General features: G+C 35.8%; 2 protein-coding genes, 1 non-coding gene and 3 pseudogenes across 5 annotated transcripts; 3 read left to right on the top strand and 3 right to left on the bottom strand.

The window, feature by feature from the left end:
- Positions 1 to 5013: 5013 nt before the first annotated feature.
- On the bottom strand, positions 5014 to 5176 carry LOC119506599. The gene has a single exon (XR_005211013.1). It is a non-coding gene; the product is annotated as a U1 spliceosomal RNA (small nuclear RNA).
- Positions 5177 to 66929: 61753 nt separating this feature from the next.
- EMB (embigin) lies at positions 66930 to 127726 on the top strand. Of its 3 annotated transcripts, none has more exons than XM_037798786.1 (9): positions 66930 to 67229; positions 81496 to 81585; positions 107171 to 107357; positions 107586 to 107674; positions 116951 to 117078; positions 119247 to 119526; positions 120328 to 120358; positions 121983 to 122069; positions 122613 to 127726. In XM_037798786.1, the coding sequence occupies exons 1-8, from the start codon at positions 67118 to 67120 to the stop codon at positions 122038 to 122040; spliced, it is 975 nt and encodes a 324-aa protein (XP_037654714.1). In that variant the 5' UTR covers positions 66930 to 67117; the 3' UTR covers positions 122041 to 122069; positions 122613 to 127726. The 3 variants fall into 3 exon arrangements, with proteins under 3 accessions (XP_037654714.1, XP_037654713.1, XP_037654716.1); XM_037798785.1 differs by having other exon boundaries at positions 66934 to 67229; positions 120325 to 120358; XM_037798788.1 differs by lacking the exon at positions 66930 to 67229 and having other exon boundaries at positions 81524 to 81626; positions 120325 to 120358.
- Positions 127727 to 487193: 359467 nt separating this feature from the next.
- Positions 487194 to 958941, top strand: HCN1 (hyperpolarization activated cyclic nucleotide gated potassium channel 1). The gene is made up of 8 exons (XM_037799144.1): positions 487194 to 487600; positions 533459 to 533882; positions 720591 to 720752; positions 789043 to 789261; positions 828019 to 828165; positions 855073 to 855313; positions 954558 to 954722; positions 957871 to 958941. The coding sequence occupies exons 1-8, from the start codon at positions 487194 to 487196 to the stop codon at positions 958740 to 958742; spliced, it is 2637 nt and encodes an 878-aa protein (XP_037655072.1). The 3' UTR covers positions 958743 to 958941.
- Positions 690421 to 690965, top strand: LOC119506174 (annotated as a pseudogene).
- Positions 958942 to 1040207: 81266 nt separating the features above from the next.
- On the bottom strand, positions 1040208 to 1040653 carry LOC119506439 (annotated as a pseudogene).
- Positions 1040654 to 1080489: 39836 nt separating this feature from the next.
- Positions 1080490 to 1151612, bottom strand: LOC119506054 (annotated as a pseudogene).
- Positions 1151613 to 1153433: the final 1821 nt, after the last annotated feature.

Raw genomic sequence — 1153433 nt, 5'->3', positions numbered from 1 at the left:
TTATAAAAACCAATCCATTTATGGTGTTTTGCAAAATGGCAACATTAGCAAACTGGAACAAGATGTGAATGAAAGGTACTTGGTTAGTACTAAGGTAAATCAGATTAAAGGGAAGAAGATGATATAGACTGTGTTTTTTTTTTTTAATAATAAATTTTATTTTGAAATAAGTTCAATCTTACAGGAGCAGTTGCAAAAACAGTACAAACCCCATACATAGATCTCCATCATACCCCGACCCCCCTCCCCCGATACCCTGATCCATCACCTTTAAGATCCTGTCACACTACTGTCTCTTTCTTTCCCTCCCTCTCTCCCTCCCTCCATCCCTCCCTAACACCCATCATCTATTGCTCTATCCTCTGAACATATGAGAGCAAGCTGCACATATCTTTGAACAAACAATATAATTCACATATACCTTTCCCATGGACAAGAACATTATTTTATGCAATGTCATTAAGTGCAGCTAAGAAGTTCAAGAAATTCAACATTGATATAAAGCTTACATTCTATATTTCCTTTTTTTGTGTGTGTGTGTCCCATCTATGTCCCTTTAAGCCTCCTCTCCTCTGACCTCAGATCCCATCCAGGATCATCTTTGGCATTTAATTGTCATCTATTTAGACTGTCTTATTTTTTTTTCTTTTTCAATTGTGGAAAGATATATATAGCCTAAATCTTCTTATTCCACCCCTCCCTAGTATTCCATTAGTGGGATTAATCACATTTAGAATGTTGCAATGCTATCACCTTCCGACCATCCATTTCTAGAAGTTTCCCTTCACCCCAAACAAAAACCCTACTCTCATTTCTTAACTCCCCATTGCCCCTTCCCCCACTTCTTGGAACCCCTACTCTACTTTTCATCTCTTTGGTCATATTCTCTGATACTTTCCTTGTGTTTACCATGGGGCTTAAATTTAACATCTTAAATCTATAACAATCTTGTTTTTCTTTGATACCAACTTAAGTTCAATAGGACATGTAAACTGTGTTCCTATACTCCTCCATTCCCCTACCTTTATGTAGTTCTTGTCAAAAATTACATATTTTACATTGAGTCCAAAACCACCGATTTATCATTACAGTTTATGTATTTTAGATCCTGTAGGAAGTAAATAGTGGAGTTACAAATCAACCAGACAGTAGTATTGGTATTTATATTTACCATGTCATCTTTATTGGAAATCTTTATTTCTTCATGTGGTTTCAGTCAATTGTTTAGTGTCCCTTCCTTTCAGCCTGCTTAGGACTGATCTACTGGTGATGAAGTCCCTCAGCTTTTGATTGTCCGGGAATGTTTTCATCTCCCCCTCATTTTTATCCTTCAGGTGTTTGTGAATTCTCCAAGTCTCTGATGGTTATTGACTCTATTTGTATTCCATTGTGGTCAGAGAATGTGCTTTGAACAAATTCATTTTTTTATTTTTTATTTTATTGAGGCTTGTTTTTATGTCCCCGCATACAGTCCATTCTGGATAAAGATCCGTGATCACTAGTGAGGAACGCGTATCCCAGTGACCTGGGATGTAATATTCTACATATGTCTGTTGAAATTCTCTATATCTCTCTCTCATTTCTTTGTTTCTCTGTCTGTAGGGCACCCTTTAGTATCTGAAGTAGGGCAGGTCTTTTATTAGCAAACTCTCTCAGCATTTGTTTGTGAAAAATTTAAGCTCTCCCTCAAATTTGAAGGAGAGTTTTGCTGGATAAAGTATTCTTGGTTGGAAATTTTTCTCTCTCAGAATTTATATATGTCATGCTACTGCCTTCTCGCCTCCATGGTGGCCGCTGAGTAGTCACTACTTAGTCTTACGTCGTTTCCGTTGTATGTGGTGAATTGCTTTTCTCTTGCTGCTTTCAGAACTTGCTCCTTGTCTTCAGTATTTGACAGTCTGATCAGAATATGTCCTAGAGTGGGTTTATTTGGATTTATTCTATTTAGAGTTTGCTGGGCATTTATGCTTTGTGTATTTATATTGTGTAGAATGTTGGGGAAGTTTTCCCCAACAATTTCTTTGAATACTCTTTCTAGACCTTTACCCTTCTCTTCCCCTTCTGGAACACCAATAAGTCTTAAATTTGGATGTTTTATTTTATCTATCATATCCCTGAAATCCATTTTGATTTTTTCAATTTTTTTCCCCATTCTTTCTTTTGTTCTTTCATTTTCTGTTCTGTGCTCCTCGAGGAGGTTGAGTTGTTGTTCAACCTCCTCTAATCTTGTATTATGAGTATCCAGAGTCTTTTTAATTTGGCCTACAGTTTCTTTAATTTCCATAAGATCTTCTATTTTTTTATTTACTCTTGCAATATCTTCTTTATGCTCTTCTAGGGTCTTCTTTATGTCTTTTATATTCTGTGCCATGCTCTCCTTCAAGTTCTTTATATCCTGTGCCATCCTGTCATTGCCTGTCTGTAGTTCTTTGATTAATTGGGCCAAGTACTGTGTGTCTTCTGATCTTTTGATTTGAGTGTTTGGGTTCGGGTTCTCCATGTCATCTGGTTTTATCATATGCTTTAAGATTTTCTGTTGTGTTTGGCCTCTTGGCATTTGCTTTACTTGATCTGTAATTTGTTAGAATTGCAGCTTGGTGACATACACGTTCTCTAACTAACCAGCAGATGGTGTCCATGAGTCACTTATTCCCCTCAAGTCAGTTCTCCCCAACTTTGTGGTGTGTGGGGATCTGATTCTTGTGGGGACCAATTGGTGCACTTAATTTGGGTGTGTTGTCGGTGCTGTCTGCCTTCAATGAGGGGCGTGTGACTGAGTGGTTAGGGAGGAAGGGCAGGTTTAATAATCAATCTTCCCAGGTGTTCCCGGAGATTTAAGGCTTTTCTTTGCCGTTGACACAAAAGTCCTTGGTATTGGCGTGGGTTCCCTGGGATTTCCGAGCGGTTCCCCCTTCTCTGTTGTGCTTTTCCAGGACCTGTGCTGGGGGGGGGGGAGGGCTGTGCTACATCACAAGTGAGCGCCGGCCTCCAGGGAAGCCCTGGGCTGCCGGGCTGTGTAGGGGCGTTCCCAGCCCTCTTCAAAGATGGTTGAATGGGACACATTAACTTCCCCCTTTCTGCACAGCTCCGCCCTCCCAGCTCCGGGACAATCAGCTGTGGGTGTATTCAAGGCCACTGTCCATGGCCAATATTGTGTCTTGTGAGCGGTGCTGTGGGAAAGACTCCCTGTCAGGCTGGGTTTCTTGGCTGGGCTCTGTGCTGTGTGTTCGGCCCCAGGCTACTAGCCCTGCCCACTGGGGAGACGGCTGCAAGTCGTGCGTTTTTTGTTTTTTTTTTTCCTCTCCTTTTGGCTCCCCTTTTCTCCCCTGGACCCAAGACAATCAGCAGTGGGTGTGGGAAGGGGTATCCTCCACCCCAGATACTGAGGTGTTAGTCCAGACTGCTCCCATCTTATCTGCAGCTGTTCCTGGGCTTCTTTTTTTTTTCTAAATGCCAACCCACCATCCCCCCACACTGCAGCATGGCCAAGGGACTCAGCCGACTCACTCACTCATTTCAGAATGCAGACTCCTGGTTTCACCAAACGCATGTTCCCTGTGGCTTTAGCAAACCTTGTCCAGCTGGTGCTACTCTGGAAGTGGTGTTCTGGGTCACTTTCTGGTTTTTTATCTAGTGTTTTCCATGGAGGTGATTTTTGCTGTGTCTCACCTAGCCGCCATCTTCCGCAGTCTCCTAGACTGTGTTTTAAAACTTCAGCTTCTGTATGAGACCAAAGGATGAGATGTTTATTTGGTGCAAAATCTATATTTTCTGTAGCATACTATATAATTTAACTTGTGTGGTCAGTTTATTCAAATACCATAATTACATGGAAACTTGAATAGGGAGTGAGAGTTGGTTTGTTTGTATAGGTTAGTGTGAAGCCCCAATACATCCTTTAGTAATTTGAGCAGAGAATAAAAAAGGATTTACAAATCCCCCTTGAGGGACTGGGGAAAAATGTGGAAATATGAAACTTCCCCTCCTGGGGAATTCCTGATATTCTCACAACCTTGAGGACTACCAATTTAGAAGGCCAAGACCTCGATCTTGGGGCTTGCCCTTATGAAGCTTGTTACTGCAAAGGAGAGGCTAGGCCTACTTATAATTGTGCCTAAGAGTCACCCCCAAAGAACCTCTTTTGTTGTTCAAATGTGGCCCCTCTCTTTAAGCCAGCTCAGAGGGTGGACTCCCTGCCCTCCCTGCTATGTGGGACATGACTCCCAGGGGTGTAAATCTACCTGGAAAAATGGGAGATGACTCCTGGGGATGAGACTGGACCTGGCATCCTGGGATTGAGAAAGCCTCCTGGACCAAAAGGGGTAAAAGAAATGAAACAAAATAAAGTTTCAGTGGCTGAGAGATATCAAATGGAGTCAAGGGGTCATTCTAGAGGCTATTCTTATGCATTATATAGATATCCCTTTTTAGTTTTTAGTGTATTAGAATAGCTAGAAGGAAATACCTGAAACTGTTGAACTGAAATCCGGTGTCCTTGATTCTCAAAGATGATTTTATAACTCTGTATCTTTTATGGTGTGACCATGCGATTGTGGAAACCTTGTGGTTCACACTCCCTTTATCCAGTGTATGGACAGATGAGCAGAAAAATGGGGACAACCTTTAAATGAATAATCAGGGCAGACGTCAGGGAGGGGATATTTGGGTGTTCTTTTTTTTCTTTTTTTTGGCCTTCTCTGAGTTTGAGAATCTTTATTACTCATACAAGTGTCCTTGAGCTCACATTTCCCAATATTCTTGCTTTTTCTCACACAAATACTTTATTTCATCCTTAACCATTGTCATTTCAGGTCTGTTCCCTCCTTCAGGACAGCTCTAATTTAAACTTCGTTACATACATTCTTTCCTTAACCCCACTCAGTATTGGTTATGTCTGCTTTAAGCCATCCCGGTACTTGTACTATTAACTAATATTAATTTAATTTAACTCTTGGGTTGTACTTATTTTGCTGTTGTTGTTTTCCTTGTTTGTTTTTTTGTTTGTTTGTTTTCCAAGGGAGAGCATGAACACAGTCCCCTACTACCACAAATTATACAGTCAAGTTTCCCACACTTGGGGAAATCGCAGGGGTCAGCACATTCGGCGTGCAATGATAAGCCGTGCCCTAGAAAAATCACCTTTGTGATCATCATGTCTCCCCTGTCAGGTAAGTATTATTATTCGTTCTTCATATCTAATATGTTTGGCTAAAGCAACAATAGCTAAAGTCTTCTTACCCTTACTTTATAAATATGTTTTAAGCTCTTGAAGTGTAGAAACTGTGTCTTATATTTATTTTGTGTTTTGTGTTTCATTTCCTGAGCTTTTATGTAAGGAATAAAGAACAAGAGTTTTATTTTTCTCTAAATTCTAACAGATCTAGACTAAGTGTCAAAAACAAAAGCAAAAACCAGATAAGTGGCCCATAAAAATTTTACCTGTAAAGATGGGTCTTTCTTTGAAATTATTACTCTAAAGATGTTGACTGAAGGAGTCTTTTAAATGACTGGATTTCTCTAATAGTTTGCAAGAACAAAGCTTATTTTGTTTACTTCTGCAATTGCTTTTCCTAAGAGAAAACATTCTTGTTGTCTATCAAACCACAAAGGAAAAACAGGAGGTTAAATAAGTATAATTCAAAGTTTGTTTTCAATGTGTATCTTAAAAATAGGCAGTAGTTTAATGATTTATTTGTTTTGATTTTTAAGTTCTCAGATTAGCCATCTCTCAGTCCTTTCTACCTAAGGGCCCATTTTCCAATTTCCTCTGCTTCTAGTAAAAGAAAAGAAAAAACAAAACAAAGCATTCTATCTCTGAATATTGTGTTCGTGAGATGCACTTAGCAGTGTTGTAAAGAAGGTCATTATCATGAGAAAACAGAGACATAGAAAAAAAAAGAAGTGTTTTGAACATAGTAATAGATAACCCTCCTTTTTTTTTTTTTTTTTTTTTTTTTTTGCAATTGTTTAAATCTGTTGAATGTTCCAAAATAAGATGAAATCTGTGAGAACAAACTTGTTAGGATTTCTTCCCCCTGAAATGTGGGAAATAGCATAGTATTACTCCAGACTAAAATGAAGTTGAACATTTTGGTTATATTTAAAACTAAGTTGGTTTGAAACTTAAAAATAAATGTGAGGCATCTCTCAAAAATTTTGAAGAAAGATCTAACTCCTATTGTCTCCATTCCTGTACTGTGTCTTACTGCATTCGTTTTAATAGATTCCACAGTTACAAGTTTGTCATTTCTTCCTTAAACATGACTCCAGCTATGTCAATTTTCCTTTGTGCCTTTATTCTGTGATAATGCTTAATGCCTACATCAGCTTAAAGTCCTACTGCTGCCCTCCTGGATTCCTAGGTTTCCACTATTCAAGGTATCCCATAAACTAGTTACCAGTTCTGAATCTTTTAAAACACTATTTGTATAGTAACACCCATTGCTCAAGAACCCATGATGGTTCCCTACCACCACTTCAGCAGGTAATGTGGTATAGTTCAAAGAACACTGAACTAGGAATCAGAGAATAGCTCCAACATCTTATGGTACTAGGCATTCTCCACTGTAAAAACTAGTAATGATAATATCTACCCTACAAGGTGTTAAAGAGATCAAATAATATAATATATGTTAAAGCAGTTTTAAAGTTTAAAGCACTACACAGAGTTGTAAACTACTGAAGTTTCAAGACTTCTCAGAAATCGACTACCATACACCTACTCGTATAAACTTATTTCCCAACACCATTCTGTGGGCGTATTCTCTTCATGGTTGGTGTGTTCCTGTTCCAAGTAAATTCCCTGTCCTAACATGTAATACTCATTCCTATCTTTATTACTGTTTGTTCATCCTATCTGCTCACTCCTCCCCTTTAAATAGACCCAGTTGCCCAGCTAAGCTTTTTGTTCATTTGTTTTGCCTTTGTATGAATGTTATTTTTTACAGCAGTTTTAGGTTTACAGAAAATTGAACAGAAAGTACAGACAATCCCCTCCACCCCCAAGCACAGAAATTCCTCCTGTTATTGACATCTTGCATTACAATTTGAGGAACCAAATTTTGCTACAATTGAGGAACAAATATTGACACATTATTAGTAACTAAAGATCAAAACTTACATTAGAGTTCACTCTATATAAAGTTCCATGGATTTTGACAAATGCATAATGCCATGTATCCAGCATTATGCTATCAGACAGAATGGCTTCACTGCCTTAAAAATGCCCTGTCCCCCACCTATTCATCCTTTCCCTCCACTCCATCCTCCAACCCATGGCAACCACTAATCTTTTTACTGTCTCTATAGTTTTGTCTTTCCCACAATGTCATATTGTTGGACTCAGACAGTATATAGCCTTGTCAGACTGGCTTCTCTCACTTAGCAATATGCATTAAGGTTCCTCCATGTTTTTCTGTGCTTTTGTAGCTCATTTCCTTTTTTTTAATAATCATTTTATTGAGATATAGTCACATACCATGCAGTCATACAAAACAAATCGTACATTCGATTGTTCACAGTACCATTACATACTTGTACATTCATCACCAAAATCAATCCCTGACACCTTCATTACCACACACACAAAAATAACAAGAATAATAAAGTGAAAAAGTAGCTCATTTCCTTTTATCACTGAATAATATTCCACTGTATGGCTGTGCCACAGTTTGTACAATCAAAAAAGGGTAACGTGGTTGCTTCCAATTTTTGATAATTATTAACAAAACTGCTAGTTACATTTGTGTGCAGGTTTTGTTTGGATATGTTTTCAACTTCTTTAGATGAATACTGTTCCAGTTTGCTAAAGCTGCTGGAATGCAAAAGACCAGAAATGGTTTGGCTTTTACAGTGGGGGTTTATTAGTTCACAAACTTACAGTTCTAAGGCCATGAAAATGTCCCACTTAAGGCATCAATACAATGATATGCTCTCTGAAAAAAGGCTGATGGTAACTGGGGTCCCTCTGGTCACATGGGAAGGCACATGGCTGGAGACTGCTGAGCATCTCTTTGGGTTGGCTTCTGGTTTTCACTGCTTTCTCCAAAATGTCTATGGGCTTCTTTCTTAGCTTCTGTCTCTCAGCTCCTGTGCATCCTTGCTTGTTTCTCCCAGGGTGTTTCTCACTAAGTCTCTGGGGGTCCTCTCTTAGCTTCTCCAGGGCAAACTCTGGATTTCATCTCTTAGCTTCTCTCCCGACAGCAGACTCCAAAATGTCTCTGGACATTTTCTCTCTAGGCATCTCTAAGCATCTAGGTCTGTGTCAGCTCTGGCTCTCGTAAGGACTCCCATAAACTAATCAAGGCCCACCCTGAATGTTTGGGGGTCACATCTCCATGGAAACAACCTAATCAAAAGATCCCACTCAAAATAGGTCCACCTCCATAAGATTGGATTAAAAGAACTTGGCTTTTGTAGGGTACATAATAAATTCAAACCAGCACAAATACCTAGGAATGCATTTGCTGAATCATATGGTAAGTCTGTTTAGCTTTTTAAGCAACTGCTAATCTGTCTTCCAAAGTGGCTGTGCCATTTTGCATTCCCACCAGCAATGACTGAGAGTTTTTGTTGCTTTTCATCCTTGCCAGCATTTGGTGGTTTGGCATTTGAGATTCTAACCATTCAAATAGGTGCATAGTGGTGTCTCATTGTTGCTCTAATTTTCAATTCCATAATGATATATACTATTCATATACTTATTTGCCATCTATAAACTATACAACTTCTAGAAGATAATATAGAAGAAAATCTAGGTGACCTTGGGTTTGATAATAACCTCTTAGGTACAACCCTGAAAACACAATCTTTACTTCATCCTTGCCTCCTGCTCTGATCTCCTTTTGCATGTATTGTCATGTCATACTGCATGGATTAAATTTTCAGCCAGATTACCAGATCTTGGATGGTAGTCCTTTCTGGTTTTCCAAGCTACAGTGGATGCTCAGTAGGTTGCTATAAATAATTGCCAAAGTGTTGGTTTTTGTATTAACTGTTTCTCTTTCCTCTGAATGCTTATAATGTTAGCTTGAGAAGCCAAAGATAACAACATATTGAAGTTGCTCTTGCTATGGTGGGGTGCATTGGGATGCTTCTTATCAAGGTCTTTTTCATGTACAATGTACTCTTAAATTTAAGAATGAATGAAGAATCTAAAGGTTAAAAGCCTCACAATTAAGCTATACTTTAGGGAAGGCATGAATGAGATTTAGAAAAAAAAAAAAAAAAAATCCCACCTAAGAAAAATGACCAGAAAATTAGGCAGAAGTGTGAAACACAATATTATATGTCATTTAAATTTGAGAGAAAGAAATATTTTAGGACATGTATCATCAAACTTCACAAAGCCCAAGGAATAAATATTTACTTATCGTGAATGTCCTAAGGCATGCATGTGTATTATACATCATTCAGCTCTCTTAGAAGTTACTTTGGGAGTATGTGCTTAATGTGTACCTTTAAACTAAGATTTTGACAGATGAAATGTCACTAACTGGGATTCTTAAAATATAGTCATTACCATCAGAATGCATTATATGGTTTAATATCCATACCATATTGATTTCAAGTGTTATATTTTGAGTGGGATTTTTTTTTTTCATATTTTGACTGTATAAATTTGAAGCAGAGGCTCACTTTTTGAGGGAAAAAAATGGACCACAGTATACTTTTTTAACCTCATATGGTCTCGAAGGTACTATGCCTTTGACTTACACAGCTTCCCATGTTCCTTTGCATTTTCATTTTGCAGTTTCCTCTTAGGAACTGGACTGAAAACAGCCTCCATGAAGGCAGACCCCTTTTGGTTTTGTTTCCCCTGTATGTCCAGGACTTAAAATAATGTCCAACCCATAGTAAAAGATCAAACCATATTTATAGATGAATAAGTGGCAAAATATTGTGCCAAAAGAATTCAGCAAATCTATTCAGGCAGTTTTCCATTGCAGGATAGAATGTGAGTAAAGTATTAATTGGTGACATCTTGCTACATTACTCAAATTTTACAATAATATCTAGAATATGCTAAAGATAAAGGGTTTCCAAATATACCTAAAATAATGTGTTTTTAAGTGCTTTTTTTCACCAGAAACAAACAAATGTAATCAGTTCACTATTAAAGAGACCTATGTTTGATAGTATAGAGTCTCATTAAGAATAAACAATCCTGTTAGCTTTTAAACATAACATGTTTAATACTTACACCATTAAATTGAGAGGATTTTCAACAATAACAATGCCGTTTGTTTATTTGACAACTTATGTGCCCTTGTGGTTAAAGGAAATGTTTTTGAAATTGTATGGTTTCCGGAACAGAGCGAAGTTCTGTTCAGGAACTTCAGCAGAAAACTTTAGAAGTTCTTCATGGCCCATCTCTCGTGTAAATTTGCAGGTTTCATAGCATGCATTTTTACCTCAGTGGGAAAAAGTAATGATTTTTCCCATTTCAAAATTATCAAAGAGATGAAATATGTTACAAATGCAAATGACTGAAAAAAACTATTAAAATGCAAAGAGGAATGTACAATAATTTTTAAAAATTATACAAAAAAACTACACAAGTGTGTCTGATGGTTAGAGTTTTGAGGTCTGGTATTTCCAACTGGTTGTCTTACTAAATATTTTTTAGCATAGCTCCTGAAAAACTGGAAAAATTCTGTTGATAGTCCTCTTCTTATCTATATATTTTAACTACTTGATTATTCTACTGCTTGGACATCTCTATCTGCTTTCTTCATAGACTTCAATTTTCTTGTCTTTTGTTTGCCTGTTGTTTCCTTTTACCACTATTCTCTACAGTCCTTTGTACCTGTGCCTTGTGTCATGGCAATGTGGTTGTAATAACTGTATTCTATATTCTGATTTTTATTTTACTTCTTGGCCTCAGGTAAATTCATTGACCAAAGCCTTGCATAGAGTAGGATCTTAGTGAGATAATTTTTAAAAATAGGTGTTATTTTTACAGCAGATTTAGGTTTTCAGAAAAATTGCATGGAAAATAAAGAGTTCCCATATGTCTGTTCTCACTCTCCCCCATGTGTGGTAGGTTTTTGTGCAATTAAAACAAAGACCTTAGTTTCCTCATCTGTAAATTAAGGTGGAGTAGATCTTTACTCACTGAACATATATACCTCACTCTTGCGACAAACAGTTCATTCTCATTCTTGGTAATTAGATTCCACGAAGTCACCACCATCACTGAATTAGGAAATACTGAACCATCATTCTACGGGGAAATAGAGGGTTAGTTTCCTGTGATCCTCTAGTCACAACATTTTGTCAATTAACACATAAAAGTGTGTTTCTGTTTAAATACTCCTTATTTAATATATATTGTTGGTTCATTAACATTGAACTCACGTCCAACAGCTCTATTACTCATGCCTTAACCAATCTTATCTAACTCATGTACAATCTCCATAAGGTGTATCACAGCCTTCTAGCACTTAGGAATTCTAGACAACACTTCAACACTACACTTGGGAGCCATTTAAACAGTGGAATCACCCACAAAAAGCACAGAAATGGAAAACACACCACTAAATTCACCACAAAAAGAATATGTATTTATAGTATGAGAACTGAAGCAAGAAGGTAGCATTGTCTTTATTGACCTCAGTTGGGAACACATGAATTAATCAACTTTTTCACTGCTCTGTGCATATCCATGAAAGACCGTGAAAGTGCCCTGAGTACTTTAACTGCTTTCTGGTTAAAAATAAATGTTAGCAAGCAAAGAAATTCACAAATATGGAATCTGGGAATAGTGAAGATGGACTGTGTTTCCTATCTCAGGGGCAGAGTATATATTCACTGAACTATTCATGCCCCAAGAGGGGATTTTGTCTTTGGCTTCTCTCCCTTACACTCCACAACTAAGTAATCTCCAATTCCTTTTATTCTGTCTCCTAAATAATTCTTTAATAGGTCCATTTCTTTCCATCTCCTATCTTGGTTATTACAACCTATTTTCCAAACCATGAACTGTATTTAAAATCTCTTTATGTTTCCTCTGTGTGATAAGATTCATACCCTAGAAGACGTTTTAGAATCTGGTCCTAATTTCATTCTGTGTCTTGGATGTTTCCATCACTCTCATCCCTGCACCCATCACATTACTCTCTAGAATTATTTTCAGCTCCTTGAACCTACTCATTCTGTTGTGCTGGTGTATTCTCTCTATTTCTTGTCATTTGCATATGTTTTTCCCTCGGTATGGAGAACTCACTTCTCAGCTCTCTACCTGCCCCACTGATACTTCAGGCAATTCCTCTGATGAACCGTATTCTTACCCCATCACAGTACTTATATGCTATTTTAAAAAGATCATCCACCATACTGCCATTTCTTACAAGCAAGATCTTTTTCTTCATTATTTTTTCTCCAGGCCTAGCAGAGTGCCTTCCTTATAATAAGCACTTAATAAGTATTTTAATGGTTGATTTTGCATATTTCCTTTTAATTTTATCATTTTGAGTAGATTTTCCCACTGGCTTACTCCCTTATTTTTTTTTTTCTTCCACTACCTTCTTTTCTTACAAAACTTCTAAAATCTCTGTTTAAATTTTTCCTTTGCCTAACTTCATCATCCAATGGAATTAAATTAAGTATTTCAAATACGTAACATAAATTTGGAAGAGTTATACTGTCTTTCACTGATCAAGCATCTGAAATTTGGAATTTAGAGAAAGTTGAAATGAATTGGTACAAAGAGATTGATTTCTGATACTAGTACCCAATAATAGCTGCTTAGACACAGGTTATGTATATTTTTCAAAAAGTCAGTGTTGTCCATTCTTAGAGTGACTCCAGGATCTCTTTTCTGAATTGAGCAGAGAGACTTTCCCTTTATTTTGCTATTATCTTTCCTACTCTAGAGTAGTGATTACAGTCTACCAAGTAATGATGTAAAATTTTCTGACATCAGAAAGATGACATTAGTGAGCGTGAAATAAATGTTATCAGTCAAACATAAATGATTTGTTAATCCAGGAGGTCCTTTCCTTCTTTCATATTTATGGTCATATCCTGTTCAAGGACAAAATAATGTATGAATAAATGAAGTTGTTCAAGATCTTATTTTGAATACATGGTCCACTCACTATAGTTGTTCTCCCGTTCTCCTTTCTGACTCCAACTTGTGGTATATAAATATAAAATGCAAGCTATTTCAGATTACTAAATTAATCTCTAACAGTTGAATATAGCCCTCTCTATGATATATCTATTTGCTAAAGCTCTATGGTCGAAGGTGTTATTTAAAACTCTATATACAAAGGACTCTGTTGTAAAAGCATCAGAAATCTGCTCTTAAGAATGCCAGTTAGGTCTTGGCTATTGCTTATACTTTTTGATCCTCAGGGAAGGGGGGATGATGAGGAGTTTGAATGGTTGTTGTTTATGCTATACAACAACTTGTCTCTTCACCATAAAACAGTCAGGAATATTCTTTATATCTAAATTTAGGGTGAGTGCAAGTATATTGGGGAGGGGGTTGTGGTTAAAAAAAAGAGAAGAAGGTGACTGATTTCCCTAGGCAATGAATTGCTTTGAGTAATTATTTTTTAATCATTCTTTGATTAAAGCTTTCAATAGCTTATGGATTCTCCCATTCCACCTTTGGAACGTTGTTATTTTTGGAGGTAAAGTCTTACTTTTCAGGAAGTAGAGAAGTATTACCTTTAAGATAAAAATGCTTTGTCACTTTCACAGGACAAAGTGAATGGGGTCGGATCCCATAGGTAAGGCCTGGAAAAGTAAAAGAAAATTCTTGTTTCCAGAGAAAGGAATTGCTTTAGGACTGAGCTCTCCTAGAGAAATCAACCGAAAAATAATATTGAAGAGAAAATTCTTTTTGCAAAGCAATCTCCAGACTATTCTATCCAAAATTGATGAAAAACTGTTACAAATTGCTTGCAATCATAAATATGTGGGATTAAATGTATTAAAAAATTGGATTAATAAGACCAGGGAAACAAAATGAGTTATAAATCGACAAGAATTTTACATGAACTCAAAAAAGGAAGTCATATCTTGAAATTACCACTAGAGGGCAGAAAACAGAAAAAAAAAGAGATACACCATAGTATGGCGGTAAGTTTCTAAAATCATAAAATTTTCAAGCTCCTGGGAAGGCTGAAAACATCTGTGATGATAACAATAGTTAACACTTAGAATCTGCCTACTATGTGCCAGGCACAGTCTAAGGATTGTATCTATATGAACTTGTTGAGCTTCACAATAACCCTATAAGGTAGGTACTATCAGTATCCTTTTTTTTTTGTAGATGGGGAAACTGAAGTCAAATGATTAGTACAGGTTGTGCTGTAAATAAATAGTATCACTGGATTCTAATCCAGGCAATTTGGATTCCAAGTCTGCACAGTTAATATTTACCTCTCCCCAGGAAGACACTTTCTTTAGTAAACATGTGGTCTTTATTACAAAGAAAATTGAGTTCAGTGATCCTCTGAGCTTTGATTGAGAGCAAGAATTTTCTTCTAACATGATTTGATGATAATTTTCCTAGCTTGCTTCTAATGCATTGCCTGATAAGCCAGGAATTTCATGGGTGGTTTCTTGCATACATCTTGGGAAATAGAAATGTAAAACTTTGTGTTTTTTCTTGATGCTGCAAACTACCAGCACAATTAATTTTCCTGGATAACCTGAACAAATAAATAGGATTGTAGTGGCATAATTATTAACAGTGTAAATGGGAGAGGCTGAGCCTGGAATGGAAGAGTAAATGCTTTAGCCAAATAAAGAAGAGTCAGGTCAGGGCAGAACTGTAGCACTTTTAGGGGAGATTTCAAGGATGCCAGGGCAGGATGCCAGAGCTCCAGCTTCTCCTTTAGCCATGGAGAGATGTGTGTGTGTGGGGGGGGGGGGGGGGAGGAGTGGGGGGTGCAAATTAAAAGAGAATGGTTGAGCCTTTACTGTTAGTCCAGAGACTCTCTGCAACCTACCCCATTCCTAAACTCACCAGCTAGAGCCCAAGTCAAGGCCCCTGGGCACATATTACTTATCAAAGTAACCAATGCTGCATTATCAGTGAACAGGAAGCAATCAGGAGACTATGAGTAGTGTCAGTGCTATAAAAGAAGGCTACAAACTGAAACATGCAGTCAGCAGGGTTAATGGGCCAGAAAAAATAAGCATTTAAAAAACACATGGCATTATCTTCAAGAAGATATTATCTTATTTTCAATCAAAATGCAAGCAGGTTTTTCTACTTTTTTTTTTAGCAGTTGTGTTAAAAAAACATACGTGGATAGACCATCATTAGCATGGGGATGTAAGACAACCCCTGGAAAAGTTTTCCCTCAGAATCGGCTGATAAAAGGACAAATCACACTTGCTTAGAACTTTGGAGGATGAGACTGGAGAAGGACTCCACAAATGCTGAATTGAAGAAAAAGAATACAAGAGCAAGTAGGAAATTTCTGTCTCGGACTCACCGGTCTGTACCCCTCCCGTCACTCAGTCCTTTGCAGCTTGAGAATCACTGAGGCAGTATGGCCTGGATCACTCCTGCTGTGGACACAGACTATAGAGCAACTCGCAGAAGCAAGTTAGAACCCCACATATATCCATGCACAGGGACCCAAGTATAGAGACCCAGGGCAGAACCCAAGACACTAAGTTGTGCTGCATACAAAAGGATCTCCAGAGATGGGGGCAGTGTTTGAAGGAAAAGACAGGCTTGGAGTATTGTAAAAAAAATGAAGATGCTAAACTTAAGTTGGTATCTTTACAAATTAGCAGTTTATAGATGTAGGTTGCACAGAATAAACTCCAGGGCAACTACATTATTATTTTTTATTCAATTTTATTGAGATATATTCACATACCTACAGTAATCCAAAGTGTACAATCAGTTGTTCACTGTGCCATCATATGGTTGTGCCTTCATCACCCCAATCTACTTTTTGAACGTTTTCCTTATACCAGAAAAGTGAAAATAAGAATAAAAATAAAAGTAAAGAAGAACACCCAAAACACACCCCATCTTATTTTTCATTTAATTTTTTGTTCCCATTTTTCTACTCATCCATCCATATACTGGATAAAGGGAATGTGATCCATAGGGCTTTCACAATCACACTGTCACCTCTTGTAAGCTACATTGCTATACAATCGTCTTCAAGAGTCAAAACTACTGGGTTGCAGTTTGATAGTTTCAGGTATTTACTTCTAGCTATTCCAATGCATTTAAAACCTAAAAAGGGTTCTCTATATAGTGCATTAGCATGCTCACCAGAGTGACCTCTTGACTCCTTTTGGACTCTCTCAGCCACTGAAACTTTATTTCATTTCATTTTGCATCCCCTCTTTGGTCAAGAAGATGTTCTCAATCTCACAATGTCGGATCCAGATACATCCCCTGGAGTCATATCCCACGTTGCCAGGGAGATTTACACCCCTGGGAGTCAGGTCCCACATTGGGGGAAGGGCAGTGAGTTCACCCCCTGAGTTGGCTTAGCTAGAGAGACAGGGCCACATCTGAGCGAAAAGAGGTACCCAGGGGGAGACTCTTAGGCACAATTACAAGCAGGTTTAGCCTCTCCTTTGCAGTGACAAGCTTCATAAGGGAAAGTCCCGTGATAGAAGGCTCAGCACAGCAAACTGCCAGTCCTCAGTGTTTGTGAGGACAACAATCTAGGTGAGGAAGTCCAACACCTCTGCATTCCACCACCCCCCCCCAGCTCCTCAGGGAGGCCCTGCGTATATATTTTTATTCTCTGTCCAAATTACTTTGGGATGTATCACTATTTCACACTAATCTATGCAAACCTACCAGGTCTCACTTCCCGTTAAAGGGTCTACACAATTATGGTATTTGAACAAATTGTACAAGTTAAATTGTTTAAGAAATATAGGTCTTGTACCAATTAAACATCTATTCCTTTGGTCTCACATGGAATTTGAAGTTTTAAAATGCAGTCAGTATTGTCCTTTCCCCTTTGGCCCAGTTTGCCCTAGTCCTAACTACATCTGCTTCATTCATATCTCTAGTTGAAGTCTGGATTCTTTTTCAGCTTTTTTAATAGTTGCTATATGTGCTAATACTGACATTCATATTTATTGAGTTCTAGCTCTGAGCTTCAGGTGTCACACAGATACCCAAAGTTCCAGGAATCAATCAGGTTATACACAAAGGGATCAGCATCTCGGAATCTGGAGACAGTCATTACGATTCAGGAATAGATGTGACTGCTCTAAGAGCTTACAATCTAGAGACCGTTAAAATAAGTGTTTCCCTGATAAGCTGTGCTGTAAGGTTCAATTCTGAGTTTACACATTGCAGTTAGTCCATATTGGTGAGGCATTATAGTGTTTGCCTTTGTTTCTGGCATAGTTCACTCAAAATACTGTCTACAGGTTCCATTCACCTCGTTGTGTGTCTCACAGCTTCACTCCTTCTCGCAGTAGCTCAATATTTCATTGTATGCACACACCACAGTTCACCATTCTGTTCCTCAGTAGATGTGCCCTCAGACCATCTCCACCCATAGCAAATCATGAATACTCTCTCTGTAAACACCAGTGTGCAAATGTCCATTCAGGTCCCTGCTCTCAGCTTCTCCAATTAAATGCCCCCTAATGAGGTTGCAGGACCTTATGGCACCCACATGCTTAGCTTCGTGTGGAACCACCCCACTGTCCTCCAGAAAGATTATGCCATTCTGCCTCCTAACCAACAGTAAATACATACATCCCTCTCTCCATTTTTTTCTCCAGCACTTGTATCCCTGTTTATATTTTCCATACAATTTTATAGAGCTATGTTCACATACCATATAATTATCCACAGTATACAATCAGTTGTTCACAGTATCATATACAGTTGTGCATTTATCACCACAGTCATCACTTGAACATACTGATTACTATGAAAAAAAAGTGTTTTTTAATGAATAATAAAAAAGATAATAAAAAGAAAAATAAAATATCATACAATACAATAGTAGAGTCAGACAACACCACCACTACCAAGAATCCCATATCCCTCCCTTATATCCCCCTCTCATACTTATTTAGCTTTGGTATATTGCCTTTGTTATATTTAATGGAAGTGTATTACAATGTTACTGTTGACCACAGACTACAGTTTGCTTGGATTATATTTTTTCCCCACTGCCAACTTCTTTCCAACACTCAGCATGGTTGACATTCGTTTGTTCTCCCACATGCAAGGACAATTTTCTATTTGTACATTTAGTCACAGTCATTGACCACTCCAGGTAACAGTCCCAGTCTTTATCTTCTGTCTTTACCTCAGGTGTCATACATGCTCCTAGCCCACCTCTTTCAGCTTTACTCAGGGACATCTTTGTTCAGTGTAGTTACAATATTGTGCCACCATCACACAGTATTATGCTATCAATTTCTGGGTCTATACAATTAAGCCTACTGAACATTCTGCAACTACATTATTTTTAAAACATACAGAAAAAGAAATGAGAAAAGGATTAGTCAGATCCATCACAAAAGATCAGCTAAAAAGAAAAGGTGGTTGAAATAAAGAAAAGATAGACCAAAAAAAAAAAAAATGATATGACATATAAAAACCAAAGGATGAAATGGCTGAAGTAAGTACTAACCTTACAGTAATAACACCGTATCTTAATGGATCAAACTCCCTAATCAAAAGATTCAGATTGGCAAAATGGATAAAAAAGCATGCTCCAACTAAATGTTGCTTACAGGAAACTCATCTAAGAATCAAAGACACAAATAGGTTGAAAGTGAAAGACTGGAAAAAATATCCCAGGTAACTACTAACCAAGAAAGAGCTGGGGTAGCTGTCCTAATATTGGTAAAAATAAACTTTAAGTCAAAAGCTGTTATAAGAACGAATAAGAACACTATATATTAATAAAAGGGGAAATACATCAAGAAGAAATAACAATCATAAGTATTTATGCACCTAACCCTGGTGATCCAAAGTACATGAGGTAGACACTGGCAAAATCTAAGGGTTATAAGCCAGGAGCTGGAAGGTTTGTGAAAATATCAGACAGCATGGCAGACATTGTGGAGTGGCCTTTTCTAGAGTGCACTTTCTAAGTCAATGTAGTTACACCTGACCAATATAACTCGACAAGAGGAAATCAAGAGTAGAACAAGAAGAAAGGAGCTAATTCATAAAAAATGGAAAGTATTTCAGAATCCTAGAGTTTTATAAGAGAATTGATTGGTATTCTCACTACATCCACTGGTTGTATACACACTCCCACTCCCACATCTTTCAGTCTCAATGCCAGTTTAACTGTTGATCATCATTAGTAAGCCAAAGCAAACCTATTACCTCTTTCACAGGAGAGCTCTTCAAAGATCTCAAGATTGTTACCATGTTTTCATTTTAAACTTTTTCTTTCTAGGCTAAAAATGTCACCAAAGCTTTCCTTATATGGTCATCATGAGTGCACCCACAAATCACATGCTGTTTCTCCAGGATGCCCTTAAAATGCAATGCAAAGAATTGAATGAAGATGATATCAAGCAATCACAGTAAAATTATATAGTGTGAGAAAACAGTTTGCTTCTTTTAAAGTAGCCTGGTATAGCAACAGTATGTCATTACTGTCATTTTGGCTTTGTAATATGTCAACTTGGCTGGGCTGAATGGCACTGTCTTTGATTCCCTTTCTTATATGTTTGGGTGGACCAAGGGAGATACTTGGAAGATTTGGAGGGAAAAGGAAAGCAGCAGCTATTTTCTAGCTCACACATGTTGTTGCTGATCTGCTTACTCACCTCCGTGGGTTGAAGTAGCACCTGGGCCTGCAACTGCTCAATACCTTTCCCTGGATCTGCATTTAGTTTCTTCTTCTCCTGGGGCAGGTGTGTGGGGGTGGATTTAGGGTGCGATAAAGGCCCAGGATTCTACAGGAGACCCTTTTACCAAGGTCGGAGGCAGCACTAACTGAAATGGATTTCAGTCTGTCCTTCTGGGGTTCCAGTTTGTGTTTTTGTGTTTCTGCACTCCCTTGATCTCCCCCACTTTCCATCCAACGTCCCTTCCTGACTGCCTGCCAAGTGGCCTTCAAGCTCTAGCATCAGATGCAAAGATGATTGCCTTACAGAGACTGCTTAAACAGTTCCCACAATCCACCAATACCCTGTAACAAATATAATGGCTCTGTTTCTGTAGTTGAACAGTGACTGATACAATTACCATATATTTGTTTTTATTATTTTAAAATTTTATTTGGAAATAATTCTCATATGCGCACATATAAGTGCACACAGGCACACACAGATAGACTGCATTTGTATAGTAGAACATTATCCATCCTCTCGATGCTGGTGCCCTTTTGTTCCTATTCACTACTGCACTTGCATTTATTTACTTGCCCCTCCTCTCAGATAACCACTGTTTTACATGTTGTGCTTATAGTTTGTTTGCTTTTCTTAAAGTTTTTGTATACATATTATTTAGTTTTACACACTTTAGAACTTTAAATAAATGGCATAATTTTAGACAGCCATATGACAGCAATAGCTCATAAAGATTATTTACTTAAAACTGTGCATTCTATTTTTTAACATACTTTAAATATAGGTGGCATCCACCTTGTACTAAATATTTTACTGGTTAAATTTTTATTACATTGATTTTATAGTTACAATAAGCAAACTCATAGAGTCAAAATCTAGAATATAGGTTACCAGGGGATGGTATATGGGGATACGGAATGGGAAGTTAAAGCTTAAAATGTTCCTATTTGGAACGGTGGGAATATTTTGGTAATGGATGGTGGTGATGGTAGCACAACATTGTGAATGCAATTAACAACACTGAAATATATATATGAATGTGATTAAAAGGGGAAATAGATTGTAGTATGGTAACAGAATAAAATTTTTAAAAAGTCCATGGAACTTCACTACACAGTGAACCCTAAGTTAATTAGTTTAGATCTTGATTCAACCATTTAATATATTTGGACTTTCACCTGCAGCTTTGTTTTCCCTCAAGTTTTGCAAAGAATATTTTCTATATTTTCAATAAATGATAAAAATATTAAGAGTCAATGAAAGGGTACTGACAGAAGCTACTAGTAACTTCACCTTAGATTGTCCTTCTGATTCAGTTTATATGTTGCTTTTCTGTGTTACCACACTGTTCTCAACATGATGCTTATCACATACTGCTATAATTATTTACTTTTCACTCTCACCAGCTAGACATAATATCCTTAATGAAGGGACAAAGCCTAACTCAATTTTGTATTTTCTTGTGAAACCACAAATCTTGGCAGTTAATATGTACTCAATAATTATTTACTGAATGTACAACTTAGTTTAGAAGGATAATTCAAGTGGTGAATAAGATGGGAAAAGGTGTTTCAGATAATGGAAGCAAAGAAGGGATAGGGTAAATTGGGGAAAAAGTAAAGATAAACTCAGTGCTATCATTCTGCCTTTAAAGAATTCATATTATAGAAATACAGATAGGCAAATAAGCTAACTATTAAAACATACCTTCAGCTTAAGTATCTCCAGAAGTTGTTCTAAAATACTATGGGAAAATATTAGTGACAACCACTATCCTTTGCTCTTATTTTAAATGTCATAAAATGAAGCTGTTTTCTCTGGTCTTGCATCTGTTTTTCAGTAGTGTGGTGTGACTTTTTAGATGAGCTGGATAAAACATATTTTTCACTCTGAAAAGAAACTCAGAGCTAAGTTATTTGAATACATGTTTCTGTCCTCTTAAGCAAGGACTTTTTGATACCAATATTCTTCTTCATTATTTCTTTGTTTCTGTTTTCCACCTTGCATTAATAGTATTTGTCTTTGCAATGTGTCTATAATTATACCATATATATATTCAAACCCTTTTTTGAAGTAAGGAAATGAAACCTAATTTCTATTATGTAATGGAATTCAGTTATATGGTTTTCTCGAATGCTAACTTGCTATGGGGCTATAGCTTAACAATCTAGAAGAAAAAAAGAAAAGTAATTACCATGTCCTTAGTCTGCTTCTCCTAATTATTTATGTTGAGATGCCTATCAAATACATAGATTATGAGATGTCTTGAGAACAGATATTCTGAGTGAATATCAGATGTGAAGTGAAAATGCTAAAAATTTGTCACGTATTTTCTTTTTATTCTTGATCAGATTAAGGAGTTTTACACTTCTGCATGGAGACAATAGGAGTATATGTAGTACCACAGGTGGGAACAAAATTTTCCTCGAGAAGTATTCAATAGACAAATTTCTGATGTCCCAAAATGCTACAGCAGATAGCCCAGTGCAATTTTAAGGGATTAATAAGTTGATTATTAACCACAGAAGCTCTGCTAAAAAATCTAAGTTTGAAGGACTCTGCATCCTTTTATAGCTGTCCACCACCAAAAAATTCATGGTAAGTAAATAAATTTATCTGTAGAATAGGTTCTTTAGATGGCTCATCTGAATGCCTAAGCATGGCTGCCAAAAATAAAGCTACTACTTAAGGTTGTTTGTTGTTTGTATAATATGTCAGAAAAACCACATTATCAGTGTAGAGGCAGATGCAAGTCTCATTTACCGTAAAGAAAGGTTACGCACACAATTTTGACCTTATATTTAAGAGACTGGAAGCTGGGGATAGAGCACAACCCAATTTTTCCATGATTTAATACTGAAACTTAAGTTAAATAACCATTCATGCCCACTAAGTTTTATGTAATGATATTAGGAAAAAGGCTTTAAAGTTTGGTATGACTTCTTCTTTGTAAATCCATATTAGTTCTTGGTGATTATTTCATTCTCTAGAAGTTTCCACAAACATTTTGTTCTTTCATTCTTGAATTTTGCTTGACAGTGACATTAATCATGTTGGTCCATAATTTCCAGTACACAATTTCCTTTGAAAATAGGTAAACTTGCATCCATTTCCAGTTTTCTGGTGTGCTACCCCATGTTTCATGTATGTTAAAATGTTTTAAATATTTCAGGCATGAGATTACATTTGAAAATTTTATACCACTCTGGAGCATAATTCTGTTGTCTCATTATTTGAACTCTTCAGTGTCTAGGTATAAAAGGAATTCAAAGCCTTGCTTATATTGGATTAAATTCCCATTTTAGAGAGTCGGTTGAAACATTTTGAAGATAAAGATAAATCAAGGGGAATATGAAGTCTGCCTTTCCTCTAATAAGAGAACTTACCACATCTGTTCATTGATATTTAGAACTTCATTCCATAGTCTATTGATTAAGACTCCTTTCACTGAAATATAAAGAAAGGAAGAAAGAAAGGAAGGAAAGAAGGAAGGAAAGAGAGAGGGAGGGAGGAAGGGAAAAGTGCATTGGTTTTCCTAAGATTGTGATTCAGTAGGAATAAATGGAATCAATAAGATTTTACTTTTAGAAATTTCTAGAATTGATGTTAGTATGCAACTAGGTTTGAGAATCACCATCTAAGGGCCATGGTACTGAATTGAAAGACAGATGAACACCCCCACAACCACAAAAATTCTTTTGTAATACGAGTCTAGTGAAAAGTTCTGCTTCAACCAATAAAATATTAGTGACATCTGTAAATGGGATTACATCAATAAACATCTGTCTTGGCTCTGGATCACATCTTTTACTGCTGTCTCTCTGGTTCATCTATAAATCAAACACCAATAAATGTTCTGAGTTGATCCATATTCAACAGATGGATCATTTCCTTGAAAAGTGGTTTATATATTCATTTGTTTCCCCCACACTTGGTCTGCAATTAGAACAATTTGAGGCATCAATAGTTTTTTTATTTCATTTCTATTAATCTATTTCTCTTCTATATGAGTTAGACTAATTATCTTAAATTTCTTATGAATTTAGTAGTATGCAGGAAAGAAATACATCAACAAGGGCTTCCCCAACCCTCTGCATCCCCCCCCCCCAAATAGAAATAATGGAGATTGGGTGGGTACAGATGATAAGGAAACAGAGAAAATAGATGACTTAAAATTGCAAACTCATCTCCATATTTTCATGCCATCTCAACTATTCCAATACCAAGGTAAAATGCTGCTGGCTACTCATCCTGTGTGTTACTTTGCTAGTGTTTCTTCCCTCAAAAATAGTCCAGAGTTTTGTTCTATTTTATTCAATAACAAAATATTGGAGATAGGAAAACCTAAGAAATGATGTCTAATCATTGTACATATTATATTATCATGTTCAGATTAATCTACCAAGTAATCTTCATTAATAATTGCTGGATGAAAAGCCTTTGAAATTAATCCATGTAAACTATTAGTCATCATCTGTCACTTTCGTTCTTTAAACCAGGGGCTTAAAGAGTTTGAGTGGATGATTTAAATCCATAAAATATCTTCACAGTAACAGTCAGCCAGTGCTTGCTTGACTTAAAAACTGGACACCATAACCTAGCCAAATTGACACATGAATTCGACCATCCCATTATCTATAAAAAATAACTACAATGTTAATCTTTAGTAATATTTAATGCACACATTTCTTCTTTATTAGCTGAACCCATGGCAATTATTTTTACTTGGAGCACATTGCCACCTGGAAGATGGACTAAATTTACCTTCCTTTCTTGAAGCTGGGTGATGATATTTTTACTGATGCAACTCAAGATCTGATGGGGAGGACTTCCATGAAAACTGCTTAATGAGAGCAAATTAGAGACACTCCCCAAAACATTTTTTTCCCTCTAGATATTCTACTTTCCCCAGCCTCTAGCATGGGCATGATGCCAAGATCTCCAGCAATCATATTGCACCTTGACGTAACCCTGAGCATGAGGGTTATACACTAGGATGTGGTATAAAAAGAGGTTTTCTGGCTCCTGATGATATGAGGAATTGATTTTCCTATCTCTGGACTTTTTATGTGCCAGAAATAATATCCTGTATTTTAAAAGCCACTGTTATTTTAAGTCTTAGCAGCAGACAATTCCAATTCCAATTAGTATAGGGACCTAACATTCTGGGAACTCAGAAAGAGCTTCCCTAAGGAAGTGATGTCCCCAACTGCCTGCTCTGCTGACTTGAGGCCAACTCAGGCCTTATGCAGACAGTTCAGCTTCCACAACTGTGGAAATTCAAATCCCTAAAGTAAATGCCTTATTTCACATCACTTACAGTAGATCTGCTTCTCTGACTGAATCCTAAGATGACCACCATCCACATTTTGCCACATGGTAAATATGCTTCTGCTGTATAAAAGTACCCTTCTTATTAGGAACTAACTCAATTGGCCCAGTTTACCATTTATAATATTTCTCCTTAGGGATTCACAATACATATTAGTAGAATATTAAAGGCCTTCTTCCTTTATGTTTGTGCTTTGATTTAGAGGTGAGAAAAGCTGCAGTACCTGAGAAAAAATTTGTATGGGGGTGAGGTCATTTTACGGTGAGGTCACTGACAGTCCAGTTCTGGACCTTTTCGTTAGAAGGGAGACTTCTCTCTGTGTATCGTTATAGAGGTATGCAGGATTTTAGTCTTAGTGTTATTGAATAAGCATTTTTAAAAGCACCTTTCTAGCAGGTGGTGTGAGTTGTAATTCTCTTGCTGTACTCTCATGTAATCTTCATGCTGAGTTCCTGGGTCTGATTGCAGCACTTGAACTAAGGGAGCTATGCCACTCTCTGCCCTGAAGCCTTTGGGCCTTTGACTCACACCCATGCTTCCTCGCCTTCCTCTAAATTCACGGGAACAGTTTAACAGGGCTTATGCTGTTTTCTGAAGCCAACCTTGAAGGGTGTAATTTGTCTAAACAAAAAGGCCTGATCTAATGGTGATGATGATGTAAAAAAAAAATGACAGTTTACAAAATTATCTCAACATAAATTATCTTATTTAATCCTCGGAACAACCTTGTGATGTGACTTGGAACAAGAATCTTGAGAGCTCCACCACTTACTGATTATGTGACTTACAGTTAGCAATGCAACATTTATTTTCTCTATTTGTAAAATAATAATGGTAATGATGAGAGTACCAATCTCATGAGCATATTGTGAAGAGTATATTTGTTCATTGATTTTTATTTGCTTCAAATACCTTATATTTCTATTTCTTTATTGTCATTCTCTCCCCTCCATCATTTCAGGATCTTTCTCTAACGCATTGCCTTGTCCTCTGCACCTAAAATGGCACCTGGGAAATCACTGGTGCTCCATAAGTACTTGCGGAATAAATCACTGAATAAATAAATGTAATCTCTCTCATTATTTTCATCTGAAGATATGAGATTCATTTTTAAAAATCTTATTTCTCCTCAACTGTCTCAAAGAAAGCATGCATACATAAAAGATATTCACTGTTATTTTCATAAATACTTGGCTTTTTGTAGTATGTGGCAATAATTGTAGGCAGAAGGTCATGACAGAGTAATCATGAGCTTAGATCTGGACTTACAATTCTTTATTCTTGTGGCCTCAACTGACAGTTATGCCTCTTGGCAAATTCATGATTGAAAGGATTGTTTCTACAGTTCCAGAATCTAATTCATGTTTCCCAGCTGATCTTTTGGTTAGCTGACATTTTTCTTTCACGAAATGTTCCAGATGGTTGGGCTGGAACAGGTACACTATTTTATTTATTTATTCTTGCTTAGATAAAACTAATAGTAATGGATACCTCATCTAGCATTGTTAAAAGTGAAATATTTCAGACCAAGAGCAGAAGATAAAAATCATCCTTTTGTAATAAAATGCCCTACTTTATTTCACATTGTTTAAAAAGTGCTGGTGTCTGCTTCTATAGCATAAGGCAAGAAAGAGAGGTAATGAAAAAGACTTAAAATGAATACTAGAGGGGCACCAGCATTACATAGGATAAGAGTTTGTCAGGGTATATTGGGATAGTTCTATCTTATTTTATTGGTTTTATTCAAGTTTTATAAATAACTTATTTTAAACATTCAATTCAAACAGTTATTTATAAAGGAAAATTAACAGCTCCCCCTGCCCTACCCCCAATTCCAATGCAAATGCAGAAGTGGCATTAATAGATACTTTCTTAGCATCTCAGATATTTTTCTACACATACATACATTTATTTGCAAAAATGGTAATATGCATGCAAAGACTTTCTTTTCTTTACTCAACAAGGTATAATGGATGTTCTTTTATGACATACATATAAATTTACTCATTCTTTTTAAACACTGCCTAGAATTCCATAGTTAGTTATAATACAGTTAATTATATAACTATTCCTTTAATGGGCTAGGTAATATTTACTGAGAAATTAAGATGGGTAAGACGGTACTCTACAAGTTCTATCTTTATGACTCATATAGGAGATAACAACTGTATCACCATTTTTCTGAATGAGGAAACTGAGGCAAAGAGGTTAAGTAACATACCCTAAGTTATGCTATTATTAAATAGCAGAACTTGTATAGGATTCATACCAAGGTAACAAGGCACTAGAGTCTGCTTTTCACTGTTATATGGTATTGCAATGAGCAAGCTTGTGTAAATCTTTATAAACTCCACTTATTAAAAACAGGTGTAGCAAACCTTTCCAGAACCCCTCTGCTAGCTAGTTGAGTCCAACTCTACTCAGACTCAGCCTCACACCATTACCCAGACCTGCTAATTATTTGCTTCTCCAAGATAAGGGCTAGTATTTCCATTTTTTAAAAGCATTGCCAAGAGCATGGAACTCTTTTCCTTAGACAAAGGAGCCCTGCGGAGCTGCAAACAGATGGAGAATGCAATTTATTCCTTCAAAGATCTGGAAGATGCTGAGATCCCATAAGCACTTGCTTTGCACCTGGCTTCTTCACTTTTCAGGTTGTCTCTGTCTGTGCCAGTTTCTTTGCTGATGGTGAGCTCTATTTGTCCTTTTTATTTCTGGTTCATGTGGGAGCTCATTATAGAATCCATGAACTAAGTTCTGTGCTGGTTGGAGCTTAGCAAAGAAAGTTGAGAAATTGCAGTGAACTGTACTTTATTACCCTTTAAAACCAAGTACAATCCATCTGTCTATTGCCCAAGTATACCAGCAGCCCATTATTTTTTGTCTTGGGTTCTTTATCTTTTGTATTGATTTCAACTTTTGTATTGATATTAGCCCTTTGTAAGTGATACAGTGCTCATATTTTCTTCCAAACTGTATTTTGTTTTGTTTTGCTTTTTTACTTTCTGGTGTCTTTCATCATACATCAGTTTTATTTAAAATTGTATGTAGTCAAATTACTTTTAATTTTTTTATGCATATGAAGGCCTTTCCAATTCCAAAAATATTTTTAGAGTCTTCTATATCTTTCAAACCATTTTACAATTTTTTTCTTTAGGACTCTAGTCAATTTGGAATTTATTATTTAATATATGTGTAAAATAAGGTCTAAATTTATTTACCCAAATAAAAAGCCCACTGCCCTAAAACCAATTTTTAGATCATCTATCTCTTCCACCAATTTGAAATACGTCATGTGGTATATACAAAATTCTCATGTATATGTGTGTCTTTTTCTTATTTCTTTCTTAATTGTTTTTTCCTATTGTTATTAGATCTTCTTAGTGTGGTCTAATATGTGGTAGGACTAAACCCCTTTCAACAGTTTCCAAAATTTCCTTGGCCATTCTTTTTATTTATACTTCATGAATAACTTTGGAATAAAAATCTTATGTCAAAAAGTCCTTTGGAAATAGTTTAATTTGTGGCGATTTAGCATCTTTGCAATGTTGAATCCTTTCATCTAGGAACATGTTATGTAGACCTTCTTCACAGTAGAGAAATGCTTTCAAAATTCTAAGAAGTCACACAACTCCAATTTGAGCTGATGGGGCTCTATGCCTGGTACCCTTTTATCATTCTGGGATCTCCCTACAATGTCCTCCTGGTGATTTTTGTTTTCATATTTCCTCCTAATCTGATTTGCTCTCTTGATACAGGGGAAGACATTCTCCAGTAGCTTTCAGAGAAAAAGTATGCACAGGAGATAAAATTTTTCAGACAGTTCATGCATTGACATGTTTTTATTCTATCCTCACATTTAATTGATATCTTAACAGGGCCTAGAATTCCAGATTGGAAACATTTTCCTTCAGAATTTTGAAAGCATTTTTCTCTACTGTTAAGCAGGTTAAGCAGGTCAAAGCCATTCTAATTTCCTACCAATTCTATATGTCTTTCCCTATCTATGGAACCTATAAAATTTTCTTCTTGCCTCAAGTGTTCTGAAATTTCACAGTGATGACCTTGTTGTGGGTCTCTTTTCAGTCATTTTGCTGGGAACTTGGTGGGCTCCTTCAGTCTACAAATGCATGGACTATAGTTTTAGTAATAGTTTTAAAAATTATTTCATTGTTGATTTCCTCCCATTTTTCTCTTTTTTGTTTCTGGAACTTCTGTTATTTGGATGTTGGAAATATTGGAATAATCCTTTAATATTCTTATCTTTTCTCACATAGCCATCTCTTTTTCTCTCTTCTCTACTTTCTGTGAGATTTTCTCAGCTTTACCTTCCAGAATTTTCATTATTTCTTTGATCATGTTTCAAAAATCTGACCTCCTTTTTCTTTCCAGAATGTTCCTTTGCCTAGTGTCCCATTCTTTTTTTCATAGATGCAGTATTATCTCTTAATCTGAAGATTTTTTATGATAATTTTCTTCTGAAATTTCTTCTCTCTGCATATGTTTTACTTATAAATCATATGTTTTTTCTGTTTTGTTTCTTTTTCCATATTACATATTTCCTTGGTTATTTGGTAATCTTTGCCTGTGTTTTCTTGTTTAAGTGTATAGGGATCAAAAGTTGATTTTAATCGCTCTGAGCATGTGTACTGAGATTTGATTTTGAGCTTCACTTGAAGGTTATCTTTTTTTAAAATATTCAGCTTTACTGAGATGAATTCACATATCCTACAGTCATCCACAGTGTATGATCATTTGTTCATAGGACCATCATATAGTTGTGCATTTATCACCAAAATCAATTTTTGAACATTTGCATTACTCCAAAAAATAAAATAAAATAAATAAAATAAAATAAAATAAAATAAAATCAAGAATAAATATACAAGTAAAAAAGAACACCCAAAACATCCCTTCCCCGATCCCCCCATTATTCATTTACTTTTTGTTCCCATTTTTCTACTCATCTGTCCATACACTGAATAAAGGGAGTGGGAGCCACAAGGTTTTCAAAATTGCACAGTCACTCTGTGTAAGCTGCATAGTTATACAATCATCTTCAAAAACCAAGGCTACTGGGTTGCAGTTCAACAGATTCAGGTATTTCCTTCTAGCTATTCTAATATACTAAAAACTAAAAAAGGATATCTATATAATGCATAAGAATAACCTCCAGAATGACCCCTTGACCCCATTTGATATCTCTCAGCCACTGAAACCTTATTTTGTTTCATTTCTTTTACCCCTTTTGGTCAAGAAGTCTTTCTTAATCCCATGATTCTTGCTCCAGGGTCATCCCTGAGATTCATGGCCCATGTTGTCAGAGAGATTTACAGCCTTGCGAGTCATGTCCCATGTAGGGGGGAGGGCAGTGAGTTTACCTGCAAACTTGGCTTAGAGAGAGACACCACAGCTGAGCAACAAAAGAGGTTCTCTGAGGGTGACTCATAGGCACAATTATGAGTAGGCTCACCTCCTTTGCAGTAACACGCTTCATAAGGCAAGCCCCAAGATCAAGGGCTTGGCCTCCTAAATTGGTAGTTCCCAATTCTTGTGAGAATATCAGTAATTCCCAGGTGGGGAAGTTTAATAGTTCCACATTTTCTACCAGTCCATGAGAGGGGCTTTGCAAATACATTTTTGTTCTCTGCCAAAATTACTTTGAGATGTACGGGAGTTTGAAGGTTATCTTAGGTAATATATTTTTGGGGGCCCTTGGGCTGGTCATATATCCCTGAAAATATGCTTTCATTTCTGATTTTTGAAGAGTAAGGGGTAACAGCCCTTTAGTAAAGGGTTCTCAGTACTCAGCATTCAGTGTTTATAGACAATTGATCATCCTATATTCAGTGAAGTACCCATAGGGCTGGCTTCACGGGAGTGGAATCAGACTGTGCAGGGCACAAGACCCTTGGTTTAATTCTCTCCTATTGCCATTTTGAAATTCTTAATAATTTTTGAGCAAGGGGTCCACATTTTAATTTTGCTCTCTGTTCCACAATTTATCTAGCCACTCCTGGGTACTCACGCCCACAAGTCTCACACCTTGGTTTTACCCTTTCCAGTTTTCTCTGAAGGTGGGAGCTAAATAGCATGTAATTAGGCTGGGGATCTGTGACTCTAACTTCTGTTCAATTGAATGTCACACAGTTCTCCTTACATTAGCATTGCCTTCCACCATCCTTCCATTTCCTCCAAAAAAGCTGTTATGTCTAAATCTAGCTTTCCATGGGTGCTATGATGGAGCTGACTTTTCTCTAATACTCCTGTACTTGTCTGGCCACCTGAATCCAGACTGCCCATGAACAAGCAATCTTTTTTTGCCCTATTGAAAAGGTGGCTCTCAATCAACAGTCAGGTAGGGTTCTGCCTCTGGACAGTAGACCCACACTGCATAGAGCACCCTGCCCCTGGCATGCTATCCGAGTGACAGGAAGAGGTACTGAGGGCTTGTTCTAGTTTGCTAATGCTGCCAGAATGCAAAACACCAGAAATGGATTGGCTTTTATAAAAGGGGTTTATTTGGTTACACAGTTACAGTCTTAAGGCCATAAAGTGTCCAAGGTAATGCATCAACAATTGGGTACCTTCACTGGACGATGGCCAATGGTGTCCAGAAAATCTCTGTTAGCTGGGAAGGCACATGGCTGGTTTCTGCTCCAGAGTTCTGGTTTCAAAATGGATTTCTCCCAGGACATTGCTCTCTAGGCTTCAGCTTCTCTCCAAAATGTCACTCTCAGTTGCTCTTGGGGTGCTTGTTCTCTTTTAGCATCTCTGGAGCAAAAGTCTGCTTTCAAAGGCTATCTCCAAGATGTCTCTGCAAACTGCAGCTCCTCTCTCAGCTGCTGTGCATTCTTCAAAGTGTCCCTCTTGGCTATAGCAAGCTTGTGCCTTCTGTCTGAGCTTATATAGTGCTCCAGTAAACTAATCAAGGCCCATGCTGAATGGACTGGGTCACACTTCCATGGAAACCATCCAATGAAAGATCTCACCCATAGTTGAGTGATCACATCTCCATGGAAACATCCAATCAAAAGTCTCCAACCCAATTAACACCAATAGTTTCCTGCCCACACAAGACTGCATCAAAGATAATGGCATTTGGGGGATATAATACATTCAAAGCAGCACAGGACTTGTGCCTTTCTTTCTGGTGATCATATACCTTATAAGTTTCACCAATAAAATCTGTTCTTCAATCTCTTAGGGAGACTTTGTAGCAGCCTTTCTGAGCTCTGTGCACAGCAAAACACAACTTCAAATAAATGCATATTGCACAAAAAACTACCTTAAGGAAAAAAATCTTACATTTGTCTAATTTATAATAATAACATTAATAATAGCAATCACTAAAACACACATTCACATATATTGTTATACTTTGAAATACTGCCAAAAGCTTTATTTTGATCTTTACATCAATGGCAGATATGTTTGTTTTTGACTGTTTGCTTTTTTTTTTTTTTAACCTACTTTATAGGAAAGGAAACTGAAGCTTAGAGTAGTTAAGTGATTATTCACAAGTTCATAAAAAAAGTAAGTGGTAATGCTGAGTTTCAAAACTACTGCCTGCCTCCAAATATCTCCAATCCCAAAGTGAACATGCAAGGCTCTCTTATCCCAAGACACACAAAGGTTTCTTATTTCACATTACAGCTCCACTTTTGCTAATTTTCTTCATTAAGGGAAGCTAATCCTTTTGCCCTTCCCTCTTGGTCAAGAGTTCCTTAACAAAAAGTTTATTAACTAAACACTTTCCTTAGCAACCATTAATCACCAGAATGAAAACAAAACTGCTTTTATCAGTACCTAGAACTGAGTTATAATTCATGTATTTATTTTTTTAATGCCAACCCTTCAAAAAGGCATTTACAGAGCACATAACAGGTTCTTAAAACTAAGACAAAAATGTTTTCTTGGCAACAGTTTAACAAAATAAAGTTGTCAAATGTCTAGGTTTAGAAAGGAATTAAATAGTTTTTTCTAACTTTTAAATTTTACTTCCTCTAAATTTTAACAAAACAGTTAAAATGTCATGGGAAATAATATATTGGCTCTCTGTATAAAATTGAACATTTGAGAAATAAATTGAAACTTTTAGATCACCTACTTTGGAAAATGTTAGCCCCCCTCCCTTCTTGCCCCTCTACCCCCAATGTAAAAGTTGATATAAAATTTCATGTAAAGTGATTTTGACATTTCTGATTTTGCTTTCTATAAATTGCTTCATCTATAAATTGGGAACATGAACTGTACTTTTTGAGATTCAGTCCATTTATGAAATCATTACTTCTTTTAGGCATATTCAGATTATTGGGCATATGCAGAAAATTTAATTTTCCTTTCCCATTTGTGAGTTTGATTACCCACCTCCCCACCCCCTGTCTTTAGTTAGAAATAGTCAGTTCCTTGAAGCAACTTGAAATATGAGAAACAGGCAGGTGCATTAACTAAATAATAAATGAATAAATCATTTAAGTGATTAGGTGAATGTATTGTAAAAAATGCATAAGCACCATGAAATTCTGAAATTAAAAAATGGTTAAATTTGAAAGGAAGGTGAATCATGATTATTAATGCTGTACCCCAAATCATGCCTAAAACTAATAGGCTGGCCCTCTCCTGAAGACCACATCTCCTTAATGCTGCCTTCTTCAAGGAGCCACTCTGTGTTCTGGTGAAGATGCCTGCTTTACACCTCCGGTCTGCAGGCAGGGTGTGGGTGGGAGTGTCTGCTCGTGGGTGCTAGCCCTGGGGCACTGCACTATTCTTTGTTGTTTTTTTCCTTAACCCAGACTTCACCTTTGTAAACAGTCCCTTTATTAAACTTGTCAGTTACCTCATCGGAGAGTGTTGACTCTCAAATGTACTGGGATTCAGATGCCAGTTTGAATACAAATATTTTACCAAGGTAAAAAGATGATTTTGTCTGTCAGAAATGATGTTGATTTGCTTGACTGGAACTCACAATGTCCTCTCTTGAGGGTAGAAGATGCCTAAAGTTGTAGATTACTTTTTGAAATCCATGAACTTAAGGTTGGTTGTATGGGCTTCAGTATCTGAAAACTCAAATGAAAGATTGGCACTTTGGTGTATTGCTAGAAATATAACAAGAGAAGGCTTTAACTTATAGAGAATTTATAAAATCTGAATCCCTCTGGAAATGAAAAACTTATTCCTTACATCAAAATAAATTTGCCAATGCATCAAAGACTCAAACATAAAAAAAAAAAAAAAGCAAAAAATACTAGAAGAAATACACTTTGAATTTTTTCTTGAAATAATGAAGGACTTCTAGGTCAAGAATTAGAGAAAGTGGAAAAATTGACTAAGCTATTCCGTTGAAAAAGGAAATACACATGCTGCTATGTGCATTTATCATATTCTTAGCTTCCCATCGTCTTTTGAATAACATTTCTATATTTGGGGAAATAGCCATATTATCAGTCCTGCCTTTCCAACTGTTTTGGTTTGCTAAAGCTGCCAGAATGCAATATATCAGAAATGGGATGCCTGTTGAAATGGGGATTTATTAGGTTACAGACTTACCGTTCTAAGGCCATGAAAATGTCCAAATTAAGGGATCAAGAGGAAGGTACCTTCTCTGAGGAAAGGCTGCTGGCATCCAGGGTTCCTCTGTCACATGGGAAGGCATGTGGCAACATCTGTTGGTCCTTCTCTTCTGGTTCTGGTTTCAATGGCTGTCTCCAAATGTCTCCAGGCTTTTCTCTCTCTAAGCTCTCTAGGTGTTTACTGTCTTTTATCCTCATCACAGAGGACTCCAATAACAGATTAAGACCCACCTTGAATGGTGTGGCTCACACCTCAATTAAAATAACCAAAAGGTCCCAGCCACAATATGTCTGCCCCTACAAGAATGGATTAAAAGAACATGACATTTTCTGGGGCACATAACAGATTCACACTAGCACACTAACCAACCAGGACACAGTATGTGATCTAGCCTCGACTAGTTTCATACACACCTATTTGACACCTTGATTCTTAAATGAACAGGAAGAGAAAACAGGATCTGGGCAGATCTTCTGTCTTTGTGAATGCAGGTGGTAGCAGAGGCACCTGATTTTTGTGAATTGCAGTGATTTCAAAGTTCTTTGCCTGGTACAAATGTCGCATTGATGCTTGCTGCAGAATAATTTCAAAATGTTTGGATTCCTGCCATTTATTGCTTGGTAGAGGCAGCAGCATCAGTGACATTTTTCTTCTTAGTTATGTTCTGGCTTGCTAACACTACCATTATGCAAAATACCAGAAATGGATTGGCTTTTATAAAGGGGGTTTATTTGGTTACAAAATTACAGTCTGAAAGCCAAAGAAGTATCCAAATTAAGGCATCAACATGAGTATACCTTCACTGAAGGACGGCCAATAGCATCTGGAAAACCTCTGTTAACTAGGAAGGCATGTGGATGGCATCTGCTGAGCCCAGGTTGTGCTCCAGATCTTCTCTCAGCTCCTGTGCATTCTTCAAAATGTTGCTCTTAGGGCGTTTTGTCCTCTCTTAGCTTCTCTGGAACAAACTCTGGGCTAGCATCAGCAAAAGTCTGCTTTCAATGGCTGTCTCCAAAATGTGTCTTACAGCTGCTCTCCAAAATGTCACTCTCAGCTGCTCTGAGGTCCTTCTGTTTGTGAGATCTTTTATAGGACTCCAGTGATTAAATCAAGACCCACCCTGAACGGTCATGGATCATATCCCCATGGAAATTATCCAATCAAACTTTTCACTCACAGTTGATTGAGTCACATCTCTATGGAAACACTCAATAAAAGGATTCCAACCTAATCAACATTAATAGTCTGCCCTGACAAGATTGCATCAAAGAATATGGCATTTTGGGAGACATAATACATCCAAACTGGCACAGTTCAGTTCTATGATATAGTTTTATTCTTCTCCATCCCACGCAGTAATTTCATCCATTTATGGCTAAACTAGCCAGAGAGGATTATTTTGTTTGCTACTAAGAGTCACACATGATACAGTAATATGTAAGTAGTTGCAGTAAAGGATATATGAAAAATGGGAAACTGGGATTATTCTGTGGACATAGTTGGATTTCTCCACCAAACAGAAAGTCTGAGAGGATACAGTTAAACAAAGGGACTCTGGCACCTAATAACATGTAAAGACAAAACAAACTAATTAAATTATCATTTAGAATGAAGTATCATTGATAGGAAGGTCTTGAATGCCAAGTGTTGTAAGTGTGCAACAGTATGTTAACCATGGGAATTAAAGAACTGTAGGATTGACTGTTTATTTCCAACTGTGTTGGAAGCCTAAAAAAAATAATGTTCAAAGCCCTGAAATCTTGGCTCAAGTCTCTGTTATAAAAACAAGAAATTTCTGACCATTGTAAAATAATACCTTATCAGTTGCAGCCTCAAAACTTTAGGTAGCTGAAGTCAAACTAAAAGTTTCAACCTGTGAGTTGCTATATTGTGGTGAGTTGAATTTGTACCTCCACCTGTCTCTTATGTGAAAGGAAATATATTTACTGGGAAAGAGTTGGGCTCTGAGAATTAGAATGGGGACATATGGGAAAGTTCAGATGGCTCAGATCTTCTAAAAACCCCAAGCACCATAAAAACTCCTTTACTGAAGAGGCAAATCCCAACATTCAAAACTATCCAGTAACAAAATCATCTGAAGTAGTTACCCTGCAAGAAGGAATTAATCCTCCTGTTCCCTGACCATACCCTGCTTATAACTACAGTTGAATCCAACATGTACTCAGGGCCACATTCATGCCAAAAGAATTCCAAGAATGTGATAATTTATACAGCAATAGCCTGGGAATATTTGTGGGAGTGGTTTCTAAGGATGTAATAATTTGGATTACTGTAATGTTAATTACATAATGCAGATAGAATCTGAAGAGTAAAAAGTAGCATGTTATCTAAATACCTTGGTAAAAGCATTCATGTCAGAGGACAGAAGATAAATCCCCCCATCTCTCACCCCCTAAATTCATGTGGCTTCACCTCAGTCAAGTTTTAGGAGTTTGATGCTAATCAAAGTCTGGGGTATGTAGATATTTCTCCACCAAAGTGAAAAACATGTTATAATACCTTATTGTTTTTCTCTATGATAGAATATGACCCTTATTGGGACTCTTTTAGCTTGGATGGCAACATATACACATATAGAAATTCACCAAATACCAGTTTTGAATGGGGCTGAGTACACCAGAAATATCATACTGTCTAAACTACCAATCCATGAGGTCATACATGTTCAGCAATATGCCATCATGAATTATATGCAGAATATATATGATCAAGCTTGGGTCCTGAAGACACAGGTAAGTTGCATGAGCAAATGACTCACACTTCCAGCATGTCCTTACAGAAAACATAAGGCTGGATTCTCAGGACGCTTGGCTGGACGTAAGGAGTGGCACAACATAAGATTGGACAAGGGAGAGTTTTTAGATTGGGGAGCGCCCTCCTGGGACAAAAGATTTAGCATTCTGTTAAGGATTCAAAGAAATAATGGAAATACACTAATAGGAGAGTATGAAACACAGAAAAAGTCATAACTTATGCCTGAATTGTCATGGCTAATAGTGGGAAAAAGGAATAAACATTCAGGGATTTGGCCAGGTTAGAATTGAGTATCAGGTAAGCCAGAAAACCCACCATCAGACTATGTTCCACTAGAGGGCTCACAGAATACAGCATTTATTAAGGCAATAAGGAATGTGCAATAAAGATGGGGGATCAGCATCACTAACATGTTCAATGAGGGGCACTTCTCTCTAAGTCAGCACAGGTGATAAGAGAGGCTGTTACAGAACTAGGCACACCAGATGATCTGAAATAGTAGAAACTAGGTGATGGCACTTAGCTGATAGAGGCCTACTGGACACAATTACTGTGATGAATGCAAGGCTGGAGGAGCAGCCAAGGGTCTTGGCTCACAGAGATGGCTGGAAATACCTAGAATAAGGCACCCCTAGGGAAGAATATATAGATAGTCAACAAGGAAATTCAATCTGTGCAGTTGAAATAAATCAAGAATAGCTGATCAGGAGGCTGAGGGAAGTCACCCCAATAAAATTCAAGGTTCTCTGCCCAGGGATTTGACAATGTAATCAAGCTAGTTTGTTTCCTTAGGTGGTGGTGTCAGATCAGGAACTTGGCATTGGCTTATGCTGTTGGTAGGTGTTTGCACTGGGTTTGGAGACCCACTGGGCAGTCATTTCCCCAGGGCCTGGATGAATAATTGGAGTAAACATACTTTGTTTTGGCACAATAGCTATGTTGGATTCTCAGAATCTGCAATAAGAGTTATAATAGGGATGGCCAAGTGGAAGCCTCTGAAACGTCCCCTAATCCCAGCTAATATAGTAAATCAAAACTGATATCACATTTAAGGGTAATATAGAAATACTGCTACTCTTAAAGATCTAAAGGATGCAAAAGTGGTGATCCCCAGTACATCCCATTTAGTTCACCAGTCTGTCCCCTCCCTCAGGAAAAACAAATACAAAAACAACCAGTTTGATCCTGTTGACCAGAAGTAGACTCCCACAAACTTAACCAAGTAGTCTCAGTTATAGCTGTTATGCCAGGTTTGGTATCTTTGCTAGAATAGAGTAACACAGCCTCAGGCTCATAGTATGTAGGCATTATTCTGGCAAATTCATTCTTTTCTCTCTCTATCCCAAATCAAAAAAACAAAAAGCAAACTAACAAACTAAAACAACAACATAAAAAAGAGAAACAGTTCATATCCACCTGGAATGAACAACAATATACATTTACTATCTTGCCCTGGAGCTATTTCCCGTTTCTGTCAAAATATAGTCTGAAGATATCTGGACTAGCTGGATCTCCTGCAGAATGTCACATTGGCCTTCTATATCAATGACATCATGATCAGACTGGATTAGCAAGAAGTGACTAGTGCATTAAAGACCTTGGTAAGATATGCTGCAAAAAGTGAGTGATAAATGCTGTGGAGATTCAGAGACCAACCACTTCAGTTTAATTTTTAGGTTTCTAGTGGTCTGGAACCTACCAGGATATCCCATGCAAAACAAAGGACTTGTTAATTAAACTTTCATCTGCTACTATGTAGAAGTAAGCTTGAAGTATAGTAGTTCTTTTCAGTTCTGGTGCAGCATTTTTCCATATTCGAGAATACTGTTCTTACCCATATACTAGATGATATGAAATGCTGCCAGCTTTAAGTTGGGTTCAGAACAAGTAAGTTCTTTAGCAGAGCCGGCCCTGCTTCCTGGGACATACAAGGCACCCCATGTAATAGATATATTAATGGTAGGAAAAGATGCCATGTAGGGTTCATTGCAATCCCAAATAGAAGAATCACAAAGCAGACCCTAAGAGAACTAGAGCAATGACACACCATATACATCAGAGAATTACATGTTTTTCACAAAAGAGCTCTTTTTTTGTGACTGATGCCTGGAGCTCTGGACAATGGGAAGCAAGTGATCATGAGGTCAGAAAATTCATTGCTAGAAACACCACTGATTTTTACACATTAATCTTGTACCCCATCACTTTGCTGGATTTGTTTTTAGGTCTAGTGGTTTTCTTGCAGATTTTTCAGGATTTTCTATGTATAGGTTCATGTCATCTGTAAATAGAGAAGTTTTGCTTCTTCCTTTTCAATATTTATTTCTCTTGCCTAATTGCTCTGGCTAGAACTACCAGTACAATGTAGAATAACAGTGGGGATGGCAGAGAACCTTATCTTGTCCTTATTTTAGGGGAAAGTTTCAGTCTTTTACCATTGAGTATGTTACTGATCAATTTTTCATATAATCCCTCTATTGTATTCAAGAATTCCTTCTATTTCTAGTTTTCTGCATGTTTTATCAAGAAGTGGTGCTGGATTTTGTCAAGTGTCTTTTTGGCATCAAATGAGGTGATCATGTGGATTTTTTTTTCTATTGTTGTAGTGTATTAAATTAGTTGATTTTCTTATGCTGAACCACCCTTGTATACCTGTAATAAATCCCATTTGATCATGCAGTATTATTCTTTCATTGTGTTGTTGGATTTGGTCTGGTAGTATTTTGTTGAGGATTTTTGCATCTATATTAATAATAGATATTGGTCTGTAATTTTCTTTTCTTGTATCTTTATCTGTCTTTGGTAATAGGGTGATGTTGGTCTCATAGAATGACTTAAGAAGTGTTCCTGTCTCTTCAATGTTTTGTAAGAATTTGAGCAGGATTGTTGTTAATTCTTCTTTGAATGTTTGGCAAAGCCCATCTGGTCCTGGGCTTTTCTTTATTGGGAGGTTTTTGATTACTGATTGTGCCAGTTTGTATGTATTGTGTCCTGCAAAATGCCATTATCTTTGATGTTCTCTTGTATGGGCAGACATATTGGTGTTGATTCGATTGTAATTGAGTGTTTCTGTGGAGATGCACCCCACCCAACTGTGGGTGATAACTCTGGTTGGATAATTGTCATGGAGGTGTGGGCCCTGCCCATTCAGCATGGGCCTTGATTAGTTCACTGGAGCCCTATAGAAGCTCAGACAGAAGGAGTGAGTTTGTGAGCTTGCTACAGCCAAGAAGGACACTTTGAAGAATGCACAGGAGCTGAAAGAGGAACTTCAGTTTACAGAGACATTTTGGAGATGGCCTTTGAAAGCAAACTTTTGCTCTGGAGAAGCTAAGAGAGGACAGAGAGCAACAGAGAGTGGCATTCTGGAGAGAAGCTGAAGCCTAGAGAGGAACATCCTCGGAGAAAGTCATTTTAAAACCAGAACTCTGGAGCAGAGGCCAGCCATGTGCCTTCCCAGCTAACAGGTTTTCCGGACATCATTTGACCATCCACCAGTGAAGGTTCCTGACTGTTGATGTATTACTTTGGACACTTTATGGCCTTAAGGCTGTAACTTTGCAACCAAATAAACCCCCTTTATAAAAGCCAATCCATTTCTGGTGTTTTGCAATCTGGCAGCATTAGCAAACTAGAACACTGATTCAATCTCTTTACTTGTTAATGGTCTGTTGAGATCTCCTATTTCTTCTTGAGTTGATGTACGTGGTTCGTGTTTTTCTAAAAATTTCTCCATTTCTTGTAGATTATCTAATTTGTTGGCATGTAATTTTTCATAGTATTATAGTATTTTTTTTTATTTCTTTGGCTTTGGTAATAATGTCCCTCTTTCATTTTTGATTTTAATTATTTGCATCCTCTCTTTTTTTTGTCAGTCTACCTAAACATTTGTCAATTTTGTTGATCTTTTCAAAGAACAAACTTTTGTTTTCATTGATCTTCTCTAATTTTTTTAATTCTCTATTTTATTTTTTCCACTCTAAGTTTTGTTGTTTCCTTGTTCTGTTCACTTTGGGTTTTGTTTGCTTTTTTCCTAGTTTCTTCAGGTGTGTGGCTAAGTCTCTGATTTGACTTCTTTCTTATTTTTTATGATAAGCATTTAGTACTATAAATTTACCTCTCAGCACTGCTTTTGTTGCATGTCATATTTTGTAATGTTGTGTTTCTTTTCTCAGTCACCTCAATATTTTTCCTAATTTCCCTTGTGATTTTTTTTATCAATTGTTAAGAGCAGGTTGCTTAATTTCCACATCTTGGTGAATTTTCTAGTTCTTCCTGTGTTATTGATCATACATTGTATGATATCAATATATTCAAATTTACTGAGACCTATTTTGTGAGTTTATGTGTGACCTTTCCTGTGAAAATACCTATGCATGTGCACTAGAGAAAAATTTGTATTCTGTTATTGTTAGGTGAAGTGTTCTTTATATGTCTGGTAGATCTAGTTGGCTTTCAGTATTGTTCAAGTCTGCTATATCCTTATTGAAGGATAGTCTTCAGTCTAGATGTTCTATCCATTATTGAAAGCAGTATTGAATTCTTCTATTAATAATGTAGAACCGTCTATATCTTCCTTCAAATATGTCAATATTTGCTACATATATTTTGGGGCTCTGCTCTTCAGTGCATATATATATTTATAATTGTTTTATCTTCTTGTTAAATTGATGCTTTTGTCAGTATGTAGTGTCCTTCTTTGCGCCTCACAACTGTTTTTTAGATATAATCCATTTTATCTGATATTAGTATAGTTACCCAGCTCTCTTTTTTGTTATTACTTGCATGGAATATTTTTTTTTCCATTATTATGCTTTCAACCTACTTGTGTGTTTGAATTTAAAGTGAGTCTCTTATAAACAAAATATAGTTGGATTATGCTGTCTTTCCATTCTGCCCATCTCTGTCTTTTGACTGGAGAGTTTAATCCTCTTACATTTCAAGTAAATACTGATAATATAGGAATTTCTTCTGTCATTCTGCTACTTGGTCATTGTAAATCTTATACATTTTATGCCCCTCAATTCTTTCACTAATGCCTACTTTCACATTTATTGATATTTTGTAGTGTACCTTTTTAAGTCAATTCTCATTTCTTCTGTATATGTTTCTCATACATGTTCTTTGTGGTTACCATGAGGCTTAAATTTAACATCCTAAATCTACTCAGTCATGCTTTATTTGATATCAACTTAACTTCAATAGCATACATAAACTATGTTTCTAAATCCCTGTTCCCACTACTTTTTGTTTTACTTGTTGAAAATTATATCTTTAAACATTGTACATCTAAAACCATAGATTTTATCATTACTTTTAATGCAATTGCATTTAGAATCTGTAAGAAGTAAAATTGGAGTTACATACCAAAAATTCAGTACAATGCTACTGGTGTTTATAATTACCTAATGGTTACCTTTATGGAGAACTTTATTTCTTTATGCTGCTTCAATCCATTGTCTAGTATCCTTTCCAATCAGTCTAAAGAACTCCATTTAGCATTGCTTTTAGGGAAGATCTGGAGGTGACAAACTCCTTCAGATTTTTTTATGTGAGAGTGTCATAACCAGCCCACTCCCTCTTTTTTTTGAACTTTTAATTTGAAATAAATTTTGAAATAATTATAGACTTATGGGAAGTTGCAAAAATAGTACATAGAGTCCTAGGTACCCTTCACCCAGCTTCCCCTGGCTTTCCCCAATGGTGACATCTCAGATATATTCATAATATATTATCAAAACCAGGAAATTGACATTGGCACAATATTAAGCAGACTGCAGACCTTATTCAGTCTTCAAATCCTTTTTTCAAATAGGTAGAAAATGAATAGAATATTTGTACATGTAAGTGCCATGCTCTATGTGCTATGCACAACTGTGTGGAGAAACTACCTTTCCCCGATGATACATGTTGTCAAATGCCATCAGACTCCCTGGAAAATAAAATTTCACTAGGAATTAAAATGGAAAGAAAATACTTATCCAACAAAACAAACAAACAAACCTAGATATCAAGCTGGAGAGTTTGTGCAAAAGTGGCAAATTAGTGGTAGAAACAGTCAGAGCGATAAGATTTCCAAGGAGATGGGGTCCAAGGAGGCCAGTTTTTCAGGAAGAGTTTCCTGGGGAGGGTGGATTTGTGCCAGGCCTTGACAAATGAAACTGGAGTTCCATGGATAAAATGGAAGGAAATGGCACTCCAAGGGGAAGAACAGTGGAGCGGCAGGAAAGCCTCACAGGACCTCCAATGTGAGGGAGCCACATGCTTGAGTCCTTCAGAAAGCATTTTCCAACTCCTGCTTTGAGCCAGCTCTGGGCTGGGCCCTGGATGGACAGATAGGTGAGGCAAAGGCCCTGCCTTCAGGGAGTCTACAGTCTCCCTGACTGCTGCTCTGTCACTCTCCTTAGACAGACTGTAGACTCTCTCATTTTTGAAAGGCAGTCTCACTAGACATAAAATTCTTGGTTTGCAATTGCTTGCTTTCAGCTTTTTAAATTTTTCATACTACTACCTTCTTGTCTCCATGGTTTCTGATGACAAATTGGCATGTAATCTTATTGGAACTCCCTTGTACATAACATGTTGCTTCTCTGTTGCAGCTTTCAGAACTCTCCCCTGGCATTGGCATTCAACAGTTTGACTACAATGTGTCTTGGTATCATTCTCTTCAAGTTTCTCCTGTTTGGGGTTTGTTGATCTTCTTGAATGTGTATATTCATGTCTCTTGCAAAATGTGGAAAATTTTCAGCCATTGTTTCTTTGACTATTCCTTCTGCCCCTTTCTCTGTTTCTTCTCCTTCTTGGACTCCCATAATGCCAATACTGATATGCATGATGGTGTCCCCTGGGTATCTTAGGCTCTGTTTTCTCTTTTTAATTCTTTTTTTCTTTCTGGTCCTCAGCCTGAATCATTTTAATTGTCTTATGCTTAAGTTCACTTATCCTTTCTTCTGCCAAGTCTAGTCTATTGGTGAAACCCTCTAGAGAATTTTTATTTCAGTTATTGTGGTCTTCAACTCCAATTTTTCTGTTTGGTTACTTTAAAAAATTTATCTCTTTATTGAGATTCTCATTTTGCTCAGTCATCCATTTCCTGATGTACTTTAGTTCTTTCCCCCTGTTTGCCTATAGCTCTTTAAGTATGTTGAATTTTTTTTCCAAGCCTTTTTCTGGTACAAAGTCTGGTCTATTGTGTTGCTGGTTTCTGAAGGTTCATCTTGTTCTCTTGGATGAGGCATCTTTTCCTGGTTCTCTGTGTGTCTTGTAATCTTTTATTGCACACTGCACACTTTAATATTGTAATGTGTTACCTTTGGAACTTAGTCCCTGTGTGATCTGTTCCTTAAGATCGTATCCAACAAATGACATGGCAAAAATTTTCTTGAATTACAGGAGCTAATGAAAACAAACCAGTTTTCACAATCTTTGCAAATTGGCATTGTTTTGACTGGTCCCCTCCTTTAGAGTTTAGTACTGATCAGTCTCAGGTGACAGCATGGTTTCCTTTCCATCTTTACTTAGCCTGCGTATTTTCATAGTCATTCTCTTGTGTCCTCCATTTACAGGAAATGTATTTCCCCTCTACTTCATATGAAAGAGAGTCCTCCACCCAGTGCTCTATTGTATGTGTTGAATCCAGGAATCCCTTGCCCCCAGATGCTTCAATTTGATTGTTTCTTAATACTTTCATTGTCTGCAATTTGCCTCTGCCTGCAAGCCAAGGCATGGGAAGTTGATCAAGAGTTGAGTTTTCCAGTTCATTCTTTCAGGATGTTACCCAATAGATTGGCACTGGCATAGAGGCATCCAAGTATATGCATAGGGGTTTCTCTGTACACTCAAGATCAGGGCTAGAGATCCACAATGAGAGCACATGCCAGCTCCACACATACCAGGGAGGGAGTGGGGAGAGGAGAAGCAAGAATGCCATGATTTTCTCTTACCATTTTTAAGCTGTGTTTTGATTTGGTGATTTCCAAGTTACTGAAACTTTTTAATTGCTTTCTGGAGCTCTGAGAAAGATGGTTCTGCCAGTTCTTGCCAGTTGTTTAAAGACCCTGTTTTAGAGTGGAACATTAGAATGCTTACTCTGCCATCTTGGTTGACTGGTAGTCCCTGTGACTCATTTTAACAGCAATAGACATGTATTATGAGTGTGGATTTGTCTTTCCTGCCTTAGATCCTCAGTCTTCATCTCTTCCCCAGTGCTTACTCAGTGTTTGACCCACTGTCCTGGATACTACATAATGTCACTACAGACCAAGGGATCTACTTTATAGCAAAGGGGGTGTTGGAGTGGGCATAAGACCATGGGGTACCCTGGTCATATCATATTTGGATCACTTAGAATTTGCCAGCCTGATAGAGCAATAGAATTACCTGTCAGAGAACAGCTGAAGCAACAGTTCAGAAGTGATACTTTGAGAAGACAGAACTCCATCCTGTGGGACACATCAACAAACTGTAAGGGGCTGTGTCCGCAGAGGCTAGAATACTTGAGCACAGAACCAATGGTTGAAAACAACAGTGAAACAAATAAGGAATTTGTTTTCTGTCCCTTTAATTGTGGGTCCTGTGGATTTAAATTTCCTGGTTCTGAAGTGGGGGGGGGGGACTTTTCCAATAGAGAAAATAAATGGTTGAACATCCACAGAGTGAAACAATATTTAGCTGTTTAAAAGGAAAAGCTCTGTATGGAATAACTAAACATATTGTTCCAGTAAAAAAGCTAGGTGTGGGTCAGTGAGCACAAAATGCCACCATAGGTGTGAAAATGGATAGACATATGGAAATATTTCCATAGATTTTGTATCTCTTTTGGAAGAAGGCAGTAATTAATAACTGTCACATCTTTAGGGAGAGAAACTTGATGGAGACACTCGAGGAGATGGATAATTTTCAAAATATGGCCATTTTTATCTTTTGAGTTTTACACTATTAACTGATTTATGTATTTATTAACTATTTGTTAAACTTGTTGCAAAAAGATCTCACAGTGTATATAAAATAAAATATGAAAATATGTACAACAAAAAGGCCATCAGAATCTTTATAAGTACAGTGCTGTGGTTTTGCATTTTCTTTGGCAGAAAGTGTTTTTTGTCACATAGTTTTTTTAAATTAGTAGTTTCTAACTATGAAATAGAACATTTTATAAAAATAGAAGTAATGGTGAGTTGCAAGGAGTAAGGATGATTTTTTCTTCAGTACTCTTCACCTTCATCCTGACATAACCAATGTTAATAGTCTGCTGTGTATCCATCTACACCTTTCACCTTGATCATATCTCCACACATGACTCTCAATTCATGTACAGTAGATTGCTATTATTTGCCATAGTTATGCTTAAATTTGCCATGAACACTGAATTAGTGAACATCAAACTATTGTTCCTATGGGAAATGCAGGGATAAGTTCCTGTGAATCTTTAGTCACAGCATTTTCTGTGTATTTCTGCTTGAAGACACCCTGTTTACTATATACCATTGATTCATTGACAATGAACTCATGTTTGAAAGAAGCTTCCCTAATACATGTGTTGTCTTTGTAAGACTTATCACAGCCTTCTTGCATTTAGAAACTGTAGACAACACTGAGCACTATGCTTGGATATCATTTCAAACAGCAAAATCCCCCCAAAAAACACAAAATGTGAAAAACATGGCACTAAATATACCATGAAAAGGACACTTGTTTACAGTATGAGAGCTGAAACAAGAACGCAGAGAGCATTGCCTTGTTTGACCTCAGCTGGGAATGTGTGAATTAGAGGACTCAAAATTTTCACTGCTTTGCACGTCTGTGGCTACTGATAAAATACATATACTGTATATATATACATGTATATATGTACCTTTTTAAAATCCATTCCTCTACCTCTTTATCTCTATATAGGTTCTTCTTTCTGTCTTAAAATTTAATATCATTTTAAAATTAAATTCAGGTTTGTTGAGATATATTCACATACCATAAAATCATTCATGGTGTACAATCATCTGTTCATAGTACCATCATATAGTTATGCATTCATCACCCCAATCTATTTTTGAACATTTTCCTTACACCAGAAAGAATAAGAATAAAAATAAAAAAATAAAAGTAAAAATGAACACCCAAACCATCACCCACATCTAGCTATTACAATACATTAAATCCTAAAAAGTGTTATCTATATAGTGTGTAAGAATGTCCACCAGAGTGACCTCTCAGCTCCATTTGAAATCTCTCAGCCAGTGAAACTTCATTTCATTTCATTTCACATCCCCCTTTTGGTCAAGAAGATGTTCTCAATCCCACAATGTTGGGTCCAGATTCATCCCTGGGAGTCATATCCTGCATTGCCAGGGAGATTTACACCTCTGGGAGTCAGGTCCCATGTAGGGGGGAGGGCAGTGAGTTCACCTGCCAAGGTGGCTTAGTTAGAGAGAGAGGGCCACTTCTGAGTAACAAAGAGGCACTCAGGGGGAGACTCTTAGGCACAATTATAAGCAGGTTTAGCCTCTCCTTTGCAATAACAAGCTTCATAAGGGCAAGCCCCAAGACAGAGGGCTCAGCATACCAAGCCATCAGTTCCTCAGTGTTTGTGAGAACATCAGCAACAATCAAGATGAGGAAGTCCAACACCTCCACATTTTCCCCTAGCTACTCGGGGGGGACCCTGCATATAAATGTTTATTCTCTGCCCAAATTACTTTGGGATGTGTCTCTATTTCACTATAGCCTTATACAAACCTACCATATCTCAATTCCTATACAAAGTTCCATGTAATTATGGTGTTTGAACAAACTGACTATAGAAGTTATATTGTTTAGAAAATACAGATCCTGCACCAAATAGACATGTCTTCCCTTGGTCTCACATGGAAGCTGAAGTTTTAAAACACAGTCAGTTTTGACCTTTTACTCTTTGGCCCAATTTGCCCTAGTCTTAACCAGATCTGCTTCATTCATATCTCTACTTAAGTCTGAGCTCTTTTTCAGCTTTTTTTTTTTTTTTTCAACAGTTGCTGAATGTGCTAATACTGACATTCATATCTGCCTAGCTCTAGCTCTTGAGTTTCAGGTGTCACACAGATACCCAATGTTCCAGAGACCAATCAAGTTATACACAAAGGGATCAGCATCTCAGAGTTTGGAGATAGCCATTATAATTCAGGAATAGATTAGACTGCTGTAAGAGATTGCAATCTAGGGACCACTACAATAATCATTCCCCTGATAGGCAGTGCTCTAAGATTCAATTCTGAGTTTATACAATGTAGTTAATCCATGTTGGTGAGGCATTATAGTGTTTGCCTTTGTTTCTGGGGTACTTCACTCAAAATGCTGTCTACAGGATCCATTCACCTCCTTGCATTTCTCACAGCTTCAGTCCTTGTAGTTGCTCAGTATTCCATTGTATGCATACACCACAGTTCACCATTCTGTTCCTCAGTCAATGTACACTTAGGCCACATCTACCCATGCAGATATTGAATACTGCCTCCATAAACATCATTGTGCAAATTTCCATTCATGTCTCTGCTCTAAGATCTTCCAAACACATACCTCATAATGAGGTTGCAGGACCTTATGGCCCCCACATACTTAGCTTCTTTTGGAACCACCACACTGACCTCCAGAAAGGCTGCACCATTCTACCTCCTCAAGAGTAAATAGGTACATCCCTCTCTCCATGTTTTTTCCAGTACTTTTATCCTTACTTACTTTTTTTCCTACAATTTTTGTAGAGATATATTCATATACCATACAATTATTCACGGTGTATAATCTGTTGTTCATGGTATAATCATATAGTTGTACATTTATCACCACAGTCAGCACTTGAATATATTACTACAAAAAAAGTTGTTTTTTTAAAAAAAAAATAATAAAAAAGATAATAAAAAGGAAAGTAAAATGTCATACAATACAATATAATAGTAAGGACAGACAACAACACAACTTCTAAGAATCCCATATCCCTCCCTTGTATCCCACTCTCATACACATTTAGCTTGGGTATATTGCCTTTGTTACATTTAATGGCAACATAGTATAATGTTACTGTTGACCATAGACTCCAGTTTACTTTGATTATGTTTTTCCCCAATACCATCCCTTTTTCAACACTCTGCATGGTTGACATTCATTTGTTCTCCCACATGTAAAAATATTTTTATATTTGTACATTTAGTAACAGTCACTGGCCACTCCAGTTTTTGCTAAGATATACAGTCCCAGTCTTTATCATCTATCTTTACCTCTGGTGTCATACATGCCCCTATACCACTTTCAGCTTTGCTCACAGACATCTTTGCTCAGTGTACTTACCATATTGTGCTACCATTACACAGTATAATGTTTACTGTTTCTGGGTCTATACAATCAATCCTACTGAACATTGTGTAGTCTTTCAGCATCAAATGCCCTATCTCTACCCTCTCTCTATCTCCTGATAGTCTGTAATACCAGCTTTTAACTCTCAAAGTTCACTCATTAATGTTGGTTCATGTTAGTGACAGCATACAGTATTTGTCCTTTTGTTTCTGGTTAACTTCACTTAACATAATGTCCTCAAGGTTCATCGAGGTTATTATGTGTTCCATGTCTTTGTTCTGTCTTACTGCTGCATAATATTCCATCATGTGTATATACCACAGTTTGTTTATCCTCTTATCTATTAATGTACATTTGAACTGTTTCCATCTCTTGCCAATCATGAATAATGCCACAATAAACATCAGTTTACAAATGTCCGTTCATGTCTTAACTTTCATTTCCTCTAAGTATATACCTAGCAATGGAATAGCTGGGTCATACGGCAAATCTATGCTTAGTTTCCTGAGGCAACTTCACACTGTCTTCCAGAGTGGTTGCACCATTCTACATTCCCACCGTCAATGAATAAGTGTGCTCTTTCTCCATATCCTCTCCAGTACTTGTAATTTTCTTTTTTTTGGATAATGGCTATTCTGGTAGGTGTGAGAAGATATCTCATTGTGATTTTGATTTGCATTTCCCTAATAGCCAGTGCAATTGAGCATTTTTTCATGTTTTTGAGCCATTTGTATTTCATCTTCCAAAAAGTGTCTGTCCATGTTTTTTGCCCATTTTCAATTGGGTTGTTTGTCTTTCTGTTGTTGAGTTATAGGATTGCTTTATATATTTGGGATATTGAACTCTTATCTGATATGTGGTTTCCATATATTGTCTCCCATTTTGTAGGCTGCCTTTTTACCTTTCTGACAATGTCCTTTGAAGTACAATAGTGTTTAATTTTGAGGAGATCCCATTTGTCTATATGTTCTTTGGTTGCTCACGCTTTGGGTGTGATGTCTAGGAAACCACCTCCTATCACAAAATCTTTAAGATATGCCTGACATTTTCTTCTGAGAGACTTATGGTCTTAGCACTAAAGTTTAGGTCTTTGACCCATTTCAAGTTAATTTTTGTATAAGGTGTGAGATAGGAGTCCTTTTCATTCTTTTGGAAATGGATAGCTAGTTCTGCGAACACCATTTATTGAAGAGGCTGCTCTGTCTCTGTTGCTTTGGCTTGACTGCCTTATAAAAGATCAATTGTTTGTAGATATGAAGGTCTACTTCTGAATTCTCAATTTAATTCCATTGGTCGGTATATCTATCCTTATGCCAGTACCATGCTGTTTTGACCACTGTAGCTTTGTAATATGTTTCAAAGTAGGGTAGTGTGAGACCACCCACTTTGTTCCTTTTTCTTAAGATATTTTTGGCTATTCAGGGCACCTTGTCCTTCCATATAAATTTGGTTATTTGTTCTTCTATTTCTGCAAAGTAAGTTGCTGGGATTTTTATTGGTATTGCATTGAATCTATAAATCAGTTTAGGTAAAATTGCCATCTTAACTATATTTAGTCTTCTAATTCATGAACATGGTATGTTATTCCATTTTTTAAGGTCCTTTTTGACTTCTTTTAGCAGTTTCTTGTGGTTTTCTGAGTAAAGGTCTTTTGGGGCCTCGGTAAAGTTTATTCTTAAATACTTGATTCTTCTGGTTGCTATTGTAAAGGGAATTTTTTTTCTTGATTTCCTCCTTTTATTGCCCATCACTTGTGTATAAGAACACTACAGATTTTTACATGTTGATCTTGTAGACTGCCACTTTGCTGTATTCATTGACAAGTTCTAGTAGCTTTGCTGTAGATTTTTCTGGATTTCCTACATATAGAATCATGTCATCTGCGAACAGTGAAAGTTTTACTTCTTCCTCTCCAATTTGGATGCCTTTTATTTCTTTTTCTTGCCTAGCTAGAACTTCCAACACAATGTTGAATAAGCATGGTGACAGTGGGCATCCATGTCTTGTTCCTGATCTTTGATGGAAAGCTTTCAGTCTCTCTCCATTGATTATGATGTTAGCTGTTGGTTTTTCATACATTACCTTTATCATATTGAGAATGTTGCCTTCTATTCCTATCCTTTGAAATGTTTTCATCAAGAACGGATGCTGAATTTTGTCAAATGCCTTTTCTGCATCAGTCAAGATGATCATGTGGTTCTTCTGCTTTGATTTATTAATGTGGTGTATTACATTAATTGATTTTCTTGTGTTGAACTAGCCTTGCATACCTGGAATAAATCCCACCTGGCCTTGGTGTATAATTCTTTTAATGTGCTGCTGGATTCAATTTGCAAGTATTTTGTTGAGGATTTTTGCATCTATATTCATTAAAGTGATTGGTCTATAATTTTCTTTTTTTTTTTTTTGTAGTATGTTTGTCTGATTTTAGTATTAGGGTGATGTTGGCATCATAGAATGAGTTAGTTAGCTTTCCCTTCTTTTGAATTTTTTTGAAGATTTTGAGCAGGATTCATACTAATTCTTTCTTAAATGCTTGGTAGAATTCACATGCGAAGCCATCTGGTCCTGGGCTTTTCTTTTTTTGGGAGCCTTTTGATGACTGATTCAATCTCTTTACTTGTGATTGGTTTGCTTGGGTCATCTATTTCTTAAGTCAATGTTGGTTGTTTACGCTTTTCTAAGAAGTTGTCAATTTCATCTAATTTGTCTAGTTTATTAGCATATAGTTGCTCATAGTATCTTCTAATTATCTCCTTTATTTCTGCAGTGTCAGTAGTTATGCTTCTTTCACATTTCTGTATTTATTTGCATCTGCCCTCTCTCTCTCTCTCTCTCTCTCTCTCTCTCTCTCTCTCTCTCTCTCATTCTCTCTGTTAGCCTATAGGGGTTGATCAATTTTGTTGATTTTCTCAAAGAACCAGCTTCTGGTTTTGTTGATTCTCTCTACTGTTTCCTGTACTCAATTTCATTTATTTATGCTCTAATCTTTGTTATTTCTTTTCTTTTGTTTGCTATGGGGTTAGTTCACTGTTCTTTCTTTAGTTCCTCCAGGTGAACAGTTAATTCCTCATTTTTTGCCCTCTCTTCTCTTTTAATATAGGAGTTTAAGTAGTAAATTTCCCTCTCAGCACTGCCTTTTTTGCATCCCATAAGTTTTTATGTTATGTTTTCATTGCCATTTGCCTCAAAGTATTTACTAATTTTTCTTATAATTTCTTCTTTTACCCATTGGTTTTCTAACAGGGTGTTGTATAGCTTCCAAATCTTTGTGAATTTTATGACCTTCTGCCTGTTTTTCATTTCCAACTTCATTCCATTATGGTCTGAGAAAGTGTTTTGCATAATATTAATATTTTTAAATTTGTTGAGACTTGCTTTGTGACCCAACATGTGGTCTGTCCTAGAGAATGTTCCATGAGCACTTGACAAAAATGTGTATCCTGCTGTTGTGGGATGTAAGGTTCTGTAAATGTCTCAAGTCTAATTCCTTTATCATACAATTCAACATCTCCATTTCTTTATTGATCCTCTGTCTAGATGTTCTATCCATTGATGAGAGCAGTGTATTGAAGTCTCCAACTATCATTTTAGAGGTATCTACTTCTCCTTTCAGTGTTCTCCGTGTTTGCCTCCTAAATTTTGGGCCCTATGTCTTGGTGCATAAATATTTATGATTGTTATGCTTTCTTGATGAACTGACATTTTATTAATATATAGCATCCTTATTTGTCTCTTTTAATTGTTTTACTTTTTGAAGTCTAATTTGTCTGATATTAATATAGCTACTCCTGCTTATTGTTGTTTGTGTGAAATATCTATTTCCAACCTTTCACTTTCAGACTATTTTTGTCCTTGTGTCTAAAATGAGTTTCTTGTAGACAGCATATAGATAGGTTCTATTTTTTAATCCATTCTACCAGTCTTTTTCTTTTTATTGGGGTGTTTAATCTGTTAACATTTAATGTTATTACTCTAAGGGCAATATTTTCTTCTACCATTTTGTCTTTTGGATTTTATATGTCATATCTCATTTTTTCCTCTCTCTCTTTTTGCTCTTCATGATAATCTTTATTTCTACACTCTTCTCCAAACCTCTCTCTCCTGTCTTTTCCTATCAGCCTGTAGCACTCCTGTTAGTATTTCTTGTAGCACTGGTCTCTTATACACAATCTCTTTCAGTGTCTGTTTGTCTGAAAATATTTTAATCTCTCCATCATTTTTGAAGGACAGTTTTGTAAGATATAGAATTCTTGGTTGGCAGTTTTACTCTTCCAGTATCTTAAATACATCACACCACTGTCTTATCTCTTCCATGGTTTCTGCAGAGCAATCTATACATAGTCTTATCAATCTTCCCTTGTATGTGATGGATTGCTTTTCTCTTGCTGCTTTCAGAATTCTCTCTTTATCTTTGATATTGGACAATCTGATCAGTAAGTGTCCTGGAGTAGGTCTATTGGGGTCTATTCTCATTGGGGTATTCTGTACTTCTTGAATCTGTAATTTTCTCTCTTCATAAGGGTTGGGAAATTTTCAGTCAATATTTCTTCTATTTTCTTTCTGTCTCTTTTCCCCTCTCTTCTCCTTCTGGGATACCCATAACACATATATTTGTGCACTTCATGTTGTCACTTGGCTCCCTAAGCCCCTGCTCATATTTTTCCATTCTTTTCACCATCTGTTGTTTTGTGTGTATGAATTCAAATGTCTTGTATTCCAGTTCATTGATCCTTTCTTCTGCCTGTTCAAATCTACTGTTGTATTATTCCATTGTATTTTTCATCTCCTCCATTGTACCCTTCATTCCCATAAGTTCTGCCATTTATTTTTTCAAGTTTACAAATTCTTCTTTATGGTCATCCAGTGTCTCCTTTATATCCTTCATCTCTTTTGCCATATCTTCCCTCAGCTCATTGAATTGATTTAAGAGATTTGTTTGAGCATCTTTAATTAGTTCTTCCCTCAGTTCATTGAATTCATTTAGCATTAGTTGCTTCAACTCCTGTATCTTGGTTGGACTATTAGTTTGTTCCTTTGCCTGGTCCATATTTTTGTGTTTCCTAGTATGGCTCATTTCCTTAAGTTGTGTTGGCATCTGATTTATTCTGGAGCTCATTTTCACTCTTTTACCTAGGGTTTTCTTGTTGATTAACTTTGTTCTCTAACCGTTGGTGTTCAGTTCAACTTATTTTAGACCTCCAACTTAGGTTCTATTTAGTTTATCAGAATTTTTTCCTCTTGTTTTTCTCTTTCTTGCCTGCCTCTAATAGCCTTTTTGTGAGAGAGTCTCCTCACATATGGTTGACCCCTGCCAGGTTTTCCTAGTCTAGAGAGTCCCAGATCTCAGGAGGAGGATATGTGAGTATAGACCCTCCTGTGAGGCCTCTAGACCTGGTGCTTTTCCTATCCTGTCCAGCAGGTGGAGCTTGCCAACCTGCAGCTCCCCCACCAGTGTAAAGAATTGTGGTGCCTTTGGTTCTCTGGGTGACTCTGATCCTGTCAGGGGCATGGCTGTATGAAGCTGGTTTCTGAATTCCACCCCCTGGAATCTGAGTTCCAAGGAGGGCTGCCAATTGAGCTGGACCTCCCTCCACTCTCCCAATCCTAGGAACTCCAGCTGTCTCCCAGGGCCACTATTCCCTTCTACCCAATCCTCTTGGTCCAACTGTAGCTTAATTCCTTGGTTAGCCTGATTTGCCAATTAACAAGAGGGATGGAGACTTGCTTTTGAAGTGAATCTGGAATTCAAAGAAGTTCTGGGTACTCTGTGTCCCCCCAAGACTACCCCAGACCTTCAACTTGGGCTCTCTATTAGAAAATAACCACATATGTTACTTTAAATTTTCAAGCCACATGTTACTTACAAATTTAAAAAAAGTAAAGGATGAAAAAAAAAGAAAAAAGTAAAAAAGAAGTCCCTTTTTAAAGACTTTCCTCAGCCTGGAAGTTTTGTAAGTGTCAGAATAGAGTATTTTAAGATGAGCTTTGGGTTATTGTCTGGATAATTACTCTCCAACAGTTTTAATTTCTCCCTTGCCAGGGGGCTATTGAAGTGTAGAAAGATAAGGAGTCAGAGAGTGTGAAAAAAAGAAGGGATAAAATGTAGAAATAAAAACACCAAGCATTTTTGGAGCCATGGAATGGGTTCCTGCTTTTATGTGCCACCCTTCCCAAGCCCAGCCCTTCTCTAGCACCCCCAGCTCCAACAGTTAATTAATTAATTTGTCAATTAATTCTGCAATTGAGGCTGGGTTGACTGCCCTTCTTGCTCCCAGCAGATTTTTTTTTTTTCTTTCAGGGATCCTGCTGCAAATCAGTCCATGGGATCTGGGCAGGGAGGGGCACCAGACCTCTGGTCAGGGAGACTTACAAATTTCTCTGTGATCTCAGCTTTTCCACACATTCCAAACTTGTGTTCGATGTGTGATTGGTCACTGGAGACTCTGAAAACACTGTTTCATACAGTTCCTGGCTAAATCAGCTGCCCTAGAGGAGAGACTAAATTCCACACCTCAGCACTCTGTCATCATGCCCTGTCCCGCTATATAGGTTCTTATCCTATAGAAAGATATCCCAGGACTAAACCTTCACTTCTGCCATACAATGTCATTAGGGATGTCACACATTCAGCAGAATGGAAGAAAACAAAAGATAATTTTGTTCCTCTCTCCACATCTGTCCACTTGTTTATTTGTTTATTCTTTCATTCATCTGCATAACAAATAATTATGAAATGACTACTTTATGCTGAAAACTATGCTACATAGGAAACAAAGGTAAGTGAGACACTGTATCAGATACTTCACTGAGGTATCTCATTCTAGACTTGAATATCCATTACAACAATGACTGTAAACAGGGCTGAGATGGAGCTATAATAATGATTACACAAGGCTGATAACAGTTTAGAATGACCATTATAATAGTAAGTATAAACAATGGTGATGTAACTGTGAACATGGTTAAGACTAATTGAGTTTCAGTAATTTCAGGTATTAACCACTGCCTATTCTACAATATAGAAAGGAAAACATCTATATAATGTTTAAATAATCATAATCATTTAATTCTTAATTTCCCAGTTACAATCCCTCCCTTTTGTTTTTATTCATTCCTCAATCTTGAGAGATATCTGGGCAATGACCATTCTATCATCTTCATGCTGCAAAGAGGCATCAACATTATGCGGTAGAGGAATGAAATTCATTGTTGTTCTCAGAGAGACTGTTTCCTCTGGGTTTCAGGTCTTACCTGGAATAGGCACAATACAGAGACTTTAAGTCTCTGGAAAATAAACTTAATAAGTAATACTTGTAAAGAGTCATAGAGCCTGGTGTATTCCTTAGAGTTTTCAAGAACACTGTTGGTTGGGGCTTGGCACACTGTCACAATTTGTAATATCCAGCTGAAACTTGCATAAGATTAACCTCCAGAATGACCTCTCAACTCTATGAAATCTTTTAACCATTGAAACTTTAAATTACTTCTTTTACCCCTTTTGCTCTACCAATCCCACAATGCCAGGGCCAGGCTGTTCCAGTTTGCTAATGCTGCCATTATGCAAAATACCAGAAATGGATTGGCTTTTATACAGGGGATTTATTAAGTTACAAATTTACAGTTCTAAGGCCATAAAAGTGTCCAAACCAAGGCATAAACATGAGTATACTTTCACTGGAGAAAGGCTGTTGGTGTCCGGAACACTTCTGTCAGCTGGGAAGGCATGTGGCTGGTGTCTGCTGATACTTTGCTCCCAGGTTGCGTTTCAAAATGGCATTCTCCAAAATGTCTCTGGTTCTCTCTTAGCTGCTCTTGGGATGTTTTGTCCTCTCTTAGCTTCTCTGGAGCAAACTCTGGACTAGCATCTCAAAGTGTCAGCAAACATCCTTCTGTTCACATCTCCAGCATTTCTAAGCTTCAGCCAGAGTCAGCAAGCATCTGGGCCTGTGTGGCTCTTTTTAAAGGACTCCAGTAAACTAATCAAGATCCACACTGAATGGGCGAGGTCACACCTCCATGGAAATAATCTAACCAAAAGCATCACCTTGAGTTCGGTAAGTCACATCTCCATGGAAATGTCAAAATCCAAATATCCCACAAGATTGGATTAAAAGATCATGGCTTTGTGTAGGACATAATATATCCAAACTGTCACACAATCTTATCACTGGGAATCATCTCCCATGTTGCCAGAGAGATTTACACCCCTGGAAGTCATGTCCCATTTAGGTGAGTTTATTTGCAGAGTTTGGCTTAGAGAGACCATATCTGAGTAACAAAAGGAGGTTCTCTGGAGGTGGCTCTTAGGCATTAATTATGTCATAAGGCCAAGCTTTAAGATGGAGGGCTTAGCTTATTATATTTGTAGCCCTTATTGCTTAAAAGAACAGCAGGAATTCCTCAAATGGGGAAGTTTAATAGTTCCACATTTTCTTTCCCCAGTCCCTAAAGGGATGTTACAACTATTTTTTTCATTTTCTGCCCAAAACACTCTGAAATGCATCAGAGTATTACATCAACTTGCACAGAGTACTAAGATATCATTCTGTATTGTAGGTTCCATGCCACATAAAGCTGAACTAGGTTATTTCAATAACTGACCTGACAGGTTAAATTAGATAGTGTGCTACAGAAAATTTAAATTTTGGACAAAATAATCATCTCTTCCTTTGGTCTCACACAGAAGTTAAAGTGTTAAAATACAGACAATATCATCTTTTACCCTGTTTTCTGATTTACCTTAGTCCTAACCAGATTAGCTTCATTTATAACTTCAACTGAAGTCTGATCTCCTTTTCAGGTTCTTTAAGAGTTGCTGTATGGAGTAATGCTGACTTTCAGAGCTGGAGAACTCTAACTCTGAATCTCAAGTGTCACCCAGATACCTGAAGTCCTCTGGGTTATACACAAAGAGCAAAGCATCTCAGAATTTAGAAATAACAGGTAAAGCTGAGGAATAAATGTGACTGTTGTAAGATCTTAGATTCTATGTCCTAATTTTCTTATAAGCATTTTCTAAATGAAGCTATTTTCAGAAATAAAAACATTTGACAGTTGACTTATATTGCAGTCATCAAAAACAAACTATAGCAGGTTTGTCCAGTCTCACCTTTACACATTTACCTGGGTTATGTTAATTAAAATACTTGCCTTATTTCTGTTTTAATGTCCCTTTTTGTTGAAGATGAAGTTCTGACTTTTAGAAATGTATTAGAACAAAGTACTATAACTGACCAGTAAATTTGGTTGTTTTCATGATCTGTAACCTTCTTTTAAGAATAACTAAAACCATGCCTAACAATACCATACTATCATCTAACATCATACAGATCAGTATGAGGATATAATATGTCAAGTCTTCAGGAATTTTATGCAATCTCCAAATATATGAATAACATTTTACCCATACAAATTTAGCTAACAGAAGGACAGAAAATACCTTTTAATTATTGTAATACCTCCCAGACACTTTATATGTCCTTTAGGGATCAATTTTGGGAGGGAAAAATGTCAAAAGTTGTCAGGTTTGAACACTATGCTACACAGCAAAATGGGTTACTGTGAAACAACATTTGGTTCCTTATTTAACCAAAGTGACAACAAAAAGTCTTCTAACATAAAGGATTATAAGATCAACAAGAACATCAACAAGGATATTATTCTGATATGACATAGAATCCGTCTTCTAGACAGAATACTCAGATGGTTAAGAAAAACTTTTTATAACCTTTCATTAAGAGCAAATCAATAATCTGCATGATTTTAACAGAGAGAAAATGAATACACAGTTTGACACAAACAACTCTTACAAAATATTATAAACAAAGCAATCAAATTTTGGTCATCATTGACTTCAACAAACAGAATTCACTTTCACAACTCTTCCACAACTTTCCATATCTATTCAGGTCTTGTCTTCCATGTTAAAACAAGCCATTTACAAAACTACACTCCCTTGGACAAGCTTATCAAATTTTAGTTGGTATTGACTATGACAAACAAAATTCACTTCCACAAACTTTCACAACTTTCCATATTCACCTAGGCTTTGTCCTATACATTCTTGAGGAAAAATCTATACCTCTTTCTTCAATGAAGCACATCCTGTATCCTTTATATACCCACATACCTTAAGTTCCCCAAAAGATCTTTCACACTGTCTTTAAACATCCTACAAAGCACAATTCTTTTTAAAGTAGCTTGTCAAACTAATAGTTTAATTTCATTAAACACAAAATTACATGTTTCACCATCTTAAGATCTAATAGATAAATATTCCCTTTTCTATTGAAGCTGAAAAAAACTCTCATTTTCATAATATCCTAAAATGCTGAACAACCTCAAAAGCATCAAACCCTGGAAAATACACAGCAATTGTTTAATTTGTCCCAAGCATAAATCCAGAAAAAACTTTTTCATAGCTCTCAAGGACATTTTCTCTTACTTATTGAAATTTGGCAATTAGGTTTTATTCAGTTACTCCTGTCTCAAGGCTATTGAGATTTTCATGATTTGTTTTTTACAGTTACTGTTACAAAGATATTATTGGAAAGAATAATTTTATATTTGGGAATTCTTTCAGAACATGGCCTATTCTGCAACATTTCTTCTGTGCCTACTATTTCAAATCTCCAGGCCCAGCGGAAAGATTTGAAACCAAGCACACCTCTCCCATCTTTCTGCACCCAACCTTTTCCCCCATAGCTGCCTTAGCTGGTTAGACCCGGGGGACAAGGATAGGTGAAACAGAAAGAATGAGGCCTGGTCTGTTGAACTTGATTTTAAAAGTTTTAAATGAGGGCAGTGGGATTTAAGATCCCTAAGGTGACCTTAGTATTGATGAGAGTTCCTATGCCCTTCTTTTAATTGTTTCCAATTATTAGATCTATTTCACTTAAAGCTGTGATCTGGACAATTGGAAAAGTCTTTGCCATTTCCTGAGATAGCCCTTTTCTACCTTAGGGAAATTCCAAGGGCAGTTTCATTTCAGTGTATGTGTTTGTTTACAGTAATTACAAAACCTAAGGCTTTGAAACCTGGTGCCTAGACATTTTTTTTTTTTTTTCTTTTTCTCTGGGACTTCAAGAGTACTGATATATATATATGCCTATTTATCTTTAAGCAATTCAAATAGAGCTCTTTTAAGAATTTTTGTTTGCCAGTTTGGTATTATCATCTGGATTTAGGAAAATATACATTGTGCAGACACAAATAGAAAGTTAGACACACACACACAAACAAAAACAAATATAAAACTCACTAATTTGAACCCTACTTTTTTCATCTTTTCTTATGTACTTGAATATTATAAATCCTCTCAGGCCTCCCTGTTCATCTACACCCATAGTCTCTTGCTGGAAGGGTAGAAGTTTTGCCAGTGGCTCTGCTGCTGGTTTTATAAAGCAGCCCTGTCCAAATTGAGTACACTAGTGGGTATGGGAGGGGGACACCATTTCTATCTCAGGTCTTTTACTTCTGATAAAGAGGGATGCAGAGGAGGAGGAGGCAGGGGAGCTTCCTCCTTTCCTGATCTATTGCTCCCTCAGTTACAGGGTGGAGGTGGCTGCCAAACTTTATAGGTAAAATTTTACATTTTCTCAACATTGACTGCTGGAAGAGATAAATAAAGGGTTGGTTGTGCACCATTTTATCCCATTTCTGCTCTCTCTTGCAGAACAACTCTAACTTTAATACAATGTTCTTTTCTGTAGAACCATTCTCATGCCATTTCTCTCTTAATTCTAAATCCTACTGAGGACAGACTGTGTTACAGAAGTAAATTATTTTTGTTGTTTTTTTCATAGGCTTGTAACTAAAATCTTTCCAGTTTTTCAAAGTACAGCAAAAAAGGCTATATTCAGGAATGCTATTAGAATTAGAATTTCCCATTTTAAAGAATCTTTGCATTCAGTAACCAATTAGGGACACTTGAACAATACAAATGCAGTAACATGCCAAATTACAAATTAAACAGTCACTTAACATTTACTACATATTTAAGTAACACAGCAATTAATAAGTAGACTGCACACACTGATTAACAATTAAACTAGCATCATACACTTACTTATTTTCATTAAATACCAATTAATTGTTGGATCACTTATTTTCCAGGAGTATACTCAACAGACAAACTCTGGTCAGGGCCTCAAACCCTGTTACAGAATGGTACCCCAAAACAGAAAGGTATAGAGGTCAAAGCAAATGGGCACTTTTCTGGAAATGGGATCTGGACTTCAGACCCAAGTCCAAAGGACTCGAAGCTTCCTGACCCACTTTTACCTTGATGTCCCACTCACCCAACCTCATGTCCAGACTTGGAATTGGAAACTGTTTCTCTCTTTGAAGCTTTTTAAGACACTAAGGGTCTGGAGTGCCAGCATAGCAGGGAAAAACCCGGGTGCCAAGACTCTAGACTAAAATTGTCTAGGAACCACAAAAGGCTCAATTACCATACTTACCTGTCTTGCAGGGACTCTAGAACTTCAGGCAGTCAGACTCCCTTTGTGGTCGCCAAATTGATATTGATCAAAAGCAGTGGGTTTTCTGCCCACTGCGCTCTAATGACCAATTCCTGAGACATCAGGATTTCAGAGAGAGAAGGAGTTTATTGCTAGGTGCGAAGCAGAAGATTAGACAGCGTATCAGACTAAAAATCTGTCTCCCCAAACTCCAGTAGCTCTGATAGTTTTATAGTATCAAATGATCGACAAGTTGTAGGATAATGAGCACCATGGCTTGAATGACAAGGTTAGAGATGATCTAATCATTGATCGTTAACAGATTGATTACATGCTTAGTCACAGAACATATGTAAGAAAATGGCAGCCTGAATATGATGATGAGCATGAGTTTGGTATTATAATGAGATATAAGTCACTTGCAGGTTAGCATTTAAGCTACTGTGTATGTCAGGCAGGCCAATTTTGTTTAGATCTGGTTCTGCTTATAAGATATTTTGGAATTGGGGTGGGTTAGATCTGGGCTGACTCAAGGCCCTTCATTAGTAAACATGAGGGCTGTCTTTAGTGATCGCAAGGCTCTCAAGTTGAAAAACAGGATAAGGGGGTACAAGTGAGGGTCAGTCACAAGGTGCTTACAATCACAAGATAAAGTCCACAGAGTTATACAGTCATTATCAGAGATCAAGGCAGCTGGATTACAGTTCAAAAATTTCTGGTTTTTCCCTCTGTCTATTATAATATAGTAGAAAGTAAAACAAAATATCTCTATAATGATTCACTAATCATAATCATTTCTTAAATCCTAACTTCTCAGTCACAACAGCATGGTGGTCTCGGGGTAGTTTCACTTCTTACCCGGCAGCTGCCTCCTAAGAGTGAGGGTTCCAAGAGAAAGGGAGTGGAAACTCTTATGGTCTGAATTGGGAAACTAACACAGCATCACTTCTATCATATTTAATAAGTCAAAGTCACAGAGTCCACCCAATTCAAGGAGAGGAGCTATAGACCCCCGCGCCCCCCCCCCCCATTACTGGACCAAGGCGATGGATTCTTTGCCCAATGCTCTCAAATGACCAATTCCTGAGACACTGGGGTTGCAAAGAGTGAGAGTTTACTGCTAGGTGTGAAGTAGGAGAAGAGATGGCCTATCAGCCTAAAATCTGTCTCCTTGAACTAGTAATTCTGATGGTTTTATAGTATTAAAAGATGGTTAGGTTTTAGGATAATGAGCAGATGATGTAATTAGAGGTGATTAAATTATTGAGCATGCACAGATTTATTACATGCTTAGTCACAGAACGTATGTAAGAAAATGACAGCCTTAATATGATGATGGATGGGATTTTTAGTACTATAATGAGGTATAGGTGACTGGAAAGTTAAAATCTAAGCTACTGCAGATGGTAAGCAGGCCCATTTTTGTTAGATCCAGCTTCGGTTATAAAGATAACTTCGGACTTGGAATGAGTTAGTTCTGGGCCAACCTGAGGCCTTCATTAATAACCATTAGGGGCTGTCTTTAGTGATCATAAGACTCTAAAGTCAAAAAACCAGATAAAACGGGTACAATGATACAAGTGAATGTCAATCGTAAGGTTTTTACAATCACAAGGGCACAAGCTATACAATCATTATCAGAAATCAAGGCAGCTGGATCATAATTCAGAGATTTCAGGTATTTCCTTCTGTCTACTTTAATATGCCAGGAAGTAAATATCTATATAATGATTCAGTAATCATCATCATCCCCTAAATCCTAACTTCTCACTTACATTCCCATCCCATAATGAAGGGATTGTCAAAACTTTTGTGGTCATATTTAATTCACAATGGAGTGAAGGATAATTTGGACCTGAAAGGTCAGAAAAAGCTGTTAAGGAAAGGCAGTATGTGGGCTTGTTTTAAAGGATATGGAGAATATGACAAAGTGAAGTGGGAGTAAGGCCTCCAAATATCAAATATCTAAATGTAAAACAGTTACAATGGGGAAAAGACTTTCAAAATGCTTATGGAAACAAGAAGTATATTTGTTTCCCAAGTTGTTCTGCTCTAACAACAAAAGTAAATGACAGGAATAGTGAGAATTAGCCTCAACTTAGGCAAGTCACTTTTTCTTGTTCATAGGCTGATTCAACTGAAAAGAGAATTTTTCTTTAAATGAGGTTAGTTCAATTGTAGAAAGGTGAATTTGAGCATAAAGATTTTATAGGACTAATTGGGGAAGGTCAGTCAGAGTTCAGCTTGTTCTGAGAGGTGCTTATTGTTAAAACTCTCAGGAGGTATAGGGAAATGTTTGCAGTTAGTTTGGGAACAGGATTCAGGACAGCAAGATTAGGGAATGATTTAGCAGCTATTGATTGATCAGACAATTTGGGTTTCGCAGGAGGAGTTAAGATCTTGAGAGGGTAATAATGTAACATTTTTAGTTCTTCAAGGTCTCTCATAAGGCTTTGTTCAGAAAGATTTTATTATTATAATCACAATTTTCTGACTGAGATGAAAATTTCCTTAGATTTTTATTTCATAGATAAATAGCTCTCTAGATTAATGCACGTGTATGTGGTGCGTGGGGTCTGGGGGCTGGGGAGTGAGGGGGGTGTCCGTGCAGCATGTGAAGCCTATTTTAAACACACTGCTTCTAACTTAGTAAATGCTTAATATTGCTTCTTGAATTGTATCGTTCATATACTCTCAATACCAATGAAAACTTTCTTTTTCAAAGTTTTGCCTATATAATATTGAACCTGTGACAAAGATTACCTTAAATTCTCCTTAGACTGCTAAAACTTCCCCTTAGCATGAATACACTTGAGAGAGGCTCCTCCTGACTCCAGGCCCCTGACCTCGCTTTTGCTCCAACTCTTAACACTGTGAAGATGCCTGGGAGGTGTCTAGGGAGCTTATTAACCCCCCCTTCCTCTTTTATACACTCTAGGTGGCCTAATCACATCAAAGGGAAACATTCTGTACGAAATGGTCCCAACTGCAAACTCAGTGAATCACTCACCCGTTCCACTGATCAAACCCCCTAACACTCTGCATATTTTTCCACTAGCCTAGCCCAGCCCCAGCCCTTAAAAACCCTTCTGTCCTTTGTCTTCATTGAGCTGAGTTCAGGTTTAGTTTCTTTTCTCTCTTCCCTTTCATAGCAACCCCTGAAAAATGTCATCTTTGCCTGTTTAACATTGTCTGGTGCAATTTTTTTTTCTCTGACACTTAAAACAAAGAAATATCATAGTAATAAATACCAATGAAAAAGTAACCACTTCTAACTGGAGAGAACAGAATTCTTGTTCAGAAGTTTCATTTTCAACATTCGTTCTAAAATTTTCTTTCAATCTTCTTCTTTGACAATGAAATATTTTCAATTTATGAACAGCAAACCTGAATGCCAAAAAATAAAGGGGGTGGTGGTGGTGGTGGTGGTGGTGGGAAGGACAAATCTCATGAAAAATACTTACTTTAAAAATATCTATTAATGAGTTATCATGCAGAGTCATCAACTCCTACTACTCTTGTTCTAATGTGGAATCTTCCTCCTTTCCCAGATAAAGCCTTAGTTTCTAACTGTTTTTGTAGATGGGGCTTTCCCCATATCTGGGTTAGTTGCTCCATGAGGCCAGAAGTGCAGACACACCGAAAGGCTGAGGAGGAAAAAGAGGTTTATTTACCCCAGTGGGAGGGCAGGGGAGATTTTCCCAAATCAGCTTCCCCGTAATGATTTTTTGTTTGGATTTTATACACGTCAGAGACAAAGAAAGAGAATTTTTTTTTTCTTAATCTCAGATTTGCATCTTCTGTGACACCTGGAGCCTGGTGCCTCCAAATCTGGGGCGATACAAAGCTTATTCATATCTGGGTGCAGACTTTACATTTATATATTGCTTCTCTGTAAGACTGAAAGAGCACATTCACAGCTTGCTTACAGTTTTAGGATTACATTTTGTTTTATTTAGTTGGGAGTACTGAAAATTTCCCACCATTGCTTTGCTGATTAAGGGTAGCATTATCTTAAACACTGTTTGAGTTTGACAAAGGGCAACATCTTTGTACAGTTTACACAGTATCTACTTTCCAATAGTTGTGTTCCTTGAGCTGTAGGTGGTTCCTTAATAATGCATCTGTTATGCTAAGCAAAGGTAAAAAGAAAATAAAAACAGAGACACTCTGGAGCTTTGGGATTCTGAAACCTTAATCCGGAGAAAACCGGTTAAACCTTCAGAGACTGGGGAGGAGGGTGTGCGTAATTGCTAGGCAGAGCAAAGAGAGAAATCCAGGCTGTAGGACAGCTGCATAGCGCCTTCCGCTTGTGCAAAAATAAAAGCCACCTTAAGGAAGCCCACAGGGGTTGGGGCGAGCAGAAGCGTGCCCTGTATCCTCTTATCTGTCCCATCAAAGTAAATAAGTGAATCCCGACGCAGATGAACTGTAAGGGGTAGTAGGCGGAGTTTTGCAAAAATATATGTGGTAGGTGTTTCAAGTTTTCCTCCAGGAGACGGGCTGGACATCACCGCCTTGTGTCTTCAGCAATCTCGCTCCCAGATCTGCTACAGCCGAGCGGGTGGAGGCCGCAGGAGATGCAGCTCTAAGGTGGCTACCGCACATCCGGGCGCGCCAGCAGCCCGACTCCCGGTGGCATATGCATAATTGATGGCGGGCCGGGCGCAGTTCTGGGTCTGTCTCCGTGACAGCGTGACGGGGGAGGAGGACAGGGCGGCCCGGCCCCTCCCACTCCGCCTTTTCTCCTGGGTCCTGCCCCCAAGGCCGGCAGCAGGCGCGGGGTCACCGGCGAGTGTGCGCAGGGACTCCGGACACCGAGGGCGGCGCGCTGCGGACCAGCCATCCGCAAGCCAGACTCGTCAGCGCCATGGGCGCCCTCACCGCCACGCGGGGGCTCTGGGGGCCACTGCCCCTGCCGCTCCTCCTTCTGGGCCTCCTCGTCGCGGCGGGCACGAGCTTGGCAGACAGGAACTCCTCAGGTGTGGCGCGTGGAGGAGCCGAGGTGGTGGCGGTGGAGGGAGCGCAGTAGGGGGAGCGCGAGTCTCGGATTCCCGCGGGCGGAAGGCACAGCCGGCGCACAGGGGCAGGGACGCTGGCGGGAGAGGCGCAGGGATGCTGGCGAAGGCGGCTTCCATTTCCCATTGGCTACTCTTGAGTTATCCGAGCTGAACGCCGGGACTGCGGCGACTGGGGGCTCTTCCGCTTCTTGGGGTGAATCTGGAAGGAATTGGGTAGCAGGAAGTGGATAACTGCAAATGGGGAGCGGCGGTAGTGGGAGCAGCGCCAACATTGTCCTAGGAAGAGGGAGAGAAGTGCATAGGGTGGGTGGGTGAATGGGTGCAGCCACTTGCTCTTTGTTAATTGTCATAATTTCTGAAAGAGCCCCATTCCCCAAGGCCCACTCTCCTCCCTTGAATTGATAGTAAGGCTCAAATATCACCTCCTTTCTTCCTCCTAGCAGGTGGGTTGTTTTTGAGAGTTGGGTTAACCCAATACAAGAACTAATCAAACAAACCAACCAACCGCCCACGGCTTATACGACCGTGTGTATGGTGTGTGTGTGTCTTCTACATCAAGGTCTTTGAAAACTAAGTTTTTTGCGGTGGTGGTTTTATTGTTTTTAGTATCCCTTTGACAGAGGGATTTATGTGCACAAACATTACCAAAACCAACAAAGTCACCGTTTAACTTCACCTCTTTATAATTACTTTTTATGTTGAAAGTATTCTATCCAACCTATTTTCTAATGCAAGTTCTTGTATAAATCTGAAAGTATTAGCAACCAATAAGTATAATAGCAGACCACACTTCTCAAGCTAACAAATATTGCCACCGGTAACTAAAATGGGATCATTGTTATGTGTAAGACTTTCAAACCTCCCAAGTGAATTTATTTTCATAAATTTATAGCACTTAGATTTTCTTAACGTACTAAACAAGGAAAGATAATCAAAGGATAAGATTATTCACTTTTCATAAATATCTTATAGAGAGCCTAGTTGTAAGCAACTTACTTAAGACATTTACGAAATTTTCTCGCCCCACTTCCTAACCACAAATCTCTTTTCTCATATGTCAAGGATATTTATAAAAAATTGTCAAGGACATTTCCCTCCCCCTTTGGCTATCCCAGACTCTTCCATCACCTGTCACTCATCTCAGAATATTGCATGTCTAACGTTAGTCCTGGTAATTTGTTTCTCTTCTTTGCTGTATGTTGGAATTACCAGCAGAGCTTTAAAAAATACTGATACCTTGGTCCTGCCCCCCAAATTTCTGATTCAGTTGGCCTGGAATTCAGCCTGGATATCAGAATTTTTAAAAGCTTCACTGGCATCCTGGTTATCAGGTTTAAACTGATATCCAGGGCAGTCATCTAAGGAGAATAAACCAGTGAGAAACAAATGAGATACATCTCAAGGATGGTGTAAATAAATGGGGTAAATGTGTGGGGAGGGACAAATGTTTGTTTAAGTCTCTCCTTTTAGGTCCACTCAAGTCAAAAGTATGGAATAATGTGCCTTATAAAAGACATGAATTAAAAATTAAAAATTGTCAGGCAGTCTCAGCTCATTCTATGGGTTCTGTTTTGAGCTCTATGAGACTCAGTTTCCTTTTTACTAAAGGACATTGTGAAATTTGCTGAAGATTTTCTGTCTAGGTGTTTTATAAGTCTAAGACTTTGAGCTACATTTTGATAGTAAAAGTGGTTACAATTCTTCATATTCACTATGTAAAGCTGTGTCAGGCACTGCACAAAGCAGTTTATAGTCTTTTGAGTTAGCATTTGTTATTGTTGTCTTTCAGATGAGGAAATTGGGTTTTAGAGAGATTAAGTAATCGTCCAACTACATGTATTAACTAAGCGGAGGAACAGGAAATTTAGCATTGGTCAATTTGACTCCAGAGTCAGCTTTCTTAAATACAATGCTCACTTGTCTCTGTATATAACCTGATCCATCTCAAAATGTTTGGAACCACTGGCAGAGAGCACAGTTAGTCAATCTAAATGTTTGATTTGAGCTGAAAGTCGACTTGAAGGTCATGCTGACACAATTTGAGTCCTGGAATACAGTTAGGCTCAGGAATTCAACATTTTTAGCCTGTTTCAGTTGAATAAGAAATTTAAAATATGTTTGGGAATATAAATGGGAATATTTAAACATCATTATTTTTACCATTACATGAACAAACTGGGGGAATGGATCATTCTTGTCTTTTGAAAAATTTTTGCAGTAGACTCATTTGAAATTATTGTTTTGACTTCTAGAGGACATAGCTTGTATGCTTCCTTGATCAATCACCATCCTCCCCACATACACACCAACTGCCTACTAATAAATATTTGTTGAACAAATATTATTCAGTCATTTCCATATGCCTGGCATTGTGCTAACCTGTATGTAGGTAGAATACTCTAGCAGTTCATACATTTAATGGCATTTAAATTGTTTAAAACAACAGATTAACTATAAGCCCACCTTTAACAGAGATATATCTGATGTGCTAAAAGTTTTATCCTAAATATATCATCACATTTAAAATCATGTTATAGAAACATTTCTTAAGAATTAGTTCAATGGGCTCTTCTTCTGGTCTCCTTTCTCCTTTCCTTCTCCCTCACTTTCCCTCCCTTTTGCTCCCTGAATAATGGAACCCTATAGCCTTTAAGTGTGGAAGAGCAGGGAGGCCTCCTGCCCCTTCTGCGTGAGCTGAAGGGATAGGGAATCGGGGTCAGAGTTCAGAGCAGGGGATAGGCTGAGCTGGGTGAAGAAGGCATCTGCACAGGAGGGCAGCCCAGTATGGAGTGCCAGAGCCTGAGTAGGGTGGGGTGGGTGCTCACTCAGGGTGCTGTCTGGCTCAGGGTCTCATAGCTGAGCAGGGTGACAAGAGCCTCTGTGCAGTGGCAGCCTGGCATGTGATATCAGATCCCATCAGGGTGTGGCGGGCATCCGTGCAGACTGGTGCTGGGGGTTGGAGCCTGAGTGTGGTGAGGAAGACAAGTCTATGGGATGGCTGGCAGCAACAGTGGGGGATTTGTTATCTGTAGGAGGACTGATCAAATAAGTAATCTGGTAGCAATAATATGACTCAGGTTTTTACTACTGATGAAGGAAATAAAGGGGTAAAACTAAAATGTCCCCTGTGGTGTTGGATTGGAATTGGCAGCATCAGTGTGAATTCATGATTTTCAATATAGTTAGATAGGTATCAATATAAATACAGAAATACATACAGATTTAAGTGTGTGTATGTGCAAATATATGTACAATGTATATATGTCATAGATGTGTATATTTATATGCATATTATCATATTGCATACATGTATGTGTGCTTGCATATATGTATGTGTATGTTGTGTGTGTGGGTATGAATTATGTATACAGATATTCCTAGCTCTATCCCCTCAGAGGCAGCAGGGATTTCCTAATGGGAATGAGCATGCTTAGTGCTGGGATCTTGGATTCTAAATACCAGTCTTTACTGAAAGTAACCAGGGTTTCTTGGGAAAAATTACTGATTTCAGGCCTGGGATGGGAAATGTACGAGATTAACCTGCGACATCTTGTGTTAGAAAGCAATGAAGTGCTTGGAGGAGGATGGGTCTTGTCAAAAGACACAGGAGCCAACTTATAGTGGCTTCCAATGGCCAAATCTGGGATAAATTGAGCATCAAAATATATAATGACACTGATGGATTAAAACCCATTGAATGAAATAGGGATTTGTCAGTACATACTGCTATAAATTAATTCATTTGATGAGGCACAAAATATAGTTTCAAAGTAACTTCATCCAAAAATCCTTATTAATTCAGATGGAAAAAGAGTCATTGTACAGTGGCCTGGCAGACACCACTTTAATCAAATGATCATAGTGAAAATCATCATTAAAGTGCCAAATAAAAATTGTGTGCCACTCATAGTATACAGTGAGAACACAGCATCACCTCTGTGACATTCCTGCTAAAGATCCTACACTGATTCTAATTGTGGTACAACACAACTAGCCTGGATCTTCGTAAGTGTCAAGGTCATGAAAGTGGAGCTGTTCCAGAGTGAATGAGGAGGCAAGAGAGACATGGCAACATGTGATTCTGAGCTGGAAACTTTTGCTGCAAAGTACATCATAGGGACTTTTGTGGAAACGTAAATGGTATATAGGAATGAGAAGGTAATGCATAAATGTTAACTTTCTGATTTTAATGGTAGCATTTTGATTATGTGGGAATAAGCCCTGTGCCAATTTGGATGTATTATGTCCCCCAAAACACCATGTTCTTTGATGCAATCTTGTAGGGGCAGACATATTTAGTCTTGATTAGGTTGGAACCTTTGGATTGGTTTGTTTCCATGGAGATGTACCTCCCAACTGTGGCTAATACCTTTGATTAGATTATTTCCACGGAGGTGTGGCCCCATTCATTCAAAATAGGTCTTGATATAATCACTGGAGTACTTTAAAAGAGAGCCACGCAGGCCCAGATGCTTGCTGACACTGATGCTTAGACATGCTTGGAGTTGTGGACCCCTGATGTTAGCTGCAGCCAAGAGAGACATTTTGAAGATGGCCATTGAAAGCAGACTTTTGCTGCTCCAGAGTTTGCCTGGGGGAACCTAAGATAATCCCTCAGATCCCTAGAGAGAAACATCCTGGGAGAAGGCCATTTTGAAACGCAACCTAGGAGCAAGCAGATGCCAGCCACGGGCCGTGCCTTCCCAGCTGATGGAGGTTTTCCAGATGCCATCGGTGTTCTTCAGTGAAGGTACCCTACTGTTGATGCCTTTGTTTGGACATTTTCTTGGCCTTCAGACTGTAAGCTTTGTAACCAAGTAAACCCCCTTTATAAAAGCCAATACATTTCTGGTGTTTTGCAAAATGGTAGCATTAGCAAGAACATGGCCTTTTTAGGAAATACACCAAAATGTTTTTGAGGGTAGTGGGTCATCAAGGCAGCAACTTACTCTCAAATGGTTCAGGAAAAAAGTACTTAGTTATGTACTTGAAACTTTGCTGTTCGTTTGAGATTCTTTGAAAAGGAAACAAAAACAATCAGCTCAACTCTTTCTGAAAAAGCTTGAGTTAACGTAGATAGTAAACCACAATGATAGTTGGCATGCTCATCAATTTATGTACTTAGGTACCATTTTCCAAAGGTACCATTCATTTTCTGCCCTTAAACAGAAACAAATTATGTAGTGTTTGTCCTAGATTATAATCTTTTGAAGCTAACTTTGTATAGCTGGCCTTATTTATTTTACAATATAAGATGAACCTTAGAAATAACTTAGAACATACACATTGACATAAAAGGAAAAAAATCTCATCGTTTTGTAAAAAACAAACTATTAATCGTAGAACATCTTCACTATTTGTGCATAACAAAACTTCTCAAATAATGTATTGCTGCTATAGAAACAATGGATATCTTTTCATTGACAATAAACATGTTTCTGGCATATGTAAGTTATTGTGGTTATCATAACTGTGTCCCTGATTCTAAGACAGAATCTTTTTATAGCCTTCTAATTATATAGTTCTGAGAATCTGAAATCAGATTTATATGTCTCATTTGATTGATAGTGAAGCTGAAAGTGCTTTTGTGATTTGGTCAAGAGCATGGAGCTAGCTAATAGCTATAAACTGGTTGCTAGCTTTGCATTTCAAAACTCCGTCTAGTACATAGTGTCTCTTCAAAAAAGTTCCTCAAAATAAGACGCTGGCAGGACAGTGTGATTGACAGGGAAGGGTGGCAAATGACGTTCACACTTTAAAATAACTGACCTAAAATTCTGTAAAACAGGATCATAGGGCCACAGGGCCTTTTGAAGAGTGTTACAAATCATCACTTCAAAGAGTCAAAGCTGAGGATATATCTGTTTTGACTAAAGCAGGATTTCTCAGCCTCAGTGTTATGGACATTTTGGGCTGAATCATTCTTTGTTGTATGTGACTGTCCTGTGCACTGCAGGATGTTTAGCAGCACCCCCAACTTCTAAGATATTAGATACCAGGAGACCTTTCTCCAAATCGTGAAACCAAAATGTCTCCAGACTTTGCCGAATGTCCCCTGTGGGACTAAATCACCCCCAGTTGGGAACCACCGAACGAAAGCTAAGTCCTATCAAAGAACAATGTAGTCAGTGAAACATTTTAAAAATTCATGGTTTTTGGAAAGAGCAGAAATCCTGATCAAACTTACAGGAGTTTTACTTAGCATGAATTTCACTGGCAAAATACCTCAAGGGTCCTTGTAGATTCAAAATTCATGATGAGGTTGCTTGAAGCATGAGTTTCCATATTGTACTTCAAAATGTATTGTTTTGCAAAAATCTTTGAAGGAAAGAGGAAGCTATTCTAGTCCTGTGTGACCAGGTTTTAAAAATAGTTTTACATGGCTGTGTAAAGGTGCACACTGCTCTTGTCATTAGACTTTTTATTTTTATTTTTTTTTTTTAACTTGTCTAACAATGGCTGTCTTGGCCAATATTTATTATACTCTGCAAAAAAAAAAAAAAAATATATATATATATATATATATGTACATATATATATCAGAGTCTGGGCTGTCATCTGTACCTGACTTGGAAAGTCTGAATTATAAATTGCCCCCATCAGGAATTTATTTTCTTGACAAACCTTCCTCCTCCTTTTTTCTGTCACTGCTACCTTTTAGAGACTCCTTAGTTGTTATTGGCACTTTGTACCACCTATTGTCATACTGCCTCTCAGGCACCACAGTGTCAAGGAGTCAAAGTGGACTTATCCTCCGACTCTACCCCTGTCCTTATCATTGTTTCTACTACTGCAATTATGGACAGGGGTTAGGATAGGAGCACTATATTTCTAGAGCCTAGAGATAGAACTCTAAATGCATTGTCTGTAAGCAATGTGATACTTGGTGATTAGACTTTTTAATGCTATAATTCAGCCATGTTAGGGCTTAAATAGCTTTTAAAATTTGGCATGGGGCTTCATGGTTGTATATAATACTACTTCTATGAGAAAATGTATTTTGAGTTCTAAACTTTTGTTTTGTAAATAGTATGTATTATCCTTACCTAAGTTGTGATTCTGTAATTAGGTTGTACATTTATAATGCTATATATTAGAGAATGCTAAAATTAAGATTTGTTAAAATAATTTAAATTATGCTTATTGATAGCAATCCATACATTATTGAATGAAAGAGAGAGAATAGTTACCCTAATAATCTCTTTCCTTATACCTCTCTCTAAATAAATTTGAGATCCTTCCAAGATTTTAAAATATAGTAGAGCTTGGGGGATTTTCTTAATCAGAAAATATCTGGAGATCAAGTTGAACTTAACTATCTGATTTAAATAAAAGCAAATCTTAAAACCCAATGAAGTTGTTTATATGTACTTATCCTTTTTTTATATCCCAATTTATTTTAATCAAATGAGATCTCAAAATTAAATATGTGAACATGTTACTTCAATATTTTAAGTAGAAATTGTAACACATTTATTTTATTTGAAAATGTTAATAGCTTAAATTATACATTGCTTCTAGTAATACCTATTTTCAAATATGTGGAAAATATTTAGGTGAAAATTAGGGAGCTATTCATTTCTTTAATGCACCACCTTCATCCCCCATCTCCTCTGGAAAGGAATAAGAAAATCTTCTAATCTCTGGAACAACTATTAGATGTTACTCTTTTATGTTGGTATTTTTGCCATTACCTGTGAAAGAATGCCAGGTTGAAACTTTCCAGCAATGGTGAAGAGTTGAATAGGATATTTTGAGGAATGTGAGTTATGATCTTGGCAACATCATTACATATTTATGCAACTCTTCTAATGCTCAGTTCTTTCCCTGTGAAATGAGGTTTACAGTGGAGACATATTGTCAAAGCACTGAGCTGGGCATATCATGTTTTGAAACCCCAAGTAACAAGTCAGTTGCAGAACTTGGATTAGAACGTAACATTCATGCTTCTCTATTTTGTACTTCTTTTTGTGACTCAGCCTAATCCTTTCAGAGATTTATTCAAACCACATCTGCTTTGATCTCCTGCCAATTTCCTTGAACCACCACCATTAGCTGAATCAACCCCGTGCCAGCTGTCCTTTTTTTAAAAAAAATCATTTTAAATTTGAAATACTTTCAAACATACAGGACAATTATGAAAATAATACAAACCCAATACAGAAAACTCCAATGTACCCCATCGCCCTAGATACCCAATTTTATTATTTTGCCTCATTTGCTGTTTCAGTCAGTCGGTCTGTTTTCTGAACATTTGAGTGTAGGTTGAATACATCATGCTCCTTGAACATTTATTACTGCCATGTACATTTACTAAAACAAGGACATTCACTTATGAAACCATTTAAGTGCAGTTATCAAGTTCAAGAAATTCGACATTGATATAAAGCTTGTAGTCTATATTCCAATTTTTCATATGCCGCAATAATAATGCCTCTTTGAGCCTTTTTTCCTCCCTTGATAGATCCCAACCAGGATCATGTATTGTATTTAATTGTCATTGTCTGTTTCATTGCTTTTTTTTTCTTTTTAACTATGGGAACATATGTATATACAACATAAACTTTCCCATCAACCATTCCCGAGCATACAATTCAGTGGGATTAATCCCATTCACAGTATTGCCGTACCCTCACCACTTTCCATTACTAAAATTTTCCCAACTCCCTAAACAGAGACCCTTTAACCATTATTTAAATCCCCATTACAGGAGCATTAATTCCCCATTCCCCCTGCCCCCACCCCTGGCAACCTGTACTGTAATTTATGTCTCTATGAATTTGCATCTTCTCTGATATTTTCTTTGTGGTTACCAAGGGGCTTAAATTTAACATCCTAAATCTATAATAATCTTGTTTGGTTTGATATCAACTTAACTTCAATAGTATACAAAAACTATGTTCCTATTCCTCTCTACACCCAACCTTTATGTAGGTTATTGTCACACATTACATGTTTGTACATTATGAGTCCAAAACCACTGATTTCATATTACATTTTATGGATTTGCCTCTTTGATCCTGTAGGGAGTAAGAAATGGATTTATGAAAAAAACAAAAATACAACAGTACTGGCATTTATATTTTCCCATGTTGTCATTTCACCAGGGATCTTTATTTCTTCATGGGGCTTTGATCTCTTGTCAGTTGAACTTTCCTTTTAACCTGCAGAACTCTCTTTAGAATCTCTCATAAGGCCAGTCTAGTGGTGACAAAATCCCTTAGCTTTTGTTTATCTAGGAGTGTCTTAATTTCTCCCTCAGTTTTTAAAGACAGTCTTGCTGGATATAGAATTCTTGGTTGACAATTTTTTGCTTTCAGCACTTTAAACATGTCATCACACTGACTTTCTGCCATTATGGTTTTCCAAGAAATCAGCATTTAATCTTATTGAGGCTTCCTTGTACATGATACATTACTTCTCTCTTGTAGCTTTCAGAATTCTCTCTTTATCTTTGGCATTTGATAGTTTGATTATCACATGCTACCTCAGGTGTTCATTTGGGTTTATCCTGTTTGGAGTTCAGTGAGTGTCTTGGATATGTATATTCATGTCTTTTGTTAAATCTGGGAAGTTTTCAGCCATTATTTCTTTGAATATTCATTCTGTTGTTCTCCTTTCTTCTCCTTCTGGGATGCCCACAATATGTATATTGGTATGCTTGATGGTGTCCCACACATTCCTCAGGCTCTGGTCATTTTTCTTTATTCTTTCTTCTTTTTGTTTCTCAGACTGAATGAATTCAGTTATCTTATCTTCAAGGTCTCTGATTTTTTCTTCTGTCAGCTTCAATCTGCTGTTGAACCCCTCTAGGGAATTTTAAGTTCCTTCTATTGTGGTTGTCAGCTCTGTTTGATTCCTTTTCATAGTTGCCATCTCTATATTGATATTCTTTTTGTGTTCATCTATCATTTTCCTGATTTTCTTTTATTTTTTAATCCATGTTTTCCTTTAGCTCTTTGAGCATGTTTAGAACCATTTTTTTAAAAATGTCTTTGATATGTCACAGGGCCTCCTTATTGATGGTTTCTAATTCCTCAATCTTCTCCTTTGCCTGGGCCATCACTTCCTATTTCTTTGTATGTTTCATGACTTTTTTTTGGAAACCTGGGCATTTTGTTATTTTAATGCATCATCGCTAGAATTTAGAGTCTTAGGCATCTCTTCCTTTACTTTATATCCACTTAATATTATAACAGAGCTTTCTTTGATTGCCAGGATCTAACAAAAAAAAAAAAAAAAAAAGAAGAGGAAACAAAGAAAACTGCTTTCCCAGTCTTTGCAGGTTGACCTGTGTGAGTGCATTCTTTTAGGGCTTATCCATATAATCAGTTTTGAGAATGTCTCCAGATGAAAGCATAGAGGCTTGCCTGATCTTTCTGTGTATGCATGCACCTGTAGCCTTAGGAATTTCTCACTTACATGATTCCAGATGTCCTTTCTTCCCTAGGAAACAGTTCCCTCATGGTTCCAGGCACTGCACTGTATAGTCACCAATCCCTTGCCCCAGGCATCCGCACTAGGTTGCTTTCCCACAACATTCTGTAGGAGACTTTCATGAGCTGCCTTCTACCCTCAGGGCCAGTTCTGTGATGGTGAGTCCCTTAGGTCATCATCAGACAGATTGAGCACACATGCTTCCAGTATGTGGATGAGTGTTAACTATGCTCCCTCTGGAACTGGGACTGGGGATTTGCACTGGGAGTGCAGGCCGGCTCCATGCCCAGCTGGTAAGGGGTGGGAGAGGGGCCAGCCAGGGCACCATGAGAACCTACCACTTTCAACAGCCTTTTTCTTGTTTTTACACTCGCCCTGTAACTGCAGTCCTTTAACTGTTTTCTGGACCTTTGAGAAAGATTTTTCTGCCAGTTCTTGCAGGTTATTCAAAGCTTCTTTGAGGATATGGAGCCCTGAAACATCTCACTCCTCCATCTTAAAAGGGGCAGGGCCTGCTAGCTATCATTTTACTGAAAGCAATAAGGTTTACATTCTCACTTTTTTCTGTTAAAAAATATCTTGGCTAAACAATAAATTACTCGTTTTTGCTATTCTACTACTTTCTATAGACTGCCCTGCTCTTTCTATAATGCAGTTTTATTGAGATATATTCACATACCATGCAGTCATCCAAAGACCCATAGTGTACAATCAGTTGTTCAATCAGTATCATCATATAGTTGTGTATTCACCACCACCATCAATTTTTGAACATTTTCATTATTCCAGAAAAAAAAAAGTAAAAACACCCAAAACCTACCACACCCTACACCCCCCCCCCCTTTTTTTTAAATTCAAGACATTTGTGTGTCTTACCTCTAAAAGGGACTTTCTCAAGGAAACATTCTAAGTTATACATGTACTTTTGTACTGGGGGTTTATTTAGTGGAAACAGGAGCCTGATCAAGATTAATGCTTTAAAGGGACTATGAAGGGAGGTACTGGTGGTGTGTGGCTTAGGGATACCTGATTTTATTCTTAATACATGAACTGGCAATTGGAAAGGAACACAGCTTTACTCTTGAAGCTTTGTTTTCCTTCTCCCCCTATTCCTTCAACTGCTGTAGGCTTAGATTTTGTCCAAGACAAGCCTAGACCCTTTATCTCTTCTTGTGCTGATGCAAATCCTAGGAGGGTCCTTCCATATGGGTCTTGGTGATGAGCAATGGGAGAATGGCTCCAGCCTTAGCGCTCACTTCCTTGGCATTATTTTCCCCCGATTCCACTTCATTGGTCCCTCAGGGATGTAGATCAGGCTTCACGTCTTGTAGCTCCTGCATCAACTTGTGTATAATACACAGGCTAGTTATAGCCAATACTGTGAATGAGTGCTACTCTGAAATTTTAATGATGCAGCCACAATTTGTGGGCCTAAACTACTATTAATAGGATCCATGTAGCTCTCTAGAGACCAAGTGTACTCAGGTTTGTATTTCTCATTATCATCTAGCATTCTAGTGCTGCATAGGGTTTAAAGGATATAAGAAAAAGAATGATAGAAAACACCTTTTTTTTAAAACTTCTGTCATGCTTTGTTACTGGTAATATGAATAATAATAAATATATCATAGAATTTCAAATGGTTTATGGGTTTGGTTCAAGGATGAAGAGTTTAATGAGAACCCTTTAGACTTCTTTTTGTCTACAGTAGGCCAGGCCAGTAAAGGAGAAATCCCTAGCAAGGGAACAAAGATATCTAAGCTAATGTTTCACAAGCTTCACAGAACAGATGATATAATAGAACAACTCTTTCTTTTCTATCCACCCCCTCCTGGTTTCCCATCTATAAATGAATAACATCTGCTTCAACTTTTGAGATATTTTCTCTTTAATACAACCTCTAATTGAGCTGTGCCAAAGAATGGTAATTGAGTTCTACCAAAGAATGGATAAAAGAATTTTCATTATGAAAAGAATATTGATGGGAGACATTTTGGCTGAGTGTGTGTGTGTGAGGAGGGGCAGAAATGAATGAATGGATTAATATTGGATGTGGATTTATTGTGTCTTGCTGATCCACCAGCAGGACTTGCCCCAAAAGAAGAAGTAGCGGAGACCCAGCCAGGACTGCTCCAAACTGCCCTACGATGGGGCTGATTGAGATTTCAAAGAAAGAGGCATTGAACGCCAAGGTTGTCAGTCCAAAACCCTATATTAGGGAAGTTTCTTAAAGAGAGCTGCAGCTACCTTATGACAAACAGTGAGACTGGCACAAAGTTCACTTGGATATGTTTGTATCTCTGGCAACTGCTCTACATTGTTCTATATGGCTGGAGAACAAAAGTGGCTAATACCAAGGGCTTGTTGGCAAATTTTGGGGAAACATCTTGGTATGTGTTGTTTTCTCAAAACAATATGCACTTGGAGTGGGCATTGTTCAAGGTTATAGCTGCCAGCACTTGGCATGCTTCCATGGAGTTATGGGGAGGGATGCTTGACTTATGGGGGCAGGGACGAGGTCAGTCCTCAGCCGGGGAAGTGATGCTATTATGTATCACAGGGTGGAAGAAAGGTTTCATAGCTCAGTGGTACAGCCCAATGACAGCCCAATGAGAAACTCAGGGAATATTTTCCTGTATAATCATTGTCAGGGGTTAGTGTGATACTTTAGCTCTATTATTAGTTAAAGGATTATTTGATGGGAAAGTGCATTTCAACTTCCAAAGGAAAATTGGAGGGGATTAAACCTTTGGAACATAGCCTATTGAAGAGTTGGATTCTGCCTAGCAATATTATTTTATTAGGCTATATTGTAAAAGCGATGTGTAAAAGTGTAAAGCTGAAGCAACAAAAGGGATTAACTTTGATAACATTTTTCATGCATAGAAAAGGAAAGAACTCAAATCTAATCTTTCACTAAGAATAACTTTCTGAGCAGGATATTAAAAAAGTGAGATTAAAAGCCCAGGTTTAATTTAAATTGAAGTGTTTTAAAGCATGCAGCCAAGTTTACAATAATATGTCTTTTTTCTTCCTCTTTGATTTGTTTGGTAGTGTTGGAAACACTTTTGTGGGAGGTCAGTTCTGGTGCTCTAAAATCAAAGGAATAGTAGCTAGTGTTAAAAAAAGCAGCTTTGATAAGAGTGGGACAAGTGGAAATGGAAACCTTGATTCCTTAATAAGAGTTTTCAAAAGAAGAGATATGTGACAGAGCATATCAAGAAGTCAGTTATAGGTAGAGGCCATGCTGGACTGTAACCATAGCTGGGAAACAAGTACTGGCCCAGACTCATTGGGCATTCATTTAATCTTCTCTGCTCTCCAGTGCCCAGTACTCACTATGTATTTTTTAATGCCCTGTAATGTGGTTTCTCTGTCCCTTTTTTCATTGTTCTTTGCTCTCTCATCTCTATTTCCTTCTTCATATCTTGCCCTTTTCAGGCACTCTTATCTAATAACCTAATGTCTTTAGTTCATGTGTATTTTGTAAAGAGACTGTAAATTGTGGGATAAGAAAATGGATTTTTTTTTTTAAAAAACAACACAGTGTAAATCAGTAGGGATTTTTAGGTAAAACAGGCATAGGAAAGAGTGGAAATTTAGTCACATTTAACAGCCCAATATATTTATGAATATCTTTGGCGAATATGCGACTTTTAAAATCAATGCTTGCTGAAAACATTATTTTTTCATTAATAATGTACAATGGCATTTTAGCTGTCACAAATTGGTTTTTAGGTAATCATTTGGTTCTTGTAAGGATTGTAATTACATATTCTTTCTCTCACAGATTCTCCTTTTACAATTCAACCTACCAGAGAAGAAATGACGGGAGAAAGCTCTAACCTTCCCTTGGCGAGTCACAACATATCACTGACTGGTAAATGCATCATGTTCCAATTAATACAATGCCAGAAAAAGGTATTGTTTTGTTTTCAATTGAGCCACTGATTTTTGCCTTGCAAGCTGCTCATCCCTGCTCATGGTCTGCAGGTGAAACACACCAGTTCCTTATACAGTTATAATATAGTATGATGAGAATCTGATGTGTCTGACTATATTGCCTTCTGAATACAGGGAGGAGGAAGCTATTTCAAATTTGGTAGGGCCATCAAAGGCTTTCTAGAAGTGGGGGCTGCTGAGAAGGGGAGGGTAAATTTTGGTTTGCAGGTACTCCTGTGTTTTCATCAGTTCCTTCTGATATGTCTATAAAAATCACTACATTGAGAGGAGAATTCAAGATAACACTGAATGAGTCAGTGACGGTGTTACAGAAAAGCAAGCAAAGAACTCCAAAATAAAACTCAGCATGGGTGAAGCTACTGCTTTCTCTTTCACAGCTTTAGATTCCAGTGTTTAAAAAGTTATCTCAGATTTCTTTAAATCACAAAGAAAAGTTCATCTGTTTTGATGACAGTATTAAAATGGAAATATAACTAGAATTTAAAATATTTTAAACATGTTTGTTAAGCCAATAACTAATTTTTTTCCCCAACTATACAGCCTGTCGTAAGAACTATTTCTTTACTTCCATTTGATGTGAATAAAAGATGTTTCTTTTGTTTGTTTCTTCGCTACCAATGGAATGTTTGTACTGAGCTTTTCTAAAAGTTTCTTTTACCTTTATTTAGTTTTTTTAAATTGTGAATACATTTTTATTTATTTATTTATTTTAATTAGAGAAGTTGTGGGTTTAAAATACAAGATTCCCACACCCAACACCTTGAAATGGTATGGAACATTTGTTACCATTGACAATAGAACTTATTAATAATTGTACTATTGTTTTTAGTGGTAGTTACCTTTAAAATTGATGAATGATTATTAAAATCATATGATTATGTATTATCCGTAATTTACATTAAGTGTATTTTTTTCCCTATTATTAACACCATTAACTCGAAAACAGATTCTGAAAACCAAAGTGCAGAATAAGTTTATTGAGCTAAGAGGCACACATGGTAGCAGAACTAAAAGAAAGTTACTGCTCAAAGCAAAGTTTATATACCTTCGTAGAACAAAGAAAGGGTTTGGGGGAACAGGGAGGGTGAGGGGGAGACAAGCAGGTTGTGAGCTATGTGAGTTGTCTGTGGCAGGATGTCCTTGGGAACCATAAATCTACAAAAGTTGCCCAGGCAGAATGTTTGTGTAGGAATGGGCCTATCTGGTAATGATAAGCAGACTCCCTGGCATCAGCATGACTTATCACAGTTCCTCCTGGGATTGTGAGTCAGGGGTCTTATTTAGAACCACAAGGGATCTTTGGCACATCAGCCTGCCTCAGTTGCTTTTCGTTTCTTCTTTGTAGTTTCCTGAGTAACATGGGAGTTTAAATATTAGTAAAGCTATTTACTATTCCAACTTCATCACACCTTGTATTACTGTCATATGTTTGTTGTAATTCATGAAAGAACATTCATATACTTGAACTGTTAACTATAGGCTATCATCTAAAATAGGGTTCACTGCATTGTACAGTCCTATGCTTTATCTTTTAATTTTTATTCTAGTAACATACATATTCAAAACTTTCTCCTTTTAACCACATTCACCTCTAGTTCAGTCCTTTTGATTATACTCAGAATAATGTTCTACCATCACTACCATCCATTTCCACACCTTTACCTTCACCCTAAATTGAAGTTCTTTACAAGTTAAGCATCAAATCCCCATTCTCTAATCTCATTTTGTCTCCTGCTAACCTATATTCTAGATTCTAACTTGTTTGACTTTGCTTACTATAATTAGTTCTTAATAGTGAGATCATATAATATTTGCCCTTTTGTGTCTGGCTTATTTCACTCAATGTAATGTCCTCAAGGTTCATCCATGTTGTCACATGCATCAGGACTTCATTCCTTTTTTGTGGCAGAATAGTATTTCACTGTATGTATATACCACATTTTGTTTATCATTCATCATTTGATGGACACTTGAGTTGCTTCCATTTTGGGCAATTGTGATTAATGCCATTATGGACAGTGGTGTGCAAACATCTGTTCAAGTCTCTGCTTTCAGTTCTTCTGGGTATATACCTAGTAGGAGGATTGCTGGATCATATGGTAATTCTATACTTAGCTTCCTGAGGAACTGCCAAACTGTCTTCCATGGCATTTTACATTCCCACAAACAGTGAATGAATTTTCCTATTTCTCCACATCCTCTCCAACACTTGTGATTTTCTTGATAGTGGCTGTGCTGGTTTGGATGTATTATGTTCTCCAAAACGCCGTTATCTTTGATGCAGTCTTGGGTGGGGAGGAAACTATTGGTGTTGATTGGGTTGGAGACTTTTGATTGGATGTTTCCGTGGAGATGTGATTACTCAACTGTGGGTGAGATCTTTCACTGGATAATTTCCATGGAGTTGTGGCCCCGCCCATTCAGCATGGGCCTTGATTAGTTTACTGGAGAACTATATAAGCTCAGACAGAAGGAGCGAGCTTGCTACAGCCAAGAGGGACACTTTGAAGAATGCACAGGAGCTGAGAGAGGAACTGCAGTTTACAGAGACATTTTGGAGATGGCCTTTGAAAGCAGACTTTTGCTCTGGAGAAGCTAAGAGAGGACAAACACCCCAAGAGCAACTGAGAGTGATATTTTGGAGAGAAGCAGAAGCCTAGGGAGGAATGTCCTGGGAGAAAGCCATTTTGAAACCAGAACTCCAGAGCAGATGCCAGCCACATGCTTTCCCAGCTAACAGAGGTTTTCCAGATGCCATTGGCCATCCTCCAGTGAAGCTACCCAGTTGTTGATGCATTACCAGGTACACTCTGTGGCCTTAAGACTGTAACTGTGTAACCAAATAAACCCCATTTTAGAAAAGCCAATCCATTTCTGGTGTTCTGCATTCCGGCAGCATTAGCAAACTAGAACAGTGGTCATTTTAGTGACTGTGAAATAACACATCGTGGTTTTGATTTGCATTTCCCTAATCACTAGTGATGTTGAGCATCTTTCCATGTGCTTTGTAGCCATTTGTATTTCCTTTTTGGAGAAATGTCTATTCAAGTGTTTTGCCCAGTTTTTAATTGGGTTTGTCTTTTCCCTATCTCTTCTCCTGTCTGTAAAATTTTTATTTTCCTGCCTTCTAGTTCACTGATTCTTTCTTCTGCCTGTTCAAATCAGCTCTTATATGCCTCTAGTGTATTTTTAATTTCTTCTATTATTTCTTTCATTCCCATTATTTCTGTTATGTTCCTTTATACTTTCAAATTTTTCTTTATGCTCACCAGTCTCTTCTTAATATCCATTATCTCTTTATGCATATTTTCCTTCATCTCCTTGAATTGGTTTAAGAGATTTGTTTGAACATCTTTGATTTTGTCCAAATTCTGTCTTCTCTGAAGTTTTAATTTGTTTCCTTGACTGAGTCATATCTTCCTGTTTCTTAGTATGGCTTGTAATTTTTTTTCTGATGTCTAGGCATCTGATTATCTTGATGAGTTTACTCTGAAGGTTAGTTTCTCTTTCTTTTCTGGGGTTTTATTGTTGACTGACTTTGTGTTACGGCTCTTCTTTGAGTCATCCTTATTCTTTACCTTTAGAATACTCCATGTTTAACTCATCAGATTTTTTCAGCTCTTCTTCATCTGATTCTTGCCCTGGATATGTGGTGCAATTTTTATGATTGCACTTTTTTTTTTTGCAATTATTTCACCTCCTGGAGAAAGCATCCTTTCCTCTGTTATTTCTCTGGGAGCCTTGATCTGTTCTGATTGTTTTTGTTTTGCCCCTCTTGTTTTTACACTCATTTCACAGTCCCTAGCTGCTTTTGCCTGGAGAGCAAATTCTGGGAGTATGGTCACCCTGGAGAGGACTTTCCCAGTCAGTATATCCCAGCCCAGACAGGGTCAGGAACCTATGAAGGGGATGCAGACTGTTCCAGATTTCCCTTGGGAGGGTGCAGGAAGGGCATGAAAAGCCTCTTTGATTGGTTCCCAAATCTGTGACTTCCTCCAGCTAACCATCCTGTGAATCCCTGAGAAAGGGCTGTTGTCTTTAAATCACCTCCTCTGCCCCTGTCTTGGGTGGGGTTGAAATGATGCCTGCTACTGCCTTTGTCTGGGGTGGGTTGAAACACTAGCTCAGAGCTGCGACCCGGCAATCCAGATTTGCTAATCAAATGCTGTACTCAGTGATTGCTGTGCCCACCCCTGTTCTTAAGGAAGAAGATTATTATGTCCCCACCGAGCCAGCCAGGGAGTGGACACTAAGGCAGCCCACTGTGTGGGGAAAGCAACTCTCTCTTTTTCACCATAGGTTATTATCCTTTTCCTACTGCTCTTCCCGGATGCAATACAGTTTTCTTCTCACCTCTAGAACCTCAGAACAGTTGTTTCTGATATTTCCTGCTTGTTTATTAGCTGTTTTGGTGGAATGACTGAGTCTCAGAGGTCCCTATTCCACCATCTTATCCAGAATTTCCCCACATTTTTATTTTAATATTTGTTTCAGTCCAAAGATGGTAAACATTGCCTGTGGCATTGAGTTAGAGTTGCAGCCTCAGTATTGAGCTTTTTGGTAGTATATTTTTATGGCTTTGTGCAACTCCTCTTTCTTCCCAAAGTCTCCATATAACTATATGGGGTTCATTCTTACTGTTAAAAAAGTAATTAAAATACTCCTGTTCCATTTTGGATATATTATGTCCCCCCAAAAGCCATAATCTTTAATACAATCTTGTGGGGGCAGGTGTATCAGTGATTAGGCTGGAATCTATTGATTGTTTCCATGGAGATGTGACTTAATCAACTGTGGGCTAAACATTTGATTTAATTATTTCCATGGAGCTATGGACCCTGCTCATTCAGGGTGGGTCTTGATTTAATCACTGGAGTCCTATAAAAATGTTCACAAACAGAAGGACCTGAGAGCAGCTGAGGGGGACATTTTGAAGAGAAACTAATTGCTGACACTGACACTGACCCTTGGAGATGCTTGCAGATGCAGACAGAAGGATGTTTGGAGATATTAAGCTAACAGATGAAGCCCAGAGTTTGCCCTGGGATAAGCTAAGACAGAACTCCCAGGCACTTAGAGAGAAACATCCTGGGAGAAAGAACCAAGAATGCACAGGAGCTGAGAGGAGCTGAAACACAACCCAGAATCAATAGATGCCAGCCATGTGCTTTCCTAGCTAACAGAGTTTTTCTGGATGCTATCGGCCATTCTTCAGTGAAGGTATTACCTCTTGTTGATGCCTTAATTTGGACATTTTCATGGCCTTTGGACTGTAAACTTGTAATCAAATAACCCCCCTTTTTAAAAACCAGTTCATTTCTGGTATTTTGCATAACAGGAGCTCTAGCAAACCAGAACAACTCCTGTGTTATTACTTTTTTTTTTTTCTTTTTGTATGTTCCAGTTGTTGGTTTCCTTTGTTAGGATGAAACATTTCCTTAAGTGAGATTCATATGAAAACATAAGTTTACAGATTCTTTGACCAACCTGGCAATGTTGGCAGCTGTGCACCCTTCACTTACCCTGAACAGCTGTGGCCTGCAAAACAGTCAGGTACTAGGATGAGAGCAAAGCATGGTCTTTTTTATTGATGCCAGTCTGGATAAACACTTACTTAACCTGTTTGGAGGATTTAAATCCTAACTTCTCTTTTATTTTAGTAGTGCTATTGAGAACAATATTCTTTCTTTTACAAAGTGATCAAGGTTACATCTACCCATTATTTATCTGCTGCCTTGGCTTGCCCAAACTTCAGTTAGGTTTCTGTTCTCCCAGCAGGCCCCTGAACAAGCTTGCTCCAAGTCTGAATAAGCACAAAAATGCAACATAATCCCTTCTCAACAGTTTGTGGGCAGTGATGATAATGCTGTCTGCTTACTCCCGTGCATTTGCCCAATTTTCCCTTCAAATGATCTTCCTTGTCTGTTTTTCCCTCCATATAAAGGAAATATCTTTGTTTATTGTGTTTAATTTTTTAAAATTTTTTAGAGTAAGTAGGCAGAAAATTTATGTTACACATCTGAGAGGAACATGCCAGCACTCTTGCAAAGACAGAGAAAGGTGAGAGGCCCTGGCAGTGTGGGGCCATTTGCTTTTATAGATTAGCTTTACTTAACCACCACCCCCTTCTTTGTTTGGAGCTTTCTCTTTCCCTCTCTTCTCTCCGGGGTGTTGCCTGATGGTAGAGGGTGCATTTGGTGAGTCAGTTCCCTCCACCCTTCTCCATAGGTGCCTCTCTCAGGTTTGGGCCCTTTGACTTCAGGTGATTTCTTTCTCCTTGAGGTCTGACTACTTTTGGGAATTTGCCCTTTGCTCAGCCAAGCCACCTCCCTAATTCTAACCCTGTCTCATTTCCCCCTCAGAGACTTCTAACTCCCGTTAACCTTAAAGGAATTTGGGCCAATGGTCCATCATCTGTAACTGCTTCAAGCCATCAGTGCGTCGTGGGCCCTACGTGTGGGAGCATAGAAGTATCTGGCTGTGCTACTGAGGGTGGCTGGTTGAGTGTGGGGAACAGGAGCTTAGCGTCTGGTGAGGAGAAGTTTGTTGTGAAAGGCTTCTCATCTGGAAGAAACAAACTGGGTGAGAAATTGTATACATGGTGTTCTGGTTTGCTAAGGCTGCCATTATGCAAAATACCAGAAATGGATTGGCTTTTATAAAGGGGGTTTATTTGGCTACAAAGTTACAGCCTTAAGGCCATAAAAATGTCCAAGCTGAGGTGTCGACAATAGGGTACCTTCACTGAAGGATGGCCAATGACGTCCAGAAAATCTGTTAGCTGGGAAGACACGTGACTGGCACCTGCTGATCCTGGCTTGTGTTCCAGCTCCTCTCTCAGCTCCTGTACTTTCTTGGTTCTTTCTCCCAGGACATTTCTCTCCAAGCACCTGGGGATCCTATCTTAGCATATGCTAGGGCAAATTCTGGGCTTCATCTTTCTTAGCTTCTCCAGAGCAAACTCTGGGCCAGCAAAAGTCTGCTTTCAATGGCCATCTCCAAAATATCTCTCTCAGCTGCAGCACTGAGCTCCTGTCTGAGCTCTTACAGGGCTCCAGTAAACTAATCAAGACCCATGGTGAATGGGCGGGGGCCACACCTCCATGGAAACAGTCTAATCAAAGGTATTGCCCACAGTTGGATGGGTCATATTTCCTTGGAAACAACCTAATCCAAAGATTCCAACCTAATCAACACTAATACATCTGCCCCCACAAGATTGCATTAAAGAACGTGGTGTTTTGGGAGACATAATACATCCAACTGGCACACACAGTCTGAACATAAGCAGGAACAAGGTAGAGCTCGGGGTATTCCTTTGAGTTTTCAGAAACACTGTCGGTTGGGTCTTGGCATCCTATGATGCAAGGGCCATGCTCTGCCTTGGGAGTTATGTTTCACATTGCTAGGGACACACATTCCTGGAAGTCATGTTCCAGGTAAGGAGAAAGGTAGTCAGTTTATTTGTAAGGTTTGTTTTAGAGAGAGAGAGAGAGTACATTTGAGCAACGAGAGAGGTTCTCTGGTGGTGACTCTTGGCATTAATTATAAGTAGGCTTAGTTTTGCTATTATAGAAATAAATGTCATAAGGGGCAAGTTTTAAGATTGAGAGCTTGCCTGGCATGAAGGGATTGAGAATGTCATCTTTACCAAAAGACGGAAAAGAAATGAAACAAAATAAAGTTTCAGTGGCTGAGAGATTTTAAATAGAGTCGAGTGGTCAATCTGGAGGTTATTCTTACACATTATGTGGATATTCCTTTTTAGTTTCTAGTGTCTTAGAATAACTAGAAGGAAATACCTGAGTCTGTTGAATGATAATCCAGAAAACTTGATTCTTGATGATGATTGTTTAACTACGTAGCTTTTATTCTGTGACTATGTGATTGTGAAAACCTGGTGACTGACACTCCCTTTAACCAGTGTATGGGCAGATGAGTAATAAAATAATGACAAATATATATATAAATAATAGATGGGGCAATAAGGGATATGAGATGGTTTGGGTGTTCTTTTTAATTTGTTTTTTTATTTTTTATATATATTTTTTTATTTTGGAGTAATGAAAATGCTTGAAAATTGTGGCAGTGAATGAACAACTGTATCATGATACTGTGTGCCATTGATTGCATACTTTGAATGCATTATGTGGTATATGAGTATATCTCAATAAAATTTCATTTAAAAAAACGGGCAAAGGACTTGAATAGACACATCTCCAAAGAAGATATACAAATGACCAAAAACAGCACATGAGAAAATATTCAACATCATTAGCCATTAGGGAAATCTGAATCAGAACCACAATGTCATACCATTTCACACCCACTAGAATGGTTACTATTAAAAAATGGAAAATAACAAGTGTTGGAGAGGATATAGAAAAATAGGAACATTCATTCATTGTTGGTGGGAATGAAAAATGGTGCAGCTGCTGTGGAAAACAGTTTAGAAGTTCCTCAGAAAGTTAAGCATAAAATTACCATTTGACCAGGCAATCCCAGTTCTGAGTATATATCAAAAGGAACTGAAAGCAGGGACTCAAACAGATATTTTCACACCGATTTTCACAGTGACATTATTCACAATTGCCAAAAGATGGAAGCAACCCGAATGTCCATCAACCAATGAATGGATAAACAAAATGTGGTTTTGTTTATCACACACACACACACACACACACACACACAATGGGGTATTATTCAGCCATAAAAAGGAATGAAGTTCTGATACATGCAACAACATAGATGAACCTTGAAGATACCATGTTGAGTGAAATAAGCCAGACACAAAAGGACAAATATCTTATGACCTCACTGATATGAAATAACAGAATAAGCAAGTTTATAGTGCTGGAATCTAGAATATAGGTCACCAGGGGATGGAGTGGTGGTAGAGAACAAGGAGTTAATGCTTAAATTACTTTTTTAATAAGAGAAGTTATAGGTTTATAGAAAAATCATGCAGAAGATACAGAGCTCCCATATACCACCCCTGTGTTGTACAGGCCTGCTGTAAAGAATTCATTTTTATAAACTATAACTCCTTGAAGTCAGAAGTGACTATAAACAGAACTCACTTTCCTACTAGGAATATGTTAGTTCACAAAATTAACATTGTAAGACTGTGCTCTGAGGCAGTTGGATGTCAGTAAGGTCTGCTGCTGAGGCATTTTTAAAGATATGGGAATTGTTTCAAAACCCTTGGTGTAGCACTATCTAAGTGAACAGGGCAGGAATCTTATTATAAAGTCCCTGCCATTTACAAGCAACAAGTTATTGAGAGTCAGAATGAAGAAGGATACAAAAAAAATGTGTTTTTAAGATCTAGGACTGAGAATGTGAATGCAGACAGGTGCTATTTGTCAGGCTAGCCCCAGGATACCATCATCTCATACAGATGGGTTTATTTGCTGAGGTATCTCCTTTGGGATATTGAGAGGCCTGGATCTAGTAGGGGGCCTAGGGGCAAACAAGGGGTAAACACTAGCTGGGTTTACTAGTCTTAACATGGCCCCCAGGGAGTGAGGAAGATCCCTCCCTAGAAGAGGTTTGGGTCATTCAGGGACAATGAGAAATTGTTGGGACACCAGCGTGTCCGCAAGCCTACAAAGGAGAGGGCTAGTGAAGGTCTTAGTTTTGGCTTTATTGTCAACTCCCATCACTAGGCAAGTCTGAGTGGAGGTAGGTCCAGGGTGGCAGTCTAGGACAGAGGAAATGGCTCCAGTATTAATTAAAAAATTAGTAATCTTATCTGCCATGTCGAGTGTCACCCAAGGTTCCTCGAGGTTGAGGGTCAGATGTGAAGTCAGCAGAGCCATAAGTGGCCTTGGGCACCCTCAGTCTTCTTCACTTTCTGTGAGCAGGGCTTTGGGGGCTTTGGGGGCTGTTTCCCTCCCCCCCCCCAGGGGATGGTGCTGTTCCGGGGCCCAGTGCCTATGCTGGTGGCACTTGGGGCAAGACTCTGGTGGGTGCCGAGGTCAAGGGTTGCCTTGAGGTTTCAAGCACTCTGCCAGCTGCCCTCTGACCCACAGTTGAAGCAAGGCCCTTGAGGCTTGGAGCCACAATTCGGGTGACCTTGATGGGACAGGGTGCTTTTAAGAGCATCTATAATAAGTTGAGCCTGTTCCCTGGTCTTTTGCTTACCTCTCTGCTCTCTCCACCTCCTTGGCCTTGTCTTGATTGTCAAAGTCAGAAAAGGTAGTTTTTAACAGGTCATTAGGGGGAATTTGCAGGCCCATGGAGAGCTTTTGCAGATTTCTCTGAATGTCTGGAGCAGACTGTTTAATGAAATGGGTGCCCAGTGAAATCTGACTTTCCTGGGAATCTGGGCTTACGTTAGTAAACTTCTTAGAGCTTCCATTAACCTCCTCTGGAACAGGGCTGAGTTTTTCTCTTTGTCCTGAATGATCTCCCTTAGTTTATTACAATTAACTGGCTTGGTGGTACATTTTTCATGCCTTTTAGAAAGCAGGTTTTAAAAGGGGATCACCAAGAAGATGTTTTTCTCTAACGGAAATTGAACATGGGCATAACACAAGCAACAAGTCCTTCTCAGGTCCTTGTTTTGATAGCCAGCCATAAACATCTGGGCATAGGAATTTCTGTCTACTTTCCTTGTTTTTTACAGGCTGGTGGATAGTAATGCATGTGAGAGTCCCATTGGAGGGCTGTGCTTCCCCATCTTTGAGCTTATAGTCTTTTGGCATTTCCCATTTCTTCTGGAAAGGAAATAAATGAACTTACAGACACAGGTCAGGGACTTTAACCCTGTCCTTGCCCAGAAGAATTCCAGGACAATGCCCTTGAGGAGTTGGGACTCAAACCTTGTACTTCTCTGGACCTATGCTTCTGGGGCATTTCCAAACACAAGTCAGGGACTCTGACCCCACCCTGCCTTCCCACTGGCCCAATGCTTTGGTAACACAGGGAGTGAAGTCACCAGGCGTCCCCTGGATGTTCCTCCCCAGGAGATGTCTAGACCTATGTTCCCAAGGTGGGAGCACTTGCCCCACCTGAGAGAACTCTATACAGTGCTCCTGGGAATACTTTTTTCCTCTATGTTTCCTGTTTCAGAGGACTAAATGTGAGCATGCTCTACAAGAAGAGAAGCTTTACATTCTGCCACAAAGCATCTCAATAAATTAATATCTGGAGGGGAGACTCTCCTGTTGGAAAGTACCTAATTCCCATGTGCATAAACCAGGGGTGACTCTCTAGAATATTAAAGAGAACACCTTGTTTAGTACAAGAATCCTTAGCCCAGAATCCTGTGTTAACAAAAGTTCAAATGTCTCAGAAGGCATTGAAAGCCAGATAGAGGAGAGAGAGGAAGACTCTTATGGAAGCAGGGAAGAGAATCTCTGTCAAAGAAGTGAAAAGAGGAACAGATCCATTGGGATGAAGGGTGTGGGTCCCCAGAGAGGAGTAAAGGAGAGAGTATGGGGAAGTTTCAGAGACCCGAGGGGGGGGGTGGAGAAAGAGAGAGAGAGAGAGGGAGAGAGAGATAAATCTCATCGGACTTCTGCTTGACACAGGGAAAAGCCCCCAGTCAGGTCCCAAAGGCAGTTATCACCCACCACCCTGAGCCTCCTTGGATCTACACAGCATGAAGATGGGCTCTGTTCACCATAAGGAGGGAGCTGGAGGCTCAGAGTGAACCGAGGTTATGTCCTGGGAGAGCAGGAACAGAGTCCCCAGATTCCTAGAGACACAGTGTTGCATGAGGACATAGGAAAGGAAAATATTGAGCCAAACAAGAAGAAAAAGTGAAAGCACATGGCTAAGCCTCCCGGTCTATAGTCATGACTCACCAGTCCAGATGGTCAGAGAGTAGTGTCTCCTGGCTGGCTCACCAAATTATGTTGCTGGACTTTGGCTTGCAGGTTCTTGGCCATGCTGTGAGAAAGAATTCAGGGATACAGCACAGCGTGGAGTAAGCAGGCCGAAAACTTACTAGGTACACATATGATAGGAACTTGCGGGCACTCTCACAAAGACAAAAGGTGAGAAAGGTGAGAGGCCTATCCTGTTTGATTTTGAGGTGATTGCAGACCCTCAGTTCAGAGAGCTTTTGCTATAAGAACAGTCTTTTTAAATTAGTCTCTCCTTATTTAAGTCTAGATTTGTTTTTATTTAACAAAAAGAAAGAAATGTCATTCATTTGGAACAGTGAATCTTTGAGCTGTAAACCAGATAGTTGCCTTCTCATCAAAAAGTTTGGTCTTATAAATTGCCTTTCCTTAAATGTAGAATTTAAATTTGCAGATGTACTTATAATTAGCAGTAACAATAGCCTTTCTTCTTATTGCTATCACTAGGATATTTCATCTACTTTGTGAGTGTAATGTTTTCACATTGTCCTGTCATTGTTTACTCAATATGTGCCACTTATGATTTGTATCATTGCTCATGTTTATCAGTAAACAACACTTATAACATTTCTCAATTGATACTTATGCTTTTCTCTTTCCATGTGACATTTTAGAAATTGATTTCTGTTAGGATTAAATGTTTCTTGCAGAAAGATTCAAACATAATAAGGATGAGTTGAAATTTTTCGACCAGACTGACAACAATGGCCCAGCTCTTCACACATACCCAAAGATGCTTGAAACTGGGAAGCAAAGGGTCATAGCCTTTGTAAATAAAGGCATGACCTTTGATTCACAAAAGTCTAGTTGTTTACTTATTTTCTGTTTAAAATTTTGCTGGTTATTCACTCAGAAAACACAATGGTGTTTACTAATACCATATGTCTCCTTGGAAATATAACTTAATTTAATTTTCATAAAGACTCTGAGATGTACGTCCTATTATTATTTGTAATTCACAGGTGAGGAAAGAGATGCACAAAGAGATTAAGAGAACTGACCAAGGGCAGACAGGTGGTAGGTCATGGCTGAGTTTTGAACCCAGGCAGTTTGGGGCTGGAATCCATGCTTTTAACCATTACGCTCTTCAGCCTTTCTTAATGCCCAGTTATTTATTTCTTTTAACAGTATTATAATAATAGTCACGCCTGTTTTAGGGACACACATTAGTTTTGAAATGATATACTCAAAAAATATGCAAACAAAAACTATTTTAATTGTCTTATTTCTGTTTTAGTCTTAGAAATTGCATTTTCTGGGATAATGACTATATTTGTGAAAGTATAATTGACATGATTAAGAAAACAGACTATTTTTACATCACTGTGGTATATTTCCCGACATCAATATTTGGAATTCATTGTTTGTTATTACAGCAATTAGAGTACTTCTGTATTGATACTTTTATTCTTTTCCTTCACTATGCATATTTTAGGGTGTGATATCTTAACCAGTGCATTACAGTTTAACAAAAAAGTTTACAATCAGAACTTCAGCCAGCAGCCTTCTTGACCAGCCTGATAATGTTGGCACAGGCTTTCTCCACACTGACTCAGTGGCACATTTTATTTACCAGGTTGAGACCCAAATAACTATGCTGGCAAGGTCCTGAGCAGTCAGGCAAGGAGCTTAAATAAGTAGACACTGGAGGTGCAGATATGCAGGTAAAGGCACAGCGTAGGGCTTGGGAAGATTTGTCAAGGTAAGAACAAGCAGCCAGGTTGCCAGGACCCAGGCAGCAACAAGTCTGGGTTAGAGCCACTCAGGTCCCAGTATCAGGTGCTGGGTCAACGACATAGAGAACAGTTTTTAAAAGAAGTGAGAGTCCCTTCTCATTTGTGTTTAGACACTGTTTAAGAGAAGATCCTAGAGAGGCCCAAAAGAGGTGCATAAGTTTACGATGTACTACCAGTTATCATATCTGATGTAAAGGCTCTTTTGATTTTCATTGGGAAAAAAATGAATCCTAACAGTCACAGACAGTGAGAAAGAGGAGTAGAAGAGTAATCTCCCGTAGCACCACAAGCAGCAGTAGGTGCAGGCAACTGCTGTTTGACAGCAGTGCTGACATGTTGGTCTGAATAATTCCTTGTTTTGTTTTGGGGGTCTTTTCTGGGCATTGTATGATGTTTAGCGGCATCCCTGGCCTCTACCTACTAGATGTGAGTAGTACTCCCCAGGTTGTGACAACCAAAAATGTCTCCAGACGTTGGCAAAGGTACCTTGGGGGACAGAATTCTCCCCAGTTGAGACCCACTGCACGTCACCTAAAAGGCTAACCTTGCAACGGCTTCCCATTCCTTCATCATGGGAAGATACATAATTTAATAAATCACATGGTTCTTAACATTTAATAAAGAATCTCAACAAAAAATTAGATGGTGGTGCTGAGTAACAGAGACCAGCAACCCTATCGTAAATGAGGCAAGGAACCTGGCCCAGTATTCCAGTCTCTTCCCTCCCTCCTGCTGATGTTCCCGTTCTCCCTAGCTTTGAGATCTAAGCAAACAGCTGAACGGTCAATAAAGCACAGATGGAGAAGTTCTGTTTCTGTTTCTCTGGTATGCACTTAAAACATTTTTATTAATTTTTAGTTACATAAGTAAAAATAACTTCATTCTTTTCTAATATTAAAGCATTATTTTATTTCCAGCAATATAGTAAATTAGGGAATCTGAAAACCCTCCTGCCACACCTGTAATTTATGGCTAAAACATAGCAAACATTCTTTTGAATATAGAGCTAAGTGCACAAAAAGGTAAAGATGGTTTCTAGTGGCTAATACCTTTGACCAGGGCAGCAAACCTGTGAAGTGTTGTGTGAGGTTTCCTTATTTACACAGCTAGGCCCTTGGGTTTTAAGAGCCACAGAAGTATAAAAGTCAAGGCTTTGAGTCCATGCAAGGAGGGGAGTTGGAACTGAAAAATCTCAGAAAGCTATCCTTTGAAGGCTATAAACACAGTGAAAGAGTTTACCTAGGAAAAAAAGAAAAAAAAAAAAAAATCAAACTAGCCCAAGGAGATGCCAGTTGGCTTCTCTTTTTTTCAGCCTTATTCTACATTAAAAAGAAAAGACTCCCCTGAGTAGTCGATGAAAAAGGCCTGCCCTTATGCAGATTTAGATTTCTAATTTACATTGCCTGAATTATACAGGAGCCTCCCAGCTCAGAAATAGGTTAAAAATGATGACCGGTAGGTTGTACTTAGGCAGGATACACTGTCCACCCTGGCTATGCAGTCTCTACTTAAGACCAAGACAGAATTACAAGAAACAATGAAGCAGCTCATTCACAGTCAGTCAGCTAAGGAGCAGTGGGATTAGATATCTCAAAACTTCAGATCTGAGAAATACTAGGTAGGGGCAAAGAAGATGAAATCAAAATCATGGAAAAAGAGCACTATGTTATCAAAAAAGGCAAAGCAGGTTTGAAAAATATCCCATTAGGACTTCTGGGAATGAGGTCAAAGACCGCTTGACACCCACCACTTCTCTTTTTGCCCTCTTTCCCCTTTTCCATTGGTAACCCAAGTTAAATGTGTGTTCCTTTTCTGTGCTTAAATATATATGTACATCTCCACAGAAATTATATAGTATTGTTTGGTATTCTTTAATATCAATGGTTAATATAAATTAGATTTTGGACATCTTTCCATATTACATACGGATTTAGCTTGTTTCTTCTACTGATGTGCATTGCATAAATATATCAGTTTAGATATTTTCTCTTGATGTATCATAGGTTGCTCATATTTTTTTCTATAATAATCCATGCAGCTATAAATACTCCTTTATATATTCCTATCTGGTAATAATTGTGATTGTTCCTCAAGAATAAATGTCATAAAATAGAATTGCTGAGTTAGGAATTGTGTGCATTTTAATTTTAATATATACTTCCAAATTGCCCTTCAAAGTATCTGTTCAATTTGCCCCTTCACCCCCCACCTTTGGAGTATATTTGAGTATAGACTTCTCAATATCATCAGATCTGTTTTTTAATGAATTAGGAGAGAAGAGAAATTATCAGAGTGTAACACACCTATTAAGTGTAGGTGTTACTTAATGTTAGGTGTTATTTAATATTACTTAACACTCCTGTCTTTGACAGCATGACACATGAGAGAGGTATATAATTGTTTTAACTTGCATTTTCTGAGTACTTTTGGGATTGGACTTACTTGTATGTGTGTCTATCTGTGTTTGTTTCTCTGTTAACAGTATTTATCCATTTTGCTATTGGGTTTATATTTTTAATTGATTTAAAGGAGGTACTTATAAATTCTGGATACTAATTCTGTATTTTTATAGAAGTTGCAAACATTTTCTCCTTCTTGTCTTTAACTTTTATATGGTATCTTTTATTATGAAGAAGTTTCATTATATGTTTTTTCTTGTATTGATTTCATAAGGGTTTTCATCCTAGGTTTTTAACCCATCTGGAATATATTTTTGTGTGTTGTGTGGGTTAGGGATCTAATGTTATTATTTTATAGAGTTAACCAATGTTTCAAAACCTTTTACTCAATAAATCTTTTTCCTACTGCTTTAAAATACCACTCAGATCATAATCCAGCCTCTCAGAGGCTATTCTGTTTCTGTACTGACTATTCCAGTGTTTTTCAAACTTCTTATGATACTACCCAAAGTAAGAAATAAATTTTACCTTGTAACTTGGGGCACAATTCTTCTACACATACACACAGACTTACACTGAAACAAAGCAACAAACATTAAGTAACACCTACACTTAATAGGTGTGATGCACTCTAATAATTTCTCTTCTCTCCTAATTCATTAAAAAACAGATCTGATTATAACTACTAAGTTGATTTTATGACCCATTAGCAGTTTTGACTTGCAATTTGAAAAATTCTGCCTGTTTTATTCTATTAATTTCTTGTTCCTTTCCAGCATCAGTAGCACATTATTAACTTTTAAAACATCATAATATATCTTTATACCTCTGCTCTCTTTTTAACAAGCTATTCTATTTTTTTGGAATTTTGCTTTTCCATGTAGATTTTTTGGGGAATCAAGTTCTATAAAAAAGTACTTTGGGAAAGGTGACTGATTTTTGCATTGAATCTGTAGATTTATTTGGGAAGAATTAACACTTTTACAATATTGCTTCATTGCCTGTGATTTAGAGCTCAAGTTAGGGTATTTTATAAAATATGCAGAATTTTTTGCAGTCAATCTAAATTGTTGTTACTTATATCTAAGTCATATCTCCTCTGCCAACATGAACAATTTTTAATTTAATTCTGTATCCCCTATTGCATAGAAAAATACTGAACAAGTTTTGGCTACTGAATGAATCAACTACATAAAACAGGAGCTTCTTATATAATTTCCTGCATATCTCCTTAAATGCTTCCTGCCTAGGATTCCTTATATATTTCCTGGGACAGAGTGTTAGTAAGCCTGAACCTTCAGTCCAAGGCAAGATGGCCTATCTATCTAGAGAAATGAGGTTGGGCATATAGACTTAGTATTTAAAAGACTTTATTCTGGGGCAGGGTGGGGTGCTTCCATTATTCAAATCAGCTCAACAAAAATGTTCTGAGAACTTGGTATTCAGCAGTGAATAAGGCAGAGTTATCCTTCTTCCCATCCCCCTACTTCTTCCCACACTGCAATGTAATCGAGTTTACTTTCCAGTGGGGACAAGCAATGAATACATAAGTAACAAATTAATTTAAAAGATAATGTCAGACAATGCTAAGTGCTGGAAAGAAAATAAATCGAAGTAGTGTGATAGATAGTAACCGTTGGGAGAGCAATGTTAGAAAGGACAGTAAGGAAAGCCCTTCCTGAGAGGGAGGCATTTTACATGAGACCTGATAATGATCACTTGGGTGTGTGGTAATGTGTATTTCTGAGCCTGATCTAGATCTATAGAGTCAAAATCCATGGATGAAGACCTGGGTATCTGCATTTTTAGCACCTCGGAAGTTGATATTGAGGGATATGAACCACTGGCAGAGGTCTAAATCCCAAGGACAGACATCAAGGTATAAGCACCTGCATCTTGGAGAAGTTCCAAAGTGGTGGCTCATGCTTTCAGTTTATATTAGGCACTCATAAGTTCTCATCATGAATTAGTTGGTCCCAAGGACCTTGTGCTTGACTCTTCTTTTATGAAAGCCATTTCTTTTACAAAATTTTATTTCATACAATGTAGTAACGTTAAGGGATAGTGGGGAGAGAAGATATAGGGACGAAGAAGCTGCACATCCTGTCCAGTCTTTACTCAGAGCAGCAAAATATTTATCTGTCTTACATATTGTGTGTGTGTGTTGGGGGAAAGGGGGTTCTACTTAAGATTTCCTCTCATTATTTCCTAACATATTTTTGCTGCTAAAATAATTTTAAAATAGTTTTGAAATAATTCATTTCAAAATTTAACTGGTTCCTGTACTGGGGAATCTAATGATATGCCATTTTGTTTTCTGTACCTTACTTCTGTTACATTGGAGTGGATGTGTGCAAAACGGTTCAAAATAAATTGAAACCTCTCATCAAGTTATGGAAGATTGAGGTTAGATTTAAAATGTGAGGTCTAATTGGGATGGCAGGAGATGTTCTTGAATGGTAAATGCAGAAGAGAAGAGACAGGGGCACATATAAATATGTGATTTAGTGTGCCAAGAGCCAATAGGGAAGAAGTGGCATGTTCAGGCCAAGGATTTGCTGTTCTGAGTCCTGGACTGCTGCTCAAACCCGGACCTCACTGGCCACGTAACCTCAGCTACTGCCATTCATTTAGACTGAACAGGTGTTACAATTACCATCTCACGGAGTTATTTTGGGGACCAAATATCATATGTTGTAAATCTGTGTGCTGCCAAATGACACATGTCCTGTAGATCATTAAAAGTGGGAGAAAGGCACTGATGAAGTGTCTGGCTTAGGTCTTCATAGTGTATGCCCTGAGTTCATGATCTCAAGCACAGAAACAGTCTGTAGCTAATTAAGCAAGTAATAATTTATTGAATGGATTTTGGCTAGCTCACATAATTGATGGGAAGGAAGAAACCAAGTTCTGGAAATGCCTAAGGCTGCGAGACAGCAAGGAACACTGAAATAGCTCGGTTAAGACATTGCTGTTGTCACTGGACTCTTGATATCAGTGCCTCAGTAAGGTATGTAGTAGGTGTTCAGTAAATAGTTCTTGAATCAATGGGTAAATGAACAGATGCTGCACCATCATTGCTAGAGACTTGCCACTGCCTTCATGGTTAATTCCTCTGTTCTGCTTAGGTCTTTAACTCACTCCCTCTAACTTTAAAGTCTTGGGTGGGAGGATATGATTAGTGAAGCCTCAGTCAAGTAGCCAAGCCCTATTTGTCGTTAGAGGGGTGGAGAGAAGGAGTGTCTGACTCTTCAGTTACCATAGTGGATGAGGGGCCGTGGCCTCTCACCGAAACTTAACGGAAGGGACGGGTGTTCACATGCTCATTGTTCAAAAGTATGATAGATATCCACTGCTGTGATATGTTAGATTAACTTTGTGTTAATTATTTGGTAAAAAAACACAGTAACCTATTTTAGTACTAAAATGATATAAGCATTTGTTGTAGTGTCTCTTTAACTGATGTAAATAGTAGTTGAAATGCTGTTCTATTCTTCATGCTGTGGAAAATCCCTGAAGTGTTAAGTGTTGGAAACAAGAAAATGCTTTCCTGAAATTCAAATGGAACCGAGTACCATTTTTCATTTTTCTCTGAGATGATCTTACATCAATTTAGAATGTACAGAAATAACCACTAAATATCTTAATGCACTGATAAGATGGTGTCCAAATAACTTGTTGACAAATTCCATTTAAAAAATTAAGGATCATGATTCGTCACTTCAATGTAGGATTTAATTTGGCATCTACGCTGATGAGGCTCCAGATTTCCTGTCTCTGCTTCAATCAGATTTATGAATTATAATACACTCAATTTTTTTGAATAAAAGTTTCTGCTTTTAGAATATATTTGGAAACACTATCCTATCTGAGAAATTTTAACTGACTTTTTTCCATGTTTTCCTTTCAATTAAAAAAACAAATTAGGTTCTCATTCTAAGTGATATGGTTCCTGAAGGGACCCTTTAACATCTAACAGTTGCCTTTTTAAAGTTTGTAAATTGCTTAAAACTCCATATACTTCTACAGTTTTAAATATGAAAATAAGAGTATTTAGACATATAAGTTGTTGTATGATTTTAGTACAATCTTTTAAAAATATAGTTCAGAAACTGAGAAAATGGGAATATTCTTACAAGTGTGAATATCATGGATGTTTTTGCAACTCCCTAAAACATCAGAAATGCATTGCAGTTGTTCAATATTAGAGAAGTTGAAATGTGGTCCGTTGGGCTCACATTCTTTTTCAGGTTAACCACAAAATATTTTCCTGTTGAATGTAGAGCTTTTTACTTATTTTTGATGCTTGTAATTTCCTGACAGGAAGGGAAAGCAAGCTGCAGAAGCGTTTGCAAATTATTGTAAGAAATGGTGAGATGCAAGTAGGTCTTGGGGATGGTCTGCCACAAAAACCACACTGCCATTTTAATGATATAAAAGAAGTATTAGGTTGAAAATATGAATTTTAAAATGTGTCAATTACACCAGTCATCTGTCATCACATTACTCTATTGCTACATTATAAATTTGTGTTATCTTCTAATATTTTCTTTCATTTAAAACCTTGGTTCAGTTGCTTAAAAGTGATGAATTTCATTGTCATGAGAATTTCTTGTCTTTGAGAGTTGCAGTATCTAGTTTTCTATGAGAATGTGAACTCAGCTATACATGAATTTGAGATTTTTGATGTGTGATCTTTGGCAGTATAATCAACCTCTCTTTGCCACGGCTTCTTCATCGATAAAGTAGAGATGATAACAATGGTACTTACCTCATAGGATTGTTGTGAAGATTAAATGACAGTATCAACATATAACTCTTAGCACCATACATAATATCTTTTATTATGTTGCCCCAATGAAATAAAAGGTGAGAAGAAATTAATGGAAATCTGTTATGCAATTACTTTGTTATATTTCTGGTATTTTTCTTATAGTAGCTCATTTAATCCTCTCTACAGTCTCATGAAATGTATATTTTCCCATTTTACAAGTGAGGAAACTGAGATGTCCAAAACAAAGAAACTTTTTTTTTTTTTTTGCTGATGAAAGTGTCTTAATCAGGGGAGTTATATGATCTAAGTTTTGCTTTAGAAGGGCAACTTTGTTATCATGATAGAAAGTTGATGGAGGGAGAGAAACTGTAGCCAAAAGAAGTAGAAGTTCATTTGCCTGTCTTAGTGAAAGATAATAAAGACTGGTAATAAGGAGGGTTGGACAAATGCGACTGACATTTCAGAGGGGCACCAACTGAATTCGACTGAATTGATTCAGTGTTAATGGGTGAGAGAAAGGAAAGGCTAATGGAATCTCCCTTGGATATATTAAATTTGAAGTACCAAGGGGATGCCCAGGATTAGATGCTTAGTAGACACCTGGAACTGTGTGTCTAGGGATAGGGAGGGAAGTCTTGAATGGAGCTAAGAGTTTGGTGAATAATGGGCATTAGAGATAATAGTTGAATCCACCACAGGAGTGTGTTAAGTTGAGTGGTAAAAAAGTTAGAGAACAAAATCTCAAGGAGCACCAACCTTCAAGAAGGTAGTTGCAAGAATTGATGTGACTAGCAAAATGTTTAGGAAATACTAGGATTATGAAATAGAAGCAAAGTGATGGGAATTTCAAGGAGCAGTCATCCCTAGTAATGTCTGACATGCCGGAGACAGCTACAGAACATGAGTGCTGAAAAGAGGACATCAGGTCAGACAATTGGGATATTTTTGACTTAAGAGAAGCGTTTCTGTAATGTGGTGGGGTAAGACACAGAAAACACTAGATTGGAGCATAAATGTGGGTGAGAACAGAGAGTATGTGTAGATAACTCATTCAAGAAATTTGTTAATGAAGTAAAAGAAAGGTGAACAATGTTTGATAGAGAGATAAGATTAAGTTTCAAGAGCTCCCCAGGGAAAAGGTAAAGTGCCTAAAACTTACAAAAAACAAAAGCTCAGTACCAAATGTACTAGATCTGAGAAACATTTTCTCTCATTGCTAGTACCTAGCATAATTCTTAGCATATAGTATGTGCTCAGCAAATATGCTGATATGTATTAATTTCTCCATTTTTACAAATTCAGTTTTATCCCTATATAAATGAATCTTGTTAAGGTCTTTTTATACCTAGCCCCCCCCCCCCCCCTTTTTGAGCATAAAATTCAATTCAGCGATTTTGAAAATTATACAAGGCAGTTATTTCAAGCTTATGCTCACAAAGCATTTCACACTAGTTGTAATTCACTGTTTGCAAACTTTGCACCTGGCCATTGCTTAAGAGAGCATTTTTGAAAAGTTTTTGATGTAATTAAAAGTAATGTTATTTAAGTTCTATTTTTTCTTTCTGAATTTTGGCTTTGCATTCTACTTTTACTCTGCTCCATACTATTATTGAATATAATCTGTTTCATGGTATTATTGAGTGTTATAGATCTTTAAAAATTTGTTTATATAATGCAGTGTCTCACCTGAACACAGCCCCTTCCATCCTCCCAAAGAGTAATCACTATTCTAATTATTATGGTAGTCACTTTCTTGCTTTTCTTTATTGTTTTATTACCCAGGTGTGTATCTGTAAATATTATAGTTTAGTATTACCTCATTTTTTAAAGATATGATTCTAAAGTATCTTATAATCTTCAGGTTTCTCAGCCATCTTTCTTTCTCTCCCTTTTCTGATATATCTTTTGAAAAAAAAGATCATTCATCTGGTAGGGTTTCCCTACAACCTGGATTTTTATTACCTCCTTGAGGTGGTTTAATATGTTCTCCATGCTCCATATTTCCTGTAAACTGGTAATTGGATCTTATGCCATTTTAGGACCACCACCACCCCACCACTTTTTTTTTTTTTTAAATAAGATTACTTTCTAGGTGATAGAGTGTTCTTCTTCAAGAGGCATGTAAATCTCTTTTTGATATGTTTGCAGCAGTTGTTGCAAAACACCTAAATATCTGTCCTGTTCCTGGCCAGCATCCTCTGTGTGATCTCTGAAACCCAACGATAGGCAATTAGAAAGGCTTGACCTGAGAGGCCTCATGGGGGAAATCTGCCCTTCCCACAGCAGATTTGGTACACATCTGTTGTGTTGCTGTCTCCTTATGGAGTTGTGTTCAAGGACTCAGGCCCCTGTCCAGGGTCACTCTTGTGTGTATCTTCATCCCCAGCCCAGGCACCTCATTTTTAGGTCTCTCTATCAGGAGCTCAAAGCACAGGCCTTCCTCTGGTGTCTCTGCTCAGAACTCCTTGTCAGAGAGAGGAAGGGGAACCTTGAGGACAGTTTTTCCACTCTGACTCAGTACACAGTGTTTTCCACTCCTAGTTCTGCCTCCCTTCCTTTGTCCCATGGGTTCACAAAGTGGCAGGAGCCTGTTGATCAGGGCTCCTTCAGCAGTGAGGCATCTCCCACTTCTGTGCTGATCCACCTCACTCTCATCCAGCACTGTTTTGTGGGGGTAAATGGAACAGAAAGAGAGTCGGTGCTTTATCTGGGTTAGCATCTTGCTTTATACTTGTCAGTAAGCATTAGATGCTTGACTGTTACTTTCATTTTGGCTTGTTGCTTTAATCGACTACTTTTGATACCTGGCAGCTTAGTGCACCTCTCTCAGCTCAAACACACACACACACACACACACACACACACACACACACACACACACACATACATGTACATATGCATTTATATATACACACATGCCAATATATATTTATGTATGTATATGTACATATACATGTATGCATATGTATATATGTATGTGTATGCATGTGTTTTAATTTCTTGATTACCGAAGTGAATACCATGCAGTGGGTTGCCTTAAACAGTGGGTGTTTATTGGCGCACAGTTTTGAAGCTAGGAGAAGTCCAAAATCAAGGTGTCATCAAGGTTATGCTTTCTCCCAGAAGATTATGGTGTTCTGAGTCTTGCTGCCAGTGATCTTTGGTCCTTGGCTTTTCTGTCACATGGCATTGCACATGGAGGCCTCTCCTGGCTTCTCGGTTCAGTTGACTTCCAGCTTCTGGCCACTCCCTCATGCTTCTCTCTCTGTGGCCTTCCGTATAAGGCATTCAGTAATCGGATTAAGACCCATCTTGATTCAGGTGGGCCACATTTTAACGAAGTAACCTCATCAAAAGGTCCTATTTACAATGGGTTCACACCTACAGAAATGGATTAAGATTAAGGATATGTTTTTCTGGGGTACAAAGCTCCTCGCCACCGTAGTGTATGTGCTGGTTTGTATCCATTATGTCTTCCGCAAAAGCCATGTTCTTTAGTGCAATCTTGTGGGGGCAGACTTGTATCTTTTAATTAGGGTGGAACCTTTTAATTAGGTTGTTTCCATGGAGATGTGACCCAGCCAACTATGGGTGAGACCTTTTGATTAGATCATTTCCATGGAGGTGTGATCCTGCCCATTCAGGGTGTTCTTAATTAGATCATTGGAGTCCTTTAAGAGCTCATGGAGAGGAAAAGCTCAGAGAATGAAGCTGAGAGAGACATTTTGAAGAGAAGCTGAGAGCCAACACAGACACTTGGAGATGCTTAGAGATGCAGACAGAAAGACATGTGGAGCTGCTAAGCCAAGAAACGAAGCCCAGAGTTTGCCCTAGAGAAGCTAAGAGAGGACCACCAGAAACACTTGAGAGAACAAACAAGAGGAGCTGAGAGAGAGAAGCTAAGAGAGACGGAAGCCCAGAGACATTCTGGAGAAAACCATTTTGAAACCAGAACCCGTTAGCAAAGGACCAGCAGATGTCAACCTCTTGCCTTCCCAGCTGAAAGAGGTGTCTTTCTTCAGTGAAGGTATCCTCTTGTAGATGCTTTAGTTTGGACATGTTTATGGACTTAGAACTGTAAATTTGTAACCTAATAAATGCCCTTTATGAAAGCCAATCCATTTCTGGTATTTTTCATAATGGCAGCATTAGCAAACCGGGTGTATATGTCTGTGTGTGTGTGTGTGTGTAAGATAAAATGCCTCATGACTTCATACTGATATTTTAAATTCAGTTAAAATTCAGAACTACAGGATATTTACTTAAATTCTTATATCTTCCTTTGTATCTTCACCTAACCCCTACAAAGGTTTTAAGAAGTAAGAATAGTTCTTGTAATACTTCTTTATAATTGAGAAAAGTTAAAGCTGTCACCCCATTCTCTCTCCACTTGTTTGTCAGAGCATATGGCTTACTTCACACAGCACTCTCCTCTATATCCCTGTATTCTATGAAGATTTTAAGAAGATAAATATCACAGCATTTGGTCTTTGTGATTCTTTTAATGTTGTTATAATCCTTTTCTTCATCTCTATGAAAAAGAGAGTGAGAGGGGAGCCAAATCTGTGTTGGCAGAGGAATAATTCTTGAAACAAATGAATGTCTCATTAAGAAGCTGTTGATAGGCACTTCTGTTGATAATTTAAGCTGTTTTATATATGGGATTCCACACCCCTCAATATAACTTCCATATATTTTTTTCTTTTGTGGCTACTAATAGAACATTCCAGTGTGCCAGTAGAAAAAAATATCACTTTAGAAAAACCTTCTAATATAGCACTCACATGCCAGTTCACAACATCTGGGGATTTAAGTGCAGTAAATGTGACTTGGAGAAAAGATAATGAAGTACTCAAGAATAATTATCTCACCAATACAATGGGAAACATCCTGTATACACAATACACGTAAGTATACAAAATTTTAACCTGTATTTCTAGCAGAAATTAGTTAATTCTAAATATTCTTGTTGATAGGGCATTCTTTTGTATTCTCTTGAATGTTATGCTGATTCTAATTTGCATATTTACAGAATTGTTTCTCTATATTTTTAATTTTGAATAACGGCTAAATTTATTTTCGTTAAGAAATTTTTCAAGAACTAAGCCTATTTCAATAATCTGAATTATCTTTAGGTTCACAATCATTGATAGCAACCAAATGGGAAGTTATTCTTGTCTCTTTGAAGAGCAGAAGGAACAGAGGGGCACATTTTATTTCACAGGTCAGTATTAATAATTTGTGAAATAATTTCAGTATCGTGTTCTTGTTATTTTCAAAATCCTCCCAATTTAAAAATTATTCTGAATACTTATTATTCTAATCATAATGCAGCTGAAAGAAAATTATATGTTTTTCAATTGAATCACCAAAGGTGACTTTGAAAATGGTTCTTCCCAGGATCTTTCCTAGTGGCAGAGTTTGCTGCTCCCAGTCCACTCCCACTCCTGCCTCCATCACCAGATTTGAAGCACAGGGTTTAGTTTGAAAGGTCAGATTGCCTGGTGATTTGTAAGTCACATCAGTCTCTTAAATATATTTATTTTTTAAATTATTAAACCTTTTAAACTCAGAGCTTTAGTAATAGTCCTCCAGGTTTCTGACTTACTGCATTTCCCAGTCTATGAGAATATAGTTTGGTGTTCCATAACAGTGGACTGTGGGCTTGGGATTTTAGGGAGCCATAAAATTTAAAAATAAAATGGAGATGCACAAAGGGTTGTGGTCTTTTTATCTTGTCAAGTAAGGGCACTTAAAAATACACACGCATCCTAGAATATAATCAACAGCTTTCCCCTGTGGGGACAAACAAATCGGAGTGTTTTACTTTTGCCATTGTTAAACTAAAACCTTGTGCGGTCTCAATCTCATAATGAAGACTAGTCGTTTGAGTTGGATAATTATCTCCTTTAGGTAGATTAGTGAGCCACAGTGTCCAGTCTGGTATTTGGGAACTTCTTGTCTGTCACCATATTAACCACTTTGGGCTTTGCCTCACATTAACTTCTCAGGTTGAAACTGGCTCCTAGCAAGTCTATTTCCACAAACCCCTCCTTATCCTTACTGTATTCACTTTCTTGCAAAAGCTTAATTCCTCTGTTTCTCTTAGTCTGCCCACTCTTGTGTATTAATAAGTAACCAAAGCTTAATTCCTGGTTCTTTCTTCATCTTATCAGTCAGTTCTAATCAGACAAAGTCAAAAAAATTCTGGCTACTCCTACCCACACACGTGCAAAGTAAAAAAACCCTGACCTAGCGTTACCTACACCTAATTATAATAGTAAAAATCACTCCCACTCATCAGACTAAGCTGCCATTTTTGAACACACGATGTATGAATGAGCACGATTTGCAAGTACACATGCTCCACTTACCCCAGCCTCCTGACCTATATCACCTCACCCCATCCTACCCCATTTCTCTAAGCCAACCCCCTTCCCATAAATATCGCTAACTTCTGTAGCTTAAGGAGACCGATCTGAGCTTGCTCTTGTCTCCTCACTTGGCTACCATGTAATAAAACTTTTCTTTTCTCAAATACTTGTGTCATGATGTTAATTTCCCTGTGTATCAGGTAACGAGCCCACTTGCTCAGTAACGGGATTTATTGGGAAGTTGTTCTGTAATATCCTTATAAACTGTGGAGTCTAGCCAGCTCCTCTGACAAAATCAAGAACCCGTCAATAGCAAGTGACCTACTTCATCATCGCTGTGCCGTACGATGGTTTGTTTCTTTCTCCCACACTGCACTCAAAGACGCATTTCCTTCATGTGGTTTTATAATTGTTCCCATTTGGCAAATAATAATAAATCTTTGTCTTTACACACTTTGGACTTTCCAAGGGCATAAACTAATAACATCTTTGTTTATTTTGGTTAAATATGTTATCTCTTCATCTTCTTCCCTGTGTTTGCCTAATTTAGCTTAGTGAAGGATAGCTACACCATATACATTTCCTTTCCTTTTCCCTCTTTTCCCCCTTTTTCTTTTCCTTGCCTCTCTCCCTTCCTACTTCTTTTCCTCCCTCCCTTTCTTCCCTCCTTCTTAATGAGCTAAAAGAGAATTAAACACATGTCCCTACACACACCAAAATCCTCGTAAACACCTTTTATTGAGACTCCTTTAGATATGTAAAGAAAGCCTGTAGGTCTTAAGGAAATAAATGCTCATCTAATTTTGAGATTTAAATTGCCTCCAGGAGATTAAACTTAAACTCTTTTTTTTTTCTTTTAGACAGCACTGCCCTCTGGAAATATGCACTAGTCTTGTCAGCTCCAAGTGTCAATATTGAATATATTCCATTTTTATTAGTGGTCTGTTGCAATAATTTACCTAAATTATTATTTGAGAGTGATCATTCTGAAGGGGGACCCTGTGGGTCTTGGGTCCTTGCCTGGCATGGCAAGAATGACTTGTCACACTGGTTTGCTTGCAAAGGAAAGTGATTTAATAGCCGGCAGAGACAGATGTCCCAGTCTCAAATCTCTCCCTCAAAAGGTTGCAAGAACAAGGTTTATACACATCATTGGACTCGAAGAGTGTTACGAAGGAACAGAAAGAGATTAGGGAGGAACAAGGAAAAAACAGGGAGATAATGTTGATGGATTCTTTGGGAAATGAGAAAGATTAGGGAGTACAATCTAGTTCCATTTGGGTTAACAGAATTGCTCAGATGTGACTAAAAATGTAAACATTTGGTCCAGAGACCATTTGTTCATTTGGTCAGGGGACGATTTGGTCAAGGCTTGGAAGTGTTTATTGTTTAGATTGATTGACCTTCCCTTTGTCAAAAAGATTGGATTGACTGGGAAAGCATAAGATTTAACTCAGTCTTATCAGCCTAGCCAGGAACTAAGGAATTGAATGGCAAAGGGTTTTACAAAGAATAAGAAAGATTTAGCACCATGTTCCCCTTATCAGGAATGGGAACTGAGGAACCTAGTTGCAGGAATAAAAAAGAATAATGCAGTGTTCCCATTGTCAAAGATGGGAACTGTGAGAGCTAGTTGCAGGGGCTTTTTCAATTCTTGCCTCTAATGTGAAGATTAACAGAAGCATTTTATTTTTTAACATACCAATCCATTTAATGCCAACTATTCTTAGGAAAGGCCTCTTGATTCCTTGTCTGTTTTGAAGTAACTAAGCTGATGCTGGCTGGTGTCAGATATGACAACACAATTTTGTTGTTTTTGCTTTTCTAGTTTGCTTCAAGCAGTTCAATTCAGGTTTTTAGTTTTTGATGCCCACTTAACATTAATATTACTTTTAAGTCTGTACCATATCCTGAGGATATTTATAAAATTAGTAAGTTGGGCTCTTCTTGGTCTTCTTTGGTAAAATCTTCTCTGTAATTCATCTAAATTGAATATTGCTTAGAGAAGTAATTTCATTTGAGTACAAATTAAAGGCATCTGCACAACAATTCATATTTTGGTCATTATTTAATTAGGTCTGTAAGGTATATATAATGATGCATGTTTTTATAAATGTTTTCCTATTATACTCTGGTTGCATGGGCACTGGTTGCATATGGCTTTTCTAAAGAAGAGGAATTATGTTTTCTTAGCAGCACTAGAATTGAGGATGAATTTTAAATTGATCCAAAAAAGACTTCTGTTACTGAATACATGAATCAACTATAATGCATGAGTCTGAGCCCTCAGGATAATTCATCAGCAAAGTCCCTGCCTCTGCCGTTATAGGAGCCAGGTGATTTATTACTACAAGCTTGTTAAAGGAACTCAACATTACTGATTAGTACGATGTAAGAAAACTTGCTGATTCTGTATGTTTGGCTGTTGGTGCCAGTACAGGGGATATAGCAGACGTGCACACTGTAAGCTTGCAACTGCTAATCTATCAGTGATCACCTAAAAAGATGAGTGATGATTTACTATTTTTCTCAGTAGTGGGTCAGACATTCTGAGGCAGTTGCTGAAAACTTCCGTATTATTCATCAATGTTAAAATCTCTTAGTAGAAAATATTCAGAAATTTAATTGGTAAAGGACAAGTAATTGATAAGGATATGGAACTTTTTTGAAGTCATGCTGAGATTTTGATCGTATCACTTGCTCTAAAACCTGTCTTGGCCCAGCCATTCATCTTCATCAGGAAGTATCCAAGGAATCAAAGTATGGAAAAGTGACATAATATAATCAGCTGGGACTTCAGCCCTAAATCCCAGTGTTGAAGTCTGGTTAGCTGTCTTTGACCATATGTGAGAATCTTTTTCCTAATTTGATAATATCTAAATATCCTTGAACCAGAAAAGACATTTAGGCCTACGTGGTACAGTACATGAATACTCAAATATAGATCTCCAACTTTACAACTCCAGAAGGCTTTAATGGATCTTGGATCCCATCTTCATAAACTCTAGCCTGAATCAGCAGTTTCACCATTTTCAAACCTGGACTATTCCAACCCCGAGGCTTTCATGTGTCCTGTATTATCCAAAATTTCAAAAGGTCAGCAGGACATGTTAGAATACCATACCACTATCTTTATATTAATAAATATTTCCAGGCATAAGCAGTGACCCAGAGCCAATTGTGGCCTCTATAGCAGTTCATACAAATTAATGTTCCCTGAACACAGTGCATTTTTATAATTTAAACCCACATTGCTGTTATCAGCCATATATAGCAGAGTAGAACAGTGATAAATGTCATCTTGGGGACTGAAACACTCAAAAAAACAGAGATGAAAAGAAAACTGAATTTTGGTTCCAGCTTCTCCACGGCATCACTCAATCATTCTGTGTTATCTGCAGTCTACAACCTGATCTTGACATTTAATTGGAATGGTTTAATAGTATAGCCATGTGTTTCTCATTCAAACCTCATAGAGTACCCAAGATTTTACTGAAAAGCTGCTTTTACCTGCCAGTTATGCTTCTCAAGCCTGTGCTTACTAACAGTGTATATTCTGCCATGTTTTTCCCCCAAATGTTGCTTTTCTTCCACTTTTGACTTCTTGACCTGTGGGTAAACTGCAATATCTTTATCATATTTCAACATATTTTCCTGCTAATACATGACCTAATTGCCCAGAAGAAACACACTGAGATTGAGAAATAGATCTGGGGAATAAACAACTTGGGAAAGCAGAAACTCTGCCTCTGACTTGGGTCCAACCCAACCAGTTTCAAAGTCGGCATTTAAAGGCAGTGTTTCTTTTAAGGTGAGCTTATCTTGGCACTGGAATTAATTGCACCAGACCTGCACTAATAAAAAGTAGTGATGAAGATGTATGTGTTGCATCTCTCCACATGGAACTAGAAAAGTGTGACTCTGCCTGCATCTGAGGTTTGGAGGGAACCTTGTTTGTGGCTTCAGAAAAGAATCCCGATTTTAGCCAATCTAGAATCCCCGCTTGGTCTGCTGGTCTTTACTTGAACCATATGAGACCTTTCCCAGAGTAGGGACTTTTCCCCTCAAATGCTTGTATATTCACATGCTACACTGATTTATTAAAAACAAACCAGGTATTGTGTGCATCGGACTGACGTATGATTAGAAAGTGGTATTGAGTCAATAGATTGACAGCATTTGGCTAGGAGACCCAAGAACTTAGATCTCACTTGTTCCAGTCACTTCTTACAGTAAAATATCAGATTTGGAAATATACACAGAAACAGAAACCAAAGCAAAGTAACACTTCTTATTATTGGCCAGCCTCGGACACAGACCTTGCTGTAGTAATCCAGTAAGGTAGCCTGAGCACAGCAAGGGCTTCTGTTTTCTCAGATAGGCCCAAGGAACCTTAAAACAAGCAGGCTTTTAATGCTATTCCATTCCTTTACGGTCCCGAACTCAGTGAGGAACTTCTACTCTAGAGTGAGGGAGAACGCACTCTCCTGAACCAGAGACAATGCTCAGCATGCATCTGAGTTATTTATACCTCCAAATTCTCAAACTAGAAAAAAGGGCCCAAGTCCTGCCAAGGAATGTGACCAAACCAGGCAATCCTTCCCTCCAGGGCTGGAAAACAGAAGGTTGATTGAGTGGAGGAAAGTTCTAATGCAGCTCACAGGGACCTCAGCCTACGGACCACTGCCCAACCTTCCACTGCCACAGGCTCCAACATTTAACAAGGAAACCGACTCTAACAAAACAAAACAGATACAGAATAAACTTTTCTGTGGTTCTGCCTAATTGAGGTCTTTAACATTTTGACATTTAAATTTTTTTCCTTCTTTCTCAAGAACTTAAAAAGTTTTTAAATTAAATTACTATTAGGACAGATGATCATCATCTTCTCTTAGATTCTAGAGTTGTTTCCAATTTTCTTATGTTGGTTATTTCCCTCCCTTAGAGCTGTCTGGGTCTCCACATGAGTCCTGAAGTAGTAGCTGGAGATTGAGGAAGCTGAGCCACACTAACCAAAGTAGCTTCACCTAATAGGGCAGAACACTTATGTGGGAGACGGTTATTTATTTTTATTCCAAAGAAAGTCTATAGTATTTAGAGGAAATTATCCTCTTTTTAAAAATGTAGCTCATGATTGTATCAAAGTGTTAATTGCTTTATTTTTCCTTTTCTTGGTAAAACCATTAGGTTGTGAATGGGTCATTTCGTTTTTTTACTCTTAGATTTTATAAAGATAGGTAAAATTATTCTTCTGTGTATTATTTCTGCTCCATGTACAATGTAGGTCTGGAAACAAGTTTCGTGTTTTTAAAAAAACTTTTCAACTAATTTTATTTCTTGTTATTGGTAAGAACAATAACTAGGCACCCTGATTTAAGTTGTTTTAATTTATATTTTAATTGTAATGTTTACGCAAACATAATCTTGTTCAACAGCTTTAGCCGAGCACTTAAATGCCTAATTAAGGCAGTAGAATTGGTTTTACAACTTCACTGAAGAGTTGCTTAATATATATTATTAAAGAATACATTAGTACCATCACAGCATCTTTTGTAATGTTTATACAAACATAATCTTGTTCAGCAGCTTTAGCCAAGCAGTTTAATGCCTGATTAAGGCAGTAGAATTGGTTTTACAACTTCACCAGAGTTCCTTAATATATTATTAAAGAATACATCAGTACCATCACACCATCTTGAAACTGTTTCTCCATTCTTCTTCTGGGTTTCCTCATCTGTGAATTCATCTAATATTCATCATTTTAATATTTCAGTCTCCTTTCTCAGATGGGCTGGGTGGTCTACAAAGGACTCAGTTTAGTGCCAGGTTTTCCTGTTTCTTGGGTATTTTTACACATCCCCATGGTCCTGAAATGCATTCAGATGAATTTCAATTCTTTGAATTCTAAGTCTCATTCCTTTTCTCTTCCACATGGGCAGCTTCACATGAAGGTAATCTATAATATTGGGCTGACTAATAGCCACTCTATATAGAGGTCATGGGCATTACAAATTGGAAGAAAGCTTAACTAAAAAAAATCAGTATCCGTATATGATCATCTCATAACAAAATTTTGGATTTTGCGATGTTTTCTTTGCACCAAGAACTTTCCATATCATGTTGTCATATTTGTTCCTTTACAGCAACACTGTAGGATGGGTAGACCCATCCATGTCCTCAAAGCTGGTAAGACTGAAACAGAGATTCTATTTCAGATATTTGTTGGATCCAGATCCCATTTTAATCACCACATTGGGTTAAGTGCTTCAAACACACATGACCTTTCATTCGAAATGGACACATATTGACCACAAGTTCCTTAATGTCCCTCAGCCTAATGGCGGCCAATAGGAAATGTGGGATAATCGTCAGCCCTCAAAAGGGAAGCTCAGAATATCTTCTGACGAGGTCACTTCACCTATTTCTACCTACCTGCTTACCCATTTCTACCTGCCTGTTTCTACCTACTGCAATCAGGAATCCATTATCAAAGTCTTAGCAAGGTCAAGCTGGTTGGTTGTACTCACCTCCCATATCCCCTCTCCAGTGGTTCCTCACTAGGTGTCCACAGACATCTAGTGATTAGAAATTCTAATTAGTAGTTCACATTTTTGATTAATGTAAAATTATAGACCATTTAATTTTATCAAAATATGTTTCTTTGGTTATGAAAAGTGTGGAAACCATCTTTCTTATGATTACTTGAAGCGTTTACCCCTTCTTGGGCTCCCCTTACATGCATTTCTTTATTATTAGCAGTGCTTCCTTCAGCAACACTAATGAAAGGGAGGGTGATAGGTGCAATTATATGGGAACTGACTATTTAGACTCATTTTATACATGAAAGAAAAAAAAGACTTCCCAGCAGTCACTACTGTAACAATCACATAAGGACATACCCCATAAAGAAAACCTGTTCTTCAACTCTGTTTTTACCACTTCTCTTGTGGTTATACAAATCAGCATTTCTTTTCAGTTATTTCCAGTTACTTTCGCCATCTTTTCTTTTTGGTTTGAACATCCAGCAGAGGCCTGGTTGTCTTTAGGTAGGGGAAACCTGGAGCACTTGGAAAAATGTTATTTAATCTTGTCATAAATTTGTAAATTAAAATTCAGCCTTTGCTCTCCACACTGCCCCCAATTAAATAGAATAACAATTGAACTTTAAATATCTACAAAATTTGTCATCATGGTATTAAACATTGAGACATTATAATTTTATCCATTCCCTTTCTGCTGACCAACCAAAAAAAAAAAGAAAAAAAAAAGACAATAATGAAAATCTGCTGTAATTAGGGGAAAAAAAGTCAACAAAAGTAATCTTTATCAGTCTCCATCCCCAGCTTACTATTAAGGATGTATTAAGATAAATACACATTTTGCAATAGCCTCTGACGTCAATCAGAAGCAACTGATTTCACCATGTAGACAGTTCATTGGGTTTTTATTGCATTGCTTATGTTCTTATGTTTTAAGTTTCTTTACTGAGTTATTCACATCCTTAAAACTTGTATTTTCTAAGCTCATCACTCATCTTTATTCCCTTTCTAATGATTTCCACTTAGCCCTTCTTGACTGAGAAATGATTACGAATATTAGTAAGTATATTTTTTATAAGTCTACATGGAAGTGTTTATAGCTCATTTTCTTTCTTGTTTTCTTTCTCTTAATTTTCCTTTGTTTCTTTCTTACACTCCCACATTCTCTACCTCTTTGCTGTCTTTTCATAAATATGTATCAACTAATGGTTTTATAGCCTAACAATTTTGTTTCTTCACTGAAATGCTACTTGAAGTTAAACTTAAAAAAAAAAGTAGTTCTAAGGTAATTTAGCAGGTGAGAAGAAAGAATAAGCTTGAAAACATCAGACTTCTTCCTTATCTAAGATGCAGCACTTTGTTACTTGTTATTGTTATTAGACTTAACAGTAGAAGACCTTCTATCACTACATTGTAGACCTACCATATTAACTACTATCAATTGGTTTCATTTTATGTGAAACTCAACCTGTATAAATAAAATCATATGCTAATGAGAAAATGGAAAAAATAAAATATCTGAAAATTGAATATGTTCTCCTTATTCAAACTATATTACTAACCTACATTTTTCTAAATTTTCCTTAGTACCTGAAATTCATGGAAAAAACAAACGATTGATCACTTATGTGGGAGATTCTACTGTTTTAATATGTAAATGTTATGATTGTGTTCCTTTAAATTGGACCTGGTATAGTAGTAATGGGAGTGTACAGGTAAGATTATATATTCTTTTATTTGAAGAAAATAAAACAAAAATAAAAACTTTAATTTACAAATAATAAGATTATAACAGACTCAAAATTCCTAAGACTATTTATACTTCTATTGTCTTGCTTTTTAACATTTATAAAGACAAAACAGAATGGCATTTTCATTTCATGTTTTCAGAGTATACATTTTATATATGAAGTTACTCTTAATGTTTCATTAGCTGATACTTTGTTTTTTAGGTTTATCAATTTATTTAAGTTTTCTCAAAGGAAGTCATAGTTCATTTTTAGTTTACCAGTTTAGAAATATCCTCTTCAGAAAAGATTCATTTTTTTTTATCATTCCATGAAAGTAACTAGAAAAAAAGCCAGTATTCTTTTCCTGATTCTGTTTTCAAAAACATCTTTGAAAAGAATGTGAAATGAAAATTTGGTAACTTCATAGGTCTTTTTTTTTTTTTTTTTTGGTGTTCCAGAGACCTAAGGGAAGCTGAATAACTTTTAATACCTATTTATCTAAGAGAAATGGCTATTCAAAGCTAATATTAAGAAAAACATTCATATTCAATACATCATGGCCTCAGATAGCAGGGGAAATTCAGGACATTGTCCCTTAAGGAACATCCTTCACTTGTCCTGGTGCTAATGAGCTTTGAAATTAAAATCCTGTTAAAGGCAAGCTGTAATTCTAGAAGGAATAGTATCAGAAGTATAGATCTTAAAATGAGGTATTAAATTCCTTCTTAGACATTTTGGCACTATCATAGTCAGTTGAAGGATGACAGAGGAAAGACTTAAAAAGGACAGTGGCTGCTTCTGTGGTAACATTGGTTTAATTTTTCAGAGAAGTAGCCCCAAATCACTTAGGTGTTGACTTAACCATTAAACACAGCTGCTAGTCCTTCTTGTTGAAGATTAGAAGAGTCAATCATTGTTTGTATGTAAATATTTTTAAAAAACATATAAATATGTTAAAACAATAGTGATTGTGTTATTTGAAATACACACCATAATTTATGTATACATATGTGATACAAACAAAAAATGCCTAAATATAATTTATTTTAAACTTTTAGAATATAATCTTCCATATACCTGTACGTCTTTCCACCTACCATAGTAATCGCTTCTTAATTTGGCATTAAGCATTGGTTCACATTAGCAAGTGAGGAAAGTACAGGGAATAGAGCACAGGAAATCTTAGGTTAAGTATTTTTTTCAAAATGTAGACCAGCCATCTGCATCAGAATCACCTGAGATGCTTGTTGAAAATGCATTACTTTTGATTTACCAGCTGTGACTTAGGGTCAATTTGTTACATGCATTCCAAGAGTTGCTGTGCAAATGGGACCAGGATGCTACAATTTTTTGGCAAATAATAAAGTCACAGACAATTCTTCATCAGATAACTTCTGAGAATATTTGTATGCAGATTAGCATTAATGAGCAGTGCAGTGCAGTGAGTGGGAGAGCAAAGAAGGCCTGAAAATAAAATTTAATTTCAATATATTAAATAAAACAGTACCAAGAACTAATTTAGTATGGCTCTTGAGAGGCCCAGGAAAATCCAGAGAATTTCAGACATCAGATTGCTTGCAAAATAATTCAGACATGGAAAGAGAGAAGGGATGCAGAGGATTTCCACCATTCCTTCTGTATCAGCTCCAAAGCCCTGAAGATTTCATCCTAGAGCTCAGCCCATGGGACTCCCAATATCAGGGGTGCATGATCTTCCTTTATAAGAATGATCAGGTTTAGTAGCTTCAGGGGTAGTTGTTTCAGTGTGACCTGTGACCTGTGAAGGAAGAAGTGCTTTGGTTAAAGTTAGTCAAGGATTAGATTATGAAATCCAGATGGCTGTTTTTTTCTGTTTTTTTTTTCCTCATGTATTTACCCACAATGATCTACTCACTGTTGTTTCAAACACTATGCTAAACCCTTAAAGCAAAGTATGCTTTTCCTTGTTTTCTACCTTCAGGTGATCAAACTGGTAAGACTTGAGGTCTGTTAGATATAATGTCTCACAAATTTTAGTTTGCTATCCCATGCTTTTTCCTAGTAAGTAATTTTCTCAGCACCATCTTACTGCTTTTGTTCAAAACTAGTTCATATAGGACATTTACCTTTTATGCAATATAATAGGAATGGGTTTTAATGTCTCCTTATATTAGGTTCCTGTTGATATTCAAATGAATGATAAGTTCATGATCAGTGGAACATATGCTAATGAAACAAAGCTCAAGATAATGCAACTTTCAGAGGAAGATAAAGGATCTTACTGGTGCCATGCCATATTCCAGCTAGGCGAGAGTGAAGAACACATGGAACTTGTCGTGCTGAGCTATTTGGTGCCCCTTAAACCATTTCTTGCAATAGCTGCTGAAGTTGTTCTTTTAGTTGCTATTATTCTGCTCTGTGAAGTATACACCAAAAAGAAAAATAAGCCCCCAGGTAGGATTTCCTCTTTTGGACAACATTATCAGGTTATGACTTAATGTGTTACAGTAACTTGAGAGTTTTGGGAGAAAATGCAGTTTTTCTTATTTGGAGTGTTATTTTCATTAATATATGGTGACAGTGGGATATGAACTTATATCCATGATCTTCCTGTTTCAACCTGCCAAAAAATTTTTACATAAAAACATACCACTTTCTTTTGTCTTTTCTTTGGTACTACCTGTGCCTGAGCACCAATTATGTGATATATGTATTGGCACTGGAATACTATATAGAAAATTCTCTGGGCAGCTTAATATAGAATATTGCAAAGATCAACAGCAATTCTTTTCATTAGATAATTCATTTTTAAAAAATGTTTTATCAGAAATTCTGGAGTTCTAGTAAAAGGCCTTTTCCATTCCGTTTTGGGTTTTTGTCATCTGTGGTTAATGAAATTACCATCCCTGGGAAAATTTATCGTACATTCTGTATTCTTTGCTGATATTTTACTAAACTTTAAAAATTATAAATTAATCAATTACGTTTCTAAATCTGAGAGGACTAAACTATGCTTGACGGACAATGCAGATAAATTTTGGAGAATTTGAAAAGGGTGTGACAGAGGCACAGCTATCTAAAGTAGTGCAGCTCTCCTACATTCCACAGAGGGAAAACAGCACAGTTTATCTCAGGGGTAAAATTGAATTGAGGTCTCTCAATTTATCTCAGGGGTAAAATTGAATTGAACATCTGTATTCCATAATCTTAATAAGCTAACCTTAGTATTTAAATTGTTCTTTTATTACACAGAAGATGAGAGAGAATTTGAACAAATTGAGCACCTGTAAGTATCATTTCTTACAGATTGATTTTCCCTTGAATAAAATGCATATAAATATGAAATTGAATAAAATATTTGCAGTTGGGAAAAAAACACCAGAGTATAATATGTATATGTTATTTCCATGTTGTGGTGAAGGGTGGTGTCTGGAGTTAGCCTTCCGGTATCCAAATCCCTCTCTGTCGCTTACTGCTTCCACCTTGAGATTTCTCCTCTACAAATGGGTTTAATAATAGTACCTACCACATAAGGCTTTTGATTAAATGATACTATATATGTAAAAATGCTCAGTACAGGGCAGGATGCCCAGAAGTTGTTCAGTAACCATAAGAAAATATTGTTGCAAGCAGTGATTCTCAGCCCTGGCTATATTTTTGATCACTAGGAGACTTCTTAAAAATACAGTAGTCAGACCTTACTGGATTGCTAGATCAGAACCTCTGGGGATTGAGCCTGAACGTCCATATTTCTTTAAAATATCTACCAGTAATTTTAATCCTCTGTAATGTTGAAAACCACTGGTCTAGAATTCTATTAGTGATTATTTTTGAGAGATCATATGTTGTGTCATTAGTTCTCTTTTGCCCCCTCAGGAGCAATATCAGGTGGATTCAATCTATAGCATAAAAAATTAACTTTATTGTCTTTTGAAAATTCAGATATTGCACACAATTTTTTCCATCCTGTGCTGTTCCACAGATATCACTGAATATATTGTTTTCTCATCTTTAGCTTATTTCAATGTCTTTGATTTAATGCAAGTTTCAAAGACACTGGAACTCATTTAGATAAAACCCTTTAGTAATGCTTCTTTAGGATTTTTAGTTAGGAGGTAAATTTTTCTTGGTAGAGAATAAATGTTATTTTCTGTTATATTTTATATATAGTGTTAATATATGTGTTTAGATACTAGTAATTCATAGAGTTTCTTGGTGAAAGTTATTTAAAAATAGTACTAAATGTATAACATAAAAGCAAGCTATTCTCTTCAAATAGTTCAGAGAGGAACTCATGTATTTATCTGATCAACACATTTATTTCATCCACATAATCCCATGACCCCAGTTTTGATGTAATTGATTAGATGGTTGAATTTATCATCTAGTGGTAATAGTTTAGTAAGTTCAAGCCTGGCCATAAGACCTAAAAGGGCATAGATTACAGACTCTTGTTCCTAGTTTAATCATTTTTGTCTTAAGAATCTGAAGCCTTGCTTTGATGCATGTTGGATGAATGAAGAACTATGTTTTACCCCTTATTCAATGTCATAAGCATGTCACATAAAGACATATTGGCTGAGATCCTAATTGGCTATTGCCATGCACATTTTAACACAGTGCATAAGTTGTATCCATGCACCCAAGCCCCTACTCATGCTTGGGGAAAAGAAATTCTCCTGCATAAAATACATAGGGCCTTGTCACCATCATCTGTAGCTGCAGTTCTTCTCCAATCAGTGGCATAAAAAAAGTCAACATTATGAGTAAAACATTTTTAGGAAGAGTAAATTCTGTCTGTATTGACTTTTTACATTTTAACCTTGTAGCTTTAATATAAATGGGTACGTACTGAATTCGTTTTATGCAATGGAAACATTTATTGATTTTCCTTTTTGGTTTCAATACAGGAAATCAGAAGATAGCAATGGTATAGAAAACAGTGCCCCAAGGCACAGAAAAAATTAAGTTCCTTCCAAATGATAGTCTAATAAAAGGTAAAATTCAATATACATAGGCTATCTATATATTAATCCAGTTCCTTTTTCTTTATAGTTTTATAAAAGACCTAGTCATTCACTGTGTGCTTGAATATGGTTGTTTAAAATGTTGTAGGAGAAAATATATATAGTTTTAAAAAATATATCTCCTTTCTCTGCCAGCAGTCACTTAGCAACCAATCCAAAAGTAAATCTTATTGCAGTGTCTATATAATTTTCTTTTATCACCATGGAGTGGTTTCTTTTTACAACTTTTCATATAGCCTTATTTCCTTTCCCCTCAACTTTTCTTGACCTATTGTTAATTTATTCTCATATATTTGGTGTTATGAACTAATCCATGTTAGCAAGTTTCTTTACTGATTAGAGTAAAATTTTTCATATTTCATCAATATTTTTTTCTTGAGTGTTAGAGTAGGTGCTCTTTGTTTTGGCAGAGTTTATGTCCCCTCTCCCAGCACTTTTTACTTTGTTAAAGTGGTAAGTTATAGAAGAACCAGTACATGTTAATTATGTCTCACTATGCTTTATTTTTTACAGGAATCAGTGAACCAAGAATGAGAAACATCATGTCAAGACACATGGGATGATATACAAAGAGTTTGTATTTCAACTTTGTTTGTGCTTCCTGTTACGAGCATCTGAGTTATTTTTGAAAGGATGAAAAGCTTACACATGCTCAGCAGAAGCTTCATAAATAATATATGCTATCTCAGATATTAAGATATATTTTCATTTTGTAATTATTTTACATTAAAGCAAGGTAAATTAAATTTGTTCTATGAGCTAAAACCCAGGATAATTAATATCATGTTGGTTCTTAAAGAACACACATAACAGACACCAGCAGCACCAGTTATCAGTCGTAGAGCAACAGTCACTCAAGACCTAATAACTACCAAAGAAATTACAGAGAAAGCCTTGACCATTTGTCTCAAAATGTTTTTTTCCTTTCAAAATCATGCTTACTGTGTATTAAAGTATTTGTAACAATTTTTATGTTAAGTTAATCCTTCTGTGATATTGAAAAAAGTGTCTTAACTATGAAAGGCGTGCTTGTTGTCTCTGCTAGTGATGGTTACTCTACATCCTCCACAAGAAAAACATTTTCATTCATAAAAATTGGTTTAAAGCAAGAAAATCAAACCACATAAATGCTCCCAACTCTCACCACAAAAGCAAATTTTCTAATCTTTATTCCCTCATGTACGCTGCTTTCCCACAAGCTAAAGTACAGTCTTCCATGGTTTAGAGCATTTCAAAAATTTTAAGCCATGGGTTTTGGACTTCTTAAGGTATACCTGGTATTGAGGTTTTATGGTGCAGGTCCCGATAGTCTTAATGCAACATACCAGAGGGATTCTTCTTTGGTTCTGAGGGAGACCTAGGGACTGTGACAAGGAACCCACAAACCTTAGTGACTAGAGGATTAAAGTTTGGGAAGCAGAGTTGAATGATTTGAAAAAAAAAAATACTTTGTAAAAACTTACACAAAATACTGGCTGAAAATATAAATAAAATTCTGGTAGTAAAAATTATAATTATGTGACATTTTAACCAATGTTTGAAAATATTACCAGTATGAATACTCAGTCCCTGACACACATAAGATGATGACTTGCAAGCTGTTCATTTTGTTGCAGCAGTATTTTGTTGTAAAGAATGTTAACTGCACATACATGTTTTGTTGAACTAGAATACATCCTTAAGCAAAGGCATACTTCATATAAACAATTCTTGGTCTCAGAGCCATGATGCATGCATGTTTTTGGTTTAATTCATTATTAATCTGATTAAATTGTATTAGGTGATAATCTGTATGATGGCAGACAACCAGTCAATTAGCTTAATTACTAAATTCTTATTCAGTAAAAAAATTAGTCAAACCTGCTGTTTGACTAGGTTCATTTCAAACGGGTATATTTGAGACTGTGTATACACAAAATCTAAAACAATTTGTAACTCATTTGTAGTATGCAACTTTCCATTTTGCCATCACTGACTATTTAGGCTGAAATAGTCTTCAAGCAAGAAATATTGCTGCCCCAAGGTAAAATAACCTGAAATGCTTAAAGAGTAAATTGAATTTTTATATGACAATACTTACTATTTATTTTTAGTAGCAAAGACAATTTATTTCAGGAATCTTAAACAAATATTACCCAGAAAATTAAAGTTGAATTTTGGCTTTTCAGAGATTCTCTGGAGACTTCTGGAAATGTATTTCATCACTGTTAGTTTAAAAATGGAACGTTTCCACTAACCTCATGGAAATGATAAATGGATTAACTAATAATGACCAATTGTAGCTTGACTGCAAATGCTAAGCAAGCAGAAAAGCTCAAGTGGGAAAACTACTCCCATTTAATGTATTAGACTCTTTGGGAAACTCAATTAATCTTTCCAGCTAACAGGGCTATTTAACCTGTTAAGTAGATGTAATGATGTTACAAAATGCCGACACTTGCTTATACAATATACTCAAGACTAAATCTCCCTTTTCAGTCTTTCTGGTTTTCCCCCAGCATCTAGTTATGCCAAAACATTGAACTCATTGTAAGAATTTTTCTCCTTTATTTTCTCCTTTATTAACTAATACTTGTTGGTTATAAATCCGTGTTCCTTTGAACTTAATAGCTCATTAATCTACTCCATTGCCTCCATCACTCCACCCTTGTCAGCTGCATCAGCTAAGGTTTTAATTTTCCTGCCTCAGTTTTATCTTCTATCAATTTGTTCTGCACACCACTGCCAAAGTCTTTCTAAAACAGAAATCTCACTTATAACTTAATGTGGCGTGTTCTATGCCAAACCTAGCAGGCTCACCTTTGACATTTCTTAATATTGCAGTTCTCCAAATCACAAATCTCTCTCCAGTGTCTTGATGGAGCCTTGCCCAAATGTAGAACTTGCCCAGAATTTTCACACCACTTCCCTCCTTGCCTAAGTCAAGTTTAGCTTTCAAGACTTTACTCTGCTGTTACTTCCCGCAGGGTGCCACATACCAAGTAGAGTGTGTACTGTCGTATGAGTTCCATCACACTTTTTTGTGTGTCTGTTACCTTGAATTATAATTATACATTTATTGGCTGTTTCCTTGAATTCTGTCTTTTATTCTTGTACCCTGTACCTAACACATAGAAGGGCATATTAGAAACATCAAGAAATGTGTGTTGAATGGATGAATGTATAAATGGACAGCAATCAAATTTTATACATTTTTACTTATTTTTTAGCAGAATATTCTAAATTGTGACAAATCAGAAATGGAAAATATTCTAACAGAGGAAAAGTATGTTTTTATAACTTTTAACATTTACCTCTATTACTTTAAAAGGCACAGAATAATAGAAAGTCAAGGTCCTTTCAGATTCTCTTTCATAATGTGTTAATGTCTGATGAGCAAAGCAAGTTCTGGTTACCTAAAACAATTTGTATAGGGTAGGTCCTTTTCCACTTATTTAAATTTCTAATTGTCCTCTATTTTTCATGGACAGTACAAATGCAAAATCTTATTCTAGCCTTTGCCTCTTTTAATAAGGTAGCATATTAACTTTAAATATGAAGGGTTTTAAAAATTGTATTTTGCTCAGTACTGTAGAGTTTGTTGATAATTGTGCCTCCTCCGCTAACCACCTCATTTCTTTCCATCTCCTCCCAGTACCTTATAGTGCCTTGAAATATCATAGATTCAGTTAAAATTGTTATTTGAAAAGGAACCAGTTTTTTAAAACTTTCATTGTATAGTTTTATCAAAAGCTTGTCTTTAATCAAATATATCAAAAGAAAAAAAGTACTTTTGCTTGTTTCCTGCATCTTCATATGTTGAAGCATTTAAAGACTTAAGCAAAATGATTTACTGAATATTTACCATATTTCTTTATAGAATAATAAATCTTCTCTAATTGAACAAATCTATGCAAAGAATTAAGCATATTTGTCCCCATTAGCATTGTTTGTTTTCAGGTGGAAATACATTCAAATATATGTGCCAGTATCCCTTAGAATGCACAATGACCTACAAGTTGCATACACTGAATAAATACTTACTGAATGAATGAATTAAGAAAGGAATGACACAATTATATTTGGAATCTCAGATTATACATATTTACATAGTACGGCCTTTTGATTAACTGTGAATTTATCCTACTCTAATGTAGACAAAAAAGAAAACAGGAACTGCCTAGGTGCACTTTTTCATGACATTTAGGAATGTATTTTCACGGTACCTGGAAGGTCAATTACATGCTCTGATTATCAGTTGAGTTCTTTATTGAAGACATTAAATAATAATCATTGACATTTGTCAGGTGCTTAGCAGATGACAGGCTATTCTCTGTATCAATCATCTTTTTATTTCATTCTTTAATTGCTTGATTAAATCTTAGACTTCATGATCATATTCTTAAGGCTTATCTGACCCACACTTTGGGAAACCTGTGTCTCTGCAGTGGTGCGGTGAATCAGTATGCATTTGTTTGTTTGTGGGGGGGGGTGTTCATTTTTTTCCCAAAATTTTACTTATTAGTACATAAGGTGACTATATAATTTATCATCTAAGCACTGAGAATGAAAGAAGGTGATGTTAACAATTTCATGAGGACAGCAGGCAAAAAGTAGAGCCTCTGGTCACACTTTTAGCCTGTTGGGGAGAACTAAGTACTTTATGGATGTTTGTTGCTATGCATAGCAGTAACATCAGTAGCAAGTTTGAATGATAAGCAGAAAGTAACTTCTAGGGAAATAATGTATGCTAGATGAGGTTCACTGCAAAGTAATGCCTATAAAGAGAAATTTAATAAGATTAAAGAAGTATTGCTTTCCAAAAGTACTGTGATTAAGATCTATTAGCATTCAAACGTATGATGCTCAAGTTGTAAGAGAACTGGAAAAGAAAGTGTTGCTTTGTTGGCCTGTGAAATGAAATGGACAGCTCTTTGGATTTGCTTATCTTCTGCTTAATGTGTTAAAATAATAATATTGGTGTGGTTCTCAGTGGAGCAGGAAGGAAAATTGCTTGCTTATGCCTTTACAATAAAATCTGATTACGAAATGGGTGGAGATTGCTCATGGGTAAAATCATCAAAATTAGTTTTTTATCACATGACTAACATGATACATCTATGTTTCTTACTCTGTCCTTTCCCAAATGGGAAAATGTTTTAAGAAACCTGTTTGGGATATTAGCTAAGCTCTACATATTATTTTGATGTATCTATCATGTTTAATAACTTTTGTTCATAAAAATTTGATTTTGTTTAATTTCTGATACAATTTGTAAAATAATTTAGCACAAATCATTATTTTTTCTAAAATAGATTTATTTTATATGTAATTTACTGCAATGTTATTTAATGCCACAAAAAGCATAACGAAATATGATTTTTAACTGCTTTTTTATCTCTTAAGATAAAAATTGACTATAAACTTTGCTTTTCTTTAAATCAAGGACATGGATGGATTATGATGTATTTCCTAATACTGGAGTGTTTTCTTTTTTTAGCATATATGTCTAAATTCTCATCAATGCCTTTCTGTATTAATAAATAGCACAGAAAATGTCTGTATTGGAATGCTAAAAAAACCTTTCTGCTGCTTATAGCACAAAGGATATATAAAATAAAATTTATTCTGTGAATTAAAAATTTAAATGAGGATTGAAAAATATGTTATCAGATATTTTATTTTTAACGATGGCTTAAAAGTAAATCTATAAAGGCCTACATAATAGAAAACACCACTTTTTTCTTTGTTTCTATTTATAAGAAATTCAAGCTTTGGAAGGCAAGTCATCCATCTCAAGCTCAACAAAAAGTGCACCTAGAGCTGAGACTTTGTATTTTGACACATAAAATAGGAAGCCAGAAAGGAATTTTCAGAACATACCAAAATATATTTGCGAAATTTAAAAGGCAACTATGGTTTTTTATCAGTGGATAGTAAAATGAAGTTACTGTAGTAAATTGCCTAAAATATTGCATAAAACAAATTTGCTTGTTCTGCATTGTCATTTTAGATTGGTTCAGCAAAAATAGTTGAAAGATATTTAAAAGTTTGTTTTCTATGGAAATGTCTGCTTCTGCAAAAGAGAAGCAATATTCCAAATACAGCATTTTAATGGTCTTAACAGAAGATACTAAAATATTTCAACATGTATTATATTTTACTTATCCTATTTGAAATAATTAAATATGTGTTAACATTATCAATGACTAATAAAGAAATATTTGCGTTCTAAAGCATGTGAGGTCAATATAAAGGCAGTGAACAATTGTATTTGGGTGGTGACTGGATTAAAAGCAATGGCTGGGGAGTTCCACTTCTGGAGAGAGAGTAGATGTAGTTTTGTAGTTTTTTCTAATCTTCCTGTTAAGTATAGCTAACAATCCTGGACCTTATGAATCAAACAAAGGAAACTCTGACAGGTGAAGACTACCTAGGGAATCTAGGACCTGAGGTACTACATAACTATGAGATCCCTTGTATTTCTGTTTTCCTCAAATCTATCCCAGCTAGATTTTAGAGAACCCAACAACCTGGGAATGCAATGTTTGCAGACAAAAAAGCTCCCAGGAAAACCTATTCTCTCTAGCCAAATGACCAGCAAAGTGGCAACCTAGCAAGACCAAAACTCAGACAATAACCACCCTACTCTAACCAAAAACCACCACTGTGACCCCCACTTATGCCACTGGCAGCAATGGTTGTGGGGGAACCTATAAATCCCCCCTCAATAACCCAACGCAGCATAATACATATGTCTCCATGGAATGTATACCAAGAGAGACCACATCCTGGGCAATAAAATAGGTGTCAACAACTTAAAAGAAAATCTCAAAATGGAATTAAACTAGAAATCAGTACCAGAAATATAGCAGGAAAATCTCTACATGTGTAAATAAAATATGTAAAGGGGTAGTCTCAAAGGGAATAAAAAGGGAAGTCTCAAAGGGAATAAAAAGTATATTAAACAGAAAGAAAAGGAAAACAACATATCAAAATTTGTGTGGTATAGTTAAAGCAATGCTAAAAGGGACATTTATAGCAGTAAATTCTTATGTTAGAAAAGAGGAAAAGTTTCAAATCAATAATCTAAGCTACCACCCCAAAAACTAGAAAAAGAAGAGCAAAATAAATGGCAAATAAAGGCAGGAAATGTTAAATAGAACAGCAGAAACCAATGAAATAAAAAACAAAAACAATAGAGAAAATCAATGAAACAAAAAATCTGGTTCTCTAAAAAGATCAATAAAATTGACAAAACTCCAGCAAGGTTTTGAACAAAAAAAGAGAAGACTCAAATTACCAATAACAGGAATGAAATAAGCGATATCACTACAGACCCTGCAGACATCACTAGAGATAGTATGAACTGTACACACGTTTGATAAATTAGATGAAATGGACTACCTGCTATCACAGAAATTGCAACAAATCTCTTAATATATGAAAGAGAATTTGAATAGCTCTATAACTATTAAGTAAATTGGATTCATAATTTAAAAGCCCTATAAAAATAATTTCACTGGAGAATACTTCCAAACATGTAAAGAATAATTAAAACCATTTCTCCACAATTTCTTTTCAGAAAATAAAAGAAGAAGGAACATTTCTCAAATCATTTTATGAAACCAGCATTACCCTGATACCCAAATCAAAGACAATACAAAAAAAAAAAAAAAAAAAAAAAGAAAAGAAAAGAAAAAAAAATAGAGCAATATCCCTCATGAAAATTGTTCTGGTTAGCTAAAGCTGCCATTGTGCAAAATACCAGAAATGGATTGGCTTTTATAACGGGGATTATTTAGGTTACAAATTTACAGTTCTAAGGCCATAAAAGTGTCCAAACTAAGGCATAAACAAAAGGATGTCTTCATTGAAGAAAGGCTGATGGCATCCAGAACACTTATTTGAATGTTTTTTACAGCTTTCTCCAAAATGTCTCTGGGTTTCTGGTTTTCTCCAAAATGTCTCTGGGCTTCCATCTCTCTTAGCTTCTCTCAGCTCTCTGCTTGGTTCTCCTTGGTGTTTCTTTCTAAGAGTCGGGGAGTCCTCTCTTAGCTTCTCTAGGGCAAACTCTGGGCTCTTCTCTTAGATTAACATCTCCAAATGTCCTTCTGTCTGCATCTCCCAGTGTTTCCAAGTGTCCAGGCCTATGTCGGCTCTTAGCTTCTCCCAGGGGAAAATTGTGGATTGCATATCTTAGCTTTTCTCCAAAATGTCTCTTTCAGCTTCTCTCTCTTCTCCCTTAAAACATTCAACTGATTAGATTAAATCCAGTTGACTGAATTCTCTCATTATGGAAGACACTCTCTCATTGATGTAATCAGCCACAGATGCAATCAATTGATGATTTAATAAACCAGCCTGCTGGTTTATTTACCAGCCATGAAATGTCCTTGCAGTAGTGGTTAAGGCCAGTGTTTGCTTGACCAGCCACATGGACACCATCACCTGGCCAAGGTGACACATGAACCTAACCATCACAAACATAAAGCAAAATTCTTAACAAAATATTAGCAAATATTATTCAGCAATATATAAAAGGAGATAAACACCATGACCAAGTGGAGTTGGTTCCAGCAATGTTCAATATTTGAAAATCAATCGTAATCCACCATAATAACAGTGAAAAAGAGATAAATTGTAATGCATCAATTGATGCAAAATAAGCACTTGACAAACCCAGCATCCATTCATGATAAAGACTCAGAAAACTAAGAATAGAGGGGAATGTCCTCAACTTGATGAAGAACAACTACAAAAAAACTACAAGTAACATAATAATGTTATGTAAACATGACATGCTCACATGAAAGTGCAAGTGAGATGCTTTCCCCATAAGATTGGGAATAATATCTTCTATTCCCACAGCTATTCAACACATTACTGTAAGTTCTGGGAAGCTCAAAAAAGCAAGAAAAGGAAATAAAATAACATATTGAAAAGGAAGATATAAAATTGTCCCTGTATACCAATGACATGATGGTCTACATAGAAAATCCCAAGAAACTGATAAATAATTAATAAGTGAGTTCAGGAATGTCTCAGGATACAAGGTCAACATACAAAAATTAATTGCATTTCTATATAAAAACATTGACCACGTGGGAAAATGAAATTAAAAATGCAATGCCATGTACAATCTTTCAAAAAAAAATAAAAAAAATTATGTGCAAATCTAACAAAACATGTACAGGACTCCATGCTGAAAACTGGAAAACGATGAAAGATATCAAAGATCTAAATAAAAAGAGATATATTGTGTTCATGGATTGGAAGATGCAACATAGTAAAGATGTCAATTCTCCCTAAAGTGATATAAAGATTAATTTAATTCTTATGGAAATCCCAGCCAAGATATTTTAAGATTAAAAACTAGATTGTACTAAAATGTATATGGACAGGCAAAAGTAATGGAACAATTAAACAAATTTGAAAATTCTGAATAAAAATGGAGGAATCACTTCACCTGATTTTAAACTTATTATACAGCTACAGTAATCAAGACTGTGTGGGAATGGCAACGAATAGAAAGACCAGTGGAACATGATAAAGAACCCCAAAAAGAACTCCATCCAAGTACTGCCAGAGTCTTTTCAACAAATGGCACTGTAGGAATTGGATATTCAAAAGAAAACCTCATCTTAAAATTCACACATTATACAAAAGCTATCTCAAAATGGATCATGGACTTAAATATAAAGCATAAAACCATTAAACTTTTAGAAGAAAACATGGAAAATCATCAGGACCTAGGGCATGACACGACTTCTCACCCTGTAAGTAAGCCCTGAATAAAAGTTCAGGTATCAGAAAATGCTCATTGTCTTCTTTGGCCTTTGGACTGGCATGGCTCTCTTGGGCTGCAACAAGGGGTTCTTGGAAAATTCCGCTGATTAAAATATTTCCTCCATTCTTTCAGTGGAATAACTCATTTGGGAAAGCCTCACTTGGAGGGTGATGGGTACATAAAGAGGAGGATGTCAGAAGTCAATTATCTTAGGAACAAGGCGGTGAATAGTGAGAAGTCTGTCTAAACCTATTGTAGGAAGAATAATGTTTCCATATTTTTATGTTTCATTTTATTATGCTTTGGAGTTTAACAGAGTTATTTCAGGACATTCTTCAGTAAACGATATGTTCCCCAAATCAGCAATGCACTTATATTATCAAGTTGGTTGTATAAGGGCCCATTAATTTTAATGTTAGTAGACTAGATTAATGCCTACAGTCTAAGAATGCAGTCTAAAATTTAGTAGTTGTTTTAGAAATTCTTGAGAGACCCTTCATAGATTGTCAGTTAATTAAACTTTTCCAAAGTTTCATTTCCTTCTTATTCTGCCATGAATGTTTAGATCTAATCACTCCCAAAAAGAATACGCCGTAGTTTATGAATACAAATGATTGCTAGACCCCACAGTTATAGACCCCATAGTTACAAATTATAAAATATCAAAGTTTCTTCTGTCAGCATGGCTTTTTAAAATTTGAAATCAGCATCGTAGCTCCTTATTATGTTGTATATAGTGGTTAATTCAGAATAAAAAATACTCATACTGCAAAAAATTAATGTCTTTAGTAATTTAAAACCCTCTATGTCTTTAAAATGAATCTTGGGAAGAACTTGAAATACTGCAGAAACCCAAATTTGATAAAACACCAAGAAAAAGTACACCATATGTTACCAAAATGTGAAATGGGAGTTCAATTTTATGACTCAGAAATGACTGATTTAGTTAACTTTATTCATTCCACAATTATCTATTTATTAATTTAAGTTTTATTAGAGAAATTGTAGGTTTACAGAAAAGTAATGCAGAAAGTACAGAGTTTTCATATATATCACCACTGCCACTCCCCTCCCCCCCCATCATCTACCCAGAGTGTTCCCTTTTATTAACACTTTGCATTGGTGTACTACTTTGGCTGTAATTGATGAAACAACATTATTCTAATTCTACTGTTAACTATAGCCCATAGTTTACATTAGGGCTCACTGTCTTTGTTTTATGGCTTTATAGGGTTGTTGTTTTTTTTTTTATATTTTATTCTGGTAACATATATAATCTAATTTTTCTCATTTTAACCACTTTCAAACTTACAATTCAACATTGTTAATTACTTTCACGATGTTGTACTACCTCATCCATTTTTGGAAGAGTGAAAAATGTTGTCTTGCTTGTATGTTGCTTTTAGCGATTCTCAATTCTACCAATCTCAAGAGTGGGAATTGATTATTGATTTGATTACTTTTCTATGTAATTATTGAGTAAATATTTAATTGCAACTGAGGAGAAAAGGCAGAAACGCAATGGGCACATACTATTTTTATTTAGCAAATAACTTAATAAAAGGGATGGAGAAGAGAAGTGACAGTTTTCTATGTATATATTTTGAACAGTTTTGACTTTTGGAATAATGTTAATGTTTTCCATTCCAAAATGGATGAATGAATAAGTGAATGAATAAAATCAATAGGAATTGAATAAAAACCCCTAAAATCTAATACAAACAGAATCAAATGAATCTCACATGAATATCATAAACACAATGAAAGACACACACAAAAAGAATCAACACAAGTAAACTTTGAACACAGCATTTTAAATACATACCCAGGGACTAAAATATAGCTACACCAATTATGAAATCTAATTACTAGTCCTCCTAACTCCACTACTCTCACCCCAGCTACCCATTGGGATGAGTTTATAATTTTGAAACTATCTTTGGTATAATATAGCTTTGAGAAAATAAGTAAATATATTGATGGTAGTCAGATTCAGTTACCTGTGTTGAAAAAAGGAGTTAGAGTGAATACTGTGCTCTGTTCCAGATTCCATTTTAGGACTGAAGGAATTTTTCTTCTAGTAGACGGAAATGCTACAGGCTGACAGCTGTCCGCTGTTGGCAATCCTTGGAAACTGCCATTGGCTACATACTGCTGCCTAACCCATTACAAGAGAATGTGATCCAACAACATAACATACCTAGACCAAGGGACCCACTCCACAGCAAAAGAGGTGCAGCTATGAGCATATGAGCATGGAATTCAGTTGTCCTCACAGTCCGCACCACTCAGTTGCTGATGGAAGAGGTTTTTGAAAATGAGGGTAAGTACCAGTTAAGAGAAAATACCATGGTGGCTGTGGACTGGAATCACCTGAACTTATGGGGCAACTTGGTGGATGGAATCAGCTGGGACTGTAGACTAGAACAACAGACATGCAACTGCTTCATGTGGCTTGGGCGTCTCATGGCATGTGGGCTGGGTTCCAAGAAGGAGTCTCCTGAGTGACAAGAGGACGATCATTCCAAGAGAACAGTGGGAGCTGCTTGGCTTTTTATGATTTAGTTTCAGAAGTAATATTGTATCACTCCCACTGTACTCAATTAGTGAAGCAGTCACAAATTCATCCGGCTTTTAGAGGAGGGGACAGAGATTCTACCTCTCAATTGGAGGAGTATCAAAGAACTTGGGGCCATCTTTTAAAATTGTCACAAGGGCTAGATGTAGTAGCAACGCAGTAGCAATCAGCAAACCTAGAACCCAGATATTGGCTTTTGAAGATCATTTTTTGCTAAGAAAGGAACCAGGGTTCCATAGAGAAAGAGCTCATTCCAGGTCTGGGGCAGAGAAAGTATATGATAAATCTCACTGTTCTAGACAGAAAGTAATAGAATATTCAAAGAATGATAGGGAACTATCAAATGACCCAGGGCAGTTGATTGGGCTCCCACTGGCAAAATCTGATACAATGTGAGCATCAAAATAAATAATAAGAATTGATCATGACCCATTATATAATATAGTAAATCATGTATGCAGATCGATATAAATAAATAAGGCAAAGAAAAGCTCTTCCTAGAATGCTGACTAATAAATGCAGAAGGAAAGATGGAGCTAGTAAATCACCTTTTGACAAACATCGTAAGTGATTCAGACAAGAATCCTCAATGGATGGTAAAACTAGTAGGTGAAAGTTAGATAAAAAATTGGATGTACATACCTTTGGAATCTCTCCAAAAATAATACTTATTAATTATACGTGAAGAGTAGTTACTTGACATGAGAGAATCCTGGCAGTCACCACCTTAACCAAGCCATCCAAGTTAATTTTTCCAGTTATGGTAGAAATGTCCTGATAGGAAGTACTGAGAAGGAAATCATATCACATTTATGGTGTTCCTGTCAAAAATGCATAACCTCAATTTAAGCATGAGGACATTTTGTAAGTGACTTGTAATCTTCAAAAATATCAGGATCATCAAAGACAGGCAAATTGAGGATTTTTTCCCAGATTAAGTAGAAATAGACATAAAACATGTAATCTAGAATTAGATTTTTTAATCAAAGTTTTTTTCTTTAAAAACATTATTGAAATGGTTTGTTGAAAAATGATGAGGTCCATAGATCACATAATGGTATTGTATCAATGTTAATTTTCTGATTTCTATAATTTTATCACAATTATGTAGGAGAATGTCCTTCTATTTAGGAAATGCACACTGAAGTAGTTAGGAGTAAAGAAAAAAGGTATCATGACTGCAGCTACTTTCAAAGAGCTCAGGAAAATAAATAAATATACATATACTTGCACACATATACATAAGGGGAGATTAAATGATAAAGGAAGTATGGTAAAATGTGAACAAATGAGCAATCTGGAGGAGTTCTTTGTACTATTTTTGCATTTTTTTCTCTAAGTTAGAAATTATTTCAAAATAAAAGGTTGCAAGAAATATAATGACTCTTTTAGTGACTAGCTCAATGACTCATACACAATAAGTACTCAATAAATTTCATAGTCCCACACCTTTGATAGAAAATTTTAAAAAATCAAGAAATATTAATCTAATCAACTTATAGAGATACTGAAGAATACACACAAAGAATCCATTAAAAGCATTGAAACTGGTTGCCTCTGAGAAACAAGAAAAGGTGAGGAGAGAAGAATCAAAGAAATATATATATATATATATATATATATATATATATATATATACACTTTTTTTTTTTTGGTAAAAAGTTTGGCAGAACTATTGGTGTCTTATTTTAAACAATGTGCATGAACATCTTTGGTGAAAAATAATCTTGTTCAAGAATTGGCAGTCTGAAGTCCATGGGCCAAACCAGACCACCACTTCTTTTAGTACATAAAGTTTTTTGGAACATAGACTTGTCCATTAATTTGCATATTGTCTATGGCTGCTTTCCCGCTATACCTGCAGAGGAGTCATTGCAACAGAGGCAGCATGGCTTACAAATCTGAAGTATTTGCTACCCCTTACCAAAAAAAAAAAAAAGCTGAACCTTGGTCTAAACTATAAAATTATAAATTTGATTATTATAAAATAATGCATCAAGGTAAAAGGACTTACAGGATTTAAATCAACTAAATTTTATCATGAACTCTATAATTAACAGAACGATATAAAATAAGGAACCTATTTAATTGACATTTATTGATTGGCACTTATTTGTAGATCAAAGTAATGTATTAATTGGTTAAGTCAGAATTTTCTAACATTTATTTTGTGAATTATTAGTCTCTGTGGATATTCTTTTTAAGAAAGGTTCTGTAGTTAAATAAATTTGAAACATATTTTATGCCATCCTCTTTTCCTGGAACATCTATCTTCATGCTCGTTACTCTATTAAAGGTCCTAAGCAGCCAGACTTCCCATTTTCTTTGTGTCTATAAAATAAAATATACATAAATTGTGATTTTTAAAAATTATATAATAGGTCCAAAAGAAAAATAATGTTAGCCTCTAATCTCCTCATGCAAATAGCACTAGTAGAATTGAAAACAATAATAAATCTATACACATATAAGTATAGAGAACCAAGTAATATTGAAAGCTACATGACTAAAAAGTAAAAATTTCTTTCCTCCACTTCTCAATTTTTCCACTTTGTAGAGGTTATCATTGTTAAAATTTCTTCTGAATTCTTTTAGATTATTATTAAAAATAACATAAAAAGAAAACACAGGTGAATCTAAATACATATTTTTTGTCATTAGTGTTTTCTACAAAAAGAGAGATCATATGATACATATTGTTTTGCACTTTGAATGCTACATTTAAATATGTAATTCAGAGAGCTTTTTTTTTTTTTAACAGTTTTATTCACACAGCACGCAATCCATCCAAAGTATACCATCAATGGCTCTTGGTATAATCACAGAGTTGTGCATTTATCACCATAATCAATTTGAGAACGTTTTCACTGCTCCAAAAAGAAAAAGAATCCCGTATCTCTTATACTCCCCTATTATTGAGACTTAGCATTGGTATAGTATCTTTGTTACATTAATGCAAGAATATTACAATATTACTGTTAACTATAGTCCATAGTCCACATTAGTTGTATTTTTCCCCATATACCACCCTATTGTTAGCACCTTGTAATAGTGATGTACATTTGCTCTAGTTCATGTAAGAACATTCTGCTATTTGTACAATTAACCACAGTCATCCTCCACAACAGGGTTCACTATGTATGCAGTCTCATGTTTAATCCTTAGAGAGCTTTTGATATCAGCCATCTATTCTATTTTCTGTGGTGGCTGGATTTTATTTTTGGTGGATATTCCAGAACTTATTTAACCAATCTCCTGTAGTGGAGTGTTGTTTTCAGTTTGTTGTTGTTTTTTATTTTGCAATTACAAAAATGCTAAAATGAAATCCTTTCACAAATATTTTGATACAATGTGTGTGTGTGTGTGTGTGTGTGTGTGTGTGTATGAAAATCCTGACAGTGGGATTTCTAGGTAAAATTTTAAAAATATAATTGAATTGCCATTCTTAAAAGTTGCTGTCAGCAATGAATGTCTGTTCCTTCCTCACACTCCAGCCAGGAATGAGAATTCTTTTATTTGAGAAGTACCTTTAAATGCCTCATATTTGAGGAAATGCATCATTCCTTCTTTTATGCTTATGAATAGTGCTTCCTTATATGATATTTATAAGGACAAATTTATAAAAAAGTGTCATTGGATCTAGAAAATTGAACAACATTAAAGGAAATATTTCAGCTAATTACTGAGCATAGTTATCATTTTATGGGCATTAAACTTATGAGTAAAGAATTCCCAAGAATTCCCTTCGTAAAAGTAGAGTGGATCAAATCCCTAAGAAAGTATATTGGAAATGTTCTGTAGATGCTGTCATTTTTATAAATGGTTACATTTATTTGCTAAATCAAACAATGGCCAGGGATTTGAAACGTATCAAAATGACCTCTATCTGTTTTCCAGTTTGTTAGGTAATAATCCTTTTGAGTATTTTAGATTTCTCTCAGGAATATCATGTTTACATTAACCACAGGTTAACAATGGGGGATTAAAAAAGAGTAATGGGAGGGATCAGGTGCAGGCTTAGGAATATAACTTTTCACTATAAACCTCTCTCTGGCAGCACTTCTGGTGGCTTTTAGGTCTGAGAGAATTAGTCTCTTTCAAAATTAAGGCACTTTGGAGTCTAGAGTAGACTAAATGCATTTTTATATATATGATGCTGAATTTGGAGGCAATCAGAATTTATATCCAAAGGAGATTGTGAAATCTTTTAGCCTTTGAAAGTTGGCTTCTTGTCTGCTTTGGAAAGTTGTGGAATTCTCTTAACTAAAATGGGGAAGAACCAGATAATCTCATATTGTTCCTTCCTGTTCTGTGATTCCATGATTTTGTGATACAATTGATCTGACTGGCAATGAGCTGCTTTTTATTTTTCTGAATTGACTCCTGATATTTTAGAAGCCCAGAGTCAAGAATTGACTGAAATTTCTGTATTTCCAAGTGCCAAAAGAGTAACAGCAAAAGGTGTCTTTCTTTAATCTCATTTGAAAAGTATGTGTGCTGGTTCTCTGGTTTTCCTGTAGTTCAGGGGAAATGCCATATTAATTCCTGATCTTCTTCTGCCTTCTCTCCTACCCTCCCTGGAATGCTGACTTCTCTTCTATTACATATCCTAAGGGTAATCATGCTGATCAGCCCGGCTAAACCCTCCTCTTGGAAGCATTCCCTAAAAGCTTCAGAATTCATTGTCAGACTCTCCTCTAAATTTCTTTGAGTTGTACCCTTTTGAAAAGACTTTATTTTCACCTGATTCTAAAATTGAATATGAGATCGGCACAGGAGGTAGACATCTGTCTATTTTATAGATGGAAATAGCAAGGCTCATTGGCTAAATAACTTGTGCAACATTGCCACCCAGTAAAAGAAAGGCTGGGATGAGAGCACAAGTCTCCATTTCCCACTGCAGTGCTTTTTTGCTTCATAATGCCAATTTAAAATGTAATAGAATTCATCCTGCGATTGTTTATTGATTGCAGACTATGCATTTTACAATCTATTTGCTATTTATTGCCAGGGGGTAGAAAAGATGTAAGACATATCCTGAGTTCCTCACATACTTATCTAGTTGAATAGAAATAAACTTGTAAAATCATTGAAGAATAATGCAAGATGAAGGAATATTAGGAAGGAAAGAAAAATATGATTCAGATAGGTCCAAAATCTTTTAAGAATGAGATGGGACCCAAAAGAAGGGTAGGGTATGAATTATTAGAAAGTCGGGCAAGGAAAGGGTATTTGAAGTGAGAGGCACTTTTTGAAGATTATCTTGCCTGGAGTTATGAGTAGTGTCAATAAAAAGTTAACATTGACTTTTAGAGAAGGAGAACTGGAGCTTAAATGCAGCAGACATTTGTTCCTTTCTTCCCTGACACTCATTTCACTTTTCTGCTGCACACAGTATTTTCGATTTCCTTTAGTGAACCCACTTCTTTCCCATTCTCAGCTGTGATGTTTGGGTAGGGTTAGTTTCTCCCAAATTGCATAAGCCACTAAGTTTATACCACCCTCCTGCCCTCAATGATTAAAGTGTCTGGGCAAATAACCAAATCAGAGTCAGTGAGATGTGAAGATGTGTTTGCTATGGCTATGGGAAATGGGAAGCATATCTTTCTAAGGGGGGCCTGCAACTTCAATAACCATTTGTCTAGCAGAAAAGAGCAATCATATTCCAGAGACAACTATCGAAGTCTAAGGATCAAGATGGCACCTCAGAAGATACGAGGAGGAGCAAGGAAAAAATCTCGTTCTTGGTGATATAGTGTGAGTTAGATCAAGCCTTGCCTGAAGATGTCCCTCCTCCTTTTATATAAACAATAAATTTCACTCTCTGCTTAAGTCACTCTGAGTTTTAAATAATAATTTTCAACATAAAGAGCCTTAATGCAAAACTGGAGAGTAATTGAAGCTGGAAATACGAGTCTGAAAATCAAAAGTATGGAAGGTTTAACTGAATTCGTAAGCAGGATCTGTTTACCAAGATTGTAGAAAAAAAAGCCTAGGGATCCCAAGACTGAGTTTTGATTAATGCCTACTCTTTTGGAAGTAGGAAGTATAAGAAGAGCCATTAACAGAGTTAGGATGTTAGAAGAAAACGTGGTTCCACATAATTAAAATGAAGAAGGGATTAAAACTATAGAAGAGTTAGATGTCAATGCCAAGTCTGCAGTTTTTGAAGTCTCCATCAGCCAGACTGAGAAGCTCTGGAGTCTATAGATTTGGGATCTACTGTCACCCCAACCAAATGAGCTGTCCTCTGGCCATTGACTCCAGTGTCCAATGTCTTCTAAGACCTTGATCTGCACATTATGGTTTGTGGGCCAGCCCAGGCACCAAAGGCCTGCAGAATCTTGGCTCCTATTCCAGACACTGATTCAAAACTTTCATTTTAATGAGATCCCCAGATGAATGAATATGAAACCAAAATTTACTCTGTTTCTTATTCCCATATCCCCCGGACAGTGCTAAAAGTGATAGTGTCATCTGTTAGGGAACTCACTGACACCTGTTAAGCAGCCATTGCCCAGACCTCACCTACCCCCACCTTCTCCTCAGGGGAAGTAAGAAACACATGCTAAGAGGCCATCCTCCAGCCTTGGCCCATCCGCTACTCCCACTTCCTTTATATTGTGTGCCATTCCACAACCTGGAGGAGATGTTAAGTCTAATGTAAAGGCTCGGTCAGGCCCTAAACCAGCAACTGGGAACAAGCAGCCCCAAATATTGATTGGAACAGGAATTCTCAGTGGGAGGGTCCCCTCCCCCCTGAGGTGTGTAAAAACCACACTCAAACAGTAGAGATTGGTCTCTTTTCTCTGGTGCAAAGTAGGGTTGCAGAGCTCCCATCTATCAGCTCTAACCTGAAGCAGTAGTAGGCCACCCTGGGAGACTGGCTGTGATGGGACTTCTTCCATGGATGTTTTGGACTTTTTAAACTAAGTAAGTGTTGATCGCCCTGTAACATTTACTTCTCCCTTATTTCTTAACCAACTGCCTCTCTGACATTAATTGCCCCATTTTGAAAAGTAGGCTTCCCTTTATCTCTGTCCTAATGAAAACCTCACTCTTCCTTGGATGCACTGATTTTCCTGTAGTATCTCAATTAGTCTTCTGTTAGTTTTCTTATTAGTTTTCTTATATCCTATTTTCCTTGGGGCCTGTTGGTTGACTTTTCTTTCTTGTTTTTTGAAGCTCCCTTGACTCAGCTATACCACCCTTCTGTTCATTTGAAGTTGCCATCTTTCAGACTGCCTGCCACCTGTGTGAGTTCACTGAAGTCAACAACAGCTAGCTATACTCTCTTTCTTCAATTTATCAGAGCCAATATCCTGCTGACTTCAGCCATCCAACTCAAGGCTACTTAATTTCTTGACTTCAACTGCAATGACCATCTCTACTCCCCTTTTGCTACCAATAGTCCCAACCTAGACCCATCATCACCCATAGCTTCCTGGTGTCAAAAGTCAGAACATCCAAATGTGGCCATCAAATTCTCTCAATTTCCTGCTTAATTATTCCTGCTCTGACTTTTCATTTCATTTAGACTCTCAATGCATCAACTGATCTCTGCATATCCCAGTTCTTTACTCCTTCCATGACTTGGGTCTCTAATTTAGCTTGAATTCTGTGGTTGGTATTCCTCTATGAAGACATGCTACCTGCTTGGAGTGCTGTGGGGAGCGGGACATGACTCTGGATCATTACATGGCAGTCTTCTTCTTATCATTCAAGTTTCAGCCCAAATTTCAGTGAGAAGAGATTTTCAATAACATTTATGCCAACTGTAATATTTTAACCAATTTTACTATACTCATATGCTAAAACCCTATACCTGAATAAACCTACTTATTTTTCTTCCATACTCATCTAGCTGCTGCTGATGAAATCATATAATAGGGTAAATTGTTTCCATTGTCTCCTGCTTTACAAAGCAAGTATAAACAACTAGATAAGAATTTACTCATTTTCAGAATAATAAACCTGTAAACTTACCCATATCTGTATATATTTCATTTTCCTTTTTACTTTCCTACTTTGAGAGAGAATAATCTTCCTATCTGAAGCCTGTTCCTCCATTTATGTATTAATTGCATCTTTCTACTTTTTCAGGAACATCACATTAAAAGTTATCTGTTCTCTTTCATATATATGCAGCTTCTTTCTTCACTTGGATGCTTTTTAAAGGCGTTCAATGTAATGAAGTCTTTCCATTTCAAACAATATAATGTTTAATACCAATCTCCACCTGTGATGGTTAGGTTCATGTGTAAACTTGGCCAGGTGATGGTATCCAGGTGTCTGGTCAAGGAAGCACTGGCCTAACTGTTACTGCAAGGACATTTATGGCTGATTAATAAGTCAGAAGGTTGGTTTATTAAATCATCAGCCAATTGACTGCATCTGTGGCTGATTACATCAACAAAGAGAGTATCTTCCTCAGTGAGAGAATTCAGTCAGCTGGATTTAATCCAGTCTGTGGAAGACTTTTAAGAGATAAGAGAGAGAACTTTCATTTCTGCATAGCCAGCCAACCTTTCCTGGGGAGTTCAGCATAGACCTTCGTTGGAGTTGCCAGCTTGCTGCCTGCCTTATGGAATTTGGACTCCTGCATCCCCACAGTTGTGTGAGAGACTTTTATAAAATCTAATATTTACAGATATCTCTTGTTGGTTATGTTTCCCTAGAGAACCATAACTAATACACCACCTTAACCCCCACATTTCTTAAATACTTGCTTGTGTTGAATGTCTCCATTCCTCACCTCCCTCTGACTCTTCAATCCATTTCAATTTAATTTCTGTTCCATTAAAGGCACAAATTAGCTCTTGAGAAGTAACCCTTAATTTCTATGCCACTGATTCAAATGGAAATATTATATCTCATTTATTTTATTGATAGGCTTTTTATTTTTAAACAATTTTGATTTACTGAAAAGTTGCAAAGATAGTTGAGTTCCCATATATTCCTCACTCAGTTTCCCCTAGTGTTAGCATCTTAAATAACCATGGTATATATAAATAACTAAGCCAATGTTGGTACATTTCTAACTAAATCCATACTTTATACAGATTTTCCTAATTTTCCATTATCTTTTTCTGCCCTGGATTCCAATCCTGGATACTGCATTGTTTCTTTTTTTAAAATTTTATTTTGAAATAAATTCAAACTTACAGGAACAGTTGCAAAAACAGTACAAACCCCACACGTAGAACTCCAGCATACCCCGACACCCCTCCCCTGACACCCTGGTCCACCAACTTTAACATCCTGTCACACCACCATTTCTTTCTTTCCCTCCCTCCCTCCCTATCTATCATCCATCATCTTTTGCTCTGTCTTCTGAACATATGAGAGCTAGCTGCACACATCCTTGAACAAACACTGTAATTCACATATACATTTCCCATGAACAAGAACATTGTTTTATGCATTCCCATTAAGCTCAGCTAAGAAGTTCAAGAAATTCAACATTGATACAAAGCTTACATTCTATATTTCTTTTTTTTTCTTATGTCCCAACTGTGTCCCTTTGAGCTTCCTCTCTTCCATCCTCAGATCCCATCCAGGATCATCTTTGGCATTTAATTGTCATTATCTATTTAGATTGTCTTTTTTTTTTTCTTTCAATTGTGGAACCATATATACAGCCTAAATCTTCCCATTCCAACCCCTCCCTAGCATTCCATTAGTGGGACTAATCACATTTAGAATGTTGCAATGCTATCACCTTCCGACCATCCATTACTAGAAATTTCCCTTCACCTTAAACAGAAACCCTACACTCATTTCTTAACTCTCCATTGTCCCTTCCCCCACTTATCATAACCCATGCTCTACTTTTTATCTCTGTGATCATATTCTCTGATACTTTATTTGTGTTTACCGTAGGGCTTAAATTTAACCTCTTAAGACTATAACAATCTTGTGTTTCTTTGATACCAACTTAACTTCAATAGGACACATAAACTATGTTCCTTTACTCCTCCATTCCCCCACCTTTATGTAGTTCTTGTCAAAAATTACATATTTTACATTGAGTCCAAAACCACTGATTTATCATTACAGTTTATGTATTTTAGGTCCTGTATGAAGTAAATAGTGGAGTTACAAATAAAAAATACAGTAGTATTGGTATTTATATTTACGATGTGATCTTTACTGGAAATCTTTATTTCTTCATGTGGTTTCAGTCAATTGTTTAGTGTCCCCTCCTTTCAGCCTGCACAATTCCCTTTAACATTTCTTATAGGACTGATCTACTGGTGATGAAGTCCCTCAGCTTTTGATTATACGGGAATGTTTTCATCTCTCCCTCATTTTTACCTTCCAGGTGTTTGTGAATTTTCTAAGTCTCTGAAGCTTATTGACTTCTATTTCTATTCCATTGTGGCAGAGAATGTGCTTTGAATAAATTCAATTTTTTAAAAAAATTTATTGAGGCTTGTTTTATATCCCAGCATATGGTCTATTCTGGAGAAAGATCTGTGATCACTAGAGAAGAATGTGTGTCCTGGTGATTTGGGATGTAGTGTTCTATATATGTCTGTTAAATTTCTCTATATCTCTCTCTCCTGTCTTTGTTTCTCTGTCAGTAGGGCTCCCTTTAGCATCTGAAGTCGGGCAGGTATTTTATTAGCAAAATGTCTCAGCATTTGTTTGTGAAGAATTTAAGCTTTCCCTCAGATTTTAAGGAGAGTTTTGCTGGATAAAGTATTCTTGGTTGGAAATTTTTCTCTCTCAGAATTTTAAAGATGTCATGCCACTGCCTTCTTGCCTCCATGGTGGCCACTGAGTAGTCACTACCTAGTCTTATGTTGTTTCCTTTGTATGTGGTGAATTGCTCTTCTCTTTTTGCTTTCAGAACTTGCTCCTTCTCTTCAGTATTTGACAGTCTGATCAGAATATGTCTTGGAGTGGGTTTATTTGGATTTATTCTATTTGGAGTTTGCTGGGCATTTATGCTTTGTGTATTTATATTGTGTAGAAGGTTTGGAAAGTTTTCCCCAACAATTTCCTTGAATACTCTTTCTAGGCCTTTACCCTTCTCTTCTCCTTCTGGGGCATCAAATGAGTCTTAAATTTGGACATTTTATTTTATCGATCATATCCCTGAGATCCATTTTGATTTTTTCAATTTCTTCCTCATTCTTTTTTTTGTTCTTTCATTTTCTATTCTGTGGTCCTTGAGGGCACTGAGTCATTGTTCACCTTCCTCTAATTTTGTATTATGAGTATCCAGTGTCTTTTTAATTCGGCCAACAGTTTCTTTTATTTCATAAGATCTTCAATTTTTTTATTTACTCTTGCAATTTCTTCTTTATGCTCTTCTAGGGTCTTCTTTATGTCCTTTATATATTGTGCCATGCTCTCCTTCATGTCCTTTATATCCTGTGCCATGCTCTCATTGTTTGACTTTAGTTCTTTGATTAATTGCACCAAGTACTGTGTGTCTTCTGATCTTTCGATTGGGTGTTTGGGTTTGGAGTCTCCATATCATCTGGTTTTATCATATGCTTTAAGACTTTCTGTTGTTTTTGGCCTCTTGGCATTTGATTTACTTGATAAGCTCTAAAAAATACCAATCTCTAATTTGTCAGATCTGCAGCTTGGTGGCGTACACTTTCTAACTAACCAGCAGATGGCATCTGTGAGTCAACTATTCCCCTCAAGTCAGTTCTCCCAAACTTTGTCTTTGTGGTGTGTGGGGGTCTGATTCTTGTTGGTTTCAATTGGTGCACCAAGTTTGGGTGTGTTGTTGGTGCTGTCCACCCTAAATGTGGGGCGTGTGTCTGAGCGGTTAGGGAGGCAGGGAAGCTTTAATAATCAAACCTCCCAGGTGTTCCTGGAGATTTAAGGCTGTTGCAAGATTCTAAGCCTTCATTTCAGTCTTGCCACAGATTGTCTCTGCTGCTGACCCACAAGTCCTTGGTATTGGCATAGGGTCCCTGGGATTTCCGAGTGGGTCCCCCTTCTCAGCCATGCTCTTCCAAGACCTCTGCTGAGGGAAGGTTGTGCCATGTAACAAGTGCATGCCGGCCCTCCAGGGAAGTCCTGGGCCACCGGGCCATGCAGGGGCATTCCCAGCCTGCTGTAAAGATGGTTGAATGGGGCATGTTAATTTCCCCCTTTTCGCACAGCTCTGCCTTCCCAGCTGTGGTACAATTAGCTGTGGGTGCCCTAAAGGCCGCTGTCCACAGCTGATATTGTGGCATGTGTGCGGTGCTGTGGGAGACACTTCCCATCACACTGGGACCCTTGGCGTGGCTCTGGGCTATGGGTTTGGCCCCGGGCAGGAGCGTCCCCAGCCCACCAGGGAGATGGTTGCAAGGGGCGTGGTTTCTTTCTCCTTTTGGCTCCCCTCTGCCCCCCTGGCCCGAGACAATCAGCAGTGGGTGTGGGAAGGGCTGTCCTCCATGCCAGACACCAAGGCGTGGGGAGAGCCCACTCCTGCGGTGCTTCACTGTGCAGTTCTCACAGTTGTATCTGCAGCTGGTCCCAGGTTTTGTTTTTTTTTTTTAAAGAACTAGTCCATCTCCAAATGCCAACCCTCAGTTTCCCCACACCTCAGCATGGCTGCCAGACTTTCAGCCAGCTCACTCACTCATTTCAGAATGCAGACTCCTGATTTCACCAAATGCATGGTCCCTGTGGATTTACCAGACCTTGTCCGGCTGGTGCGTTGCTGGAACTGGTGTTCTGGGTCACTTTCTGGCTTTTTTCTAGCATTTTTCATGGAGGTGTCTTTTTGCCCTGTCTTACCTAAATGCCGTCTTGGGTTCCTCCACTGCATTGCTTTTTGTCTCATCTTATCTGATTTCTTAGCAATGTTTGATTCTGTTTATCCCTCCCTTCTCTTTATAACATTCTGTTTCTTAACTTCTGTTAAGATGGAATTATGTGCCCCAGAAAAATGTGTTCTTAATCTTAATCTATTCTTGTGGGTGTGAATCCATTGCAAATAGGACCTTTTACAGGCCATATTTTTGTTAATATGTCACCTACTGAATCAGGTTGGGTTTTAATCTGGATTACTAGAATCCTTCATAAACAGGATGAAATTCAGGCATAGAGAAAGAGAAAGCCATAGGGAAACATGGAAGCTGGAAATCAATGGACCCAGAAGAGAAAGGAGAGGTTCTCACCATGGGCATTGCCATGTGGTGGAAGAGTCAAAGACTCAAGGATCGCCAGCAGCCAGCCCCAGAACACCACAGTCTTTGGGGAGAAAGCATTGCCTTGTTGGTAACTCAACTTTGGACTCCTATCCCAAAAGCATAAGCTCAAATTTCCCATTGTTTAAGCAAACCCATTGTATGGTATTTGTTTTAGCTAGTGAGAAACTAAGGCAACTTCCTTAACTCAATTCTTTCTTGCTTTCCTTCCTGTTGTTTTGGCTACTTTTCCTTGATATTCTTTGTGACTCCGTTCTTCCTTGCATAGCCATTAATTGTCATTTCCTTAGGCTGGATCTTCTCACCTTTTATGCTTTTTTAGGCAATATCAAATGTATCTAGAGCTTCTCCTGTGAATATTCCCAATCTGATATCTCCAGGTGAACATTATTTTCTGTGTACCATATTATCATATTCAATTACTTCACATCTCAAGTATCTCAAAGTCATAGCAACTGCCATGCATAAAAATGAACTTAAGGTTTTAATGCACTGGAATAGCTAGAAGTAAATACCTGAAACTATCAAACTGCAACCCAGCAGCCTTGACTCTTGAAGATGATCATATAGCAATGTAGCTTACAAAGGGTGACAGTGTAATTGTGAAAACCTTGTGGATCACACTCCCTTTATCTAGTGTATGGATGGATGAGTAGAAATATGGGGACAAAAACTAAATGAAAACTAAAGTGGGATGTGAGGGATGATTTGGGTGTTCTTTTTACCTTTATTTTTTATTCAGGTTTTTACTTTTTCTCGTACAAGGAAAATGTTCAAAAAATAGATTGGGTTGATGAATGCACAACTCTATGATGGTACTGTGAACAATTGATTGTACACTTTGGATGATTGTATGGTATGTGAATATATCTCAATAAAATTGAATAAAAATGAACTTATAATCTTTCTCCTTAAATCAGGTTCTCTTTCAATATCCCCTATTTTAGTGAATAACACCAACATCTAATTGGTTATGAAACTTAGGAGTCATCTGTGACCCCCTCCTGTGCCTCCCAATCTGCTTTTTAAAAGAATCAAATTATCACCCACTTAGTACACTGAAATATCTTGATCTCAAGATTGATACCAGCCTTGGTGGATGAACAATTTTTGAATTAGGTAAGTAATGGTGATCCGTTCTCTTTTGCCAGATAATTCCCTTTTCAGTTTCACTTGCAGCTATGAACAGACATCTGGATAATGAGACACAAAGGAAATTTGTAGGAGATTTCTATTTTTTTTTCCCAAATAAAATGATAGATGCCTTTAAAGAGAAAATATTTACCCTATCTCTTCCTTCTTGCTTGGTATCTTGATATAAGAAATAATGCTTCTTCCCTACTTGTCCGCTCTTCTTTGTTGAAATCTTGAAAATTGCCTCCTACTAGCAGATCCTAACTAGACCCAAATGGGCAACAGAGTCTGAGTAATATAGCTAACTGAGCTGACAGCAAATACGCAAATGACCTGCACCCTTTCCTGCTCTTGCTGAAGCTCTTTGAAAGCAAGTAATAGGTCTAGTTTTGTTCCTCATTCCACTGTACCTTACAGAAATTCTTGTTATACAACAGGTACCTAATAAATATTTTTTGAAAGTTAAAAGAGAATGAAATATCACTAGATTTAGTAAGATAGGAAGCAATGGACAATTTAATAGTACTGTCTTAATAAATTCATCTGGACAAAGTCATTTCATAGGGTCCTAAATATTGTGTGGGTCACAAGCAAATCCATTTTTATGGGTTTACATATCTCACTAGGGAAATTGGTCAGTGAAAAGAAAACATGGAAAGATAGGATCATATTATTGATCTCTTATTAGATAATTTAATCTAAAATTATACTATTTATATAATTCCCCAGTTAAGATATGTCAGTTTTTACAATTAGAACAAACCTCCTCCATGGTAGAACCCACGTATTATATTTCTTAGAACTGACCTTAGTGATGGACATTTTCAACACATGTCCTTTGATTATAAAGGATTTGATACAACTTAGGAAGGCAAAAAATTGATTCCTTGACTCATATCCTTGGCCAGTCATTTAATGATGCTCTTTACTCTGTGTCTTAGAACCATGCTTCAGTATTTTAGGATGGTAGGACAACAGATCATTGCCTTCCCTATAAACACTGCAATGTAATCTTAAACCAAAGTTCAGTGTTCAGCAGTGTGACAAAGATGTCAATTGTTTAGTCAAGAAGGAAGAAAATTATTCATCAACAGCCAAAATGAGCAATTTAATTTTAGGTATATTGTTTCACCTGATGAAAAATAGTGCTTCATATCCTTCTATTAGATAAATTTCACAAGATCATTTCTTCTGTTGGATTTTATTGCAAGAAAGTAAACTTTGCATAATGGAATTTTATGACAACAGTGTCAAGAATTTAGCAGAGGCTGTCTAGAGTAATTCAACATATTTTAAGAGAATGCCAATTCTGTTCTGTGCACGAGGGATTTACCAGTAAATCAAATAGAATCTCTGTCCTCATAGGGTTTTCAAATCTTTCCTTCTTAGGACAAGTTGGGTATTGGCAACAATTTTGAGAAGTAGGGATAATTATTATCACAGAGATGAAGAAACTAGGGTTCAACATTTTACTGTTAACGTGTGATTGAAGATATAGCTTCTGATTCCAGATTGATCAGTCATTCCTGTATCTATGTTACATGTATACATAATGGTAATTATTCTTTTATCTGTCTATCTACTTTGTCTATCTATCTATCTATCTATCTATCTATCTATCTTCTATCTATCTCTGTCATCTATCCATCTATCTATTTTATTTTTGCTTCAGTCCTTGGATTTTGATGAAGAGCTAGTCTGAGGTATGGCTCAATAATAGTGGTTCAGAAGGCTAATAGCACCCATTTGTCCTCCTGTGCACTGCCTCAATATCTACATTCTTATATCCCCATCCTCTTTCCCTTTCTTCATCTTTCATCTTTCATTGTTCCTATTTGAAGAATACGAGGAGGAAGGGGGAGAGATGAAGGTTCGTGGAGTAAAGGAGGGAAGAAACAAAGTAAACATAGTCATTGTCCCCAAAGGCCATATATTTACAGAATTAGCACTATTTCATTCAAACAAATCAGATCTCTGGAGAGTAAGCTTAGAGAACACAACCTGCATTTACTTTCAGGGACATTCTCTCCCTCATGTACCCACAGTTCTTAGATGGCCATTATTGGATTGTATTTGAAATCTGGAAGGTTGTTACAGGGTCCATAGGAAAGCCCTTTCCTTAAATGGAGATGTTTTCTTCAGATCAAGGTTCTGTATAGCACAGAAACTTCTCAACAAGAGTGTTAATCAGATAGTAAATATTTGGAGAAACTGACAGAGCAGAGCCCCTCAAAGGAGGAATAAGGAAGGCATTCCTGAGGTGATACGCTGTAGGCATCAGATGACAAGAAATCTAAATTTCATATTTCATATATATCTAAACAGTAATCATAAAGCTTATGATAACTAGAGTTGTGGAAACACTGTTGTTAGGAATGTACATTGTGTAACTGCAAACATAGCCTGAATACAGATCTAATATTATTATTATTATTATTATTATTAAAGTTGTGAGTTTACAAATGTAGAAGTTTACAAACAATCATGCATGAAATACAGGATTCCTGTATACCACCCCACCACTAACACCTTGCATTGGTGTGGGACATTTGGTGTACTGATGATAGTACTTTTTTATAATTGTGCTATTTTTTTGTAACAGCAGTTACCTTTATAACAATTGATGAAAGATTATTAAAACAGTTCTATCATCCATTATTTATAATAGGTGTATTCTTCCCCATATACCATTGCATTATTACCACCTTGTATTAGTACAATACATTTGTTATAACCCATAAAAGAACATTCTTATACCTGTACTAGAAACTGTATTTCATTATCTACAATAGGGTTCACTGTGCTGTACAGTCCTATGTCTTATCTTTTAATTTTTATTCTAGTAATATATACATCCTAAAGTTTCCTCTTTTAGCCCAATTCACTTATATAGTACAGTGCTGTTGATTACACTCACAATAATGTGCTGCCATCAGCACCATCCATTTCCACACTTTTTACCTTCAAGCTAAATAGAAATTCTGTACAAGTTAAGTGTCAACTCCCTATTCTCTAACCCAGTCTATCTACTGGTAACTTCAATATTCTAACTCTATGAGACTGCTTATTATAATTAGTTCATAGCAGTGAGATCATATGATATTTGTCCTTTTGTTTCTGGTTTATTTCACTAAATGTAATGTCCTCAAGATTCATCCATGTTCTCACATGCTTAAGGACTTCATTCCTTCTTACAGCTAAATAATATCCCACCACATTTTGTTTATTCATTCATAGATTGATAGACACTTGGGTTGTGTCCTTTTTGCAATTGTGAATAATGTCACTGTACCTCTGTGTGCAAACATCTGTTTGTGTCCCTGCTTTCAGTTTTTCTGGGTATATACCCAGTAGCTGTATTGCCAGATCGTATGGCAATTCTATACTTAGATTCCTGAGGAACCACCAAATTTTCTTCCCACAGCAACTGCACCATTCTACTTTCCCACCAACAATGATTAAGTATCCCTGTTTCTCCACATCCTCTCCAACACTTGTGATTTCCTGTTTGTTTAATAGTGGCCATTCTAGAAGGTGTGAAATGATATCTCATTGTGGTTTTGATTTGCATTTCCCTAATAGGGATTGATGTTGAGCATCTTTCCATGTGCTTTATAACCATTTGTATTTCTTCTTGGAAAAATGTCTATTAAGTCTTTTGCCCAATTTTCAATTGGGTTGTTTGTCTCTTTATTGTTGAGTTGTAGGATTTCTTTATGTAGTCTGGATATTAAACACTTACTGAAAATGTGGTAAACAAATCTTTTCTCCCATTGAGTAGGTTGTCTTCATTTTCTTGACAAAGACCTTTGAAGCACAGAAATTTTTTATTTTGAGGAGGTCCCTTTTATCTATTTTTTTTTTTCTGTTGCTTGTGCTTTGGGTGCAAAGTCTAAGAAACCATTGCCTACCACAAGGTCTTGAAGATGCTTCCCTACTTTTTCTCCTAGGACTTTGATGGTCCTGATTCTTATATTTAGGTTTTTGATCCATTTTGAGTTAATTTTTGTATATAGTATGACATAGCAGTCCTCTTTCACTCATTTACATATAGATATCAGTTCTATCAGTACAATTTGTTGAAGAGACTGTTATTTCTCAAGTGAGTGGACTTGGCAGACTTGTCAAATCTCTGTTGGCTATAGATGTGAGGGTCTATTTCTGAGCTCTCAATTCGATGCCATTGGTCATTATATCTCTCCTTATGCCTGTATCATGCTGTTTTGACCATTGTAGTTTTGTAGTATGCTTTAAAATCAAGAAGTATAAGTCCCCCAACTTTGCTTTTATTTTTCAAGTTGTTTTTGGCTATTCAGAGCCCCTTACTCTTTCAAATAAATTTGATAATTGACTTTTCCTATTCTGAAAATTAGGCTGTTGGATTTTTCATTGGGATTGCACTGAAGCTATAAATCAGTTTGGGTTGAACTAACATCTTAACAATATTTAGTCTTCTTATCCATGAACACGAATGTCTTTCCATTTATTTAGTTCTTCTTTCATGTCATTTAGCAATTTTTTTTAGTTTTCTTTGTACAAATATTTTACATCCTTGGTTGAATTTATTTCTGGATATTTCATTCTTTCAGTTGCTATTGCAAATGGATTTTTTTTCTTGATTTCCTCCTCAGATTGCTCATTACTAGTGTACAGACACACCACTCATTTTTGTGTATTGATCTTGTATCCTGTCACTTTGCCGAACTCGTTTATGAGCTCTAGTAGCTCTGTTGTAGATTTTTCTAGACTTTATATGAGATCATGTACGTCATCTGAAAATATTCAAAATTGCATTCTTCCTTTCCAATTTGGATGCCTTTGTCTCTCTTTCTTGCTGAACTGTTCTGGCTAGAACTTCTAGCTCAATGTTGAATAACATTGCACAGTGGTGACAGTGGACAATCGTGTCTTGTTCCAGATCTTGGATGGAAAGCTTCCAGTCATTCACCATTGAGTATGATGTTAGCTTTGGGTTTTTCATATGCCCTTTATCATGTTCAGAAAGTTTCCTTCTATTCCTATTTTACAAAGTGTTTTTATCAAGAAAGGATGCTGGATTTTGTCAAATGCCTTTTCTGCATCAATTGAGATGATCATGTGCTTTTCCCCCTCTGTTTTGTTAATGTGGTGTATTACATTAATTGATTTTATTATGTTGAACCACCCTTCCATACTTGGGTTAAAGCCCATTGATTGTTGTGTATAATTCTTTTAATAGGCTGTTGGATTTGATCTGCAAGTATTCTGCTGAGGATTTTTGCATCTATATTCATAAGAGAAATTATTCTGTAGTTTTCTTTTTTCATAGTATGTTTATCTGGCTTTGGGATTAGGGTGATGTTAGCCTCATAGATTGAGTAAGATGGATTTCCCTTTTCTTCAGTTTTTTGAAAGTGTTTGAACAGTATTGGTATTAATTACTCTTGGATTGATTGGTGGAACTCCCGTGAAGCCATCTGGTTCTGGGCTTTTCTTTATTGGGAGGTTTTTGATGACTGATTCCATCTGTTTACTTGTGACTGGTCTGTTGAGGTCTCCACTTCTTCTAGAGTCAATGCATGCAGTACATATTTTTCTAGGAATTTGTTCATTTCATCCAAGTAGTCTAATTTGTTGACATATGGTTATTCATATTATCATCTTATGATCCTTTTTATTTCATTTGGGTCAGCAGTAATGTCCCCCCTCTAATTTCTGATTTTCTTTCTTTTCATCTTTCCTCTTTTTTTCTTTGTCAGTCAGTCAAGCTTAAGGGTTTGTCAATTTTGTTGATCCTCTCACAGGACAACATTTGGTTTTGTTAATTCTATTGTTTTTCCATTTTCAATTTCATTTATTTCTGCTCTAATCTTTGTTGCTTGCTTTGGGATTTTTGTTGTTGTTGTTGTTGTTGTTGTTGTTGTTGTTGTTTTCCTAGTTCCTTCAGTTGTGCAGTTAGGTCATTGATTTTAGCTCTTCTTTTTTAATGTAGGCATTTAGGGCTATAAAATTCCCTCTCAGTACAGCCTTCACTGCATCTGATAAATTTTGATATTTTGTATTCCCCTTTTTTATTCACCTCAAGATATTTATTGATTTCCCTTGTATTATAGTCTTTGACCCACTGATTATTTAAGAGTGTGTTGTTTCACTTTCATATATTTGGTAATTTTCCAGTTCTCCTCCTGTTGTTGATTTCCAGCTTCATTCCATTGTAGGCAGAGAAAGTGCTTTGTACAATTTCAATCTTTTTAAATGTATTAAGACTTTTTTTGTGACCCTTGTTTTGTGACTCCAAATGTGGTCTATCCCGGTGAATGATCCATGAACTCTTGAGAAGAATATGTATCATGTTATTTTGTGGTGCAGTTTTCTGTATATATGTTAGCAGACCTCATATTGAATAATATCATATTGAGTATCATATTGAATAATATCATATTATTCAAGTTCTCTGTTTCCTTATTGATCCATTGTCTAGATGTTCTATCTATTGATGAAAGTGGTATATTGAAGTCTCTAACTATTATTGTACAGATGTTGATTATTCCTTTCAGTTTTGCCAATGTTTGGTCATGTACTTTGGGGCACCTTGGTTAGGTGCATAAATATTTATAACAGTTATTTCTTCTTGGTGGATTGCCCTTTTATTAATATATAGTGTCCTTGTTTGTCTCTTTTAATAGTTTTGCATTTAAAGTCTATTTTGCCTGATATTAGTATAGTTATCTCAGCTCATTTTTGGGTACTGTTTGTATGGAATATCTTTTTCTAAATTTTGACATTCAGTCAATTTGTGTCTTTGGGATTAAGGTGAGTTTCTTGTTAACAGCATATAGTTGTGTCATAGTGTTTCTAATCTTTTTTGCCCATTTGTTTCTTTTGATGGGATCTTTAATCCATTAGCATTCAATGTTATTACTGTAAAGGTAGTACTTATTTCATTCATTTTATCCTTTGGTTTTTATATGTAATACCTATTATTTTATTTATTTTTGTCTCTCTTTTACACTTTTAATTACCCTTACTGATCTCCTTTTCAGGCTCTTTAACATTTACTGTATGACTCTGATCAGGTGTCACACAGATACCCGAAGTTCCAGGGACCGACCAGGTTATACACAAAGAGCTCAGCATTTCAGAATTTAGAAATAACCACTACAACTCAGGAATAGATGTGACTGCTGTAAGAGCTGACTGTCTAGGAACCTTTACCATAAACTTTCCCCTGATAACCCATGCTCTCAGATTCAATTCTCAGTGTTTGCTCATTATAGTTAGTCCATATTAGTGAGGCATTTTATAATGCTTGTCTTTTCATTTCTGGTTAATTTCACTCAAAATACTGTCCTCAAGATCTGTTCACCTAGTTGCATACCTCACAACTTCATTCCTTCTTATAGCTGCTCAATATTCCATTGTGTGTATACACCACTGTTTGCCATTCTGTTCAGAAGTCATGTGCCATTAGACAACTTCCATCTATTGTGAATTGTGAAAACTGCTGACATAAACATCAGTGTGCAAATGTCCATTTGTGTCCCTGCTCTCAGTTCTTCCAAGTATATACCCAATAATGGGATTGCAGCACCATATGGCAATCCCATACTTAGCTCCCTGCGGAACCTGCCCTCCAGATGGGCTGCACCATTCTATTTCCCCAGCAACGGTGATTAGGTACATCCTTATCTCCACATTTTCTCCAGCACTTTTATCCCTCTGTTTATTTTTTAAACAGTTTTACTCACACACTCTATATTCCCTCCTAAGTAAAAATCAATGGTTCCTTTTATAATCACATAGTTATTTATTCACCAATACAATCTATATAAGGACATTTCTATTTTTTCTGCAAAGAAAGAGGAAGAGATGAAAAAAAGGAAAAAGAAAAAGGAAAAAAGGAAAATAAAATAAAATATAATAAACAGTTCAGACACCAATACCAGTGCAAAGAATCCCACTCCCCTCCCTTATATCCCCCTCTTATAGACTTTTGGCTTTGGTATATTGGCTTTGCTACAATTGCTGGAAGCATATTACAATGTTACTTTTAACTAGAAATTCTAGTTTGCATAGATTGTATTTTCCCCCAATACCATCCCATTTTCAACACCTTGGAAAGTTGAAATTCATTTGTTCTACCTCATGTAAAATCATTCTTATATTTGTGCATTTAATCACCATCATTGGCCACTCTAGCTTTCGCTGTTATATAATTGCAGTGTTTATCTTTTCTTCTGTTGTCATACATGACCCTAACCTTCCTCTTTCAATAATACTCACAGTTGTCTTTGTTCAGTGTACTTACAATATTGTGCTACCATCACACAATACTGTGTTATCCATTTCTGGATCTATACAATCAATCCTGTTGAACATTCTATACTCCTTCAACATCAAATGCCCAATCCCTACCCTCCTTCTATCTTCTGCTAACCTGTGTACCCTTTTAGTTACCATTACTGCTAATCTTCATTTCTACACCCTCCTCCAAACCTTTCTGTCTTGTCTTTTCTTATCCCTCCTAGCACTTCCGTTAGTATTTTTTGTAGAGGAGGTCTCCTGCTCATGAACTCTCTCAATGCCTGCTTATCTGTAAATATTTTAAATTCTCCCTCAGTTTTGAAGGAAAGTTTTGATGGATATAGGATTCCTGGTTTGCAGATTTTCTCTTTTAGTATCTTGAATATATCATACCACTGTCTTCTCACTTCCATGGTTTCTGCTGAGAGATCCACAATTATTCTTATCAAGCTTCATTTGTATGTGATGGATTGCTTTTCTCTTGCTGCTTTCAGAATTCTCTCTTTGTCTTTATTTTTGACAATCTGATAACTAAGTGTCTTGGAGTAGGTGTATTTGGATCAGTTCTGTTTGGGGTGTGCTGCATTTCTTGGACCTGTAATTTTATGTCTTTCATAAGAGTTGGGAAATTTTCATTGATTATTTTCTCTATTATTCTTTCTGCCCCTTTTCCTTTCTCTTCTCCTTCTGGGACACCTATAATACATATATTTGTGCACTTCATGTTGTCATTCAGTTCCCTGAGACCCTACTCATATTTTTCCATTCTTTTCCCTATCTGTTCTTTTGTGTGTAGGATTGCAGATGTCTTGTCCTCTAATTCACTAATCCTTTCTTCTGCCTCTTCAAGTCTGCTGTTGTATGTCTCCATTGTGCTTTTATCTCTTCTATTGTGTCTTTCATTCCCATATGTTCTGTCATTTGTTTTTTCAAAGTTTTGTGTTGTTCCTTATGTTCACCATTGTTTTCTTTATATCCTTCATCTCTTTTGCCATATTTTCCCTTAACTTGGGTTTGGTTTTTGAGTTGACCTGGAATGTTTGTTTGAGCATCTTTAATTGGTTGTTTTGACTCCTGTATCTCAGTTGAGGTGTTAGTTTGTTCCTTTGACTGGGCCATATTTTCATGTTTCATAGTGTGACTAGTGATTTTTTGCTCTCTAGGCATCTGATTTTCTTGATTAGTTTATTTTGGAGGTTGTTTTCTCTCTTTTGCTTAGGGTTTTCTTGTTGGTTGCCTTTGATGTCTATCTGTTCTTTGTTTCTGTAGCTGGCCAGTTGTCAGATTGTCTCTGCCTCCCAGTCTTTCCCCCAAAATCAGGCACCTACAATGGCCTGCCACAGTGATGTGAGGTAGGCACTGAGCACCCCAGAAAGTTCATGTGTGTGGTAAAACAAATCTACTGCTTCCCTTGGGGCTTGTCTTTTGCCAGCCAATAAGACCTAGGTTTGTTTTAGAGCCCTGCTTTAACAGTTGGATCATCCGTATTTCTCAGCCAGAACAAGGCTAGGTTTCTGTGAAGGGTGTGTAGGCCAGCTCCTTTGGTCCTAAGAAAGGGTCTGGAATGTCTTCTTAAAAGTATTTTAATTTCCTTGCACCTTCTGGACTGCCCAGAAGATGTCACTGTTTGGTAACTTAATTGACCTCAGATGCTGCTTTGCCTCTGAACACAGGCTATGTCTATACAGGTGAACTGAAACTGCAGGATTCCTATGCCCCCACTTTGCCAGCCAAATTCTGGCTTGATGTGGCAGGTGACTCCCTCAGCCAACTCAGGACTCCAACTAGACTCCAGGAAAGGGAACAGATGCTCACAGCTGATTTCCTAAAGGGTGGGGGAAGGCCTTTCAGACCCAGGGCTGGAAACAGAGTCTCTGCCTACCTTTTCTCAATCTCTGTCACTCACTGACCTGGGCCTTGAAGTGACCTCCTCTGTTCCCCAGGTCTTCAAACAGTGGGGGTATGTCTCACTGCTGTGAGAAATTTTGTAGTCTGTGTCCCTGGTGGAAAGAGTCCTGTCTGATGATTCTGTGTCTTTCTCCACTGAGACTGAGTGAGGGGGGAAGGGAGAAGACCAGCTGGTCTGGGACAGATGATTCCTTTCTAATATTTCTTTGCTTTCCTCAATTTGGCATTTGCAGAGTCTTTCTCCAGTCTATATCCTTCTCCAGAGTTTCAATTAATTCAGAATTTTCCTTTTTTTTTTTTTTTGGTTGAATCTCTGGAGAGAAGTTTTCAGTTGCTGTTTATGTTGCCATGTTGATGATGTCACCCCTCTCCCCCATTTTTAAGGAAAGTTTTGCCAGATAAAGAATTTTTGCCTCATTCTTTTCCTCTTTCAGCATCTTAAATCTATCATACCACAGCCTTCTTGTCTCCATGGTTTTTGATGAGGTTGTCACTTACCCTTATTGCATTTCCCTTGTTCATGATGAATCATGTTTCTCTTGCTGCTTTCAGAATTCTCTTCCTATCTTTGGCATTTAAAATTCTGATTAGTATGTGTCTTAGAGTAGGTCTTTTAGAATTCATTCTGTTTGGAGTATGTTGCACTTCTTAAACATGTATATTTATGTGCTTCTTAACAGTTAGGAAAATTTTGGCCACTATTTTCTCAAATAATTTTTTCTGACCCTTTTTCTTTATCTTCTCTTTCTGGGACATCCATGGCATGTATCTTTGTCTACTTTGTGCTTTCATTCAAATCCCTGAGACCCTACTCTATTTTTCCATTTTTTTCTCTGTTACTCTGTCTGTAAGATTTCAATTGTCCCATCTTCTAGATCACTGATCCTTTTTTCTGCCTATTCAAATCTTCTGTTGTATGCCCCTAGTGTATTTTTAATCTCTTCTATTGTGTCTTTCATTGCCATCATTTCTGTTAAATTCTTTTTATATTTTCAAACTTTTCTTTGTGCTTACACAGTGTCTTCTTAATATACTTCATCTCTTTATGCATATTTTCCTTCATCTCCTTGAATTGATTTAGGAAATTTGATTGAACATCTTTGATTAATTGTTCCAAATTCTGTGTATCCTCCAGTTTTAATTTTTGGTCCTTTGACTGAGCCATATCTTCCTGCTTCTTAGTATGATTTGTAATTTTTTGCTGATGTCTAGGCATCTGATTATGTTGATGAGTTTACTCTGCAGGTCAGTTTGTCTTTCTTGCCTCAGGTTTTCTGGTTGATTGGCTTTGTGTTAAGACTGTTCTTTGGCACTTTGTTCAACTTATTCTAGACCTTTAGAAGCCAATTTTGAACTGATCAGATGTTTTCAGCTTTTATTCATCTGATTCTTGCTCTGGATATGTGGTAGAATTTTAGACATTGCACTATTTGTTCAATCATTTCACCCCCAGGAAAAAGCTTTCTTTCCTCTGTAATTTCTCTGGGAATGTTGATCTGTTTGGTTTGTGTTTTATTTTCCTCTATAGTATTTTTAACCCTCTTTTAGTTGTCTCTAGGTGCTTTTGCCTGGAGGGCAAATTCTGGGAAGAGGGTCACTCCAGAGAGGACTTTCCCTAGTCAGTATTTCCCAGACATAACAGTCAGGGACCCACAAAGTGAGTGCACACTAGTTCCAGAGTGCTCAGTGGGAGATATCTTCAAGGATGCCAAACTTTTTGACAGCTCCCCAAATGTGCTTTCCTGGCCTGCCTCACAGACTGCTCTCTATATCCCTAAGGTTATACTGTGCCTTTAAGTCTCAACCAGCTTTCCCCTTCTCAAGGGTGTGGTTGAACAAAAGGCTGCCATCTGCTTCTGTCCAGGGTGGGTTGAAGCCATAGCTCATATCTGGGACCCAGCAACCTGAATTCATTAATCAAAAACAGCAAACAGTGCTGGGCTAACCACTTCCCCCTTTTCTTGGGGAAGAGCCACCTTTCAGCAAAAATTTCCCTGCAGCTGTAAGAAGGCACTGTGTCTTTAAATCACCTCTACTTCCACCCCTGATAGGGTGGGGTTGAAATAGAGGCTGCTGGTTGTTTCTTGTCCCGAGCAAGTTGAAAGTATAGGTGCCCTCAGAGCCACGACCCAGAGATCTGAATTCAATAAACAAAAGTCATGATCAGTGTTCAGCCATACCCCATCCTGTTCTTGGGGAAAAGGACTTTTATTTCCAGCCAGAGACTTAATTCCTAGACACCCTGCCACAATAGTGGGTCATGGGTACTAACCTCCATAGCATGGAGGGTTCTACTCAGAGTTTTTTTTTGCAATTTATCAGTCTCTTTCTGATCTTCTTTTGATGATGTTCTGTTCTCTGGAGGCCCTGAATAGTTGTTTCAGACAGTTCCTGGCTGCTTCCTAGCTTCCCTGGAAGATAAACAGAACCCTGGAACTCCCTACTCTGCCATCTTACCCAGAACTTCCCCAGATCTAATCTTAAGAAGGCCAACATGGGGTTAATAACAGATCAGCAAATGTACAACTCTGGGACAAGAAAGAGAAGTTCAGCATCTTTCTCATGACTTCAAGTATACATTTTTCCCCTTGATAAGAATGGATTGGAAGCTAATATTAGACTATTTGAGATGACTCAGCAGGCACTTTAGGACCACAGAATGGCTTGAGGTCATCATTATGGACATTTATTAACACAGTAGTCATCACGCCTAGCTGTAAAACACCATCCTTTACAACATTGGATTTGGACAGGTGATTTATTACAATAGATTTTCAGAATATTATAGCTGGAAAAGAGGTGGAGGACTTATAATTCATTGTCCTCATTTTAAGGATATGAAAATTGAAAGCCAGAAATTTTAAGAAATTTTCTTGTGGTCATAGAGCTAGAAAGTGGTAATCCTGGGACTTGAATTTACATCTATTGGCTCTGCTATATTAGTTTCATTATATTATGCTAATTTAAATATTTCTCACAATGAATATTCAATGACAAAACAACATTTTGATCAAATCTAATGATAAATACAAAATTTTCTATGATAAATATTCTAGAAATTAAATTACCAGTAAATTTAGATGCCTTATATTTATAAACAGAAGCATCACATTATCATATAGTCCTTCTTTACGTAATATAAAATTCTCAATTTATTTATTCAAAAGAAACTTATTAACTACTTACTATGTGTCTGTTACTGCCAAGAAGAAAAAGGTGAACTCAAGGAACTCAGAATAAAATGGATTCCCTTAAAAAAAGGATTATTTCAAATACTCTTTGCAAAATACAGTTTTAATTCACTCTTCATTTGTTCAATAATTAAATAATTATTTTAACAATTATTTTCTAAGAACACACTGTTCTAGGTACAGTTCTAGGCCTTGGTTTAGGTACTGGGTATACAATAATGAATACGATAGACATTGCCTGTCCTTCTATGGCTTACATACCAGTTAAGGATACAGAAAATAAACATAATAGATGCATTAATTGTATGGAAAGTTAGAAAATGATAGATGTTATGGAAAACTATATAGCACTGTAACACAATAAGGAGAGTGGTATGGAAGTAATGGGAGGCTTGCAAGTTTAGATAGAATGATCACAGTAGGTATAAACGAAACAGTGACATTTGAGAAAAAAAAATCTTAATAAGGTGAAGATCTGAATAATTATCTTTCCAGGCATAGGAAACAGCCAGTACAAGGCTCTGAGGTGGGAGTATACTTGCAAATTCAGAAAGTAGAAAACAAGCCAGTCTGTTTAGTTAATAGTGAGTAAGAAGGAAAGTAGTCAGAAATGAAAGCCAAGAGGTCACAGGGAAAAACTACTGAAAATTGGTGGTAAGGAGAAAGATCTTGAATACTTTCAAGGGTGGGGATAAAAAAAAACAACAATTTACATTTGGAGGAATGAAAATACTGATAGGTTAGGAAACAAGATGTGTGAGAAGAAAGCCAAGCAACAGTTTAAAGTACTAAAGGAAAAAAAGCCAACAACCCTGTCATCCTAAAATTTAACACCAGCAATAATATCTTTCAAAGTCAAGGTGATATAAAGACATTTCCAGATAAAGAAGTGTATAGAATTCATCATCAGTTAACAATCTATGCCATAATCCCTAAAGCAACCAACAATTTAACAAAATAAAGAGTTATAATAAACCAACAAAAAAGGTAAAATGGACTCATAAAAATTTCTCAATCTGTAAAATAGAAAACAGAAAAACGGTAGAGAAATTCAAGGAAACCTAAAACTGGTTCACTGAAAAGAAAAACAGCAACATCAGTTGCAAAATTCAAGTCAGACAGATCAGGAAGAAAAGAAAGAAGATGCAAATTACCAATGTTAGGAATGAGATAAATTATATCACTGCATATTATTTAGATATTGGAAAGGATAATAAGATAATATTATAAGCAACTTCATGCCACAATTTTACACCTTAAATTAAATTGACAAACTGCTTGTAAGACAAACTACTAAAGCTTCCTCATGAAGAAGCAGGCAACTCAAAAGCCAATAGTTAACAAATAAATTTGTAGTAAAAATTTTCCTACAAATAGTTCTCTAGGTCAAGATAGCTTCAATGTTGAATCTTATCAAATATTAATGAAGAAAAAATGCTTACAGAAAATAAAATGGGAGGGAATGTTTTACAACTCATTCTGTGAAACCAGCATTATCCATTAGGTAATTAGAACAATATATTAATGAACAATAATATTCATGAATTTGGATGCAAAAATTCTTAACATAATTGTAGCAAATCAAATCCAGCAATATATTAAAATGATAACACACCATGACCAAGTGGAGTTTACTCAAGGAATGCAAGGTTTATATAATAGTCAGAACTCACTTAATGTAATTTTCCTTATTAACAAAGTAAAAAAAGAAACAACTTTCTGAGCATCTCAATGGGTGCAGGGAATGCATTTCAAAAAACCGAACACCATTCCTCATTAAAACCCTCTTAAAACTAAAAACAGAATGGAACTTCTCAACTTGATATGGGGCTTCAAGGATAAACTTACAGTTGACATTATACTCAATGGTGAGAGACTGAATATTATCTCCCTGAGATCAGGAACAAGGATTTTCACTCTTAGCACTTCTGTTCAGCATCATCCAGAAGGCTCTAGCCCATGCGAAGTAGGTAAAAGAAATAAAATATATTCAGATTGGAATGGAAAGAGTAGAACTATCTTTACATGTAGACAAAATGATAACCTATTTGGAAATTCTAAAGAATCTACAAAGAAAACTAGGAGAAATAATATGTGAGTTAGCAGGTTTGCAAGATACAAAACTGTTTTGGTTTGCCGATGCTGATGAAATGTAATATACCAGAAATGGGTTGGCTTTTACAATAGGGATTTATTTACTTAAAAGTTTGCATCTGAGGCCATGGAAATGTCCAAATCTAGGCATCAACAGGATGCTACCTGGACTCTTGAGTACTGGCTGCCAGTATCCTCAGCTCCTCTGTCACATGGGAAGGCAGATGGCATGTCTGCTGATCTCTCCCTTCTCTCCTGGGTTACTTTGCTTCCAGCTTCTGGTTTCAGTGACTTCCTCTGTTTTCTTGTGTTCTCTCTCAACTTCTCTGTGTGTTTCTCTTTTAGTTTCTGTGTCTTTTCTCTATATTTCTTCTCTTATAAAGGACTCCAGTAAGAGGATTAAGACTTACCCAGGGCATGCATCAACTAAATAACCTAACCAAAAGTTCCCATTCACAATAGGTCTACACCCACAGGAATGAATTAGTTTAAGAACATCTTTTTCTGGGGTCCATAAAGCCTCCAAAGCATCACAAAAATTAATGTACAGAATTTAACTGTATTTCACTCTATTGTCAAAGACCACAAAGAACACACTGAGTTTATTAGTCACTGCAGCTAGGGAGGACACAAACCATGGGAATCTTGGGTTGTTTCAATAAGAGTGTGTTAGAAAGGACTTATTATAGGATTTTGGCTTTAGGTAGGTGATTTGGGGAAGGATTCAAGGAGGCAGGGGTTTGCTTTGGTTTGGTGCTGTCAGGAAATGGGAACAATTCTATGAATGGGTATCAAAATAAATCTTAGTCAAAAAGAGGGCAAACAGATTAAAGCTGTAATTGGCAAAGAAGCAGCAGTCCGTCATATTAGCCAGGAGAGGAGGATATTTTTCCATTTGCAGTGATGTCGGCCTTTTTTTTGCTTAGATAAAATTGTGGTCTTGTTTTGTCTCACACCATCATGGTTGCAGAGAGATGGTGTTGGTGCTCTGTGAGATTGTTTATGCTCAACAGGAAAAGAACATGGCCTAGCTGTGAGCACCAGGACAGCGGCTAAAAACTTCAAGGCCTAGCTGTAAGTGTCAGACTGGTTCCAGGATGCCAAGGATTGCTCTTTTATTTCTCATATAGCTCCTTAAGAAGGTAGAGTTTGGGATAATCTGGCAGGGCCCTCTCACATTCTTTCTTCCATCATTTGACATAGGTGCTCCAATTTTGAATACTTTATATATTGAGCTTCTCCATAAAATTCCTCCTACTACTCAAAAAAAACAACTCAGAAGCCACTGTATATATGTGTGTGTGTGTGTGTGTGTGTGCGTGTGTGTGTGTGTGTGTGTGTGTGTGTGTGTGTCTTCTTTATTAATGTATCAGGAACCAAGGCAGAGGTGGATGATGCAGATGTTGAATTGCCTTGGTCTGATCTTGCAGAACAGGTGGAGCCAGGAAAATAACCAGAGCTCCAGAAGCCCAGCTGTATAATACTTTTTACATTAAACTGTGCTGCAATTGTTTTGTTTTAAATCAGCAGGAATTTATGTGGTAAATCCAGGAAAACTGTAATTTCAACATGTAGTAATGCTACCTGTAAATTTCTTATATTAATGACATAAATCATGAAGCATGCCCAAAATCAAAATGAGAATTTTATTAATCCTTACAAATGCAATGGAAGAAAATGAAAAAAAATATAATTCATAACTGTATTTCAAATTTTATTTATATTAATGAAGCTTTCTATGAATATTCCTTCTGGAAGCTGTATTTCTCTTTGACCTCTGTCATTACAATGATCTATTTCTGTTCTGCTTAGAAATGTTTGTCTACATCTTGTTTCTACAAACAAATGGTATTTTTCAGAAAAGTGTATCTCATACTTCCTTATGCCTAAGAAAATGCCTCACACAAATGAGTACCCAGTGAATAGTAGTCCACTGGAAACATTTGGGATCACAACATAAATATCTCATCATACATAGCTTTACTTTAGAATTTGAATATATTTAATATTAACTTTAAATGCCCAAAGGGACATTCATCTTGGAAGTTACATTTAATCCCTGATGTATAATAATGTGTTCTTTTAATAAAGAAAATTTCCAAGTATAAAATATTCATTTCAGCATAATTTAGAGTTAAGTGAATTAGGGAGTGGTGGGCACTTTAACAATAAGAGGATAATTAAGTAAATCAGGATATACTCAAAGTGGCCATGAAAAGTAAAGGTGTGGGGGAAAAAAACTTATGTAAAAAAATAAAAAATAAAAGAAAATAATAGCTAAGTAGATAGTGATAAGTGAAAAATATTGAGATATGGTCATTATGATTACAGCTCTGGAAAGCTAAATGCAAAATATAGAAACTAGTAGTAAATATTCCTGAATGGGAATTTAGTTTCTCTTTGCATGGTGGGGCAATATTTCCCCAAGTTTTATTTAATGTTTTACAAATAATTACTTTGGTAAGGTTGTTATATTACTTTACAAGAAAAATGTTAAGGACATTTATATTTGCACTTATCATATGACAGTTTTTTAAAATAAAATTTAAGTAATCTGAGGTTTAAATCTTTTTCTTAGAAATTCTGTTTAAAATATACATCCATCGATCAATTTTTTGGTCATTCTTAAAATAGATTTTAATTTTGAGCAGTTTCAGATTTACAGAAAACTTTTGCAGGGTGCAGAGAGAGTTCCCATTTATCCCCTTCTCTCTTCCCCTCTCCCCAACAGTTCTGCTATTATTACCATGTATGGTGTGCTTGTTACAATTGATGAAACAAAAAACATGAAAAGATGAAAAAAATTATTCTTTTAAGGAAAGTAAACTGAGACCAAAATGCCTAAAAAAGACATCCCTGAAAATGTTTACCTCACAAAGGAGCACGAAGACGATGAGATTCTCCTTGTTCTGTAAACTGAAATTAAGATATGTTTCTAACGGGTAAGTGCTTATTCTTTTGTGCAATTTCAGAGGTAGCCAGCAGGTGTCAGGCTCACACTGCTTTATTTAATATTTCAAATGAGGCTCTGGCAAGCAGTTAGGATTCTGTGACTTTATTTGGTATATTCAATAAAATAAATTAAATATAAGGGAAAAAATTACCCAAATACACATTGCTATTCTTGAGGTTAGGGGAAGGACATTTAAACCATGCTTCTAGATGAGAACGATTTATATATTAATTGTGAAATGTCAAGATCTGGAAAATAATTTGGCATTATCTATTCAAAGTTGAGATTTAAAAAAAATAGTTCATATTGTTGGCTATTTCCACGTCTAAAAGTGTATTTTAATTGAATAAAAAATGAAACAAAAATTTACGCCTAAAATTTGAAAATAATTTCATAAACTATCGTCAAATGGAAAAGAGCAATATAAATACATATGTACATATGGTGATATATATATAAGAAAATATCCTAATTGTAAAAAGTGTATATATTAAGGTGCATCAAATTGGTAGCAGTGGTTATTTGTTGGTGTTATTGCGTTTAAATGTTTTCCATCTTTGAACACTTTATTTTCTTAAATTTCCACAAAATTACATAATGCTTTATAACAAAATACAGATACTAAAAAGAAAATTTCTCTTAATTATTTCTGCTGAAGGTCAACTTCTGATTCATTCTGGTGATGTGATGTGATAAAATTATAATGAAAATATGGGACTGAAAGCTTTTAAAAAGAAATGTGGTTTAGAGTGGCATAGTGTTAGAATTTGATTCATGCACTCTCAGTTTCTTCTTTTTGTGAAGGGCCTTTTTAATATTTTATTTCTGGTTTCAATTAGCAAGCACTAAACTAGTACATTGTCCTTATGCAGAACAAATAAGATATTGACTCATTTAACCCCTATAGCAACCTTAGGAATGGTGCTATTTTTATTAAATCAAGCAACTAAGGCACAGAGCAGGTAAGTGACTTCCTCAGCTAATAAATAGTAGAGCTTGGATTTGATCTCTAGCAATGAGATACCAAACAATATTCTTAACTCCTCTATTAAGCTCAGTAATGCCATATGAATTGAAGATGACATTTTAAAGTGATGATTACTTTGAAAAATAACTGGATAGAAATCTCGGTTTGCAAAAAAATTTGATATAAAAGATATATAACAATTTTGTTTTTATACCACTTGAGCTCTGGTAGGTCTCTCTGCTAATGGCATGTCATCGTCATGGACATGGAAATAGCACATGTTTCCTGGTCCCACCAGCATAGATTGCTTTCTCCAAGAGGCAGTGTATCACTCTGCCTGCCCATGCAAAATAGATATCTGATCCCTCCCTGGTGTTTTGCTCCTTCCCTAGAACATCAGTTCAGAAGTGAGGTGCAAACCCTCTGTGTTCTCAGATGCCGGCAACTTACTTATGTTGATTCTCTATCAGGGCTCTCTGGGGGGCAGGGCACCTGTCCCTTGTCTCCCAGATCCTTTCCTTCCTCTTAACTAATATTTCCATCTCCTGACGAAATGAGCATATAAAAACTGAGTAGCTTGAACTTGGGAAAAGTAAAAAAGAGGGTATGGAAGAAAATATCAGGAAAAGTATTAAATAATATTTCAAAAATATTTTCCAATTCATCATGAACTATTAAAAAGGGAATATTAAATTAAAAATTCAAATGTATACCTATTACACCAATACAATTTGTTATAGATATTATAGTGCATTAACTCAGAACTTCCCACAAATTTTTACATGAATGGGAATAATTTTATTTGTGTATGGGTGAATGGTGAAGGTGAAGACTATCATTTTCTCTTTTCTGTTTTATAAAAGTCTGTGAGAGAGAGAGAATGAGAGGAAGAGAGAGGACTCATGATTACTCTTAACTATGGGAAAAAATCTTTTTCCTGTTGCTGCTATTTACCAGCTCTCCACTGCTTGGCGCCATTGCTTTGTCTAATTTCTGTTTTGTTTTGTTTTGTTTTGTTTTGTTTTTTATTTACATCTTCTTAGCAGTTTTTCAGCTATGCCATAATCAGCTCCTATTAGCATGTGGAATTGCCATTTAGCATGTAGTTCCTTATCTAATTGGAAGAATAAAATCTGTCAGCATCTGTGGATGGCTTTGCCTCACTGTTTGTTGCTAGGTTTATAGGATACTATTAGAGCGGTTTAAGAAACTGGCATCTGTGAAATGTTAGGCAGCACAAAGCTTGGGCAATAGTTTTTAATTATTTAAGGGATTGCTATACAATACTTTGCCTGGAAATCAACATGGGCATGTACAATCAAGATTTTGTTGTTGCTTATTTCTTGTTTATTTCTGTTGTTTGTTTGTTCCCTTTTTTGTGTTTTGAAGTGTGCTGGCCAGATATGGTCAATGCCCTCTGGAATGAAAGATTGTGTTATAAGATACTATAGATGTGCAAGATTATCATGCTCACCTATTTCCAGCTTGAGTAAACTTCCTATCTATAGAGATGAGGATATGTGATTATGCATGGCACAGCATTCTTCAGAAATGGAAGATGTTTCACTATGTATATGAAAGTACTGTTTTTAGAATTAACAAGACATTATTTGTTAGAGGAAAAACCATGGATAAAAGTACTGTCTATCCTCTGTACCTTCCAGAAACGTTTGTTCAATAGAGGTTAATTTGCATATTCCTTAAAATAAAAATTCTGACATAAAGTGCTGCAATTGTCATCAGTGCCTCAAAGGCTTTTAGAATGCTCTTACTTTATAAATAAAGCTCTGAAAGGAGCTGGGCATTTAGGAAAAATGTAATTTAAAAAATGTCTTAACTGAAATCCTATAGAAAGTTTTCTAATTTAATATCATCAATTCTGAAAGCTAAAAACTACCAGTCTGTTTAAGCAGCCATAAGCTTTCTAGACATATGTTTTTAATCTCTTATGAATACATGTAATCAGTGCAGCCTTTATGTTAAAAGTTCCCTTAAATATTAGAAGTATATTTGAAATTATTTCCCATTTCCTTTTAAAATTGCTGTTTTATTTGTGTAAACTGTGTTCCTTTTCATGAAGACAAAATTTTCCCTTTTGGAATTTTAATCATGGACTTGAATTAATTTGGAGGTAACTCAAAAATATTCTAAATGACAGCAATCATTTCAAATATTTAAATTTTGCCTGAAATTATATCAATAATACTTTATGAATTTTTAAATTGCAATATAATTTGTCCAAATGCTACTGATGACAAATAATTCTGCATAAAAAAGGAAGTGTTAATAATGGTCAGTAGTAAATAGCAAAACAACAGAAAATAAAACAAAAGAACATAAAACAAAACAAACAAATAACTACTGGAAGTGGGAAGCAAGCAAATAGTGAAGGAAGGAAGCAAAAAGAACAGAAGAGAAAGGAAGTGAACTATGCATTTCATGAAGGTTCAGTGAGCTTGTCAAGCCAACGTTTTAATCCTCTGCCTGAAATTGGACAGAGGAAATGATTGCTTGGGTATCTGCAGCTCACAGGAGAAGCACCTTAAGCCTTGAGTCACCTGGGGGAAAGCAAGTGTGGGTGACAATAGGGCAGGCCTACCAGTTATTAGCTAGGGAGGGCAGAGTCAATGAATTTTTGATCCAGCTCATTCTTCTTTTCTTCTGATAACCTATGGCCAGACTCTTGAAACCTACCTACTTTAGGTAGGATCTATTAGTTCTACACAGAGTTGGTTTTCTTTCTTTAATTTTTGGGGAAGGGGAGGTTTGTGGCATGACAATAGCAGAAATAACATCTAAGTATTATTTTTCTAGAAAAAGAATTTGCCAAGCAAACAATATTCTGAAATATGAAAAACATCTGTTCTCTTCAGGAAGACCAGTTTTTTATTTCATGTAAGTCCACTTTTATAAGTTTTTCTTCAGTTGCTGAATAAACATTGAATATTATTGTATGACACATTTTACTAGAGGCTCTCTGAATGGTCTTGAACTCCATAAAATAAAATAGTGATTTATGCCTGTTTAACTGTGCCTAAGTTAATTTAAATAACTCTATATTTTTAAAAGCCTCAGTGAATACACAGTATAGTCTACCAAACAGTTAACAACATCTCTTTTCTTTGATATCCAGAGATAGCACTTAATTGGACTAATAATAACTCAGTTTGCGGACCCTAATAGGCATGGTTTGACTTTGCTGTATGAATTTTTAAAATAATACTAGAGATTATCTTGGGTAGTCTGACCTTTGCCCCCACACTTCTTTTTTCTACTCAAAAGCCCATTTCTGAAATGTTATGGAGACTTTCTTATCCCATGAAAAAGTTGTCTTAATTACTTTGTTAGGTGAGTTTCTCCAATCTCTGTGAATCTTGAGCCCAGTTTTCGCTTTTTGCCTTTGAATTCTCTAATTTTCTACAACTTAACTATCATGTTTCATATCATTATTATCCTCAATTGTTATGGATTGGATATTAACTTAGGAAAGTAATATTCATTGAGATGAGAAATAAGCTTTTAGTAATATACAGAAATGATCCTCTGTAAGATAGTTTCTAGTAATGGTAATACATTTTTTACTCCTCTCTCCCTTCTCCCATTCCTTGATTTTCCTCTCACTTACAGGTTGACAATATGGAATCAAGGGCACAGTCAACAAAATATGCTGTTTGAGTCCAGACTTGCCCTAATGAAGCACTGATTTCCCCTTAGATTGTGGCCCCAGTCAAGTCAGTACTAAGCAGTTAATAAATGTGTGAATGAACGACTGCATACAATCATTGTATCAGGAACAAAATAAGCTAATTGCCCCATGAGGGAATTGAACTTGCAACCTCAGTTTCATTAGTATAAGTCTGTATATCCAAATACAATTTTCTGAACCCAGTATATTTTATAAAGAAGCTTTTAACAGCAACAGCTTGGATAGGATATTTCCCAAATATCTGTTTTTGTTTTGTTTTTTGTCTTTTAGTAAATCAAAATGTGCAAACACTTTAAAATAAAAATTGAGCTCAGACAAGAGGAACTAACCATGCTTATCAGGCTGCTGAATCAAGTCTGTGCATGAAGTCTGACAGAGCAAGTGGTCTCTTGGGCCCTGAAGTTGTCAAAGGACATGAATTGCAGTGTAAGCATACAGCCTTCAGGGGAGAAAACCTGCTACAGATAGTGTCATGCTATGCAGGGACATCCCTTGTCACTGAGGGAAGGCATCAAGGTGAGCTCAACTGCTGAAAAAGTCCGTTTATTTGCTCCTAATTTTACTGCCTTCTTTTTACATCATGCAAAGTATCCCTTTCACAATGGCACGGAGAGGGAATCAATCCCCAGCCTGCAATCCAGAATGTTCCCAGCACCTGAATTTACGAGTTAGCTACAAAAATTTTTTCAAATTTAGTGTTACTCTTCTTAGCTGTAGCAAAATCTCTATTTCTCAGTATCACTCTACCCTTCCAGGGAAGCAATGTGAAGAAAATATGGCATTTGGATATCAATCTCTTATTCATTATTTATTTCACCTAGAAAGAATAAACTCCCATGTATTTAAAATTTTTTGAGTAAGTGCAAGTTTCCTTCCAGTTTTAATGTTTTTTATTCTAATAGGATATTCTCCAATGTTGAATAATAATAGTCATCAATGTTTATTGAGCATTTTCTGTATGCCAGACACTCTGTTAACTAATTAACAGGCTTTATTTCATTTCATTCTCAGAAAATGTCCATGAGGGAGACGTTGCTATTATGCCCCATTAATGAGTGGAAAATTGAGGCTTAATGAGATTGAAACTTGCCCAAGTTCACAGAGACAAAGGATAGAACTGCGTTTTGAACCCAGGCAATTTGACTCAAAGGTCCAAGCATCCAGTTCCTCTATATTGATACCAAGAAGTTGAAAGATCTTGTTTGCTTTTGCAAAATTTTACTTCAAATAATTTTATATATTAAGTGTATAGATTCAAAAGATGTTTTTAAGATAGTGTTTCTGGGCTAAGAGGGCAGATTGTAACTTCTTCATGTAATCCATTCCCAACCCCCCCCATCCCAACCTAAAAACATGAGCAAAAACTAGAAAGAAAAAAAGAACTAGCTCAATAAACTGACAAACAGCATCTACACAGAGTAAAGGACATAATGTAATGGAAAACAAACAAACTTCCAGCAAAGAACAAAACATGTTTCTGAGTAGAATAGGCAAATAGGTAAGCACAGCATGGTTTGGCTCCTCACCTTAACCCTAAGTCCAGAAGCTCTATTAGTACAGGGAAGAATTTCCCCTAACACTCCCAAACCTGGGATTTTTATTTTGAAGTAGTTATAAACTTGCAGTACAGTTACAAAAATAATACAAACTCCATATAGAGAATTCCAACATACCTCTATCTCCCAAGACATGAAGAGCCATCAATTTTAACATTTTGCCACATCATTCTATCTATCCATCTATGTATCTAACCATCTAACTATCTACTTGTCTATCTATCAATCCATTTTCCTAACACTTGAGGGTAGAAATCCTATACCCATTATGTATTCACTCCCCATTCCTCCTGCCTCTTATCCCTGGCAACCTGTACTCTTAATTTCTGTCTCTGTAAGCTCGCATATTCTCCAGTATTTTCTTTGTAGCTACTATGGGGCTTAAATTTAATATCCCAAATTTATAATAATCTTTTCTTTCATATCAATTTGCTTCAATAGTATATATAAAATGTGTTCCTATGTCCCTCCCTTCTCACACCTTTACGTAGTTCTTGCCACAAACTAAACATTTGCATGTTATGAGTCCAAAACCACTGATTTATAGTTACATGGTGTACATTTGCCTTTTAGATCCAGTAAGAAATAAAAAGTGGAGTTACAAACCAAAAATGCAATAGCACTGGCATTTATATTTACCCATGTCATTACCCTCAGCAGAGATCTTTATTTCTTCATGTGTGTTGATTTATTGTCTAGTATCCTTTTGTTTCAACTGGCAGGACCATCTTTAGCATATTTTGTGGCCTTTAGTGGTGACAAACTCCCTCAGCCTTTGTTTATCTGAGCATGTTTTAATCCCTCCCTCATTTTAGAAATATGTTTTGCTAGATATGGAATTCTTGGTTGGCATTTTTTTGCTTTCAACACTTTAAATATGTCGTCCAACTACCTTCTTGCTTTTAAGTTTTCTAAAGAGAAATCATCACTTAATCTTATGGAGGCTCCTTTGTAGTGATACAGTGTTTCTCTCTTGTGGTTTTCAGAATTCTCTCTTTTGGCATTTGACAGTTTGATGAGAATATGATGTGGCATGGCTCTATTTGAATTTATCTTGATTGGAGTTTGTGGAGCATCTTGGATTTGATATTCTTGTCTTTCATTAAACTTGGGAAGTTTTCAGTCATTATTTCTCTCTGAATATTCTCTCTGCTCCTTTCTGTCTTTCTTCTCCTTCCGGGATTCCCAGAATGCTTTTATTGGTACACTTGATGGTGACCCACAGGTCCCTGAGGCTCTGTTCACTTTTCTTCATTCTTTCTTTTTTCTTATTCTCAGACTGGATGATTTCAATAGTCTTATCTTCAGGTTCACTGATTCTTTCTTCTGCCAGTCTGCCAGGTCCAATCTGCTGTTGAACCCCTCTAAGGAATTTAAATTTTTGTATTGTGGTCTGTGGCTGTATATGGTTACTTATAATTTCCATCTCTCTATTGATATTCTCTTCATGTTCATCTATTGTTTTGCTTTTTTCCATTATTTCTTTGTTCATGTTTTCCTGTAAAGCTCTTTGAGCATATTTAGAACCATTTCTTTTCAGTCTTTGTCTGGTATGTTCCAGGTCTGGTCTTCCTCATGGATGAGTTCTAATGGTTTACTATTCCCTCTTGGCTGGGCTATCACTTCCCGTTTCTTTTTATGTTTAGTAATCTTTTGTTATAACCTGGACATTTTGATATTTTAATGGGTTATTGATGGAATTTCGACTGTGAGGAACTTGTTCTTTAAGCTTTAAGATTGTATCATGGTAGAGCTTTTCTTGCATGCCAGGAACTAACAAAAAAAAAAAAAAAAAAAAAGGAAGAAACAGAAAGAAAAGAATCTCTCCCAGTCTTTGCAAATTGCAAATTGGCTTACATGAGTGCTCTCCTTCAGAGTTTATCTATACAGTGAGTTTAGAGGATAGCTCCAGGCCAAAGTGCAGGGGCCTTCTTGGCCATTTCTGCACTAATGTCTCATCTTGTATACCACACAGCCCTAGGAATTTCCTCATTTACATTGATATGAATATTCCCTCTTCCCTAGGAAACTATTTTCTCATAGACCTGGGCACACTGTGTGTCCTACAGCCAGCAATCCCTTTCCTCAGGCAGCCATGGCTTGACTGCTCTCCCACAGTGTTCTGTAGAAGAGCTCTGCAAGCTGCCTTCCATACCAGGGCAGTTCTGGGACTGCGAGCCTGTGACAAGTGTCCTGGTTCAGTCCTGCAGGCTGCCACCAGAAAGACTGGCCCAGACATCCATGCTCCCACTATGCACATGAGGACCACGGACCTGCACAGGGAAAGGGGGCAGGCCCTTCTCTGAGCCAGTGAGGGAATGGGAAAAGGGTTAGCCAGGATGCTGTGATATGCTACCTTTTCCTTGATTTGGCACTTGACCTGTTACTGCAATCTTTGGAACTGTTCTTTAGAACTTTGAGATGTTTCTGTTAGTTCTTGCTGGTTGTCAAAGCTTCTGTGGGGTGATGGAGCCTCATACTTCTTCCTCTGCCATCTTGATTGGGAATGTTTTTTCCTTTCTTAGCCTACTTCTCAGGGGGCATAGTGGAGATTCATTCTGGGAGAAATGAAAGGGAAGGGAATAAAGGCTACACTATGAATGGGAGAAATGGGTCAAAGTTCAATGATATTTCTTCAACAGGACTGGTTTATTCCTCCTCCTTAACCCCCTCCAAACTGGGTGGAGTATAAGGTTGCCAGATAAAATACTAATATTGAAAATTTTTTTCTTTTTAACTCCAAATTCAACTAGGTGTTTTGTATTTTAATTTGCTACAAGATGTCTAGTTAAATTTGAATTTCAGATATAAACAAATATTTTCTGTAATTATGCCCAAATATTGCATGAGATAGACTTATACTAAAAAAAATTATCATTGCTTACCTGAAATTCAAATTTAACTGTGTACCCTGTATTTTAATTTACTAAATCTGACAACCCTAATGAGGTGAGTATAGGACAAATAATAGTCTCAGGATTAAAAACAAACAAGCAACCAAACAAATGCCATGGAGTCTGACTAAAATTAGTTGAAATTACTGGATCCATTTAAACATAGAACTCATCCTGAACAACATCATAATAATAGATGTATAATAGAAAATGAAGCCTGAGATATATTAAATGTAAACCTGAACTATATTAACATAGTATAACAAACACCATGTTTGATGTATTTGATGATGAGAGGAAGTATGAGTGCTAAAATGCTCAGCCTTCAAAGCAAGGGGTTAGGAGAAATATAAACCAATAGTTCAAACAATTCCAAACTACTAATGCTTTGTTTTTCATTACTTCAACCTTGATGGAATTCTTCAGGAAATATTTCCTGTACCAAAGAAATCTTCTAAGGTAAAATTATTGTGTTACTGTTTTTCTTATTAAATCAGAGAAAACAAATGAAATATTTAAAATTTTAAAATTCCTCTTTTTCTGTCACCATTTTTATAAAAGTATTATAACATTTAACTGCTATCTGTAGCAGTTGATTCACCTACCAGTATAACTTGTTTACCTCCTCTTTTCTGCCTCCATATATTCCAAAAATTACCTAGAATAATTTTCACTTAATAGTAATGATAATTTCATTTCTCAGTTCTTGTTTTGAGGTGACATTTAAGTGTTTGTTTTTGAACTTTTCTGCATTATTTGATTCTTTATACTGATTATATATATGACACTCATAAAAATAATAGATTGAATAGAAAGAAAAATGGAATTCAAATTTACAAAATGTTTAAAGTGGACAAATCTTGATGGGTGATTGCTATTTTCTTCTAGGTATTTTTTTATGTTTTAAAAAATTTAAAAGTGAGAAGAAAAAATGGAAACAGAGCTTATAAAATGTCAGAAATTATTTTATCTTCCTTTAGAAAATGAATCATCCCTCTTGTGAAGAGACAAATTATGTGTGTGTGTATATATATATATATATATATATATATATATATGGCAGAAGGAAAACAAAAACAAAAACAATCAAAGAGAAGAAAAAGGAATGGAAAGAAATTTTAAATGCTTCTGCCTAAAACTAATTTTGGACAGTTTTTAGGCCAGTCCTGCATGATAAGATTATTTCATGGGTAGATCCTCGTTTGCTACTTCACATGGCATCTGGTTTTATCCCAGGGGATGATAGTTAAATTTCTATCTGATTGTCCTTCCCTCATGGAACTTATTTGCTGAGTTCAGATAAGCAAGGAAAATTAGGAACTTTCTCATCCTAATTTTCCACTTTCCTTTACATCTGGTGAGTGTTCTGTTCAGAATGATAGACGTATAGAGTTGTGCCTCTGGACTGACAGATAGAAAAGATTGATGATTTGGTATGCCGCAAACATGTCTTGCTCAATTGTTAAGATATTTGTGTTAACTGCCTTTCACAGATCTTAACTAGGATCAAATACCTCATTCAGAAACACTGGTTGTATTATCAGAGCTATAATTAATTGAAAAAATCTAATGTTAAATTAGATTTCAGTAAATATACCAGGAAAAACACAACTGAAAAACTTAAGAGCTAGTTGCTGTTTTTGTTACTTTTATCTCTAGTTTAATCAGTTTTACAGAAATATTGGTAAGAGGATATCTGGGTCACCTCTGGCACTTTTTTTGCAGTACCTTAGCAAAGTTACATAAGAAATTTGCACCTCAGTTTTTTCTTTCAATAAAGAAAAATAAGTGGATTTGGTTTTAGGGTCTCTCAATTCTCTTCCAGCCCTGTAGCCCCAGAATTCCTTTGACAGAACCATGGGGAACATGTTCACAACTTAGTTTTGCTTTTTTAGAATTACTGGGTTTTGCCACATGAAAGTTGTTTAAATTTTTAATGTGAAATAATATATTACATTTAATCCATTCAACTTGGCAATAAACCAAATGGCAGGTCTACCCTAGGCCCAGATTGATCTAATAGTCCTAGTAGTAATAGAGTACTCTGTGTTTCTTAAACACAATAAAATCATAATTTCATTCAGCCAAGACTCTCTAAGTCAACATTATCATCATTTATCTCATGCACATCTCTACGGAAGTGAACATTGTCACTAAGTTCTAAATATTCATAAAGATTTAGCTAGTATCTAATTTACTGCGAAGGAGTTACTTAAATGCTAACAAAGTCCCCAGAGGCAGATATCATTGCTCTCCTGTGATGCTGAATCTTTTTTCCAGAGGATGGCAAAAGTTATTTCTTTATGTTTTTGAACAAGTTACTTGAGTGTAAGGAGACTTAAAATATTAAATTCTTTAAAGTACCAACTTGACCTAGGGGACATGGTGTTGAACTACCAACTCCCTCTATGAAACATGGATATTTTGCACAGAAATAGTGCCAAAGAATGTGAAGATCTAGCTTCCTGTGGGTCAGCAGCTCTGTATACAGGCTAAAAATTCATTTCTCTCAACTTTTATGAGATGTATTATCTCATGGAACTAAATTCAACAAAAATGCAATTGATGGCTACAGTATATTTGACTTCCACATATTTTTGGATTAGAGGATCCAAAGCAGTTTGCAGCTACTCATACAAATGTTTCTAGTTTCTGCACAGTGCTCTGAAGTTTACCTAAAAAATTAAATGACTATATGGTGAAGTTTGACTCTGTTGTCAGCTTAACACCCAGAATCCTGAGCAAGATATTTTAGAAGCAGAAGTTATACAGACTCTTGAGAAATGAAATAAACAGAGCCCTGATTTTCAAATTCAAGTGGTGGGGGAAAAATAACTTGTCCTTTAATGTTTCTTAATAAAATGCTATTTAAGCAAAGATATTTTTAATATAAGGGACATATTTATAAAGGAAGTCTCTCTGAACTCTGGAACCTCCAAATCGGTACAGACTCATTAGGAAGATTAAGGACAAGTGCATTATTGTCTTCCAGGACAAGCCAGCTGAGTGTTTGTGTTATTGAGGTCATTGATTACTCCAGACACAATTCACTCACTTGGTGATAGCTGGTGTCAGTTTTGTGATGCTGTTCTTAAGTATAATCCATTCCTGTGAGTGTAGATCTATTACGAGTGGGAACTTTTATTAGGTTATTTTAACTGAAGCATGTCCCAGGTAGATCTTAATCCTCTTACTGTATTTCTATATAAAAAGGATTAATATGGAGAGAAAAACACAGAAAACCCCCAGAGAAGCTCAGAAAAAAAGCTACAGAAGCTAAGAGAGGAAACACAGAAAACAGAGGAAGCCACTGAAGCCAAAAGCTGGGAGCAATGAAACCCAGGAGAGAAGGGAGAGACCGGTAGACATCACCATGTGCCTGGCCACGTGACAGAGGAGTCTTGGAGAGCCAGCAGCCTTTCTTCAGGAAGAAAATATCGTCCTGATGACGCCTTGATTTGGACATTTTCACAAGCTTAGAACTTTAAACTTGTAAGCTAATAAATCCCTATTGTTAAAAGCCAGTCCATTTCTGGTATGCTGCATTTCATCAGCTTTAGCAAACTGAAAAAATGTTCTAAACTTAATCATCTTTAGCTTTCATGTTCTATTATAGCAGTAAGGGTTTCTATCAATATAGTGGATAAATACAAGAAGATGATTCTAACACCTCAAACTTTTTGAATAAAAATAAAGGCTAGAAACCAAAGGGAAATTGTATTTGCACCTTATATATGGGCACATACACATGCATGTGTGTTGATAGGGAATATGGATGAGGTAGTAACTCAGTAGTAAAAGAGTAGATAGCAGTTTTTTCCACTCCATGTTTGGTGTACTTAGATTTTCCTTTGACTGTAGAAGTTTCCTCACTGCTTTAAGAAAACCCTCTGCCATATTCTGTTTACCCAAGAAACCAAAGAAGCATGAAATAATTCAAAATATACACTCCAGGTAAATGAGAGCTAATTTTTTATTTGTTTTCTTTAATCCAGGTTGTCTGCCAGTGAATTAAAAGAAAGAATAGTAACGTAAACCAAAGTGGCAGGGGAGACTGATAGAGGTTTTGAGTATTTTGGAAAGCCTCTTCTTTTCATGATCCTATACAACAGTACCTAATACTTTATTATTTTTAAAACATTACTTTTAGGCTTTAAGGTTTTTGAGTATTTCTCCTTACAATAATTTTGTTTAGCTCTTTGTAATACAAATGAAGTGAAAAACCTTTATTCCCCATTTAATAATACAATGGAAGACAAACACACTGTATTGTTATTTATAGTTCCTGCAATTGGTACAGAATGTTCTAGCATCTAGGAAAGTAGAAAATATAGTTAGGATAGAGGAGTAGCTCTGGAAAGAAGAAGGCTGGGATTGAATTCTTAGTTTGCCACTAATGATCTCTGGGACTCTAAGACTTTTAAGAAAGTTTCTTAATATTTCTTGTCCTCTGTTTTTTTTTTTGTTGATTTTTGCTTATGTATTTGGCTGGTGAACTAGATTTGGTTTCTGATGCTTACAATAATAAAATATAACAGATATATTATCCCACCCTATGGTTTTGTTTTTCATTTGGGAAACCAAAGAATTAAAAGTAAAAACTCAAATAATTAGAAAAGGGGAGCAATCAGAGATGTACTCTGTTGATAAGTATGAGCTCCATGAATGCTCAACAGTTGTGTTTTCTGAAAAACATTCAGACCATTCTGTGTCGAGAACTTTTTTAAATGAACTTTAAATTTTGAAATAATTTCAAACTTACAAGGCAGTGCAAAAGTAATATAAAATCCATATAGCAAACTCCAAAGTGCTCCCAACCCAGATACTCAAATCCACCAACTTTTAACATTTTGCCACAATTGTCATATCATTTTACCTCTCTCACTCTTTCCCTATTTCTTTCTGTCGATCAATTGATCTATCTATCCATCCATCTTTCATTCTATTTTCCAAACCTTTGAAAGTGGGTTGTATAATCATGCTCCTTGAACCCTTAATATTTCCATGTACTTTTCCTAAGAATAAGGATATTCACTTATGTAACAATTCAAGCACAGTTATCAAGTTCAAGAAATTTAACACTGATACAAAGCTTACAGTCTACATTCCAATTTTCATACGTCCCAATAATGTTCTTTTGTCATTTTCTCCTCACTTATTAGATCCAGTCTAGGATCACATATTACATTTAACTGTAATAGTATCTTTAATCTCTCTCTTTTTTAAATGTGGAAATATATATATGGCATAAATTTCCCCATCTCAATCACACTCAAGCATATCATTCAGTGGGATTAATCACATTCACAATGTTGTATATCCCTCACCACCAGACATTACCAGAAATAACCCATCACCCCCTAAACCCTGCATTCATTATGCATTAAATCCCCATTCACTATCCTCATCCTGATCCCTGATAATCTGTGTTTTAGTTTACAGCCCAATGAATTTGCCTATTCTAATTGTTTAATATCACTGAGATGAAACAATATTTGTCCTTTTGTGTCTGACTTATTTCATTCAACCTGATGTCTTTAGGATTCATCTATGTTGTCTCATGTATCAGAACTTTATCCCTTTTAATGACTGAATATTATTCCATTGTATGTCTATACTATATTTTGTTTCTCCATTCATCTGTTGAGGGATATTTATGTTGCCTCCATCATTTTACAATTGTGAATAATGCTATGAACTTCTGCATGCAAATATCTATGAGTCCCTGCTTTCAATTTTTTTAAGTAAATGCCTAGAAGTGGGTCTGCTGAGACATATGGCAATTCTATACTTAACTTTCTAAGGAACCACCCAACTGTTTTCCACGGTGACCACACCATTTTACATTTCCAGTAACAATGAATGAGTATTCCTATTTTTCCACATCCTTTCCAAAACCTGTTGTTTTCCATTTTTTAAATAGTAGCCATTCTAGTGGGTGTGATATCATTGTGGGTTTCATTTACATTTCCTTAATGGCTAATGATACTGAGCATCTTTCATGTGCTTTTTGGCCATATGTATATCGCCTTTGGAGAAATGTCTATTCACAGATTTTGACCATTTTATATTAGGATATTTGTCTTTTTTTTTTTTCAGTTGAGTTGTAGGATTTTTAAAAATAAATTCTGAATATTAAACCCTTTTGTATATGTGGTTTCTAGATATTTTCTCCTTTTGTGTAGGTTGCCTTTTTACTTTCAGAATGAAGTCCTTTGTTTTAAATTTTGATCAAGTCCCATTTATCTTATCTTTTGATGCTCACGCTTTTGGTGTATAGTCAAATAATACACTGCCTAATACAAGCTCCTGAAGATATTTCCTATGTTTTTCTCTATGACTTTTATAGTTTTGGATCTTATATTTAGATTTTTTAAATCTATTTTGATCCATTTTTATATGGGGTGAGGTAGGGATCCATTTTCATTCTATTGCATGCGGATATCCAGTTTTCCCAGCAATATTTGTTGAAGAGACTGTTCTCTCCCCTTTTAAAAATCAATTGGCCATATATGTTTGGGTTATTTCTGTAGTCTCAATTCTATTCCATTTGTCTCTATACCTGTTCTTGTGCCAGTACCACACAGTTTTGGTCACTGAAGGTTTTAAATAAATTTTGAAAATGAGAAGTGTGAGTCCTCCAATTAAGTTCTTCTTTTTCTAGATGTTTTCTGCTGTTTGGGAGTCCTTACCCTTCCATTTGAATTTGATGATTAGCTTTTCCATTTCTGTAAAGAAGGTCATTGGTACTTTCTTTGGAATAGAGTAGAATCTACAAATTGCTTTGGTAGGATTGACACCAATGATATTTATTCTTCTAATTCATAAATATGGTATGCCTTTACATTATTAGGTTTTCTTTAATTTCTCCCAGCAGTGATTTATAGTTTTCTGCTTGCAACTCCTTTACATCCTTGGTTAAATTTATTCTCGATATTTGATTCTTTTTTTTAAAATGCAATTTTATTGAGATATATTCACCCACCATATAATCCATCCAAACTATACAATCAGTGACTCACAGTATCATCATATACTTGTGCATTCCTCATCAAAATCAATCTTAGAAAATTTTCATTACTACAAAATAAATAAATAAAAACAAACAATAAAAAACACCCCAAACATCCCATACCCCTTATCTCTCCCTATTATTTATTTATTTATTTTTGTCTTTATTTTATTACTCATCTGCCCATACACTAGATCCAGGGAGTTTCAGTCAGAAGGATTTCACAATTACTTGGTCACATGATAAAAGCTATCTAGTCATACAATCATCATCAAGAATCAAGGCTACTACATTACAATTCAATAGTTTCAGGTATTTCCTTATAGCTGTTCTAATATACCAGGAACTTAAAGGGATATCTACACAATGCATAAGAATAAACTCCAGAATTACCTCTCAAATCTTTGAAATCTGTTATCCACTGAAACTTTATTTTGTTTCATTTCCTTTCCCCCTTTTGCTCAAGAAGACATTCTCAATCTCACAATGCCAGGGTCAGGCTCATCCCTGGGAGTCGTGTCCCATGTTGCCAGGGAGACTTACATCCCTGGGAGTCATGTCTCACACAGAGGGGTGGATAGTGAGTTAATTTGCAGAGTTGGCTTAGAGATACAGGCCAAGTCTGAGAAACAAAAGAGGTTCTGTGGGGATGACCCTGAGGCATAGTTACAAGTAGGCTTAGCTTTGCCATTGGAGAGATAGGTTTCATAAGGGCAAGCCTGTAGATCAAGGATTTGACTTATTAAATTGGGACACCATATTGCTTAAGAGAATAGCAGGTATTTCCTGGATGGGGAAGTTTAATAGCTCCACATTTTCTTCCAATCCCTCAAGGGGACTTTGCAAATACTTTTTTATTTTCTGCCAAAAATATTCTGGGATGTTTGGGGTATTACATTAGCCTGTACAGAATAACAAGATCTCTTTCCCTATTCTACTTTCCATATAATTACACTGTTTAAATAAATTGACCAGACAGGTTAAATTAGATAGTGTGCTACAGAAAATATAAATCTTGAACGAAATAAACCTCGCTTCCTTTGGTCTCACACAGAAGTTGGAGTTTTAAAATGAGCGAATATCATCCTTTACCCTGTATTCTAATTTACCTTAGTCCTAACCATGTCCATTTCATTCATATCTCTAATTGTAGTCTGATATCTTTTTCAGCTTCTTTAACAGAAGCTATATGGAGCAATGATGACTTTCAGAGCTGCAGAACCCTACCTCTGAGACTCAGGTGTCACACAGATACCCAAATTTCTAGGTAATTGTTATTTAGAAAAAAACAGTTAAAACTCAGGAATAGATGTGATGGCTGTAAGAGCTTACACTCTAGGAACCCTTACAATAAGCCTTATTGAACATTCTGTACTCTTTAATATTTGATTCTTTTTAAGTTATTACTGTGAATGGATTTTTTCCTTAATTTCCTTTTTAGATTATTTCTTACTAGTTGTATGGAAATACCACTGCTTTTTGTGTACTGACTGATCTTGTACCCCACAAATTTCCTGAATTCATTTATCAGTTCTAGTAGCTTTCTTTTAGATTTTTTGGATTTTCTACATATTAGATCAATGTCATTGGCAAATAGGGATAGTTTTACTTCTTCCTTTCAAATTTGGATGCCTTAATTATTTTTCTTGCCTAATTTCTCTGGCTAGGACCCTCAGTAAATTGTTGAATAGCAATGGTAATGGGGTCATCTTTTTCTTGTTACTAATCATAGGAGGAAAGTTTTCAATCTCTCACCATTGAGTATAATGTTAGCTGTGGGTTTTTCATATATGTCCTTTATCATATATGCTCTTTTATTCCTAGCTTTCTGCATGTTTTTATTAAGAAATTTTGCTGGATTTTGTCAAATGCCTTTTCTTTGCCAATTGAGATGATCATATGTGTTTTTTCTTTCATTCTATTAATGTGGAGTATCATATGTCTTGACTTTCTTATCATGAACCACTCTTGCATTCCTGGGGTAAATTACACTTTATCATGGTGTATAATCCTTTTAATGTTGTGTTGGATTTGGTTTACTATCATTTTATTGAGGATTTTGCATCTCTATTCATAAGGAATATCGGTCTATAATTTTCTTCCTTGTGATATCTATATCTGGCTTTTGTTTTAGGGTGATATTTGCCTCACAGAATGAATTAGGAAATTTTCTCTCATCTTCATTTTTTTTTGAAAGAGTTTGTGAGGGATTGATATTAATTTTTCTTTGAATGTTTGGTAAATTCACCAGTGATGCCTTCTGGTCCTGGACTTTTCTTTGTTGGGAAGTTTTTGATTACTGATTCACTGGGAAGTTTTTGACTGCTTATTCAAGCTCTTTTCTTATTATTTTTCTGTTGAGATCTTCCATTTCTACTTGAGCCAGTTTCTAGGCATTTGTACATTTCATTGAGGTTGTGTAATTTGTTGGTGTACAGCTGGCCATAATATCCTCTTAAAATCCTTTTTATTTCCGCAAGTTCAGTAGTAATGTCCCCCTTTGCATTTCTAATCTAAAAAAACAAAAAACAAAAAACAAAAAACTGCATCCTTTTTCTCTTTACCTTTGTCAGTCTAGCTAAATGATTTCAATCTCTTTAAGTTTTTGAAGATTTTTCTGGCCTAACATATGATCTATCTTAGAAAATTATGTATACTTGAGAAGAATGGTTGGTTTATATTAGTTTATATATACATATATAAAGAGTCAGTATTCATAGACCTTTGTTAAATCTTATCTTGTTTGTTACTACCCCTTTCTCTCACTTAATCTCTTTCACCATCTTCAGGGGTGTCTACTAGGCAGTGAGTACCCTAATTTGTTCAAAGGGAATGTCAACAGTATGGGGAAGGGGGCTGCATCTGATTGTTGTTCTTAAAGAGACTGTAGACTCTGGGTTTTAGGACTTCTCTGGCTTGGGAAAATTATGGTGGATTTAAGTTTCTAAGAGAAAAAACTTAGTGAGTTAATCTTTTATAGAATCTCAGGTAGGGACCTCGATATTTGGGGACTACTTTAGTAAGGGCATGGCATGGCTTACTGTGGCCATTTGGGATGTCAAGCTGAAGCTTGCATAAGAGAAACATTCAGGATAGCCTCTCGACTAGGGATCTCTCAGCCACTTTGACCTCAGCTTGATATATTTATTTTTTCCCCCTTTTGGTCAAGTAGACATTGTCAATCCCTTGCTGCCAGGGCCAGGCTAATTCCTGGGAGTCATGTCCCACATCACCAGGAAGATTCATTTCACTGGGAGTCATGTCCCTTGTGGGAGGAGGTTAATGAATTTATTGCCAAGTTGGGCTTAGAGAGAGAAAGGCCACATCTGAGCAACAAAAGAGGTTTCCTGGAGGTGCCTCTTAGGCATAATTATGGGAGGGCTCAGCCTCCCATTTACAACCTTAAGTTTCACAAGAGCAAACCTCAGGTCAAGGGCTTGATTTATTAAGTAGTGGGTTCCCAACTTCATTTAATGTATATTCTATTCCAAGCTAAATGGTCAGTTTCTTACATTATCTTCACTTAGTTTTACAATGATCATCATTCTACTTTAAACACTTATCATAATGTAATACATCCCAGAGTTCTTATCAGCTGCTAATTAATCATCCCTAGTATTAGTGTGGTGTTGGTAAGATATTCCTATTAAATAACATCTTTAATATGTAATGGGTAGTTTTTCCATAGACTACTCTGTTGTTAACCCTCTGCACCAGTGTCATACCTTATAAGTATATCATGCTAACAGTTAGTTAGGTTTGCGGTGCTGATCTGTGGGTTACATACCTTTAAACAACCATTTACGAACAAGTTCGCCTTCAATGCATCACTGATACTTATAATGCCATTAACGAACCACAGTCACACCTGACCATTCCCATACCATTCAGTTCACCCTCATTATCATATCTGTACATATTAGATTATCATTCCCTTTCACTAGCTTCTGTCTATCTCTAGGTTCCCTAGTTTCTACAATACAAGACACTTATTTTACATTTTTCAGAGAGTTCATATTAGCGGTAACATACAACATCTCTCCTTTTGTGTCTGGCTTATTTCACTCAGCATTATGTCTTCAGGGTTCATCCATGTCGTCATATGTTTCACTACCTTGTTCCTTCTTATGTATATTCCACCTTTTATTTATCCACTAACGTGTTGTAGGACATTTTGATTATTTCCATCTCTTGGCGATTATGAGCAATGACACTATGAACATCAGTGTTCAGATATCTGTTTGTGCCACTGCTTTCAGATCTTTTGGGTATATACTGAGAAGTGAAATTGCTGGATTGTAGGGTGTTCTAGTTTGCTAATGCTGCAGAATGCAAAACACCAGAGATAGACTGGCTTTTATAAAAAGGGGGTTTATTTGGCTACACAGTTACAGTCTTAAGGCCATAAAGTGTCCAAGGTAACACATCAGTAATTGGGTACCTTCACTGGAGGATGGCCAATGGCTTCCGGAAAACCTCTGTTAGCTGGGAAGGCACGTGGCTGTCGTCTGCTCCAAAGTTCTGGTTTCAAAATGGCTTTCTCCCAGGACATTCCTCTCTAGCAAGCTTGCTCCTCTTCAAAACGTCACTCACAGCTGCACTGAGCTCCTTCTCTTTGAGTCAGCTCATTTATGTGGCTCCACTGATCAAGTCCCACCCTGAATGGGTGGAGCCATGCCTCCAAGGGAATATCTCATCAGAGTCATCACCCACAGCTGGGTGGGGCAAATTCCAAGCAAATCTAATCAGCACCAAAATGTCTGCCCAAGACTACATCAAAGATAATGGCGTTTGGGGACACAATACATTCAAACTGGCACATAGGGTAACTTGAAATCTACTTTTCTGAGTAATTGTCAAACTGTCTTCCCAGTGGCTGTACCATTATACAGTCCCACCAGCAATGAATAAGAGTTCCAATTTCTCCATATCCTTTCCAGCATTTGTAGTTTCTTATTTGTTTAAAGGCAGCCATTCTAATTGGTGTGAGATGGTATCTTATTGTGGTCTTGATTTGTATCTCCCTAATAGCTAGTTTTCACACAAGTTTTCTAGCTTAGGGCATGGCTGTCATTCTTTTAGTAATTAGACATGCATTTATTAAGCACTTAGTGTTTCTCAGGCATTTTTAAAGGGTTTATAGTGCCAGTATGTAAAAGATTTAAAATCTAGGGGAAATGATAGAAAAAAATTAATAAATGAATATTTAAAAATGGCTTTCTATATGTCCTGTGCTGTTTTAAACACACTGTGTGTAATAATCCATAATCCATTTAATCCTTAGAATAATCTTTAGAGACAGAGGTCATTACTATAATTATATTATGGATAAAGACAGAAATTAACATATATGATTATTAATTTGCTCAAGGTCACGCACCTAGCAAGTAGTAGAGCCAGGGTTTGAACTCAGGGTTTGAACTTGGGTGTTTGGATATGCTTACCAAAGGAAGTGAAACTGATGCTGATTTATGAAGACTAGTAGTTCTCTTGTGCCACTTTCCTTTATCCTACATCTATTGAATTAGCTTACTCTCTCTCAATTCCTAACATTGCATTACTGACATATAAAGTGAGCAAACATTTTATAAAAACACAGAATTGATTCTCAACAGAAGGCAGGTGCAAATGATATGTTTTATTTTCAGTCATGGCCCCCTAAACACTTTCCACTATCCTCCACAATCTCTCTCTCTCTTCCATGATTGTTTTATAACATGGAAGGACTGTGTAGAGTAGAGCTGACCTATTTGGACAGTGACAGGAGAGGCGAGAGTGTTTGTATGTGTGCGTGTGTGTGTGCGTTCATGTGTGTATGCAGACTTGGCAGTCAGTATTGCTTATTGTAAATAATACAATAAGAGAAAGTTCCTTTCCCTTATGGCTGAATAGAGAATGCTCCCCATTCATTCCAGGAATTTGGGAGTAAAATAAAAAAGGAAGAAGGCAGCAACTTAACATTAAATTAATATTATTTTTTGAAAAGACAACACTTGACTCTTCGGAGTTAAGCAGAGAGGGAGATACTGGAGATAAAAAAACATCGAATAAAATCTTCAGTGAATTCTGAAGATCATAAAGAGCTTTCCTTGTCTTGTTAAGGAATAAAGCCACATTTTCCCCCCATCTTTGGGACAGTCTTAAACGTAAGGTTTGGTGAAAGCAGATACATGAAATAATAAAAGGTAATTGATCTGTTGGGATTTATATCTGATGGATGCTATTATCTTGATGAAGCAGTAGTTAAATTAATCTAAGAGTAAAGAGAGCAGTGTTCAGGGGTGCTGGGAATTTTACATTTTAACTTATAATTTAATGAATTCCACATTCAAGTTAACTAGTGGATTTATAAATTCAAGAAACAATTTTAATTTAAAAATATATTTCTTGAAGTACATGTATTCTATTGTATTGGATTATATTACTAGCAAGGGCAGTAACTGGATAAGCCTCTTCATTGAACATGATTGTCAGAATTGCCTTTCTTTGGGTGCACTGCACACAGAGAATCATCTTCATTCTCTCGATATGTCAACCAAATGTCAGAAATAGGGCTGGGAGTGAAGAGGATGGGATTTTAATATTTTGTCTTCTTTAGATGACAAGTGAAATTTCACAATCGTCGCTACCTTAACTTTAGAGGTTGCCATCCTTAAAGAAACTGTCACATCCCGAAAAGAATTGATGAGTAAGTAGAAGTTGCTCAAAGCAACTGCTTCCTCTTATTCCCTAAGGGGAAAGTAACTAACAATGAGTCAGAATCTGTACCTGTCTTTGCACAGATGGTAGAGCATGCCATTTACTAGTTTATGTTTAATTTATCTGCACACTACTACTTAGGTTTTTTTAACATGTAACATTAGGTTAGCAAGATCACTTATAAATGTAGGCCTAAAGACAGTGTCTGAATTCCGTTTGGATTTCCAGCCAAGCTTCTTAAATGCTGATCCAATGACAGTCGCTACATGGACACTTGGCATTTTTCCTTGACATCATCTTGAACTAAAATAAACCTTTCTTTGGGTTTTGCACACTCCATGGAAACTGCAAACTGTAAGGAAGTGCCAGACGCTAAGATCAGCAAGGCTATAAAAGGACAAACTGATCCCAGTGTACCAAGTTTTCCTTTACTGATTGGTAATTTTGCACAGAGGCTGAAAGATGAAAGATGAAAAAGAGATTAAGAATGAACAAAGGCTACATTAAAAAACAAACAAACAAACAAAAGAAAACACTTGTGACATTCAAAATGAAAGGGAATGTGAATTTTGCTACATATGCTTGCATCTTTTTTGTTCTTCCTTCAGGCCCTCTTCATTCAACCAGTACTCTTCTATGTAGTGCTCAAGCACACGACATTGGTACGCAAGCATTTTTGAAGAACATACTCTCTCTTAAGGTGGTTGGAAAAGTATTTTGAAAGAGAAATTTTAAAAAGATTTAAGCTTTCAGAATGAAAGCACTTTGGTTGTTAAAATTTCTGTCTGATCAATTGTCTGTATCAATTGTCTCCAAAAGCAGTAGCTCCTCTGCATGTACTTTCATGCATATCTTTTGCATATATTTTAAAGTTCTTGATGTAAATTTATGCTTATCCAAAAATGACGCAGGATAGATATACTAAAGTTGCTTGTGATAATAATTTGAAATGCTTGTTTTAATTAGAGAAAATGAATACGCATTAAAAGTGAAGTAGTCTCTTTACAAAATTCCATACATCATGTCAAAATAACAATAGCAGAAGCAGACAGTTTCTTGTGTGGTTCACTTGATTTTAGGAAACTAGGCCTCTACTCCAATCCCTGGATTAATCATGGTATTGAATTATTCAAGGTAAACCTTTTGTCCTTCACTAGTGATTGATTTAATGATGGGAAAATGACCCAGTTATGGCCAATGAAGTGTCAGGTGAAGTCTCCTGGAGGTAGAGGAGGGACGTCTTCTGGAAATGCTTTAATTTCCTGATAACAAGGGCAGTTACTGATTCCTTTTTATCCCCACTTCTTCCAGCCTTATGCAAAGTTGTGATGCCTGATGTGCATTAGCCATATTTTGACCTGGAGGCAGCAAGTATGAGGATTTAAAAAAAAAGTCAATAAGCTAAAGATAAGGGACAGAAAATAGAAAGTGGCTGTGGCTTTGACAGCATTATCGAGCAGCTAACCACACAAAAAACTGCATATGTCTCGACTTCCACTTATATATGAAAAATAAACCTCTATTTGTTTAAGCCAATTTTAGTTGAGCTTCCTATTTTTTGAAGTTGAGAATAGTCCTGACTAATACAAATAGATTCTGTTGATCCCATTGTATTTTTATTTAATTTTTAGAAATTGACATACAGTAAAATTAACTTGTATAGCTCATGAATTATAACAGCTGTATGGATTTGCATGACTACCATGGGTCAGGATACAGAACAATTTCAATCCCCTCAAACCCCTTCAAATCTCTGTCCTGCTATCCTTTGTAGTCACACCCTCCCCCAGCCCTAAATGCTGGCCACCACTGATCATCATCACTATAGATCTGTCTTTTCAAGACTGCAATAAAAATAGAATTGTATAGTCTATCACCCTTTGAGGCTGGCTTCTTTGAGATTCATCCAAGTTGTTGCGTAGATTGAAAGTTTGTTCCTTTTTATGGCTGAGTTCCTTGTATGGCTGTACTACACAGTTTGTTTCATCATTCATCTATGAAAGGACACATGGGTTATTTTCAGCTTGGAAGGATCATGAGTAGATCTGCCAAAAACATTTGTGAAAAGGTTTTTGTGTAAACATATGTTTTCTTTACTCTGGGGTAAATACTCAAGAATGGGAGAGCTGGGTCATATGGTAAGTTAGAAGTTTTACTTTGTATGAAACTGCCCAACTGCGTTTTACCATGGCTACCTCATTTGGCATTCCCACCAGTAATATACGAGAGCTCCAGTTGTTTCACATCCACACCAGCACTAGATATTGTCAGTATTTTTTTATGTTTATTTTAGCCATTATGTTATGTATGTGAGAGCATCTCATCATGGTTTTAATATGCATTTCCCTAATGGCCAGTGAAGTTAAATATCTTTTTATGTGCTACTTTGCCTTCTGTGTATTGTCTTTGATGAAATGCCTGTTTAAGTTTTGGCCCATTTTTAAATTGGAGTGTTTGTTTTCTTATGGATGAATTTTAACAGAGTTCTTTGCATATTCTGGATATAGATCTTTTTTCAGATATGTGGTTTGCAAATATTTTCTCCTAGTATATAGCCTGGCTATTCACTCCCTTAACAGTGTCTTTCTCAAGACAAACATTTTTAATTTTGACATAGTCTAGCTTATATTTTTTTCCTTTTATGGATCATGTAATGCTTGGTGTCTTGTTTAAAAACTCTTTACTACCTGCTGTCATGAATATTTTCTTCTATGTTTTCTTCAGAACATTCTTTAGTTTTTTGTTTTTACATTTAGATCCATTGTGAGTTGATTTTTGTAGAAGGTGTGAAGTTTGCATTGAGGTTCATATTTTTGCATATGTGTCTAGTTGTTCCAAAACCATTTGTTGAAAAGACTCTTCTCCATTTTACCTTTGTCAAAAAGCAATTCTTCATATCTGAATTAGTCTATTTCTGAACTCATTATTCTATTCCGTTGCAGTGTCTAACCTTTCTCCAAGACTACAGTTTCTTGGTTACTGTGGCTTTATAGCAAGTCTTAAAATCAGGTATATTATTCCTCCTATTTTATTTTTTTTTACTTTTCAAATTGTTTTTGAATTTCTAGTTCCTTTACCTTTACATAAATTTTTATATTTTAGAATCACTTTTTCTTTATTTACAAAAATATCTTGCTGGAATTTTTATTGTAATTTTACTAAATCTGAAGATAAATTTGGGATGAATTAATATATATCTTTATTTATTTAGAACATGTTTAATTTTTCCATCAGTGTTTTGTAGTTTTCAGCATTCAGACCTGTATATGTTTTATTAGATTTATATGTAATAATTTCATATGTTTTTCATTGTAAATAGTATTTTTTTTTAATTTCAGTTTCCAGCTGTTCATTCCCGGTGTATAGAAATATAATTGAACTCTGTTGTCCTTGTGTCTTGTGGCCTTATTCAACTCCTGTTTATTTCTAGGAGTTTTTGTTATGGATTTCTTAGGCTATGAATTGGGACAGTTTTCTTTCTTCCTTCCCAATCTGTATACCTTTTATATCTATCCCTTGCCTTATTTTACTGGCTAGGATTTCTAGTATGATGTTGAATAGGAAGGGTAAGAGTGGACCTCCTTACCTCATTGACAATATTAGGGGGAAATTTTTCAGTTTTCTGCCTTTAAGGGAGATATTATCTGTAACTTTTTTGTAGATACATTTTCTTATGTTGAAGACTTTCCCTCCTACTTTGAATTTGTTGAGTTTTTTAAAAAATCATGAATGGATTTTTAATTTTGTCAAATGTTTTTTCTGCATTAAATGATATTATAATGTATTTTTTTTTTCTTTAGACTCAATACAGTGGATTGCATTGATTGATTTTCAAATACTCAACAAGCATTGCATTCTAGGGATAAGAACACTTAGTTGTGGTGTACTATTCTTTTTGTATATTGCTGTATTTAATTTGCTCCCACTTTGCTGAGATTTTTGCTGCTTATTCAGGAGTAATATTGGTCTGTAGTTGTCTTTTCTTATTCTATCTTTGTTCTGTTTAGTTTCAAGCTATTGCTGACTTCATAATGAGTGAGGATGTGCTCTCTACTTTTCTGGAAGATGTTTAATAGAATTGTTATTTCTTAATTAAATGTTTGGTAGAAATCACCAGTGAAACTATCCAGGACTGAAGTGTTGACCTTGAATTCAATTTATTTAAGACTATTCAGATTATTCATTTCATTTTGGGTGAGATTTATTTATGTGCATAGAGATATTTATAGCTTATCCTTATTGTCATTTTAATGTATTAACACTTTGTAGTGGTATCTTTTCTTTCATTCTCAATATTGGTAATTTGTGTTTTCTCTTTTTCTTTCTTTATCAACTTGATTGTTTTATATAGAATGAAGTGTCAAGTTTTGTAACAATTTCTAAAAGTGCGAATTACAGGATTTTAAAGTTATTCCAGTACAGGAAAATGCCCTACTAACCCATTTCATTAAATTTGTCAGAACTTTACTATTTAACAGAAATCTTTTCAATTTCAGTAATATGTAGCTTAATTCTCACGAATTAGCATAAATTGTGGGGAATTAGGTTAGCACTGAATGATTAAGTGAAAAAATCTGTAGTCAGGTAACATGGGTTTGGATTCTCATAATACATATTTTTTTCCCAGCTGTGTGATATTGGAAGAATTATTTAAATTCTCTAAGTTTCAACTTCTCCATCTCAAATAATAACACTCAATTGTATGCTGTTAATAAGTAGAGATAAAATGATGTAAAGCAAGAAAAGCACTTACCACAGTATCATACACATGGTAAACACCAGTAATCTTAGCTATTATTAAAATATAATAAGATTATTTTCCAGTTCCAGATAAGATGTTGCAATCGCCCTCCACCATGCCTCACCTATTGAATGCGGCTATAAAACCTGGACAGAATGCATGGAGAAGCTATTTAAGGATCCTGCAAAGTAAGTAGTAGCAGATAGATGGGGAAAGAAGGCCAGAGATATAAGTACTTTGAATGGGTGGTGAGTTTATCGTTTCTTTTCCCTCTAGTATTCCCCATCTTGGTTTCAACGATGTCTGCAACTGGGCAGTAGCACAGAGAGGAAGGCCAGGAGAATCCTGTCTTAAGGATTAGGAAGGGGTTCCAATGTTCAGAAAGAGTAATGGAAAGCTCCCCATTGCTTTTTCTTTTCATTGTTGTCTCTTAAACTAACCTTCAGTGGCCCACAGTGCTTAAAACTCTGAGGGGCAGGGAAACATCCTCTTGGATCAGAGGAGCGATGGCTCCCAAATATGGGGGGTACCACAATTGCTGGTCTCTTTTTTCCCTCCTACTGCTGGGCCTCAGACATGAGCACAATCAACAGAAGTGAGTGGCAGAGGGTTGGGGGGGGGGTGTAAATAAGACTCTTCACTTATGGCCAAAGGATTCCCCAGGAACCAGAAAGTACTGAGGAGATTGAAAGGGGAACAAAACTTGAAGAGCGACCCTATAAATTACGGGCAGCAGTGACGTTTTCAGGTTGACTAACTTGAAGGGAACGCACTACAAATTATACGTGTGTGTGTGTGTGTGTGTGTGTGTGTGTATAATTTTACTAGGAGTTGAATAGACTAGATTTTACAAAAATCTATTAATTTTAGTAAGATTAGATTTTACTCTTCTAAAGAACTATCACCCTATAATAAAGAAACATGAAGTCAACTTAAAATTCTACATTTTTTTAGCTTGAAGTTTTGAAAGTCACAACAATATGATTTTTCTTTAAAACACCTTCTTTTTAAACTTAGGGGACAGTTATGACAAACTTATTTTAAAGCATTTGATTCAACATCATCCCTTTTGGGGTTTACAGGCCTTGTCAGTCAGTCAATGGATAGTATTTTATTGAACAGCTTATCTGCTAGACACTGTGTTAGTCTCCAGGCATACAACAATGAATAAGTTCAAAGTAGCTACTGACCTCTGGGAACTTTCAACAAGAATGCAATTAAATAAATATTTGCAAGAGTGATGTATGATTTGATAGTCTCAAATAAGAAAGTTGGTAGGGACCTTAAAAGCAGAATTTGTACCCAAAATCTCTGCCAAGTTATCTTTTTTGATGTGATTGAACTCCTTATGATGGAAAATCTAAAGTCTACTGAGTCACCCAATTCATTTGCTCCTCAAGAAAATCGACAGTCTGTAGTTGGCGCACTTGGAGTGCCCTACTCTCATCATATTTGAGTACAGTGATGAGATATGTGACAAAAATGCATGAGCAGAATCTATGTACCATCATATACTTGTAGACCTTATATACCTCAATTCTTGGAAACGTATTTTGATTTTCAAGGGAAATGCTTCCACTATATAAATATTCTGAGGTTGAAACTTTTCTCTGTAGTTTATACATGTCTGATTTTGAGGGTGGAAATTTCCTCAGTAGTTTATACGTGTCTGATTTCTAAACCTTAAACCTGAGAGTCTATCTCTTTTTCCTAATATTGTTTGTCCCTTTTGCCAATTAATCCATTTTCTTACTTTTCATATCCTTAGGTCCTGATTCTCTTACTTACCCAATGCTACAGTGGTGTGATTCCAATGTCAGATTTAAACTCATTATTTCCCTCTTGAGTATCTCAACCTGAGGTTAATGAAGTATGTGGTGTTCACATGCAGTGACTTTGCAAAGTAACTTGTCCTAAAGCACCATACAACAGTCGTTTGTTGTTTGGAGTGAGTCATTAATTTTATCTGACAGATTTGAAGATGGTATGGGAATTAAGGTGCAGTCTGCAGACCACCTGTCTCAGCTGACTTAGCCAATGACATCATTCTATTTCTACTGTCCAATCGCATTTGTCCTACATCTCTGAACAACTCATGCCAGCTCCAGAAGAAACTTTTCCAAATGACCTGAATCATGACTAATAACATTTATGTCTGAGGTTTCCATCTGTCTGGTATGAGAAATAGAAGCTGAAGCTGATTAATATTTTACAATCTGTGTTCACAATTACTTGGGGGAAATAACCGACTAGTCATAAGTCATTGAGGATCTGGAGTTTCTTATGTGCTTTAGATTCTTTCTCTTTTTAAATTTTTGCATCTTTGTTTTTTTTAGGAAAAACCCCAACCAACAAGATAGTCCTTTTATGCATATTAAATTGACTGAATTACATCCTGTTTTAAACCATTTCATCAGGTATTATGCTGTTTGTTCAATAGCCTCCATTAAAATGAAATTTAAAAAATGAAGGACACTTCAGCAGCACTCACAGCTACTGAGGATAGATGCTAATTAGGTTGCATGATTGATAACTTCTCTGGGCAAACATAAATGAATCTGGGAAAGGCAAGGCATATCTTGTTTCTTTCTGCCTAGAAGATAAACAATTACGGAAAAATTTTAAGGGTTTATGCAAGCATGAATAAACTCATAAATAGAGGGAATATATTAATGACAACACTACAAGAATGGGGGGGGTGAGAGAGAGAGAGAGGACAGAGAAGGACAGAAATAAAGAAAGAGAGAAAAGATAGAACCATGAAGCTAAGTATGATTATTGCTAATATTATTAATGATTATCTATTGATGTCTAATAGAAAAGTGATGTTTATTTAATCTTGCAACCGACTGATATTTAGTAAGACTCACTATGTTCAAGGTTGTGGGAATAAGAGAGAAACATTCCCTGCACTAAGGGTTCATATGATGAAGTTGAGAATGCGAATGTTTATCAATTTAGGAAGAGCCTATGAGGATTTATAAAGAAAATAACTCAGTCCACATTGAGGAATCATGAAAGACTTCTCTTGAGGGATCATGAAAGGCTTCTCAGAGAATAATGGCTAAACTAAGACCCAAAGGGGGAAGAGAAGTCTAATGGCTCATTTTAATTTGCCCAGAACCCTTCTTTTCCTCATGTCTTTAGGTAATGGTGCTTTCCCTATTTAGGGAGGCTATTCACTTCAGTCACAAAGTTTTGGTTCAGATTTCCGATCACAGTCTCCCACCATCGTCCACTCCCCCACCATCTGACTACTGTGGGGCCTGTAACTCCACAGTTTTTGGTTGGGGCAATTGTGGCATTCAATTTCAATTTTCAGTCCCACTGCTGTTGATCTATGGAGATCAATTGGGAGAATCATTGTATTTCTCTTGAGTTTTTCTTAGTTTGACTGAGCAGTGCAAGTTCTTTTCTACTCTGATCTCAAGGCATAAGCCTGTAGTATCTGTATCTATTTCTTCAAGTAGTGAAGAAAATCTAAAACATCAACAGTAGTCACTAACTGAAAAGAAGACAGTTCAGTGTCTCTGGGGCACCTGAGAGCTCAATATTATCCTCAGTGTGCTTTTCATATAAAAATCTTCAGATTATGTGTAGGTCATGATCCTCAAGCTGGATACATGTCAATGTGTTGGGAGATGTTAGAAGGCATGCTTGGACATACAAAGCCAGATTTAAACACAATGTGTCTTTGAGAACATTGATTTCATGCAAAGATTTTTGAAAAAGTTTAATAATTTAACTGTATGTAGCTGGAAATCATTTTTACACTAAAAGAAACATGCTATATTGAGGAGTAGAATGAAAAATTTGCAAGCATTTTTAAGTAACCCTGACACTTCAAATATTTCAAATTTGGGATGACACATTTTGGCTCTGTACCCAGGATCCCTGAGGGATGTATTAAATTTCCCATGCCATGTCCTCAATGGAAAAGTTTAGGAGGTTTATCCCATGTGCTTCTTGCTTTAAAAAAAAAAATTTCCAGATATCTGTGCCTTACACTCCACATCTTGGTTTTAAATAACTAAAGACCTCTCTGTTTCTACGCTGACAATGTTGACACTTTCTGCGTTCTCTAGTGATCCAGGGCTGGCACAGGAGAGACTGAGAGTCTGAATAGTTACTGTGGGCCACAGGCACAACATAAGTACTTTTCCATTTCTAATTGATAGCCCAGGAATTCAAATTGGAAAAAGCCTAGCAGATGTTCTAGTTCCTCCAGAGCATCTATTGTAAAAGTGCTTGCTAAGGATTTTAATTTTATTCTCAATAAAGTTTTCTCATCTCTTATCCTTTCTCTGAATACTCTTCTAAAAATCTACTAAGGAACTAAATTTAGGCACACTTTCTTGATTCCTAAACTTTCCCAAGGCTTTCTCCTAAGTAGATCTTTAAACTCAAAATTGTTATTATTCTTCATTACTGCTTCCCAATTATACAATTAGGTAGGTAACCATTAATCCCTCAAATTTATAAGCTAGAAGAAAAACTAAATAAAGTGTTACATTAAACCTAGACAAAGCTTTAAATGTGAAAAGTAAAGCTTAAAAAGTTTCACACTGTTAGGGAGATGAGGTTATGTACACAGCATCTGACAGAAAATAAGATGAAAAACTCCTTAAAAGGTACTTTCTTACAGTATACAATATATATGATCCGTGAAGAGAAAAGTTAAATCATTTTTACACAAAATGTAAAAGATTCAGGAACTTGATTCTGAGGACACATCCAAATTATTCATTCAGTGACCAAATTTTAACAGGTAAATCTAGGACTAAATACAATATGAAAGGAGAGAGCCTAAAACAAAATAGGACAACAGTGAGGGTGTATCTCCCTTAAAATAATAGGTGGATTTTTAAAAATTGTACAATGCGATAGTGTCTTTCTACCCTGTGTAATCATTTCAGTGGTACCTAGTCTTCATTTACCACTGGTGTCCAGAATCAGGTGGCTCCTAGCAATTTGAGAGAATTGTTTGTTCTTATGCTCCAGGTGAGTAGTTAATTATCTTCCAACAAAAACTCTCAGTGTTCATGGGTAGAATATGCATGAGAGAAATATTCTGTAAAGCTAATAACCTTTTAAAATGTGAATAATCATCCCTAAATTATCTTTGTCTTTGGTTTAGTTTTCATCCTTATATTTACATGCAAAAATTTGTAAATGATACATATCTATTTATATATAAACTCCTATTATTAATAGCTTTCACTGTCTAATTTCCTTTGTCATGAATATGATATGCTTTCTTGGAGCCCAACTGGTTACACTGAGCTCACTCAATCAGAAAAATCAGTCATGATTTTCTTCAACTTGTAGGGAAACTTTAAAGGTCATCCTATGTGGCATTAATTCAGGAGTTTGAAAAAGTACTCAGTTGGGAATTCACTGATCAATGAGCATGTACTTCCTTTCAATTATTTAATGGGTCCACACTGTTTCCAGGAAAAGCAAAACAAAACAAAACAACCAAAACCATTGCAACCCTTTAGCAGAACAAATTCTGCTGCTTCTTATCAGATTTCCAGTCTTTGCATGGCTTTCTAGACTCATATTCAGTTCTCTTTCTAGTTCACACTTAGCAGTCCAACCACACTGAGTGTGCTGTTCTCTCCAACCCTTTGATGCTGTTTCATGCTTCTGCAGTTATGCCAGCACTTGCTTCTGTCTAGAATGCCTTCCCTGCTTGTGCATATTTTGAGTCCCTATACAAGCATCAGTCTCTGGGGAGATATTTGCCTAATATCTTTAGGCAGCCTCTGTTCTCTTCCTCAGACATCTTGCTCCTATGTTCATTACAGAATACTATGATTACATATATTTACATACCTTTAATTAGACTATTGAACTATGAGGTCAGGGACATTGTTTTATTCTTTTTGCAAGTCTAGAGACTCTGCCCTGGCACATAGTACAAGACTCCAAACTTTTATTATGAAATTATGCAAACTTGTAGGAAAGATGCAAATTTGATAAAATTAGCACATATACCTACAACCTACAGTCAATAATTTTTACATTTGCTCTATTTGCTTAATCTACATTGATATCTATAATTATGTATATATAATCTATATCCACCTCTATCTCTATATTTGTATATTTATTTTTTGATTGGCCCATTAACAAAAAAGTTGCAGATATCATGACACTTTACCTACAATTACTTCAAAAAGTACTTCCTAAAAATTGACTTTTTCCTACAAATCACAATATCATTATTAAATCTCATAAAATTAGCATAATTTCCTAATGTCATCTCTCCAAATGTTAGCTTATAAAAAAGCTTTATAGCTTTTTTTATGCTAGCATTTTACTAAGTTTTTGATCAAATAAATGAATATGGAAGCTTAATATTGGCACAGTTTGAATGTTTTGTTAAGGAGAGAAATATGGAATGCATATCTGATATTTGAAATTCTGTTTTTGGAAATGTCAGATTAAAGCTGATAGTTGGCAATTGGCATGAAGCTTGTAGGATTTAGATTTTAACTGAAAGAGCTTAATTAACGCAAAGCAGTGTAACTGTACTGGCACTTATTGTGGGAATAGAGAAGTCTTTCAAAACAGCCCTATTAGGAGAAAATGACATGAATCAATCCAGGTAGTTATAAAGGCATCTGCTGCTTTTTTGAAGACTTGAGGCGAGTGGAAGGTCACTGCTTTTATACATTATCTAGCTAAGACATTCTTATATAATGCTGCACCATGAAATTTCTAGGATGTGTATAAATTGTGGCAGCACATGAAAACTCTCAGGTCATTTTCTACCATTAGCTCACCTAAAATTGCTTACTGCAGTTCTACCTTCTAGATCATTGTCATCTGCTGATGACTTAAGAAAAATTGTTAAGAGATCCATGCTTAAAGTACTGTGTAGCCTATTAGGGAAGCTTCAGTCTTATTCCCAGAATTTTCCATTCCAGCTCCTCCATAGCCTTTGCTATCATCAGCAGATGGTCCTTGTGATTCTTCCTTTTGTTATTTTTCCTGCTACTGTGATTCAAGGTGGAAATTGCCATCACATGGTAACTGCTAGAGGAAAGTACCTCATTAGTAATGTTTTGCTCAGACACCAAGATAGAGTAAAAAGAAATCGAAACAGCATAGTGCCATAGCTCTGTAGTGAAACTGTATGATATAAAGAATAAAAAATCTCAGGGTCCTTCTCTACACTTCTGCTCCTCATCAGTAAAATGAAAATAAAACATTTGTATCTCCCAGAATAATTATAAGGAATAAATCAGATGAGGCTTATGAGCATGCTATGAACTGCAAACAGCTTCAAATATACATTTAAAATATTTTCAATTTATTTCTATGAACTTAGAATCTTCCTTCTACATAAGGTTTAGTACAGTCCTCAGATGTGGAAAATAAAGGCCAGATTGTTCCCTCCGAAAACATTTGCATGAACCAAGTTAAACATCCTAAGCAATTTTATTTTGGAGCTAAGACATCTATAACTTTTTTCCATGTCTTTTCCTGGATCATAGGCCTTTGGTATTCTAAAGTATCAGAAAGGATATTTGTCTTATTTTTGTTGTTGTTGTTTAGCTGTCAGGAGTATTGTGCTTAAATCCTAATCCATCTGTTTCAAATCAAAGTGCATACTTGAAGTTGTTTGGATAGAAGAACTGCAGCACTGGTTTTATTTTTAATCTGCCCAGATATCTTTTGAGAAGATACTTTTGTCCCATAGGTTGCATTTCCTTGGATGGTTTTACCGAGTGCAGGGCTGTTTATTGATTTTTGTAACATACTGGTTATTCAGTGCTTCCCACTAAGAATAGCATGGATTCCAGAAGGAAAACCATCATGCAACATTCTTAATTCCAAACCTGAATAAAAACCAATCTTATTGATTCAACACACACAATTAATATCTGGATTAATCAGACAGTTGGGAAAAGTGTCATGGGAAGATATTAAGATAAAGAAGATAGATGTCATGTCCTTAAGAGGTTTACACTTGTGTGGGAAGGATTAGCTAAATAAACAGGTAAGTGTAAAACATGAAATATTGTGAAGAGCTATATATAAAGAGGTTTAAACCAAGGCTTTTCAAAGAGAAATTCTTATAATTTCTATTGACTCTGTTGAAAAAGTTTCTTCAGCTAGCCCCGATCCTTCCTCCCTCCCTGCCACCATTCCTTCCTTCCTTCCTTCCTTCCTTCCTTCCTTCCTTCCTTCCTTCCTTCCTCCCTCCCTCCCTCCCTTCCTTCCTTCCTTCCTTTTCTCAATTCTGATGTCCCTTGAAAAGATGTGCTATAGTGGTAAACTATTCCTACATTCCACTTCACTGGATGCTCAAATCACTTGGGTTAGTTTTTGGCATAGGAAAAAAAGAGGAAGTGTAAGCAAGAGTGGATTTGGACCAGGGCTTTCTCCTTGGAATAACAGCAGCTTGTTGTGATGAAGTGATGAGTGTAGGCAGTTACATTTATCAAGTGCCACTGTGTGAAGACATTGAGCTGCCTCATATGGGTAGAGGGAGAAATAAATTCATGTTTAATAAGTACTATGTTTATATTACTTCATGTGAATATAAAGTTGGCAGTATTATTTAGATTTTAGATATGAGGAAAACAGAAATACAGAGATAATATCTCAAAGCTAAAAACTGCACAGATTATTTTTGACCAAATCTTTTGGATCTCAACATTTCTACTACATCCTTCTTCCAGCCAGGCAAATGGACACCAGGGTAATATGGTGGGATGAGTGATAAACCAGAGCTCCCAGGTATTAGTGAAGCCTGCCTGTTAGGAAGTCGAGAAGCAAGATTTAAAAACACAAGCAAGCAAGCAAGCAAGCAAACAAACAAACAAAATCAATGGCGCCTGGAATCAAAATCATGTACTACAAAACTATATTTGTATATTTTAATGGAATAATTATTATCCTAGGCGGAACAGAAATCTAAATATTTGTATACAATTTACAACAATGAGCATTTGAATGCCAGAATATTAAAAGCATTTAAGTCAGAGGTGCTTACAGTATTTTGTTGAGCTGTAAAATGTATTTCTTAGGGAGGTAAGAAAATGTTTTTTAAAATTCTGCTGTATAAGTCAACCTCAAGATCACAGCCAGGGCAAAATTACAAAATTCCATTTCTTTCTAAAAATCCAATGTCCCTTTTGAAACCACATTTTCTTCCTGCATTTAAGACTGTTGGAAATGCCTGCCCTATTAACATGACTTTGCAGGTTTCTTGCCCTACTTTTGCTTCTAACTTTTCTACTGTCCTGTCTCCTTTCTTAACTCTTGTCCCTTACTATGGAGCTTCCTGAAAACTCAGTCCTTTGCTCTCGGTTGTCCTTCACTGAAACACTGTTCAAAAGAAGCAATGCCCAAATCTGAACTATTTCCTACTTACCTCTCACAAGCCTTCAAAAATATCTCCTCCTACTAGGTGTTCCAGTATCACCACAAGTCTGAATTTCTCATTCTTCACCTGAAATATGTTTTCCTTCCTTTGCAGTTTCACTTTTAAAATGCTGATTTTCTTTTTTATGTATCGAGAAAGGTCACTTGAGTAGTTCTCTTAATTTTGCAAGTGTAAGGCAAATAGACACCTGGTAGTCTATATTATAAGTGACCTTTTTTAATCATTTGAAGGCTTAGCACAATGGTTCTCAAGGTGTAGTCACTGGATCAACAGCATCAGAATCACTTGTGAACTTGTTAAGTATTGCAAATTCTCAGACCAATGGTGCCAGAATCTCTGGAGGTGAGACCAAGCAATCTAGTTTTGATAAGCCCTTCAGATATTTCTGATGTCTGCTAAGGTTTGAATACCACTGTTTCATGCCTCTTAGATACAGAACTGGTTGCTGCATCAATTTGCATAAGAAGCCTAGAGTGGACCTATGGAAGAGAAATTCTGAGGTTCCCAGCTTTCTGAGATTCAAATTTAGAGAAGCACGACCGAGGTGGACATTACTGAGGCCCCCAAACTAAAATTACCTGTTAGAAAGTTTCAGCTGATCATTTGTACTCAGCACAAGTTGCCTCCTTCATCTCCTCTCCCTCCTCCTCCTTCTTCTTCCTTCAATAAATATCTTTATGGAGTATAATTTTTATACCACAAAATTCAGTCTTTAAAAGTGTATAAGTCCATGGTTTTTAGTATATTCACAGAATTGTGCAACCACCATTACTATCAGAAAGGGCCCAGAGGAGCTGATTTTGGTAAAGTATGTGACTGGTACTGAAAATTTATTTGAGTCAGAATCCCTACCCTACTAGGGGGTTTTAAAGAACTGGCGGCACATGTGAATTAAACAAGGTACACTATGAAGCTAGAACACAGGGAAGGGCACCATGGTGGGACTGGCAAGAAAGAATCTCAAAACAGAGAGAAATGTGTGTTATGAAAACCGTTCAGGACCAATCTTCACAGAATCTCCATGTGGCAGCAAGGAGAGTGGTAGTGAGTTGATTATACCTGTATACCATGGACAGGTCCAATTTATACTTGTCATTATTATTAGTATCATGCCCTTTCATTTTCAGAAGTGTTCCAGCTTAGAAGATAAACCATATTATTATCTTAATTATACCTCCTAGTTCTCTCTCTTAGAGATCCATTACTGCTAGGGCCTTGCTTGGCAAATCAGAGCCTACTCAGTGGCCCCAAACTCAATTTCTTTGTCCTCAGCTCAGTGAGACCACCATGCTCTGTTTGGAATATCTGTCTATGCATTGAGCCAATAGGATGCCACTAATCATGGGGCAGTTTGGGGGCTCAACTCATTTTTCCCCTTTTCTCATGAATCACAGTCCTTTGTTCTCTTGTTGTCCTACAATGAAAAATGTGTCATATATTTTGTCCCATTTTAGAATTGTTTTGTCTGTTACCAATACTCTACTCGCTGTTCTCCAGACTGCCATGACAATTACAACATGTTTGGCTTACACAATGGGAATTTATTGACTCATGGGAACAGAAACTAATAGTCCAAAGTTAAATGCATCAGTGAGGCCATACTTTCTCCCCAAAGACTGTGGCATTGTGGTACTGGCTTTTGGCAATCCTTGGGGTTCCTTGGATTTCTGTCACATTGCAATGCCCTCTCCTTTCTCTTTTAGGTTTCCTCTGACTTCTGTCTCTGGCCCCTCCTGTGGCTTTCTCTGACGATGTCTGAGTTTCTTCTGTTTATAAAGGACTACAATAATCCAGATTAAGACCCAACCTCATTCATTGGGGCTGCACCTTAACTAAAAACATTTCCTAAAGATCCTATTTGTAATGAGTTCACACCCACAGGAATGTGGATTAAGATTAAGAACATGCCTAAAGTGGGATACATAATTCAATCTACCACATCCACTTAGACATTATTTTGTGAGATTTCTCCATGCCATTTCATTTAGCAGTAATTCATTCTTTTTCTTTGCAATTTAGTATTCCATTGTATGAATAATAAGCAATGTATTTATTTATTCTACTGTTGATGCATATTTTTGTTGTTCCAGTTTTTTACTGTTACAAATTAGACATGTCTGTTTTTGGATATATGCACTCATTTCCATTGGACACATACCCTGGAGTGGAATTTTTGAGATATAAGTTTATCTTTTATAGATGCTGAAATAGTTTTCCAAAGTGGTTACACCATTTTACAACCCACCATTAATACATGACTATTCCAGTTGCTCACATCCTACCAATACTTGGTATTAGCAGTCCTTATAACTTTAGCCATTTTGGTGGGTGTGCTGAAACTCAACAATTCTTAATGCTGAACATTGTACTCTTTATTTAGTGGAAAGCTGTTTTGCAAGCAATCTATAAATTACATCCAACAACTTTAAATTAAAATAAAATCTAAGTCTGTGATATTTGAGGGCTATTTCATGCCCAATCTCTTTAAAGATTAAAAAAAAGGGTACTATTTTATTTATTGTATGCATTGTATTAAATGCTAGCATTAGACTATGTCATTTCTAAAATATCTTCTATCTTCAGAATCTTTAAGCTGAAGCAATACTTTGCATTATACTTTGAATTCTTTCAAGGCAGTTTTCAAATGCTTAGTCTTCCTAGATTTAAACTATATCTCAAAATACTAGGACTCTAAATTCTTCTTAAATGGAGAAGGATCTACTGATTCACATTTTTCAATAGGTATTAACTGTTGTGGGCACAGCACTGTGTTAGGTACAATAGTGCACACAATGATGGGTAAGGAAGGTATGGCATATTTTTTCAATGAGTGTGGTTTCAAGGCAGGCATTAGGTGAGCACACCAATGGTTACAAACAAGATTTTCCCAAATGCTTTTCAAAGAACATCTTTCTTAAGTTGGTAGTTTGGAAAAAGCAAGACAGTTCTATTATCAAATAATTTGATGAAACAATGCTATAAATATGGTGTAATATAATGAGAAACATCAAATGTCATTGGTTACGGAAGTAGGGTCCATAATTACTATAAGGGATCACACCAGTGTCTCTAAGTAATATTGTTGTGCACATAATATAGTTTAATAAGTGGAATTCTACTATTTCTGAAATTTTAGCCTGGGCCTACAAACCAATCTATAATTGTGCATCTCTGGTAGAAGTAACACAATTTAGGCTCTTGGTGTTTCTTGGCCCTTTGATTAATTTATTACATCTGTAGTGTTTATTGAAGATGCCCATTTAGTTTTATTAGATTTACCTTCATATATTATTGATATATTACTTTATCGATTGGAAAACTTTTCCTTTTTGTTATGGTTTTAGACTAAACTAAAATAATATTGTCAAAGTGACAAGGAACTTTCATTAATAATGCATATATTTAATAGTTTTTCATTATTAGGAGAATCCTTTCAATTTAGCTAGTTCCCTTTCTTCAGCTCTCTAGACTGCAATGATTGATAATAATATTTATAAAATTTCAAATAAAAAATTGTGTCTGCTGGTTTTAAAAGACCTTCATACATACAATTAGTAGTTGCAATATTGTAAAGTTTATATTTTCAACATTTACTTGACAAATAAAATGGAAATTTTTATTTGCCAGGGCATGGGATTTTTCAGAAAAATTTAACAGTTATAATATTCTAGGAGCTTACTTTACTAAAATTTTTATTTCAGTTCTATTGAATCTATATAACCAGTGTTCCTAAAGCTACTGGTCTAGTAAATAGATGTGCACTATATTGTTTTAGCAGTTGATTACATATCTCTATCATTTTGGTATTATTGCTACTACCAAATATTGACTTAGCCGTTTTTAATTTTACAAGGTGTTTTTACATGTTGTATGTTTTAAACATTGGATTTTTTTTTCAACTTCAATGTAACTTTGTTCTTGGTGGTACAGGAATATTTATTCCTATGTACCACAAAAGGGAGCTGAATGCATAATACATTTGTAACTGATTTGCCAAAGCTTTTACAGGTAATTGGTGGCAATGAGGACTCTAACCTTGGTACCTGGTCCTTATTTCAATTAGATACTAGGCTGAATGAAATTTTCAGTGTTTTTTTTTTTTTCCCCATGAACAACTAATATAAACATTGTTTAAATTAATAGATGTTTTATTCAAGAGGAAGTTTAATGACTTTTTAAAAACTGAGTTTGGTTGGAAATGATTTTAGTTTAGAGGACCATTCGGGATAAATTCATAGCAAAGCTGTTTTCCCAAGAGTTACATTTTTGTAGCATATTCAAAAACTCAGTATACTAAAAATGTGCTTAGTTTCCAGTCTGGTTTTATTTAATCAGCTGTACAGTTTAATTAGTTCTTCTTAGAAAATGAATTTTGCTTCTTGCTGTTTGTGGTGACTTGGAGCTAAGTTCCCCCCAAACAACGTGTTCTGAATCTTAATCCATTCCTGTGGGTGTGAGCCCATCCTAAATAGGACTTTTTGATGAGATTACCTCAGTATCAGGATGGGTCTTGAGCCTATCACTGGAGTCCTTTATAAGCAGAATGAAATTCAGACACAGAGAAAGGAAGTTGGAGGGAGCAGCCAGAGCTGTAAGTCAATAGAAGAGAAAGAAGACACAGGCAGCCAGCCCCAGAATGCCCCAGTCTTTTGGGAGAAAGCATCACCTTGACAAGGCCTTGATTTGGACTTCTCCTAGCCTCAATAAATCCCTGTTGTTTAAACCAACCCTTGCGTGGTATTTGCTTTAACATCCAGGAAACTAAAACACTATCAACATCTCAGGACAGTTAGTTTGAAATAACATGAAACCATGAAGGCTAATTTCTTAAGTCATACACAAAGAACAATTTCACTATTCAATCTCATATCATTTATAATTGGGCTATGACATCTATTGTTGATGCAATGCCCCATTCTAAAATTTCAAAATGTTCTTTGTGAAATATGGAGCTTCCAACATTAAAGGGGTAACATTTTGTGTGTGTGTATGTATGTATGTCTTCCTTTTCCATCCTCATCTGTATTTCATTGCCTGTTACTTTCAGACTCCTTCCTTTCTTTTCACCCCTTCCCCATAACAGACAACACTTTTCTCTGGCTTGCCTATGGGTTTCCAGGCAGCTTTGGCCAGTGGAGAACACTGGTGGAAGGTAAGAGTTAAAGATACCAAGGTGTTTCTTGCTCTCTTGCTCAGCCTTAAGCAGCACTTCCAGCGGCTACTGTCTCTTCTATGGCTCCAATTCCAGACAGTCTCTACCCATAGTGCAAGTTTCCAACACAAACCCAGACTTCTGTGCTCTGATAACACTACCCTTTTCCATTATTCTTTTAGCCTTAGGAATGGAAGGGGACTCCTGAGGTTGCTGATCTTTTGGTTGTCTCACAATCTCCTGTTTGGCTTCTTAGCTTTTTCATCATCTGTGTAACCAATTCCCTGTACTAAATAGGTTTGTATTTGTAAGACCTAGAGAGGTTTCTGCTTGGGTTCTAACTGATACATCATTCTACTAATCTCCCTGGAGAAGCTAACATGAGAGACCACTTTCCTCTTAGCGGTCTCATCTTTTGTCTTCCTTGAAAATTATTTTTCTGTTTTGTGTCCCATTACATTAACTTTTTGGCAGCATGTAAATCACTTTCTCTGGTTCCTCTTCCTACCTAATGTTTAAAAGCAATATGTTTTAGTACCCTTTTCCCAGAACTTTTATGTCAACAAATCTTTTCAGGCTTCATCAGGTTAGAAATGAAGTGATATTAACAGGAAACACCTAGTTTTCTTTAGTGCTTCCAGCCCCCCTTCATGGCTATGCTATCTGATTCCTGTCAGCAATATTTCCCACCACCTTTTATTTCAGGGAGCCCTCAGGCATTGTCTCATACACATGTAAGAAATAGTTCCTAGTCAGTCACCCTGTTTTTATGCTCTAGCTAAGCAATTTCCTATTGGAATTTCTGTTCCGTGGAAACAGTGAGGTATGAATTCATGTTGTTTTGAGCCACTAAGCTTTTAGCAATTAGTTGCACAGCAATATAAAACTAACACATTTACAGTTATTTTTTCAATTGTCCACTGGACATGTTTCTATATATTTTCATGTATTTTCACACGGATGTCTGGAAGGCATCTCACACACACCATATCCTTAATTAATTGTTTTCTGTTCCTAAAAACTTCCTCTCTTCTCATTTTGAACACATTATTTTATTTAACGCACTATTAAACAAATACATACTTGAGCCAGAAATTAGTCTGCACCCTTTGCCTTATACATTTCAAACTACTAGGTCACCAAATGTTGTAAAGTCTACCACAGAAAAATACCTTGAACTTAATTCGGGATTTTTTCTCTCTTGCATTGCAAGTCTTCCTTCATCTAGGTTTTCAAACTACAGCCAGGCCATCATATTTTCATGTGTTAGATTTCTGTGGTATTTACATTCTTTTGGGCAGTCAGATAAATAAGTTAACATAAATATAAATAAATAATATAAAGGTATATTATGCAAAGAAAGTAAAACATATAGAATTAACAGGGGTGTTATTTTTGGAAGATTAGACAGAAGCAGTCCCTCTAAGGGGAAATAATATAAGAAGAGACTCTGCTGTTGACAAGAAGTGAGTCATGGGAAAACCTGAGGGAAGAAAACCCAAGGCAGAAGAATAAGCCAATGTCATGACTCTAAGATGGCCTTAGATTCTACCCTAATGTCCTTGTTTCTCAGTTGAGGAAACAGGCCCGGAAAGTTCTAGTGATTTCCTCTAAATTCTCTACATCTGACTGCATGACTCCAGTGTTTTAAAAGTTAAGCCCTTTCTTTTATACTATACACTTTGTCAAACAATTAAAAAAAAATTGCTGAGATTTTTTTTAGTTGTCAACTGCACAGTTGTGCTCTGAACAACAGACTATGATGGTTATGGCCCTCAGAGGTCATTAAAGATAGAGTGACCTCTCTAGCCAATGGATCAGCTATTTGCCATGTTTGTAAAGTTAATAAAGTAGTGGAGATAATTACCATTTATTTATTTAATATGCCAGTGATGGTGAGTTGATTTAGTCTAAGGTATGAGAAGTCAGGGAAGTTATATGATCTGATTGAAGTTTAGAAAAGGTTACTCTGGACGCTTTATAGAAATAATCTCTAGGAAAGGCATGAATAGCATTAGGGAATTAGATCAGGAGAGATAAAATTGTGGTCAGGGAGCAATGGAAACACAGAGATGTCTTTATATTCATGAAACAATTAAAAAATTACCCTGATAGTGATTAGTAATGGAATGCATATGGAATGTTGGGTATGCAGGACTCAGAAGAATCAGTGTGTGAGGTGGTGAAGAAACAGAAGAATGAATGATGAAGAGAAGAGTTTTCACTTTGTTGAGATGGAGACAAGAATGGGAGACCAGATTGGCAATAGGGGGAATCAAATATACTGTTTTGACTCTGTTTAGTTTTAAGCACTGATGACACATTCAAGCAGCAATACTTGGTAAGGAGTTGGGTAGATATATATATAAAATATATATATATTATCTAATATATATATTAGAGTTGTAATGGGACTGTATCAAGATATATATGTGTGTGTATATATAAGTAATGTATGTGTATATATATTTTTTTTAGAAGATAGCATGGGGCTGGAAATATATATTTTCTTCAGGACCCACTTCAAATATTATCTCCATAATGAAGTCATTTGGTTTAGAATTGATCTGTGATTTTATAAACCATGTTTATGTATCTTAATTAAAATATTTATACTATTGTACTTGTTTTTGCATATCATCTCTCAAATGCACTCTAGCTTCATGTTGTATTTATTCCCACAATATTATTAAGTTCCTACTTTGGTCAGATGTTGTTTTAGGCACTAAGGACATAGCTGGGAGCAAATTTATATTATCTTTATGCTGTTTATATTTCAGTGAGAAATATGTCTTTGTATTCCTATGATTCATGCAGGTCTTAGAACATAAAAAATATTTAAATAAAATGGTTGCTGAACGAGTGGCTCTCCCTCCACCCTACATACAGTGATACCATTAGTGGGTATTTGTATCCATAAAGGTGTCAAAACAGTGTGGTGAAATTTTAAGAGCATACATTTTAGGCCTGGGTCAGATCTGAATTCTGAATTATCAAGAAATTAAACATGCTTGATTATAAGGGCCCAATAGGTAAGGAGAAATCAATATAGCCCAGGATTAGGACTATTATATGTAAAGTATCTGATCTACAGAAAATAATCATCAAATTGTAGCTATTTTTAGGATTTCAATGTTTTCAAAAAATATTTTTATTCCATTTCAAAGTTAACTTTTAAAACAAACCTTTACATTTAAAATGGATTTAGATTTACAGAAGAATTGAAAAGTTAGTACAGAGTTCCCATATACTCCATACTGTTTCCCCATTATTAACAACTTGTATTAGTGTGGTATATTTACTGATACATTATTATTAACTGAAGTCCACATATAAAGGTGCTATATATATATTTGAATGCAGATTTTTGCATGGATATAGTGTATAAATCAATTGAGCAAATACCTAGGAGTATGTTTGCTGGGATCATATAGTAAGACCATGTTTAACTATGTAAGAAAGTGCCAACCTGTCTTCCAAAGTGGCTATACCATTTTACATTCCCATAAGCAATGTTGCTCTGCATCCTTAATTGATACTGTCAAGTTTTGGATTTTAGCCATTCTGATAAATGTGCAGTGGTATCTCATTGGTTTGTTGATTTGCATTTCTTTAATGAGAAATGATGTTGAGCATTTTTCATATACTTATTGGCCAACTGCATATCTTTATTGGTCTTTGTATATTTTGGATACAAGTCCTTTACTGAATATGAACTTTGCAAATATGTTCTTTTAGTCTCTTAATAGTGTATTTTGCAGAAGAGAAGTTTTAATTTTAATAAAGTACTATCTATTTTTCTTTCATTATTGAGCTTTTGTTGCTATATCTAAAAACTCATCTCAAAACCCAAGTTTACATCAATTTTCTCCATGTTTTCTTCTAGAATTTTTATACTTTTGCATTTTACATTAGGTTGATGATCCATTTTGTGGACATTTTTGTGTAAGGTTCTCACTCTCTCTTTCTTTTCCTTTTTCTCTTTTTTTGTGGATATGGATGCTTGATATCTAATTGTCCCTCCACCTTTTGTGGAAAAGACTACCCTTTCTCCACTTAATTGCCTTGCACCTTTGTCAAAAATCAGCTGACTATTTTGAGTGGGTTGGTTTCTTGTCTCCTCATTCATTGCTATTGATCTACATGTCTATTCTTTCACTAATACTATGCATCCCATCTTGATTACTGTAGATTTACATTCAGTCTTGAAATCAGATGCTGTGAGGACTCTGATTTGTTCTTCAGCTTTGGTTGGGCTATTCTAGGACCTTTGGCTTTCCACACAAATTTAGGATCATCCTGCTGGTATTTTGGTTGGCATTGCATGGAATCAATAGATCAAGTGGAGAAGAACTGACATCTTAACAATATTGACACTAATAATCTATGAACACAGAATATTTCTCCATTTTTTTTAGATCTTCTTTCATCTTTTTATCAGTGTTTTATTTAAGCATATAGATTATGTCTATGATTTGTTTAGATTTATATCTCTGTTTTTCATTTTTATTGGTGCTATTGTTAATGGTCTTTTTAAATTTCAAATTCTAAAGTTTTCATAGTAAAGTAATTGACTTTTGTATACTAACCTGTATCCTGTGACCCTGAGAATTCCAGTTTTTTTTTCTTTATTTTTGTAAATTCTTTGGAATTTCTATATACATAATCATGTTATATGGAATAAAAACAGTTTTATTTCTCACTTTCTGATATATGTATACCTTTCTCCCCCTGTCTTATTGTTCTAGCTGGGATTTCCAGTACAATGTTGAGTAGGAGTTGTGAGAGAGAACATCCTCGCTTCTTCCCCAATCTTAGATGGAAAGCATCAGTTTTCTCACCATTAAACATGATGTTAGCTGTAGGTTTTTGTGTATGTTCTTCATCAAGTTGTAGAGTTCTTTCTCCATTCCTCATTTTCTGAGAGCTTTTATCATGAATGAGCATTGGAATGTGTTAAATACTCTTTCTGCATCAATTCACGTGATAATATGATTCATCTTCTTTAGCGCGCTCATGTGGTGGTTTATAATAATTGATTTTTTTTTAAATTTTATTTTGAAATAAATTCAAACTTACAGGAACAGTTGCAAAAACAATACAAACCCCATACACAGAACTCCAGCACACCCCAACCCCCCTCCCCTGATACCCCAATCCACCATCTGTAACATCCTGTCACACCACCATTTCTTTCTTTCCCTCCCTCTCTCCCTCCCTCCCTCCCTCCCTCCCTGTCTATCATCCATATAATGATTGATTTTTGAATATTGAAACAGCCTTGCACACTTGGAATAAATCTTACTTGGCTGTGGTGCATAGTTCTTTTCATATGTTGTCATTCAATTTTCTAATATTTGATGTCTGTGCTCACAAGGGACATCGGTCTGTGGTTTTCCTTTCTTGTAAAGTTTTTGGTTTTGTATTAGAGTAACGGTGGCCTCATAGAATACGTCAGGGAGTGTTCTCTCAATTTAAATGATCTGGAAAAGATTGTAAAGAAGTGGTATTTCTTACTTATATATTTGGTAGAATTCACTGTTAAAACCATGTGGTCCTTGTGCTTTCTTTTATGAAAAGTTATTGATTTCTGATTCAATTTCTTTAATAGATTTATGCATATTCAGATTATCTATTTTACCTTTTGTGAGTATTGGTAGATTAAGCCTTTTAAGGAATTGGTCCATTTCATCTAAGTTATCAGATCTCCAGGCAGAGAGTTGTTTGTAGAATTCTTTATGATCCTTTTGTTTTTCAAGGGTTCAGTAGTAACAACCCCTTTTCATTTCTAATATTGACAACTTGTGTCTTCTCTCTCTTATTCTAGGTTATTCTGGCTAGAGGTTTATCACAAGTATATACTTTTAAAATTTTCCTGAAATTTTATTTGACCCATGTGTTATTTAGAAGCGTGCTGTATAGTTTCCAAATATTTTGGGATCTTCCAGCTATCTTTCTTCTTGTTGATTTCTAGTTTCATTCCATTGTAATCTGAAAACATACTTCATATGAAAAATATATTTTTTAAAAATTTAAATTGTGTGTTGTTGCCCAGAATGTGGTTTACCTTGGTGAGCATTCCATGTAACTTGAGATTTGGGTTGTATTCATTCTTTATTGTAGTTATATGTACCAGAGAATTTAAGTTCATCTAGTGTAGTTATTTTTGTCTCCACTCTCAACTTTGGTTTTCCCTATGTACTCTCCCTCAGAGACAATAAATATCTTGAAGCTATTTCAGCTGTAATCCACCATTTTACTGGAGCCCTGTTTATGTGATGGTAATGTCGGGGGGTGAAGTAGAATTCTCTATCTTCTGATTAAATTTCAATCTTTCTGTGGGATTGTGTCTTAGTGCTGTGACCTTTGCAATGTTTCTCCAGTAATGTAGCTATTTTTCCCTATGCCTCCTACTCCCCTTCCTGGCTGAAGCATTCCGGATCTATTTCCTTGAAGCCATGGCTCCTGTTGACTATGATTTCCCCCTCCTTAGTTATCCAACTGGGATGAAGTTTCAGAATTGCCCTTTGCCAAAGTCTTTGACCGTGTGGAATAGGCCTTTGTTATGAGAAGTTCTGGGGGTGTTTCACATAGATTACACTTCCCTTCCTCCTACCAGAGCTCGGGGCTCAGAGGGGATCTTTCTTGGTTCCTTACTGTGAAAACCTAGGGTGGTTCCTGGAGCCCCTAATACCACAGACCCAGGAGTTTCTCACTCTCAATCTAGTCCATAATCAGCTTCCTAGAATTTGTCAACATTACCATTTAAGTGGTTCTACCAGTTTACAGCACCAGAAGATTATGCTCCAGGTGAGCACTCTCCATCAATGCATCTGTCTCTCTGGGTGGCATAGTGGTTTATTCTGCATATCAGTTCTTTGGTGGGTCCTTAAAAAGTTGTTGATTTTCACTTCACCCATCTTTTTCTTGTTGTAAGACTAGAAGTAATGACTTCCAAGATTTTTATGTTGGAGCAGAAACCTGATATCCAAGGCAAATTTTAATTCATCTATCATTCCTATTACTTAAACTTTGAAATATTTGCTTTTGTTCTAGTCAACTCTGAATAGGAATTTTAGTGACATTGACCTAGAAGAATATAGAAAGGAGAGAAGAAATCTGGTTGGTGAATTATATTTCTTAAAGTAAACTATCATTCATAACACCCTCCCCTCCCCCCAAAAAAAAACAACTATTTTTTTACTTTTAAATTTATTTTGTAAGATGAATCAAGCAGATTTCCTCACTCTATATTCACAATTCAACTCTCTGTTTTTCCTCTAAAATGGAAATTTCTAATGTTTTTGATCAACCATTTGTGATTGTCCAGTTTGGACACATTCTTGGTCTTGGTTCACATTTGGTGGGTGGGGACCCATTGTAAATAAGATCTCTTCAAGATGGTACTTCAGTTAAGCTGTGGCCCAATTGAATCAGGCTGGGCTTTATTCCAGATTACTGGGGTCCTTTATAAGCAGAGAAAGTCAGATGGAGAGAGAAGCAACGGGAACATCTAGAAGCCAGAAGTCAGCAGACCTGAAAGGAGAAAGCGGAAGACATTGCCATGTGTATTGCCATGTTTTTGAAAAGCCAAGAGCCCCCAGAGAGTGCTAGCCAGTCAGAAGATAGATACTGATCCAAGATCAAACAAGTCTTCTGGCCTCTGAGACTGTGAGCCAATGCATTTCTGTTGTGAAACCAACTGATTGTATGGTTTTTGTTTTAGCAGCTAAGAAGCTAAAACAGTTTTTGGTACTGGGAGTGGAGGGCTGCTATGTCAAATACCTAAAACTGTAGAAATGGCTTTAGAATTGGATAATGGGTAAAGGCTGGAAGAATTGTGAAGTGCTTGATAGAAAAAGCCTAGATTGCTTTGATGAGACTGTTGTTGGAAATATGTACATTAAGAGTGTTCTGATGAGGTTTTGAAAGAAAGGATGAATGTGTTATTGGAAATTGGAAGAAAAGTGATCCTTGTTATAAAGTGGTAGAGAACTTAGAAAAATTGTGTTATGATGTCAGATTGAAAGTGCAATGTGAAAGTGATGAACTTGGATGTTTAGCTGAGGAGATTTCCAAGCTAAGTAGAAGGTGCAGCTTGAGTTAGTACACTGTTTTTCTTATAACACATGCATACAACCAACCTTCTTTATGATGTTTGTGGTAGTTTGGAGCTGTATATACCCCAGAAAAAACATGTTCTTAGATCTAATCCATTCCTGTGGGTGTGAACCCATTGTAAATAGCAACTTTGGATGAGATTACCTCAGTTAAGGCATAGCCCACCTCAATCAGGTTGGGTGTTAACCTTTGTTAATGGAGTTCTTTTTAAGCACAATGAAACTCAGAAAGAAATAAAAAGCCACAGGCAGCAAGAAGCTGAAATTTGATGGAAGCTAAAGAGAAATGAGAGGCCAGGAGAGGCCTCCATGTGCACTGCTGTGGGACACACGTGTCAAGAATCAAGGATCACTGGCAGCCAGCCCCAGAATGCCACAAGGGAGAAAGCATCACCTTGATGATGCCTTGAGCTATACTTTTCCTGGCTTCAAAATTGTAAGCCATTAAATTCCCATTGTTTAAGCCATCCTTTTGAATGGTATTTGCTTGAGCAGCCTAGGAAACTAAAAGAATGTTTTACTTGGGTACAATACTTAAGGTAATATAAACTGCTGAAAGAAATAGGCTCAGAAATGTAAGATGACTAAAACAAAGAGATTATTTCTTGTTCACGTAGTAGACAAGTTTCAAGGTCTGTGGACTGCAAGCCATAAATGATGGAAGGCAAGGTGTTTGCCAGGCTATGCTCTTATTTTGAGGCTGTTAGGAAGAAACTGCTTCTACGCTCATTCAGAATGTTGGCAGAAAACAGTTCCTTGTGGTTGTAGGACTAAAGTTCCCATCCCCTTGCCGGCTGTTGGCCAAGGGATCTCTCTCTGCTCCTGGTGGCCACCTATATTGCTTTTCACATGGTCTCATTTATCATCAAAGTCAGCAACAGTGCATCAATGTCCTTCTCATGTTTTGAATGTCTCCAGTTTCTCCTCCTGCCACCAGCCAGAGGAAGTACTCTGCTTTTAAGGGTTCATGTGGCTAGATGAGGACCACCAGGATAATCTTCCTATCTTAAAGTCAGTTATGTCATAGAACATAATATAAACATGGAATGGTATACCATCATATTCACAGGTCCTAGGGATTAGTGTGGACATATTTTGGGTGCCATTTTGGAAATTTTTCCTATCACAAATTAAGAATAGAGTATTATCAAAATAAAGGTTAATGTACGAGAGAGTATACTAAAAATACTAACTGGATAGGAAGAACTCTCTGACAAGAAAAGTTTTGCACAAAGACCTAAGGAGAACTATGAGAATGTATAAGCTAAATGTCTTTCAGTTTCCTCTTCTGCAGTACATGTTGTTGAGATTTATTATTGGACACCTTGGTTTTATTTTCCTCTTGTAAACATAAACTATTTAAAAATATCTGCTACTCAAATTACTATTAGCTCATGGGAGCTATATTGCAAAATTACAAATATGTTGTGAAACATGTAAAAAAAAATTGGCTCATAACATGTAGAATTAACAGTTGCAGAAATGGATCCTAAATCTCATCTAGGTTGTGGATTTGTATATGTTCTGCAGCTTAGCTTTGACAAAAACATATTGTTTTGGAGGTATTGGGTATTTATGAATAGAAGGGCAAATAAGTAACTTGTTTCGCATTTGTGATAATTCCCTTATATATATTTCTCTCTTTCCCATTCCACAGGGAGAAGAGTGATTATCAGGCATCCCTGGATCCTTGACCATAACACCATTTTAATATCCTAAAACCCTTATCTCAGTTTCTAACATGAATCAAAAAATTATTCCTGGTCTTGAATAAATGGTTTTTAGAAGAAACAGGAGAGCAATGGAAAAGTACTCTCTTTGCTCTAAGTTTCTTTGAAAAGATTCATAAGAAGCCAACACTTTTGTTCAGAGATTTCAGAATTGAAGTGATTTAACAAAATTTAGAGAGAGAGAGGGGGGAAGTAGAAGGGGGAGGGAGGGAAGGAAAGAAGAAAAGAAAAAAAGAAAGAAGGAAAGAAAGAAAAAGAAGGGAAATGTTCCAGTTTGATAATGCTGCTGTTATGCAAAATACCAGTTGGCTTTTATAAAGGTTTATTTGGTTACAAAGTTACAGTGTGAAGTCCATGAAAATATCCAGATGAGGCCTCAACACAAGTATACCTTTATTGAAGGAAGGCCAATGGCATCCAGAAAACCTCTGTTAGCTGGGAAGGCACGTGGCTGGCGTCTGCTGATCCCAGATTGTGTTCCAGATCCACTCTCATATCCTGTGCATTCTTCAAAGTGTCTCCCTTGGCTGCAGCACCAAGCTCTTTCTGTCTAAGCTCTTATAGGGTTCTGGTGATTAAATTAAGACCCACACTGAATGGGTGGGACCACACCTCCATGGAAATAATACAATCAGAGTTATCACCTACAGTTGGGTGGGTCACATCTCCATGGAAACAACCCAATCCAAAGTTTCTAACCCAATCAAGACTAAGTAAGTCTGCTGCTACAAAATTGCATTAAAGAACATGGCTTTTTGAGGGACGTAATACATCCAAACTGGCACAGGAAAATAATTTGGTAATTTGGATATCACTTAAACTACCCAATCATTAATATAATAATTAAAATCAAGTAGCTAATACTATTTCTTTGAAGATAGATACAGCATTTCTGGTCCCATGCAGCAGAAAATAAAGCAAAATCTGACACTAAAAAGTAGAAGAGAATAGGACAAGTATAGTGATTTATTGGAATAGCTGCTCATAACAAATTACTCTTCTTGATTAAAAAATTATTTTGGATGTTTTATTTCAACATATAACTTTAGAAAACTGTTTCAGGACTTCCCAACCCAATGACACATTACTCTCCCTTCTGCCTACAGCATCTTCTGTTGGGTACACTCACTTTTCTGGTAATGACTTGCATTACTGAGATTATACCTGGGTCCACATAATAAAGACAGGAGTTTCTGGATTGGAATGATTCAGATGGTGATATCCAAATGTCTCCATTACATAGTATGGGTTAGAGAAATTGAACACAATTGAAAATGGTGTACCTTATGGATTTGCTAAAGTATTTTATTTTCATTGTGCCTCTGAAAGTGATATTATGTGGATGTGTACCAATGCACACCCTAAAAGTAATGCAGTTAGGCATATATCAGAGGACAGGAATTACTGTACCATCATACTTATAATCACCACACATTCATCATGATAACATTATTGTGGGTTTACTATGTGTCAGGATCTGTACTTTTTTTCTGTCTCATTTGTTGTTCTCAATATTACATATTACTATTAATTTTACTTAGGAGGAAGTCAGATCTTAGAGATATTAAATGAACTGTCCACGTTATATAACTTGTAATAATAGTGCTAGAATTTGAGACCAGATTGAATTTGGAGTATGTGCTTTTAACTCACACTATAGCACACTTTTCAAAATAATATAACTCAAGACCATAGATTAGTTTCTCAGGCTGATTATACACTTACCTTTAGCAGATGACTCATTACTATAAAACAGTGGCTAAGTCATTTGAAAAAATGTTCAGGGTAGTTCAAACTTGGTGAATAAATACACAGGTTTCGATTTTTCTTTACCTTGTGCTGTTAAACATGGAAAGATCCTGACTATAAATCAAGACAATATTTTGTATTAAGCAAACACTTAGTATTAGAGGACTGTCTTATGGAAGGAACTATGTCTTAATCATGAATACAACTGAAATAGATGAAAAGTGGCCCATTTAACTCAAACAAGATTATATAAATTCTACAGTGTTTTATTAATTTTCTTCTCTAATCAAGTATCAATTTCATGAATCACTATAACTACTTTAAATGTAACTGCAAACTGCGAAGTGGGAAAACCAGATCACAAATCACAGAAATGAATTTTAGTTGGAATAACAAGAAATGTCCAAGGCTTTATCCATGTTTTCTCCTGCTCTACTTCATGAAAATTGTACATATGACATTATATGTTTAAATACATGAGTATCCCTCTTACAGAATCTGTTTCCTGTAGGGGTTCTAGGCCCTGCAAGTCCCTGGTGAATGAAGATTAAATTATTTCATTTTGTGTTATGTGTCTACTTTCCCTAGAAATCAGAGTCCATTAGATTAGGGTCAGTGGGACCCCCTAGCTACCAACCACTCTCTCCTCCTCTTGACTTTCTTTCCTTAGTTAATCTCACAGCTTTCTCAATAGCTACTTGGGTATTTGTTTTGCTGACCACTTTATCTCAGTTTCCTTTGTAGATATTTTTCTAATGTATCCTATGAAGGTTGCTGTTACTCAGAATTCCATATTTTTCTCCTTTCCTATTCCATCATATTTTAACTAGGCTTACTTTTTGCATTTCTGACATCAACTACCACTTACCTTCTGATCACTCCCACATGTATTAACAAGTCCTAACTCTTTTTTTTTTAGTTCCATTTCTTTATGTCCAACCATCTACTAAGATTCACTCTTAAGGTGATAACTTTGAATCATCATGTCCAAAACAAAACTCGTAATTTTTCTCCAAAACCTACTTCTCTACTTGGCTTTCCCACTTAGTTCCTCACTCCAAGATACAAGAAATTATCCTAATAGAGAAACCGTGGCATAGTTTCTCCTCTTTCAACCTGATACCTAATTGTTTTGTAAGATCATTTGTTAGTATACATGCTTGACATGACTTGGCTTTTGCCTCCTCTTCCAGTCTCAGACCACACACCTTCCATTGCCACTCCCCATCCCCACCCTCAAACAACCTATTCACTTCTTTCCTGTGTCTGTTCCTCTTTAGAACCCAAGAGGAAACTGTGGTGCTGAAGCAGAGATAATGCTATTTCTTACCTCTTTGCTTTCATATATGAGGTCTTTCCCCACTGGGGTCCACCTGAAGAGCTCAGAGTTGTCTTTAGGCTCAATCAAAATTCTTTTGACCTTGCAGGGCAGAATTTTCTGGCTTTTTCTCTCACTAAACTGTAAGGCCCTATTAGACAGCTATTTTATTCTAGCCCTGTGATGTAGGTTAGGCAGGTAGACAGTCTAGTAGGATACAGTTAATAAATGTTTAATAAATGAATAAAATACATGATAAATGAATAAAATAAAATGCAAATAGATAAGCAAAAGTACTCATTATACCCAGCAAGAAAAATGTTTACTACAGCTCTGATTCTTATTAGTTGCATCATTCTTTCTTCCTATTTTTTTCATGGAGGCAATTCTTTTCATGGCATTGAGTCTTTTTTTTTTTTTGATGCAATCAAGTATACCTTGACTTCATAAATTAAAAGGCTAAAGCTATTTTTAAATTTTTTAACCATAAAGGAGCACAATTTAAAATATATTAATTAATCACACCCCCCTTGGTTGCATGACTAGAGTCCAGGGTCTCTGTTTTTTATTTTCATTCCCATCTGTCTGATTTACTTTTTTCAAGTGATACACAAGTATATTTTATTGTACATTATCAAGTGATATTATAGTACATAGAGGAAAATTTGAGAATTTACTTATTTGACATCACTTAGTTCTTAATCCCTCCTAGAGTAACAGTTTTGTTTGTATATGTTCTCTCTTTTTTCTATGCTGGTATATACAAGCATAGTAGTTTTTGTGTCTCACTTTGCATTTTTTTCATAATATGTTTCAATGTGATTTTCTTTCATTATTTTTAATTATAACACTATTTCTTAGAGATCTTTCTACATCACATATTTTTCTTTATATTCTTCACTTGGTAGAATATTCTGATGTATGTATTAGATAAGCTCTTCTCTACTAATGACATTCTTATTTCCCTTTCAACAAACAATGCTGAAATAAGTATCCTTTTATATACTTTTGGAGAGATTACTGGTAGTGGAATAGTTCTATCAAAGGTTATGAATGTTTAAGTTTTGATATATATTATCCAATTGCTCTCCAAAAGGGCAAAAATTCTTCATAAATTGCAACTCTTCTTTACTCTTGCCAGCACTGGCTTTTAAAAACCTTTCTAATATAAGCCCTTGTTTTGTAAAAAACAAAAACATATGGACCACATCGTGATTTAATTTGTATTTCCCTGATTTCCCCAGCACCATTTTCATGCATTTTTGGCTGTTGGTATAGTGTTTGTGATTTAACTATTGTAATCATAGTGCATTTTTCTAATGAGTTGTTTGGATTTTGCTTATTGAAATTTTAGGAGATTTTATATATTCAGGATAGTAATTTTTGTTACATATGTTGCAAATATTTTTCTTTGATTTTTTAACTTTTTTCATTTTTTAAAAATTGTGCAGAAGTTTTAAATTGTGATTAGTCAAATCTCACAACCATTTCCCACTTAGGATTTCTGAATTATACTTTAGAGAATTCCACAGAAAGGGAGTAGCTAACTCCTTTAATTATAACAATTTTTATTTGGATATAACTTTGTACTTAATGAACTTTTCATTTTTATCCTTTTTTAACTTATTCATTTTAACACACATCTTTATGAGGTAAATAAGGACATTATTATTATTCATATTTTGTTGTTGAAGAATCTGAGAATTCTCAGTATATAACAAGACAATGAAATATCTAGAGATTCCAGGACATTTTAAATATAAAGTTAGTAGTTGTATAATGTGAATATAAGATACATTTTTGTTATTCTCTCGGCCAAGAGATTTTAGATTCCATCTTGGTATGTCATGAAAAATGCAAATCTTGAAGATTGAAGTAGAGTTCAGGAGTGCAACTCTTGATAATCCCAGTGTGGACAACCTAAGGCATATCCTGACCATGGTAAAATGTTGCACTTCAATCAGGGGGATAAAGTTACATCCCAAATTCAAGTAACCCAATGAATCTTGCATGAGCAATGAACACATGGCCTTCCTTATTGATCCCTATCTGTGTATGCTCTCAGGATTGACAATTTTTTGTCGCACTTGCAATTTTTATGTTAGATTTCATTAATCTTATTTTTGCAAACATCTTATGGGAAATGTGAACTGCTTTTTTTTTTTTTTTTTTGCCAAAAACAAATTTAAGTGGGTTGTCAAAATTTTGCAATTATTCTAATACTTGCATGTCTCTATAAGAAGTGAGTGCAGTAGTGGCTTTTTCTGGAGACTACAATGTAGGCGGCATTTTCCATTTTTTATGGGTCTGTGTTATGAAATAATAGTTTTGGATATTAGCATTTGAATATGTACTTAAAATGCTATACAATGCTGTTCCTTCTTTGGAACATGTTCTGACTCATTTTGCCAGGTTACTGATTCTAAACTCAAAGATGATATCAGGTGTTACCATGCACATGAAAACACTTAGAAAAAATATGAGGTATTGCACAGGTGAGCAAAAAGAAGTATACATTATTGTTGTTCTAATTGTTTAATGTTTATCCTTGTATTTAAAGCTTGGCACCTATAGTTTGGTGTACAGATAAAAAAAGGGTTAGGAGTGTTAGATTTATAAAAAGGGTTTTTTTTTTCCCTTTCTTTGGCATCTGATTTAAGACAGTTGGTGTTATCAACATCGAACCAGAGCTTTAGAAAATTGAAATGCCGATTGGTGCTCTGTAATATTTATATGAAAAGAGATTAAAATAAGGCACGTCTATTGAAATATACATGAAATTATAATAGCTTCTTCAGAGATGATCCTGCTATTTCAGTGTTTGTAATTCTTTCCCTCTGTCTTCTGAAGACAGCACCGAAAGCTATAATAAAAATGCAAAATATGATGAGAAAAATACCAATGTCTTTTCCTGAGGGATTATTTGCCTCTTGAAAATAAAAAAATATTTTTTTCTTAATTGAATAAATCCTAATATAGACACCTGGGGGCAGTAAATCTTCACCATCTACAATACAAATTCAGGAAATCAATTCTTTCAATAAAAATTTTGCTATAATCACAAGAGTAAGACGATAGGAACTTCTTGCCATCATTTTTCATTTAGAGGGGAGGCCATCAATTCAGACACTACACGATAGCATCAGTATCCCTAGTCTTCTTCATTTTGTTAATGGTTTCTTGTTAGGTTAAGGAAATGGTTAAATTTTTCCCTTGTGTAGACATCTCTTCTTGCTACCTGTATTACCCACATAATGGCTGTATCATCAAATTTATAGTACAAGGTTAAACTGTATTTTACATGCTAAATGAAGCATTTGTAACTTTCACAAAACTGAAATCTCAACTGATTAGTTATTATGACCCTGGAATAGCTTACACTCATATTAGGAGAGATATATCTTTGTGTGTATTTAAAAAAACATATAACACAACTATTAGACAGTGCTCTTTATTCTTAATGTTGTGTCCTTCCCCTTCTCCCCCAAATAAGTCTTATCTAGACTTATGCAATTAAAATGATTGAGGCTAGATTGTTAAATCCATAAATATATCAAGAATATATAAAATCCTCTTATCTCACTTGACCTGACTCAACCTCATCCCCATGAACAAGGGAAATTCAGATTTAGTATGGACAATTAATGCTAAGAAAATGCACTATGGTAATCAGAAAGGAGAATTTTAGCATTGTATTTTACAGATTATACAAAATGTTTTGTTTTGTTTTGTTTTGTTTTGGTAAATAGTGTTTCCAATAAAGCAGAATTACTTTCCAAATATTTATAACTGTTTAACATATTTTCCAGCCAACTTTTCAAAGAGTAGGCTCTGGTAAAACTATGAAACAGCAGTATCTATATACACAGAGAGCTATCACTGCATTTACAATGTCTGGTTTCTATACCCCTTGGGGTGTTGAGAACAACATAATGTGTATCTTGTTCTAGTGTTGAAACAATGGTCTCCAAAGACTTAATACTGGCTTTCTTCTGCACTAGACAGCTTTGTTGCTCTTGGAGAACATACCTGACCTCACGTTCTAATAGAGGACACATCAAAAGAGAAAATCTTGAAGAAAGAGTGATAGATTTTCTGCTTGAAGTGATGTTAATGTGATCAGGTCTTGAATCTGATCAAAAGAGCAATGCATGACTTCCTTTTTTCCCTACACTAAGCCACATGGGATTTTATGTATTATAGTTTAGGAAGTTATGCTTCTTTGCCAGTCTAGCATCATCAAAGTTTTATTTAAAAAAAAAAAAAATTAGTGTCTAACAGGAGATTACCCTCAAATGTTCCACAAAGATAGAGTGCACTGTCCTTACATTGCTAATTTGACAGGATGTAGTCTAAATACTTGTTTAATTAACGGAGGCAAATTTTTACCTTGGACGGTTTAGAATCTCCACATTGATCTGGATTAGATTGAACAATGACCATTTTCTAAAGTTTCTTTTGTATTTTTAAAACATTTGGCACTAGTTACCAAAGAGAGAACAAATTTTTGCTTATCTAGCAGGTAAGATGCATACCTGAGGTAATTTTCTGATTAGTCAAGCAATGACCACCCTAACCCTCTTATACTTGGAGACATGCAGGTTTTGTGACCTGATTTGACTGAGATCTAAATATCTAAGCTGATCAGATTCAGTGGATAATGCTTAGATTTGTGCTTCACTCTGCAGTTTCAGACAGGCCAAGTGAGAGGACCAGAATAGAACACGGAAAGGCCTCTCCCTAGGATTTGCTTACCTACTTTCTTAGGTAACATTTTTTTTTCCCTAAGCTCTTTTTAAGGAATTTCCTACTTTAAAAATATTTGTTCTTTTCTCATTTAAAATGACATTTTAAAAGGCCCTTTGGAAGCTCAGACATGGCCCCTAAGTATGTGGTAACTTGCTGGAGTTGGTGTTCCCTATGGATTGGATTTTTAACTTTGTAAGGCCAGAAACTCAATCCTATAATTATACACAGACTTGATCTGACTCAAGGGAACTGACTCATGCTAATGAAACTCATAGAAGACTCAAGATGAGCCAGAAGACTACTTCATTAATTCTTAATCAGAAATAGATCTGCCAAGAGGAAGGAAATGCAGTTAGTCAGCACAGTAACTCCCAGGAAGAAAATTTACGTGTAAACGCTAAAAGGTGGTTTGGTGGGTACAGAGTCAGTATAAAGACAGCCCTATAATATTAGTGGATATGTTTAACCAGTTATGCCAACTTCATGTGCCCTTTTCCTTAGAGACCTCCACCTCGAATTTTCTCAGGTCAGAGTAATTTCTGGCTGAAGAGACACTGACCCAAGCTTGTCCTTGGATCATCTTTAAATTGGTTGGGTTACAATATAATTAAATGGCTTATCTTTGTGTGCGTTAACTTATATTCATAATGTACTGTGAAAATAACTTGATTTTCTTGATGAGGACTAAGAAAAACTCCATTTGGACCAGCAACAACATATTTAAAATTCATCTTTAAAAGTGAGTTACGGAGGAGGAGGGGCAAGATGGCGGAGTGGTGAGGAGCAGAGTTTCGTCTCTCCCCTAGAGCAGCTGGCAATTACCCAGGAACTACGTGAAACAGTGTTTTCAGGGTCTCCAGTAACCAGTCACACATTGGACACAAGTTTGGAATTGGAGGAAAAGCTGAGATCGCAGCGAACATTGTAAGTTCCCTGGACCGGGGGTCTGGCGCCCCTCCCCACCCAGACCTCACAGACTGTCTTGCTGCCGGCTCCCTGAAAGGGGGGAAAAAAAAACCAAAAAACAGCAATCTGCTGAGGGCAAGAAGGGAGACTCAACACAGCCTCAACTGCAGAATTAATTAACAAATTAATTAACTAACTTTGGGAGCTGGGGTGCTAAAGACGGGCTGGGCTCCAAGAAGTGGAGGCACGTAAAAGTGGGCACCCATTCCCAGACTCCAAAAAAGCCATTTTTTTTTTCCCTTACATTTTGTCCCTTCTGGCTTCTCACTGATCTCTTGTCTTTTTGCATTTCAATAGCCCCCGGCAGGGGTGGAACTGAAGCTGTTGGAGAGTAATTATCAGACAATAGCCCAAAGCATATCTTTAAATGCTCTATTCTGACAATGACAAAACTTCCAGGCTGGGGAAAGACTTTTAAAAGAGACTCTTTTTTTTAAATCTAAAAGTAATATATGTGGTTATTTTCTATCGGAAAGCCCAGGTTGAGGGACTAGGCTGGGCTTGAGGGGAGACAGAGTACCCACAGTGTCTTTGAATTCCACATTCACTACTGAAGGCCTCCAGCCCCGTCTTTAATTGGCAACTCAGGCTGACCAAGGAATCTACCTGGAGAGGCCCCAAAGAGGAGAGGGGAGAAGGGAATAGTGCCCCTGAGAGACAACTGGAGTTCTGAGGATTGGGAGAGTGGAGGGAGGCCCAGCTCAACTGGCAGTCCTCCTTCTGGGAATTCAGACCCCAGGGGCTGGAATTCAGATTCCAGCTTCAGCCAGCCATGCCCCTGATAGGATCAGAGTCACCTGGAGAACTAAAGGCTCCATACCTCCTTACACTGGTGGGGGAGCTGCAGGCTGGCCAGCGCCACCTGCTGGACAGGAGAGGAAAAGCACCAATTCTAAAGGCCTCATAGGAGGGTCTCATTCTCAGGAAAACTCCATACCATCCCAATGAGACCTGGGCCTCACTAGACTGGGAAAATCTGACTAGGGTCGACCATATCTGAGGAGACCCACTCACAAAAAGGTTACATAGAGGCAGAGCAAGAAACAGAAAAAAACAAGAGGGGAAAAATTCTGATCAACTAAATAGAACCTAAGTTAGAGGTCTACAATAAGTTGAACTGAATAACAGAGGCCAGAAAACAAAGCCAACCAACAAGAAAACCACTAGGTAAAAGACAGAAAACCAGCTCCAAAATAAACTAATCAAGAGAATCAGATGCCTAGACAACTTAAGATAACAAGCCATACCAGGAAACACGAAAACATGGACCAGCCAAAGGAACAAACTAATAGCTCAGCTGAAACACAGGAGTGGAGGCAACTAATGCTAAATAAATTTGATGAAATGAAGGAAGATATAGCAAAAGAGCGGAAGGATATAAAGAAGACACTGGCTGACCATAAAGAAGAATTCATAAACTTAAAAAAACAAATGGCAGAACTCATGAGAATGAAGGCCACGATGGAGGAGATGAAAAACACAATGGAGGGACACAACAGTAGATCTGAACAGGCAGAAGAAAGGATCAGTGAACTGGAAGACAGGTCATTCGAATTCATACACACAAAAGAACAGATGGTGAAAAAAATGGAAAAATATGAGCAGGGTCTTAGGGAGCTGAGTGACAACATGAAATGCACAAATATACATGTTATGGGTATCCCAGAAGGAGAAGAGAGGGGAAAAGGGGCAGAAAGAGTAATAGAAGACATATTCACTGAAAATTTCCCAACGTACCCCAAATAGAATAGATCCCAATAGACCTACTCCAAGACACTTACTGGTCAGATTGTCCAATGTCAAAGACAAAGAGAGGATTCTGAAAGCAGCAAGAGAAAAGCAATCCATCACTTACAAGGGAAAGTCAATAAGACTATGTACAGATTTCTCTGCAGAAACCATGGAGGCAAGAAGACAGTGGCATGATATATTTAAGATACTGAAAGAGAAAAACTGCCAACCAAGAATTCTATATCCAGCAAAACTTTCCTTCAAAAATGAGGGAGAGATTAAAACATTTTCAGACAAACAGACACTGAGAGAGTCTGTGAATAAGAGACCGGCACTACAAGAAATACTAAAGGGAGTGCTACAGGCTGATAGGAAAAGACAGGAGAGAGAGAGTTGGAGAAGAGTGCAGAAATGAAGATTATCAGGAAAGGTAAAAGGAGAGGAAAAAATAAGATATGACATATAAATTCCAAAAAGCAAAATGGTAGTAGAAAGTACTGCCCTTACAGTAATAACACTAAATGTAAATGGATTAAACTCCCCAATAAAAAGACACAGACTGGCAGAATGGATTAAAAAACAGGACCCATCTATATGCTGTCTACAAGAAACTCACTTTAGACACAAGGACAAACATAGACTGAAAGCAAAAGGTTGGAAAAAGATATTTCATGCAAACAACAACCAGAAAAAAGCGGGAGTAGCTATATTAATATCAGACAAGTTAGACTACAAAAGAGAAACAATTAAAAGAGACAAAGAAGGACACTATATATTAATAAAAGGGTCAATTCATCAAGAAAACATAACAGTCATAAATATTTATGCACCAAACCAGAATGCCCCAAAATTCATGAGGCAAACACTGCGATCACTGAAAAGAGAAATAGACACCTCTACAATAATAGTTGGAGACTTCAATACACCACTCTCATCAATGGATAGAACATCTAGACAGAGGATCACTAAAGAAACAGAGATGTTGAATTGTATGATAAATGAACTAGACTTGACAGACATTTATAGAACACTACATTCAACAACAGCAGGATACACTTTTTTCTCAAGTGCTCATGGAACATTCTCTAGGAGAGACCACATGTTGGGTCACAAAGCAAGTCTCAACAAATTTAAAAATATTGATATTATACAAAACACTTTCTCAGACCACAATGGAATGAAGTTGGAAATAAATAAAAGGCAGAAGGTCATAAAATTCACAAACATATGGAGGCTAAACAACACCCTCTTAGAAAACCAGTGGGTAAAGGAAGAAATTACAAGAGAAATTATAAATACCTCGAGGCAAATGACAATGAAAACACAACTTATCAAAACTTATGGGATGCAGCAAAGGCGGTGCTGAGAGGGAAATTTATTGCCCTAAATGCCTATATTAAAAGAGAAGAGAGAGCAAAAATTGAAGAGTTAACTGCTCACCTGGAGGAATTAGAGAAAAAACAGCAAACTAACCCCAAAGCAAGCAGAAGGGAAGAAATAACAAAGATTAGAGCAGAAATAAATGCAATTGAGAACAGGAAAACAATAGAGAGAATCAACAAAACCAGAAGTTGGTTCTTTGAGAAAATCAATAAAATCGATGGACCACTGGCTAGGCTAACAAAAAAAAAGAGAGAGCAGAGGCAAATAAATGCAATCAGAAATGGGAAAGGAAATATAACTACCGACCCTGCAGAAATTAAGGAGATAATGAGAAGATACTATGAGCAACTATATGCTAATAAACTAGACAACTTAGATGAAATGGACAACTTCCTAGAAAAGCATGAACAACCAACATTAACTCAAGAAGAAATAGATGACCTCAACAAACCAATCACAAGTAAAGAGATTGAGTCAGTCATCAAAAAGCTCCCAAAAAGGAAAAGCCCAGGACCAGATGGTTTCACATGTGAATTCTACCAAGCATTGAAGAACAAATTAGTACCAATCCTGCTCAATCTCTTCAACAAAATTGAAGAAGAGGGAAAGCTACCTGACTCTTTCTATGAAGCCATCATCGCCCTAATACCAAAACCAGGCAAAGATAATACAAAAAAAGAAAATTATAGACCAATTTCTTTAATGAATATAGATGCAAAAATCCTCAACATAATACTCGCAAATCGAATCCAGCAGCACATTAAAAGAATTATACACCACGACCAGGTGGGATTTATTCCAGGTATGCAAGGCTGGTTCAACACAAGAAAATCAAATTAATGTAATACACCACATCAATAAATCAAAGCAGAAGAACCACATGATCATCTCGATTGATGCAGAGAAGGCATTTGACAAAATTCAACATCCTTTCCTGATGAAAACACTTCAAAGGATAGGAATAGAAGGGAACTTTTTCAATATGATAAAGGCAATATATGAAAAACCCACAGCTAACATCACACTCAATGGGGACAGACTGAAAGCTTTTCCTCTAAGATCAGGAACAAGACAGGGATGCCCACTATCACCATTGCTATTCAACATTGTGCTGGAAGTTCTAGCTAGAGCAATTAGGCAAGAAAAAGAAATAAAAGGCATCCAAATTGGAGAGGAAGAAGTAAAACTTTCACTATTTGCAGATGACATGATTCTATATGTAGGAAATCCAGAAAAATCTACAGCAAAGCTACTAGAACTAGTCAATGAATACAGCAAAGTAGCAGGCTACCAGATCAACACACAAAAATCTGTAGTGTTCCTATACACAAGTAATGTGCAACAAGAAGAGGAAATCAAGAAAAAAATCCCATTTACAATAGCAACCAAAAGAATCAAGTATTTAGGAATAAACTTAACCAAAGACACAAAAGACCTTTACATAGAAAACTATAAGAAACTGCTAAAAGAAATTGAACAAGACCTGAGAAAATGGAAGAACATACCATGTTCATGGATTGGAAGACTAAATATAGTTAAGATGGCAATTTTACCTAAACTGATTTACAGATTCAATGCAACACCAATTCAAATCCCAACAACTTACTTTACAGAAATAGAAAAACCAATAACTAAATTTATTTGGAAGGGTAAGGTGCCCCGAATAGCCAAAAATGTCTTGAGAAAGAGGAGTGAAGTGGGAGGTCTCACACTACCTGACTTTGAAGCATATTACAAAGCTACAGTGCTCAAAACAGCATGGTACTGGCATAAGGACAGATATACTGATCAATGGAATCGAATTGAGTGTTCAGAAGTAGACCCTCACATCTACGGACAACTGATCTTTGATAAGGCGGTGAAGCAGAAGCAACTGGGAAAGAGCAGCCTGTTCAATAAATGGTGTTTGGAGAACTGGATATCCATTTCCAAAAGAATGAAAGAGGATGTCCATCTCACACCTTATACCAAAACTAACTCAAAGTGGATCAAAGACCTAAACATTAGCACCAAGACCGTAAAACTCTTAGAAGAAAATGTAGGGCAATATCTCAAAGATCTTGTGATAGGAGGTGGTTTCTTAGACCTCACACCCAAGGCACGAGCAACCAAAGAACAAATAGACAAATGGGATCTCCTCAAAATTAAACACTTTTGTACATCAAAGGACTTTGTCAGAAAAATCAAAAGGCAACCTACACAATGGAAGATGATATTTGGAAACCACATATCAGATAAGGGTTTAATATCTCGAATATATAAAGGAATCCTGCATCTCAATAACAGAAAGACAAACAATCCAATTAAAAAATGGGCAAAAGACATGAACAGACATTTTTCTGAAGAGGAAATACAAATGGCTCAAAAGCATATGAAAAAATGCTCAACTTCACTGGCTATTAAGGAAATGCAAATCAAAACCACAATGAGATATCATCTCACACCTACCAGAATGGCCATTATCCAAAAAACAGAAAATGACAAGTGCTGGAGAAGATGTGGAGAAAGAGGCACACTTATTCATTGTTGGTGGGAATGTAGAATGGTGCAACCACTCTGGAAGACAGTATGGAGGTTCCTCAGGAAGCTAAATATAGATTTGCCATATGACCCAGCTATTCCATTGCTGGGTATATACTCAGAGGAACTGAAACTTAAGACACAAACAGACATTTGTAAACCAATGTTTATTGCAGCATTATTCACAATTGCCAAGAGATGGAAACAGCCCAAATGTCCATCAAAGGACGAGTGGATAAACAAACTGTGGTATATACACATGATGGAATATTATGCAGCTGTAAGACAGAACAAAGACATGGATCATGTAATAATGTGGATGAACCTTGAGGACATTATGTTGAGTGAAGTTAGCCAGAAATAAAAGGACAGATTCTGTATGGTCTCACTAATATGAACAGACATTAATGAACAAACTTTGGGAGTTAAAAGCTGACAACACAGGTGACCAGGAGAAAGAAAGAGGGCAGAGAACAGCCATTTGATGCTGAAGGACTACAGAATGTTTAGGATTGATTGCATAGATCCAGAAATAGATAGCATAATACTGTGTGATGGTAGCACGGTATTGTAAGTACACTGAACAAAGATGTCTGTGAGTAAAGCTGAAAGAGGTGGGATAGGAGAATGTATGACACCAGAGGTAAAGATAGATGATAAAGACTGGGACTGTATAACATGGCAAAAACTGGAGTGGCCAATGACTGTTACTAAATATACAAATATAAAAATGTTTTTGCTTGTGGGAAAGCAAATGAATGTCAACCATGTAGACATTTGAAAAAGGGATGGTATTCAGGAAAAAACATAATCAAAGCAAACTGGAGTCTATGGTCAACAGTAACATTGTAATATACCTCCATTAAATGTAAGAAAGGCAATATGCCAATGCTAAATGTATATGAGAAGGGGATATAGGGGAGTAATATGGGATTCTTGGTAGTGGTGTTATTTGCTGTCCTTACTAGTATATTGTATTGTATGACATGTTATTTTTCTTTTTATCATTTTTTCTTATTACTAAAAAAAAACAATTTTTCTTGTAGTAATCAGTATGTTCAAATGCTGATTGTGGCGATAAATGTACAACTTTATGATGATACCATGAACAACTGATTGTACACTGTGGATAAATGTATGGTATGTGAATATAACTCTATAAAATTGTAGGAAAATATATATATAGGAGTAAAAGTGTTGGAGAAAACATGGTGAGAGGGATGATGCCTCACCAATATGGACTAACTACAATGTGTAAACTCAGAATGGAATCTTAGAACATAGCCTAACGTGGGCACAATAATTGTAATAGTCCCTAGATTGTAAGCTCTTACAGCAGTTAACTCTATCCCTGAATTGTGAAGCCTATCTCTAAACTTTGAGATGCTGATCCCCTAGCGTATAACCTGATTGGTCTCTGGAACAATGCATATCTCTGAGACACCTGAAACTCAGAGCTAGAGCTTGGCCGATATGAATGTCAGTATTATTGCATACAGCCACTGTCAAAAAAAAAAAAAAAAAAAAAAGAGCCCAGACTTCAATTAGTGATATGAATGAAGCAGGTCTGGTTAAGACCAGGGCAAGCCAGGCCAAAGGATAAAGGTTGAAACTGACTGTGTTTTAAAACTTCAACTTCTATGTGAGACCAAGGGAAGAGATGTTTATTTGGTACAGGATCTATATTTTCTAAACAATTTAACTTGTACAGTGTGTTCAAATACCATAATTACATAGAACTTTGACTAGGAAGTGAGACCTGATAGGTTTGTATAGGTTAATGTGAAATAGTGACACACTATTGTCAGGATCTGGGGGAAGGTGTGGATGTGTTGGACATCCTCACCTGGACTGGTGTTGATGTTGTCACAAACATTGGGACTGGTGGTTTGATGTGCTGAGCCCTGAGCATAGGACTTGCCCTTATGAAGCTCATTACCACAAAGGAGAGTCTAAAGTTGTATGTAATGGTGCCTAAGAGTCTCCCCCTGAGTACCTCTTTGTTGCTCAGATGTGGCCCTCTCTCTCTCTAACTGAGCCATCTCGACAGGTGAACTCGCTGCCCTCCCCCCTATGTGAGACCCGACTCCCAGGGGTGTAAATCTCCCTGGCAATGCAGAGTATGACTCCCGGGGATGAATGTGGACCCGGCATCGTGGGACTGAGAGTATCTTCTTGACCAAAAGGGGAATGCAAAATGAGACGAAATAGTTTCAGTGGCTGAGAGATTCCAAATGGAGTCGAGAGGTCACTCTGGTGGACATTCTTATGCACTATATAGATAACACCTCTTAGGCTTTAATGTATTGGAATAGCTAGAAGTAAATACCTGAAGCTACCAAACTCCAACCCAGCAGTCTGGACTCCTGAAGACAATTATATAATAATGTAGATTACAAGGGGTGACAGTGTGATTGTGAAGACCTTGTGGATCACACCCCCTTTAGCTAGTGTATGGATGAGTGGAGGAATGGAGATAAAAACTAAAGGACAAATGGGGTGGGATGGGGGGATGATTTGGGTGTTTTTTTTCACTTTTATTTGTTATTCTTGTTCTGGTTCTTTCTGATGTAAGGAAAATGTTCAGAGAAAGATTGTGGTGATGAACGCATAACTATATTATCATACTGTGGACAGCGGATTGTATATCATGGATGATTGTATGCTGTGTGAATGTATTTCAATAAAACTGAATTTAATTTAAAAAAAAAGTGAGTTACTATAAGGGGTGCTAGTACCTTTGATCTCACAGGGTGGTCTCTCTTATCCTATATTCACATATCCTATGTTCCCATATCCTGTGTAGTGTTCTTATACATTATACAGGTTTATGTTGATATGAATAATCTATATTCAGTAATTGGCCCATTTGATACTTGGGATTTCTTTGGGTATTGCAAAGAAATTTCCCCATTAATTTGAAGATTCTGGATATCTTCAGACCTTTTGTGATATTCTTCCTGCAGTACCTATGTGACTTATGATGGAGAAAATAAGAAAAGTGACCAATGTGGACTGTTCAACTTCCTTTGCCTGAGTGATGATCCAGTCCATGTGTGGTCAATGAACTTTGATTATTAGTGAGATAATAATGACAAGGTAGTGATGAAAAGGGATGCCAAAAATAATTCCTACTTATAAGGAGATGCCAAATATATGCTAATGAGATAGTTTTCTGTTTAATAAAATATACACACCATTAAAATGAGGCAACATATAATTTTCTCTCCCTTGGGTCACTTAGGAGTCCCAGTGCTAGTGCCATGAATATCTATTATCACTCTAGGGAAGAACGATTTAATAGATACTATATGGTATGCTATATTTTAAAATGTACAATAGAGATATCAAGTAGGGGAAGAGATGGAAAGTTAATTAATTATATTGGTAGATAGTTTAATGGCAAGTTCTTACACATTCTCAGGTGATTTATGGATTAGAATGGATTAGGAAGCATTAATAAATCCCAAGACATTTAGTACTGACTCATAAAAATGTATTTATAATTAAAAAAAATAAGAAAATTCTTATTTTTGGAATCTAGTGCATTCTAGGGAAAATGAGATAATTAGAATAAATGTTGACCATCATTTTGGGCAGAATTTTCTTAATTCTGATAAAAATTTGGATGAAATTTTTATTTCATATTTTATGAAAATGCTGTTTGGGGGATAATCTGCCTGATTTCCTTTCTCTAAAGTGCTAAAATTGTAGTGTTCAGGACCATATTTAGCTATTTAGGGCTAATAAATTTTTACCACAAATAACTGTGGTACATGAATCTATTTTTTTTAAACCACATAGCTGAGAATTCTGTAAAAGAGATTATTTTCATTTATTGCTAACTCTTTTTATATATTTGGGCTTAAATGGTTAGTCATGCCTAATATTTCCAACTATGCATCTACTCTATGAACTCATTTATTAAATGAGAGCCCTGTGGCAGTCACAAGCAAAATTCAATTATTTGTCATCCATCTTCTGTGCCCTAGTGTGGGACAGTGTTCAAAAACAGAAGAAAAAAACAAGCAAAGGTTGTACTGGGAAGAGTGTACATTCCTGACCACATATTCCTGACCACACAAAATATGCTGTCAGGGGTTGGCGGCACAGCTGCTTGCCAAAGCTTCATCCTCAGCTCTGTGATCCCAGGTGCCAGTTTTCATCTCTCACCAATGTGGGAGGTTCCAGGTATTTGGAGAAAAGTCTTTAAGATAGCAGAAGTATTATATAAGGTACATATTTCACAAAAGAGAGAATAATGGATTCTGTAAGTCGTTTTCTTAGTCTTTTGATTCATTATATAATTAGTAAAAATTGTGTGGAAAACTCAAGAAATGGCTCTTTCAGATTTACTATTTCCTGCCTCCTCTACTTCTCACTCCCCAGACTCCTAAGGTAAAGCACACTTTTGTGCACATTTTGCTCTTGCTTAGATAACATTTTTAAAAATTGATGCATCAGAGACAATTTTGTTTAAAAGAAATAAACAATAGCAACAACAAATAAAGAAGTTTGTGTTACTCTAACTGTACTTTTTGTCTCTCTATCATCTGAATTCTAAATAGAGTTCTCACACTATCATACACATTTTTACCCAGGTCAAAAAGGCAGCGACTTCTAAATAAAATAGTTTCCCACCTTATTCTTAGTGTTAGTCCATAGAATTCTGCCCAGATTAAACAAATCAGAAAACACTGACACTGATTAAATATTTGTTAAATCCATTTACAGAGTGAGGTTTGGGCTTGGCCTAAGTAAAGATTATTGGGAAAATTCATACAAGCATAATTACCTATCTCTGGATAAAAAGATAATCTATTTTTTTTCTAGTGTTACAACAATTGCTGTTTGTCAATATTTTCTCTTAATTTCATGTTTTTTATAATTTCAAATTTTTCAAAAATTTCAAGAATCTTTATTGATTAAAAAAAGAAGCTTTTCAGTACTTTTCTTCAAGAGAAAGGAAAAGCATTTGGTGGTAATGGGTTGCATCTAGAAAATGATATCTTGTTACAGTGACGATGTTGCAGTTAAGGCAGAGAGAGGAAAGGAAGATGGGAAGCAAGGAGGGAAAATGAGAGAGAATGCAAAATGTTGAGGTGCTGAGGCTTGCTGCTAGATGACTCTCAATAGCTTGGACAGGTTCAGAAGTTTATGGGCTACCAGGCAAATAGAAAGGTAACTTATAATGTTACAACCTAAGACACTTTGCTGTGCTTACCTGCTGGATTACCATGCCCTCGCTTTTCCAGCCAAAATCTGGTGTGACATGGGGCTATCCCTGTGGCCATGCACTCCTTCAGTTGACTCAGTAGTCCAGCCATACCCAAGGCAGGGAAACGGCCACCGCTTGCTAATTCCCTCAAGGTTGGGGAAGGGTTTTCAGACTCAGGGCTGGAAATGCTGTTTCTGTCCACAGTTTCTCAGTCTCTTTGTCCCTAACTGACCTGGGCCTTGAATTGTCCTGTCCTGTCCCCTGGGTCTTCATACAGTGGGGGCATATCTCACTGCTTTGAGAGATTTTAAAATCAGTGTCCCTGGTGGGAGAGTTCCTGTCTGCCAATTCCGTGCTCTTTTCAAATGGATACCAAGTGAGGGGCAGGCAAGGGGACCAGCTGGTCTGGGACAGAAGATTACTATCTATTATTTCTTCTCTTTCTTCAATTTGGCATCTGCTGGGTCCTTCTCCAGTCTGTATCTTCCTCTAGATTTCAAACAATTCAGAATTGTCCTTGTTTTTGTTGAATCTCTGGAGAGGAGTTTTCAATAGCTATTTACAACACCATGTTGATGACATCATCTGGATGATCTCTTTTAAAAGGCAGAATTGATGTCTTTCTGAAGGCATTCCTTGAATCTGTAAGGTAAAACTTGAAAGTAAGTGGTATCCCATGACTTTATGCTTGTATAGCCATCTGAAAAGAGCTTTTTCAATACTCTCTGTAGTTAGTCTTCCTATAGCAAATCTATTATCTCATACTGACAACATCTCTAAAATTACAAATTGGAAGTATCAAATCTCATTCAGAGCAAACCTGCCACAATTAAGATCTCTGAGGTGAAATAGATCACAAGAATTTATTTTCCTCCTTGTCTGACAAAGCTGACAAATAGATCACAAGAATTTATTTTCCTCCTTGTCTGACAAAGCTGCTCAAACCCAGTAGAAGGTGCTTCATGAATGCACAATATAATTGCAATATGAAAAGTTTATTTAATTGTAGCTATTCAAATCTTTGAATTTCTGAGCACTATTCCATGAAGTCCTACTGTTTTAAGCCTGAGTCCTTTTTTTTTATTATGAACTTTAACATATTTACATAACAGTGATAACTTTCAATGTACAATTTAACAAGTAGCTGGGGAGCAAATTTCAAAGAATGTTATTAATTACAGTTCCACAATTTCAGTTATTTCCATTATTGTAAATTATAACATATATACAGAAAGGTATTACTTTCAAAGTACAGCTCAACAAGCAGTTATATAGGTAATTTCAAAAAATATTATGGGTTACAGTTCCACAGTTTCCATTCTTTCCTTATTGTAAAATATAGGATATATACAGAAATATGATAACTTTCAAAGCACAATTCAATGAACAGCTATAGAGCAAATTTCAAAGAATGTTATAGGTTACAATTCCAATATTTCAGTTATTTCCTCCTAGCTATTCTATTACCCTAGCATCTAATATATATATATATATGTATATATATAAAGTTTCAGTATTCATAATCCTTTGTTAAATGTTATCTTGTCTGTTGCTACACTTTCCTCTCATTTAATCACTTTCTTGATTTTCAGTGGTTTTGAGGTAGTGACCACCCTAACTTGTTCATATTGAAAGGGGGTGTCAACATTATGGAGAAAGAGGCTTCATCTGATTGTTGTTCTTAAAGAGGCTGTTGCCTCTGGGTTTTAGGACTTGTCTGGCATAGGAACACTCTGGTGGATTTCAGTTTCTGAGAGGTAAAACTTAGTGAATCTTTTACAGAATCTCAGATAGGGACCTAGGCATTTTGGGACTACTGTTGGTAAGGGCATGCTGTGGCCATTTGGGATATCTAGCTGGAGCTTGCATAAGAGAAACCTCCAGGATAGCCTCTCAACTCTATTTGAGATCTCTTAGCCACTGTAACTTTGTTTTGTTAAATTTCTTTTCCCCCTTCTGATCAAGTAGGCATTTTCAATCCCTTGCTGCCAGGGCCAGGCTCATTCCTGGGAGTCATGTCCCACATTACCAGGGAGATTTATTCTGCTGAGAATCATGTCCCATGTAGGGGAGAGGTTAATGAATTTATATGCTGAGTTGGAATTAGAGAGAGAAAGGCTACATCTGAGCAACAAAAGAGGTTCTCTGGAGGTGCCTCCTAAGCCTGGTCACTTTTAAAATGAAAATTCACATTAGGTCTTCACCCACATTTCACTTGATCCAGATTAATCAATCAAAACATGGCTCACTTACATTCATATAGATGTTCTTATCTTTAAGCCTGATTCCTTACAGACTGAAATGTGTTTCCTTGCTGGGATAGAATGTTGACTTAGTATTGAAATCTACTTTGCATGGGTCTTTTGCGTAGATTGCGTATCTATGTTCCTAATACAAAACATAGTCTCATTCTCTATTTTCTGATACTGTGGCATTTCCCCAAGACTTCAGAGCTTTCAGATAGGTTTTCTTTTTTTTTTTTTTTTACCTTTAAAATTGCATCTATGTTATCTGTATCTTCTTGCTACTTGACTGCTTGCTTGATTTAACTACCTGCTTTGCTCTGATGTTGTTTACCAAGATAAGCTGTGTCGTTCAACTAGATCCATATTCCAACCTCAATTTGTTTGTTGGCTTTTGTTTTCTGTGGGCCAGAGACCCCAATCAAAGTTTTTACCATGCTTATCTCCTAAACAGCTTTCCAACTTTGCTGTGGGGAGCTACTCAGGCACGTGGCCTGGAAGTTGATTCATTAATGCTGTAAAAAAACAATCATGGAAGTATGTGACTTTATGCCAGTAACTATGTACAAAATTAGCTTTCCTTAATCTAGGCCAGCCCTCAGGAACATATAAACTTGGCAAAATGTTGGCTTCTATGCTAATTTCAAAAGCTAATACTATTTGATCCATACAAAAGGATATATGGAACTAAAATGTAAATTATAAAGCATGAAATTAAAATAAACATTTGTCAATCCACCTTCCAATTAATTGCATTGGCAAAACCATTTGTGCTATTTGCTCTCCTAGCTTCCCCAAGGTAACCACCAACTGAAATTTTGTTTTATCATTCCCTTGCTTTACAAAAATGGTTTTACCAAATTCAGTTCCTAAATAGTTTATTAGTTAAGGCTTGATTGTTTGAGTGCTTTGAAACCTGTCGTCATTGACAACTTGCTTTGTTTTCACTCAATCTGTTTCCTAAAATTCATAAAATTTTACATGTGTATTGAATAAACCTTTTCTAAGTCTTCCCCTCAGTTAGTTCTCATCCTTACCCCAGTTTTTCTTCTTTCTACATTAGTCCCCAAAATCTTTATGCTATTTTCCATTCAAATTATATTTTTAATAAGAATCTGGAACCCCTTTTTTCTTATGGATATTTACCTGATAGTTTCTCAAAGTATTACCATTTCCAGGTGGATTTTAATTCTAATGGAATCAGAATCACAAGTGGAAGTGATAGAAACCCCTACACAGGAAGTTCAGGTACCAGCAAATTTGTATAGAGAGGTTGATTTGGGAAAGTGGCAACCTTCCCAGCACCCTTGAAACAAGAAAGTAATTTTTGTTCCCACTGCACATAAATCCAGCCTTTCATTACGATAAGCAACATATTTTTTAAATGTCAGCTTTTGACATGTAAATAAAGTTAACTTACTGACTAGTTAGGAGCTAAGCAGAAATGAAAAGAATTTCTGCGACAGATTGAATGATAGCATATATAGTCTAGATACATGTATAATGTAGAAATATATACTCTGTGAATTAAATGCATTTTAATTTAATTCTACACTATTTGATGTAGAAGGTCTTCTATAACTAACAAGTGTGTACTTATCCTGGATATTTTAAATCTTTTTAGAGTCAGTGTATCCACTGGATAATATAGTTGTATGTATGAACTAATCTCTAGGATTTTAGCAACAAATGTTATTTGTTTTCAATTCTTAATGCCTTTATGATTATTACCTTAAAATATTTCTTTTCTTTTTTCAACACACTAAAATTCAAAGTGAACATATGCCTTTGTAAGTAAACATAAATCCAACTTTCCAAAAAAGTATGAGTTAAAGTTAAATATAATCTTGCTTTTCTACCATCAGATGTTTGACATCTGCACTGCTTTTTACACTAACAAACTGAACATTTCTTGGAAAATTCCACCTAAGAAAGTGCTACATTTGAGGATATTTGAATTTCTAGTGTTTCAGAGAAAAAAACAACTTAAAATATGAAAATTTTCTATTTTTGAACATTCATTCTGGTCTTATTGAGCTTTGTTTTTGAAGTGCTTTTTTTTCTCTCAATGTTATTATTCCAATTAACTATGATAATTGTTTCTATTTTTATTCCAATCTCACTTCTATAAGAAGTACTATTTTCAATAATCTGTTTTGGAAACCCAAGAAATTAGTAAACCAAGTCAGGATTGCAAAATAAGTAAGTAGTGGGTTAGCACACTATCTAATTCCAAATATACTATATTTTCTTAGTAAGAAGCACATTAGCAAAAGAAAAAAAAGGAACAAGCATTTTATTCATAAAAGTTCCTTTAGTGATCCTTTTCCCTTTAAACAAAATCTCCTTCCCTGTGAACTTTTTTCTTTCTCCTTTACTGGACTTCTCTACTATTTCAATTCAACTAATAAAGTCTGCTATCCTTCATGGCTTAGACTTAAGTCTTATTTCCTCTTTTAATTTTTTTCTGTATATTCTCAGCACTTCTAAAACTTCAGTGTGAATATATTTTTAAAATCTAGGACATAGATGTCTTTGACATTTTAATGTTTTTGAAATCTAAAATATGCTCTACAGTTGATTTGAATGTTTAATTTGGTAGATTTTTTTTCTCTTTACCCTCTACTCAGACCCCAGATTTTTTTTTTTTTAACCAAAAAAACACTCCCATTTTAAATTGAGATTTTGTTATTGCTCTAAAGCTGGATTTTTCTATTGTTTTATTTACTCAGCATCCATAATTTCCTCTTAAGAATTTTATTTTTTTTTATCTTGGAAACCTGCTTCATACGGTGACATTTTATTTGCTTTCCTAACCATATGGAGAAGCCATTTTTACTTGCCACTCTAACCTGGCCAAAATCAGGTTAGCCATCTAATTTAAGTTCGAACAATTAAAACTAGGTTTCCAAACTTCTTTTTCAAACAGGAGCTGGAGGTGGGGAGAGAGAGAGAGAGAGAGAGATAGAAAGAGAGAGAGAGACTGAATGAGAGAGAGAGAGAGAACACACTGAAAACATTCAAGTTCTTTCTCTATTTTCCAGGTGGTCTCCTGACATGTCCATGATTTGATTGATCAATCTTTACTTTCATTAAGTGTGCTAAAGAACTCTCTTTATGTAGATGCTCACTGTCTTCATAGTACCTTCCTCAGACCTGACTTGGAATTGAATAAAATTAACTAATATTAATGTAGCATTTGTTATTGCTTAAAGATATTTTGGTTTTCAGAACTTCCTGAAGGTTTTTTACCCTATCAGAGCCAGTATAATTTTAAAGTCTATCATTCAATCTCAGATTTTCTGTTGCAGCAGAAAAATTATTTTCATTTATCTGCTTCTTGGTCCTAAGGAGATGAAACTACATTTGAGATGGCTGAAATTCTAATTCCCAGACTCCTCAATGAGCTTTTTACAGCTGCCTCAGTAACATAAAGGTAAAGATATGAAAGAGAGTCAAAGCCAGGAAAATCACTAAATCACTAACTACCGATTTGGCCTCAAATCCCTGTGTGGAAAAATGGTTTCTCTTTTCATTCCAGATGTTATCCTACCTGAAGTCCAGGCCCATGGTTCCAAAGTTCTTTCATCTACTCTCACACCCGAATCTCACACTTGATGCTAACAGTCTGAAAAGCTGGGTAGAAATGAACTCAAGCGATAGCATATCAAAAGAAAAAGGGAAGTAGTTTTTCATAGGATCTAGTGTGGAGCTGGTTTAATCTGTCTCTTACGTCTTCTCATGAGCACAGGGTGGAGTAGTTTGGGCGGCAGGAAAGCCTTCACCAGGCAAAGGTTGCCTCAAGAATATTTCACCACGTCACTTACTCGAGTTGTAAGATTCCAGAAAAGGACAAATAAAATATTAAATAAAATCAAAGCAAACCACTGCCACTACCAGAAACAGCATCAGTCAGGATTCCTTATGTGACATTAGCTTAATTATTTGACCCAGTGAAACTTCCTTCTTGAAGCTCTGTGGTCCAATGTTTGCTTGCTTCGGCTCTGAGCTATACTGCCATCTTCTTTTCAGGGGTGGAAAGGGTAAGTGGATGTGACATCAGGGATTGATAAAGAAATGAGAGTGTTATTTAATAGTTACAGCTTTTTGAGGATCAGTAGTGAAAACAATACCAAGATTTCCAAATATGATCAAATATTGGCTTTGTATAATGATACATTGACAATTTTGCTTTTCTTCTAACAAACTTCTTTGTGATGGTCAACTTTACTGATAATTTCCCATAATGGGATTTAGTCAACATTCTGAAACCTACTCGGACTTTTAAATGCAGTTCTTTTGTTTAGCTCTTTCTTTGGAACTTCATTTTCTATAAGTCGATTTCAGAATAAAATTTGTGAACAAATTACAAACAGACTGAAAATCAACTACCATATTTCTAGCCACTCAAAACTGTTTAGATCAAGATGCATTGTATCTCCATTTGTGTAATATTTGATAAACTGGAAAATTGAATTATCATTTTAAGGCTTGGAAATGTTTATAAACTACTAGGCAAAACTTGCCCAAGAGTAATCTCTATGGAATCCTGATGCACATTCCTAGGAAAACCTGTTTATCCTTTTCTCTCTCTGTCAATAAATAACTTGTTTTGAAAGCCACATTATTTCTTTTTGAAATATCCTTTCAGATGTTAGAAGTATAAACTAAACTAAATACATTGTAATACTGGTTCATTCATATTCTCATTCTTAGGTTCTCCTTCACTGAACATTTCAAGATATGTTAGCCATGAGGTCCCCCACATTCCCCAGTCTCCCAAAAATATAAACAATTTAGGCTGGTTTAGTTGGTATTTCCCTACAGAATTTGTCAACTTGCCCAAGTTGAGATGAGTTCATTTTCAGCAATTTCCTTGGACACTTTTGTATATGTAAGGATAATACAGGCATACTCTATTTTCTAACATCATGGTTGCTTTTAACAGCAGGATTCACATTTCATCTTTGAGTTCTTTTGTCACACTTGAGTGACTGCCATATGAACTTACGATGTTCTTACATTAATATGTCACTTGTCCCCAGCTGCACTCTCATGGTCTTAAACTTGCTCTGAAGCCAGAGAGAGAGAGCTATTACTATTATTTAGAAGTGATTGCTTATTTTCTCTCTACAATTCATATGAAAATAACATTAGGGAACAGCTATTTTTGTATAAGAGACTTTTAGGCAATATTCTTATTTTGCTTAAAATTATTGTCTCTTGGAAAGAGAATGAGAATTGGTGAATTTAAAGTATATGTCTATAGATCATTTTAATTAAATTTAGTTTTATTCTTTCGGGGAAAGCATAATAATGATTTTCTTCTACCAAAAACCCCACCAATTGAATGCTACATAAAGAACAAAGATTCAGTTTTCCAGGTTATCAAATATTACACAAATGGAGATATAATGCATCTTGATCTAAACAGTATTGAGTGGCTAGAAATATGGTAGTTGATTTTCAGTCTATTTGTAATTTGTTCACAAATTTTATTCTGAAATCAACTTATAGAAAATCAAGTTCCAAAGAAAGAGCTAAACAAAAGAACTGCATTTAAAAGTCCGAATAGGTTTCAGAATGTTGACTAAATCCCATTATGGGAAATTATCAGTAAAGTTGACCATCATAAAGAAGTTTGTTAGAAGAAAAGCAAAATTGTTAATGTATCATTATACAAAGCCAATATTTGATCATATTTGGAAATCTTTGTTCTTTGTGTGCAGAAATTTTATTATTGTTTTTTAAGATTTCTGACATTGTACTTATGTAATCCAAAAAATATTACATCCTCTTTCTATAAAAAGTCTTCCTTTGGATAACAATGACAAAGAGTACCCAGTTATAAATATTGTAATAAAGTAGAATTATTCATCTGAAATTTATTTTTAACCATGTCTAAAAGTTTTAATTAAAATATATTTATTATAGGTAGGCTTACATATTATATTTTAAGATAGCAGTAGTAGGCCAGCCACTCAGATTTTGTTTTTCCTAGTAAAGTTTCTTTCTCTTTCTCTCCCTTTCTCCCCATTTCACCCAGCTCCATGCTCTGTAATACTGCTATCATTATTGAGTTTCTATTTGTTGACATTCTGATCCTCCTAACCTTGTCCTATATTGATAGACTAAAAGATGGTTTCCAGAATGTCTGGGTTTGCTGCAAAATGGCTGGAAAATAGAAGATGAATTTATTTTTTCCAACTTATAAATATCATTCAAGTCCATAATACAAGCTCAGAACATTCTGTACTCTTCAGTATTTATTTTTTCTGTTAATGCCATACATGATTCACTGCAGTATTCAATCCTAATAAAAATATACTTCTATTCATTGCAACAAATGGCAAACAAATTAGAATATACAGAGAAGATGTTTTTAAAAAGAGCAGGTTTGGGACACAGTAGAAGAACAATTAATCCTGATGAGTTCAGTAAGGAAGCTGTAGTGTAGGCTTCTCAGCAGGAGGGCAGCCTGAAGGCTTCCTGCAACCTCCACAGCAGCCCTCAGGCTCCACGGCAGCTGCCTGAGAGAATCATCGTGAGTCGGGGAATCTCTTCGCCTTTTCCTGCATCTTTCTCACCCTAAAAACTGAGTTCAGTATGGAATTCTGAGGTAGTGGTGTATTTCCCACACTATATCACATGCTAACATTTTCAACTACTGGAAAATATAATTTTATAAACATTGTCTACAAAACAGGTTGGGGGGAAAAAAAAACAACAACAAAAAACCCACATAGTATGGTGAACATGGTGAATGCAGAGCCTGCCACTTTTAAAGCAGTTCATACTTTCTAGGGTTTGATTCGTCACATGTTAAAAAAAAATAAAAATTAAAAATAAAAATGATTCACTCGATGTCTCATTTTATTCATTTATTCTGGAACCCTGTTCCACCAGGTGACTATTTATACTGGCCTTTTTACCCTGCAACTAGATTCTTCATTTCCAATTGAAACTGTACATTTTTCTCCATTTTCTAATCAACTTTGAATATAAAGGTGGGATATTGACACCAGCAGTTATATTTATTCTCTGCCTCATTTTCTTGTCTCCAAATATTCAAATTCTTTCGTGGCAACTTTTTAAACTTTTTTTTGAATAGTAGGCAGAATCCCAAGCTGGTCTCCTGATCTCTGCCCTCTGGTATTAGGTTATATGGCAAAAGGGATTTTGTAGACATAATAAAGTTACTTATCAGCTGACTTTGAAATAGGAAATTAACAGTGTGGAGCTAAACTAATCACATGAGGTCTTTAAAAGCTGAGAGATTTCTACAGCTGGTAGCAGAAAAGACAGAGATGTCCCAAGCATATGAAGGATTTAACATGTATTTCCTGGCTTTGGAGACAGAGGGGACCGTGCAGCAAGAAATACAATTAGCTAGAATAAAACACAACAAAGCAAAAATCCAAACAGTACCACCAACAAAAAAACAAGAAGCTTGGTCTTATTTTCCAAGAAATTGAGTTCAGCCAATAACCTGAATGAGCTTGCAAATGGCTTCTTCCCTAGACCCATCAGATAAGAATCTAATCAGGTCCATGTCTTCATTTTGACCTTGAGTAACCCTAAACTGATAGACCAGTCAACCCTGCTGGCATTTCTGATCTACAACCATGTGCTGATAAATTTGTGTCATTTTAAGTCACTAAGTTTGTAGTGATTTGCTAGACCTCAATAGAAAACTCATATTTGGTATTTGGTTTATGAGTCATGACTGGTCTACTCACATATGTAGAGTGGAACTGTTCTCCACAGTTGGGTTCACTGCTATCAAAGCTGTATCTGAACTGTAGGGCTTAGTCATTGTTCTGATGATGTTACTAGGCAAAACTGTGAATTTAGTGACTTTTGCTCTCTTATCATGGGAACTCATTATCCCCTACTGAGTTATGACAACTTAGCCTATTACTGGGAGCTGATTTTCAACTTCTTACCTATCATTTAATACAATTACTCCATTATAACATGTTTTGCCTGTTTTGCCTGGCCAGGGTGTCAGCTAACTAATGTATCCTATTTATCTTAAAACATTTTCTCTAGAGGTTTTTATTCAACAGTGTTTCCCAATGTCTAGCATGCTATCTGGCACATAGTAACTTCTTACATATACTGAGCAGGTAAATGATGACATAGTGCCTAATAGGATGAAAGAATTAGTTTACTATTTCCCACTGTTGAAGACCACCTAAAATTCTTATCTTTAGAAATCATTCAAGTGGTTCAATGTAGATATGCATTTTTTCCTCTCAATCTTCCCTCCTCTACTTAGTGTATCTCATTGCGAAGTCAGATATTCACTATGAGAATTAGTAGAGTTCTTTAGTATAAAGAAGATAAATGAATGTTCAATTATCTACCAGAATTTTTTTTACTTACTAAATAAATTAGGCTGTGATATTTATTAGGCCATGCTCGTAAATAAGCTATGTCACTTTTTCAAAAATAAATGGCATCGTAATTTGCCAGGGTAATGAGAAATTCATTTTGAGACATGCCTCCAGAAGCTTCTTTCTCTTCCTCGGGTTAGGTAAAAATCAAGAGAGTTTAAGTAATACTGAGATAAAGGACATACATCTATATTCTCTCCTGCTTTATCTCCCCAGAGATATACTTTGCTAAGCTTCATAAGCTCCATTTGAAGATGGGTAGCTCTGCTACTATGTGCCACCATTGCCACAAGAGTCTTTGCAGAGCCTGGAATATGAGCAGATGGTGAGCCCATCACATCACTGAGTCCTGTTATTTCCTTGGGGTGCTGAAAGGGAATGAAACACTTTTTTCTGCAACTCTTAGAATACGCAAAAAATTCAAAGTTTCCCAAACTTTCTTCTACTCTGGTTTCTTTGCCTCATCCTTTGAGCATTTCTCTCTAACTTCTTCACTTCTGGAATGATCCCTCATGATCAATCATTTATGAGCCTTTAAAATAGAGTATTGATCTATTCCTCCCAAGAATGGGAGTAAAATCAGAAAACTCTAATACCATGCTTTTTTAAAAATATTCTTATCCTAAACTTTTATGCTTGTAAAATCTGATGTGCACATTTACTACTAGCATCAATTCATTTGATAAAGAAAGACAAAGCACAATATTCAAATATTTACGAATTCATGATGATAGCATTTACCTGCAGTCCATAGACTCAAAAAAGAATTTTCCAATCCTCTAAAGGAGAGATAAAAGACTATTTCAATGCTCTATATCAAAGAGCAAATCTGTTTTGCATCGCTTTGAAAACAGAAAAGTTTCCCTTATTCTCAGGGTAGAGTAATAGAAAGGAGTCAGGAAAAGTTAACACTCCCTTCACCCTAAAACTTGGAGCAGAAACAAATCAAGCTAGCTGTTGAGAAAAATTTAAACTTAGTGTCACCTTCTCTCTGGTACCTTTTCTGATCACCAACTTAATGAGGCCCTTCAGTCACTTCTTATGTGTTATTCTGTTTTATTGTTATCATAGCACTTACCATTATCTGATATCTTCATGCTATTTATTTGCTTATTTTTGTCTACCTCCCCTCACAGGTATATAAGCTTCAGAAGAGAAGTAATCTTGTCTTTCTTGTTCTAATATGCATCCCACACAATACCTAACACAGAGTAAGTGCTCAGTAATTGCTTAGTCTATAAATGTGAAAAATAAGAAATATATTAATAGATTAAAGAAGAGACAGTGTAATATATTTAATAGTTGCATTAAAATTATTTCATAAAATTCATCATATATTACTGATCAAAAGTCTATATTAGAAATATAAAAAACTTAGGGTGAAGAAAGTATTGTTGGACTTATTATATAGCTATAGTAACCAAGACTGTGTGGTATTGGTGGGAGAAACAATCACATAGAGCAATTGAACAAATTAGAGGACTCAGCAATAGCCCCACAAATGTCCTGTTAAATAATTGTTGACAATAGCAACTCAATGGAAGAAGGATAGTATTTTCAAACAAATGGAGTTGGAATAATTGGATATCCATAGGTAAAAAAATGAACTTCAACCTAAACTTCACTCTTTTCCAAAAAACTGATCATAGATTTGATGCAAAAGGTAAAACTATAAAGAAAAATATCTTTTCTACAAAGAAAAACTTTTGCTTTGAAAGACACTCTGTTAAGAGAATGGAAAGACAAAACTATATATTGGGGAAAATGTTTTCATGTCACATATCTGACAAGGGACGCATATCTAGAATATATTTAAAAAACTCTCAAAACTCAGGTGTAAAAATACAAACAATATACTCAGAAGAAAATGGACAAAATCATGAAGAGACATTTCACTGAAGAGGATATACAGATGAAAAATAAGGACATGAAAATATATGCAACATCATAGCCACTAGGGAAATGCAAATTAAGACCATTATGAGATACAGGGACACCTATTAAAACAGCTAAAATTAAAAAAAAAAAAAAATGGTAACGATACCAAATGCTGGCAAGGATGTAAGAAACTGGATCTCTCATACACTGCTGGTGGAAATGTACAATGTAGACACTATAGAAAACATTTTGGCAGTTTCTTAAAAAGCTAAATATACAGTTACCATATTATACAGCAATTGCACTGCTGGGAATTTATCCCTGAGAAAAGAAAACACACAAAACCATACACCATTGTTCATAGCAGCTTTATTTGTAATAACCCAAACCTGGAAAGAAACAAGAAACCCCACAATAGGCAAATTGTTAAGCTGAGGTACATCCACACCATGGATTCTACCCAGCAATAAAAGAGAATAAATTATTGATACATGCAACAACTTGGGTGAATCTCAAGACACTATGCTAAGTGGAAAAAGGCCAATCTCAAAAGACCTGTTGTATGAGTTTTTTATATATCTTTCTTGAAATGACAAAATTATGGAGAAGGGAAACAGATTAGTGGCTGTCATGGGCTTGAATAGTGTGATTATAAGGGAGCAGCATAAGACAGATCTCGATGGTGATGGAATATTTCTGTGTTTTGATAATGGTGATATTTATACAAATCTGCATATGCGATAAAATGTCGTAGAACTCTATTCTTGCATTGACCAATGTCAAAATCCTGTTCAAGTTGTTTCCTTTTTACACTATAATTTAGGTCAATGATGTTGCCAATAATTTTGTTTTCGGTTTGCTTTTGGAATGATCATGTTGCTGTTAGTACATACTTTTCTTTATTTTAGATATGGGAGAGATTAATCCCTGAGGCCAATGTCACTTTCTGAAATAGGTAAAATTCACTCTAAGTTTAAATTTTGGTGAATAGAGTGGCTGATCAAGCTAAGTAATGCTTTAAAAAGGCAAATACCCATTTAAACTAGGATAACTTGTTTCCTTGTGTAATGAACAAAATTATCATAAAGAATGACTCAAAATAAAATTTTGAGTATTTTGTATAAAAGAAAAATCAGTGGAATAAACATATAGCCTTATGATGTGCCATTATTAAGGAAAAGGAACTTTTGATTTTATAAATTCTGACCTATTTATTAAAAATCTTTCTCATTATATGAGTCATATATTTCATAGACTCTTTAAAGTCTTGGAAATGATCTTCAAGACTCTGAAGTCCAATTTATCATATTACTGAGGAAACTGAGACTTAGAGAAGTTAGAGTGACTTGCCCAAGGTCACGTAGCTGGCTGGTAGCATAAGAAAGATTAGAATCCTGGTGGCTGGAAATTTGTTCAATGACAAACTGGGAAATATCACGTTTAAAAATATACTCTCACTTTCTTTTTCTGTGTAATGTTAAAAACTATTTTCATTTTATCTTTTTAAATAGAAGCAGGATTCTAGGTTTCATGAAGTTCAATGTTTGGAGAAGTGAGGACTAGAATAGAAGAACTGTTTTTAACGATGCTATTCTCATTTAAGGAAAATAATTTTTGCATTAGATCCTTTCACTTAAGGACTTTAAAATTAGGCATTATTTTACTAAATAATGTTCTTTTTTTACTAAATAATTTTAGTAAAAATTTCTAAGTAGTTTTCTTTCCTCTCTTTTGAAAGAAAAACTAGCAGAGAAAATTGAATGATATCAGCTAGTAATGTGGTAGTGGAGTTTTACTTAGAATCAAAGTAGTTAATTTATTCTATCACTTTGTGTTGTTGATCCGACCAATATTTATGCTTATTTTTAAGGTTGGGGTAGACTAATTCATAAATGAAGACTAAAGTTCTATGAAGAAATGTAAATAGAAATTCTAAATAACCATCTGAATAATGCAAATCAAAATATGCTACACTGTTACAACCAGGTAATTAAGACCAACATATATTTCTATTTGGTTTTAATCTGAATTGAGCAGAAAATATTTCTCCATTTCACTTAGAGATCTATTAAGTTTCTAATTAACTGAGAAGCTTTAATGACCATCTGAAGGTTATGTTAATCTGATTTTAAAAAGTCGTATCCCTTCCTCGTCCACTTCGGAAAACTCTGTAGCTGTTTGTTCACCTCCCAGGCTTTTCGTAAGCAGGAATATTATATTGGAGAATTATATTAGGTGAGGGATGGACAGAGAAGGTCCTAGAGAGCTAGTTTACTTGCTGGGTTTACTTGCTTTTGAAAAGACATACATTACTGTTGGAAGAGGCGAGGCTAGATTTTTAACCCATTTGTATTCCTCTCATTTCCTCCTGGAACCCTTTACCATTTTTGTGCTCATAGGCTCCCTATGTGCTTTGCTTCCAGGGCTGCTCTCACACTGATGGAAACAATTTTGCTTGTATAACTGGAAGGTAAGAAGTGCGTGGGAATTTACAGGCTTCCTGCACAGCTTTAACCAGTGATGGTGCAGAAAAATAAATACTCCAGCTTTCTTAGGCCAGATTGGGACTACACTAGGGTGTGATTTACACAGTCTGCAGCACTCCCTGTGGGGTTGAGCCAAAGTGACTCTCACACAAGTTTGTCTAATATCACACTGTTACTTGGCACCCTCTTCCCTTCCCAGGCCATTGTCCCCACTGCCATGCTAGTGTTTCCTAAAGATACTTCCTAATGAATCACTTTCGTATAAATTTTTGTCTTGGGTCCCTTTCTGAGGAATCTAATCTAGTGAGGAAGAATGGACAATACAGAGCCAGGATGGGTTGGACTAGAGTGGAGGAGTTTGGAAGGAAGGTAGAGTCCAGAGGAGGTAAGAGTGCTCCTGGGAGTGAAAGATCTCTGTTTACAGAGAGATGGGGAAAGAAGATTTGAATTTTATTACAGATTATGAGTGGAATCTTTCTGTCTTACAATCAGCTCCCTGGAAACAGATTTGAGACAGACAGTTGCATATAGATTTATTCAGGAGTGTTCCAGGGTGATATACCTTGTTGTTACTTTTTCTGGACTAGTATTTCTTCTAAGTATAATACTGAAATGAAGTCAAATAGTTCCAGAAGATTTTTAATATAAATAAACAGTTTCTTTACCCAATCCTTTCCATATGATTTCTGTTTCTCATAGGCAACCACTTTCAATTCTATACTTCTGTAGTACTGAAACTATGCTATTTCTTGGTTTCTTTTTAGATGCTAGCAACTGGGTTCCTACTATAGAAGATGGAAGATTATTTAACCTTATGTTTTCCTTGCTTCAATGACAATCTGGAAAGCCAAGTACTTCGGTTCCAGCAAATTTCCTTGAATTAATTTTTTTTGTCTGTTTTAAAAACTTCTGTTTTTGGAAATCTTATTATATAAATGTTGGACCTCCTAAACTGATTATTTAATTTTCTTACATTTATTTATAAATTTCTATCTCTTGGAATCTTGGTCAGTAAGATTTCATTAAACTTTCTTCTAAACATTCAATTGAGATTACCCTAATAAAACTTTGTCATACTTTTAATATCTAAGAGCTATTTTTGTTCTCTACATTCCCTTCTATATCTATTTTATTTTTTTCGCAAATGCAGTATCAATCACTGTGCTGTGCTCCAGAGCACTATGTGGCCTACCTCAGTAATTGGCTCCAGCGATAGCAAGACAGATGCAGAAAAAGTGTAAGAAAGGCTTGAATAGAACTATTTAATTAAATTGAAAATGGACAAATCAATATTTCAAAATGTATCTACTATCATATAGGGGTGAAATATGTACATGTAAATAAATTAACTATTAAAATAGATATTTGCCCACTTGACCAAAAAGTTATTTTGGGAAAATAGGGAATCACTTTATATTTGTGACTGCCTCATATTTGGGTATATACTGGGGAAAGCACATTATATGCATATATATATATATATATATACACACACACACACACACACACACACACACACACACACACATACATATATATATATATATATATTTTAACAAAGAGCAGTGCAGTTGCAATTTACTTTTTCTGGCTGTGTATCTCTCTGGTGGGTTGAAATTCTCTGATTAATACTTTAGCTACAACATGGCTTATATTTCCCTCCTCCTGCCTTGATTTTCTGTGTCATTCCCAGAGCCCTATGTTTTTCCCTGCCAAGTCCTCCTCCTAACTGCCAGACCATCTCCCTGTGATGATTAGGTAGTGCCTGGCTATTCTCTAGTGGATAGGATCTCTCCTATAAGACTGCTATAAACCTTTTCCTTTTGCCAACTCAGCTGGCATTACTTTCATTTTAAGCGTCTTTTAAAATATTGCACCACTTCTCTCTTCCTTTCTCTCTTTAAGGTCTTTTAAAATTTTATTTTATTTGCCCCTTTGGGCTGCATAATGAACCTCATTCTCTGACCTTTGGATAAGAAACTCAGGGGATCTAAACTATATATCGGAATCTTAGGAAAGTTACCCCTGACTGGGGAACTTAGCCTACTTTCTGGGTCGACCTTCTAAGAGGGGTAGGTTTTTTCCTAAAGCAAATCCGGTTATTTCAACGATAATCTCATGTGATCCTTTGTCAGTTTCTCTCAAAATTTTATTTAGGAATTGTTTCTACTTAAAGTTGTTTTGATAGCATGTTTGTCGGTTTTTGATGTCCTTTGTTCTCCTCTTTTCTATTTCTTCTGGTCTATTCCTATGATTAATTCTAGTACCATCCTCCCCTTCCATTGTAAACTTCTTCAGACAGGGATTTACATTTTTCTTTACTCTGTATACTAGATATTCATGATGCGACTAATAACAATAATTATTATTATTAATGATTAAAAATAATGGCTAACATTATAGAGTTATTATAATTTCCTAGATTCTTAAATATACTGTCATTTATTTCTCACAAAATTACTATAATGCATTCATTTTATGTTACCAAGTAGTTATCAAATAAATATACAATGATCAATCTCACATCTGAAACTGAATTCACAATGGCTTCAGAAAAGCTGTTGAAAATATGTATATAGGTAAATAAAAAGTATTTTTCCACAAATCAAGTTGATACGTATGAGGTTGAACTTTCCATATGATATTTTTTATTTAAATTCAATTTTATTGAGATATATTAACAAACCATATAATCATCCACAATATACAATTGATCACATACCATTATATAGTTGTACATTCATAGCCATAATCAATTTTTGAACATCTTCATTACCACACACACAAAGAAGAATAAGAATAAAAATTAAAGTAAAAAAAAAACACCCAAAATATCCCATAGCCCCCATCCCTCCCTATTATTCATTTATTTTTGTCCTCATTTTTCTACTGATGTGTCCATACACTGGATAAAGGGAGTGGGAGCCACAAGGTTTTCACAATCACACAATCACACCATGTAAGCTACATAGTTATGCAATCATCTTCAAGAATCAAGGCTACTGGGTCGCAGTTCAACAGTTTTAGGCATTTCCTTCTAGCTATTCCAATACACAGAAAACTAAAAAGGGAAATCAATATAATGCATAAGAATAACTTCCAGAATGACCTCTTGACTCCATCTGAAATCTCTCAGCTATGAAACTTTATATTGTTTCATTTCTCTTCCCCATTTTTGTCCAAGAAGGCTTTCTCAATCACATGATGCATGCGCCAAGCTCATACCCATGAATCATGTCCCACATTGCCAGGGAGATTTATACCCCTAGGATTTATGTCCCACATGTTGGGGGGAGGCACTGAGTATACTTGCAGAATGTGCTTAGAGAGAGAGAGAGGCCACATCTGAGCAAGAAAAGAGGTTCTCTGGGGGTGACTCTTAAGCATAATTTGAAGTAGGCTTCGCCCTTCTTTTGCAGTAACAAACTTCATAATGGCAAGCCTCAAGATTGAGGGCTTGGCCTTCTAAATTGGTAGTCCCCAGTGCTTGTGAGAATATCTGTAATTCCTTAGGAGAGGAAGTTTAAAATTTCCACATTTTCCCCCAGTCACTCAAGGGGGCTTTGCAAATACATTTTTATTCTCTGCCCAAATTACTCTGGATTGTATCTGGGCTTCACACTAATCTGTACAAACCAACCAGTTTTCACTTGCTATTCAAAGTTCCATGTAACTATTATGTTTGAATAAACTGACCATGCAAGTTAAATTATATAGTGTGTTACAAAAAGTGTAGATTTTGTACCTAATAAACATCTATTCTCTTGGCCTCACACAGAAGTTGAGGTTTCAAAACACAGTCAATATCATCCTTTATCTTTCAGTCTAATTTACCTTAGTCCTAACCAAGTCCATTTCATTGAAATCTCTAATTGAAGTCTGATCTCTTTTTTTGGTCTCTTGAACATTTGCTGTATGGGGCATTGCTGACATTAATAGCTCCCAGACTCTGACTCTGAGTCTCAGCTGTCACACAGATACCCAAAGTTCCAGGGAACGACCAGGTTATACACAAAGAGCTCAGCATCTCAGAATTTGGAAATAGCCCTTACAACTCAGGAATAGATGTAACTGCTCTAAGAGTTACAATCTAGGAACCTTTACAATAAGCCTTCCCTTGACAGCCTATGTTCTCAGATTCAATTCTCAGAGTTTACACATTATTGTTAGTCTACATTATAGAGGTATTATAATGTTTGTCTTTTCATTGCTGGTTAATTTTACTCAAAATACTGACCTCAATCTCCATTCACATATTGTGCCACCATCACCCAGTATTGTATTATCCATTTCTGGATTTGTACAATCAATCCTGTTGAACAGTCTGTAGTCCTTAAGTATCAAATGCCCAGTCTTTACCCTCTTTCTATCTCCTGATAGCTTCGTTTCTACACTCTTTTCCAAAACTCTTTCTCCTATCTTTATCTCTCTGTAGCACTCCGTTTAGTATTTCTTGTAGAGGAAGTCTCCTGTTCACGAACTTTCTCAGGATGTGTTTCTCTGTAAATATTTTAAACTCTCCCTTATTTTTGAAGGACAGTTTTGCTGGATATAGGATTCTTGGTTGGCAGTTTTTCTTTCAGTGTCTTGAAAATATCATACCACTGCTTACTTGCCTCCATAGTTTCTACTGAGAAATATGCATTTAGTCTTATTGAACTTACCTTGTATGTGATGGATTGTTTTTCTCTTGCTGCTTTCAGAGTTCTCTCTTTGTCTTGGACATTTGACAATCTGATTAGTAAGTGGTTTGGAGTAGTTCTATTTGGATCAGTTCTGTCTGGGGTATGCTGCACTTCTTGGACCTGTAATTTTATGTCTTTCATAAGAGTTGGAAATTTTCATTGATTATTTCCTCTATTATTCTTTCTCCCCCTTTCCCTTCTCTTCTCCTTCTGGGACACCTGTAACACGTATATTCATGCGCTTCTTGTTGTCATTCTGTTCCCTGAGCCCCTGTGCATATTTTTTCTTTCTTTTTCCTATCTGTTCTTTTGTGTGTATGATTTCAGATGTCCTATCTTTAGTTCTGTAGTCCTTTCTTCTGCCTCTCCAAGTCTGTTGTTGTATGTTTCCATTGTGTTTTTCATCTCTTCTATTGTGACTTTCACTCCCATAAGTTCTGCCACTTGTTTCTTCAAGCTTACAAATTCTTCCTTATGGCCACCCAATGTCTTCTTTATATCCTTCACCTATTTTGTCACATTTTCTTTCAACTCATTGATTTGATTTAGAAGATTTGTTTGAACATCTTTAATTAGTTGTTTCAACTCTTGAGTCTCAATATAGGTGTTTGAGGTGTTAGTTTGTCTTTTGACTGGCCCATATCTTTGTTTTTACTGGTATGGCTTGTAATTTTTTTGCTGTCTAGTCATCTGCTTTTCTTAATTAGTTTATTCTGGAGGTTGTGTCCTCTCTTTTGCCTTGGGTTTTCTTTGATCTGTATATGTCTTTGTTTCTGTTGCTGGCCAGTTGTCAGATTGTCTCTGCCCTCCAGTCTTCCCCCCAAATCAGTCACCCACTGTGGCTTGCCACAGGGATTGGCAAGTTCATTCTGTGTGGTAACATAGATATACTGGCTTCCAAAGGTGTTCTGTTTTCCACTGGTCAACAAGACCTGGGTTTGTTTCAGAGCCTTGCTTTGACAGTCGGGTCCTCCAGGTTTCTCAGTGAAAACCATGCTGGGTTTCTCTGCAGGGTACGTAGACCAGCTCCTATAGCTCTAAGAAAGGTCTGGGTCCCTTGCACTTTCAGGATTGTCCAGCAGATGGCACTGTATGGTAACTTAATCATCCTCAGAGGCTACTTTGCCTCTGAGCATAGGTTGTGTCTACACAGGTTGAGTTGAAACTGTGGGATTCCTACATCCTCACATTGTCAGCCAAAATCTAGTTTGATGTGGGGCTACACCTGTGGCAGAGTACTCCCTCAGCTGACCCAATACTCCAGCCCTCCCCAAGGTAGGGAAATGGGCATCCTTTGCTGCTTCCCTCAAGGGTGGGGTAGGGTTTTCAGACCCAGGGCTGGAAATGCAGTCTCTGTCCATGTTTTCTGAGTCTCTTTGACCCTCACTGAACTGGATCTTGAATTGTCTTCCCCTGTCCCCTGGGTCTTCAAAACTGAGGGTATGTCTCACTACTGTGAGAGATTTTAAAATCTATGTCCCTGGTGGGAGGGTTCCCACCTGCTGATTCTGTGACTTTCCCACATTGAGCCCAAGTGAGGAGGAGGGGAGAGGACCAGCTGGTCTAGGATGGAAGATTCCCACCTGACATTTCTTCTCTTTCTTTAGTTTGGCATCTGTAGGATCCTTCTCCCATATATATCCTCCACAAATTTTCAAACAATTCAGAATTGTGCCTTTTTTTGGTTGAATCTCTGGAGAGGAGTTTTCAGTAGCTGTTCACATCACTATGTTGATGATGTTACCCTCCACATGATATTTATATAAAATATTTTATTTTATTTTTCTCCTCTCTTTTGGGGGAAGTATAAAACCATATGGAAATAGTACTGCAGGGCATTGCCTGCTTGCTCTCAGATGGATTCATTGTCTTTCTGTAAACTGTTACCCAGCTCCTGTGTCAACCCTTTTCTGAATAGTTTGGCCAATGGCAGGTACATTGGGAGTACAGAGAAACCAAGGTATTGGGTATCTTCCAATGTCTCCATGCCGGGCAGCCTAATCTGCATGACCTCTATGCTTTGAGCTCCCTGCTGTACAGCCTCTTTTTCTAAGATCCCTATGTCAGCAGGGCTTCTCCATCATGTGGATTGTTCCTTCCAGATAGTCCCTGCTTCTGGTGTCTGTATAATATGTTCTTCTGTCCTTTCAGTTCTGTGTTCCTCTAGCAGCTGCCACTCAGTGCTAACCTCTGGGTTGTTTCACCATCTCCTGTTTGATTCCTCATCTCTTATATCACCTGGGTAACTGCTTATCCATATCAAATTCCTTTCTTTGAAATACATACAGCAATTTCTCTTTTCCCATCTGGACTCAAATGATGCAATGACTAAACAGATATTTCCCCCCTTAATTTAATTTTTTCTTGATTTTTTTAAATTAAATGTATAATGTTGGAATAGAAATGTGGATTGGTTTTCAAAAAATATGATTTTCATCTTGAAAAACTTAGATTTACAGAAAATTTGTAAAGAGAGTACAGATAGTTCTCATATATTCTTCACCCAGTTTCCCTTAATGTTCAGTTTCCTTTGACATTATCATCTCATACCAGCATAGTACATTTGTCAAAACTGAGAAATCAACATTGGAACATTATTATTAACTTAACTCCAGACTTTGTTCAAATTTCATCAATTTTCCACTAACTTCTTTTTCTGTTCCAGAATCACAGTGTACTTAGTTGTCATATCTCATTGGGATCCTCTGGACTGTGACAGTTTTATAGATCGCTTTTTATTTTGCTTATGTCTCAAAGCATTTAAATGAAGGTATGTAATCTAATGCTATTAAATATGGAGTATTTTATAAAATCTAAGTTCTAATCAATGTAATGTATTGATATTCAAGACATTATTATTGCAAATAATCACTGAAATTCAGTGGGAATTAAGCAAAACCTGAGGGTATTAAACAATTTAGGAAGCTAAAGAAATGCCTATTGTCTTCTCTTAAGGAGCAGATTATACACTTAAAAGCATAAATCTGGAATGCTTGCCAAGTACCAATGAAAAATAAGTGTTTACCAGACTATTTTGAATGCCATCATTTCAATCTTGTCACATAATAGTCAGTCCTCTGTTTTTAATTTCCTCGCTAAAAATTGCCTTAATCTTACTTAATCTTTGTAAAGTTAATTCTCCTCATTGTTATCCTTATAGTGATGGGTTGGTAAATCATCGGAGGAAAAATTCAAAGCAGATTGTCTTTATTTGGAAAAATATTTGATGTTAATCATTTCCCTCCTTTTCACCCAATTTTAATCTAACTTCAAATAATATACAAGATTAGATATTTTTAGGGGAGATTTTTAAAGCTGAAGTGGTAGATATGATAGAAATCTAGTGATACAATTAGATGTTTTTTGAAGTTTTCTAAACCATAGGCCTCTTTAATAATACAGATAGTGAAAAACAAAACAAAACAAAAACCTGAAAAACAGGGACAGAACTATGGCAATTCACTTGTGCTGATCTTAACTGATTTGTGACACTATTTTAATATGAATGGTATAGTTGCTTGGCTTTTTTTACCACCTTGAAATATTGAAGAAGAAACAGTTTGGTGTTCAGTTCTTTAACCAATACCTTTATTATTATATCATATAAGGTTATTTGCATTTAGCATAATAAATTTATCTCATTGAATTTTGTTTAGCAAACGCCCTTGTTTTAGGGAAACTTCCTTATTATTACTAAGTCAAGAGATAGAACTTTTCCAGTCATCCTAGAAGGCCTTCCATGTATAATGTGCAGATCCCAAGCCTACTTCATCCCATATAAGTAGACATTTTCCTAACATTTATGGTGGTTACTGGTTTGTATATTTTATGGTTTTAACACTCAGTATGCCTCCTTAGATCTTACAGTTTAGCTTTGCTCATTTTGTTAAATTGTCTTTTTAAATCTCTTTTATTCTACATGTTATCTTGCATCCCTTTCATTGCCTTACAATTTATTTGTTGAGGAATCCTGGTAGACTTTGTAACAGTAAGGATTTTGTTGGTTACATAATTTATGGTGCCATTCTACATGTTTCTCCGATCTCTATACTGCCTGCATATTGTGAGTCAGATCTAGAGGTCTGAGCAGACTCAAGTTTTGTCTCTTTTTCAGAGCTACAGATAGTGTTCTGTTCTTTCTTTCAGGGACATTTAAATGTCTGATTACCTCTTTTTCAGATGTTAGCAGTGCCTCATTCCGTTAATTAATTTATTGTGGATTATAAAGTGGTAGTATCCTATAATTTCTATTTCATTGGCTGAAAAGCATTTATAAAGATACATTTTTATAGAGATGCTTCCTCGCATCTACTCTTTCCCCCCAGTGTACAATTAATAAAGAAAAGTAAGGGATGTATGTCAATTTTTTTTTCCAGTTTTCAAGATAATGAATTGGTTCATTTTAACCATCTGAAGGCTACCAGTTAGTTTTTATTTTTAATATCATTATAAATTATAGGTTTATAATTTGTTCTTTCCATTACTTGGAGTTTTGTCTTTGGAGGAAACTACTATATATATTTGGATTTTCTTGCCTACTTATTATGCTGGCATTTTCATGCAACTTCTTTTCATCTCTTTCTTTATTTAATTTTTATTTTAACAATGCCCTTAGTTTTGTTTTCTATCTCTCTTTAGGCATTTGCACTTATGTCCTCTTGAATTCCTTCTAGGTTGGTCTTCATTTTGATATGATTTTTAAATTTTCTAATTATTTTTTAAATTACATAAACTAATTTGAGTTTTCTAATTCTGATTTATGTTGATTTTTCATATCTTCATAACATAGATTGTCTTTTAGACAATTTTGAAATATTACATTATAAATTTAATCTGTTTTGTAGATAGGTATTTATGTCACAATTTCTTATCTGTTATTATTCTGACACTTATTACCTATTTTAAAACCATTTTCTATGAGATTTGATGATCATCATTTTTGTTGTTCATTTAATGTGAAATTGGTGTTCTGAAATTGTAGAAAGGGAATGTGGTTGAGAACACAGCTTCTGAATAATTTTGTGAAGTGTGCAAAAAATGAATTTTCTCTGATTTCTTGGATTTGTTTCTTTCTTAAACTTCTATCTGGTTTGGTTTACTCCTTTATTACCCTTGTCCCATTTTATTAGGATTCTATTTCCAGAACTTTCTTCTTAGTATGGGGTTTTGTGTTTAATGGTAGGTTTTTAATGGTAGGTTAGGTTTAGAATTCATAGAGGACAGCTCTTAACATTTCTGTGTATGCCTTTTATTCATCTGCTACTGTATTTTGAAGATACTGCCACCTTTTTGTCCCAGTTTTAGCAGTTGTTCTCAATTGCCTTGTTGAGCTACCAATCAGGAAGCTATAAAACAAGTTATCTGCTTCCAAAACAAAATGGCAGAACAGGCAAATGATAGACATCCCTCTTCCAAAAAATAGAAACTGGAAGAAAAAAAATCAGTTACTGGTCTAAAGAAGGTTAGCAACTCAGTAGGGCAAAGTCCATTTATATTTCAAGGCCTGTAAGTTATACTCTGTGGTTTGATGCTCTGTCTTCTGGGCCTGTTGGGGCAGTGACTATACTCTTCCTGAACATTGGGTTGGCAAGTCTAGTCTCTTGGCTTGAGGAGGCCCCTTTGGTCTTGGCCTCTTCTTCCACAGCTTTGTCCTTGGAGTCATTCTTCCTTTGTTTCATCCTATCTCCTACCTTTCAGCCCAGGCTGGCAGTGTGTCTGCAGCTATAAAATTCTGAAAATCCTTGTTGATCTTCTGTGCAACTCACATGGGTCCAAGTCATCAGACAAGAGAGTGCTCCACAGATCTTTCCTAGACAACCATATCTTCATTCTGGGTTTCTTCTGAGATGGTTAATTGGATCCATGAGCCATACACATAAGGTCTTTAATAAATGGGTTTGCAGCCACATCTTTTGTCTTTACCCACAGCATGCTGTCTGGATTGGCTGAGAGTTTTTCAAACCATCAATTGCTAGTTCCTTTTTGCTTAGTAGTTAATTCCTCAATTTATCTCTTACCTCTTGTATTTTACTATAAGCAGCACAGAGAACCAGGTTTGCAAGATCTGTAAGGTAGCTTGGCAGGCTGGAAACTCAGAGAGGAGTAGATTGTGTAGTCTTGAGGCAAAATTTCTTCTTTCTTTTTTTTTTTTTTCTTGAATCCTCCATTATTTGCCTTTAAGACCTTCAACTGATTGGATGAGGACCCCCACACCATCAAGGGTAATGTTCTTTCATTAAGGTCAACTGACTGTAGTCACTAATCAAATCTACAAAATATCTCTGCAGCAACAGCTAGACCAGTGTTTGACCAAACAACTGGACATCATAACATTGCCAAGTTGACACAAGTTTCTGATGGCTAATGTAATGCATATTTTTATTGTGTCCATTTGTTTGGTCAAACAAGCACTGGCCTATTAAATTAAGGGCATTTCATGAATTTAAATCATTAGCCAGTTGATTGTGTTTATGACTGATTACATCTACAGTCAACAAAGGAGATTACCTTTAGCAATGAGAGAAGTCTCCTCCAATCAGTTGAAGGCCTTAAAGGGAGAACTGACAACTTCAGGAGTCAGAGAGAAGACTTTCTATCTCTTTTTCAGCCAGCCAGTTTCTCCTGGGGAATTCATCAAAAGCTTCATTGGAATTCCTAACTTGCGGCCTGTTCTATAGAATTCAGACTTGACAATTCAATTGTCATGTGAGATAATTACTATAATAAATCTCATACTCTTCATATATTAGTCTGTAATATGGTTTTGTTTCTCTGGAGAACTCTAATACATTGTTCAAGTTAGAAATACTTTTATTTAAAAAATTGGGGGGGGGACTTTAAAAATTTTTAAGTGCTTTCATATACTTTCATTTGTTTCATACATTAACCCATGTACTGGCAAAGTCAAAAAGTGCTATCTAGTACTGAGATAAAAAATAGAGATTGTGATATTAGATGACTTGTCCAAGGTCACACATCTAGAAAATCATGAATTCAGTTCTCAAATTCAGACCCTGTGATTCTTATTCTAATTCTCTGTATCTTGTACAACATGATCATAAAACAGTTTTTTTTTTTCTTGAGGCAGTTGTACCCAAAATTTTATAGGAAGGAATTGTTTTTAAGTTCAAATATTATGTGTGCCTTGTATGGTAAAAGTTATAATTTTAATATAAATTGATTGCTAATATTTGAAATAAAAGTAATTAAAATCGATATGTTCACCAATATAAAATGTTTAAAGTATTTTTCACAAAAGATTCTATATTCACTGGAAAAATAGTAATAAATAATATCTAGTATATTTCAATTTACACTGTATATGTGCAGCATCTCTAGTAGTTAACAAATTGGGTCTAAGGGGTTAGTATCCTTAATTCCTTGGTATTTTTAGTATTTTATTTTCAGGAAGCAATGGTTAACTTGAAATAACAAGTTATCTACATGTTTTCCTTGAAATGATGCTTAACAGAAAGGTGTGGGTTTTAGCAACATGGAACATTTTTAGGTTAAGCAGGCCTTTCCCAACATCCTTCTATGATCCTAAATAAAAGACAGATGATTCTAGGTTTTCCTTTAAAAAGAGTGTTTTACAAGACTCCCTCAGATAAACATACTTAACATCCAAAAACAAACCCTGCAGGAGGATCATGGCTTTCAAAAGGAAAAGAATTGTCATGAAGGATAGAACATGACTTGCACTGTTAAATTAGGGTGAACGCTTTCCAAGAAAGGGTTGTCTTTAGTCTTAGGTTTAAGGTACGTGGTGCCAGTCTTAGGTAATGTGGTTGAGTTTTGAAGACACATAGAAGGATTAGTGTCATTACTTTTAAGTTACACCTCATTTACCCCAGCAGCAACTCAATGGCTTAGAGTTTTTAATCATTTTACAGCTCAAGGAAAATAAGTCTTTGTGAATTGTACCTCTAATGATTGTTTGGTTTCTAATGAATGTATTGGGAAAACAATTTAGAATAGTTACTCTCTGTGATCTATCATGCAAATAATCAATGAAAAAAGACATATCAATATACCTGGCCAAGGTCAGAACCTGCAAATGGAGTGAAAGCAGGTGAACATTGTTATACACGGAAATAGAGACAAAATCAATTAACAAAGACATGGTAATTTGCATTAAATTAGAATCTCTGTACACCTAAATTTGATCAGAGATTAGCCATGTTGCATGCAAGCTGGGGAGATCTGTCAAGTGAACAGATGATCATAAGCATAAATCCAGAAAGAAGTGAGCTCATTAAATTATATATGGACATATTCCTGCTTAGTCCTAACTATAGCAATATAACTTCACCTCTTGATTGACAAAGTTACCTGTTTGTAAGCTCAAATGGTCAAGACTTGACAATGAATCCTTAGTGGGTCTATTGATACCACAATATTGTAGATCAAAATTTTGTATCTATAAAGTTACATCTAATTCTAAATGATCAGAAAGTTGTACTGAGCTTGACCTTGACAGAGGGCAGTAAAAGGGTGAAATTAATGAAAGTTTTTTTCCTGAACTAACTCATCTCAAAAGATCTCAGGAATATCTTCTCATGAAACTTAAGTATTAACAGGAAAAGACAACTAAACAGTATATAGATCTACATATCTTTTCTGTGTGTTTTGAACACTTGCCATTCAATTTCCTCTATAGTTTCACAGTACCTGTAATATACAAATGTTTTCAAGCATTCTCCATGTTCTGAGCTTAACAGTCTTGTCTTCTACACATGCATGAATTTTTCAAAGTACCTGAATATCAACCAAAACAGTCTGTTCAAAATTTAACCAGCTAATATCCTATTATAATGAATGGCCTATTTCAAATGGACCTCCTCACATTGGATGATCTGGGTGGATTGAATTTTGTGCTCCAGTTTGAACATATCCTTGGTCTTGGTTCATGTTCTGATGAGTGTGGGCCCATTGTAAATAGGATCTCTTGAAGATCTTACTTTAGTTAAGATGTGGTCCAACTGAATCAGGTTGGGCTTTAATCGAGATTACTGGAGTCCTTTATGAATGAATGAAACCCAGACAGAGAGGAGGCCATGAGAAACTCAAAGTCAGAAGGCAACAGAACCTGGAAGATTAAGGGGAGTACATCATTATCTGACAGAAAAGCCAAGGAACCCCAAAGATACCAGCAGCTAGCCCCAGAACACCACAGTCTGAGGAAAAAGGATTGCCTTGTGGATACCTCAATTTTGAACTTTTCTTAGCCTCAAAACCATGAGCCAATAAATTCCCATTGTTTAAGTCAACCCATTGTATAGTATTTGTTGTAACAGTTGGGAAACGAAGACAGCAAGAGGCCTGCAGAACATACACTCTAAAGAAGAAAACCTTTATAGTTGAAGAGTGATTATTGTGACTTTCATCCATACTGCTTGCCTTGAAGATGGCCAGCCTATGACTTCGTACACTCATGCCACTTTCTGACCCCATAACACTTCCTTTTTAAACCACATTGAAAAAAATTTTGCTTTTTTAGAAATTATTCTTAAAGAAAATGATGTGATGATTGTCTACTATTCCAGATGCGAGCTTGTTATTTTCCATACTGAAATGTCATAGTAAAAAATTAAGTTCTTTTATTAGTTCAATCTCTTTCTTGCTTAGTTATTAAAAATAAAATCCCATAATAATTTTGCTGCTTCAGTATTTGCTTTGGAAATTAATAATCATATAAGATAATGTTAACTTTAAAATGGTTTATTCTGTTAATGTAATATATATATTTTCATTATCTAATTTTAAGAGAAACAATTTTATAGTCAGCAATATCACATAATAATTATATTAGTAATATAATTATATTGGTAATATAATTATAATATATAATATATTGGTAATTCTCCTTACAGAATTGAAGAAGGATAGAGAAATTATCAGTGTTTGTGGACAATAAATTTTATTTATTTAAAAAACATTTTGAGGAACAAATCTTAATGATCCAAGAATTTGACCATTTCCATATCTCAGATATCAGCAGGGGATGATTTTGCCCCCACCCTTGTTCCCAAGGGACATTTGGTGATGATATCTGCAATTATTTTGGTTGTCAGATTTTGCCAGGTGGGTGGTGGGGCCAGGAAGGTAAGGGTAGGTGGTAGTGTGCTACTGGCATCTAAAGGTAGAGGTCAAGAATGCTGCTAAACATCCTACAAATCAAAGGATAGCCCCAACAACAAAGAATTATCTAGCCCAGAATCAACAATGCAGAGGTTGAGAAACTCTGTACACGTGATTTGTTTTTGTTGTTGTTGTTGTTTGTTTTTTCTTTTTGGTATTGCAATCATGTGATTAGTAAGTTACAATATTTAGAATGTTGTGTTTCTGAGGTTTTGCACAAAGGTCTTTTCTCAAAATATGACTGTTAACTTCATAGAAATTATTGCACAAATGCATCTTTTAAGTAATGTTTTAAAATTTTTACACTTTTCCCCTTTACCCTTCCTCCCACACCTCTGTTTACCTCTAATATGCTTATCTCTGTGAATTTGCTATAGCTAGTCATCTCTTATAAGTGATAACATAAATTTTTGTCCTTATAGCTTTGCTTATTTCACTGAGTAGAATGATTCAGGGTTTTTCCATGTTGCAGCATGTCTTAAAACACCATTCTTTCTTATGGCCAAATAATGTTCCATGGTGTGTGTATACTACATTTTATTTATCCATTCATTTGTTGATGATAGTTATTGAAAGTTGTTTCCACCTTTGGGATATTGTAATTTATACTGGTATAAACACTGGTGTACAGGTGTCTGAGACCCTATTTTCAAGCTCGTTGGGTATATACTTAAAAGTGGAATTGCTGGGTCATATGGCAATTCTATGTTTAATTTTTTGAGAGCTTTCCACAGTGACAGCACCATTTTACGTTCCTACCAGCAATGCACTAGAGTTCCAATTTCTCTGAATCCTTTCAAATACTTGTTATTTTCTTTATTATATTTTATTTTTTTAATAATAGCTATCCTCTGGGTATGAAGTGGTATCATATGGTTTTGATTCTCATTCCCTAATGGCTAATTGTGATGACCAGTTTTTTCTTGTGCTTCTTGGCCATTTGCATATCCTTGGAGAAATGACTATTCAAGTCCTTTGTATTATAATTGGATTGACTGCTTTGCTTTTGCATTGTACAAGTTCTTTACAAATTCTGGATATTAACCTTTTATCCAATATATGGTTTTGAAACTATTTACTCCCATTCTGTTGGTTGTTTTTTCACTTCCTTGGTAATTTTCTTTGATTCACAAAAGTTTTTCATTCTGATGAAATCAGATTTATCTACTGCCTCTTTTGTTTCTTCTGCATTTGGTGTCATATCCAAATCCACTGCCAAATCACAGATCATAAAGTTGCAAATGCATCTTTGAGGATAGTTTTCTTGCATATGGTTTCTCAATTTTAAGAAGGAAAGAAAGAAAACTCAGAATTTTAAAGGTAGATGTAACCATAGGGATCAACTGAAACAATTTTCTCATGTAATAAGCAAGGAAATCAAGACCCTCAGAGTTTACATGACTTAACCATAAACACAGTACTGGGCTTCCCAGTCTGTTGCCCTTCAGTCTAAACTGAGATAAAAATTCTGCCCATAGTTTGTAATACTAAATATCTTAGAAGTAAGTCCCATTGAAACAGGTAGAATTTCAAGTAATTGGCTGAGAAAGGCAGAGTAGAATTTGTTTCAGAATGGTATATTTGCTAATTTTTAAAAAAAGTTTCCCTTTAAATAAGACCTTTGTTCAGAAATAGTTATAAACAGTTTCTTGAAAGGATCTGAACCAGAAATGCTAAGTATCACAAGAGTTGAAATGTTGCTTCTATTTGAGAAAAAGCAATTGTGGAAACTCAAAGACATTCTCATTCTTTGATATCAACTTCTAATTATTTAAGGTTTGATTATCTTCTCCACAAAATGTGAAATTTCTTATTCTCCCAATGTTCTGCTTTTTCTCATTTTATTACTCATTAGCACCTGTCCTAGAGAGAGAGAAAGAGCAAGGATGAAGTTCCAGGTAGTCAATATTTTTAGCTAATAATAATCAGAAAGGGAGAAGGTGAAAGCTAGAAATAAGATTTTGTTATTCTCCAAACATTGAGATGTGACATTGCAAAAAAACAGAAATCAGAGAACAATGCTTCACAAAGTACTTTACTGAGGGTAATATTCAATTGTTAAATAAAATGACCTGTTATTTCTTTAGCTTATTAATCATAAATAAAAATAAACATTTACTGTGCTTTACAGGTTACAATTAACTTTCACTGTTCATCATAGCTGATACCACCATTACAACACCTCTGGAAGGTAAGTAGGCAGGTTTTAATATCTCTTTTTGAATGGATAAAACAATTGATGTTTAGAAAGCTTAGGTGATCTTTTTTTTTTTGTTTTGAGATTACGTGCCTGGAATATCATCAAACTGAGAATGAGACTAAGGTCTGGTTCTTCATATAGACTATAATTCCATTTATTTTTCTACTCTTTCCATTAACTTAAAATAGGGGTTTAGGTGGGAAACAAATCAATTTATTTATGCTTTTTTTGTGGAGAAAATTTTTATAAAGAATTATTCTTGCAATGTCAATAAAGTTACCATGTGTGCCTAACTTTATACATACTTAGAAAATCAATAAAAGGTATTTTTGGAAAATTCAGAGACTTTTATTTTAGTATATTAGTTTGTATGTTTAATGTTTGGTTTTAAAGAAAATATGTGGTGAAGATTATTTTATGGGACCTCCATGGATATTCCCACCACTTCCCATCAGACATCTTTCTCCAAATTATAAGATCTTGGAGAAGACAATATCTAATACAATGTTTCCTCTGTAACATTTAGCAGATTGTGTGTGGCACCCAATAGACTTTCAGTCACTGCAAGAAGCAAAAACGTTAAAGCGTGAATGGGTGGAGTGATTGGGTGTCTTGACAAAGTGAAAATAGTTATATAATTAGCATACAGGAAGACCAAAGTTATGAGTGAAGAAGCATCACCCTCCTGAACTATCTTTAGAACTGGGCTTATCCTCCTAGGAGTTAACATAAATACAAAATTTATTCCAAATGAATTAAAACTGTGGCTTTAACTGAGGGTCTGCTATCCCTCTTTAGGTCAGTGTCAAAATGCAATTGAGATCTCAACAAGCAGGTCAATTTAGTTTATTTCTGTTAGCTAAAAGAGTGAAGACAAAAAGACAAGCAGCCTAGTTTAGAGAAATTACTTTTTCCTGGGCCACATTTTTCCATGGATAACTAGATAGATTCCAAGAAGCAAAATGTGTCCCCCAAACATGTCACTGTTTATAGAAATTTGAACCACATTCAGGAAAATATATTCATGAATTCTTAGCATATTTCATGGCAACTAAGAAGATGATTGTAGTCATTTTGATGTGAAGAGCAACTTGAGTTGATTCTAAGTCACCTAAAGGTAGAAGCCTGGGGCAGAGTAACTCCAAATAAGGAAACTTGAGTGGAGGATTTTGCCATTAGTGTTTCAGGGAGTAGAGCTATACAAGAAAGGAAGATTGGTGCCAATATTTAAGGCAAACCTCAGCTAAAATTAGACCTCAGCAATTCAAAAGAGATGACTCCATCCAGTTGAGCACTCATCTGTAGGAGAAAATGGGTTTGATTTTCATAAGAAAGTATGAAAGGCAAGAATGTACCCTCTGTAATAAATTTTCACAATGAGTAATAGCTCTAAAGAGGCCTGACCATCTTGCTGATTGATGAAAATAATAATTCTTCCCCACTGAACTGCTAAAAAAGCACTAACCCATCAACATGCTTAAAGGTTTGTTTCATGTTATGGCCATCATTTCTGAGTTCTGAATTTTTATTAAATAGCTATGCTATCCATTCTCTAGGTATTACTGACTCTGTTTCTTTTCTCCATTCTATTTGGGTTACAGATACTCACTCGGTAATTCGCCTTATCGGTTCACACATTCTATCAGGGCAGGGACTGAGTTCTTACTCATCTTATTTCTCACCTCATGCCACAAAGACTTTAATAGAGAAGGCACCAATATATGTTTGCTGAATAAAGGAATGACTGAAAAGGCCAGAAAGCAGAAGACCAGGATAAAGAAATGGGTAAAGGATACCTAGGACCATGTTAGACTATGATTATTTTTGCACCTTCAGAGACCAAATGGAATAAAAATTTGATCTGGAACAGCTCATGGAAATCATTTGGTCCAACCTTATCACTGTAGCCATTAAAAAACAAAATCTCAGTATTTGACCTAATTTATGAAAACAAGTTAAAGTATTTCAATGCTGCTTTCTTTTTTCCCCAATGTATGACTCTTTTTGTTTAACTAAATTTCAGTGAAATTTTTGACATTGTTTTAGCTGTAGTGTCATACTTGTTTTAGTATTGAAGCTGAGAACATTCAAGCTGTACATAATAATCTGAAATAAGTGGAAACAGTCCTTCTCAAACCTAGGTTGCACCCAGATTGCCCAGAAGGCTTGTTGAAACACAGACTACTGGGACCCACCCCCAGAGATTCTGGTTTAGAAGATTTAGGGTGAAGCCCACAAATCTGCTTTTCTAACAAGTTTCCAGGTGATGCTGATGCTGCTTGTCCAGGGACAATACTTTGAGGACCACCGACATAGAGTATTATTATGTGTTGGTGATGAGGAAAAGAAGGAATGTTAACTTTAGGTGAAAAAAGAACTGTGTGACATTTCTCATCTCGGTGTCTTTTTTTTTCTTTTTAATTTTTATTGGGATTGTTCAGTAACCATACAATTATCCAAAGATCCAAAGTGTACAATCAGTTGCCCCTGGTACCCTCATACATCTGTGCATCCACCACCACACTTAATTTTTGTTCAATTTTTAGAACCTTTTCATTACTACAGACAAGAAATAAAGTGAGAGTTGAAAAAAGAAAAAGAAAAAAAAAAAAAAAGAAAAGGAAATTCAAATCCTCCCATATCTCTAACCAACCCCCTTCAAATGTTGACTCGTAGTGTTGGTATAGTACATTTGTTACTATTTATGAAAGAATGTTGAAATACTACTAACTGTAGTGTATAGTTTGCAATAGGTATATATTTCTTCCCTATATGCCCCTCTATTATTAACTTCTAGTTGTATTGTCATACATTTGTTCTGGTTCATGGAAGAGTTTTCTAATATTTTTACAGTTAATCATGGACATTGCCCACCATAGGATTCAGTTTTATACATTCCCATCTTTTGACCTCCACCTTTCCTTCTGGTGAAATATATGACTCTGAGCTTCCCTTTTCCACCTCATTCACGCACCATTTGGCACTGTTAGTTATTCTCACATCTTGCTACCGACACCTGTGTTCATTTCCAAACATTTAAGTTCATCCTAGTTGAACATTCTGCTCATACTAAGCAACCGCTCCCCATTCTTAAGCCTCGTCCTGTATCTTGGTATCTTATATTTCATGACTATGAGTTTACATACCATAATTAGTTCCTATCAGTGAGACCCTGCAATATTTGTCCTTATGTGTCTGGCTTATTTCACTCAGTATATTGCCCTTGAGGTTTTGTCATCAACCCATTTTTTTTTTTAAGATGGTTTTGTTCACATGCCATACATTCTATCTTAAGTAACAATCCATGGTTCTCTGTATGGTCACGTATTTATATGTTCATCACCTTCACAGCTGTTTATATAAGGGCATCTACATTTCTTCTACAAGGCAGGAAGGAGAATCAAAGAAGGTAGAGAGGCAAAAGAAAGATGAAAAAAAATGACAGCTAGGAAATAGCAAAAGGAAAAGCAACCTTAAATCAAAGTAAAGAGTCAGACAACACCACCAATGTCAAGTGTCTAACATGCCTCCCCTATCCCCCCCTCTTATCTGCATTTACCTTGGTATATTGCCTTTGTTACATTAAAGGGGGCATAATACAATGATTCTGTTAGTTACAGTCTCTAGTTTATGTTGATTGCATCCCTCCCACAATGCCTGCCCATTTTTAACACCTTGCAAGGTTGACATTTGCTTGTTCTCCCTTGTAAAAGAACATATTTGTACATTTTATCACAATTGTTGAACACTCTAGATTTCACCAAGTTACACAGTCCCATTCTTTATCTTTCCTCCTTTCTTCTGGTGTGTCACATGCTCCCAACCTTCCTCTCTCAACCATATTCATAGTTATCTTTGTTCAGTGTACTTACATTGCTGTGCTACCATCTCCCAAAATTGTGTTCCAAACCATGCACTCCTGTCTTCTCCTATCACTCTGTAGTGCTCTCTTTAGTATTTCCTGTAGGGCAGGTGCCTTGTTCACAAAGTTTCTCCTTGTCTGTTTGTCGGAAAATATTTTGAGCTCTCCCTCATATTTGAAGGATAGCTTTGCTGGATATAGGATTCTTGGTTGATGGCTTTTCTCTTTCTGTATCTTAAATATATCACACCACTTCCTTCTTCTCTCCATGGTTTCTGCTGAGAGATCCTCACATAGTCTTATTAAGCTTCCTTTATATGTGATGGATTGCTTTTCTCTTGCTGCTTTCAGGATTCTCTCTTTGTCTTTGACATTTGATAATCTGATTATTAAGTGTCTTGGCGTAGGCCTATTCAGATCTATTCTGTTTGGAGTACGCTGCGCTTCTTGGATCTGTAATTTTTTGTCTTTCGTAAGAGATGGGAAATTTTCATTGATTATTTCCTCTATTATTGCCTCTGCCTCTTTTTCCTTCTCTTCTCCTTCTGGGACACCAATGATACGTACATTATTGTACTTTGTTTCACTCTTAAGTTCCCAGAGACGTTGCTCATATTTTTTCATTCTTTTCTACATCTGCTCCTTTGTGCGTAGGCTTTCAGGTGTTTTGTTCTCCAGTTCCTGAGTGTTCTCTTCTGCCTCTTGAGATCTGCTGTTGTATATTTCCATTGTGTCTTTCATCTCTTGTGTTGTGCCTTTCATTTCCATAGATTCTGCTAGTTGTTTTTTTGAACTTTCGATTTCTGCCTTATGCATGCCCAGTTTTTTCTTTACAGCCTCTATCTCTTTTGTGAAATATTCTCTAAACTTTTTGAATTGATTTAGCATTAGTTGTTTACATTTCTGTATCTCATTTGAACTGTATGTTTGTTCCTTTGACTGGGTCATAGGTTTGTTTTTCTTAGTGTAGGTTGTAGTTTTCTGTTGTCTAGGCATCTGACCTCCTAGGCCACCCCAGTCAGGTTTTCCCAGATGAGAACAGGCTCAGGTCACAGAAGGAGGAAATATTCAGTATATGGTTTCCCTGATGCTTTTTCTTAGAGGATTGATGCACCTGTGCTTTTCTGCCCAGCAGGTGCACCTGTCAGCCTGTCAGCAGCTGGTGTAAGAGGGTGTGGCCTGTGGCTCTCCTCCCCCAGGCTTTGGGGTCTGGTTCTGGAAAGGCAGGCAGTAGAGCTGAGCCCCTCCCTTTCCTCTTGGGAAGCTTTGCCCCCTCCAGAAAGGTCAGTTGCATATCAATAAGTTCTTTGTTTCTCTGACTCTGCTGATCAAAGTGTTTTGATTTTAAAATGGCTGAGGCTGTCTTTACTGCAAAGCGCTGTGGGCTGAAAACAGCTGAGGTTTTCTGCACAGAGAGAGAATGGGCCAGAAAAGCTCCCAGGTTCACCTGTAAGCCAGAGATAGCACCTAATCTTCTGGGCTCCCCATCCTGAGACAGATATGACCCCTGACTATCCCAAGGTCAGTTGTCACCAAAAGCCTCTGTCTGCTTGTTGAGGATTTGCTGTCTGTATTGAGCACTTAACATTAAAACCCCAGTTGGAGCTGGGCTGAGAGAGTGCTGTTCTCTAGCACCGGGAGGCTTCCGTGAGGGAGGGGCTCTCGGCTCTCGGCTCTCGGCATGGGTCTGCAGTTTTACTTACAGATTTTATGTTGTGATCTCGGGCATTCCTCCCAATTCAGGCTGGTGGATGATGAGTGGACAGTCACGTTTGCCTCCCCACAGTTATTCCAGGTTATTTACTAGTTTTTTGGTCATTTATGTATTGTTCCAGGAGGGGACTAACAGTCTCCCACTCCTGTCTATGCTGCATCTTAACTCCTCTCTCTGTGTCTTTTTAATCCCTCAGTCCCTTATAGAAGTGGACTGATTTACTTAATGGATATATATGTGGGAAAGTCTGCTCAGCACAATCTTCTTGGGGTTACTAGGCTGCAGGGAGTGTGTGTTCATTCTAGCACTTTCCCACAAGCTCTGCTTCTTCTAGGGAATATCTCCTAGCATTGTCTTGACTGAGTGGGAATGTCTGCTTCAATTGTGTATTAACAAATCATATTGGCCAAAATTGGTAAAACCATCTCCTGCTGCTTTACCTCTCAGTAATAAAGGTGATAATTTGATCACTATAAGGACTCCTGATTTTATTTTTAAATGAAATAATTCAGAAGAGAAAGTGAGTTTTATTTACTTGGGGCCTCCTTAGGATTTCTACCCATTGATGCAGAGGAATTGACTTTAAATTGATCAGATATTTCAGGCTATTCCATTTACTTACATATGCCATGAACTTTCTAAGTAACTTGATGAGCATCACATTAGCTGTGTCTGGATATTTAACCCTAGAACAACAATCCTAAGCTTTTGGTTTTATATTTGATAAAAGAAAGAGTCTGTGGCCACATTGTGTGAAAGGCACTTGAGCTTTTTTCCAGAATAAATCAGTGTAAGCTACAGTGTAATTCTTGCTTGCAATGTTAAAAAGTGTTATGGATATCTCACATTATTTGGCATGTCAAACCTGGAGTATGATAAATTTTTCCTATATCCTGGAATGCAAATATTCTGCATGGATTTATATTAAGAATTTTTCCAAGTTTATATTTTATTATTAATATTTTAAAAATATGACACCAATTAAATGAATGCATTCTTACTGTGATTTAAAAAAACAACAAAAATAATATACACAAAAAGAAAATGTCACTATTTCTGAATCAGTTCCCCTCTCCAGAGGTAGCAACTATTACACATTTGATGTGAATCCTTCCAAATTTTTTATTATGCCTTTAAATGCATCATTTTATTTTGTATTTTATTTAAATGAGATACATATTTTGCTCTTGGATTTTTAATTTAATGTGGTATTTAATATGCAAAAGAATGCACATAAATATTTTGTAAGTTATGAAGCATAATACTAAAACACTTGTAAAAGATCCATGTGTGAAGAGCTAATACCATTGAGCTACTTATATGTATCACTCCAATCTTCCTGCTAGCTCTTCCCAGAGTTAGCTGATGTCTTGAATTTTGTGATCTTTAGTCTACTGGTTTTAAAAATTATTTTTTAGCACTTATGTATGCATCCCTAAACAATATGCAGCTTACCTTTTCTGAGGTCCAAGGTTTGTCACAGCATAGGGAAACTTCTGCAAACTTATTTTTTATGCTCAATATTCTGTTTCTATGATTCACCCATGTTGTTACATATAGCTATATTTCTATATTTCATGTCATTTTACCAACATATATAAACATACATATACAGTATATTTATGCATTCTCCAGTTGAACAAAGTTTGGGTCATTAATAGTTCTGATTTATAATGAATTGTGCCACCATAAACATTTATATATGTCTCTGGATCACAAATGTCAGAGTTTATCTAGGATACATACATGCATAGGAGTATAATTTCTGAGTTGTGGGGCATGTACATACTTGGCTTTACAAAATAATATTGAGTTGCTTTTCCAAGCAGGTGTGTCAACTAAAAGTCCTATGAACAGTCAATAAATGTTCCCAGCATTCCACCTGCTTGCCAAAACTTGATGTTCAATAGCCATTTGTCATAAATCCAATTTCTTGGCTCACTATTCTATTACACTTGTCATTTTCTCTTTGCATCCTCCCCAACCACCTTTTCTAGTTGCTGTAGCTTTATAGTAAGTCTTGATATCTGGTAGGTCAATTTTATCTACCTTGTTTTTTCTCTTTGACTGCATCTTGATTATACTTGTGTCTTTGCTCTTTTACATACTTTAGGAATCAGTTTCTTAAGTTCCTCAAATATTCTTTTTGGATTTTTCTTGAAATTGTTTTGACATTTTAAAATAGTTGAACTTTCAATCCACAAGCATCCCACATCTCTCTGTATTATATGTTTTCTCTGGTTCCAATTTTCAACTAGATTTCAAGAATCCATGTACTGGAATCTGCATGCAAATGAAGACTACTCTCTTGTTACTTCATTTCCCAAGATTCTTTCTGTCCCTTTGGCCTGTATGACTAAGCAATGCCCCAATATTATAAACATGATGATCATCTAACACTTGAATGGTTTTCAGTGCCATTTTATCCCTGGGACAGAAAATATCAGTCCTTGCAAACAAGTCATAAACCATAGCAGTGTTGGGGTAGGGATGGCCAACTAGATAAAGAAAGAATAGAGCTGAGACATAAAAAGTAATCCTGGCTTTCTGCCTGCCCTAGCCCCCCCACTCCCCCCCACCCCCCCACCGATAACCCAGAGAAATCAGAGCAAGAGAGCAAAACATCTGAAACTACAACAAAATCTACTGTAATATAGGAAACAATACAGTGGTGACTGCTTGAAACTTGCTCACCTGAAGCTGAGTAGACATACTTCTTGTTACTTTCAAATGAAAAGTGAGAATTCAGAGAAGTTGGGATTATGCAGGTGATTAGACCACATCAACATCACACTTTAAGATCCTGACATATGCCTTGTTTAACTAGCTGGAGATGCTTGTCCAAAAAGTACAGATGTTAGCTTCTACATCAGCCAGTGGGTAACACATCTGTGACTGTCAATGTGATTTCCCCTTGCCCTTCAACTTCACCGCACTGATTGTTTCTAACCTACTTTAAGCATTTTACCTAACTTACAATTTTTTGTTCACTTAAAAACACAAGAGAAAGTAAAATATACTTGCCAAATTATTACAATGATTTCTTTTCACCTTTAAGGACTCGGAAGTAGAAACCTTTCTATTATTCCCTTCATCAAACCTCAAACAAAGATTATTAAATGTTCTGCTCCCAGTGAGTCCCATTCAGAAAGACCAATTGTTTCTACATTACCTGCACTGCACCTTTCTCCAGACTATTATTTTCTGAATGCATAAAATGTGATTGCAAATTTTGATTATATCGCTAGCCTATATTTTACTGATGATTTCAGCTTTGCATTCTATCACCTTATTTCTCCTTGTTTCATTACCTAATATTTGGCTTGATGATTTTGTGTACAATCAGCCACACCATTCCAAATTTTCTACCGTTGAAGTTCTGGAAAGGATAAATAGTCCAATATCTTTTATTAAAAACAGGAATTAAAGGGCAGAGAAAACAGGATATTTTGGCTTCAAGAACATAGAGTAAAAAGACACTCAAGTTTTGTTTCAAAAATAGGTGACATACCTACAACACAAAGCAAACCTGAGCTCCAGTGTGTTTCCTACTGGTAGTGTGAATAGCAATACATTGTACCTGGCAATGTCTAGTAACAATAGCAGCCTTGGAGACAACACACATTTACTTTTGCACATTTTATTTCTGCATGATGAAATTCAACAAAGAAAGACATTCTTCTTTGTACTTGTGGATAAAAAAGTTTAAATGTTAAGCAAGAGAAAGAGAAGCCACCCAATATGCACTAACAGTTGCCTTCTTTCCCTAAACATATAGTTTTAAATGTCATGCTTTTGACATCATAGAGCATTTGCTATTTGCTTTGCCTCTTAGACATTTTATGAGTGGAGAGAGGAAAGTCTGGGGGAAAGAGTAGGCACAAGACAGGGATATGAAATCATCATTTATCTCTGAGAAATCTGGAAACACCAGTTAGGCTGTAGTGCAGGGTCACATAAGAGAGTAGTGAGAGATGAAGTAGGATGATGTCTACATCCAGGCTGTATTCATAACCTGGATTACAGAAGAAAACCCATGATTCCAGGCTATAAAATTTGAGTATAATTCAGTTGGCCAAAAGAGGAGAATTATATTTCCTTAGTTTCCTTAGCTTTCTGTTGAGTTTCTGACCTACACAAGGGAAAACTAAACCAACGACATTTGCTCTCAGCCCTGAGGCGTGAATTTGCAGCTTATTGGTTCTCTGGATACTGCCTCAGCTGGATAATTCTTAGACTTGAAGCACCTTCCTGGCCTGTGGAAGATTTACCTTGATTGACTGGGATATTATGTATTCACCCATGTCTGCAACTTTCTTTCTGAGGAAGACAGACCCTTATTTTTATCCCTCTCTGCATGGTTAGCACATCCCCAAATCCTTTATCTGGAGACTGTCCATAACCTTTTTGTAAAAGTTTGAGAAACATTTCTAAGGAAAGCAAAAGAGAAGGAGAGCAGAGAGAAAATTCTACAGATACAATCAAGACCTAAAGCCTTCCCTATTCTTAGAATAATTTTTCCCTTGGAATTTGCTAGCAGCAGTTTTACAATTAAAGCAGTTTTTCTGTCTTAGTTAATTGTTAGATCATATTACACATTTCACTACAAATTTCTTTAGGATATAATTGTTACCTTATTAACTTTCTGTTGCATTTTAAGGATTTAAATTAGTAAGAGTTTGATACAAGTTTATTGACTTGATTAATTGAAATGCTTCTAACCACATCTAGTATCCAATGATTATGGCCTGCCTAGGTCATAATGGTCATATATACTAATATTTTATTTATAAATGCAAGAGCTTAATAAGAAAACCTTAAAGGAAAGTATTACTGGACTGAAAATTCTAGTATTTCAATTGATTTTATTAATTACAAATTTGTCAACCACAACATTTGACTCACATAAATACAGGCATCCATACTGATGTACCAGGAAGTACAGCCCAGTTATTTTGGATCATAGAGACTACTGAGAACTAAAGCAGAGTGAGAACACTGCAAGAGGTAAGTAAGAGAAGAAACAGAGAGGGAAGGAAAGAAAGGCAGACAGAGAAGACAGGAGGAGTTAACATAATCTTGCCCAGGGAGAAGAGCAAACAACACCACAATCTACTTGAGAATAGAGACAGAGGTGGTGAAGAGTGTAAAGATAGAGTAGGTGGATTGAGGGGATGGGCATGGCATGTTCAGGCATGAGAAAATCACAGATTCTGACATATTCATTCTCTTATTGCACTCTAGTCTCTCTTTTGGGATATGCTGATGTTCATACTCTGATTTGCTTGCTGCATTTTTCTAAATTGTGTAACTCATGCCACTTAGTACCTGAGGCCAGTTAGTGTTCACATTTTGCATGAACCCAATTTTTATTCTGAGATTGTTACTGACTTTCAGAACTCCTCAGTTGATTCACTTCTTCTTAAAAAAGAGAGGCTGGGAATCTGATTATGAGGTTGTTGCTTTGCTTTGCTTTTACAGAACAGTATCTAGAAATCATATTTATATTTTGTCTATTTTACACTAATTGGTTTTAAACTAATCTGCATTCAAATCTGGTTTCCAAATTTAAAAAAAATCATGCAACCTTGCAGATCGTAAGGAATAAATTATGTATTATGATATGTGTTTTAATATTTGTTTTAGTTTAATGTGGAAGACTTTAGAATCAAGAATCAGCCACATGAATTGTGAATTAGAATCACAGATGCATATTAAGTGACATAATTTGTTGAGAAGCGCTATAGTATAGTGTGAAAATCTCAAGTTCTGGAGTCAGATAACTTCTATTCAAATCCTGGTTTTAACACTTGCTAATTGTGTGGCCTTCAGAAATAATTTGATGTCTCTAATTTTCAATTTCCTTCTAAAGGAATGATAATAGTACCCATTTCAAAGAGTTAAGATAATGAAGACATGAGACTCGAGGAGAAACATAGTTTGTTCTTTTTGGAATATTTTTGCTTGTGCTTCTTTGGCCTGGCCACTCTTCCCTGAGTTTTTCCATGGTTCTGTCCCTTATTACATTCAGGTCCCTTGTCACTGAACATTCTTTCTAAATTAGCACCCAGTCTCCCCATTTACTCCCATCTTTTCTCATATTTATTTTTCTTCAAAACCTGAATTATAATAACATATTTATCTGCCCCACCCCCAACTGGAAAGCAGGGACTTTGTCTCAAGTGTTTATCACTATATCCCTAGTACACAGAAGATATTCCAACAAATATGTATTAAATGACTAAATGAATTGATAAAAATTCATCAAATGGATGATTCATCCAAAGGGAATTACCATTAACGTTAACCTTTAAGGTTAAGTGCTAGCAGGATAAATAGGCATTCTTGCATTCTATTTTTGCATTCTATTTTCAATTTTTAAAACCACAAATGTTAAGTAAATTTCAGTTTGACCTCAAGATAAAGTTATATACTATCTTTGTTAATGATTGTCAGTACCATTCCTAAATTGTACATTTGGTGTTTAATCAGCTTATTGGTATTTGAAGATATTAAGAACTATGGACTGATTTTCCTGAAGGTTTTATAATTCTGGAATGCATATATTTGTTAAAAAAACAACTAAACACTTTTCTTCTGTTAAATATATGTGAGAAATGATATGGAAAATAAATTTCTAAGTTTTGAAAACTGCATTTAAAAAACATGAATCAGAAAAAGTGAACTTTTTTCCTATAAGTTGTCAATAGTTATTTTTTTCTAAGTTTAACTTGAAGAAGGCTAATAATTTTTCTGCCTATCAAAAATGAAAATAGGTTAAATTTCCTTGAGATTTAAATAAAATTAATGCAGTAATACATTGTTTGTGGAATGAGTTCCTCATCCTAAGTAAATTTTCTGAATGACTGAAGCTTACGTTTACCCTGTCAAGCACATGTACACGCAAAAACACACATACAGATTTGAATTCCCTTTCCTTCTTAAACAGAATATACATAGTAGAATTGGTCTCAGTTATCCCCGTTCTGGGTTGAACAAGAACTTGTGTTAAAAGACTGGCAGAGTTTGACAACAATAGAACTATCTGAGAAACTTAGGGTTGAGATATAGGTATCATGGGGTCAGACCACAGACACAGAGGAAATGGGGTGAGATGAAGCTGTTTTGGAAAGGATGGAGGGGTAAAAAAATATAACCATAAGGGCCACAATTTATTGAATACATATATGCATAAGTTGCAATTGTAAGTGCTTTATAAATAGTATCATTTAATCCTTAAATGGCTAGCCAGCATATGCACGTGTTAGGTTTTTTTAATAACAATTTTAAAGTGAATAAATTCACACAGTAAGATCAGTAATTTGTTCAAAACTAGTAAGTAGAGGAAACAGGACTCGAACCTAGGTATTCAGATTCAGAAACTACATCCTAACCCGGTACCCTTTCCTGCATCTCTCTTTAATGTAATAGCAAGCAAAACAAAGACAACGATTCACAAATGTGGGGTGTTTACTATATAACAGGTACTTTTCTGGGTGTTTACTATATAACGGGTACTTTTCTGTGTGCTTTGCCTAATTAACCTAATTAATCCTCAACATAACCAAACCATTACTAATCCACAGTTTGCCAAAGAGGAAATTAAGTCTCAGAGACTAATTGTAACTAACTGGGGTAACCCAATGAGAAATGTGCCCATCTGCCACTTAACTTCTGAACTACTAAGAAACATGTGATACAGGAAGGCAGTTTGTCACGATGAGATATCACTTATCCACGAGGACGGTTAGAATAAAAAAGCCATATAGTAGGAAGTGTTGGCAAGAATGTGGAAGAATCAGAACTTCCATACATTGCTGGTGGGAATGTAAAATGGTGCAGCCATTTTGGAAAACACTGGCAGTTCCTCAGATGATTAAACATAGTTACTGCCCAAACAATTCCACTCCTAGATCTGTACCCCAAAGAAATGAAAACACATGTTCACACAGAAACTCCTGCAGAATTGTTCATAGCTGCATTGTTCGTCATAGCCCAAAGATGAAAATAACCAAATGTCCGTCAACTAAGGATGGATAAACAAAATGTTTTATTGTCATACAGTGGAATATTATTTGTCCATAAGAGGAATGAAGAGCTGATACATGCTAGTGTGTTCTGGTTGAAGTAGATTATAAATATTCAAACACATACAGAAAAATAACCATAAAATTTTGGAAAATTTTAGATATTGTTTTTTCATACTCTTTTGGTTCATTAAAGCGGCCAAAATGCAATATACCAGAAATGGGTTGACTTTTAAATGGGCAGTTATTAGCTTACAAACTTACAGGTCTAAGGCCATGGAAATAGCCCAATTAAGGCATCAACAGGACGATATCGTCTCTGAAGATTGGTTACTGGCAAGCTTGGGCTCCTTTATCAGCTAGCCAGGTACACGGTGACATCTGCTGATCCTTCTCTCCATGATTTAATTGCTTCTAGCTTCTGTCTTCTCTGTCTGTGGAGAAGTTTAGAGAAAATTTCTCTGGGTGTTTCTCAGTGAGCTTCTTTTAATTTCATCTCTTTGTCTTCAGTATGTGTTTTATCCCTTGTAAAGGACTCCAGCAAGAGGATCAAGACCCACCCCAAATGATGCAGGTCACATCTCCATTGAAATAACCTAACCCAAAGGCCCCACCTACAATAGGACTACACCACCAGTAATGGGTTAAAAGAACATGGCCTTTTCTGTGGTACATAACAGCTTCAAACTACCACACATACTATGGTAAATTGAGTTATATACCCACATACACACACACACATAAAACATTTCTTAATCTTAATACATTCCTCTCAGTGTGAATCCATTATGAACAGGACCTTCTGAAAATGTTTATTTTAGTTAAAATGTGGCCAATAGGGTCTAAATTCTATTACTGGAGAACTCATAATGAGAATGCTGCTCTTGGGGAGGAGCCAGAAGCTAAAAGTCAATGGAAGCTGGAAGAGAAAGGAAAGGACAGCTTCGTGAGAGGAGAAAGCCAAAGAACCCAATGATTGCCAGCCAGCCAGAATGCTGTCAACCCTGGAAGGAAGTGTGACTATGAGACAATGCATTCCCATTGTGTAAGCCAACTCACTGTGTGGTATTTGTCATAGCATCTGGGAAACTAAGGCACATACTATACCCAAAGCAACAAATAGTAGCTTCTTAGAGGATAGTTGCAATGTGGAATCTCAAGTCTTATCAATGAAATTTTCTTACTCTTTTACATTAAAATCTATTGGTCAATGTTGCATTGAAAAAATTGTGTGTGTATATATATTATAAAATTTCCCATTTTAACTATTTTAAGCATACAATCCAATGGCAGTAAGTATTTCACAATATTGTGCTACCATCCACTACCAAAACCTTCTCATAACCCTAAACAGAAATTCTACACTCACCAAGTGATAGCCCCACTCTTTCCCCCAGCCACAGGTAGACTCCAATCTAATTTCTGTCTCTAAGAATTTGCTTATTCCAGATATTTTATATAAGTGTAATCACATAATATTTGTTCTCCTGTATCCAGTTTATTTCACTCAACAAAATAAAGGTTCATTCATGCTTTAGCATTAATTAGAACTTCATCCATTTTATGGTTCTATTCCATTATACATATATACAATATTTTGTATATTCATTTATCTGTTGCTGGCCACTTAGTTTGCTTCCACTTTTTGGCTACTGTGAAAAAATGCTGCTTACACTGGTGTACAAGTAAGTACAGACATACATTAGAGATGTTGCGTGTTCAGTTCCAGACCACTGAATAAAACGAGTATCACAATAAAACAAGTCACATGAAGTTTTGGGTTTCTCACTGCATTTAAAAGTTATGTTTACTCTATACTGTAGTTGACTAAGTATGCAACAGCATTTTGTCTAAAAATCAATGTACATGCATTAAGTAAAAAATTCCTTATTGCTAAAAATGAAGGCATCATCTGAGCCTTCAGTCTTTCATAATCTTTTTTTGCTGGAGGAGGGTCTTGCCTCAATCTTGATGGCTGCTGATCAGGTTGGTGATTGCTGAAGGTTAGGGTGGCTGTGGCATTTTCTTAAAATTAGACAACAATGACGTTTGCTACACTGATTCTTCCTTTCATGGAAGATTTCTCTGTAGCATGTGATGCTGCTTGGTAGCATTTTACCCACTGTAGAAATTCTTTCAAAATTGGAGTCAATCCTTTCAAATCCTTCTGCTGCTTGTCAACTAAGTTTATGTATTATTCTAAATCTTTTGTTGTCATTTCAACAATGTCCACCAACAGTAGAATCCATCTCAAGAAACAACTTTGCTCATCCATAAGAAGCAACTCCTCATCTGTTCAAGATTTTTCAAGAGATTTCATGAAATCATTCACACCTTCAGGCCCACTTCTAATTCTGGTTCTCTGGCTATTTCTACCACATCTGGAGTTACTTCCTCCACTGAAGTCTTGAACCACTCAAAGTTTTCCGTGGTGGTTGGAGTCAACTTCTTCCAAACTCTGGTTAATATTGTTATTTCTACCTCCTCCCATAAATCATGGATGATTTTAATGACATCTAGGATGGTGAATCCTTTCCAGAAGGTTTTCAATAGACTTTGCCCAGATCCATCAAAGGAATCACTATCTATGGCATCTATAGCCTTACAAAATGCATTTTTTCAATAAGACGACTTGAAAATTGAAATGACATCTTTGTCCATGGGCTGCAAGATGGATGTTGTGTTAACATACATAAAAAAAACATTAATCTCATTGTATATCTGCATCAGAGCTTTTGGGTGACCAGGTGCATTGTCAATGAGCAGTAATAATTTGAAGAGAATCTTTTTTTTCCCTGAGAAGTAGGTCTCAACCATGGGCTTAAATTACTCAGGAAGCCATGTTACAAACAGATATGCTGTCATCCAGCTTTGTTCCATTTATAGAGCACAAGCAGAGTAGATTTAGCAGACTTCTTAAAGGCCCTAGGATTCTTAAGTAGCTGCAGTAGCCCATAATGAGAGAGTCAGCCTATCCTTTGTTGCTTAGAAGCTAGGCATTGACTTCTCCTTTCTAGCTATGAAAGTCCTGGATGGCAACTTCTTCCAATAGAAGGCTGTTTTGTTTCCATTGAAAAGCTGTTGTTTAGTGTAGCCTCATCAGTTATCTTAGATCTTTTGGATAACTTGCTGCAGCTTCTACATTAGCATTTTTAGTTTTATGTTATGGAGATGTGTTCTTTCCTTTAACCTCTTGAACCAAGACTACTGGCTTCAAACATTTCTTCTGCAGCTTCTTCACTTCTCTCAGCCTTCACAGAATGGAAGAGATTTAGAGCCTTTCTCTGTATAAGGCTTTGGCTTAAAGGAATGTTGGGGCTGATTTGATCTTCTATCCTGGTCAATAAAACTTTCTCTATTTCAGCAGCAAGGCTGTTTAACTTTCTTATCATTTTTGTGTTCATTGGAATAGTATTTTTAATTTATTTCAAGTGCTTTTCCTTTGAATTCATAACTTGGCTTATTATTTGGCACAAGAAGCCTAGCTTTGAGCCTATTTTGGCTTTTGGCATGCCTTCCTCACTAAGCTTTTGATTTAAAGTGAGAAACATGACTCTTTCTTTCATTTGAATACTTAGAGGCCATTAAAGAGGTATTAATTGGCTTAATTTCAATATTGTTGTATCTCAGGAAATAGGGAGGCCTGAGGAGAGGGAGAGAGATGGGGGAATGTCTGGTGGAGTGGTCAGAACACGTGCAGTATTTACTGATTAAGTTCCCTGTCTTATGTGGGTACAGATCATGGTGCCCCAAGCAATTGCAATAGTAACATCAAAGATCACTGATCGCAGATCACCATAACAAATATAATGATGATGAAAAAGTCTGGCATATTGTGAGAATTACCAAAATGTGACAGAGAGACACAAAGTGAGCACAATCTGTCAGAAAAATGGTGCTAATAAATTTCCTCAATGCAAAGTTGCTGCAAACCTTCAATTTGAAAAAACATTATCTGTGAAGTGCAATAAAGTAAAGCACAATAAAAGGAGATATAATTGTATAAATTTTAGCACTATCTCTTGACTATATTGATTATGAAATATGTGTTATTTTTGGAGTTTACATTTTAAGCACTTAGTTTTGTCTTGTGTATATGACAAGCAAACAGACTAAACCTATTTAAATATATATGACAATAAAACTTCAAATGAGAATTTTCTAATTGGATTAATAAATGACTATTCTATATGTTTATAAGAGAAAAATATGTCTAACACATTAAATTTCAATGTTTTCAGATTTAATACCATCAACATAGTTATTGAAAATTTCAGAAGAAAGTAAACTGTAATATTTCAAATATTCTCTCAAATTGTACTGGTAAATTTTTTTTCCTTTTGGGCAACTAGAACTTCAGAGAGTGGGTAGAATGTGGGGAAAATAGTGTTATTGAGTGTAGAAAAGCTTCTAACGAAATCCAACAACTTCATTTAAATTAACTTTCTTAGCGTCTAAGGACAGTTGTTAAAATTGAAAATTAAAGATATGTAAACTGATAGATAAAGCAAACCCTTTTATTTACTATTTGCTGCATGTAGGGTTATAGGAAACAGACTTTCCCTGATTTATTTCTCAATTTTGAAGTGACCTTTGGAAAAAATTGCATCACATTTGAAGGTTAGAAATTTCTGACCAATTCTTTTCTCAATGAAGAAGATAGAGGAAATTTCACACATACCCCCAAAAGCAGGTACTCCTACACACATATTTACAAAGATTCAAGGAAATTTTTAATTTTAAAATACTGGTTAGACATCACAGATTTAAAGAAATTAAAAAAATTATATAGACAGATCATCCCTTGAAATAGTAACCCATAAAATCTTAGAAATTGCCCTAAAGGGACAAGTGTTGGTGTCACATGACCTCAATGAGATGGCATGAGAAAACTTGGCTTTCTATTTGTCCCCTAGGATTCATATCACATAACCAGACAGTCACAGACTGGAATAAGGGTTGCTGTAGCATTTGGTTCCATCCTTTCATGAAATTTCCTTACCTAAAATTTTCTTTCCTTTCCATGGATTCCATGTAAATAATAACACAGTCATTAGTCACCAAATTGTGGTACTTCCCAGTCTGATCTTTCCGTGGTTGCTAGTTTTCTTCCCTGGTCCATCTTTCAATTCACTTTATCTGGGCTCTGCTTCATGATGCCTGCATAGGGAAAAATTGGCTTTGCCCAGATGGAATTTCAGCTCTATATTCCACTTATCAAATGACCACCATTTTCCATTCAACTTATGTTCTTTGACCGCTAAATGATTAAAGCTCTTATAGTAACTATAAGAAAGACTTGCTGTTTCAATTTTACAGATCTGTCTAAAAAGGAACTTACAAGGTCAGAGGATATGAAAAAAAATCATATGAATTGCATTTAGGTTGGATAAGTGTATAAAGACACACCTTGCTAACAATTTCACAAGGTATATATTGTTATTTCATTCAGAGTTTACATGAAAAAAATGGGTCACAGGGAAGTAACTTATGTAAACTTACAAGGCAAGCTAACATTTTACAAAAGAAGGTTCAGTCTCATAACTCTTTCATCTGAAAGCCCATGCTTTTTCCACAGCTGCCAAACTGTGTCTTGAATCAGTTATTTTTATTGACTTGGCTGGTCAAGCCAAGTTAAAGAATTGAACTTTATCTTCCTACTCACTTGTTTCCCATTTATTCCAGTGCCATGAAATGGTGAAGGTTTAATAAATGATATATGCTAATTATAATGCTTTTATAAATGGAATGGAAATTTTCATAGATGTCTTTCTTAACCATGGAAAAGGAGGGCTTTTTTAATATGATGCTCATGACTCTGGTGAGTAATCACAGCACACTTGTCAACATTATGAAAACACTCTTTGGAAGTTGTGAATTTTCAAAAGACTATCATAAAGAGAATCAGTCTTTTTAAATTTCCTGTGGTGATGCCTCATTGACATGGCTCAGCAGGTATTCTTATGATTCTTTAGGCATAAGATAGTTTTGAAATGATTGCATCAGATCTTCAAATTCTATAATCATCTAAGGAAATTATTTTAAAAGTGATTTATTCATGTCATCAAAAAAATTTGAGAGGTTAGGTTTGACCTTAATTAAAATCACAAAGTAGGTGATAGTTGTCTTCATTTTGTCAACTTTATTACATATTTCCTTCTTTCATGACCTTTTCTCCATTTATCCCATAGCTTAGCTTTCTGAGTTTCTTCCATAACAAGAAAATGAAGGATGGATTAACTCATAGCAAAATGACATACTCAAGAAGAATGCCATTTTTAACTCCAAATAATGAATCTTCTCTGGTGAAAATACCAGCCATGGAGCATTTTTATAACTACCAAAATACCATCCCCCTGCCTGTGTAAATGATAATCTTTTCTGTCTCCAGTGGTAGAGATGAAGTAGAAAGCTTTACATGGTGATGAAGAGCCCAAACTTCCTCACTAACAGTCATTACTACTCTAAAGACTGGAAGTAGAAAGTGCTATATATCATCTTGATTCAAATATATACCATTCTTGTCAAAACTGAAATTATGATTTATTGTATAGTTGCTCTTGAGATGGGTTATAAAAATAATGGCTGATTTTGTATTTTTTTGCAATGTAGGATGATGTAAGTTGATGATTTAATTAGTTCACTTAGCTTATTCAAAATGTTCATGGTTGTAATTCTGTATTTCTTCCTTATCATTATTTAATCGTATGTGCTGTTGTTGAAGGCCATCTCAACTACATTGTGAAGTGGATTATAAAAGTCATTGCTTTAAAATTGCCTTTGTTAATGGAAATTCACAAAAGAAAAATCAGTAAACTTGGTATTTACCTTGTAAGAGGAAGGCAAGGCTACTAATTTTAAAATTTGTTTTCCAAGTTTGTTATCTATGCACTGATGGAAGTAATACTAAATCTTCATTGGGTTCATATGATATTAAAAGAAAAATCTCCAGTCTCTAACTAGAGAAGAGGAACTTCTATAACACATGGGCTTATCAGAGTCTGATAAGATGATATTCTGGTTTGCTCATGCTGCCATTACACAAAATATCACAAATGGATTGGTTTTTATAAAGGTTTTATTTGGTTACAAAGCTACAGTCCAAAAAGGCCATAAAAGTGTCCAAACTAAGGCATCAACAAACTAAGGCATCTGGAATACCTCTGTCAGCTGGAAAGGCATGTGGCTGGCATCTTCTTCCTTTGCCCCAGGTTGTGTTTCAAAATGGCATTCTCCAAAATGTGGCTCTTGGGGCATTTTGTTCTCTCTTAGCTTCTCCAGAGCAAACTCTGTGCTAGCATCTCCAAAGCATCAGCAAAAGTTTGTTTTCAATGGCCATCTCCAAAATGTCTCTCTCAGCTTCTGCAATCTGGGCCTGTAATGGCTCTTTTTAAAGGACTCTAGTAACTTAAAGACCCACACTGAATGGGCAGGATAACACTTCCATGGAAATAATCTAATCAAAGGTATTACCTGCACATGGGTAGTCCATCTCCATGGAAACAATCAAAATGTTCCACCCAACAAGATTGGATTAAAAGATTATGGCTTTGTGGGGCACATAATATATCCAAACTGGAACAGATAGCTTTTTGTTGCTACCTTTAACCTTCTTTCTGATTCTTATCATGGGAGCTAGCCCCATTCATTTCTCCTCTCTTCTATTAAACACCTTCTATTAGTACTCTCTTAGAAACCCAGCACAGCAGACCCTCCTCTTGGATTCTCAACTCTCTCCATCTGCCTCATCCACTCTCATGGTTTTAAACAATATGTTCAGTTTTTTTATTATGAAAATAATATTTGCTTTTTATGGATTTCATGTTATTCCAGTAAAAACAATATTAAATTATTTGGAAATATAATAATTCATTTTAAAATTCTCTTTAAATGTTTTAGGATTTTTTTCAAAATGCTTGTCCATAAATTTTTGACCATGTATCTTAAAAATTATTTAGGTCAATTTATTTTAAGTGAAAATAATGGCTCAAAGAATAAGACTATTTCAAATACTCCCAATACTATATATAATATATAAATATATGTATATATATTTATCTCTACATTGTTTTCCAGAAAGGTTACCACAATTAACATTCTTCCCCCAATAATGCATGATATTGTCCTTCATACCACATCATTTTTTTAAATTAAACTATTTCAAGTACTTTTTTTTTCTATTTGTAAAAACATATATGTATCTTTTATTACAATCATTGAGCACCCTAGGTTTCCCTGAGTTACACAGTCCCAGACTTTATCTTTCGTCTTTTGTTCTGGTGTCCCACATGGTCCCAACCTTCCCGTTTCAACCATACTCACAGTCATCTTTGTTCAGTGTACTTATATTGCTGTGCTACTATCTCCCAAAATTGTGTTCCAAACCTCTCACTCCTGTCATTTCCTTTCTTTCTCAATGCTTCCTTTAGTGTTTCCTGTAGAGCAGATATCTTGTTCACAAACTCTGTCATTGTCTGTTTGTCAGAGAATATTTTAAGCTCTCACTCGTATTTGAAGGACAGTTTTGCCAGACACAGGATTTTTGGTTGGTGGTTTTTCTCTTTCAGTATCTTAAATATATCACACCACTTCCTTCTCGCCTCCATGGTTTCTATTGAGAAATCCACATATAGTCTTATCAAGCTTCCTCTGTATGTGATGGATTGCTTTTCTCTTGCTGCTTTCAGGATTCTCTCTTTATCTTTGACATTTGATAATCTGATTATTAAGTGTCTTGGCATAGGCCTATTCAGATATATTCTGTTTGGGGTATGCTGTGCTTCTTGGATCTGTAATTTTATGCCTTTCATAAGAGGTGGGATATTTTCATTGATTACTTCCTCTATTATTGCTTTTGTCCCTTTTCCCTCCTCTTATCCTTCTGGGACACCAATGACATATACATTCCTGCTTTTCATTTTGTCCTTAAGTTCCCAGAGATGTTGCTCATATTTTTCCTTTTTTTCTCCATCTCTTCTTTTGTGTGTAGGCTTTCAGGTGCCTTGTTCTCCAGTTCCTGAGTGTTTTCTTCTGCCTCTTGAGATCTGCTATTGTATGTCTCCATTGTGTCTTTCATCTCTTGTGTTGTGCCTTTCATTTCCACAGATTCTGCCGATTGATTTTTCGAACTTTCAATTTCTATCTTATGTACACCCAGTTTTTACATTTTATGATTCATCTCTTTTGCTATAACTTCTCTAAACTTTTTGAATTGACTTAGTATTAGTTGTTTAAATTCCTGTATCTCAGTTGAAGTGTAAGTTTGTTAATTTGACTGGGTCATAACTTCATTTTTCTTAGTGTAGGTCATAGTTTTCTGTTTTCTAGGCATGTTTTCCACATCATTTATTTTTAAAATTTCTTCCAATTTTATAGGTCCAATTATTATCAACTTGTACTGCTGTATCTGTCACAGAAGCTGAACATTTTAATTTGAAATAGTTATTGTCTTAATTTTGCTTTTGGTAATTAAAGATTTTTTCCTTAGTTTTATTTTTGTAATTTGTGTTTTTCTTAAACTTGTAAGAATCTGTATAAATAAATGCTATTAACCCTATGATATTTGTTGCAAATATTTTCCCACACTGTTTTTGTCTCTTAATATTGTTTATGACTTGTTTCATGTATGTATGACTTACAAGGAAGGTATCAATTCTATAGATTTTGCTTTTGTGATTTCTCCATTAACAAAGCAGTAGCTGTTTTATAAGTATTTCTGATTTCCAGTTTTGTGACTCTTCCCTGCTAATCTTACCAGGGAACCCTTACTAGGGTTTCATGCTTGTATACTCTGGCCATATTCCAAATCTCTGACACTGGGTATTTTAGTTTCCTAGGCTGCTGAAGTAAATACCATGAAATGGTTTGGGTTAAGCAATGAGAATTTATTCATTCATGGTTTGAATCAGGGAAAAGGGCCAAATAAAGTACAATGAAGGCAATGCTTTCTCCCCAAAGACTGTGGTGTTCTGTAGCATGACTGCCAGCAATCCTTGGCTTCTCTGTCACATGGCAAGGCACATGGCAGTGTCTCATGGTCTATCCCTTGTCTTCTGGGTTCTGTAGATGTTGCTTCATGTTTTCTGTAGCCCTCTCTCTGTGTGTTTGAATTTCATTCTCTTATAAAGGTCTCCAGTAATAGGATTAAGACCCATCCTGACTGACGTGGGATAACACCTTAACTGAAGTAACCTCATCAAAAGGTCCTACTTACATTGGTTTACACCCACAGGAATGGATTAAATTTGAGAACATGTTTTTTCTGGGGTACATACAGCTTCAAGCCCCCATACTGGGAGAGAGGAAGAATAGACTTGAAAGAGAAAGATTTCTCTTTTTTTTAAGATTTCTTAAAAAACAACCAACAAACCAAAAAAAAAAAAAAAAAAAGTGTGGATCGTACCAGGCTAAAAAAAGTTCAGTCACGTGAAAGAGTGCTATTTATTATATTTTCTGGCTCATTACACGTTACATTTAAGAAAACACTACTTTTGAAGTCAAAATGCAGATTCTGAACTAGAATGAAAATAGATACAGACATGAAGTAGTGAAGCAGGACATGGTCTTTCATTTTCTCTTAAGTCCCTACTGAATAGTTTCCTTCTTGTCCTCAGACTTCTTCCTGAAAAAGTATTCGCATTGCTTTAATTCCAAAGATTCCATCTCATGATGACTTTTTTACTACCTTTCTTATTTTATTCATTGGTTATTCTTAAAACCTTTTTTGAGACCATTAATCAGGAAAATTCTTTTGCCTCTTTTAGCATTTGCAAAATTCTTACTACCATCAAGAACATGTCCTTGCTAAATTCAACTTGAATTCAGTCCCCCCAATTACTGAGGGAATTTTTTTTAAAACAAGAAATGTTTCTCAATCTAGCTACTTTTATAGTTGTATTTATAAAATAAAAAAATAGTGTTTATTGACTGTTGCAATTTAACAAATAGTCCTAAGGCCTACACTAGTCTTCAGCTTTACTTCATGTGTCCCCTTTTCCTCTGAGTCTCTTTATTTCCTTAAATGTCACATCTGAGTATGAGTAATTAGGATTCAGGAAGGTTTGTGGGCCAAGGATGTAGTAATTCATAAAAATAGTGATATTATGCTGTTAAAACATTCTCAGGCCAGTCTTAAAATCACACAAAAATTCTATCTCACGTAGAAAACTTAGATGTGGGAAAATGCAGAAGTGTTTCACTTCCTCACCTGGACTGATGCTGATGTTGTCACAAACATTGAGGACTGGCGGTTTGATGTGCCGAGCCCTCTGTCATGGGACTTGCCCTTATGAAGCTTGTTGCTGTGGAGGAGAGGCTAAACTTGCATATAATTGTGCCTAAGAGTCTCCTACTGAGTAGTACCTCTTTGTTGCTCAGAAGTGGCCCTCTCTCTCTCTCTCTAACTAAGCCACCTCAGCAGGTGAACTCACTGCCCTCCCCACTACATGGGACCCAACTCCCAGGGGTGTAAATCTCCCAGGCAACACAGGATATGGCTCCCAGGGATGAATCTGGACCCAGCATTGTGGTATTGAGAATATCTTCATGACCAAAAGGGGGATACAAAATGAAATGTAATAAAGTTTCAGTGGCTGAGAGATTTCAAATAGAGTTGAGAGGTCACTCTTGTGGACATTCTTATGCACTATATAGATAGCACCTCTTAGGTTTTAATGTATTGGAATAACTAGAGGTAAATACCTGAAATTATCAAACTCCAACCTGAACTCCTGGACTCCTGAAGACAATTGTATAACAATGTAGATTACAAGGGGTGACAGTGTGATTGTGAAAACCTTGTGGATCACACTCCCTTTACTTAATGTATGTATATATGGATGAGTAGAAAAATGGGGACAAAAACTAAATGAAAAATAGGTTGGATGAGGGGATGATTTGGGTGTTCTTTTTTACTTCTAATTTTTACTCTTATTCTGATTCTTTCTGATGTAAGGAAAATGCTCAAAAATATATTGGGGTGATGAATGTATAACTATATGATGATACTGTAAATAGTTGATTGTACACCATGGATGACTGTATGGTATGTGAACATATTTCAGTAAAACTGAATTTAATTAAAAAAAAACACAAACAAAAAACCTAAATGTAAAAGGCAACAGTATAAATCTTGTATAGAATAACTTAGGTGAGTATCCTTTTAACTTTGGGTTAGGGAAGATTTCTAAAAGACACAAAGAACACCAACTACAAAGGAAAAGTTAAATTTGGCTATAATATATAACTTGTTGGCAAAGATAAAAGAGTGAAAAATTGCCCTCCCCCCACATGGGGCATAACTCCCAGGGATGAGGCTGGACCTGGCATCGTGAGATTGAGAAGGTCTTCTTGACCAAAAGGGGGAAGTGAAATGAAACAAAATAAAGTTTCAGTGGCTAAGAGACTTCAAATGGAGTCAAGAAGTCATTCTAGAGGTTATTCGTAGGCATTTTATAGATATCCCTCTTTAGTTATTAGTATATTAGAATAGCTACAAGGAAATACTTGAAACTGTTGAATTGCAATCCAGTATCCTTGATTCTTGAAGACAATTGTATAACTATATTGTTTATATGGTGTGCCTGTGTGATTGTGAAAACATTGTGGCTCACACTCCCTTTATCCAGTGTATACAGAGAGGGAATAAAGTAAATGGATAATAGGGGTGGAAAAGGAGTAGGAGATGTTTTTTGGTGTTCTTTCATACTTTTATTTTGATTCTTATTTTCATTTTTATTTCTTGGAGTAATAGAAATGTTCAAAAAATTGTGCTGATGAATTCACAACTATAAGATGATGCTGTGAACAAATGATTGTACACTTTGGATGATTGTATGGTATGTGAATGTATCTCAATAAAACTGTATTTTTAAAATAAAATTGAGTGAAAAGGAAAAAAAAGAAATATAAATTAGAATAGACCCATGATAAGTTAAAAAAAAAAAGAATTAAGTAATTTAAAATAATCCTACATACACACGCCAAAAAAACAAAAAACAAAAAACAAAAAACAAATAGGCCAGATACCTTTATCCATGAATTCTACAAAATATTTAAAAAGATAACAATACTTCACTTCACAAACTCTTTCATAAGTTACAGGAAAGTGAACAATAATCTATTCAAACTATGATGCCAGTATTATCCTCATACCAAGTACAGACAATAAGATCTCAAGGAAAGAAATACAAACCAATGTCTCTTGTGACTATAGATGAAAAAATCCTCAACCAAATACTTTAAAGTGAATACAACAACATAGAATAGGAGTATACAACCTGATCAAGAGGGATTTCTGATGAATACAGGGTTGGTTTAACACCCAAAAATCAATTAATCTACTGCACCATATTAATGGAATAAAGGAGAAAAATCATATTATTATCTTAATATATGCAGAAAAGCCTTTGAGGATATCCAAAACCAATGCTAGATAAAAATACCACTAACATGAAAATAGAATGGAAGTTTCTAATCTTATGAAGGGCATTGTTCCAGTTTGCTAATGCTGCCCTTTTGCAAAATACTAGAAATGGATTGGCTTTTATAAAGGGGGTTTATTTGGTTACAAAGTTACAGTCTTAAGGCCATAAAGTGTCCAAGGTGGGGCATCAAGGAAAGGTACCTTCACTGGAGAAAGGCCATTGGCATCCAGAAAACCTCTGTTAGCTGGGAAGGCACGTGGCTGGTGTCTGCTTGCTCCCAGGTTGTTTTTCAAATGATGTTGTCCAAAGTGTTGCTCTTGGGGTGTTTTGTCCTCTCTTAGCTGCTGCTGCTGTGTGTCTGGGCCTGTGTGGCTCTTTTTAAAGTACTCTGATTCAATAAACACCCACCCTGAATGGGTGGGGCAACACCTCCATTGAAATAATCCAATGAAAGGTCGCCCCCATAGATGAGTGACTCACATCTCCATGGAAACACTGAACCAATAGGTTCCAACCTAATCAACACTAATACATCTGCTCCTACAAGACTGAATCAAGGAATATGGCTTTTTCTGGGGGACATAATATATACAAACCAGCACAGGCATCAACAGGAAACTTACAGCTAACATCATAAGAATTGGTGAAAGACTGAATGCCTTTTCCCTAAGATTAGAAACAAGCTAATGATGTCCACTTGACATTCATACTGAATAAGACGGGAGTTTCTAGCCAGTGCAAGAGGGAAAAAAATGTAAGGAACTAGATTGGGAAGAAGTAAAACTGTCTTTGTGTACCGATCACAAGATATTATATGTAAAAAATCCTAAACAGTTCACAATAGAACTATAACTAATATATGATTTCAGCAAGGTCACAAGATACCAGAGTGTGACAGTTAGGTTCATGTGTCAACTTGGCCAGGTGATGGTACCCAGTTGTCTGGTCAGGCAAGCACTGGCCTAGCCATTGCTGCAAGGATGCTTGTGGCTGGTTAATTAACCAACAGGCTAGTTTATTAAATCATCAGTCAATTGGCTACAGCTGTGACTGATGACTCAGTGAAAGACGTGTCTTCCACAATGAGAGAATGCAGTTGGCTGGATTTAATCCAAACAATCAGTTGAAGGCTTTTAGGCAAGACAGAGGACATTCACTTCTTCAGCTGCCCAGGGAAGCATTTCCTGAGGAGTTCATCAAAGTTGCCAGTTTGTTTCCTGAGGAGTTCATAGAACATCTTCATTGGAGTTGCCAGTTTGCTGACTGCCCTACAGAATTTGGACTTGTGCATACCCACAGTTGTGTGAGTCACTTTTATAAACCTTATATTCATAGATATATCTCATTGATTCTGTTTCCCTAGAGAAACCTAACTAATACACAGAGCAATACCAAAATGAATTCAAAAGTTCTTCATTGAACAATGAATAATCTAGAAATGAAGTTAAGGAAACAATTTCATTCAAAATAGCACTGAAATTAGAAAATACTTAAAAACAAATCTAGCAAAGGAAGTCCAAAACTTGTACACTGAAAACTATAAAATATTGCTGAGATAAATTAAACAAGATCTATACAAATGGACAGAAATTCCAAATTAACTGATTGAGAGACTCAATATAGTCAATATGGAAATTCTCTCCAAATTAATTTAGACATTCAATGCAATGACAATAAAAATTTAAGCAGGTGTTTTTTTTGCTTTGTTTTGTTTTTTGCAGAAATTGAAGAGCTGATCCTAAAATTAATGTTGAAATGCAATGACCCATAATAGCCAATGCAATTTTGAATACAGAACAAAGTTTGAGGACAAAAACTTTCCTGTTTCAAACTTAGTCTACAATTACAGTAATTAAGACAGTTTTGCACAATTATGAAATTAAGACAGTGTAGATGGAGATATTGGAAAAGAACTGACATTCCAGACATAAACTCTTATATTTATGGTCAATTGATTTTCAAAAAGGAATGAAAGCAATTCAATGGGAGAAAGGATAGTCTTTCAACAAAAGGTGCTAGAGTATCAATATGCAAAAAGATGAAATTAGACCCTTCTTTCACACCAAACCAAATAATTGAACTCAAAACAGGAAATAAACCTATATATGAGAGTTAAAATTATAAAACTTTCAGAATAAAATATGGTGGAAAATTTTCATTACCTTGGAGTAGGCAAACAGTTCTTAGATATAATACCAAAAGCAAGATCCATTAAAGAAAAAAAATGATAAACTGGATTTCACAAAAAGTTATAAAAATTAAAAAATATATACCTCAAAGGAAACAATTAAAAACATAAAATAAAAACCCTCAGACTCAGAGAAATATTTGCAAATCCCATATCTGACAAAAGACTTGTATCCAGAATCAATAAAGAACTTTTACAACTCAATGTTAAGAAGACAAACAACCTGATTGAAAAATGGACAAAAAACTTAAATAGACTTTTCACCAAGAAGATACATGAATGGCTAAAAAGCACATTAAATAGTGCTCAGTATCTTTAGTCATTAAGGAAATTCAAATTAAAACCACAATACACTACTCTATACCCATTAGATTGTTTATAATAAAAATAATATACAATAAAATGTGTGAGTGAAGATGCAGACAAATTGGGCCCCTCATACATTGCTGATGGAAATATAAAATGATAGAGCCATTTTGGAAAACATTTTAAATGGTTACACATAAATTTACCTTGCAACTTACCAAGGCCACAGCTGGATATTTCCCTGAAAGAAGTGAAAACTTTTGTCCACACAAAGACTTGTGTGTGAATATTCATAGCAGCTTTATTCAAATATCCATAATGGGGAAACAATATAAATATCCATCAATTGGTGAATGCTTAAATAAAATGTGGCATATAACACATTGGAATACTATTCAGGGATGTAAAGGAGAAAACTATTGGTACATGCTTTAATATGGATGAATCTCAAAAACATTATTCTATGTGAAAGAAACCAGGCACAAAAGGTTGCATATTCAATTAAATTCATATGAAATATTCAGAAAACAAAATTAATGGCTGCCTGAAGCTAGGGGTGGGAATGTGAACTTTTTGGAATGATGGAAATGTGTTAAAACTGGTGTGTGGTGATGATAGTATAATTATGTAAATATTACTAAAAATCATTGAATTATACACTTAAAATGCATACATTTTATGACATGTAAATTATACCTTGATAAATTGTAAAAATACACTCAATTGCAAATTGTTGCAGATTTATTTGTTGTGCATGAGAAAACAATTTAATTCATAGCTTTTAGTTTTTCTGTGCTCAGTAAGATTCTCAAAGTCAGAGAACTTTTCCTTTTACTTCATCTCTAATTTCCTTTATACAATTATCTAATCACAATGGACAATAAATATAGACTGGCTGACATTTCCATAAGAATTATGGACTTATGAACTTAGTTCCTTCTGTTTTTTTGGTTATTCTCTTTCATATTCTATGCTGGGATTTTTAATGGACATTTTGTGCATATTAACACATTTAATTTTCATGATAACACTATAGAGCATTATGTTCCCCCATTTTAAAAATAAAGAAACTGACCCATACAGGTTAAACAACTTGTACAGGTAGTACAGCTAGGGAATGGTCAAATAAAGATGTGGTACCAGGCAGCCTGGCTCCTGAGTGTTTGAGCCTAACCATTACTATCCTGCTTCTCATCTGAATACAGTTACTACTTGAAGTACATTTATTTTATTAATAATTCATTTAGAAGAATGGAAGTAATATCTTAGGAGAGAGGCTTGACTAGAACTGAACCTTTTAGTTTCATGCTATGAGAAATATGATGATCAATTTGGGGAGGATTATGCATTAAGGCTGTAAAAAGAAATTTACAAATAGAAAAGAAAGAAGCATATAGTGTTGCTAATATAAGTGAGGTTCAAATTTCCAGGGATGGCTTTAATAGTAAGTAAATTGGCAGTTTTCTCCAGAGTGACCCTTCCCTAACTTCTTACAAAGTAAAAGCAAAATGTGAAACTCCATAGCTTTTTAATCCTATATATTAGAACATGTGATTTACCAAAGTGAGATAAATTCCTTCAGTGTAGACCAAACTGAAATTTTGCCCTTGTAAATTTAATCATTAAGGCTTATATACATTAATTCAATTTATGACCTTAAGAATTTTTTTGAGACTATAGTTTTATTAAGTAATGGTCCATAACATTCCAAGGACATATGCATATGGCACCTGGAGAAGGGAAAGGAGAAAGAAGAGAACAAAAATGTGGAATCTTGAAGAAAAACTTTACCTTTCTCAAATTTTATTTTACCAAGGCCAATCTCATATGATATATTAGAGATAGAAGAAATAGCCAAATCACTAATTTGTTTATTCATCAACTCAGAAAATAAATATTTGTTGAATACCAACAATGGGCTCTTACTCTGCCAAGCCATGGGTTAAAATGGTAAACAAGTCTGTCACTGTCTGAGAATTTATGGAACCCACATTCCACTAGTAGACACAGATAATAAATAATCATGCAAGTCAATTAATACAGGCTTTTACAATGCTCTGTGGGTTTGTATGAAGTTTTGAGAAGCATTTTACAAAGGGAATTGATCAAATCTAATGTTATGAAGTTGTTGAGAGAGTGTTGAAGTGAGAGCCATGCAATCTATGGGAGTTAACCAAGTTCAGTGGAAAGTCATGGGCAAGAGAAAATGGACCAAATCTAGAGCCACTGAAATTATGAGAATCTTTTCACCTCCATAGATATTTGCATTTTAGAATCTTTATGTTTTCCCATTCTAAAATAAATTCTCCTATGAAACCATCTATATGTAATGGAAGAGAAATTGCAGTAACATCTTTTTAATCACCCAACTCTATAAGATTAAGATCCTCATCTGTTTTTCTTCACTGCTGTATCACTGTGGTGACTTGGAGTTATATACCCAGAAAAGCATGTTCTTGAATTTAATCCATTCCTGTGTGTACAAACCCTTGTAAATAGGAATTTTTGATGAAGTTACTTCAGTTAAGATGTGGCCCAAATGAATCAGGATAGATTTTAAAACTATAATTGGAGCCCTTTATAAGAAGAATGAAATTCAGACACATAGAGGGAAAGCCATGAGAAGAAGCCAGAAGTCAACAGAACCAAGAAACCAAGAGAGGCTGCCATATGCATTGCCATGTGACAGAAAAGTCAAGGACTGAGGATTGAGGGCGGCCAGTTCCAGAATGCCACAGTCTTCTGTGAAAAAACATCATCTTGATGACACCTTGATATTGGACTTCTCCTACCTTCAAAATTGTGAACCAATAAATGCCCTTGTTCAAGCCAATCCATTGCATGGTGTTTGTTTTAGCAACTGGGAAACTAAAACAGTGCCCATACCTAGACTATTGCATAGCAGACAGAGAAAGAGAGAGATCAAGAGAGAGAGAGGAAGGGAAGGATATTCATTAAATATGTATAAATATGTATTTATAAGAAGGAAGGAGGGAATCAGTCAAAATAATCAAAATACCTACCCAAAGAAAACTCTGAGTTTTCTATGTTACTACTTCTCCATTAATTATGTCCTACATAAGCTTATATGAAAAATTCTTACTTATCCTTTTCAGCTCAATGCTGCAATTATCTTCTGAAAACATGCTATTTCATCTCCCCCACAAAATAGGTGAAAGATATGAAAGCAGGTGGACATTCACTATATATTCTTTTGCTTATGATTATCTGATTCACTGTGCAAATGATGTGGTTAATCATGCCAAAATAATTTCTAAAGCTTGCCTTTTCTCTGATTTACATATTGTTCTTAAACAAGTCATTGTAAATGTGAGGTAAAAGACTAATTGGTATACTTACTCTACTTTATACATTCAAATTTTAAATAAATGTATTTGCTTTTACTAGAATTCTTAAATAGAAAATTTGTTCTATGAAATGGGCTTGGTTAGGACTCAGGTAAATCAGACTAAGGGTAAAGGATGACATAGACTGTGTTTTAAAACTTCAACTTCTGTGTGAGACCAAAGGAATAGATGTTTATTTGGTGGAAAATCTGTATTTTCTGTAGCACTCTATATAATTTAACTTATATGGTCAGTTTATTTAACCACCATAACTACATGGAACCTTGAAGAGAGAGTTTGATCTGGTTAGTTTGTACAGATTAGGGTGAAGCCCTGATATATCCCAGAGCAACTTGGGCAGAGAATAAAAAAGTTATTTGCAAAGCCCCCTTGAGGGACTGGGGAAAAATGTGGAAATATTAAACTTACCCACATGGGGAATTCCTTATATTCTCACAAGTATTGGGGACTACCAATTTAGTAGGCTGAGCCCTCAATCTTGGGGCTTGCCCTTATGAAACTTGTTGCTGCAAAGGAGAGGCTACACCTACTTATAATTGTTCCTTGAGTCACCCCCAGAGAACCTCTTTGGTTGCTTGATGTACCCTCTCTCTCTAAGCCACCTCTGCAGGTAAACATGCTGCCCTACCCTCTAGTGGGACCTGACTCCTGGGGTGTAAATCTCCCTGGCCACATGGGACATGACTCCTGGGGATGAACCTGGATTGGGTATCACGGGATTGAGAAAGCCTTCCTGACCAAAAAGGGGAAGAGGAGTGAAAAAAATAAAATTTCAGTGGCTGGGAGATTTCACACGGACTCAAGAGGTCATTCCAGAGGTTATTCTTATGCACTATATAGAAATCCTTTTTTAGTGTATTGGAATAGCTAGAAGGAAATACCTGAAACTGTTGAACTGCAACCCAGTAGCCTTGATTCTTGAAAACAATTATAAAACAATATATCTTATATAGTGTGACTGTGTGATTGTGAAAACCTTGTGGCTCACACTCCCTTTATCTAGTATATGGACAGATAAGTAGAAAAATGGGGATAGAAGACAAATGAATAATAGGAGGGATGGTGGGTCTGGGATGTTCTTTTTTACTTTATTTTTATTCTTATTTTTTTTGAGTAATGAATGTGTTCAAGGACTGATTGTGGTAATGAATGCACAGCTACAGGAAGATACTGTGAACAATTGATTGTACATTGTGGATGATTGTATAGCATGTAAATATACCTCAATAAAATTGCAGGGGGAAAATAAAGAAAATGTGTTCTATTATAAAGATTTTTTATTGTGTTAGAACCATAATACCTTGTTAAACTTAAAGAAATCACATATAGAGTCATTTCATAGAATGAATTTCCTATTTTTCATAATTCTAAACATTTGTTTTGCATAAATATATCTCTGAGACACTTGAATGCCAATGCTTATTCAATTATTTTATTTAATTACCTCCTTCAGTCTTGTCTGAATAGACATTCAATGATTTGATTCTACTATGCAAATTAAAATTTAGTTAAGAATATTCTCCATTCATTTGCCCATGATGAACAAAGTCTCTTAGTCAACACAGTCAGAGAAAGAAACGACAATGAGAGAAATGAAATGCATAGAATTGTAAGTGGCAATTGCAAATTCGTTTATAATTGATTTGAAATAAAGATGCCATTCTGATAAGGGTTCTCTTTCCTGATTTCTAGTTTCCAAGGAAGAAAGCCTAGATATTAACCTATATGTATTTATAGTACTATACATTTATATGTATAAATATATCACTTATCAATTTGTTGATATTTTTTGCATGAATTGGTAAACATGGATCTGGCTATGCGTCTTCACAAGCTGAATGTTTTTGTTGTGGATTTATCATGGATTTATTAACCTTTTGTTGCCATTTGTAATTCTAAAATATTTATAAGGGCAAAACGATCAATTGTATACTATAAAACATTTTATAGTTGTAAAGGATGTTGTGGTCAGCTACTCAGATGACCACTTCAGAGGTGAGATACTCATTCCTCCAGCTGCTGGGATGTGTCTATTAATGTGTCTAAGCTGAGTCCCTTTTTTGAAATTTTCCTCAACCAAGGAAGGTTACTGTCAGACCCCAGAAAAAAGAGTCTAACATATAGAAGGAACGTCTGATCCAGGGGTCCTGCTGCTTATCTCACAGAAAACTAGGTGCCCCATAAACTAAGGAATGAAGGCTGTTCAAGGCTGTTCCAGCCACAGTGGCGCCTCAAAGGCAGGTAAGGCAAGCTCAGATATCTCCATAAGGTGAGCAACTGAAAAGGCCTGCTCTCCCTAGACAGGTAACGCAGCTGCTTTTCTAAGAAGAATAATGTGCCAAAATCCTAGCAGCCTGTCAGCCTAGAAATTGATAGGCACTCACCCAATCGAGACACAGGATGCACTTAGCAGGCACCCTTCTCCCCCAACACCCTTCCCTCCCCACGTGGTTTTTTCCTTTAAAAAATGCTGCTCTCAGAGAGCCGGAGCCATTTTTCCTTTCTTTCTTTTCTGCTGGCTCCCACCTGCTTTTTTTCTGCTTTCTTCCTCTAATAAACCTTAAACTCTCTACTTAAACCATGACTCGCTGCGTTGTGTGGATTCTTGAACGGCTCCGAACCTAACAGTTACCTGGTCAAAGTCATGCCTCTTCCACAGGGGGCAGCCCACAGGGGCATGCCAATGATTGGTAAATGCTGGGTAAAAAGTCCCAGTCCCAGAGACAACAAATAACCATTCCAATTGTAGTGTTTCCAGTGGGATCAACTTAGGCCTTAGCTATGGCTGCATAGAACCTCAATTTCTCCCTTTGGCCAATCTTATTTCCTTCATTCTTTCACAGATGTTGATTCCCAAGTATACTCCTCAATAAACTTCTTACATGCAAATTTCTGTCTCAGAGTGTTTCCTGATAAATCTGTTCTGAGACACTGGTGACAGGTAGGGTCTAAGGAATCTGACACTAAAATTGATTTTGGAATTAGACCACTTGCCAGCCAATTACAACAGAAGTACAATCACTACTTGTAGGTGGAATAGCTATACCTCTGACTTGTTATTGATGTGTAATAGCAACATTCATGGGGATGAAATACCAGTGGAAGGAAATGCAATAGCTGGCACAATATCTCAGGTTTGAGAAATACAGAGTAAGCAGTAATTATAAGGACAAGTAAACTGGATGGCTCTTAATGACTGCTATTGATACAAAGTAGAGAAAGACAATGAGAGTGAGAGGCGAACTGTTAAAAAAGTCCAGGGTCTTCTCAGCAGTATATAATGCAACTTTGTTTCCCACGGCTGGAGGGCAAAAAAGCTGAGAATCATGTTTAGGACTTAATTATGTGAGTAGCAGACCCACAGAGACTGTAAAATGTTTAGTCCTGGTAGGTCTACTACACTTAGGCCAAGTTCCTGATTGGCAAGTGAACAATCTTGAGAGTGAGTGCCCCCTTAAAATGTGTGCCCAAGGTGCCTCACTTACTCTGCCCTAGACTTGGTCTCTGCCTCTGGTACACTGAGTGAGCACAATAAACATGGTTTTACAAGTGCTGACAAAACTGCTAACTGGATTCAACTGCTATTGCTATTACAGAAAGGAACTGCCAGAGCCTGAGTAAAGAATCATTGCTTGGGTCATGTTCAGAAGAATAGGAAACAGACAGGAAGCCCACAATAGCCCACAAGGAGAGCAAGTCATTTTGTTTTCCTTCAGCATTGCAGTCTCTCTCTAGTCACCCATGTTGGCACATCCTAAGAGGGAATCAGCAGACAAAGCAGAAATATAGTTTGCAGTCTCAGCACCAACACATAAAGATGAACATACAACACTGAATATAGAAGGGTAAAGTTGAGACACGTTCATTTAATAACTGCTTTGGTAAAGTGGCAGGAGGAAATGCCTAATTGCAATAAGTAGGAGAGAGGATTGGAAGAGAGGAAATGGGGATAATGAGTACATGAGTATCTTCATGTTTGCTATAAAGGATTGCATAAAAATGGGTCATTAGTTGAGGGCCATGAGAAATCAAGAAAACTATTTTTAAAGTCAGAAAAAATAACAGTACATTTGTTTGCTGATAGAAACAATCCTATAGGAGCAAAAAAAGGAATGCTTCTATATGAATAAAGGAAAAATGGCAGAATAATATTCTTGAGTTGGTGAAATGGATCTATGGAGTGTTTGACCTTGAATAGAGGTCAAAGAGTTTGTACATATTAATGATAGTGGAGTGCATTAGAACTGATGTAATTGAGTTTGTAGATGTGGTAGAGGATGTTCTCTTGTGATTGGTTTTATTTTAATCCATGAAGCAGGAAGCAAGGTTACCAGCTGAAAATGAAGGAAGATGGGGAAGAGATTTAAGAATGTTTTTAGTATTAGTTCAATAAGTAGGAGAATGAAACAACCAAGGAAGGAATCCCCTTGAGTTTCATGGTCACAAATTTAAAATGAGATGTGTCTGCATAGTTGAGTGTGTTTTTTATAGCTATATTAAGCTGTACAGACATTGGTATGGAGTAGGTTGACATTTGGATAGTGCTAAGATTGGGATTTTGAAGGGATAGAGTGATAAGTAGAAAAAGAAATGTGAGCAGAGCAGTGGAAAAATGATAGGGTAAATGGTTTATAAGTTGCATCAGATGAATGACACAGGGCAATAGATTATGAAAAGAAAGACTCATTATTGATTAATTTTGACCTTCTTTCCAATACGTGTTGGAATGAGGCATAATAAAGATAAAAATAGCTTAGTGTACATAAATCATTATTAAAGGTCAAGTGGTTATTTAAGATAGAGGCAGAGAATTTTTTACTAGTAAAATTTTTACAATGTTAGGTAAAATAAAAGTGGTTAGATATAAAACAGATTTATATTGTTCATGCCAGGATAACATGTCAGATATCTGTCACAGCATATTATATTATCTTTTATAAAATGAGAATTATGGGAAAACTGAGTCCCTGACTAGTTGTTGTGAGAGAATTTAACTTGAAAAGTTGGGAATGTTAAACCTCTGCCCCTTGAGAGCTGAAACCAATGTACATTTTTCTATTTATGATAAACAATTCTGGAATGAAGCATACTTTTCTCTTCCTGTGCTAAAGCATACAAGGACTAGGCAAAAATATAGTGAGCTACTCGGTCCAAGAAACAGTTGCTCCTTGAAGATAAGACTAACTAATTGGCAACAATTAGAATTCTGACAGAATTCTAAAATGACCTCCCAGTGACCCATGTCCTTATATAGTCAGTCCCCTTTCCGTGAATGTGGGTGGCATCTATAACTTGCTTTTAAACAAAAGACTATGGTAGGAAAGAAGATGGAGGCATAGAGAGGAGTGGAAGTTAGTTTGTTCCCCTGGAGCAATAAACAATTGGGAACAACTAGTAAATGATCTGGAATAACTGCTGGGGAACAACCATGACTGTCCACACATCGTGCACCAACTTGGAATGGGAGGAATGCCTGAGATCACAGTGTGGAATCTGTGAGTAGAAACTGTGGACCCACTCTGGGAGCCCCCTTCCCCCACAGCAGCCCAAACTGAAAAACCTTCATGTGAGAGAGAGCAGCACTCTCTGAACAAGTGAATATACCTCAGTCCAGCTCCAACTGGGGTTTTAACTGACACATGTGGACAGCTCAATGCAAGCTACAAATCCCAACAAGCAGACAGAGGCTTTTTGTGACAACTGACCTTAAAGAGCCAAGGGAATTCTCTGTCCCGGGAGGGGGTCCCAGAGGACCGGATGCTATCTCTGGCCAACAGATGAATCTGGGGGCCATGGACTGGCCCTGAAGGGGGGTTTTCTGTCCCTTTTCTCTCTCTCATCCTGGGCGGCTCAGTGGAGAAAGCCTCAGCCATTTTCAATTCACAGTGCTTTGACCTAGACAAGGGTGGAAATAGCAGAGTAAGAGAGACAAAGAACCTATTTAAATGCAGATGAAAAACTCCCTAGGGGGTATATCTTCCCTAATAGGAAGGAGGTGATGCCCAGCTTTACTACACACCTTCCATTCAGAACCAGACCGCAGAGCCTGGGGAAAAATAGCCAAAACAAAAACTAAGGTGGCCACACCTCCTTACACCAGTCAGGAGCTACAGGCTGACAGGTACCACCTGCTGGGCAGGTTAGGAAAAGCACAGTGGCTTGAGACCTCACAGGGTGTGTCAATCTTTTAAGACACATTCTCAGGGAAACTTGACACTGAGTATTGCCCCCTTCTGGGACCTGAGCCCATTCTGGTGTGGGAAAACCTGGTTGGGGTAACCAAGGAAATCAGATGCCTAGACAAAAGAAAACTACAACCTACACTAAGAAAAATGAAGTTACGGCCCAGTCAAAGGAATAAACTTACACTTCAACTGAGATACAGGGATTGAAACAACTATGCTAAATAAATTCAAAAAGTTTAGGGAAGATATGGCAAAAGAGATGAAGTATATAATGAAAACACTGGGTGTATATACGGCAAAGGTGATTGTATATTACTCTCATTTTTATGTTCAATTATATGGCGAAACTGAAGATATTTTCAGATGTAATTAAGGTTTCAAATCAGTTGACACTGGGTTAATCAAAACTGAGATTGTCCTGGGTGATCCTGACCTAATCAGGTGATCCTTTTAAAAGAGAGACTAGGAACTTCCCTGAGGTCAGAGTGACACTCCTGCTGGCTTTGAGGAAGTGAGTAGTCATGTTCAGAGAAGGCCTGTGAGACTGCCACAGGAAAGGGTTTGTGGGAGCTCCTAGAGTTGAGAATGGTCCCAGATGACACAAAGCATATGTCCCAGATGAGAGTCCTATAACTGCAAGGAACAGAGTTCTTCCTACAACACATGTGTGCTTGACTGTTGACCCAAAGTGCCAAATGAATAAAATCTTGCCAACCTTAAACTGCAAACTCATGAGATCCTGAACAGAAAACCTGTGCCTGGACTCCTGACCCATGGAAACTATGAGATATTAAATATTTGAAGTCACTGAATTTCTAGTGATTTGTTACACAACAATAGAAAGCTAATGCACATAATGTCAGCATATTTGTCCTATCTAATACTTTTCATTGTGTCCGTCAACTCAAGTCTGTTGCATCATAAACTCTGCCCAACCCAAGTTCCCTGACTTGCATGACCCATCTTAAAAACACTCAGCCTGAGCCCTAATACTCCCTAAGTATCTTTCTATGACCACTCCCTCTGAAACATCACTATGACTTTAAAATTGGTGCTCTTCCTTAATGCAGTAGTTTCATAAACTTAATTTCACCTAGACATTAGGTTTTCTCGTGGTCTTCTGGAAAGTCAACATAAGCATGTTAAATGGTGTTTCAGTTTGTGAAAGCTGCTGAAATGTAATATACCAGAAATAGATTGACTTTTACAATGGGGGTTAATTGGTTCACAAATTTACAGCTGTAATGCCATGAAAATGTTCAAATTAAGGCATTAGAGGTATCTACCTTCTCTGAGGAAAGGCCAATGGCATCCGGGGTTCCTTTGTCACATGGGAAGGCATATGGCTGGCTCTGCTGAAACTTCTCTCCCAGGTTTAGCTTTTGGTTTCAGTGGCTTTCTCCAAGTGTCTCTGGGCTTCTCTCTTAGCTTCTCTCTTAGCTTCTCCTAGGGGCAAACTCCAGATTACATATCCTAGCTTCTCTCCAAAATGTTTCTCTCAGCTTCTCCCACAGCTCTCTTAAGGACTTCAGTAAACTAATTAAGATCCACCTTGAATGAGCAGGGTCACATCTCCATGGAAACAACCTAATCAAAAGGTTCTACGCACAATAGGTCTACCCCCACAAGAGTGGATTAGAAGAACACATTCTTATACGGTACATAACAGATTCAAACCAGCACAAATGGTTTAGCATCTAAGATTTTAAATAATGTTGGGTAAAATGATTAGGAGATCAAAAACATATAAAAAGGAGTTTGTATACTAAATTAATAAATATGTACTTCATAAATATAAAATTTTTCTAAGCATTTTAAGACTATTTCAAGTTCTGGCTCATTGTACATAGAATGACGAAGAGCCACAATCAGAAAATATATAATAAGTGATCCTCACATGTTCATTTCTATTAGGCTAATTTATTGAATAAATATTCATTTTCCACAGGCATCAAAACAGAAAATGTTCCAATTTGCCTATATGTCCAAATTGTTTTTTAGGGCAGAGTGAACTTCCCAGTTGCTACAGAACTTAATGTTCCCATGTACAGAAATAAATTATTTACCTTGTGCTACTTTCCAAGGATGCAAATCTAAAAGATGAAAAACAATCAGATAAGTACAACATATTTAAATTTAAATTGTTGCAATTGTTATTCCGTGAGTTCCTTCATAGGCAAGAGCTAAAAGCATTATTTTTAAAGCTTAGATGCATAATTAATGAATGTTTTGATATTATAGATTTCAAACATCCATCATTTATCTATATAATACTTGACAAATAAGTGCAAATGGATGAAGATGAGCTCAAACAACCTTAGCCTTAATTGACTCTATTAGTCCACAGTATGCTTCATTTAACTAATACATAGTTGAGAGCATGACTCTATTTCTTTACTAATAGATGAAAGGGAGATTACCCTTCTTCACTAATACACAAATTAGAGGGTATATTTATATTTCTGAAAATTATGTAAATTAAATAAATACATCAGTGTGTCATTTGCAGCAACAATTAACATTTATTGATTGTCTACTCTGTCCAGGGCCTATATTAAGCACAGTGATATAGATCAGGAGTCAGCAAACAAAGGCCCATTGGCCAAATCTGGCCAATTACCTCCTTTTTCTCTGTTTCATGCAAACTAAGAAGGGAGGGTTTTTACATTTTTAAATAGTTGAAAAAAATCAAAAGAATAATATTTCTTGACACATGAAAATTGCATGAAATTCAGATTTCAGTGTCCATGAATAAATTTTATTGGAATAGCCACACTCCTTTATTTATGTATTGTCTACGGCCGTTTTTGCACCACAAAAAGCAGAGTTGAATAATTGCAACAGGTATCCACATGTGTGTTATCTTTGCTTCAAACTGCTGCTCATCTTACTACAAAATCACAGGGAAATGGCTATGACTCAATTGTGTTTTGAATGCCCTGTGTATTGCTGTGTATTGCTGTAGCTCAAATTTTTAAAACTATCTTTTATTACCTATGCATATCCATATGTCAAAACAAGAAAAGTAGAGAAAAGTGAACTTTAAATACTGCACATTAGAAGCAGAGTAGAATGTGGACTGCTTTGTTATTAAATTAGATGCACAACATTGACAGAAGAGCTGGGCAAAGAGAACATTACTAGATTAAGCACCAATTATAATATTTCCAATTCATAGAAAGGTAATGGTGAAACAAATTCACAAGCTTAGAATTGAGAATGGACTATCTTATCAGACCAGGATTTCTTTAAAACAAATCAAAATGAAACTGTAACCAAAGTAAGGTTGCAAGTGTCTCATGTGTTAACTAAGCAGAGGAAACCTTTTACCAATTGTGAGTTAATTAAATTGTGTTTTATTGCAGGAGCTGAAGAAATGTGTCCAGAGAAAATACATTTATTAAAAGATATTAGCCTGAAGACAAGAATAAGTATTTGAATTGTTGTGGACATTGTGAAGAATAAACAATGAAAAAACAAGGCAAATGATTTTGAGTGGTTTTTTTTGGTTCCTAATAAATGATGGATGCTACCAGTACTACTCAGTTTTTGTTTCATTCAAAGCTCAATTCTAAGTTTGATGGGACTGAAGCAGTAGCCTATGTGAATAACCTGTAAGAATATTTTCAAAGAAGTTGAGAAAACTGAAGTGGAATCTGGCTAAGTTGTAGTATAACCAGTGGTGCTACAAATATGTGCTCAGAAGAAAATAGCATAGTTGAATAAATTTACAAAGCTTGTGAAAAATGTAAGGAGTTTAAAACCTATGATTATCTACTGCATTATTCATCAGCAAGTATTTTACAGAAAATATTTGAACCAGTAGTGTTATTGAACCAGTAGTGTTAATGATGAACTTCATTCTCTCAAGGACTTAACCTCAACAGTTCCATGAACTTTTGTCATATATAAATGTCAAATATCCTGACTTGCTGTACCAAACAGCAGGCTTAGCAGTGGTAAATTTTATTCCAATATTTTAGCTCAGCACTGAGATTGAAATTTTTCTTACAGAGAAGAATTGCCCTCCAACATGTTATCAAATATTAAATGACTTTGAAAATTAGTTTTTGCTGCAGACTTGATAATGTTTCTTGATTAATTCAACATAAAATTAAAAGGCAGTATATATGCGAAACATACTTCAGTAAATCCATTTAAACAACTAACATTTTTGAATCACAAGTAATGTCATGTTGCTTTATACACTTATGTTGTCAAAAGTTAAAACAAGAAGCAAGATCTCCATTTCCACACAATATATTTGTCAAACTACAGTTCTGTTAACATTTTTTTTTCAAATTGCAATGCAAATGAAAAATAAATTTTGTATCTCAAAATCTGTTTAACTTTGCAATTGAGGAGCTTTCAACTAATCTTCAGTTGGAAGTCATATCAAGAGAAGAGTCTAATAGAATACTCTAGATGTCTTCCAAATAATGAGTATATTCAGTTAAAATCATATGCCCATGGATTGATATTGCCATTTGACAATACCTATATATTGGGGATTGAATCATGTCCCCCACAAAAGACACATTCATATCTTCATCTGTATTTCTGTGGGTGTAAATCCATTTGTAAATTGGACCCTTGGCCACACACATTCAGGTGTGGCCAAATTGAATCAGATTGGGTCTTAATCTGTATGAGGAAATTCAGAGACAGTCAGCAGAAGCCTGAATATAGGAAAAGCCAGAAGTAGAAACCAGAGAAAAGAAAGCAAGAAAGCACGATGTGACAGAGGACTGCCATTACTAGAAGGCTAACTCTGGGAGAAAGCACGGCTTTGCCAACATCATGGTTTTGGACTTTTGGCCTTCAAAGTCATGAAGCAAGAAATGCTTGTTGTTTAAGTCAACTCCATGTGTGGTATTTGTCATACAACTCTGTCAAATAAAGACACTATCTATTTTTAAAGACATTTTCAAAGATGAAATACTTAAAATCTCAGCAATGAACAGTATTAATAGATGAATTTTTACAATCAATTTTGATGAAATAGAAATTTAACTTGAAACCCCAACAAAAAGTTAACCAACAAAATAATCCTGTTTTTCTCATTAGTGGATCTGTAGTATAATAAATTGTACTCAATTGCTATTTTTATTATATTTAAATTTCATCAGCTGTGGAAATTTATTTTCTCTCTTGTTTTGTGAATACTTATATACTATCATAGATCTTGACTCTTGTTCCACAAGGCCTAAAATATTTACTACCTTGCTCTTGACAGAAAATATTTTCTGACCACTGATATTGTTCTGTTTTCTGAAAATGACCATAAGATTCAAACATAAAAGGGAAATAATCATGTAAGACAGGGTTTTAATGTGTTACATGAGATGCACTGATGATAAAGAATATAGGAGGAAATCAAGGAAGAGCTGTTAGGGATGGTTAAGATGGAGGCAAATAAAGCAAGTATGGAGGATGGTGCTTCATGCAGGAGATGTGACATGGGCACAAAGAAAATATCAAGAATGAGCAAGGTTTGTTTAAGGAAAAATGAATAGGCCTGCTTGGCTAGATAATAGACTTCATTTGGAAGGGAAGGTGAATCGCAAGATTGCCAAGACTCTTGAGTGCCAGGCTAAGGAACACAGAGTTTATTTTGTAGTACTTTGGCTATTTAAGATAGTGAATGAACTTTTTCTGTAGGCAAATTTATCTTTATACTATGCAGCTTCAAATATTATCTTCTCCTTTGTATTTTTACCAACTCCTACAGACAGAATGGAGAATAGGAAAAAGATTTATCAATGAAGAAAGACTAATATTACAGCATTACAGAAAGGACACAGTAGAAAACTTGACACTAATTCATTCTGGTGTTTTACGGTTCAAGGAAGCTGTAAGTTTTAAGGGCTCTAAAATAGAAAAATCTTATATTGAGAAACTGAACTTTCAAATTATATGTTCTATGGTTTTAGAGAGGCAGTGGAAAATTCAGTTTTCAAACATTTATTTTTGGTAACAAATATATGCTGAATGTGCCACTTAAAGAAGGAAGGTTACTGATCAAAATAGTAACATTTATTTTTAACAAGGTCATTTTTATTGATTCTAGATTACAATCAAATTTTAATTTAAATCCAAGCTTTTGTCATGAAATTATGGTAAAGACAATTTTGAAAAAAAAAAAAACAAAAACAACTTAAGGTTCTTTTTAGAAATCTTTTGATTTCTAATGCCTTAGTTCCTTAGGGCATGATGGGTTCTGAAGGTAGATTCATTTCTGAGTTGCTGTCTCTAAAAGGAACAAGAGAAGATGTGTACAGTATAATCTCCCCATTGCCTTTATTTTGGAAAGAAGGTTTTTAAAAAGCAGTTTTTAAAAACACAACAGCTGTGTCCTAATCTGTGAACAAAATTCTTTGCTTTAATCTACTCATCACATCTAATTATTAATTTAAATGACCAGATTTGCAACAACTTTAAGCCAGGAGGTAGGCTGTCTAGTTAATATGGAGTTTCAGTTGAAAATTGACTGAAATGTTAACTTTTGATTCTATTTATTTGTTTAACGACACTAAATAAAAACATTTTTTGCTATTATTGCAGGCAATTTTTATTTTAAAATAATATATATTTTAGGGATGAATTTGCAATGCAAATGAGTATATGAAATTGGATCTGGGGATAAAAGCATTTAGCTATCCCTTTAAACAAAGGAGAAGTTGTGTTTTAAAAAATAAAGAAAGGAAATAAGAAAATATTAAGGAGTCATTATAGGTCATATTCTCTTGGGGTTATTTTTTGTCTTTATTGTTACATAAGTCTCTATCGTATTTTGTTATCTGTGACTCAAAACTCTATTTCTGGGTTTGTTCAGCTCCATAAGGACTAATGCTCCAAGTTTAGTATGAGAAGCTCTTAAATCTTTTCCCATGCAGAGATATTTTATTTATGCAAAACTATCAGCTGTACAACTTAAATATAATTTTATTATGGTTACTATTTCCTTTCTCCAGCAAGGAGGGTGCTGAGTAGGAAACTCAGCTTATCAGTGACTTTTTTGCTAGGCAGAGGAAGGATGATATGTTTTCTAGAGCTTCACTTGCTATTAAAATGAAGAAAACATCCAGATTTGTGAACTGTGCAGAAATTGATAAGAAAATGGACATCAAAACAGACTGACTTTGAGAAATGGACTATGGAGCCAGAAATTTTGGGACCAGATAGTGAAATTTATAAGGATGCAAAGGTTTGGTGACTCTGGGCAAGAAAATACTTGAAACTTCAAACTTTCCTGGAACTCCCTTTCACAATAATTTCCTAGCCATGTTTGGTTCCTGAGACTGCAAGAAAAGGTTGAATATCTCAGGTAAATGAGGCAAATAGCTTATCTGGCAAATGTAAAGTAGGAACTGGAAGCAACCAACTTGAACTAGCCAAGCATGCCCTGAAGGTTGTCTTTCAGGATAATATTAATAAACATTTACACATACACACACACAAACTTTCTGTGATCCAACAGTACTTTCCAAACTTGTTTAATCATAGAAAGCTGTTCTTTTCTGTCATTGAGAATGTTGTGTATAGAACAGTACTTTACAAAACAAACCTTGGATTTTAGGCACCAGATCACATTTCATGCTGACAATAAAATCCTTGAGATAGCTGTTCAGTTTTATGTATCTGTTCTCAATGCCTGCCATTCAGTGAGTGGTTAATAACAAGTGCTGACCCTCACTGCTAAGTCTGTACTGATTTACTTTTACAAATGAGAAAATTGAAGGAGAAAAATTTTGTAAGTCACGTAGCAAGGATCAGGGACAGTTTTAATTCCAACTAGAACTACACTGCTGTGTTACTTCAGGGGGCCACAATCTACGTAGATTATAATGTTCTTGACAACCCCAGGCAAAACCCCAAGAAGCACTTCACATAAAATATCATGTGAATGATGAACCCCTGAAGTTGTGTCAGACCCCCTGCAAAAGCTGTGTATATTGTGCCCTGTCATTGTTGAACAAGGAGCACTTCCCAAATATGGGTCCATTGCTCATCGCACCTTATAGAAGTCACACCGAACCCAGCTGAAGAGGAAAAGATTGTTTAATTTATGCAAGTGGAAAGCAGGGAAAGTTTTCACAAATCTGCTTTCCCTAAGGGTTTCTCCAATTCAGTTTTATACCCAGGTTAGAGATAAAGAGAGAGAATCATTCAGTCAACATGCAACAAGAGTGATGGACAAAAGGCACATCTATCTGCGAGGTTTGGGGCAGTCTTTCAGTGATTCCTTAATTGGCTAAACCCATTAGAGACAAAGGGAGTCAATCATTTTAGTTAACATGTAACAGGTTTGGAGAACTTCAGTAATTTGTTTTCTCCTGTTTCCTAGGTGACACCTGGGAAAGGTGCAAACTTTAAGTTTACATATGTTTGCAAACTTCACATTTACAAATTGCTCCTTTGTGAGAATAGGAGCTTCCATAATATCCTGTCTCCAGCTTTGAAGGTTACATTTTACAATTTCTTGCTTGCTTACAGTTTAAGATTGTATTTAAAAAGTTACTGTTAAAATTGGGCAAGGGTGCCTTGCCTCTGCATCCTCACAATTCCTCATTTCCAAGGAAATCTCTGTGGATATTTATTCTGGTTTAGGCAACCATGGGAAATTTAGTCCTGGGTAATGGAACATTTAGAAGGCTTGAATTTCTATTGCATTTCCATTTTCTTTAAATAGCACAGACATATGTTTCAGTGGTACATTTTGGACACTCCTAGAACATTGCTTCTCAAACTTTAACATGCATTTAATTACTCAGGTATCTTGTAACAATGCAGATTCTGATTCAGTAGGTTTGGAATGGGGCCTGAAATTATGCCGTTCTAAGAAGTTTGAGATGATGCCAACACTGCTAGTCTGTTCACCAAATTTTGAGTGGCAAGACCCTAGAGTTTATTGAAAATCTCGAGTCAGAATCCTCCCTCCATGTGAAATTTACAATCTTTTTGAGACTTCTTACTATAACAAAGAAGACTGAACTTTCCTTTCAGAGTCAAAGAGTCCAGTAATGACAAAACCTGCTTTCTTGAGGTTCTCACAAACTTAGTTGCCCCGGAGTTTGGAGGTGGTAGAGACTCTTTATGGAGTTTCCACCAGGTCGTCAGCATGACTTCCAAGCCTGGTTTTAAAATATATATAGAGAGGATTCTTTTGTAAAAGTTTAAAGGAAACTTTGATACAAAGTATCTGAGAAATTTAGATTTGTCACAATTCTAAATAAAAGAATAAAAAACAAGTAGAATTGTTCAATTCAATGTTATTTAATCACCCACTATTTTAGATACCAAGAATTTTATGATGAATAAGCTAGCTCTAAGGATGCCACTACATGGTAGAGATGAAATACAAATAAACAGGTCATTATAAATTGATTGAATAACTATAAAACAATAGCACTATGTACAAAATACTATGAATGCAGAGAAAGAATGTGCAGCTAATTCTATGTGAGGCAATTAGGGATGGCCACATGGGGGTGTAGCATTTGAACTGGTCTTAAAGAAAGAGGAGATAAAGTGGTGAAGGCAATGCCAGTTAACCAGAAAGCATCGTTGACAATATAGGGAGTGAAATTGCAATCATATTTGGCATATCAGGAGTCATGACAGTATTTAAAGTCTCAGGTTTAGATTGGGGTAGTAGAAAGTTGCATAAAATTGAATTTGGAGAGGGAATATGAAACATCATGTGGAAAGGCTTTGTATATTATGCTAAGGAATATTAACTTTTTCTGTTTGGCAAGATAGAGTCATTAAGTATGAGTGGACACAATCAGATGTGTGTAATGGGAATGTGTAACTCTGGTGGAAGAGGAAGGGACAACTGGTAACTTTGGTGGACAGGATGGGAGATGACTAGAGTCAGAGAAACCAGTCACCAAACTATTGTAATAAGGTGATGGGGACATTGGAAATAATTAGAATAAGACAATAAGCATAAGTAGGATGGAGAGTAAGAAACAGGTTCAAATTTAGGGAATGAGGAAGAGGTTAGAGATGAGGACACTGTTAAAATGAGAAAATCCTGCCACTTGGTAGAAGAGCTTGGAGTGACTATAATTTGGTTAATAGAGTGTTCTCTGTGTTACAGTATGTTTTTAAAACATGCACCTGTCTTTCAAGCTTACTTAGGTTGCACTTTCTGTGACTAAGAGCACAAATGCAGATTCATTTGTTCTTCTGGACACTGGCTGTATCTGGGAAAACTGGGTGGGTCATAGTGACATAAGGATAAGCTGCCCAAGACATAGAGGGAGAAAAAATGCACTCCCTCTCATTTCAACCTCTAATCCACCTACATGAATCCTGGGTATCACCTTTATCTGCTTGTGATATTTCTTGACCACTCAGGAGGCAGACATATTTTACATACAGATTCTCTAGCTAAAATGCTTCTGTTTTCCCCTGCACCTTTCTCAACTTGTGAGATCATCAATGATGGTCAATACTGAGGAGGTTTCTTTTTGTGAGCTTTGTTTTCCAAGACAGAAGGCAGACAGTGGTAGGTACACTTGTTGAAGTTTGCATAAACTAAGCTTTATGTTATCTCTTTTTGGAGTCAGTAAACTAGAAGTGCTGAATTATGTGTTATCTATATGATAGAGAGACCCTTGACACTTTACAAGATGGACTTTTACTCTATTACATCATTTATTTGATTTAATAAATGCCCTTTTATTTTTGAAAATGTTTTTTGGATACCCTGAAAGTACAAAATCCATGCATATAACCTAAGGAAATTGAATATCTTATGACAAATTCTAGGAAAGTAAAATGTTTATTCTGCCATTTGGTATATAAATGTTCTATAATCAAATTATTTGATCCAACAGATCTTTGTTTAAATCTTTCATATATACATCACTGAGATAGGTTCTATGAGTATCCAAAAACAAACAAGACTGGGCTGCTAGCCTTGATGATCTTATAATATATTTAAATAAATAAATAAATATGCAAATACTGACATCATGTGGCTATCATGTGGATGGAAGCATATCCAATTAAGGGCCTGTTGAGGAGGACACCAGGGTCCTCATATACAAATATAAACTCAAAGTGAATCAAAGACCTAAATACAAGAACTAGAACTATCAAACTCCTAGAAGAAAACATAGGGAAGCCTCTTCAGAACCTTGTGTTAGGCAATGGTTTCTTAAACATTATATCCAAAACACAAGCAACACAAGAAAAGTTGATAAATAGGACCTTATCAAAATTAAAAACTTTTGTGCCTCAAAGAAATTTATCATGAAAGTAAAATGACAAGCTACATAATGGGAGAAAATATTTGGAGACCATATATCCAATAAAAGATTAATATCCAGAATACACAAAGAAATCCTTCAACTTAATAACCAAAAAACAACCCAATTAAAAAATGAGCAACAAAACTTTAAAGAAGATATACAAATGGCCAGACAGCACATGAAAAAATGCTCAACATCATTAGCCATCAGGGAAATGTAAATCCAAACCACAAGGAGATACCCTTCCACACCCATTAGAATGGCTGTTATTAAAAAAGCAGAAAATAGTAAGTGTTGGAGAGGATGCAGAGAAATAGGAACACTCATTCATTTATGATGGCAATTTTAATTGGTTCGGCTGCTATGAAAGAATTTGGCACTTCCTTAGAAAGCTAAGGATGGAACTACCAAATGACCCAACAGTCCCACTACTTGGTGTATACTTACAAGAATTGAAAGCAGGGACTTGAACAGATATTTGCACACCAGTGTTCATAGAAGCATTATTCACAATTGCCCAAAGATGGAGGCAACACAAATGTCCATCAACTGATAAATAACATGGTATATACATACAATGGAATATTTTTCAGTCATAAAAAGTAATGAAGTGCATACATGTGACAACATGGATGAACCTTGAAGACATCATGTTCAGTGAAATAAGCCAGACACAAAAGGACAAATATTGCATTGGAAATAATTAGAATAAGAAGACTCATTGAGTCAGAGCTAGAATAAAGGTTAATAGGGGAGGCGGTGGGGAAAAGGAATGAGAAGTTAAGGCTTAAAATGAACAAGTTTCCTATTTGGAATGATGGAAATGTTTTGACAATGGATGGTGGTGATGGCAGCACAACATTGTGAATGCAATTAACAGCACTGAAACATATATCTGAATGTGATTAAAAGGGGAAATGTTAGATTGTATATATGGTAACAGAATAAAATTTTTTAAAAAAATGCATGGAAATACACTATACAAACAGTGAACCCTAAGTTAAACCACTGACTTTAATTAATAGTACAGTTATAAAATTGTGCTATTATAATTGTAACAAGTGTTCCATACCAATGCAGGGTGCTGATGGTGGTATGGTATATGGGAACACTGTATTTTATGCATGATTATGCTGTAAACCAACAATTTCTCTAACAAAAAAAGTTAGGTCATGCTGGAGTATGGTGGACCCTTAATCCAATAGAACTGGAATTCTCATAAGAAGAGGAAAATTGGAAACAGACAGAGAATACCATGTGATGACTGAGGCAACGAACATTATGGATTGCTAGCAAGTCACTGCCAAAAGCCAGGAAAGAGAAATAAGAGTCTTAACACTGCAATGAACACTGGTTTGCAAATATCTGTTCAAGTCCCTGGTTTCAATTCCTGTAGGTATACACCGAGTAGTGGGATCGTTGGGTCATTTGGTAGTTCCATCCTTAGCTTTCTAAGGAAGTGCCAAACTCTCTTCCTGACAGACTCAGAGGAAGCATGGACCCATCAATGCTTTGATTTCAGACTTCCAGCCTCCAGAACAATACATTTCTGTTGTTTTAAGACACTCAGATTGTGGAACTTTGTTACTGGAGCCCTATGAAACGAAAGCATGAGGTAAATAATTAAAAATTCTAGGGCTTACATTGTTGAAAAATGTAAAAGTGACTTATTGCTTGGTCCTATAATCAGATCACCAATAATTATTTATTATTCCATTTCCAATTAAACTTTTCAAAACTTCAGAATTGCAGAGCATTTTGTAACCCAAACATTATCCTTATTTGCCTCTATGGACCTTAAAAGATTTATCCTCTTCTGTGAAACACTGCTTACCATAGAATTCCTTCATTTCTTAATAAGCAAAGAAACAAACAAACAAAAATAACACCTTGGACTTCCTACCTTAAGATACGTGCATTCCTTTACAAAAAAAAAAAAAAGTGTTCTAACTAATTTTTCATCAAGTTTCATCTCTAGAAACTTTTGTCTTCCATTTGCCCTGTTAACTGATACTTAAAAGAACCTTTCTACTTAACAGTCATGAGTTTCTTGGATTTCTCACTCTTGTGTTACCAGTGCCAAAACTTCTAGAATAACTAAGCTAATCTTTATGTAAATAGAAACATGCCCCACAGTGCTCTACAGCTGCTATCAAGATGAAAATACCAATCTTTTCACCTCATTCTGCTTACACCCAGCTAAGTGCATCTGTAACCTAACCTCTTTTCTCTCCAAACACAGTTTTAATGATTTGGTCTATTTTCACAAAGTAAAGATTTATTTATTTTTTTCTTTTTTTCATTTACAGAGTTGTGTAAAGTATTAGCAAGATCAGATACCAAAAATTCATTTTATTTAGGGCTCAAGTAACCCTTCCATATGTAAACATGCTTTATATGATACGGTATGATTACAACTTGCCATGACTGGCAACTTTGGATACAAGGCATTAGTGGACATACTCCTAATCCAACTCTAGAACACACTGGGATGCCATTCAGCCAGAATTGATTCTGGAGGCTTTACTGGGAGAGAGGTAAAAGCTCTTGTCCATTGCCATGGGAACAGAGACTCTGCTCCCAGTTGAGAAATGCCATTTAGTAATAGCCATCAAAAGTATGAAACACCAGTGTTATTTCAGAATACAGCTGGTATAAATTTTCAGAGAGAGAACTTATTATTAGAGCTGAGAATACAAATGGAAGGAAAATCCAGGGTAGCCAGTTACAGAAAGTTCAGAATTCTAGAATGAGTGTATTATCTTCAGCAGTTTTTTTTTTTTTTAATTTAAAACTATATAAATGGATTCATTTTAAGTACCTGAATGTCAGCTCAAATAAATTACTTCACAGTTAAAGAGATTAGTATAAAAATGAACATGACTCAGAGCTGGGAGTGGGATGTGTGAGAGCAATAGTTTGAAGACAAGAAGTGAGTTTGTTAAAGTGTCTTATATAATGTTCATAATAAAGAATACAGGATGATGCAAGAATTATCTTTATAGCTATTGATGTTAATGTATATGAACAATTTGTATAATTTTAGTATAAACACTTATATACATTTTTCTGAGTAAAATTCCATGCTGATTATTCTATTCAAGCAAAAAAAACCTGTGTTTTTAAAAAATTATTATTTTTTACCACACATCTCTGTGTCAGTAATATTGTCCAATCTCCTTGAAGCATTTCTTCCCTTTAAATGCTTCACACAGCTCTTATATTCCTCTCCTCCTTTTCAGATTTACATGAACACTGATTTTACAAACATAAACTCAAGAAAAGTTAAATTACAGTAAAATTTTTGTGAAGAAGTAGGAATCATATTTTTTAAGTATTACTTAATTGTTGTGTCATATCATTAATTACATATCACAATTTCTTAGTCCTATACTTTCTTGATCATTTTAGTGATAGTATTTAATGTCTACAGAAATTTTGAGGCCATGATAATTTTAATGTGCCAAAAACATAATTTTCATCCAGCAAAATATTAAAATATTTGGAGGAAACCACAAGCTGTCATTTATAAGTTCAAGGTTCTTGAAAATACTTTAAGAATGTTAGTGGATAAGGATATTTGTAACCTGTCTATAAAATGTAATTTATTCTTAATGTTCAATTATTTTGATTTTTAACTGTCTATCCCCATATACATGCTGCTCACATAATAAAATTACAAAAGTATTTAGAATTTGTATTCATTGAGATAAATCTGATGGCCAAAGAAATTGCTATAAACTGAAATTTGTATTGTATTACATTATATTTACTTAACATTTTAGACATGACTGCAATTAATTCAAGCATTACTTGATTTTATTCATTTGTTCAACAAATATGTACTGAATATATATTGTGTGCCTGACCCTTTGTTGGTTTTGAGTATAAAATACAATAAATACAATCCCTATACCCTTGGCATTTACGTTCACGTAGAAAAAAAACAGACACAAAACTCTTCAGTTTCAGTTATGTGACTGACACTCTCCAAAGAGTGAAAATACAAGGATAAGTAAGAGATGATCTCTTCTGTGATAGTTCAGTTCCTTCAAAAAAAAATTAGATTTGCAAGACATTTATAGTTACAAAGATAAATGATAAAGGAGAAGGAGCTAGAGAAAATGGGAGAGTCTTCAGACCATGATGAAGTTCTGACACCTTAAGGACGAGGTGAAATGAAAGAGGATTGGAAAGGAAGGGTCTCAGAGTGCAGCATGGTTGTAAGAAAGTTTTGGCTTGTCTGATGGAGAGTCCTCAAGCCATGGTCACACGTTAAAGAAGTCCAGCATGCAGGGAAGTGCCTCCATCAGTATCCCAATGTCATTCATTGGCTGCTAGCAGCCCAGTGGAAGCATGGTCTCAGCACAAACATGAGAGCGGATTCAGAAGGACGGCACATGGGTTGTTAGTCAACTATGCTCTTTGTGGCAGGAAAGATGGGCAGTGAGTTCTCATGGCCACCTCAGTCTACCTCACAACATAGGTCTACTTCTCCATGCAGTTTGGGGGAGCAGGTTCTCTATGGTTTCTGTGGGCCCCTCGTCCTGAGGGGAAACTTGGAAAGAGGAGGTTAGTGGGATGAACTATACCTCTTATTGCTGCAGTTGGTCTGGAGCTGCTGCCATATAGAAGCCTCTGATTTACTGCATCTATTGCTTTCTGAAAGATGGCACCCCATTATTTCAAAGTGTTTGCATCACGGTACCACTTTAGCCATGCCATTAGAAGGCTATTCCTGTGCTGAATTAGGCCAGCTTGCTTTTGGATTTTGGGGTATATGACATGACCAGTGTATCCTATGGTCTCGTGTCCATTTCAACAGCTCCTGACCAGATACTCTATTTTCTGGGATTTCATGCCTTTGAATCAGGCATTTTGTCAGACTCCAGACAGTGGAAAGATAAATTCATGCCTTGAATAAGAATCTATCCCTGTGAGGACAACCTTCTGATCCTTCCAAGGGAAGGGGCCTGATGTAGTCAAATTGCCACTGAGTAGCAAATCTGACTCCTTGAGGAACAGTGACTTATCAGGGGGTCAGCACTGATCTCTGTGGTTAATAGGTTGGGCAGCAAAGGCAAAAATAGCTGACTGGATTTGGTAAGTAGAGGTCCATGATGTGGTGTCCATACTTCACCACTATCTCTGTCACTATGGACAGTCAGTTCATCTGTCCATCATACCAGTTTGGGCCAATAGATATGTCAAAAGGCAGAGCCATTTCATTTACTTTGTTTTTCAGTGCTTCTTTCATTGTGGAAGATTTATGGTGGGCCTTAATGTGCAATATAAAAATCTTCACACTTTGTGCCCACTTCCATAGTTCCATCTATATGCCTCCATTCCAGATCTCATTTTCTTTGACTTTTTAGTCCTTTTCCTTGTGGACTCCTGACCAGACAGTCAGGCTATTGGAAATAATGTAGGAATCTCTATATATTCTAATCTCAATCCCTTCTCATGTCACACAATATGGATAACGAGCTGAACTGCTGGAAGCTCAGGGCAGCATGAAGCTTTTTACCCCCTCTCCATTGTCTCTATTGAGGACAGGCCTGAAGGGACATCTCATATCCAGATGTTCCTATGGCATCAGCTGAAAACCTTTGTTGAGCCTGAATTTCAGTTAAGCTATTCTCCCTGCCTAACCCTTCTTCCATCCTAGTGTTTGTTTCTGAAAGCATTGCTGAATGAACCTCCTATATGAAAACGTCAGAGAGTATTAGTTGTTCCCTGAGGAGCTGGATCTGTGATACTACCAGAGTAATTTGCTTACTTATCCTTTTTTTCCTTCCTTTTAAACTGTGAGAACTTGGCTGAATAGGTGTCATACTTACTCTAAATATATATACTTACTTTTGGACCCCAGAAGCTAACACGGAGAAAGGCAAAAAATATACACTAAATATATGTTTCACAAATGAATGTCAGATCTGTTTAATACATTATGTTCTACAAAGTTAGTACATGTTCCTTATTTTCTTTTTATTTTTTATAAAGACCTGAGCTAAAGAAAAGCTTTATGTTATATCTTCCACTTTCCACACAAAGTTTCTTATGCTTGGTACTCCTGCCTCCATACATGTTCACCTAGTGAATATTTACTTACTCTTTGAATTTAATTCAAATATTACATCCTTTCAGAAACTTTTCTTGACATTCCAGGCAATGCTGGAATTTCTTTCCTCTATGTTCCCCTAGCACCTTATTTGTATAACAGTATTAAACATTGGTATAATTATTTGTTTATATAGTTATACTCCTCACTACTATGTCTTGATTCCTAAATACCGACTGAGCATTATTATCCTTTGCCTTAATTTGCTGATGATAGTTTGGGGCTGTATATCAAAATCTAAGCGACAACATGGATGAACCTTGAAGACAACATGTTGAGTGTAATAAGCGAGATACAAAAGGACCAATGTTATAAGATCTCACTGATAAGAAATAATTAGAATACACAAACTCAGAGAATCAGAATCTAGACTATAAGCTACCAGGGGACAGGGTGGGGATAGGGAAAAGGGAGTTAAGGCTTAAAATATATAAAGTTCCTATTTGGAATGATGCAAATGTTTTAGTAATGGATAGTCATGATGGTAGCACAACATCATGAACATAATTAACAACACTGAAATATATATATGAATTTGATGAAAAGGGAAATGCTAGGTTGTATGTATGATAGAACAATTTTTTAAAATCCATGAAACTGCACTATATAAACAGTAAACCCTAAGCTAAAACATGGACTATAATTACTAGTATAATTATAAAAAAATATGCTTTCATCAATTGTAACAAATGTACCACATCAATGCAAGGTGTTAATAATAGGGTGGTCTACGGAAATCTTGTATTGTATGCATGATTGTTCTGTAAACCCACAACTTCTCTAATAAAAATGAAAAATCTAAGCTCAAAATCATTTGTCTTCAAACTAAAATTACTGCTAATTTGTCTTCTAGAATATAGCATGTTAAGTAATAGGCTGATGCTAATCTGATTATCTTTATTTGTAAGTAATGTATTTCCCAGAAGTTTGTATGAGCTTTTTTCTTTATCATTGGGATTTTTTCTTTTTTGCATTTCATTATTTATTTAGATGTTTAAGCTCTCTCACTAGGTTTTTATAAGCTGGTGAACACTGATAAATTATTTCTCCCACAGAACTATAACCACACATGCCCAGACAGTATAAATGTATGGTTGAACTAACATTAATACACATCACCATTTTATCAATTACATAATAAAACAAATTATCAAGTATCTAAATATTAAGTTACACAGCTCAAAAGGCATATAAAATATTAGATATCTGCTGAATCATTAAAAGAAACCTACTTTCTTTTTTTGCAAGGGAGGCTGAGAAGAGAAGGAAAACAAAATCACACTTAAAACAAAAGTAATGGTTGGTAAACAACTTCCAATAGTTACAGAAAAAAGATTTTAAGAATTGTAGAAATTTTGATTAAGAATTATTGTAGCTACCCTAACAAAGCATCTCTATCTTTTAAAAAATATTTACTAAATTAAACTGCATATTCTACATGGTCTGCACAAGACAAAAGCAACATTTTCTTGAAATATTTAATAGCTCCCCTTCCGTTCATTTTTCAGGCCCTCCCAGTTAAGTTGCACCCCAAAATACAAGCATTAAATTAATTGTAAGGCTTTTTTGTCTGGAGACATTAAGGACGTGTGTTTCTGTACAGTGTAGATTTTCAAAATGGAGGTTTTCTCTAACATCACAAAATGAGATTCATACATAAGACATTAAAATCCAACAAAATTTCCATGGCTGAGCAAACCTGATGTATAGTGGTACAAATGTGGGAGATGTAAACGAAGCAGACAGGCAAATAACTACTTAGGCCCTACTTTCAATGTTTGAAATGACTGAAGGAATAAGCCACATAAGGTCTAGAATGTTCATAATTTCTGGGATTTTAAGTTCTGTATGGTGCAGAGAATATAATACAAGTATTGTACTGGGTATTTTGGGACCTAATCTCTCTAAATTTCTTATATATTGATAAGATTCTGGCATGGGAAGAGATTTAAAGAAGACTTATAACTCCATACTGCATAATTTTAGGAAAGGTAAATTGTTACAAATGATAAACCCATTTTAAAAGTTGGCCAGCAAGAATCTTTTGCTGAGAGTGCAAACAGGCTGATTTTAATGCAAACATAAAAGTTACAATTCTGTCAAACTTGTAGCATGGTAAAGCTGCTTTCCAGTACTCCTATGAAAGCTTCATTAGACTTATTCACCAACATGTTGGCTATTATATATGTCAAATTAGATCCCAACTCTCTCAACTTCCACAGGCAAAAGCATCAGGCACCCCAGTTTTATTGAATGCTATAGTTGTTTCTGTGACTATTGGAATCTTTGAAGCTCAGCCATGTTTTAGAATGATACTTCTCCAAATACAAAAGCTGCTTGCTGTTAAAAGCTCTATGCCACTTTTGTCTTATGTGCATCTTCATATTCATTCCACCTTCAATCAATGCTGGGGCAACAAACACTGGAGCTCTCCCAAGATGCCATCTAGGTCAGAAATCAGGTTGGAATTTACAGACTTAATTAAACTATATATGGGTGTGTATCTTTTCTCAATATTTGTCATTGAAACTCTACCTTCGATGTTTCTTCATTCTCTTCCACCTCTTTTTCTGAAAAGCCTATCAAATGTTTTTGTATCTCTTCAAGTTTTCATTTTTCTTTCTAAACTTTTTTTTTTCTCAAAACAACCATTTCTAACTATGATGAGATGCTAGGATATAAAACTAGAAGGGCTATAATCCATAAAACAGGTAATACCAAGCATTGGCAAGGGTATGAAAAGACTGGAAACCATATACAGCTGGTGGAATGTACAATGTACTTTGTAAAACAGTTTGACAATTACTTAAAAAGCTAAACATATATTTACCAAACAATCATGCAATTACACTCCTAAATATCTACCCAAGCGTAATACAAATATAAGTCCATACAAAGAATTGCTTGTGACTATTCAGAGTATCTTTATACATAATAGTCTCGACCTGGAAACAATCCAAATGACCATAAATTAGGCGTGATGGTTTGGAGGCTTTATAGACCCCAGAAAAGTATGTCCTTAAGTTAATCCATAACTGTCAGTGTAGACTTATTGTGGGTGGCACCTTTTGATTAAGTTTTTTCAGTTGAGGTGTGTCCCAGGGTGGGTCTTAATCCTCCTACAAGTGTCCTTTATAAGAGGATAAAAGACATGCAAAAGCTAAGAGATGAAATTAAGAGAAACTCACAGAAAAATCCCAGAGAAGTTTAGAGAAAAAGCCCCCAAAAGAGCTGAGAGAGGACACCCAGGAAACAGAAAAGTTGCCACTGAAGCCAGAGACTGAAAGCAATGAAACCCAGGACAGAAGGATGAGCAGACATCACCATGTGCCTGGCCATGTGACAGAGGAGTCCCAGATCTCCAGCAGCCTTTCTTCAGGAATAACATATCATCCTGTTGATGCCTTAATTTGGACACTTCCACAGCCTTAGAACTGTGAACCTGCAAGCTAATAAATCCCCATTGTAAAAGCCAATCCATTCCTGTTATATTGTATTTCATCAGCTTTAGCAAACCAAAACACTAGGGTACAGATTAAAATTAATAAGATATATCTATTACTCAGCAGTCAAATATAAATAAAACTACTGATAAATGCAACAGCATGTATCAACCTCAAAAATATTTTGTTAAATGAAAGCAGCCAGAAACAAAAAACACATATTTTATGACTCTATTTATATGAAATGTCTAGAAAAGACAAATTATAGGGAAAGAAAGCAGAACAGTAGTTGCTTAGGGCTAGGGTAGATTTCAGAGTGTCATGAGGGAAATTTTTGGATTGATGGGAATGTTTTAAAAGTGAGACTGTGGCAATGTTACACAATTGTATACATTTATTTAAAATTACTGACTGTACATTTAAAATTGCTGAATTTTATAGTAGGTAAATTTTTATACCTCAATAGATCTGTTAACATTAAAAAAATTCTTTTCATGTTACATTTTACTAAGACTGAAATCCTAGAATCGATCTCCAAAACCAGAATTTAGATTTTAGGTGAGTTTCTGCCGCTCTCTAAAAATAATCAGTTTTTAAAAAATATATCCATGAAACTATTGTTTTTTTTTTTGTATGGCAGCCTACTCGCTTTATGGATACATATTTTAATATAATGAATATCACATCCTCTAGAATCTCATTGACAATATAACTAGATTTTTAAAAGGTTGTCCTTGTGAATGAAGCCACATGATATGTCCAGCAGTGATTTTTTTCATTCCATCCATTTAATACTGTCTTGTTTATCTCTTCCAGAAACTCCTCAGTGCTTTGGTGCATCAGAAATATCCTTCATAGTCTTCCAGTGGTTCTATGGAATTTCTGTTTTTGACAATTCAATAGGATTTTATGGGTTAATTTCATCTTTGTGGAACAAAGAGTTTCAGATTTAGAATATGTTTTTCAAGTCCCTCAGATATAATACCTAAATCCTATTGATGTTATTTTGAAACATTAACTTTACATCCTTATGACACTTAAAGTTTTCATTTAAAAACATTGTATAACTCTCTGTGCATTTATATTTTCTAATTTATTTCTAATTAATGTTGAGGTAAAAAATAACGGTTTTGTAGGCTCTTTCTTTCCCTTATCTGATGTAATCACTTATTTTTAAAAGTATGCATATAATATATATATTATGTCCATAGCATAATATATATATTGTATGCATAGGTACCTTTTATGTATAAAATAAGTGGTAAGTATTCAAGCAAATGGTTGGTTTTAAAAATCTGTCTGTGTTAATATTGGAAAACCCAAGTGACAAGATGAGACTTAGTGTTATTTTTAGTTTAGATCCAGTGGATATTGACATAATTGGAACCTACAGACACTCTCAATCTTTGACAGGGTTTAATCAGTTAAATCCTCATCTTCCGCATTCCAGGGTGCTTCTCCATGGGCAGAACATGACTTAAGATCCATGGAGTTGGAACAAGAAAAATTTGGCTATGGAATACAAATGGGATGTCCATGACCTAATCACAGAATTCTGTTAATGTTAATTCAAGTGAATCAAAATTTGAAGAAGTCTAAATATAGTAGAGTACCACCTATACTTTAGCCACTAAATGATTATGACTGTAATTTAATGGATTACTGAATTCTAAATGAATTCATACATACGTTGTTTTCCCTTTTTTTGTAGCAAAGCAAGATATAATTATTTTCAATTATAATTTGATGACATAATTTCAACTGTCTTTTAATTAGACCATTTTTCATGGTTTATAGCTCTTCAAATGATTTGAATATTATGTTAATAATGTCTATAGAATCAAATCTCCTATAGACTATACTATTTTGTAAGTAGAAAATAAATTAATTTTAACAGATAAATATAATGGGTCACCAGTTGCACTAAAATAAAAACAGCCAATTTATATTTCCTGTCCTGAATTTTCAGCTCCATGATTTCTCTAAAATGACTCCATGGTCTGTAGATAATGCTGGGTTCCTGTCTGTGCCAGTTTGAATGTATTATGTCCCCCCAAATGCCATTATGTTTGATGTAATCGTGTGTGGGCAGACCTATCAGTGTTAATTAGATTGTAATTCTTTGAGTGTTTCCATGGAGATGCACCCCACCCAACTGTGGGTGATGACTCTGATTGGATAATTTCCATGGAGATGCTAGCTTGCCCATTCAGGGTGGGTCTGAATTAAATTACTGGTGCACTATATAAGATCAGACAGAAGGAGAGAGCTTGCTACAGCTGACAGGGACACTTTGAAGAAAGCAGAGGAACTGCAGTTGAGAGACAGTTTGAAGACAGCCGTTGAATGCAGACTCTTGCTCCAGAGAAACTAAGAGAGGACAAATGCCCCAAGAGCAACTGAGAGTGACATTTTGAAGAGGAGCTGTGGCCTAGAGGAGGAACGTCCTGGGAGAAAGCCATTTTGAAACCAGAACTTTGGAGCAGATGCCAGGCACATGCCTTCCCATTTAACATCGGTTTTCTGGACACCATTGGCCATCCTCCAGTGAAGGTACCCAATTGCTGACGTGTTACCTTGGACATTTTATGGCCTTAGGCCTGTAACTGTGTAATCGAAGAAACCTCCTTTTATAAAAGCCAATCCATCTCTGGTGTTTTGCGTTCCGGCAGCATTAGCAAACTAGAACACTGTCATAGAGAAAAATAACCCAGATGATGACTCATGACCTTTGGAAGTACCTGTGAACTGGGGATAAGTTATTTCTTCCAACATTTTCCTGTGTTTTAGGGAGAAGGGGAAAGAGCAGTTAGCAGAATGATAGGTAAAATTCTTACATTGTCAGTACCCTCAGCTTATTAGCGGTGCTGTTTCTGCTGTTTTCCAAATGAACTGGGTTTAGCCATCTGGTTTGTGCTGAGAGATTGTTCATTCCTGGAAAAACTCAACACCTTGGTGCCTGGAACTAAGAGGAGTGGAATCAGTCCTCATGAACAGGTTTGTAAGCTGGACTTGTCAGAAGGTTAAGGAGATAATGTCCAACTTTCTCAACTGCTGCCCAGAAGGAAAGTGGACCCAGCCCAGCAACTTCTCTTGATTGAAATTTGTAATTTTAATATTGGAATAATCATTTTTTAAACTTTTGCTATTCATGCACATACATACATTATATATTCTTATGTATATATATATTTAGAGAGAGAGCACATTGATAAAATTTTCTCATTTTTAACATTAAGATTTTGCTTTTATTTTTCAAAAGTTGTTACATTTTTACATTTTACTTTCAATCATGTATTTCTACCTTTCATCTACTTTGTTTTCTTTAATTTTCCTTACCTAAATATTTATTTTTTTATTTTTTATTTTACTTTATCATTTAATTTACCACAAATATTTTTAAATTACTCTTCTGATCTCAACTCATTTTCTGGGTACTATACTTCCTTCTTTTAGCATATGTTTTATTTTCATGTCTTTAAAAATTTCCAATTTTCTTTCTTTTTTTTTCCCAGTGGTTGCAAGTTCTCTTCTCTTTAGTTTCAAATGCTAGTAGAGTTCTCCTTTAGACATTTTAATCTTCCTCAACTTGAATTTTTATTCTGAAATTTTAATGATTTTCTCCCATTGAAATGTTTTTGACCCATTTTAACTTTAAATTTTAACATAATTATTTGGTATTCTTAATAGTGTCTTTTAAGAATTAAGGCATGAAACTAGAAGCAGGTTTTCTATCTCTGCAGCCTATAATATTTCTTTTATACTTCATTGCTTTCCCTAATAATATGGTCTGACCTACTTAGGCATGCAGCGAATCTTGTATTATTTACAATACAAGTAGTATTGTAAATAGTGTTTATAATCATTGAGAAGTCAATTAACCAGTATATGACATTCATAGAACTAACTGGGCCATTGCAACCAGAGCATGCCTTGTAATCTGGTTTAAAAAGCAATGTGGGTTTCATCATAGACAGAGAAATGATAATTAAAACTATTAGGTTCTGTTTCTCACCAATCATAGAAAAATGAAATAAAATTTCCCAGTCTTCCAAATGTTACTAAATATGTGGAAAAATAAGAATCATTGCAAACTATTGGTGGCATTTTAAATTGGTATAATAGTACTGAAGAACAGTTTTTAAGAATATTCTAAAATTGATCATGTAACACACACATCCTATACCTCATCATTTTTACTAACGATAAACATTTATAAGAGCAATTTTCAAACTTTTTTGATCTCAGGCACACTTTACCTTCTAAAAAATTATTGATGACCTCAAAGAGATTCTATTTCTATTTTTTCAAATTTTATTTTTACATGCATGCACACACATATATGTACACACACACACCCATGTATTTGCCATAAAAATTAAATCTGAAAATTTTTTAAAGAATGTGTATTAATTTATTTAAAAATAACAAACTCATTCCATGTTAAAATAGCATACTTCAGAAAAATAACCAGTCTTCAAAATGAAAGAATTGGTGAGTACAATGTATTGTTTACATCTCTTTATCTTGCATAATAGAAGGCAGTTGTATTCAATCTGATTCAATCCAAAGTCTGGCCTTACACAGAGACATATTTGGAAAAGGGAGGAGTTTTAAAATAGCTTTTTCATATAATTATGGCTAGTCTGCTTTAACCTAAATCAAAACTCAGTAGTCATAGCTATTTAATATTTACTTGCAATATGGAAACTGCAGACATGTAAATAAATATTTTGTACTTTTTTTTACAATAAAGTCTATTGGTTTGTCTTGCACTTTGAATGGATCTTATATCCATGCATAATTTTGGGGTAATATCATGCATTAGCCATTTAGAAAATATTGGTTCACTAAGTTATGCAACTCATCCAAATGTACACTTATGCGTAATGAAAGTGAAAAAAGTAATGGATTTTGTAGTATTATTATAAAAATAGTTTTGACCTCGCATAGCCCTGAAAGAATCTTGGGTATCCCCACAGGTCCCCAGACCAAACATTAAGAACTGCTGATTTAGAGTAACTCTCACAAATGTGCACAAATGCACATGAGTAATACAGTTAACTGACGTCTTAATTATATTGGGGGGAAAATACCTCAAAGTTCGGTAGGAAAACAGAGAAACAAATTATGGTAGAATTACACAGTTAAATTGAATGAGCTAGGTACAAATGTGTCCTCATGGAGAAATTTCAAAATAAATGTACAGTGGAAAAATTAAGTTTGGTACAATATAGGTTATGTAAAATTTAAGAACAAGCAAAAAGAATGCTTTGCTTTATTTGTACACACATAAGTACCTAGTGAAATATAAAAAGATAGATGGGAAAGGTACTTACTAATATCAGACTACATGGGAGGGAGGGAACTGAGAGCCTCAAATACAAATAGCTCATCAGAAGAAATTAATTAAATATTTGAGTTTATAGCACAGGCCAGATCTCTACCTGCCTCTCCTTCCCTGTACCTATTGAGCTTCTGGCTTATGTAATGAAATCTGTAATAAAGTCCTGGAAATTAGTTTTAAATATGAAACCATTGATCAGAAAACTCCTAGTACAGTATTTGGGCTGTAGAGAGGCATATCAGATCCCACATTAGTCCCAAATAATGGCATGCATTTGAGGTAATAGGAGGGAGGGGAGAAAGAGCCCCTGATTGACCATGGAATTTGCCCTCTAAAGTAATTCCAAAAATATTGCTTTCTGAAGTGCAAGTTCTTGATATCGTGTCATCCCAGAATTGCTGCTAGATGCTACCAGAGAGGTAGGACAAAACACCCAAGTATCAGGAATTACTAGTTGGGAGGAGTGAGTAAACTTCAGATATCAATACTTAATCCAGGCTATTAGCTTCAAATATGAATAGACAAAGATGAATCAACAAGGCTTTTAGAAATTAAAACAGCATGAGAAAGAATACAAATCTCAAAAAAAAAAAAAAAAATCAGAATAACTATCACTACCTTTTCATGTTTTAATCCATTTTAATTTACCTTTATTAATGAGGTAAAGCTTATCTATTATCCAAATATATATTACTTAACCTCATATATTGAATAGGTTACCTTTTCATTACTATTTCGAAGTGTTTTTATCATCAAATTCTAAATTTTCTGGTACATACAAGCGTGTTTCTGAATTTTATTTTACTTCCACTAACCTATTTGTTTATTTTTGCACCAAAAGCACACTTTCAATAACTCTAAAATGGATAAAAAGTATATTAATGTATAAAAAGATACGAGAATTAAAGTACTAGAATAAAACATATGAAAATGTCTTCATGAACATTGGGGTTTTTATACACCTTATACATCTGGTAGCAACTCCCCGCCCCACTCACTGTTACTCATGCCCTATTCCATGTCATATTTGCTCTAACTTAATCCATAGCTCTCATTTCCAACTTACATTATATTATTTGTTTACTGTATGTCTCTTCTCACTAGAATGTACATTCCCCAAATGCAGAGATTTTGTATGTTCCATTATATATGGTATCCCCAGTACCTTGAAAAATGCCTGGTGTAATAGGCACTCAAAAATTTTTAATTACCAAAAAAAAAAAATTAATTATTTTTCTGATTTGCTAGAGTTGGCAAAATACAATATACCAGAAATGGGTTGGCTTTTACAATGGGGATTTATTAACTTACAAGTTTACAGTTCTAAGGCTGTGAAAATGTCCAAATCAAGGCATCATCAGACAATAGCTGGACCCTTCTGTCACATGTTGAGGCACATGGTGGCATCTGCTGGTCCTTCTCTCCTGGGTTTCCTTGCTTTCAGCTTCTGGGTTCAGTGGCTTCCTCTCTGAGCTTCTGCATATGTCTTTTAGCATCTGTCTCTCTTAGATTCTGTGTCCTTTCTCTGTCAGCTCTTCTGGCTTTTCTCTCTGAGCTTCTCTAGGGCTTTTTTCTGTGTCTCATCTCTGCCTTTTATCCTCTTATAAAGGACTCTAGTAAGAGGATTAGATCCACCCTGAAGAAAGTGGGTCACATCTCAATTTAAATTAAGATCTGCTTACAATGGGTCCGCACCCACAGGAATGGATTAGCTGTAAGAACATGATCTTTTCTGGGGTACATATGGTTCAAACCATCACAATTATCATGATTATTGACAACATGTTTGACTATTGTATACTTTAGTTTTTGAAATAAAATACAAGTTCATATTATAGAATGGAATATAAACAAATATGTGTTTGGCTTGCAGGGGAGCTATAAAACTTATGTTTGAAACCCCAAACTTTTATTTACAAATAAGTAAACAAACAGAGATTTTCCTTTCCACTCTGTACCACTGCCATTACAACATATGAAGCATTCTTTTGAGACAGAAGCTTTGAAAGAAGAGAAAGTGTAGTATTCTTAACCTATCTTGCTTATGCAAAAAGTCGTGTGAAAATGGTGATTCATCTTAGTAAAATGACATTGGTGACCAAAAATCATTGTCTTGAGAGATCAAAATATTCTAATATAATGGCCAATTTGAAATTTTATCATCATCTCAGTTGGAATATCTATTTTATCGCTTCCATGTTTTTTTTTTTTTAAATTTACAAATGCGCATTCTTACCTCATCTTTGATTAAACAGCTATTTAAGTAATTTTAGAAAACAACAAATTATCTTTATTGCTTTTTGAAAAGTGCATTAAGAATAAGTCATGACTTGGCTTATGTCAAATGTCAAATGAAGCAATTTGCAGAGAGAAATAGTCAATAATTTGATTTACAAAATAATGTCCTTAAATGCCTGTGGGCATATTCATGTTCATCAATAAATAAGTACATTTAAAATAAGCATTTAATTATTATACCTAAAGCATCACAATTTCACACATATTGATTCTTAATCTCTAAGAAAGATTCAACAAATTGGATATATATAAAATAAGGATGATTCCAATTTCATTAATTTGCAGTTTTGTAATGCAATTCTGATTGTGGCAAGTAGGGTTCAAACTCATTGGAGACGTTTAAGCGCTATGAAGAAGTCAACTCAGAAATGTCTCTGAGACACAGGTAGGCTAGGATATTAAACCACCAATAGGGTCTATCATTGGTTAAGAATTTTCCATGGGTTATAAAACTTCCAGTCCTGTTTGCAGTCTGAGAAAGTTCTGAAAGCACCAGAGAAGTCCTCAGGCAGTAAATCAGAGTTTTGGTCAATTAGATGGGAATTTGTCAGCATGTTTATCCACCATTTGTGCAAATGAATTGATTATGGGCCCAATATATATGGATAATGGCACCTTTGCACTGATAAGTCTTCTTGTCCTTCACATTGTGTCTACGCTATTACTGATGATTCAAGTGGCCAGGCACAATCTCCCCCAAAAAAGGACATATTCCTCCTTTCCTTCATCATACAGCAACCAGTCACCTCAGAAAATTTGGGTTAGTTGTCTCATCAATATAATGACTCTTATCTATGTGTGCTGAACAGTCAGCATCTGGAACACAGCAGGCAGCAATCATGCATTTAGGTCCAGTGGAAACCTTGTTATGTCTCCTGGTGGAAGTATCCCTCCCAGCCACCTTTCCCATAGTGCTTTCCCACCCCTTTACCCTGGAATAGGATCTTTAAATCTTGGGAGTTAAAAATTGTAGAAATGAGAAGCACAAAGTACCCAAGTAGGACACTGGAAGTGATATGAGAGAGTCTACTGCTATTCCCACTATTTGGTTCTTGGAACTAAGTGCTTTAGCCATAGGAGATCTAGAACCAAATAATGGACTTTGGTTTAAAATATATATCATGTCCGAAAAATAGTGCTCTAAAGCATCAATGTGTTGTACTCAACCTGGCGTGGGATAAAGTTCTCTAGCAAAGAAATAGAATGCACCGTGTTTTAAGCAGGAAGCTATAGTCATGAGTAGGAACTGTCTAATGAAGCTTCAGATGAACTCAGGGGTTGGCTTTGGGGATATGGGGCAGAATATCAATGGCATCAGTAAAATCAAGTGATCAACACATATTGTTGAATGTCTAGTACTTATAAGATCTGTTCTGATCACTGAATGAATATTTCTTAATTTTCAAAAGTACATGATCTTAATTTTATTGACAACATTCTATTAATATTTGTTAACATAAAAATATAAAAATAAAGAATGTTCTTAAATCTATTTATTCTTCATGAGTTTATGAATCACTAATTATTAATATACAATTAATTATAAAATATTTTAAAAGGTATACATATTAATGTTTATTTATTTTTAATTTATTTTTTGTAATAAAAAGAAAGAATCAATACTTGCTCAAAATCTTGCTTAATTTTTTATGGAAAAATAAGGATGAAAAACATCATCTCCAGGGTGAATGAACTGCAAAACTTATCTTGTAGATATAAGAAAAATATGTTGTATGAGCACTGAAAAATTCTTCATTTTTTCTTATTTTGAATAAATCTTAATTAAGAGTTATAGGTGGTCAGGCCCTGCCTAGTTATTATACTTGAAGACAATATACCATCTCTCTGAGAACAAAGGAATTAGTCTGTGTGTGGTTTATATTAGCAATCATTTGCTTCTACAAATATTTTATTCATTCCTTAGCCTAAATGAGAAATAGCTATTCAATTTATCTGTGTGAAATTTAGTCATGGTCATGAAGCAATGAGTTACTTTCTGTCTTTTCTTCTCATCTGTTCTCAATTACAGGAAGGCTGTTTTCTTCTTTACCCCATGCCACACCCTGTAAATATGGATGAATTGTGCAAACAAATTATATAGAGAGCAATAAATCCTATTTCAGGTATAAAAAAAAGTATTTATTTTTTCTCCTCTGTACCAGAATTTTTCATCATTTCCCTGACTTAGTCCCATCCTAGTGTCTACTTCTGGTCTTTGCTGTTGTGCTAATCTATTTGACCTCATTTCTCTGACTTCTCCTGTTTCCCTCTTATCACTAACCACAGTTCATGACTTTTTTCTTCTTTAATTGTTACCCACTGAGTCTCTGCTACCTTATAACCTGTACTCTTCTCTCATGTCTATAGGGAGTAAGATCAAATAATTCCTATTTCCCATTATATCAATAATACAAAGAAAACATGTCCAACTAAACTAAGGGAAAACAGTATTAACTCATTAAGAATAAACATTGGCATTTCATCCTGATGAGTAAATTAATCCGGTGTTAATTATCAAATCACTGTCTTCTAAATAGATAAAAATCTGCAGCTGACCTGGTTGTCATCTCAATGAATACAGCAAAGCAATGCATTTATATTTCACTTCTTTGCCAGAAAAAGTTTATTTGCATTGATAAGCATTGAAAATTTTCTCATAGTATTTATGATATATTCATGTATTTTCCCCCATGTCCTGAGTGAACTCATAATACAATTTTATTACTATTCTTTAAGTGAACTAGAAATACAATTGAAGACACTCTAAGATCCAAAACACTAAGTGGTTAACAACATTCACTGAACATTTCCTAAAGTAAATTACATTGAGATAGCATTCAATGATTCAGGAATTCTTATTAGAAAAATTTCAAATGCCACCAATTGATACACTACATTTTATTTGCACTAAGAAGTTAAATATATAGTTGCTTTTCTCAAAAAATCTTAACTCTCTATGGGCATATGTATAGTAGAGAATACAGGGGAAATGCTTTCTAATTATACATAAAATGTGTTTGAATTATTTTGTGAAGTCTAAGTTCTTAAGAATTCAAAACTGTTTTAATTGGAATGGAAAAAAAAAAAAAAACCCTAAATAGAAAAAAAAAAAAAAAACCTTTTAAGTACTAATTTTCCTCATAGAAAGAGTGAAATAAATTTTTGCATTTAAGAGAAAACTCATTGAAAGAAAAAGTAGTATTCAAGGTTTAATTCATCAATGCAAATACATCAGTTGATTACTCTTCTTACTTCTCTTCTTTACCAGTATAGATAAAATTTCTAAACATGGAAGTTGTCACTGCATTCCTGAGTCCATAATATACATTAATAAATGGACATAAAGGATTAGGGAAGATATTTGGGTGAATAGACCAGAACCAAAGAGAAAAACCTTAATTTACAGGGCAATCACCATAGCAGTTTCAGACTGTTTTATTCTGAGGACTATTTTCACAACTTTGAGCATTTTAAATTGGGAAATGTGAATGAAATAAAGCACTGTTCATTCACAAACCATAAAGAATTGAGGATAAAAGCAAGGGTCTTGCTACATAACAAAACTTCAAGCACATTAAAGAATATTGAGAACTACTGATTATGATAAATGAAAAGTGATTTAAATAAGCATTAATGTGATTGTTTTCAGGTAGAGAATTCTTGGAAAATGACTACCAACAGGCTGTTTTCTTTTCCTCCACTACCAATTCTCATTCATCCCTGAATTAAATAATAGTCAGCGCCATGATTTTATCATGCCTTCTTCTCATTAATATCAAGATCTGGTAAATGAAGAACAGAAAAATTAAAAATACTATAGATCCATTACCTTATGAATATAGATGTAGCATTTGTGGAAGCACAAACCCCCTCCCTGGTATCAGCAGGAGGTGGAGCTGGTGTCTGTACTTTGTTACAGTTGTATGATATGGCAGAAACTTAGCAAACAGCCTGTTCTGCTCCCTCAGAATTCATGGTTGAGTGAGCATGTGGATTTGATTGCTTTAAGGACTTGGCTGTAGCCCATTTCCTTGGAGTGTTACCAGAGGGCCATTTCTCTTTCAAGAAAGCCAGTCTTCAAATGACTGGACTAGAACAGTTAATACTGAACTCCAGAACCCAGAGGAGAAAGTGTTTCAACAGCAACAAATGCAGTACATAATTTTGTTTTTTAAATGAGTACTGGGAATTAATGAATGGGTTTGTCAATGTGAGGTCATTTGTCACCCTGGGATGAACTGTTCTAGTGGAGTAGTGGGGTCAAAGCTGGATTAAAAAGTATTCAAGAGAGGATAGGAGGATAGGAAGTAGAAAAAACCAGTAGTGAAAATATTTAGAGTAGTTTCCTTTTCTTAAAGTGAAAAGAAAATTAGTTATAGCACATAGGAAATCTAGGGAGCTTTTCTTTCTTTATTCCTTCCTTTCCTTTTTTTCCTTTAAAGTTGGGAGATATTTTGACACAGTTGTCTGTGATGGGAAAGGTATATTAGGTCAAGTATTGATGATTCAGGAGAGCACGTGAACAATTACTGGAGTAATTCCCTTGTGTGGCTAAAAGAAGATTAAATCCAGTGCAGAAATGCAGAAGTTGGTTCTAGATAGGAACACTAATAGTTTTGCAGTAGTGACTTGAGTAAAGATAGAGTTATGTGCATGGAGGCAGGTGGCGTGATCATTGTGGTGGCATCCTGTGGAAATTCCCTTCTGATTGCTACTGTTTTCTCAGTAAAATAAGGAGCAATGCTGTCAGCTGAGAATAAGCAGATGTAGGAGAAATTGGAATGTAGAAACTTCAAGAAGCTAGTAATCCATTAAAATTAAATGCTTCTTATAGAGAATACTTTTAAATTCCTATTTTGTTCTTGTGCAAAGAATTTAGGACTACATAGGTTTCATTCTTGTTTGAAACGATACCTCAATTTAAAAACTGGGCTTTCATTTAAGAGTCAGAAAACAATGTGGTCTGTTTTATCTTGGAGTGATGGTAAACTTTGTTCTAATTTCTGAGAGAAGTCATGCGTGACTTAGATATTTGTCAAAAATCCTTCAATTACTATTTTATAGGGTCAAATAAACTACATGGCATAATTGGGCTACAAAATATGGGTTAATCTAATTGAAGAGGGTATGGACATATCTCTTAGAAGAAATGGCATTTCAAGTTTGATCTGTAATTATGCATGGCATTGACAAAAGACATTTGTGAAAGAAACAGAAGGTCTGAGATGGAACCTTGGAGAAGGTCTATAAATAGAGGATTGGGAGAGGAAAAGCAAGAAGGAAAGATGACTGGAAAGGGAAGAAATCAGAGGTAAGAGGAGATTCAAGACAGTTCAGTTCATCCATTATTAAAATACTGCACTAAAATCAGGTACTCTGCAAAACATTGGAAACATAAGAGAGAGAGTCCACACCTTTCAGGCATTCAACTTCCAATCAGGGAGGCATAATTGGATATCTCTCAATGTTTGAGTTTTATTAGGTTGTGGGAGTCCTGAACATGTTTTTAAGGACAGAGTAAAGAGCTAGAGAATGTTGGGAAAATTGTGTGCTGAAATGTGAGCTGTTTCGTCCAAACAGATATTTACTAGCACATAGATACAAGCTATGCACAGATATAGGTTATATAGCATATAAAACCTGGTTACTTTGTTGAATTATTTTGTTTAAAATTCATTTTACTATGTATATGTAGAAACAACCTTTTAATGACTATTTTTGAATACTTAGCCTTTGTTTCTGCTTGCTCTGTGGTCTTAGGATAGTGCTTTCCTTAGCTCTGCTGCTGTGAAAGTTGTTTGCACACCTGTGGACTGATTGTACTAGCTAGAAGTAACCTTTGAAATTTTGCCATTCAGAGGAACATGTAGCCATTAAAAGTGGAATTCTCTTAAGGCAAGCTGGGAGCTGGTGGTGAGTTGCTTAGGTCAGAACTATTATTGAATTTCATTTTATCCTATTTCAAGGACCTTCATTTTCTTCTATATTAAGGGGCTTTCTTGTTACACAAATGTGTCACCACACTTGCCTTGGTATAAAAAATAACTTCATTAGTTGTATGTCTACATTTAGTTGACTAAATAATTAAAACTATAAACTTATTGCAAATTGGCTTTTTCCATAAAATATTGCAAATTACTTCCTCATTCCAAATAGTAATTGATGAAATGTAGAGAAATCTTAAAACCTGTCATCAAAAGAATATTACAGGCATTTTAATATGCATTAGCTAAAGTTTTATGGGTAAGGTTTTTCCCCTCCTTTTGATGTGAGCTCCCATAACATTTGCAACTTCTCTAATTTTCTTTGGCCACCTTTGTAGTGGCAAAGGTTGTGTGTTGTTGGGGCAGAATTTGTCTCTATTTTGGAAGTTTCTGTCCTTAGGCATTAATGACAGGGCTGGTGGTATCTGACCTGTGCCACGACTGGGCTTTGAATGTCAAAGTCAAACTCAAGCCCAACACTTCAGGCTCATGATCCAAAGCTTTGGCAGTGGCTTAAAGTGCATATTGTTCTCTTACTGATAAAACTCATGGGTACTCCTTTATCAGTTTGAGATATAAATTAAGGTCACATCTATCTTACTATTTCAATTAAGCAATTCTGAACTCCCTATCCCATCTGTTTTAGTTTGCTAAAGCTGACAAAATGGAATATACCAGACATGTGTTGACTATTATGATGGGGATTTATTACCTTACAAGTTTACAGTTCCAAGGCTGTGAAAATGTGCAATTGAAGGCATCAACAGACAATGCCTTCTCCCTAAAGATGCTACTGATGACCTGGGACTCCTGGGTCACCTGGCAGGGCACATGGCCAACTACTGCTTGTCCTTCTCACTTGGGTTTTATCACTTTCAGCTGCTGGCTGCTTCTCTCTCAGCTTCTATGGTTTTTCTCTCTCAGCTTCTCTGGCTTTTTTCCTCTCTATCTTCCATGTCTTTTCTCTCTTTCATCCTCTTGTAAGGGACTCCAATAAGAGGATTAAGACCCACCTGGAGCATGCATCAAGTGAAATAACTTAATTAAAAGGCCCCACCCACATAGGTTTACACCCACAGGATTGGATTACCTTTAAATGCGTGATCTTTTCTGTGGTCCATAAAACCTCCAAATCATTACATTATCTCTTCTGAAATATCTTTTTCTCCTTTCATCAACACCAACCTAGTAACCTAGTCCTGTCAGTGTCTTCTAAAAAGTACGATTTGGTGATGAAGTCATGAGTTCTAGCTGTTTAGACAATGATGATTTCTTAGGATGCAGGTTTTCAGGTAAAGGCTCTTCCCCTATGCTCGTGTGCAGCTGTGATCTCCCGTGCTATTCTGCGACTGCAGGCCTGGGCCCTGTGTCTGAACTCGTTCCTGAAACAGAACTTTTCATTTACATATGCAGTCAATATCTCCACTGTGCCAGCGGGGGATGGAAAAGAAGGGATTTCTATTGTGTATAAAGTAGGCTTCCCTACTAACAAACTAGTCCCTGGTGTTGAGTCTGAATCATCTGTCCACATTACCCTCACTCATGAAGAATTTTCTTTCTGTAGCTCCCACTGTCTTTTCTGCCCATGACCTCAGATTTGGTCATCTCAACTTACCAAAATTTTCCATATGCACTTCAAAGAGAAGCCAATTTTTAATTTTCTACCTTTCCTCCCAGGAGACTTTTTGGTTTCCTACGTAAATGCTTTTATAATTCTCAACAATCTTTTAATAATTTCTTTCATTAAAAAACAAATATAACAAAACAAACTGTGTTAGAAATTGTAAAAAGGTGTAATATATGGATCAAACCAACATGAACCATAAGCAGATAGCTGCCTTGCATGACAGCAGGTGCCGACCTGTCTAAGGGAATGAGAACCAAAGTTACGTATAACCAAGGAAGTCACTGAAAACTAACAGAGTTTACCCGGGAGTTTCGATAATAGTTAATAGATCACCTGTCTCCGCGGATGAGTAGGCTTCCCTCCTGCGGATGTGCCAGTAAAACTAAGATAAGGAAGTCTTTGCGATCGTCCCAAGGAATTAGCCCTTCTTTGAGACGTGCAGCAAAGCACTTCTACTCCTGGGCAAATTGCCATAAATAGTAGCCCAAGTCCAAGAAAAAGTTAGAGGTCTCACCCAGGAGGGGACGCTTTGCCTGGGACCGTGCGCCAGCTGGGACTGATCTGCTGAAAAACCGGGACTTCCCCAGCCAGTAGTATCCTATGTGGGGGCTTTCCTCAGCCTGGTGAGTTTTTCTTTTTCTTTCCTTTATCTGCCGGACAAACAGCATTGTCTGCTGGGCAGATCACTTTACTTTCAACTATCGTGTCATTAATGATAAATGTTAGTAACCCTGGTATGATGATTTTTTTCTTTTCCTTTCCTTTGTCTGCTGAACAGACCATTTACTTTCAACTATCGTATCATTAATAATAAATGTTTGCAGACTTGTAATTCAATAAATCTTTCCTGTAAAGTTATACTATATTAGTTTGTGTCTCTTCCCTTCTCCTGTGATTCACCTCGCATAACACAAACAAAAACAGAAAAAGGCAAGAGACAAAATATTGGCTTGCTATCCCATGCAATGGGGCATGCTGGGATGCATGCAAATAATCTATTTGGATTTGCACCTTCTTTGGGCACTATAGTGAGAATTTGTGAAATTTTTAAAAAATTAAAACAATCAGTAAAGATAAAATGACCAGTCATAGGACAATTACAATTTTAACAATGCGTTAGTGATAGCAGAATAAAGATATTTTCTTGAAGGAAAATACATGAAATCTGTTCTGAGTTTCGGGAGCTCCACTCCCTCCATCTGCCTTTTGTGAATTTTATATATGACAGGGAAGAGAGAAAATTTGAAGCTTAAAACTTTTAAATATACTTTATTGATGCCCTGATGCATACTGGAATAATCAAAACAAGGCAATGGACAGTCCAGCCCAACTCAAGTATATATATTTTGACCAATGTTCATGTAAGTAAAAATATCTCCTTTTCTCAATTGGGACATTTCACTTTTTCCACTTGTCATGCCAGGATAACATAATGGATAAGAGAATAAACTATGAACTCAGACTGTTGGATTTAAATTCCACTTCCACGGCTTATTTCCCATGACACCTTAGGCAAGTTAAACTTAGTTTTCTGATATATAAAATAGGAATAATAATTGTATCCACCACATGCACATTAAACAAAATATTTCAGGTTAGGCATTTAACAGGATGTGTTGCATAGGTTAAATGCACAATTGTTTTTAGTCATTATCATAACAACACCATCACCCATGGCAAGCAATAGAGGGATTCTGTGGGTTTTTGGACACTGCCTTGACATTTTCCTTTTCTTTATGTGAGCTCTTGGCATTTTATAATGTGTAGGAGCATGCACTCAAGCACCTTCAGGTTTCCAAACTGCTTTTCTCAGAAGCTTAACAACAAGGTCAACTGGTTTCTCTTCTCAGGTTGAGTAACAGTAAGAGAAATATCAATAAGGTGAAAAGAAAAAGCACAATATCTAAGACAAATGGGAGTGCAAGTTATAATTGAGTGGACTTGTTTAATAGATAATGAAGCTCTAGATAATAGAAGTTTCCAGTAGCTCCTAGTGCTTGAAAATATAGGGAAACATCAAGCAAGCACTTAAGACACAAGACCCTCACTGCTTAACTAGGAACTCAAAGTAGCCCTTGGCTAACACAAACCTCAAACTTGCTAATCAGAATTGATACAGTACATCAGATAACATTTGCAGTTTCTTCAGAATAACATAATTTGCAAATATATTTAATTGCCCACAAATCATGATTCATATTAAAGTTTAATGTAACATTTGCTATCAGAGAAACTTAATTCATCAAACAAATTCATTAAACAAATTAAAATTAAATTTGTTTATCTTTTGAAACAAATGACAGAGTTCATCTTATAAAATATTGGACAATTTACATGAAGTAATAGGCTTAAAAGCACATGAAGTCAACAGTTGGAACAGAACTGAGGAGTCCTGATTCATGGCCCTTTTATTCAACTCTTAATAATTTGCCTTATACTTGGAAGAACTGAAAGCAGGGACATTAATAGACATCTGCACCCTGATAATTATGGCAGCATTATTCACTATTTGCAGTGGATGAAGGTGGCCTAAGGGTACATTGATGGATGAACTGCGCGGCAAACTGTGGTGTATATATACAACAGAATATTGAGTGACTGCAAGAAAAAATGAAGTTGTGAGGCAAGCAACTAGGTGAATAAAACTTGAGGACATTATGCTGAGCAAAATAAGCCAGAAATGAAAGGACAAATATTATAAGGCCTCACTAACTATAAAGAACATACACTGAGAATTGAATTCAAGACCATAGGTTATCAGGGGATAGAACCTGGGCAGAGAGATTGGGCAATTGATGATTAAGGAATGCTCAATAAGGCTTATTATAAAGGTTCCTAGATTGTAAGCTCTTACAGCAGTCACATCTATCCCTGAGCTTTAACTGTTATCTTTAAATTCTGAGATGCTGAGCTCTTTGTGTATAACTTTGTAGTTCCTAGGAACTTGGGGTATCTGGGTGACACCTGAGACTCAGAGCTGCAGTTCTGAAGCTGTGAAAGTCAGCGTTACTCCATACAGCAACTGTTAAAGAAGATGAAAAAGAGATCAGACTACAATTAGAAATATGAGTGAAATGGACTTGGTTAGGACTAAGGTAAATTATAATACAGGGTAAAGGTTGATATTGATTGTATTTTAAAACTTCAACTTCCATGTGAGACCAAAGGAAGAGATGTTTACTTGTCTTTAACTACATAAAGATTGTTTGTGGATTTGTTTTCTGTGTAGAAACATAACCCAAAGTTTGATAATGTGTACACTGTATAGAAAACTATAAAGATAAGTATGTTAATTCAAAGAAGAAAAGTCACTCGACTCTCAAGATTGTCCAGGATCCACCAGATGTTGGAGAGTTTTTATAATGATTATAAAGGCTTTGCACTTAGCACCGATTTGGTCAAGATACAATCCCACATATCCTTTACTCTCAAAGAGCTTACATTTTTCTTAAATATGTACCTGGCCTGGGGGATGCAATTAATTGATTCAAAAATATAATAATCCAGATTCTCCAAGGATTATTTGACGGACATAAAATGAGCACATTTGAAAGTTGCTTGATTTTATAACCAATGAAATTAATACTATTATTGCTTTAATAACAACTGTTTTTCAATTATGTACAAAGTTCTAGTCATTGTATGTCTTAGGTCAGGTTTCCCCAAAGCAATCCCGAGATGAGGATCCCTGTGTCAGTAATTTATTTAGGGCTTCTAGGTGAATCCAGGGGGGAGCAGGGGGTTAAAAGTGGGAGGAAGGCAAGCATTTATGCTATTTAGGATAGTTTGATTGCATAGAAGAGCTTTCTCACTCTGAGAAAATTATGCCTCAGGACATCCTGATTTTAGGTGAAGGGGTGGAGCTTTCATATCCTGATACTAGTCAGTCACTGATTAGAGATGGCTTTGCGGGTAATGTAAACCCCCAGGTACTCCTCCTGTCTATTCTGGCAAAGTGGCCCCAGTAAACCAAGGGCAGTTCTCAAAGGAAGTGTAAAAAGGACCCACAGAATTATCGCCATTCTTTCTATGAGCTAAAAATTATTACTCCAAATTTAGTAGAGACAAAAAACTGAAAAAGGTTTAGCAAATCGTCCAAAATCATGCAATAATAAAGGTCAGAGGTTGAATTTGAGTATTTTTAAATTCTTCACAATGACAATAGTGTCAGTGATTTGCAACTATGAATTGATTCCAAGGCACAAAATTAAATGAAGTTTTCAAGTACCTCAAAAATTTCAGGGCATACATCGTGGGACTGAGAGTATCTTCTTGACCAAAAGGGGGATGCAAAATGAGACGAAATAGTTTCAGTGGCTGAGAGATTCCAAATGGAGTCGAGAGGTCACTCTGGTGGACATTCTTATGCACTATATAGATAACACCTCTTAGGCTTTAATGTATTGGAATAGCTAGAAGTAAATACCTGAAACTACCAAACTCCAACCCAGCAGTCTGGACTCCTGAAGACAATTATATAATAATGTAGATTACAAGGGGTGACAGGGTGATTGTGAAGACCTTGTGGGTCACACCCCCTTTATCTAGTGTATGGATGAGTGGAGGAATGGGGATAAAAACTAAAGGACAAATGGGGTGGGATGGGGGGATGATTTGGGTGTTCTTTTTTCACTTTTATTTTTTATTCTTGTTCTGGTTCTTTCTGATGTAAGGAAAATGTTCAGAGATAGATTGTGGTGATGAGCGCGTAACTATGTTATACTGTGGACAGTGGATTGTATATCATGGATGATTGTATGGTGTGTGAATGTATTTCAATAAAACTGAATTTAATAAAAAAAAATTTCAGGGCATAGATGAGAAAGTGATAAGATATGACTTGATACATATTTTTCCTGACAATATATTTTCAGAAAAATTAATTCCAATTGTTTTAATACTTTCAAATAAAATAACATGCATTAACTACAATCCACTGTGTAGAAATTGTCCTGAAAAGAATTTCAGAAGACTTTTAGTTTCAGGATTGGCTTAAGCTAGCAATAACTTTTGAAATGATGTGAAGGAATTTACTAAAATATATAAAACAGTGGTGCTTGGGCCCACTATTGGAGATTAACTTACATGGCTTAAAAGTGCAAGAGTCCCATTTAAAATAAGAATACTCTTTGGAAGGCTATTGGTGTTGAGAGTTTACAAGGAATTTTCCTGAATATTATCTCATTTAATTCCTATAATAACCTTCTGCTGTAGGGATTTTTATTGTTTTTATTTTATCAAAGAGAAAATTTAGAATAAAAAAGATTAAGAAAATATTCCAAGTCACTCAGCTAATTAGATACATGCTCTGAACCTAGGTATTCTGACTCAAGAATACCATAGTAGAATCTATTGCACAGTGGGCTAATACCACAAAAGGTATGCAGTATGTACCTAACTATGTTCAGGATACCACTAGATACTTTCATTGTGCCTTGTATCAGAAATCAGCAAAACATTCAGATTAAAACACAGTGTTGGAGGATAGTTATAAGTCCATCTGAGAATCTAATGAATGCCAGTGAATTCCATTTCCCAAGAAAAATTCACAAACACACATATATACAAATTGTTTGCATATAATTTTAGTTGATTTAATATTCTCTATTAGTCCTCAGATTAATTACCCCACTTTCTAAACCTCCATATTCTGCTATTCAGTTTTGGAGAACTGGTCATGATCTTTTAGCTTCTCAAAGTTAACATCTCTGTTCTCCCAGTATCTATAATCTCTGTATTCTGATCATTCTGCTACGTGCACACAATTCTCTGCCCTTCTCTACTCATCAGTGACTGTCAGTGATCCAGAAGAAAACCAAAGCCATACTAATATTAGGATAATTTAAGAAGCATTTCATTAAGGACCTATTTACAAAGATTTGGGCAGGATACAGAGAATCCACAAAGTAAAGTACAATATCCTAGGGTTAGTAAAAATGCAGCTATTAGTAACCCTAGTTATGGGAAAGTGAAGTGGTGGGGTACTTACAAGAACTTGGAAGGAAAAAGTTGTGTGGAAATTACTGTCTTAAAGGTAGCTGTGATTTTGGTCCAGGGACACCACTGGCCTGAGGCAATCACTAGGTTCAGTAAGGGATCCAGGGGAACACATTCTTTGACTTCTTCCTCCTAATCCCTCTGATCTCCTACATGACTTCCCGTTGCCCAGCCAAAACCAACCTGAAGCACGAGAAGATCCTTTCCCACAGTTCATCCAGGTCAAAAATGTTAGTTGGCAAAAAGCAAGCTGGAGAAGGGTGAAGCCTGGATCTAACAATGCAAACATTTGTTTGTGGAGACACGGAAAGTTCTCTGGCTGGATAACTTATTCAGGGAGGCTGCTCCCAAGCTCCGGATGCATGAAGGTGGGCACCAGGCTGGGAAAAGGCCAAAGCATTGCATGCCTGAAGGCAGGCGGCAATATAGATAAGGGCTCCTTGCTGGGCTCCTTCTGTGCTCCTGTCTCCTGCTCCTGCTGTTTCCTGTCTAGCCCCAAAGAAATTGTCCCTTGAGGTTAAAGACATGTAAACACACCTTATGGCTTTAGAAAAAAAGTACCCCTCCCCCGAAATACCTGAAAACAGTCATGTAGGAGACTGCCTTGTATGCTATAAAAACCTGTAGAAATGAGTAGAATAAAACTTTCTTTTGCAGGAACACAGAGGACGGAGTGGGCTCCCTTCTTTCACAATTGGCACCCAACGTGGGGCTCACCAATCCTGACCACGGTGTTTGGAAGCTGCGCAGTAAGTACAAGTGAGTTGTCTAGCGGTGGGTCAGAAGTTTTAGCCACTCAATAATATGGGTCAGTCTCTCAGTGTTCCCCAGCAGTGATATGTTTTAATTTTATAACGGCTGCTGCAGGCTAGTGGAGTGTCTATTTCAGAAAATAATTTGTACTCTTTAATGCGTAATGTTATTCAACATAACCCTTGGTTTCCTGAGGAAGGCACATTAAACTTAAATGTGTGGGAGCGCATTGGATGAAATTTAAAGTGCCACTTTAAGCAAGGACAAAAGGTTTCCTCTAAAACATTTACAACATGGGCTCTTATCCACACTGCCCTGGCACCTCTTCATATTGCTGAAACTGAGGCTTCAGAAGCTAAGGTACCTGAGAAAGAGACCACCGCTCTGTCTGATAAAGGTCTCCCGCCTCCCTAACCCTCTGTCCCCATACCGCCAGCCAATAAAGGTGGCAGGGAAACAACTATAGCCTCCCTCCCTCCCTTTCCTCCTTTATCGCTACCACCACTGCCTTCTTTCCCTAAAAGTGCCGCACCAATTTTGCAACGCTGTCTTCACAAGGCAACATTAGCTGGAGATTTTGTTTGCCCCAATATGCTTAACCAGTTGCCCAGAAATTTTTCCTAGACTACCAGGAATGGGAAGTCCAGATAAAAGTGCCCACCACAGACAAACACCATACGCATCTGAGTTAAGGTAGCTTTGCAATTCAAACTTTCCCTGTGCTGGGTAAGTGTGTAATTTTTTGTTTATTGTCTTCACTTTGCTTTCTTTTGTTTCAATTAGTCTATTATGTAGTAAAGCTAATTAAGTTAATCCAAGAGTCATGCATGCAAACTCAGTGGGTTTCAGCCCCACTAACTATAACCCCAAATTTGTAGTTCTCCTTTTAAATTTTGGGCAGTTTGCACAGTTTTCATTTGTGTGAAAAACCAGTGTCATAAAATAATATCTCTACTAAGGAATCTGATAATGAGAACTTTAACTCCCTCCCTCTATAAAGAATGTTTTAAAATATTTAGCATCATTCTAACAAGTTTAATTTTGGTGGTAATAGCATGTTGTATAGAAGGTATAAAGAATGTTTTTCTAATTAAGGGGAAAAGGAAATCAGCTTTGTCCCAAATAACTGAGAAATGGGATGAAGCCTAGATAAATACAAAAAGTTGTAGAAGGTTTGTAAAGTGGAAAATTTATTTCTGTAGTCAAGGTTAAAAGATAGATACAAAAAGCTATAAAAAATTTGTAAAAACAATTATTTCTATGGTCAAAGTTACAAAATGGTAAAAACTAGTAATAACACTGCTTAACAATAGAACCTCACAACTTAAAGAAAAAAAGGTAGTTTTATAAAACAAAATAGCATTAAATATTTTAACCACCACCCAAAGCAGTAATTAATATTTAGTGTTGTGAGTATGTGCCTAATAATTCACAAAATATAAACATTCCTCACCATACTGCAAGCTCCTCATGTTAAGGTCTCCTGCTGTTTTTATTAGGAAGAAAAGTTTCCTTAAATTATTGAGGTGTTATTTCTTGATAAAAGGTTGTAGAAGTGTTTTTCTAAGTAATCAGTATAGGATGCAAAAGGTCTCTTTTATCAAAATAACTTCTTGCACTCAACATATGTTAAGTTTACCATGTCCTTGATTGTTTAAAAATACTGTCTTCTCACTTTTAAAAAAGCTAAGTCTTTTCCTTAACTTTAACTAAATAAAAAAATACATATATACTGTTTCAAACCTAATAACTTTTAACATTTTACTTTCTCAAGCTCAAACCCTAAAAAATATCTTTTTATTCCCAATAGTTACAAAGAATTTATTCTTTCACCTTAGAAAAATAAATAAATAAATAAACTACTAAAAAGTGATTAAATTCATGCAGTATGTTATAAATTGCAGAAAAAATGTCTAAACAATGTTATAAAAATTAAAAACTTTTGACCTTCTTTTGGTTGGTTACTAATGTACATAGCATCAAACAACAATATAATACTAATAATTATAATTTCAGTTATTTTTAAAAGGTTATCTGTCACAAAACAGCCCAGTGAAGCCCTGAAGCCCACTGTCCTGTTTCCCAGAGGACCAACGATGCTGCGCTGTAACAACTATACAAAGAAGATACCTCCCAAAGCTGACTCCAATGTGGATGGACCAGCCTAAGAAAATGTGGCACCTGTTCCTGGAGCCCCCATGATATCCCTATGAATGAGTTTTATGTCACTACACCAAATTGTAATCACAATAAAAAGGGGGAGATGTGGAGACACGGAAAGTTCCCTGGCTGGATAACTTATACAGGGAGGCCTCTCCCAAGCTCCAAATTCCTGAAGGTGGGCACCAGGCTGGGAAAAGGCCAAAGCATTGCATGCCTGAAGGCAGGCGGCAATATAGATAAGGGCTCCTTGCTGGGCTCCTTCTGTGCTCCTGTCTCCTGCTCCTGCTGTTTCCCGTCTAGCCCCAAAGAAATTGTCCCTTGAGGTTAAAGACACGTAAACACACCTTATGGCTTTAGAAAAAATGTACCCTCCCCCAAATACCTGAAAACAGTCATGTAGGAGACTACCTTGTATGCTATAAAAATCTGTAGGAATGAGTAGAATAAAACTTTCTTTTGGAGGAACACAGAGGACAGAGTAGGCTCCCTTCTTTCACATTTGTTCATTACAATAAGTTTATTTTAGTGAGGCCTTAGAATATTTGTCCTTTTATTTCTGGCTTATTTTACTGAATATAATATCCTGAAGGTTCATTCACCTAGTTGCATGCCTTACAACTTCCTTCCTTCCTGCAGCCACTCAATATTCTGTTGTATGTATACACCAAGGTTTGCCCTTCCATTCACCCATAGCCTTAGGCCACCTTCATCCATTACAACTTGTGAATACTACCACCGTAAACACCAGTATTCCAATGCCTATTCATGTCCCTGCTTTCAGTTCTTCCAAGTATATACCAAATAACGGAGTTGCAGGATCATATAGCAACCCTATATTTAGCCTCCTGTGGAACCACCACACTGCCCTACAAAGGGGCTGCACCATTCTACCTCCCTACCAACAGTGGTAAAATAAAGACAAGAAAAAATTATCAATAATAGGGGAGGACAAGGGTATGGGATGTTTTGGGTGTTATTTTTCATTTTTATTTTTTTCTGTATTTTGGAATACTGAATATGTTCTAGATGTGCAAACAGATAATATCCAGCAAAGAAAGCAAGAAAGCACACACACACACACACACACACACACACAGATATCCCACTCCTTTTGCCTCAGTCAAATCCTAGGTAACATTTAGTCAAGGTAGAATTCAAATAGCTCCCGCATCAGGAAGTCTTGCCCAGTGCCTCTCTCCATGCTGAATTTAAAGCAGATCTTACTGCTTTGAAAATGCATACTACCTTGGCTTGAGCCACTCTCTCTGGTGCTTGATTTGCCCTTCTACCATATTTAAACACTTATTTGTCTTCACTTTTATCTTCTCCATTAGTTGAGAAATTTCTTAAATGGAAGGATATTTTTCTCCTCCCCAGCATCTCAATAAACGTTTGAACGACAGACTGAGGGCTCTGAGGATTTAGTTTTGTCTCTATTTAAATGGGGTATAATTACCAGTAATTTTTCTCTTAAAGCATACATTTTACCTTTTCTGCTTTTTAGCTTGCCAGATTAAAAAACATTTTATCTGGGTTGCTTGGATACTAATGTTTTCTTCTATGCTTCTTGAAAAGACTTTGAAATGCTTTTGAAACAATTTGTTCAACCTGTTAATTTTCTCAGGCATGGAAGACATAGCCAGATGCCTTCTAATTTTAATTTAGTTGCCATACCCAAATAAGATCAACATAGTACCTCTTTGAGTATTAATTAATTTATTCATTCACTTATTTAATACATACTTTAAGATGAGGTATGCATAAATAATAAACAAAGGCAGAAATCATAAAGTGATTGTAAGGGAGTACAGCATACTATCCAGGTGAGATCACATAGAGGGGTGCAGGAACAAAGGCTTTCTGCTAGGTGTGCTAAGGATTGTGCTAATTGAGGCTTTTTGAGGTGACCATGACAGATCCCAGCATCAGTAAAGACATATTAGATGATTTACCTCCTGATGCTTTTGCCAATATCAGCTTTTCACTCCCTTTCTCCTATGATCGTGTTCTTACTTGTTTTCTGCACCCACAGGTTCATAGTTTGTTAGATTTAAAAGAGACCTGGTTCAACTCATCAATGGTAAAAGTGCTGCCCAGGGAACTGAACTGGCTTAAGGATAAACAGCCAATTTGACCCAAGTTTCATTTAGAAACCAGATCTCTAACCTCCCATATCAGGGTTCATGTTGCCCACACACTCTCTTTGCTGGAGATATGTACTGACCTCAAGAGAGCTGAGGAGAAGTGTGCTAAATGTATTCATGTTGCTGGGGAATACGGGGAATAAATCTTTCAGAGAGCAGACATGAATAAATCTATGATGCTGCCTGGTTTCTTAATACTAACAATGGTCTGTGCAAAGTCTAAAAGTAGTTTGATATTCTGATAGGGCTATTAATCATGATAAGAGACACCTTTCTCCACCCTGGAAGGATGTTTCCAATCTGCTCCTAGATAGAGAATCTGAAATCTAGAGAAACTGCAAATGAAGAATGAGATTCAGGGTTGAGTGGACAAGCCAAACATTTGGGGAAAAAAAAAAAAGTGAGTGAGAAAGAGTATATTATAGAAGTGGTAAGAGAGATGCATAAAATGTGTGAATTGGCACTGCTCTTAAATGGGAGATGAATGTTATGTACATGGCAGAGCTTTGGCAAGTATTGAAATATCGTCTTACTTCCTAAGCCAGTTGTAGATAATAAGCAATGAAGTAATTCACACCATAAAGTTCACACTGTAACATAACTGGAACATAGGCTGTTTATAAAAGTGGGAAAGGAGGCTATATATAATGCAGGAATAAATATTTTATAACATTTTCCTACATTTATAACAAAAGCAGACGCTCTTCCTTTTCCTCAAATCATTGAAGTAGTTTTTACTAAAAACTGAAATGGCATTTAACAACATCCCAGTGATCTCTAATAGAGTTTGCAAGGTGAGATATCATGTTTAATTCAGGAAGTTCTTGCCTTCAATTTAAGTATATATACATATATATATTCCATATTTTATTCGTATTTCCTGGTTTTTACCTAATAGCCTTTTCCTGTTCCAAGATCCCACCCAGGAATGACATTAGTCATCGTATCTTTTTATGCTCCTCTTTTTGCCTTTATTTTTGCTAACAAAAATCCTCTATTGCTTAAATGATCTTCAAATGTTCTTAACTAGAATAAAAAGGATAAGCATAGATAAAAAGTGTGAAGATCAGGATGATGAGAACAAAATTTCTTAAATTTTATATTTGCATTACATCTGCCACACTAATTCTGTGCTTTGGCTTTTGCTTTCTGGCATTCTTCATACGAATTGAATTTACCAATCACTTTCAGTTTAGAGATGCCTTACCATATCGAAACATAAGAAATCACATGTGAGGAGGCCCTACGTGAGAGCTAGGAAATCTCAAATGAGAACCTTTCTCTCTGGGTCGTGGAAATGCAGCTTAATGTTCAAGCCTTTTATTGAATCTGCCAATCATACATTGCCTCTGGTCTCATTTAAAAGGAACACAGGCAGCTTTTGCCAACATAGCTAACAAGACAAAATTAATACAGAGCATATTAATGACAATTTAAAGTACTTAATTGTGATACAATCTTCAAGAAAAGATATGTTAAAGGGGCTATAAAATTAAGTGGGGGACACTTTAATACAGTCATTTAGTTAGGAGGAATCAGGACCAATACAGGGCTGCTCAAATATATATGCATATACATATATATATATATATATATATGTATATGCATATATATTCAATCTATGCTATGTATGAATGATTTTCCAAGGTTTGGGCAAGAAGAGAATTCAAAGTGAGTTAGACAAGATGTCTGCCTTTAAAGTGGGTTGTAATGTAGTGGGGAGGGCCCATTACCCGTGTGTACAAACAATGGACAAGGCAGTGTTGTGAAAGGAAGTGCTGAATGTGAGCTGATTATGGAAGTGACCATCCTCCATGTTCAAAATTAAGTACTTTCTATGGGAAGTCCACTCTTAAATTCTATTCCAGGCTGGCACTGAGATCAAAAGAGAAAAGCAGATGGTACAACCAGAAGTAAAGTAAAGGACATTTTAAAGTCAGAGCATCTGCCCATGGGGAATGAATCTTGTTTCTTTAAGGACTATCAGGCTCATGAGAATCTATAAACCATCCTTGATAGCTACAAAGCTCCTCGTCATCACAGTATAAATGGTAAGGAGAATGACCAGTTGGTGGCTGTGTAAGAGGGCAAAGATACATCTCTTGCTTTCTTGGTTTGTAATCCCCATTTTTATTAACAGTTGATTTGTAATAGAGTCAAATGGATAGTTAATGGCTCAATTCGTTCTGGCTCCCACTCGTCTGCATCCAGTGTCTCCTTATGTTTACCTAGAGTAGAGATGATAAAGAAAAGACAAATTAAAGATAGTAAGCTATAGTGGTAGTCTCTCTCCAGTGGTAGAGAAAGACAGAGACTTAAAATCTTTCAACTGAGTTAATATATATCAATTCCATGAGAAAAACTCATGTTGGAGAAATCCGAGCAGCACCGAACTATGTACAAAACATTACATACCACATCCAGAGTAACAGTGAAGCCAGTCTAGTATGTAGAATTGTCTCAGAGAAGCCATTCATCCACCAAAGAAAGCACTTATGCTAACCCCATTTGTTTACTTTCTTTATAACTCATTGACTCTCCGTAGGACAATGGAATGGAGTGGGGATGAAAAGTTGGAGCATATTTGCATGCAATCTGGATTGATTTTTTCCTTATGTAGACAAGGCTAAAATTGTTGCAGCTTTATTAAAAAGAGTTTTATTTTGTAAATGTAACATAATAAAATTGGAATCACCATTCCAGAGTGGGTTTTTATTTTCAGTTATGAAAATAAAACAACCAATGCATATGTTTTATTGTTAAGTTCTAACAAAATATAAATTCTACAGAATAAATTCAGGGTAATCAAAGTGCTTAAATATAAATATAGGAGGCCCATGTAGTTCATTCAGAAGATCCTTGAGCTTTGTATGAAATTGAAGGTATTAAGATGGTGCTTACTATCAGGTACCTACAACTGTGCAACACATTCTTACTACAGTTCATTACATCTTCCTATAAGATACACTGATACAATTGTTTGAAGCTTAATATCTTTGACTTTTAAATGTATACAATGGGTGGGAACCATGACTATCAGTAATAGCACTAAGAAATGTCTGCAGATGTCACTGAAACAAGGCAGAAGAAGAAGAATATGAAAGAAGGGAAGGGAAGACTAATTGAGCAGGGAAGACAGGGAAGATCAAAGAAGAGAAAAAATATTTACAGTGAGGAGAGTTAACTTGCTAGCCATCATGACTCATTTCAGGTCTACAGCACCTATGGCCAAAGAAACATAGTTACTCATTTGGGGGTTAAAAACTAAACTCTCACAAGTCATAAATACACGTTGAAATTTTATAAACAGAATTGATATGCTACTCTCTGGAAACATTTGTAACAAATTCTTACAATTAAGAGTAGTGTTCTAGAATGATCCCACACAGACAATAAGTATAATACCAACAGACCAGGAGAAGAAAAGGGGAAATGACAAGTAGACAAATATAAAGTAGGTCATTTTAACTTAATTTTTGATTCTATTGACAAGTATTTAAGTGAATAACAAAAATTTTCTAGGCATATTGCTAGGCAGTATGGGTACAGGAGATGACTATGATGTGTTTCTTATTCTTAAGAAATATGCAGTCATTTTGTGAGAGACAGAAGTGTAAACCTACAGTTTATATTGCAAAGATACTGACAGGCCATCCACCACAAAAAGGCATGGGAGAGACTTAGGAGAGAGGATCTTAAGAAGGGGTTGTCAAGTAACAAAGTGGTCAATATAGGAAAGTGGGTGGGTGAGAAAGATATTCCAGTTAAAAGAAGCTTCACAGTGGGACACATTTGTCTCACTGAATGTATGAGTCCTCTGACTCAGCTGTTAAGTAGTTAGTTGTATTAGACTTTGGGCATTCTCCATCTTCCTCTCTGACTCTGTGGATATCTACAGAAACATAGCCATGAAAACAGGATATATTGCACATCTAAACCTGAATTTCCATTTATAGCCAAACCATATAATGTAGCTATAAGAAGAGTAGAATTTCAGTGAATTGATATTTGAGATGTTCAGAAATGAGAATAGAACACACTTGGGTCATAATAGTGCCATAAACTTCAAAACAGTAAAACTGCTCTGTTACAGGTGCGTAATAAAATTGCACATTTAATGATATTTTCCAAAACAAATTTGGATTCTGTAGATTTTCTGGAAAAAAAAATTATATCTTTACATATGGTAGATTTAAGGAATTGTTTTGTGTAACTTATGACTTTCATTTGTTTGTAAACTAGGCAATGTGCCAGATTTGAGAATATTTGGAGTATGCATAGATACTCCTTCCTGAAAAGTAGTTTCATGATCCCAAAAGTAGCTACAGAGGATATATAATTTCACAAATAATAATTTCTAAACATATGCATCATTTCTGTCTAGATACTTTGCCTGCTCACACATCTTCATGGTTCCTTGAATATGTGATTACTTCTACCTCCTCCTAAACTTTCAAATATAATTGTCTTAAATAGTACTTATTTTTGGTTGTTGTATACTGTGTTGGAAGGTAATGGAAATGAAAGGTTGAAATTGCTGTATGAAGTTTTAAGAGACAACAGGAACTTCTTAAATGTGATTTTTTTATATTTTGAGGTCAGAACTTTGTTTCTCCCATCCAGAGGTGAACTTTTTCAGTTCAGTAATGAAAGCAATAAAAAAAAAATGCTCTTTTGTTGTCATTTTACTTGTACTTCTTCTCTACTTCAATTTTGCAAAAAGAAAATCACTTATCTTAAAGTGATTTAGAATTAGGTGCTGCAAATCTTATGGTCTATATCTCCTTCCATATTATGGGTTTTGTTTTTAACAATCTATTTTATTAAGAGATGATGCTAAACAGTGTTCTCAAGCCTTAACTAAGTGCCTACAAGTTACCCAATAAAGAAATACCCCTCTTTTTTTCTTACGGATATAAAATGATGAGCATATATCATTTTCATTTTCTGTATATCTTTCTGATAGCTATAAGCAATTAATTTCCTAATTACCTTAAAATTCTCCTTTCTAATTTGAATCTGATCTCTGAAGATTGACACAATTCTAGGTTATTGAAACCTAACATACTCAATTCTATTTAGATTTCTTGAGGAAAATTTCACGTTACTAGTGTAGATGATTAAATAGTGCTGCAAGAGCTTAGACACCCAAATGCATATCCCTGTTCTATCCCTACCATTCCGAGTTTCACTATTCATTGGGAAACACTTCTGTCTAGCTTTTTCCTTTTGCATATGCTTCCAAATTTGTAAATCATATACTTATAATGATGTCTAGGTTTTGGCAATTATGAATTAAGTTGCTATAAAAGTTACATGTGGGATTTTGTGTGGACTTAAATTTTCAAATTAGTCGGTAAATACTTAGCAGCACATTGTAATACTATATAAGACTTGTTTGTGCTTAATTTGGTAAGAAACTGCCAAAGATTCTTCCAAAATAGCTGTACCATTTTGGCTTTCCATCAGCAATGAGTGAGAGCTGCTGCTCCTCCATATCCTCATCAGCAACTGGTATTGTCAGGTTTTTGGGGTGGGGTGGGGTGGGGGTGGGGGTGGGGGACACGGTAAGCCTTTCTAGTAAGTATGCAATGGTATCTCATTGTTGCTTTATTTTGCAAGTCCTAAGGACAAATGATATTGAACATATTTTCATATGCTTATTTTCCCTCTGTATATATTCTTTAGATGTCAGTTCAGATCTTTGTCTTACTTTATATGTGTTGTTTTTTACTGTTGAGTTTTGAGAGTTATTTGTATATTTTGAATACATTCCTTTATTGGATATGTGCTTTGCAAATATTTTCTCTCCATGGGTGACATTTTTTTTTTTTTTCCATTCTCTTAATGATGTCTTTCCAGACTAGAAGTTTTATATATACTTTGTAATTTTAAAAAGTCCAACTTATCAACATTTTTCTTTCATGGATCATACTTTTGCTGTTATCTATAAAAACTTACCACCAAACCCAAGTTTGAGAACTTTTGCATTTTATGTTTAGGTTTATGATCCATTCTACTTAATTTTTATGAAAAGTATGAGAGCTATATTTGGAATATTTTCCTTTTAAAAATTTTCCTTCATCATTAGTATTATTATTTGCACATGGACATGCAATTGTTTCAGCACCATTTGTTGAAGTGATTATTTTCTCCATTGAATTGTCTTTGCTCCTTTGTCAAGGATAAGTTGAATGTACTTTCATGGGTCAATTCCTGGGCTCTTTATCCTGTTTTATTATTCAATGTGTCTATTCTTTCACCCACACCTTGCTCCAAGCTTGGTTACTGGAGATTTATAGTAAGTCTTGACATAAGGTAGTATGAGTTCTCCAACTTTGTTCCTATTTTTCATTTTTCTGTATTCTAGGTCTTTTGCCTTCCCATATAAATTTTTGAAGTTTTTTGCTAATAATCCTCCATAGTCGAGGAATGACATACTTAGGGGAAAATACTGACACTGCAATACCCTCTGGCATAGCATAGCTCAGGGCATATATTAAACACCTAATAAATCATAGCTTAAAAATGGAGTTATGGATAAAATACAGGGGCTTATTAAGTAGAAATGAGTGTAGTGTCAGTTTATGTCTATAAACTTATTTGTTATCAGAATAAATGAGACACCATTTTAATAGTAATGGAATATTATTAATAACAGTATATATTTATTTAGTCGTCTTCTCTAAATCAAGAGCCATGCTGAAAAGTTTGCATGCACTCTCTAATTTAATCCCTACTATATCTATATGAGGAGGATACTATCATCCCTATATTTACGGATGATGAAATTAAGTCACAGAGAGTTTAAGTAAATCAAATACATCATAACTAACACAACTGCAATTCCAACTTAGAGAGTCTGACTCTAGACCACCCTTTTGGCACACTGATTCCAATATAACCTTTAACCACTTGGCATACTTTCACAAGTCAAATGTCTTCAATGAATATTTTCAATTTGATGTGAAATGATTTAAAATAAAATAAATTTTAGGTTTCAGATTTTCACCAAAGAGACTTTGCCTTTGATATTTCATTAATAATCAGATTTAACAATGTGCTCCACATTTGAAGAAATAATATAAGAAATATTATAATTAAAATTCTAAACAATAACTTACACACTCAAGGGCTGTGAATTTCAAATTATTTACAAGATTCGTGCCCATAACAAATGATCTAGATCTGATGTGGGTTTCCAGGTTTTCATTTTTTAAATAGAGTAAAATGGTCTATTTTTGTAAACTTCTAAATTTCCCTCAATCTATAAAACTATAAAACTCAGACTAATCTACTCTTTCTTTAATTTTTTTTTTTTTGCCACGTTATATGATGCTATGCATATGGCAATCACTTTCCCTTTTCTTTCCCTCCCGTCCCCTCTCTTCCTCTCTCCTCCCTTCCCTTCTCTTTCCTTTAGCTTCCCTTTTTTTAGCTTTTCTAGGGAGGTAGAGGAAGATCCTTGATGAACTAAAACATAAAGCCTGCCTTTCCTCTAATACTACTCTGGGGAAACTTGCCTCTATCATTTTTGAAAATGGTATAGTGGCTCTGTCTTCAGGGTTTAAATATTCATTAGTTTCTTTAACTCTTTTAAACCATCCCAACCTCTCCCACAGCCTCTTTTATGTCTGCTCTACTCTCACCTCCTCCCAGTCCTTGTAACCTTATTTCATCTACATTAAGTCCAGTGTTGCTAAACAAATTTGCATGGAAAGCATGGAATTTTCTACTTATTTTAGTATTACAGAGCTGCCCCAAATTGTCAAATTGCCTATAGACAACAACTTGAAAATCATTCAAGAGAGTTGGTACATAGAAGCTAATATTGTGAGATCACCATAGAGGATCAATTGCCCATGGTTAACAGTTTATAAAATGCAAGTTAGACCTTTGTATATATGCTATTTATTTAAATAATATTGAGTATACATTAGATATATTAGAGAAAGTTCTAGTTATAAAGGGAAAAAAAAGGTTTAGTAATAAAGGAAGTTTCTATGAGAAGAGTTTGTGTCCTTATTTAAATTTTAAATTTCAGTTTTTAGTAAATAAACATATGTCCTGAATAATCACTTCTCTTATTTTCAATTTAGCCTTTAAGTGGCTAGTTCAATCCATGTCTGCTCAGTCTTTTCACTTCCAAATCCTCCTAGTGGGATAGCAATATCAATTTTCTTTGTGGATATTAAAATTTTCTAAAATATTTTCCCTGAGTCAGCAGGTCTGAGGCAGTTTATTGTAATATCAAGCAAAGAGGGACCCTGGCACAATGGAAATTAAATAAGAATTGGGACACCTACATATATTCAATTTCACCACCAACTCGCAAGATGAATTAGGGCAAAGCATTTCATTTCCTCACAATTTCAATCTTCTATCTGTAAAATGGGAAGGCTATTAATGCTCTCTAATGATGTTTCTTATAAATCATGTTTGTGAAGACAAAGTGAAAAGTATAGCATTCATCCAAAATATTTAGGCAGATATTGTTAATGCCAGTCTACAACCAAAATATTCCAGGTCCTTTTGGAAATTGTTTTCAGTCTAGTAGATTAATATATTTTAGTTGGGTAGGGAATTGCATTATTGAGTGCTTTGTTTGTCAACGTGGAAATGATTTCTATTCTATAATATGGACTACAACTAACCTGCTAGCATAGCTAAAATACTTTATTAAAAAGGAGTCGTATCTTTAGGAAACTACAGCCACTACTTATGGATTCCCTTTATCAAAGATGACAAGATTACAAAAACAAAAATAGAAAGAGAGGAAGGAAGAAAGAAGGAAGAAAGGAAGAAGGAAGGAAGAAAGGAAGGAAGGAAGGAAGGAAAGAAGGAAGGAAGGAAGGAAAGAAGGAAGGAAGGAAGGAAGGAGGAGGGAAAAAAAACCTAGATTACTTTTAAAGGATGCTTTATCTCATATCAACTTCTTACCCAGAGACCTAGAATAGTGTCACTACCTGGCCACTTTATAAGATGGTACTATCTTGAATCCCAATTTGCAAGTCACAATAATATATCAGAAAACTATTGAATACATTCAATAAATAATTCTACCCTGCAACAGAAAAATTACAGTGAATTACAATGCAAATGTCCCATAGACTCCCAGTGTCCCTCTGCAAGGAAAGTTTCCTAGTTTCAATCCCTTACTGAATGTTTCTGTAGTGAAGTTCCCTGTGAATCTCTTCTTTGAATCAACTATAGTAATGCATAGGCATTGTCCAACAATTCAGGTATACAAGTCCTCTTTACTACTGATGTGATTACTTTGATAATAATCTGCCATGTTGCTCAATATTAACCATCTTCTGCTAGTCCTCTTTAGGTTCTCTCTTCTTGGAATGGTTTGATGCATTCACATCCCTCACCCACGCAGAGCAGCTACTACCCTGAGAACCCCAATTAGAAAGAGAAGAGCCTGGAATTTCCACTCAAATGTCACAGGTCTTCCACCAAATCCCAAATTCCAGCCTTGATGTCGGATAAAAATTGTCTCAGAATAGACATGGTTGTCCTCATTTTACAATACATTTTCCTCTGCTCCCTCAGAAGTTCACTCAGTAGAAAGATATTTGTGTACATCACAGGATGAGACCCTTTCTCCCTTTCTGTGGATCTCATCTTTTCTGAGCTGTACAAATGCAAATAAATCAGCATTTATTTTTAATCAATAGGGCTGAAATTCACCCCAATTCTAGTGTCATTCTTATCCTTAACAAAAAGAATTGAAGAGTAAGTTCCTTTCTTCTACAGAGATATCAAGCACTTAGGAAGTGCTATTCAGCATGCAAAGTATGATATATACATCATTCTATTTTTGGTGTGCAATTCATTTTGACTACAAAATACATTTTGTTCAAATGCCACCTGTAAGATAAGACATGTAACACTACAAATTCCTTTTTATTGGTTTTGGCCAGTAACTTTACAGTGACAAAAACTTCTGACTTCAGTGATAAAAACTGGTTGCCATTCCATAGCCTTTGAATCTGTATCTCAGAGATTTCTAGGCTATTTGTAGAAGGAGACAGAGAGGAGAGGGCTAAGATTTTTCATGCTTGTGAGAAAGGCCCTCCTTAGTATATTACAGGGAACTTGAAGTTATTTAGCTATAGAGTCAATTAAAATAATTTATTTGAAAATACTTAATGAAGGTGTATAGGCAAATATATCTTTATCCCAGGGAAGTTTTTTGGAGAAAATTTCAACAAATAGTTAAATATATTAAGTCTACCAAAGAAAATAGGGACTTAAAAGAAAGGGAGAAGCTAATAGGATACCTTGAACATTATTTAATAATTTTATTTAATATTATTATTTAATAATCAGACCATTTAAAATCAATTGGTTTATTTAACATAAAAAGCCAAAGCAATCCGATGACTTGTTTTTATTTTAAAAATATATGATTTGTAATTTCTATATACAATTTGAACACCTCACTAATCAAAGATGCTATAAATCAAGAAGCTATTTTATTAGATTTAACTTAAAACTTATAATGTTCACCTAGACAATCACAGAACCAAATGTTAAATATTAATATAAATGAGTTTTAACAAGATATTAGAATCATTTTGATATTAAATAAACATTTACTAACTTGGTTTTTGATGCTTCTAACATGTATATTTAAATTAGAAATAAAAATTTCTCCTTTTGGTTAGAGTGTGGGTTTTCCCTCCAAAAGGAAAGAAGGAAGGAAGGAAGGAAGGAAGGAGGAGATGAGAGCTTAATTTGTTGAATAAAATAAAAATAAAAAGGTAAGCTCTTAATTTTGCTGAATATCTAAGATTTGGGGGTGGGGAGATATGCTTGAAGGGGTCATTTGATTTTTAAAAAATTCTGTAGATTGTATATAGCATTCAAGGTAAAGTATTAGATTCTGGGTTATATAGTAGAGTTACATTGGTAAAAACAAAAGTAGATGTATATTGCATTACATTTTTAAACTCATACATCAAATTGATTGAAATAATAATCAATTTGAAATGTATCTGTGATGGCTCCAATTCATCTCCCCTCCTTTGACCGTGTGGTTTGCTCTGTCCAATAGAATGAAGTGGAAATAACAACGTGCTGGTTCCAAGCCTAGGCTTAAAGAAGCATTGTGTGCTTCTGCTTGCTGTCTGGAGTGTCTGTCATTTCCTTGTCAGGAGCATGACCACTTAACCTATTTGTTCAGGTGACAGATGAAAGCTACATGGAAAGGAATTGCCCCAGGTAAGCTCAGCCAATGACACCACCACACATGTCCACCTGCAGAAGCATGGGAAATAAGCATTTATTGTTGCATGCTACTGAGATTTTGGTTGTTCCACAATAGCAATAGCTGACTGATATAGTGTCAAAAGAGATTGTATTCCCCTAGGTTTCAAAAAAAATAAATTGTGTTTGTGTGAGAGAGAGAGAGAGAGGGAGAGAAATAAATGTAACCACATGCTTTTGACTCTAGGTCTTGAAGCCCGAATGTTTTTTCTTATATTTTTAATCTTTATAAATTAGATCAAATCTACACTTACAGTATTTATCCATACCATGGAGAGATGGTAATCTGCATTACATTGATAATGTTTTCCTGAGAGCAAATAAGATGATTAATTATTCTGTATGTTTTATTTTTATAAACATACATGAATTAATAACACATGTAACCTGAAAATCTAGACTATTTTCACCCCTTTTTTATGCAATTTTATTGAGATATAGTCACATACCATACAATCATCCAAAGTGTACAATCAGCTGTTCACAGTAATATAATATAGGTGTGCTTTCATCACCACAATCAACTTTTTGAATATTTTCATTACTCCAAGAAATAAAAATAAGAATAAAAATAAAAAGTAAAAAAGAACACCCAAAACAACTCATACCCACCCCAACCCCCATTATTCATATGGTTTTTGTTGCCTTTTTCTACTCATCTGTCCATAAACTGTATAAAGGGAGTGTGGACCATAAGGTTTTCACAATCACACATTCACCCCATATAAGCTATATAGTTATATGATCATCTTCACGAATCAAGGATACTGGATAGCAGTACAACTGTTTCAAGTATTTCCTTCTAGCTATTTTAATACACTAAAAACTAAAAGGGATATCTATATAATGCATAAAAATAACCTCCAGAATGACCTCTTGACTCTGATTGAAATCTCTCAGCCACTGAAACTTTATTTTGCTTCATTTCTCTTCCTCCTTTTAGTCAGGAAGTTTTTCTCAACCCCACAATGCTAGGTCCAGGCTCATCCCCAGGAGTCATGTCTCATGTTGCCAGGGAGATTTACCTCCCTGGGAGTCATGTCCCATGTAGGGGGGAGGTCAGTGAGTTTACCTGCAGTGTTGGCTTAGAGAGAGAGGCCACATCTGAGTGACAAAAGAGGTTCTTTGGGGTTGAATCTTAGGCACAATTATAAGTAGACTTAGCCTGTCCTTTGCAGTAACAAGTTTCATAAGGGCAAGCACCAAGATCGAGGGATTGGCCTACTACAACGATAGTCTCCAATGCTTGCAAGAACATCAGGAATTCACCAGGTGGGGAAGTTTAATATTTCCAATTTTTCCCCTGTCCCTCAACAGGGCTTTGCAAATACTTTTTATTCTCTACCCAAATTACACTGGGATATTGGGGTTTCATGCTAACCTGTACAAACCAACCAGATCTCACCTCCTATTCAAGGTTCCATGTAATTATGGTGTTTGGGTAAACTGACCATACAAGTTACATTATATAGCATGCTACAGAAAATGCAGATTTTCCTCCAAATAAACATCTCTTTCTTTGGTCTCCCGCAGAAGTTGAAGTTTTAAAACACAGTCAGTATCATCCTTTTCCCTTTAGTCTGGTTTACTTTAGTCTTAACCAAGTCCATAATTAAAGTCTGATCTCTTTGTCAGCTTTTTTAACATTTGCTATATGGGGTAAGTCTGACATTCATAGCTGCCAAACTCTGGCTCTGAGTCTCAGGTGTCACACAGATACCCAAAGTTCCAGGGACCAAACAGGTTATAGAGAAACAGTTCATCATCTCAGAATTTAGAAATAACCATTACAGCTCATGAATAGATGTGACTGCTGTAAGAGCTTACAATTTAGAAAAATTTGCTATAAGCCTTCCCCTGATAACCTATGTTCTCAGATTCAATTCTGAGTTTGCATATTATAGTTAGTACATATTAGTGAGGTGTTATAATGTTTGTCTTTTCTAGTCTGGCTTATTTCACTTAACATACTGTCCTTAAGGTCCATTCACCTAGTTTCATACCACAGAACTTCATTTCTTCTTGCCACCATGCAATATTCCATTGTATGTATACATCACAGCTCACCACACCGTTTATCAGTCGATGTACCCTTAGGTTACATCTATCCATTGTGAATCGTGAATACTGACACCATAAACACCAGTGTGCAATGTCTGTTCATGTATGTCCCTGCTCTCAGTTCTTCCAAATATATACCTAATAAAGTTAGCTTCCAGTGGAACCACAATACTGCCCTCCAGATGGGCTGCCCCATTCTACTTCCCTACCAAAATGAATAGGTGTATCCCTCTCTCCACATTTTATCCAGCACTTATATCCCTCTGTTTATTTTTTAAATAGTTTTATTCACACCCCGTACAATCCATTCTAATAAACAATCATTTCTCAGTATAATCACACACAATCCATATGAGAACATTTCCATTTCTTCCACAAAGAAAGAGGAAAAGGAGAAAAAAATGAAGAAAAAAATATAAAAGATAGAAGAAAAATTAAAATAAAGTAAAATACAATGAAATGGTCAGACAACACCGCCACCAGGAATTCCATATCATTCCCTCATATCCCTCTCTTATAGACATTTAGCTTTGGTATATTGCCTTTGTTACAATTAATCGAAGAATCTTACAATATTACCATTAACTATAGACTCTAATTTTCATTGATTGTATTTTTCCCCTATACCATCCAGTATTCAACACTTTGCAATGTTGACATTCACTTTCTCCCTCTTTTAAAAATATTCATATATTTGTACATTTAATCATCATTGACCAATCTAGGTTTCACGAAGTTGTACCATCCCAGTCTTTATCTTTTATCTTTCCTTCTGCTGTCATACATGCCACTAACCTTCCACTTTCTACCATATTCACACTCATCTTTGTTCAGAGTACTTACAATATTGTGCTACCATCACACAGTATTATGCTATCCATTTCTGTATCTATGAAATTGATCCTCTTGAACCTTGTGTATTTCTTCAGCATCCAATGCCCATTTTCTAACTTCTTTCTATCTCCTGACAACTTGTGTTCTCAACTTTAATTCTCAATTTCACTCATCAATGTTAGTTCAAATTAATGAGTCCATATAGTATCTGTCCTTTTGTTTCTGACTAATTGGACTCAATGTAATGCATACTGTCTACCATTTTGTCTTTTGGATTTTATATTTCATATTTTATTTTATTTTTTTCTCTCTCTCTCTTTTTATCCTCATTGATAGTCTTTATCTCTACTCTCTTCTCCAAAGCTCTCTCTCCTGTCTTTTCCTATCTGCCTGTAGTTCTCCCTTTAGTATTTCTTGCAGAGCAAGTCTCTTGTCCAGAAACTCTCAGTGCCTGTTTGTCTGAAAATATTTTGAAGTCTCCCTCATTTTTGAAGGGCAGTTTTGTCGAATATAGAATTCTTGGTTGGCAGTTTTTCTCTTTCAGTATCTTAAATACATCATGCCACTGCCTTTTCACCTCCATGGTTTCTACTGAGAAATTTCCCATTGACTTATCCAGCTTCCTTCGTATGTGATGGATTGCTTTTCTCTTGCTACTTTCAGAATTCTCTCCTTGTCTTTGACATTTGATAATCTGATTATTATGTTCCTTGGAGTCAGTCTATTCAGATCTATTCTGTTTGGGGTATGCTGTGCTTCTTGGATCTGCAATTTTATCTCTTTTATAAGAGATGGGAAATTTTCAGTGATTATTTCCTCCATTATTCTTTCTGTCACTTTTCCCCTTCTTTTCTCTTTCTGGACACACATAACCCATATATTTGTGCACCTCATGTTGTCATTCAATTCCCTGAGACCCTGCTCATATTTTTCCCTTCTTTTCCCTATCTGTTCTTTTGTGTGTAGGATTTCAGATGTCTTGTCCTTTAGTTCACTAAAACTTTCTTCTGCCTCTTCAAATGTGCACTTGTAAATCTCCATTGTGTTTTTCATCTCTTCTATTGTACTTTCATTCCCATAAGTTCTGCCAATTGTTTTTTTTCAAACTTTCAAATTCTTCCTTATGTTCACCCAGTGTCTTCTTTATATCCTTCATCTCTTTTTCCATATCGTCCCTTAACTTGTTTATTTTATTTTTGAATTGATTTTGCATATTTATTTAAAGATCTTTAATTAGATCTTTAATTAATTCAACTACTTTATCTCATTTGAAGTGTAAGTTTCTTCCTTGAATTGGGTCATAGTGTTGATTTTTCTAGTGTGATTTGTAATTTTTTGTTGTCTTGGCATCTGGTTTCCTTGATTACCCCAGTCAGGTTTGCCCAAAGCAAATGGGCCCAGGTCTCAGGAAGAGGGTGTAATCAATGTCAGGTTTCCTTGAGGATGAGACCCAGAAAGTTGTCAAACTTTCCTGTGAGGCCTTTAGACACTGTGCTTTTCCTGTCCTGACCAGCAGGTGGTGCTTCTCAGCCCACTGCTCCCCACTGGTGTAAAGAGGTGTTTTATCTTTAGTAAACCCTCTCCCTGTCAGAGGCTGAGAGTGTCAGAAGCCAAGCTTATGCTGTTTCTGCTATTTTTTCTCCTAGGCCTTAGGGTCTGAGTTCTCTGAGGGAGGGCAGCCACTTGAACTAGGCCCCACATCCCCCTTTTCTTAGGGAAGATAAGCCCTTTAGGGATTTATCTCCTACATTTGACTTCTTCCTTTGATTCTCTGTCTTAACTCCATCCTTGCCTGGGTCAGCACTGGCAATTGAAAATGCCCAAGGCTTTCTCTGATGAACTACTTAGAATGAGAGAAAACAAAGGAAAAAGAAACAAAACATGTTTTCAGAGCCAGTCCCCAGCCCCCCAGTTACCAGTCCAGAATGACAGTTGGTTCCCAGTTTTATGTGTCCCTTTTCTTGGGACACTGCCTTTTCCAATGTTTTGAGCTCAACCTATTTCACAAGCCTCTGTTTTTATTTATTGGTGTTTTTTTATTTTTTTATTTTTCTGTCAGCACCACCTCTTCTCTGCTAGGACAACTTCTGGGTTCCTTTCCTGCTTGCTCCAGGTTTATCTGTGCTCATAGCTTGTATTCAGTGGCCCAAATTCATTAATTAAAACTGCAATTGGAGCTTGGTTGAGCTACCTTCCCTTCCTCCTAGTAGACTGCTTCTTTTTCCCAGAGGGAAGTCTTCCAACTAAGCCTGTTGTGCCAGTGGGAGAGGGGCACCAGCACTGCAGTTTGGGGAGCTTTGTTTACAGTTCTTATGCTATGATCTCTGCTGTTCCACCCACTCTAAACTGGTGTACCAAGTTTGACAGGTAACAGATATTCCCCCCAACAGTTGTTCCAGACTATTTACTAGTTGTTCCTGGCTGTCTGCTAGTTGTTAGACACCTCCCTATGCTGCCATCTTGCCCCACCTTCCTCACCTCTTTTTGAAAAGTAAATTTCCCTAAGGCACTCTGGTTTGAGAAAAAGTCCATTCCCAGTTTTGGGGTATTTGAACATGCATGATATAGCCATTTTATTCATTTGTTTTATTCTCTATTAAAAAGAAATAAGGAGATTTTCACATCTGGCCAGGGTGTAAAAGCTTGTTTCATACTGAAGTTTCTGCCAAAATTAAGAAGACAGGTGTGCCAGTTTGAATGTATTATGTCCCCCAGAAAAAGCCATATTCTTTGATGCAGTCTTGTGGGGCAGACATAATAGTGGGGATTAAGTTGGAATGTTTGAATTAGGTTGTTTGCATGGAGATGTGCCCCACCCAGCTGTGGGTGGTGACTCTGGTGGGATACTCCCATGGAGGTGTGGCCCCACCCATTCGGGGTGGGCCTTGATCAGTGGAGCCATATAAACATGCTGACTCAAAGAGACTGAACGGAGTGCAGCTGTGAGTGACGTCTTGAAGAGGAGCAAGCTTGCTAGAGAGGAATGTTCTGGGAGAAAGCCATTTTGAAACCAGAACTTTGGAGCAGACACCAGCCACATGCCTTCCCAGCTAACAGAGGTTTTCCGGACGCCATTGGCCATCCTCCAGTGAAGGTACCCGATTACTGATGTGTTACCTTGGACACTTTATGGCCTTAAGACTGTAACTGTGTAGCCAAATACCCCCCCCCCCCTTTTTTATAAAAGTCAATCCATCTCTGGTGTTTTGCATTCTGCAGCATTAGCCAACGAGGACAACAGGACAGGCTTCCGGGAAGATGGCAGATTAGGAGAGACAAACCAAAATTCTCCTCCATGAAAAACACCAGATAAAGGACAGAAAGTGCTCCAGAACAGCAGTTCCAGGGTTCCATTGACTAGGAAGGGACTTCTACATCCATAGTGAGTATGTACTTAGAGAAGCCAAGAGTCTCCATTTAAAACTGGTGAGTATTTGACCTGCCTGGAATACCTTCAGGAAATGGTCAGTTGGAGCTGGTGGACAAGCATGGAGGGGAGCAGCTGAAGGGGAGCAGACTTCCACTCCCCAGCCACCCTCCTCAAGAATTGGCTTTGGTGAACTTTGCAGACCTATGTCCAAGAGTCCCTGTGCCAGGGACTGGCACTTGGAGTATGAAGGTGAGCATAGAAGGGAGCAGATTTACACACCCCCAGCAGCCATCTCTGCACTTGGCTGAGGAGACGACCCTTCACAACCCCATAGCTGAGAGCTTCCTTAAGGGAATTTGGGATTTGGTGGGTTTCTGGTGGCATCCACTCTTCCTCCATGGAAGCCCACAGTGTGCACATCCTAGAGGCAGGGCCACTGCACCTACTGTACTCCTGGGTGCATGGTAGGCAGGGACCATGGGGCATTTGAGCTGGAAGGTGAGATGCACAGATCTTCAGGCACAGAGTACTCCACTGGCAGCTCCAGGAATGAATGGGACCACTCTGTCCTGGAGTGAACTACCTGCCAAACTGCAGGGCATGACCCCCACCCACAGGGCTGGAAGTCCCCAGTGAACATGGAATATTGGTGCACTGATTGGACCTCCACATGGTTTGGATCTCCAGTCAGTGCATGGATGAAGTTGGGGGAAAACTGGCTTGACATGAAGGGGTGGCTCAAGAATGCCATCTGCTGGCAGGTCAGGGAAAGTGCACTCCATCAAGCTGTAGTTCTGTCAAATTACAGATAAATGTTCAAATAATTCTGGGTATACTAAAACAACCTCATCAAGATAAAAAGAAAGAGAGGAAGGAAGGAAGGAAGGAAAGAAAGAAAAAGAAAGAAAGAAAGAAAGAAAGAAAGAAAGAAAGAAAGAAAGAAAAGGAAAGAAACAGAAAATTATAAAGCATATGAAGAAACTAGAAGCTATGGATAACCCAATTGTCCAAAGTAAAAAGCCAGAGGAGAACAGAACTTGGAGCAATTATTCAAAGAAGTACACAAGGCTTGGGATATAAAGGACATGAAGAAAACCCTAGAAGAGCATAAAGAAGAATTTGCAAGAATAAATAAAAAATATTGGACCTAATGGAAATAAAAAATACTTTTGATCAAATTAAAAATATTCTTGGGCACATAATAGCAGATTTGAAGAGGTAGAGGAATGAATTAGTGACCTTGAATACAGGATGATGGAATGTGGAAGCACAAAAGAATGAAAGGTGAAAATAAATTGAGAAATTTGTAATGGATCTCAAAGAAATGATTGATAACATGAAGTGCACAAATGTAAGAATCATTGGTTTTCCAGAAGGAGAAGAGAAGAGTAAAGGACTGGGATGAGTATTCAAAAACATCGTTGGGGAAAACTTCTCAACCTTCCTAAATGATATAAATATGGAAATCAAAGATGCCCAACAAACTCCAAATAGAATAAATCCAAATAAACCCATTGTGAGATAAATTCTGATCAGATTGTCAAATGCTGAAGAGAAAGAAAAAGTTCTGAAAGCAGCAAGGGGGAAGAAATTCCCTACATACAAGGGAAACAGCATAAGACTAAGTACTGATTACTCAGCAGGCAACATGAAGGCAAGAAGACAGTGGTATGACATATGTAAAATTCTGAAGAAGAAAAATTGCTAACCAAGAATTCTTTATCCAGCAAAGCTCTCCTTCAAAATTGAGAACTTAAAATTTTCAGACAAACAAATGCTGAGGGACTTTGTTAACAAGAGACATTCCCTACAAGAAATACTAATGGGAGCTCTACTGGCTAAGAAGAAAAAAAAAAAAGGCCAGAGATAGAGACCTGAAGAAGGGCACAGAACTGAATAGTATTAGTAAGGGTAACTTAAAGGAAATAGAGGGAGGGAAGAATAGATCTGACAAATAAAAACCAAAGGATAAGATGGCTGATTCAAAACTGCCTTCACAGTAATATTGAATATTAATGGATTAAACTCCCCAATTAAAAGATATAGATTGGCAGAATGGATTAAAAATGTGAACCATCAATGCACTGCTTACAAGAGACTCATCTTAGACCCAGTGACACAAAGTTATTGAAAGTGCAAGGATGGAAAAAGTATTCCATGCAAGCTATAGCCAAAAGAAAGCAGTGGCACCAATACTAATATCAGATAAAATAGACTTTAAATGCAAGGATGTCATAAGAGACAAAGAAGGACCCTATATACTAATAAAAGGGACAATTCACCAAGAAGAAATAACAATCATAAACATTTATGCACCCAATCAAGGTGCTCCAAAGTACATGAGACAAACATTGGGAAAAGTGAAGGAAGCAATAGATGTTCCCACAATAATCATGGGATACTTCAGTACACCGCTCTCTCCTATAGATAGATCAACCAGACAGAGGGCCAATAAGGAAACTGAGAACCTAAACAATGTGATAAAGGAATTAGACTTATCAGACATATATAGAGCATTGCATCCCAATTTACCAGGACATACATTCTTCTCTAATGCTCATGGAACTTTCTCCAAGATATGTCATATGCTGGGGCATAAAACAAGCCACAATAAATTTAAAAAGATTGACATTATTCAAAGCACATTTTATGACCACAATGGAATGCAACTAAGTCAATAACCACCAAAGATCTAGAACATTCACAAATATCTGGAGGTTAAACAAAACACTCCTAAACAATCAGTGGGTCAAAAAAAAAAAAAAAAAAAAAGACATTGCAAGAGAAATTGCCAAATATCTAGCAAATGAAAATGAGATCACAACATATCAAAACTTATGGGATGCAGTGAAGGCAATATTGAGAGGGGAATTTATAGCTCTAACTGCATACATTAAACAGGAAGAAAAGGCTAAAATAAAAAAAAAAACTAATGAACTGAAGAACCTAGAAAATGAATAGCAAACTAGTTCTAAAGCAAGTAGAAGAAAAAAAAATAACAAGGATTGAAGTAGGAATAAATGATATGGAGAACAAAAAAAACAATAGAGAGAATAAATAAAACCAAAAGTTGGTTCTTTGAGAAGATCAACAAGATTGACAAACCCTTAGCTAGACTGAAAAAGTAAAAAAGAGAGATGACCCAAATAAACAAAATAATAAATGAAAAGGGGGATATTACTGCAGGTCCCAAATAAATTAAAAAAAATAAGAGGATACTATGAACAACTGTACACAAACAAACTAGACAATGTAGAGGAAATGGATAATTTCCTGAAAACTCATGAAAAACCTAGACTGACCAGAGAAGAAATAGAAGACTTTAACAAACCAATCACAAGTAAAGAGATCAATCAGTCATCACAAAGCTTCCTACAAATAAAAGCCCAGGGCCAGATGGCTCCACAGGGGAATTCTATTAAACTTTCCAAAAAGAACTGACACCATTTCTACTTAAACGCTTTCAAAAAATTGAAGAAAATGGAACACTACCTAACTCATTTTATGAAACAAATTTCACTCTAATACCAAAACTGGATAAAGATGCTACAAGAAAGAAAACTACAGGCCAATCTCCCTAATAAATATAGATGCAAAAATTCTCAACAAAATACTTGCAAATAAAATCTAAAGACACATTAAAAAAATCATACACCATGACTAAGTAGGGTTCCCAGGCATGCAAGTGTGGTTAAACATAAGAAAATCAATATATAACACATTAACAAATCAAAAGGGAAAAATCAAATGATCATCACAATAGATGTGAAAAATCATTCAACAAAATTCAGCATCCTTTCTTGATAAAAACACTTCACAAGGTGTGAATTGAAGGAAACTTCCTCAATATAATAAAGGGCATATATGAAAAACCCACAGCCAGCATACTACTCAGTGGGGAGAGACTTAAAGCCTTCCCTTTAAGATCAGGAATGAGACAAGATGCCCACTGTCACCACTATTATTCAACATTGTGCTGGAAGTTCTGGCAAGAGCAATCTGCCTAGACAAAGAAATAAAAGGTATCCAAATTAGAAAGGAAGAGCTAAAACTCTTATTATTTGCAGATGATATGATCTTATGTTTGGAAAACCCTGAGAAATTGATGACAAAGCTACTTTAGCTAATAAATTCAGCAAAGTGGCAGGATACAAGATTAATCCACATAAGTCAGTAATGTTCTTATACACTAGAAATGACCTAATGGAAGAGACACTCAAGAAAAATATTCCACTCACAATAACAAATAAAAAAAAAAAAATCAAGTGCCTCGGAATAAATTTAACCAAGGATGTAAAAGACCTCTGCATAGAAAATTACATAACTTTACTAAATGAAATAAAAGGGACTGTGATGGTTAGGTTCATGTGTCAACTTGGCCAGGTGATTGCATCCAGATGTCTGGTCAAGCAAGCACTGTCCTAACCATTACTGCAAGGACATTTGTGGCTGGTTAATAAACCAGAAGGCTTGTTTATTAAATCACCAGTTAATTGACTGCACCTGTGACTGATTACATTAATGAAGGGTGTGTCTTCAGCAATGAGAGAATTCAATCAACTGGATTTAATCCAATCAGTTGAAGAGTTTTAAGAGAGAGAGAGAGAGAGGGAGAGAGAGAAAGGACCTTCAGTTCTTCATTTAACCAGTGAAGCATTTCCTGAGGAGTTCATCAAACACCTTCATCACTGCCTACCCTACAGAATTTGGACTTGTGCATCCTACCCTCTGGAATTTGGACTCAAGCATCCCCACAGGAGTGTGAGACACCTTTTTAAATCTCATATTTATAGATGTCTCTTCTTGGTTCTGTTTTTCTAGAAAACCCTAACTAATATAGCTTTGTACCAGTAGTGGTTTTTGAGAAACAGAATCTTAAAATGGACTTTTACAATTGGTTTTCTACTTTGATTAGATTCAAAAGCACAAATGATTCCATTTCCAATAATCAAGATGGCACTGACAGTCCATGGTGTTGAGTTGGTACTGGAGATATGCAAAATATCACCATTTGATTCTCTAAATCATACTCTTGTATGAAGCAAGGCTCTAGGTGACAGTGTTTCTGACACCTTAACAGAGTTTTCCAGAGTTAAGAGGTATAATGATGTTGGCTGGTTGCTCTTAGATACTCTGGATAGAGTTGTAAGAGAAAGGGATGAGCTAAAGGCTTCAAATTTAAAACTTAAGCACCATATGACATGTAAATGTTTCTATGTGTGCCCTGAAAGAAAATCTTATTTTCTGTGGCTGCAGACTTGAGATTTATGAAAAACAGACCCAGAGTGTCATTGTGTGGGTAGCAAATTTACAACACAAACCAAAATCTCAATCTTGCAGGCTATGTGCTGTTAAATTAAAGGCATTGATTGGAAAAGAATGGGATCCTGAAACTTGGGGTGGCGACATATGGACTGATAATAATGACAGTGAGGACACTGGAAACCTGTATTCTGCTGAGTCTTTTCTAGACATACCTGTAATATTCTGCCCTGAGAGAAAAGCCCTGCCCTTCTTCAGTCTGCCCTGAGGAGACAGCTACCCAGTCTCCAGCCTCCTTTGAGGAAACAGCTTCCCAATCTTCAGTTTGCCTGGAGGAGCCTACCATCCAACCTCCACCTAAAGAAATTTACCTTTCAGTGCCTGCTAAAGCTATAATCACCTCCCCCCACAGAAGCAGCCCTCACTCTTCTGTCTGGAGAGATTAATCCTGTTTCACAAGATGAAACTGCAATGGAATGTCTGAGGTAAATGGCCTGAGGGATACTTCTAACTCTTTTCATGACCCACCCTACCACCAGTCGTTGCTTCAAGACCTATAACTAAAGACCGAACAGGCCCCAAAGGGTGTGGTACAAAGTATAACCCATGAGGAAATATATTATACTTCAAAAGAACTGCATGAATTTTCCAATTTATATAAACAGAAATCAGGAGAATATGTGTGGGAATGGATATTAAGGGTGTGGGATAATGGTGGAAGGAATATAAAGTTGGGTTAGGGTGAATTTATTGACATGGGCCCACTACCCAGAGATTCTACATTCAGTTTTGCAGCTTAAGGGTATAGAAATGGTGTTAATAGTTTGTTTGGGTGGTTGGCTGAAACATGAATCTAAAGGTGGCCAAAATTACCTGAGGTTGAAATACCAGAACTGCCCTGGTATAATGTAGAGGAGGGAAATGAAAGGCTTAGAGAGATTGGAATGTTAGAGTGGATTTTTCAAGGAAGAACTGTTTACACACCCCTGGAATGTCCAGAGGACACTCCTTTTACCAGGACTGTGAAGAATAAATTTTTGAGACGAGCTCCATCATCCCTGAAGAGCTCTGTAGTTGCCTTTCTCTGTGGGTCAGATATTACTGTGGGAACTGCTGTCACTGAGCTGGAATCTTTAAATACAATGGGGAGCAGCAGTCAATCACCAAAGACAAGGTGGGTGTGGCTACCATAGTGGAAAACAGGATCAAAGCAGCAGTCAATATAATCTGACTTACAGAATCTTATGGCATTGGCTAGTTAGATCATGGAGTACCTAGAAGTAAAATAGATGTGCAGTCTATTAAATTCTTGTTTGATCTGTATAAGCAGAAGAATTCTGGCTCAAGCAAACAAAAGCCTACCTTGAATTACAAATAGAGTGTCACAGCCCCTTAATCAATTCCCAGACTTGTGACAGTTTACTGACCCAGAGCCCCTAGAATGAGGGAAAGGCTGGGTACCTTTGGGGAAGGACCCTGTTACACTCCCAAAAATTTATACTATTAATCTTCATCCCAGCCTTCCCAGGGAGACCTACCACCATTTACTAGCATAAAAACTGTGCATTGGGGAAAAGGAAATGACCAGTAGATACGTCAGAGATTATTAGACATGGTTCAGAAGTGACATTAATTAGAGGAGACCAAAATTCTGGTCCACCTGTCAGAGTTGGGGTTTATGGAGGTCAGGTGACCAATGGAGTTTTAGCTCAGGTTCATCTCACAATGGGTCCAGTGGGTCCCCAGACTCATTCTGTGGTTATTTTCCCATTTCTGGAATGCATAATTGGGATAGACATACTCAGCAACTAGAAGAATCCTCACATTGGTTCCCTGACTCAGGGAGTGAGTGCTATTATGTTAGGAAAGGCCAAGTGGAAGCTGCTAGAACTGCCCTTGCCTAGCAAAATAGTAAACCAGAAGCAACGCTGGATTCTTGGAGGGATTGTAGGGAATAATGACACTCTTAAGGACATGAAAGATGTGGGGGTTGTGGTTCCCACCACATCCCCATTCAACTATCTTATTTGGCCTGTTCAGAAAACAGATCAGTCTTGAAGAATGTCAGTGGATTATCATAAGCTTAACTAGGTGGTGACTCCAACTGCAGCTGCTGTTTCAGATAAGGTATTATTGCTTGAGCAAATCAACACATCCCCTTGTATATGATATGCAGCTATTGATCTGGCAAATGCTTTTTTTCTCAATAGGTGTTACTAGGGACCACCAGAAACAGTTTTCATTCAGCTGGCAAGGCCAGCAGTATACCTTCACTGTGCTACCTCAGGGGTGTATCAATTATCCAGCCATATGTCATATTTTCTGCAGGGATCTTGATCATTTCTCCCTCCCACAAGACATCACACCGGTCCATCATATTGAGGATATCATGTTGATTGGATCTAGTGAGCAAGAAGTAGCAACTACTCTAGATTTCTTGGTAAGTTATTTGTAGTGTCAGAGAATAGGAGATAAATCGAACAAAAATACAGTGGACTTCCACCTCAGTAAAATTTCTAGGTATCCAGTGGTGTGGGGCATGTCAAGATATCCCTTCTAAGGTGAAGGATAAGCTGTTGCATCTATCCCCTCCTATGACCAAAAAAGAGGCACAGTGCCTAGTTGGCCTCTTTGGATTTTGGAGACAACATATTCCTCATTTGGGTCTATTACTCTGATCCATTTACTGAGTGACCAGAAAATCTAGTTTTGAATGGGGACTGGAACAAGATGAGGATCTTCAATAGGTCCAGGCTGCTTTGCAAGCTGCTCTGCAAATTTTACCATATGATCCAGCTGATTCAATGGTACTGGAAGTGTTAGTGTCAAATAGAGATGCTGTTTGGAGCCTTGGCAGGCTCCTATAGGAGAATCACAAGGCAGGCCCTTAGGATTTTGGAGTAAAGCCTTACCATCCTCTGCAGATGAGTACTTTCCATTTGAGAAACAGCTTTTGGCTTGCTATTGGGCCTTAGTAGAGGCAGAATACTTAGTAGAGGCAGAATACTTAACCATGGGGCACCAAGTTACCAAGAGACCTGAGTTAACTATCATGTGCTGGATATTGTCCTACCTGGCAAGCCATAAAGTTGGGCATGAACAGCAGCACTCCATCATAAAATGGAAATGGTATATGTGAGATAGAGCTTGAGCAGGCTCTGAAGGCACAAGTAAGTTACATGAGTGTTGTGGTTTGCTAATGCTGCCAGAATGCAAAACACCAGAGATGGATTGCCTTTTATAAAGGGGGTTTATTTCATTACCCAGTTACAGTCTTAAGGCCATAAAGTGTCCAAGGTAACACATCAGCAATTGGGTACCTTCACTGGAGGATGGCCAATGGCATCCAGAAAACCTCTGTTAGCTGGGAAGGCATGTGGCTGGTGTCTGCTCCAGAGTTCTGGTTTCAAAATGGTGTTCTCCCAGGACATTCCTCTCTAGGCTGCAGTTCCTCCAAAATGTCACTCTTAGTTGCTCTTGAGGCATTTTTCCTCTCTTGGCTTCTCCGGAGCAAAAGTCTGCTTTCAACAGCTGTCTTCAAACTGTCTCAGCTGCAGCTACTCTCAGCCCCTGTGCATTCTTCAAAGTGTCCCTCTTGGCTGTAGCTCCTTTTCAGAATGTCACTCACAGCTGCACTGAGTTCCTTCTGTTTGTCAGCTCATTTATATGGCACCACTGATCAAGGCCCACCCTGAATGTGTGGGGCCATGCCTCCATGGGAATATCTCATCAGAGTTACCACCTACCGTTGGGTGGGGCACATTTCCATGCAAACAACCTAATCCAAACGTTCCAACTTAATCCCCACTAATATGTTTGTCCCACAAGATTACATCAAAGAATATGGCTTTTTCTGGGGGACATAATACATTCAAACCAGCACAATGAGGAAGTGTCCCAAATGCCCATGGCCCCCACTTCTTCCACCTTACCTACTCTTTCACAGCCCACAGCTCTGGCATCTTGGGGAGTTCCTTACAATCAGTTGACTGAGGAAGAGAAAACTTGGGCCTGGTTTACAGATGGTTCTGCATGATATGCAGGCACCACCTGAAAGTGGACAGCTGCAGCACTACAGCCCCTTTCTGAGATGTCCCTGAAGGACAGTGGTGACGGGAAATCCTTCCAGTGGTTGGAACTTTGAGCAGTACACCTGGATTTTCATTTTGCTTTGAAGGAGAACTGACAAGAGGTGCATTTGTTTATTGATTCATGAGCTGTTGCTAATGATTTGGCTTTATGGTCAGGGATTTAGAAGGAACATGATTGGAAAATTGGTGACAAAGATGTCTGGGGAAGAGGTATGTGGATAGACCTTTCTGAGTGGGCAAAAAACATGAAGATATTTCTGTCCCATGTGAATGCTCACCAGAGGGTATCCTCAGCAGAGAAAGATTTTAATAATCAAGTGGATAAGATGACCCATTCAGTGGATACAAGTCAGCTTCTTTCCCCAGCCACTCCTGTCATTGACCAATGGGCTCATGAACAAAGTCATCATGGTGGTAGGGATGGAGGTTATGCATGGGCTCAGCAACTTGGACTTCCACTTACCAAGGCTGACTTGGCCACAGCCACTGCTAAGTGTCCAATCTGCCAGCAGCAGAGACCCACACTCAGTCACCAATAAGGCACACTACCAGGTGGCAGGTTGATTACATTGGACCATGTCCATTAATGGAAGAGGCAGTGATTTGTTCTCACTGGAATGGACATATACTTGGATATTGGTTTGCCTTTCCTACATGCAATGCTTCTGCCAAAACTACCATCCATGAACTTATGGAATGCCTTATCCACCAGAGTCTTCTTATGCCAGACAAGTACTAAAACCCAGAGGCAACAGCCTCTTTAAGAAAAATAATCAGATGCAGTCCCCATCCCCATACTGTTGACACCCCCTTCCAATATGAACAAGTTATGGTGCTCACTGTCTAGACACCCCTGAAGATGAAGAAAGAGATTAAGTAAGAGGAAAGGGTAGCAACAAAGAAGATATGATTTAACAAAGGTCTGTGAATACTGAAACTTTATATAAATATATATGTATATTTTAGATGCTAGGGTGTTGGAATAGCTAGAAGGAGGGAAATGACATGGTGTAAATATAACCTATAACATCCTTCGAAATTGGCTCTACAGCTATTTGTTGAATTGTGCTTTGAAAGTCTTAATCTTTCTGTATATAACTTATATTGCATAATAAGGAAAGAACTTAATTTGTGGAACTGTAACATGTAACAATTTTTGAAATTACTTATATAACTGCTTGTTGATCTGTACATCAGAAGTTAGCACCTATCTGTATTCATGTTATATTTTACAATAATGGAAATAGCTGAAGTTGTGGAATTGTGATCCATGTTATTCTTTGCAATTTGCTGTCTATTTGTTAATTCATACTTTGAAAGTTATCACTGTTATGTATACATGTTAAAGTCCTCAATAAAAAATGCATTAAAAAAAAGAAAGCAGGACAAAATTATGAAAAGATATATGTGCAGGCTTAATGGAGCTCTCAAATAAGCAGGGATTTGAGGGGCAAATATCCAGAAAGCAAGAAGACATTTGATATTGCTTTGCCCTCAAGTTCTTTGATAATTCCAAAGTGGTACCTGTGAGATGGAAAACATAAGCCAAACCTTGAAGCCTGAGAGTATAAGAAGCTAGGCAAAGCTCTCAGTGGTCTCCCAATGATGAGACAAAATTAAAGTTGAGGGCTGGAGACAGAGGAGACTTTCAGACATTCGGTTGGGATCCTCAGAGTAGTATACCCAAGAGTAACAATGAACTAGAAATATATACATTCTCACAGAACCTAGACACCAGGATTACCTAGATACTACAAAGATTAATATTTTGGAAGGAAAATAACATCACTCAAGGCCTCAAATATCACTACAATTTTTCATATACAATGCTTGGCATTCATGAAAATATAAATAGACAAGCAAACACCAAGTGTTACAGTTTGCTAATGCTGCCTTTTTGCAAAACACCAGAAATGGATTGGCTTTTATAAAGGGGGGTTTATTTGGTTGCACAGTTACAGTCTTAAGGCCATAAAGTGTCCAAGGTAACACATCAACAATCAGGTACCTTCACCGGAGGATGGCCAATGGTGTCTGGAAAACCTCTGTTAGCTGGGAAGGCACATGGCTGGTGTCTATCTGGAGTTCTGGTTTCAAAATGGCTTTCTACAAGGATGTTCCTCCCTAGGCCTCAGCTCCTCAAAAATGTCACTCTTTAGTTGCTCTTGCAGCATTTGTCCTCTCTTAGCTTCTCTGGAGCAAAAGTCTGCTTTCAAAGCCATTTCCAAAATATTTCTGTAAGCTGAAGCTCCTCTCTCAACTCTTGTGCATTCTTCAGAGTGTCCCTCTTGGCTGTAGTAAGCTTACTTTTTCTGTCTGAACTTATATAGTGCTCTGATAAACTAATCAAGGCCCATGCTGAATGGGCAGGGCCACACCTCCATGGAAATTATCCAATGAAAGATCTCGCCCACAGTTGAGTGATCACATCTCCACAGAAACATCCAATCAAAAGTCTCCAACCCAATCAACACCAGTATGTTTCCTGCCCACACAAGACTGCATCAAAGATAATGACATTTTGGGGGACATAATGCATCCAAACCAGCACACCAAGAGTTTACTTGACACCAGGAGAAAAACTGAAAATAGAAAGCTACCCAAGGTATGTCCAGTTACTGAAGTTTCCAGAACTGGATTTTTAAATAATTGTCATTAATGTTTTCAAGAAATTAAATACAAGAATAGAAATTTCAGGAGGTACATGGACAAATCCAATAATTGAAAAATATAATAAATAAAATTAAGATGAACAATAGTTCGCTCCTTATAATTGTACTCTATGCAGCACTCTTCCTCTCTTGGTCTAAACTGGTTGTTTTGTTCCTCACCAGGAACAATTTACTTTAATGTGCTCACTTTATTCCACAAAGCTCATGTTGTGATCCCTCAATCATCAGGATAATGGCAGAGTCTAAAGACTTAACCTCTATCACGCTTCACTCTCCCTAATTTCCTTATTCCCTAGAGTTGTTAACATGAAGAACAAGTTGGGTGATTCTCACCACAGTTGTTTGGCTCCCCAGTAAGTGGTTGAATGTATTAAAAAAAACAACTATAAGGCATATATGATTATGTGTATCTTATTTTATAAATGCTTAAGTACTGAATATATGTATTAGTACATTTTCTATTTCTTTATTTAAAAAAGTATTTCAAATGCAGTATTAAATTAAGGTGACTATACCTTTAATGTAGTTCATTTCCTAGTGTGGTAGTTTGAAGCTGTATGTACCCCAGAAAAGATCATATTCTTTTAATCCATTCCTGTAAGTGTAGGACTACTGTGGGTGGGACACTTTGATTAGGTTTTTCCCCTTGAGGAGTGCCCCAGCGTGGGTCTTAATCCTCTTACTGGAATACTTTATAAGAGGATAAAACATGGAAACACAATCCCCCTCCCCCAGAGAAGCTGAGAGAGGAAGCCACTGAAGGCAGAAGGTAAAAGCAATGAAACCGAGGAGGGAAAGAACAGCAGCCATCACCATCTGTGAGGAGCCCAGGTTTGTTAATAGCCAGTCTTCAGGGAGAAAGCTTCACTTGTTGATGCCTTAATTTGGACATTTTCATTGCCTAAGAACTGTAAGCTTGTAAGTTAATTAATCCACATTGTAAAAGCCAACCCATTTCTGGTATATTGCATCCCATCAGCTTTACCAAACAAGCAGTATGTTAACCTTGTACAAGACAGTTCTACTATTTATAATGTTAAATGTCTTAGAGTAGGCGTCCTAAAATGTTACTTAATTTATTACATATACAATATATTGAAAGGTTTTTCTAGTTCAAATTGGTCAATTATCTGTTAGTTTTGGATTTATACTTGAGTTATTCTAAATTACACATTCTTGAAAAATCACTATTATTTTGTTTGAATAATGCTGTGTTTAAAAACTAAGAGGGATGTATAAAATCAACTTATCAAAGATCAGGAAATTTAAGGATTTTGGTCCACCAAGATGGTGGCATAAGACACTCCAGAATGCTGTTCCCCCACAGAAGCTTTGAACAATTAGCAAAAATTGGAAAAACCATCTTCCTCAGAACTCCAAAAAACAGTTAAAGGATTGCAGTGACTAGGCAAGTGCTGAATAAAGAAAATACAGCTTTAAAAAACAGAAGGAGGCACTTCTGCGGACACTGATGTCCTTCCTTCCCTTTGTGAAGCATCCAGCACTCCCACTGTGGGTCCCTGGCCATATCCCAAGGGGAGTAGAGTAATCCCTTTAGGGAGACTGCAGTGCCTGTTTGTAGATACTATCTATTTGTGGGCACTCTGAATGACTGAACTGGGAAACTCACCTATGGCTTGTCCTACCAGAGCTTACCCTGCAGGCAGTGTAAGAAACTATGAAGTCAAAGTGGCCTGGAGCAAAGGATTAATGGCTTTAAGTAATACAATAGAGCACCCTGGAGGGGGAAAAATCTATTTTGTAGGGAGATGAGGGGGCCTTCAAATTGCTGAAAACAGAGGAATTCTTAAAGTCACAAGCAAGTACAAGGCAAGCAAAGAAACAGGCTTAGAATAGATGGGAGGACCCTGATCTTCAGCATTTGTCTTGGGCTGATCTTCTTGATAGGAGGATTAAACTCCAAAGCTGGACACCAGCCAAATCAGAGCCAATGGACAAAGACTGTGAAAGGTGGTTTTTGCATTAATTTATTTATTTTTATTAGATCCTGGCACTCAAAGATATCTCTGTCATGTTACTAGCTGGATACAAACTTAAGGAACAAATATCAGGAACTAAATCCCAGTGTTCACACTGTAAAATATTAAAATGTACAGTGTGCAGGAAAAGACCATTACTTTTCCATGTAATTAAGACACATTCAATTTTAAATATAGTAGAATTCGTAGCTCTTTTTACAAAATGAAAGAGTGATCTACCAAAGTTAGAATAAGTGACACCTCAGTATGAACTCCCATTTTATTTTTCAGCATTTAAAATGGAAAGAAAGCAAAGTAACAACAAATCATAAATAAAAACTGCTGAAATATCAAAATTCAATTCATTTCTTCCTTTTTAAATAATCAAGTTAGAAATTGATCTCTTTCAGACATAAATAAATCAGATTCTTTTCCAGAGTGATTTTCTGTAAATTAAATTTTTTAAAAGTTTCCCAAATGGGAATAATCTCATGCCGTCAATTTCCAAGCTGGGGAAAGTAATTTTTGAGCACTACTCCCAAGGCAATGGATACTATTGTGTTATTTTTAATAACTATTTTTATAAGCATTTTCAATTTCACCTTTTTTTCATTAAAATATTTTGCCTCTAACTCTTCCTGCTTCTTTAATTCTGTACATGATTACTTTATATAAAACTTTCATAAATGTGGTTGTTCATAGTCATAACTTTATAAAGAAATAACTCATTTTTATGGTAATTTTATTTAAAGATGCAAAAAGCATTTATATGTCATATTCTTTCATCATTATATTCTTTCTGTGTGGGAAACAGAAATTGGCTTTTTTCACAGATCACCTATGTGAACATTTGAATGATTAGAATAAAAAGAACACCCTTAGAAGTAAAGAAATCTAAATTCTACAATGTGTGTTTTTGTTTTATATAAATGCATGCATACATACATACATATTTAAATTTATACACATATGTACAAATATTTACTCAGAAAATATTTTAAATGGCTTTAACAAATCAAATTACAACTTGAAAGATATGGGGGTAAAGTAAATATACGAAGACTACCCTACAAAGTAGTATGGGTAGGAGAAATAATATTATGTCTGTATTATTGCAACAGCCTCCTTAGCAGTATTTTTTCTTCTGTTCTCTATCAATGCAATTAATTTTCCATATTTCTTCTATAGTATGTTCTTTAATCTGCAAATATGATCATTTTGCTTCCAGATGTATGCCACTTCAATGAGGCTTTACTTTTCTATTGACTTCTAGAAATGTTAAAACTTCTTAGGGAGACATTCTATGCCTCCAACAAAACAGTTTCTATTTAATAGTCTGTCTCATCTTCCACCATTTCAGACACTGACCACACACTCTAGGCATACAAAACTACTAATTATTACCCCAATCCACTCTGATGTTTCACATCTCTATATGGCTTCTAAATTGTCTCTCACTTTATTCTTTTATGATTCTAAATAAAGTATCTTTCACTCCATACACAAAAATGAATAGTAGGTAACCTTGCATTGCAGGGTTCAGTAAAACACATATTGACCCAATATAAGGAAACATATCAGTCATATATTTGTGATTTTATTGTGTTGAAAAACTGTCTTTCCATGATTTTAAAGATTTCAGTTAAGATGATATTTTAAATCATTTTTATAAAGTTAATCAATTTTAGTCAAATCACACTAACATTTTAATCTTGGCAAAATGAATCTTATTCATCATTCTTATTAAATGCACGATACTCAGCACTTTTTCCCCTAGGAAACATGATGAATTGCAACTTTAAAAACAACTTAGAACTAAAGAAAGATGGATAAAATTAAAAAAATCTAAATATCCTATCTTATTTTTGAAAATGAATACTTATTTTCTTTTGTTAGTGTAAAAAATGTAGTTTTTTCTCTTCCTTTTTTTTTATATTAGAGAAGCTGTGGGTTTACAGAATAACACCAAATAAAGCAGATTTCTCTTACAACATTTGTGCTGGTTAGAATCTGTTTTGTACCCCAGAAAAGGCCATGTTCTTTTTATTCATTCCTGTGGGTGCAGACCTACTATGTGTGGGACCTTTTGATTAGGTTGTTTCAATTGAGATGTGATCCCACCACATTCAAGTTGGGTATTAAGCCTTTACTGGAGTCCTTTATGAGGATAAAAGACTTTTTCTCCCAGAGAGCTCAGAGAGAAAAACCCAGAGAAGTTTGGAGAGAGCCTAGAGAGAGAACAGCCCCAGAGAAGCAAGCAAGGACCCACAGAAACTGACAGAGCCACTGAAGCAGAAGCTGAAAGCAATGAAACCTGGGAGTGAAGAACCAGCAGACACAAGCCATGTGCTTTGCTACCTGACAGAGGAGCCCTGGATGCCAGAGGCCTTTCTTCAGAGAGGGTATCAACCTGTAGATGACTTAATTGGGCTATTTCCATAGCCTTAAAACTTTAAATTTGTAAACTAATAAATCCTTATTGCTAAAAGCCAGTCTGTTTCTGGTATATTGCATATTGGCAGCTTTAGCAAACTGAAACACCACCCCACAACCACACCTTGCATTGATGGAACATTTGTTACAGTTTATGATAGCACATTTTAATAATTGTGCTATCAATTAAAGTCCACAGTTTAACTTAAGGTTCACTGTTTTTGTAGCATAGTTGCACAGATTTTGTTTGGAAATTTTTTTTCTGTTACCATAGATACAAGCTAAGATTTCCTATTTTAATCATATTCAGACATATATTTCAGTGTTGTTATTTGTGTTCACAATGTTGTGCTACCATCACCACCATCCACTACCAAAATATTTCCATCATTCCAAATAGGGGCCCTGTTTGTTTTAAGCCATAACTTTCTACTCCCTATCCTGAGCCTATCCCCTGGTAAGCTGTATTCTAGATTATAACTCTATGAGTTTGCATGTTGTAATTGTTTCAAAACAGTGAGATCATGCAATATTTGTCCTTTTGTGTCTGGTTTATTTCACACAACATGATGTCTTCAAGGTTCATCCATGTTGGCACATGTATCAGGGCTTCATTCCTATTTATGGTTGAATAATATTCTATTGTATGTATATACCATATTTTGTTTATCCACTCATCAGTTGATGGATCCTTGTGTTGCTCCCATCTTTTGACAACTGTAAATAATGGCACTGTGAACATCTGTGTGTAAATATCATTTTGAGCCCCTGCTTTCAATTCTTTTGAGTATATACTTAGTAGTAGGATTGCCAGGTGTACCAGTTTGAATATATTGTGTCCCCCAAGCACCATTATCTTTGATGTAATCTTGTGTGGGTAGACGTGATCAGTGTTGATTAGACTGTAGTTCTTTGAGTGTTTCTTTGGAGATGCACCCCACCCAGCTGTGGGTGATGACTCTGATTGGATAATTTCCATGGAGGTGTTTGCCCGCCCATTCAGGGTGGGTCTAAGTTGAGTCACTGGAGCCATATAAATGAGTTGATTGACAGAGGGAACTCAGTGCAGCTGAGAGTGAACTTTTGAAGAGGAGCTACAGCCAAGAGGGACACTTTGAAGAAAGTACAGGAGCTGCAGATGAGACATATGTTGAAGATGGGCATTGGAAGCAGACCCTTGCTCTGGAGAAGCTAAAGAGATGACAAATACCCCAAGTGCAACTAAGAGTGACATTTTTGAGGAAATGCAGCCTAGAGAGGAACATTCTGGGAGAAAGCCATTTTGAAACCAGAACTTTGGAGCAGACGCCAGCCACGTGCCTTCCCAGCTAACAGAGGTTTTCTGGACACCATTGGCCATCCTCCAGTGAAGGTACCTGATTGCTGATATGTTACCTTGGACACTTTATGACCTTAAGACTGTAACTGTGTAACTAAATAAACTCCCTTTATAAAAGCCAATCCATCACTAGTGTTTTGCATTCCAGCAGCATTAGCAAACTAGAGCACCAGGTCATAAGTTAGTGCTATCCTTACCTTTCTGAGAAAGCACCAAATTGTTTTCCAAAGTGGCTGCACCATTTTACATTTCCAACATCAATGAATAAGTGTTTATCTTTCTCCTCACTTGTTATTTCCTTTTTTAATAACAGCCACTTTAATGGGTGTAAAATGGTATCTCATTGTGGTTTGGTTAGCATTTCCCTGATGGCTAATGCTGTTGAGCGTTTTTTCATGTGCTTTTTGCACCTTTATATATCTTCTTTGGAGAGATGTCTGGTTGTGTCTTTTGCCCATTTTTAAATTGGGTTGTTTTTTTGGTTGTTAAGCTGAAGGATTTCTTTATACTTTCTGGATATTAATCCTTTATAAGATATGTGATTTCCAAATATTTTCTCCCCTTCTATAGGTTGTCAATTTACTTTCATGATAAAGTCTTTTGAGGAACAAAACTTTTTAATTTTTATGAGGTCTTATTTATCTACTTTTTCTATTATTTGTGCTCTGGGTGTAAAGTCTGAGAAACCATTGCCTAACACAAGGTCCAGAAGTTGCTTCCCTACTTTTTCTTCCAAGAATTTGATAGCCCAAGCTCTTACATTAAAGTCTTTGATTCATCTTGGGTAGATTTTTGTATATGGTGTGAGGTAAGGATCTGCCTTCTTTTTCTTTCTTTCGTTGTATTTTTTTTCAAACAGAGGTCCAATTTATGCAGAACAATTTGTGGAAGAGACTAATCTTTCCCAATTTAGTGGTCTTTGTTCCCTAGTCAAAAATCAGCTGGCCATAAATTGTGGAGGTTTGTTTCTGAGCTCTCCTATTCCATTGGTATAGGATTGCCAGTACCATGCTATCTTTGACTGGAGAGTTTAATCCTTTTACATTCTAGTCACTACTGTAATACAGGACTTTTTTCTGACATTTTGCTACTTAGCCTTTGTAAGTCATATCTTTTTTGTCCCTCACTTCCATTAAAACCAACTTTTACATTTATTTGCTTTTCTGTGTAGTACCTTACTGAATGCCTTCTCACATCTATTTGAATATATTTTTCATCTTTTGTGTGTGTGTGTGTGTGTGGTTACCATGGGGTTAAAATTTAATATCCTAAACATATAGCAATCACATTTGATTTGATACCAACTTAACTGCAACAGCATCATATATACTTTTCCTATATCCCTCTGTCCCCCTACCATTTTTTGTACTTGTTACTACTTTTATCTTTGTACACTGTATGTCAAAAATCTTAGATTTATCATTAGTTTTTATGCATTTACATTTTAGCACCTGTAAGAAGTAAGAAGTGGAGTTACAAACCAAATAATACAATAATATTGACATTTATAATTACCCAAATTGTTACCTTTACCACAGGCCTTTATTTCTTTATGTTGCTTTGAATGACTGCATGGTGTCCTTTCCTTTCAGTCTGAAGAGCTCCCTTTAGTGTTGCTTGTAAGGCCTAACTAATAGTGATGATCTCCTTCAGCTTTTGTTTATTTGAGGAAGTCTTATTTCCTCCCTCATTTTTTTTTTTAACTTGTTTGCTTGTATATTTTATTAAGGAAAGGTTAGATGTCTATTGGGTCTTCTTATACTTTTTTTTAATTTTTATTTTGAAATAATTTCAAACATATAGGACAGTTGCAAATGCAATACAAGCCCCATACAGAGAACTCCAACACCCCCCACCCCCAGATATCCATATCTACCAATTTTACATTTTGCTACATTTGCAGTACCTTTCTTTCTTCTTCCTTCCTTCCTTCTTTCCTTCCTTCCTTCCTTCCTCTGTCCCTCCTTCCCTCCCCCCCTCTTTGTTTCAACTATATCTATTATCTTTCAATCAATTATCTATCTACCTGTTTATCATCTTCTGGACATTTGAGAGCAGTTTGCATGTATCATACTCCTTGAACTTGTAACACTTCCATGTACATTTCCTATGAACAAGGATATTCACTCACATCATTAACTTAACTGCAGTTAATTCAAGAAAACTAATATGGATATAAAGCTTAAATTCTATATTCCAATTTTTCCTTTAACACCTTTGAGCTTTTCTCCTCCATTCTTAGATCCACTCCAGTATCATATATTGGCATTGATTGTCATTAACTCTTAATTAACTCTTTTTTTTTTTAAATTAACTATATCAAGAAAATTATTTTTTAAAAAGATATACCATAAAAAAACATTTTAAACAAACCATAACAAGGGAGTACGAAAAAGACAACTAGCCTAAAGTAATTACTTTACTTCCAACATGTTCCTACTGTACCCCAAGAAAATAACCTAATACAGCAACATTTCTGTGAACTTGTTCCTACCATGCCCATCAGAAATTAACAAACCATAGTCATTCCTGGGCATTCCCAGAACATTAAATTTACCCATGATAGCTTATCTGTTCTTATTGGGTTATCGTTCCCCTTCATTAATTTCTCTTGATTGCTAGTTCCTCTACATTCTACATTATAAACCATTTTTTTTAGGAGTCTGTTGTTTAACCTCCGGTGTTTGTGAATTTTCTAAGTCTCTGATGGTTACTGACTTCTAATTGCATTCCATTGTGGTCAGAGAATGTATTTTGAATAATTTCAATTTTTTTAAATTTATTGAGGCTTGTTTTATGTCCCAGCATATGGTCTATTCCGGAGAAAGTTCCATGATCACTAGAGAATGTGTATCCTGGTGATTTGGGATGTGATGTTCTATATATGTCTGTTAAATCAAATTCATTTATCACATTGTTTAGATTTTCAATTTCCTTATTGGTCTGTCTGGTTGATCTATCTATAGGAGGCAGTGATGTGTTGAAGTCTCCCACAATTATTGTGGAAACATTCATTGCATCCTTTAGTTTTGCCAGTGTTTTTCTCATGTATTTTGTGGCACCATGATTGGGTGCATGAACATTTATGATTGTTATTTCTTCTTGTTGAACTGCCCCTTTTATTGGTATGTAGTGACCTTCTTTGTCTCTCATAACATCCTTGCATGTAAAGTCTATTTTATCTGAGATTAATATTGCTACTCCTGCTTTCTTTTGGCTGTAGCTTGCATGAAATATTTTTTCCATCCTTTCACTTTCAATTTTTTTGTCCCTCTAAGATGAGTCTCTTGTATGCAACGTATTGATGGTTCATATTTTTTTTATCCATTCTGCCAATCTATACCTTTTAATTGGGAAGTTTAATCCATTTACATACAATGTTATTACTGTGAAGGCATTTCTTGAATCAGCCATCCTATACTTAGGTTTATGTTTGTCAGATATATTTTTTTCCCTCTCTCTCTTAATGTCCTTTAATGAACCAATATTGAGTCTCTTTAGTACTGAAGCTTTCTCCATATCTCTCTCTCCTTTCTCTGTTTCTCTGTCTGTAGGGCTCCCTTTAGTATCTGAAGTAGGGAAGGACTTTTCTTAGCAAAATCTCTCAGCATTTGTTTGTGAAAAATTTAAGCTCTCCCTCAAATTTGGAGGAGAACTTTGCTGGATAAAGTATTCTTGGTTGGAAATTTTCCTCTCTCAGAATTTTAAATATGTCATGCCACTGACTTCTCGCCTCCATGGTGGCTGCTGAGCAGTCACTGCTTAGTCTTATGTTGTTTCCTTTGTATGTGGTGAATTGCTTTTCTCTTGCTGCTTTCAGAACTTGCTCCTTCTCTTCAGTGTTTAACAGTCTGATCAGAATATGTCTTGGAGTGGGTTTATTGGATTTATTCTATTTGGAGTTGGCTGAGCATTTATGCTTTGTATATTTATATTGTGTAGAAGATTTGGAAAGTTTTCCCCAACAATTTCTTTGAATACTCTAGACCTTTACCCTTCTCTTCCCCTTCTGGGACACCAATGAGTCTTATATTTGGATGTTTTATTTTATCTATCATATCCCTGAGGTCCATTTTGATTTTTTCATTTTTTTCCCCATTCTTTCTTTTGTTCTTTCATTTTCCATTCTGTGGTCCTTGAGTTTGCTGATTCAATGTTCCACTTCCAGTAGTCTTGTGCTATGAGCATCCAGAATCTTTTAAATTTGGTCAACAGTTTCTTTTATTTCCATAAGATCATCTTTTTTTTTTATTTATTCTTGCAACTTCTTCTTTATAGTCTTCTAGGGTTTTCTTTGTGTCCTTTATATCCTGTGCCATGCTCTTCTTCATGTCCTTTATATCTTGTGCCATGCTCTTGTTGTTTATCTTTAGTTCTTTGATTAATCATTCCAAGTACTGTGTCTCCTATGATCTTTTGATTTGGGTGTTTGGGCTTGGGTTATCCATATTGTCTGGTTTTATCATATGCTTTGAAATTTTCTGTTGTTTTTGGCCTCTTGGCATTTGCTTTATTTGATAGGGTTCTTTTAGGATATGTAGGATTATTCAAAGATGAATCTCTAATTTGACAGATCTACAGCTTGGTGGTGTACACTTTCAATAACTAACCAGCAGATGGCATCTGTGAGTCACCTATTCCCCTCAAGTCAGTTCTTCCCAACTTTGTCTTTGTGGTGTGTGGGGGTCTGATTCTTGTGGGGTCCAATTTGTGCACCATGTTTGGGTGTGTTGTTGGTGCTGTCTGCCCTGAATGTGGGGCATGTGTGTCTGAGTGCTTAGGGAGGGAGGGCAGCTTTAATAATCAAACCTCCCAGGTGTTCCTGGAGATTTAAGGCTGTTGCAAGGGTCTAAACCTTCATTTCAGTCTCACCACAGATTGTCTCTGCCACTGACCCACAAGTCTTTCATATTGGCTTATGGTTCCTGGGATTTCTGAGTGGGTCCCTCTTCCAAGCCATGCCCTTCTATGGCCTCTGCTGAGGGAAGGTTGTGCTATGTCACAAATGTGTGCCATCTCTCAAGGGAAGTTCTGGGCCACCAGGCTGTATAGGGGCATTTCCAGCCTGCCAAAAGGATGGCTGAATGGTGCATGTTAATTTCCCCCTTTCTGCACAGCTCTGCCTTTTCAGCTCCAGGACAATTAGCTGCAGGTGCATGAAAGGCTATTGTCCATGCCTGATATTGCGGCATGTATGTGTGTTGCCGGAAACACTTCCTGTCACACTGGGTCCCTTGGCACAGCTCTGGGCTGTGGCTCCAGCACTGGGCAGGAGCATTCCCAGCCCACCAGGAAGATGGCTTCAAGGAGTGTGGTTTTTTTCCCCTTTTGGCTCCCCTCTGCCTTCCTCACTCTGAGACAATTAGCAGCCAGTGTGTGAAAAGTTATCTCCCATGCCAGATATTGAGGCATTCGCACAGCCCATTCCTGCAACACTTCACTGTGTGGTTCTCGCTGCCATATCTACAGTCACTTTTGGGTTTTTTTAAAAAAGAACTAGTCCACCTCCAAATGCCAGCCCTTGGTTTCTGCACGCCACAGCATGGCTGCTGGGTATTCAGCAGCTTACTCACTCATTTCAGAATGCAGACTCCTGGTTTCACCAAGTGCACAGTCCCTGAGGATTTAGCAGACCTTGTCCAACTGGTGCATTGCTGGAACTGGTGTTCTGGGTCACTTTCTGGCTTTTACCTAATATTTTTCACAGAGGTGTTTTTTTTTTGCCTGGTCTCTCCTAGGCAACATCTTAGGTTCTCCCCCTCCCTCATTTTTGAAAGAGAATCTCACCAGATATAAAATTCTTGGCTGGCAGTTGTTTTCCTTCAGCACTTTAAGTATTTCAACCCACTGCCTTCTTGTCTCCATGGTTTCTGATAATAAGTCAATACTCAATCTAATTGGGACTCCCTTGTAAATAACACATTGCTTTTCTCTTGCAGTTTCAGTACTCTCTCCTCGTCCTTTGCATTTGATAATGCAATTAATATACAACAGGGTGTATTTTTCTTTATATTTATCCTCTTGGTGTTCTCTGGGATTCTTGGATGTGCATAGTCATGTTTTTTTTTGCTAAGTTTGAGAAGTTCTCTGACATTATATCTTTGACTATTCCTTCTGCATCTTTCTCTCTTTCTAGTCCTTCTGGGACTCTGATAAGCTATATGTTGGTGTGCTTGATGGTGTCCCATAGCTGTCTCAGTCTACTTTCACTTTTAATGGTTATTTTTTCTTTCTGCTCCTCAGCCTGATGCATTTCAAGTGTCTTATCTTCAAGTTCCCTGGTTGTTTCCTCTGCCAGCTCCAATCTGTTCTTAAAACCTTCCTGGGCATTTGTCGCTTCAGTTATTGTGGTCTTCAACCCCAGTAGTTCTGTTTGGTTCTTTTTAAAAATTTCTATCTCTTTAATAAGTCCCTCATACTGTTCATTCATTGATTTCTGATATCTTTTAGTTCTTTCTCTTTATTTTTCTTCATCTCCTTGACATTTTTAAGGGTTCTATTCAGTATATCCACATTCTTATTGTGCCAGTATGAAGCTGTTATGGAATGCAGAAGAATCATGATCTTTTAATCCAATCTTGTTGTGAATGTTTCCATGGAGAAGTGACCCACTCAACTATAGATGAGACCTTTGGATTATAGCATTTCCATGGGAGTGTGACCCCACCCATTCTGAGTGGGTCTTGATTAGATTACTGGAGTCTTTTAAGAGAGTTCACAGAGGGAGCTCACAGAAGCTGAGAGAGAGAGGAATTTTGGAGAGAAGCTAAAATATGTGATCCAGAGTTTGCCAAGAGAAGCTAAGAGAGGACTCCCAGATGCTTAGAGAGAAATTCCCCAGGAGAACCAAGCAGAGAGCTGAAAGAAGCAAAGATAGACAGAAGCCAAGAGACATTTTGAAGAAAGCCATTTTGAAATGCAATATTGCCTTAGAACTGTAAATTTGTAACAATAATTCCTCTTTATAAAAGCCACAATGGCATAATCTTGTATAATGGCAGCATTAGTACACTGGAACACTCATCTTCCTCATTGCATTTTCTGTATTTTTATCTTCTTCCTTTGGATGGGCCATCTTTCCCTGTTTTTCAGTTTGCCTTGTACTCCTTTGTTGCATACTGTATATTTTAATATTTAAAAATTTTAACTCTGAGATTTACTCCCTGTGGTGTCTGCTTCTTGGTTTCGTAATGAGCTGGTGACAAGACAGAAATTTTCTTAAGCTCAGTTTTCCTGTAAATAAAATCTCCTCAAGGTGAATGCAGAATGCAGGGTTGTCTCTATCTTTCTGGGCCTGTCTTTTCCTGTACTTTTTCTTCTTAGTTGTTTTGGAGTTCCCCTGACAGGTGTTTGGTTGTCTTCTCTGTTTCCCAGGAGACAGACCTCCCTCCCTCCCCTGAGTATTTGATACTGGCAGTTCTTTGCTCCAGACTTCCTGAATCTATAGTTTTCTGGACTTCTTTCCTTGTCTCATGCTGTTTTTCCCTGGATGGCAAATTCTGGGAGGAGGAATACCCTGGAGAGAACTTTCCCAAGTCAGTTTTTACCAGCTAAAACAAGGTCAGGGAGTCATGAAGGTGGTGCAGATTAGTTCCAAAGTGCCCTGGAGAGAGGATTAGAGAGAGCTCCAAAGCTTCTCTGATGGCTCCCTGAAGCCATGCTTTCCTGGACTGCCCAGCATATGCAGCCCTTCCCCTAACTGTCCCCCACAGTCCTGAGGAAGCCCTGCATCCTCAAATCTCTAATGTCTTGGCTCCTGTCTGGGGAGAGTGAAACAATGCTGCTGCCTGCTTTGTCTGGGATGGGTTGAAACAATAGCTGCCCTGGGAGCCAGAAGCCAGCAATCCAAATTTGTTAATCAACAGCTGTGATCAGGGATGGGCTGTGCCCACACATATCTTGGGAAGAGGATTTTTATGTCCTTTTTTTACACTAGCATCTAGCCAAGGACTGGAGCCTGTGGCAGCTTGCTGTCAGAGTGGGGGATGGGTGCCCTTAGCTGCCTCGAGGAGAGAGCAGTTTACAGTTCTCTACTGTAATTTATCTGCCTCTTCCTCATGCTCTTCCCTGGATGTTGTACAGTATTCTTCTGGTCTCTGGAATTTAAAAATAGTTGTTTCAGAGAGGTCTTGCCTGTTTAATAGCTGTTTTGGTGGGAGGACTGAGTCTTGGAGTTTCCTACTCCACCATCTTCCCTGGAATTCTCTTTATACATTTTTTTCCCACCAAATATTCTTCATTATAAATACACAGAAAAGTAAATACTGCCCATTGTTTTTCTTTTCCATAAGAGAGATAAAATGTCATTTCCTTTGGTTTTAAATCATTTAATGCCAGGTGTTAATATATGTATTTCTTGGGTTTAATCTAATATATAAGGAAGGAACCACTTTTATTTTATTCTTTTCTATTTTATTTTATTCTCATCTATTTTACTTTTAAAATAAATGACTTGTTTTATAGTAAATGAGGTGTTTCAGTCACACCTGAGTAGATTATTTTACTCAAGTAATATTTGAAAACAGCTATAGGTAAATTTTTTTAATCTAAAGAACAGTAGCAAATACTGACATCAGAGATATGTGCACATTTGTTTTCCACTAGAGAGAGAAAGTACTTTGTCCATAAAAGGGAAGAACTAATTACAATGTCCAGCCTCCTTTTCTCTCTTGAGGCTCAGAAAAACTCAGAGGACAATTAGTTTGATTAATAAATGTGTTCTGTTGCAGAGCGCTGTTTTTTAGTTAGTAGATATATAAAGCCAAAAAGAACTTGGTTTTCTTCATACATTATTTTCAGTCACCCTCCAACTGATTTTACAATTGTTGGTTTATCATAAGAAATGCAAGAAATTCACTATATCATTAATTTTAAATATATTATTTACAATAGGATGACCATACAGAGGTGACTCAAACTTGAAATGAATTTATTACGGTGGCCATGCCAAGTAACATCATCAAAAGTGTTTTCAAGTCTAACTTCCCCATTTATGAATGACACAGGTTTTCAGGCAATCATTTGAACTGGAAACCTAAGAATTATTTACAACTTCTGTTTGCTTCACCACTTATCAAATATACCTCTTAACAATTATGGTATGTCCTCACTTCTCACCAGATTTCAACTGTTAACAGCCAGATGAGGGACAGAGACTTACACTGGAGATGATGAAAAACTAAACACAAGTATTTTATTAAAATAAAAAAAATTAATTTTATTTACATTTGCTTTTCTGCATATGAAAGTATACGTATTTTTTGAAGCATTTGAAGCTGTTTAGTAATATTCTTATAACTATTTATGATAAATAGTATTTAAATTTGAAGTTGAATACTCAGCAAATCTTTGAAGTAACTACATAAAAGGCCCAACCATGCATATTAGTCTCCTTTTCTGTTAGGATCTCCTTGCATGCCTTTGACTCTCCTACTTTAGTGAATCAATATTAAAGAGCAAGAAACTCTTAAATGATTGATTTAATGATAAACAATTATAGTAGATTTGTATGCTGACAAATGGCTGGTCAATCTTCCAGTAACAACAAAAGATGAGTCAAGATGTTATCTGAGTGCCTAGGTTGCAGGAGTACATTATTCTCATCCTAACTGCAAGAAAAAATTCACGTATCTACAAAACCATACTTTTTCTTTAGCCCATCAGAGAGCTGAGTAATCAAGGCAAACTGGTGAACTAAAGGCCAAAGGGTAATATTCTAGTTTGCTAATGCTGCTGGAATGCAAAACACCAGAGATGGATTGGCTTTTATAAAAGGGGGTTTATTTGGTTACAGTTACAGTCTTAAGGCCATAAAGTGTCCAAGGTAACACATCAGCAATTGGGTACCTTCACTGGAGGATGGCCAGTGGTGTTGGAAAACCTCTGTTAGCTGGGAAGGCACGTGGCTGGTGTCTGTTCCAAAGTTCTGGTTTCAAAATGGCTTTCTCCCAGGACATTCCTCTCTAGGCTGCAGTTCCTCAAAAATGTCACTCTTGGTTGCACTTGGGGTATTTGTCCTCTCTTACTTCTCTGGACCAAGAATCTGCTTTCAACAGCTGTCTTCAAACTATCTCTCATCTGCAGCTCCTGTGCTTTCTTCAAAGTGTCCCTCTTGGCTGTAACTCCTCTTCAGAACAACACTCACACCTGCACTGAGTTCCCTCTGCCAGTCAGCTCATTTATATGGCTCCACTGATCAAGCCCCACCCTAAATGGGTGGGGCCATGCCTCCATGGAAATAGCCAATCAGAGTCATCACTCACAGCTGGGTGGGGCACAGCTCCAAAGAAACACTCAAAGAAATCTAATCAAAACTGATGACATCTGCCCACACAAGATTACATCAAAGATAATGGCATTTGGGGGACACAATACATTCAAATTGGCACAGGTAACATAGTCATTGAAACCGTGAAAGACACATAAATTCTTTCATCTTTGGTAGAGCACAGGAAGAAGAGGTTGCCATTAAAGTGGGTAAGAAAAATGATTGAAATTTTAATTAAGTCTTAGAAGATGATTGTGCAGTAGCCAGTTTAGAATTCTTGGAAATCCTAAAAAGCTCTTTTATTGTACTCACAAGGAAATAGGGGAAAGGGGAGAAAAGACACCTAAGAGAGTGTTGTCACCCTGCCCTCTCTCCTCCCTCCACCACACACGCACTCGGTGACACAAAAATTAAAAAATCCCTGCCAACTTCTAGGACCTTTCTCACATACAAAGTGAAAATATTAAAACAGTGAAGAGGCAGAAAACTCCTGACCCTGGCCAGGAAAATTCCAATGCCTCTGGGGAAGAGTAGAAGCAATCTGTCACCTGCCTTTAAGGGGAGGAGTAGAAAACTAGTATCCAGTCTTAGTTAAAGGTAAACTTCTGTTGATGAAAGGATTAGAAGCCAATATCACCCAGGGGAGGGGCAAGAAACCCCAACTCTCAACTTGCACCATGGAATAGGCAACAAAATTCCACTGTTGGTGAAGTGGCAAGAAAGTCTACCATCAGAAGTCCCAGGTAAAGTTATGCTTCCGCAGAAGGAGGAATGAAAGCAAAGCCACTTTCTCCTGCCAGAAGAATGTGAACCGCGTGGGCCCAGGTGCACTGACACAAAGCAAAGTCACTATCATTGGGGTAGGGGCAGAAAACTTGCTACAGGCATACTTCAGAGATATTAGGGGTTTGGTTTCAGACCACAGTAAAGCAAATATCACAATAAAGTGAGTATCACAATAAAGTGAGTCACATGAATTTTTTTGGTTTCTCACTGCATTTAGAGTTATATTTATACTATAATGTAGTGTATTAAGTGGGCATTATGTCTGAAAAATAATGTACATGCCTTAATTTAAAAATTCTTTATTTCTACACAATGCTAACAAACATTCACCTGAACTTTCAGCCATTTTTAATCTTTTGCTGGTAGAAGGTCTTGCCTTGGCTGCTGATCAGGGTTGCTGGAGGTTAGGGAGACTGGCAATTTCTTTGAGTTATACGACATTGAGGTTTGCTGCATTGATTGACTCTTCATTTTGTGGAAGATTTCTCTCTAGCATGTGATGCTTTTTGATAGCATTTTACCCACAGTAGAACTTCTTTCAAAATTGAAGTCAGTCCTCTCAAATCCTGCTGCTGCTTTATCAACTAAGTTTATGTAATATTTTAAAGCCTTTGTTGTCATTTCAACAATGCCCACCATATCATTACCAGGAGTAGATTCCATCTCAAAAAATCACTTTGATCATCCATAAAAAGCAACTCCTCACCTGATCAAGTTTTATCAAGGGATTGCAGCAATCCAGTCGCATCTTCAGACTCCACTTGTAATTCTGGTTCTATTTTTCTGAACAATAGGTCTCAAAAGTGGGCTTAAAATATTCAGGAAACAATGTTGTAAACAGATGTGCTATCATCCAGGCTTTGTTATTCCATTTATAGAGCACAGGCAGAGTAGATTTAGCATAATCCTTAAGAAATCTAGGATTTTTGGAATGGTAAATGAGCATTGGCTTCCACTTAAAGTCACCAGCTCTATTTGCCCCCAACAAGAGAGTCAGTCTGTCATTTGAAGTTTTGAAGACACACAATGACTTTTTCTCGCTAGCTATGGAAGTCCTAGATGGCGTCTCCTTCTAATAGAAGCCTGGTTAGTCTACACTGAAAATCTATTCTGTAGTGTAGCCACCTTCATCAGTTATCTTAGCTAGGTCTTCCACATAACTTGCTACAGTGTCTATATCAGCACTTACACTTACATTATGGAGATGTGTTCTTTCCTTTAACCTCATGAACCAACCACTGGTGGCTTCAAATTTTTCTTCCACAACTTCCTTAGCTCTCTCAGTCTTCACAGAATTGAAGAGAGTTAGGGCCTTTCTGTGCATTAGGCTTTGGCTTAAAGTAATGTTGTGGCTCATTTGATCTCCTCTTTGGCCCAATAAAACTTTCTCCATAACAGCAATAAGGCTGTTTCACTTTTTTTTATCATTCATGTGTTCACTGGATGATCACTTTTGATTTCTTTCAAAATATTTTCCTCTACATTCACAGCTTGGATTACTGGTTGATACAAGAGGCCTAGCTTTCTGCCTATTAGGCTTTTGACATGTCTTCTTCACTAAGCTTAATCATTTCTAGCTTTTGATTTTAAGTGAGAGATGTCCTGTTCTTCCTTTCACTTAAACATGTAGAGGCCATTGAGGGTTATTAATTGGCTTAATTTCAACATTGTTGTGTTTCAGGGAATAGGGACATCCAAGGAGAGGGAGAGAGGCAATTAGCTAAAGGGGAAAGATCATGTTTCTGGGACTAAGAATATCTAGTTTCAAATCCTGGCTCTTTTACTAATCATGGGGTCATGTCTGAAACTTCTAGGTCTGAGTTACTTAAGAACTAAAGTAAGAAGGTGGGCTATGGATGATTTCTGTAGTTAGACTCAACATTTAATCACTCCTGTTTGAGCTTTATGAACCACCCATATAAATTTCCTCTACCCAATAGTTCCTATTTAGAAAATCCTCTAATATTCACTTCAGATATTGCAAACCATGGATTTTGACAGAGATTAATGGACTAACTGAAAAATTTAGGTAATTGTTCTCAATAAATATTGCAAGTTACCTTGAACATAAAATCTAAAGTAATTAATGGTCAAGAGATAAGGCAGTTACTGATAACTCCTCAGACTTTGCCAGTGGATTCCCCGATACTTTTCTTTCTTGCTTATGATTACAAAATCAGACTGTATGCATGCATACATACTTTTCACTTTCTCACCAGCGAACCCAAGCACTTCTCCCACATGTTGTACATTTGAGTAGAAGTACAATGAACTGTCCATTTCCCTATTTTCTTGTGTAAAATAAGACTTTTCATCAAGATTCAGAGTAGCCAACCATTTCAGTTGGGCAGAAGACAAAGGGATGGAATATGTTTGTAGTTGAAATTAAATTCAGTTTCTTACTTTAAAGAACAAAAAGGGTTTTTACTCTCTGGATCCTTTGCTAGTGGAAATGCATTCACTAAACTCCTGCTATATTCTTATGCAAAGCATTAATCCACACAAATTTCTTTCTATATAATTTCAATGTTTCCTAAGTGTTAATTAAAAGATAGTATTTGTATTTGTTATGATATTTTAAACCTCATTTGGAGATTAGTAACTTCCACAAAAATTCTACAAATTCCATTATTTTTGGCACACCCTGTAAGAGCATGGGTCTGAAAGTTACATTTTCATGAAAATTCCAGAGAGGACTTATTTAAATAAAGATACTTGAACTTCATCCTCAGAGAGTCTGTGTAAGCATTTCTGAGATAGGCTCTTTTACCCAAGCACCTTAGTGACATTAATGCAGATAATCCTTTAAACATACTTAAGAATCTACCTATCATTAACTTCACTTGAACAGGATTTCTAGTGTTAACAAGGACTTCTGTGTCTCATTTGACCCCACACCTCCAATCACCTGTCAAGTTCCACAGATGTCAACTGTTCAGTGATGCTCAGTCCCACTCTTCCTATTTCTGCTGGCATAATGGTAGCACACACACTTGAAACATCTCACCTTGACCATTACAATAGCAACCTGAGGCTTCCTGACTTTAATCTTGTCTTTCCAAATCACTCCACATGTCATTTGCCTTCTATAACTTGTTTCATGACATTTGTCCATTAAAAAACTTTAAAATCCCTTCAATTTTTACTTAGTGAAGTCAAATCTGTCATTCAAGACCCTTTGTGATCCAAATTTCTTTTTGACCCTGAATATTCTGTTATGCTATAATCTTTCCTTTGCCTGGAATGCCATTATTTGCAATCTCTAACTTATGAAGTCCTCCTCAATCCTTTAATCTCTAATTAAAATACTATCTTTTCCATACAGCCTTTCACAATCCCCTGAAGTGTAAATTTAAACTTCCACAACATTTTATGTTGTACTGTACATGGGTACTGTACATAACAGACGAAAATAAACATTTTAAAAATGGAAAAACGGCTATGTGATTAGCTCTGATTACTATGACTCATTCTCTCCTCACTTCCAATTAATCATTCAGTCATGTTGATTTTTAAAAAATATAATACTTATTCAAGTATAACATGCATACATAAAAGGCACTCAACGAAAGTGTAGAGCTAGATGAAGTTTCACAAAGTGAACACACTGTTGCAATCAGAACTTAGGTCAGGAAATAGCACAAGACCAGCACCTCTGAAGCAGCTCCCAGAGACCCTTGTGAGGACACTCCTTATCAAGACTAACCATTACTCTGTCTTCTAATAATATAACTTGTTTAGTTGTGAATGTAATATAAATGAAATCTCACAGTATGTACTGTTTCGTTTCTGGCTTCTTTTGCTGAATATTATGCTTGTGAAAGCCATCCATGTTGTTGCATTTCTAGCAATGATTCCTATATTATTATGCTGCATAATAATCCATTGTATGAATGTACTGCATTTATCTACTCTATTTGGGCATTTAAATTGTTTGCAGTGTTTCCTACTTAATGATAGTGTTACTATAAACATTCCATACAGGTCTCTTGGTGATTGTATGTACACATTTCTGTCGAGTGTACACCTAGGAGTGGAATTGCTGGTTTCAGCACTATTGGCTGTGTTTCATCAATGCTGTCATCAAACTCACTTGCAATTCCTCAATTCAGGATCACATAATTTTTTTTATCCAGACTAATAAGGGCACTTCATAACTGGTCTCCCCACCTCCATCCACTACATCTATTTCCCTCACTTTTGGCAAAGCAATCTATATAAACACAATTGTTTTCATGTCTTCAACTGTCTGAAACCTTTTTTTAAAAGATTCTCTGTTACTTATAGAATAAAACTGAAATTTTATACATGGCATATGATTTTCTTCAGGATCTATTGGTGTTCATTTTTTTCAACTTCATAACCTCCAGTTCTTACAATCATAGTTAGTACTTTGCTGTAGTGATTTCCTTACAGCCACTCCTCAGATACATTTAGTCAACAGAAACATTAACTTGAGTATAGAATCATTTACTCTTTGTTGATTCCTTGGGAAATTCTTCTTGGCCATTCCCATTGAGTTCTGGCCTTATGCAGTCATTGGCTGACTCCGAACTTATAAAAGAAGATTCTGGTGTTCCTTAGGTTATTTAACAGTTACTGTTGGAGACCCTGGGCCTTTTGTTTTAATCATGGAAACTTCCACATGCTGTGTTCCTCCTTTAAAGGTGGAATAATATTGATCCAGGGATCCTGGTAGGCTGAATCCCCAGATGGTATTAAGTCATATAGGTTGTAGAATTACATAAGATTCCATGAATGAAGTCTGCCAAATAATTACAGAAATGTCATTTAATAGGACAACAATTGTGGCTGAGGGATGCAGGAGGTAATCAGAACCCCTCTCCTGAGTTTCCAGAACTTTTCTCTATCCAAAAGGCATTTTCTCAAACATCAGGGGCTGGAAGATCATGTTTGAGGGTAAACTATAACTTTGGCAGCAACTGAATTGAGAAAGCTAATATGAGCCAAGATTTGAAATTCAAATAGCAATTATTGAAGATTAAATGGGCCACTCCAGTGAGGTCAATTAAGGCAGAGAGAAATAAGACAACGTATGTCCTGGAAGGCAATCAATCAAGTTTAGGAGGCTGGGAAAAAGATAAAAGGTGACTATGTTAAAAGATAGGAAAACTAAGAGCCAAAGACCCACTCTAAAAAATGAACAGCAAGAATTCAGAATGTAATTAATGTGAATAAGTAAACAGAATTTGTTACAGAGCTAAAGGCTGCTTGGAAAAGAATGTTCTTAATAAGGTCTTTTCCTGCCTGGGAACTCAATCAAATGTCTCAAAATTTTGGTGGTTCTGAATATGCAGATGAGGTAAACAAAGAGCTGACTAATTGACATACTGTGTGATAAGACTCAGAAGCACCACTGAGACACATCTTATAAAATAACTCTTGGTACTCAAAGACACTTGATTTTATAAGATTTGATGCCATTTTCTGACTGGAGTATCAACCTCAGTTTATTGTTTGTTCTGTTTGTGTGTGGGAGGGACAATAGGCTTAACATTACATTATTGTAGGAATTGGGACTTGGTCATTAGGCTACTAGTATACGACATGGTCTAGATCTATCATTGGTGGACAAATATTTATCAAACTATGATCGAAGAGCCACTTTGAATCCTCATGAAAATGCAGAATTTGGGGCCCCTTCTTAGATCTAATTGGCTTGGAATCTGGAGAGTAGAGGGGTGAGTAGTATTTGGAAAGCTACATTATAAAATAAACAGAAGTGATTGTTATATGTAAGAAAGTTTGAGGAACATTCTTTAGACAGCGGTCAAAATGTGATAGAAACTGGTCAGAGCATGCAGCTAGTTCAACAGTTATCAGAGAGCAAACTGGAAAGGGTCTAAGCTAAGTTCTTAGGATGGGTTGAGAAATTTCTACCTGTATGTCAGGACAGGTGAGTGGTGTAAAGATAGCTCAAATCAGAAGAGTTAGTTTGAAATCAAACACAAATAGAATGGCATGAAGTGTATTTGTGTACAAATCCTCCATGTAAGAAGGAGGATTTTAAGCAAGGTAGAATAATTTTCTGTGGAGAAGTAGGCATGCAGGATTTTCCTAAGAACCTGTGGTGTATTTTCAAGTTGAAACTCTGGTTGATAATGGACTCTCATTCATTTATTACAAGTTTGCCCTATTGAGTAGAGAATCCTCCTAATTCCCTCAAGAGGCTGTGATATCCCCTCCCCAGGAAAAGCCATGTCCACACCCTGGGTTGGTCCTCTAGGAGAATGCCTATATTCCCAAGGGTGACTATTTGGCCATGGACATAGTATTTTGTGGCATAGTCTGGTTTACTCTGTACGTGTGTGTACACTCTATTTCTGATTCCCCCTTCTTAGTCCATAGTTATGAACATAACAGTTGATTCTTTTATAATGCTAAAAACAGAAATACCTTTTCCAAGTATTTATTATAAAATATGTAATGACTGTAAAATGTCTTGCAGAATAAAGAACACATTTTTTTCCTTCCAGTAAAACATCAAGGGAATTGTTTCAGTATCTTTCCCTTTTCTTTATTCCCTCTAAATCTATTTCTTCCTTTTGTCTTCTCTTTTTAATCTTCTCTTTCCTTCCACAATCTACTCTGTAGTATTATATGTTATGAAAATGTATCTGTATTTGAGACTGGATACAAATATTTAATCAGATAATCATTTTCAAAATCTTCAAGATTTTTACTTAAAAATAAAAACATTTATTATAATACATTTAGAAAAACACTCAGTTTGGGGGGATTACTTCAATAATGACTTGGCTCCCCCCCAAAACAGTTTATTATGTCAACTGTAACTCTCCATGAGATTTTTAAAAATGTTTACTTTTGAATGACTATATTCAAGGGTATTAAAACACACACACACACACACACACACACACACAGTTTCCCAGTTTCAACCTGTATTTTGAAATTAACTGAGCAGTTCCTATCATTAACCACTGGGAGGTAGCACATGTATTGTGTTTTCATTATTTTAAGGGTAAGATTATGAACTAAGATTTCATATTACCTGAAGTTTATGATACTACTTTTATCATTTGCATTAAATTTTGTTAACATAGATAATTAATGACTGTGGTCAAATTGGTGAAGCAAAAAGTGAAATAATACAAGACAGCAAATGCCATCTCTGCTGTGTTAGAACGTGAGCATTGTTCATGGAGGAGACTATATACAATGCTGAAAACCTAAATATTTTGCCATGTCTGTGACTTTCTGAAAAAGTAATAGGAAGTTTTATACTTACTTATGTTCAATTATAAAATGCTTTGGAAACAAAAATAGTTATGATTACCAACCTGAATCAGAAAATAGCTTTCAATTTAGGAAACTAATTTAGAGGTCTGCATACATAATACCCCACTGGAAACAGTGAAATCTCTGCTCTGCCATGGATTTTCTTTTAATATCCATTAAATTATTACTGTTAGCAAAGTGTATTACTGGAAATTTGGACAGTATAGATCTTTTGGAGACTCACCACATTAAGCAAATGTCCTGTTCATTACTTGCTATTTCAAACTTTATTAATGTGAAAATGGACCTCATAACATTTTTTTTTTTCAGTAGAGTCTAATGCTTTAAAAACTGTTCAATATTTTGAATTTTCACCAATTTTAGATATGTCAAAGAAGCATTTTTTTCCTCAAAGTTTTTGGGGTTAAGTTTTGACTGATATTGAATAAAATTCACTTCTGAGCATTTAGCTATAATCCAGAAATAGTTCACAAATATATATATATGTATATACATACATACACACACACACAGAGAAAAGATTTTGATTTCAAATCAAATTTCATAAAAAATATTTTATAAATGTCATCAGAAAATCACAAAATTAAGTAGCCAAGTACAAGAAATTCATTGTTAGCTAATTCAATACATTTTAATAGAAATAAAATATTAATGGTTTTAATTGAAGAAAAATATTAATTTGAATAAATCATTATTAATTTTTAGAATCTTTGAAAAGTTTTAATTGATTTTTTTAGAGAAGTTGTAGATTTACAGAAAAATCATGCAGAAAACAGAGTTTTCGTACACCACCATATTATTAACACCTTGCATTGGTGTTATACATTTGTGTTGTAACTGATGAAAGAACATTTTTATAATTGCACTCTTAACTATGGTACATGGTTTACATTAGGTTTCACTGTTTGTGTTGTGTAGTTGTTCTGGTTTGCTAAAGCTGCCATTATGCAAAACGCCAGAAATAGATTGGCTTTTATAAAAGGGGGTTTATTTGATTATACAGTTACAGTCTTGAGGCCGTAAAGCATCCAAGATAAGGCTTCAACAATCAAGCACCTTCACTGGAGGATGGACAATGTCATCTGGAAAACCTCTGTTAGCTTAGAAAGCGTTGGCTTGCTTCCAAGTGGCGGTTCAAAATGGCATTCTCCAAAATGTTGGTGTCACCTTCCAATGGCCGTCTTCAAAATGTGTCTCTCAGCTGCAGCTAGCAGTGAGCTCCTTTGTCTGAGCTTTTATAGGGCTCCAGTGAACTAATCAAGGCCCATGCTGAATGGGTGGGGAACACCTCCATGGAAATTATTTAATCACAGTCATCACTTGCAGTTGGGTGGGTCACATCTCCATGGAAACAAACTAATCCAAAGGTTCCAATTTAATCAATACTAATATGTCTGCCCCTACAAGATTGCATTAAAGAGTATGGCTTTTTCTGGGGGAGCTAATATATATAAACCAGCACAATAGTCCTCTGCTGTTTTTAAAAACTTTTATTCTAGCAACATAAACCACCTCCCAGAAAAAAAAAATTCCATTTAGTTGCTTGAGTAGCAAAATAAGGAATATATTACACCAGCCATGGTGAGAAAATTTTAGCATGCCTTTAAAATGACACGTGAAGACTCTTTTTGCCTACTATTGACTTTGCCTTTTAGAAAATCTGAAGAGTAGTATTTATTAACAATAAGTTTATAGCATTAAGCACAATAGCCTCTATATTTCTATTGTGAATATTTATCTTGAACCTTTTATCATCCAAATATTTAAAAACCCAAAACAATGAATCAATATTTCAGAACAGAACTCTGGGAGGAGACTGGTTGGGATTTGGTTGTTTTGTTTTTGTTTTTTTGCTTTTTGATTTACAGTTACTTTGGAACCTACTAGATACAGTAACAGAGAATATCATTGTTTTGTCTTTTACCTCCTTCCTAATTTGCCTGCATCTTAACTGCAAGGGACGTTGACACCAAAATTTCTAATTTCTACTTCAGGGAAGAATAACACGTAATGTGGGAAGCATAACACAAACCCAGGAAAAATGTTCAATATTGTTGCATGGGCCCAAAGACCTTCAATGTTCACTATCTTTAGGGTTATTTTTTTAATACCCAAAGCTGTTTTTGTCAATTGTACTTATTATTTCACAGTTATGTAATTTAAAGGAGCATTATGTAAATGCAAAAAGTGAATGCATAAAAAAGAAAATTGTTTCTTTGAAACAAACTGGAAAAACTTGACGAAGGTGAGTTGCTTTTGAAATGCTATTGAATTAGATGTGGGTAGAAAATTCGCTAAACTAAAAAATACTCTGAGTTAGATTGCTAATGGTTTTAGGTCTTCATTCCTTTTTAAAGAAAGCAAAGCTGGAAGTCAACTGTAGATGGCTCTTTATGGGTGTGGATAATGAAGGAAAGACAGTAAGTTACTTCAGTCAGCAAATCCATGTTTAAAAAAAAGATGTTAGCACGGCATTTGTCAGCTGATTTATTTGGGAGGAAAAAACCATGGTATTGACCTTAGAGGAGCGCTCTCCATTTATCAACCTGCTACCCAAAATCTTACAGAAGCATTGAAGTCTTTTATTGACTGAGAATAACTCCATAATATAGATAACTTTATTTTATGATTCCTCACTTGAACTGACTTTTTTGATTAATCAGCTAATTAGTCTTTATCCCATTGGATAAGGTGGCCTCACCAAAGCAGTCAGATGATTAAAGTTACGATTGTAAATTGAATAATTGTATTAGGTTTCTTTGTCTTTGACCCAGATTAATTTACTATGGATTCAGTTATTCCTTATTTAAGAAGTTGGGCAGAACAAAAGCCTCAAATTATTTTTGCCAAATTTATACAAAGTGAAATGAAAAATGAAAGATATTATATATAAATAATTAAACCCTGCTATAAAGAAGAGGGATTGGCAAATTTTTAACAATGTTTATTATATTGGTTTAGGTTACTATTTCTATATAAAGGGCCACTGAAACAATTATGTAGCTGATTATCTTTTTCCTTTTGTTCTACACTATCAGGATTTGTATCATGTGATTTGTTGGCTTTTATTTACACATATGCCATCTCACTCAGTTGTTATTCAAGATTAATGAACATTTTGGATGCATTCTGCTTTAAAAATGAGGCTTTCCTGGCATGGTTGTCTTACATTGTTTCCTTTGGTACAATTAGTTCTGATCTTAATTGCCACTTCCAGTTCCTAATATTTATCTGCTCTCAGCCTTCTGATATTTGTTTCTTCCTAGGTTTTTTCTGATTCTTGCTCTCTGTCCATGTCTGTTATCTGGTTTAGCTATCTGTGTTAAGTAGAAACATGTTGGAAGTAAAGTAATCTTAGGTTAGTTGTCTTTTTCTTACTCCCTTGTTATGGTTTGTTTGAATTTTTTTTTTATTGTATGTTTTAAAAAAAAAACTTTTTTTTTGGATATAGTTATTTTTTAAAAAAAGAGTTAATTAAAAAAAAAACAATGAACAAAATATGCAGAGCCCCCTTAGGAGCTGGTGGAGATTGCAGGGGTGTTGGGCTTCCCCACCTCGATGATTGCTGATGTGCTCACAGATACAGGGGACTGGTGGCTTGATGGGCTGAGCCCTCTACCACGGAACTTGCCCTTGGGAAGACTGTTGCTGCAAAGGAGAGGCTAGGCCTCCCTATAATTGTGCCTAAGAGCCTCATCCCAAATGCCTTTGTTGCTCAGATGTAGCCCTCTCTCTCTAGCTAAGCCAACTTGGCAGGTAAAATCACTGCCCTCCCCACTATGTGGGATCTGACACCCTGGGGAGTGAATCTCCCTGGTAATGTGTAATATGACTCCCGGGGAGGAATCTGGACCTGGCATCATGGAATGGAGAACATCTTCTTGACCAAAAGGGGTATGTGAAAAGAAATGAAATAAGCTTCAGTGGCAGAGACATTCCAAAAGGAGCCGAGAGGCCACTCTGGTGGGCACTCTTACGCACAATATAGACAACCCTTTTTAGGTTCTGATGAATTGGAATAGCTAGCAATAACACTTGAAGCTATCAAACTGCAACCCAGAACCCATGAATCTTGAAGGCTATTGAATAAAAATGCAGCTTATGAGGGGTGACCATGTGATTGGGAAAGCCATATGGACCACACTCCCCTTTGTCCAGTTTATGGATAGATGACTACAAAATGGGGGAAGAAAAAAAAAAGAACAGAAAGAAAGACAAAAAAAGGCACCCGGTGTTCTTTTTTACTTTAATTGTTCTTTTTCACTTTAATTTTTATTCTTATTATTTTTGTGTGTGTGGTAATGAAAATGTCAAAAATTAATTTTGGTGATGAATGCACAACTGTATAATGGTACTGTAAACAATTGAATGTATGCTTTGTTTTGTATGACTGCATGGTATGTAAATATATATCTCAATAAAAATGAATTAAAAGAAAAAGAATTAGTGAAGCTCTTATATGCAAAATGGCCACTCTGCCTCAGTGACAAGATTCTGGGGTCCAGCTTAATGCATTCCACTGGCCCTGCTGATGGAATAGGCCATCCCCTACTCTTTCATATCCTCACTGCTTATAACTCTTTCAGTTCTGGTCTCTTGCCTTCCATTCATCACCTGATGAACCCAAATGTCTAGAATTTTCAGATGACTGAATTGTCTCGGTATATAACCATTAATACATTAATCCTCTTTTTTCCCCCAATATCATTTGTCTTTTCCTTGTGCTGCTCTGCTATGCTTATTTTTTCAATTTTTTTCTTGTTTATCTGCCCATATTTCTGAAACAAATGGATCTACCTTGTCATTTCTAAGCTGTGCGCCATCTATTATACCTTAACATTTTTATCAGTCAGAATTGCATCCAGCTGTATATAACAGACAACCTAATAATAGTAGCTTTCACACTTAATCATTTATTCTCCATCCATTACAAGAAGTCTGGAGTTAAAACGTCCAGAATTTGTATATCAGCTGAATACTATCTACAGGGGCTCAGTTCCTCTTTTTGGTTTCCTCAAATAACTTAGTCTGTTACTTTTGTCCTCTTGCTTGTATATGCCCATTTTTGTTTTTGCCATTTTCCAGCCTCTTCTTCCTCTCACAAAGCATACCCTTGCTGCCTTTCAACATTTTAAACAGCCTTTATTGAGGTTTGATGAACAGGTAATAACCTGTATATATTGAAGTATACAGTTTGGTAAACTTTGACCAATACATACACGTGTAAAACCATCACCACGTCAAAATAATTAAGACACACATTATCCTGAAAGTTTCTTCCTTCCCTGCCTGTGTCAAGGCAAAACGCTGATGAGCTTTCTGTCACTAAAAATTATTTTGCATTTTCTAGAATATTATATAAATGGAATCATACTATATGTACTCTTTTTATTTAGCTTTTTTTCAGTCAGTATAATTATTTTGAGGTTCATTCATGAGGTTGTGTATCAACAGTAAAATTCCTTTTTATTGCTGAGTAATATACCATTGTAAGGATATAAGAAAAAATTGTTTAACCATTCACTGGTTGATACACAGTTGGGTTGATTTCAGAGTTAGTTTATTATAATTAAGGCTGCTATGAACATTTGTGTAAAAAGTTTTATATGGGTATATTCTTTCACTTCTCTTGAGATAATTGGATATTGTAGATATGCAGTATGTTCAATGTCTTAAATTTCCAATCTGTTTTCCAAAATGTACCATGTTATATTTCCACCAGCAGTATATGAGAGTTCTGGTTTCTCTACATTCTCACCAACACTTGTTATGGTCAATTTCTTTAACTTTAGCCATTTTATAGATGTGTAGTGGTAAGTCATTGTGGTTTTAATTTGCATTTGCCTAATAATAGTGATGTGGAACATCTTTCCATGTGATTATTTGCACATAGCAAGAATTTTATCATCTCCAGTATATTAGGAGGGCTTGCCATTGCACTGAGTATTTCAGGTTCCTAACTTAAAAGTATTTGGTCTGAAGTCATAACTTTGCAAAGATTAAGCAACATTATAGATATCTGGCCTGAATTTCTTTATCCATTAAATGTAGTTACCTACTGGTAAGCTGCTTGTATTTTCTTGAAGAATGGTTTATGTCTTTCCTGTCACAAGAAGGACATAAGAAACTGTTCGGACTTACCTAAGCTATTAGTGTTGTTTTGGGGAGTCAGGCCCAATATCAAGATCTCCAGTGACACTTGAGTTTTGAGCCAGATTTCTTCAGACTGGTCTTCTTTTCTTTTTTTAAATTGGTTTTCTTTGCTTTTTTTTATTAAAGAAGTTATGTTTACAGAAAAATCATGCACAAAGTACAAAGTTCCCATGAAACACCCTATTATCAACACCTTGCATTTGTGTGGTGCATTTGTTGCAATTCATGAAAGAACATTTTTATAATTGCACTATTAACTATAGTCCATCATTTACAATTGGGATCACTGTTGGATTGTACAGTTCTATGTGTTGTTTTTGTTTAATTTTTATTCCAGTAACATATATACAACCTAAAATTTCCCTTTTTTCCACATTCACATTTGTAATTCAGTGCTGTCAATTACATTCACAGTGTTGTCCTACCATCACCATCATTTGTTACTAAAACTTTACAATCCACCCAAATAGAAACTGTATAAATTATTAACTCCTCATTTCCTACCTATACCTCATCTCCTGGTAACCTATATTCTAGATTCTGACTCTAGGAATTTGCTTATTCTAATTATTGGACTGGTCTTTACCCTAGGATTGAAATAGATAATAACTACAAATAAATGCTGTAATAACTACCATTAAATGCCATATATAACATAATATACTGATTAAAATCCTATTTTTGATTCTGTAAGTAGTCTATGGTATACCCTGATACAGCCTAATGTCTTGGTTTGCTAAAGTTGCTGCTATGCAAAATACTAGAAATGGATTAGCTTTTATAAAGGAGATTTATTAGGTTACAAATTTACAGTTCTAAGGCCATAAAAGTGTCCAAACAAAGGCATCAACAAGAGGACACCTTCACTGAAGAAAAGCCCGTGGCATCTGGAACACCTCTGTCAGCTGGGAAGGCACATGGCTGGCATCTGCTGGTCCACTGCTCCCAGGTTCTGGTTTCAAAATGGCTTTCTCCAAAATGTCTCTGGGCTTCTGTCTCTCTTAGTTCTTTCTCTCAGTTCCTGTGCATTCTTTCTTGTTCTCCCAGGGTGTTTCTCTCTAAGCATCTTGCTTCTCTGTGGCAAACTCTGGCCTTCATTTCTTAGATTAGCACCTCCAAACGTCTTTCTGCATCTCCAAGCATCTGGGTCTGTGTTGGCCCTTGTATTCTCTGAAGGACTCCAGTAAATTAATCAAGACCCACCTTGAATGGACAGGGCCACACCCCCATGGAAATAATTTAATCAAAGGTCTCACCCACAGTTGGGTGGGTCACATCTCCATGGAAACAACCTAATCAAAAGATCCCACCCACAATAGGTCTGCCCCCACAAGATTGCATTAAAGAACATGACTTTTTCTGGGGTACCTAATGGATTCAAAGCAGCACACTTAACATAGCCCAGAAGCAGAGTGTAGGAGGAAAAATAAGATCTTGCCACTAAAGTGAGGAAAAACGATTCTTTCCCAGGAATTATTTTCTTACTCTACCTGAAATGTACAGTGAAGCGAGCACAGTCATTCTGGGATTCTAATACCACATCTGTCACTCATTAGCTGAATGAACTTGGGCAAGTAGTGTTATAGCTCTGGGTTTCCTGATATGTAAAATAGGTAATAAAACCTACATCATAGGGTTGTTGTAAAAATTATTGATAATATGTGCAGAATACCTTATGATGACTAAATGTAAGAAGATATGGTGATGGGGATAGTATGGGCCAAATCTCAAATGCTTCCTTCACTTATTTCTCTAAAACAAAATAAATGTTGGATCCTTTTTTGCTTTCTATTTCAGAGAAGATAGAGATTTATATCACCTCTTTTTCACATCTCCTTAGCCCATTCTCTAACCCTAAGGATAAAAGGAAAATGTGGTGCAGAATGTAAATCCCAAGGTACATAGGTTCACTGTGGTTGAGTTTTAATAAAATATCCCCTTTCCCTTGTGTTTAGGACAAGGAATCAGTCAAAAATATGAATTTATAGAATCAACAAATTTAATTTATATTTTCAAGTTTAAATAGAAATCCAGATAAATAATTTCTGGGGTTACAAAATGAATTTAGCCTAGATGTGAAAACATTACTGCTTCATAAAGTTTGCCTATTGAAACCTGTGTAATATTAAGACATTCTTTGACTAGATATTTTCAGTTACTGGGGCTATCAATTCTACTTTGCTTGGGTGGCAAATTTATCTCAAAATTTAAATCTATTATGTTAAATGTCATTGTAGATTTTTCTTATAATAAAACATTTGTGGGAAAAACAAAGAAAACTCTAGTGACTCCAAAATAAATAAAATGAGTAGACTGTTGAGAAAAATGGCATTTTGTGGGAGCAGGCATAAACTAGGTAGTGCTCATAACATACAGTATTAGTCACCAGTGGCTGGCCAACTGACTAAAACCTAGATTGTGGGACAGTATAAGTAATATAATGACTAGGAAATAGAAAGAAGCAATGTGAAGTGCCTCCAGTTTAAATACTTGTCTTGTTCTTATAATTAGTCTCAGTGGGCCCAGACACATAGACTTACAAGTGTGCCTTCAATGTGACTCATAAACAAAATATTCTGTATTAGGATCTCTGTATCTCATTCCCTAAATTTTTTTATTCTATTCATATATGTATGTGACATAATTAAAAATGAGGGGCTGATGCATCAAAATGAGGGACATGAAATGGTAGGGAAGGTAAGAGATATGGAGTAAAACAACTGGATTCAAATCTCAGCTCCACCATGGGTTTGCTTATTCTGACACCAGGGTTAGAGTTTGGATCAAGTAATTAACTTTCTGAATTTCAATTTTCTTGTCTGAAAAATGCAAATAATAATAGTTATTTTACAGAACAGTGGTAGGTAATAATGAAGTGCCTGACACAGGTCAACCTCAAAAATTGAAGCTATTCTAAGTGGTATTACTTTTCACCATAGCATAGTATCACTTAGCTAGAGTGGGTTTGAATTATGTGAAATAACCGGTATTTTCTATTTCAATTTACCTAATTGTCTGGCCATGACATTCTGAATGATATGAGGGGCTTTTGTGTCATGATTTATAAGATTTCTGCTATGGAAATAAAATTGATAGAAGATAGAGAAAGTGTGTTTCAACAAATTTGGGGCTGTTAAGGAATTTTTTCCAATGAATTCAGCAGTTGATATGGTGGAATGGAAAACATTTGCAGGACAAGGAAGCCCACAGCAGTCAGAAAATGAGTTCAAGAGAAAAAAGAGAAGTATTTTCTCTAAATCATGCTTTTTAAAAAAATACTGTACTGTAAATATCATATCATTGGAAGAATACCAAATAAATGTGTATGTAATGTGTGTTTGAGTGTGTGAAGGTTATGAGTGTTCCAATGTGTGAACATGGGTATATGTCCACGTATTTTGAAAAAAAAAGTGATATTTATTTCTTCACATTTAAATTATTTTCTCCCTCTTCCATCCTCATTTTTCTCTCCCCTTTCTCCAAACACCTGGGCCATGAGAAATAGTATCATGTAGGTATGGATAGATACAAAGATTTCTAGTTTAAAATAACAATAGCCACAATAACAAATTAGGGGCATTTTAAATCCAAGAGGACTATTAGCTCTTTTTGGAACTACTCTGGCAGTTTGCTGCCTGATGAAGCTCTATTGTGCTATTCTTGACTTAAACTCTCGGAGATTGTGCAAAATATTGCCTTAGAGCTCCAGGAAGAAAACATCTTGCACATAACGGCTATTGCATTAAGAGGCAGGAAATTGCTAATTCAGCTATAAAGTGGTTTCATCTGAATAAGATGCAATTTTTAAGCTAGGTCTTTGTTTGTAAAGTAGAGAGACTGGATATACACATTACAGAATAATAAACCATATTTAATTTAAATATAACTGACTTCATTAATCCCTTCCATTTACAGAACTTTCTTGTATTGTAAAAGAATGCAAGCACTGGTGCATAAAACTGAGATGCAGTCAAATGATTTTACACATTTAGCAGAGATTCTGGCTTAGAAATTGCACAAATAGTTGAGCTTGAGGCCAGAACATTTATAAAAATTCTGTGAATATTTTGATAGTTATTGTACTGTGAACAAATTTGAGAACTATTTTCTCCCTTTGATTCCAGGCAATTCAAATGCTATATTTGCCAGCAAATATTTTAGAAATCATTAGAACTAATGAAGTGATATTTTCAAACAATAGAAATATTTATTGCACAGGAACTATTTTTAGATAAATGGAAATATATTTTATTATAATATGTTCTGAAATGCTCATCCATTTAATTTTTGGACCAAGGATATGGTTTCCTCATTCCAAATCCAATCTTCCTCTCCTTCTGAATTGTTTGAAGCACCAATCAAAAACTGGCTCTTTTAAAAATGCAATGCATATGTTCACCAAGCTAATGAAATAGTCATAAAGGCTAACTTGTAAACTTTTGAAGCCATCAACGCCTCCAATAAAACCTGAGAAAACTGAGTTGCATATGAGACAGAATCTTACCTTTATATGAATTGAACTGATGTCTGCTTTTGCACATTTACTTTTTTGATAGTCAAAATTAGAATGGATAACCAGAATCAAGCTGCAACTGTTCTAGGGTGGAGACACACCTCCTGTTAAATGAAAAGCCATAGTGACAGTAAATGCCCCTAATAATCCAAAACATCAGTGTACTTGTGGACCTCTGGCTGGCCTAAAATATTTGTTTAAAAAATCTTTCTCATCAAATTAGTTATGATGTTCTTTATTATCTATTGTTTCCATAACCCTAATATACCCTTTAGTAGAACTTGTCAAAGTAATCTCTCCTTGCAAAGGTTTCATTCATATTCTACTTCTATAAACCAGTCTTACTTGCTGGATGCTCACTATGGTGGATACCCCCTTTAAGAGGGACAGATGAAATGGTTTCTCAAGTCATTAATAATTAGGATGCAAGAAAAATACAGGGTATTAAGCACCAAAAATATCACCAGAGATGATCTTATCACTGGCTAGTAAATTTAACCCTGCCAAAAAAAAGAAAAAAAAAAAAAAAATTAGGGAGGATAGTCAATAAAAGAGAAATAAGTTTATTTTTTACTTTATTCCCATTTCTGTGGTTAGCTCATACAATGTTCCTCTTCCTATACTTGATGGGCTGAGTTACACATGAATGAATAGTGATTCAGAATATTTGGTGGGCAGTTTGGACTCAATCTGTAAAGCAAGACCTCCATTAGTAATGGAAAGCACCAGAAAATTTCAAAGAAATTCTGTTAGACCTCACTGGTATTATGCTTTTTCTTCCTCTCTTGAGGATTTGCTGGAAGTGAAATGTGAAGGCAATCACTTTCTTCTTTGGTTACAAAGTAACTAAATATTATAGCTAATTTTTCCATATCCAAGAGAGTGAGCACAGAGACAACCAAGTCCTCTCACCCCTTTTTCTCATGGAACAGAAAGAATTAGTTTAGACAGCCAACTACTCTAAGGACAACAAGTGCTGTGGTACTTTTTCTTAGTTGTTATCTACTGCAGTATTTTAGAGGAAGTCAGGCCAGACCGTCTTGTTGAAGGACCAGACTGTCTTGTTCGTTGGTTACCTCTATTACCTGTTATCCAGTGTAACCCATTCAAATCTGTGACTGATGCCATTATGCAGTATTTTCCAGGCCACTGTGGCCTGAGGGTATTTTAATGGTGTTGCCTAGGTTCTATGCAATTGGGGATCACCTTTTCTTTAGGACTATAGGCAGAAAGAGAATTTGTTTCATAACTAGAGTTCCAGCATCCAGAGAACACACAATTCTCAGGTTAAAAATTCTGAGCTACAGCACTATGAGTACCTTCCACAGTTTATAAGAGAAAACTACAAACTAGGTAGAATGATGCTATATAATTATTTATTTTATTGGTTTTTACTAGTCCCCTACATGAGAATTTAAATCCTTCTTAGCTCTGTGGCTCACCAACATACCCACTGTGTTTAGAGCAAGGCCTGGCACAGAAAAGATGCTCAATAAATGTCTGTTGAGCAAATGAATCAATAATAAATGATCTGAAACAAGAAGTGAGTATTTTGGCACAGATCAACTCTGATGAGAGGAGAGTAATATTAGGTACTTGGAAGAGGGAAGAAGCAGCTCAAGTCCCAGACAGAGACAGTCCTGTAAGTCACAGATATATAGAGAGGTTTGAAACTTATTATCAGAACCCATGCCATATTCTTTACACACATTGTTGCATATAAATAGGTATATAAAATATAAATATAAATGTTGCATATAAATAGGTACATATACATATATATATATATATGCATATCAGCATAAATAGAAACCTTCAGGCAGTCTCAGGTTCATCCAACATGATTAAAATTTGGAGGAAACTGTAACACACACCCACACACAACTTAAACATAGCCCACTGTAAAAAATTCTCCCATGATGAAATCAAAGGGAACATAGGTATCATGGGGTCACTGATAGAGGGATAGGATATTAAAAGACAGTTTACTTTCTTTTCCCTTCCTTTTCAATTTTGGTGAATTGGATTCCACCGAGAGGGAGACACGAGAGAGCAGGACTAATTGATTTTTGTGACAACTGCTGAAGACGGTAAGATCCCCAGTATAAGACCAGCCCTAAAAATAAAAGGTTGACATCTTCCCTATTGAATAAGAGAGAAGAAGACTATGAAGGAGTAGATGTAAATTTTTGTGTTTCAAGGTGAAAAAGACATTGGAAGAAAATTTTTAATTTTGCAAAAATTGTATAGTAGAAAATGAGAAAAGGGATTAATGGAAAAAGTGAATTGCATGAAGAAATACATTGGGATTGCCACTCTATGCTGTGTCCATTTGAGTTTGCAATTATGATTTTATAATGGAACTTGTACACTTGTTTTGTATATTTTCCCAGCATTTGTATGGAACACACATGGAGAAAATGATCTATGCCTGATTCAGGGTTTACTTTTGGAATGGTATCTTACTGATAAAAATCTTCCTCAGTGTGACTTACCCCTGAGATATTTCAAATCTAAAGAACTCAGAATTTTTCTAAATCAAATGGAGTTTATATAATTATCTTTGAAGAAAGCTAAAACAGGGCAGTGTAATACTACCTGCTTGATAAGAGCATTGATTGAATTATGTATTTGTCTCATTGGGTTTCAGAGAAGGTAGCTTATTTTAGAGCATCAAAAAGAATATGCAATGTTATGTGGAGAATATAGTACATTATTGGATTTTATTTGCTCTCACTGATGTTACCTAATTTTGTGATGCCTTTAAATTTAATTGACTGAATACCAAAGTCTCAGGCATCCTCTTTAGAATAAAATCTGACATTTATTCTATGAACTAGGAATCTAGGAAGATTTTATATGTCATTAATTACTTGTAGACCATAGTGCAGTATTAACTGCTACATGTAGAAATGTTAGCTTTTAATGGAGAAATAGCCCTCATTGAAAAGGGAATTTTGAGAATTGTTTCATGATGTGAGAATAACAAATTAAAGTGAATTCTGCCTGATGACAAAGTTAGGAATTGCTACCTTAGGTAAGCAATGGCTAGTCTAATGTTGTTCTTTTGATTTGAGATATTACAAACAGTATATGCCTACTTAAGTATGGAAAGGAGACAACTCTTTTTTCACGTTTGCCTGGTTTCACTGAAATTGTTCTAACCATACCTATTTGTTTCCAGAAAATGAGTGGAGCATTATTGAGGTTTTAAACTAGAAAAGAGAAAAAGATAATAAAAAAGACTAAATTATCCATGAACAAGTCATATTGGACATTAAGACGTTCTTTAATCACACATTTGAATGTAAGTTTCTTTACTTTTTTGAGCATTCAAAAGAAAAAGTGAACAAATGACACTACTATATGTTTAATTATGAATTTGAGGGAGTAAGAGCATTATCTTTTTTTCTAAACTACCACAGTATTCATAATTCTTTCTTTACTCTCTGTTCTTGCTGACTGCTGGCAATATATGATATCTCTTTTCAGACTGATCCAAAGTGACAGTCTATGATGACATGCTCTTTTTAATATTATGGTAACTTTGGGTCATGTGTCCTTCAGCTGATTTGACCATAAACTCTCTTTTATAGTTTCCAAATTGCAGATTCTAAGACTGAATATAAACAAAGCCAGCAAAAGAACTTATCACCTACTTTCTTAATTAATGACCCACTGGAAAACAAATATTTTTCCTGTGGAAAATTTTTAAAGGGTATGAAATGAGCTCTAGCTTGTCATGGAGAACTCAAAAGGGTATGGTTGAAGAGGTTGATCATGCATAGTTCCTAGGTCCACAGTCCCCTTCCTCATTTTGGATTCAACTGAAAAGCTACTGTCTCAGCTCCAGGAATGAGTTGGTATGTTAGCCTTGCCCTCAGTAATATTCTAAAGCGTGGAGAAGCACTTGTCTCCTTTTACTCATAAAGCTACACATTTCAATATAGTTTTGTGCTAGTAGTCATCCAAATGACATTTATTGAATATGTGCCATGCAATGCATGGCACCATCATAAAATATAATTTTAAAAAATGTCTAGTGCTAGAGTTCTTATCATCAGTTTGAAGCAGCATGTGAATCAGTATCAAAATTTTACAAATAATAGGTTCTAGAGAAGAAGCGAAAGAAACTTTATGTAGAGAAACTCTGGGATGATCTCACAGAAGAGGTGGCACTTAAATCTTTAGCATAAATAAAAATTAATATACTGAATAAAATCTAACAAAACAAAAATTCAAGTTTCTAATTAAATAGTATTTTCAAATAGTTACAATTTTCTGTTATTACAAAGTATAAACAGAAGATACTCCATTAGATTTCACATTTTAGAGGCTCCCTTTCTAAAAGCCTAGGATTGTGTACCATATATTTATATGCCACATGTTTTGGGGGTTGTTATTATATAAAGTATCTAGACTTGGTTCTTTAGTTATTTCCCAGTCATACTTTTAATTAATTCTCTTCAAATATTGTGTTAAGAATGACAAAATATAAGAGTTTTCTATTAATGCCTGTGGTGAGTTGAACAATTTGGACATATTCTTGGTCTTAGTCTATATTCTGGTGGTTGTGGACCCTTTATAAATAAAATCTCCTCAAGAAATTACTTTGGTTAAAGTGTGGCCCAACTGAATTGGGTTGGGTTTTAATCTGGATTACTGGAGTCCTTTATAAACAGAGTGAAAGTCAGACAGAGGGAAGCCACAGGGAGCCACCAGAAGCTGAAAGGCAATGAGCTCAGAGGAGACACATGCATTGCCATGTTACAGAAAAGCCAAGGACTAAGGATTGCCTGCAGCCAGCCCCAGAATGCCACAGTCGTCTGGGAGAAAGCATTGCTTCACTGATGCCTTGATTTTGGAATTCTCCTAGCTTCAAACCCATGAGCCAATAAATTCTGACTGTGTAAGCCAACCCATTGTATGGTATTTGTTTTAGCAGCTGAGCAGCTAAAACAATGCCCCTGTGACACAAGGTGGGTCTTGTCTTAAGATAGACCTGGGTTTGAATTCAAGCTCAATTACTTACAGCCTGTGGGTCAAGTGATTTAGAGTTCTTGGTTCCACAGACTGTATTAACACATTTGTGATTGAGAAAACTGGAAAGACCTATATAAAGCTCTAGTACTCTATCCAGGAAGAAGGGAAGAGATAAAGCAGAGTTGTGGGACTGGAAGGATGTGCGATGAAGATATTGAGGGTGGGGAAAGATGAAATAGGTGGAGAAATATAGGAACTGTTAGGAAACAGATGATAGGTGAAGAATAACTATAGAAAGATAGCATTTTCTAATGAAGATTTCATTACCTTTCAATGTGGTACATGTAGTATAGCACTCTCTTCTGTCTCTTTTAAGTCTTCAGTAAATTACTCATTTATTCCTAATTTCTGATATAATGGATTTTCTTTGAGGAATGAAAGGAAGAGTTGGGTCCTGCTTCCAGGTTGGAACAAGAGGGCTAACAGAGACTGCTTGCCATGGAGGACATGGCCAAATTTGGGAAACATTTGTACTGATGATAGTAAACACTATTTCCAAGATGATGTTTGTAAGGTACAGATCAATCTTACCTGACAAATAACAGGTGCTCTACGTACAGTCGCTATTAAATATTTTGAGAAGTAGAAGTATAAACAGCAGCAGTATATACAGAAATACAAAGGTGAACAGTAGTTGTGTTTTAATGGAATTTTAACAAAAAAAGCAGCTTGGTTTTTTCCTTCTAAGAGTTTGCTTCTATAATGAATACATTCTTAAACGTCATGATATGCAATCTGTCATGATCAAAATAATTATTATCTATATTTGACTACATAGCTAAATATGATGATTTCAGTTGAGGACATACCTTTTCTTTCTTTACAATCTGACTGACAAAGGTTATAGCATTACTAGTTTCTAAGATTTAATTTAAAATCACTAAACGAGTGCTTTAAAGAGGACCTGTGACACAAGGTCAGTTAGATTTACAGGATTTCATTTATTTTCCACACAGACTTTGCAAAATATGCTCGATGTCCATAGAACCCCAAGAGTGCTAAATAATTTATTTGGCTACACATGATGAAAGCAGTGACGGCTGAAGAGACCCCGGCGGTAAGTGTGTGGAGCTTGGAGGTGGTCATTCAACCCTGGTGAGCTCTCAGTAGTTGCCATTTATGAAAGCGTCAGCATGAGGCTGTAAACTGTGGCTCCCTGGGTACTGCACCCTGCCAATGCTGCTCAGCCACTGAGCGAAACCTGAGAACACATCAGTGCTGGGAGAATTTGCATTTCTCCAGAGAGGCACTTGCATGCTAGGGAGGCTAATCTCCAAGTGCGTCCTCGTCCTCGTACCCTGTGGATTAAATAAGGCAGACATTCTGTCATCAGAGTCAGGTGTTACTTAAAAAAAAAATTAATAGCACCATAGGAAAATAAAGATACCCTGAGGAAGTCAATTCTCAAAACTAAAAAAGGAGGAGGAGGAAATAGAGAAGAAGGAGAAGAATAAGAAAGAATGCATTTGTAACTATATATCTCTATGTATCTTTACTTATAACATATAGAGAGATATATAATCTATCATATACATGATGGATTTTAAAGGTACCTCCTGAGTGTGTGAGAAAATCAAACATCATTAGTATATTAAATACATTCCCCCAAATTTCTGAGTATACTTTGAACTGAACAAAAATCCGTCTTTTTCTAGTTGTATTGCCACTCAGAAGTTATAGAATGGGTGTCCATAATTAATCTCTTTAATAATCTCTTTAATTAAATCTTGAATTAATTTGTCAGAACAAGCCCTTTCTTACTGAATTGTGTAACAAATTCTTGGCAATTTGAATGGAAGAGAGTGGAGGCAGATCCAAGAGTCAATGTAGTGCAAAAGAGAGAGACTCTCTGACATAACCTAAAATTCCTATTATATAACAGCATCATATAAACATGATGTTTTCTAATTTCATTTGAAATTGTATATTATACATATATACAATAACATATAAAGTATTTGTACCATTTTCTAGCTAGAATTATGGCATAGATTAATATTTTCTAGACATTTTATAGAACACTACTTTAGGGTACATTAATAGTTATACAAAAATTATTATTTATTAAATGAGATTTTCTGCTCATTTAACAAATCTAGAGCTGAATCCCAATCTAGATGCTTCTCTGTGCACATCAGTATCTCAAAGGTACTTAAATTCCTATAGTAAAAAAAAACCACAATGTTTTCTAGATGTTTTATTTGTGAAAACTTTTTCTCAGCAAGCCTTGGAAGGAATTCCAGAGCAATATACATTGAGCATCAATTTGAAGTAAAACTTTATATCCTAGAGTTCTGGGAATAAAATGTAAATAAGCCACAGTGTCTGCTTTTGAGTGGGAGGCAGGCAAAGGCATTACAATGAACCATTGCAATTATAATGATGCATTCAATAATTATAATAATAAGTGATAAAAGTCATGTGTTGCCAAAGCAAAATAAAGAGGAGGAGTAATTGATTTTTTCCAGGGAGCTAAGACTTCATAGAGTAATTAAAAGTAAGGTTTTGAAAAAAAAATTAGTTTGAAAGGGGTTGGGAAAAGCATTTCAGTCAAAGGAAATAGAGATCTCTGACATATTTAAGCAAAAATGATACTGATCAAATTTATTTTATTTTAGATAAATTCATCTAAGGAAATTTAAGGATGAATAACAGAGGACAGTGACCCAATATAGTGGACACAATCAAAGGATGGCAAGGAAATTCCTAGACCCTTTCTGCATTATTTTGCTGCTATCATCCTCCTACCTTTGGCTGTGAGAAGGATTTGATCTACAAAATTCTAGTACTTAAGATTCTAGAATAGAATTCTATTTGAATTCTAGTGCTTAAGATTGAAACTATGGTTCAGGGTCCTTTTACTTCCAATTCAGCTAGCTTATGGGTTAATTTGGTTTGTATGGAGTTATCTACAAAATTGACCACAACTGTCTGTGGTATCTGCATTCCAGACAATTGGGGCACAAATAACATTTTCACAGGTCAAAGACTGTCAGTATAATCATATGTTTTCAGGGGCTAGGAGCTGTCTTATTCTGTTTCCAGGCAACAGGATGTCTGATAACTGCTTTAAAGTAAGTAGAAAACCTAATGAAGACTGCTCTCATGCCTACTGAGAACTGTCAAAAACAGTACAGTGCCACCAGGCTCCATTCCAAATTTAAGGGCAGCTGAGAGCCAACAAAATCCAACCTTCTGCATGATGGTGAGGCATGGATTTTCTACCCACATGACAGCTGGTTTCTTGGGTTGCCACATCAGTGGCACCTACAAAACATTCTTTGCCTGAGATAATTTTGCAGAATCTCCCACTCTGGGACATTGAAATGCAGCCAGTATCTCAGCATGGAAGTTACCTTGCAGGAAGCCCCATGGCTGATTGAAGTAAAAAGATTCTGAGCAGTTTGGATTGTAAAATCTCGTTATGGACATGACAGCTCATTACTCAGGATGTTGTAAGCAATGCTCATTGTTTTTCAGGCAGTGAAGAACTCTACAGATAATCTGATTGTGTTTGTTTATTTTGTTTTGTTTTTCATTTTATTGAAATATAACCATTTGAAATAGGAGAACTCCTACCAGCAAAAGATTCTGGCAGACCACAAAGCTGAATATCCTGAAAGACTCTGAATCTGCAAATAGGAGTAGTCTACCCACAATTAGCATACTCTGCAATCTTGACCCAGCAGCAAGATTGTTGGGCAGTATTTTTGTATTTAATTAAGGATTAACTGTGGGAACAGCTAGCTGGCCTCAGTGATAGCTCTGTATGCTTACCGAGCAAACAACTGTCATGATACAGAATTTATTTGCCCCTAGTTTAAAAAAAGAGAGCTGTGTCTGAAGAAATTTAGCAAGAAATTTAGGAATGGCTGAGGCTCCAAGTATGAACCTTAACAAGGTAGGATAAAGTACTGCTTTTTGTGGTATTGAGATGGTAGGAATTGTTCCTTGAGTGTTTGACCTAAAAATGAAATTGGCCAGTGAAACACCCTGTCCATATGGACAAAGTAACAATCAGTTCTACCATTCTATTAGTAAAAAACAAATCCTCACAATGGTAGAACACTCTCAAACCACCACAAGATTAGGAGGCCACATCCTTTATTCATAAACATGTCTGACAACCCAAGATCGTAAGACACTGGGGAAAATCAACAACACAGAGAAAAGCCTCCATGAATGTACAGAGCAACTAATAGTAAAGGAAACAGAAATTATTTTAAAAAGTCAAAATAAACAAAAAAATTATAATTTCTATACTCAGGTTGTTTGGCTTAAAGGGTACATCCATTAACAAGAATGGTTTAATTTGAGAAAAAGCTATGAGAGAATAAGAAAAAGTCAATTCAAAAAAAGAAGTGTTTGATTGCAAATACTAATACTAATACTAATACTAATACTAATACTAATACTGATACTAATGGCAGTACTGAAAGAGAGACAGGAAATCTAAAATGCAGAGTAAATAAACATAGAAATAGAAAATGGAAAACTTTAAGAAAATTTAAGAAATCAAGCCATGAGGCCCAAACTTTATCAAATAATAAATTTAAAAGAAAGAAAGAATATAGAAATGGTAAGGAGAAAAATGGTAAAGAAATAATAGAAAGTCTTTTTTAGTATGTAATTTTATTGAGATATACCCACACATCACATAATCCATCCAAAATACGACTCACAGTATCATCGTATAGTTGTGCATTCATTGCCACAATCAATTTTCAAACATTTTCATTACTCCAAAATAAAGAAAAAATTTTTTAAAAAATTAAAAAGAAATAAAAAAGAACACCCAAACCATCCCATACTCCTTAACCTCCTCTATTATTTATATATTTTTGTCATTATTTTATTACTTGTCTGCCCATACACTGGTTAAAGGACGTGTCAGTCATCAGGTTTTCACTATCACAGGGTCACACAATAAAAGATATATAGTTATAAAATTATCATCAAGAATCAAGTCTTCTGGATTACCATTCAACATATTTAGGTATTTCCTTCTAGCTATTCTAATACACTAGTAACGAAAAAGGAATAACTATATAATATGTAAGAATCACCTCCAGATTGACCTCTTGACTGTATTAGAGATCTCTGTCACTGAAGATTTACTTTGTTTCATTTCTTTTCCCCCTTTTGGTCAAGATAACATTCTCAATCCCACAATACCAGGGCCACACTTATCCTGGGAGTCTAGTCCCTCATTGCCAGGGAGACTTAAACCCCTGGGAGTCATATAGAGGGGAGGGAAGTGAGTTTATTTGCAGAGTTAGCTAAGAAAAAGAGACCACATCTGAGCAACAAAAGAGGCTCCTGTGGGTGACACTTAGGCATAATTATAAGTAGGCTTAGCCTCTCCTTTGCAATAACAAACTTCATAAGGGCAAGCCCCAAGATCTAGGGCTTGGCTTTCTAAATAAGTAGGCCCCAGTGCTTGTGAGAACATCAGTAATTCCCCAGTGGGGAAGTTTAATATTTCTACATTTTCCCCCAGATTCTCAAGGGGACTTTGCAAATACTTTATTATTTTCTGCCGCAAGTACCCTAGAGTGCATTGGGTATCATATTAACCTGTACAGAATAACAAAATCTCATTCCCCATTATTGGTTCCATGCAACCATGTTGTTTACATAGACTGACCATAAAGGTTATATTAGAAAGTGTGCTACAGAGAATAGTAAATTCTGTACCAAATAAATGTCAATAGAAAGTCTTTTAGTAAAATAAAAGATGGCAAGACATAGGCTGTAAGCAGTCCAAAAAAAAAAAAAAAAGCAGAAGAAAGCAAGTTGCAGAATGATGTATACAATGTATTGCCATTTTCAAAAGTTTTATAACAAGAAATATTACAGTAATATAATATTATAACAAATAATATTGCAGTATTTAAAAATCATAGTATATATTTTTTATGGAATGTATAGATAGAACAAAATTATTAAAATGTGCAAGAGATGATAAGCATCAAATTCACAGTGATAGCTCTGGGAAGGGAGGGAGGAGAAAGGGTTTGGGGAGTGATATACTGAGGCCTCAAATGCATCTGCAATTTTTAATTCTATAGACAAAGAGAAGCAAATATGGCAATATTTTAAGATGATAAAGCTGAGTGATGAATTCAGGAGTACCTATATTTTTCTATATTTTATGAAGTTCGATATAATTAATAGTCTTGAAAATAATATCCTAACCACATTTATAGCTATGAACTTTCTGAGAAAATGCCTTTTGAAAGCATATTTTTTTAAGTAATGTTTCTTCCTCCTTTTCTGTTTGTTGCCCACAGAGATGATAAATCAGAAACTAGAGAGATCATCTTGGGGAAAAAATTGAGAATAAAATGGAATTGAGGAAATAGATGCATTCACGTTGATGAGAAACTGTATAACACTGTTTAAATTTATTGGACTCAGTGTGGGATTTTGCCTAATGTCTTAGAATGGGAAACCTTTCAGGAGCATAGTCAATCTGTCTGAAATTTATTGGCTCAAGAGTGAACTGTTTAATGAAATGGGAATGAAGAGACTACTGTGACTCGCTTTAAAAAATTGTTCACTTTCTGCCTGATTTGCCAGGAATCTTAAGGGTATTCAGAATTGCATTTAGTTTGTGCATGTAATAATGGGAAATTTCAATCATTTTTCCTGTTAAAGGCATTGTGGAATGCTCTATTTTGTTTTTTCAGGTACATTTGGGACACTTTTCAAATTAAATATCCATTATATGTTCCAATTCGTTTTCAAGTCAGCAGCAGAAAATGAAGGCAGAGGAGATTATACAAGTGAATGCTCTGTATTGAGCAGTTGAATGGGCTTCCTTTTCACCTCCAAGAACCCATATGTAGATGGTGCTAGTAAATCTTGATCATCTATAGGCCATATGCAGTATGTCAAGCAATAAGGATTTCACATATATATAGATAGAGTGAGATAGATAGAAAGATGAGAGAGAAAGTGAGAAAGAGAAGGGTTTACTGATTCTCATACCTGCATACATTGTTGTCCATTTTTAGAATTTTGCTTCAATACCTTAAAAGGAGTCACTATTTTCTATTTCTGATTTGTACATAATGGAGTCTTTCACCCTAGAGAGCACATGTAATGAAGACAAACAATTGAAATAATATGGATTTGGCCTAATTTTCATTTTTATCTTGATATATATCTATACTTTTATATTTCTAATATTGATTACATCTGAGTTATTTTATGGAATATTTTGCAAAGTGTTTATGAACTCAATCAAGTTGTACCAATTCATTCAAAAAAGTGCTAAGTTTAAGGACATGGTAGTGGAGGAAATTAAAGTGTAAGTTTGGGTATCTTCTTTGTCCAAATCAAAACTTGTGGTATTTGAAGTTTGACTATGTATTTGTTGTTGGTTTTTTATCTCTCATCATCACCCATATTTAACCTCTTTATCCTCTGCATTTCAGTTTCCTTCTGCTATCAAAGAATTCTTCTTCCTGAATCCTTACATATATTTGTTATCACCAAACCAGTATGCTGTATTCATATGTTCATTTATTCAAGAAAGATCTATTGATCACTTACAGTATCAGATTTTCTGCTAGGCACTGAAAATACAGTGGTGAGAAATACAGACATATTTCTATACAGTGTAAAAGTAATTGTAGTCTAATAGTTATACAAAAAAAGTAAGTAGACAATTATAATCTCTACTAAAGAGATAATAGAAACTATTCTCATGAAATAAAAGTATACAGTTTTTTTCTGAAGAAATTTAAAATTGAATGATAATATAATAAGTAGACTCTTCAGTTTCATAGTCAATATATTAGTTTACTATTGCTGCTGCAACATACTACTACCAACTTGTGGCTTAAAACAATGCAATTTTACTATCTTTCAGTTCTGGAGACCAAAGGTCTGACATGCATCCCAGTGGGCTAAAATGAAGGTAAGAGGACTGAGTCCTTTTTGCAACCTCTAGAGATGAATCCATTTTCTTGCCTTTTCCAGGTTCTAGAAGCTGCCTGCATTCCTTGACTCACAGTCCCCTTCCATCTTCAAAGTCAGCAATGGCCGGGAGAGTCTTTCTCACAGTGCATCACTCTGACACTGACCACTTCTTCTGTCTCCTCCTACCACTTCTTCTGTCTCCTCCTACCACTTTAAAGGATACTTCTGCTTACATCAGGTTCACCTATATAATCAAGGATTATTTTTTTTTTCTTAAGGTAAGCTGTTTAGCAATCTCGATTCCCTCTTGCCATGTAACACAACATATTCACAGGTCCCAGGGATTAGGACATGGGCATCTTTAGAGGGTCAATATTCTGCCTGTTACAGTTCCCAAATGCAGTTGGACAGATTGGCCTTTCCACAAGGATGTTCAGGAAAGGGGGCAAGTGGAAGCCAAAAATCCACCCCATGCTCTTCATAACAAGCTATATAGTACTGCAGAGATATGGTCTTAGAAGGGGCACATTTAAAAAATATGTACAAATTTATCATCTGGGCTAGCTTTGCCCTACAATACAGTATGGCAATTCTTTGAAAGAAGATATGTAACGTGCTTATAGGAGGGATTTTTATCCAGACCTAATGCATGTAATAGTTAAGTAGCAATAACTGTTATAACATGTAAACCTTGAAATGTCAGTGACTTACAAAATAGTTTACTTTTCATTTATGTAAAGTTCAACTGGGTGCTGAAAGCAGAGATAATTCTGTTCCACGCAGTTGTTCAATTACCCATGCTGACTGAGCCTGTGCCGTTTTAGACACATGACTTTCAAGTTCACAGCCAACAGAATAAGAGAGTGGAGGATTAAGTAGATTTTCATGGGCCAGGCCCGTAAGGGGCAATCTTTACTTCTGCTCATATGCTAGTGGCCAAAGTTCAGGCACATGGCTATACCTAATTGCAAGGAAAGTGGGAATAATATTATAGCAGAATGCCCAGGAGAAGAAGGAATGTCCTTCAAGAATAGCTAGTGAGTCTCTGTCACATTGTCAGGGAAGACATCCTAAAGAGGGTGACATCTAAGTTGTTAGCTTAAATATGAGACGGAACTAGCCAGTTTAGGCACAGAGTATTTCGGGCAGAGGAAATATATTGTGTGATGGTGTAGGGAGAAAGAGAATGTGGTGGATCCAAGAAACTGAAATAAATTGAAGATTGCGGGGATATAGAGTTCAAGAGAAGGAAGCGAGTCAAGGCCAGATCATTAAGGCATTGTAAGAGACGATATGAAGTTTGAACTTTACTTGTGAGCAATGAAAATATTTGAAAGGTTTAAAATAAGGAATACTTTGATCATATTTTTAGTTTGAAATAATGATCACTATAGTTGAGAGAATGGTTTTAAAAAGGAGACAGTGTCCACAATGAGAAACATTAAGAAGCTAGCCATCTCAGCAAAACAGGTAGGAGACAACAATAGCCCATATAAAGGAATAAAGTAAAGAGGAGACAGAATTTTGAGCGATATTAAGGAAGTATTATCAAGTGACCACAGGATCATTGATTATATGTAGGAGGGATGGCAAGAGAGGGAGACAAATTAAGAGTGCTACCTGGGCATCTAGTTTGAGAAGCAAAATTGATGGTTGAATCCTTTTTTTTTTCCTAAATTTTAGTTTTATTGAGATATATTCACATACCATACAATCATCCATGGTGTACAATCAACTGTTCACAGTACCGTCTTATAGTTGTGTACATTCATCATCCCAATCTATTTTTGAACATTTTCCTTACACCAGAAAGAATCGGAATCAGAATAAAAAATAAAAATAAAAAAAGAACACCCAACTCACACACCCCCCATCCCACCCTATTTTTCATTTAGGTTTTGTCCCCATTTTTCTACTCATCCATCCATACACTGGATAAAGAGAATGCGATCCACAGGGTTTTCACAATCACACTGTCACCCCTCGTAAGCTAGATTATTATACAAGCGTCTTCAAGCGTCAAGGCTACTGGGTTGGAGTTTGGTAGTTTCAGGTATTTATCTCTAGCTATTCCAATACATTAAAACCTAAAAAGTGTTATCTACATAGTGTGTAAGAATGTCCACCAGAGTGACCTTTCAACTCCATTTGAAATCTCTCAGCCACTGAAGCTTTATTTCGTTTCATTTCGCATCCTCCTTTTGGTCAAGAAGATGTTCTCAATCCCATGAGGCTGGGTCCAGATTCATCCCCGGGAGTCATATCCTGTGTTACCAGGAAGATTTACACCCCTGGGAGTCAGGTCCCATGTAGAGTGGGGGCATTGAGATTACCCACCAAGGTGGCATAGCTAAAGAGAGAGGGCCACATCTGAGCAACGAAGAGGCATGCAGGGAGAGACTCTTAGGCACAATTATAAGCAGGTTTAGCCTCTCCTTGCAGCAACAAGCTTCATAGGGGCAAGCCCCAAGACAGAGGGCTCAGCACATCAAGCCGTCAGTCCCCAATGTTTGTGAGAACATCAGCAACAATCCAGATGAGGAAGTCCAACACCTCTGCATTCTCCCCCAGCTCTTCAGGGAGGGAGGCCCAAATATATATTTTTATTCTCCACCCAAATTACTTTAGGATGTGTTGCATTTCATACTAATCTCTACAGACCTACCATAGCTCACTTCCTTGAATCCTTTCTTGAGATAGGGAACATGGAAGGATTGGTTAGATACAACACCTATCAGATTCCCAACCCAGACTGAGTTGGGAATTCAAATGAATATGTGGAGTTTAACCATGAAACCATAAAATACATTTACTTCAGAAAATTTAAAAGCAACTTGAATAAAACTGATAAATCTATCTTACACAGCTTGAGGTATAAAATATAACTTAATATTCAAATTCCATTTTTGTTTATCCCACCTTCCCTGCCAGCCCCTAAGCCAGCTGATAATAAATCTAAGAACTCCCTGAGAGTTTATTTAATCCAAAAGATCTGCCCTGGTTTCTAGCACCTTATGATTAGAAGAGAAGAAAATCTGATGAGGTTACTTCACTGTTGTTATAGTTATATTTCCTATGAGGTTGCTATCAGAAGTAGCATGGTATTCCAATAGACAGCTTGCTACATAAGTAAAAACTGTATTTTTATCAGTATAATAGATGATCTTTTTTAAACCAATCTTCATTTAGCCATCCTGTCAGATTAATTGAAGTTCACCAATACCTCTCTAAATCATGTCCACGGTATACCGAATTTTCATGACTAGAAGGCTACTTTCTATTACACATATACACCTTTGCTTCCTTTCACTGAATTTATTCTTACAAACAATTATTTTTTTATTCTCTCCAACTTGTTCATGATAGTTGTAATTGTTATAACTGTGTGCATTGTTAAATATTTAGTAAACCAATAATGTATGAGTGGGGGAAAGAGCTGGTTTCTATGAAAACTGAAGTATTAATTTGGAAATATTTGGCAGAAGTGGTTTGCGAAAAATAATTTGCCATAAATTATGTGTGGAAAAGGTAATTATTAATGATTTGGGTAAATTTATAAAAACACTAAAAATATTTTGCATTGATATTACTTTCCAAATTCCCATTTTTCCCAGCAACTGAACTTGAAAATCATAGCTCATGAGATTTTTGCAAGTAAAACAAAAAACTCCAATCAGGAAGACCCATTTTAAAGGAAATATCTTGTGCCTCTATAAAGACAATCAAGAAATAATTGTACACTAATTAGTCTTAAGCTAAAATAAGATGTTTAAGTTTGTCTTGTATCGTTTTTTATGAGCATTCAACTTAACTAACTTTTCAGTTAATGAATTGACTACCTGATCTTATCAAATCACATATGAGGTATTTTAATCTTCAAAATAAATTCAGAGGAAAGAAGCAGCAAGAAATATAGTAGTGAAAGTGTTAGGAATTTTTTAAAATGTGATTTTAAAAATGCTTTTAAAAATTCATTTGGACAACTGAAAAGAAGGGGAGGCTTTCTACATAGAGAAAACTTGAACTATTGTAAGGGCAGTGAGAAGTATGGGCTGACTTGGGTGAGAAGGAGAATAGTGTATGGGAGTAGTGAAAACTAAGGTTGGATCAGAAAGATTTGACTAGGATATGTAGGATCTTCAGAACCACGCAGAAAAGCTTCCATTTGACACCTAAGGCAGAAGGAAGCTTTGGGGACAGAAAGCAGTAGGAATGGATTACAAAGGAACTTCTTAGAGACATGTAGATGGAATATAAGAGTTGATGGAGAAATACAGAAACTCCAAAGTTTTAGGTATTAGAGACTTGACAAAGAATGGCACAACTGACAGAAATAAGGTGGGTAATTAGGAGGGAGCTGAGCAGAGTTGTGGAGGAAGGCAATTTGTAGTTACTACTGTGCTCCATACATTTCCTTCATTCATTCTTCAAATTTTTCAGCCACTGCAATGTTCTGGGGACTATGTTAGAAACTGACAATTTAAAGATGAACTCATTTTGAAGAAAGATAATTTTGTTCTGTTATACTTCTATAGCATTTGCACTGAGCACAGCATGTGAAAAAATTATAATTATTTAATTTATGCCATGTATTAATGAGTGATGCCTGACAAACTTATTATCAAATTGAGGTCATCTCAATTTTAATGGAAAGTACCTGATGAGCCCCAAATTTAAACTTGAAATATATATACACATATATTTCTCTAATGAAGAAACTGAGAAGATGCTAGTGAGATGGAAATAAAATTTTTAGTGGAGATAATCTCTTTCTAGAAAAATTCAAATTACATGTAAATGCCATGTAGTGACATGCCCTGTCCGAGAGTGGACTATGAAACATCCTGGCAAGTAGATTCATAATTTACTTTCTCCTACATCTGAATGAGGCATGAGGTCCTGATAAAAATTAGAAAATCTTTTTCCACCATCTGTTTAATAACTACAATAAGATTGTGTCTTTGCTATTGTCCAGTAAAAAAAATGTGAGAATATGTCTTTCTATATAGATGTCAATATCAGGGTATCCATACGTAGATAAATAGCTAGCTAGCTAGGTAGATATGTTCACATGTGTCTAACTTTAAAGATATTGGCATGGAGATAGATGTAGATGAAGATGTGAATATGGAGATAGAGATAGCTACGAAAAAATAAAAACACTTGAAATATGCTTTCAATATCTGGAAAGGTACACGGTTATAATACAGAAAGGAAACAATGGTATGATCAGCTGGTCAGAAATACACAGAGCCCAGGAGGTAGAGCAGAACATTCTGTACTTGTCCCTTCAAGTCACTTTTCAGTCCCCGTGGAGCTGCCTTGGATGGGCCTCCTAGAGTTCTTTCTCTCACCTGATCTTACCTGCTCAGTCTTTTCCATGCCTCTGTCTTTCCTTCAGACTGTCCTGGAGATTGGCCTCAACGTCCCAAAAGCTATACTCAGAGTTCCTGCTTCCTGGAGGGGTTTCGGTAGGTCCTTGCAGTGTCAATGGAGAAGCAGACCATTAACCTTCACGCAATTTAGAATCGTCCACAACAGTGGTGTCCATAGTGGCGTGCATAGTATGCTCTAGGGGCACACCAAATGGTCTACCAGAAGGCAGGGACAAAATGTTAACAGTTCTATTTATGCTTAGTTATGATGAAATATTTGCAATATATATTTTATAAAGCTCTATACTGCATTGATATTTCATGTATATACATTAAAAATATAAGTAATATATAAATAAAGAAATGTACATATATTGCAGGCCCAATTGTTTAACGATGGAGGTATGCCAACACAGGCTTCTTTACAGGATAAAAAAAATTGCGGACATTGTTCACCTTAGTTTTATAATTTTGCTGAATTATTATTTTAACTATCACCACCATCACCACCACCACCAAACACTGCCATTTTATGCCAGCTATATGAATTGGCTTTGCCTACTAGGCATAAAGAGGAAAAGGAAAGAATGGTTGAAAGAAATAATGGCTCATCCTGCCCTACATAATTGCTGATTGAAGAGAAATATCAAATAGACATAGCAAATTTAAAGATAATTAAGGGTTGCTGATTTTCAAAGAGCTTATCAGCTGTCACACGAGGAAGCAACATGTGCAGGAAGAAGATTGAGTGCCAATGTTGCCTTTAAGGCTGTGGTGTTCTAATTGGTCTCCCTGCTTCCCCTCCAGCCTCATAAATCAGAGCCCATCATTCCTCTCTGCTCCCAGCCTTCCAACACTGCCCATCCTACTCAGAATAAAACCTAAAGCCTTTATCGTGTCCACAGAGCCCTATGTGATCTGGCCTTGGCTACCTCCAAAGATCCCACTTCTTAATGCCCTTGCCCACCATCCCAGCATGCCAGGCATGCTCCCCTCGGTCTTAGGGATTTGCTTTCTCTGTTCCTGTGTTGCATAGGCACTATGAGCTGCAAGCAGCCACATATGACCAGGAAAGACAGTAACTCCCCTAGTCACTGTTAAATAACCAAATGATTTCTTGTAACCAAATCTCACAAGATCCTGTTGTAGCCAAATCTTGCGAGTCTGCTGAATCTATGTTGTCACAAACCTTTATAAGCCCCCCATCCCTTGCCATCGGGCATTGGGAAGAATCTTCTCCTGTTTCGTAAGTCCCTAATTAAAATCATGAGTAACTCCCTGCCAGGAGTGTTCTTTGGTCTTGGGACTAATCTGGGTTGGAACATTCTTATTACCTGGCACACTATATATGTATTGAATAAATGAATGAACAGGGAAAGTTCACTCATTCCTCACGACTTCAACTTTCTCATCTAAAAATAAAGATTTAATCACAACTATTTCCTGATCTCATTGATATGAAATGATTAGAATAATTCAATTCATAAAGTGAGAAACTGGAATACAGGTTACCAGTGGATGGAGTGGGGATAGGGAATGGGGAATTAATGCTTAGCTGGTACAGAATTTCTCTTTATGGTAATGAAAACGTTTTGGCCATGCGCAGTGGTGATGGTAGCACAACATCACGAGTGTAATTAACACCACTGAATGATATATTTGAATGAGATTACATATTCGAATATGGTTAAAAAGGGAAATTTTTAGGTTGTATTTATAATTATTAAAGCATAAATTTCTTTTAAAAAAAGCCATAGAATTGTACAACACAAACAGTGAACTCTAATGTGAACTATGGACTACAGTTAACAGTAAAATTATAATAATATTCTTTCATCATTTGTAACAAAGTTACCACACTAATGCAAGGTGTTAATAATGGGGGCTGTGGTATATGGGAACTCTATTTCCTGGATGAATTCCTGTAAACCTACTTCTCTAATTTTAAAAAAATTATATATTAACAGAATTACTTCTAAGATCTTGTCAGTTCCCTTATGAGTTTGTAATGAAAGGGCTTTTCACATAAATTGGTTTAGCAGCATTTTTTTAGTTTACTGAACAATCACATTTCTCTGAAGCTTCTTGGTGATCTGGTATTCTCCCTCCAGCATTTAGCAATGCTAATGTGTTCTCTCTGAGATGAACAAGGCTTTTGAAACAGGTTTCTTTTCAGATTGGAAGAAGAGGGAAGTGAAATGTTATAGTAAGCTACAGATCTTCTCCCAACATTTGCTGAGCCAAGGGCAAGAGACCCACAAACACAAATCTAACTATGTCAGAGTTATAAATCAAACTTTTCTCATGGCCCAGACAAGTTGCCCCTCAGATCTTCTACCCAGTCCCTCACAGAGGCTGTGCCTTGTGTATCAACCTGAGGAACTGGAAGCTAAAGCAACACCAGTTTTCCCCAGCCAGTCTTCCCATCTGGAAGCCTACGTGCTAGCAGGGAAGCTGACATGGCAGAGCAGGACTCACCGGAACCTGAGACAGGCTGAGTTAAACTTCCCGAGGAACCAGAGTGTGCAGGTTTCCTCTCCCACACATCACTTTTCTGACTCAGAATTTCCAGGCAGTTCTAAGTTATGCCACCCACTTCCAAAGACTTTGGGCCGCCAAACTTGAACAAAAGCAGCCACTCTTTCTCTGTTTTCCCCAGGCAAAGGCTATAATTTTCTCATCCCACCACCAGCCAACACAGGCACACATACACACACATTCTTGGCCTGTGTGGCCCTGTTCAGAAGTGTCCCTCTCCTGTGATTTTCATGCCTAAATTGTTACCTAACTTTCCAGAACTTTTCTTATGAGACTGAAAATGACAACAACAGAAAACATCTTTTGTATGGATATTTGGTATGTAGAGAGATCGCTCAGCCTTGGGGTCCATAGCAAAGGCTCCTCTTGTCCAGATCTGAAACAGGGACCATAGGCATGTCATGCTGATTATTTGGAGAACTACTCAGTTCACAGGGTTTGATGGACTCTTTCCAGCTTTTGAACACACAACTTAACCCGTTGTAGTGTAAGTCTTAAAATTAATATTAAAAATCGAGAGGGCCTCAAATGGTCTAATAACAAGTTCCCCTCCCCACTCCGCTCCCGCAGATAAGGTACCCTAGAAACAACATGCCTTATCAGAGGACCAGGCACAGTTCCTGCTTATCACTGAGTAGCAGACATCGGATCCCTGCCAGCCCAGGGAATTATTCAAACAAGCCAATCACATCTTCCCACAGGGACCAGGACCACCTCACCCTCTTGAGACTCTGAGAGCCCTCCCATGGCCCCTGTTGTTCCCTCTGCTCCCAAGTGGATCCCCCTGTGGCCCTCAGTGGGGGGTGTTCTCCCTCCCCAGAATGGGAGTACATATAAATAAAGCTGCTGTTGATTTCATCTGTCCAGTGTTAGGTGTCCTGTGTTCCATCATCCTTATGAACTTAGGGTTGGACTCCTTTCTCACCAATGGAGGTGAAGAGGAGTCAATCCAAAGAGTTCTCAATAGTGTTATTTACCATCTATATTTTATTTCTATATGCTGTTATTTTTTAACAGTAACAATCTTTCCCACTATCCTGAGGACCTATAAAATGTCTTTTTTAAGACTTAGAGATCATTTCTTGGGAAGTTCAAAATAATTTAGGAACATTGGATATCAGAAGTAATATACCCCTGTTTCATAGAAAATGTTAACACTTTGTGTCTAAAAGATTTTATTGAATAGTATTACTTTGCATTCTGCATTCCACTTCATATAGAAAATATTTCCTTAAGTGAATCTAAGTTTAATCATAGATAATAACTAGATAAATAAATAAATGGGTAATAAGTAAATTGGTTGGTAAAATACATTAAGTCATAGGCTAGTTGTTTTTGATTAAATTCTCATTGAGGATAATTAGACTTTCTTTTAAGAGCAAAGACTGGACCATTGTCTCTCAAGGTTGAGACTGTCTCTCAAGTTTGAGAGAGTATGAATAGAGCTGGGTAAGACACCTACCTTGAGAAATAATAATAGTTGCAATAATGATTATAATAATAATGTAAAACCAAAAAGCTCAAAACACATTCCTGACAAGTTAAAGGTGTTAGATATATTAAATTTTCTTTTAAAGATCACATGCTAGTATATATGCTCATTTTGGTTTGTATTGAAAGATTGACTCTAAACAATAAAAATGTCAATATATTTAGCAAATGCTTATTTAGAATAAAACATAATGGTGGGTGCTGTGAGGGATACAAAATAGATAAGACCATTCTTGACCCAAAGAACAATATACTAAGGTAAGTACATAAATTAGTATAGTCTAACCCCAAATATGATTAACTAATATGGATGTTTAGAAACAAACTATTCCTAATTAAAAGATCAGATATGGCTTTGCAACAAAAGTGAAATTTTAGATGGCCTTACAATATTCAGTAGAATACAATGTCTACTGAAAATGAAGACATCTAAATAAAGTTTGCATTGATATCTGTATTTACAAATATTTTCATATATGTATATGCATTTCTGTGTGTATGTACAGATATACATATGTGTGTATGTACATGGATCATGCGTGTGTGTGTATAATCTCCAGAAGGCTTTTTTTACATGCATTATTATCAGCATTCTGAAAAGCAGATAGACTTCTCATATTATTGGTTTTATATTATAGATAAGATGTGATTCGACTGCTGTCATGAGTTAGTAGAAGAAGGGACTGCCATTAGAATCATAAGTCTTTGGATTCCAAATTGAGTATTCTTTCAATCACATGACCTTTCTCTTTCAAATGAGATATGGAGAATGTTACAGGCCAAATATTTTGGTTCCAACTAAATCTCTGTTTTCAGCTGATGACAGTTGATATTATAAGAGAAAACAAATTTATTTTAATATAAGGCTAAGCAATGTATTATTAAATAAAATTGACATAAATCAATTATGGATTCCATAAACAAGATAGAAATTAGGTTATTCATGCTGTTTTCTAAATGGGAGTTGAGTAGCCTCAGGGCACTTCTTAGGCATGAATTGAGAGTGGGTGAGGGTTCTTTTGTTGAGCAGGTCTGTGTTTTGAAAAGCAATTAATACAGGACCTGTACCTTGTACGTGCTCAATAAATACTAAATATAATATTTTGAGGCTTATTTTGGATTCAGCAAAGAACAAAGTAAATTTTCAGCTCAAACGGAAATCTCAGGCAGCAGGCAACAGCAGGGAGCTCCCTGCCCAGCAAGGGTCTGAGGCAGGTGCCTCACCAAGTGGCTTTTGCTTTGAGCCAAGGACATTTGCCAGGGAGGCTGCTGGTGAGATCCTTATTGCAATACTGACTGCATAGCTCCTAAATCATCATACATTTACTGTCAAAAGGTGGAAGGGCAAGAGAAGGAAGAGGAGAAACACTTGATGTACAGTGCTAATAACTGTTCTGCCTGGTATCACCCCCAACTCTTTTGTGAAGGAAGTTTTAAAACTGCCACTCAGCTCACAAAAAAATGTACCTGGATCTCCAGGGACCACCTAGTTCTGGTCAACAAAGAAGAGAAATACAGCTCAGGGAATCTCATCATTGTCAGTTTACAAATAAACATTTTGTGGGTATAATTTGATTATTTTCCTTTTTTTCTGTGTTATTTCTGCAAGGAACAGACTGCTTTGTTCACAATCAATAAACTGCCTTTCATTTCATTTTGTCAGCCTCCACATTAGGCTGTGACCCTCCAAGGTGGAGATCAACGTATTCTTTTCATTTCAATACCCTCTAGTCCTATGAAGTTTCTAGGCACAGAAGAGTTAACAAATGAATGGTTAAATATAAAGGAGTTCATACACAAGAAGTCCCACTCACAATCTCATGAAATTATCTAGACATTTTTAACAAAAATAATTGAGTATAGTTCTATTAGATAATCAAAATATAAATTATATAGCAAGTACAAAGAAAGAATACATTGAAAATTGAAAAGAAGTATGGCCACATAAGCATAGTCTTCAATTTGTCAGTTCTACAAAGATCTGAGGATGGTTACAAATACAGATAAAACAATTAAAACTCTTGTTCTGATAAGTAGTACTCAAAACTCAGAATCAAAACAATTCCCTAATGGCTGTGATACCCTTTGTAAGATAGTTTTATTTGCTTGTTTTGAAATCATGAAACTCTTCATGTGACATGTGGGTTGATTTCTAGGCCATTATTTTCTAGTTGCTAAAAGAATGCAATGCATCAGAATGTGAGGTTTTGTGTCAATGGTTCTTTATGTTTTATTTGTGGACAGATGCCTACAAATTGAAGTTTGTTTTCAGAATCATGTGCACATTCAGGTCATCCGGTGTCTGTGAAATTTAAATATTTTATGCTCAGTTCTCACTGGAGTGGTGTATATCAGTGTTTCCATCTCCCAGAGAACAATTCACTGAATTGCATGTTAACCAGTTGGTTATGTCTTTTTCGCCCAATCAGTGTTAAATAAAAACATCAATTTCAGTAAATGCATGACTTATTTGAGGCACATTAAAACAATTCAGCTTAGTTTTTTTAATTGGAAATAATTTATTTCAACTTTATTTTCATAATAAAATTTTTGCTACTGTTGATCAAATATCTCTTCAGGGCTATTAGAATGCCTTAAAGCTATAAGATGTTAGGCTATCAGATAGCCAATTCTTCCTCTCCACACTTTTTTCATTTTATGCACTCTTTCTTTACTACCCTTTACCTGTAGAGCACAACATAGTATTTGGTACATGAAAAATATTTACTATTTCCATTATTCAAATTATTCAAATATTCATTAACTAAATTAATCAATAAGTTAATCCTAACAGACGATATTTTTTTGCTCACAGCTTTTTCTTTTGAAGATGGGCTGTAATGATATTTAGGTTGCAATTTGATGTTACTATGTCCTTTGTTTATGAGGCCTCTTTATTCTGTCCTTTTCCTTAGAAATGGAATGTCACTAAAGCTTTCCTAGGCTACCAGAGCAATTTCAACTAAATGCCTACATGCAAATTAACTGGGACACTGGTCTTCATCCAGGTTCTGCTCTAACTTAGAGGAGTCTTACATGAACTATGCTGGAATTGTTGAATCAGGACATCCTGCACAATACAAAAAATCCTTTGGAGAAGAACTAGCAGTAGTAATGCATGCCAGAAACCACATACAGATGATTATAATTTTCCAATATTCATTTTTGATGACACCATGATTACAGGTAAATTGGGAAACAAACTAATCACAAGATAAAACAATTCATTAAGTAATTGTCCATTTATAAAATTTGTCCATATTCAAATGTCCCTCCTCATTAGTTTTTATGTGATCAGTGTTTTGTACAATGTTGGATGATTGCAAAAGAACGATGCAGTATAAAGTGAAATCGGCAATATCAACATTTCATGAAACCAATCACATGATTCTGGACAACTGCTGAAATCCAATGCCAAACCATTACCTGGTAAAGGTATAATGGAGTTAGAGCAGAGAAAACCAATACAAAAAGGCTCCCATTCTTAGAGGAAACAAACAAAAGGAATGGAATATGTATGTGGTGTGTTTGAACCAAGGTAAATTTTGAGGACAAAATTATATGAGAGCACAGCAATTGCCTCAAAAGAGAACATTTTGACCATCAAAGAATTAAAATATCTGATGAAAATATTGAAGAAACTTTATTACGATATATGTATTTGATATATATTTGAGGAGTAATTTAGCCATGTTTGGTGGCCCAGGGCCCAGGCCCCCTCCTAAATAATCCATAACAAACCTCCTCTACCCAAGGACAAAGGTCAAGAAAGTAAACATTCTCCCCAGAGAAGAATGTAACCACGAATGTAAAAATGGTATTGATTATATCTTAGTCTTAAACCTTTAATCTTAGTAAAACATCAGGTCTTAGGCCCCTTTAATGATTGTTCTAGAGACCCAATGTCCTCACATTATATGGAATGTCTTTGTTCTAAAATCATATATTGCTCCTTGCACCCCCTTTGCTTGCTAGCCCTCCAGACCGGCCACCACTGAAGAACCTCCCCTGTTCTTAAGCCCCAATAAATCTATGCCTACTTCTGTGTCTGGCATGTTTTTGGTCTTGCCATAGCACCAGCCCGTGCTCTGTGTAAACTTGGTCTGGGCCAGAACACCATGAAAGTCAAATGTGAAGTGAAGGCTGTAAATCTGTGATATAAAATTTTTTCAGAAAAATTGCCCCAGTAGATAAATAATACAATTTAATTCATTTTTAGTTCAAATAATAAGCTCATACTTGCAATGATAACCTCATTTTGTTAAATACAAAATAAACAATTAAAATATTTTATTTATTTTAAAATAGAAAAGGCAAATCCAACTATTTTTTAAATTATTTGCTTGAGTACCCAATTTAAACAGACATTTTCAAGTACTTTTTTTATCCTCAGATAGCAAAAACATTCCTATATTTCTAAGTACAATGGAAGACTACCCAAAGATATGGGTTATTATGAAAGAAACATTTTTAACTCCCACCATCAGTCCTCAGAGATCTCAACTGAGTAAGACAGATTTTTGAGACAGGCACAACCACAAAGTGTATGGATGTAAGACAAATAACAAACATAGTCAAAAGTCCAAGGGACTATTGTAACATCACTAATTAATTGGACAGTCATTTGTCCAGCACCATGATGTCGAATCACGTCTATTGGAGTTGAAAGAAGTGTTTCTCAAAGTGTTGTCTATCCACAACAAGCATCAGAAATATTTGAATCAAAATCTGAGTGTGATGTCACAAAGTCTGCATTATCTTACAAAATCTAAAAGATTCTTATTCATATGAAGAATTATATATAATTATAATTTATAATTATTTATATTCTTAATTATTTATAATCTTAATTATAAATACTGCCCATGGTCTTAATGGAAATTACTTTGTTTTACCCCAAGTTCTTTTCCTGGAGAGATAAGCAAAATGTTTTCATTTCCCCCCAAGCATCTTTGATTCTATTTTAAACATCTTAATTATGAGCAGACTCTTGGAACCTGAGGGAAATTTTTGGCTGTAGAACAAAGGATGGATTCCACCTTATCATTTTTTCATGTTCACTGCAAGTATCATTATTAGAGCATTGTTTGACCTTTGTTGACATTTGGCATAACATAATATTAGCCATTTCTTGTCTTCTAAGAAATACTAACTCTATTTGATTCTATTTGCCATGTTCCTTTTGATTTATTGTAGGTACAAAATCCATTCGTGTTCTTTTTATTTCCTTCAAGTACTCTCTGGTAAACAGTACTTACCAGCCTGTTATGCACCAGTTAAATTTAAATTTACCTATAGAATGTCTTTCACTTTCTAATGTATTTTTAATCTTTCATTTCCTTCTTACTATTTTCCTATAGCTCCTCATCATACTATGTCTTTCTGCTTTAATATCAAAATAAACAAAACAACTTATTCCTCAATGAAATTATCAAAAATTTAGAGATCCTTACTTGGTACCTAAAAAAAATCCTTAAAATAAGCAGGTTCTTTATTATGTTGTTAAATTAACATTGGTTTCAATAATTTGGATAAATGATCAAAGAGGCATTTATATATATATATATATATATATATATATATATATATATATATATATATATACACACCCATAGATATACTCATATATATGTTCTTGTGTATATATGCACAAACACACTCATATAATCACATTTTAAAGTAGGTAATCAATTGATTAAAATAAAAATAAGTTAACCAATTAATTAAAATTTCAAACAAAGAAAAGTTGCAAGAATAAGAATGGTACAAAGAACACCCATACACATATTACCACTTGTTAACGTTTTATCGTAATGTTTCTTTCTATCATGGCTATATACAGAATGCATATTTATATACATATATGCATATTGATATATACCTATATGTATGCATATATATATTCATATACATACATGTTCCTTTCATCTTAAATATTTCAGTCTATTTCCTGAGAGTATGGATATTCTCTTAGTTAACAATTTTAGCAAATTTAACATTGAAGAATATTTTATCTAATCTGTTATACATATTCCAATTCTGTCAATTGACCCTGTAATATTGATTACAGCATTGTTTTTCCCTCTTGTTCAAAATCTAATCTAAAATCAGCTTTGCACCTAGATTTTGTTTTAGTCTCTTTTAATCTGGAGCATTTCCACAGTCTTTCTTTGTCTTTTATGACATTGGCATTTTTGAAGAATAAAGACTTTGTTTTTAAGACCATCCCCATTTTGGGTTTGTCCCATGTATCTCCTCATGATTAGATGCAAGTTATGCATTCCTGACTGGATTGATATCCAGGTGATGTTGTGTCCCTTCTCAGAGAATTGCATGACATCTATCGATTTCTAGTTGGTGAAAGTTTCCATCACTGGGTCAAGGAAGTGTCTAATTTCTCCACTCTATGGTCACTATATTTTCCTTGCAACTTGTAAGTACTCTCTAGGGAGATGCTTTAAGATCATGCACATATCCTTCTTGTCATCAGGAATTACCCCTGCGTAAGCATCTATTGGTGATTCTTCTCTGGATCAATCTTTACTGTGATGATTGCAAAATAGTAGTTTACTAGTCTACACTCAGTATTTTATTGTAATCAAGAGGTTCTCCCCCCTCTCACACATTTATCTACCTCTCTGTCTAGGGAGGTGCCCCATGGCACCCCACGGTGCTAAGACTTACCCTTTGCTGGCACTGAGCCTGAGAGGGTCACAGAGTCCTTCTGCACCCTGTGCACCCACATGCTCCAGACAGGATGAAGAGGGACCCCTGTGTTGCCTCCACCCCAGCTGCCCCCTAAGAGCCCATGTGATCTGTCTTGTAGAGGAGTTCCTGCAGGAGGAGCCAGGGCAACTTCTTTCCCTAGAGGGCCAATGCCCTGGCTGTAAGAACTCACTGCCATGGGGACACCTGATCTATCTGTGCACAAATTTACATGCATACACACTCATACTCCTATACCTATGTATCCACATGTCCATGTGCACAAACACATGCCTATATACATGTACACATTTTAGAAATCAGGAGTTTGCACCAACATCTCCAATTCCAGTTTATCCTGATACCAGACAAAGGCAGTGGATTCTCTGCCCAATGTGCTCAAATGACCAATTCCTGAGACACTAGGGTCTCAGAGATAGATAGAAAGAGTTTATTGCTAGGTGTGAAGCGGGAGATCAGATGGTATAACCTAAAAATCTGTCTCCCCAAACTGCAGTGATTCCAATAGTTTCATAGCATTAAAGATGGGCAGATTTGAGGATAATAAGGACAATGGCCCCAGATGATATAATTAGAGGTGATCTAATTATTGAGCATGTGCAGACTAATTACATGCTTGGTCACAGAATGTATGTAAGAAAACAGCAGCCTTAATACGATGATGGGTGTGATTTTTAGTATGATAATGACGTATAGGTTACTTGTAGGTTAAAGTCTAAGCTACTGCACATGTCAGGCGGGCCCATTTTACTTAGAGCCAACTTCGGTTATCAAGATAACTTTGGTCTTGGGGAGGGTTAGTTCTGGGCTGACCCAAGGCCCTTCATTAATAAACATTAGGGCTGTCTTTAGTGATCACAAGACTCCAAAGTCAAAAAAACGGATAAAATGGGTACAAGTGAAGGTCACTCACAAAGTTTTTACAATCACAAGGGCACAAGATAAAGGTTATACAATCATCATCAGAGGTCAAGGCAGTTGGATTACAATTCAGAGATTTCGGGTATTTCCCTCTGTCTACTCTAATATGCAAGAAAGTAAAAAAAGGAATATCTATATAATGATTCAATAATCATAATCATCTCTTAAATCTTAACTTCTTGGTTACAACTCCCTCAGGTTTTTTCTTGCCTTCCATTTCATATGTGTGTGACTTTGCTGCCCCAGGGAGAATCCTGGCTCACAAGATTTGTGAATTTTCTCAATCTTAGTACATATCTAAATGTTTTCAGAATTGCTTCACCCACACTTATTAATCAGGTAACTCCAACATTACTAGTATTTTTTTGGTTCTGATCCAGCAAAAATATGACATTATTATTTTCGCTTGAAAATGAGCCTGCTTTTTCACTTTGTGAAGAAGATACGTTCAAGCATGCATGTACTCTTGGCTTTATATTTGTTTTGCTTTTTTTATTTTATTTACAGAGAAAAATATCTTTTTCCCATGTATCAAAATTTGTTTGAAGCAAGACTCTTCAGTCTCTAGTATAAACCTGTGAGGGATTAGATCCAGTATTTATGAGGGGACTGGGAGGAGTAACACAACCAAAGGGTTTTATTTAGATTCTTTATTGAGAACACCAGGAATGTAATATCCATGGATGGAAGGAGAACCTCGGGACATTTCCAGGTGCAAGGTGGTCTTAAAATAAAGAACTTGAGATTTGTGAAAATAACACATTTCTTCCTTAAATAACTGTGAGGAATTTGTGGAGAGGAGCCTTAAACAGAATTAAGTTATTATATAAATTAGAAACCTAAGTGCTAATTGCCCAATTAGCCCTCGTCAGTTTATCACCCTTTTCTCAAACCACTACTTCATTCCATGTTCCTTCTGCACTTGTGACTATCTTTTCAGTCAATTGTGAAGAAATTGTGAAAATGTGTTGAGTAATGACTTCCCAATCAGATAAATCTAGTTTTGAGGCCCCAAGTGACTACTTACTAGAGTGACCTCTCAGCAACCATACAAACTTATCTAGTTGGCTAGTTTATTTTAAATTAAATGAATAATTTATTTAAAAGTTTTAGCATAAGGCCTGGCACTTTGGAAGTATTTAATAACCATTAGTTACTTTTATTGTTATGTAAAATATATGATTTCTGCATATACAATTTAATCCCCTTAGAATCTTAGTAATTTATTCTAAATGACACTATAGCTGCCCATTTTAACTGCATTTCAGAGATGAAACCCACTTAGTAAATTGATTGCTGTATTTCAGTCACACAGCCTTTAATAAAGAGATGTGATGGAGTCAATTTTTTAATTTCCTTCTTCATTTAGTTTATTATAAAATAACTCGATGGTTTGCATTTGCTCAAAACCATATTATTGTCCAGTTCCTAACTAGCACATAGATTCATCATTTTTGAAGTGCATCCAATAAAGAACTGACCTTAAAAATAAAAAGGTTGCAAAGTCTAAAAAAGAAAGGCATTTAAAAGCGATAGGTGAGAGGAAGTAGGTCTATAAAGTGCTGACCTTTCATCAAGTACTGATTTTTCTGCTTTCCTTGTGGGAGCATTAAGGAAGGAGTGATCTCATAGATTTCCACTAATGCCACGACCTATAGTTTCCACCCAACATCTCTGCCAATTATGAAGACTTCCCTATCGTCTTGGTGATGTGTTTACGCAGTTTCTTATGCCAGGCTGACAGCTTGTTCACTTCGCCTGGACTTGACCTTGGCTTTGACATCCACAGGAGGTAGGCAGGCTGTCAATACTAACATCAGAATAGTGCAAAGACTGTCTGGCAGCTAGAATCTGGGACAACTTTGGCAGTTCCTGCAGATTTGTATTTTCCTTGTGATTATTCAGCTTGCTCCCCCCACCCCAAAATGTTAGAAGGCATCCCAATGCTAGAGGGCTAATACATGTAATTAGAGAGGCGTGGTTTTTGCTATTCCCATCCCATCTGCAACAGCTTGAGTACCACTGCATTACTCATTAGGAGTCATAAGCCCTGACCTACTGGATACCCAAAGGGCTCAAAGGCTAGGGGTGGACAGCTTGGAAGGGAGCCAGCACTACTTCTGACCTCAGTTGGCCAAATCAGCCCAAACAAGTTTCATGTTCTGCATGTCACATTTTTAAAAAGATTTTAAGAGATTCCACTTTTATGTGCTTCCATGAGACCCATTATTTTTAGCTATTTTTATTATTTTATTATTTTTACATGTTTTGAATTCAAGGAGCAGTATAAGTGTAGTGACATAGTCTGGCAAATTAGTAGTTTCCAAAAAGAATTCAAAAAGTCAAAAAATATGAAAATGCATATTGGAAAAATAACCTTTAGTCATCATTTCCACACTAATAATAGAATAAATGCTCATTGTTAATAATTAGGAATAAGACAAGTAAAAAGGACTGAGAAGAACAGAATTTGCAATTCTTTTTCTTTCCAAGTGTTTGGAAATAGCTTCCACCTAATTGGCTTTATAATTTGGGCGATTTGATATTTTAAACAAATCAAGTGGTATATATGAAAGAAAGATCCTTGATTTGGGGATTCTTACTGTTTTTAAAAAGCAAGAAAATTGACTGAGTCATAGAAACCAAATGATGAATGAAAGCTTCCCAACAATACCTCTTCTCACCATGTTCCTGATATTGAGGGGGAATCTCCTAGGTTATTATCCCAACAGTTATATAAGGAAATGTTGCCCTTATCCTCTATCCTCCTCAATTATGACCACAGTAATGTCCAAAAATGGACAAATTACGAGGAGAAAAGTTGCATCTCTGGGTTATTGATTTGATTAGATACTGTACTGGATCCCTCCTTGAACCAGAATTGGTTACAGTAAATACCTCCTGGTGATACACTAGGGACCGATAATGAGTATGAAATTTTCCCAAATTCCCATTTGGGCCAGGATGCAAGGGAAGACACTCCAACAGCACAGAGAGGGAACTCGACCTCTCTCAATAAGGAGGACATGCAACTCAGTGTTTAAATACAGGCTGTGGAGAATCATTACTAGATTACTGTTTGGGATTCTTTTTGAAAGTCTTCAGAACCAAGTTTTTGAGGAATTGGAAGGAAGAAAGAAGGAATGGAAGGAAGGATGGAAGGAAGGATGGAAGGAAGGAAGGAAGGGAGGGAAGGAGGGAGGAAGGAAGGGAGGATGGGAGGAAGGAAGGGAACAAAGACTATATTATAGCTTACAAGGTTCTGCATATTCAAATTCCCTAACTCAACTTACCACAACCGTCATCACAATTATCTTTCTGAATTCAATTGCAATTATTCTCTCTGCCTGCTTTGTTCGGTTTGCTTAGCCATTCCTTGATCATGCCAAGCACGTTCTTGTTTCAGGAACTTTGCACTTAATATGTCCTATTCCCTTGCTCTGAAAATCTTCTCTAATTTTTCTCAATTAATTTTATACCACGGAGGCCTTCCCATATCATCCAGTTTTCAATATCCAATATATATTTTACTTCTTTACTTTCATAATCTGCCTCCCTCCAATAGAGAATATAAAGTCTGCGAGAGCAAATCTTTGCTGGTTTTGTTCATTGCTCAATTCCCAGGATCCAGAAATGACTGGATTCAGGATATACCTGGTATATAGCAAGGATTCAAGTAATTGTTAGTTGGATGAATTAATGGATTAGGCTGAATAAGTGATTTGTATTATCACAGGGAAAGCCAGACATAGGAAAAATTGTAAAGGAAGCTTAATTAATTTTTGCTTTCCTCCAATCTTTTCACTTTCTTGCTCCTTTTCTGGGAGGCTGGTGGCACTATATAGAACGTGGAGTTCAGGATCAGAAGTGCTGCGTTAGAATCCTGGCTGTCTGACACTGGGCAAGTTGCTTATCTCTTTGAGAGTTGGCTTTTCTCCGTGGTATGATGGGAATGATAATCATACCTTGCAGAAGTGTTATAAATATAAAATCATATTAAATATGTGGATTTTCCATTGCAGTTTTGACACATTGTAGGCATTCAGTCAATGGCATTTCTCTTTTTCTCTATCAGCAGTTCTCCTCCTTTTTGACTTAATGTTCTACTGGGGTCACGTGCTGTGTTTCAATGTCTAGCAAAGGTTTTGATCTTTCTAGAGACTAATGGAACCTTGTAGCATCTGTTTTTTTTTCCCCTTGCAATTGTATTGAGATATATTCACATGCCATACAATTATTCAAAGAGTACAATTGTTCACAATATCATCATATACTTGTGCTTTCATCACCACAATCAATGTTTGAATATTTTCATTACTCCAGAAAAAAAGACTAAAAATAAAAAGTAAAAAACACCCAAAACATCCTATACTCCTCAGATCCCCTATTATTCATTTACTTTTTGTCCCCATTTTTCTACTCATGTGTCCATACACTGGATAAAGGGAGTGTGAGCCATAACGTTTTCACAATCACATGGTCACACTGTACAAGCTAATAGTTATATAATTGTCTCCAAAAACAAGGCTACTGGCTTTGCAGTTCAACAACTCCAGGCATCTCCCTCTAGCTATTTTATTAAACTAAAAACTAAAAAGAGATGTCTATATAATGCATAAGAATAACCTTCAGAATGACCTCTCGACTCCATTTGAAATCTCTCAGCCACTGAAACTTTAATTTCTCTTCCCCCTTTTGGTCAAGAAGGCTTTCTCAGTCCTACAATGCCAGGTCCAGGCTTATCTCTGGGAGATATGTCTCACATTGCCAGGGAGATTTACACCCCTGAGAGTCATGTCTCTTATAGGGGGGAAGGCAGCAAGTTCACCTGTTGAGTTGGCCCAGAGAGACTGGCCACATTTGAGCAACAAAAGTTCTGTGGGGACGACTCTTAGCCACAATTAAAATTAGGCTTAGCATCTCCTTTGCAGCAACAAACCTCATAAGGGCAAGCCCAAAGATCAGGGCCCAGCCTACTAAATTAGTAGTCCCCAGTGCTTACAAGAATATCAGGAATTTCCCAGGAGGGGAAGTTTAATATTTCCACATTTTTCTCAAGTCCCTCAAGAAAGCCTCACAAATACTTTTGTTTTCTGCCCAAATTACTCCAGGATGCATTGGGGCTTCATGCCAACCTGCACAAACCAACCAGCTCTCACACCCCATTCAAGGTTCCATGTAATTATGGTGTTTGAATAAACTGATCATACAAGTCAAACTATATAGTATGCTACAGAAAATACGGATTTTACATCAAATAAACCTCTTCCTTTTCTCACAGAGAAGTCAAAATTTTAAAACACAGTCAGTTTCATTCATTACCCTTTAGTCTGATCCATCCAGTCCCAACCAAGTCCATTTCCTTCATATCTCTAATTGAAGTATGATCTCTTTTTCAACTTCCTTAACAGTTGCTGTCTGGGGTAATGCTGACATTCATAGCTGCTGAACTCTGGCTCTGAGTCCCAGGCCCCACCAGACACATGACATTCCACAGCCTGACAAGGTCACACAAAACAGCTCAACATCTCAGAATTTAGAATTAACCATTGCAACTCATGAATAGATGTGACTACAGTAAAAGTCTGCAATCCAGAAACCTTTGCAAAAAGCCTTCCCCTAATAACCTATGCTCTCAGACTCAACTCTCAGAGCCTGCACATCAGAGTTTGTCCATATTATTGAGGCATTATAATGTTCGTCTTTTTGTTTCTGGCTTATTTCACTCAATATACTGTCCTCAAGTTCCTCCCACCCAGCTGCATACCTCATAACCTCATTCCCCTTGCCACCCCTCAGCAGTCCATTGTATGTATACACCATAGTTCACTATTCTGTCCACCAGCTGATGCACCCTTAGGCCACCCCCATACACTGAAAATCATAAACACTGCCACCATAAACACCATTGTGCAAATGTCTACTACTAGGTGCTTCTGGCTTTCTAAGTCTACAAACAAAGCTGCTTTCATGGCCCCAGGGCAGGTCTCCTAAAATAATAATAGATGCTAGATAATAATAGACCAAAAGCAGAAGCAGGCAGAAACCTGGGCATGACAGAAGTGGCAGAAGGCATCTTGAGGGGATCTGGGCTGATCTCTGACAGTATTCACTATAAAGTGGGTACATATTCCCTTTGTATCTCAGATTGGATCAATTGTTTTAAAAATAAATAGGAGGCAGTGCAAGATGGCAGCATAGGGAGGTGTAGAATTCAGTTAGTCCTCTAGAGCAGCAAGTAAATATCCAGGAACAAGTAGTAAATAGTCTGGAACAACTGTTTGGAGGACATCTGTGACTGGACACACATCATACACTAATATGGAATGGGCTAAAGGGCCAAGATCACAGCAGTGAATGTAAGTAAATTCCCTCAAACTGCAGAGCTGATGCCTTTCCCCCTCTGGCATGGCAGTCTGAGTTGAGACACTCCCTTGTGGGAAAAAGAAGCAGTTTCTGCTGGGAGCAAGGGAAAGTAGCTCAACTGAGCTCCAATTGCAGTTTTATTTAATGAATTTGGACTACTGAATACAAGCTATGAGCACAGATAAACCTGGAACAAGCAGGAAAGGAACTCTGAGGTCTCTGCCAGCAGAGAGGAGGAAGGGCTGATGGAAAAAAAATAGTAAATAAATAAAAACAGAGGCTTCTGGAGTTGGCTTAGCCTGAGAACACTGGGAAAGGACTGTGTCCCAAAAAAGGGGCACATGGAAATGGATACGAACTCTGACTACTGACTGGTAAAATTGGGGGGCTCAGGACTGGCTCTGAAAAGGGGATTTCTTTTTTTCTTTTTTTTTTTTTGCTCATTCTAAGTTGCTAATTAGAGAAAGCCTAAGACATTTTCAATTATCCATGCTGATCTAGGCTAGGGTAGAGTTAAGATAGAGAGACAAAGAAAGAAGTCAATTGAAGGAGATAATACCCTAAAAGGCATATCTTTCCTAAGAAAAGGGGGACAGGGCCCAGCTCACGTGGCTGCCATCCTTCAGAGAATTCAGACCCCAGGACCTGGAGAGGAAAAAAAAAAAAAAAAACAGAAGCAGCTTAAGTTTGGCTTCTAACTCACCCTCAGTCCCAGACAGGGACAGGGTCTGCTGAGAATTAATAGTACCACACTTCTTTAAGCTGGTGGGGAGCTGTGGGCTGAGAAGCTCCACCTGCTGGGCAAGATAGGAAAAGCACAGACTCTAGAGGCCTCATAGTAAAGTCTGACAATCTTATGGGACTCATCCTAAGGGAAACTTGATACTGATCATACCCTCTTCCTGAGACCTGGGACCATCTGGTCTAGGAAATCTGCTTGAGGTAATCAAGGAAACCAGATGCCTAGACAGCAAAAATTATGAGTCACACTAGGGAAAACAAAGATATGGCACAGTCAAAAGAACTTACACTTTAAGTGAGATACAGGAGTTAATTAATAATTAAAGATGTTCAAACAAATATGGTAAATCAATTCAAAATCAAATCAATGAGTTAAGGGAAGACATGGCAAAAGAGATAAAGGATATAAAGAAGACATTGGGTGAAGGTAAGGAACAACACAAAAGTTTGAAAAAACAATTGGCAGAACTTGTGGGAATGAAGGGCACGATAGAAGAGATGAAAAACACAATGGAGACATGAAACAGCAGATTTAAAGAGGCAGAAGGAAGGACTCATGTACTGGTGGACAGGACATCTGAAATCCTACACACAAAAGAACAGATAGGGAAAAGAATGGAAAAATATGAACAGGGTCACAGAGAATTGAATGACACATGAAACATAAATATATGTGTCATGGGTGTCCTAGAAGGAGAAGAGAAGGGAAAAGGGGCAGAAACAATAATGGAGGAAATAATCACTGAAAATTTCCTATCTCTTATGAAATATGAAAGTACAGATCCAAGAAGTGCAGTGTACCCAAATAGACCCACTTCAAGACACTTAATAATCACATTATCAAAAGTCAAAGACAGGGAATTCTGAAAACAGCAAGAGAAAAGTGATCCATCATATACAAGAGAAATTGGGTAGACAGATTCCTCTCACTTTATTCCTTTTTTTTTTTTAAATTGTTTTAACTATTCTAGTTCCTTTGTATTTTAATCTAAATTTTAGAATGGTCTTGTCTATATCTATAAATAATCATTCAGGGTTTTTAAAAAAGACTTTCATTTTATTTTAATAACTGTAAATGGTACTGAATTTTAAATGTTGGTACCCATGTGTTTATTGCCAGCATATAGAATTCAATTGATTTTTGCTTTCCATTTTTGTATTCTACAGCCATGCTGAACTCACTTCACTTATTGAACTCATTTCTAGGAAGCTTTGTTAAAAAATATTTCTTGGGATTTTCTACATAGACAATCATGCACATAGGGTCAGTTTTATTCCCTCCTTTCTGATCTAGATTCATTTAGTTTCCTTGTTTTCCCTTATTGCCCTGACTAAAGCTTATAGTACTATCTTGAAAAGCGTGGTGAGTGCAGATAAGCTTACCTTGTTCCTAATCTTTGGGGGAAAGCATTCAGTCTTTTTCCATTAAGTGGAATGTTAGCTATACGTTTTTGCAGATGTTCTTACCAAGTGAGGAATTTCTTCTCTGTTCCTATTTTCCTGAGAATGTTTATCATGACTGGATATTGAATACTGTTAAATACTTTTTCTGAATCAACTGATAAGATCATATACATTTTCTTATTTAGCTTGACAATACGGAGGGTTACGTTTATTGATTTTCAAATGTTGAACCAACCTTGCATCCCAGGAATAAACCCCACTTGGTTATGTTATATAATTTTTTTATCTATTGCTGAAATATATTTGCTAATTTTGTAAAAGAATTTTTTGCATCCATATTCATGAAGAATATTTTTTCTCTTTGTACTGCCCTTGTATGATTTTGGTATCAGGGTAATATTAGCATCAAGAATGAATTGAAAAGTGTTCTCGCTTCTATTTTCTGGGAGATTGTGTAGAATTGGTATTAATGTTTCTTTAAATATTTGACAGAACTTTCTAGTATAAGCAGTTTGGAACTGGATATTTATTTTGGGGGGCATTTTTAAATTATAAGTTTACTTTCCTTAATAGTTACAGAAGTACTCAAATTATCTGTCTCAAATTGGATGAGTTGTGGTAGTTTATGCTCATTGAAGAGGTGGTCCACTTTGTCTATGCTGTCAAATATATGCATGTAGAGTTGTTCTCTGTATTCCCTTATTATTCTTTGGATGTCTGCAGGGTCTCTATTGACATAATCTATTTCATTCCTAATACTGTTAATTTGTGTCTTCTCCCTCTTTTCCCACTCTTGCTGGAGACTTGTTGATTTTATTATCTTTTCAAAGAATTGTTTTGATTTTTTTACTCATTGATTTTCTCTGTAGTTTTTCTGTTTTCAATTTTATTGATTTCTGCTCTTATCTTTGCTATTTCCTTCCTTCTTCCTTGCTTTTGGGTTCATTTTGGTTTTCTTTTTCTAGGTTCCTAAGGTGGAACTTTCCTTTGTTTCTACTATATGCATTCAGTGCTATAAATTTCCCTCTCAATACTGCTTTGGCAGCCTTTTGTCCCACAAATTTTATGTCATATTTGATTTTCAATCATTTCAAAGTATTTTTTTTTTTTTCATTTCTCTTGAGGTTTCTTCTTTGACCCATGGACTATTCAAATGTGTTGTTTTGTTTCCAACTTTTGTAGATTCCTACGTTATGTTCCTATCATTGTTTCTGCTGCATTCCTTTGTGGTCAGTGAGCATACTTTGTATTATTTAAATTATTTAAATTTTTTAAGGTTTGTTTAATGATCCAGAATGGAGTGCAACTTGTATATGTTTGGAGGACACTGGAAAAGAATGTGAATTTTTTTTTGTTGTTTGGTTGATTGCTCCAAAAATGTGGATTATATCCTGATGGGTGATAGTCTGTTGTGTTCTTCTATGTAATTGCTAATTTTCTGTCTAGTTGTTCAATAAATTGTTGAGAGATGGGAGCTGAAGTTTCCAACTATAATTGCATATTTGTCTGTTTCCATGGTTCTATAAATGCTTGCTCCATATATTTTGCAGCTTTGTTGTTTGATACATACACATTAGTAATTGCTATTTCATCTTTGTGGAATTATCCTTTTGTCATTATCTAATGTGTCTCCTTTCTGGCCATAGTTTTTGCTCTAAAGTTTACTTTATATGATACCAATATGGACACCCTAGATTTCTTTTGATTAATGTTTGCATAACATATCTTTTTACATACTTTGACTTTCATCTGAGTATGTCATGATTTTGAAGGCAGATTTTTGTAGACAACATAGAGTTAGGTGATGTTTTTTAATCTACTCTTCCAATCTTTGTCTTTTAATTGATATCATTAATTTAATGATGGGTGTGTTAAAGCTTAAGTGTGTTAAAAAATTTTTTTCTGTTTCTTATCTCTGTTTTTAATTACTGTTTTTTCCCTACCTCCCTGTGGGTATTTGGTTGGAGTAGAGCAGTAATTATCTAAAAGCTTTCTGTCTTGATAGGTTCCACTTTCCAGGTCCCTTAAGTTGAGAAAGCAGTTTTTTTTTTTTTTTTTTGATGATTTTTTGTTGACTCCTGTTGGTGTTTCAGTGTTGCTAGCTTTTTCAACTGCAATCTGGGATATATGAGGCAAAAAGAGCTCAGCATTGTGTTGTTTCTTGGGTCTCAAAGTTACTAGTTGGTCTGTCTTCTCTCTATTTCTCAGAGTATTCCTACATTTATTTTATATATAATGTCAAGTTTTTTTATTTGTACTAAGCAGAAGGAATAGGGAGAATTACAGCTTTTCCTTATTTCCAGAAGCAGAAGTCAGAAGAGACTTTTGTCAAAAGTTTGTATCACACAGAACATCAAATGTATGACAACAAATAAATAATTATTTGCTAAGATTTTACTGACAAGAGTGAAATAAACTCACAAAATAAATTAGAAATAGAGTAAACTCTTGTCTAGTGTATAGCTTATAGATATATGAATTGGGATATAATTTTGGTAAATCATGGCTTAAAACAAAATTACTGACAGTCATGATATTCTAGAGTTAATTCTAGATATGAAGGATACCTCAGTGTTTTTAAATAGTGGGTATCATAGTTTTCAGGTATCATGAATATTAGGCTTTTCCACTACTGAATCCATATATTCTGCCAAGCTACAGAATTATTCCCATGCCCTGAGGAAAATTTATCGTGTCAGTTATTATTAAGGTAACCATATCCTATCCTCAGAGAAGCTATATAGGGGCAAGAAAGAACTTCACCAAGGTGTCCAATAAAAATGTGTTCCGGTAATTGTAAGTGGAACAAGCATTTCCTAGGTCACATTAGGATTTATTTTAAACTCTTAGAGTTACTAGGAGAGACCTTTGACGTTTCACAGTATACTTAAAATGAACACTACCAGGACAAACTTTAATAATTCTGTGTATTTAGAATGAAATATTTGATAACTTCTTATAATAGTTATAAAATAAACTCTGTCCTTGCATTTGTCATTCTAAGTAAATGAGAAGCCTCACAAAATGTTTAAGTCCCACTAAAATGCCTAATATATGTTTAGAATTCAGGTATTATATATAAAAACAAAGAATAGTGAGAGTTTGCAGAGAGAGAGAGAGTAACTCCTTAATTATGTTATAAACGTGATATTTTGATATTCAACCTTAAACTAGAAATCTGAGTCTTTGTTTAAAAGCTTCTCTTTCTATTGATCTATGATTTGTGGAGATAAACATGTCGTACAGTGGAAGGGAAGAGGACCAGGTTTTGAGTCATTTAAGTTCTTTAACACAAAGTCTTTTATTGTGTATTGCATGACTTGAAAGGCAAGGTTCCATGTATTACTTTGAGTTCTTAACAAGAGACTGAGATTGTTCCAGTTTACATACAGTCAACTTAAAACAGTTTTAGTAGAGAGCATGTGGCAAAATTTCCTATTAAATATCAACTTAATTGCACTTATTGTGCTATCGTTATCTGGTTAATAAATGATTCCTTAATTTTCATGCAGTAAACAGCCTTAGGAACGCATTAAAAATGGGTAATTTTGTATTTTCAAACTTGTAGAGATGCTGCAAAAGAAATACTGATGAATTGTTGCTCCTTGAGAAAGGGTTGATTCCAGGAAAGCAGCAAGATATGTATGGGATGTGCCTGAAACATATTGTCATAAGAGGGGAAAGATCAAAAATGGCTAAGGGCATATCAAAAAGACTTGGAAACCAATCTGAAAAGGCACCCACTGACCAACTATGGAACAATTTAAGCAACAAACAATAACAATAGCTGCAGTGGATTGAGATATATCAAATATGTTTAAATCTGTGAGTTCATAATGGTTATACGCTCCCAAAATTTTTTTCATTCTTCTCTTTTGGAAGATGTTAGTGAACCAATGTACTATTTTGATGATTAATAAATAAAGGGAATAAATTAAGCATTTATTTTCTCTCTTCTCTATAGAGACTACACTCAGTGTAACAGAAGTTGCTGAGTAAAGTTTCTTTCTTTTAAAATACTCCACCAGCTAACAAGAAAAAGAATCATAAAATTAGGATATCATCATTTTTCCACATCTAAAAAAAAATGGATCTAGACAATCAGCATCATGCCAACTGACATCATAAAAAAGAGGGACAACTAGAGAGATGAGTGCTCCTGATGGAAGTATACAATACAGTCTGTGAATTAGCTTTGCAAGAAAAATAAATTTAGTCCAGTTCCTAGATATAACTACAAATCTACAGTAAACTTAGGGACAGAGGAACATGAAGACATGTGGATATCTAATAAGCAAATTTCAGACCAAAGTTGAATCTATACAATAACCCAGTATCTTCAACAGATAATTGGGGTAGAACAAGTGAGTATCCTTGTGCTTATTGTACAAGAGCAAAGGAAGAAGAGAGAAAGAGGGAGTGAGGGAAGTAAAGACTGATGGAGGGGGAGAAAGAGAAAACTTAAGAGATTGAGTCATAAAAATATACCAACTAATTACAATGTGTGGACCTTATTTCATACTTGATTCAAAAAAATTATGACACAATTGAGGAAAATTAGAGTGCTGATTGGGTGTTTCATGATATTAAGAAGTTATATTAAATTTTAGCTGAGATAGTAGTGTTTCCGTTATGTCTCAAAAAGAATCTTTTCCTTTTAAATATATATAATGAAACATTTGTTAATGGTATTTTTTGATGTCTGGGTTTTTACTCAAATGTGGGTATAGAGGAATGAATAGGAGTATGACAGAAACAAGATTGTCTATAAATTGATAATTGTAGAAGCTAGGTGATACTGAGGGTACATTATACCATTCTCTGTACCTTAGTATATGTTTGAAATTTTCCACAATAAAAATACAGATATATCCCTAACTAGTAATCTAATGTTGAGTCACAATCAAACTTAGTGTCAGTATTAAGGCTCCACATGTAGGTGACTTTTAGAATAAATATCAGGCCATCCTGATATTTCTCCAAGTTAAGCTGCTAAGACAACATATAATGGGCATAATTATATCCTCATTCTGACATTGACTTTTCCTTTCACCTCCGCTATTCTGTGTGCCCAAATCTTGTATCATCTACTTGCAAAAGCAGAGCTTCTGAATGCCTTGGAGGAACTGGAGATGGTGAGATTACAGGGGGATAAAGGTGTTCACACAAGACAATTTTATTCACATAACTTCTAGGGCAGGCAGTCATGCTACTTCTGGACCAAGCAAAGGTTGCTGCATGTGAAGTTGTCCATGGCCCCAACAGTGAAGCGCTAACATGTCCCCTCAGCCTGGAATTGCTTTGGTTTTCCTTCATATGCTAAGGAACTCTGCAACACTGTCAATGCCGGCCCTTTAAAATGCTTCTCAGTCTCCATAGGCTGACCCTGATTCTCTACACTGGGTCACCACATGTTTTACCTGTTTTATTTGTTTCAACAAGTGAAGCTTATCTTTTGGGAAATTTCACAGAAATTTAAACATGTCTATTTTCAGTACAACAGTCAACAGAAATAATTTGCTAATCCCATTTGTCTCCCAAGAGTTTGGGAATTCATTAATTGTACATTAAGCATTAGGGGGCTTCAGGCTATAAAGATAAATTTATCCAAGCTCTGTCCTGGAACAGTGGCACCAGGAAATGAGAAAACATAAAGGAGGAGGCCAAGGAGGATGCTCAGAGTTGGGAGGGGTAAGACAAAGCGGTCATTTTTCTTTGACATTTCTGAAGAAAGACATCAACAAAGGGCAGTAGACAGATATGAAGCCCAGAAAAATGGGGGTTAAGAAAATTGGCAGGTGACATCGAGCCCTGCCTTAGCCAAGGATAGAATTTCCATATTCTGGTGCATGTGTCAAGCTATTATTTTATTATTCCATAATAAATTACTTGATACCTGACTTTTCAAATAAAAAATAACCTCTAACTCTCCTCGCCCTCATATACACACCGAATCTGCCTATATATATATATGTATATATATATATGACCTAAAAATACTCATACAAAATCTTCTATGAGAGATTTTAAATCTTCTATGAAAGAGTCACATTACTCCTGACTTATTTTGGTTACTGAAGAATCAGTATATATAATTAAATATAAATAGACAGGAAAATAGAATGATTAAAATGCATATAGTCAATCAGGAAAGGAAGTTAAATGGGTATGTAGAAAATGGAACTCTCAGTTATTGAGTGACGTTTTTCTGTCATGCAATATTTATACGTTTTAAACATATTCTCACTTAACCATTACCAAAATCCTGGGAAACAGATTTATATACATATATAATTTTCCCAATTTCATAGATAAAAATAAAGCTGGGAGAATGGAAATCTAATCCACATTGTCTGACTACAAAGTATCTCAAAAGAAAAAATAATTCATGTGTATTAGGTTCTTTTAAATATCCAGTTGCATAAAATGAAGAACATGGTCATCATATTCAAATTGCCAGACTCCCATGCTTTGTAAGCATTTATAAAATTCTACTAAATTTGGCTTAGAAACAACACATACATCACAAGGGAGCAGTTGTTTTGTGAGTGTTTGGGGAAGGAGGAAAGTAAGCAAGAATGCATTGTGGGAGTGCAGACAAAGAACAGTGTTCTTAATGTGAAGCAGTGACTAGGGCCAATTTGAGCTTAATTTAGCAATAAGCAAGATTAGTCTTCATTAAAATAGAATGTAAAGACTAAGAGTTTCCATCACATTTATTATGCTCAAATATTTCTTAAAAATCATTTCATATCAGTGTATACCTCTTATTCACTTATTTGATGTCAACAAATTTATTCATGGCCTATAGTTAAGCAAGGAAAAAAAATGAAAGAAATTCAAAAAGCACTTTTCCATTGAAGAAGAATAGCTGATAAATCACATAGATAGACCACTTAGGAGAATGGAATAATGCCATTGAGATGTCCAGTAAAAATATTGTTAGTAATATTATTCTGTTACATTGTAAATTTAATAGACTGAACTACTTGGCATTTATCTTTGACATGGCATGCATATTCTTATTTTATATTCTAAGTTCTAAACTAATGACTTGACAAATGAACTTGTGGAAAATAATCATTCCTAAATATGAATATACCTATGTTATAAGCTTGTTTTAAGGTTAATATCCATATACATCAGGGACCCAGTTCTCAAACTGCTCCAAACCTACTTGTTTCTTGGAGAAGTAGAAAGGGTTTTAATCCTGTTTCTTCTACTGTGTGGGATTTGGGGTAACTAACTAGACTCTAAGCCTTGTCTCTAACATAACATGTGTTCCAACTCAGCTCTGGAAGGGCTTGGGTCCATGCAGTCCTAAGAGCAAAGAACAAGTCAGGCAGAGTGAGACGTGGGTTTACTAGGACTTACAAACAGGAGGGTCCTTGGGGCAGCTGTCTGAGGAAAATGGAGTTAGTGCTTCACAAGGGTGGGGGATGCAAAGGGCAGCTTAAAGAGTTTAGGACAAAGATATTCCATAGGGTATGAGAACAGAGTTTCAGCAGAATCTTGTGACATAGGATCTGGAGGTTTATTATCTACAGTGATCAGGGGAGGGGAGTGTCAATGCTTTGTTTATGATACCATCTGCACATATTTTCTTCCTTGAGGAGGTCTGACAACCTTCAACTTCTGTTCCAGTCAAGCAGGCTGCTGCATGCTGTGGGGCCTTATTTCCTATTAGGGAGTAGGAGCTCAGGCCCTGGGTCTCCACAGCATGGTTGAGAAGATTAAATTTGATAATATATAACAAATCTAGCTTAGTGACTGGGATATTGTAGGCATTAAAAAAGATAGTTATTTTTCTTTCCTTTTAATCATTCATTGTGAGGTGAGAGATGAACGGTAAGGAAAGGATGAGTAGGAAGAGAAAGCAAAAGTAGCAGAATGGAAGAACAAAACAGTAAATATGAATAGTGTTATTGTAATACTTTATATGAAGAATTCATTCAATTTCTTTGAAAACATGCATAGAATTCAAATCTTTAAATGAGCAACCTCAAGGTCCAAGGGATAATAAAAATGTACCAGATGAAATATATCAACTAAGTGCCATTACCTTTCAGAGATACCTACAACATTTCAATGATGTTCAAGCTCCCCAGATGGAAATCTTTATTCTTACCACTTTGTGAGGGAAACAAAATATTTTATAATTAGAGAATTGCTATATGTGAATCAATGAATACTACTGTTAATTTAAAGGCTTTTGAAAGTAAGAAATGTGGTATGTTTGCCTTTAACTATATTCTGCTATGAGAGTTTAATTCAATATCATCTTATGGTCTTCGGGGTGACTTATTTTCACAAAATTCTAATAATCTGAAAATCTTTAAGTAACTAAGAAATGTGGTCCTCATTTATGAATCAATTATTTCCAGTAATGTACAAATAAAGTTCCTTTTCCTTTTTATAAATTATTTATTGAAAGAATAAAATTATACCTTAATCACCTGACTTTCGAATAAGCCTAGTAAGTGATGTCATGTTTTATTTTAATATGATTAAACCATAAATAATTTTAGAATTATGGATATTTTATAAGTCAGAAAAGAATCTGAGACATCTACTGTAAGGTCTCCTGGGTAGATGAGAAAATTTCCCCACAGAATACCAATTTGGCACAGACTACCCTTCAGTAACATTATTTGAAATGTAAGAAATAATTTAATATTTCTGAATTTTGTCCTCTTGAAAAGTGACTATCAGTCTTCTAACAATTTAATCATAGTATCATCTGATGGTCTGTAATTTATTAAAATATGTTCCCTAGTCAACACAATATTGGAAGTATCATCTTCCTTTAATAACTCAGGCAGGTTTGCATGCATAATATTCATAAATAGGTTTAATTTTTCTTTTTTTCTTTTTTTTCTTTATATTTTGCATAGGATTTGCATTTACCAGCACTTACGTGCCTGGAAGGAAAATACTAGACTATTGTCTTTCCTCTTCTCTCCAGCACTTTATCTCTTTGATCCTCTAGTTACCCCTACTCTGGAACTTATTAAAACAAGGAGAATGAATAAAAGACTTTGCAATTTTAGAGATTTTATTCCTTTAAGAAATGCCAGAAACAACAAACAACCTGACAAAGCAACTTCCACAGTGGAAAGAATTTCCAAAGAAAATTTTAAAAAGAAATAAAGAATTATGATTTGAAATGAGGTAGTTTCTTTGTTGTTGTTATAGAATGCTCAAAGTATCAAAAGCATTTTTAAAATGAATTTCAGATGTGAGAAGTGAAAATAATTCATTTCCTGCAATGGAGGACACAGTGAACTCTGGAAAAAGAGGGAGTATTTAGCATAAAACTAATATGATTACTAAAAATAGAGAAATAAACAATATTATAAGAGCATCCAAATGAACTTTGCAAAAAATCCTTTTTCTTTTTCATATGTAGCTCATTATTATTCCCCTGATGAATTAATTACACACTTATTGGGGATGGTAGAAGAACAAGAGTAGGGGAAAAGGTGACACTTTCATTCTATATTCAACACTTCACCTAGAAGAGTAAAGGAAAGTTTTGTATTGTTTTATACATAGGACCAGTTGCTAATCTTACCAGAGTTCTGTTAAAAAGCAAACACACCAACCAGCAGAAACTGTATCAGAGGCCTCAACTGGATTCAGTGAAGCATGTCAGGATCCACCAGTAATGTCCAAAGACATGGGTGAAATGAGTGACCTGGAACATTGCTGGCAAATGACTGTTGAAAATTTCATGGGACAATGAGTATTTGTTATTAATTATTTTCTATTTCATCAAAACACAGGGTAGGGAAAAATTCAATTTGTGGGATTTCTTGTTATACTGAAAACCATTAATTCTTATGTTGTCTAAAGATGGTGATTTTGATGATGCAATAGAATGGTAAAATGAAAAAAAGCCAAAGCGTCCCAATAGAGAAAAAAATAATCTGTCCTAGTCTTCCTCCTGAATTTCTCTTTTACTCTCTTATGCCTCCCCTGTCCCTGTTCTCCCCCATTACCCCATCTTCTCTGATCTCTCTTCCTTTCTGAACAGTGTTATTTTAAAATGTTCTTCTCTTTGAAGTAGCTAAATTTGAATTGATGTATGCAGTCTATCAATTCTAAGTTTATCAGCAAATCCTCAGCAGGGAACTACCCCTCAGAAGTGCACTTCGCGTTACTGGCAGCCTCTATGCTTTGGAAGCTTGCCTTTCTTTTTTCTTGGTTAAAAGACGCCACTTGAAAAGATGAATACCACTATAATTCCTGTTGAGTTGGGACACCAGGCTTCATCTAGCACACTATGATTTCATGAAAGCCTAAATCAGACCCACAAGATAATATCTGAGTCAGCTGTTCTTGCTTTTCTATTGAATCTAATTAAAAGCTCAAAACAAAGCTTTCCACACATTCTGTCTCACTGAATAAATAAGTACTTAAATACCAAGACAAAGAATTGAAAGATATGGCAATTGGAATGACAATAGGTAATTTTATCCAGCGGGGCCTCAGTCAGCAATCTAAAATCCAGAAATCAATTTAACTAAAAGGAGCACAAAATGTGTTAAGCATGTTAAATATTCAAGGATTCAAATTAGTAATATGAGAAGTCGTAAGGGTGAAAGGTTTTCAAATAAATCATAGATGTATCTAATGTGACAATATTTCCCTAATCAATGTTGTTCTTAGTTCATAATGCACGTGAGTGTTTAAAATGCTACTGTGTAATGATTATGCCACAATACAAGGAAATAAGTGACTTAATGATAAACGCTGATGGTCCCTGCAAGTATCATGGCTACTAAAGCTAAGAGGTGAAGTTAGAGTAGTCATGGGTCTTTCATTCTTTGATTGTGCTATGGCTGAGAATGTAAAGCCCTGCGATTGTCATTTTCTTTTTGTAAACTCTCCAGTGCAATCAGAAGCAACTGGCCCCTCAATAGTCCATGTAGCCATCTTTTCCACCAAAATGTTTCTTTTGTCTTCCAATGTTTTTGTTTGTTTGTTTTTGCCTTCATGAAGGTCTTGATTCCATTCCACTATAAATAATGATTCGTTTTACAACAGCTTGCCCTCAACTACTATTATCCCATTTTCCAATGGCAAAGAACATATAACTTCCTTAAAATCTGACCAAAATAAGTAACCAACCCAAGATTCCCAAATTTGAGAGACAGTTTCCTGAAACTTCTTCTGGTACCAGTTACTGTTTCATTCAGGATTCATTCAGGAAAAGAGGAACCACTTTAAATATTATAAATCGGAAAGTTCTTGATGAAACAGGGGATCAGGTGCTTATGTATTCTCTAAGGCGTATCCTTTTTCTGCATTGGAAAAAATAATCAACAGCTCTGTATCTTTCAAGTGCTAAGGGTAGCACGGATTCCTGTGACTCATCAAAAAGCATGGCACTTCTTTTGATTTAAAATTTTGATCAAAAAGAAACCTCCAGGGATGAGATCTAAGCCTTCTTACCAAAATAGCTTTTTCTATAGGTCACGAGTTCATTGAGTTGCGTCTGCCTGTTGCTGAGGCTGTCTGGTTCTAGGCTGACCATGTAATTATAATACCAACTTGCACTCTTTTAAAAACAGTGAAAAGGAGCACCAAGGATTAAAATTAGTTATTTTTTTTTTGAGTACTAATTGACTGACAAATTCATTTTATTATGTTGATGGACTTAGATTTCTTTTCAGAAACTAATTTCAAAAATGCAATTCTTTGTGAAAGTTAAAAGTAGCATCTATATAGTATAAAATTATATGAAATTTAAAAATAAACTAAGCAAAATAGTAATTGTTTTTGGCAATAACAGCTTTGGGAGGATTTTCTCAATTTGATGTGCAAATATTTCTGTCAAAATATATTCAAATTCATTATCTTTTCACCCACACTCAGGGTACCATTTTAAATCAATATTTTATGACTACTCTCATCTGTCTTAACCATATTTGCAGCTTATGTTTTTTATGATACATGATTTTTTATTTGGCCCTTGTTTTGCTAAATTTTTGATGCTACAACATCACAGAGCCTTTCAATTTAATTTCATTTGCATTAAATATGAGCTTTGTAATAAAATTTTGCATGTGGTTTCTTCAGCTTCAACAACTGTATCTTGGTGGTTTTGTGCATTTTTCAGGTTCCGGTGTGGGCCAGGGCATTCTGTCTGGGACATAATTGTTTTCTTCCCCTTCAACTGGTGGCTTGAAGGAGTTAGGTGTCCCTAGTATTTCATGTCCAAGCATACCTGTTTTACCAGTGAACACCTTCATGCTGAACTTTCAAGAATAGTATTAGATGAATCATCCCTGCAAAGCACTGGGGAAAGAGATGAAAGTTATTTCTGATTATCTGGAAGATTTACTGTGTGCATTATTGTAGGATCTCAATTTACTACACACATGATTCATGTGTTACTAGATGAGGTCATACAGGTCTACCAAACCTTTCCTGATTTAACTGAATCCAAATATTAATATGTTTTACACTTTATTTAAAAAACGAAAAACCCAGGGAAAATGCCGAACCCTTTGGGGCAGTAAGAGGACACCGGCAGCTAGCTAAGTAATAAACCACTAGTCTGGAGCTAACAGGGATTTTTTTTTTTTACCTTGTACCACATTAGCCTTTATTTCAGGGATTACTTTTGAATCTTACATCCAACATTATAAAAATTTCATGATATTTCAAAAATAAGAAGTTATTGCAGATACAATTCTATAATTAAAATAATCAAACATATGCACAGAAAAAAATCTCAGGGTCTGAAGACTTAGAAAATAACATTCTACCATGAGAACAAATTAGTTCTAGAAAAACACAGTATTGCTCAAAAGAATTCTGACTGAGATAAGCATAAAGTAATACATTTATATTTCAGCAAAGTATTAATTCCCCCCACCCAACTCCCCAAAAAATAAAACCACACTTGCTGAATTTAACTACCAAGCAAAAAATATATGGACAAAAAAGAAGCTAATACAAAAAAATAATAAAATAAAAATAAATGCTGAGACAGTATATTTTGTTATACCAAGGTATTTAAAAGGGCTTATAAATATATTTTACTTTAGCTTCTTGAAGATCAGAGAAGGGCATCAATGTTCATGGAGTTTGCAGATAGATGCTGACACTGTATCAAACTGTCAACACTAAGAAACATACTAAAATGTGAGCATGCCTAAAGAACTGGAAATAGTTACAGAAATAATGATACAGATTAAACAAGTGTAAAGCAAAACATCTGTGGAAAAATAATTGAAAACGTGCTGTTTTGTGGTGAACCTGAAAGATACTTAAGGATTTTCATAGATCATTGGTGCCTTCCTTGGGTCTTGACCCAGATTAAGGTTGCAGAGGGTTTACAGGAGGGTCAGAAAGGTTCCTCAGGGGGGAAATGCATTCACTGACCTCCTGGAGATACACAGACTAGCACAAGGGAAGGAGGTATGTTTTGTTTTGTTTTATTTCCCTCACTGTAAAAAGGAAATCATGGGGAGGAAAATGGGAGCTGAGGTGCTTTCTCTGGGCTACAGCAGCAGGGCAGAGAACCAGTATTTACACATCAATAGGGCATAAATACCTTCCTCCACAGAAATGACTGTCCTGTGCAATCTAACAGGAATTTTTGACAACAGATAAGAATTGGATAAATAATCATGTTCAGAGATCCATTGGGCTTATGAGGACTTGTTTTAAAACCTCATTTAACACCATTTCAGAGGCAAATCTAATTGTTTTGAAGTATGAAGCTTATGCACTTTGAAGGGATATCTTTGAGAAAAAGAATACAAAAATATCTTACATTGTCAAATTGTAGAAAAATAGTGTCATACTGCTAGAGCCCTCCAAGTTCTCTGCAACTGAAGTGTCTTGAAGCTTGAACCTAATCATGATCATGATATATTTGTCTGAGATCACCTTATATATCATCAACCCATGAATGGCCAACAATAGGAATTATCTGAATCCCTAGAAGTTGGATGTGTTTGGAGATAGTTGGCTGGAGAGAAAAAAGGGGTTAATGAAGGGTCAGTCTGAGAAACAAGAAGAGAACTATTCTGTAGATACGGAGAAAAGCAAGCTAGCTGGGCATTCATGCATCAAACCTCAAACTAATAAGATCCAAAATTTAGTCCTTTCTAAAGTGTGTACAGTCTTTCCTTCATTCAAAGGGCTTGGGGTGTGTGAACCAGCTCCTGACTGGGAATTACATATGATATTGGATCAATGTATTGGATTAAATTAATTCTCTACTCATCTGACCTGCAGTTTTTCTGTTCAAATTTGTGCATATTAGAACAGTGCAAAGTCAGGGTTGAAGTTCTTTTTTCCCCCATGATCCTGGGATTTTGTTTCTGAGGAAGGTGCTCTGCTTAACTGGTGCTGGTCTCTCTAAGAGGACATAATGGAGTGGTATGGGGTGAAGACAATCTGCAAGCACACACAGACCACTGTGGTTCAGTTTCCTAGGATGCTTAAAGCAGATATCATGAAATGGTTCCAGCTTGAACAGTGGGAATTTATTAGCTTACAGTTTTGAGGCTGAGAAAATGTCCAAATCATGGCATCGTCAAGGCAATGCTTTCTTCCCAAAGACTGGCTGCCGGCAATCCCTGGTTCCTCTGCCACATTGCAAGGCACATGGTGGCATTTACTGGTCTCTCCCTTCTCTTGTTGATTTCAGCTTCTTGCTTCCATGGTTATCTTTCCCCCGAATTTCATTATTTTATAAAGGACTCCAGTATGGGGATTAAGACCCATTCAGATTGAGATGGGTCTCGTCTTAACTGAAGTAACCTCATCAAAAAATCCTACTTACAATGGTTCCACAGCCACAGGAATGGACTAATTTTAAGAACATGCTTTTCTGGGGTACATACGGTTCCAAAACACCCATGCTACTATTGGAAACATTGTCACTGCTAGGGTAAAGAACCATTGCTATGTGACAGTGATAGGAAAAGGAAGCACATATAAGAAGCTTATTTGCTTTTTCTCTTCAATTTCAAGTACTCTGTCATAACCTATCTGAAGACCCTAACAGTGATCCAGCCGGCAAAAGAGAAATGTGGCTTTCAGGGTCCCACACCTAAGTACAGAAGGGCCAGTTTGAAGCTGAGAGGCAATGGCTTAAAGATCAGCACATTGTCAGTAGCAGGCATACAATTCTGTAGCTGTGGAATTCATTTATTCATTCCACATATATTTCTTTAACACCTACCATATAACAGGTATTCTGGAGAGATTTGGGTGGTAAACAAAATGGGCTAAATCTCTGTCCTTGTGGAGTTTATTTTCTAGTGGGAAAGGCTAATAATAATCATTTTAACAAATATAAAGAACATTTCAGAGAGTGAGAAGTGCTGTGAAGACAATAAAAGAGAAATTCCTTATGCTGTTTATATTGTTTCATAGCAATAGTTACTTAGTTCTCCAGACTCTTGCTCTCTATGGGCATGTGACCACATGCAAGCACTTAATTAGCTGTTTTGCCACTTAATTTGCTATTTTTATTTTCTAGTTTCCATTACAAGAATATGAAGGGGGTTTCACTGCATTTCTCTCTACCACAACAATATAATTAATTCCAAATGTCCCATGCTTTCCCTGTGGCCAATATTTGCAATTCACTTCTGGTACCACTGTCCGTATCAAGGTATTTGGTTGCAAGCCACAGAAAATAACTTAGGCAAAAATAAATAAATAAATAAATAAATAAATAAATAAATAGATAGATAGCTAGATACATAGATAAACAGATAGAATAAAATAAATAAAAATTTACAAGATTTAAGGGACAGCTGATGAAGAACCCAGCTTGGGGAGTGCAGAAACTAAGGATTTCCAGGGTGTTTTAAAGCAGGAAGAACTCCACAGTATTATCCATCTGGCATTCCTGGGATAAATAAACAAGGCTATATACAAATATATATATATATTGTATTACATATATATATATATATATATATATATATATATACAGCATTCTTATGGTACTCTGCATAATTCAAAATCTTAGGACAGAAAGAGCTCAGGTCATGTGTTATCCTTTGGCTCTTTTGAGTAAGTGAGAAGAGGGAAGAAGGATCTATCTGATCATATTTCATAGGGAGAGGACTTAGAAGTTTAATTTAGTTTGCCAACATGACAAAAGCAGAGGCCACTACCTAAAATGAAATTAGATATGAGAAATGAACGCCAAGCAGTCAAAAATCACCAACGTCAGCATCACCATGTTACTGCTCTCTCTTAACAGTCCAAATAAATCTAGGATTGACTTGATATTACTTGTTGGATTTTAAATTCATACACAAATACTTGAAGGAGACATATTTCTATCTTCCTAATTAAGGGAAGTAATTGAAGGGCAGAGATAAATTACATCTTTATTTGCTATGCCACTCTGTTGACCCAGATTTCTTATACTTCATGTGCATTTGACAGAAGATACATGTATTCAGTGATACTTTACAGATATTTACATGAGGGAATCATTTTCATTATAGGTCTGATTTTGAGAGCAAAGAAAGCTACTCGTTGTCCAACTCAAATTTCCAAATTCTTCAGCAGCTAGTGAGTAAATCTGAAGTTATGTTTAGAAATAACCAACATTTTCTTTGTTCTTCACCCCTTCTCTCCTGATCACAACTTTCCGGGAGTCCCCAAGGGGTGTCGCCTTCGCGTTCACAAACACTCTCGTGATACTGGTCCACTGAGCATGGAAGACCTTGCAGCAATCTGCCTGTGTGTGACCCATCTCACAGCTCTGTGTGGACTCTGCAGCCACTACTTCCTCTCATCAGGCCCTGGTCTGATGCTGGGGGACCTCATGCTGCCAGAGCTGCCTAGTGCTGTGTGTGTGGGAAGTGTATGTATGAGTATGTTTGAGTCAGTGTAGACTAAAGAGGATAATCCTCCCCCTTTTAGTGTTAGCATTTTGTTATAAAGATCCCAACAATCCACTTCTCTTATGTTTTATAAATGTTAGTGAAACAATCTTTCATTTCCTTTCTGTCTTGGAGACACGCATGAGGGTGGGCAGGAGTGAAGTTAAGTAGCAGCCAACACAGTGTACTCAAAAATCATTACATCCTTCTTTATCCTATGGCTGTTTCACTGGTTCACATTCATGATGCCTGAGTTCTATCTTTAATTTGAGTTCTAAGAAGCTTCTCAGTCTTCAGCCCAGGGGGCTTCTGGCTGCGCATGTACTAGGTTTCCAGTCCTTGCTTACCAACTCTCCTGATTTGTGTTAATGCACCCAAACTTAAAACACCCCAGTTAAGTAAAGTTTGTTTCATTAATTCATAACCCAGGGTGTTGACTACTTCAACTGAACTCTAGGATCAGTATTCCAGCTGTCTAAAGTCACTTTTAGCTCTGGCAATCTGTGAACCTATGAGTTTCTGAATCTTTGGAGGCTGCCATTGGGATGACCAATTTGCCTTACCAATTTCCAAATATTGCTATCCCTGAACAATTTATTCAAGTGGTGGCCCTGGATGAATAACCTGATTTCTTCCCTTTAACCACTTCTCAGGCTGCTGATGAATAAGGGACTTTCATCCATTTAGCTTTAAAGATCAACATATACTCAACATTAATTCCTTTGGCTTCTAATACATGCCATGACAAACAGCTACAATTCTTTCTACTGAAAATTACATTTAAAAAAAACCTCTAATAAATTGGATTTCCTAACCCAAATTCAATTTGGTCTCCATGTAAGAATATACCAAATCTCTTTGCTTTTTTCCTAGAAAAACATATTTTAAAGAAATCCTCAAACCTAAAAATTAGGTTCATTTCTTTCTTGCATTAAGGCACATGAAACATTTTCAATGATAATATTGACTCCATAACTTCATTGCTACTTTATGATTCAGCATTAAATGAACCTAGTTCTATAATGCAATATTTCTATAGAAAATATCATTAAGCATTCAAGAGAAATACTTTGTGAAATAAATGATTTTTTCATCTGCTAAGAGCATCCCCTTAAAAATTTAGTTGGCTTCATTAAAACTAAGAATTGAGATGATTGTATAATTATTAATAAATAACCAGTGACTTTTGTTGTAAATTTCTTACCCTGGAGGGGATAAAAGTGCCTTTATTCTTTCATTCATTCAAAAACAATTCATTGAATCCTACTAGATACTAGTCATTGCTCTATGTCCAAGGAACTTAAATTTTAAAGAAGTAAAATATTGAGCATGTCATTTGGTTTCAAGAGAAAAGGTACAATAAACAAGGTTGTCTTTTTCATGTAAATTGATCAGGGAAGGCTTTACCAAGATCACCTATAAGCAAAGATCTGTGTAAGGTGAGGGATTGAGATGTGTATAACTGAGAGAAGACTTTCCAGGTAAGGAAACAGAATGTGTCAAGATCCTGAGGTGGACGCGTGCCTGATGGACTTGAAGAAGAGCAAGAAGATACATGTGGCTGAAACAGAGTTTGGGGGAGGGCTGTCAAGCCTACAAGTGGGAGATATAGAAAGGCTAAGGAGGCCACTGTCAGCATCGTGGCTCAGAAAGTTATCCCATGAGAGAATTGAGATTAGAGGAATGACCTGCTCTGGCTTCTGTTGTTAAAAATCACTGTGACTATAGTTTTTTAGTTTAAATTAAAAAGGAGCAAGATAGTGAGAGGTGGTTAAATTTAGAATGCACAGAAAATAAGAATTGTTAACAGGTTGAATGCAAAGTAGAAGTGAAAAAGAAGAATCAAAGACATGACCAATTATTTCACTGAACAGGTAGAATGTATATTAGATTTCTAGTTGATATTTCCCAAAGATTTCTGAAAAAATAAATGGATTAAAACCCTTTTAAACAAAGGCTACTGAATAATATCCTAAGAGACCACATATGGAAGTGTATATATATGTGTGTGTATATATATATGTATATATAGGTGATATTTTCGTATAGACACATAATGAAAATAACTTAAACAGTTTTGATGATTATATGTAGGTAAGATTAGATAGATAGATAGGTAGATAGATAATGACTGGTGGGTCCTTTGGCATGGGAAACAGATGTCAATTCTGACAACGGAATTTATTAGAAATGTATTGAAGAGTTTTATTAGTCAAGGTCCTGGCAAAAAGAAGAAGCACAGTCAACAGACTTAATTGAAGATATGTTAAGGAAGGGACTATTTATAGAGATATGGGCAGTTTAGGAAACCTACAAGGATGGTGAAGCAGCCAAGCACTAGCTACAGCAGGAAGCTATTACCATTGCTAATCCTAAAGTGGCAAGGGGGAGGAAGTTATTATTGAATTCAACAAAATTGTAATCGTAGAGAAGGCTGTAGTCATAGTTGAAAGCAACTGAAGACAGAATCATGTTGGGAAGAGAAAAGTGGGAAAAGGGGATTAAAAACCCTGTTCTTTTCCTCTTCCTCCCCTCCGTTTTCTACTGGTGCCTCTTATTGGCCTAGAAAGTTCAGAGTATGTGGAAGCCTTGGAGATGCACTTATTAGAGGTCAGACTCCCGGACACAGTGAGGGAAGAGAGGGGCAGAGATCAAATCTGGAGGGACAAATGAAGAATACACAGCACTGAATTTCACATATTTGAAGAAGATCTGAATGAGACACAAATGAGGGCACTCTATGGAATCCCAGTAGGAGAAACTAAGGATTGCTTCTCTAGGTTGTTATCATGGAAAACAGATCCAACAGCCTTCTTTCTCGCTAAGTCAGTGCTAAAGAGCTCAGATGCTGGGAGCATAATCTCCTTGACCTGGTTTGAGTCACACACCCACACCTGTGAGGGGAGGGTGTGGTAGGATCTTGTGATTGCAGCCGGATTCTAACCATATGGAGTTGGGAAAAAGCAATATTTCAAAGAAAGGACTTTTTGATAAATAAAATCAACATATGACTCTTGCAATATTAAAATATTTATGCTAGATATTTCTTTACCAGCAAAGAAAGTTAAATTTCCCTAAATGGACACTTGTTTTCAGGCTACAGGAATGTTAACTCAATTTTTTATTCTAATGAGGTAAAAGACCTGACCTTTTGTGGGATTCTTTACTCTCTTTTTTTCCAGCCAGAAACTTTATCCCTAATTCCAGGTCATTTGTTTTAAAACCTTTGTCTACAAAAATCTCAAGATGAGAGAGTCTGAATGAATTAGTGTAAATAAACAGGCAAATAAATATCTAACTGCTGGTATTTGTCATTTCCTAGGGACAAAAGGAACCACAAAAATTAAACTCTTTCAACTCAGTTTATAGATTCCAATTGATTTGGAGGCAAAAACAATAATAGTCTTATTTACTGTAGTACGCAACTTCATTTCCAAACTTTCTCTGAAATTTCTTGCCAAAGAGGTGGAGAAAGTCAGCTCTGAGACTCCAGGCTGTTCAATGGCTTCTTTGTTGGGGACAATACCCACCTCCTCTCTCCCTCAGACAATTAGTCATGAGATTTGGAAGTGAAAGATTAGAGGGAAATGTGACTTTAAGAAGAAAATTAAATTTCATCAGTTCAGTATATAGAAGAAAACTATAAAAAGCATCAATGTACTATAAAAATATTCACATTTCAAGATGGGCTGATATAAAAATGTAGCTGTAGTAATTATTCTCCAACTATGATATAAATTTAGAGTAAACCCAAACCAATTCCAACAGGATAGTTTAATAGAATTGGACTTATTCTCAAACTCATCTGGAAGGCAAAAGAAGACCAAAAATAACACCCAAAACTTTTGAGAAATTAGAATAATTGTGGGAACATTTAAACAGACGGAAATTAGCATCTGGCTTTGAAGACCATCAAATATATTTTTACTTATATTTACTCAAATTTATCATTCTTTTACATATGGCTTCTTATGCTTGTGAAGTCCTTTATTTCTCTAAAATTATATTTATGGTACATATTTTTTACCTAAAATATATTTAAAATAAACCATATATACATATAATACATGATAGAATAATAAAAGAAGTAACTCACAAATGAAAAATTATAAGGGACCCAATAAATATGTGAAATATGCTCATCCTTAGTTATAACTGGGGAAAAATAATTAACACTACATAGACCTATGCTTTTTATTATTTTATTTTTGTTCAACATATGGAAAAATTGTTAATATCTGAAGTTGGTGTAGATGTATGAAACAGATAAACTTATTCAATGTATGTAGGTGTGTTTATATATATGTATGTACAGTTTTAGGAGTACAATTTGACAGTTACTATCAAAAGTAAAAGTATATACAACTTTAATAATTCTCTTTACTTCCAGAAATTTCTTCTCCAGTTCTATTTTCACATAAAGCTGTAATCAGAATATCAATTTTACCATTGTTTGTAATAGCAGAGAAGGAAAACGCCCCTCAAATATTCATAAATAAAGAAGATGTTAAATAAATTATTATATATGCATTCTACAAAACAAATGTAGGCATTAAAAAAAGGAGTGCCATAAATTCTGGTATGGAGATGTCCAGATATATTTTTACATGTTTGCTCATGCAATATGCATATTAAGAGATTAGCAAAGTAAAAAAGCTTAATGTATATATTTATATATACATGTGAATGTATAGTATAGGGTGTGGGAAAATAGATATTTTTCCCTGAAATCAAGGGAGATTGATGGGATTTTTTCAGGTGTTATTCTTTACAGTTCTGTATTGCTCAATTTTTGATAAAAGGTATATATTCTTGAATGCTTTATAGTTAAAAATAAAACAAGGAAAGATACATTTTTAATCAAATAGGAAGGCTTGATCTTGTAACTTGATATTTCTTCCTAAAATAATTTCTATGCGCAATAAAATACAAATTTAATTACTAAGAAAAGTGTTAAGTTTGTGAAAAAAAATTCTAAATGTATCCCAAAACAATACCCATGTGAAAAAAAAATATAAAGTGTAATGTGAGTATGGGGATTGGTTCTACCATATAATAAAATCCACTAAAAATTACTGAAATGTTATTAGACTAGTCCTTGCTCAGATAGATCAATGGGAAAGATATTCTGAAAAGCGCCTTTCAAAATGGCATAGCATTTGAATCTGAACGTAAAAAAAAGCAAGCCGAGGAACAACATGATAACAAAAATCCACATATATACTAAAATATTCCAGTGTGTATACATGTGGATGTCTAAGTGCATGTACAAGAGTAGGGTGATTGGAACTTTTGAATGTTCACTATTCTGATCATTCTTTTAACAATCATAGTTTTCTGGTTTTTGAAATTAAAGAGTACATGGAGAAAACTTTAAAAATACAAATATACGTACCCATACATGCATACAATTGTCATATCAGTTCCTATCATTCTTTTTGTGTAGAACTACAGTGTATCAAATTGTTGCTATTGTAGGTAAATTTTGATGTACACTCTTAAATGAATATCTTTGTTCACATTTCTGATTGTGTCCTTAAAATACAGTCTAAGCATTATATCTGGGTATTCACAATATTAATATTTTTGATATTTACTATTTTGAAAGATCATATCACTCCTAAATATAAACTTAATGCTGACTGTTGACATTGACTATCATTTTTTTAACATTTTGAAATTGAATTTTTAAATTTTATTATTATTTTGAATTGCATGACTTTGACTTCATGTGTTGTTGGATATTCGATGTTTATTAAGAATTTGCATTTCTTCCCTGTTAAATCACTGAGTCATAGCTTATTTCCTACTGAGATGGTTGCTAGTGGTGGGTTGGAGTTTTATACCTCAGAAAAATATATTCTTAATTTTAATCCATTCCTGTGGATGTGACCCTATTGTAAATAGGACCCTTTGGTGAGGTTACTTCAGTGAAAACATGGCTCAAATGAATCAGGCTGGGTCTTAATGCTGTCACTAGAGGCTTTATAGAGAAAGCCACAGAGAGAGAAACCACGGGGAACAGGCAGGAGCTGGAAGTCAACAGAACCTGGAAGAGAAAGGAAAAGAAAATATCATATGCATTGTCATGTGATGGAAAGGCCAAGGACCAATGATTGCTGGCAGTCAGCTGCAGAATGCTACAGTCTTTCAAGAAAGATTTGCCTTGCTGATGCCTAGATTTTGAACTTCTCATAATTTCAAAACTGTGAGCCAACAAATTCTATTGTCTAAGTTTAATTTTAATTGGTGTTTTTTTAAAAAAGACACTATGGATGTCATACATTTCTTGTTAAGTTTATTACTCTGCAGTTTTCAATTTTAGTTGCAATTGTAAAAAGACATGTTTATTTTCTTAATTGTTGTTGTCAGTGCTCAAAAAGCATAGAGACTTGTTTGCACATTTACTTTGTTTCAGATTTCTAACTTCTGTTCCTAGTTATGATGGTTATCTGGCTGATTCTTCTGGATTTTGGGGAAGATGATATTATCAGTTTAAAATTATACACATTGCAGAAATTCTGGGTATGAATGTCTTGTTCTTGACTTTAATAACTCACGTATTTCACATTAAGCATGATGTTGGCAGTTGTTATAGGGATAGATAAACAAATTAGGCTGTCCATGAGACAGAGAGGCTATGAGGTAGCCGTTGCTAAACTACCCCATTTACTGTTTCTTATCATTGTCGTCTTCACTAGAGAGAGGTCTTCTGACTTTATTTCTTTACATATAAAATTTGTGTTTAGTATATTCTTCTGTCCTACTAAAACGATGATGATATTTTATCCTCCAAACCTCTAAGTTTGGCTGAGAATTTTCCAGTTAGCTGTCAAACATCGTCCCCCATTGATCTTTTTTGTCTAATTTCACATGTACTTGCGTCTGCTGCATGGAGATTTTATTTTAGATTCATATTAATCTTCTGCTGCAGTCTGCATTTGATCTTAAGCAGAGGATTAAAAGAGACAGGGAACATTTTAAAAGATGCACGTTCCTTGTATATACTGAACAGCACCCATTACAACTATTGATGGGGCATTCTCATGAAATGAATTCATAATTTATATTCTCTAACGAGACACCAGAAATCTCCAAAGTACAAGGCACTTTGACAACATGGACTCCTAATGATGTAGAATGAAACATGATGGTAGCCCTATTTCTAAGATGATTTTGAAGAAAAAAACATTAATCTAATTTATCTCGGTGGATTTCAGCCTGAGATAATTTATCAATGAACACATAAGTACACTCTAAGAAGAGATCGTCCTCTGGGTTCAGGCTTTTTCTGGGTACATAAGTGTGTGTGAGGAATTAGGGGAGAGATTGGGGAAAAAGCAATGACAATAGGAAAGAAAAATTTAGATTTGGGGTTGAAGAGTGGGAAGATAAAGAAGAGGGGAATGTATCACGCTCTTACTTCTGTTTCTTATTTTTCTCAAAACCCCTCCACCTCCCCACCCCCGAGCAAATATTTGGTCCTTAATTTCTTCCTCCTTGGTATAAAAAAGTCTAATTTATTTAATGAATTCAGAAATGCAAGAAAACAATTGAAGCAATGAAGAAAATACCATTTGTTCAAGCCATAGAAAGCCAATTTCATGATTAGGCCAACATTTATAAACGTATTTTCTAAATTCCTCTCTTATTTTTCCCAGGATTTCTCCTTTACTTCTAGGATTCATGGTCACTATCTCTCCCTCTCTCATTGCTTTAATTCTTTCATTGCTTTCACTTTGCCCTAATCTTCTTGCAAGTTCTCTCTCCTTTCTGAGAAAGCTTTTTATTTCAGTCCACAGTCTAGATAAATTTAAATCAGCATCCTGAAAGTAAAGAAACCTGACTCTTTATATTGCTAATAACGTTAAGTCAACATGTTGACATGACATGCAAATTTTCAAATTAAAAATAATGTTTTTTTTTTTTTAGAATTAGAATGAACAAAATACGGTCTAAAAGCTGTACCTGGAGCAACCAATGATTTTTCATTCTATTTAGATGTCTCTTAGTTCTCTTCTGAGATCTTGTTTTTCAGTAATTCTGTCATATTGGTTTAGACATTGACACACAAAAACTCTTACTAAAATAACTGCTTTATCCTCATTAAAATTAAATTGAAGTAGAACAAATAGAGAGATTAGCTAGAAGGAGAAACTGACAAAATATTCTTTTAACATGAGATTTAGAGGGTATATTTTTACATTCTTATAAAATTTCTAATTCATTTTAAAATCTATGCTGTATAATTCATGACTGAGAATAGATTACAGAAGCATATAGAATGAGAGAAAGATAGGGATACATCTTTAGTCTACGAAAGAAAAGCTACCTGAGTAATTTAGCCTTTCTTAAGCCTAAGTGTGCTTTAGGCACTGTTTGTTTTTATTTATATCTCTGGCATCCTTCTGCCATTGGCATTCGGTATCCTTATCTGACTATTTGGATTTCCAAGATCCCTACTTTATTAAATCAGAACTCTACATTGTTCATATTTTTTCTACTTCTTAACATCAAAATTTGGTCATCTATACTTAGTTTCTTAGGGTTGTGATTTTTTGATTAGTTAAAAACAGATAATGTCTTAATGAGGACATGGCTCACTGAAAAGGATTTAGCATAAGGCTATGGTAAGTAGAAGGGTAAGGAAATCTTACGGAAGTAATACAATTAGGTCTAATGGCTCTTCTTTCTGCTCTTTCCTACCTTCTCTGCTTTTCTCTCAGTCTCTCTTAATCCCCCACATGGGTGTCCATTGCCTTTCTTTGACTTTATTCTTGCCTCTCTTACTGTTGAAGCCAATTGGCTTCCTCACTGTTCAGTATTTCAGGAAAGCACTTTGACTGGTCCCAGGCAATTTTTCATGCTAGGCCATTGGTTTCCAGCCTGTCACAGATTCCCTCCTTTAGGTGCCCATCCCTTCCTCCATAAAATGTGGCTGTAGCTGGGAGGAACCCATGCGATCAGGGACTCTTGGCAGGGCAAGATTTCCTTTGAAAAGGCTGCGGGCAGGAAGGTAATGCTTGTATCTGAAACAAATGTTTCCAGACATTGGGGAGTCTTGAAGTTCCTGACTCTGGTGCTGCCCTGCTGAGTGACTGGTGAGTTTGGCAGCACATCTTGCTTCTTTTAGCTAATCCAGTGGGTTTGGGAGACACAGAGGAAATAAGAGGATTCTGAAAATGCTTTCCTCAGCACCAGCAGTGTACTGTAAGTTTTGCTCGAGAGTACTATCCTCCCATCTGAAATGGTTATTGTATTCTGCGTAGATTCCCAGACATCTCGGCTTCCCTGGTCTGATGGAGGTGAACACTGACCAGCATCGCAGGCCTTTTAGTGTGTTTTATTGCTTACATAACCTATCTGGAAAGATAGGTCAGCTCAAACGAGGTCTCCACAAGGCAATTTTCTGCCAGTCTTGGTGGTGGAAGACCTGCCTGCATGTGTTTATGCATGAGACCTTGGTAAGAAAGAATTCTCATCCCTTGCTTAAGGAGCTCCTGGAAAAAAAACAAGACTATGTGTAAAGAGGTCAGATGTCTGTCCCTAGGAGCAGAACCTCCGTCTGAAAAACCCTAAGGAGCTGGTTGCCTAGGGTTATCCTGACCTAGTCTCTATTGCTGTCTGCCTCTCTTCTTTTATCTCTCTTTCCCCCTCCATCCCTCCCTCCCTTTTTCTCTCTTACACACACACACACACCCACACACACACTCTTACAAAGAACTTCCTTTCCACACATGAACATTTATTTTTCATTGTTAAACCTCACTTTCTTATGCATATCTAGCTTTACATGAATGTCCAGCATTCAGAGCCAGGCTCTCTCTCTTTATCCATCTGTGACATCATTCAAACAGGCGTTCAAGAAATGCCTCCATGAGTTTTAGAACGCTTTTCTTTTGGACGAACACAAACCCGCCAACTCTGTATCTCCCTCTCTCTTTCTTAACCCTTGCGTGCAAACACACACAGAGCCTCTCACAGTATATACAAATAAATATCTCGGAGAGCTCCTGAGTTCAACGTCACGCTGGGCAGAAGTGGAGCAAGTGTGGAGTGAGAGGGTGTGTGGCGCCTGGGAAAAACCCTTTTCCGGCCAGCAGAGGGCAGCCGAGAGGAGGCGCTGGCGCGCGAGGGCTGGAGTCGAGCCTCACCACGCTCCGGCAGCCTCAGCATCGGCACCGGCCGCCGCGGCGCCCCGGAGCGCAGCCACTGAGGGCAGCGGCGGCGGCGGGAGCGAGGCGCACAGAGAGCAGCGGCGCGGGCGGGAAGCAGCAGCTGCTGCCGCTGCCGCCGCCGTCGCCGCTGCCGCGACGGACAGCCGGGCTCGCCGGCAGCCGGCTCGGCTCCCTGCTCCCTCGGCTTCGTTTCCCCCGCGCCGGGCGACCGGCGAGTCTGGAGCCCAAGCCGTCGCCGGCCGCGTCCTCCGGGCATGGAAAGAGGCGGCAAGCCCAACTCCTCGTCCAACAGCCGGGACGATGGCAACAGCGTCTTCCCCGCCAAGGCCCCCGCGACGGGCGCGGGGCCCGCCGCGGCCGAAAAGCGTCTGGGCACCCCGCCGGGGGGCGTTGGGGCCGGCGCGAAGGAGCACGGCAACTCCGTGTGCTTCAAGGTGGACGGCGGCGGCGGCGGCGGCGAGGAGCCCGCGGGGGGCTTCGAGGATGCCGAGGGGCCCCGGCGGCAGTACGGCTTCATGCAGAGGCAGTTCACCTCCATGCTGCAGCCCGGGGTCAATAAATTCTCCCTCCGTATGTTCGGGAGCCAGAAGGCGGTGGAGAAGGAGCAGGAAAGGGTTAAAACTGCAGGCTTCTGGATTATCCACCCTTACAGTGATTTCAGGTGAGGGTTCCCTGTCGCCGCCCCACCCTTCTTTCCGGGCGCGCCCTCAGACGCGCTTCCCGGCTCTAAGAGGGGAAGCGCCCGGGGGACTCCGAAGGGAGGGTTGCTGGACGCGCCGGGGGGTGGCTCTGCCCGCGGCTTCTACTCCGCTGGATTAGACTCGACTCTTCTTCAACTAGTTTCCACCAAGCTATGGGTCGAATGATGAGTTCCTGTAGCCCGGAAACTCCAGGGAGGCTCTCCTCTTTTGCCTTGTGGATTTAGGGTACAAGTCGAGGAAGGAGATGGCCACGGTAACCCCCCGGTTGGAAAGTTGATAACTTATGCCAGGGAAACTTTTACTTCAGTGAGGGGAGCGTAAGGAAGCGGGCAGAAAGTCGCCTAGGGGGTGATATCCTTTCTCGCGCTGTTTTCCCAAGAAGTGGGCTCCTCCCAAAGGGGAAAGAGACGCTCCTGGGGTTCAGGAGAGATGGGGCAACCGGAGGCAGTGACTCACGGGTCTTAGCTGTTCCAGCCGTTGTCGCCCCTGGGGAGTGTTAATCTGTTTTTCATCTGCTTATAGGCACTGGGTATCCTCAGTGCATTTCATCAGACTAGTGGCTGGCGGGTAGAGGAAGGATAATTTGCGCTTGGATAGTCCCTGATTTGGGGTTTCAGTGGAGCTGGGGCCGCCAGGCTGGGCGGGAGCGTGACAGAAAGCTTCGAGTTCCTGAAACAGGGAACGTTTCCAGAGCCCCCTTCCTGAAACAGAGCGACACCCTTTCTTGACCTTGACTACAAGTCTATTTCAGAAATCTCTTTCCCCTTTCCCAGCTCTGGAAGAAGGCCAGGAGAGCTGTCAGCAGGGGATATCTGCTTCGGAGAGTAAAAATTCAGACGTTTCCTGATACTATTTATCGCTCAAATATTCATTCGGTTTGTAAGCACTTTTAGAGATTGTCGAGTGAAAGTAGTGAAGTAGAGCCTCTTATTAGCGTGTGCACACTCAGCAGCCACGTATATTAGCTCCTGAATAAGGTCGGGCTGTCCATTTAAAATTGAAAACTCGTCATTCAGGGTGGCCTTTATTTATTTATTTTACTGAATTCGTTCGAATAAGAAAAACAGTTAATTAAAGGATTTTGTGTGAATGCTTAGCAGTTTTAATTAATTTTATTAAACGACAAACAAATATAGCAATGGCAAGAACAGCGTTATTTGTATTCAGAAACTAAGGAAAATTAGCACCAACTCCACAGCTTAGTGGGAACTGTCCACAGTCCTGAATGTCATTAGCAGTTGAAGACCCATGCTCCTGCCACACAAAGCCTTGGAGTGGCGGATCTCGCATTCTCTGAGACTTGCATAGTGTGAATGAATTTTAGGAAGCGTGTAACTTGAAGGTTCTTATTTTCAAAAGAATACAGAGTCCAAAGGAGGGACTTATAAAACTTAATGACATTTGTAGTGCAGAGAGTTTGATTTAAAGAATGTCCATGTTTAAGGGACCTGCTAAAATAATCAAGCATGTTTCCTCCACTAGGAAGATATTTAGCCAGGCAAACTTATAAATGACCTTGTTTTAAGATATATGGGGTTGGCTGTTCTTCAGACTTTTAAACGTTGAAATCAATTATTGAATGCTGTCTCTCCCTCAATCCTCAATGAAAATATGATGTTACCATTATCACAATTTTTACATGAAAAATTTTTACATGAAAACAGCCTTCAATTTTAATAACAAAATAAACATAGTCTTTCCAGAAACAGTTAGATGCAATTAAAATGCTAAACTTTGTTTATTTAATTTCACTCTTAATGAAATGATTACATATATTACATGTATTTCTTAAACAATGGGAAAAGACATGATACTTTTCTAAATGGTGGCACATATCAAATAATTGAACTTTTTCCCACTTACTAGATAAAAATGCAGGGTCACATTTCAAGCAATTAATATAGTATACCAAATCTTTTCAATGAATGAAATTGATGAAACAGAGATTCTCTGTATTTTTCCAGGGAAAGGTCTTGTGATGCAAAATACCTCTTTAAAAGTAAAAATTGTCACTGAACAAAGGAAGAAATTATATGATGGCTCAATTTTATAATCCCTTTCAAAGAAATGGGAGATGATTAAGAACTGAGCACTCCAGTGGAGTAGTTTGGAATATTTGATTTTCCCTTGCATAAAAGAAAAAATTAAACACTTATTATTATTTAGATTTTAACTGGAAGATATCTGGCAAAATAGATTAAAAAAATCACAATTACAATATACACTGGTTTTCTAAAACAACATATTAAAGGAGCAATCATATAAATACTTATTGCATGTAAAGACATTTACATATTATTATTATTGCATTAATGTGTTTTTTTGTGATCTAAATATCAATATGAGGTCTTGCCAAACCCATTAAGTATCAGGAGAATATAATGAATAAAGCAAGAAATAAGAAAGGCAAAATTCTGGCAGTCCATTATTCTAAAATAAAAGCAATGGGCAAGTAATCAAATGTTTGTGGTCACAATCTGTTCACCTCAGGCCCTTTCTGAAGGAGACATTTTAGAGGAGATGCTTTACTATGATTCCTGAAATGTGGAACATATGTTCGTTAATAATTTAGTAACAGAGAGGGTGACACAATAAATTTCCATGGCAGGGGGAGATACTGGGAAATAAAGATACCAAGAGGAGTTTTTTCCTTGACACTTTCATAAGCCTTTGCGTGGCTGGGGAAGTTTATTCAGTCGGATCTTTGGTCACCAACCCACTGCTGAGTGTATCATGAGTCTTTTACTCCAGGGTATGTCTTGACTTTAACATTATGGTTAATCATGTAGTATCCCTTTTCAGGAGGGTTTGTAAGGTTGGGTCCTTTCTACTTACCTTAAGGGGTGGGGCTGTGCTCCCAGTGAGACTCCCAGATAGCTAGCCAGGTGCCTTCTTTCACCCGCCAGAGCCCAAGAGAGTGCTGTGTCTGGCAGGGAGTATTCTCCTACCTCCGTGTTTAAGTAGGGCAGAGGCGCTGTTATTTCCCTTCTTTCTCAGGAGAGGATGATGTGAGAAACCTTCAGGGACTAAAGGAAAGAGTCATGTACTGTCTATGCTTTTAGAAATAACTGGGTAGAAACTGAAGATTTAGTCAAAAAATCTCATGTTTTTGGTTATAGCACAGTATAGTCATCCAACTGGGGAAAACATGGATAGTTACTTTAAAAAATAACTTCACAGTGATTTTCTTGTTGTGAGGACATGGTCTCAGTTTTACTGAATTTTACTCTTGTTAAACACACACACAAATGTTGATTTGGAGCTTAAATATGAAATTTTGAAATCAGTAACAGTGATTATATATTTATTAATTAAGATTTTATTTTTCATTTATTAACAAAATAAGTGATACTGGCCAAGCATTGTGCTTTCCCAGCCAGTTGGTAATTATGGTCTCACCATTTAAATGAATTATAAAAGTATTTAGAGGACTTTTGTGGATGATTTTTATTAAGTGAGGAATTTGTCTTGGAAGAATTTATTACCAGGTTATATTCCATTTTAGGGATTCTAATATTATTTTACTTGATCACTCTTACATAAGAGTTCTTTTATAAACAATGTTCCAATTGCATATATATTGCCAGTTAAAATCTTGCCTTCTGGTAAGGAAAGTGGTTTTATAACCTGACTTGTTACTTAAGCTGCTTTTCATCAATTAGTGTGAATAATTGTGTAAAAAAAACATGTCTTGTAAGTACACAAGGACTTCAGTCAGGAGTTACTTCCTGAAGATATCGTTACTTCTGACTTTCCATCTTTGCTTCATATTGCATCAACAACTGTACTTATGTCAGAAGTCAGTGACGCATCCATTAGGGAAGGGAGGCTTCACCCAGATTATACAGTTAGCCATAGAGAGACCATTTGTTTCTAGGAGCTTCTCACAAGAAAACACTTCAGTCTTCCGGGGTTTAAGAACTAATTAGCCTGCTGTTATGTTATCTGTGTGCTGAATGCTCTTGGTAGTCTCCCGGCAATGCTCCTTCCGTTTGCTTTCCATATCCACACAGCCAAAATTAACCATTAGAATTTATTTTCTTTCTATGTGAGATGGACTTTTTTCTATCTTATAAATTCAATTTATCTTATAAATTCAGTTGGGTCTGGCAACTGTTAGGCCCAATTAGAGTGAAAATATTTGAAAGAATTGGAAGTATGAATTTATTCGTAGTTGGTTTTTCTTAGTATACAGATAAATTATAAAAGTTTGTTATAACAAATGATTCAGTATTTAATTGCATTTAATAGGTAATACAGTGATATACTATTAAAATATTGCAAGATGTTTAAAAGGTGTTTTCCTTTTTTTTGTGAGCAAATTTCCCTTTAAAACTACTTTTTGGGACTTGCTGTAAATTGAGAATCATTGGGCAGATACATTTTTACAAATTCATTTAAATTATGTGAACTTGTATTTATGAATTTGTATGTTGAATAATAATGAAGGATTTTTAAATGCATTGGAAAAATACGTTATTTTTTTATCATATGTTTACTTGACAAAGTCTTATTCAACTATAGATGCTTGATAAAAAATCACAAACCAAACACCACCACCAAAAAGCATCATTCATTGTGATTTTGCATCATTCCACTCAATGAACGTACAGTCTGTCCCATGGTGAGCATGAGACAAAAGAAATGAATCTTCTATGATTTTCATGTGGGCATCTTGCCATTCTGCATGTAGTTCTTGTGTTTAACAGATAATTCATTTCATTACTTAGACACAAAAATTGGGCTTAGTATGGGAACTTCCAGGTAGAGTCTCTTGTAAGTACGATACAAATTATGACAGATCATTAACACTGCGTGAAGAGACTGAATATTTTCAGGGGCTGTGGCAAATTTTCATTTTTTCATTTTGTGCAAAGAAGTAGCAAGTTATGAATTGGGCTGACACCATATACTTTAGGAGCAGAGGTTGTGGCAATGAAAAAAAATCTACATGCAATAAGAAAAATGTATTTTCACTTACTCTGGGTACTTTCCTTCTAAAAGTAATTTTCTCTTTGTGAAGGCATTTTGATATACAACTTACCATTAGTTTTCTAGAAAAATAATAATCAGTGGAAAATGTTGATACTCTGGTACATCCTGGACTTTTCTGTGTTTTTGCAAAATAAACCATCATAGCTCTATTGATTCTAGTGTGTGTGTTTGTGTGTGTGTGTGTGTGTGTGAGAGAGAGAGAGAGAGAGGGAGAGGGAGAGAGAGAAGAGAGAGGGAGAAAGGGAAACCATTTATGGGACATCTGTATCCAATTGTGTGCACATAAGCATATACATCCATATATCAGTTTTTAAAGCATGTAGATGGAAGTTGTTTGTTTTTAGTTGAGCATTTATCTGACACATTTTGTCCAAGTTTGAGTGCCAAAAATTGATTTCATGACCCATTACATGTTTTTTTTTTTTGTAGTTAATTTCCTCGTAGTATTCTTCACATATTTCACTGAGCAACTGACTAACCAATTAAAACAAAGTAGAAAATTTATTCATCCTCTAGATTTACCACTTGACACTCTTATTTATGTAGACCTAATTTAGTTTCAAGATATTGGCTGTAATGCTAAAGAAGTAAGGCTACTTCCACAGGCATAAGGAGTTATTAACCATTTATGAACTTTGGAATTCAAATTTGTTTCAAATATTTCACTATTATATATAATGCTACAATGAGCATCTTTGTGCATTACATTCCATTATATTCCAGGAAGAATTCATGGAGTGGCATTACTGAATTCTGAAAGGCCATTTTAGTAATTCTGTACCTGTTGATTTTACCAATTGGTACTATCCCTGTCTGAGACACTAAATCATAGGAGTGATGTGTTTCTCTAGTGTTAATATTCCTTTTTAGTCAAGCACAGATAATTTTAGGGGAGAAAGTCTAAACTGTCCTTCATTCCATTCATCCTAGAGTGGCAAGAGTGATCCTAATAGATAAATCTACTAATGTTATCATGCTGCTGAAAACCTTTCAGTGGCTTCCCATTGCTCTTAGAATACATTTGACACACCTTCTGTGAGCAATGACATAATTGCGACCTATCTACCTCTCCAACCTCATCACGCAGTGCTCACTCCTTCACCATGTTGCAGCTCCCCATGTAAACGTTATCCTAGAACAAGCTGAGCTCAATCCTGCCTCAGAGCTTTTGTATGGCATTTAACTCCACTGCCTAAAATGCTCTTTTCCTCTCTCTACACACTGAGCATCTACTCATCATTTAGATCTCAGTCCAATCACTCTGATCACTCTCAGCACCATCCTCCACCATTTTACTTTCCATCTTGGCCTCTTTATTTATCACAATTTATAATTTTTTATGTCTATCAGTTCACTAGAATTTAAAGTCTATGATCGCATCAATCATATTCACTTTTATATTCTTAATGCCCTAAAAACGCACATAATAAACTAATTTTTCTGCCAACCTTTCTTAGATGCTTTGTTTTTAAGAGCTTTATTGAAATACCATTCACATGCACCACGATTCACCCATTGGTGTACAATGGTGTACAATGAAATGATCTGTAGTTTGTTTACAGGGCTGTGTAGTCATCACCGCAATCAATTTTAGAACATTTTATCTCCCTCCACAAGAAACCCTGTACTTAATAGCATGGTAGTCAATCTACATTTCCCTTCATCTCTTGCCCTAGCCTTAAGCAACTACTAATCAACTTTGTTTCTATAGAATTATTTATATGCATAATATCATACAATATTTACTCTTTTGTGACTGTCTTTTTTCACTTAACATAATGTTTCCAAGGATTATCCATGTTGTAGCATGTATCAATACTTTATTCCTTTTTATTGCCAAATAATATTCCATTTTTTATCCATTCATCAATTAATGGACATCTCGGTTTGTTTCCACTTTTTGGCTTCTTTGAATACTGCTGCTAAAACATTCATGTATAATTTTTTGCATGTGAAGAGATATGTTTTCATTTATTTTAGGAGTGAAATTGCTGGGTCAACAGAGTAGACTTTCAATAAATATTTATTGAATAAGTGACCAAAGAATTAGTCTCCGTCCAGAGCATGCACACATTTAATCTTAGAATTAATCACTCAAAGAAAGAGTGAAAGCTCTTTCTTCCCATGCATTAATACCTGGAATCACCTCCCTGCTGCCACCTACAAATACCTGCACCAACTATTATATTTCCCTGCCCAATATACAAATAAAAAAATGAAGCTGCAGTGATGCTAAGTAGCATTGATATGGTGAAATATTGTGACATAGTTAGATAGTGAGAATTGGGGCAGGAATTCAGTTCTTTTGAATTTTAATTCTACCACTTCCTCCAACTCTTTACTTAATAGTAAATGACAGGAAACAGATTGCCAATATAAATAATTCCCCCAACCTGCAGAGAAATATGATGAATTAACCCCAATTGTTTATATATCCTCCTTCCTGAAACCACTCCAAACTAATATAAAAAACACAAATGGACAACTAGAAGGAAGAGGACACAGCAGAGAACAAGAGATCTCAAACACGTTTTTGAAGTAGAAAGTTAATAGAGGAATTATTCTACTTCCACAATCTTTCATCCACTGCACTCCGGAAGAGCTCAGGATTCTAAGTGTCAGGTCAGGAAATAGTTTTCAGGAAAGACAAACTGAAAACAGGAGGAATAAATAAACGGTCTCATTAGCAAATAGAGAACCCTTAACTGGCATTAGATTGCTTGGAGCCAGGGAGGAAATGAGAAAAATACCTCTAGTAGGAGACATTTCAGGGTTTCAGACCTCAAAAAATCTTGCTAATTAACCTAATCACCCTGCAAAAAGCCCACATATGTGCGTAGAGATTGTAATTAAAATTTTGGCATTGCCTTGTTCAATATGAAATGAAGGCTAAAGATCACCAAACTTTTGCTGAAAGTCTCCATCATGAAAGAGAAAGACTAAATTAAACAGGAAAAAAAAAAAAGCACTGGTGAGCAGAGAGCCATTTGGGGTAGAAGGAAATGACATGATTTAAAAATTCTCTATAAATGATATCTATCGGCAGAGGATTATTTTGCCTACACAACAAGAACAGTATTCTATTATTAGAAAAACTAGAGAATAAGAATGATATCTTGGATGGAATGGCTTGGCAGATAAAATCTAAGAAGCTTCTCAGAAATTAGGACAAATATATAAAAGAGAATTGAAAAGAGAGGATTAATTCATAAGGTTCAAAATATGACCAAAAGGAGTTCCAGACTGAGAACATGTGTGAAAATGGAGAGATGGAATTAACAGAGACATTTTAAACAATATTTTCCAAATAGGATGGACTCAAATCACTCTTCTGAGAGGTTTACCAAGTGCCCAGAAACATTAATGAAAAAGATCCTTGCCAAGCATCATCGTACAGAAACTTCAGAACACCACTGACACAGAAAAAAAGTGCTGAAATTTTCCAAAAATAAAGTTACATATCAAGAAGTGGAGACAATAAGTTAAATGACAATGTAACAAAGTCTATAAAATTCTGATAGAAAGTGACTTATAAAATAATTTGATGTCCTGCCATAACTTGAAGGTAAAGTAAAGATATTCAGAACTCAAGGGCTCTAAAGTCAACTACCCATGTACCCTTTCTTAGACAGTTACTTGATGATGTGCTCCAACATTAGACCAAAGGAATTAGACCAAATAAAGTGAAGATTAGAAGACAGGAAACAGGAAGGCTCCAGAAATACTCCTGAGTAGCTGACCTTGATGGGAAATCAGTCAAAATAGGAGCAGAAAAGCAGTGGGGTCTGGAGGAAGGCCTTCAAGGCAAGAGGGTGGGTGGGGGCAGGGGTGTGATGATGATTATCAGCATTTGAAAAAATAATGTAAAATAGGTGTTCCACAGATCTTTTGGAAAGAGGTATTGATGACTTGGATATACATATAGTGTAACTGAATACAAGCAAATAAACAAAAGACAGATATTAACTTCAGAATGCTCTAAAAGCTTATAAAAGGAAAAAAGATACTGCTTGACTCTGCAGCAAAGGTTATTTATCTGGTCATAGTAATGTAAACAACTTGAGTGATTTATGCAAAGATTATGGTCCATTTATTCTGGAGGGTGGGCTAGAGAAAGGTAAAGGAAGGTTGGGCAATACAAGAAATCTAAATTCTCATCTGTCATAATTGGAAGCCAGGAGATATTGTCTAAATTTGATAGATAAGTTTCTTTTTGAAACAGACTACATACCAGAAGAAATAATTAACATACTTGAATTTGGGCATTGGGTGTGTAGGGTGAGAGAAACGAGGCGGGACTTATATGTTCTTATAATCCTTTAGTACTCTTACTGAAAAAAAACAAAAAAACAAAAAAACAATGGGTATGTATAATTTTGAGTCAACATACGGTTTTGCCTAGAATGCAGCCTCTGGATCCATGCTGTTTGGGTTGGAATCCTGGCTCCACCACCTTAATTTCTTGGGCTCAGTTTCTTCAATTATAAAATGAGGATAATAATATATGTATCTCATGGGCTAGTTGAGAAGATTTTATGATTATATACATATAAAATGCTTAGAAATTATACACTACACTTAATGCTATGTGTTAGCTATTGTAAGGAAAGTAAAAATTTTTATGCATGATTGTTCATGCATAGTCTCTTCTACAGAAGAATTTTACTTTAAAAAAACAGAATTAAGGTGTGTAAACTTTTTGAGAAAAGAATATAATCTCTAAGTAATACTCTGACCATCATCAGAATTCCTTAGAAAAATATGTGTAGATAGGTCACATAAATAATGTGCTTTTCTAATTTCTTTTTACCTCCATGACAATCTAGATAGCAGAAGTCCTGATGTGTAACGTATTTTTTTTCCTATGTGTTGTATGAAATAGGTCCATGCATGAAGTGATTAGCATTGGAAAACATCGAATACACCCTTTTTCTGCAAGATTTTCCCAAATATAACAGTGGTATCTTTTAATTTGGCATATATTGCTATAGTATCGAACATTTGGCAAGAGCTTTTAGAAAAAACTCCAATGGCATTGAGTTACATGTACAACTTCCTGTTAATCTTCATTTTCATCAGAAAATGGCATAGTTAAACTGTTTGGAATCTTATTTCAAATCAGTTAATTGTTATATATGAGCCAAATAAAATGACTCATAACTTGCTAAATTTCCTTTTCTTTTTTTCTTAAGTTTAAACAGTCTATGAAGAAAACTTATTTAGAAATATAATTTAAGAATTTAAGAAATTCTGCAAATTTGACAGAATGGTTTGTTGTAATCTTTCTTACATCAATTCTGGAGCAGATGTCATTTATCACCCTTACAGAATGCTTTTAGCTTTGTTATTTAAAAAAAAAATCAGAATGTGTCATTAAAATTATGCAGTTTTGGTGGTTTGAGAAACAAGAGCAGAAACTGATAAAATGAATATTGAAAGGTATATAATGAGTATTTATAGGGAGATTGAATGTTTCTTAGTTTTTTTTCTGTAGAGGAGTCAATCAATATTTATATTAATTGTTTAAGAGAAGGTTTTTTCTCCTGAGCAATACATTTTTTTATTTGTCTTGAATAATCATGTTAGTGAATTAATGATGAATTAATGATGAAAATTGGAGATAGATATATTGTCTGGAATCAGATATTTTAAAAATAAAATATCAAAAGTATATGCTAGGAGCCTCTATGGCTGCATATGAAATGAGTTATATAAATAATCCCAGAATTCTATTGGCTGTAATTATGGATTATACTAATCTTCATGGTTATCCATTTGTATTAGTGAATCTTAAGCTTCCAGGCTTCATGGAATACTTGAAGAATTAAAACAAAGATATGAACCTTTGTCTTGGAAAAGTATATCTATCCACAAAATGTTGTCTATGATTTCAAGAGGATTGTGGTTCTCTTCAACCCTTCTCCCTCTTTTTTTTTTTTTTTTTTTTTTTTTGACTCCAAGTTAAGACTTTCAGAACCATCTAATGTTGTTTCACAGAAATATGACCCCAGAAACAATATATGGAAGGTAAAGAGAGACAGAGATTTGTTAGAGCATGCTGGTTAAATACTAGAGCTGTAGATAGAATTATCTTCCTTGAGAGAGAGAAAATTTCCTGTCAACCAAATAGTTCATTTTGAGACTGACTACTAGACCACAGGAATTGAATAGAAACAACCTGTTCTGATAAGTCAGTCAGTGCAATAAGACATAAGATTATGAAAGATATACTTGAAAAGAGAAGAGGCAAAATTATGTTTTTGTAGATGATGTTTGCCTACCCAAAAGAGCTGATTGATTCAACTGACAAATGATAGAGTTAACTGGAAACTTTTTTTAGATGACTGATTTTAGTATACATATATTTAAAGATATCAGTATTTTTTCTGTATATCAGCAACTATGGTTAACAATGTATAATAGAAAAAAAAATCCCATTGACTACAAAACCCAAAAGTATCAACCATATACCCAAATATGAAATTTGAAAAATTTAAAACTTTATAAAATGATGTATGTAACAAGTAGTGTTATATAACTAATTAACTAAAATAATTGAGTGAAATCTGCTCTTGGCTTATAGCAAAATTCATTCTAAATAGGTTTAACTTTATAAATGTTAAAAATACACTGAAAGCAGAGTTACTAGAAAAAATAAGTGAATTATTTTATGATATTGCTTTGGGGAGAGTTTTCAACATATGCCACCAAAGATTGTGTAAATTGTTTTTATCTTTCTAAAGGGAACTTTTCCTTATATTAAAAAATGAATGAAAATGTGTGGGCTACTAAGTTATCTCAAAGGAAAAAAGGACAAATTTACAAACAGGGAAATCTGGATGTTCCCTATAGTGTTGTTTATACTATTATAAAATTGTAAACATAACATCACTAAAATTATAACCCCATCCTAAATCCTTGGTTATCATTTTATCCCTTATTTCTCTGCCTTGCTTTTCATCACACCACTTATCACCATTTATCATATCATGTATTCTGTCTGTTTAATTTGATTATTATTGTCCCTTCATCAAGAATTTAAGCCCCACTAGAGATTTTACTGTTTCATTAAATTCTGGGTCCCCAGATCTAGAAGCATGTATGGTACAAAATAATCTCTCAATAAAAGTGAATTAATAAAAATACTTTTGACAAAAATTATGCTCAATCTTGGTTTTTATGTATAATTTCCCACAACCACATTGTCTTTTCCACTATGTCCTCTAATAAAAAAAATGCATATTTTAATCGAGTTCAGACAGTGTAATCTGAACTTTAGCCCTTCACAGAAACCTGTATTTGGAAATAATGATTTGAAGCCATTTAAAGTAATATACATAAATACTCCTATAGTGTTGTTTTCATGTAGTTTCTTTGGGGGGGGGAAATATATGTTTTGGATCCCTTGGACTGGATCTGCTTTCACAGCCCTATAAAAACTGTTTAAATGTCTGCTTTTAGAATCAATGCTATCTTCATCACAAGAAAGCTAAAGTGAGAATGCATTCCTTTGGGCAATGACATTTAGAAAGAAAGACATTACTTTCTGGTATGTAGCATCTATTTCTTTCCACTTTTGTCAAATTGTGCTATTTGGTATAATGGTATACTTTTAAGGCCCTATTGTACAGAAATGGGAAATTATTGTTATGTGATTGTAGGTATAATTAATAAAATATCAAAAGTTAATATTTTGAAAGAAGATTAATATTGAATTTTAACTCTGCTATATCCAGGTTGTTTTTTGTGCTCACCAAACTTAAAGGCAAAGAAAAAAGTACCCCAACCTCAAATTTCCTGAGTTAGCACTATTAAATTGTTTTTTATGTAAAATTAATGGAATGGAAATGGCATAATTTTCAAAAGGAAAGGGATCTTGATTCTGAAAATATGGTGGTAGTAGTTATATTTTAGGTTTGCATATAAAAATCAGAGAGAGCAAATATATAGCAAAACCTCCCACAAAACATGGACATTTACAGCCAAACTGTTCACATGAACCCAGAATATAAGTAGGTTGGGACAAACACTCAATAGTTGCAAGACCTCTGTTTTGTGAACCTATATGTGGGAGGGAACAGTGGGAAGCAAGAAGCATCTGACAGACCAACAGCCTACAGAGCCAACAGTTACATTCACTGTTACAGCAGTTGAAACTGGTATAGAATGTGTACAATGCAGTAGCAAGGGGTTTGCTTTAATTTGAAAAGGAGAAATGGTTGATCCCAGGTCTAGGAAAGAACATGTATGTTAAGAGCCTAGAACAATCAGGTGGTAAGAAAGTTATCAAAGTCTACTAGGGTAATATCAAAAAGAATCAGGAGCCAACTTGAGGCCAAGGATGGGCTATAGAAAGGATAAGAATATCAATGAATTCAAACCCATCAATCATATGTTTAGATCCATGAATTCATAATGATATACAAAATAGATATCTGCTGAGGATCACGAGGATGAAATTCATTACCTTGATACCTGGGTAAGTAAAAGGAAAGAATCAAACATTCACCTGCCTTTCCTATGTGATCTAAACTAACGCATTGCCAAATATTAGAGGAGGAAAAGGGTCTCCTTGTAAAATTATTTCAATTAATACATGAAAAGGAAATGATATAATTAGAAAATAATGAATTTACCACCCCAGTCAATTAAAGAATCTGAACTGCACCATGAGCATGCAATCTGCAAAATCCAGTCTGGGAGAATTTATGAACCTTCCATTCAATTTCTTCAACAGGTAAGTGGTAAGAAAAAGAATAGAATAGAAGAGAAATTGTAGAAGAAGAGATACAAAAAAGACATGAAAATACATTGGAAGAAGCAGACTAAACAATACTATCTAGGTATGCACAATTGTGATAAAACTATAGAGGAATTCAAGGGAGCAACTACTATAAAAATCAGTGCAGAGTTTATTTTGTAGGGCATGAGGGGGCTGTGATAGAAATTGTGCACAAGAGTTTCTTGGGTGGCTAGCAAAATTCTGAGTGGTTTGATCACTCTTTGCATGGTTCTGTGTATCTAAGTGTAATTTTAAAGTAAAAATTAAAGAAAAAAGGAAAAGGTCTTAATTTTGAAAAAGCAAGGTTAGTCTATAATGAAAGAAAAGTATGATATTACTATTTATCTTTACATTTTACTCGATTTGATTTGTATTTAAAAAAAATCCTAATAAATGTTTAATGGGGGTGTTTAAGGTAAATCATCATAATGTGACTTTATGCAAGGAAAATGATCCACAGTTTCAGAAAAGTTACAGTCTTGACTCATTAACTTGATACAAATGGCTTCTCTCTCCCCCCACCTTATGAAGGAGGAAAGCTTTTGTGACTACCAATTTATTGGAATTTTGATATTTTTATTATATTTTAATGTACTTCACATAGAAAAGAGGTATTATGTAGTGGAATGAAAGAAGCCTAGTAAATATGAATCTCAGGGTTTCTTTTTTTCCTTTTCCATTAAGTTGACATTTGAGAAAAGAGATATTCAACCTTCTGAAGTTCATCTGTAAAACTGAGAAAATAACATTTATTTAGTTAAGGATTTTGTGATAATAAAAAAATAAATAATATGTGAACGTGCCTATGCCAGTTTGAAACTGTTTTGGACCCCAGAAGAGCCATGATCCTTTAACCCAATCTTGTTGGGTGGAACCTTTTGATTGAGTGTTTCCATGGAGATCTGACTTACCCACCTGTGGGTGAGTCCTTTGATTGAATTGTCTCCATGGAGGTGTGGCCCCACCCATTCAGGATGGGTCTTGATTAGTTCACTGGAGTAGTTAAGAGAGCTCAAGAGCCAACACAGACACTAACCCATTGTGACTCTTAGAGATGCAGACAGAAAAATGTTCGGAGAGGAAGCCCAGAGTTTGCCCCGGGCTCCCAAATGCTTAAAGAGAAACGCCTAGATAAAACAAGCGGAGAGCTGAGAGAAGCTAAGAGAGACAGACGCTCTCAGACTTTTGGAGAAAGCCATTTTGAAACCAGAATCTGGGAGCAAAGGACCAGCAGACACCAGCCACGTGCCTTTCTAGCTAACAGAGGTGTTCTGGACACCATCGGCTTTTCTTTAGTGAAGGTATCCTCTTGCTGATGCCTTAGTTTGGACACTTTTATGACCTTAGAACCTAATAAATCCCCTTTACAGAAGCCAATTCATTTCTGGTATTTTGCATAACGGCAGCATTAGCAAACTGGAACAGTGCCTGACACATAACTAATATTTAATAAAAATCAAATTCCCTTTTCAGTTTCTTTTTGTTACCCTGCTCATGAATAATTTATAAACACAAATACAGGCATAATCATGGCTTACCCAAAAAACATTGTGTTATACACCTCAATTCATTCATTCAATAAATTTATACTGAGCACTGAATATTGTGTCAAGATCTATCAGGTACATAATTCTATAATATTTAATCATTGGTTAAAATTTAGAATTTTTAAAATAATTTATTTCCAGTTTTATTGTAAACCATCAAATATAATCAATACTTTTGTATATATTTTTATTAAAAAGCAGTTACTCTTTTGGAGGTGAACTTGTTCCTTAAGAAGGTTATCTAGAATTTTAATACTTAAATCTTTATTAGTCCATTGTTACACTGTTGTGATTCCAGAAAACATAAACTATTGTCAAGCTTGTTTTAAAAGTCTATCAAAAGGAGAAATGAAGAATTATTTCAAAACTGTGCTTCAAAAGGAGAAAAATTCATTGAAAAACAATGAAGGAATTTACTTATTGACTGAAACCTGGATTGCTTCTGTATCTCTCGCCTGTGTAAAAATGATGAATATTCCTTCTGTATCAACAAATCATGTTGGAAAGAGAGAGAACAGCTCTTAACCTACTTTACTATCTTCAATTTTCAACTTTATCATGCTTGTTAATTGCCTGGGTGTCCTTTAACCATCTATTTCCACGATTCTTTCCCAGAGGCTTGGTTTAATTTTTAAAGTGCAGTGTATTCAGCCCTAATTATGTGAGAGTTCACTGCAGGCAAACAGCAAGAGATAGTAGTGACCAAAACGGGTTCTTAAATCAGTGTTACAGATATCACAAACATGTTACTGGAAACATTTCATTGCTAGGAAATATAACCATATAATGTAATACTTAGAAGTTAGCAGCATTTGAAAATAGGATTCCTTCCTAGAAACATAATTTCACAGATGTGATTTTTAAAATATATTTTTCTAAGTCATTTTACAATTTTATTTCTCTTATCATGTATCTAAACAAGCTGAACACCACACAGGCTCAAATTCCTTTCATAATTAATAACTAGACACAAAGTGGTTCTATTAATTCATTTGAGTTAGAATAAAGTTCACAAGATTTGCTATCTGTGTAATCTGGAAATATTGTCCATCATTTTTATTGAAGAGAATGCTACTAGGTTTGTTTAAATGTTTATAATAAATCAAGATTTAAACACTACCAGTCATAGTTAATTTTACATGAAATTTAGTTGGGGAAAGAATTGTTGAAATGTTGTTATAACTAGTCAGACATGGATAACACAACACAACACAGTGGGCCATTCTATAAATGGTAGTCAAATATAGCATAACCTGCTATCAGTTATTAAGTTCTGTTAGACACTATTCTAAGTGTCTTTATTCATTTATCTTCCAGAGTCCTTAGAGCAATCCTATAACACATACCCTTTGTGTCATATCACAGCATAGGAAACCAGAGTACAGAGAAGTTAAGTAGGCAGACAGGTTGTAAGTAGAGAAGCTAGGATTTGAACTCAGGGATCTGTCTCAGAGCCCAGAATCTAAACCACTATACTTTGTCAAAGAGACATTTAGTCATATCCTGATCCAATGACTCAGGCTTTTACTCTGACTACAAAATAACACACTTTTAGAAATAACATATTTTATCCTGGCTATAAGAATCCAAGTTATTTAGCTGATAATCTTGAGTGTTAGGAAATGGTGCCCATTTAACCAAATATTGGTTACAGTTTTCTGAGTGCTTCATTTCTATTTTATCATGCTCGATTTGATCCTATGTGTCAAAACCTAATTATGTCAAACTCAATTTGTTTTTCAAAAAAGCTAACTATTTGACAGTAAATAGCCAGGGGTGAATCTTGAAAGTTGATATGTGTTTATCCAGGCAGTTGAGTGAAGTAGAAATAAAATGATAAAAACTTTTTTTGACTCTGCTTAGTTTAGTATTCCAGAAAATATAAGAACCAATGAAAATAATTCTACTTCCTAAAAATAGTTTTTATTTCCTTTAATTATGTTTTTCTGTCTTTTTGAAATATACCCAAATGAACAGACCATTTGAATGAAAACAGCAATGAAGAACTGGTCTCATAACAGAGTATTGAGGGGTGTATATAATAGAAAAAGCCTGTAAAAACTTAGCTGCTGTAGATATTATTGAAGTGGGAGACATAATTATTTCACACAAAAAGGTCACTGTTTGCTAATGGGTTACCATCTACTACCAAATGGTATATGTTAGGTAGTTTATATATTGGAATTCATTAGGATAATAATAATAGATTACAATTACTTATGAAGATTTAGGATGGTTATTAGACTTTGAGACCACTGAAGAAAGACAGCTAAGAAAGGCAAGGAGGAATGTACGGTGTTCTATTTTGTAGATTTCCAATAAAGTGCTCCCTTAACCTCAGTGCTGTTGTATCTCTTAAGATTGCTTCCTTTGGTTTCTTGAGGTTTGATAGCAGGAGACTCCACCTAATGGGATTGTGGCATCCATGAACAATTCTTTCATGACTAACCTTTACATAAATCATCTAGGGAACTGGAATCCAAACAGAATTATAAGGAAAACAACATTTATTAGAGAATTATGGAAAATCCTTGCTGAAACATATGCTTAGAAATAGTTACTTTTATAATTCTTGAGAAATAAAATAGGTGTTATCATGGATATTTAAAAATATATTACATTAATTGTAATTGTCTTCCCTAACTGGAATAACTAATTTCTCTCTAATAAGAAGCATGCTTAAAATTCCTTAATTTAGAAAACAAAACAAAACAAACTCTTGACCTTCAATTCTTTTTGCCACTTCAATAGTTTACCTTTTACTTTCATAACTTGTTGAATAAAGGAGCTTACACTCCCTCTCTACCCTTGCCTATCTTTGCTCCCTAATTCTGTATTATTATTATTACCTGGCTTTTGAATCAAGGACAACTTGGAAAACAAGCAAAAAAATAAAATAGAGCAACAACAACAAAACAAAATGAAACCAACCAAACAAGAATTCTCCTAAGTGTCATTTAACCTCCTTGTTTCTAAATCAAATGAACATTTCCATACCTTATCTAACTTCATCCCTAGTGGGGCTTGTCATTCTTTCTTCAAAGTTTCTGACCTTTCTCTGCTCTGCTTATCTTCCTAAATCTCTGTCTACCCCTTCTCAAACTCCTTCACAGGTTCTGTTTCACCCTTATTTTAAGTGTCCATAATTTCAAGGCCTCGTCTCCCCTCACTTTTCATATGTTCCTTGGGAAATGTCATCTATTCTCTTGTGTTGAACTATCACCACCTACAGCTAATGAATCTCTGATCTATTCCAGCTGCGCCATGTTCCTTAGTACTAGATAGCATATCCAACTACCGTCTTTATTAGGTAATTTTTGACCTGATAAGCAAATCTATCCTTCAGTTTATGTTTCCTTAGGGATTGAGTGGTTAACAATGAAACTCAGCCCTACCTGTTCTTCCTGGATACCCTGTCTCTGGTACAAATGGACATGGGAGTGTGCATATACACATTTGGCAGAGTCACAGTGCCTTATTTATTCTAACTCCAAAATATTTCCTGAATCTTTCTCCTCATGTCTATCACCACTACCACAAGACCAGTTCCTCTTCCTCATTTACTTTTTCTGTTATGACCCATCCATTGGCTTCTAGTATGGCCCCGTTTCTGTCTTCCAAACAAATACCACATTGTTTCTACCACATTTCTTTGCTTGTTCTTCAATATACATACCATGGTCTTTCTTGTATCTCATTTTTGCACATTTAATATGCAACTATTTAATATGTTTCCAAGCACAAAACCATAATAAGCTAAATAGACAAACCTATTACCTAATTTATCAATTTTTAGGAGTTAGGCAGAGAAATAGTACTGGATTACAGGGTTAAACAGAACCAGACAATTTGCAATGGAATTCAAGAAGCAGGGCTCTGAGAAATACTCTGAAATACCATAACTAAGTGATTTAGTTCAATACAGATTTATTAATCACATTGTATGTGCCCATCACTGAGCTAGACCACTCAGGATACAGCTGTGAAGAAGACAAACATTGCTCTAGCTTTTTCTGAATTTACAATCTTGTGAGAAATACATACAATAAACAAGTAATGAGAAATAATCACTGTTAATAAAGGAAAACTTCGGGGTTAATACATGGAAGACAAACTAGGGGGTTAACCTAAACCAGGGGATTAGGAAAAGCTTCCATGAAATTAGATTTGAAGGACAAATAGGAATTATGGAGGTAAACCACTGGTTTCATGTATGGATGAGGATAGAATTAAACATGTAACAAATGACACTTGTAGCAAAGCAACAGCTTTGGAGTAATTTGCTACCAGTATTACTTGAATAGAGAGACTAATGAGAGAGAGAAAGGGAGAAAGAGAGAAAAGGAGAGAGAGGGAGAGAATATTTAGCTGGTACTTGTTAAAAATTACACTGCATACATATTTCCTCTTAATGTGTCATCACAGCATAGCTCTTGCCCATTTTTCCTCTATCATGTTTGTATTTGAATATGTGCTCATTCAAGGCTCAAATCTCTCACGAATCTTTCCACCTCCATAAATGACCATTCCTTCACTTTGCACTGTCTTAGAATTCATTTATTATTCATATTCCATTATCTTGAGACTACATATATTCACTGGTTATTTCAGCCATTACATTCTGTCCTCCTTTTCTTTAAATTCTTTTCAGAGCATTTATGTCTTCTACCTCCTTTTGTTTTTATTCCCTTCCATTACCATTATCTGAGTGGCCCAAGTGTCTTATTACTGAGTACTTTAATCATGTGCACATTTTTCTTCTAAATTCTTTGTAAGAAAGTACATTAAGAAACATTAATGCCACAGTTATGATCTGACTTCATTTTATTTAATACGACCTCTAATGTATCTGATTGATCAATATAACTATATAGGTTTATGTAGATTTGCTTGTGTGTGTGTGTGTGTGTGTGTGTGTGTGTATCTTTCTAGATCAAGTTATACCTATATTGCTCTTTATGTAATGCTGAGAACCATATTAAAATCAGGTTTTTCCCCTGAAAATCTCTTAGACAATTGGACTAATTTTCATGATGACAAAGCAGATCATATTGGAAGTAATAAATTATATACAAAAATTCAAAATAAAATGATGCCTGAAGAAACAAATCTTGGAGTAAAGCTCGTTAGCTATGTCAAAATACTCACACATACATATACATGCACAAATGCTTTATAAATCATGTGAAACAAGGATGCATGCCCACAACTGCAGTGGGGAGCTCCCATTTTTTCTTGGTGCAATTAACTACCAACAGTGCTTAGCATAGGCAAAGTTGTGGACTCTGAATAATCTGTTGTCTGCTCCCCAGACTTTTCCTGTGGCATTTTCCTCCTTACACTTGAGTCTCTCCCCAATTAAAACAGAAAAGTATCTGATATTAGCCACTTATTCATGCTATTTAGACCAAAGTCACACGGAATTGACTTCATCATATTATTGTGCTTTAAATTTTTATATCTAATTTTGAGAGAAAATAAATTGCAGACAGTGTAAAGAAATGAGCAAACTGCTTGGATGCAGGTGGATGACTGGGAACTGTACAGAGATGATCCTTAAATCATCTTAGGTTTATGTGGCTCTTCCTGAAGGTAAAGCTGATTTAATCCTCTGAGATGATCCAGGGAAAGGTCAAAGGATACAGTTGAGTAAGACAAATGGAGCTGAGGTTGAAGGACATAAATTTGTAGTGCCATTCTTGGCATGGTTGTGTGATTTTTCTCTCTCAGTTTGGCATCCCTGTGTTTACAGGGAGAATGCAGATTGTAGCCTAGATCTATATTTCTGGTTTGGCTGGTGGCTGTGTTGGAATTCTGAAAGGATCACTAGTGACTCAGTAGGACTAGAGAATGAGTATTCTAAGTGATCCACCATGTGATCTAGTGTATTTGGGAAAGGAGAAGTCACAAAATATTTGGTTAGGTAGTAAACATAAAGTGACTAGCAGACAGAGTAAGCCAGAGGACATGGCTGGCCTAAGATATCTTTAGGGCCAAAAGTTGATTTCATGCCATATCTGACTCAGGAGCCAACCTAGTATCAGACTTGCTATGGATTATCCAGAAATATGTGAAAGTAAGTCTCTCCCAAGGTATATTCTAAAAAACAATCAGCAGCAGTGAGAGCACTGGTTCCAGCAAGTTTATCAAATCACATTTTCCTGGAAACTATCGAGAATACTAAAGTTATGTCCCCCCTACATATAACCAATAGTAAGTGCTTTTAAATTCACATATCTCCTACTGAAAGTGTGCTCCTTCTGTACTTTCTTATTTTAAATTCTACAAATATTTTAATTTTACTCCTAAGTATATTCATAAAACATGCAGCTTCCATAATTGAAAAATCTTGTCAATTCCTGATTTATATGTAATGACTAAGAATACAATTAGATAATATTAAATTAATCCTGAGAGATGGAAGGGGAAACACAAGTTGTTAAAATATTTTCTAATTCAAATGTGTATTATTAAATGATTAGTCCTTTTGTAAGTCACAAAATAATCTCTATTTCATCTTTACTACATTTTGTTAGATTTCATAATGTAAGCTTAACATAAAATTATGAACAAATGTCTAAGTTATATGGATAGAAAATATTCAATATTCCCCTCTTTGTTCCATAGTCTTCAGAGTTCTGTGACACTTTGAAGATAACAGATTTCTAAGTTTTCCTCATAATATAGTTTTTCCTTTTTTTATTGGAGAAGTTCTGGTTTCAGAACAATTATGCATGGAATACAGGATTCATATATACCACTGTTTCAGGTTACTAAAGCTGCCAGAACACAAAATACCAGAAATGGGTTGGCTTTTACAAAGGGGATTTATTTCCTTACACATTTACAGCTCTAGGCCATGAAGATGCCCAAATTAAGGCATCAAGACAAGCTCCTGGCATCCAGGGTTCTTGTGGCTGATAGCAAGGCACATGGCTGGTGTCTATTGGTCCTTTTCTCTTTGGTTTTGTTGCTTTCAGCTTCTGGTTTCAGTGGTTTTCTCGCTCAGCTTCTCTGGGGGCTTTTTCTCTCTAAGCTCTCCCCAAACTTCTCTTGGTGTTTCTCTCTCAAGCTCTCTGGGCTTTTTCTCTCTTTTATCCACTAAAGAATTAAGATCCACCTTGAATGGGCTGGGTCACATTTCAATTGAAACAACCTAATCAAAAGGTCCTACCCACAACAGATGGATTAAAAGAACATGGTATTTTCTTTGGTATATAACAGCTTCAAACCAGCACAACCACCCTGTTATTAATGCCTTGCATTGGTATGGTACATTTATTACAATTGATAAAAGCACATTTTAATAATTGTACTATTAACTATAGTTTGTGGTTTAATTTACAGTTCACTGTTTGTGTAGTGAAATCCCATGGATTGTTTTAAAAATTTTATTTTATTACCATCCATACAACTTACCATTCCCCCTGTTAAACTGAACCTATGTTTCAGTGCTGTTACTTACATTCACAATGTTGTGCTACCATCACTACTATCCATCACCAAAACAATTCCATCATTATAGGAACTCTGTACTTTTTAAACTTTAACTCCCTAGTCAACCACCTCCCAGTAACTTATATCCTAGATTCTGACTCTGTGAATCTGCTTATTCTAATTAGTTCATATCAGTGACATTATTCATTAGCTGTCCTTTTGTGCCTGTCTTATTTCACTTAACGTGGTTTCCTCGAGGTTCATCCGTGTTGTACCATGTATCAGGACTCCATGTTTTTTAGGGTGGAATAATATTCCTTTGCATGCATATACCACATTGTGTTTATCCATTCATTGGTTGATGGACACTTGGATTGCTTCCGTCTTTTGGCAATCATGAATAATGCTGCTGTGAACATTGGTGTGCGATTCTCTGTTTGAGTCCCTTCTTTCAATTTTCTTGGGTATATTCCTAGAAGTGGGAATGCCGTGGTAATTCTACAGTTAACTTTCTGATGAACTGCTAAACTGTCTTCCACAGTGGCTGCACCATTTTACATTGCCACCAACAACATATGAGTGTTCTTAAAATTCATCCAACAGAGCTAATTTACATAGTTCATGAAGAGCATCTCAGTTTAAGGCAAATTTATGTATAAGGTCACTGAAAATTAGTATTTTAATATTAAATTTTAAAGCATAACTTTTTCTGTGGAAAGCATACATTCCTAAAAAGTTTTCACTTATTTTTTAAATGTCTTAGTATGTTGTTTGCCAAGAAGGAAAAATTATTTGCCTTAAAAATTAAAACAAAAAACACTTAAATATGAAATTTATAAATAATGGAAAGAATTTGGGGAATATGTATGTTTAAATTTTCATCTTGGAATCACAAGTAATGAAATAGAAGTTAGTACTAAAATGATTCTGTCTTTCTCATGGTAGAGAACATAAGGTTAAGTTTGTGACGGTTGCTTGAGATCTATTTTAGAATGTCTTATCATTTGATTGTAGCTATAGAAAACTTTATTTGAAGACAAACACATCTCTCTGTCACCTCTAACCCCCACTTGTGATACTGATATAAATGAAGAATTGTGCTACTTGGAAAAGCCACTAATGACTGGGGTTGAATTTGAAAGATAATCTAAAGCACTCTAAAAGGCCAAAACTGGAACAAATTAAACAACAAATTAAAGTAGTACTTAATTATAATTCAGAGTATAAAATAAATATTCTTGAATCCATACTGATATAAATAATTGAATCACTAAATAAATTGGGAGAAGGAACAAATTGCCATTGCAGGAGAATTCTGCATAATTTATGTAATACTCCGTCTCAAGGAAGTGGAGCATTACTTCCTCTCCTTACTTAAGGGATATATGTGGTGACTTACTTTCAGAAAGTACATTCTGGAACATGTAATAAAAGTTTGAACTCTACAGTTGGGAAATCTGACAAACTGCTTTAACAGATGTTCAAGATTAACGTCAACAGTGATAAGTTATGTTGATAGTAAATATTCTTGTTATGATATGGTGAGAATGGAACTTTCTCTGTGGTCTTCCCTCCCAAAACCCACTACTCCAGTCTAATAATGAAGAAAACATTACCCAAATTCCAATTAAGGGACATTCTACAAAATACGTGACCAGTATTCCTCAAAGCATTCAAGAACATCAAAAAAAAAAAAAGAGTCTGAGAAACTCATTATATGCAGCGTTATATGTCACTCATTAATGCAACAGATATATTTGGAGCAGCCACTAAATGACAGTTACTAAGTCAGATTCTGAGGATACAGTTCCTGTACCTACTCCTTCTAGATCATTCCCAGCCCATTTTTTTTTTTTTCTATCTGAAATGGTCTCTCCAGCCCCACCATCATTATTGTCATCTCTCAAAATCCTATTACTTCCCTCCACCAATTAAATGTCCCTTTTCTTCGGTTTCCTACAGTCCCTACAACTAACCAAAGTAGTTTCCCTCACTCTTGAATTTCCACAGCTCATTTTTTTTGTGTGTTCTATTCATTATAATATTAATTGTCCATGTGATCTTTTGTATTTTAATCATTTTCAAACTTATTATTTCCACTCATCACAATGTCTTATAAAGTGTGAAAGATCAAAAATATTATTGAAATGAAATAAAGCTTTGTTGAATGAAATGAAATATGTACTGCCACCACCACTATAGGTGAGTTATTCCAATTTACCATTTCACACTGATCAATTTAATTTCATAATGACTTGCCCTCCCTTGACTTAGGTTACAGAAATCTAGCTTAATGGCAGACTTCTAGGAATATGTATTTCTGTAAAAAAGTGAATCTTATGAAATATTTAATTCTCATTTTAGGAAACTGCGCTATCAGAATGATGCAAATGAATGGTAGAGAAAAATATTAATTACTAATACTTGTAAAGAGATATAAGAACTAAACTTACGTGGCCAGCTTGGATTGATCACTCCATCATTCTTGGAAAGATTTATTTCTGTCTTCTCCATGCCAAGCCACTCTCTCTTTTTGCTCAGGTATTTCCATACCATGTTCATTTGCTAGTTCTTCTACTTGCTGCCTAAGAAAAGACTTCATTTTGGCCCTTTTCTCCCTTCTGTCTGTTATTTGTCCTCAGAGGACTCAAATTCCCCTATGGTTTCAGTTTCAAAACTATACAAAGACTCCTAAAGCTGTTGTCTCCCCAGCCCTGGCATCTCTCCTGAGTTCTAGAATATTACAGTCCCAACTGTGTTCTGCCATGCAGATGTGAAATATATTAAACTCATTATTTCTAAAACTAAATTTATAATCATTCCCTCATCAACTTTCCTTCTCAAAACTTTTACATTATCATTTTTTAGTCTCTCTGGCATAAGATTCAGGAGTTATATTTGACTCTTCCCAGTTCCTTTTTCTGAAATCCAAACAATATCATCCATTTTCCCTCATGTGGATACTTTAATACATCTCTTCTCTGCCATCGTTCATATCAGTTTCTTAAAAGTGCTTTAATTTTCTCAGTTTCTTCCTCTGAAACAAAAATAACTCCCACAAAGTAAAACTCTTAGATTTGGTAAGATTGTTGGAGCCTTTCTAGGTCCTCTTTCTATAAGGAAGAAGATAAAAACACAGTAGGAGGGAATTTTCTCAAGATTACAAGGTCTAGTTCATAATAAATGTCAGAAAACCAGCACTTCTGTATTCAATGTAGTTTTCTTTCTGCTATGCCATGCTGCTTAATATTCTTAAGTAGTTTAGTTTTTTCCTAACATCAGATACTTTATTTCAGTTAATAATGAACACAAATATAACTGGCAACAATATAGCAGTTAGTCAGTGTTTTGGCTTAAATGCAGATTTATTTTTTTTTTTATAAAACTCTGTTAGGAAAACAATGATTAAGTTGGCCAATATTAGAACAAAGAGCCAATGTTATACTTTTAAAATTAGTCTCTTATTACTTGAGAAAATGCCTGCTTCTCTGCTAATGTCCGTTAAGGTTTAAATTTAAGAAATGGATATCATCTAAGTTCAAGTTGTGGAACCACCTTCTGGGAACCTTATGCATTTTCAGTAGTACATATCTGGAGTGTAGCCAGAGAAAAATATATAATTTTGCAATTGTAACTATCTATTCTAATAATTAATACTGATTACTTTCCATTTAAGCCATTTGTAGGCATATAAGGAAAATTATGCTATGGTTGTGGCATAAAAAGTATTGTCTTTTGTCCAAAAATACAAATTCAAAATAAATCACAAGCATGGGTGTTAGACTGAAAAGAGCTCTGAGTTAGACACTAGAAATCCTCGCTTCACATCCAAAATGATACTAACTAGCCTAGAGTCCTTGGCCAAATCACATGCCATTTTATTATTTCAGATTTCTTATCTGTAACACAGAACTAATAATCTGTTTCTGTGCTTCTTATAGAATTGTAGAGAAAATACAAAGGGAATGATTACTGCAAAATGCTTTATGAATATTAAATTGTTTTGTAGTTGTTAGAATGTTGCTATTGTCTTACGAACTCCTACAGTGCCATCATAGTTTGACAATCAAGTTCAAATATAACAAAATTGGACTGTAAGGTTGTTTCACTTGACTAATATTAGCTGTGTTTATTGCTAGAATTTTGTCAAGCTATAATTCAGTCTATCCTAGTTGAGTCAATTATATGCAGAAAATTTCATACTGGTTCTAGGCATGCTTTTCTTTCAATACATGTTTTACAATTAAATATGATGTAAATTTATCAGTGACATCATTTTCTGCTGATATTTTCCAGAGTTTATAATGTTTGATACTGAACTAGTACTTAAGATATCTCAACTCATTGTTAATTTTCTTGGAAAACCATTTCAAAATCCAGGAGTTTTCCATGTTTTAAGGGTTTTGTCATTCTAAAATCATACCTTAATTAAAAAAAAATCTTTAAATATAGTTTTTACTCGAAGGAGGGGTAGTATAAAACAAGTGGGTATGAAACAAGTAGTTTTTTCCCTTGGGTGCTTGTTTTGTGGCCAAACAGTAGTGATAATGGCAGTCTCCACTCACCAGGACCAGCCTGAGTCTCTCTGGGGAGGTTTTAGACCAGGCAACAACTCTTGGGTTCTGATTTCAAGAAAAAACACTTTGTAATTTTACAAGACCCTGATGTTTGTAAAACATCCCTGTGAGCATTCATATTGCGCCCTCGAGAGCCCATTTCTGAGAGCAGTCAGGGGTTGTAGGACCAGCCAGTGTGGCTTCCATGACTTCTCATCAATTCTTAGTATTCTGGTCAAACTAAGTCCTCATTTTATTTTCAAGTATATGTGGGATCTTTTCACATTTCTTCATAGTTTTCCTCTAATCAAGTTTAATGTATTTAGCTTAATAAATCTTTCTTCACAAGTCAGGGTTTCCATTTCCTTAATCATCTTTATCCCCTTATTCTTTTCTGGATGTCTTCCAGTTTGTCTGCACTTTCATGATATTGAAGGGCCTAAACAAAGTCAAGAATTCCAGGCATGGACACTTGTGGGCTAAGATAATGGTACACTGCCTTTTTTTCTTAAAGCCCTGAGTATTCATCCATTAATGTATTCAACAACTTTGGAGAGAGTTCAACAGGCATTATAATAGACAAGGGGTATAATGGGAAGCAGAAATAGATATAGTCCCCTCCCATGATACTTCCAGTCTAGTTAGAGAAATAGATCTTTAAAACAATTTTCCACATGCATATAAACATAGAGTATTGTATGTGCATGAAAGAAAAGACAGAATGCTTAGGGAGTGTATTAATATGACACCTAACTAAGTCTGTAGGTCATTTCTGGAAGTCATTTCTACATTCAGTGTATGTATGATTATCTAGGGATTGATTACCATGTGCACAGTGTTATTACAAACTCTCTTTAAAGATTCAATATAAGAATAAGACATAGTTGTTACCTTCTGACAATCAAGGGATGACTTGTAAGGGCTTCTGCCCACCTATTAAGTAATTCCAAATTAAAAAAAGGTTGATATGGACAATTCAATTTTTTTTCCAAACTTATATGAAATGCAAATGAGTATCTTAGGGCATTCTGCTATTTTTATTAACTAGTAATTGAAACTAATTTTTTAAAAAAACTTACTAAGTAAACAGTTTTACCTCAAATCCTCCAGTGGATCCTCCTAAATCCCTCCTAAAGCCAGTTTGTTGCCCATAGGTCCCACCTAAAAGGTATTCTGGAGGGACCACTGTTTACCCTTGGATTAGGTTTAGCACATTCTAAGGTCCATGTGCCACACAGATTCAGAGGAGAGAGATGGTGACTGTAGCTGGGGGAGTTTCATGCCTACTTATGTATTGAGAATATAAAGAAGAGGAGAGAGGAGGTAGAGAGTATTCCAGACACTTGCAGGGAGCAATTTGCAGGAGAAATTGAGAAAAGGAGGTGTAAAGGATAAGTAATTAGATTAGCTTGTTTAAAGCTCCATGCTCTGACTGAGATTAGTGAGAGAAAATGTCAGAGAGATTTGATGGGAAGGTAAATTGACATTTGCATCAATTTTAAATCGCCAACACTTTTGGCATAATTTGATTCTCATGTATTCGTTTTCTATAGGTTGATATTTCTCTTTTAATCTTTTCTGTTATTATAGATCACCATTTTAGTTTTGAAGTAATGACTTTTCAATTAGTAATCTCAAAACACAGCAAAAATCTTATTTCAAGAGTTGCTATTTTCAATACACAAATATCTTTTCTCGAGTACATACGTTTTCCCCCAATTATCTCTTGGGAACCAATAAAAGTCTGAGATTTTATTTCTTCACAAGATTGCTGTTTTTGTTGTTTTCTTTTTTAGCTGTTGAAGAAACCAAACACACAGACTATGACTCAAATGACCTGGAGGTGCAAACCATGTTTTTTAAAAATGAAATGAAATGTACAAATACTAAAACCTCTTGCAGAATTGCAGAATTTGGTAAATTTGTAATTAGTCTTGAATTTTGCACAAAGTCACTGGGGTACATAAAAAAGCAGGTGCAATTTCTACCTACTGGTTTTATTCAGTTAATTTGTTAAGCAGCAGATATAGTTCATGTTGAAGCAAAAAAAAAAAAAAAAAAAAGTTTAATAATTGCCCCTGAATTATGAGGGAAGGGATGACAGAAGACAGGAAAACAGATATAAGAATCAATGTTATAAATATGATATGCTAGATTTATTCTAAAAAATTTATTCTAAAAATCATGTTTGTAGTTTCAGTGATGCAGAAACACATATATGAGTTCTTGTGCGGACTGAAGCGACTGCAGTGCATATTTATTTAAATCATTTTTAGGTGACTGAAAATTTCTCATTCTGTGGCACTTCTGCATAAACTATGCCCTAGTGTTCATGTGATTTGCCTAGATAATTAAAGAAACTTGGTCCTGAATTCTTAAATATTCAGTACCAAATGTTACTCTGCCAACACACCTTTGATACTTGTTTCAGACCTGGAAACATGTTCCTGATAGAAGCATTTTTTTCTTTGACACATCACCCCTCTTGCTCCTCACATAATATACCAAGCTACCCATGGTTAAAAGACTCAACGTTGTTAAATTATGAAAAGACACCTTTAAATAATGACTGTTTTAGGGAAAAACATAAACTATATGGAAATGACATTTTCATTTCCAAGTAGAACTCAAAATCTATGCCAATGAATAATCTTCAACTTCAATGTTTAGTCTATGAAAGATACCTAGGATTTACCTTGTGCATAGTGCTTTTCAGGCTTTCTTTAAAGATGCAGCAGAAGATCTAGACATGGTTATTACTCTCCCTAAAAGTATCATGATTGCTGTTAAAAATAAGTATATATTAACATTGTGAAGAAAAACAAGTGTTATTAAATGTATAAGCAGAACTTAATGATTTTATGCAATTTTATTGAGATATATTGACATACCAGATAATCATCCAAAGTGTACAATCAGTGGTTCATGGTATCATCAGATGTGCATTCATCACCACAATCAATTTTTGAACATTTTCATTCCTCCAAAAAATAAAAATAAAAATAAAAATAAAAATACAAAAGAATGCCCAAAACATCCCATACCCCTAATCCCCCTATATAATTTATTTATGTTTGTCTTTATTTTCTTACTCATCTGTCCATACACTGGATAAAGAGAGTGTTAGTCACAAGGTTTTCACAATTAAACTGTCATCTTCAATAATCTTCAATAATCATCTTCAGTAATCAAGGCTACTGGATTACAGTTCAACAGTTTCAAGTATTTCTTACCAGCTATTGTAATACACTAAAAACTAAAAAAGGATATCATTATAATTCATAAGAATAACCTTCATAATGACCTCTAGACTCTATCTGAAATCTCTCAGCCATTGAAACTTTATTTTGTGTCACTTCTCTTCTCCCTTTTGGTCCATGAAGGCTTTCTCAATCCAGTGTTGCCAGGGCCAGGCTCATCCCTGGTAATCATGTCCCACATTGCCAGGGAGTCATGTACCTTGTAGGGGGGAGGACAGTGAGTTTACCTGAAGAGTTGGCTTAGAGAGAGAGGCCACATATAAGCAAAAAAAGAGGTTCTCTGGGGGTGATTCTTAGGCATAATTGTAAGCAGGCTTAGCTTCTCCTTTGCAGGAATAAGTTTCATAAGGGCAAGCCTCAAGGTCAAGGGTGTGGCCTATTAAATTGATAGTCCCCAGTGCTTGCCACAATATCAGGAACTCCCCAGGTGGGGAAATTTAATATTTCCATATTTTTCCCCAGTCCCTTAAAGGGGATTTGCAAATACTTCTTTATCACACTAACCTGTACAAACCAACAAGATCTCACTTCCTATTCAAGTTTCCATGTAATTATGGTGTTTGAATAAACTGACCATATAAGTTAAATTAGATAGTATGCTACAGAAAATATAAATTTTACCCCAAGTAAACTTATCTTCCTCTGGTCTCACACAGAATTTGAAGTTGTAAAACATAGTCAAAATCGTCCTTTACTCATTAGTCTGATTTGCCTTAGTCCTAATCAGATCAGCTTCATTCATATTGATAATTGAAGTCTGATCTTTTTTTTCAGCTTTTTTTTTTAACAGTTGTTGTATGGGATAATGCTGACTTTCATAGCTTCAAAACTCTAGCTATGAGTCTCAAGTGTCACATAGATACCCGAAGTTCCAGGGAGCAACCAAGTTATACACACAGAGCTCAGCATCTCAGAGTTTAGAAATAACTGTAACAACTTGGAATAGATGTGACTGCTGTAAGAGTTTACAATCAAGGAACCTTTAAAATATGCCTTCCCCTGATAACCTTTGCTCTCAAATTCAATTCTCAGAGTTTGCGCATTATAGTTAGTTCACATTACTGAGGTGTATAATATTTGTCCTTTCATTTCTGGCTTTTTTCACTCAACATACTGTCCTCAAGGTTCATTCACCTAGTTGCATGCCTCACAACTTTATTCCTTCTTGCAGCCACTCAATATTCCATTGTATGTATACAGCAGAGTTCACCATTCTGTTGATCAGTCGGTGTACCTGTAGGCCACTTCCATCCATTGCATATTGTGAATGCTGCCACCATAAACAACAGTGTGCAAATGTCCTTTCATGTCCCTGCTTTCAGTTCTTCCAAGCATATACCTAACAATGGGGTTGCAGGCTCATAATGCAACGCTATACTTAGCCTTCTGTGAAATAGCCACGTTGCCCTCCAGATGTGATGCCCTCCCTACAAACAGTGAATAGGTACAACCCTCTCTCCACATTTTCCCCAGCACTTGCATCTTTTTGTTAATTTTTTAAACAGTTTTATTCACACAGCATACAATCCATCCTAAGTAAACAATCAATAGTTCTGGTATAATCACATAGTTATGCATTCACCACCACAATCTATATGAGGTCGTTTCCATTTCTCCCACAAAGAAAGAAGAGGAAAAAATGAAGAATAAAAACATGAAATAAAATAAAAGGGAGAAACTACAATAACACAAATAACAACTCCCTACCTTATATCCCAGTCCTATTGACATTTAGCCTTTGTATATTGCCTTTGTTACATTTCATGGAAGTATATTGCAATGTTTCTATTAACTATAGACTCCAATTTGCATTGATTGTATTTTTCTATATACCATTCCATTTTCAACACTTTGCAGTATGACATTCATTTGATCTTCTTCATGTAAAAACATTCTTATATTTGTACAATTAATTATCATCATTGCCCACTCTAGGTTTTGCTATGTTATACAGTCCTCTAGCCTTTGTCTTCCAACCCTACTCACACTCAGCTTTGTTGTGTATTTACAATATTGTGCTACCATCTACCATTTTGTCATTTGGATTTTTTATGTCAATTGTAGTCTTCATTTCTACACTCTTCTCAGAACCTCTCTTTCTATACTCCTGTAGTGCTCTTTTAGTATTTCTTGTAGAGCAGGTCTCTTATTCACAAACTGTCAGTGTCTGTTTGTCTGAAAATATTTAACTCTCTCTCATTTTTTAAGGACATTTTTGCTGGATATAATTTTTGGTTTGCAATTTTTCTCTTTCAGTATCTTAAATATATCATACCACTGCTTTTCCTCCTCCATGGTTTCTGCTGAGAAATCCATAGTCTTATAAAGCTTCCTTGTATGTAATGGATTCCTTTTCTCTTGCTGCTTTCAGAATTTTCTCTTTGTTTTTCACATTTGACAATCTGATTAGTAAGTGTCTTGGGGTAGGTCTATTGAGATCTATTCTGTTTGGGGTAGGCTGAGCTTCTTGGATCTGTAATTTTTTGTCTTTCATAAGAGATGGGAAATTTTTAGTGATTATTTCCTCTATTATTCCTTCTGCCCCTTTTGCCTTCTCTTCTTCTTGGACACCCATGCCACATATATTCATGCACTTCATGTTGTCATTCAATTCCCTGAAGCTCTGCTCATATTTTTCAATTCTTTTCCCTATCTGTTCTTTCATGTGTAGGATTTCCTTTAACTCTCTTATCTTTTTCTTTTGCCTCCTCAACTCTGCTGTTGAATGTCTCCATTGTGTTTTTCATCTTTTCTATTGTGCCTTTACTTCCCATAAGTTCTGCCATTTGTTTTTTTAAGTCTACATAATTCTTCTTTGTGGTCATCCGGTGTCTTCTTTATATCCTTCATCTCTTTTGCCACATTTTCCTTCAGCTTGTTGATTTGATTTAGAAGATTTCTTTGAACATTTTTAATTAGTTGTTTCAACTCCTGTATCTTGTTTGAAGTGTCAGTTTGTCCCTTTGACTGGGTCATAGCTTCATTTTTCCTAGTGTGAATTGTAATTTTTTGTTGGTTTCTAGGCATCTGGTTTCCTTGATTATTTATTCTAGAGGATATTTTCACTCTTTTACCTAGGGTTTTCTTGTTGGTTGGCTTTGTTCTCTATCTTTTCTTTGGCATTCAGTTCAACTTAGTCTGGACATCTAGCATAGCTTCTGATTAACATATTAGAATTTTTCAGCTCTTGTTATCATGGTCCTTGCACTGCCTATATGGAACCTATTTTTTTTTTTTCAGTTGAGTCTACCCAGATATGATTGACCCCAATCAGATTTTCCCAGACCAGACTGGCCCAGTTCCAGGTGGAGGGTGTAATCAGTATCAGGTTTCTCTGAGAATAAGACCCTGCAGGGTGCCAGCCTTTCCTGTGAAACCTCTAGGTTCTGTGCTTTTCCTATCCTGCCCAGCAGGTGGTGCTTGTCAGCCCACAGCTCACCACCAGTATAATGAGTGGCAGTGCATTTAATTCTCAGCAGGCCCTATCCCTACCAGGGGCATGGTTAAGACTCAGGCTGAGGAGAGAGAGGGCTTCCACTGTTTCAGTTTTCAAGATCCTGGGGTCTGAATTCTCTGAAGGAGGGCCCCACAGCCCCTTTTCTTGGGGAATATATGCCCTTTAGGGAGTTACCTCCTTCACTTGACTCCTGACTTTGCCTCTCAGACCTGTCTTAACTCTACTTTAGCCTGGGTCATTGTTAACAATTGAAGATATTAACAATTGAAAATGCCTGAGGCTTTCTCTAATGGACTCCTTATAACAGTTTAAAAAAAGAAAAAAAAAAAGAAAAAGGAGAAAAAGATAAGAAATCCCCTTTTCAGAACCAGTGCCCAGCCCCCAAGTTTTGCCAATCAAAATCTGGAGTTGGTACCCAGCTTTATGTGCCCCATTTCTTTGGGTACAGTCCTTTTCCAGTATTCTGAGCTTGGCTATCTCTAAAACCCTTTGTTTTTATTTATTCATTTTATTTTGTTTTATTTTCCATCAACCCCACCTCCTGTCTGCGGGACCTCAGGGTTCCTTTCCTGCTTGCTCCAGGTTTTTCTGTGCTTGTAGCTTGTATTCAGAAGTCCAAATTTGTTAATTAAAACCACAGTAGGAGCTACTGGTTGAGCTCCTTTCCTTTACTCCTAGTAGAGATTGCTTCTTTTTCCCATTGGGAAGTGACTCCAAACCAGCCTGCCATGCTATTGGGTGAGGGGCTCCAACCTCTGCAGTTTAGGGGCTTTACTTTCAGTTCTATGCTGTGATCTTGGCCCTTCCACCCATTCCAGACTTGTGAATGATGTGTATCTGGACACTGATGTCCCCCAAACAGTTGTTCCAGACAGTTCCTGGCTGTTTACTAGCTGCTCTAGAGGACTCACTGAATTCCACACCTCCCTGTGCCATCCTCTTGCCTGCCTCTACTTAATGCCTTTTTTAATTGGAATTTTATTTTGTCATATTCTTGGTTATCCTTGATCATCATCCTACATTTTAATTGGGAAAACAAGGACTTTAAAGTATATGAAGAGAAAACACTGATATAACCTTTGATTTGTTTTATTATCATAAAGGTTAAAGCCTTAACTGAGAAATAAATACACCACCAGACCTTTTAACTTCTCATGGCATTTAATCTCTTTATCTCTATTTTGTGTCTAATTTTCTTGGTATTCCTAGTGGCAAGCACAGGAACTAGCAGAAGTTGCGTGTTCAATAAATGTCTGTGTAGTGAATAAAGTAAAGTATCAATTCACAGCTCTGTGAAATCCTGCCTAACTCACCCTTTCCCTAAGGAAGACTTAAACCATCTCCTTAGTGTGTCCTAGGAATATATTTACATAATTTTATCACAGAACTTATAATATTTTATAAGGTATTATTGAATTGTTTGTCTTCCCTAGACCTTGTCTTCTTGAGGACTGGATCCATGTCTAATTATCTTTATATGCTGAATTCAGGAAGCAGCACATATTTATTGATAAATAAATATTTGTACAGCAAATAAATATTCAACCCCAGAAATTCCTCAGCAAATGCTGTCTTTGAATATCTTTAATAATAGTGTTTTCCTTAAACAGATAATGGCCAATTATTTCTTTTGACAAGTCAGAGCACTTATTTTGTATTACTGTTGTTTATAAAAATGCCTTAAATATTTCCTAGTCTTATTTATGTATAAGTCTTCACTCTCCTATTAATCTTGGAGATCCTTGAGGGCAGGATCTGTATATAATTTATATTTGTGTTTTTCATAATGTTTACAAGAATACCTACTATGTAGAAGTTAGTCAATATACAGTTGTTGGAACTATTTTAACGTAACTGTTTGGAGAGAATGTTTGATACCAAATTTAGCTGTTGCCTTCTGTGCCAGTTTGTATATATTATGTCCCCCAAAAAAGCCATATTCTTTAATGCAATCTTGTGGGGGCAGATTGATAATCTTTTTGATTAGGGTGAGACCTCTTGATTGGATATTTCCATGGAGATTTGAACCTGCCCATTCAGTGTAGGTCTTGATTAATTTAAAGGGCAGTTGCACAGAGAGCAGAGAGATGAAAATGCCCGCGGATATGTTAAGCCAAGACCCAGATGCTTGCTGACACTTAGAGATAGTTGGAAATGTGGACAGAAGGACATTTGGAGATGCTAAGCAAAGAAATGAAACCCAGAGTTTGCCCTGGAGAAGTTAAGAGAGACTCAGAGTCATTTTGTAGAACACCATTTTGAAATGCAACCTGGGAGCAGAGGAAGAGCAGACACCAGCTGTGTGCTTTCCCAGCTGGCAGAAGTGTTCTGGATGCCATCAGTCATTCTTCAATGAAGGTATCATCTTGTTGATGCCTTATTTTGGACACTTAGAACTATAAACTTGTAATATAATAAATCCCCTTTATAAAAACAAATCCATTTCTGGTATTTTGCATAACAGCAGCATTAGCAAATGAGAATACCTTCCAAATGCTTTTTATATTTAGAGTATCAGAACTGACTTTGGGCTATACACTAGTGCCGTATTTTTGCAGGCTAAAGCAGAAAGAATTCTGAAATTTCTTTTGAAATAGCCAGCTTCATAGAACCCTTTATTTAGAAGATGTGTACTACTGTATGGACAAAGGGCTGGATGTGATATCACATTGATCTTCTGGGAAATGTAAGCAAACTCTCACAAGCTTATACAACAGCCTACTACATAGAAAAGCAGAGTCCAAAGTCTAGCCATTATCCTACACCTGCAGTACCATAATCTACTAATCTTCAAGGCTTGGGCCTTCCCTTGTGCAAACAATTATGTAAACAGCTTCCTCAGCTGGATGACTGATAATAACATGCGGGAGTGTGGCCATGCTCAGCAGCGAAGTGTGACAATTTTTGAATCACTTCTTCAAGCACTTAATATGGTAGAAAGAGTAAAAGCACAAAAGTTTGCCTTTGATTCAAAACCACGTTCCATCATTTTCTGCCTACAAGAAAATAAGAATGACTTTTCATTCAATAGTTTTCACTTTTCTGCTTGTTCAATTTATATAATGCCACCTACCTCTTTGGTTGTTTTGAGTATCAAATGGGACAATGTCTATAAAGGGCCTATTACCTAATACATGTTACTTATACTTCATTATCTGATGCTGCCTTGCTTCTCAATACTTAGGAATGTAAATTATGTCTAGGTATCAGGATTGTGCAACGTATTTCAAAACTCCCATAAAACATTGACATTTTGCAGATTTAAGACACTGTAATATGCTTGGACATTGGTTCTGTGCTTTCCATCATAGCATCAAATTGGAACAGTAATGCTTAGCTTAATAATGAACAAAGAAGATGATAGTTTTTTGAGATGCCCAGAGTAACAAAACATAGGAACTATCTTATCAGCAAGACAACCTTATGTCAAGTTTCTTTTAGTCCTTATTTGGAAACAGTTAAAAGATGGACCTCAATTTAGGACCTCAGTTTATTTGAATTTTACTCCAGGATGAAAGATACTAGAGCACATTTTTGTTGAGGATGACATGATCACTGACAGTATTCTTGCCTTGTTTAAAGGCAAAAAGTGCTGAGAAATGTAAGTTCAGGTAAAATTAAAAAAAGAAACACCCAATGGACAATCAAATAATGCAGAGAAGCCAAGGAGTAGTTTTGGATTGGACTTTTTAAGAACACTAAATTTAGCCATCTGGAGCTATTTGACACATTATTTTTACTCATGCTTTAAAATTTAAGGATTTTTCTTTTCATGGAAAAATCTACATCATCATAAAAATAGAATATTGCAGCATAGATGCATGTATTCCTTTGGAGGTTCTGCTCCATTACTTATCCCTTGATTAATGCTATAGACTTATAGAAATATATTTCATGCATGACAGTCAGGGCTAAACAGATGTTTGGATTCAGCAGACTGAAAGTTGTGGCCTTCCATTTGAAGTAAATTTGAACGACATTGTGAAAGTACCCTTGAATGACATCTTTCCTCCTGTTGTCTAAAACAAAACAAAACAAAAAAAAAATGAGAAGTTTAAAAATATACATCATAATTCTACCATTCAAGGAGAAAGATAAAAAAGGCCTGTACCTAATTAGTTTCTAACAGAACAGAATTAATTTCCAATCCAAAAGAACAAATGCTCACATATAGCTTAAATAAACTCTTATAATGATGTAATGAACCTTCATTAACATAGATGTGATTAATTTGGAATTTGATCATTTAGAAATTTAAATATAAGGGATATCAGTATCTACTTTGGCTAGGTGCCCTCAAATGCTGGAAATAACCTAGAAAAAATAAAGATTGGAGTTTGGGGTAAGGAGGAGATAAACTAAAATGGACTGGAGTTGGGATGAAAGGAGTCTGAAGGAACTGACATTTAAGTTGACTCTTGAAGCAATATCAGGATGTGTAGATGTTGAGTTTGGGTTTTAGAAAAGAAAATCCTAGACATTTGTTAGGAATGGCAGAGGCAAGGAGTCTGGAAAACAAAGTCTTTTTTAAATTTAGCTGGGGTCTGTTATGTACAAAAAAATATATAAGCTTTAAGATATAGAATTAGGACACATTTCAGAGGATCTTGAATGGTTGCATTTCATTTTTCAAGCAATGAGAAAATCTGGTGGATATAAATAGCATATAATTTACTGGGGCAGGTGGAAACAGGAAAATTAGTAAGCAGAATAATGATATAATAACTTCATCCAGGTTGATAGCAATGGAACAAAATGAAAGCTGAGTATGAAAAATATTGTATTAGAAGTAATATAGGGTTTAGCAAATGATCAAATGCTGAGCAAAAAGAGGGGTCAGGAAAAATTCTGCAGTTTTATGCTTAATGGCTGGTTGAATGAGAGAGAGAAAAAAAAAACACTGTGCTATAAGAAACAGAAATAAAAACATCAGGAGAATTGTTTTGGAGCCTGTTTTAGTTTGCTAAAGCTGCTCAAATGCAATATACCAGAAATGGGTTGGCTTTTAACAATGGGGATTTATTAAGTTATAAGTTGCAATTCTAAGGCTTTGAAGATGTCCAAATTAAGGCATCAACAAGAGGATACGTTCTCTGAAGAAAGGCTGCTGGAATCCGGAGCTCCTCTGCCAAATAGCAAGGCACATGGCTGGCATCTGCTGTTCCTTTGCTCCCAGCTTCTTCTGTCAGATAGCAAGGGGTATGGCCAGTGTTTGCTGGTCCTTCACTCCTGGGTTTCATTGCTTTTGCTTTCCGCTTCTGATTCCAGTGGCTCTCTGAGTGTCTGTCGGTTCTCTCATAGCATCTCTGCGGTGTTTCTCTCTCTCTAAGCTCTCTCCAAATGTCTCTGCCTTTTATCCTCTCACCAAGGACTCCAGTAAAGGATTTAGACCACCTTGTATGGGTGGGTCATATTTCAGTTGAAACAACCTTATCGAAAGGTCCCACCCACAATATGTCTGTACCCACAAGAACGGATTAAAAGAACATGACCTTTTTGGGGGTACATAATAGCTCCAAAGGACCACAGATCTATAATGTTAATTGGTTTGGAGTTAAACTTGCTCAGCTGGCTGTTACAGTGGGAAATTTGGAGCCCATTAGCTATGTAGGAAATAGTTAGAAATACATAACTTGGTCTCAGAGGTTGAAGTCAGTGATAGATTTGTGAATCATTTACAGTAACGTGTTAGTTAAAACTGTGGAACTTGGCAAGACCAAAAGAGAAAGTGAATATAGAGAAGAAAATTTGGGTGGAACAGAACATGTAAAATGCACACACTAATGGGGGGAAGAAAGAGAGGATAGGTAAGGGTTAAGGAAAATAACTTTCTATTAATATAGAAATTTGAGTAGGAAACTATGATAGTGAAGAAACAGAAATCAAGATTTGAGAGAGCTTCAGGTAGTAGGGTTGACCAGCCAAAGTTATAAAATGCCACAAACAGTGTATGTGGACCAACATAAGTTTATTAACATTGGAAGTATGGCTGTTGACATGCAACAACAGAACAGCTGCAGAGAAAAGAAGCGAGAAGTAGCCAAAATGTTTATTTTTGTCTGGATTGGTACAGATCTTAATAGCTTCATAGGTTTTAAATTTCTATCCCATTATCTCATTTTAATAAACTACTCACAAGATACAAATGTCTAACTTCCAATTCTGAAACTAGAGCAGGTATCATAAAGGGATGGTGAAGGGGAGCCTCAAGGATAGTGGAAAATTCTTGTTAGAGAGTGGGAGATTGCCTTCATTTATTTAGAGGAAGGCAGGTGGAGAGAGAGAATGAAGGATGCCTGAATCTTGAATTTTTCATTGGTCAATATCATGGACTAATCCTTACTGTGACACTCTCTCCTTTAAAATGCTTATAGGGAGAAAATAGTTTTTTTTACATTAAAAATATATTGTCTGTGTAAATTAATTATTTTATTAGGAACTATTACCATCATAATTATCATCTTTAGTGATAATATAAAACTAATTATAATTGCAAATACTCTTATTTATTTATTTCTTCCATTTTCAGTATAAGGTGAAAATGATTACCTAAATTATTACTCTACTGTTATTATCAAAGCAGTTAGTTTCCCAGTGAGTGTTCTCTCTATTTTGTTGGTATTTCAGAGAAAGGAACGCTTTATAACTCTACACTCTGCATACATTATTGCTTGCTATCCTCCTGCAGAGCAACTCTGAGGGTAGTGGAAAATTGAAGTTCATGACGGTTAAATACCTTGTCCCAAATCATACAACTCATGGAGGGAGGATTTGAACTTTTTTCTGCTTTAAGAGTCCATTCAAGATGTTTTAAAAATGCTGTCTTTCTGGAAAGGATGAGTGGAAAGTGGATTAACTTTGTAATTTGCCAAATCAGGTATCATGTCCAAGCTTTGTCTGCAGGTTGCCTGACCTAAAAAAAAATATTCCTACCTTCTTTGTTTCTTATTTTATTTATTTTGATGAATACTGTTTGATTAAAAACCCTCAATGAGTAAAAATCCATATTTATAAAAAATATAAATTAAATACTTGTACACTACTGTTCATAGCTGCCTTATTTACAATAGCCAAAGACTGAATGGATAAACAAAATGTGGTATGTACATACAATGGTATATAATTCAGCCATAAAAATTAAAGAATTTCTGATACATGCTAAAACATAGATGAACTTTGAAGATATCATATTGAGAGAAATAAGCCAAACACCAAAGGGCAAACATTGTATGATCTCACTTGTATGAAATATCTAGAGTAAGCAAATTCATAGAGACATAAAGTAGATCAGAGGTAACCAGGGGCTGCAGGGAAGAGGAATTGAAAGTTAATGCTTAATGGGTAGAGTGTTTCTGTTTTGGGTGGTGAAAAAGTGTTGGTGCTGGGATGATGGTGATGGTAGCACAATATTGTAAATGTAATTAATGTCCACTTAAAAATGGTTTAAAAGACAAATTTTGTGTTTTATACATATGGTACCACAATACAAAAATAAAAAATAAAAATGATAAGAAGTTACTATTTACTGTATTAACGGTTCTTTGTCTTATTATAAAAACTATTTTAAATATGCCCACTAAAGCCTATGTTGCCATTAAAAATTCAATTAATATATATTTTTGGCATTTCCTCTCCTAGATGTTTTCCACATTATTGCTGAGGATAAACAGTGATCAAGAAATAGTTTTTAACTTCAAACAATTTACAATCCAGTAATGATGGAGGGAACAGATATGATAAATAAGTAAATAGTAACAAAACCAAAAATGCAATAGATAGCATACAGAAAAAATACTACTCTGCGGGTTGTAAGAAACTAAGAAATTCATGTTTTTTGGAGGATAGAATGTTAAGATACAGAAGAAGAGGTAGAATGAAAAAGCAATGGTATCTTCTGTATGGGTACTGCATGATTTCAGAGTCAAATCTACAGTTAGAGGGGACAATCCACGTAAGACTTTACTTCTGACACCAGTTGCAAATTTGGGCAGAAACCTCCTTAGATTCAATAATTTGCTTTAAGGACTCACAGAACTGAGAACTATTATACTTACTATTGTGGTTTATTACATGGAAAAGGTACAGATTAAGACCAGCTAAGGAAAAGTGTGTAGGGCACTGTCCAAGAAAAGTACCAAATGCAGAGCTTCCATTGTCCTCTTCCTGTGGGGTCTATGAGTGTTACTTCCTCAGCATTGATGGATTGACAGTAGGCATGAAGTATTGCCATCTGGGGAAGCTTGTCTTGAGCCTCCATGTCCAGAGTTTCTGCTGGGTCTCCAGCACATAGGCATGATTAACTGCCCATGAAGCTGATTTCATTCTCCAGCCTTCTGAAGGTTGACTGATACTGAGGGACCTAAAGCCCCTATCTTACATCAGATCATTGGTGTGGCTCAGATCTTCCTCCCTCCCCCCCCCAAATCACATTGTTACTCTTGCTGGCCCAAGGCCCCAGTTGAGCAAAGACTCTCTTACCGGGTATGACATTTCAAGGTCTTTGAAATTATCTCCCAGAAGCCAAGGGCAAAGGACAGACCTCACTTTGGGTAAGGCTACATTCTTTACTGCACATGTACCTAGGTGTGCAGGATGGTAAAACAAGAGCAAGTATACTCCTGTCTGAGATAGAGAACTTTTGCAATAGAGTGGCAACTGGGAAAGGAGGATGAGGCCATGTCTCAGAATGTCTTCACTATCACACAAAGTTGTTTTTACTTAACTGAAAGAGTCATTAATGTTTTTTGACCTGGGAAGTTACAAGCTAGATAGATTGCTCTTGGGAGTATAGGGTAAGATTGATCAGAAAGAATAAATATAAGACTCCTGTGGTATTCTAAGCAGGAAGTAGCCAGAACCTTAGAGATAATAACGGGAATGGAAAAAAGGGAGGGATAGAAAAGACAATTATGTAGCAAAACACAGAAGACAAGACAATTATGTAATAAAATATACAGGACATGGAAATTGAGAGTTAAGGATAAGGGACAACCTGGGTGGGTATCCGAGAGAAAATTTTATGGTGAATAGCCAGGAAAAGAAACTTGTGGGAAGTTGGGATAGAGATTCTCATGAGGTCAGTTTTTAGAAACACTCTTTTCTTAAAAAAAAAGAAATCATACTTCTAAGGTGGGTGACAGCTATGTTTTCTTTGGCTAGCTAAGGAATGAATTCGTTAATCAAAATGTGTTAAGAGCTGTGTTTATGTCTGTAAAATACAGTCAAGGATACTTCAAAAGGAAATAATAAGGTTTAATGGAGCTTCAAATAGATATTGAGATATCTAATGGCTTTAGACTGTAGTAAGTATGCTAATAAAAAAGGTATGGTTTGATAAACATTATTGCTATAATAAAGAAGGATAGTGCTTTATTCTTTTTTACATCTATTGACTAAGAGGAATAGAATATAATTTTTCCTTCAAAGGATAGCTTTTATCTTAATGATATAAAAACAAGGGTGTCTGTGGAAGTGAGGTTTTTCCAATGGGCTCTTGACTGCTCCCGACAAAATTGGGCTTCTTTTGGTAAGTAAGATAGAGTAAATGGATATTGAATAGCCCATTAGCATTGTGTGCCAGTTTATTTTATGTCAGGCCCTGTGCTAAGTATTTGCACATATTATTTAATTTAATCCATAAAACCCTATATATTTGGTACTATAATAATCCACACTTTAAATATGATAACACTTAGGATTAGATAATTTAAGTAACTTGTTTTCAAATTAAACAACTAGTAAGAATTTCTGAATGAGGACAGCTGCAGTGGGAATGATAGCTGCCAGATGGATGAGTGTAATGTATATTTAGGTGTTAAACCAAACAGACTTGGTGAGTGATTGGGTCTTTCCAGGATTTCTTCAAAACCTCTGGCTTGCATATCACATATAGAATTGTTCCATTCCTGAGTCAGGGAATATATGAAGAATATATATGGGAGAGGGAGAATAGGGATTTGAGTTTAGGCATGTTGTGTGATGTGAGTGTGAGCTATGTAGGGGGAGAGATTTAGTAGGCTGCTGAAGATGAGAATCTAGATTCTTAGAAGCTAGGAATGGAACAGAGATAAATATTTTGGAGTCATTAGTTAAATATTAATTTTTGAAGACATGGGCAAGTGTGTAATGTTTCTTAAAGAGCAAGTGTAAAGTAGAAGATAAAAGGGCTATGTGTGACATTGGGGAATAGCAGTCTTTAAGGCAAGAGCAGGGAGAGGAGCCCATAGAGGGAACTTTAAGTGTCCAGAAGAGTGAAAATCCTCAGGGTATGCACGATTTCATTTTAGGTTTCAATGATGTTACTTCTGGGTGAAATAGCTATTACAATATCGCATCTCTGTATCTCTGCTATGTCCTTTGTGTATTAAATGGTGCATTTTGCATTTCCTTTAGGAGTGGAGAGAAAAGAAAAAAAGGTCTTTTTAAAATTTTTAATGTGTCATGTATGATTGACATGGCTATTTGTATTTAGTCCATACATGGACAGCTAAATTTTGACAGAAAGTTGCTAAATGTTTATCTTTTAGATAGTCCTGGGAGATGGAGAGGCAAGGCGGAAAGGTCTATTAGGGTAATTTCTTGTACTACTACTTATATCCCATCAGTCATTAATTATTAGGGTTGATAGTAAATTAAAAAGTTTTATGCACATGTATACCTTAAGAAAATGTAGCCCAAATAGTGTAAGTAGGAGAATTAAAGCAAAACAAAAATAACTTGGTTAACAGAAATTTCTTTTGGAGAAGTTTACATCATTTATGCAACAAAACTTCTAGAATAGAATGTGTTTGATAAAGCAACTAATGTATCTGGAGACGGTTCGTAATTATACAGTTGTATTAGTTGATTTGTGTTTTCATTTTTATAAGTATAGACTGTAATAGTCTGTTTCTCAGTCTATTAACTACATTGTCATTAGACTTTGGCACTCATAAAGATAACATACCTATCTGATGAGTTTAATTAAGATATATAAATAAATAAAGTTATTGTTTTCTCTCAGTTTTAATGTATGTAACTTTAGAAGTGTTTCAAAAGGTACTTAGTAACTATAAACATTAAAAACTAATGTTAAAGAAAGAGTTGTTTAGAAGTATAGTGACAAAATATATGTATATAGTAGGTATTTTTAAAGAAGCAGTGATAAAAGTGCAAAAGGTAGAGCTAATTTCAAAACTAGACTAGAATCTGATCAACTCTTTTCAACCTCAGGCCAAAATTAGTTTTCTTGTTTCAAACTAAAGAAGAATAAACAAACGTATTTTGAATACTGTGAAGCTACTGTATTCTGGAAACCATCATTGACCTAATGTGTGCTCCTAGAGATGAATTTTCAGTACAAAAATTATTTGAGTACCATATTTATTACTGTTCATTGTAATCTATAATTGGTAATTTGACAGATAAGGGATTTGAAAGCAATACCTAAGACTCTTCACAAAGGCAGTTGTTTTTTGCTTTTTTGTTTTGTTTGTTTGTTTTGGTAGCTCTTCTGGTCTTGTACTTCTACCTTGTTTCCATCTAGGGTTATTATGTTAATTATAGGGCAGACTGCTTTTAGCTTCTTTACTAAATAAATGGGGGCATGAGTATTATTGAATTTTATTTGTACAATAATGCTATTTTCAGTAGTCTATAAGCATAATGCCTTTGTTCAGGAATATATTAGTTTTACTTAGAGTTTACTCCTATATTTAACTGTATGTCAGTAATAATTTTTTAATAGTGGAGGATATATTGATTATTGTCTAACTCTTAAAATCTGATTTTCTTTATTTGTTTTAGGTTTTATTGGGATTTAATAATGCTTATAATGATGGTTGGAAATCTGGTCATCATACCAGTTGGAATCACATTCTTTACAGAACAAACAACAACACCTTGGATTATTTTCAATGTGGCATCGGATACAGTTTTCCTGTTGGACCTGATCATGAATTTTAGGACTGGGACTGTTAATGAAGACAGTTCTGAAATCATCCTGGACCCTAAAGTGATCAAGATGAATTATTTAAAAAGCTGGTTTGTGGTTGATTTCATCTCATCAATCCCAGTGGATTACATCTTTCTCATTGTAGAAAAAGGAATGGATTCGGAAGTTTACAAGACAGCCAGGGCACTTCGCATTGTGAGGTTTACAAAAATCCTGAGTCTCTTGCGTTTATTACGACTCTCAAGGTTAATTAGATACATACATCAGTGGGAAGAGGTAAGACACATCTTTTACTTTTTGTAAAGCCAGTATATCGTACGATTTTAAGATATGACTGTTTCAAAATGATCAGCTGTGCTATGTGCAATGTGTTATATGAAATTCAAGTAGACAGCTTTCTTTCATTACTCTCTTTTGGTACACAAGGGATATATTTGTATCTTCAAATGATTGTCAAATACTGGATTGAGTCAGATGAAAAAATCAGTGGTTGTGTAACTATTTTTGTGCCAATTCAGTCTTTTGCTTTTCAACAAATACACATTAATTAACAAATTTTTTATCCTGATCAATGCATGCCCCTCAACTTTGGAGACCATTTTCTTCTAATATGAATATATCAAGTATCAACTGTGATAAAGGTTTTTCAGAGTCTGATTCCTAATCCAGTTTGTATCATTAACTCTAGGAGATGGTGTGTTAGATATTTCCTCTACTATTGAAATTTCAGAGAATTTAAGTTTGAATAACACAGATTGTTTCTTTCAAGGTTCAAAGTTTTATGTAAAATCTTTGATTTTAGCATAATATTTTGTTTATTGTTATACCTTATTTATAATTACTTATTGTAGTTTCTCCCTATTATTTCATTTCATAATACTGACAAACAGGATACACAGGAAGGAAATTATTACATAGAAAATAAAAATACTATAATCAGTGAATAGAAAGAGTAAATATAGCTATTTGGGACATATTTTGCTGAATAAGTTATCTGTTATTCATATACAGTGGGTGTCATCTGAAAGGGCTCAACAAGTTGGAGTTTCCAAAAATTTGAGACAAATGTACCATCACCAAGTAAAGGAATTTATGTCTCTAATTCCACAGTCTGAATATTAACTTTTGTCACTTTCTTTTCTGTCTACCTTTTAATATTAATTATAACTTGAATTTCATTGCATAAAAATGAGGGTCAAGAAAGTTCTCCAGAGTGCCTTGTACCTGTAATAGTGAAAGCAATACACTATGGAATAATTGTTTCTTTACTGACTAGAGAAATGCTTTCATCTTTTTAGCATTTTTAGGGTGAATTATGCTTTTGGATTTAGGTTTAAACAAATCACAAACTTGAATTTCTTTGAACATTAGCTCTTTGTTTTCTGTGAGACTATTCAGTGTTTTGTGTGTGCTTGTCAATGACATTTGGTTCACAGGATTTCAGGAAATGACATGCAATAATTAAACACTGCATAATACACTGCCCAAAATGCATAAAAATGGATCATTCTTAAAATATGGATATGGAATATATTTAAAGCCAAATGCAGTACATTTGAAAAATTGGAATCATCTTGTAATTTGTCTCTATTTAGCACTTTCCCTCTAAAATATTCAGGTTTAAAAACTTTATTAAATAAATTTGAGATTAAAATCAAACCAAGAAAGAACATTGATAATAAAAGCTAATGCTGATTGAGAGCTTGCTTATTATACAGCAAGTAATGTATTTCTTTCCATAGATTATCTCATTGATTATTCATAACAGCTCAATGAGGTAGATAACAATGATTATCATCAATTTACAGATAAGGACAATCAAATAGAGTAAGGTAACTTTCCAAATTCACGGAGCTATTACGTGGTGGTGATGTGATTCTAACAATGGTATTTTGATTCCAGAGCCAATACTCTTAACCATGAAACTATACAGCTTTTCACTATAATACATACTCTTTTAATTAGAAATATTTTAGTATTCAACCATTTATAGATTGAAGATAAAATTGTATAAACATTTTCTTAACTAAGACTTCAGTTCATGCAACATAATATTTACCTTTTAAAACATGGCCACAAGAATCTTTTAATGTGTTACTTAAGAAAAGTACAGTCATAGGTTCAAATACCTACTCAATTAAGAATACAGCAGACAAGGTGCCTATTTTCAATGTCTTGTAGTTTTAACCCAGTTACCCTAGAGAATGGCAGCAGGACTAACAGATGGTATCCTATCAGAAAAAAAAAAAATGCTGGACATGTGGTTGTAGAAGAGGATACTCCTTAACCCTGATGTCCTTGGTTCTTGGCAGTGGTCAGAGGCACCTAGCTCTGTTTAACATAGGGTGTTCTATAGATTCCATGTTATAACTGAGGAGCATCGGCTCACTGCCGTCATTATTGTAAAATGCAGTTTAATATGCACTTTCAGATATTTGGTAACCAAACATACTCCAGCAAGAGTTGTGAGTTGGCAAGATCTTTCTTATAGAAAAATGACCATGATAATAAGTGAACCATAAACTCATATAACTGAACAACATTTTCTTAATTATATGATACCTTAATATGTATCTATGTATCATGGATAATTAATGTTTGTCAGTAATACTGTTAAACAGGGAAGAATCAGGATAACAACTAATCCAGAATTTAATACCAATTCATTATTTTGAAGCCACGTACATATTCAAACCATAATCACAAAGAAACTTGAATTATTCAAATGGCAAATCTATACCTGATTTTTATAAATGCCACCAGGATGTATTTACAAGTAGAAATACAACAAATAAATCAGAAGAAGAAACTTTGTGAACATTTGGAATAAGACTGCAGAGGAAGATGTGAGTTCACCCACATGTCTTTGAGATCTGAGTGTTTTAGTACCAAGCTGGCTAATGCTAAATTCAGCAAATTTGGGGAAATAACATGTGAAGTCTGGAAGCTGCCACTGTTCTAAATGAATCATTCCTGAGGAAAGTGGCTGCCTACCTTCTTTCTATAGGAAACTGCTTCCATCTTCAATGATGAATTTTGTTTTATCGGTCTGAATCAGTTCAACTGAAAAACAAGAAGCCAGAAAGCCAGAAAAATTAAAGAAATATTATGAATGAAATAAAGAAACTTCGAATGTAGCCCTTATATTTTTAACATTGCAGAAATTGAAGATAGTGGCTAATACAGGAGGAAACAGCTGATTTGGGCAACTAATTTATGAAACACTTGGTGAACACACAGGAGAGAACTTGTGTTCCCAAGGCAATTAAAAGACCAATGACTTTAGATTCCAAAAATAGAGCTCTCTGACACTATACCAAATCTTTACATATATTTCCAAGTGTGCCGGTTTGAGTGTATTGTGTCCCCCAAATGCCATTATCTTTGTAGTCTTGTGTGGGGCAGAAGTTTTGGTGCTGGTTAGATTTGCTTGGAGTGTGCCCCACCCAGCTGTGGGAGATGATTCTGATGAGATGTTCCCATGGAGGTGTGGCCCCACCCATTCGGGGTGGGCCTTGATTGGTGGAGCTATATAAATGAGCTGACTCAAAGAGAGAAAAGAGAGTGCAGCTGGGAGTGATGTTTTGAAGAGAAGCAAGCTTGCTAGAAAGGAACGTCCTGGGAGAAAGCCGTTTTGAGGCCGGAGCTTTGGAGCAGATGCCAGCTGCCTTCCTAGCTAACAGAGGTTTTCCGGAGGCCATTGCCCATCCTCCGGTGAGGGTACCCGATTGCTGATGTGTTACCTTGGATGCTTTGTGGCCTTAAGACTGTAATTGTAAATAAACCCCCGTTTTATAAAAGCTTATCCATCTCTGGTGTTTTGCATTCTGCAGCATTAGCAAACTAGGACACCAAGTAAGGTGAAAATCCGAGACAATTATTTAGATTAATCTGTTCATAAAATTTCTTTTTCTATATCTTCATATAACTGAGGTGGATCTTTTCCATTCTTGTCTTTTGGTTTAGAAATGTCATTCCCTTAATTCAGCATTGTGGTAGTGGTGGTGTTTCAACTAAAGACTGTCATTGGTATCAGATTGCTATTTTGTAACCTATAATATCACAAGGGGAATCAGTTTTGCATGATGCTCCTAAAAGAGACATACGGTGAGGTGATCCCTGGAAATTAAATGGAATATTACCAATAATTTGTGACAACACAAACCACTAAAAAGATGAAAAACAGAATAAGAGCTTAGAAAGTGGGAGATTATACAATTTGTAAAGGTTCTAGAAAACTTCTTGGGAACTCTACTGGTATAGCTGCTGATCTGGCCATTTTATCAAAAGGAGATGACCACTGATGAAAATTTTACATATTTAGGAATCAGGAAAATTGAAAAGAGAAATAATGCCCTGTAAATGGTTATCATCTGTTTGTATGAATCAGTGTCATGGCTAAAGTGTAAATATTTCATGGCCAATTAAAAATGTGGGAAATGTGTGATCTTATAATATTCATGGCTTTAGAACATAATATTTTTCACTTTATTCCTCAGTCACTATCACCTCACCCTTCCTTGTGTAGATTTTGGACATATCAGAATTAACTAAATACAATATGAAGAAGGAAAAAAGACTTGTGGTTCTGATCTTCTTATATGTTTATATCTATTTCAGATGAATAATATGTCTAACATTTGAATGCATATTTAGCCATCAATATTAGATTTTTTAGTTTGGTTTAGGGATAGATTTATATGCAAATTATGTTTAATAGCAGAACACTAATAAGGAAATTTATTCCACAGAGAGGCTAATGAAGCCTGAAGTTTTTGTCTTTGGATAATTTTAGTATCCTAATTGGTTTATATTAGAAACTTATTCTTGCTATAAATTGCCTGTCTATAATTATATGCTACATATTCTAACTACTTTCATATTTTAGAAACCACATAGAATTTGAAGACTTGCCATAAAAAACACCATTATTATCCGAAACCTACCCTTTACTAGAACTTAGAGAGGCTCCCTTTTGCCTATCACATCAAATCTGTGTTTCTTTGCTGTGCCTTCAAGGTGCTCCAGCAAACTGTTCCCCGGCCTCACCATTGTCACTTCGTATTTGCACCCTACAACTCTCTTTTGCTTGTCTGTTTTTAGTGTTACAGTGTTTCTTGCAGAGACTATTTGTTTCTGTTTCTGGTAATTTTGTATGTGCCACACCTCAGATTTTGAAAGCCTTTTTGTTTCTATCCCCTTTAAACCTCAGACTCAAAGTCATTCCCAGAACGTGTTCTACGTTGATGAACCTTGCTATAATTGTCAGTACCTTTACATTTAAAATCTACCCACTCTGCAGTTCCTGCTGATAGTTTGGTTACTAATTTTTAGTTATACGTATTTTATCTTTCTCTTGTTGTCTTTTGGGATGAGTGTCAACTTTTGCCCTTGAATCTCCTGTACACAGAGCAGAGTTCTAAACATAATCAGGGAAAGCTCATCTGCTGAATACATAGCAGACCTCCATGTTCTAAATCCATTAAATAATTACAAGGAAACATTCATTCTTCACTCACAAGCATTTTCTAAGTAACGTCTATGTGCAGATGCTGCATATGAGAATACAAAACAGATCCCAGTTTTGTAGGAAAGGCAGACATGCAGGCAAATAATCACAGATGGTGTGGGAGGTGGTGGAATAAAGGGAGGGAGTCAACAAAGCCACTTCTCTTGCAGGAGAAGAGGAATGCAGGGATATTTGGACTGAGTTTTAAAGCTAGAGTCTGGGTTAGAAAGTTGAAAAAAGGGGCCAGAGAGAGGAGTGAACTCCAAGAAGACATGGGGGTATAAAGCAGCCTAGCACAGTATTTCCCTGTGTCTGGAGAGTAGGATGTGAGGGGATTGAGTTTGGAGGTATAGACAGGAATTTGTTTTAAGAATGGACTTAATACAGTGTCACTGAAGCATTTTTGGTAGGGGATTTACATTTTAGGGTACTTCAGATTGACAAAGATGGGAGGGCACTGGAATAGAGTAATATATCAATTGGGAGAGAAAGTTTATCACTTACTTGCATTTATATATGAGTAGTAAGTATCAAGCAGGGTACCTTTTTAGATATCTAAAAGGAGGTTTACCTTTACCAAGTACTCTTGCCTTTGAAATGTTTTTATCAATTAACAAAATATGATAAGGTTTCACAGCAAGTCTATTTTGTAATATTTTACATTAAATATCGATTATATTGGCATTATTTTGGTCTCTCTGGTGGTATGTAATGGATCCTAAATTAGAATTTAGCCTATGTGGATGTTTATTCCTGCTCTGCTTTTTATTTTCTGTATAACCTAGAGAGAATCACTTGAAGTAACTTATGCTTACATACATAATAGGACCATTATGAAGATCAATTAAATTGGGTATGGAAATTTTTCAAAATATTTAAAATGATGAAAAATATAATGTTTATACTTAGATTATTCATGATGGCTTCCTTCTCAGATTAGTTAACCTATTAACACTAACATTAATAATGTGTGTGAGTTGCCTAGTATTTTCTGTTGGCAAATATTGATTCTGCCAAAGACCGCTAGGTGTCCTCTACTGGTTATGTTATTTCAAGATTCTATATTCTAAAATGCTAAAGATGTCTTCTTTGGAATTATTCATTCACTCTCTTAGAATTACCTAATTGCTTGGCTATCTATTTCTAGATAAAGTAGATGACTATGGATCTTTATATATGTAAAAATGGTTTCTCTTAATATATTCTTTCTTCTCAGATCAAAGAGCTTTCCTAAGAATCATTTTATTCTGAGAGAAATGTTTTCAATATTATACTGTCCTTTTGTGAAAGTGATATTTTAACAGATACTCTGAGGTTCTAAGGTACAATATAGTGAGACCTATTTGGATACAGAAATATTGTTAAGTCAAGTCAGCTAAGAAGGGGTTAATAAAATGTTAATGTGGATGTGCATATCTGTGTGCTAGTGGTAAGAATTAAAGTTTCATGAATGCTGTTTGGTCATATTTGCCTAAACCTGATACTTTTGACATGGAAATTGCAGTTTAATGCCAGATTGTGAGATCCAATTTGAAATGGTCTGGCCTCCTTCTCTAAGATTAACATAATAACCCTTTCTTAATGCCCTGCCCTTGGTCCAAACTATGCCCTTTCCTTGCATGTTTTTATACATTTCCATGGCTATATGTTTATGATAACTAAAATCATGTCTAAAGTTTCAAACTTAATGTGCCCAGGCCTCAATGCCTATATGACAATGTGATATAGCTACAAAGATATCCCATGGTCTTCTCAGGCTCAAAATGTCCATTTCCACTTTAAATCTGTCTTCTCTCTTGTTTCATGTTGTTCACATCGGAAATCTGAGAGATATTCTTGACTCCTGTTTCAGCCTTCACAACTGACACTATCCAAATCCTACTGATTTCACTTCTTGAACATAGAAGTCCTGTCACACCTTCCATTCCATCCCCTCTACCATCACCTTAGTCCAAGCCAATGTCACAGTATCTCTCATTTAGATTTCTATAGAAGACTTATAATTGGATTTAAAAATTCATCCTTGTTTTTCTCCTCAGAGCATCAAAAGCAATATTTTTGAAAAGTAAATATTACTGTGTCACCTACCTGTTTAAAATTCTTTTATGACTTTTCATGCCATTAGGATAAAATCCAAAACTCAAGGCCCTTTGAAATCTGATTCTGGCCAGACTCTTCCACCTCAGCCTGGGAAATTTCTTGCTCACTATTCTTTAACTATACTGAACTTTCTGTTTTTCAAATATGCTGTTTTAAGGTGATTACATGTATTGCTGATTTTTCCTAGAATGTTGTTCCTTTGATTAAACCCAGCTTATCCATCCTGTTTTAACTTCCGCATTACTTCCTCAGGGTGAAATTAACTAACCTTTTGAAAAAGTTAGTTCCATCTGTAATGTGCTGGCATAGCACCATATGCTTTTGCTTTGTAACATTCATCATTTTTTATAATTTTTCTTAAAATATGCCTTTCTAATTACATATTAAACTCCAGAATGGCAGATACCAGAGCTTTCCTGTATCTTCAGCACCTAGCACAGGGTCTGGAATATAATGGGGCACAAGATACTTGCTGAATAAATTAAATTATGCCCTCTAGAGAGTTTCAATTCAGTAGGAAAAGCAAACATTAAAGGAGCAAACAGATGAACAAAACAATAGTTTCTTGAATTCAAGATTATTAGCAGCATTTACAGTACAGACAACGAAGCAAAAGATAAATTGTATTATGAGTGTTTGTTAAGGAAAAGAGAGATTGTAGAGAAGGCATCCTAAATGTACCATCTCTCAAAACTAAGTTTGAAAGTATATGCCCTTTCAAGTAGTTAAACCTAGGAACTACTCCAAGGGAGTTCAGAAGTTATGGACAAAATCAGTCAAGTTCCTCATTGATATAATGAAGATAATGATGAAATTTGGCCAACCTCATAGAATTGTTTTGAGGCTCAAATGAGATGATAATTGAAAATACTTTGTAAGCTATAAAGTTTATAGAAATGTAAATTATTGTTATCACCAAAGTTTCTGCTAGTTTAAAATGTGAAAATCTCAAAAGAGCTCAACTCTTGGCCCTTTGATAACTACTGCCCCCTTAAAAATTAGAAGCATTATAATGCTATCATCCATTACTTGTGCCTAAAATATACCAAGTGAAGAATTGAAGCAACAAAAGAATTTGGCTAATTTAGGACAAAATGCATTCACCCTTATAATTATTTTAGGTTTCTAAGTACGTATCTCCTTTTCATTTAATTTTGCATCCAAATACAATATATATTATGGCTACTGCAATTTTACAGTCAACTATGTGCTATAAGAGTGCAAATTGGGAATGCTATTGGTTAAAGAATATTGGAGACACAATTTTGTGGTGTGATTCTGGTTTAAACTTGAAACTGGGCTCAATTGCCTGAGTATTTCATAATAAATGTGTTATTTTAATTATCTGAAAAATTATCTCAATTGATCAGGTCATGTTGGTTGGTCCTGTAGAGTGTGCACTTGTTTACAAATGAAAGAGGTGAGATGAGATATGGCATAGATACGAAAATGGTACACTGGCACCCAAGAATACAGTATTTTGTTGTTACAAATAATGAGGTGAAATTAAACTCTCTCTGAAGGAAATGCTGAATAAACTTATCTAATCAGAAAGGAAAAATGTGTGCTTTTTAATTGTCAGTTTCTAACAAATCAATCTTTTACTTTAGTCTGATACAATAGCAAAATGGTTTTATTAATTTGCAGTACTTTAGAAAATAAAATTATGCCTGCATTAGATCAAAAGTAATAGTTGATTCAGATTTAACTGGACAAAGCATAATAGCTAAAATATATCATAAAATGTCATATGAAAAGTCAGCTTTATAATGCATTATAGCTGAGCTGTGAAAACTCAAGAATAAATAAAATTAGAACACTTCAGTTGCACTGGATAATGGCAGAGAAAGACCTACTTTGACTTCTCTTTCTGTCTTGCTGATGTATGCGCTTTGGATTTTGTATTAGAAGAGTCGTGTCTTAGTGTGAAAGGGAAATACATTTGGTTGGTTATATAATTCTTCCGGCTATTTTGAGTTGTCTGCCATTTAGGCCTTTTTTTTTTTAAGAAAGTTGAAATCTTTTTTCTTATTATGTCTTAAAGTGAAAGGAGACACTGAGTAAAGATTCTGGAAACTTGTCCCAGGGCTCCAGATATTTTAAAGCAGTTGTGAATTAAGAGACTGTTAACTCTTTTAAGAGATAATGCCATCCAAGTGGTATTATCTAGTGGTAAAACCACTATTATCTAGTGGTAAAACCAGAAAGGGTTTCCAATTGACATTGGTCATGGTTGGGATAATTTGCAATAATGTGCTAATTACCACAATATGCAACTTCCTTTTGTTTATATTGTTGTGAAGATCTGAGTTGGGAAAATCAGAACACTGAAATGAAAGTTAGGATTACTTTGCACAAGTCGTTGCTGGACACTTTTCTGTCATCTTTAAAATGTGGATGATGGCTTCCACTTTGTTTATATGATTGTGTTAATAATCAGAGGTGGAAATACATATGAATGTGCCTTGTAAACCAAAGTTGAGAGCCTAAGAAGCATACTAATTTAAGATAATTACCAGTCAAATTATTTCACAAATTCTATCAGAGTGGAAATAATGGAAGAATGAAATTCCCTCCTCCCTTAAACATTTTTCAAACCATATCCAATAGTAAAAAGTAGAATTTTGATTGTGGTAGAGTGTGCTTTGAAATTTCAAATCCAGGAGCCATAACTACTTACTAGTACTGAACAGTAATGTTTGGGGACTCAAATGACTTTGTGGTGGTGACAGTATCACATTGTGGGAGGCAGTTCTCTACTGTATGAAAACATTCATCTCCATGATACTGCGGAGAAGGATAAATGTCCAGAACAGCTCTACAATTGACTGACAATGAATCAAAAACACTCGAGTTCACAGGTTTCAATAACATTGCATAATTAAAAGATACTTTGCAATTTTTACATGATCTGAAATTGAAAGAAATGTTATTTTAAGCCTTAGATAGTTCCGAACTTGGTGGAACATTACTTCCTCCCACTCCTCCTCTGGCATATGTTTATTGTAGAATAAAACAATTTTTAAATAAAAACAATTACAAAAAAACATGATAAAATTTGTTGAAGAGCTTCTAGATTTATGATATTTTGGCCCAGCTAAATGATTGGCTTTAGAATAATACTAGAACATGTATGGGTTCTAAAGCAGTATATGTATTCTCTCTCCTGACTTGCAAAACCCAGGGTATGAGTAATGAACTCTGGAAGTTCCAAGTGACTAGCTTTCGGCTCTCAGACATTTTTTGTGATATCTGCCTGAAGGACTAAAATTTCATCATTGGTGAAATGATTCATTTATATTTCAAGTCTTTCTCAGCTTCAAGAGTATCCTGTAAAACTTTAACTATACTTTAAGCCATTACCAGATAACACCTTCACAGGGTATTGCTTAACAGGTAGCACAGAGTAATTCTTTGTACAAAAAGGATAGGTCCATAAATATGAGTGTCACTCTTGAGTGAGTGAGAAAGTGTGCATTTGCAAGAGAGAGGGGTTATACCAGAATGCGGAAAATTTAGTTGAGCTAATAGAAGAGACACAAGGGCATAAGCAGACCTTTAAGAGAAAAACAAAAACAAAAACAAAAACTGCAGTTTGATTAAAGTCTTTCCCTGCTGCTAAATTATCAGGATATGCCCAATATCAAAGATGGGGGTTTTAATCCTTTTAAGCAATATTGCTGGGAATTTTACCAACTGAATCATCTATCTCCTTTTCCATTTAGTTGAATCATTATTTCAGATGTTCCAAAAATCTCCAGCGTCTTGAAATTGGAAGCTGACAGTATGGCTTTGGTTGAAAAAAATTCCAGTTAACACATGTTCTAGCAAAATGCTGCTTTTTTGAGAGTTCTGTTTAGTAGCACATTTCTTAAATATATGATTTTATATGTCTGGCTGAACATTGCATATGTAACTATATACTAGCTATATTAAATAAACATAAGAAACTCAGTAGGGAAATACTTTCTTGACTTCTCATTTGAATATAGCATACCTTTATTTTATTATAAAATATGATATTTAATCAGTCATTTAATATATATTAATTACCACCCATTAGATTTTGAGCACTGTGTGGAAAGGGAATTTGTAATCTAGTAGAAGAGTTAGAAAAGGAAATCAACAATTATAACAGAGTGTGAATTCCTATCTATTGGAAATCATTGACTGGAAGATTTTGAAAATAATCTAAGACTACATATCAACCCAGTTAGAAAAAGTTCCACTATCAATTCATTAAATCTGCTAAGGGAGCATGAGTGGGAATAGTAGTGTGTGGGCCAGATAATTACCATCTTTTCTTTAGTCCGTTGAAACAAAAAGGTTTGTTAAATACCATTCCTCGCTAAAATTTGAGATTGGCTGTTTTACAAACAGAAAATGTAATTTTATTAAAAATAATGTACTACTGTCTTGAAATCTCAAAATGACTTCCTCATAGTAGGATATGAAAATTTTCATTTTCATTTGGAAAATCTCTAAATGTTGAAATTTTTTAGGAAGAAAGAACAGTATATTTTAATTTCACAGGTAGTCTTACAAACTCTGTAATTAGAGAATTTAGCAAAAAGAACGTAGTTTCTCTCTCTCTCTTTTTTTCTATAGTATGGATGTTCTTATATAAAACTCCTAACCAGAAAATGTGTTATCACAATTGCTAAATGAAGGATTATGAATTTCTAACAGATAACAGGGAACTGAAAGCATTCAAGGACCAGGATGACCAACAATAACTCAGTTATTCTGTAGATAAGGAAACACCAGCTCAATACAAAATGCTCCATTTGTCTTTAAATTTTTCATGCAAATATAGTATTAATTTTCCTTGTGCCACCCAGCTTCCATTCCTGCAGAGAGTCATGTCTAACATCTCTCTGTGTCCTAGCTATTGCTGCAGCCACCATCAGAAGAATTCATATGTTGACAGATTCCACCTGCAAAAGCAGTACATTCTTCCCACCAAAAGCAGTTTTCAAATATTCCTTCAATGGTAGAGTTGTTTATTGATGTTTTTTTATTTTTGTTGTTGTTATTGTTTTTGCTGAGAGAAGAGGCAGGCAGTGAAATTACCCAGTATCTCAGGTTAGATAAGAATACCTGTTCTTCCCAGAGGTAAGATATCAGAATTCCCTTGCTCTAGTTCTAGCCCTCAGGAAATCAACTCCTTTCCCTGTGCCATAAGAAAGCAACATATTGCCAATACAATAAGTTTCTTTTATCATCTTTACTTTCATGGAGACAGTATCTTCCCCCATTCCTCTCACTCTTATTTCCAATTAGAAGATTAGCTAGCAAAGAATGTCATCAAAAATTTATTAGTCATCTTAAAAGTGGCTGTAAAACAAAGATAATCCCCTTTTCAGGCAGCACACGCACACAGACAGGCAGACAGACACACACTAAAGCTAACACTAAGACACAAACTTTCAAGGCTTAACATAGAATCAGGGAAGTTCTATTTTAGGAACCCAATGCAATATATGTTAAATTGTTCTTTGACTTGGATGATGGTGTATTGGGTGTAGAGAAACCAGTGTGATTCACTCCTTTGTTGATAAAGGATTGATTTTATCTTTCCCTTAATTGTACATCATTTCATTCCTGCTTCTCAAAACAGAAAAAAAAAAAAAAAAATGAAAAAACCACAAAGTAATTCATGAGATGATTAAATTCAAGATAGAACTTTTCCAAATTGGCAAAATATCTTACTTAACTTGCAAGATCATACATATCAGATTAATTATTTTCCTTTGTATTTAATAAAAATCTCTGGATGATAATATATTTTATTCAATTATCTTAGTTGACATGGAAATTAAATATTTCAGGTAAAAAAATGCAAATTCAAAGGTGATATAATTTTTCCATTGTTTTTCTAGAAACATTTTCTCCAAACTTATACTATTAAAATTTTCCTAAAGAAAAAAAAATCAGTTTGTTTTCCACAAAAAACAATCCAAATAATTTTCTCACAGCTCTGTCACACAAACTATATCATTATAGACTTGGGACTTCAAAACAAAATCAAGATGTCATAAAATTTGGGAGAAGACTTCCATAGAGCATTTCCTTCCTGCTCTAAGAGTTTTTAGAAATCTTTTATTCATCTTTCCTCAATTTATGGTCTGTGAGTTGTTAATATTTTCATGAAAACAATTTTTTTTTTTTTTTTCAATTAGAAGTGTTATCATTCAGGCTAAGATATCTTAGGGGCTTTTCACGGTGAAGCTCTATCCATTGCTACATATCCATCACAGGTGAGCTAGTGGTTCTGCTCCTTGTTTCCTCACACCTGAACCCAGGCTGACTAACAGACTTCAATCTCAGCATTGCTAGTCACTTTGCCAAGGATATAGCTCTATAGGGTCTTAACTGCAATTAAATGATCTGGCCCAGAGTTGATACATGTCACTTCTTATAACCTTAAACAAAAATTTGTCACATGGCCTCATCCAATCACAAGGAGGTCAAGAAATGCTGCCTTACCATATGCCTGGAAGGCAGAGAGCTGGACCTTAATAGCACTACTTCAGCAGTTGGAAGAGCTGACTGTTGAAGATGAGGGTGTATCCAGAATGAATCACTAAGTCTGCCTGGGGCTAACTTGCATTAAACTTGGATCCACTCAAAATAATACACAGACTTGCTTGATTTCTTTGTTTTTCTCTCCTGGATGTTTTTGGCCCCAGAAACTTATAGCTAGCGAATGAAGTCAGCATGTTGGAGGAAGTGTGTTTTACTTTTCCATGACAAAAACCTCAACCCTGGTTGTCATTCATTGATTCTTTCTTTCACTTATTCAACCTTTCTTGTTTTATTGAACAAATATATGTTGGATTTATACTATGTTATGCATATAGATTACAATAGTAACCAAAAACTAGCTTCCATTCTTGAATAGCTTACAGTTTACCCACATGAATATAAAAGATGAAATACAGTGTGGTATGAAGGGGGAAATGACAGAGTACTCTGTGAGGACGTGGCATAGGTTTGGAGGCCAGGGAAGCCTTCCTGTAAGAAGTGATATCTGCCCTTCTTAAAAGATGAGTGGGACTTAAGGGAAAAAAGCCAAAGAAAGATATTAGAGCCAAGGAAAAATTACTTATGTAAAAAGACATATGACTGTTTTCAAGAAACTAAAGTCCATATGGCTTGGATATACAGAGATGAGATTGGAAAGATACGCTGTTGGCTTGAAATTCAAATGAAAGTGTATAGGCTTTATAAAGTATATAGGACAAGAAGAAGACTTTAAAAAGTTTTAGGAACAAAGTGATATATTTATCTGATAAACACATAGGGCTTACTATGGGCCAAATGTTATTCTAAGCACTTAAAATATTATTCATTTAATCCCTTTAACATCCTTATGAAGTAGGTAGTATTATTATTCCCAGAAACAGATGAAGAAGATGATTAATAAACTCCCCAAGTTGCACAGACAGTAAATGACAGGGCTGGGATTCAAATCTGGCATATCTCATGGTCTAAATTCTTGATAACTAGGCTGTGCTCCCTCTTTACTGTACTGTGCTGTGTAGATGTAAACATAGCTTTAAAAACAGCATACAAATAGATTTTAAAAGAGGCAGGCAAGATTTGAGACAGGGCTCCCATAAGTGCCATGGCTATATTTAGAAAAGAGGTGAGGCATTAGGAAACTACCAATTTCCATGCTTCAATACATCAGATCTAGTATGAATTTAATAATTTATTAAATGTGGATGGATATTTGCATGATCTAATTACCTAACCTCTGCTATAAAAAGAATTGCAATGCTTATGCTATGAATATATGATAGAATAATTCTTTTACAGGGAAAATTTATTGTACTTGAAATATTGTAACTCTTGAAATGCAAATATTAACAACCAGATCTTAAAATGTGTCTCATAGTATATCCGTTTTCCTTAAAACATAATAGTTTTGCTTGGACTTAATTTTACAAACAACTGAGACTTGAAAAGTACTTATAAATAAAATGCCATTCTTAGAGTCTTGGTAAATGTTACTTCTGTTATCATATCTTTGAACTCCATGCTTTGTTTTACTTTATTGAGGCTTGTTTTACAGCTCAAAATTTGGTCTATCTCGTTGAGTGTTTTATACATACTCCAAAAAATAAGGTGTTTTTGATTGTTGTTGGGTGGAGTGTTCTATAATTGTCAGTTAGGTCAAATTAAGTCATTGGAAGTGTTGTTCAAATCTTCTATATCCCTACTAATTTTCTATTTCTTTTTTCAGTTCTTGAAAGAGGAATATTAAAATATCCAACCATAATTTTGGATTTTTCCATTATTCCTTTCAGTTCTATCAGTTTTTACTACATGTACTTTGAAGCTCTTTTATTAGTTTTATAGATAATTAGCATTGCTATGTCCTCTTAAATAATTGCTCACTTTATCATTAAAAATGACCCTCTTAATAATTCTTGATCTGAAATATACTTTGATATTTACATAACCACTCCATCTTGATTTTAATTAGCATTTGCATGGTATATTTTTTCCATCTTTTACTTCTACAGTAAAAGTGGGTTTCTTATAGACAGCTAATGCTTTTTGTTTCCTATCCAATCTGACAATCTCTGCCTTTTAATTGGAGAACTTAAACCATTTATATTTTGAGTTTTATTGATGTGGTTGGGTTTAAATCTATCATCTTGGTATTTGTTTTCTAGTTGTCCCATCTGTGTTCTTTGTTCTCTTTTTTCTATTTTCCTGCCTCCTTTTGTATTAATTAATATTATTTTCTGATTCTCTCCACTATTGGACTAGTAAATGTCTTAGTTTGCCAGGGCTTCTATAAAAAATACCACAGACCAGGTTGGCTTAAACAACAGGAATTTATTGTCTCACAGTTTTGGAGGCTAGAAGTCCAAAATCAGGGTGTTGGCAGGCCATGCTTTCTCTCTGATATTTGTGGTGTTCTACTGTAGGCTTGTTGGCCTCCATCATATGGCCATCTGTGGTGGTTTGAAGCTGTTATGTACCCCAGAAAACCCCAGAAAAACATGTTCTTAAATCTAATCCATTCCTGTGGGTGTGATACCATTGTAAGTTATTTCAGTTAAGATGTAGCCCACATCAGTCAGGGTGGGTCTTAGCTCTATTATTGGAGTCCTTTATAAGCATAATGAAATCCATGGAAGCAAGAAGCTGAAATTCAGTGGAACCCAGAAGAGAACAGGAGAGGTTGCCATATGCATTGCCACGTGACAGAGAAGTTAAGTACCAAGGATCTCTGGCAGCCAGCCTTTCTTTGGGAAGAAAACATTGCCTTGATGACACCTTAATTGGAGCTTTCTTGTAACCTCAAAACTGTAAGCAAATAAATTCTCATTGTTTAACCTGATCCATTTCATGGTATTTGCTTGAGCAGCCCAGGAAACTAAAACATCATCTGTCTCCTTCTTTTACTCCCTTTTACCACTGTGCCCAAATTTCCTTTGCTTACAAAGCCTCCAGTCTTACTGGATTAAGGCTCACCCTAATTCCGTTCAGCGTCTTCTTATTATGCTCTTTGAAAATCCTATTTAAAAATGAGTTCATATCCATAGGACCAGGGGTCAAGGGCTTGAACATGTTTTTTTTGGGGGGGGGGCAAAAAACATGTTAATTAATATGCCTTAATTTTCCCCCAGTGTTTGCTCTAACATCTTTAACTTATCACAGTCTACCTTTAAATAATATTTAACCACTTCACACAAAGTACATGGACTTCAAAACAGTATATTTCCATTTTCCCCTACTGGCCTTTGTACTATTGCTATTATACTAATTTTAGTTCTGCATTACAAATGGTATAATATATTGTAGTTATTTTTTGCTTCAAGTAATTTTAAAGTGATTTTCAAGGGTAAAACAAATGTTTTACATTTACCGTTACCACTCTTTTTCATTCTTTTGTATAGATCCAAATTTCCTTCTAGTACCCATCCTTCTTCTAATTGAAGAATTTCCTTTAACGTTTCTTATAGTGCTGATCTGCTGGTGATGAATTCTCTCAAGTTTTTGTATGCCTGTAAAAGTTTTAATTTTGTCTTCATTTTAGAGAATTCTAGGAAGACTTTTCTTTTAGTACTTTACAGATATCACTCAATGTTTTTCTACATGCATTGTTTCTGATGAGAAGTATGATGCCATTATTTTCTTGCTCCTCAGTAGGTAATACAATTTTTTTCTCTGGCTGCTTTTAAGATTTTCTCTTTATTAGAGCATTTCAGCAATTTGTTTATATTATGTGCTTTAGTGTGGTTTTCTTCATGTTTCCTCCACTTGGAATTTGCTGAGCACCTTGGATCTGTGGTTTTATAGTCTTCATCATATTTGTAGAAACATTTTTTTTGTTCTATTCTGTCTATTCCTTTCTGACAGTCCTTTCCTTGGCCTTGTTAATTATTTCACATGCATTATTTCATTCAGCCAAAAACATGAAAGGACCCCTCTGCAGATTTCGAGCTCTTCCACTGTGCAGCAACCTCAGCTCTGGTGTTTTTCTTCATAAATTCCAGCCTCCTTAACCTCCCCTGCCTGTAAATTCTGTTTCTCAATTCAGTGAGACTGCAGAGCTCTGAGTTCTCTTACATTGCACTGTGGTCTGGGAACACTCTAGGCAGTGACCCAGGGCACATGCAGGGCTTGCCTTGATTGGTTCCCTCCTCCGAGAGATCATTCTTCTGTGATGCCTGGTATCCAATAACTGAAAACTATTGTTCCATATAGTTTGTCCAGCTTTCTAGTCATTTAAGTCAGGAAAGTAAACCTGGTCCCATTTTTTCCATTATGGCCAGAAACAAAATGGTGTGCCTTGTTTCAAAATAAAGGCCCATATTTCATAGAGAGATTTTTCAATTCAGGGAGGGTTATGACATAATTTGAAACATAACAAGGTCATTGTCAATTTTGGAATTTACACGGTATAATAACATGGCATATTATATTATAGATACAGTAAAATTGTGGCATATTGCAAAAGTTGTTTTATGCAGCCTGGCCTTTATAGAAAGTACAGGCAAATAGAGTAGATGTATGCATCATAGAAAGAGTTTTCATGGAAAAAATGTGGATCATTGAACTGACCTTGTCTGCTTAATGTCATGCTTAACTAGCCATGATTAAGGCCTAAATTATAGCCATTCAAAAATTAAACAACTGTAGTTTGTCATATTCTCGCTTTTACTCCTGGGATTCTCAGTGCTTTCAGCAGCTTCTTCTATTCAGTTCATCCAATATGGGCAATTCTTATGCCAAACATAAGGCCATGTCCCTTTTGTGGATAAACGATCCCCAAAATAATTCTTGGCCACTGTGGAAAGAAACAGCTGGGCTCAGTATGTCAACTTGAACACTCTGGAGGAGGAACATGAAAAGTCAAAAATATTTCTCCAAGATGTAAAATATATATCCAAGCTGCCTGGGGCCTCTTTTATTAATTCAAACACCATGCAATAGTATTATGATAGAAAAACAGTGCATTTTAGTTGCTTCTAACCTAGAAAACATTCTTACTGAGGGGGAGGTGCTATGACGCAGTATGACAACCCTGGCTAAAAATCCATTCATTCCCTTTCTCTAACTGATCATTTTAAGCAAATGCTTTTACTGTATTTTCAGTTTTTCTACCAATAACCCTTTTCAAAATAGATATGTTTCTAGATAATTCTTAAGCCCCATTTTCCTAGAAGTGATTCTAAGCTCAAATCAATCTTCCTATGCAGAAATACTTTATGATCAAATATGTATTTTAAAGTCATATTGTAAATAAAATGAATCAAATTAAGAAAATATTTTTATGGGTATAGGGTTGAAAGTTACATCCAGTTTTTTACCCCATTGTACAAAAACAAATGATGACTCCCACTGGGTTAAATAATACCAGCTTTCATATCTACAATCATGAATGATTTGTCAATTGCCAATTAGATTGGTTATCTTCTAGAATAGCAGATTTTTTTAAGCTTTGAAGTTTTCCCAACAAAGTATTACAAAAATTTTCAAACATTCAGAAAATTTGAAGGAATTTTATAGAAAGCACTCATATATTTACTACCCAGATTCTTCAATTAAAATTCTAGTAAATTTGCTGTATTACATATTTATCCCTATCTTCATCTATTAAACTTTTTTTTTTGGCACAATTCAAAGAAAGTTATAGACCTCAGTCCTTTTTACTCCAAACACTAACGCATGCAGCATATATTCAAATTTTAAGCTCTCAATATTATATCTATGCTATAACTCATATAAAGCACTTTCTTTGAAATAGCATAGTTATATAGCATAATGAGAATAAAAATGATTAGGGATAACATAATACCACTGGGAATAGTAGGTGATCTTGAGAAATTGGAAACTAGAGGCTAGTGACCATGACTTCCACTATAAATATACTTATTTAATGAAAATCATATTTTTTCTTCCCTCTAGCTTGTTTGAGCCTTGAACATTTTTATGATTGAATTAGAGGAACTACTCTTGGATTGGAAAATAAGAAACTTATTTCTACCTTCATTCCTCTAGTCTTGGTTCCCTCACTTCTGAAAAGTGGGGTTGGATTGAATGATCACTAATACTTTTTCCAAGCCTGGTATTTCTGATCTTTCTTCTACTCCTGATTCAACAGGTGCACCATGATCTGCTTTGTGAAAGCAAATAATTCAGAGTGCCTTCAGACTACTGTTCCTTAACTATTTGTTCAAAATGTATTCAGTGAGAGTAATGAGAAATTCACTATTAATAAACATTTTATACAGAACTGCTTACCTATTAATTCCTTTCTATTGACTAAACAACATCTACAAAAATTCACATTTTCCCATTTTTCTGTAGCTTTTGTTCTACATTTACTTTTCCTTTTTCAATTTTTTTTCAAACAAGACATTTTCATGAGTGACACATGAAAGGATTTGTAATTCATTTAACAAAAAATAATAGTGACAAGAGTTCTGTGTAAGCAGCTGTTGTAGCTTATTTTATTCAAGTTCAGGCTTTTGATGATCTGTGAGCACATGTGTCCATGTAAAGTCAGAGATACTGTGTTAGGGGTTTGTTATTTTTTTGGGTTATTTTGTTATTTTTTGGTTTTTGAAGTTCAACTCTAGATATTATCTTCCTTGACGTAACAGGACTAACCTTTATTTTAAAAAAAGAAGTAAAGAACTATGTTTAGAAACACAAGTTGACTGACATTTTACTTCATATTTATTCCAACAATGTTTTTATGTTTCCTGTAAATAAAAGTGTCTCAGAAGCTAATAGTTTGTCAGTTCTTACCTCTATTGTGGCAATCCCTGTATAACTCATGTTGCCTCTATACCTTAATAGTTTATATAAACACACTTGGTATGTTTAAATAAAGGTATCTACAATTTCACAACTAAAACAGAATATTGCTGATTCTTTGGCTTTGAATGGTTTATGAAACAAGAGCTAGTCTACTTGGGACTGCCCTTGTACACAAACTCATGGATGAAGGTAATCAGTAAACTCTAATGCCTTCCCTATCCCTCAAAATAACTTATATTTATTTCTCTTCATGTCCATTTTTGGCTAAATTTAAGCATTCTATTCAGACACCTGATGGGTTATATCTGTCTTGACTCAGTGGTTCCCATATTTTATTTCAAAGGAATTTATCTTCTTCTCAAAGTATGTATATGGTGCAAAATAGAGATGTTATCTTTTTATTTTTTCAATAATGAAATTAAAAAGAAAACACAAACCCTGCCACCTATAGTAGCAATTCATGTTATGCTAGAAATGGAGATGGCTATAGGCAACAGTTGATGAAACCTCTCTTGCTTCCCCACATCAGTTTAAAAAACTTACATTGGTTGGGCCTGATTCACAGATGAGCATTTGGAATGCTGGCTCAGCCTAAATAAAATCATTAAGGGAATGAGAGAGAATGGTACATACTCTTTTCACGTGATGCAAACAGATCACAGGCAATTGTATCCAGGTTATTCTGGGAGAAAAATGACACATGTATGACTTTGCAGAGGCGGCATGCTTGCTATTCAGATAGGAAGCCTTCTAGTGACTAGGAATGATAAATGACTGACTTTGCAACTTCTACATTTCAATGTCAGTTGCCAAAAAGAAACCTGTCATCAAGAGAGGAAGAACAAGATGAAATCAGAATTACCAGAATTACAGAATTGTACTCCTTCCTGCCTGAAGGCATAGTCATTTTATTCAGCAACAGCTTTTAAGCATTTAACTTGGAGAAATATATTTGGAGTATAAGTGTAAGCAAAAGAATGGATCCTGTTTGTCATATCTATATCTATATCTGTATCCATATCTACATCTACGTCTATATCTACATATGTAGATATGGATACAGATATAGATATGTATAGATATAAATTAAATTTTTTTAATTTTTATTTTTCACCTCTGAGATCTTTAACTTCTTTTGTTTTTTTTCTTTTTCCCCAATTGGCTCTTGCACCTCCTCTCCTTATAACCTCCTGATAGCATAGAATAAAGTTTTAATTCTTTAACATGACCACCAGACTATACATGATTCTTACCTCTCCAGATTCAGCTTGTGTCACTCTCTCCTTTTGCAGGCCAATCCCTGTCTTTATTGGAGTTATTTCTGTTCCTTAAGAATGTTTGCATTTGTTATTTTCTCTGAATCACAATCTCAACTCACATATTGCTTTCTCAGAGACATATTTGCTGGACAACTTTAGGTCAAGTTGCTTCTCTACGTTCACCTTCATGTCATCATGGGTCTTGCTTCTTGGCATTTAGAATGGTTTTGTTTATGTGTTTACAGGTTTACTGTTCTGTTTGTCTCCATTGAGTTAAAAATCTCACTTTCTTGTTTTGCATCAAATCCCCAGTGCTTAGAGAGTTCCTGGCACTCAGTAGTCATTGTTGAAGGGTGTTTTCTGCAGGCAGCTATGCTGACTGTGATATTTCAGTGATTTCCACACCAGTATTCAGAACTGTTGATCTCAGTAGTCATGTAATGATTTTCAACAAAGAAGCATTGTTAAAATTTTATCTGCAATTGAAATTAATGCCCTATTTCACAAATATCCCAAAATTGATATGTCAACATACACATGATTGGGTTTAAATTTTATTTCTGCTTCCAAAGAGTTCTGTAACCTTAAAAAGCCTCTATTTCCTTAACTGTACAACAGAGGTAATAATAGATATTTTATGGGAATTTTGTAAGGACATAGTGAGCTGATTTATCTATTCAGAGCACAACATGATAACTGGACATAGTATCTGGTGCATAGGAGGAATTTTATGAATTGTGGTTATTATATTTAAGGACACAAAAATTTTGTCTATATCATGACCCCAAGTTTTCATTTTGATGTAAATATGTCTTCTATGTAAATGAGGCTAAAGAATAGAGAAAAAGAATAGATGAATCAAAATAGTCACCTAATGCATCAAAATATTTATTTATCCTATTTAATTGTTTGCAATAAATAAATTTCCTAAAATACCCTGAGGTCAAGGCTCAACCCAATGCAGTTTTTACAAATGTATTTTATTTGCAATTTTATTGTTGTATTTTAGTAACATATTCCTGATATAAGTTTTCAATATTGCATTCATACTTTAGGCTTTGCTTTTTTTTTTTAATTTTTTAAAATTTCCCTTCTCAGCTGAGGATGTTTTGTAGTCAACAGTTTTAGAGGTAATATTTTTAAATTATGGCTTTTTCATATTTCCCATTTTGTATCCAATCAAGAATAGTAGCATTGCTAATTACATATGTACTGCCTTATGTGCAGGGAGTAAGTTTTTTGGTAGTGGTGTGAGGTTTTAGGGGCAATAAAACAAGCCTGGGGGAACTGGGGTAGCTCACTTCATCTTTGTACTTGTGGTAGAAGATAAAACTTCATTAACTGTACATGGAGATACTGCTTCTCTAGTGCTAACATGTAACCCATTGCCTCAAATAGCTTTACACTATGAGATCAAGCATTTCAGTGAGGAAAACCAAAGGTAATATCTTGGCTAGGGACTTGAGGGCAGAGAACAGAGCACATGCATTCTGAGCATCTCTGAGCACCACAGGTTCCTGGCAAGCAGTGGCTCTCCCCTTCCCAGGGATTACTCACAGCCTCATCATCACAATCTGCTTAAAATGCCATCAGGACTAATCCCTGTATATCCTACATCTCTGTTCTGGTCTATAAACAAAGGAAGCCCAAGACTACCATGTGTTTCTCATCCCCATATGGCTCCACACACCCACTATTCTGACTTCATCTCATGCCCCTCTCCAATCCCTGTCCCCCATATCTTCCATTGTGTCCTGTGGGACTTGAAGTCTTTATCAGCAAAATCCCTGTCCTCAGATTCTTCTTTAAATTCACTTTTTTTTCCCCACAAAACACAAATGCAGTTCTCTCTTGAGGATACACCTTTCCCTTCAGCTCCTGCAACTGGTGAATGTTCCCTGTTAGTGCTTGGGTCTGCAAGTGTGATAGGTATTTGTTGATAGTCACTGTCAATCACAGGCATATTCCTTGATAGTCACTGTCAATCATAACCCATTTCCATCCCTTTTATTTTTACCGCTGCTTACCTGGACTCCTTTCCACAGCCTCCATATCTAACCCATCGGCTCTGTTTTCAAAATAGATCTAGAATCTGATCACTTCTAATCAACTTTTCCTTACCATTTTGCTTCAAGCTACCACTGTCCCACACATGAGTTAATGTAATATTTTCTAATTGGTTTCTTTGCTTCTAACTCATCCTTGGGGCTTATTTTCATATAGCATCTCCAGAATGTTCCTTTGAAAACCTTAATCAAATTATGCCACTTCTCTGCTCAAAATCTTCCAATGGCTTCCAATTCCATGTAGTGGCTCACAAATTCCTGCATTATCTGACCAACAACTGCCTCTATGACCTCATCTTCCTACATTCTTCTAGGCATGCTGACTCCCTGCTCTACCTGGAACTTGCAAGGAATGCCATTACCTCAGGGCAGGGCTCTTCCTTCAGAGCAACAGCTCTTCCCTCTACCTGGAATGTTTTTCCACCAGAAATCCTCTCATTTTTCACTTCTTTCAGATCACTACTCAAATGTCAAATTATCAGTGAGATCTTCCTTGCCTACCTTGTATAATGTAGTGATTGTCTCTCCCATCATTCTCTATTCATCCTACTCCATTTTGTTTTTTTCATTATAGAACTTATCAGAACCTCATATACCTATATACTTATTTACTTCTCCCCCACCAATGGAATAGAAGCTTTATGAGAGCTGAGACTTTGTTTTACTTGTTGTCATATCCTCTTCACCTAGATCAATTTCTGGGACTTAGTAGATTTGGCTTGATTATTTGTTGAATGAATGCTTAAATTTTCTCATTACTCTTTAGAATAAGAATAGGATGGGTTCTTTATTTCAATCACTACCTGTTTCCCATATCTGCAAAAAAGAACTGTCTTTACTGAGTTCCAGTGAAATAAGAGCATATGGGAAGAAATCGAATGTGGGATAATAATATTATAGTAATTGAGATTAAGGTTTCTTGGGAATTTCATGCCTAAGTCAAGAAAAAGGTACTAGAAAACCTATTTCTGAAAGCTCAGAAATTTAGAGATGTAAGTGACATTAGGGGAAACTGAGACACAAAGAGGCAAAGTGACTTCATCCAAATAATAGAACTAATTGGTAGCAGTGAGGATTGAATCAGGCCCCATGATTCTCCAAATAGATTCATTCATTCAGCAATTAACATTAATGAGTATTTACTAAGTGACTGTTCAGAGTAGACAGCGGTCAAGTAGAGAGATACCGAATCTTTTTTCATGGTTATTACAACTTAGCATGGGAGCTACATTTTAAAAACGGTAAACTCAAAGACAAACATTCTTTGGCTATCTGTTTTGAAGGAGGAGAAGTGTGCCAGTTTGGATATATTATGTCCCCCAAGAAAAAGCCATGATCTTTTAATCCAGTCTCATGGGGTATTGGGATTAGGTTGTTTCCATAGAAATGTGACCCACCCAACTGTGAGTGACACCTTTGGTTAGGGTGTGACCTTCAACTGAATGTTGCCATGGAGGTGTGGCCCCACCCATTTAGCGTGGGTCTTGATTAGTTCACTGGAGCCCTATGAAAGCTCACAAACAGCAGGACCTGAGAGCAGCTGCAGCTAACAGACACATTTTGAAGACTGCCGTTGAAAGCTGCCACTTACTTTTTGGAGAACACCATTTTGAAATGCAATGTGGGAGCAAGCAGATGCCAGCCATGCGCCTTCCCAGCTAATAGAGGTTTTCTGGATGCCATGGCCTTTCTCCAGTGAAGGTACCCTATTGTTGATGCTTTACCTTGGACACTTTATGGCCTTAAGACTATAACTTTGTAACCAAATAAACCCCCTTTATAAAAGCCAATCCATTTCTGCTATTTTGTAAAACAGCAGCATTAGCAAATCGGAACAAGAGGGTATATGAAAAGTAGATTCATAAGAGCAGACTGACTCCATTTGAAAGAAAGAGTAAATCTCCCCTGGATAGGGATAATCATGAAGCTGGTGGTTTTGAAATATGAGGAAGAGTCAGCAAGAGTAAGAGGAGAGGATATATTCCTGGCAATATGACAAGACCCTTGCCCCTGAGACAGGAAGGGGCACAGTGCAGTCATCCAACTGATGAAAAGCCTTGGTAGCTTTTGATAATGACAGATCCCTACTTTGGTATCATTATTGTTAGATTAACTACTTCTTAAAGCATAATAGATGGTGATAATTGTATAACCTATACACAAGTTAACTATGGGTAAAAGATTCTTTTGCCTGCTCTTTCAGTTTCAGAAATGAGTTTGCTATTGGCTGAAAAGTTCAACCTTTCTGTTCCTTTGTTCGTGTTGATGTGCTCATTTTCATTTCCTTACACTTTCTTTCAAAGAGCTTGACAAATCTGGTGCTTTGTAGCTCATCCCCTCTCATTCAGTTAGCTTCCTATTTTTATTGCTGAGTCATCCAATCAGGCTTAATTGTCTCTCTCTCCAGCTGGCTCTGTCCTTTCGGAGAAAAAATTCTGCTACAGGTGCACTTTTTAAATTAGGAAAATATAAGTGACTAAATATGGGCACAGCTCAATTTCAGTGGTGAATGCTGAAATTATACAGGATGATTAACAACTTTTCACCTCATTACAGCAACCAATGGTTTTTAAACCATCCTTCTACTGACTGACCCACAGCACTCAAGAACAAATTTTTTTTTATTCCTTTCATATGGTTTATTTTTGTTACTTATCTATTTTATTTCCTTTCTTCTTAATTTCTATTCAAAATTGAGTCATACAGCTTGTTTTCAAAGGAAATGTGCTTGGGAATAAAAATATATCCTAACTAAAAAAATTTGATAGTTTTGGAATTAATGATAAATCATTTGAATTTCTCCTCTATTATCCAGGAAAAAGCATATTTCCAAATATATTAGTTGTTTAAAAGTGTAAAGGAGGCTGTTTAATCTACCCAAGAACAAGGTGTGTAAGTGCTATCAAATTGAAATCTTTTGATGAATGTCAAGAAAAATGTGAGATTACTATATTATGTGTAAAGATTCTAAAATATTTTATTCCATATACTTGAAAGTAAGAAACAAAATTGATTTTAATATGCTCTTTTGTTCTTCTATAAATGGGCCTAATTTTTGAGTTTCACTAAATGGTAAATGAAATAGGTCTTGTTTTTCTTCTCAGATAATTCAAATGTTAATATTCAAATACTTAATTAGATTAATCTGTTCATAAAAATTCCATTTATTTTGTACCAAATAATATGCTTTGACCTTTGTAAAAAAAATAAAAATTCAGATTGTTTGATGAATTATGTTTGGTAGGTACAGGGTCTGCACTTAGGTGATAATCCGAATGTTTCCAGAAAGCTTTATTTATCAAACAGTTAATTTCCCTCACTTAATAAATTCACAAAGACCTACCTCTACAAATAATTCTTGTTCCATTATCTCATATTCTACATTTGATTTATGGGGCTAAAATGGATAGGGAAGTAGAGGAAAACAAACACATGCAGATATTGTGCCTATACTTCGCATACATTGTATCAAATAATCCACACAATAACTATAAAGGTAGATATAATTTCCTTACTGATGAGGAAACTCAGGTTCAGAGAAATTAAAAAACTTGACTATCAGAAAATGGGTGGACATGTCCTCTAAAGGAAAAATGTTTGATGTTACATTGCTATAGGTGTCATAAGTATATATAATACTCCTTTGGGTTCTTTATCACCCATGCTTTATAGTGATTGAGGTCACACTTTCCTGGTAGTGAGAGTACTACAGAAAAATAGAATTTAATTCAGTGTGATACAATGAGGTGAAATAAGGCAAACATGAGGAATCAGAGACTTCTATTTTCAGCTTTGTCACTATCTCATTAAATGAGCTCAGAAAAGCATTTAACATTTCGAAGTCTGACTTTCCACTTCTGGAAAAGAAAAAAAAAGAAGTAGAGCAATTATGAGATTTATCTAACAAGAGTTTTCTGAAGACTAAACAGTGTGAATTTCAAGTTTGTGGGATAAAGTTTGCTAGAAGCAAGAGCTCTTTGAATTTTTTTTTTATTTTTTTATTGTGGAAAATAATATATATACATAAAAGTTATAACTTTCAACATGCAATTTAACAAGTGTTAACCCATAACACTGGTTGAATATATTATTATGTGTCATACTTTGAAGTTGGAGAAAATTTCCTGGTTATAAAGGAAACAAACATGTTTTCCACATATCCCAGTGTCTCTCCTCAAGCCAGATTTGTTGTTAAGGTTGATTAGATAGTTGCTGAAAAAGAGACTGGTTTCTAGTCTGCTTCTATCATTAACTTAATGCGTAGCCCTTAACTGCTATATCATTTAAAATTCTGAGACTTCAGTTTCCTCATCTGAATAATGCAGAAATCGGATTGAATTGTTTCTACTGTCTATTCCAACCGTTAACTAGTATTGCTGTATCCCAACCTCTTGGCACAATGCTTGATACATAGTACATAACAGCTGTTCAATATATAATAGATTTAATGAATGAATGAATCATTCCACTGACTTCATTGGTGTCTTAGTTGGAGTGCTGTATACATGTCAGGTAAAGAAACTACAAGGATAACTGTGAAAGCAACAATGTGGGGACAATGTTTAGATGAACCAATGATTTTCTCTCCGATGTTCAAATGTGAGGCTTTTGGAAATTTGCTGAAATTTGCTCAACTGTTTTTTACATGTATTCATGTTTCTGTGCCTTTTGACTACAAAATTATGATTTGTATAGCAGAGAACTGGACCTGATATAATAATCATGCAGGTATGTTTTGTTTGTTTTCCTTATATATCTCACTCCCTTAAAGCTCTCTTTATCGTCTGATACCAGACGATAAATCTGGTATCAGGATGGGAATTTTTTTTTTTTGACTTTTTATTTTGAAATAATTTTAGATTTACAGGAGACTTGTAAAGATATTATATATGATTCCTGTCTGCCATTACACATCTTCCTGTAATGTTAACATCTTGCATAACCATGATACATTTATCAAACTAAGAATTTAGTTTCAGCACATTGTACATTGAGACAGCACTGTTAACTAACAGGCTATTTAGATTTCACCAGTTTTCCCACTAATGTCCTTTTTCTGTTCTAGGATCCAATCCAGGATGCTACATCATATTTTGTCATGAAGTCTCATTAGTCTTCTTAAATAAATGATTCTCAGTCTTTCCTTATTTTTCATGATCTTCACATGTTTGAAGAGTACTGGTCAGAGATTTTGTAGCATTTGGTTTCATCTGATGTTTGCTCATAATTAGACTTGGATCATGGAGTTTTTAGAAAGAATATTACTGAGGTGAGGCACTTACTAGGTATCCTTATCAGGGGTGCCTGGCATCGACGTGACTTAACCTTGATCACTTGTTTAAAGTGGGGTCTGCCAGATTTCTCCACTGTCAAGTTACTTTTCCCCCTTTCTGTACTCAATTCATTAGAAGCAAGCCAACAAGTACAAGCCACATGAAAGGGGAGGGAAATTAATCTCTATCACCTCAGAGAACTCTCTAAATTCTCTCCAATCTCTATACTCTATGACCTAATCTCTATATTCCTGGAAGAGGAATTATTAAAGAATTTGTGGATATGAGTTAAAATCACCACATTAATTGACAAACATTTTGAAGGTTAAGGTTTTGCAAATATCCTGTTTTTCCATAAGTGTGGCCCACAAATTTTAACATTTTTCAATGGAGCTGGCCAGCAGCAAATACTACTGTGCTATTCTAATGGTGATTTTCTATTTCTCTCATCCCCCCGCCACCCCCCTTTTACTGTTTGGAATTCTTCTGTAAACAGAATTTCTCCCTTCTTCCCTATTTATTTGTTTATTTATTTAATCATGTGTTTATGTCAGTATGGGCTTGTGAATATTTATTTTATTCTTTGGATTTTAATCCAATACTATTGCTATTTATTTTACTGCTTAGATAGTTACAGCTTTGATAAACTCTTTGAGGTTGGCTCCTGCATCTTTTTGACATGTCCCTAATTTTTTTTTTCTTTATCTCCTTGCTGTTCAGCAATACATGATACTCCAGACTCATCTTGAATTTTCCTTTCCCCAGCCCATGAATCTTCCACTTCTCCAGGGAGCCCTACTTATTTCTACTAGAGAATAGTATTTAGAAATTGAAATCAGGGCACCAGGTATACTCACTGCTATGGGGGTGTCATTGCTTCTAGGCTCTCACAAAGGACAGAAAATGGGGGTAGTTTTAATCCAGGTTAGTGTCTCTATGAAAGTACCTCTTAAGAGGCTTTGTTTCCACTCTTTCTCATTAATTCTATCACTTGAAGACTTTGACGTAACTAGTTACAGTGTCCCTCCTTTTTTTTTTTTTTTTTTTTTTACTACCTTTTCTACAAGTTATGTTTTAAAACTATTTTTAAAGCAAATAGCAGTAGGGAATTAGATTTCACTGCTACCTATATCGTAATGACCCTCCAACTGATTATTCTACACTAGATCAATTTATGAGCTTGAGATTTATATATCCAACTTCCTGCTGAATGTTCCTACCTGAAATTCTCCCTGATACTTCAAAATTAATGACTAGTTTCCTAGGGCTATAATAATGAATTACCACAAACTTGATGTCTTAAAACAACAGAAATTTATTTGCTCACAATTCTCAAGGTAGAAGTCGGAAGTCAAGGGGTTGGCAGGGCCATGCTTCTGAGGAATCCTTCCCTCATGCCTTCTGAGTTTCTAGTGGCTCTTGGCAATCCTTAGCATCCCTTGGCTCATGGCTGCATTGCCCCAATCTGTGCCTCTGTCTTCATATGGCTTGTGTCCCTCTGTCCAAATCTCTCCTGCCTTTCTTAAAAAGACACACACTGGACTTAGGGTTCACCAGGATGATTTTATTTTGAGTTTTTTAACACATGCAGTGGTCCATTTCCAAATATTGTCACATTCTGAGGTTCATGAATGTTTCAGGGCATCATTCAGTCTACTAGGCCCAATATGTTAAAAGGCAAACTCTTCACATTCCAATAAACAAGCTCCCCTCCTTTTAATTGATCTCAACAGCAACACCAGTCATTAAAGCTAGACTCTCTCTGTCAGTTCAACCATCCAATCAATTACCAAATCCTGCTGACTTTAGTTCCTTTATATAATCTATGTTCCTTCCTTTCTTTTACTTCTGGTCTTGTTCCGGCTCATAACCTCATTGTCTTGTATTGGCTGAACTGCATCAGTTCCCTAACAGGACTTTATGTTGCCTTATTTCTTTCAAATCCATCCCTCTCATGCCCAAGCAAAAATCTTGCCATGTTACTTCTCTGCTTAAATTCCTCCATTGTTTACAGAAATTAATTCAGCTCCTTAAAATATCATACAAAGCTCTCCCACCTAAATCTCTTAATTTCATGCAGCCACTGAATGCTTGTAGTTCAGGTGTGGGCTACTTCTGATTTCTTCCTGCCTTTGTGTTTCTGCTTATCTTAGCAGAAAGAATACCTCCCTGTGTCTTCCTTGAACACCTATCCCTATCTTCCACCAACACACACACACACACACACCACTTCTAGCATACCTTCCCTGTCTTCATCTCAAAGGCTGGTTTAAGGAGATCTTGAGAGCAACTGTATTTCCCTGCACTATATCACTATTGTTATTACTATTGATCTCTTACAACATGACAAGAAATCTGCTAAGTGCTTTGCTGTTTTATCTTTTTCATCTTTCTTAAATTATTCTATCATACTTTACCATCTGTGTTTCTGTCTTCTTTAATAGATGGAGCTTCTGGGAAAATCTACCAGACTTTCCCCTTTGTTGTATCGTCAGTGACTAGCACCTACCTAGTAGCAGGTCTGTAATATATTTTGCATTATGAATGGTTGACTAGACTCTGGAATGAGCTGGGGTATAGGTAGGATGATTATAGTCTTCTCAGAATGTTCCTTTTCGAATTTAATTTATATTCCTAGAAATTCACCATGCTTGCTGCTAAGATGATTTGAATGAGGCCTAGGTTGCTCCTTACTGAATGCTTGCAATGGGAAAACATTTCTGCTAGGTTTGTCACATGCATCTTCTGAATTAATCTTTACAAAAACAATATAAAATAGGTTTTCTTCCTAATTTTACAAATGGGAAATTAAAGCTGTACCCTAGATTGCTAGACATTTATCAAATCTCTTTCCATTTCTTCTGAGCTCGTAATACCACTTAGTCCATTCTACCTAAAATACGGGTAATGAAGTGTTGGGATTGAGTCCTGCCCAATGGAATGTGAGTGAAAATAGTGTGCTCTGTCTTCAGGCCTGACCCTTAAAACCTTCCCGTGCTTTGTCTTCCATAGTCCTTTCCTTTCTGCTATTTGAGCTGTGGTTACCACTTGAAGATAGTGGAGCCACAAAATAGAAGGATACCAAATCCTTGACTTTCCACTTGGAGCAAAGAAATTTGTCAATGAGGAGCACCCATATGGACTTAAATGAACATGAAATTAACTCCAGTTTTGTTAAAAAACCTTAAATTTGATGTTTAGGTGTTATAACTGCTAGAATCACCCCACTGTCACAAATTTATAAAATATGCACTACCAGTTCAAAAGTGGTTTAATCTGACTTCAAAGTTGATGTTCTCTTACTAATTCTGAATATACATTTGTCTTTTTTTAAGGCCTCAACAAATACATCCCTCTTCACTGTTCCCCCATTAAGCTTTTATTAAAAATTTTATCATAATAAATGATACCAGATTTTCCACAGTGGTGTCTTCTTCCTAGGTATCTCTAAGACTGGGATAGACACAGGATGAATTTGGTTACTGATTAGAGGCAGTGGTATTTTTATTTTTTTGCTTTTATATTGAAAGTATGATTGTTGTATGTTTATGGTGATGTAGTCACTCTATTTTTGGTTAAAAACTCAAGGAAACTGGAGCTAGCTGATATATTCCAAAAAACAATATTTACTTTTTTATTTACCAATTTGCGTTTTAATCAATTTTTCTCTCTTCCTGGATGTTCAGTGGAATTTAGTGTTAGGGCCATTGTTTTTTTTGAATGTAAGGGACATGGATTTTGAGGCCTAGGCTTAACATTTCCAAACATATCATTTTAAAAATGTTTTGTAACCACCCAGAGAGTCTATAGCGTTAAAATGAAAACAATAGTAACTTACTCAATGTTAATTTGAGGATTAAATGAAGTAAACTAAGCAGAGTCTGTAGCACATGGGAGCTGTATCAATAAATGATATCAGTGCTTATTATTATTACTATTATTTTAATTTTTACTCACTTAGACATAATCTTAGCAATGAGAATAGCATGAGCTGCCTTCTAGCGCTATATTGATTTCCTGACATGCTTTACTGATTTTTCTTTATATATAATATATTTGAAGCTGCTGTAGAGAAATAAGCATAATCTTATAGATGATGAGTGTTCCACATATTGCATCATACATTCTACCCCAGAGTCTGGGCAATGCTTTGTGATGATTTGTCTGAGTAAAGTAAAAGGCAGCTATCCCCACAGCTTAATCTTTTATGTTAATTGTAATATTTGTAAATGTAATTTCATTCTTCCAGTGCTTGGTTCTAAAAGACTTTGAAGGCAAAGGGCAGTCTGGGTTTTTAAGAACAGTTTATTGTTACATATCAATTATGTCTGTTGGTCACTAGCATTTGTATGCTTCATAGATATATGAAATTACTTGGAAGTATGCTTTTGTAAACATCTTTAAGGTTTTCTTGTATTTTAATATGATTGTTTTCTCAAATTATTTTGGAAAAATACTTTCAGTATTTTGAATAGAATAATATCCTAAATCCATTTTACAAATCATCACGTAGGAAAGTCATTTGTAATCAGAATCTCTTGGGGAGAGGACTGAGACTAACACATCATACTCACCCTCAATCATTCATGGGATCCAAGGAGAGCCATGACACAGATAATTGAAAACAGTAGATGACCCTAGATCATTTACATTTGGCTTTAAAATGAGTTTGATGATTTTGAAAAACAGATTTGCTTTTCTAGTTAGATAATACTTAGACTAATATTAAATTGGTTTTATTCTCTAAACACATAATGAGATGTGCCAAAAGGCTTTGGCCGAGAATTGTGACAAGAGGCTGGAGTGATCCACTGAGAATACTTTCAATCAACCCTTCTCTATTCTGGAGACTCCCAGTTTATGTTGCATTCTGTCATTGCAGTGCAGTGTGTTTGCAATAAGCCTTTTTAAAATTAAATCATAAACCTTTCTCAATATTGTTTTTGGCTTCAGTTTATATTTGGAAGAAAGTATAAAATGTATAGAACAAGACATATGACCATGTGCATAAAAAGTGTTTAAGTTCCCCTTCTCTGAGACGAATTCTTTTATGTTTTCCAAAAGATCATGATTCCCCATATTAAGACACCTAAAATTGTCAGGGAGATTGGTAGCAGTACTTAAATTGCTAGGATTTGGGTTAAACAATTAGTGGAAGTGTGCTTTTTTTTGTAAGCACCTAGATACTTTTCTATTCAATGTTAAGTTATATTATCCTACTTAGAATGAAGGCAGGGAATATACGGTTACAAAAAGTGACGACTTTTAGCTCAGAAACTCATTGGTTGAGATTATAGGAGAGTCAGGTTTAGAAAATTATAATTAAATTATGAAAGTTGATTTAATTTTTATTTATTCCTTTGTGATTCTGAATAATCTCCCACACTCCACCTGTGACTATAGACAGTTTCCAACTAAAAAAGGATGAATTTCCAAATTTTTGAATTGACCGTTAAACACACATATTTCTCATGGAAATATCATTATATTTGGTACTTAGATTTCAAAAGCAGTCAGAAAAACTCCTCTTAATTTAAAATGCATGTGACAGTTCCAAAAATACCACAGAACATAACTAAATTGCATTTTTGAATGTAAATGGAGAAATGTATAGTTAAAAAATCCCATATACATATTCAGATCACAGAGAGTTTAAGCAACTACTGTGGGGCCATCCAAGGAAGGAATTCCACTTTCAGAGATCTGGGTCAGTGATGATGGTGAATAAAATATAAGCAGCAACAGAAATAAAAGGAAAAGGGAAATCTCTCTCTCTCTCATTATTATTATTATTGGCTATCATCTATATCTATCTGTTTGTCTCTCTGATCTATCTATCATCTGTCTATCTATCTTGTTCTGTTCTATACTGTTATGTATCTATAGATATGTTAATTGAGAAGACCTGGGTGTGAAGCTTGACTGCTAATTGCTGGTCATGTGAAATTTTTGAAGTTACTTAAAAGATCTCAACCACAGTCCTCTCACCCATAAAACAATGAATTCATCAGATTTTTATGAGAACCAAAGTGTGATAACATGTATGAAAATTCTTGAAAACTGTAAAAATTCCCTGTGATGCTACTTTTAGTTATAAGTTCTACACCCTTAAGTTTATATTTGCCTACATTTAATACACATGTCCCACATATTGTAACTTTTCTGGCTTACAGGAATTCTATTTTCATATAAAGCATTTAACTCATATATTAAAAGATAATTTTGATTCTACTTTAGAATAGCAATAATGATTACTGCTTCCAACAAGGGTGGTGAATAGTTTCTGTGTAAAATTACTGAAATAGGAAATGTAAATACCTCGATATTTATAAACTTTTGCACATCCTCTGCCAAAGAGAATTATCTGGGGGTTGAGGGTGGGATGGATAATGGATGGTCTGCAATATGGAAATGGAATAACAGAGAAAATTGAAAATCCAAAAACATTCAGACAAATTCCTCTCCAGTACTTTTCATATGCACCAAATTTTACTCCTTTGAGTTTTGGCTTCTTTTTGTTTTTGTCCAACTCATTTAGGATTAAAAGGACCCATGTTTAATTTGATGTCCAAAGAGAAGAAATGTGAGAGCAGGGAGAAGTCAAATGGGATAGTTCACAGATTGGATAATCAGTCCCTAAATAATTGAGAGATGACTAGATTTGAAAGGTTTTTCAATAACAAGAGACACTTGAGTAACTTTTAACCACCGACAATTGTTAACTGGAGTAAGTGATCTATTTCAAGCTTCCCCTTTCTACTTTATGCCCTCTGGCAGCTTTGTGAATGAATATCATGGCATGCTGCTAGGGTTGAAGAATACAGAGAACCCAAGCTTGTTTTAAAACATGCATGTTGCAATTATATTACAATTTCTTTCAGGAAAGTTTAGCACTAATTTCATTAAAATGATAAATTTATATTTTCGAGGAAACCAGGAGACAGATGGATAGATAGATAGTTATATATAACATGAACAAATAAATAAGGGAAATGTACCATCTTCTAGGGTAGAAATGAAAATATAGAGTGTCTTCTGATCTGATAGATGTTGAGGGAGGGATATTTGATAGATGACAGTTGTGTTACTAGAGGGTTCCTGATTATCAACAATGAGTATCACATAAAGTAACAAATGCCCATTGCTACCAATTTCCTTAGTAAAGAGAGAGAACATGATCTGGGCTGCCAATGGTGATCATTTTCTTCTATCTGCATATATGTCAAGAATAAGTCTAAGGCTGAACAGCTAAATTTTAAAAAGTGCATTACTAAAATTGTTTGATTACTGTAACTATTTATTCCTTCACTTGAATTTGATTATCTACAATACGCTGGATCATAATTGAAAATATTTCTACCACAGTGTGTATACTCAGAAAAATACTAATTTGGAGGTGACTGTTGATATGTCAAGTGTTTACTTCACTGAGGAATTTTAATTAAAATTAAATTACATCAAATAAGGAACTCCTCCTTCCAAAAATATTTCTTTGTGAATAATTTACTAAAAATAATCAATAGTGATAGCTGCCAATTGAAGAAAAATGAAAATAAATAAAGTAAAGTATTTCTCAATGTTTTATTGTCCTTTGTTTCTCTAGAATATACCCAATGCATAAAGCTAAGCACCCTCCTATCTTCCAAGGTCATTTTCATTTAGTGTCTTGAAAACTGAATAGGACAAAGGTGATACAATCCAGAGAAACTGCTATTAATATTATTATGACTAATATGATAACTGTCAAAAAATGACAACTAGATTTAAGCATGTTCTACTGGTTTGTATATGTATTATGCCCCCCAGAAACAGCCATATTCTTTAATGCAGTCTTGTGTGGGCAGATGTATTGGTGTTGATTAGATTGTAATTCTTTGATTGAGTGTTTCCATGGATATGTGACCCACCCAAGTGTAGGTGATAACTCTGATTGGATAATTTCCATGGACGTGTGGCCCTGCCTGTTCAGCCTGGGCCTTGATTGGTTTACTAGAGCACTATATAATCTCAGACAGAATGAGTAAGCTTGACACAGCCAAGAGGGACACTTTGAAGAACACCCAGGAGCTGAGGGAGTAGCTGCAGCTGAGAGACACATTTTGAAGACGGCCATTGGAAGCTGACACTGACATTTTGGAGAACACCATTTTGAAACACAACCCAGGAACAAGCAGATGCCAGCCACATGCCTTCCCAGCTAATAGAGGTTTTCCTGATACCATTGGCCATCCTCCAGTGAAGGTACCCAATTGTTGATGCCTTACCTTGGCCTTAAGACTGTAACTGTGTAAACGAATAAACCCCCTTTAAAAAAGCCAAACCATTTCTGATATTTTGTGTTCTGGAAGCATTAGCAAATCAGAACACATGTGTTCTCTACTTTCTGGGTATATTGATGTACCTGGAAGGTAAAATAAATACATACAAACCCAAAGAAGCATAATACATAAAATAAGATGATCTGATACTAATTGATACAGTACAAGCTATACACATTAAGGTGTTGGGAAACAAAAAAGTTATCAGAGATTATTTCATAGCATTTAATATTATATAAAACAAATCTAATACTTTTCTAAATCAAAAAATCAATGATTAAATATTAAGTAATCAATACCAGTAGTAAACGTGTTGACTCCCATTATGCATGTGTCAACCTTTATGCTAGGCACTGGAAATGGGGATTGTTGTAATACACCCAGCCTGCCTTTAGGAGGTTTAAAGCTCGCTGAATCAGAAAATCAGAATATTATTTTTAAGGCTAAAAGTATGCCAGTGTTAGAGATAATAGCTGCCATTAAAGTTTGGAGGACACTGAGATTAAAGATGAGCTCCTGGAGGAGTAGGACTTAAGTTAGTAGTTGAAAATAGAAGCACTGCTTAGGTAATAGGGAGAGGGCTGAGAAAAATAAATTAAGAAACTAGAAATCATAGAGTGATGATTAACTATCAAAAGATCAGTTATTACTCTTGTGAGTGTGATGGAGTTTGTTACTCTGTGTGCCAAAGGTTTTAAACCTGGGAATAGGATTCAAGTATTTCATAAGCCCTGAAAACTTATATGTAAACATTTATTTATAATGGCAAACATAAATATTTATCAAAAGTTCTTCAGGTCCATAAATTTGCCAGCTTCACAGAGAGGTCTATCCCCCACAAAGATTTAAAACCTCTGCTCTATATTCAGAACTTTCTCCCATAGATGTTTACCTTTTCATAATCATTCATCTGTTTAACACTGACTGTCCAAGTTATTGCATGTTTTATGCTAAAATAAGAAAAGTTTTGACAAATATGGTTTCCCTAGTCTACTAAACAGTTAACTTGTTTTACAAAAGAAAGCACTGTATTTAAATGTCACCCCAGTAGCATACTACTGAGATAATACTGTATATATGTTCTTAGATAATTCATGTTTTTTATTATTAATATGTAGGTAAATTTGAAACTAGTGAAACTGATCAATATTTATTATATTACTAAGAGTTTAAGGCAAATGGCTTAAATTTCAATGACAAAACAGGCAACCTAGTTAAAAAACTCATTGGATCTCTTAATCATGTTTTACAATTTGTATTATTATTAAACAAAACCAAACATAAAATCAGTTTTTAAAAACAGACATACTTCTCTTTTAGACTGTTTTGGATGAAAATAATCTTAAGAAAATTTCTAGTTATTATTAATTTTGTAATAATTGTTTTGTGGATACATCTTTTATCAGTTCAGAAGGAATTCTCCATTAAGTTAAGCTAATTATGGAATACAAAAGTACAGGTTAATACCTTCTTGATGAAAATTATATAATTAAGTCTAATAATATGAGACCCTTAACAAAATATTTTACCATAAAGTGTTGGAAATTAGAACATAAGCCATTAGTGTGTGTGTATATATTTATGTGTGTGTATTACATATCATATATATATAAAACTTCATCTTTTTTAAATAAAGTGGGATTATTTACAAAAGATTTTCAGTTTTCATCTCAGAATTAAAAAGCCAGCATATACTCAATACTGATTTTATTTTTAAATCTTTAACTCCACATTTTCTGCATCAATAGTTACCTTGTGCAGATACACGATTCTGTATTCTCACAGGTAGATCTTTAAGAAGATAAATACTTCAGTGTCTCTTGCCCTATTGTTCCTACATTATCAGATCTATTTGCTACCAGAATATATAACCCATGAGTAAAAGAGTTCAAGTTAAAGAGGTACTAAATACTGGAGAGAACATTTAAATCTGAGAGTCACAATTCTTTTTAATATATCCTCTATACCACTGCCAAATTCTTCTAAAACTCAAATCTTATCCTACCATTTCCGTATTTCATCTCCTTTTCTGCCTTTTCATATTCTGCAGGATGAAGTCCTGACCCCTTAGTCAGGACTTAGTATCACATACAAGATCCTTCTTGATCTGACCTCAACTTATCCTGGAAGCAACTTCTCCTGTCACTTGATGCGAAGGTCTTTTTTACTTCAGCTTCAAGTAACTGTTCTCCATTCCTCAAAGGAGCCAAGTCATTTCATCAAGTTGTCCATATCGCCAGTGAAATTTTCACTCACTCTTGAAGGCAGAGTTATTTGTTTCTCTTCCTTTCTATTCCTCTCGCATATTGTTATATTATGACAGGGCATTTTAATTTTGATTTATGAGTCTGTTTCCACTGTTAGACTGAAGAATCTTGGAGGACAACGGATACATTATTAATCTGTGCATCTCCTGGAATATAGTGACACAGATGGTGACTCTGTGATGGTTTACTGGAACATATTCACACCAGCATTGCTGGACATAATTTTGTAGCTGCAATACTTGGGCTTTTTTTTAAGGCTGCATGGTCACAATTACTGTAGAAACCAAAGGACAAGGATGACTTATGCCCGCTGATCTATATAAGCTGTTTACCTTATCCTACCTTTGTGAATCAACTGCCAGACCTTAGGTATTCTGGGCATTATTATTTCCATAACCTAATATGTCAAAGGGGGGAAAAATCAATGATGGGAGGTTTGCTATTCAGTTAGTTTACAATAGAGCTGTTACTTTTTATTTATCTATCCTATTGTTGATGGATATTTGGATTGCTGCAAGTTTTGTTGTTGCTGTAGTTATTGTAAGCTTCTAAGCATTTTATTCTAAACATGTTATTCAATTTTTTACTTGTCTCCTTGTACATAGTTCCAAGATTTTCTCTAAGGAGTATACCCAGCAGTAGAAGTCTCAGTCACAGGATATGGACACTTTCATCTTTACAAACTGATACCTGCTAGTTTTCTCAGTGAGATGATCCAATATTCTTCCATCAGAAAATGGGAAAGTAATGGCTGTTTCTCATCCCCTCACATACTCAATATTCTCTTCTTTTCCATTTTAATCATTCTTTTGATTTGAAACGATATTTCATTTTGGTTTGAATTTGCATTTCCCTGATTACTAAGAACGTTAAGCAAGTTTTCAGGTTGTGGGTCACTCAAGTTTCTCTTTCTGAAAAAGACGTCTTATTCATGTCTTTTGCATTTTTCTATTTTTCTGTCTTAAGGAGTCACAGGAGTTTCCTAGAATATATAATTATATGTTTTGCAAATGTCTTCATCCAATTTGTAGGTTGCCTTTGTACTTTTTCTTTGCAACCTTTTTATTTTGTCTTTTGATGTAAAGCAGTCCTTAATTTTAGTGATTCAATTTATTAATCTTTTCCTTCATGTGTGTGTGCTTTATATATATATTTTTTCTACCCTGATATTTTAAAGATTTTAAAAGTTGTTTTTTGTTTAAAAATATACCTTTCATACCTGACTTATTTCATTATTCCATCTGGAAATAATCTCATACATAACTATTTTTTAAATGTATAGGTTAGTTTTTTGGCTTTATCTTCTCTTCCATTTATCTGTTTGTAAGTTTGAAAATACCATACTATCTTATTACTGTAGCCATGTAACAAGTATTCAAAGCTAGTAATGCACATTTTCTCACTTGATTCCACTATTTCAGAGGTATCCCAGCTGTTTTCTTTTCAATTTACAGAAGCAATCCATCAGTTTACATGCATACAACACACACACAAATGTCTGTTCACCTCTCTTGGAATTTTGATTACAACTATAATGAATCTATAGGTGCAATGGGGGAAATTGTTATCCTTACAATTTAGGGTCTTCTTAGCCCTGAAGGTAGTGAGTTTGCAATTAATTTAAGTCTAGTTTGTTACTATTCTTTAGTAAAATTTTATATTTTCTAAATACAGTTTTGTACACCTTTTGTTAGATATTTTCCTAAATAGCTAGTATTTTAGTTGTTATTTTAAATAGCACTTTCTTATTAAATTTCATTACTAAATGTTGCTAGTATGCAGAAATGCACTTCACTTTTGTAAAATGATTTTAAATCCATCAATCTTCCTAAACTCCCTTATTAATTCTAACAATGTGTTTGTATATTCTTTCCAGTTTCCTATATGGATAACTGTATCTCTGTGGATAATAAAAGTTTTATTCCTTCCTGACCAGTATTATTTCTTCTATTGTTTTGTTTCATGGCTTAGATTTCAAATACAAAGTTGAACAGAAAAAGTGACAGCAGTATTCTTCCTTGTTTCTTATTTAAAAGAGAAAGAATGCTTTTAAATTTTTACAAATCAATGTGATCTGTGCTGCTTTTGTTAATATACTTTTTAAGGTCAATTTCTGCTTTGCTCAGAGTTTTCACTAGGTACCAGTTGTTGAATTGTATTGAATACCTTTTCTGCAACTATTAAGGTCATTATATTTGTAATAATTATAAAATTAAACATATTATATACAAAATTAAGTATATACTATATATCAAGTCTATAATGTGAGGGAGTACAATTTCTAGTGTTGAGCCAAATTTCCACTTGCTTCCAGGAACAGATAGAATTTGGTCATGGGATCATATGTGGTTTTTGTTTTTGCTTTTTTTTTTTCCTTCTTTTGTTAAGTATATTTGCGAGTATTTGAGATTTCTTTTCTCAAAATTACCTTTTTTGATTTCGAAGTCAAGATTACACAAACCACGTAAAATAGGCTATCTCCCTTGTTCTATTCTCTTAAAGCTTGTTTAATGGTTTCCTTCTCTTTCTAAAATTTTTATTACAATTTCCCTGTGAAGCTGCCTGGACTTGATTTTGTTTTTCTTGAAAGTATTTTTAACTACTGATTCAGTTTTCAGATTGTTATTCAAATTTTATACTTCTACTTGAGATAGTTTAGTCATTTATATTATTTTCAAAAAGTGTCCACTTTCCCTAAATTTTTAATTTTGAGGCTACAAAGTTGTTCCTTTTTTTCATATAATCATTTTATATCTTCTCTTAATTATTTTATTGGGAGGCAGGGTAAGATGGCAGAGTGGTGAGGTGTATGTTTTAGCTACTCCTCCAGGGAAATAGGTAGAAAACCAGGAACTGCGTGGACTAGACACTGCAGAGCAATTTGACTTTAGGCATACTTCAAACAACACTCATGAACACATGGAACTGCTGAGATCAGCGAAATCTGTAAGTTTTTGCGGTCAGGGGACCCGCACCCTTCCCTGCCAGGCTTGCCGTCAGCACTGGGAACGAGAAGGGAGAACTTCAGTGGTGGCTCTTATCGGAAACTCATTCTACTGATCCAAACTCCAATCATAGATAGACTGAGACCAGACACCAGAGAATCGAGGAGCAGCCAGCCCATTGGAGAGGAGATAGTGATAGCAAAAACAGCAAGAAAAAACCAAAAATAAAAGCGGAGGGTTTTTGGAGTTCTGGTGAATGTAGAAAGGGGAAAGGCAGAGCTCAGGCCCTGAGGCTCATATACAAATCCAGAAGAAAAACCCCCTCTCTGCCCCCTGGACCTTACTTTAATGGCCCTAATTGCTTTGTCTCTTAGCATTTCAATAACCCATAAGATCTTCGAGGACTGCCTTTTTTTTTTTTTTTTTTTCTTTTATCTTTTTTTCTTTTTCTAAAACAATTACTCTAAGAAGCCCAATATAGAAAGCCTCAAAGACTTGCAATTTGGGCAGGTCAAGACAAGAGCAGAACTAAGAGAGCTCTGAGACAAAAGGCAATAATCCAGTGGCTGAGAAAATTCACTAAACACCACATCTTCCCAAGAAAAGGGGGCGTCCTCTCACAGCCATCATCCTGGTGGACAGGGAACACTCCTGCCTGTCGCCAGCCCCATAGCCCGGAGCTGCCCCAGACAACCCAGTGTGATGGAAGTGCTTCCAATAACATGCACATACCACAAAATTGGGCATGGACATTAGCCTTCCCTGCACCCTCGGCTGGTTGTCCCAGAGTTGGGAAGGTGGAGCAGTGTGAATTAACAAGCCCCATTCAGCCATCCTTTCAACAGACTGGGAGCCTCCCTACACAGCCCTGCAGCCCAGAACCACCCTGGGGGGACAGCACTCACCTGTGACATCCCTCAACAGAGGACCTGGGGGTGCATGGCCTGGAAGAGGGACCCACTTACAAGTCTCAGGGGCCATACGCCAATACCAAGCACTTGTGGGTCAGCAGCAGAGAAAAACTGTGGCAGGACTGAACTGAAGGATTAGACTATTGCAGCAGCTTTAAAACTCCAGGAACACCAGGGAGATTTGATTGTTAGAGCCGCCCCCCATCTCTGACCGCCCAGACACATGCCCCATATACAGGGCAGGCAACACCAACTACACATGCAAGCTTGGTACACCAATTGGACCCCACAAGACTCACTCCCCCACTCACCACAAAGACAAAGTGGGGGAGAACTGGCTTGACGGGAACAGGTGGCTCGTGGATGCCACCTGCTGGTTAGTTAGAGAAAGTGTACTCCATGAAGCTGTAGACCTGACAAATTAGAGATAAGGATTTTAATTGGTCTATAAATCCTATCAAGTTAAGCAAATGCCAAGAGGACAAAAACAATAGAAAATTTTAAAGCATATGAAAAAACAAGATGATATGGATAACCCAAGCCCAAGCACCCAAATCAAAAGATCAGAGGAGACACAGTACCTGGAGCAATTAATCAAAGAACTAAAGATGAATGATGAGATCATGTCACAGGATATAAAGGACATCAAGAAGACCCTAGAAGAGCATAAAGAAGACATTGCAAGAGTAAATAAAAAGATGATCTTATGGAAATTAAAGAAACTGTTGACCAAATTAAAAAGATTCTGGATACTCATAATGCAAGACTAGAGGAAGTTTAACAACAAATCAGTGATCTGGAAGGTGACAGAACAGAAAATGAAAGAACAAAAGAAAGAATGGGGAAAAAAATTGAAAAAATTGAAATGGACCTCAGGGATATAATAGATAATATAAAACATCCAAATATGAGACTCATTGGTGTTCCAGAAGGGGAAGAGAAGGGTAGAGGTCTAGGAAGAGTATTCAAAGAAATTGTTGGGGAAAACTTCCCAAATCTTCTAGACACCATAAATACACAAATCATAAATGCCTAGCGAACTCCAAATAGAATAAACCCAAATAAACTCACTCTGAGACATATTCTGATCACACTATCAAATACAGAAGAGAAGGAGCAAGTTCTGAAAGCAGCAAGAGAAAAGCAATTCACCACATAAAAAGGAAACAGCATAAGACTAAGTAGTGACTACTCAGCAGCCACCATGGAGACGAGAAGGCAGTGGCATGTCATATTTACAATTCTGAGTGAAAAAAATTTCCAACCAGAATACTTTACCCAGCAAAGGTCTCCTTCAAATTTGAAGGAGAGCTTAAATTTTTCACAGACAAACAAATGCTGAGAGAATTTGCTAACAAGAGACCTGCCCTACTGGAGATACTAAAGGGAGCCCTACAGACAGAGAAACAAAGACAGGACAGAGAGACATGGAGAAAGGTTCAATACTAAAGAGATTCAGTACGGGTACATTAAAGGATATTAATAGAGAGAGGGAAAAATATATATAGCAAACATAAACCAAAGGATAAGATGGCTGATTCAAGAAATGCCTTCACGGTTATAACGTTGAATGTAAATGGATTAAACTCCCCAAGTAAAAGATACAGATTTGCAGAATGGATAAAAAAAAATGAGCCATCAATATGTTGCATACAAGAGACTCATCTTAGACACAGGGACACAAAGAAATTGAAAGAGAAAGGATGGAAACAATATTTCATGCAAACTATAGCCAAAAGAAAGCAGGTGTAGCAATATTAATCTCAGATAAAATAGACTTTAAATGCAAGGATGTTAGGAGAGACAAAGAAGGCCACTACATACTAATAAAAGGGGCAATTCAACAAGAAGAAACAACAATCATAAATGTTTATACACTCAATCAGGATGCCACAAAATACATGAGAGAAACACTGGCAAAACTAAAGGAAGCAATTGATGTTTCCACAATAATTGTGGGAGACTTCAACACATCACTCTCTCCTATAGAGAGATCAACCAGACAGAAGACCAATAAGGAAATTGAAAACCTAAGTAATCTGATAAATGAATTGGATTTAACAGACATATATAGAACATTACATCCCAAATCACCAGGATACACATTCTTCTCTAGTGCTAACGGAACTTTCTCCAGAATAGATAACATGCTGGGACATAAAACAAGCCTCAATAAATTTAAAAAGATTGAAATTATTCAAAGCACATTCTCTGACCACAATGGAATACAATTAGAAGTCAATAACCATCAGAGACTTAGAAAATTCACAAATACCTGGAGGTTAAACAACACGCTAGTAAACAATCAGTGGGTTAAAGAAGAAATAGCAAGAGGAATTGCTAAATATATAGAGACAAATGAAAATGAGAACACAACATACCAAAACCTATGGGATGCAGCAAAAACAGTACTGAGGGGGAAATTTATAGCACTAAATGCATATATTAAAAAGGAAGAAAGAGCCAAAATCAAAGAACTAATGGATCAATTAAAGAAGCTAGAAAATGAACAGCAAACCCGTCTTACACCAAGTAGAAGAAAAGAAATAACAAGGATTAAAGCAGAAATAAATGACATAGAGAACAAAAAAACAATAGAGAGAATAAATAACACCAAAAGTTGGTTCTTTGAGAAGATCAACAAGATTGACAAGCCCCTAGCTAGACTGACAAAATCAAAAAGAGAGAAAACCCATATAAACAAAATAATGAATGAGCAAGGTGACATTACTGCAGATCCCAAAGAAATTAAAAAAATTATAAGAGGATACTATGAACAACTGTATGGCAACAAACTGGATAATGTAGAGGAAACGAACAATTTCCTGGAAACATATGAACAACCTAGGCTGACCAGAGAAGAAAAGAAGACCTCAGTCAACCAGTCACAAGCAAAGAGAGCCAATCAGTCATCAAAAAGCTTCCCACAAATAAATGCCCAGGGCCAGATGGCTTCACAGGGGAATTCTACCGAACTTTCCAAAAAGAACTGACACCAATCTTTCTTAAACTCTTTCAAAACATTGAAGAAAATGGAACACTACCTAACTCATTTTATGAAGCTAACATCAATCTAATACCAAAACCAGGCAAAGATGCTACAAAAAAGGAAAACTACCAGCCAATCTCCCTAATGAATATAGATGCAAAAATCCTCAACAAAACACTTGCAAATCGAATCCAAAGACACATTAAAAAAATCATACACCATAACCAAGTGGGGTTCATCCAGGCATGCAAGGATCGTTCAACATAAGAAAATCAATCAATGTATTAGAACACATTAACAAATCAAAAGGGAAAAATTAAATGATCTTCTCAATAGATGCTGAAAAAGCATTCAACAAAATCCAACATCCCTTTTTGATAAAAACAATTTGTAAGGTAGGTATTGAAGGAAACTTCCTCACTATGATAAAGAGCATATATGAAAAACCCACAGCCAGCATAGTACTCAATGGTGAGAGACTGAAAGCCTTCCCTCTAAGATCAGGAACAAGACAAGGATGCCCGCTATCACCACTGTTATCTACCATTGTTCTGGAAGTGCTAGCCAGGGCAATCCAGCAAGACAAAGAAATAAAAGGCATCCAAATTGGAAAGGAAGAAGTAAAATTGTCATTGTTTGCAGATTATATGATCTTATATCTGGAAAACCCTGAGAAATTGATGATACAACTACTAGAGCTAATAAACAAATTTAGCAAAGTAACGGGATACAAGATTAATGCACATAGGTCAGTAATGTTTCTATATGCTAGAAATGAACAAACTGAAAAGACACTCAAGAAAAAGATACTATTTTCAATAGCAACTAAAAAAATCAAGTTTCTAGGAGTAAACTTAGCCAAAGATATAAAAGACCTTTACAAAGAAAACTACATAACTCTACTAAAAGAAATACAAAGGGACCTTATTAGATGGAAAATATTCCATGTTCATGGATAGGAAGGCTAAATGTCATTAAGATGTCAATTCTACCCAAACTCATCTACAGATTCAATGCAATCCCAATCAAAATTCCAATTACCTACTTTGCAGACTTGGAAAAGCTAGTTATCAAATTTATATGGAAAGGGAAGGTGCCTTGAATTGCTAAAGACACTATAAAAAAAAAGAAAAACAAAGTGGGAGGACTTACACTCCCTGACTTTGAAGCTTATTATAAAGCCACAGTTGTCAAAACAGCATGGTACTGGCACAAAGATAAACATATTGATCAACGGAATCAAATTGAGAATTCAGAGATAGACCCTGTTCTAGTTTGCTAATGCTGTGGAATGCAAAACACCAGAGATGGATTGGCTTTTATAAAAAGGGGGTTTATTTGGCTACACAGTTACAGTCTTAAGGTCATAAAGTGTCCAGGGTAACACATCAGTAATCGGGTACCTTCACTGGAGGATGGCCAATGGCATCCGGAAACCCTCTGTTAGCTGGGAAGGCACATGGCTGGCATCTGCTCCAAAGTTCTGGTTTCAAAATGGCTTTCTCCCAGGATGTTCCTCTCTAGCAAGCTTGCTCCTCTTCAAAACATCACTCACAGCTGCACTGCGTTCCATCTCCTTGAGTCAGCACGTTTATATGGCTCCACTGATCAAGGCCCACCCTGAATGGGTGGGGCCACACCTCCATGGAAATATCCCATCGGTTATCATCTACAGTTGGGTGGGGCACATCTCCATGCAAACAACCTAATCCAAACGTTCCAACTTAATCCCCAGTATTATGTCTGCCCCACAAGATTGCATCAAAGAATATGGCTTTTTCTGGGGGACATAATACATTCAAACTGGCACAGACCCCCAGATCTATGGCCGACTGATCTTTGATAAGGCCCCCAAAGTCACTGAACTGGGTCATAATGGTCTTTTCAATAAATGGAGCTGGCAGAGTTGGATATCCATATCCAAAAGAATGAAAGAGGACCCCTACCTCAAACCCTACACAAAAATTAACTCAAAATGGATCAAAGATCTCAATATAAAAGAAAGTACCATAAAACTCCTAGAAGGTAATGTAGGGAAACATCTTCAAGACCTTGTATTAGGCAGCCACTTCCTAGACTTTACATGCAAAGCACAAGCAACAAAAGAAAAAATAGATAAATGGGAACTCCTCAAGCTTAGAAGTTTCTGTACCTCAAAGAAATTTGTCAAAAAGGTAAAGAGGGAGCCAACTCAATGGGAAAAAGCTTTTGGAAACCATGTATCTGACAAAAGACTGATATCTTGCATATATAAAGAAATCCTACAACTCAATGATGATAGTACAGATAGCCCAATTATAAAATGGGTAAAAGATGTGAAAAGACAGTTCTCTGAAGAGGAAATACAAATGGCCAAGAAATGCATGAAAAAATGTTCAGCTTCACTAGCTATTTGAGAGATGCAAATTAAGACCACAATGAGATACCATCTCACACCAATTAGAATGGCTGCCATTAAACAAACAGGAAACTACAAATGTTGGAGGGGATATGGAGAAATTGGAACTCTTATTCATTGTTGGTGGGACTGTATAATGGTTCAGCCACTCTGGAAGTCAGTGTGGCAGTTCCTTAGAAAACTAGAAATAGAGTTACCCTTCAATCCATTGATTGCACTTCTTGGTGTATACCCAGAAGTTTGGAAAGCAGTGACACGAACAGATATCTGCACGCCAATGTTCATAGCAGCATTATTCACAATTGCCAAGAGATGGAAACAACCCAAATGTCCTTCAACAGATGAGTGGATAAATAAAATGTGGTATATACACATGATGGAATACTACATGGCAGTGAGAAGGAACGATGTCGTGAAACATATGACCACATGGATGAACCTTGAAGACATAATGCTGAGCGCAATAAGCCAGACACAAAAAGAGAAATATTATATGCTACCACTAATGTGAACTTTGAAAAATGTAAAACAAATGGTTTATAATGTAGAATGTAGGGGAACTAGTGATAGAGAGCAGTTAAGGAAGGGAGAATGATAATCCAATAAGAACAGATAAGCAATCGTGGGTAAATTTAACATTCTGGGAATGCCCAGGAATGACTATGGTCTGTTAATTTCTGATGGGTATAGTAGGAACAAGTTCACAGAAATGTTGCTATATTAGGTTACTTTCTTGGGGTAGAGTAGGAACATGTTGGAAGTAAAGTATTTATCTTAGGTTAGTTGTCTTTTTCTTACTCCCTTGTTATGGTCTGTTTGAAATGTTCTTTTATTGTATGTTTTTTTTTTAATTTTTTTTAATTTTTTAATTTTTTATACAGTTGATTTAAAAAAAAATTAAAAAAAAAAACACAAGGAAAAAAATATGCAGAGCCCCCTTGAGGAGCTGGTGGAGAATGCAGGGGTATTGGCCTGCCCCACCTCGATGGTTGCTGATGTGCTCACAGACATAGGGGACTGGTGATTTGATGGGTTGAACCCTCGACCACAGGAGTTGCCCTTGGGAAGACTGTTGCTGCAAAGGAGAGGCTAGGCCTCCCTATAATTGTGCCTAAGAGCCTCCTCCCGAATGGCTCTTTGTTGCTCAGATGTGGCCCTCTCTCTCTAGCTAAGCCAACTTGAAAGGTGAAATCATTGCCCTCCCCCCTATGTGGGATCAGAAACCCAGGGGAGTGAATCTCCCTGGCCACGTGGAATATGACTTCCGGGGAGGAATGTAGACCCAGCATCGTGGGATGGGGAACATCTTCTTGACCAAAAAGGGGAAATGAAAGGAAATGAAATAAGCTTCAGTGGCAGAGAGATTCCAAAACGAGCCGAGAGGTCACTCTAGTGGGCACTCTTACACACAATATAGACAACCCTTTTTAGGTTCTAATGAATTGGGGTAGCTGGCGGTAGATACCTGAAACTATCAAACTACAACCCAGAACCCATGAATCTTGAAGACAGTTGTATAAAAATGTAGCTTATGAGGGGTGACAATGGGATTGGGAAAGCCATAAGGACCACACTCCCCTTTGTCTGTTTATGGATGGATGAGTAGAAAAAAGTGGGGAGGAATGAAACAAACAAACAAACAGATAAAGGCACCCAATGTTCTTTTTTACTTTAATTGCTCTTTTTCACTTTAATTATTATTCTTGTTATTTGTGTGTGTGTGGTAATGAAAGTGTCAGGGATTGATTTAGGTGATGAATGTACAACTGTGTAATGGTACTGTGAACAATCGAATGTACGATTTGTTTTGTATGACTGTGTGGTATATGAATATATCTCAGTAAAATGAATATAAAAAAGATGCAAGGAATGAAATCTTGCATTGTAAAAAAAATTGTATTATTGATTTTTCATGTTCTCTTTTGTCTTACTCTTCTGTTCCTTTTCTAACATTATGAGTCAGATGCTTAGTTTATTAATTTTTTATCTTTTTTCTAATGTAACAAAGTCTAAATATTTTCTAAGTATCACTTTAGTACATCCTACATATTTCATTATTACTCAATTTAATATCTACATGTGAGATTTAGATTATTTTCAATTATTTTGGTTATATACCTATTTGGATTTATTCCTGACAACTTATTCTGTCATTTCCCTTTTTGAAGCTATTGTATAATTTATTTTAGTGTTTTTTTTTTTTGTTTGATTTTTTACTTTGCTGCCCTTTTTGGATTGAGGTGTTTTTCTTCCTACTTTCTGTATTTTCCCCTCTGCTTACTCTAGCTAATTGTTTTTTCCTGTTTCATTCTGAATCCAGACCTAGACAGATGGTCTCCTTCTATAGGACAGGTTTTATTCTGATTTATTTATTGATAGTGTGACATTTTTGTCTTGTATTTTGAGATTCTGGAGGATCTCTGAGCCAATCTCCCACCAGTTTAGTAAAGCCAGACTTTACCCCTCTCTTTACCAAGAGGGTAGAAACCTTTCAAATATATTCCAGGGTACTAGGGTTTCACATACTTCCTAAGATTAATGCCAGCTCCCTGAATTCTTTATTGTGGAATCATATTTTTTATTGTTCCTATCTTTTAATTTTTTTTTCATTTACACAGACTGTTGCCATGGTATACATATGTATGTACACATACACACATGTCCACGCACACCTTCCATCATTAATAAACGTTCTATATCACGGTGGGTTTCTCTACCAATGTTCTTTGTCCTTGTTTTAGTTTCCTAGGCTGCTCAAGAAAATACCATGAAATAGGTCAGGGTAAACAATGGGAATTTTATTTGCTCAACGGTTTAGAGGCTAAAAGAAAGTTCAAATCAAAGCGTGATGCTTTCTTCCTGAAGACTGGCATTCTGGGGCTGGAGGCTGCTGGTGATCCTTGGTTCTTGGTTTGTCACATGGCAGTGCACTTGGCAGCCTCTTTGGATCTCTTCTTTTACTTTCAAGTTCCCTTGATACAGCTCCTTTTTTCCTGTAGCTTTCTCTCTCTCTCTGAATTCCATTTTACTTACAAAGGTCTTTAGTAATAGGCTTAAGACTCATCCTTATTGAGCTGGGCCACATCTTTCACCAAAGTAACCTCATCAAAAGTCCTACTTAAAATGTATCCACACCCACAGGAATGGATTGAGTTTAAGAATATGTTTTCCTGGGGTATATACAGCTTCAAACAGTACACTAATATTGTCCAAACAAAAGTCCTCTTTTTTTTTTTTTTTTTTTTTTCTTTTTTCTATTTTTAACTATCTTTAAGGCAAAGGAAAATTTCTTAAGGCCTACAAGGTGAAACAGATTTTTTCTGGTAATAGATGCTTAGTGGAAAAATAGGGGTGTTCCTGATTCTAGGACAATAAATTGAAAGGATTGGCTGTCAACATTTCAAAGGCTCCCAGGAGGAGGATATGAGGCAAAGTTTGAGGCAAAGTTTTATAATAAATAAAGGACATGCAGCAAATATTTCTCATCAAATATTCATACTTTTGCTTTTTTTACAATTTTCGTTGCTCAAAGACAGTGTAGAAATGCCAAACTATGTTATTACCTTAGATTTATTGATTTCTCCCTCTTTTCTAATCCTTTTTCAAACTCATCCTGTAATCTCAGGTGACTTAATTTTTTTAAATTTGTATTGCCTTTTGAAAAATAATGAATTTTTTTTAATTTGTATTCACTTTTGAAAAATAGTACAGGGATCCTTTTAAAAAACATCCAACCGTAAATATGCTGTTAAGTGAAAAATAAGTCTTCACCTTACTCTGTTATTTTCCTTTGTAAGATAACCACTATTAATTGTTTGGTACATATAGCTCCAGAATTTTTGTCTATACACCCATTAACAACATATAAAATCTTCAAAAAATATGCACAATTTAAACAAAATTTTGATCATGCTACCCACATTATTCTGAAACTAATGACATATTATGGACACCTTTCCATGTTATTCTAAAGGTCTCTCACTTTTAAATGCTGGCATGGAAATATGTTGTTTTTACACAATATAATTAACTGTTCAATTGATGGAAATTTAGATTTCTTATAGTTTGTTGCTGTTACAAACAATGCTTATACATAGTCTATTGAAATATTTTACAATTATTTTTGTAGAATAATTTCTAGAAAGGGAATTACTGAAAAGCATGCATATTTTAAATTTTGAATACCATAAAAATGAGAAATTAAGACTGTTAAATGGCTAGTTGTAGTCACAAATAAATACAGGGAACAATTTACTTTCTAGAATCTACATACCTCAAACATCTGTCTCAAATATATACCAACTGGTAGGCAAATATTTGTCTTGCTTTTATTGCATGTTTGATTTAGAGTATATGCTTATACAGTTAGAGCTCAAGCTTTCATTTCTAGTAGCTTTTAATAAGCCTTGAATATAAAAAAGTTGCTAGATTCACTTTTTATTTCCCTTGAAAATACTTATATCCAGAAAATCCAAAATTAAAGCAATGTAAAGATTGCATATTTTCTTAGGCATGGGTAACTCCCCTTGTATCCTTGCCTACCCCCCACCAGCAAAGTAGTGTTAATTGATCAACTGTAATTAAAATAAATTACCACTTCAGGTGCAGACATAAATTCAAATTATAAAGCCACTTTTCTGTTTCCAGTATTTGTGAATTATGTTTGGAAATCATTGTCAGGTGGTTTGAAGTTATGTTTTTAGGTTTTGTTGTCATTTAGCTACCCTATATACAATGGCTAAGCTTTGTACATATGGAAGTAAAAGTTGCCTCTGATGTAAATATTCATTGTACTAGAAAAACAGGCAATGCTTAGTTTTCAAGTATGTGATAATTTTCTGTCTTGTTATAACAAAAAAGATATATAAGGAGAATGGCTAAGAGGAGCCAAATAGCTCCAAATTATTTGTGTGCAAGGGGTCCATAAAATACAGTTTATACAAAAATTAAGGAACAAAGAACACAATGTACTTAAAATCTTGAGTAGGCAGGGATCATATGTTTTAAAACAATGTTTAGCATTGACATGTGCCTGGAACATAATAGGGTTCTAGTAAAGGTGAGGCACATAGAGGAAAATAATTCCAGTGTGTGTTTGGGGGTGGGAGGATACAGTACCACCCTAGCCTTAATCACCATATTATGATTAGCTGTTAAATGCATACTTTTGGTACAAATTTTAGTACAAAAAGAACTGAAATCAAGAGGGACCCATTGTTATACTGAAACTTCAAGCAAAGTAGGGTTATCACATTACAAAAATACACCTGGACAAAACGACAGCCTCTCCCTTTAAGAAAAATGAATTATTTCATATTTTCTTCATCAATTATTTTCTTAAGTATGGATGTATGGCATTCTGATGTTTTATCCCCCACTTACCGCTGCCCCCAGACTAAGACTCTAACTTACTGGTAGTATGAGTGGGAGTGATATTAACCATTATGAACATGCTGCCTCCAAAAGATTTTACGTTGAATTATCCAGACATTATAACATTAAGTGTTTCTTTATTTTTGCTATCATAATAGCAATTAAAATTTTTCTATTAGAGAAGTTTTAGGCTTTCAGAGCAATCATGCATAAAATACAGACTTCCCACATACCACCTTATTATTAAGGCTTTGCATTAATGTGGCACATTCGCTACAATTCATGAAAGAACATTTTTATTATTATACTAGATATTCTAGTCCTTTATTTACAATAGGTTTCACTGTTTGTGTTGTACAACCCTATGTTTTTGAAAAAAATTTTATTCAAGTAATATATATATGTATTTATATATGTATGCACACATACAACCTAAAATTTCTGTTTAACCACATTCAAATAAATGATCGATTTCCCTTTAAATGTGTAGAATCAGTCCAAAAGTGATTTTGCAAAAAGAAGAAAAAACTATTCATTAACTAAGATAATATTTTATTGTAAAGATAAAAAAGTAAACCAGAAGCTGTTTCTTTTCTTTAAAAATGCTTAGCCTTGTAGCTCAAGCAGTAACTAATAGGGAATATTTGTCATACAACTAGCAATATTTAAAAGAAATCTATATTGGAGGATGTTCTCAGTAACTGCGAGGTTTCATTTTGCTTTATGGTGTTCCTTTGGGCATGGCACTCTGCAATTGATTACCACTTGAGTGGTTTTTCTGGCAGTACTGATTCTGTGGGCAAGGCTTTCAACTATAAATTGCATACAGGAAGCCATATTTCTGTTTCCCCCATAACAAATTTAATCATTTAATGCTATGTTTAGAATCCATTTTAAATATTCTGTAGAGAAAGCATGAAATAAATATTAAATTTTTAAAAAAAGAACCACATGGAAGATGTGCCATCACCTTCTTTCATACAAGATTCATTTGTAAGAATTAGAAGATAGATTACACTATCTTTAATGGCCTTTCCAGGCCAAATAGATTTGTTTCTATTTATCAATGCACTGAATTTTATGAGTTCTTAGTTTACATACTTTATTCAGAAAAGTGCTGGCAGTACCTTGGCAATTATGCTTGAAGGATGTCTGGAGAACAGAAAGGGGACCAGGTTGGAAAATTTATTTATGTCAAAAGTAAGTAGAACATGAATTCAGAGTATATGAGATATTATTACAATGTACATTTGGGATCTCACTTATGTTATAGGTCATGTTTCCCTACTTTCCTAAACATCTAAAACTATGAGGACAAATGATTAATTGAAAAAATACTCATTCAACCATGTTAAAAAAATTACATACTTTATGGTATAACCACTTTGACTATTTTCTTCCTTGAATTGGACCAATGTTTGATTGAATTAACCATATGGACTGTGTTGATATTTTGGAGGTATAGATTGCCTCTAACCATTAGAAAAAAGAGAACTTAAGTAACTTCTCTCATTAATTATGAACAGGAATGGAAATGAAATCTAATACACAGCAATCTGTTTTTGTTGCCACTGTGCCAAAACTGTGTGTGTTTGTGTGTGTTGCATGTTTGTGTGCTAGTGATTTAAAGAACACACAGATAGGGGGGAACTCAGGGCACTTGAATCTGAAGAAGAGGATTGCAAAGTTATAAATACGTGTTCTATATTAATCACAGGAGAAAACAAAGAGGAAACTCAGGCGTGTTTTCCCCCAGTCAAGCAATCACAAAAGTATTCGCATAGGAAGAAGCCAGATTCTCAACTATTTTAGGTAAACTGGAAAGTTAGGAAAGCACAGATTCCATTCTACCTACTTAATCTGGAAAATATTGATGCATGTAAAGAGTTTCTTCAGCCATTTCAAACAAACAGAAATATGCAGTAGTTAAGACTTTCCTCGATATTATAACTTTGCCACACATAACTGGAACTCAACCTATTGTTTTTAAAAGGATTCTGAGCAGCCTAGATAGATTTCATGAAGTTGTGCATACAACACAGGCCCAGAAGCTGAGTAGCAGAATCCACATTAAATCTGCCTTCCTGGATCTATACCCAGAGTTCTCAGATGGGCATCTGTTCTGATTAAGGATTGGACGCTAGAGTCTGGAGTCACCACAGAGCATTTCCCTTATTGGAAAAAGCTGCTGAGATTACCTATCTAATGCAAAATACTGACTAGGTTTTTTTTCTTTTTTTTTTTTGGTACCATACCTAAGGTAAGAAATGTCTATTCATTAAGACAAATAAAATGACATAGATATATACAAACAATGGCCAGATATGTCCAGGCACCACCCCATGTGGACTAACAAATGTAAATCCTCCAATGCCCTCCACTCTGCAAAAGAATTTTCTATTTGGGTTTTTTCTTATATTTGAATAAAGCTAGAAACCTATTTTGCCCAACCCTGTGCCTATTTTCCAGTAGTACTCTTTGTTATTTCAGTCTTATTTACCTATTAATAGGTAAATAAGAAATAAACCATTTCATTTCACCTTTTAGTTTCTTCCCATTCCTCAGTCCCACTATTCTTTCTGTTCAAATAAATTTTTGGCTATTCAAAGTTTTAACTTTACTTCAATGCATGCTTAACTACCATTTTTCTAGGGAGTGTTACCTAATTTTTTGTAACCCACAAAACTCTCTAGCTTCTGATGTCCCCAATAATACTCATTGCCTGCAATGTTTCATTTGATACTCATTTTCTGCTACTTGTTATACCTCCCATAGGAGTACATCTTTTTTCCTTAATTAAATTGCAAACATTTGCCAGTGGGGTGTTTGTTCAACATCTCTATGAATTTTCTGATTCTCAGGTCACGAACTACCAAAGTGGTGTATTACTGTCTCCTTGAGCTGTTTCCAGTCTGACAGGTTCAAAGTGAGATGCTGTTAAGATCTTTCCTTCCAGGTGACCTGGCCTGTAGATTTCTGGAGGGATCTCCTAATTCCCGATATAATTTTATATGGAAAAGAACATTTTTTTCCCATGGTTTTGAAGTTCTTAGTGTAGTCACTAAAGCTCTTCATCACAAGTGAGAGATCCAGTGGCCCTGCATTAGTTATTAAAATGCTGGAAACCTGTCAGGATTTTAACAATGTGAGAAATTTAGCAGATTTTGATCCAGGGATATACGGGGTTTTCTGGAAAAGAGAAAGAGGAGAGGGCAGGGGAAATATTTTTGATTCAGTTAATCAGTCTTGTGGCTGTTCTGATGATGTTATTATGAGGGACAGAGATGGAGCAGGCAAACAAGCACATTGGGAAATTGTGCTTAAACTATACCTATTTTTAAAGAGCCAGTCAAGATGTTTACTTAATTTGTCCTTACAAAAGGACATGGCCACACATCTAAACACCTTTTGGTAATTAGCTTTGCTAACTAGATGCAGCTTCTAGTTTTTACACTCCTGAAGCCAGTAGGGGCTGAATTGTGAGCAAGCCTGGACAGATAGTTATGAGCACATGGACAAATAGTAATAAGAAATTATAATTTCTTATAAGCACATTATTCCTATGTGTCCTTAATGAGAGGGAAAAGAAAGTCCCATGTTAAGATCTGCAGTGAATTCAATCTCACAATTGTTTCAATGAAATAGCAGAGAAAATTAAAAAAAATGGAAAAAAAAATAGAAGAACACTCTGCAGTCTGCCTGCAGAGACTACTTAACTGATGACTCAGCTACTTACCTCATGTCAATCATCACCAGAATCTAAAACTTCAAAAAAAAATTTTTTTTTAAATCAGCAGTGATAAAAAGCAACTGATTGACTATGATTTTCTAAGAACTATCGGATACTGGTGGAACTTCAGACTGTTCTAAACCCTTGATTTTCTTTTTATAATTCTTTTATCTGGACTCTCTAAAAGAATTATCTTTCTCTTTCAATACAGGCAAGCTAAGAAACACACAGCAGCCAAAAAGATAAAAGTACTGCTTGCTTTGAGGGAAATGTTAAACACCTTTTCTTTTTCTGGCTCTTTCTCATCTCACTTAAGATATTCTTTTAATTTTATTTCAGATAATGCAAAGGCTTTAGAGCTATTCTAATTTAGTTTTATTAAATTTACTTTCCCTTCAATATGTAAATTATGATGCAAATTATGGACTCTCCTATGAAAAAAATGTACCTAGCATAACACAGAAAGTTGCACATAATTTCAGAAGATGCAGTGAGAACCTCGATCCTACCTTGGGGTCTTAGTTTAAAAATTGTCCCTGTATGGTGATTTGTTGGTGCAAAATCACAGCTTCACTACAACTGGTTTGTTATAATTTCCTGTTCTGAAAAGGAAGCACCTGGGGTTTTGCTGTTTGCCTCTTAATGTGTTTCATCCCTGTGTCAATGTGTGCTGTTGATCAGTGCATGATTGTGTTATTATTCATTGACAATCCTGTTTGATAGCTGAATTTCTCTTGAATGGGGAGTCAGATTAAAACAATTATTCATAGATTTCAGTCTTTGTGCAAGAATTGTCATTATATATCTTTACTCGGATATGTCAATTTACAGCAGCTAATATTTTTGAACATCTACTATGTGCTTGGATGGCCCTGTTCATGCATTGCCTTAATTAATTATCTCAGTAATTTCAATGAGACAGATACCATTATTATGCATAAGACTGTGAAACACAGAAAGCCATTTGGCTCTTTGCTTATTTTTGAATTGTTTCATATAGAGTCAAATAAAACTGTAAAGTCAAATAGGCTTTAAGTGGAAGAGCCAAAATAAGATGCTGGACTAGAGGATTTCAAAGCCAATGTCATTTCACTAATCCATACCTTAAATATAACTTGAGAAGAATACAATGATTTATTGAAATTTAAATATGGATTAACCATGAGATAAAGCCTGTTTTAACAAAATTAGACAATGCAATTGAAATTCCATAGGGTGTTTGAGCATCTAATTCTAACTCAGATACCAATTTGATTATCTTTAGAAGTGCCAAGTTGGTCAGAATCGGAGTGAAGTAAGCAGATTTGGTAGAGTAGTCCCAAGGGTTGAATTTCTCTTTGTGCATGACTGAACCTGGCAACTTGGTTGGGCTTTTTTAGCTTTTACAAGTTTGGGTGTATCTGCATTTCAGTTCCTATTTATTGGTCCCCACTGCTAGGAAAAAAAAAAAAATCCTGCACTTTTTCCTATTGTCTATTTTATCATTTGTATTTCTCTCCCTACATAAAGTCATTCTACATCCATAAGTTTGCATGATAGAGACTTTCCCATATATATTTAACCCCCAGTTCTCCAGTGAGCTGCTATTTCAGGTTATGCATTATGCATTTTAACCCAGACATTCCATAGCCCAGAGTTTCCAGGTAACTTTCCTCCTCATGACTAATTTAATCCCATACTAACACACCCACACTGATGTAACTTCTATCTTTTCATCTTCATCAAAATAAAAGAAGGGGCACAAGGAGGTTATTTGGGGGTGAGAAATATGATGCATTTAGCCAATGTGAGATGTGGATACTTAAGGAGACATCTTTATTATGCAGTTGGGAGTGAAGAGCTTGAAGTTGTACTAGAGTTGTGGTTTTAGAGAGCTAGAGAATCCATTAGTGGAACATGTATCTATTTATATGCTTATTTGTTTATATATGTATATGTGTGTATATGTATATAGCATGTATGCTTTGTAGAGAATATAGAAGACTGCCTTCTGGCATTGCTAAAGATGAGGTTTAGTAACCTAAAATTCAGGCTTTCTCTAGCTAGAATTTGCCCTAGGAACCATCAGTCTATTGACTTTACTTTTCAGTTGAGAAAACTAGGAGATAGAAATTTAGGCAACATGTAAAACATTTTGAGCTAGGGCTACTTTCCAGAGCACTTCACTTTCAGTAGATAAGTTGGGAAAGCCCCAGTGGGCTGGTTTCACTGGAAATTCCATTATCTGTGACTGATGTAATAAAACTAATACCTCATCTGACCTCTTAGAGAGGATGCCAGAGGCAGCAATTTTTCTGAATTTAAAATAACAGAATCATTACATCATGATGCCTTGATGCAGTGTTGGCCACCTGAAAGCAAAGAGCAAAAAAGAAGATGGATAAAAGGTAGCAATATTATCAAACAACAGAGAGAACACCAGGTCTCCCTAAGTCCTGGGTCTCTGAGGCACTTAGGGGAGGTATGATAATACTTTCATTACATTAAGGGAAAATTAGGGAGATTATACAAAAAAAAAAAATTACCCTCTTATGGACGTTTAGAAAGCAGAACACATTTCTTTTGCTCTGCATCTTTGTGTTGGCAGTAGCAAGGTTAAATGAGGTTTCTTGTCTGTTAAATATGCAGGTATTCCATTGGAACGCTGTTCAGATTTTACAGAGATTTACCAGCTTTAGTTTCTTGCTAAATGTGACTCACAATCAGGAATAAGTGAGCTTGCAAAAAGAAAATTGAATTTGTAGTCTCCTAAAATGAACGTAGCACACTGTTCTCTGAGTGACAAATGTATGTGTGTGCATGTGTCTATGTCTTCATATATCTGGCTGCCTCTGTTATTGTATATGTGTGTGTGTGTGTATGTGTGTTTACCAACTAATAAAGGCATGTTTTCTGAATAATAGTAGGACTGTTTGGACTGTATAACAAATGTTTCTGTTTGGTGATCCAAAGGATTTGAGGGAAAAATTATGTTGTCTCTAAATTAGTTATCCCTTTGAAAATTAAAGTTGGTGATTTTATTAAACAATATTTTAAAATAAAAACATTAAGGGACAACAAGACATATTTTATTTAAAAAATTCCAAATGGAAATAATTTGATCTATGATATATATATTTTAAAGTAGTAACCATAATTTTCTGTAATTTTTCCTTAGTAAAGTTATCTAGACAATCAAAAAAACAACTTTCCTTGCTTCTAAATCTTCAACAATCTGTCTCTTGCACTTATTTGATGTAGACATTATCTAAGGTGGTTGATAAGGTCTTACATGATTTGGCCCTGTCTATTTCTCCATTTTCATTTAATCCCTGTCTCCTTACTACTCAGTATGCCTAAGAATCAATGGCCCTGGAGTGTTTGAAATCATTTACCCCCTCAAAGCCTCTGCTCTTCATTCTGTACTTTTTTTGACTGACTCCTATGAATCTTGAGTTTTCAGTTTACTTCTTCAGAGATTCTTTATACATTTTCCTATCTTCCACAGCCTGTTGCATGGATTAAATCCTTGAAGCTACCAGCAGAGTCATGGCTTTAAATGTGATACCCCAACTATATCTTTCAAGTAGTATTCCAGAGGAATCTGGTAAAAATAAATATATTCACACCTTCTTAATAGCTAGCATATTTCAAACAATTTAGCTATCCTAAGGAGCTAAAGTTTCAACCTATAGCTAAAGAGGACTCCTTTACTGCCAAGAGAGAAGTTATCTCTTATTATATTCTGTTGCTGTACTATCTAAAACACAATTCTTTTAAAAGCAAAAAAAAAACAAAAAAACAAAAAACCTTCTTTTACAACCCCCTCCCCTCTTTTGTAGATATGTATCTCAGAGATGATTTTAGTTTATCATTCAGTTGGTTGTAATACATCTTATTCTTCCCCCTCCATATGAAAATATTGTGGTTTTCTTTCTGTATCTAGCATCTACTTCTCAAATTTTAATGTCCACAATTAAAACCTCAATTGTAATCCAGCACATATTTTGCTTAGTTTTGCTTTATTTTTTGCTGAGTGCTCTAATACTAAATTCTCCACTTAATAATTTCACTCTTCATTATTTCTGTAGCAGGATCTTCAGGGATCATGGTAGACATTTGCAGCAGACAAAAACATGACCAAAAGGAAAAGGAGAGACTTACCTGCTAGGTGTCCTGGGAGGACATGAGAGCTTGGTTGAGTTTGTGTGGAGCTCAGTCCCTGAGGCTGTGTAACCTAGAACCTGATGGTTCTAGGAAAAATGTGACCTTGTACCCCACAGCTTGTTGTAAAGGAAAAAAAAAATACTGACCTCAGTAAGCGATGAGGAGTTTATTTTACCATCAGTAAATAACATTACTCCTCTGTTTTTAATTTGTAAACTTTAAGCATTGAACTATTTTGATAGATTTCTTGAAATTTTAAAAATCTGTGACCTCATATCTAGCTTTTCCTCTATTCATTCCACTGCTCTTTATATATTTTATTATTAATTTAGCTTTTATAAACCTATACTTACATACAAACACAAATAATAAAGTTTGGTTGAAAAAATTCCTTTTGATATGATAGGATATTTTAGGAAATCTGAAAATGGTGTGAGAGAATAGTGATGGCACTTTCAAAAAATTAGTTTCACATGCTGATTAATCCCTCCAAGATGAGTGAAAACCAGTCCAGTAGAGTGGACATGGGGCTCAGAATTCCCTTTTAAATTATGGCATTATTTTCTTTTAGGTATCTTTTCCCCCTTTCAGAAAAAATGAAAATATCTTACTTTTTTTGGTTCTTTCTTATAGAGCAATGTTACTTGGTTTTAATGCCAGCCTTATTACTAATTAGCTGGGTTTGGTAAAGTTACTTAGTTTCTCTGTGCCTGCACTTTCTCATCTGTTAAATGTGGATGTTAATAGTACTGCTTTATGGAATTTTGTGAGCAGTAAATGGGCTAGTACATGTAAAGCACTTAGAACACTTCCTGGACAAAGTATATGCTCAGTAAGGATAAGCTGTTTTGATTCAGGAGCCATTCCATATCTGAAATTGGTTTGGAAACAGTGTGACACTGTAGGATGTTTGCCTCACCACCTCCTGCTCTTATCTAATGCTTTCTGGAAACACTGGAATAAAGTTGGGACACATTGGAGAGGAGTCAACAGTGAATTTTTTTTTTCTCCACTGCCCCAGGGAAGGAACAGTATAAGCTACATGTTAGATCAAAAGGCTTCAAATATTTCACTGTCAGGTCTGAGTCTAATGTCAATTTATATTTACTGCCAAGAAGAGACCCCCTAATCACTGCCTGGAATGTGCTCCAGCCTGGTGTTGACATCCTTAACACATTCATGTGAGACCTGTAGGACAGGCCTTGGAACTTGCTAATGTGGGTTTCCATTAGATCCTGTTTATCCAATTTTGGCTTCTCAGGACACAATGGTAGGTCATCCAAAGGATAGACAGGGAAAATAGTTGCAATGACAACAACCAAACCTCCCCTTATCATTCCTATGAGAGAAGCATCCTTTCTTCCAGGGTTCAAAGCCTTTTTAACTCTACTGTGGCCAACAGTAGTATACAATGTTTGTAAGTCTCATCAGCAATTTATGAACATATCTCAAATAATTCTAGTACTATAATATGAGCTGTAGATGGGGTACAGGGGAGAGGTTTGCAACTTCCAACCAGCCTAATCCTTGGTAAATGTGACTTTGCAAATTTCTGATATTGACTATCATTCCAGGTAGCAGTATCATTTGTTTGATTTTTAATTTTCAGGTTTTTTCCCCTCAAATTCAGTTGAGGTAAAAGATACATTGTTTCATATTTCTAAGGACATTTAAGGAAACTATATCTCATATATCAGAAAAAAATTTTTAAATTACTTCATGAAACAAATTTTGTAATGTCAGATATTCTTATAAAGCTTATTTTATAATTTACATATTAGTTTTCAATTTAAATGCTGTCATAACTAAAAGGTTATGGTAAGTTTTTAAAAATATTTTTGTTAATTAAATTTTAAGTGATTTTTTAATTTCTTTGTATATGGATTTGTCCTTTAAAAACTGGAATCAAAGTCTTTTATAAAATAGGGAATTATTTATTGTATAATCACTATAATATATCTATTCTGGGTCTATAATTATATATTTTCTATGTATGTGAATATCAGTTAAGTAATATAAAACAAAGAGTTTTAAAAGCATAAGACATTTTGTAAATTTAATACTTGATAATTTGTGAAATTAGCTTTATATATATTTAACTATATGCAATATGGCATAGCCCAGCCAATTCCCCATGTTAATATATTAAAATTACACCCAACCACAAAGTCCGACACAATGTTACCTCCTCTGTTAAGCTTTCTGAGTCATTCCAGCCAGAAGAAATTTTATTTCCTCTGACTTCTGATACTTCTCTCAGGTACCGTTTCATGTTTGTTATTTTCAAGTGTGTTTATTTCATCTATCAGACTGTAATAAACTTGAAAGAAGGAATGCATTTATTAATTTATTTTTCTTCCACGACACTTAGATTGTATTAGGAAGCTAATGAATATTTGTTAAGTGTCTTTGTCGGGAGAGTAACTGCCAGTGAAACAGCTTGAAACACCAAAATAAAAGCGTAAATTCAAGGAGAGAATATTCTGTAGGTGGTGCATGTTGGTCGTTTTTTTCATACAAACACATGTAAAAACATGAAGGATACCATTAAGAATACTTTAAGTTTAAATAGAAAAGCAAAAAACTTAGCATATTTTCTTTAGGTTGGTGGAGGTGAAGGATTAGTACAAGGATGATTCAAGAACCTGGAAGATGCGTTAATTCAGGGATTGGGATGAGTTATAATAAACTGTTCCAAATGTAAAAATAGATATGTACTTTCATGGCATTGTGGATTGCAAAAGTAATTTTTTATCATTCAGCAGCATTTTCACATTGAAATAGTACATTTAATGTTCAGTTGTAAGCTAGTCTTATTATACATGTGCTACTGAGCATCTATTTATCTTAAATTTAAGTAAGGCTTAAAAATTGTAATACCACAAAATCAGATCCTAAAAAAAAAATCCTTATAATATAAACCTGTTTTGCTCAGAAACTTCACTTAGTAGCCCTTAAAACACAAGTCCCCCAAACATTTCTTATAATGTAAATACCTTTTCTTAGAAACTTCACTTAATGGTTTTTAAAATAGAACTTCCCATGGCTGAAGTTATCTGTCAGCAATGACAGGTATCTTAAATCAATAATCTTAGTATTTTCAAGCCACATAGGTTGTTTTTTTTTTTTTTTTTGCTTTTGGTTTTGTTTTTTTCTGGAGGAAAAATGTTAAGGCATTCTGGAAATAATTTGCAGGTCTATTTGTGGAAGACCCTACACCTGTTAGAAGCATATAAATCATATTTCCCCTCTTCTCTTGGTTTTAGTTCTCTGAAAAATAACCATATTTCATGAAATAAAACACATTTAAAAACAAAGGGAGTTCACAGCCAGCTGTGCCTACACTAAGACACTATTAGCAGTAGGATATCATAGTAGAAAATACCTTAGTAAAGGGTTGAGTTAGAGGAATGCTTTCTTAATGATGCTCAGATTTCAGAACTGCAATGAATGGGTGTTGGTGCTCCTTACTAAACTGGAAGAAGAGGGAGAGGAGAAAAGAGTAATTGACTTAGGAAAAGATTATGGATTTAATTTTACATGTTTTGCAGCTGAGTTTCTTTTGGAAAATTTGAATAGAGACCTTTATGTGTATAAATACTATTGTGTACACAGAAATTTCTTAGCACTAATAGCACCTCATCATCGATCATCCAAGCATAAATTTCTGTCCAAAAGTTATTTTTTACAACATGGCACAGCAAGTGCTAATGCAGGTATTTGCTCAAATGTCACTTTTCAATAAGGATTTTCTGATTACCTTATTTAAAATTGCAGCCCTCACACTCCCTATTCTACCTTTTTACATTTTTCCTCATTAGCACTAGTCGCTGCTTGACATTTTATATATTGTACTTATTTTTTATCTACATCAAAATCAATGTCACTACAGAGTTTCTTTATGGGGGCAAGGACTTGGTTTCAATGCTAACATCTAAGGTACTGCCTGACACTTAATAGGTGCACGGAAATATTTGTTGAGTGAGTGAATGAATACTGCCAGTTATTAGTCCCTGAAATTCTGTATCAACAGTCTTTTACATATGACAAGACTACTTCACCATTACAAGAGAATAAACACATACTTATCTACTTGCATACAAAGCAATATGATTCTATCACGTTCAATTTGGGCTATTTGCAGACTGAAATGCAACCATTACTCTTGTTTATTGTCTGATTTAAAGTCCTTTATTATAAATGGAAGTGCCACTTGAAGGGTGTGAAGTTGTCACATATCATTTGGCATTAATTAGTTATGAAAACAACTTCTACAATGGGGACTGAGTAGAGGATAACAATTCATATCATATATTCAAGTGAATAGAGAGGAAAGTGGAAGATAAATCATTGCATATATATCACCAGGTTTTTCTGTTTTGATTGGATGGAACATCATGGTGTCTAAGGTGGAAAGATACATCCTGCTTTCGAAAGCATTTAAAAACAAAATGCAAATGCCCCTACGCATGGTGACTTTGAATGAAATAAAGATATTTGGTATAATTCAGAATAGAAATCCTGAGATAGAGCAGCTATGGGATTGATTAATTTAGTGATTCATAGCCATCATTAAGGACCTGGATTCATTTTCATCATCTTTCAGCCCCATCAACCTCATACATCTGCTTCGGCTTCCATACTTGCTCATCCCAGGTCGCAAGGTGGCTACAGAACTCCAGGAATCACTTCCAAATAATGTAATGTCCAGAAAAAGAGAGGAAAACAACTTCCCTGGATGTCTTTAAGAGTCAGAAAAATTTCCATGAAGAACATTTGAAACTTCCCTCACAGGCCCAATGTTAAACAAATCACTGGCACTGGGAATGGGATTACCAAATACGTTTACTAATCTGGATTTATCCCTGAGTCACATGGGGGCAGGTAGACGCAGAAGCAATGTCAGACTTCCTATGCCATTCCTATGCAACTACTATAGATACCAAAAAAGAACATTAGAAGGCAGGACTACTTAGTTGTATCAATGCACATATAGAAGAAGTTGAAAATGAGAAGTAACACAAATAGTTCTCTTCCCTATATTCAATAATACAGTCACCTCAATTATGTCATTTATAAAGTGAGCAAGATTGCCTATAACCCTTATCTTCACTGATAACAAGCATATAAAATGTAAGCATGATAGGAAAAAAAAAGATACTTATCACAAGAGTAAATGGTCACACAAGAATTTGTCATCCCCTAGCAGATCTCTCTACATGAAGTTTGTTTATTTGTGCTAGCAACATCAAATAACTCTAGAATAGGGTAATAAATGCCAAAGAATTAGCCACATAATGTCTTTTAATTTTTGAGTATTTGTCACTGAAGGTTTTAATCTTTTTCAAGATAAAGTGAGAACAAAGTCAGGATTCTTATTTATTTGTTTTTATACTACTTCAATTAACCAGTTTATTTAAAGTTGATAGGATGTAGGTACAAAAGTTAATTAAATTATCTAAATTATGCTTTAGGCATCTTGTATAAAAGATATTTGTCCTGCTAGCACCAAAGCCTCTGCTTAAACCACCATAGAGACAAAATACCTTGCCTCATCTCTATCTTAATTATCTGGTTCACTAAAGTTTCCCTCTCAACCAGTAAGCTAGGATGCTGGTGAAAAGACTGTTGCTGAAGAAGTCTTTTAATAATTGAGTACCCTGCCTACTAAACATGGAGATAAGGCAGAAAATGAATATTTCAGTGGATTCCATGCTCTAGATGATATGAACTCTAGGGAAATATGTAAGAAAAAAATACAAGCAGAAACACTCAGAGCAATCATAAGTCAGCTTTTAAAGACTCAATAAAAATACTCCTTGGGAAAATTTGAGAGGGAGGGAGGAAAGCAGAGAAAGAGAAGAAGAAAGGGAGAGAAAGAGAATGAGATTGAATCTAATATGGATAATGATGTTAAATACACTCAAATTATTAAAAACAAAATGTAGCTTTGGTAACTAAAAATAGTAATAGGACTGCAATTTGGACTGATATTTTATGGCAGAATTTTGGATAATCCATTTGATAAATACTTGCAAGTTCATTACTGTAACTTTTGTTTGGTTTGGTTAATAAGCTTGTTTTTTGTATCAAGTTGCATACACCAATCCAATCATCCTCTGTATATTAAAATATACTAGTTTAAGAGTTTATGCTAAATTCTTGGCTCCAAAGCAAATATGTATTATATATATATATTAGAAAGGCCCACTTAATCCACCTGTAAAACTATAGATCATTTAGGTTTGAAATGAAGTAATAGCTATATCTCTAAATTCAGGCAGGTATCTTCAGCTATTGAAACTTTTAGTATAAATTGTGATGTGCCCTCTATTTACGATGTGATGTGTCCTCTATTTACAAAATATTACCAGTTGCAATTAAGTATATAAATTTATACTTGCTAATCTTAAGCTTACCTTAGTGGTATTAAGACATTAGATAGAATGAGTGTGTGCATTTTATAAGAACAGGTGAAGAACTGTGAACATTAGATAACTCTTATGCCACTCAGAAATTGATAGGGAACACTCTTTATTTCTTATGTAAATATCAATAACCAGAAAAAATTTCAAGATTTAATAAAATTAATAACTTAAACATAATACTAAACTTGGTGAAGTATTACACCCTAAGATTCCAAAGAGTGAACTCACAGAAGTCTTATGGTTTTACATATCAAACAGACTTTCAGCCATATGTAACATTCTTATCAACATCTCTGAATTTCCAAAATGAATTTCCAAAACATCCAGCTTTCCTTCCCACGAGTAGAACTTTCAGAATTACTAAACATATTATTTTTTAAAAACTGAACTTTAATGGTTTTATTTAAAAATTATTTGGTTTTCATGAATGTTTCTAGAATTTTAGAGCACACTTTAAATTTTAATGGGCATGTCTTTTTACTTTTGCCATCAATTTAGTGGATAGTAGAATACTAAGTATATTTGATCTAAAATTAATCCATAATGATAATAATAACACCAACAACAGCTGCCATTTAATGAGTGCTTACCCTGTGCCAGGGATTCTTCTAAACAGCCTTACACATATTCAGTAATTTAATCCTCACAGTGACTATTGTGTGCCCAATTAACAGATAAAGAAACTGAGGAAGTGAGGATCATTCTGGGAGCTATACCATTATCAGTCCAGTTTATGATGCCTTTTTAAACTTTAGTTCTTTGTAATCCTAAAAAAAAAAAATGTAATCAGAAAATTTAACTGAAGGCACTGTAACTTTCCTAAATCATCCAAGAAAGATTAGATTGTGTTCATGATACAGTACTTGAGTACCAAGGTAAGAGTCAACTACTTATTTATTAAATTTGTTTAAGAAGAATGCTTGACTCAAAGTGCGATTGATAGCGTTTTAAAAAATCTAATATTATTATAAAGTAGTTTAAGAAGTAAATAAAAGTCTCTAAATATCATTTTCTCAAAATGTACTTACAAATGACTATGATGACCAAAAATAGTGGAGGTAGCAAATACAAAATCAAGAATAAAAGGCTACACATTAGTATAGTGGAAAGGAAGACCTATCACATGGGATGTTAATGCTGGTTTCAGGTGTTTGCTGACAGTATAATTTTGGGCAAGTATCTTATTGAAAAACCTTATGAAGATAAGATAGACTGGGTATATGTTTAAGCACATAGTCATATTGAAATGCAATAAATGGAACAGTCTTTAAAAATTGTGTCAAGAAGCCTGAATCCAGTATCCAGGTTTGCTTTAAAACAAGCCAAGAACAAATAAACATGGCTATTTAAGTGGGGTTCAGAGTTGAAACTCAATTTTACCCTCCTTTTTTTGACAGTTGCTTTGCTAGATGAGGTCTCTTGTTTGGGCGATGATTCCCACAGGACTCTTTCTAGTTCAGTACTTTTGAGAAGCTGTATTCTTGTGCCACCATGTTTCTGCGTATGTTCCTTTTTTTCCCCCTAAAGTGTCCTTTGTTTCCCTCAAACTTTATGCCTAAATAACCTCTGTTAATCTTTAAGATTTAGCTTTGAGTTTCAACATTTAGCTCTGAAGACAGCTCAGAGCTATCTGCTTTCTCCAATGGATGGGCACTTGCTCTCTACTCCCACAATTCCTTCCTTTCTGTGGCTAGTAATCACAGCTTTCACCCTGCAAAGTAACTATTTTATTGACCATCTCCTCTGCTCTTTTATAGGAGAAAGGCAATCCTTATTTGACTTAGTATTCTCAAAGCCCAGAACAGTTTCCAGTACACAGTAGGTGTTGACTGATTTTTGGAGAAGGCAGGCAGGTAAGAGGGAAGAGAGGCAGAGAGAAAGAGGGGAAAGAAATTCTCTTTGGCAGGTAGAGAAGTTGCTTTTAATTAAATTAAGATCTTTTATTTCCATTTTGAAGCAATTAGTTTCCCTTGATTGTCTTAATTTTTTGGTGCACTGTGTATTCTTTTAAAGGTGATTGACCAAAATTCCCTTAAATATTAGGAACAATATTACTAAATCTTAAAAGTTTCATGAGCTTTAAGTGGAAAATCCACAGCAACACCATTCATCTGGTAGGTGGTCCTGAGTTGTTTCTCATTCCTCAACCAGAGTGAAAATAACAGTAAGGGGAACAGTTTGACCTTTTTACTTACATTTTTACTATGTGTGTAAATCTCACCCCAGTATTGATTTGTCCTTGTTCAAAGATTTTCTGTTTTGTAAAACAGTTATTTTTTGTACAAGAAACATATCAGTGTTTGCTTGGGCATTTTCACTTGAAGGGAATATCCTATCCTAGAATGCAGAGTGTCTAAATGAAGAGAAATCCATTGTGATGGACAAATCCATTCAAGCATAGGGGCCTGTATTCAAGGAGGTCTTTTAGTTTAGTCTGCCTCAGTATTCCCCTCCTTTTATTTTTATTTTCCTTTCCTTCTTTCTTTTCCCTTCAGGAAAAATAAATGTCTATTTCTACCTTAGGACTATGATTTTTATTGTGCCCATTTGGTATTTTGTATTTTCATTTATAAGGCCATAGTTGCTCTTTGATACAAGGTTATTAAACGCAATGAAAAATTTAATCTTTTAATTTAATATATATGGAAATATAATTGTGACTTCATTGTATGATTTAAATAGAAAAATATTGTATTCTTAAAGCTAGCAGACAGTGTTGAATAATGCGTGTCAATTTTTAGACTTTATAAATGTGGGAGAATAATGACAAGTAAGAAAGCATTGTTATTTAAAATGGTGTGACTATGGTTCATTAATTTTCTTTTGGTATGGTAGGAGTATATTGGAAGGAATGAAGTTATTTCAGAATATTTGTTTTTCTCATTGCTTTGCTTTGTTTTGTTTGGAATTTTTTTTTTATTTGAGAAATAAAGTAATTTTAAATTAAAAAACTGAAACTATCTTCCCCCAATTGAGCTTACTAGATCTATTTCACTCCTAAAAGGGAGACAAACAGTTATAAAGCTCAAATAAAAAGATATCCGGTATATAGTGTAGTCCAGGAGGCATTACATTTTTCACTTCTAATAGAATCTCTATAAGGAGGGATGAGAGAAATTTAATAATTCTGTTATTAGGATGATGGAAAAATACTTGCTTTGTTATTAGAAAGCTATTCAATTTAATAGAACCATAATGAAATAACAGCATTCAGGTTCTGCAGCTTATCCACCACTCATTAAACTACCATATCAAGCTATGCTGAGTATGCAATTCAGTTTTGTTCTTTGGCCAAAATGAGGATATTCTTCAAAACAATTTTCTCTCAAGGCTCTAAATCACATCCAATTAAGATAAACCCTAAACCAAGGGAGTGATCTTAGAATATAAGATTCTTATTTATTATTTTACAATTCTTTAACAACCTCAAAATAATTTGATTCCTGGGCATGCAAGATATTACTATTCAAAGAAACAATCTTCTCCATTAAACCATTGCTTAGTGATGATTGAGCAGGCATTGTTTTACACACAAACATACTCTTAAGGGTAATCATTTGTCTTGTGTGGGTTATAGTTTTTGTGGGGCCCACCCAAGTCTATAGAGTGAATAAAGCCTGCTTGCTATTCAATGGGGAAATACACATTGTCAGTTTAACTATGACACTCCCTCCATTCACTGCTCCCATTGGTTTCTGTAGATTAAAAAAAAAAATCAATAAAGAATTTGAAATTGTTCCCCAGCTAGAACATATGGGAATGTAGCAGAGAATAAGAGTGATAAAAGGAGAAAATACCCAGTTTGTATGTAATAACTCATGAGTTTATTGATCATTTTGACAGTTCAAATTTAATTTACCTTTTTCATTGTCTTTTCTGTGATATCTTCTTCCCATGATGGATTTCATTTCACTTTAATTTGACCACAATACACAGAAGATTCTTCTGACAAAATAATTTTTCTGGGCTATTTTATAAAGATATTTTTAGTTTACAGGGAAAAGAAAGGAAGCTTTTAAGAAATACAAATGTGTAGATCTAGTGTGCTTTCCAAATCCCTTTATGTTTCTCTCCTGCTGTCTTTTCTGTCCTTCCCCTCTGATACAGCTTAATAACAGATGCAACTCAGGCTGCCACCTGTCCCTTGTTTACTTGAGATCATTCCTTTTTATCATATCATGTTCCTTACTACTGATAATTATGGAAAGCTTATTTTGAAATCAGATGTCTGTGGAATATGATCCTTTATAAAGAATGAAGCTAAATACTGAGTGTATTTGCTTGTATAAAATGGAAACTGCATAAAAGAATGTGTAGTCAGAACAGAATTAATTGCCATTTTAACAGTCCATCCTTAAAACAGGCAAGAAAACATGCATTTACTTTTCTGTGCACATGACACTTTTAATAGGATAGGTACTTGGAATTGGAGGTAAGAGCTTGCTACAGATTCAACTACACTTAATTTCCTTGTTCAGATTACTTATACCAGATATGAGATGCATTTGTAGGTATCAGAATTAGTACCTACAAATGAATCTCATTTAAATTTCATTTTATTTTAAATGATTAGTCATTGAAATTGTATTTGTGAAGTTAACCCAATGTTAAGTTTTGAATAATCAAGCAATTACTTTTTGTCTGATAAGCAGCTATATAGTTGGATCAGAGGATACGTATTGTCAATGGTGAGACCAATAGTTTTTGCCCAGGGTCCACTGTAGTAACCAAAGAGATGTTATAACTCATGGTCATAGTTGGAAAAATTCCTTGTACCAAACTGAAATTAGATTACCTAGATAGAAATTGGAACAAAACTCATAGGAAACTGGAAGAAGAATGAAATAATTAACTTAAAGGACTTAATCTTTTTGAAGGCAGAGGGACCTGGGTTAAAATCCAATCTTAGCTACCTTAGAGCTTTGCATTCTTTCTTATGTTGCTCTCTTTCCTGGAATTCATTTTTGTCATCTGCAAAATGGAGACCAAAATGTCTATATTGCAGGATTATTGGAAGGATTAGAGATAATGTTTCTAAGTTACCTAAAAAAAATTGTGAATTATATGATGGATGTTCACTAAATAGTTGTCGACAGTTCACTGAAAAAGTGGCTGAACAAATTTAACATTTTCAAAATTTTGCTTTTGAATTGATCTGAAATTTTATTAGAATGTTTTCAGGAATAATTTGTATTCTCTTAATTTTGAGATTTTAGAACACATAAGGGTGGCTCAGAATATGGGGAAATGATACGTGTGAATGTAATAATTCTTACCAGGTTAATATCAAGTGACTTTCAACATATTGTTCAACATATAAGGGAAGTGATATAGAGATTCCATCTTTTAGAGGCATTATATGTGATGAATTCAAGATATAAAAATATATAAATGTAAGTGTGTGAAATATCAAATTGTTTAGCCTAAATTGATTAAAGGATTGTTTAAGAACTAAAATTTATTCATATAAATTATCCTTGTGTGTGAAAATATATTATAGTACAGTACAGTACTTTCCTATTCAATATTGTACTTAATATACTCTTCCTTTCTTCAAGTCTAGTTTAAATGCTCCATCATGTACCCTCTATATTTTGTTTAAATTGAATTAATGATGTCTTTATTACTTGTCCACTTGGAAAACAAAGTGTCAGGCTTTATGTTGGGAAACCATTAAAGTTATGTGAAGTTTGATCTATATAAAAGAGTTTGCTGCACTTATTAAACTATTTTTATTTTGAGGTGACCTGTAGAAAGGAAATGTGGCAGTTCTTCTTTTGGACTTTTATGACTTTCACTTTTGACAGTTCTCACTTTTGTAAGATTCCAAATCACAGGATGCATCTCAAAGACTTTTGGGCGTGTTATTTTTACTCGGATATTCATTCATTGCTTCATAGCTTCTGTCACTGTTTCTCTCTCTCTCTCCCTCTCCCTCTCTTTCTCTCCCTCTCTCTGTCTCTGTCTCTCTTTCTCTGTGAAATGCACCTAAATGTTAAGTCAACAGACTTTCCAAAGATATTCTCTTTGATACCTTTATGTTGACAGATAAGAGGATAGGGAAAATACACTTTGGTAGATTAGGAAGATATGACACATATACAGACAGAATAATGAAACCACAAAATTTGTGCAATTAATCCAATATCAAGGACAAAAGTATATATTTCATCTTGGTAATACCCACTTTCTCTTTTCACTACTCTTCATCAGTCTGATTTATGAAATGTTTTAACCTATGAAGAATGGCTATAGAAATCAACCAAAATGTTGTGAATTCAATGATGCCCCCAGAAAGACATGCTCAAGTCCTCATCCCCAGTCCTGTGGGTGTGAACTCCTTATAAGGAACTAAATCTAGGCAGAGACACAGATGACTGTGGAGGAGACAGAAGGAGACACTTAGCCATATGATGGGGCAGAGACTGAGTTATGAATGCTGGCAGCCACCAGAACGCTACAGATTTCCGAGAGAAAGCATGACCTAGCAACACTTTTGTTTTGCACTAGTAGCCTCTAAAACTTTGAGACAATGAACCCCTGTTGTTTAAGCTGACTGGTCTGCGGTATTTGTTATAGTAGCCCTGGCAAACTAAGACACTAAATGTATTGAACTTTTTGGTAATACAAGTTCTCTAAATTTTGTTTGCATTGTGTTCTTAATAGCATGCATATTTTAATCAAATCATTCAACAAACTATATGCCAAAAATTAGCTTTGGAAGCTTCCAATGAACAGAAATTATTAAAAAAGAAAACCTTGCAAATAAGAACACATTAAAATTTCCTATAATGTCAAGGGTTAAACTAAACAAATTACGTGATAAGAGCTTAAAAACTTTAGAATATCTTTACTTGTGTGAATAACTTTGGCTGGGGATCCTATGTTTAATTAGATAAAATTATTTTTTTGAACAAGAATGGAATGAAAATGAGAAAGCCTGAAAATTTGCAATATATAAATTTGATGAAACAGTCAAAAGAATCACTAATCGATGATTGACTTGACATATTTTATCTTATATAAATATTTGTTGAGGAAAGACTTTCTGAGTAGAGCAGAAAGACAGGACCTGCAAACATATTGGGGCTGAAAGAGTTCCACATTTTAATATGAAACACTTAGAATACCCTAGATTTATCAGAATTCACTCTGAGCTTAGCAGATACCTTAGCATCTCTAAAGAGATTTTTTCTCAATTAAAAATGTTGTGGTCTAAAGAGAAGAGTCAATGGAAAATTCCCACAATTTCATAGATTTTAGCCATAAAATGAACCTTTGAAGAAAATATGGAAAAATATTTGAAACAACATGACTATTAAAAAAGACTTCAGATTAGTACTAGATAACACAGTGTGAGACTCAAATACAGAAACTGATTAAAGTATGTGAATATGTGCCCAGAATTATTATTCTACTTATTTCATTTTCAAAAGTATCCCAGTTTGGAGAAAAGATTTTATGTTCACCCTACCTATGAATACATATTTACAATATTTAGCTGTGAAATATGACCAATTAGAAATTGTAGGCATTTGTGCCTTAATAAATTAACTAATAAAATCAAATATGCTATTGTTTCTTGTGGCATGATTATCATGGTTATAAACCCAACAAATTTTTGCTAAATTGAAATAATTTAGCATGTTGCCCATCTTCCAAGCAGGAGAAGTAGCCCTGACAGATTCCTGTCTATCTTAACTGTAGAACATTTGGAAGAAAAATGCAGTCTGAAAAAGAATGCCTTTTATTTATGTAATTGTTTTCATAAATAGTTTCATTTTTTTATTTACTACTTTTACATGAAAATACATTTATTATTTTATATTTATTACTCGATCTTTCATTTAAGCAATCACTGAAACGCAGTGTAATTTTGGAAATGGTCTCCTGGTAGACATCTGATATTTTGTTTCTGGAAAAGACTTTTATAAAAATGTCAGGAAAATCAGGAAAAGATAATCAATGTTATCATGATAACATAGTGTATCCTGCTTAATTTTTCCAGAGAAAGGCTAGAATAAAAAATATTTGGGTATGATTTAAGGTGAGTTGCTTGATTCCCTTCCCTAGAAAGGGAGGCCGCTAAAAAGAAAGCCTACTAATATTTCTTAATTACAGTATGTCTTCTCCTGTCTAGATTCCAGGGCACTTTCAATGGGGTCTGTAGTGGTTATACTCTGAGCCTAGCTCCAAATTCTGGGCCAATATTCCTCAGCTCCTACTGCAGTAGGATATGCTATCCAAAACTTCACATAATCCTTCACAAAATGATAATTTTCTGGGTGCCCCACTTTCTTAACTTGTGTATAAGAAGCAAAATAAATATAATCCATATTTTAGATAGTTTGAAACCATGCATTAAGTGGATATTGAGCATTGAACACGTGGGGATACAAAAATTGGAATCAGATTGTGCAGTCAGGTAGCACTTATTAGGTGGTGCTTTATGTATATTAACTCAATTAACCTGATGACAACACTAAACAATAGGCATTATAATTATTCCCATTTTACTGATAAGGGACCCAAGGCACAGAATGGTTAAGAAACTTGTTCAAGGTCACAGAGCTAGTAATTTATGGAGATGGCAGTCTAACTTGAGAATCTATGCTTTTAAAGACTACAAGATATTGCAAAGAATGAATTTATAAGTCCAAGTACTATAACTGAACTTTATACCCAATGTTATTTTTCCCCAGAAATATTCCATGTGGTAAATTTTTAAAATGGTGTAAGTGGAGGTTTTCTTTTTCTTCAACACTTTCTTCCACTATTATGTAGATATAAATAAAATCATAAGCTTATAAAATCTCAGTATATCACTAAGGAATTAGTATATTAAAAAATAACAAGAGTTCATGGAAACCCCTTTATTCTTCTCCCTGTGGTGATGATAACACAATTCAAGCAGTTTGAAGAAGGTTGCGATAGTCTAAAACCTTTTTATTCTGAGATGTCAACTTAGTAATGTAGAACAAGATGAAAAAAAGTAGCTTATAGAGAAAGGTGTACAAGCCTCAATTCTTTTCTAATGAAAATTTGAATGGATCAATGTTGAGAATTAGTATTATGGGTTTCAGATCAATGTACATTATACTGAAGCAAACAGAATAAGAAAAAAAAATTAAAAAAAAAAGGCAACTTAAGAACAAAAACAAAAGAATTGCTAAATCCCAGAAATGAAGAGCAGACAAACTTGGGGGGAGAATTTGGAGGAGTTTTAGTGTTTCTACCTTAATTATGATTTAAAAAATAAAAGATTCTACATTCTCAATGATATCAGAGATTGTGGTAATCTTTGGGGAGAGGAGTGTTCGATCAATGGCAGAGGCACTGGAAATGACAGGGATGGAAGGAGGTGGGAAAAATGAAATATTAAGAAAGAGGCAAGTCAGGACTGGGTAGACAGAAAGCTTGAGAGCAGCCCTGGGAACTTAAGGTCAAAATGACCTCAATTAGGGAACTGAAGTTGCAGTTAAATCTGAAAGTAGTTCTGTTTTTTTTTGTTTGTTTGTTTGTTTTGGTTTGGTTTGAAGAGGCAAGTCAGGACTGGGTAGACAGAAAGCTTGAGAGCAGCCCTGGGAACTTAAGGTCAAAATGACCTCAATTAGGGAACTGAAGTTGCAGTTAAATCTGAAAGTAGTTCTGTTTTTTTTTGTTTGTTTGTTTGTTTTGGTTTGTTTTGGTTTGGTTTTTTAAGATATAATTTTGCTTTGTAGAATGTCTGCAGAGAAAACTGGAAGAGAAAAATTCCATATTTTCTATGTTTCATGAAAGCAATGTTGGAGAACTGTGAAGAAGAGCAAGTAAATCCAAATTAATTAGGCCATTAGTATTACAGCATGATGTATATTATCTAATAATAGAATAATTTTAACTAATGATTGTATATAAATAACTCAGCTATTTAACAACGGCATAAAAGAATGAGAGACATACTCTGACCTACATCTTTCCTCTGGTTTGCATTAAGTGTCACTTTTCTCTGCTCCTATAAGCCTTCAGATTCCACTGGCATAGATAGCACTTACACAGCACTAGTTTATGTCCACTCCAAGACTGAGCTCCTTGAGGGCTGATTTGCCATTTATCTCTGAATCCCTGGGTTTTAGCACAGGACTCAATACATAAGGTGCTTAATATACATCCAAAATAATTGATGAATGGAATTTATAAATAGTTATTGATATTTTGATAGTAGAATTAAAACATAAAAGTACAAACACAATGCAATCGTAATGAAACAGGAACAGAAAACAGTTAGGAGTAATTACAATAGTCCAGACATAACTAAGATCCTGAAGAAGCCAATGGTAAAGCAATTGTAACAGAAAGAATGTATGTGAGAAATATTGCAAAGGAATCAGTGAGAGCCTATGACTGAGTGTGAGAGAACAGCAAAAAATGGTGGTATAAATAATCCCAATGTTGTAAACCTGGGTGAGAGGGAAAATGTGTTAAATCAATATAAACAGAATCCGGGAGTATAACTAATTTTCCTGGGCAAGATGAGATCAGCTTTAGACACACGATGTTTGAGGTATAAATGGGCTCACCCCAAAATGAACTCTACCTGCCTGCTGGCAATACAGGAAAAAGGTTGGAGTAGATGATAAATATCTGTTGGTTATCACCACAGTATTTAAGAACTAACAGTAATGGATGAGAGAAGGAATATAAAAGGGATAAAACATAAAAGGGAAATTCTACATTGGAGAGGTTGAGAAGGAAAGGAAATTTGGAACAGGGAAAAGACAATCAGAATGGTTGTGTGACTTGGGGTTTTTGATCTCCACTGTCTGATACCTTATTAAATAGATATGGAGTAAATGGAGGAAAGAAGGAAGGTGACTAAGGAAAGAATATTAGACTATTCAATGTCTGTATACATATACATATAGTATATGTAGTATCACTTAAGAGATTTGAGGCTACAGCAAATAAAGGCCTTTTAGAAGTATATGTACTAGTCATTTTGAGATATGACCAATATAATGAAGGAAACAGAAAAGGACATTGAGTTATAGAAGAGGAACAATGCCCTTGTCATGCTTATTTTATTATGAGAAAAGATGGGACATTATCAAATATTCTCACTTTATACACTGACATCCAGAGAACAGGAGTTTTTTGGAAATGTATTAATAAGGAAGTGAAGGATAGATATAAGTTAGGGTTTCAGGAAAAGCACAGAAGATTGATTGCTTGTTTTTTTATAGCAGTCTATTTTTCAACAATTAAAGATAATATTGCTTACAGTATTGAACTACTGCAAATAGGAGAACAAGAATAATTCAGAAGTCTGAGACACATAAAAACATTAATTTTATGGATGTAGATATGTTTCTGAAAATTTCCATCAGCTTTTTAAGAAAAAAACTGAATTTCAGAATATCTTATATGACATGGGTGAACATTTTGCAAGATTTTAAAGGATGGTTACTGACATGTTGATTCCAAAGTAGAGTATTCTGATGTGCGTATTTGCCTTAGGAACGTTTTACAGCAGCCTCATCAAAACAGCTTTAAAAATGTAAAAACATGTGTTTTTTTTCATTAAAAAGAAATCTCCTATTTATATTTCATGCCTGAGTCCCACTCCACCCTTGAGCTTCTATAGGACTCAGAAAAAGGATAGATGTCAAGGATGGGGTAAAATGCTCATGCACATAGTACGCATGAAGGTTGAATACTCTGTCAGAGCAAAGCAACACTTCTAAGGTCAAATTTACCTTAGCAAAATGCTACATAAACTGATTATTCATGGACAATTAAATAACTCCTTGCCCAATATTACTGGTCTTTATTGTTTCCTGCTGGTTGCCTTAAGAATTGTTCTGAATCCCCATAGGGTGGATTAGGCTACAGTGAGTCCTGCTAAGTAGTACGGAATAGCTTTTGTTTATTGTGTTAACCAGACTTTAAGATCTATTAGAAGTTGTCTCTTCAGGAAACAGAACAATTTGATAATCCTGGGCTGAGGCCCTTCCTCTCAAATCCAGCCAGAATGGAAATAGGTTTAAGTTCAAAGGCGGTGAGCAAGATTATATTACATTTGATTTTATCAGATTCATGAAAACCAGAATGTTAGAATTGAACTTGGTGGTTTTCCAGTTCAATCTCCCTCCTAACACGGGATTCTCCTTTACAACATCTGATCTGAAATGTTGATCATTCATTTTCCAGATTGCTCACAATTTCAGGAGGATGTCTATTTCATATTTCAGTAGGCCTGTCCATTAATGGTAATAATTAACAATAACTGCTTGTTTAGTCCTTAAAAATTACAAACTTCTTTGTGCCCTATCTGGGTTCTGCTGGGCACAGTTGTATGAGGAGCTATCAGTCAAGATGGAGAAGGGGAAGTTGAAATCAAGGATGTGTCAGTAGTTGGGAGCCAGACATTTCGTAGCTAGCTTTCATGTGTAAGTTCAGCAAGAATTTAAGTGGGGAAAATCAGAGATGACAAATAAAATATGACAGATATTTCACTCTTGCCACTCCAAGATGTATTTCCAGGCGTATTCCTTGGTTGTGATTAATTTTATCATTCTTATCTTATCAGATCTTCTTTTAAGGTCTTAAATTGCTACCCACACATTTATCTCCATCTGTTATTAAGGAACTCTGCATTTCACATGTTTTCCATTTTTCACATAAATTATATCCTATGAATATCTTTGTTCTTGTATTCAACCAACATTCACCTTTCTTTAACTTCTGTCGTAGGTACTAATTATGTTGATGGGCCTACAAAAATTTGCAGTTAGTCATCATGACCCTCCTGAGATTTCACTTCTATAAGATTAGTGTTATTTTTTAGTGTATGAGGAAAATATAGAAAATTTCTAGACTTTAAAATCCTACTGAGTTCTTGACAAGCTCTTACCTTTAATCACCTCTTTAAGGCAAAGAGCTGATAAATGAAAACTGTTTCAGATGTGGCATTTCCAATGTAAAATAAAATTCAATGATGTTATCTGTGTCATGAAAATCTGTTCTGTTTTTTTTCAAGGAACAGATTTCAAGGCTTTTACTTAATTATACATATGTACAGAATATTTAATATGAAATATAAAATAATATGGACATCATAATTTTTTGGTTGCACATTTACAGGGTGTTGCTACACTGCATATAAATATTTCAACTACCAGTTGGAAAAAATATCATTAAATTTGTTGACTACTATACTATTTGAGTTCATTGCTACCTACTGTTTTTTAGCTAAAATATGTCAACAACTGTATTATACATTCACGGTTTGAAAGATGGGGAGTAATGCTTGAACATTAAAGAGTGAATTTGCTGCTGGTGAAGACAATGGAGAAGTCAGATTTAATGAAGTCTTTGCAGTCCTTTGGGGAAATGTGATAGATTTCACTAAAGATGTTATTTATAGATCAATTCTTTCTTTAGCTGGAGCTAAAAAAGATGCAAAATTTGGAGATGAATCTTCTTTTAACCAGTATCTGATTCATGGATTTATCTTGAAGGGTTTAGAATAATCTTGAGTTGTAATTAAAATCCTGGCAAAAATTTGTTTAAGAGAGGGCAGATCAGATGTCACTATATGTATATAAATTTATTCTGGAATTTGAATCTATTCTACTATAAAACAAATGACTTTATGCATCTTCATCTATGACCTTCTAAGCTACTTACAAATAATAAATAAAGTTACTTTTAAAAATAGCCAGATAGATTTTATAGGTTACACAAAATGGAAAAATAGTCATTTGTTGAAAAAAATTTCCCCAACAAGCTCAGAATCATATGATTTCTAGATAGAATTGACCAGTAATCCCCCATAGTGATAAATTATATAGTCAAAGACCAAAAGCTAAAAACTCAAGATAATTGCCAGAAATAGGTATTACTTTTGTGAAGGATGTAATATGAAAATGAATGCCCCTTAGCAATAAATTTATCTTGATGTTGACTAGTTTGAATCAACAGTGCTGTGTTGTGAGGCAATGTCAATATATTACATTCACATCCATGTGTTTTATTTTATGATATTTTGTTAATTAGATGGAGATTTTTAAATGAGCTTTTTTAAAGGCAGTGTGATATCAAAATAAGGTTCTATAACTTGAAATAATGTAATATTTTCTTCTTTCTATGGTGTAGTTCAGTGGTCTATTTAAAGGCATAATTCATTGAAAGTATAATTCTGGATAAAAGCTAGGTCTTCATTCACATAATGTTTAAATTTTTAAGGTTGTGCATTTTTGTTTAGTGCTGTTTTTGAATATTAGAAACTTTTATTGTATACTTTCTTAATACAACAGAAATTTTCTTGGGTTTGTAAAACCGCTACTGGTTCATTGATTCACAGATATATTTTAAGTATGCTAGTGAGTAGAAAATATTAGACTTTGTCCTGAAAAGTCATATATTAGGGCACTGCTCTAAAAGAAGAATTTAGAAAAAATAAATGAATCCTTCACCTAGCAGTAGAATTGTCTCCAACTTAAAAGAAAGAGGTTATGTGTACATATTGATGCAGCATTATCTGTCATGGTTGTCCTTGAGGCTGGTCACTGAAATGTCATAAAACGGAATTTCAAAAACTGAAAATAACCAGAATAATCTCAACTTTCTGAAATTATTATTTAAAGATTAAGACTTTGTTTATCTCTATTAACAGTATGAAATAAAATGCTAAAGGGCAGTATTTTCTACTTCCAGAGAAATCCAAATCACTTTAGTAGAACATGGAATGGCTAAAGCATATGAACTTGAATTATGACTATGAATACTAATGGATAAGAAAATAATAAATACTGGGGCTTTTAACATTCAAGTTTTCCTCAAATACATATTTATCATATATATTTATGTTAAAAATTATTATTTGAAGTGTTACCCACAAGTTATACGGTGGTACGACTTCTGTCAATTTGGATAGTTAGCAATAAAATTGATTTTCTAATCCTCCTCCCCCATCCCATCCCTACTAATGGAGAATTGCTAGACGAAAATTACCATATTTGTTCTTATTAGAATGGAATCATGTATATAGTATATGTCTGATCCAGTGCTTCCAGGAATGGCTTTTGAAATATTTTTAATGATTTATATACCTGGTTCTTTTTCTTTCCTCCTTTCTTTCCTTTTTTTTTTTTTTTTTTATTTCAGAAAGAAAGGCCAACATTATTTATATATGTGCAGTGACAAAAACTATAGTTGACACAAATGGAAGAGAAATAATGACAGAAGAGAAATGGTGGGGTGACACCAACGCTGATGAAATGCTTATTGAGATTTGGGGGTCATGTCTTCTATGGTGACATAGAAGAGTTAGGCCTTGAATTCCCATGAGAGTTGGAGTGAAGATGTTACACAGAAACAGAGACTCAGAGATAAAGTGAGATTTTATCTCAGATAGAAGGCAACATTTATGAAGAGGGTGGGGCTGAAACTTGGTAGGTGACCAGAGGGAAAGATTTGAGAAGCAGGAGAGGAAGGGATACTCTGTGGGGGTTTTCCCCATAGGTTCCCTGCTAATATGAAGTTATACTTTACTGAGGATCAGTTTCTGCACTTAAACTACTTAAGATATGGGGATTAATAATCTTTTAATTCCTTTAGGTTCTAAAATTATTGATTCTGTGAAGTTGTAGTCAAGTGCATTTCAATGAAGGGCTGTGCATTCAATTTATTGAGCGTATACTGTATACTACACACTGTTCTAGGTGTCAGACATATATCAGTGACAAAAACAGATGAAGCAGTTAATATGGAGTTTAAGACCTAATAGGGGGTGATGAAGAAAATAAAGAAATGAGCAAATGATTATATAAAATCAGGTGGTGATAAGTGCAATGAAGAAAAATTAAACAGGGTAAGAGGGAAAGAAAACAGATTAGGTAGTAGTAATATTTTAAAGAGGATGGCAAAGAAGAGCTTCTCTGATAATGTATCTTAATAAATACCTGAAAGAAGTGAGAGATCAAACCATGCAGAATCTGGGATTGAGCCATTCCTGAAGGAGAGAAATTGGATGCTAATATTCTTATGAAGGAGGATGCCTGGATGCTCAAGAATCAGGAAGGAGGGGAGCATAGCTGTAGAGAGTGAGAAAAAGTAGGGAAAAGGGAAAAGAGAAAAAGGGTAGGAAAAAGGGAAAAAGTCAGTGGGAGGTCAGATCATGTAGGCTGTTGAGATAACCTAAGGGCATTGAGATTTATTCTAAGTGAGGTGGGAAACAATTTGAAGGTTTTGAGCAGGAGAATGACATGATTTGGCTTAAGTTTTAGAGGTATCACGCTGGTTGTGGCGGATTGCACACTTAGGTGGGGCATATCAATCAGACTTCAGAGCCAGATGACAGAAAACACTTTAATGTTATCTTAAAGGACTTTAATACAAGACATTACTGGTCACTGTAAGTGTTGGGAGATTAAGCTTTAGACTGAGCCTCAGAGAATGATTTTCACAACATCCCCAGAAAATTGGCCTACCAAAGAAACAGTTATTTCTACATCATTAGGAAGCTGAAGAATCAGAAAGCCACTGTCCTAAGAGTTGCTTTTATTATTATTGCAATTTAGTTGTGATCTGGGGATCTGGAAGCCACCACAAGAAGCATTGGCTCCAGAGTTGTTCTATACCTCCTAAATAGCCACTGGCAAAATGGACTTAAGTATCTCTCTCCCTACCAAACTAACTTCTAATTCAGTCCTCATGTAAGTGTGATAGCAACCTGTCTCTGATTCTGAAACCTCACCATAAGAGAATCTGGGAAATTTAGTTTTTATCTTTCTAGTTTCTGTAGAGCAGTTTAGGTGAACAAGTCCAAGGTAGAAGTAGGGAGAACAGTAAGGATGGTATTACAGTAGTCCAAGGGGAGCTGATGGTGGTTAGGTCATGGTTGATAAGAGTTGCAGTGCTAAGCCATGGTGAAATTCAGGACACTACTTTTAAGGTAAATCCAATAATATCTGTAGATGGATGGATGTGCAAAAAGAGAGAAGCAGTTGAGTCAAGGATGACTCCAGAATTTGTTTTGAACAACTGAAATAGGGAAAGTCAGAAAAGTGAAGGTTCAATTCTTAGCATAGTAAGTAGCTATGCTTCTATAGCTCTGCATTTCTGTCTTTGGTTAACTATTTTTCCCCTAAGGTATTTCATCTTTATAGTTTTTGTTTCTCCCAGTTAATAAGGTTTTCTCCAGTTTTAAATATGGCATCTAAAATGTTATTAGCTTTCCCTCCCACTTTATGTAAGCTAAAAATTGATATGCTTTTACCTAAGTTGCTAAATTTTTAGTATTAGACTAGGAATAGGTGCAAAATGTTAGGAGACCAACTCCCAGGCTGACACTGATTAGCTAGATGTTGATACAATTTTTCATCCATCAGAATATGTCTGTTGTGTTGTCACCTAAGATAATTTTCTCTACTATAAACTCAAGGGTAGAATGGGTGATATTGCCAAATGCTTTCCTACCATAAGGATCATCACCATGAGCATATTCTACTCTAGTAGTCATTACTGAACTGGAAATTAATTGAGTTTGAACAGCCTTGTTCTTGATAAAGCCATGAGTGTTTCTTACAATATCTTAGTTGTTTTTGAATTCTCAAATAATTGTTTAACATTCACCAGATTGTTATAGATTCTTTTGGAAAATAAGGATGACTTAATGATAACATTTACTCATCTTCAACATTCTACGACTTTCTAATTCTCCATAATTGTTCAAAAATATCATTTCCAGGGTGATATCTGAAAATTCATTATTATCTTGGGATGTTATTCATTTTTGAATTTTTGGATCTATTCCTTCATGGAAACCAAAAATTACTGCAGATTTTACTAAAATTCTCTTGATTTCATGTGTTTGATGTGAAATTATACATTTGATAGATTAGAGCATGATACATTTTTTCACTCTTTGGTCATTGATTACTGTGTCCATTATTGTTTATTGATAATTCTCTATTGCATTATCCAACCAGGAAATTAGGCAGAAAATTCTGGCAGTCAGACATGTATAATATGAATAGAAAGTGACTTTCCAATATTTAGGCCATCTAATTAGAGGTATTATATATGTATATATATATATATATATATATAATGTACTTTTATGAATGTTAGTGTGTATCAGGGTTTTACTTAAGAATAGGGATAATGAATTGCCATTCTGTGAACCATTAAGATCTATATGCTTTAGATGATGTAATTTAGTATTCTGTGCATAGCTTTCAAAAATAGTACCATCCCTTTTCTCTTTTCTAACAAATGCAAAATCCATAGAAATGGAAATTATCTGCAGCTGTGATTTTATGAATGGTTTCCTAGAAACTACATGGAAGGAAATACTCATCCACAAATGAGTTTTATACTGTTCTTCTATGCACATGCAGATGGGAGATTTGTGAGTTTTCATTGTTACTACTCAAATGTATTAAATATGCTTTTGGAAGATGATGGTCATGTTTGTCATATTTTTCAAGTTTAAGGTAACTTTTAAATAAGTAATATTTTTAGAAAATGCACAAATTATAGATGTTTTTGCAATGGAACATTTAGAAGTAATCTACAAAAATGAGAAACTCACTGTATTACACAGAGTTATCCAGAGAAACAGAATTTACAGGATAAGAGATTTATTATAGGAATTAGCTCAAACAACTGTGGGGACTGGAAAGTCCAAATTCCATACAGCAGGCTACAAGTTGGAAACTAATCAAGGGGAAGATGAATTCCACAGGAGAATCTGGCCAACTGAAGTAGAGATAGGAATTATTTCTGATGCTGGAATCCTCTGTTCTGGCTTTAAGATCTCCAGCTCATTGGATGAGGAGACTCCCCTTACTGCTGAGGGCAATTTCCTTTGTCGATTGTACGTGCAATCAGTCAATTATAGATGTGAATCCATATGAAATACTCTCACAGTGACTTGATTTTTGAGCACCAGAAAAAAAGAGTGATAGTGGTACTTGTGATGTTGTACTGTTTGAAGACATCGTATCCAAATAATCCATTCTTTTCTTGGTAGAATTTCTATTTTGGTTGAATAAAGAAATATAGAATATATATCATAGCTATAATACAATTAGGTATTTGACAAAGCTTTTTGTGAAACATTGGTAGATGATTGCTAATATATGTATTATTACTAGTAAATATTAAATTGACGTAACAACAAAGTCCCTGATTAAAAAGATTAATATCTGCCTGAAAGACAATTTCTAAAGGAAGGGCTATACTCTTAGACCTGCCTGTCACAACATTAAGTATAGTAATTAATTGAAGACATTGAATGCTTATTTCCCAAATTTGTATATGAAATATATCCTTTGACAGATTAAAAAATATTTTGGCATACATAATCAGGACCTAAAAAGATTGAACCACAGAGGAAAGATCAATCAAATCAAATGAGACGGATTTTAATGAAGATTGATATATTTTCTGCACTTAGGTTCACAACACAAACACAAAGTTAAAATACAGATAAGGAATAACTTATGTGAAGAATACTCAGCTGACATTAAATTCTCCATGCGGGTTCAGCCTGATATGAAATTGAGGTTGCAAATTTGATCTCAAAAAGCTAATTTAAGGAATCATACTATCTCTCTTAGTGTTATCTTGTCTATAAGATAGGATATATTTCTATCTGGATATCAATTGTTAACTCATACTCAATAGTAAAAAATAGAAGTTCACCTTCCAAATCATATGTTCTCCTACATTTACTGTTCTAGTTGCTCCCTGTTCTTGGTTGTTCAATCCAGTAACACATGAGTCAGCCTCAACTTATTGGCTTTTTTCATAAAAGCAGTCAATTTGTCCTGTCAATGTATTTGAAGCTATATCATGAAGCATCTTCTTAAAATGTTAAGGATTTTAGACTTTACTCAGTGGGCAATACACAGCATTTGAATGATTTTATTATGCATTTGCATGATGACCATTGTTCACTCTAAAGTTTTCCTAGAATAGAGAGTGGCAAGGAGACCAAAGTGTTTTATGATTTCACTGATATGAAATAATTAGAATAAGCAAACTCATGGAGTCAGAATCTAGACTGTAGGTTACCTGGGAAAGGGATGGGGATTGGGAATAGGAAGTATAAGTATAAAATGTACAGGGTTCCTATTTGGAGTGATGGAAATGTTTTGGTAATGGGTGGTGGTGATGGTAGAACAACATTGTGAACATGATTAACAGCATTGAAATAGATGTCTGAGAGTGGATATAGAATAAATATTTTTTAAATAGTTAATGAAATAGTTAATGTCAGAGGTAAAATATTTAAGAGAGGTGGAAAAGGGAAAATAAGATGAAATGAAACATGTAAATGTGAGAATCTGTAGAGAGTTTTAGCTCAATATAAGTAATAAATTTTGAATAAAGTAGTCTAATCTTATAAACAAGCTATCAAGAGGAGGTAAGCTGCCTGTTAACAGGTAATTTTAAAATAACAAGATATGGCTGAAATAAGCATCCTTGAACACATTGTAGAAATAGAGACTGAGGTAAAGAGACAAAGGGCAAGGGAGAGGTGAAATAAAGTATCACATATCATGGATGAAATTTTATGTGAATTGATATAATAGGGACTATAAGGAACTGAGTAATGGAATAAGATGGGAAATCACTTGGGAAATCATCAGTCACCCATGATCATTTCTTTGAAGTGGAGGTTGACACAGGGCAGTTTTAGGAGATGTGTCTGGAACATGACTTGGGGTCTCATTGCAGAATTTCTGAATGACATAAGGTAGATTTTTAATATTAATCTATGGAGAGTAAGTGCATATATAGAACTGAATTAGAAATCTTTGGTGACCATAAATATTAAGATAAAAAGTGTATAAACCTGCTAATTTTAGGTAGAAATGAAAAAGTGACATATATACAATATATTTGTGAAGGAAGTATTGATAGGAGTTGCTTTTATTGTGTCAGCAAGAGGCCAATTGGAGTATGAATTTTATGTTGGAAAGATTAGGAGAACATAAAGAAGAGAGGCAGAGGGATAGGCTGAGATGTGAAAAAGATAATTTATTTATATGGATATCGTTGAGTTTTGAGAAAACTGGAATTCTTGAGGGAAAAATGTTCATCGGACCATTATAAACTTGGAGTTCACAGGAGAAGTCTATCCTGGAGATACAGATGTAAGATCATTTTTTGGTGAGTCTGAGTCAAATGAGACAAAACAACCCTCATTGAAGGAGACAATATGCAGCGTATAATGAAGACCAGAGAGGACATTAAGAAATATACATATTTATTGGATATGGCATTAAAATATTTCAGAAGAATTAGAGAAAGTGTGGTCTATGATAGAGTAGAAAGTCCAATAGTATCTCACTTCAAAGAGTGAAAGAGGAAGAGGGTTTCATGAGGGACATGATAGTTACCAGTTGCCACCGTGTTGTGGGCAGTTAAGAAAATTCAGAGGATGCCATTTGCCTCGTCAGGTAGGAGATCACTGGTGATTTTCTAGAATGTAGAGCACATCCTTACATTTTTTTTTTTTTTATTAAATTCTGTTTTATTGAAATACATTCACACACCATACAATCATCCATGGTATACAATCCACTGTCCACAGTATGATAACATAGTTATGCGTTCATCACCACAATCTATCTCTGAACATTTTCCTTACATCAGAAAGAACCAGAACAAGAATAAAACATAAAAGTGAAAAAAGAACACCCAAATCATCCCCCCATCCCATCCCATTTGTCCTTTAGTTTTTATCCCCATTTTTCTACTCATCCATACACTAGATAAAGGGGGTGTGATCCACAAGGTCTTCACAATCACACTGTCACCCCTTGTAATCTACATTATTATATAATTGTCTTCAGGAGTCCAGACTGCTGGGTTGGAGTTTGGTAGTTTCAGGTATTTACTTCTAGCTATTCCAATACATTAAAAACCTAAGACGTGTTATCTATATAGTGCATAGGAATGTCCACCAGAGTGACCTCTCGACTCCGTTTGAAATCTCTCAACCACTGAAACTGTTTCGTCTCATTTTGCATCCCCCTTTTGGTCAAGAAGATACTCTCAGTCCCACAATGCTGGGTCCACATTCATCCCCGGGGAGTCATATTCTGCATTGCCAGGGAGATTTACACCCCTGGGAGTCGGGTCCCAAGTAGTGGGGAGGGCAGCGAGTTCACCTGTCGAGATGGCTCAGTTAGAGAGAGAGAGGGCCACATCTGAGCAACAAAGAGATACTCAGGGGGAGACTCTTAGGCACCATTACATACAACTTTAGACTCTCCTTTGTGGTAATGAGCTTCATAAGGGCAAGTCCCGTGCTCGAGGGCTCAGCACATCAAACCGCCAGTCCCAATGTTTGTGACAACATCAACACCAGTCCAGGTGAGGATGTCCAACACATCCGCACCTTCCCCCAGATCTTCGGGGCTGGGGAGGGGGAGGCTGTAAAGATATTTTTTATTATCTGCCCAAATTACTCTAGGATGTGTCACTATTTCACTCCAGCCTATACTAACCTACTGTATCTCACTTCCTATTCAAAGTTCCATGCAATTGTGGTGTTTGAACAAATCGACTGTAGAGTTGCACCGTTTAGAAAATTTAGATTCTGTACCAAATAGATATCTCTTCCCTTGGTCTCATATGAAAGTTGAAGTTTTAAAACACAATCAGTTTCAACCTTTACCCTTTGGCCTGGCTTGCCCTGGTCTTAACCAGACCTGCTTCATTCATAGCACTAATTGAAGTCTGGGCTCTTTTTCAGCTTTTTTTTTTTTTTTTTTTTTTTTGACAGTGGCTGTAAGCACTAATACTGACATTCATATCTGCCGAGCTCTAGCTCTGAGTTTCAGGTGTCTCAGAGATATGCATTGTTCCAGAGACCAATCAGGTTATATGCTAGGAGATCAGCATCTCAAAGTTTAGAGATAGGCATTACAATTCAGGGATAGAGTTAACTGCTGTAAGAGCTTACAATCTAGGGACTATTACAATTATTATGTCCACATTAGGCTATGTTCTAAGATTCAATTCTGAGTTTACACATTATAGTTAGTCCATATTGGTGAGGCATCATCCCCCTCACCATGTTTTCTCCAACACTTTTACTCCTATATATATATTTTCCTACAATTTTATAGAGTTATATTCACATACCATACATTTATCCACAGTGTACAATCAGTTGTTCATGGTATCATCATAAAGTTGTACATTTATCACCACAATCAGCACTTGAACATATTGATTACTACAAGAAAAATTGTTTTTTTTTTAAAAATAAGAAAAAGTGATAAAAAGAAAAATAACATGTCATACAATACAATATACTAGTAAGGACAGCAAATAACACCACTACCAAGAATCCCATATTCCTCCCCTGTATCCCCCTCTCATATACATTTAGCATTGGCATATTGCCTTTGTTACATTTAACGGAGGTATATTACAATGTTATTGTTGACCACAGACTCCAGTTTGCTTTGATTATGTTTTTTCCTGAATACCATCCCTTTTTCAAATTTCTGCATGGTTGACATTCATTTGCTTTCCCACATGCAAAAGCATTTTTATATTTGTATATTTAGTAACAGTCATTGGCCACTCCAGTTTTTGCCATGTTATACAGTCCCAGTCTTTATCATCTATCTTTACCTCTGGTGTCATACATTCTCCTATCCCACCTCTTTCAGCTTTACTCACAGACATCTTTGTTCAGTGTACTTACAATACTGTGCTACCATCACACAGTATTATGCTATCTATTTCTGGATCTATTCAATCAATCCTAAACATTCTGTAGTCCTTCAGCATCAAATGGCTGGTCTCTGCCCTCTTTCTTTCTCCTGGTCGCCTATGTTGTCAGCTTTTAACTCCCAAAGTTTGTTCATTAATGTCTGTTCATATTAGTGAGACCATACAGAATCTTTCCTTTTGTTTCTGGCTAACTTCACTCAACATAATGTCCTCAAGGTTCATCCACATTATTATGTGATCCATGTCTTTGTACAGCTGCATAATATTCCATCATGTGTACATACCACAGTTTGTTTATCCACTCGTCCTTTGATGGACATTTGGGCTGTTTCCATCTCTTGGCAATTGTGAACAATGCTGCAATAAACATAGGTTTACAAATGTCTGTGTCTTAAGTTTCAGTTCCTCTGAGTATATGCCTAGCAATGGAATAGCTGGGTCATATAGCAAATCTATATTTAGCTTCCTGAGGAAACTCCATACTGTCTTCCAGAGTGGTTGCACCATTCTACATTCCCACCAACAATGAATAAGTGTACCTCTTTCTCCACATCCTCTCCAGCACTTGTCATTTTCTGTTTTTTGGATAATGGCCATTCTGGTAGGTGTCAGATGATATCTCATTGTGGTTTTGACTTGCATTTCCATAATAGCCAATGAAGTTGAGCATTTTTTCATATGTTTTTGAGCCATTTGTATTTCCTCTTCAGAAAAATGTCTGTTCATGTCTTTTGCCCATTTTTAAATTGGATTGTTTGTCTTTCTGTTATTGAGATACAGGATTCCTTTATATATTCGGGATATTAAACCCTTATCTGATATGTGGTTTCCAAATATCATCTCTCATTGTGTAGGTTGCCTTTTGACTTTTCTGACAAAGTCCTTTGATGTACAAAAGTGTTTAATTTTGAGGAGATCCCATTTGTCTATTTGTTCTTTGGTTGCTCATGCCTTGGGTGTGAGGTCTAAGAAACCACCTCCTATCACAAGATCTTTGAGATATTGCCCTACATTTTCTTCTAAGAGTTTTATGGTCTTGGTGCTAATGTTTAGGTCTTTGATCCACTTTGAGTTAGTTTTGGTATAAGGTGTGAGATGGACATCCTCTTTCATTCTTTTGGAAATGGATATCCAGTTCTCCAAACACCATTTATTGAACAGGCTGCTCTTTCCCAGTTGCTTCTGCTTCACCGCCTTATCAAAGATCAGTTGTCCATAGATGTGAGGGTCTACTTCTGAACACTCAATTCGATTCCATTGATCAGTATATCTGTCCTTATGCCAGTACCATGCTGTTTTGACCACTGTAGCTTTGTAATATGCTTCAAAGTCAGGTAGTGTGAGACCTCCCACTTCATTCCTCTTTCTCAAGATATTTTTGGCTATTCAGGGCACCTTACCCTTCCAAATAAATTTAGTTATTGATTTTTCTATTTCTGTAAAGTAAGTTGTTGGGATTTGAATTGGTATTGCATTGAATCTGTAAATCAGTTTAGGTAAAATTGCCATCTTAACTATATTCAGTCTTCCAATCCATGAACATGGTTTGTTCTTCCATTTTTTTAGGTCTTGTTCAATTTCTTTTAGCAGTTTCTTATAGTTTTCTATGTAAAGGTCTTTTGTGTCCTTGGTTAAGTTTATTCTTAAATACTTGATTCTTTTGGTTGCTATTGTAAATGGGATTTTTTTCTTGATTTCCTCCTCTTGTTGCACATTACTTGTGTATAGGAACACTACAGATTTTTGTGTGTTGATCTCGTAGCCTGCTACTTCATCCTTACATTTTAAAAAGTCTGTTGATTTAATAGAATTTAAGAATTTTTTTTCAGTATCCAGGGTTTTCTTTTTTTTCAGAAAAGTTATTGGAAATTAATTTTGAACTGTGTACTAATTTCTATATGTGGAATCTTATATAAATGTATTCTTAGAGATGGGCATTTTGTCTTTTCTGTGCAATGTGGATGGTTCTGCTACATTTTATTTCTCAGAATGCTGGTCACTCCATACTCTTTGAAGCAGGCAAGTAAGTATATGATGCTTTTTTTTTTTTTGAAAATCATTTCAAAATTATGGAATAATGGCTATCAAATTTTTAAGAGGGAGAAAGTAAAACCAGGCAATTGACTATGGCTTTCTTTTTGTGCCCCTTTCTGCTTTCTATCATGATTCAATTACCCCTGCCCAACTCTCCTCTACTTGCTTCATGTGCAATTAGTTGAAAATGTCCACAATTACTTAGCCAAGGAAATCTGAATAATAATCAGCATCTCTATATCATAGAAATGATTAAACCCTGGTAAAGAGAGAAGGAGCATGAGCATATAAAGACATTGTTATTGCTGTTGCAGTGTTTTGTTTTCAGACAGGAGGCTCCCCAAATAATTCCAGCATTCTTACTACCTCAGTGATCACTTACACATTTATGTGGAACTTGCACTTCCTTGCTTATAATTTACTCTACCAAGCACAGGCAATTTTAATTGACTGCCATCTGATTGAGAAATTGTTTAGACCTGGGTAGGAAGTGAGGAAAAGTGGCAGCATTCATTCATTCACTCATTTAATCTTTCATCTAATAATTCAAAAAACGGTATTTGAAAACAAGCTAAAAGATTATGTTCATAAAGGGTGTAAATTCCAGTAAGAAATAAAAACTTGTAATAGAATTGGCATACAAAGTAGACATTTTAAGCGCAATGAGAAATATGCAAGTTGAATACCATGGCAGGCAGAGAAGAGGTTAATTTCTAAAGAAATGTATCGATAGTTACTTTTAATACAATTGCCTAAAACTTTTTTCTGAAGATTTCCATTTTGGTGACCCTTTTAAACTTCTGTCTTTATATTACAGAGCCATTGTAATACACTTTCCTAAATTTTAAAGAAAACCTTTGGTTTGGAGATATATTAGTTTTGATTATCATATTGATATTGAAATGATTCCTTAAAAATTTACCAAACTCAATACACATGACAATTGTTCCAAACATACATCTAAACTCAAACTGTTCTTCTTTGTGGGAATAAGAACATAAAATTAGAAACATGATAATACTTATCCAAGAGAGATGTCATTTAGCAATCTTGGGGTACTCTCTTCTATTAAAACTGTAATCATATTTGGCTTTGGTTGAAAGCTTTAAAGTACTTTAGAATCAAGTTAATTTAATTTGGGCTACAGAAACAGTTCAACTGGATTTACTATACATTGACATAGGCAGAGGTAAAAAAAGTACTTATAATGCAAAAACAAGGACAAATACCTTAGTATCTTTCTTTTGGATGTATTCGTATTCATTCATACATACTCTAAAAGCAGCTAAATTTTCTTTTATATTTAACTAATCTTCAAATGCCTGAACACACACTGTACTTTAAATGACTAAAACATTTTCTTTTAAGTGACATTGCTCAACATCTGAGTGTAATAGCTTCTCCTAATTTCATCAAAATCTGATTTCTGTCAAGCTCTGTTGGAAACGCAAACCTAACAAAAACAGCATAAATACTCTCCCTGGAAAATACACAGGACAACTCAGACCTCTCTACCTGTTGTCTGTCTTAGCTCTTAGCTAAGTTTATTAGAGGACAGTTACTTCTCTAACAGTACTGCTGCTGTTCTGTTCACTGTCACCACTGTTTTCATCTAAATAACACCTTGGAAAGAAAGCACAACAATGTACCCAAAGGAATTCTAATCTGAATGAAAGTAGTCTTTTTTTTCTTTTTTTGAAACTTTTCCTTGGCTAAAAAAGCATGAAACCGTATTAACAGATATTGTAAGACAAATATTTTAAGAAGAAAAGATATTGTAAAATGAGATAGTTAATAGACACTGAAAGAAGAAAAAATATGCACTAGAAAAGAAAGTTCCAACATAGTAACAGAGTCAGGTACCAGGATGTGATAGGATATATCTACCCTAGCCAGAAATACAAAGAAAAAACATCAGTCAACTTACTGGGAAATTATTTAGCACAATGAGCTGGGGCATTATGAATACAGATGGACAGTATTGTCTTTATTTTATTATATAGTAAATGGTTATTATGATATTGCCTGTGTGTAGTGTCAGTTTTCATCTGAGTGGTTATGAGGGAAAAAAAACAAAGCTATATCCTGTAATCAAAACATCTTTTTTTCTTCTTTAACCAGCTAGAACTATGTGTGTCCTTACTAAACTAAGAAAAAAATTGTGCATTAAACATTAAAATATTGATCAGCATTTTCTCATATCTCTGCATATTTATGTTTATGAAGCTTAGGGAAAGAATTATTTTTCTGACTACCTGGATGTTAACCAGAAAAATCCTCATTTAAAACCTTTTTGAAAATGTATTTAAAATATATTATTTTTATTTTATATCATGGCATGTGTTGCATATATAAAGATATATTTACATATACATATACATATAGGTGTTTTTATTTTACTGTGCATTTTACTATGTACTTTTTAAAGAGTACTGATAAGACAGACATTTAGGTGCTTACCACTGAGGTTAAGAAATCGAACAATCTCATTGCCTTTGAAGACCCTCCTTACATGTTACTCCTCCCCTCTCTCTCTTACCCTAGAAGGTAGCCATTATCATGAATTTGGTGTTATTTATGCTCTTCCTTTTTTTATAGGTTTATTCTCTCTATCACATATGCACTTGTCCTATATTCCACTTTAAATTTTCAGTAAATCCGGTAATGCAAAGTGAGCATGATCTACTCTTTCTTTGGTGACTAAAACTCATCTCATCAGGACCATAAATCTGAACGTCATTTACGGTTTTATGGTATTAACAGTGTAAAATGTATGAAAGAATGCTGATTGAGTGCAACTTGAGGTAGGGACTTGCTATTTTTCATTGGTATTTGACTAATTTCTAAATTCCATTTCTTGTTATGTGCCTCTTTAATTTATAGAAAAAAGCAGAAACTAATTCATCTGCATTATGATTACTTTTGTTTTTGTTTTTGTTTTTTTATTTTACTATCCTCAAATATGTTTGTGTTATGTTGTGACAAATCAGTAACCCGTTTCCTGTTTCAAAGTGAAAGCTGCTGGAGGATAAGGTGTAAACTATTTAAATTGTGGTTATTCATTTTTGTTATGTATTTGAATTCATAATTTATGAACTATCTTTACTTTCTCTTTACCTATTATCCACTGTTTATAATTGCTTATCAGCCTTCCCCATCTCAAAGAAAATTGAAAAGGTAAAGTTAAACCACAGCATTCTCCTTTATCAGTTTTATTAAGAGTGTTTAAGATTGGAGACATCAAATTCATGTTAAGTTATTTACAGATTTTGTAATTCTGTTGAGTGTTCTAGGTTTTGAGGATGTATTAAGAAATAAGATAAAGGTGTTTAATGTCATTGCTGAGCCCTCTTCCTATTTAGAATGACTGACAAAAATTAAATGACAATAAATTGTGATAAATGCAATGGTTAGAAATTCAAGAGTCAATGAAAGCACATAGCTGCCTCACTGAGCTAAGTCTAAAATGACCAAAAAAGGTGTTATTAAGGAAGTGATCATTAAAAGGATATGGTGATAGCTAGGTTAAAGCTGGGTGGGGCAAGTTTTCAAGGAGTGTGATAACAGGAAGGAGTGAGGCTATGAAAAGCCTCTGTACCAAGAGACAACATTATGCAGATCAGGAAATGCAGGTCACATTCAGGATGGCTGGAGATGAGGTATAGAAATTTCTAACAGTTGAGAGATCTGGAGATCTCGCAATAAATGTAGATTTGATAACCAATAATTTGCTGAATTTTGTGCAGAACTAGGCTAGCACTTAGAGAAGCTTTATCAACACAGTGTGATGCAGCCACCATCAGTAATTTGTATAGATTCACCCCTACTACAAAACTTTTCCTGGCAATATGTGTAGAGCAGAGCACACAGAGTTTATTCCATTTGTAATGGAGCAATATTTTAGGCCTTATCCTCTTAGATTTTTAATTTTTCTCCTACATGGATATAATGAAAAGTTTGGCATGAGCACTAACTAGAACAACATTGACAAAAATTTGTGTGTTTTATTATGAGTCAGTTCTATTATCTATTCCTTTGGCTTTGAATTTTGTTCTATTATATTAAAGGAGACCAATAGTTGGAATACATTGGGTTATCTCATGTACACACAATTATCTTTTCTTTTTTAAACTTAAGGATCAGATGACATTAAAAATGGCCACCAGAACTAAAAGGCAAATAAATAGTGAAATATTTGCATCAAGCACAGTGGATTAGGTATAATTATCAGATTATTACAATAAGGTATATAGACTTTGAATAGCTCAATAAGAAAAAGTTTAAAAACACTAATAGAAAAATGTATGAGAAGAGAAGCATGCAATTTACATATTATGAAATATATAGAAATAACAAGTGCAGGTTAAATTGTAAAAACTCAATAATAATGAAAATCCAATAGAAACAGCAAGATAGTATTTTTTACTTACTTTACCAAACATTATGAAAGCACGATCAGTCAAAGCTGAGGTAGCTTTGTGAAAAGAAAAATCATTTTCATAGATTTTTGGTTTTTATGCACATTGCACAACACTTTGAAAAAAATTATTAAGCAATTCTACCTAAAGCCTTGATAAGTTTACACAATTTTGCTTCAATACTTGTTTTAGTCTGCTAATGCTGCAGAATGCAAAACACCAGAGATGGACTGGCTTTTATAAAAAGGGGGTTTATTTGGCTATACAGTTACAGTCTTAAGGCCATAAAGTGTCCAAGGTAACACATCAGTAATCAGGTACCTTCACTGGAGGATGGCCAATGGCGTCCAGAAAACCTCTGTTAGCTGGGAAGGCACGTGGCTGGCGTCTGCTCCAGAGTTCTGGTTTCAAAATGGCTTTCTCCCAGGACATTCCTCTCTAGCAAGCTTGCTCTTCTTCAAAACATCACTCACAGCTGCACTCTGTCCAGTCTCTTTGAGTCAGCATGTTTTATATGGCTCCACTGATCAAGGCCCACCCTGAATGGGTGGGGTCACGCCTCCATGGGAGTATCCAACCAAAGTCACCACCCACAGCTGGGTGGGGCACATTCCAAGCAAATCTAACCAGCACCAAAACGTCTGTCCCACAAGACCACAAAAATAATGGCATTTGGGGGACACAATACATTCAAACCGGCACAATACTTTAAGTCTATCTAAATGAACAAACAAAAAGTACAGAAAAAGCTCTGTTCACAAAGATGTTCCTTGCAGTATTCTTTGTAAATATGTACAATTGAAAATAACTGAAAATGCGCCAAAACAGGAAAATGATTAAGGAAACTGGTGACCACCCTGACAATAAAATATTGTGAAGCATTTAAATCATAATAGTTATGCATAATTAAAGACACCAATATTTTCTTACTCTGTAGCATGTGAAGAAATTATATAGTCTTTCTTCAATTATTCAAAAAATGTGTATATGTGTACATTTGTATAAACATGGTATATATGTATATGAAACATGCTTATCTTCAAATATTGGACCTGTGCATATATTTTCCTATTTCCATTTTAATGTTTCCATATTTTCTATTATGCATAACTTCAGCTTATAATTTGACAATAAAATACTTCGTAGATTAAAACAGACCACATAGAAATAAGGAAGGGAGAAGGAAATGACCAAGATTTGTGAATAGCTGTTGTATGCCAGTGGCTATTTTATTTAATCCTAATGAAACTATAAAGAACTGGCTACTCTCATCCCATCTGAGAGGTGAAGGTACTGATGTTTAGAGAAATTTATAAGAAGTTGAAGTTTGTGAGGCTGTCCCTTAGTCATCATTGGAAAGTATTTGACCTGGATTTTGAACACTGAGTGATTTTATAACTCTCTTCTTTCCTAAATTGCCTTTTCAAGAAATGAGAGGCTTGAGAAAAATACTAATTGCACCATGAAGAGGGCAGGTAAGTCAGGTAGAATAAAAATATCATGTAACTCAGTAATCTTCAGAATGGATGAGACACTTAAATCTCAGTACAAAATCTGCCTAAAATTTGGCTGACTTATAAATTAAGAATGTTTGGGTGGATTTCAGGGCCTAGTGAAAATGCAGAAACTGCTGTTAAGAGAACTGAGTGGAGACTTTAGCAGCTGCCAACTTCAGGGGAGGCAGAGTTTAAGGTATGAGTTTAGCTAAGTTAACTGCCTCTTCGAACAAAAAACAATTTTCAAAGAAATATAACAGAATCTAGATTCTCTACAACATATTCATAATGTTCAGTATTCAGTCAGTATCTGAATGGTAAAGAAAAAAGAAAATGTGACTTACACCTAAGAAAACAAGCAGTTACTAGAATATGATGATGTTATAATTAAAGGTTTTCAATTGGCAGACACAAATGTTAGATACTCAGGGACTATTTGGAAAACATACACATAATGGAAGGACAAAGGGTGGAATCTCAGCAGAGAAACAGAAACTACAAGGAGAATGAAATGGAAACTCTAAAGCTGAATTTATAGTAACTGAAATGAAAAAAAAATCACTGGGTAGGTTTGACAGAAGATTGGTGGTGGCAGAAAACAAAGATCAGTTAGCTTGAAGAATGAACTTATCCAATATGAAAGATGTGCGGGAGGGGCATATGATTAAAAGAAAATGAGCAGAGCTTCAGGGATAATTCAAGAGGTCTAACATAAATATAATTGGAATTCCAGAATAAGATAATAATCAAGATAAGAGAAAAATCGAGGCAGAAAAACAAGAAGAAATAATGACTGAAAACCTCCCAAAAGAAAACTTACAGCTTCAAGAAGTACAGTGAACACCGAGATTGATAAATACAAAGAAAACTAAACCTAATTACATCATAGGCAAATAGCTGAAATCAAAAATTAAGGATAAAAATCTCAAAATTATATGTAGGGAGACAAACTTTCAAATGACAGTAGACTTCCCATTAGAAGCAGTGATAGAAGAAAATGGAATATCTTTCAAGATCCAAAAGGGGTAAACAAACTGAAAAACAACCACAAAACTATCAACCCAGAATTCTACATCCAGAGAAAATGACCTTCAAAAAATTTAAGTAATTTTTAGATAAACTGAGAGGTTTCCTCATGAAGAAGTCTATGCTATAGTGTATGAAAAAGGAAGATCTTCAGTTTGTAGGGAAATGGCACCAATTGGAAATTCAGTTCTACAAGAAGGAAAAAGACTACCAGAAAAGTTTAAAAATAATAAATGGATAGTATATAGTATATATACATGTATACTATAAACATGTGTAGATATGTATATGTACATGTGTATATATATATTAATATTATAGACTTCATTTTTCTCACTTTACCACTGAAAAACAAAGGTGGAAAATGTCTTGTTATTAAAATAATTATTTAATGACAAGCAATGAAGCTTTTCTGAAAGATCAGTTTTGCTTATTATTATCCTCCTCATCTGGAAAGATATTAAGGAATATTTTTGGGTATTATTGTCCATTTTACAGATTAGGCCCAAAGATGTTTTAAATATTTGTGTTATAAAATCATCTCCAGTTTTGTATTTCAGTGTAGGAGAGTCTGTATCTTGATATCATTCATCTTTTACTTTATTTAAAGATCATTTTACTTATTCACATTGTTGTAAGATTTGCATTTTGTTAAAAAGAAAGGCATAGGGCTATTTTTCCTTCAGTTTTATAGTGCATGGTTTAATTTCACAGTATGTAAATTGTGGCATTGAGCTAAATGCTGACTGTTTTTTGTTTTAAAGATAGGGTTTCTAGGTCTTATTGTTTTGGAGTTTCTCAAGGCATATAATTAATGTATGTGCATATTAAAATATTGTTATGCTTAAGAGTTTTTCCTATTTTGAATTTTATAGTTTGTAAGAAATATTTCACTTAGATCAATGCCTTTCCTTTTCCCCACTCTGGAAAGAAATTATGTACTTGTAATAAATTAAAATGGACTATTTAGTAGATGAATTCAAAGAATAAGGTTAGCTCTTTTATTTTCAAAATCATTACTATCTACTAATTTTGCTCAACAAATTGATCCATGCTGAGATTGATTCTTATCTTTTTGCTTTTGAATTGGCCTACCTGCAGGCTGTGTTAAGCTAGGTCCATATCCCCATCTTCCTCTGTATATTTTTATCAGGTGATTATTGAACAACTGGTCTCTTAGATTTGATATCAAATAGATAGGCCTTTCTCCCTTGCAGGAGCTTCTCAGGATTGTTCTAAAATTTTTGGCAGAAATGGTTTTACAGCTAACCCCTGGAAACCACACCAATCCCCATCCATGTCCGCTGATGTAATACTTTCCCTATTTAAATCAACATCCTGGAGCACATTGTGCATTAAGTAGCAATTGTAGGTGACTGAGAACAGACATCTGTGCCCTGGATTTTTTTTATAAATGTCAAATACTTTAAAATAATTTATCTTTAAACTGGTTGTCAGCATTAGGCCCCTCCTTGTTCTCTCTTCTCCATTGGCCATTTAGCAGATGGCTTGGAGTACACAGAACTGTGCCGTGCCACCCTCTACTAATGACCCTATTGTGAACATGCTTCATGTTCAGGGGGCAGCGCCACTACTTAGGATTGTGCAATGTGTCAACCACACAAAGGTCCTTCCCTTAGTGGCAAGGGAGGGTTAAATTCCAGCCTGTGTTCTGTTCCCCAAGTTTTATTCATTTGGCAAGCTATTCAGAGGGGTTTGTTTTCTACATTCATCTGCCCAGAGGGAAATCTTTCTCTAATTCTTTCCAGGACCCTGTTGATGGTTTAAATGGGGGTCAATTATGGTACACACATGGAGTTTAGTACAATGAAAATTCCTTCTACTTCTTGCAAAATGCTGGAGTAGATTAATTTAGGATATGAACCAAGGGGGTGTCAACCACTGAGGAAAAGTAAATCAGGACATGTGAGGCTGTCTTTCCAGGTACTTTGACAAAGAAAGGAAGAACTATGCTTTATCTCACCTCTCTCCACTTGAATAAACTTGAAATGACATTTTAGTAAAGCAGCTCCCTGGAATCAGCCTAAGTTCAGAGGATGTAAGAAGTTACTGACTAGGAGTCATAGACTTTAGTGAGATAACTTTTCTCTTATAGGTTTTTTTATTGATTGGCTGTGTTTTTTTGTTACAGTAAAGGGAAACAATTAAGAATTTTAATTGTTCTAATCTGTTCTTATTTAACAAATGTATAATGTTTACTAAAAAAAAGAAAAAGACTTTACATTAAAAATAAACACATGCACTAATTGCATTGCTTTTCCAAAGCTCATTCTGAAACTAACAAAGTACAGAATTGTGTCCTCAGTGCAGCAGCTTTTTCCTTAAAACTCACAATCTTAGCTTTCAAACATCCCCTAAACCCATTAAGACTCATTTGTCCCTGTCAGTGGCGTGTTCTCAAGAGCTGGTTCATGTCCTGATGCTTTGTTTCACAGCCACTTTAAATAAGGACAATTTATAAGAAAGAATGAGTGCTGTGTTTTGGAATGTATTATATCTCAGGGAATTACATAAATATTTCTTTACAAAGGCCCATTACAAGGAAAAATGCAGGTTAAGCACTGTCTGCATAAATTAAATGCTACATAACAAAAATATTATTTCTATTAAAAAACGCAACTCAGAATACTCTCTACTAGTCCAAATGAACATAGCAGGACTCTGACCACCTTGGCTGAAGGACAACAAATACTGTTGGATAATCTCTTAATACTCAGTTTAGAAACGGCTTAATGCCATATGTTGTGGTAAAAATAAAATACATATGGCATTCTAGTAATTTGTTTTAACTCAGGGGTAGATTTTGTCTTATTCCAAGGGTAGAAAAGATGGAATGAATATTCTTAAAGCAATACACCAAAAATATAATTTCTCTTGATCTAGTTTTTAAAAAAATAAATCTATGGAAGTGATTCCAAGGTTATACTCAAATGGCTATATTTGGCAGCACCAAATTTTAATAGTCAGCTGAGTATTAAAGATTGGAAATGACATTACTTGATAAAAATTGAGTAACCTAATAAAGAAAAATGCCTGAATGGAAGGCTGTTAAAACGATCAATACTCCTCTCAAAAGTGCACTTTATGTCTGTTCTAAATAAATTCTTGAAGTTTCAAATTACAATACTATAGAGCACGACCACAAATGTTTTAGCCATTCCAATGTTTTTGTTACAGTGACAAAGTTCTGTAGTCCTTGTCTTTGAGGAGCCATCAGATTAGACGGTATTATTTAACAAACAATTCAAGTGGAATGAGTGCTAAAAACCAAACCGTATGAACAAAGTGTTACGGAAAAAGAGAGAAATTGACTATGGCTAGGGAAAGCCTCTCCGAGATGCCATAATGGAACAGAATTTGAAGAAAGGGTAGGAATTTACCTGGTAAACCACAATAGGAAAGATATCTAGCTCTAGCTCTCAGTAAACCAGAAAGGAATGAACAACTATTATGTGTTTGAGGTTTGCAAGTGAGGCTGTTAGAGGATCATACATGGAAGTACAGAGGTAGATGGAAATTGTATGGGGAACCTAAATAAGGGGATTGCAGCCCAAACTAAGAGGATTGAATTGTATTCTGTAGTCAACAGGCAGTGGTCTTTGAAAGAATGGAACCTGCAGAATGACAGGATCAGATTTAGGGTTTACAAGGTAACCTTGGAGGCAGTTGGGAGAGTTAACAGTAGCAATGAGATAGTTTACAGTGAGGAGAACCTCTTTCAATGGGGAGGCTATTTCAAAGACCAGAACATAAGCACATTAGAGAAGTGATAGAATGGGAGGGGTCATGAAGAGAGAACAGAATAAATTTGAGACACATTTAAGAAGTAGAATTCACAGTGCCAATTAAAAAGGAAGGGTCAACAAGAGGAAAAATTTATCAGGGATTGCTGAATTTCACTGTTCCTATAGATTATTTACATGAAACAACTGCATTTGGGGAAGAAATAACAACAGAATTCTAAGCATGCTTATTACTGCCATTTTTTCATTTGATGATTTTTTTGTTATTGTTAACAAGCAGCTTTTAACTTTAGATTTGTAAATTGTACCCAATATTCCTTAGCATTCAAATAAAACATTTTGCTTTTTAAAGACCTGCCCACCATCACCAAAATTAGTGTCTATATTTTCCCCTTCCTCTCTTCCTCTTTGGATTCAAGCTATATGGTTAACTCCTATCTGTACTTCTTATCAGTTGTGTGATCTTGGGAAAGTTATGGAAACTTCTCTGTGCCATTGAGTACATTACCGATAAAATGGGGATGACAATAATAGAAACTGTCATAGAGTCAATGCAAGATTTAAATTAGTTAATGCACAATTATGCTTAGTTTATTTTTGTTGGGGGTAATCACAAGAATATGATTAAAGTTGGGTTTATTTTTATTTTGACTAATCCTTTGAGACAGGCATAAGAAGTACTCCTCAGATCGCAGTTATCTTGAAAGCCAAGAGTCTAAGAGACTGACTGGCTACAAATTTTTTACTCTAAATATACACATGTTCACAGAATCCATATTATGTTTCCCTGATTATGAAACTTTATGAAGTACATAATGTATAGTCCTTACTAATTGAATGACTGCTAAAAGTTTTTGCCACTCCAAAAAATACTATTTACTCTTTAAAAATAAGTTACTATACCACCATCAATTGAAGGAGAATTGGGTAACATTAGAGATGCCATCCCATCAGCTAGAGAATTTTCTTTTCATAGAAATATTTATTTGTTCTTTCAAATAGAGATAAAATTATTTTCTTCCCATTTAGGACATCTTAAAATGCTCCAAGGCACTTAGAACATTAAATATAGAACACCACCATTTCACCAAAGCCACAAAATGTCATATTTGAATAAGTAACTTTACTTTGTAAGCTTACTGAAGGTTGTTTTTCTTTTCTTTTTTCTTTTTTTTTCTTTTAGTAACACAATGTAACTTGGAGCTGTCCTCCATCTCTTTAGTGGGTTTAGTGGGTTTATTATTTGTAGAATATTTTTACACATGCGTTAAGCCAATGATTTAGGAGTGGGACTTGATTAACCTTGCTTTTCAGAACAGGGAGCTGAGAGGCAAAAGCCTAACCTGAGTTTACACGTTTAGCAAACACTGTAGTCAAAACTCAATCCAAATAAATACTCTGGCTTCTAAGTTAGCATTACTTCATCTGCAGGACCCTTATCTTAATTTTTATCTACTCTTATGTCTGTTAATATAATAGACACAGCAATGCACATAATAAGTATGTGTGTAAAGAGACAAGAAAATCCAAAACCTTTTAGCCTGTCTATCTTTTTTATTTAAGAATCTAGAATAGCCACCCCCCCAAAAAAAAAATACTGTCAGAAAACAGTCACAGCTCTAATTTTTAACTCTGATTTGGGAAGATCTAGAAAATCTGAAGAAATATTAGATTAACCTAGTTTTAAAACTGAAAAAAAAATAATTGATTAGTTGTAAGCAATATAGCTATAAAATCGCAAACAAATATTTCATAGCAAAATATTAAAAGTGATTAGGCAACTGTAGGGAATACTAGATTTCCTTTAGAACTTATTTTATGAGAAAAATATTTATTTTCATCTATTTTTAAATTCAAGTAGGTCCTTTTTGTTTTGCCTATTTTAATTTGATATTTTTTCCAAAGCTCTATTATTTAGAGCTGATTAAAAAGACTTGGTTTTATCACTCCCCTCATTTCTGGATTTTTCTGCAGTCATTGTTAATTATTCTCCATCCCCATCAACCTACACAGTATTTCCTTAATTACTTTGACACATTGTAGGTTAACAGGAGCCTACTTCTCACATACAACACATTGGACTGCCTCTCTATTAAAGAAAACCTCCCCAGAGACCTTTATCCCTGCTTCCACCTCTCAATTGTTTAATGAAACCATGGAAATTGGTTTATCTGGATTCTGGTTGGCCCTCATATTCATTATCTACCTAATAAGTGACTAATTAACTGATATACATTGAAAGAGTAAAGTAAAATAATATGATGTTTATATTTTTAGTGGAGTGAGAGAATGTTCTGCTTTCTTTAGAATTACATACAATAAAAGAAGTAAATATTTTGGAAATGTTATACTTAAGCAGCATTGGTCCAACTGGAATGAAGGAGAGAATTGATGACTTATAAGTTACCTTTTTTTTTTTTAATTTTAAAGCTTAAAACTACATGTCAGTCTTTAATGTGTTTGAATTCATTAAAAGGTGAATAGGTTATTTCTTGTCCCATTTGTGTCTATTAAACTTTTAGATTCCATAAGGTAACCACCTTCACTCAATTTTACTTGTCTTTACTTTCATAATCATGTGTGTCATCTTTAAATATTATGCCAGTAGGATTTGCCTTCAGAACCTATGCTTTCAATTTAATGATGGTCTATATTCTTATCATTGAGACTGAAAATCACAAACAAAGGCATTTTGGAAGAATTAGCTTTCTATATTTTATAGATATTGAAGAGACTGGGAACCCAAAGACAAAATTTTGAAGGACACATTTTCTTTAGTGTCTTTCCATTTCCTCTTTCTGGAACTTTTGCTTACCTTATGTATCTTTAACATTTATCAAGATGCGGGAGCTTTTGGAAGGTTACTTAACCTCCCTGAGATTTGGATTCCACATGGATAAAATAGGAATAATGATGTCTTCTTTTCCCTCATCTTAAGATTGTTCAAAGAACCAAAATAAAAATGAAAAAAATATGTAACAAGAGAATATTAATCAAAATATTTAACAACCAGTAAAACCCAGTAGTGGAAGCCAGCTACTTCACAGTACTGGTGTTTACAGGTTAAAAGTCAGCCTTCAGCTACATTGCTGGCTATTTTTCTGAAGTGCAATGCATGAAATACAATCTATTAGTATTACTACTCACGGGAATATTAACAGAGGGCTCCCAAAGGAAAGAATCTTTTTTTTTTTTTTATTAAATTCAGTTTTATTGAAATACATTCACACACCATACAATCATCCATGATATACAATCCACTGTCCACAGTATGATAACATAGTTATGCGTTCATCACCACAATCTATCTCTGAACATTTTCCTTACATCAGAAAGAACCAGAACAAGAATAAAACATAAAAGTGAAAAAAGAACACCCAAATCATCCCCCCATCCCACCCCATTTGTCCTTTAGTTTTTATCCCCATTCCTCCACTCATCCATACACTAGATAAAGGGGGTGTGATCCACAAGGTCTTCACAATCACACTGTCACCCCTTGTAATCTACATTATTATATAATTGTCTTCAGGAGTCCAGACTGCTGGGTTGGAGTTTGGTAGTTTCAGGTATTTACTTCTAGCTATTCCAATACATTAAAAACCTAAGACGTGTTATCTATATAGTGCATAGGAATGTCCACCAGAGTGACCTCTCGACTCCGTTTGAAATCTCTCAACCACTGAAACTGTTTCGTCTCATTTTGCATCCCCCTTTTGGTCAAGAAGATACTCTCAGTCCCACAATGCTGGGTCCACATTCATCCCCGGGGAGTCATATTCTGCATTGCCAGGGAGATTTACACCCCTGGGAGTCGGGTCCCAAGTAGTGGGGAGGGCAGCGAGTTCACCTGTCGAGATGGCTCAGTTAGAGAGAGAGAGGGCCACATCTGAGCAACAAAGAGATACTCAGGGGGAGACTCTTAGGCACCATTACATACAACTTTAGACTCTCCTTTGTGGTAATGAGCTTCATAAGGGCAAGTCCCGTGCTCGAGGGCTCAGCACATCAAACCGCCAGTCCCAATGTTTGTGACAACATCAACACCAGTCCAGGTGAGGATGTCCAACACATCCGCACCTTCCCCCAGATCTTCGGGGCTGGGGAGGGGGAGGCTGTAAAGATATTTTTTATTATCTGCCCAAATTACTCTAGGATGTGTCACTATTTCACTCCAGCCTATACTAACCTACTGTATCTCACTTCCTATTCAAAGTTCCATGCAATTGTGGTGTTTGAACAAATCGACTGTAGAGTTGCACCGTTTAGAAAATTTAGATTCTGTACCAAATAGATATCTCTTCCCTTGGTCTCATATGAAAGTTGAAGTTTTAAAACACAATCAGTTTCAACCTTTACCCTTTGGCCTGGCTTGCCCTGGTCTTAATCAGACCTGCTTCATTCATATCACTAATTGAAGTCTGGGCTCTTTTTCAGCTTTTTTTTTTTTTTTTGACAGTGGCTGTATGCACTAGCTCTGAGTTTCAGGTGTCTCAGAGATATGCATTGTTCCAGAGACCAATCAGGTTATACCCTAGGGGATCAGCATCTCAAAGTTTAGAGATAGGCCTTACAATTCAGGGAGAGTTAACTGCTGTAAGAGCTTACAATCTAGGGACTATTACAATTATTGTGTCCACGTTAGGCTATGTTCTAAGATTCAATTCTGAGTTTACACATTGTAGTTAGTCCATATTGGTGAGGCATCATCCCTGTCATCATGTTTTCTCCAACACTTTTACTCCTATATATATATATTTTCCTACAATTTTATAGAGTTATATTCACATACCATACATTTATCCACAGTGTACAATCAGTTGTTCATGGTATCATCATAAAGTTGTACATTTATCACCACAATCAGCACTTGAACATACTGATTACTACCAGAAAAATTTTTTTTTTTTTTTTTTTAGCAATAAGAAAAAGTGATAAAAAGAAAAATAACATGTCATACAATACAATATACTACTAAGGACGGCAAATAACACCACTACTAAGAATCCCATATTCCTCCCCTGTATCCCCCTCTCATATACATTTACCATTGGCATATTGCCTTTGTTACATTTAATGGAGGTATATTACAATGTTACTGTTGACCATAAACTCCAGTTTGCTTTGATTATGTTTTTTCCTGAATACCATCCCTTTTTCAAATTTCTACATGGTTGACATTCATTTGCTTTCCCACATGCAAAAACATTTTTATATTTGTATATTTAGTAACAGTCATTGGCCATTCCAGTTTTTGCCAGGTTACACAGTCCCAGTCTTTATCATCTATCTTTACCTCTGGTGTCATACATTCTCCTATCCCACCTCTTTCAGCTTTATTCACAGACATAAAAGCAAAGAATCTTAACTTAACAATAACGGTGGGATTTATGGAAGACAGGTTGGACAGCTGTTTGGAATAAGAGTGATCTTCCAGGACATTGCATATCAGACCACATTAATAACAGTGGTGATAGGTATAGATCTCATTTCTTAACCTAAATTTATCTACCGGATTAAAACACCAGCATAATCCACTCTCATATTGATGAATAAATGGAACTAAGGCAAACTGATTTTATTTTTAATTTAAAATGTTTTCCTTTTCTAAGGTTTAACTCAAATTTCTTGGGCTAAAAAAAAAAAAAAGAAATCATCCCTGGCTTTGGAATTAGACGTACTTTGGTTTAGATCATCTCCACTATTAATGGCAATTACTTCATTACCTCAGAAATTTAAACTATAAAACTTTTGCTCTATGGGTACTATGTGCTCTGCAACAGAAATGTGAAAATTAGTATGATTTCATCTCTGCTCTTAGTCTCCTTGTAGTCTATTTAAAGAGGTAGGCAAGGAAAGAGATAATTATAGTGTGAAAGAAGTTTCTGGAGACCAAAGGAAGAATCTCTATTTTGGTCTCTATGTGGAAGAATGTGAAAGTGAGTGTGTGAGTGTGTGTGTGTGTGTGTGAGTGTGTGTGTTGGATGGGGAGGGAAGGAAAAATTCCTGATAGGACATTGAAATCTAAGTTGAGCCTCAGATATTTTATTTAATTTCACTTCTCTTCTCTGAAAAGTGGAGGAAAATGCATTGAGAGTACTTCTGGGGGGCAGAAGGATTATATATGGTAATATATATTGGAAGCACATGTAACTGAGCAAGGCAGCTTGGTTTGGGACAGGCTAGAGCCTAAAACAAGGCCACAGTGAAAGGATGAGGAACTGGGAAATACGGCTTGTATTGAGTGGCAGTTTGGGAGATGTTGGCAAGAAATCCCCAGCTTGGGCCTCAGGAAGGAAGAAATCTCGTTCAATAGATGAATCATGATATCTGAAAGATAGGCCAATGGAAATCCAAAAGAAGAGCTATCTCTAGGAGAGAGGATTTCCTCATGTCCAAGGGATCAGAACAAGTGTTTATCCTCAGAAGAACTGGCAAAGCCAGATCACTAGGCTCAGATGAAGGGGCAGGAGTCTAGCTTGTGTACAGAGGAACTGGTGGTATTGGGACAAGCAAAATAAAGTTGGAGTTGAGGATGTAGAAGACAGCAGACATGTTATCAAGATGAAAAGTTTTGTGTTGTGCATGGAGGCTGAAGGACAGTACCAAAATTGAGGCCTATGATCAGTGTCAGGTAAACAATAGCCACTTGCTGCTGTATCCTTGAAAAATTAGCCCTAGCTCCTTTATCTTTCTTGTTTAAGGTCAGGACTGATCTTGAAATGACATTGAGCTCAAGTCTGAATGAAGTGCTCAAGTGACTACCTGGAGAGAAATGGGTGATAAAAAGTCATTTGCAAAATGGACCCAAAATATTATTTATCTTGAACTTTGTTCAGGGGATTTAAATAATGCTTTTTTTAAACATTTAATTTACTTTTAATTTATTTGTTGAAATTGATCCTGACCTTGTTTCACATAAGATTTAAGGAAACAATTGCGTTTGTACAGGACTCAACACATTGAATACTATAGAAAATAATATTTTCATTTTTATCTTCATCATAACCATTACAATTACTTGAGGCAGATGTTAAACTATTCTAACTTAGAAGCAAAATAAAATGTTGCCCAAGTTTTATTTTTATATTCATTGCAGACAAGGCTAATTTTCTTTTACAAGTTTAACCTCAAATGCCAAAACCGTTATACTTTGCATGTTTTCTTTTCATGTTAGGAGAAAGGGAACTTTGATCAAGGTTGGAATATTAAGTGCTCATATTTAAAATTTTTTTTTTGTCAATTTTCTAATGAAAAGAGACTCATATTTTAAGAACTTCTAAGTCAAAATATCCTCTGGGTAAAATTGCTGGCAATGTAAGCAAAATTAATTATCACTTCAAATTACATTTCCTTCTACGTTATTGTGGTAGGAGTATAGAACTGATTAATGCTTGTACTTCAAGATTGATGCTGAGGGTCATGTTACAGCTTCACTGTGTACAATTTGAAAATCGATGCATGATTTAATTCAAATGAGGGAATCTAATATTAATTTTAAAGATAGCAAAGATTCTGACTGAAAATTTTAAAAGGTCATTTCTATCACCTCTCAACATTGTCACAGACACTTAACTATTTACATGGTAAAGGTAAATAGATGACCTAGAATGAAGCTGAAGGTAATAAAAGCAACACTAATTCTGGAGAGTTTGCTTTATGATAATTTAGGGGAATCAAATTAAGAAGACTGTTAAGAAAGTAAATTTCTATATTTTAAAATAATGGAACAAATTCAAGGTTTTTTTCTATATGATTATTAGGTAAGACAAAGGAAAATACAACTGGATGTATTTTAAAATTGGGGAGCAATTTCAACTGAGTACATCAATTTCATCTATGACCATCTACACCCTAGAATATTCTTAAAACTGGCTGGGTTTTATTTAAATGGAAAAAGTCTCTACCCTAATATTCTGTAACATTATTCTGCCAAAGGGCATAATTTCCTTTTTAAAATACGATAGTTGATTAAAGATTATTGAAAACTGGTGAGCCACATCTTTACCGACAGTGAATAAGTAAAATTAAAAAAATTATATATTATCTAGGCTGTGTCAATAGGATTCCTTACTCTCTGGCTTCCTGTTAAATTTGACCAATGGGAGACACTATCAGAAGACTGGAGGAGGAAAGAGAGAAAGTGAGGATAGGGAATTTTCCTCCTGGCTCCCTTTTGCAAAGACCCTCTTTTAGGATGCCCCCTGCATACAGTTATCCTCTTTGGATTCCTGTAGTACCTCCCTCCTCTTGCCTCTTCAGGTCCCCTATTGCATGCAGGAGCCTATATCATTTCTTACTGTTCCCCTAAAACTTTCCCACACTGTTTCAGATGATACCTTTATTAAATTCTTACAAAGTTCTTGGGTTTGTGTATTACATTTCTTTCTTTCCAGGAACTTTGACTGACACAGCACCTCTCTTCCCAAACAGAACTGATTACCCTCTATGTTATTCTGTGGGGCATAGTGCATGTGCTAGCACTTATGACATTGTACTATAATGATTTGCTTGAGTAAGTCTTTCCATCTGTAAGAGAAGTTCTTGAAGTTACTTATTCTCTGTTGTAAACCCAGCACCTTATACAGGTTCTGGTATAAGTCCTCAACTTATACTTAATAAATGGATTTATAGATGAAGATTTATTTTTTGATGTTTGTATTTTTAAATATTTTTATTTTAAAAATATTTTAAGTGATTTACAAAAAGGAATTTCATGTAGCTAAAAAATAAGCATCAGAAAATAATATTAAAAATTAATAAGTGAAACAATTAAAACTAAACAACAGTAAGGTCAGGGAAAGAAAACATGAGCACAAGAATAAAACTGGTACATAAAACATCATAATATGCTAGGTACTTGTGTGAGGTGGATAACATATATAGTTCTTAATGCTATGATAGAAAATATGAAGGCAAAATAAGGTCAGTTGCACTACTCCCAGCACCCATAAGTTAAATGCAAACTAATTACTTAGATGATACACACATATTCCAAATATTGAAAACAAATGCAAATGTTAATTTCCATTGAATTCTCATGAAGATGTAAGCATATCATGTAGTAAACAATGGCTTCAAAATGCTTCTACAAATAATTAAAAAATGAGTTTCATAAGGATGCTTTTATGTTATACTCTCATGTAGCCCAATGATTTAATACTTGTGCTGGTTTGGGTATACTATGAACCCCAAAAGCCATATTTTTTAATGCAATCTTGTGAGGGCAGACAGTAATCTTTGACTGGGTGTTTCCATGGAGATGTGACTAAATCAGCTGTGAGCAATACATTTGATTAGGTTATTTCCATGGAGGTGTTACCCCACCCATTCAGTGTGGTTCTTAATTGAATCACTGGAGTCCTATAACAACACATAGACAGGAGTTTGGTGCTGCAGCTAAGAGATACTTTTGGAGAGATGCTTGGGGGCTGACTGCCTTGGAGATGCTAGCCCAGGGTTTGCTCTGGAGACATTTTGGAAAAAGCCATTTGAAACCAGAACCCCAGAGCAGATGCCAGCCACATGCCTTCCCAGCTAACAGAGATTTTCCAGACACCATTGGCATCATCTTGTTGATGCCTTAGTTTGGACACTTTTGTGGCCTTAGGAATGTAAGTTTGTAACTGCATAAACCCCCTTTGTAAAAGCCAATCCATTTCTGGTGTTTTGCATGATGGCAGCATTAGCAAATTGGAACAATACTCAAATAATATTCAGAAAAAACTGTTCAAGTGGAAGTAGGCTAAGCAAAGCAATACAGACCAGATGCTCTAATGGAATGGATTAATCTCAGCATACATTCAGAGGGTCTAGAATGCATGAATTGCTTACGGTTTTGTTCATGTTATATAATTCATTCCCATAATATCCATATGCATAAATATTATACATAAATTTTATTTTTATCCACTACCATTTTGATAAGAATTTTGTGGCAATGAGTCGATCCTTACAAGCAATTAGAATGCTGGTAATCATTGTTAACTGTTATACATAAACACATTTTTTACAGAAAAGCTAGGCTAATTATGGGATAGAAACCTCTTGTACAAACTTTAACCCTCTAGTTACAATTATTACATATTTAAAAAGCAAAAAAAGAGCTAAAATGTTTACAATTTACTTGTAAATACATTTTAAAATGAGTGGATACAGGCAACTTTGTAAAAGTCAGAAAATATAATTGTCCCTTTGGTCCCATCCTAGATTTTCCAAAACACGTTTCAGTGAATGATGAGATTTTGAGCCCCATAGCAGCTATTTGTGATGGAAGACATTTCTTCATAAATAATAATAATAATAATACAATGATAATAAACCTATGTGATAAAAATCTTACATTCCATGCTTTTTTTTTCCCTTAGTCCTCTCCCTCCTCCCAAAAAACTTAACAGGGGAAAGTTCACATAATGCTTATAGACTACTTCTTGCCCTCAAAGAAAAAAAGAACTACGTAAACTACATAATATTTTGTTTCAGAAGATTACAAATCCAATGCTTGCAAATCCCAGGAGTTTAAAAGTAGAACTATCCCGGCCAAGTTTTTGGAGCTACTAATGAATTAGCAAGCCTCTAGCAGAAAACTGTGTGTGTGTTCTATTACAGCATAGCCTACATTTGTTAAAGAAAAAAAAAAAAATTAACATTTTTCAGGTCCCGTCAGCTTCCTTCAGCCTCAGCTGGGAATCTTCTTAGACTTCTCATTGAGACCATGGTCTGTGGTATTCTGGTTAGCTTGATGCTTGTGGCTAGGAATAGAAAACTCAATTCTAACTTCTCAAAGTCATCCAATCTCAGGATCCAGGCTTTGAGCTCTTGTTTATCCATGTGGAAGCATCAGATTCCTTATGATAAAAATGGTTGTGTTGCCAATAGTGAACATGGCTGTAATTCATGGGCCTAGATTCTTTGATTTCGTCAACTTTACTGTTTGCTTCTCATGTACCAAGATTCCTGTGCCGTTCTTCCTCCCTGTTTTCATCTCCTGAAGGGATCCTGAGAATGGTCTTTTCCTGCTCCTTTTCCCATACCAGCAGTCACAACTTGGACTTTTTCTTGGACTTTTTCCTCAGGCTGTGCACATCTTATGTTTTCTTCACTTTCCATGGGACCCTCTCCAAATCCTGCTAATTTTGCTTAGATCCCTGGTCATCCTTGGGCTACCAAAAGTTTTATTCAATAGCCAGTGCTTTCCTGCCAGTATGCTGGCCAGGCTGCCTTACCACCATGTGTCTGCCCAGGAGGAGACTTCCTGAACAATGTGAAGAGATTGACACGGACATGAGCTGGAAGAGAAGGTTTTTCAACTGCTAGATAGATATGGATCAACGGTATACTTACAAAGTAATTAAAAAAATTTTCCCACCACAATTTAACATTTGCTTTAATGCAAAGAAAAAATAAATGATTGAGGGGCCAAAAATTCTACATCAATAATTTTAGCTTGAAAAACATTTTAAAGGGATATTATCAAATTTAAAGGTTAGCCAAATAAAATTTCTTTCAATCAGAAAGAAATTTACCTACCTGGTAAATCCTCTAAGATAAACTTTTTAAAATTGTCACTCTGGGTAACTAAATAAATGAACTTGCTGTATGAGCCTTTAGTTATAAACCAATTAAACAATGAGTGTCGTCAATGAAAGCTGATTCCTTGGGTTTAAAAAGAGATTGTCCGAAGTTCTTGTTTCTGGCAATCTTAGGTAGTATGTTGCATAAAATAGGTATTGCATTATACTGCCTATAAAAATACAAATTACAATAGCTAAAGACTGCTTTTTTTGGAGAAGGAGGAGGTTGTCATGGTTTTTGTTTGTTTGTTTGTGTGTGTATTTTCATGTAAAGGGAAGTTCAGAGATAGGCAGCCAGAAGATATATGGTAACAACACAGTTTCATCAGGGATACAATCCTCTGTTAAACTTTCTGAGCCAATATCTCCAGGGTGTGATACTTCTCATTCTTATGAGTTGCAACTCAAGCCTTTATGACCTTGCTTTAAACAGCAGGAGAGATGAAGAGCCAAGGGTAATAGGGTACAGATCATTTGAGTCAGCCTCCTCAGGACCTTAATGCTACACTTACTCACCTGGACAATTCTATTTTTAAGGCAAGTGTTTTAGCTGGACAACGTGCTGACCCCAACAAAATCATGGTTCTGCTTTTGAAGTAGAGTTAATCAGAAATTCAGTCTCTGCCAGAGAAAGTCAAATAACTTTTGAGTCTATGTGTCAATCTATATGTAGGGAAAAATATCCCTTTGTTTTCTACAGTATAAATGTATGTGTGTGTATGCATACATGTATGCTTATGTGTGCGTAGTGGGGGGTAGGGTAGGGATCAGAGGAAAACCATGCAATCAACTCCTCCAAAAGTATATCAAGTTATTCATAATCAATATGGAAGTAAAAAAGAAAGAGTAATGAGAATATATCCCCATTTTTAAACCATTGGAAATAATATCTGATTAAAGGCTATTCTTGCTAATTCTGACTATCATGGTTGAATTATGGTGCAGGTTCTTATTAACAATCAATATCCAGGAATTTATGCTGAGCTCACATAATCTATGCCTGTGGCTTATTTTTTTGCATGTGAAATCAAAGTTCTCAGAATATGTCAATAAAAGTATCATGCAATCTTACATTATTTGCCTAACTGAGAGTTCCACCAGATGCTAAGATTCTCTTTAGAAGTTGATAAATATGCAAGAACTGTACTTAAAACCCACAGATTTCCACTCTGGAATATTATCATGACAAATTTAATAAGAAGGAATTCTTTATATCTTAGATGAGATAAATTATATGTTAATGAGGCTATAATACTGGCATGTGATATGAAAAATATCATTTAAAACACTATGGATTCTGGGTCTCATAAGATAGAATCTGAAATTTTACAAAATATTTTGCATGAATTCATATTTTGTTTTATCCTGTGGCAGTTTATATTTCAGTATTACTTATATACAATTCAAAATGTTTATATTTGTTATTTGAAACCAATAGCAAGTATTCTTAGAATCTAAATGACTGTGGTGTTTGTATCTATGAATTGAGTATGATGTGACTGGCTGGACATGTAAACTGTCTGTGGGTCTCTTGTAGAACTTTGGCCACATTCACTTCATTCACCTATCATTGAGTGAAGGTTATATATTAGCCAACCCTAGATATTATAGTAATTTATATACTTGGCATCCCTGGTATATCATAACAGCTGAGAGAAGAAGGATGATATCTTTTTAGTTAAGGTAGCAGTTTGCATAGAATAGATGCTTAATATATTTTTCTTGAAATGAACTGAATGGTACTTATTTCTACATAACTTTGTTGAAGTTTCTCTAAGAAACTTGGAGAAAAAAATGACTGAATACAGCAGTTTCAGCAATGACACTATTGAGCAAAGATGCTAATTTCTTGACAACTTCCAGCTAATTAGCTCTCACTTCTGATAATTAGAACTTCTGAGACAAGTAACTTGGTTCTGTATAATAAAAAAATTAATACAGCATGATGGACTAAACAGAATTTAGAGAAGCAGCAGTTGTCATGTGTTTTGGCATCAACTAGGAGTTTCCTTCTGTCCTCCTTATGTTAAAATGAAAACTGTGCACATATGTTCTATATACCATAACAGGATTTTGTGTGCATACATCTAGTGGTGTAATACTTATCTTTAAACTATCCTTGGATAAACAAAAAATAAATAAGATACCGTATTACTAATAAAATTGAATACAAAGAATATTTTAAAACTCTCCCAATTTAAGTAGAACTTTCAGTATTATATCTAGATGGAAGTTTCAAGAAGACAGATTTCAATTCAACAAAAAGAAAAGAAAAAAACTAATCCTTTAATAATGAATTGCCATGTCAATCAATGAATGATTTTTTAAAAATATTCAAGAAGGGGTTGATTGTTTTTTCAGGAATTTCTTACTGTGCCTGTTTGTATATATTATGTCCCCCAGAAAAAGCCATGTTCTTTGTTGCAATCTTGTGGGGGCAGATTGATTAAGCTTTTTGATTAGGATGTGACTCTGATTGGATTGTTTCCACGGAGGTGTGCCCCTGCCCATTCAGCATGGGTCTTGATTAGTTTACCAGAGCCCTATAAAAGCTCAGACAGAAGGAGCTCACTGCTTGCTGCAGCCAAGATAGATACTTTGAAGAATGCACAGGAGCTAAAAGTGGAGCTGGAACACAACCTGGGATCAGTAGATGCCAGCCACATGCCTTCCCAGGTAACAGAGGTTTTCCTGATGCCATTGGCCTTCCTTTGGTGAAGGTACACTTGTGTTGATGCCTTTGTTTGGACATGTTCAGGGCCTTCAGACTGTAAGTTTGTAACCAAATAAATCCACTTTATAAAAGCCAATCCATTTCTGGTGTTTTGCATAATGGCAGCATTAGCAAACCAGAACACTTACATTGAATAGGTTGAACATGTTTCAAATCAATTCCATAAACTTTCACCAAATTCATACTCCATTCAAGGCTTTACCAAAAGTCTTCCTCTCAAGTTAGATTTTGAAAGATGGTTAGAAATTTAGCAGCTGGAGCTGAATGAGGATATTTCAAGTGATCAGACTAACAAGGAAAGAAGTTTGGGAAGAGTGGTGTCTTGGTAAAGAATGTCTAAATATATTGAGGGAGAAATAATCATTGAAAAGTAGACTCTGAACAACTTTTACCAGGTTCTGAACTCAGCAAGAAACTTGGTTTTGATTCTTATTTGAAGGGTAATCCTTGAAGATTTTGAATTGCATGATAAAATCAGTGTTTTAGTAAGATCATTCTGTCTACAGCAGGAGTGTTGGGTTTAAATAGGGAAATACTGGAAGCAAAGAGATTGGTGAGGAGGATATTGTCATGATTCAAATAAAGGATAATAAGGTGGACTGACACAATAGAAGGGAAGCCGTGCAGGTTATTTCAGGCAAAAGTTTTAAAATTAGGCTACAGTTTTGTAATGATGTTGAAGGATTTTAAGCAGCAGTAATAGGGTATATGCATTTATGAAAAGTTATGGCCTTCCTTTTATTCCAGAAATTGAGGAGGAGAAATTTTGAAATGTGTCTTCTAATATTCTAATATTTGTCCATTAGGTTTAGGATATTCCTACTGTTGGCCATTCTGTGTTTTAGAACTCTTGATCTGTCCCTTTCAAAGAGTAATTAATGGCTGAAAGCTCAGCAAAGAGAAAATAAGAAATTTGCTCAATATGCTAGACATTTTCTTCTTGTGCTTTGGTATCCTTTTAGCTCCAGAGAAATAATTTCCATATATAGATGTGTCTATCTATATAAATATATATATATACACACACACACACATTTACCATTATGAAGAAACTTCCAAGCTTCCAATTTTCATTTCTCAATCTGAATGCAGGTCCCAATTTTTCTAACCCAGATGATTTTTATAATTTTAAAATAAAAATCTTTAATGTGGGTGGTAATCATTTTGATTCTGTAATTTAATCTTGTAGAATAATATATTTTTAAAGTATTTCTTTCTTACATTTTTCCTCCCTCCATTTTTTTCTTCCTTTTTAACATCTGATAGACTTGTTCCTTGGCTCTCATATCAGGCTTCTTGGGAATGATCTCTGCTGTATTTTTAATTTTTGCTTTTTATCATAAATAGTACCAAAAAGCAGAAGAACTGGATACTTCTACTCCTTTTCAAAATTTGAAACCCCAGTAACGTTCTGTCAGTTCATGTTCACTGGTAATGCCAAGATCTAGGGTATTTTTTTTAATAGTGTAATTCTGCCATACGGTTTCTTAATGCTCTGTTAATATCTCTTAAATGTCATCTCCATTATACTATATGATAAAGATGTTTGTGCTTGTGTGTCTCTATATTTCACAGAACAGTGCATTTTTGAAAGATGCGGCTGTGCCTTAATCATTTTTAATCCATTGAGTGGCATGATTTGGAACTTAGTAGATGGGCATTAATAAATGAGATTTTTTTTTCTTTGTAAATAATACTTCTTTCTATTTAAACGCTCACATTAACCTTTCATTCCAATCAAGTATACTTGTTGTGTATATTTGGATAAATCAAGCTTATTGTATTGCAACTTGGTAAACGTGTGTAGTTTTTCCTGTCTCTTTTGCTAGTTCTTCAGTCTTCTGAATTACTCTATAACAGAGTATATTTTTTATAAAAAATTTCTATGAAGATGACAAAAGCTATGTGGTATTCAATGATAGAACTCCAGCTGAGCATTTGGCCTCGATAGTAATTTTTTTAAAAGAGAACCAATTCAATAAAAATAAAGAATATGCATGGGAAATGTTTTTAATGTTTTCTTATGGAAAAAAATAAATTGCATAGCTCTAGATTTTATCTAAATTACTGAGTAGGTGAATATTAATAAAATAATGTGGCTTTACATCCACTAATATGTTAATATCCAGTTAGGTCTGGAAACTAGCCATATAGAGTCAGCCTTATCACATGTTAGCCTGAAATTAGGTCTTGAGCCAACAAGTAGAAAAAAAGAAAAGATAGGCTACATCCAACGATAGTTTGTTCAACATTTTTCTAGATCCTTAAGCTACATTTACCATTTACTATTCCAGAAAATATGGTCACTGAGTTTTCAAAAGATATAAGAGAGTTTCTAGCAAATAGCATTTGTTCAAAACAAATTATGTTGACAAGTGGAATATATAAAATAATTAAATATGATTGAAGTACTTATGTTTTCTAGCTAATCAGAAAGATAAAATAGGTTTTTTAAAATACAGAATGAAGAAATAAGGAGTCTATTTAGGAAAGCCAGCTAGTTGCTCAGAGACTTATAGGATATTAATACCTTATATGAACATAAAGATCACAACCTTAAATTTACTGGCCATGAATGGAATTCTACTATTTGATGCCACACTTAATAAACTCAGCATTTTAACTTTTTAGATAAACGTTTTATTTTAGAAGTTTTATATTTTAAAAAAGTTGCAAAGATCATACAATTTCCTTCTACCTTATTAACATTTTTTCCTATTATTGACATCTTACATAATGGTTCAGTTTGCTGATGCTGCCATTATGTAAAATACCATAAAATGGATTGGCTTTTATAAAGGGGATTTATTTAGCTACAGATTTAGCTACAGATTTGCAGTTCTACAGCCATAAAATTGTCCAAACTAAGACATCAACAAAAGGATATCTTCACTGAAGAAAAGCCGATGAAGTCCGGAGGGCCTCTGTCAGCTGGGAAGGCACATAGCTGGTGTATGCTGTTCCTTTGCTCCCTGTCTGTGTTTCAAAATGGCATTTTCCAAAATGTCTCTGAGCTTGTCTCTTAGCTTCTACTGAACAAACTCTGGGCTAGCATCTCAAAGCATCAGCAAGCATCTGGATCTCCTGGCTTAGCATATCCAGGGGCATTTTCATCTGCAAACATCTCCAACAGCTCCACTTGTCAGCGTCAGTGTCAGCTCTTTCTAAAGGACTCCAGTAAACTAATCAGGACCGACACTGAATGGGCAGGGACAAATCTCCATGGAAACATTCAATCAAGAAGTTACACACTAATTAAAAAGTTTAATCAATCCCCCCCCCAATATTACATTAAAGAATATGGCTTTTGGGGGACATAATATTTCCAAACCAGCATACATAGTATGATACATTTGTCACAACTAATGAACCAATACTGATACATTATTAACTAAAATGCATACTTTATTCTGCTTTGTTTAGTTTTTATCTAATATTCCTTCTCTATTTCAGGATTCCATTCCAGATGCCTATTTCATTAAGTCTTCATGTCTTCTTAAACTCTTGTAAATTATAAGAGTTTCTCAGACTTCCCTTGTTTTTGATGACCGTGATAGTTTTTAAGAGTACTGGTCATATATTTTATAAACTGTCTTTCCATTAGAATTTTTCTGATGCCTTTGTCATGGTTAGACAAGAATTATTTTCTTTGGGAGGAAGACCACAGAGGAAAAATACCACTCTTTGATGGTATACTCCTATACAGGGTACATGCTATGAATATGCTTCATCGTTGATGATATTTACCTGGATCACCTGGCTATGGTAATGCTTGTTCTGGATTCTTCACTGTAAAATTCCTCTTTTTCCCTCTTTTACCATAGTGTACATTTTGGAAGGAAGTCACTGTGTGCAGCATATAATTAAAGGGAGAGTGTTTACCTAAAATATTTGTAATTTTTCAGCTTGGGAGATTTTTCTCTTCTCCCATATTTATTTATTGATTCAGTCATTTATTTATATTATTATGAACTCATGCATATTTATTTTATACTTTGGATCATAATCTAATACTACATTATTTATTTTGTGGCTTAAAGTTTTCCAGTTGTGATTGTTTGTTACTGTGGGCATTATTGCTCTTCATAGTAAGCACAAATTTTTCATCAATCTAAATTCTTAAAACATGTTACCCATTCCTCCTAAAAAATTAGCTGAACATGAAAACCAATAATAAATTCTATCTTCTTAAGCATCCTTTGCAGTTAGATGCAGCCACGTGACAAGTTCTTACAGATGCAATGAAGCAGATATCCTTGAAGAGGAGGCCCCTTAAATGGAAGAGGCATAACCCTCTTCTGCTCCTTCCTTCTTTCATCTGGTGGGGATGTAGAGATTAGGATGTCAACACTTAAATGACAGAGACACACTTATGTCTTTTAATCTTTCATTATTTGGGGTTTCCTGTCACTCACACTCAAACCCAATACTGACTATATTTGGTAACAAGATATTTTATAGCTTGAATCTTGAATACATCTTGACCTGTTGCCATCCTTCACACCTCAGATTATCTTGTGTTCCAGCTGCTTACATCTAATTAAACACTCATTGACCATCTCCTTTGAGCCAAGCACTGTAGTAGAGCTAGGAAGAAATTTAAAAATAAACAGCATTTTCCTGAAGTGTGGTGGTGACTGAAATCTTCCAGACTGTGCAAATGCTTTTATTTTCCTCCTTTCCTTTTCTCTCTCTCTACCCCAGCCTTTGAACATGTATAGTTGAATGTGTAAGTTTAATACACATGTGATGTACTCATCATACTGCTCTGTATAATTATAAATAGCCATGTCCATGTAAATGTGTCTCACTCCCCTGGACAATAAAATCTCTTGAGTTACTCTCATCTTTGAGATATCATAGCCATTGTATGGTAATCTTGCAGTTCTTTTGTGCGTTGAGGTTCTCTCATAATTACAAATAACCAATGTCAATCAGCATAAAATGTCACAGCGATGAGAACACACTAAATACTAAAATTAATAGTAATGATTTGTTGGGCTCAAAGAAGAAAGCATGTTGTGCATTAATCATATTTAAAGACCTTGAAAGTAAGGGAAAATATTTTCTTTTATCCTTGTATTTAGCTCTGTGCCTTAAGGAAGGTGGATGCTTAATAAGTATTCGCAAAATTCACAAAACATACTAGTGGTATTTTTAAAAGAAGGCTGAATAAATAAAATTATAGCATGTGGTAAAGATGGCTAGAAACCATTTGTTTACCAGCAGTAGATGTTCTGATCTTCAAAAGGCTTGACTCTAAAAACCAAACTCTTGCTCTTGTGGACAGAGTTTGTGGTTTTACCTATTTGATATTTGTTCTGGTTTTCTAATGCTGTCAATATGCAAAATACCAGAAAAGGGATAGGCTTTTTAAAAGGGGGTTTATTAGGTTACAAATTTACAGTCCGAAGGCCATGAAAATGCCCAAATTAAGGCATTAACAAGAGCATTCACTGAATTCACTGAATTGAGGCGTTCACTGAAGAATGGTCAATGGTGTCTGGAAGACTTCTGTTAGCTGGGAAGGCAAGTGGCTAGTGTCTGCTGAACTTTTGCTCCTGGGTTGCATTTCAAAATGGTGTTTTCTGGAATGTCTCTGGGCCTGTCTCTCTCTTAGCTTCTCCGGAGCAAACTCTTGGCTAGCATCTCTTAACCAAACATCTCCAAACATCTCCAAGCATCTTTAAGCATCAGCAAGTGTCAGCTCTCAAGTATATCTCCAAAATTCTCTCTCAGCTGCAGCACTGAGCTCCTTTTGTCTGTGCGCTCTTATAGAACCCCAGTGATTTAATTAAGACCCAAGCTGAGTGGGTGGGATAACACCTCCATGAAAATAATCTGATCAAAGGAATTACCTACAGTTGGGTGAGTAACATCTCCATGGAAACACTCAATCAAGAGGTCACACCCTAATCAGAAAGATTAATAAATCTTCCCCAGAAAGATTGGATTAAAACATGACTTTTGGGGGGACATAACATAACCAAACCACACAATATTCAAACTAAATATTGCAATATAGTCCACCTGCATCTATAAATATCCCAAATTCACCCATTTCCACTAAGCCAACCTTCCTTTTATTAATAAACTTTATATTACTGGCTGATATGAAATCACAGATGTTCTGTATAGGGAAATCTGACCTTGAAAATGTCAGTCTTAACTGAGGCTTCCCTGTGTTTTGGAGCTTTTCAAAGTTATGATTGTTAGTAAGACAGGTTCCATTTCTTTCCTTTTCCCTGATTTTTTTTTTTTTTTCCCAGAAAAGACATGCAAAATGTTTGATTATAGAAAGAAAGATAATGCTGCTGAATATTTGAGGAAAATTTGGTCAGCTGTCTTCTGTTATTTAAATTACAAAAGTATGAAAATCATGAACATGGAGAATAGTCTGGACGGTAAAACAGGTGGCATAATCTGACTCCCTATGGTTTTCAAAAGTAGGACACAGTGGCCTTTGATTGAGATTTTCAACAGTCCTATTTGGGAGTCGGAGAAGGACAAGATGACCTTTTAAAAAATATTTCCAGCTCAGTAATCATCACATGAGTCATAAGAGTTAGCAATATTTCTATTGCCACAAACTTTCATGGTAGGCTCTTTTAAATAGGTTTAGAATGCATTGATTTCTATTACCTTTTTGTTTCTTTAGTGCTTTGGTATATGATATGCTCTTTTTCAATGCAGAATGTTTGTGTATCCCCCTATTTACCCTCAAAACTTGTAGAAGCCAAAACATGTTTTTAGTGAAACTTTGATAAGGTGCATTATTCTGTAACACATGAAGTACAGTATATGTTCTTTTAACACCAAGAATTAAATACTGGTGATGATTTTTTAACATTGAATTATAGTACAGAAGCTAGAAATACTGTTGAATTCAGATCGGAATCAAGCAGGCTCTGAAAACCAAGGTGCAGAGTAAGTTTATGGAGCTAAGTGGCATGTGTGGGAACAGAACTAAAAGGAAGTTACTGCTCAAAGCCAAGTGTCTGGGAAACAGTTTATATACCTGCTTAGAACAAAAAAGGGTATGGGGGAATGGGGAGGGAGAGGCAAGGAAGACATGAACTATGTGAGTTGTCTGGGGCAGGATGTCCTTGGTTCATGGACCATACATTTGCAAAAACTACCCTGCTACAATGTTTATGAAGGAATGGGCTTATCTGGTGAGGTCAAATAGACTTGCTGGTGTTAGCATGACTTGTTTATCCCAGTTCCTCCTTTCCCATAGAGGCACTGCAAAGGATTGTTGGTATGTCAGCCTGCCTCAGTTGCTTTTTGTTTCTTCTTTTTAGTTTCCTGAGTAAAAATGGAAGTTTAGCAAATTAAGATGATTAGTAAAGCTATTTACTATTCTAAGTTCACAATACTTATCATTATATTTTTTCAAATATTGATGTACCTGTTTGAGGAAGCAGTGCATGATTTACAGTAAAAAGGAAATTCTACCATTTTTGCCTATAGCTTGTCTTTCTACCTTTCCACTAATAAAGGCCTAAAATCCCTCCTTCACTTCACCAGTTGATAATCCTGTAATCCATGGGTCACCTTCTGACTATATGAGGATGCACTTTAATTTTCAATTTTCAAGGATCAAATGGTCTTATTAATTTACACTCATTTCCTTTTGGGAAAGGTGTTTATCTCACATATCTTTTATGAAACTGCATTTTAGAAGGATCATCAAACTATTTCAAAATCTCACCACAGAGCATGGAAGGTAGTGTGTTTTTCTTCTTTCCCCATCCTCTTACAGCCCTCTTAGCTGCTGCTATGGTAACAGACTGCAACAGTTGTGGAGGAAACCATACTCAGACTAAGGCCAGATGGAGGGAGTCACTGCCAGTGGCAGCATTGCAGGGAAGCTGTGTGTAGCAGTGATGCATTGGAACTTCGCTGTGTTCCTCTCCAATAGATAGGCAAGATGACAAGAGAAGGGGAGGAGTAGAAACTATGGAGCACCACATCGGCTTATAGCTTATGACAACTCTTCATTTGAACATGATCCATACTAATATAAAATCTAAATGTCTTACTTCATTTTTTTTTAATGTTATAAACATGCTAATGTCAGTATTCCATTAAAAAATACTGCATGGTACAACCTCTGTTCTGATAAACACTCCGTGAAATATTCCCTTTATAAATTCATTTTTATCCTATTCCGAGCTGCATGACTAATCTCCTAAATTCTTATTGTTATCAATATATCCGTATATTATTTATGATGGAAGTGGGAATACTTCATTTCTTTTTATTTTAACATGACACCATTAGTTCACAGTTTTGAAGCTGCTAAATGCATATCATTTTCTGTTATAAATATGGTATAATGTACTTAATTGATAATTAATATTCCAATGATGTTTCATTATTTTTCTAAGAAATGTTATATTGAAGATCAAATTTTAGGTAGATTTTGTTTCCCAAAAGGCTGCTATCAGTCAACTGGTAACTGGTATCACTAATTCAGTTGAGAAATATAAAAATGGAGTTGCTTATAGATCCAAGAATTAAACATTTAAGTTGTCTTAAGAACATATGCTATTGAAACAGGACAATAAAGTAAATTTTTATAAAAACATTCTTGGATCTTCCACAAAGAAAATGACAAGCTTACCATCTACACTATATTTTGGCAGAGAAATCAGTCTAATGTCAGTAAGCTTTATTAATTTTTTTTTGAATTGCAGTTAGTAATATCTGACAGAATGTAGAAATGCCAACTTTACTTCATTCTAGTGCCTATAACCATCCATCTTTGTTACTTTAGCAAGAGGAAGACAAGCAAGACTATACTTTCAGTTATTTAGGTTTGAATGTACTAAGACATAATGATACCTTTATTAGGTCAAAATAACAACATATTGAAGCAAGCTCAATTAGCCAATATTCCTTATTTCTAATAGGTGCTCAGTAGATAATCATATCATGTTTATGAAAAATAAAACCAGTATTTGAAAGCAATAAAAGTGTGCTTATGGGCTGCCTTTAAATATGCATGTATATATGAATAAAATGCAAATAATGATATAAGAAACTTCCATGTACAGAATTTTCTAGTTAGTGCTTTCATTTTTTTACTATATGCATCAACATATGTTTCAATTTGCTTTTTGTTATGGAAAATTTCAAATGTGTTCAAAAGTAGAGCAAATAGTGTAATAAACTCTAATTTAATCTCTCCAGCATCAACAATTACAATTGTTAGCCAGTCTTGTTTCATCTATATGTAATCCCATCCTATAATTATGAAGCATATCCCAGATAGAATTTCACTTAATTCCTAAACATTTGAATATCATTGATTTCTAAATACTTGAAAAATTTACATATAAAAATTAAATTTTTAGAAAGAACTGTAAAATATTGTGTAAAAAATGAACAGTGCTACTTTATTTTCATCAAATATCCCCAGATTGCCTTTCTTTATTTTCAAAATTTTAATCTTTAGTTCTCATCAGAAGACAAATGAAGATAGCTTTTAAATGTCTTTTACTATAAATCTGGATTTAAAAGCACCTCCTCCCCCCCCACACATATACTTTCTTTCCCCCCTTTCTTCTCTATCCCTCTCTCATTTCCTTGTTTCTTATTTGTTAGAGAAGCCTACTCATTTGCTTTCAATTTCCCAAGACCTGGAGTTTGCTAATTTCAAAGTTATCCTCTTTTCCCTTTATTTCCTCTATTCCTGTATAATGGTAGTGAGATTTGTTCATTTGTTCCTGTGTGTGTTTGTTTTTGACAGGAGCTTTTCATAAGTGACAGTGTGCACTTCCATCAGAAGGAACGTAATGTCTCTCTTTGTGATGTTAGTAACTACTACCTAAATCCATTATTTCATTAAAGATGGTAAAATGGTAATATTCTAATTCATGTTCTCATTTTTTTATTCACCAAACACCTAAAATTTTATCAAATATTTTATTAACCTATAAGAAGCTTCAAAACAGGAATGGCAAGATCAATGCTTAATTCTTTCCATTAATTATGCTTATTTATTTGTTTGAGTACTGTTGGTATCCCATCACATATATATACCTATACCTACTTTACATTGTTTCCGATTTTTTTGTAGATATAAACATTCCTGCAATGAAAATACTCATACATGTCTTGACGATTTCTACTTTACTATGGCAAATTTCTCTCATATGCAGGGCATAAAAATTCCTGTTTCCCCAACATCTTTTTTATTTTTTTTTCTTTATAAAGCTTTTATTATTATTATACTTGTTACTTTTCATCGCATAGGTGAGAAACGATTTATTATTATTATTATCTAACATTTATTGAGTAATAACTATATGCCACACAGCGTTTTAGACATTTTGAAGGCATAAGTTTATTTAAGTTTAATAGCAGCTTTACAAAGTAAAATTATTTTTCTGAGGTTACCAATGATTACCAATGAGAAAATGAAAGCACAGAAATATTAAATAATTTATATGTAGAGTCAAGATTCAAACCAAGATAACATTAATCATTAAAAAGTGATGGATCTCAATTTTAGTTTGAATTTGTATTTCTTAATTTCTTGATTACTTGCAATGTTGATCCTCTTCTCATGTACATGTATGGCATTCTGGCTTTTTCTTTGGTATATTTCCTGTTCATATTCTTTAACCTTTTCCCTTCTTTGATTGTCATTCTTATTCCTTTGTACATTAACTTAACTCCCAGCATCAACTTTAATCCATCTATTGACCAGAAGTCCTAATTTTGTCATTTTTAAGAATAAATACTGGACAATATTGAAGAAATAGGGAAAATCCTTACTGTGCATTTGGATTTTAATTTGTAAGGCCATATCCTTTTCACACTTGAATATTTGATTCAAGAAATACCCTGACAGAAACTGGTAAACACTAAATGGTATTTTATCCTATAGTGCCGGTTTGAATGTATTATGTCCCCCAGAAAAAGCCATATTCTTTGATGCAATCTTGTGGGGAAGACATATTAGTGGGGATTAAGTTGGAATGTGTGGATTAGGTTGTTTACATGGAAATGCGCCCCACCCAACTGTGGGTGATGACTCTAATTGGATAATTTCCATGGAGGTGTTACCCCACCCATTCAGAGTGGGTCTAAATTAAATCACTGGAGGCATATAAATGAGCTGACAAACAGAAGGAACTCAATGCAGCTCAGAGTGACATTTTGAAGAAGAGTTACAGCCAAAAGGGACACTTTGAAGAAAGCACAGGAGCTGCAGAGAGACATTTTGGAGATGGCCTTTAAAGCAGACTTTTGCTCTGGAGAAGCTAAGAGAGGACAAATGCCCCAATAGCAACTAAGAGTGACATTTTTGAGGAACTGACACCTAGAGAGGAACATCCTGGGAGAAAGCCATTTTGAAACCAGAACTTGGAGCAGATGCTGGCCACATGCCTTCCCAGCTAACAGGGGTTTTCCAGACACCATTGGCCATCCTCCAGTGAAGGTACCCAATTGTTGATGTGTTACCTTGGACACTTTATGGGCCTTAAGACTGTAACTGTGTAACCAAATAAACCTCCTTTTATAAAAGCCAATCCATTTCTGGTGTTTTGCATTCTGGCAGCATTAGCACACTAGAACACCTATGAACAGTAGTCCCAAGATTGACATTATGTTTAATATAATGCAAACAACAGCTTGTAATTTTGAGCTTCCCACTGTATCAAACAATGTGAGAAAGAGAAGAGGGTAATAAAACATTATATCTATCCTGAAATTTAAAACCTGATTGAGAGGCAACTATAAGACAAATGAAATTATTAGGGAATGATTTGAAGAAACATAAACAAGGTCTGAGTAATGAGGGGCTTATCATAAGTATATGTTTAAAAGGATGTGGAAATTTTAATTTCACAAGGGTTTTCATATCTTTGTTAGCATCCTTCTTCATAGGAAAATAAACATAATAGAACTCTAGCATTAAACTAGCTATTAGCTATTTAAAAATAAAACTTCTTCAAAAATACGTTCTGAACATTTGCTCTGTACTAAGCTCTAGTATGATGAGTAAAATATGATCTTTTCTTTCAAGGGAGTTCACTATCTAGTAAGACAAAGTAAATGGAAATGAACTGCTTTTAGTAAGCCATGCATAATCTCAAATTATATTAGATATCCTCATACTATATAGAACACTGTAAGGATTATATATCAGAATATTAACAGTGAGTAGATATTTAAAGATGGAAACACATCTGTGTTTTGAGTTTTCTTACTTCCTTGATTATAGTTTTGAAATGCCTTTAATGATATTTCATTATTTTAAAAAATCATTTATAGAATGCCAGTTAAACAAATTTTAGTCATTAATAAATTTAAATACTATTAAAGTGTTTTGGAAAAAGTTGAAGCAGTTCTCTCTGTGTTAATACAGAAAATCTTCCAAGATACAATAATTGAGAAGGGCAAGGTAAATAATGGCATGTAAAGTGTTCTTGTTTGTATTTATTTTTAAAAAATATGAATATATGTGTATGCATGTGTATTTGTTGGTGGTTAGTAATATACCTAGGAAAATAAATAAAGAAGTATTTTTCTTTTAGAATAAGAATCAGAGATATTTCAAAGATTTGAGTGAGCATAATAATTGAATTACTGAAAAGATAAAATATTTGTCAGTTTTTCCTGTAATAATATAACTTCCAAAAGGTATCCAAAGACCCCTAGATGGCACTAGATGCTTCAATGTGTTAAGAAAATGAATCTCTAAAACATTTTACAAAATTAAGACACATCATTGTTCCTGATATTTCAAATGTACTGAAAGTATCTTTTCATATGTCTATTTCCCTTAAATATGTTTGAAGACATTTTTGATATTTTAATTGATGTTATTTTTAGCATAATTTATTTGAGTGAAAGATTGAAATAATAAGCTGCCGTTAGTAATAGTTGTAAGGACATTATAAATATGTAATTTTTCTACTATGTATTCACTTTCATCATATATCTCTATCTAATCTTTTTCCATTTTATCTTTTGACTCCAAAAAATGAGATTATTCTTAATGAAGTTAATTTTTTTCAGCCATTGTTAATTTTCAATAAATAACCCCATTACTAGAGTATTTGTAAATTCTAAAATTAATGTCAAAACACTTATAAACAAATTGTTTATATTATTAATTCTGTAAATTGAAAACTGATTTTCAAAAAACCTAAACATTGGTGTGTATAACCATAAATTAACAAAATAGTTTAACTTTATGTAAAGCTTCACCAAAAGTATCCCTTTCTATAGTGAGCTTTATTACATTTATATCATAATTTACTCATAAAATAATTATGTATGATTTAAAAGAAAATTTTAAAGTTCTATACTTTGTAAAAAGTTTATATATACATTATCTTATATTAACATATAACTGCCCTTTAAATATTATTTTACTCATTAATTTCTTATCAAGGATTTTCTGTAGCAGATAATAGCTCTTTTATATTCACTTTGTTTAAAGTTCAGAATAATTTAAACATTAAGCAAGCAAAGAAATAAATTTTAAAATTCACACTTCGTTTACTCTTTAAAAATTCAAATTTCAATTTCAACGAGGGTAATAATTGTATTTCAGAAAACTTAGAGTAACGACTGTTTGCAGTATGTTTGACACTTAGTTAATGTGTTAATTTAACAAATACTTAATGAGCACCTACTGTGTGTCATGGATAGACCCTACTTCTATTTGCAGGAGAGGGAAATATACAAGTTAACAATATCAAAGAATAATTTCAAGTACAAACAAGTGTCAAGAAGAAAATAAAACCTGGGTAGTGTTTTTGTTTTTGTTTTTGTTTGTGTGCATAGAAGAGAGAGAGATTTTTGTCCAACCTTATTTCTGTGGCAATAAAATTTTCAGAAACTAAATACTACATTTGTATCTCAATTAGACCTTATATTGCAAAGTTTTTAGACATTTAATTAATCATTATGTTGAATGCATGTGGATATTTAAAATTTGCATTTCACTAACATTATAACAGATCGCAAATAGAATGAATGCCTTGGGGCAAAGACATAGGTCTACTGTGTTAATTGCAGTGATTCAAGTGCCTAGAAGAGTGTATGACATATTGTTAATGCTTAATAAAAATTGCTGGCTGATTAACTTACAGATTGTCAGTATACATACTCAAGGCATGTAAACTTTGTATTATTCTTGTATTTTTAGGGACCTTAAGGCAGGAATGCACCTGTCATATTGAAGGAAGAGCAAGGAAGGCAGTATAGCTGCAGCCCAGTGAGAATGGGGTGGGCAATAGAAGATGAGGTCAGAAATGTAACTGGGACCAGATCTTCTAATAGAGTGCTTTCCAATAGAAAAGTAATGTGAGCCACAAATGTGAGACACCTATGTAAGCTTTAATTTTTAGTAGCAACAATGTAAAATAAAAGAAGCATATACAATTAATTAATTTTATAATGTATTTAATCACCTTAATATATGCAAATTTTACTATTTTCAAAGGTAATCAATATAAAATCATTAATGGAGTATTTTACATTCTTTTTTGTTCTAAGTCTTTGAAATTCACTGTGTATTTCACACTTAGAGTACATCTCATTCTGAATAGCCATATTTCAAGTGTGTAAGTAACCTCATGTGGCAAGTGGCTACTGTGTGGGTCAGTGTGCCATCTAGCACTTGCAGACCATTGTAAATACTGGACTTTAACTTCAGTTGAAAAGTGATTTGAGGTTTGAGGTTTTAGCTGTATATTTTGGCTGTTGTGTTAATAAAAGTGCAAATGAGGACAGATGTTTGGATTATTGTAATAATATTGGTGAGAGACGAGGATGGTCTGGGCCAGGATGCTAGTGGAAGAAGTGGTAAGAGAGGCTGTAATCCAGGTATACTTTTAAAGTTGGCATCTATGGATGGATTGGATATGGAATGAGAGAGTAAGAGAGGAATCAAAGATGACTCCATGATTTTTGCGTAAATGAATGTAAATCTAGGCAACCATATAGATCTTATTTCTAGATTTGTGGTCTCCAAATTGAGATGCCTATATTCCAAGCATATGCTAAACAATTCAGTGGGTGCTGGGGAAAATGTAAGCATTATTGGTAAATATTAGAACTTCTCCACAAAAGATTGTTGTTTGCTTTCATGATCAGAGTTCAGAGGCCAGACCTCAGTTTCATCCAATAGCGAAATGTGGTTTAATATATTTAAAACTCTTGCTATCTTGCCAAAAAGGCATATGGCTATTCCTTTCGTGGAGAGGAACCATGGAAGTTTCCAGAAAGAAGGCAGCAGTTTTCAAAAACACACTTTGAGCCAAGATTCATATTTTAGGAACATATGACAGAGGAAGAGGGTAGAGGAGGTGATTAAATTGTGTGCGTGCACACACACACACACACACACACACACACACAAACATATATATACACATCCCCAAACCTAACAGGACAATGTAGCTTGGATTTGTCTGGTTCCAAGATAGTAAAGAAAATTAATTACAGATACAATAAGATAGAATCAGGATCACTTAGCATCTTTTATCTCTGAAAGTAGATCTTATCCTTTGGGAAATAATCATTTTGCTTCTGCCTGCCCTTCAGTCATTATTCTGAACTGCCACCTGTCCAAGTTTGAGCCTGCCTATAAAACCTCCTATAACGTTACCAGTCAACAATCTGAGATATGTCACTGTTGCTGGTGGTGTTTGGTTTTATTTTACAGAAATTATTAGGCCTTGTATAATGTTACTAGTCATCTATCTGTGATATGTTACTGTTGCTGATGGCACTTGATTTTATTTTACAGCAATTATTAGGCTAGAGAATGAGATAAGCAGGAGAAAAAATTGTCAGAAGAGGAGTGACACATTCATTGACGTGAATTCTGTTCAGTTATTGAAAAAGTGTCACTAGGAATTTTAATAAAATGGGAGAAAATCATGTCACCCCTTGCTGAAAATTACTAAACAAAAATGTGAGTTAGTTCATGGAACATTCTCAACAGGTAATTTTTTTTTTCTCAAGTGAAGTTATTTACAGCTGCTAACAAATTGGATTAAGGTTAACATGTCCAAGCTATTAATTTTAGGATTTATTTATTATTATGTACAAATTGTAACCTGTATCACCATAGTGACTAGTAATGGTTAGGTTACATGGTAAGATAATTATATCATTGCACAGCTGCAATCCAATTTCAAAGTAAAATGATGGGTTATTGAAGCCACATTGTAAGTTCTACCAGACCTGATATTCCTTTGCTTATATGTCTGCATGCTGCATATTACTATATTATATTCTAGTACAAGAAAGTCAGAATGATAGTAAACAGGGACACAAACAAGAACTCATAATTTCAATTTTTTTAGAAACTTTCAGAAAGCATTCATTTTAGAATATAAATATTGCTTTACATAGAGGAATATATAAAAATGCTATGCTAATAGTGAAAAAATTATGACTGTAGCTCATTAGAATATCATTTTAAAAAGTAAAATAGATTTATTTTTTATTAGAGCACAATACAGTCTAGACTGTCTGTGATATTCTATTAATGCTTTAAAAAAATTTTTTTTAAGTTTTCGGGTGATCATGGTACCCCATGATCCTTTTATTCTTGATGATAAAATATAAATCTATCTATACATGAATAAGCAAGTCTGCCATTACAAATTTGTTTAATTACAAAGAAGAAATAAAATTAATATATATCTTTGTATACCAAAGAGGCAACTGAGCTGTTATGATTCATTAGTTAATTGTTAAACTCAGTGTACTTATAGAGTATGGCTAGCACCACCTTTTACAATAATCTTTATGAGTGTAGTTTACAATTATTTTGATCTGAAAAGTAAGAATGAATGATTCTTTCCATATGTTAATTATTAAACGTGGAAGATGTTATAATTTATATTGGTTTAGAATTTATATCAAAACATGAAGGTGCCAGCTTGGTTGATTCACTGAATTTGGGGGCTGCCCATCCACTAATTCCTTCTCATACCGCAAATGTTTGTTCTTTGTTCTAATGGTAAAAATCAAAATAAGGGTATGATTGAAAAGTATCTTATAACCCAGAGAGACAGAGACAGAGAGAGAGATGTGTTAATATAAAATATAATATTTAAAAATGGAGGACTGTTGCCGGTATCTTCAGTATCTCCCACAATTACTGAAAAGGACTTTGCCATGCACGGAAAAATGAGTTTTACTCAAAATATGTATTCTTCCTTTATTTAAAGAGTTCTAAAATTTTCTCAGACACTCATTGAGCTTATTTGTCAAACCTATGGAAGAAAGGTTTCTTTGTGATTTAAGATGGTAAAATGACTCCCTGTGCTTATTCTCTCTGTACTGAAGGGGCCCTTCCAAAGAATGTTTTGTGATTAAATAAATTAAATGCTGTATGTGGCAGGACATGATCTGGGAGAGCAGCTAGTCTGTATCCTGCCCTCATTACAACATAATGATGGGTGTTAGAAAATCTGTTGCTTATGTAATATGATACAGAGGCCCAGAAATTTATTTACCTAATATTTCAGGTGGAGTAAGGAGATCAATTGAGATTAGTTTTTTTGCTGTTGTTGTTTGTTTGTTTGTTTTGGTTTATTACACTTGGTTATGTCTTCCTGTGTTCTGATAACATTCCCTAAGTATCAACATAAGACATTACATTGATGTGTGGGTAGTGCATGTTAGCCATGTAATAGGCTAGGTCAGATCTTGAATATATGAGCAGTAAAGAATTTGAGCTTAGCTTTCACCACTTTCTTACCTTCTTATAAAAGACATATTGTTTCACCAAGAAACACAATATTTTCAATAAAGCTCTGGCATGTATTACTTTTCTCATTTTTTCCCTCACAATAACTCTTTGATTTCCCCAGCTAAAATGAGAGACCCAGAGGGAGGGAACTATGCCATTCAAATGAAGATACTCTGTAACATAGCACATGTCTTATTACAAAGTGTAACCATGAATATTGACAAAATAAATGAATGAATGAAAAAATGAATGAGGCATGCAGGAAATGTAAAATATTCAGAATGTTGAGCAGCTTACCAAGTGACTTAGCATATAACTGGAAAAGCTGTGATCGAGTGGCAGAGATTTTAACAGTGTGAAAAGCTAGGCACAGAACTTGTAGGCTATAGGTAGGCCCCTACAAATACTCAGTTTTTTGAGTGTTGAAACTACTTGCATAAAGTTAGGATATACCAACAGAAGTATTATATGTTCTTTGGAGCACAGATATCACTTTGTGGAAATATTGTGAGCAATCAAAGGAAGAATTTGATGCTGATTTTGGATAAGGTTTACATGTTAAAGCTTACCAAGTATGAGTTAGCTTCCGTATGCCTTTGTGAAAATAATGGCATAAAAAGTTATTTCCAAAATGAGTTTATCAAATATTATTGTATACTTTTAGGGGAGTATATGTTAATTTTTTATTTTCATATACAGTCTCTGAGTGTACCTCACTTATTATGTTGCTGAAAGATGATTGAGTGAAATGGAGATGGCAGAAATAAACCCCAGTAAATTCAGGAAAGAATCACTTTATAAGCAAGGATAGATTCATAATGGCAGGGACCATTTGAGTGTGGGGGGGGGTCTGTCTAAGCTGGAACAGCCTTGAACATGCTCATATGCTGAATAGAGACAGTTGAACACGAGAGGTTAATGAAACTAGTTAGGCATGGGATGCCTGATGAAGAAAGAGCACATGTACTTAGGAAAGGATGGGATCTATTTAAAAGCAAGGTGGAGGAATTACATACTGATGAAATATACATGCAAGAGACACTCCTCTTCTACTGAGAATGAGTAAGAAAAGAAAATAGGAAGAGTTGGCCAAAAAATGTTGTAATTATGGTGATGTCAGCAGCAGCCGAGGTAGTTGTGGTAGAGGTGTGTATAGGAGGAGGGATAATGAGTAGGGGCAGACTAGGATTTGTAGCCTTTCACTTTGGCTATTTCTGGGATGAAAGAAGCAAAGTTTTCTTGCTAAGAATACTGAGAAAGAGACTGGCACATGGAGGTTTGAGGAAAACGCAAAAAATTTGAAATAACCACTTAGATGTAGCAAGTAAGATTTTTAAATATGTAGATAAAGAAGTTGAATAGGGCCCATACCTTTTTGCAGACATCACTCTGGGACCAATCAAAGGTGTTCCATATAAATGTATTTATATGCATCTATCAGCAATTGCTTCAGTATCTGTCCACCTCCCACAGGCTAACAGTTAAGTCCCAACACAGTGACTCCTCATTACCCTTTCAATTTATCTCCTTGTCACTGCAAGGAATTCTATGATCTATGTCATAATGAATTTCTTTCAGTTTTCCAAATGAGTAATTCTCCCTCATACTCCATATGTTGCAGATGTTGCTCCCTCTGTTTGAAATTTCCTTTTTGCCGTGCTTCATTTTGTTAGTACCTATACTTCAAGGTTCTGCTCCAGCAACTTGCTTTCCAGGAAGCATTGTCAGTAGGGTTGCCAAGTCAAACACAGGACAGCCAGTTAAATTAGAAATTTGGAACATACTTACACTAAAATATTATTTCCTTGTTTATTTGCAACTCAAATTTAATTATATGGTCTATATTTGTATTTGCTAAGCATGCCATCCCTAGTTGTCAGCCCTAGCTAAACTAGGTTAGTTTTCTATGTTCTGTCGTAGCATCCTCTATATACTACTGTATCATATTGCTTACCACTGTGTATATTTACTGGTTGTCTTTCCCATTCTTGAGAAGAGGGACCACATTTTGCTGGCCTTATCACCTGGACAATGTCTGGGTTATTATATACAGGTTTGCTAAATTGTTTAGTGCTTCCATTAGAATAATTGAAGTCAATTGCCTGAAAGGCTGTGAAGCTGGCTAAATAGAAGCTAGTTTGACCATGCCTTCAGGCACTGATTATGGAGACAGAGAGTTCCTTATTCTTTTTGGGTGTAGGGGATGCTTGGAATTTCTGAAATGTTACCAATACTGTAGCTCTCTTTGGTTTTGAGATACATACTTGTCAGACTGCTTATAATCAGAAAAACTCCTTTTTCTGGAATTGTTCCTAAATATGTTAGTTTTGTGTGTGTGTCTGTGTGTGTTAAATATCTTCAGAGATCCCCACTTCATATTAAAATCTAAATGCTTTTTTATGAACTTCATGGCTCTTCACCTCAACCTGCTATTTCAGCCGCCATGCATATATTTCTCAATTATGCCTGAGTTCCCATCACACAAAACTATTAGTTTTCTCCCAAATTGCCATGTACATTCATGTGTCTGAAACTTTATGTTATGCTCCTACTCTCTTCTCTGCCTTAGGAATTTTACCGTTCTTTCAAAATGCAGCACAAATTAAATTCTTCACTTTCGTAAAACTCGTGCACAACGTCCCTCTCTTCTGAGCTCAAGGTTAACTAACCCCTGTTCAGGCATATGCAGCAATTTCTTGAGGTCTTTTTTGTGGCAGGTCAATTAGGTATGTGTCAGGCTTCCCCAATAGATCATGAAATATTTTAGGGCAAAGATGTGTGCGTTTTTTGTTGTTGTTGTTGTTGTTGTTGTTGTTGTTTTGTTTGTTTGTTTTTTTGTGGTAGGTATCAAGTGGCACTTTTTACACAGTGAATTGTGTTATCAAGACTGTGGGGCTAGAACTCCTAACAACACAAACCTAGGTGCCTTTGAGCTGAACTTTGAAGACTTGTGGTACCTCAATTTCTTGATAGAATTGTGGTCACAATACCCAGAATCAAATCATAAACTAAATAAAGTTACATAGACATCAAGCATAGGAATGGATGAAGGAATAGCAGTGCCATAATATTATTTATCTTATAGCTATATAGCTCTGTGTTCTTTCTCCAATATTCTCTGACTTAGCACACCCCTCTCTTGTACAATAGAACTGCAGCCTATGGAGTTTCTGAATTGCTTCCATTTTCCCAGCATGTTTCAAAACAGATTTCAAAACTGTTTCTATGAAATCTAGTAGCCCCAGAGGGCATTTTAATATATTTTATGAAAGTATGGAGAATCTGTATATCTGCTAAAGTAGTATTATGCAGAATTCAATGAAAGTACAATTGCCTTATGTTGCTGTCTTTGTATTACAACAGAATGTAAGTAGTCTCTTTTTAAAACAAATACTGCTAGTTAAGTTAGATGATTGATTAACATAGATTGTTGTAACATGGGAAAATCAAATATTTTTTTCCTTTTTTTTCCTCAATGCAAAGTGTTACTAATCATTGGAGAAATATTATTGAGCTACTATGAAGTTCCTTTCAGTGTTTACATGCTTGGGCTCCACCAATGAAAAAAATGAAAAGGTTCCCAATATTGTGATGGGAGAAATACAGAAATAAATATAATGAAAAATAATTGTATACAATGTTATGAAATTTTAAGTCCTATGCAAAATAATTAAAGCACGGGTTCAAAAAAGTAGACATCAGGAGCTTGGGAGAAGGGTGTTGGGGAAATGTTGAGACTCGGCAGTTTGCAGAAATAAGCTGCTCTATGGTCAGGGAAGGCCTCAATGAAAAGTGAAATTTGAAAAGACTTAAACAAGGAATAATGAGGATGTTGGTTGTAAGTCCTTTATGTATTCACCCAAATTTAGATGATCCTTACATAATAAATATTGCATACTTTCCAGTTGAGATTACTCTATTCACAGCATGGTCTGGCTTTTCCCAATTATGCAAATCAGTTGTGTTGTATCATTTAAAAATAGCAAAAGTCAAATCAATATTTCTAGTTCAAGATGTCTGTGTTTCTTCTCTAATTATCAGTCAGAAAATGTGATCTGGCTATGAATTTATTTAATCCAGGCTTACAGGATGAATTTCCCCACTTGGTACACACATCAATCTGGATTTTCTAAGTCCTTGGCCTGAATATGTTACTTTGATTTTTTTACTTCTCTAGACAGACTCAGTCATTTGAAAGAAATAATATGATTATCTGAGTTTTTACTATGGTATTCTTCAATCCTTGATATGTGTAACGTACTACTTTATGGTAATATTCTTTCATTATTTAGAAAAAAAAATTAATTTTTCAAGCCGCAGGAATTGGAACAAGAACTCACATTATTTCATCTGTTTTTTCAGGAGGAATTTAAAAAATCATAAAATTCCCTTATATAGGCACATGTCTTTGAAAAGTTACTAATAACAATGGATTTTCATGTTTGTGAAGCTCATACTAGGGCAAAGCTCTGACGGAATATGCAGTTTAATTTTGAAATGCCTTAGATACATCAAGAATAGTGTTTGGACCACCATACAGTGCTCTAACCAAAAGAATATGGAGAGCGGATTCTGCACAATTTCCATTCTCTTACTGGCCTTTTAAATGTACATTGCTGTTCTCAAAAATGTATTTGATATTGAACAAGAAATATTTTTAAGGAAGCCTGAGTGTGATTCCATACAAAATGTTTATTCTTTCTGTATGAACTTATGAAATGCAGATTACAGCAAAAGAGGTATGCTCAATGTTTCCAAATTCTTCAATATCTATCTGATGTTATGTACTAGATTTTCAGTTTAAGTTAAATATATTAATCAGAGAACATTTTTCAGTAACCAATTACTGTTAAATGCACACTAGACAAGGACCTAACATTGTAATGCAGTGACATTTCTATTTTACCTGTTTTGGTATTAAGCAGAGTAGTGTTCAAAATTTTAATATTGTACAACTTAAGAAGGTAAGAACACAACTCCTAATAGAGTTGAAAAATGTCCGATGAATTATAGGCAAACATATAAGAGAGACAATAAAAGTCAGTAGTAGAAATTAGATTTGGGATAATTGAATAATTATATCTGTTTTACCAACTGAAAAAGAATGATTTCATATTTGAAGATTTATATGAAGTATCTCCTAACTTAAAAAGTTCATAAATGATATTCCTTTACAATATTCCTAAATTATTTCACGTAAATTGAGCCCCAAAGATTTTATTTAGAAATTAAGGCAATTCTTCATCATTTGTTAGTACTATTTTTAATTTGTTAACATAGTCATTATTTGTTCTATTGCAAGGTTTAAGCATTCACTTTATAATCTCTTTATGTGCCATCATTATTAGATTATGGGGTATCCCCATGCATACCAGGATGCAAATATTTCTTCCTCACAGTAATTTCCTCATAGTAATTGTATTAGTGAGATGTTGTAGACTCTATCAGGTGAAAAAATGTGGAAATAGGCTGATTTAGAATCACAATTTTACTATGAGATGTTGTGTTAGGTGTAATGTATGGATCAAACCAACATGAGCCATAAGCAGATAGCTGCCCTGCACAACAGCAGGTGCCGGCCTGTCTACAGGGAATGAGGACCAAAGATGCGTATAACAAAGGAAGTCACTGAAGCCTAACAGAGTTTACCCAGGAGTTTCGATAATAGTGAATAGATTACGGGTATTTCCACCGAGGGGTATTCCCGCCCCGCCCCCCCAACTGTGGACATGCCAGTGAAACTAAGAAACTAAGATAAGGAAGTCTTTGTGATCACCCCAAGGAATTAACCCTTCCTTGAGACATGCAGCAAAGCACTTCTACTCCTGAACAAATTGCCATAAATACTGGCCTAAGTCCCAGCAAAAGTTGGAGGTCTCACCCAGGAGGGGATGCTCTGCCTGGGACCCTGTGCAAATTGAAACTCTGATTTGCTGAAGATCCAGGACTTCCCCACCCATTAGTATCAGATGTGGGGGCTTTCCCCAGTTTGGTGAGTTTTTCTTTTTTTTTCCTTTATCTGCTGGACAGACCTCTTTGTCTGCTGGGCAGACTGCTTTACTTACAACTATCGTGTCTTTAATGATAAATGTTTGTAACACTGGTTTGATGAGTTTTTCTTTTCTTTTCCTTTGTCTGCTGGACAGACCGCTTTACTTTCAGCTATCATATCATTAATAATAAATGTTTGCAGTCTTGTAATTCAATAAATTCTCTTCTGTAAAGTTATACTATATCAGTTTGTGTCTCTTCCCTCCTCCCATGATTCACCTTGCACAACAGATGTGTATTTTGGGGGTTAGTTGTGGTGGGAGCAGAAGATAAGGATATTAGCAATTACTGAGATCCTCTAGTGTGTTGGCCACTAGGTTGGGCACTTGACAAACCTGGTGTTATCTTTGCAACAGCACAGGGACAATAAAGCAGGGGTTGTTAGCCCCATTTTCACATAAGATTCAGAGAAGTTAAGCAGCTAATCCAAGATCACATACTTGTAATTTGTCATGGCTTGGTATCAAACACAGGTGCCTCTTGACATTCATGGTTCACTTTTGAACTGTTGTCTAGCGAGGCCAGTATTCACCCAGGATGTGCCATTATTACTGGAACAGTTGATTTTAGCCAGAGTCCATTCCTGATGGTGAGAATTTAGTTGTTTTGTTTTTATCTTTTTTTAGCATCTGTAACCTGCCAGGCACCATGCTAGGTGAAGCTATGGCAGTGCACGGGACACATGGACTCTTCACCATCAGTTGACTTGACCCACTTGATTTTCTGAGAGATTCCCTGTTTATTATAGCATGTTCTCTTGCATTTTTAAAGTGGAGACAAAGGTTGGAGATACAGCTTGTGCGACAAGAATTGATGGTGTATGATTCTAGATAAAACCCTGGGTGTATATTTTATTTAAAGTCCCATGTTATACTTACCTTCCATATGTATGTTAGAAAATAATGGTTCTTTATCCTTGGTGTATTGACAATATCCAGAATGGATTTGAAATCTAACTCTACTTCTAAACATGGCAAGTGACCTAAATTGCATGACCCTTTGTATGCTCATTTGTGAAATGGAGATAATTGTGAATACTAATCTTGAGACTTTCATGAGGGTTAAAAATGTAAGTATTATTGATTAATCAATGTATAATGACTATGATTCTTATTACTATAGTTTGCATATCTTCTATGTGTGACTAGTCAGATGTTTTGAATAACAGAAACACCTTTCTTCGCAGTCTCAATATAGCTTTGGACAGAAAGAGGTCTTGGATGCTGGATACAGAACATGTTTTGTGAATTTTTTGTTACTCTGTGTGGTTGTTTAGACCATGATCTCTTGTCAGACTGCCTAGGTTTGAAACTTAGACACTCCACTTACTAAGTGGGGTCTTGAACAATTTAGTCAAATTCTTCAGGCTACATTTTCTCACATTAAGATACATATAATAACAGTAATAACTCAAATGATTATAGTGACAATTGCATGGGATAACATGCATAGTAGCCGTACACAAATGGTTGCTGCTCTCGGTGTTACTGAGCTTGGCCTAACTCCGAGGAGTGAGCTAATCTCCACTCAGGAGGATAATTTTCCAAACTTATTCTAAAGACATGGAATTAACACTGCTGAAAATAGCTTTAGTCCAGAGATGACTAGAATAGAAAATATATATATTTGTCTCTATATGTTCATGATCCTTTATTTCTAATTTCACTGTCCTGCAACCCACATGAGAATATAGTTTTGTGCCATAGGAATACACTCTGGTCCTCTTGGAGCTTTAGCAGCATTGCTATGCAAAGCTGAGAACCACAGGACTGGCATCTTTTTCTACCTTTCTGTTTTTATAATCCTGAATTTTCTTTTTTTCCATGTATATGAATAAATTGCCTTTAAGACTCTTCTTTGGATAATAACAGGAAATTACTTCCATAAAAGGATAAATTACACATTAATCCCTAGTCCAGAGTACCTCTGAATACCCAGCTTAATTAAAATATGGGTAGTTCTCTATTGCACAAATTGTTGAGAATTTTTTAAACAAATTATTTTTAATAATTCAAATGAGATTGAAAACACTTTTCTTGTTTATTCATAATTTTTAATAAGATTAAAATTTCACTTTGGTCTTGTTTTCTGTACTTTCTCCAATATTGGGGTAATCTCCCCAAACTTTTATTGTTCAAAGAGGAGACAAATCAGAAATATTGAGGAAGAGAGATGGAGAAGATTGCAATATGGTTTTTATTCAAGTCTTTAACAGTATGATAGTTATAAGCCTTAGTAGGAAGGGTTGGAATAAAAGTATGCATGGAAGATATTTACATCATATAAGGCCACCACTTATTTGAAGCAAACTATTTTAGACTCTGCAGTGAAGAACAGTTTTGTTTTCTCCCTATTAGCAAAATAACATAAGAAAGCTAAGCAGAAAACTCCCATATCTGACTGAAATTGGGAAATTAGGGCACATGAATGGATGAGTTTACTTAAACTGAGTTTTGGCTAAAACTTAAAAGGCCAAGCTTACAGGTGCCAACTTGCCACCTGTGCCCTGGATAACAGGTATTCAGGCCTTCAGAGCCACTTTTCTTTCTATTCTGAGCTGGCACCATTCCCATACAACCCAACATGATCTCATGCACTGAATCAGTACTCACTGCTGGACAAAACACTGACATTCACCTTGACTAATATCTTTTAAAATAACATAATAAAAATGTAAGCTTTTGTTTCAGTTGGGATTAGATTCAGCTGTTATTGTTAGTGATCCCAAATAATAGCTAGAGTCAAGCATTTACATGACACTCCTTGGTCACCAAGGACCCAGGCTAATTCTTTCTCTCTTATCCACCATTCTTAGCCTGTGACTTCCATCATCAAGGCTTTACGGTAGTCACAATATAACTGCTGGAGCTCTCACCATCATGTTCTCATTTTAACAGAAGGGGGAAAGGAAAATGTAACCCTTCTTTGAGTCACATCCTGCATTACAGAGTTTTCCTGGAAGTGTCAATGAATTCTTCTGCCTATATCTCATTGATGACTTCTATCTGTAAGGGAGTCTGGAAAATGTAGTTAATAACTAGAAATATTCCTGACACCATCAAAATAAAGTCACTTCAAGGAAGAGAGAGTTTAAGAGCTCTTGGATAGGCAATCAGGATGTTTTACTGTTCCATCTCAGCTCTTTAAGGACTTGGGTCGGTACAACCCCAAGACAAAAGACCAAGCCACACACAGAGTGAGACATGGGTTTATTAGGACTTAGGAACAGAAGAAGATTCTTCTCAGTGGTGGCCAGTTGAGGAAAATGGAATTAGCGCTCTGCAAATGGTGTGGACTACAACGAGGAGCTTATAAGAGCTTAGGACAAAGACATTCCATAGTGTATGAGAATAGAGTTTAGCAGGGTCTCATATCACAGGGGTCTGGAGATTTGTTTTCAACAGTGATCAAGGGAGGGAGTTACAATGCTTTGTTTACAATACCATCTGTACTTATTTTCTTACTTGAGGAGATTTAATGATCTTCAACTTCTGTCCCAGTCAAGCAGCCTGCTACATGCTATGAGGCCTCATTTCCCATTATGGAGGGGGAGCCAGGCCCTGGATCCCCACAATCTACCATATTCTTTTGTGTTTAAACTGGATCAATTGTCTAAAAATCTATCAGTTAATAAGCACAGCTAGTAGCTTCTGTACAGTTATGCTTTAACTTTAGTGACAGTTTACATGCTTCAGTAATGTTCGAAGTTGAGTTTATGAGTTGGAGGTATGTTTAAAATACAGTTTTCAGAGATTCTAATTCCAAAGGGTCCTGTGTGAGGCTCAGAAATCTCTTTGGAGGTCTCTGAACTATTACATGTTTTGAGACCGGCTAGCTGTCTCTGTGGAAAGTATACTTTTCTCCTTTTAATATTCCTCAACAGTGCCAGCTTCAGATTTCTTTAGGAGCTTAAGGGTGGTGACCTTTTGAAGGGATCAGGAGTAGGGGGATGTATATAGTGTTGGAAGCTGCAGAAACCAAGCACTTTACATAAAATTGAGTAAATGCCCTCAGTCCAGATCAAAGAATGGGGCAAATGCCAATTACAGGTTGGATGCATGAAATCCCTTTCCCTGCCTTTCAGTGCTGCCATACCTATACACAAACTATTACCTCTTACTTTCTTATTCTTGAAATTGCAGCAGACATACTTCCACATGGAACATCAGCAAATCTCCAAAACTCTTCAAACTCAGGACAAGCCCTTGTCCTATTTTTTCTGGAGTCAGAAATTAATTTATCAGATATACAAAAACAATCCTAACTAATATAATTTTTTGCATTCTTTAAAATTCCAGGAAATCTACAATTTTTTTGAGTAGTTCATTTAATCCTGAATACAACCCTTGAAGTAAATATTTTATCATTACCATTTTGTAAATGAGGGAATAGAAACTCTTGAGAGTAAACTCACTTCTCAAAATTTCAATTGGCAATAGATAAAGGCAGATTCATGCCTGGGTCTGATTTCAAAGTCATTTTTGTCTTACTCTACCATCCTGGCTCTTCTATGGCAGAGGAGCAAGAGGGACAAAACCAGAAACTGATAATATTACTCTTCTTGCCTCAACCTATATTGATCCCTCAATTAATTGGTATAATAGAAAAGGAGGACATTGCAAAAGGAAAATAGAGTAGGTGGATATGGCAAGGAGCAAGAGAGGGACAACCCCTCCCCCACAGACCCACTAACACCTCCAAGGGAATTCTCATCTCTGACTTCATTCCAGATCCTCTCTTAACATCTTGCATTATTTCCCCTTAGCTTTAGCTGCTCTTACAGAATTCATGTCCTTTCTTGTTCATCAGTCCAACCGTAACTTTCAATCTCAGATGAAATCAACCCTCGTTCTTCCCGAATTTTACCAATTTTACCACCCTTTTCAGATTTGATCCTACCTTATTCATACAATTTACTTCCTAGTTCCCACCTGACTGAATACAAAAAAAGAAGTACATAAACATATTGTTAATTTAGAGCTTTAAATTTTTATGAGAAGAGTCACTGAGATCCAAATAAATTAAATACCTCATTTTCCTGACAAGATAAATAAATGGCATATATACCCTCATTGGTGATTATGAAAGGTGTCAGCAGCCATTGTTGCTAATTTCGTTTCTGCTACTCTGTGGTCTAAATTGCTTTTATGCAGGTCCTAATGGAATGGGTTAACAACAGAATGTATTTTGCTGCTTTGCTGCCATAACTTCTCTTATCTTCACCCTTTTTAACCTAGACTCTGATGGCTCTGAGCCCCTGATTACTACACTGAAACCTGAGAGCCTAGTAAGGCAGTATAGCACAGTTTCAACTCTCTTCTCTGCCGTAATCAACTGCATACATATCTGGAAATTATTTAAACTCTAAGCCTCATCATCAAGCGCTAGAATATTAAAACTACCAGATTGGGTTTTTCTGAAGATGTAGAAAGATAATTCTCAAAACTTACCTGGTGCTGCATTTGAAAACTACATTAGAAGAACACTCTATACACAAACAGTATACACAAATACTCTATACACAAACACTCTATACACTCTATACACAAACTTTTTTTATTAGCATCCTTCCAAAGGTGGTGTTTATTTCAGAATTCTTAATATTACAGATCTCTCTTAATTGCCTTACTTTCAAAATTTCTTATAGTCTACTGTCTCAGGAAAAAAATATAAACAGAAAACAGAAAGCAAAGCAGGGGCAAGTTGCCTCAAGACTGAGCTAGGGAGGTGTTGTTAATGACATAGAATAGAAGCACACTCAAATTAATAACCTACTTTTCTCATGTCCCTGGACTTTTATTCTTGACATTTCTAGAGAGTTTTATGCCTATTTCAGACATTGACTAGAGGTTAAGGAATTTTTTCTGTCCTTCTCATTTGAGAGTCTCATTCTCAGAACATAAAACCAGTTCTGACACATCCAGTCTTTTTTCTCTCTGAAGGCCTTCATGCAAACACTGTCTCTCCCAATAGGCTTTCACTTGCTCAAACTTGTTAGAGTTCTGAGTGGATACGCAGCTCTGTCCAGTTTTTGCAATTCATTATTTAAGAAGTATGTATTTAGAGCCAGCAGAATGCTAAGTGATTAAAATTTAGAAAAAAAATATTTAATTTTAAAATTGGAATACTAACCAGCATATGAAAACTGCAGAATAGAAATTCAAGGTGTCAGGGGAGGGTCCACTGTCCACTGATAACTTTTTGTACTTAATTGGCTTCATAGATGGGGTTGTTAGACCTAGAAGACTGAATGGGTTTTTAATAGGTGAGGTTTACTGATGAGGATTTTCACTGAGAAGAAAACAACATATGAGAAATTATAAACTGTGGGAAGGTGTAAATATGTTGGAAAGTATACACATTTTTGTGGAAATACAAATAACTCAATTAGTCATAAGCAAAGAGTACATCTAAATTCATTTAGACACTTTGGTGCTAGGGACATGCAAATCTTAAATGACTAAAAAGATTTACCTAATTCAGGAGAGAGTGGTAAGTCATTGGGAATCTTTACATAAGGCGTGGTTTGATCAGAGACGTGTTTTAGGAAGTTTAATCTGTCATTTCTTCTGTCTTGGATTTCCAGAGTATATTGAGATAGACAGGATGTATGTGAAATGGCTAGATAAAAATGTGCAATATTTCTAAAAGATGAGAGCTCTCACATTTTATTCTAAATGTTACTGTATTGTTTAAACTTTTATAAACAGAATGCATTTATATTAATATATATTAATTAATATATTAATGCAATTCAAGAATTTAGCATAGGCTATAAGAAAAAAAAAAATATTTCACAATGACCTCAATGATTTCTAATCCAGTACTGAAGTTATAGGGCACCAAAAAATTCCTTAAAATTATAAATATAAAATGGATTTCAATAACTTTAAATTTTAAAATTATGTAATACATTCATGAATGGAGATTGGAAGAAGGGCTTAGTAATGGGAGTGGCTTAGCAATGGGACTGGCTTAGCAACTCTTCTTATTATATAGCTAATTTGTATATGTATATATGTATTTGATAGATTTTACATTCTCCTTCCTCATTTCTTCTCTTTGGATTGGTGATTAAAGATAGACCTATATGTACGCATCTTCTAGCAAAGTCACATGACCTCATAGAATACTATATTTTACATATTGTCCTTATCCTTTTTGTTTCCACTTTGCTTTCCATAAGCTACAAAATTAGTTCATTTTTAAAGTTTAAGTTGGATTGTAAGCTTCTTTAAGATTCTTCAGAATGAAAGTGGTTATAAATGAATGAATACACATATATAGAGTTTCTTACACCTTAATGTACAAGGGAGAAGCTTATTAGGAAAAGAAATATCCAAGACAGATTCCCAGGGATTCCAGTAAAGTGCATACCAGAACTTACTTGAATAAGAACTCTGATGAATCTAATGTAAGTTGCTTCCTGACTGTGCTTCTAAAACATCTAGTTTAATGTCTCTTTTCTCCAACATAAGGGCACCTTTAATTGTGTAGGTCCACAAACCAGGAACACTTAGCAAAATTTCACACATTCATTTGCATACCAAACTGAGAATCTTAGTTGGATTTTGTCTTTAACTTAATACAAATTTAGTCTATCAATGAAACATCATTTGAGCTAGAATTATATGGCAAGAATTAGTAAAATGAGATGATTTGTAGATCAAAGTTGATTTTATCAACCATTTTCACAGAACAAGATCACCAATTAATATAACTATTGGAATAGGCATTTTAATGCTTGAGCAAGGAAATTCCATATATGGCACATCCTAGAGATTTATTTGGCTGCTACAATCAGGTGAAGAGTTTGTGTGTTTTGAATAATGTGATGGCATGTCAGGCAGCAGTGCATGGGGCAAAGGGTGAGGGACAGGGACAGGAATCTGTAATTCTTGCTCTGAGGAGAAGAGAGGCTGGACTATGGCCTCAACAAAGACTTCACATTTGGAGACCAATTGAGTATAAGGTAAGGTGAATGAAAGGAAATACTCCAGTATGACAACCAGAAAAAGTAAGTAAAATTATTAACAATCTTTTGTCATTATTTTAAAGCCATCTGCATTTATGCTAAAATACTGTAATAAAGTAACTAATGTTAAAATTACTCTTGGGATGCATTATAAATATCCAAGCCAGCCATTCATTCATTGTGCTGGGTAATGTGAATCAAAGGACAGTTAAGGTATAAATCTTACCTTTAAGTTGATTACGCAAAGAGCAAGATGGTTTTATCAAGCATGTATGGAAAGGATACGGCAGAGGCTCAAAGGCTAGAGGGATCTACAATCTTGAAGACATCATGTTGACTTAAATAAGCCAGGCACAAAAGGACAAATATTACATGATCTCACTGATATGAAGTAATTAGAATAAGCACAATCGTAGAGCCAGAAACTAGAATATAGTTTACTAGGGGCTGCGGTGAGTGTAGGGAATGGGGCATTAATGATTCAATTGCACAGTTTCTTTTGGGATAATGGAAAAATTTTGGTAATAGATGGCTGCTGATGGTAGCACAACATTGGGAACATAATTCACTTCATTGAATTATATAATTGAACGTAGTTAAAGGGAAAATTTGGGGTTGTACATATATTACTAGAATAAAAAAAAAAATTATGACTCTGTGCAATACGAACAGTGAACTCTAATGTAAACTATGGATTTTAATTTATGGTACAATTATAATAGAATTCTTTCATCAATTATAACAAATATTGTATTACAAATAATGTGTTAAAGTATCAATGTAACACTAATGCAAGGTTTTAATAATAGCAGTAGTATATAAAGATTCTGTATTTTCTGCATGATTTCTGCATGATGATTTTCTGCATGGTGTAAACATACAGCTTCTTTAATAAAGAAAAAAAGTGAGTAAGCAATCTCTGTGGGTTTTAGAAAAATAAGAGTTAAATTCTTGTGAAATTAAAGTTAAGGTAAAAGTATTTAATACTGATTTGATCATTCTCATATCATTTACACATTGATTTTAGCTATTAAAGATTCTTTCTGAAATAATATGAGGTATTAAATGGTCAATTTAAGTGTCTAGTAAACAATGCAAATTGTATGTGTTTAAAAATCATAAGGAACATTGGAGATAGAGTAAAGAAGTAAAGCTCTAGGTGGGGCAAGATGATGGCATAAGGACGTGTGGAATTTAGTTAGTCCCCTAGAGCAACTAGTAAGTAGCCAGGACCAATTAGAAAATATTCTGGAACAACTGATGGGACATCCATGATTGGGCAACAATGTACACTAGTCAGGAATGGATGGAACAGCTGAGATCACAGGATAGAACTGGAAACCTGATACTGAATACAGCCTCCTCCTGAGACCTGGGCCTGCCTGCTCTGGGAAAATCTGATTGGGGTAATGAAGTAAACAAGATGCCTAGACAACAGAAAATTACAGATCACACTAGGAAGTGGGAAGATATGGCCCAGTTGAAGGAACAAACTTGCACTTCAACTGAGATACAAGAATTGAAACAGCTTATTATTAATCCAACAAATCTCCTAAATCAATTCAAAAATCAAGTCAATGATTTCAGGGAAGATATGGCAAAAGAGATGAAGGACATAAAGAAGACATTGGGCAAACATAAGGAAAAACTCAAAATTTGAAAAAACAATTGGGAATGAAAGACACAATAGAAGAGATGAAAAACACAATGGAGACATACAACAGCAGATCTCAAGAGGCAGAAGAAAACATTCAGGAACTGGAGAACAGGACTTCTGAAATCCTACACTCAAAAGAACAGATAGGGGAAAGAATGGAAATATATAAGCAGGGTATAGGGGAAATGAATGACAATCTATGTGTCATGGGTGTCCCAGAAGGAGAAGAGAAGGAAAAAGGGGCAGAAAGAATAATGGAGGAAATAATCACTGAGCATTTCCCATCTGTTGTGAAAGACATAAATTATAGATCCAAGAAGCGTGGCATGTACCCCAAACAGAATAGATCTGAGTAGACCAACTCCAAGACAATAATAATAATCAGATTATCAAATATCAAAGACAAAGAGAGAATTATCAAACAGTAAGAGAAAAGTGATCCATCACATTCAAAGGAAGCTTGATAAGACTATGTGCAGATTTCTCAGTCGAAACCATGGAGGTGAGAAGGCAATAGTATGATATATTTAAGACACAGAAAAAGAAAAACTGCCAACCAAGAATTCTATATCTGGCAGAACTGTCCTTCAAAAATGAGAGAGAGTTTAACATATTTTCAGACAGACACAAAGTTTGTAAACAAGATACCTGTTCTACAAGAAATACTAAAGGGAGCGCTACAGGTAGATAGGAAAAGACAGGAAAGAAGGTTTGAAGAAGAGTGTAGAAATGAAGACTATCAGTAAGGGTAAAAAAAAGAGAGAGAGGAAAAAATAAAAATAAAATATCACATATAAAATCCAAAAGACAAAATGGTAGACAGTAGACATGATGTTGAGTGAAATTAACCAGAAGAAAAGGACAGATGCTTTATTGCCCCTTTAACAGGGACTAACAGTGATGAATGAAATTTGAGAGTTGAGAACACAGGTTATCAGGAGATAGAAAGAGTTTGGGGATCAGGCATTTGATGCTGAAGGAGTACAGAAGGTTCAACAAGATTGGTTGTATACATACAGAAATGGAATAGATAGCATAATAGTGTGATGTAACACAATATTGTAAGTACTCTAAACAAAGTTGAGTGTGAGTATGGTTGAAAGAGAAAGGCTAAAGGCATGCATGATACCAGAAGGAAAGATAGAAGATAAAGACTCGGATTGTATAACTTAGCAAAACCTAGAGTAGTCAATGATGGTGATTAAATGTACAAATATAAGGATGCTTTTAAATGAGAAAGAACAAATGAATGTCAGCATTGCAAGATGTTGAAAATTGGATGCTATAGGGGAAAAATACAATCAATGCAAATAAGAAAAATAATCATAAGGCTCTCTGAGCCTTTCTGCACAGGCACATTCACCTTGTCTTGAGCATCCATATGTGGCCCTAGGAATTCCCATGTTTACAGGGTTCTGAGTGTCCTCTCTTCCCTAAGAAACAGTTTCCTCACAATCCCAGGCACTGTACTTTATGTCCTACAGACAGCAATCCCTTGCCCCAGGCAGCCAACACTTGACTGCTCTCCACTGTGTTCTGTAGGAGAGTTCTGAAAGCCACCTTCTCCATACAGGGTAATCAACATCCCCTGGAAAACTCTTCTCTCAGAAACAAATAATAAAAGGACAAATCCCACTTGCTTGGAACTCTGGAGGGCCATAGAGACTGGAGAAGGGCTCCAGAAATGTTGAATTGAAGAAAAAGGAAAAAAAAAATCCTAAAAAGGTAGTTCTATAATCTGGACCTGCCAGTCCAGAATCCTTCCCCTCACTCAGTCCCAGACAGCTTAATTCACACAGAGCTGGCACAGCCTGGCTCCATTGTGACCCAGATGCAGATCATATAGCTACTCACAGCAGCAAGTTAGAGCCCCTATCATATCCAAGCACAGGGACCCAAGTTCTCAGAGACCAGTGTGGAACACAAGCATCTGACTAAAATGTACATACACAAAAGGCCACCAGGAAATAAAAGAGACTGTGGTAGAATTGTTGGGAAGAGATACACATACTCAGACCAGTTTTTGCTTGCTGGATCACCTAACCAGAAAAAAAGGACCTTATTGGACTGACTCAATCTGGCTCTCCAGAGTGGGATATGCTATTGGATAAGTAACTGGAAGCAGAAAAGCCTCATGGAAAGAAATGTGAAAACTGAACTGCTGTAAGGCAAGATGAGTCCCAGAACTGGTAGGTGTAATAAAAAGGGGACACTAAGTGAGGGTGATAAGTTAAAAAATCACAGGAGCTGGAGAGAAAATTCTGCACCAAAGCAAACCAAGCAGATCAGAATTCCCAGAGAAGGAACAGAATGAAACACCTGGAGGTGAAACAATTGCAATGAAAGGGAAATCTTAAAAGTTGTACCCACATATGTAGGGTAAGAACCAGGTACAGAATACTGGAGAAAATATACACAGTTAATCTTGCGTAACTTTAAAGGTCCAGTCTAAGTTGGAACAAGCGTCAAAGAAGGTCCTTAACATGTAGCCAATCTAAAATAAAATTACAGGGGAGAGGAAGAAACTGACCTTCAGAGTTAGCACATCAAAATAATCAGATGCCTAGACTTCAGCCAAAAATTGCAAGCCATAATAAGAAACAGGAAAATATGGCTTAGTAAAAGAAACAAATTAAAACTTCAGAGGCGACCCAGACTTTGGAACAACTAATCATAGGAGTTCAAACAAATTTCCGAAGTCAATTCAAGGAGATGAAATAAAATATGGATATAGCACTAAAGGATATTAAGAAGGCAATTTATGAGCAAAAAGAAGAATTAGAAAGTTTGAAAAGAAACATAACAGAAATTATGGGGAGGAAAGAGACAATAATGGAGATTAAAAATTGCTGAATTGTAATCCAGTTGCCTTGATCTTTGATAATTATTGTATAACTATATAGCCAAAAAAAAAAAAAGGCAGTTGCCTGTGTTTGTATGTATAGATATATATATCAGTGGAACAGAAAAAAAAAATCCAGATGTAGATGTATGTGTGTGAATATATATATGCATGTGTATATACATATGTATGTGTGTGTATATATATATATCTGACAATACTACACTGTCTTACTTAACCTATCTCTATTGTAAGTCTTAAAATTGGGTAGAGTACACAATACTAGTGATTAAGAAGAGGGAGGGATAAGTGGAGTATGAGATGTTTGGCATCTTCTTTCTTCTTTTTATTTCTTTTTCTGGAGTAATGCAGATGTTCTAAAAATGATCATGGTGATGAATACACAAATATTTGATAATACTGTGAACCACTGGTTGTATACTTTGGATGGATTGTATGGTATATGAATATATCATTTATCTCGAAAAAATTACATTAAAAATACACTAGAGGCATATACCAGCATGTTTGAACAGGCAGAAGGAAGAATAAGCATACTAGAAGAAGGACGGTGAAAATCATATAGCCAGAGGTTGGATGTCTTTGCGGAGAGTTGTCGGGGTTTCCTGCTTCACCAGTACTTGAACGGAACCTGGCGTTCACCCTCCATCAGCACGCCACTCCGAGCAGACCTCTGCTACCGCCCTAGCGCTGCACAACCGCCCCCTCTTCCTCTCTTCAACCGCCTGCCATGATGACCATGTCCCTGTCACACGTGTGCCAGAACTACAAACCGGGACTCAGAGGCCACCATCAAACCCCAGATCAATCTGGAGCTCTACGCCTCTTACAGCTACCTGTCGATGTCCTACTACTTTGACCCTGATGATGTGGCTGTGAAGAACTCTGCCAAATATTTTCTTCACCAGTATATTGAGGAGAGGGAACATGCTGAGAAACTTATGAAGCTGCAAAACCAACGAGGTGGCTGAATCTTCCTTCAGGATATCAAGAAACCAGAATGAGATGACTGGGAAAGCGGGCAATGGAGTGTGCATTACACTTGGAAAAAAGGGTGAATCAGTCACTACTGGAACTACACAAACCCACCACTGACAAAACGACCCCCGCTTGTGTGACTTCATTGAGACTCATTACCTGAATGAGTAGGTGAAGTCCATCAAAGAATTGGGTGACTATGTAACCAACCTGTGCAAGATGGGGGCCCCCAATTCTGGCGTGGCAGAGTATCTCTTTGACAAGCACACTTTGGGAAATAGTGATGATGAGAGCTAAACCTTACACCATCTTCCCCAGAGCCACAGGGTGACTTCCTTGGTCACCATGGCAGTTGCATGCATGTTGGATTTAACTTTACCATTTCTATAATTTGTATCAACATCCACCAAGTTCCTTCATTTGTACCATTCCTTCATATAAAGTAATTTGGTACTGCCCCCCCCCAAATCGTATAGCCAGAAGAACAGATGGAGAAAAGAATAGAAAAAATGAGAATTGTCTGTGGAACTTGAGTGACAGCAAGCATGCAAACATATGCATCATAGGTGCTCAGAAGGAGAAGAGAAGGAAAAGGGGTCAGAAAGACTATTTGAGGAAATAATGGCTGGAAATTTCTCAGTTGTTATGAAAGACATAAATACACATGTCCAAGAAGCATAATGTCCTCCAAACTGAACAAACTCTAATAGACATATTCAGAGATACATACTAATCAGAGAATTCTGAGAGCAACAAGAAAAAAGTGATTCATCACAAAAAGGGATCCTCAATAAGACTAAGTTCTGATTTCTCATCAGAAACCATGAGGCAAAAAGGCACATCTTGGTTTACAAAAGAAGTCTCTGTAAACTTAAAAAGATTATAATTATACAAAGCATCTTCTCTGACCACAATGAAATGAAGCTGGGAATCAATGACAGGCAGAGAACTGGAAAATCCACAAACATATAGAAGTTAAATAACATGCTTTTAAGCAATCAATGATTCAGAAGGAAATCAGTAAATATCTTGAGACAAATGAAAACAAGAGAACAACACATCAAACCTTATGAGATGCAATGAAGACAGTGCTGATTGGGAAATTTATAGCCCTAAATGTTTACATTAAAAAAGAATAAAGAACTAAATCAAAGAACTAACTACACACATGGAGGAACTAGAAAAAGAACAATAAACTAAAGCCAAAGCAAACAGAACAAATGAAATAAAGATTAGAACAGTAATAAACAGAGTTGAGGATTTAAAAATACAATAAAACTATTAACAAAATCAGAAGTTTGTTCTGTGAAAAGATCAATAAAAGTGACAAACTTTTAGTTAGACTGACAGAGAAAACAGGAGAGAGGATGCAAATAAATAAAATCAGAAATGAGAAGGGGGCCATAAGTATTGACCCCGAAGAAATAAAAAGTATCATAAAACATACTATCACAACTGTATACCAACAAATTAGATGGAATGGAAAAATTTTTAGAAACACACACACTGACTACACTGACTGTAGAAGAAACAGAAGATCTCAACACACCAATTCCAAATAAAGAGATGGAACCAGTCATTGAAAATCTCCTTACAAAGAAAATCCTAAGACCAGACGGTTTCATGGGTGAATTCTACCAAACATTCCAAGAGGAATTAATATTAATCCTCCTCAAACTCTTCCAAAAATTAAAGACGTCATTCTATGATATCAACATCACCCTAATACCAACTCCAGATAAAGATGGTACCAGAAAGGAAAATTAGAAACCAATTTCTCTAATGAATATTGATGCAAAAATAATCAACAAAATAATAGAAAATCCAGCCACACATTAGTAGTGTTATACACCATGAACAAGTAGGATTTATCCCATGTATGCAAGACTGGTTCAAATTAGGAAAATCAATTAACGTAACACCACTTTAACAGAGTGAAGGGGGGAACACATGATCATCTCAATTGATTCAGAAAAGGCATTTTACAAAATGCAATATCCTTTCTTGATAAAAGAACATTTAGAAAAATAGGAATAGAAGGAAATGTCCTCAACACACAAAAAAGGCTATATGAAAACCCCACATCAAAATCACACTTAATGGTGAAAGACTAAAAGCTTTTCCTCTAAGATCTGGAAAAAGACAAGGATTTTCACTGTCACCACTGTTGTTCAGCATTGTACTTCAATTCTAGCCAGAGCCATCAGACCAAAAAAAAAGGCATCCATATTAGAAAGGAAGAAGTAAAACTTTATTTATTTTCAGATGACATGATCCTATGTATAGAAAGTACCAAAAAATCTACAATAAAGTTACCAGAGCTAATAAACAAATTCAGCAAAATGGTGGTGTTCAAGATCAACATGTGAAAATTAGTAGTCTTTATATATTAGTAATGAGCAATCTGAGGAGGAAATCAAGGACAAATTTCCATTTACAATAGCAACTAAAAGAATCAAATATCTAAGAATAAATTTAAGTAAGGATGAAAAGGACTTACACATTAAAAACTACAAAGCTTTGCTAAAAGAAATCAAAGAAGATCTAAATAAATGGAAAGACATTCCATTTTTATGGATTGGAAGACTAAATATTGTTACATTGTCAATTCTACCATAGCAATTTAATGAATCAACACAATCCCAATCAAAATTCCAGCAGCCTTATTTACAGAAATGGGAAAGCCAGTTATCAACTTTATTTGGAAGGGTAAGGGGACCCAAATAACCAAAAAGATCTTGAAAAAGTAGACAAAGTTGGAGGACTCACAAGTCCTGACTTTAAAAATTATTACAAAGCTACCATGGTCTAAACAGCATGGTACTGGTGCAAGGATAGATATATATATACAAGTCCACTCTATTGGGAAAGAATAGTGTCTTTAACAAATGGTGCCAGGACAACTGTGTATCCATATGCAAAAGAATGAAGGGGGAACTCTATCTCACACCATATACAAAAACAAAATAAAACAAAACGAAACAAAACAAAAACAAAAAATATACTCAAAATCAATCAAAGACCCAAATATAAGAACCAGGACTGTGAAACTCCTAGAAGAAAACTTAGGGAATCTTCTTCAAGATTTTGTTCTAGGCAATAGTTTCTTAGACTTTACACACAAAACATAAGCAACAAAACAAAAAAAAATAGATAAATGAGACCTCATCAAATTTTAAAACTTTGCATATCAAAGGGCTTTATTGTGAAAGTTGAAAAGTCAGTTTACTCAATGGGAGAACATGTTTGGAAACCACATAGCCAATAAGGGTTAATATCCAGAATCTATAAAGAAATACTACAGCTAAACAATAAAAAGACAACTCAATTAAGAAATGGGAAAAATACTTGAATAGACATTTATCTCAAGAAGATATACAAGTGGCCAAAAAACACATGAAAAGATGCTCAACATCATTAGTTATTAGGGAAAGGCAAATCAAAACAAAATCAAAACCATTTCATACCCAAAAGAATGGCTACTATTTTTAAAACAGAAAATAACAAGTCTTGGAGAGGATGTGGAGAAATAGGAACACTCATTCCTAGGGGATTGTGAACTGGAGCAGCTGCTGTGGAAGATAGCTTGGCAGTTCCTCAGAAAGTTAAGTGTAGAATTACCATATGACTCAGCCTGTTCTTCAGAAAATTAAGTATAGAATTTCCATATAACCCAACATATGCCTCTTCTAGGTATATACCCAAAAGAATTGAAAGCAGGGACTCAAACAGATTTTCGCACACGTGCTCATAGTGGCAGTATTCACAATTGCCAAAAGATGGAAGCAACCCATTGTCCATCAACCAATGAATAGATAATTAAAATGATGCATATGCATTTGAATATTATTAGGCACATACAATGGAATATTATCTGGCATTAAAAAATCATGAAAGTCTCGTACATGAAAAACACGGATGAACCTGAGGACATCATGTTGAGTGACATAAACCAGTCACAAAAGGACAAATATTGTATGATCTCACTCGTATGAAATAATTAGAATAAGTAAACTCATAGAGTCAGAATCTGAAGTGCAGGTTACTAGGTTGGGTGTGAGCAATGGGGAGTTAAAAGTGTTTAGTTCTACAGAGTTTCTATTTGGGCTGACTGAGAAGTTTTGGTAATGGTTAGTGGTGATGGTAGTAAAACATTGTGAATGTTATCAACAGCACTAAATTACGTAAGTGAATTTGGTTAAAAGGGGAAATTTTTGGTCATGTGTATGTTACTAGAATGAAAATTAAGAAAACAGCAATATAGGGCTATACAACACAAGCAGTGAACACCATTGTAAATACTGGACTATAGTTAATATTACAATTGAAGTTAATAGTACAATTATACAAATGTTCTTTCATGAATTGTAAAAACTATACAACACTAATACAAGGTGTTTATAATATGCTGGTATATGGAAACTGTATTTTATGTATTTTATGTAAACCTACAACTTCTCTAAATAAAAAAAAACACTTTAGATTCATTTGTCTGTTTTTAAAACTTATATAAATGACATCATACAATTAAAAAAACATCATTCCCAGTAAGTTGTAGAAATGAAGATGTTTCCTTCACTAACTCTAAGCACTAAATAAAATATTTCAATGTTATACTGCCAATTATAGTGCTTTTAGATCTGCCATTTGAAACCATTCTCTTTGTCACCTAATGGAGACTGAGAGCTTTAAAACTCCATTTCCCTAGAACAGGTACTTCATAAGTGATTATTTATTGTGGGAAAACAGTGATTAATTCAACTCTGCTAAGAAATCTTAGGAGCGAGTGAAAAATCTGGTATTCCCAGGATTTATCAAATGTGCATTATTTATTTAATATTTTAAGACACTTGTCTATAAATTGCTTTTTCCTTTGTTTTTCTCCTTCATATCATTATATTAATAATGTAATTACATCAATCTGACTGCACCTAGGGATTTATCTTTTTCTCTTCCTTCTTCTCATCTTCCTCACCTCCTAGCTGTTACTGTTGTTATCACTACTTGGAAAACATCAAAGCAGTTTTACATAAGAACATTATCTTGGTTTTTCTTTTGGCTACTTCTAAGTAAATAGTCTCTTCCAGTGCTTACTCTTGTGTCTTAAGGTTAGATATTTATTACTTAATTATAAAGTTATAAGCATAATATTTTAAGCTTTTTGATAGTAAATAAAAGAATGTTTAAGAAAATCTTTAATGTGCAAAACTTTAAATATAAATATATAAAATATGTAATGTGTAACATACTGTGTAACATGAAGCACAGCATGTAATATACAACATGCCATGTATATATACACACACACACATACTGAAGGTAGCTGGAAGGGGTTCAAAGAAAAACAGTTAAAACATTTGAGGGGTTAGATATGAATTTCAAAATCTAGGTTCTGGAATATACCACACAGAAATACTCTTAAGAATGGGGGAAGTGTGGTTGATTAAATCATATTTAGTACCTAGAATATATGAAAGGAACATGGAATTTTAAAATATTTTCTAGAAAATACTGTAACAAAGATAATTTTATAATAAATAATAAGAAAAAAAGCCACTAGTATTTTAATTTTATTAATTTAAATAGTGCCTGCCAAAACTTAGCATTTAAAAAATATATTATTAAATAATAAAACATAAATCTACTGCTTATTTAATGCACGACACATATTAGTAATATATTATTGTGCTTATTAATCACTATTATTTTTCAAGTAGGGATTTTGTTCTCATTTTACTGGTGAAAAGTCTAAGGCTTTAGAGAAGTTAATTAATTTACCCATCATAAAGGAAACAGCAAAGTTGTGACTCAAACCATGGTTGCTCAGACCTAAAAACCTATACAAAATGTGTATTTTGCATTGCCTCTGAAATGTGCTGCCTCAAAACTTAACATTAAAATTCTAAACAGATTCAAAATAATTCAGATAAATTCATGAATGATGCATTATACTGGGTCAATAAGGTATAAATGGAGTGTATTTGAGTGATATTTCAGAGGAAAACATGCTTTTCCCCAGTAGAATTCCTTGGTGCTCTTTCTCTCTCTGTCACAGACAAGAAAGTTGCAACCATAAACCATTGATCTAACTCTTGTTATGAACAGATAGTTTGTATACATTTTTAAAAATAATTTCTGTAAGTTCCATCAAGCATTGTGCTCTTTGGATTTTTTAAAGCGACTTCTATCTTAACTTTCTAAAGATAAATATTTTCTTGGATGTGATAACCTTATGCTAATGAATTTTATCATTACTAGAAGGAAATTCTCTTTGGCAATTCCATTTATCAGCAATTTCCTTACTAGAGGGTCCTCTGCATCGTCAGGGCCAACATTTCTTCCTTTGGAAACAGACTCTGGAAACGGAAACTTGAAATAATACTGACCAAGACAGTATTAAAAAAAATGGTAGTGAAGACAGCCAAATGCATGAAGGTTCCCCCCATTACAACTCATTTTGCCTTTAAGAAGGAGGAAGGATGTAGATTGCCTTATAGCTTTACTCTTCACAATGAAAGTGTCAATTGTCTACTTTTATAATTGAAACTACATTTGTTTTTTTCTTCTCTGTTCTGAAAGTAGGATATGAAGAAAGTAAAGAGAATTGTCACTGTTCTGCTGTAACTTTCTTTGATACTTTGTTCTCTGAGATTATGTTATGCATTTCATTTATCTTAAATTTTAAAATAATTTAAGTATTTTAAACAAATTTTAAAATAATGTTTAAAATATGTATCAAATGTAAATCACAACAGAGTATAACTATGCTACTATATTACCTCAGAAAAAAATGTCTCTCTACTTCATTAGATTCTCATTAGTAAATCCAAATCTCTATTTTATTGATGCCACTTCAATTCTAATGTCTTTTTCTGAAAAGAAAATAGGTAGAAACTAAAAAAACAAAAAACTTCCTTGTTTTTTCTGATTATAAAAACCAGATATTAAAAAGAGTTAGAAGATGTAGAAAAGTGTGATGAGTAACACTCTCGGTACCAAAATCTGTTCTAGTTTGCCAATGCTGCAGAATGCAAAACACCAGAGATGGATAGGCTTTTATAAAATGAGGCTTTATTTCACTACACAGTTACAGTCTTAAGGCCACAAAACGTCCAAGGCAACATATCAGTAATCGGGTACCTTCACTGGAGATGGCCAATGGCGTCCGGAAAACCTCTGTTAGCTGGGAAGGCACATGGCTGGCGTCTGCTCCAAAGTTCTGGTTTCAAAATGGCTTTCTCCTGGGATGTTCCTCTCTAGCAAGCTTGCTCCTCTTAAAAACGTCACTCATAGCTGCACTCCGTTCAGTCTCTTTGAGTCAGCATGTTTTATATGGCTCCACTGATCAAGGCCCACCCTGAATGGGTGGGGTCACACCTCCATGGGAGTATCCCACCAAAGTCACCACCCACAGCTGGGTGGGGCACATTCCAAGCAAATCTAACCAGCACCAAAACGTCTGTCCCACAAGACTACATCAAAGAATATGGCTTTTTCTGGGGGACATAATACATTAAAACTGGCACAGACACGAACCTTAGAATCTGAAGATAACCTTTGAGGAAAGAAAAAGGCAACCCTTCATTTTGACTGAGGGAAACTGCTCCAAGGATCATAACTTTAGAATTGCGAGAAGCTGGGTTTTACCACCACCACAAACTACCCAGACCTACTACAAAGTTTGCAGAGCCCAGCGAAATATAAAAATGCAGAGCCCCTTGGTCAAACAGTTTTAAGTATTTAAACATGGCAGAAGAGCATTAAACCAAACACAGGACCCTTCTAAATAAACATAGGGCCCCGAGTGACTGCAATGGTCAAACATCTATGAAGTTAGCCCTGCCAACTTCTCACCTCTACCCCAAGTCATGGGAATGAATGAGATGTCCATGAGGAATTCATAGAATGAGAAAATGTAACCTAAGAAAGAACCCGGAAGGCCAACATCGTTTTCTAAAAAGTAAATAAATCCCTAGAATAAAAGGACAGGAAAATAATTCATATTCAAAAAATGTATGAAAGCCATAACTAGATTGATAGGAACATATATTTTACTCATCACACTTTTCTACATCTTCTAACTCTTTTTAATATCTGGTTTTTATAATCAGAAAAAACAAGGAAGTTTTTTGTTTTTTTAGTTTCTACCTATTTTCTTTTCAGAAAAAGACATTATAATTGAAGTGGCATCAATAAAATAGAGATTTGGATTTACTAATGAGAATCTAATGAAGTAGAGAGACATTTTTTTCTGAGGTAATATAGTAGCATAGTTATACTCTGTTGTGATTTACATTTGATACATATTTTAAACATTATTTTAAAATTTGTTTAAAATACTTAAATTATTCACCATTTCTGTTCAAGGCCTCGTCAGAAGGATCTTTAGAGTCCATATTTCCACAGTCTCTTTAAAGCAGTTTTGGCCTTTTCTATCAAGTGCCTCACAATTCTTCCAGCATATTCCCCTTATCCATTTGAAAAGCTGTTCCAACATGTTTGGTATTTGCAAACTCAGCAGCAAAAGCACCCCACTTCTCTGGTACCAAAATCTGTCCTAGTTTGCTAATGCTGCAGAATGCAAAACACCAGAGATGGATTGGCTTTTATAAAAAGGGGGTTTATTTGGCTACACAGTTACAGTCTTAAGGCCATAAAGTGTCCAACGTAACACATCAGTAATCGGGTACCTTCACTGGAGGATGGCCAATGGCGTCCGGAAAACCTCTGTTAGCTGGAAAGGCACGTGGTTGGCGTCTGCTCCAAAGTTCTGTTTCAAAATGGCTTTCTCCCAGGACGTTCCTCTCTAGCAAGCTTGCTTGCACCTCTTCAAAACGTCACTCACAGCTACACTGAGTTTCATCTCTGAGTCAGCACGTTTATATGGCTCCACTGATCAAGGCCTACCCTCAGTGGGTGGGGCCACACCTCCATGGAAATATCCCATCAGTTATCATCCACAGTTGGGTGGGGCGCATCTCCATGCAAACAACCTAATTCAAACGTTCCAACTTAGTCCCCACTATTCTGTCTGCCCCACAAGATTGCATCAAAGAATATGGCTTTTTCTGGGGGACATAATACATTCAAACTGGCACAGTGTCTGTGGAGCAAAGTCCTTATTGAGGCTGCAACTATGTCTACTCTGTCTCTCCAGAAATATTTTACCCTTAAATTATGCAATGATGTACTATAGCCTACTAGTGGCCCTTGCTGTAAATACCCTGGTGTCCTTCAAATTCTTACTTCTTGCCAAATACTTCTGAATGTGTATCTACATATCCAGGGGCCTACTTTTTTTGTTGTTTTTTCCCAACTGGACGAACTATGGACAACTTAACCTCAGATTGTCCAAAATAGAAATCCTATCCTTTCTCCCCTGCAAACTGCCTTACATTGCTTATATTGGGTGCTAGATGCTTCCATCCATCTAAAAAGCCACACCTAGAATATTGGGAGTCACCTATCTTTTTCTTCTCTTTGTCTTCTGCATCCAGTTCATCATCAAGTGCTGTCAGTTCTGCTTCTTCAATTGTTTTCAATCCCTTCTGCCACTGGTCCAGAACATCATCATATCAAGCTGAGTTATTCCAGCAACAATATGAATTCAGTCTCCTTTTAGCTAGGTTTCCCCTTTCCCATTCATTCTCCACCATGTTTAAAGAAATGATATTTCTAAATTCCAAATCCAGTAATCCCATGCCACTGTTTACAACCCATAAGTTAAAGTTCTTATTTTCCAAAATAAGGCTTCTAAAGCCATTCATATCCCAAGTTTCCAATATCTTCTTTCATTTCAGGCTGCCTCCTCCACTTCTATTTCCCCTTTTCCATTACTCTGCATTCTGAAAATTTATTTCTTTAGGAGTCCCTAACACACTAGGATTTCTTATTCCTAGGCTCTTCAAAAGTTCTTTCTACATGCATCATTCTTTATCACTTTCACTTAATCCTCAGTGTCCACTCCCAACAACATTTTGACTAGTTAATACTTATTGCTCAGTGAGATTCTTGTTTTGCTCTTCAAAATCTATACACTCTCACAGCTGACACATTATGTCCTTGGCTTTATTGTATAGTAACCTTCTATTCACCCCATTCTAGTCATACTGGTTGCCTAACATTTTTTGAACATGGCAGATATGATGTTGCTTTAGCTGTTTTCTATGCCTGTGATTCTTTCCTTCCAATTATTATTAAGGTTAACTTCATCACCTCATTCAACTTATGTTATATCTCTCCAGCCGAGACACTTGCAATAACTAATGTATCTGACCTTGCTCTGCATTTTCATTTTTCCATACAATGTACCACTTCTACCATAATTTATGTATTTATTTTGTTTATTAGGTTCTTCTTGTGCCATTAGAATGTAAGCTTCATAAAGAGGGACATCTTTGTCTTTTTTCACTGATGTATCCCAAGAGCCATATAAACATACTTAACCACAAGTATTTTCATAGAGCTAACCCTTAAATATTAATTTACTGTTCAAAGTATATGGAATATTTTGGAATATTGATGTATCATTGCCTTTTATCATAAAGGTTATACCAATTTTATATTCCAACCAATATTTAATGGAGTTTCTTTCCATGCCTTCAACAGAATAAAATATTCCAAATTTAGATTGATGAGAAATGGTATCTTATTAAAACTTTTCTTTAATTTTGTAAAATTCAGAGTTTGAGCATTATCTGTATTTTTTATCAGTGATTTTTATTTCTTCTTTTGTTAATTGTGTTTATAAAGTTTGCATATTTTTCTATTTGAATGCTCGTGTTTTCCTTGTTTATTTGTTATAAACTTTTGCACATTACCCCTTTGACTTTTTAAAAAATATTTTAATAAATTTATTGAATTTTCTAATAATTTCTCTTTTACCTTCTTTTGTTTATTGTCCATCATACCTTCAAAAACACTTATTGCCAAGTGTGGTGATGTTTTCACCAACAAAACTGAGGGCTTTTTTTTCACTCTTTACCCTCTTTGTCTCCCCTTGTCCTTTTGTAGAAACCTGCCTTTGACTTTAAAAGAGTTAATCCTGACTTTTGCCTCTTATTTCTCATAACACATTTTAGGTACTCCTTTTTTTTTTGTCATTTTCCTCTGTAGACCAGAATTTGGTCATCATTCTGAATGGATTATATTGATTTCCTCAACATTCAATCCCTGAATGGTATGCCTATTCCCATGACCGCAAGCAATATTGGTAAGGTGATCAGGATTGCCTCTACTTTTTTTGTTTGTTTTTTTGGTTGAATCCAAATCTTCTTGATAAAAAGATAATGTAGAGAGGTTTTCTGTTTCTGGAAAGAATGTTTATATTAGTTTTGAGAAACCATGGTGTAATACAAAGTGTTTTCATTGACAGTGCTGAGTACAGCAGAGGTAATCAAGAAAACTCTGTTATTTAATGTGTATTAGGTGCTAGAGCATTGAAATTATGTTGGACTGAATGTCCTGATGTATTTTAAATGATTCATTTAGGTATGCCTCAGGGTAGTTTAAATGGATCTTGAGGAAATATGGAGATAGATCAGGTAGATCTACCATCTGGAAATTTATTTAATTCTTATTTTTTATTCAACAAATATTTACTAAGACATGCTCTGCTAAAAGTACTGTTGTACAAAGTACTAGGACTACAATGAAAAACAAAACATAGGCCTCATATGAAAGAAGCATGCAGTCTAATGAAAAGGAGAAAAAAAATAAATGGCAGTTATCCCTCAAGGTTAAAATAAAGCAGAAGGGTGCCTTGGAGGTGCTGTGGGAACACATAAGGAATGGTTTCCAATACAGTCCCAAGGGGCACAGGGAAGGTTTGCTGGAGAAAGTAAAGACTATGCTGAGACCCAAGTTTGCAAAGGCATTAGATGAGATTGTGGAAAGGCTAAAAAAAGGTCAAGAAGTCCAGACACACCGTGACTAGCTTAATTACTTCATAGTTTTTTAAATGACAAAATGAGACGAGATATTTAAATGTAGTTTTACAAAAACAAGTGGTGGTACAAATATGACTCATTATGAGCACTATTTATTGTCTTTAATTTTTGAGCTTGTTCTAGATGCATAGATATGTCATTTGAAAATTGCATTTTTGTTTATAAGTATTACAGCTTAGCCCCTCTTTTCACGTTGTTAATAGAGAAGTCTATTAGAAAGAATAAAACTATATTATTAAACAGTAAAAAGCTACTTTGTTTTCCAGCATATATCTTTACGTAAGTAGAAAATACTTTTCTGTTAAGTAAAGAAAAAACATTTTGCTGAAAATTATAATTAAGGATTCTGTGCATTCTAATTTATAATTCTTATCCTCTGCCTTTAGAAGAATACATGTATATAAAATCGTATATATTATATGTAATCTCCAAGATGGAATACAAGTACTGCCTCACAAACTGTTTCTATTATTATACCCTAGTTTCAACAAAGATGATAGTTTTAAGGACAAGTTTATGTAGTCAATTTCAATAATTATAAATTAACACAAACTATTAATAAATGGCAGGAAATTATTTTTAAATGCAAAATGAAGTTACTCTTATCGGAAGGAATGTAGAGCTCATTTATGATTAAACAGAATCATGACTTGAAGTGAATTCTGGTGTACATATTTTACAGCATCATTACAATTTTGTCACAGTGGAAGATAAATTCTTTTTTTAAACCTTTTTTTTTTCAGTGAATTGTATAATGTTAGTGTTTTATGGAAAATCTGTTTTCCATTAGAAATTCAAAGTAGATAAACTTTTTTCTATTAACTGCAATAAATAATATTTCATATTTTTATAAATTTTGACGAATAATTTTATAATTACTATTCTTTGTGTATTTTAATGTAGATACTTCAAAAATTGAATCAATTCTTTTTAAAACTAGGTTTCAGTTCAAAGACTGTAGATAAGCCAAAATGTGTTAATGTGCCTTTTTCACTTTTATACATTATTGCCTTTACCTCTGAATCAAGAGGATGCAGATGTAGAGGCATTGTAAGAGATTTAGTGGGTATGTTTTCAACCAATTTAAATTTGTTTCAACCAAATATAAATGTAAGTCAAAATTGCTCTTTTTTATTCAAGATGTACAGACATGTAGAAGTTAAAGACAGGAGTATTGTATTTCATTCATACACACATGCAGACACATATTCTGAAAGCAAAAGCCAGTTGCAAAGTCAGAGAAATTCAACAGTGTGGTAAATGGGAGAAGTACTTATGAGAGTGAATACTAGCCCTTGACTTTTATAATTGTGTTCAAGGCATTTATTTTCTTTGATTTCTCTTCTTTCCATGTCTGTAAAAAAAATAAAAAAGAGTCAGGTGTATAACATAATCTAATGACTTGCAGGTAGGAAATTGTGTGTTTTTTTTAGATGCTTATTTATTCAGCATTCAGCCTGGGACTACTGATTATGAAAAATGAGAGCTACCTTTCAACAGGCACACACCACTGTAATAAGCACTTTCCATTTCTTTTTAGAGCCTCCCAATCCTATGAAGCAGGCTTGTTCTTTTTAACTATAAATGATGTCAGGGGTGACTATGTCTACCTGGGTCATAGGCATTTTGACCTGCAGCTGAGACAAGTCCTCCCCTTAGCCCCACTGCCCTACCCCAACAGCAGGTAGGGCTCCAAAGAGCACCAACAGTAGCCTGAAGTTTTGGTTTCCCAACAATTTGAAGGATAGAGCATCCCCTCAAATATTCCATTCCTTGGGGAAAGTTCTATTCTTTGATTTTTGCAAAAGGTACATATGACTTGGAGGGATAGATATTTTTACCTACACTTAAGTGAAAGTTTAATGCCATAGCACAAATAACCTTGTTCAGAAAATTATCTTGTGTAAATATGAGCAAAATGTTTAAAATCTTCATTTACATACAAAACCCCTTAAATACTGACATACTCAGTTATTGCAATACTTGATTTAAATGTTAAAATTCTAGACCTGGTGTACAGCAGCAGTACATATAGGCCAGTATCCCTGAGGAAACACTAGAGTATATGTTTACTTTTGCATCTGCTCACAAACCTTCTCATGTCTTTCTGCTCCTTGTTTGTACTCTGACCTATGGGTGCACCCCTGGCTGCCTTCTACACTCTAGAAGCTCTTGTAGGGACATCAGTAGTGCCCTATTTTCCTCATCTCCCTCCTAGCCACTTGGTTTTCCCCTCATATAGTATTTTTGTGTGTTTAAGTTTCGTTCTTTGATGAGAATATAATGTATAGCTTCTCTGTGAATGTTTGCATTGTAACGTTCACTTATTTATACCCTAATTAATAAAGCAGGATGGCATATCAGACATGAGAATTAATATTCTGGGGATTGTGTTTACCTTGATCACCTGTAATTTATCAGCGCTTTAAGTGTCTGGTATACAGTGGGCACAGATAAATGAAAAAGTGACTCTTAAATCTCTTCATGTAAACAAAGACCAGTTCCATTTGTATTTTAAGTATATCCTTATTTATATATGCAGACAATTTTACAAAGTGGTTGTAGTGTGGATTAAGCCAACTATATCAATTACTTTGTCTGTTTTAATCTTAAAATGATAAGAGATAAGACTGGAGATAAAGAAAAAAGTTAGATAATTCGAAGTCATATGTGCAATTCTGAAGGTCTTTTTTTATTTAATTTTATGTTTCTTGTAAATGGGGTTCAATTACAGATTTAAGCAGTGTTCAAAATGGCTCACTAAATGTCCAGCCATACTAGATTAGTTGAATAAAGATAAGCCCATTTATACAATGAAACAAGAGATAAATACATTAGCAATTAGAGGCTAATCTAAAAGATTCTGATACAGAAATTTTAATCCATGTGCTTAGATTAAGAAATAAAACAAATAATTTTAAACAATGTATTTGTTAATATGGAAAAAATCCCATTGCATAATATTGAATGAAAGACTGGCTAAAAATCTAAATATTGATTTCTCCCTTTTTGAGTTTTCCCTCTATGCATATGTAAAATAATTATATTTATATAGAAAGTATTTTAATAGACATAAATATTAGGAAGAACTACACAAACATATTAACAGCAGGTAATTCAATAGTAGGAGTAAGTACAATTTTCAGTTGCTTCTTCAGTTTGTCTATAATTTTTCTAAGTTTTCATCAATAAATATTTTTCCAGAGTAGTTGTTAAAGTTCATTATGGTAGGAATTTTGAGGATTGAAGGGGGCTGGAAAGTGAGAGCATGTGAAGCCATTGTGAGTCCAGGTCAAAAATGATGAGACTATGAATTAGTGGCATATGAGGAAAATAGTAATGGGATTGAAGTACTTAGGAGATAAAAGTTAGTTGGAATGGAAATTGAAAATAAAGAAAATGTTTAAGGGTAAATCCCATGTGTTTTTTTGTTATTTGAGTAGATGGTGTTACCACCAAATGAAATTGCCAAACTCAAGTATTTTTGTTGAAAGTTTAAGAATTTAGTTTGGGACATGTTGAATTTGACACACCTTTGGACTACTAGTAAAAAATTAGTTAATTAATTTAAAAAAGCATTAAGGAATTTGAAAAAATGCAAAGTGTAAAACATAAATTGGATCAGACAGTTAGAGGGTATTATTTTAGACTTTGGCAAGAAGTGCAGGTGCAAAAACCAAATTGTAGTGGCACAAAGGAGTGAATGGAAAATGAGGAAGTGAAGATAGCCAATATGAGCAACTTTTTTCATAGTGTTTTTCTGAGGAGAAGAGAAAGAACGGTATCCAGACAGACATTTGATGAGGAAAGCGCATCCCAATTTTTTTTGTTGTTATCTTTGTTCTTTTTAAAAAATTTTAAAAGGTGATTGAAATATAATGTAAATATAGTCTAAGATACAAAAAATATTGAAATCAAAGGAAAAAACTAGGATGCTATTTGGGTCTTTGAGTGGTCACATTTGATTAATTTTTCCTATCAAATTTTCCCCTAAATGATGCCTGACTTTGGCAGCATAAAACTTGAACTCTTGGCACATACCAACTGCATATAGATGAGATAAACCACAGCATAGGTAGATTGTAAGGAAAAGCAAGGTTAAAACTGAAGTCTTTATATGCTGCCACCAAGAAGAGCTCATTGGTGAAAATCCAGTCCAAGGACAGTTTCATTTTGAAGTCAAGAATAATGTAGGTCTAGAATATGACTAAAGCAGAAGGAATGGAAAGAGGGATGAAATCAAAATAAAATAAAAATAGTTGCTGGCTACTTGCATGACCATGAGTCTCTAAGGATCTCTGGGTTTGACAGGATGTGACAAAGCAGTGAATCTCCGAGAGCCTAGGAAGTCCATCCCTGGATATGCTGCAGCTGAGGGAGACTGGGCCGTGGGCCTTTGATGCAGTGTCCTCTGCTCTTAGACTTTTGGTATTGATTCAAATTTCAAACTTGTCTATTGCTCTTCTGTTACAGGTTACACTTCTTTATGTGACAAAAGTGACCGTTTTCTCTGTGTTAACTTCTGATTGTAAAATTCCAATTGCCTTGGTAGTAGGTGTCCCTAACCCAGAGTTAGGGCCTGAAGTTTGCTAACCCTGCTCTGCAAATGGCCCTAAGAGACAAGTTCATTTGACACAAAAATTCATGTATTTTTCATATATACTTAAAGACACACATATCCCACACTTATAATATGACTTACTTCATACTGATTTTACTGTAAATTCTCATTGATACTTGATATTTGGATATTATAACTAAATTTCTTATATAAGATTGCTAAGTAAATATGCCTCTTCTGATTTGTAAATTAACAGTAAAATTAATATCCCTCTTTTTATGAGTGGTTACCTATAAATTTGGTTGATGGCTAATAGAAGGTCTAAATCCTTAGAAGAACTTTGTGGCATTAACTATACCTGCAGGAATCTTGGGACTGCTTTTATCTTTCATTCAGGGTAAAATGGTTGTCCTGTAACTTCTCTCACCTACTGCTTTTAAAAAGTGCTTTATAAACAGTTTCATTTAAAAGTTAATCCTAAAATTTAAAAATTATCTCATTCTTTGTATCCAACCTAGAAATTAAGCCCTTGTATATGCCTGTTTCTTTCAAGAAATGCTGGTTCTTTTTGAAGAATGTTTATATAAATAAGTTTTGAGATCAGCATCAATACAAAAGTGTAACTATGGAAGTAAATGCATTAAAAGATTTGTCTTTGGGGCCCCAAAATAACAATGGTGATTTTTCTAAAAACGACTAAGCATAATTCCAAAATGTCATTTTCTATTAACTCTCACACTACGTAAATATACCGAAGGAAAGAAATAATGTGAAGGCCAAAATCGATGCTGAATTTATCCAGGAAACATGACAGTGATCTGTAAGTTTGAATGCTGGTGAAAAGCCCAGATAATAAAGATATAACCTTTTGGGCGCCTCCATTTAGAACTTGCCAGAAAAACAGTTCTATTGAGTTTAAATTGTGCCAACTCAGTAGGAATAAGAACAAACCTCCAGTTTTTTTTTTGAGTGGATGTTGGCCCAGCCTAGGTGTTTGTTATAGGGTTAGCCCATTAGCTCACATTGGTGATGTCTCTGGAGCTCCTTAAACACAATGGGGTGTATGTTATCAGATCTGATATCAGAGGAGACCAATATTTTTTGGTTAATTTAAAATAGTCTTTGAAATTTCAAAATAGTCTGCACTATCATGGTAAGAATATTGCCAAAGTTGCAATATTTTCAAAATTCTCCAAGAATGTAGCAAGCATTCAGAGAGCAGAAACCGAGGTCCTCTTTTTAATAATAATTTTGTGATTATAGAATCTATGAAATGACTATAGCAATAATTGAAGCTGTTTTCATATACTCATTAAGTGTAATCAAAAGTTAATCATTATGCACACTCATTATTGACACTTCAACAAAAGAACAGACACTTGAACTAGTTTCTGTGGAAAATAGCAGAAAAATAAAATTAACACTGAAATTATTCAGATTTTTTACAACTTACAAGTAATTTTTGAGTAATCAACACCTTGTTGGGAATTTTTGTTTTATATAAAAATGAGTTTGCATTAATATTAACAAGTGATAGAATTCATTCAGTCCATCTCTCCATTATTCAACCTATTTTTATTCTTATTAGCCATTTGCTAAAGTCCTTCAGATACAGACAATAAGGTATGGTCTTCAACTCTAACGCAGACTGTGGTACATAACTCGGACTAGTTAGAAGTAGCAATCATATAAGTTTTCAAATTAGATGACCACAAAAAAATAATGTGAGGGGTAAGATACAAGGAAGAAGATGAGACTACACTTAGGGACTTCTATGTTACACTAATGAGCTTAGCCTTTATCCTGTATTTGATGGAGCATTGTGAAGATTTTTAACCAGGAAAAGACCATCAATATACTTGTGTTTTATAAAGATAACTACCTGCAGCATGAAGGAGAGAAAATCTAGAGAAATGGAAATACTTTAGAAAGTTTTAAAATACCTCAGTTAAGAGACAATGATTATCTGAATTAAGGAACTTATGATTCACGAATTATTACAGAAGGAGATTCCGAGAACTTAGTTACCAATGTAATGTGGATGGTGAGGGAAGAGAGTACATCAGGCATTGTCCTGATGGAGGTTAATTTTGAGACTTGATATGTTTTATTCTATGTACAGACTATAATAAGGATGAGTAATGCAGGAGAAATTAACATAGTTTCTTACATCTTCAGATTGCCTTGATCTTGGGTTTCAGGATTGAGAAAGGTGACTTCAGTTGAGGTAGATATGAAGTCACCTGACAATAGTTGAAATTATTGACATGGAGTAATTCTCTTAAGGAAAATGTGTAGAGTGGAACTGGATAATTTCAGCCCTTAGGGAGAGAAGAGGATAAGTTGCTTGAGAAGGACACTGAATCTGATTGAACAGTGAAATGAGAGTAAACAAGGAACAAGAGAGAAAATGGCATTTCAGAAACAGAGAATAAAGAGCATTTGGAAGGAGCAAATTATAACCTGGTAAATGTTCAGGGAGATCAAGCAAATATGTCTTGCAAATTGCTCACTGGATTCAGCAGTAGAGATTTATACAAATTTTACCATGGAAGTTTACAGCTAACAGGTAGGAAATATCAGGTTATAAGAGGTTTAAGGGCAGAATACAGTGTAAAGAAGTAGATAATGTATAAACAACTTTTCCATATCCTTGACTGAGAATAAGAGTAGATATTAGTATAGTGGATGGACAGGAATATAGGTTCAGTGTACAGATTTATTTTCAATATGGGGAAGTCCTAAACATCTTTAAATGCTGGTGAGAAAAAACATAGAGGGGAGTCTGAAGAACAAGGGAGGGATAATTGATGAAACAAGATCGTTGAGGACATAGGAGGAAATGAAAAGGAAAAACAAAGCAGGTATCAGAAAAAGATACACATCATGCTCTAAAGTAAGAGAAGAAATAAGGATGAATGTAGACATATTTGTAAATGGCAAAATTTCAGTAAATTAAGAAGCTAAATATTTTCTTTTGCTTGAGATGGGCAGGCTTGAGATGGGACTTTGTGAAACTCAGTAGTTTGAACTAGCTGCCCCAAAGAATCAGATACATGCTGTCTCAGAATATGTCAAGATCAGTGGGCAACGTTGGAAATCTATAGTGGTGCAATTGAGGAGTTATCTCTTACAAAATGTCGAGTCCCATGTATAGGAGTGAGAATGTAGTCAGATTAATCTTGAAACAGGATATCCCATGAAAATATATGAGGGGAGAAGAGAGTTGACAATTTTGATAAGGTATTGCTTGAAATAATGGATCTTTGTGTCAGAGAGGATAGGGAAGGAAGTGATCAAAAGCAGAGATAAGAGAGTGGGAGAAAATAGAACTGTCCAAAGACTGGTCGTCTCACATAATTAGAAAAAAAGAATTCAGTAAGAATAAGACAATGAAAAATAAAAGCCATAGAGAAAAAATGAATGTATCAGAGAACTAAATTTTGGTGATAAGAGCTCGAATTAGGACAAGCCAGAGTGTACATGATGTCTATATGGATAGTGATCTCTCAGAATGTGACAAAGGATGACAGATATTCTGGAATTAATGCATGCCAAAATTACACTCAAAAATTGTATATGAATTTAGTTTGTTGCAGCTACATGATAAGCATTCTCTTCAAACCAGAGACTCCACTCTATTACTACAAAACATGCTTATAATAGTCCCCAAAATTCCCATTTAGCTAAATGGACCACATATTTCTGAACTGGGAACTAACTCCCTCCCTCTTTCCCTCCTTTCCTTCTCTCCCTCCCTCCCTCCCTTCCATCTTTCCTTTCTTCTTTTCTTCCTGTTGCTTTCCTTTCTTTCTCACTTCTTCTCTTCCTTCTACTTTGTAAACATGTGTTAAGTGCCTGCTTTGTGAATACAGCTCTTGACCTCTAGGAGCTCTAGTGAGGACACAGATGCATAAACATGTAATTATAGCAATGTGTTAAATGCTTTTTCAGAATTATGGCCAAGGCTTCATGGGAGGAAGCACTTAATTCTCTCCCTAGAGAGGTAAAAATCTGTTTCCTGAGGAAACAACATCTGAGCCAAGTCTTGTAGTATGACTAAGAAAGTCATCAGTTAGAAAAGGAATTGAAAGGGAGGCATCATGTAACAGGACAGAATAGCGTGTGAGCAAATATGGGCCCCAATCAATGATGATATGTGAAAGGGAACTCTGATGAGTTTGGTCTGCTCAAGCACGGAATACCTATGGGAGAGTGATGAGAAATGATGTTGAGCTGGTAGGCAGAGGGCAGATCACAAAGGGCTTTTGATGTCAAGCCAATGAGTTCCGACATCATGAATATCTTTGGATCTCTACCAACAGCTGAAGCAAACTTACATGATCAAGTTTGAGTCATAGAATGACAATTCCTGGTGCTGAATAGAGTGTATTTTCAAGGAAGAAGAGACTAGAGGCTGGAGAATTAGGGTGATTAATAACATGAGCATCCATATATTTAAGTCGTATAAGTTCTTGTATGGAATTGTATAATAGTGTTGAAAATTTGAACAACTGGTGAAGGGATAAATTATGAACTAAAACTTTCTAGTTCAAGAAGATAGGTAAGGCACATATATGAACCTCCTGTCCCTCCTAAGACTGCAGCAAAAATAAAAATCAGTCATTAAAAGAATACATCTATAATTTAGAAGAGAGCAAGAGAAAAGGACATTTATTAAGATAAGAAAATCCTCAAACTTTCTGAAAGATTGAAAACTAGGGAAAGCAAAATGAAGGATGACACAAATAGAGAAAAACTGCATCCTAGAATATGCTACAATGGATCTTCAGAAGAAGTGGGGGGAAGTCTGTACAATAAATTTGGAGTTGGAGTCTGAAGCCATAATGCAGAACATAAATGAGCAGTAGGTCTGAACTCAGGAAGCTTACTTTAAGGTCTGTATGACAACTTCTCCAGTCAGCACCAATAATCTGCCTCCCAGCCCCTGCACACATGCATGCACACACACTCACACACACAAACACAGAATTTGGGCAGTATTCATTTACCCCCATGCAAACTCCTGATCTTTACACTAAAGGGATTAAACCCATATTTGGGGAAAGATAGAGTCTTACTAGATGCAAGAAGGAATGGGGTCAAGTCTATAAATATCTTTGAGAAAATAATTTTAAATCTAAAATTATACACCCAGACAGAGAACATTAAAGGGGTAAGACAAAAGTATTCTCAAATATGCACCTACTTCCCTAACTGCTGCCTTTATCCCCCAAAGGATATAGACTGAGACTAAGTGTGGTATCTATGAGGTAAAAGGAATGACTTTTAAGATAGCTCTGTAGCATGTCTAGAGAAAAATGAGTTTTGATTAAAACAGGTGGGAAATCTCTAAAGAAGAAAGTGTTTGTGTGTGTGTGTGTGATTGTGTAGTGGGGATGATTCCCTGAGCACTGATGAATCCAATGTCCAACATCATATTCTCTATATAGGAAATATTTGATAGATGGTTTTTAGGGATAAGAAAAATAAAACTTGTATGAATAGGACTTATTTTTAAGTCCACATATATCAGCTTATTAAATTCTTATAACAATTAGGACTGTTAAATATTTTCAACACATAAGGTGATCTAGTGAATATCTAGATACACTATTATCTGAATTGATGAAGCATCATAAAACAGTACTGGAAGATATCCAACTAGTGGCTGTAAACATGCAAGCAATTTTGACAATGCTTATTTAGTTTTTAAATGTTAGTTTCTTTTGGGGGGTTGCAAAAACAATATGTTTTTTTCACTTATTAGGTTTCATAAAATGACAGAATATGTGATTTGTTTACTAAAATTCATAGTTCCATTTTAGTGGTTTTATACACAAAATTATATTCTTAGTGATTTCTTTTGGAATGCATTTACCAAGACAATGAGCCAGCACCACTTTTTCCCAGACTGACACAAATTCACTCAGATAAATTAATGTTCCAAACTTGGTGGCTCATCAGGCCAGAAAAGCAGGATGGCATGCCAATACATGAGCTAACTCTTACGGCGAGTATATTAAAAATTATGAAGTAGCATTGATTTTATCTTAGTTTCTCAGAAGCCAGCTTTACTTTCTCTTGTTTCTCCTAGTAATATTCCCCTGGCAAGTGGTACCCTGTGCTCGTTTTCACATGGCCTTTCTAGACAATAGATGACAAGAGGAGGCTGACAATGTTGAAAAAGACATTGTACACATTATCCAAATATAATGGTCTCTGTTCTAGTTTGCTAATGCTGCTGGAATGCAAAACACTAGAAATGGATGGGATTTTATAAAAGGGGGTTTATTTGGTTACAGTCTTATGGCCATAAAGTGTCCAATGTAATGCATCAACAATAGGGTATCTTCACTGGAAGATGGCCAATGGCATCTGGAAAACCTCTGTTAGCTAGGAAGGCATGTGGCTGGCATCTGCTTCAAGCTCTGGTTTCAAAATGGTTTTCTCCCAGGTTGTTCCTCTCTAGGCCACAGCTCCTCTTCAAAATGTCACTCTCAGTTGATCTTGGGGCGTTTGTCCTCTCTTAGCTTCTCCGGAGCAAGAGTCTGCTTTCAACAGCCCTCTTCAAACTGTCTCTCATCTGCCGTTTACTCTCTCAGCTTCTGTGCATTCTTCAAAGTGTCCCTCTTGGCTGTAGTAAGCTCGCTCCTTCTGTCTGAGCTTATATAGTGCTCTAGTAAACTAATCAAGGCCAATGCCGAATGGGTGGGCCACACCTCCATGGAAATTATCCAATCAGATTTATCACCCACAGCTGGGTGGGACGCATCTCCATAGAAACAAGCCAATCCGAACATTCCAACTTAATCAACACTAATATGTCTGCCCACACAAGATTGCATCAAAAATAGTGGCATTTTGGGGGGCATAATACATTCACACTGGCACAGTCTCTATCACATTTTTGTTTTAATGTGGAAAGTATAGGGAAAGACTTTTACCAACAAAGGTTTAAAGGAAAATTGCTTGTATACATTAGTGCTTGATGTTTTGTTTATCCTCTGATTATTCTTTGTTTTTATGGTTTTAGATGTCTTGTGTTTTCACCTCTTAAAATCATTCTTTATTTTTAAAGCAAAGGACATCATGGAATTTTACATGGAATGTACTTCAGAGATTATTTGTTCCATCTCCTTTCCTTTAGTGATAAGGCTAAGGCAGAATTTAGGAAACTGATTAATGCAGAGTCTAGACTGGAGCTCTGGCCTCCTGGTTTCAGGTCGCTTGGTTCTCCCAATGGACAAACTTTTCAGTCCTTACATGGTGAATACATTTATTTAGTGAGTGCCTTTTCTTTAATCTGAACTGTATTTCTCCATAATACTTAGAAAATAATTGCTCAAAAGTTTAAATAAAAATATATCAATGCCCTTTGTAAATTCATGTTCTCTGCAAATATGTATGATTAAAATCTAAATTTTTGACCATGCTACAAATACTACAATTCTCAAATTTTTAAGACAAAAAGTTGGTTGAGGTACTAAACATTTAACTATCATTTGGGAATTTAACAGAGTTCATAAATGTGGGATCAAAAATCCTGGTGTGGACTCTTTTGCACAGAATTTATAGAAAATGGAAGACATAACAACATATAACATTATTTTTTAGTATTATTTTTGAGTATACTTAAAAATAAAATACCAAAATGCCATTGAAATATATTATGCATTGTATATTTGTCTCAAGAACATTTTAAGAAAATTTGATTAACTAGTATTAGTACAAAAAATATTTCTGGATGTTATCAGCAGAATGGTATGGAAAAATATGTTTAATTCTTTCTTGGTAATTTCGAATCAATTCAATAGCTATTTATTGACTTCCAATATCTGTAAGACACTGTCTACACTAAAACACAGAGAGAATGTAAAATGAGTTTACAAATACCCACCTTTGTTGGCTTTGATAGTTCAGTCACCAGAGCCTGTATACTTAAGCAGTCTTCTTATTTTTCTTTTAAGAGTGTTCATTATTTAGATGAATTTTAAAATAAAAATTAATGGAATGAGAACTCCAGTCAAACATCTGGTCTTTGCAAACTAGATAGACATAGTTCTCTATTCCATTATATGGAGTATTTTTGCCCTTGAAAAAGAATAAATCCATGTGATTGGTTTCATATGCTAGCTGAGGAAATGAACTGGACACAAAAACTACACTGTTTTACTATCTGGTGCTCAAAATACAGAGTTAACTAAAATTGCACTTACTGGAGCATGGGATATAATACAAGTATGATGAGACAGCAGTTATACAAAAGAGAGCTAGAGAATAGAGACATGAGACTATAAAGACAAAAACGAGACTGTTGTTAGCATTACAGTATTTCTAGCGTAAATTCTCTCATCCCCTCCAAAACACATAATGTTATGGAAATACTTTCTGAAATTAATTCACAAGAGCCATTCAGAGTTCAAACAACATTGCTAAAGTCTTTGCTTGTTTGATTTTTTACCCTCTTTCATTCTCCCCATTCCCCACATACGCACATAGACACTCAGACACACACACCTCAGAGTAGGCATTTATCATTATATGATTGTTTCATTTGTTATCATTTCTAATTTTCAAATACTAAACAGTAAAAAAGAATATTAAATATTTTCATTTATTTTTACTTTTAAGCTAAGATTCCAAAACAACTTATGTCAGAAAAAAAAATTAGTTACATTTTATTAAATGATAATCTTAGTGCTTACTTCAGCCTGAAATTAATGTGGTGAATACTAAATACAATTTAGTATTCATATAACCATCATTAAAATAAGCTTCAAAGAACCATCATGAAATATGTGTTTCTTATTTTCCTCACTTAAATATTTCAGTGGTTGCACAATTTGGTTATATAATATCTAAATTTATAGCCATTTGAGACTTGTAATCGAGGTATAGAAAATGATCTTAAATATTTTCATTTTACTTAATAGTATTTTCCCAGAGTAATAAACCATTTAATTCTTTTCTTAGTAGGACCACTTTCAACATTCATCCATAAGTCGATTGCCCTCTTATGTAAGCTGCTACTTAAAATACATTAAGCACATGAAGGTTATGCTAGGTCTTTCATTTTTATAGGGCCTTGTTCAATAATTGATTGTTCTGGTATACCAAATAGTCCTTATGAAAGTTAAAAAGAAATACTGCTTATACTAAAGGAAATTGAAAAATATGAATAATTGATTAGATTCTGCCAACAAAATGCAATCTATGTCAGCATTTTTGTTTCTGACTGAACCATAGTTACCTACTTACTCTCACTTGAAGTTCTAAGGAACATGAGTAAGCTTGGTATAAATGGTTCAACTCAGCTAGGAACTCATTAGTACTGACCCATTTATATGAATTCATTGTTAGTTGAGTAGCATTAGTGGGAGAAAAAAATATTTGTTGAGAATCAACTCTTATCACCAACACTGTGCTTATCAGTTTCCAAGGTTTGTATTTTTATTACAGTTTATGTATCTTTTTAACAAAAATGTTTAAATGATCCATATTACAACATTTTCCTTCTCATATTTTTCTTATAAACTCATTATTTTTGTTTTTCTTAGACGTATAAAGGTAAATAAAGGGCAAGTTTGCTTAATCACATTCTTTCCTAAATGTTTCAAAAGATGGAATTAAAATTGTATGTAGAAATATGTATGATTAGAAATGGCTTATGTATTATGCAGTAAAATATCTTACCAAGATAACAAGATTGTTACTGAATAACATTCGGCTATGGAAATTTAACCATCCTATCTGAACCAATGGACTCCAACTGGATAAAATTCTAGGCATATAACATTAAAAAAGGAATTCATTCATGCATCAGTGAGAATTGATGGCAAGGTCTTTCCTCTCTATGAGGTCATACGATTCAATGCAATGTCCAAGTCTAGATATTATAAAATACAGGGCCTTCCATTGACATCTTGTGTAGTCTAATTTTTGGTGAAAATGAAATTAGAGAGATACTTTAAGAACTTCAACTTAATTCATTTCATTTTCAGTGGACTCCTTTGAGTACCATTTAAAGTATATTACTAGTTGGTCAGAAAGGCCTGTCTTTTCTGCTGCCCATACCCCAAGTACTCTTTAGGTTTCAAACGGGAGCATTTGGAGGGTAAAAATGTGTGTGTGTGTGTGTGTGTGTGTGTGTGTGTGTGTGTGTGTGTGTGTGTGTTATTTCCTGGTTTAAAACTTAAAAGCAGACTGCAAATTTTTAAGACCATAAAAGTTATCATTGTTACTCTCCTTCAACATTATCATTAATTCATTCATCATCAATTTACTGTCAACTATAATGCCATTTGTGGATCTGCATTCAGTAGTTTTAAGATAGTTGATTTAAACTTAAATGTATCACTTAAACATGTTCCACCTCATAAGTGAAGAGCTGAAAAGATTAAATAATAAATGATATTTGCTGCTTGATCAGTAAGATGTGTATAGTTGCAGTTTGTTTATTCCACAAACTGCCCTTAACAATAATAAGTTGTAGCTATACATAAATTATATCATGTTTCCTTCTTTGGTTAATGTGACTGTATACAGATGTATGTACTCTATAAAGCTTCTTATTCCAAATCTTCCACAAGCATGGTTTTAACAGGGCAATTAATATTCTCAGCATTCAGGTCGCATGTAATGATTATGCCTGCCAAATAGTGTACTAAATGTAAGAGACTAAAGAGACAATCAGATTGGGTTCAGGAATTGCACACACCCACATCCATCTGTGTGTTGAAAACAGTACTACCTACATCATTACATAGTAAGATAAACTAGGATGAAGACAATTATGTTCTCAAATGAGTTTGACTACTTGCAATTAGCGTCAGAGATTAACCAATATCAAAATAGCAAAGTTGTCTTGTGCCTCTTTCAAAGTTAGATATTGGGGTAGATAATTAGAAAATGTGAAGATTCCTTCCCCATAAAGATATCTTTTGGACACCTAGTGTTAAAGGTTATAAGGGAGACTACATGACTATAAAGAAATAACGTGACTACTACTGAGCACTCTGTAGTACATTTAGTATACAAATCTAGCACTAAAATTGTTAACTAAAATTGTAGGGTTAGGAGTGAAAATGGGATAGAGAATGAGGCTTAAATCTGGAAATTATCTTGTTAGAATAGGAGTTCAGTACTTACATGGAAGAAAAACAAAAATGTGGTCCTCCCCATCAACTTCTTTTATGAAAATAGTGATAATGTTTCTCTGGAAAATGTTTCAGAGATAATAGTGTTTTCTTAATGAGATTGATAAATAAATATTAGCCTAGATTATCTTAATTAAGAAAAAATCCCTTTAAGATTCCACAAAAATAATCTAACTTCCTCAAAATTAAACTAGAAAATCCATAAAATCAACTCTACAAAGAATAGGCCTTAGTGATCAAAACATCACAGACTACACTCTAAAGTCCAGTAATTGAATGCTGGTTCCTGCTAGCATGCTTGGGATTTATAGACTTTGCTTTACCAGAGAGTTTCAGATGTTTAGTGTTTACATCAAATGATCAGGTTGAACGGTGGTATGTATCTTGTTTGATCCAGCAGTTTATATTCTGCAACTTCAACTGTTTCCTTAGAATTCAACATTCAATCAAAAGACATCTTGAACCATTTTGTCAGGAAATGCTTAAATATAAATATAGGATTCTGTTGCTATATATATCCTTGGAGATTTTCTTTTCCTACTTTAGTAGAAGCGTACTTTTTTTGTTGTTTTCATATATTACTTTTAATGAGGAATTATTGATAAAAATGTTGGCACAATTTTTATTTACAAATTCAGTGACCAAGATATATCAGAGGGAATAACATGAGAAAGACATTTTGTGGGTTTGCTAAATGCAAAACTAAATTAATAATAACTTAGAGGGATATAACTTTCTTAATGTTGTAAAATAAATTGTTGTCTGCATAGCTATCTGAATATTAAATTGCATTATCCTCAAAATGCAAAATGCCTTTAAAATCTAAGACCCTGATCTTAACTTTTAAAAGGAATTCAGAACAGTGTGTCATTCCCAAAAGAAGTTTTGCCCACTATAATTATTATGTCAAAAAGGAAGATTGTTCCAAGAAATAATTAATGGCTAATAAAATGTGTCAAATGAAAAACATTGCATTACAGACAGATTTGGTGATTTTATAAAAGCAAAATCTCAGCCGTCCTGTTGTTTTCCTTGTGAAGGCTTCAGTATGCATCACTGAAAGATTGTGGAAGTCTTCTTGCATAGATACAGTTTTCAAATAAAAATATAAATTGTGTGTTTTTTTGTTTCCTCAGATAATTTCTTGTTACATGTTATCATCATGACTTAAAAAATATAGAGTTCTTTTTTATGAATTATACAAAACAGGATTCTGAATATCTTAAGGTGTTGTGTCTATGTGTACTTAAGATTATTTACTAATTTTATTTTAAAACAGTTGTTCTTCAACAATTAAAAAATTATTCTAGAATACAGAACTACTCCATGGGGGATTTGTTATTCTTGGTAATATATAAGCAGAGACTATATTAGCAGGGGAAAAGTGATATAACAAATGAGCTCCTAAAGAAGAGAATCAGTTCCTGATTATATTTCTTGTAATGACTAGATGAATGAGCAGTTACAGGCATAATCCTGCATATATGTTTCCATTTCCAAAATTCTTACGGAGAATTTTTATTTGTTATAATTTTTATGCTTTCTGAAATAATCTCATGTATCAAATTGGATTTTGTGAAAATTTAAGTTAAATAAGAAAGCTTCCCAGGAAAGGGAAGGCTGTGCCATAAAAATAATAGAGATGGAAATAACAATTTTAATTTTTTAAAAGTGCTAAACAATTGTTTTATACCCAGAGAACTTACATCTTGAAGGCCACACTTTCATATTCAATATACACAATTAAAGAAATACTTCCACTGACATAGCTACAAAGTTAACTGTGGTTTATTCCCAATATTTCTTAATATTTGTAATTAAATTCCTTTTGCTTATGGTTTTCAGCCCCTGGGTTATTTTCTTGGTCCTTCAAAAAATCCATTAAGGGATGCAAAGAGGAGAAGAGGCTATTCATCGTTTGTCAATTTTGCTACCCTGTTTAAGGAAGCTCTATTACAGCATCCAGAAGGATAGTAATCAGTGGTCTTCAAAACATGATGCATACTTGAATGCATTCATGCTATCTCTGTTCTTTGTAGCGAACCCACAGCTGGGTTTGTAATACGAAGCAGCGTGCCAGGCCTCAGGGTGAGGGAAAAGAAATAGTATCTTTTCTTCTATTTGTAAATATTTTTCCTGTATTTTTACTAAATGAAGTCACACTACACAATGTCAATGCTTACTGGCATTGGAAATACTCTTGAATTTTTTTGAAATTTGGTCCTAAGAATTGATTTTATATTTTTGTCAACAGATTTTCCACATGACATATGATCTCGCCAGTGCGGTGGTGAGAATCTTTAACCTCATCGGCATGATGCTACTGCTATGCCACTGGGATGGTTGTCTTCAGTTCCTAGTGCCACTGCTGCAGGACTTCCCACCAGATTGCTGGGTGTCTCTCAATAAGATGGTTGTAAGTAATTCATATTATTTCATATTGTGCATTTTCAACCCTTTGCCAGGAACTTCTAAATATTTGTTAGAATGATCTGATTTCTCCTCCATAAAGTTTAGAGAAGACTTAATTTTCTTCCATGGATGCAAAGTGAGATGCTTTGTTTATTTTTCTACAACTAAGGTTCATCTAAATAAAATGTTCCTGAAGATGTATCTATTCTAGCATCTATTTTTAAATATCTTACTCTGTATACTGAGGCATTTTTATTTCAAAGGTAAACACACAAACACACAACTACGTTCTTCCAAAAATGCCTACTGCTTAGAATCAGTTCATCTTCCACCCAATACTTTCTAGAATTTGTATATGTAAGACATACAATTGTAGGCATTGTTAGACATACAAAAACATGGATATGAGTATGCATGAAAATGAGCTATGTATAAAGTGATATTTCAGATAGTACTCATTACTAGAGAAAACAACGAAAGCTTCATGGAAAAGTTAGCCTTTTAAATCTACCCTGAAGGATATGTAAATATAAATAAACCATTGAAATAGAAATTCTATTTAGATAGTTAAGAATATTCATATTCACATTTAACTTTACAATCTTGTATCTTGGTCTACATAGTGCAACATTCAAAAAGAATTTAGACAGTGAATATTTTTAGTATACTTTATAAATGTGTTCACAAATATTTGTTCTCTTTTTATATAATTCCACATTTTATTCTTGCATTTCATTTTAATAAACCATTATTTGAAGTTAACTATGCATTTAAATATCCTTCTCTTTTTGTGTGATATTTTATGTGCGATGGTATTTATAAGACTTTCCACAATATTTTACTTTGGTGTAAATAAAACACTCTCCTCCATTATTGATTTCTTAGTTAAGTATTGTAGAAATAACCTGGGAATCTTAAGAATATAATTTTTTTTTTTTTTTATTATTCCTAAAAACTGTAGCTCTGGCATTTATATTTGAAGTAAGAGAACTTACATCATTACAGGTTAAGGAGTGTCCTCTTGTTCCACTTTCTTCCTTTTCTCTCTTCTTCCTTCCCACCATCCCTCCCTCCCTCCCTCCTTCCTTCTTTCCTTCCCTCCTTTATTATTCCTTCCATTTTTACATCAAGGCATGATATTTGCCTAGATCTCTCCTTCATTTCATTCATATCTGCTTAAATGTCACTGCTTCACAGAGTTCTTCTAATCACTCTAACATATCAACCATCTGGTATGTATTTCATCTTTAAAAGCACCTAGAAACAAGAACATTTGTTTGTTATTTATATTTTTGTACCCCCCACCCCTGAATGTAAGGTCCGTTTGGTCAAAGAATTTGTCTGGTTCTGTGCTTTATCTCCCGTGTCTAGATCAGTGCCTGACACAGAAATTTGTTGTAACCTATCCACTCATCATTGAAAGTTTATTTAAGAAATGCTTTATATGGGAGTTTCTATAACAAAAACAAAGGAAGAAGGAGTTTGATCAGTTCACCTTTCAAATCTGTGATGTTCCCTTAACCATAGAACTGTCACTTTTACTTGTCTTTAAAGGGGTAAGGAAGATGATAAAGACAGGAATAAAGATAATTTGAGAAGGGGGACAAAAGCAGTAGCTTATAGTCTGGCTACTGACTGAGTACATAGTCTAAAAACACTAGCATTACTGCCAAAAGAAAATGCATGATGAGTCATCATTAGCACCTACCAGTATTTAAATTTTCAAATAAATATATGTCCAATTTTATCCTAGGTATCTTACAGAAAAATAATAAGTGTCTTCATTGAAAGAGCAAAGGAACTATCTTTTGGTATCATAAAGTGCATATAATTGCAAAATTGTAAGTAGGGCAATATACTACTTACTATATATATAGTGATTAGCATATTTTGTGAAGCAAAATATGTAATGTCTTGGTCGTTTATCTTCAAATGCATATACATGAGCTCACTTTTGTATGTTTAACACAACCAAATCTTTATTGCATCCTGATGCAAACCTGATAAGAAATGGTACCCTTCCTGAACTTGTTTCTTGGGCATTGTTGCTGCAAATTTACATATTAAATTGCTCCTTATTTTCTTTCTCTTCATTTATTTAACATTATTACCATGTGCAATTCTAATGTAAAGGGCAGGAAACAGTTAAGTCCCTGTTCAACCAGGACCAGAATTTATTTTGTATTGTGGATATTAGTGATCTAAAAGAGACAACAACCATTGAAAATTTTTGTACGAGAAAGGAATCTATGGTTTCATCTGATCTTGAAGATATTATTTATGATCTTAAAGCTGTAGAGTTCTAGATGATCCTCCCATCACAACAAAACAATGCAAAATGTATTTACACACAAAGGAAGTTAAAAATAGGAAATGGAAATTCATTAGAAGGAAAAAATCATTCTAGATTTATAGCATGTTTACTGTATACAAGTCCCTGTGCTTTGAAATATGCTGTCTTATTTGGTCCTCACAACTGAATGGGTAAGCACTATTATCACCAATTATACAGTTAATAAAACTGAAGTTTTTAGAGGTTAAATGAATGGCCCAATGTCTCTCAGGTCATAGAATGTAGGGCCAAGATTAGAATGCATATCTATTTGACTCCATAATTTCTGCTCTAATCTACTATAGTAGAAGGTCTTGTATTACATAAACTGTAAAGAACGATCAAGAATTCAGTAGTAAAAATAAAACCTGTAGACACAGCCACTCCAGTTGCACTAGAAAGTCACTCAAAAATCAGCATAGAAGTTCTTACACTAAACAGTAGTAAAACTGATGTGAATATAGTGGGACAAAATCTAAATTGGGAAGGCAAAAACTAGAATACAGACCAGTATGAATGTAGAATATGATACTGGTCATTCCTGGATATGGATTTAACCATAATAGCAAGACATTTTGACATGTATATTAAATTATTTAGTATACCTTCCTTCTTTTCCATACCTTGTATCTTTAAATGATTAATATCTTGAAATATCATTGAATACTATATATACACATATTTTTGCCATTTAGACCATTTAGAGGATAATTAATGTTCATGTTTTATTCTGCTTCAGTATCAAATATACTTAAAATTATGTGACAAATTTTTATGGTAATATGTGACAGAAATATTTTATAATAAACATGTTTTAAAAACATTCTGTACCTTCAAGTAGGAATAACATGGAGACACTAAATTTTTTACATCATTTAACAATGCCTTTGTAGGAACTTCTCTTATAGGCCTCAACTATTTCCCTGTCACTTCTCCTGTTCTTGAAAATTCCCAAATGATTTTGTTTCCTTTCTCCAAGTACTGCATATTTTAAATGATTTTTTCTGTAAATATACTTACATTTATATCTATATTCCACTAGCTAGTTATCCATATGTCTTACGATGAAAAGTCCAGTCAACACTACAACTATACTGTATCTTTAATTGTATTGCGTAAATTTGTTCAAAATATTTATTATTATATTAACTGTTTCTAATTTGCATTTCATTCCATAGAGGTGGATTGAATTCCTCTTAGCTAATTGCTTTTCATTCTTTTTAAAATTCTCTTTAAAATTGACTAGGAGGGAGACACTGACTTGCAAGGTGCAACTTGAACAGGGATTAATCATGCTCTGCATTTGTGATATTTGCTTTTGTTTTGTTTAAGAAGTCATGTCTGAATTGTAGAATACTGTTTGTATGAAAACATTGAGTTTGGCCAGAAATTAATATCTAATAAAATTTTGAAAATCCTACCATTCCCAAGACATTTTGTGACTATACCTTTAGGCATTTCGCATTAAAAGTGCCTTATTTCATTTTAAAAGGGATTGGTGGTAAAAGTATTTGGTTTCATTACGAATATTAGGAAGTACTCATTTTAAGAATCAAATAAAGAAAATAAAAAAAACTATACTGCAGTTAAAACTGTGTATTAATTTGGACTGAATCTAAAATATCTGGTGTAACTTAGAGACTGACTTTACAGAATAGATAAATATTTCCAGATAAACAGTAAGTTCCTAGAGCATGTTTCTCTAACTGTAGTTTGCAGATGTACTCTCAGGGTGTCCACAAGTTTTCTATCAGTGTTCTTATAAATATATGTTTAAAACTTGGTGATAGTTTGGAAGTTTTCAGCATAAGCATACTCTGAATCTATGATTTTCTGAATGCTGTACATTTGGAGTTTGGATTTACTTTTATAGTTGGGTGTGCTGCACTATGACCTGTTACTTCAAATAATTTTTGCTTTTGGGCTTAACAAGTAAATTATGCACTTATAGCAAATGAAGGCTAAACAATATCATGTTAAATGCTATACAAAACTGTCACCATAGGCCAAATGGAAACAAGGGCTAGAAATCTGAGTCACTCTTTGTGTAGCGCACAGTTGTGTAGTAATGTGTGAAACTCTACAGAGTAAATGCTATCACAGCAAGTACTATATTCACATCATATGTAACTACCTGGATGAGCAGAGGTCATCATCCATCAAAATAGGATCACATTGTAAAGCTATTTTTATTGATTTGTTATTTTGTTAGTATTTGATATGTAAATTTGTTTGTTTTTACTTTACAAGAACAGTTAAGTATAATAATCTTTTATCGAGTTTTATATTTGTATAGATTTTAGTAAAATGATAATAAGAATAATTTAAGTCAACTCAAGGGTCTTTCTGTTTTATTTTTCTTTGATTTGAAGGAATATAGATTATTCCACCTTGAAAGCTGCCATTCTAGAAGAGAAGCAATGGGCCTTATGTGTATTTGCTTTCCCCACAGATTCTATGCCAACTTGGTATATGTTGCTAACTAAATAAATATTAATTATTCAAGACTTAACTTGTAACTATTAGCAGGATTTGAAGATATATATAAAGAGGTTCTTCTTTTATGCCTTTAAATGCTCTTCCTTGGGTACTTTTTGTTTTAATACTTTATACATCATATTATTTTTTAAGATAAGTAATCATTTGATCAACTCATGGGTAATTTAGCAAATCACAATTAGTGAAATCCAAATTAATGAGCTCTTCATTTGTATAGAATTAAGATAACAGTATATTTCAGAAAAAATTAAGATGTATGAGCCATATTGACTAAGAATATCAGAGAAAAAATTGATGTAAAAAGTGCTTAGGGGTATAATATGAAGCAAATAGAGGTGCAAACCTCTAGCTCTTTTTTCCCCTTCCAAAGCTTCTCTTCATTTGTGACCACAACATATTGTAGCCTATTTTGACTCATTCAGAGTACATTGGTGATAAAAAACAACCAACTAACCAACAAACAAAACTGGCAGAATTGAATTTAGGGACACATATTCTAGATTTGGTTCTGCCACTGAAAGCTCTGTGATTTTTGGCAAACTACTTAACTATCCTGTACTTTGGTTCTTCAGTTATGAATTGAGTTATATTATGTATTCTTCCATTTAAGTAATTTATTTAGTACCTACTTTGTGCCATGCTTTATCCTCAGCACTGAATGTATAGCAGAGAGTGAGACAAACCCCTGTCTTCATAGTGCCCACATTCTAACAAGCTTTCATTCATACCACTTCTTCCTAGGTGCTGAAACTATACAGAGGTTAACAAAATGCAAGCTCTAATCTAAAGTACTTTATGATATAGTGGAATAGAAAATTATAAGCAAAAACCATTAATATAAATTTGAATTATATGTATTGAAATGTATGCACTGCCTAAAGATTCCTGGCCAAGAGAGTAAGTGCTAGTGAAACACTGCATTCTTCCTGCTTGCCAAGCTGCATACACTTGAGAGTACAGCCATTCATAGAAACATCATTTTTTTCTATTATAATTTAGCCACCCAGAAAGAATACCTTTTTCTAATTCACTATTGTCAGCCTTGTGTACACTGAGGTAAAGTTTACTAGAAGTATAAACTAACAGCTGTGGAGCCAAAAATAGAGAGGATTTTATTTCATGTGGTTTCAGCTGATTTTGGATTAGGAACCTTCAACAAAGAGGGTAATTTGAGATGCTTCAGTCATTTGTAGCTTGAAGATTGTAATAGCCACTATAAAGGTGCTGGGGGCTGGCTCAAAGAACCAGATAACTCTTATTTTAAGTAAATTGAAAAAATAATGAAGGACTCTGTGATTTTCTCTTTTCTTTTCCTTCCCCCCTTTTTTTTTTTTTTTTTTTTTTTTTTTTTTGCCTTCTACCACTATCACAGACCTAAATATGCTACCCTAGAAATGTGTGGTGAAATCAGAGGCTACATAAAGGAAGTCATGTGATAAGTGAGGTATATAAGAGAGAATAGCAGGAAGATTTATTTTCTGAATCTTAATGTGAGGGCCATTTTCATAGCTCCATTATTTATCCCATTATTTTTTGAGAAATATTTTGTTCTTTTTCAAGATTTAATGCATTCTGGAAATGAGTCATTCCTATGGCAGTTTGGATATGGCTTGTGACCTTTTAGTTTTTTCGCCTGTTTTCTGCGTATACTTACAACATACAGATGACTATAGAAAATTTACCAAATAAGGTCTTACAACTATATTCTACAATCATAGCCAAATCTATGCTTTGAAGATATAGAGATGGGTAAGTATGATCAACTTTAAATATTCTTCTGGTATTTCCCAGCCAGATGCTTCAGGAGCACTGTTCCATGTGTAATTATTATCTGCTCTGTTCTACAACCTAACCTCTTATCCTACAGCCCATGCACAGAGTTACAGACACATCCATCTGTGGATTACTAGTATTTATTCTAATTGCATAAGCTTGGTAATGTTGAAAATTTTATGGGAAAGGTTGGGAATTCATGACCATATCTTTATGATTCATTAAAAGATATATGATAGTGAACCACAAAATATTCTCCATTTTCCAGAAGCATTTTCTTCAGCTAATCACAAAGTCAAAAAGATTTCTCTAAATATAGTCTGAAGTTAAATTACTGGAAGATACCAAGAAGATGGAGGCATAGAGAAGAGTGGAAGTTAGTTAGTTCCCCTGGAACAACTAACAAGCAACCAGGAACAACTAATAAGTAATCCAGAATAACTATTGGTGGACAATCATGACTTTCCACACATTGTGCACCAACCTGGATTGGGAGGAATGCCTGATATCTCAGCATAAAATCTGTAGGTAAAAATTGTGGGTCTGAGCTGGGAACCCCATCCCCCTATGGCAGCCTGAACTGCAAAACTTCCCTGTGGGAAAAAGCAGCACTCTCTGAATAAATGAATATACCTCAGTTCAGCTCCAACTGGGGTTTTAATTAACAAATGTGGACTGCTCAATACAAGCTACAAATCCCCAATAAGCAGACAGAGGCTTTTAGTGATGACTGAGCTTAAAGAGCCAAAAATCTTCTCCGTCCCGGGAAGGGAAGCCCAGAAGACCAGGTGCTATCTCTGGCCGAGGGGTGAAACTGGGAGGCTGTGTACTGGCTCTGAAAGGGGGTTTTCTGTCCCTTTCTCTCTCTTTCAACCTGAGGGGCTCACAGGAGAGAGCCAGAGCCATTTTCACTTCACAACACTCTGACCAAGACAGGGTTGGAGATTGTCAGAGAGACAATTCAAATGAAGATGATAACTTCCTAGGGGGTGCATCTTCCCTAAGAGTAAGGAGGTTGGGCACAGCTTTCCCTTCAGACCCAGACCCCAGAGCTGGGGGAAAGAGTCAAAAACAGAAACTAAGGAGGCTACACCTCCTTACACCATTCTGGAGTGACAGGCTGACAGGCACCACCTGCTGGGCAGGTTAGGAAAAGCACAGTGAATAGAAGCCACACAGGGTGTGTCAGTATTCTAAAACACACCTTCAGGGAAACCTGATACTGAATATTTCCCCTTTCTGAGACCTGAGCCCATCTGGTCTGGGAGAACCTGATTAGGATAATCAAGGAAGCCAGAGACCTAGACAACAGAAAACTACAACCTACACTAAGAAAAACAAAGATATGGCCCAGTCAAAGGAACAAATTTACACTTCAACTGAGGTACAGGAATTGAAACAACTAATGCTAAATCAATTTAAAAAGTTTAGGGAAAAAATGGCAAAAGAGATGAAGGGTATAATGAAAACACTGGGAAAATGTAAGGTAGAAATCAAAAGTTTTAAAAACAACTGGCAGAATCTATGGAAATGAAAGGTACAACACAAGACATGAAAGACACAATGGAGACATACAACAGCAGATCCCAAGAGGCAGAAGAAAACACTCAGGAACTGGAGAATGAGACATCTGAAATCCTACACAGAAAAGAACAGGGAGAGAAAAGAATGGAAAAATATGAGCAACATCTCAGGGAATTGAATGATAACATGAAATGCATGAATGTATATGTTGTGGGTGTCCCAGAAGGAGAAGAGAAGGGAAAAGGGCAGAAGCAATAATAGAGGAAATAATCAATGAAAATTTCCCATCTCTTACGAAAGACATAAAATTACAGATCCAAGAAGCGCAGCTTACCCCAAACAGAATAGATCTCAGTAGGCCCTATGCCAAGACACTTAATAATCAGATTATCAAATGCCAAAGATAAGGACAGAATCCTGTAAGCAGGAAGAGAAAAGTGATTCATCATATATAAAGGAAGCTTGATAAGACTATGTGCAGATTTCTCAGTAGAAACCATAGAGGCAAGAAGGAAGTGGTGTGATCTATTTAAGATACTGAAAGAGAAAAACCACCAACCATATAGAATCCTTTATCTGGCAAAATTGTCCTTCAAATATGAGGGAGAGTTTAAAATATTCTCTGACAGACAATGACAGAGTTTGTGAACAAGATACCTGCTCTACAGGAAATACTAAAGGGAGCACTACAGACAGAAAGGAAAAGACGGGAGTGAGAGGTTTGGAACACAATTTTGGGTGATGGTAGCACAGCAATGCATGTACACTGAAAAAAGATGACAGTGAGTATGATTGAAAGAGAAAGGCTAGGAGCATGTGGGATACAAGAATGAAAGATAAAAGAAAAAGACTGGGACTTTATAACTTAGTGACAACTAGAACAGTCAACAATTGTTAAAAAATGTACAAGTATGTTTTTACATGAGGGAGAACAAATGAATGTTAACATTGCAAGGTGTTAAAAATAGGGTGGGATTGGGGGAAAAATACAACCAATGCAAACTAGAGACTCTAGTTAACAGAAACATTGTATTATGCTTCCTATAATGTAACAAAGGCAATATACCAAAGCTAAATGCCTTTAAGAGGGGGACTTAAGGGAGGGCTATGGGACTCTTGGCATTAGTGACATTGTCTGACTCTTTATTCTACTTTAGTTTAATGCTATCTTTCCTTTTGTTGCTTCCCAGCTGTCATTTTTTTTTTCTCTTTCTTTTTTTCTTTTTGTCTCTCTACCTTCTTTGACTCTTCTTCCTTCTTTGTGGAAGAAATGGAGATGTCCTTATATACATAGTGGTGATGATGGTGAATACATGAATATGTGTCTATACAGGGAACCATCGATTGTTTACTTAGGATGGAATGTATGGTGTGTGAACAAAATTGCCTTTAAAAAATGGGTTAATGAAGAAATCTTGAGGGCACTAAGTGAGTGAAATAAGTCAGACACATAAGGACAAATATTGCAGTGTCTTAGTGATATGAACTAATTATAACATGTAAACTCATAGACATGAAATTTAAGTTACCAGGATATAGAACAAGACTGAAGAATGGGGAGCGGTTGCTTATTATGAGCAGAATGTTCAACTTGGTTGAATTTAAGTGTTTGGAAATGGACAGAGGTGATGGTAGTACATTGTAAGAATAACTAACAGTGCTGAATCATGTGTGAATATGTTGGAAAGGGGAAGCTCAGAGTAACATATGTCACCAGAAGGAAAGTTGGAGGTTAAAAGATGGGAATGCATAAAACATTGTGGTGGGCAATGTCTCTGATTAACTATAAATATTAGAAATCTCTTTCATGAACTAGAACAAGTATAAAACAATATAACTAGAAATTAATAATAGAGAGGTATATGCAGAAAACATACCTATTGCAAACTATATACTACAGTTAGTAGTATTTTAACATTCTTTCATCAACAGTAACAAATGTACTATACCAATACTATGATTCAGTAAGGGAGGCGGGTTTGTTAGGGGTATGGGAGGGTTTGCATTTCCTTTTTTTTCTTTTCTGGAGTAATGAAAATGTTCTAAAAATTCAAAAAATTAATTGTGGTGATGGATGTACATCTGTATGATGGTACCATGGGCAATTGATTGTACACTTTGGATCTTTGGATAATTGTATGCTATGTGAAGAATCTCAATAAAAAAGTAAATTACAATTATAAAGTCTATTGATAATGTTCATCAAAGCAGCTGATATGTATTTACTGAGAAACTTTTCTGTTGTAATCAATGTGGTAATCTAAAATCCTGATTCCTGCAAATGAGGGAAGGGTTTCCAGTAGGAAGATATTTAAATTTGTACTAAAATCATTGCATAATTCAATTTTGGCAACTTCAGTCTCCCAGAAACTATATTTTTGCCTTTAGATGACTTTTTTTTTTTACTTTAGCTTTTACTTTTCTTTTTTTAAAAGCAGTTTTATTGAGATATACTGGCACACCATACAATCCATCCAAAGTGCACAATCAATAGTTTTTAGTATAATCACAGACTTGTGCATTCATCAGTCAATTTTAGAACATTTTTATTACTCCAAAAAGAAAAACCCAACTCCTTAGCAATTATCTGTCAATCCCTCTATCCTTCCCCAGGACTACATAACCATTAATCTAATTCTGTCTCTATAAATTTATTTATATTTGCATTTTGTAGAAATGGAATCATACAATATGAAGTAATTTGTGTCTAATTTCTTTCCATGAGTGTAATTTTTTTTAAAAAATGTTTTCATTAGAGAAGTTGCAGGTTTCCATAAAAGTCATGCAAAAACTGGAACATTCCCATATACCCGCTTATTGATGACAACTTGCATTGATGTGGTACCTTTGTCAAAACTGATGAAAGACTATTGAATTATTGCTAACTATAGTCCATAGTTTACATTAGCTATATTTTTCCCATATACCACCCTGTTATTAACACCTTGTAAGAGTGATGTATATTTATTATGATTCATGAAAAAAATTCTTATATGTGTACTATTAACGAAAATCATCCACAGCAGGGTTCACTGCATTATTCAGTCCCATGTTTTAATTTCTAACTTTCCTTCTAGTAACTTACATGACCCAAAACTTCCCATCAACCACCTTCACAAACATGATCCACCACTGTAAGTTAAACTCACAGTAATATGCTACCATTACCACTATTCATTTCCAAACATTTACAATCAACCTAATTAGAAATTCTGCACAAATTAAGCATCAGCTCCCCATTCTTTATTCCCATTCTATCCCCTAATAACCTATATTCTAGATTCTAACTCTATGAGTTTGCTTAATATAATTAGTTCATATCAGTGAGATCATACAATATTTGTCCTTTTGTGTTCTGGCTTATTTCAACCTGTTCAAATAAGCTTTATCCATGCTGTCACATGAATAATGCAACAGCTGAATAATCCCATCATACGTATATACCACATATTGTTTATCCATTCATCAGTTGATGGACACTTGGATTGCTTCCATTTTTTGGCAATCGTAGATAACGTTGCTATGAACGTCAATGTGCAAATGTCTGTTGGCACCCCTGCTTTAAGTTCTTCTGGGTTTATAGCTACACAGTAAGATTTCCAGATCATTTGGCAATTCTATACGTAGCTTCCTCAGAAACTTCCAAACTGTCTTCCATAGTGGATGCACCATTTGACATTCTCACCAGCAGTGAATGAGTGTTCTATTTCTCCACATCCTCTCCAACACTTGAGTTTTCAGGTTTTTTAATAGTTGCCATTCTAGTAGGTGTGAAATGATATTTCATTGAGGTTTTCATTTGCGTTTCCCTGATCACTAGTGATGTTCAGTATCTTTTCATGTGCTTTTTAGCCGTTTGCATATCCTCTCTGGAAAAATGTCTATTCAAGTCTTTTGCCCAATTTTTTATTTTGCTGTTTGCCTTTTTATTGTTGAGTTGTAGGATTCCTTTATATATTCTGGATATTAAACCTTTATTGCATATGTGATTTTCAAATATTTTCTCCAGATGTGTAGGCTGCCTTTTCACTTTCTTGACAAAAGTCCTTTGAAGCACAGATGTGTTTTATTATTATTATTATCATCATTTGTATTTTGAGGAGGTCGCATTTATCTATTTTTTCTTTCATTGCTTCATTGTCCTCCAACTTTGTCATCTTCATCAAGATGATATTTGGCTGTTTGGAGCCCCTTAATCTTCCAAAAAATTTGGTAATTGGTTTTTCCATCTGCAAACTGGGTTGTTTGAATTATGACTGTTGATTATGCTGAGTCTGTAAATCAACTTGGGTAGAAATGACATCCTAACAACATTTAGTCTTCAAATCCATGAACACAGAATGTTCTTTCATCTATTTATGCCTTCTTTGATTTCTTTTAGCAATGTTTTGCAGATTTCCATGGACAAGTTCTTTAAATCCTTGGTTAAATTTATTAATAGATATTTGATTTGTTTAGTTGCTGTTGTAAATGGAATTTTTTTCTTGATTTCCTCCTCAGGCTGCTCATTACTAGTGTATAGAAGCACTCTTAATTTTTTCATGTTGATCATGTATCCACCAACTTTGGTAAACTGATTTATTAACTCCAGTAGCTTTGTTGTAGATTTCTCAGGACTCTGTATCTGTAGGACCATGACATCTGTGAATAGTGAATGTTTTACTTCTTCCTTTCCAATATGAATATACTTTATTTTTATTGCTTAACTACTCTAACTAGACTTTCTAACACAATGCTGAATAACAGTGGTAACAGGAGGCACCCTTGTCTTTTTCCATATCTTAGAGGGAAAGCTTTCAGTCTTTGAACATTGAGTACAATGTTAGCTGTGGGTTCTTCATATATGCCCTTAATCAAGTTGAGGAAGTTTCCCTCTATTCCTATCTTTTGAAGTGTTTTTATGAAGAAAGGATGCTGAATTTTGTCAAATGCCTTTTCTGCATCAATTGAGATGATTGTGTGATTTTTTCCCCTTTGATTTGCTAATGTTGTATTTTACATTAATTGATTTTCTTGTGTTGAACCATGCTTGCATATCTGTAATAAAACCCACTTGCACGTGGTATGCACTTCTTTTAATAGGCTGTTGGATCTGATTTGCAAGTATTTTGTTGAGAATTGTTGCATCAATTGTCAAAAGAGAAATTCGTTTCTAATTTTCTTTTCTTATGGTATCTATATCTGGCTTTGTTATTAGGGTGATGTTGGCTTTACAGAGTTGGGTAGTGTTCCCTACTCTGTAATTTTTTGGAAGAGTTTGAGCAGGATTGGTATTAATTCTTCTTAGAATAATTGGTAGAATTCACTTGTGAAGCCATCTAGTTCTGGGCTTTTCTTTTTTGAGAGGTTTTTAATGACTGATTCAATCTCTTTACTTGTAATTGGTCTGTTGAGACCTTCTGTTTCTTCCAAAGTCAGTGTAGATTGCTTATGTATTTCTAGGAAATTGTCCATTTCATCTAAGTTGTCTGATTTGTTAGGATAAAGTTGTTCATAAGTATCCTCTTATGATTCTTTATATTTCTGTGGGGTCAGTAGTTAGTTCCCCTCTCTCATTTCTGATTTTATTTATTTTCATCTTCTATCTTTTTTTCTTTGTCAATCCAGTTAAGGATAGTTCAAGTTTGCTTATCTTCTCAAAGAACCAAATTTGGTTTTGTTAATTCTATTTTTTTTATTCTCAATTACATTTTTCTGTTCTAATTTTTGTTATTCCTTTCCTCCTGCTTACTTTGGGATTAGTTTGCTATTATTTTTCCAGTTGGTCCTGGTGTGCAGTTAGATCTTTGATTCTTGCTCTTTCTTCTTTTTTAATGTAGGTGTGTAGGGCTATGTGTTTTGCTCTCAGCATTGCCTTCTCTGCATCACATATGTTTTGACATACTGTGTTCTTGTTTTCACTCATCTCAACACATTTACTGATTGTTCTTTCCATTTCTTCTTTGACCCATTGATTGTTTAATAGTGTACTATTTATCTTCCATGTATTTTTTAATTTTCCAGTTCTCCTTCTGTTGTTGATTTCCAGCATCATACCAATATGGTCAGAGAAAGGGCTTTTTAAAATTTATTGAGACTTGTTTTGTGATCCAACATGTGGTCTACTCGGAGAATGATCCATGAGTACTTGAGAAGAATGTATGCCTTCCTGTTTTAGGGTGCAATGTTCTGTAAAAGACTGTTAGGTCTAGTTCTTTTATCATGCTATTCAAGTTCTCTATTTTCTTATTGATCTTCTGTCTAGATTGTCTCTCTAATGATGAATTCTTCAACTATTAATGTAGAGATGTCTGTTTCTCCCTTCTCATGTAGTTTGGGGTACCCTGGTTAGGGGCATAAATATTTATCATTGTTATTTATTTTTGATGGATTGCCCCTTTTCTTAATATATAGTGTCCTTTTTTGTCTCTTACATCAGTTTTTCATTTAAAGTCTATTTTGTCCTATACTAATATAGCTACCCCAGCTCTTTTTCCATTACTATTTCTGTAGAATATCCTTTTCCAGCCTTTCACTTTCAACCTATTTGTGTCTCTAAATCTTAGTTGCATCTCTTGTAGGCAGCATATTGATAGATCACACTTCTTAATCCATTTTTTTCTGATGTTTAGGCATCTGATTATCTTGATGAGTTTACTCTGAAGCTCAGTTCTCTCTTGCCTAGGGTTTTATTGTTGACTGGCTTTGTGTTAAGGCTCTTTTTGACACTTGGTTCAACTTTTCCTAGACCTTTTGAATTTCCCATGTTTAACTGATCAGCTCTTTTCAACTCTGCTTCATCTGATTCTTGCCCTGGATGTGTGGTACACTATTTGTGCAATTGTTTCATCCCCAGGGGAAGCTTCCTTTCTTCTGTTCCTTCTTCATAAATCTTGATCTGTGATTCTGTTTTTATTTGTTTTGCCTCTATAGTTGTGTTTTGTTTTGTTTTATACTACTTTCATTGCCTCTAGCTGCTTTTTGCCTGGGGGGCAAATTCTGGGAGGAGCATAACCCTGGAGACTACTTTCTCAAGTCAGTATTTCCCAGCCAAAACAAGTCCAGGGACCCATGGATGGGGTGCAGGCCAGCTCCAAAGATCCTTGGGGAGAAGGTCATGAAAAGACACCAGAAAGCCTTTTGGATGAATCCCCAATTCCTGGCCTTCCCAGCAGATGGTACGCTTCACAAAGTGTTCCCTGCAGCCTTAAGGAGGTCATTTAACTTTAAAACTCTGCCAGTTCCATCCCTGTTGGGAAGGATTGAAACAGTGACCTTGACAGTCCCTGTCCAGGGATGGCTAAAACAGCAGCTCAGAGGTGGGACCCACCGATCCAAATTCACCAGTCAAAAGCTGTGATCAGTGCTCAGCTGTGCCTTGTCTTGTTCTTGGGGGAGAGGACTTCCATGTTCCTCTGTCTGCAGCAGCCAGCCAGGGACCAGACCCCAAGGCAGCCTGCCTTGAGAGTGGGGTATGGGCATCAGTAGCCGCTGCAGAGCAGACCGATCACAGTTCTTTACCACAGTTTCTCAGCCTTTTTGTATGGTTCCTCCCTGGTTGCTGTGCAGTGCTCCCCTGCCCTCCAGAACCCCAGAACAGTTATTGCAGACCATTCCTGCCTGTCCACTAGCTGGTTTTGGAGGAGGAGTGAATCTAGAACTCCCTACTCTGCCATCATCACCAAAAAGTCATTTTTTATTCTATTGCTGTATTTTTTCTTAGGTTGGTGATGTGAATTAATTAACGCAACTGAATTATATGTTGACTGTGATTAAAAGGGAAAATTTAAGTTGTATATATGTTGCTAGAATAAAAATTTTAAGGGAAGCATTGAATTGTACAACCGCAAACACTGAACCCCTGTTTTTAAACTATGGACTATAGTTAACAGTATAATTAATTATTGTTTCATCAGTTGTTGTAACAAAGCTATCACACTAACCGCAAAGTGTTCATCAGAGAGACAGCTGTGTGTGAGAGAGGGCTTATATGGGGGACTCTATTTTCTCATGATTTTTTTCCATAAATCTAAAAATGCCCTAAGAAAAAAAAAAAGAAAAGCTATAATAAAGTTAAATTAAATTATGATATGGTATAGAAAGGTACCTGTGCCGGTTTGAATGTATTATGTCCCCCAATGCCATTATCTTTGATGTAATCTTGGTGGGCAGACCTATCAGTGTTAATTAGGTTGTAATTCTTTGAGTGTTTCCATGGAATGTGCCCCACCCAACTGTGGGTGATAACTCTGATGAGATATTCCCATGAAGTCATGGCACCACCCATTCAGGGTGGGCCTTGATCAGTGGAGCCATATAAATGGGCTGACAAACAGAAGGAACTCAGTGCAGCTACAGCTGAGAGTGACATCTTGAAGAGGAGCTACAGCCAAGAGGGACACTTTGAAGAATGCATTGGAACTGAGAGGAGCTTCAGCGTACAGAGACATTCTGGAGATGGCCTTTGAAAGCCAACTTTTGCTCCAAAGAAGCTAAGAGAGGACAAATGCCCCAAGAGCAACTGAGAGTGACATTTTGGAGAGAAGCTGAAACCTAGAGAGGAACGTCCTGGGAGAAAGCCATTTTGAAACCAGAACTCTGGAGCAGACGCCAGCCATGTGCCTTCCAGCTAACAGAGGTTTTCCGGACACTATTGGCCATCCTCCAGTGAAGGTTCCCGATTGTTGATGTGTTACCCTTAGACACTTTATGGCCTTAAGACTGTAACTCTGTAACCAAATAACCCCCCTTTTATCAAAGCCAGTACATCTCTGGTATTTTGCATTGTGGCAGCATTAGCAAACTAAAACAGTACCATTTCAAGGGGTTCCCATTCTTCTGTCCCCACTGCTTCCAAACTGAGACTAATGCATTAATGTTCCATTTAATGATGAAGACTTCTGCCTAGCACTTTTGTAGTTCTGCCTACAGTTAAGTTATCCATTCTTAAGGAAAGAAACTGTTTTCATGTCTGTGCTTACTAGTTATCAGGCAAATGAAATTAAAGTTTTTATTAATATATAAAATATTCATCAATGTTATTTTTTGTTATTTACGAACAAAAAAGTTTGAAAAAGATTCAAATGCATACATATTTTTAAACACTGAAACATGAATCATGGAAAACTTGATAAACAATAGATCTGGAAGTAGTAATATACATATGAATATTTCATGGAGGAATGAGCTTTTGTAAAGGATTATATTACTCTGTCATTTACTTTAACCTAATACATTGTGTACATGGAAACATTTTTAGTAGTGGTTTTACAGTTCTATAAACTTAAATGACCCTTCCAACAAGAAAAGAACAACAAAAGAGGGGAAAGATGAACACTTATTTCCACAAAAGAATGAAAAAAAAGGAATAGAAACTGGAAATAGAAGCCAAATAGCTAACAAAATAAAAGAGCTTCAAGCTCTATTTTTTACTAGTGAGACCAGCCACCATTGTCACTCGATGTCTTTTGAAGCCAACTCTGTTTCTTCAAAGGAAAGAAAAACATGTGCTCTTATCGTAAATTTTTGGTTTATGAACTTAACCCCATTTCTCTTCTGAGCTTTATAAGATCTTTTCTAGGAAAGTAAATAATATTAAGTTATGGGTATACTTCTACAGTTTTTTTTATAAAACTATTGTACTATTTCCTGTTGATAGTTATAACTTCTATCAGCCATCTAGTATTTACTATATGCTATCAGGTATTATCATTATTTTGGTTCTTTATACATCTGAAAGTTTTGTATCATCCATCCACAACCATGTTCTGTAATTGTCTAATTAAATGATGAATAAAGAATGATTAATTATAGTGTCCTTATTTAATAATGCTTTTTTACTTTTATGGTTCCTTTTGTTACAATGACCAATATTGTCAATATATTATGAAATAAGAAGGAGACATTAAAAATATCTGTTAAAAGGTCAAGCAGAAAACTTAGTGTCAGGAATGGGACTAGGACATCAATTTCCTAACTTGTACTGTCCCTCTTTTCATTAATTATATGCTGTGGTATATTGAAAACCCAGAAGGTTACGGTAAAATACAAATGCCCTTCCATTTCATTTTTTTTTTCATTATAAAATGGAAGGTTATCCTTAGCCAGTTGATAAATTAGCTAATGTAATAAGCAGAAATACTATGGAGCCTACCAAAATATTCTCTTGAGGAAATTTGAAGGAGAACCATAAGTAAAGTCCTTGGCCTGAATTTTCAATATGCTAATGCATAATATGGGTCTAATCACACAAAACTGAATGTTAAACCATAAAACTTGGCAGGCTAGGATTTATGGTTGAAATAAGCTTATATGGAAGAAACTGACCTAATTGGTACAGACCCTATGTCAGCTAGGTATGTGTCTGCATGCAGATTAGCATGCTAGAGAATACTTACATCTCTTTATATGTGAAGAGAACTTATATGAGCTATTTTAAAGAGAATACTAGAAGCTTCCAAGCTAGTAAAATGGAGGAAGATTCTTGGCACAGCATAAAATAGGAAAGGGTGTTGTCAGTGATAGGGACTAAAACACGTACTCTTTTTTGAAACAGAATATTGACAATATTATTTCCCAAAGTTAGCCAAAATGATGGAGAGTTCTAACTCAAACAAAGTGAAGAATGGGTTGGTAGTATTAGTGATGGTAATCTGTAAGAAAGCATGTGAGTCATCTTAAACTCAATGTGAGACATAGTATTGTGAAGTACTTAGTCATGGTCAACTAGATTATTTAGGTAATTTCTGGTTCTCTCATTTACTAGCTATGTGGCCTTGGGTAAGTGACTTCACCTTTTTGTGCCTCTGTTTCCTCATCTATAATGTACACATAATAATCACATTTACATCATAGAATTTGGGGGGGATGAAATGAAGGAGCTATACATTTCAAATACACAGAACAGTTCTTATTATATCTCTTCAAGCTTAGTACCCATAAGTTACTAATAGCTGGGTGTGTGCTAGAGCTGATTTTTTTTTCCTATAAATTGGTTCATTACAGTCCAACTAAAAAAAATGAAAGATTGAAGTATCATGAAGCAGAAGCATATATACCACATACCTAGATATATTAAGAGAATAAAGGTATAAAAGAAAAATAGTCTATAATTAGTGAGCCTGGTAAAGAAACCAATGGAATTTGAATGCAAACTTTTACTTTTATTTTCCTAACACTCACAGAATAGTAGACAAAATTTTCTGGATCCAAGAGAGTAGTGGAAAAGAAGTTACAAGTTCTAAAAAATGCCAGAAACTGTAATGCCATTTAAGAGTAGTTGGAGCAAGAACCAGGAAATGGATAGATTCTCCTTTGGGGTGGAGGGAATAAAAATAAATGACAGAATGTAAGTAGAATACATTCAGTCTTTTTAAATAATGCTTTCTGTCAAGGTGACAAACTGAACCTTAACAGATGCAATAAACTCTAGAGATACAAAATTGAAATTCAAAGTAAGTCAATAATATGGTGCTGCAAATGAGCTTGGTCCCCTGGTCAATGTGACTTGTACCTTAGAATGGTGATATATTGGAGGAGAAATGACAGACTACTTGCATAGGTGTTTCTGTTTGCTAATGCTGCTGTTATGCAAAATCTCAGAAATGGATTGGCTTTATAAAGAGGATTTATTAGGTTATAAATTTACAGTTCTACAACCATAAAAGTATCCAAACTAAGGCATCAACAACAGGATGCCTTCACCAAAGGAAGGACAATGGCATCTGGAGCACTTCTGTCAGCTGGTCCTTTGTTCCCAGGTTGCGTTTCAAAATGGCTTTCTCCAAAATGTCTCTGGGCTTCTGTCTCTGGTAGTGTCTCTCAGCTCTCTGCTTCATTCTGCTGGGGTGTTTCTCTCTGTGCATCTGTGGGTCCTCCCTTAGCTTCTCTGGGGCAAACTCTAGGCTTCATCACTTAGCATCTCCAAACATCCTCTGTCTGCATCTCCCAGCATCTCCAAGTGTCTGGGTCTGTGTCAACTCTTAGCTTCTCCCAGGGGCAAACTCTGGATGTCGTATCTTAGCTTCTCTCCAAAATGTCTCTCTCAGCTTCTCTGAGCTCCTTCTCTCCATGAGCTTTCTTTAAAATGCTTATTGATCTAATTAAGTAATCTAATGATCTAATTAAGCCCCACCTGGAATGGGCAGACTCATACCTCCATGGAAATGCTCTATTCAAAAGGTCTCACCTACAGTTCGGTGGTCACATCTCCATGGAAACAACCTGATCAAAAGGTCCCACCCTAATCAAAAGACTAAGAAGTCTGTCCCCACAAGATTGCATTAAAGAACATGGCTTTTGTGGGGGACATGATAGATTCAAACCAGCACAGTAGGATCTTTCATAAACCATCAAAATGGAGAGAGGAATGAATATCTATGGAATATGAAAGTGATGTGTGAATTTGCAAGGAGAGAATGAAGAAAGATTCTGCAAATTACACCTGGTGTGTTTGATGTTAATTCCAAGCAAAACTCTGTAATGAATTATAAAATAAATATTTGTGAACACTTAGGAAAGTCACTGTTGTTTGGTCAAAACAACCACTAATTTAATGAAATCAGTCATAACAGATCAGTCATCTTTTCCTTTTTTCTCTTATATATATCACAAGAAGGAAAAAAAAGAAGTGTTGAAAACCTTTCTAATTACATATACCAGGCCACTATTCCTTTTTTGAAATGAACATTATATTGGTATATGCACTTATACAAGGCTGTGTACAAGGTTCTTCATGATATATTATTATGAAATATTTGGACTAATGTGCAATAGAATTAAGTGGGTTAACAAGTGTTTAAATAAATGTCTTCTGCACACACCTCTAAGTGGAGATCAACAGGTTGATGTCAATATAGGGAACATCTCTGGGATTCTATCTTCAGATCCAAGGTGTTTATCAATATATTAGTAATGTGGATGAAGTCACCAAAGATGGAGTTACCACAAAGCAAAAAAGAAATGGCTACTATTCTGGGTACAGATTAATATTAAAGAAGATCTTGTCACATAGGCCTGATTGCATCTAATATACTGAAATTTTATGTGGAAAAACATAAGGAAAAAATAAGAAAGGACAAGTACAAGAATAAGACATGGCCCAGCCAAAGTATGTGAAAAATGACTAGGGTTTTGGTGACTGTAATCTCAATGTATGTCAATAATTGTGATGTCTGCCTATGAGAACTAAATACAAAATTCTAACCAATGAAATTTTTATAAGAAGACATTTAGTTTAATTTTGAGCACCAAATTCTAAGAGAGGTATGGGTAATTATTTCCTGACAAGGAGATACTTAATTAACTCTTTGAAATGAAAATACTCATTGATTATCTACTCTTATTCCTTAAATTACGCTTTTAAAAGTAATTTAAATCCATTTGTAAATTTGTTCTTATTTATAGCAATTTAAGGACATTGTGACACATAAAAAAATAACTCTGTTTTTCAAATACCACTTTTCTCAAATAAATCACTTGATTATTTAACAGTCTGTTTGGGTACTAAGAAAGCATTAAAGCACACCTGCATATTGTGAAAAACTACCAGAAGCGTGGCAGAGAGAATGGGAATATATGCCAAATTGAATAACAGGAAATTTCATTATTTTGCATTTAAACTTCACAATGATGTAGGTAGGAAACAGAGCCTCATTGTATTGCAATGTGCTTCTCTTTGTAGTACATTCCTTACTGTGGAGCTGAATTTAGTTTATAAATTGATGTCACTCACTATGACAGATTGCTGTGATGAACTCCCGATTCAGAAACTTTGAAGGATGTGGCTCCCTTTCCAACAAACCATTAACATCTTGTCTTACAAATGTTTATTATATTTTGCTTTATTACTGCTGACATGAAAGCCTTTAAAATTATGACACAAATATCCTTCTAGACTAAATTCATCCTTTGCTTATTAGCATTTCCACTGTCTTAGTTTCCCAGTTGCTAAGACAAATACCACACAAGGGTTCGCTTACCAACAACAACCTGTTGGCTCACAGTTTCAGAGTCCAGTAGACTTGCTTCCTTCTGGAGTCAGTATCATTCTGGCTGACTGAGGGTAATGCTTGGGTTCTTGGTCTTTCTGTCACATGGCAGTGTACTGGTGATGTCCTTTCCTTTCTCTTCTGGGTTCTGATGACTTTCAGTTTGTTGCTCTTCCTACAGCTTTCTCTCTCCATGTCTGAATTTCATTCTTCTTGTAAAGGACCCCAGTAATCTGGATTAAAACCCAACCTGACTCAGTTGGCCACTCCTAAACTAAAAATAGCATCTTCAAAATTTCCAATTTACAGTGAATTCACACCCACAGGATTGGATTAAGATAAAGAACCTGTTATAATTTTTTTCTGGGGTACATAATTCAATCTACATCAGTGTAATCAGAGAAAAGATAAGTGTATTTCTTAATTTACAGAATGAAAGTCAGAAGTTCTGCATTTCACAATTGACTCCATCACAAACAATGCCATACTTAATTCAATTGTGTTGGATCTGCTTGTTTGTTTCTTTGATGGTTACTTTCAGTCAGTTCAATCAAAAGGTATAACCTAAACATTGCCTGGCCTTACAAACCTCTGATTTCAATCTGGACAGCAAAGTTAAGTGCTTACAAGAGACAGTCAAGTAATATAGATGTGTGAATTAGACCACGTGTGAGACAAAAATCAGAATTTGACTGTGGAGAACTAAGGAGAACATGCCTTTTCTAATGAACTCAGCTTTTCTCAGTTTCAGCTGATAATGGCCATTTGTAAATTTATGTCCAATGATACGCAAATGTATAAAAAAAAACCGAGATATTCATATTTCTATAGGATGTTGTAGGATTTTTAAGGTATAGAAACTAATTTATAGACATATATATATATATATATATATACCCACACATACACACATCCATGCACATAAATATATGTGTAAATTTTATATCATTGTATTTATGTATACTTATATATCATTATATATATATATATATATATATACACACGCACACACTTATTATTAAAAAAATAGTATGTGTCCAAAGGAAGGAAATACCAGTAAGCTTTATTTAAAGGTAATAGGTCACCAGCTTTCAACTTCAAAATTAATCAAACATAATTAGTTAATGAGTTGATACCAGGGATAGGTATGCTTTGCCACTACATCCCTTGATCTCCTCTCTCAGACTCAGGCTCTGACAGAAATCCTTCTTTCTCCTCCTTTTACAAAAGAAAAAACACATCAATGGTGTTACAAGACACCTGGAGAAAATGCTGGAAAGAGAATTTGTCCACTTCAGCTGCTCAGTCAGAACTTACCAGACTGGTTGATTTTATTTTTAGGTGAATTCAGTCAATTAGCTATCACTAATAATTGTGCCGGTTTGTGTATATTATGTCCCCCAGAAAAAGCCATGTTCTTTGGTGCAGTCTTGTGGGAGCAGACATATTTGTGGGGATTAAGTTGCAAAGTTTGGATTAGGTTGTTTGCATGGAAATACACCCCAGCCAACTGTGGGTGATAACTCTGATTGGATAATTCCCATGGAGTTGTTACCACACCCATTCAGGGTGGGTCTAAGTTAAATCACTGGAGCCATATAAATGAGCTGACAAACAGAGGGAAGTCAGTGCAGCTGATAGTGACATTTTGAAGAAGAGCTGCAGCCAAGAGGAACACTTTGAAGAATGCACAGAAGCTGAGAGAGGAACTGCAGTTTACAGAGACATTTTGGAGATGGCCTTTGAAAGCAGACTTTCGCTCCGGAGAAGCTGGGAGAGGACAAATGCCTCAAGAGCAACTAAGAGTGACATTTTTGAGGAGCTGAAGCCTAGAGAGGAACATCCTGGGAGAAAGCCATTTTGAAAGCAGAAGTTCGGAGCAGACGCCGGCCATGTGCCTTCCCAGCTAACAGAAGTTTTCCAGATGCCATTGGCTGCCCTCCACTGAAGGTACCCAATTATTGATACATTACCTTGGACACTTTGTGGTCTTGAGACTGTGACTGTCTAGCCAAATAAACCCCCTTTTATAAAAGCTGACCCTTTTCTGGTGTTTTGAATTCTGGCAGCATTAGCAAACTAAAACAACAATATTATAAAATTTCAAATCGCTGTGACTGACAGAACTTGCCTAGATAAAGTACTTAAAACAACTTTAAAAAGATGAGACAAACAGGTAATTTGATACAGACAAGATAATTCAACACTTGCCTAGGGAGTACTTTGTTTTTGCCAGGGTAAAAAAAAATGTATTTGCAGTTAAATAATGGTGTTACTGAAAAAAAAGAAACATTCACTATGCAGAATCTGCTAAGCACTAAGGGTTTTCTCAAAGTTAACCTCTCTTGTCTTCACTTTTCATGTCACTGACTGCTGGGAACCATCTGAAGGGCAATCATTAATCAATAAATCAAGATCTAGAGCTTTGACACATCCAAGACAATAGTATATAGCTATGTAACTCAGGGAACCTGGAAATCAAGCTTTAGATTTTAAATATTCCAGATAAAGATGAGATTTATTAATTATTGGATATTTGGCATTATACTCATTCAGCAAAAAAAAAAAAAAAAAAAAAAAGAAGAAGGTTTTTAAGTTCATCACAAGCGAGCTGTTCTTAAGTTTTACATCTATAGTGTCCAGGCAGAACTGAAAAAGATTTGGAGGAATACAGCCTGTGCAGTTAGGTATAATCATTTCCAACTTTACCACATAATCAATTTTTATGCACCTATTTACATGAAATTAAAGTCTTCTGGGACAAACATTTGAAATAGTATTGTGGTTTGAAGCTGTATGTTCTTGAATCTAATCCATTCCTGTGAGTGTAAGTAGGATCTTTTGATGGGGCTATTTGAGTTAAGGTGTGACCCACCTCATTTAGGATGCAGTTTGATCCTATCACTGGAGTCCTTTATAAATGGAACGAATACAGAGAGAAAGAGAGAAAGCCACAGAAGCAAGAAGCTGAAATGAATGAAATCTGAAAGAGAAAGGAGAGACTAACAGATGCTGCCCTGTGCCTTGCCATGCGGCAGAGGAGCCAAGGGTCACCGGCAGCTGGCGTTTGGGAAGAAAGCATCATTTTGATGATGCCTTGATTTAGATATCCTCACAGCTTCCAACTATAAGTTAGTAAATTCATATTGTTTAAAGCCAACCCATTTCATGGTATCTTCTTTGAGCAACCTAAAAAACTAAAGCAAGTTAAGTATTTATGGATATATTTAATTATTGAGTGAATATTCTTATACTGATATATCTAGTATATTGATAGTAAAACAGTCTTGTCCTCATGGTTGTCTAATTTTCCCAGGGAAATAGAAAATAAAAAACAAACACAAAAAGCTATAAAATATAATGTCAGAGAGCACACATGCTATTAACAAATCTAAAGAATGAAATAGACTGACCTGTTTTAAGCAAGTCAGTTTTAGAGAGAATGAATGGTGTTAGAAGCCAGCCCTATAAAGATGTTCTTTGAGCAATGACTTCAAGGAGATGAAGGAGTGAGTCAGTTATTCAAATATCTAGAAGAAGGCCCAGCAAGTGTGAAGACAGCAGTGTACTGAAGGGGAGTGACAGAAGGGTACAAAATTGATGCTGGGAAAATACCCATAAGCCAAATCACAGATAGTCTTGTAAACCATGGTAAGATTTTGGGTTGGGTTCTCTGTAAAATGGAGAGCAAAATGATACCCAGTGTCTGTGCTCTGATAATACCTTCCGGGAAAGAACACAGAGGAGGGAGTTTTATTTCCCTATTTCACAGATAAAGCTAAAAAACTAGCCCTGAGGAGCAATAGTATGAGCAAATGTCCAAGTAAGTGTGCAATGAGCAAGTGTTTTGAGGTAGAACAGCCAAGTCCAGAAGAGAGCAGTGTCAGCAGTGTGCAGTAGAAGCTTGAGGCAGCCGGGAAAGAGCAATAAGCAGCAGCACAGTGCATTTGACTCGAACTAGTTGAGGCCAGCAATGGGGGCAGCAACTGCCTCCATCCTGAAGGTCAGCAAAAAAGCTCAGAGACCTGCCAAAATAGGGTCAGACTGATTTGAAAGCACATTTGATACATTTACTAGAGTTGTGGGTAGAAGAGGGGCCTGAGTTTCTTTGGTCATGCAAGGTAGGAGTGGCTAAGAACTCAATATTAATCAAAACCCATGTTATTCTAACGAGAGATAATATAAGTAAACTCATTCTTTCATTATGTTGGTCAGTCAACAAATAGTTACTGAATGTTTGCAAGCACTGATATCTTATCCTGGAAGTATGGTGTTCTACTTGCCTTTGTTACTCTAAGAGGAGTAATTGAAGGCAGTCTTCACTTCCTTCAGCGCCATGGTCAGTGAAGATGAACTCAAAGAGATGTTCAATTTCTGGCATCCTCAGATCTTTACTGATGCTTGAGCTCTTTGATTTATATTTCTGTCTTCATAATCTGAAATATTCTCAACATTTATTAAAACTTGAGGCAGATTCTTTGCCAGAGTATACAATGATATAAATATTAATATTTTATTTTTCTTTTTATCTTCCTTTTAATTTATTTCAATATCACCTGTTCCAGGAAATCTTTCTTAAAATTTTCACCACTTCTTTTAAATTTCTGGAAATTCCTAATTTACTAAAAAGGAATAAATAATATGCTGAGGTAATTATCATTTAAGATGAGTCTTTTTACTCAGATATTTTGCCTCCACTCTGTGTCTCTGCATTTATATCAGATGGAGTCATAAGGAATCCATTTACAAATGCTGTTACAATTGTAAAAAAGAATATCCTGTTGGTTAAATACCCACCTTTTTTATTTTACCGTCAAGAGGATCTTCCATGTCTCTATGAGCCATTTGCTAGATCTGTCTTTACTTATATAATGATACAGGGTGTTCTGGTTTGCTAATGCTGCTGTTATGCAAAATTCCAGAAGTGGATTAGCTTTTATAAAGGGGATTTATTAAGTTACACATTTTCAGTTCTGAGGCCATAAAAGTGTCCCAACTAAGACATCAACAAGATGATACCTTTACTGAAGAATGGCTGATGGCATCCAGAACACCTCTGTCAGCTGGGAAGGCGTGTGTCTGGTGACTGCTATTCCTTTGCTCCTGGGTTGCATTTCAAAATGGCTTTCTCCAAAATGTCTCTGAGTCTCTCTTAGCTTCTTCAGCTCCCGTACATCTAAGCGTCAGAGTTCTCTCTTAGCTTCTCCAGAGCAAACTCTGGGCTAGCATCTCCAAATGTCCCCAAGCATCTCCAAGTGACAGTGTCAGCTCTTCCCTCTCAGCTGTTCTTGGGATATTTTGTCCTCTCTTGGCTTCTCTGGAGCAAACTCTGAGCTAACATCTCAAAGCATCAGCAAGCATCTGGGGCTCCTCTCTTATAGGACTCAAGAGATTTAATTAAGACCCATCTTGAATGGGCAGGTTCCATATCTCCATGGAAATAATTTAACCAAATATCTAGCCCACAGTTGATGGAGTCACATCTCCATGTAAACACTCAATCAAAAGGTTACACCCTAATCAGAAAGATTAATATATCTTCCCTCACAAGATTGCATTAAAGAACATGGCTTTTTCTAGGGCACATAATATATGCAAACCGGCACACAGGGTTTCCAGAATTACTACATGGAAATAAAACAGAACTCTGTTTAAATACAAACGAAGATTTCAATTTGACTCATTTTCCTTTCAACAAGAAAAAAGGTAACCTAATCATTTATAGCATTTACCCTTTTAATTTATGCATCATTTATTTTCTTTTGCTATAGGAAAGAAATTGTTAGGAAATATTAAATCACTCTATTTAATTTGAAAGTGAAGGTACTATTTGGCCCTTTAAATCTTTACATTTCCCTGATAATTATGTGCCTTTCTTATATGAAATTCCATGTTATCAAATGTTCTCTATCACCACACTGATACATATGCTGAATTGTATTAGAGAGATATCTTTGAGCATTGTGATTATTTTTACAGAAAACACATTCAGGCTTTCTTTTTGTTTGTCTATTCCTGACTCCATTGCCTATCACTTCTTAGATAGATAAAAAGCTGCATTTAAAATTATAAGGAAAATATTTCTTAATGAGATTCTAGTGGGATTTTCATGAACTATTGGTAATTGAAACATAAAAGAATCAGCTTATAAAATGGAAATAGTGCTTTATTAAAAATGTAATTATGGGGTAAGAGTATACATGATTGTCTATAGAAACATCTTTTCCGGGTCTGCAGAAGAGTCACACATTTTCTTTTGACAAAGTAAAGATGCTCATGGTGCCTAAGGAGCATTCAGAACATTACAGAGTTCTTTCATGTAATTGCTGTCATGTTAGGCATTTTGTAGCTGTGCATAAACATGTTCACAGAGATTAGTGTGAAGGGTCAGAGGAAGCGTATTAATCACCCCATTGTAGACCAAATTGAAATGAATACTCCTCTTTCTAATTGAACCTTTACTTTAATAACTGTTAGGAACCCTGTTAGTGTGCATCTTACTTAATTTTCACAACCTCTATCATATACATTGTTCATACCAATTTTACAAATGAAGAATCTGGATGGAGCTCTGAGTAATTAATATCACCCACTGTAAATGGTGTAGTGGAGGTTTAGCTCAGGTATGTCTTAACTCCAAACCTCCAAGGCTCTTGGTGGCTTAGCCAGATGTAAGATCTGGGACTTAAGTGATATATATTGGTTTTAATTCTTCTTTCTGGCTTAACCATAGCATGGCACATTGTTCAGGTGACCAAAACTTGACAAGTAAACCTGTGGTAACCAGACCCCAATGATGCTCACGTTGTACTAAGATTGGTCTGTGTGGCCAATAAAATATGGTAGAAGTGATGGTATTTCACTTCCTAGATGAGGCTGGCTTCTATCTTGGGTTCCCTCTCTCTCTCTCATCACTTGCTCTGGGGAAAAGCCAGTTGCCTTGTGTGAGCTGCCCTATGGAGAACCACTGAAGTTACTTGCCAACAGCCATGTGACTGAGATGAAGGTAAACCCTTCAGCCCTTTAGATGACTGCATCCCTAGCTTACTTCTTGATTGGCCCTGTGGTGGGAGATCCACCTAGCTAAGCCACACCAGGTTCCTGATTCTCAGCAACTGAATAAGATAATAAATGTTGGCTAAGCTGCTAAATTTTAGGGTAGTTTGTTACAGAGCAATACATAACTGACGCTTCTGGCATTATCTCTTTTACTTTTTGTCAAAATAACCCAAGAAGGTTCCAAGCTATTTTTCTTCTCTACTGAGAGCATACACTGCTATGCTCTCATACTCTGTATAAAGATTTTTCTGCACTTAAATGCTCTCGAGATTTAAAGTTGTTTCCAGGTTTAAAAGCATAATATGCCAAATTTATTATTTACATTCCATGAATGTGAATGGAGGAGATTAAGAAAATGTATTATTGGAAATAATAAAATATATATTTTGAAATACTATAAATTTAGAATTTATGGCCCTTACATGGAGACCAGATTGAAATTTGTCTTTTCATTATCTATGTGAAAGTATTATTAAGCCAATTGAAAATGCATTTAAGCTTGTAAGGAAGAAATTGAAACAGATTAAGTGAAAATATTTTCAAAATTTGTGTTTTATAATCATATTGATAGGAAATTTACATTTATTCATGTTGATGACTATAATACATTGGAACTGATTGTCCTCTGTGGCTTGAGCATATCCTATTCATTTAGTCCTAAAATTTTCATATATATTAAATAATTAACCCGATATATTTAAGTAAGCATGCCTTTGCTGGTATAATTCCAATTGACAGTTTTCTGGCAATAAAACTGTATTTCTTTTTAAAATAAACTGATTCTGACTTGCCACTAATTTGGTATGGCCACATCTGATGGGTTTACAGCAGGTGGGTCTTAACATTAAGGCATTATACAGGGCAGGATTAATAGATTGAGAATTGGGAGAACTGGGTTCTAATCCAAGTCCTGCCCTACTTGTTTAGTCTTGTAAAGAGGATTTATATTCTGTGGCCTCTCTTTACTCATCTGCAGAATGGGGTAGTTGGACTATTAGTAGTTAACATTTGAGTTATTTATTTTAAAAAGCTGAAGACTCATGTATAAAATAAATAAATATATGAATAAAAGCCTAGCTGAAGTGGGAAAAATATCCTGGGGCTCTGGCTTCCACACTTCCAAGGCATTCAAAGCATTATAAATATTGCTAAGAGCACACTCTGACAAACTAATGAAGCTACTCTATTTAAATATTCAAAAATCATTCAGGAGAAAGAAATTAATAAAATATATTATACCACGTGCCTTGGCAACTGAAAATTGAAAAAAAAAAAGTGCTTTTCTTTTGGATTTCTTCCAAAATTAACAACCATACTTTTTACTAGCTCATAAATAAATTATCATTATTTTATTATTACTGTGTTCAAATTGAAGACCTCTCTGCAGAGGCCTATATCAAAATTTAGTGGGTTTAACCAGAAACAGATTTAACTCCTTCAATATGAAGTATGTAAATCTAACAAATAAACACAGGTATGGTGAAATGCAGAAACTCGTCTGCCTTGAGCAACAGGTGTTTGATCTAAGGAGAGTATCTGGAGCATCTAATAGACTCTGTTGAGTTTAGGTACTGAATTCATCATTAACTCTTGAGTGTTGGGCTTTGTTAAATCCAATCAGACAAACTAAAAGTCTGAATAATCTACTGCCAACATGAAGTAACATCTGTAAGAATGAGTAAGTCTGTTCCAAATGGAGCCTTCCCCATTGACATTTGTAGAAGCTACAGAGCATATTGCACACAAAGGCTGTCTTTACATCCTTGTAGCCATGTACTTTATGCATATGTATGCATGTTAAAGATTTGTAAATATAGAGGAAACTCACACCTCAAATCTTTTTCACAAGCATGCCTGGAATAATTCACCAAGTCCAGGTAAAATGCCCAAATTCTGGAGTTTTCTGTAAAACTGAATTTCCTAGCTAGTAAGAAACTCTATTTTGGCTTCTAAAAAATCTTCTGAAATGCACCCTCTCTTGAGCACAAGTTGATATATCATTTGTTGCTGATTTTTTGCTCTGAAATGTTCTATAGACAAAAAAATTAATAGCTCTCCTATAATTATTAGTTTTGTGGTATGTCAATGAGGGTATTCCTAATATAAGTTGTTTGTGTATTCATGTGAATTGACTCTTCTCTAAAGAATGTAGAAGAAAATGTCCTTAAGAAATTTGATTAGTATATTCCAAGTAATCAAGGTCTCATGTACCTTTTCTTCTCCTAACAGGTCTGAACCCTCACCCCAACTTCCGTGAATGGCTAATTTATTCAGTTTTAACATATCCTTGTGACTTGTTTTCATTAAATTTGGCCCTCATGATTAATAAGGTCTAATGGTCTGAGTTTACAGTATGAGTTATGTACCCCAGAAAAAAAAAAAAAGAACATATTCTTCATCTTACTCCCATTCTTGTGATTGTGAATCCATTGTAAACAAGATGTTTAGAAGATGTTATTTTTAGTTAAGGCATCGCCAACTGAGTCAGGGCAGGTCTTAATCCTATTACTGGAGGTATGAGAAAAGGAAAACCACAGGGAGGACCCAAAAGTCAGCTGGAACTTGAGGGGAAAAAGAAGATATGGCCATGTGGCAGGAAAGACAAGGAATTCCAGGGATGTCCAGCCCACCAGACTGCTACCAGCTTCGGATCCCATGAGCCAATAACTCTTTTATTTAAGCCAGCCCATTATGTAGTATTTTGTCATATTAGCCTGGAAAGTAAGAGGATTTTCTAGAGTTTAAAATATGGTATTCTGTTATTTATAGATTTTTAAAGTTGAAACCTATTTACCAAAAAGCAAAATCTTTATCTTTTTTTTATATATCATGTTGCTCAAAAAATTAATTAGGTATCAAGATGCTTTTCAGAGGAAGATAAAGATAAAAATACCAAACCCAATATCAATATCATCTTTAAAAAACTTTTTATGGTGAATAAATATTTTAGTTATTAATTCTGTTTTATAAGAGATACATCAGAAGAGTAAAGTAACTTAATAATGTTTAAGCTTTGGTCATTGATTTCATGTCAATAAATTGGGAACTATTTGATTTTTCTACACTAATAAGTGTTCATTTTTAATACGTAAATTAGTGACTTTATTATATAGCATTGTAGTTTATCATGTAAATTATATCTCAAATTAGGTAGATATTTTCTTACATCTTGCCAAAAATATAATTAATGATATTCTTATTCTAATATATTGCATATTTTTAATTAGCCCTAAATTTGGGCTTTCACATTATTCCTAACATAAAGACAATTTACCAAGAGCCATTTTTAAAGAAATAAAAATCATTTAGAATTGCATTATCCTTTATCAACCTATTGGCTGTTCTTGATGATAAAGACTGTAATTCTTTTAGAACATACATGTAAATATAGAACTTCATTTTGATAATTCTGTAGTTCCCTTTTCCAAGTTTCAAAAGACCCAATGATGATCTATCCCCCACTTCCACCTTGAGTTACTTTACGATTTAGAAACACTGTCTATAAAATGCTTAAAACATTTGGCATACAGTAAGCACTCAACAGTATTACTTATTAGTGATATAATCTTCTCTGTGCGAAAATTTGGCAAAATTGGCTATTTTTACATCATCCATACTTTTCATCATTATTAAGACTTTGGCCGAATACCCTCTGTTCCAGTTTGCTAATGCTGCTGTTATGCAAAATACCAGAAATGGATTGACTTTTATAAAGGGGGTTTATTTGGTTGCATAGTTACAGTCTTAAGACCATAAAATGTCCAAGGTAAGGCATCAACAATTGGGTACCTTCAGTGGAGGATGGTCAATGGGGTCCAGAAAACCTCTGTTAGCTGGAAAGGCATGTGGCTGGTGTCTGCTCTGGAGTTCTGGTTTTAAAACGGCTTTCTCCAAAATATCAGTGGCAGCTTCCAATGGCAGTCTTCAAAATGTATCTCTCAGCTGCAGTTCTCTGCTCCTCTCCTGTGCATTCTTCAAAATGTCTCTCTTGGCTGCAGCTCTCTTCATAATGTCACTCTCAGTTGCTCTGAGGTCCTTCTGTCTGTGAACTCCTTTATATGACTCCAGTGATCCAGTTAACACCCACCCTGAATGGACAGGATAACACTTCTGTGGAAGTTATCCAATCATATGTTTCACTCACAGCTGACTGAGTCACATCTCCATGGAAATGCTCAATCAAAGGATTCCAGTCTAATCAACATTAATACATCTGCCCCCACAAGATTGCATCAAAGATAATGCATTTTGGGGGACTTAATACATCCAAACTGGCACACCCTCTCAGTCTACAAGTTTGGATATTGATGAATCTAATCCTATTTATTTTATTCTCAAGAAAATGTCAAGCTCCCATGCTCATATCTACTTTGATTTCTACTTTATGTTTTGTAGAATTCTTAATTCCACTTTCCCTCTAGATTCCTATTGACTAGGCTTTGTCTAATGTGCAAAGAATAATAGTTTTTTGTTTCACTCAGAAGGCTTCCTGAGAAAGTTCAGTCCAGCACTGGTGAGCCTTTTGGATCGAAATAGTGCTGCAGTAGATAACTCTCCTGGGGTGTTACCTAAAAATTAGGAACCCATACAACCTTATAAAAATGAAAATTTTACCACTTTTTCCATAAATCATTACCTTGTGACATAAGGCTCAAATAATAATTCTATAAATCTCTCATCCACAAATAAAAACTAATTTCTTCTTATTCTCCCTGGAGGAGACATGAAAAGCACTCTTTGAGCTGTGCCCCTACACCTGCTATTAAGTCACCTCTGCAGAACACTCCTTGTAGAGAGTAAGGAATTAATGGTATCGATATGTATTTCATGGTTCTCTGACACAGCTACTACACTCTAATTTGCTTAACCTAATGCTCCATGCATAGATTAATCTTCCCCATCAGATCACATTGGTTAAGTTTGAGGGTAAACAGTTTTGCCATTTTTCCCATGTGGCATTTTGTCTATTTGAATTTGAGCATTCAACAAACATTGACTGAGCAACTACTATAAACCAGGCCCATGCCAAGCCTTGCAGGCACAATGATAACAACAAAGTCATGTTTTCCATTTTAGCCACACTTCATGAGAGGAAACGGTCTTGTTTGAAAAAGGTGAGCAAAGCACATATAAATTGCACATTTTGCCACACTATCCGCAGAGAGGAGAAAGGAAAAGAAAGAAGCACAAGTGATCATGCTTTAGTTCCTGCAAACAAAACATTGAAACATTGGCTATATCATGCTCTCACCCCTGTTGACAATGAGTCTATTCATTGATACTGTTAAGTGATATCATTGGTGAAGGTATCGTTTATGTTTTTATACATTAAGATATGTTCCAGAAAACAGAAAATATGATGAGTCCTGGGGGTTTGCTTTTCTACAGTCACTTTATTATCCAGGGATTTATAAGAAAGAAAATATATTGGGAAATTTTAGCTTTGTTCATTTTTGTTTATCTCTAGAGATGGAATATATTCTTTGGACATACAGTAATGCAATTCTTATTTACTTAAGGCCATTCTCTTACCTTTCTTCCTAAAAGTGTTGACATCATAACACTGTTATCTGCTACTCCTTACTGTAGCCTAAGCCCACTGTCTTTTCCCACATCCCCCCCTCCCATCTCAGCAAACTACCTTCCTTTGTTCCTTGAAGTTCTCAGCTACAGGCTCATTGTCACTGTGTCCACAACCACTCCTGTCATTTTTCTTGTAGATTTCAACATGCAAAGAGGTGACTCTTCAGGTACCTAGAACACCTCTCATCCAACATTCTTATCCCCCACCCTTTCTTGGTCACTTACTACTGTGGTCTTCACTCAGACTTTTCAATGCCAATTATACACTCCTTCCAAAATCTCAACTTCAAACACCCCACTGAAACACCACCTTTTAGCTTTCCAGCTCATTACCTCTAATTTCCCAATTTTAACAGTCTTTATAGCCCACTGGGACCTTCAATTAATTGAGTATGCCTTTTGTTTATCTCTCACCCAACTGATGTCCTCATGTTTCCCCTGTAAGAGACAAGCTTTCCCATCTCAGCTGTCAGCCCCAGCTGAGGTTTCAATTGTCAGCCATGGGAGTGAGCCATCTTGGAAGTGGATTATCTAGTTCCAAGTGAACCACCCTGTCTGAACCTGCACAGAGGAGATATGAGCCATCCTTGCTAAGACCTGTCTAAATTTCAGATTCCTGAGTGAAATAAATGATCATTGCTATTTTAAGCCACTTGGTTTTGGATGGCTTATTATGCGACAATACTTAACTAAAATCAGTAGCTTTATTGGCAAAATCTTAAGATTGTAATTGGCATCATTTCTTATAAACTGTTTGATCCTTGGAGTGCTAATTAACCTCTCCAAGCATCAGTTTCATCACCCGTAAATAAAGATAATGATAATTCCTACCTGCTAAGGTTATTTTGAGGATTAAATGAGATAATGCATTCAAAGCTCTTAGAAAAGTTACCTAACTCATAGTAATTGCTCACAAGTTTCAGCTGTTATTATAGTTTTGTTTTTATTTCCTGGGTATAGAATTTTCTGTTTCTATTTCACTCTCTGTTATCTATTCCTCTCCCTCTTCCCTTTCCAAATTTTTACAGATGAATATGTGTGTGTGTATATATATATATATATATATATATATATATATATATATATATATATATGATATTACATTATATATATGATACATACATTTATATTGCACTAATATTTTACAAAGCTTTTTTTGCTGGCCTTTCCTCTTCTTTTGTTTCTGATTCAGTCATTTCTCCCTCCTTTTGGTGGACTGTTTTACTTATTACTATTTTTATGTCTTCTCCTTTATCAACCCCAGAACACATTTGACTTTCAAATGTTGCAGGGCAGTGATAATGTATGAATTTAATAATACATGAAAGATACTAAATCACTACAACCACAGAAAATGTTTAATATAAAAATGCATATTGCTTTTGCTGCGGGTAATTCTAAGTTAATAACTAAAGTGTATATCCAAATTAGCTATTAACCACTTGAATACAAAGTTTATTAATATGATTCATTTTTACCAGTTTATAAAGAGTTCATTGTAAATTGAAAGGACATGGATATATTTAAAAATGAATGCTTTTACATTGCTTCACTTTAGCCCTAAAATGATAAACAAAGCAGATGTCATGCTAGAGAAGAAAGAAAGGCAAGGACCTAGATAGTTCTTGATTGGATAATCAAGATTGATATAAAAAAATCTAAAGCTTATCAGCAGTAACAGCAGACCTGAACTCATAGAAGAAAATTAGAAACTGGCTAAAAATCATCTCTTAAAATAAAATTGATAAGTGTTATTTAATTTTGACATAGTGAGAATATGTAGAGTTGTTGTTGTTGCTGTTTTTAATATCTACCATTTAGTTTCTATTATGTGCCAGGAGCTTTACTTTCATCATCTCATTTAACTCTTGGAGTGGTTCTTTAAGTTTTGTACACGTCTTTATAAAGAAGGATGTGGGATCACAGAGGTTAAGTGAACTACTTAAAGTAAAACAGCTAGACAGAAGCTAAGCAAGAATTTTACTTTAGAATTATCTCAGGCAAAGTTGCCTTCTTTAAACCATATTATGTATTTTACATGTCAGAAGTATAATGTTCTCCTTCAGATAATGCCCTGAAATTTTGAAAATGGAAAGCAATCAAAGAACTACATCCATACATTCTTAGCAAAGTAGGATTTGTTCTCAGAGCAAAGATTAGTTGAGTGAGACAGGAAATACTCCCTGTACTTTATGTGACATAGAAATGTCATTACATATTATACCATGATTTCAATCAGACAGTTTAATCAATGATTACTAATCACATTTTTATGGATTAATACTTAAATTGAAAGAAGTGTTTTCCCAGCGTATAAACCAAACTTTATGATTACCTTTATTTTTACAAGCATTTTATGTTTTTTCAAAAAAAATTTAAACATTTTATGAAAAACTTACAGTGAGTAAGCACAAATAAAAATAAAATCAATTTAGTGGAACCATACATTTGATATGTGGATTCATACCTTATAACATTTTCCCAACATAATAATTGAATTAATGTAATGGTAAAACAATAATTTTTCTTCACAAATATATCATCCAAACCTCTATACCTCAGTTAAATCTAGTAACTACTTGGCTATTTTGCAAGCTAAACTTCAGGAGAAATTAAGAATAGTCTAGAAGGAAAGGCTGAACAGAATTTGGAGAAAACCTAACTATTCAGATCTTTTGGGAAGAGGCAAAAGGATTTCTCTCAACAGTGCAGTTATATGGCTTAAATTTTAACTCTAAATACGGAAGATTGTGGAGTTTTTTTGTTTGTTTTAACAAACTAAATTAATAGCAAGGTTTGAGACTACTGCTTACTAAATAATAAAAAGATATGCCATTGAACTATATTCTGGGGCAGTCACTAGATTTTTTGACATTTGAGGACAGAAAATTGCAGTGTATTCAGCACTTGGTATCTTTGAAATGAGAAGCAGTAAAATCACCTTAGGAAGAAAACATCTCAAGAAAAAATAGAGCTGACCAGTACCAGCATGCTGTTTAGGAGTCAGTGTGTAGAAATGCTGGTGTGCAAAAAGAATTTAACCATACCTTATTTGAAGCACAGCAAGACTACTTTTATATGAGCTGCCTTTCATATTTTCGGCATATATGCAGCCAAGTTTTTTGAACTGTAAATTCAGATTATGCTTTCTTTTATCTGTATTATAGTTTAATTTTTCTTCTTTTCTTTTAGTTTATTAGATGATTGGAAGAGAAATAGAATTTTTATTTCTATAGTTAAATACATAAACATATGAAAATTTTCCAGATTCCATATGGTGAATAGATATGAGTGCTTCTGAAGTCTTCTTGGGAGTTAGGACTTGCTTAAGGTCCTGCTCCCATGAAAAAGAGGGAGAGTTTTCTATGACTGACCATTTATTTACATTAGCTCCATAATTCATTTATTTGTAACATTCCAAATAAATGGTCTTTGAAGGAGAGAGCAAAGAGGCATTCAGGATACATGTAAGCATTGCAGTGCAGGAGTCATATCCATTAGATCCATCATGCTTTATCAAAACAGCTTTTTCCTATTCAAACAGTTAAATAGAATTAACTGCAGTGAGAGATGATGCTATTCTTCAGATGAGAAAAAGGAATGGAAGAAGCTTGTTCTATCCAAGCTCAGAAAAGCACTTAGCATTTATTTTCTCAATCCCATAGAATTACAGGAACCCTATGTGTCATCATTCATTTTTGCTTTTATTTCATCAAGTTCTAGAACATAGTTTATCATATGCTTTGAGTGTGTGTTCTTTCTACTGCCATTCCCAAGCATTTACCTGGTACAGGTCCTCATTGTTTCATGTTCAAGTGACAGTTACAACCTCCTAGTAGATCTCCTGTCCTCCTTTCTCTCATAACAAGATTTCATATCACACCTTCCTGTCAGAAGAATCTCTTAATCAATCAATAAAAATAATCACATTACTTTTCAAATCTAGAATCCCCAATGATTCCTTTCTAGCTCTCCTATTCATTTCAAACTCTGCAGCACGGAATTCAAAGCTCTTACCCATGTGGCCCAAATATGTCATCTCTCACTGCTTCATAACCTTTTTTCATGGTAGTTGTTTCTTTGCTCTCACATAGAATTAGATGATTCTCTCCTCTAAATCTTCATTCTCCTTGTCCTCCCTTTTCATTACCACCATCCTTGTATGAAATAGCTTGTGCCCTCCTGTCAGCTAAAATTAGTAAAACTCTGTAGTACTTGTGACTAATATTTTACCTTCATGTGGTTACTTATATGTTGCCAGGAATTCATGTCTTTTACCTCCAAGGAATCATTGAGTGGTCAGTCTTTCAAATGATTGAATAATTTTATTTATTAGTATAAATGCATTTCTAAACATATGGAGTTAATTAGTATTATGTGCTGCAAATTGTGTAAATATTTTGTTATGTGGTGCGCAGGGTAAGAGAGAACAAGCTGTTGCTTTTGAGCATACACTATTGCAATTGACCATTATACTAATGGTCACATATTGTCCCCTGAAATAAGGGGAAGTTTTAAAAATACAAACCACCATGCACCTGTTGTGGTTTTTTACTGACTGTGTGCAAGACATTGTATGTCAGGCAACTGTAATAAAAGATAGATGCCATTTTCCAAGAATTCATTATATTCAGATACAAAACACTCAAACAAATTTTTAAGAAATGGCCCCTTGATTGAAAACATCTTTTATAATGTTAGTGATGACACACACAATTTCCTATGAGTAACACAGAAGCTGTGTGTGTGTGTGTGTAAATGTGCACAGTATGATAAAAATGAATGTTCCTGGAAACATAGAAATGACTTCTTTTTCTGAGTTTTGTTTTGTTTGATCTAAGCAAAGTTATTTATTAATGGAGACAGAACAGACTGAGACTGTACCCTCTGTAATCTGGAGAAATTTTCAACATTTTCAGCATTAAACAGAGTGAAAATATGTGTACTAGGAACATGTTAAAGTTTATGGCAGAAAAAAAGGTACCAACTAAATGTGGGAAACAATTTAATCATATTTGTAATTTTACAGCAACATTTCATATCTTATTAGTGGAGGTAATATATTATTCAAATTGTTGGAACATTTTGACAACTTTGTTTATGAAGAGTTTTGTTTGTTTTTTCTTATTTTTGATCATGAGCCTTAGAAGACTTTAGAAGATAAATGTTGATTTCCTAATTTCCACAGAAGACATTAACACTTGTTTTCTTAGCAAGTTTTAAAAGTGAGACAATTAATATATTGCTGTAATTCATAATCAAGAATGTTAATGCTTTTATTCCTTTTAAGTAGATCAAAACTTTCTATAAACAATATACCAGGCAAGATCAGGGCAAATAAGTATATGATAGCCATGGTTCTTCCCTTCAGAAAAGTTTATATGAGAAGACTAGAGAAAAATTAAAATATGCTATTTAAAGAAAATCCCAGGAGAGGAATTGAAGACATTTTGGTTTTCAGGCAAACTTTTTCTTGAGTCTCTATCACAATCTAGACTCTGTGTTAAGTCCTGGTGATATAGTGGTGAAAATTGCGACAGGATCAGAAAATATCATATAGTTTTAACAGATGAATCTTTACAAATGGAAATTGTTATGCCAGTTCTAAGGAAATATTTTCTTCAATTCAACATTTGCAGGGTCTTTCTCCAATCTATATCTGCCTCCAGAGTTTTAAACAATTCAGAATTATCCTTTTTTTCACTGAGTCTCTGGAGAGAAGTTTTCAGTAGCTGTTTTTGTCGCCATGTTGATGATGTCACTCCCCATCTCTTACTCTTAAACTACATGCAATAATCCATCTACTCCTTGAGCTTAATCTTTCTTCCTGTTAAGATCCCAACAGTGCAAGGAGGCTGAAGGTAACTGAATGCTTTTGTGAGTGGCAAAGATGTGAAAAAGTTGGGATAGCTGTTTGATACATATTTTTCTAAGCTGAAGTGTTAGGATGAATAAAAGGAAAATGTACTGACTATGGAAATGTTTCTGGAAAGGTTTAGCTAAATTTAGAAAGGGCTCTTAAAAACATTATGAGATAGGTACTGGACTTTTAGCGTCTTCAACTCTTACTACATACATCAGTGTTTCCAAAGTGATAATGCAGAGTATCTCTATTTATCTAATCTATATCTATCTAATTTAATCTATCTGTCTACATATAGGGTCATAATTAGTAATTGTGAGCTAGAGTATTGACACTCTACACTGAATTGTTTATTTTTCAGTTCCTTGTTTTAAAATAATAGTTTTAAAAAGGGCATATCTCTATACAATGTATTATTCCTAAGATGCTGCTTGGTTTAGTTTTAAAACATTTTTTGGAAAGGTTAATAAGCAGTCTATGTCTTTCTTACATTTATTTCCTTCATAGCAATTTTGTTGCTCTGTTAATCCTTGTTGTTGCATATGGCTGTAGTTCACTCTTCTTCAATGCAGTATAATATTCCATAGTACTCACACACTGTTTCTGCTTGTTTGCTATTAAAAACTTTGTGCTGCTGTGAGCATTCTTCTTCACATGTGTACCTGTGCAGGAGTTTCTCTTCAGTATCCAGTTATAAGCAGAATTGATGAGTTGGATGATAAGTGAACAACATGGATTAAACAAGATACCTGTCACCTTTGAAATTAGAAATCAGAGCCCTATGTGGTTTTAGCCCAGTCCTGGTAAATTTTGAGGGAGTGGGTAAAGGATAAGATAAGGAAAAGGGAAGCAAGGCCTACTGGGGAACTTTATTATAGAAGCCTGACTTCAATGTTTTCAGGAGAAGGGGTCATGATGTGTGCGTGTGTGTCTGCTTGTGCATGACAGTGATTATGTTCCACTATGAGATAGAGAAATGTAAAGGAGTGGATTAAACAAGCTCTCTAGGGTAGTAAGTTGAGAGATAGGCCATCCAAGTCTGGTGTGCCAGTTTTACAATGCCTTCAGCACCCAACCTCCATCTACCATCAGGTGTGACTGCCACTGTCACTCTTAAGACCAATTTATCCCAGCCCACATGTCCACACTGAAGGCAAGAAGAAGGAAAAGAACAAAGGGAAGAAATGGCGCACACCAACTGACACGGCCTCTTAAATTTTAGAACCTTGCCCAATGACATTGACCTTCACCTCATTGACTAATACTGAATCCCTTTCCTTTCTTCCAGGAAGTATTAAAAAAATGTATTTTATTAAGTCAGGAAAAAGGGGATAAGCATTGAGAAAACGATTAGCATTATATCACAGGCTGCAAGAATGAGGCAAAATCCAGAGACTAGTTTTCTTATTATCTAAAAAATCATTTCTATGTTGAGAATAATAGAAATATAATCTTTTAGAGGCAAAAATAAACCTTATATTCTACTAGTTCAACTTGTTTTTTAAAAGGTGAAAAGGAGACTAAAGAAGGTAAAGGACTTTCTCAAGTTCATAGAATTATAAGCGACTGATTTTGAGTTTCTTGATGTTTCTTCACGCTCAAGCTAGTTTTATTTCTGTTTCTCGTGGATTCTCCTCTTTCTATCTGAGGCACTACCACAGTAAGGCTCCCAAAGAAAACTGACAGCACTCTCAAATTACAAAGTTGAAGGAAGGTTTACAAAAGGGACAATGCACAAAGCTGTCAGTGGGATGTAGGGGACCACAGGGGATAGTGCAGTGCCCAGGGCTAGTAACAGCAGAACTTGGTGCCAACACTAACATCCGGAAAAGAGAAACATGTAGATGGGGCTGCACTGATAGTGATAGTGATATTGACCCTGTCAGAAAATACAGCCAGCTCTTCAAAGAGGGAGCCCAAGTTATAAATACTGACAACATTCTTCTCCCTTCCTCTGATTTCTATCAGGGCTTATCATTGAATCCAACTGGAAACCAGAGAGCAAGGGAACCTTTTGCTGTGATCTATATGGGTCAGTTACACAGGCAAAGAGCAGCATAGGGTGATGTGAAGGGTAAATCTGGAGAGACAGAGATATCCCAGATGAGGCTTTATTCTGACGCCTCTAAACAGGAACACCCCTTCTCAATTCAAATATCTCAGAAGGCTTTTGGATCTGGATTGCTCTGGCACTCTGGATATCAATATGCCTGCATGCTTCTGGTTAACATTCTGCTGTTTCTTATTTTCTTCTCTTGTTCCTCTTGCTTTGGGAGTATCAGCCTTTTCCATAAGGTACTGGTTTCTTGCATTTAAAGTACCTCCCATTAGGTACTTCTAAATTCCAGGTAACAGCTACTAGGTAAACTGCTCCTGTGCTTCCCTGAACTCTCCCATCCTAATAGCTTTGTCCATAGTTCTTTCAGGATATGAAAAAATAGCTTATAGTCCTTTAGATTTGTTTAACAAACAAAGCTTGTATAGTGTCATAGTTCACACTCTAAACTCCCCAAAACAGGGCACAAGACATGCCGATACTTCCTGTGGCTCAGAAGAGGCCTTTTGTTTAACAAGTGTTAAGCAATCTGAGTACTGCAATATCCCAAGCTCCTGAAAGTATTTCAGAAGAACCTGGCAAAAGCACTAAGTTCTCTGTCCTTAGTATTTACTAATAAAAAAGTACACATAAGTAAAAGGAGTCCATGAACACCTTTATAAATCTCATGTATGAAGTGGTGAAGACAAGTCACCCCGACATAAATGTATAATTTTTGTTCTCATAACACTACTGGGAAGAGTTATGCCAATGACGTAAAGAATTATATACACATCTAAATTAAAATGGAACACTTTACAGGGAGACATTAGAACTATCTACAAGCAAGTTTGCTTGCAGCTAACACTTTCTGCTCAAACAAGCAATTCCCAGATGGCTGATATCCTTAAGCGTAGTGTTTGCTTCCATTTCCACAATTGTGTTTGCTTTCCCTTCCCACGTCTGTGTTAATCTTAGAACCCAGCTGTTGACAGTTGTATTGATTTGTCAGTATCAGATTCTATCAAGAAGCATAGTATAATTTTCCTCGTGGGCTTGCCCGCCTAAACACATGAACTTTTCCTGCCATAATGTCATTTATAAAAAAGTTGCATGGAAAACAATATTAAATAGAAGTCCATTAATGCTATTGATTTTTTTTTTTTTTTAGTTCAGATAAGGTCTGTGATGAATGATTGTTTGCTCTCATTTTATGTAAACATAAATATATGTATAGTAAAAGAAGCACGTATAATGGGACAAAATACATCACACATGTTTACATATATTACTCAATAAATATGATTTAATTAATATGTATTCTCACCTTTCCTTGCTTGTGTTTTGAGAAGGTATATTATAATCACTTTCTCTGCTATTTTTCTAAGTATAGGAAGACAAGATGAAAAGTTAAATAAGAAACAGGCATTTTTTTTTACCTGTTTATAAACTCAATTTGCAGTCCTTTGTCAGCTTTTCTTTCTAATCAGTAATCCATATGATTCTGACATTTTAGTATTTTGAGAGATCCATTTCTCTAAATTCAGACTTGTATGGTGATAATTCTATATGCCATTCTTACAAAAAACATTCCATGCCCTCCTCCAACCTTGTCAACCTTACTTTGTAAAAATATATACCTCAATATATTTAGATCTTCTGCATTTTTCTATCTTAGTATTTGTCTGGTGCTCTAAATGAGGTTTTTGAAATCTGCCTGAGAGTTGTTGTTCCGCTTGCTTTTGATTTCTTTTCTGGGAAGTCTTTGGAGGATTGAAATTTTCCACCATGAAGTCACATACCTTGAGCATGACCTTGATTTTTTTTTTTTTTTTTCCTCTGTACTAATGAGACCCTGCGTAGCTCTTATTTAGGAAGCTGATTTTGTCTGCCTGGCCAATTTAAACTGATCATAGCTAACTATGGGTAACTTCTTATTTTATTTATTTATATTCTTGAGTACATTCAAAAAGCTTAGAGAGAAAATCTTAGTTTTTGCATTGAGTGTCACAATTAGGAAGATTATGTTGTGTATTCTTTCGGTCACCTGCTGGAGGTAATGACCTTGCATTTATTTTAGCAGTGAAATTCAATATAACACTATCACTTTCTCTGCAATAGCTATGGCAAAGCGAAGTAGTAGTTTAAAGGTCAAATACTAGAGGAACAAGTAAACCCAAACTATAGATTCTGCCCCTAACTCTGACCTTGATGTAACGTAATTCCAGAAACATATAAACAAATGGCGTCCCTGCTTTTTCTGAAAGTAAAATATTATAGAAACTTCACATTAACATAGTAGGCAAAAAAGTACATTGTTAGTAGCAATTAATCGAGATAGAAGTGCAACCAATTAGTACCTCAGGCCATTCATCCAATACAACCAATCCACTAACATTTAATGGCTACACAATGTACCTGACACTGCCCTAAAAGAAAACCAGATTTGTATTCTCTTGTTAACTACTGAGTTTTGAGCCCTATACAAGATCAAACTAGTTCACGGTTATTGGCAAAGCACTTTCAAACTTTAGTATGCTTAAATATGTTCTCTGTCATTTAATCCATACATGGGGAATGCTTGCAGGTAAACATAGAAAAGTTTTAAAATTTTTACATGGGCTTCATCCTTTTTCAATCTGTTGGAGTCATGAGGAACAGCAAGGGAAAGAACAAGATAGAATGTCCCCTTTTCAACAAAGATTCATGGCTTATTCTTTTTTGGAGAAACTTCTGCCACTTTTGTTCCATACCTCAAAAGAGAAAAATTGAAGCATATTGAGAATAATCTTTTCTGGTGGATTATGTTTCAGGGAATACAAAACAGTTTATTTTGTTTTTAATATGCATGAGAATCATATGAATCTACGTAACAATGCCAGTCAAATAATATAAATATCAATAATATTGTCTGTTTATATAGGTGCCCCCCCCCATCCTTTTCTCATTTGAGCTATGCTAGCATATTTGAGTAATGATCCACAGTTTTTACTCTCTATGTAACTGTTAGATTTCTTATCCTCATCTAAGGGAGCAAAAAGCAAATAAGGTTGTTTGGCAATTTATATATTTGGGGTATGCATTCAATCTTTGCTTCCTGAAGAAAATATGTAGAGAATAATATTTACATTATTATAGGGGTCTTTCAAGTTTAAATGTTGGTACGTTGGGTCCAGAAAAACATAAATAAGTCTTTGAGAAAGCACTTTTGCCTTCCTCCTGGGAAGAAAACGAGTTGATGAGAGAAAGATATGAAACTGTGTCTGAAAATTAGCCAATGATGCTCTCTCATTAAGCCATTATCAAATGAGAAGAAGAATAACTCATTTGAAATATTTTGCATTCTTTCCATTTTTATATCAGCATTTATTATATGCTGAGTTGTTTATGCCATCTGGTATACAGACAATTGAGAGAATAGTTGATCAAACTGCTCAGGGCATGTGTTTATTTTCATTCAATTTAAAGTTTCTATTTCAATAGCAGCATAAATATCCCAAATATTAATGAGAGTTTTTTTTTTCCTTTGTAGATCAGGTGAAGGCATTTGACTTTTCCACTTCCAACATAATTCAAGGTAGCTATTACAGCATTATAGAACAGGATTATACTCATATACTGCTATTAATTCATTTTAATATTTTTCCTAGCTTGCACAGATATCAGTCACTCTGCTGGATGTTTATGATAGAAAGATGGTTAGATATGGTCCCTGCCCTTAGGGACCATTGGTTTATATGGAAAGGTGAACAAATAAACAGATGGCACAATACAATCACATGACAAATAGAAGCACAGTACTGGGGTCATACAGATGAAAAGCAGGACCCACACACAGCAGTGAGGGAAGGCTGAATTGGAGGGATAAAAGTAAATCTTTGAGGAAGTAACAAAATGAACTTCCTCTTGAAGAACTAGTAGAAGTAGCCAAGCCAAAAAAGGAAGGAAGCAATGACATATACTCCAGCAGAGGAAACTACATACCCAAAGGCATGCAGGAGAGTGAGGTGGCTTGTTTGGGGAATAACAAGCAGTTCAGAGTGGGGTTTTGGTATAGGGGTTAGAAAATTCAGAGTGTTACTGAAAAGAGAGGCAGAGGCCACACAATGATGGGCATCTTATGATTTCCTAAGTAGGTTTGACTGACTCATCAAAGCTGTGGGGAAACTTCTGAGCATTGGAGTGGTATGATTTGATTTGACATTGATGGTTCTGAAGAATGTACTGGAAAGATGTTCTGATTTGCTAAAGCGTCCAGAATGCAATATACCAGAAATGGATTGGCTTTTATAAAGGGGATTTATTAGGTTACAAATTTGCAGTTCTAAGGCCATAAAAGTGTCCAAACTAAGGCATCAACTAGAGGATACCTTCACTGAAGAAAGGTCAACAGCATCTGGAACACCTCTGTCAGCTGGGAGGGCACGTGGCTGGCGTCTGCTAGTCCTTTGCCCCCTGGTTTAGTTGCTTTCAGCTTCTGATTCCATTGGCTTTCTCTTTAAATGTCTGTGGGTTCTTCTCACTTAGCTTTTCTGGGGCAAACTCTGGGCTTCATCTCTTAGCATCTCCATACATCTTTCTGTCTGCATCTCCATCTGTCTGGGTCTGTATCAGCAATGAGCTCTCTTCAGAATATCTCTGACTTTTGTCCTCTCATGGATGATGCCAGTGAAGACAATTAAGACCCACCTTGAATGGGCAGGGTCACATCACCATGGAAACAACCTAATCAAAAGATACCACCCACATCAGGTCTGCACCCACAAGATTGAATTAAAAGAATGTAGTATTTTATGGGTGCTTAACAAATTCAAACCAGCACAATGGAGTTAAACTGGAAGTAGTAAATTGTGGTAATTTGTGTTGTAATTTGTAGTAATCCTGACAAGAAAAGTTGTACATATAAACTAAAGCATTTTTCACTGAGATAAAGAAAAGAAGCTTTATTTTCCTATTCAAGAGTGAAGTAAAATAAACTCTGTCAACAGGCCCTTTAGAAGTTTGGAAATAAAATTGCAAAACTGATGTCCAAGAAAAGTGAAAGATCAGATGATTCAGTTTAGTATCAACTGCTGTTTGCAAAACATAACAAGATGGTATTATCCAGTTATGACATAGCATGGATCACAGAAGTATAATTTGGTTTACAAAAGCTTGGATGGGAAACAACTGACCTCAGAGTTATTAACTCTCACAATGAAGGAATAAGTGCAAAGAAGACAAACATCATTATTAAGGATGCCAAATCATTTTCAAAATGATAAATACATGATTATGGAAGTAATCATATTAATAGGCCTAATATGGACCAAAACCAAATGACACCATAAGAAAGCCCTAAGCAAAATACTGGGCAGGGAATGATAACCTGGGTGTCATAAAGGCAGGTAGAGGAGAGAATGAGGTTTTTTTTAGTTGGTTTTTTGTGTTTGGTTGATTGGTTGGTTTGTGGCATGTACTTTCAAGCCTCCTAGCCTGGAAAATATTTAGATACTAAAGTGGAATCATGTTCTATATATGTTACTCTCCTCCATGGAAACTTTGGGTTCACCCAGTGGAGAGAAGGGTTGTACAATATGGAGTCAATCAAGTGATGATAAACTGAGATAGGGTTTTATCAGTGGCAGGCTCAAGTTAGATGAGTTCATTTTGGGCACATAGTATTTGAGACATCTGTCTAATGCCATGTAGAGAACATCCAAGTTGCTAGATATTTGGGACCAGAGATCAGGAGAGAAGTCTGTCTTATTTTGCTGAATAATATTCAACTGTATTCACTTAAGTAGTTGAGAGTAAATCAAATTTGGTTTTGGTTTGTTTCTTGTTTTATGGGAAGAGGCAGCATGGAGGAAGGTAATAAAATTACCAAATATCTAAATTCTTGATTGAAGTGTCACATACAGTAAGTAGTGAATAAGAATATATAAATAATGTCTCCTGCTTAGTCTAGTGAATGGTGGCTCAGAACCACAGTGATGCCTTCAAATTTATATTTTGATTGGATGATAGTGGCCAATTGACTAAGAATATTGGTTTTCTAGAACTTCTTTCCTTTTCAAAAGGTCCAATTTATTGATGTCCAGTGTCTCAACAAGCTAGGATATTTATTTTCTTAACTTTTCATTTATGTAGATCCTGCTTTTAATTTAGCTTTAATCTCTTGCAGCATACAGTATGTTAATGGGGGATATTTTGCTCATTTACACTCCTAAAAAAAGATACTTTAACATGAATCTATTTTGTGTAGATTTATTATATCCAGTAGATTATTGTCTTTGAAAATGCCTTAGATTCAGGAAATGCATACTGAAATAAAACCAAGGTGAGAAAAAGTGAAAAGCAACAGTTATTTTTTTCTGTATGACTAATGTTATGAGAATCACTACCTTAATCAAATTTTCCTGACCCTTCTTCCTGTGATTATATTAGTATATTCAATAACTATGCTTCTCTTTTTCCCTAAAGTCTGAAAGTTCTCTCTCTAAACTTTGTGCAAATCCCGTCCATCTTCCTTAGGCAATTTTCACCTATGGGGAAAATACTAACCAGTATCAAACCTGATTATTTTCAAATTGGCAAGTACAATTGGGAGACTCGGGTAACTATGCCCTTGTCAACATGTAGCAATGACAAATAACATTAACAATACTATCATTATACTTGCATGGCACCTACTGGTTTACAAAGAGGGTCAGTGCATTTTATTTCTGGTAAAACTGTCCTATCTCTCAACAATGTTAATGTCAGATAAATTTATAGAAATAACTAAAATTAAAAGATTTAATTTTTCCTGACTTCTCTTGATACTTTTTCTCTTGCTATACTCCCATGTAGACCTACCTCCCCCCCTACCCTGATTTCCAATAATAAATGCTCTACACATTTGTTTTCAACTTTATAGCACTCAAACTTCATCTTTCCCCAAGATTTGTCTTGGGATATTCCTTAGTCTCCCCCACTCTTTCCTAGCCTGTGCTCACCCAGTTCCAGCCTCCTAGAAGTTAACTGTGCACCCTTTTTAGGTCAGCCATGGAAACTCCACACATGCCAGAAGATACGACTTACAGTCACTGACCTATAGGCAATGGGTAGGCATTTAAATAGTGACCTTCAAGAAATAATTTCCCTGATTTAGTTTCTTATCTAAAAGAGAGATAAGCAACAGAGTAATTTCAAGCCTCTTAGAAGATGAAAGACATTTTTGATAGACCATTCTTTGTCTTGATTTTCTGATTGGAAAAAGAGTTACTCCCCTCCCAAATATCATCTGCAGTTTAATAACAGTGGTCTTCCTAATACTTACTGTTGCCTTAGTCTCCACTCCACATAACCTGGGGGCACGATGTTACAAAGGACACCATGGGTGGTCATATATTAGGAAGAACATTATCTTACACTTCCTCCGACACAAGCCTGGGGTGTACAACACATGCCCACTAGACCCTAAAAAAAATGTGAAGATGAAAGACTATAACATTGACTCATTGGAACAGATAAATCATTTTAGAACTAGCTTGGAAAAAGCTGGTATGAGTCACGGAAGTGATGCACAAGAGAAATCTTTAGGCTTTGAGTGTTTACTTCTTTTCCTGAACAGTCCCTGTTGACTGAGAAATGCATGCTGTTAATTATTAAGGCATTCTCTAGTTTTGTCAGTAAGCTCTAGTGTTCTTCCAAGTTTCCACATTGGAAGAAATCAAGAAAAAGCACATATATGACCTGCCTGGATGTGTTCCTTAAGATTGGCCTGCCGGTTTGTGGCAAAACTGGAGCTCTGTTAAGATGTTATAAAGAAGTCTTGTACAGAAACTGCACTAAGAAGTTATCTCCCTTCAAGAAACTTTGATTATTATGCCTCATACCCAAAATGGTCAGAATTGTCAAAGGTCTAAATATTTGGTAATATTAAAATTGGAAGCAAACAAGAATTCTCCTGAAAGGCATTGAGATGATCTGCTTTTAGGTCCATTTGATTACCTTTTTCCATTTCTGCTCCATCCCTCAAAACCAATAACTCATAAAAGTGTTATATTATTAGTTTTATCATGCAAAAGTAGATTAAAGGCTGCTTTTTTTTCAAAAAGTAAAATAACTTTAGTTTTCTTCTTTATACCATAAAAAAATAATTATAATATGCACAATAGCATGATTTCAAATGAAATTCACTGTAGTTCATATAGGAAAATTCTTCAGGTTAATATATATTTTTGATAGTAATGTCATGGTTGAAAAAGGAACATTTGCTCAAGTATTCTTTTCTGATTTTACACAATGGAAACAAGTTCATCAGAAATGGGAATTAATTATGAATCCCCATTGTTTCAGTCTTCTTGTAAAGCTGGCAGAAGCAGTAGCTGGAAGAAAAGAAAAAAAAAAGAAGTAAACTAAAACAAGTTGTTTCAAATCCTCTTCTTCTATGTTATAGTGTCTTTGCTAAAAATTCCCAAATTGGGTTAAATATGAATTCAAGTACCTGACTGAGAAAAGAGAAGATCATCTGTATTGAGAAGAAATCCCTATCCCCCACAGGCACATACACACACATGTACACACACACATTCAAACATAAGGTAAGTAGAGAATTGATTTATCAAAGACATTTGAGACTCTAGGGATTTAACCTAAGTACTAATACAAAGAATATTTGGTTTGAGTCTATTGATCTAGGAAGTTGTATTTTGCCTGTCTTAAGAACTGTTTGTTATCTGGATTTTTTGTGAAGTTATACTTGAGATCAAGGAGTCCACACTTTGTAAAACTTATATTTGTACAAGGCATGAATGGCTTTAGAAATCAAAGCAGAATATCCTCTCAGAGCTGTAACTCTGACACAGAAGCCTCACATACTAAGGATATACTGAATACAAATCTTAGGATAGAGCATTAAGTTGGAGCTTAGGCTTCTAAAAATAATTGTAAATCCTCAGTACTTTCTGCTCTTTACACAGCATTACACAAGAGAAGATTTACTAGACTTATCCTGTTAGATTGCATAATCAATACCCAAGTTCAAGCACTGTTTGTAATGAAGGCTTTTGTTTGTCCACAATTTAAGGTCATGACACCTTTAGAATTCAGTAATGTGTGTTGTTTCTGATTTGATTATTACTTAGCTGTAAATAAGAAGGTGAAATTTTAAAAGTATTTTTCTAAAGTAATGCAATAATTTATTGGTGCCATCCATCTTTGAAATTTGTGATTGAAATAACTTTAGCATAGGGTATTGGTTTTCTATATAATTTAATTAGCTACCAATCTAATAAGTGTATTTACCTAAAATAGACAGCTCTCAGTCTTGGGCAATGCAGGTCATGGTGGCATCCTCATCATTTTATACAGGTATATTGCAATAATAATTAGATTTGTGTTATCAATTTCAGAAAGGAGATGATTCAACCAGACTATGGTGGATTTTTCCTGTTAAATACCTGCATGTGAGTAGAATACATAATAGCAATTATTAAAGTGCAGCTTAAAATGCAATTTATCTGCAATCAGCAAGTCAGGGATCCAGTGGAGACATATCACTTACCATGAGGCAATAGGCAAAGTGATGAAACTCTGAAATTCATCCTTGCCAATAAAATGAAGATAATGAAAACTGTTCCAGAGTTCTTGTGATAAATACCAAATCAAACAAGATTTTTATTTTAAAATATCTATATAAGTCAAATGTATTATTTTGTGGTTGGTATTGTTATGGCCATTATTATAATATGCAAATACATTGGAAATGATATTTGACAATTATATAGAGGCTTATGTTTATTTTTTTTCAATTCTTAGACAAGTGAAAGTGAATTAATATTTCCTATGATTTATGTATTGTTCCCTACATGTTATATTAAAATAAAGTTGGGTAGTCTGAATATATATATACATATATATGTGTATATAAATACATAGGTGTATATATATATATTTGTGTGTGTATATATATGCACACATACACACATACTCATATATAATACTTTCAAGATTATACATGCTCGACTTGGTCATGGCCAAAATCTCTTGCAATTCTGATTATGACTTTCCACGAATCTGTAGATAAAATTCATTCCACCAATGCAAACAAACAAACAAAAAAAGGTTTAATGGGCTGAATCTTTTATTTTATTTCATTCTCCCTTCTTAAGCTCTGGAAGCAGAAACTCTGGCCTACTAGCAAATCTGAATAGAAAATGAAAAAGCAGAGAATTTTGCTTACCCACATTATCAAATCTACAGGAATATGTTAAATGTAAAAGTCAAATAAACCTTTTCTAAGATGGAGTTTCAGATCCTGTAACAGTTGAGAGCTTGGCTTTTGGAATAATGGGAAAGCTCTGTTTGCCTTCAATTTAAATAGCCAATCACTACCTAGAAAGTAACCTCTTACCAGCTCACACATCTCTTTTCCTCATGGTTTAAAATTTTCTGTATTTTGTTTTTGTATGTCCCTGAATATTTGATTTTAATAAAACTCTTCATGATATGTTGAGAGCTTGGAATTGTACCTGGCACCAGAAAGTGCTATAAATTGTTTGTGTAATTAAAGCACAGATACACACACACTATTAATAAATTTAACCCAACACTTACAGAACTAATTTCTGGGAGAAACAGAAAGCTAGTTATGTTTCAGTCTTTTTATATACAGCCTCTTTATATGTCAGCCCTTTCTATGCAGCCTCTCATATAATCTCTACAAACAGTCCAAGTTCTTTCCACATTACACCACCCACCATATAAATTGAAATCTACATGAATTAGCTAGAAAGAAAATCTAATACCTTACCCTTTTATATGGTAACATGAACATTTGTATAAAAACAGAATTGTGTACTTACTACATTTTATGGTCTAGTAATCAAACATAGCCAGCTAAGGCTAGACCCAAATTGAAAAAGAAAAAAAATGTTCTTAATGATCCCATTTCATTTTTTTAACAGGTGGCTACTAAATCAGAGCAGAAGACTGAGCCTAGCAAAAAGGAGTATTGCCCTTTGTTCTCACTTTAATTTCACATTTCCTTAGTTTTAGTAGTTTTTAACATTACTGATAGAATAAAACCTCTAATTATCAGTTAAAAAAGTTGAGAATAGACTGCCATTAAAAGAGATGATCACCTAATTTGAGGATCATCACTGTGGATCTGTTTTGCTAAAACACATAAAATCTATTTAGAACTGCGTTAAATAATAGCATTGAGAAAATATGCCATGTTGCTTATTTTACTTTGCCCAGGTGAAAGCAGACAGCATCAATTAGTGTTTCCGTTGAACCTGCCTGCCTCCCTGGATCACCTGCTCCTTCCATACTCTGGAGGATTGAGCCTCAGGCAAGGATTTCCTTCCAGGGAACTGTTTCCATTATTACATAACAAGATAGGTCACTCAGTCCTTGGGTTTGAACATAGGAGTAAAGGGGGGAGAATACATTTAGAGCTCTTGTCCAATAGGAAAATACAACAGTGAGGTACGTTTCTATGATCAAATCCTCTTTATTGACCACAGATTCTCCAGGGAATTATCCCGCAGAGGTTTTCTCTGATGAAAATCTTAGATAATTTTTCCTCTCAATTCTCTAAGGTGTAGAGAGGCTCCTTTTTTCTGGTTGAGATGAAATCATGTGCTTTAAAGAATTTCTATGCTATAGCTATGTTCTTAGGATATTAAAAAATCCTACATGTAATTATAATGAATTTTACTTAAATAAATGGTTATGAAATAAATGATTATGATTTTTGGAATGGAGAAGGCTTATCCTGTGATTCAGGAAGACTTGTGGTTGAATCCCAGCTTTGGTACCCACAAGTGTGTGACATGCAAGTTTTTAATTTTTCTAAACATTTCATTCCTCCCTCTAACGAAAATACTGTGTTTCAAGACTGTTTATGAGGAGCAATGAGATGAAGTAATTATACCTAGCAAGGAGCAAGCGCTCAGTATATGCTAATCTCTTGCACTGGGTCTTTATACTTGCATGCATATAAAACATTTATTTATTTTTATATTTTATATGTGTATGTGTATATATATATATATACACACACACATACATAAAATACATTTGTTTATATTTGTACAAACAAGCAAAGAAGTGACCTATGCAAATACTTCGATTTGCTTGAAAAGCTAATTATAATTGAAAATGTTGAAATAATATTTGATTTGGGGTGTGTTTTCTATGAGCAGTATCAATGAACTCTTAGTATAACAAATTGGGTTAATGGAGAAGTAAATTAAGAAAATACTGAATAGATTTATTTAGTTTTTATTTCAAAATAATATGTCTATGCTAAAGGAAATATTGAAAGAAATTCATAATCTCAAACATCATTGAATATTAATTTATAAATTTGTATATTATAAATTTTGTATTTCATCATTATTGGAGCTGGAAAAAGTACACTTAGACCTCAAGAGATAAATTGACAATGGAAAAAATCTATAAAGAACTCTCCTAATGACTGGGCATCTTTCTTTCTTATAGTAACAGTTTTATTACTCAGTAATTTGACTTTATATTTTACTGCTAAAATTATTTGAAACCTGTTATAATGTAAAGAGATGAAATCAGAGGTATAAACATTTGTAAGTATTTGTTTTTCCTTCTGACCAAAATATATGTGTGCTAAAGGTATGCAGACCATAATAAAAACAAGAAAAAATAAATTTTCCAAGTGGAAAAAATGAGGCATTAGGTAGGAACTGTGTATGCATGGTTATGAAATAAATGATTATGATTTTTGGAATGGAGAAGGCTTATCCTGTGATTCAGGAAGACGTGTGGTTGAATCCCAGCTTTGATACCCACAAGTGTATGACATGCAAGTTTTTAATTTTTCTAAATATTTCATTCCTCCCTCTAATGAAAATACTGTGTTTCAAGACTGTTTATGAGGAGCAATGAGATGATGTAATTATACCTAGCAAGGAACTTTTCTATTTGTAGTAAACATATGAATCCAACAATTCTAGGTGACAAACATCAAAGAACAAAAATCTCAAATTAATACCTAAAAACAGTGATGATTCTATTTCAATCACTAACCAATGTAGAGCTAGCTCCTAGAGTCTATTCGTGATTATGATGCTTCAGCACTGTGATATTGATTGATAAAAAGCATTTACAGCCTGTGTTCTCTAAAATACAAATAATGTAAACTCATGGCATATTCAAGTGAACACACCCTCTTTGCTATTGGCCACCCATTATGCTACATTTCTTGTGACTTTAGGAAAATTCTGTTCTGCTATTTGTTGTTTGCTGTCTTTAGAACTCAGTGCAACTTTCCATCTGATTGACATTGCTCTTACTGATGTAAATAAGTTTATTCAATGATTGCAGAAGTAGGTTTGACACTGATCAAATTTGATAGTCTAGCTTTGCAGCACTCATCCTCTGCCTGGCTTTCCACTTCCACCACTTGTAATTGATTTGATTATTTAACAGTTTTAGCAGTTGACAAGTATGTTTCTGAGTCTTTAACTTCTATATTTCGGATTCTGCTTAGATTTTATCTACTTAACATATTCATGGTTGTATTTACTTTCAAACGGTAAAAAAGGAATTTATTCAGTTTTCAATGATAGAATATTTTGGCCTCCTAAATTAACTAAATTTCAGTTCATGTGAAAGCTGATGGACTGGAGAGTTTTCTTTCCTATGATAGCTTACTAAGTGGCTTAGTTTTAGTTCGAATGTCATATGTCAGGAAGTTTAGAAAACTCTGGAATAAACATTTCACTTTTTTTTTTTTTTTCCAATGGCCCTCACTTTGACCCAAATTCAGTCACAATATAGACAGATGTCTAAACAAGTGCCCTAAATTTAAGTTAAACCTAAATAAGCTCAAAGTATTTTTAGTTCCATGTCAAAAGTTCCCAAATGAAATAAGCAAGTTTCTTTCTATATTCTCCTGCTAATTTGGCTCAATAACTTTACTTCAAAAAAAGTTATTTTCCATTAATTCTCCAGTGAAGTGATTACTTAAATGAGTGAATACTTAACAATAATAAAAATTCAATCTACGAGGATCAATGTGTGGGTAAGTTGCCTACAATGAAAACAAGATAAACCCTGATTAAATCAGAGTTCACAGGTTACTTATTTGTTTTCTTTCAATAGAACTGAGATTTTATATGAGTTCAGAATATTTGAATCATACGGTAAAGTCATTTGAGTACTGAGTATACAGTATCCCATTCATATTATTATTACTGACTCAGCATGAAATAAAATAGAGTCATTTTTAAAAGATGAAAAGAACCAGAAGAACCTTGCTTGTGCTTGGTTTAATGCTCTGCTGTCGCTCTTTTGAAAATTTTAATCTTTGAACTTTGACAATTTTATTCTTTGAAGCCCCCTGTGGCTGTGGAGCATGAACCTGAGCAGGAGAGCTCCTGGCCAGCACAATGCAGGCACGGGTTCAGACCTGCGGGCACAGCAGGCAGCACAGCCACTGAACAATTGGGTTTGCACTAAGTTGTACACATGGATGCATCAGGGAAGTCTGGGATGCCAGGTGTCTCCAACATGGCCAATCCAGAGCTGGGCCCAGAAAGGCAGTGGTGACTGCAGGAGCAGCAGCAGGGACAGCAGCAACCATAGGAGTTAGAAGGGGCTCTGCCTGTTACCAGCACTGGGACCCATGGTGAAAGGATGACTTGCCATCAATCCCAGGAGTCCATCCTTACAGTATGTACACAAATATTAAATCTCCCACCTAAGCACCAACACAGGAACAGCTGGTGCCAAGGCAGTAAATTTTGTCAGTAAATTATCACAAAATAAAAGTGTACACACAGATATTCCAATAAAGCATAACACAGACTTATTAGAATTCTCCACTGTTTAAAATCTCCAGTTTTGAAAACTATTGCAACATTGCAAAAGAAATAGCCACAAAATTAGAAATAGAAATTACATTTAAAGATCATCGCATTCAATGAAAAATCACACAGATTTCACATGAAGCTTTGAGAGAACCAACTATTAATGAAGACACTTTTTAAATTAGTTTTTTTGTAACTGAAGATACAACAGTAGAACACATAAACAAATATTTTGACTTATATGCAAATCATAAAAACCATTTTTTATATTCTGTACAACCTGGACAACTTATAGGAAATGTCAGAGGAAACATTAAAATACCTCTTTATAAATTTATATTTTTAATTAAATTCAATAAAAAGGCAGCAAAAGGGACCCTTGTTGGGATAGAATTATTCTGTATCTTAAATATGGCGATAAATGCATGAACCTACATGGGTGAGAAAATGTCACAGAAAAGTAATTGCATTACATGCACTTGCACACAAATTCATACACACCTAATGAGTACATGTATAATTGAGGAATATGAATAAGACCAATGGATTATATCAATGTCGATTTTCTGATTGTAAATCCCTATAGCTTGCAAGATGTTACCATTAGGGGAAACTGGGTAAAGTGTACAGGGAAATTCCCTGCATTATTTCTTATAACTGCAAATGAATCTACATATATCTCAAAAGAAAAAGTTTAATTTAAAAGTTAAATTCAGACATGTATGAAACTAATTTGTATGAAGAGTTAAATCTTTATAGAAAAAGTATTTTATGAGATTATCACCAAAGATGTACTAAAATTTTTATTGCAAAATAACATATCAGAAATAAGTCCCAATATTGTCAAAGCCTATAAAATACTCTTAGCAGCTCCAATAACAGTTGCATCAACAAAAGATCCTTCTCAAAATTAACAATCCTCAAAAAATTGTGATCTTGCATTTTCTAAGAGCAACTGATGTCACTTTCAATTATATTCAATTATAGCATTGAAAATGAAGTTGCTAAACTTATACATTTTGATGACCTAAGAAATGAATTTGAAGAAAACTGAGCTTGAATAATCTTATGATCAATCATGATATCACATTAATACATTATTTTTATTTATTGTTTTACGTATAATTATTATACCAAATATATTTCTATTTGCAATGTATGAGTTTATATTGCTACTCATGTATCACTATTATCCCATTATGTTTTATAAGTAATACACTATTTTAAAGGCAAAATCTTTATGTTTTATTACCTTTAGCAGCACTTTTTTCCTGTTCTTTGAATGAGGGGCCCCACATTTTCATTTTGCATTGAATCTCATAAATTATGTAGCCAGCACTGGTCTAGGGGGTTTGATACAATTAATTTCTTAAAAGCCTCTAAATTTTATCAAAGGGTAGGTACAATAACAACTTCTGTTTTGTAGCATTGAGCATAGAACAGTTTTGAAATGACATCTGAAGTCAACATCTATTAACTAATAATCAGAAGTTAGCTTTTTTCCATAGTGTTCACCAAGTTTTCATTTTGCCTATTCCATTTCATTTTTTTTTTATTTAATTCAGTTTTATTGAAATATATTCACAAACCATACAGTCATCCATGGTATACAATCAACTGTTCACAGTATGATCATATAGTTATGCGTTCATCACCACAATCTATTTCTGAACATTTTCCTTACATCAGAAAGAATCAGAATAAGAATAAAAAATAAAAGTGAAAAGAGAATACCCAAACCATCCCCCATCCCACCCTATTTGTCATTTAGTTTTTACTCCCATTTTTCTACTGATTTTTTTTCAATTTTCTAACTTTATCAAAAAATTAAAAAAAAAACAGGCAAACAACAACCAAAAAACCCCACAACATTTCAAACAAAGCAATGGATTAAGGAAAACAAATAACCTAAAATAACTACTTTGCTTCCAATATGTTCCTACCATACCCCAAGAAAATTAATAAACCATGTCCAAACAGAGGAGTAAGAAAAACAAATAATCTAAAATAACTACATTGCTTCCAACATGTTCCTACCATACCCCAAGAAAATTAACAACCCCTAAGAAAACAAAGGAATAAGAGAAAAAAAAAAACCTAAAATAACTCTATTGCTTCCAACATGATCTTACTGTATCCAAGAAAGTTTACAAACCATAATCATTCCTGAGCATTCCCATAACATTGAGATTACCCTCCATAGTTTATCTGTTCTTATTAGATTACCATTCCCCCTCCACTAATTGGTATCTCTAGGTCCCCTACATTCTACAGTATAAAACATTGTACATTTTTCACAGAATTCACATTAGTGGTAACATACAATATCTCTCTTTTTCTGCCTGGCTTATTTTGCTCAGCATTATGTCTTTTTTTTTTTTTTTTTTTTTTAATCTTCATTTTATTGAGATATATTCATATACCACACAGTCATACAAAACAAATCGTACTTTCGATTGTTCACAGTACCATTACATAGTTGTACATTCATCACCTAAATCAATCCCTGACACCTTCATTAGCACACACACAAGAATAACAAGAATAATAATTGAGTGAAAAAGAGCAATTGAAGTAAAAAAGAACACTGGGTACCTTTGTCTGTTTGTTTCCTTCCCCTATTTTTCTACTCATCCATCCATAAACTAGACAAAGTGGAGTGTGGTCCTTATGGCTTTTCCAATCCCCTTGTCACCCCTCATAAGCTACATTTTTATACAACTGTCTTCGAGATTCATGGGTTCTGGGTTGTAGTTTGATAGTTTCAGGTATCCACCAGCAGCTACCCCAATTCTTTAGAACCTAAAAAGGGGTGTCTAAAGTGTGCATAAGAGTGCCCACCAGAGTGACCTCTTGGCTCCTTTTGGATTCTCTCTGCCACTGAAGCTTATTTCATTTCCTTTCACATCCCCCTTTTGGTCAAGAAGATGTTCTCCGTCCCACGATGCCAGGTCTACATTCCTCCCCGGGAGTCATATTCCACGTTGCCAGGGAGATTCACTCCCCTGGGTGTCTGATCCCACGTAGGGGGGAGGGCAGTGATTTCACCTTTCAAGTTGGCTTAGCTAGAGAGACAGGGCCACATCTGAGCAACAAAGAGTCATTCGGGAGGAGGCTCTTAGGCATAACCATAGGGAGGCCTAGCCTCTCCTTTACAGCAACTGTCTTCCCAAGGGTAAAACCTGTGGTAGAGGGCTCAACCCATCAAACCACCAGTCCCCTATGTCTGTGGGCATGTTAGCAACCATGGAGGTGGGGTAGGCGAATACCCCTGCATTCTCCACAGGCTCCTCAAGGGGGCACTGCATCTTTTTTTTTTCCTTGTTTTTTTTTTTTTTTTTTAACTTTCCCTTCTTTTTTAAATCAACTGTATGAAAAAAAGTTAAAAAGAAAACAAACATACAATAAGAGAACATTTCAAAGAGACCATAACAAGTGAGTAAGAAAAAGACAACTAACCTAAGATAACTGTTTAACTTCCAACATGTTCCTACTATACCCCAAGAAAGTTACCTAATATAGCAACATTTCTGTGAACTTGCTCCTACTATATCCATCAGAAATTAACAGACCATAGTCATTCCTGGGCATCCCCAGTACGTTAAATAGCTTATCTGTTCTTCTTGGATTATTGTTCCCCCTTCCTTAATTGCTCTCTATTGCTAGTTCCCCTACATTCTACATTATAAGCCATTTGTTTTACATTTTTCAAAGTTCACATTAGTGGTAGCATATAATATTTCTCTTTTTGTGCCTGGCTTATTTCGCTTAGCATTATGTCTTCAAGGTTCATCCATGTTGTCATATGTTTCATGAGATCGTTCCTTCTTACTGCCGCGTAGTATTCCATCGTGTGTATATACCACATTTTATTTATCCACTCATCCGTTGAAGGACATTTGGGTTGTTTCCATCTTTTGGCAATTGTGAATAATGCTGCTATGAACATTGGCGTGCAGATATCTGTTCGTGTCACTGCTTTCCGATCTTCCGGGTATATACCGAGAAGTGCAATCGCTGGATCGAATGGTAACTCTATATCTAGTTTTCTAAGGAACTGCCAGACTGACTTCCAGAGTGGCTGAACCATTATACAGTCCCACCAACAGTGAATAAGAGTTCCAATTTCTCCACATCCCCTCCAGCATTTGTAGTTTCCTGTTTCTTTAATGGCAGCCATTCTAACCGGTGTTAGATGGTATCTCATTGTGGTCTTAATTTGCATCTCTCTAATAGCTAGTGAAGCTGAACATTTTTTCATGTGCTTCTTGGCCATTTGTATTTCCTCTTCAGAGAACTGTCTTTTCATATCTTTTGCCCATTTTATACTTGGGCCGACTGTACTATTGTCATTGAGTTGTAGGATTTCTTTATATATGCAAGATATCAGTCTTTTGTCAGATACATGGTTTCCACACATTTTTTCCCATTGAGTTGGCTGCCTCTTTACCTTTTTGAGAAATTCCTTTGAGGTGCAGAAACTTCTAAGCTTGAGGAGTTCCCATTTATCTATTTTCTCTTTTGTTGCTTGTGCTTTGGGTGTAAAGTCTAGGAAGTGGCCGCCTAATACAAGGTCTTGAAGATGTTTTCCTACATTATCTTCTAGGAGTTTTATGGTACTTTCTTTTATATTGAGATCTTTGGTCCATTTTGAGTTAATTTTTGTGTAGGGGGTGAGGTAGGGGTCCTCTTTCATTCTTTTGGATATGGATATCCAACTCTCCCAGCCCCATTTGTTGAAAAGACCATTATGACTCAGTTCAGTGACTTTGGGGGCCTTATCAAAGATCAGTAGGCCATAGATCTGAGGGTCTATCTCCGAATTCTCAATTCGATTCCATTGATCTATATGTCTATCTTTGTGCCAGTACCATGCTGTTTTGGCAACTGTGGCTTTATAATAAGCTTCAAAGTCAGGGAGTGTAAGTCCTCCCACTTCGTTTTTCTTTTTTAGAGTGTCTTTAGCAATTCGAGGCATCTTCCCTTTCCAAATAAATTTGATAGCTAGCTTTTCCAAGTCTGCAAAGTAGGTTGTTGGAATTTTGATTGGGATTGCATTGAATCTGTAGATGAGTTTGGGTAGAATTGACATCTTAATGACATTTAGTCTTCCTATCCATGAACATGGAATATTTTTCCATCTTTTAAGGTCCCCTTCTATTTCTTTTAGTAGAGTTACGTAGTTTTCTTTGTATAGGTCTTTTACATCTTTGGTTAAGTTTATTCCTAGGTACTTGATTTTTTTAGTTGCTATTGAAAATGGTATCTTTTTCTTGAGTGTCTCTTCAGTTTGTTCATTTCTAGCATATAGAAACATTACTGACTTATGTGCATTAATCTTGTATCCCGCTACTTTGCTAAATTTGTTTATTAGCTCTAGTAGCTGTATCGTCGATTTCTCAGGGTTTTCTAGATATAAGATCATATCATCTGCAAACAATGACAGTTTTACTTCTTCTTTTCCAATTTGGATGCCTTTTATTTCTTTGTCTTGCCGGATTGCCCTGGCTAGCACTTCCAGCACAATGTTGAATAACAGTGGTGACAGCGGGCATCCTTGTCTTGTTCCTGATCTTAGAGGGAAGGCTTTCAGTCTCTCACCATTGAGTACTATGCTGGCTGTGGGTTTTTCATATATGCTCTTTATCATATTGAGGAAGTTTCCTTCAATTCCTACCTTTTGAAGTGTTTTTATCAAAAAGGGATGTTGGATTTTGTCAAATGCTTTTTCAGCATCTATTGAGATGATCAATTGATTTTTCCCTTTTGACTTGTTAATGTGTTGTAATACATTGATTGATTTTCTTATGTTGAACCATCCTTGCATGCCTGGAATAAACCCCACTTGGTCATGGTGTATGATTTTTTTAATGTGTCTTTGGATTCTATTTGCAAGTATTTTGTTGAGGATTTTTGCATCTATATTCATTAGGGAGATTGGCCGGTAGTTTTCCTTTTTTGTAACATCTTTGCCTGGTTTTGGTATTAGATTGATGTTAGCTTCATAAAATGAGTTAGGTAGTGTTCCATTTTCTTCAATGTTTTGAAAGAGTTTGAGTAAGTTTGGTGTCAGTTCTTTCTGGAAAGTTTGGTAGAATTCCCCTGTGAAGCCATCTGGCCCTGGGCATTTATTTGTGGGAAGATTTTTGATGACTGATTGGATCTCTTTGCTTGTGATGGGTTGGTTGAGGTCTTCTATTTCTTCTCTGGTCAGTCTAGGTTATTCACATGTTTCCAGGAAATTGTCCATTTCCTCTACATTATCCAGTTTGTTGCCATACAGTTGTTCATAGTATCCTCTTATAATTTTTTTAATTTCTTCAGGATCTGCAGTTATGTCACCTTTTTCATTCATTATTTTGTTTATATGGGTCTTCTCTCTTTTTGATTTTGTCAGTCTAGCTAGGGGCTTGTCAATCTTGTTGATCTTCTCAAAGAACCAACTTTTGGTGATATTTATCCTCTCTATTGTTTTTTTGTTCTCTATGTCATTTATTTCTGCTTTAATCCTTGTTATTTCTTTTCTTCTACTTGGTTTAGGATTGGTTTGCTGTTCATTTTCTAGCTTCTTCAGTTGATCCATTAGTTCTTTGATTTCTTCCTTTTTCATATATGCGTTTAGTGCTATAAATTTCCCCCTTAGCAGTGCTTTTGCTGCATCCCATAGATTTTGGTATGTTGTGTTCTCATTTTCATTCATCTCTATATATTTCGCAATTTCTCTTGCTATTTCTTCTTTAACCCACTGATTGTTTAGGAGTGTGTTGTTTAACCTTCAGGTATTGGTGAATTTTCTAAGTCTCTGATGGTTATTGACTTCTAATTGTATTCCATTGTGGTCGGAGAATGTGCTTTGAATAATTTCAATCTTTTTAAATTTATTGAGGCTTGTTTTATGTCCCAGCATATGATCTATTCTGGAGAAAGTTCCATGAGCACTAGAAAAGTATGTGTATCCTGGTGATTTGGGATGTAATGTCCTGTATATGTCTGTTAAATCTAATTCATTTATCAGATTGTTTAGGTTTTCAATTTCCTTATTGGTCTTCTGTCTGGTTGATCCCTCTATAGGAGAGAGTGATGTGTTGAAGTCTCCCATAATTATTGTGGAAACATCAATTGCTTCCTTTAGTTTTGCCAGTGTTTCTCTCATGTATTTTGTGGCACCTTGGTTGGGTGCATAGACATTTACGATTGTTATTTCTTCTTGCTTAATTGCCCCTTTTATTAGTATGTAGTGACCTTCTTTGTCTCTCAAAACATCCCTGCATTTGAAGTCTATTTTATCTGAGATTAATATTGCTACACCTGCTTTCTTTTGGCTGTAGCTTGCATGAAATATTTTTTTCCATCCTTTCACTTTCAGTTTCTTTGTGTCCCTGTGTCTAAGATGAGTCTCTTGTATGCAACATATTGATGGTTCATTTTTTTGATCCATTCTGCGAATCTTTATCTTTTAATTGGGGAGTTTAATCCATTTACATTCAACGTTATAACCGTGAAGGCATTTCTTGAATCTGCCATCTTATCCTTTGGTTTATGTTTGTCATATTTTTCCCCTCTGTCTATTAATATCCTTTATTGTACCCATACCGAATCTCTTTAGTACTGAACCTTTCTCCAAGTCTCTCTGTCCTTTCTTTGTTTCTCTGTCTGTAGGGCTCCCTTTAGTATCTCCAGTAGGGCAGGTCTCTTGTTAGCAAATTCTCTCAGCATTTGTTTGTCTGTGAAAAATTTAAGCTCTCCCTCAAATTTGAAGGAGAGCTTTGCTGGATAAAGTATTCTTGGCTGGAAATTTTTCTCACTCAGAATTTTAAATATATCGTGCCACTGCCTTCTCGCCTCCATGGTGGCTGCTGAGTAGTCACTACTTAGTCTTATGCTGTTTCCTTTGTATGTGGTGAATTGCTTTTCTCTTGCTGCTTTCAGAACTTGCTCCTTCTCTTCTGTGTTTGACAGTGTGATCATAATATGTCTCGGAGTGGGTTTATTTGGATTTATTCTATTTGGAGTTCGCTGAGCATTTATGATTTGTGTATTTATGTTGTTTAGCAGATTTGGGAAGTTTTCCCCAACAATTTCTTTGAATACTCTTCCTGGACCTTTACCCTTTTCTTCCCCTTCTGGGACACCAATGAGTCTTATATTTGGACGTTTCATATTATCTATCATATCCCTGAGGTCCATTTCGATTTTTTCAATTTTTTTCCCAATTCTTTCTTTTATGCTTTCATTTTCCATTCTGTCATCTTCCAGGTCACTGATTCGTTGTTCAACTTCCTCTAGTCTTGTACTATGAGTGTCCAGAATCTTTTTAATTTGGTCAACAGTTTCTTTAATTTCCATAAGATCATCCATTTTTTTTATTTAGTCTTGCAATGTCTTCTTTATGCTCTTCTAGGGTCTTCTTGATTTCCTTTATCTCCCATACTATGGTCTCATTGTTCATCTTTAGTTCTTTGAGTAGCTGCTCTAGGTGCTGTGTCTCTTCTGATCTTTTGATTTGGGTGCTTGGGTTATCCATATCGTCTGGTTTTTTCATATGCTTTATAATTTTCTGTTGTTTTTGGCCTCGTGGCATTTGCTGAACTTGATAGGGTTCTTTTAGGATTTGTAGACCAATTGAAGTCCTTATCTCTAATTTGTCAGATCTACAGCTTCGTGGAGTACACTTTCTCTAACTAACCAGCAGGTGGCGTCCACGAGCCACCTGTTCTCCACAAGCCAGTTCTCCCCTGCTTAGCCTTTTTGGTGAGTGGGGGAGTGAGTCTTGTGGGGTCCAATTGGTGTACCAAGCTTGCGTGTGTAGTTGGTGTTGCCTGCCCTGTATGTGGGGCGTGTTTCTGGGCAGTCAGGGAGGGGGGGGGTGGCTCTAACAATCAAATCTCCCTGGTGATCCTAGAGTTTTAAAGCTGCTGCAATAGTCTAATCCTTCAGTTCAGTCCTGCCACAGTTTGTCTCTGCCACTGACCCACAAGTCCTTGGTATTGGCGTATGGCTCCTGAGACTTGCAAGTGGGCCCCTCTTCCAGGCCGTGCACCCCGGGTCCTCTGTTGAGGGATGACTGTGCTATGTCACAGGTGAGTGCCGTCCCCCCAGGGCAGTTCTGGGCTGCTGGGCTGTGTAGGGAAGCTCCCAGTCTGCTGAAATGATGGCTGAATGGGGCTTTGTTAATTCACACTGCTCTACCTTCCCAACTCTGGGACAATCAGCTGAGGTTGCAGGGAAGGCTAATGTCCACGCCCAGTTTTGTGGTGTGTGCCTGTTATTTGAAGCACTTCCGTCACACTGGGTTGTCTGGGGCAGTTCTGGGCTATGGGGCTGGCGATGGGCAGGAGTGTTTCCTGTCCATCAAGATGATGGCTGTGAGTGGACACCCCTCTTTTCTTGGGAAGTTGTGGTGTTTAGTGAATTTTCTCAGCCACTGGATTATTGCGTTTTGTCTCAGAGCTCTCCTAGTTCTGGTCTTGACTTGACCTGCCCAAATAGCAAGTCTTTGAAGCTTTCTGTATTGGGCTTCTTAGAGTAATTGTTTTAGAAAAAGAAAAAAGGATTAAAAAAACAACAACAACAACAAAAAAAAACGGGCCCTCCTCAGAGATCTAATGGGTTATTGAAATGCTAAGAGACAAAGCAATCAGGGCCATTAAGGAAAGGTCCACAGGGCAGAGAGATCAGCTTTTCTTCGGGATTTGCATATGCGCCTCAGGGCCCTTCCCCTTTCTATGTTCAGCAGAACTCCAAAAATCCTCCACTTTTATTTTGGAGTTTTTCGTGTTGTTTTTTTTCTATGCCTGTCTCCTCTCTGCTGGGCTGGCTGCTCTCAGATTCTCTGGTGTCTGGTCTCAGTCTATCTATGGTTGGAGTTTGGATCAGTAGAATGAGATTCCGATAAGGGCTGCCACTGCAGTTCTCCCTTCTCCTTCCCGGAGCTGACAGCCCCTCCTCCCCCGGGACTGAGCCTGGCAGGGAGGGGCGCGGGTCCCCTGGCAGCAAAAACTTACAGATTTCACTGATCTCAGCAGTTCCTCATTTTCATGAGTGTTGTATGAAGTATGCCCAAAGTCAGATTGCTCTGTGGTGTCCAGTCCACGCAGTTCCTGGCTTTCTACCTACTTTCCTGGAGGAGTAACTAAAACATACAGCTCACCAGTCTGCCATTTTGCCCCGCCTCCGCCCCCATTTCATTTTATTATTTTATTAAAGCAAAAACAATCCCCCATCTTCACCCTTGACATTTGAATTTCAGTCTACATTACTCTGAAAGAGGGATTCAAGAAAGGACTTTAAATTTATAAGACCTATATTTCCAAAACATGCTTGTTTATTTTTCATTTAAGATAGATAATAGAATTAGAGACCATAAATATAACAATTTGAATTTTTAAATCAAAGTGTCTTGTTTTGACAAAAATTCCTATACTTGAACCCATATGCTTCACACCTATCTGCTGCACTTCTCAGCTTCCAAATATATTACTAGAGAATGAACAAATTACTTTGAAATTTAAAATGAACGCATCAGCATTCTTTCGTTGCATTTTTTTGTGATACTTGCACCAGTGTACCCAAAGTAATTTAATTATAAATTCAACTAACCTAAAACTGAATAGGAAAACAATGCATGGATTAGCAGTAGATTATTTCTATTTCATCATTCTAGGCAAGCTCTGACAAACATCTCCATTCGATGCTGTAAGAAGTACATGTGTAAATGCTCCATTACAAAGATATTTCTCCATGCCCACTATTCTATAATGCTTCTGTGTACAGATCATACTCATTTTTCATTCTGTTAAAGGCTCAGTCTATTTTTTTTAATCTCTTTTTGTTCCAGAATGATTCTTGGGGAAAGCAATATTCATATGCACTCTTCAAAGCAATGAGTCACATGTTGTGCATCGGGTATGGAGCCCAAGCCCCAGTCAGCATGTCTGACCTCTGGATTACCATGCTGAGTATGATTGTCGGGGCCACCTGCTATGCTATGTTTGTTGGCCATGCCACAGCTTTAATCCAGTCTTTGGATTCTTCACGGCGGCAGTATCAAGAGAAGGTAATTGGCTTTATCTGTAATTAATCTTCAACCTACTAGTTTGTAAATTGAATTGTGCTTGAACTAACTAAACCAACCCCCTCAAAAATATAATGAGAACAAAATGTTTAAGCAGGGAAGCACAAACTGTTCTGATATTTTGAGGTCTTTTCATGATGATCATTCTCAGCTTTTATTCACTTTCAGTTTCTCTCCTGAATAATTTTTTTAAAAATCTGACTTTGCATCCACAGAAAAAATAGTTACTTCAGAATATATGTAGCTGACTTCACATGTTATCATGCTTCATATTCTATCATATTTCAAAAGCTAGAATAATATAAACCCTTCTCTAGTATGTGCTAGCACAGTATCTTGGTGACTTACAGGGGGAGAAGCAATCACTGGCACGTGTCCCTCAGCGCCTCTCCACATGCTATAATCATAATTTATATTACAGTTCATAAGCTTAGCTGAACATATGCTGGCCTTCTATCTAGTTAACTCATCACACCATCCAGTCTTAAAAATGCATATTAACAGCTGCTGCCATGCATTCTGATGTGCAATGTGCTAATTAAAGTGATCAGCTGTTACTTTTCCAAAGAGAAAGTAAACGTATTCTGTAATTTATTCATTGACTGTTTTCCATATGCTAAATTACTTTGGTACTTAAACTTGGGCAGTACTTACAGTCTTGACCAAACATCATCACCTATCTGGCATAGAAATAAGACTATTCCATAACTGATGGAAGAATTTATAATTTGGGGACTCTGGTAAACATTGCAGAGGATAGCATGCATCTTCATGAAGAGCATTTCTGAAAATAATGGCTAAAAAAGTTCTAGATATTCTCCTGGTGAGTGATAACAGCATAGACTCAAAATTATTTTCAAAACACCAAAAGATCATTTTGATTGTTGCTTTATTTACAGAAGTTTTTAACACTGTATTTATGCAATAAGAGAAAGGGAACCTAAACTTTATTTCCAATGAATGTAATTGCACTGTCACCAACTATTACAGTGAGCAAGTTGGTATTTTATTACTGAAATAATGAAAAGATGAAAAGTTAGAATTGCTTTGGGTTTCATTTTAAAATAAAGCCTCCAATTAAATTGGAAAGAACAAAGAGCACAGTAAGGAAGAAGAAACTTTGTACAATGGGGACTTGGACTGAAAATTACAGACTCAAATGAATTTAGGTTATATTTATGGGTATTTTAGATAAGATTACAACAAAGTGTATTTGATGTTTCTATTGCTGATTGAAAGGATATAATGAATTTTCATCTCTAAACCAAGATCTGTCAAGAAACTTGGCTCTAGAATGCCATACTCATTTTCTATTCAGGCAGTAGTATAATTCAGGACAAGTCTTTAAAAGACATTTTGCTTATTTTTTTTTAAAATTTTAAGAACAATAAATGTCTAATCTTCAATTCAGTCTTATAGAATGGCTTTGTATAGTGTATGATTGATTTGTGGTTTATTTTGTGATTTGGCCATTTTTAATTTTGTTTTGTTTTTTGCTTAATTATTCTTATACTTAATATTTGTGTTTAGGTGTCTTGGGACTATCTGCCACAGCTGCCTGCAAAATTAATATTGTTTTATTTTCACTACCATGTACCTAGTAATAACATATTTTTGATGTAAAAGTGACAAACTCTAACAGCTTTTGTAGTAGCCACTCAGAGTGCAGCTAGGTTTCAACCCACCTAGTCTGGCTCTGGAGTTCACTCCTAGACACAACATTCAACTACCTCTCCATTTCTCATGGTGCGGTTTGGCTTGACTGAATATACCGATTAAGTCCAGTTGGCTGTAAGTCATCCAGTCCACTGTTCTAGTTTGGGATCTTAAAATTTTTCCTTACTAGGAAGAAATTCTTCACTCTGGATCTCCCAACCAGAAGTGGTTCAATCTTCTCCACCAGTAGTTTAGGGCCCAATGATTATGAAAACCTTTTCTGCATGGTAATCCACTGCTAATAAAGTGACAGGACTAGAGTAGATATTTCCATGTGACTGCATAATGAGTTGTCATCATCATCACTATCATTATTTTCTCTCTTGATTAAACAATGCATGATGATTTTTACACGTTCTCATTGCTGATTGAATGTGATTCACAATTTACATTGCTAATTTCATGGGAGATTATATTTTATATTCTACTACATTTCATGCAGCTGCATTTCCCCCTTTTCTCGGATATAGAGACTTTATGGTGTGGGAGAGTATTTAAAATGTTCCTCCTCAACACTCTTCTATAGATCACCAGCAAGCTGCCTGGCTTCTCTAACTAGTATATTGAACAATCTCAACTCGAAATACAACCAAAAATAATTGTATTTTTGTCTCCAATTGTCACTTTAAAACTTTATTTAGTAAGGTCAATCTCCTTTGCTTTAGATAGAGACTCTCGCAATTACCATGGGTTTTCTGCTCAATGTTGCTTAACATGATTTAGAGTGCTTTCAACTCTAAATCCTCTGCATGCATTCAGTGCAGTAATCAGGTGGCCAGTCTCATGTAAAAATCAGAACTCTGAATTTGGCTTTATGCTAAATGATCTCCCACCCCCACCCAGTACTTTTGGGGGCTAGAAGCCAGGAAAGAGAAAGATGAGGTTGGTGTTAATCTCCCTTCTCCTATCATAAGCCTTACAAGAGCTGTTGTTTGTCTTTTCAGCAGAGTAGAAGAGAGGAGGAAGGAGGAAGGGGAAGAGGTGGCCCTTACTGTGCCTGTTAGATGTGTTAAACCAGTGTCTTATGTGGGTCTGGTAGATGATTAAAGCAGATGATTAAAGCAGACACTTCCCTGGTAAGGTGTTTTGGACTCCTTGGAGGAACCCTGCTGTGCCTTCCTCCAGCAATTCCCTAGATGAGGCCTTAAGAATCTGGCAGTACTTCTCCTGCCTCTTTCTGCTGAGGGCTCCTTGCTCCATCAGGAGACACTCTTGGGCAGGACCCAACATGCCAATATTGGCCCACCTGCATGGCCCAGATCTGGCTCACAGAGAAGCCTATGTGCATCCCTCTCTGGGACCATCTCCAGCACTCCCCTGTCCTTCATCAAACCAGTGGGAAACCTGTAGCTGGCCTTCTCTCTCCTTGGGAGGAGTCAGACATAATCCACAGACTGTGTGTTCACATATGTGAATCATATTCAGCCCCATGTCTCCCAAATATGTGAACTTTTCTCAAAAATTCTCAAGCAGTTTGCCTTAAGCACTCCCCACAGGTCTTGTGTTAGAAGGGAGCTCTCCCATACTCCTACCCTTGAGCACAGAAGAGCAGCCATGCTCTCGAAAGAACTCCCACTACTCCCATCAGGAAAATTCTCACTTTACTCTGATCTCTCTGTTTAGCTTTGATGCATGTTTTAGTTTGCTAAAGCTGAGGAAATGCATGCTAGCTCAGAAATGGCTGAGGCCTTTTACAGTTGCAAACTTGCGTAAGAGTGGATCACTTATACAACCAGTATTCTGTCATCTCTCATATTAGTGTCTCAGTGAACATGAGACAGGAGGGGTCAGTCAAACCCTACCAGCCTTTTAGACCTCTCCTTATAGCCCCACTCATAGGAAACACAGAAGTTGGATGATAAGGATTCAAAAGTCCTTCTTAGGGCTTCTTCCACAGATGTTGTCAAAAAGTCACATAAAAAATTGTTCCCTAGTCAAATAAGTTTGGAAATGTTTATTGAAGCAATGCTATTGAAGTTTATTTTGGTATAAATGTGTGTGCTCTGAACATTTATTGTGTTTTCTCTGCCCTGCGTGCCGAGCCCTCTTGCATTTTAATGGATTTATGTTCAAAGGAATGTACTTAAGGAAATTCCTCTCTAGACATACTTCCCACAGTGAATCTTCCTTTCTTTTGTAACTAACTCTGGGTGATTATTCTCTTTTCTATATATACTTGCAGTTCATGGAGTCTTCATGAAAAGAAACTTTTTGTCAACCTTATTTCTTTATACTACTCTATCTTAGTTCAACATTTTGGCACCCCTGGGAATCCTGCTATTATTTCTAGTCTTGCAAGTCTCTTACTTCTCCAAGTAATAACAGCGATAGCTTTTAGGTGCAATTATCCCTCTCTAACCAGCAAGTTTTTAACACAATACACATGATGAACTCAGAGTGAGATATTTTCAACTTAAACTTAGTAAACTTCATGTACATAAAAGCTTTTTAATGTGAAATTTGAATATAACCAGAGAATTGCTTTAATTATATGAAAATTACTATATATACCTTTATGCATTGAATAGCTTCCTGAATCCAGGAAGCAGAGTGTATAAATCCAAGTCAGGAACAGGAATGGGTTGCCTAAATAGACTGTGCTTTCTAAGGTTAGATCACAAGAGACTGAGTGCTACTTCTAGCTTCAAATGATTGTGTTGTATAAATTCTAAAATATTGAAGACTCAATTTTTTGATGATTTGAAATAAAGATACTAAACTTATCCAAAATGATACAATTTTGTTCATCTCTGAAAGAGTTTACTTGACTCCCATTACAGGCACTTTGGATAAAAAGGCACAGTTGAATGTAAATAGTCTCTGAACCATATCAGTGAGTTATATGTAATCCTGTATGAAACTGTATTCAAGTATATGATTGCATGTAATCATACCAAAATATAATATCCCAAACCTAGTCAGTTCAGGCAATTGATTTTCTTGGTTTCAAGTCATGATTCATAGAGCCTTATTCCTTCTTTGTAAATGAAAAGGCTGTTACCCGAACTGCAGCATAAATTTCTTATTCCATAGGAATCTTTATTTTTTAATCAGTCTAATTATCTAAATTTGTATAAGCTAATAGTACCCCAGAGACACAAAAAAGTCTACACACCAAGGCCTGCTCTCTTTTCTAGCTATTAGAATCCTATTTGCAATAGAGACGATTTCAATTCATTTAAATTAAGTAATTAAGGTTAAGAGATATTCTTTCTTGGTAAAATGCCCTTCAAGAAAAATTTGGATAGAGGAGGGTTGGAACCAAATCTTTTAACTTTTAACTATTAGGAATCACTCAACCAGATCTCTTCTCCAGCCAGTTAATCATTTCTCTCTTCACAAACCAATCGATTTCTACATATCATCTTTCACTCTCTTTCTTTTCCCTTGCTTTATATACTTTCGGCCTCTTCACTGTTTGCATAAGTGCTGCCCTTCCCTTTGGAATGCAGCTGAAGAGGCTCTGGCCTCGTCCCTCATCACCCCACCTATAGTGATCTGTTACTGTGGGCATTCTATCTGCTCAGAGGTGCTATAAGCACAGTGACAGGAGGAACAGTGGTTTCTGTTGTCATGTATTTCAGCCCCACACATTGAAATCTCAACACCTTGATGCTGAGGATGCAACATTACCCAGATGAGATAGTAAGGATTAAAGATATTTGTGGGTGTCCAGCCTTTTTTCTATCATAAACAAGAGTAGGAGAACATAATTTGAACTTTCCTGAATGTTCTGTCACTTGAGTATACATGGAACATTATTTTCTTCTTATTATTTTCTCTATTTACTTGTATATAAACAAATTGCCTTAGGCGTTTCAGCAAGTGTTTGCTGCTTTATTTTGCTTAAACACAGCTCATCATTTTTACAAACTAAGTTTTCAATATGCTTTACCTTCTAGAATTCTGAGATTGCTCTCCCTGTCCTTCAAAAAGATATATTATCAAAGCACCTCTCATCAAGGTTGAAAGCCATTTCTTATTTGCTGGGTTGGTCAGGAGTGTTCTGCTTCAAGATGTCAAAACTGATGGAAATGCTTGTCTCAGAAAGTTAGATGGGAGAATTTGTCCTGCTGTCATATATTTCTGAGTCTTCAACTAAAAAAACAAAATGAAACAACTTAGACTGTATGACCAGAGTAATGGCTTAGCAAAGAGAAGCATTTTGGAGTAATGGTTGTGATAGTTTATAAATAACGTTATTAGTCAGTTAAAAAAGAAAACAACAATTACAACCTGTTTGGCAACCTATCTTCTTATCAAGAAATGTATTCAATTGAACTAGTATATTTGTTTTATTGTGTTTTGTAGAATACAGTAGTATTTGTCCTCAGAAGAAGAAAAACTTTGAAGTTACAAAGTTGCAATGACTTCAAGCTAGGAAAATCATACTGACCTTGTGGCCTTAGTGAAAAATGGTTTGCAAAAATAATTTTCATTGAGATCATTCTTAGGAAGAAGTAGCTTTAAAATCCAGGTGCTTTCCGCAAAATTTTTCAATTGGTTTTCTTCATAAATCAGAAAATCTTTATTCATTCCTTTAACATGAGAATGCCATAAGCTCTTTAATTAGTTGGAAAGATTACCATTAGACTAATACATGCTTTTGCTTCCTAGGAGCTGAATTTCATGTGTGCTAAGTACTGCCAAACGTTCTCAGGCCAGGCTATCTATGAGGTTCTCTCCTACAAAAACAGGTACCAGTGCAATAGCCCTTGGTTGGCTTTATGTAGCCACTTGAGCTGCTAACAAATCGGGCTCCTCATAGATACTTCATGTTCTCAGCTGGGAAAAGAAATTTTACATTCACTATGTATTATAAAGGTTAGAACAAGTAAAGGGATGAAACTGGAGGCTCTTAATTTAACTAAGCAGAAAGACAATTTTACCAAGTGCAAAACTCTCTATCCCTGTTTGTCAAATTTTATATTCTGATAAATCCCACTGGGGAACATAGTATCCTTTTGCCCTCGGTGATAATTTCCCGTGTGTATATTGGGAAGTATTTAAATTTGCAGGACTGCAAAGTGCTAAAGATTTGTCCTCACCAAGTCTTCATTTAGTTCTTTGCAGTTAACATTTTATCATTTACAGCACAAGTGACAGATTCTTGTAATGGCTCTAAAGAAGAGTTGCATTATTCATTATTTTCTTTTATTAATTAATCTATGGATTTAATTTTTTTAGAAATGCTTATCTTTTCATTTGGTTTTCTCCCCAAAGTGTTCCCACAAATGTTTTGCTTTTATTTTATTTAAGTTTCTTATATATCATAAGACATAAATACACTATTCAGCACTTTTACAGGGGAGAAGCTTATGGTCAGGGAGCCACTAAAGGACAAGAACCCACAATGGGCAAGAATCACCCTGCATGTAACTTGCATTTGTTAGCCAGACCATTGGGATCCATTTGAAATGGGTTTGGAAGAATGCAGAGGAAATCAGCAGACAGCAATAAAGTTACGATAGGAGAAATGTCCCAGAAAAGGACTCTAATTTTGAGAAGATTCCTAGCAGACAGAACTAAATGTGCAAAGGCTTAGAGGTAAAGGAGGTATGGGGAATACTGGATCATCTACTTTGGATAAGCAAAAGCTTTACCTTGCATAGAGGAATACAAAGTAAGGCTGGGTTATGATCTACCTAAGAATAGTTTAGAATGCTGGGTGGTGCTCTTGTTCATTAGGAAAAGCACATCCTTTGCAAAAATTTAACAATGGGAAGTTGTATTCTTTTAGGGAGATTTTAGGAGGTATCTTTTGGGAAAAAAAAAAAGAATCATAGCTGTGCATAGAATATGATATACTCTGACCTAGATTGTGAAGCTCCAGGATCAAATGGATCACTTCATAAATACTTATTGATAGAATCATCAACCCAAATAGATAAAACAGGAATAGAAACTTCAGCTTTTTAAATAGATAAGGACACTGTGATTAATAAAACCACTGGTAATAACATTTCTTTATAAGGCATTAGGGTCTGTTCCAGTTTGCTAATGCTGCTTTTTCACAAAACACCAGAAATGGATCGGCTTTTATAAAGGGGGTTTATTTGGTTACAGAGTTACAGTCTTAAGGCCATAAAGTGTCCAAGGTAAGTCATCAACAATTGGGTACTTTCACTGGAGGATGGTCAATGGCGTCTGGAAAACCTCTGTTAGCTGGAAAGGCACGTGGCTGGCATCTGCTCCAGAGTTTTGGTTTCAAAATAGCCTTCTCCCAGGACTTTCCTCTCTAGGCTGCAGCTCCTCAAAAATGTCACTCTGAGTTGTTCTTGGGGCATTTGTACTCCCTTAACTTCTTCAGAGAAAAAATCTGCTTTCAAAGGCCATCACCCAAATGTCTCCTGTAAGCTGCTGCTCCTCTCTCAGCTCTTGTGTGTTCTTCAACATGTTCCTATTGGCTCTAGCAAGCTTGCTTCTTCTCTCTGAGCTTTTATAGGGCTCCAGTGAATTAATCAAGGCCGATGCTGAATGGGCAGGGCCACGCCTCCATAGAAGCTATCCAATCAGAGTCATCACCCACAGTTGGGTGGGTCACATCTCCATGGAAACACTCAAAGAATTACAATTTAATCAACACCAATACATCTGTCCACACAAAACTGCATAAAAGATAATGGCATTTGGGGGGGCATAATACATTCAAACTGACACAGGGTCAAAATAATCTTCAGAGATAAGAATTGAATTGAGGCAGATGATCCATTTTTTTCAGTTCAATGCATATTTACTGAATGTTTCTTGTGAGTCAGGCCTGGTACTAGATGCTGAATATACAAAGTAAGCAAATAGATACGGTACTTTTCCTCACCAAGCAAGCTCCTTATTATATAGTAAGCAGATTGTGGGATGAAGAGGGGATGACATCCAGTAACAAGATGCATAGAAAGCAATAAATTACCATAAAATTTTAAAAGTACTGTGAAGGTAAATGCAAAGGCATGGTAAAAAAAAATTTAAGATTGTGATCTGATTCATAAGGGATGGGAATGGGGAAGAAGGAAAAAGTGATATTTAAGAAGTGACCTGAAGGATGACAGAAGTTAGTAAGATATCAAAGTTACCAGCATGGGCAAAGGCCCTCAGTGAGAAAAGCTAGGCATGATTCAAAAACACAAGGATGCTGTGGCTAGAAAAGAGAGAAAGGAGAAAAAGGCTCTAGATGAGTCTGGAGAGATTGGTATGGGTCAGATTAGGTGGAACCTAGTCGACCTTTTTTACCGTGTTGTGTCTAGCCTAAATACAATGAGAATATAATGGCTTTGAAGCGGACGAGTGGTGTGATTAGATTTGCATTTTTTCAAGTGTTCAGTTGGCAGTGTGGATTGAAAGAAAGCAAAATGATCTAGTGTTCCTTGGCATTAGGCAAATGGGCCAGTGCTAATTTGCAAAGACCCAGATAGGATTTTGATTTTAACAGGTGGAAATATTAAACTATTAAACAGTATATTCCAGACTGAATAATACTACTTAAAGCAATTGCTAAGCTCTTTTAACAAGGACACTCAACAATTTAGTGACTTAAAGTCCTAGGTAATTTCATAAGTAAACTTCATGAGATGAGAGACCAGATCAGTGGAGGCATTGCTTCAGATGGTTATTTGGGGATGTAGGATCTTCCGAGGTTTTCCTCTATTATCCCCTAGGACAATGCCTTCCAAATTTGAGTGTGTTTCATGTTCACCTGGAGCCCTTGTTAAAACAGATTCGGGGTCCCGACTCCCAGAGTTTCTGATCCATTAGGTCTAGAGTGGAGTCTGAGAATTTATATGTGTAATGAGCTCTCAGGTGATGCTGACACTGTTGGTCCAGGTTCCACCCTTTGAGAACTACTGTTCAAGAGAATTGTTTTTGTCTGCATGGTCCCAACTCCCGGTCCTGTGGGTGTGTTTGTAAATAGGACTTTTGAAGATAGTGTCATGGTCATATCTGTCTTCTAGCTCATGACAAGAGGAAGAGAACATGGAGAAGCACATACATCCTCATGTTCTATGAATGCGAATTTAGTCATGCTCCTACTCAAGCTGAAAAGAGCTTAAAAATTAGTGTAGCCAGGCAGTTCTGTGACCAGCTAACAATGCCATCACTCTGGAAGTGGCAGAGAACAGATTTAAGTGTGTCTTAGCTTCCTAGATGCTAATACCATAAAATATGCTGGCTAATGACAGGAATTTATTGGCTCATGTTTTCAGAGGCTACCTGGAAGGCTTGCCTCCTGCCTGAGTAGGTATCTTCTAGCTGGCCAGCAGTCTTTGGGCTTCCTAAGCTTTTCCATCATATAGCATTGCATATAGTGGCAGCTTCTCTTTTCTCTTCCTGGTTCCATTGACTTCCAGCTTCCAGATGCTCACTGTGTTTTCTTTCTTCTTCCAGTTCTCTTTGCTTATAAAGGATTCCTCCATTTGTATTAAGGCCCATTCTTATTCAGTTGGGCACTCCTTAACTAATAATATCTTCAAAAGTCCTATTTACAAACACACCCACAGGACCGGGAGTTGGGACCTGAACATGCATTTTGTGGCAGATATGACTCAATTCCCAACAAGTTGAAACAGTAGCCTCTGCCACAGGTCAAAGAGCAAAAATTGAGGAGTCAGGGAAATGCTTGAGATTTTCCAGGGAACTCATGCACTTTGGATGGGGGATAGGGTCCTTGATAAAGAATAGAGGAGATAACAAATAAGGCCTTTTGCATTTTGTTTACTATGTGATGGAGAGCCAGTATGACATGACTTTATAAGAAGGTGGAAGAGAGAATGGAGAAATATAGAGAGCAAGGGGTGGTGGAAGAATAAAATGGAGGGAAGAACGTAGGTCCTCCATTAAACCATCCTACACATAAGCTCTGTTAGTAAATTTGGAAAACACCATCTGGAATGCTTTTTATGTACTCTGTCTTAAAATAAAACATTAATGGAATTCATTCTTTTTATCAACAAAGATGACATTAGTATTAAAAACTTATGTAAAATTACTTTTATTTACCCTGGCTTTTCAATTGTGATCTGATCATTCATTCTGAGTCACTAACCCAGATTTTATCTGTCATTATCAATGATAGGCAATTTGTATACAACAGAATTATATGATATGTATCACAAATAGCATTATAATTCACTTTCCACAGTCAGATTTTTTTCCTCCAAAGAATGTATATAATTTGATCACTCATGGATTATGAACCAAATATATGATAGTGTGAATTTGACATATAAGTTAAGAATGTTTTATATACGAAAGAAGAAACTATAAACCTCTTTGATGCAAATGTTTTCAACTTTTTTTCTGACTATCACAATACTTTACTTGAAAGGTACAAACATTTATTCAGATGATAATATAAGATAGATGATTATATTCTGTATCCACTGCTTAAGCTTTGCCAAGTCAAATTATCTTCTAGAATAGTATATTCATTTTAAAAGATTTCTTACTATCCTCCTCCTTCACCAAGATATTATCAATATTAATGAACAGAAATTTTAGAAGTTATTTAAGCAATTAGGAAAAAGTCACTATTAAAATACTTAGCGTTCATGTGATGAAAAATGATCTAAGTCTTCAGTATTATAGTTTTACTAAGTGATATATAGAGGATCTGAGATGTCTATTAAATGATACACATAGTCTATTTCAAATAAGTTTTTTCCCCAATGAAAACATAAAATACTGAATTTCATTTTATTGTTACATTTTTTTGTTTCATTTTTAAGTGGTAGGTTGACAATTGGATCACTAAATCATTTTTTAAATATTTATAGAACTATCTTTCTTATTTGGAGCTCAGATTGCTACTAATAATGACTCCCTGAATTAAACTCCCCCCCCGAATTTAATTGAAAAGCAACAAACTAGAAGCAGATGCAGAACTACTAAACGTGCATGGAGAGAAGAAAGGGAGAAAAAATATATACACAAGAATCTAGGAGCAAGAGCAGGAACAGGAAACTGATAACATATATTTTGCAGTGAAAAGCCAGCATCATGGCACAATGCAGTGTAGATACCCACTTCAGTGTGCACTAGGAGCTTTCAACTTGTTTAGACCAAGCTCTAGCTGAAGGTCTCTTTATCTCTCACCAATGCTCCAACAAATGTTGATCAATTTTTAAAATGAATTTGTACTACATTGAGAGTTCCTTCTGTTTTGTTGTCATCAGGCAGGCAGTTGGTATAGCTGAAATTGTACTACAATTATGGTAAGACTGAGGCATATGTGCTATAAGAGGTGAAGTGGCATGGGATCACATGGGATAGCAACGGACATTCTCAAACAGCCGTATGGTGCCCAAATAGAATGCAATAATTGTGTGATTTTCTTTTCTTCCCCCAAATTTGCTTTTTATTTTTAATTCCATTCACCATTTAATTTCTTCAGATCTTTCACCAATATTTTTAAAATTAAAAAATATAGCATGAACACAGTAATATTGAAAACTACTGAAACACACCTTTTAAAAAGGTGGTAAACACCTCTTAAAATATCAGGAGAATTTAAATTGTTTTGAAGAATGATTATACTTTAAAGGGTAAAAGCTTTAATCTCCTGGAAGTTGCACTTATTGGAACATTCTGTTTCCTGATTGGATGATTCATTCTTCCAGGTTTTTGGCAGTATTGCCATGCAAGACCCAGGAAGTTGTATGTTGGATAAATCACAAAATTTAAGCAATTAAATTTTCAAAAAAAATCTTCTCTCTCTTTTTTAAATGATTCAGATAACTAGCTTCCAAACTTAAAAAAAATTAAAATTTTCCTATGGCTCTACAGTAATAATCCAATCTATTAGCAAGCTGAAAAATCGAGTTTAAGGAAATACAAGCTCACTAAATGTTTATAAAAATTATTGTAAAATAGTGTCCCATTTTTCAGCCCTGTTTTAGATATTAATAGAGACTACATCTACACCATTCTTAAGAATCATAAGAAGACAGTGTTCTGAGTGTGGGTATGCATGTCGCTCACTGTCATTAGGATGATGCATTTTAAGTCGCTGTATTATCCTCCAGATAATCAGTTAAGTTTTTGATGTCTCTGGTACTTGAAAGAAAGATTTTTCTGTTTAGATATCCTCAATAGCACTATAATTTTTGCTGTCAATTAATTAACATTTTAGAGATAGGAAATCTGTGGCCCAGAGAGGTCAAATTGAACTCCATGTTCACATATCTAACTAGAAGAGTGGCAACGATACAAAGCAGAGTACTTAGTTTCCAACCCACTGCACTTTGGAGAAATGCCTGGGTAATTAGAGTATAAAATTATCAGAAGTACTTTACAGATCGGGCTTTGCATTTATCTTCCAACCCTCAGAGACAGGCCAAAACATCCAAAGAAGACCCGTGTTAAGCTAGAATTATTAGTCCAAGATTGTACTCTTTGACTAAACCTAACTTTATTTGAAAACAACAGTAATGCTCAGGTTAAAATTAGGTTAGCAAATCAATGACATTCTGTCTTGGCTGATCACCTATGTTTAGTGAACTAGAGTGGAAACAGGTATTGCATCTGTGTTAGTCAGGATCCTCCAGAAAAACAGAACCAACATGACGTTAACCATCGCAGCATCCAAATATGAATAACTCCTCAAAATGTTTTGGTCAGTGCAGTTTAGGTGCTTTCAGCTGTATCGACTGTGAAACTACACCTTGAAAAATCAATTTTCACAATTTTTATTCATTTAATAAAATATTATCCCACAGATTTCATATTGTTTCAAAGTTTTTGTTTGATTATATTTGATGTACTATAGACCATCATTCAGATGTCTGTGGGAGTTAATATCTTATTACATTCATTCATCAGATTTGTACACAGACCTTTAATTTATCTGGCAGGAAAGGCACTTGGCACTGGAAGCAGCTTTACAAAACACCTAGTACCGTGCAGTCATCGAAAGAGGAAACATGAGTGAATACCATGGCTATATAGCATTTATCATTAGAGTCCCCAACAAACCTCTGGAGGAGTTATTTTTCTTATTTCACAGAGGAGGAATGATGTTATATAAAAATGGGTTATAAAACATTTCTCAGAACATGGAGCATTTCACTGTTTTAGAATGTAAATAAATAAAATCACTTCCATGGATTTTGCTAGCAGCTTTTATGTATTCCTCAGATGTTGTGTAAGTTTTTTGTTTCTTGTTTTTTGTTTTTCTGGAAGAGAGAGGTATGGAAAGAGAATACTTTGGTTTACAAAAGAAGTAAGAGGATCTTTTATTCTTTTATAATTTTGCTATTAAAATATCACTGAAAATATTCAGTACTCTTTATTACTACCTGGAAATAACTCAAGCTATTTTAAATGATGGAAGTTAATAGTTACTCATTTTTTCTCATGGAATTTAAACATCCTTGTAAATTTTGAAATTATGTACTCATATTTTAAAAACATAATTGTTTCTTTGTTTGGTAGAATTAGCACAAAAAGTTAAAATAATTTAAAATAAGGATGGTGGAGATCAAGATATTGAAGGTATTATGACATCATTATATGTAACAAATTACCAGAACACTTGAGTGATGTGTGTTACAATTTTAAAATATCATTAATATAACTGTTTGCTTGGATCAGTTGTATTAGTGGAAAGTGCACAGTGATAAGCATCAGACTGAATGGGGTTCAAATTCCAACTCTGCTTCATGATACCTGCAGGACCACAAGTTATATATATTTTTTCAGATTGTTTCCTCATCTCTAAAATAGGAGTAAATTATTTACCTGATAAGAATTTACAAAATAAGCAATTTAAAAAAATTCTTATGCAAAGAAGATGCAAATAAGTGATAGTTATATATTTTCTTGATTTTCCTTTCTCTAACATTGCAGTAAAGTTCCCCAGTTTGTCATAATGATTGTTTGTGAGTGGGTCATTGGATATATTCATCATTCTCAAATATTTCAGAAGAGAAGTGATCATTTATCTTCATCTGTGCTTGATAAAATAGTAACATAAAAAGAGGCATTTGTTTCCTATCAGATGTGTAGTTATTATCTTCAAAAGGTATCAGATCACAGAGAATAAAATTCAGAAAGACACATTTCTTAAGATACACCTGCTGATTTTCCTTGTTTGAATAGCTTATTAGATTTCTCAATCCATCAAATATTATTGAGTGCCTACAATGTACCAGACTTTGAATTATGTCTTATAGATCCATTGTGAATAACACAGATATGAATCATCCTCATGTAGATTCCAGACTATTGGGGGAGACAGACCAAAAACTTCAATTAAATGTATCAATCAAAAAAATTAAAAAGAAGAAAAGCATACACTCAAACATATCTGTATGTATTATAAATGTGTGTAATCTAATTACATATTGTGCTGTTATGGAGAAAATGATTGAGAAGCTTAGTTAGAGAACTTTGGGAGTTATCCAGTTCTTGAGTCATGTATTGATTGATTTTTTTTCACTCTGCAAGTATATTCAGTACCTACTATTTGCCAAGCTGTCTTTTAGGTAATCAGGGAACAACAAAGAGCATAATAGGTCTCCAGCCTGGTGTATCATACAATGCAGACAGAGTAAACATGATAAATGAATAAGATAACATTACATCATAATAAGTTCTATAAAGAAAATAAACAAGATAATGGGCTAAAGAAACATTTGGTAAGAGCAGGCAAAGGGGAGGGAGTTAATTTACTCAAGGGTTGGGGAATAGCTCTCTGAGGAAGTGAAATGTATGTGGAGATTATCAATACAAAGCGTCTGGGGACAGATGCTTCCCTATCAGAGAAAAGAGAAGATTAAGAAGTGGCTGAGAAGGGAAGGGCCCAGCTTGTTTTAGATTCAAAGAAAATCAGTGTGGTAGAAGCAGACCAAGTGAGGATACAATGGTTGAACAGTAGGATTTAAAGTCAGAAAGGGAGGCAGACCAGATCCTGAGGAGTCTTGTCGGTGATAGGAATTTTTATTTTCAACAGGAAGCCATTGGAAAATTATAAGCAGGGAAATGATACGATTTGCTTTTTGTTTTAAAAAGATGACTTTGGTTGTAGTGTAAAGAGGGCAGAAACAGAAGCAGGGAAACCAGATGAGGCCACACAAAGAGATGAAAGTCCAGACTAGAGCGTTGGAATGAGAATAGTGAGAAGTGGTAAGATCTGGGATACATTTTAGAAGGAGAGGTGCCAGATCTTGTGAATGGAATGGATATGAAAGGATTACGGATAGATGAAGCTGGGGAATTCCTCTCTGACTGGGTGAACTAAACTGAGCCCAGAAGGATGAGATGAGCTAGCCATGCAAAGAGTGTGTGTTTTTGGGGTGAGGTTGGCAGAGTTGCATGTTGGGAGAGAGCATTCCAAGCCATGGGAACAGCTTTAGGAGAATGAGTGAGTTAAGTGAACTTTTACTTCAATCTTGCCTCAAATTTCTGATGACCATCTCTTGTGGTGCATATTTCATCAATATATGGAGAAAGCAGTTGAAAGTAGAAAATTCACTTGGCTCTGTTATTTACACAACGATAGGAGGGCATCCTAGAATCTATTCTTTTTTGTGTAGAAATTTACCTGAAATTGTTTCCTATATTATATTATAGAATAGGTTTCTGTTTGTTTTGAGAATTTCTTATAGATTTTTAAAGAAAATATTAAATTGTTTTCAACAGTAGCAGGTTTTCTGGGAAATATATGTAATTAACAAGCTACAGTCTTGATTTCTACACATACTAATCCTATAATTATTTTTGAGATCCTTACTTGAATTCATTTTAAGTAATTGTGTTAGAAATCTAACTTTGTTCCCTTCAAAGAATCTTTGCAAAATCCTAAGTCTTTTCTAATAAAAAACACTCTATGGTTTAGTGTAGCTGAAGATAGCTGCTAATAATTACTGTGCTCACAGCATACTTATCTTCACTGTGTCATTTCCTCTGGAAAAGGAAATAACATTTAATATTTTCTAGCTTTTCATAGAATAAGGTAACTATCCTCACTGTGTACAAGCAAGAGAATGTCTTAATCTCTTGGTCCCAGGAAGTTTCCTGTATTGTAAGTAATAAGAAGATTTTCTTATAGTACTCTTACACCAAAATATAATACTTCTGTATCTATAGTATGTAAAAACAAGTGAGGATCTAACAAGGGCATAAAATGTACAAGGAATTAATAGATGTTCATCAAATATTAGGACCATAAAGTTCTATAATTTTTCCTTTTGAAATTTATTGTTGATTTTTAGATGCATTTACACTTCTGCTATCAAATATTAGTTGAATAAATTAGCACAAATGTCAATGAAAAAAGGAAATCTAAGTCCATTGCTACACTTTGTGTGGAAATATTGGTTAATCTAAGTTTTCTTCATAGATCTTATATCAATTTATGTTAATCATGATTTATCTATTTTTTATTACTTCCTTTAAAAGCAAATAAAATATGGGAAGTTTCATAAGACATGTGTGACCATCAAGAAATATTCCTTTGCTTTGGATTAATTATAAAGATACAAACTTTATTTTTTTTTTATTTTTGTTACATTATTTCTAAAACTTTTGGTAAATCATAGAGGTTTTCACAAGATATTTCATACTTTACCCAGGCCATTCCCTTTCATTTCCAAATTAAAATGAAAGGCTTAGTCCAGCTATTCCATCTGTGACTATAGTCTCATAAATTGGTTGAAATTACCTATATGTATGAAACAAAATCTTATTTTTATCTATTTTGGACAGTATTTGTTGGAAATTTGTAATCCCTTCATAGATTAAAGAATGAGTTCATTTGAGAGGTGGAAGCCATAGTTAATAAATATTTTTCTAAGTTTAATTTGATTTCAAAATATTAGTCAAAATCATACATAAAATATTATTGTTTCAAACTTAAATTTGGTTTGCCCTTCCTCACTCTCCGCATTTCATGCCTTTGTAGTATTTTGAACTATGTCAAAAGTTCTTTAGAGGACAGAAAGGATAACTTTATTGTCCGTCTAATCCCTAGGGCATGAAATAAACATGGCATTTATGCATAGTTGGCACTTTGTTTCTTTTTTTAAGTAATTTTATTGAGATATATTCACATACCATACAGTCATCCAAAGTGTACAATGAATTGTTCACAGTATCCTCATATCTCATATAGTTGTGCATTCATCACAATCAATTTTTGAACATCTTCATTACTCCAAAAATAAAAAAAAAAGAAACAAGAATCAAAATAAAAATAAAAGTAAAAAAGAACACCCAAAATATCTCATGTCCCCATCGCCTCCTATTATTCATTTACTTTTTGTCCCCAATTTTTCTACTCATCTGTTCATACACTGGATAAAGGGAGTGTGAGCCACAAAGTTTTCACAATCACATAGGCATGCTGTCAAGGAAAGTGCTCAAGTAGAAATGGACACTATATGTCAACATATCAAAGAAAATGGTAGAAGTCAGTAACAAATGATTGAGAGAGATGTAAGAGATTACTGTAAGACTTTAAACTTTCAAGATTTCAAGTTTCTAATTTCTCAACCTGATTTTCATTCTTTTATATAAAATTACTTTCATTTTTTTGTGGATTTGTTAATTATACTAATAAAAACAAATGTGTCATTTAAAACTGACTTCTGAACTTTTATTAGACTTGCAAAATTTGGAAGAAAAAATGTGCTCCCATGGACTAAAGATAATACCACTATCCATGCCTCCATATTAACATTTTTAGGAAAAGAGGCAGCATAATATTTTGGAAAGAATTTGCCCTTTGGAGACAGACAGATCAGAATTAAAATTTCAGCTGAGATGCTTTTATAGGTTACACGGCCATGAATTCAAAAGGCAACTACCTTCATCTTCTGTTTCTTCATCTAACAAAATGGGATGTGAGAAATTACAGAAACTAAATTTAAGGATTAATGTAATATGGCACAGAGCGAGGATAAATAAAAATTAGTTTTTGAAATCATGAACACTTTAATTAGTAACAATTATTGCAACGGCACCAATAAAAGACATTTGTGAAATATGGTCAAGGAAGTTCAATTTGAAAGGATGTAAAATTAAAGTACTTACATAAACATATTCAAAATTTACATGAAAAGGAACATGAAGATATTTCCTTCTGTCCCTAGGGATATCAGTGTTGGATCTCTGCACTCCATAACCCAAGTATTTCTTGCAGGTTTAAAACTCTGTGATTCTAAATCACTCTCAAATCCTTAACTTCATTGCTAGGATAAATATAGCACACTGAACATAATTTAAATTGTTTTTCATGATTCAGAGTAATCATTTGACCAATACTTTATTTGTTAGATATAGCACAGAAGTTACTTCAGGGATTTTTCCATATTTCTGGACTATTTCCTAGTGCTTCTACTTAATTTCAGTTCTCATATCAGAGGCTCCTGAGATGTGTAGGCTATTGACATCACTAAATTTTCCTTGCCTCCTGCTACTGGTGCTTCTTTAGCTCCTTTCTTTGCAAACTGTTCTATTTTTTAATGTAACTTAACAAACACTTAGGGGTCTATTTTGTACACATCCACCTGCAACCTAATATTTACCACCTTAGATGTCAGACTATCTGCTCAAATTAACATAGAACAAAGTTAATGACTTCCAGGTAAAATCAGTTAAAGAAATATTATGTTATTTGAGAAGACAAGAAATGCAAGCATTCCTATATCTGTGGCATATTGACAAGAATTTCCTAAGACTCAGGGTGTTTTAGCTTAATTATTTCTGGCATTGTGACTGACCTAGCTGAAATTGTTGAAAGTAGGGTAGCTGTGTGATTGGCTGTAACTATAAATATGTAATTCCATAATAAACTAGGTTGTAGCTATAAACCAAAAGCTAGTGAAGGAAAATCTCCCAAAGGCTGCCCATAAGATGATATTTAATCCTAGAAACAAATGTTGCATCGGTCCTGAAAGTCATTTATATAGAATTAGGGAGCTTAAGTAGCTCTTTCTCCATATGACACTCTAGCAGTTTGATGACTTGCTATTAATTTTTCATCCATCCATCCAACTGTTGAATCATCTATTAATTTTACAATGTTTGGTCACTGGTATTTGTTTAGTCTTTCATTTGCACTTTTCTGTGATATGTTCCTTCTCTATATCTACATTATTTTGGTAAATTTTTCATTTTACGTGGTCTCTGAATATCTATGCATCTGAGAAGTATTGTTTTTCTTCTGAAAGAGAAACTTACATTTAATGAATTTTTTTTTGTTTGAAACCATATAAAAGAAAAAATTTCTTTTTATTATTTGAATTTTTTCCAAACTTAAGTTAAATATATTAAACAAATTTAGAAGTCATTAGCTAACAGAGTCTAGGTTCATATTTTAAAGCAATTTTTTCAAGACTAAATTACTTATTATAGTGAAATGTAAAAATGTTTCCTTTAATATTATTTTTTGTAAAAATGTAGTAGAGTAACAAATTGTTTACATAAAATAGAGGAAAAATAATTTCAACAGTAAGAGTAACAGGCAATAATTGGTTTCTGTTACTCAGACAGTCTGTTTCATTCAAAAAGTGATAAATCATTCTGGATTAAAGTTAAGATAGAAAAAGAATTAAAACTTCATAATTTCAATGGGCAAAAGACAAATTTTGTAGTTACATGTTTGAGTTTCATTCATTTAATTTAAGAAACATGCTATATTTCCCAGAGTAATTTGGGCAGAGAATAAAAAATTATTTGCAAAACCCCCTTGAGGGACTGAGGGAAAATGTGGAAATATTAACCTTCCCCACCTGGGGAATTCCTGATATTCTCGTAAGCATTGGGGACTACCAATTTAGTAGGCTGAACCCTCAATCATGGGACTTGCCCTTATGAAGTTTGTTACTGAAAAGGAGAATGCTAAGCCTATACTTCACAAGGCACACATTTATTTTGGAATGTTTTAACTTTATGAATGTGAAGTCTTCTTTTAATCTAGCATCTGTTTCTCTATTGTTCCTAGTCCCTGCCCTCCAGCTCTGCCCAGTACAGCAGAGCACATTCAAACACACAGATTTTCAGGGGTGTTGCTTTGGGGTTACATGGCCTTAAATTCAAAAGTTGACTACATTGATCTTTTTCTCCAGCCAACGAAATGGCATATAAAATATATAGCATGTAATACACAGAAAATGCAGGCATATGTCCTGTGTATCAGGAACTTGGTTTAGAGTACCTAAATCATTGATGCATAGCCTTGGGCATATTATTTATTTCCTGTGAGTCTCAGTATCTTCATGAAAACATAAACATAATCATATTTGCTCCACCGGCCTCATGGGATAGAGGTGATAAGAGGAAATGTTCTTTTTAAGCTGTAAATCATCATACAAATCTCATCATTACTCTTATGATCAGCCATTGATTTTTAAAAAATCAATTCCTTCTTCAGAATGCTCATTGTCCACACCTCTGCATAGCTAATATATCCCCTAATATCTATAGCCTTTTCTTCCTTTTCTAGGCTTGAGAACTCATTCTCCTCTTCATCACTTGTTTAACCAAATATAAAAATATTTACCAGAGACAACCACAGAATTCTTCAACACATGTACACATGTGGATAATCACTCAAAAGAATAAAAAGGAGAGTTCAAGTTATTAAATGTCACATGTGGTTCAGTTATCACTATACTGTTCTTAATTTCTTTTTGTGAACATATGCACATGAAACAATATTTATCTTCAGCAGCATTATGTGCTCCTTTCTGCAATCAAGAGAAAATTCTAGTCTTTGCACTGATTAACAAGTTCTATGGCATCATAGAGTTTTAGACAAAGTACTTCGAAATAGATAAAGAAGTACATTCTAGGCTAGCTTAGGAAAAACCTATTAATAATTATAAAACATTTTAAAATAAAATACATGTGGTTCTATTTAACCATGTAGGTACTAAATATGAAGGTACTATTTAAACCTTTGGTCTATAGCTTCATTTCTTTATAACCTCCTAGTTACCACTTCTATAGTCTTCAAAACGTTTACCTAATGTTCAGAAGAGCTGTGAAACAAGGTATGTATCAACCATTTTCCTAATCTGACCTATAACCAAATTGTTAGACATGTCTTCAGTGTTTTCTATAGCACTGAAAATATTCTGTTATATAGAAAATTAAAGCGCCATAGTATTACTTTTAAGGCAGGAAAATTGGGAGTACCTAATGCATATAATTTTTCAGTTAACATCTTTGTTTTACTAGTTTGCTGATCCCAAGTTAATCAGCCTTCTAAATATTATTTTCAGGGTTTGATTACTATCCCTATTTTAAGTTGATAATATTAGAGAAGTATATTTGTTATTAATCAAATGTGTGAAAACTTGATTGATTCACATAAAGTTATCTTTATTTGATGAACAAAAACAGTCTTGTGTTTTTCACCTTGTAGTATTTTAATATACTCCATTAACAATGAAATAGAGCCATGATGTTATGTTTTTAAAGAAAATATGAATCTCATACTATTTTCATGTTTCCCAAGTAAAACTTAGTTGTGAGTCTGTTTCAATTCCACCCAATGAAAATAAAACCCTACCCAGTCATGGAGGTTTTCTAGCACAGTATATTTTGTTGCTGTCATTCTCAGTGTTGTTACAAACTTGAAAGCTTGATTTAACAAAATACAGAATTAAAATTATCCATTGCTGGAGTTTTCCTACATTGCTCTCAGCTCTGCTTGCTTTATGCTCATGATCCAGAATGATCAATTAAGTCAATGATTTTCACACTTCTTTACTAAGTACAACTAAAATGCAGAGAAACTTAACACATATACTGAAGTGTTTTGTGGTATAAACTAAAGCCACCTGTCTCAATCTGAAATTTTATTTGAAGATTCAATTTTACATGATATTCTACAATTTATCTTATTTTAATTTTACAAGATTTTAATTTTTTATCACTGAAGTAAGCTATGATGCAGAAAAATAAGTTTTTTTCCTTATCTTCTCTTATATTCCTGTACTCTCTTATGCACTTCTGGGTTTTAGACTCGCAGTCTGGCTGGAGCTGAGTAAGCAAGGAAGATTGTAATAGGAGAAGCAACAGGAAGCTAGGACACAGTTTTTAGCCTTATTAGTCACTGAAAGATTTTGGCTTTCGCTCTAAGATTGGAACATGCCAGAAATTTTAAACAAAGGAATAGCATGACAAAACACAATTTAGAAGGTTTATACTGATTATTGGATTGAAAATAAATCATGAGCAGTCAAATGTGGAAGCAGAAAACCAGTTAAGAGGCTATTGCAATAATCCACCTAGGAGATGATGAAGCTGGTACTAACTAACATAAAGCAAGACCTCTGTGCCTTTTCTCATTGTGATGTACTTAGCACTTTCTTATAATAACATCTCCTTACTTTCTGCTTGGTATTTATCTAAGGTTATTATGGTAATTACATAATGTAACTTTCCCATTGGATTTACAGAAGTATTTAAATAATTCTGTGGTGAGAGTGACAATTGATTAAATACCTCAGGTCTGAAACATGGATTTTGACTGATTGTGTATAATATATGTGTATGCTGCTTCATTGCTGCTTAATACCATATTATGTCAGACTTGATAAGTACTATAGTAACATCCATTTTAACATCTTGTTTTGTATTATGTGCATGAAGAAAACCATGCTTTGCATTCGTAAAGAAAGAATATCTTTGTTAGGATTTTTTCTTTTGAAAAACAAATTAATCCAAAAGAAAGGAAAGCTAAGCATTGTAAAAGCTCCTTTTTTTCATAAAATATATTGCTCTCCATGGTAATTTGCTGGTGAGTCATTAATTCATTGTCTCCTTTTAATTACTTTCCAGATGATGTTTACTCTTAGTGATTGTTGTATAACCTCAGATATTTAGTAGCTTTAAGTTTGGAAAGCCATGGACAGTGAAATAGAAACAGTTGTACTAAAAACAAATTGTTAGCTTTTTGGTCCAGCAGTGGCAGGGCTGAGCTAGTGACACTGACCTTCCAGGGTCTCCTGGCCTCCGCTCTGGCTCTATGGCCACTCCATTGCTTGTTCTGTCACCATGGCGGAATGGGCCATCTTCTTCGCCAAGGACTTCCTGGTTAGCAGCATTTTCAAGAGACCCATGGACTATCCAGTGGGTCAAGCTACTACTGCAGGTTGCAACACTCCAGTAAACAGATCACTGCCAACACACAGTACAAAAGCATTGTGGATGGTATAGTCCTCAACCCCATGGAATAGGGCATCATCTCCTTCTGGAGGGGTAACTTGGCCAACTTCATTTGCTATTTCCCCATGCAAACCATCCACTTTGCCTTTAAGGTAAGTATAAGCTGGTGTTCCTGGGCAGCGCAGACAAGCACACGCAGCTGTGGAGGTATTTTGCCAACAATCTAGCCTCCATTAGGGCAGCTGAAGCCACGTCTCTCAACGTGGTCTACCAGTGGATTTCACCAGAACCCGTTTGGCAGTGAATGTTGGGAAATACGGCACAGAAAGAGAATTAAGAGGCCTGGGAGACTGTCTGGTGAAGATCACCAAGTCTGTCAGCACTTGAGGCCTATATTAAGGCATCAGTGTCTCTTTGTAGTGCACCATCATCTACAGGGTAGCCTACTTTGAAATACACTTATCGTGGTGAGCTGGATGATTGCCAGACTGTGTCAGCTGTAGTGGGTGTGGTCTTCTACCTCTTTGACACCATGAGGCGGCAATGATGATGTAGTCTGGGTGTAAAGGAACCACCATCATGTATACCAGACCATCAATTGCTGAAGGAAGATATTAAAAGATGAAGGCAACAAAACCTTGTTTTCAGAGGCATAGCGGTTCTCGTAGGCATGAGTGGAGACTTTGTGCTGATCCTGTATGAGGAATTGAAGCAAGTCATGTAAGTATAACTGCCTCACTAGAAATTGGAGTCAGAGAATGATGTAGAATCTTTTCTTGACCCTTAAGGACCATAGACCTTCAAGGAAGTCCTATTGTTATTAACCAGGCCTGATTCATGTCAGTAGAGGGCTAGGGAAAGCTCTAGGGAAGGGGCTTTTTATGACCATGTTCAACCATTGGTTCCTCTAATTCTATGTATTGATTATTGTGGGGGAGGGGAATCATGACCATCATCATGGGCAACAGGTGAGGCAGCTCAGCTACCGCAGACCTAGAAAACCTTGAGTTCATATGCGCATAGATCCCTGATCTTCTTTTGCATAGCTCAATATTTGCAATTATGTTCCATGTTGGACATTCTGCTGCAAAACAATAAATAAGAAGGAAACTCTTAGGAAACAAAATAAAAAAGAAAAACAAATTGAAGAAACTTGTAAAATTAACTCAAGCTATTACTAATGCTAAGAAATATTTTGACTAAGAATGAAGAAGAGAACAGTGACATTTTAATAACATTTTCAAGTTCAAACTACTGCTAGTTATAATGCACGTGTATACAGAGCTTATGCAAACAAGTTATGGCCACACTAAAACCTGAAAAAAATTGCTTGGAGCATGGAAAAGTGATATTGGAAATGCATTATTAAAAAAATACTCAAATCTTTATTGCAGAGAGTGATGATGCCTTCCCAATGGAGGTCCAACATAACTACACTTACATCTTTTCATTGAAAAATTACACACACACACAGGCACAACACACATAGTGTAGGAACAATCAATGAACCTAAAGTTTTAAAAATTTACATCATTTTTATCACTCCAAATGCATCCAAATTATTAGTCTAAAAGCTACAATCGTGTATCTGGCAGATTTAGCTCTAGTGTGAAATATAACCTCTAGATTTATGCTAATGGACTTCACATTCAAAGAAACAACTGCCTTTTACCAACTCATTTTTAAAAATTTAAATGAAATATGTCCTTTAAATTTAAAGCTAGTCAACTAACCAACTTACAGATATTTAAACTATTTCAAATAATGCATTTTATTCTCTTTGGAGGAAAAAGCAATGAGAAATTTTGTGACTATGGATAGATGTTTTATTTTTCTTCATTATGTGTTATTAGAAAGTGCTTCAAAATGAAGTAAAAATATTAAAAGTTTTATATATATTTGACCAAATCAAAGAAAAATGGCATTTCTGCTAATACTCCAAGTATCTGATTCTCAATCAGGATTAAACAATATAGTTTACAATAAAAATATTTTAGAACACATAACTAATAAACAACAAATATACAACACCTACTACATGTGAGTGACTGTTCTAGGGGATGGGGATACAATAGTGAGAAGACAGAGATTCTGCCTTCAGGAGCTCACTGTCTAGTAGAGAATACAGATAATTTAATGAGCAACTATGATATTGGGAAAAGAGCGAGTGTATAAGAAGTACACAGTGTTATGGGAGCATAAATGGTCCATCTAATCTAATCTAGGTTCTTTCTACTGTGATTCTCTATTACAACAAGCATCACCTAGAACCTTATTAGAAATCCCACATTTTTAGTCCACACTCTGTACATACTGAATGTGAATTTTCTCGTTAACAAGATCCTCATGTTATTTGAATGCACATTAAAGTTTGAGCCAAGCATCAGGGAAAACTTCAGACAAGATGGCATTGGAAATTAATTCCCAAGGGATCAGATTGTTAGTTTGTAGGGGATAATGGTAAAGTATTAGAAACAGCTCTTGTGCTCTAAACCAAGTCTCTAGCTTGGCCGCTAGTTGTATAGAAAACGTGCAGGGGGCAGAAGGAAGAGGAACTCACTTGTAGAAATATTGTATTTTATGTGCTTTTGAGATCTTGCTTTAGGGTTCATACATATATGAGTCTGGAACTCAGAGGATAGTTCTCTCATGTTACCATTGATTTGGAGGTTGTTGGTATATTAATAATAATTGAAGTAATATAATGGGAGGGATTGCCCATGGAAAATACGTAAAGTGAAAAGAAAAGAAGGGGTCTCAGGCATAGTCCTTGGAAACAGGAACATGAAAAAGATATCAACAAATGAGACTGAAAAAAGCAGCCCAAAAGGAAAGAAGAAAGCCAACATGGTTCATAGATGGGAAATCCAAGTGATAAGATGTCTCTGGATTGAAGGAATGGATAGTAATGTTGTCTTAGTCTGGGTTCTTTTACAAGCAGAGCCTGAGACAAGGACTTGGGTAAAGGCAGTTTACTGAGCCATAATTCTAAGAAGCAGGTTTGGAAAAGCAATAAGAGAAAGACTGAAAAGTAGGGAAAGTCAGTGCAGTGTGTTGTTTTGAGTTGTTTTCAATTGTGGGCAATTGGGACTTAGTCCTGCTGGACTGGGGCTCTCTGAAGAACTGCATAGAATGCACCTGTGAATTGTCTCTCTGAAAGGCAGTGGTGTGTATACCAACTTCCCTCATTGGTTGGAAGTTGCCTTGGGAGATCTTACCTACCTGCTTCCCAACCTTAAATGTAACTCTAAACTGAGCTGTGTAACTTTTCTAGGCTTCTCAGAAAGCCTTGAGGCAGAAACCCTGAGATGGACAATCCATCATAGATACACCTCAGGTCAGCAGTGAGCCAGCTTGTGAGAATGGGGGGTTGCCTGTGACAACAAGGGTGTCTGCTACTAGTGTGCAGTGAAGTTAAGACACCAAAGAAAAATTTCGCAAAGTATCTACAAATTAAATGTCATGATAATCATTTGCAGATCATGGAAATGGAAGAGCGTTTTCAGTGGAATAGAAGGAATGGAAGCTATAAAACATTTAACATTTTAATGAGAAGTAGACAGTGAGATAATGACTGCAGGCCACTTTTTTCAAGATGTTTGGTTGAGAAAAATAGGGTGGTAGATGGAGGGCTCTTGTGATCAATTGAGATCCATTTTATGAAGATGGGAATCAAGTGAGATTCATTTTATGAAGATGGAAATGTTGTGTAGTGAATAAGAGCATGGATTATAGAACCAGATTTCCTGGGTTCAAATCCTGGCTTCAACATTAATTAGCTTTGTGACTTTACACAAGTTACTTACATTCTCTTTGCCTCAGTTTCATCATCTATAAAGTGAAGATAGTCATACCAATCTCATAAATTTGCTCTGAGGATTAAATGAGCAAATATGAATGAGTGCTTAAATGAGTACCTGGAAAATAGTATGCCATATCCAAGGGTTAGATTCATTATTATTATTATTATTATTATTATTACTTTAACCAGAGAGGTATGTTTACATGCCCGCTGAAGCCAACAGATAGAGAAACCCAAAGATACAGAACTATAACGTATAGGGCAATGTTTCTGAAGAAGCAAGAGGAGATGGTATTTAAAGTGCAGGTGAAAGATTGGTTAAAAATGGTAAAGGGATGCTTTTTCCATTGTTACAAGAACAAGGAGAGAAGGAGAAAAACTCATTTCTTAATGAGTTAGTTGGGCTTTATTATAGGAAGTTGTGAGAGTTCTTACCCAAAAGAAACTTTTTTTTTTTTTTTAATTTAGGTAAGCTCATCATCTGTGAGTGAGAGGAATTGGAGGTGGGGAGGGGGGTCAGAAATAAGAAGGTTGAGGCAGTTTAAACTGCTTTAAATGGCCATATTAAAAAATGAAAGAGTGATTAAGTTACCATGGCAAGCATGTTATGTCAACCTGCATTCTTGTTCAATTAAGGACCAAAATCATTTTGCTACACACACACACACACACACACACACACACACACACACAGGAAAACTGCAGTAATAAAGACCAAAGCTATTTAGAGCATGAAAACATTCTAATGGAGTTTTAAAATGTATAATCACACATTTTATTTTAACTCTATTATAATGTTAACACAGATTGTTTCAATTTCTAACAATCATTTATCCTCTTGACATTGATTCTATAATCATCAATACATTGTCTTGTAAAGATGTTTTATATGGGCAATTTGCTTACTTAGTAATTAAGTATTTTCTTCTAATTACTAAAGATACTAACCACTCATAATGGTTTTTTTTTTCAATTACTTGGTTATTTAAGTCTTAACCAGTGTAATTGACTTTTTAAAAACAATTCTTAACCTGGCCATTTCCAAACCAAAAAATAATAATAAAGAAACAATAGTGTAATGTAAACAGCCTTTAAGTTTTTGTGTTTTTTTTAACCTTGATTTTATTTTTAAATATATATTTAAAGAAAGTATAGCTGACTAAGAAATATCTGAATGGATAGTGCTAGGTTCTGTGACTGTAAAGCAAGTGGCAGTGTACATTGGAAGAGATCATTCTGGTTGGAATTATAACAATTTTGACTTTATAAGATATTTTCTGCAATGATTTTAACCTTGTGTGTTATGTTGCAATTTCAAAAGTTTCTCAGGTCAAGCAGATACTTATTACTTATCACAATAAGCTTTTCCCATTTTTTAAGCAATCAAGGATTAATCTCTTATAAAGAATCAAGATTTCATTATCCAGGTTTCAAAAAATGACATGTATGGATAACATGGAAGTATTTCTGGCCCAAACTCCTGTTAAAATATAACTTTAAAATCATCTGCTTTTCTTAATCTTGGAAAAACAGATCCTACAAGCATTTATTGATTTTCTTTTCATTTTATCCATTTTGTTTACTGTAGTTCAAATTCAAGTAAATCAGAATATATTTATATATATGGCTTACTGTCTGTTGACTATGCAGCTTTAAAAATTCACAATGGTCACCAAATAATCAGGAATCTATTTTTGCTAAAAGGAACTACTTTTTCCTGAGGAGAGATAAAGCTAAGACTTTCCTTTATTTATAGCACAGTTTTTTTTTTTTAATTACTCAATTCTGAAGCAAAATTGTAGAAACAATTTTTGAAATAATAGGCAATCATTTATGACAAAAGTGTAATTTAATTTTTTTGTTCCTGGCTTTCTACTTATTAAATGCCATTCACAAAGATATTTTCTTATATTAAAATTAAAAAAAAACTATTCTAAAAACAAAGACAATAAAAAATATGTTTCTAAAAATAAGAATTAGGACCATGTCACTCTGAAAATCACTATATATGTATAAAAGGACTCATGATAATAGAATTTAGCTCTTATGTCAAACTTGTGCTTATATCAGGGAATAAGGGATGTTGAAAAGCCTTCGTTTATCAACAAGATTCAGGAAGTAATACAAAAGGTATTTGATACTCCTTTCTTTTTCTCTTTTTATTTGTTTTTTTTCAGTTTAAAGTATTTCAGTTTTGATGTATGGTAGAAAGGAATAAACAAATTTTGTGTAATGTTCAGTAAAATTTTTAAATGTTGAAATATTTTTCCTCTTCCTAATTATACAAAAAAAAAATGACCATTATAGGTTATATGAGTAAAGTAGACTATTCTGAAAATATTTTGGAAAAATTACTATCAAATGCATTAGAAAGTGTACAGGTAACTGATTTTACATAAGCTGTCATATGTTTTTGAAATTCATTATATATACTTACAGATTGCTATATATATCAGAGAAATATCCATAATCAATACATTATTTGATGTAGTGCTATATGCCCAGCACTTCATTAAGAAAAACTAAATATATTATCTAAAGTGATTCCACATAAATGCTTTAAGGAGTTAATTTAGTGTTTGTATATGCTAATGTCAATTGAAAAAAGTATATTGTTGCATATTTTTCATGAAATGGATAGAGCTTTAGTTAAACAGGGCAATATGATGAATTGTATTTTTTTTTAATTAATGCATAAACAACACAATCATAGAAATGAAATGTAAGAATTAAGTTTCCTTGTTTTAGATCATCCTGGAGCATACTATTTTCTCCAAAGAGTGTGACGCATTCTCACAAGGAAAGTGAGCTTGGATATCAGTGATCACATCACTAATAATATTTGTTCCTAGAATCATTTGGAGCCTTTCTGCATAAAGCCACTGAAGAGTGCTGAAATGCCAATTATCATTACAGGTTAGGTCATAAAACGTGATGTTTTAGTAGGCCTAATTTACCACACAGATATGCCACTCATTAAGAGTCTACTGTGGGCATGTGCTGCATTGTAAAAATGTCCTGAGATATAAGACAGATTATTTTATAGTAATTCAGTATTTCCTAAGAGACAGAATTAAGAAATTTGACTTTTTACATGCATTGTTTTATATATTTGAGGACTAGAGTTAGAATCATAGCTGAGAGTTTCATCTGACCTGACAGGTGACTGAATAATTCATTAATTGTCACTGTTTTATGCTTTGCTCTTCTAATAAATTAGGAAGTACAATTTCTTATCCCAATAATCCAGGAATATTCAATGTGTAAAGTCAAACCTAGAAGCTTAAAGAGTATCTATTTTTTAGTACTATACAAAGCTTTCTTGGAGATGAAGAAAACCCTTTTTATAGTGGAATAGAGTACACATAGGATAAGGGAGGTGTCTTAGCATGCATCCTTTTCCTAAACAACCATTGCATGTTCTAATTAATTACTTATCTTCTAAGCTTATTAAATTAGTGATGATATCTGATATTTATGTAATACTCTCTACATTGCTAAAATGTATCCTATTGAATAAAATTAAACTTAAACTTGCTGCAGTTTCAAAGTCTTCATAAAAATAGTTGATACAAGAATGCATGGGGGGATGCTGGTAATAAAATAAATATTTCATTACTTAATATCAAAATTCATATTTTTCTACATGTTTTGATTAAACTTTTCTTTGTTCCTACTTGCTATAAACATTGTTGGAATTATGACAAGAGTTTCTCTTTTCCAATCTGTGATTTCCTCCTACTTAGACCTGCGTTAGATATCAAGGCAGATACACAGATTGAGACAGAAGCTGCAAACTCCTTTAAAGATCAGAGTAATTCAGGTTAATTGCAATGCTTTAAAGAGTTTAGTGTCTCTCATTTTTATAAATGTACTCTTAATGATAAGCAACAATAACCAAAAATAATAAAATACTAATCTAAAATCTCGATCCACATGGAAGAATCTCTGTATCTGGCATCTTCCATTGATACTATTACTTCAGCTGGGAGGAGGCAGATGGCACAGTCCAGAGCATTTTTGGAAATTGTGTAGCAAACCAGATTTTCATGCAGTGAAAATGTAAGAGCCTAATATGTGTCAGATACCCTTGTAGATGCTAAAGATTCAGTGGTGAAAAAAACAGGAGTAATGGGCACTTACATAATTACAGTTGCTCTTAGCCTAGCGATGGGTAATCTCAGCGTTCTACTTAAGTGCCATGGAGAGGACTTTAGGTGGCCTGGGGAGTTATGGAACACTTCTATAGTGACATTTGAGGAGAGAATTGAAGGATAGATATTAGCCTGGAAGTTATGTGATGGAAGAGCATTCTAGACAGAGAGAAGTGCATGAGCCAAGGCTCAGCATTCAGAGAGCAGGACATGCTAGAGAATAAGAAAGAAATTTGATATAATAAGGCATAGTGAATGAAGGAGAGAATGTTCAAGAGAGAGCAGGAGAGGGCTATGTAGGCTTAAATTTGGGCTTTATCTTAAAGGCAATGGGAAGACATTCAAATGTTTTAAGCAAGGGAATTAAAGTTGGAATTTTAAAAAGTTCTCTCTGGATCATGGAAAATGCATTGCAGTTGAAAGAAGGCTTGTACAAGTGGATACAGGGAATATAGTTAGGAAACTAGGTCATGAGTTAATGTAGGGTTAGAGTTAATGTAGCTTTGAATGGAATGGTGGTAATAGTGATATATAGACATGGAAAAGGGTTGGAACTTCAGGCAAGTAGAATTTGCATGATTTGGTGATGTCTTAATATTGGGATGAAGGGAGTGGGGTTAAAACAATAGAGAGTCAGTTTTCTGATAATGGGATCATTTCATGAATATAAAAAGCAAACAAATGTAAAAAATTCTGTTCTAGAGGTGTCGGAATTGCTTATATTTGCCACACCTCTGGTAGCCTCCAAATATCATTTGAGATTTCCTCTCATATCCACAGTATGTCAAAGAAATGTTTACATTCTGAAATCATTGCAATCATTTTGAATTTCCTCCACTCCCAATATATGTACACATTCCAGTGAAACCCCTTGGGGCAAAGTCACCAAAGACTTCATTGAAACTGAACCCTATGGACACTTTTAAATCCATGTCTATTTAGACTGCCCAGATCTTTCCAGGGTTAAATCGTGGTTTAAAATCACTCTCAAAAGAACTCAAATAAGTTAGAATATTTTTAAACTAAAAACATTTAATCTATGAAAATAAAAGATCAAAGAAAAGGATGAGATATTTGGAATTAAAATGGTTTCTAAGGAGTTCAGGAAATAATCTAGGATATATGGGGAAATGCAGAAAAAGAATATATGAAATAAATGATGAGAAACATAGAGCAAATCTAGCATAGAGGATCAAATCTAAAAGGTTCAACATCCAACTGGAGGAGTTCAACCTAGAATTCTTATGTACTCAGGTTATCAATTAAGTTTGAGAGTTTAATAGAAATATTTTCAGATAAGGAAAGATTCAGATAATCTATATTTCACATAATCTTTCTAAGTTGTTCCAGAAACATAAATAAATAAGTGAAGTATGAGATCTGGGAATAGTGAATCCAACCAGGAATGTTGTAATGGGAAATCTCAGGGAGTCAACTGTTCAGCAGGCCTGTAGAGACACTAGTATAGATTTGAGTAAGAGAATTTAGGATCCTACTGGAAGATCTCCAAAGAAAATTTCCTATAGGAAGAGCTGGTGGAAAGTGAGGATACAAAACAAATGAGACTAAAATAAAAGCAAATAGTACAAGAAATAAAGGTGATTTAAAAGTTCAGGAAACAGAAAAGGATATTGACACTGTGTTAAATGGCATTTACATGGTCAAAGTAGAGTATTCTGCTTTAAACTCAGCTTCAACAAAGTTTGGAAGGCTCAAATATAGGTATGAAATTATAATCCATCTTTATGTTGTAAAAGCAGAGGTGAAAAAATTTAGAAAGTGGAAATGAAGGAGAGACTTTGCTACTTTCATCTGGATACTATCTAGTGTTCTCTGAACAAGAAATAAAGATGTGAATATATTGGGTAAATTTACAAAGGACACCAAGAATAAAACATAAGAAAGAAGATAAGGAGATTTCGAGGACTGTAAGTGATCAAACCCCTCTTTAGGTTAAGAAGTTAATAAGTGATGCTTATATTTATTATGTAAGAAATAGAACCAGAAGCATATTGCTTAGTGCTATGGACAAAACAGCTTTTGAAAGTGGTGGCATGTGAAGAGTGAGACTGGGTTTGAGAGTGGACTTTTGCCATTCATTGTAAGCACTCTTGTTAGATCTCTTTCTTAAAACCAAGTGAAAGCATTACTTTGATAATTTTTTAAATTCAAAGCAAGTTTTGAAAATAAAAAAAAATGACAGCACCAAAATATTGTTTTATATACTCCTTAGACCTAATGGAATGAATTTTTGATCTTATCTGTTTAAGAAAGAATTGCATTTCATCTTTGCTTTTCAAAAATCTATTCATCAGTGGTGTTAAATGTGTCTAGTCATCTTTTGCATATGGTATATTCTGCAATGAATAGAAACTTCATTTTGCTTCTTTATTGAGGCAAATGTTTCCATTTTATCATTCTTTGACTCTGCCAGTTTATTCATGACTTCTTACAACTGGTTTATTTCATTGTCCAAATACAACTAGGTGTCTCCTTCAACAAATACTTTATTTTTATTTCTTCAAATCACATGAAAATAATATTTTCACTTATTCTTACAAGTTTTTTGTTAGGTGTGAAGGAAATATAGACATACAGACAAAAAGAAATAGTTCCTGTTTTTATTGGGTTGTCTTCTATCAAACATTATTACACAACTTCCAAATTCATTGGCCACTGTGCAACACCTGTGTTTTTTAGCCTGTAATCCTTTTGACCATCACCACTCTTGAAAATTATCTTCCCTTGGACCTGCTAATCCTGGTTCTGGTTCTGCTCCCACATCTTGCTGGCTAATGTCAATACCCTTAACTTGGTCACCTTCCATGATTCAGCTGCCTTCAAAATGGAGGTCACACTTTTCCTCTCTTACCTCCTCATTTCACACATCCCCCCTGCATGATCCCTTTAGTCACTGATGATGTACACATTTCTCCCAAATGCCTGACCTACAGATAAGTATTAGGATGTACCATAGGCTTAAGCTTAACCTGTTGAAACACTGAACTTTTGTCTCTTCCCTCCTCTCACACAAACTTGGTTCCCTGTGTCCTAACATAACATGGTGCTTGGTATATAGCAGTGGTTCTGAAGCTAGTGTGTGGAGGGGCTGTTGAAGCACAGACTGCTGAGCTGCATGCCCAGAGTTTTTAAATCAATAGGTTTTGGGTGGAGACTGAATATGCGTTTCTAACAAATTCCCAGGTGATGCTGGTGGTTTGGAAACCATGCTTTGAAAACCCTGCCATACAGCAATCATTTAATGAATATTTGTTAGCTCTGTAATGACTATGAGTCAATGAATGGTTAAATAAGAAGCACAGACTCAATAATCAAATTTATCTCAGTATGTGTAAATGATAAGGAATATTCATAGAACCTTAGACCATTAATTCTGAAAGAACAAGGAATAGAATTCAGTCTTCACTTTTACTGAAGATAAAATAACTAGAGTCTAGAGGGGTTGCATGTCTTGGGTGAGAACAAATAGCTAGATTCAACCATCTTTGCTTTTCCATAAAGATAAAATAATTTCATATGTAGCATTTCTATTTAGTTAACCAAGCATCAATTTTCCAATTCCAGAGTTGGAGATAGAGCAGATTTTTTTCCTCTAGGTGAGTGATCCTTTGTACACAGCCACACAGGGTAAAATGCAAATAAGCTGCTTTCCATACCCCGAGATGCATGGCAAAGAAAGGAGAAATCTAGAGCTCCATAAATTAGGTTTAAAGATTATCTCCGCTCCAAGCTTTTGGGCAAGAAGTTTGTTAAGAAAAGTAAGTAGAAATGACATGGTTGCCTGCTGGTCTTCAAGTTAATAGAATCCTTCATTTGGCCTGAACTGACAGCACTTCCTTCAATGCATATCAGAGCTCTTCAAAACTGTGGCAGTTCTGTTGCCTTAAGCAGTTGCATTGTTTTCCCCAGTTTGGTCTTTGACAAGACTCACTACACTACACTCCATAGACTATATTCATGTGAGATTTTTATTTAAAGGTAAAGGTTACAGTGCAGCAAGAAAAACAATGCAGTCAAGCATCAGTAGTTCCAGATATTTTCCACAGCATGAGCTCCCCATGGACCCAATCTTTGGGCACGTAGGTTATGCTGAATCTTTGCCTTGAACTGCCAAGATCTCTGCAGGGAAGCTTGGCTTGGTGAGAGCTCACCAACAAAGCTCTTAGAGGCTGTTTAAGTAGTCAAGCCAGGCTTGCCAAACTTATAGGCCAGTTTCAAATGAGCAGTACAGAAAATTTCTTGGGGGTTTGGGAGGGGAATGTCAGACCCTAAATAGTACATTATAAATCCCACTGCACTTTTCTTGGGGAAGAGTAAAAATCAAACATACCAATATCTCCAGAGATAAAGATACAGCTTTTCCAATTCAAGTATAAACCAACTTTGTCCTACACATTTGGTTTTATAGTAAAGGCCACTAAAGTTTCTTTCTTATGGCCAGCTATAGCAGGGGCCAGACAGCTCAATCCCGGTTCTCTAAAAGTGTACTGTACTGCCAAAGCATATTTATGTCAGGCAGACATTCAGAGTCCAAGCTTTCTTGGGAAAATTAAACCAATTCTTCTCAAATGTGTGCTAGAAGCCACTTACACACAATAGCAGTCATAGCATTGGTACGTAAATTAAAAAAGCTGTGCCACTACCAAGTTTCAGAGATGTATATAGGCCTACAGGCCTTAAATACCATAGGGGACACACACTATGGTACCCAATTAAAGCAAATCTCATGAAAAAGTGATATTCCTTTGAAGGTGATAGTCTCCAGAAAGGATTGTCTAAACATTAAGAATTGTGACTGTTTCTTATTAGGTATTGTGATTGTCAATTACTGTTATAATATGTTGCTGTTTTTTGATTAGATACAGCTGTTATCAATTACCAATTATAATTGAAATAATTATGGAAAAGCAGTTAAGGAGACCTAGCTATAGAAATCTTTTCCATATATAGTATATCAAATGTGTCCTATTTTAAGGGGAGGATCTTATTCCTATATCTTTATCTAGTTTTATTACAGTCTTTTCCCATACTTTTAAAATATGTACTCAATTTCATCATCTGTACAATGAAGCAGTTAGATCTAATTAATTTTTTCAAAGTGTAGTCTCATGACCACCTGCATTAGAAACACCTATTCAGTGCTTCTCAAACTTTAATGTGCATACAAGTCATCTGGGAATGTTTTAATGATGTATATCTGGAGTGCAACCTGAGATTCAGCTCTTCTGATAAGCTCACAGGTAATATCCAAGCTCCTGTTTGATTAGTAAGGATATATTTTTTCTAAATTGTGTGTATAGGAACATTGTTGATGGGAATGCAAAATTGTGCAGTTGCTGTGGAAAACAGTTTGTAGCTCCTCAGAATGGTAAGCATAGAATTACTGTATGACCTGGAAATCCCACTTCTAGGTATATACCCAGAGTAACTGAAGGCAGGGACTTCAGTATTTGCACACTAAACTTCATAACAGCATTATTCATAATTGCCATAAGATGGAGGCAACCCAAGTGCCCATCAACAGATGAATGGATAAATAAAATGTGGTATATATATATATATATATATATATATGCAGTGACATATTATTCAGCTGTCAAAAATGACAAAGTTTTGATACGACATGGATGGACACTTGAAGATTTCACATTGAGTGAAATAAGCCAGACACAAAACCACAAATATTGTATCATCTCACTTATATGAAATAAGCAGAATATATAAATTCAAAAAGTCAGAATCTTGAATATAGCTGACCAGGGGCAGGGGTAGAGGTGGGAAACAGGGTGTTAATACTGATGGGTACAGAGTTTCTGTTTAGGATGATAGAAGTTTTTGGTAATGGATGGTGGTGGTGTTAGCACAACATTGTGAATGTAATTAACACTGTTGAATTTTAAGCTTGAAAGTGGTTAAAATGAGAAATTTTATGTTGTGTATATGTTACCACAATAAAAGAAAAATCAGCTGGGCAAAAAGAAAAATAAACAAGCCAATAACAAAAGTAAGAAATAAAAGAAGCAGCAAATTGTGAAGTATTGAGATGATTTACTGATTATGCAGCTATTTTTATGGTCACAAACTTAAAAAGTATTTGTGAAGCTGTCTTCATTATGTGAGTTCATTATGACATTCTATTTTTACATATGTTTGATATTTTCTGTAATAAAACACTTTAATAAAAAAAAGTATGTGTGTGTGTAAAGAGTAAAAGACAGATCTATCAATGGAATCAATTCTGGGATATGCCTGAAAACCTGCATTCCTAACAATCAGCTGTCACCCAAGGTGATGCATTTTAAGAACTACCAATTTAAATGCACTTCTAAGTCTAAGCTAACTTTCAGGTATAAAATTTTGTGGATCTAATCTCACTATGATTTTCTCCTAAGTCCTACATTGTAAGTCTCACATTCTCTTTTAATTTTAGGTACTCTACAGGGTTTCTGATTTGCTTGTATGTCTAGGACTTACAAACAGCTCCCAAGCTCTCTGCCTTTGGATTCAAAATATAATTAGGTTCTGATCATTTTTATAAGGTCTACTATCCAAAGTTTCTTGCCTTACTAAGTTTCTTGGAATTCTTCCTCAAAACGAAGAATCAGACAGTGATTTCATTTCCACTTCTTTTAGAAATCAACCAAAAAATATATAGCATCACATTTTATTTCTTGCCCCATCATTGGCTTTTGTGGCACCACATATATTCACTCTTAACTCCTTTCATGCTGCCTTTCCAGAATATCTCAGTTCATTCCAGGAAAGTATAATAATGCCTATGCGAGTAGGTGTTAAGTGTAATTAGTTCCTTCCCTTGAAGAATTCATTCTTTTGTTACTGAGAATTTAAATGTTGTTGAATATAGCATAACAAGGTAATATTGTGGTTTGTCATATAGCCTGACAATGTTTTCTAATTTCCTTTTTCATTTCCTTATAGTATAAACAAGTGGAACAATACATGTCATTCCATAAGTTACCAGCTGATATGCGTCAGAAGATCCATGATTACTATGAACACAGATACCAAGGCAAAATCTTTGATGAGGAAAATATTCTCAATGAACTCAATGACCCCCTGAGAGAGGTAAGATTTATAGTCCTCAGTCTCCATGGAAACCAATCATTGTTTCCTTTATTCACGGGAATTCCGCAAGCCCACATTATGACATTAACCAAAAGAAAATTAAATCTTTCATTCTTAAGCTGTTGGTGGTACTTTTTATACCACTGACAATACACACAACCTGAATATCTTCTTTGGGCTGCTTTAACACTGAACCATTACCAACCGATTGGCTATTCTTTCTGCCTTCCCGTGTGTTCACTCTCTTTTATTTATTCCATCTCACATTTCTTTTCTATAAATTTATGTTCTCAGCTCCTGCCATTAGCTCTGTTTTCTTATAAGCTACATGATATCCTGTATAATTTCTTATTTTCCATGCTTTTAATGTATCAGACTCTGGTCTCTTCTATAAATTCTAATGTTGATATATCCTAGCCAGTTGCTTGTGGGGCAACTCCATCAGGATCTTCTTTTGGCTTTAGACATTTAGTAAGCTATGTAATGCAGTATCTCTCATCACTAAACTATTTATCCTTTGAAGTCTCTCTTTCTGTTAATTTCGTACTTACTCTCTCAAGTCATTTACAATGTAAAACTTCAGTCCTTTCCAAGCTCTGCACACCCAATCACCAAATGCTATCAATTGTCTTGAGTTAATACCCCACACCCATACACTTGTTTCCTTTACAACTACCATCATCCTAATGTAATCCTTATACATGGGCTATTTGCATAATCCCCTTAGTTTGCCTTCCAGCCTTGTTCTGTTTTCTATATCTACCATTTAAAACACTACTGCCAGGTTAATCTTTTTCTATGTACATGAACTGGTCATTTCTCTGCTCAAAAACTTTCAGTCTTTCAATTTCAAATTAAATCAAACACATGATCCTTAGGCTCCTACGCCAGCCCTCTGTGCTCTGAGCTAGCCTACATTCCAGCTATCCTTCTCTGTTGTCCTACATGTCTCTATGTGGCCTACAGCCAAACTATGCAACTGGCTATTTTACAAAAATCAATTACAATTTCTCACCCTTGCATCACTGCTTATATGAATATATTTCCCAGAAATGTCTCTCACTTGTTGGCAAAATCTAGTTCAAATTATATCTCTTTAATTTTACCTTCTTTGATCTGCTGGACTAGTTCTGATCTTTCTCTCTGACCCCATTGCACTTAGTCCATAACTCTTGTGTGTTACTTATCTGCTCTGGTTTATGTTTGCTCATTTTTTCACATTTTTATTTTCCCCCCTTTTTTGGTAAAATGCCTTAAGGTCAAGAGTCATTTAAACTGCATTTTCAAATTTTATTGAAATTCCTAGTACATTTAATATATGTTAATTGAGCAATCCAATAAATATTTTCATTTCATTTGACATTTAGAACCATTCTTAAATTTCTGCATCAACTAAGTTATTTTTATTATGTTTTTTGAAAAGCCATATCAGTTAAGAGTTGTGGCAATGAAAGGGACTAAATATCTGCTATTGATCAGCCTATTCTCCCTACAAAGTTCTTCTGGAACAGAACCAATATAGTGTGTGTGTGTGTGTGTGTGTGTGTGTGTGTGTGTGAGTGTGTGTAGACATATGTATGTATAGAGAGGTTTTTTTGGTAAGAAATTTGCTCACATGATTGAGAAGGCTGGCAATTCCAAAATATGTTGGGCAGTCTGAAAAGCTGGAAACTCAGGCAGGAGTACAAAATCTCTATTGCAGTCTTGAGGCAGAATTTTCTTCCCCAGGAAACCTATTTTTGTTCTGAAGGAGGCCCACCCACGTTATGAAAGGTAATTTCCTTTACTTAAAGTAATTTAATTGGAAGCATTAATCATATCTACAAAATACCTTAACCACAACATCTAGACTAGCTTTTTAACAAAAAAACTGGGCACCATAGCGTGGCCAAGGTGACACATAAAACTAACCACCAGAGTCCTCGATCACATTAGAATGTGTAAACCCTTAGGAAATTTAATGAAACATTTTTAGTATTTTTAAAAAGAAAAAGCAGTGTATCCTTTACTTTAAAAAAATTATCTATTAATATGGCTTGCTTTATGTCTTTACTGTTTCACAAATGTGTTTTAAATTCAAATCCTCTTCACTAAAAGGCAGAAACTCGGGGCACTGGATCCACGTTGGGTTCTCCAGGACGTGGAAGGGTTCAGAGGTAGGGTGGAACAGGCCATAGCATGGTGACAAAGGTATTCCAAGAGACAGTATCAGGGAGAAGTGTCAAATGAAATAGCAAGAAGAGTAAACTAAAGATGCATTCCAAAGATGCAGGGCAGATTTAAAGTTCCATCCTACAGTGTCACTGAGGAACTGGAGAAAGCTGATAGTAAAAGAGAGTACAAGAACCCTAAGGAATTGCTTTCATATATGGATGTACTTCCTCTGTACTAAAAATTCTCAGTGTAGTAAAAATCAGGATAACAAGAAAAATTTTTGATCATATGCTTGATTTTAACCTATACTTTCTTATGCCACACTGATCTTCACTGGAAAAAAAAAATTCACTTTTCACATTTACTGCTTTAAAGCCATCTGTAGGCATACTTCCCAGTTCTTACAACCATTCAGTCACTAAATTATGACCAACTTTTCTCCCTTTGTTTACCAATGCCACAGTTCAGGATCTCAGCAACTCTTACCTCAACTTTTGAGGTGCACTTACAACTTTTCTCCTTGCCTTCAATCTCAAATGCCACAAATGCATTCTGTCACATGGTTGTCATATTGATTCACCTAAAACACAAACTTGACTATGTCACTCTCTTATTATAACCTGGCTATGATTTCCCAACCCTGCTGTAAAAAGTCCAAGGTCTTTGACATGGCACACAAAACCCTCCAAGGCCCATCTCCATCTTCATTTTTTACACATTCATGCTTCATCAATCATGAATTACTGTTAATATCCTGGAAAAAAACTGCTGTTGATTGCCTCTTTGCGTTTTTTATGCTAGCCCCTCCATCTCAATCCTTTCTGCTCATATAACTTTCTGCTCTTCATTAAACACTCTTTATCAGGTGTCACCTTTTTAAATATTTTCCCTCACCACTCAGTCTCGATCACTGGACTTGTCCTTTGTCAGTTTATCATCAGCATCTTTCAATACTATGAAATTCTTCATGATAAACTGATAAAAGGTAAAAATAAGATGTGCATTGTATACACATATATACATACCACACAGTTACTAACCATATATTCCATTTTGAGTCAACAACCATCTTTTATTGTAACATCAGTTTTAACTTCAAATGCATCATTGTATTACATACCAAGAAGGCTCATTTTTATGCAAGTATTTTGCATAATTTGAAATGCTAAAGTATACTTGAAAACAGTGATTTCTGCTCACCCATGTCTGGGAACTCAGGAACTTCTAAAAGTACAAGGTAGTTCAAGCATTCAGACTCACAAAAACTTAAGAGACCTATTGCTTAAAAATAGAGAAAGAAAGGAAACTGCAAGGAAAAAGAATGGGAAAATTACTCTATATTCACAATCAGTTAAATCCATATTTTATTTTATCCATTTTATAATACAGTCTTTCTTCTCCTTTGAATACTTTTAAATATGAAGACTCCTTAAGGTGTAAAATGGCAGTAAGAATCTCATTTGTATGAAGTTTGAAAGCTCTTACTAAATTTCTAATGTTATGCACATGCAAATTAATCAAGTAATAGTTATTTCAAAAACAAAAATGACTTTATTGGAACCATTTTCTATTTTCATTTCTGTGACAGAAATTAGGTCATTTATCTTTTTCATATGTTAGAGACAAATTGCTGAAACACATTTAACAAATTGCTGGCTTACTCTTATGGTTCAAGCCTCCAATGCAATGTTACCTCCTCAAGAGGCCTTCCCTGAGAAACTCATCAGAATTAGTCCCCTCACAATCATTTTCCATCTAAATACCCTCTTTTATTGTCTACTTATCACCTTATCACCCTATAATCTTGTTTTTCTCTAATATGTATTCATTCATGCCTGCTCTGCTGTATGAACTTAGATTCCAACAAGACAAGCACTTGTTTTTTCTTGATTTCTACCATAACTCCAGGCCTCAGATAATAGGTACTTAATAAATAAACAAAGGCATATGAAATAAGGCTTTTGTACTTGGCAAATCATCTCAAAGGATGATTGATTTTTACAGCTGTACAAAGCATTTTGTTGACTAAACAGTGGAGTTCCATGGCTTAAAAAAAGATGATACACAGAAATATGTAGTGCTCTGTCCACTGAATTTTCAAACTAGGTTCAACGTCCTTTCTAATATATTACAGAGGATGGTAGCATATTTACATTCCTTTGTGATTTCATTTTTGTGGATACACTGTGAGCCAGGGAGTTTTGCTTTTCATGTGGTTGTTTTTATTTTCTTTTTTAAGTTTCTCCAGGTTTATGTGTTAGTGATTTAGTGCAGAGTTAGCCCAGAGGGAAAATATTTCAATAAAGTATCATCATAAAAGATATTATTGTCCAACCATTATAATCCAATAACAGCCATGGAATAGATAGAATAATATATTTTATATTTTTCTTATATTGCTATGCCACGTCTGCCTAGAATATTGTCAGTAGCTCATAAAGCAAGTGTTGCTGGTTCCCTATCAAAACCCAAGTTGTGAACCACCTCAGGGTGTAGAAAATCTACAGTGGCAGATAAGGTTATATGTTGTTCATCTTTGGAGTAGGCAATATGACCTGTACTGCAGTTCCACTGGAATTGTCACCATTCGGAAAGTGATTGCAAAGTCATTTTCTTAAAAGATTGCTATTCTCATTTCACTGTGAGCTGAAATACTCAGAGCCAGAATGTAAAGGAACATCTGCACTTCTTTTTAGAAAGACCCTTAAGATTGTACCCAGAATCTTGGCATTTCAAGTTATAGCTACTGTTTTGTAATGTGTTCATTATCTTCAGTCTTCATTCTCTAGTTGCTCTGTGCCTGTCTCGAGTCAAAATTATGAGTCTGCAAAATGGGACTTCCCAATTGTTGCCTGGCCTGGTTTTCCCTGGATACTCCTCCACTTTGTTCTTTTTCTATACATTTAAAATATGCTCCATGTTCTCCCTGCCTGCTCAGAAATCTTCAAAGTTTCATTGTTTTGGATAATTTACATCCTTTCTATGATTTTCTCAGTGCCGCTAATAGCTGCATTAGTGGCTAATGCATTCATACCATGCATTCTTTCAGTTGTGTAACAAGTATGAATGAGAACGAAGTACTGAGGGGCTATGTGGTATAATGTTATAGTGGCCCCGGTCCCACCAGCCTCCTAAAAATCCAGCTCTCCTACATTCTATGTATATGATTCTGGGCTATTTTCTTAACTTGCATGCACTTTAATTTCCTTATCTTTAAATGTGGGTGATGATAATAATAACTACCTCATAGGGTTGTTTTAAAGATTAAATGAGCAAAAAACTTAAAAATTAGAAAAGTGCCTGGCACATGGTAAGTACACAGTAAAATTTAATTATTGGCATTATTATGATTTGGCGAGAAACAGGGTACAGCCCCAGCCTGCACAGCACTTACAGGTTAGTGAGAGATAGAAATTTAAAAATGCAACATGACTGTGTGTGTTAAAGGCTATGAGAGGTTATTCAGAGGATTTTAGGCTAGTACATAGAAGCACAGCCCAGCTTTATTATATGTCCCATTTCTTTTGGAATTTATTCAAATGATCTGTTAATAAGCTCTTCTTTGTTTTTGCAGCCAGCTCTCTGGAAACAATATCTTAGCATCAAAACTTGGCATTGAAATGTTAAGATCATGAGACTGTTGTTTGCATTATTAATGGATCAGTAAATGCAGTCAGTATATTTAAAAATAAAAACTAATTAGAAAAATTCAGGGAACTGTACTCCTGCTTACCAGAGCAGGTTGGAATGTGTATAAAGTAAGAAGGTCTATTTTTAACATGATCCAATTTAAACTGATTTGATTAAAGCAAAATAGCAAACTTAACAGTTGAGAAAGAGGTTAATGCCCTTCCCTGTCTGTCTCCAAAGTTCAGAACTGATCTATTTTTAAACAATGGAGTGTGAAGAGCCAGTGAGCTGAAAATAGGTACAGATCATGTGTCCCAGTAGAATATAGAACATCAGTATATTTCATTACCACAGAACATGGATCAAGCTAAGAGTATAATCCTGTCCTTTCTGACCTCTAATTTGTCTAATAGGCTATTATGCAAGAAAGCATAATTTGCATGCATATTTATTTAGTATGATTATGAATCTTTTTAAAAAAATATATCCTCATTGATTTTTAAAATGCCTCCTAAAAACTGTATTTAGTTTAGATTGACCAAAGCATGCTAGAATCATAGTATAGTCAATCTACATAGGACTCCTATAAATTAACATGCACAGTAGGGAAAGAGTGGGGAAATTCCCTAAGTAACCTAACCATAATTGCATTACCAAGAAAATAAATGGCATCTTCTTTCTTTTAGTGTAGGGCTATTTACATGAATTCCAACATTCTGGAAAACAAATATATAAAAACCATTTATCAATTGCTTATTATGTGCCAGACATCAGTCTAGGCATAACATGTAAGTCTCAAAGTGCTAAATATATGCTTGTAGAGACAAGACATACATACATGGAGAAAAGAAAATTCCACTCCTGTAAGTACAAGAAATGTATGAAGTCTCACAGGATTAATTGCCACAGAAATGCAGACTGTGCATACTAAAATTGCTGAGAAGACAATTTTTCACCATGGTGTGGAATAAACTGGGAAGGCCTCAGAAGGAAGGGTTTGCACTGCTTCTTGAGGCACCTGTGGAATTTAGACAAAGAGGTGGCAAAGTGGTGTTTCAAGTAGAGAAAACAGGGTAAACAAAAGCAAATGCCTGTATTTCTAAATCCAGTTCTTAACTCAGCTTCTCTTATGGCCCAAGAAAGAGAAAAACATAATTGGAAAAAGAAAAATTTGTCTTTTTACAACCATTTAAGTTATAGCTTTAAATATGTGCAACCATAGCTACAATAGAAACTTACGGTTGTTACAATAATTGTTAGTCTTTTTTTTTCCTTTTGGGAAAACCATGCCTTTTTTCCCTATGGCTATAATAACTATGAAGATTATTATGTGGTCTTTAGCAAGGGAACTAAATAATAGATCTCAAACTAAAATAATTAAGATAATTGGAAACCAAACTTAAGTGCAACTCTTATTATTACCAGTAAGTTAATGTAGTAAATGATATTCACTAATTTAATTAATATTAGAAGGAAATGCCTTCAGTTTGTAAAACTTACAATTTGCATCCAGGCTCTACCATGAGCTAACCATAAATCCCAAACAGCACTGTCTTCTAGAAGTTTTAATTAGAACTATTAAAAGAAATTTTGTGTGGTACACTTGCCCAGCTTATACAAACCATTGTTTCTGTTGTTTATAAAAATACCCCCAAAATTGATTTATGTAGCTGGAGCTTCATGTTGTGAAATTATTCAAATAGTTAAGATACTTCATTTAGTTGTTTGATTTTTAAAGCTTGCATCAGCAGAATATAGAGTATGATAATGTATGTCTCACTCAGAAGTGACAATGGTAATGACAACAGGTGGCACTGTTGATGATGGTGGTGATTTCTCAGCATCCACTTTATGTGGAACCGTATACTAGATGTTGGGGCAAGTGGGGTTAGGTATCACTTTAACCATTAAAAAGATCACATGGGGCATTTTGTGCAGGTGTGTTGAGACAGACAAGCATATAGACCATGTAACCTGAGGGTTCAAAAGTTACAGGGAACTGCTAACATTAGAGAGAGATCTGCACTCCTGAGTTGGACACAGAATGGTGATTCAATGTATACATATATACATGTTCATCATTTAAAGTCAAATCTTAATAAGTCTAAACGGAAAGAAACAATATTATATAATGCCTCTGCAATCATCAAAGGGACCTAGACTTGAGATTTTAAAAATATTTCCTTTGTCACAGTCATGGACAAAATTTATACAACTATAAAGTTCATTTAGAATTATAAAGTGGGGATAATAACTCTATTTTATATAGATTAGTCTAGCCTAGTATTTCCTAGTGCTATGTGCTTTTTTTTTTTAATTATCATGCTTTGCATAATTAAAGTAATTAGCAAAGAGACCATAGTGAAATAATTGCCCAATAATATTATTGTTAGAAGGATTGTTGCCCTAGGATCTCTTAATACTGATAATAATATTTTTAAATTTTGTAATCTCCTAATGTTAATCCTATACATTAGTTGACATGAATGTGAGACAGTGATTCTTTGTTCAATGCCAAAAATCATACGCAGTAAAATCCAGAGATGTTAATAAGGATATCTCAAAAATCAAGAAAGAGAAGTAGAAATATTTGACACATAACTAAAATTATAAATTTATACTACAAATCAAGCTGTTTAAGGAAATCAAGAGGATGGTCACAGGAAGTAAAAAAAAGATAAAATGGTATATAAAATAAAATTTAAAGTTAACATGAGAAAAACTTCATAGCAAAACCTACACACTAGAAGTTATCACAGTATAGTGCAGCACATGATTTTGAGAAAGATGAAATTCCCCAGTTCTTTGGCTATTTTAAATTGGAGAAATTAAATTTAGGAGTACTTTGAAATGAATAAGCACATATTAGCAGGGCAGGGAATACCATTATGAAAGTGACATATTTTATTTTAACTGCATAATCTGTAATATATTATAGACATAATAACCAGTTTTGTCTATAACGTATTTCAATATACCTGAAAAATTGCATATTATTAACTTGTTTGTCACAAATTCTTGATGAGTTATTTCAAGCATAGTTTCCATTTAATCCAAATTTGCATTTTTCATTCATTTTAGTAATGTAAAAAAATGTCATATAGAGAGTAAGAGAGAGAAGGAGGGTTAGACGGAGAGTTATGTACATACATATATATATATATATATATATATATATATATATATATATATATATATATAAAATGATCAGGCCAGTGAGTTTATTTGTTTAGGTTTCATTTTTTCATGCAAAAATAAGCTATAATGGTTCAATAAACTGTTTTGATTTATATACAATTTCCTTTCTTGTATTTGAGCAAATTCAATTTTGTAAAGCAACACTATGTAAACCCCAGTGCTTAATAACTTTTCCAAACTATGTATATATGCTAAATGTAGTGTGATAACATAGATTGGATCTTAGAACAGAAAAAGAACATCAGTTGAAAACTAATCAAATCTGAATAAAGTCTGGAGTTTAGTTAATAGTAATGCAGCAATATTAGCTTCTTAGTTTGGCAAATATACCATGGTAATACCGGATGCTAATATTTGAGGAAACTAGATGAGTGGTAGATGGGAATGCTTTATACTATTTTTGCAAATTTTTTATAAATCTAAAAGTATTCTAAAATGAAACTTTATTTCAAAAAGTCTATATAAGTGATTGGAAAGAAGTTGGTATATCCTCTGCTATTGGAATTTTCCTGACTGTGTCATCTTATTCAGTCAGATGTAGATGATAATTTAAGAAGATTAAATAAAATAAGCACATAACACATAAAAGGACTTTATAAACTATAAGTCATTATACACATGTAAATTTATTATTTTCATCCCACTTCTTGCTGGGTGACAAGCATCTCTGAATTCCAGATTGTGGTAGAAAGATAAAATTTTATATAAATTTTCCTAAAGACTCCACACTAAAATGGCACTTGAGTGTGAAATTTTAAAAAAAGAAAAAAACCTTTAGAATACTTATTTCCCATAGCTATAAAATTATAATGCAAGTCATTTCAAAAATAATTTATAATCATTTGTTTTTCAGACTTCTCAAGCACCATCTCTTTTGTTTGATGAGGTGAATATATTTTATGATTGTATTTTTCTTCACTTCCACTGAATCAGGGAAACCTGCAGAGGAGTGGAGCAGATAATTTGGATTATTGTAATGAGGAAAATCCAGACTGCCACACCTTTTCCTTGTTCTTTCCTAACATTTTTCCCCCAAGCTGTCCTTGCGTGTCATTGTTTATTTCTAAGGCTTCAAACCTTAGTCTATAAAATGGCACCGATTCTTATCTCTAGTCCTAATCTTCAGATTCATGTCCATCTGCTTCCTGATCCTGTCACCCAAATGCCCAAGATGCTTCCCACTCAATATATTAAAGCAAAATATCCCTTCTCCATGTAACGAAATATTTCTTTTGAATTTATCTGTTCAATGTGATGGCTTCACCGTCATTCTAGGCACCTCAGCTAAACCTTGATCTTTTCTCTTTCCTTCCTTCCTCACTCTGTTTCTCCCTTACATAAGTTTTTTGTGTATATTTTATTCCTATTTGACATATGGAATCCAATGTTAGCACTCATTTTTTACTGTAAATAGGACTTCCTTGCCTCTGTCACAGAACATTACCTCCTGAGTCTTCTTCCTTCTCTGAATCATACAGACTAGTCATGCTTTGCAATCACCAATGAGACCAGACTGGAAATTTTTTCTTTGGAACTGTGACATGGGAACTAGCTGAAGCAATTGAGAATTTAGTGTATGAAGGCTTGTTGCATTTGGAAAGTGGCAGGCATACTGGGCCATGTGAAATCTTTAGAGAAAAATGCCAATCTAGAAAAGAAGTGGTAAAATTAGTAAAACAAGCTATATGTGATGGCTTAGTCTGTAAATGCCATTTCTCTTCTTTATACATTCAAGAGTCAAGGCCCATTTAAAGGAAGCAATAGATATGGTTCATTTTCTGTATTTTGTAAGAATCAGTTCTCCTGATCTGTTTGAAGAGATGTGGGAGCTCATCCACATAAAAGTTGTGTATGAATGGGTAATCTGTTTTCTTGCTTATTTGTGTGTGATAACTGATATTTTGCCAACAGTAGTATGAATTCTTTTTTGCTGTCCCAACTCCCTGTCACGCATAAGAACAGACATTAAGAACCCAACATATAATTTTAAAGTCATCTGCTTTTCATTTAGGATTTAATAAATTTGTATGGAATCTCTGCCACACAGTTCCGCCATCCTCAAGGAGTCCAAAATATCATGAATTCTCAGTATCCCTCTCCTGCCACTCCCCATAGCACCATGTTGGGCAAACTCAAGTCTCCAGGTGTAGGCAGCCTCATGGGTGTAGCTCCCTTTTGTATGGTCAGACTAAACTGCCTTTTGGAAAATGGAGCAGGAGGGCAAAGTGCAGTCACTGCTTCTCTTTCCCAACAGAAGAACCCAGAAGGTCTTGAAGTGTACAGACCATGTTCTACATCTATTCAGAGTGATCCTAATTTGATCACACCCAAACTTATACTGTCCCTGCCTCTGGCTCACTTTCAGAGTGGTGATACTGCTATATCCTGGAAGATCCTCAGAAGGGGGCAACTTCATTCTTACTGTTGCACTTTACCAGGATAACTTGTCAACACATGTAAGCGCCATAAAATCTAACCAAAGTGACACAGAAAGGGTTTGTAGCTTATCCTAGGATTCCTGACTCTCTTTGAAGACCTGGCCTGATTTCTGTATGTCCTTAGCACATGTACCTATATTGTTATGCATGAGTTATTTCTCTCCATCACTTGCTAAAGATTTAAATGAATTTATGTGGTTTATATTATAGAATTTCAAATATAGGTTTTATCAGATTTTCCCAATCACCTCTCAGAATTAACTCCTCTAATTCAGTCTACTTTCTGAAAGCCCAGTTTTAATAATATTTTCTCAGTTCATTGTACTTTTGGACATCTGTTTGCTGTTTTTGACAGTTCAAATCAATCTGTTTTTGCCATACCAAGAAGGCCCAACTCCTGTTCTGCAAATCGCTTACACCTTGCTGCTGGCAGTGGAATTACATTGTGCTGTTGCTTACATACATGAAATTGCAGTGTTTCAGCCTTGGATACCACAGACTGTGGCTGAGACACAAAGTCTCTAATGACCACTCTTCTTATCAATAGATAATTCCTTGATTTACAGGGTGTTCTGTGAGTGTGCATTTTTTGTTTTGTCATTTTTTTTTTTAATTTCTTTTCTGTTCCTACCTCTTTTTCTTTCCTTTATGATCAAATCTAAGTGAAACATTAAGAGGATTATGTCTCTTCTTCTGTCACCCTACATAGTACCTATGGAGCAATACGTTCCTATATTTTAAGAAGGAAAAGCAGTGAGAATATGCTAAGATTAAATTAATTTTAAACTATATTTGCATTCATATTGTGAAGCTTAAATATGATTAAATACCTTATAACCAAATTAAATGCCTATGAGAAGTTTAATTAACAGAAAACATTAAAACTTTTTAATCTGTATATTTCAAAATGCAGCTTGCTTTGAGCTAAGTATTATAAGCAGATGAATTTCATTTAAGCTATTTAATCGTAATTTCCTGTTTGTATTTGCAGAGATTATAGACTAATTACTGTTTAACTTATAATTTGAAGAGACTATTAATCTAGCAGTTAATGCTATGGCTGGGTTTCAATACAAGTACTGGTGAAAAATACCAAAGCTTGCCATTTTTAAGATGCCATTTGCAGCCCATTTCTCTCTCTTATATATGGGATATTTCTTAATAAAACTATGTTTGACACAAGATGGAATATTGTGCAGCCATTAAAAAAGATGGCAATTGGGATCATATCACAATTGGGGAATATTTTATGCCATAAAAAGTGAAAAAAAGTAAACAAATATTAAGATGCATAGGATATTATATGAGGAGAATCATAAACTATTTTCATTAAGATGATGGGAATGCAAGTATTTTTTTAATTTTATATGTTTTAAGAGATATATTTATAACCATTTCATTTTCAAAGACTTCAAACAAACAATTCATTTGCTGATACAAAAAAAAAACTCTATTACTCTTTCTTCATTAATTACACAGAAAACTATAATAAACTAAAATTGCAGTACTCATGTTAATTAACTAAAATTGCAGTACTCTTACATCAATTAATCTGTTTTCCTTTTTTTAACCTCTAACTCCTTTAACTCCCACAAAATGAATATTAAAGGAAGTATTTTCTACCTTTGTAGTTTATTGCATAATTTTTGGCACTCAAGTTATTTGGGAGTAGAAATAAAGAGTCTCTTAAAAGAATAAAACATTTTCCATAAAAGAGGAAGAGCTCCTCATAAACCCTCCTTATTAGGAATATAAAAATCAAGGGAAATGCTTTGAATTTAAAAAATTGAAACAAGTACTTTACTTGCTGATCAACAATTGGATAAATGTTCAGAGTATGTTAAAATATTAAGATCTGCTTACATAGCCTACTTTTGTTATCTATGCAGGCAAAGTGAAGATTGATATAATCCAGTTGGGAATTCTGGGAATTTTTTTAAGTGCCACACCCCCCCTCCACCATGTTGCCCTCTCTTTCTTATGGAAAGCATATGTAATTCATAATTGACATTCCAAATTTATTATATTAATAGGGGAGCTTTATTATAAGAATCCTATGTTTTATTCTCCAACTTAGACCAAAAGGGAATTTTATTGACTGTGCCCTGAGCATATCTTGTCATTTTTTTTTCTTCTGAACCTCTGTACCAGCCTTGACTTTGTCTTTAATGACCAATCCTCAACACAACTGTTGAAAAGTTGCTTTCATTTTTAATCTGACTCAACATATTCTTATCAAATTATTACCTTGAAGTGTCTATTTCTTTGAACTTTTATTGAGTGTATCTCTTCCATTTATTTGACCTTAACAGGCATTGTTTTATAGTATAAATATTGTTTGTAATAGTCAGTAATACATGTAGGGAACTTTGATCCATGTTCTATGTACACACTATGACCTACAATGTAGTTACTAATATTATCTCCATTATAGAAGTGAGATAATTAAAATTTTAAGGGATTAAGTCACTTTCTTGTGGTCTCAGTGCCAGTTAGTGTTGGAATCAGGAATCTAGCCCAGATTTATTTTATTTTTAACCACTGTTATGGTCTATTCTACCTATGTATATACAAACATACAAGCATAAATATAAACATATACACATGAGTGTGGATATAGTGCATGCATATGTCATATGCACATACATACATGCATGCATACATATGTATATATACAGAGAGAGGGAGTCAAGAGTCTAACCCAGGTTTATTTTATTCTTTCTACTGTCATACTGAATGTATACATATATATTTTCTTCCCTCAACTAGATTTAGGCTTCCTGGTACTTGTTTATGTTAGAAATCATGGTTTCCACACCTTGCTTATGACATGGAGTGTTTTATTAAAAGTTGAGATTTCAAGTCACATCCTCTGGAGACTCAGATTCAGATTCTCTGAATCAGGATTGGCATCTAGTAAACAGTAGTTTAGAAAAATGCTATGAAGCCCGCAGAATTACTGTCTTTCTTTAAAGAATTACAGAGAGAAGAATGTTATTGTTGGCAGGTAATTAAGCATTTTTTTTTTTCCTTTGGGTCTTGTCCACATGAGAGTCATGATGAGGATGACAGCTCAAAGAATAATGTTGAGTATGTTCTGTTACTTCCTAAGAAAGTTCCACATCATACCCACCAACCCAAACTTCCCTCCACCTGGGGGCCTTCTCCGCACCAAGCCCTATCGGACAATTCGGCAGTCATTTCAGGGGCACCCTCCCTTAGGGAATTATGGACTGCTCAGAAGCTACAAAAGCATAGAGAAAGCCTTGAAACTTGTTATATAATTGTTATATATATATATAAATTCAGAGGGTTCAGTGCGGCCACCTGAAACCCACTAACACCTTCATTAAGTGTCCTTTGCCCCCAGATTAACAATACCTCCCTTTAAAAATCATTATATAGATCCAGTAATGATTTTCCCCTTCATCATTTCCCCTTTATCATTTGTGACTATGTCATCGAGTTGTTAGAGGAAATGAGTCATGTTGAACAGGATGCTTGTTTCAAGTCATTCTGAATCGTTTTGTTATGGTTCAAGATCTCATCTGATTTCTACGGATGTTTAACTTTTACACTAATTTTCTGGTGAAGCAAAGAGAAAATGCCTCTTAACTAAGAATGTTGAGAATTTGTGGATAAAGTTAAATAAATCTTTTATTTAAAGGAACACTATTTTTCTTTGTTTTCAAAAAAATATTTGACTAATTATTGTTAAAGCAGCAGTCTTCCCATAGCAAATTCTGAATAGCATCTAATAAAATACATACTAGATTATTGTTGTGGGTGTTATTTTAATCCAAAGTCATGTACTTTCAAGAGCAAATATATTGCCATTAAATAATCTGCAGTGAAAATGTGTATACTGCAGGAAATGTGGCATTCCAATTTGTTAAAAATTTAAATAATCTCAGAATACATTCAAACAAGAAAGCAACAAATATTAGTCTCAAATAGATAAAGTTTTTTTCCCATGTTATTGCCTCAATTTTATTTTATTGTTTTATGCAATTTTTTTGAGATATATTCACATACCAGATAATCATCCAAAGTGTACAATCAGTAGTTCATGGTATCAACATATAGTTCATTCCCCACCACAATCAATTTTTGAACATTTTCATTATTCCCCCCAAAAATAAAAATAGGAATAAAAATTAAAAAGAATATCCAAAATATCTCACACCCCCCTTCCCTCCCTGTTATTTATTTATTTTTTGTCTTTATTTTCTTACACATCTGTCCATACACTGGATAAAGGGAGTGTCAGTCACATGGTTTTCTTGATTACACAGTCACACCTTATAAACTACATATCATCTTCAGGAGTCAAGGCTGCTGGATTACTGTCCAACAGTTTCAGGCAGTTTCTTCTAGCTATTCTAATACACTAAAAACTTAAAAGGGATATCTATATAATGCATAAAAGTAACCTCCAGATTGACGTCTTGACTCTATAGAGCATTTTGTCTCTCTAAGCTCCAGTTCCTTCTTCTGTATCTTGGGAAAATAAAACCAAATTCAACTTAGGTTGTTTTTCTCCAGGAATCAATAAAATATAATATATGAAGTACTTCACTCACAACAGGTGCCTAAAAAATCTTCCTTCCTCTTTCCCTCCACATTCCTTCCTTAACTAGTGCTCCACTAAATTGCAAAGTTCTTTTTGTGGGCATTGTAGGGAGAACTAGATATGCACATCAAAGAAAGAAATGACCAGAATCATTTCTTTAAAAGGGAGAAGTAAAAAGGAGACATTGACTAGTCATGAGGAGTATTTTTAGTTTGTTCCTGCTCTCCCCTAGGACACAAGACACAACTCCCACTATATAACCCTTCCTAACAAACACAACCACCACCACCATCAGTAATCGTCTCTCTTTTCTTTAAATCCCTTGCTTTACAGTTCAAAGATCCAAATCCTATTAATTTAAGAAACCAATCAGATAACCTAATTGTACAAAGTAGCAAAATATTAAATATAGACAGTAGGTAATAACTGTGGCAAATTGAAGCATGAATGACAAATATAAAGGCATTCAAATTCAGATTTTTTTAAAATTGCTCTTTAGGTAATAAAAACAGCGAAGTGTGAAGCCATCAATTTGCCACTATACAATCAACAAATATGCATGTCAGGCCTTCAAAATGTAGAGTTCAAAAGAACAAATTAATAGCTGGCAATGAAAACTTCAGGCTTTGTGGTAATTCTAGATGTGTGCAAGGCTTCTCAGAATCCATCAGAATGCTAAGTTCTGGAGTCAGACCACCTGAGGAACCATACATAGTTCTGCCACTTGAAAGTGTGTGATTTTTGGCATGTTCCTTAATATCTATAAAATGGGCAATAATAATACCTAACATACAGGATTGTTGAGAGAATACAATAAGCACTCAATAAAAATGTCGGCACTTACTTTTATTACATCCATTCTTAAAGTCTTCTCTGCCTTCAAAAACAAAACAAAAAATACAGATTAATCTATTATTCTGCTTTGGTTATAACTAGCTAGGATACTGAATTGAAAAATAATAATAAAAGTAATAATAGGGTTTCATCAGCAGCACTCATATATGGGATATACTAGGTGATGAAGTGTCACAGCATGGATTTTACTATATGTATTTTTTAGTTTCTAATGTCAATACAGAAGTTTCCAGCTCTGATACAAGTTCTTAGAAGGAAACACTTATTGCTCTTCATAGTTAAAACTATGGGTTTATTGGGTGTAAGAATTTAGCAATGCAACCACAGCTCTGTTTTGTTCGCATTATTCTGATTCATTTGTGTAATGATGGTAATTGTATTTACAGATATCATGCTTAAAACTTTTCAGAAATATACTGTTTAGGATAATAATAATGTTGTAGACTAGAGCAGAACTCAATGTTTCACAAAACGAGTTTTATACAGTAATAATTTATCAACATAGAATTACAGTGCTAGAAGGAACCTTAAAATATTCCCATTCTTCTTTGTAATAACCAAATAAGATATTGCTTAAATCCAGTATATGTGTGATTGCAAAGTACAGATTTATAGTTAACACAAATCCTCCTTGAAGCAATATGAATATCTTATCCTATCTTTCAGATAAGATCTTTATGATTCTCATAAAGATAAACAAACAAACTAATAAACAAATTACCAACACAGCATTCATAAAAGATACTATTAAGGGTGAAAAGGGAAGCCACAGAACAGGAGAAGATATTTGCAACTGAGATCCTGACAGAGAACTCATATAAAGACCAATTAAAAACTGCTACAATAGAAAAATGGTGAAAAGACTAGACCAGGCACTTCACAAAACAGGATATCCATTTGGCTAATAAACATGTAAATGTGTGCAACAATATTACCCATCAAGGATATGCAAATTAAAACCATAATAAGGGAAAAAACAACAACCACAAAAAACCTCAAGATACCTCTATTTACCCATCAAGGACAAAAAATTTAAAAGACTGATAAAATCAAATTCTGCAAGGTTGTGGGGTATATATTATGTGTACATATATATTGCTGGTGTCAGTGAAAAAAATGGAAAATTGTTTTGGAAAACTTTTGGCAACGTCTACTAAATTTAAATATATACCTACCCTACTGCCCAGCAATTCTAATATAAGATATATACTCATGAAAAATCAGAGCATAAAACACTTCAAGAATGATCATAGCAGCTTTATTTCATTAGCCTAAAACTGGAAACAACCCAAATGTCACCAACAATAGAGTGAATAAATAAATTGTGGTGTAGTCATAAAATGAAATCCAGCATAGCAATAAAAAAAAAGAATGGACTGGCAACATACAACAAAGTGGATGGGTGTCAGAAGACATAAAGATGAACAAAAGGAAGCAAGATACACAAGACTACACAGTGCATCATTCCATTTACGTGAATTTAAAAAATGAGCAAAAGTACACTATAGTGGTAGAAATCTTAATAGCTGTAACCTCTAGGGTTGACTGGGAAGGAGCCAGAGGGTATCTTCTGAGAAATCTATATTTGAATCCAAGTAGTTATAGAGTACATATATTTGGAAAAATATATGAAATATGTTTAAGATTTATTTATTTATGTTATTACTAAAAAAAAGTTTCCCTACACTGAGAGCAAACAATGAACATGCATAATCTGTCATATTTTAGCAAAACAATTGGAAGGACTACTAAAAGCAGAGACTTTGACTTCTGAAATAAATTGCCATCATTTCAAAGTAAAATCAAAGGCAGAATGCTTTACTGTTTTTGTGTGAAAGAAAGGAGCCGACTCCATCTCTGTGTTCATGCAAAAGAAAGTTTTATTCTACTCATTCCTACAGGTTTTTATAGCATACAAGGTAGTCTCCTACATGACTGTTTTCAGGTATTTCAGGGAGGGTGCATTTTTCTAAAGCCATAAGGTGTGATTGCATGTCTTTGATCTCAAGGGACAATCTCTTTGGGGCTAGACGGGAGACAGCAGGAGCAGGAGACAGGAGCCCGGAAGGAGCCCGGCTATGTCCTTATCTAAATTGGTGCCTGCCTTCAGGCACGCAAAGCTTTGGCCTTCTCCCAGCCTGGTGCCCGCCTTCAGGCTCCCAACGCTTAGGAGGCGGCCTCCCTGTATAACCTATCAAGCCAGGGAAACTTCCATGTCTCCACATCTCCCCCCTTTTTATTATGATTACAATTTGGTGTAATGACACAAAGTTCATTTATAGGGATATCATGGGGGTTTTGGGAACAGACACTGCATCTTTTTAGGCTATTCTACTCGCACTGGAGTCAGCTTTGGGAGGTGTCTTCTTTGTACAGTTGTTATAGCGCAGCATCGTTGGTCCTCTGGGAAACAGGACGGTGGGCTCCAGGGTTCCACTGGGCTGTTTTGTGGCAGATAACCTTTTAAAAATAACTGAAATGATAATTAGTAGTATTACATTGTTGTTTGATGTTATGCACATTAGTAACCAAAAGGTTAGAAGTTTTTAATTTTTATAACATTGTCTAAACTTTTTTTTGCAATTTATAACATATTACATGAATTTAATTATTTTTAGTAGTTTATTTATTTATTTTCTGAGGTGAAAGAACAGATTTTTTTTGTAACTGTTGGGAACAAAAAGATATTCTTTAAAGTTTGACCTTGAGAAAGTAAAATGTTAAAAGTTATTAGGTTTGAAACAGTATATATATATTTTTTATTTAGTTAAAGTTAAGGAAAAGACTTAGCTTTTTTTAAAAGTGAGAAGACAATATTTTTAAACAACCAAGGACATGATAAATTTAACATATGTTGAGTGCAAGAAGTTATTTTGATAAAAGAGACTTTTTGCATCCTACACTGATTATTCAGAAAAACACTTCTACAACCTTTTATCAAGAAATAACACCTCAATAATTTAAGGAAAATTTTTCTTAATGAAAACAGAAGGAGACCTTAATGTGAGGAGCTTGCAGTATGATGAGGAATGTTTATATTTTGTGAATTATTAGGCACATACCCACAACACTGAATATTAATTACTGCTTTGGGTGGTGGTTAAAATATTTAATGCTATTTGGTTTTATAAAACCACTTTTTTTTTTCTTTAAGTTGTGAGGTTTTATTGTTAAGCAGTGTTATTACTAGTTTTTACTATTTTTTAACTTTGACCACAGAAATAATTGTTTTCACAAACTTTTTACAGCTTTTTGTACCTATCTTTCAACTTTGACTACAGAAATAAATTTTTCACTCTACAAACTTTCTATAACTTTCTGTATCCATCTAGGCTTCATCTCACATTCCTATCCATCCAGGCTTTATCTTACATTCCTAAACAATCAGTTATTTGGGATAAAGCTACTTTCCTTTTTTCCTTAATTAGAAAAACATTCTTTATACCTTCTATACAACATGCTATTACCACCAAAATCAAACTTGTTAGAATGCTGCTAAATATTTAAAACAAAACATTCTTTATAGAGAGAGGGAGTCAAAGTTCTCATTATCAGATTCCTCAGTAGAGATATTTTATGACACTGGCTTTTCACACAAATGCAAACTGTGCAAACTGCACAAAATTTAAAAGGAGAACTACAAATCTGGGGTTACAGTTAGTGGGGCTCAAACCCACTGAGTTTGCAAGCATGAACCTTGGATCAACTTAATTAGCTTTACTACACAATAGATTAATTGAAACAAAAGAAAGCAAAGTGAAGACAATAAACAAAAAATTACAACTTACCCAGCACAGGGAAAGTTTGAATTGCAAAGCTACCTTAATTCAGATGTGTTTGGTGTTTGTCTGTGATGAGCACTTCCACCTGGACTTCCTAGTCCCAGTACTCTAGGAAAACTTTCTGGGCTACTGGTTAAGCATAATGGGGCAAACAAGATTGCTGGCTAATGCTGCCTTGCAAAGACAGCATTGCAAAATTGGTGCGGCATCTCTAGGGAGGGAAGGTGGCCGCGGTGGCGATAAAAGAGGAAGGTGAGGGAGCAAGGCTATAGTCATTTTCCTGCCACCTTTATTGGCTGGCAGTATGGGGGGCTGAGAGTTTAGGAGGTGGAAGACATTTATTGGAGAGAGCGGTGGTTTCTTTTTTAGGGACCTCAGTTTCAGAACTCTCAGTCTCGGCAATATGAAGAGGGGCCAGGGCAGTGTGAACAAGAGCCCATATAGTAAATATTTTAGAGGAAACTTTCTGTCCTCGCTCAAAGAGGTACTTTAAATTTCATCCAATGCACTCCCACATGTGCCTTCCTCAGGAAACCAAGGGTTATGTTGAACAACATCATGCAATAAAGAGTACAAATTATCTTCTGAAACAGAAGCTTCACTAGCCTGCAGCAGCTATTGTAAAAAATTAACACATACCGGCACTGGGGAACACTGAGAGACTGACCCGTATGGTTGAATGGCTGAAACTACTGAACCACTGCAAGGCAACTTGCCTGTACTTACTACTCAGCTTCCAAATGTCGTGGTCAGAACTGGAACTCCTCATATGGATCACCAATTGTGAAAGAAGGGAGCCGACTCCGTCTCTGTGTTCATGCAAAAGAAAGTTTTATTCTACTCATTCCTACAGGTTTTTATAGCATATAAGGTAGCCTCCTACGCGACTGTTTTCAGGTATTTCAGGGAGGGTGCATTTTTTCTAAAGCCATAAGGTTGATTGCATGTCTTTGATCTCAAGGGACTATCTCTTTGTGGCTAGATGGGGGACAGCAGCACGGAAGGAGCCTGGCTATGTCCTCATCTAAATTGGTGCCTGCCTTCAGGCACACAAAGCTTTGGCCTTCTCCCAGCCTGGTGCCCGCCTTCAGGTCCCCAGTGCTTAGGAGGCGGCCCTCCTGTACAACCTATCAAACCAGGGAAACTTCTGTTTCTCCACAGTTTTGTTTGTTGTATTATGGTGTTTTTATCACATAGAAGTTGATTTGAAGTCTTAGCACTACTCTTAGATTTAGGGTTACTTTTCCAAGTACAAAGCATCCTACAAAGGATATTGGATAAGAAAACTTTTATCCAAGTGTGTTTGAATATTTTGATCAAGTTTGTTTTTTTTTTTAATCACATTTGATTGAATAGACTTCCAACAACTATTTGGTTGGACTGAATGGCAGGTCCTTGAAAATGCCTTAAATAACATTTCTATCTCATGTAAGGTTTAAGACAACTCTTCAACTAATACAAGTAAATTTATATATTGTGTTCCAACTTAGAATCTTCTTAATAACAGAGATTCTTCCTAATTTGAAATTTCAGAGGGGATAGTTGGTAACATTTCCCAAAGCCATCTGATCTTATTTATTTGACTTTCGAGAATTTTCTTCCCAGCTAGAAATTCTAGAAAGCTGTTGATGAACTCTGATGGAGAATATGCCCTCCAGGCATCAAAGCAGCCAGTTTGCCATTTGTCCTCAGTTACTGCTCTGTCAGAGCTCTTCCTCAAAGGGATCGATGGAACTGCAGGCCTCATGCATTTTCCTATAGGACATCCTATACAAAGAATATTACCAAAGTCATATCCTTGGCATTTATTTAATCAACACTTTTATGTTGAACTGTTCATTTTACATGCATGATATTCTCTGTGGATTATAACACTGATCATAATTATCATCAGTAAGGCAGCAACTTGAAGTCCATTCTAGAGAACTTAATAACGTACATACTTTCAAATCATGTTATTTCTTCTTGGGTAATTATTTTATACTAAATATTTTTTATGATTTTAGTTTAACAAAAGTTATCCATCCCCATTTTATTTAGATGTTTAAATTAATTTTCTAATATAAAGTGATTTTCAAATGTAACAAGAAAATAAATCAGTGTATTTTAAAAATAACATTTAAAATCCACCTCCTATCTGATTGGCAACTTAAAAGAAGCATTACATTCATGCTATACAATTTGTGTAGTATTCTTTTGAGGGAGAAGTTTCTTTAGAACAACATTTTTGTTTCTCCCTCATTTTTGATGCCCTCAATGGCACAAAACACATTTCAAAATTGAAGATAATTATGGATTTTTATATTTGTAAAAATAAAGTTGATAGAAACATATACCTCAAATTGAAAAACACAAGATGTATATTTTTTTGTGTTCTTATTGACAGACTAGAGTTATGCTCTCCAAAGCAACAGAAACCAACTTGGTGCATGATATTTATAGTCACATTGCACAATAATATTTTTTTCAGATGCATATTTGAAGATCTTTTTGCCTTGCTTCTTTTATATGAGTTGATTTGAAGTAATGTACTTTAGGTACTATGACAAAATAGCAAATTTCTTTTGATAAGTTTCAAGAACAGTAATTACATTTTAAATAAATGCTTAATTTTAGAATAGTTTTAGGTTTACAGAAAAGTTGCAAAGATAGTACAGAGCTCTGATATACCTCAACCTAGTTTTCTCTATTATTCACATCTTACTTTAGTATGGTAAATTTATCACATCTAATGAGCCAATATTGATACATTATTATTAACTAAATTCATACTTTATTCATATTTTCTTAGTTTTTACTTAATATTTTTTTGTTGTTGTTCAGGAACCCATCTGGAATACCATATTATATTTAGTCATATTATCTCCAGTCAGGCTCATTTAGGCCATGACTGTTTCTCAGGCTTCCTTCGTTTTTGATGAAGTTGACAGTTTTGAGGAGCACTGGTCAAGTATTTTTGTTGCTTGTCCTTCAGTTTGGGTTGGCTGTTGTTCTTATAATTATACTGGGGTTGTGGGTTTTGGGAATGAACAGCTAGAGGTAAAGTGTCATTCTTATCCCATTATATCAAAAGTACATGCAATCAGTATTACTTATCACTGTTGCTTTTAACCTTAATCACCTAGCTGGGGGTTGTGTTTGTTAGATTCCCTAAAAATAACTCCCCCCTCTTTTCTATACTGTACTTTTTGTAAGGAAGTCACTATGCTTAGCCAACACATGAGGGGTGGGGACTTATATTTCACTTCCTGAGGGAAGATTATCTGTATAAATTACTTGGAATTTTTCTGCACCAGAGATTCCCCTATTATCCCCCATTTTTAAATGTATCCAGTCATTTATGGATATCAGTATGGAGTGATGGTTATTTATTTTATACTTTGGGTTATAATCCAATATTACATAATGTATTTTTTTGCTCAAATTGTTCCAGTTTCGGCCATTGGAAGCCCTTTCTGTTGGCCCCTGCATCCCTTTGATATGCCCCATCATTGTGTTTGTGTTGTTGGTGATGGTGTGTGTTTGCTCAACACTTCCCTACTTTCTGGCACTACAAGCTGCTCCAAGACAGAAGTAATTACATTTTAAAAAAAAAAGGAGTGCCTTATTATTAAGGTCATGGCCATGTGTATGATTTCCTTGGACAACTGAGTTCTCCTCAATTCAGTACACATAGACAATACTCCAAATTCAGACCAATCATTTTGCTAAAAGGGCTAATTATAACAACTGCCACAAAGAATCCAGATGGAGATTAGAGTGATTAATAACTATGTGTTTTCTTTGAGGAAATGTGCTATAAGGAAATGTGATTGGTGGAGGAGTTTTAAAAGTTTTGCTTCACTTCTGGAGAGAGATTAATAACTAAGTGTTATTTAGGAGCTTTTACAAGTTTTGTCTCACTTCTAAACACACACCATCATTTCCACTAAACTATACATCCTCAAAACAGGAAAATTCCATGGGAGAAGTGATTTTAGATGCAAAGAAGTTTCTCACACTTTATTTTACCCTGTCACTTATTTGTTAGAATTCTGCTAATACTGCAATGAGGCAATATTCCCATGGAAGTAAAAGTTTCCCAGAGAGAGAAGATGAATGGATTCCTTCAAGCAATGGCAGTAATCTGAAATTATCCCAGTATATGCGGTGCATCAAAGAGTTATTCATATAAATAAAGACCCATTTATAAATATTTATATAAAATATTGTGTATAAAACATTATTCCAATTATTTTCCAAAATGAAAGACAACAGAACAGTGAAGTTAAAAGTTTTGCATAGTTCCAAGAATGTAGGTGAAAAGATTCTCTTTATTTTATTACTTTTGTTTGAAAACTCTTATTTCCTCTGCAATCTTAATTTCAGTTTCCTACACAGTATCCTTCTATGCCATTTTACATGTGAAACAATTAAATCTCAAACAATCAGCCCTGTCATTTTGACATCTTCTTGTTTTAACTCCCACTTCACCTTTTGTCTTTATATGGTTTCTGTATAGAAGTATTTTGAACAATAGTAAGTACATTTTTACATAGCAGCCACTTGCTTGAGAAAACATTCTAATTGTTGTAAGTAACTACCTCCCGACAGGAATAAAATTAGTTTTGTTTTTCCATTGAGAAAGCTTTATAACACATTAGAAATGCCACCTCCTTCTCTCTGTCCTTTCTTCTTACCCTCTTTCTTTCCTTCTTTTTCCACTTCCTTTCTTCCTTCTTTCCTTCCACCCTTCCTTCTTTCTATCCATACATGTATACATACATATTGAACACTTACTACAGGCTAGACATCATTCTAGTCTCCCACCCCTGCTCTTTACCACCAAGACTGCCAAAGGAAATCAGCTAAAATTGAACACAAACTGCCCTAGACACAGCCCTATGTGGAGTCTACCATAAAATCTGTGCATTACTTGGGCTTGGGTTGTGTTGTGTTTGTACCACAAATAATATCTTTCTCTTGATTTTGCTACTATGTTAACCTTCAGGTTATTGCTGCTGATCTTAAAATATTTTCCCATCCTGCATGAAGCTCCACTGTTAAAGACACCTCTCTGCTGAACTCACAAGATATTGTTGAGAATGAAATGCCTTCTTTTCCATGCTAGAACAAAAATTATGTGCCCTGTATATCAGCTGGAATCTGTTGATCCATTCTGAGCCAATACCAGGTCATTTTGTGAGGCAAAGTTTGAGTCCACCTTCTTTCCTATGCTTGGAATCCAGTAGTTTATATACCGCATTTTCCTTAGACAGGGAATTCAGATCTCAGTCTGTAATTACCTTCATCTTTTGCTCTCTTCTCATCTTTCAGCCAGATCACAGATTCAGACCCAATCCTTTGCTTTTGCCCCTCACAGGAGAAAAAAAGTTTCTAAGGAATGGCATTGCAGTAAAATTTACATTCCGATTGTTTATTCTGTGTCACAAATCTGACTTGCAAGATCAAAAACGTTTGGTCCCATATCCCTATTTTAGTGTAGAGAGATACCAGTATGTCTAATCTGTATCAGAATCCACAGAATGAAATCAAACATGCAGATCTTCTAGAACTAACTTAATAATGGCCTGGCCCCAGAAATAAAACAAAACAAAAGTCAGGAAGAGGGAAATACAGCCTCTCTCAAGTCCAAGACTTTCAATGGGAAGTCTTTAGGAAGAGTGATTTTCTGATCTAGCCCAGAAATAGAATTCACTGGTAAATATAGATAAGAGTTAGAGTTACTCATTTGTGTAACTTTTTTCCACTCTCTCCATATTTCCTGCTTGTATGTGATTGATATTAGCAAAGAACACGAAAATGCTTTTGTTTGGCAGCTGGGCTCTTATTTCAGAATTCCTGTCAGAGAATGCAAGTTAGAGTGTTCAACACGATGGAACTCCCAAGCAGTAACATTATAGCTAATAGGAAGTGATGTCTTTCTTTTTTCATAAAAAAAAGATAAAAGGAAAACTGAAATTCTTCCAAATTTTAGAGTTTTAATTTCAAATATGGAATAATAAAGGAATGAAAAGTTTAAAAGTTGTTGAGACTTTTATATACTTTATAAAAACTTACTGAATTTTTAATATATGCCTATACTACACTAGATGCTAAGAATACAAAATTTCAAAACAAAATAAAGACCAATCCTTGGCATTGATAAGATGTGGATTATCAGAATTTATGTGTCTATGGTTATGAATTTGAAAGGAAATGTATATATTTCAGTATGTTTTCCTTTCTGAAATAATTAATCTCTCTCTTAATGTTTGCTTATTCTTACCATCTTTAGGAGATAGTCAACTTCAACTGCCGTAAGCTGGTGGCTACAATGCCTCTTTTTGCTAATGCGGATCCTAATTTTGTGACTGCCATGCTCAGCAAGTTGAGATTTGAAGTGTTTCAACCTGGAGATTATATTATACGAGAAGGAGCTGTGGGTAAAAAAATGTATTTCATTCAACATGGTGTTGCTGGTGTCATCACAAAATCCAGTAAAGAAATGAAGCTGACAGATGGCTCTTACTTTGGAGGTTAGTAAAAATGAAAATGTAAATGTGATAAAGTCTAAGTTGCTCAAGATATGTGCCTATCAAAATTCAAGGTATATCTGAAAACAAGTTATATCTGGTATTTAATGGCCTTATATTTGGAGTCTCATAAAAGTGTCTATAGTGGTATGTTTCACATTCCAGTGTCACACATTCAGTGTTTATAAATTTACTAGTGTTATTAGGTAAGGTATTATTGTTTCATCCTCTTTAACTGGAAGTAAATGACAGTGACTTAAACAAGATGGAAAGTATGTTTTTGTCTCATGAAAAAGCCCTAGGAGAGTTAGATGGTGCTGTCCACTATGGTTCCAGGACCCATATTCTTTTTATTTTTTCTGCCATCCACTTGAGAAGAGCTCCATCCTCCCTACCATATTTTGATATGGCCCACAAAAGGGGAGAAACAGAGTGTCTCACTCTGCCAGGCCTCTATGATAATATCACACACCACTTGGCTTAAAGAAATTTATTGTCTCACAATTTTGGAGGCTAGAAGCTCAAATCAAGGTATTGCCAGCATGCTTTCTCCTGGAGACTATAGTGTTCTGGTGATGGCAATCTCCTGTCACACAGCAATCTCGCTCTCTGGCTTCTCCAACCACTGGTCTCTATTTCTAATTCCAATTTCTTCCGCTTGTAATCACTTAAGCCATATGGGATTATTAAGGCCTGATGTATGACCATATGTTAACCAATAACACCATCTTCAAGGTCCTTTTACAAATGGGTTCAGACCCACAGGACAGGACTCAAAGATGTCTTTTGTGAAGTACATGATTCACTCCCTAACAGACAGCAAGTGAAGAGCAAGCAGCTTCTCTTTAGATATGTGCCCCAGAAATTGCCAGCATCGCTGCTACACCCATCTCATTGGCTTAAATTTAACCACAGAATCACCTCTAGCTATAAGGAATGTTTAGCAAGGCAAATTGCTAGCTAGATAAAAATTTGCCTTGCTAAAAAATTCTGAAAAGTTGGATTGTTTCCAACTTTATTACTATAATAAGATATATATTTATATCTGTGCATATGTACAAAAACTACTAGGAGTTGAATTGCTGGGTCAAAGATGATGCATATTTTTAAACTGAGATAAATTACACCAAATTGCCTCTGATGAGACTGCTTAGTTCTACATTGCTTTGTCAACTCATTTTTAGTTTTGTCCTCTTAATAAGTAAAAATGGCATCCTTTTACAGTGTAGTTTGCATTTTCATTATTGTTAGTGAGGTTGAAGGACCTCTTCTTAGATTTATTGATCATGAGTATTTATTTTTCTCTTTCTATTTTTGGCATATTTTTCTACTGCATTTTTTAGGTTTTTAAAACCAATTTATAGAAAATTTCCTAATATATTTTTGCTATATACTGCAACTGTCTTCTCCAAGATTGTTTCTGTTATTTTAATTTGTTTATGGTGTCTTTCATCATGCTGATGTTCATTTTTGTTCATTCAAATCTGTCTATCCTTTCCTTTAATGGACTAGAGATTGTGCAATCCTTTAGAGTGTTTTGCACACTGCAAAATTGTAGAAACTCTTTCCATATTTCTATTTGTTCAGTTTCATTACATTTTTTTTATTGTGGAATATAACATATCCACATAGAAGTAATAACTTTCCAAGTGCAATTTAACAAGTAGTTAGAGAGCAAATTTCAAAGAATATTATGGGTTAGAGTTCCACAGTTTCAGTTATTTCCTTATTGTAAAATATAACATATATGGAAAAAAAGTGATAACTTCCAAAGTACAATTTAACAAGTAATTACATAGCAAATTTCCAAGAATGTTATGGGTTACAGTACAAACTTAAATCCTCTAGAGAGCTCCTATGCCAGCTAAGTCCCAAAACCCAGAGGCAATTGCCTTTTCAAGAACATCATTACATTTTATTTTTATTTTACTTTTATTTTAATTTACTATATTTTATTATTATATATACTTGTATTACATTTTTACTGTTAGTATCAATCCATCCAAACTATATTTGTGGGTGAAGTGTGAGGTAAGATTCTGTGCTTTTCCCTAAAATTGGCAATTTTCCACAATTATTAATGGAAGATTCTAACCTTTCTGCAAAAATTTGAAGTGTTTATTTAATAATATGCTGATTTTAGGACATTTTCCTTTCTTCCTTTTCTCCTTTCTCCTCGAGTGACTCAGCGTTGTCTCATCAGCCTCTTATGCAGATTGGGCTAAGGAAATCTTTTGTGCAGATTGAGCTAAGGAAAAAGGAGATTAGGACAAACTCAGAAGCTATTAGGATCTACTTTAGAAAGGGCAGAGAACTAATGTTTGGATGAAGGAAAAAGAGCAAGAAAGTGATTTGAAGCTGATGGCGTAAGAAATAAATGTATGCATGTACAGGTCAGGTGCAGAGAGAGGTTGGTTGGAGGATAAAAATCTTTCAGACAATTCTGGAGGTGTGCTAAATGTGTAGAAGAAAAGTTTAGAAAGGAAATCTTTCAAATGTTCTTATGCATTAAGAATAGATTTCTCCATTTGACATATGTTTTGTGAATTCAAAGGAGCTTTAATTTATTTTTTGGTTATATTTGGTAATATGACTAACGTTTTGTATGGAAACTGGAGCATGTGTCTCCATGACTTTATGCTAAACTATCAGGAAAGCCAGTTACATCAGTGAATGTCCCTTGTTTTGAACCATAAGGTTTTTTGGGGATAATTCCATTTTTAACTGATTCCTTTAGCACAATGTAGCTCTGTCCATAGTTAGATTTGTCTGTAATTTTATTGTTATAGTGGTTATTTTTGTTATTCCCTTGATGACTTTGGTTGTCAGGTTTTGCTCACCTCTTAGAAACAGTAGGAAATCTTTTGAAAAAATATTTTCCCTATTTTACAGGAGTTTAATCAATCTATTCATTCCATGTTATTTGAGGGTAAATCAATCTCTCTTTCATTCCGTCTTCTGTGTTTATGGAAATACTGAGATTTTCTACTTCTTTATGAGTAACCATTAAGTTCACATAATTCAATTGTTCATAACACTGAGTAGACATTAGAATATCCTGTTTTAAAAACAATCTGCTCAAATTCCCTTAATTTTTACTTAAAGTCCTTATTCTGTTCAAAATGCCACCTATGATATCACAAAAATATTAATAAAAATGACACTTTCCTCCTATTCCATAGTGTATCTTTGGAAGATAGTTACTATGTGAAGCCCACAATTAAGAAATAGGGAGTAATATGTCACTTCCTTAAGGGCAGCCATGTCTACATAAATTACTTGGGACTATTCTGAAGAGGAGATTTATCTATTTTCTTCCACTTATTTATTTATTCAATCTTTTGATTAAATCAGAATGGACATTTGTATATGTATTTTGTAATTTGTTTTATATCCCAATGCTTTTTTTACTAATTATGTTGCTCAACTTGTTCTGGCTTTGGCCACTAGGTTCTTTCAGTTAACCCTTGTGCACCTTTGAAATATCCCTATCGTTGTTGTTGTTTATTGAGGTTTTCTTATTTTTTGGCACTACGGTTTCTCCAGGCTTATCTTATGTATTTACTCCCCCAGGTCTAAAATCAGCCATTTCTCCGAGGAACCCTAGTTCTTTTCTTTGGAGAACAGCATTAGAAACCAAGATTTAGACATTCAGATATTAGGTGTACTTGTTGCTACTGGGATGTCCTTATTTCTAGGCTCTCTCAGCTGATAGAGCAAGGAGGCATATCTGTGTATAATATCTTGTGTGTGTGTGCATTCACATGTGCATGTAATTATTTCTTTATTAAGCTAACCACAAATACACACTGATATCTCCAAAATTAATCCATTATAACATGCATCATTCTGGTCTCCTCCCCTTGTTAATTTGTAACTTTCCACAATAATAGTGAGAAACTTTGCTCCCACCACCCATCATTTATTTATTTAATTGTTCAATTTTAATATACATGTATAGTGATAACAGAGTTAGCATGTACTTCCATGGGAAGCAATTTTATCAACTAGAGTACCGTGCTTATGTAGTGTTCCTTTTGCATCTAGTCTTACAGACTCCACTGATTTCCAAAGGTATTTAGGTAACCACCATATTCCCTCACCTGCTTCAGTGAGGTTGCTTCATATGTTTGCAATAGAGTTAAATTATTTTACCATGATTTGCATTCCTCCTGCGATATATTGACCTCCTAAATGATTTTTTTAATTTGCATACCTAAGATTTGCTCTTTGTGCTGTAGAGTTATATGAATGTTGACAAATGGTTAATTTATTTTATTACCATTACAGCATTGTACAAACTGGTTTCACCATCCTAAAAGTTCATCTGTGCTTGCCTTTTCCACTCATCTCCCACCTCAAACCCATGGCAACCACTGATTATTTACTATCTCTATAGTATCTCGTTTTCTGGAATTCAATATAATTGAATTATAATTGAATAATACAGTGTGTAGTATTGTTTTTGTTTTGTATTTCAAATTCCATTAGTTCATTGGTAAATAAGAAGCAACTGATTAAATGGGAAAGCAGTTGACTTTTCTATACTAACCTGGTATCCAGTGACAGCAGTAGTCACTTACTAGTTAAAGGAAGTCTTTTTGGGGTCAATTCTTTGGAATTTTCTACATAGACAATCTTGTCACCTACAAATAGAGATGGTTTTATTTCTTCATTTACAATCTGTATACCTTTTACTTCATTTTCTCATGTCAATTCACTAGCTAGAAGTGGTAAGACAGGCAATTCTTGCCTTATTCCTGATGTTTGTTTGTTTGATTTCAATCAGTTTATTTTAGTCTATCTGAATCTTTATATTTTTTAAGTGGGTGTCTTTTAAACAACATAATTTGGCCTTGACCTTGTTTGTTTGCTTGCTTGTTTTCAGTCCACTTTGACAATCTCTGTCTTTTAATATGCTTATTTAGACCATTCATATTTAATATTATTGATATATTTGGATTAATATCAACTATGGTTATAACAGCTTTCTGGGTATTGCCAGAGTTTTTCATTTTTGCCTTCCCTAGTTTTCATTGAGCATACTGTATGATTCCATTTTATCTCATATCTTATCAAATCAATTATACTTCTTTAAAAATGATTTGTTTCCTTAGCATATATAATCTATATTTTAACTAATCTAAATATAATTTAAAATAACACCATCTGCTTCACATGCAGTGGTGGTACATTTTAACAAACAATTAACAATTCCTCCCCCCATGCCTTTGAATATTACTGCCATTTATGGTTAATAAATAATATGCTATCATTATTCTATACATTATTGCTACCATTACTTTAAATTAACAGTTATATTTTAGGTCAATTAAGAATAAGAAAAATAAAAATTTTATTTTTCCTTCATTTATAACTTCCCCAGTGATCTCATTTTCTTTATGTAGAACCAAGTTTTTGATATATATCATTTTTCCTGTGCCCAAAGAAAATCTTTTATCATTTCTTACAGGCAGGTCTTCTACCAATCTGTTGCCTCTGCTTTTGTTTATCTGACAATGTCTTTATTTATCCTTTCCTTTTGAAAGATAATTGTGACGGATATAGAATTCTAGGTTGGTGGATTTTTTTTTTCATTCAACAGTTTAGTGATTTACTCCACTCTCTTCTTGCTTGCGTAAGTTTTGATGAGGTATTCATTGTAATTCTTATTGTTGTTCCTCTATAGACAAAGTGATTCCATCCCACGAAGCTTCAATTTTCTTTTTGTCTTTTTTTTTTTTGCAGTTTGAATGTGATATGCCTAGATAAAATTGATTGATAGATGATTTATATTTATTCTGCTTAGTGTCCTCTGAGTTTCTTGGGTCTGTGGTTTGGTATCTGTAATTAATTTTGCACAGTTCTAAGCCTAAAATATTACCTCAGGTATTTATTCTGCTTCAATATCTTTCTTCTCTTTCTGATATTTCATTTATGTGCATATTATATCATTTGCTGTTTTCCAACAGTTCTAAGATGTTCTGGTCTAATTATTATTATTATTATTATTTCTCTTTGCATTTCAGTTTGGGAACTTTCTTTTAACCCATCTTATCTTCAAGCTCACTGATTTTTCTTAGCCATTTGAAATCTACTTATGAGCCTATCCAGAGCATTCTTTATTTCTGTTACAATATTTTGATTTTTAGCATTTCTTTTTGATTCTTTCTTATAATTCTCATCTTTTACATAACTTGTTTGTTCTTTAATGTTGACTACTTTTTATACTACATCCCTTAATATATTAATCATAGTTATTTTAAGTTACCTGTTTGACAATTCTGACATCTGTGTCTTACTTGCATCTATTCTAATATTTGCTTTGCTCTTTGCTCTTCAGACTATTTTTTTTTTTTTTTGGTGTGCCTTGTTATTTCATTGTTGATAAGAACTAGAAATATTTTATTGGGTAATAGGAACTGATTTAAGTAGGTCTCTAGTATAAGGATTTATATCAATCTGGCTAGTAATTGGGTTTTATTTAATGTGTGCTGTAACTGTAGGCACTAGAGACTTCAAATTCCTCTAGGTCCTTGTCTTAGATACCCTTCTTGACTTTGAGCTTCCTTAAGTACTCCTTCTCAGAAAGAGTCTTGCATTTTATGGCTCTTTTTGCTGTATTCCATTGTTATTGTAGGAGGGGAAGCATTCCCCTATTATCTTCCAATTAATTATCAGTCGTTTAGTGGGCCTATATCTTGGTCCTGTGACGTTCACTAATATTTCTTGTTATGTAGCTTTCCCACCCCAACCAATGCCTCCTTCCCACTTAGAAGTGACAGGAAAGCTAGAGGGGGCTGGAGTAAGAGGAGTGTCCTTCTCCCAAGGCTCCAGGAGAAGGCTCTGTTAAAGTCTTTCCTCCCGGAGAATAGTCTTTGGTGATAGAAGGCACTAGTGGTATTTCACAAGGATTACTCTTCATCTCCCCCTGCCAGAGCCCTGGGCAATCTTTCTCAAATGTTCACCGTGAGATTCTGGGAGTTTCTAGAGGCGATGCCTATGAAAATGTGGTGTCCTCTAAGACTGTGGGTGCCAGGAGTTTCTCACTTTCATGTTGGTCCACATTCAGCCTCTACCAATTTGTAAAATGATCATTTAAATTTTCCTACCAGTTATAGCTCCAGTGGCTTCTGTTCCAGGTGACCAGATCTTGGCTCTAACTTCTGGGATCCTCCTATCTCTCCAAATTACTGGGAGGAGGTTTGCTCTGGACCTCCGTTTTCTGATAGGTCCAAGATAAGTCACTGATCTTCCGTCTGTCCAGCTTTTTCTGGTTGGCTGAACCTTTTTGGAAGAGAGTGATGACATCCATGGTAAAGCTAACACCAAAAGTCCCCTCTTATTTTTCTAATCCCTTATAAATCTACAATTTATGTCTTTTCTTCTTCCTAATGACATCCTTTTTCTATTTTATTATTTTTTTCTTCATCATATGTATTAAACATTTGTCTTTTTCAAGAAAGTTTTTTATCTTTAATAACTTTTCTATTTTGCCTTTAGGAAACGCTTCCTTCTACTTACTTTAGCTTTTAGTTGTTTAGTTTTTTATTATTTTTTCTCCTTTAGCTTTATGAGTTAAATAAAAAAAGAAGTTAATTTATTTTTGATCTTTATTTCTTATTTTGTGGAAAGAAAGGAGCTTGCCTTTTATTTTTCTATAGTGGTAACATAACATAAAATTTTCCATCTTAATATTTTCTTTATTTTTAATGACTCAATTATAGATACATATAAATCTGGCTATAGAGCTTTGTTAAAATCCTGTTGTTTTTTTTTTATATTGATTTTATCAGCACTTATTTCTAAATGGATTGTGCTTTCAGTCCAGATTTACTATGCAGTATATGTGTTATATTTTCTTTAGATTTTTTTTTAATTAAATGGAATGATTGGAGAGGACATTATGGGCAAGAAAGAAGTGCATAAATCTCTGAATAAGAGAATATGAGAATTAATGAATATCCAAAATATTGAATGACTAATTCTATTAAGAAAAAATATGGGTAGAAAAGATGAGTCTTAATTGAGATTTATTTGAGAAAAGTAATGAAATGTTCTACAATTACAAACTCAGTTATAAAATCAAAATGTAATTGTATATAAAGAACATTTTTCCTTTGTTTCTTCCAAATTTTTCTATCCTAAATTATTAGCTCCAAATTTAGCATTGTACAATTATCAGTAGTTAGCCCAAATTTAAATAATACAACAAATATTCCCCCGATATTTGTTTATTTCAATAAGAAACAAATGTCTACTTATTAGATCCAACTCACTTCAACAAGGAAGTCTGTAAAATAGTATTTTGTTTCATTTCTGTGCCTTTAGCCTTGTTCATATTTGCTCTGTGGTGAAGTGAAATAGCTTTTAGTCCAGGGTACTGGAAGCACTAGAGTTAGATGGGCAGTTTATGAAAAAAAAAAAATAGGTCTGTCTTACTTGCTATTATATTCCACATATACCTGTGATGGAAGATAATGTAAGGCACCAAAGAAGATAATGTAAGGCATCTAGAATTAACAATGTCAGAGAACTTACTTAACATTTTGGAGTTTACAAACCATACCACTTTCATTACCTAATGTGGAATTTCAAAATTATTAGAACAGACCTTTGCATTTGCAGTTTCATAATTGTGTTAAGTTGAACATGATAGGCTTATGCTACTGTTAAGCAAAAGAGCCAGGGATCAACTGAGGATTTTTAACCCCAACTCAGAATTATCATTCCACTCCCCTAAAATGTCTGAATTAAATGAAAATAATCAGTGCACAGAATGCACAACTAAAAGGGAGAGCAAAAATAGAAAGATAAGGAGACTTATTTAAAGAAAGATCAAACTCAGTTTTGTATTCTGTTCCTGACAGGATTTATTTCTATAACAATACAGGAGTATGTCTCTAGACCGACACAATTTTTTAAAATTCAGATTTGTTTTTGTTGTTGTTGGGAGTGGTGAGGAGATGGTGGTGTTAGATCAGCTCATGCACCATCTCATTCAGTTTTCTCACCATTAGAGTCCCCAAGTAATGTTTTAGGGGAGAGAAAAGAGATGAGAAAATGAATATAGACTAAGCGGCTATTGAATATTAGGCATTTCATAGGCCCTGAGAATACAGCAGTGAGCAAAACAGACAAAATTCCCCACACCCATGGAACTTATATTTTAGTGAGCCCTTCTATTTTGGAAAGAAAACTTAATAAACAAACCTTGAAATTACTGAAAATATTAAACCTTGTTATCAGATGGTGATAAAGCTTCGCAATGAAATAAAGCAGGGAAATGGGATAAGAAAATCTTCCCTGCTCATGCAGTCCTATGATAATCATATCATAATGGGGGTTAGAGTCCAGGGGTGCTGGTTTACTTGGGAGTCCCAGGACCACTGTGGAGAGTGATGTGAATGGGGAAAAGGGCCTAAGGAGATGTGTCTTCATGGCCTCAGGTGAGATGAATGGTGAGAAAGTGCATGCAGAGGTGTTAGAGTGAGGCTCTTATTTGTAGCAAAAGGAGCTCCTGCACTCATTCCTGACTTCTGTGAGGAAAACTTGGAAATCCTCAATTTTCATATGAGGAAAATGAGGCTCAGAGCAGTTTAACAACCTGGCCAAGGACACATACCTGAAAAGGGGCAAAATCTGGTTTCAAACTCAGGTGTCGATCTGAACCAAAAGCCTGTTCCCTCCTCCTTGCCTCCTGAGAGAGGGCAGGATTATCCTCCCGGGTGTTAATTTCAAACATTAGTTAAGCCTTGGCTTCTCTTCAAAGCTCTCCATGGCTCTCTTATTCAGGCATTGGCTAATCCTGTTTGTAATCTATTTGTATGTTCTGCCTGAACCTCCTGTTAAAGTAACTGCATTAATGTAATATCCATTGACTGAGGTAAACCTTCCCTCTGTTTTCTGTTAATATATCTTACTGAAATTTCAAATAATCTATCTTTGTTTTTCCACAGCAAAATGTTCTTGTTGACTCAGTGTGTTAATTTTCTTCTTTCAAAAATATCTTTCTATCCTATTAGCTCTTCTAATGGTATGGTAATTTCAAACAAGCCTATCAAAAGGGAAGTGTTTCCCATGGCTGTTGCTGTTGTAAATCATTTGGTTTTAAATGCTGCTTAGCAATGTCTAGTATTTTGCTAGCCTTAATGGGACTGCCATTTACTATATGTAGGCAATATGTGTGTATGTGTGTTTTTAATTTTTATGTCCAAAATACATTTGGCCAGATGAAGATCATCTGATATTTTTACATTTAGAGCCACAGATTTGAAAGACCACAGACAGTTCTTGTCACGGTGACCTTTATTAGTTGTAAGAGGATTGATGCATCTGCCAGTCTGTAGATTTGCTGTTTACACCACCTCTACTGATACTGATTTTTTAGAAGGTGTCAGGTTGACTGTAAATTCACAACTTGATCATCTCAATTTTCCCATTACATTTCTGAGGGAGATGAGGCAGCAGCACAGAATAATGAATTTCCTTATAGAGCTTTTCTTTGTCTTTCATTTCCTCATTTGTTCTCCGATTAGACAAAGCTAAGTGAAAAAACTATTTCAACAATTATAAGACAGCGCTGTGGGATATTTTTGAAGATCTTGGCCTACTCAAAAATGTTAGATAATACACAACCACAAGGTGAAACTTTGCTAAATCACTGGGTACAATATCTTCATCCCCATCTCTTTCTTTTCCTCAGCTTCATAACTCTATAAAGTCATATATAATTGAATCAATGTATAATAAAGGCTTAAATAATCTCTGAAGCACTAATAAGAGTGAAGATCAAAATTAAGAATACATTTAGGAGGCGGGGCAAGATGGCAGCATAGAGAGGAGTGGAAGCTAAGTAGTCCCCCTGGAACAACTACAAAAAAAACAGAAACAACTAGTAAATAATCCAGAATAACTGTGGGGGGACAAATGAGACCATCCACTCATCATACACCAACCTGAATTCGGAGGAATGCCCGAGAACCAGCAAAAAATCTGTAAGTAAAACCTGCGGATCCAAGACACGAGACCCCCTCCCCTGTAGCCCGAGCTGCAAAGCCTCATGGTGCCAGAGAGAAGCTCTCTCCCAGCAAGCAAATATAGCTCAGCTGAGCTCCAACTGGGGTTTTAAGTAGCGAGTATGAACTGCTCACTACAGGTACGCATCCCCAAAAAACAGACAGAGGCTTTGGGTGACGACTGACCTTGGAGAGCCGGAGGGTCGCCTTGGACTGGGTCTGAAGAGGACTATCTGTTTCTTTTTCAGCTCAGTGGAGAAAGTCCCAGTCATTTTCAGTTTCCAGGGCTGTGACTCGGGGAAGGGTGGAGACAGCACAAGCAGAGTGAGACCATTGAAATGCTAATGACCTCCACCTGGGGGCTCTGTCTTCTCTAGGAGGAAAGGGGTGGGACCCTTTCCATTCAGAACCAGAGCCCAGAGCCTGGGGGAACACGGCCATACCTCCTCACACCCATCAAAAATTATAGGCTAACAGGCATCGCCTGCTGGGCAGAAAAGCACAGTGACCTGAGGCATCAAAGGGTGGAGCAATTTTGTAAGACACACCCTCAGGGAAACCGGATACTGAATATTTCTTCCCTCTGGGACCTGAGCCTGTTCTGGTCTGGGAAAACCTGATTTGGATAACCAAGGAAACCATGCCTAGACAACAGAAAATTACAACCTACACTAAGAAAAACAAAGTTATGGCCCAGTCAAAGGAACAAATGTACACTTCAACTGAGATACAGGAATTTAAACAACTAATGCTAAATCAATTCAAAAAGTTTAGAGAAGATATTGCAAAAGAGACAGAGGCTGTAAAGGAAACACTGGGCAAATATACGGCAGAAATCAAAAGTTCAAAAAAACAACTAGTAGAATCTATGGAAATGAAAGGCACAACACAAGAGATGAAAGACACAATGGAAACATACAACAGCAGATCTCAAGAGGCAGAAGAAAACACTCAGGAACTGGAGAACAAAACACCTGAAAGCCTACATGCAAAGGAACAGATGGAGAAAAGAATGAAAAAATAAGAGCAACGTCTCCGGGAACTCAAGGATGAAACAAAGTTCAATAATGTACGTATCATTGGTGTCCCAGAAGGAGAAGAGAAAGGAAAGGGGGCAGAAGCAATAACAGAGGAAATAATTAATGAAAATTTCCCATCTCTTATGAAAGACATAAAATTACAGATCCAAAAAGAAGAGATATGAATAGGCCTATGCCAAGACACTTAATAATCAGATTATCAAATGTCAAAGACAAAGAGAGAATCCTGAAAGCAGCAAGAGAAAAGCAATCCAGCACATACAAAGGAAGCTTAATAAGACTATGTGTGGATCTCTCAGCAGAAACCATGGAGGCAAGAAGGAAGTGGTGTGATATGTTTAAGATACTGAAAGAGAAAAACTGCCAACCAAGAATGCTATATCCAGCAAAGCTGTCCTTCAAATATGAGGGAGAGCTCAAAATATTTTCTGACAGACAATGAGAGACTTTGTGAACAAGACACCTGTCCTACAGGAAATACTAAAGGGAGCACTACAGGATGATAGAAGACAGGAGTGCGTGGTTTGGAACACAATTTGGGGAGAGGGTAGCACAACAATGTAAGTACACTGAACAAAGGTAACTATGAATACGGTTGAGAGAGGAAGGTGGGGAGCATGTGAGACACCACAAGAAAGGAGGAAAGATAAAGACTGGGACTGTGTAACTTGGTGAAATCTAGAGTATTCAACAATTGTGATAAAATGTACAAATATGTTCTTTTACGAGGGAGAACAAGCAAATGTCAACTTTGCAAGGTGTTAAAAATGGGGAGGCATTGGGGGAGGGATGCAATCAGCATAAACTAGAGACTGTAACTAATAGGATCATTGTATTATGCTTCCTTTAATGTAACAAAGGTGATATACCAAGGTGAATGCAAATAAGAGGGGGGGATAGGGGAGGCATGTTAGACACTTGATATTGGTGGTATTGTCTGATTCTTTATTCTACTTTGATTTAAGGTTATTTTTCCTTTTGCTGCTTCCTAGCTGTCATTTGTTTTTCCTCTTTCTTTTGCCTCTTTACCTTCTTTGACTCTCCCTCCTGCCTTGTAGAAGAAATGCAGATGCCCTTATATAGATAGTGGTGAAGGTGGTGAACACATAAATGTATGACCATGCAGAGAACCATCAATTACTTACTTGGGATGGAATGTATGGTGAGTGAACAAAACCATATTAAAAAACAAAATGAGTTGATGACAAAACCTCAAGGGCAATATACTGAGTGAAATAAGCCAGACACATAAGGACAATTATTGCAGGGTCTCGCTGATAGGAACTAATTATAATATGTAAACTCATAGACATGAAATATAAGGTACCAAGATATAGGACGAGGCTTAAGAATGGGGAGTGATTCCTTAGTATGAGCAGAATGTTCAATTTGGATGAACTTAAATGTTTGGAAATGAACAGGGGTGTTGGTAGCAAGATGTGAGAATAACTAACAGCGCTGAATGGTGTGTGAATGAGGTGGAAAGGGGAAGCTCAGAGTCATACATGTCACCAGAAGGAAAGTTGGAAGTCAAAAGATGGGAATGTATGAAACTGAATTCTATGGTGGGCAATGTCCATGATCAACTCTACAAATACTAGAAATCACTTCCATGAACCAGAACAAATGTATGACAATACAATTAGAAGTTAATAATAGAGGGGCATATAGGGAAGAACTATATACCTGTTGCAAACTATATACTACAGTTAGTAGTATTTCAACATTTTTTCATAAACAGTAACAAATGTACTATATCAATACTACGAGTCAACAATTGAGGGGGGTTGGTTAGGGATAGGGGAGGATTAGAGTTTCCTTTTCTTTTTTTCTTTTTTCATCTTTCACTTTATTTCTTGTCTGGAGTAATGAAAAGTTTCTAAAAATTGAACAAAAGTTAAGTGTGATGGATGCACAGCTGTATGCGGGTACCCAGGGGCAAGTGATTGTACACTTTGGATCTTTGGATAGTTGTATGGTATCTGAACAATCTCAATAAAAATGAAAAAAAAAAAGAAGAGTACATTTAATCTGCCACCATAATGTCTTTGTCTCCTTAAAAAAAAAAAAAAAAAAGAAAAGAAAAGAAGAAGATAAGTGAATGGAAGAAGGAAAAGAAACCTAAAAAGCCCAAATTGCAATTCCAGGTCCTCCTGTATTCCCACTGTTGTTAAAGAGGGAAAACGAGGCCATGCTTTAAGCCTACCAAGATAACATCTCTGTAAAGTAAGTGTACATTATAAATTCGAAATGTATTTCTATTCCTTGCAATTTTTACAATTTGCTTCCCCTATAAACCCACAGTTTCTCTAATTAAAAAAAAAAGCCCCTCCCTTGTTCCTAAATTTCAATGTCTATCATTAAAAGGGAAAAGTGTGAGTTTCTGTTGCAAGCTGAAACAAGTCTAGCAGGTTATGATTCAGTTAAGAAACATTATTTGAATATTTTCAAAAATGTTCTTTCTCCCTGTTTTAAAAAATGCTAAATTTTGATTATCAGTTTTCATATTCACATTTTACTTGTTCTATTCAAATGCTAACTATCATAATGATAAGATTTATAAGCTATTGAAAAAATTTCTGTTAATAGAGAACAGATGGAAGATTTTTTTGTCCCATCTTTATATGCATAGTTCAGGAAGTTTAGTGAGTTATGACTTTGTATCAAGCATAACTGGAGGAAAAACTAAGCCAGACATGTAGCACCAGTAATGATAGTCTAAGGAAACCATCCCCTGGAATGATATTTTCTTTAAGGATTGCTTTAGAATAGTTCTGCATTTCCCATTCCATTGCTGTCCCTCAGGATTCCCAGAAGGGATGGTTCCAGCACCCAAGCTTATTAGGCTTTCTTCCATTCTGAAGCCATTCTTCTTTCCAGAAAGTGCAAATAATGTATAAATCCCTTGACAATATCTTCAAAATTCTGTATAATCTGGCCCAACCTGTATTTCTAATATCAAGTCCTTCTTTTCCTTCAAGCACCCTTGGCCAACCAATCCCTCAAGACTGCTAGTTCTTACCTAAACAAGCAAAAAATGCCTTTGCAAAGGTTGATCCCTTTGGTTTAAAAAAAAATTTCCTATCCACTCTTGTCGTTCAGCCACACCACTGCTTCTAACCTTGCTTAAAACACCAGTGAATGTTATTTCTTATCTCCCCTAGGCAGGTAAGTGATTTTTTTCTTTGTGCTTTTGTAGCACTTTCACCATAGCCTATTATTGAATTCTGTTTTAGTTTTTAGATTCCAATTCCTGAGAAATTCAGTTTTACTAACTCTTAAGTTAATTTCTATCCTATTTTAAATTAATCACATTGTAGTAGAGATCGATGTTCTAACACTTAGAACATTAGAATCTAATTCAGTGCTATCTCTTAGAACTTTCTTTAGTGATAGTATTTTTCCATAGTCAACATTGTTCAGTAAGGTGTCTACTAGCCATATGTGGCTATTCAGCATTTGAATTGTGGCTGGTGTGACTGAGGAATTGAATTTTTCATTTTATTCAATTGCAATTAGTTGAAATTGAAATTGAAATAGCCACATGTGGCTAGTGTCTGCCATATTGGACAGCAACAAATCTAGATTATTATAAGACTGGGATGAAGGAGGTTTATAAGGGAATTGAATCTAGAATGGTATACAGGGATATTATCACTCCTCCATTCTTATTGGAAATTTTGTGATCTTTCAAAAATTCCTTATTTCATGCTAAGCCCTAAGTATCCCTAAGCGTTATTTTACTTCAGAAATGTGGAAAATGGCAATATTTTCTTTACTTCCTCTTTTTCTTTCCTTTGTTCCTCCTTTCTTTCCTTCCTTTTTTTTTTTTATACCTTCTTTTCTTCCTTCCTTTTTCAAATAGTTATTGAGAATCTTTTATGCTCCAGGCACCATTCTAAGTGTTTGCCACACAGTACTGAATAAGATAAAACCCTAGCATTCATAGATATTATATGCAGTTGGGAGGACATGCAATAAGCAAAAACCAAATGAACACATGGAATAATTTTGAATAGTGGTGAAAACCATGGAAAAAGATGAATCAGGGTAACAAAAGAACAGTTGGATAAAGATTTTAATGAGGAGAGGGAGCTAGCCATGTAGTGATCTAAGGGAGAAGCATTGTAGCTTGGAAATAGCAGGTACAAGTTCCTTGAGTAGGAATAGAGTTGGTGAGTCTCCAGGAATAGAAGAATGCCAGTATGATTACAGCAAAGAGAGAGGTTGAGAGAGTGATAGAAGATGAGCTCAGAGAAGTGTCCAGGAAGCAGAACTGGCAGGCATTTGTAAAACATGATGTGTTTATCTTAATCAGAGACCAAGAACTCTAACTTAGTTCGGGGGGTGGGGGGAGATGATGAGCAGTGAAAAAGTATAGTCAATGAGCTGAGTGTAGAAAAATTGTTGGAGATAGAGCAGTAGATTAAAGTGATCTGGAAATACAAGAAGTGATGACCTGAATGGATGTTTTAGAGTAGTTTCAGTTACTTTGAATACAAAGTCTAGGATACTGGCTTTCTTCCATTCTGAAGCCATTCTTTCCAGAAAGTACAAATAATGTATAAATCCCTTGACAACATCTCCAAAATTCTAAATAAGAATTAAAAATAAAAGATTGTTGATAATGAGAAAGTCAAAGAATGCTGAGGTTATTATGTTGAATGAAGCATCGCCAAGGATACTGATATTAGGAAAGACCATCAACATTTCAATGAAGTCCTACTTTAACAAAATTGATAGTGTACTTTTTAGACTCTTTTTCCTTTTCTATATCATGTACACTTTTCACTTGTTTTTCATCTCTATATTTTCTTTGTGATTATTTACAACATTTAAATAAAAGATGTACAAATCCATGAGACTTAAGATTCTAGCTAGAGTGTTGACTTATAGAAGACTAGTGTGTTTTTGATTGTGTCCTCATCCTAAGCACAGTGCCTGATACAGTTTGTACTAAACAGACATTGAATCTAAATTTGGAGCCATATTTTATTGACAACTATTTCATATCACAAAATAGGTTGTCAAATTTCTTTCTAATAAATTATCTCTTGTATTTTTTCTATTTTTCAAACATAATATAGCATGTACTCTTCTTTGATTCTTCTACAAGCTTCTAACTTAAGTCTTAAGTGCAAACCAAATAATTAAACCTAGTATTTTTGTAATACCTTTGTTAGTGCTGAGTAGATTGCAGGAGTCCTTTTTGGTTACTTCTTTTGCTGTTCTGTTTTTTTTTTGTTTTTTTTTTTTTTTTTCTTTCCAGCTTCACATTTGTCTTCCAGAGCCTCAGTACAAATTGCTAAGATATTTTTGCCCTATTTCATCCAATCTGTTCATTCTTTGTCATAGCTTGTTGTGATTAATGAGATAGCATTACTAGAAGGTTTTGAGTTCTTTGGATAACAGTTGTGCAAACTATTATTCTGTTGTGACACTTTCTTTAAGAACTATTACCATACTTGGTTGTATTTGTGGAGTCAAGAAGAGAAAATGGGGGAGAAGTGTGTCTGGGAAGTGACACTTCTTACACACTGCATGGAAAGACCTGGGTTTCACAATATTTTTGTCAATTCAATTTTACTGAGATATATTCACAAACCATACAATCATCCGCAGTGTACAATCAGTTGTTCACAGAACATAATATAGTTGTGATTCATCACCACAATCAAATTTTGAACATCATCATTACCACACAAAAAAGAATAGGAATAAAAATTAAAGTGAAAAAGAACACCCAAAGCATCCCATAATTCACATCCCTCCCTATCATTCATTTAATTTTTGTCCCATTTTTCTGCTCATCTGTCTGTAAACTGGATAAAAGGGAGTGGGAGCCAGAAGGTTTTCACAATCACATGGCCACATAGTGTAAGCAATATAGTTATGCAATCGTCTTCAAGAATCAAGGCTACTGTGTTGCAGTTCAACGGGTTCAGGTATTTCTTTCTAGCTATTTCTTTCTACCTATTTCAATACTCTAAAAACTGAAAAGGGATATCTATATAATGCATAAGAATAACCTTCAGAGTCACCTCTTGACGCTATTTGAAATCTCTCAGTCACTGAAACTTTATTTTGTTTCATTTTTCTTTCCCCTTTTGGTCCAAGATTGCTTTCTCCATCCTGCAATACCAGGGCCAAACTCATCCCCATGTCATGTCCCACATTGCCAGGAAGATTACACCCCCTGGGAATCATGTCCCTCATAGTGGGGAGGTAGTGAGTCATGTCCCATGTAGGGGGTAGGGAAGTGAATTTATCTGCAGAGTTGACTTAGAGAGAGGCCATATATGAGCAACAAAAGGGGTTCTTTGGGGGTGACTCTTAGGCACAATTTTAAGTAAGCTTTTCCTCTCCTTTGCAGTAACAAGCTTCATAAAGACAAGCCCTAAGATCGAAGGCTTGGTCTTCTAAATTTATACTCCCCAATGCTTGTGAGAATATTGTTAATTCCCCAGGTGGGGAAGTTTAATATTTCCACATTTTCCACCAGCCCCTCAAGGGGGCTTTGCAAATGCATTTTTATTCTCTGCCCAAATTACTCTGGGATGTATCAGGGATCCACACTAACCTATACCAACCAGATTGCACTCCCTATTCAAAGTTCCATGTAATTATGGTGTTTGAATAAACTGACCATACAAGTTAAATTATATAGTGTGCTACAAACCTTATAGATTTTGTAGCTAGTAAACATCTCTTCCTATTGTCTTACATAGAAGTTGAAGTTTTGAAACACTGTTAATATCATCCTTTACCCTTTAGTCTGAGTTACCTTAGTCCTAACCAAGTCCATTTCATTCATATCTCTAATTGAAGTCTGATCTCTTTTTCAGCCTCTTTAACATTTGCTGTATGGGATAATGCCAACATTCATAGCTGCTGAACTCTGGCTCTAAGTCTCAGATGTCACATCACACAGATACCTGATGTTCCAGGGACCGACCAGGTTATACACAAACAGCTCAGCAACTCAGAATTTAAAAATAGCCATTTTACAACTCAGTAAAAGATGTAACTGCTGTAAGAGCTTACAATCTAGGAACCTTTACAATAAGTCTTCCCCTGATAATCTATGCTTTAAATTCAATTCTTAGAGTGTGCATATTATAGTTAGTCCATACTAGTGAGGCATTATAATGTTTGTCTTCTCATTTCTGGTTTATTTCACTCAACATACTGTCCTCGATGTCCATTCACTTAATTGCATAGCTGACAACTTCATTCTTTCTTGTAGCAGCTCAATATTCCATTGTATGTACACACCACAGTTCTCCATTCCATTCATCAGTTGATGTACCCTTAGGCCACGTCCATCCACAGCAAATTGTGAATACTGCCACCATAAATCCTACTATGAAAATGTCCATTCATGCCCCTCCTCTCAGTTCTTCCAAGTATATATCCAATAACAGGGTTGCAGGACCATATGACAACCCCATGCTTAGCTTCCTGTGGAACCACCACACTGCCCTCCAGATGGGCTGCACCATTGTAGTTCCCCCAAATGGTGTTTAGGTACATCCCTCTCTCCACAGTTTCTCCAGCACTTGTTCCTTCTGTTTATTTTTTAGACTGTTTTATTCACACAGCATACATTCCTTCCTAAGTAAACAGTCAGTGGTTCACTGTATAATCACATAGTTATGCATTCCCCACTATTATCTATATAAGAATGTTTCCATTTCTTCCACAAAGAGGTGAAAACAGAAAAAAGAAAGAAAAAATGATGACAAAAAAGGAAAATAAAACAATTAAAATAAAATAAAATACAATAAAAAGGTCAGACAACAACACCAATGCCAAGAATCTTACAATTCTCTCTTATATCCCCATCTAGTAGACATTTAGCTTTGGTATATTGCCTTTGTTACAATTAATGGAAGCATATTACATGTTACTGTTAATATAGACTCTAGTTTACATTGATTGTATTTTCCCCAATACCATCCCATTTTCAACGCTTTGCAAAATTGACATTCATTTGTTCTCCCTCATGTAAAAACATTCTTACATTTATATGTTTAATCACAATCATTGACCACTTAGGCATCACTAAGTTATACCATCTCAGTCTTTATCTTCTGTCTTCCCTTCTGGTTTCCTACATTCCCCTAACCTTCCTCTTTCAACCATACTCACAGTAATCTTTGTTCACTGTACTTACAGTATTGTGCTACCATCACCCAGTATTGTGCTATCCATTTCTGGATCTTTAAAATCAACCCTGTTGAACACTCTGTACTCCTTCAACATCAAATGCCCAGTCTTTACCCTCTTTCTATCTCCTGGTACCTTCATTTCTATACTCTTCTCCAAACCTCTCTCTCCTGTCTTTTCCTGTCTGTCCGTAGCATTCCCTTTAGTATTTCTTGTAGAGGGTATCTTCTGTTCATGAACTCTCTCAGTGTCTGTTTATCTGTAAATATTTTAAACTCTCCCTCATTTTTGAAGGATAGTTTTGCCAGATACAGGATTCTTGGTTGGCAGTTTTTCTCTTTCAGTATCTTGAATATATCATGTTACTGCCTTCTCACCTCCATGGTTTCTACTGAGGAATCTGCACTTAATCTTATTGAGCTTCCCTTGTATGTGATGAATTGCTTTTCTCTTGCTGTTTTCAGAATTCTCTCTTTGTGTTTGACATTTGACAGTCTGATTAGTAAGTGTTATGGAGTAGGTCTATATAGATCAATTCTGTTTGGGGTATGCTGTACTTCTTGGACCTTTAATTTTTTGTCTTTCATAAGAGTTGGGAAATTTTCATTATTTCTTCTATTATTCTTTCTGCCCCTTTTCCTTCTCCTTCTGGGACACCTATAACATGTATATTCATTTGCTTCATGTTTTCATACAATTCCCTAAGTCCCTGAGCCCCTGCTCATATTTTTCCATTCTTTTTCCTATCTCTTCTTTTTGTGTGTTAGATTTCAGATGTCCTTTCCTCTAGTTCAGTAATCCTTTCTTCTGCCTCTCCAAGTCTCCATTGTGTTTTTCATCTCTTCTTTTGTGCCTTTCATTCCCTTAAGTTCTGCCATTTGTTTTTTCAAGCTTATGAATTCTTCCTTATAGTCACACATTGTCTTTTTTATATCCTTCATTTCTTTTGTAACAGTTTCCTTCAACTCATTGATTTGATTTAGAAGATTTTTTTTGGACATCTTTAAATAGTTGTTTCAACCCCTGAATCTCAGTTGAGGTGTTAGTTTGTTCCTTTGATTGGGCCATATCTTCCTGTTTCCTGATGTGGCTTGTGAATTTTTGCTGTCTAGACATCTGATTTGCTTAATTAGTTTATTCTGGAGGATGATTTCTCTCTTTTGCCTTATGTTTTCTTGTTGGTTTTCTTTGATCTCTATATTTCTTTGTTTCTCTCACTGGCCAGATTGGCTCTGTCCCCTGTCTTCCCCCAAAATCAAGCACCAACCCTGGCCTGCCACAGGGATGGGAAGTAGGCACTGGGCATCCCAACAAATTGACTGTGTGTGTGGTAATATAGATCTGCTGGCTTCCAGCGGTGCTCTGTTTTCCATCAGTCAGCAAGACCTGGTTTTGTTTTAGATTCCTGCTTTGACAGTTGGATTGTCCATATTTCTCACCCAAATCTAGGCTGGGTTCCTGTACAGGGCATGTAGACCAGTTTGTGTGGTCCTAATAAAGGTCTGGAACATCTTTTTAAAACTATTTCTATTCCCTTGCTCTTTCTGGACTGTCCAGCAGATGGCACTGTTCAGTAACTTAATCATCCTCAGAGGTTGCTCTGCCCCTGAGCACAAGCCATGTCTACACAGGTGAGCTGAAACTGTGGGACTCCTATGCCCTCACTTTGTTGGCCAAAATCTGACTTGATGTGTGGCTACACCTGTGGCAGAGTACTCCTTCAGCTGACCCAGTACTCCAGCCATCCTCCAGTCAAGGAAATGGCTGCCAGCTGCTGCTTCTCTTCAGTGGGGAAAGTGTTTTTAGACCCAGGGCTGGAAATGCAGTCTCTGTCCACATTTCCTCAGTTTCTTTGCCCATCACCAACCTGGGCCTTGACAAGTCCTCCCCTGTCCCCTGGGTCTTCAAACAGTGGGGTTATTTCTCACTGCTGTGAGTGATTTTAAAATCTGTGTCTCTGGTGGGAGGGTTCCCATCTGCTGATTCTATGCTTCTTTCACAGGGAGACCAAGTGAGGGGGAGGGGAGAGGACCAGCTCATCTAGGACAGAAGATGCCTACCTGATATTTCTTCTCTTTATTCAATTCAGCATCTGCAGGAGACTTCTCCAATTTATATCCTCCCCCAGAGTTTCAAACAATTCACAATTGTCCTTTTTCCTCTGGAGAGTTTTCAGTAGCTGGTTACATAATGTTGATGATGTCACCCCTCAAAATATTATTTTTAATGTATTCTTGATCTTCTCTCACCTTTTCTATCCACACTATCAGCCTGAAGTAGAGGGGTTGGAGTACAGATCATCTTTCTGTGGAAACAATGTGTTAACTTTTTAGGAATTAAATATACATTTGGAAACTAGTAAAAATTCTTCAAATTCCTCAATAGCTTATATATGTAAACACACACACACACACACACACACACACTCACTCCTGGCCTCTTTATCACTGTGTAGAAATGAGATTAAAAAATATTAAGTTATATTTGATAAATACCCCTACTAATTTATTTACTGATCTTAGGAAACTGCTCTTTGAACAGGTTCATTTGGAAGGTGATGACATCCTGCAGTTACTTTATGTGCATCATTGCTTGTGAACAGATGGCTGGTTTCTCACTGCATCCTCATTTTAACTCTATCTCTAGATTGCTCCTTTCCCATGTGGCCTTCCACTTGTGCTAATAACTGCACCTTTTATTCTGTGCCCAAGTTTTACTTACTGTTACATTTAGACCCTGCTTCAAGTCTGAAGATTCAAAACTCTAAACCTATACAACTGTCCAGTTATCCCAGCTGTTGAAATTTGAAACACCTGCAATTTAAACTCTTATGCCTCAGGAACCTAAGCATATTTTATTGCTTGGTTGTGTCTCTCTCATAATACTGCAAATTAAGTTATCAAATTCTATCTTTAGTGTGAAAATTATAAAAAGATTACATGGCAGCATGATGTGGCAGTGTGCTCAGCATCCACAGACCAGATTCTAGTTCCATCTCTGTTGACAGGACCTAGCTGCATCCCTGATCAACATGGTTCACCTCTAGGGGCTTGGGATCTTCATTTGTAAAATATGGTTTCTGTGTTTGTTTGTTTTTTTTAAAGCAATTTTATTGAGAGATATTCTCATACCATACACTCCATCCAAAGTGAACAATCAATGACTTATTATAATCACAGTTGTGCATTCATCACCACAATCAATTTTAGAATATTTAAATTACTCCATGAAGAAAAACTCTATACACTGTAGTAATCACCTTTCAGTGCTCTATCCTTCCCCAATACTATGTAAACACTAATCTAATCTAAATCTGTCTCTATAGATTTATTTATATTTACATTTTATACAAATAGAATCATGCCATATATAGTACTTTGTGCCTGGTTTTCTTCACTTGGCATAATGGGTGTTTGGTTTTCTTTAATCACTTTTTTTTTAATTTCAGAAGTTGTAGGTTTACTTAAAAGCCATATGAAAAATACATTCCCATATACCTCCGTATTGTTGACACTTTGTCTTGGTGTGGTGACTTTGTTATAATAGATGAAAGAAAGTTAAATTATTGCTTTGAACCAAAGTCCATAGTTTGCATTTGGTATATTTTTTTGCAATATACCACCCTATTATTAACACCTTGTAATAGTTAATGTATTTGTTGTAACTCATGAAAGAATATTCTTATATTTGCAATATTAACCACAGTAATCATCCACAACAGGGTTCACTCTATTATACAGTCCATGTTTTATCCTCTAACTTTCATTCTAATAACATACATAACCCCTTTCAACTACATTCACAAATGTAATTCAGTACTGTTAATTGCACCCACAATAATGTGCTACCATCACCAGTATCCATTTCCAAACCTTTACCATCAACCTAATTAGAAATTCTGCACAAATTAAGTATCAGCTACCCATTCTCAACCTCCCATTCTATCTCCTGATAATGTATATTTTGGATTCTAGCTCTATGAGTTTGCTTAGTATAATTAGTCCATATCAGTGAGATCACACAATACTTGTTCTTTTGTGTCGGGTGGATTTCACTCAATATAACGTCCTCAGGGTTCATCTATATTACATGCATTTGACTTCATTCCTTCTTACAGTTGAATAATAGTCCATTGTATGTATATACCACCTTTTGTTTATATATTTATTGGTTGATGGGTACTTGGGTTGCTTACATCTTCTGGAAATTGTGAATAATGCCACTATGAACATTGGCAAGTGTCTGTTTACTTCACAGGAATGCCAGATTATATGGCAATTTTATACTTAGCTTTCTGAGGAACTATCAAACTGTCTTCCATAGTGGTTGAACCATTTTACATTCCCACCATCAGTGAATTAGTTTTCCTCTTTCTCCACATCCTTTCCAATACTTGTACCTCTCTGTTTTTTTAATACTGGCCATTCTAGTAGCTGTGAAATGGTATCTCATTGTGCTTTTGATTTGCATTTCCCTGATAGCTAGCGACCATCTCTTCATATGCTTTATGGCCATTTATATTTCCTCTTTGGAAAAAATGTACATTCAAGTTATTTGCCCATTTTTTAATTGGGTTGTTTGCTTTTAATTGTGTTAAAAGATTTCTTTATACATTCTGGATATTCAACCCTTATCAGATATATAGTTTCCAAATATGTTTTCCCATTGAGTAGGCAACATTCACACTGTCTTGACAAAAGTCCTTTGAGGCACAAAGTTTTTAATTTGGGGGAGGGTGCCTTAATCTATTTTTTTCTTTCATTTCTTTTGCTTTGGGTGAAAGTCTAAGAAACCATTGCTACCATAAGATCTTGAAGATATTTCCCTAAATTTTCTTCTAGGTGTTTTAAGGTCCTGGCTCTTATATTTAGGTCTTTGATACACTAGAGTTGATTTTTGTATAAGGTGCGAAATAGGTCCCCTTTCTTCTTTTGCATATGGATATGCAGTTCTCCCAGCACTATTTTTTGAAGAGACTATTCTGTTCTAGTTGAGTGGACTTTACAAGTTTGTCAAATACAATTGTCCCTAGATGTGAGTGTTTATTTCTGAACTTTCAATTTTATTCATTGGTATATCTATCTTTATGTGAGTATGATGCTATTTTGACCACTGTAACTTTGTAATAAGTTTTAAAGTCATGCATTGCGAGTCCTCCAACTTCATTCTTCCTTTTCAAGACTTTTTTTTTACTATGTTGGGCCCCTTACCTTTCCAAATTAATTTGATAGTTGACTTATCCATTTCTGAAAGTTGGCTGTTAGAATTTTTATAAGGGTTGCATTGAATCAGTAAATCAATTTCAGTAGAATTGACACATTAACAATATTAACTCTTCCAATCCATGAACACAGAGTGTCCTTCTATTTATTTATGTCGTCTTTGATTTCATTTATCAATGTTTTGTAGATTTCTGTGTACAAGTCCTTTACATCCTTGGTTAAATTTATTACTAGATATTTGATTTGTTTAATTGCTACCATAAATGGATTTTTTTTCTTGACTTCCTCTTCAAGGCTGCTCATTACTAGTGTAGAGAAGCAGTACTGATTTTTGCACATTGAACTTGTATCCTGCCACATTGCTAACTCATTTCTTAACAATAGTACTTTGTTGTACATCTTTCAAGACTCTGTATAGGATCATGACATCTGCAAATAGTGAAAGTTTTACTTCTTCCTTTCCAATTTAAACATCTTTTATTTCTTTTTCTTGCCTAATTGCTCTAGCTAGAATGTCTAGCACAATATTTAATAACAGTGGTGACAATGGGCATCCTTGTTTTGTTCCAACTTAGACAGAAAGCTTTCAGTCTTTCATCATTGAATATGATGTTAGCTGTGGGTTTCTTTTATATCCCTTCATTGTGTTGAGAAATTTTCCTTCTATTCCTATCTTTTGAAGTGTTTTTGATCAAGAAAGGATGCTGGATTTTGTCAAATGCCTTTTTTACATCAATTGAGATGATCATGTGGTTTTTACCCTTTGATTTTTTAATGCTGTGTATTACAATAATTGATTTTCTTGTGTTGAACTACACTCGCATACCTAGAATAAAACCCACTTGGGGAAAAAAAGAAAGGCAACAAAGCTAAGGTCACAGTGGCTGAGAGATCCCAAATAGAGTTGAGAGGGTATCCTGGAGGTTTCTCTTATGCAAGCTCCACCTAGACATCCCAAATGGCCACAGTATGCCATGCCCTTACCAAAAGTAGTCCTCAAATACCTAGGTCCCTACCTGAGTTTCTATAAAAGATTCACTCACTAAGTTTTATCTCTCAGAAACTGAAATCCACCAGAGTGTTCCTATGCCAGACAAGTACTAAAACCCAGAGGCAGCAGCCTCTTTAAGAACAACAATCAGATGCAGCCCCCTTCCACATGCTGTTAACACCCTCTTTCAATATGAAAAATTAGGCTGCTCATGAACAAGTTAGAGTGCTCACTGCCTAGACACCCCTGAAGATGGAGGAAGGGATTAAGTGAGAAGGGATAACAACAAAGGAAGATTTAGCAAAGGTCTATGAATACTGAAACTTTATATATATATTTAGATGCTAAGGTGTTGGAATAGCTGGAATGAGGTAAATGACATGGTGAAACTGTAGCCTATAAAATCCTTTGAAATTTTCTCTGTAGCTACTCATTGAATTGTGCTTTAAAAGTCTTCACCTTTCTGTATACACCCTATATTACATAATAAGGAAAAAAGTGAAACTGTGGAACTTTAATCCATAACAATTCTTGAAATTAACTTTATAACTGCTTGTTGAGCTGTATATCAAAAGTTAGCAGCTTTCTGTACGTATATTTTACAATGATGGAAATAGCTGAAGTTGTGGAACTGTTACCCATGACATTCTTTGAAATTTGCTCTGTAACTACTTGTTAAGTCATACGTTGAAAGTTATCACTGTTATGTATGTATGTTAAAATTCACAACAAAAATGCTTTTATATAAATATAAACATAAATATGAATATATATGTTTATATATATGTACACACACACACATAAAAAGGTAAACAGCCACAAAAAAAACCCACTTGATCATGGCGTATAATTCTTTTAATATGCTGTTGGATTCAATTTGCAAGTATTTTGTTAAGGAGCCTTATATCTCTATTCATTGGAGAAATTGGTCTGTAATTTTCTCTTTTTACAATATCTTTATCTGGCTTTGGTATTCATGTGAAGCTGGCTTCATAGAATGAGCTAGGTAGTGCTTCCTCCGCTTGAATTTTTTGGAAGAGTTTGAGGAGGATTGGAATTAATTCTTCTTGGAATGATTGACAGAATTCACCTGTGAAGCCATCTGGTGCTAGACTTTTCTTTCTTGGAAGGTTCCAGATTACTGATTCAATCTTTTACTTGTGATTGGTCTGTTGAGATCTTCTATTTTTCCTAGAGTCAGCACAGGTTGTTTGTATATTTCTAGGAATTTGTCCATTTCATCTAGGTTGTCTAACTTCTTGGCATACAGTTGTTCATAGTATCCTGTTATTAACCTTTTTATCTCTGTGGGGATGGTATTAATGTCACCCGTCTCATTTCTGATTTATTTATTTGCATCTCATCTCTTTTTTTCTTTGTCAATCTAGCTAAGGGTTTGTCAATTTTATTGCTCCTTTCAAAAAACCAACTTTTTTGTTAATTCTATTTTTTTATTCCCAATTTAATTTATTTCTGATCTAATCTTTGTTATGTCTTTCCTTCTTTCTTTGGGATTAGTTTGCTGTTCATTTTCTAGTTCCTCCAGGTGTGCAATTAGGACTTTGATTTTAGGTCTTTCTTCTTTTTGAATGTATGCATTCAGGGTTATATATTTCCCTCTCAGCACTGCCTTCACAGCATCCCATAAGTTTTGATATGTCATGTTTTCATTTTCATTCATCTTGAAATATTTACTGATTTCTCTTGCAATTTCTACTTTGACCCACTGATGGTTTAGCAGTGTGTTGTTTAACTTCCATATAGTTGTGAATTTTCCGGGCCTCCACCCATTACTGATTTTCAGCTTCATTTCTGTATAGTTTGAGTAAGTGCTTTGTATAATTTCAGTCTTTTTAAATTTATAGAGAATTGTCTTATGACTCAACATGAGTCTATCCTGGAGAATGACCCATGGACATATCCTGCTGTTTGGGGGTGCAGTGTTCTGTATATGTATGCTAGGTTAGTTCATTTTTCTTAGTATTCAAGTTCTCTGTTTCCTTATTGATCCTCTGTCTAGATGTTCATTTTTTTAAAAAAATTCAGGTTTATTGAGATATATTCACATAGTATACAATCATCCATGATGTACAATCAACTGTTCATGGTACCATCTTACAGTTGTGCATTCATCATCCCAATCTATTTTTGAACATTTTCCTTATACCAGAAAGAATCAGAATCAGAATAAAAAATAAAAATAAAAAAAAGAACACACAAATCACCTCCCCCATACCACCCTATTTTTCATTTAGATTTTGTCCCCATTTTTCTACTCATCCATCCATACACTGGATAAAGGGAGTACGATCCACAGGGTTTTCACAATCACACTGTCACCCCTTGTAAGCTACATTGTTATACAATCATCTTCGAGTCAAAGCTACCGGGTTGGAGTTTGGTAGTTTCAGGTATTTACTTCTAGCTATTCCAATATATTAAAACCTAAAAAGTATTATCTATATAGTGCATAAGAATGTCCACCAGAGTGAACTCTTGACTCCATTTGAAATCTCTCAGCCACTGAAGCTTTATTTAGTTGCATTTCGCATCCCCCTTTTGGTCAAGAAGATGTTCTCAATTCCATGATGCTGGGTCCAGATTCATCCTTGGGAGTCATATCCTGCATTGCCAGGGAGATTTACACCCCTGGGAGACAGGTCCCACATAAGGGGGAGGGCAGTGAGATCACCTGCCAAAGTGGCTTAGTTAGAGAGAGAGGGCCACTTCTGAGCAACAAAGAGGCACTCAGGGAGACCCTTAGGCACAATTATAAGCAGGTTTAGCCACTCTTTGCAGCAACAAGCTTCATAAGGGCCAGCCCCAAGACAGAGGGCTCAGCACATCAAGCCGTCAGTCCCCAATGTTTGTGAGAACATCAGCAACAATCCAGGTGAGGAAGTCCAACACTCCGGCATTCTCCCCCAGCTCTTCAGGGGGGCCCCGAATATCTATTTTTATTCTCCACTCAAATTACTTTAGGATGTGTTGCTATTCCATTCTAATCTATATGGACCTACCATAGCTGTCTTCCTATTCAAAATTCCATGTAATTGTAGTGTTTAAACAAACTGACTGTGGAAGTTATATTGTTTAGAAGATATAGATCCTACACCAAATAAACATCTCTTCCCTTGGTCTCACATGGAAGTTGAAGTTTGAACACAGTCAGTTTCAACCTTTACCCTTTGGCCTGATTTGCTCTAGTCTTAACTAGATCTGCTTTATTCATATCTCTAACTGAAGTCTGGGCTCTATTTCAGCTTTTTTTTTTTTTTAACAGTTGCTGTATACAATACTGATATTCATATCTGCTGAGGTCTAGCTCTGAGTTTCAGGTGTAACACAGATACCCAATGTTCCAGAGACCAATCAGGTTATACATTAAGGGATCAACATCTCAGAGTTTGGAGATAGCCATTACAATTCAGGAATAGATTTAACTGCTGTAAGAGCTTACAATCTAAGGACTATTACAATAATCATTTCCCTGTTAGGCTGTACTCTAAGATTTAATTCTGAGTTTATACATTGCAGTTAGTCCATGTTGGTGAGGCATTATAGTGTTTGCCTTGGTTTCTGGCGTACTTCATCAACATGGTGTCTAAAGGATCCATTCACCTCATTGCGTGTCTCACAGCTTCAGTCCTTCTCATAGTTTCTCAATATTCCATTGTATGCATACACCACAGTTCACCATTCTGTTCCTCAGTCAGTGTACCCTTAGGCCACCTCCACCCATTACAAATCATGAATACTGCCTCCATAAACACCAGTGTGCAAATGTCCATTCATGTCTTTGGTCTTGGATCTTCCAAATACATACCCTATAATGAGGTTTTGGGACCTTATGGCCCCAAATACATAGCTTCTTGTGGAGCTACCACAGTGACCTCCAGAAAGGCTACACCATTCTGCCTCCTCATCAACAGTAAATAGGTACAGCCCTCTCTCCATGTTTTCTCCAGCACTTGTACCTCTATTTATATTTTTTCCTACAATCTTATAGAGATATATTCACATAACATACAACCATCCACAGTGTACAATCAGTTGTTCATGGCATCATCACACAGTTGAACATTTATCACCACAGTCAGCACTTGAATATATTGATTATTATGAAAAAGTGTTTGTTCTTTTTTTTGGTGAATAATAAAAAAGATAATAAAAAGAAAAATATAAATGTCATACAATACAATATAATAGTAAGGACAAAAACAATACCACTACCAAGAATCTCATATCCCTCCCTTATAACGCCGTCTCATACACATTTAACTTTGTTATATTGCCTTTGTTACATTTAATGGAAGCATATTGGAATATTACTGTTGACCATAGACTCCAGTTTGCTTTGATTATGTTTTTTTTTCCCAAATACCATCCCTTTTTCAACACTCTGCATGGTTTACATTCATTTGTTCTCCCACATGTGAGAACATTTTTATATTTGTACATTTAACAACAGTCATTGGCCACTCCAGTTTTTGCCAAGTTATACAGTCCAGGTCTTCATCATCTATCTTTACCTCTGGGGTCATACATTCCCCTATCCCACCTCTTTCAGCTTTGCTCACAGACATCTTTGTTCCGTGTACTTACAATGTTGTGGTACCATTACTAGATGTTCTTTTTACTGATATGAATCAAGTATTGAAGTCTCCAACTAATATGGTAGAAGCATCTATTTTCTCCCTTCATTTTAGCTAGTGTTTGCTTCATGAATTTGAGAGCACCCTGGTCAGGTGCATAAATATGCGTGATTGTTTTTTTTCTTGGTGGATTTGCCCTTTTCATTAATAGTGTCCTTCTTTGTCTCATATTACAGTTTTCTATTTAAAGTCTATTTTGTCCCATATTAGTATAGCTACCCCAGCTCTTTTTTGCTTATGTTTGCATGGAATATCTTTTTCCAACCTTTCAATTTCAACCTATTTGTATCCTTTGGTCTAAGGTGAATCTCTTGTAGACAGCATAGAGATGGATCATACATTTTTATTCATTCTGCCAATCTGTGCCTTTTGGTAGGGGAGTTTAATCCATTACCAGTCAATGATATTAATGTAAAGCAGTACTTACTTCAACCATTTTAACCTTTGGTTTTTATATGTCATATCTTAATTTGCCTCTCCTTTTACTCTTTTACTTACCCTTACTGATAATCTTCATTTTTACCCTCTCCTTCAAGACTCTTTCCCCTGTCTTTTCCTTTCAACCTGCATTACTCCCTTTAGTATTTCTTGAAGGGCTAGTCTCTTGTTGAAGAACACTCTGTTTCTATTTGTGAATATTTTAAACTCTTCCTTATTTTGAAGGACAGTTTTGCTCAATAAAGAATCCTTGGTGGCAGTTTTTCTCTTTCAGTACCTTAAATATATCATACCACTGCTTTCTGGCCTCCATGGTTTCTGATGAGAAATCAGCACTTGATCTTATTGTGGTTCCCTTGTATGTGAAGTATGGCTTTTCTTTTGCTGCTTTCAGGATTTTCTCTTTATCTTTCGCATTTGGGATTCTGATTGGTATGTGTCTTGGGTTAGGTCTCTTAAGATTTCTTCTGTTTAGAGTATATTGTTTCTTGAACATGTATATTTGTGTCTTTTGTAATACTTGGGAAATGTTTGGCCATTATTTCCTCATATATTTTTTTCTGCCACTTTCTCCTCTTCTCTTTCTGGGACACCCATGATTTATATGTTTGTGTGTTTTGTGCTGTCATTCAATTTCCTGTGACACCCTGATCAACATTTTTCATTCTTTTCTCTATTTGTTCTTCTGTCTGGAATATTTTGATTCCCCTACCTTCTAGTTTGTTGGTTCGTTCTTTTACCTTTTCAAATCTGCTGTTGTATTCCTCTAGTGTATTTTTAATCTCTTCAGTCATGCCTTTCATCCCCATAAGTTCTGTTATGTTTCTTTTCCTACTTTCAAATTCTTCTTTATGATCATCCATTGTCTTCTTAATATCCTTTATCTCTTTAGACATATTTCATTTCCTTGAATTGATTTAGGAGGTTTTTTTGAACATCTTTGATTAGTTCTTCCAAATTCTGTCTCCTCCAACTTTTTAGTTTATTGCTTTGACTCAATGATATCTTCCTGTTTTTAGTATGGCTTGTAATTTTTTGGTGATATGTAGACCTCTGATTATCTTGATGAGTTTACTATGAAGGTTTCTCTCTCATGCTTATGGTTTTATCGTTGATTGGCTTTTTGTTAAAGCTCTTCTTTGACATTTAGTTCAACTTACTATAGACCTATAAAATTTCCTGTGTTTAACTGATCAGATTTTGTCTGCTCTTCTTCCTCTGATTCTTGCCCTGGGTATGCAGTACAAGTTTTTTTTTTTTTGTTTTTTTTTTTTAAGATTGCACTGTTTATGTTATTGATTCACCTCCAAGAGAAGTCTTCCTTTCCTCTCTTCCTTCTCTAGGAAATTTAATATGTCCTATTTGATTTTGTTTTTTTGTCTACAGTTTTTTTTTTTTAACTCTCCTTTCATTGTCTCTAGATACTTTGTTTTGAGGGCAAATTCTGTAGGGAAGGTCACTCTAGTGCTCGCCAGTCCTCCAGATCCCCCGGAACAGTTGCTTCTGGCAGTTTTTCATGTCCACTAGCTGTTTTTGCTGGGTGGGTCCTGGAATTCCCTACTCTGGCATCTTCTCCAGAAGTTCCTGTAAAATGGCTTAAGATAGACACTCTTTATAGTCCCTTTCAGATCTATGATTCTGTTAGAATGAGCTCCTAAGAGTATCTCATTTTAGCTATCTAAAATATTTGTTTTCCTATTCTACAATCTACTGTAGTCTTAAAGAAAGGCCATATTTCATTTGTAGTATTATTGTTGAAGATGTTTTATAGGACACCCACTTATCATATTAAAAGAAATGGAGGCAAGTGATATTTGTGATAATTCATGTTCTGGTGGATTATAATTAACTGGAAATCTTTTTTATGGGTATGAAAAAATAGAAAGCATTGGTGCTGGATTGTGGAGTTCTTTGAAATGTGGTGAGAACCAGGAGGATACTAGTTAAGAGTGTGTACGTGTTAGAGCAGCACCTTTAATTGCCACTGAATCTTCAGCAAGTCACTAATCTCAAAATTCCTGTTCCCTACCTAAAACTGTGATAATAATAATTCCTACCTCATTAGGGTTATTTAGCAGATTAAATGATTTAACATAACTAAAATGTTTAGAATAGTACCTAACACATATTCTGTGTTATGATCTTGGTTATTATCATAGGCCAAGGGGCTTCTGCAATATACATCAGTAAATACATGTATAAGTCATTACTACGGTACTGATTCATTATTTATGTGGTGTGAACCTACCCTGTAGAATCTACTTGTCAATTTGTATATTATTCTGCATCAGTGTTAGCCTTAATCCAATAACAATGAAAATAATTCTAAATCAATTTATGTGTGGTGGTAGTTGAAGCAGTGGTGGAGTGTGGAATAAATAATCCTGAAAGCTTTTTAAAACCAAAGATAAACCCTAGCCATGAAAATTCTAATTTTCTCATGTGCACACACACATACACACACACACATAAACACAGAAAGAAAAAGAGAGAGAGAGACATACACACACACATTCACACACAAGAAATAATACTCTTGGATTTCATAAAAATACAATTTTCCAAACAATTATTGCTAAATGTGACAGGCATTATAATATGTAATTGGACATATATCTTATAACTCAGTATTATGTTAAAATTACTGCAAAAATAGGTCATCTTAACAGTTCTTCAGCATCAATTTCCCAAATGCATTAGAAAAGAAATGGAAGAATAGGCCTATATTTTTCAAAAGGTAAATTATTCAGAAACATTTTTGTGAAATTTAGAATCGGAAGCACCTGAATAATTATCTAATCCATTATCCAATACCCTTATACAAATGAGGAGACTGAGAGTTGTGTGAGCCATAGACCTCAGTGGTCACCAGACTGAGACTACCACACTAAGCCCAGTGCTCTTCTCTTTTTTTTTTTTTATTTTGAAATAAATTCAAAGTTACATGAATAGTTGCAAAAACAATACTAGCCCCATACACAGAATTCCATCATACCCGACCCCCCTCCCCCGATAGCTCAATCCACCAACTTTAACATGCTGTCACATCACTATTTCTTTCCCTCCCTGCCTCCCTCCCTCCCTCCCTATCTATCATCCATCATATATTTCTCTGTCTTCTGAATATATGAGAGTTAGTTGCACACATCCTTGAACATACAGTATAATTCACATGTGTACTTCCCATGAACAAGAACATTCTTTTATGTAATCCCATTAAGCACAGCTAAGAAGTGTAAGAGATTTAACAATGATACATTGCTTACATTCTATATTTCCTTTTCCTTATGTCTCAACTGTATCCCTTCGAGCCACCTGTCCTCTATCCTCCAGTCCCATCCAAGTTCATCCTTAGCATTCAATTGTCATCTAGTTAGACTGTCTTTTTTTTTTTTCTTTTTTCAATTGTGGAAACATATATACAGGCTAAATCTTCCCATTCCATCCTTTTCCTAGCCTTCCATTAGTGGGATTAATCACATTTAGAATGATGTTATGCTCTTTCCCACCATCCATTACTAGAAATTTCCCTTCACCTCAAACAGCAACTCTACACTCCTTTCTTAACTTCCCATTGCCCCTTCCCCCTTTTCTCTTAACCCAAACTCTACTTTTCATCTCTATGGTTATATTCTCTGATAATTTCTTTGTGTTTACTGTGGGGCTTAAAATTAATGTCTTAAATCCCTATCAATTTTGTTTTTCTTTCATACCACCTTCACTTCAATAGGGCACATAAACTATGTTCCTATACTCCTTCATTCCCCCACCATTATATAGTTGTCTGAAATTACGTATTTTACGTTGAGTTCAAAACCATTGACTTGTCCTTAGAGTTTGTGTATTTTTTATCATGTAGGAAGTAAATAGTGGAGTTATAGTTCAAAAATTATTGACTTCTATTTGTATTCCATTGTGTTTGGAGAATGTTCTTTGAGTATATTCAATTTTTTTTTTTTTTAATTTCTTGAGGCTTGTTTTATGTCCCAGCTTATAGTCCCTTCTGGAGAAAGATCTGTGATCACTAGAGAAAAATGAGTGTCCTGGTGATTTGGGATGTAAGGTACTATGTATGTCTGTTAAAATTCTCTATATCTCTTTCTCCTTTCTTTGTCTCTCTGTTGGTAGGGCTTCCTTTAGAATCTGAAGTAGGGCAGGTCTTTTAATGGCAAAGTCTCTCAGCATTTGTTTGTCTGTGAAAAATTTAAGCTCTCCCTCAAATTTGAAGGAGAGTTTTGCTGGATAAAGTATTCTTGGCTGGAAATTTTTCTCTCTCAGAATTTTAAATATGTCATGCCACTGCCTTCTTGCCTCCATAGTGGCCACTGAGTAGTCACTACTTAGTCTTATATTGTTTCCTTTGTATGTGGTGAATTGCTTTTCTCTTGCTGCTTTCAGAACTTGCTCCTTCTCTTCAATATTTGAGAGTCTGATCAGAATATGTCTTGGGGTGGGTTTATTTGGATTTATTCTATTTGGAGTTTGCTGGGCATTTATGCTTTGTGTGTTTATATTGTGTAGCAAGTTCGGGAAGTTTTCCCCAACAATTTCTTTGAATACTCTTTCTAGACCTTTACCCTTCTCTTCCCCTTCTGGGACACCAATGAGTCTTAATTTTGGATGTTTTATTTTATCTATCATATCCCTGAGATCCATTGTGATTTTTTCAATTTTTTTCTCCATTCTTTCTTTTGTTCTTTCATTTTCTGTTCTGTGGATTTCTAGGACACTGAGATGTTGTTCATCTTCCTCTAGTCTTGTATTGTGAATACCCAGAGTCTTTTTAATTTGGCCAACAGTTTCGTTTATTTCCATAAGATCTTCTATTTTTTTATTTACTGTTGCAATGTCTTCTTTATGCTCTTCTAGGGTCTTTTTTATGGCGCTTATATCCTGGGCCATGGTCCTCTTGATGTCCTTTAAATCCTTTACCATGTTTTCATTCTTTGATTGTAGTTCTTTAATTAATTTTGTGAGGTGTGATGGGGGGTTCATGTGTCAACTTGGCTGGGTGACCCAGCTGTCTGGTCAAGCGGGCACTGACCTGATGATTGTTGTGAGGATATTTGAGGCTGGTTAATGAACCAATGGGCTGGTTTGTTGGATCATCAGTCAATTGACTGCAGCTGACTGATGACTCATCAAGGGGCGTGCCTTCCACAATGAGAGAATGCAATTGGCTGGATTTGGTCCAGGTGATCAGCCAGTTTGTTGGATCATCAGTCAATTGACTGCAGCTGACTGATAACTCATCAAGGGGTATGCCTTCCACAGTGAGAGAATGCAATTGGCTAGATTTGCTCCAGGTGATCAGTTGAAGGGTTATAAGCAGGATGGTTAAAGAACCTTCACTTCTTCTTCGGCTGCCCAGTGAAGCATTTCCTGGGGAGCTCATCGAAGTTGCTGGTTCATTTCCTGAGGAGTTCATTGAGCACGTTCGTTGAAGTTGCTGGTTCATTTCCTGAGGAGTTCATTGAGCACGTTCGTCGAAAATCCCAGTTCATTTCCTGAGGAGTTCGTCGAAGTTGCCGGTTCATTTCCTGAGGAGTTCGTCGAAGTTGTCGGTTCGTTTCCCGAGGAGTTCATCAGACATCTTCCTTGGAGTTGACAGTTTGTTACATCTCTCATTGATTCTGTCTTCCTAGAGAACCCTAACTAATACATGAGGTATAATGTTTCTTCCGAAATCTTGATTTGTGTGTTTGGAGCTGGATTCTCCATATCATCTGGTTTTATCATATGCATTAAGATTTTCTGTTGTTTTTGGCCTCTTGGCATGTGTTTTGCTTGATAGGGTTCTTTCATGTTGTATCAAAAAAAAAAGGATATCGATCTAATTTTTCAGAGACACAGTTTGGTGACGTACACTTTCTCTAACTAACCAGCAGATGGCGTCTGTGAACCACCTATATCCCTCCAGTCAGTTCTCAACCTTTTTTCCCACATAGTGTGGGGAAATGATTCTTGTGTGTTCAGTTGGAGAGCTCAGCCTGGGCACGCCACTGGAGTCACCCACCCTGAATGTGGGGCACGTGCACGGCTGGCCAGGGAAGATGGGCAGCTCTCTCTCGGTGTCCCATAAACCACTGGACTTGGTGTAGTGCCCCTGGGTTCTCCGAGCGGATCCCCCCTCCCAGCTGCGATCCTCCCTCAGCCAAGGGGGATGCCGTGCTACGTCATCAGTGTGCACCATCACTCTAGGGAAGCCCTGGGCCGCTTGGCTGTGCCGCGGGGCTCTCAGCTCATTTCAGAATGCAGAATGTGTGAGGCTGTCTTTACTGCAACTCCTTGTGGGCTGAGAGCAGCTGAGGTTTTCTCAACAGAGAGAGAGTGAGAGACAGAATATTTCCCCCGATTCTCCCAAGGTCAGTTGTCACCAAAAGCTTCTGTCTGCTTGTTGAGGATTCGCTGTCTGTATTGAGCAGTTATTTTTAAAACCTTACTTGGAGCTGAGCTGAGAAAGTGCATGGCACGGCTTCCATGAGGGAGGGGCTCCCGGCTCTAGGTTCTCAGCTCTCAGCATGGGTCCGCAATTTTACTTACAGATTTTATGCTGTGATCTTGGGCATTCCTCCCAATTCATGTCGGTGGATGTTGAGTGCACAGTCACATTTGTCTCCCCACTACCATTCCAGGTTATTTACTGGTTTTTTGTTTATTTATGAATTGTTCTGGGGGAGACTAAGTCTTCCACTTCTTTCTATGCTGCCATCTTCCCAGAATCTCCCAGTGCTCTTCTTACAGTAACAGGTGCATTTTCTGCAAGTTGTTACCAAAGATGTTGCTTCATTGCATTTCATTAAACAAGAACATTTCTGCTTAGATTGAAATATGAAACTCATTACACACACAAGTATTCTTTTCAGTCTATGGCTAAATAATCTGAATTTATTATTTCCAAGCATTCTCCAATTAAGTGTGACTGTTTTGACCTACCTATTATCCATGGCGACACTTCTCCATGGTTGAATTTACTTGGAAAGGAGAGTGAAATTACCAGTCAGAATAGTTCAGCAAAAGATAATGAACTGTGGAAAGTTAAGTCACATTGTATTGCACTCCATTATGTATTTTGCAGAACATAATGCATTTATTGAAATGTTTGAATATCTTTAGAAAATTTAAAATGCCAGGAGTATTTTGAAAAGTTTTTGGTTTTGGTTTTTTGTTTCTTTGTTTTTTACTTCATACTTGTTGAGGATTAAATCCAGCCCCCCACAAAAGGCATGCTTGTGTTTCGACACCTGGTCCTGTTGGTGTGAACCCATGTATAAATAAGACCTTTGAAGATGACATTAGATAAGATGTGCCCAAACTGAATGAGTGTGGGCCTTACTCAAATATGGTTGAAGTCTTGTAAGCCCATGAAATTGAACACAGAAGGAGAAGCTATGAGAGAAGCAAGAAACTGGAAATCAATGGAACCTGGAGAAGAAAAGAAGACATCACCATGTGCATTGCCATGTGATACAAAAGCCAAGAAGTCTTCCAGCCCCAGAATGTGATGGTATTCACAGAGAAAACATCACCTTGCTCATGCCTTGATTTTTTATTTCTACCCTCAAATAAATTCCCATCATTAAAGACAACCCATTTTAGGTATTTGTTTTAGCAGCTGGGTAACCAAGACAGTTTTTTGGTATCAGAAAGTGGGGTGCTGTTATCACAAATACTTAAAAACTTGGAAACAGTTTTGTTACTTGTAATAGATAGAGACTAAAAAATGAATGAGACCATAGCTACATGGAACCTTGAACAAGAGGTGAGATGTGGTTGATTTCTACAGGTTAGCATGAAGCCCTGACACATCTCAGAGTAATTTGGGAAGAGAATAAAAAAGTATTTGCAAAGCCCCTTTGAGGGACTGGGGAAAAAGTTGGAAATATTAAACTTATGCACCCTGGGAATTCCTTATATTCTCATAAACATTGGGAGCTACCAATTTAGTAGGCCAAACCTTCGATCTTGGGGCTTACCTTTTTGAAGCTTGTTATTTATAAATGTGCCTAAGAATCTCCCCTAGAGAACTTCTTTTGTTGCTCAGATGTGGCTTCTCTCTCTAAGCTGCCTTGGCAGGGACACTCACTGCTCCCCGCCCCTACCACATGGGGCTTGACTCCCAGGGGTTTATATCTCCCTGGCAATGTGGGACATGACTCCAAGAGATGCTCCTGGACTTGGCATCATGGGATTAAGAAAGCCTTCTTGACCAAAAGGGGGAAGAGCAAATAAAGTTTCAGTGGCTGGGAGATTTCAAATGGAGTCAAGAGGTCATTCTGGAGTTTATTCTTATGCATTATATAGATACCCCTTTTTAGTTTTTAGTGTATTAAAATAGCTAGAAGGAAATACCTGAAACTGTTTAAATGCAATCCAGTAGCCTTGATTCTTGAAGATGATCATTTAATGATATAATTTATGTGGTGTGATTGTGTGATTGTGAAAACCTTGTAGCTCACAATCCCTTTATCCAGTATATGGATGGATGAGTAGAAGAAATGGGTACAAAAAGTAAATGAAAATAGGAGGGTGTCTCATTTTGCTAATGCTTCCATTATGCAAAATACCAGAACTAGTTTGGCTTCTGGGGGTTTATTTGGTTACAAATTTATAGTCGTAAGGCCATAAAAGTTTCCAAACTAAGGCATTGATAAGATGTTAACCTTCACTGAAGAATGGCCGATAGTGTCTGGAACAGTTCTATAAGCTGGAAAGGCACATGACTGGCATCTGCTGCTCTTTTGCTCCTGGGTTGTGTTTCAAAATGGCTTTCTCCAAAATGTCTCTGGGCTTCTGTCTTGCTCATCTCTCTCAGCTCCTGTGCACCCTTGCTTCTTTCTCCCAATGCATTTCTCTCTAAGCATCTGGGGGTTCTCTCTTAGCTTCTCCAGGGCAAACTCTGGGCTTCATCTCTTAGCTTAGCATCTCCAAACATCCTTCTTCTGCATCTTCAAGTGTTTTCAAGTGTCATCATGCATCTGGGTCTGTGTCGGCTCTTAGCTTCTCTCTTAAATACCCAGTGAACTAATCAAGACACACCCTGAATAGGAGGGGTCACACCTCCACAGAAATAATTCAGTCTGAGTTCCCACCCTAATCAACAGACTAATCAGTCTGCCCCCACAAATTACATTAAAGAATATAGCTTTTCTGTGGAACATCATATATCCAAACCAGCAAAGAGGAGATATGGGGCATGGGATGTTTTGGGTGTTATTTTTTTACCTTTATATTTATTTTTATTCTTATTCTTTTTGGAGTAATGAATGTGTTCAAGGGCTGATTGTGGTGATGAATGCACAATTATATGATGATACTGTGAACCACTGATTATACATGTGGATGACTGAATGGTATGTGAATATATCTCAGTAAACTTGCAGGAGAAAAAAAACAAAGAGGGAGTGAGAACTGTGGAGAACCTTTGTGCCATCTTAGAGAACACAATTCATCATGAATAGAATGTTGGTAGAAATATGGACATTAAAGGTACTTCTGGCAATATCTTACAAGGAAATGATGAATGCATTATTGGAAATTGGAAGAAAGGCAATCCTGATCATAAAGTGGCAGAGAACTTGGAAAAATGGTGTTCTGATGTTGGATGAAAGGGAGAACATGAATATGATCACATTGGATAGTTAGCTGAGATTTCCAAGCTAAGTATAGGAGGTTTAGCCTGGCTTCTCTTTGCAGCTTATAGGAAAATGTGAGAAGAAAAGAATAAACTGAGAATCAAACTCTTAAGCAAAAAGAACTAGAAATTCTGATTTTGAAAATTCTCAGCCTATCCAGGTAGTATACTCTAAGACTGGAGCCAGCTCTTTCACAGACCTCCCTGAGCTTTTGAGAAGTGAGTCCCCAGAGGACAGGGCTCTACATGAGGGTTTGACTGAACAACCCTTTGCTGTAGAAGGTGTGGCTGTATGTGTATTCAGTCATATATCTCAGAGGAAGTCAGTATTAGAAAGGCAGTGATCTGGGAAAGTTCTATAGCAAGTTCTTCTGTCTGATGGCTTGAACCCCCTGGAATTGTGTGCAAAGCTGACAAGGTTTTTGCAAAATTTGTATGAACAGGAGCAGTCCCTGAAAGAGACAGAAAAGGGACAAAATGAAGGAAGAATGACCTTAAGGTCAGAACCCTGGAAGCCAAAGTTTGGACCAAAGAGATCTCTTCAGGCCAAGTTAATAGGCCCACCCACTTGTGCTTGGAGGGGAGGGTCTTGCACCCCACTGTTGAGGGAAAGTGCTACCACCCCAGTGCTTGAAGATGGTTGGGCTTATAACCCAGTGTTCTAGGAGATCATGGCCTCTGTAGAAGCAGTTGGAAGGGGTGGGACTGCCACTCTCTCAGGTCTGGAATTGAAAGAATCAAGCTACAGATAACTTTCAGACCTTGAAATCTAATACCATTTGCCCTGATGGGTTTTGTACTTATATGGAACCCATGACCTCTGCTTTCCTTCAAATTTCTCCATTCTGCAATGGAAATGTTTATCCTATGCCTGTCCTACTATTGTATATTGGAAGCAAATAACTTATTTCTTAGGTATCACAGAACCACAGAGGAATTTTGTCCCATGATGGACCACATCCATAACTAATTTTGATGAGAGTTGGTGCTTAGCATTGTTCTAAAATGGCTTAAGGCTTTTTGGATATTGTGATGGAATGAATGTATTTTGCATGTGAGAATAACATGTCCTTTTGGGTCCAGAGGGCAGACTTTTGGTGAATAAATCATGGTCCCCACAAAAAGCATGTTCAGGTCCTGATCCCTGGTCCTGTGGGTGTGAACTCATTTGTAAACATGACCTTGGGAACTTTGAAGATGTTATTAGTTAAGATTTACCCAAACTGAATGCCTTAATCCAATATGGGTGAAGTACTTATAAGCAAAGGAAAATGTGCAAGAAAGAAAGACACTTGAAGTCAAGAGAACCCAAGGAGAAAGGGGAAGATATCACCATGTGCATTTCCATGTGAAATGGCAAGAAATTCCAAGGACCGAGGATCACCAGCAGCCAGCCCCATATTGCCACAGTCTTTGGGGAGAAAGTTGTGCCTTGCTGGTGCTTCAGTTTTGGGCTTCTCCTAGCCTCAAAACCATGAACAAGTATATTCTTGTTGTTTAAGCCAACCTATTATAAGGTATTTGTTTTAGCAACCAGGTAAACAAGACAATACTATATATTACAAAGGAAACATATCAACAACAAAATAGTGTTTCAATAATGGGCAATGAGAAGTTACCCTTGCTGGGATATGATGATTCAAAAGCTGTGTCTAAATATTTTGGGCTATAGCAAGTCAGTTAACAGCTACTGTCATTCATACACACTTACTGGAATGAATGAAAAAGTTAGTTGAAGATTAAAAGAGAAAAAATTATTTAAAGAAATGGAATTTGAAGTTTTCATTGAATATACTGCACAACACAATAGTTCACTTATTAGCACATTAAATCTTCTTGTTTTGTGGGAACTTGTAAGATGCTGTAACTGCAAAGCAACCAACAATGCTTCCTGCCTCAACAAGAGACTGGAAATTTTGGTACAAATTCTTAAATAGTGAAATCATTCTTATATACACAAAATAATAAAATGTCATGCATGTACTTTATAATTTAGAGGAGAGAGAGGGTATAATAAAAAATATTTGGACACAATTTATAATATGTTATCTGTTTAAAGAAACTATATAAATGGGTAAAGGTATCATTGTTGTTATCATGATTATTTTACCAGTGAAGGAGAATCCAAAATAATGCTTCTACATATTATTTTGTATATATCTTGGATTTCTACCATCTAAGTAGAAAGGGAGTGATCAAGAGAAAAAAATTGATTCCTTGCTTCTGAGAATCTTGGAGTTGATTTATCATGTTTTATGGCTTCAGTTCATTTAGTATTAGGGCATTCTGGTTCTAAATGCATAGTTGAACTGAGCCATTTGATCATTCCAGAGCCTGAATTTTCTAATTTGATTGTCTTCTTGGGTTAAATTAAACACAGTTATCTGATCATTTGTTTGTGTTTTGTGGACACAGCCTTACAAGATACAGTGTGATAGATCGAGATTCATTTTCTTACTAGGCTTGTGTGGTAGTCTGGTGCTGTTATGTACCCCAGAAAAGGCCATGTTCTTTTAATCCATTCCTGTGGATGTAGACCAATTGTGGGTGAGACCTTTTTGTTAGGTTATTTCAACTGAGATGTGACCAGCCCATTCAAGGTGAGTCATAATCCTTTTACTGGAGTCCTTTATGAGAGGATAAAATACAGGTAACACCCAGAGGGCTCAGAAAAAAAGTCCCCAGAGGAGCTGAGAGAGGAAGCCATTGAAGCCAGAAGCTGAAAGCAACAGAACCCAAGAGAAGGACAACCAGACACCAGCCATGTGCCTTCCCATGTGACAGAGGTTTCCTAGATGCTGGCAGCCTTTCTTCAGAGAAGGTATCTTCCTGTTGGCACCTTAATTTGGACACTTTCATAGCCTTGGAATTGTAACTTGTAAGCTAATAAATCCCCATTGTTAAAAGCTAGTACAGTTCTCGTATATTTCATTTCAGCAGCTTTAGCTTTAGTGTTTCAATAATGGGCAATGAGAAGTTACCCTTGCTGGGATATGTGTGCCCAGAAGATTTCTTGGCACTATAATAAGACCAAGAATGGAAAGACAAGCCAGTGTTACAGCAAGGAATTATTATTAGACTTCAGAATGCTTGTTCTCTAGGCAGATAGTGTTACTTGAAAACTTTCAGTTGAGCTAAATTAGGGAAAATGATTATACTTCAGCAAACACACACAGAAAATATCATTTTGCATTTTGAACTCTTTTTACAAAATATATCTTGTTTGAGAAATTAAGAATTGAAAGTATAAAATTAATCCAAACTGAAAAGTAAAAATAAAACTGAAATTTACACCATAAAAATTGGCAGTTGTCCAAAAACGTAAGTTCCTTAACTATGTATTTCCTTAAAGACTTAAATCTGCCTTTTGTATATCTCTCCAAAGCAATAAAGGAAAGAAAGCATTTAGAATATGAGGAACTGACGGTGTCTGATACCCTATGTATAAGAGAATCATAGAGCTCTGCTAAGTAATCCTAGGTCTTTTCTGGTTTATAGAGCACTTCTGAATCACTCATTTGTCAATAATTATGATGATTTTGTGTGGATATGGACTACTACCTTGCAACTTTGTTGGAGGGTATGGACTATTTTAGAAAACAAAACAAAAATTAGCATCCCTGTCATCATTGGTTGGAACATGTTTGAGCCAAGCCCCCTTTTGTCACTAAAACTGTGAAGACAAGAGAAAGCAGTGGCTACAGATTTCAAATAACAATGAGTTTTTTCTCAGGGACCACAGAAAGAATAAGAGGCCAAAATGTAGGTATCTTTAATAACTGAAAGCTGAAAAGAGTCAGTAAAAACTTCAAAGTGGAATATTCTTCCAAAGACAATTATTATTTTTATAATGTCTAAGTTGATATGGCTTTAGGAATACTTAAGAATAAAGCTAATTCCCACCAGCTTCTGAGAGAGAAGTATGTAATGATATTAGAAGAATGAAAATGAGAAAAACCAATGGCCTCAGGGGGTGTGAAATTTCATTTCCAGCCCAGAGGATAACATTGTAGAAAGATATCTTGGATTTAATGTTCAACTCTTTGCCTTTGCTATTTGTATTGGCCCACTTGTATCTGAACCAAATGCATGAGGCCCAGAGAGTGTTCAGGCAGAAGGCAACGGTGGAGCTCCATAGGAAAGAAAAATGATTATTTTGTGACAAAGGTCACCCACCAAGAGTTTGACTTCACCTATGACTCTGAGGAGCAGAATGCCTTCTTATGAAAGATCTGCGTTTTAGTAACTAATGACATAGAAGATTGCAGGGATTTGAATTTGAACTTGCCACAAAAACAGTGGTGAGAGCAGACAGGGCTGTGAACATGCCAGTGAGAAACTTGAATTGGAGATCAAAGTGTCAGAAACGTCCATGATGAACTGATGAGAAGAAAATTTTTAAAAATGCAAACCAATTAAAATGGAAACAAAAATTTCTCTCAAAACATCAAAAATCCTTTGATTATCATGTTCTAAATGCACCATCAATTGATCATATTGTCTTCTTTTATTTTCCACAGCACTTATCATTATTCAAACCATATTAATTATTTAAGGTTTTCTTCTCCTTTTCCAGAATGTGGGTGTCATCAGAGTAAGACCTTAGTATTATACCAGGAACAGATTAGACTATATTATAAATTTCTTGGATGAAAGAATGAAGCAAATTCGTAGCTGAATTGTAAGAGTTGGGATGGATATGGCAAATTGAAGGAAAGAAAATGGTTTGTTTTAGAAAACACTACTGCTCCTTTCACCTCAGGAAACTCATTTCTGATGGCCTGAAATCTATGCAGCTCATTCGAAGGTAAAACATGACCCCAAACATGGACTTGGGAAATTGATTTTAAAGTAGCATTTTTTTCTCCATTATGGAGTGTAAATTTTAGGAAGTCCAATAGATTTAGTGTTAACTTAGATTATTGTTTTTAACTTCAAATGGACCTATCACTTCTATGGGGCATAACGAGGAGGGAAGATCACTTAGAATAGATTGGCTTCTCTTGTCCATTTCTCCAAACTAATGACTGTAACATCAAATAGCTCTCAAACTTAACATTTTGATTTGAAAGTTTCCTCTCTTCAGTGAAGGGGAACTGCCATATGGCCCACATTGTGGTCTTTCCATTTAGGCAACAATTTAAAATGCATGGTTCATGATGAAATCCTAGCTCCCAGCTGGGAAAATGAAGCAGTGTTCAGCTCCTCTCAGCAAGAAGGCTGCAGTTTGATATATTCTGTAAACTAGATTCTGTATTAGCCAAGGGAAAGGATTGGCATAGTTAGGAAACACAGTTGTGGTTGTTAAAACAAGCATTTCAGTGCACAGACGCTAAGTCTCTTTGGAACTAGCTTTGGATTATTGGCTCCTATTTAGCCATCAACCAAATAAACTTTTAGTTCTTCCTAATTTTTACATCTGCAGTAATGTATATTAATCTTACCTTTTTACATCTAAGATATTTCCAAGATGTTTGTTGGGAAAGAAGGGGTTTATAAGTGCATTAAAATACTTTTTTTCTTTATGAATGTCATTTTAATCAGCCCAATACAGTATCTGTCTAGGTGGCATGGATTCACACAGACTTAGAATCAAATGCTAGCCTGCTGCTAAATAATTTGGGGTCTTAAATAGGGTTAATAGAATTATTTTAGCCTCAGTGCATTTGTCTATGAAAGAGGGATAACAATACTTAATTTGTAGGGGAGTTGGAAGGGAAAATGAGCATTTGTGTGTGCATATAATATATCATATTATATATTATATATAGGATATAGTATATATTCATTATATATATTTGTATAATATCAGACTTACTTTGGTAAATTGAGAATGGATATGTACAAATAATAAGCACATAAAAAATAAAAGATCAATTTATTATAATAGTCTGTACCTTTGTTAGCATGTCCACATGTATCCACAATCTATTCAGTAGACATTTGCCACAGGATGGTGTGATTTGAGTGGCTGACCCTGTCTGCCAATGTCTTTCCATTCTTCCCAGGTCTGGGGTAACTCTGAACAATACCATTTTCCATTGAAATGCTTTAGACATATTTCAAGGTGAAAGCTGCTAGCTAGTAACATTTAAAGTCACACATGACAAACACTTTTTACTCCTCTGCTTCACTTCTTTATTCGAAACTTATTCTTCAAACTCACTTTTTCATCAAGCCTATTATGAACCCCAAGTCTGGGCTACATGTCTCTCCTCTATCCTACCATAGTATCCTCAACCTATTTCTATCATTCTATTTTTGTTTAGCAACTGGTCTAAGCCTTAATTCACTTTTGTAACTCTAGCCCTAGCCCTTGGCCCAGGGTTCAGTAGGTGTTCAATAATGTGTTGAAATAAATCCACACATGGACACATACAAGCACATTCACAAACCTATTTTGTCTCTCATTCATCAATTGCTTCCTCATTCCATATCATATCTACCTAATTGATCTGTTAGTATGATGTAATCTTTCAATGTATTACATGTTAGTCATTAAAATTAAAATTAACAGTTGATTAATTTATAACTAATATACTTATCAACTAAATAGTAAACAACTTATGCTTTGATTAATACCATTTATTCAACGTGATTTATTGAGACTCTACCCTATATGTCATTTACTATGTCCTGTGATCATTATGTCTTCAAAAAGTAAACTTGTAGGGAGTCAAATAGATGTGCAGATCATCATAATTAAGTATATTAAGAGCATAAGATAAAACTACAGCTTGGGATGAAGGAATCTGTTAAAAAAATATTCTCTGAAGGAGGTCACACTTAACTTGAGCCCTGAAGGCTGAATAGGAGGTAGTGGATTAAGGGGTTACTTGTGGGAAGAACATTCCATATGGAAGGAACAGCAAGTATAAAAGTAGAGGCTGGAAAAAGTATGATGTGTTTGAGGAAATGTATAAGCAGAATATGGAATGGTTGGATTATAGAATGGGAAGTTGGAGTAACAACAGATAAGGCTGAATCTGAATCACAAAGGCTCTTCCATGTCTTTGTAAAGAAGTAAGATTTCGTCCTAAAGGTAATGGTCAAGAATTAATGGCTTTGAAAATTAGGAAAGGAATGATCAAATTTGAGTTTAGGAATAAGTATTCTCATAGAGGGAGGCACTCTTACAAGCAAGTAAACCTTGGGAGGGTCTTACAAAGACCCAGGCAAGAGGTTATGAAGATTTAAACTAAGTCGTCACTGAGGGATCACAAAAGATTCTAATAAAAAATAATTAATGGAGTTTACAGTCCAGCTTTTTATGGAGAGTAAGAAAAGGAAAGATTCACAAATAACATTATGGCTAGATGGTGATGCCATTTGACATGATAGTTAATATAGAAGAGGCAGGTCTGCCAGGGTAGAGGTGAAAGGAGATAAAAGATGAATTGGGTATTGGACTTGAGAGACTACAAATTCTAAGAATGCAAGTGATATATGTATCATATTTACAAGATTATCACCAAGACTGGCAACATTTATAATTATTTGTTACCTAGGGTCATTCAATACATATTTGTTGAATTGATGATGAATGGAGTGGCAGTGGAACAGGCAATCTGTAAATGTCCATGGGGGTCAATAGTCTGCAGTACCAGGGGCCTGGTAATGTAATGAATGTTAAGATGACTCTGGTTCAAAATAAATCAGGAAAATTAATTTCCCCTTTGAAACGTGCCACTAACATAACAGCAGAATATGTGAACACTAGCCTGACAAGCATAAAGAGCTCTCACAAAATTGTAAGAATTCACCTCTGTTTCTACTATAGCTTTTCTAATCCCCTTCCCAATTAGTCCACCCTCTCTCTAACTCCTCTGAACCAGTTCCTAGAGAGAATTAAGCCTTATTGTCCTAAAGCATATATTACAAGTAATGAATTAACTTAGCTCCTATACCTCTAGAATATTACTTATATATCATCCTTGTGAGAATTTAAAAAATAGTCCAATGAATTTCTGTGTTCTCTAGTTCAAGTGAGGAACCTTACTTGAGAAAGCTACCACCCCACCCCCATTATTATAATGTTCCAGTTTGCTAAAGCTGCCATTATGTGCAAAATACCAGAAATGGATTGGCTTTTATAACGGGGATTTATTAGGTTACAAATTTACAGTTCTAAGGCTATAAAAGTGTCCAAAATAAGGCATCAACAAGAGGATACCCTCATTGAAGAAAGGCCAATGGCATCAGAACACCTCTGTCAGCTGGGACAGCATGTGGCTGGTATCTGCTGGTCCTCTGCTCTTGGATTTCATATCAAAATGGCTTTCTCCAAAATGTCTCTGAGCTTCTCTCTCTTAGCTTTTGTCAGCTCTCTGCTTGGTTCTCCTGGGGCATTTCTCTTTAAGTGTCTGGGAGTCCTCTCTTAGCATCTCCAGGGAAAACTCGGCTTCATCTCTTAGCTTAGCATCTCCAAACATCTTTCTCTCTGTATCTCCAAGTGTCTCCAAGCATCTGGGTCTGTGTCAGTTTTTATCTTCTCCCAGAGGCAAACTCTGAATTAAATATCTTAGCCTCTCTCCAAAATGTCTCTCAGTTTCTCTGAGCTCCTTCTTTCCATGCTTTCTCTTAAAGGACTCCAGTGATCTAATTAAGACCCACCCTGAATGGGTGGATTCACATCTCCATGGAAATAATATAATCAGAGTTCTCACCCACAACTAGGTGGGTCACATTTCCATGGAAACATCCTAAGCTAAAGGTCCCACCCTAATCAAAAGACTAATAAGTCTGTCCCAATAAGATTGCATTAAAGAACATGACTTTTGTGGGGGACGTAACAGATTCAAACCAGCACATTCCTGGACCCCAAAAAGACATGTTCTTTCCAAATGTAAAAATACATTCATCCCATCACAATATCACAAAAGTTTCAATCATTTCATAACAGTAGATAAGTACAAGTCTTATAAAATCAGTTACAGGTGTAGTCTATCCTAAGGCAAAATTACCCTCTGACTGTGAACCTGTGGAACTTAGAACAAGTTGTGTGCTGCCAATATACAAAGGAAGGACAGTCATAGGACATACATTCCCATTTCCATAGGAAGAAATTGAAAAGAAAACAGGGTTCACAGAACCTAAAGGTTCCAAAAACCCACAGGGCAAACTACATTAGATTTCAAAGTCTGAGAGTCATTTATAGAATGACATTTTATTCTCAGGGCTTGAGTGAGCAGGAGTCCCACCCTTTCCAAGGACCTTTGTGGTGGCCTGCTTCTCTCCAAATGCTGGGGTGATTATTCCAACATATCCACACATTGGGGGGACCATCTTGTTTTTTACCCCAACCCCTCAAGCATCAAGATACCACCTGAACTCTGCCATTTCTGGGGCACACACTCAACCGCTTCAGAACAGTTGATGCTGACCAGGTTCTCCCCAATCCCCGGGGAATGTGCCCCACCCTCTCTGAGGCCTGGGGTGGCAGCACTCTTCCTGAGCATTGAGGCAGAAGGCCCACCCTCTGCCTCTGGGGAAAACTCACCCTCTTCACATGCATGGGTGGATCTGTGCTCCTAACCCAAGTTTTTTGGCTTCAGACCTTGGCTTCCATGTTTCCACTTCTGAAAAAATTTTTCCTTCTGTCTTTCCCTTTTCTGTCCCTTTTAGTCCAGACTGGCAGGGGTTCCATTTATACAGTTCTCATAAAAAATTTGTTGGTTTGGCATGCAGCATACAGGGGTCAAAACCGTCAAATATTAGGACTTTCCAAAAATCCTTCCTGGATAACTCCATTTCCAATCCTGGCTTGTACTGGTTCCAGGTTTGTTAAATCTTCATATGGGGCTGTAGCCCCTGGGGTCTCATTTTCTGGAAGCCCAGAATTCTCCAGACCATCAATTTCTGGTTTCTTAATACCCAAGAATTCAGTTCTCCTTATCTCTTTCCTCTTGCATTTTATTGTACACTGCAAGGAAAAGCCAGGCTGCGTTTTCCACATTTAGTTTGGAGATCTCTTCAGCTAAGTATTCCAGCTTGTGACTTTCAAATTCTGCCTTCCATTTAACACCAGGACTCAATTTTGCCAACTTCTCTGCCACTTTAAAACAAGGATCACCTTTCTTCCGGTTGGCAATTACACGTTCATCTTTCTGTCTAAGTTCTAATCAGAAGTATCTTTAGAGTCCATATTTCTACCAATATGTAGAATTCTTATGTCAAATACTGAAGTCAAGTAAATCTTACATTAAATAGAAAAGAGGTCCCTATCTGCTTGCTGTTTCTTAAATACTGATTGTCAATTAGGCTTAAAGCACACACACAATCTTGATAGAATGCCTTCAGCTGTCTCTGTTGGATAAGGAAAATTTGTCCTGGAGAATAGAAATGTACATCATTAAACAAAGGGTGCTTTGGAGATCTAATGTACCTTAGAGAAAGTAATTCAGAAAGAAGGACTTTGGCTGAGAAAAAGGAGAACAAAGGCAAATCTCTGTCCCTCAAATTGATTACCTAGTGCTGTTCACCACATATAAATTTTAATATTTCAATATTATCCTAATCCAGAGTCTGAGACTCAGGAGAAATATTAAAGCCCAAGATAATATCAATTATTATTATTAGTTTCATCATGCTAAAAAGCTGCTTTTTTAATATCCTAAACCCCAGTGGACAAGCTGGTATGAGTCTGTGTAGGATTTTTCACTAGTCTATGACAAAATAAGAAAGATAAGAAAATGTGGTGAGTTTTGCTTAGGGATGAATTTTGTTCATCCTGTCCTTTATTCTGTGATTTTCTATTATTTTGAAATTATGCATTCTATTTCTATGTAAAAATATCCTTCATTTTGTACAATTATGCTAGTGGATGGTTGTTTGAATTTTCTTTTTTTTTTTTTTTTACTTGTATCCATACTTTGGAAACAATGTGTCAACTCTTTGTTCATTCCAATTAATTTTTTAATATCTTTATGGTCCATGATATCTAGATATCTTGTAACTTCTTTGTTCATTAACTCATTCATTCATTGATTCTTCAACAAATATGTGTTGAACAACCACAATTGTCACTTACTATTGTAGGTGCTGGCAATACAGCAGTGACAGAAGAGAAATAGCGTCTTCCTGTTATGCAGCTTAGAATCTAGCAAAAAGTGACAGACAATACACAAGAAAATAAATCAATAAATAAGGTAATTTTAGATGGTAGAAAGTGCATTGGAAACAATAAAAACAGTTTCTGGATATGGGTAGGTATTATGCCCATAGTGCACATATCTTAACACTCACCTAGGCCATGGAATTAATTATTGTGATAACAGCAATCATGTTTTTGAGGATGTTGCTCATTATAGTGCACAACATAAAGTGGCCTATTCTGAAGATTCAGAGAGAAATTTATTTTTTATTTATGCATAGGAAATAATAGTGATTCTCCTGAGGAAGTTGTTTTTTTGTATCTTATGGAAGCAGGAAATTGTGTAATTCTGTTATAACTTTTCATGTTAGCTTAAAGTAAAGTTAGAGACACATTTGCCTACTTCATTTCCCATTTCCCCCCTAATTACTCTGAAGATGATTTCTAGCAGTGTAACATCTATCTTTATCATCGTCTGCATTAACTCTTTGCTTGTCCCTTGTTCCTATACTATTTGAAGGACATTGTCATAAGAACATCTGTTAAAGGCAGCTCTACACTTATTATTAATTTATGATTATTTTCTATGTTTAATAAAATTTAAATACATTACTGCATGTAGATATCTAGGGTATGATTTGCATTGGAAATAGCATTACGATGTCCAAAGGGATTCTTCCCTTTGGTTTAGATTCCATTACTTCTTCCTGTGAAACAGAATTATTTGTTTTACCATCTTTTCTGGTTTTCCAATGCTGCTGGTATGCAAAATGCCAGAAATGGATTGGCTTTTATAAAGGTGGTTTATTTGGTTACACAGTTACAATCTTAAGGCCATAAAGTGTCTGAAGTAATACATCAACAATTGGGTAACTTCACTGGAGGATGGCCAGTGGCATCCGGAAAACCTGTTAGCTGGGAAGGCATGTGACTGGCATCTGCTCCAGATTTCTGGTTTCAAAATGGCTTTCTCCCAGGATGTTCCTCTCTAGGCTGCAGCTCTTCAAAATGTCACTCTCATTGCTCTTGGGGTGTTTGTCCTCTCTTAGCTTCTCCAGAGCAATAGACTGCTTTCAAAGGCTTTTTCCAAAATATCTCTGTAAGCTGCAGCTCCTCTCTCAGCTCCTGTGCATGTTTCAAAGTGTCCCTCTTGGTTGTAGCAAGCTCACTCCTTCTGTCTGAACTTATATAGTGCTCTAGTAAACTAATCAAGGCCCATGCTAAATTGTCAGGGCCACACCCCTGTGGAAATTATCTAATCTAGTTATCACCTACAGTTGGGTAGGTCAAATCTCCATGGAAACACTCAAAGAATTACAATCTAATCAACACTAATACGTCTGCCCACACAAGATTGCATCAAAGATAATGGCATTTTGGGGGACATAATACATTCAAACTGGCACACCATCTGTGACCACCAATACTCTTGGGTTTTTTTAAGCAATTATATATACAAAATATGAACAGAAAGTTCTATGCTTTAAGCATTTAGAAGCAGGTCTTGATAATATATTTGAGACTATTTTTATTGTATTTATAGCACAGTGACAGAACAACTTTGAAATCACCAGAACCCCAACTTAGCATTGTCATTTCTAGCCTGGAAAATATTTTCAATGCTGTCTTTCCCACTGAATATTTTGCTCCAACTTATGTTCAGCCTGAGTGTATTTCCTTTTGTGGCAGACTGTCATAGGCAGAGGTATGAAGTTACTGATCTTTTCTACAAATACAGACTCTCCATCAGTCACTGGTCAACTAACTCATAAAGCCAGCACCTAGAATGCATGCATTTCTAAGTAATCTACCATGGTATGCCTGTTTGGATATATTATGTCCCCCACAAAGCCGTGATCTTTTTTTTTTTATTGGGATTGTTCACATACCATACAATTATCCAAAGATCCAAAAGTGTACAGTCTCTCCCAGTACCATCATACAGCTGTGCATCCATCACCACAATTAATTTTTGTTCAATTTTAGAACATTTTCATTACTCCAGAAAAGAAATAAAGACAAAAAAAAGGAAACTCTGATCCTCCCATATCCCTAATCACCCCCCTTCATTGTTGACTTGTAGTATTGGTATAGTACGTTTGTTACTGTTTATGAAAGAATGTTGAAATACTACTAACTGTAGTATATAGTTTGCAATAGGTATATATTTTTTCTTATATGCCCCTCTATTATTAACTTCTAGTTGTAGTGTGATGCATTTGTTCTGGTTCATGGAAGAGATTTCTAATATTTGTACAGTTAATCTCGGACATTGCCCACCACAAGGTTCACTGTTTTATACATTCCCATCTTTTAACCTCCAATTTTCCTTCTGGTGACAAAAATGACTCTGAGCTTCCCCTTTCCACCACATTCATGCACCATTCAGCACTGTTAGTTATTCTCACAAAGTGCTACCATCACCTCTGTTCATTTCCAAACATTTAAGTTCAACCTAGTTGAACATTCTGCTCATACTAGGCAACCACTCCCCATTCTTTAGCCTCATTCTATATCTTGGTAACTTATATTTCATGTCTATTAGTTTACATATTATAATTAGTTCTTATCAGTGAGACCCTGCAATATTTGCTCTTATGTGTCTGGCTTATTTCACTCAGTAAATTGCCCTCAAGGTTTAGTCAGTAACCCATTTTTTTTTAAGATGGTTTTGTTCACAACCTATACATTCCATCCTAAATAAACAATTGATGGTTCCCTGTATAGTCACATATTTATGGGTTCACCACCCTCACCACTATCTATATAAGGACATCTACATTTCTTCCACAAAGCAGGAGGAAGAGTCAAAGAAGGTAGAGAGGCAAAAACAAAAAGAAAGAGAAAAAAAATGACAGCTAGGAAGCAGCAAAAGGAAAGATAACCTTAGATCAAAGTAGAAGAGTCAGACAACGCCACCAATGTCAAGAGTCTCACACCCCTCCCCTTTCCCCCCATCTTATCTGCATTTACCTTGGTATATTGCCTTTATTATGTTAAAGGAAGCATAATACAATTATTCTATTAATTATAGTCTCTAGTTTATGTTGAATGCATTTTCCCCCCAATACCTCCCTATTTTTAACACCTTGCAAGGTTGACATTCATTTGTTCTCCCTCATGAAAAAACATATTTGTACATTTTATCACAATTGTTGAGCACTCTAGGTTTCACTGAGTTATACAGTCCCAGTCTTTATCTTTCTTCTTTTCTTCAGGTGTCCCACATGCTCCTAACATTCCTCTTTCAACCATATTCATAGTTATCTTTGTTCAGTGTACTTATATTGCTGTGCAACCATCACCCAAAATTGCGTTCCAAACCTGTCACTCCTGTCTTTTCCTATCAGTCTGTAGTGCTCCCTTTAGTATTTCCTGTAGGGCAGGTATCTGTTCACAAACTCTGTCATTGTTTGTCAGAGAATATTTTGAACTCTCCCTCATATTTGAAGGACAATTTTGCTGAATATAGGATTCTTGGTTGGCAATTTTTCCCTTTCAGTATCTTAAATATATCACACCACTTCCTTCTTGCTTCCATTGTTTCTGCTGAGAAATCCGCACATAGTCTTATTAAGCTTCCTTTGTATGTGATGGATCACTTTTCTCATGCTGCTTTCAGGATCCTCTCTTTGTCTTTAATGTTTGATAATCTGATTATTAACTGTCTTGGCATAGGCCTATTCAGATCTATTCTGTTTGGAGTACGCTGCACTTCTTGGATCTGTAATTTTATGTCTTTCATTAGAGATGGGAAATTTTCATTAATTATTTCCTCTGTTATTGCTTTTGCCCCTTTTCCCTTCTCTTCTCCTTCTGGGACACCAATGATACGTACATTCCTGTATTTTGTTTTGTCCTTAAGTTCCAAGAGACATTGCTCATATTTTTCCATTCTCTTCTCTGTATGTTCTTTTGTGTGTAGGCTTTCAGTTACCTTGTTCTCCAGTTCCTGAATCTTTTCTTCTCCCTCTTGAGGTCTGCTGTTGTATGTCTCCATTGTGTCTTTCATCTCTTGTGCTGTGCCATTCATTTCCATAGATTCTGCCAGTTATTTTTCAAACTTTTGATTTCTACCTTATGTTTTCCCAGTGTTTTCATTATACCCTTAGTCTCTTTTGCCATATCTTCCCTAAACTTTTTGAATTGATTTAGCATTAGTTGTTTAAATTCCTGTATCTCAGTTGAAGTGTAAGTTTGTTCCTTTGGGCCATAACTTCGTTCTTCTTAGTGTAGGTTGCAGTTTTCTGTTGTCTAGGCATCTGACCTCCTTGGCCACCCAATCAGGTTTTCCCAGATGAGAACAGGCTCAGGTCCCATAAGGAAGAAATATTCAGTATCCAGTTCCCCTGATGGTATGTCTTAGAGGATTGACACACCCTGTGCCCAGCAGGTAGCGCCTGTCAGCCTGTCATTCCAGACTGGTGTAAGGAGGTGTGGACAAGGGCTGTTTTCCCTCAGGCTCTGGGATCTGGTTCTGAATGGAAGGCAGGTAGTAAGCCATGATCTTTTAATCCAATCTTGTTTAGTAGAACATTTTGTTTGAGTATTTTCATGGAGATGTGACTCACTCAAGTGTGGGTAATACCTTTGATTAGTTATTTCCATGGAGGTGTTACAGCCCATTTAGTGTGGGTCTTAATTAAATCACTGGATCCTATAAGAGCATACAGACATAAGGAGATCAGTGATGCAGCTGAGAGAGACATTTTGGAGATGGCCATTGAAAGCAGATTTTTGCTGATGCTTTGGAGATGCTAGCCCAGAATTTGCTCTGGAGAAACTAAGAGAGGACAAAATGCCCCAAGAGCAACATTTTGAATACCATTTTGAAACACAACCTGAGAGCAAAGGAAGAAGATGCCAGCCACGTGCCTTCCCAGCTGACAGAAGTGTTCCGGACTCCACTGGCCATTCTTCAGTGAAGGGACACTACTGTTAATGTCTTAGTTTGGACACTTTTATGGCCTTAGGACTATAGCTTTGTAACCAAATAAAACCCCCTTTACAAAAACCAATCCATTTCTGGTATTTTGCATAATGGCAGCATTAGCAAACCAGAACACATGGTAAAAATCGAATATGATTATTGAATTTATCATATAGTGCAAATCTCTGACAATGGGCCAAGTTGTAGCAATTTAAAGAATAGCAAAGGATACTAGCTAAATAACTTACAGAATTATTGTATTTAATTGGAACTTTGCTAAAGACGTGTATTTTCTGTACTCCTTAGAAGATTCACTTAGTAAATATTCAGGACTTTCAAGAGAGGAAAGGAGTATGCTATGTTTTCTGTATGAATTTCAACATTAAATTTACTTATTAGGGATTGAGTTTAAACCCTAGTTGAATTTAATCAAATTTGATTTTGCAAACATAAATCAAACTCATATCTGCCAAGCATTGTGTATTTTATACTATTTCTTTAACCATACCTGCATGTGATTTCTAAGTATATTGTCAACTCCATTTCTGTGGCAATTTTCTTCATAAAGTCATACCTGTTTGGTGAATGTGTCGGCCTTCCTAGACCCAGTTCAGATATGGAAAATCAGTACAAATATATGTTTATCAAAAGGTAGCTTAAATTATTCTTTATTACTGATAGTTTGCAGGATTATAGGTTAAATGAGGGTAACAGAGAAAGGAGACATATATATATGGCAACCTAACTAATGCTTAACTTAAGTCAGTAAATGCATATTATTTATGGAACTGAATTTAGAACACATTTTCCAGCTCTCTCCTAATTGCTTCTCAGTGACTTTGATGTCTTTGAAAGATTTTGTTGCTTAAGTTGGACTTCAAAGTCTTAGAGTGGAATTCAAGTTTGTTAGTTCTTAACACATATTCTTTATGATCTGTCTCAAACTTCTGCTGATCCCCACTTTCTAAATGTCTAAATATGAACTAGATGCAAAAAGGATACACTAACAAATATCATCATGGGTCTTCCCTTCCTGTATATGTATTGGGGAGAGGGAGTGTGAATAGATCCTTAAAGCAATTAAATAAAAATGCAAGGCAGTGCAAGATGATCTAAAATTAAGAAAGAAAGACTAAATATGTCCTGAAGTATTTGGGGAAGGTTTCAAAGGTGAGATGATTTCACTTAATCTGTGCTTTGAATGAAAGGTTGTACTTGGGCATGTAAAGGACCTTAGAAAGGGGGTTTCAGGAGGAAGGAATAATGCAAACACGCTTTAAGAGAGGAATAACCAAGGGTTGGTCACTGGTTGCTGGTTGGAAAAATGGCTAGTGAAATCCAGGAGGGCAGCTGCCATGTCTAATCTATCTTTATGTTCCCCACAAACAACATGGTATAATGCACATAACTGGAGCTCAATATCTTTGCTGAATTTAAGTGGAGCATTTGAGGTTGGGATTAGAGGACGTACTGGTTGAAAATGTGAAATGGGACCAGATTATGGAAAGTTCTGAAAGCTGAATTAAGCAATGTGCAATTTATTCCATGAGTACTAGCATCCAAAGGTGAATTTACACAAGGTATTAAGTCAAGTTTTGGGAAGAATTGTCTGTGGAAGCTTGCTACTATATGTAGGTATACAGTCAACTGAAGAAGAATGATTTGTGCATCTCAAACCTTTTCTCCAATTAAATTCATTCACTAAAGCTAATTTGGGTGAATACTTTTCAATGTATTTCCAAAGTATTTTGTAGCATCATTCTGCTCAAGATAACTTATAAGGAAACCAAGAAAACACATTTTGATTTCTATTACATGAATAGTGGCAAGGTAATTTTTAAAGCACATTTAATTTATAAGTGAAATGCAAATAAAACAATATTGTCACTATAACAACAAAATAACTTTAAATATTTACTTTTTTTCTTAAAGAGGTCTAATAATGCCCATTAAATTATTTGCATATCATTCTATAGTGAAAAAATATATCTCAAGTTCTTTTTCTGGGATGTATGATAGTGTTACATGGCATGAATTAGATGTATTTTATTCATTAATCTCTAAAAAACTTTCTGCTTTTGTCTCAGAGAAAATGCTATAAAATTTAACCAGACACCCTGAGTTTAAAGATACACCCACATATGTGGCTCTTTTTTAATATTCTCCTAGTCATGTGATAGAGCAACCAAAGAGAAGAGTACCTCAGTATTCTTTGTTTGCATGCTCACTAATGATTTTTTGTCTTTACATCATCATAAAAAAAAAAAAGCCTCAACTAAATCAAATGTTCCCTATCATAAACAATTTGTACATTGGTTACTATTTATTAACATTAATATAAATATCATTTTCTTTTAACTTATTTTTTTTCTGTTTGTCTAAATGCCTTGAACTTTTTAACACAGATCTTTCTTATCCTGTTTAATTAAACTAGTAAACCATTTATAGTTACCTGACATTTGAATAGGAAAGAAAAATAGATGGAGTTTTTCAAAAAGCATTTCTAATGTGTTTAAATAGCTTTCTCTCATTAACAAAGTGATTAGCATTCGTTTTACAGTGTTCCAAGAAGATTATCCAAAAACTATTGCATAATTAAAGCAAATTTCCCAAGGAGTTTAATTATAAATTATAGATGCTTTGATATCTGGAACATAGTTTGAAGCTTCTGTTGTAAAGACGATGCAAACATTGTACAAAGACACAGAGCAACAGCATGTTTGCTACCTGGATCTATAGAGCAGGGTTTGTGGAGATCTGAGACCAAAAGTATGTTGTCAGCAGCCCTATCATCAAGCCATCAGTATGGTGCCATTGGTATAAGAAATTAGCTACTGGCATCTACTATGTAGAAGACAGGGATGCTATTAAACATTCTATAATGCACAGGACAGACTACACAACAAAGGGTTTTCTGGCCCAAAATGTCAATATTGCAGAGGTTGAGAAACCCATTTGGTCTATTGGGTGTCATTCAGTTTCATACTGGAACACAATTCCAGTAATCAGTCTGAGTCAGGTAATATGAAGAATTACCATTCTGCATCTGTTTTGTTTTTCTCCTGGGATCCTTTCATCTCTTCCTTCATTCTCACACACTTGACTTCTAAAATTTTCGCTGTCATCCATCTTTACATTTGGGCATTTCTGTTAATGATGATGCAAAAATACTAAATGAAGATATACCTTAATAAATTGTTATTCTGGGACTAGGGTACTCGACTTACTTGTTACTGCTGTTCAACAACTACAAAAAAATCCCTTTATATTTTCAACTGCTACTCTTAGATTATGAGAGTATTCTTTTTTTTTTTTTTAAGTACATGAATATTCCTTTCTTGTCCTGGTACAATTCTGTAATGAATTACCTTTCCTTCATCTTTACAAACTTATTTTTAATTATTTTAAATGTTATAAGTTCTAGGGGACATTTCTGTTGGAAATTGCTTCTTTTCAAAATGTGTTAATAATTTGAATACTGAGTGTATGCTTTATAGTATTAAGACATTGTTAATTTTTTATGTGTGATGATATTATGCATGATCTTTTTTTTTTTTTTTAAAAATTCAGTTTTATTGAAATATATTCACAAACCATACAGTCATCCATGGTATACAATCAACTGTTCACAGTATGATCATATAGTTATGCGTTCATCACCACAATCTATTTCTGAACATTTTCCTTACATCAGAAAGAATCAGAATAAGAATAAAAAATAAAAGTGAAAAGAGAATACCCAAACCATCCCCCCATCCCACCCTATTTGTCATTTAGTTTTTACTCCCATTTTTCTACTGATTTTTTTTCAATTTTTTAATTTTGTTTATCAAAAAATTAAAAACAAACAGGCAAACAACAACCAAAAAAACCCCACAACATTTCAAACAAAGCAATGGATTAAGGAAAACAAATAACCTAAAATAACTACTTTGCTTCCAATATGTTCCTACCATACCCCAAGAAAATTAATAAACCATGTCCAAACAGAGGAGTAAGAAAAACAAATAATCTAAAATAACTACATTGCTTCCAACATGTTCCTACCATACCCCAAGAAAATTAACAACCCCTAAGAAAACAAAGGAATAAGAGAAAAAAAAACCTAAAATAACTCTATTGCTTCCAACATGATCTTACTATATCCAAGAAAGTTTACAAACCATAATCATTCCTGAGCATTCCCATAACATTGAGATTACCCTCCATAGTTTATCTGTTCTTATTAGATTATCATTCCCCCTCCACTAATTGGTATCTCTAGGTCCCCTACATTCTACAGTATAAAACATTGTACATTTTTCACAGAATTCACATTAGTGGTAACATACAATATCTCTCTTTTTGTTATGCATGATCTTTTACTTTAAGAATATTTACCTTAGTGATGCATACTGAAATTTTACATTAAGTCTACAATTTACATAAAAATAATAAAAGAGAAGAAAATTCATGAAGTTTTATGAAAAAATTTAGCTATCAGATAATTGTTGGAGCTGGACAATGAACATATGGGGGTTTATTATGCTATTATATTATACTATTCTTCCAGTTTATTAGACAATAAGGTATAATATTTATATTAGACTAAACAGTATATTTAGACCATATAGCATTCTACTAGTAAACTATTTTAATATTAGTACACTATTTACTATTATGTTCTTGTGTTTAAAGTTTTCCACATTAAAAACATTAATAACCAAAAAATAGAGAAAATGTGAGGATTTTTTAATATAAATTTTATCTTTTTTAGATGTACTGCCTTACCTTCTTCTCTACAAACCTGGAAAAATACTGGTTAACTGAATGATCTGGTTAAGTGAGTCACCTATTGGACATGGTTTTAAAAGGATGTAATTATATATTTCAGTTAAGCTTTTTAAGAATTAAAAGGCATCTTTTCTCCAGGTTGAGACCAAACTGTATCTGATGAGTTTCCTGGTGTCAGTTTATTGTGTTGATCAAGTGGGACAGGAGAAAAATTTTTTAATATAAAAAGTAATATGTAGCCTGGATAAAATCTTGAGGTATTTGACTTAATTCTTCACTTCACTTTACTTAGATTCACAAACAAAACATGGTTTTTATATCTTTAGTCCATTGAGTTCTATTCTTCAGATTTTTTCATTTGGCTAAGTCAGAATACAATAAAGGATGTTTTGAAGAAAAAAATTATTCCTTGGGTCAGAGAACTTTATATAAAGGGAGAGAGTAAATATTTTAGGATTTGTGAGCTATATATGTTCTCTGTCACATATTCTTTTTATTTTATTTTCACAACTCTTTAAAAATGAAGGAAAAAAAAAAAAGAAACCAAACACATTTGTAATTCAGTACGGAAAAGCAGATCTATGATTGAAATTCCCTGTGAGAATCCTTATATAACCCCTGTCTTAGTTTCTTTCCTAGGGATGCTGTAACAACGTACCACTGATTTGGTGGCTTAAAACAACAGAAACTTATTTTCTCACAGTTCTGGAGACTAACATCCAAAATCAAGGGATCAGTAGGGCCACACTCCTCTACCTAGCTTATGGAAGTTACCAGCAGTTCTTGGCATTCCTTAGCTTGTGCCAGCGTAACTACAGCCTCTGCCTCATTTTCACAAGGCTGTCTTTTTCCTGTGTGTCTGTGTCTCCATGTCGCTTATCTTCTTATAAGGGCATCCATCATGTTGGGTTGGGACCCAGCCTAATCCAGTATGACCTAATCTTAACTTGATTACATCTGCAAAGACCCTATTTCAAAACCAAGTATATTCACAGGTACCCAGGGTTAGAAGTTCAACATTTCTTTTTGGGGACACCATTCAATCTCTAAAAACCCCTCATTTTTTACATTTACTTTAAACTCATTCTGAATAAGACACTAAAGGAGAAGCATTCTAAACAATGAATCTCATCACTTTTATCTCCTTAATGCATACACATTTACCTCTATCAACTAATACATTCTACTAATTGATGTTGATTATTTTTATCAATATGTGTACATACACAGAAACTTTTTTAATTCAAAAATTCAATGTCATTTTATGATTGTTATTATTACCTTTGGTTGTCATATAGAGTGATGTTTCTTGGAATGGGAAAAGAACAACAGATATTTCTAATTGTTTGGATTAATTTGTTAGTTTGGGTGTTTTTTCGGAGGGGAGTTGTTCTAGTTTGCTAATGCTGACAGAATGCAAAACACCAGAGATGGATTGGCTTTTATAAAAGGGGGTTTATTTGGTTACATAGTTACAGTCTTAAGGCCATAAAGTGTCCAAGGTAACACATCAGCAATTGGGTACCTTCACTGGAGGATGGCCAATGGTGTCTGAAAAACCTCTGTTACCTGGGAAGGCATGTGGCTGGCATCTGCTCCAAAGCTCTGGTTTCAAAATGGCTTTCTCCCAGGATGTTCCTCTCTAGGCTGCAGTTCCTCAAAAATGTCACTCTTAGTTGCACTTGGGGTATTTGTCCTCTCTTAGCTTCTCCAGAGCAAGAGTCTGCTTTCAACGGCTGTCTTCAAAATGTCTCTCATCTGCAGCTCCTGTGCTTTCTTCAAAGTGTCCCTCTTGGCTGTAGCTCCTCTTCAAAACATCACTCACAGCTGCAGCTGCACTAAGTTCCTTCTGTTTGTCAGCCTATTTATATGGCTCCACTGATCAGTGTCCACGCTGAATGGGTGTGGCCATGCCTCCATGGGAATATCTCATCAGAGTTATCACCTACAGTTGGTGGGGCACATTTCCATGCAAACAACCTAATCCAAACATTCCAACTTAATCCCCACTAATATGTCTGCCCCACAAGATTGCATCAAATAATATGGCTTTTTCTGGGGGACATAATACATTCAAACCAGCACAGGAATGTAAGAATGGATAGTAGCATTGCTTTGTTTACCTAATACATATTTGTTGTTACCTTGCAAAAAAAGAGAAATTTCCAGCAGACTTCTCTGCTGATTCCTTGGATTTGTCAGAAGTAAAAAATGGAAAACTCTCCAGATAGACATTAGTTTTCTACTCTCTTCAAGACCTCTCTGTGGCTACATATACAGGACTTGTAAAACTCATTGCACTCTCTCAAGAGAAGGATAGAAACAAAGAAAAGGTAGAGTCTTTTAACAAAAAGGATCAGTATTAACATCTAGTGTTGAAAGAAGTCACAGATGGGGATGTGTGAGTAAGGCACTTTCAGAACTGAATGCTCAGGCTCAAACTCAAGTTAACCAAGGTGAACATGCTCCCGTAAGGAAGCACAGCAAGAAAGGAAGCACAGCAAGAAAGGAAGCACAGGAAACCATCTCAGGCATGATAGAGGCAGAGCTTATGGCCATGCCCCTCGGGAACCACAGCTATTCCAGTGACCCAAGAGCCCCCTTAGGGATCCACCATTCCCATAACTCATATACTCTCTGAGTTCTCTGTCCATTCTTTACTCTCAATCTTCCCATGGGATTAGGCGCATTTGTCATAATATGATATAAAGCATCCTTATTAAGAAGAGTTCTAAAGTGAGGCTATCATTTTGGTTGGTGGCTAGGTTATGGATGGCTGTCTTTGGAGTAGGCATTAATACTACTTGAATCAGTTAAAAGGTTTTCGGGCCACATAATAAAGCTTACCAACCTGTGCACAAAATAAACTACTTCTGACCCATTTATGAGAAGGAAGCAACTGGCTTAATGGCAGGAAGAATTTTATAAAATGAGATTTTCTCTGCATGCCAGAATTCGGCCAGAATTTTCCCAAAACGACCTCACAGCTTACCTTCACTCACAGAATAGACACCTCACTGGTGGTTTTCTTTTACATGTAGATTCAAAATTGTGCCTCAATGCCTTTCAAATTCTGCCGAAGCTTCATTTTTAGTGATTCTTTAAGTAGAATGCTGATGTTCTATTGCTATAGCTTTATTTCAGAAAATCCCCATCATCATATACCCAAAATTATTTTCAAAACTTCTTTACAAAACATTTTAACCTCTAAGAAGCTCCCTCCCAATTAATTTTACAATGAAAAATGAATAGTAATTGTAGATTAATATCCTTGTATCATAACAAAAGATTTGGAAGAGAACACCTTTATCTTTATATTACTTTTCCACCTACTAGAACAATTACCAGACAATGGGTTGACTTAAACAACAGGAATTTATTGGCTCACTGTTTTGAGGCTAGAAGCCCATAATTGGGGTGTGAGCAAGGTGGTGCTTTCTCTCTAAAGATTGTGGCATTCCAGGGCTGGCTGCCAATGAAACTTGGTCCTTGGCATTTCTGTCACATGGTAACACACTTTGCAATGTCTTCTCCTTTCTCTTCTGGGTTCCACTGACTTCTTGATTCTCCATGTCCAATTTCCTTTGCTTATAATAACTTCAGTCATATTGGGTTAAGGCCCACCCTCATTCAGTTCAGCACACCTTAACTAATAACAACTGCAAAGTTTCTGTTTACAAGTAGGTTCACACCTGTGGGACCACGTTCTGGTACCTGAACATGCCTTTTGTGGGGGGCATGATTTAGTTACCAGCAATCTTCTAGAGAAATAGAGGTTGGATCCCTGTCCCATTTCAGCAATATATCTACAGAGTTAGAACTCCCCACTTCATTCTATATTGCTTTTTCTAAAACAATATTTTATCACATGAATTCCTTGATTAAGTGTCCTGCATTATCATAGTAGATCAAGTCCAAACTTCTTATTTTTGGAAGAATATTCTCCAGTCTTAACCTCTTAGGATCCTTTAAGACTGTTCTTCATGCAATTCCATGAAAACACCCTTCCCAAACTCTCTTCTGAATCTCTGATCATGACACTAATTCACCCTAATGTTCTTCTCTCCCCTCTCCTTCCTTGTTTTCTGTCCTCTCAACTCCCAAAGCCTCAGCAATGCAATTCCTTTACATCTTTCAGAGCCTAACCAATGCTCTTCATGTCACCCATGTTGTACAGAATTATCTTATGACAAATTATGTATTATATGAACTTTTACAAACTTTAAGGACACTAGTAAACAATTTAACTTTGAAATTATTATCAAATATTTTTATCATGCTTGAATTTCTAATTAATCATAAACTCTTTGAGGCAGAATGAGTATCTTTCATTTATTTTGTGTATGCCATAGTATTCTTCCTGGTGCTAGTTATAGGGAAATCATTTGTTGGCTTGAATTCACCACAGCCCTTATTTCCATTCCTTTTTACCTTCTTGTTCCAATTTCTCCTAAAAAAATAATCCCTGTTTTAGATGTAAATGTGACAAGTACAAGGACTCATTTCCACAAAAGCCCATTTGTGGCTTCTCTTAAGGACTTGTTAGACTTGCAGATTCTCAGGCTGTATTCCAGACCTGCTAAGACTGAAAAAGCATTGCAGTAAGACACCCAAGTAATTCAATCCATATAAAAGCATAAAAATATTACACTAAAAAATCTCATCTGAATTAGTTGATCATTAATTCTTAAATTAAACAGACTAAGAAACTGTGTATCTAAAATCTCTACCTTCATATCATGCAAGAAAGAAAGAAAGGAATCATGGGAAAAACTTTGGAGACAACTTTTTGTTGCTGTTGTAGATATGCCTCATAAATATGCAGTAAATATATTTTCTATTATTTCTTCTATGCTTATTTTTCAGTTTTGTGAAGTATATTAAACCATATATGAAAACAGAACTGCCAAGGTATCACTTTAGAAAACACATTTGAGGTATCTAAAAGCCCAAATCATTTAATGAATTTTTCAAAAGCAATCTGCTTTTTAAAAGCATTTATAATTCAAGGTGTTGGATTAACTTTTAAAGAGTTGAGTGTTGGTAGAATTTGAATTCAAAAAGAGAGATTTGGAATGGTCTGATGAATTTTTAATGCTGAATATACAAAGGAAAGCTGTGGTTCTTACTCTTTTTAGCTTTGATGTTTTTTATGTGATTTTTGTTCCAATCACATAACATATTGTCTTTGATCTTCTCTTTGTAATGTGTGCTAAGATGATTGTTTCTCATCTTCCCAACAAGTTTCCTGAGAATTAGTGAGATAATGTCCCAAAGACAAGCAGCATAAATCAATACAATAACGTATATCAGCTTATAAGTAGTATTGTGTAAAGCTGATTTTATGCAAACATCAGGCAGTTGAAGGAGTCACAAAGGAACTCAAAGATGCAAACATTCTAAGGAAGGAGAAGAGAAGAAAGGATAAGGAGTAGAAGGTATAAACCGTAATGAAACATCCATATATCCAACAAAATGAAACGTAATCAACTCATAAACATGTTTATAATGAATATCTACTAAATAAGAGCCATGTAACTACAGGTGGCTAGGGCATAACTCTACATCAAGATACGGATTTTATGAAGAATCTTTCCAATCTGATGTAAATCATTCTGCTTTCCATTAATTTACTGACTCATCCATTCCATGTTTAAGGAAACACATGATATTATGTGACTAGATTTATGTCAAGTGCTAGACATTGCAAATCTGATTGATGCATTTTCTTCAAAGCCCTTACTGTCTAGTATGAAAAATATCTTACAAATAAATAAGCCCAATAAAGTGTTGTAGATGCTAAGATGCAAGATGATTCAGGTAGAATAAAGGCACAAAGATAAATTTTCCCTGGAGAAAGTAAGCAATAGTGTCCATGGGTGTGAAACCATCTTACCTGAGAAACAGCCAAGGAATTAGGATGGTTAGTGTGTTTGTTTAAGAGAGGGTACAGGATATGGGATATGATTGTCATGTATTGCAAATTTGGAAAGCTATTAGGTATAAGGAACATTGCTTTTTTCCTTGGTTCTAGCAGGGAGATCCAAAAACACAAGGAAAAATTTCAGGGAAGAGATAAGGAACAGGGAAAAAAGGAAGGGACTCATATTTCAGAGTGCCCTCACTGAGCTAATCTTGTGCTGGGCTCTTTCAAGCCACTATTTCAGTTAATTCTCCTAATAACTTCACAGATTTAATATTAGTAGCTATATAAGTTGTCTGAGGGGCCACTAAGTGTTGCCAGGCCAGGATCAGAATGTAGGTATTTCTGACTTTGAGGCCCATATGATAATATGCTATAAAAGACTATTCAATAAATATTTCAGTTTAACAATAACTGCTTTATTAATAAGTAGCATTTATTTAATGTTACTATATTGAAGGCCCTGTCCTATGTACTTTGCATATAATATCTCATTCTATCCTCAGATTAATTGTGAGAGATATTATATTCAATTTATAACTGAGGAAAACAAGGATATAGAGGAATTCAGTATATGAGTGGTGAAGCCAAGATTAAATAGAGGTCTATATAACTCAAAACCTAGATGCTTAACCTAAATGCTCTATTGCCTGCTGTCTGTACAATAGTTTTCAATGTATAGAATATTTGCATATATAATTTTCTCAAGAATCCCATGAGGTAAACTGTAACTTCATTTTGCAGATGGAGGGCATTGAGGCCCATAGATATAAAGTGAAACCTAGAGGAGAAGGCCAATATGGGCCCTTCTCTAAATGGAGAAGACAGAGAGGTTTTTAGGCAGATCCATGGCATCACCAACAATACTGCCGCATTTGTGCTCTTTAAATTTGAACTTTGATGAAGAGGTAGGTGGGAATAACAGAGAAGAGCTGAGTGGATGTTCTAAGACCTAGGAAAATAACCCATAGGGAGTTTTAATTAAATTATGAGTTGTAAGAATACACATTCATAAAAATACTGATTCTAAGCTACAGAAATTTAGGGGATTAATTCTATTCTAATCAGAACATAAAACCAAGGATGGATTAGTAGAAATAGGCAAAAATGTGTGTCTGTTTTTCATATTAATCTATAAATACCTTATTTAATTATACTTTTATTCTTCTCCCTGTTAGTTTATTTATGATATCTTAAGTATTTTAAAATTTTTATTTTAATAAAAAAATAGTGTATGAAAAACCACATTGCTCTCTTTAAACTATTTTCCTAAAGTCATTCTTTGCCTCAGAGGATTTGGGGTTCTAAAAAACTAAGCTACTATGTATACATTTATGACATAAAATCAGGTTTAAATGACAATCAAAGGCAATCCTTTAAACCCAAGTCAGGTTTAAAGACACAGTAGAAGTTCAGCCCAACATCACATATAAACAGATAGAGAAGTGGTTTCATCTTGCTTATATTAAAGGATGTAAAGAGATCATGGATAGTTTCTGTACTTATTTTGTAAATATGTGACTCTGGTTTGATGTTATTTATTTATTTGCCAGTTGGTTTTTCTATGGTTTCTATTGATTCTTATTTTTCCTTGAAGGTCCACAAGCTAAGGCTCTTCTCTCTTTTGGCTGCTTTACTAGGTCAATGCTCAGAGCCCCAGGTGATCAACTTAATTCGTATGTTTTAAGAGAGAAGAATCAATCAAACTTATGGGGTGATCTCAGATTTGTTTTTTGAGACAATACCTTAAAATTATCTAAATAACCCTAAATAACATTTGACATGAATAGTAGTGGAGGAGACTACTAATTGTGCAAGTGGGACTTTTAGTTATTAGAATATTTATTATGATATCTATTCTATCTGTATATGCATAGTCATTCTTTTATAATGTCTGTATTTGGAAACTTATTTTATTGAGTCTTTGCTTCATAAGATCATATAAAATATTAGCTACATGAAAATATATCAACCACTACAAAATATGCATCTATTTGATATTCTAGACTAACCTAAATTTCTTCAGATCCCTTTTCAAATTCATTTGACATTCAAAGTTAAACTGATTTAATTGATTTAAGCCATATACTACCATCTGTGGAGCAAGTTGCTACAACAGGTTAGGGCACAACAGAAACTTTCAGCAGATGACCACTTTATTACTTGCATAGCAAGAAGTACCCACAAAGGAAAATAAACTATTTCTTAATTATACAACACAAAGTGTCCAAAAGACCAAGGGAAGAAATACCACCAAGGCTGGTCTCCAGAGGTGGCTGAAAACCTCTCTGGGTTGGGGTAGCTAGATAGCAGCTCTGCACATCCCACTTTGCACAGAAGAAGGGAGACACATCTATACCATTTCAGTGCAGTTTTTATCCATGTTGCCAGGACCCTGCATCTGAAAATTCCTTTTCTGACAATCATTTGGGGCTAACTGTTCCCAGTTTCTGGGTTTAGGGTCTGACTTGGCCTTTTCATTAGACTTAGCATCTCCCCCAGGTCGTGAACTGTGCACAATAGAAAAGGATGTGGGGGTAGTGGAAGGCCAGAGGATGGCCACTTAGTGAGCGATTGTGACTTCCCCAGAGAATGAGGTGGGAGTAGGTGAGGTCTGGGCCATGGCTGCTTAACAGATGTCTGTGACTTCCCTAAAGCTATCTCTTAGGCTAATATGGAAGTGATGTTTTGCTAGACCACTAGGAAAAATATAGCCAAAATATAAATACAAATATAGAAAGAAAACCAGAAGGTGGTATTTCCTCTTGAACATTATTATGAGATACTGGATAAGAAAATGATGGAAAATTATAGGAAATTAGCATTTTGATGTACAATAGAGAATGACTTTTATTTCATGGTATTGGATGTGAAAGAAGGAAGCAGAAAGAGGATTGTGGAAAGATGGCAGAGTAGGGAGCTGCAGGACTCAGTCTTCCACCAGAACAACTATTACACAGGCAGGAACTGTCTGAAACAACTATTCTGATACTTAGAGGCTAGAAGAACACTGGGAAACACCCAGGGAAGAGCAGAAGGAAGAGGCTGATGAATTACGGTAAACAACAGTAAATCATTTTCCCCATTGTGGTGGCTAATGGCACCCATGACCTACTCTTGTGGCAGGCCTCTGTGGGGTCCAGCACTTGCTCTCTCAATGGTGACAAAAAGGGACATAAAAATCATCTTCCCCAAGACCATGGGGAGGGGGCACAGCCAATCATAGATCCAGCTTTTGATTGGTGACTTCGGATTGCTGGGGGCCCAGCTATGAGGGCAGCCATTGTTTCAACAAAGGCCATAGCAAAAGAGACTTAAAAACACCATGATTCCTCAGGGCTGCAGGGGACAGTTAATTGAAAGACTGCATTTACAGGGCAGGATGTTAAATTTTAACCCCATGGTAGCCACAAGAAAATAGATGAAAAATATATCCAGATAGAAAAGAAAATGCACTCAACATAGTAAAATGGAAAAAAATAAAATAAATATAAAAGTAGGCATTAACAGAAGCACTGAGGGCCAAAAAGGTGTAAGAAATGCAAAAGCTAAATAGCAAAATGGCAGAATAAAGTTCTGTGTTATCAGTAGTGACTTTAAATGCAAATGCATTAAACTTTCCAGTCAAAAGTCAGAGGTTGGCAGAATGGATATATTCTGTCTGCAAGATACTCACCTTAAATTCACAGATACAAGTAGGCTGAAAGCGAAAAAATAGAAAAAATATATACCATGGAATAGTAACCAAAAGAGAGCTGGGGTAGCAATACTAATATCAGATAAAATAAACTTTAAGTCAAGAACATTTATGAGGGAGAAAGATGGTCATTATATATTGATAAAAGGAGCAATTTCACGAAGATGTTATAATTATATGTGCACCTAAATGCAGAGCACCAAAATATTTGAAGCAAATACTGACAGATTTGAGGGAAGAAATTGATGGTTCTACATTAATAGTAGGAAACTTTAATACACTACTTTCAATAATGGATAGAACATCTAGTTAGAAATTCAATAAGGAAATATAATATTTGAATGATACTCTAAACCAACTAGATCAAACGGACATATGTAGAACTCTTCACCCAACAAAAAGAGAACACACATTCTTCTCAAGGGCACATGGATCATTATTCAGGATAGAGCATATGTTAGGTCACAAAACAAGTCTCAATAGGTTTAGAAAATATAGAAATCATGCCATGTATCCTCTCCAACTACAATGGAGTGAAACTAGAACTCTTATAACTGGTAAAGAAATAGAAAATTTTTAAATATATAGAAATTAAACAACATATTTTTAAACAACCAATGGGTTAAAAAAGAAATCACGAGAGAGAACCATAGAAGTAAGAAGCTGAAAGCAATGAATCCCAGAAGAGAAGGGAGAGACCAACAGACACCACCATGTTACAGAGGAGTATAGAATTGCCAGCAATTCTGGACTTCAAGAACTAAGTATCACCTGTTGATGCCTTGATTTGGACCTTTTTCTTAGTCTTGAAACTTCCATTAGGTTCATTTATCTATACGTCTGGCGTTTCGTCAGTATCAAGGTGTCTTGTTTACCGTGTCCATGAGGAAGCCTTTATAAGAAGATAAAGTACATACAGAAAAAGATGAAATTCAGAGAAGCACCCAGAGAAGCTGACAGATGGAGAAGCAAGCAGCTGAAGCAACAAAACCCAGGAGAAAAGAACCAGCAGACATTGCCATGTGCCTTGCTATCTGACAGAGGAGCCCAAGCTTTCCAGTAACTGGTCTTCAGAGAAGGTATTATCCTGTTGGTGCCTTAACTGGGACATTTTCATGGCCTTAGAACTGTAAATTTGTAAGCTAATAAATATCTATTTTAAAAGCCAGTACATTTCTGGCATATTGCATTTCATCAGCTTATCAAACCAAAACACTTATCTTATAGAGGGAAATCATTTAATCTTTTGCCATTAAAGATGATTTCAGCTGTTCTCTTTTTTAAGATTATATTTTCATTTTAAGGTATTACCTTCAATCCCTCATGTGCTTGTAATATACACAAGTTCAGATTTTTCAAATACTTTTTTCTGTAGTTGTTGAGATTGTGTGATTTTTCTTAATTTGTTAATATTGTGAATTACACTAATTGATCATCAAATATCAAACAAGCCTTACATTCCATTTGATTGTAGCATCAGTAGCAGTTTCCTTTCAGTACAACTTTAGCTGCATCTCCTACTTTTTCTTTTATTTTTCATCCTAGAAAAATAACCAATGAAAATTAGAAAAGGATAATAAAAAGAAATCTATCAATTCATCTATAAAAGACTTTATTTTGTTTAACTCTGCGAACAGGAATGCATATAGGAAGTTCACTATTCTCACTCAGCATTTAGGCACCAGCAAGGAATACTTGAAGAAGTGATATATAAACTGAAACCAATATATTGGTTTATCTAAGTAGGAATAAAATGAGATGGGAACAATATCCCCACTGACAGATTTACTGGCAAGCTTGTGTGATGTTGTTAAAACAAAGATATCTTACCAGTGTCTTTAAAAAGATTAATGGCTGCCTCTCGCTCATGTGAGAGTTTGAAGGTAGGATTTAATCCAGAGCAGGTGGGCAGCTCCAATACAGGAGTTTGTATGTGGCCAGTTCCTTTCCACCTTTTCCTTCATCATTTTTTGGGTGTTTCCTTGATGCTGGATCCATGATAGCACAGGTTCACATAGACATTTCATCTCCACAGGGAGGTAGAAGAAAGAAAAAAATTTCAAGAGAAGTGGTTAGTTTTAGTTGGAAATAATTAGCAGTGTACACAATACTTCCATTCACATTTTGTTGTCAAAAGCTGATTCACATGACAATGCATATCTCTTAGACACCTGAAACTCAGAGCTAGAGCTTGGCAGATATGAATGTCAGTATTAGTGCATACAGCCACTGTCAAAAAAAAAAAAAAAAAAAAAGCTGAGAAAGAGCCCAGACTTCAATAAGTGATATGAATGAAGCAGGTCTGGTTAAGACCAGGGCAAGCCAGGCCAAAGGGTAAAGGTTGAAACTGATTGTGTTTTAAAACTTCAACTTCCATATGAGACCAAGGGAAGAGATCTATTTGGTACAGGATCTAAATTTTCTAAACGGTACAACTCTACAGTCGATCTGTTCAAACGCCACAATTGCATGGAACTTTGAATAGGAAGGGAGATACGGTAGGTTAATATAGGCTGGAGTGAAATAGTGACACATCCCAGAGTAATTTGGGCAGATAATAAAAAATATATTTACAGCCTCCCCCTCCCCAGCCCCAAGGATCTGGGGGAAGGTGCAGATGTGTTGGACATCCTCACCTGGACTGGTATTGATGTTGTCACAAACATTGGGACTGGCGGTTTGATGTGCTGAGCCCTTGATCATGGGACTTGCCCTTATGAAGCTTGTTACTGCAAAGGAGAGTCTAAACTTGCATGTAATTGTGCCTAAGAGTCTCCCCCTGAGTACCTTTTTGTTGCTCAGATGTGGCCCTCTCTCTCTCTAACTGAGCCATCACGACAGGTGAACTTGCTGCCCTTCCCCCTACATGGGACTCGACTCCTAGGGTTGTAAATCTCCCTGGCAATGCAGAATATGACTCCCAGGGATGAATGTGGACCCAGCATCGTGGGACTGAGAGTATCTTCTTGACCAAAAGGGGGATGCAAAATGAGACGAAATAGTTTCAGTGGCTGAGAGATTTCAAATGGAGTCGAGAGGTCACTCTGGTGGACATTCTTATGCACCATATAGATAAACACGTCTTAGGTTTTAATGTATTGGAATAGCTAGAAGTAAATACCTGAAACTACCAAACTCCAACCCAGCAGTCTGGACTCCTGAAGACAATTATATAATAATGTAGATTACAAGGGGTGACAGTGTGATTGTGAAGACCTTGTGGATCACACCCCCTTTATCTAGTGTATGGATGAGTAGAAAAATGGGGATAAAAACTAAAGGACAAATGGGGTGGGATGGGGGGATGATTTGGGTGTTCTTTTTTCACTTTTATTTTTTATTCTTGTTCTGTTCTTTCTGATGTAAGGAAAATGTTCAGAGATAGATTGTGGTGATGAACGCATAACTATGTTATCATACTGTGGACAGTGGATTGTATACCATGGATGATTGTATGGTGTGTGAATGTATTTCAATAAAACAGAATTTAATAAAAAAAAATGAAAAAAAAAGCTGATTCACATGACCATATCTTATTTCTTTAAGATAAATTATATTGGAGGAACTTCGGGGCATGGAGTAAGAAACAAACAAACAAAAGTGTCATCAGACACTGAAATGGTTTATTTAAAAACTCCATGAAGTTTCCTGCACTATTTTTGAAATTTGTTTTTGCACAATTATCTCTCAGAGAAAGTTAAGAAAAACTATTAGGGATTTATTGAAGCTAGCTTTTCTCTTGAAGGTCCTCCTTTACTTCTAATCATGGTCTCTATGAAATAAATGTTTGATATGAATGTCTGAGTTTAAACACTGGTCATGTGGTATTGTCTCTCAAACATATTGTAATCTAATTTCTATTTTATAACTTACAGTGGACAAGGAAGTTTACTGAGATTTAAATAACAGAAGCAATTTAAATTAAAAAATATATTTAATTAGTTTATATATACCGAAGCCTAATATAGCTTAGATATACTGATATAGTTGCTAATTAAATTTAAGCATATACATTGTAAATTATATGAAGAAGAATCTTAATCTTTTCATACTTAAAGATGAATACAGATAAGTATTTAGTGCAAAACGCTTGTAAGGAGACATTTAATTTTAAATGATTATGAGCACAAACACATGTATTTGATAGAAATAGTAACCCTTCAATTCACTGTTTCTGTTTGGTAAAGGACTTTCAGTTTATCATTTTTTTAGTTTAACCCTTTGAAGGAATATCTGTCTATTACCTGGATATCTTGCTCATTAAATTATATAAAGTGAAATGTAATCTCCCTCTCCTGTACTCCTAAATCACCATGCCCATCAATCATAACTTCTGTTTCTCCCAAATTTTTATGATTGTTTTTCAGTGTATTTGTTCCCCTCCCCTAAGAAGCTCCCTGGGGAGTATATGAATTGTTCTATCAATTTCTCTCTCAGAAGAGTTTAATAGTACCCCTTATACACACTGGGCAATCAAAGCTATTGAGATGCACTGTGATATTTGTGTTAGTTTTTCCTAGCTTTACCTATGCAATGTTTCCTTGCCTTTTCTGAAAAATATGCTACCAAAAATAAAAGCATTAATAATAATAAAAAAAAATCACAAGCAAATTTAGGAAATATCTTAAGGTTAAAGGAAATGAAAATGCAATATACCAAAACTTATGAGATGAGGCAAAGGCAGTGCTGAGAGGGAAATGTATAGCCCTCAATGCCTACATTAAAAAAGAAGAAATTTCAAATCAGAGCCCTAACCTCAAAACTGGAAGAACTAGAAAAAGAAGAGCAAACTAAACCCTAAGCAAGCAGAAGGAAAGAAATAACAAAGATTAGATAAGAGATAAATGAAACAGTGAATAGACAAACAGTAGAGAGAATCAACAAAACCTTTCTGGTTTGCTAATGCTGTTGTTATGCAAAATACCAGAAATGGATAGGCTTTTATAAAGGGGGTTTATTGGGTTACAATTTACAGTCCTGAGGCCATAAAAGTGTTCAAACTAAGGCATCAACAAGAAGATACCTTCACTAAAGAATGGCTGATAGCATCCGCAACACCTCTGTCAGCTTGGAAGGCACATGGCTGGTGTCTAGTGGTCCCAGGTTGTATTTCAGCAACTCTCTCAGCTCCTGTGTGTCCTTAGCTTAGCATGTCCAAACATCCTTCTGTCCACAACTCCAAGCATCTATAAGCGTCTCCAAGTGTTAGCAAGCATCTGGGTTGGTGTTGGCTGTTTTTAAAGGACTACAGCAAACTAACCAAGACCCACCCTGAATGGGTGGGGCAAAATCTCCATGGAAACATTTAATCAAGAGGTAGTACCCTAATCAAATTATTAATTAATCTGCCTCTACAAGATTGCATTAAAGAATGTGGCTTTTTCTGGGGGACATAATATATACAAATCAACACAAAAAAACAAAAATTGGTTCTTTGAAAAGATTGATGAAATTGGCAGAACTCTAGCTAGCCTGCCAAAGAAAAAAGTGAGAGGATATAAATAATGAAAGTCAGAAATGAGAAAGGAGGCATTGCTACCTAACCTTCTCAAATAAAAAGGACTATAAGAAAATACTATGAAGAACACTATGCCAATAAATTATATAATCTAGATGAAATGGACCAATTCTTAGAAACACACAAACTATCTACATTGATGCAAAAAGAAATAGATCTCAATGTCCAATTACAAGTAAAGAGAATAAATCAGTAATCAAAAACCTCCAAACATAGAAAAGTCTGGGACTAGATACTTTCACAGGGGAACTCTACTAAAAATTCCAAGAACACTTAACTCCAATTCTGTTAAAGGGCATATACCACAAGATCCCACAGCCAACAGCCTACATTAATGGTAGAAGACTGAAAGCTTTCTCACTAAGATCAGGAACAACAGAAGGATGCCCACTGTCACCACTGTTATTCAACATTGTACTGGAAATTCTTGCCAAAGCAATTAGGGAAGAAAAAGAAATAAAAGGCATCCAAATTCAAAGGAAGAAGTAAAATTTCCCTGTTCACAATTGTTTGATCCTATATTCAGAAAATGCTGAAAACTCCACAAGGTCCTAGAGCTAATAAAAGAATTCAGAGGAGTACAAGGTAACACCAAAAAATCAGTAGTGTTTGTATACACAAGCAGTGAGAAATCAGCAGAAGAAATCAAGGAAAAATTCCCTTCACAACAGCAACTACAAGAATCAAATACCTAAGAATAAATCTGAACAAGGATATAAAGGACTTTTACACAGAAAACTATAAAACATTGCTAAAATAAATCAAAGAAGACCTAAACAAATGGAAAGACATTCTGTGTTCATGGACTGGAAGTAAACATATCATTAAGATGCCAATTCTACCCCAAATGATTTATAGGTTCAATGCAATCCCAACATAAATTCCAAAAACCTTCTTTTCAGAAATGTAAATGCCAATCATCAAAAGCCAATATGGAAGAGTAAGGGGACCCAAATAGCTAAAACCAACTTGAAAAAGAATGAAGTTAGAGGACTCATATCCCTTAACTTGAAACTTTTACAAAGCTGCAGTAATCAAAACAGCATGGTGCTGGCACAGACAGACATATAGATCAATGGAATTAAATTCAGAGCTCAGAAATCAAACCTCACATTTATGGTCAACTGGTTTTTGACCAGAGGGCAATGACCCCCTCAATTGGGAAAGAATAGTGTCTTCAACAAATGCTACTGGGAAAACTGGATCTCCATTTGAAAAAAAAAAAAAGAAGACCCCTACCTTACACCTTATACAAAATGGATCAAATGCCTAAATATAAGAGCCAGAACTATCATAGTCCTAGAAGCATCCTCAGGACCTTGTGTTAGGCAATGGTTTCTTAGACTTTACACCCAAACACAAGCAACAAAAGAAAAAAAAAAAGATAAATAGGATCTCATCAAAATTATAAAACTTTTGCACCTCAAAGGACTTTATCATGAAAGCAAAACAACCTACATAATGGGAGAAAATATTTGGAAACCACATATCCAATTAAAGTTTAATATCCAGAGTATATAAAAAAGATCTGTCAACTTAACAACAAGAAGACAAACAAACCAATTAAAAAATTGGCAAAAGTCTTGGACATATGTCTCCAAAGAAGATATACAAATGGTACAAATGGCCTGAAAGTACATGAAAAGTTGTTCAACATGATTAACCATCAGGGCAATGCAAATCAAAACCAAAATGAAATACCGTTTCATACCCATTAGAATGGCTTCTGTTATAAAAATGGGAAAAGACAAGTGTTGTAGAGGAAGTGGAGAAATAGAAACACTCATTCATTGCTGGGGGCAATGTAAACTATTGCAGCTGCTGTGGAAGACAGTTTGGCAGTTCCTCAGAAGGCCAAGTACAGAATCACCATATGACATGGCAATCCCACTACTTGGTATATACTCAAAAGAATTGAAAGCATGGACTCAAACATATTTGCACACCGATGTTCATAGTGGCATATTCACAATTGCCCAAAGATGGAAGCAACCCAAGTGTGATGGTTTGGAAACATTATGTCCCCACAAAAAGCCACCTTCTTTAATGCAATCTTGTGGGGCCAGGTTTATTAGTCTTTTGATTAGGGTGGAACCTTTTGATTGAGTGTTTCCACAGAGATGTGTCTCACGTAACTGTGGGTAATACTTTTGATTAGATTATTTCCATGGAGGGATCACCCCACCCATTCAGGGTGGGTCTTGATTAGTTCACTGGAGTCTTTAAGAGAGAAGCTAAGAGCCAACATAGACCCAGATGCTTGCTGACACTAAGAGATGCTTGGAGATGTGGACAGAAAGATGTTTGGGGATGCTAAGCTATAAGAGGCAGCCAAGAGTTTGCTGCAGAGAAGCTAAGCGATGTCTTCCAGACACTTAGAGAGAAAACCACTGGAATCAGAAGCTGAAAGCAACATAACCCAAGAGCAAAGGACTAGCAGTCACCAATCGCATGACTTCCCAGCTGACAGAGGTGTTCCAGATGCCATTGGCTGTTCTTCAGTGAAGGTGTCCTCTTACTGATGCCCTAGTTTGGACACTTTTATGGCCTTAGGACTATAAATTTGTAACCAAATAAACCCCTTTTATAAAAGCAAATTCATTTCTGGTATTTTGCATGACAGCAGCTTTAGCAAACCGGAACACCAAATGTCCATCAAATAATGAATGGATGAATAAAATGTGGTACTTACATACATTGGAATATTATCTAACTGTAAAAAGAGATGAGGTCCTGATACATGCTACAACATGACGACTCTTGAAGACAACCTGTTGAGTGAAATAAGCCATATACAAAAGGGTAAATATTGTATGATCTCACTGATTTGAAATAATTAGATAAGCAAACTCATAGAGTCAGAATCTAGAATCTAGGTTACTAGGGGATGGGGTGGGGATAGGGAATGGGAAGTTCAGGCTTAAAATGAACAGGGTTCCTATTTGGAATGATGAAAATCATTTGGTAGTGGATTGTGGTGATGGTAGCACAACATTGTGAATACAGTTATTAGCACTGAATTATGATTAAAAGGGGGAAATGTTAGATTGTATATATGGTAGCAGAATAATTTAAAAAAAAATCCATGCAACTTTACAACACAAATACTGAATCCTAAGTTAAACCATGAACTATATTTAATAGCAAAGTTATAAAAATGTGCTAACATCAATTGTAACTAATATTCTACTCTAATGCAAGATGTTAATAATAGGTTTTCTATATTTTATGCATGATTTTTCTATAAACCCACAAATTCTCTAATAAAGAAAAAAAAAGAAAAAGAACTAAGGAAACAAAGAAAGCAGCTTTTACTTAGGCTGCTATGAGCAGTTGGGTACAGTTTTGTCCATAAGTACTAGAAAGTCAAGTTTAACATATGAATTTAGATATTTTATCGTATGCTCCTGTTTAACTCTATATTGCTGCAGTATCAAGTTCTGTTAGAGGTCAGGAAACTATTTCTGAGTTGAAAAATGCTTGATGCCATCTGGTCTACTGTGCTAGTTTGGATGTATTATTTCCCCCAAAATACCATTATCTTTGATGCAGTCTTGTGTGGGCAGGAAACGTATTGGTGTTGCTTGGGTTGCAGACTTTTGTTTGGTTGTTTCCGTGGAGATGTGATCACTCAACTGTGGGTGAGATCTTTCATTGGATAATTTCCATGGAGGTGTGGCCCCACCCATTCAGCATGGGCCTTGATTAGTTACTGGAGCACTATATAAGCTCAGACAGAAGGAGGGAGCTTGCTACAGCAAGAGGGACACTTTGAAGAATGCACAGGAGCTGAGAGAGTAGCTGCAGATGAGACACATTTTGAAGATGGCTGTTGAAAGCAGACTCTTGCTCCGGAGAAGATAAGAAAGGACAAACACCCCAAGAGCAACTGAGAGTGACATTTTGAAGATATGTGGCCTAGAAAGGAACATCCTGGGAGGAAGCCCTTTTGAAACCAGAGCTTGGAGCAGACACCAGCCATGTGCCTTCCCAGCTAACAGGTTTGCTGGATGCCATTGGCCATCCTCCAGTGAAGGTACCCGATTGTTGATGCATTACCTTGGAAACTTTAAGGCCTTAAGACTGTAACTTTGTAACCAAATAAACCCCCCTTTATAAAGGCCAATCCATTTCTGGTGTTTTGCATTCTGGCAGCATTAGCAAACAAGAAACTTACAAAATTTTTGTATATATAGATGACAGTCATATCAGGCAGACTGAAATATGTCTAATCAGGGTTCACTCTGTCAGCAAAAGTAGCACTGGGCTTTTGATAGATTTCATACCCAAAGGATTGTTGAAAATGCATGTGCGCATGCGCGCGCGCGCACACACACACACACACACACACACACACACACACACACACACACACTACTAGGCCAAATCAAATCTCACAGTCCACATTCCCTCTGACGTTGAAATTGGACCCAGAATTTTCCAGTGGGCTGCATTACTGACAGTTTTCATCTTAGCTAGGTGAATAACTTGCTAGCCATTTCATAAGTTCACTGTAAAGAAAACCAAGGAAATCCTACAGATTTAAATTTAATTTGCTGAGTCATCATTACTTGTGCAATTAACCATAATATAGAAATTTGTATCCAGTGAAAGGGATGTTTTTTCCCAATGAATTTGCACTAAAGTTCCTAAAGCAGTGATTATACCACAAGGAAGTGCCTAATTGAATTGTCTGAGAGTAAGCAAACAAGAATAAAAACAGAAATACTGGAATAATTCACAGAATCTACAACGTATTCCAGGAGACCCTTTAAAAGGCTTCCATCTGTAAACTGCATTTAGCTCATTCTTTGGGAGCTCCTATTAATTGTATTGTATTGTATTGCATTTTTGTTTTATTTTATTTTTCCTTGGGAAGTCAACCTGAGCACAAAGACCATGTTAATTATCCACCTGGTGAATAAGGACATGTCTATTCTGAGGAAAGCATTACCAAATCTCCTAGATAATTTTTTCCTTATAGGTAAAGCACGAAAAGCTCACAGATATGTTGAGTTGCTTCAAGAAAATATATAAAGCATTGGCAAGTTATGCTACAAAGGGGAGATACCTAGCAGGAAAACTAACAGTATACTATCTAAAACTTAAGAAAAGAACTTTCTGTGGGACTTGGGTTCATCCTGTATTATCAACATATTCATAAGCATTTTTTTAAGCATTTACTTTAGGCCTAAAACTCTACGTAGCAGGCATTGTGAGGAATACAGTAAGAAGGTAAGGTTGTTGCCTTTGAAAAGTCAAACCAGCTAGGGAGATAAGATAATATTTAGGATGTGATTAGAAAATTCGGTACAAGGAAATAAAAGTAGTGGTAAACATATATATATAATTTCTAAGGAACTTAAGGGTAGAATGAGATATAAACAACTAGTTGGTTTTCCTCTCTCCAACCTTTACACACACACACACACACACACACACACACACAGAGTAATGTATTTACACACAGTACATACATAAAAACCTTGTAACACCTAATATAGGGCTGTGTTTACTCAATAAGTGGACTTCTAAAGTAACTTAATATCAAGAGAAAATTAACTCACAGAGAAGCACCTGTTCCATTCACAGTGAGTCTGGAAACCCAGTTCATGAAATCTGACTTTTATGAGGAAGGCTTACTTTTTTTTTGTTGCCAAGTGTATTAGTTATGGTTCTCTAGGGAAACAGAATCGACAAGAGAGATCTATAAATATAAGATTTTATAAAAGTGTCTCATACAACTGTGGGGATGCAAAAGTCCAAAATCCATAGAGCAGGATGCAAAAGTCCAAATTCCCTAGCAGGCAGCCAACTGGCAACTCTGAGAAGGTGTTCAATGAACTCCTCAACTAGCTGAAGAAGTAAGGGTCCTCTACCTTTTTCACTTAAAAGTCTTCAACTGATTGGATTAAATCCAACTGTTTGAATTCTTTCATTGTGGAAGACATGCCCTTGGTTGATGTAATCAGTCACAGCTGCAGCCAATTGACTGATGATTTAATAAACTAGCCTTCTGGTTTATTAACCAGCCACAGATGTCCTTGCAGTAATGGTTAAGCCTGTGCTTGCTTGACCATACACCTGGACACGATCACCTGGCCAAGCTGACACATGAACCTGATCATCACAGTCCACCCCCTGTTAACTTGGCAGTTATACACATCACCTTAAACCATGTTATCTCTAAGTAGAGAACAATAACAGACATATTTCACCTAACAATTCTCACCTGTCCTGCATATAACTGGAAACGTACTACATCTCTCCAGAATAGAGTGCAGGTCCTTGGGTGACATTAACTCTTAAACTTGATTTCCTTTAACTTAAATACTGCAAAATGAACAATACAGCTTTTGTCATATGGTAAGGGGATAAAATCGAGAAGAAAACAAAGATATTTGCTTTACAGACAAATACAAACACACTCATAACAAAACAAGGAGGAAATATTCATGCCGTCATAGTCCTCATTTCTGTAACTGGTCACATGGTTGTAGTTCATATTTATCATTACCTTCTTGCACTACCCATTCCATGTTCTCTTTACCCTCAGCAAGCACTTCAGCTGGCCATGGTTCTTTGCCTGGTGGGGTGACCCAAACCTTCATTCCTGAAGTTTCTTGGCCATTGGTAATCCTGCCTGGATTGATTGGGTTGTTGTATTTTTCATTGACTTTAATCAAAGGGTGTGGTAGTACTAAGAGACACCAGAGGGGATCTCCCATATTCCAAGAAAAGTCTTCTTTACCTCCATTGTGTAGTTGCAGGACTATTTCCCCTTGATAGTTAGGATCAGTCACCCCAGCCAGTACAATAATCCCTTCCTTGCCTGCTGATTCAGAGGCATAAGAAAAACAAAGTGGCCAGGTGGCAGTCTTAACTTCCAGGTCAATGGAATTATTGTTGTGTTTCCCGGTGGAAGCACTCCTCCTTTTGAAACTAAGACTTTTAGACCAACAGATCTTAAGGTTGCAGGGATAGGAAGCAAAAACTTCCCTAGTGGATCACTAGGAGTGATAGTGAGTGGTGGCACTCCTGTTTTCACCCCTTGATTCCTGTCTGTATTCACTGGAAAACTCTTACAGTTCTTTTGAAGTATAGCATACTTCCTCATGGGTCACACTTTTTACCTCACCCTTTGGGGCCTGTTGGGACTTTAGTTATAGGTCTCGAAGCAAAGACTGGTGGTGGGGGTGGGTCATGAAAAGAATTAGAAGTATCCCTCAAGCTATTTACCTCAGTACATTCTGTTGCAGTTTCATCTTGTGAACCAGGATTAATCTCTCCAGACAGAGGAGTGAGGGCTGCTTCCTCAGGCTTGGCAGGCACTGAAAGGTCAATCTCTTTATGTGGAGGTTGGGTGGCAGGCTCCTCAGGGCAGACTGAAGGTCGGGAAGCTGTTTGCTCAAAGCAGGATGGAGGTTGGAAAGCTATCTCATCAGGGCAGACTGGAGGTGGGGGGGAAGGGGCTGTTTCCTCAGGACAGACCACTACAGGTAAATCTAACAAAGACTCAGCAGAATCCAGAGTTCCAGTGTCCTCAGTGCCATTATTATCAATCCATACTTCCCCATTCCAAGTTTCAGGATCCCTTTCTTTTCCAATCAATGCCTTTACTTTAACAGCAGACACCCTGTGAGGTTGAGATTTTGGTTTACATTGTAAATCTGCTATTTGCACAATGAGACTTTGGGTCTGGTTTTCAGAAATCTCAAATCTGTGGTCACAGAAAATAAGATTTTCTTTCAGGGCACACATAGAAACCTTTCCATCTGTCATATGGTGCTTAAGTTTCAAATTTGAAAACTTTAGCTCATCCTTTTCTCTTATAACTTTATCCAGTATATCTAAGAGCACCCAGCCAACATCATTATACCTCAACTCTGCAAAACTCTGTTAAAATATCAAAAACACTGTTACCCAGAGCCTTGCTTTGTACAACAGTATGATTAGGAGAATAAAACAGTGATATTTTGTTTATCTCCATTCCCAATTTACTCCATGAGCTGTCAGTGCCATCTGATAAGGTGTTTGATGAACTCCTCAGGAAACACTCTGCTGGCTAGCCAAAGAAGAAGTAAAGGTCCTCTATCTTTCTCACTTAAAAGTCTTCAACTAATTGGATTAAATCCAGCTGATTGAATTCTTTTATTGCAGAAGACACACCCTTCATTGATGTAATCAGTTACAGCTGCAGCCAATTGACTGATGATTTAATAAGCCAGCCTTCTGGTTTATTAACTAGCCACAAATGTCCTTGCAGTAAAGGTTAGGACAGTGCTTGCTTGACCAGACACCTGGACATGATCACCTAGCCAAATTGACACATGAACCTAACTATCACGTCAATACACGGTATTTTTTATTTCTATTATTCTTGGTGGGAGGAAAGAGTATAGAGGCTTTAAAAAAAAAAGGTAGTATATTTTGAATGTTTTTTACACTGATTAGTGAATGTTTCTATTCTCATGAATATACTTTCATTTGTTCTGTTTCTCACAATGAAATTACTGAGGTGATGCAGAGATGATGGCTGGAGAGTTTTAAATTGGTAATGAACAAAAGCAGGCATGGAGTCCATTATATAGCTTTTGAAAGAACTTTGTTAGTGTATTAAGCCCTGATATTTTCCCATAGGGAAAATGTTACATTAAATATAAGTAGATTTTATTAATGTAGATTACATAGATTACATCACTATTTAGTTCAGTGATTCAATTTAGCAAACATTAAATACCTACCATGTGCCATATAGGCACTGGAGATATAAAGATTAACAAGATTTAGATTAAAAAATTAATGATGAAGTTATGGATTTGATGTTAATAAAATTCTAGAGATGTAATTGAATAAGATTGTTGGGCAACATCAGTTAAATTTTACTGTAATAGCAACATAGGAAAAATAATGAAAACACAAAACACCCATAAGAATGGCTATTATTTTAAAAATAACAAGTGTTGGCAAGGATATGGAGATATATTAGAACTCTCATGCACTGCTTGTGCGAATGTGAAATGATGCAGCCACCGTGGAAAACAGCTTGTCAGTTAGTCAAAGGTCAAATATAGAATTACTTTGTGACTGGGCAATTCCACTCCTAGGTATACCCCAAAGAATTGAAAGCATGGACTCAAACACATACTTGCATACCAACGTTCATAGCAACATTATTCAAAGTAGCCAAAAGGTGAAAACAATCCAAATATCCATCAACAGTTGAGTGGATAAACAAATTGTGGTATATACATATTTGGTATACTATTCAACAACAACAACAATGACAACAAAAAACAGAATGAAGTTCTGATACATTCTAAAACATGGATGAACTTGAAAACATTATACTAAAGGAGATAAACCAGACACAGGACGAATATTGTATGATTCCACTTACATGAACTATCCATCCATGATAATCACATTTATAGGGACAAAAATTAGATTAGATGTTACCAGGGACTGAGAGGAGGGGAAATGTGCAGTTACTACCTAATGGGTAGAGATTCTGTTACGGTGATTAAAATTAAAATAATGGATGGCAGTGTTGGTAGCACAATATTGTAGGTGTAATTAATGCCACTGAATTGCACACTTGAAATTGGTAAAAATGACAAACTTTATGTTGTATGTATGTTACCAGAATGTAAAAAGACAAAAAATTAAAATAAACATATGTACACATTTTTTCATATATGCTTGAAACATTATTAAAGAAGCATCCTCTTTGAAGAAATTATTTTACCAGTGTCAATATTTAATTGGTTGGTTAATCCAATGTTACTTAGTGTGCTGGTTTGAACCTATTATGGCCCCCACATGGCCATGTTCTTTAATGCAATCTTGTGGGGGCAGACTTACTAGTTTTTGATTAAGGTGGAACCTTTTGATTTAGTGTTTCCATGGAGATATGACTCACCCAACTGTGGGTGAGACCTTTGATTAAATTATTTCCATGGAGGTGTGGACCCCACCCATTCACTGGATTACTTAATGAGATCTCAAGAGCCAACACAGACACTGATGCTTAGAGACACTTGGAGATGCAGACAGAAAGACATTTGGAGATGAAGCCCAGGGTTTGCCCCAGAGAAGCTGAGAGAGGACCCCCCAGAGGCTTAGAGAGAAACACCCTGGGAGATGCACAAGTAAAGATGCACAGGAGCTAAGAGAGAGGAGCAAAGGATGAGCAGATGCCAGCCACATGCCTTCCCAGCTGACAGAGTTATTCCAGACGCCTTTCGCCATTCTTCAGTGAAAGTATCCTCTTGTTGATGCCCTAGTATGAACACTTTTATGGCCTTAGAACTGTAAATTTGTAACTCAATAAATCTCCTTTATAAAAACCAATCCATTTCTGGTATTTGCATTATGGCAGCATTAGCAAATTGGAATACTTAGTAATGAAGAACTATATCATGAAACATATGCCCATTGGGGGAATGAAATCAGATGTGCGTATGTTACATGGTGTATACTGCAATCAGCTACACATCCATTGTATGAGGACTTTAGATGATAGCATGTAATGGTTTAGAGAATAAATCATTTGCATGTAATGGTTTAGAGAATAAATGAATAAACTTTCAATAGGCTGCAATAAATCTATTCTTCCATCATAGCTCTAAAATGACTATAAGCATTGAGTTATATTTTTCTTACTAATATTAAACTTTTTAAAACATGTTTTTTATATATGTATATAAAACTTTGTGTGTGTGTATAGGTGTATTTATGTGCTCATTGTAAAAAATGCTCAAATAAAATCTAAGCATATGGAACAATAAGTATATTCCATTTATTATTTAAGAAGAGACTCAGCATATGTCTTTATCTCTTCCCTGAACATAGATGCAATTACAAGTAGTAAAATAGCTAAATATGAACCCACAACCACAAAGGGGCCTGGTTTATGAATGTGTATTTGGGAACAGTCAGGCAATTAGAGATTGCAACACATATCTGGCAAACAGAAAGTAGATATGAGTAGAATGACAGACAACAATGGTTCCTTAGCCACCAGCCAATGACCATTCTATTTTGCTAATATAATTCATTCTTGTGTGGCCAGCAGCATATACAATTCCAGAGATTATACCGTTTATTTACCTAATTCAATCACTGATAGTAGTTGCCTTATTCCCTGTTTACCAAATATTGCATCCCTTCTTGTAGCTAAGGGTGGCCATGTGAAACAGTCCTGATCAATGAGATGTTAAAGAAAGTAAGTTAGGGAACTTCAGTTAAAGATTTGTGTTCATAATAAAAAGAAATAAATATGAGAGGGAAGTCTTTGCCTCTATCACTGCTTCAGATGGCTGTTGTGTCAGGGTATGAATGCTTATAGTTGTTGTGGTCAACTTGTGGTCATGAAACAGAGGTGCAGGAAAAGTGATGCACAGACATCTCAACAGGTGAACTCGCTGCCCTCCCCACTACGTGGGACCCGACTCCCAGGGTTGTAAATCTCCCTGGCAATGCAGAATATGACTCCCAGGGATGAATGTGAACCCAGCATCGTGAGACTGAGAGTATCTTCTTGACCAAAAGGGGGATGCAAAATGAGACAAAATAGTTTCAGTGGCTGAGAGATTTCAAATGGAGTCGAGAGGTCACTCTGGTGGACATTCTTATGCACTGTATAGATAACACCTCTTAGGTTTTAATGTATTGGAATAGCTAGAAGTAAATACCTGAAACTACCAAACTCCAACCCAGCAGTCTAGACTCCTGAAGACAATTATATAATAATGTAGATTACAAGGGGTGACAGTGTGATTGTGAAGACCTTGTGGATCACACCTCCTTTATCTAGTCTATGGGTGAGTAGAAAAATGGGGATAAAAACTAAAGGACAAATGGGGTGGGATGGGGGGATGATTTGGGTGTTCTTTTTTCACTTTTATTTTTTATTCTTGTTCTGGTTCTTTCTGATGTAAGGAAAATGTTCAGAGATAGACTGTGGTGATGAACGCATAACTATTTTATCATACTGTGGACAGTGGATTGTATACTATGGATGATTGTATGGTGTGCGAATGTATTTCAATAAAACTGAATTTAATAAAAAAAAAAAGTGATGCACAGTGATGCACAGTGTCTTGGCATCACTGGAGGAGGGAACCAGCCCCTGGACCTGTCTATCCCCAGATTTTTTTGTTAATCCAATTATTTTATTAAATAAGCTAACATTATTCAGATATTCTGAAACATGCAGTTAAACATCTTAATGATTACTGATGAAACAGGGTAGAGGGAACCTGGAATATATATACAGAGGACTATAACTAGGTGGGGGGTGGGGGAGCGAGGTAACTGGGGGACAAGGGTTGGGGGTGCATGGGCACAGCTGTGGCAGACCTCTAGAGAGACTTAGAGCTAAGAGACAGTAATACCACAAGGGCAGAATGAAACGTGAAGAAGAAAGGGTGATTTGCTGAAGGTCTGTGTTTTAGTTTCCTGGCTGCTAAAATAAATACTATGTAATGGGTTGGCTTAAACAACAGAAATTTATTGGCTTGTGGTTTTGAGGCTAGAAGAAGTCCAAAATCAAGGCACTATCAAGGTGATACCTCCTTCCAGAAGACTGTGGCATTCTGGAGCTGGCTGCCTGCAATCCTTGGTCCTTGACTTTTCTTTCACATAGCAGTGCACATGGCAGCATCTTCTGGCTTCTGTGATTTCCATGGACTTCCACCTTCTTCCATGTCTTCCCTCTATGTGTTTGAATTTCAATTTGCTTGTAAAGGAATGCAGTAATAGGATTAAGACCATTCCTGATTCAGTTAGGCCCCACCTTAACTGAAGTTACCTCATCAAAAAATCCTGTTTGCAATGGATTTTTGCAAACAAGAATCGATTATGTCTAAGAATATGTTTTGCCGGGGTTCATAGCTCCAAACCACCACAGTCCTCATATGAAGCAATTGACTTTCCATCCCCCCATTCATATTGCAGAACAGCCAGGCATTTATTCTTATGAGGAGAAACAAACCAAACCAAACAGGCAACTGTTCTTCCTTATAGCAATGAAATAACAGGGAGATCTAGGACAGTTTAGAATCAATGCTACCAGAGTAAAACCCTCCTCCTTCTGGAATTTAGACAAGAGAGCTAGCTCCCACCCATTCACTATAAAGCAAAACTCCAAATCACCAAATCCTGGACATCACCTGTTTTAATCCTTAAATTTTAATGGATATTAATAGATCTCCCAAAGAAAACATTCAACACACAAGGGAAAGACCTAGACACTGAGACAGAAATGATGATTCCAAGAGAATTCAAAAAAAGAAGCTTAATTAAAATATAAATATTAAAAAAACAAAAACTTTTTTTCATCTTTACAAGTTTATTGTGAAATATTTTACATCTGCAATTCACCCATTTCAAGTGTATTCTTCAACTTTTTAGTAAATTTACCAAGTTGGGCCACCTTCACTATAACTCGGATTTAGAATATTTTTGTCACCCTAATGAGCTCTCTCATGCCAATTAACTAATAATCCCCCTTCACACCTGCTGCCCTAGGCAACCACTAATCTAATAACTGTCTCTATAGATTTGCCTTTTCTGTATATTTCATATAAATGGAATCATACAATATTTAGGCTTATGACATCTTGCTTCTTTCACTTAGCATAACTGACATTTGCTCGTGTTACAGCATGTATCTCTAGTTGAAAACCAGAACTCATTAATGGCTGCAGGGAGGTAGAGGACATTGACTCCATAGCAAAAAAGGATGTAATGAAAAACTAACAAAAACAGAAAAAGGGAAATCACTTGGAAATTAAAAATATAAAGGCCAAAATGAAACTTTATTTTTATAAATATGAAACCATTAACAGGTTTGTTTATATTCTTCCATGTCTTTTTTTCTGTTCTGTACACTTAGATATTATTTTTTCTAAATACAGTTTTTAAAATAAAAGTCACACATGTTCACAAATAAAAATAACATATAAAGGAAAACAGAAAGATTTTTTTTTAAAAAAACTATAAATTCAATCTACATAGAGGAATTATTTCATCCAGGGAGGGTCGTATTGAAAGATTTTATTGTCATCTTACTTCTATTATGCGTGGTTATTTTTGTCAATTATGATTACAATCTTGTATCCTGCTTTTCTCACTTAAGCTTTCATGACCATTTTATACTTACCAGATAGATAAAATAGTAAATTGTGTAATTTGGCATTAATTTAGTGATACAGCAGTTTATTTTGAGGTAGTGTTGAAAATGTTTCAATTTATTACATTGTTTAGATGGGAGTGGCAGGAACGTTCCATGGTGTGCAACTTTTCTTAAAAATTAGCCTATACAGATTCATCCTCCTATACACCCAGTGCACATATCCACAAACAAGCTGACAATTCTGAGTGCTCCACAATACTATTTACGCTTGGAACCTAATTTACCAACATGAACAACAAAAAATCAGTAGGTTTAGGAGTCATTTCCCAAAATCCTCTCTTATCTTCACAGATGGTTTGAGATGTCCTGTTTAGTAGTCCCATAGTGCCCACATACCTGAATCCCTGCTTTTCTCAGATGTCATTCAAATGAACTCTTTATTATAATGAATTGTTTTTTCAACCAGCATGTAATACAAAATAGATGTTACATTTTATTCTGTTTCCTGCCCTATGTATTTGAGTACATAGTATCTGTTATATAATTTGCTCAGAATGTTTATCAGCATGAACTGAAATTTTAAAATAAGTTTGGAGGAGTGTGAATTTAGGTTCCTTTCAATAATTATTTTTTTATGTTTCCTTTCGTTAGGAGGCTGTGAATTTCAGAAATAATTCTGCCATTCCTTTTATAAATTGGTTATTTTGAAGCTAAATTTTAAAATTATTTCCAAACTTAAAACGTATAAGGAAGTTTATGGTAATCCATAAATTTTGGAAGATGAAATTGAGAATTGTTACTTGTAGGCCTATTTACCTAGAAAATAAGGAAATTCAAATCTGAACATGTTTGTTTACCTTATCCTGGGAGTCTAAATTTCAGTAAAGAATTCTCTTAGAAGTTATTTAAATAAGAATCCCCTCTGTGCATTTAAAACAAAATTTTCTTTATACTGCTCTCATATCACACATACATAAACTTGCATTAAGGTACCTATAATGTATTCATCAGAACCTTGGATCTAGTTTTGTTTGTTCACAGGAATTTCTAAGCCAATATTTGGCATATTTATAACATTTGTTATAGGAAACAAATCTGGTTGTTAAAATTTCAGAAATAATAACCAATAGCAAGTATTGCATTCATGCATTCATTCATTTATTCAACAAATATTTATTGAGCACTTCTAGGCAGTGTGGCCATAGCACCAAACAAAATTAAGTCCCTTCTTCCATGGTGTTTATATTCTGACAGGACAAGTGGGATAGGATGAGAGAAGACAATAATGAACAAATATGCATTTAATAAGTCAGACAGTGATAAGTACTCTGAAAAAAAGAAGAAGCTTAAGAGGACAGGAAGTGACATGATGGAGCAATAACTGATATCGTGTGTCAGGTAAAGTGTCTCTGAGGAGGTAACATTTGAGCAGTAGCCTGTGAGAAGTGAGTTTAAAAAGCCATCAATTATCTGTGAGAGAGTCAGCCTAATGAAATAGCAAGCCCAAAATTACTGAGGGGAACTTCTCAAAGTTTACACAAAAATAACTCCTTTAAAGCACTGAAATGTCCCAAATTCAGGATTACCTTTTGGTGGTAATTGAAGAGGCAATCCAGTGATGTGTGTTTCTCCAAAACGTTTTAAAGACCCCTAAAATAGTCAAAAGATAGAAACCCTAGACTCCTACACATACACCTGTTAGGTTCAGAGCTGTTCAAGAATTCACACAAATGCAGCAAGTCATGGTTTAAGTAGAGAATTTAAGGTTTATTAGAGGAAGAAAGCAGAAGAAAGCAGGTGGGAGCCATTAGAAAAGAAAGAAAGGAAAAATGGCTCCAGCTCTCCATCTGAGAGCAGCATTTTTTAAAGGAAAAACCCACGTTGGGTATTGGGGGGGAAGGTCCTACTGAGTGTGTTCTGGGCCTCGATTGGGTGAGTGCTTATCAGTTTCTGCTGACTGGTTACTAGGGTTTTAACACATTACTCTTCTTTGATGTGCACTATGTTATCTAAGTGGAGGAAGCAGGCCTTTTGGCTTGTTTGTGGTCATTCATCTTTATGGGAATATCTGATCTTGCCTTGTCTGCCCCCTGGAGTCTAGGTGCCACTGTAACTGGGATTCCTAAAACAGCCTTCAACCCTTAGTTTATGGCACACTTGGTATTTACGAGATAAGCAGCAGGGCCCGTGGATCAGACATTCCTTCTATATGTTAGACTCTTTTTCTGGGGCCTGACAACACCCACCTCGTGTGGCATCTGTCCCCATGTACTCTTCCTTCCTGTTCTTTACTATAAATTAGCGGTCTCAAACTCTTTGGTCTCAGGGACATTTTTGTACACATATAAATGATTGAGAACCCCACAGAGTTTCTGTATGTTGGTTATATCTATCAGCATTTATATATTAAAATTGAAACCGATGTATATTTTAAATAATCCTTTATTCATTCAAAATAACAATAAAACTACATGTTAATGTAAAATAAACAATATTTTAATGAAAAATAATAGTTTTTAAAATTTAGTGAGAATGGCAATATTTTACATTTTATTACAAGTCTCTCTACTTTCTGGCTTAATAGAAGACAGGTGGATTTTCATATGTGCTTCTCTACTCAGTCTTTTGTTATAAGCTGTTCTGGTTGAAGTAAATGAAGAAAAATTGGTTTCATACAAATATGCACTTTGAAAAGGGATACGTGTTATAATATTCTTTTCAGATAATTGTGTATATTCCTTTACACTACTACATCAAAACTCAACAATTGATAGTTTCTTAAAGGTGAGTTGCAGTGTGGAATCTGAAAATATATCAAGGAATTTTTCTTATGTGTTTTATCTTTGAATCCATTGACCTCTCTTGTACTTTGAATAGGTTTTACCTGTTTTGCTGAAAACAGACTCTGAAAACCAAAGTACAGATGTTTATTGAACTAAAGTAGCCCTTGTGCAGAGCAGAACTGAAAGAAAGTTAGGGCTCAGAGAGCTGGGTTTGGGGAGGCAGTTTATAAAGGGAGGATGTGGGGGGATGAAGGGGGGCGACAACAACATGAGTTGGAGGGAAGCCTGGGCTTCTGTGTGCTGTGAGTGGGGGATGTAAATTGGGTGCCTTTGGGTCATATTCCATTAATTAGCAACCTCAAGGTTTGTGGTTATCTGGTGAAGATTAGCAGACTTGCTGGCTCATTTATCACAGCAGGGAAATCTTGATCAGCACTGCAAGGGATCTTTGGCATGTCAGCCTACCTCAGTTGCTTTTTGTTTCTTCTTTGCAGATTCCTGAGTAAAATGGGAGTTTAAGCAAATCAAGATGATTAATAAAGCTAATTACCATTCCAACTTCACGTACCCATGCAAGATTTTGTAATCATGTTTTGGTCATTGAGAAAACATTGCTTCACTGAGTTATACCTATTTCCCAAATGATGACACATTTCATTTTACAATATAAAAAAAATACAGAAAAATTTCTTTTAAATATTGGAAAGCTATAAGTTACAGTGACAGAAACAAGTTTTCCAATATTGGTTTTGTTTTTTTTTTTTGCCTGAAAGATTTATCTTTATCATTAGTTTTCAGGTACTGTCAGTTGTTTTCCTTGATGTTATTTCCTTGATGTTTGCCAAATGCCAAGTCTGAATAATCATAGTTTGTCTGCCAGTCCTTCTTCCAAGTAAAAATAGTGCATGAAAAAAAAAAAGATAAGTTTGCACCTTAAGCTTTTCCTAGAGGCAATCATTGCACTTTTGTATTCAGCAGAAGTGTTTGACACATTGTTCCAGTTTGCTAATACTGCCATTATGCAAAACATCAGAAATGGATTGGCTTTTATAAAGGGGGTTCATTTGTTTACAAAGTTGCAGTCTTAAGGCCATGAAGTATCCAAGGTAAGGCATCAACAATCAGGTACCTTCACTAGAGGATGGCCAATGGCATCCAGAAAACCTCTGTTAGCTGGGAAGGCACGTGGCTGGCGTCTGCTCTGGAGTTCTGGTTTCAAAAGGGCTTTCTCCCAGGATGTTCCTCTTTAGGCTGCAGCAGTCCTCCAGAATGTCACTCCTAGCTGCTCTCAGGTTGTTTCCAAATGGCGTTCTCCATAATGTCAGCGTCAGCTTCCAATGGCTGTCTTCAAAATGTGTTTCTCAGCTACAGCTAGCAGCGAGCTACTTCTGTCTGAGCTTTTATAGGGCTACTCTCTGCCCACGCTGAATGGATGGGGCCACACTTCCATGGAAATTATCTAATCAGAGCTATTACCTACAGTTGGGCAGGTAACATCTCCATGTAAATGACCTAATCCAAAGGTTCCAATTTAATCAACACTAATATGTCTGCCTCGACAAGACTGCATTAAAGAATATTGCTTTTTCTGGAGGACATAATATATACAAACTGGTACACACGTATTTCCCATTTCACTGCAGAATATTTAAAAGATATGTTTCAAATGTCAATAGTTAGCAAAATTAATAATTTTCACAGTTTCAATAAAGACATTGTTAAATTAAACTGGCTTTTGTCCAGTAGGCTCATAGAAGTGCAGGATACATTGATGACTACTACAGTTTGGTGACACTGCCTCAATTTGTGCTGAAGCACCAGTAGTTTTTACTACCATTGTTTTTGCAAGATGAGTGCAAGCATCAAAACAGCAAAAAGGGCAAATAACACCTAGTATTATTATGAAAATAGTTTTGAAGTCAGTTTCCTCCATTTGTGCATTAGATATCTGCCCCCTTGCATAATCAGTGTCAACACTGCACCAGTTCTCTTTTCATCAGTATTTTGATATCCATCAGGACATTTCTGTTAGCATGAAAACAAAACTGAATCAAACTTCTTTTCTTTGCCCTACTTCAACTCCAGCTACCACTACCTCATTTCAGTGCTCCTCTTTGGAGCAAAATTCCTTAAAGGAGGGTTTTACACTTGTTGTTCCAATTCCTCTATTCTTAATACTCTTAATTCTTTTGCTCTCACCGATCTGTGAAACTTCTTGCCAGGGTTGCCTTTGACCTCTATCTAAATACAATGGTGAATTTTCAGACTCCATCTTACTTATCAGCAACGTTTGAAAGAGTTGATCATTACCCAAGTGTGCCTGTATCAGAACATTGCAATCTATGAATTTTCCTAGGACCTCTTTATTTGCTCCTTCTCAATTTCCTCCCTGTCTCAGTGACCCACCTCTTACTTTTGGGTGTACAAGGGCTCAGAGCATGTTTTTCTTATCTTCCTTATCTATTCCCAGCCACTCTTATACTAATCATGGCACTAATTATTATTTGAAAGCATCACATTTTTCTTCTATATGTATTACACTCTATTTCCTCCCACTGGAGTAAAATTCTTAAAGACAGAGATTTTGTTGCTTGTTGCTTTCCTCCTTGATCTCAGTTTTATCCCTAGCACCTAAAATATCAGAATGAATATGGAATGAATGAGCCACCTTTACATTAATTATTTTTCCCCAGGAAGGTGTGTGGGGCTAGGTTTTCAAAACCCATTTTTCTGGTTTACTAATGCTGCCATTATACAAAATTCCAGAAATGGATTGGCTATTATAAAAGTGATTTTATTTGGTTACAATGTTACAGTCCAAAGACCATAAAAGTGTCCAAACTAAAGCATCAACAATAGGGTACCTTCACTGAAGAATGGCCAGCCAATGGCATCTGGAACACCTCTTTGGGCTGGAAAGGCATGTCTTCTTCCTTTGCTCCCAGGTTGTGTTTCAAACTGGCTTTCTCCAAAATGTTACTCTTGGGGCATTTTGTCCTCTCTTAGCTTCTCCAGAGCAAATTCCGGGCTAGCATCTCCAAAGTGTGAGCAAAAGTCTACTTCCAATGGCCATCTCCAAAATGTCTGTCTCAGCTGCATGAAGCACTGAGCTCCTTCTGTCTGTGTGCTCTTATAGGACCCCAGTAATTTAATTAAGACCCACACTGAATGGGTGAGGTAACACCTCCATAGAAACAATCTAATCAAAGGTATTACCCACACTTGGGTGAGTCACATCTCCATGGAAACACTCAATCAAAATGTTCCACCCCACATGATTGGATTAAAAGATCATGGCTTTGTGGGGGGCATAATATATCCAAACCCAGCACACCCTTGCATGTCTACAAATGTTTTTCTTTGTACCCTCACTTAATAATTTTGCAGGATATAAAATTTTAGATTCTAAACATGTTTCCCTTGGCACTTTGAAGACATCATTCCAATGTTTTCCAAAATGCAATATTGCTAATGAGAAGACCAATGCCAGTATGATCCTTCTTCCTTGGCAGACAACTTGAGGGTTTTCCCTCATAATTTCATAATTTTCATATCCATTTTCTTCTTTGGAAATTCTTAGTCAACTACTGGAAATATTGCATTGCTCTCACTTAATTTTGTTATTGTTCATCTTTCATTCTTTTTGGATTGTTTTCTGAGAGATTTTATCAAGTTTACATTTCAGTCCTTATATTGAATATTTTATTTTGGCAGCAACATTAATCAAAAAGTTTCTTGCCTGCTATTTGTTAATTTTATTAAGGCAGACTTATTTTGCTACATAGGTGATATTTTTCTTGAATCTCTCTAAAACTTCTAGCTACAATTTGTTAAAATAATCTTGGCTTGCCTGAATTATTTCTGAAATCAGTTGTTCCTGTGAAAATTTAAGCTAGTCACCCTCTGCTTACCCCTAAAATCCAAATAAGGGCACCTATTCTTTGAGAAGGAATGTCCTTCTTGGGAAACTAGCACTCTGTTCAGAGAATATCATTCAATTTGTTTAAAGAGCGTTCCATTATTTTAGCATCAAGGAAAGAAATTAAATGTTCTATCATACCACATTCCATTCCTGTTTCCCCTACCTGTCAGTTCTGAGCTTGGTGCTTATATATCCAAGAACTTCAGCTTCTTCCATGCATTTTCTGGATTTGGGCCCACTTTGTTTTCTGTCAATATTATGCCATCTGCTTTATGTCTTCCAGAATTCATAATATTAAATATAGCCTAATGTTCTAGTTTGCTAATGCTGCCGGAATGCAAAACACCAGAGATGGATTGGCTTTTATAAAAGGGGGTTTATTTAGTTACACAGTTACAGTCTTAAGGCCATAAAGTGTCCAAGGTAACACATCAGCAATTGGGTACCTTCACTGGAGGATGGCCAAATGGTGTCCAGAAAACCTTTTTTAGCTAGGAAGACACATGGCTGACATCTACTCCAAAGTTCTGGTTTCAAAATGGCTTTCTCCCAGGATGTTCCTCTCTAGGCTGCAGTTCCTCAAAAATGTCACTCTTAGTTGCACTTGGGATGTTTGTCCTCTCTCAGCTTCTCCGGAGCAAGACTCTGCTTCCGATGGCCATCTTCATGCTGTCTCTCATCTGCAGCTCCTGTGCTTTCTTCAAAGCGTCCCTCTTGGCTGTAGCAAGCTCACTCCTTCTGTCTGATCTTATATAGTGCACCAGTAATTTAATTCAGATCCACCCAACGGGTGGGCCAACACCTCCATGGAAATTATCCAATCAGAGTTATCACCCACAGATGGGTGGGGCGCATCTCCATGGAAACACTCAAAGAATTACAATCTAATTAACACTGATAGGTCAGCCCACACAAGATTACTTCAAAGATAATGGCATTTGGGGGACACAATATATTCAAACTGGCACACCTAATTATAACCCCTTCCTATTTTTGACTCCCTTGTGGGTTTCTTATTCTCTTTTCTGCACGTTTTTTGTTATTTCGGGGGAAATGGATTGGGGGTTAGAGGATAGATGAAACTCCGCAACCTTCCATTTTGAACCAAAAACTTCAATTGTTTAAAAAGAATATTTTTTTAAGATTGAGTACAGGCAATTGTCAGAAGGAGTTTCTTGAGAAAATAGAAAATGCTATTTATTATTGGTTTCTCATGCTATGGGACTTTTATTTTAATTGCAGGTGGCCTTAATGGCCTTTAAAATAAAAATACCAAGAAGTCTGTCTTGCTTATTCTTGTAGAGATTTGCCTTCTGACCAAGGGACGTCGCACAGCCAGTGTAAGAGCGGATACATATTGTCGTCTTTACTCACTCTCAGTGGACAATTTCAATGAGGTCCTGGAGGAATATCCAATGATGAGGAGAGCCTTTGAGACAGTTGCCATCGACCGACTGGATCGGATAGGTACCCTCTTTAGTTTTTCTGCCTTATTCATGCACAATGTAGTTTTAAACTAGTGGGCTAATATACGTTTCCAATCATAACTCCCAAATGCTAATTCATAGCTTGTTAACTAGTGTAGCAACAGCAATTAGTCATAGCCATATTTCTAGAAAGATCTGAAACCTTATATTATTTTCTCTTATAAGTATTGTGGATTTATCTATTCATGTCTATTTTTGCTAGCTACACAATCTGATTTCTCCAGTGATGCCAAAACAACTTGAATTTTCAGGTAAAAAGCAATGATAAAAATTCTAGAAAGCATTAAAATTGCACTAAAAATATAATAGCATGAGTCTACATTACAAACCAAGTTTCATCACAAGGTTTTCTTTTAAGAGTCAAATTTATATTTATTCTTATATTAAAAATTGAAAGCTTGAATGTTTTTAAATGGTCTCAGTAGGAACTTGTTGAAATATTTGTAATACAGACTCAAGTAGAAAAAGCCTTGATCAAAGTGCCCTACATAGATGCTTAATTCTGCAAACATTAACTTATTTTAAAATTTTCTCTGCTACATGTATATATATGTATATGTATATGTCTTATTCATTTCACAAATTTGAAGATTTGAATGATTGCCATAGTAAAATAGATCAGATTGGTTTGCCACATACTTCTCAATAAATCCTGGAATGTTCTGGTATGCCAGAAAGTAAAATGCATTCACTTTTCCACATCCAAACCCTATTCTCCCACCCTCCCTTTCTATGCCCCTTTCCCTGCTTAACATAACTTAACCTTCATATCTCAGTTTAGACAAAACTTCCCTGTGAAAACCTTCTCTGACTTCCCATCCCTCCATTAGATCTGTATCCCAAATATGTTCTTCCATAGCCCTCTGAAGTTCCCCCATCAGGGTGCTACTCTTATTGTAATTGCTCCAGAGGTGCTAAGCTTTGGGGATGTAGACATCCTATCTATCTTAGTCACCTTTACATTCACAGCACCTAATAAACAAGGAATATTTGCTAAAGAGAGAGAAGGAGGGAGGGAGAAATAGATGAACTCAGGGGTAGGGTCTGGGATCACGTGAAAGTAAACAAAGAGGTACCTCAACTGCTTCATGCTCATTAAAGGGTAAATAAATACTTTTGATCCATCTATTTATATGTCAGCTTTTTTCTTCACTCCACATTTTACTCTATATTACTGGGTTGCTAGACTGCATAAGAGTCGGAATTTGGATTAGGAGAAGTGAAGGTAGTATTTGAACATTACCACATACTAAGACGTAACAAACATAAGAAATTCATATTGACAGTTTGTAGATTTAGCAGCACATAGTCATCCAAGGAGACAGAGCTCATAGAGAAAGTGAATATTCCAGAAAGCATCCTTAATTAATGTGAAAATACCTTCCTTTGTGGTGTGTATGTGCTGTTGAAGACAGCTTTAGAAAAACCATTAAAATCCGGATACTCAGAGTATTTCTGTTAATCTGATAATAGTTTCACTTTCTTCTAACCTATTACAGTTAATTTTTAATGAAAAGTCTGCATGAAATCATTTGCAATCAATAATACAGGCAATCTAATTGCTAGTAAGCATGAAGCATTTCCGTTTTTGACCCTTATAAAATTGTAACAGTGCATTAAAAATTATATTATTTTTCCAGGGTCACAGGCAAACAGATTATGAGATGTTGACTAGTCACGTGATCACCATTATCCTTCTCAGTTTTGTGGCTTATAAATATCTGATCCTGTTTAAGAGAATATGCTAAATAAGCATTTGAATTTATAACTGTTTTAGAAGTTTTATTCTTTGGGAAATTTAGACAGCTTTGTAAGGAGAGACAAGTAAATGTTTATTTTGGCAGCTATTTAAAATAATTGTTTTTGCAGCAATCAAGTAAATTATAACATATACTTCCATTTCAAAAATATATTTTGTTACTTTAGGTATAATATTTTATCTAGTGATACAACAAATTGATTCACTTTTCAGTTACCATATTCACCTAAGTATGATTGCATCAGTGATGTCTATTATTCTGCCCTGAGAATGTCTGCTTATAGCAAACCACTGCAAAGATAACAGCAGGAAGGAGAGCTAATACTTCTGGAGGCCCTAGAGTGTGCTGAGAGCCTGCCATATACAATGACCTTCACAACAACCATTCAGAAGTGGAAAGATCATAAAGAAGTGGTTCTCAATCTGCCTAATCATTAGAATCCCCTGTGGAAATTTACTTCTAAAATATCAAAATCTGGGTCCTAGGTCTCATTATTCCAATTTAATTGGGAGGGCACAGATGGACATCAGTCATTTTTAAAACTCTAGAGATGATAATAATGTGCAGCCAGAGTTGAGAATCACTGTTTTAGGGCACTGATCAATAGCAAAAGACACAGCACAGTGCTTCTCCAATTTGTGTGTAGAAACCACTTGAAAATCTTAGCAAAATGTACCATTCAGCCAGTGGTTTCAGGCCCAGGCAGCTGGATATCTAGCAAGCATGCAGATGATGCAGCCACAGCTGGTCCATTGAATATAGCAAGTATCTATGAAAGGATTTACTGTTTTTCCTTACCAGCCCTGTTTCTGACTGAGGATATTGTTTGGGGCAGAGCTCTACACCTCCCTACATCTCAGTCTCCTTTCTGGTGAAATGGGGTAATGAATAAATCTACTTCTCAGAGGTGAGGATTAAATAAAATAATCTATCTAAAGCTTTTTGTATAGTGCCTGTCACATACAAATGTTAGCTCAAATTTTCCTGTTGTCCTTTTTGACAAAGAAGCTTTAAACTCAAATCTTGATTCTAAGTCCTTCCTGATGCAAAAGCCCTTTCTTCCCCCATTCTTCAACATAGTCCTCATGTTAAGTATCTCCATGTCCTATGTCAGGTGGCTTTTCTCCATATCACAGACCTTTCAATAGTCTCCCTTGACTTGAGTGGAAGTTAAAATTTACCAGAGAGATACAGGGAGTGTGAAAGGCAGGAGTCATGTTTCAATTTGTTGTCCAAAGGTGAGGACTTGGATATTAAGCTTCTTCCATGAAACACTGGCATATTTTTATTTGTAGGAGCCACTCTCACTTGGAGTTGTCATCAGTCATTTGTAGACTGTCTAAGTGCCTATCCTTCTTTTGCTGGCAGGAAAGAAAAACTCAATTCTTCTACAAAAGTTCCAGAAGGATCTGAACACTGGCGTATTCAACAATCAGGAGAACGAGATCCTGAAGCAGATTGTGAAGCACGACAGGGAGATGGTACAGGCAATCGCCCCAGTCAATTATCCTCAAATGACAGCCCTGAATTCCACATCTTCCACCACTACTCCCACTTCTCGGATGAGGACACAGTCTCCACCGGTGTACACAGCGACCAGTCTGTCTCATAGCAACCTGCACTCCCCCAGTCCCAGCACACAGACACCCCAGCCATCAGCCATCCTCTCACCCTGCTCCTACACCACTGCCGTCTGCAGCCCTCCTGTACAGAGCCCGCTGGCGACTCGAACTTTCCACTATTCCTCCCCCACCGCCTCCCAGTTGTCACTAATGCAGCAGCCGCAGCCGCAGCAGCTACAGCAGTCCCAGCCACCGCAGACTCAGCAGCAGCAGACACCCGGCAGCTCCACGCCGAAAAACGAGGTGCACAAGAGCACACAGGCGCTTCACAACACTAACCTGACCCGGGAAGTCAGGCCCCTCTCCGCCTCGCAGCCCTCGCTGCCCCATGAGGTTTCCTCTCTGATTTCCAGACCTCACCCCACTGTGGGCGAGTCCCTGGCCTCCATCCCTCAACCTGTGCCAGCTGTCCACGGCACAGGCGTCCCGGCAGGGGGCAGGGGCACTGTCCCTCAGCGAGTCACCCTCTTCCGACAGATGTCATCGGGAGCCATTCCCCCCAACCGAGGAGTCCCCCCAGCACCCCCTCCACCAGCAGCTGCTCTTCAGAGAGAGCCTTCCTCAGTCTTAAACACAGACCCAGATGCAGAAAAGCCACGATTTGCTTCAAATTTATGATCCCTGCTGATTGTCAAGCAGAAAGAAATACTGTATTGAACTGAGAATATTCTCAGATCTTACCTTATTCTATCTCCTGATAGATGCCTATAGCCTACTATGAAGAGATATTTTAGACAGCTCTGGCCTACATGCAAAATGTAAATATATACATATATATATAATATACATATACTACTAAATGTATATTTAAATTCCCAAGAGAAATTCAAAAGACCTGTTTAGCATTCAGTGTTATATGTCTTCCTTTCTTTAAATCATTAAAGGATTTAAAATGTTGTTGTAAGATTATTTATTTTTAACCTATTTGACTTAATTCCTTTGATATATGCATTTCTCTATTTTATGAAGAGTCCTTGGATTCAATGGAAGCAAAACTGATTTTAAAATGGCAACTCAAGTGAACTACTGAATAGCACCAATCAAACTTTCTTTCATTAGCTGTGTCTCTCCATCCAAATTGTTAATCATTAATTATGGAGGATGAAATAGCAAATCCATTTTATAAATCTAAATTGTATTCTGGTGCTTTCAATTTTGAATTAGGTTAAAGAACATACTATGTATTTTGACCACAATAGGAAGAATAGCCTTGCCGTTGTTACAATTTTCTCTGACCTCAAACATGTTCATTGATCTTGCAGAAAGTTGAGGAGATGTCTTCATGTTTTTCTGGACTCTGACCAAGACTCAATCAATGTTGGTTGTAAATAACTTTTTCAACCCAAACAAAAATAGCTATTCTGTGTTGTATGAAGGCAAAAGTCATTGTTTAAGGGTTTACTTTTATTGCTTCGCTTCAGAAGTTAGAGCTTTAAATTTTACAAAACCTGATTGTGACAATTATTCAACTGTTAATGCAATGACTTGAAACATAATATTATTTTAACCTGCAATGTTTGACGAAAAAAGTATATGCTTGATTCTACAAATTGCTAGTATTACACCAAAAACCATTACTTTTCTTCCTTCTTGACAAAAGCAAGCATCTGAAAATAGTTCCTGCATGCTTTTTGAAATAAAACATAGGTTCAAATCAGTCATTGTAGGCAAAGGCTTACAGGCTTTCTTGTTTCTAGAAAAGTATAAGCATTCATTAATTGCCTATCTTAAAATTCCTATAAAGCTGACTTGGATCTCTGACTGAAGTCTAAAAATGAGATTTTCACTTTCATTTAATATTATTACTATTTTTTTATTTAAACAATTATGTGTAAACCACAGCTTGATTTGGAGATGCAAGTGTATTCTGTGTCTTCATAAAAGTTGGTAGTTTACTGTGGTGTTAATTTAAAAAAGAAATACAATATAGCATCACATATGTTTGGGAACACACACTTTGCTCTATGTATATTAAAACTAAATGGGTAGTAAATCTTAAGGCATGTGGTGACTATTGTAGCCCTTAGATAAAAGGTTTGTTATTTAAAATGTGCTAAAAGTAGTGTGGACATGGTGAAAGACAGCAGGGGTAAAGCTGAATGTTTGTGAGCCTTGTTTGTTTGTTTGTTTGTTTCCTTAGCTTTTTACATGCTCTGTGACTTCTTCTCAAAGAAGTCCCTTCGTAATCATCTGTGCCTAATGCATCCTACAAATGTGTTGGATGACCGGAACACAATTGGAAGATTCCTAATGACCAAATTCTGTAAATAATCCAAGTTCAGAGAAAGACCTAAAGTGGAAGTCTTCAGTATTGTTGACACTGATGTTACATCTAAGAACTAACAAAGTTCACACAATACATGTGGCAGAGTCTCCAGATAGACTTGAGGACAGAAGAAAAAAAAAGCAAAAATCTAAAATTGGCCCGTTTCCTGTTACACCTTTTACTGACATGATACCTATAACCCCAAGAGGGGTTTTTATTTTTAATTTCTAATAAAGTCCAACTTGTGTGGAAGTAATCAACAATGCTAGTCAATGTAATGTTATCCATAAGTGGTTGACATATGATGGCATGCCAGCAATGGTGTAAGAAAGGGGCTGTTCAGGCTATCTAGAACCTATGGAAAAGCTGCAAGACCATTTACATATCAGTACAAAGCTTTTTTTTTATTAAAAAATTGAGAATAGCTTCAATTTATTAAGATCATGTATTAGTCCTTTAACTTATTAAAGGTTTACATTTGATAGGACTAATGGGTTTGGTAGTGAAATATTTTTATATTTATAATTTTTTGTTTTTTTATTTTGAGCACTATTGAGAAATATAAGCAAAACTGAATTGCATGGTCTTTCAGTGCAGCCATAAGATTTATATTCACTTTGTAATAGAATGGACAAAAAAACTAAGGTTTATATGTTAAACTAATAAAATGGTACAGGGTAAATTATATACATATGTATGTATGAATGTATATATATTTAGGGTAAGAAAAAAATTGACTCACATTCCTGTAATATAAAAGTCCATTGCTAGTTGAAAAGTGACCTCTTTTCTCTGTACATAGTTAAGTGCATAAGGATGGAGTTTTAATTTGTACAGAAAGAAATGTATTATTGAAAAGATTGGTCTTTCTGCTGTTGAGAAGATAAAATAGCTGATTCTTACAATTGTATGATCAGGGATGAATTAGATTATTTCTTTTGTCTTTGCTCAAAGCCATAAATATATAAATATATATAAAGATTATTAATAAATTCAACATAAAATAAACTAAAATAATGAATATTTTATTTGATCAATTTTCTCTAATCAAAATTTTTGTTTCATTAATGAGTACAAATTTACCTATCTTTACATTGTAAGATATCCAGGAGGGTTTATACTTGATAATCATAACAAAATTAATTATAGACATTCTATAACTGTAAAAAGAGACGTATTTTAATAGAACATGTATTTTCCAACCATTCCTGTGTTTTATCTCTTCTATATAGTGAAAGCTGGGGTGTCTTTGCTCTGTACCTCCTTAACATGTGGTGGTTGTCAAAGGTTGTCAGACTTCAAAACACAGCCATTTCTATGCTGTTCTTCAAAATGCATAAGAAAAATAGTTGTTCTGTAATACACAAATCTATTATAGCCCTTAGACTTGCAAAGTCTTATAAAACCTCTCCATACAAATAGACTTCGAATCAGACCCAAAACCTGAGATGTTGATTACAGAGAGAATAAATAGTACAGCATTCTTGAAAACAGAATAGATGGACAGAGTGGCAATAGGTTCTATCCATCAGATAAATTGACTTTCTCCAGGTCTCAGTGACCACTCCATGAAAGAATGACTTCTGATGGATATTGGTGCACTTTTAAAAAATGATTATTTTGCAACTTACAAACTTAAATGAGCATAACACCTGAAGGACACTACAAGATACACAATCAAGTTATTCCAACAATTCCTAAAAGATGTGGATGATTTAAACAATAGGACACTTACTTAAAATAGTAGTTGTATTATCCCCAAACTTTCAAAATGTAAGCAATCTCTATAAAGTTTTCAGAATTATTTTTAAAATCTCCATACCTTCTTTTTCAGCTTAGATTTTTATATTTTAAGATTTTACTATATTATTTTGTTTCTATGCACTTTGTTTTTATCATTCAAAAATCAAAAAAAAAAAAAGTCCTGTTTGAGTAAGATTTCTCTCCCTTGTACTTGTATTTCTGTCCTTCTAGAATGTTTGCCGTAAAATCCATGTGTGGTTATTTTGTTCATCTGCACTCCACCTAGCAAAGACTTATTACATGTTATGCCTATTTTTAAAAATACTTATGCTATTTCTTGGGGAAGAAACATAGTCCTTATAGAGTGATTGAATGCTGGGCATCGATAGCTGTTTTGAGTCCAGAAAGGAATGCTCTGAAATATAAGGCAAGCAAGGCTGGCTGCATGCACTGAACTATTAGCTCAATTCTGTCACTTTGTTCAATATGTTCTTTTTCAAGGGAAATAAGATGGAACAAAAAAGTCTGCCGTTGTATTCAGGTTTAATTATACCTGCTTCTATCACTTGCAAGCAGTGACTTTCTTAAGTCATTTTGTTTCTTTCCTTTTTAAAAAATGGCATCTAGTTTTTTAAACAGATCAAGGAAGTCAAGTAAAGAGAACCCCTGCTTTTAAAAGTGAACAAAAAAAGTGTAAATTACCTTGTCTAAATTCATGAAGGATTTAGGAGCAAATCGATAAGAAGACCCATATTCCCCTGCCCCCCAACTTTGGAGTTTGATATTAAGAGATTCTATATATAAAGCTCTGAATTTGTTTCCAAAATCTTTGACATAGTCCTTAAAATTAATATTAAATACTGGGTAAAGCATTAATGTTCACTGAGAAAGGTCAATTTCCTTCTTCCCTCCAGGGGCAATTAATAGTTCCACTAGTATTTGTTATTTTGTTCCTCCTCATTTTCTTCATAGCTTTAGGGTATGAAAAGCATGAGCTTCCCTATACAGGAAAAAGTTCATGGCCTATTCACAAATCTGTTACCAGAAAAAGATCTTTATTTTATTTTACAAAGAAGAAAATGTGAGTGATTTAAAAAACTGTACTGATTTTCAGCTTTGGCTTCTCTCTCAATGGAGTCACTGCTCCCTTTTCCCCACATCAAAACACATTCTTTCTCTGCTACTAAACAATCTGAAAGGAAGATTGTCTCCCTACAGTGCCCTGGACAAGGATAACGAGTGGAGTATACTCCTCAAACACGAAATTTAAGAAGATGCCAAAAATGCAGTCATCAGGATAAGTGGTATGTTATGCACTATTTTAAAAAATCAAAATTAATGTGACAGTCAGTGATAACCTAAATGAAGTCAATTTCACATAAAGACAGGATCCAACCTTGCATTTGCATGACCCCACTTAACTCTAATTCCAGCCCTGCTCCCTAGTCAGGCTTTGACAGAGGCAGCCAAGGATTTGAAGGGTTTCTGCTATAGAACTCTTCCTGGAATTTGCCCCCATGGCACTGTGAAAATTATTTAAAGACGGTATTAAGAATATCCTATACATAAGGCTCTGAATTTGTTTCCAAAATCTCTGACATAGACCAACAAAATTAATGCTGGAGAAAGCATTAACATTCACTGAGATTTCAAACATGCTTTTCTAAAATATGCATGTTCAATAGAATACCACTAATTGGGAATACAGACTATTCATTGCTGGAGCATATCATAAACTGAAGAACAGCAGAAATTAAGATAAGAAATAGAGGTTTCAAAAATCTTCTAAAGGGCTTTTATTATCAGGTCATTGGTTTCACGCTTTCAATCCTCTTAATTTTGCAGAACTAAGATTATTAATCAGAACGATATATATTGAAATGTGTGTTTTGCTAATGTGAGAGGAAATAGAATAATCTGTGACATAGCAAAAATTGCAGTATATTTACAATCCACACAGCCTTGTAAAGATGCTGCACTCTAAAGAAAGCCCTAGGTTTGCCAAACAGGGTAATGGAGTGAGAAGCTGGGAGATTAGTTGCTTCGCATAGTAGAAATGGGGAAGGATTTGAGAAGATAAGGACTAGAACCCACACATAGTGAAAAGAGTGACTAGTGAGGAAATAATTTTATTATATACTATAAGACAAAGAAGGATATTCTTTGGAGCTATTTCATGTCTAGTGTATCATCAATGGCTACTTACTCCCAAAGTTCCAGAAACATCTTTTTATTTTATTTTTATTGTTTTTCTTTATATAATATTTATTTATTCACTTAAATACATCTCAGTTAATTAGCAATTATAATTATTCAAAATGTAAGAATTATTGCATATTTCCTTTAAATTTAAAAAACTGAATACAAGTAATTCAGCATTATTCAGACATTTTGTTGGAAGTAAGGAGTTTTATAAAAACGGACTGTAGTTTTAGCAAAACAGATCATCATTCTCCACAGAGAAAATTCGATTTCATTGAGACAAAGAGATTTTCATAAATGATTCTTATTCTTTCTTAATTTTATGAGGGAAATTCCTCAGAAATGGAATTTATTCTTGTAGAAGAAAGAACTTAACATAACTCAAAGAAGTTTTAAAGTTTCAAAAAGAGTTTGCCAAATGTATTATCATTACTTTCTTGAAATGTATTTGTCCAAGGCCTTCGTTTGCAAGCATTTAAAAATAAAAGTTATTTGTCTAACTGTTCTCTAAATTCTGTTACAGTCCTGAAATACAGCAATTTTATTGAAAATATGCAGTTCGGAATTGCTCACATTTTGATATTTTGATAGCTAACACAATGGATTATTTCATTTGAGAAATATTAAATGGCATTTAACAAATAAGAGTCTGGTGTATTCTACATTTATGTATGCATATAACATACATCTCTGTATATTAGCTTTTGAAAAAACAGATGAAAACATCTAAGTGATTGTTATTCTCATATAATAAGCTTAAAATGCTAAACACATATCTCAAAGATACTAGTATTAATCAATCTACTTCTCCATTCAGAACAGTCTCAAAGGTCAGTGGCAAGCAGAGTGTCCTTGATAGTGTTTTACCTCCATTTTCTAAAAGTAAATCCCATTTGGGAGTCAGCCAAAACTCACTTAAAAACATATTTTGTGAATTCAGTAAATGATCTATTTTGGCACTTCTATTTCCAATGAAAAATATAATGTGATTAGTTTTGTGTGGAGCTCATAAACCATCTCTGAAGGCCTAGGAAATTTCCAAAAGCTTTAAATATATATTTACCTTCCCAGGTTCAATACTCTCAAGATACAGAGACCTGTGATATTTACTTTTAAGCCTCTAAAAACTCCATATCTTATATCTAACTTAAGTTATTTTTATTTGCATAGAAAAACAATGATCAAATCCATTGATTTGGGATACTTTTGTAGAGTTCTTTTTAAGGAGTGATTATTTACAAATGATATTCTATATTTCTATTGATAAATGGCTCTGGCTTTTAATTTCTGCACAATCAAAATGCCAATTCTCAGTTAATAACTTCTTTAATCGGCACCTGCAATGAAAGTTTAGTCTTTCTCTAGCTTACTTATTATTAGCCTTCACTTGAACCAGATAAGCGGAAATCTAGTACATGATTTTGTTATTTGCTCCTCCAAGCTATGAATGTTGACAAGTTTGGGGGTTTTAGCTACCTTGTTAAAACAATTTCTCAAATAAATTGATTACAAGCACGTGAAAGTTTTATTTTAATTTGACACAAGAGTTCTGAGTAAACCAATTTAAAGTTTCTTTGTAGGTAGGGTTATTTTCTAAGGAAAAAGATTAAACAATCAATTTAAAAAAATATATTAAAAAAACTGGTTAAAGACTACTAGTCTCTTCAGAAATCCCAGCATTAGTCAAAGAAAGAAGTCTTTCCAGAAAAGATCTTAATTTCTTGATAATCTGTCAGAAAATCACTTAAGCATTTCATCAGGAATGCTACCTACTTCTCTGAAGGGCTAAAAAATATATCTCAGAGAAAGTTCTGGCTGTAGCTAGGTTTGGGATATACCTTTTTCCTTTGAGTTGTAACATGCATTGTGTGATAGTAAAAGTTAAACTCTGCACACAGCTTAATGGGACTCCAATAGTTATATCTACCTAAAGAATTAGTTCATATTTTCAAAACTAATTATCTGTAATAGCCTATCTAAAGGAATTCCTGCCTATTGTGTCAGCACAACATACTTCTTAAAGCAGGTGTTTCTTTGATGGGGAAGAAAAAAAAACAGCAAAGTTTCACAAAAGAGAAGTTGGGTAAACTTCTTAAAGGTACTATGTCCCACTCACCACCCCCTTACCCACCCAGAAATTAAGAAGTATTTGCACCCTCAAAGGCTTATGTTGTCTAAGGGGACCACAGCTTTGGAAATTTTGAAAAATATGTTTACTCATTTATTCTAGGATCTGAAAGCAGGGAGAAATTAGAGTGGTTGACCAACAGTCAAAAACAGGGGACTATCCCACTTCAGTTTTTAAACAATTTTAAACTAATCTTTTATGCACAAACACAATCTGAAACCTAAACTGCTCCCACCTGCCCCACTTTACCAAATAATGGTTTATGATCCACCAGGCTGGAGTATCCTGAACTCAAGTAAACAAACTTCAGAATGCTGCTAATATGTGTTGAAAAGCAAGTCAAGTACACTGCTTGAAAAGAGATGAAATGACACTGAAGAAGATCAAATATATATCAGAAAAAAGATTTAAATATTCATTTTGATTATAAGGAGTCATAGTACTCATTCTGAAAAATAAAAGGGAATATGACATTGAAGAGGTTATGAAGATTTTACTTATAGAGTATGCAATAACAGAGTTCTCCTTATTTCAGAGAGGTTGAATTTTGCCATCACCGAGTACCACCTTCCCTCTATTTTCCTCTGATATGTTCTCATAGATTCCTTCATCCATTTTAAAGATGTTTTTATGGGCTTTTCTAAATAATGAATTTAATAAGCCCTGTGTTTGCTATGACAAGTCTCCTCAAACAATCTTGTGCTTTTGTTTATCATGGAGACAAACTTCCTTTCAGAAAAGCTATGCATTCCCAAGGAAGTCACACAATCTTTATAAATAACAAATTTTAAAAATGGGGCTAAATAAATAAGGCCAGACCAATTAATTCACAGTGGCAATGAAAATGTGAGGGGAAAGGAAGAAATTATAGGTTATAGGAAATCAGTTGCAACATATGAGAAAATAACATATATTAGGAAAGAGGAAATGTTTTTGGAAAATATCAAGAGAAATTTTTATACCTACCTTTCAAAACTAATCTCATTTCTTTCATGTGAGATGTTAATAATAGTATCAATATTCCTGGGGACGTTATTTCAAAAAGAATGTGACTATTTTTGAGGGGGTGTGGATTGAATAGTAAAAAGCCTAAAAAATATGGCCTGTTTGGAAATAAAAAAACAACCAAAGAGCAGCTTTTCAGCCTAGAGAGATGCAAACCTGCTAGTGGACAAACAATGGCTCAGCAGAGGGAAAACTCTAGGCACACAGGACACATGGAGGGTTTCTGCTCATAAGAGAGCAGATAGGAGAGTGAAATGTTATCAATGTTTTCTAGAACTTAGACATAAGAAATTAACTAATACTATATACACTCACAAAACACTGCCTATTGTCAACTATACACATCTCATGTATATATAATAGCAAACGTCTTTTCCCAGATGGCAAACTCCTAACAAGAAAGCAAGCAAGCTACTAGAGCTTTATCTTTTTTTCTTTAACTAAGATTAGCAGCTTTCTTTATGTAAAGAATTCCAATCCAGTGGGTACCACCCCTTAGGGAGTGTGGGTGTTTATAGGAAAAATGAGGTGTTTTTTTTTAAATTTTCAGATATAATTGCATGCTACTATTTATAAGTTACAGTTTTCATTTTACTGTAAGTATCTTTTCATTAGCTCTTTCATAATACATGAAGGACTATATATGTACTTAATTTATGGGGAGTAATGGGGCCATTATAAAATACTAGTTATAAAAAGGTGCATTGATAAAGTTGAGAATCACTGTCCTAAGGACTGATGTATACTGGGATCTGTGCTGCCCTGTTTGTACAATGGCATGGCTGATAAACAGAAACTCTAATTTTCATATGATTGCACAATTTATAGTTAAGGGTAAGTCATTAGAGTTAGCAAGAATAAAAGTGAAAAAGAAAAGAGGCAGCAGCAGCAAGGAAGAAAAGAATATAAAATTAATTAGAAAATAGCAAATTGTATTCTATTTCTTACAGGTTTCCTATCATCAGATTTACAAATTTGAAACACAGAGTACAGTTATTAAAATAATTGTTAAGGAAATGAAATTCCATTTCATCATTTTGTTAAGGAATATGCATAAATAAATATTAATCAACCAACCAATCAATCAAGCATGCAGCCCACCATTATAAGTGATTCTTTGAGCAGCCAGGGATTTCACCTGGTTGGTAAAATCTGAAGCATGTCTGTTGGTCCTTTTAGCAATAATATTTTCCCCATCGTGCTTGAAATTCTTGCTGTTGCTTCATTTGATATCCATTTTCTTATACATGTTATGTTAGAGGTTCAATCACACTAAGACATGAGTTCTACCTGTAATTTATATGTTCTGTTAGAGGTTCAATCAAACTAAGACATTAGTTTTACCTGTCCATTAACTCATCAAATCTATTCATTCAGTACCTACAGCGTGCCAAGAAGTAGTCTAGATACTGGGGATGGAGCTGTGAACAAGAAGGACACATTAGTACCCTCAATAACCTTAAATTTTCTGTGAAGAAATAGACAATAAATAAATCGATTGAAAAAAATAAGAATTGAAGTAATGAAAAGTGTTTTGGAGGAAAAAAAAAAACACACAGAGGGGAGAGAAGGGAAGGGAAGATTTGCTATTTTAAGTGGCATGACCAGGGAGGGCTTCACTAAGAAGATGATCATTAAACAACGGCCAAATGGAATCACTCAAAATAACTAGATGACTGTCAGTGTCTTGCTACTGAAAGTGTGGTCCATCGCAAACATCACCTATGAGCTTGTAAGAAACGCAGAATCCTACCATGTACCTACTGATGAGAGTCTGCTTTTTAACAAAGTGATTCAGATGTGCATTGATGTTTGAGAAGCTCTGGGACTAGTAAGGTCTGGAGAGGTAAATTTTAAGGGGATTTTAAGGGAACTTCGAGGTGTGAGGGTTTTTTTCTGGGGATAACAAGTCAGCATTGACCATGATAACAAGGGATCCTGGCTAGACAGGAAGGGAAGTAAGTCAAGTATGCATGAAGAACCTGAAAATGCTGTCAGACCACCTGTTTAGTAACTATGTTCTGGATCATCCCTAGACTTACTCTTGGTCCCACTGTGTCTCCTAGTCTGACTTGTTAATTTGAAACCGGGAGGAGAAAACTAAGTGTTAGGTGTTACTAGTACCTTGTTTTAGATGGATTTTGGTGCCATAAACCAGCAATGCTCCTTAATCTCACATCAATCCAAGATCTCTATTTCTTCTGTAACATTTTTCTATACTAACAATAAGACATTAACTTTGTAAAAAGAAATAAACCTGGTCAGTGTTTTGCAAATGAGCTTCTATTCGTCTGTCATATCTATATAACTGCAGTGCTTAGAAAGCTACACAACTCCACTTACAAGCACTGTGACCACAGTAGAGGTATACAATCTTTTTGTATGTGTTTCCATAACTAGAAAATGGAGATTGGAATGGCTTCTGGTTCATAGGGTGGCTGTGAGGATTAAACGGAATTAACTTTGCAAAAATTTATCCCAATTCCTGACCCACTTCAAGCATTCTGAGTGCAGTGAGCAGAATTTTCTTTTTATTTTCTTTGTCCACTTTTTTTCTTAGAGCAGTTGTAAGTTTACAGAAAAATCATGCAGAAAGCACAGAGTTCCAAATACTCCCCACCCTCACACTCAATTTTGCTATTAACATTTTGCATCGATGTGTTAATCTTTGTTACAACTGATGAAAAAATAGTATTATAACTATACTGTTAACCATAGTCAATACAGTTATTGTATTGTGTAGTTCTATGGGTTTTCAAAATTTTTATTCTGGTAGCACATATATGACCTAAAATTTCCCATTTTAACAACTTTCAAATATACAATTCAGTGGTGTTAATTGCATTCATAAGATGGTGCTACCAACACCACCATTCATTATCAAAATTTTTCCATCACCCCGAGCAAAAACTTGCTACCAATTAAGCATTACCTTCCTTGAACAGGATTTTCTAAGTCAGGCTGGACTGCCTAGACAATGAGCTCAGACCCCTCACCCCCATCCCTCCTAAGAGAAGGAGCTATGGCTGCCATCTCAACTTCTCCGGGGACTGCAGGCTTCTTCCCACTGCAGCATTCCTCGGCTTCTAGGGTCTCCAGGTATTTGGTAGTTGATGTTTTCCGTTGACACGGCAAACAGCTGACACCACACATCCAGTCTTCTTGGTGTCAATCAATCTGTGCACCTCACTGACGAGGCTGCTTTCTTGTGTCTGTCCTGTAAAATGGTAAAATAGCAGGAGGACAATGTCTCTCCACTAACACCTTGGCCTCAGCCATCTCTCCATGGGATGGAAGGATGAAAGGATGAGGAGATGGAAGCATGAGTCTGCCTCCAGACATATATTGTGACAGCAGAATTTGTCCTGAAAACTGGTGTATGAGAGCTCAAACTCCAGTTAGGATCCTATGTATGACATACTTGATGATAAACATTGTTATAATCAAACCTCTTGAAAAAAAGAATCTAATAGGGTGCAATAAGGAACATGTTATTGGTAAAGTTGATTAAAAGAATTACACACACACACACACACACACAAACACACACACACAAGCCTTGTATTTGCTATGTCTTATTTAGGAAGGGGCAGGTCTTTGAAAGACATCACACTCCAAGTACTTTCCTCTTTGGAATACAGACCCAGTTAAAGAGTCTAGTGTCTGTTGTGATGCACTGAGAGATGAGAACTTTGCAACTGAAGCTCTGTAGGTATCTAAGTGTAGTCCACCTCCTTCCGGCATGCAAAAAGAATTTGACCTTCCTGCCATGCTCTTTTAATTCAGGCTCATTGCTGGGCAGCCAGATCTTATGAAAGAGATGCATGAACATTTTTAGTGTTCATACTAATACTTCATACTCTCCTACTGCAATTACAAAGTCATAACATCTTTTGGGATGAATAGGTCTACAGGAGATGACCTAGACTCAGTTCTTAAAGCTTTGTTCCCAGCAGGAGCTGAAATTTAAACTTCTTACTATTATTTCACAATTTCTCAAAAAAAAATAGTAAAGAAAACATTCACTTTATATCAGAGAACTTTAGTGTTATTGTGGTGAGCATTGTTGCTAGAGATCTACAGACAGGTGATAAAAATACAAGACTCAGATAATCCAAGAACTGTGAAGCTTGAAAATTGAAGCCTCCAGGAGTTTCAAACCAACTGCATCTATTTAAGCAGATACTAAGTCCATCAATAGAAACCCATAGCTGTTCATTTCATGCACTATTTTTTGCTGAAATAGATATTAAAGTTATAAACATTTTGGGGAAAGATGCATGTGTGTTAGGGCAGAAAGGGAAATTTTACTTTTATTTTTAATAATTAAATTTAGTTAGCTTATTGTACTGCTGATATAACAGAGACAGGAAATGCTATTTTAAGAAATGTCATTCACTGACTATGCCAATAGTAACACTGTGTGACCTTTTTTGCCTATTTTAGTCTTTTAAAAGGGGCATATACAGGTTAGCAGTTTAACTTGAGACATGTAAGCATGACTTTTTTACATTGGACATGGCATGAAAGGCTAAGTGGTCCCAGTGCTCCTAACCTAACTGATTCTCCAATATTTCTGTCAATTATTACACTGGAGTCAGTTTTTGAGCACTTCAGAAACATTTTCCTACCTGTCTGACTTAGGTAAAATCCACAATTTATGTGTAGATATGATAAAAGTAAGTTCACCTTTGCACCCTCTAACTACCTTAATAATGACCCTACTTTTGTGTAGAAAACCAACAAAATGAAAGAAAGCAATACCTTTATGAAGAATATCATTGTATAAGATGAATTGGGTTGCAGAGAGTGGAATCTTACGGGAAAGTTAAGAGGTTTTTGCGGGGCTCCAGGTATAAAGTTCAGTGCATGGTCTGAACTTCAATAAGAGTAGTGATTTGTACTAACGATTTGTGCAAATGACATTTCAAAAACTTAAGCATAAAGCCTGTTACATAGTAGGTATTTAGTACATCCTGGTACCCTAATAGATATACACCTAACACAACATGCCCTTAATATATCCTAAATATCCTATTGGAAAAAATAAAAAATAAATCATTTGGTGTGTATCTATCTTAGGAGGATTTTTTTTCTCTTAAGGAATATTTGGGGGAATTTTGCTATTATATAAAATCAGTTTATAAAATAAAAATTCTTTGAGATAGAGTGCATGATCATGGATTATCATCATTACTGCCAATACATCATTCTGTGGTCCTTTTCAACTTCTATAGCTTCAACTTTAGAGAATGCTATTCAGTAAAATATCTTCAGTAACTCTATCTAATATTGTTGTTTCTATTCTTTAACGCTTATAGAATTGAATATCTGCATTGCATATTAGGGTAGTTTTGGGTTAACTGTGTTATATTGTTCACAGATGAACTTATGTACTTAGATGTCTCTCCAACTAGATGACAAAATCTTCAAGAGTATCAGGTTAGGTATTTCACCGTATTCTTCATAGCTGTTAGCACAATGATGAGCAGAAAGGAAATGTTCAGAATATAAGGAAGCGATGGTTGAACAGAAAGTCACTGAATTAGCTTTGTTTGATATTTTTGTTATCTTAATGCTGTCCTAGGCTCACTCTTTGCATTTTTCAAAAATTCCTTAACTATCACATTTACCCATTTTTAGTGAGGTAATGAGAGAGTTTGGTCTCTGGAGCCGGAAGTGGCTCTGCCACCCACTAGCAGGATAATTTTTTGTCAAGTTATGCTTGTGGTAGTGTCTGTAGACTGTTTATGTGTTCATACATATTCAACCTGCACTTTAACAGGACAGTAACTGAGCCTCAATTTCCTCATCTGTAAAGTGGAGATGATGATTAAATGATGCACCTTCCTCATGAGGTTACTGTGAGGATTAAATAACTTAACTTCTAATTGTGAATGCTTACGACAGTGCAAGATACAACAAGCACTATTCAAGTGTAAGCCGTTATTATACTGAAGTCTCCCAACTCTTCAGCTCCAGATAATCCACTTTCCTGAACTCCAGGCTCATCCATCCATGCCTTCTCCATTTTACTGTTTCATAATTACTTAAATATTTGTCAAAAAACTGTACTCTGTATCTTTATCCCAACACTCTTTCTCTTCTTGTGTGTTATATTTTAGTGTCACCATATGCTTAGTTGCCCAAATCATGGATGTGAAAATTTTTATTTTGTTAGACCCCGTTTATCCAACAATTCAAAGTATTGCCAGTTCTACTCCATTATTATTTCTGGATTGTCTTATTCTACTTCAAGACAACTTCAGTAAATGTAAACCTTTTCCAAAGTATTACATCTGCAGTCAATTTTTGGCTTCCCCCTCACTCACCTGTCAGCTTAATAATTCATAGCAAACTCCCTAGTGACCAAGGGCCAGCAGAAACTCTCCTTGGTGGGGGAGGAGAAGGAGGGTGATTGTGAAAACCCATAATTTATATCTTTCTTTTCTCCCTCTCACATAATAAAAAGAATAGTGTTTTTGTAAAACACTTGATTTTCTTGAGTCACCACATGGCTCCCCATCACTCTGCCAAAGCCTATTCTTTTTATATTGGTCACGAATCATTCAAACATAATGGGAAAGTTAAAGGAGATGTGGAAACTGTAGATTAAATATTTATTGTAAGTATGCTTTCATTTTTCCCAACTATTTCTTAGTCTAGGTGGTCTCCATTAGCATGAAACTTGAGAGGCTCTAATTAATTTTTGATATAATTCAAAGCTAAAGCTTGATATTTTCTTGGGGTAGAGTAGGAACATGCTGGAAGTAAAGTAGTTATTTTCGGTTAGTTGTCTTTTTCTTATTCCCCTGTTTTGGTTTGTTTGAAAATTTTTTTTTCAAATTTTTTTTTGATATAGTTAATAGTTAATAAAAAAAAAAAAATGAAGAAAATATACAGAGCTCCCCGAAGAGCTGCAGGCGAACACAGGGGTGTTGGGCTTCCCCACCTCGATGTTTGCTGATGTGCTCACAGACATTGGGGACTGGTGGTTTGATGGGCTGAGCTCCCTAAAATGGGACTTGCCCTTGGGAAGCCTGTTACTGCAAAGGAGAGGCTAGGCCTGCTTATAATTGTGCCTAAGTGTCTTCTCCTGAATGTCTCTTTGTTGCTCAGATGTGGCCCTCTCTCTCTAGCTAAGACAACTTGGCAGATGAAATCACTACCCTCCCCTCTACATGGGATCTGACACCCCAGGAAGTGAATCTCCCTGGCAACATGTAGTATGACTCCCGGGGAGAAATCTGGACTCGGCATTATCGGATGGAGAACATCTTCTTGACCAAAAGGGGGATGTGAAAGGAAATGAAATAAGTTTCAGTGGCTGAGAGATTCCAGAAAGAGCCGAGAGGTCACTCTGGTGGGCACTCTTAAGCACAATAAATATAACCCTTTTTAGGTTCTAAAGAATTGGAATAGCTAGCAGTAAATACCTGAAACTATCAAACTACAACCCAGAACCCTTGAATCTTGAAGACGACTGTATAACAATGTAGCTTATGAGGGGTGATGATGTGATTGGGAAAGCCATAAGGACCACACTACCCTTTGTCCAGTGTATGGTTGGATGAGTATAAAAATGGGGGTAAAGAAACAAACAAAAAAACAAAAAAACTGAATGAAAAATAGGGTGGGATGAGGGGATGATTTGGGTGTTCTTTTTTTACTTTTATTTTTTATTCTTATTCTGATTCTTTCTGATGTAAGGAAAATGTTCAAAAATAGATTGGGGTGATGAATGCCTGACTATATGATGGTCCTGTGAACAGTTGATTGTACACCATGGATGATTGTACAGTATGTGAATATATTTCAATAAAACTGAATTTAATTTAAAAATAAATAAATAAATAAATATTTTAAACAAAAAAAGCCAAAGCTTGAACTTCAAGGCTTTAGTGAGTTAGGCTGATATATTTTTGGAGATTCTGCTTTTCCCTTTTGTTAGATATGCCCAATTTTTTTTGTTTGTTTTTCACTTTGAGGGAGGTGGAAGCAGTGTAGTTTTTTATTAATGTCTTGTGAAAGTGCAGGCAAAATATATGTAAATATGCACACAGTCTACAGACACTACCACATAAATAGATCTCATCTCTGCCCCTCTTCTTTATTCTCCTGCCCACCATTTGTCATTAAACTAGAGAGGATATGAATACCTGAAGGAATAGAAACAAGATCTCTTTTCTGTAAGCAAATATATTCCAAAGAAATAAAAGAAATGTTTCTTGTTCTTCTAAAGGAGTTCAGATTGCTTTTATGAGTATAAATTTACTTTGATTCTACAGTGATTTCTTTTTTCTCCTATATGTAGGTACAATAGGAGAATGTCATTAAGAATACTTCTGAAATATTTTACCACAGCATCAATTGTGAAATGGTTTAGCAATTCAAGTCATCATTTCTTCATCAATTGCTGTCATTAAGGTACTTTTGTACTTTAAAATTGATTTTAAGCTTAGATGAGTATTTGTTTCTACGTCTGAAGGCACGTGTAACATATTTTCTAAGTCACTCACACTGCCATTGCAACAATAACACTTTAATTTAATGGAGGTATTGTTTCTTTTGTTTTTGTACATTTATTTGTTTGTTTATTATATAATGTTGTATTTTTAGTCTGGCCATTGAAGATTATTTTTAAAATACACCAAAGATACATCAAACAACTAACACTGTACTATGGCAAAGAGAAAGTTAGTTACAGAGAAATATAAAAGAAATAAAACAGGAATTTTGTAAGGTAATAGGTAGTTGGGAAGACAAAACCAGATATATCCATGTTTGCAAGTTAACATATCAACACATATAAATCAGTTTAATGTTCAAAATTTTGTTGAGTTTACAAATATTTCTGAAAATTTACATGTGCTGATTTTCTAAGTAAAAGAAAGTTTTAGGATTTTTAAAAAGATGTTTCATTGAAATATTTATATGGTTATTTGGATGCTATTGTAAGAATTGGACCTTAACTCTAATTCACTTTGTCACCTACTCCATATTGAGTGCCAGCTAAGTGCAAAGTATCATATTAGGTCCCTGCCCTCAAGGAGCTTGCAGTATAGATGAAAATAAAGCCCTGTATCCCTAAGTTGGTAATGAAGAAATAATTCTAGAACAGAAGTTCTCAACCTTGCCTATCCATTAGCACCATCAGGATTCTTAAAAACTACTGATGCTGGAATCCCTCCCCAAGACAATCTGATTTAGTTTGTCTGGCATGTGGCTTGGGCATTGAGATTTTGTAAATATTTCCTCAAGATTCTAATGTGTAGTTAAGATTGAGAACCACTGCTATAGGTCCTAAGAGGAAGAAGAAAAAAAATTACCTTCATCTAAAATAATTATAGAAAGTTTTTTGGAGGAGGTAGGTTTTCCATTGACAAACAATCAAACTGGGTTTAAAGACTAAGAAGATATCATATATACAGAGAATTGTCAGGGGTTTGAAACATCAGAAATGGACAATGAAGTAAATAACAGGTAAGGCCAGAACGTACAAGTTGTATTCACTGAATGATGGGTAGAATATAATAGATAGAGAAGCTCAAAACAATCATCCCACTGGCCATATATGGGCTGCAATATTTCTTCTGGTATTTGACTGTTCCCCTTGTAGATATGAGTGACACATCCAAGCTGTGCCATAGTGCCTCTGTGGTAGACTGCATGGTAGGCCATTGTCTTTCACTTTTACTTGTGCCATCTTCATTAACAAGACCATCCTATTAAACTCCTATCCTTAAAAGGTAGAGTCTCTTTCTCTTCTACTTCAATTCAAGATGGCCTTATAACATCCTTTGGCCAATAAAGTATAGAAGTCATGAAATGCCAGATCCAACCCTAAACCTTAAGAGTCTTTGAATATTCTTCCTCTTTCTTTCTTTTTTTGGAACTCTGCAGCCACAGTATGAAAACCCAAAATAAGCTACTGAAGAACATCCCAGTAGAGGCCATTCTAGACAAGCCAACTTCCCGAAGAACTAGCAGCTGAACTTATCTATATAAATGAGCTCAGTCTAGACCAGAAGAACCACCCAGCTAACCCAATTCAAATTTTCAATCTGAAGAATTATGAGCTAAATAAATTGTTCTCATTTATCTACTAAGTTTTAGGGTTGTTAATTTTTCAGCAAAAGCTAACTGATACAGTTTCACTTCTCTAATTTCAGTGAGTGATCCAAGGAGTAGTCTGAGTCAATATAGTTACTCCCCAGAACTTTTGCAACTGGAACTAGGAAAGAGAACCTTTCTTCTCCTTGGATTTCCAAACTGGAGTATGTGAGTCCAGAATTTTCTAAAACCAGATGTCCTTTTGCAAAAAGAAAACCACCTTCAGGAAAAAAAGAATTAGGCTTAAATAAAAAGAAATAAAAACAAAACAAAACAAAAAAAGAGTGAGAAGATCCTGATGACCCATCTATGATTCAAAGTTTTCTGTAAGGCCAGCTCCACCTCTGCCTCCTTACTAGAATTTGATTACAAATAGTAAATTACTCTGTCTGGTTTAAACTTGTCCCATTGGGTGTCTGTAACTTGCAATTGAAAGAACACTTACTCAAACTAATTAACTAATCAGGGAAAAATCAAATCCAAAGTGACTGAGTTACTGAAAAACCCAATACTTCACACACAAGATAAGCTATTCAATCAATAGTTTAGGATCCACTCAAAATGAGACTGCGGTTAGTAGCTGGTTGTCTTCATTTGTCAGGGCAGCTTCGACAAATGCAACACAATAGGTTGGTTTAAACAACAGTCATTTATTATCCCATGGTTTGGAAAGGTAGAAGTCCAATATCAAGGTATTGGCAGAGTTTGCTTTCTCCTACAATTTGTAGCATTCTAGCAATCCTCTGTCACATGGTGATCTCTTTCCCCTTGTGTCTGCTCCTCTGGTTTCTACTAACTTCTGGCTTGGACACATTCATGTTCAATTTCCTTTGACTATAAATACTTCAGCGATATGGATTAAAGCCCACCCTGATTTAATTTGGCCTCCTCTAAGTAGGATGTTTGAAGATGCTATTCACAATTAAATTCACACCTTAACTAATAATAACATGTTTATAAAGTTCCAATTTACAAATAGGTCCTCACCCACAGACCAGGGGATAGGACTTGAACATGTACTTGTGGGGGAACATGATTAAATCCCTGATCCAGTTTGCTAATGCTGCCATTTTGCAAAACACCAGAAATGAATTGGCTTTTATAAAGGGATTTTATTTGGCTACAGTCTGAAGGCCTTGAAAAATGCCAAATGAAGGCATCAACTCAAGTATACATTCACTGAAGGAAGGCCAACAGCATCTGGAAAACCTCTGTTAGCTGGGAAGTCACATGACTGGCATCTGCTAATCCCAGGTTGTGTTCCAGCTCCATTCTCAGCTCCTGTGCATTCTTCAAAGTGTATCTTTTGGCTGCAGTTCTCTCCAAAATGTCACTCTCAATTGCTCTGCAAAATGTGACTCACAGCAGCTCTGAGGTCCTTCTGTCTGTGAACACCTTTACACCACTCCAGTGATCCAATTAACATCCACCCTGAATGGGCAGGGTAACAACTCCATGGAAATTATCCAATCAGACATTTCACTCACAGTTGATTGAGTCACATCTCCATAGAAACACTCTATCAAAGAATTCCAATCCAATCAACACTAATATATCTGCCCACACAAGATTGCTTCAAAGAACATGGAGTTTTCTGGGGAACATAATACATCCAAACCAGCACAATCTCCAACACTAGTAATATGACATCTTATTCTTAAAGAATTTATATTCTAGTAGGGAAGAAGTAATGCTGCATTCACAGTTAAAATACAGAATAAGTGTCAAAATCAAGGGACAAGAGATGTAAGAAGGGTCCTGTTCTGGTTTGCTAAAACTGCTCAAATGCAAAATACCAGAAATGGATTGGCTTTTGCAATTTTATTTTATTATTTATTTATTAATATTTTTTAGTTCACAAATATACAGTTCTAAGGCCATGAAAATGTCCCAATTAAGGCATCAATAGGATGATGCCTTCTCTAAAGAAATGACAATGACATCTGGGGTTCCTCTGTCACATGGGAAGACACATGACCACAGTCTGCTGGGACTCTCTCAAGGTTAGCTGCTCATTTCCACTGCTTTCTCCAAAATGTCTCTGGGCTTCTGTCTTAGCTTCTCTCTCTCAGCTCCTGTGCCTCCTTTCTTATTTCTCCCAGGGCATTTCTCTATAAGCATCTGGAGGCCTCTCTTACCTTCTCCTGGGCAAACTCTGGGCCTCATCTCTTAGCTTAGTATCTCTAAGCATCTTTCTGTCTGCATTTCCAAGCATCTGGGTCTGTGTGGGCTCTGAGCTCTGTCTATCTCCTTGAGCTCTCTTAAGGACTCCAGTAAACTAATGAAGACCTACCTTGAATGGGCGGGGTCATATCTCCAAGGTAATAATCTAATCAAAAGGTGCCACCCAGTCTTAAGACACACAGTCGTAAAGTGATATCTCAGCTTAATCTTGAGAGGAAAGCTCCTAGGACTCAAGTCAGTGGAATGTAAAAGAAAGCATTCTAGGTATAGGATGATGGTTGTAGCCTCATCTCCATCAAAATATACCCTTTATTGGTTGATTGATTCAACAGCTGGAATTGCATTTTTGTTTACTAAAATGATAAAGAGAGGAAGAACCAAGGCTTAGAATTTTGGATACTGACTATGTGCTAGAAACTGTCTTAGGTATATTTTATATTATCTCTTTTAAACTTATTTTATGAAGGCTTTGGATTATCCCATTATATATTCACAGCAGCCCTGTGAATAAAGGATATTGTTTTCCATCTCATCGTATTATGTCATATGTTATATAATAAAAATAGCTTCCGAAGAGGTAATTATGTTTAATTATTTTGGAACAGCACAAATATATTTGAGTCAATTAAGTCTGATAAGTTGTGTATGTTATTTTGTAAAGGAATTTCGATTTTTTCCTGGCATCAGCTTTATTTAAATTGACTAAAATCAATTGTTTTCAAAATATTTAGTAATTTTGTCATTATAAAATTTATTATTGACTAAAGTCTTCAGCAAATGTTTGTTTACATCTAAAATCCTAGTGTAAAGTCCTTGTTACTGTTTCCTTTAATATGCTCTGAAAGAGATGCTTTAGAAGCATAATAATACTACAATGAAATATAATTAGATGAAATTGCAATGCATAAATTATTGCTTCAGGTGAAATTTAAAATTTTATAGTCCTCAGGGGGATTCCTAAGCATATATTTAAAATGTATATACCTTGCTTTCTTCACCAATATTTTTGTGAAAATTTTCAAAAGCACAGTACAATCTGTGTTCTTAGCCAATACATATAATGCCTCTCAATATTTCAGTACATTTGCATATTTGGGGTATGTTAACAGAGGGAAAGTGATGGTGCAGGAGAATGGGGTAACTAGGAGGAAAATAATCCTTTAAAAAGGGAAAGGAGACAGGACTTTGAATGCCAATGAAAGAACTGATTTTTTGGCAGGTGACATTTTCCATTTAACAGAAGAAAAGAAGAAAATGAAAGGTACAGATACTGCTGCTGTGGTTGTTAAGTCGAGTGACCTGACCTCTGACTGTTTTTGTTTTCTCAATGAAATACAAGACCAGACCATCATTCCCAAATGAAGGTAAAGAGGGAAGGTGGGTTTTTAATGGTGGCAGAAAATATGAAATCTTGGAGGGTGGGAAAGGAGACTAGTAGAGAAAGATCCTAAGGTTGGTGGTCAAGTTTGAGTGTCCTTTCAACTTTTATGATCACAAACTTCATTGAAAACATTTGGCACCATTGTATGATTTTCTGTAGCAAAATTCAGCTATTGAGTACAGGTATAGAGAAGCCAGATGGGAGGGTCTGATTTTGCCAGGTACAATTGGTGCAGGAAGAGGGTGGAAAGGGGATCATGCAGGTTTGGACTAGGAGAGATATCCAGGTGTACACTGGATGAATCTCTGTCTTGGGATTGGATTTACTAGGTAATCTCTTTCGGGTTTTTCAATTTAAAGGCCAGGAAAGTGGTAAAGCTGGAAATAGATTATCCCTCCACTTAATAAAGCAAAGAATGTGCATAATCAGAAAGAAAGTCTCTCTCTCTCTCTCTCTCTCTCTCTCTCTCTCACACACACACACACACACACACACACACACACACACACTCACACACAGACAAGGCATAGACCAGATACCATGCACTCCTGCCTTTCTAGGTCCAAAATTCAGTACCTTATGAAACCTTTGTTCCTGTCCTTTAGTTCTGTGAGATATAATTTCATCTTTCTAATAAAGAAATCCTAAGCCTTATTGAGTTATGTTACTCAGAATCAAATGACCCGACTAAAACACTTTGAATACCACTTGATTAAGAGTAGACTCCACTTTCCTTCCAGCATGTATTACTCTGTGAATCTCAGTATTTTTATTGCCCTCAGTAAAAGAGTCTAGTTCCCAGACCGTATTAACCTGCTCTGTCCTGGTATAGTTTATCATCATTGACCCCCTGAATTTTGAACAATATTACTCAGAAGTTTCAGTTTGCTGTAAGATCAATAGAAACCAGAAGTGTGATATGGTTTCCAATAAAACTAACTAACTAAAAACTAATAGAGGTAGAGGTCCAGAATAAAGGAAGCATTAAACATAGTGTATTAAGTATAAAACATAGTCTGTTTTAAATCAGACTACAGGGGAGAAACAGCCAAGTACGGTCTGCCCTACACTAAATGTAAACAGCACTAGGTTGGCGAGATTTTCTGTCATGTTCACCACTGTTTCCTGAGTAGCTAGAGCATAGGTGTGTAAGAAATATTTGTTGTACAACTGAAACCATGTTGCATGAATACAGCTTGTCAGATCTGAGACTATCTCATGTGGAGATTTAGACAAGGAATGGTGGAGATATTCTGTTCTTCATTAACTATAAAGTAAGATAACTCCAGTTAGTCTAAAAGGGAAGAACTATAAAAGTAAAAACTCAATCTGTAACTTTCTATAATCCTTCCATACCCAGTGTGTCTAGTAATATTTTTGTCTCAGGAGGAGGACTCGGGGAAGTCTCCATCCTATTCCTATGAAGTGTCATCTTGAAATAAAACTAATGAGAATAATAAGCAGGTCTTCTCCACATAAATCCTCTTCATTTTGGCCACTGTGTTCTATACTGGTTTCCCATGAGAGTAGGGTTTGGCAGTTTTAACTGTAATCTTTTTCAATCTGCCTGTATAAACTCAAGATGCGTAGTCAAGATGATTATATGGTGTACACCTGCTAGCATAATTAGAGCTAATATATGATGTTTTGCTCACTGGTGAAGCTAAAAAAAATTAAACAAAGCATGGCATCAATCTTGCAACAGCCAGTTAGAGGCCCTTTGGGTATCTTAAAAATCATGCTGTTATTAAATCAAGCACTACTACCTTAATTTAGTAATCTTTTATTTCTTATGCCTTACGTGAGTGATTTTGTAGAAATGAGGTAGAACTTTGATATCTGTTTTATTAAAAAAACAATCATGGTGCATTAGGTAGGTGGTGGAAAATATTTTGAGGTTATGCCTTAAAGATAGAGGAAAATGAGACTGATTGCCAGAGATTGATTCACAAGAATTGAAATCTTTCATTGAGTTAAAAGCTTATAGCATTAATTAGGCTCTATGGAAAAGCTAGTAAACATTACATTGGCATTTCCAGGTTAATGCTTTAATGTGGTAATAGGCATACATTTCATATTATTTAAAGTCTACTTATGCACAAACAGATTATTTTAAGCTTGTCTACTATTCAAAGTTTATGGCATATTTATCTTGCCACATTTCCAACAGTGTCTTTTCTTTCTGGATCTTCAGTGACTGCCCTTGAAGTATCTAAGCCATATTCTCTACGTGTATGCTCTATACATGTTTTCTTACTTGTATTCTCTCTCTCTATCTTCCCTCACATCATGTGCTCTCATTTTCATATCTTCAAGTGATTGAGAAGACTTTATTTAGCCTTTTGTTAAATAGGAAAGTTTCCTTTGTTCACTTTCTGATCACCTTAAATTACTAAATTTAGGTTTAGAAATGAATGTATGTTTCATTCTGGAGAACTTAAAGAGCTATTTCATGAATCTATGATGATGTAAAATACATGTATGAAAAGAAAAGTTGAATCCAGGTGAAAGTAAGAATATTTAGGGGATTGTGGAGGATAAAGTGAGTCAGCAAAGAGGTAAAACTCCAGAACTATGTGAATTAAGATCAGGGTGAGTCAGAATACAAAAGGCATTCCACAATGGAGCAACTAGAAAATATATGGAAAGCTGAGACTTTAAAAGGGACCTGAAGTGTGTAGTGAACTGTAAACTCAAGAGATTTAGGGATTGATGTAATCCTGTTTTAGTGACTTTCTCAGTTTATCATGGGCTGGAGAAAGAGAAATAAAAAGAAACATTTATAAAAGAAACATATTTGCTGTTGTCCTTTTTGTTGTTGTTGTTAGTTTTTTGTTTTGTTTTGTTTTGTATCCGTAGATGCATTGGCTTTTAAGGAAATGATTTTCAGCCATTCCAATCACTCTTTGAGATAATTATTGTGTCTCTATTTATCAAAGAGGAAACTGAGACTCAGGAAAGTTAAAGAATCTATCCAAGATCACATGGTAACTACATGAAATTTTAAGACTTAAACCCTCAAATCATGTTTATTACTTTCTGCCAAAAAGAAAACTAGAGTAAGAATCATTGAACTCACAGGACCTGAAAAAGAAACTGCAACTTTGGTAAAATATAAGCTACATTATCTCAGTGTTATTCATTCATTCATTCATTCATTCATTCAAAAATACTTCAGCAATGATAAACACTCCTATGGGCACTATAAGTTCTGTGGAAGTAGCAGGGGATATGACAGATGAAGGATTGACAATATACACACTATGTGCCTCTGATTTGCTTATCTCCATCTGCTCCTACTTTGATTTACTTCTACTCCAGCAAAGCAGCTAGAAAAAAAGGACATCATGCCTGAAGAAGGGCATAAGGGCAAAAGAAATGATGAATAAGACGACATGGAAATGTAGCCCAAAGTTGCACTTTGCCTGGAGTGGTAGAAACAAAGTAACTAGTGAATAAGGGGATTTGAGCTACTGATCCATTACACCAAGGTCAAGAAAGGATTTTTAAGAAGCCATAAATGGTAAAACTGTGGTTTATATAGAAATTTGCCTCGACCCCACCTACTCTGAATCCTTTGTACTGCCAGGCAAAAAGAATGTAAATAAATGTTCAGAACTCTCGAGGGAGCTAAATTTCCTGTGAAAAATAATACTGCAGTAAGAAAATGGAAATGGGAGTGAGAGTTTATGATCTTATTTCATTGTTCTCTTTTTTCTCTTTTTCTGCTTTCTTAAGATTCAGGCTTTTTCTGATTGCCTTTTATCTCCTTTGTTGACTTACTAGCAATAACTTTGTTGTCTGATGTAAGTGATTGCTTTAGGGTTTATATTACATATATTTACTTTATCATTTTCCACCTTTAAGTTATATTATACTACTTCTCATAGAGAAAAATAACCTTATAACTGTATTCTTCCATTTTTCTCCTCCAGGCCTTTGTACTTTTGTTTTTTACATATTTTAAATCCACATATATTCTAAAGCCACCACACATTGTTGCTATTTCAACAATTGATCATCTTTTTTGGAGATTAAATGAATAAGAACTAGGTCTTTATCTTTAACCATGTATTTACTATTCCTGGTCCTCTTCATTCCTTTGTGTAGATCCAGGTTTCCATCTCTATCATTTTCCTTCTGCCCTGCATGAGCTTCCAGAACTCTTCCCTACGATCCTTTGGGGCATGTCTTTGTTTCCTCACCTATGTGTGTCTATCAGTACTCAGCTGAGTACCTGTTTTGGACCTCTTAAAGTTCTCTAGAGTTTTCTTCGGTGTGCCTCTCTCCTTTCCAATACCCTAACCTGTCAATTGTAGCTGCCTTTTCTCCCCCAGAGTCTCTGCTCTGTCTCCTTATCTCAGGCTCTGCTGGGATCCCCTCCCTGTGCCATGGCCTGGGAATGTTCTTCGTGAGGACAGCTGAGGCAATCATAGGACACACCAAATATGTTTCCAATTCTCAGGGATAACTGTCTTTCATTGCCTTCAATGACTTGAATGTTGTTTTGCCATAAATTTTGGCCAGTTAGTTGTTTCAGGTGAGAGGATATATTTGGTTCCTGTTATTCCATCCTGATGTGAAGCAGAAGTCCAAAGATTCACTTTTTTTATTTAACAACTGTCATTTAATGCTTACTATATGCCAATCAGTGTTTTAAGTGTTTTACAAATCATATTTATATTATCCTCATAACATCTGTATGAGGTAGTCACTACTTCTGCTGGTGCCCATTTTATAAAGAAGCAGACTGAGGCACAAAGAGATCAAGGAACTTGTCTACAGTCATACAGGTAAACAAGGTAGCCCAATTTAACTACCAAGTAGTTAAACAGCCACAAGAAATGCATTTCAAAGATGCTGGAATTTCTAATCTCAGGTGCTTCTCAAGCCCTTGCTAAAGGGAATGTGCCCTGTGCCTTCTCAGGTGGCATAATCAGGAAATGGAGAGAAGGATAATGCATAACACTAATGCAGCACTCCTTTTGCCCTCAGTTTTTGGTTCTCTGTTTCCACAATACACTGAAGACCTCTGGCATGTCAATCAATCAATCTGACAAGTAGAAACTTTTTAAGTTTCTTAACCTAGAACTTCTCTAGTAGCATTTCAATAAATTAAACCCACTCTGAAATTATATCCTTCCCTACTGAAGTAAATTAAACAATTTCAGAGTCCATTTTCACATGTGTACTCCTGATTTTTCTTGTAATTATGTATGAATGTCTAGCAATTGTTTTTACGTGAAAGCTTCTCCATCTAGTGCAGACTCTGCACATCTAAACACACATACATATATATGCACACATTAATCCCAGAGGGAGCTGATAATAATTAAAACTCTGGAGAAAATAATTGATGACAGAGTTGAGGTACCTAAGAAACTGACTTCCCTCACAAGGTAACTATCTCAGCAAAGTTATTACAAGATCTTAAAGTAAGGGAAGGCTTTAGTTGAAAAATTCCTGAGGATTTAGAATAGTGGAGTTATTTTCACTCTTCTCATGTATTTCCACTCCTGTTTTCAAGGACTCATTCTTTCCTGATTTTTTAAATTATAAAACCAACCCAGAAAGCCTGCAAATTCAATTGACATTTTAACTAGGCAAACTTAATGACCAAAGTGTACACTTGGATTCTAGCTACCACATTTCTCTAGTTTCAAAAGACATAAAATTTTTCTTTAACATATTTATAGAAACTCATTAGGTTCTTATCTGTGCCTTCAGCCAAAATTAATGAAACACTCCTGGATGTTATTCTATGTCATTAAGCATTCCAGAGCAATTAAAAGCAGCCATCCTTGGTAACTTAGAAAGCTAAGGATAGAGCTACCATATGACCTGGTAATACCACTACTCAGTATATAACCAAAAGAATTGAAAGCAGGGATTAAAACAGATATTTGCACACTGATGTTCATAGCAGCATTATTCACAATTGCCAAAAGATGGAAGCAGCCTATGTGTCCATCAACTAATGAAAGGATAGACAAAATGTGGTATATACATACAATGGAATATTATCCAGTTGTTAAAAAAGAATGTCGCACCAATATATGAGACAACATGGATGAACCTTGAAGACATCAAGTTTAGTGAAATAAGCCAGATACAAAAGGACAAATATTGTATTATCTTACTGATTTGAAATAATTAGAATAAGCAAACTCATGGAGTCAGAATCTATAATATAGGTTACCAGGAATGAGTTAGGGATAGGGAAGTTAAGGCTTAAAATATACAGGGTTCCTATTTGAAATGATGGAAATGTTTTGGTAATGAATGGTTATCAACACAATTAAGAGCACTGAAACATATATCCGAATGTGATTAAAAGGGGAAATGTTAGATTGTATGTATGGTAACAGATTAAAATGTTTTAAAAAATCCATGGAACTACACTACACAAACAGTTAATCGTAAATTACACTATGGACTTTAATTAATAGTACAATTATGAAAATGTGTTATCATCAATTATAACAAATGCTGCACACCAATACAAGGTGTGATTGATCTGTAAAGCCACATCTTCACTAACAAAGGATAAAAATGGATAGAGAAAATGAAGGGGAAAAAAAAGCAGCCATCCTTCCCCAGAGCTCTTTGATTTTTCTGTCATTCATTCTTTTAGACATGTTTTTCTTGATCACCCAAAGTTTGTGTTCAATGAGAACTTTTTTCCAGATAACTGTGGGTAATAATGTAATTAACTTTGTGCCTAAAGATTATGGGCTTCCAAAACCCCTCCTGCTTTATTAATTGACCCAGATAACAAATCAGTAGATCATTATGGTAGCAGAATATATTCTCCCTCCTCCCCCAAGATATCCACACCCTAACTTCTGGAATTTTTGAATATGTTATATTACATTGCAAAAGGGATTTTGTAGCTGTTATTCAGGTAACAGACCTACAGATAGGGAGATTGTCCTTAAAACCACAGCACTTTCTCTGGCCAGAATCAGAGAGATGCAGCAGGAGAAATAGTAGTGATTTGAAGCATGAGAGGGACACGATGCACTGTTGGTGAGGAGGAACCAGAGAAAGCAAGCAAAAGAATGTAGGCAGCCCCTAGGGGCAAAGACCAGCCCCCAGCTAACAACCAGCCAGGAAATGAAATCTCTGTCCTACAACACAAGGAACTGAATTTGGTCAATAACCTGAATGAGTTTGGAAGCAGATTCATTCCCAGGACCTCCAGAAAGGAATGCAGCACCTCCAACACCTTGATTTCAGACTTGCAAAGCTTTAAGCTCAGGGCCCTGCTGAGCCACCTTGTACCAGGACATATGACCCAAAGAGCAGTGAGATACTGAAAAATAAATTTTAAGCTGTAAATTTGTGGTAATTTGTTATGGCAGCAACAGAAAACTAATACAGATAAGATTTTCCTGAATATTTGTGCCTGTAACAACTACATATTTCAGTTTCTGTATAAATCAGAATTTGTTATGTAACCAATGGAAACTTGGTCAAGCTAATTTATGTCTATTATGAATATGGATTTATTAAAAGAATACTGAGTATCTCACATGCTTAGAAACTGAGCAGGAAAAATAAAAGGTGTTGGTTAAATATCACTTCTTTGTCGTGACCCCCCCCCCCCAAAAAAAGACCTGAAAACTAGTTTAATGCAGTCATCATTAGTCCTTGTGTGAAACTGTGCTACAACTTGCACTACTCACCCTGTCTACCTCAAGTCACTGCATGACACAGTCATAACCACTGACCCATTGCCCATAGCAACTGCTTGCGAAATCCAACATCACTGTCACTAGAAATTATCCTACACAATCATTCTTTCATGTCATTACTGGCTTCTAATTCAAAATCTGGTGTGGATGCATTTGATGGACTACCCCTAGGTCACGTGCCCATACCTGAGCTGCAAGGGAGGCTGGAAAGATGGGTATCTCCTATTTTTAGGTATAATAAGAAGAGATGAGCTACACCAATTATCCTGTAGTTGGAAGTATTTCAAACAGGAAGAAAGATTTTTCAAATGATGGGCAGAAAAGTACAATAATCTCAATTATCATTTATCTCATTTGCCTGAAACTTTTGAAAGTCTTATCCTAGATTCTTTCTGGTCTAATAATCTATTTCCTCAATTTCTTAAATTGTCCAAGGCCTCAGGTTTCATAGACCATATGCCAAGAATTTTTGTTTAAAAGCCTAATTTTGCCTTTTTTTCTCTTGTAAAATGGCTAAATCATTGGAACAGAGACCATGGACGCATACTAGTGAAACAAATACAGTATAAAACATTCTCTTTTAATGTCAAGTTAGGTGACCTTAACTATGTCTCTACTTAGCCTGTTTATTTGTTTCATCAAGTGTAGAAATGGTAATAAGCCTCCCTCAAACGGGTATTGATTAGTTAATGTGATTTTGTAAAGTTATTTAGAGAAACCTCTGAAGAGCTATATATGGATGTAAGACAAATTGTGAGTGGGTGGTGGGCAGGGAGAGTGTAAAAATAGAGTGCAAAATTGGATCTTATATCCCAGAGACTGCTTTTGAAGCACTATATGTTAACTCATTTCAAATCTGACATATGACAAGGTAGCAATATGTTGTTATGACATCATTTAAGGCCTATGGCTCAATGAAAAATTCTTTTAAAATCATCTTACTGGGCTATATTTTTCCCTGCTAACTAATGGTGCTCCAAATTATTGTCCATTACTTCCTATCAGGTTCCAATCTCCCCAATTCTCAATTTTTGTTGAAGAAGGGGCTATGATCTGTGGCTTGTGTGACATTTTTCTGAAATGGCTTGTATATAAAGAGCTGATTATTTGACTGAAAGGAAGCTTATCATTATTCTTGGCTTCTGCATTCACAGAGCTTCTGCAGTTATTCACAGACATAGCCAGATGAGTAAAACTTTTGAGACAGATGTTGTATACATTCCCAGCTGAGGCATAACAAAGCCATGCTCTGCCTTCTTGTTTTAGCTTTTACACTGTAAAGAACTGCCCTTTTAGCAGTATATTTAGTGCCACTTTTTTTTTTTTCATTTTTGTGTATTTTTATTGGTGATTTTGCTATTTAAAATGCCTTGTAAGCAATAGCGCTGAAGTGCTGTCTAGTGTTCCCAAGCACAAGAAGGTTGTGATATGCCTTGCGGAGAAAATACATGTGTTATAATACTGTTGGCCTTGAGTTCAATGTCAATGATTCAACACCTTATTTAATGAGTTCCAATTATCTGCCACCCAATGCAATTTATAATTAAACTTGCTTAAATTTATGTGCAGAAGCTTTATTTAAATATTGCTATAAAATGTTGTGAAGGCAATGGTACTGTTTCTAGAAGGGGTTAAATGGGAGCAGACTCTAAAAGGCTGGTGAAACAACAGTTGGAGGGAATCGTATGCAAATTTAAAGGGGAAGTAAAAGATACAAGGTGTGTTTAAACATAAATGCACCGAGAACTTCCAGGGAAGATGGCAGATTAGGGAGCTCCAGGACTCAGTCCTTTCACCAAAACAACCATTAAATAGGAAGAAGCTGTCTGAAACAACTATTTTGAAACTCTAGAGGCCAGAGGAAAACTGTACAGCATCCAGAGAAGAGTGGGAGGGAGAGGCTGATAAACTAAGGCAAAGGATAGTAAATTGCTCTGTCCACAGAATGTCTACCGGTGCCCATTACCCACCCTCAGAGTAGGCCCCCTTGGGGTCCAGTCCCTGACTAGCTTGCTGGTGACAGAAAGACACGTAAAATTCCTCTTCCCCAAGAAGAGGGGTGGGCACTGCCAATCACTGATCATGGCTTTTGATTAGTGAATTTGGATCACCAGGGACCCAGATCTGAGGGTAGATATTTTTCCAATCTTCCCTGGAAAAAAGCAGCAGCAGCCATTGTTTCAACCCTCTGTGAACAGGGGTGGAGATGGTGAAGATTTAAAGATGCAGTGCTTCCTCAGGGCTGTGGGGGACAGATAATTTAAGGGCTACATCTGCTGGGCACGACAGGAAAGCTTAGCTTTGGGGCGCCATCACAGAAGCTCTTGGCATCCTACCTGATCTCCTCCCCAGAGCACTTTGGAGTTGGTCTGCACCCCCTTTGTAGGTCCATGGCTTTGTTTTGGTTGGGAAAGACTGGCTTGGGAAAGCCCTCTCCATGATGATCTTCCTCCCAGAATTTTCCATCCAGGCAAAAGCTGCATGAGGCATAGAATGTAAAAAACTATAGAGGCAGAAGGCCCACCTCTCACTATTCACTTGCAGCTGCTGTCATTACCACCATCTCCTGTCTTCAAGAGCCATGCTCCCCAACACTGGGAAGCTAATAAGAAATACAGCTTTTATCATAGGTGCAAGCTATGACATTGGCAAGGCTGTGCATTGAAAGCAGCAAAAACTGGAGCAAATATCACTGTTGCCATGAAGACCACCCAGGCACACTCCAAACTTCCAGGCACAATCTATACTGCTGCTAAAGAAATTAAAGCAGCTGGAAGAAAACCTTGCCATGTGTTGATGTAAGAGATGAACTGCAAATCAGTGATGCAGTGTAGAAAGCAGTTGAGAAATTTAGAGGTGTAGTGCCTTAGTTTAGAAATAATTACTGAATATTGGTAAAATATAGGTGTAAGCAGAACTGTTTTTCTTTAAGCTTTATCAAAAAATTAAAGAAAAAAACTACTTGGTTTTAATTAAAAAATTATGTTTTGATTTTCTGAATCTTTGGAGTATAACCAGAATTGAGAATTTACTCATCCAGAAACAAGGCTAAAACCATCTGGTGACTTTTCTTTTATTTATTTATTTTTAATTAGAGAAGTTGTGGGCTCACATAACAATCATGTATGAAATACAGTAAGCCCATATACCACCTTTTCCAGTTTGCTAAAGCTACTGTTATGCAAAATACCAGAAATGGATTGGCTTTTATAAAAGAGATTTTTTAGGTTACAAATTTACAGATCTAAGGGCATAAAAGCATCCAAACTAAGTCATCAATAAGAAGATAACTTCACTGAAGAAAGGCCAATGGTGTCCAGAACATCTCTGTCAGCTGGGAAGGCTTCTGTCTGCTGGTCCTTTGCTCCTGGATTCTGGTCTTAAAATGGCCTTCTCAAAAATGTCTGTGGGATTCTGTCTCTCTTAGCTTCTATCTCTCAGCTTCTGTGCATTCTTGCTTGTTCTCCCAGGGCATTTCTCTCTAAACATCTGGGGATCCTCTCTTAACTTCTCTGAAGCAAACTCTGGGCTTCATCTCTTAGCTTAATATCTCCAAACACCCTTCTTTCTGCGTCTCCCAGCATCTCTGAGCTAGGTCTGTATGGGCTCTCAGCTCTCTTAAGGACTCCAGTGATCTAACTAAGACCCTCCTTGAATGCGCAGGGTCACATCTCCATGGAAATAATTTAATCAAAGTTCCCACCCACAGTTGGACGGGTCACTTGTCCATGGAAACAACATAATCAAAAGATCCAACCAATAATAAAAAGAAAACAGTCTTTCCTGGGGTACACAACATTCTTAAACTGGTACATTCCACACCCTGGACCCCAGAAAGACATGTTCTTTCCAATGCAAATTACATTCATTACATCACAACATCATAAAAGCTTAAATCATTTCAGTAACAATAGACAAGTTGCAAAGTTTTATCAAAATCAGATACAGGTGTAGTTTGTTCTAAGGCAAAATTACCTTTTGGCTGTGGACCTGTGAAACTTAGAACAAGTTATCTGCTTCCAGTACACAAAGGAGACAGTCGTAGGACAAACATTCCTATTGCCATAGGGAGAAAATTTAAAGGAAAGCAGGGGTTACAGGATAGAAACAGTTCCTAAAACTCACAGGACAAACTTCATTAGATTTCAAAGTCCGAGAGTCATTTATCAAATGATGTTTTTTTCCTTGGGATTTGAGAGATTGAGAGTCCCACCCTTTCCAAGGATCTTCACAGCCAATCTATTCTTTCCAAGTGCTGGGGATGATTGCTCCAACATATTCATGCATTGAGGAGACGACGTTGTTCTCAGCCCCACCCTCCTCAAGCATTGGGGTGCCACATGGACTCTGTGCCATCTCCAAGGACCAGGTTCTCCCCTCTCCAAACATTGGAGTGGTGGCTCTCCCCAATCCCCAAGGAATGTGTTTCACCCTATCTGAGGCCTGGGACAACAAAATTTTTTTGAAACAATGGAGTAGCCAAGTTTCACTCAATTCCCCAGGCATCTGAGAACCCTTAGGCAGCAGCACTCTTAAACTCTGGGGCACTCTAAAACTCCACCTATCCATGTGCTTGGGTGGGTCCACTCTCCTGGCCTAAGGTTTCTTTATTCCATGGTTCTGCCCTTGAATTCATCCTCCTCTCAACTTGTCCCTTCTCAGTCTCCTCCAGTCCAGACTGGCAGTGGTTCCATTCATAAAGTTCTCACAAAAAATTTGTTGTCTTGGCATGCAGCATGCAGGGGTCAAAACCATCAAGCAATAGGCTTTCCACAAATCTTTCTTGGATAACTTCATCTCCAATCCTGGCTTGAACTGAAATGGCTGGCTGATTCCATGTTTCTGTAAATAGTCATGAGGGTACTATCCTCTGGGATCCCACTTTCTGAAAGCCCATAATTCTCCAGACCATCAATGTCCGGTCTCTTTGTACCCAAGAGTTCAGTTCTCAGCCTATCTCTTTCCTCTTGCATTTTACTATAAGCTGCAAGGAGAAGCCAGCCTGCATTTTTTGACATTTAATTTGGAGATCTGTTCAGCTAAGTATCCCAGCTTTTCATTTTCAAATCCTGCCTTCCATCTGACACCAGGACACAATGTTGCCAAATTCTCTGCCACTTTAAAACAAGGATCACCCTTCTTCTAGTTTGCAATGACACATTAATCATTTCTGTGAAAGATCTCATCATAAGTATCTTTAGAGTTTACAATTCTATCAACAGTCACTTCAAAGAAATCTAGACCTTTTCTATAAGCACCTCACAATTCTTCCAGAATCTTCTCCTTATCCATTTAAAAATCCATTCCAACATGTTTGGTATTTGCAAACTCAGCAGCACCCCATTCTCGGTACTCAAACCTGTTCTGGTTTGCCAAAGCTGCCATTTGCAAAATACCAGAAATGTATTGGCTTTCATAAAGGAATTTATCAGGTTACAAATTTAAAGTTTCAGGACCATAAAAGTGTCCAAACTAAGGCATCAACAGAAGGATACCTTCATTGAAGAAAGGCTGATAGCATCCAGAACACCTCTGTCAGCTGGGAAGGAACATGGCTTCTGTCTGCTTGTCCTTTGCTCCTGGGTTCTGGTTTAAAAATGGCCCTCTCAAAAATGTCTGTGGGATTCTGTCTCTCTTACCTTCTATCTCTCAGCCTCTGTGCATTCTTGTTTGTTCTCCTGGAGCATTTCTCTGTGAGCATCTGGGGTTTCTCTCTTAACTTCTCTGAAGCAAACTCTGGGCTTCATCTCTTAGCTTAGCATCTCCACATGTACTTCTGTCTGCATCTCCAAGCTTATCAAAACAGCTAGATCTGTATGGGCACTCAACTCTCTTAAGGACTCAAGTGATCTAATTAAGACCCACCCTGAATGGGCAGGGTCATATCTCCATGGAAATAATTTAATCAAAGTTCCTACCCACAGTTGGATGGGTCACTTCTCCATGGGAAAAACATAATCAAAAGATCCCACATATAATTTGTCTGCACCCACCAGAGTGGGTCAAAAGAACATAGTCTTTCCTTGGGTGCACAACAGTCTGAAACCTGCATACCACTCCACCCCCAAACACTTGCATTAGTCTGGATCATTAGTTACAACTGATGATAGCATGGCCATACAAGGGCTGAAGCTCAAGAATATCTCTGTCTTATCATGAGCTGGTTACAAAACAAAAAATCAGACATCTCAGGGAATAACTCCCAGAGTCAACATTTTAAAGTATTAAAATGTGTATTATGCAACAAATGAGCACAAGAAAAATTATGAAATAGGAAATGATAGCCCTTCCAAGTGAAGAGGATAAATATCCAAAAAACACCAACAAAGAAGATGAGAATGTGGACATAATGAGCAAAACCTTTAAAAAATGATCTTAAAATCTTCTCAAGGAGATGAAGGAAACTACAGAGTAAGAAATAAAAAAAAAATCAGGCAAACAATGAATGAACAATATGAGTATCTAAGTAAAGAAGTAGAAATTTTTAAAAAGAACAAAGCAGAACTACTGGAGTTGAAAGCCACAATAACTAAAATGAAAAATGTCCAGGGAGCTTTCAAGAGCAGATTGGAGCTGACAGAAAAGAAAATCAATGAACTCAAAGACAAGACACTCTAAATGAGTCAGGCTGAGTAGCAGAAAGGAAAAAAGAAATATTAAAAGCAAAAGTTGGAGGTGGGTCAAGACACAGCACAGAAAGGTGAGGAATTTAGTTAGTCCTCTAAAGCAACTAATAAATAGCCAGGAACAACTAGTAAATAGTCTGGAACAACTGTTGGGGAACATACATGACTGCACACATAACATACACCAGCCTGGAATAGGTGGAATGGCTGAGATCACAGCACAGAACTGTAAGTAAGCCTCCCCAAACTGTAGAGCAGGCACATGTCAGGCTGAGTTGTAACACTTCCCTGTGGAAAAAAAGAAGCAGGCTACTTGGAGCAAGGGAAAGTAATTCAACCAAGCTCCAATTGTGGATTTAATTAACAAATTTGGACTACTGCAAAGCACAGGTAAACCTAGAGCAAGCAGGAAAGGAACCCTGAGGTCTCTCCCAGCAGAGAGAAGGCAGAACTGATGGAAAAATAAATAAATAAAAACAGAGGTATTGAAGATGACTGAGCTCAGAATACTGGAAAACAGCTGTGTCCCAAGAAAAGGGGTATAGAGAACCATGTACAAACACTGGTCAAGAGAAGCAGAGCAAGGGGGAAGAAGAGAGAGGTGTGGAATTTAATTAGTCCTCTAGAGCAATCAGTAAAAAAACCAGGAACTACTAGTAAATAATCTGGAACAACTGTTGGGAGACATCCATGAATGCACACACATCATATACAAGCCTGGAGTGCATGGAGCAGCTGAGTTTGTGGCACAGAATCATAAGTAAAGATCTGCAAAGCCAGAGCTGAAACCCCTCCCCCCTCAGACAGGGAAATATGAGCTGAAACACTGCTGGGTAGAAAAAAAGAAACATGTTACAGGCAAAGCAACTCAACCAAGCTCCAACTGAGGTTTTAATTAACACATTTGGACTACTGAATACAAGATACATGCACAGAGCAGGAAGGGAAGTAGATTCCTTCCAGCATGGAAGAGGCAGGGCTGATGGGAAAAAATACACAAAAACCAGAGACTTTTCAGATTACTGGAAGATGGCTATGTCCCAAGAAAACTGAGGGGCTGAGGACAGGCACTGAAACAGGGCTTTTGCCCTTTTTCCATTTTTTTTCTTCACATTCTAAGCAGCCCATTAGAGGAAGCCTCAGGTATCTTCAAGTTGGTGCTGACCCAGGAAAGTGTGGAGTTAATAGAGCCAGAGAGACAAAAGAGTAATTCAAATGGAGAGAATAACTCCCTAGGGTGTGTATCCTCCCTATAAAAGGGGGGTGGGACCAGGCCAAGTGGTTCCTGTCTCTTAGAGAATTCAGACCCCAGGGCCTAGGGAAAAACAAACAAACTGAAAACAACTGCTTCCTTCTGACAGTCTTGGCCCCTGGACAGGTCAGGGTCCACTGTGAATTAAAGGGACCACATCTCTTTACTCTGGTGTGGATCCAAGGGCTGACAAATGTCATGTACTGGGCTGGATAGAGAAAGTGCAGAGTCTAGATACCTCATGGAAAAGTCTGTCCATCTTCTAGGACCCACCCTCAAGGAATACTGAATACACAGCCTCCCCCTGAGACCTGAGCCCCTCTGGTCTGGGAAAATCTGATTGGGGCATTCAAGGAAACCAGATGCCTAGACAACAGAAAATGAAAACTCACGCTATGAAAAATGAAGATATGGCCTAGTCAATGGAGCAAACTTACACACAAAAGAAAATATAGGGAAAAGAATGGAAAAAATATGAGCGGCATCTCAGGGAATTGAATGACAATATGAAGTGCATGAATATGTGTGTTATAGAATTCCCAGAAGGAGAAGAGAAGGGAAGAGGGGGCAGAAACAGTAATGAAGGAAATAATCACTGAAAATTTCACATATCTTATGAAAGACATGAAACTACAGATCCAAGTAATGTGGCATACTCCAAGTAGAATAGATCTGAATAGACCTATGCCAAGACACTTAATCATCAGATTATCAAATATCCAAAACAAAGACAGAATTCTGAAAACAACAAGAGAAAAGTGATCCATCACATGCAAGGGAATTTTAATAAGATTGTGCATCTTTTTCAATAGAAACCATGGAGGTGAGAAGGCACTGGTATCATATATTTAAGATATTGAAAGAGAAAAACTGCCAACCAAGAATTCTATATCCAGCAAAACTGCCCTTCAAAAATGGAGAGTTTAAAATATTCTCAAACTGACACTGAGTTTATGAACAAGATACCTGTTCTACAGGAAATACTAAAGAAAGCACTACAGGCAGACAGGAAAAGACAAGAGAGAGAGGTTTGGAGCACAATATTGGGTAATGATAGTCCCATATTGTAAGTACACTGAACAAAAGTGACTGTGAGTATGGTTAAAGAGGAAGATTAGGGACATGTAGGACACCAGAAGGAAAGACAGAAGATAAACCCTGGGACTGTATAACTTAGTGAAGTCTAGAGGGGTCAATGATTGTGATTAAATGTACAAATATAAGAATGTTTTTACATGAGGGAGAACAAATGAATATTAAATTCGATAGGTGTTAAAATGAGATAGTACTGGGGACAAATACAATAAATGCAAACTAGAATCTATAGTTAACAGTAGCATTGTAATATTCTTCCATTAATTGTAACAAAGGCAAATGTCTGTAAGACCAAATCTAAATGTCTATAAGAGTGGGATATAAAGGAGGAGTATGGGATTCTTAGCATTGGTGGTGTTGTCTGACTTTTTTACTGTACCTTATTTTAATTTTATTTTTTCTTTTGTTGCTTTTTAGTTGTCATTTTTCCCTTCTTTCTTGTTTTCTTTTTCCCCTTTTTTTTTTCTGCCTCTGCCTCTTTCTTTGTGGAATAAATGGAAATGTCCTCATATAAGATATGGTGGTGAATGCGTAATTGTGTGACTATACAGGGAACCATTGATTGTTTAATAAGGATGGAATGTATGGTGTGTGAATAAAACCATATAAAAATAAACAGGCATACAAGTGCTAGAGAAAATGTGGAGAAAGGGATGTACCTAATCACCATTTGTAAGGAAGTTGAATGGTGCAACCCATCTGGAAAGGCAGTGTGCTGGTTCCACAGGAAGCTAAACATGGTGTTTCCATATGGTCCTGCAACTTGGTTACTGGGCATATACTTGGAAGAACTTAAAAGAGGGACATTTATGGACATTTGCACCATGGGGTTTATGGTGTCAAGATTCATGATTTTCACTGGATGGAGATGGCCTAAGGGTATATTGACTGATGAACAGAATGGCAAAATGTAGTGTATACATACAATGGAATATTGAGCTGCTATAAGAAGGGGTGAAGTTGTGAGGTGAAGGGATATTGAGGATAGTATGCTGAATGAAATAAACCAGAAATGAAAAGAAAATCATTATAATGTCTCACTATTATTAACTAACTGTAATGGGCAAACTATGAGAATTGAATCTAAAAGCATAGTTTATTAGGGGAAGGCTTATTGTGAAAAGCTCTAAATTGTAAGCTCTTACAGCAGTTACATCTATTCCTGAGTTGTAATGGCTATCTCTAAATTCTGAGATGGTGAGCTCTTTTTGTATAACCTGGTCAGTCCCTGGAACTCTGGATATCTGTGTGACACCTGAGACTCAGAGCCAGAGTCCAGCAGATATGAATATTAGCATTACTCTATAAAGCAACTGTTAAAGAGTCTGAAAAAGGAGATCAGACTTCAATTAGAGATATGAACAAAATGGACTTGGTTCAGACTAAGGTAAATCAGACTAAAGGGTAAAGGATGATATTGACAGTGTTTTGAAACTTCATCAGTGTGAGACCAAAGGAAGAGATGTTTACTAGTACAAAATCTATATTTTTTATAACATACTGTATAATTTAACTTGTATGGTCAGTTTAATCAAACAACATAAATATATGGAATGTTGAAAAGGGTGTGAAATCTGGTTGGTTTGTACAGGTTACTGTGAAGCCCCAATACATACCAGAGTAATTTGGGTAGAGAACAAAAATATAAAACTCTTTAAAGTTAAAAAAACTTAAAAATTAAAAAAAATTAAGAAAATATATTTGCAAAGCTCCTTTGAGGGATTGGGTGAAAATCTGGAAATATTAAAATTTCCCCACTTGAGGAATTAATAATATTCTCACAAGCATTGGGGGCTACCAATTTAGAAGGCCAGGCCTTGATCTTAGGGCTTGCCTTTATGAACCTTGTTACTGCAAAGGAGAGGCTAAGCCCACTTAAAATTGTGCCTAAGAGTCATTCCCAGTGAACTTCTTTATGCTTTGATGTGGCCAACACTGCAGGTAAACTCACTGCCCTTCCCCCTACCTAAGACATGACTCCCGGGGTTGGAAATCTCCCTGGCAACATGGGACATTACTCATGGGGATGTGCTTGGCCCTCACATTGTGGGATTGAGAAAGCCTTCTTAGACCAAAAGGGGGAAGAGAAATGAAACAAATTCAAGTTTCAGTGGCTGAGAGGTCTCAGAGTTAAGAGGTCATTCTGGAGGTTATTCTTATGCATTTTATAGATGTCCCTTTTTACTTTTTAGTGTGTTAAAAACTATGTATTTAGTGAATATCTAGAAGGAAATACCTGAAACTGTTGTGATTGTGAAAACTTTTTGGCTCCCACTCCCTTTATCCAGCGTATGGAGAGACGAATAGAAAAATGAGGACAAAAAGTAAATGAATAATAGGGAGGGATGGGTATGGGATGCTTTGGGTGTTCTTTTTTTACTATAACTTTCATTCTTACTCTTTTTGTGTGTGTGGTAATGAAAATGTTCAAAAATTGATTGTGGTAAGGAATGCACAAATATAATGGTACAGTGAACAATTGATTGTGCACCATGGATGATTGCATAGTATGTGAATATATCTCAATAAAATTGAATTTAAAAAAAGAAACAAAAGTAGCCTAAGACAGCTATGAGACACCATCAAGCAGGTCATTAAATGCATTATGTGTGTCCCAGAAGGAGGAGAAAGAGAGGAAGGGCAGAAGGCATAGTCAAAGCAATAGTGACAGAGAGCTTCCAAAATTTAGCAAAAGGTATGAATATGCATATCTAAGAAGCTCAGAGAACACCTAACAGGATAAACATGAAAAAAAATATGGGTCATCATATGTTGATTACACTATTGAATTCAAAGGACAAGGAGGAAGTTCTGAAAGCTGCAAGAAAAAAGCAACACATTACATACAAGGGAGTATTTAGATTGAGTGCTAATTTCTCATCAGAAGCCATGTAATCAAGCAAGCAATAGGTTGAAATACTTAAAGTGCTAAAAGAAAACAACTGCTAGCCAAGAATTTTATATCTGTTGAGACGCTCTTTCAAAAATTAAGAGTGTAAGGCATTCTCAGATAAAATTTGAGAGTTCATCACCACTAGATCTGCTCTACAAGCAAGGCTAAAGAGAGTTCTTCAGACTGAAAGGAAAGGACACTAGACAGTGTGTTCTGGTTTGCTAATGCTGCCAGGATGCAAAACACTAGAAATGGATTGGCTTTTATAAAAGGGGGTTATTTCATTTCACAGTTGCAGTCTTAAGGCCATAAAGTGTCAACAATTGGGTACCTTCACTGGAGAATGGCCAATGGTGTCCAGAAAATCTGTGTTAGCTAGGAAGGCATATGGCTGGCATCTGCTCTGGAGTTCCGGTTTCAAAATGGCTTTCTCCCAGGATGTTCCTCTCTAGGCTGCAGAAGCATCTGAGCCTGTGTGGCTATTTTTAAAGTACTCCAGTGATCCAATAATGATCCATGCTGGATGGGTGGAGCCACACCTCTGTGAAGACATTCAATAAAGAGGCCACATCCTAATCAAAGGTGTCACTTACAGTTGGGTGGGTCACATCTCCATGGAAACATTCAAAAGATTCCAATCTAATCAACACTAATATATCTGCCTTCACAAGATTGCATCAAAGAACGTGGAGTTTTGGGGAACATAATACATCCAAACCAGCACACAGTGGTTCAAGGCAGCATAAAGAAATAAAGACCTGAGGAAAAGGTGAACTTAAACTCAAAGAATTGGAACTAATCTGGGGTAATTACCAAATGATGGAAGCAACCCAAGTGTCCATCAACTGATTAACTGATAAATAAAATGGGATATATACACACAATGGAATATTATTCAGCCATAAATAGGAATGAAATTCTTATACATGCAACAGCATGGATGAAACTTGAAGATATTATATTGAGTGAAATAAGCCAGGAACAAAAGAATAAATATTGTGTGACTTCACTGATATGAAATAATTAGAATAAGCAAACTCATAGGTCAGAGTCTAGAATACAGATTACCAGAGGATGGCTTGGGATAGGGAATATGGACTTAAGGCTTAACATGTACAGAGTTTCTATTTGGAATGATGGAGAAGTGATGGATGGTAGTGATGGTAGCACAAAATTGTGAACATAATTAACAGCACTTACATATATAACTAAATGTGGTTTAAATGGGAAAAGTTAGATTGTATATAAGGTACCAGAATTAAAAAAAAATTAAATTCATGGAACTGCACAACACAAACAGTGAACCCTAAATTAAACCATGGAGTATACCCTAGTTAATAGTGCAATTATAAAAATGTGCTATCATCAATTGTAACAAATGTTCCACACAAATGCAAGGTGTTAATAATAGGAAGACATATGGTAATCCTGTGTTTTATTCATTATTGTTATGTAAACCCACAAATTTCTAAGTAAACAAAAATCAGTTCACCTAAATTAATCAATCAATTAATTAATTAAAATCTAAGGAAGGGATATCTAAACTATAAGCCATCTTTTGCTTGATCCATGGCTCACCCTTGGCAAAATTATGCCCATCTTTCCACTCCAGGTTACAAAACAATTATCTATAATTATCAGGTATTTGTGACTTTCTATAGCATATCGTCTTCTTAGATATTTGTATTCTAAAAGAAACATTAAGAACAAAGACTCTAAGGCAAAGTAGTAAACTGCTAAGTATAAAATTTTCTCCAATATTCTTTTAGAACAAAGAGATTGGAAATTGTTGGCTTCTCCTGAAAGCCTGACATAATTTCTGTAGAAGATGAAAATAATTTAATTTGCTTTGACTACCAAGAAATATAGATCCAATTTTACAGACCATTTATTAACTTTTTCACATACTGGGGTGCCTACTTTTTCCATTCTCCAACCTTTAATCATAAAGTATATTTTTTCTGATCCTGCTGAATTTTTTTCTTCAGGGTCTGGTTATGTTGTGGTATGAACATTTGGTGTTCATGTGCTTTTTTTTAATGCATTTTTTATTATGGACTTTAATATATACATAACAATGATAAATTTCAAAGTATTATTTAACAAGTAGTTAGAGAATTTCAAAGAATGTTATAGGTTATAGATCCACTACTTCAGTTATTTCCATTATTGTAAATGTAACATATGTCAATTTGGCTATGTCTCCCAGAAAAAGCCATGTTCTTTAATACTATCTTGTGGAGGCATACATATTAGTGCTGATTAGGTTGGAATATTTGGGTTAGGTTGTTTCCATGGAGATGTGACCCACCCAACTGTAGGTGATGAATCTGATTAGATAATTCCATGGAGGTGTGGCCCTGCCCATTCAGCCTGGGCCTTGATTAGTTTACTAGAGCAGAGCCCTGTGTAACAGCTCAGACAGAAGGAGCTTGCTGCTGCAGCTGAGACAGACATTTCAAAGATGACCATTGAAAGTAGACTTTTGCTAGTTCAGAGTTTGCCTGGGAGAAACTGAGAGAGTATACCCAGGTGCCTAGAGAGAAACATCCTGGGAGAAGGCCATTTTGAAACCAGAACTCCAGAGCTAACAGACGTTTTCTGGATGCTATCAGCCATCAATTCAGTGAAGGTACCCTATTGTTGATGCCTTACCTTGGACACTTTATGGGCTTAAGACTGTAACTTTGTAACCAAATAAACCCCTTCATAAAAACCAATCAATTTCTGGTGTTTTGCAAAATGGCAGCATTAGCATACCAGAACACATGTATTCAGAAATGTGTTAACTTTCAAAGGACAGCTCAACAAGCACTTATATGGGTAATTTTTAAAAATGTAATGGGTAGCCCTCCTGAATTTTAAAAAGTTGACTCACTCTCTGGGGAATGATGCAAAATACATACCACCTGCCCTATCTAGGCCTTCCAAAACTTTGTCCCTACCACCATAACCACCCAATCTTATTCCCCACAGTTTGGAGCTTTTCTCTTTTCAGCTCCCTTATTTACAACATAGTTCTCCTTCCACTTGAAAAAAATTAATTCAGAGTGATTCTAATAAAATTCTGAAGTAAGAAAAAAAGCACATAAAAAAGATTACACGTTGATTTCTAGACAAATGTTGTGACCAGATCTTGGCAAGAACTTAACCCTGTATATCCACTAGAGACAATGATTCAATCTTCTGCTAATTCATTGTTTCTTTATAGACCATAACTACCATGAAAAATGAAAATTGATTGTACAATCTGTGTGGACATAAAACTAACCTCCCCATAAAATAAAGTAGGATAACATTACAAAAAATAAGATAGAATGATGGATAGATAGAAGAATGGGCAGTTGTGGATAGATATGTATGTAATCAAACAAATATAGCAGAATATTTACTAGGGATGTAGGTGGTAGGTATATTATGGTTCACTGTACAATTATTTCAATTTTTCTGTTTATTAGAACATTTTTCAAAATAAAATGTAAAGAAAAAATAGAAACATCCATTAAAACACAATATTCACTAATAATAGACACTTCCATGAGATTGAGTCAAACTTCATGTATTTGCAAGACAGCATAATCTTACCCAAGACTTTTCAAAGAGTAACTTTAATCTGTTTCTAATTAAGGTTTCTCTGTTTCCCCCTTAATGAAAAATAAAGAAATGTTCCTCTATGTAAACTAACATTTTCCTGCACTTTTTTTCTGATTTCTCTTTAGGATGTACATTAGTTAGATTCTCTAAGGAAACAGAATCAACAAGAGATATCTATAAATATAAGATTTATAAAAGTGTCTCATGAACTGTGGGTATGCATGAAGTCCAAATTCTGTAGGGCAGGCAACAGACTGGGAACTTCAATGAAGATGTTCGATGAACTCCTCAGGCAGCAAACTGGCAACTCTGATGAATGTGTTCAATGAACTCCTCAGGCAATGAACTGACAACTTTGGTGAACTCCTCAGGAAATGCTTCACTGGTCAGCCAAAGAAGAGGTGAAGGTTCTCTATCTGTCTTGCTTAAAAGTCTTCAACTGATTGGATTAAATCCAGCTAGCTCCATTCTCTCATTGTGGAAGACATGCCCTTCATTGACATAATTGGTCACAGCTGCAGCCAATTGACTGATGATTTAATAAACCAGTCTTCTGGTTTATTAACCAGCCACGAATGTCCTTGCAGTAATGGTTAGGCCACTGTTTTCTTGACCAGACACCTGGCTACCATTACCTGGCCAAGTTCACACATGAACATAACCATCACAGGATAGTATACACAACTAGCAGACATGGATCTCAATTACCTTTCAAGTCTTGTTTCTTGCCCTTAAAAATTTCTTGCATCTTTTCTTCAGCAGTAAAAATCTTTGCCATTCCTGAAGTGTGTCATGTTTTCTATGACCTCTGTGATTCCTTATAGGTGTCCCTCTGTGGTGGGTGGGTCATGCCAAGAATTAGCAGTGCCTTGGAAGATTATTACTATTACAGTTTTATCTCCTCAGAGGTATGAGGGCTAATCCTACAGTAGAGACAATTACAGGCAAAACAGGGCTAACCTCTTCAGGTGGAGTTGGGATGGTTGATTCCTCAGGGTAGACGTTACAGGTTTATCTGGCAGAGAAGACTGCAAAATTTAGAAGTTTAATGTCCCCACCCATCATCATGATCAGCCCATATGTCCCCATTCCAATTTTTAGGATCCCATTGCTTCCGAATCCATGCCATCACTTTCATAGCAGACACCTGTAAGTTTGGCAATTCAATTTTCTTTGTAACTGAGCCACTCACACAATGCAACTTTGGGTCTGTTTTTTAGAAATCTCAACTCTTTGGCTATCAGAAATAATTTCTTTCAGGGCATACATAGAAACTTTCCTGTCATTGATATGGTGCTAAGCTTGGAAATTGAAGCTGTGAGTACATCTTTGTCTTTAATAACTGTATCCAGAATATTTGGGAACAAGCAGCCAACATCATTATACTTTTTAATTTCACAAAAATCCATTAACTCATCAAATTCACTATCAACCAGAGCCTTGTCTCATGAAAGCATTTGAGTAGCAGTATCCAATGGTGATATTTTGTGTATCTCTATTGGCAATTCATACTATGGACTATTAATGTCCTCTTAATCATTGGAAATAAAGTCATTAGGGACTTTAAGTACAATCAAATTAGAGAACCAATGCTCCAAACCAGAACCAATTCAGAAATCAGATACTTAGGATTCTGTTTCTGAAGAATTACTCTCAGTACCAAAATTTGTATTAGTCAGGGCTCTCCAGAGAAACAGAACTGATAGGATGTATATATATAAATAAATATAATCAAATATCAATTTCAAGAAATTTGTCATAGGAATTGGCTCACTATGAGGATTTGCAAGACTGAATTCCATAGGGAAAGCCTCAAGTTGAAAACTCCAATAAAGGTAAGTTGAATTCCTTACAAGATGGCTGTCTGAAGTAGAGATAGAAATTCTTTTTTTTTTTTTTTTCTGAGTTCTGACATCCTTACTTCTGGCTTTAAGACATCCAACTGATTGGAAGAAGAGTCTCCCCTCATTGCCAAGGGCAATCGCCTTTGTTGATTGTAGGGGCAATTAGCCAGATATGCAAGTCAATTTATTAAATACCCTCAGAGTATCAATCAGGCCAGAGATTGCTTGATCAAATGACTGGACACCATAACCTAGCCATTTTGATGCATGAAATTAAACATCACTTTCCCCTTCTTAAACTGGGTGACCATTATATATCTTTTTTAGGATCAGTTCAGTGACAGTCTCCTCTAGAAATGCTTCCATCACTCATCAGATAGTGTTACTGTATTCCCATAACAAGTCAAGCCAACTTTTACCATACTACATTTTCCCACCATATTTATCTATTTCCTTCCACATTTTGATGACAAAAAGTGAAACTTTTAATCTATACTTGTCCTTGGCATTCAGCAGTTTCTTTGTGAATATTTGTTAAATGAGTGAGTGAATAGCTATTCACTAAAGAGGCATACTGGCAAGAGTTATGGACATTTATAATGGATCTAGAGCAGAAGCTTAACATTATTTGATGAAACTAAAGTTTAATCTTATTGTAGTCTCTTCCACATAACTAAGAACAGAGCACATTTAGTTAGTGGATAAGCAAAAACATGGAAATAGAGATATCATGAAACTGGCCTCACATCCAGTCTTCACCAGTTCCCCAGAAATGAAAGATCATATATGCTAAGTGAAAGAAACTAGACACATGTACTACATATATGGTTCCATTTATATAAAATGTAAATATAAAATCTATAGAGACAAATAGATTAGAGATTATATAGGGATGGATAAGGTTAGAGGGATTGAACTTCTTTCCTTCTGCTTGATTTGGGGTTATTTTGCTGTTCATTTTCTACTTCTTCCAGGTGTGCTGTTAGGTCTTTGATTTTAGCTCTTTCTTCTTTCTTAATGTAAGCTTTTAGGGCTATAAATTTCCCTCTCAATATTGCCTTCCGTGAATCCCATAAGTTTTGCTATGTTGTGTTCTTGTTTTCATTCATCTCAAGATATTTACTTACTACCCTTGCAATTTCTTCTTTGATCTACTAATTATTCTTTATGCTTAGCCATTTTCTTCTTAATATTTTTTATCTCCTTATGCATATTTCCCTTCATCTCCTTTAATTGGTTTAGGGGATTTCTTTGAACTTCTTTAATTAGGTATTCCAAATTCTGTGTTCCCTCTGAAGTTTTAGTTTGTTCCCTTGGCTGAGCCATACGTTCCTGTTTCTTAGTATGGCTTGTAACTTTTTGCTGATGTCTGGGCATCTGATTATCTTAATGAGTTAATTCTTCCTCTTGACTATGGTTTTATTTTTCATTGGCTTTGTGTTAGGAACTTCTTTGATGCTTGGTCCAATGTGTTATGGATCATTAGACTACCTTGTGTTTAGCTCTTCAGATTTTCTCTGCTATTCTTCATCTAATTCTTGCCCTGGATATGTGGCACAAATTTTGATTGCACTTTTTTGGACAATTGTTTCACCTCCCGGGGAGTGCTTCGTTTCCTCTGTTCCTTTTCTGGGAATTGTGGTCTGTTCTGTTTGTTTATACCCCAGCTCCTATGATTCATTTAATCTTTCCTTCTCTCAGTGCCTTGTTTTCCTTACATTTTTCAGTTCTGGGTCCCATTCTGTCTGATAGCCTTTCAGTTTAACCTCCTTTTATATTTTTATTTTTCTCTATGAGGCTTTTCTGCCTCCAGTTTCTTCCCCATTGGGTATCCCATCCCAGGGGGCCAGATGGGGTTAATCTGGAAAGAAGGACCACTTCAGAAAAATTCCTTTGGCCTTTAAGTGTCCAGGCAACTAAACTGGATTGATGAGCACACACCGTTCTTACCTTCCTTTCTATCATGGTCCTCCCTTCCCCCTCCAGGGCCCTTTAATATGCAGCACTCTACAGCAGCTTATTTTCCACCCAGGGTCTCTGAAGACTTAGGTCCATATGCTTGGAAATGTGTGGATTTCTAACTCACTGCTGTGTATTTACCCTCTCAGTCCCTAGTGGAAGGGAGCTGGGCTCTGCTGCCTCTGTGTGACTCCTAAGCTGAGGGGACCAAGTAAGAGGGATGGGAACAGGGACTGGCCTGCATCTGGGATGGAATTTTCTTACCTGAGATTTTTCTGTTTCCTCAATTCCACATTTGTGGAGTCCTTCTCCAGTCTCTGCCATCCTACAGAGTTCTAAGCAAGTGGAGTTTGTCCTTTTATTCACTAAATCTTGGAGGGGAGGACTTTTCCAGGGGATGTCTTATGTCACTATGTTGTTAACATCACTACTGACTATGTTTTAATCACATAAAAATCCAAAAGATAAATGTCTTAGCTGGCCCAGAGTCACTGATCAGTAGTGAGAATGCCCACTTAAAGTTCTTACAGGAAGCCACTGACTATCCTGTTTCAACAATGAGCAGTACCAAACCACATCAGTTTTGACCAAGATAGTAGGGACATATGGCAAAAACAAAAACAAAAAATCTACTTCTAGTAGCTTTGATCAGATATTCAGAACATAATTGACCTTTAGAATATAGTCTTATACTAACTGATTCCTTCTTCCTACTTTCTTTGCACTAATACATTCTATTATTTTCTCCATTAGCTTATGTCCCACTACTGATTAATACCCCTCATCATTTTGGCATCTCATTAGCACACATCAGTGCATCCAGATTTCAAAATATGGCCAATAATTCTTTGGGCAACTCTTTCATTGAGCCATATTGACACTGAAAGGGCTCTGATTAGGGTGAAGTAACACCAAGATCATCAACAACACAAGACAGCTGACTAACTTCAAAATGGTTAATAAAATAATAAAAGTTCTAGAAATTGAGAAAGCAAAACTGATTTATCCTCTGTCTCCTTAATCACTGAGCACATCAAATACTGCAGTAAGAGAAAAAACATACCTTGTTCCCTAAGATACTGTAAAAACAAACAAACCAACAAAAACAAGAAAGAGAACCACCTTGTCTAGCACTAGCTTCTAAATTTATGAAGCTTTGAGCCTTTTATTAGTAAGGTACTAATTCCTGCTTTTTGTTTGTTAGTTTGTTTTAAAATTTCTCTACCATTATCTGTTAAAATGTTTGGTCAGTTATGATCATGGGAATGGATTTTGTTTGGTTTACCTCAGAGAGCTTACACTTCTTCCTTTGAACAGAACTTTAATTTCCTTTTCAGGTTCTATTCCTCTGGGCCTTTTCCAGGGTGGTGGGATAATTGTGTCCTTGTAGCACAATCTTTATTGTGACTGCAGAGAAGTTTCCCTCACTATAGCTACAATTATTCAAAGTTCAGATTTTAAGTAACAAATCTAACAGTCTAACTCTGTGACTGATTTCTGCCACTGATATCTGAAGGTATACAACAATACTTGCAAATATAAAATCATGTTAAGAGTCTGCTGGATTTTTTTCTTCCATTATAAACAAACTAACAGCATCCTGGTGACCTTACAGTTTTACTTATTTTAATACTTGCTGCACCTTTTTTATTTTATTTTATTTTTTGGTGAAGCAAGGGCAATGATTAGTCCTTTGGAAACTGGACTCCATTTATTTGTTTGTTTGTTTATTTTGCCTGGGCTTCCCTTTCATAAAATAAGCCTAGAGACAGAGTTCTAACAGCTAGGAGGTCAGAACAGGGTTTAGAAGGATTGTGAAACATTTGAAGGACTGGCAGGAATGAAATTGGCAAATAGGATTGGAAGTAAGCCATCAATGGATGGAATGGTATGAAGCAAATCACAGAGAGTGAAATGCTTAAAATATGTCAGGGGGACTAGTCTAGATGGATGACAGATTTCACGTGGTAGAGAAAATACAAATAATGTTGGAAAGGTAATATTAGAATTAAGTAAGATATAATCACCTCAGAAATCGTGTCTCCATGGGGGCTTTTTAACATAATGAATATTAATATACACTATTTCTAATATTCAACTATACTTACATTGTGTAAATAACCATAAATTTATTTTATGATGAATACTTTCCATGTTCAAACTTCCTTAGGGAAGAGTCTGAAACTTCCAGTTAGCTTCCTTACACAATAGACAATTCCTATATTTTTCTCCTTGATATCCTCCTCAATGGAATAATGTTTCTTTTTTCCCCTCAGGAAACTTACCACTGCAATGAAAATAGGGGATTTAAGATGACTTTCATTCACAGTCCTGCAGTGTTTCTTGTTTCTACAATGTTACCTCTGCTCTAGAGTCCACTCTGAGTGGAATAACCTCTTATGAGTTGTAAAGTAAAAATATGTATGAGTTGAATTGGAGTCTCCCTCCAAAAATTTCAAATCTTAACTTCTGGTCCCATGCATATGATTTTATTCAGAAACAAGGTTTTTGAAGATGTGATTAGTTAATATAAGACCAAACTACATTAAAGGGTGTGGGCCCTAATCCAAAATGATTGGTATCCTTATAAGGAAAGGGTAATCTGTACACACAGACAGATGCCCAGGCAAGAACTCCATGCCCCAAGGAAACAGAATAATACACTGCAGCTGCAAGCCCAGTAATGCCAAGGATTGCCAGCAAACCACCAGAAGCTAGGAAAAGGCAATGAAGATGTCTCCCCTACAGGTTTCAAAGGGAGCATGGCCCAGCCAATGACTTAACTTTAGATTTCTAGTCTCCAAAATTGTGACTCAATGAATTTCTGTCATTTTAAGGATGCCAGTTTATGGTACTTCTTTATGGCGTTGCTAGGGAACAAAGTATATACATTTCTCTGTGTCATGTGTACTGATCAAATATATATATAAAAAATTATTACAGCCATGCTAGATGATAAATGCACTTTCATAATCACGTACAGAATTTTCTTACCCACTTCCCTCCTTTCCTGGAGGAATGGGTTCCCCTGGCATTTATTCCCTTTAGAGTTGTATTAGACACGATTGTGTTTCCCGATGTGGATAAGTATCCATCTGTGGCCCTGATTACCACTATCATTATGTGTTATTAACCAATGTGAAAATTATCAATGTACCTAATGATAGCAGTCAGTTAGCTCCATTTGCAAATGAAGAGTTTAAAATTGAAATTTATCCTTTAAGCGAAGTGGATACATTTTTTTGGTGTGTGTTTAAAAAAAAAATCCTTCACTATTTTCTTTCTCCAAACCTCCATCAAATGTGAATAGCAATCATTGACTTACTATTGGATTACGTACAATTGTCTAAGATGATAATGGCTTTAGAAACCAGATTTGACTAGCCTTGGGGGTAATTTAAAGAGTGATCTTTTAAGAATTTCACTTTCAGGCTTCCTCACTGGGTAAATTATAAAGCTACACCCCAGGGAACTTTAAGGAAGCAATGAGGCTTTCATTTCCATATGTCAAATTAGTTTTTTTTTTTTTTTTCTAGTGTACTTATTACCAGAAAAGGCCACGAGCTAATTTCTTTACTCATTGAAGACACAGGAACAAGAACTTGAACATTTTCTAATAAAGGGCATAAGTAGAAAGCCAGTGCTGATGGGAGATTGTTGTTAGAGCATTGTTCATGTTTGCCATGAACATACAGTACTATCTGAGTGCATTTGTGCAAATGGAAAACAAATGTACAGAAGAGAATCCATCTTCAAAACTGGTATGACACTATCTATCCACACTGCATATAGCTATTACCAATGTCACGGCCATATGATATGTCACGTAAAGGTAAACATTTGGAGAACATATTTGAGTTAACTGGTATCTTTGTCAAACTGCTCATTTAAATTGAAATGCACCAGATTTATCCAACTGGATAAGTTCCACATATAGCTATTTTAGAACAGGATTCTAAAATTAGAAGATCTTATTTTGAAATACTTGTTAACTGGCCTGAGCATGTTACAGATCCAGATGGTGCAGCTGATCCCCAGCAGAGGCGTCTTGTAGATCTGAATCTTCTCAAATGCCTGAGCTACATCGCAAGCACCATTTCATCTTTCTGGTAGTACGTGATATTAATCACTTGCTCCTGGCACCTTCTAGGATTATACTTACTCCAATACTGGTGATGTTTTATAAAGTAGGTGATATATCTAATCTATTCCTGGGCATAGGGATTAACATTATACTCACTGGAGTTTTCTTAAGGAAGCAAGTTTTGCTGATGGACCATCCAAAAATAACAAGGTGCTCCTGTCATTTTTCACATAAGGAATAAACTACAATTTGTAGGCCTTTTGGTGACAGCAGGCCAGAGAGCTGACCAGCATCTCTGAATATGTCTGTAAAGTCCTGACAAGCAAGAAATGATTCAACAGTTAAGTTTTGTAAAATAATAGACTTTTAAGAATAGTGTATACTTGGTGGGAAATTATTTTTTGCCACCACTTTATTTATAAGACTTGGAATATTATCTAGAAGAATGATGAAAATAAATGTGTATAGCTATATTTCAGTTTAGTCTGAAGGGTGGGCATAATGATCAAATTTGGGGAACTAGTATTGGGGTGAAGTTTCTTTTATTTGACAGGGAAAATACATATAGAACTTTCAAATAAGGGTCTTCTCTCTTTTTATTCCTAAGCTTATTCTGGGTTTGATCAAAACTTCTGAAAAATACATTTAAAAAAGTAATTCTTCCACTCCTGAGTTCACTCAGTACCCAAGAAAATCCATGATGTACCCCAAGTTAAAAAAAAAAAATGTTCTTAATCCTTTCCTGTGTGTGAAAACCCATTGCAAATAGGATACTTGGAAGATGCTATTTTTAGTTAGCTGAGTTTATAAGTGCTTTAAGTGGATAGTAAAACAAACCTTCCATAGTCTAGAATACCTCAGATAAAGTACATAGTCTATTACTTAAATCATGAAAATCATAAACCTTCCCACAAAAGAGTACATCACTATGATTTGAAAAATCAAGAGAGTTCACCTTAAGAAATATTTACAAAGTACACATGATTTCCTTTTTAGTATAATGTGTGGCTATACATTCTCTTATTATTAAGAAAATTTCTATTTGTTAGAGGCAAAATTCAGAAAATAAATTCATAAAAATTTGATCTTCCTGGTCTTTTGTACTAATTGAGAGGAGTTTGATTCACTGTGATAAGTCCTTGTTGAGAGGCAATGTCTCACTTGATCTGAAGGAACCAGTGACAAAAGCCCTGAAAACTACAGTTGAATCAATTTGTAGCTGCTTCCTGAAAAGCAGATATCCAAAAACAAACAAAAAAAAAGTAGCAAAAAAATTGCTTCATAAAGATATTCACACAAAATAATTATAATCCCAATTTCTGTACTTTCATACAGTTACATCTGCATACATGATATGGTAATACAATGGTCCTTTTATGTAATGTGTTATTCATGTAACTCATCGCTAACGAAGACAACAAATTCATTCTTTATGTGCCATGTTCCAGGCACTCTGCTAAACACTTCACATCTGTTGTTAACTCATTAATTCTCTCAATAGTAATACACAATATCACCTCCAATTTTCAGATAATTAAACTAAGACTATTAAACACTAAAGAGTGTGTGGAAACTGATGGGACTAATAATACAAACTCAGGTCATGTTTATCTTGCACTAGAATGCATGCTAAACTTACTAAATTAAAAGATATTTATAGTAGGTTGAATGATGTACCTCATGTAAAAAAAAAAATTCTTAATCCTTTCCTCTGTGTGAAAACTCATTGTAAATAGGACCTTTGGAAGATGTTATTTTTAGTTAAAGTATGGCCCAACTGAATGAGATTGGGCTTTACTCCTTTTATTGGAGGATTTATGGAGAAAGGCCACATGAAGATGAAGCTGAAGTCAAAGGAAACTGGAACAGAAAGGAGAAGATGCGGCCACGAGACAAAAAAGTCAAGGATTCCTGGCAGCCAGTCCCAGAAAGCCACAATCTTCAAGGAGAAAGCACCACTTGCTTTACTGATGCCTTGATTTTGTTACCATCAGAAAACACAGTTTTAAATAGTCATGCCCACCTGATCCCATATCAAACAGAGAAACAATTCTTTATGTTTTGGTGAGGAGGTGAGTTTATTGAAAATACATCAACAAGGAACTGGAGCAAAAAAACTTTCCAAGACCAGTTCAGTGTGAGAAGAGTGGTTTGGGCTTTTATAACCCCAAACAGATAAAGTAATGACCTGAATCCAGAAGAAGGCAGAATGGAAAAAAAAAAAAAAAAATAGAAGAGAGAAAGCTGTTTGGTCAGAATCTCCTGTTATCTTCAAGTCCTCCCCTCGTTCAGGCTTATTTTTCAAGAAGATACTGTTTATGAGACCATATGGTTACATCTCTTGTATTCTTCTGAAGGCAATGCTGGGAAATTTCCTGGAAAAAGAGAATAAGTTTTGTTGTTGAGATTATAGTAACAGCAAGTTATTTTAACAAGGGCTTCTTTGTGCTTAGAATAACTCAAGGCTGCTTGAGTGAAGTGATCTTAGGGTTTTGTGTGTGTCTGTGTGTGTGTGTGTTTTCTATTGAAGATTATACTAAGCATTTCCTAACTAAAGAATTATATTGAGTATTTTCTACTTATCCAGCTATCAATTTTGGATATCCTCTAGTCTCAAAACTATGAGTCAATACACTCCTTTTGTTTTAAGGAGTTTGTTTAAGCCAACGCTTTGTTCTATATGTGTTTTAGCAGCTGGGAAACTAAGACAATAGTTTTCTACAAAATGGCAAAAAGACATGGCCTCTAAGCTTGATTCAACATTCTAGAATATAAAATAAAACTATAAAAAAATACCCACAAAAAAAATTTAGCAAGTGAGATAAAACTATATAGAAAATAACCACATTATAACCACAATATATATGTGATAAAATAAAGGTATCCATAATGTTCTATGGCATCAGAGTAAAAAGACAACAAAGTCCACAGGAAGCATCAGAAAAGTCTTGACAGTATAATTAACATATGGAGCTGAGTCTCTAAAGGTCTGTAGAGATCAAATTTGGCAAGCAGACAGGGAGGAAAGAGTACTTTGGGGGAATAATAGTATGTTAAAAGTTATTATGTGTCTGAGACTCAGAGCTAGAATTTGGCAGCTATGAATGTCAGTATTACCCCCTATGGCAACTGTCGAAAGAGCTGAAAAAGAATTCAGACTTTAATTAGAGATATGAATGAAGAGGATCTGGTTAGGATAAGGCAAATCAGGCTCAAGGGTAAGGGACGATAGTGACTGGGTTTTAAAACTACAACTTATGTGTGAGACCAAGGGAGAAAATGTTTATCTGGTGTAGGATCTATATTTTCTGTAGCACCCTAGATAATTTAACTTGTATGATCAGTTTGTTTGAATACCGTAAGTGCATGGGGCTATGAATGGGAAGTGGGATTTGGTGAGTTTGCACAGGCTAGAGTGAAATCCTGATCCATCCCAGATATGGGCAGAGCATAACTGTATTTGTGGACCTCCCCAAGGAGCTGGGGAGAAATGCAGAAGTATTTGACTTCCCTAGCTGGGCTTTTGCTGATTTTCCTGCAAACATTGAGGACTGCCAATTTAGTGGGCCGAGCCCTTGATCTGGATCTTGGACTTTCCCTTGTGAGGCTAGTTGCTGAAAGGAGAGGCTAAGCTCACTTATAATTGTGCCTAGGAGTCACTCCCAGAGAACCTCTTTGTTGCTCAGATGCAGCCCCCACTCTCTCTAAGCCCACTTGGCAGGTGAACTCACTGCCCTCCCCACTATGTGGGACATGATTCCCAGGGATGTGAATCTCCCTGACAATGTGGGAAATGATTCCTGGAGATGAGCCTGGACTCAGCACTGTGGGATTGAGAGGATCTTCTTGACCAAAAGGGGGAAGAGAGATGAAACAAAATAAGGTTCTAGTGGCTAAGAGATTTCAAATGGAGTTGAGAGGTCACTCTGGAGGGTATTCTTATGCACTATACAGATATCACCTTTTAGTCTTTAGTGTGTTGGGATGGCTAGAGGGAACTACCTGAAGCTGTCAAACTGCAACCCAGTGACCTTGCTTCTTTTTTTTTTTTTCTATTTACTTCCAACATGTTCCTACTCTACCCCAAGAAAGTAACCTAATACAGCAACATTTCTGTGAACTTGTTCCTACTATACCCATCAGATATTAACAGACAGTAGTCATTCCTTGGCATTCCCAGAATGTTAAATTTACCCACGATAGCTTATCTGTTCTTATTGTATTATCGTTCCCCCTTCCTTAATTGCTATCACTAGTTCCCCTACATTCTACATTATAAACTATTTGTTTTACATTTTTCAATGTTCACATTAGTGGTAGCATATAATATTTCTCTTTTTGTGCCTGGCTTATTTTGCTCAGCATTATGTCTTCAAGGTTCATCCATGTGGTCATATGTTTCACGACATCGTTCCTTCTCACTGCCATGTAGTATTCCATCGTGTGTATATACCACATTTTATTTATCCACTCATCTGTTGAAGGACATTTGGGTTGTTTCCATCTCTTGGCAATTGTGAATAATGCTGCTATGAACATTGGCGTGCAGATATCTGTTCGTGTCACTGCTTTCCGATCTTCCGGGTATATACCGAGAAGTGCAATCGCTGGATCGAATGGTAACTCTATATCTAGTTTTCTAAGGAACTGTCACACTGACTTCCAGAGTGGCTGAACCATTATACAGTCCCACCAACAGTGAATAAGAGTTCCAATTTCTCCACATCCTCTCCAGCATTTGTAGTTTCCTGTTTGTTTAATGGCAGCCATTCTAATCGGTGTGAGATGGTATCTCATTGTGGTCTTAATTTGCATCTCTCTAATAGCTAGTGAAGCTGAACATTTTTTCATATGTTTCTTGGCCATTTGTATTTCCTCTTCAGAGAACTGTCTTTTCATATCATTTGCCCATTTTATGATTGGGCTGTCTGTACTATTCTCATCGAGTTGTAGGTTTTCTTTACATATGCAAGGTATCAGTCCTTTGTCAGATACATGGTTTCCAAAATTTTCTTCCCATTGAGTTGGCTGCCTCTTTACCTTTTTGACAAATTCCTTTGAGGTGCAGAAACTTCTAAGCTTGAGGAGTTCCCATTTATCTATTTTTTTCTTTTGTTGCTTGTGCTTTTGGTGTAAAATCTAGGAAGTGGCAGCCTAATACAAGGTCTTGAAGATGATTCCCTACATTATATTCTAGGAGTTTTATGGTACTGTCTTTTAATTTGAGATCTTTGCTCCATTTGAGTTAATTTTGGGGTAGGATGTGAGGTAGGGGTCATCTTTCATTCTTTTGGATATGGATATCCAACTCTCCCAGCCCCATTTGTTGAAAAGACTGTTATGACCCAGTTCAGTGACTTTGGGGGCCTTATCAAAGATCAGTCAGCCATAGATCTGGGGGTCTATCTCCGAATTCTCAATTCGATTCCATTGATCAATATGTCTATCTTTGTGCCAGTACCATGCTGTTTTGACAACTGTGGCTTTACAATAAGCTTCAAAGTCAGGGAGTGTAAGTCCTCCCATTTTGTTTTTCTTTTTTAGAGTGTCTTTTGCAATTCAAGGCATCTTCCCTTTCCAAATAAATTTGATTACTAGCTGTGCCAATTTGAATATATTTGTCCCCCAAATGCCATTATCTTTGATGTAATCTTGTGTGGGCAGACATTATGTGTTGATTAGATTGGAATTCTTTGAGTGTTTCTGTGGCAATGCGCCCCACCCAACTGTGGGTGATGACTCTAACTGGACAATTTCCATGGAATGTTGGCCCATCTATTGGGTTGGCCTTGATCAATGGAGCCTTATAAATGAGCTGAAGGGTAGAGGGAACTCAGTGCAGCTGTGAGTGCTGTTTTAAAGAGGAGCTACAGCCAAGAGGGACACTTTGAAGAAAGCACAGGAGCTATAGATGAGAGACAGTTTGAAGACAGCCATTGAAAGCAGACTTTTGCTCTGGAGAAGCTGAGAGTGAACTTTTGAAGAGGAGATCTCCAGTGAATGTACCCGATTGCTAATGTGTTACCTTAGACACTTTATGGCCTTAAGCCTGTAACTGTGTAACCAAATAAACCCCCTTTATAAAAGCTGATCCATTCCTGGTGTTTTGCATTCCAGCAGCATTAGCAAACTACAACACTAGCTTTTCCAAGTCTGCAAAGTAGGTTGGAATTTTGATTGGGATTCCATTGAATCTATAGATGGGTTTGGGTAGAATTGACATCTTAATGACATTTAGCCTTCCTATCCATGAACATGGAATATTTTTCCATCTTTTAAGGTCTTCTTCTATTTCTTTTAGTAGAATTATGTGGCTTTCTTTGTATAGGTCTTTTACATCTTTGGTTAAGTTTATTCCTAGGTACTTGATTTTTTTAGTTGCTATTGAAAATGGTATGTTTTTCTTGAGTGTCCCTTCAGTTTGTTCATTTCTAGCATATAGAAACATTACTGACTTGTTGCATTAATCTTGTATTCTGCTACTTTGCTAAATTAGTTTATTAGCTCTAGTAGCTGTATCATCAATTTGTCAGGGCTTTCCACATATAAGATCATATCATCTGCAAACAATGACAGTTTTACTTCTTCCTTTCCAATTTGGATGCCTTTTATTTCTTTGTCTTGCCAGATTGCCCTGGCTAGCACTTTTAGCACAATGTTGAATAATGGTGGTGACAGTGGGCATCCTTGTCTCATTCTTGATCTTAGAGGGAAGGCTTTTAGTCTCTCACCATTGAGTACTATGCTGGCTGTGGGTTTTTCATATATGCTCTTTATCATATTGAGGAAGTTTCCTTCAATTCCTACCTTTTGAAGTGCTTTTATCAAAAACGGATATTGGATTTTGTCAAATGCTTTTTCAGCATCTATTGGGATGATCATTTGATTTCTCGCTTTTAATTTATTAAAGTTGTTGTAATACATTATTTTTTTTTCATTTTTATTGAGATTGTTCAGATACCATACAATTATCCAAAGATCCAAAGTGTACAATCACTTGCCCCTGGGTACCCTCATACAGCTGTGCATCCATCACACTTAATTTTTGTTCAATTTTTAGAAACTTTTCATTACTCCAGACAAGAAATAAAGTGAAAGATGAAAAAAGAAAAAAAGAAAAGGAAACTCTAATCCTCCCCTATCCCTAACCAACCCCCCTCAATTGTTGACTCGTAGTATTGATATAGTACATTTGTTACTGTTTATGAAAAAATGTTGAAATACTACTAACTGTAGTATATAGTTTGTAATAGGTATATAGTTCTTCCCTATATGCCCCTCTATTATTAACTTCTAATTGTATTGTCATACATTTGTTCTGGTTCATGGAAGTGATTTCTAGTATTTGTACAGTTGATCATGGACATTGCCCACCAAAGGATTCAGTGTTATACATTCCCATCTTTTGACCTCCAACTTTCCTCCTTCTGGTGACATATATGACTCTGAGCTTCCCCTTTCCTCATTCACACAACATTTGGCACTGTTAGTTATTCTCACATCTTGCTACCAACACCCCTGTTCATTTCCAAACATTTAAGTTCATCCTAATTGAACATTCTGCTGATACTAAGCAACCACTTCCCATTCTTAAGCCTCGTCTTATATCTTGGTACCTTATATTTCATGTCTATGAGTTTACATATTATAATTAGTTCCTATCAGTGAGACCCTGCAATAATTGTCCTAATGTGTCTGGCTTATTTCACTCAGTATATTGCCCTCGAGGTTTTGTCATCAACCCATTTTTTTTTTTTAATATGGTTTTGTTCACTCACCATACATTCCATCCCAAGTAAATAATCAATGGTTTTCTGGATGATCATACATTTATGTGTTCACCACCTTCACCATTATCTATATAAGAGCATCTACATTTCTTCCACAAGGCAGGAGGGAGAGTCAAAGAAGGTAGAGAGGCAAAAGAAAGAGGAAAAAAAAAAGACAGCTAGGAAGCAGCAAAAGGAAAAATAACCTTAAATCAAAGTAGAATAAAGAATCAGACAATACCACCATTATCAAGTGTCTAACATGCCTCCCCTATCCCCCCCTCTTATCTGCATTCACCTTGGTATATCACCTTTGTTACATTAAAGGAAGCATAATACAATGATTCTATTAGTTACAGTCTCTAGTTTATGCTGATTGCATCCCTTCCCCAATGCCTCCCCATTTTTAAAACCTTGCAAGGTTGACATTTGCTTGTTCTCCCTTGTAAAACAACATACTTGTACATTTTATCACAATTGTTGGATACTCTAGATTTCAACAAGTTACACGGTCCCAGTCTTTATCTTTCCTCCTTTCTTGTGGTGTCTCACATGCTCCCCACCTTCCTCTCTCAACCGTATTCATAGTTACCTTTGTTCAGTGTACTTACATTGTTGTGCTACTATCTCCCCAAATTGTGTTCCAAACCACACACTCCTGTCTTCTATCACCCTGTAGTGCTCCCTTTAGTATTTCCTCTAGGACAGGTGTCTTGTTCACAAAGTCTCTCATTGTCTGCTTGTCAGAAAATATTTTGAGCTCTCCCTCATATTTGAAGGACAGCTTTGCTGGATACAGGATTCTTGGTTGGTGGTTTTTCTCTTTCAGTATCTTAAATATATCACACCACTTCCTTCTTGCCTCCATTGTTTCTGCTGAGAGATCTGCACATAGTCTTATTAAGCTTCCTTTGTATGTAATGGATCCCTTTTCTCTTGCTGCTTTCAGGATTCTCTCTTTGTCTTTGACATTTGATAATCTGATTATTAAGTGTCTTGGCGTAGGTCTATTCATATCTCTTCTGTTTGGAGTACGCTGCACTTCTTGGATCTGTAATTTTATGTCTTTCATAAGAGATGGGAAATTTTCATTAATTATTTCCTCTATTATTTCTTCAGCCCCCTTTCCCTTCTCTTCTCCTTCTGGGACACCAATGATATGTACATTGTTGTACTTTGTTTCATCCTTGAGTTTCCGGAGATGTTGCTCATATTTTTTCATTCTTTTCTCCATCTGCTCCTTTGCGTATAGGCTTTCAGTTATTTTGTTCTCCAGTTCCTGAGTGTTTTCTTCTGCCTCTTGAGATCTGCTGTTGTATGTTTCCATTGTATCTTTCATCTCTTGTGTTGTGCCTTTCATTTCCATAGATTCTACAAGTTGTTTTTTTGAACTTTTGATTTCTGCCGTATACATGCCCAGTGCTTCCTTTACAGCCTCTATCTCTTTTGCAATATCTTCTCTAAACTTCTTGAATTGATTTAGCATTAGTTGTTTAAATTCCTGTATCTCAATTGAAGTGTACATTTGTTCTTTTGACTAGGCCATAACTTTGTTTTTCTTAGTGTAGGTTGTAATTTTCTGTTGTCTAGGCATGGTTTCCTTGGTTATTCAAATCAGGTTTTTCCAGACCAGAACAGGCTCAGGTCCCAGAGGGAAGAAATATTCAGTATCTGGTTTCCCTGAGGGTGTGTCTTACAAAATTGCTCCACCCTTTGATGCCTCAGGTCACTGTGCTTTTCTGCCCAGCAGGTGATACCTGTTAGCCTATAATTCTTGAATGGTGTGAGGAGGTATGGCCGTGTTCCCACAGGCACTGGGGTCTGGTTCTGAATGGAAAGGGTCCCACCCCTTTCCTCCTAGAGAAGACAGAGCCCCCAGGTGGAGGTCATTAGCATTTCAATGGTCTCGCTCTCTGCTTGTGCTGTGTCCACCCTTCTCTGCTTCACAGCCCTGGAAACTGAAAATGACTGGGGCTTTCTCCACTGAGCCAAAAAACAAACAGATAGTCCCCTTCAGACCCAGTCCAAGGCGACCCTCCAGCTCTCCCAGGTCGGTCGTCACCCATAGCCTCTGTCTGTTTTTTGGGGATGTGTACCTGTAGTGAGCAGTTCACACTCCCTATTTAAAACCCCTGTTGGAGCTCGGCTGAGCTATATTCGCTTGCTGGGAGAGAGCTTCTCTCTGGCACCACGAGGCTTTGCAGCTCGGGCTATGGGGGAGGGGGTCTCACGACTTGGATCCGCAGGTTTTACTTACAGATTTTATGCTGTGTTCTCGGGCATTCCTCCCAATTTAGGTTGGTGTATGATGAGTGGATGGTCTCGTTTGTCACCCCGCAGTTATTCTGGATTATTTACTAGTTGTTTCTGTTTTTTTGTAGTTGTTCCAGGGGGACTACTTAGCTTCCACTCCTCTCTATGCCACCATCTTGCCCCTCCTCCTGTAATACCTTATTGATTTTCTTATGTTGAACCATCCTTGCATGCCTGGAATGAACCTCACTTGGTCATGGTGGATGATTTTTTAAATGTATCTTTGGATTCTATTTGCAGGTATTTTGTTGAGAATTTGTGCATCTATATTCATTAGGAAGATAGGCCTGTAGTTTTCCTTTTTTGTGGCATCTTTACCTGGTTTTGGTATTCGATTGATGTTAGCTTCATAAAATGAGTTAGGTAGTGTTCCATTTTCTTCAGTGTTTTGAAAGAGTTTAAGTAAGATTGGTGTCAGTTCTTTTTGGAAAGTTTGGTAGAATTCCCCTGTGAAGCCATCTGGCTCTGGGCATTTATTTGTGGGAAGGTTTTTGATGACTGATTGGCTCTCTTTGCTTGTGATTGGTTGGTTGAGGTCTGTTTCTTCTCTGGTCAGTGCAGGCTGTTTATATGCTTCCAGAAAATTGTCCATTTCCTCTACATTATCCAGTTTGTTGGCATACAGTTGTTCATAGTATCCTTTTATAATTTTTTAAATTTCTTTGGGATCTGCAGTAATGTCACCTTTCTCATTCATTATTTTGTTTATATGGGCTTTCTCTCCTTTAGATTTTGTCAGTCTAGCTAGGGTCTTGTCAATGTTGTTGATCTTCTCAAAGAACCAACTTTTGGTGTTATTTATCCTCTCTATTTTTTTTTTTGTTCTCTATGCCATTTATTTCTGCTTTAATCCTTGTTATTTCTTTTCTTCTACTTGGTTTAGGATTGGTTTGCTGTTCATTTTCTAGCTTCTTCAGTTGATCCATTGGTTCTTTGATTTTGGCTCTTTCTTCCTTTTTAATATATGCATTTAGTGCTATAAATTTCCCCCTCCGTACCATTTTAGCTGCATCCCATAGGTTTTGGTATGTTGTGTTCTCATTTTCATTCATCTCTGTATATTTAGCAATTTCTCTTGCTATTTCTTTTTTAACCCACTGATTATTTAGGAGTGTGTTGTTTAACCTCAAGTACTTGTGAATTTTCTAAGTCTCTGAAGGTTATTTACTTCTAATTGAATTCCATTGTGGTCAGAGAATGTGCTTTGAATAATTTCATTTTTTTTTTTTAATTTATTGAAGCTTGTTTTATGTCCCAGCTTATGATCTATCCTGGAGAAAGTTCTATGAGCACTAGAGAGAAATATGTATCCTGGGGATTTGGGATGTAATGTTCTATATATGTCTGTTAAATCCAATTCATTTATCAGATTGTTTAGGTTTTCAATTTCCTTATTGGTCTTCTGTCTCGTTGATCCCTCTATAGGAGAGAGTGATGTGTTGAAGTCTCCCACAATTATTGTGGAAACATCAATTGCTTCCTTTAGTTTTGCCAGTATTTCTCTCATGTATTTTGTGGCACCTTGACTGGGTGCATAAATGTTTATGATTGTTATTTCTTCCTGTTGAATTGCCCCTTTTATTAGTATGTAGTGGCCTTTTTTGTCTCTCATAATATCCTTGCATTTAAAGTCTATTTTATCTGAGATCAATATTGCTACTCCTGCTTTCTTTTGGCTGTAGCTTGCATGAAATATTTTTTCCATCCTTTCACTTTCAATTTCTTTGTGTCCCTGTGTCTAAGATGAGTCTCTTGTATGCAACATATTGATGGTTCATTTCTTTTTTGATCCATTCTGTGAATCTATATCTTTTAATTGGGGAGTTTAATCCATTTACATTCAACATGATAACCATGAAGGCATTTCTTGAATCAGCCATCTTATCCTTTGGTTTATGTTTGTCATATATTTTTTCCCCTCTCTCTATTAATGTTCTTTAATGTACCCATACTGAATGTCTTTAGTACTGAACCTTTCTCCATGTCTCACTCTCCTTTCTTTGTTTCTCTGTCTGTATGGCTCCCTTTAGTATCTCCAGTAGGTCAGGTCTCTTGTTAGCAAATTCTCTCAGCATTTGTTTGACTGTGAAAAATTTAAGCTCTCCCTCAAATTTGAAGGAGAGCTTTTCTGGATATAGAATCCTTGGTTGGCAATTTTTCTCTCTCAGAATTTTAAATATGTCATGCCACTGCCTTCTCGCCTCCATGGTGGCTGCTGAGTAGTCACTACTTAGTCTTATGCTGTTTCCTTTGTATGTGGTGAATTGCTTTTCTCTTACCACTTTCAGAACTTGGTCCTTCTCTTCCATATTTGACAGTGTGATCAGAATATGTCTTGGAGTGGGTTTATTTGGATTTATTCCATTTGGAGTTCACTGGGCATTTATGATTTGTTATTTACGCTGTTTAGATGATTTCGGAAGTTTTCCCCAACAATTTCTTTGAATACTCTTCCTAGACCTTTACCCTTCTCTTTCCCTTCTGGAACACAAATGAGTCTTAATTTTGGATGTTCTATATTATCTGTCATATCCCCGAGGTCTGCTTTGATTTTTTCAATTTTTTTCCCCATTCTTTCTTCTGTTCTTACATTTTCCATTCTGTCATCTTCCAGGTCACTGATTCATTGTTCAACTTCCTCTAGTTTTGTACTATGAGTATCCAGAATCTTTGTAATTTGGTCAGCAGTTTCTTTAATTTTCATAAGATAGTCTATTTTTTTATTTACTCTTGCAATTTCTTCTTTATGCTCTTCTAGGGTCTTCTTGATGTCCTTTATATCCTGTGCCATGCTCTTCTTCATGTCCTTTATATCCTGTGCCATGCTCTTCTTCATGTCCTTTATATCCTGTGCCATGATCTCATTGTTCATCTTTAGTTCTTTGATTAATTGCTCCAAGTACTGTGTCTCTTCTGATCTTTTGATTTGGGTGCTAGAGCTTGGGTTATCCATATCATCTGGTTTTTTCATATGCTTTAAAATTTTCCGTTATCTTTAGCCTCTTGGCATTTGCTTAACTTGATAGGGTTCTTTTAAGATTAAAACCCTTCTCTGTAATTTGTCAGATCTACAGCTTTGTGGAATACACTTTCTCTAACCATCAGGTGGCATCTGTGAGCCACCTATTCCCCTCAACCCAGTTCTTCCCCACTTTGTCTTTGTGGTGAGTGGGGGTGTGAGTATTGTGGGGTCCAATTGGTGTACCAAGCTTGTGTGTGTAGTTGGTGTTGCCTGCCCTGTATATGGGGTGTGTGTCTGGGCAGTCAGAGAGGTGGGTGGCTCTAACAATCAAATCTCCCTGGTGTTCCTGGAGATTTAAAGCTGCTGCAATAGTCTAATCCTTCAGTTGAGTCCTGCCACAGTTTGTCTCTGCCACTGACCCACAAGTCCTTGGTATTGGTGTATGACCCTGAGACTTGCGAGTGGGTCCCTCTTCCAGGCTGTGCACCCCCAGGACATTTGTTGAGGGATGACTGTGCTATGTCACAGGTGAGTGCCGTCCCCCCAGGGCAGTTCTGGGCTGCAGGGCTGTGTAGGGAGGCTCCCAGTCTGTTGAAATGATGGCTGAATGGGGCTTTGTTAATTCATACTGCTCCACCTTCCCAACTCTGGGACAACCAACTGAGGGTGCAGGGAAGGCTAATATCCATGCCCAATTTTGTGGTGTGTGCATGTGTTATCGGAAGCACTTCCTATCACACTGGGTTGTCTGGGGCAGCTCTGGGCTCTGGGGCTGGTGACAGGCAGGAGTGTTCCCTGTCCACCAGGAAGATGGCTGTGAGAGGACACACACCCCTCCTTTTCTTGGGAAGTTGTGTTGTTTAGTGAGTTTTCTCAGCCACTGGACTTATTGCCTTGTGTCTCAGAGCTCTCTTAGTTCTTCTCTTGTCTTGACTTGCCCAAATTACAAGTCTTTGAGGCTTTCTGTATTGGGCTTCTTAGAGTAATTGTTTTAGAAAAAGAAAAAGATAAAAAAATAAGTAAAAGGGAAAGGACCTCCTTGCAGATCTAATGGGTTATTGAAATGCTAAGAGACAAGGCAGTTAGGGCCATTAAGGAAATATCCAGGGGGCAGAGAAACTGGTTTTTCTTCTGGATTTGCATATGTGCTTGACTCTGCCTGAGCTCTGCCCTTCTCCATTCTATGTTCACCAGAACTCCAAAAAGCCTCTGCTTTTATTTTTGGATTTTTCTTGCTGTTTCTCCTATCCCTATCTCCTCTCTGCTGGGCTGGCTGCTCCCAGATTCTCCGGTGTCTGGTCTCAGTCTATCTATGATTGGAGTTTGGATCAGTAGTATGAGTTTCTGATAAGAGCCGCAACTGCAGTTCTCCCTCCTCATTGCTGGTGCTGAAAGCCCCTCCTCCCATGGGACTGAGCCTGGCAGGGAGGGGCATGGGTCCCCTGGCCATGAAAACATACAGATTTCACTGATCTCAGCAGTTCCACATGTTCATGAGTGTTGTACGAAGTATGTCCAAAGTCAAATTGCTCTGTGGTGTCTGGTCCACGCAGTTCCTGGCTTTCTACCTACTGCCCTGGAGGAGTAACTCAAATATACACCTCACCACTCCATCTTGCTCTGCCCCTCTTTGCTTCTTGAAGATGATTGTATAACTATGTAGATTGCATGACGTGACTGTGTGACTATGAAAACCTTGTGACACACACTCCCTTTATCCAGTGTATGAACAGATGAGTGGAAAAATGGAGACAAACAGTAGATGAAGAATAGGTAGGATGGGGCGGATGGAAAGATATAGGTGTTCTTTTTTGCTTTTATTTTTATTTTGGAATAAGGAAAATGTTCAAAAATTGATTCTGGTGATGAATGCACAACTGTATGATGGTGCTGTGAATAATTCATTGTACACTGTGGATGACTAGTAGGGTGTTTGAATATCTCAATTAAACTGAATTTAAAAAAGTAAATGAACAATGTGGGGAGGAGGTGAATGGGATATTTGGGAATTTTTTTATTTTAATTTTTATTTTAGTTTTTGGAGTCATGAAAACGTTCAAAGTTTGTCTGTGGTGATGAAAGCACAATTATATGACGATACTGTGAACAACTGATTGCACACTTTGAATGACTGTATGTTATGTGATTATATCTCAATAAAATACATAAAAAAAACAAAAAAAAGTTATTATATATCATGTATGGGAATTTATCTTTTCATGTAGCCATTGAATAATTATTGAAATATGTTAAGGAGGGTAGTGAAATGATGGTATTTTAGAATAAGAATCTGCAATGATGTTGGGCTTGAATTCGAAGGACTTAGAATGAAGACGGCTACTGGAAAATTCTAGATAAAAGGGAATGAGAACCTTTACTTTGGCAAGGGAGATGAAAGGGAGCAAGACAACCAGAAAGACATTTAGGAAATTCCAATCAACAGATTTGTCTATACATGATGAGAATGAAAAACTGCATTTTCTTTAAAAGTGTTTATTTTTAAATGGGAGCAAACATTTCACACAAATAGACTGACATACACAAGTTTGTGGGTTCTTTTGGTGTTTATTTGGTTGTTTTTCCCCCTGCTACAGATGCTTGCAGGAGCTTTGATGTACACACTCCCTGGAAGGCAATTTGGAAATAATTAGAATTGGAACATCATTTAAAAATATATATATGTATGTACATATATATATGCATATATATACATATACATATAAAAATTATAGGACAGGTTAATTGGTAATGGGGAAGGAACACTAATTAGGAGATCTGAAATCAAGCCCTCACTCTGTCACTTATGTTTGCAAACATCAGTTACCTCCTCTGGGCCACAACTTAAGTGAATGCATAATGGAGAGATTGAGGAATTCAGTGTTTCCATTCTCTTTCAACTTTCAACCAAAGATTTCTCCTGGTTATACTTCTAAAAAACAGTATGCTCCAATTGTAAAGGCATGGTGGAGGGGGCAGCAGTTAATTCCTACCTTGATCACTAAATTAGCAATAACAATGAATATCTGGCTCCATTTAAAATGATTATCACTTGGGTAATTCACATGCTACAAATGACAAAATTTGTCAATTGTTTGTATTTGTTTCAGAGAGTTGTCATGATCAGTTTAGGTAATACCTATGAAAGTGCTTTGAAAATAAGAATGCAGCATATAAATGTAACAGATGATCTTTCTAGATATAATCCTGTACAAGAGATATCCATGGTACCAAAGACTGAAGCAGCATTTGACTTCCATTCAACAACATTTATTGAATAACTGCTATGTGTCAGGTGATATTCCAGGCACTGAGTTACAACCTTGAACAAAACATATCAGATTCTTACTTCCTTGTGGTTTAATTCTAGCTGGGACACTCAGACAGTAATCAAATAAATAAACTAGAAAATATGAACTATGATAAGTTCTGTAATTGAAATATAGCAGAATTTTGTGACAGGGACTGAGTGGTAATTGTATGTGAACTGGTTAGAGAAGGCCCCTGAGGGTTGAGCCAAAACTTAAATAGCAAGGCAAGTTAAAGAAGTTTCAAGAGCTAGATCATGTGAGATCAGAGCATGGTTAGTACAGAAATTTCATCCTAAGGCAGATGGGGATCCACTGGAGTGTCTTAGGCAGGAGAGTAAACAATTTCAGTTCCATTTTAAGTGATTTAACTGTGGCTTCTTTGTGGAGAATGTAGAAGGGTAAGTATAGAATGCAGAAGCAATGTAAAGAGCTAAATTGCAAATGTGAAACGATGGTGATTGGGACTAGGGTGGTAGAAGCTAGGTTAGAGGTAAGGGGAAAGACTTGGGATGGGTTATAGAAAAATTAAAATTTTAGAATTGACAGGACTGGCTGTTGGCTCAGATATTGGGGTAGGGGATGGAAAGAGAGAAGTCCCAATACCTTGCTCAAATACTTGCTGAATGTGTGAATGAGTGCTAGAACTGGGTGTTTGGAGGTGTCAAGGAATTAGCCAGGTTGAAAAGGGAGAAAGGGCATTCCAAAGTATCATCCACTAAGTTTGGCAGCCTCCTCTTCATATCTATATTCTTAATAAATTAATCCTCTTTCCTCCTGAAGCTTCACCCCAGAGTTGGATTATTGTATCTTGTCACAGAACAAGAGAGCACTCTCTCATATTCAGTTCATTAATGATTTTAATGATTTAAGAGCAAGAAGGAGTATTGCCTCCATGTTCAAATTAATTCTGTTTTTTTTTTATTTACTTTCAGCCTTGATATTAGCTAAGCTACTTAGAGAATGACTTTTAGTAAAATGGTAAGGAACTTCTAATACATATATATATATATATATATATATATATATGTATTTTGGGTCTATATTGTAAAAACTTTTAAATCAGCTTTAGGAGATCAGGGTTCTAGACCAGTATTTGCTAAGTAAAACCAAATAGATTAGTCAAGTTTTCCTAATGAAATTTACTTTCACGTAAACAATAAATTTTTTCAATAAAAAGAGCACATTATAAAAGTGTTGAATTGCTCCTCCACCAAAAGAAATGTAGCTGATCAAATTTATTAAAAAGGTATAAACATGCCTCTATTTTAGATGGTAGAACTGAAACTCATGGATTGATATGGTATGGCTCACTATAGGACTGGGCTCATGATTTCACAATCATCTCATAATTTCCTGAAATTTTAGAATGGATATCTGATATATGAATGGTCATAAAGGTTGCTTACATCTATCTATCTTGATTTGCCTGCCTTATTTAGAAAAAAATGTGACTAATACCTCTTATTTTTAGTCTGCAACCATACAGTTCTAGTATATTGCATATTTAGCTAATATATTTAGTTAATATATTAGTTAATATAGCTACAATATAATTTCAACATGTAATATGTATAAAATGTTATTGAGATATTTTACGTTCCTTTTTTTGGTACTAAGTCTTCAAAATTTGGTCTGCATTTTATGTTTACAGCATGTCTCAATTCAGATTAGCCACATTTCAAGTGCTAGTAACCACATATGTCAAGTGATTATTGCATTGGACAGCACAGTTCTAAACCATATTTAAGAGATGAAGAAATAGATTAATAAATTTACCCAAAGTCATAGAGTAAGTACTTTACAATGTGATTTATATACTTCCCTCTTACCATATTGGGCTTAAGAAGAATTGTTGACCCTTCTGGGCATGTATCCAATGCCAAATACTGTTCTAAGTAAGCCCTTTTCATTTATTAATTTCTTTTATCTTCATAACAATGAAGAAGATGCTATTCTCCCTATTATACTGTTGAGAAAACCAGGGTATAAAAAGGTTAGAAAGATTTGAACCCAAGGAGTCTGCTTCTAGTCTATGTTCTTGATCATGACAGTTTTCTGGAAAAGGACAATTGAATTTATATTTTACGGTTGAAAGAAAAGTACAGAACAATACTGTCAAAGGCAGTGTGTGCCTGTTACCATCAATATTAACATTATTGGACTCAACTGAACTCTTAAAATAATGTTGTTCTAGTGAGCTGAAGGCATCCTTTCAGCAAATTCACTACATTTCTGGAAAAAATGTCATTATGAATGTTACAGGGCTGCACTTCCAATACAGCCCTTTCTAACAAGCTTCCCTTCCCCTTTATGGTTTTTCAATGTGGAGGATTATTTGTTTAATGTAGTGCTTTTCGTTTTGCTTTGTTTTTGCTATTATTGTAGGAAAACAGTGAATTTCTTGCATTTCTCTGTAGTTCAGAATGTTTATTTAGAATCATGATTAATGAAATTTATCTGCATATTCACTTCCAGTGTCTTTTCCATGTTATCAACTGCTGATAGATGAGCTATTTTTATTATACATTGCATTTCATTAATGTGTTGCATTAAAATATTTGATCTCTCAGATATATCTTAATGATTGATTCATATCTAATCAATTTTTAAATAAAAGAGACTGAGTCTGACATTACAAAATTAAAGTTGTTTATCATGAGTCCCCCATTTATGTCGGAAACTCCCAGAGTCAAAGTATTGGTGTCAAATACAGGGGTGGGTGTTCATGTGAATTCCATACACTTAAATCAGTCATGAGCAGTAGAAGTTAAGTTCATGTGTCAGCTTGGCCAGGTTATGGTGTCCAGCTGTTGGTCAAGTGAGCACTGGCTGCTTGTTGTTGTGAGGATATTTCATGGACTTAAATCATCAGTAAGTTGATTGCATCTATGGCTGATTACATCTACAATCAACTGAGGGGCCTACCTTCAACAATGAGAGAAGTCTCATCCAATTGGTTGAAGGTTTTAAAGGAGAAGTGATGTTCTCAGCAGTCATGAGGGAGAATTTCCATCGCTACTTCAGCCAGCCAGCTTCTCCTGGGGAATTCGTTGAAAACCTTCATTGGAGTTCCCAGCTTGCAGCCTGCCCTACGGAATCTGGACTTGCCCATCCCTGTAGTGTGTGAGCCAATTCCTATAAAAATTCTCATTTTGTATATATATGTGTGTGTGTGTATGTGTGTGTGTGTGTATCCTGTGGTTTCTGTTTCACTAGAGAACGCTGACTAATACAGGAATGGATGTTAAGAATCTCTTTTTCTCTTTTTCTCCCCACCCCCTCTAAGAAGAGACAAAATGGATCCATGTTTAAAATTTCAGATATTTTTATACTACATCATACAAAGCCCATTGCATTTTTCTTTCCTGCCAACTTTTCTTTCTTTATTTAGATGAAAGGCTATACAGATTGAGGAAGTTATGGTTAATTAACTTTGCCATTGTCTTTTTGTGGCTTCAAATGTGGAAATGGATCCCTGTCCTTCTTAGTGTTGATAATTAGACCAGGCATTTCCCTTACCTCCTGAGTAATGTTTCTAATGTAAGTTGTCTCCGCACCATACATCCTGCCATCCATAGCATGACATGCAAGAGAACTGAAGACATTTCCTGAAGGAACAACAGCTATTACTGTCCATCTAACCCTGATTATTTTGAGCCAAAGGACTTTTACATAATTTCTTTATTTTAGTGAGAGCCAGAGTTGTCCTCCCTGTTGACCACACTGTTTCAAATATGGCCCCAGAGTGCCACAATTAACTAAAGTCATTTTCTCTCTAGCTTTAATTTGAAAGTAAAATGATAATGCTCTGCTTCCATTTTTCTACCCATGCTTATGTTTGAAAAGTCAAGCAAATATTGATTTTTTAAGCAATTGTGCAGATGGATTAATTTCCCAGATTATTTCATAGCACATCAGTAGTACGCTTTGGATGTACACACCCAACTCTCATGTCAAGAGATGCAAAATTTATATTCGGGGGTTGTATGTTTGTAGGAAGCATAATGACTGTACTGCGAAGTGTGAATTTCATTTCCCCATTATTGCCTCTGTAATTCCTGTTATTGCAAGGTTGTATTTTATAGGAACAAAAATAGTCTCTATTTAGAAATAAAATCAGTGCATGCCCATAACAAATATTGAAAGTCAGATCAAAGCATCATTACTGAATACCATCGTTACATTTTTTCAGCTTCAAAGTGTTTCACATTTAAGTCTCTCTTTTCCTTTAGTATAAGCCTACTATTCTTTGTCCTAAATAACTTGAGTCATTCTTATAATAAAAATAAATCAATCTAAAATTCTAGGAAATGTCAATTTACTCAGGAAAAGCATAAAACAATTTATAGGGTAGTTTTTATTGTTCTATTAGTACATTTAGCAATAGGCTTCTACAGATTTGAATTTTAGAGATCCTATTTGAATCAGATAAAATTAGGAAAAGATATTTAGTGCCATTATTATTGTCTTAATAAAATAATAATACAACCAAAGCCCAGCTTTGGGCATATCACTTCCCTGATCAGTTAACATTCAGTCACTTCTCATTTACCTAGAGAATGAAATGTGAACCCTCTGGGCTGCATTTACAACCACTGTAATATCACTCACCTATGCCATCACTATCTATCTCTCTGTTATATGCCCAATGCACTAGTCAATCTTATTCTCAAAATATTGAGGGAAAGATTAAAGGGACTCTCTTGATAACCTTGTCCATGTTAAGCATTCATATCTTACTCTAATTCCTTTCTGCTATCTAATCAGATAGCTAAAATGTTCTAAGTAAATATTCTGCTTCTTCATTCAAGACAGGGCAAACAGTCTTGAGGAGTACAGACTACAAAAATATAACTGACATGTTAACTTAGAAAAAAATGCATTATTATTCAATAGAGTATTCTCCTTTTCCACTATATTGTTTCCTTCATAATGGACTTCATTTTGTAAATATTTCCACTTTAGAGGCAGGCTCACCTAGCCTCCAACCAACATTATACTTTTTCAAGGTGTATGTATATTACCCCACGTAAAATATGAAATCCATCCTGCATGCTAGATTGATTGACAAGTTTTTAATGTTTGGATTTTTAGAATAATTGGTTAAATGCTTTAAAAAAAGATCCTAAAAGTATATGCCACAACAATAACTAAAACCAGAAAGATTGATTCTTTTGTTTACCTGAAATGACTGCTTTTAGGTGTGACAAGTAATTGCACTTATACATACACACATACACACATCAATATATATTAAGTTAAATTATATCAGTCTGGTCATAATTATTGATGGTCACATAATTCACTGACAAGAATAATGTGTGACCTTTCTAAATTAACAAGGGCTTATGTTAACATACAACCTTAAACTTCACATCATAATTTTCTTTACAAATGGAATGACCTTGCTGGCAACTGATTTGAAACTGTTTCAAGTGGTCTTTAGAGGTGATGCACAATGTATTTATGTGAACAAGTTTGGTTTATTAGGTCCCTACACCTGACATTTCTAAATCTCTAATTGTAGGATTGATGATTAAGTGATCTAAGTCATTTTGGGATTCCTCCAACTTCACAGTGGGGAAGGTTTTTGTTTGTATATCGTATGTTAGTATCTAAGTACTAGAAATATTGAAACACAAGTAACCTGGTGTCTCTCAGAAGAATATAATTCATCTCTAGCGTTGCCTCTACTATGACACCTTCCTTGACCACCAGTACATGGCTCCAGCATTAATAATCTCCCCCTTCTCTGAGTTCCCATAAAATCTTACTGAAGCCATCACATTGGTTATATATTTAAATGTTTATCTTATAATAGCCTAAGAAATTCTAGATAAATGTCTTCTTCATTACTGATTCCCCAGAATTAGTTTCATAAATAGTAGTTACTCAATAATGATAAGCTAATTGAATGAGTATACCTTTTCTATCCTGTCTGTTTTTTTATTCTCTGAACAAATGTAGCACCATCAGACTGTATTTTGATAGTTAGTGAAATGCTACCTTTAGTTGTTGCTTATCAATTAATGTGGGTAGCTGCTTAAGGTCAAATAATTGGTCATATTCCTTTTTGTACCCTGCTTAATTTTTAAATCACTGGAAAAACAGTAGGCCAAAAAGTTTTCTGAGTGAGTAAATATGATGATTTCTAATTCATTAATTTATTATTCAAATATTTATTGAAAAAATAGCATGCCAAGTACTGTGACTAGACCCAAAGAATATCATATTGAACAAATCTAACACAGTTTTGGCCCTCAGTCAGAATTATTTCTGAAAAGATAATTACAAGCATCATTCAAAACTCACTGAATCAGAAGTTCCAGGGAAAGAACTAAAAATCGATAGTTTGAAAACTAAGAGCTGATACTGATAATCAGCTAGCTTTGGAGAGGTTTGAACTGGAGTTTATCAGAAAAAAGGCATGTAATTCAGAGTAAAGAAGACAGAGGTTTTCCTGTCTCAGTTTCCTGATATTCTTCACTGCCTTAATAGCAAATATGGACACATAAAGAACCCACAACTAAGACCCAAAAATCAGAACTTAATTATCATCACCCAAACTATCTTTAAAAATAACAAATACATCAATTAGTTACAGCAATACATAGCATATATACACATATGATGGTTTTAATCTATGGATAGTTTCCTGTGACTGAGGTATAAAACTGAGGAATATCTTAATAATATTTAATATGGTTTGAAGGGAAACTAAGTATTCATGCCAATATATATGCAAATTGAGTAAAAGAGTTTGGGAGAAAAGGGAAAGATGAATGATAGAATGAAATAAATGCCTTTTAGTTGTAACAGAGGAGAAGTGGATTGAGCTACACAATGTGGTTCTACGTGTGGTCCAATATCTCATAGGCTCATAGAAAGAGCAACTTTATTTTGATTTCATTCTTTGTTTTACCAGAAATTTGCCTTTTGAAAGATTAGGAAGTATGTTTCCCTGATTTTATAAGGCAATCTTTGTTAGTCTGGTTAGCTAATAGAAGTGCAAATCTAGGAGAAATTGATATTAACTAGGCAAAATAGTGTATATAGGCATCATCAGTCTTTTATTAGATGTGATACATAATTTCACACCTATTTGGACAGCCTGAGACAAAAAAAAATTGCAGGAAAAAGAAAACCAGTATGAAATTATGCACACAGAATTGGTGAAAGCCTACATGAAATATAATTATCTCTTGTGTAATGAAAGGCAGATGAAAATTAAAAAAAAAAATTGTTACATCCTCTCATATTTCAAACAAAAATGTACATAATCTGTGGACCTTATTTCCTCCTATTTTTAGCCTAAAGAGACAAGCCTCTAATTTTACAGTAATTATTAATGTGTTAGTATCTGAAAATAGTGTTTTTAAGGAATTTTTATCCTTGGCTCTTCATTAAAGGGCTGTTAGGCCCTTTATTCTGAACAGTTAATTGATCTGTAATGCATGGCACTAAGAAAATCTGGTCAGAGTCCTAGCAGACAGTGTAATCAGACTGGAAAATGCACCATTATGTTATCAATGGTATAATTACAGTGTTGATAGCCTAAACCCTATCATGTGCTTTTACCTACAGTGGGTTAGAGGAAAATTTGTTATTAGTGAGTTTTCATTTCATTGCTTTCCAGTCTAAAGCCTAAGGCACACTTGAGACTGGTAGGTTTAATATAATACATAAGTAAAACCATGGGAGATATTTTACAACATGAAGAGTTATTTCAAAATCAACAACTTGATTTACTTCTCACCACCATACATTTTTTTCCTTCCTACTCTTATGTGAATTTGAATGTCTAGAGCCTGCAAAAGAACTCCATTGCAATGTATTTTCTTCCATAAAGATACCCAAGTTTTGTGATTGGCCACACCTCACTTGTGCACTCGACTTCCCATGGTAAGTTCCTTACTTCATAACGTCCAAGCAGTACTTATAAGGACAGAAGATGGAAAAATAGAACATATTTTATCCATGGCTTTGTTAGATCCAATGGACCTCCTTCCATTTCTTTTAATCAATCAAACACATATTTTAATTACTTGTACCATAAGGCACTATGGACAACATAAACTTCTCTCAGTGAGCTTTATTCCAGTTGGAGCAGTGGGACATTTAACCATGAATTAATTAGGTAACTTCACAAGATAGTATAAGTTTAAGTGTTGTACTGTGTCTTACTCTAAATTCACATTGGGATTTTAGGTAAGTGGATGAGAAAGAAAGTGAAAAAGACTGGGGTTCATAGAATGATAAGAACCTGCCTGAAAGAGGCAGGGATGGATAACATGAGACAGGGATGCCTCAGGTTAATTAATTGGATTTCCTTTATTTTACTCTGAATCTATACATGGGTTAGCTTCCTAAATAAGATCCAATTCCAGGAGGTTTTATAGAAAATGGGAAAGCAAGTGAGAAAGTAAGCAGGAAATGAGGGAAAAATGTAAGGATTGACACAGTCACTGTGTTCTACTTTCACTTTCCCTTTTATTATCTCAACATCTGGGTTCTGCAAGAGAAATAACTATATCCAGAAATCAGGAGTTCCTGGGAGTATTTCAGGAGGGCTTGTTGCCTAGTCTGGATTCTTCCATTTTGACAAAAGCAGACATAATTTCTACATTAACCTTCTGATGTGGAAAAAAAAAAAAAGGCAGGGGAAGAGATGAATTGAGAAAGACTGGAAAAGAGCAAAGATATGAGATTGCTTATTTGTTTCCAAGAAGAATTTTTTTTTTTGCAAACTCATTTGTATGACTTTGTATGAATTTCCATACATTATGCATCACTTTCAGAATGTGTTAACTCTAATGTATCAAATTGGATCAAATAATTAGTTCAACAGTGTATAGCTACTGTCTAATTTACTGCTTTTTAAAGTGGAGTTTATTCCCACTGATACTAAAGTAGAGAAGTTGAAAAAGTAGCATTAAGCTCACAATAGATTATAATTCAAGCTAATATATTTATGTTACCAAGAACTTGATCATTTCTAGAACAAGTTCTGTTTTGCAAAATTCCTTGTAATTAATCTTGTAAACTTTCTAATTAGTCAGACTTATTTTGGAATGAAGTAACTGCTCTTCTTATTAGTGTGTCCAACAATGTGACAGGAAGGATTTAAGAACAATCAGGAAGCAGAGTAAATTAAGACCAATGCATACAACTTTTAAATAAGTGCTATTTTCCTATTCTAAGACGTCCTTAAAACAGCATTTGTTAATTTAATCAATGTCACGAGCATAAATGCCACCCTGGGGGAGGAGGCTGAGGAGTGAGGTGGAAAAAAGAAGGGAAATCAAGCCTGTGACAGGATTTCTAAACTTGGCTCAACATCCATGATCTCAAAGGCAACTGTGTCATAATGACAGATCACAAAGAGGGAGTACAAATGATGGAGGGTGGTGGTAAACACAGGCACAGAATGCTCACTAATTACATTAATCTTGACCTAATGGAAGTCTTGGCTTACAAAGGTGGCACTAACATGAAGGAGACTAATGTTCTAAATACAGGATGCTGGCAGAACAGAAAGTAAGATATCATGAGGTCATAGGTCATAATTTCCATATTTAGTTTATGGATTCTGAGAGATGAGTGATGAAAAAATAACATTGTTTAAAAAATATTTGGTAGTGATAATTGATTTAAAACACCATAAAACACACACACAGACACACACACACACACCTGGACAGATTTACTATGACACTATGATAAAAACAATTAAAAAATTTTGAGTGAGTACTAAACTCACCTATTTGACCCCCTTGGCAGTTCTAAGTGTTTATAGAACATACTCTCATTGTTACCTCTGTGTAATATTCCTAAATATATGAGAACTCTGGAAAGAGTCCCAAGTTGCCAGATTAAAAGTAAAATAGAGTGAGCTGACAATCTCCCATCAGTTAACTATATTTGGACTCCAACAGTTTTTAAAATGACTAATCGTTGAACTACAAGAATGTCTGAACTTATAATTTACCATCTATTATTTCCTTCACTTATAAAGTAAGCTATAATAATTGCCTTGGGACTTTTTTCCCTCTGCTTTTTTTTTTTTTTTTCCCACTAAGCAAATCACTTTATTATTTGTTTTCAAACTTTATTCCCAGGCTTCTTCAACTTAATTAGCTGCAAGGAATGAAATTGTGTATAAGCAAAAACTGAAAAGAGCTGCAGTGTCCAAGAAGCTTGAGCTTAAAAATATTAGAAATCTAGATTTTAGATCCATAAAAAAAATAACTTTAAAAAGCAGTCATACACCTGAAACTCAGAACTAGAGCTCGGCAGATATGAATGTCAGTATCAGTGCATACAGCAACTGTTAAGAAAAAGCTGAAACAGAGCCCAGACTTCAATTAGTGATATGAATGAAGCAGGTCTGGTTAAGATTAGGACAAACCAGGCCAAAGGGTAAAGGTCGAAACTGACTGTGTTTTAAAACTTCAACTTCCATGTAAGACCAAAGGAAGAGATGTCTATCTGGTGCAGGATCTATATTTTCTAAACAGTATAACTCTATAGTCGGTTTGTTCAAACACCACAATTACATGGAACTTTGAATAGGAAGTGAGATACAGTAGGTTAGTATAGATTGGAGTGAAATAATGACACATCCAAAAGTAATTTGGGCAGAGAATAAAAAAATATATTTACAGCCTCCCCCCCCCCCCCACCCCAAGGAGCTGGGGGAAGGTGCAGAAGTGTTGGCCTTCCTCACCTGGACTGGTGTTGATGTTGTCAAAAACATTGGGACTGGCAGTTTGATTTGCTGAGTCCTTGATTGTGGGACTTGCCCTTATGAAGCTTGTTACTGCAAAGGAGAGGCTAAACTTGTACATAATTGTGCCTAAGAGTCTTCCCCTGAGTACCTCTTTGTTGCTCAGATGTGGCCCTCTCTCTCTCTCTAACTGAGTCACCTTGGCAGGTGAACTCGCTGCCCTCCCCTCTATGTGGGACCCGACTTCCAGGGGTGTAAATCTCCCTGGCAATGCAGGATATGACTCCTGGGGATGAATGTGGACCCAGCATTGTGGGATTGAGAATATCTTCTTGACCAAAAGAGGGATGCAAAATGAGACAAAATAGTTTCAGTGGCTGAGAGATTTCAGTGGAGTCGAGAGGTCACTCTGGTGGACATTCTTATGCACTATGTAGATAACACCTCTTAGGGTTTACTGTATTGGAATAGATAAAAGTAAATACCTGAAACTACCAAACTCCAACCCAGCAGTCTGGACTCCTGAAGACAATTATATAATAATGTAGATTACAGGGGGTGACAGTGTGATTGTGAAGACCTTGTGGATCACACCCCCTTTATCTAGTGTATGGACGGATGAGTAGAAAAATGGGGATAAAAACTAAATGACAAATAGGGTGGGATGGGGGGATGGTTTGGGTGTTCTTTTTTTACTTTTGTTTTTTATTCTTATTCTGACTCTTTCTGATGTAAGGAAAATGTTCAGAAATAGATTGTGGTGATGAATGCATAACTATATGATCATACTGTGAACAGTTGATTGTATACCATGGATGATTGTATGGTATGTGAATATATTTCAATAAAACTGAATTTTTTTAAAAAAAAGGCAGTCATAATATAAAATAGCCACTCCAAGTAACGTCAAGTTCTATCTTCTTCAGAAGTTGACTCTATTCAGTTTGCCTCATTCTTGGAAGCCTCATCAAAACTCTCCACAAGATCTGGAACTTTGTCATCCTCCTGCTCTCCAGTAGCAAGTAGTGCTTTTCCATCCACAGATTGCTTGGGCAGAGCTCCTTAAGTTAGTTAAACTGTCTGCACCAAGCCAGTTTAAGATGCTGAGCAATACTTTTGTCAGCTGCTTGGTCTCAGCATGGCCTGTAATGGTGACAGTGTTTGCTGCCAGAGATGCCTGAACTTCAGAGTTGTTCAAGTGGACCACTGTTCCTTGGTTTGTAAATATTAACCTCTTCAATATAAGAGATATTGTTTATCCCTGATTTCCTTAAGGAGAATTGAAGTTTTTTATCATCTGCTTTAGCTGTTCTATGAACCACCTTCTTTCTGTGAGCAGTTCCTTTCCCATCAATGCACAGTTTGGTGAGTTTCTTCTGGTTCATGATAGTTTCTTTCATTTTATAGAAGCAGAAATGAGGCTGGGTGGGCGACTAGGGTTGGGACTCAGGGGGTCTCAAGCTGACCAGCTAAGGCCAGGCACACACTTTCAGGGATACAAGGTGACAGCTGGAAGATCTTTCCTCTGCTTTTTATTAAAAATGATTTGTTGAGAACTGGACTTCAGAAGGATCTGTGATACCAATCTCTTGGCTTTGTGTCCATCAGCAGGGAATAAGTAGATCATTCTTACTAGATATTGCTTGAATGATTTTTGGTAATTGACTGGTTCTGGTCAATCTAAGGCATGAACTGCATCACTCTTCAGAAGTAAGTTTATCTCTTTAACTCCTGCAACACTTATTTCAGGTAATACTTAATAAATATTTGTTTGTAGACTTGAAGGGTTGGTGGGGATTGGAGAGGGAGGGAGAGAGGAAAGGATAAGAAAAACTAATCTTCTATAAATCCCTAGAACTACGGGCTGCTAGATTAGCCACTTGATAATACAAGGGCCCTTCTGCCTTATAGTAGGAAGACTTAGTCATTAGACAAATGCAAGTTCCCTTGCTAAAGGCCTATGCTTTTATTTCTTTATCTGAAGATAAGGGAAGCTAAATCTCAGGAAAGGTAAGCCCAAGGAGAAACACATGAAGAAAAAGAACTTCTTCTCTTTTACAGAGTAAGTGTTTCCACAGCTTTAAGTTTTCCCAAACACGTCGTTTCTCAGGTTGGAAACAGAGCTAGGATAATTTTCACCCCATCACTATGTGATAGGTGATCATAAGAATCACAATAATGGGATTATGAAATATATCATTACTTCAGCATTTTGGCCCAATCAATGTCTTTGAAACAAAACCATTAATTATTAAACAAACTGTTATAGGCACTTGGGAAGAAGTAACATGAAACAAAACAGATAAAGATAACTTCTTCCTGAAGCTTATACTCTATTGAGGAAAGGCAAACAATTAAAAATTTATTTAAATATTAACAAACAAATAGCACTTACTATAAATCAGATACTGTTCTAAATATTTTACAAATATTCATGCATCTGATTCTTACTATAATCCTGAAGATGGTATGTGAAGTAGTATAATATCACTTGAAGGTAGGCTATGATAGGTTAAAGATGTGATAATTTAAAGATGGCAGGAGGCCAGTATTACTCTGATACCAAAACTAGACAGAAATATTAAGAGAAAAAAGTTACAGGCCAATATCTCCCACATGCACACAGATGAAAAGAATCACATAATATTTTAGCAAATCCAATTCAATAATATATGATATAATATGATATGATATATATATATGATATCATATGAAATACATTAATGCATCAAGTGGGTTTTACTCCAGGAATGCCAGGGTCACTCCCCACCTCTCTTCCCCTTTCCTATTCTAGTCTTTTTTGCTGACTGATATTCGTTTTGCAGATATTCCCTTCTCTGGGAAGATTTCTCCTATTTTTAAGGCTGACTATGGCGTTTTCACCATTCTTTTCCAGCCCCCTGGGCTTCTCTCCTCTTTCATGCAATTATTACGTTCTTCTATAGTTACTGCTGCCATTAGATTGTGAGCTCCTGGGGGTCTGGGTCTGTGTCTTTTTTTATTTCTGAATTCTCAAAGACTGTCATGTATTTGTTGCTCAATCAATAATAGTTGAATTGAACAGAACTAGAGGGAAGTCCAGACAGCTTCCAAAATTCTCCCTATTTTTCTCTTACTAAAATTCCTTAATTAAAGCTTTGGTCTTTGCGGTTAATAAGCTGTTCTTTATTAATATGCAAATATTTCAGTCTACTTATCACATTTCAAGCTTTGTCAGCTATTTACACCCTAGTGTTAATTGTTTATGAGAGCCTTTCTATTGCTAGAGTTTGCTGACAGCAGATTTTAATAAGGGGAGTATGTGAAAGATGTGTGTGTGTGTGTGTGTGTGTGTGTGTGTGTAATTTAATGGGGAGAAAGGGAGGGATGGAGGAGAAAGAAAAGAGAAAGGAAGAAAGGTCTAAACTTGTTTAGTGTGTGGAGAAGAAGAGCACTGATAAAATTTAGCACTACAGAAGTTGGCCTGAAGCCAGAGTAGAACAAAACAAATGAAAACCCTGGGCAGAATAATGATTTGGTGCCTGGGGCAGCTAACACTTTAGAATAATTAGCCAATATTCTTTAAATACTTGTTCAACATTTATTAAGTGAGAATGACAAGATTGTCTACTAATTCAAGTGAAAAACAGAGATGTATTCACTTCTAAACTGTGTTCCCTCATAGAAACAGATTAAATCTGCTACAAAAAGAATTCTTCAAAACATTGCTCTTTTTCACTCACATTTTGATATTTTTGGTAGTTGGTCTGTGAATATGTGTGTGTGTGCATGTTTAGTTTTCTTAACCAGACAACTTTTTTGGATGCACATTGAAGGGTTTAAACCATAGATGGTTTTAAAAATCACTGCCATCTGGTAAACATGTCTATGCCATGTAGTACTAGTTGTTTTTAGAATTCAGTTGGTTGAAACTCTGTGAGAGTCTCAGAACCACGCAGTCCATTAAATGTGTCCTATTGAACCCTGGTTAAGGTTCAGAGGCTCTGGAGTTTGAATCTTGCATTCAAATCCCAGGTCTATTTTATTCTTAGTGTAGCACTGAATAATTTACTTAACCTTTAAGTCTCAGCTTCTTTTCCATTTTTAAATAACCTTTTGTTAAATAGCTTTTGGTTTACAGAATTATTGCAAAATAGTACAGAGGGTTCCCATGCCCAATTTCCCTTATATTAACATCTTACATCGGTATGGTACATTTGTCATGGTTAATGAGCCAATACTGATACATTGTTATTAACTGAAGTCTATATTTTATTTGGATTTCCTTAATTTTTATTTAATGTCCTTTTCCTGTTCCAGAATCACATCCAGACTATCACAGTATATTTGGTTGTTGTGTCTCCTTAGGCTCCTCATGGCTGTAACAGTTCCACAGACTTTCTTTGCTTTAATGATCATGGTTTTTAGGAGTACCAGTAAAGTGCTTTGTAGAATGTACCCAAATGGGGAGTTATCTGAAGTTTTTGTCGTGATCAGATTGAGGTTATGTGTTTTGGGGAACAGGACTATTTTCTTTACATTTATCAAGGGCACATACTGTCAATATGACTTATAAGACTCATCACTGTTGATATCAACCTTGATCACATGACTTGAGGAAGTGTTTGTTGGGTTTCTTTCCTGCAAAGTTACTCTCTTTTCTCTCCCTTTCTACACTGAAATCTCTGAAATTAAGTCACTATGTGCAGCCCACACTTAAGGAATCTATTTGGATTCCTCAGTATGGGAGATCTGTCTACTCCCTGCCATTTAATTTTTTATTCATTTATTTATATATCAATTTGGATTCATGGATTGTATTAGTTGTCTAGTGCTGTGATAACAAATTACAATCAGTTTAATGGCTTAAAACATTACAAATGTATTTTCTCACATTTTTGTAGGTCAGAAGTCTCACTGGGCTAAAATCAAGGCATTTCTTTAGGAGGCTCTTGGGGAGAATTTTTTCCTTGCCATTTCCCAGCTTCTAAAGGCTGCCCATATTCTGTGGTTCATGGACCCCTTCCAGCAATCAAATCATTCTAACCTCTACTTTCATCTATCATTACATCTCTTTATCTGACACTGATTCTCCTGTCTCCTTCTTATATGGGCCTCTGTGTTTATTTTGTGCCCACTCATAAAATCTAGGATACTATCCCCATCTCAAGATTCTTAACTTAATCACATCTACCAAGTTTCTTTCCTCATGTAAGGTAATATATTCACACTTTCTAGAGAGGAGCACATGGCTATTTTTTGGGTGGTGGCATTATTATGTCTACCACATGGACACTTATTTTATTCTTTGGGATATAATCCATAACCTGTTTTAATTATTCTTTTTCTCAAATTGTTCCAGCTTTAGAGTTTGTTTCTTTATTTGAATTAGAATGAATAATTATACTACCAGCTAGAATTGTACAGATTTTATTAATCCAATATTTATTGGACCCCTAGAAAGCCAGCCAGAAATAGTGCTGACAAAGTTTCTCCTTTCTTGGAATTTAACATCTACTGGGAGGAGAAAGATAAAATGAAAGAACATTGATTTACAGCAATTTCTGGTACAGTGTTCTTAAAACTGCTAATCACATTATTGTGCAGGAATGGGACCAGTTTATATTTTGTCAATTTGTTCCATGATACTTTTGCATCTATTGTGGAACAGGCTCCCCAGCAGGCTTCCAGCTCACCTACTCCTCACTCAAGCTCTGTCATGTGTCTGGGATACTCTCTTCATAATCAATATGACAAGCCAGTATTTAACAATGACTTTGGGGGACATACACTTCTGGAAAAGTGTGGCAGAAATACCTTTCCCTAGTCCTCTTGCTAAGTACAACTAAAACCCTGGATGAAACAAATTTAAGAAGGCCCTGAAAGAAGGGGAGCAAAAGGCAGGCAAGTAGGCACCTCTGAGCCCAAGAACAACAAGGTGGTGCACTCCCCGGGTTTTGTTTTTGTCTCATATATCTCCAACTTGCTAATGAATAAGATGGCAGCTTGGAAGCATCAAGGGTTGAAGACAAAAAATAATTCCTAAGAAATGCCAAACAATCAGGAAATGGACAGCCTAACAAAACAGTCAACTTTTAGACAATAACTGCTCTACTCCAGGCAAATACCACAGAAAAAATCTGCAACCAGCCCTACCCCACCTTTACTAACAAAGGCAGAGTGGGAAGCCTAGACCGCCACCCCAGACAAGGTGTAATAAGGTGTCTGAACACCCCATCAAGGCAGTGTCAGAGAAGGCCAAGTAGGCAGTAGGAGATTTCATACTTGCTAGGGCAGTAACAGCACCCTCCCTCCCAATTTCTGACACCTAACCGTTATTAACAAGGCTCCCCTCCCACCCCCAGCTTGTTAATATAATAAGAAAACCAGTAGAAAATCAGAAATGCACCACCATCCATGATGACAAGATCACTTCTCCCACCCTCTTAACACACCCCTTTGGGTGCCAGTGGAAGGCACATGGGTGCAGTCTTTAAGAAGATATAATGATCCTCAACATGCACATTTAGCAATGAGCAGTTAATACACATGAGCAAAAACTGATAGAACTGAAGGGAGAAAAAGATAAATCCATTATTAGAGATTCAAACACCCTTTTCTTTAGAGTAATTGATAGATTAAGCAGGTAGAAAGTAAGTTAGGAAATAGATGACTTGAACAGCACTGTCAACCAACTCGACCTAACTGGCATTTACGGAATATTCCATCAGACAAAAATTGAATGCACATTCCACTCAAGCTCAAATAGAAAACTCACCAATTTAGACTGCATTCTGAGCCATAAAGCAGAACTTAACCAATTCTGAAAATTAAAAACTCTGTTAGGTATATTCATAGATCACAATGGAATTAAACTAGTAATCAATAACAGAAAGATAACTGAAAAAAATCTAAGTATTTGTAAATTTAATAACACATTTTTAGATAACACACGGGCCAAGGAAAAGTTTCCAAGAGAAATTAAAAATCATTTTTAACTAAATAGAAATTTGAATACAACATATCAAAATTAGGGGGATGAAACTAAATCAGTGCTTAGAAGGAAATGTAAAATCTTAAATTCATGCATTTGAAAAGAAGAAGGATTTAAACTCAATAACCTAAGATTCCACCTTAGGAAACTAGAAAGAGAAAATTAAACCTAAAGCAAACAGAAAAATGTAAATAATAAAAATTAGAACAGAAATCAAAGAAATTAAAAACTGGAAACAATAGAGAAAATCAATGGAACTAAAAGCTAGTTTTTAAAAACATTAATAAGTTTGATAAACCTTCAGTCATGTGACAGATAAGGAGAGAGAAAAAACAGAAAACATCAGAAATTAAAAAGGGCTCATCATCACTGATCACATTCACATTAAAAAGGAAAACAAGGGAATACCATGAATAACTCTATGATTTCAATGAAAAGGACCAATTACTTGAAAGACGGAAGCTACCAAAACTCACTCAGTGAGAAGTAGAAAATCTGAGTAGCCCAAAATCTATTAAAGAAAATGAATCAATATTAAAATCCTTCTGAGAAAGAATCTTATGAAAGAAAAAAAAATAACTTTATAGTGAAAAATCAAGGGCAAAAGGCAAGATGAGACATTTCATCAAAGAAGGTATAAGGATGACAATTAATGCCCATAAAAATATCCAACATCATTAGCCACTAGGGAAATGCAAATTAAGATCATGATGACACACCACTATATACTTATCAGAACAAGAAAACATAAAAAATAGTGTCAATAGTAAATACTGTCAAGAACGCAGTGAAACTGGATCTCTCATACATTGTTGCTGAGTATGTGAAACAATCTAGTCATTTTGGAAACACATTTGACAGTGTTTTAAAATAATAACCACACACTACCATAAAACCTACCAATCATACTCCTGGGCATTTAGCTCATAAAAATGAAAACTTATGACTGCACAACAACATACACACCCTTGTTTATACCAGCTTTATTTGTAATAGCCAAAAATAAGAAACAACCAATAGGTGAATGGTTAAAATGGTTGAAACAAATGTGGTACATCAACAACACGGAATACTACTAAGGAATTAAAAGGAACATACCGTCAATCCATTGAAGAACTTGAAAGGATATCAAGGGCATTAATATGAGTGAAAAAAATCCCAAAAGGTCAAATAATTTCATTCCTATAACATTCTTGTAATGTCAGAGATAGAGAACAAATTCTAGTTTGCCAGGGTTTAAGGATGGTGGGGGAAGATGAGTAGGTGTGATTATAAAGGAAAAACAGGAGGTAGATATTTATGATGATGGAATAGTTCTGTATCTTAAAAGCTATGGTGATTACATGATCAACCCAGATAGAAAAATAAAATATAACTATTCATATACTTCCAACTTCAATTTCCCATTTTGTTATTGTTCTATAGTTACATAAGTAGACACCACTGAAGAAAACTGTGTGAAGAGTATATGAGTCCTCTCTGTTCTATCTTTGCAACTTCCTGCGAATCTATGATAAATTCAAAATGAAAGTTAAAAAAGAAAAAGTTCAACCTACAATGACTCAGACAGCACTTTCCATTTTTTTTCTGGTAGGCTTCTGTTTTAGTTTCCTTGGCTGCTCAAACGAATACCATGCAATGGACTAGCCTAAACAATGGGAATTTAATGTCTCACAGTTTTGCAGTCAGGAAAAAATCCAAATCAAGGCATAAGAAAGGTGATTTTTCTCCCTGAAGACTGTGGTACTCTGGGTCTGGCTGCTGGCAATCCTTGGTCCTTAGCTTGGCACATAGCTAGGCATATAGCAGCATCTCCTGGTCTCTCCCTTCTCTTTCAGGCTCTGTTTATGTTCAGCTTCTGGCTGCTCCCCATGGGTTTCTCTCTCTCTTCTCTCCTGAATTTCATTCCTCTTATAAAGACTCCAGTAATAGGATTAAGATCCATCCTGAATGTGGTGGGAACCACTTTAACTGAAGTAACCTCATCTAAAGGTTACATGATTCACACCTACAGTAATGGATGAAGTTTGAGAAAATGCTTTTCTTGGGGTACTTACAGCTCCAAACCACCACAGCTTCCTTCCAGTGTTTCCAGATCTATGCCTTTGAACTCCTATCCTTGGTTTATTGATGCACACTAGAGACTCTGACTATCTGCATCTGTGTTTCAATGGAAAAAAGAACAAAATATCAAACTCAAAGAGAAATGATGCACATATTTCATGCTCTTTAATTTTGGAAATAAATTTATTAATTTGGAATAACTGCTCTAGACCATCTCCCAACACATAACACAAACTTCAGGAGATGCTGCTGCTTTCCCAGATGAAAAGTATTGTAACACACTTAATAGAATGCTAAAATGGAACTTTCTCTGTCTCAGTTTTAGTTAAGGTGCCAGCAAGACAACAACAAAAAATAGTTGGTGAATATTCTCACATTTCAAAGAGAGGTAGACATCTTATGCAGTATTTATAAAAGACAAGGCAGAAGACAGATTGTGAGACCATAAATCAAGCACCAGCCCCTATAACACGGTGCTGAAAACTCTGAGAGATGAACTTTATTTGGAAAAACAATATTTTACTTCTCCGCCTCCTTGGGAAAGGGAGGAAAGGACAAAGTAAGAGGTAGCTTAACTTATGCAGGTTGAAGCTCAGGTTCAAGGATTGAATTGCCAAGGACCAAAGAAATGTAATTAGCCAGTGAGATGGCCCACATCCTGAGAAGTGCAGTCAAATGTTCCCAGTGGAAGATTTCTAATGAAGCAATAAAAATACCTGTTCTATCTTGAACTCACCAAGTCCAGAAAGCAACATTGCAAAATTTAGTTAAGCGAGACCTTATTGCTCCATACTATTTTCTCTCACCTGCTTCATCCCTAGAAGATCCAGAAGAGGTTTCTTCAGTGGAGTAGTAATAAAAAGAACCAGAGAAGAATTTGACCATTCCCTATTTGACCTTTCCTTATTTCTTAAACCTAAGGCAAACCTTTTAATTTCTAAACACTTCAGTGGATATTTCCTAAAACAAAGATATTCTTTTACATGATAGCACAATGATCAAAATCTGTAAATTACATTGATAATAATACTATTATCTAATCTACATACTGTATTCAAAATTTCACCAATTATCTCACTTATGTAAACATATATATTCTGGTCCAGTATCCAATCCAAAAAATCACACATTAATTTATATATCATGTATATTTAGATGCCTTTCATCTGAATAAATTTATCAAGTCTTTCACAATCTTTCATGATTTTAAATGCTTGAGGAGTTCAAGCATGAGTATATTGTGAAATATCCTTTAATAGTTTTTGTTTGTTATTCTTGAAAATTCCTTATGATTAGACCCACATTCTTCAGGTTTGGCAAACGTATCCCAAAAGTGATGTTGTGTTCTTCTCAGTGATTCATATTAGGAGACACATGATAGTATTACATTTCATTACTAGTTATGCTAATTTTGGTTACTTGGTTAAGGTGCTGCCTACCAGATTTCTCCATTGTAAAATTGCTATAACTCTTTATAAGTATTTTTTGGAGAGATTCTTGTGACTCAGTAAATATCCTGTTTCTCATCATAGGTTCATCTACTCTAATTCACCCACATGATGCATGCTGAAACAAAAAATATGACATTGATGTGATTTTCTATTCCCATCATTTCTTCTACATTTACTAACTGGAATTTAACTTTAAGTAAGAGCTTTCCCTTTTCACCATCTATTGATTTTCTTCATTTACATCAGCATAGACTGTGGATCTGGTTTTACTCTATGGGCTATAATATGCTAATATCATTATTCCTTTTGATACCTAAATTCTCCCAGATTTAGTCAGTGGTAGCCACTTCAAGGTGGCTCCTGTGTTGTTTTGACATATGCCCATCATTCTTTGAGCACTTCCTTTTTTTTCTGGTTCTAAGCTGATCTTGGTACATTCTCGTGCCACTTTCCAAATAAACCATTTATCTGAAACCCTGGGTTGTTTTTTTCAGAGAATGGTATTCAAAAACCAGTATCTGGGTAACAAGTGTGCTCATTGCTACTTCAATGTCTTTGCTTGTAGGCCTGCTCACAGAAAAAAAGCTAGGAAACACACACACACATCTCTATCTATCTAGTATCCATTTATTTATATGTATTTGAAAGCATGCATTTGCAGCAATGCCTTCAATTCCAGTCCAACATGGCAGGATTCATTCTGGTCTTCCACATCTATATTTTTTTTTCCTCCTTCTCCAACAGCAATAATTCTGACTCTTACAAAGAATACTGTATTTGAGTAGTTGCTCAAGCCCAGAATACATGTAAAGTAGATTGGAAGTGTGTCAATATGTACCACTATTAAAAGCAAACTTACTAAGTAGAATTTAATATTTGTTTACAGTATCTTTTTGCCTTTAGCCTTTGGGTATATAGTCAAAATGCTGTTTTCAAGAGTTGCTTGGATTAATCCACTCCCCAGGTGCTTTTGATATTTATTTTGAATACACTTTAGTTCATTTATTGCAGTTTATTTTTTATTTTTGGTTTTTACCCTCTTCCTGGATAACTGCTTTTGTTTTTGTTTTATTGAATATCCTAAAATATACCACGATTTTAAAAGTTAAGACTATACAAAAAGGTCTACACAGAGAAGTGTCCCTGCCCCCATTCTTTCCGTCCTGTGCTCATCTCCCATTCTTTCCACCTCATTCCTACTCACTCCCTATGGACAACCTACTTTATTGGTTTCTGGTTTATCCTTACCATGGTTTTACACAAAGGACCAGAGATATGTATATTTTCTTATTCTTCTCCTTGTCTCTTATACAAAATCTTATATATATTATATATATATTTGCTTAAAATATATACTGGAAATTACTCCTTATTCAATTATAGAAATCTTTCATTTTTTAACACATTCATAGTAATCCATTTTGTGAACATACAAGAATTTATTCAACCATGCTCCTATGTATGGAAATTTGAATTGTTTCCAATACTTTTCAGAAGCTTTAATTTTTATAATGTTCAGAATTTTGCTTATTACACTAGAGTACACAAACTAAGTATTGAAATAATTAAAATTATTCTTGTGACTGAGAATGATGGGAAGATTTCTTTGGATATCTGAATGTGAATGCACAAGAAATAGAGCCTCTTCAAGAATTCATCTAGGAGCTGAGAAAAGTGGGCAACACAGCAGACTTGGATGGTCATGGGAAGAAAGTAAAATGTTATTTTTATCATTGTACAATATACTTACTGAAGATAATTCTGAATTTTATCGATGCCACAGCTAATTCCAAATTAAATCTCTGAATATATTTGTTGTTTACTGCTTTTATATGTATATTCCTAATTAAGATTTAAGTATCTATAAGAACTAAAGGATGATAGATATATACTGGATAATAGGAAGTATTGCTATTTGAGAAAATAGTAAAACAGTTTATATAGAAGGGAGTGGAGGACTCAGAAAAGCCATCTCAGTTGGAAAAGCATCACAGAACAGTTACACTCTTCTAATTTAGAATTCCATGAGCATTCCTTTCCCTTAACTTGAGATGCTCAGACTGATGACTGTAGGACTCTAATCCTTTCAGTCAAAAATTAAAAGCAATGTTTTATGTTCTTTCCTTATCCAAATATTTTGTTTTTATTGTTTATTGGATAAAAAAGAAGAGGAAGAAGGGAGAAAAATGATAAGGATGTTCCCCATGCTTCTCCTTTATTTCCAGGACCAAAGAAACCTTGGCACAGACTATCTGTTACAAAGAAAATTTCCTAAGAAACTTGCTTAACATATTTTAAGTTAGAGCCAAACACAGTCCTTTCTTTTTATTGTGGCAAGAAAGGAAAAGTGTGAAAGATGTTACTGGTTTAATAATAAAATATTTCCAAAGATTACTTGTACTGTGACTCGGTAGTTTCTACATTTCTGTTTTCTCTTCAGGACATATATGACTTCACAGTGTGGGGAAATGGTTTGCAGTAATGAAAGCATTTAATTTGACACTTTAAAAAAATTCCTTCTTGCTAAATGTGTGTTCTTGTGTCTTTTAAAACAACAACAACAACAAAAAAAACTAGAAGAATTTCTGAACATGATGATGCATATCTGTAAAAGCAAAGAAAAAGTCTGTCATTCTTGGGAAAATAGATAATCACATTAGTGTAGTCTGATAAAATGAAAATTAATTATATTGTAAGCCTTGAGGGGAAAATTAGTCTAAACAGAAATATTAAAGGAACATGCTGTAAAGGGAAAATGGAGGCTCTTTTTCCAACACATTGACTAATTTATGCAGAAACTAAACATTAATATAATGATGATGGTGTATTTGTTTCCACTGCATTGTTTGAATTAATGTCTCCGAGGAATAGACAATCAAGTGAAATCAGAATTAAGAGCATCTTTCATGAATTTCAAAGTCCCAAATTAGCATTAACTATTTGTTATTCAGAATACAGATTTTCAAAGCTATCTTAATGAAATTATCTTTGCCATTGGAGTATATCCTACATTATTTGTTCAGTGTTTCAAATGTAGCAGAAGCTCCCAGAAATAAAAAATCATGAGGATGAATTTCTTAATCAAATGTCTTAAAAAGACATAAGAAGAATGAAGAATATAATTCCATCTTGAATTAAAAAGCAGAGTCTTCATGGAGCTCAGTCTACTGCATAGTGACAGAAGACAGAGGACTGAACTTCCTGATAAGGCAATGGGCAGATTTGTGATAAATAAGATTAATGGCCCTGAAAAAGACCAGTATGGGACTCACAGATATAGTGGTTAAGATAGAGCCTCTGGAGTGGAATGGGGTGAGAGAAAGGAGGAAGAAGCCTGTGGAGAGGAAGAGGTAGCAGTGAGCTCTCCTGAGAGCCCCATCTTATTACCTGCCATGGAGACTGTACAAACCAGGGACAAGGTGGATATTGTTCAGATAATGGTGGATACAAACTAGCAGTGTGAATTTCTGGTTAGATCATAGTATGTGCAATTTCTCTGAAATTCTGTTGACTGCTAGGAGCCTAGTGTCTTGTGGAGATCTGAAATCAGTTATTTAGTGATTGTATTAGTTAGGGTTCTCCTTGGAAACAGAATCAATGAGAGATGTCTCTTATTATCAAATTGTAAAAGTGACTCACGCAACTGCGGGAGTGCACGAGTCCAAATTCTGCAGAGCCGTCAACAAGCTGTCAACTCCAAGGAAGACGTCCGACGAACTCCTCGGGAAACGAACCAACAACTTTGACGAACTCCTCAGGAAACGAACCGGCAACTTTGACGGACTCCTCAGGAAACGAACCGGCAACTTTGACGAACTCCTCCTCAGGAAATGAACTGGCAACTTCGACGAGCTCCCCAGGAAAAGCTTCACTGAGCAGCTGAAGAAGAAGTGAAGGTTCTCTAACCGTCCGGCTTATAAGCCTCCAACTGATCACCCGGACCAAATCCAGCCAATTGCATTCTCTCACTGTGGAAGCACGCCCCTTGATGAGTCATCAGTCAGCTGCAGTCAATTGACTGATGATCCGACAAACCAACCAGCCTCAAATAGCCTCACAGCAATCGTCAGGCCAGTGCCCGCTTGACCAGACAGCTAGGCCACCTAGCCAAGTTGACACATGAACCCAACCATCACAGTGATACATGTTAGATCTTTTCTCTCTCTCTCCCCATTCCCACATGGCAAAGTCAAGAATTTGCATAGAGTTTGACTATGTGCAATTAGACAGGTTGAGGATGACCCAGAGAAACATTTTATTTCTGGGGATTTTTTCATGACCACAATGTTTTCATGATTGATGGCCCAATTGGTATGTTTTAAGTACAAACATTATTTTAATTTTTTTCTTTTACTTTTGTAAATGGAGGAATTCTTCAATATATCCAGAATCTAAACTGTGTCCATCATTATTATATCATCTATTTTCTATCAAATTGCATCAACTATATACTATCAAATTTTCAGATATTTGTATGAAGAATGAACATTAAAAAATTTGAAAATTGCTCTCCTAAATAAATGAAAGATTTACCAAATGAATTTTTAAGAGCTTTAAAACATTTAAGAATATTTTTTGAAAATAATGACAAAGATTTCCTTCAATTTTTTTTTTCACCTCAAAAGCAATGGATATTGTGGAAGAAAATTGGCTTTAAATCATTAGTCCAAAGACAAAAGCAAATCACACATTTCCAGGATCGATGATCAGTACTTGATAAGCTTCTAAACAAGAAAAAATAACCTTTTTCTATAATTTGTCAATTTACCCAGATACTCATTTAATTGGGCAACATAGTAGAGAACAAGCTGATAATCTAGTGTGCTCCTTCAAAAGAATTATACAATACTCAGACTCTCCCTTCTCCTTTTTTTAATAATCAGAATTCAATTAAATTCATTTTAGTCAGTTTCTTATGGAGCTGCTTATTTCTTCTCTTTCTTTCATTTCTTTTGTAACTAAATGTGGTTCTGATTTTTGCACATATACTTAAAAAGAGTACTAAATATGTCTGCATCAAAGAAAAGGGGAAAAAATTGAAAGCAAAATTAGGCAATTTGAAAATCCTACCATATATAAAGTGTGAATAATACATGGAATTTAAATCCCTGAAAGTAGAAAGAATTCATCTCCTGAATATCAAGTTTTCTAACTACCTCCTTCACCTCCTATCCTGAAATCTGTAGTTATTTACCTATGACTGAGAAGCTTTTCAAAAATGAATTTTTTATACTTTTTCTGTTTAGTTCAATATCATATATTGAAGAGCATTGTTTTTACATTTTCCACTGTAACATAAGTCAGAATTCCCAGGGTCTGAACCATGTCTGTCAGAGTCTAGTAGACATATAGTGGCATCCTAATTAGTATGAATTATTTGTTCTGGTGAATAAAACAACTGAGTCCTTAAAGGAACATAGGTACCTCAATAGAGTACCAAGTGCAGGCCAAAGACAAGGCATTCCTTTCTAAAACACAGGTATCAGTAAGTATAGCCAATAGGAGAAGTCACTTCAACCCTGAGCTATTTGCCTCATCTTAGGCCTTTCAAACTCACTACACTGTCTCCCAAACCTATAGAACTTGGCAGCTGCTCACTGGCATTTTTTTTCTGGTTTATGAGACTCTGATATGTAACTTCTTTCTGGTTAAAAAAAAAAGGTTGATGATTAGAACATTCAATTAAAACAGAATTAAAATACTGTTTTTTTGTTTTTTTTAATCAGAGGATTTGTTTCCTTAACACTGTGTATGTTTCCCAAGCCAGAGAAGCATAAGGCAGCTCTGTGGAAAACCACAGTTTTATGGAGGTGGCCATGTGATGGTGCATTTGGTTGGCAGTACTCTAATATCTAGCTAGTGATTTGTGTCTCCACATATAGAGGAGACCCCACAAAGCCCTACTGGTCAGATACAGATGCCTATGCTTCTTGATGTCATTCATTCAAATACCCTCTTCCTTAAAGTCCCTGGCCTGATCCACTCTCCATTTCCATTTCTATTTCCTCTACTATGACTTCTGTGCAGAATTAGGGATAAGGTGTTGAACAGCAGCTGAAATCAGAGACTATATAGAGAGATTTGGGGGTCAAATATTTCAAAGAACTCTGAAAGTAGGTGAAGGGAAAGATGGCTGCTCCACGGAAATAGTCCTCTCTAGCACCAGTTGGAAACATCATTTATTCTGGAATAATGAGCTACTTCCTTTGCTCTCCCTTCAGTTATGCCAAGCTGAATTCTGTTAGAATGTTGCTCTAGTCAGGCAGTAGAAGATCTCTTATGCCCTCATTCTCTAGGTTTCCAGCCTTGTTACTCAATTCTTTTTCTATGTGGGTAGTTTTCCAATATAGACTCTTTCCAAAAGTTTTCTTTGTGTGTGTGTGTGTGTGCATTTAATTTCTTATGTATCAGATTAGTTGGTACAGACTTAAATGTTATGATGTTCTAACAAGAGGCTCTGACTGAATCCAGGTTAAGCAAGATGGATTCTTTATCTTATGTAAATGCACTCAGTTCCTAAAATGAAGTGAACAGATGTATGCAACAAGACCTGATTTTCAAGATTAGTCTGGTAGTCTCATGTTTTTAAGGAAAAGTTACGAAGCAGTGGATAGGAGTCAAATCAAAGTCATAAGAACATGAGGAAGAAAGTAACTTGCAGAAGCAAGATGAGAAGGAAAGGTCATCTCACAGAGAAGGAAGCCAGAATACTTTCTGGTATCAGGCCACCCAGATTGGAATCCTAGCTTACCATCTCAGTGCTTTGATTTTCTTATCTGAGAAATGGGGCCAATTTCATTACCAATATTTAAAGTTGTTAAGAGAATTGCAAAGGCAGTCATCATTGAGTGCTTGGTTACTGTATTAATCAAAGCTCTCTAGGGAAACAGAGCCAACAAGAGGTATCTAAATATTATGACATTTTATAAAAGTGTCTCACACAACTGTAAGGAAGCATGAGTCTAAATTCTGTAGGGCAGGCTGTGAGCTGGCACTCCAATGAAGGCCTTACATGAATTCCCCAGGAAATGCTATTTGACTGAAGTAGAGATGAAAGTTTTCTCTTCTGTCTGCTGAATCTATCATTTCCCACTTAAAAGCCTTTCATTGAATAGATTAAATGTTTCTCACTGTGGAAGACACTCCCCTTGACCAACTGTAGATGTAGTTAGCCACAGATGATTTAAGTCCACAAAATGTCCTCACAGCAACAGATAGGCCTGTGCTTGCTTGACCAGACAACTGGGCAGTGTCACCTGGCCAAGTTGACACATGAACCTAACCACCACAGTTACCTTTTCAAAAGGTCCAGTTTATTAAACTGTCTTCATTTGCCAGGCTGCTATGACAAATACCACACAACAGGGTTGCTTTAACAATAGAAATGTATTGGCTTACAGATTTGAGGCTAAAAGTCCAAAATCAAGATCTAGGCATGGATTGCTTTCTCCTGGATTCTGTAGCATTCTGATGTTGGTTCCCAGCACACCTTGGGTTTCCTCGGCTGTATCTCTGCTTCCTGTCATGTGGCAATTTCCTCTCCTTTCTGGCTTCTGTGATTGCTGGGTTCTCTTTTTATATCCTCCAGTAATCTAGATTAAGGCCCCCTCTGCTACAGTTGGCCACACCTTAACTAAAAACACCTTCAAAATATCCTATTTACAATGGGTTCACATCCACAGGGACATGGATTAAGATTAAGAACATGTGTTTGTTGGGGTAACATAAATATTTCCTTGACTCTGATGTGTTCAACATGTTCATCCATAACTTGTGCAAGAGTATTTCTGGGTATACTTCCCACATATATGAGTGACATGGATCTAGGCAAGATAAAAACTATGTTAGATGAATGAATCAGCAATAACATACTAAAACATTTTGGTAGATAGGAGACGTATGTGATGTAACCAACTGAGATATAATATTCATTAAAAATATTGTTGAAAATAAAATAAATTTATTCAAAATATGGTTGAAAAACCAATTATATAAGCACAACCTTGGGGGGAAATCACTTAGTCCAAAAGATGCAAATCAAATGTAAAGGTTTAAGGCAACTGGAACTTCAGCATAAAATAGCTTGGTGAAGTGAGTGCTAGAAAAGCCACTGTTGTCTTAAGCTACGTTAATAGATTTTTCTCTTGCTAAGTGAACAGTGTCATAGCTCCTCATTCAGGTTTGGGAACCACAGATAAACTGTATTTCATTGATAGAATGACCAGGAAAAATAATATGACAGGAGGCAGGTTAGATGGAAATGGAAATGCTAAGCCTTGGGAAAAGAAGACAAAGGAAACTTGAAAAGAGAATTCTCTTCAAATATTTATATGCTTACTTGTCAATTAGAGAAGAATTAGTTGTAGACCCAGGAGTTAGACCTTGAATCCACAGAAGGAAGTTAATTGAAAATGGGTTTAAATCACAATATGGAAGAAATGTATTGATTTTTAATATAGAATTTCTAAATAAATAAAAGCAATAGGTATTTAGAGTAGAAATTTTGAAAACTTCAGAGAAGTCTAAAGGAAAGAAGAATTTTGAAAAGGTGGCACAGGTTCAAGGATGGAAAATCTTTGACCACTGGAAACAGCTGCATAAGAGTGAGATACTATAATTTATCTCACTGCTAAAGACTCTTAATTCAAATTAATTATTTCTGATACTCAATTTTCCCCCTGAATTTGAGGAAGAATAAGTCATGTATTCAAGTAATCAGGAAATAAAATTAAAATGATAGAATTTGAAAATGCTCACAATACGTGTAACCACCCTTCCCCTTCCTTTATTAATCTATCTTGTCATGATGTAGTCTGTTTTGTTAGGATGAGAATTATTTTGTTCTTGTGTATCATGAAATATGCAATTATTATCACTCAGTCTCACCAAAGGAATGAAAAATATCATTTTTCATCCTCTAAAGAGCAATAAAAATATTGTATGAAATATAGTATGAATAAAATATTTTGTAATTTAGAATAGAACACTGACATTCCATTATTAAGAGCCTATTTTTTCTTAGTTTGAAATAAAGATTATGATTATATATGTGGAGACACATCTAAGAGAATTATTCATCAAAAGTATGTCATTTGAAGCTATCATTGTTTCAATTCACTGTACCCAACTGCTTGCCAGCTAATTTGTTAACTGGGTAGGATTTCTCCTGGTAACACACCAAAGCCTTAACCCAGGCAGAAATCATGAATTATTTCATAAATGCTGAACTACAATTTTAGTTGCCTTTTCTATGCTGAAATCACTCACCTTTCTTTGTGATAAGACTCAGCCTCATTCAGGAAGAAGTTTCCTGTTTTTCATCATTTTGCACCCATTATCTTGTTCCATTGCTATCTTGACATGTTCCCTTCTCACAGTTGATTCAGGCAACTGAGATAATAAATGAGTTTAGAGGAGACTAGAAATTTTCAAGAATGATTGTCCTCTATAAGCTAATAAAGACTCACTCTGCCCCATTCAGCTCTGCAAGTTAGCTAGTATCAGTTTTCACTGACTAACATTATTATTTCTTGCCCAAGCAGAATTTACATTCACCTCCTGGGCAGAAGAGCTGATCCCAGAACCAATATGGCTACATGGCAGCTGGATCCATTGCTTGGACGTAGCCTTTAAAAACTCAGAAAAGAAGGTAGCTAAATCACCCAAAACCTCGCTGACCACCACCTCATGAATAATTCCTGGAGATGAACAAGGACCTCGCTTCATTCAGTACTGTTCTATGTCAACTTAATTAAAGGCATTTTGGGGTCAACCATTCTAAAAGAGGACCTTTTCCATTATCCTCTCTTCCTTTATCCTGTTTTAATTTTCTTCTTAGTGCTTTTACCATTTGACATGTTATATTTTGTTAGGCAGAGGCTTTTGTCTATTACTGCAAACCCAGGGCCAAAAATAATGCCTGGCACATCATAGGTGTTCAATAATATTGGCTGAATGAATGAATAAATGACCTTGCTAGAGCAATATATTATAGAAACAGCTCAAGAATAGGAAGTTTTGCTTTATATCATGCATATTTGTTTTCTTGCTCCCAGCATATACATATGTGTAATAGAATTCCAGAGTGACTTATATGATCATAGGATGCACAATCAATAAATATTTTTTGATTGAATAAATGCATTAATTAAAACATTAATTTGACAGTTAATATGGTTTTTCTAATTAGACATCTAAAAGAATCACTAGGAAGGAAAAATAGAAGAAGCAGATGAATAGAATAACCCTATTATATTTTATTGCATAATTGTGATTTATTGCTCTAAACAGCACACTGAGTTTCTCCTTCTGAAGTTTAACAATGAGATAATGATAAAACCTTGGATGGATCACAATATAATATTAACAAACCTAATGTGTTCCATTGGATAATAAATAATCTGAAATATAATATGGGAGTTAAAAAGTATTTCAATTTCCTCCTCATTTCACTGGAGCACCATTTTAACTTTTTGGTCAGAGGTGATGACAATTTTTTCATCAAAAAAGCACATCTAAAGGGAACAATAAAACCTGCCAAAGTGTCTCTCATCTCAAAGTCCAATTTAAAAATAGCTTTCTGTCTTCTCTAAAGATATGGAAACAGTGTGAGGAGAGCTATGAGTGGGCTCCAGCAGATACTGGACTTTTCAGTCTGTTAATATACATTGGTTTGACCTGCCCTTGAAAGGATAAGGAGTTGGTCCCCGGCACACTTTCAGGCCTGTTGTGTATCATTTGGACCACAAGGAGGTCCTGGGACAGAGTATCAATTTCCATATCCCAAAGACCTGGTGGTCTTCCAGCTCCTAGGAGAGACTTCTTGATTTAGTCCTTCATGCAAATCTATAAATGTTCTCAGCAGCTTGGCAGGGGGCCCAGTACAGGAAAAAGTGCTATGCTTTTTTTCAAGTGCCATTGAAATCCACAGACCATGCCAGACTGTTATGACATTCCTTAGCTTCCTTCCTCAGTGTGTCTTCAGTGTTAACACAAGTTTTCTCTATAGCCATTTTCCAGATCCCAAAGTTTCCCCAATACAGTTTGGGAAAGGATTTCTTCTACTCTGATAATTAATAAAATTTAAAGGGGGGGGGGGAACCTAAGATGATGGCTAGGTGAGACAGGGCAGGAGAACGCCTCTGTGAAAAATGCTGGATAGAGGCCAGAAGGTGACCCAGGGCACAACTTCCAGTGGTGCAACAGCTGGACGGAGTCTGCTGGATACACAGGGACCGTGCATTTGGTAGGGCCAGGAGTCTGCATTCTGAAGCAAGTGAGTGAGCCGGCTGAGGGTCTGGTGGCCATGCTGCAGTGTGGGGGGGCCATGGGTTGGTGTTTGGAGACAGACTAGTTCTTTTAAGAAAAAAAAAAAAACTGGGAGGGGCTGTGGGTGCAGCAGTGGGGACCTCAATATCTGGCATGGAATATGGACCTTCCCACCCCCACTGCTGGTTGTCTTGGAGCCAGGAGGGCAGAAAGGAGCCAAAAGGAGAAAGAAACCATGCCCCTTGCAGCCATCTTCCCAGCAGGCTGGGGACGCTCCTGCCCATGGCTGGACCACAACCCAGAGTCACGCCAAGGGTCCCAGTGGGAGAGGGAGTGTTTCCCACAGCACTGTGCACATGTCACATAGCAGCCATGGACAGTGGCCTTTAGTGCTCCCGCAGCTAATTATCCCAGAGCTGGGAGGGTGGGGCTATGTGAGGGGGGAAATTAACATGCCCCATTCAGCCATCTTTACAGCAGGCTGGGAACACTCCTGCATGGCCCAGCGGCCCAGGGCTTCCCTGGAGGGCCGGCACACACTTGTGATGTGGCATAGCCTTCCCTCAACAGAGGTCCTGGAAGAGCATGGCTGAGAAGGGGGGCCCGCTCGGACATCCCAGGGACCCTACGCCAGTACCAAGGACATGTGTGTCAGCAGCAGAGCCAATCTGCGGCAAGAATGAAATGAAGGCTTGGACTCTTGCAACAGCTTTAAATCTCCAGGAACACCTGGGAGGTTTGATTGTCAAAGCTGCCCTGCCTCCTGGCTGCTCAGATGCGTGCCACTCATTCAGGGTGGATGGTGCTGGTGGCATGCCCAAACTTGGTGCACCAATTGAACCCCAAGGGAATCAGACCCCCAAACACCACAGAGACAAAGTTGGGGAGAACTGGCTTGAGGGGAGTAGGTGACTCGTGGACACCATCTGCTGGTTGGTTGGAGAGGGTGTGTACCACCAAGCTGTAGCTCTGACAAACTAGAGATGGTGTTTTTCATATTCTGAAAGAACCCTGTCAAGTAAAACAAATGCCAAGGGGCCAAAAACAACAGAACATTTTAAAGCACATGATAAAAACAGACGATATGGAGAACCCAAACCCAATCACCGAAATCAAAAGGTCAGAGGACACACAGTACTTGGCGCAATTAATCAAAGAACTAAAGACAAACAATGACAGCATTGCACAGGATATAAAGGACATGAAGAAGAGCATGGCACAGCATATAAAGGACATAAAGAGGACCCTAGAAGAGCATAAAGAAGAACTTGCAAGAGTAAATAAAAAAATAGATGATCTTATGGAAATAAAAGAAACTGTTGACCAAATTAAAAAGATTCTGAATACTCATAGTAGAAGACTGGAGAAAGCTGAACAATGACTCAGCATCCTTGAGGACCACAGAATGGAAAATGAAAGAACAAAAGAAAGAATGGGGAAAAAAATTGAAAAAATCAAAATGGATCTCAGGGATATGATAGATAAAATAAAACATCCAAATTTAAGACTCATTGGTGTCCCAGAATGGGAAGAAAAGGGTAAAGGTCTAGAAAAAGTATTCAAAGAAATTGTTGGGGAAAACTTCCCAAACCTTCTACACAATATAAATACACAAAGCATAAATGCCCAGTGAACTCCAAATAGAATAAATCCAAATAAACCCATTCAAGACATATTCTGATCATGCTATCAAATACTGAAGAGAAGGAACAAGTTCTGAAAGCAGCAAGAGAAAAGCAATTTACCACATACAAAGGAAACAACATAAGACTAAGTAGTGACTACTCAGCAGCCACCATGGAGGTGAGAAGGCAATGGCATGACATATATAAATTCTGAGAGGGAAAAATTTCCAACCAAGAATGCTTTATCCAGCAAAACTCTCCTTCAGATTTGAGGGAGAGCTTAGATTTTTCACAGACAAACAAATGCTGAGAGATTTTGCTAATAAAAGACCTGCCCTACTTCAGATACCAAAGGGAGCTCTACCGATAGAGAAACAAAGAAAGGAAAGAGAGATACAGAGAAATTTAATAGACATATATAGAATATTACATCCCAAATCACGAGGACACACATTCTTCTCTAGTGATCAAAGATCTTTCTCCAGGATAGAACATATGCTGGGACATAAAAGAAGCCTCAATAAATTTAAAAAAAAAATAAATTTATTCAAAGCACATTCTCTGACCACAATGGAATACAAATAGAAGTCAATAACCATCAGAAACTTGGAAAATTCACAAACACCTGGAGTTTAAAAATGAGGGGGAGATGAAAACATCCCCAGATAATCAAAAGCTGAGGAGCTTTATCAACAGTAGATCAGTCCTATAAGAAATGCTAAAGGGAATTGAGCAGGCTGAAAGGAAGGGATATTAAACAATTGACTGAAACCACAGGAAGAAATAAAGATTTCCAGTAAAGATCACATGGTAAATATAAATAGCAATACTACTGTATTTTTGATTTGTAACTCCACTGTTTACTTCCTACAGGATCTAAAATACATAAACTGTAATGATAAATCAGTGGTTTTGGACTCAATGTAAAATATGTAATTTTTGACAAGAACTACACAAAGGTGGGGGAATGGAGGAGTATAGGAACATATTTATGTGTCCTATTGAAGTTAAGTTGGTATCAAAGAAAATCAAGATTTGTTATAGATTTAAGATGTTAAATTTAAGCCCCATGTTAAACACAAAGAAAGTATCAGAGAATATGACAATAGAGATGAAAAGTAGAGTATGGGTTATGAGAAGTGGGGGAAGGGGCAATGGAGAGTTAAATGAGTGTAGGGTTTCTGTTTGGGGTGAGGGGAAATTTCTAGTAATGGATGGTGGGAAGGTGATGGCATTGCAATGGAATGCTAGGGAGGGGTTGGAATGGGAAGATTTAGGCTGCATATGTTTCCACAATTGAAAAGAAAAAAAGTCTGAATAGATAATGACAATTAAATGCCAAGGATGATCCTGGATGGGATCTGAGGATGGAAGAGAGGATGCTGAAAGGGACACAGCTGGGACATAATAAACAAAAAAAGAAATATAGAATGTAAGCTTTGTATTAGTGTTGAATTTCTTGAACTTCTTAGCTGCGCTTAATGGGATTGCATAAAAGAATGTTCTTGTTCATGGGAAATGTATATGTGAATTATATTGTTTGTTCAAGGATGTGTGCAGCTTGCTCTCATATGTTCAGAAGACAGAGCAATAGATGATGGATGATAGGGAGGGAGGAAGGGAGGGAAAGAAAGAAATGGTAGTGTGCCAGGATGTTAAAGTTGGTGGATTGGGGTATTGGGGGATGGGGGTCGGGGTATGCTGGAGTTCTCTGTAAGGGGTTTGTATTGTTTTTGCAACTGTTCCTGTAAGTTTGAATTTATTTCAAAATAAAATAAAAAAATTAAGGAAAAATGATATTTTGGAATCTTTATTAAAATATTGAAATTATGGATGTTTATACATGTGCAATATTCTGCCTCAACAAGGGACTCTTTAAGGAAAGATGTTCCAATTTCTGACAGGCCTCTGCAGACAGTCTCGAACAGCAATTTTTTTTATTTTCCAAGAAAAATAAAATTTCAACTTTTTTTTTTCCTCAGAGTTTTACCTTCTTTTTTTCCTTCTTATTTCCATTCTTGCTCATAAAGCAAATCCTTCAAGGTCTCTATTCATTTCCACCTAAAGGGTGAGTTATTGCTTAATGGGTATAGAATTTGTTTGAGATGATAAAAAAGTTGGGGCAATGGATGTTGGTGATGTTTGTGCATGTAATTAATACCACTGAATTGTGCACTTGAAAGTGGTTTACAGGGAAACTTTGAGTTGTATATATGCCACTAAAATAAAAAGTTTTTTAAAAATTTCAAAAGAAGCACTACTGTACCAAATTGCTTCTTGCACTACTAGTCATCAGTTTTGATGGGTATGAACCATGATGCATTAAACACAGTCTAGTACCACAACAATAATAATAATGATATTAATTACTGCATTTTGGGGGAGTTTAAGAGAGTGTGAGGTTTAATTTTATACATTTTACATACATTGGATCATTTAATCTTCACAACAGTTCTATGAAGGATTTTTTTTTTTTCAGATTAAGCAAAATCCCACAGAAATCACATCCATTAGTTGATGAAAGAACAGTTACTTTTCTGCTTAGCTGCTGGGGGTCACTTAGCGTAGCCAACAGGATTACATTTCCTTCAAAGGCGTGCTGGAAACACCCACAATCCATTCTCACAGTATCTCCATTGCAAGGCAGCTCTGGAAATCTCCAGGAAGTCCTGTTGTCTCTGCCACCCTTGTGTCTGATGGTAATACCCAGCTCAGTTTCATCAGTGTCATTGCATTCAGCAATGGAAAAGTTTTATTTGAAGTGACTTTGAGTTATGTTTAGGTCACAATTTGTATGCCTCCTTTGCCCATCTTCCTTACAATTTAGATTAGAAACTTGGTTAAATCCTACTTATGTCTGCACATTGTTTTGGTGCTATAGAGGGATGCATATTTTTCTCCTGACCTCCTCTGTTCTTGGGCTATGTCACTTCACAGGCATTCTGAATGTTTTTCTGGCTGAATTGCCTTGTCCAAGTTCTCAGCCCAATCTTCAAAGACACACAATTGTAAGTTCCTATTACAGGGGTTAGTCCAGCTCATCATGAACTAAAAGAGACAGAGAGTTCATGGTTCACAGCCTTAGAGTTCAAGCAGAAACATCTAACTCAGGAGGAAAGCTGACAGAAGCTTCTAAACTTCAACATGTTCCACAATAATAGTTTGGCTACAAAGGGTTGGAAACTAAGAGCCACTGCTGTAACAGAGTCTCCAGTAATGATTTGAAAAGCTGCAGTGAAATACAAGTATTAGCTTTTATTTTTTTGTGATAACCATCACAGAGTCCTTAGAGCAGGGCTGGTAGTAGCTTATTTTGTAGCCCAATATTTTAGATAAATGGTGTGGTAAGTTTGGATATATCACATCCCCCCTCAAAGCCATGTTTTAATTCAATCTTGTGGGGTATTTGGATGAGGTTGTTTCCATGGAGATGTGACTAACCCAATTCTAGGTGATACTTTTGGTTAGATTATTTCCACGGTTTTTGGAGATCTTAAGTCTGCAGCCACAGGAAATTAGATTTTCTTTCAGGGCACACATAGAAACCTTAACGTCTGTTATACCATGCTTAAGTTTCAAATTCGAAGTTGTCAGCTCATCCCTTTCTCTTATAACTTTATCTTGCAATTCAAAGAACCAACAGCCAACATCTTTATACTTCTTAACTCCACAAAAATCTGTTAAGATATCAAAAACACTGTCACCCAGAGCCTTGGCTCATACGAGATTATGAGTAGGAGAATCAAATGGTTCTCACCCATTCAGGGTGAGTCTTGATTAGTGCACTGGAGGCCTTTAATAGGGTCTGACACAGACTCAAATTTGTGCTGATGTTTGGAGATACTTGGAGATGTGGCCAGAAGGACATTTGGAGATGCTAATCTAAGAGATGAAGCCCAGAGTTTGCCCCAGAGAAGCTAAGACAGGACTCCTAGATGCTTAAAGAGAAAGTCATTGGAGTCAGAAGCTGAAAGCAATGCAACCCAAGAGCAAAGGACCAGCAGATGCTAAACATGTGCTTTCCCAGCTGACAGAGGTGTTCCAGATGCCAATGGCCATTCTTCAGTGAAGGCATCCTCTTGTTGATGCCTTAGTTTGGACACTTGTATGGTCTTAGGACTCTAAATTTGTAACCAAATTTTATAAAAAGTCATTCTGTTTCTGGTATTTTTCATAATGGCAGCATTAGCAAACTCAAACAGGAGCTTCATCTCTTAGCTTACTGTGATGGTTAGGTTCATGTGTCAACTTGGCCAGGTGATGGTGCCCAGGTATCTGGTCAAGAAAGTACTGTCCTAACCATTACTTCAAGAACTTTTGTGACTGGTTAATAAACCATAAGGTTGGTTTATTAAATCATTAGTCAATTGATTGCATCTTGCCTGATTACATCAATGAAGTGCATGCCTTCTGCAATGAGAGAATTCAATCAGCCAGATTTAATCCAATCAGACTTTTAAGGGAGAAGAAAGAGAACTTTCATTTCTACTTCAGCCAGCCAGACTCTCCTGGGGAGTTCATCAAAGACCTTCATCAGGTTGCTAGCTTGCTGCCTGCCCTACAGAATTTGGACTTGTGCATCCTGCCCTATGGAATTTGGACTCATGCATCCCCACAGTTGTGTGAGACACTTTTATAAAATCTCATATTTACAGATATCTCCTGTTGGTTCTGTTTCCCTAGAGAATCTTAACTAATGCAGCTTGGTACCAGGAGTGGTTCTTGAGAAATAGAATCTTAAAGTGGGCTTTTGCAATTGTTTTTCTACTCTGATTAGATTCAAAGGCACTAATGACTCCATTTTCAATAAGCAAGATGTCACTGATAGTCCATGGCATGAGTTAGCAATGGAGATGTACAAAAAGTCACCATTTGATTCTCCTGCTCATAATCTTGCATGAGCCAAGGCTCTGGGTGACAGTGTTTTTTATATCTTAACAGATTTTTGTGGAGTTAAGAAGTATAAAGATGTTGGCTGTTGGTTCTTCGAATTGCAAGATAAAGTTATAAGAGAAAGGGATGAGCTGACAACTTCGAATTTGAAACTTAAGCATGGTATAACAGACGTTAAGGTTTCTATGTGTGCCCTGAAAGAAAATCTAATTTCCTGTGGCTGCAGACTTAAGATCTCCAAAAACCAGACCCAAGTCTCATTGTGTGAGTAGCAGATTTATGACATAAACTAAAATCTCAACCTCACAGGATGTCTGCTGTTGAAGTAAAGGCATTGATTGGAAAAGAATGGGATCCTAAAACTTGAGTACATGTAGGATGATAATAATGGCAGTGGGAACATTGGGACCCTGGATTCTGCTGAGTCTTTGCTAGATATACCTGTTATGGTCTGCCCTAAGTAGAAAGCTACCCAACCTCCAGCCTGCCTTGAGGAAACAGCTTCCTGACTTCCAGTCTGCCCTGAGGAGCCTGCCATCAAAACTCCACCCAAGGTGATTAACCCTCCAGTGTCTGCTAAACCTGTAATCACCTCCCATGAGGAAGAAGCTCTCAATCCTCTGCGTGGAGAAATTAATCCTGTTTCACCAGATGAAACAGCAATAGACTGTTCTGAGGTAATTGGCTTGAAGGATACTTCTAATTCTTTTCATGACTTGCCCCCACCACCACTCTTTTCTTCAAGACCTATAACTAAACTAAAGTTCTAATAGGCCCCAAAGGGTGAGGTACAAACTGTGACCTATGAGGAAGTGCACAATACTGCAAAAGAATTGCATGAGTTTTCCAATTTGTATAGACAGAAATTAGGGGAATATGTGTGGGAATGGTTAAGAGAGAGGGATAATGTTGGAAGGAATATAAAGTTGGATCAGGCTGAATTTATTGATATGGATCCACTAAGCAGAGATTCTGCATTCAATGTTTTAGCTTAAGGGATTAGAAATGGTGTTAACAGTTTGGGTGATTGGCTGAAACATGGATCCAAAGGTGGCTGAGGTTGAAATGCCAGAACTTCCCTGGTATAATGTAGAGGAGGGGATCCAAAGGCTTAGAGAGATTGGAATGTTAGAGTGGATTTATCATGGAAGACCTGCTCACACACCCCAGTAATGTACAGAGGACACATCTTTTACCAGGACTGTGAGGAATAAATCTGTGAGACTAGCTCCCCCATTCCTGAAGATCTCTGTAGTCACCCTATCTGCAGATCAGATATTACTGTGGGAATGGCTGTCACTAAGCTGGAATCCTTAAACACAATGGGGATAATCTGCTCCCAAGTTGGCAGAAGCCATGTGGCAGCAGTTAATCACCAAAGGCAAGGTGAGCATGGCTACCATAATGGACAGCAAGCTCAAAGCAGCAGTCAAAATAATCTGACTTACAGAGACTTGTGGCATTAAATAGTAGATCATGGAGTACCTAGTGGTGAAATAGATGGGCAGCCTACTAAATTCTTGTTTGATTTGTATAAGCAGAAGAATTCTAGGTCAAGTGAACAAAAGTCAAATCAGAGAGTCCTGGCCCCTTAATCAATTCCCAGACTTGGCACAGTTTACAGACCCAGAGCCCCTTGAATGACTGGAAGGCTGGGTACCCTTGGGGAAGGACCCTGTTACACTGCCAAAAATTTATACTGTTATTCTTCCTCCCAGGATTCCCCAAGGGGACCTACAGCCTTTTACCAGGGAAACTATGCATTGGGAAAAAGGAAATTATCAGGTACTTTGGTGATTGTTAGACACCAGCTCAGAAGTGACATTAATTCCAGGAGACCCAAAACATCACTCTGGTCCACCAGTCAGTGTAGGGGCTTATGGGCGTCAGGTGATTGATGGAATTTTAGCCCAGGTCCATCTCACAGTGAGTGCAGTGGATCCCTGGAACCATTCCATGGTTATTTCCCTAGTTCCAGGATGCATAATTGGAATAGACATACTCAGAAACTGGAGAATCCCAAATTGGTTCCCTGACTCATGGAGTGAGGGCTATTATGGTAGTAAAGACCAAATGGAAGCCACTAAAACTGCCCCAGCTGAGTAAAATAGTAAATCAGAGGCAATACCAGATTCCTGGAGGGATTACAGAGATTAATGCCACTCTTAAGGATTTGAAGGATGCAGAGGTGGTGATTCCCATCACATTCTCATTCAACTCTCCTATTTGGCTTGTGCAGAAAACAGATGGGTCTTGAAGGATGACAGTGGATTATCATAAGCTTAACCAGATGGTGACTTCAATTGCAACTGCTGTTCTAGATGTGGTATCATTGCTTGAACAAATCAACACATCCCCTGATATGCAGCTATTGATCTGGAAAATGCTTTTTTCTCAGCAGCTGTTAGTAGGGACCACCAGATACAGTTTCCATTCAGCTGGCAAGGCCAGCAGTATACCTTCATTGTCTTACCTCAGGTGTATATCAACTCTCCAGCCCTATGTCATAATATTGTCTGCAGTGATTTGATTGTTTCTCCCTCTCACAAGACATCACACTGATCCATTATATTGATGATATCATGTTGAGTGGACCTAGTGAGCAAGGAATAGAAACCACTCTGGACTTATTGGTATGGCGTTTGCATGTCAGCGAATGGGAGACAATTCCAAAAAAAAAAAATACAGAGGCCTTCCACCTCAGTAAAATTTCTAGGTGTCCAGTGGTGTGGAGCATGTTGAGACATCCCTTGTAAGGTGAAAGATAAACTGTTGCGTTTGGCCTCTCCTTGACCAAAAAAGAGGCACAACACCTAGTTAGCCTCTTTGGATTTTGGAGACATATTCCTCATTTGCGTGTGCTACTCCAGCCCATTTAGTGAATGACCAAGAAAGCTTCTAGTTTTGAGTAGGGACCAGAAAGAGATAAGGTTCTGCCACAGGTCCAGGCTGCTGTGCAAGCTGCTCTGCTACATGGACAATAATATCCAGCTCATCCAAAGGTGCTGGAAGTGTCAGTGGCAAATAGAGATGCTGTTTGGAGCTTTTGGCAGGCTCCTATAGGAGAATCACAACACAGATCCTTAGGATTTTGGAGTGAAGCCTTACCATCCTCTGCAGATAACCACTCCCATTTTAAGAAACAGCTTTTGATCTGCTATTTGACCTTAGTAGAGACAGAACAATTAACCATGGGCCGCCAAGTCACTATGAAACCTGAGCTGCCTATTATTAGCTGGGTGTTGTCTGACCCACCTGGCCATAAAGTTGGATGTGCACAGCAGCACTCTATCATAAAATGGAAATGGTATATACAAGATAGGGCTTGAGCGGGTCCTGAAGGCACAAGTAAGTTACACGAGGAAGTGTCCCAAATGCCCATGACCCCCACTCTGCCACATTACCTTCTCTTTTCCAGTGCAGAGCTATGGCCTCCTGGGGAGTTCCTTACAATCAGTTGACTGAGGAAGAGAAAATTCAGGCCTGGTTTACATATGGTACTGCACAATATGCAGGTACCACCTGAAAGTGGACAACTGCAGCACCGCAGCCCTTTCTGGGATGTCCCTAAAGGACAGTGGTGAGGGGAAATCCTCCCTGTGGGCAGAACTTCAAGCAGTGCACCTGGTTGTTCATTGTGCTTGGAAGGAGAACTGGCCAGAGATTCATTTGTGTACTGATTCATAGGCTGTTGCTAATGGTTTGGCTGTGAATGATCAAGGACTTGGTAAGAAAGTGATTGGAAAATTAACGACAAAGAAGCCTGGGAAAGAGGTATGCAGATAGGTATGTCAGAGTGGGCAAAAAAAAAAAAAAAAAAAAAAAGACATGAAGATGTTTGTGTCCCATGTGAATGCTCACCAAAAGGTGACTGGCAGAGGAAGATTTTAAAAATCAAGTGGATAAGATGACCTGTTCTCTGGATACCAGCCAACCTCTTTCCCCAGCCACTCATGACATTGCCCAATGGGCTCACGGACAAAGTGGCTGTGGTGATAGGGATGGAGGCTATGCATGGGATCAGCAACATGTACTTCTGCTCACCAAGGCCAACCCAGACACAGCCACTGCTGAGTGCCCAATCTGCCAACAGCAGAGACCTACACTCAGTCCCTGATAAGACACCATTCCCCTAGGTGCTGAGCCTACTACCCGATGGCAGGTTGATTACACTTGACCACTTCCATCATGAAGGGACAGCAATTTGTTATAACTGGAATAGACGTATAATCCAGATACGGGTTTTCCTTCCCTGTATGCAATGTTTCTGCCAAAACTATCATCCATGGACTTACAGAATGCCTAATCTACCATCATAGTATTCCACATAGCATTGCTTCTGATCAAGGAACCCACTTCACAGCAAATGAAATGAGGGCATGAGCACATGCTCATGGAATTCTCTGGTCCTATCATGTTCCCCATCATCCAGAAGCAGCTGGGTTGCCATAATAGAACAGTGGAATGGCCTTTTGAAGAGTCAATTAAGTGCCAACTAGGTGGAATACCTGGCAGGTCTGAGGCAGTGTTCTCCAGGAGGCTGTGTATGCTCTGAATCAGCACCCACTCTATTTTGCTGTTTCTCCCATAGCCAGGATTCATGGGTTCAGGAATCAGTGGGTGGAAATGGGAGTAGCACCACTCACTATCACTCCTAGTAATCCACTGGAAAAATTTTTGCTCCCTGTGCCAGTTTGGATGTATTATGTGCCCCCAAATACCATTATCTTTGATGTAATCTTGTTAAGGCAGATGTATTAGTGTAGATTAGGTTGGAAACTTGTGACTGAGTGTTTCCATGGAGATGTGACCTACCTAACTGTGAGTGACACCTTTGATTAGGGTGTGATCTCTTGATTGAATGTTTCCATGGATGCATGGCTCCACCCATGCAGCATAGATATTTATTGGATCACTGGAGTACTTTAAAAAGAGCCACACAGGCCCAGATGCTGCTGCAGCCTAGAGAGGAACATCCTGGAAGAAAACCATTTTGAAACCAGAACTCCAGAGCAGCCATGAGTGACATTTTGGAGAGCAACTGAGAGAGAACCTGCAGTTTAAAATGACATTTTGAAGATGGCTGTTGAAGACTGAAACTGACACTTTGGAAAGTGCCATTTTGAAATGCAACCTTGAAGTAAGCAGATGCCAGCCATGTGCCTTCCTAGCTAGCAGAGGTTTTCCAGATGCCATTGGCCGTCCTTCAGTGAAGGTACCTGATTTTTGATGCCTTACCTTGAACACTTTATGGCCTTAATATTGTAACTGTGTAACCAAATAAGCCTCCTTTATAAAGGCCAATCCATTTCCTACCTCTGCAACCTTAATCTCTGCTGGTCTGCAAGTCTTAGTTCCAAAAGGAGGAGTGCTCCCACCAGGAGACACAACAATGATTCCACTGAACTGGAAGTTAAGACTGCCACCTGGCCACTTTGGGCTTCTCATACCTCTGAATCAGTAGGCAAGGAAGGGGATTATTGAACTGGCTGGGGTGATTGAGCCTGACTATCAAGGGGAAATAGGACTGCAACTGCTCAATGGAGGTAAAGAACAGTTTTCTTGGAATACAGGAGATCCCCTAGGGCATCTCTTAGTACTACCATGCCCTGTGATTAAAGTTAATGTGAAGCTGCAACAACCCAATCAAGACAGGAATACTAATGGCCCAGAAACTTCAGGAATGAAGGTTTGGGTCACCCCACCAGGCAAAGAACTGCAGCCAGCTAAAGTGCTTGCTAAGGGTAAAAGGAACATGGAATGGGTAGTGGAAGAAGGTAGTGATAAATGTGAACTATGACCATGTGACCAGTTATGGGAATGAGGACTGTGATGGCATGAATATTTCCTCTTTGTTTTCTTATGAGTATGTTTGTATTTGTCTGTAAAGCAGATATCTTTGTTTTATTCTCTACCTTATCCAATGAATGTATTGTTCATTTTCTGGTATTTAAGTTATAGGATATCAAGTTTAAGACTGAATGTTATCCAAAGACTTGCACCCTATTCTGGAGATATTTAGTGTATTTCTGGTTGTACAAAGAACAGCTGAGTATTGTTAGGGGAAACATATGCTTGTTATTGTTTTATACTTAGAAATTAAGTATGGTTTAAGGGGATGTGTATATCTGCCAAATTGACAAGGGATGGACTGTGATGGTTGGGTTCATGTGTCAAATTGGCCAGGTGATGGAACCCAGGTATCTGGTCAAGGAAGCACTGGCCTAACCATTACTGCAAGGACATTTGTGACTGGTTAATAAACCATAAGGCTGGTTATCAGTCAATTGATTGCATCTGTGGCTGATACTTCAATGAAGGATGTGCCTTCCACAATGAAAGAATTCAATCAGCAGGATTTAATCCAATCAGTTGAAGAATTTTGAGGGAAAAGAAAGGGAACTTTCATTTCTTCTTTAGCCAGTCAGCCTCTCCTGAGGAGTCCATTGAAGACCTTCATCAGAGTTGCCAGCTTGCTGCCTGTCCTAAAGAATTTGGACTTGTGTATCTCCACAGTTGCATGAGACACTTTCATAAAATCTCATACTTAACAAATATCTCCTGTTGGCTCTGTTTCCCTGGAGAACCCTAACTAATACACTTAGCATCTATCTGCATCTCTAAGTGGCTCCAAGTGTCAGCAAACATCTGGGTCTGTGTTGGCTCTTAGCTTCTCTCTTAGATACCCCAGTGAACTAATCAAGACCCACTCTGAATGGGCAGGGCCCACACCTCCACAGAAATAATTTAATCATAGTTTCCACCCTGATCAACAGACTAATCAGTTTGTCCCCACAAGATTGCATTAAAGAATATGGCTTTTCTGTGGGACATAATATATCCAAACTGGTACACCTTCCATTGGAAGTCAGAGCTGATATAAGTGGATTAAGTGGTCACAATTCTGGATACATTAACATCCAATATAGACTAGGTGGTGGAATTCAGATGCCAAAAGCCAGGAAGCAAAATAACTGAAATGGCTGACAAGGTTGAAGGAGCTTCTAGTGGGATTCACCCACAGGATGTTGAGATAGTTGATAGTATATGTCATTCCCTACAGGCAAAACAGACTAGAAGATAACAAAGGTACTTCTTAATATCTACAACCAAAAAAGAAGTAAAAAGAAGGAGCAGGAGTTTGAAAGAAGTAGCCCCAGTAAAAAGTCACAATCCCTTGCTCAAATCTCAGACATGAGCACATTTTCAAATGCAGAACCCACTGACTGAGAGGTTGTGGTTTCCCTTAGAAGGAAGCACCATGAAACACCATGACAAGCATATACTGTGATGATTCCTCCAGAAGTTCCCCAAAGAAACATGTAGCTGTTTACTTGGGTGACTCTATATGGGGGAAAGAATACCCAGACCTTCTGAGGTCTATTAGACATAGAGTCTGAGTTAACACTGACTCTTGGAGACATAAAGCATCTTCAAGGCCACTTTATTAAAGGAGGGATTTATGAAAGCCAGGGAATAAATGAAGTTCTGGCTAAACCTGGCTCATCAGAACCCTGTTGGGTCTGTGGACACACACAGTGCTCATTTTTCCAATCTTTGAGTGTATAATTGGAATTGATACACTTGGAAACTAGAGTAGCCCCCTATGGGGTCCATATGGTGCAATATCTATCATATTGGGGAAGTAGAAACCTCTGAATTTATCTCCCTGTCAAGATGGTAAATAAAATACAACATTGCATTGTAGAGGGTTCTTTTAGTTTTTTAGGCTGCTCATGCAATAACCATGCAAAGGGATGGCTTAAACAACCAGAACTTTAATTGCTTCTGGTTTTGAGACCAGGAAAAAGTCCAAATCAAGGCATCATCAAGTCAATACTTTTTTTCTGAAGACTGTGGTGTTATGGGGCTGGCTGCCTATGATCCTTGGTCCTGGGCTCCTCTGTTACATGGTGTTTTAGCTCCCCAGGCTGCTCAAAGCAAATACCATGAAGTGGATTGGGTTAAACAATGGGAATTTATTGACTCATGGTTTTGAAGCCAGAAAAATGTCCAAATCGAGGCATCATCAAGGCAATGCATTCTTCCTGGCTGCTGGTGATCCTTGGCCCCTTTGTCACATGGCAAGGCACATAGAAGTGTCTCCTGGTCTCTCCATTCTCTTCCAGGTTTTGTTGATTTCAGCTTCTTGCTTCAGTGACTTTCTCTCTCTTTGTCTGAATTTCATCCTCTTATAAAGTACTCCAGTAATAAACTTGGGATTCATCCTGATTGAGGTGGGACACACCTTAACTGAAGTATCCTCATCAAAAGGGTCAACTTAAAATGGGTTCACTCCCCAAAGGGGAGGATTAAATTTAACAATATGTCTTCTGGGATACACCCAGCTACAAACCACCGTATATGACAATGCTTTCCTACCATAATAGCCCTCAATCCACAAATCAGGAAACCAATGTGGGGATACTGACAGTTGCTGAGTATGTCTAATTCCAGTATGCATTCCAGAACTTGGGAAATAATCACAGAATGGGTCCAGGTACACACTGGACTCACTGTGAAATGGACCTGAGCTAAAACTCCAATGATCACTTTCAAGACAGTGTCTAATAATCCCCCAAATATCTGACCATTTCCTTTTCCACTATGAACAGTTACCCTGGTAAAAGGCCATAGGTCTCTTTGGGGAAAGCTGGGAGGAAGATCAACAGTACAAATTTTTGGCAGTGTATCAGGCCCTTCCCTAAGGGGACCCAGCCTTCCCTTCACTCAAGAAGTCTGTGAACTTTCTCAAGTCTGGAAATTGTTTAAGGGGCCTCTGTTTTTTGTAATTCAAGTTAGACTATTGTACACTTGACCTAGAATTTGTCTGCTTATACAGATCAAGTAAGAATTTAATATACTATCCATGTATTTCACTTCTAGGTGCCCACAATCTACTAGCCAAAGCCATAGGTCTCTGCAGGTCAGAGTATTTTGATTACTGCTTTGAGTCTGATATCCATTGTGGCAGCCAGACTCACCTTGTCTTTGGCAATTAAGTACTGCCACTTGGCTTCTGCCAACCTGGATCTGCTCATCCCTACTGGGTTTCAGGATTGAATTTTGGTGACAGCAGTTCCTACAGTAGTTTCTGACCTACAGAGAAGATCAACCACAGAGCTCTTCAGGGACGATGGAATTAGTCCCACAAAGTTATTCCCCACAACCTGGTGAAAAATGTGTCCTTTGGACATTCCTGGGTGGGTGAGCAGGTCATAAATGATAAATACACTCTAATCTTTCAGTTTCTCTAAGCCTTTGGATCCCCTCATTTAGGTTACACCAGAGCAATTCTGGCTTTTTGACCTCAGGTGATGTAGGCCACTTTTTGGTCCATGCTTTAGTCAATTACCTAAACAAACTGTTAGAGCACTTTCTAATCACTTAAGTTACAACATTGAATCCACAATCTCTGCTTAGTAGGCCCGTATTAATAAAATCAGCCTGATCCAACTTTGTATTTCTTCCACTATTATCCCACACCCTTAATATCCATTCCAACACATATTTCCCTGATTTCTGTCTATATAAATTGGAAACTTCATGCAGTTCTTTTGAATTGTAGATCACCTCCTCATGGGTCACACTCTGTACCTCACCTCTTGGGGCCTGTTGAAACTTTAGTCTAGTTATACATCTAGTGGAAAATAGGGGTGCTAGGGGTGAGTCATGAGAAAAATTAAAAGTGTCTTGCAAGCCAACTCCATTATAGTTTCATCTGGTAAAACAGGATTAAACTCTTTATAAACAAGGGTGAGGGCTGTTTCCTGAGGGGAGGTGGCTACAGACTTATCAGGCACAGCAGAGTTCATCTCTTTAAGTAAAGGCTGGATGGCAGATTCCTCAGAGCAGACCATTACAAGTTTATCTGGTGAATACCCAACAGAGTCTAGACTTTCCAGGTCCCTACGTCCATCATTTTCAAATCATATGACCCATTCCAATGTTCAGGATCCCACTCCTTCCCAGTCAATGTCATCACTTTAACAGCAGACACCTGCAAGCTTGGGAATTTAGTTTATGTTGTGATTCAGCCACTTGCACAATACAAATCTGGGTTTGGTTTTCAGAAATACCAAGGCTATGACTAAACAAAATAAGATTTTATTTCAGGACACGCATAGAAACTTTCACATCCTTCATGAAGTACTTAGGTTAGGAATTTGAAGCCTTAAGGTCATTCCTTCTTTTTGCAACTGTATCCAGTGTGTTTAGGAACAGTATCATTATACCTTTAAAACTCCACAAAACTCTGTTAAACTGCCTAAAACCCTCTCCTCCAGAGCTTTGCCTCTTATAAGCATTTGAGTAGCCATATCCAATGGTGATATTTTGCATATCTCTATTGCCAACTCACACCATGGACTATCAGGGCCATCTTGATTGTTGGAAATAGTCATTAGTGTCTTTGAATCTAATCAGATTAGAGAACTAATTCCAAAACCTCAAAACCAATTCAGAATCTCATTCTTAAGAACCACTCATGGTACCAGAGTTCTATTAGTCAAGTATCTCTTGGGAAACAGAACTGACAAATATTACGAGATTTTTATAAGAATTTTCTCATGTGACTGTGGGGACGGACAAGTCCAAATTCTGTAGGGCAAGCTGCAAGTGGAGAACTCCAATATAGCTTTTTGATGAATTCCCCAGAAGTAGCTGGCTGGCTGAAGTAGAGATGGAAATTCTCCATTCTGACTGCTGAAATCATCATCTCCCTGCACCCCCTTTTTAAATGTCCTCCCATATGTGTTAATGCTTCTATAAACACATTCAATTCATTTTGTAACTCACAAAAAATTAAGAAAATATACACACTCTTCTAAACTATTTCAGTCACTAATACTGTTAAACATTTTTATGTCAATCAAAACTATCATTTAAAATTACTGCATAATATGTCATTCTAGGAATCTATCATAATTTAACAAATTTCCGATTAAGGAATATTTACATTTTTTATTTTGTCTCTATTATAATTGTGCCATTTTAATGTATGAGTTATATTATTTATTAAGGGTAAATTTCTAGAAGTGGAATTACTGCATTACAAAATATGTACTCTCTTAAGGCTTTAGATGTACCTTACCAGACTGTCCTTCAGAAGGAATATACCATTTATATCCCATCAGCATGGAAATTAGTATGTTTGAGGGATTGAAGAGGGTGACTAAAAGGGAAACACTGCTGGAAAGAAAACATTCATTTATTAACTGAATATTTATTGTGCATCTATTATTTGCATAGCATTGTGATAGTACTGGGGATACAGTGGTGAACAAGAACTCCTAAACTTGTAGTTTCACTGTATTCTTTCCTCTCCAACTATGATAAGTTCAGGAAAATGTCTAGCTTTGTAGCTTAATTAACCAACATTATATTCATAACATCAAAGAGAACACTAAGGAGACAGTGGAATCACATCTTAGCATATATGGTGAAAACTACTGTACTGGATATCATTAATCCACACTTTCCTTTCTATGTTCTCCCCTCTACAGATTTGACTAGAAGCCTGAAAATTTTATTTCTCAGATTCCCTTACCAGGAGGGTTCTGTTTAAGGAGCTGCCCATGGGAGGTACTTGTGAGAGACTGTTAGGCAGGAGGAAGACAGAAGTCACTGTGTTCCATAGAGAGAGCAGGTCTCTGTGGTGACCATGTGGCATCCAAGGGGCAGAAGAGCACAGGCTCCTGCAAGAGCAGCAGCAACAGGCAACCCAGAGCTCATGGAGCAGCTGAAAGACAGCATGGGAGCACATTAGTGCAGGCTTTGCAGAGGCTGCAGCAGCTTCTCTGCAGTCCCTCATCTGGGCAATTTAACCTTCCTCTTTATGCTCCTTCATCTCTTCTAACAATCCCTATATTAAGCCCTCTCTGTTTGAAATACCTGGAGTGGTTTTTGTTTTCCTGACTGAACCTTGACTGATTCAGTAGCCCAACATTAAAATTATCCTTGAAAATCCATTAGGAATGAGTTATGTATGAGACTGACACACCATCTTTCAGTAAGTTTAACAAAGCCAGTTTTTCTACAGCAATGGCATGGGCTGCTGCTTTTTCTTCAGTTGAACACCACATGAATTTGGTGCCTCTCTTTGAGAGGGCATTTTGCATGAAAAATATGTCTTTAAACACTAGAACCACACTCAGGAAGATAAGATGCACATACTATGCTAGGTACATGGGAACTGATACCACTTTGAGGAAACAAGAGATCTACAACTTCCACCTAATGCTTACGAATACTGAGAACATACATAAAAACAACGGGAAAAACAGAAGGCAAACTTAACTTTCTCATTTTTACTGGGTGCATATAATTGGATCCACATAACGAAATGTTACTATGATATGCCTCTATCCTCTGATGCATGTAGAGGAAATTGGGATATTTTTGTTTTCTAAAACTGTTGGTTATAACTATTTTCAATATAATGGCACAGAAATATTAAATCATCTCATATGCTCCTCTTTCTTTTCAAATTGAAACAAATTTTAATATGAATGCATTAATGAATTTTTAATACTGCACAATACAAATTATCATTTTCAAACCTTTCCTCTGGCCATTGCATATTCTTTGATAAACACCAATACTGAAAATATTTTTGCTGACACATGTATATAAATTTATGTATATAAATACCACTAAGCTGAGAAGAAAGAGCGGAACATGAAAATAGTAACCCCTGCTTAACTTTTTTTATCTATGTCTTCTCCTGTACTGTTGTCTTCAAAATAAAAGAGGTCACTAAAGAGGAAAACTTACTTTGGTGCAGCAGGTGTCTGAATTTCAATGCCTTCTCTCTCCATCTTCTTTTCTAATTTTTCTTTAAGCAAAAGTGGACTGGTCTCATAAAGGTAATCTACAATCTCTGGAAAAGTCTTTTTCTGCCAAAAGGAAACACAGGTAGCTTTCAGCTTATAAAATTTATTTTGAACTTAAGATGGAGGAACATCACATATGGCACTAGCAAGGTCTTTTCAATCTATTTCATTAGCATCTTCCACATTTATTTCACCCTACCTCTCAATAAAGTTGACTTTGCCTGTAGGGTATTGACTCCCTGTTATACATCCTGACCGTTAGTCATTCTCTTGGTTAGAATTTCAGTTCACTTACTTTTATACTGCATTCAATTTCTTGTTCGCACTTTAGCTTCTACTTCCAACCAAGATATGCACTTGTAGAGCTCTTCCTGAACAATTGATAAATGGCTTTCAGAATTTCTTGGAGCTTAGAATCCACATCCTTTAACTCCTGGGGAAATATCTTCTTTAGAGTCACTACTTCAACAGCCTTGATTAATTTCTGGGTTTCTGTCTTACTCCAAGTACCATGATTTCTTTGACTGCTGATCTGGGACAATTTCAAGGCAACAGAGAAGCTGCATTGGGCCACCAACTCACTGAACTTTTCCAATCATTTCCATAGAGGGAATGGCATATCTTTAACTTATTCATATCTCCTTTACTATAACTGCCTTTGTAATTATTATCAACCATCTTATTTGCTCTATATTTGCTAATTTCCAGGGCTGAGCAATGCCCTTTCCAATGTGCAATCTAAAATGAGTATTTTCTTTTTTGGGTCACTGATTATTGATTTCTCCTCTGGATATCTGTCAGTATACAGCAGCTTGTTTCCATTCTCAACTCCTTGTGCTTTAAGTTCTACAAACCATGCTAAGTCATCCTGATACATTATATTAATTGTATGGCAGCTCTTTCCTTTGTATCAGGGATAAATTCTTGAAGCTGCTTCATGGCAGAATCCAAATCCACATCTGAATCATCTGAATTTTTTGAAACTTCAGATAAATATTTTGTTTCAGAATCTTTAGCCAATTCCAAATTGCTTTCTTCTTCATTTGTAGACTCTAACCTCTTTACCTCTTCCTCAAACTTCTCTTCCAGATAAGATTGGTATTTTTTTTTTTTTAGCATTGGTTTCACACCATCTTCAAAATCTCCCTCCAGTGAATCAAAGAATGTGTTCTCAGAGCTCTTGTTGAGCACTGAAAAATCATCAACAGAGGCTACAGCACTTTGCTTCCATTTTTAGACTTTTTCTTTGTACTGTCAGATTCTTTGATCTCTTTAAATGCATCTCTGTCTTCTACAGTACTAATTTCACTGACAACTTGTGTTCTTTCAGAGTACACATTCTCAAGACCCTCAGGCATGGTCAATGCCTCACATTCCTGGTTATTTGAAATTCTTTTCTTTTTCTTATTTTTTGACTTGTTTTCTATCAGCAGATACTGGTAAATCTATAATTTCATCTTCTTGGCCCACAGAGAGCAGGGATTCCTGCCTATATACTTCTGACTGGGGCAAGGCAATGCTGTCATATGGGTTTTCCAGTGCATTGCACAATGCTTCTTTCCTCTGCCTTTTTTTATTCTTTGTTACCCTAACTTTATTAGCAGTTCTTCTGATTCATTTTTACATTACTTAGTAACTGAGTGCAATTCATCTTCTCCAAGTGTTTTTGCTGACTTTTGTTCTTTGCTCATATCAACATAAATGACGTCACCATCCTTTTAAAAATTCTTCTTTGACATGTTCTCAATATTTTCTTTATCCACAAAGACATACATGACACCTGTTTCCTCATCTACCCTAAAACACTATTTCTTCTTTTTTTATTCTTTTTGGATATAGAAGTGGCCTTTTCAGTCTCATCACAGGTTTCTGATTTTTTCAAAGGAGAAGAAATGAGTTCTTGGAACTTTTTCTCCTTTTTTTTTCTCTTAGGTATTTGAGACCATTCATTTACCAGAAAGGAGTCTCTGAAGCTTTCACTGCAATGCTTCTGATGTCTTTCCTTATCTACACAATACTTTTACTTTTTCTTGCAAAAAACTGGCTGTAGATTTTAAATCTGCTAGATTCACCCTTCATTTTATTCCTGTATGGAAACTTTTAGTTGTTTTTGCCTGGATGTAACTTCTAGGTTTACCATTTGGGGATTCTTATTCAATTCAATTTGTGTGAGGTTCAAATGCTACTCCTGCAAACATCCAAAGCTGCTCTCATCTTTCTTGCAACCACTTCTCCTTTTAAAGCCTTCAGCTTCTTTGATGAGACTTCTCTCATTGTTAAAGGCAGTCTCCTCAGTTGATTTTAAATGTAATCAGCCATAGATGCAATGACATGCCAAACTGATGGCTGAGTCTGATGAGAATTCAGACTGGATAATGGAGGAGGATGAGGAGGAATATTAGTCATGTATCTTCAATCTCCTGCAGGTATGGGGGCTGTAGCTCATCCCACTAACCCCACTTTTCTAAGTTTCCCCTCAGGAAGAGTGACCCATGGGATCCATGGAAAAGCTACTCCCTAATCCTGTGTGGAGTAGATCTGTATGACATATTATAATGTCCCTCTGAGATCTACAACTGCAGGGAGCATAACTGACTGAGAGTCCCAGGTGCTTTATTCTGAAATCCATCACTGTATTTTCTCCAAGACAACACTGCTCACTGCCTGCTCCTATCAGTGACTGGCAGGGAAGAGATAGTAAGGCTAGTCCATTCCTGGGAGATGTAAGACTCCCTTCACAGTGACCTTGGCTTGAAAATTCCCTAAAGGCTTTATTAAAACATTCTTGGAACTGCACATCAGGCTAAGATCTTTTTGACCCAACCATCCTTCCTCATACGTGTTAGACTTACACCACAGTCTAATTGTTCAATCAGCCCCTCTTCCTATCTCGCTGTTCTGTTTTTCTCACAGATGTTTTCCCAAGAAATGTCTTGCTCATATAATCCTCTCTTAGTGTTTGCTTCACCAAGGACCTGCACCGAAGAAAAGAGATTTGCCTTTCATTTTGTCTTGGTTTGGGTTGCCCCTAAAACAGCACCTCAGATAATTTCTTGGGTTCAGTTTATTTGGGGGTGATACTAGGTAGCTGGGATGAGGGAGCAGGGAGAATGAGACAGGGAAGGGGAAAATGCCAACAAAAAGATGTGTAATAGAGATTATTGCAGTAAGCAACAGGGACTTCATTCTGCTAGCATCTTCTGAAAAGGGTACAGACTGCTTCCCAGAATTTTCCTCCTGGAGGACAGGAGTTGGAGCATTTATCCATAAGCTGCTGCATACAAAGTTTGATTGCTGCCCCGCAGTTCCAGGCTGTGCTGAGTTGGCTCCTGCAGAGCATACCCTGGGAGGGAGAGTAATAAGATGCATGGGACATGTAGGAGCAGAGAAGTTACTATTTTTTCTCATTGAAATCCCCATGCCTTACAGATGTTTGTTTCTCAATAAATATTGAATGAATGAATGTACTGATTTTTAAAGATCATGCATTTTAGTGGTGCCCCCAAGTACCAGTCAATGACGGGCAGTACCAGAATCTTAAGTGGAGATTTAAAAATTAAATATTCTAGGGTCCAACCATTTGAGTATTTGTGATTCATTAGACCTGGTGTGACCCAATATTTTATATTTAACTATTGCTTTAATTCCATGAACTCAAGCTCATCTCTTTTTGATTCTGTTTTGCAATGTTTCCCCAAAAGCCTGAACTCTATGTAGCCTTTTAGGTTTTGTGTGTGAACATTTCACTCAATTTGATGCCTTCATTTATCAGTGATTGAGGACAGTTTTACAGATAGAAATATAATCATACTAATAATATTTCATTTCAGGTATAAACTCAATTTCCCATCATAGATTAATGCTAAATGAGAAAATGGATCACTTTGTTTCACATTTTCCATTTTTCAGTTAGAAATCATCAGGAGTCAATAGTTACAAGTCCACCTAATATATCAGGTATCCTCAAAGGTTATGCCTTCATGTTCACGGGCTCTGAGTGCCTTAGTTGGAGATTTGCCCAAGAGAAAGGAAGACACAGAGATGAGTAGAGAGACCAGGTTTTAGCATTGTTTAGTTTCACTTCTAATGAGTTATAAATCTGTCATCTAAAAGCATAAACTAAGGGATGGAAAAGAAGGTGCCTACAATTTCAGGGACTGAAGCATAGTAACAGAAAGGTTAAGATATGGGGCTACAAATTTGAGATATACGTGAATCACATTTTGTCCTAGAATTTCCTGGGCACATTTTTTGTCTAATACACATGGTGAAGCAACTACTTTGACAGTTATCTTTTGGCCTCTCCAGAACCACGCTTCTGCTGGCATTCTTCCGCAGGAGCCCCATCCAATCTCATGCATAAATGAGTATGCAAAATGAAGACTTGTATTTTCTCTTTCAGGTTACACTGTCTCTGAACAAGATGACAGTAATAATGGAGCAGGGAAAAGGATATGACCCATAAATGACTTAGTACTGCCCCTGAGTTAAATATATTTTCCCTTTATAAACTAATGTAGAATCTGTATAAAATTTGAAAGATTCTAAAGAGGATCAAGTAGAAAATAAAAGCATCCAAAAACAAAAAAGCTATAATTTTGGTGTTCTTTCTTTGTATTTAAAAAATTTTAGATGTAGTTATTGTTTTGCTTAATATAGTAGATTTATAAAAGGGTAATGAAAAAGTAGAGAGGTATGTAGGTAGGTGGTATACTTATGTCACAGAAGAGTATAACATAAAAAAAATTTTATTCATTGAGAATCCTCTATAGAAAACATTTGAAAATAATATTTGTTATATACATATTCCTTATTTATTTAAACCATTGCCTTATTGTCAGATTAATTTCATTTTTTTCCTGTTATCAATCACACTGCTAGTGTCATCTATGTGTGAAAATTATTTTCTATATTAAGCATATTTCTTTACATTTACAAAAGAGGAATTATGGTGTCAAAGTGTTTGAATGTTTTTATATTTATGGATATGGTATTTTTAAACACTTGAGGAAAAGTGAAAATAAAGAGGGAAAATGAACATAAATATATATGTAGATTCCACAGTGTTTCCATTTTCAGGGTAAAATTGTTTGGACTTATACTGGAGTAAAGAAAAAAGAAGAATGGGAGCACATGTCTAAAGTGTGTTTCCTGGAGAAGATGATGGCAGCATGGTGATTTTTCTCCTCCTTTCCTTACATTCTATGTTTATCACCTCATAAATCTAGGAAGATGGCTGAGAAGTGGCACAAATGGGAAGACATCACCCATTCATTCACTCAACAAATATTGATTAAATATCCGTTATGCCAGGAAATATTCTACGTATTAGGCATACAGAAGTAAAAGAAAAAGACAAAGCTACTGAGGAATAAGGAGAGTTAATATGCTTATTAGTGCCAGGCAGAGGATTTAAGCAGACTCCTGTGTGGGAATGGTTGGTTGCCTGCTTTGGTTTTAGAGGTCAAGAAAAGTCTTTCTGTGGAAGACAAACTGAAGCTGAAATTTGAAGTGCAAGTAGAAATCAGCCATACTGAATTTAAAGGAAGAACACGTTAGGCAGGACAAACAATGAATACAGGTTTTCCAAATAGAAAAACAGCTTTGCTGGCATAGGAAACAAAGGGAGGGCAGTGCTCCTGTGTGGAGAGCTTTGGGGAGGGGAGGGGTGGTGGTTCAAGAGAAAGTTAGAGACATAAGTGGGAATTAATATATAGACTTTTATAAACTAGAGAATGAAGATTAACTAAATCAGTATTAACATGGTCATTATAGGAAGATTGGGGGAGGGCAGAAAATCAAGTGTCAATGGACCTTGCTTTCTTCAGCCATCCAAAGTTCATTTAACAGTTTGATATTTGAATAGAAGGTCCTCATGGATATTCTATTGAATCAAAGATGGGCCCCATACGTAAATTCCCCAATTTGGGCATCTGTGCATCTAAATGGGAAAAAATGTTAATTTTGTTAACTGTAAACAAAACCTACCATTTTCTTCAATATGTAAATGCACAAAAAACTCCAGAACAAGAGTGTTAGAAATATCTGCTGTATTGTTAACATTAGAAGTCTTGTAAGTTTTCATATCAACCATTTTTGCAGATATATTGAAATAATATTTATGCTCATCATGACTTCAAAATTGTAGTAGATATCATGTCTGTTGCTAAGTATTGTTGTGTAATGTGTTAATTAAATAGCATGTGTATTACTGTAACAAATTTCTTTTAACATTATTTTGATGAGTATATCAATGTGATTGGTTTGCTTTTTAATTCACGGATTTAAAACATTATTCTGAGAAAGAGACCATACTTTCATCAGAGGGCTAAAAGGATCTATTGCACCAATAAATTATGAACCTGTGTCTAAAGCAAAGGGGAATGCCTATGGAATTTTTGTGAGCCGTACCATAAAGGGTTGTTTTGGTTTGCTAAAGCTGCTGAAATGCAATGTAACAGAAATGGACTGGGTTTTAACAGTGGAGATTTATTAGCTTACAAGTTTCCAGTTCTAAAGCTGTAAAAATGTCCAAATTAAGGCATCAATAGGACAGTAAATAAAACCTTCCAGAAGAAAGGTTGCTGACAATCTGGGCTCCTCTGTCACATGGGAAGGCACATGGTAACTTCTGCTGGTCCTTCTCTCCCAGATTTCATTGCTTTCAGCTTCTGACTTCAGTGGCCTCCTCTCTGAGTTTCTTCTGTCTCTCTTAGTTTCTGTGTGTTCTTCTCTCCAAACTTCTCTGGAGGTTTTTTCTGTCTTTTATCCTCTTATGAAGTACTGCAGTAAGAGGACTAAGGCCTACCCTGGTGACTCCTCAACTGAAATAACCTAATCAAAATGTCCTGCCCACAATAGGTCTACACCCACAGGAATGGATTAAGAGAGCATGATCTCTTCTGGGGTACATACAGCGTCAAACTCTCATAAGGGTGAATCATAAGTTCATGATTTGTCCATGCCAATGAGCCAATTAGCCCAAACAGGAACAGCAACAATTATTATGTGATTTGTTGATTTCTTCACTCATGAAATTCAGAGTTACTGCTTAGCAAAGTACCTTTCATTAAGAGGTGATTGGTAAATGTTTGTCTTGGTAATTGGATTTGGCTGCATAGAATATAGAGGGCTTCTCATCTCATAGGTGACTTCCCAGCTCAAAAGTTAATTTCAGTTCACTAAAGACTTGTTCTAAATACTTAAGTGAGTATTACAATATAAGTTTTCTGTTTCAGTTTTCTGGCTGCTAGAACAAATACCATACAATGGGTTGGCTTAACAACAGGAATTTATTGGCTCATGGTTTCAGAGGTTAGAATGTTTGCACCCTCCCTGGGTTGGTATCTTCTGGCTGACCAGTAATCTTTGGTGTTCTTTAACCTCCTATCACATGGCAGTGTACACAGTGTTAGCTGCTCCTTTCTCTTCTGAGTTCTGTTGACTTCCAGCTTCTGGCTGCTCCCAATAGCTACTCTCTTGTGTCCAATTTCCTTTGTTTATAAGGACTTCAGATATACAGGATTGGGACCCACCCTCATTCAATTTGGACACAGCTTAACTAATAACATCTTCATAGGTCTTATCAACAAATGGGTTCACACCCACAGGGTAAGGGGTTGGGACCTGAACATCCCTTTTATGGTAGACATGATGCAATTTCCCAAATTTCCTTTGGAAAGTAGTGAAAGGAATAGACTCATAGGGGACACCTCCAGTAGACATGCTTTGTTAGGGGGCCATGAATCATGCCATTAACTGAAATAACTGGAAAGGATAGTTTTTCACCTTTTCACTGCCATTTCGCAGTTGCTCAGAAATTTTTGAGAGGGCTTCACCCTTCAATAGATGAAATCCCAACTGTATCATTGTGATATGACAAGTAATTTGGCCTCGCCAACCCTGTCAACACAGATAGAAAACTGGATGAAAACTGAATTATTGAATAGCAACCTAAGTCTCTGTTTATGTTGCTTATGTAAAGAACAAACAAGCATTCTTTCAGTTACTTGTAGAGGAAAAATTATCCTTGGAGTTGATGATGGAAGTCTACTAATTAAGTGATCTCCAAAGTCACAATTTTAAATGGCTAAAGATAACTTGGCACAACATATTTAACACTTACCCAGAAGATAGAATGTACTTATCTAATAACTGAAGAGCTTTTTGTACAGTGAATGCTTTAATCAGAAAGCCATGGCATTTGCACTTAAATTTTACTCTCTGATATTGGAATAGAGAGATGATTATGACTACACATGACTATAGATGTGAAAATATCATTATTTATTTGGTAATATTTAAAAAATTGTTATGATTCTTTGTAGAGATTTCTAATAAATTCCATTGCATTGAAAAGAACTGTAAGACTTCTGATACATAATGGCAGGTGTTTTCACAAATTCCTGGATGTTCATTGGATTGGAATGCTATGCTCTAAACTTGTAGAATTTTATTCTGAGTTTTTAATAGCTTTATTGAGGCATAATTGATCACATTTTTATTTATCTTTTTATTTAAGAATAGTTTTAAAGCTACAAAAAAGTTGTAAAGATTACAGAGATTTCCCTTATATTATCCATCCAGTTTCCCCTATTATTAACATGTTACATTACTACAATATATTGGTTGCAACTAACAAAGCAACAATGGTATATTATTATTTACAAAAGTCCAAATTTTATTCAGATATTCTTAGTTTTTGCCTAATGTCCTTTTTCTGTTCAGGATCGCATCCAAACAAACACATTACAATCAGTCATCATTACTCTTTAGACTCCTCTTGGCTATGACAGTTTCTTGGACTTTCCTTCTTTTTGATGACCTTAACAGTTTTAAGGAGTACTGGTCAAGTGTTTTGCAGAATGTCCCTCAAATGGAATTCATCTGATGTTTTTCTCATTATTAGCCTCAGGTTATGTATTTTTGTGCAGAACACAGATTGCCATTCTCATCATGTCATAGGCTTGAGTTAGTGTTTATCAGGTTTCTGTACCATGAAGTTAATCTCCCCTCCCTCCTTTCCATACTGCATTCTACTGAAGAAAGTCACTATATGCAGCCCACACTTAAGGGAAGGGTAGTTTTGCTCCACCTCTGTGAGGACAGGGTAAATACAAAAATCATTTGGAATTTTTCTGCATGAGAGCTTTTTTCATTTTCCCTATTTACTTATTTAGTCAACCATCTATTTATATCAGTATAGACTCAAAAATATCTGTATCATACTTTGAGTTATAATCTAGTATCACTTTATTTTGTTGCTCAGATATTACACTTTTGGCTATTAGGAGCCTTTGCAGTTGTGTCTTTGATATACCCCCATCATTGTTGTTTATTGAGCACTTCCTTACTTTCAGGCACCACATGATGCTGCAGGCTCATCTTATATCTTCTTTGCCCCAGTTCTCAGCCATTTCTCTAAGGAGTCTCGGTTCCTTTTATTGGAAAATGGTATTAGAAACCAAGATCTGGCTATTATGTGTGTCCACTAAACTGGAGTATCATTGTTTCTAGATCTTCTCAGCTGACAGCATAAGGAAATGTTTGTGAGTATACTAATTCAGGTATATACACAGATTTATAAATTTTTATGTATATTCACATGTATCTATATTAAGCTAAATATGAGTTCATACTGATATTTCCAACTCTAACTTATCTTTGAATGGACTATTCTACTTTCTCCCCTTGCTTGTCTGTAACCCTCCACTACAACCCTGTAAAACATGGTTCCCATTATTTAATGTCTATTTAATTGTTAAATTCCAGAATACATGTGCAATGACTTCAGAATTCCTATCCCTTATCCCTATCAGAAGTAGCTTTACCAACTAAAATACAGTTGCTTTTGCCATTAATCTTGCAGTCTCCACTCATTTCTAAAGTTTCTTAGGTCACCACTTTTCCTCCAGTCCTCTTCAGTGAGGGTGTTCTATACATTTGTGATATAGTTAGATTTACAATCTGCATTCCATTCTGGAATCCCCCAACATCTTGAATTATTTTAGTTTAGTTTAGTTTAAGGTGTGCTTTAAAATTTATGAGTTTTTGACCAATAGATAGTATCATGTATCCATCATTACATTACCATACAGAATAGTTTCACTGCCCCAAAACTCCCTTGTGCTTCACCTACTCATTCCCCAAAGTCCTGGCAATCACTGATTTGTTTACAATCTCTATAGTTTTGCTTTTTCCACAATGTCACATATAATGATCTTACAATATACAGTCTTTTCAGAAGGGCTTTTCTCACTTAAAAATATGCATTTGAAATTCACCAATGCTTTTGTATCACTTAATAGCTAATTCCTTTTATCCCTTAATGGAATTTCATTGTATGGCTGTACCACCATTTGTTTATACATTCAGCAACTGAAGATCTTCTTGGGTGCTTCCAGTTTCTGGCAATTATGAATAAGTCTGCTATAAATATTTGTGTGCAAGTTTTTGCATGGATACAGGTTTTCAAAATATTTGGGTAAATCCTTAGGTGCATTATGGCTTGATCATTTGTTAATACTATGTTCAACTTTGTAAGAAACTGTTAAACTATCTTCCAGCATGGCTGCACCATTGTGCATTCCCTGAAAAGAAATAACAGTTTCTATTACTTCACATTGTTGCTAATATTTGCTATTGTCAGTTTTTTGGAATGTCAACCATTATAATAGGTGTATTGTTGTCTCTCATTTTTTGTTAATTTCCATTTCTTTAATGACAAACTATGGTGAAAAGTTTTTAATATGCTTGTTTTGCCATTTGTATATTTTCTTTGATAGATTCCTGTTCAGATCTTTTGCCCATTTTTTAATTCAGATTTTTCTTTCTTACTTTTGAGTTTTAAGGATATTCTGTTTATTTTGGATATGAGATCCTTATCACAAATATGATTTTCATGCTTTTTCATTGTCTTAATGTCACCTTCACAGAATAAAAGTTTTTAATCTTAATAAAGTCCAACTTAACAATTTTTTCTTTAATGGATGTATCTAATGGTGCTACATCTAAAAACTCACCAGTAAACCCATTGTCACATAGATTTTCTCCTAACTTTTCTTCAACAAGTTTTATAGTTGTGCGTTTTACATTTAGGTCTATGATTCATTTTGAGTTAATTTGTGTGAAAGGTGTGTGTCTAGTTCATTTCCTTGCATGTGGACATCTAATTATTCCAGAATCATTTGTGAATTGCCCTTTATGGACTAGATTCAGAAACCATATTGCTTCACTTATATAATATTCTATTGGTCATCTAGTCACTAATGTGGTCCCAGATTCATAGGATACGTAGACCCCAATTACAGATAGAGCAGTGGCAAGGAATGTGTGGAAATGCTTTACAGGTGCTTCAGTTTGGCCTCTAACCACAAACATTCGTATTCCTCCCACATGCAAAATACACTTATTTCCTGTTAAAACCCTCAAAAAGTCATATTTATTATGACAATACACTCAGTTTCAAGGTCAAGTGTCTCATCATATAAATCATATCCATCATGATGTAGTTCCTCTGTTGTATTACCTCAGGTGTGGTTCCTTCAGTACCATCCTCCTGATCTGAATATCTGCTATGTGAAGAAACATGTTAACTTCTGCTTATATAGCCAGCATAAAATGCTGGGACAGATGTAAAATAGCTACAGTAAATACTACTACTGAAAAAGAAGAAAATGGGTGGCATGCATTAGTCACTGACCCATAGCTGCTTTGAAACCTGCCTGGGACATGTTACCATTTTCTGAATTAATGCCTAGTGCTGCTTTCTAGGAAGGATTCCTTATAGCTCTTGGCTCCAACCTCTGCACTCTTGGTTCTGCTCTCTGAGTCATCAGCCTTATGTTTCCATAAGTAAATTGAGTTTGAAACCAAGAAGCTTGCTTCCTGTTTAGCTTGTTTTCTGTCTATAAAAACTGTGGGTCCAAAGTCCTTTCTCCATTTTCTACTGATTTTGTCCCTTTAGGTTCATGGCAATAGTGTTTCAGTCAGAACAATTCTCTTAAAACTTTGTGAGATTTTTATGAATCTTATTGGGACTCATTGCATTCGACAAATTACATAACCACAACTCTCTTTCAGATAAGCCTCTTTCTACCGCAGGCTCCTGTAAAATACTGCAGGACATAGATTGCAAGCTTTTACAGCAGTTACATCTATTCCTGAGTTGCTATGGTTATTTCTAAATTCTGAGATGCTGAGCTCTTTGTGTATAACCTGGTCATTACTTGGAACTTTGGGTTTCTGTGTGACACCTGAGACTCACAGCTAGCGTTCTGCAGCTAAGAAATTCAGCATTGCCCCATACAGCAACTGTTAAAAAAGCTGGAAAAGAGATCAGACTTCAATTAGAGATATGGTTGAAGCTGATCTGGTTAGGACTAAGGTAAATCAGACTATAGGGTAAAGAATGATACTGACTGGGTTTTAAAACTTCAACTTCTGTGTGAGACCAAAGGAAGAGATATTTGTTTGGTTCAAAGTTTATGTTTTCTGCAGCACACCATCTAATTTAACTTGTATAGTCAGTTTATTCAAACAGCATAATTACATGGAATCTTGAGCAGGGAGTGAGGTCTTGTTGGTTTGTACAGGTTCGTGCAATGCCCTGATACATCCCAGTAATATTTGAACAGAGAATAAAAAAGTTTTTGCAGAGCCCCCTTGAAGGACTAGGGAACAACATGGAAATACTAAACTTCCCCACCTGGGGAGTTCTTGATACTCTCATGAGCATTTGGGACTACCAATTTAATACGCCAAGCCCTCAATCTTGAAGCTTGCCCTTTTGAAACCTATTCCAGCAAAGGAGAAGCTAAGCCTACTTATAATTATTCCTGAGAGTCACCCCCAGAGAACCTGTTTTGTTGCTTAGATGTGGCCTCTCTCTCTGAGCCAACTTTGCAGGTAAACTCACTGCCCTTCTCCCTACATTGGACATAACTCCTAGGCGTGTACATCTCCCTGGCAACATGGGACATGACTCCCAGGGATGAACCTGGCCCTGGCATCATGGGATTGAGAAAGACTTCTTGGACCAAAACAGGGAAACAAAATGAAACAAAATAAAATTTCAGTGCTCAGAGATTTCAAATAGAGCTAGCATTCAATCTGGAGGCTATTCTTATGCATTATATAGATATCCCTTTTTAGTTTCTTAATGTATTAGAATACCTAGGAGAAAATATCTGAAACTGTTGAACTGTAATCCAGTAACCTCGATTCTTGAGTCTGCTTGTATAACTACATAGCTTCTATGTTTTGACTGTGTAATCATGAAAGCCTTGCAACTGACACTCCCTTTATCCAGTGTATGGGCAGATAAGTAATAAAATAAAGACAAAACAAACAAACAAATAATAGGGGAGGATAACAGGAATAGGATATTTTGGCTGTTCTTTTATTTTTATTTTTTATTTATTTTTATTTTTTAACTTTATCAAAAAATTTAAAAAAATCCAAATTAAACAAAGCAAAGGAATAGGAAAAACAAATATCCTGAAATAACTTCATTGCTTCAATATGCTCCTACCATACCACAAGAAAATTAATGAACCATAGTCATTCTTGAGCATTCCCATATAATTAAGGTTACCCTCAATATCTTATCTGTTCTTATTAAATTATTATTCCTCCTTCACTATCTGCTGTCTATCTCTAGGTTTCCTATATTCTACAATATAGAATATACAATATTTTTATTTTTATTTTTGGAGTGATGACAATGTTCAAAAATTGATTCTGGTGATGATTGCACAACTATATGATGATACCATGGACCATTGATTGTACACTTTGGATGATTATCTGGTATGTGACTATAGCTCAGTAAAACTGCATTAAAATTAATTAATTAATTAATTAAATATTGTAGGACAAGAACATTAAAGTTCTTAGAAGCCTATTATTTATTGCAGAGGATGAGCAGGATAGACCCTTAGAGTGCCTCCTCTCTGTCTAAAAATTCTATGGGGCACCATCAGTAGATATTTCTGAGATCTTAACCAAGAATTTACATAGCATTCGACTTTTGACCTGAGGCACTTTGTTTTATTTTTGTCTGAGAATCTTCCAACATGGAGAGTCTTGGAATAAAAAATAGTTTTTTTTTTGGACCCATAAAATTTTGGCTCATCTCTCTCCTTTTGCATTTTATCTTAGGCTATCAGCAGAGGTAAGTGGAATATTTGATATTTTGCCTTGAAATCTCATTAGGTTGATCATCTTTTTCATTAAGTACATTTCCTATTTTCTGCATTATCTCAGGTGATAATGTTGCTAAACTTTCTGTGACTACATTAAAAGGATACCAGTTACTCCAACTTCCAATGATGTATTCCTTATCTTTTATTAAATCCAAATGACAGACTCTTTGAAGTACTTTAGGCTTCTGTTAGCACTCTGGCACCTTTTAGGCTTTAACTCTCCATTTGGTACCAAAGTCAATGCCACATGTTTTAGGATTTGTTCTGGCAATATCACACTTGCAAGTAGCAAAATCTATTCTGGTTATCTATTGTTATATTAAAAAAAGCACCCACAACTTACTGACTTAAAGCAGTATTCATTTTATTATCTTTCATAGTTTCTGTGGAAAAGGCTCAACTGTGTGGATCTTGCTTGGTGTTTAGCTCACAGGTATATGTGCTCAGTGCCTAGCACACTGCTGGGGACCATTTCCATAGAAGCTGGTTAAAAGATCCGTTGTAAGCTAAGCAGACATGAGCCCTGTCATCTTGGAGTTTACAGATCATCCAAGTAAGTCATTGTTAACAGCAGTAATGATTTGTAAAGGATGCAACATTTAAGATCAAAGATTAAGAGTTAACTAAATGAAGTGAGGAAAATTTTCCAAGCAACGGAGATCATGTGCATAAAGACTCACAGGTTGGAAGAAACATTGTGCATTGAAAGCAATTAAAAGAAGCTCAGAGCATCTGGACTTGATGATTTTATACAATGGCCTTCGTATGCAGAACGAACAGGTAAATGCCCAGCCCCTCTGCTTTCAAACCTTTGCCAAATACAGACTTATGGATGTTTTGTCTTAGAGTTTGGGGGATTATGTCACTTTCCCTTTTAAAAATTATAAGTGATTATCAAATGCCATTTTCATTAAATAAAGCTTTCCCATGGAACAGATTAATTTGCTTTGCAAGTCTACAGGTTTTGCACTTGTTCTGTCCTCTGCCTGTAATATGCTCCTACCAAATATCATATAGCTGGCTCTTCTCTTCATTCAGTTTTCAAGTCAAAAGTCATCCAATGACAAAATCTTAAGATTTTCTCTTGATCTTATTATACTTTTTATTTTCTTCACAGCAGAGGCTATTTGAAAATATTTCATTTGTTCACTTTATCTACTTGTTTATTGTCTAATTGTACTTACTTGAATTTAAGATACCAAAAATTAGAGGACACAGTGACTAGAGAAGTGTCTAACCTATATTAGGCATTCAGTAAATACTTGTAAAACATGAATGAGTTCCTTCACCATTTTGGCATTTCTTTACCTAGTTCTGCTATCTCCTGCCATCTGCCTGCTTTTGCTTTTTGCAAATGTTCTGCAACCTACAAGCCAATTCCATATACAATGGGTACAAATCAAAATCTAAACAAATACATTGACAATTTTCCCTTATAGAATACTTTTTTCTTCATCAATTCCAGGTTTGTATTACTTCAAGTGGTTGAGATTTTAAGTTCAGTTTTATGGGCTAGACAGTCTTGTCACTCAGGCTAAAAGTCAGGAATGATTTTCAGTTCAGACAAGTGACCAGGCAGTAACTGACATCAAGCAGACTAGAGAGAGTTCAGACACAAAATATTAGCTAGAGACCAGCGAAGTTAAAAAAGACAACTGAGTAAAGTAGCAAAAAATGGAAACAAAAGAAGTCAGATCAGGTTCAATTCAAAGGCCATGATAAACCCATAGAACGCTGTTTCTCAGAGTGCATATTATTTATGGCTGAAATAAATTTCCCAACAGAAGTTTGGGATTGATTCCATTCCTAACAATAACTTCACACTGAATATTTATAATTGTCCATTCTCTGTCTTCATTTGTAATTAATGAAGGGAAAAATATAATAATTTTTATAACAGAGATAAGAATTCAAGCCAAAGCAGAAGCGGGTGTCGGGGGGTGACAGGGCAGGTGGAAATGATGCTGACATTTAGCTGACAGAGTGCCCCACAGTCCTAAACATCCTTTTGATAATTATGTGATGAAAGGGAACACATGAAATTGCTTTTCCATTGTTTAGTTGGCCTTTAAATTGCTCAAGTGTTGAATTATGGCTCAAAGAATGAAGAATTGCCATTATACAGGTTCTTAAGATTAGAACAAAAACATAAATGTATCTGAGACACATAAGTGTGTTAAAATTGAAAAATATCAAATTAAAATCGATAAATTTTCTTTATCTTAATATTATAAAACTAAAATAAATATTTAAATATCCAATATTATCTTGAGCCTATTTGGAGTCAGCAAATTCTTCCAAATAAACTTCTAAAAATTCCTTCTAACAACCAGTGTAAATGATCAATTTAGATACAAAATCTTGGAAAATAATAAAAGACACCCCTTTCTTCAATAATTAGTCATAAAATCTGGTTCCTAATGATGGCCAAAATGCTGTGCCCCCCCCCCACCACCATCGTGGTATTCTAGAGTCTGTGTGTCCTCAATAAATATTGATTCTGCTTCTCTAACACATGTACCACAGAGGTATAATTGTTGGGCATATAAAGTCCAAAGGTTATTCTGCTTTGTATCACTGAAGTTCTAGTAGGGGAGAGAAAACAAATGCAATGGAAATGTTATAAATAAGTATGAGGTATATGTGTGTACATGGCAAAATAATGTGAGTTCAAAAGACAGAGGGAATTGATACTTGCACTAGTATTACACATCAGGACACTAGGCAAAACCAACATTTTAGTAAAATTGCCAATTGTACCAATGAACTGAATTACCTTATTTCTAAATTTCTGGGCAGCAGTGGAGCTTCTCAGAATCTAGGGGAGAGGGCGTTCTTTAAATTACAGGTATGAACTAGCCTGGAGAAAATGTAGAATTCCCATATATTTTAGGTTAACTCCTGAGTGGCCGACTTAGTATTGGTTCAAACTACAGTCATTTCCCCAAACAATGTCTTTGTTAAAATGAGTGTGGTGGGTTGAATGGTGCCCCTACAAAGGTAAGTCCATGTCCTGACTCTTGGAACCTCTGAAGGTGGTATTATTTGAGTTAAGAGCTTTTGCATGTGTAATTAACTTCAGTATCTCGAGATGAGATCATTCTGGATTATCTGAGTGGACTCTAAACCAACGACAAGTGTCCTTATAAGAAACAGAAGAGGGGAAGACACAGACACAGAGGAGAGGGCAGAGGTTGGCAGAGATTTGAGTTATTCAGCCACAAGTCAAGGAACTATTGGAGACAACAGAAACTGGAAGAAACTTTGGAGATAGCGTGGCTCTCCAACACCCTGATTTCAAACTTCTGGCTTCTAGAACTGTGAGAAGATAAATTTCTGTTGTATTAAGCCACAGGAGTTGTGGCCATTTGTTTCATCAGACAAAAGAAACAAATATGATGAGCTTCTACGAAACCTGGCCTCTTTGATATTCTTCAAATGTGCCAAGCCATTACCTTCTTCAAGACTTGCTGCTCCCTCTGCCTGGACTCTCTTTCTCAATTAACTTGAGGGCTCCTTCACTCATGTCAGTGTCTGTGCAAATACCACCTGATCTTAGAAGCACACCCTATCATGGATATACCACAAAATACCCATCCTGTTGGTAGACGTTTGGGTTGTATGGATTCAGGAATATTTTTAAAATGCTGTCATGTGCGTCCAAGTATGGTTTCTTGGTGTATACATGAACACATTTCTGTTGGTTATATGCCTAGGAGTAGATATGCAAGATCATAGAATTTGTGACTCTTCAATAATGTTAGATATGTCCCACCTATTTTAGTAAGTCATGGCACTTATTTAAACTCTCCCTTGCAGCATATGAGAGTTCCCTTTGTTCCGTATATTTACCAACATTTGTTATTGCCATTCTCTTTAATTTTAACCTTTCTGATGATTGTGGAGTGATATACTAAAGATGTGGCTTAATTTGCATTTTCCTTATGACTGATACTTATTGGCCATTTGGACATTACTTTTTGTGAAGTACTTGTTCAAATACCTTGCCAGTTTTCTTTTGGGTTGTGTGTATTTTTCTTATTGATGTGGAGTAGTTCTTTATTTGTTCTGGATATGAGCTTTTTTGCTTACAGAAGTTTCAAATATTCCTGCCCACCCCTACCACAGACAAACTGCATCTTAAATTCTTCCTTTTCAATAGTTTCTTTTGAGGAAAGAAGTTCTTGATTTTAATGTAGTACAGTTTATAAACTCTTATTTATGGTTAATTTATTTTTGTCTATTTAAAGAGTCTTTCTTTACCCTGTGGTCATAATTCTCCTACAGTAAATTTTAAAGCTCTCTGTATTACCTGTCATAAGTAGTTCTGTAATGAACCTGAACTTTATTTCTTTTTAAATGCAATTTTATTGAGATATATTCACATACTATACAATCATCCAAAGTGTACAATTGTTCACAAAATCATCATATAGTTGTGCATTTATCACCAAAATCAAATTTTTGAACATTTTCATTACTCCAACAAATAAAAATGAAAATAAGAATAAAAGTAAAAATAAAAGTACCAAATAACACCCCAAACACCTCATGCTCCTTCTCCCCACTATTATTCATTTACTTTTTGTTCCCAATTTTTCTACTCATCTGTCCATACACACTGGATAAAGGGAGTATGAGCGATAAGGTTTTCACAATCACAGTCAAACCACGTAAGCTATACAGTTATACATTCATCTTCAAGAATCAAGGATACTGGATTGCAGTTCAACAGTTTCAGGTATTTCCTTTTAGCTATTCTAATACACTAATAACTAAAAAGGAATATCTATGAAATGCATAAGAATAACCTCCAGATTGACTTCTCTACTCCATTTGAAATCTCTTAGTCACTGAAAATTTATTTTGTTTCATTTCTCATCCCCCTTTTGGTCAAGAAGACTTTCTCAATCCCATGATGCTGGGTCCAGGCTCATCCCCAGGAGTCATGTCCCATGCTACCTGGGAGATTTACACCCCTGGGAGTCATGCCACTTGTAGGGGGGAAGGCAGTGAGTTTACCTGCTGAGTGGGCTTAGAGAGAGAGAGAGGCCACATCTGAGCAACAAAAGAGGTTTTCTGGGGGTGACTCCTAGGCACAATTACAAATAGGCTTAGCTTCTCCTTTGCAGTAACAAGCTGCATAAGGGCAAGCCCCACAGTCAAGGGCTCAGCCTTCTAAATTGGTAGCCCCCAATGCTTGTCAGAATGTCAGTAATTCTCCAGGTGGGGAAGTTTAATATTTCAACATTTTCCCTCAGTCTCTCAAGAGGGCTTTGTAAATACATTTTTATTCTCTGCCCATATTATTCTGGGATGTATCTAGGCTTCATTCTAACCTGAAAAACCAAGCAGATCTCACACCCTATTGAAGGTTTCATGTAATTTTGGTGTTTCAATGAACGACCATACAAGTTAAATTATTCAGCAAACTACAGAAATTATAGATTTTCCACCAAATAAACATCTCTTCCTTTGGTCTCACATGGTACTTGAAGTTTTAAAACACAGGCAGTATCATCCTTTTCTCTTTAGTCTGGTTTGCTCTAGTCCTAACCAAGTCCATTTTGTTCATATCCCTAAATAAAATCTGATCATTTTTTCAGCTTCTTTAACATTTGCTGTATGGGGCAATGCTGACATTCATAGCTGCCAAACTCTGGCTCTGAGTCTCGGGTGTCACACAGATACCTGAAATTCCAGGGACTGACCAGCTTATACACAAACATCTCATTATCTCAGAATTTAGAAGTAATCATCACAGCTCATGAACAATGTGACTACTGTAAGAGCTTACAATCTATGAACCTTTACCTTAAGCCTTCCCTTGATAATCTCTGCTCTCAGATTTAATTCTCAGAGTTTGCACATTATAGTTAGTCCATATTAATGAGGCATTATAATGTTTATCTTTTCAATTCTGGCCTATTTCACTCAACATACTGTCCTCAAGGTTCATTCACCTAGTTGCATACCTCACAACTTCATTTCTTCTTGCCACTGCTCAATAGTTCATTGAATGTATATACCACAGTTCACCATTCCATTTATCAGTCAAGGTACCCTTAAGTCACCTCCATCCTTTGCAAATCATGAATACTAATGCCATAAACACCAGTGTGCAATGTCTATTCATGTCACTGCTCTGACTTCTTCCAAGTATAAACCCAATAACAGGATTGTAGGACCATGTGGCAACCCCATAGTTAGCTTCCTGTGGAACCACCACACTGCCTTCCAGTTGGGCTGCTGCATTCTACTTCCCTACCAACAGTGAATAGTTGCATCCCTCTCTCCACATTTTCTCCAGCACTTGTATCCCTCTGATTTTTTAAACAGTTTTATTCACACACCATACAATCTGTTCTAAGTAAACAACCAATGATTCCTGGTATTGTCACATATTTATGCATTCACCTCCACAACCTACATGACGACATCTCCATTTCTTCCACAAAGAAACAGGAAAAGGGAAAAGGAGAAAAACATAAAGAATAAAAATATAGAAGATGGAGGACAAATAAAAATAAAGTAAAATACAATGAAAAGGTCAGACAACACCACCAGCACAAAGAATCTCATAGCATTCCCTTATAACCCCCTCTTACAGATATTTAGCTTTGGTATATTGCCTTTGTTACAATTAATGGAAGTATCTTATAATGTTATCATTAACTATAGACTCTAGTTTGCACTGATTGTATTTTTTTCCTTGTAACATGCAATTTTCAACACCTTGCAATGTTGACATTCATTTTTTTTCTCCCTCTTTTAAAATCATTCTTATACTTGTACATTTAATCATTATCATTGACCACTCTAGATTTCACTAAGTTATACAATCCAAGTCTTTATCTTCTATCTTTCCTTCTGGTGTCATCCCTGCCCCTAGCCTTCATCTTTCAACCATACTCATACTCATCTTTGTTCAGAGTACTTATAATACTGTGCTACCATCACACAGAATTATGCTATCCAATTCTGGATTCCTGTTGACCTTATGTACTCCTTCAGCATCAAATGCCCAATTTCTAACCTCTTTCTATCTCCTGATAACCTTTGTTCTCAACTTTAACTCTCAAATTTTGCTCATCAATGTTAGTTCATATTGCTGAGCCCATAGAGTATTCATCCTTTTGGTTCTGGTTAATTTCACTCAGTGTAATTTCTACTGTCTACCATTTTGACTTTTGGATTTATGTGTATTTTATTTTATTTATTTTATTCCATTCCATTTCATTTCATTTCCTTCCCTCTCTCTTTTTACTCTCACTGATAGTCTTCATTTCTGCTCTCTTCTTCAAGACACTCATTCCTGTATTTTACTATCTGTCTGTAGTGCTCCCTTTACTATTTCTGGTAGGGCAGGTCTCTTGTTCACAGACTCTCTCAGTGCCTGTTTGCCTGAGTATATTTTAAACTCTCCCTCATTTATGGAGGACAATTTTACTGGATATAAAATTCTTGGTTGGCAGTTTTTCTCTTTCAGTATCTTGAACACATGATGCCAGTGCCTTCTTGCCTCCATGGTTTCTACTGCAAAATCTGCACATAGTCTTATCAAGCTTCTCTTATATGTGATGGATCACTTTTCTCTTGCTTTGACATTTGATAATCTGATTCTTACGTGTCTTGGAGTAGGTCTGTTTGGATCTATTCTGTTTGGGGTATGCTGTGCTTTTTTGATCTGCAATTTTATGTCATTCATAAGAGATGGGAAATTTTCAGTGATTATTCCCTCCATTATTGTTTCTGTCCCTTTTCCTTTCTCTTCTCCTTCTGGGAAAACCCATGACACATATATTCATGTGCTTCATGTTGTCATTCAATTCCCTGGGGCCCAGTTCATATTTTCCCATTCTTTTCCCTATCTGTTCTTTTGTGTGTAGTATTTCAGCTGTCAGTCCTCTATTTCCTGCATTCTTTCTACTGCCTCTTCAAATCTGCTATTGTATGTCCCCACCATGTTTTTTATCTCTTCTGTTGTGTCTTTCATTCACTTAAGTTCTGCCAATTGTTTTTTCAAACTTTCAAGTTCTTTGTTATGTTCACCCAATGGCATCTTTATGTCCCTTCATCTCTTTTACTATATCTTCCCTCAACTCATTTATTTGATTTTTGAATTGATTTAGCATATTTGTTTGAAGATCTTTAATTAGTTGTCTGAGCTCCTGTATCTCATTTGAAGTGCAAGTTTGTTCCTTTGACTTGGTCATATCTTCATTTTTCTAGTGTGATTTGTAATTTTTTTGTTGTCTAGGCCTCTGGTTTCCTTGATTACCCCAATCAGATTTTCCTAGACCAGATGGGCCCAGGTCTCAGGAAGAGGATGTAATCAGTATCAAGTTTCCCTGAGGATGAGACCCAGCAGATTGTCAGACTTTCCTGTGAGGTCTCTAGATGCTGTGCTTTTCCTATCCTTCCTAGCAGGTGGTGCTTGTCAACCCACAGCTCCACACTGGTATAAAGAGGTGAGTTGCCTTTAATTTTCAATAAACTCTGTCCCTGCCAGGGTCTGAGAGTGCCAGAAGCCAAGCTTAAGCTGCTTCTGTTTTTTTTTTTTTTTTTTTTTCCCTAGGCCCTAGGATCTGAGTTCTCTGAAGGAGGGCAGCCATGTGAGCTGGGTCCTGCCTCCCCCTTTTCCTAGGGAAGATAAGCCCTTTAGGGATTTATCTCTACATTTGACTTCTTTCTTTGTCTCTCTATCTTAACTCCACCCTTGCCTGGGTCAGGGCTGAAAATTAGAAATGCGTGAGGCTTTCTATAATGTGTGACTTAGAATGGGAAAATAAAAAAGGAAAAAAAGAAAGAAATTCCCTTTTCAGAGCCAGTCCCCAGCCCCCCAATTACCAGTCAAGAACCAGAGTTGGTACCCAGTTCTATGTGCCTCTTTTCTTGGCACACAGCACTTTTCTAGTATTCTGAGCTCAACCAACTCCAAAAGTCTCTGATTCTATTTATTTATTTATTTATTTATTTATTTATTTATTTATTTTCCATCAGCCCTACCTCCTCTCTGCTGGGAGAAACCTCTGAGTCCCTTTCCTGCTTGCTCTGGGTTTATCCGTGCACATAGCTTATATTCAATAGTTCAAATTTGTTAACTAAAACCACAGTTGGAGATTGATTGAGCTACCTTCCCTTCCTCCTCATAGACTGCTTATTTTTCTCATAGGTATGTGTTTCAGCTCAGCATGCCCTGGAAGTGGGGAGGAGCACCAGGTCCATAATTTGGGGAGCTTTACTTAGTTCTTATGCTGTGATCTCAGCCATTCCACCCATTCCAGACTGGTGTATGATGTGTTTCTAGTCACAGATGTCCCCCAACAGTTGTTCCAGACTATCTACTAGTTGTTACTGATTATATGCTAGTCGTTCAAGAGAACTAACTAAATTCCACACTTCCCTCTGCTGCCATCTTGTCCTGCCTCTGAAATTTATTTTTGAGTACATTTAGAGTTAGGACTCAAGCTTCATTTCATTATATAGTTATTTAATTATCCCAGAAGCATTTATTTTAAAAACTATCCCCTTCACTCTAGAGTGCTACCTTTGCCATAGCCAAATGCCATTTTATAATGTGGGTCTTTCTTGCCTCTCTATTCTATTTCATTGATCTATTTGTTTATCTTTGCACTGACGAAACTCTCTTATTTATGCACACACAAGCACACATAAACTATTGAGATATTAACTGGGAGTTTATTAGATGTCTAAATATCTGTGGAGGAATCAATAGGTTTACCATATTGAATCTCCCATTTCATAAATATAACAGACAAAATCAAATCATCTTTGATTTTAATCACTGCTTATGGAATATTTCATACATTTTACCTTGCATCCCATCTCAAATAAAGGTTGCATGTCTTTTCACTTTCTGACCAGGGTTTTCTCCAGTATTGTAGAATCCTCCATTTCCTCTTGGTTGGAGCACTCCAGAAATGCAGAAGCTTTCATAGTCCAAGGAACAAGCTTTAAGCAATAAGGGCATGACACTGTTGGTCAAGTGATTCCATCTCTCAACTTTCAGATGATCAATTCTGGAAAGGTTTCTGAACACTATTTGGAAGAACCATATTCTTTCACAGTAGTGTCCTTGATAATGACTTTTATATTGGCTTTCCCTACTTTTCTGTTTCAATCTCCTTGTTCCCTCACTTTCTTTTCCTGAAATCACCTCCCAAAATCTGAGTCTAAGAACTTACCTTAGGCTCTCCTTTAGGGGAAGATCTCTCCATTTGTGCAGATTTGTAGTTTTTTTCTATTAATGGTTCACATTTTCCATATCAACATCTTATATTTATTCCTAATAAACTTATACTATTATATACCAACCTCACTAATAATTTGACTGCTGAGTCACTTAGATTTTTAAATAAAAATAACACCTGCAAGTAGTGATTACATAATTTTTTTGCTATCCAATATTATAATATTTATTTCTTCTTCTTTCTTGATCCACTCACTGCCTAATAACTCTAGAATGATAGAGAATTAATTGATGATAATAGTTATCCTTGTTATATTTCCAATCTCAAAGATAAAACTTTCAAATTGTACTATTAACTAGGATATTTGCTGGAGAGAGAGAAAGAGGTAGAGGAGAGACAGAGAGAGATAGAGAGAGAGAGAAAGAGAGAGAGAGATAAAGGTATGGAGGGAGAGGCAGACATAGAGAAAGCATTTTCAAGGGGTTTCTTCTCTTTTGAGATTCTAAGAGTTTTCTCATGAATGGATATTGTATTGCACCAAGTTTTCCTTATTTTTTAACATGAGTATGTAATTCTCCTATATTCTTTTATTGGTGACTTGAAATAAATGAAAGAAGATTTGTTTTTAGGATTGGGGGGGTGGGGAGTGTGATGGTTTGAAGCTGTATGTACCACAGAAAAGATCATGTTCTTAAATTTAATCCATTTCAATGGGTGTAGAACTCTTATGGGTGGGACCTTTTAATTAGGTTATTTCAGTTGAGGCATGCCCCAGGTGGGTCTTAATCCTCTTACTAGAGTCCTTTATAAAAGATGAAATTCAGACAGACATAGGGAAGCACATAAAAAAGCCCCAGAGATCTGAGAGAGAGGTAGTCAGGCACTGAAAGCAATGAAACCTGGTTGAGAAGGACCAGCAGACAATGGCCAGGTGCATTGCCATGTGACAGAGAAGTCCCAGATTGCCAGTAGTTGATCTTTGGGGAGAAAGCATTGCCTCTGATGCCTTGATTTGGACATTTTCACCACCTCAGAACTGTAAACTTGTAAGCTAATAAATCCCCATTGTAAAAGCCAACCCATTTCTGGTATATTGCATTTTTCTTTTTTTTTTTTCTTTTTTTTTTTAGTTTTAGCAAACTAAAACAGCAAACATTTCTTGCCTGGAATACAAGTTTGGATACAATTGTCATTTCTATAAATTGCCAGATTTGATAATAGCTAAACAATAGCAAAACAATAAATAAACTAATACATTGTTTAGGTGTTTTGCCTCCCGATTCACTGAGGTGGACCTTTAGGTTTTTTTTAATGTATAATTATAATTTTTAAATCAAGGCTATACAGACTGTAAAAACTTTATGGAATGTTCCCCCATTTTCTATTCTGTGAAAGAATTTCAGTAAGATTGACATTATTTCTTTCTTAAAAATTTGGAAAACTTTGTTGGTGAAACCATGTAGGCTTTGAAATTTCTTTATGGTGATTTTAAATTAGTGACCCCTTCTTTTAATAGCTGTAACACTATCCCTATTTTCTGTATTTTCTTGGGTCAGATTTGATAAGATATCTATATGATCAAAAATCCTAAATATTTTGGCATTACATTATTTATAAAATTCCTTACTGTCTTTTTAATTTTGTTTATGTTATTCTATTTTTTCACCCTTGGCATTGATTATCTGTGTATTCTGTTTTTCTTGAAGTATCTCTTAATGGGTTTATCAATTTTATTTCTAAAGAATCAATTTTTGCCCATATGTTTCTTATACTCTATTTTGTATTTTCCACCTTTTTGTATCTCTGTGACTTGGCAAATATATTCTGACCTATCTTTCACATCACAAATTCCCTCTTCAGCTGTGTCTAATCTGCCCTTATACTCATCCATTTTATTCTTTATTTTTAGTTCAAGATTTCCCATATATCCCTTTAATAGCTTCTCATTCTCTGAAAAAAAAAAAATCCCATCCTTGTTTTAGTAAACCAGATGTCTGTATCTGATAACGTCTATATGGAGACTCTGTTGTCTGCTTCTATTATCTGGTTTTTGCCATTTTGTCTTTTTCTTTAAATATGTCTAGCTATTTTTAACATTGTAATTGTCTCTGTATTTGAAAAAATGAGAGGTAATTTGAGGTCTCAGATATGTCCTTTCTCTCAGAAAGGGTTTTTGACTTCTTGTCTAGATGTCTGGTGATACCTGCCATCATGGATCACATCAAACTAATTAAGGGATGGTGGTCATTTAAAGCTGATTTGTAGTGCCTATGCTGCCTGTCTATTTGCAGCTTGCTCCTTCCTTCTAGGGGACAGCTTATGAAGTCCCAATGAAAAGCCAGGTGACTTCACCAGGTCTTCCACTTTTGACCAAGTGCTAGACTCAAATGCCTATCCCTCTCTCAATGACTATCAGAAGTACCTATCAAAATTGATTTTCAGTGTCTTAGCCTTTAAGCCCTACCTTTAGAATCAGTAAATGCCACCAGATGAAAAACAGCCTTAAAGCCAAACTCACCTTCTTGAGTTGCCTATAATCTTGGCTGGTAATTTTTCACCATTTTCTTAGCTCTATGATGTCTCTAAGCACATTTTAAAACTATTTTGTTGAGTTTTTATAATTTTTCTTAGTGGGAAAGGATGGTCAAATTAGCTTGCCTTACCATTACCATGAGCAGAAGTCCTCCTATAGAATTAGATGCCAAGTCTTTGTTTCTGAAACATGGCAGAGAACACTAAATTTAATGGAAATCCAATATGTTAGTGACAATATTTGGAAGCACCAGCAAGATTATGTAAGTGATGACCTCTAGTTACCTGTAGAAAGCTCTTTAATTACAAAACAGAAAAATACAGAATTCATTGTTGATACCAGAATATTGTGAACATGTGTCTGAAAAGTGGGATATAAATGGACTATTTGTAAATTTACTCAGCTGAATATTGAGATGCATTACACAAGTAGTGTTTTATCCTTCTCTCTGATATTTGTGTAGTGTTGACTCTTAGTTCTTAAGCATTAAGATTCACTCTCCTTGTTTTTCTTTCAAGTATTTAATGATGTGTGAACACATTTTAAATACAATAGGAGAACATGCTATTTAAAAAATCCCTGCTGGTTTAAGTGACTCCTTTATAATGTAATGAAACGGTCAATGCCCAATCTTTCCAAATCAATTGTTTTAAATAACATATTTGCCATTTTGATGATAGATGATCATGGTGCATTTAGTTGAGGGTTTTTTTTTCCTTAATTGGAAAAAGTCTGAAGTGGGTGGCATCTTTATTTACTGCAGGGAGAAAGGAATTTCAGGACAAGAACTAAGAAATTCCATTTTTGTTCCTGGCTATCATAGAGCATATTAATTTTTCTTAAGAATGAACCATGGAATCATCTACATTTCTTTCTTCAGATATCACCTTTATTTCAAACCACTTTGGGGAAATCATAAAATCACACATATTTTCTCAACAACTTTGAAGGGTGAAATTTAGTATTTTGAAATCTTCAGATAATTACAATTCTAACAGGCTTGACAACTATCTGTTGCATCTTTTAACAGGGAGTGTATTATTTTCAAAGACCTTTATTAAAATTGGTCAAATGGAAAATCTGTTTTTACATTTGTGTTAAAAAATGTTAGAGTATATTTTTGCATATGTGTGTGTGTGTGTGTGTGTGTGTGTGTATATATATATATATATATATATATATATATATATTTGCTGTTGATGGTGGTTTGTTTGTTTAAATAGCCATCTCTACCTTAAAAGTCAACTGACTCCAATACATTATACACTTCAGTTCCTCCTTTCAACTAGAATTAGAGTATCAAAGAGGTGTATTTCTCAAATAATATGTCTCACAATATTTACCCATCTACTCAGATAGTTCTTTTATATGAATAAAAGGATAAGGAAAAATGCTGGTTTGAAATTTCATTCTGGTTTAGTATGCAAAAGGAAGCCTGAAAACTATATGATAATTTTTAGAAATATGTTACATGGATGAGGAAAAGTCATTATAGAAAATGCCATCTTGATTTTATAAAATATGCTGCACTAAATAGATAGTGGAGAGTTTTTCATAAAGATCTGCTTTCAGTGTCTTACAGAACTAAATTAAATGATATAAAGTAATAAAACACAGGAGATGTCCTTAATCATTAATGATTACTACAATATATACACTAATACTTGCCAGTCGAGAACTCAATACTTGTAATGTAGAGGAAAAAGAGCTCTCATAGTTTTACCAATGCAGACATGTCTGACCTACTTATTTCCAAAACTAATCAACTATAATTACAAGGTAATGGCAGCCTCTTTGGTGCTAGTGACAAGAATGTAGGCCTAACAAAGAGGGTAAAACATCATTTTCATACACAATTCTTCCCAGTTGATGAAATAGAGTCTACCAGAAAAAAAGTTGCCAGTTCAATTATGCAGATCAAAATTAAATTAAGAGAAACAGTTAACTTATTTGTCTTAGAGTTTCAATCCTCAGTATTCTTTGTTTCTCAAATAAGGTATCTCTTCAAAAATACTCCAAATGATTGATTCTCTGTTAAAAAATATCATTTTAAAAGACATCATCTGTTGTCTTATAGCCTCATTTTAGTGGATGATGCAGTACACCACCCAGATTAACCCTTTATGACCAAGGCAGTCATTTACCCCACTACAAGGAGCTGAGGAACTGAGTCCATCTCTAGGAATTGCTGTTGGCTGAAGAGAGTCAATCTTACTGGGTACAGACAACATCTAGTGACTGATGATTAAAGTTAAAGAGGCGGGGCAAGATGGCAGACTGGTGAGCTGTATGTTTTAGTTACTCCTCCAGGAAAGTAGGTAGAAAGCCAGGAACTGCGTGGACTGGACACCACAGAGCAATCTGATTTTGGGCATACTTCATACAACACTCATGAAAACATGGAACTGCTGAGATCAGCGAAATCTGTAAGTTTTTGTGGCCAGGGGACCCACACCCCTCCCTGCCAGGCTCAGTCCCATGGGAGGAGGGGCTTTCAGCTCCGGGAAGGAGAAGGGAGAACTGCAGTGGCAGCCCTTATCAGAAACTCATTCTACTGATCCAAACTCCAACCATAGATAGACTGAGACCAGACACCAGAGAATCTGAGAGCAGCCAGCCCAGCAGAGAGGAGACAGACATAGAAAAAAACAACACGAAAAACTCCAAAATAAAAGCGGAGGATTTTTGGAGTTCTGGTGAACATAGAAAGGGGAAGGGCAGAGCTCAGGCCCTGAGGCTCATATGCAAATCCCGAAGAAAAGCTGATCTCTCTGCCCTGTGGACCTTTCCTTAATGGCCCTAATTGCTTTGTCTCTTAGCATTTCGATAACCCATTAGATCTCTGAGGAGGGCCCTTTTTTTTAATCCTTTTTTCTTTTTCTAAAACAATTACTCTAAGAAGCCCAATACAGAAAGCTTCAAAGACTTGCAATTTGGGCAGGTCAAGACAAGAGCAGAACTAAGAGAGCTCTGAGACAAAAGGCAATAAGCCAGTGGCTGAGAAAATTCACTAAACACCACAACTTCCCAAGAAAAGGGGGGTGTCCACTCACAGCCATCATCCTGGTGGACAGGAAACACTCCTGCCTGTCGCCAGCCCCACAGCCCAGAGCTGCCCCAGACAACCCAGTGTGACGGAAGCGCTTCAAATAACAGGCACACACCACAAAACTGGGTGTGGACATTAGCCTTCCTTGCAACCTCAGCTGATTGTCCCAGAGTTGGGAAGGTGGAGCAGTGTGAATTAACAAAGCCCCATTCAGCCATCATTTCAGCAGACTGGGAGCCTCCCTACACAGCCCAGCAGCCCAGAACCGCCCTGGGGGGACGGCACTCACCTGTGACATAGCACAGTCATCCCTCAACTGAGGACCCGGGGTGCACAGCCTGGAAGAGGGGCACACTTGCAAGTCTCAGGAGCCATATGCCAATACCAAGGACTTGTGGGTCAGTGACAGAGACAAACTGTGGCAGGACTGAACTGAAGGATTAGACTATTGCAGCAGCTTTAAAACACTAGGATCACCAGGGAGATTTGATTGTTAGAGCCATCCCCCCTCCCTGACTGCCCAGAAACACGCCCCATATACAGGGCGGGAAACACCAACTACACAAGCAAGCTTGGTACACCAATTGGACCCCACAAGACTCACTTCCCCACTCACCAAAAAAGCTAAGCAGGGGAGAACTGGCTTGTGGAGAACAGGTGGCTTGTGGGCGCCACCTGCTGGTTAGTTAGAGAAAGTATACTCCACAAAGCTGTAGATCTGATAAATTAGAGATAAGGACTTCAATTGGTCTACAAATCCTAAAAGAACCCTATCAAGTTCAGCAAATGCCATGAGGCCAAAAACAACAGAAAATTATAAAGCATATGAAAAAACCAGACGATATGGATAACCCAAGCCCAAGCACCCAAATCAAAAGATCAAAAGAGACACAGCACCTAGAGCAGCTACTCAAAGAACTAAAGATGAACAATGAGACCATAGTACGGGATACAAAGGAGATCAAGAAGACCCTAGAAGAGCATAAAGAAGACATTGCAAGACTAAATAAAAAAATGGATGATCTTATGGAAATTAAAGAAACTGTTGACCAAATTAAAAAGATTCTGGACACTCATAGTACAAGACTAGAGGAAGTTGAACAACGAATCAGTGACCTGGAAGATGACAGAATGGAAAATGAAAGCATAAAAGAAAGAATGGGGAAAAAAATTGAAAAAATCGAAATGGACCTCAGGGATATGATAGATAATATGAAAAATCCTAATATAAGACTGATTGGTGTTCCAGAAGGGGAAGAAAAGGGTAAAGGTCTAGGTAGAGTATTCAAAGAAATTGTTGGGGAAAACTTCCCAAATCTTCTAAACAATATAAATACACAAATCATAAATGCTCAGCGAACTCCAAATAGAATAAATCCAAATAAACCCACTCCGAGACATATTCTGATCACACTGTCAAACACAGAAGAGAAGGAGCAAGTTCTGAAAGCAGAAAGAGAAAAGCGATTCACCACATACAAAGGAAACAGCATAAGACTAAGTAGTGACTACTCAGCAGCCACCATGGAGGTGAGAAGGCAGTGGCACGATATATTTAAAATTCTGAGTGAGAAAAATTTCCAACCAAAGCTCTCCTTCAAATTTGAGGGAGAGCTTAAATTTTTCACAGACAAACAAATGCTGAGAGAATTTGCTAACAAGAGACCTGCCCTACTGGAGATACTAAAGGAAGCCCTACAGACAGAGAAACAAAGAAAGGACAGAGAGACTTGGAGAAAGGTTCAGTACTAAAGAGATTCGGTATGGGTACAATAAAGGATATTAATAGAGAGAGGGGAAAAATATGACAAACATAAACCAAAGGATAAGATGGCTGATTCAAGAAATGCCTTCACGGTTATAACGTTGAATGTAAATGGATTAAACTCCCCAATTAAAAGATATAGATTCACAGAATGGATCAAAAAAAATGAGCCATCAATATGTTGCATACAAGAGACTCATCTTAGACACAGGGACACAAAGAAACTGAAAGTGAAAGGATGGAAAAAAGTATTTCATGCAAGCTACAGCCAAAAGAAAGCAGGTGTAGCAATATTAATCTCAGATAAAAAAGACTTCAAATGCAGGGATGTTTTGAGAGACAAAGAAGGCCACTACATACTAATAAAAGGGGCAATTCAACAAGAAGAAATAACAATCGTAAATGTCTATGCACCCAATCAAGGTGCCATAAAATACATGAGAGAAACACTGGCAAAACTAAAGGAAGCAATTGATGTTTCCACAATAATTGTGGGAGACTTCAACACATCACTCTCTCCTATAGAGGGATCAACCAGACAGAAGACCAATAAGGAAATTGAAAACCTAAACAATCTGATAAATGAATTAGATTTAACAGACATATACAGGACATTACATCCCAAATCACCAGGATACACATACTTTTCTAGTGCTCATGGAACTTTCTCCAGAATAGATCATATGCTGGGACATAAAACCAGCCTCAATAAATTTAAAAAGATTGAAATTATTCAAAGCACATTCTCTGACCACAATGGAATACAATTAGAAGTCAATAACCATCAGAGACTTAGAAAATTCACAAATACCTGGAGGTTAAACAACACACTCCTAAACAATCAGTGGGTTAACGAAGAAATAGCAAGAGAAATTGCTAAATATATAGAGACGAATGAAAATGAGAACACAACATACCAAAACCTATGGGATGCAGCAAAAGCAGTACTAAGGGGGAAATTTATAGCACTAAACGCATATATTAAAAAGGAGGAAAGAGGCAAAATCAAAGAACTAATGGATCAACTGAAGAAGCTAGAAAATGAACAGCAAACCAATCCTAAACCAAGTAGAAGAAAAGAAATAACAAGGATTAAAGCAGAAATAAATGACATAGAGAACAAAAAAACAATAGAGAGGATAAATATCACCAAAAGTTGGTTCTTTGAGAAGATCAACAAGATTGACAAGCCCCTAGCTAGACTGACAAAATCAAAAAGAGAGAAGACCCATAGAAACAAAATAATGAATGAAAAAGGTGACATAACTGCAGATCCTGAAGAAATCAAAAAAATTTTAAGAGGATACTATGAACAACTGTATGGCAACAAACTGGATAATGTAGAGGAAATGGACAATTTCCTGGAAACATATGAACAACCTAGACTGACCAGAGAAGAAATAGAAGACCTCAACCAACCCATCACAAGCAAAGAGATCCAATCAGTCATCAAAAATCTTCCCACAAATAAATGCCCAGGGCCAGATGGCTTCACAGGGGAATTCTACCAAACTTTCCAGAAAGAACTGACACCAATCTTACTCAAACTCTTTCAAAACATTGAAGAAAATGGAACACTGCCTAACTCATTTTATGAAGCTAACATCAATCTAACACCAAAACCAGGCAAAGATGCTACAAAAAAGGAAAACTACTGGCCAATCTCCCTAATGAAGATAGATGCAAAAATCCTCAACAAAATACTTGCAAATCGAATCCAAAGACACATTAAAAAAATCATACACCATGACCAAGTGGGGTTCATTCCAGGCATGCAAGGATGGTTCAACATAAGAAAATCAATCAATGTATTACAACATTAACAAGTCAAAAGGGAAAAATCAATTGATCATCTCAATAGATGCTGAAAAAGAATTTGACAAAATCCAACATCCCTTTTTGATAAAAACACCTCAAAAGGTAGGAATTGAAGGAAACTTCCTCAACATGATAAAGAGCATATATGAAAAACCCACAGCCAGCATAGTACTTAATGGTGAGAGATTGAAAGCCTTCCCTCTAAGATCAGGAACAAGACAAGGATGCCCGCTGTCACCACCGTTATTCAACATTGTGCTGGAAGTGCTAGCCAGGGCAATCCGGCAAGACAAAGAAATAAAAGGCATCCAAATTGGAAAAGAAGAAGTAAAACTGTCATTGTTTGCAGATGATATGATCTTATATCTAGAAAACCCTGAGAAATCGACGATACAGCTACTAGAGCTAATAAACAAATTTAGCAAAGTAGCGGGATACAAGATTAATGCACATAAGTCAGTAGTGTTTCTATATGCTAGAAATGAACAAACTGAAGAGACACTCAAGAAAAAGATACCATTTTCAATAGCAACTAAAAAAATCAAGTACCTAGGAATAAACTTAACCAAAGATGTAAAAGACCTATACAAAGAAAACTACATAACTCTACTAAAAGAAATAGAAGGGGACCTTAAAAGATGGAAAAATATTCCGTGTTCATGGATAGGAAGACTAAATGTCATTAAGATGTCAATTCTACCCAAACTCATCTACAGATTCAATGCAATCCCAATCAAAATTCCAACAACCTACTTTGCAGACTTGGAAAAGCTAGTTATCAAATTTATTAGGAAAGGGAAGATGCCTCGAATTGCTAAAGACACTCTAAAAAAGAAAAACGAAGTGGGAGGACTTACACTCCCTGACTTTGAAGCTTATTATAAAGCCACAGTTGCCAAACAGCATGGTACTGGCACAAAGATAGACATATAGATCAATGGAATCGAATTGAGAATTCGGAGATAGACCCTCAGATCTATGGCCGACTGATCTTTGATAAGGCCCCCAAAGTCACTGAACTGAGTCATAATGGTCTTTTCAACAAATGGGGCTGGGAGAGTTGGATATCCATATCCAAAAGAATGAAAGAGGACCCCTACCTCACCCCCTACAGAAAAATTAACTCAAAATGGATGAAAAATCTCAATATAAAAGAAAGTACCATAAAACTCCTAGAAGATAATGTAGGAAAACATCTTCAAGACCTTGTATTAGGTGGCCACTTCCTAGACTTTACACCCAAAGCACAAGCAACAAAAGAAAAAATAGATAAATGGGAACTGCTCAAGCTTAGAAGTTTCTGCACCTCAAAGGAATTTCTCAAAAAGGTAAAGAGGCAGCCAACTCAATGGGAAAAAAATTTTGGAAACCATGTATCTGACAAAAGACTGATATCTTGCATATATAAAGAAATCCTACAACTCAATGACAATAGTACAGTCGGCCCAATTATAAAATGGGCAAAAGATATGAAAAGACAGTTCTCTGAAGAGGAAATACAAATGGCCAAGAAACACATGAAAAAATGTTCAGCTTCACTAGCTATTAGAGAGATGCAAATTAAGACCACAATGAGATACCATCTAACACCGGTTAGAATGTCTGCCATTAAACAAACAGGAAACTACAAATGCTGGAGGGGATGTGGAGAAATTGGAACTCTTATTCACTGTTGGTGGGACTGTATAATGGTTCAGCCACTCTGGAAGTCAGTCTGGCAGCTCCTTAGAAAACTAGATATAGAGTTACCATTCGATCCAGCGATTGCACTTCTCGGTATATACCCGGAAGGTCGGAAAGCAGTGACACGAACAGATATCTGCATGCCAATATTCATAGCAGCATTATTCACAATTGCCAAGAGATGGAAACAACCCAAATGTCCTTCAACAGATGAGTGGATAAAGAAAATGTGGTATATACACACGATGGAATACTACACGGCAGTAAGAAGGAACGATTTCGTGAAACATATGACAACATGGATGAACCTTGAAGACATAATGCTGAGCGAAATAAGCCAGGCACAAAAAGAGAAATATTATATGCTACCACTAATGTGAACTTTGAAAAATGTAAAACAAATGGTTTATAATGTAGAATGTAGGGGAACTAGCAATAGAGAGCAATTAAGGAAGGGGGAACAATAATCCAAGAAGAACAGATAAGCTATTTAACGTTCTGGGGATGCCCAGGAATGACTATGGTCTGTTAATTTCTGATGGATATAGTAGGAACAAGTTCACAGAAATGTTGCTATGTTAGGTAACTTTCTTGGGGTAAAGTAGGTACATGTTGGAAGTTAAGCAGTTATCTTAGGTTAGTTGTCTTTTTCTTACTCCCTTGTTATGATCTCTTTGAAATGTTCTTTTATTGTATATTTGTTTTCTTTTTAACTTTTTTTCATACAGTTGATTTAAAAAAGAAGGGAAACTTAAAAAAAAAAAAAAGAAAAACAAGGAAAAAAAGATGTAGTGCCCCCTTGAGGAGCCTGTGGAGAATGCAGGGGTATTTGCCTACCCCACCTCGATGGTTGCGAACATGACCACAGATATAGGGGACTGGTGGTTTGATGGGTTGAGCCCTCTACCATAGGTTTTACCCTTGGGAAGACGGTTGCTGCAAAGGAGAGTCTAGGCCTCCCTATGGTTGTGCCTAAGAGCCTCCTCCCGAATGCCTCTTTGTTGCTCAGATGTGGCCCTCTCTCTCTAGCTAAGCCAACTTGAAAGGTGAAATCACTGCCCTCCCCTCTACGTGGGATCAGACACCCAAGGGAGTGAATCTCCCTGGCAACGTGGAATATGATTCCCGGGGAGGAATGTAGACATGGCATCATGGGACGGAGAACATCTTCTTGATCAAAAGGGGGATGTGAAAGGAAATGAAATAAGCTTCAGTGGCAGAGAGATTCCAAAAGGAGCCGAGATGTCACTCTGGTGGGCACTCTTACGCACACTTTAGACAACCCTTTTTAGGTTCTAAAGAATTGGGGTAGCTGGTGGTGGATACCTGAAACTATCAAACTACAACCCAGAACCCATGAATCTTGAAGACAGTTGTATAAAAATGTAGCTTATGAGGGGGAACAATGGGATTGGGAAAGCCATAAGGACCACACTCCACTTTGTCTAGTTTATGGATGGATGAGTAGAAAAATAGGGGAAGGAAACAAACAGACAAAGGTACCCAGTGTTCTTTTTTACTTCAATTGCTCTTTTTCACTCTAATTATTATTCTTGTTATTTTTGTGTGTGTGCTAATGAAGGTGTCAGGGATTGATTTAGGTGATGAATGTACAACTATGTAATGGTACTGTGAACAATCGAAAGTGCAATTTGTTTTGTATGACTGCGTGGTATGTGAATATATCTCAATAAAATGAAGATAAAAAAATAAAAAAAATAAAAAGAATAAAAAGAATTTAAAAAAAAAAAAAGTTAAAAGGCCCAGTTTCTTTGTTTCCATTCAGGACCACTCTGAAGTGATATTCCAACCCCAAAACTCCCTGTGGAATTGGTTGCTCCTGTGCAACTTTATGGAAGTTTACCTCCTCCTCTTTTCCAATCCTGCATCCCTCACTTCTTTAGAGGTGTTGTGCCCAAGAGCACATTGTAACAAACTTCCTGCTTGCAAATCTCTGTCTCTGAGTCAGTTTCCCGGATGACTTGTATCAGTTTTAGAAGACCTAATTTATGCATGAGTGGTGGTCCCCATCATCTCTCTGACCCCCTACATAAAAAAATACTGAAATAAACAGATCACCATAAACTGTGCTAAGTAGTAGCCCAAATTTTCTTTCTTTCATATAAATCATACAGCACAAAGTAATATGCCCAGTTTGATTGATGACATAATTTAGCCAGAGATTAGATTGAATAGTTGTGCTGAAATTAATTTTAGAAGATTGGTCTTTTTCACTTAATTTGTGTTAAATGCTTTTAGAGGTACATTGATTGCACTCTGGATCAACAATATCTTTTTCTCCTTGACAATACCTTGGTGAAGATTTTTTGCTTTTAACATTTCTTTCATTTGCAACTTTTATTCACTCCCTCACAAACTTTTTCCTGTTCTGTCCACTTGAAAAAATCACTTTTATAATCACTTTTTCCATTTTCTTTCTGTTTCTCCTTACCAAGTACTACAGAAATGCAGTTCAGTGAATTTCCTAAATAGAGACCTCCCTTCTTCTCCTTTGAAAGAATAATTGAAAATACGAGAAGACATAATTCCAGAAGAGAAAGTAAATATTATAGCCCATAAGAGAAAATCAGTGAGCTATAAAAATAAATCCATATATTGTTAATTATGTTTTCATAACAATTTTGAAAGTGATAGATATATCAATCCATATCACTTGTAGATACTTGCCAAAATGTCAAATGTATCCTTATGTGATGTCAGTGTATATGACTAAGTCTAAATATTAGTTTTCTGGGGACATTTACCTTGTAAAGAGCAACAGTATCTTCCATTTCAGATTCAGACTTTGTGTCTTTCATAACTTTACTTGGTATTGCTTCAGTTACTCTTTTTTTTCTAAATTGGGAGGAAAAACAAATACTTAGGAATGCTTTCTTTCTTAAACTGGATGATGCTCACATAGGTTTTCTTAAGTTTCTGTTTCCTATGCCTTTTTATGTCTGAAATATTTCTGAAGTATAAAAGAGTAAGTGCTTTATCCAATTATACCACCTTTGTAACTAAATAGTAAAGGTGCAAAGAATAGACAGTCTGAAGACTATTAAGTCATGTGAAGAATGCCCAAACCAGCATACCTGTAGTAATTTATTGTAACTACTATCAATCTAAACCCTCCAAAAATTAAGTAATTAAGGAGGATGAGATGTGATTATAAGCACGTTAGAGACATATGAGTGTCTGGTAGAGCAAACTCAATTCCTAACTTGAGGAATCCAATTAAACTTCTTGCATTACAAACATAGTTCTGAATAAAATGCATTACAAACATAGTTCTGAATAAAATTGAAGATTTTTCTCTGATTACAAATGAGAAGCCCTCTGAGTGATTTTTCAAAAAGGTTACCTGTTAATTAGAACCAAGTGGAATTATGTCTATGTGATTCAAATACAAATTGAAGTGCCATTATATCAGAATGTATGCAAGAAAGCATTTGTGGGAACCATTGTGTGACCTTTGGGTGAAGACTGTAGATACAAAAAAATTTGTATGTAATTGATTGTAATGTACTAGAAATTTGTTCTTTTGATAAGATTGTATAAAAAATAGTCTTTCCAAAGTATTACTTCCTTTCCTTTTGCATTAATGAAAATATGCAAAATAAATCTAATTTTGTTGCAAAGTAAACTTTTTAGGGGAGGTTGATCTTATTTACCTATAAAAAAGTGAAACAGTAATTGTAGAATGGACTTTTTTACTTGGTAATGCTCATTTATTTTTGATATCCAATAACTTTTCACTTATTTAAATTGCAACCTGGGCTGAAAACCCTGACACACAAAGGTTTGTAACAAAAAAGATCAGAGTTCTTCCTAACACAAAAGTATAGGCTTATGCCAAGGAGCATTATAATTTTTGAAGAATCTTCAAATTGAATTCAAGTTGCATTATTTACTTTGTTCTTGTATCAGTGAGATCACCTTTGTAAAAGTGTATATCATTAGCAATTTTTATAAGCAGGAGGAGAATTCTAGAATCCATATTTCTATGTTAATTTCTCAATGGAAGTAATATTAAAAAGATCTGTTTTTCTTGGTGTCTGAGGTTCTTATCTACTGAGAAATTGAAAGTATTTGTAATTGTGGATTCCTACCTATGTAGACACTGCTCCAGGATTGGGAACTCTTAAGGATTTATTCAAAGTGTCCACTTCCAATATCCTAATTGTGGCAGCTTGGCCAAAGATCTCCTAGTTCTCGGCACTACTCATTATAACAGCTGAAGGCCTTGATCGGAAGATTTATCTTATTCAAATGTAAGGAAGGAAATATCTGCCAAATTCTCTATATGAAATTGTTTTAATGGGGGTGCTTCAATAAATGTGACAACTCTTCTCTCAGTTCAATCAAGCTCTTCATGATTTGACCTTGGGAATGGAGGTGAAATTATTGGTAGCAGTAAGAGCTTCATATTCTGCATCAATTTTTGAGGTTACCTCATAAAAGGGCAGTGTTTTAAGTCCCCTGTGCTGATGAATGTGATAGATTTCATGACAGTTGACAACATTTCTTTCAGAAATTTTGGCTGTATTTTTGACAGTAATGTATGGCAATACAGAATACAGTAAAATTAGCTGTGTTGCCAAGCATTAGAAGTAATTCATCTATATAAGGAGTTTCCAGAATTTTCCTCCAAGTAGAGGTTTAACTTTGCATATAAATACTTCACCAGATCAAGGACACTGCAGTCCTTGCAGCTTCTGAAAGGATCATAGTGAACATAATGAATAACCAACAGTATCTGACCTTTACGAAAGCTGAAGAAAGATAGCATGGTTGCCTATTTTCTATGACATGTTTCAATATATTAGAAAAACAAATAATCTATTTGAAAGGATCATTTTCATTTGGCTGCAGCATTGCTTTATTGTATTTCCTTTGACCCAAGCCAGATTGACCATTTCCAGTGCATGTGGCTTCCTTATTAATCTAGATTCACACAAAGTGATCTCTAATGGAAAATCTATTATTACACCAGTGATCTGAAAAGATATTTTTAACCTCTGTTTCCACATATTTCCTTATTTAAAATATATATTGACTGTCAAAATACTATGTACCAATAAGTAGATTGAGATTTTGTTTCCTTTTTTTTTTTTCCAAAAGACTTCCTTACAATTCTTATCTTGATTCACTGTGTGAGAGTGATCATAAAGAAAACATAGCTCTGGTTCAGTGATTGCTCTCATCCTTGCAGATTTTATATTACTCTTCATGATTTCTGCTGTTTATTAGGATTATCAGCATGGAAGATAGAGGAGTATATTTGTGCCCTTTAGCAATGAGCATGTGCTATTTTTATTTGTATTTCCCTGAAGTGTTTAGAGCAAAGAGTCCTCTATGTTCGTTTTAAGTGAACGAGTGAAGAAACAAAAGAAATAACTGTAACCATTTTCAATCAGAATGTAAGAATAATTTTAAAATTATGTAGTTTAGCTTTCTATTGATAATAAATATGTACTTGGGAAGATACCATTTTTACTTGACAGATTGGCTGTCCCAGGATGGACATGGTCATGTAACATACCCAGATGCAAGCATTCCATAGAAAGGCAAGAGGACACAAAACCTATTTAATTACATATTGCTCTACTTTTTCTATTTTCTCCTTGTTTCATCGCAACCAACTTCATAATAATTATTGCTTTCACATACTAAAAAATATATATTATCATGAGGTATTCCTTTTGTTAAAGATTTAGATTTCTAATTCCAGTGGAGTTTGAAGTAACTAGTAATTAAAGATTCAAATTCTTTTAAAATTGTGTATTCTAACGTGGGGTCAATTGTCCTGTTGGGGAAATTCATGGAAATTTTATGAAAATTTAAGTGCATTTGTATGTACTTTTCACTGAAGAGAAAGTCTACAATATTTCTTAAATTCTTAAATGGCACCAATCCCCCTCCCCCCACCGCCGCAACTGAGAACCACTGGTCTAATACAAATGCACTGTGCCAATGTGAATCCACTGTTCTAATATGAATCCAGCTCATTTCACCCAGGTTAATTTCAAGTTACCAACTGCGAACTGTATTCGATTTTTTTTTTTGACCTCTAGGTAAATGGAATTAACACAGAGAAGCTAATCAAATCCATGCCCAATGTCACTCAGTAATTTGAATCATAATGGGGTAGTGAGCAAGGGATATTCTACTGACATTTCTGATTTCTTTTTCAATCTTGTAGAGGAAGATGTATCAAAATTCAGGCTTGTTTTCCTATTAGTAAACTTAATTGTGAGCCAAATAGTGATTCTAATGATTCTTTTGGAGCATCTATTAAATGTTAGAAACAAGCATTATACAAAAAATGCTCACCTGGTTCTGGAGGAGAAAAGAATTTATTTATGATCTTGCAAGAAAGGGCACACAGCCAAAAACGTGGTAGGCTGGTGCACCAGAGGAAGAGAATGGCGAGCTTTTAATCTCCTATTCCTAATGCGCAAGTCCCTACCCTGTTTCCCCATTGGCTGGGTACTATGGAGGTTACAGTCTATCCGAGAGAACTAACTAGCCCATCTTTGAGATTTTAATTTGTACAGCCTATCCAAGAGAGCCAACTAGTTCATTATTGAGATTTTGAATTGATCAGCCTATCCGAGAGAGTTCATTCAGTTTAAATTTTCTGCTGGGAGTTCCCGCCTCTGATTTTACCTCATATCTCTTTAATTCCAGTAACCATGGTTACTTTTTCATATAAGGATCTGGCACAGATTCTCTCTTTCTTCCTTTTACCACAGGGCTTGTTTAAGCTGGTTCTGCCTCCATTTTCCCTGTTCCATGCTGTCTCTATGTGAAAGCTAAACTTATCCCTTTCTTACATTAAAGAAGAAAGAAAAACAAGTAATGTGACACTTTGTCCACCCTTTCATTGTACTTGTTTTTCCAAATTTTGTGAATGGCCTATAGTCTCTGGTAACTTTGCAAAGGATCAAAATGAAAACTATGTCAGTTGGGTAAAAATTGCTATTTTGGGCCATCTTTTTGAAGTCTTAGGAAAAGATCTTTTAGCATTCTTATATTTTTAGAGGGCAAGCAAGTAGTGAGCTGTAATTATGCTTGTCTGAACTCGATTATACCCACTTTGATAGTACATTACAGATGATATTCTGCAGACAAACAAAAAAAGGAGAAAACCGCCATTGTATTTAATTGGGGAATAGCTGGTCACGAAAACTAAAGGGCAATATTTGCACTGGAGTTATTGGAAACCTGATCTATTTCTGTCCAGAATGATTAATTCTCACTTTTAAAATTACAAATACTTACATGTGAGCATGAAGTTGGGCAATGAAAAAGAACTCAACTCTTAGGAAGACAATTTAACTAAAGTGAGAAAAATCTTTAAAAATCCCATTGTGTTGATTTTTTTCTACAAGTGTAAATCAGAAAACAAGAGAATGAAAGGCATGTGCATATATGGGTTTGATTACTTATTTTTATTCATTATATCTATATATACACAAACAGTTGTATCTTTCTATTTGTAAAGCATTATCCTAATGCTAGGAAAATATAAAGATGAACATATTTTGCCCTTAATATTACAAGATAATGAAAAGATAGAGAATTGTAAAGAATTAATATACTATGAACAGAAAGAAAAGAAAGAAAATTGATTCTAAAACTACAGGCAACATTTAAAAGCAAGTACTATGGGCAGGATTATTAGATCTGGTGACAAATTGAATGAGAAAGGCTTCATTAAGGAGAGAACACCTGACTGAAGGCTTGAGGAACAAGTAGGAATTAAGAATTCTTCCTATTCAGGGACAAGTGTAAGAAAATCTATCAATAGCTAAATTTTTTAAAAGAACAAATGGCATAAAAAGTTAAAAAAAAAAAGACACTACACAGAGAAAAAGATTCTAGTTTGAAAAAGTACATCTCATGCAATAATGGATTACTGAGATAAAATGTACTATTTCCCACAAACATTATAGTGGCTTGAACTACAGCCAAGGGCATCTGGGGTATTATATTACAGGGAAAATGACCCAGGCTCTCAAGTTAAAATCTAGGAATCTGGCAACATATGCTTAGAATACCACTATCCAAAGTGTGTTCTCAGTCCATTACTTGGTGTAATACCTAGGTATTAGCAGTTCTAGGCTGGCTGCAGGTTGGTGGAATTGCTGCCTTCAGTCTCACAAGGTCAAGGCTCTGTTTATTAAATTGTAAGAAAACGATATTTTTGAGCTAAAGGCGTAGTTATATATGTTAAAAAGACACCTAGTTGTTTGCTGTGCATATAATCACATTAGCAAGCAAAGATAAGAAACAAACTGCTTATTTTATTACCCTGCTGAGTGGGGAGCAGTGACTGCCCCTCCACCTCGTCTAGGATGGGGGCGGGAGGAAGGGCTTGCTGTTCCGACCTGGATGTCTGAAAGGAGAGCCTTTACTCACGATCTTCTTCTCATATGTCTTCTTTTTCTCCTCCTTTCCGCTCTCCTCCTCTTCTAAGCTAAACATTGTTTCACTTTCCTGCTAACTGCCAGCTTCACCCAGCACTGGAAAAATTTAGAATTTGGGGAAGTTCAGAAAGGGCATGTAATCAAAAGCTTTGTTTTACTGAATAGTCAGAAGAACAAAACCTAAGCAGTATTATTTCCTTGGGGTTAGAGCAATCAACACACTTTTCTAAAAATACAGTGATAAAGCACCCCAGCTGGTATTTGAACTTGTTCAGTTTTATTATAAATCCCGTGGTCTTTCCACTCCACCAGAATATCTGCACTACATGAACTCAGAAGAAAGGGAATTCCAGGGTGAGGTAAGAGTACATGAAAAGGCATAGGTCCCACAAGACCTTCATCTAGAGTATGTATTGTTCGGAAGCGGCAAGAAAATAGGGTGACAAAATTGGCTGACTTTGTAATGCAAATGGCCTTAAATGCAGGACTAAATAAATTTAGACTTTTCTTGTAGTCCATAAAGGATTATGAATGCATTATGCATGGGAGTGTTGTGATTTGTGTTTCAGCAATATCACTTCGTCTTTGTTTCCCGGGGTTGTGTTAACAAAGTTGTACCACAAACAGGAGTGGCTTAAACAACAGAATTTTATTCCATCATTTCTGGAGGCCAGAAGTCTGAAATCAAGGTGTCAGCAGGGCCATGCTTCCTTCAAAGTCCATGGAGAAGAATCTGTTCCATGCCTCTTCTAGCTTCAGATGGTTTGCCCAACAATCTATGGCATTCTCCATTCTATCTTTCTCCTACTCACTGTGTTCAAATTTCTGCCTCTTAGAAGGACACTTTAGAAGGATTAGGGCCCACACTAATCAAGTTTGGCCTCGTCTTAACTAATAACATCTTCAAAGACCCTATTTCTAAATAGGATCTCATTCAAGGGACTGGGAGTTAGGATTTGAACATATCTTTTTGGGGGACACAATTCAATCCATAACATACCCTAATGGCAGCTTGGGGAACAGTATAAACTTAGAGGCAAGACAGGAGGTTAAGGCAATCATTTAGGTTAGAAGCACTGGAATGAATGTAAGAGATAACAGTGATTAAAAAAAAAAAAAGGAGATAATTGCTTTCTTTAAGAGACATTTTAGAGATTGAAAACTACAGGATTTGGCTTCTAATTTTTTTCCTTGAGAGAGCAGTGAGGTTATTAGTAAACCAAAGTTAGTAACTTGAGTGACTGGAAAGACAATGTTGCCATTACTGAAACTGCAAATACCAGAGGAAAGGAGGAGAATATTGGGGAGGACAATGATGGGTTAGTGCCATTTTTGATAACTTAACTTAGATGTACTCATGAAAATTCTAGTAGATATCCAAAAGGCAATTAGATATGATATTATTTATGGTAACATTAGCTACTATTAACATATAAACCCTAACATTTTGGTGACTTAACGTAATAGACTTTTTTTTTTTTTCTCACTGATGTGAATTTCAAAATAAGCATTCCTTATCAGAGCACAGCTTTTCTGCAAGTAATGGAAAAATCAGGCTCATTTCAGATTATTTTTAACACATGATACCATGGCCACTGTATTCATCCACACCATGTGCATCTGTATCATCCTTCATCAGGAAAAACAAGGCAGGTCAGCGTGGGAGACTAACATGGCCGTAGCCTGGAGATAGTACAAGAGTGCACACTACTTTCACTCACACCTATTGGCTGGAATTCAGTCACAAGTCCACACTTAACTGCAAGGGAAGCTGAGAGGAGTTGGCATGTGACTCAGAGGACAGATGGATTTAGGAGTCATCAGCCAATGGATGTAGTTGAAAAGATGAGATTGGACAATAGTGCAATACTTGGATCAGGGCAACCGAGGCCCTTCCCTAGAAGCTAAGTTTTCAGAACCTCCGTATGTCACAAACATCTTGTCATCTTCATTAGAAAGATTTTTAGAAGTCCAGTAACTGATTAACAAAGGAAAGTTATGGCTGTCTGAGAGCCTAATGATGCGTGCGCATGTAAGGGGAAATGAAAAGGACCCACCTTGGCCATGGAAAACTAGAGGCACAGAGGTTGATTTTTTTTTAAATGTTGATCTCTCCAAATCACCCAAAGGGACATTAAGCTGCCTAGGTCTCCCCTACTTTTTTTCCCTTTTTGACTTCAGCAGTTTTGGGAGATGCTAAGAACAGCCTAGATCCCCAGTTGGAACCTAGTCAATTGGGTTCCATGGGGACCTTGACCAGGCCAAGGAGTACAGGAGGGTTCTGTCACCACCAGGAGTCCTGGGCCCAGCCCAGCTCGTGCCCTGTCTGTTCCAGCAGGTCCCTGTCACCATTCAGGCTCCCAGGCAGGTTGGCTGCCCCAGGGGAGGACAAGGGCCCTTTAGCCTTCAGGTCACAAGGTGATCTCTGGGAAGTGGGCTGTGGGGACCTGGGTGGGAACATGGACCAGACCATGGAAGTAGCTTGATTTATAAACTTTTAAATATCGAGACATAGGATATGTGGGCCTTCATTTGCACTCTTGCTCTGGCCCTTGCGAACATTAGGGGAGGACCTGGTAAACATAATTGCAAAAGTAAAATGTGGAGAGAAATAAGTGAAGAGGACAGAGATTTGAACCATGAGGAAACCAACATTAAGGAACCAGCAGAGGAAGCTGAAAAAGGTGGAAGAATAGTAAGAAAACAGAAGGAAAACCAGAGGAGAATGGTGATGTAGATGTGAAGAGAGGCGAGATTTCCATTAAGCAATTATTCAAATGCCACAGAAAGATCAAGTAGCATATGAAATAAATAGAGCTAATGAATTTAACTATCTGGCTAGTTAAGTGACAGTCCAGACCAAAAAAATAAAAAGCTTTACTTGACACAAGAAGAGTTTTCTCCTTCAGGTCTTCTGTAAGGTGCAATGTAGCTGTGAATCAACTTGAAAATCAGAGCTAGTGACAGGTATGCCGGCCTCAGGCTTTCCTGGATAGATTTAGCAACTCAGTATTTTTATGGACTTGATTTTGAAATGTTCCATTTTTTTTTTCCTAACTGTATTCTTTTGATACTATTGACCTTCCAAATAAGGTATGTTCTTTAATGCTAACTGACATGAAGCACTGCTAATGCTCAGTCAGTTTCAATGGGAACTCAATTACCTCCTTGCTTAGTTCTACTCTGTGGTACTATTGAAATGCAGAACTTTAATTCAGATGATAATTCAGCTTTCCAAGCAAGAAGGCCGAATCTGAGACTTACTGAACCTGAAGCAGTTTTCTAAAACTGTACTTAATGGAATTCAAACATTTGCTTATTATTTGTTGAAGTGTATTCTTCAAAAAAGAGAATCCACAGAATTTAGGATTTCAGCTCTTCCGCTGATCCTTTGTATGGAGTGCATTTTAGATGAACCTCTGGGGAGGGTTTTCCAGAGCATTGCAATGCTTGTAAGTATCCAATCTTCACTGCTGAGATTGCTACAAAGCAACCCTGTTTTTGCCATTGACACTTTCCCAGTAAGTGAATGAGTCTCTCTTTGGGGAGCCTTGACATTATCGGAGGTGGTTTTCAGAGGTGCAGTCCAGGTTGTGAGCAGCCAGCTGAGTAGACGCTGGGGTTCGGAACCACTAGTGACCCTGTGAAGACCACGGCATTCCAGGAGACAACAGGAGAGGCCCTCGACAGACCATCCCTCTCTCCTCTCCACGATGAGGGGAACTGGGTGTGGAGTAAGCAGGGTTGTGTTTTAAGGTTGTTTACTAATTTCACTTCCCCTGATTCTTTTTGTTCCTCTTTCTCAGCAAAGGTTTCATGGGTAATTTTCTTTTGTCGGGAAAAGAGAATGGTTGTCCCTTTTAAGTGCGCCTGTATAATGGAATTTCATTCATACCATTTAAATGGTATGATTCTGCACACGTCCAAATATCAGGTCTCATGTGGGAGGAAACAATAAATCATAGGGGAAAATAATCAGTTTTGTGAGTGCATTTTTGCACAGTTGTCTTCATTATCATCTCTATCAGGTAATTTGTCATCAGTGTTCTCCAGTCACTTATTTTATAGAACAGAACTGAAGACTATAAAATAGTGTCAAGAATTCACTTTGCCTCCTGGCATGTTATTCAGATTAAAATATTATGGTGAAACTAGAAAGTGCATATTAAATAATAAACATGAACACTTAGTATATGCAAGAAGATCCTAAGCACTTCATGTGTATTAACCCTTTTCACAACCTATGAAGCTTGATTTATTATTATTCCCCTCTATTTTATTAAATTGGGTAACAGGTTATTGTTACTTTTCCATTTTTGACCCAGAGAAACAGAAATTTTATATAATTCAAACTAACATGTATGAGAGGAGATTAGGTCACTTGCCCAAAATCACAAGCTAGTAAATGGAGGAATCTAGATTTGAACTCAGTAACCTCTTTTCCCCTTCACCTTACTGTATCTGCCTATAAAGTCACTTATTATATACACACATACACACATATTGATATATGTTTGCCAGGTACACATACTTACATAAATATATTAATATACATGCATAGACATGTATGTATATAAGTGTGTATGTGCATGTGTATATATGTTATTTTTAGGAAGAAGGCACATTTTTCTTGGGTATTTCTGTCAAAGCCCAAATCCGTATAGATTGGCAGTCTCCTACTTTCTGAACTTTAATCTTGTACTAGAAAAGCTGGTTTATTATTTTTCACACATGCAGTCATCAGTTATAATTTTCCCTCCAACTAATTTTAGTTTTTCCTTCCGCCCACACTCAACTTGATGGGTGAGCTTGGGACCTCAAAACTTAAAAAAAGAAACCCATTTCCATCCTCTAATTTAAATTCTTATTATCACTGCAGAGCTTCTTCCCTTTTTGATTAAAGCACAGTGGATTCATAGCTATTTAGTGAGCTTATCTTCCTGTCAGTTGGCCTCAGGGAACCCGTTCCTTGTTGTCTTACAGAGACCAACCCACAGTTATTAGTGGGAGCTGTTTATAATGAAGTCTATATGCTTAGAGTGCATCCACTGTGTGAGAGAGCATTCAATTAGGGCAAAAATCACAATTAGCAAAACAACAGACTTTGGGGCCTCCAGATATTTTCCCTTGCTGGGTTAATACATACCTTTCTTTCAATGTTTGATGCTATTTTTAGTCAATGTTTATCAAGCATATGCAACATGGGTATAGGGATTGTTTCACGGGCAGATTTTATTCTTCCCAATTTCATATGCCAAACAGTAGAAATTGGTGTGAGTTAATTATCTACATGATTCAAGACAGGTGCATTTTTGGTTTTGCTGCACGGAAGGCTAAGGGTAAAATTTGCCTTTTACATGTTTTAATTTAAATTAGCAAAACAAAGATTCTTATAATTTTAAATATTTCTTGCCATATAAATAGTGGAGATATATATACACACACACACACATATATATGTTTAATTTTACTCAAAAAGTTGTGTATAATTCTATATATTGTTTCTATAAAACTCAGTTTATACACCTTTCAGAAAATCTTGGTTCCACCTGCCCAATCTGCACACCATTCTGCTTATTCTACTTCCTGATTTTGGTGGCTTCTTGATAGGTTCCACCTTTCCTGCTCTAACACCTCCATCACCTTATCTCCCACTTACCTCCTAACACCACTGACTTTGTAAGCCTCCCTTGGGAATGAGGATTGGGCTTTATCATGGCATTCATTGCTACCACTGAGAGGGACAGAAACTCCATCATGCAAATCTAACCCAACTTGACCTACAAAGACTCTTGCTTCTCTATCAGCTCTCTGGAGGTGCTGGGTAATACAACCAGAGAATCTAGAAGAGTTAAGGCCTCAGGGTTGAACTTTGACCAATGAGAGACAGGAGACAGGAAATAGCTGATTGCTAAATTGCTTGATCTTTATCTCCAAATAGAATCTTCTTAAATCCAGTGGTTCCATTTGGACGTTCAGCGCAGAAATTGGTAAAGGTAAATTTTAGTTTCATGTGACCAAGAAATTCATAGCTATTTAGTGGATGAATTTCTAATCATATGAGAAGAACTTGAAAAGTTAACCTGAGAATACTCTATGTATTATTTATAATCCCATTTATGGGTAACAGGAACATAGGTATGAAAGTTATAAAGCTTAGAATTCCCTCCTTCTCAGCATTCATAGAAACATAGAACCTGAGGACTTTGTTTTCTTCCATTTTGGAGCAGTCATAGATGGGTTTGCATAAGAGAGAAGCAGACAGATCTGCAGGAGAAAAGGCCCAAATCCCCAGACAAGTTTTAGAGATTAAAAAAAGGAGGAAATGAAAGAGGGCATGACTGATTTAAACAGCATCCAGAACAAGTAGAACTTTAAGAAGAAGTAGCAATGCCCAAACATTTTAGAAACTTTAAAAAAGTTTCTGTAAACTCCACCTTCAGTATCCTAAACATACCTTCAAAGACCTTCAGTACTTTTAAGGTTTTGATTTCTCATTTTTATATGGTACAACACTCAGTGGCATGTTAAGGCAAGAGCAACATGGGCCAGTTTTGTTTGGATTACATATAGATGCATTTCACTTTTGTTACTTGTTTTGTAATCTTTGTGCAGTTCATTTCATGGCATGGGTGCAGTTATCCTCTACCACTGGTATCTAGATCTAAAGTCCTAAAAGAGCTGTTTCTGGGTCTATTGAGATCCCAGTAGTGAAAAGTTAATGATATCCACCCCCAATTCCTCAGTGGCATTCATCTCTAAAAATTAAAACCCAGTCACAACAGCTTGCATGGCCCAAGTAACAGGGATTTTTTAATGTCTTATAACATCAGGTGAGCTGAAATATACCCTCTTTGTGACCCCATCTGTGAGCCACTGCAGTTGTGCTCTTTGTGACTCACTCCCAGTCTGTGCTTGATTGCCACATTGTGCTTGTTCTTCAGAATCAACTTACATCTGCTCAGATGCAGACAGTTGTGAAATTTCATGTTCTACCTTTGATCTCTCTCACTAGATCAAAGGTAGAACATGATCTGCTGAGCATTGCTTTGAGACCAGTGGACAGGTGGCTCAGCATGACCTTATTATTAGGGGCCTTTACTTTGTTCTTGGTTGTGAAAGGTGACAGAACTATGACTGTGTTAATTCATCTAAAAATGGATGTGAACATTCTGGCAAGTTCCAGTCTTATACTGGTCCCTGTTGATTAAGTCCATAGTATACAGAAAGCACACTCAGTGTAAGGCTAAGTTCTTAGACCATCATGTCTCCAGCAGCATCGGGCCTAAGACTAGGCAGGTGTCTGAGAAATTGAAATCAAACGCAAGAAGAGTAGCTAATTCTCTACCTGTCATTCAGCTGTTTCCTCTCAAATCCACCTTTCACTCTGTCTATTCTATTCTGTGTCATAAAATCCATTTCCAAGGCTCTCTTGTCCTCTGGCTTCCAGTTAAGCTTGCCCAATGGGAAACACTGGAAGAAGACTAGAGGGTGGGATGAAGGGGTAAATAAGGGTATTTCTCTCCCTCTATTTCAGTTTTGAAGTTCTGGAAACTTCTGAGTCCCCTCTTTGGCTCCAGTTACTGCCTTACACCCTGTTGTGGTTCCGTCTTTCACTAGGTGGGCCAGCCATTCCTATCTCTAGCTCTACAGTGGTAGCAGTTCCTTAATGTTGGTAATATCTGGGTTTCTTCACCATCCCCTGTTTAGCTTTTCAATTTTTTTCATCATCTGTATAAATAGTGACCTGAGTTAAATTTACTCTATTTAAAATATTATGCTGACATTATGAAATTGCTGATGTTGAACATAATCTGACAGGCAAAAAAACGGCAATTCCATATGGTCTAACCAACCCTCCAGTGACTTCTGTTTTCTGACTGGATTCTTATTTGATGCACACCTCAAATGCTAAGAACTGAAGGGCGGGTAAGATCATATGTGGAGCAAGGCAGGACTTGCAAAAGCATAAATGAGGAAATGTTATTTAAGTCAGCATTTTAAAACTGAGCAGGGGCTTGCCAGACAAAGAAAAAGATGTAAGGAAGGACAGGCTCTGGGAAAGCAAGAGGATAAGAAGGCAGAGCTTCTTTGGGGAAAAATGAACAGTTTGCGTTGATTATAAGTCATGATTAGAAGGATAAACCTGAAGGCAATGTGGATACCAGAAACCCAGTTATAATACTTTTGCCATAATTTAATCAAAGAAAAAAGAGAATAAAAACTAAAGTATTTATAGTTAGGATATTGAGAAAACAATACATGCTATTTAAACCTCAAGTCAATAGAAGTGACAAATTGAATATGAGACAGGGTAAGAAAAATGAAACATTGAGACCATTAAGGAAACTTGGGAAGATCACTGATTTTTGTTTTGTTTTGTTTTGTTTTTGAGAGATAGGAACCTTGTGCTGGTTTGGAACGTTATTTACCCCAGAAAAGCCTATGTTCTTTAATCCAATCTTGTGGAGACAGACCTTTTGTGGGTGGGACCTTTTGATTAGGTTGTTTCCATGGTGATCTGACCCCAACCATTCAAGATGGGTCTTAATCCCCTTGCTGGAGTCCTCTGTGAGAGGATAAAAGGCAGAGACATTTTAGAGAGAGCTCAGAGAAGCTAAGAGACATAATCCAGAGTTTGCCCCCAGGAGAAGCAAGGAGGACCCACAGGAGCTGAGAGAGCCATTTTGAAACCGGAATCTGGGAGATCAGCAGACATAACCATCTGCTTTCTTATGTGACAGAGGGACCCAGAATGCCAGCTTCCTTTCCTCAGATAAGGTATGGTTCTGTTGATGCCTTAATTGGGACATTTTCATGGCCTTAGAACTATGAATGTGTGAACTAATGAACCCTCATTGAAAAAGCCAAACCATTTCCAGTATATTGCATTCCAGCAGCTTTAAACCAAAACAAGGATTGAGGATACATAATATGCTTGTTTCTTTTTAATTAATTTTTATCTACAAACACTGTATACCCACAAAGCAAAACTCCCACTCCTCCTTTACACCAATCCCCCAGTAACCTTTAATATAATTCTGACTCTGCAAATAAATTTGCTTTTTCTTGATATCTCTAAAGTGACACCATGCTATTTTTACTTAAGTACCTTTTTTGATTATTTCACTCAGCATAATGTTTTCAAGGTTCATTCATGTTGCATCATGGCTCAGAACTTTATTCATTCCTTCTTATGGCCATAAAAAAATCCCATTGGTTATAGGTACCACATTTTGTTTATCCATTCATAGATGTAATTAGTTGATGGACACTTGGATTATTTCCACTATTTGGCTATTGTGAATAATGCTGCTATGAACACTGGTGTATAAGTATCTGTTTGAGACATTGTTTTCACTTTCTTTGGTACATACCTAAAAGTGGAATTGCTGGGTCATTTGCTAATTCTGTATTTAACTTTTTTAGTATCTATCATATTGCTTTCTACAGCAGAAGCACCATTTTACATTCACACAAATAATGCACTAGAGTTCCAATTTCTCCATATCCTCTCCAGCACTTGTTACTCTCTATTTTTGTTTGTTTGTTCAATAACAGCCACCCTTGTGGGTGTGGAGTAGTATCTCATTGTGGCTTTGACTTACATTTTCCTAGTGGCTGATGATTTTGAGCATCTTTTCATATGCTTGTTGGCCATTTTTAAATCCTCTTTGGAAAATATCTGTTCTAGTCCTTTGCCCATTTTAAATTGGGTTGTTTGTCTTTCTGTTGTTGCACTGTAAAAGTTCTTTATATATTCTGGATACTAAGCCATTATCTAATATATGGTTTGCAACTATTTTCTCCCAATCTATACATTGTCTTTTCACTTTCTTGATAATGTCTTTTGATGCAAATAGTTTTTAATTTTGTTGAAGTACTATTTATCTATCAATTCTTTTGTTTCTAACGTTTTTTGTTAGAATCCATTGCTGAATCCCATGTTATGAAGATTTGCCCCTAAGTTATCTTCCAAGAGTTTTATATTCTTAGTTTTATATTTAGGTCCTCAATCCATTTTGAGTTAATTTGTATATACAGTGTGGGTTAGGAGTCCAAATGCGTGCTTTTGCATGAGGATATCCAATGTTCCCAACACTATTTATTAAAGAGAATATTTTTTCCCTTTTGCATGTACTTGGCACACTTGGCAAAAATCATTTGGGCATACATGTGCATGTCTATTTCTGGACATTCAATTCTATTCCATTGGTCTATATGTCTATTCTTATGCCAGTACTACAGTGTTTTGAGTACTGTAACTTTGTAGTACATTTTGATGTCAGGAAGTATGAGCCCTCCAATTTTATTCTTCTTTTTCAAAATTGTTTTGGGTATTTGGGGCACATTTAGTTCCATATAAATTTGAAGATTGGCTTTTCCAATTCTGCAAAAAATCTGTATTTTTTATAAGGGATTGTATTGAATCTGTGGATTGCTTTGGGTAACAATGTTTGAGTCTTCCAATCAATGAATATGGATATCTTGTCATTTATTTAGGCATTATTTAATTTCCTTCAGCAGGGTTTTATAGTTTTCAGGATGTGAAGTGAATTGCTGTGTGGTGCATCATGGGAACACAGGCTTAGGCACAGTAGAGGCTCTCAAGAAATGACCACTTTAATACTTACACAGCAAAAAAGGTCCAAAAGAGGAGGGGAAGAGATCCCATTGTGGCCAGTCCCTTATGGAGGCCAACTGCTCAGCTCAGGGTTGGTGAATGATGGCTCTGCATACCCCATTTTGTGTCAGAAATGAGGGGCACTGTACTCTCTGAGTTTTTATATACCCTCCAAGGGGAGTGGGCCCTGTCACTGAGCACAAAGCATGTATAAGTGTACTTTGTACAAAGAGCCCCTGAATTGAGACTTCCAGTTAGAGCTTCACAGAGGGAGAACAGAGATAGTCAAGGTGAAGTGAGTATTTGTTTGAGATAACTCATTAAGTGACCAATAATTTAGACATCAAAGAGAGTAGGAGCAGTTTGGAACTATCTGAGATAGAGTGATAGAAGTTCAGAGCTAGGATGCACCCTCAGAGAGCATTCTTATCTTACCCTTACATTTTATTTATGAAGAAACTAAACCAAGAGAACTTAAGTGGTATTTTTTAGTGTATCTTTTTTAATTGTAAAAATATATATATATATACAACAAAAATCTTCCCACCCCAACCGTACCCAAGCATGCCATTCAGTGGGATTAATCACATTCATAATGTTGCACTACCCTCACCAACATCCATTGCTAGAAGTCTCCCTTCACCCCAGAAACCCTACACTCATTTTGCATTAACTCATTGCCTCTGCTCCCCGAATCTGGTAACCTGTAATCTACTTTGTTTCTACGAGTTTTCTTATTTTCTGATATTTTCGTTGTGGTTACTACGAGACTTAGGTTTAACACTCTAAATCTATAACAATCTCATTTGGTTTGATACCAAATTAATTTCAATAGTATACATTCTTATACCCTGCTCCTCTCCACCCTTATGTAGTTTTTGTCGCAAATTACATATTTACACATTATGTGTCCAAAATCATTGATTTATGCATTTTATGCATTTGTCTTTTAGATCCTGTAGGTAGTAAAAAGTGGAGTTGCAAATAAAAAAGATACAATAGTACTGGTATTTATATTACTCATTTCATTATCTTTACTAGAGGTCTTTATTTCTTCATGTTGATTCAGTCAGTTGTCTAGTGTCCTTTCCTTTTAACTTTTAACATTTCTTTTAGGGCTATCTAGTTGCGATGAAGTACCTCAATTTTTGTTTACCTGGGAATGTCTTAATCCCTTCCTCAGTTTTGAAAGATACTTTTTCCAGATGTAGAATTCTTGGTTGGCAATTTTTTGCTGTCAATACTTTACACATGTTTTCCCACAGCCTTCTTACCTCCATGGTTTCTGATGAGAAATCAGCACTTATTCTTTTGCAGGCTCTCCTGTATCTGTCTTGTTGCTTCTCTTTTTTTGGCTTTAAGAATTCTTTTTGGCATTCAACAGTTTGATTATAACATGGCCTGGTGTTCTGGTTTGCTAATGCTGCCATTATGCAAAATAACAGAAATGGATTGGCTTTTATAAAAGGGATTTATTAAGTTACAAATTTACAGTGCTAAAGCCATAAAAGTGTCCAAACTAATGTATCAACAAAAGAATAGCTTCACTGAAGAATGGTTGATGGCATCCAGAACATCTCTGTCAGCTGGAAAGACACATGGCTGGCAGCTGCATTTCTCCAGGGCAAAGTCTGGGTTTTATCTCTTAGCTTAGCATCTCCAAACATCCGTTTGTCTGCAACTCCAAGCATCTCTAAATGTCAGCAAACATGTCTAAACATCTCTGTTGGCGCCTTTTAAAGGACTCCAGTGATCTAATTAAGACCCACCCTGAATGGGGGGGGGCACCTCCATGGAAATATCTAATCAGAATGTTTTATCTACAGCTGGGTAAGTCCCATCTCCATGGAAACAACCTAATCCAAATATCCCACAAGGTTGGATTAAAACATGGTTTTTTTTGGCGGGGGAGGGGGCAAAATATATCCAAATTGGCATACCTGATGTGGGTCTCTTTGGATTTATCCTGTTTGGAGTTCATTGAGCATCTTGAATATGTATATTCATGTCTCTTATTAAATTTGGGAAGTTTTCAGCCACTATTTCTTTAAATATTCTCACTGCCCCTTTCTTGCTTTCTTCTCCTTCCAAACTCCCACAATGCATACGTTGGTATGCTTAATTGTATACCACAGGTCTCTTAGGCTCTATTCAGTTTTCTTCATTCTTTCCTCTTTCTGTCCTTCAGCTTGGATGATTTCAATTTCTTATCTTCAAGTTCACTCATTCTTTCTTCTGCCAGTTCCAATCTGCTATTGGATCCATCTAGCGAATTTTAAATCACTGCTACTGTGGTCTTCAGCTCTGTTTGGTTCCTTTTCATAATTTCCATCTCTCTATTGATATTATCTTTATATTCATCTGTTGTTTTCCTGAATTCCTTTAGTTCTTTGTCCATGTTTTCCTTTAGATCTTTGAGCATTTTTAGGTCCATTTTTTTAAGTCTTTGAAATGCCCAAGTCTGATCCTGCTCATTGATGGTTTCTAATGCTTTAATTTTATCCTTTGCCTGGGCCATCATTTTCTCTTTCCTTCTATGTTCTGTAACCTTTTGTTGAAACCCCAATACTCTGATATTTTAATGTATTATTGCTGGAATTTCAATGCTGAGGCATCTGTTCCTTAAACTTGTATCCAGCTATTGTTCTGACAGTGTTTTCCATGAATTCCAGGAGCTAACCCAAGAAAGACAACAGAAAAGAAAACATCTTTCCTAGTCTTTGCAAATTGACCAGTGTAAGTGTCCTTCCTCAGAGCTTATACATAAAATGAGTTTAGAATGTAGCTCTGAGCTATAGTTTACCATCCTCCCTGGTTTTTTGTGGGCATGTATGTTGTCTTGGGCATGGACTATGACCCTAGAAATCCCCCCATTTACATGGATATGAATGCTCCTTCTTCCCTAGGAATGGTCCTGGGCACTGCACTCTATATCCTACAGCCAGCCATAGTTTGTGCCAGGAAGCCACTTGGCTGCTTTCCCACAGGGTTCCATAGAAGTGCTCTGTGAGCTGCCTTCAACATGCAGGTCAAGTTCTGGTACACTGAGTCCCTCGGGCCACCACTAGACTAGGACCAATATTCATGCTCCCAGTATGTGTATGAGGGCTACTCTGCTCCAGTTGGAACCAGGACCAGGGATCAGTAGTAAGAGTATGGCTGGCTTCACACTGAGCTGGTGAGGGGTTGGGGAAGGGCCAGCCAGGGCACCACAAAACCTCATCACTTTTAGGTAGTCTTTTTCTTGATTCAGTGCTAACTCTATTACTGCAGTCCTTTAACTGTTCTCTGGAGCTTTGCGAAACATGATTCTGCTAGTTCTTGTTAGCTGTTAATAACTTCTTGGGGAGCGTGGAGGGAACCCCAGAGCTCTCACCTGGAAGTGTTGATGGGGTGGGACCAGCAGTCATTATAATCCATTTTGCTATTGTTAGAGATTTGTTGATTTCATCATCTTGTCAAAAAGGAGCTGTGAACTTTTCTCCAAGTAGGAAAGTAGGGACCAGGCTTTTACTGTCTTGTTCCACCATCCTTTAGGTCTCCATCATCTTCTTCATCGTTAACCCCAGTCAGGAGGAGTGTGTTCTGCAATTCTTTGCAGTTGCAGTTACTCAGTGCTCCAGGCTGACATTGTCTTCATGTGGCTTTGGTTTTGAGGCTAGGAGAAGTCCACAATTGAGGGTCAGCAAGGTGATGCTTTCTCCCTTAAGAATGTGGTATTCTGGGTCTGGCTGCTGGTAATCCTTGGTTGTTGGCTTTTCTGTCACATCTCCATTATCCTTTCTTTGATGCACATTAAAATTAAGGATGTGGCTTAAAGATTTCCCACCTTGATTGCAACAGAATGGTTTTTGTTCAGTGAGTTTGCTGATGCCAAATTAGTTGAGACATCCTGCTGAAAGCTCTCCCACATTCATAACATTCACTGTGTTGCTCCCTAGTATGAATTCTGAAATGTTTGACAAGCTGGGAATGCCAACTGAAAGATTTCCTTCATTGGTTTTATTCAGTTTTTCTCCATATGAACTGATGATGATGGTTGAAATTGAAAATGGAATTACTTTTCAAAATGTTATCCTGTAAAGTCATATTTATGGAAATGATTTATAGTATGAACTACCTAGAGTATAAAAAAGTTGTAATTCATATTACCACGGTCCCTAAATTCATCATTTTCACCACTCTATTCCTGGATGGGTGCATTCTAGTGTGCATATAACACTTGGATTAAATCCCTTTGTTGGATTTCCTTGTGGCTTCTCATCTATAATTTTTTATGCTATAATTCTCCAAATACAAATGAGCAAGGATCATCCATTATTAAACTTTGTATTTTCATGCCATGATATAGTTCCTCCCTCAAAATGCCCTATTTTGAAGTACATCTTTTTCTTCCAAATGGAGTTTCCTAATCACTGATTTAGGTCCCAATGGACTGTGGTCCAGTGGTTATCTCAGGTTTCTATCCTGCCACTGTGTCTTGGGGACCCAGCAGCTTCCAGAGACACATCCTCTACTGCCTGCTCCCCAGCACACCCAACAAGGCCCGAACTCAGGGAACTTAAGTGGTATTTTTGTGAAGTCATAATAACTTAATGGCATATTGGGGACCAGAAACTATGTCTTCTGCTTGTGAGGCTATGGTTCTTTCCACTTTATCGTACTGACAAATTAAAGAGATATATAACATTAAAAAATATCCATCAAAAAATATCCATCATTGAATCAATGCAGATATCATCCTTCTAATCAAATGTAAAAACAAAACAAAAATAATCTCAGCTCAGCAGCTATGAATGTCATTATTTGCACATACAGCAACTGTTAAAAAAGCTGGAAAAGAGTCCAGACTTCAACTAGAGATATGAATGAAGCAGATCTGGTTAGGACTAAGGCAAATCAGGCCACCAAAGGATAAAGGACAATACTGACTGTGTTTTAAAACTTCAACTTCAGTGTGAGACCAAGGGAAGAGATGTTTATTTGGTGCAGGATATATATCTCCTACAGCACACTAAATAATTTAACTTGTGTGGTCAGTTTATTCAAATACCATAATTACATGGAACTTTGAATAGGAAGTGAAATCTGGTAGATTTGTACAGATTAGTGTGAAATAGCAATACATCCCAAAGTAATTTGGGCAGAGAATAAAAATATATATGCAGGGCTCCATTGAGAAGCTGGGGGAAAATGCAGAAATGTTGGATGTCCCCATCTGGGTTATTACTGATATTCTCACAAACATTGAGGACTGACAATTTGGTATACCAAGCCCTCAATCTTGGGGCTTCCCTTATGAAGCTTGTTACTGCAATGGAGAGGCTAAGCCTATTTACTATCGTACTATTTACTCCCTCAGAGTACCTCTTTGTTGCTCAGATGTGGCCCTCTCTCTCTAGCTAAGTCAACAGGTGAATTCATTGCCCTTTGCCCTAGATGGGACCTGACACCCAGGGGTGTAAATCTCCCTGGCAACGCAGGATATGACTCCCAGGGATGAACCTGGACCTGGCATCATGAGATTGAGAAAATCTTCTTGACCAAAAGCAGGATGCGAAATGAAATGAAGTTTCAGTGGCTGAGAGATTTCAAAGAGGTGAGAGGTTACTCTGGAAGGCATTCTTATGTACTGCATAGATATCTTTTTTTAGGTTTTAGTGTATTGGAATAGCTAGAAGTAAATACCTGAAACTATCAAACTTCAGCCCAGTAGCCACGATTTTGAAGATGATTGTATCACTATGTAGCTTACATGGGGTGACATGTGATTATGAAAACCTTGTGGCTCATACTCTAAATGAAAAATAGGGTAGGATGGGGAGGCATGATTTGGCTGTTCTTTTTTACTTTCATTTTGATTCTTTCTGGTGTAAGGAAATTTTCAAAAATTGATTGGGGTGATGAATGCACAACTATATGATGGCACTGCGAACAGTTGATTTACACCATGGATGATTTTATGGTATGTAAATGTATCTCAATAAAACTGAATTTAAAAAGAAAAAACTAATCTCAATTGCTCTCTCCTTTCATCCATGACAGACTAGGTACAGCATCCTGAAATGTCCAGTGGAATCTTAAATTTAACAACGTCCTGCTGCCCACAAAGGAGTCATAGTGAAGAAGAGAAGTAATAGGTGAATGCCTGTGCCCCACTAAAAGAAACAAAATAGGAGTTGTTTTTCTACTCTGGTGCAGCTGTCAAGATCTCTGGGGGTCAGAAGTGGGATGAAAAAGGAGAAGGTAGCTGAGGCCAAAGAGGGAGGGAGAAGGAATTGCAGGGTTGCTAAATTAGGTGTAGCTTTATTCTCTCTTTGCAAACTTTAAGATAATAAGCTGACTCCCAGTCAAACCAAGTCCTATGGCCCTGAAAAATGCTTCAGTACCTGAGCTCTGTGAAGAAAAAAACAAAAACAAACAAAAATGGACAACCACAACCTAAAAAAATACATAAAAACAAATAACATCACATAACTTGATAAACTCAGTAAATAATATTTTGAAAGCGAAAACCTAAACTGACCTATTTCTGCTCCATTTATTTTCGGATCTGTTCTTTCTAGTGCTTTAAGGCTTCTTTCCACCTGATGCTCATTTTACTCTTTAATTCCTATTGGTGTTGATCATATTTTACTGTAGTGGAACCCCTGACATTGAAAGAAAAAACTGCCAGTTTGTCAGAAATAAGCCACGCTTGTTGCATTTTTAATGAGAGGAGAAACAGCTCTGCGACAAGCAATGTCAGGGTCCTTCATATACACTGTTGCATTTGTTCTTCTCAACCATCATTGCACAGAAGAGAAAACAGGCAGAGGGAACGAAAATGACTTTCAAAAGTAACTATAAAGTAGCAGAGAAAGCTTTCAAACAAAATTCATCAATAAAATAGCCTATGCTTTTTTCCGGTATTATCTCTCAATGCCTGCCGTGAGTGATTTACCAGAACAGAACTACCAGAACTACCAGAGTTTATGGATATATATATATATATATATATATATATATATATATATATATATACTTGTGTGCCGGTCTGAATGTATTATGTCCCCCAGAAAAAGCCATGTTCTTTGATGCAATCTTGTGGGGCAGACATAATAGTGGGGATTAAGTTGGAATGTTTGGATTAGGTTGTTTGCATGGAGATGCACCCCACCCAACTGTAGATGATAACTGATGGGATAGTTCCATGGAGGCATGGCCCCACCCATTTAGGGTGGGCCTTGATCAGTGGAGCCATACAAAACATGCTGACTCAAAGAGACTGAATGGAATGCAGCTGGGAGTAATGTTTTGAAGAGGAGCAAGCTTGCTAGAGAGGAACGTCCTGGGAGAAAGCTGTTTTGAGGCCGGAGCTTTGGAGCAGACTTCAGCTGCCTTGCTAGCTAACAGAGGTTTTCCGGACGCCATTGGCCATCCTCTGGTGAAGGTACCCGATTGCTGAGGTGTTAACCTAGGACGCTTTGTGGCCTTAAGACTGTAACTGTGTAGCGAAATAAACCCCCATTTTATAAAAGCCTATCCATCTCTGGTGTTTTGCATTCTGCAGCATTAGCAAACTAGAACAACTTGGATCCATATAAATATAAATATGTAGACTTTTGACATTAAGGCTTATTCTTTTATAACTACAAATGCTTGTTCTTGCTGTTTTTTTTTTTTTTCTTGAAGCATATGGAAATTGATACTAAATGAAGACAATTTGTTAGTACAGGTTCAATTATAATTCTTATATTGATATGATAATTTTCATCAATTCTGTAATTTCATTGCATTAAAACATCACTTTATAAATAGCTAATCAGAGTAATTTCTTAAATGTAGCTGCTCCAGTTTCCTAATGTTGCCATTTTGCAAAATACTAGAAATGGATTGTCTTTTATAAAGGGGATTTATTAAGTTACAAAGTCACAGTTCTAAGGCCATAAAAGAGTCCAAACTAAGGCATCAACAAGAGGATGCCTTCACTGAAGAACAGCTCATGGTGTCTGGAACACCTCTGTCAGCTGGGAAGGCACGTGGCTGCTGTCTGCTGGTCCTTTGCTCCTGGGTTGTATTTCAAAATGGCTTTCTCCAAAATGTCTCTGGGCTTCTTTCTTAGCTCTTCTCTCTCAGCTCCTCTGTGTCCTTGCTTCTGTCTCCCAGGAGGTTTCTTTTTAAGTGTCTGGGGAGCTCTCTGTTAGCTTCTCCAGGGCAAACACTGGGTTTCAATTCTTAGCTTAGCATATATCCTTCTGTCTGCATCTCCAAGCATCTCCAAGCATCCTCAAGCTTCTGGGTCTGTGTTGGCTCTTAGCTTCTCTCTTAAATACTCCAGTGAACTGTTCAAGACCCATACTGAATGCGTGGGTCCACACCTACATGGGTGAGTCACATCTCCATGGAAACACTCAATCAAAAGTTCCCACCCTAATCAAAAGACTAATAAATCTGGCCCCACAAGATTACATTAAAGAACATAGCTTTTCTGGGAGGCATAATATATCCAAACCAGCATAGTAGCCTAGAAAAATTTACATTTCATTTATATCATGTATGCCGGGAATAGGATCAGAATAATGACTTGATCTTTTTACGAAGGAAAAAAAAGTACTACCTAACTTGGATTCATATGATATTCCCATATTCTCTAGATCTTAGGAAAACACTGGGCATTTTCCATATAGATAGAGTGGTTTTCTGTAATGTTTGTTTTCATCAGTGACCATGCATAAGGCTAGAATTTAGATGCAACATACTTAATGGTTTCTGCTTATAAAAGCAGTTTTGACTCCTGTTTAAAATAAACTAATGTCAATCATATTTATACAAATCCAGATGAAGTGGCAGATCAGCAAAGTTCAGAGAGGGGCCTTCTTTTTAGCTGTTTGGTATGCTGTTTGGATTACTGTCTGATTGAGTTCACATTTCCTCATATCTGCCAGCACCTCTGTACAAGGGGTCTATGGTTATTGCTAAGGCCATTTATCTCCTTGTATTACTGTGGCCAATTTTGATGGTAAATAGACAAGTACAGCAACCTTTGCTGGGAAGGATGTGCAGACAGAGGCTCAAGCATTTTCGCGATGAGGGTCTCTCATGTTACCAGCAAAATCGCCAAGACCAGCCAGAAGTGCTCAGGGTGAGTGTGACCTTCAGTGGTAATAGGAACTGACAAATATCAATTTTGGCACCAAGAGGTTGGGGAGGAACTCACCTTCCTCTTCTAGGTTTTCCCCTGGGAGAAAGGTCCAATGGAATCCTTGAGGAATAGATTCCAGAACATATATGAAAAAATGATGCAAGAGGCAGAGAGAGTGGATGGCGAAGTGGATGAGTGGTACACTGCCCAGATTACTCATCAGTAGGAGATTTGCTTCCCAGCTCTGTGGGTGTAGTCAGCAGAAACCTTGAGTCATCGTCCCCTTGGCTGCTGAGCAGCCTAGCCCAAGGTCAGGCCCCTTCCTGAGGCAGCCCACATCCCATGGCTAATTAACAAAGGTCTTATACTATGTGTATGATAGTTTCCTAGAGCAAAGCCTAATTACATCATTTATAAGCTAAAACTAAAGTAAAAACCAAACATATTTTCTATTCCTCTTTGTGTACTTTGTGGTCCAAAACAAAACAAAACAAACAAACAAAAACAAAAGAGAGAGAGAGAGAACATTTTTTTTATTATTCCCAATCTCTCACATTTATACTTGTTTTGGTCATTGCATCATCTGTAACCCCTTCCCTAGCCATCTCCCACCTGCAGTTTAAACCTAATTTAAATGTTTTTCTTCATGCACTTTTACCTGATTCTCTTAATTACAAGTGATTTTTTCTTCTTTTTTCCCTCCCTTAACCACTTTTTTTGTTGCCTTTCTTTATGCCAGTCATTAGATTCTGCTTTAAACTAGTTATTTAAATTCTTGTATTCTAAACTCTTCGAAAGAGTAATAAGTTACCCTTTATATTTTGAGTTTCTGCACTGCTCTCTGAAAACTTTGTATATAATAATTCAGTAATTGTATTATTTAATAAGTTCATGATGCAGAATGACCATTAAAGGAGTAAAAATAAGGTTCTATTTTACAAGTAGGATAGCTACAAATCTTGGAGATCTAATTATGTTTCAGTGGGCTACATGATCTGGCAATTTGGTTTCAGAAAAATAAAAAAGGTTAAGAGGAGCACTCCAATTTCCCTTTGTAGAAAGCTCTGCTCTTTCTCATGTTGTATAATTTGTGAATAGGGGATATTTCATTGGTTCTCCTCTGAAGATATTCCTCCCACAATGTTGGAGGAAAGTAACTTTGAGCAGCAAGATTTTCAAAAACTATAATTGAACTTTAAAATAAAGAAAAACTAAGTAGTGAAAAAACTTGAGGCATAATTTATATTACCTTAAATTGTCAATTATCTCTGTTGCTACGCAATTCAAATGATCTCTTTAGTAAAATTATATACCCTCCTTCAAAATCAGAAGCATAATTGCCTTTTCCTGAAAGTGTGCCCTCAGTAAAATAGAAGTGACCTTTGACTTTAATGGGGTGCTGATTGGGCTATGATATTAATTCTTGAATGAATGTTTGGTGTTCAGACAGAACGCAAACACATTTGTGGAATTTATGACTTCTGTAGGTCACTTCATGGAAGAAATATTTCATAAATCCTAGCTAGCATGTTCATCCAAATGCAAGGTTTTCCCAATAATAGATAAAAGGTGAGATGTTATTTTTTATCTTCAAATGTTATTTATAAGCTTTTCTTCTCCAAAGCAAAATTGGTCCTTTCTAAATAATGTGCTCTGCCTCAAAATATGCATTTGTGTAATATATAAGTATTTGACACAATAACATCCAAACCTTGTGTTTCTGTGCTTCCTTTCCTTAAAGGGCTTAATGCACTCCTCCCCTGCTATCAACTCCAAAACACATTATCTAATGAAATCGTATAGAGATATCAGCTGACAGCAACCAAGACAGAACTAAGGCACGAATCACTGCTTTCCCTATATAGCCCACAGAAATGCATTCTCTCCACTGCCAGCAACATTTTGCTGCCCAAATATATCCAGCAATTGGGCCTTTTGCTTTTGTCATAGTTGTTGTTATAGTTAATAGCAAAACCCTGAAATTAAAATCACCAGAATTTTCTGGAAGAGTTAAGACTTTTAGAAATATATTCATACCCTTTAGCTCCAGGAATTTAGTATTTCTAGAGCATTTTAAAAATTGTTTCAGAATCTGCCAGTCAGCATTTAGAGAGCCTATCCTTAGCTGTCCTCTGTTTATGGAGGCATTCTGCAAGAGGTTGATTTCAACATGACTGCATTTTCATGAATTTCCCCTAAGCCTCTGCTATTTTAACACTGTGGAAAGTTAGGTATAACCCCCAGGCCAACCCTAGGAAGAAGGCTTTTCTGGACTTCTCCCTTTGTGAAACATCCCTTGAGTATTGGATGAAAGGTATTCTATACCAAAAAGACCCATAGATATAAATAGATGTGCTTGAAAACACACTGGCTTCCACTCTAGGAAATATAAAATTCCATCCTTTTAAGTGTTTTTCCAGTGTGAGATTTAATTTTAACTTATTTTCATATGCTATAAAAGTGTTCATATTCATTGCCCTTGTTTTGCAAGAATTAAGATGAAAGTAGGATTGTAGGAATTCAACTTACTAGATGGTCACTTTATTTCTCTATTTCATACAGTCAGTAAAAGGCCAAAGCATGCAGAATCCATCCCCATGGCACCAAGTCTCCAGCATCTCCAGAGACACCGGAGCCTATTGCTCTTTCTGTCCCCACAGAAATGATCATGGAAGAGAGGGAGAAGAGAATTAAAAGTTATTGAGTTTAATGATGTGCCAGGTGCTAAACTATGCACTTCATATATTATTGATTTTTACATCTTATTCTCAGTTTATAATCAAATTAAGTTGGCCTGGTTTGTGTTTTTCTTTTTTTATTTTTTCACAAGTTTAGAGAGGACACTATTGCAATTTGTCTTGGTATAATTTTTTCTGACAGCCATAGGGGAATAGGAAAACTGAACTTTGGAATAATTTATGTACTCAGGTCTTTTAAAAACTTACTGAGAGCTTTAAAAAAAAATGAAATTTGATTAACTTTCTATGTCATTTATGCCTAAAGCTATTTCTTTCTGACTCTAATGGTAATATATGTTGACAAATATTAGGAACACCAGAAAAACAAAAGGAAATTTAAAAATATACTACTAGAGAAGTCTGCTATTAATATTTTGATTTGTTTTCCATAGGTTTCTTATTTTGTGTATATGTGCATGCATATGTGTAAAGCATGTATGCCGTGCTATAAAATATGTACATATGTAGACATATATTTTATAATTATATTTCATTTTTATATTAAAAAGTAATTTATATTTCTCAATTCTTTTATTTCAAATTCTACAAAAGTTCTGTACTCAAGAGCCATAGTCTTGCTGACTGTAGGCAGACACTCTTATTGTTCTTTCTCACTATGCTATGCATATTCAAAAAACAATTATCCACATATGCAATATTTTTTTTCCTTTTTGCATAAATGACAGCATGGATTACACATGATTCTGTGCCTGATATTTTAAATTTCTGGTCTGTTCATATCAGAGTCTATATCTGTAAATCTTTTTTCTCTTTAAAGTATTGGTATTTAATACTTTAATGATTGGTGTTGCATTGAGTGACTCTGATTGGTGGACATTTGTATTGATTACAGTGATTTTATAATTATAACTGTCATGACGAGATTTAGCTAACATATTTTGAGCACTCTCTGTATTCGAGGCATGCTGATCTTTTATTCATTTATTCATTTGTTAGGGCATTCATTTAACACATATTGACATATAATAGAGAAGGCTCAGAATAATGACTAAGATCTTGTGCAGAGGAGCCCTGCAGCCTGGGTTCAAATCCCAGCTCCACAAAATGTCTTGGAAGACCTTATAACTTTTCTCTGCCTTAGTTTCCTACATTCTACTTATGATAGAGAAAATAACAGTATCTAACTCATAGGGTTGTTGTAAATTGTGAGTTGATTAATGAAACACATTTAGAGCAATGCCTGGCACAATGTAGATAATAAATGTTACTTTTCTTGTGGTTTTTATCTTGGTGTCTATGTTTGGGTCACTGTTCCAGGTGCTGAAAATGCAGTGATGAACAAAAGAAGGAAAGTTCTTTACTTCATGGAGCTAATGTTCATTGTTACATCAAAAAAATTAAATAACAATACGTGTGATGTTAAATGCTATGAAAAAATAAAACAGAGTAGGAAAAGAAAGATATATACAAATTGGGGTGATTTTTAGGCAGGCTATGGAAAGAATGCTTCTCTGAGGAGGATGTCGCATTTAAGCAGAATCTTCCATAAATTTTAGGGCAAAAGTCATGCAGATATCAGGAGCAAGAGTGTTCCAGGCAGAAGAAACAAAGAGTTCAAAGCTTTGATGCAGCAGCAAGCATGAGGCAAGGGACTGTAAGGAAGTGTGGGTGGCAGGAGGGTGAGACAATAGATTGGAAAGGTACTTAGGAAATAAAGAACCATATGGGTCTTTGTAGGCCACAGTAAGTCTATGGGTTTTTTTTTCCATGTATAATGGGAAACCATGAGAGTAGGGTTGCCAAATTTAGGGTGAAAATAAATCAATCCAGAATTCCCAGTGAAATTTGAATTGCTGATAAAAAACAATTTTTTAAAAAATTAAAAGTATGCCCCAAATATTGCATGGGACCTACTTCTACTAAAAATTGTTTGATGTTGGTCTGAAATTCAGATTTAACTAGGCATCCTGTATTTTATCTGGAAATCCTACAAGAGAGTGTTTTGAGCAGAGATGGGGCATGATGTGTTATTCACAACTGCCTTATAGTCTGTAAGAGCACAAGTGAGGAAGCTGGAGATGAAGAAGATTGGTTTGTTATGGACCAATGTAAAAAAAGCTGGTGTGTTGGAGAACTTACTAGTGGTTTGACTGAAGGGTATAAGAGAAAAAAAAAGAGTCAGAAATGACTCAGGGTTATTTTTGATGTGAGTCTCAGGTGTAATCTTGCTAGAGAAACAGTCTTGGGGGGAAAATCAAGAGTAAAATTTCATTTTCATTCTATGATTGAATTTTTCAAAGCAGCTCTATGAAATAAATGAAAGTATTTTTCTCATTTTATATTTGAGAAAGAAACTGAAATAAGTTACTTGTTCTAAGCAACACTCCCAAAAAGACTAGAGCTATGTCTCACAAAGTGTATCCTGATTTCAGACTCTGTGATTTTAGCTAATAAATTATGCTGATTTTTTTTGTTTGTTTTCATAGGTCATGAACATTACACATTAATTTTACTTCTAGGTATTTTATCTTTTCATTAGCCTTGAACCCAATACTTCATTTTCTAATTGGTTATTTTTCTTTAAATTTGTAACTTTATTGTACTATCATATAGTTTCTCACTTTTTTCTTTCAATTTTCTTTGTTTTTTTAAGTACCATCATCAGAAAATAGTACAGTGTTTGTTTCCTCTTCTCCAATTTGTATAGCTCTTCTGCATTTCTCTTGTCAAATTGTGTTGAGTATCACTTCCAGAACAATGTTGGATATTAGTGATGGTAGTATTCATTTTTCTCCTGTTTCTGATTTCAAGGAGAACAATTAATTTTTTTAAAAAAATTCTTATTGCTGTAAATTAGGAAATAAAGTAACTAAACCAAGGGCAGATACCACTCTTTTTAAATACATTTATCTTATTTTTCTCTTATGGAATCTCTTTGTATTACAAAGATGTTTTCCAATCTAAACAACAGGTTATTTTATCTCAGTTGCTAAGAGAAAGGTTCCCTTGGAAGTGAATATTTTATTCAATGTTGTAATTTGATAGAATTTAAACTTTTTAATAACCAGATCATTTGATATCCGATTTAAAATAAAATACCTTCAGAAGAAAAGTAACCACAGAATCTTATACTGACAAATCGTTGCTCAGTTTTCTTCCACATTAGTAAAGCCTATATCAAAATAGCTCATGAACGCTTCTTTAAATCAAGCAGAAGTAACTTTGAGAAGGGTTTATGCGCATATAATATGATGACGTTTGTATTGCCATAAATGATCCTGTTAACCAGAAGATTAGAATTCAGGTGCCAAAATGGACTTTACCTCCTGAACAGTGTAAGGTTATCCTAATTTTGCATATTTTCATACATAAAAACTTAAAAACCACAATGTGTTAAATTACTAAATCTAATTCCCTAATCCAGAGATCAAGCTGGTGGAGATTGCTTTATGTTTCCTTCTACAGAAGCTGTAAAGTGAGAAATCAAAACTCCTCCCCCTGGTAATCAGAGGATGCTCCCAGAATGTGGCCCAAACTATTTTGGTTTACAATAGTCCTTCCTCTCCTCCCCCACCAACCACTCATCTCCCTAAGCATGAAATATATCAATTGCAGGCAACCAACAGCAGTTATTTTCTTAAGCATTATAACCTTCCAGGGCACCTGGGAGGGAAGAGAGGAAAGTACCTCTTCCCACTCTGACTCCTCCATATATATTCCTTCACACTGCAAAGCTGGAAGAAGAAACTATGGAATTTATTACATTTTAAAGCTATTATATTTAAGAATATCCTCTGATTATTCAATACTATTTATAAAGTTACTTATTGAAAGAAGTATGAAATATACATGCTAACCTGTATCTCTATTGCCAATGACCTAAGCATCTGATTAAGCCATGTTGTTTTTTTTAATTTAACCTCTCATGTTACAGAATAAGGATATCTGATTAAAGCAGAGAAATCCCTATATTAAAAATATTAGGAAAGAGAACAATGTTATTTATCAAAGTCCTGGACAAGATCACAGGGTCATTTTATGAAATCCTTTCAAGGACATCCTACTTTTCATGAAAAATATCAGTATTAAATTGTGATGTGTTCAGACGTTCAAGTCACAGAGATTTTACTTAGTGCTGAGACAGTCCTGTTTTTTTTTTTAAGATTTCCAAAGAAAATAATATTCTTTAATCACACTTGGTTTGTTATTAATGCCATCTATTTGGAAAGACCTGAATGACTCCCATTTTACAATCTAATGGAATACAATAACTTGCCATATTTCCTTACATATTTTTGTAATTTTTACCTAAGGACACCTCACATTATTCATATGTTATAATTTTTTCTGAAGCCCAAGTATTCAGTGATATTAATAAAAAAAATTTGAATCTAATATTCACATCATTAATATTTATATTTATATAGGTGATGCCTAAGAAGAGAGATATTAATATTCACAGAGAAGACTTATTTGCGTACACATGAATGCCATCTTTTTATGATGTTAATCCAAACCTTAATTTAGTGAAAGGTAAGAAATTAATAGCCCCCAAACAATAACTCTCTGAAAATGCTAAAATATAAAAAGTACATATTTCATGCCCACTTGCTGCATTTACCCCATTTTCTGTTACTGAAAGTCGGTAGTGAGAGAATTTTTTAAAGGCCTTGAATAAACACATGGTAACATTTGACAATATAAGTGTAAGCAGTGACATACACAGTGATGTAAATAACCATTGGAAACAGTTATTCTGTTTTGATAATCATGCTAGATTTCTGAATAGAGAGTTGAAGATTTGAGCCAGCCACCAGTAGTACTTGGTGAGACACTTAACACATCCAGACTTGTTTGCTCAGTTGTAAAATATAAGTATGTATGTGCATGCGTGTGGGCATGTGTGAATTTGGAAATCAGGTGGGGCAACATTACTAACAATGTATGATCCCTTTCCAGTTCTAACCTTACACATCTTGGGGCTGATTATTAAGTTTATTTTCGGCTCAATATCTATCAAATTTGATGACCAGCTTAGGCTCTCTTCTTCCTCTGTGTATTCAAATTGGGCCATTTCATCTCCTCCCATGGTTCCAACTTTACCTACCCACTGATCCTGGACTATTGATGCATATTCCCAATTACCCCCTTCACATCTCAACCTGGATGATAATTCTGTCATTCTTTCATTTATTCAACAATATTTTTATTTTTGTTTTATTATTTTCAATTTAATTTAAATTAATTCTATTTTATATATGCTATATGCAAGGCCACAGGAATAAAATGGAAAGGAAGATTATAAAAGATATCTACTTTCACAAAACCAACAATCTTCTGAGCTTCACTGTCGCAAAAGAATCTTCCTCTTTAAATCCGTTTTTCCTTCTTTATTCCTGTTATCTAGTTACTGCCCCTGAACAACACCTCAACTTTTGATACTACCTGACACTTAGGACCATGAAGTCCTTGGCTACTGCCTTCACATTCAGTTCCCAAATCTTAGGATTTCTATCTGAGAAATAATTTCCAAACACCACTGCCATTGACTTAGGACATCTTACAATGTTTATTCAATGAATCTCCATTGAGCACCTTACTTGTTAATATTATTATCTCAAAAGATTCACAAAGTCATTGCAATGTCTCACTTCCACAAATGTATCATTTCATATTTAAAACAAATTGAACCCTCAATTCTCTCTCTAGACTTAAGGAATGTATCGCAGCACAAGGATTCAGATATTTAACTTTACATGACTAATTCTAGGATTAGTCAATAACATTTTATTGTACCTATATACCTACCAGAACAACCCTTTTAATGAAAATTAGATTTGTGTTTGCAACATTACATGCAAACTCTAAAAACAGAGATTGTTACAAAAATGAGTGAGGAAAATACATACAGTCAGTCTAAAAGTACAATTTGCTTAAGTAGGGCTGTTTTTCATACTCCTATTACTCATAAAAAAGCTTTTGTTTTTCATGGTATTATATCTCAAATTCTGTCAAAGATCACTTTAAAATATAAGGGAGGAACACTAAAGTATGTATCTATATAAATGTATGAAAATGAGCTATTATACCTTATAAATGGCTTATGTTACATGGCACACTTAGTGGGAGTCAAATGTGAAAAGGAATTTAAAATCTCAAGTTACAACAAAGTGAAATTAGCTCTGCCTGATCAGTTCTCTAAATTTCATTCCATTTGAACAGATTGGATAAGCAGTGTTCTTTTTATTTCTTCATATTTCATTATTTTATTCTGAAAATCCATGAATAATCATCAAAATGTAGGTAAATGTTGATTGGAGAAAGAAACAGAGAAGAACAATTATTTGAATTTTAGAACGCAAAGGACTTTAGGGTTCTCATTTTGTAAGAGGTTCTCTCAACTTTCGTTATCAGAATTACTACAAGAAATGGTTAAGAGATAAAGTAGCAAACCCAACTCAAGGACTAAGTGTTAGTAGTTCTGGAGAAGGGTTCAAGGAATCTGTAAATTTATACAAGTTCCCAGGTGACTTTGATGCAGCTGACCCCATGGATTAACATTTGGAGACAGTGGTAGAACCAGCCTCTTCAATTCACTTAGGAAGAAACTGAAGTTCTGAAATCAAGGGCATTGTCAAGGTCACCAAGCTGGTTCGTGATAGAGAGCCCTAATTTACAAGAACTAAGAGAACAACTGGCTGGTCTCATACCCAGGCAAGAAATCATAACTCCAATTATAAGATGAGGTACAGAAAGTGCTCCTAGAGATAAGATTATTCATGTTAATTTATTATTTCAGAAGGAGGCGAAAAGAGCAGGAAGAAAGAGGAGGAAATGAGTATTTTTAGAGGGCCTAAGTTTGGTATCAGGCACATTACATAATATCTACCACTATATCACTCAGTAATCC

The sequence above is a fragment of the Choloepus didactylus genome, chromosome 11, assembly GCF_015220235.1.
Source record: "Choloepus didactylus isolate mChoDid1 chromosome 11, mChoDid1.pri, whole genome shotgun sequence".
In the NCBI taxonomy this organism is placed as follows: domain Eukaryota; kingdom Metazoa; phylum Chordata; class Mammalia; order Pilosa; family Megalonychidae; genus Choloepus; species Choloepus didactylus.
Note: the sequence above shows the minus strand (reverse complement) of the source record. Positions and strands in the feature narration are given on the sequence as shown.

What these genes read in the sequence shown, in the direction of transcription:
- EMB (XM_037798785.1), top strand. Translation starts at nt 67,118, where the DNA reads ATGGGCGCCCTCACCGCCACGCGGGGGCTCTGGGGGCCACTGCCCCTG. An exon ending in GGCAGACAGGAACTCCTCAG is followed by an intron (nt 67,230 to 81,495) that starts GTGTGGCGCGTG and finishes TTTCTCTCACAG; the next exon opens with ATTCTCCTTTTACAATTCAA. An exon ending in GGGCACATTTTATTTCACAG is followed by an intron (nt 107,675 to 116,950) that starts GTCAGTATTAAT and finishes AATTTTCCTTAG; the next exon opens with TACCTGAAATTCATGGAAAA.
- HCN1 (XM_037799144.1), top strand. Translation starts at nt 487,194, where the DNA reads ATGGAAAGAGGCGGCAAGCCCAACTCCTCGTCCAACAGCCGGGACGAT. An exon ending in TCAATGACCCCCTGAGAGAG is followed by an intron (nt 828,166 to 855,072) that starts GTAAGATTTATA and finishes TACCATCTTTAG; the next exon opens with GAGATAGTCAACTTCAACTG. An exon ending in CGACCGACTGGATCGGATAG is followed by an intron (nt 954,723 to 957,870) that starts GTACCCTCTTTA and finishes TTTTGCTGGCAG; the next exon opens with GAAAGAAAAACTCAATTCTT.